At 39.8% G+C, this 1,153,433-nt stretch overlaps 13 protein-coding genes and 3 long non-coding RNA genes across 27 annotated transcripts; 10 read left to right on the forward strand and 6 right to left on the reverse strand.

Annotated features, from left to right (window-relative positions):
- Positions 1–226: 226 nt before the first annotated feature.
- On the forward strand, positions 227–123,226 carry LOC124123036 (acetylcholinesterase-like). 3 transcript variants are annotated; one of them, XM_046486279.2, is made up of 5 exons: positions 227–512; positions 69,396–69,486; positions 71,374–72,957; positions 114,492–114,679; positions 122,998–123,226. In XM_046486279.2, the coding sequence occupies exons 3-5, from the start codon at positions 71,414–71,416 to the stop codon at positions 123,135–123,137; spliced, it is 1,872 nt and encodes a 623-aa protein (XP_046342235.1). In that variant the 5' UTR covers positions 227–512; positions 69,396–69,486; positions 71,374–71,413; the 3' UTR covers positions 123,138–123,226. The 3 variants fall into 3 exon arrangements, with proteins under 3 accessions (XP_046342235.1, XP_046342236.1, XP_046342234.1); XM_046486280.2 differs by lacking the exon at positions 69,396–69,486; XM_046486278.2 differs by lacking the exons at positions 227–512; positions 69,396–69,486 and adding an exon at positions 70,983–71,006.
- Positions 38,118–42,345, reverse strand: LOC124123032 (proline-rich protein 36-like). Its single transcript, XM_048391049.1, has 2 exons — positions 42,339–42,345; positions 38,118–38,827 (listed from the first exon to the last, which is right to left on the reverse strand). The coding sequence occupies exons 1-2, from the start codon at positions 42,343–42,345 to the stop codon at positions 38,118–38,120; spliced, it is 717 nt and encodes a 238-aa protein (XP_048247006.1).
- Positions 123,227–145,030: 21,804 nt separating the features above from the next.
- LOC124123232 (protein FORGETTER 1-like) lies at positions 145,031–635,312 on the reverse strand. Of its 2 annotated transcripts, XM_048391343.1 has the most exons (34): positions 635,195–635,284; positions 631,419–631,530; positions 597,359–597,547; positions 555,782–555,872; positions 538,864–538,971; positions 520,981–521,067; positions 517,702–517,793; positions 494,870–494,938; positions 493,503–493,585; positions 465,894–466,012; positions 445,969–446,021; positions 445,694–445,757; positions 431,051–431,141; positions 430,437–430,516; positions 426,935–427,002; positions 413,057–413,167; positions 396,566–396,659; positions 390,358–390,477; positions 333,116–333,198; positions 292,449–292,611; positions 290,744–290,804; positions 275,709–275,838; positions 264,803–264,888; positions 253,363–253,478; positions 252,887–252,967; positions 230,554–230,688; positions 230,312–230,373; positions 225,903–226,004; positions 202,613–202,789; positions 200,079–200,161; positions 161,750–161,833; positions 155,504–155,609; positions 153,653–153,803; positions 145,031–146,702 (listed from the first exon to the last, which is right to left on the reverse strand). In XM_048391343.1, exons 2-34 carry the CDS (start codon positions 631,421–631,423, stop codon positions 146,085–146,087), a joined length of 3,762 nt encoding a protein of 1,253 aa, XP_048247300.1. In that variant the 5' UTR covers positions 631,424–631,530; positions 635,195–635,284; the 3' UTR covers positions 145,031–146,084. The 2 variants fall into 2 exon arrangements, with proteins under 2 accessions (XP_048247300.1, XP_048247301.1); XM_048391344.1 differs by lacking the exon at positions 631,419–631,530 and having other exon boundaries at positions 635,195–635,312.
- On the forward strand, positions 161,534–163,914 carry LOC124123033. The gene is made up of 2 exons (XR_007219701.1): positions 161,534–162,154; positions 162,227–163,914. It is a non-coding gene; the product is annotated as an uncharacterized LOC124123033 (long non-coding RNA).
- On the reverse strand, positions 330,627–332,391 carry LOC124123231. Its single transcript, XM_046486528.2, has 2 exons — positions 331,797–332,391; positions 330,627–331,646 (listed from the first exon to the last, which is right to left on the reverse strand). The coding sequence occupies exons 1-2, from the start codon at positions 332,189–332,191 to the stop codon at positions 331,265–331,267; spliced, it is 777 nt and encodes a 258-aa protein (XP_046342484.2). The 5' UTR covers positions 332,192–332,391; the 3' UTR covers positions 330,627–331,264.
- LOC124151306 lies at positions 386,199–387,832 on the reverse strand. The gene is made up of 2 exons (XR_007219702.1): positions 386,945–387,832; positions 386,199–386,692 (listed from the first exon to the last, which is right to left on the reverse strand). It is a non-coding gene; the product is annotated as an uncharacterized LOC124151306 (long non-coding RNA).
- LOC125377551 lies at positions 424,268–426,369 on the forward strand. Its single transcript, XM_048391345.1, has 2 exons — positions 424,268–424,740; positions 425,586–426,369. The coding sequence occupies exons 1-2, from the start codon at positions 424,674–424,676 to the stop codon at positions 426,128–426,130; spliced, it is 612 nt and encodes a 203-aa protein (XP_048247302.1). The 5' UTR covers positions 424,268–424,673; the 3' UTR covers positions 426,131–426,369.
- Positions 635,313–686,818: 51,506 nt separating the features above from the next.
- Positions 686,819–687,256, forward strand: LOC125377473 (baculoviral IAP repeat-containing protein 3-like). The gene has a single exon (XM_048391050.1). The coding sequence runs from the start codon at positions 686,819–686,821 to the stop codon at positions 687,254–687,256; it is 438 nt and encodes a 145-aa protein (XP_048247007.1).
- An 8,431-nt stretch (positions 687,257–695,687) lies between these two features.
- On the forward strand, positions 695,688–700,837 carry LOC124123235. The gene is made up of 2 exons (XM_046486534.2): positions 695,688–695,807; positions 698,436–700,837. The coding sequence occupies exons 1-2, from the start codon at positions 695,741–695,743 to the stop codon at positions 699,290–699,292; spliced, it is 924 nt and encodes a 307-aa protein (XP_046342490.1). The 5' UTR covers positions 695,688–695,740; the 3' UTR covers positions 699,293–700,837.
- A 62,805-nt stretch (positions 700,838–763,642) lies between these two features.
- LOC124124249 lies at positions 763,643–782,770 on the forward strand. Of its 3 annotated transcripts, XM_046487380.2 has the most exons (5): positions 763,643–763,728; positions 763,834–764,013; positions 778,178–778,378; positions 779,171–779,374; positions 780,057–782,770. In XM_046487380.2, the coding sequence occupies exons 3-5, from the start codon at positions 778,240–778,242 to the stop codon at positions 780,281–780,283; spliced, it is 570 nt and encodes a 189-aa protein (XP_046343336.1). In that variant the 5' UTR covers positions 763,643–763,728; positions 763,834–764,013; positions 778,178–778,239; the 3' UTR covers positions 780,284–782,770. The 3 variants fall into 3 exon arrangements, with proteins under 3 accessions (XP_046343336.1, XP_046343335.1, XP_046343337.1); XM_046487379.2 differs by lacking the exons at positions 763,643–763,728; positions 763,834–764,013 and adding an exon at positions 764,070–764,221; XM_046487381.2 differs by lacking the exons at positions 763,643–763,728; positions 763,834–764,013 and adding an exon at positions 764,100–764,217.
- Positions 782,771–854,662: 71,892 nt separating this feature from the next.
- Positions 854,663–963,153, reverse strand: LOC124124247 (dynein regulatory complex protein 9-like). Of its 2 annotated transcripts, XM_046487375.2 has the most exons (10): positions 962,987–963,153; positions 912,747–912,887; positions 904,139–904,383; positions 902,981–903,109; positions 896,003–896,246; positions 893,535–893,609; positions 893,318–893,359; positions 886,859–886,990; positions 882,969–883,070; positions 854,663–855,021 (listed from the first exon to the last, which is right to left on the reverse strand). In XM_046487375.2, the coding sequence occupies exons 2-10, from the start codon at positions 912,885–912,887 to the stop codon at positions 854,908–854,910; spliced, it is 1,224 nt and encodes a 407-aa protein (XP_046343331.1). In that variant the 5' UTR covers positions 962,987–963,153; the 3' UTR covers positions 854,663–854,907. The 2 variants fall into 2 exon arrangements, with proteins under 2 accessions (XP_046343331.1, XP_046343333.1); XM_046487377.2 differs by lacking the exon at positions 893,318–893,359 and having other exon boundaries at positions 962,987–963,151.
- Positions 963,154–963,279: 126 nt separating this feature from the next.
- LOC124124248 (60S ribosomal protein L35a-like) lies at positions 963,280–998,725 on the forward strand. Its single transcript, XM_046487378.2, has 5 exons — positions 963,280–963,378; positions 975,686–975,745; positions 979,360–979,512; positions 989,810–989,960; positions 998,650–998,725. Exons 2-5 carry the CDS (start codon positions 975,696–975,698, stop codon positions 998,671–998,673), a joined length of 378 nt encoding a protein of 125 aa, XP_046343334.1. The 5' UTR covers positions 963,280–963,378; positions 975,686–975,695; the 3' UTR covers positions 998,674–998,725.
- LOC125377457 lies at positions 989,967–997,430 on the forward strand. Its single transcript, XR_007219659.1, has 2 exons — positions 989,967–992,826; positions 993,556–997,430. It is a non-coding gene; the product is annotated as an uncharacterized LOC125377457 (long non-coding RNA).
- A 69,992-nt stretch (positions 998,726–1,068,717) lies between the features above and the next one.
- Positions 1,068,718–1,082,446, forward strand: LOC124124246. 6 transcript variants are annotated; one of them, XM_046487374.2, is made up of 6 exons: positions 1,068,718–1,069,080; positions 1,078,543–1,078,639; positions 1,078,924–1,078,993; positions 1,080,649–1,080,781; positions 1,081,107–1,081,148; positions 1,081,313–1,082,446. In XM_046487374.2, exons 1-6 carry the CDS (start codon positions 1,069,053–1,069,055, stop codon positions 1,081,360–1,081,362), a joined length of 420 nt encoding a protein of 139 aa, XP_046343330.1. In that variant the 5' UTR covers positions 1,068,718–1,069,052; the 3' UTR covers positions 1,081,363–1,082,446. The 6 variants fall into 6 exon arrangements, 2 of the variants coding, with proteins under 2 accessions (XP_046343330.1, XP_048246752.1); XR_007219607.1 differs by having other exon boundaries at positions 1,068,719–1,069,080; positions 1,080,606–1,080,781; XM_048390795.1 differs by lacking the exons at positions 1,068,718–1,069,080; positions 1,078,543–1,078,639; positions 1,078,924–1,078,993 and adding an exon at positions 1,079,127–1,079,299 and having other exon boundaries at positions 1,080,606–1,080,781.
- Positions 1,072,145–1,073,709, forward strand: LOC124124243. The gene has a single exon (XM_046487372.2). It carries the CDS (start codon positions 1,072,474–1,072,476, stop codon positions 1,073,530–1,073,532), a length of 1,059 nt encoding a protein of 352 aa, XP_046343328.2. The 5' UTR covers positions 1,072,145–1,072,473; the 3' UTR covers positions 1,073,533–1,073,709.
- LOC124124244 lies at positions 1,074,660–1,078,294 on the reverse strand. Its single transcript, XM_046487373.2, has 3 exons — positions 1,076,125–1,078,294; positions 1,075,722–1,075,882; positions 1,074,660–1,075,384 (listed from the first exon to the last, which is right to left on the reverse strand). The coding sequence occupies exons 1-3, from the start codon at positions 1,076,380–1,076,382 to the stop codon at positions 1,075,138–1,075,140; spliced, it is 666 nt and encodes a 221-aa protein (XP_046343329.1). The 5' UTR covers positions 1,076,383–1,078,294; the 3' UTR covers positions 1,074,660–1,075,137.
- Positions 1,082,447–1,153,433: the final 70,987 nt, after the last annotated feature.

Raw genomic sequence — 1,153,433 nt, forward strand, 5'->3', positions numbered from 1 at the left:
TATATTGTCTATACTAATATAAATAAAACCTTCACTGCATTCATCAGCCATTCGTTGGTGCATACCAGAGGGCAATCAGCCTGGAAATACCCAAGTAGCAGGCAAGTTCCCAAACGTATGTTTGTCAACATTTCACTGGGAGAGGATACAGAAGTCAGTCTGGTTTACAAATCTATTCTAGTCGTAAGCACGTGAGAGGCAGGCGCAGACGTGAACGCGAAGCTATAAATAGCTTCAGAAGATACAGTTTCAGCCAGGCGAGTGGATTCCACTTTCAGTGGTAGATCTAATCCCACAGCCCTGCTGTTGTTGTACCTCACAGACCTCCTCACACCAACACCACGGAGACCTTGAGACACAGGAGCATAGTACGATTATAAGTCTAATTGTATGATTTGCGCGGATTAAGTCGTAAATCCGAGTGGGTGCAACATGGGATTACACAGAGTGCCCCCCAACAAACCCCAATAATCCAGAAGAGGTACAGTGGTAAAGTCACCTACAACTTCTAGGTACGTACGTAGCAAATAGATAAGCATGCTTCCGTCTGACTACACATAGATGCAGGGTATACTTGGGAGACGGAGTTTTGAAGTAAGTTAACTTTCTCTTTATATCGCATTGGGGTCATTGTGGTCACGCTTCACACGTTAACATGTATTCGTAACTGTGTTGCTGAGCCTTACATGATTTGAAACAAGGTATAAAATGTCCAGCAACGGCGTACACCTGGATACCATGATAGCAAGTGCCAGTAGCTTCCATTTCGTTATGATGGTGTTGAGGCGAGATATTCCCCCACTCACGGTTATCTATGTTCGTACAATACTACTTGTTATAGATGTTTATAGGAAACGTACATACATGTTTAGTTTTATACCACTGTACATCAGCATCATAAAGTTATTGGTTTACGATTCAATATCCAATGAAACGATGCTGGATAGCGAGTTAAATAAGTACCAACATAAATCACATAACGATAATCCCATCCAGCAAATCCAAATCATAAACGAATTTTGGAGATAAAAATAAGTGATATATACCTGAGATAAGAATATTGGTATGTACGTGAGCGTAATTGCAACGTGTCTATATTTTGCATTTAGGTAAGTGCAATATACACTATATCAACGCTACATAGTGACTGTTGTGTAATATACACTATATCAACGCTACATAGTGACTGTTGTGTAATATACACTATATCAACGCTACATAGTGACTGTTGTGTAATATACACTATATCAACGCTACATAGTGACTGTTGTGTAATAAACAACTACACCAATACTACATAGTCACTGACTGTTGTGTAACATGCACTATATCAATGCAACACAGTGACTGGTGTGTAATATACACTACATCAACAGGTCATAGTAATTGTTGTGTGATATACACTATATCAACACTATAGTAATTGTTGTGTAATATACACTATATCAACACTATAGTAATTGTTGTGAAATATACACTATATAAACACAGCATAGTAATTGTTGTGAAATATACACTATATCAACACGGCATAGTAATTGTTGTGTTATATACACTACATCAACACGTAATAGTAATTGTTGTGTTATAAACATTACATCAACACGGCATAGTAATTGTTGTGTTATATACACTACATCAACACGTAATAGTAATTGTTGTGTTATAAACATTACATCAACACGGCATAGTAATTGTTGTGTTATATACACTACATCAACACGTAATAGTAATTGTTGTGTAATATACACTACATCAATACGTCATAGTAATTGTTGTGTTATATACACTACATCAACACGTCATAGTAATTGTTGTGTAATATATACTATATCAACACGGCATAGTAATTGTTGTGTAATATACACTATATCAACTCATAGTAATTGTTGTGTAATATACACTATATCAACAGGTCATTGTAATTGTTGTGTAATATACACTATATCAACACGGCATAGTGACTTGTGTAGTATACACGATATGAAAGTGACATAGTGACTCCTATGTTACAAACACTAATACTCAATAACACTCGGAAATCTGAAGACACATAAGGTTTTTTGACATTGTTTATCGGACACTCTCCGTAGCACTCTCTCTCTCTCAACGCGTACCGAAATAACACTCGTACAGGCGTCCTGAAAAGTTTTGATGTCATGATACATCTGAAACCACTTGGTTAGCAGAATGCAGAGATATATCTTGCAGAGACTTAATTGATTATTTATGCTGATAAATGATAATCAAATGCAGTGTATTATGCAGATGCCAGAGTCCTGTCGCCATGCCGAATGACACGCTTTTTAGATTTAGAACATGTTGTTTGTCAATACAAGTATTTATTTTGGCCACTTACATAAGTTTGGAAACATGAATGAGCCTAATATCTAAAGAGGATATATAACACTACTAAACACACTATTATTACGGACAACCGCATCAAACCATGGATACGTGAACAAAATAAAGTTTTAAATTAATGTCGCCCAAAATTCAGAGAAAATGATTTACTTGAAGATCAAACATTTGTACTCCTACAGACATGAATTCATATGACGGATATATGTATGTTCATACAAGGGTTCGACAAGTTTTGTTTCTACTGTATATAGAAGAATTTGTACATGGACTTCTGGCGAGTGATAGCAGAGTAATATTTATTGATGAAAGTCCATCTGTTCTTTTCCTTATATATTTTGCTTAATTTGCAGATTCCGCTAGCCTTTCACTAAATAACGATATATATTTTATGTGAACATCGTCAAAGTGGGATTTGTAAATCGATGTAAATAAAACAAAGGTTGTATTTTAAAACGATGGAAAGGTGTCAAAAGCTGAAAAGTGGTTCCTGAATGTTTTTCGATTAAAAGTGAATTTCTAATTGCAAGTACATTTCAAAATGTAGCACATTGTCAAAAGCAGAAAATGCACTACACTTTGTCAAACAATTCTTAGCTAATTGCAAGACCTACCTGTTGATGTGCATGTGAGTTGCTAGACTGCAAATACAACCGATATTGCTGCAAGACACAACTAGGTGTCATTGAACAGGATAAAAGACGTTAATAGTTGGTACTTGTTACCTTGCCTGGCGCTCGGCATACTGGGTTACACAAGGACCGGTAAGGCTCGGAGTATAATATGTCTGAGTTGGGTCTCCATATTAAACTGCGGTGTGGTGTCTCACTGGGCTAGCACTACAAAAGCGGCATATAGGTAGATTACTAGTTAAGCTGTGTAATAATAACACTGAATGTATTTGTTACTTATCTTTTGAATGTTTATTGTAGCACATTGTTATAACTGCTTATCATTTGAAAACAACACACGTGGCCATGATATGAAAAGACAATCAAATACTAATGCAGATGTAGGCGTTACTAACATGACATTTTTGTTAACATTAAATAGTCATAGTGTAATCCCGTAGATGGATCTTATCGCTAACCACCAGGGGGGCATTTTGTTTTTATTTATTAATCACTTATTTAGTGCCACATTTATGCACATTCTAATACTTCGTAAGCTGATTACTATTTAGACAATTTTCGGAGCATTTTCTCGAAATTCCCCAGTAATCCGCTAGAAAAAAGGACAAAAGGAAAAGGCATTTGAATTGCAGATTATGTAGATCATGTAGTATAAACGTCAATGACAGTCTCGGTTGTGTGCCGAAACAGATTCCAATGGAAAGCAAAACAGCGGTGAAAATTATGAATTGATCATTAAAAATCAATGATGACACCAATAGAAATACTTTCTAGAAGAGTGAGAGCCGCAATTTCAGCACCAGCATTTTTCCTAAATCCAAACTGTAGGGGGTGAAGAAAGGCTACATCGTCGTTTGTCGATTTTTCGATTCTGTTGAGAAGCATTCTTTGGAAAAGCTTACTTAGGACTGAAGTTAGTGTTATGCCCCTGTAGCTGGATCACTTTTACTTTTTCCTCGTCCCTTACGTACTGGTGTGATTTCGCCAATATGATACATTTTGGGTATATATTCATGTTTAATAATATCATTGAATAATACCATAATACGCTTTTATAAAGATCTTTCCGCATACTTAATATGTTCATTTGTGAACATCGGGTCCTGGAGATATATTGTTTTTTAGTCCTTTAACTGTACTTAATGCCTCTGTAATGGTGAATGGTCTCTTCAATAGATGGTTAGCAGTGACATCGTTATCAGCATCAGATGTTTCGTTATTTTCAGTATTACTCTACAAAGTGTCTCCTATCTATTGTGGTCTTTGTAGTGTTCCCTATCTATTGTGGTATGTGTGGTATTCTCTACAAAGTGGCTCCTATCTATTGTGGTCTGTGTAGTGTTATCTACAAAGTGTCTCCTATCTATTGTGGTCTTTGTAGTGTTCCCTATCTGTTGTGGTCTGTGTGGTATTCTCTACAAAGTGTCTCCTATCTATTGTGTCCTGTGTAGTGTTCCCTATCTATTGTGGTCTGTGTGGTATTCTCTACAAAGTGGCTCCTAACTATTGTGGTCTGTGTGGTGTTCCCTGTCTATTGTGGTCTGTGTAGTATTCTCTACAAAGTGTTCCCTATCTATGGTCTTCTGTGTAGTATTCTCTACAAAGTGTCTCCTATATATTGTGGTCTGTGTAGTGTTCCCTATCTATTGTGGTCTGTGTAGTGTTCCCTATCTATTGTGGTCTGTGTAGTGTTCCCTATCTATTGTGGTCTGTGTAGTGTTCCCTATCTATTGTGGTCTGTGTAGTGTTCCCTATCTATTGTGGTCTGTGTAGTGTTCCCTATCTAATGTGGTCTGTGTAGTGTTCCCTATCTATTGTGGTCTGTGTAGTGTTCCCTATCTAATGTGGTCTGTGTAGTGTTCCCTATCTATTGTGGTCTGTGTAGTGTTCCCTATCTAATGTGGTCTGTGTAGTGTTCCCTATCTATTGTGGTCTGTGTAGTATTCTCTATCTATTGTGGTCTGTGTAGTGTTCCCTATCTATTGTGGTCTGTGTAGTATTCTCTACAGAGTGTTCCCTATCTGTTGTCTTCTGTGTAGCATTTTCTACCAAGTTGCTCCTATCTATTGTCTTCTGTGTAGTATTATCTACAAATGTCTCCTATATATTGTGGTCTGTGTAGTATTCTCTACAAAGTGGCTCCTAACTATTGTGGTCTGTGTAGTGTTCCCTGTCTATTGTGGTCTACGTAGTGTTCCCTGTCTATTGTGGTCGGTGTTGTATTTTCTACCAAGTGTTTCCTCTCTGTTGTGGTCTGTGAAGTGTTTCCTCTCTGTTGTGGTCTGTGAAGTGTTTCCTCTCTGTTGTGGTCTGTGAAGTGTTTCCTCTCTGTTGTGGTCTGTGTAGTGTTTCCTCTCTGTTGTCGTCTGTGAAGTGTTTCCTCTCTGTTGTGGTCTGTGAAGTGTTTCCTCTCTGTTGTGGTCTGTGAAGTGTTTCCTCTCTGTTGTGGTCTGTGTAGTGTTTCCTCTCTGTTGTCGTCTGTGAAGTGTTTCCTCTCTGTTGTGGTCTGTGAAGTGTTTCCTCTCTGTTGTGGTCTGTGAAGTGTTTCCTCTCTGTTGTGGTCTGTGAAGTGTTTCCTCTCTGTTGTGGTCTGTGTAGTGTTCCCCCTCATTGTGCTCTGTGTAGTATTCTCTATTAAGTGTCCCCAGTGTGGTATGTTCTGTAAACCTTTATCGAAAACAGATTTGTCCCAGGAAATGCTTGAAAAACACTATGCTTCTGATTCTTAAAAAACAGAAATTGTCTGCCACAAGAAACACACCAAAAACTAGGCTCACAGTTTTAATTTTAAAAATAGTTGGCGTTGCAGCTGTAGCTGACAAAATATCCAGTCTCCAAACAAAACCATGCCAACAAGAGCAGTTGAAATTAACATCATTCACCAGCAGAAGCATGTGAGAGCAATAACAATACAACTAGGGGTAGCTTTGCCTAATTGCTCTTGTCTCACATTCGACGTCACAATCAAACGTTATAAGTTAATTTCGACCATACGGGAGCCCTTCCAACAAAGACATCAAGTGCTACGTCCTTCCTACAACACAACTCCATTCCAGAATCACGTTTCAAACATCACATGTTCAATTAACTAGGTCATTTCGTTTCACAAATTTCTCGCTAAGAACCCTGGATACAGACAGATGGTTTACTCTTCGTGTGCAAGTTGCCCGTGTTTGTCAAATCAAAACTATCAAGAAACCTGGATTTGTGCCAGGTGATTTTGATGCAGCATAAAGATAACATCAGCACGAAACACACACCTAATCTGCACCTCCAAAGCCAACAGCCCTCCTTGTTGAAATCAATAGTTCAGCCGCCATCTAAATTATTGCAAATATACTCTCGAAACAAAGTAAGAGATATTCGAAAATTAGAGATGAGAACAGAAATACAAAATGCTATCGAGTGATGGCATAATAATCAACAGAACATATTGGCGGTGAATTGTAAGGTGCAAACACCGAAGAAAAACGACAGGTGTGTGTTGTCATAAATGATTCTTTGAGATGACTTGATAATCAATGTCACCATGATTGGTCAAACGTTCGTTTAGGCAGTCTCTTAAGATGTACACGGCGGTCACTAGCGCTGTCGTCTTCTGAAAGATAAAGCGTGGATATATAGCTTGGCGTTCAAACGGCATAACCATTGGCGCCAGTATGTTGTCTCGGTATTACTGTCGTGTGCCCATCCATGGACAATATGTACTGGCGTTCTTGCAGTCATATTGATACCGCCTGTTACGACGTAAATTGTTGTAAAAAGGTAAATTGTAATACTTGCAGCAAATTGTAATAATTTTGACGTAAATTGTAATAACAACGTAAATTGTAATAAAACTTGACGTAAATTGTAATACGCAAATTGTAATAAAAAATGACGTAAATTGTAATAATCTCAACTTGCGGTAAAATGTAATAACGTTTTACGTAAATTGTAATAACCTTATACGTTTATTGTCAAAGGCGTTAAATGACTAGAACCTATCCTTGTCAGGATTGGTACAGAGTTTATCGTACAATCGTCATTAAAGTATGGGTGTGGGGGAGGATTGAGGCCGTTATCGTACTTTGTTGTATAATTATATGTATATATAAACGCATTGGAATTTCGTTTCTATGGTTGTCCAGAAGAGGATTAATTACTAGAATGAACTTAGTTTTCTTATTTATTTTTGTACTTAATTTTAATATATCCTATTGACGATTTTCATCATAATTGTTCATATTTAACCTAATGGAATCATATTTCAATTGGTAAAGTAGGTAGTAATATACACAATGGAATAATTATAACGTAACAAACTTGCACAAACATATTGATGTGTAAATGTGGAAAGTCTGAATTTTACTGACTGAAGCAAATTTATTTATTTTGCAACTGTATATTTGTACATATTTTATGCGGAGAGGGGTTTACTAAGTTGCAAGAAGTTGTTCCCAATATAATTCTCATTTTGTTCTGTGAATAAAATATGTTGAAACTAAACTAAACTAGCAAATGGATGACATGTCATTCTGCAGTAGTCTGTGTGCAAGCTGATTTATACATGTTCATATACATAATATCAATTTATTATTATTCAAGTTTCATTTTTTTTAACGTTGCTCGGAGGATGTAAAGCAAATAATGACAATGTCCTGGGCGATGTACATGTAGGTATGTGAACCCGCAAGGACTACCTTTATCAATTAGTTTACGTGCAGCTTGTGTCATGTCTGTATTGTTAGAATGATACTCTAGCAACTGTACACATCGAAATTTATGACTGAAAGATGCATCCTCGGGTTAAAAATGATGGATTACATTAGGTACGTCTATTCGACAAATAGGTTAATTGATTTATCATCCAAAAGTAGCTTAGCTAGGAGTCCATTGCAATAACAATGAGTTACGCGTTACCGAAGAGAGCTCTGTGCAACCGGACCCTGAAATTATGTCGATTTCCATTGGAGGTTTACTTAATTTGATAAACGAGACAATTCGATCGTATTTATACATTATATTTTGACGAAGAACTCAAATACAATAAATGAGGGACAGATCTCCTGTGCAATGTCAAAGGAAAAAAACCAGTCGTCAGAAAATGCAGCATAGATTTCCCATGCATGGGGAAGGAGAATACTTAATACATAACATTATATACAATGTTTTTATTAATATCAAAAGAGGGGCGTGGATATTATTTACCTACATTGCATATACTTTTAGATATTGTGTATTCTCGATCTTTGTGAACTTCTCACAGATAAAGAAATGATAATAGATAAATGCAAACCATGTTAACTTATGCAATATTTGTACCAATGTATGATTAACATATGGATCATTAATATAACATGAAATATTTCCTTTCATAGGAGGAAGTATATTAAATGAAATAAATGTAACTGTCTGGATGCCTTTCATATGTCATGAAGAACTAACAACACATTACTGACAACTTTTGCTGGGATAATAACTCCTTGCCCCAACAACAAAAACAGAATCCATCATGATAACGGCACGAAATCATAATTCAAAGCATACACAAATAATACCCGGTATCTTCGGGCATGTCTTGTTGAGTTTCAAAGAGCATCAGAATGTATAATAAATTTGTTGCAATCAATTATTGCTGAAATATATCTGTTTTGATCAAAATTGAAAGGATGGAAAATCTATAATGAAAAGGGTTTTGTCACTAACGTAAATATTCTCTTTGACCTTATACGAAGAGTATTCTAAGATCATTAAACTCGGCAATCGTTGGTGGATTGCGCCAAGCTACCTTGATACCAAATTTGGTACCTCTCGTATAATGCGGTACATAATTTTCGAAACAGATAATTACGTTTTTCATAAGTTATCACTAATTTGTGACATATATACGGACATAAATTACCTCAGAGGATAATCTTCTCTGGGGTCTAAGAGGATTAAAATAATTCCAGCTAACATCAAGCACTGTAATGAAATTACAACATACTTTGTTAAAATTCTGATGAAAAGACTAGTTACTATCTAAGAAACCAAATCATGCTGTTGCTGCGATACTTGGGCCTCATCAGCATAGACACACAAACACAAACATACACACACACACGCACACGCACATACACACACATACATTCACACACACACACACACACACACACAGATACAGACACAAACACGTGTTGTATATATGTGTGTGTGTGTGTGTGTGTGCGCGCGCGCATGTAGGTGTGTATGTAATGACAGTAAATGTGAGCTCTATGTCATTGATATCACATATATGACTGCACTTCTACATACTCTAGATGACAGTATCATGTACGTAGATGGAAGTATGTAAGTGGACGATAGTATCTTGTGTTTTCATCCACCAACGATTGTCGAGTTTAATGATCTTCAAGTACGTTTCTTGGTCAAAGAGAAAATTTACTTAGTGACAAACATATTTTCATTATAAATTTTCAATTCCTTTCTATTTGGATACAAGCAGATATATTTCAGCAATTGATTGCAAGAAATTTATGATAATTCGTATACTCTTTAAAACTGTACAAGAGTTATCCGAAGATACCGGATGTTATTTGTGTATTCACGGGATCTGTCAACTCATTTGTTGTATTTGAATTCTTCGTCAAAATAAAATGAATTGTATAAATATGATTAAATGCCCTCGTTTGTTTCAAGAAAAGGATCATGTACTCCTTATCAACTCGTATAGCGTTTCCACTGCAAATCGACACACTGGTTGACCAGCCTGTGTTTGTACCCTTCGTCATCACTCGTTCAGTCGTGTCGAACTGGTCAACGTACTGTTGAAGCAAGTCATGCAAAAATCATCTTGAATAGCCTTATAAGAGTAATGAACAATATGTCACAATTAAGTTATTTGTCGAATATACGGTTGTGTAACCCATTATTTTGAACCCAAGGATGGATCTTTCAGTCATTTAAGTTTATCGATGTTGATACCACCCTTTAATGGCGATTGTACGATAAAGCCTATAGCTCAACTGACAAAGATCCTTTCTAGTCAATTGGCGTCTTGGACACTACGGTAGTAAGGTTATTATAATTTACGTAAGAATTTATTACATTTTACTGCAAGTAGAGATTATTACAATTTACGTCAATTTTTATTACAATTTGTGTATTACATTTTACGTCAAATTGTATTACAATTTACGTTGTTATTACAATTTACGTCAAAATTATTACAATTTGCTGCAAGTATTACAATTTACCTTTTTATTACAATTTACGTCGTAACACCGCCTCCTATCTTTACATACCCATCCCAAACCTGCCATGTCTTCTTACGTTGACGTTCACATGACATTCGTTAGGACGCCTCCAGACACATCCACGCCTATCCATAAAGTCCACAGTGAATCTGGACTCGTCTGAAAACATTACATGATTCTCCAAGCTTCTACACTCTAAACACCATCGGAGTCTGGTAGGAATGTGTGATACAACACGAGGTCGCAGAATAACTACATGATACTGGTCAGTAACTCCGATGTTCGGGCGCAATTAAACAGCGATTTGATTGGCTCTTTGGGTTTCATTTCTTAAAACCTGATTTCTGATTATTCTATCCTAAAATTGTGTTGTTGACCTAAGGCGATCATTAACATTACTAATAAATATGTTCAAAAGTCTGCAAATCACAGACTGATTGTACATATTGGCTATCACTCCCTTTTCTACGACCTTTCACTCAAGTGTCAAAATTAAGAACGACCCTTCTACCCCCGTGCACGGAGGCATTGCATCGTCCGCGTGCAATGAATGTGTCGGTGTGTTGGGGTGTTACGATTTGGTACCCTTCTATCTCTTGTTCTCATTTGTCCAAGCTTATCTTTCTTCATGACATCTATATTGTAGGATTCCCTACTTTCCCTTCAAGAGTATATATGTTAATGCCCAAATGTGTACGATTTTGTTTGTGTGCTGATCTTTAACAGGCGAAACTTTATTAACCAGTCACACAAAGGGATGAGTGAATGAGTAGGTTTGAAGATTATTTGATTATTTCTGTTGTATTGAACAGTATTTTAGCGTGTCGAATAGAACAATTGGTACCTTTTATAACTGTATTTTGGACAAGTTTTCACATAACGTACAACTAACACCAGTGACGTGACGCACAACAATGTACTAAGCGCCCATAAACTTGTTGTCCCGAGGGCGTCCCAAAACGGATACTCAGCTTCTTACAGAACAAATCATGATGACATAACCAACATTCAACTCAACAGTCACATCCCTACTTACTACATATACTCGCTGAGATACTTGCTACACGTTACCATCCCTTGGGACGCCAAGCATGACGTGCATGTGGATTTCGCTACGTCATGACCGAAAGAAATCCTTATCGAATACCATATTGATTACATTTTTAGTCTTGGCTGCCCTTATTGGAATGTAATGAGTATATTTCAGGGTGATTGTCAAATAGACTGATTTTCTCATCATGCAACCTATGTATTAGAATTCACGAGATTTTATTGTATTTCACAAGTGCAAATATCAATCCCGAACACTTATAAAGATAAACAACGTATTTGTAATCCACCAATAACTATTTTTTTTGTTACGACATGTTCTGAAGGTTTTCGTTATATACTCGAATAGAAACCAGAGAACAAACTGTGGTAGTGTGTAAATAGTTAACTGGGAGTACTGCGCGTTGCCTTTGTGGTGGTGTGTAAACAGTTAACACGGAGTACTGCGTGTAAACAGTTAACACGGAGTACTGCGTGTTGCTTTCGTGGTGGTGTGTAAACAGTTAACACGGAGTACTGCGCGTTGCCTTTGTGGTGGTGTGTAAACAGTTAACACGGAGTACTGCGTGGAAACAGTTAACACGGAGTACTGCGTTTTGCCTTCGTGGTGGTGTGTAAACAGTTAACACGGAGTACTGCGTGTTGCCTTCGTGGTGGTGTGTAAACAGTTAAGAGGGAGTACTGCATGTTGCCTTCGTGGTGGTGTGTAAACACTTAAAAGGGAGTACTGTGTGTTGCCTTCGTGGTGGTGTGTAAACAGTTAAGAGGGAGTACTGCATGTTGCCTTCGTGGTGGTGTGTAAACAGTTAAGAGGGAGTACTGCGTGTTGCCTTCGTGGTGGTGTGTAAACACTGAACAAGGAGTACTGCGTGTTGCCTTCGTGGTGGTGTGTAAACAGTTAACACGGATTACTGCGTGTTGCCTTCGTGGTGGTGTGTAAACAGTTAACACGGAATACTGCGTGTTGCCTTCGTGGTGGTGTGTAAACACTGAACAAGGAGTACTGCGTGTTGCCTTCGTGGTGGTGTGTAAACAGTTAAGAGGGAGTACTGCGTGTTGCCTTCGTGGTGGTGTGTAAACACTTAACAAGGAGTACTGCGTGTTCCCTTCGTGGTGGTGTGTAAACAGTTAACACGGAGTACTGCGTGTTGCCTTCGTGGCGGTGTGTAAACAGTTAACACGGAGTACTGCGTGTTGCCTTCGTGGTGGTGTGTAAACAGTTAAGAGGGAGTACTGCGTGTTGCCTTCGTGGTGGTGTGTAAACACTTAACAGGGAGTACTGTGTGTTGCCTTCGTGGTGGTGTGTAAACAGTTAAGAGGGAGTACTGCGTGTTTTCCTTCGTGGTGGTGTGTAAACAGTTAAGAGGGAGTACTGCGTGTTGCCTTCGTGGTGGTGTGTAAACAGTTAAGAGGGAGTACTGCGTGTTGCCTTCGTGGTGGTGTGTAAACAGTTAACAGGGAGTACTTCGTGTTGCCTTCGTGGTGGTGTGTAAACAGTTAAGAGGGAGTACTGCGTGTTGCCTTCGTGGTTGTGTGTAAACAGTTAACAGGGAGTACTGCGTGTTGCCTTCGTGGTGGTGTGTAAACAGTTTACACGGAGTACTGCGTGTTGGCTTCGTGGTGGTGTGTAAACAGTTAAGAGGGAGTACTGCGTGTTGCCTTCGTGGTGGTGTGTAAACAGTTAACACGGAGTACTGCGTGTTGCTTTCGTGGTGGTGTGTAAACAGTTAACACGGAGTACTGCGTGTTGCCTTCGTGGTGGTGTGTAAACAGTTAACACGGAGTACTGCGTGTTGCCTTCGTGGTGGTGTGTAAACAGTTAAGAGGGAGTACTGCGTGTTGCCTTCGTGGTGGTGTGTAAACAGTTAAGAGGGAGTACTGCGTGTTGCCTTCGTGGCGGTGTGTAAACACTGAACAAGGAGTACTGCGTGTTGCCTTCGTGGTGGTGTGTAAACACTTAACACGGAGTACTGCGTGATGCCTTCGTGGTGGTGTGTAAACAGTTAAGAGGGAGTACTGCGTGTTGCCTTCGTGGTGGTGTGTAAACAGTTAACACGGAGTACTGCGTGTTGCCTTCGTGGTGGTGTGTAAACAGTTAACACGGAGTACTGCGTGTTGCCTTCGTGGCGGTGTGTAAACAGTTAACACGGAGTACTGCGTGTTGCCTTCGTGGTGGTGTGTAAACAGTTAAGAGGGAGTACTGCGTGTTGCCTTCGTGGTGGTGTGTGAACAGTTAACAGGGAGTACTGCGTGTTGCCTTCACAGGGTACTGAATGTGATCTCTATAGCAGTGTGTGCACCGTAAACACAGGGTACTGAATGTGATCTCTATAGCAGTGTGTGCACCGTAAACACAGGGTACTGAATGTGATCTCTATAGGAATGTGTACACTGTAAACACAAGGTACTGAATGTGCCCACACAGCATTGTATGCACCGTAAATATAAGGTACTGAATGTGACCTCAATAGCAGTGTATACATCGTAAACACAAGGTACTGAATATGACCCCCATAGCAGTGTGTATACCGTAAACGACGATGTAGCCTTTCCTCACCCCCTACAGTTAGGATTTAGGAAAAATGCTGGTGCTGAAATTGCGGCTCTCACTGTTCTAGAAAGTATTTCATACTTTAACGGAAGAAACTCACCAGTTTATTGTGCCTTTCTCGATAACGAGAAAGCCTTCGCTCGTGTTTGGCTTGACGGCCTCTTCTACAAATTACATAAATTTGGTATCAATGGTAAATTATGGGGAATTCTACGTCTATCTTACAATTCTATGTACCCATGTGTTAGCTTTGCTGGCTTCAAATCTGGTGTTTTCCCTGTTAAACAGGGTGTAGGTCAGGGTCGTGTCATATCAGCATGGTTCTTTACTCTTTATATAAACGATTTACTTCATGAACTAAGCAATTCCGGTTGTGGACTATGTCTCCCATGTGGACGATGCCCAGGAATACTGTTAACAAACGACACGACCTTGATCAGCTGTAACACAACAGGTCTTCAAATGCTCCTAAACGTTGCAGAAAATTATGGTAACAAGTGGCAGTTAAAATACAATGAGTTCAAAAGTAGTGTCCTAACTTTTGGATGTAGTAAAAAAACAGTGTCGCCTGAACATCTTTACATTGGTAAGATAAAATTACCTGTTCAAAAGGTAATTGTCTATGCGGGAGTGTACATAAGTACTGTTAAAACTTCTGTTGAAAGAACGAAGTTAGAATATGAAAAACTGAGCAAATTGATAAATGTAAATCATGATTCTGGCCTGTACTTTGGTGGACTTCGCCATAGCCGCCGTGCGCAACTGGCAACGAGTGATATTCCCCTGTGGGTTATATGGATTTCATGTGTGGGGAAAACTATCCTTAAAGGAATATGAAATGCTCGCAATCACTAAACGCTAACTCTGTAAGATAATCCAGGGTTTTAATAAGCGTATGCCCAAAGAAATAGAGAGAGACACAATTGGTGTTATGTCAGTACAAGGATACATTGATCACCAAAAGCTTGGTAAGCTATGTAATTCAAACCTAATGTATATTTTCAAACAAATGTTTCTAGTCCGACTTGGACAGTTTAGATATAAAACAACACTAGTTAATAAGAACAAATGTGACACGAAATCATCCATCTTTAGCATGCTACGTCTTGTCTCCAAATATAATTTGTCTGACGAGGTTAATGATTATATAATGTGTTCACATTTCATCAAGAAACGATTATGGTCAAAACTGGTGAAAAATAAGATTCACCTACACGAAAAAAATTACTAAACAATGCGCTTCTGAGCAGATTATCTCTGTCTAGATATCTAACAATACGATCTGGACGAGAACATAGGTTATGGAAACTTGCTCTCGATACACCAGAGAGAATGCTACACAGACCACAACAGATAGGGAACACTTGGTAGAGAATGCTACACAGAAGACAACAGATAGAGAACACTTTGTAGAGAATACTTCACAGACCACATTAGATAGAGAACACTACACAGACCACAATAGATAGAGAACACTACACAGACCACAATAGATAGGGAACACTACACAGACCACATTAGATAGGGAACACTACACAGACCACAATAGATAGGGAACACTATACAGACCACAATAGATAGGGAACACTACACAGACCACAATAGATAGGGAACACTACACAGACCACAATAGATAGGGAACACTACACAGACCACAATATATAGGAGACACTTTGTAGAGAATACTATACAGACCACAATAGATAGGGAACACTACACAGACCACAATAGATAGGGAACACTACACAGACCACAATAGATAGGGAACACTACACAGACCACAATAGATAGGGAACACTACACATACCACATAGGTAGGAACACTACACAGACCACAATAGATAGGGCACACTACACAGACCACAATAGATAGGGAACACTACACAGACCACAATAGATAGGGAACACTACACAGACCACAATAGATAGGGAACACTTTGTAGAGAATACTATACAGACCACAATAGATAGGGAACACTACACAGACCACAATAGATAGGGAACACTACACAGACCACAATAGATAGGGAACACTACACAGACCACATTAGATAGGGAACACTACACAGACCACATTAGATAGGGAACACTACACAGACCACATTAGATAGGGAACACTACACAGACCACATTAGATAGGGAACACTACACAGACCACAATAGATAGGGCACACTACACATACCACAATAGGTAGGGAACACTACACAGACCACAATAGATAGAGAATACTACACAGACCACAATAGATAGGGAACACTACACAGACCACAATAGATAGGGCACACTACACAGACCACAATAGATAGGGAACACTACACAGACCACAATAGATAGGGCACACTACACAGACCACAATAGATAGGGAACACTGCACAGACCACAATAGATAGGGCACACTACACAGACCACAATAGATAGGGAACACTACACAGACCACAATAGATAGGGCACACTACACAGACCACAATAGATAGGTAACACCTTGTAGAGAATACTACACAGACCACAATAGAAAGGGAACTCTTTGCAGAGAATACTACACAGAAGACAATAGATAGGTAACACAACACAGACCACTGCAGAAAACTCTATTTAGGGAACACTTTAAGGAGAATATTACACAGAAACATATATGGAAGCACTTTACAGACAGCACAATAAAGGGAACACTTTAAGAAAACACTTTATATTAAACACTTTACAGAAAACACGATGTAGGAAGCAGTTTACAGAGAGCACACTATAGAGAACGCTTTCATAGGAAAAACACGAATCTCGTGAAGGTGAGTGAATGGAAGCTCATTGCTTTTACGTTTAGTCAAGTATTGAGTGGTTATAGACTGGGGTTACATTGATACTCCGTTCTGCCAGGTGTTGAGTGGTGATAGACTGGGGTTACATTGATACTCCGTTCTGCCAGGTGTTGAGTGGTGATAGACTGGGGTTACATTGTTACTCCGTTCTGCCAGGTATTGAGTTTTGATTGATTGGGGTTACATTGATACTCCGTTCTGTGTTCCCAATGGTGTTTAATTTGGCTCAGGTCAGGGTCTATCATTATATTTCGGAATTGGATTTTGAATAAGTCGGTGCTTAAATTATGCTTATGTGTATGTTCATATTACCTCTACGGAGAAATAAAAAATAAAACGATGAACGTAAGTGCTCGAAAGTATACACACACACGCACGTACGCACGTGTTTGGGTGTTTGGGTGTTTAACGCCGCACGTTAGTTATTCCAGCTGTATGATGATGATGACATAACTGTAATAGTGTAATCAGCGTAAAGTACAACTCAGTACACATTTGAACACGATAACTGGCAACTATAAAGACGACTTGATCGTATTATGCATTAAGTCTATGGCAACAATAAGCCCTCTATTGTTACTGGATGAAGCAAATCAATGTACAGTGTATGTCAGTGTCATGTTAATCTATGCACTGCGCAAATTTCCGTAATGTTCATTTATCATTATTAATGACAAACGTTGTACTGTCTAACCCCAACTATTCTACTGTCCGATTTTTGTTGACAGGTATTTAATAATGGTTACCTTTTTCTCATCGCGATATAACTGCACATTGTCTCTGCGATGTCAAATTGTTACACATGGCCTGCCCGTGATGCCGGTGAGTCAGTCATGGCGCTAAAAGTAACGTTGTGTCAACTATATAAACAGGCCCTCTCTTCATTATTGCAAGAGGACTACGTCGACTTACACGCTGTTGGTAAACCCGTTCCTGTTTCAAACATCTAGTGTAACCCCCATTTCTTATAATTATCAATATTTGTATTTGTCACCGACAGTGAACGATTAAAAACTTAATGGTGTTAATGTAATGACCTTATGATAGGACGGTATTCTTATCTTAAAAAACCAGTGTCTTTACCAAGAATAATCACATAAACCACATATCAATCGTAGTGAAATTGTAATATCTGTTCAAGTGGTGACCTTTAATTCCCTAACTGTTTCTACTTTTTTTATAGCATCTTTCCTTAGCATTAATTATACTTGTAATTGCTGGGGCTACTGTTCTATTGGTGATTATGAACTGGAAAAAAACCGATTGAATTTACTCGAAGGTCACTGTCGGAGTCTACGATCTTTGATATTTATTGATGGGTGAACTCTGTGGGCCTGTTAGTGTAGTGTTTAGAGTTTGACTTCCGGAAATTGGTAATGTCCGTTTACAGGTCTATCGGTACACGACTGGAGGCAATGCACCAACTTCATTAGCATTCTTCTCAATTCAAAGCAAACTGATACGAACATTATGTAGGAAACCTTATCAGACCCGACTAAACTTGTGACGTGTTTTACAGCGGCTAATGCTGCTCATATAAAATATGAAATTTTGGAGCTCGATAGTCACATGTTGTCGTTGTACAGTGGCATTGAAAGCTGTTCATTGTCAAGTCACATACATAAGGCCACAAGGTTGCTGCGCTGAACTCAGTGTCTCAGTGTAATTCTTGGTCGGTCGGTTCTCAGACGGTCTGCGGTGGAATTGAACTGTGTGTACCGGTCCCAAATGCGGCAAATGATGCTGTGGTGGACGTTGAAGAGGCGTGCAATAGAAGACTGCGATTCCCCTCTTTAGATGCGTCCTATGGAGATCGGCAGCGCTGAGTCTCGGCATTTTCGAACTTGAAAAATGCTGACGATTGAATGAAAAATTAGTGGCTTATGCTTGCCTTTTAATAGCCGCTACCACGAGTTACGAATGCCATAACTTGCACGTGCATTTTGCTTTTCTGTTTTCCTCCATGAAATTTTTGAACAAGTGTGAAAACAATGCCATTTAAGACATTGCAATTCAACAATGTCTGCGTTTTTGACGCACGGTTTGTCGAATATCAGGCCACCAACATTTTCCAATAACATGTATCTAATTTATATACCGGATTTTTTGTGTAGTGAACTACATACTACCTGTGCGTTTCATTTTTTGGAGAGTGAATATGCTCACAATGCTGTTGAACATGAATTGATTCCTAAACAAGCAGAAGAAAATCATTCATTTAACTTCAATAGATAAATCACAATCCTCGATTATAAGATATATCTGCTTTATATTATCATTCATATCCCAGGCACAAAGAAATGTGACCCAGGCTGATACCTACGTCATTTAAAGAAATGTGACTCAGGCTGATAGCTACGTGTAAAGAAATGTGACTCAGGCTGATAGCGACGTCATGTAAATAAATATGACTCAGGCTGATAGCTACATGTAAAGAAATGTGACTCAGGCTGATAACTACATGTAAATAAATGTGACTCAGGCTGATAACTACATGTAAAGAAACGTCACTGAAGCTGATAGCTACGTCATGTAAAGTAATGTGTCTCAGGCTGATAACTACATGTAAAGAAATGTGGCTCAGGCTGATAGCTACGCCATGTAAAGAAATGTGACACAGGCTGATAGCTACGTCATGTAAACAAATGTGTCTCAGGCTGAGAGCTACATGTAAAGAAATGTGACTCAGGCTGATAGCGACGTCATGTAGAGAAATGTGTCTAAGGCTGATAGCTACATCATGGAAAGAAATGTGACTCAGGCTGATAACTACATGTAAAGAAATGTGACTAGGCTGATAGCTACGTCATGTAAAGAAAATTGACTCAGGCTGATAGCTACGTCACGTAAGGGAATGTGACTCAGGCTGATAGCTACATGTAAAGAAATGTGACTCAGGCTGATAACTACATGTAAAGAAATGTGACTCAGGCTGATAGCGACGTCATGTAGAGAAATGTGTCTCAGGCTGATAGCTACGTCATGTAAAGAAATGTGACTCAGGCTGATAGCTACGTCATGTAAGGAAACGTGACTCAGACTGATAGCTACTTCATGTAAATAAATGTGATTGAGGCTGATAACTACATGTAAAGAAATGTGACTCAAGCTGATAGCTACATGTAAAGAAAAGTGTCTCAGGCTGATAGCTACGTCATGTAAAGAAATTGAATCAGACTGATAGCGACGTCATGTAAAGAAATGTGTCTCAGGCTCATAGCTACGTCATGTAAAGAAATTGAATCAGGCTGAAAGCGACGTCATGTAAAGAAATGTGACTCAGGCTGATAGCTACGTCATGTAAAAAAATGTGACTCAGGCTAATAGCTACATGTAAAGAAATGTGTCTCATGCTGGTAGCGACGTCATGTAAGAAATGTGACTCAGGCTTATAGCTACATGTAAAGAAATGCAACTCAGGCTGATAGCTACGTCATGTAAGGAAATGTGTCTCAGGCTGAGAGCTACATGTAAAGAAATGTGACTCAGGCTGATAGCGACGTCATGAAGAGAAATGTGTCTAAGGCTGATAGCTACGTCATGTAAAGAAATGTGACTCAGGCTGATAGCTACATGTAAAGAAAAGTGACTCAGGCTGAAAGCTACGCCATGTAGTTAAATGTGACTGAGGCTGATAGCTGCATGTAAAGAAATGTGTCTCAGGCTGATAGCTACGTCATGTAAAGAAATGCGACTCAGACTCATAGCTACGTCATGTAAGGAAATGTGTCTCAGGCTGATAACTACATGTAAAGACATGTGACTAGGCTGATAGCTACGCCATGTAAAGAAATGTGACTCAGGCTGATAGCTACGTCATGTAAGGAAATGCTACTCAGGCTGGTAGCGACATGTAAAGAAATGTGACTGAGGCTGATAACTACATGTAAAGAAATGTGACTCAGGCTAATAGCTACGTCATGTAAAGAAACGTGACTCAGGCTGATAGCTACATGTAAAGAAATGTGACTCAGGCTGATAACTACATGTAAAGAAATGTGACTCAGGCTGATAGGAACGTCATGTAAATAATTGTGTCTAAGACTGATAGGTACGTCACGTAAAGAAATGTGACTCAGGCTGAAAGCTATGCCATGTAAAGAAATGTGACTCAGGCTGATAGCTACGTCATGTAAAGAAAAGTGACTCAAGCTGATAGCTACGTCATGTAAAGAAAAGTGACTCAGTCTGATACCGAAGTCATGTAAAGAAATGTGACCCAGACTGATAGCTACGTCATGTAAAGAAATGTGACTAAAGTTGACAGCTACATGTAAACAACTGTGACTCAGGCTGATAGCTACGTCATGTAAAGAAATGTGTCTCAGGCTGATAACTACAACTACATGGAAAGAAATGTGACTAGGCTGATAGCTACGTCATGTAAAGAAATGTGACTCAGGCTGATAGCTACATGTAAAGAAATGTGACTCAGGCTGATAGCTACGCCATGTAAAGAAGTGTGTCTCAGGCTGATAGCTACGTAATGTAAAGAAATGTGACTGAGGCTTATAGCTTCATGTAAAGAAAAGTGACCCAAGCTGATAGCTACGCCATGTAAATAAATGTGACTGAGGCTGATATCGAAGTCATGTAAAGAAATGTGTCTCAGGCTGATAGCTACGTCATGTAAAGAAATTGAATCAGGCTGATAGCGACGTCATGTAAAGAAATGTGTCTCAGGCTGATGGCTACGTCATGTAAAGAAATTGAATCAGGCTGATAGCGACGTCATGTAAAGAAATATGACTCAGCCTGATAGCTACGTCATGTAAAGAAATGTGTCTCAGGCTGATAACTACAACTACATGGAAAGAAATGTGACTCAGACTCATAGCTACGTCATGTAAGGAAATGTGTCTCAGGCTGATAACTACATGTAAAGACATGTGACTAGGCTGATAGCTGCGCCATGTAAAGAAATGTGACTCAGGCTGATAGCTACGTCATGTAAGGAAATGCTACTCAGGCTGGTAGCGACATGTAAAGAAATGTGACTGAGGCTGATAACTACATGTAAAGAAATGTGACTCAGGCTAATAGCTACGTCATGTAAAGAAACGTGACTCAGGCTGATAGCTACATGTAAAGAAATGTGACTCAGGCTGATAACTACATGTAAAGAAATGTGACTCAGGCTGATAGGAACGTCATGTAAATAATTGTGTCTAAGACTGATAGGTACGTCATGTAAAGAAATGTGACTCAGGCTGAAAGCTATGCCATGTAAAGAAATGTGACTCAGGCTGATAGCTACGTCATGTAAAACAAAGTGACTCAAGCTGATAGCTACGTCATGTAAAGAAAAGTGACTCAGTCTGATACCGAAGTCATGTAAAGAAATGTGACCCAGACTGATAGCTACGTCATGTAAAGAAATGTGACTAAAGTTGACAGCTACATGTAAACAACTGTGACTCAGGCTGATAGCTACGTCATGTAAAGAAATGTGTCTCAGGCTGATAACTACAACTACATGGAAAGAAATGTGACTAGGCTGATAATTAAGTCATGTAAAGAAATGTGTCTCAGGCTGATAACTACAACTACATGTAAAGAAATGTGACTAGGCTGATAGCTACGTCATGTAAAGAAATGTGTCTCAGGCTGATAGCTACGTCATGTAGAGAAATTGAATCAGGCTGATAGCTACATGTAAAGAAATGTGTCTCAGGCTGAAAGCTACGCCATGTAAAGAAATGTGACTCAAGCTGATAGCTACATGTAAAGAAAAGTGTCTCAGGCTGATAGCTACGTCATGTAAAGAAATTGAATCAGGCTGATAGCGACGTCATGTAAAGAAATGTGTCTCAGGCTGATGGCTACGTCATGTAAAGAAATTGAATCAGGCTGATAGCGACGTCATGTAAAGAAATATGACTCAGCCTGATAGCTACGTCATGTAAAGAAATGTGTCTCAGGCTGATAACTACAACTACATGGAAAGAAATGTGACTAGGCTGATAGCTACGTCATGTAAAGAAATGTGACTGAGGCTGATAGCTACATGTAAAGAATTGTGACTCAGGCTGAAAGCTACGCCATGTAAAGAAGTGTGTCTCAGGCTGATAGCTACGTAATGTAAAGAAATGTGACTGAGGCTTATAGCTTCATGTAAAGAAAAGTGACCCAAGCTGATAGCTACGCCATGTAAATAAATGTGACTGAGGCTGATATCGAAGTCATGTAAAGAAATGTGTCTCAGGCTGATAGCTACGTCATGTAAAGAAATTGAATCAGGCTGATAGCTACATGTAAAGAAATGTGACTCAGGCTGAAAGCTACGCCATGTAAAGAAATGTGACTCAAGCTGATAGCTACATGTAAAGAAAAGTGTCTCAGGCTGATAGCTACGTCATGTAAAGAAATTGAATCAGGCTGATAGCGACGTCATGTAAAGAAATGTGTCTAAGGCTGATGGCTACGTCATGTAAAGAAATTGAATCAGGCTGATAGCGACGTCATGTAAAGAAATATGACTCAGGCTTATAGCTACGTCATGTAAAAATGTGACTCAGGCTGATAGCTACATGTAAAGAAATGTGCCTCATGCTGGTCGCGACGTCATGTAAAGAAATGTAACTCAGGCTGATACCTACATGTAAAGAAATGTGTCTTAGGCTGATAGGTACGTCATGTAAAGAAATGCAACTCAGGCTGATAGCTATGTCATGTAAAGAAATGTGTCTCAGGCTGATAGCTACATGTAAAGAAATGTGACTCAGGCTGATAGCGACGTCATGTAGAGAAATGTGTCTAAGGCTGATAGCTACGTTATGTAAAGTAATGTGACTCAGGCTGATAGCTACATGAAAAGAAAAGTGACTCAGGCTGAAAGCTACGTCATGTAAAGAAATGTGACTCAGGCTGATAGCTACGTCATGTAAAGAAAAGTGACTCAGGCTGATAGCTACATGTAAAGAAATGTGACTCAGGCTGATAACTACATGTAAAGAAAAGTGACTCAGGCTGTTAGCTACGTCATGTAAAGAAATGTGACCCAGACTGATAGCTACGTCATGTGAGGAATGTGACTAAAATTGACAGCTACATGTAAACAACTGTGTCTCAGGCTGATAACTACAACTACATGGAAAGAAATGTGTCTTAGGCTGATAGGTACGTCATGTAAAGAAATGCAACTCAGGCTGATAGCTATGTCATGTAAAGAAATGTGTCTCAGGCTGATAGCTACATGTAAAGAAATGTGACTCAGGCTGATAGCTACGTCATGTAAAGAAATGTGACTCAGGCTGATAGCTACGTCATGTAAAGAAAAGTGACTCAGGCTGAAAGCTACGGCATGTTAATAAATGTGACTGAGGGTGATACCTACATGTAAAGAAATGTGTCTCAGGCTGATAGCTACGTCATGTAAAGAAATGCGACTCAGACTCATAGCTACGTCATGTAAGGAAATATGTCTCAGGCTAATAACTACATGTAAGGACATGTGACTAGGCTGATAGCTACGTCATGTAAAGAAATGTGACTCAGGCTGATAGCTACGTCATGTAAAGAAATGTGACTCAGGCTGATAGCTACGTCATGTAAAGAAAAGTGACTCAGGCTGAAAGCTACGCCATGTTAATAAATGTGACTGAGGGTGATAGCTACATGTAAAGAAATGTGTCTCAGGCTGATAGCTACGTCATGTAAAGAAATGCGACTCAGACTCATAGCTACGTCATGTAAGGAAATATGTCTCAGGCTAATAACTACATGTAAGGAAATGTGACTAGGCTGATAGCTACGTCATGTAAAGAAATGTGACCCAGGCTGATAGCTACGTCATGTAAGGAAATGTGACTCAGGCTGATAGCGTCATGTAAAGAAATGTGACTGAGGCTGATAGCTACGGCATGTAAAGAAATGTGACTGAGGATGATAGCTACATGTAAAGAAATGTGACTCAGGCTGATAGCGACGTCATGTAAAGAAATGTGTCTCAGGCTGTTAGCTACGTCATGTAAAGAAATGTGACCCAGACTGATAGCTACGTCATGTGAGGAATGTGACTAAAATTGACAGCTACATGTAAACAACTGTGTCTCAGGCTGATAACTACAACTACATGGAAAGAAATGTGTCTTAGGCTGATAGGTACGTCATGTAAAGAAATGCAACTCAGGCTGATAGCTATGTCATGTAAAGAAATGTGTCTCAGGCTGATAGCTACATGTAAAGAAATGTGACTCAGGCTGATAGCTACGTCATGTAAAGAAATGTGACTCAGGCTGATAGCTACGTCATGTAAAGAAAAGTGACTCAGGCTGAAAGCTACGGCATGTTAATAAATGTGACTGAGGGTGATACCTACATGTAAAGAAATGTGTCTCAGGCTGATAGCTACGTCATGTAAAGAAATGCGACTCAGACTCATAGCTACGTCATGTAAGGAAATATGTCTCAGGCTAATAACTACATGTAAGGACATGTGACTAGGCTGATAGCTACGTCATGTAAAGAAATGTGACTCAGGCTGATAGCTACGTCATGTAAGGAAATGTGACTCAGGCAGATAGCGACATGTAAAGAAATGTGACTGAGGCTGATAGCTACGGCATGTAAAGAAATGTGACTGAGGCTGATAGCTACATGTAAAGAAATGTGACTCAGGCTGATAGCGACGTCATGTAAAGAAATGTGTCTCAGGCTGATAGCTACGTCATGTAAAGAAATTGAATCAGGCTGATAGCGACGTCATGTAAATAAATGTGACCCAGACTGATAGTTACGTCATGTAAAGAAATGTGACTAAAGTTGACAGCTACATGTAAACAAATGTGACTCAGGCTGATAGCTACGTCATGTAAAGAAATGTGTCTCAGGCTGATAACTACAACTACATGGAAAGAAATGTGACTAGGCTGATAGCTACGTCATGTAAAGAAATGTGACTCAGGCTGAAAGCTACGCCATGTAAAGAAGTGTGTCTCAGGCTGATAGCTACGTAATGTAAAGAAATGTGACTGAGGCTTATAGCTTCATGTAAAGAAAAGTGACCCAAGCTGATAGCTACGCCATGTAAATAAATGTGACTGAGGCTGATATCGAAGTCATGTAAAGAAATGTGTCTCAGGCTGATAGCGACGTCATGTAAAGAAATGTGACTCAGGCTGATAGCTACGTCATGTAAAGACATGTGACTCAGGCTAATAACTACATGTAAAGAAATGTGACTCAGGCTGATAACTACATGTAAAGAAAAGTGACTCAGGCTGTTAGCTACGTCATGTAAAGAAATGTGACCCAGACTGATAGCTACGTCATGTAAAGAAATGTGACTAAAGTTGACAGCTACATGTAAACAACTGTGACTCAGGCTAATAGCTACGTCATGTAAAGAAATGTGTCTCAGGCTGATAACTACAACTACATGGAAAGAAATGTGTCTTAGGCTGATAGGTACGTCATGTAAAGAAATGCAACTCAGGCTGATAGCTATGTCATGTAAAGAAATGTGTCTCAGGCTGATAGCTACATGTAAAGAAATGTGACTCAGGCTGATAGCGACGTCATGTAGAGAAATGTGTCTAAGGCTGATAGCTACGTTATGTAAAGTGATGTGACTCAGGCTAATAGCTACATGTAAAGAAATGTGACTCAGGCTGATAGCTACGTCATGTAAAGAAATGTGACTCAGGCTGATAGCTACGTCCTGTAAAGAAAAGTGACTCAGGCTGAAAGCTACGCCATGTAAATAAATGTGATTGAGGCTGATAACTACATGTAAAGAAATGTGACTCAAGCTGATAGCTACATGTAAAGAAAAGTGTCTCAGGCTGATAGCTACGTCATGTAAAGAAATTGAATCAGACTGATAGCGACGTCATGTAAAGAAATGTGTCTCAGGCTCATAGCTACGTCATGTAAAGAAATTGAATCAGGCTGAAAGCGACGTCATGTAAAGAAATGTGACTCAGGCTGATAGCTACGTCATGTAAAAAAATGTGACTCAGGCTAATAGCTACATGTAAAGAAATGTGTCTCATGCTGGTAGCGACGTCATGTAAGAAATGTGACTCAGGCTTATAGCTACATGTAAAGAAATGCAACTCAGGCTGATAGCTACGTCATGTAAGGAAATGTGTCTCAGGCTGAGAGCTACATGTAAAGAAATGTGACTCAGGCTGATAGCGACGTCATGAAGAGAAATGTGTCTAAGGCTGATAGCTACGTCATGTAAAGAAATGTGACTCAGGCTGATAGCTACATGTAAAGAAAAGTGACTCAGGCTGAAAGCTACGCCATGTAGTTAAATGTGACTGAGGCTGATAGCTGCATGTAAAGAAATGTGTCTCAGGCTGATAGCTACGTCATGTAAAGAAATGCGACTCAGACTCATAGCTACGTCATGTAAGGAAATGTGTCTCAGGCTGATAACTACATGTAAAGACATGTGACTAGGCTGATAGCTACGCCATGTAAAGAAATGTGACTCAGGCTGATAGCTACGTCATGTAAGGAAATGCTACTCAGGCTGGTAGCGACATGTAAAGAAATGTGACTGAGGCTGATAACTACATGTAAAGAAATGTGACTCAGGCTAATAGCTACGTCATGTAAAGAAACGTGACTCAGGCTGATAGCTACATGTAAAGAAATGTGACTCAGGCTGATAACTACATGTAAAGAAATGTGACTCAGGCTGATAGGAACGTCATGTAAATAATTGTGTCTAAGACTGATAGGTACGTCATGTAAAGAAATGTGACTCAGGCTGAAAGCTATGCCATGTAAAGAAATGTGACTCAGGCTGATAGCTACGTCATGTAAAGAAAAGTGACTCAAGCTGATAGCTACGTCATGTAAAGAAAAGTGACTCAGTCTGATACCGAAGTCATGTAAAGAAATGTGACCCAGACTGATAGCTACGTCATGTAAAGAAATGTGACTAAAGTTGACAGCTACATGTAAACAACTGTGACTCAGGCTGATAGCTACGTCATGTAAAGAAATGTGTCTCAGGCTGATAACTACAACTACATGGAAAGAAATGTGACTAGGCTGATAGCTACGTCATGTAAAGAAATGTGACTCAGGCTGATAGCTACATGTAAAGAAATGTGACTCAGGCTGATAGCTACGCCATGTAAAGAAGTGTGTCTCAGGCTGATAGCTACGTAATGTAAAGAAATGTGACTGAGGCTTATAGCTTCATGTAAAGAAAAGTGACCCAAGCTGATAGCTACGCCATGTAAATAAATGTGACTGAGGCTGATATCGAAGTCATGTAAAGAAATGTGTCTCAGGCTGATAGCTACGTCATGTAAAGAAATTGAATCAGGCTGATAGCGACGTCATGTAAAGAAATGTGTCTCAGGCTGATGGCTACGTCATGTAAAGAAATTGAATCAGGCTGATAGCGACGTCATGTAAAGAAATATGACTCAGCCTGATAGCTACGTCATGTAAAGAAATGTGTCTCAGGCTGATAACTACAACTACATGGAAAGAAATGTGACTCAGACTCATAGCTACGTCATGTAAGGAAATGTGTCTCAGGCTGATAACTACATGTAAAGACATGTGACTAGGCTGATAGCTGCGCCATGTAAAGAAATGTGACTCAGGCTGATAGCTACGTCATGTAAGGAAATGCTACTCAGGCTGGTAGCGACATGTAAAGAAATGTGACTGAGGCTGATAACTACATGTAAAGAAATGTGACTCAGGCTAATAGCTACGTCATGTAAAGAAACGTGACTCAGGCTGATAGCTACATGTAAAGAAATGTGACTCAGGCTGATAACTACATGTAAAGAAATGTGACTCAGGCTGATAGGAACGTCATGTAAATAATTGTGTCTAAGACTGATAGGTACGTCATGTAAAGAAATGTGACTCAGGCTGAAAGCTATGCCATGTAAAGAAATGTGACTCAGGCTGATAGCTACGTCATGTAAAACAAAGTGACTCAAGCTGATAGCTACGTCATGTAAAGAAAAGTGACTCAGTCTGATACCGAAGTCATGTAAAGAAATGTGACCCAGACTGATAGCTACGTCATGTAAAGAAATGTGACTAAAGTTGACAGCTACATGTAAACAACTGTGACTCAGGCTGATAGCTACGTCATGTAAAGAAATGTGTCTCAGGCTGATAACTACAACTACATGGAAAGAAATGTGACTAGGCTGATAATTAAGTCATGTAAAGAAATGTGTCTCAGGCTGATAACTACAACTACATGTAAAGAAATGTGACTAGGCTGATAGCTACGTCATGTAAAGAAATGTGTCTCAGGCTGATAGCTACGTCATGTAAAGAAATTGAATCAGGCTGATAGCTACATGTAAAGAAATGTGTCTCAGGCTGAAAGCTACGCCATGTAAAGAAATGTGACTCAAGCTGATAGCTACATGTAAAGAAAAGTGTCTCAGGCTGATAGCTACGTCATGTAAAGAAATTGAATCAGGCTGATAGCGACGTCATGTAAAGAAATGTGTCTCAGGCTGATGGCTACGTCATGTAAAGAAATTGAATCAGGCTGATAGCGACGTCATGTAAAGAAATATGACTCAGCCTGATAGCTACGTCATGTAAAGAAATGTGTCTCAGGCTGATAACTACAACTACATGGAAAGAAATGTGACTAGGCTGATAGCTACGTCATGTAAAGAAATGTGACTGAGGCTGATAGCTACATGTAAAGAATTGTGACTCAGGCTGAAAGCTACGCCATGTAAAGAAGTGTGTCTCAGGCTGATAGCTACGTAATGTAAAGAAATGTGACTGAGGCTTATAGCTTCACGTAAAGAAAAGTGACCCAAGCTGATAGCTACGCCATGTAAATAAATGTGACTGAGGCTGATATCGAAGTCATGTAAAGAAATGTGTCTCAGGCTGATAGCTACGTCATGTAAAGAAATTGAATCAGGCTGATAGCTACATGTAAAGAAATGTGACTCAGGCTGAAAGCTACGCCATGTAAAGAAATGTGACTCAAGCTGATAGCTACATGTAAAGAAAAGTGTCTCAGGCTGATAGCTACGTCATGTAAAGAAATTGAATCAGGCTGATAGCGACGTCATGTAAAGAAATGTGTCTAAGGCTGATGGCTACGTCATGTAAAGAAATTGAATCAGGCTGATAGCGACGTCATGTAAAGAAATATGACTCAGGCTTATAGCTACGTCATGTAAAAATGTGACTCAGGCTGATAGCTACATGTAAAGAAATGTGCCTCATGCTGGTCGCGACGTCATGTAAAGAAATGTAACTCAGGCTGATACCTACATGTAAAGAAATGTGTCTTAGGCTGATAGGTACGTCATGTAAAGAAATGCAACTCAGGCTGATAGCTATGTCATGTAAAGAAATGTGTCTCAGGCTGATAGCTACATGTAAAGAAATGTGACTCAGGCTGATAGCGACGTCATGTAGAGAAATGTGTCTAAGGCTGATAGCTACGTTATGTAAAGTAATGTGACTCAGGCTGATAGCTACATGAAAAGAAAAGTGACTCAGGCTGAAAGCTACGTCATGTAAAGAAATGTGACTCAGGCTGATAGCTACGTCATGTAAAGAAAAGTGACTCAGGCTGATAGCTACATGTAAAGAAATGTGACTCAGGCTGATAACTACATGTAAAGAAAAGTGACTCAGGCTGTTAGCTACGTCATGTAAAGAAATGTGACCCAGACTGATAGCTACGTCATGTGAGGAATGTGACTAAAATTGACAGCTACATGTAAACAACTGTGTCTCAGGCTGATAACTACAACTACATGGAAAGAAATGTGTCTTAGGCTGATAGGTACGTCATGTAAAGAAATGCAACTCAGGCTGATAGCTATGTCATGTAAAGAAATGTGTCTCAGGCTGATAGCTACATGTAAAGAAATGTGACTCAGGCTGATAGCTACGTCATGTAAAGAAATGTGACTCAGGCTGATAGCTACGTCATGTAAAGAAAAGTGACTCAGGCTGAAAGCTACGGCATGTTAATAAATGTGACTGAGGGTGATACCTACATGTAAAGAAATGTGTCTCAGGCTGATAGCTACGTCATGTAAAGAAATGCGACTCAGACTCATAGCTACGTCATGTAAGGAAATATGTCTCAGGCTAATAACTACATGTAAGGACATGTGACTAGGCTGATAGCTACGTCATGTAAAGAAATGTGACTCAGGCTGATAGCTACGTCATGTAAAGAAATGTGACTCAGGCTGATAGCTACGTCATGTAAAGAAAAGTGACTCAGGCTGAAAGCTACGCCATGTTAATAAATGTGACTGAGGGTGATAGCTACATGTAAAGAAATGTGTCTCAGGCTGATAGCTACGTCATGTAAAGAAATGCGACTCAGACTCATAGCTACGTCATGTAAGGAAATATGTCTCAGGCTAATAACTACATGTAAGGAAATGTGACTAGGCTGATAGCTACGTCATGTAAAGAAATGTGACCCAGGCTGATAGCTACGTCATGTAAGGAAATGTGACTCAGGCTGATAGCGACATGTAAAGAAATGTGACTGAGGCTGATAGCTACGGCATGTAAAGAAATGTGACTGAGGATGATAGCTACATGTAAAGAAATGTGACTCAGGCTGATAGCGACGTCATGTAAAGAAATGTGTCTCAGGCTGTTAGCTACGTCATGTAAAGAAATGTGACCCAGACTGATAGCTACGTCATGTGAGGAATGTGACTAAAATTGACAGCTACATGTAAACAACTGTGTCTCAGGCTGATAACTACAACTACATGGAAAGAAATGTGTCTTAGGCTGATAGGTACGTCATGTAAAGAAATGCAACTCAGGCTGATAGCTATGTCATGTAAAGAAATGTGTCTCAGGCTGATAGCTACATGTAAAGAAATGTGACTCAGGCTGATAGCTACGTCATGTAAAGAAATGTGACTCAGGCTGATAGCTACGTCATGTAAAGAAAAGTGACTCAGGCTGAAAGCTACGGCATGTTAATAAATGTGACTGAGGGTGATACCTACATGTAAAGAAATGTGTCTCAGGCTGATAGCTACGTCATGTAAAGAAATGCGACTCAGACTCATAGCTACGTCATGTAAGGAAATATGTCTCAGGCTAATAACTACATGTAAGGACATGTGACTAGGCTGATAGCTACGTCATGTAAAGAAATGTGACTCAGGCTGATAGCTACGTCATGTAAGGAAATGTGACTCAGGCAGATAGCGACATGTAAAGAAATGTGACTGAGGCTGATAGCTACGGCATGTAAAGAAATGTGACTGAGGCTGATAGCTACATGTAAAGAAATGTGACTCAGGCTGATAGCGACGTCATGTAAAGAAATGTGTCTCAGGCTGATAGCTACGTCATGTAAAGAAATTGAATCAGGCTGATAGCGACGTCATGTAAATAAATGTGACCCAGACTGATAGTTACGTCATGTAAAGAAATGTGACTAAAGTTGACAGCTACATGTAAACAAATGTGACTCAGGCTGATAGCTACGTCATGTAAAGAAATGTGTCTCAGGCTGATAACTACAACTACATGGAAAGAAATGTGACTAGGCTGATAGCTACGTCATGTAAAGAAATGTGACTCAGGCTGAAAGCTACGCCATGTAAAGAAGTGTGTCTCAGGCTGATAGCTACGTAATGTAAAGAAATGTGACTGAGGCTTATAGCTTCATGTAAAGAAAAGTGACCCAAGCTGATAGCTACGCCATGTAAATAAATGTGACTGAGGCTGATATCGAAGTCATGTAAAGAAATGTGTCTCAGGCTGATAGCGACGTCATGTAAAGAAATGTGACTCAGGCTGATAGCTACGTCATGTAAAGACATGTGACTCAGGCTAATAACTACATGTAAAGAAATGTGACTCAGGCTGATAACTACATGTAAAGAAAAGTGACTCAGGCTGTTAGCTACGTCATGTAAAGAAATGTGACCCAGACTGATAGCTACGTCATGTAAAGAAATGTGACTAAAGTTGACAGCTACATGTAAACAACTGTGACTCAGGCTAATAGCTACGTCATGTAAAGAAATGTGTCTCAGGCTGATAACTACAACTACATGGAAAGAAATGTGTCTTAGGCTGATAGGTACGTCATGTAAAGAAATGCAACTCAGGCTGATAGCTATGTCATGTAAAGAAATGTGTCTCAGGCTGATAGCTACATGTAAAGAAATGTGACTCAGGCTGATAGCGACGTCATGTAGAGAAATGTGTCTAAGGCTGATAGCTACGTTATGTAAAGTGATGTGACTCAGGCTAATAGCTACATGTAAAGAAATGTGACTCAGGCTGATAGCTACGTCATGTAAAGAAATGTGACTCAGGCTGATAGCTACGTCCTGTAAAGAAAAGTGACTCAGGCTGAAAGCTACGCCATGTTAATAAATGTGACTCAGGCTGATAGCTACATGTAAAGAAATGTGTCTCAGGCTGATAGCTACGTCATGTAAAGAAATGCGACTCAGACTCATAGCTACGTCATGTAAGGAAATATGTCTCAGGCTAATAACTACATGTAAGGAAATGTGACTAGGCTGATAGCTACGTCATGTAAAGAAATGTGACTCAGGCTGATAGCTACGTCATGTAAAGAAATGTGACTCAGGCTAATAGCTACGTCATGTAAAGAAATGTGACTCAGGCCGATAGCTACGTCATGTAAGGAAATGTGACTCAGGCTGATAGCGACATGTAAAGAAATGTGACTGAGGCTGATAGCTACGGCATGTAAAGAAATGTGACTGAGGCTGATAGCTACATGTAAAGAAATGTGACTCAGGCTGATAGCGACGTCATGTAAAGAAATGTGTCTCAGGCTGATAGCTACGTCATGTAAAGAAATTGAATCAGGCTGATAGCGACGTCATGTAAAGAAATGTGACTCAGGCTGATAGCTACGTCATGTAAAGACATGTGACTCAGGCTAATAACTACATGTAAAGAAAAGTGACTCAGGCTGATAGCTACGTAATGTAAAGAAAAGTGATTCAGGCTAATAGCGACGTCATGTAAAGAAATGTGACCCAGACTGATAGCTACGTCATGTAAAGAAACGTGTCTTAGGCTGATAGCTACATGTAAAGAAATGTGACTCAGGCTGATAACTACATGTAAAGAAAAGTGACTAGGCTGATAGCTATGTCATGTAAAGAAATGTGTCTCAGGCTGATAACTACAACTACATGGAAAGAAATGTGTCTTAGGCTGATAGCTATGTCATGTAAAGAAATGTGTCTCAGGCTGATAGCTACATGTAAAGAAATGTGACTCAGGCTGTTAGCGACGTCATGTAGAGAAATGTGTCTAAGGCTGATAGCTACGTTATGTAAAGTAATGTGACTCAGGCTGATAGCTACATGTAAAGAAAAGTGACTCAGGCTGAAAGCTACGCCATGTTAATAAATGTGACTGAGGGTGATAGCTACATGTAAAGAAATGTGACTCAGGCTGATAGCTACGTCATGTAAAGAAATGCGACTCAGACTCATAGCTACGTCATGTAAGGAAATATGTCTCAGGCTAATAACTACATGTAAGGAAATGTGACTAGGCTGATAGCTACGTCATGTAAAGAAATGTGACTCAGGCTGATAGCTACGTCATGTAAAGAAAAGTGACTCAGGCTGAAAGCTACGCCATGTTAATAAATGTGACTGAGGGTGATAGCTACATGTAAAGAAATGTGTCTCAGGCTGATAGCTACGTCATGTAAAGAAATGCGACTCAGACTCATAGCTACGTCATGTAAGGAAATATGTCTCAGGCTAATAACTACATGTAAGGAAATGTGACTAGGCTGATAGCTACGTCATGTAAAGAAATGTGACTCAGGCTGATAGCTACGTCATGTAAGGAAATGTGACTCAGGCTGATAGCTACGTCATGTAAGGAAATGTGACTGAGGCTGATAGCGACATGTAAAGAAATGTGACTCAGGCTGATAGCTACATGTAAAGAAATGTGACCGAGGCAGATAGCTACGTCATGTAAATAAATGTGACTCAGGCTGATAGCTACATGTAAAGAAATGTGACTCAGGCTGATAGCTACATGTAAAGAGATGTGTCTCAGGCTGATAGCTACGTAATGTAAAGAAATGTGACTCAAACTGATAGCTACGTCATGTAAGGAAATGTGACTGAGGCTGATAGCTACATGTAAAGAAATGTGACTCAGGCTGATAGGTACGTCATGTAAATAAATGTGTCTAAGACTGATAGGTACGTCATGTAAAGAAATGTGACTGAGGCTGATAACAACATGTAAAGAAATGTGACTCAGGCTGATAGCTACGTCATGTAAAGAAATGTGACTCAGGCTAATAGCTACGTCATGTAAAGAAATGTGACTCAGGCCGATAGCTACGTCATGTAAGGAAATGTGACTCAGGCTGATAGCGACATGTAAAGAAATGTGACTGAGGCTGATAGCTACGGCATGTAAAGAAATGTGACTGAGGCTGATAGCTACATGTAAAGAAATGTGACTCAGGCTGATAGCGACGTCATGTAAAGAAATGTGTCTCAGGCTGATAGCTACGTCATGTAAAGAAATTGAATCAGGCTGATAGCGACGTCATGTAAAGAAATGTGACTCAGGCTGATAGCTACGTCATGTAAAGACATGTGACTCAGGCTAATAACTACATGTAAAGAAAAGTGACTCAGGCTGATAGCTACGTAATGTAAAGAAAAGTGATTCAGGCTAATAGCGACGTCATGTAAAGAAATGTGACCCAGACTGATAGCTACGTCATGTAAAGAAACGTGTCTTAGGCTGATAGCTACATGTAAAGAAATGTGACTCAGGCTGATAACTACATGTAAAGAAAAGTGACTAGGCTGATAGCTATGTCATGTAAAGAAATGTGTCTCAGGCTGATAACTACAACTACATGGAAAGAAATGTGTCTTAGGCTGATAGCTATGTCATGTAAAGAAATGTGTCTCAGGCTGATAGCTACATGTAAAGAAATGTGACTCAGGCTGTTAGCGACGTCATGTAGAGAAATGTGTCTAAGGCTGATAGCTACGTTATGTAAAGTAATGTGACTCAGGCTGATAGCTACATGTAAAGAAAAGTGACTCAGGCTGAAAGCTACGCCATGTTAATAAATGTGACTGAGGGTGATAGCTACATGTAAAGAAATGTGACTCAGGCTGATAGCTACGTCATGTAAAGAAATGCGACTCAGACTCATAGCTACGTCATGTAAGGAAATATGTCTCAGGCTAATAACTACATGTAAGGAAATGTGACTAGGCTGATAGCTACGTCATGTAAAGAAATGTGACTCAGGCTGATAGCTACGTCATGTAAAGAAAAGTGACTCAGGCTGAAAGCTACGCCATGTTAATAAATGTGACTGAGGGTGATAGCTACATGTAAAGAAATGTGTCTCAGGCTGATAGCTACGTCATGTAAAGAAATGCGACTCAGACTCATAGCTACGTCATGTAAGGAAATATGTCTCAGGCTAATAACTACATGTAAGGAAATGTGACTAGGCTGATAGCTACGTCATGTAAAGAAATGTGACTCAGGCTGATAGCTACGTCATGTAAGGAAATGTGACTCAGGCTGATAGCTACGTCATGTAAGGAAATGTGACTGAGGCTGATAGCGACATGTAAAGAAATGTGACTCAGGCTGATAGCTACATGTAAAGAAATGTGACCGAGGCAGATAGCTACGTCATGTAAATAAATGTGACTCAGGCTGATAGCTACATGTAAAGAAATGTGACTCAGGCTGATAGCTACATGTAAAGAGATGTGTCTCAGGCTGATAGCTACGTAATGTAAAGAAATGTGACTCAAACTGATAGCTACGTCATGTAAGGAAATGTGACTGAGGCTGATAGCTACATGTAAAGAAATGTGACTCAGGCTGATAGGTACGTCATGTAAATAAATGTGTCTAAGACTGATAGGTACGTCATGTAAAGAAATGTGACTGAGGCTGATAACAACATGTAAAGAAATGTGACTCAGGCTGATAGCTACGTCATGTAAAGAAATGTGACTCAGGCTGATAGCTACATCATGTAAAGAAAAGTGACTCAGGCTGATAGCGACGTCATGTAAAGGAAAGTGACTCAGGCTGAAAGCTACGTCATTTAAAGAAAAGTGACTCAGGCTAATAGCTACGTCATGTAAAGAAATGTGACTCAGGCTGATAGCTACATGTAAAAAAGTGTGACTCAGGCTGATAGCTACGTCATGAACAGAAAAGTGACTGAGGCTAATAGCGAAGTCATGTAAAGAAGTGTTTCTCAGGCCGATAACTACGTCACATAAAGAAATGTGACTCAGGCTGATAGCTACGTCATCTAAGGAAATGTGACTCAGGTCTGATGGCTACATGTAAAGAAATGTGCACCAGTAGGGTGGTAAATGGCTACGCTCATGAAGTTCATGAATAATACGCGCACTTCTTTTTCAAGTGTTGTTATCTGAAATGTCTCTTGATGAATTGTTTAAGTTGCCTTTCATACGGACAAAGAGCGACAGTCACGTAGGCAGTCCTTCTGTCAGATGCCAACTTCCTACATGTCCAGTGTCAAAAAATGGTAAATGTCAAGTACCAAATGTTCAATGCCCAATACCAGTATGTCCTATTTCAAGTATCCGTCCAGTGCCAAGTAGCCGAATGTTACCTGATGTGTCAAATACCTATTTTTTAAGTGTCAAGTACCCGTTTCGTGACGTTTCGAGAAAACTATGTCTTGTGTCAAGTACTGGTATAATCCATATCAATCGTCAAAATTTACAATGTTTAGTAGAAATATGCACCAGTGTCTTCATTTTACAAATGGGTTAAATACTAAGATACGAATAAGGGTATGTTCTATGCGAATTATTAATGTGTTCTTTGCTACAAACTAATGTTTTGAAAACCAGTACCATGTAAACTCAGGAAACTGTTATCCACTATTCGAGAGGTTTTACACCTAATATTTCGTAGCCATATTTCTTACATATGCACATTGTCGTTGTACGATACTAAGCATTACTTATTAAAAGTCCAATCTCTCCAAAATGAAAGAAGTTGAAGTCGGTTTAGTGTTGCGAGCAGCCAATGCGGGTCATGTACAACCGACTCCAAGGGCCCCTGGAGGGAATTCATCAATTACCGATTCAGTTGTCAACAACCAATGTGCCGATTGCTGAAGTTCTTCTTTGATGCGTAATTCATCACCAGTGTTGAAAGAATTTGTTTCTGTCAGGGCCTTGAGAACTTCATCGGTCTCTGTATGCTAATATTTGAAGTGGACACCGTGACTGACACAAAAAAAACCAGTTTACCTATCAGTTATGTGGCAGTTGTGCATTTGATTTGAACGTATTGTCTAAGGTACTGGCCGCGTTTGCAGTGAAGGTCATAATGGATGCATGATATTGATGTTTCCGGTGAACAGGGAACCTGGCTTACGACCTCAACTCGTCGTAGACTATTATAGTTTGTTCAATGAAATAACGACCTTTGTCTGCCACGTTGTAATCGTTTCTGGGTGTCTGTTAATGATTAATTCTTGCATGGGTATACTGAACAAGATAGTGCACCTATAGGATTAACTGATGCAGGTGGAGCTGCCAGGCCGACACCTTTAAGATTAACAGATGCAGGTGGTGCTGCCAGGCCGACACCTTTAAGATTAACAGATGCAGGTGGTGCTGCCAGGCCGACACCTTTAGGATTAACAGATGCAGGTGGTGCTGCCAGGCCGACACCTTTAGCATTAACAGATGCAGGTGGTGCCGCCAGGCCGACACCTATAGGATTAACAGATGCAGGTGGTGCTGCCAGGCCCACACCTATAGGATTAACAGATGCAGGTGGTGCTAGCAGGCCGACGCCTTTAGGATTAACAGATGCAGGTGGTGCTGCCAGGTCGACACCTATAGGGTTAACAGAAGCAGGTGGTGCTGCCAGGTCGACACCTATAGGATTAACAGATGTAGGTGGTGCTGCCAGGCCGACACCTATAGGATTAACAGATGCAGGTGGTGCTGTCAGGTCGACACCTATAGGATTAACAGATACAGGTGCTGCTGCCAGGCCAACACCTATAGGATTAACAGATGCAGGTAGTGACGCCAGGCTGACACCTATGGGATTAACAGATGCAGGTAGTGACGCCAGGTCCACACCTATAGGATTAACAGATGCAAATGGTAGTGCTAGGCCGACACCTTTAGGATTAACAGATGCAGGTGGTACTGCCAGGCCGACACCTATAGGATTAACAGATGCAAGTGGTAGTGCCAGGCTGACACTTATAGGATAAACAGATGCAGGTAGTGGCGCCAGGCTGACAGATGCAGGTGGTGCTGCTATGTATCCTAACACAATCCTGCTTTACGCATGATGTTTACTTCCTCCTACCCATGTGTACAATTGTCCTACACACTAAGTTCACAACACAATTGGTTGGCCTAAATGTATGTTTGAAGTCAAAAGCTGCTTGTCGCAGTGTGGGTTTTTTGTAACCAACCTAATGTGCATTTCGGAACTGTTTGAAATACTAAAATCACTTTTCCATTTTTGCTTCTTCGCGTTTTCACTGCAACTGTCAAGTGCCCAGCAGTGTTGCAACATATAACCAATGATCTGTAATTGACTAGCAAGGGGATATAATTGGCTCTAACTGTGCTATAATTGTTCATTGTGGAGCACAAATCAAACCTCGCGGTGATTTCTCACCAAGTGTTTGTGTGTATTTTTTAAACGGCTGAAATTAAATCAATGCCATGTACGAATAATTTAACAACTCACACGAGTCGGGTGTGCCTCATGTCTCATCGCTTAAACTATTTTGGTAAACAAAGTGTAGTCCTTGTAGTACTTCTGCAGAGGAAAGCATACACATCATTATTGTGTTATGATTTCAAAAGGAAGCTGTTAAAAACTGTCGAAATATCGCCGGCACGGTAATCATACTGAAAGCACAAATTGAATATTTATCATTATACTGACACCATTCTAAACGTCTGTATTAATCTATACAGTGAGATACAGGTTATGCTTTACTTCAATGGTAAGCCATGCAGTGAGATATAGGTTGTGCTATACTTCAAAGGTAATCCATGCAGTGAGGTATAGTTTATGTTTTACTTCAGTGGTAATTCATGCAGTGAGGTATAGTTTATGTTTTACTTCAGTGGTAATCCATGTAGTGAGGTATAGTTTATGTTTTACTTCAGTGGTAATCCATGTAGTGAGGTATAGTTTATGTTTTACTTCAGTGGTAATCTAAGCAATGAGATATGGTTTATGTTTTACTTCAGCGGTAATCCATGCTGTGAGGTATTGACATATGTGTTACTTCAGCGGTAATCCATGCAGTGAGGTATAGTTTATGTTTTACTTAGGGGTAATCCATGCAGTGAGGTTTTGACATTGGTGTTACTTCAGTGGTAATCCATGCTGTGAGGTATTGACATATGTTTTACTTCAGCGGTATTCCATGCAGTGAGGTATAGATATATGTTTTACTTCAGTGGTAATCCAAGCAATGAGATATGGTTTATGTTTTACTTCAGGGGTAATCCATGCAGTGAGGTTTTGATATATGTGTTACTTTAGCGGTAATCCATGCAGTGAGGTATTGATATATGTGTTACTTCAGCGGTAATACATGCAGTGAGGTATAGTTTATGTTTTACTTCAGTGGTAATCTAAGCAATGAGATACGGTTTATGTTTTACTTCAGTGGTAATCCATGCAGTGAGGTATAGTTTATGTTTTACTTCAGTTGTAATCCATGCAGTGAGGTATTGATATATGTGTCGCTCCAACGGTAATCCATGCAGTGAGGTATAGTTTAAGTTTTCTTCTTCATGGGTACTCCATGCTGTGAGGTATTGATATATGTTTTACTTCAGGGGTAATCCATGAAGTGAGGTATTGATATATGTGTTACTTCAGCGGTAATCCATCCAGTGAGGTATTGACATATGTGTCACTTCAGCGGTAATACATGCAGTGAGGTATAGTTTATGTTTTACATCAGCGGTAACCCATGCAGTGAGGTATAGTTTATGTATCACTTCAGTGGTAATCCAAGCAATAAGACATGGTTTATATTTTACTCCATTGGTAATCCATGCTGTGAGGTATTGACATATGTGTTACTTCAGCGGTAATCCATGCAGTGAGGCATAGATATATGTTTTACTTCAGTGGTAATCCAAGCAATGAGATATGGTTTATGTTTTACTTCTGTGGTAATCCATGCAGTGAGGTATAGATTTATGTTTTACTTCAGTGGTAATCAAAGCAATGAGATATGGTTTATGTTTTACTTCAGTGGTAATCCATGCTGTGAGGTATTGATATATATGTTACTTCAGCGGTAATCCATGCAGTGAGGTATTGACATATGTGTTACTTCAGCGGTAATCCATGCAGTGAGGTATTGACATATGTGTTACTTCAGCGGTAATACATGCAGTGAGGTAAAGTTTATGTTTTACTTCAGTGGTAATCAAAGCAATGAGATATGGTTTATGTTTTACTTCAGGGGTACTCCATGCAAGGAGGTATTGATATATATTTTACTTCAGTGGTAATCCATGAAGTGAGGTATTGATATATGTGTTACTTCAGCGGTAATCCATGCTGTGAGGTATTGACATATGTGTTACTTCAGCGGTAATACATGCAGTGAGGTATAGTTTATGTTTTACTTCAGTGGTAATCAAAGCAATGAGATATGGTTTATGTTTTACTTCAGTGGTAATCCATGCTGTGAGGTATTGATATATGTGTTACTTCAGCGGTAATCCATGCAGTGAGGTATTGACATATGTGTTACTTCAGCGGTAATACATGCAGTGAGGTATAGTTTATGGTTTACTTCAGTGGTAATCCATGCAAGGAGGTATTGATATATGTTTTACTTCAGTGGTAATCCATGAAGTGAGGTATTGATATATTTGTTACTTCAGCGGTAATCCATGCTGTGAGGTGTTGACATATGTGTTACTTCAGCGGTAATCCATGCAGTGAGGTATAGTTTATGTTTTACTTCAGTGGTAATCAAATCAATGAGATATGGTTTATGTTTTACTTCAGTGGTAATCCATGCTGTGAGGTATTGACATATTTGTTACTTCAGCGGTAATCCATGCAGTGAGGCATAGATATATGTTTTACTTCAGTGGTAATCCAAGCAATGAGATATGGTTTATGTTTTACTTCTGTGGTAATCCATGCAGTGAGGTATAGATTTATGTTTTACTTCAGTGGTAATCAAAGCAATGAGATATGGTTTATGTTTTACTTCAGTGGTAATCCAAGCAATAAGACATGGTTTATGTTTTACTTCAGTGGTAATCCATGCTGTGAGGTATTGACATATGTGTCACTTCAGCGGTAATCCATGCAGTGAGGTATAGTTTATGTTTTACTTCAGTGGTAATCCATGAAGTGAGGTATTGATATATGTGTTACTTCAGCGGTAATCCATGCTGTGAGGTATTGACATATGTGTTACTTCAGAGGCAATCCATGCAGTGAGGTATAGTTTATGTTTTACTTCAGTGGTAATCAAAGCAATGAGATATGGTTTATGTTTTACTTAGTGGTAATCCATGCAGTGAGGTAATGATATAGGTTTTACTTCCATGGTAACACATGCAGCGAGCTATAGAAATGCTATAAGCCAGAGGAAAGCTCGAACTGATGCAGGTCTTAGACGTTTACAACTTTGGTGAAGACCACGATCACAGGTATGATGCTTACTTTCCATATTGGGATAGTACACGCTAGTGTTTTTCCGTGCAGTAAGATACAGGAATGCTATGCGCAAGAAATAGTTCAATGCATTGAGATTCAGGGATGCTTTACGTCAGTGATATTGCATGCAGCCATGTTATGCATCAGGGGTATTCCATGCAGTGAGATACAGGAATGTTATGCATCAGGGGTATTCCATGCAGTGAGACACAGGAATATTATGCATCAGTGGTATTCCATGCAGTGAGATACAGGAATGTTATGCATCAGTGGAATTCCATGCAGTGAGATACATGAATGTTAGACATGATTGATATCCTAAGCAGGGGGATACTTGAATGTTTATACATAAGTGGCATTCCATGCAGTGAGATATAGGAATGTTGTTCATCAGTAATATTCCATGCACAGAGATACAGGAGTGTTGTCAATCTGTGATAGTCCATGCAGTGAGATACAGGAATGTTGTTCATCAGTGGTATTCCATGCAGTGAGATACAGGAATGTTGTCATCAGTGGTATTCAATGCAGTGAGATACAGGAATGTTGTTCATCAGTGATATTCCATGCACAGAGATACAGGAGTGTTGTCCATCTGTGATAGTCCATGCAGTGAGATACAGGAATGTTGTTCATCAGTGGTATTCCATGCAGTGAAATACAGGAATGTTGTTCATCAGTGATATTCCATGCACAGAGATACAGGAATGTTGTCATCAGTGGTATTCAATGCAGTGAGATACAGGAATGTTGTTCATCAGTGATATTCAATGCAGTGAGATACAGGAATGTTGTCATCAGTGGTATTCAATGCAGTGAGATACAGGAATGTGATTCATCAGTGGTATTCAATGCAGTGAGATAAAGGAATTTTGATCATCAGTGATATTCCATGCAGTGCGATACAGGAATGTTGATCATCAGTGATATTCCATGCAGTGAAATACAGGAATGTTGATCATCAGTGATATTCCATGCAGTGAAATACAGGAATGTTGATCATCAGTGGTATTCAAGGCAGTGAGATACATAATTGTTATACGTCGGTGGTATTTCCATGCACTGGAATACATTAATGTTCCACGTTAGTGATACTCCATGAAGTTATATACAGGGATATCATACGTTTGTGATATCCAATGCAGGTGGAAACTGGAATGTTATACATTAATAATAGTAAATGCAGTGGAAAACTGGAATGTTCTATGCAGGTGATATTCCTTGCAGTGAGATGCAGGAATTTTATACGCTAGTGATACCATGCAGTGAGATGCAGAAATGTTATACGCTAGTGATACCATGCAGTGAGATGCAGGAATGTTATACGCTAGTGATACCATGCAGTGAGATACAGAAATTGTATACATCAGTAATATTCCATGCAGTAGGATACAAGAATGGTATACGTCAGTAATATTTTATATAGTGATATATACGAATGTTTTACATTTGTAATATTCCATGCACTGAGATACATGATTGTTATACATTAGTAATATGCTATGAAGTGAGATACAGAAATGTTATACATAAGTGATATCCATTGCAGTTATATACAATTATTGATATTCTCAGTAGACATTATTGATATTCTAAGCAGGGAGAGACCCCATTGTTATACATGAGTGATATTCCATGCAGTGAGATACTTAAATGATATACATTAGTGATATTCCATGGAATTATATACAGGGATATCAGACGTTATTGATATTACATGCAGTTGGATACAGGCATGTTGTACGTTAGTGATATTCATTGCAGTGAGATACAGGCATGTTGTACGTTAGTGATATTCATTGCAGTTGGATACAGGCATGTTGTACGTTAGTGATATTCATTGCAGTGAGATACAGGCATGTTGTACGTTAGTGATATTCATTGCAGTGAGATACAGGCATGTTGTACGTTAGTGATATTCATTGCAGTGAGATACAGGCATGTTGTACGTTAGTGATATTCATTGCAGTGAGATACAGGAATGTTATATATTATGGATATCCATTGCAGTAATATACAGGAATGTTAGACATTATTGATATTCTAAGCAGTAAGATACTTGAATGTTATACATAATTGATATTCCATGTAGTGAGATACAGGAATGTTATACATTAGTGATATTAAATGCAATGGGATACTGGGAATGTTATAAATTTATGATATTCCATGCAGTGACATACTGGAATGTAATATGTTTGTGATGTTCCATGGAATTGTATTCAGGGATATCACACGCTATTGATTTTCCATGCAGTTGGATACAGGAATGTTATACGTTAGTGATATTCATTGCAGTGAGATACAGGAATGTTATACGTTGGTGATATTCATTGCAGTGAGATACAGGAATGTTATACGTTAGTGATATTCATTGCAGTGAGATACAGTAATGCTTTCCGTTAGTGATATCCCGGGCAGTGAGATACATAAGATACAGGAATGTTATACATGTACTTTAGTGATATTAAATGCAGTGGGATACTGGAATGTTGCACATTAGTGATACTACATGCAGTGAAATACTGGAATGTTATACGTTAGTATTATTCCATGCAGTAAGGTACAGGAATGTTATACATTAGTGATATTCCATGCAGTGAGATACAGGAATTGTATACATCAGTAATATACCATGCAGTAGGATACAGGAATGGTATACGTCAGTAATATTTCAGATAGAGATATATAAGAATGATAAGCGTTTGTAATATACCATGCAGTGAGATACAGAAATGGTATACGTCAGTAATATTCCTTGCAGTGAGATACAGGAATGTTATACGTCAGTAGTATTCCATACAGTCAGATACAGGAAGATATACATGGATGGAATTCCATGCTGAGAGATGCGCCCGATGCGCAGCAGTAGTTAGCTCCACCTATGTCCTGTTCAGAGATCAGCAGGCGTCTGTGCATTATGTTCACGTAAGTATATCAGAGACGTGGCCAGTAAACACAGTAATGGGCAATATATCTGTAATGGAACCAACATGAATGTCACAAAGTTTTCGTTAAAGGATCCAGCAGGTTGCACCAAACTATATGCTATTATGACATTTGGCAGGAAACATCGTTTGGCAAAATGACAAAATTGCCTCAAGTGTGTTGGCTTAAAGGCAAATTACAGACAAAATAAAATTAACGACACAAAGATTTAATCCTCACACATAAGCAGGTCGACTACCCATTCCCCTTTAATCTATAAAATGTCGTCTCAAATGACTATGAACCTTCGTTGCATGAAATCCATAGGTATGTTATAGCGAATACATAAATGCATATTCATATGTTAAAATGATTAGTATTATATAACAGGTTTAAAAAGCGGTAGTACAGGGAATTGTGCTATGTCGTTTTTTGTAAAAAGACTCACTAATTGACTTTAAGGAGATTCACTATAGGCAATCCCTGGGTGAATCACAGCATGCAAGGTTGCAGGGCAAGCGTAGAGTTGGTATAAATCCGGTTTCGGCGTGCCTTGTCATGGCGGCATTACACTTGGGAAGTACAGTGTTTATAACAGCTGGACGATGTATCTGGGTTTGTTTGGAAGGTTTATTGTAAAATCAGATCTCATGGTTGCCAAGTTTTTGCGTCAATGTATACGCATGGCGATTACAACCAGTATGATGCAGTCTTCTGCTGTGTTCTACATCAGTAGGTATTTAACACCAATGTATAGCATAGTGATGCAAGTGGCACACAGGTTCTTTGGCAGGATAATGGATTCGGTTGCTTTGAAGTATAAATAAAACTACGGTTGTCCATCTTTTCATTGTGTACTACTTAACAAAGGAGAATAAATCTCTTTTTCTATAGCTGGAAGCAGTGATGAGTATAAACGACACGAAATTGATGCTGTGGTTGTCTGTCACTGCGTCGCCTCGTTACTTTTGTCCCATTTATTTCACTGGCGTTCAACACTCCTCACTACTATGCTCTGACGTCACTCACCGAATGTAATATGATCGTACAAGATGGATATTCTGTGTCCGTCATCGGTTGTGTGCATTGGTACAAGGTGGACAGTTCGTGTCACTCACACGCCTTGTGTCTTGATACAAGGTGGACAGTGTGTGTCGCTCACCCGTCTTCTGGCTTGATACAAGGTGGACAGTTTGTGTCACTCACCAGTCTTGTGTCTTGATACAAGGTGGATAGTTTGTGTTACTCGCCAGCCTTGTTTCTTGATACAAGGTGGATAGTTTGTGTCATTCACCAGTCTTGTGCACGTGTCTTGATACAAGGTGGACAGTGTGTGTCGCTCACCCGTCTTGGGACTTGATACAAGGTGGACAGTTTGTGTCAATCACCCGTCTTGTGTCTTGATACAAGGCGGATAGTTTGTGTCACTCACCAGTCTTGTGTCTTGATACAAGGTGGACAGTTTGTGTCACTCACCAGTCTTGTGCACATGTCTTGATACAAGGTGGACAGTTTGTGTCACTCACCAGTCTTCTGTCTTGATACAAGGTGGACAGTTTGTGTCCCTCACCAGTCTTGTGCACGTGTCTTGATACTAGGTGGACAGTTTGTGTCACTCATCCGTCTTGTGTCTTGATACAAGGTGGATAGTTTCTGTCACTCATCCGTCTTGTGTCTTGATACAAGGTGGACAGTTTGTGTCACTCATCCGTCTTGTGTCTTGATACAAGGTGGACAGTTTGTGTCCCTCACCAGTCTTGTGTCTCGATACAAGGTGGACAGTTTGTGTCACTTGATACAAGGTGGACATTCAGTGTCACTCACCCGTCTTGCGTCTGGATACAAGTCGGATAGTTTGTGTCACTCCCCAGTCTTGTGCACGTGTCTTGATACAAGGTAGACAGTTTGTGTCACTCACCAGTCTTGTGCACGTGTCTTTATACCATGTGGACAGTTTGTTTCACATACCCGTCTTGTGCTCGTGTCTTGATGCAATGTGGACAGTTTGTTTCACTCACACGTCTTGTGTCTTGATGCAAGGTGGATAGTTTTTGTCACTCATCCCTCTTGTGTCCTGATACAAGGTTGACAGTTTGGGTCACTCACCCGTCTTGTGTCTTGATACAAGGTAGACAGTTTGGGTCACTCACCAGTCTTGTGTCTTGATACAAGGTTGACAGTTTGTGTCACTCACCCGTCTTGTGCACGTGTCTTGATACAAGGTGGACAGTTTGTGTCCCTCACCAGTCTTGTGCACGTGTCTTGATACTAGGTGGACAGTTTGTGTCACTCACATGTCTTGTGTCTTGATACAAGGTGGACAGTTTGTGTCGCTCACCCATCTTGTGTCTTGATACAAGGTGTACAGTTTGTGTCACTCCCCAGTCTTGTGTCTTGATACAAGGTGAATAGCTTGTGTCACTCACCATTCTTGTGTCTTGATACAAGGTGGACAGTTTGTGTCGCTCACCAGTCTTGTGCACGTGTCTTGATACAAGGTGGATAGTTTCTGTCGCTCACCAGTCTTGTCCATATGTCTTCATACAAGGTGGACAGTTTGTGTCCCTCACCTGTCTTGTGCACATGTCTTGATACTAGGTGGACAGTTTGTGTCCCTCACACAACTTGTGTCTTGATACAAGGTGGACAGTTTGTGTCGCTCACCCGTTTTGTGTCTTGATACAAGGTGGATAGTTTGGGTCACTCACCCGTTTTGTGTCTTGATACAAGGTGGACAGTTTGTGTCGCTCACCAGTCTTGTGCACGTGTCTTGATACAAGGTAGACCGTTTGTGTCACTCGCCAGTCTTGTGTCTTGATACAAGTTGGATAGTTTGTGTCACTCACCATTCTTGTGTCTTGATACAAGGTGGACAGTTTGTGTCGCTCACCCGTCTTGTGCACGTGTCTTGATGCAAGGTGGACAGTTTGTGTCTCTCACCAGTCTTGTGCACGTGTCTTGATACTAGGTGGACAGTTTGTGTCACTCACACGTCTTGTGTCTTGATACAAGGTGGACAGTTTGTGTCGCTCACCCGTCTTGTGTCTTGATACAAGGTGGATAGTTTGTGTCACCCGTTTTGTGTCTTGATACAAGGTGACTAGTTTGTGTCACGCCCCTGTCTTGTGTCTTGATACAAGGTGAATAGCTTTTAGTCGCACACCATTCTTGTGTCTTGATACAAGGTGGACAGTTTGTGTCGCTCACCAGTCTTGTGTCTTGATACTAGGTGGATAGTTTGTGTCCCTCACCAGTCTTGTGCACGTGTATTGATACAAGGTGGACAGTTTGTGTCGCTCACCAGTCTTGTGCACGTGTCTTGATACAAGGTGGACAGTTTGTGTCGATCACCAGTCTTGTGCACGTGTCTTGATACAAGGTTGACAGTTTGTGTCACTCACACGTCTTGTGTCTTGATACAAGGTGGACAGTTTGTGTCATTCACACGTCTTGTGTCTTGATACAAGTTGGATAGTTTGTGTCACTCAACATCCTTGTGTCTTGATACAAGGTGGACAGTTTGGGTCACTCACCCGTTTTGTGTCTTGATACAAGTTGGACAGTTTGTGTCGCTCACCAGTCTTGTGCACGTGTCTTGATACAAGGTAGACAGTTTGTGTCAATCGCCAGTCTTGTGTCTTGATACAAGTTGGATAGTTTGTGTCACTCACCATTCTTGTGTCTTGATACAAGGTGGACAGTTTGTGTCCCTCACCAGTCTTGTGTCTTGATACGAGGCGGTTAGTTGGTGTCACTAACCAGTCTTATGCACGTGTCTTGATACAAGGTGGACAGTTTGTGTCACTCACAAGCCTGTGCACTTGTATTGATACTATGTGGGTAATTTGTGTGACTCACCCGTCTTGTGTCTTGATACAAGGTGGACAGTTTGTGTCGCTCACTCGTCTTGTGTCTTGACACAAAGTGGACAGTTTGTGTCACTCACCCGTCTTGTGTCTTGATACAAGGTGCACAGTTTGTGTCACTCACCAGTCTTGTGCACGTGTCTTGATACAAGGTGGACAGTTTCTGTCACTCACCAGTCTTGTGTCTTGATACGAGGCGGTTAGTTGGTGTCACTAACCAGTCTTGTGCACGTGTCTTGATACAAGGTGGACAGTTGTTTCTGTCACTCACCAGTCTTGTGTCTTGATACAAGGTGGACAGTTTCTGTCACTCATCCGTCTTGTGTCTTGATACAAGGTGGACAGTTTGTGTCACTCATCCGTCTTGTGTCTTGATACAAGGTGGACAGTTTCTGTCACTCATCCGTCTTGTGTCTTGATACAAGGTGGACAGTTTGTGTCACTCATCCGTCTTGTGTCTTGATACAAGGTGGACAGTTTCTGTCACTCATCCGTCTTGTGTCTTGATACAAGGTGGACAGTTTGTGTCACTCATCCGTCTTGTGTCTTGATACAAGGTGGACAGTTTGTGTCCCTCACCAGTCTTGTGCACGTGTCTTGATACTAGGTGGACAGTTTGTGTCACTCATCCGTCTTGTGTCTTGATACAAGGTGGATAGTTTCTGTCACTCATCCGTCTTGTGTCTTGATACAAGGTGGACAGTTTGTGTCACTCATCCGTCTTGTGTCTTGATACAAGGTGGACAGTTTGTGTCCCTCACCAGTCTTGTGTCTCGATACAAGGTGGACAGTTTGTGTCACTTGATACAAGGTGGACATTCAGTGTCACTCACCCGTCTTGCGTCTGGATACAAGTCGGATAGTTTGTGTCACTCCCCAGTCTTGTGCACGTGTCTTGATACAAGGTAGACAGTTTGTGTCACTCACCAGTCTTGTGCACGTGTCTTTATACCATGTGGACAGTTTGTTTCACATACCCGTCTTGTGCTCGTGTCTTGATGCAATGTGGACAGTTTGTTTCACTCACACGTCTTGTGTCTTGATGCAAGGTGGATAGTTTTTGTCACTCATCCCTCTTGTGTCCTGATACAAGGTTGACAGTTTGGGTCACTCACCCGTCTTGTGTCTTGATACAAGGTAGACAGTTTGGGTCACTCACCAGTCTTGTGTCTTGATACAAGGTTGACAGTTTGTGTCACTCACCCGTCTTGTGCACGTGTCTTGATACAAGGTGGACAGTTTGTGTCCCTCACCAGTCTTGTGCACGTGTCTTGATACTAGGTGGACAGTTTGTGTCACTCACATGTCTTGTGTCTTGATACAAGGTGGACAGTTTGTGTCGCTCACCCATCTTGTGTCTTGATACAAGGTGTACAGTTTGTGTCACTCCCCAGTCTTGTGTCTTGATACAAGGTGAATAGCTTGTGTCACTCACCATTCTTGTGTCTTGATACAAGGTGGACAGTTTGTGTCGCTCACCAGTCTTGTGCACGTGTCTTGATACAAGGTGGATAGTTTCTGTCGCTCACCAGTCTTGTCCATATGTCTTCATACAAGGTGGACAGTTTGTGTCCCTCACCTGTCTTGTGCACATGTCTTGATACTAGGTGGACAGTTTGTGTCCCTCACACAACTTGTGTCTTGATACAAGGTGGACAGTTTGTGTCGCTCACCCGTTTTGTGTCTTGATACAAGGTGGATAGTTTGGGTCACTCACCCGTTTTGTGTCTTGATACAAGGTGGACAGTTTGTGTCGCTCACCAGTCTTGTGCACGTGTCTTGATACAAGGTAGACCGTTTGTGTCACTCGCCACTCTTGTGTCTTGATACAAGTTGGATAGTTTGTGTCACTCACCATTCTTGTGTCTTGATACAAGGTGGACAGTTTGTGTCGCTCACCCGTCTTGTGCACGTGTCTTGATGCAAGGTGGACAGTTTGTGTCTCTCACCAGTCTTGTGCACGTGTCTTGATACTAGGTGGACAGTTTGTGTCACTCACACGTCTTGTGTCTTGATACAAGGTGGACAGCTTGTGTCGCTCACCCGTCTTGTGTCTTGATACAAGGTGGATAGTTTGTGTCACCCGTTTTGTGTCTTGATACAAGGTGACTAGTTTGTGTCACGCCCCTGTCTTGTGTCTTGATACAAGGTGAATAGCTTTTAGTCGCACACCATTCTTGTGTCTTGATACAAGGTGGACAGTTTGTGTCGCTCACCAGTCTTGTGTCTTGATACTAGGTGGATAGTTTGTGTCCCTCACCAGTCTTGTGCACGTGTATTGATACAAGGTGGACAGTTTGTGTCGCTCACCAGTCTTGTGCACGTGTCTTGATACAAGGTGGACAGTTTGTGTCGCTCACCAGTCTTGTGCACGTGTCTTGATACAAGGTTGACAGTTTGTGTCACTCACACGTCTTGTGTCTTGATACAAGGTGGACAGTTTGTGTCATTCACACGTCTTGTGTCTTGATACAAGTTGGATAGTTTGTGTCACTCAACATCCTTGTGTCTTGATACAAGGTGGACAGTTTGGGTCACTCACCCGTTTTGTGTCTTGATACAAGTTGGACAGTTTGTGTCCCTCACCAGTCTTGTGCACGTGTCTTGATACAAGGTAGACAGTTTGTGTCACTCGCCAGTCTTGTGTCTTGATACAAGTTGGATAGTTTGTGTCACTCACCATTCTTGTGTCTTGATACAAGGTGGACAGTTTGTGTCGCTCACCAGTCTTGTGCACGTGTCTTGATACAAGGCGGACAGTTTGTGTCCCTCACCAGTCTTGTGCACGTGTCTTGATACTAGGTGGACAGTTTGTGTCACTCACACGTCTTGTGTCTTGATACAAGGTGTACAGTTTGTGTCGCTCACCCATCTTGTGTCTTGATACAAGGTGGATAGTTTGTGTCACCCGTTTTGTGTCTTGATACAAGGTGACTAGTTTGTGTCACTCCCCTGTCTTGTGTCTTGATACAAGGTGAATAGCTTTTAGTTGCTCACCATTCTTGTGTCTTGATACAAGGTGGACAGTTTGTGTCGCTCACCAGTCTTGTGTCTTGATACTAGGTGGATAGTTTGTGTCCCTCACCAGTCTTGTGCACGTGTATTGATACAAGGTGGACAGTTTGTGTCGCTCACCAGTCTTGTGCACGTGTCTTGATACAAGGTGGACAGTTTGTGTCAATCACACGTCTTGTGTCTTGATACAAGGTGGACAGTTTGTGTCACTCACACGTCTTGTGTCTTGATACAAGGTGAATAGCTTGTGTCACTCACGATTCTTCTGTCTTGATACAAGGTGGACAGTTTGTGTCGCTCACCAGTCTTGTGCACGTGTCTTGATACAAGGTGGACAGTTTGTGTCACTCGCCAGTCTTGTGTCTTGATACAAGTTGGATAGTTTGTGTCACTCACCATTCTTGTGTCTTGATACAAGGTGGTGAGTTTGTGTCGCTCATTAGTCTTGTGCACGTGTCTTGATACAAGGTGGACAGTTTGTGTCACTCACACGTCTTGTGTCTTGATACAAGGTGGACAGTTTGTGTCACTCACACGTCTTGTGTCTTGATACAAGTTGGATAGTTTGTGTCACTCACCATTCTTGTGTCTTGATACAAGGTGGACAGTTTGTGTCGCTCACCAGTCTTGGGCACGTGTCTTGATACAAGGTGGATAGTTTGTGTCGCTCACCAGTCTTGTCCACATGTCTTGATACTAGGTAGACAGTTTGTGTCACTCACACGTCTTGTGTCTTGATACAAGGTGGACAATTTGTGTCGCTCATCCGTCTTGTATTTTGATACAAGGTGAATAGCTTGTGTCACTCACCATTCTTGTGTCTTGATACAAGGATGACAGTTTGTGTCGCTCACCAGTCTTGTGCACGTTTCTTGATACAAGGTGGACAGTTTGTGTCACTCGCCAGTCTTGTGTCTTGATACAAGGTGGACAGTTTGTGTCGCTCACCCGTTTTGTGTCTTGATACAAGGCGGATAGTTTGTGTCACTCACCATTCTTGTGTCTTGATACAAGGTGGACAGTTTGTGTCACTCACCAGTCTTGTGCACATGTCTTGATACAAGGTGGACAGTTTGTGTCACTCACCAGTCTTGTGTCTTGATACAAGGTGGGTAGTTTGTGTCCCTCACCAGTCTTGTGCACGTGTCTTGATACTAGGTGGACAGTTCGTGTCACTCACACGTCTTGTGTCTTGATACAAGGTGGACAGTTTGTGTCGCTCACCCGTCTTGTGTCTTGATATAAGGTGGACAGTTTGTGTCGCTCAACAGTCTTGTGCACATGTCTTGATACAAGGTGGATAGTTTGTGTCACTCACCAGTCTTGTGCACATGTCTTGATACAAGGTGCACAGTTTGTGTCACTCCCCAGGCTTGTGTCTTGATACAAGGTGGATAGTTGGTGGCACTAACGAGTCTTGTGTCTTGATACAAGGTGGACAGTTTGTGTCCCTCACCAGTCTTGTGCACGTGTCTTGATACAAGGTGCACAGTTTGTGTCACTCCCCAGGCTTGTGTCTTGATACAAGATGGATAGTTTGTGTCCCTCACCAGTCTTGTGCACATGTCTTGATACAAGGTGCACAGTTTGTGTCACTCCCAAGGCTTGTGTCTTGATACAAGGTGGATAGTTTGTGTCACTAACGAGTATTGTGTCTTGATACAAGGTTGACAGTTTGTGTCACTCACCCGTCTTGTGTCTTGATACAAGTTAGACAGTTTGGGTCACTCACCACTCTTGTGTCTTGATACAAGGTTGACAGTTTGGGTCACTCACCAGTCTTGTGTCTTCATACAAGTTGGACAGTTTGGGTCACTCACCAGTCTTTTGTCTTGATGCAAGGTGGATAGTAAGGATCACTCACCCGTCTTGTGCATGTGTTTTGATACAAGGTGGACAGTTTGGGCTCTCACCCGTCTTGTGCACGTGTCTAGGTGGACAGTTTGTGTCACTCCCCAGGCTTGTGCACGTGTCTAGGTGGACAGTTTGTGTCACTCCCCAGGCTTGTGCACGTGTCTAGGTGGACAGTTTGTGTCACTCCCCAGGCTTGTGTCTTGATACAAGGTGGATAGTTTGTGTCAGTAAAGAGTATTGTGTCTTGATACAAGGTGGACAGTTTGTGTCCCTCTTCAGTCTTGTGCACGTGTCTTGATACAAGGTGCACAGATTGTGTCACTCCCCAGGCTTGTGTCTTGATACAAGATGGATAGTTTGTGTCCCTCACCAGTCTTGTGCACATGTCTTGATACAAGGTGCACAGTTTGTGTCACTCCCAAGGCTTGTGTCTTGATACAAGGTGGATAGTTTGTGTCACTAACGAGTCTTGTGTCTTGATACAAGATGGACAGTTTGAGTCGCTCACCCGTCTTGTGCACGTGTCTTGATACAAGGTGGATAGTTTGTGTCACTCACCCGACTTGTGTCTTGATACAAGGTGGACAGTTTGTGTCACTCACCAGTCTTGTGTCTGGATACGAGGTGGACAATATGTCTCACTCACCAGTCTTGTGTCTTGATACAAGGTGCACAGTTTGTGTCACTCCCCAGGCTTGTGTCTTGATACAAGGTGGATAGTTTGTGTCACTCACCAGTCTTGTGTCTTGATACAAGGTGGATAGTTTGTGTCACTCACCCGACTTGTGTCTTGATACAAGGTTGACAGTTTGTGTCACTCACCAGTCTTGTGTCTGGATACAAGGTGGACAGTTTGTGTCACTCACCAGTCTTGTGTCTTGATACAAGGTTGACCGTTTTTGTCACTCACCAGTCTTGTGTCTTGATACAAGGTTGACAGTTTTTGTCACTCACCAGTCTTGTGTCTTGATACAAGGTTGACAGTTTGTGTCACTCACCAGTCTTGTGCACGTGTCTTGATACAAGGTGGACAGTTTGTGTCACTCACCAGTCTTGTGCACGTGTCTTGATACAAGGTGGACAGTGTGTGTCACTCACCAGTCTTGTGCACGTGTCTTGATACAAGGTGGACAGTTTGTGTCACTCACCAGTCTTGTGCACGTGTCTTGATACAAGGTGGACAGTTTGTGTCACTCACAAGCCTGTGCACTTGTATTGATACTATGTGGGTAATTTGTGTGACTCACCCGTCTTGTGTCTTGATACAAGGTGGACAGTTTGTGTCGCTCACTCGTCTTGTGTCTTGACACAAAGTGGACAGTTTGTGTGACTCACCCGTCTTGTGTCTTGATACAAGGTGCACAGTTTGTGTCACTCACCAGTCTTGTGCACGTGTCTTGATACAAGGTGGACAGTTTGTGTCCCTCACCAGTCTTGTGTCTTGATACGAGGCGGTTAGTTGGTGTCACTAACCAGTCTTATGCACGTGTCTTGATACAAGGTGGACAGTTTGTGTCACTCACAAGCCTGTGCACTTGTATTGATACTATGTGGGTAATTTGTGTGACTCACCCGTCTTGTGTCTTGATACAAGGTGGACAGTTTGTGTCGCTCACTCGTCTTGTGTCTTGACACAAAGTGGACAGTTTGTGTCACTCACCCGTCTTGTGTCTTGATACAAGGTGCACAGTTTGTGTCACTCACCAGTCTTGTGCACGTGTCTTGATACAAGGTGGACAGTTTCTGTCACTCACCAGTCTTGTGTCTTGATACGAGGCGGTTAGTTGGTGTCACTAACCAGTCTTGTGCACGTGTCTTGATACAAGGTGGACAGTTGTTTCTGTCACTCACCAGTCTTGTGTCTTGATACAAGGTGGACAGTTTCTGTCACTCATCCGTCTTGTGTCTTGATACAAGGTGGACAGTTTGTGTCACTCATCCGTCTTGTGTCTTGATACAAGGTGGACAGTTTCTGTCACTCATCCGTCTTGTGTCTTGATACAAGGTGGACAGTTTGTGTCACTCATCCGTCTTGTGTCTTGATACAAGGTGGACAGTTTCTGTCACTCATCCGTCTTGTGTCTTGATACAAGGTGGACAGTTTGTGTCACTCATCCGTCTTGTGTCTTGATACAAGGTGGACAGTTTCTGTCACTCATCCGTCTTGTGTCTTGATACAAGGTGGACAGTTTGTGTCACTCACCCGTCTTGTGTCTTGATACAAGGTGCACAGTTTGTGTCACTCACCAGTCTTGTGCACGTGTCTTGATACAAGGTGGACAGTTTCTGTCACTCACCAGTCTTGTGTCTTGATACGAGGCGGTTAGTTGGTGTCACTAACCAGTCTTGTGCACGTGTCTTGATACAAGGTGGACAGTTGTTTCTGTCACTCACCAGTCTTGTGTCTTGATACAAGGTGGACAGTTTCTGTCACTCATCCGTCTTGTGTCTTGATACAAGGTGGACAGTTTGTGTCACTCATCCGTCTTGTGTCTTGATACAAGGTGGACAGTTTCTGTCACTCATCCGTCTTGTGTCTTGATACAAGGTGGACAGTTTGTGTCACTCATCCGTCTTGTGTCTTGATACAAGGTGGACAGTTTCTGTCACTCATCCGTCTTGTGTCTTGATACAAGGTGGACAGTTTGTGTCACTCATCCGTCTTGTGTCTTGATACAAGGTGGATAGTTTGTGTCCCTCACCAGTCTTGTGCACGTGTCTTGATACTAGGTGGACAGTTTGTGTCACTCATCCGTCTTGTGTCTTGATACAAGGTGGATAGTTTCTGTCACTCATCCGTCTTGTGTCTTGATACAAGGTGGACAGTTTGTGTCACTCATCCGTCTTGTGTCTTGATACAAGGTGGACAGTTTGTGTCCCTCACCAGTCTTGTGTCTCGATACAAGGTGGACAGTTTGTGTCACTTGATACAAGGTGGACATTCAGTGTCACTCACCCGTCTTGCGTCTGGATACAAGTCGGATAGTTTGTGTCACTCCCCAGTCTTGTGCACGTGTCTTGATACAAGGTAGACAGTTTGTGTCACTCACCAGTCTTGTGCACGTGTCTTTATACCATGTGGACAGTTTGTTTCACATACCCGTCTTGTGCTCGTGTCTTGATGCAATGTGGACAGTTTGTTTCACTCACACGTCTTGTGTCTTGATGCAAGGTGGATAGTTTTTGTCACTCATCCGTCTTGTGTCCTGATACAAGGTTGACAGTTTGGGTCACTCACCCGTCTTGTGTCTTGATACAAGGTAGACAGTTTGGGTCACTCACCAGTCTTGTGTCTTGATACAAGGTTGACAGTTTGTGTCACTCACCCGTCTTGTGCACGTGTCTTGATACAAGGTGGACAGTTTGTGTCCCTCACCAGTCTTGTGCACGTGTCTTGATACTAGGTGGACAGTTTGTGTCACTCACATGTCTTGTGTCTTGATACAAGGTGGACAGTTTGTGTCGCTCACCCATCTTGTGTCTTGATACAAGGTGTACAGTTTGTGTCACTCCCCAGTCTTGTGTCTTGATACAAGGTGAATAGCTTGTGTCACTCATCATTCTTGTGTCTTGATACAAGGTGGACAGTTTGTGTCGCTCACCAGTCTTGTGCACGTGTCTTGATACAAGGTGGATAGTTTCTGTCGCTCACCAGTCTTGTCCATATGTCTTCATACAAGGTGGACAGTTTGTGTCCCTCACCTGTCTTGTGCACATGTCTTGATACTAGGTGGACAGTTTGTGTCCCTCACACAACTTGTGTCTTGATACAAGGTGGACAGTTTGTGTCGCTCACCCGTCTTGTATCTTCATACAAGGTGGATAGTTTGGGTCACTCACCCGTTTTGTGTCTTGATACAAGGTGGATAGTTTGGGTCACTCACCCGTTTTGTGTCTTGATACAAGGTGGACAGTTTGTGTCGCTCACCAGTCTTGTGCACGTGTCTTGATACAAGGTAGACAGTTTGTGTCACTCGCCAGTCTTGTGTCTTGATACAAGTTGGATAGTTTGTGTCACTCACCATTCTTGTGTCTTGATACAAGGTGGACAGTTTGTGTCGCCCACCCGTCTTGTGCACGTGTCTTGATGCAAGGTGGACAGTTTGTGTCTCTCACCAGTCTTGTGCACGTGTCTTGATACTAGGTGGACAGTTTGTGTCGCTCACCCGTCTTGTGTCTTGATACAAGGTGGATAGTTTGTGTCACCCGTTTTGTGTCTTGATACAAGGTGACTAGTTTGTGTCACGCCCCTGTCTTGTGTCTTGATACAAGGTGAATAGCTTTTAGTCGCACACCATTCTTGTGTCTTGATACAAGGTGGACAGTTTGTGTCGCTCACCAGTCTTGTGTCTTGATACAAGGTGGATAGTTTGTGTCACCCGTTTTGTGTCTTGATACAAGGTGACTAGTTTGTGTCACGCCCCTGTCTTGTGTCTTGATACAAGTTGAATAGCTTTTAGTCGCACACCATTCTTGTGTCTTGATACAAGGTGGACAGTTTGTGTCGCTCACCAGTCTTGTGTCTTGATACTAGTCGGATAGTTTGTGTCCCTCACCAGTCTTGTGCACGTGTATTGATACAAGGTGGACAGTTTGTGTCGCTCACCAGTCTTGTGCACGTGTCTTGATACAAGGTGGACAGTTTGTGTCGCTCACCAGTCTTGTGCACGTGTCTTGATACAAGGTTGACAGTTTGTGTCACTCACACGTCTTGTGTCTTGATACAAGGTGGACAGTTTGTGTCACTCACACGTCTTGTGTCTTGATACAAGTTGGATAGTTTGTGTCACTCAACATCCTTGTGTCTTGATACAAGGTGGACAGTTTGGGTCACTCACCCGTTTTGTGTCTTGATACAAGTTGGACAGTTTGTGTCGCTCACCAGTCTTGTGCACGTGTCTTGATACAAGGTAGACAGTTTGTGTCACTCGCCAGTCTTGTGTCTTGATACAAGTTGGATAGTTTGTGTCACTCACCATTCTTGTGTCTTGATACAAGGTGGACAGTTTGTGTCGCTCACCAGTCTTGTGCACGTGTCTTGATACAAGGCGGACAGTTTGTGTCCCTCACCAGTCTTGTGCACGTGTCTTGATACTAGGTGGACAGTTTGTGTCACTCACACGTCTTGTGTCTTGATACAAGGTGGACAGTTTGTGTCGCTCACCCATCTTGTGTCTTGATACAAGCTGGATAGTTTGTGTCACCCGTTTTGTGTCTTGATACAAGGTGACTAGTTTGTGTCACTCCCCTGTCTTGTGTCTTGATACAAGGTGAATAGCTTTTAGTCGCTCACCATTCTTGTGTCTTGATACAAGGTGGACAGTTTGTGTCGCTCACCAGTCTTGTGTCTTGATACTAGGTGGATAGTTTGTGTCCCTCACCAGTCTTGTGCACGTGTATTGATACAAGGTGGACAGTTTGTGTCGCTCACCAGTCTTGTGCACGTGTCTTGATACAAGGTGGACAGTTTGTGTCAATCACACGTCTTGTGTCTTGATACAAGGTGGACAGTTTGTGTCACTCACACGTCTAGTGTCTTGATACAAGGTGAATAGCTTGTGTCACTCACCATTCTTCTGTCTTGATACAAGGTGGACAGTTTGTGTCGCTCACCAGTCTTGTGCACGTGTCTTGATACAAGGTGGACAGTTTGTGTCACTCGCCAGTCTTGTGTCTTGATACAAGTTGGATAGTTTGTGTCACTCACCATTCTTGTGTCTTGATACAAGGTGGTGAGTTTGTGTCGCTCATTAGTCTTGTGCACGTGTCTTGATACAAGGTGGACAGTTTGTGTCACTCACACGTCTTGTGTCTTGATACAAGGTGGACAGTTTGTGTCACTCACACGTCTTGTGTCTTGATACAAGTTGGATAGTTTGTGTCACTCACCATTCTTGTGTCTTGATACAAGGTGGACAGTTTGTGTCGCTCACCAGTCTTGGGCACGTGTCTTGATACAAGGTGGATAGTTTGTGTCGCTCACCAGTCTTGTCCACATGTCTTGATACTAGGTAGACAGTTTGTGTCACTCACACGTCTTGTGTCTTGATACGGGGTGGACAATTTGTGTCGCTCATCCGTCTTGTATTTTGATACAAGGTGAATAGCTTGTGTCACTCACCATTCTTGTGTCTTTATACAAGGATGACAGTTTGTGTCGCTCACCAGTCTTGTGCACGTTTCTTGATACAAGGTGGACAGTTTGTGTCACTCGCCAGTCTTGTGTCTTGATACAAGGTGGACAGTTTGTGTCGCTCACCCGTTTTGTGTCTTGATACAAGGCGGATAGTTTGTGTCACTCACCAGTCTTGTGCACATGTCTTGATACAAGGTGGACAGTTTGTGTCACTCACCAGTCTTCTGTCTTGATACAAGGTGGGTAGTTTGTGTCCCTCACCAGTCTTGTGCACGTGCCTTGATACTAGGTGGACAGTTCGTGTCACTCACACGTCTTGTGTCTTGATACAAGGTGGACAGTTTGTGTCGCTCACCCGTCTTGTGTCTTGATATAAGGTGGACAGTTTGTGTCGCTCAACAGTCTTGTGCACATGTCTTGATACAAGGTGCACAGTTTGTGTCACTCCCAAGGCTTGTGTCTTGATACAAGGTGGATAGTTTGTGGCACTAACGAGTCTTGTGTCTTGATACAAGGTGGACAGTTTGTGTCCCTCACCAGTCTTGTGCACGTGTCTTGATACAAGGTGCACAGTTTGTGTCACTCCCCAGGCTTGTGTCTTGATACAAGATGGATAGTTTGTGTCCCTCACCAGTCTTGTGCACATGTCTTGATACAAGGTGCACAGTTTGTGTCACTCCCAAGGCTTGTGTCTTGATACAAGGTGGATAGTTTGTGTCACTAACGAGTATTGTGTCTTGATACAAGGTTGACAGTTTGTGTCACTCACCCGTCTTGTGTCTTGATACAAGTTAGACAGTTTGGGTCACTCACCACTCTTGTGTCTTGATACAAGGTTGACAGTTTGGGTCACTCACCAGTCTTGTGTCTTCATACAAGTTGGACAGTTTGGGTCACTCACCAGTCTTTTGTCTTGATGCAAGGTGGATAGTAAGGATCACTCACCCGTCTTGTGCATGTGTTTTGATACAAGGTGGACAGTTTGGGCTCTCACCCGTCTTGTGCACGTGTCTAGGTGGACAGTTTGTGTCACTCCCCAGGCTTGTGCACGTGTCTAGGTGGACAGTTTGTGTCACTCCCCAGGCTTGTGCACGTGTCTAGGTGGACAGTTTGTGTCACTCCCCAGGCTTGTGTCTTGATACAAGGTGGATAGTTTGTGTCAGTAAAGAGTCTTGTGTCTTGATACAAGGTGGACAGTTTGTGTCCCTCTTCAGTCTTGTGCACGTGTCTTGATACAAGGTGCACAGATTGTGTCACTCCCCAGGCTTGTGTCTTGATACAAGATGGATAGTTTGTGTCCCTCACCAGTCTTGTGCACATGTCTTGATACAAGGTGCACAGTTTGTGTCACTCCCAAGGCTTGTGTCTTGATACAAGGTGGATAGTTTGTGTCACTAACGAGTCTTGTGTCTTGATACAAGATGGACAGTTTGAGTCGCTCACCCGTCTTGTGCACGTGTCTTGATACAAGGTGGATAGTTTGTGTCACTCACCCGACTTGTGTCTTGATACAAGGTGGACAGTTTGTGTCACTCACCAGTCTTGTGTCTGGATACGAGGTGGACAATATGTCTCACTCACCAGTCTTGTGTCTTGATACAAGGTGCACAGTTTGTGTCACTCCCCAGGCTTGTGTCTTGATACAAGGTGGATAGTTTGTGTCACTCACCAGTCTTGTGTCTTGATACAAGGTGGATAGTTTGTGTCACTCACCCGACTTGTGTCTTGATACAAGGTTGACAGTTTGTGTCACTCACCAGTCTTGTGTCTGGATACAAGGTGGACAGTTTGTGTCACTCACCAGTCTTGTGTCTTGATACAAGGTTGACCGTTTTTGTCACTCACCAGTCTTGTGTCTTGATACAAGGTTGACAGTTTTTGTCACTCACCAGTCTTGTGTCTTGATACAAGGTGGATAGTTTGTGTCACTCACCCGACTTGTGTCTTGATACAAGGTGGATATTTTGTGTCACTCACCAGTTTTGTGTCTTGATACAAGGTGGACAGTTTGTGTCCCTCACCAGTCTTGTGCACATGTCTTGATACAAGGTGCACAGTTTGTGTCACTCCCCAGGCTTGTGTCTTGATACAAGGTGGATAGTTTGTGTCACTAACGAGTCTTGTGTCTTGATACAAGGTGGACAGTTTGTGTCCCTCACCAGTCTTGTGCACGTGTCTTGATACAAGGTGCACAGTTTGTGTCACTCACCAGTCTTGTGTCTTGATACAAGGTGGACAGTTTGTGTCACTCACCAGTCTTGTGTCTTGATACAAGGTTGACAGTTTTTGTCACTCACCAGTCTTGTGTCTTGATACAAGGTGGATAGTGTGTGTCACTCACCAGTTTTGTGTCTTGATACAAGGTGGACAGTTTGTGTCGCTCACCAGTCTTGTGCACGTGTCTTGATACAAGGTGGACAGTTTGTGTCACTCCCCAGGCTGTGTCTTGATACAAGATGGATAGTTTGTGTCCCTCACCAGTCTTGTGCACATGTCTTGATACAAGGTGCACAGTTTGTGTCACTCCCAAGGCTTGTGTCTTGATACAAGGTGGATAGTTTGTGTCACTAACGAGTCTTGTGTCTTGATACAAGGTGGACAGTTTGAGTCGCTCACCCGTCTTGTGCACGTGTCTTGATACAAGGTGCACAGTTTGTGTCACTCCCAAAGCTTTTGTCTTGATACAAGGTGGATAGTTTGTGTCACTAACGAGTCTTGTGTCTTGATACAAGGTGGACAGTTTGAGTCGCTCACCCGTCTAGTGCACGTGTCTTGATACAAGGTGCACAGTTTGTGTCACTCCCCAGGCTGTGTCTTGATACAAGATGGATAGTTTGTGTCCCTCACCAGTCTTGTGCACATGTCTTGATACAAGGTGCACAGTTTGTGTCACTCCCAAAGCTTGTGTCTTGATACAAGTCGGATAGTTTGTGTCACTAACGAGTCTTGTGTCTTGATACAAGGTGGACAGTTTGTGTCGCTCACCCGTCTTGTGTCTTGATACAAGGTGGACAGTTTGTGTCACTCATCCGTCTTGTGTCTTGATACAAGGTGGACAGTTTGTGTCACTCACCAGTCTTGTGTCTTGATACAAGGTGGACAATTTGTGTCAGTCACCAGTCTTGTGTCTTGATACAAGGTGGACAGTGTGTGTCACTCACTAGTCTTGTGTCTTGATACAAGGTTGACAGTTTGTGTCACTCACCAGTCTTGTGTCTTGATACAAGGTAGACAGTTTGTGTCACTCACCCGTCTTGTGTCTTGATACAAGGTGGACAGTTTGTGTCGCTCACCCGTCTTGTGTCCTGATACAAGGTTGACAGTTTGGGTCACTCACCCGTCTTGTGTCTTGATACAAGGTAGACAGTTTGAGTCGCTCACCCGTCTTGTGCACGTGTCTTGATACTAGGTGGACAGTTTGTGTCGCTCACCCGTCTTGTATCTTGATACAAGGTGGACAGTTTGTGTCACTCACCAGTCTTGTGTCTGGATACAAGGTGGACAATATGTCTCACTCACCAGTCTTGTGTCTTGATACAATGTGGACAGTGTGTGTCACTCACCAGTCTTGTGTCTTGATACAAGGTTGACAGTTTGTGTCACTCACCAGTCTTGTGTCTTGATACAAGGTCGACAGTTTGTGTCACTCACCCGTCTTGTGTCTTGATACGAGGTGGACAATTTGTGTTACTCACCCGTCTTGTGTCTTGATACAAGGTGGACAGTTTGTGTCGCTCACCCGTCTTGTGTCCTGATACAAGGTTGACAGTTTGGGTCACTCACCCGTCTTGTGTCTTGATACAAGGTAGACAGTTTGGGTCACTCACCACTCTTGTGTCTTGATACAAGGTTGACAGTTTGGGTCACTCACCAGTCTTGTGTCTTCATACAAGTTGGACAGTTTGGGTCACTCACCAGTCTTTTGTCTTGATGCAAGGTGGATAATTAGGATCACTCACCCGTCTTGTGCATGTGTTTTGATACAAGGTGGACAGTTTGGGCTCTCACCCGTCTTGTGCACGTGTCTAGGTGGACAGTTTGTGTCACTCCCCAGGCTTGTGCACGTGTCTAGGTGGACAGTTTGTGTCACTCCCCAGGCTTGTGCACGTGTCTAGGTGGACAGTTTGTGTCACTCACCAATCTTGTGCACGTGTCTAGGTGGACAGTTTGTGTCACTCACCAGTCTTGTGTCGTGATACAAGGTGGACAGTTTGTTGGATATCTCTAGGGGAAAAAAAATTGAATGAACGTCAGTGCGAAGGTTTTTATATCAAATACTTTATTACTTACTTATTTCATTCATTCCTATTTCACGAACCTCCTACCAGCTATTGCCTTTATGAGAACTTCAGTATAGGCCGAGATATAAATTCAAGTGACTACATTGTCTGACACTGGAATACAATTTTAACTTGACGTCAACAACATACACGTCTGACTGTCAGCCTTGTTCTGAGATAACGATGTGTCAAAGACAATCAGTTTCAGCAACAGTGTTGTTGATTTAATTAACCCAGAAACTATTACTGCTAATTGACTAGGGATCAAACTACACTCATATCAGCCCGTATTTTGATTGGGGAATAGAGAGAACACGATGAGGCCACGTATATATGTACACAAACAGTTTTGTAGCGCAGTCGTTTAACTCTGCTCAAACATTTCTCAATTTTGTTCATTGTTAATTGCAGCGCCAACACGGTTCCTGTGGCTTCTTCTTGTGTAATTTACTTTTGGTATAAGCGCAAATAAACGTCACTATTCCCCCATTGACCGCAATAGTCTATTATTCAGTATGAGAAATGGACTCATCAGCAAACACATATAGATATCCGTCAATACAAGTGCAATATTGTATCTAACAAACTTTGATCGATATGGGATATAGGATTTTACACACACACACACACACACACACACACACACACACCACACCACACCACACCACACCACACCACACCACACCACACCACATGCATACATAGATACATACATACATACATACATACATACATACATACATACATACATACATACATACATACATACATACATACATACATACATACAAACGTGTCCGTTGCCTTCTGACTATAGGATTAGGGCGTGTCTTCTGTATATATTGGTGTCATATTTGTGTCAGTTGTCTTCTACAGATAGGGGTCATGTGGGTGTCAGTTGTCATGTCTTTTGTCATGTGAACATTTAGGCAAGAAGTAGGCACCCCCAAGGGTACCAATTGTGCTCCCCTTCTTGCTGATCTGTTTCTTGATACGTATGAATCAATTTTCTGATCGGATTGGCAAAGTCAAAACAAGGTACCTGAACTAGAAATAAAGAGACCAGTGAGTCCCTTCATCTGTTTCATATTTAGATCACATTCTATGCATTTAGATCACATTCAGAGTGACAAAACAATCTCCACAAGACTGTATGACAAGAGGGGTGACTTCAACTTTCAAGTAGTCAACTGTGCCTTATGTCGAGCAATTTCCCTCCAGCTCCAGCCCTTGCTGTCTACATTTCACAATTTCGGAGGTACAGTCGAGCATGCTCTTACTACCAGGATTTCAAAGAGCGTGATTCATCTCTTGCTCAGAAGTTGTTCGATCTAGGTTACAACATTCATGGCCTCGGTAAAGCTTACAAAAGGTTTTATGGTACACATGTGGACATGTGACCAAAATAGTGTCCGATGCAATTCCCTATTTTGACTTGTACCATATGGTTCCGTGATTTATTTTTCAGGTGAAAAAATAACTTGCCTTTGCATGTGTTTGTGGCAGGTGCCACCGGTGGGGCAGGATACGCTTACCTTTTCGCGAACACCTGGTATCATCACTATTTGATAATGATTCATAAACACGTGCATTTCATGTCGGAATCGTACACTCGACTGTGGTTTTGGCAGGAATGTCTTGTGATAATGGAAAGGAATTTGTCGCTTTTATTTTTCTACACATGGGGGTCATATGATCGCCAGTTGTGACCTGCTTATAGGGATCATTTGCCTGTCACTTGTTTTCTACATTTTGGGGGTCATATGTGTGTCAGTTGTCTATTACATAAAGGCGGTGACATGTTTGCAAGTTGTTGTTTACATATAGGGATCATATTATTTTTACTGCCTAGGGGCACTGGAAGGTTTTTACATCCACCACACATATCGGGTACCAATTCCCTGTTGGGTGAACAGAGGCACATTTTACCTATTGGCACTTGTGTTTCGGGGGTATCTACGTATTCGTGTTTCCACCATCTGGTCATCTACCATCGGACGAGTGGGTTCTTTAAAGTGCACAGGGTTTCTGTACTGTACACTAGGGGTAGTGACAACACTGTAAAGACATGTAAACATTGATGGTCCCAAGGTTGAATAACAACCCAGTCACTAGCGGGACACGATCCCAGCACGTGGCTATTATCGGATGCCATATTGTAACCCACTTATAGATGTCATATAGCGACAGTAACTGTTGTGTTGCACATATAGGGGGTCATATGTTTATTCTACTTATTTACCCACTTATCGGATGTCATAATGCGACTGTTGTGCTATACATATAGGGGGTCATATATTTAATCTACTTATTAACCCACTTATAGATGTCATATAGCGACAGTAACTGTTGTGTTGCACATATAGGGGGTCATAAGTTTATTCTACTTATTTACCCACTTATCGGATGTCATAATGCGACTGTTGTGCTATACATATAGGGGGTCATATATTTAATCTACTTAGTGCTATAGTGAGTGAGTATGGTTTTACGCCGCTTTTAGCAATATTCCAGCAATATCACGGCGGGGAACACCAGAAATGGGCTTCACACATTATACCCATGTCGGGAATCGAACCCTGGTCTTCAGCGTGACGAGCGAACGCTTTAACCACTAGGCTACCCGACCGCCCCCTGTTGTGCTATACATATAGGGGTCATAAGTTTAATCAACTTATTAACCCACTTATCGGATGTCATATTGCGACTGTTGTGGTCCACATATAGGGTGTCATATGTTTAATCTACTTATTTACCCACTTATCGGATGCCATATTGCGACTGTTGTGATCCACGTATAGGGGGTCATATATTTAATCAACTTATTAACCCACTTATAGATGTCATATAGCGACAGTAACTGTTGTGATGCACATATAGGGGGTCATATGTTTAATCTACTTATTTACCCACTTATCGGATGTCATAAAGCGACTGTTGTGCTCTACATATAGGGGGTCATAAGTTTAATCAACTTATTAACCAACTTATCGGATGCCACAGTGTGTCAGTTCTCAGGTGTACAGAGTATCCTGAGCGTGTCCGTTGTTTTCTTTGTGGTACATAAGTCTCATCGGTGTTTTCAGTTACAAATAATGACAAGCATGGTACAGACTTATAACGTTATGTTATTATGTCAGTAGTTCGTTATTCCTCATAAAATGGAATATGAAAAATATAATGTTTTCAACTTCAATGCCATTACACGATCTTTAAGATCACACAGACTGTTTCAAACGTTTTGTATTCACAAATAGCAATAACACTGATATGAGTATCTGTAAATAGGTATTGTTGTTAATATAAACCAGTATTTAAGCTGATTTGTATGATATTTTACATGTAACCGATGTCTATCATTTGGAGTAAACTTAAAATTTACCTAAGTACAGTTTCTATCTATTTCATTTCTTTAGTCACCATACTTCCCTACCATACACCAGTTTTAGAACAATTTTCATGACAAACACTTTAAATGCATCTTTTAGAGGCGTATTATCTTTTCTTACAAGTGATTTTATTGGGAAAAGTTATTGCTGGTACGAGCTAGCCACTTTAACTACGCTGTTATAAAAAATAAAAGTCCAGTTTTCAAAGTGTCCCTCATTTCTAAGTACAATTTCTTTTCGAGATTTATTTCCATGTCCCATTTAAAACAATAAACATGGAGAAAGTCAAATAGATTCAGCATTTTGACAGGTGAGTCTGCAACTAATATTAGATCATCTGCAAACGGGAGTGCTTGAATGTTATACAGTACATAGAATCAGGTTTGTTTTGTTTGTTTGTTATATAACGCCGCACGCAGCAATATTCTAGCTGTACGAAGGCGGTCTGTAAATAATCGAGTCAATTCAGTGATTTATATCGATCCACGCAACTGTGATACGATGCCATGCTTCAACCAAGTCAGCGAGCCTTACCAGTCGATCTTGCTTGTCGCCGCTTACCACAAGCATAGCATCAATATGACAATTCCATTATCTAATAGAATCAACCAATTCTTTGATAAATGTTGAGAAAATGATAGGGATATGTTTACACCCTTGTCTGATACCGGTAGAACAATATATATTGTCAGATAGGTTCCTTCCCTCCTAAATGTCAACAGCAGATTTAATATTAGCATACAAAAATTAATATTGAAGCACCATGAAAATGTTTCCATGTATACCGTTCTCCTTAAAAAGCAGAAACATCATATGTCTATTAACATGTCAAATGCTTTTCTTAAAATCTACGCAAGCGCAGTAGAGTAGTGAGGTTTTCAATCATAGACTGTAATATAAATATATCATCAATTGTGGAGTGGTGTTTCGTGAAACCGCCAACTTCACCAAAAGTATCAGAATGTTGGTTTATAAGATATAGTATTCAATTCTCCTGCATACGTAAATAGATGCAAATATTTTGACATTGCAAATCGACAGTGGCTGCGTTTTGACGCACCGTTTGTCGAATATCAGGCCACCAATATTTTCCAATAACATATATTCAATTTATATACCGGATTTTTTTAGTGGTCAGGTTCAATGAACTACATACTACCTGTGCGTTTCTTTTCTTGAAGAGTGTACATCGAGTCATTCCCGTATAAGTGAGCAAATATGTTACTATTCCACCAATTTAGCGACCAATGTGCTTTGCTTTTGAAACGCTCAAATGGAAACATTTGTAATTTGTAAGCATATAATTAAGTCTTTATCATTTCAGCCCACGTTTCCATGAAACTAATTATTTCAAAATATTTTTAGAATTTAAAGAAATCTGAACTGCTTGTACTTAATTTGTTGTGTAACACGTCATGTTTCAACATAAGACGCTGATAAATCGAAGGTAAAGGTGTCACTTGTCTGAGGCATTCCGCACATGCAACTCAAAATCTAGACCCTAAGCGCTGGAGATATTTTCTGCGTAGCACCAATTCCATGCTATCTGTAAGGTTTAAAGTTACAACTGACCTGCTGCTATTGGTCGGTTTCAGTCTGCCCCATAGTGGGTGAGCGCTTGGGGTCTCGGACCACCTCAGTGGTTGACACCGATACTAACGTGAGATCGTACTTTCAGTCTTTGCGGTAAGTGAAATCAAGTTGTTATGATACATAGAATTATATTTACATTTATATATATATATATATATATATATATATATATATATATATATATATATATCTGTGTGTGTGTGTGTGTGTGTGTGTGTGTGTGTGTGTGTGTGTGTGTGTGTGTGTGTGTGTGTAGACTTAATGTCCGTAGAAAAACAGAATGTGTGCTTATTTTTGAGTTTGTAAGCATTAATGAACACATGTGTCATTTTAAAACAATACGTATGATTCATTATATACTCGGACATGTCAAGTTTGTTTGTTTGTTTGTTTGTTGTTTAACGGCGCACTCAGCAATAGTCAAGCTATATGACGGCGGTCTGTAAATAATCGAGTCTGGACCAGACAATCCAGTGATTAATATCATGAGCATCAACCCACGCAATTGGGATCGATGACATGCATCAAACAAGTCAGCGATCCTGACCACCCGATCCCGTTAGTCGCCTTTTTCGACAAGCATAGTCACCTTTTTACGGCAAGCATGGGTTGCTGAAGACCTATTCTATCCCCGGAGTCTTCACGGGTCGGACCAGTCAAGTAGTACATTGCAGTGTCCACCGTGCAGACATGAATATTTCTTTGTGCATGCGTGCGTGCGTGCGTGCGCGCGCACGCGTGTGTGTGTAGACTTACTGTCCGTAGAATATGGCTTATTTTGGAGTTTGTAAGCATAAATGAACACATGAGTCATTTTAAAACAATACGTATGATTCATTATATACCTGGACCAGTCAAGTAGTACATTGCAGTGTCTATCACGCAGACATGAATATTTCTTTGTGTGTGAGTGTGTGTATGTGTGTGTGTTTGCGTGTGTGTTTGTGTAGACTTAATGTCCGTAGAAAAACAGAATGTGTGCTTATTTTTGAGTTTGTAAGCAGTAATGAACACATGTGTCATTTCAACACAATACGTATGATTCATTATATACTTGGACCAGTCAAGTAGTACATTGCAGTGTCTATCATGCAGACATGAATATTTCTTTGTGTTCGTAATTTGGTACTGTTCTCCCCCTTGTCCTTCATATACATATACATGTATATGAAACCAGAAATGTGTTCCTTAAGAAGGCAATTATATCATTAAGACGTACGCTCAGCGGATTCCGATTTGATTTAATGTGGTATCAAATTTAGTGGGTTATCATTAATATTATGATTCATGTTTGTAGAAATATATATGGTACCGTTTTGATTATTTTACCCTTTCGTCTAACCTTTATGGTATGAATCTAAATACTTTAAATGGTATCTATGTTTTTAATATACAGAATTTTAGGTAATCTACATGTAATCTAGATTTTTTTGTATGGATATGTCCAACTTCTCATCACATAAGGCAGGTGTTTCTCAAACAAAGTTCTATATACACCATTCTCTTTTCGTGCTGGATCTGACCATGGCTAATAAAACTGACCACTGCAAACATCCTTGAATGGTGCCTCACTGATACTGAAGAGGACGTGAAGACGTTGAAGCGTGTATGATGTGCGCCATCTCGTTCATCTAGTTGTTTTCAAAGTGTTGCTAATTTGCTTTCTGTGAAATTTGGGATGCACCTGTGCATCTAAATCCAGAATTTACATATGTGTCTATCTTACACTATATTTATGTACAAGTTAAAGTACCGAAATAAAGATGCATATACATTCGTAGAAGTCATGCCTACGCTATGAAAATTTATCATCAGCATATGTCGTAGAAAGGATATTTTTGGGTCTGATCCTAAAAGTTTTATCTTTGTGGGGGTTAATATGATAGCACTTACTAACTTAATATCCATAGCGTGTATCAGAAACATATTGACATCATTGTGTGTAAAACTGAGGAAGCTTACAGTTATCTATCTTTTCAGGAAACAGTGCGGTAGTCTTGACCTGACACAACGTAATGTAATGGAGGGAGATTGTGTCGTCTACTTTCTCGGGTTTCTCCTGCTGTGTGCGCAGAGGGCGGTGGATGCAGTCAACAATCCAACAGTCGTCACACAAAATGGAGCTGTCCGTGGAATTACACACGAGTTCGGTGGCAGACAAAACAGAAAGTCAGTAGATGTTTACTATGGTATACCTTATGCTCAACCGCCAGTAGGTGATCTTCGTTTTAAACTTCCAGTTCAAACAGATCGATGGGATGACGTTTTGGATGCTACCAAGAAACCAAATACTTGTATGCAAGGACACGATACGGTATGGGGTAATTTTAGTGGAGCTATGGTTTGGAACCCAAATACAGAAACATCCGAGGACTGTCTATACCTCAATATTTGGGTCCCCAAAAGTGGCCGTTCCAATTCAAATAACAAAGCTGTGTTTGTCTGGATATACGGTGGAGGTTTCTACAGTGGATCCTCAACTTTAGAAATATATGAAGCAAAATATTTAGCAGTAGAAAATGATGTTATTGTTGTATCTATGCAATATCGTGTTGGTGCCCTTGGGTACCTTGCAATGGGTCATCCACAGGCACCTGGTAATATGGGAATGTTTGATCAGAGAATGGCCTTGGAATGGGTTAAACGAAATATTGAGTCTTTTGGAGGCAATTCACGAAATGTGACAATATGTGGCGAAAGCGCTGGAGCGGTGAGCGTAGGTCTACATCTCCTTTCTCCAATAAGCCGCGGACTGTTCGACAGGGCTATACTACAGAGTGGGGCACCACAGACAAAATGGGCTACAATACCAATGCAAGAAGCAGAAAGAAGAGCTCGGAGGTTAGCAGAACTCTTGGGTTGTGATGCTGAAGCCACTAAGTTTGAAGTTATCCAATGTTTAAGAAATAAACCGGCGAAGGAGTTTCAACTGCACGAATTCACCGTGATAGGCGGTGGGGTAGTTCAGTTCCCCTTTATCCCGGTGATAGATGGCAGCTTTCTGGTTGAAAGTCCAGAAGAGTCGATCAGACTGAGAAGGTTCAAAAAGATTCCACTCTTGTTGGGCAGCAATTCGAATGAAGGATCATTCTTCTTGGTGTATTTTGACAAAGACCATTTTAACATATCCACAGAAGTAAATATCAGTAATTTACAGTATACGATGATAATGGATCAAATGTTTAAGACTTACCCCCGACACCCGCATCGACTCAACGACTTTGGGATGGACGCCATACTATTTCAGTACACTAACTGGCTAAACCCGAATAACCAGACTATGATCAGACACAACATAGAACAGGCTGTTGGCGATTTCCATTTCGTGTGTTCGGTTAACGAACTTGCACAGGCGTATACAAGTGCTGGTCAAAATGTTTACTACTACAGGTTCACCCATCGGATGAGCAACCATCCTTGGGGAGACTGGATGGGTGTGCTACATGCAGATGAAATTAATTTTGTGTTTGGGGAGCCACTGAATCGTACGAAAAGATATACAGCACACGAAAAAGAGCTCAGCAAAAAGATGATGCGTTACTGGACTAACTTTGCAAAAACAGGGTAAGTGGTTCTTTTATTTTACGTTTCCGTTATCTGACTTATCGTTAAATGGTCATTAAACTGCATATCTACAATTTCTAATCTAGAAATATGCACTTAGAAAGAGAAACATGCACTTACAAGAAATGGCAGCTTCATCAGTACATTGTTTTAGTAAAAACTAATAGGCGATTAACTTATATTATATGTTTTATCGTTTCCCGTCGGCCGTACGTCGTGTGTATATCTGTGGTCAACGTACGAGATCTCTGAAAGCTCATGGCCTTAGAAGCTGAAGGCTTGTGTTATTATGACCCAAACAATGTAATATCTGATAACTGGTCACGAACTTCTCATCAATGATACACTTGACCACCGTCATAGGTTTAAATATTCATTTGGTGTACTGTTCAGCCATGCCTGCATCTATAATTGTGAAATATGATTTGCATGAATAATGTGGAACCCTTAGTATCATCTTTTTGTGTTTTGATTTTGGTTTAACTATTGCCTTTGTCTGCATTTACTAAGATAGCATTCCATGTTTTACGTATTATTTATAAAAAAAAGAAGTTTATAAATCCGAAATTACGTGTATGTGATGACAATAATGGAAGATCTCACTTAAAATAAGAGACACCGACAGTCATTCGATGCATTTAATGTGTATTATGCACAATACTATATATACTATATATACTGTGCTTCATACACCTATTGAAAGTAACAACATAATGATTGGTCATTCCTCTGATCAATGTTTTATCAAGGCAAATTAATTGACAAAACCCATACCTGGTAACAGGAGACAGAGCGACACGATTCGATTTCGAACGATGTCGTCCCGGTAACGTTCGCCATTAAAATTGGCATTAACAATTTACGTTCTCCTATGACCATTACACTTCCATCCCCCAAACTGACGACGTTGAGAAACGCAGCAAGCGTCGCTAATTTTTTTTCTCGTGGACGCCTTTTGACCCTTGCATTAGAGCTGTCCAGATGGCACCTGAACTCATCTGTGAACAGTATACTGTCCCAGACATTGATATTGTGTTAAGATGAACATTGAAATGTCTGACAACTTCGTTTTGCGCCATTCCTATTTGCAGCATACGCACGGTGCGTACACATTGATTTTCAGCAAGCCATGGCTTTGCGTAATCATCGCTTACGGTTAAACAAAATAAGCGGTTTCAACTCTATTCGCCTACAGTGCCGATCGCCAAAAAGAAAGCTGTTTTTTAGTGCACTTTGTCTACATTATATAAAATGCACCCCTTACATTAATTGTGGACTAATCCAAAGTATTTTGTATGTTATTATTACTTTACTCTGTTGAAAAACCTGTGAGTTGCTTTGAAATATGTTGTTTATATATTTCCTCTCAACACCCAGAAGATGAAAGGGGAACTCTGTGCGTTTTCATAAGTTATTAATCATTTGAAAAAAATAGTTTTGTTCATAGTCAAGCTATACTGAACCGCAAAAGAAACATCACCCCAAGTAACATTGCATAAAAAGTCATTTAAATATCTGGGTAATTTTTGTCAAAGTTTCTAATATTTAACATTACCTTGTCCGGAAAAATGAAATTTGATGATAAAAAGTCAAAGCAGATGACAATAAAACCAATCGCCCAAACGCATCACGACCACGGCCATGGTAACCCGATGCACGTGAGTTCCGTGCAAATTGAAATGGACATGCGTTACCCCATTTCTCGCCCTATAAAAATCCATCCAGATCGGACAACATTAGTAGTATAGGTAATGGGGGTTCTGGACCACTTCCACTGGAGCAGGATTCATATACCTATACTGCTACTACAGGGGGGATTTTTTATGTCAAAATGATTATGTGATTTAACGATAGTCATGAGTTAAAGTTAAATTGGCTCTAGCTCACCAATACCTGGGGCCAATCATTGCTTTAGATGAGCCTAAATGGTAATAAAAATATTCTTGATTATTTTTATCGATAAAGCGATGTTCAACATTTTTATTAAGTTCTTCGTTAATTTTACTAGGAGACCAGACTATATAACTACACTCTTTTTGTAAATTGATAAGAAACAATTGATAACCGTATTTGGTTGGTTTGACATCACTGATATAATAAAAACCTTGTGGTAATTCTTTCCATTTAATAGCTTTCTCCATTATTATATATATTTATGTAAGCAATTGTCTAAATGTGATCAAACGATAGTTAGCAATCTATTTTTAATCTCCAACCAGTTCTTTGGTTTTGGCACGGAATAATTGACGCGCTTGTTGCCTCCCCTCTTCTATGAACTTTTTTTTCTCGTCTTCGCTAATACCACTGGTCTTACGAGATTTTGATCGAATCTCCTGCTTCATTTTATTGTATTTGTTGAGTTCCGACAGCACTAAACGAAACTCATCCTCGGATATCTTACAATCGGCCATTGCTGTCGAAATATGATCCTCGATGCTGTTCAACTTTGCTTCGGCGAGTATCCGAATATTATCGTGTTTTAATGCTTTCTTTTGTAACCCACGAGAAATGAATTTTATCGCTATTCCTGCCAGTCCCGAGACTCCAGCGGCTATTTCCATGGCGAGCACGATAGGCGCGGCGATTATAGTTGATAGTAAACCGATACCCGCTACACCGAGTCCCATACCAGATACTACAAGAGCGGTGTCAACTCCGTCCAGAGCATTCACGGCTCTGCGATACTTTTTATACAATCCAAGTCTCAACTCCCTATCCTTCCCTATTCGATGTTTTATGTCGCTTATTTGATGTAATCGAAATCCATCAACAGTTTCCATCTTTTCAAATGCTTCACCGAGCGCCGGATATAAACTCATAGTGTATATAACGATCATATAATAGTCTTTAATTGGTCTTGCTTAAATGTTTTGAGACTATACATCAACCTTATCAAATGTATATTATACGGCAATAATATCTTAGAAAGAGAAATACTACCACTTTTAATAATTTGGACCCCCTCGAGGGTTGCAACGGGCGATGCTCCGATATGAATAATACTGCAACGTTGACGCTCGTGATTCTTGAACCATTTAATCGATAGACCTGGTAATATTTCGAAGGCATCTACCGGTGCATCTCCGAACAAGACTTCAATAATAAGCGTAGAAAGATTAGGTATTGCACTTAGGTTAACTTTAATTTCTTCGAATTCAGTAACCAAATTTAAACTAATGTTTTTTAAGGACGGACGACTATATAACATATGACCTGGGTTTCCTGGCAGGGGAGTGACCAACACACTTTTTCGTTTTGACGGGATATAAGCCGCGAGTACGATGCCACTATTTATTATCTTAGTTAAATTATGTCCCTTACCCATCATCACATAAGGTGGGGTAATGACGATATTCAATAGCCACTCGATGTTTGCTTCGACCATAGTCCATTTTTTATCGTCGTTGCGAGTAATATTGTATGAAGTGTTTTTAAGGAGTCTACTAACGTCGACATCGCTTAAATCTCCTAGATTACCCGTGAATGTGACTTCTTTCCGCTTGTATACATTATCGTGTAAGTGTAAAGCGTATAACTTACCATTGTCACCGGGTTTATCAAATCCTTCCGTGTCTCCGAGATCGGAAAGCGCAATTGTATTACATTTTCTTACTGTTCCAGGGCCTGATGCATCAACCATTATTTTTAATATGGAGTGTTACGCTTAAGTATCCTATATGTACAGGTTGATGTTTTACATCTAATATAGAAATTTTGAGGTCTGAAATAATACCACGCTTCAATTTTTTATATTGTAATGATGAGAAAGATTCCGTTCTACCGCTATTATATTTTTCATTTTTCACTGGAACACTTCTTAGCAGAGTTGAAGGACTTTCTTGTTGAATATTATCTGTCGTACTGATTTGATCAAGATGGATGCACAACTCTTTATAGGGAACTAAATCGGGCAATGTATTTCCATGTTGTGTTTCGTTAGAACTTATAATTTTAAGCTCAAATCCAAGTGTAATTCCTAAGTATGGGATAAGAATTACACCATTTTCTCCAGTGTCGATTTTCAGCATCCCATTCGATTCATTTTGTGAGAGACTAATTCCATTAGGCTTAAAAATTTCATCATTGAGTGAGCATACGCTGTAATACCCATCAGGTATAGTAATATATTTGTCAGGAGCATCTTCATCTAATATATGTATCCTATTATTAATTTTCGCAGCACTTATATTGGTCCACAGTGGGTAATACATTACATCGCATAGAGCGACTTCAAGTTGTCCATCCGAGTTATCGATAGTACGAAGCAGTTGAATAGACTGACCATTTGTTATTCCCAGGAGTGTAACATACATATCAAATATACAATGATACTATATCATAACTTAAATATGGAATTAACCATTATTTTTAATATGGAGTGTTACACTTAAGTATCCTATATGTACAGGTTGATGTTTTACATCTAATACAGAAATTTTAAGGTCTGAAATAATACCCCGCTTCATTTTTTTATATTGTAATAACGAGAAAGATTCCGTTCTACCGCTATTATATTTTTCATTTTTAACTGGAACACTTCTGAGAAGAGTTGAAGGACTTTCTTGTTGAATATTATCCGTCGTGCTTATTTGATCAAGATGAATGAACAACTCTTTATAGGGAACTAAATCGGATAATGTACTAGGTAAAAACATTCTTACGTCGGGAGATAATGTTGTTTCTTTTCCCAATCCAAGTGTGTATGCTAAGTTCTCACCAATAAGTATTTTTTCGTTTCCATTGATGATTTTCATGGTCCAATTCGACTCATTTTGTGTGATACTAAATTTAATAGTATTTAAAAATGAAAATTCCATATCAGCCTTAAAATAATCATTGAGTGAGCTTATGCTGTAATACCCATCAGGTATAGTAAAAATTCTATTAATTCTATTTTGGTCATCTAATATCCATATCTTATTATTACCTCTCGCAGCACTTATATTGGTCCACCGTTGGTAATACGTTACATCGCATATAGCTACTTCGAGTTGTCCATCCGAGTTATCGATAGTATGAAGCAGTTCAATAGACTGACCATTTGTTATTCCAGGTAGTGTAACATACATATTAAATATACAATGATACTATATCATAACTTAAATATGAAATCGAGATACATTACTAATCAATCGATTATAGTAACTGCCTCTGGTGCTGAATTTTTCGTTAAATTCCCAGATATCTTTGAAAATTACAGGGTCACGGCAACTAGCGATAAAATGGTGCACGATTGGTTTCACAATCCGATGCAATTTTGGCAGAATCAGTTAAACTTTGCCATATTGTGTGCCACAACGGGATGTGGCGTATCTGTTAATGCCCCAGGATTTATGCTAAATAAGTCTGTTTTATTATTTCATGTGTATTATCAGATTAGACGTATACTTAAAGAAATTAGTGCTCCATTACCGCAGGATCGAGCGTGGAATTCCACAAATAATAATTATGATAGGTCCGCGTATGAGCGTATTTGTAATGAATTTAATGTTTCTACGAGTAAAGATTGGCGCATTAAAGGAGCAAACCATGGTCTAGGTGTTCCGTACAGCGGACAAAGAACTGTTAAAGAAGTCAGCGATGATTTAGTTAAAAAAACTCATCAACCATTCGATCCATTTAAATTCTTACAGAAAGACAATCTTTTTGTAAGATTGCATAATCTTAATCATGGCTGGGAACTTTCGAGTAACGATTGGAGAGGTTCTCTTATGAGTTTTAAGGGTGGTTTGGCTTATATTGTTACAAAATTTATACAAATGAACGATACCGCAAACGCTTGGAATGAATTTCTTAATGATAAAACGGAAAATAATTTTACTAACCCAGGATTTGTAAGATTTAATGAATCGATAAGAACTTATGTATGGGCAATTCTCGGTGCACAATCGCAAACACGAACGTCCATTATCGGTACTGGGACGGCGCTCGATGCGCAAAAACAGTTTGTCGCAAACGTGGAGGACGCCATTAATTCACCAGTTGACATACCATCGTCTATAAAGCGTTACACCAACTATCGCTCAACCATCTACTCACGCACAAGTACCACCGCATATTGAGGCTAAAAATCAACAACATATCGATGAAAAAACAGCGCTCGTAGTGGGTGGAGTCTCGGTTGGTTTACTCATGATTTGGTTAGCGAACTGATTTGGTGGTTAAATAGTTCTTAGCGAATACGTACAACAGCCCTGCAATTGCTACGATCAACCCCCACAAGTTTTGACTAAGCCAAGTGGTGGTCTTAGCTAATAAATTCAATAGCCAGGAAACAACACTCCCTATTATACCGGGAAGTTCGGCTGCGGCTTTCTCAGCGAGCTTTCCCAGTGCTGAACCTAATGCTTTTAAATGCTTTTTTATCCACTCTTTAATACCATTTTTATCGCTAGGCGGTGTACCTCCACCTGTACTACCACCTGTTAACGAGAGAGTCAAAGTCGATATAATAAAACCCAACGCGGTTAAAATACTGGCAATTGTTATTCCCTGTTCTCTGAACAATGTTTTAATTTTATCGGCCAGTGTAGTGTCATCGTTGAGGACTTGATCGATAGTTTCTCGAATACGACTGATTTGCGAACGAAGTGCCTTTCTATTACTGGAAGCAGCTTCGAGGCGGGCCGATCTTTCGTCTTCTAAGTTACGTAATCTTTCCGCTACGCGGCGTCTACTGAACTCATCGCCCGCCTGTTCGAGTTTTGTTTTCTCTTTAGCTATATGCTTGTCGATTTCGGATATCTTGGCTGTATTATTGATGAGTTCTCCCCGCATTGTTCGCATTGACTTGTCAAGACCTCGTAATTCCCTAATACTAAACTCTGAATATGGTGATACACTGACCGTGGAATTATCGTAATAGGTATCTAAGATTTCTCCGAGTCCGTTCGTGGCCACATTAGAGGCTTCTTCCAAATCATCTGTATTACCGAGTTCAGTACGCACGGTTCGAAGAACTTTAGTAGTCTTCGCGGGAAGTCGTCCGTATTCTACAAAACCTAATTTATCACGAACAAACTCGCGACTATGTTTACCAGCTATAGTAGACAAGGCTAGGGGCTTACGAGTACTATAATGCATAAGATCAATATGCGGAGAGTCACGCACTCGCAATATTCCTTTACCATCTAGCTTAAACTTTGAATAGTCACGACCTATTGGGATAACATAATTTTTATCATCTTTTAAGGCATCGTAATAATCATTGACGGTTGATTGTAAAATTTCATCGTTAAGATTCTTGCCACCAAAGTTGGTTTCATCAGTACCCTCTTCGTTTGGGTTATCAAAGTCATCAAATGTACTTAGATCTAATTCATTATGTTCAAAATTAGCCATTTTTATATTAAACATAGGGTACATAATTTCAATATAAACAATGTCTTCGCAATACGGACGCAAGTTAAACCCACAACATAGACTTCGAGATCCATTAGGGGTCAAAGCAATTCGTCAGTCTGTAACTATAACTAATAACCCTAGTACCATAGATCAGAATCAACCGCTTCTGGTTCGCTTTCCTAATCTCGGCGCACACGATGTGTTAGTTCCGGGAACTGTCCGACTAGCATTTACGATTAGTTTGACTTCTACAGACGTTAACAGGGAGCCCGTTCAGAACATAGGTCGTGCTATCGTTAAGAAAATTGCCATTAAAATTAGCGGTAATGAGGTTTTGAGTATCGACGATAGCGATGTATACTATTGTTACATGGATCTCTGGAGAACGGATAAAGAGCGGGAAAACTTACAGTACCAAGGTATTTGTAATAAGAACACATTGAGACTGCGCGTGGGTGCTGAAAATGGTGTTGATACCAACGAAAAAGATAAGGCCGTTGCCGACGCATTAGGTAACAGATTCTATGTTCCCCTAGACTTTGAATTACTAGATTCCCACATGCCCTTTTATCAAGCATCCCTAGGCGATAGGTTAGAATACGAACTCACTTTTAATGACTACGGTAGAGTAATCAGATCTGCTAATGATGATGCTAGCTATTCCATTGACAATATCTCTCTGGAGTATGATATGATAACGGATCCCGAATTAACCAGACAAATTCGTAACCAGTATACCGGAAGTTTAGCCATTTTGTACGATCGCATGCTGCGACACCGAAAGATCACGAGGGACAAAAAAGATACGATGTGGAATATCAATCTAAACGTCCCCACGAGGTCGCTGAAGGGTATTTTAATGTTGTTCGAGGACCCCTCCGATGCGTTTAAAAGAAATACCGAGAAGTTCTACAATCCCAAGATTACAAAAGTAGAATTGACTATCGAGGGCGTTCCTAATCAACTATATAGCCAAGGAATGCTAGCGTATCACCAGTGGGATGAGATTAAAAAACTTCCTTCTATAAAACGTTCTCCGGAAGTTAACGCGGTCGTGAAAGATCTGTCTCTCGGGAGTGTATCGATGGGTGAATACCTCACAACGAAGTATGCGCTATGGCTCGACATGCGAACAACGGACGATGACCAATTACACGGCAGTGGGAGGAGAATAGAAAATGCTAGCGAGGGTGCAACAATACAGATAACAAAGCTCCAGGAAGCGGCTGGTAAATTAAACATATATTTGTACGTGATTATGGATGCGCAACTTAATATACAGAATGGGAGATTCGTGCAAGCAATCTATTGATAATCTTTTACCTAAAGATCCGCACTGCGCTATCATATGCGGGCAAACGGGCTGCGGTAAAACAGCCTTTATTCTAGATATTTTAGAAAGTCATTATCGGGACGTTTTCGATCATATCATTATTCTGTGACCGACTATAAGCGTTAATAAAACATACCTATCGAGAGATTGGGTAATGAATGACGACGGGGTACACAGAGTCGATCCGGGCGATCGATTACAAGACTGCCTCCGAGTATGTCACGAAAAATACAAAGGAGAATCGACCCTTTTCGTAATAGACGACTGCAGCGCGAGTAAAGAACTCACAAAAAAGAAAGATATGCTTTCGTATTTAGCATTCTCCGGACGGCATACTCAACATAGCGTTTGGGTACTTACTCAAAAATACAACTCTGTCCTGAAAGATCTCAGAGAGCAGACGAAATGGGTAGCGCTCTTTCATTGCAAAGATCGAGATTCATTCGAGGAATGTTTACGCGAAAATGATGTCATTTATACCAAGGGGGAACGAGACAAAGTCAGAAAAGTGTTAGCGGCAACGAAGCACTGTAAACTCGTATTAAAAACCGATCAACCAGCTGCTTATGCAATTGCTTAGCAAATTGTAGCAAAATTGTAGCAAAATGTAGCAAAAATGTAGCAAAATTATAGCAAATTGAACATTAGCGGTTAATATTACATAAAAATGTGGTTCGAAATCCTCATTCTTTCACAACAGTTCATTATTACGGGATGTATTGGATATGTCATATTATATTATGTTAGACTTAAATATCTCCTTAGGTATTACATTATGGAATACGACGAACTCATCGAACAAATGCTCAAAGAATCTGATGCAGATAAAGATGTTACAGATGTTACAGATAAACATAGAGAAAGACTTACCGCTTTGGTAGCCGGTGGAAAATGTTCCCAATATTTGGGGGAAAATTATACCATCGAAAAAATTGATAACATGACCGACGAAGAGATTAAAAAACTGTACGCTCGTTACGAGTCTAGACTGGGAGCTACCATGACTAAAACGATAGGGTCTTCTATATTACAACTATACACAGCCGTAGCTAGTACGTTTCTCCCCATCCCGGCAGAACATCGCCTGTATTTATGCGAATCTCTCGAGAAAGACCCATTCATCGAACGCGCTATAAGCTCAGTGAGCTGTGAGTTTTATCATAGATTCGGAATGTACTTAGCTCCGTTCACCACAGCTTTAATAACGGCTAGGTATTGTCAATTTAAACATACGTGCCCACTTAATAATAATGGAGACACAATCACAACAGGTGACACCACAACAGATTGTGAACGAGGAACCACAACAGATTGCGGAACAACAAGTGAACACACAACAAGTGAATGAGGAACCACCACCAGTGAATGTGAATGCACCACATGTGAATAAGAAACCCAGAGTGACAAAGAATCCTTTGAAAATAGCTGCAGGAAGAAAGGGAGGGCTGGCGAGGAAAGCAAAATTAATAAATAATTCAAATATTAATCCGATTAAAACATGGGCACTAGTAGGAGTTGCTGGTATAGCGGTTGTATGGTTCTTTTATAAGACCGGAGAAGAGAAATCGTCACCCCCGCCGCAACAACAAGTTCAATTAGAGGTTAGTCCCCATATAATGCTATAAGAAGCATGACTACTCCAGCTACAGACGGAAAAAATGTTGGTAAACGCGACGTATCATTCAGCGGTGGTCACCGGCTTGGCCATTGGCTATGCCCGTATGGCTAAAATGATTACTAAAGCCACACCTCCCAAGCTAGATTTTAATGGATATGACATACCAATGATGGTTCTGGATATTGGATTAGCTATGGCAACGAAGGATATGCTCATCAAACAAGGACTTATCCCGGAAGACATAATGAAGTAATTAAACATTGAATATTTATATTCATATAAACATTTTATATTATTATACATATGGCATCAATTGCGATGATGGTCGGTGGAGCTATTGTTAATGCTCTAGCTTTTTCAGGGAGTAATTTTTTATTTTCTAGTATGAGAGGTTCGGAGCAGAAAAGACATAATAAAGCTTTAGAACAATACCAAGCAGCCCAGTTACAATATACACAGCAGAGAATGAAGAGATTAGACTTTATTCATGAACAACTGATTAAGGAAGGACATTCAATTCAAACGTTTAAGGATGTCGAATCTGCCATGCACGAATACTTCCTCGTTTATGGGAAAAAACTAGACCCAATACTGAGACCAACAATGAGTCAGTTTTATACACCATCAGAGGCTCAAAAAAACCGCGAGGTTGCATTTATAATGTTTGGATTGACTGGTGTATTGATTTTCAGCTATACCATGCATAAGTCAGAGTGACAGCTGTGGCTATGAGCGATCTATAAATAGCGTTGGCTGACTGCCTAATCAATAGTGTAGATGTGTTTTACCTTTTAGACAAATGATATGATATGTGTATAACCACCATGAATCTATGCAAATATACACTCATGGGGAAATCGATTCAATGTCAGAAGCCATCGGTGGGTATTTACTGTGGCACTCACGCTTATAACATCAGAAAGGGTTTTAAAAATTACGTTTGTTCTGTATGTGGGATTGGAGTCAAATGTAGTTACAGTTTATGTAAGAGTCACGGTGCTGATAAGGTCAGGAAGCAGATTATTTATGCTAGGAAGAGAGATTACATCAATGAGAGGAATAGGTTGGGGAGAATACGTATTTATATATGAAAAACAACCATTTAGACAAATGAATCATTTTGTATATACCATTCAACCACAATGGTTTTTGTCAGAGAATTAAAAGCTATGGCAAAGCAAAGTGGACTGCGTGGATATTCTCGTATGAGAAAAGCTGAATTGATTGATTTACTCGGTTTGGAATACAACAAACCCGAGACTGTTAGAGAACTCAAAGCTCGAGCGAGAAACGGTGGGCTGAGAGGTTATTCTCGAATGAGAAGAGCTGAATTGATCGCTTTACTAGATAATAATCAACCTAATGATAATAATGATATTCAACATAATAATGTTGATGATATTCAACAACAACAAGAATTAATATTTGTACCCACATCCGCCGGCGTTGGTAAATATCTAAGAGGTTGGAAGATGGATATTAATTCCAACATAGATGTTAACGATATTAAGCCCATCATATCGAGTAAAATTAACGAGGAATTAGATGATTTACATAGTATAAAATACCAGCTGACGATTAAAATGACATTGAGTAAAATTAACACAGACGATAGCACCGAATATACCGAACCATATTTCCGTAGCAATCAAGAAGTTATAACCGAATCCGATACTATAAATTCATCATTAGATACATCAATTCAGAGGATACAGGAAACTTTAGAACGCTGGACTAATAGAGGTTCCGGTTGGGGTGTTGATAAAATCGATAGTTTATATTTAGATATAGCGAATTATATGCCCTTCAAAGGTGGATCTTATATAGATTTACCTCCGTATTATAAGAAGAAAAAAGCCATAATTAACGTAAAAAATAAATCCGATGACTGTTTAAGAATGATGATAAGATCTGCATTGTTCCCCGTAGACAAGCATCCGGAAAGACCTTCTAGCTATCCCCAAAACGATGGACTCAACTTCGATGGTATAGACGAACCTACACCAATATCACAAATTGATAAGGTAGAAAAGCAAAATAATTTAGCTATAAATGTTTTCGGACATTCTAAAGGAATTGTTGTACACAGGATAAGCTCCTCTCCGGAAAATATCCCCAGAATCAATTCATTTCTGATCGAAAAAGATGGTAAATATGATCAAACAAAACATAAAGAAAAGAAATATTTCTGCGAAAGATGCCTGCATGGGTACAGCAGACAAGATCTATTAGAAGCGCATAAAGAAGACTGTAGAGGTGTTGGACAGAATGCTATCAGGATCGATATGCCTAAAGAGGGAAAAAATATATTAAAATTTGAACATTATTGTAATCAAATGCCAGTACCGTACGTAATTTACGCCGATTTCGAAGCGCTTATCAAACCCATAGAAAATACCAACAGTAGCAATACTGATAGTAGTTTTACGTACAAAACTCAAGAACATATTCCTTGTGGGTTTGGATATGTAGTTGTAAGGTATGATGGGAAAACAAACACTCCCGTGATTTACAGAGGTCCCGATGCAGCGGGAAAGTTCCTAGAATATCTACAAAATGAAGAGAGAATAATCAGGGAAAAATTATCGTGTACGATACCCATGTGTATGACGAGGGATGATTGGAGGGTCCATAAGAAGTCAACGAGTTGTCACGTTTGTAATAAACCCCTGGATGGGGATTCCGTAAGAGATCATTGTCACGTCACGGGTAATTATCGGGGACCCGCTCATAACGAGTGTAACTTGAAACTAAAAATGAATGCTCAAACAATACCCATCCCCGTTGTGTTTCATAACCTTCGGGGATACGATTCACATCTCATTATGCAAGCTATCTCGAAGACCGACGGCGGTTTAACGTGCATTCCTAATAATATGGAAAAATACATATCGTTCTCGTTGACTAAACCTATACATTATAGGGACAAGGATGGGAAATCTAGAACAAAGCAAAGTAATGGGCTTAGATTCATAGACTCCGTACAGTTTCTGTTATCTTCCCTGGACAATTTAGCTAATGCGAACAATCCCGATGACTTCGCGATAACAAATAAATATACCGATAAGATAACTCGTCATTTGTTGCTGAGAAAAGGTGTATATCCTTACGAATATATGGATGATTGGTCTAGATTCAACGAAACTGAATTACCACCCCTCGAATCATTCTATAGTAACTTAACAGAATCTAGAATAACAGATGCCGATTATGAACACGCTCTGACGGTCTGGGATAAATTAGGTTGTAAGAATTTAGGGGATTATCACGATCTGTACTTAAAAACCGATGTACTGTTACTCGCCGATATATTCGAGATATTTAGAAAGACGTGTTTCAAACAATACGGCTTGGACCCGGCATGGTACTATTCCAGTCCCGGACTATCGTGGGATGCATTGTTGAAGAAGACCGGCGTAGAACTAAAACTACTCACAGATTACGATATGCACTTGTTTATTGAGAAAGGATTAAGAGGTGGTATATCGATGGCAGCTAAAGGTATTCTAAGGCTAATAATAAATTAGTGGAAGGATACGATCCCAGTAAACCCGACACCCACATATTATATCTCGACGCTAACAATTTGTACGGATGGGCTATGAGTCAACCTTTACCCACGGGTGGTTTTGAATGGGTCAATGATATTGAAGTTAATGATATCAATAATAATGATGTGAATAAAGGGTACATACTAGAAGTTGACTTGGAATATCCAAGTTCGTTACATAAAGATCATAACAGTTATCCGCTAGCTCCCGAGAGATTAATGGTTAATAAAGACTGGATGTCGGAATATCAACGCTCCTTGATGGGTAATAGTAGGTTAGCTAACGTAGAAAAACTCGTACCAAATTTGATGGATAAAACAAAATATATAGTTCACTACAGAAATCTCCAGTTGTATCTATCGTTAGGTATGAAACTTAAGAAAATACACAGAGTTCTAAAGTTCGATCAAAGCCCTTGGATGGAGCCCTATATAAGGTTGAACACAGATTTAAGAAAGATAGCTACCAGCGATTTCGAAAAGAATCTATATAAGCTCATGAATAACTCGGTATTTGGTAAAACCATGGAGAATCTAAGGAAGCGTGTTGATGTTAAATTAGTCAGATCTAATGAGGAAGAAAGACTCAGGAAACTTATAGCCAGTCCGGCTTTTAACAGAAGCAAGATATTCGATAACGACTTAGCCGCGTTACATATGCAGAAGAGTAATATAAAATTCAACAGACCGGTGTACGTCGGTATGAGTATTCTCGACTTGTCAAAACACTTAATGTATGACTTTTATTACAACGAACTTAAGAAGCAATACGGTGATAGATGCGAGGTTTTATATACCGACACAGATTCTTTGTTGATGGAAATACAAACCGAGGATGTGTATAAAGATATGGCAGAAAAAATAGATATGTACGACACGAGCGATTACCCTAAAGATAATCCACTGCACAGCGTAGTAAATAAAAAGGTGTTAGGTAAGATGAAGGATGAATGTGCTGGGACCCCTATAGCGGAGTATGTGGGATTAAGACCTAAGATGTATTCTATAAAGAAGTCCGATAATGGAGAGATAAGAAAAGCTAAGGGCGTTAAGAAGTATGTTGTAAAAAAGCATATCAAACACGAACAGTATAAAGAATCATTATTCAACGGTAGAACGTTCAAACACGAGATGAACTCTTTAAGAAGTTACGATCATAGGATATATGGATTAAGAATGAACAAGACATCATTATCCCCCTTAGATACAAAGAGATGGATTGATAATGATGGTGTAAATACCTATGCTTATGGTTATGGTGGTAATACCGTACCGTCGGGAACTATGAACAACTCTTCTCGTACAAATGCCCTACCCGGTCCATCTTGAAGATAATAAAGAATGGGCTCTCCTTCTTTCGTAACCAATCTACAAATGTTATACGTCTTAAGGGACCATATGGGATCGGTTGCGCGACGTAGGCCTCCTTCGAGTTCACCTGCCTGGTATAAATATCTTACCCTTACTCTATCCGGAAGTTTTCGTTCTTTGCCTCTCCTCGGTGCTGAAGATTCGGAAGTCACGGATTTCATCTTAATAGCATGGGATGGTTTCTTCCCTATTAATCTCGTTACTTCATTATTCAGCGCTGATACAACGGCTGATAATCGTGTCACCCATTCGGTTGATCTCAATCGCTCGGATTTCATTTCGATCCCATACTGATAGCCAAACAAACGTTCCGCTAATGTCCTGTTAAATCTTTCGACGATAGCTTGACTGCGGTGGGCCTCTCTTTCACCACGGACGATTTTGACATCGTTCTTTGTTAACAGTTTAGTTACCGATCCCATAAACTCGCGACCGGGATCTACTTGAAATAGCTTAGGCCATTTTAGCGGTCCACATTTATATATGCGACTCAGTGCATTAGCTACTTCTGTTGATTCTTTCGATGTTAATGGCTCAGCCTCTTTGTATCGACTAGCCACATCCACTACTGTTAAAGCGTATTTATACGTTTTGCGTTTTACCTTATCGTGGGGAAGAAACAAGAGGTCAGCCTGATGAACTTCATTCGTCGTAAAAATATCAAACTTCTTCCTCGGTATATAACGCGGTGCCGGTAAATATATCTGCCACATCGCTTGTTTCTTTAACCAATCCTTTGCCACATCTTTAGATACCTTAGCCGTGGTGGCTAATTTTTTTATTGCTCCTACACCTTTCCAATATCCTCGTGGGCTATGGTAAATTTTATCCATTATTAATTAATATTGATGTTTCGTTTAATACAACTCATGACTATCGTTAAATCACATAATCATTTTGACATAAAAAATCCCCCCTGTAGTAGCAGTATAGGTATATGAATCCTGCTCCAGTGGAAGTGGTCCAGAACCCCCATTACCTATACTACTACATTCATTCGTTATTGAATTGCTACCACATGCCAAGATTGACAAGAAATCAGCAACACCAAGCCCTTGGAAGATTGCAAACTGGACAAACCACCCGGCAAGTAGCCAATGCATTTCAAGGACCATATACAGGCTCCAGCAACGGTACTAGACCACCAACAATACAGATGACCGACCACATAGTGGAAGACCAAGGGCCACCACCCGACGTCAGGATCGTCAGATTGTGCGACAACATTTTCAAGATCGCTTTGTTACTGCTGCGGAAACTGCTCGACAGATCATGGGGACACACCAGCGACACATTTTAGTGCGGACACCGTGCGTCGACGATTGACGGGCAGACACCTCCACTGTCACAGGCCACACCGAGGACCCATCCTGACACCACGTCAGTGGGCAGCACAGCACCTGCATTTGCGCCAAAGGCAGTAGAGAAGAGTCCTCTTCTCAGACGAGAGCCGTAACTGTATCTCAACAGCAGATGGCAGCGAGAGAATCTGGCGACGCCGTGGGGAACGTTATTTGGATGCTTGTGTTGTTGAGAGAGACTCGTGGGGTGGTCCGAGAATCATGGTGTGGGGTGGAATTGGTCTTGCACAGAGGGTCGGCCCTGTGGTCTTCCAGAACATCGGTCCAGGGAGAGGCAATGGTGTCACAGCAGCTCGGTACATTGATCAAGTCTTGAGACCATACGCCATATCTCATTTGGCACGTCGCCGCAACCACGAGTTTCAGCATGATAACGCCCGTGCCCACACTGCCAGACCATAAAGAGACTTCCTTCAGGAGAATGGCATCAGAACCATGCAGTGGCCTGCCCTCAGTCCCGATTTAAATCCCATTGGGCACCAGTGGGACGACATTCAAAGACGGCTGAATGACGTCCGACCAAGGCCGACAACTGCAGCTGAACTGCGTCAGATGTTCCTCAGAGTGGGGGCTCAAGTGCCTATGGCCTTCATCAACCGCCTCATCCATTCCATGTATCGACGTTTCACGGCATTCATCAATGCACATGGCGCCCACACGATAAACTGACTTGTGGTGTTGTGTTTCACTCTACGGACACTTGACACTTTAATTTCAACCTTGATCACTTTTGCCAAGTTCCATCTTTTTAATATATCTCAAAGTATGTTTACAGTGTTTGGACAAATAAGGTTTCTCATATATCTATCCAAAATTAGTAGGAGCTTAAAATATTTAGTAAGTATTGTGTTTTGATAAGTTATATAATTAAGAGTTTTGACAAAGAAATAGGTGTGTTTATAGTCAAGCTATTGTTACCTATATCCCACGAGCAGCTAGTGAGCTGCCCAAAAGATCTTTCCTAACACTGATGTACGTGGATGCTTCTCCCACTATACCCAGGCCATATGGTGGAAAGTCCAGAGACTAGCCATGACAAATGCCTACCAGCAGGATCATGAAGTGAACCGTTGGGTGAGACTTTGCCCTTGCTGCCGCTGGGGTAAGAACAAGACACCTGGGCCGATGCCATGGGTGAAACGCCAAATCTTCCCCAACCCATCCCCTTCAATGATTATATAGTGACCAATTGGGTGGATGATGCAGCACGATTCCTCCCAGGCATAGGGAATCACCATGACAACGTCGGACCGCGCTCTAACAACCACCTGGAAGGATGGCATGCTCACTTTAACAGAACTTCCAAAGTGCACATCCCAACATCTTTTGCCTTGATCAAGACCCTGCAATAACTGATCTATAGATCGGTGTTGTGAGCCCGCTCATGTTCATTGATGCTGCTGTGTGACTGCTAAAACTGGACTAACTTGGAACTGACAGTGTCTAATAATTAACAGTGTCAAGTATTATAAGTATTACAAGTATTATAAGGTTTGGATTTCATATTTTCATTGAAAGGTTTTTACAAATGTGAATTGTAACTCTATATGTGTGTTATAAGATTATTGTGGGATCAAATCTTGGATTTTACTTTGTGAGAAGTGTCAAATGTTTGTTAACTTTTTTTAATTATGTTCATTTATATAAAATAAACTTCAAGTCTACTACAAGTCCAAATTTATTCCTTATTTGTTGACAATGCCATTGCATGGATACGTTCATTACGGTGTGGGGATGAAGGTTTTGCTGTTGTGTGCCCTGAACCATGAAGTTGTTTTCATAACACTGTAGGCAAAGTGCACTGGAGGTAATAAGAGGAGATACCAAATAAGCTTTTAAAAATAGTATTTTGTTTGTACTCTGCCGTTACTTTGACCATCACATAAATCCAGTTTCAGTGTAAGTTTGACATCCCGTCTGAATCCCACGAAGACCCCAGCAATACTGTCTAATATTCAGGTCTGACTTTATGTGTGGCCGCCACAGCATCCAATACCGAAAATATTGTTGACCATTACTCAGCCAATTGTGCATAAGCCGTTACGTTGTGAATGTTGTATAACAATGCAGTCAACAATATCGCGGTGCGCTGTGAGTAAACGAGTGTGGGTACTGGAACCAACACTACTGTCCAGCAGACCCCGATCACACGCAATCAACCAAGTCAAGGAGACTTTCCGCACGATCAAATTAAGTTGTGTACTACTTCGGCTGCCTTGGCAATCATGTTTTAGATATTGTTCTAGAACTCTACTCAGCCAATTTATTCATGTATCATGTACATAGTTTCAAATTCAGTTTGGATGTAATTCGTTTCCGGAGCAAAAGAAGCTTAAGATTGTATACTATATATGTTCGAGTTAGAATAGGTCCCCAGCAACCAATAGTGTTTGTAAGTAAATTGATCGGGTGGTCAAGACTCGGTAACTTCTCACAATATCGATTTGAATATCTGTTGAAATAGACAAAGACAATATTTCGCGAAGATATGTTTAATGAAAGTCAGCTGTCATGTGCCACCCAATTAAAAAAAACATGTGACAGAAGCTGTCTATATATTAACTCTTCAAGGGAGAAAGTATTATGGCTGTAGATTTACTCGAAACTTAGTTACTTGTACTTCCTGTTTGGATTATGTGACCTCCGGTATTGAAATATAGGTTGTCTGTGGCTCAAGCTTGATAAGGTACAAAATTCATAGTAACTCCCGTTATATGGACCTAATTGTCATTCTTTATTTAACAATAAAAAACATACGTTTACAATAATTGACTTTCCCAAAACAATTATTAACAAAGTTAACGTTTTATTTTACACAAGATCCTCCGCCGATGTAAAGGGGGTTACTGGGAGTGTTTCTCATGTTTTATTGACCCTTTTTCTTGTGTCGAAAAAGAGGCGTCAATAAATAAAAGCGACAAAACCCTTTCCAAATTCATAAGATATAAATAAGAGTCAATTGTACGATTCCGACTATATCATGAGCATGTGATTAAGAACCATCATTAGATGGTGATGATACCAGGTGTTCGCGAAAAGTTGAGCGTATCCTGCCTTCCGGTGGCACCCGTTACAAATGCTGGCAAAAGCAAGTCAAATGTTCACCTGTAAAAAACCAGGAACATATGGTACAAGTCAAAATAGGGAATTGCATCTGACATCATTTTTCACTGATGCGTCAAATCTTGAAATGTCGTCCACATATGTACCATAGAACGTTTTGAAAGCTTAACTGAGTTGTATGGCGCTCTTTGAAATCTTGGTAGCATGTTCGATTGTACTGTAACAGTTGTGAAATATAGACACCAGGAGCTGGAGCTGCAGGAATATTGCTCAATAAAATGCGTAAAAACACCGTTCACCGTCTTGAGCTTGATGGTGGAACTGGTGTATAGGCCAACAAAAAACGTTATTCCGATTTATTTGACGCTTCATTACCTCAGTACAACAGTCAAATTAATCAGCATCTAATGACAGTGTCACATTCCAAATCAAGAAGCTTATGAGATATATGTTATATGCCTTTTCTATGAATTAATACATTCAGACTGTCTTCAGTCCAATATGGCCGCCAAACGGCAGCGTCTATTGTGTGTCAGCGTCTATTGATGATGCGTCGTCCCAACGCTTTCTGTGAAGAACCTGGGCAGAAACGTCTCATTCGAAGCTACTAGAATCCAATATGGCTGTAACCAAAGCACAGTTTTGTGAATCACATGTTATTGCTACATACTGCTAAGTTGCAACCTTTTCTAAAGCAACCTTTATGACGAACTTTAGATAATTATGTACTAATAATGTGTATATTTATAATGCGCCAAATCAGCACCCTAAGCATGCCCAAAGCGCTACATTATTACCCCGGCCAATGGATCACTGTGCACGATTTTCACTCTCCACTCTCCTGGGGAGTATACAACCCAAGCTGCCTGTGAGGCGCTTGAAACTTACCAGACACATTACCATCTCATCCTACCGCGTGCCCATTCACTACTGGGTGAACAGAGGCACATCCAAGATGGCGGCAACAAATCGCGATTTCTAATAGCGGTTAGAGACTTTCGAAGTTGAAAGTAAGGAGACGATCTCGGAAAATTTGGATATTCCTGAAGCAGCTAGATTTAAAGGAAACAATTGCGGAAGATGTCAAATGAGATCTGAACATGTTGAATCCAATATGGCCGCAAATCACGTGACTTTGACATATGACCAATAACAGATGATCTTCAGCAGCCAAAAGCCCAGAAGTAGGACTAAACATGTTTTCTGATGACCTTGCACTACACAAAATATGTAGAGGTTGGAAGCGTTTAAACGGAGCAGATTTTGGCAGACCAGTACTGATAAAAATGGTAAAATGCATGGCCAAAACCTTCAATCCAATATGGCTGCCAAAAAATGCCATTTATCGACTTGGGACGTGGTGGCGAAATTGATGGGCACCTGACGACCATTGGTTTCTGAGACAGTTGATGGTAAAAGTTGCTTTCAGTGAATTAATTTTGGACTATCTGCCTAGACCATTGTGGCTTTTGTGTTATCTGCTTTGGATTGGTCCAGATGCTAATGAAGTCTTTTTATAGCGATTTTGGTCACTGGTTGTTCAGTTGTCTTTGGTACAAAACACTGCGGAATGATCAATGAACAAAATGTCTATAATACTAACTAGAACAAATACAATAGGGCCCTTATCTTAGACGGGGAGCCCTAATTATGCATTTGTTAGACTTTAAATCCTGATCTGAGACATTGTTTTGTTGCCTTGGGACTTCTTCAAAACAAGCATTTATCACAATATTGAAAGGCCCTGTGCTAAACACCAGTGTTCGCTACTTGGGGCACAGGTGGCCCTGTTGTTCAAGGAACCACAACTCACTGTGCAGATATGCGCGGTGCGTGATCTGATGATCGTAGGTTTGTCTCCCACTGTATAGTCCCTGTTTTGTCAGCACCATACCGGTGCCAGTGGGTTTCATGAAAATGTTTAAACGACCTGCGTCATTTTAGGCTTAAGTCACATGTAAAGCTGGCACGCCGTGTTCCCTACTAGAACATTTAATGTGCTGTCATTATTTGTGAAGGTTTCTGAAAGAAAACATAACAAAGCGTGCCACCAAGTTATCTAGAGCCTTAACACTTCACAACATACATGACATCCATGATTTGGTTTCTATTTGAGAAATTGATTCTTTCACAGTAAAGGTCACTTTTGTAAATATGACGCAAACATGAGGAGTTTTGGTTTTAGTTCATGAGAAAAGGGTCGCATTTACAATGAAAACAAACAAACATAATTCGTTGAACATTTTTTTGCCAATATATCAATAGTCAATTAAGTCGTATTCCACCATGAATTTGGGAATTTATGCAATTCTGAATGGTCAGTCTTAGGAATCAAATAACAATAACCACCTCTGATTTAAAACAACGGATGACACTGTGGAAGATAATAATAATAATAATAATAATAACAACAATAATAGAAAAGTCCTTCTTTCGCAGCAGTAATAGGCACATTCAAATAATTATATGTACATTTATGGGTCATAAGATGTAGGTTTGCGGTAAGCACAGAATTTAAAATATATACTGTTAAAAAAACCGAAAAGCAAATCCAGATTTGTGTGAGGTAGGAAAATACATTTATACGAGGAACCGTACAAGGTAGTGAACAAAACGTTGTGGAGAGAACACTTGGTGATTGTTGTCATCTCAGTTATCGGTACATAGGAAAAGTCCAAGGTGATGGTCAGCTACCATTAATAACGCGTATCTCTCCCGTTGGAATCGATAGCGGCCTGACATCTCCGGCCCATGGAAGAGACGAGTATGCGATTCACATCCTGGGAAATGGTAGCCCTGCAACGTAAAAGCCAACTGCTACAACGTCTGGGGTTGTGGTTGACGGCGGCGTAGCCGTCAATCCAATTCATCCCACAGGTGCTCTATCGGGTTAAAATAAGCGGATTTGGAGGGCCAGGGGAAACATCAACGTTGTTGTTGTGTAGACAGGCTCTTGTGATCCGTGCTGTATGCGTGTTAGAGCGTTGTCCTGCTGGAATACACCGTTGCCGTGGGCTGAAATTGGGAGGACGTGTGGTAGGAGAATTTCGTTGATGTATCGTTGAGCCGTAAGGTTGCCCTGGATATGGACCAAACCTGTCCTGTCATGATGAGAGATAGCGGCCCACATCATAACGCTTCCCCCACCAAACCTGTCCACCTGTACACCTGCAGTTTCCGGCGTAACGTTCTCTTCGACGTCTGTAGACCCGTGCTCTTCCATTCCCTCGACGGAGGAGAAATCTTGATCCGTCGCTGAACCAGACATCTCTCCATCGCAGTTGAGGCTATACCCTGTGTTGACGACACCAATGCAGTCGTTGTTGACGATGTTGTCGACTCAATATGACGCGTCGAACAGGACGTCTTGCTCGTAAACCTGCTGCTCTTAAACGGTTTCGTACGGTCTGGTCGGAGATTCTACGCAGTCCGGGTATTTGGGATGCGGTTGAGATGGCTGTGGTCGTCCTTTCACGTAGGTGGCACAGTCAGATGTAGCGATCTTGGGCGGGGTGGCTACTTTTGGTCGTCCCGACCTTGGCCGATCACGTGTCGACCCATGCTTTTGAAACCGATCCCATAGCCTTATGATGGTGCTGGGCGCTACATTGAAAACCCTGGCTACAGCTGATCGGGATTCCCCTGCCTGCAAGCGGCCTATGACGTTGTTTGTTTGCACTTCTGTTAATGTTGGCATGTTGTTGAACTGTCACTGTTCGATTGACGCAGATGCCAAGCAATCAAAAACCCTGCACTTTAATACCGTTCATAGTGCTGCTGCACGTGCAGTACGTACAGCACCAAGGGCCTTTTGTTAATGCACTGGGTGCGTTTTTCTCAATCGTAAGTGTTTCCCGGCTAATGGTTTGCATGTCCTTGTTGTGATCATTTTGATCCGGGAAATTTGTCACTGACGCTATAACACATTAAACCTCTTCGTTTTGCATTTGGTCCGCCTAATTTTGCTTTTAAGGCCAAAAATATCCGTATCGCGTTTCCTTTTTTTGAAGAGTATATGATGGATAACATTTTGTGTAGAAAACACGATAGAAATCGAGAGTGTGTATTTCAAGTTTTGAGGATATCATAGAGCTTGGTATTTGGCGCTTATCTATTGCCGCCTGCGACGTCAAATTTTCTGCGCAACAATGAGCGGTGTGACGTCGTAATAGTGACGAGCGGTGTAAAACTGAACCTTGCAATGCTTGATATTGTGTTACACTTTTTCTATGCCTGCCATGTATGCGAATATATTAGATAGCTACTCGATAAATGGCAAAGTAACAATGAAGAACGAAGCGTGGTTTATTTAGGAGTCGACTTTCACTTTGTGTGAGGTCATTGGAGTCGCAAGCTCCGACGTTCATACAGTTTGGCCCTTACTCTAAGAAGGTTCATACTCCAATGAACTCACACAAAGTGAAAGTCAATTCTTATAATTTTTTATCAAAATTTCTTACCTCAAAGGATGTAGACCAAGATCTAAACACAATTTTATTTAGTACGTGTGACTTCATGTTTACACTGACAGCCATACAACAACCAGCTATATCGCGGAGTAAAATAGTTCCTCAAAAAGAGAGATGACATGGGCGTATGGATGCACAACTTGCTCTTCAGAAACATCTTACGCAACACATGTGTTCAAATCATATCCTCATTACATGAGAAAGGTCTGTAAAGAACTACCTCAGTAAGTCAGTCACAATGACAGCGCGTCGGAATACATTTATTTACATCAAGTACAAGACGTCAAAATGGCCGACACGATAAACGTGACGGGAGAGATTTCCGAAGTTGTTAATGAACCTGTGGCGGTTACATGTGTTAGTTATCATTGATCAACTGGCCAATCATTGAAAGGTGAATAAAGATGCGTCAAACAGACACTAAAGTAAATTCATAGATTGCTGGAGACGGTCATAGTCAGCCTAGGCACGGATCGAGTCGATGCTACGATAGTTTAGATGTGCATTTCTTCGTTTATTCATTAGGATGGGCCGTAGCGAGGATATTCGTGAACAATAATGCAGTCACGCTCTCTGACATTTCTCAATGTATACTGAAACGATGACAGCACGTGGAGCCGTACAACCAATGTAAACAAAGGATAACTACGCAAAAACAAGTAGATGTTCACGTATGAGGATACTTTCTTAATGAACCGTAACCATTCTTTGACATTTGTTTATGACAATGTGTAGACTTGTCAAACATGAAACGGATGAAAAGCATATGCAATATCTTGAATGGACTGTGAAAGATGTGACGAATCGTCACATGGCGCTGGCCTGTGGCAGAGGTACTATGCTGGCTGGCTGCCGGCCGCAAGGAACTCTGGGTAGGAGAGTGCCCCGGATCTTCACGGGTCGAATGTGGAAGTAGTCCGTCAGTGTTTACGTCATTTCAAGAACACGGCCTCGTGAAAAACGTATGAACGTCAAATTGTGTCGTTCATACACTTATGAACGTCAATTTCGCGGTCATGTGACCGACCTCTCGTCCAATGGAAAAGTCGTATATCGTGTAAACTTCAAATTTAAAAAATATTTCATGATAAAACATTGTTCTATCATGACGTCACATCTGGAGATTCGAACGTGCGCTCGCAACTTGATGACGTCCTATATTTGACGTTATTTTTGAGAGAGGGGTGTCTAGTGAGTTGGTCCCCATAGACGTAGCTGGGCAACGCAGATAAACGCGATGGCCGAACGATCGCATCCAAAAGCGGGAGATATGACAATCGGTATTGGGAGAAAAAGGACAGGTAATCGACGTGAGGATTGTGAGAAGATGCCCCTGTGTATAAAATAGACTTGTCCGACATTGACGAGGTCGGATTCTTTTGAGGGAGTCATCATTATTTAAATACGGGTAAATATTGTTAAAGCGTGTACAGTTTATCATCATGCTTAAAGAGGCAGTACATAATGTCGATATCTCATATAAGAAATAAACGACTATAAGTCGTTGTTTATCGTACAATAAAACAATGCAGTGAGAATAAACCATGAAGGGCGCAGCTCCCACTCGTCCTTATTTCATAAATAACACGCAGATGTAAAGACAATAGTGTTCAAGCACATGAAGCGCAATTATTTGTTTAAAGGCTGTTATCGGTGTTCACCGAAGTGAAACTGCCAATCCTTTCAAAACACTGGATTTACCCATGCCGCTTCACTCAGTATCTTCGCTGGGACTAAAGAGTCATGGTGGAAGGGAGATAAAAGCTTTTTAAGTACTGTGCGGTCGCTTCCAAACTCAACCAGGCGCGGTTAAATGTACAGGTAACCTCGCTCTAAATTGAAAACACAGTACGTTTATCGTTTAATTATTGTTTGAAACATGCCACCAAATGATTAGGTATAATGCTGTTGCCTTTATACACGCCAACATGATTTCCATCATTATTGATAAGAATGCCTTTATTGAAACCTTTCCAACATGTACGTCAACGGTCTGTCACTCATAACGAGTATGTTTAACAAATAACATTATTTGGGAATGGCATTGACAGGAACAAAGAGTTTGCAAGAAAATGGAATTAAGTAATTAAGTTACATATTTACAAATGAAAAATGCATTTTGTTTTTGGAACATTGGTCACGCCCATAATCCCCTCTCATAATGCTTCCTCTTCTATAACATTTAATGCCTTTAATATGATATAATTTAGGCAAGGCATCATGATAGACATTTTTAGATGAAGTTTGTCTTCCTTTCCTTTTCATCTGCCCCACCAAACATTCTGAAAAGAGGATTAATGATTTAGTCTTATGATAAATTTGACTTCATCCCTCTTAGACACATGTACCAAATGTTATTTGAATATTAGTTTTGGTTGGATACTGTTTCCATTAGAGGATATCATATCATGGATTTCTTCCACGTGAGTACTGCCCCTTTGTCAAATGGTATAACGTCAAAGCTGAAGAGATAATACATATATTGCAAGTGATTCCATTTGATTGGATAAATAGGCATTTTTCTTGCGTTTATGTTACCTTACACCTAAAAACATAGACCCAGAAGGCTATGTTGCTGACTTATGAAGAAATACTTTCAAAACACTTCAATCTTATTTTGGTACAAATATAGTCAGTGAATATTGTTGCAAAAGATTCTAAGAAAATGAAAGAAAATGTATTTTTAAAACATCGTTTACGATAACTATGATGAGATGCCTGAAAAGTATTTGGATCTTCTATTTGTCATTACATTCAAAGGTTTAAGCTTCGTGACCTGTGTTTCTTAAGTATACGATTTTTAAGTTATCTGTAAAATTTTAGGTTTTTTAATATCAAAGAAAATCGTATATAAAGCGTCTTCAAGGAAACTACAAGTCAAATTTCCACTTCATCAGCCAAGCAGTATCAGAGAACAGAGGTGAAGGTAGTTAAGTTCTTTCACCTGCAAAAGTCAGTGTTTAACAGAATAATACTTCAAACACGTCAAAAGTTAAAAAGTATGAATTTAATACCATACAACGGTCCACCTTTATAATTCAGGCGCCCGTTCCACAAAATTATCATAGCGCTAAGGTTATAGCAACTCCCATACTTTAACTTAGACTAACGACTGTCGTTGCGCCTTGTGGGATGGGGCCTTGCACCTCAAAGTTTACAATCACGTCACAATAACACCCGATGACGTAATTTGTGGAATTTTGTTGCAAGATCCATCGGCGAAACAATGCCATGTGACGTCAGCATAACAAAAAGGTTGCTGAGGTCATCGAGTGTGCATAAGCTCCTCTCAGTGATCTATCATCTCAACACCCAATGTCGTTGAATAAGCCAAGGGATGTTGAGAGTTTTCAATCTTTGTTCGTGAAACGTGTTCCGAGAGTACATAAGCACGCGTTTTGGTATTACACAATGTGTAATACACACAATGTGTAATACAACTGTATGTTTATTAAACGGGTGATCTGTTCACGGGCAAGTAATAAATTGTAGTATTTTGTTGCCAATCACACCGGAGAAACAATGCCCTGTGACGTCAGGGGTCATCGAGTGTGCATAAGCTCCACTCAATGACCTGTCATCTTTTCACGCAATGTCGTTGTTTTGGCCCACAAATGTTGAGAGTTTTGAATATTTTGTTAGACAATATAGCCTGCGGCGGGGCATTTTATAGCAAGAGCTAGTTTAGGAAATCTCTTTTATTTTCAATATATTTTTATTTCGATTTTTTTTTATTAAATGGCTAAAATGATCATAAAATGGAACAAATATACATATATAATTTTTTTTGATCAATTAATGTCCATTATTATGCATAGGAATGCAGTTTTTTAGGTATATTATTTTGAAGCTGAACACATCCAAACGACGCCGTTGTTGGTGTAGGTTACCCCGAACTCTTTCCTTAGCCATTGGATCCCCTTAACGATCAATCAGCCCTTTAGGGTAAGGGACCGGTTTCGTGGCTATTAAATTACCCAAACTCTGTTCTTATAGAGTAGTGGCCAGACCTTCAAACTGCCGACATACCCCTCCCCATAGTAGAACAAAGCAAACTTAGATTTTCCTTATGTTTTTGTATCCAACAGACTAGAAAATGATACATGTAGTTGTGATCAAATGTTTTGGTGGCAGATACTGTTTTGGGGTCAAATGCAATTTTCTTTTGTAAAAATAGAGAAAATCAAATAAAGTCACCTAAAAAGGTAGTCTATGCATTGAGTTCTTATCTTTATCATTTATGTGATAGTTTACACGCAGTAGACTTGAATTATTAGTATTTTTATAATTATAGCCTCTCACAAATTGAGTTATTAGTTAAAAGAAGCCAAATATAGTAAACTTGGCCTTATTTTCATTTTCCAATTATTTGAAAATGAACCGTAATTAACTATTTTGTATTATCAACCAAGCCATTTGATATCTCAAAATAAGCTGACAAGTCTTATGATGAGACGGCGGTATTCATGTTCCATATAACTTTTAAGACTTAAAATAATGGTATTATGTTACCCCTTCCCCCATTTTGTCAAAATGTGCAATTTTGTATTCCCATTGTTAATATTAATAATAGATTTATACAACACATACAAATCACCATTTGCAAATACCTTTTCTATGTAGGATATTATTTAAGGTTTGCCTAAAATCAATGATTGTTTAAACCACCGAGGAGGTACATTTGAAGGTCAATGTCACTTGGAAGGTCAAGTTCTTAATGAAAATATGAATAGTATAAAAATGCTGCAAATGCACATACGACTTTCATTACTGGTTCGTTCTGGGTATGCTTGGTAAAGCCCTATATTTTGTGAAGGTATAAATATAAAAACCGGTTTTTAGTTCACATAACTCAAATGTTATGTTGAAAATGTTTATTTTTGTTTGCTATTCAGCCATTTCCGCATGTATCATCATGCAATTTGATATGCGGCAATTATGTGGTTTTTGGAATAACAATTGGTAAATTTTAACATGGCCGCTATTGTCCTTTCACAAGGTGAGATACTAACCTTGTGGCTTTATTCTTAAGGTTATACCTCCATAAACGCAAAATATATTGTCAATTTCTAAACAAATGCTTATATAAAGGTTTATGGTGTCAAACCAATTATATCCTCTAAGGTTGGGTTCTGTGTCGAACATGAGTTCAAGGGTAAGTCATATCACGGTGTTAAACAAAAATAACGGTGTTTACCCTGATGTGGACTGTCATATGTGACATTGTTTTCCTCTAGGGGGACTGTCATCAAAGACGGTGTTGATCTAGATACAGACTGGCATCTCAGACGGTGTTGATATAGATACAGACTGGCATCTCAGACGGTGTTGATCTAGATGCAGTCTGGCATCTACGAGGGGCGATTGATAAGTTCTATGCCTAACAAAGAAAACAAAGACAGTTTGATACCTAAGCTTTTTATTTTTCGACATAGTCCCCTTTAATGTCAACACACTTCTGCCAGCGATGTTGCAATGCCATTATGCCACTTTTGTAGAAGTCAACTTCTTGGTCACTCAAAAAGTTGTTAACCTCTGTAATGACGTCATCATCTGACTGGAAATGAGTTCCAGCTAAATGCCTTTTAAACTGTAGGAACAGATGAAAGTCCGACGGAGCCAAATCAGGTGAATAAGGTGGATGTTGGAGAAGTTCAAAGCCACACTCATGGATTTTGGCCATTGCTATCAGTGATGTGTGTGCTGGAGCATTGTCGTGATGATAAAGCACACCTTTCGTCAACTTTCCAAGTCGCGTAACTTTGATTTTCTCTCTTAACTGTCTCAGAAGTTCCACATAGTAAGCCCCTGTAACAGTACGGCCTTTAGGAAGCCAGTCCACCATGATCACACCTTCAGAATCCCAAAACACGGATGCCATGACTTTCCAAGCTGAAGGCACAGACTTTGCTTTCTTTGGAGTAGGAGATGTTTCCACTGTTTCGACTGTTATTTTGATTTAGGTTCAAAGCGGTGGACCCATGTTTCGTCCATTGTAACAAATCGTTTGAGAAAGTTATCTGGATCACCTTAAAAAAGCTTAAGGTTTCTCCCTTGAGATATTCTCTCTTTGACGTTTCTGATCAGCTGTCAACAGTTTGGGGGACCCATCGAGCAGAAACCTTGTGCATTCCTAGAATATCTGTCAGAATGAAATGCACTCGCTCCTGAGAGATGTCCACTAAGTTGGCTATCCGTCGCTGTGTCACTCGTCGTTCGTCCATGACTATGTCCAGGATTCGCTGTACCATTTCAGGTGTTGAAGACACAACAGGTGGACCAGGACGCCCACGTTTTTACTCTGCCACCCATCTTTTCACTTTTGCATATGACGGGGCATCTTCCCCTAGTGTGGATAACATATACTCATATATGGCATTGGGTGTTAAGCCTTTCTTGTAAAGGTATTTGATAAGAGCTCGCTTTTCCTGTGTCTCCATTTTAAGTCATCTAATAACCCCCCTTGCAGTTAAAAGCTTATACTAAACTAAATAATGTATCAACAATCCTCCTGTGTATGTCACTGTATTTGATCAGTCTATCACCACCACAAAGGAATTCATCCGTACCACACTCCTTCGGAGGTAGGCTCACAACTTATCAATCGCCCCTCGTAAGACGGTGTTGATCTAGATGCAGACTGGCATCGAAGACGGTGTTAATCTAGATGCAGACTGGCATCTAAGACGGTGTTGATCTTGATACAGACTGGCATCTAAGACGGTGTTAATCTACATAAAGACTGTCATCTAAGAAGGTGTTGATCTAGATACAGACTGGCATCTAAGAAGGTGATAATCTAGACACTGGCATCTGAGACGGTGTTGATCTAGTTGCAGACTGGCATCAAAGACGGTTTTGGTCTAGATGCAGACTGGCATCGAAGACGGTGTTGATCTAGATACAGACTGGCATCTTAGACGGTGTTGATTTTGATGCAGACTGGCATCTTAGACGGTGTTGATCTAGATACAGACTGGCATTGAAGACGGTGTTGATCTAGATAAAGACTGGCATCTAATAAAGGTGTTGATTTAGATGCAGACTGGCATCTTAGACGGTGTTGATCTAGATACAGACTGGCATCTAAGAAGGTGTTGATCTAGATAAAGACTGGCATCTAAGACGGTGTTAATCTAGATAAAGACTGGCATCTAAGACGGTGTTTTTCTAGATGCAGACTGGCATCTAAGACGGTTTTGGTCTAGATGCAGACTGGCATCGAAGACGGTTTTGATCTTGATACAGACTGGCATCTTAGACGGTGTTGATCTAGATACAGACTGGCATTGAAGACGGTTTTGATCTAGATAAAGACTGGCATCTATGAAGGTGGTGATCTAGATGCAGACTGGCATCTAAGACGGTGTTGATCTAGTTAAAGACTGGCATCGAAGACGGTGTTGATCTTGATGCAGACTGGCATCTAAGACGGTTCTCTTCCAAAACCTCGTCAAGCCAGATATAAACAACAAACACAAAATGTGGCTTCCCCTGTGGCACACGCCGAGGCATTTACTCTGCATGAAATTTCCTTTTACAAACACCAGTGGCGTCACTAGCCTTGATCTATATGAGTGATCTCAGGACCACGCCAGTCACCGACTCTGTAACATCTTACTGTAAGATACATGCATGTACCAGGTACCATCCATGCTTTGCGGTTCAGAACCATACTCGTCACTGTGACGACATTTGTCTTGCATCAAGACTGCCAACACCTGACAACAGAAAATGTTCATAACCATAACGCACAGGACAAACATAAAATAAACAGACCGCACTGTAACGGCGACACCACAGGAGAGATTGAACTACCCGGGCTTTACAATTCCTATATATACCCCTCACGGTTGCGCCCTCTACCGGGAATAACCTCCCTTTATATCTGGCTTTACCTTCAAGAGAAATCAATTTCAGTCTAATTCACTCTGTTCAACCGAATGAAATTTCATTGTTGATCTAGATACAGACTGGCATCAAAGACGGTGTCAATCTAGATAAAGACTGGCATCTAAGACGGTGTTTTTCTAGATGCAGACTGGCATCTAAGACGGTTTTGGTCTAGATAAAGACTGGCATCTTGGACGGTGTTGATCTTGATGCAGACTGGCATCTTAGACGGTGTTGATCTAGATAAAGACTGGCATCTAAGAAAGGTGTTGATTTAGATGCAGACTGGCATCTTAGACGGTGTTGATCTTGATGCAGACTGGCATTGAAGACGGTGTTGATCTAGATAAAGACTGGCATCTAAGAAAGGTGTTGATTTAGATGCAGACTGGCATCTTAGACGGTGTTGATCTAGATCAGGACTGGCATCTAAGAAGGTGTTGATCTAGATACAGACTGGCATCTAAGAAGGTGTTAATCTTGATAAAGACTGGCATCTAAGACGGTGTTTTTTCTAGATGCAGACTGGCATCTAAGACAGTTTTGGTCTAGATGCAGACTGGCATCGAAGACGGTGTTGATCTTGATGCAGACTGGCATCTTAGACGGTTTTGATCTAGATAAAGACTGGCATCTAAGAAGGTGTTGATCTAGATAAAGACTGGCATCTAAGACGGTGTTGATCTAGATAAAGACTGGCATCGAAGACGGTGTTGATCTTGATGCAGACTAGCATCTTAGACGATGTTGATCTAGATACAGACTGGCATTGAAGACGGTGTTAATCTAGATACAGACTGGCATTGAAGACGGTGTTAATCTAGATACAGACTGGCATCTGAGACGGTTTTGATATAGATACAGACTGGCAACTAAGACGATGTTGATCTAGATGCAGACTGGCATCTAAGACGGTGTGGATCTAGATACAGACTGGCATCTGAGACGGTGTTGATCTAGATACAGACTGGTATCTAAGACGGTGTTGATCTAGATAAAGACTGGCATCTAAGACGGTGTTGATCTAGATACAGACTGGCACCTAAGACGGTGGTGATCTAGATACAGACTGGCATCGAAGACGGTGTTGATCTTGATGCAGACTGCCATCTTAGACGGTGTTGATCTAGATACAGACTGGCATTGAAGACGGTGTTAATCTAGATGCAGACTGGCATCTGAGACGGTGTTGATCTAGATACAGACTGGCATCTACGACGGTGTTGATCTAGATACAGACTGGCATCTGAGACGGTTTTGATATAGATACAGACTGGCATCTAAGACGATGTTGATCTAGATGCCGACTGGCATCTAAGACGGTGTTGATCTAGATACAGACTGGCATCTGAGACGGTGTTGATCTAGATACAGACTGGTATCTAAGACGGTGTTGATCTAGATAAAGACTGGCATCTGAGACGGTGTTGATCTAGATACAGACTGGCACCTAAGACGGTGTTGATCTAGATACAGACTGCCATCTATGACGGTGTTGATCTAGATACAGACTGGCATCTGAGACGGTTTTGATATAGATACAGACTGGCATTGAAGACGGTTTTGATCTAGATAAAGACTGGCATCTAAGAAGGTGTTGATCTAGATGCAGACTGGCATCTAAGACGGTGTTGATCTAGATAAAAACTGGCATCGAAGACGGTGTTGATCTTGATGCAGACTGGCATCTTAGACGGTGTTGATCTAGATACAGACTGGCATTGAAGACGGTGTTAATCTAGATGCAGACTGGCATCTGAGACGGTGTTGATCTAGATACAGACTGGCATCTACGACGGTGTTGATCTAGATACAGACTGGCATCTAAGACGGTGTTGATATAGATACAGACTGGCATCTAAGACGATGTTGATCTAGATGCAGACTGGCATCTAAGACGGTGTTGATCTAGATACAGACTGGCATCTGAGACGGTGTTGATCTAGATAAAGACTGGTATCTAAGACGGTGTTGATCTAGATAAAGACTGGCATCTTAGACGGTGTTGATCTAGATACAGACTGGCACCTAAGACGGTGTTGATCTAGATACAGACTGCCATCTATGCTGGTGTTGATCTAGATACAGACTGGCATCTGAGACGGTTTTGATATAGATACAGACTGGCATCTAAGACGGTGTTGATCTAGATACAGACTGGCATCGAAGACGGTGTTCATCTAGATAAAGACTGGCATCTAAGAAGGTGTTGACCTTGATGCAGACTGGCATCAGAGACAGTGTTGATCTAAATACAGACTGGCATCTAAGACGGTGTTAATCTAGATGCAGACTGGCATCTAAGACGGTGTTAATCTTGATACAGACTGGCATCTAAGACGGTGTTGATCTAGATACAGACTGGCATTTAAGACGGTGTTGATCTGGATAAAGACTGGCATCTAAGAAGGTGTTGATCTAGATAAAGACTGGCATCTGAAAAGGTGTTAATGTAGATAAAGACTGGCATCTAAGACGGGTTTTTTTCCAGATACAGACTGGCATCTAAGACGGTGTTGATCTAGATACAGACTGGCATCTAAGACGGTTTTGGTCTAGATAAAGACTAGTTTCGAAGACGGTGTTGATCTAGATACAGACTGGCATCTGAGACGGTGTTGATCTAGATGCAGACTGGCATCTAAGACGGTGTTGATCTAGATACAGACCGGCATCTAAGACGGTGTTGATCTAGATACAGACTGGCATCTAAGACGGTGTTGATCTGGATACAGACTGGCACCTAAGACGGTGTTAATCTAGATTCAGAGTGGCATTGAAAACGGTGTTAATCTAGATACAGACTGGCATCTGAGACGGTGTTAATCTAGATTCAGACTGGCACCTAAGTCGGTGTTAACCTAGATGCAGACTGGCACCTAAGAGGGTGTTGATCTAGATACAGACTGGCATCTGAGACGGTGTTAATCTAGATGCAGACTGGCATCTAAGAAGGTGTTGATCTAGATACAGACTGGCATCAAGACGGTGTTGATCTTGATGCAGACTGGCATCTTAGACGGTGTTGATCTAGATAAAGACTGGCATCTAAGAAGGTGTTGATCTAGATGCAGACTGGCATTGAAGACGGTGTTAATCTAGATACAGACTGGCATCTGAGACGGTTTTCATATAGATACAGACTGGCAACTAAGACGATGTTGATCTAGATACAGACTGGCATCTGAGACGGTGTTGATCTAGATACAGACTGGTATCTAAGACGGTGTTGATCTAGATAAAGACTGGCATCTAAGACGGTGTTGATCTAGATACAGACTGGCATCGAAGACGGTGTTCATCTTGATGCAGACTGCCATCTTAGACGGTGTTGATCTAGATACAGACTGGCATCGAAGACGGTGTTCATCTTGATGCAGACTGCCATCTTAGACGGTGTTGATCTAGATACAGACTGGCATTGAAGACGGTGTTAATCTAGATGCAGACTGGCATCTGAGACGGTGTTGATCTAGATACAGACTGCCATCTACGACGGTGTTGATCTAGATACAGACTGGCATCTGAGACGGTTTTGATATAGAGACAGACTGGCATTGAAGACGGTTTTGATCTAGATAAAGACTGGCATCTAAGAAGGTGTTGATCTAGATGCAGACTGGCATCTAAGACGGTGTTGATCTAGATAAAGACTGGCATCGAAGACGGTGTTGATCTTGATGCAGACTGGCATCTTAGACGGTGTTGATCAAGATACAGACTGGCATTGAAGACGGTGTTAATCTAGATGCAGACTGGCATCTGAGACGGTGTTCATCTAGATACAGACTGGCATCTACGACGGTGTTGATCTAGATACAGACTGGCACCTAAGACGGTGTTGATCTAGATACAAACTGGCATCTAAGACGGTGTTGATATAAAAAAAGACTGGCATCTAAGACGGTGGTGATCTGGATACAGACTGGCACCTAAGACGGTGTTGATCTAGATACAGACTGGCATCTAAGACAGTGTTGATCTAGATACAGACTGGCATCCGAGACGGTGTTGATCTAGATGCAGACTGGCATCTAAGACGGTGTTGATCTAGATACAGACTGGCATCTGAGACGGTGTTGATCTAGATACAGACTGGCATCTAAGACGGTGTTGATCTAGATACAGACTGGCACCTAAGACGGTGTTGATCTAGATACAGACTGGCATCTAAGACGGTGATAATCTAGATAAAGACTGGCATCTGAGACGTAGTTAATCTAGATGCAGACTGGCATCTAAGACGGTGTTGATCTAGATACAAACTGGCATCTAAGACGGTGTTGATATAGATAAAGGCTGGCATCTAAGACGGTGTTGATCTGGATACAGACTGGCATCTAAGGCGGTGTTGATCTAGATGCAGACTGGCATCTGAGACGGTTTTGATATAGATACAGACTGGCATCTAAGACGGTGCTGATCTAGATAAAGACTGGCATCTAAGACTGTGTTGGTCTAGATAAAGACTGGCATCTGAGACGGTATTAATCTAGATGTAGACTGGCATCTAAGACGGTGTTGATCTAGATACAGACTGGCATCTGAGACGGTTTTGATATAGATACAGACTGGCATCTAAGACGGTGCTGATCTAGATAAAGACTGGCATCTAAGACGGTGTTGATCTAGATACAGACTGGCATCTAAGACGGTGTTGATCTGGATACAGACTGGCATTGAAGACGGTGTTGATCTAGATTCAGAGTGGCATTGAAGACGGTGTTGATATAGATAAAGACTTGCATCTAAGACGGTGTTGATCTAGATACAGACTGGCATCTAAGACGGTGTTGATCTAAATACAGACTGGCATCTAAGACGGTGTTAATCTAGATGCAGACTGGCATCTAAGACGGTGTTAATCTTGATACAGACTGGCATCTAAGACGGTGTTGATCTAGATACAGACTGGCATAAAGACGGTGTTGATCTAGATGCAGACTGGCATCAAAGACGGTGTTGATCTAGATAAAGACTGGCATCTAAGAAGGTGTTGATCTAGATAAAGACTGGCATCTAAGAAGGTGTTTTTTTCTAGATACAGACTGGCATCTAAGACGGTGTTGATCTAGATACAGACTGGCATCTAAGACAGTGTTGATCTAGATACAGACTGGCATCTAAGACGGTTTTGGTCTAGATAAAGACTGGTTTCTAAGACGGTGTTGATCTAGATACAGACTGGCATCTGAGACGGTGTTGATCTAGATGCAGACTGGCATCTAAGACGGTGTTGATCTAGATACAGACTGGCATCTAAGACGGTGTTGATCTAGATACAGACTGGCATCTAAGGCGGTGTTGATCTAGATTCAAAGTGGCATTGAAGACGGTGTTAATCTAGATAAAAACTGGCATCTGAGACGTAGTTAATCTAGATGCAGACTGGCATCTAAGACGGTGTTGATCTAGATACAAACTGGCACCTAAGACGGTGTTGATCTAGATGCAGACTGGCATCTGAGACGGTGTTGATCTGGATACAGACTGGCACCTAAGACGGTGTTAATCAAGATACAGACTGGCATCTGAGACGGTGTTAATCTAGATGCAGACTGGCACCTAAGTCGGTGTGAATCTAGATACAGACTGGCATCTGAGACGGTGTTGATCTGGATACAGACTGGCATTGAAGACGGTGTTGATCTAGATTCAGAGTGGCATTGAAGACGGTGTTGATATAGATAAAGACTTGCATCTGAGACGGTGTTGATCTAGATGCAGACTGGCATCTGAGACGGTGTTGATCTAGATGCAGACTGGCACCTAAGACGGTGTTGATCTAGATACAGACTGGCATCTGAGACGGTGTTGATCTGGATACAGACTGGCATTGAAGACGGTGTTGATCTAGATTCAGAGTGGCATTGAAGACGGTGTTGATATAGATAAAGACTTGCATCTAAGACGGTGTTGATCTAGATACAAACTGGCATCTAAGACGGTGTTGATCTAAATACAGACTGGCATCTAAGACGGTGATAATCTAGATGCAGACTGGCATCTAAGACGGTGTTAATCTTGATACCGACTGGCATCAAAGACGGTGTTGATCTAGATAAAGACTGGCATCTAAGAAGGTGTTGATCTAGATAAAGACTGGCATCTAAGAAGGTGTTTTCTTCTACATACAGACTGGCATCTAAGACGGTGTTGATCTAGATACAGACTGGCATCTAAGACGGTTTTGGTCTAGATAAAGACTGGTTTCTAAGACGGTGTTGATCTAGATACAGACTGGCATCTGAGACGGTGTTGATCTAGATGCAGACTGGCATCTAAGACGGTGTTGATCTAGATACAGACTGGCATCTAAGACGGTGTTGATCTAAATACAGACTGGCATCTAAGACGGTGTTAATCTAGATGCAGACTGGCATCTAAGACGGTGTTGATCTAGATACAAACTGGCACCTAAGACGGTGTTGATCTAGATGCAGACTGGCATCTGAGACGGTGTTGATCTGGATACAGACTGGCACCTAAGACGGTGTTAATCAAGATACAGACTGGCATCTGAGACGGTGTTAATCTAGATGCAGACTGGCACCTAAGTCGGTGTGAATCTAGATACAGACTGGCATCTGAGACGGTGTTGATCTGGATACAGACTGGCATTGAAGACGGTGTTGATCTAGATTCAGAGTGGCATTGAAGACGGTGTTGATATAGATAAAGACTTGCATCTGAGACGGTGTTGATCTAGATGCAGACTGGCATCTGAGACGGTGTTGATCTAGATGCAGACTGGCACCTAAGACGGTGTTGATCTAGATACAGACTGGCATCTGAGACGGTGTTGATCTGGATACAGACTGGCATTGAAGACGGTGTTGATCTAGATTCAGAGTGGCATTGAAGACGGTGTTGATATAGATAAAGACTTGCATCTAAGACGGTGTTGATCTAGATACAAACTGGCATCTAAGACGGTGTTGATCTAAATACAGACTGGCATCTAAGACGGTGATAATCTAGATGCAGACTGGCATCTAAGACGGTGTTAATCTTGATACCGACTGGCATCAAAGACGGTGTTGATCTAGATAAAGACTGGCATCTAAGAAGGTGTTGATCTAGATAAAGACTGGCATCTAAGAAGGTGTTTTCTTCTACATACAGACTGGCATCTAAGACGGTGTTGATCTAGATACAGACTGGCATCTAAGACGGTTTTGGTCTAGATAAAGACTGGTTTCTAAGACGGTGTTGATCTAGATACAGACTGGCATCTGAGACGGTGTTGATCTAGATGCAGACTGGCATCTAAGACGGTGTTGATCTAGATACAGACTGGCATCTAAGACGGTGTTGATCTAAATACAGACTGGCATCTAAGACGGTGTTAATCTAGATGCAGACTGGCATCTAAGACGGTGTTAATCTTGATACCGACTGGCATCTAAGACGGTGTTGATCTAGATACAGACTGGCATAAAGACGGTGTTGATCTAGATGCAGACTGGCATCAAAGACGGTGTTGATCTAGATAAAGACTGGCATCTAAGAAGGTGTTGATCTAGATAAAGACTGGCATCTAAGAAGGTGTTTTTTTCTAGATACAGACTGGCATCTGAGACGGTGTTGATCTAGATGCAGACTGGCATCTAAGACGGTGTTGATCTAGATACAGACTGGCATCTAAGGCGGTGTTGATCTGGATACAGACTGGCACCTAAGACGGTGTTGATCTAGATTCAAAGTGGCTTTGAAGACGGTGTTAATCTAGATAAAAACTGGCATCTGAGACGTAGTTAATCTAGATGCAGACTGGCATCTAAGACGGTGTTAATCTAGATGCAGACTGGCACCTAAGTCGGTGTGAATCTAGATACAGACTGGCATCTGAGACGGTTGTCATCTAGATGCAGACTGGCACCTAAGACGGTGTTGATCTAGATACAGACTGGCATCTGAGACGTTGTCAATCTATATGCAGACTGGCATCTAAGAATGTGTTGATCTAGATACAGACTGGCATCGAAGACGGTGTTGATCTAAATAAAGACTGGCATCTTACACGGTGTTGATCTAAATAAAGACTGGCATCTAAGAAGGTGTTGATCTAGATAAAGACTGGCATCGAAGACGGTGTTGATCTTGATGCAGACTGGCATCTTAGACGGTGTTGATCTAGATACAGGCTGGCATTGAAGACGGTGTTGATCTAGATACAGACTGGCATCTGAGACGGTGTTAATCTAGATGCAGACTGGCATCTTAGACGGTGTTGATCTAGATACAGAGTGGCATTGAAGACGGTGTTAATCTAGATAAAGACTGGCATCTAAGACGATGTTGACCTAGATGCAGACTGGCATCTAAGTCGGTGTTGATCTAGATACAGACTGGCATCTTAGACGGTGTTGATCTAGAAACAGACTGGCATCTAAGACGGTGTTGATCTAGATAAAGACTGGCATCTAAGACGGTGTTGATCTAGATACAGACTGGCACCTAAAACGTTGTTAATCTAGATGCAGACTGGCATCTGAGACGGTGTTCATCTAGATACAGACTGGCATCTACGACGGTGTTGATCTAGATACAGACTGGCACCTAAGACGGTGTTGATCTAGATTCAGAGTGGCATTGAAGGCGGTGTTAATCTAGATAAAGACTGGCATCTGAGACGTAGTTAATCTAGATGCAGACTGGCATCTAAGACGGTGTTGATCTAGATACAAACTGGCATCTAAGACGGTGTTGATCTAGATAAAGACTGGCATCTAAGACGGTGGTGATCTGGATACAGACTGGCATCTAAGAAGGTGTTTTTTTCTAGATACAGACTGGCATCTAAGACGGTGGTGATCTAGATAAAGACTGGCATCTAAGAAGGTGTTTTTTTCTAGATACAGACTGGCATCTAAGACGGTGTTGATCTAGATACAGACTGGCATCTGAGACGGTGTTGATCTAGATGCAGACTGGCATCTAAGACGGTGTTGATCTAGATACAGACTGGCATCTGAGACGGTGTTGATCTAGATACAGACTGGCATCTAAGATGGTGTTGATCTATATACAGACTGGCACCTAAGACGGTGTTGATCTAGATACAGACTGGCATCTAAGACTGTGTTGCTCTAGATAAAGACTGGCATCTGAGACGGTGTTAATCTAGATGCAGACTGGCATTTGAGACAGTGTTGATCTAGATACAGACTGGCATCTAAGACGGTGTTGGTCAAGATAAAGACTGGCATCTGAGACGGTGTTGATCTAGATGTAGACTGGCATTTAAAACGGTAATGATCAAAATACAGACAGGCATCTAAGACGGTGTTGATCTGGATGCAGCCTGGCATGTAGTACTTATGTGTAGCTAAAACCGCTACTGACAACATGTGTACAATCTAGAACTCTACGAATGTTGACTACATGCCTACATGCTTTTACTGTACTTCTGTTGACTACAGGTCCACATGCTTTAACTGTACGTTTGTTCAGGTCAATTTGTTTGCATTTAGAATGAATCTGTTAATAACTTTGTTTTCCGTAAATATATATATAATTGCATTCTCAGAGACCCGAACCGAGGTCCAGACGAAGTGTCATTGGGGATCTGGCCAGAATATTCCGAAAAACAACAGTATCTTGAACTCAACCTCAACCTGCTGAAGTTAGATGCAGCACTGAACGTCGGGACTGGACCAAGGACCAAACAGTGTGCATTCTGGAAACACTACCTACCTCGACTTGTTGCCGGAACAGGTAACAGTAGTGTTACTTCACCCTCCCCCAGCATGCTTTCTTTAACACAGTTCTGTTAAATAAACACTGACAAGTCTGACATTATATGACTTCCCCATATATTCTAAAAAGGCTTTACACACGTTCACTTGTACTCCGATCACATATACCACAACATTGGGCTTTTTGCTCTTTTTGGGTAACTTTCATGACCATGTATATGTAAGACAACGCATTGCTATCAACCTCTGCTTCATCATGTGACATAACTCTGCCATTAACTCCTAACTCATCATGTGAAATGGCATTGCCATCAATCCCTGCCTCATCATGTATGACATAGCATTGCCATCAACCCCTGCCTCATCATGTGACATAACACTGCCATCAACCCCTGCCTCATCATGTATGACATAACATTGCCATCAACCCCTGCCTCATCATGTCTGACATAACATTGCTATCAACCCCTGCCTAATCATGTGACATAGCAATGCTATCAAACCCTGCCTAATCATGTGACATAGCATTGCCATCAACCCCTGCCTCATCATGTGTGACATAGCATTGCTATCAACTCCTGCCTCATCATGTGACATAGCATTGCCATCAACCCCTGCCTAATCATGTGACATAGCATTGCTATCAACCCCTGCCTCATCATGTATGACATAGCATTGCTATCAACTCCTGCCCCATCATGTATGACATAGCATTGCCATCAACCCCTGCCTCATCATGTATGACATAGCATTGCTATCAACCCCTGCCTCATCATGTATGACATAGCATTGCCATCAACCCCTGCCTCATAATGTGTGACATAGCATTGCTATCAACCCCTGCCTCATCATGTATGACATAGCATTGCCATCAACCCCTGCCTAACCATGTGACATAGCATTGCTATCAACCCCTGCCTTATCATGTATGACATAGCATTGCCATCAACCCCTGCCTTATCATGTGACATATCATTGCCATCAATCCCTGCCTAATCATGTGACATAGCATTGCCATCATCCCCTGCCTCATAATGTGTGACATAGCATTGCTATCAACCCCTGCCTCATCATGTATGACATAGCATTGCCATCAACCCCTGCCTCATCATGTATGACATAGCATTGCTATCAACCCCTGCCTCATCATGTATCACATAGCATTGCTATCAGCCCCTGCCTCATCATGTATGACATAGCATTGCCATGAACCCCTGCCTCATAATGTGTGACATAGCATTGCTATCAACCCCTGCCTCATCATGTATGACATAGCATTGCCATCAACCCCTGCCTCATCATGTATGACATAGCATTGCTATCAACCCCTGCCTCATCATGTATCACATAGCATTGCTATCAACCCCTGCCTCATCATGTATCACATAGCATTGCTATCAACCCCTGCCTCATCATGTATGACATAGCATTGCTATCAGCCCCTGCCTCATCATGTATGACATAGCATTGCTATCAACCCCTGCCTCATCATGTATGAAATAGCATTGCTATCAACCCCTGCCTCATCATGTATGACATAGCATTGCTATCAACCCCTGCCTCATCATGTATGACATAGCATTGCTATCAACCCCTGCCTCATCATGTGTGACATAGCATTGCTATCAACCCCTGCCTCATCATGTATGACATAGCATTGCTATCAACCCCTGCCTCATCATGTATGACATAGCATTGCCATCAACCCCTGCCTCATAATGTGTGACATAGCATTGCTATCAACCTCTGCCTCATCATGTATGACATAGCATTGCTATCAACCCCTGCCTCATCATGTATGACATAGCATTGCCATCAACCCCTGCCTAACCATGTGACATAGCAATGCTATCAACCCCTGCCTTATCATGTATGACATAGCATTGCCATCAACCCCTGCCTTATCATGTGACATATCATTACCATCAATCCCTGCCTAATCATGTGACATAGCATTGCCATCAACCCCTGCCTCATGATGTGTGACATAGCATTGCTATCAACCCCTGCCTCATCATGTATGACATAGCATTGCCATCAACCCCTGCCTCATCATGTATGACATAGCATTGCTATCAACCCCTGCCTCATCATGTATGGCATAGCATTGCTATCAACCCCTGCCTCATCATGTATCACATAGAGTGCTATGCTATCAACCCCTGCCTCATCATATATGACATAGCATTGCTATCAACCCCTGCCTCATCATGTATGACATAGCATTGCCATCAACCCCTGCCTTATCATGTGACATATCATTACCATCAATCCCTGCCTAATCATGTGACATAGCATTGCCATCAACCCCTGCCTCATAATGTGTGACATAGCATTGCTATCAACCCCTGCCTCATCATGTATGACATAGCATTGCCATCAACCCCTGCCTCATCATGTATGACATAGCATTGCTATCAACCCCTGCCTCATCATGTATGACATAGCATTGCTATCAACCCCTGCCTCATCAGGTATGACATAGCGTGCTATGCTATCAACCCCTGCCTCATCATGTATGACACAGCATTGCTATCAACCCCTGCCTCATCATATATGACATAGCATTGCTATCAACCCCTGCCTCATCAGGTATGACATAGCATTGCTATCAACCCCTGCCTCATAATGTGTGACATAGCATTGCCATCAACCCCTGCCTCATCATATATGACATAGCATTGCTATCAACCCCTGCCTCATCATGTATGACATAGCATTGCTATCAACCCCTGCCTCATCATGTATGACATAGCATTGCTGTCAACCCCAGCCTCATCATGTATGACATAGCATTGCTATCAACCCCTGCCTCATCATGTATGACATAGCATTGCTATCAACCCCTGCCTCATCATGTATGACATAGCATTGCTATCAACCCCTGCCTCATCATGTATGACATAGCATTGCCATCAACCCCTGCCTCATTATGTATGACATAGCGTTGCTATCAACCCCTGCCTCATCATGTATGACATAGCATTGCCATCAACCCCTGCCTCATCATGTATGACATAGCATTGCCATCAACCCCTGCCTTATCATGTATGACTTGGTATTGCTATCAACCCCTGCCTCATCATGTGTTACATAGCATTTCTATCAACCCCTGCCTCATCATGTGTGACATAGCATTGCTATCAACCCCTGCCTCATCATGTATGACATAGCATTGCTATCAACTCCTGCCTCATCATGTGTGACATAGCATTGCTATCAACCCCTGCCTCATCATGTATGACATAGCATTGCTATCAACTCCTGACTCATCATGTATGACATAGCATTGCCATCAACCCCTGCCTCATCATGTATGACTTGGCATTGCTATCAACCCCTGCCTCATCATGTATGACATAGCATTGCTATCAACTCCTGACTCATCATGTATGACATAGCATTGCTATCAACCCCTGCCTCATCATGTATCACATAGCATTGCTTTCAACTCCTGACTCATCATGTATGACATAGCATTGCTATCAACCCCTGCCTCATCATGTATGACATAGCATTGCCATCAACCCCTGCCTCACTATGTATGACATAAAACTGCAATCAACCCCTGCCTCATAATGACACAGACACGTGAAGATCTGGGGTAGAATAGGTCATCAGCAACCCAAGCTTGGTGTGAAAAGTGACTATGCTTGTCGTAAGAGGCAACTCACGGGAACGGGTGGTCAGGCTCGCTGACTTGGTTGATTCACGCCATTGTATCCCAACTGCACGGATCGATGTTCATGATGTCAGTCACTGGATTGACTTGTTCAGACTCAATTATTTACAGGCCTCCGTCATATAGCTGGAATATTGCTGAGTGAGCCATTAAACAACAAACAAACAAACATCATGTGACAAAGCATTGGTATCAACCTTTGCCTCATCATGTATGACAGAGCATTGCCATCAACCTCTTACTTACTTACTTACTTACTTTGGAGATTTAACGTGCGCTTTCCGACTGATGCGTAGAAACCTCTTAACGTAGGCTTTATTTATAAAATGTAATTTTGGTCTTTGCTTCCAACTGATCTGCCATAAGTGAAATAGTGCTCAAAGCAGGACCAAGCCCATATCCTTCTCTAACTCCATGTCACACAAATCACAGGTTCGTGTCAAATCTGCGGCAGACCGGTCCCAGATGTGTTTCCTGTTCGCGTCATATAAACAACAGATGCATGTCCTCTCTGCATTTACTTTTCAACTCCGTGTCATATCAACCACAGTTGCGTGTCAACTCCGTGCCATATCAACCACGGTTGCGGGTCAACTCCGTGCCATATCAACCACACTTGCGGGTCTACTCCGTGTCATATCAACCACACATGCGTGTCAACTCCGTGTCATATCGACCACACATGAGGGTCTACTCCGTGTCATATTGACCACACATGCGTGTCAACTCCGTGTCACATCGACCACACATGCGTGTCAACTCCGTGTCATATCGACCACACATGCGTGTCAACTCCGTGTCATATCGACCACACATGCGTGTCAACTCCGTGTCATATCAACCACACTTGCGGGTCAACTCCGTGTCATATCAACCACACATGCGGGTCTACTCCGTGTCATATCGACCACACATGCGGGTCTACTCCGTGTCATATCAACCACACTTGCGGGTCAACACCGTGTCATATCGACCACACATGAGGGTCTACTCCGTGTCATATCGACCACACATGCGTGTCAACTCCGTGTCATATCGACCACACATGCGTGTCAACTCCGTGTCATATCGACCACACATGCGTGTCAACTCCGTGTCATATCGACCACACATGCGTGTCAACTCCGTGTCATATCAACCACACATGCGTGTCAACTCCGTGTCATATCAACCACACATGCGTGTCAACTCCGTGTCATATCGACCACACATGCGTGTCAACTCCGTGTCATATCGACCACACATGCGTGTCAACTCCGTGTCATATCGACCACACATGCGTGTCAACTCCGTGTCATATCAACCACACTTGCGGGTCAACACCGTGTCATATCGACCACACATGAGGGTCTACTCCGTGTCATATCGACCACACATGCGTGTCAACTCCGTGTCATATCGACCACACATGCGTGTCAACTCCGTGTCATATCGACCACACATGCGTGTCAACTCTGCGTCACATTGTGTCCGCCTCATGTCAGTTCAATCAAAGATGCAAGTGCTCTTCGTGCTGTAAACATACACGTTTACAGCAATAATTAATCCATATAAAAAATCACACATCAAAGTATATCGATCTATTTCAACATATATGAAATTACCGTTTGGCTGTTGAATGTTAAGCCTCACTCAACATGTCATTGTCTGGATGAGTTCAATCCGAGATGCCCCGCATGACCTCTAACCAGTCTTGCACGTGACAATACTAACAAGACTTGCTGCAGTTTGATATCCCATCGCTGGAGGAATGCTGCCTATTCATATGGTAATTAACATATAACGTCATTTGTCTTGTACCCGTGTTGTCCACGTATTGCATGTTTGTCTGCTCCCTCGGCCAAAGTGCCTGCGTGAGTGTGGAGCATTATAAGCAACCGTCCTTCACTTTAGTTTGTGATATATCAAAATAATTATATTCAGAATGTAGGTCTCTCAGCCCATAATTCTCCGTACAAGCAGTTTATGTGATAAATAATAATACATTATCGTAATTGTAATTACAAATGCGTACAAACAAAATACTTCATATAGCTAACCTCTCCCGGGCAACTACAATACATAATGCTTACAAATAGAAGTGGCTTAAAGTGATATGCTGTGTTTGAAACATCATTCATAAATATGAAACAAATTCATCCTCAGTAAATATATTCACAAAAAGGTTTTTCATCCAAAACTGGCTCCCACAGGAGATATCGCTTAGGTGAGGAATTGCATCACAATGCTTTGCAGACCATTGTGATGTCATTGGTCACCATGACGTCACAATCAAAAGACATCACTAATGGCTCTGTTACTGAAGCTGTTAGCAGTACTTCTTACACTTAAGACTCTGGGCCTGCTTATTACTGTCTACAAACTGAAAAATGTTGGAAGAATGATGTTGGATGATAAATAAAATCTCACCCTCGTGTCTTTTGATATCAAATATATATCAACACTCGTTAATAAAAGTTGAAAAACACAAGCCTTGGAGTTTTGCCACTTTTATCAACGACTGTTGATATATTTGATATCAAAAGACACTTGGGGGTGAGATTCTCTATTTGTCTATCCAATTCTACCTTTGGATAAAACTGAAATAATTAAAAAAATACTTTCCAAGCTATTTTTCACTGTTACACATGTTTAATACGGTATTCATACATCAGTAAATGTAAGATGACCTTGAGCAAACGTTAAGAAAATAAAAAAGTACGTATATCACCAGCCCAGGTCCTACGACCAGCATTGTCAAGGGATATAAGCATTTGTTAAAGGGGAAGTGTACACGCAAAAATCACTTTCTTTCTTTTTCTAAACAAAACGCAATTTTAGAATTAGTTAATATCTGTGTTTGAAAATGTAAACTCATTTTTTTCACAGTGAAAGTAGGAAGCTCACAATAGTGTGAAAATGATATGCCGTTATGAGGCCTTCGTTTTTCGAGCTAAACAGGCCTGAGTTATCCCCCGTAGATTATGACGTAATTGGTGCCAATTCAACTGGATCCCTGTCTATTCTCAACGCAAAAGATATCAAGTACCAGTTTTCGGTAAAACAACATGGCCTACGACACACTCCGGCGCAGTGGTGACTCAGCATAACTCTATGCTGGCTGGCATCTGAGACGCTAGAATCACACAGCTGTACCTACACCACGTGAAGCGGCTCTAACATAGCATGATGACGTCATAATGTTTATCAATTGGCACCAATGACGTCATATTGCAAGGGGCATAAGCCATGGTGTTTTTGTTATGAAAAAAGAACACTTGGTAAATGTGAAAAATATAAATCGTTTTAATGCAAAACATATGTTAATTAATTGTGATATTTTTATATTTTTGTCTATGACACTACTAGGTTAACACTTTTAATGTGGAAAAAGTACAAGAAAAATAGGTTCATTTCCGCGTGAGCTTGCCCTGTTAAGCTCATCACTATAAAAATTACGTATGTAATCTTTCTCAAATTCCTGTCTAACCAATTGTTCAAAATTATCATCTATAGCTTGACTGAGAATCTATCTTTCTAGCGATCTTTCTGATGAATTAGCGGATTTCTGTACGAAACAAAATGCTTTTCTTTCTTCCACAAATCCTTTATGCTATAGTTACATTCATATAATTCCTGAAGGGTTGTATTCTATAAACTGTCTTTTCCCTGTGAACACATTTATTAATTTATTTATTTCTTTAAGATACACCAGTGAATCAGAATTAGTATTGCTTTTCCTGAATTCACTCAAAAGCTTATATTTAGATTGTTTCAAATGTCCACTGTTCTTCGAATTCACGCAGAGAAATTAACGAGAAAACCAAGAATATTGATACAAATAAACTCAAAATCAAACATAAAACATTGAAAAGTGTTCACTAACGTTATACATACATTTAGAAAACTCAAATGTCCCTTATAAATCACCCCAGTGATACTATATTTATTATGATGTAGACAGGTTAGCTGTGGTCTGACCAGTCGAGCTTGTGGAGAACTTAACATTCTCCAGATCTAGCCAAAGGTTAAGGATCACAGCTGTTACTATTATGTTTGGCCTAGTAGATGACTACCGACATGCACTTGTTGGGTGGGTTCATCTCCTGAAAGAAATGATCTTAATGTAACAGACATTGCAGGAATTTTTAGAATGTCTTTCTTCTGGTGTTCTCCAGACAGGTTAAATATTCCTGTATCATATTAAACCTATAATGAGTGAATTTTGTCTGAAGTTTAAATATCTATTTGTTTCAAGTATGCAAAATAGGTGACCAGGTTCTATGTTTTGTTTGGGTGTTTGTTAACTCCACGCAGAGCTTCAGAGCAGGTGGGAGGTAGAATAGCAAATATATATATAAGCTTCTTATGGTTGAGAACTGATAACTTATGGATCCTTTTTGTGCTATATTTGAAGTACAATGGTTTTAAAAGCAAAGGGCTTGAAAAACAAGCAATAGGCTGAGTTACTTATTTTCTTTGAATATTGTCTTGCCCCAGTCGATTGTATGAACAATATGTACATATGTTACGAATGACTTATGGCATAAAAGCCATGTTCAGCAAGTTCACTGTTTTAGGTACACATTATAGTAAATTCAGAGTTTTTTAAGCAGACAGCTGCTAGAACTGCGACCTTGCGAGGACAGTGTTGAACTGTATTTTATCTGTTGCAGCTGATATCAGTTCTGTGGAGAAGGACTGGAAGGAATCGTACAACGAATGGAAGACTCGCTACATCGTAGACTGGAAGCATCAGTTTGATAGCTTCCTGAAGAACTATGAACGCCGATTTCAGACATGCGGAATGCCGTGACTTGTACATTAAACAAACAAAGGAGTTTTGTTTAATATTTACCAAAATATATGTTTTATAAATATAAAAAATAAAATTACTTGAGGCTCTACTGACTCTTAGTTATTAGCAAAGGAAAATACAAGTAATGTGGTTAAAGATTTATGACCACATAATTCATCATTGTTAAAAGATCCAATATTGAAATTCATTATTTTGAAGGTTAGAGCTAGTTTTATGATGATCCATATTTGCAGCATATGTATTGCAGTTTTTCTGTTGATAGTCTGTAAATCAGCTTTTTTTGGACAGTACTAGAGACATGGATCACAGATGGCGGGAAGTGAAGTAACTGCACGCTACAACTGCGAAAAGTTGCAAGAAGCAGGGGCAGGAGAAACTGAGTCATTATTTGTTTTGTGGAACCTCAACACAGTTGTTAAAAAACTGGAGTCTGGTTCCAGCATTTATAGTTCATATGTATATAATGCATCACAAATGTTTCCGGGTATTACTATGTACATAACTGAACATGATTCACGGTATAACCTTTACAAAATTTACCATTTTATACCCATTCTTTATTTCTGAACATTGTTGTGCACCCGTTGTCACAAGGTTTCTGCCCCCAGTTGTTTCTTCATTGCCGGTGTCCCGGTATAAACTCTCCCCCGTACAAATTCTCCCCCCGGAGAGTTTATACCGGTACAGATTCTCCCCCGGAGAATCTGTTCTGAAATAAAATCTCCCCCGGGCGGATATGTTTCGCGCCCCCCTCAGTATAAAGTCTCCCCCCTGATTATTCGGTTTGTTGCAATGTCTTTCAGTACTATATTCTTTAAATAGTTATCTTTAATGTAAGGAGGGTTACTTTAAAAAATAGATTATGAAATATGGTCATAATGAATTGATATTTCAGCATATTTTATTTGGTAACTGTACCTTCCATCCTAAAATAATTATAAGACATAATCATACCAAACAAATTTGAATGAAATGACTTAATGTAACAAATACATGTACGGTTACTGTTGTAACAGAATTCAGAAATCTTATTAATCCTCGCAAACATTCGGTTTTACCACTAACTACGTAAAAACTGTCAACATATCCACGCGCGCCTCCAGCTCAGGCTGTCCGTTATACTCTGATTTAAGATCTAAAATATATTCCTTAATACAGGCTACGATTTGAAAATGGTATCAGTGTAATATCAGTGGCTAGAATATCATGGTGCAAGCAGGTTTCTGTTAAACATACAACATCATAACTATCTAATTCAGCACTGATAAAATCTACTTTGTCTTTAAGACTGCGTACGTTTAGATATATAATCTTTAAATCTGGACTATGCAAAGGTCCTGGATTCGGATGGATATCACCGCAGCCGAAGAGAAAAAGTAAAACTAAGAATGATAATCGGAAATTAGATAAGCAAAGTAACCCAAAATATAGAGAAATGTGTATCATCTTCCCGAAATGATAAGCATGTAGAATAGATTTTTAAAAAAACCCACCCCAGCCTGTATTGAATAACATCAACCGGCATCGTCAAAGCAAAGTGTACATGTAATTGTTACAATCGGGCTGGCCGTGAATCTTAATGAAGAACAACTTGTTAAAAAGACACACCGAAACTGATTGACCACAACCATCAAAATAGTAAAAATGATACAGTATAACCTCACACTGAAGAGAAAACAAGAAAAACACAGAGAAGTAAAATAGCACGTCATATAGAAATGAGATAAAGTAATCTGAGAAGGGATTCATACGTTATATACAACTTAAAAAAATAATATTATGAAAAACGAAAGGAAAAGTGCCCCCCCCCAAAAAAAAAAAAAAAAAAAAAAGAAAAGAAAGAAAAATACCCCGCAAAATCAATCAAAATCAAAATCAACAAATAAAAGGAAACAACCACACACATACAAGTAACTAAATGTTTATTTAGATAAATATATAACCCAGAACAAATGAAGGAGAGAAAAAAATAAATAAAAAATACATTTTTTTATTAAACAAATAAACATTCAAACCTTGAGGAATATGAAAAGCCAATGTGTAATACTAAAGCAAGAAGACACGATAAACTGTACCAACATTACAATGTTCCCCGATGTGCATGCTTTACCTGGGCTACATACGGGTGATCTAAGTTAGAAATATATGACTGATATAAATTCTTTATACACGGTAATATCGAATATTCTTGGATTATCTTTTTTTTCAAATGTGCTCCATTCAAGAAAAGTTATATAGAATTATATATTTACTCTCCCCCATGTATTTTGCTCTTTTATGTAAAAGCTTTTTCACCTTACACATTTTAATTACAGATTCCTTTGTTTTGATTTTAATGCAAACAACCCAGGCTTTTGAAATGCTATACAAAAAGTATGCTCAAAAGTTCGGCGACTTTGTTTCCATAGTGCGCGGTTTGGCGCGGTTTCACCAACTGCAAACCGCTAGGGGCTAGCGTTTGGTAAAACCGCGACAAATCGAAACAGTTCATTTATGATGACGATGTAGTATTTCCATTGGCGCGGTTAGGACCGTTCGGCTAAGAAGAAGAGCCGCAGGACTAATCATATTTATCAGGGAAGATATAAATTACGAAGAAATAAAAATAGACACGCCAAACCTAGAAGCCAACTGCATTAAAATCACATTAAATAACCGAAAAATAAACATCATAAATATATACCACTGGGCGGAACAAAAAGTCCAACCTGAGGATCTAAACAAACTACTTCAAATAAGCGATAAATCTACTATATTCCTAGGAAACTTAACGCTCACCATCCTACACGGAGCATAGATGATAAAATAGAAAATCATGGCAAATTAATCTCCGAATGGATAGAAACAAACGACCTAGTACTCCTAAATAACAACCAACCCACGAGGTACGATAAGATAAACCAAAAAATGTCGGCTATCGACCTAACCATATGCACCGCAGATCTATCTCAAAGTACTCAATGGGAAGTGCACGACGTCCCGCTAGGTAGTGACCACTTCCCGATAAACATAACCATAGTAAATACAAACGTACCAATCCAAACAGAAAACCAAGAACCAAAATTCTATTACAATAAGCTAACTGGGACCAATCCCAAGATATCTGCAACGAAGCTAACTTAAACGAAATAGAAAATAATGACCCAGAAACCTATTGTAAAAACCTAACAGACTAATATATAATAAAGGCAGCCAAAACCTCCATCCCCTTCAAAACATCAGGCAAACCCACGGTACCATGGTGGAATGAGGAAATAGAACAGGCTAGACGAAAACGTAAATCAGCCTTCAATAAAGCAAAACGCGACTACACACATCTAAACTTAGCCCACGAACTAAACCACCAGGTTCAAAAACTAGTCCAAATAGCCAAAAGTAGAGACTGGAAAAAATTCTGCGAATGTATAAATAACCGTAGAGATGCCAGAACGGTCTGGCGCAAAATCCACGCCATTAGAGGCTTAAAACGACATAAAAAACTAACATTAACAACTCAACCAACCCCGCCCAAAAAGCAAATAATCTCGCCAACAACTTTTCGGCCGTTAGCAGTAGCACCAACTTCAGCCCAAAATTCCAAGATAAACTTAAAACAAAAAACAAACCCACAAAAGAACCAAACAATAACAATCTAGAAATAAACCAACCCTACAAAATGGAGGAGCTCCTCTACGTAATCCAAAACAGGAAAAAGGGCACAGCCCCAGGATTAGACCTAACTTCTGAACAAATAATTAAAAACAACAACCTAAAACTATATCCTACTCCCTGGAAACAGGCCCTAGTCATACCAATCCCTAAACCTAATAAACCAGCTAATCAAGCTAACTCATATCGACCAAAATCTCAACTTCAAACTTATGCAAAGTAATGGAATCAATGGCTAAAAATAGATTACAACATTACCTAACCCAAAATAACATCAACTATTGAACTGCATGGCAAGTATTTATAAAACGACCGGGGGAGGAAATATTCTGGGGGGAGACTTTATTTCGTAGGGTGGGGGAGAGTTTATTTCGAGAGGGGCGGAACTGTACCGGTATAAATTCGCCGGGGGGAGACTTTATTCTGGGGGCGAATATATTTCGTGACACCGGCACTTGCCATATCACATATTCCAGTAACAGTAAACTGCAACCAAAGGTCAAATGAACTTTCATTTTCATTTAATGGGCTAAAACTAACCTGGTACGGGATTAAGAATTTGCAGTTAGAGCAAGGAGGCACAACTAAAGTAGTCACGGACACAAACAGAAGTAGACATTGTCCTCTTATTGTCAAGTGTGAGCTCATTAATTACTATGTTCCCGGCAAATCAGTTAATAACAATAGCCCTAACTGGGGAAAATGATCATTGTGACCTGCAAAAAGGGGAAGAAAACACTGTATCGGAGCGGCCAGACACTAACCACTCCAATGAGTACTAAAATAAGAAACAATAATATAATATGCAGTGGGCACATTGACACAGCTCATTCGTGTATCATACAACCTGACGCCACATAGAGTTTGTGTATAAGATGTTTTACATTACCGGAAATCAGAACATACTCTCTACACAATAAAACTAAATGGTGACGTAGACATCACAGTCGGTGACAATATGCTTTTCAAAGTTGATGTTTGTATAATTGCAGGCAATGAATACAATTATTTTATCAAAGAAAAGGACCAAAAGGCACCCCCTATTTGTTATAACAAATTATACTTGAATGGCACATGGTTTGCCATATAAACAGGTGTATGACATTGTCAATAAAAGAAAAGGGAGGGACGTCACAAAACACAAAAAGGGGAGTAAAAAATTACTACGACATTGTCCCCTCGGATACGTTTTAGGAAAACGTTACGGTTTCTTGGCAACAGAACTTTACTGGGCTTACCCGTTAGATGCTCAACCACAAAAGTGTTCCAATTGTGTAAACAGGCAGGACGTACCAATATCAATGACTTCCTAAGCCAGTGTTGATACTTGCTTCCTTCAGATGGCCGTTACATGGTTAAAGCAAGACAAATTGTGAACATTCTTGTTTATTCTGTTTCTTGTAGTGATTTTGTCAACTTGTCTGGCACTTTCCTACACCAGAGAGTTCCATGCTGCAAACCCCATCACCAAGTTCATGGCCATGTCTCAAGAGAGACACTCACCACATATGACTGCCTTTTGTGGTCATTGTGTCGCTAACTTTATCCTGGACAGTGGCGCAACAGGAAACATGATCCGTCTTACTGCAGCGAAGATGCCTGGAGTTCACATTCAGCACAGGAACCAGTCAGCCCATCAGATGCAGGATTCGCATACCCAATATGACTGACCAACCACAGAAGCTACAAAAGCATGACAGGTATCAATTTCCGACGGGTCCAACACCTCCCAACCAATCAAACTCCCTGCCTCGTCTCCAGTATACATCACGCACTCTGCCTAACCACTCCGATTCTGTGCATCTTGATCCCGACAATTACTTCCCAGAAGACGCAAGGGAACTTAAAATCTTTGGTGATTTACTACGATGATGACCATTTCAGGCTGTTGTCGATATAGGCCAAGTTCAGCCTCCTCAGCGTAAGGAACGTGTACCCCAGAACTCTAGGGACAAGCTGGTTGAGCTCCAGAGCAAGTTTGACGAGCTTGTGTCCATGAGAGTGTTTGCTTGCCCAGATGTTGGTATATCTGTTGAATATCTTAATCATTCGTTCCTTGTGAAGAAAAACAATGGCGGATTTCGTTTAGTTACGGCTTTTACTGATGTGGACCGTTACCTTAAGCCACAACTTTCACTCGTGCCCGAGACTGATAGCATCATGGTAGAAAATCATCACCACAGACCTGACACTTGCATTCTACCAAATCCACCTAGCCCGCATAGGATATCTACGTTATCCACATGTCCAGCTCCTGAGGGAGTGAGTGGGTTGAGATCTTGTTTATAAGGTACTGGCCCATGTTTTGCCTAACCGTGCTTCCAACGTTGTCTCACTCAACAGTATTCAGGCTAAGATAAAGTGGATGGATCGTCTCTTACATCCACCCGCATGATCACCCTACCACTTCCCAGTGATCAACTATGGATTGTCACTGACGGCTCCTTCAAAAAACATGGAATAGGTGCCATACTCTATGTAACCTTTGATGACAAGTCAAAGCTAGCTGGCTTCTTCAGCGCAAAACTACGTGGCAGACAAGTTACCTGGTTACCTTGCGAAATGAATGCACTTTCAATCGCTGTGGATATTAAACACTTCTCACCCTACATCATTCAGTCCGAACATAAGTGTTGTACCCGCACTGACAGCAAGCCTTTGTGCCCAGGCCTTTGAGAAGTCGTGGCGAGTTCTCTGCTAGCCCAAGTTTCCACATTCTTGTCCTCCACTAGCCGTTACCAAGCTTCAGTACGGCACTTGTCTGTCACAGCTCACATCCCGTCTGACATAACGAACAGAAATGCTGCTGACAGCAAACTGAATCTTGTCAAGTGTGCTATTTCGTTCAAAGGACCGAAGAATCTACTGTCCTTCCCCTCTCTACTCAGGATACTATTCGTGGCGATGTGAGGTTAACATACATGAGCCGAGCTGCCTGTCTTGCCATCCTGTCCAAAAGCTCTGACCTACGATTTGCCCATGCCCATTTTATCCAGGGTATCCACCCATCTAAACAATAGACAATATCATTAACATCAAACGCTACCTCAACATGGCATCCATTGCCAAAGATTGCCTGCTTGTGCTTCAGAATGAACCAGTAGCTGCAAGGGAACGCATCATCATAACTCGGGAGATTCTCGACGACTTATTGACAGCACTCCACATACAACTAGATCACCCATCCTGTCATCAACAAAAGCTTGTTGTCCACCATTACTTCTATGCCCTTGACATGGACAAAGCCACTGTTCGTGCCACTATGAATTATCACCATTGCTCATCCCTGTCCAAGATGCCACATGTTCTGTAAAGGCAATCAACTGGTGATCCCCAAGAAACTGTTGGCCTCCTCTTTGCTGCAGAAGTTATGAAAAGAGAAGGCCAGTTAGTTCTTGTGGTAAGAGAATGTGTAAACATCCTCTACTGCAGCATGCATAACAGGTGAATGCCATGAGACCCTGCGTAATGCACTCATGCAGTACATCCAACTCAAGCCGCACTTCATGGTCACATTGTTGTACATACTCCTGTCCAACACTGTCAGTTAAAACTAATTAACCTGATCTGGGCAAACTGCAAGGGTTTTGTGGCCAGACACTACATGACTTGAACGTTGTCCTTTGTGAAAGGTCTAACATATGCATAAATTTCACGGATAACACCAGAAGTTTGGCAAACTGTAGAAGACCATGTGATGCGTATAGAGCAGGAATACCATCTGCAGCATGGGGTTGACGTTAGGCAGGTGAATCCTGTTATTGTTCATTTATCAAACACAATCCCTGTCCTCATGTTTCCAGCCACATGTGCATGCAGGTGGTGAGAGGGAGAACATGTTACAATCAGTTTCAAATTTGTAGTCATTTGTAGTAAGGTACCATGAGTCTGCAAGGGCCAATTGACACAAACTGATATTTAGTGGTCTTGCCCAGCAATTACACATATTAACTGAATAAAGCGCTCAAAGGTGTTTTTGGTTGTTATTTCCGTGACTACTTGAGTGAAATTGAATTCAGTGAGAACTCTGTTTTGATCAAAGCATCACGGGAACACAACCAAGGAAAACCAACACTGAGAAGATGATTGGTATGAAAGGCACTTATGTAATGGAACGGGATTGTGACTCAGGTGATTATTTGTGACCACTTGTGAGATTCAATTTTGCTCTTATATCATAATTCATCATCGCATATGATTCCTGAAAATAATGACGATGAGATTATAACATTTTAACAGGAAAGGTATCTTTATTAACTAAAACATTTTGAAAATAATAATTTGTCCTTGATTTCGAAATTGCACCAGCTTCATGTGCATAACCGTGACTAGCGTTAACGAAATACTGAAACAGGATCCGCATAAGCTGCATGAAAGAGGCACTTCATTCCTCAGATCAGTCGGCGCTTACCTTGTAAAATGAACAATCCATGTCACGATCAGCAGGAACAAATCATGTGCTACTCAACAGCTGAAATGTATATCCCTTTTATGCCACATTGATGTATTGAATCGGGTATTGTAAACAGGCATTTTCAAGCACCTATTCCGTTTGTGTACATATATTGTAAAATGTTTTGAGTGTGTATGTTTGTTAGTAGGGCACATCAGTCAGCATATAGAGTCACAAAGCTTGTTATTGTGTGTATATATAATTATATACATACTATCAGACCAATAAATATATACTTTCGAATATGTCACTTCGAATTATTTGTACGATTATTCCCTCTGACCCTATACCCAACCCAACAACCCAAGACTCAACAAGCTAATGTAGAACATGTTGATCACCTCAGTTTGTGTTTTACTAGTACATTCCATCTGGCTATTGTACCATTAGCTGAGGCAGACAATCACATTTTACAGTCTGCTTTCAAATGACACCGATGAAAACTAATGTTGTTGATCGTTATGAATACCACGGACCCAGTCAAATTTTGCTTCAGGTTTGTCCAGCGACACTCTGTGGAAAAGTTGTTTTAGAAAAATATGTTTTTAAATGTGGCATGGATGGAGTTGCCATTGCGGTTGTTGGGGGTAATTTCAAAACCCCACATCCCCTTCATATTCTCCACCGTCAGAATCTCTGGACACCACTAGTGATGGTGTCGAGACCCAGTTTTACCAAGAACATCACCTAAACAATTACCAACATAATTTCTGTTGAATTCAAGTCACAATGGTATGGTGGCAAATGTAACCTTGACATTTGATTTAGCTGTAAACCTTATATAATGGTTCTGGTTTATTGGTCTTTGTGATTTCATATGTATCTGTGACTTGGTGGCCTTTACAGGCACAGCAGTATTTCTGTTGCAACCAGGACAGCATGTCACCTTTACGTCTACATTTGACCTGGGAACCTTACTCTTTGGGTCGTGTTACTATATATGATAGGTTACATTGTACATCAATTAATATATGAGACAATTTTGTCCTTGGCACATTTCAGAATACGTTTCTGTAAAGATTTGTGTGTTTGTCCCCGTTATGTTTAATTTCAATAATGGAGACAATGGGAGAGACATTAACTCCTGCCTGGTCATATAATATAGATTGAAAAAAACACCCTTTTTTCACAGAGAACCATTCTATTTCCTTCAGTAATTCATTCAATACTTAAGTTTCCAAAGGACATGCCTTGATACTGCAAGATTCTCAACATATATTAACTTTCCGTTTTACACTTTCCAATTACTTCCCTGACTGATTATTTTTGGTCAAATTTAACTTTTACATGTTTTGAGATGTCCAAGAGCCTGTGTTACCGCCTTATGCTGACATAGATACACCTAAGGCATGGGATACAAGCGTCATGTATTTATTGACACCATAAATGCTTTTCATTTAATACGGGTGTCCTTTCGTACTGACCAATGTGGACTGCGTGGCCAAATTCCCACCAAGCGTGTGAACCATCTTGTCTGTCATGGCCAAATTCACACCCAGGATGTTTGACCATCTTTTGTCATATTATAATCACAATTTGTTATCCCCACTCTCATAACTGACATAGAGAAAGGTGTAATTGTGTTCATTTTCCTCTACAATGTAAGATTTTCACCAGATATTTGTATTTTCTTATGATGCAATACATTGGTGACATTTGTAGCCAAGCAGGCAGTACCCTGTACTTAGTCTCACCTCGATTTCTCACAAGTTGTCTGATGTGTTTAAGCAGAGGGCATTCATTGTGCATGACCTTATGGTCATCTTTCTAAATTTAGCAGGTAATGAACATCTCTACAACTTATACACTTGTGTTTGATGCTGTGATGGTCGGAAGTAACCCACACATCCACAATCTGTACACTTGTGTTTGATGATGTGATAGTCGGGTGTAACCCACACCACCACAACCTGTACACTTGTGTTTGATGCTGTGATAGTCGGGTGTAACCCACACCTCCACAATCTGTACACTTGTGTTTGATGCTGTGATGGTCGGGTGTAACCCACACCACCACAACCTGTACACTTGTGTTTGATGCTGTGATGGTCGGGAGTAACCCACACATCCACAACCTGTACACTTGTGTTTGATGCTGTGATAGTCGGGAGTAACCCACACCACCACAACCTGTACACATGTGTTTGATGCTGTGATGGTCGGGTGTAACCCGCACCACCACAACCTGTACACTTGTGTTTGATACTGTGATGGTTCGGTATAACCCACACCACCACAACCTGTACACTTGTGTTTGATGCTGTGATGGTCGGGTGTAACCCACATCACCACAACCTGTACACTTGTGTTGGATGCTGTGATGGTCGGGAGTAACCCACACCAACACAACCTGTACACTTGTGTTTGATGATATGATGGTCGGGAGTAACCCACACATCCACAACCTGTACACTTGTGTTTGATGATGTGATAGTCGGGAGTAACCCACGCCTCCACAACCTGTACACTTGTGTTGGATGCTGTGATGGTCGGGTGTCACCCACACCACCACAACCTGTACACTTGTGTTTGATGATATGATGGTCGGGAGTAACCCACACATCCACAACCTGTACACTTGTGTTTGATGATGTGATAGTCGGGAGTAACCCACGCCTCCACAACCTGTACACTTGTGTTTGATGCTGTGATGGTCGGGAGTAACCCACACCTCCACAACCTGTACACTTGTGTTTGATGCTGTGATGGTCGGAAGTAACCCACACCTCCACAACCTGTACACTTGTTTTTGATGCTGTGATGGTCGGGAGTAACCCACACATCCACAACCTGTACACTTGTGTTTGATGATATGATGGTCGGAGAAACCCACACATCCACAACCTGTACACTTGTGTTTGATGCTGTGATGGTCGGGAGTAACCCACACATCCACAACCTGTACACTTGTGTTTGATGATGTGATAGTCGGGAGTAACCCACACCTCCACAACCTCTACACTTGTGTTTGATGATGTGATCGTCGGGAGTAACCCACACCTCCACAACCTGTACACTTGTGTTTGATGCTGTGATGGTCGGAAGTAACCCACACCACCACAACCTGTACACTTGTGTTTGATGCTGTGATGGTCAGAAGTAACCCACACCTCCACAACCTGTACACTTGTTTTTGATGCTGTGATGGTCGGGAGTAATCCACCCATCCACAACCTGTACACTTGTGTTTGATGCTGTGATGGTCGGGAGTAACCCACACCTCCACAATCTGTATACTTGTGTTTGATGCTGTGATGGTCGGGTGTAACCCACACCACCACAACCTGTACACTTGTGTTTGATGCTATGATGGTCGGGAGTAACCCACAGATCCACAACCTGTACACTTGTGTTTGATGCTGTGATGGTCGGGTATAACCCACACCACCACAACCTGTACATTTGTGTTTGATGCTGTGATAGTCGGGAGTAACCCACACCACCACAACCTGTACACTTGTGTTTGATGCTGTGATGGCCGGGTGTAACCCACACCACCACAACCTGTACACTTGTGTTTGATCCTGTGACAGTCGGGAGTAACCCACACCTCCACAACCTGTACACTTGTGTTTGATGCTGTGATGGTCGGGTGTAACCCACACCACCACAACCTGTACACTTGTGTTTGATGCTGTGATAGTCGGGAGTAACCCACACCTCCACAACCTGTACACTTGTGTTTGATGCTGTGATGGTCGGGTGTAACCCACACCACTACAACCTGTACACTTGTGTTGGATGCTGTGATGGTCGGGTGTAACCCACGCCTCCACAACCTGTACACTTGTGTTTGATGCTGTGATGGTCGGGAGTAACCCACATCTCCACAACCTCTACACTTGTGTTTGATGCTGTGATGGTCGGGTATAACCCACACCACCACAACCTGTACACTTGTGTTTGATGCTGTGATGGTCGGGAGTAACCCACACATCAACAACCTGTACACTTCTGTTTGATGCTGTGATGGTCGGGTGTAACCCACGCCTCCACAACCTTTACACTTGTGTTGGATGTTGTGATGGTCGGGTGTAACTCAAGGCTCCACAACCTGTACACTTGTGTTGGATTTTGAGATGGTCGGGTGTAACTCAAGGCTCCAGAACCTGTATACTTGTGTTTGATGCTGTGATGGTCGGGTGTAACCCAAGCCTCCACAACCTGTACACTTGTGTTTGATGCTGTGATGGTCGGGTGTAACCCACGCCTCCACAACCTTTACACTTGTGTTGGATGTTGTGATGGTCGGGTGTAACTCAAGGCCCCACAACCTGTACACTTGTGTTGGATGTTGAGATGGTCGGGTGTAACTCAAGGCTCCAGAACCTGTACACTTGTGTTTGATGCTGTGATGGTCGGGTGTAACCCAAGCCTCCAGAACCTGTACACTTGTGTTTGATGCTGTGATGGTCGGGTGTAACCCACGCCTCCACAACCTGTACACTTGTGTTGGATGCTGTGATGGTCGGGTGTAACCCACGCCTCCACAACCTGTACACTTGTGTTTGATGCTGTGATGGTCGGGAGAAACCCACACCTCCACAACCTGTACACTTGTGTTTGATGCTGTGATGGTCGGGAGTAACCCACACCTCCACAACCTGTACACTTGTGTTTGATGCTGTGATGGTCGGGAGTAACCCACACCTCCACAACCTGTACACTTGTGTTTGATGCTATGATGGTCGGCTGTAACCCACACCACCACAACCTGTACACTTGTGTTTGATGCTGTGATGGTCGGGTGTAACCCACGCCTCCACAACCTTTACACTTGTGTTGGATGCTGTGATTGTCGGGTGTAACCCACGCCTCCACAACCTGTACACTTGTGTTGGATGCTGTGATGGTCGAGTGTAACCCACGCCTCCACAACCTGTACACTTGTGTTGGATGCTGTGATGGTCGGGAGTAACCCACATCTCCACAACCTGTACACTTGTGTTTGATGCTGTGATGGTCGGGTATAACCCACACATCCACAACCTGTACACTTGTGTTTGATGCTATGATGGTTGGGTGTAATCCATACTTGCATCGCTTGTACAATTATGTTCAACCTGATGACAATTAGGTATAACCCACACTTTCACCTGTGTTTGACGTAATGACGGTCAGGTATAACCCACACCTGAACCACCTATATCCTACGTTTAATGCTATGACAGACTTGCACAACCCACACCTCAACCACCTTAATGCTACATTTGACACTTTGAAAGTCTTGTATAAACCTCACCTGCACCACATATATGCTACGTTTGATGCTATGTCAGTCTTGTGTATCCCACACCGAACCAACTACAAGCTGCGTTTGACGCTATGACAGTCTTGTATAACCCACACCTGCACCATCTATATACATTTGATGCTTTGACAGTCTTATATAACCCACACCTGCACCATCTATATACTACGTTTGATGCTTTGACAGTCTTGTATAACCCACACCTGCACCATCTATACTAACCTAAATTAAAAACTTCACAATCCTAAAATTTTAACATTTTGACCAGTTTTCATTGGGCCCTTATTGTGTATTTAAACAGTAATGGCCACGTATTGTCTTCAGATAACACCCGTTTTTGTGCAGGTGAATCGATCAAAATCATGTGCACAGCACTATAGTGACAAAAGTGTTTTTTTCACGTGCAACTGGTCACGTGGCCATAATACCGCACGTGTTTTCAGCCATACTTTGTTAGCAGTCATTAACAAAAAAAGAAAAACACAAGAAAACAAAAGTCTTTACGGCCATTTGTCATGCCACGCCTTTCAAATGTGCAACGTGAACGTGCCATCGGCATGTTGCAGACGGGAACGTCCGTAGCTGAAGTCGCAAGGACGATGGGTTGTAGTCGACGGACTGTTTATGATTTACAGACGCGTCTACAGCAAACGGGTACCACCGCTGATCGCCCTCGGCCAGGTCGACCCCACGTGTGACGTAACATGCAGAGGATCGTCAGATTGTCTTACGTCACCTCCGTAACCGATTTTTGACGGCTACATGAACCAGAAATGAACTGTTTGTTAGGGCGAGGTTGTGAAGGCGCCGTCATGAACGTTACGCCAAGTGTTGTGTACAGGAAGTTGACAGATTTCGAGGCGGAAGTGTCATGGTGTGGGGTGCTTTCTGTGGCAATGCACGTTCCAGGCTTCTTGTCATCCGTGGCAACCTCAACGCTGCTGCTTACCGCGACCAGGTACTGGCACCAGAACTTCTGCCTTTTATGGCAGCACATGGACCCGGTTTGATCTTCAAACACGACAATGCCAGACCCCACACAGCAATTTTGACAAGGAATTTCCTTCAGAATGCGGGAGTCAACGTCATGGACTGGCCGTCAAGGTCTCCCGACCTCAATCCCATCGAACACGTCTGGGATGCTCTTGGCAGAAGTCTGCGCACTCTCCAGAACCAACCACAGAATTTGCAAGATCTTTTCACCATTTTGCAGCAACAATGGCGTCGTATTCCCAATCATGTGTTCACAGGCATCACAAGGTCCATGCGGAGGCGTTGTGTAGCAGTTGTCAACGCACATGGTGGCCATACACGCTTCTTAACTTGTGTGCCATCAGATTCTCGTGCTTTGGACTCATGATTTAAACTGTTGATGTTATTACCGAATACCGTAGGTGCTTGGAACAAATTATGGTTACCACCGTTAATTAAAATCCTTCTTTGGACATTAATGATTAAAAATTACCTTCTCTGATACATTTGTCCGTTGTATATCATATATGGGATTACTTTTAAAAATGTGAAGTTTTTAATTTGACTCAGTTACAGGTAACAAGTATAATCAGTGATTAAGTCTAATAACTGGAAATTTCAGTGATTATGTCTAATAACTGATTCACTCGGTGGTTATGTCTAATTACTGAAATCTTCAGTAATTAGACATAATCACTGAAATGAACCAAGGGATTTTATACTTGTTTACTGAAAGCATATTCCTGCCTTTTTATAATAACTTGTGAGAAGGCTTCATAATCCTGTCCTAAGCCAATCTCCTGTAAACAAACAGAATCATGTGTTGTAACAACATTTGAGAAGGCTTCGCTAGTTGTCCACAGAAATCAAAACACAACATGCTTCTCTTAACAAGCAGAAGCATGTACTATAATAACTTGTGAGAAGGCTTCATAATCCTGTCCTAAGCCCACAGGCAAACACATTTAAATGGTTCACCTTGACCAGATACCTCACACTTTGACTCATGGAGCCTCACGATACCTTCAGAGATGCACTGTACAAGATGTATGAGGAAAACAGGCGTGTCCTCATCCCGAAGGAGTTTTACTTGGAATCTATTAACAACTTGCTTGAAGCCTCCAGTACCACTAAGAAGACACCACACCACTACTACCTCCTGAAGAAGTATGAAGTACTGAAGTGTTGTGACGTTGACAAGTTGATAAACGACGCCAGTCATCAGAGGAAGATCCACTGTATTTCTTGACCATCGAAGATACGTACGACACTATCAAGCGCGCTCACCTGGCAACTGGTCATGGCGGAAGAGATAAGATGATTCATGAAATAAATAAGAAGTATGCCAACTTCACCATTGATTCAATCTCCCTCTTCAAATCCATGTGTACGGAGTGCCAGCGGAAGAGGAAGCGACGGTCCAACAAGGGGACCCTTGTCAAGCCCATTCTGAGTGTCTATCTGACTGCTATTTGTCATACCATTCATGTCATACCATTCGCGTCACAGGAGGTTGTATTTACTTTGATAGCTAATCTAATTTCAAAACTAGCACACATTATAAAAACAAGGCAGGAATATGCTTTCAGTAAACAAGTATAAAATCCCTTGGTTCATTTCAGTGATTAGGTCTAATTCAGTAATTAGACATAACCACCGAGTGAATCAGTTATTAGACATAATCACTGAAATTTTCAGTCATTAGACTTAATCACTGATTATACTTGTTTCCTGTAACATATATACTACGCTTGACGCTATGAGAGTCTTGTATAACCCACACCTGCACCATTTATATACTACGTTTGATGCTATGACAGTCTTGTACATCCCACACCTGAACCACCTACAAGCTGTGTTTGATGCTATGACAGTCTTGTATAACCCACACCTGCACCATCTATATACTACGTTTGATGCTTTGACAGTCTTGTATAACCCACACCTGCATCATCTATATACTACCGTAACGTTTGATGCTTTGACAGTCTTGTATAACCCACACCTGCACCATCTATATACATTTGATGCTTTGACAATCTTGTTGTATTACCCACACCTGCATCATCTATATACTACGTTTGATGCTTTGACAGTCTTGTTGTATTACCCACACCTGCACATCTATATACTACGTTTGTTGCTTTGACAGTCTTGTATAACCCAAACCTGCACCATCTATATACTACGTTTGATGCTATGACAGTCTTGCATAACCCACACCTGCACCATCTATATACATTTGATGCTTTGACAGTCTTGTATAACCCACACCTGCACCATCTATATACATTTGATGCTTTGACAGTCTTGTATAACCTACACCTGCACATCCATATACTATGTTTGACACTATGATAGTTCATCTTTAATGGAAACATACATTTCTAACACTAGAGGACCTAATGCAATAAATATTTGTACATATATATTACGTAACTTGAATTTCAGAGCTCAGTTAAAAAAATGATTTAATAAACAAACTCAAGATTAAAGAATTATGAAACTGTATGAAAGTCAACATGAACTCTAAGTAAACAAAATTAAAACGGCAACCTGTTTTGGCAAAATATCTTCTGTTGTATTTCATCATTTTCACCCATTATATAGATAAGTACTGTAACTGCTTTACACTATCAGAAAAGGATATTTGACATATTTGTCAAATGTTCTGAATGATATTACAAACTGATAAAGATGTTGAGGAATACATGATTGTATTTACCTGGCAAATACTGCTGTTGTAGAGTGGGGAAAATGTACAAGTGTGTGCTATATTTCTAACTGAAACCTGGTAAAATAAATTTTTTTTAGAGTTTCTGGAAGGTTCCAGTTATACTCTGAATGTCTTAATTCTGTATGGATACTGAAGCTCCCTACATTTCGTCCATCTGGTTCTGGAGATGTATTTTGCAAAGAATCTTCTTAAAATCTATCCATTTCTCATCAACGGAACTCAGCCATTTGAATGCATGTCTGGGTGAGTTCTTTGGGGACAGTCTCCATTGTCATTGTCATTTGTCTCTATTGTCATTATCCATTGTCTTTGACACTCAACTGCTACCCAATCGTAAGTGTTGATCTGGATCTGCTGATGTTGATTGTTGTTACCAGAATCTGCCTGCTTCAGCTCTTGTTCAGCTGGTTCCTTACTTTCCTTCAATGAGTAGATGTCATTTCCGTCTTGTACATGTGTCTCAGGAACACACCTATCCACATCCGTAACTTTATTATCCAGAACAGTTACTTCAGTTGGGTTTTTCAAAGTATTTTAATTCAGTAGACATGAGAGAACCCAGTTGCTGTGGTAGTTGCCAGCTAAGCACTGCTCACAGTAGCATGATGTGTGTGTACCACATTATGAATGAAAGAAAGAATGCAGAATGATAAAGATATGAAAATATATTTACACTTAGGCAACCAGTGTGGTTGGTCGGGATTTGTAGGGGAGCAAGTTTCCAGTCTTGTTTCATCTGTTGAGCAGCGCATTGTGCGCTTAGATGTATACTGTGTTACCATTTGTATCCTGAGGCCTATAAATACACTTGACTTGACTTGTTTAAAAAGTTTTCACAAGTCCTGGGCATACAGGAACCACAGAATGTACTGTCATTGTTCCTTTGACTGGAACAGTTCTTGTTTAATTCGGCAAATTCTTAAAATGCATTGTCATATTCATCAGTGTTTACAAACACATAGTTAGCACTGGTATGGAACCTCTTCCCACACTCATAAAACTCATGAGCATCTTGTATGCACACTTTTCCTTGTTTGACTGCGAGATCAGCCATTCTTTTTAGCTGTTCCTCCAACCCAATCACAAGGTCCTTTTCCATTTCCTGTTTCAAAATAGTTCCATGATGCTTGGACATTCAAGAGTTGCTAGTGATCAGACATAATATAGAATGCTCTTTTATTTCTATACTAGCCACATAAAGAAACTGTGCACGGAGAAAATATATTCTGGATTGAAATACAACACAGCAAGAACAAAATGATGCAGACGCTGTAGCAGCTGAATGACCAGACCATAAGAAAATGTCAACGGGACCTGAACAACATCTGTTACGATGACGTCAGAAGATCAAAATGGAGTAGGGGGTCAAACGACAAAGTCACAAAGTCAATAACCGGTATGACCACCCTGTGCGTGAATCACAGCAGTGCATCGGCGACGCATGGAGTCCACCAAATGGGCATGGAAGGCCTGGGGAATGGCCTGCCATATCCTCCTCAAATCCTGTGCCAAGTCACGGACGTTATCTGGAGGATGTGGAAGACGACGCAGACGGCGCTCCATTTCATCCCACACATGCTCTATTGGGGAGAGATCAGGAGAAATTGCAGGCCATGACAGTAACATGACATTGTTATGGTGAAGGAAATCCATTGTGACCCTAACCCTAGTGTGAGGACGAGCGTTGTCCTGTTGAAATGTCAATCCCGGGTCATGACGTGGCAGGAAAGGAATGACCACAGGCCTCAGAATCTGATCTCTGTAGCCAACACCGGTGAGATTGCCCTGAACAACCACCAAAGGGGTTCGGTCCCGTGCTGTTATCCCACCCCAGATCATCACAGAGCCACTCCAAAACGATTCCTCTCCACAATACAGTTGCGTGCATAACGTTCTCCCAAACGCCGGTAGACACGTTGGCGCCCATCACTGTGGGAAATGTTGAACCTCGATTCATCTGTAAAGACAACATTTCTCCACCATATTCGAGGTTGGTGAACATGATTTCGACACCATCTTAGATGGTTGACTCGATGACGGTGTGTCAGGATGGGACGTATGGCAGGGCGTCGTGGTCGAATCCCGTACTGACGTAAACGATTCCTGACAGTGTTGGGATGGATACGGCGCAGTCCAGGAATTGTCTGGGACGTCGTTACTGCCGTTTGGAACCTGTGTCGGAGATGTGTAACTCGAATCCATCTGTCCTGTCTTGGCGTCGTTACTCGGGGACGTCCTGAACGTGGGTGGTCGGCAACGTCATTTGTGTTCTGATAACACCTCACCAATGCCGACATCGTGTTACGATGGCATTGGAAATGTGTTGCCACCTGTTGTTGCCTCATTCCCGCTCGGATCATTCCAATGGCTTCATGACGCTGTGCAGCTGTCAATCTTGGCATGATTTGCTTGTGATATGCTTGTGTCTGCGCCTGAGAAGTTATGAATTTTTGAATGACCACAGATCATGCTTTCCAAAGTGACAGCAAATTTTGAGTTGCACATGCTGTGTACAGCTGCACAGGATGCACGTGCAGTAACACATTACACGTCCATAGGCCCCCATCAATGACGTCATATCGCATGGCACGTGCATGAGCGTTTGAATGTCTCCAATAATTGCTGTGTTCAAACCTATCTTTCATATATGGACGGTGTGCCCTTATATCTATATTTTCTCTGTGCACAGTTTCTTTATGTGGCTAGTAAATATTGAGAGAATGGAGTGTCTGTTCAATAGAGAACCCATGCCAAATCACCAAGACATCTATTTACTTCAGGAACCAGCTTCTTCAGGATAGTATAAACGGTACAAATATTATGACCAAAGCAAACAGAAACATACACAAAGCTATTGTGTTTGAGATCCTCTTTACTAATTGCCCTATAATACACTACTACTGGATGAAGGGTCACAGCTGTTATTCCAATGAGCACTCCGTACCTTGTCAGCTGAACAGCAGCTGAAGTTTTCGGCAAAATCCATCTGTACAGATAACATGACCATTAGAAAGGTTAATTCTCTTTAAGGTCTGTGATGGCTTTGTACTGATCCTTCACTCTGTTTATGTGCCGGAGAAACGCACATGATTCTTCAGCAATGATCTCACAAAACTCTTTTCTTGATACTTTTTTTCCAGACAATCTTTGTTCTTTTCTTCCCATTAGGCATATCTACCTTCAACTTTCCATAGGAAACACTCTTCTTTTGGGTCTGTTCAAAATTCTGTTGGCATCACATCTCCCAGTTTCCGAGCACATTCATCTTGGTTGATTAGTACCTCACTACCACAACCTTAAATACTTTTCAACAGCAACGCCATATTCTGATCCTTCTGACAGAGGTACTAGTTTCTTGACATGTACTTTGTAAGAGTGACATGTTTGGATCGCATCCTGCAAAACGTTGCAAGATAGATTAATTGCCACAGACCTCGCTGCATTCAATATTTTCTGAGGATAATCCTGGCACAACTCTTCAGGTGATTTGATTTCCCTTCAGACCTTCAGACCATGTCTTGCAAGTTTAATCTCATCACTTAACTCATTTCTGAAGACAAGTCTAGTACGAAACTTATGTGATACTTTTCTTGGACTAAGGACTTCATGGCGTAGTTCTTCAGCCACCAATTTCCTTGGTGTTAATGTGCATAACGCAGATGAGTCACTCGATGTGATGTATCCATTTTGATTACCGGCGTTATTTTGATTCAGTTTCGTAGTCAACCTCTCATACCGGTATCTTCTGCATACACGTTTATTCATTCTTTGAAGGATTTCAGCTTTTCTACTTCAAAGAGTTATATCTCGCCTTAAATTAGCTGTAACCCTGCTGATCCTTTTCCTTGACCTTAACTATGAATCACAGTAAGGTATTTTAACAATGTTGATGAAAACCCTTCATTTTCATGTCTGTCTGCTATCGAGGTGCTGTTCAATCATACTATCCAATGGTTGGGTCTCATCCTGGCTTGAGGAGTTTCCAAGGACATCATCATCTGCCTTCTTTTCAGACTTTTTTCTCTGTCTGTGTTATTTCACATTTCACTACATTGCTTATCTTATTGTGTGTATATTTTATAGTCAAAATGTGCAAATTTTTTACTTATAGACAATTTATAAAACGCCTAAATATTCAGTCATTTTACAAATTGACTGACAAATCTGTCCATTTATGTTATTATGATAAAGAATTCCAAACATTTTTATGTCTTAATTTCATCACCAAGTGACGATAATGATAGGATTAAAAGAAAATGAAATTCGTAGTTTGGGGGGAAAAGGGGAATATTGGGGTGTTATACCCTCATCCATGGTGGGAACAAACAAGTGGAGTTTCATCTTCATCAGTGCAGTGTTTTCAGAGATGATGTTTGAGACAGAAGAAGAAAGATTGGCAAAAACGCCACAGCATAAGTGCTAGGGCGCTTTGATAGGTACTCGAGCACAGATTGGGTTTAGATGGCCTCCAGTCCTATGCCAAGCACTTTAATAGCTGAACAGGACAGATAACTCACAGATTACTTTGTTACATCTTCACTTTTCAAATAAGCATACTACAGACTGGAAGAATAAATGTCAAATGTCTTGAATCACATTGACTAAGATGATGCAAAGAAATAGACACGCTGAAGGATGTGTTGCCTTGTCAACAGTGACTTCATACACTAGCCCTACCAACGCAAGACTACTCCTTTGGTTCATATATCATGTAGCTAAAAATGTCTAACATTGAAATCAGGTACTCAAGTTAATTTTTTTTCTACCAATCACACCCTTAAGCTCACTTCACATTCAGTTAGGTGAGCTAAAATTACAGAACACTGTGAAAACCTTCTGACATTTATTTTCAGATTAAACTTTCTTCTCTACATCCACCTTGTTAAGATAAAATATAAATCATGAGTGTTACAAGTCAAATTGATATATCCTGCAATTTAACCAACACAAATGCCATATTCGGTTATTAAGTGCCTCTGACCAACTTCTAGACCAATCAGCAAGAAATATTTAGAAGTGCCCTGTACAAAGCCCAAAAGTTTACATGTTTTTTCATAAATACATATGAACACGTTTTAAATGCCAAAAACTGTCATGAAATGAATCTTAGTTGTTACTTGGCCTATCATAATTCAATCCTTAAATTGACTTGTGGGTCTGTCAGTTTTCTGTCGTAAACTATGAAGGCCTTTGAAGCAGCAACTTTCCATTAATGATCCCAGCCATGGTGACTAAAAAAGTTGCTCACATAATTAAAATTAAACTTTTAACATGGCTACCATGCCAGCCATATTGAAAATGTTCTTTTTGCCCTATAATCAGCCACAGAGTCACATATCGTACGCAGCATATATATGATATGTTAAACTTGTTGCTGTGTTCTGTAATATTTGTCAACAGAACCCATGCTTATTGAAAGAAGTGACTAACGGGATCAGATGGTCAGACTTGCTGACTTGGTTGATGCATGTCATTGTATCCCAATTGCATAGATCTGTGCTCATTATGTCAATCACTGGATTATCTGGTCCAGACTCCACTATTTGCATACCACCGTCATGTAGCCAACAAAAACAACTTAAACGTTTGACTTTTATGTAAGGATGTGGCTGCTAATAGAGCCACAGAGTCATGATGAACATGTGAGCATGTAATTTTGGCCATCAGCAAAGCCAGTTATGGTTTCATTTGTGGTAGAATAATGGTTGTCAGAATTATTTCTTTGCACAACCTAATGTTGTGGAGAATTGCATACTGAAAAAACAGTTTAGTGGTCAGGGCGCTTAAGATGGCACATAAGGTATTTGCAAAATAGCTTGATTGCTGGTAAATGCTGTAAAATTGTTTGTCAAAAGGCTTGTCTTGAGCCTTACAGACAATAATTTAGTTTATAAGGCAATTATCTACATGATGGTTTATGGTCTCATTTGAAGTTCCAGTTGGAAAATCCCTGCCACAAACTGGACAATTCATTTCTCTCTTGTCATCCCTCAAACTGGTCTGTTTAGCAAATGATGAAAAGAGTGACACCTGCTTTGAGCGTTTAGCTGGCTGTGTACTGCTTCCACATGACAACCTTTTCTGAGTTCTGCCTTCCTTTTTGGTTCTTGCTCTGGAAATAAGGTCAGAAGGTTGTACTTTTTTTGGATAAGTGACAAGATTCTTTTCCTCAATTTCAAAACCAACAGCATCTTTTTCTTGTAATTTGTCCTCTGTCCTTCTGACCTTGGTTTCATTGACTTTGACAATGATGTCAGTAGAGACATCTTCTAACTCTCCAGTGTGCTGTGAAGACACTGAAGCAACACACTCCTCATTACTCAACTTAGAAACAGGTTTGAAGAAGTTTTTGAGGGTTATGGGTGGGTTAATTGCCCTGGCAAAACATTTGGGCACAACTGGAGTAACATCTTCCTTTATGACTTTGAACTGTTTTGCTGAATCTTCTTTGGCCACAACAGCATGGTGTGTAGTGGGCTGGGTCTGACAAGCAGAGAGGTTCTGCAAGTAGAAAGAGTGACAACAAGACTTTAGACTCACATGGAAAAACAGACCAAGATCAAGGCTGGGTATTGTGTTTGCCTTCATACGCCCCAAATAAGCCCAAAATCTATAATACAGTTTAAGATTAAAATATCATAATATCTAAATTAAATGTTAAGGTTAACAAGAAATCTTTGCAAAAAGAGAAGCAGCCTCTTCATTGCCTTTTTTCTCACATGAATCTTCCTACATTAGTGAGAAAATTATATGAACTGACATGGTGAAACGACATGACTTCCTGATTGGAATACCCAATACAACTTTTATACAGAAATCAAAACAATGCTTATCATTGATAATACTTCTGAGAATTCTACCTCTATTACTTCAATGCCACAAACCCTATATTTTGGCTGTAATCACACTATAACTAATTTTTTCAATTTTCAACAGAAGTCCTCTTCACTGTCAACTATACACAACTAGTTGTTCCCAGACAGCACCAAGCAGCGTACAGCTCTCCCGTGTGCAAAGGCCAGAAAATCTTCACTTCTTTCCAAACATCTACCAACTAGAGTCAGATGATTGGGGAGTTTGAAAGGAGTACTTCTGATGTAATCGTGGTAGTATTCTTAGAATTACAAACAATGATGTCAATTGTTCCAATAATTCTTATGAATCTGCTACCTCTATTTTATCTTTGTCAGAATATTCCAGAGGAAAAGGCGGATTCTGCCTCAAGTAAACTCACTGTATAACTGACAGTAGATAATAGTCTTCTTGTGATTCCATCTATTAATCCAAATCCAGAGGTAAAATCACCTCAAGAGGGCTTGAAAACTGAAGGAAAACAGTCACATATGTGGTATCCTCCAGAACTACACTTATATTTGTTGTTGTTCATGATAATGATGTCATCAGAAGTTTTAAAACCATCTCTTAAGACCATCATTTCTGGTTGTGACATCACTTTCGGTACATTTCACGTTTGGTTTTGATGTCACCTCCTATTATTCATCTGTAATGATGTCAAAAATGATGTCATTACCGGTTTGTTACACCACTTCCGGCCACCATTTACTTCTGATTATGTCACTTCCGGCATTTTTGGTTATGATGGCACTTCCTGTTTCCTTCCAATCTATGACGCCATTTCCAGTCATTTCCAGACCATGATGTCATTTCCGGTTAATTTCTCCTGACTAATCCAATTCTCAATAATCAAATAATAAGGCGGTGTGCCCACCTTCTGAAGCTGCAAAAGTCTGCTCCTTGCCAGCCCCCTTCTGAAGAAGGCAAAAACTACTGGCTAATGAGTGCTAGGAGCTACAATAATATGACCTAAGGAGTGAATCCATACAAGGTCTGGCCAATTATCATGTTGGTAATAGTTTGTGTAGTGGTCAGTGAGCCCCACTAGCAGGATACCAGTGGTTCATTTGAGACTGCTGATCAGGTCCACGGTTTGTAACCAAAGCTCTAATTTCGTGAGCTGAGCAAGATGCAAATAGAGGAGTGGAATACTGGGCTTAACAATACTTTCAGCAATGGTGGACTGGAGCCATCAGGCAACTGTGGCTTTGGTAATGTCCTTGTGAGAATGAGTCTTGCAGGAGATAAAAAGTCTCTTTCTGTGTCTTCTTAGTGGATCTATCGCCGCAAGATAATATACTGAACTGCAAAAGAAACATCACCATGGATAGATATTACCTTATTAGATAAACCTTATTTGTCCAAACACTGTAAACATACTTTGAGACATCTGATCATCAAACGGATCATCAAGATTGAAATTAAAGCGTCAAAACACTAGTCTCTGAGGATTTGGAATCACAAGTCAGTATTACGTGTGTCCGCCATGTGTATTGATGACTGCCGTGTAACGTCGATACATGGAATGGATGAGGCAGTTGATGAAGGCCATAGGCACTTGAGCCCACTTGCCTGGGGGCAGGCCACTGCATGGTTCTGATGCCATTCTGGTGGAGGAAGTCTCTTGTTGCTCTCTCAGTGTGGGCACGGGCGTTATCATACTGAAACTCGTAGTTGCGGCGACGTGCCAAATGAGGTATGGCATGTGACACCATTGCCTCTCCCTGGACCGATGTTCTGGAAGACCACAGTGCCGACCCTCTGTGCAAGACCAATTCCGCCCCACACCATGATGCTCGGACCACCCAACGAGTCTCTCTCAACAACACAAGCATCCGATTAACGTTCCCCATGGCATCGCCAGACTATCTCTCTGCCATCTGCTTTTGAGATACAGTAACAGCTCTTGTCTGAGAAGAGGACTCTTCTCCACTGCTGGTGCTGTGTTGCCCACTGAAGACGGTCCCGGCGATGACTTGGTTTCAGAATGGGTTTTCGGTGTGGCCTGTGACAGTGGAGGTGTCTACGCACGGTGTCCGCACTAATGTATGGCTGGTGTGTCCCCATGGTTTTTTGATGGCGTTTTTTGCTAGTAACGTACCTACCGTTTCGATCAATGTTGGTAGCTGCCTGGACGGATACGTTTTCCGATGGGGATGGAGTGTCATAGGTGGTGGTGCGATCATCGGTAATCGATACCCTTGTTGAAGCAGCTGCGTCACAAAGGGGTCTGCGAGCATGGTCCATTTGTCTGCAAAAATCTGGAGTCTTCCGCCTACGGGCGTTGCTATAACAGGAACGTCTGGGGGCGGAAGTTCCCAGTCGTGCCGATTTGCAAAGGAGTCAAGTTCCTGCTGACCCTCCCTCTTGGGAAGGTTCGCTGGCGCTCTTGGGTCCGGTCTAGGCGACCGAACGAGCAGAGGAGGTCTTTGAGCCCTGTTGACCTCTTTGACCTCTGCCGCGACCTGGCAAGGGATTAGGCCGAGACGAAATAAGCTCACGTAAATCGCGCTGGGCAGGAACAAATTTGAGATATTGGCGATCCTTTTTCTGTTGAACCTCCAATTGTCTTTTCTGGAGACGCAGAAGGTCCACCGTGACCTGATGGCTAGAATCTCTCTGCACGTCCTGTGCTACCTGTTGTAACCCGTCAGCAGGGGTTGCTGATACAGTTTGGCCTTAAATTGGTCATCCCAGGAAGAATGTTGTAGCACACCACGGCGACAAAGAGCCGTCATGGAGCGGCGTGGTGAGTGAGGAGGTCCAAAATCTGCGTAAGCTTGTCTTGTGTAAGGTTGATTAACCCCCGAGTAAAGGCCTCTTCTTGGGAATGAGTGGAGAGAGAGAGGGAGAGTGCGTCCATGGCTGACAAAATAGTAGACACGAGTGGGAGGGTACGGCGGACTGTGGTATCCAAGTGCGTTAGGTCCCTATCTTCAACCACGTAAGACGAGGTTGAGCGCTTCTGAGACAGAGTAGAAACGTCACTGTCAATCTTGGGGGAGACGACCGTAGTAGACATGCCATGAGTGTCTGTGTCTTCAAGGATGAAGCTGGGGATATGGAGACGATCCTGAAGTCGACGAAAGGACGTGAAAGCCGTATCTAGGTTAGAGTTAATGTCCATCTTGGAGGGAGCGTGATCTTGGACGAACTAGCCGATGGAACTGCGAATCCAGAGAACCTATCCGCAGCCGAAGTCGTCCGCTGTAACTGCAGTATATCAGCTATCCAATGCAAGACTGATTTAGGGTCCGCTGGTTCATAACTCCCAACAGATGAAGGCGTTGACACGGGGCGTCAAGAACGCCTGACGGGTGTGAACTATCAGTTGGTTGAGCCTGGATATTGGGATTGCCCGAAGTAGAGGCCGAACCACCTAAGCCGAGTGGGGTCGAACGGGAGGCAACCGGAACCGGAACAGGATCAGTAGGTTGATCCAAACGGTGAAGGAGGTCAGTGGATATTGCTTTAACCAGAGAATTATACGATGGTTCCGAAGTTGATCCCTGTGATCCCAACTCGTGGGTAGGATAGGTGGACAAGGGTCGGGAGGAGCCGATCTAGAAGGATTACGCTCCTGCGATCTGTGCGCCGAGGAGAATGGCTCCGAGAATGACTTCGACGATCTTGTTTTTTATACGAAGCCGAACGCCAATCCTGTGAACTGTGAGGTGGGTAGGCGTAGCCGGCAGGAGAGCGGTAGTCAGGAAACTGCTGGTAATAAGAGTCATGGTAGATCAGGTAGGTATCCCATCCTCTATGGGCCATGTGATATCCCCCGCTGACGAGGTCACGTGAGGGTAGCCGCTATGCTGGTAGTCAATGATGCATGACTGGTCTCTATACACTCATGGAAACTCAATCGAGAAAGCCGATCCTGTGAGCGAGATCTCTGATCGTGCGAGCGCGAACGTCGAACCCGTGAGCGAGAATGCCGATCCTTTGAGCGAGAGCGCTGATCCCGGGAGCTGGAACACCAATCCTTGGAGCGGGAGCGCCAATCCTGTGAGCGAGAGCACCGATTCCGGGAGCGGGAATGTTGATCCTTGAAACGAGAGCGCTGATCGTGGGAGCAGGAATGCCGACCAGTCGTCTTGGAGGGTGAACGTTGTACCGAAGTGTGACGATCTAAAACGACCCGAGATGAAGTTGTATCGATGACCGTATCTCTAGCCCCCAGGGGGTGTGCAGAGCTTGCCGAATCCAAGAGCGGGACTTTGAAAGGACTGGAGCAATCTGTCACTGGTATAACGAGAGCAGGACCAGGGTTGATCAGACAGACCGGGTGCACATCGAACTGCATATCTTGCTTTGGAGTTGTAGACAGGTCGCGAGAGGACAAGTCGTCTGTAATGAAGCTGTCTGAGAAGGTGTCGTCTGTGACAGAAATTACAGGTTCGACAGGATTGTCTTTAAGGCGTGATGAGCTGGAACTAGCTTTGGAATCACCCGCTTTGGAAAGGCGATTGGCAATACGACGACGACAACGTTGCAGGAAAAACTTTAAAAGCCAAGTTAGTTCAGGAATGACATTCCGCACATCGGGAACCCAGGGTGCACTGTCCCTGACAGTCGCAACATAATGAGTGGGGATCCGACGTGGAATAGGTACGTCTGCATTCTTTACAAGCAGGACGTTGATTGTCCTTCTTTCCCATATTTTTTTTATTTAAGATACTCGAACAAACTGGCGAAGGACAATAATTCTGTGATGTTTTCAAACACGTCGCCACACGTAATTGACCTAGCTTTTGGACGTAACCATGGAGATACAGGGGGGGCTTGGGTGGCTATTTTTAGTTTTAGAAGCTGGAAACATGATTCAAGTACATTCCCACATAGGATTGAAGAAGAAGGGAGAAATGCAAAGTGTGAGATAGGATAGGTTTAAAAATAATATTTCTTCTTGCCAACATCCATTGTTGCCAATTTTTCGTATTTCTAAAATATTCCAAAATTAATTTCACTGTACTTTTAACATTGATTATTGTGAAACTATGATCAAATGTGGTTCTTTCAGTCAGTGGAAAAAATTTCAGTCGATTTCTTAAATACCCCAGAAAGAGGGGACGTCAAAACATTTGTAAAAAGAAGTTTACAGTCAAGCAACTGTATTTTCCATCGTCTGAACAGCAGGTGCAATCTAAGCACACATTCCTCTTCATTCATATATTTAATCATTATTATGAATAAAATATGTTTTCTTTCAACGTGTCATCTTCCAACAGATGCTACCCAATATTTAAAAAAGATCTACACTTAGTTATCAATAACATTATTAACTATGTATTTGACAATATATGCATGTTACTATGAATGTTTGAAAGGAAGAGCTAAATTTGGTTGTAAAATTACATTTTGGGAAGGAAATAACTGAAGAGATTTTAAAAATTGGCTGAACTTATCTAGAACATTAAACATATATAGAGTCAATTTTGCATATCATTCAGATAAATATTTCTCCGTTTTGAAGAAAACTGGCAAAAGATCACAAGCACTCAAACAATGTGTTTGCACAACTGCGACAACTTGTCGCTAGCCAGTACGTTTGAGAAAACTTTCATAACATTTGACCATATTCTCCTTAAAAATGGCGACAATGTAAGAACACAGAAACGTCAGGTAGCATGAGAACTATGAGACTGATGCATGTGCACAGGAAACATCATGAATAGGCCTATAAAAGTTGCGGATTGCTCAGTAAGAAACTGTTTACCTGTAAATCAGGGTCCCTGGGTACCATGTCTTGACATTGGTATGGGTACTAACAGAATGTCACATGACCACCCCATGTCAGGCTGTCCAGGCTACAGTATTTGCAACAAAGGTCTACAACAGCAGGCCATCATGAAGCACAACTCAGATAATGGCCCAACCAGCGATTGAGAACTGTTTGGTTCAGCAATGATTCAAGATTTATGCGGGCTCAAACTGATGGCAGAGCCAGGGTGTACCACCGTTACCATAAATGTTTTTTCACCAAATTCATATGGTGGACAGTTTTGGGCTGTGGAAGTGCAATAATCTGGGCAGAAGGATGACCAGGAACTGCTTGATATTGAATTCTTACGACTATGACCTTTGTCATTTTATGTGTTATGTCTTCATAAAGGACACATGTCCACTGTTTGAGTGAGTGAGTGAATATTGCAATCCCCTTTTTGAAAAAAAACCCAGCTTCCAATTTGTTTGTGGTGGGTACAAGTCAATGCATAGTCACCCGTGTCCCTACCATATATTATGATAAAGAAGAAATTTTAATTACTCACAAGTAGGTACTGCATTAGTTAAACATTTCAACATCAGTTTCGATACATTAATTATGGAAAAATTGTTCAAGTGACACTGATACGACAGTGTGTTCTTATGCCGGGATACAGCTGTCTATCTTAATTAGAGGAAGGCTGGATTGTTCTGATTTGAAACCAATCGGTTATATTGAAGCAGAAACAAGTATTGTTAAAAGTTAAAATATAATGCAAAACAAAATGCTCCTTTTCTCCACCACTTTGCTATCATCAACCATTTCTGAAAATTAATGTTTTCTGACTGAGATGAAGACTTGGTAAATTTAAGAAAAGTCCATTTCATACCATGGCTGGTAGACTTTGCTGCATGAAGATGTGTTGTTCCTTCAGTGATCTCTGCACTTCCTGTATAAGGACTTCTGGGTACCTTATTCCCACCAGTCTCTCTCCGTTGTCCAATTCCACACGTACAACACGCAGCTGTGTGTCATATTTACTGAAAAACAGTTAATTAAATTTCCAGTATTAGATTAGACAGTGTGTTTTTTTCAGGACACAGCTGTTAGTTGTGTACCCAGGTCTTCATTCGAAACAAAAAATAAACTGTCAGGATCCTGCCACCTTGCACAGCAATTTGAACTCCAGGTACTCTCAACACATCCACTGGTAGTCTACCCTTGTATTCACTCACAACACATCCACTGGTAGTCTACCCATGTTTTCACTCTCAACACATCCACTGGTCGTCTACCCTTGTATTCACTCACAACACATCCACTGGTAGTCTACCCTTGTATTCACTCACAACACATCCACTGGTTGTCTACCCTTGTATTCACTCACAACACATCCACTGGTAGTCTACCCTTGTATTCACTCACAACACATATAATGGTAGTCTACCCTTGTATTCACTCACAACACATCCACTGGTTGTCTACCCTTGTATTCACTCACAACACATCCACTGGTTGTCTACCCTTGTATTCACTCACAACATATCCACTGGTTGTCTACCCTTGTATTCACTCACAACACAACCACTGGTTGTCTACCCTTGTATTCACTCACAACACATCCACTGGTTGTCTACCCTTGTATTCACTCACAACACATCCACTGGTTGTCTACCCTTGTATTCACTCACAATACATCCACTGGTAGTCTACCCTTGTATTCACTCACAACACATCCACTGGTAGTCTACCCTTGTATTCACTCACAACACATCCACTGGTAGTCTACCCTTGTATTCACTCACAACACATCCACTGGTTGTCTACCCTTGTATTCACTCACAACACATCCACTGGTAGTCTACCCTTGTATTCACTCACAACACATCCACTGGTAGTCTACCCTTGTATTCACTCACAACACATCCACTTGTAGTCTAATCTTGTGAGGGAAAACAAGGGTAATTTGATCAACAAGTGGAGAGGAGAGTTGTCATTGTCACCTGTTTATGTTGTCATTGTAACTTGTGGAATTCGTTTCAGATTAGGATTTGCATTAACAGGCTTTTTGTTCACTGGTGTTATAAAAAGAAGGATAGATACGGAAATGAATCAGGACGGTTTGCAACATGACTGAGCATTCAAGTGAAGTGAAAAAACACTAGATTGCTGTAATGTTGCTAACCGTACCGATCTGTCTATCCGTCATTTTATAACACCAGTAAAACAAACAGACTACCAAATCCTAATCCATGACACATTCCACAATTTGTAATCACAAGATAAACACGTGACACACATCACATTCTGTGCTTGGTGTGGATCAAATGGCCTGTTAATCCCTGATAGACACATCAGTTGAACGTTTCTTGGAAGTCAGGTGTGAGTGAGTGTAAGACAGTAGGCACTTTGACACATTTGACTCAAAGCAGTGGAGATTTCCGGCTTGTTTAAGTCTTGTTAATTGAACCATGATGAACGATGAGTCGTGCCGAGATCATCTTATCCGGGTAAATTTGTGTTGGAAGAACATATTTGGGACTGGAAATTTAATTTTGAAATATCTGTAACTTTGACACATCAAATTTGACACATCGGAGGTTAAATACAGATGAAAAAAGAAGGAATACATAGGGACCAAGCTTTTACCTCGAGACAACTGTAAGTTTGACATGTGAAAGTTTGACACAGTGGCGTTTGAATGTATATACAAAACAAATATTTTCAGTCTCCAGCTTACCTCAGCCCAAGTTTTAGAGCAAACTTGTTGATGGTGGTTTCCAACACTGACATTAATGTTACAATGTTCCCACATAGAAGGTGAAGTGGATATGTTCTACTTCCAACTGAAACATACATGATGTTTTAGATTAGAAAGTAAAACAACGCAGGCTCGTTAAGTTCAAATCCGGGACGGGACTCAACCCCCCAAAAGTATGAGAATCTGTACTTTACTAAGAAAGTGTTATCCCAAATATAACATTTGTAACACAGGCTCAGTCTATTTGAGGAATACATATAGATGTAGGTTTCCTCATAGCCAGAGGGTTCCTAGCCAGGCTCTGTGAACCCAAGGTACAACTCTGGATTCTAGGGTGGTACACATCAGGGATTTGGAAATATATCCCTCTGCAAGTACTAGAGTGACTGTATGGATTTTAGGACAGATTTGTCAGTTTTTTCATAAGGGTAAAAATATTATTTATACTTATCCTGACTCATACTAATTGCTTATCCCATCTCATTCCGAAAGGTAGTGGAAACTTCCTGTGCTGTGTTCCTGAAAAACAGAGAAAACATCTCCCCGAATGCACCCTTCATACGTGAAGGAGCACCCGAGCCAGGTGACCAAGGCCGGTAACCCGTCACTCTCTCCCTTTTTCCTACTTAACAGACTGAAACATATCAGTGAAGAGCGTTGATGGCTGGGAGGGTGCTCTCGCGTATGAGTCAGGATAAGTATAAATACCTTATCCTAACTCACACTAATTGCTTGAATATCATAGTAAGTGGTGAGTTCCATCTTTATGTGTCATAGTTGTGACCTGTTCTAAACCCCATGGGAATGTGGTTGAAATTCTTGAAGTACATCTTGAAGATTTTGTGGATTTGCTAAGGCTTACATAAGATTAATCTTGTTTGCCTTAAACAATTGTCGTCTTAAGAGAAGAGCATAAACTAAACACAATCGTCATCACTCATGTGCTGAATTACGAAGTAAAACAGGGGGCCTGGACTCTCATTGGTTATGGGCCAGTAACATGACATCAACACGTCTATGTGATTGTGGGTGAATGTAATCTCTTAGTCTATCTGCTGGTGACATGGAGAAATCTCCGAGATAATGGTTCACGAAGACAGTGTCCAATCTTCAGAAACAACCATCAATAATCGTCACGGATTTGTAGGGCTAGAATGGAGTAGCTCTGACTCTATGTGGGTTGGATGCTGACTGAGGGTCCAAACCTGCTGCCCTGCTGAGTAGGACTGCTCTCATCCAGAAGGAGATGGTTGTTCAGGAAAATTCTCATGAAGCATTTCTCGATAAAGAAATATAGTGTCTCTATAAATCCTTGTCTTCTCGATTCTGGTTTTTGTAGATAAATCCATAAATTCCTCTCCTGCGATGGAGGAGAATGCTGGGAGAATGTCTTTCAGGCTGTTCAGGCAGCTGATGAAGTCCCTCTTAACATGAGGTGGGCCAATGCATGATCATTGATGTCAATCTGGTATGACTAAAGTCAACTGCATATACCTCAAGACATTCTGGCCGCCGTGGCTAGTGTTAGAAGATAAAGGATTTTAAAAAATCCGCTTGTTGAAGAGGTTCGTACGCATCACATGTAAGATGTTGTAGCACTATGCTTAGGTCACAAACTGGGGCTCCGAACTTCCTCTATTGACGTTCAAGTCTAACATCTCAATAGGGTTATTAGTTCGGGAACTTTTTGTGTTTTATTCCATTAGACATAGTCAGAACGGAACTAATCACTGCCAGGTAAGTGCCCAGAGTAAATTGTTTGAAATTTTTTATGGTTCTTGAATGACACAAGAAATCTGCTACTTGTGGAGAAGTAGCTATAGCTCCTGTAAACCTTTGGATTTCGCAAACTGGTCAGAACTCTTCCATTTGTTATCATATAAATTCCTTTTTGATCTACGATGAGCTTGGGAAACTGCCTTAGCTGCTCTGATGGAAATCCTTGTTTTGTGAGGCTGTTTGGGATATGTTCCATGTGTGTAAGCTCGAAGAGCCCTGGTCTTGAATGAACCTGTTTTGAATGTAGAAGAAAATTTGACCTGTTCAGGCGTTTTATTGCTGGACTTCCTGCTAATGGGAGTAGGTCTGGAAACCATGTACTCGCTGGCCATTAAGGACCGACCAAAAGCAAAAGCAGTTGCAGGTTCTTTGTGGGTAGGATCTTCTATAATATCAGAGATAACAATGCTGATGGAGGGAACGCATATGCATGAAGTATCTCTCAAGATACTGCCAGCGCATAGTTGGCCTAAGCCTGAGGGTCTGGAAATAGTGAGACAAAGGTTGCTATCTGTCTGTTGCAAATATATCCACCTATAAAGTGCGCTCCCCAACTGAATGTCTGAATGTCGAGGTATCGATGTAACGGAATCAAAGTCAAAGCTGTACTGGTATCTGGTAGATCACGGCTGAATATATAATTCTGTGGTCTCAATGGTTATACAAAGTAGGGTGATCGAGACCATGCAGAAGTTACTAGGAAACTGTGCCTTAAGGAACGTAAAAGATCACTGGGACCGTATGTTGCATCTATGTGTCTATATTCAACAACTGCTGATCATCAATAAGTGAGGGATGACTTGTCCTCCAGGGTTGATCCTCGCTATGTTGACATATAGTTCGGGTGAAGGGGGGATGTCCTGTAAGTGTTTCTTGTATTAAGGCGACGATGAAAAGCTCATTTCCCAAGGCAAGGCCGTTAACTGACTATAAAATCCAGTTTCCACCCTTGCTGAAATAGGCTGGAATTCCAGAGTTACATTTTGGCTGGACCAACTAGTCTATGCATAGTCCAATCAAAATCGTGTAATGAACTAGACGTCTGGTTCGTAAACAACGTGGATTTCAACATCGGTCTACTACAGAATTTGCAAAGCATGTGTACCATTAACTGGGCATCAACAGATATTTTCCAAATGTTTTCATGTTCTTAAACAAAGTGCTCTAGTGATCTGATGCACTTCATGAGGTAAGACCCTTTCTAATACAATATAAATCTTGACTATCAAAAAGATTGTCTTGACTGGGTGCCGCCATTTTGTTTGAAGCAAATTTTGTAATCATGCAAACCAATCTGTAAGAGTGTACAGCATGGCTCGCATTAGGTCAGTCTGACCTATTTCCAGGATAGTTGGGTTTGTTAACAGTCAGAGAAATCTTGAGACATGACATATAAAAAACCCTGCGCAGGAACAAGGAATCTTGCATTGAGACGAGGTTCAATCTCCACACACTGGCAATCCAGTGTGAACTGTATGGTAGACAGGAAACTTCTGAAGCATAATGGTGAATATGTAGTTATTTTTTTGCTGAATGTGTGGTGTGGCCGGTGCAGTTGCAGGTAGATCTAAGCAAGCATCTAAATAACTGAAAATTGTCAACATTCGATGAAACTCTTCCCATCATAGTGGTGAACTTTCAATGAATGACCCAGTTGATGTCTTATCCTGTCTTGATTGTCAACGAATGACGACTCTGTTGAGTGTCTAATCAATTGTTAATTTGTTATCGGTGTAGGTTCCATGTTGGCTGAACGATAGTGCTCTTGTAATAATTTCATATGGATTATGGCATATGGCAGATTATGACAGAAAAAGTGTGTACTTTAAAGTCCAAAAATATGAAAAGATGTAGGCAAAAAGTTCCATCATAACCGTCCTGCTTTTCAATACACTTCTCATATTGATAGTGAAGCTTTTCAATTCCAGTCAGGAAGAAGTTTTCTGAAGCCACCTTTGATAGAATCTCTCAGGCAATGAAGAAATCAGCATAGTAGGTACTGATAATCGTCTTTTGACTTTCTAAGTAATAAACAAGGATCACACACTTTGTATCCCAGAATACAATAGCCATAACTTTCTTCACTGATCTTGAAGACTTCAACTTATTTGATGCCGGAGAAGTGGAATAGTGCCATTCCATGGAATGATGTATGGATTCGGGATCATAGTGGTAGACCCATGTTTCATAACCCGTTAGAAATCTTTTTTGAATTTGACGAAATCCTCCTCAATTAGCTCTAAATTTTCTCCCTGGCGATGTCAATTCTTTTTTCCTTTGGATCAGAATTTAGAAACGTTGGCACCCAAAGATCAGATATCTTATTCATCTGTAAATGTTCATGAATAAAAGTTTCATTGGATCCATGGCTTACCTTGTGTCTTCCTCAAGTTCAGCAATGGTAATATGTCTATCTGACAGTATAAGTTTTTCTATCTCCTTGATTGAATCTTCATTGATGGAAGTTGAGGGACGTCCAGACCTAGGTTCATCAAGGCATATTCTCCCAGCATTAAACATAGCTGCCAAACATCTAACAGTGGAATAGCTAGGGCACTTATCCCCATACACTTGTGACATGTGGTCATGAATTTCTTGGGGAGTACTTTTCTCTAAAGTCAAAAACTTCATGACTGCTCGGTACTCGTTCTTTTCCATTTCTGTGTCCATTTGGACCCCGATCACGTTCAACTGGTTTTCACTAATATACAAACGGCCTCAACAGCCCAAATACAGTTGCAATGAACTATGTGTTTGACAGAGATGTTTTCTATGTTCTCCTGCACAGGAGATTTCCACTAACTTCCTGAAATGAGATGAGATAAGCAATTACTATGAGTCAGGTTAATTTATGATTTATCATTTTGAAATATTAAAACAAAAGTAGCTACCAATGAAGAAAGAACACTGATTTAGACAAGATAAGATGTCTCACTAACCATCAATCTGCATGCCCAATTTCAGCTTCATCAATCAAGCAGATTGAGAGGAAAAGAGGAAAAAATATTTGAGAGTGCAAAGGTCAGTGTTGGGGTCACTGGGGGTCACATGGTCATGTAAGTAGTCCGCCTCAAGAAACAGACCCCTCTTTGAAGTGCTGTAGGTCCCTAGCCCTTGCTCCAATGGCCTGAGTAATAGCTGTTTTTGATTTGATCAGTCAAGAGGTAACTAACTTGATAAATTGGCAAAGGTGCTGGCCCAATGTCTGTGGCTATTTTCTCCCATTTTAAATGAGTATAGGATGGTGAAATTGTGCATGGACCTCCACTGAGAGACAGTTAAATTTGATTGCCATAGCAACCATATGAAAAAACCTACCATTTGCCATTGCACCCCCAATATATGAAGATAATTTGATAAAATTGTGCAGTGGGGTTTATTGGCAATGACAGCATATGCAGTGTGGTAACGCCAACTATTTTGCTGCAAAGGTTGAATCAAGGTAAAAAACAAAACAAAAAAAACTATCACCAAAAATTTAATTAAACCTGTGTCAAATTGAAATCCAGTTTGAAAACAGGCGGTGATTAATAGCCATTAAAGGGGTTCTAAATATGGCCAGTGTGATGGCCATGTTTAAACTCAGATCAGAAATCTGTGAGCAAGTTTTGGAGACAATAATGTAAAGTTTAGACAACATATAACTTTTCCGTCTGATGAGAGGTTGGTCACGTTTATGACGTTCATAAGCATATGTAAATAAATACATAAGCATTGTTTCTGATCATTTAGATCCTATACTCAGCATATACTGGGAAAAGTCAGAGTTTAACTCCATGCCTGTTGATGAATATCCTCGCTATGACGCATCACATCCAACAATGAACTCGATCTGTGTCTAGACTGACAGTGACCGACGACAGTGACAATCTCTGAATGTACCCTTAGTATCTATTTGACACATCTGTAAACATTTGTAATTGCCACAATAATGCTGACAGTGTGTGTGTGTGTGTGTGTGTGTGTGTGTGTGTAAAACTTGTATGACATTATAAAAGCATGCAAACAGAAGAAATGTCTTGTATATGGTATGGTGTATTATACCATATTATTATGCATTGTGGCATGGCATGGCATGGATGTATTTTATAAATTGGGGTGTACTTTGTTATATACACATGTGCTATCGTTATTCAACTTTACTTTAACTACGATGTATCTGTTTTAAAAGTGTTTCATTAGCCAAATTGGCTGGGTGCTCGTATTTTTTAAATTATGAGTATGAAATGACTTATGATGAACATGTATGTAGCACATGACACTGGAATAAACATTTCTTCTCCTTCTTCTCCTGTACTCCTCATGTAACTGGTGAAGGTTGTCCATACACAGAAGGTAGGGTGTCCTCCCATTTTTCTATACATATATATATTCTTTGTCATATCAGTGAAATAATCAAATTAAAATTTGAATGTTTGTATTTTCAGATCAATATAGCAACTGTACCCGTGCAGTGCGGGTGATGTCGGCAGGTACGGCCATGGATGCACAGGTCTCGACTCTGGTCGTAATGTTTCTTCCATCCTTCCTCTGGAATATAAGAGGATGACACTGTGGCAAACAACAGCAAGAATCACACACTTGTACAAAGGCCTTTCATTCAAGTCAGGAATAATATGTTCATGTCAGATTATTCCTACAATAGGTTATAAGAGTAATAAAACTACTGTAACACAATATGTAAAGAACTAGAAACACTTTTGTATCCTACAATAGGTTATAAGAGTAATAATACTACTGTAACACAATATGTAAAGAACTAGAAACACTTTTGTATCCTACAACAGGTTATAGTGTCATACTGTAACACAATATGTAAAGAACTAGAAATGCTTTTGTATCCTACAATAGGTTATAAGAGTAATAATACTACTGTAACACAATATGTAAAGAACTAGAAAACACTTTTGTGTCCTACAATAGGTTATAGTGTCATACTGTAACACAATATGTAAAGAACTAGAAACACTTTTGTATCCTACAACAGGTTATAGTGTCATACTGTAACACAATATGTAAAGAACTAGAAACACTTTTGTATCCTACAATAGGTTATAGTGTCATACTGTAACACAATATGTAAAGAACTAGAAACACTTTTGTATCCTACAACAGGTTATAGTGTCATACTGTAACACAATATGTAAAGAACTAGAAATGCTTTTGTATCCTACAATAGGTTATAGTGTCATACTGTAACACAATATGTAAAGAACTAGAAATGCTTTTGTATCCTACAATAGGTTATAAGAGTAATAATACTACTGTAACACAATATGTAAAGAACTAGAAATGCTTTTGTATTCTACAATAGGGTATAGTGTCATACTGTAACACAATATGTTAAGAACTAGAAAACACTTTTGTATCCTACAATAGGTTATAAGAGTAATAATACTACTGTAACACAATATGTAAAGAACTAGAAAACACTTTTGTATCCTATAATAGGTTATAGTGTCATACTGTAACACAATATGTAAAGAACTAGAAACACTTTTGTATCCTACAACAGGTTATAGTGTCATACTGTAACACAATATGTAAAGAACTAGAAATGCTTTTGTATCCTACAATAGGTTATAGTGTCATACTGTAACACAATATGTAAAGAACTAGAAACACTTTTGTATCCTTCAATAGGTTATAGTGTCATACTGTAACACTATTATGTAAAGAACTAGAAATGCTTTTGTATTCTACAATAGGGTATAGTGTCATACTGTAACACAATATGTTAAGAACTAGAAACACTTTTGTATCCTACAATAGGTTATAAGAGTAATAATACTACTGTAACACAATATGTAAAGAACTAGAAATGCTTTTGTATTTTTCAATAGGGTATAGAGTCATACTGTAACACAATATGTAAAGAACTAGAAACACTTTTGTATCCTACAATAGGTTATAGTGTCATACTGTAACACAATATGTAAAGAACTAGAAACACTTTTGTATCCTACAATAGGTTATAGTGTCATACTGTAACACAATATGTAAAGAACTAGAAACACTTTTGTATCCTACAATAGGTTATAGTGTCATACTGTAACACAATATGTAAAGAACTAGAAACACTTTTGTATTCTACAATAGGTTATAGTGTCATACTGTAACACAATATGTAAAGGATTAGAAACACTTTTGTATCCTAGCTACAATATATATCTTTCACATTCATCTTTTAAACTCTGCATTTATCTTATAACAAATACAAATTTCATACTTTTTCTGAATGTATTGTAGCAATAAAGTACAAAGGCATATCTCAGGGTGCCCTGACAGTTCTGTGCATAACACTGAGAAGCATGCCATGAACACTTGTGGGACAGTTCAGCACATTGTACTCTTGCGATTCAGGAACTGGGACTCGCTGTGGGAAAAGCATAGAGCAGCTATAGATTCATGAAAAAACCCTGAAATGTTCAGTTACTGAACAGATGACAACAGCTGTCAACACAGCAACCTTTCTATACATGATGGTAGAAAATGTTTCTGGAAGTCAGGAGTCAGAATGAAGAAAAGCAGTTCCTGAAACCTTTTTCTGATGTGGAATTTCCAAGCTAAAACAACAGTACATTCCCGTATGTCCCCACTTGGGAAGGAGATGAGATGGACATATTCACAAAGCCAAACTAAAGTGGTACAACTTACCAAAGGTATGAGACCTGACAAGGGTACATAACAATATACCCTCCTGTACAAGTGCTCTGCTGTTACTCAAAAGCATCAAACAATGACATGTTGAAGCACACAGATAACAGCCAGGCTAGACCTTGCAAAACGTGTTGGATATTTTCTGTGAGAACAACTCTGCCTCTGTTGACTGGCAAAAGAACAATGCCATTATTGAAAATATCTCAGGACTCCTTGCTCCACTTGTACTACAATGTATGACAGCACTTGTACTACAGTGTATGGATACACACACATACACAATTGCACAACAAGCTTGAAACCTTTACTCAATGTTGTCAAATGTTGTGATCAGAGTGGCCTGAGCAGATGCAGAACAGAGCCTTGTCTTAAATGTCAGTTTATGATATCCATGCATAGATCATGGATAGGGATTTGTTTTTGAATTTTTCTTGAGAATCAATGTGACTTCTGACCAGATTCAATTTGTAATGTAATTTAATTTTAATTGATCCCACTTTATACATACAAATGATTATTACAAAACTATATATCTACTAGACAAAGCATTGCTTGACTACAGGAAGTGTGCTTCTACATATTAGTCAATAGAAACCTAAGGATCATTGTCGCATTCTCATCCATCATATTTCATCATGGACATGTTTCTTGTACATTACTGTCTACAGGCGTGCTCCCGATAACGACAAGGACAGCCTTATCCATAATAAAGATCACTATACTATAGCAACTGTGCACATATTTTCTTGATAGAATCCATAGGTAGTCACTTCCTTATATGTACATTATCTTTGGAACTATTTATGTCATTGCTAACCTAACCTAAACAATTACCCCAAACAGAGCAGTCCCTACTCACCAATTACTTCTTTTATGCAACACCTTTGGCTTATTTACTTTCTTACCTATCTTTAAGCAAAGGGGGTAGGCCTGGACAACATGGCAATGCCAGCAAAGTTTATTCAAGTTGTTTATAATCCACTGTTAGTTTTCTAACTCAACTTTCATCTGGCAGACAATCATTACCCAAATTACCCTTAACACAATGTCCCAGTTTCACACATGGCACTACTATTACCATAAACACAATGTCCCAGTTTCACACATGGCACTATTATTACCATAAACACAATGTCCCAGTTTCACACATGGCACTATTATTACCATAAACACAATGTCCCAGTTTCACACATGACACTACTATTACCATAAACACAATGTCCCAGTTTCACACATGGCACTATTATTACCATAAACACAATGTCCCAGTTTCACACATGGCACTATTATTACCATAAACACAATGTCCCAGTTTCACACATGACACTACTATTACCATAAACACAATGTCCCAGTTTCACACATGGCACTATTATTACCATAAACACAATGTCCCAGTTTCACACATGGCACTATTATTACCATAAACACAATGTCCCAGTTTCACACATGACACTACTATTACCATAAACACAATATCCCAGTTTCACACATGACACTTTTATTAACACAAACACAATGTCCCAGTGTCACACATGGCACAATTATTGCCACAAACACAATGTCCCAGTGTCACACATGGCACAATTATTGCCACAATCACAATGTCCCAGTTTCACATGTGGCACTATTATTGCCACAAACACAATGTCCCAGTTCCCCACATGGCACTACAATTAACACAAACACAATGTCCCAGTGTCACACATGGCACAATTATTGCCACAAACACAATGTTCCAGTTTCACACATGGCACTAACTACAAGATCAAGACTTGATTTGAATTTGGCCCCAGAGCAAGGAGCATTGTCTCCCTTTCAGGCAACAAAAGAGAGAGTGAAACATTGCCTTGGAAAGTATGATAGATCTCTTCAATGTAAATATGAAAAAAGCATTGGAAACTAACACATATCACTGTTTGGGGTAAATCTGCTGAAGGGGAAGTTCCATGTACCTCCAACATGGTGAGATATCTGAAGCCTCAAATCTTTAGTCTCAAGACACAAGTGTAGAGCTTCACCTCTTCGGCTGTTTTCATATTTGGGGTATTTAGCTCCAATTCAGTTGGATCCCTAAACAAAGATACTCCCTCATCCACAGTAGAAAATATACTAGTATTTATTTGGATAGGTAGCACACTTATTCTGCTGGTTGTGAAACTATAAACCTCTGCTGTTGCAGCTATTTGTGTGTAACTTTCCTGAAGGAACATATATAATCTTCAAACAACTTACAAATGCTTAAATGTACATAGGATTGTTTCATTCTTAATGTGGCTGTGGAATGAATTGGAAAGATTGTTTCAAACTACATAATTCTTATTTCACTATATTGATTATTTCTTGTGAAATGTCATCAAGTTGTACATGACTGTAGGGTTGAGTGTTTAGTCCTGCAGGGCCTGGGGCTTGTAGCAGACATCTAGTGGTATATTAATCATACATGCATGTTCTTAGTATCTAGGATAAGGTTTAGGCTTGCTACTCCAGGTTTCCCTCATTGTTTGTTGAAACATAATATTGTACATACAAGTTCTTGTCGACGACATTTTTTAGAAGATATACAGTTGATACATTTGTAGATTCTTTCTATACATTTCTGACCAGTTTTACATTTAATGTATCTCATATCAGTTTGCACAAAATAATGGTCCATGTTTGTTACTTCTCAGTTAGAAAGTTGACATCTATACATATGCATAGATATTGTTCATCATTCATTACCAGTAAGGCTGAATGTGATTACTGACACACAGTACTTGTTATTTCTTTCCTTGTGGTTCACCCTATTCTTGTTTCTTGCTGGCCATGTGATATGATTCGTTTATCAGAAAGTGTCACTACAGCATAGCCAGAAATGCAAAACTTTTTATACTGTTGTCTCCTAAAATATATTCATAGTATTGCCTGTTAACCTTTCTTCAATTACACTTTGTATATGGAAATAGCATAAATGTCCATGACTAGTCTTAAAAAGGACACTATAGTCTGGAAGGTAATTTAAGGTACCGACGTTTACTACAATATCTGAAAAACTATCGGACCTACTTCAGTCAAAGTTGGTATGAGATTATTATATTTCATCAACAACCAGACCTGTTCGTCATGGGGCCATATGACACAGTTGAACCAATCAACTCAACTCAAAAGGGTGCACGGGAATCAAGCACGTTGAGACGCCCAACGCTAACACTGTATTCGTGCGTGAGTGATTCCCGTGCACCCTTTCGAGTTGAGTTGATTGATTCAACTGTGTCATATGGCCCTGTGACGCAGGGTAGCATTATGCAGATGGCTGTTTCAATGAATGCTTGTTCCACCCGTGACGAACAGGTCTGGTTGTTGATGAAATAAAGTGATAGCTAAATAGACAGATTTTTTATTCATGCACTGATTGTCTTTAAATGTAATATCCAGTTATGTATGACTGTTTAATAATCTCATACTAACTTTGACTGGAGTAGGTCCAATAGTTTTTCAGATATTGTAGTAAACGTTGGTACCTTAAATTAACTTCCAGACTATAGATGACATACCACGTTTTTAGAAGGGCACCAGTCAGGCCAGATGACATACCATGTTTATCCACTGTTTACTTTTGTGTATCTTAACTGGACAATTTGGATTAAAAACAACCATCTTGATCACCAAGGTTTCACTGTTTAATCTTTAGTCTGCAGCCAAAATGAATCATATAAACTTGTGTGATTCTCTATGATGTCTCTTTGACAATTGTTATATAAACCCATCTTATATGTCTTCTTGTTGAATGTCCCCCTCGGCTTGTTTCAACACATACCCTCCTTGTTATCAACTATCTATTATGAACCACTGTTTGTGGTAAATTGTTTTTTTTGTATGACTTGTTTTTGACAATAGTGGTTATTACAATAAGGCTTAAAGAATAAAAGAATTGGTTCTCAGGCAATGTTTGATTAAAATATAGTGGGTGGGGGTGTAACCATATAAACAGTTGTGTTAAGAATTAACTTTCACTTTGTGTAAGTTTACTGGAGTATGAACCTTCATAAGAGTGAGGGTCAAACTGTATGAAGGTCGGAGCTTGCCAATGAGAAAACAGCTTTCTCAAGCTTTATGGCACTCGTTTCAACCTTGCAACTTTCATTTCAGACTACGCTTGAAAAATATGTTGACAAAGTTCTCGATTAAAATTTTGAAAACTGAACAAACAAACATTCCAGAATGTCTAATATATGGTTGCAATTGTATGGCAGTGCTTCCCAAGTACTGTGCAACGCCTCCTCCGTTCAAATGTTTATCCCACAGAAGCAACATATAGAAGATAATTTTGACAGAATCAGTCTAATGGGCGATAACTGTCTTTTGGAATACCCCGTGTTAACATCTTCGAGGTTGCATGATTAGAAATCACATTCCGACTGTCACTTTCATGATCTGGTAAACCACGCTTGGTTGGTCGGATGAAAGGTCTTTCTGATGTGACCCGTAATGGGATGTCCTCAGATCTTTGTTTTGCGATAGTGAGAATTAAGATCTGATTTTAATGAGATTGGCTGACACGATAAATGTGACGGGAAAGATTTCCGAATTGTTTAATGAACCTGTGGCTATTACAAGTGTTAGTCATCACTGATCAATTGGCCAATCACTGAAAGGTGATTGTAAAGATGTGTCAAATAGATACTAAGGTAGATTCATAGATTGCTGCAGACTTTCACTGTAGTTTAGACACGAATCGAGTTACTACGATGGTAGTTTGAATGTGCTTTTCTTCGTTTTGTTCTCTAGGATGGGTTGTAGCAAAGATACCTTTGATCAGACATGCAGTCGAACTCTGACTTATCCCAATGTATGCTAAAATGTTAAGTTCAAGATATTAGGTCTAAATGATGAGAAACAATGCTTCTGTATTTATTCGTGCTATGGAATTCCCAGGGGTTCCCCAGGAATGTGGCAGTTGTCCGCCAGTGTTTACGTCATTTCAAGAACACGGTCTTGTGAAAAACATATGAACGTCAAATTGTGTCGTCAATTTCGGGTCATGTGACCGACCTCTCGTCCAATGGAAAAGCTGTATATTGTGTAAACTTCAAATTAAAAAATTATTAACCAAATAAACAGTTGTGTAACCAGATAAACAATTGTGTACAATCAACCTGGGAAAGGGCCTCCCTACATAAATGTATTCCTTGATAAGTAATACAGTATTTGACAACCTTTGGACTTTTTTATATTTTTTTTAAAAAGGGAAATAAAAATGAAACTGGCAGCGAACTTTATGATGATGTGGCTGGTGCCTGAGAACCAAGACTATATTTTTTTTTAGCCTAATGTACAAGCAGTAAAATAAGTTTAATTCACTGCTGCAGTCTGTACAGACCAGTTTACTTTTTTTTAGTGTTTGGAAGTTGTTAATATATCCTATAATGAGCAATTATATTTAGGAGATAAACTTGTGTTTCCAGATTTGTCAGATGCCAGTGCACTGAATAAGAACAGCAAATCTGAAAACACAATGTTTATTATGTTTTAACAGTGTAAATAAAAAAAGATTTTGGTAATTCCTGTAGCTCCAACTTTTGTAATACAGGCAAGTCTCTCTGGAATACAATGTCTGCTTTTCTGTCAAATATTTAGAAACAAAATGTATGATAAACATGATATTCATATTTCCATGCTGAATACATTTTCCAATTTTGTGACAAAGGAAATATGGGCATATTGACATATTCACAAAATACTAATCACGCACTGTAAAAAATGCTGAAGATCTCAGGGCTTTGAATCCCACTTAATGTTTTTCAACCAATTAGACTGGGGTAGAAACTCAATTGTGTTACAATGTATTACATGACAACTGTACGAAGGTATTAATGCTCCTTGTTGACAGCATGCTATTTCAGGATGTGCATGTTCTCCCAACCACAGGTAGCATACATCCATGAAACAACAAACCGACCTCCTATCATACATGTTGCAACGTGATATTTTGTTGTTTTGAGTCAATTAAGGAACCTAATTACTTAATGACAGTAAAACAATAAGATCAACAACGACAATAATAATATTCATCATTTTAGCAATTTGTTACCTACTTAAAAGTCATCAGACAAAACAAATGCTTACAATATTGTATCATGATCAATGGTAATTTTGTCACATGACAGGTAAATTCCATTGAACAAACCCCAGTTTTCTTGAAATCAGTATTTTCAGATTTCTCTTCTTATTTATCTAAACTGCCTTAACAACAAAAGTAGAACCGACCTGGTAAACATATCTGTTTTAGGACTATTATCATTTTCAATGCATTACCTTCTTAACCCTACCCAATCTTTTGCAATCCTGAGACAGGACTGAATTGTTAATTTGCCACACAGTACAGTAATGCAGTCATCAGATTTGGAAGGCCCCAGCTCTTCTTATTCGGCATCACAAGGCAGTTTGAGTACACTATACAGAACAAATACAGTAAGCCAAATAAGGCTCCAGCTGAATTATAGAAGAGAACAAGAAATATTAATATTTCATCAGCTAATGAGACTATGTGATCATCTGTAAGATGAAACATTCACATAGTTGTGAATATAATCTATGAAAAAAGAGAGTCCTATAAAGCCTTAAGAAGAGATAGGCACTTGGGCCGCTTTATCGTAACTCTGTAAAAAAAATAATTTATGGGACCAATTTTTTAACTCAGTCTTGACAAGTATCTCTTAGATAAGCATCCAAACTTTCAGTCATGTAACTTCAGTAGTTTCTGAGAACAGTTGTTCCCATTTCATGCAGTAGGCACGAAGTTGAAAAGCATGAAGCAAGGGCCATAACTCTGTAAAAAATAAAATTTAAAGCAAAGGATAACTGTGACCAGATAAATAATTGAATAAATAACGATTATAGCCTGAGTTGCCAACAACCATCCTGCCTGAGTTCATATTGTGACTGTGTTCCAGCATGCCCATGTCTTCTCATTTACCAATAGCCAGTACATGTACTCATCCCAGACATCTAGTGTTAGGATGTTTTGTTTGTTTGTTTGTTGTTTAATGCCACACCCAGCATAAATCCAGCTATATGATGGCTGTTAGGATGTGTAGACAGACCTAAATTTTCTGTGTTGTGGAAATCTACAATTTTTCAATGATAATCAGAACTGAGAATAGATAAATAAATTTTAATCATGACAACTGAAGTTTGTTATCATTCAGAAGACAACAAAGATGTAACTGAAGTAATAATACATGCATCCAGCTTTTCCTGGACTGGAGCCAACACTTACCATCAACTGAATGGGTCTTCCTACTATCTGCAGTATATCAGGTATTGAAAACTGGGCACAATAACTGCAGGAGCAACTTAAAACCTGTGAACAGCTTCTCAATGTGCATCCCTCCTATCAGTGCACCTACCTCCACCATTTGAACAATATCTACAATTATTATCAATAAAATAATAATTTCATGTGTTGGACTACCATGAAAATAAGAGATTCTCTGTCATGAAGTTACATGAATAGGTAAAACTATTTGAGCAAAAATTGTATTGAACAAAGACCTGATTATACAATTCCTATATCCCACAGATATCCTAGCTTACTGTTGTAAATGTGGAACAATTCCATTTCATTGTAGCTCACCTGGATGTGGTCAACAGTCAAACATGTCAACAAAGAAAGCTGTCCTCATAAATATTCAAATATTTTCTGTATGAATACGGAGGTCTGACCAGATAGCCAGCCTTACACAAACTATCATGGAAATAATTCTTGGGTGAGGAAAAAAATCTGATGGACGAATTGGATGCATTGGCCTCGATAGCATCATATTTACATTTTGATTTGGGGTGCAGGAAATAGTTACAAGGAAACAGTTCAAGACCCCATGAAAATTCAAAGCCCTACTTCAGTGAGAAGGAATGAACTCAACCATGACAACAATAAAGTTGAGATTGTCTGAGATGACTTATGTAGGATATATTATTTGTTCAGAGGGGCTCAAACCTGACAAAAACAAGATGGAAGCAAATCTAGGAATGTCTGATAGACAAGGTGTTTAGGGAATTATGGGAATGATACTATTTAGATCAGTTTGCACAGTTGTCCACAGTTGCATCACCCCTGCAAGACGTATTGTGGGATGAGTTATTCAAATATCTGGATCCTAAGGACAGCACAATGCTGCAGTGTGATGCAAGTGGCAATGGCTTAGGTGCATAAGACCATAACAACAAGAACCTTCATTCGGCACCTCAACAGTTTCAGCAGGCTATTGTGCCTGCATGTGTTTATGACAGTTACTCCAAGTTGGGCATGTGTTCAGGACATGACAAGTGAATGGATCAACTACCACCCCACTGCCCCGGAAACACCAAGGAAACAAGCAAAGAAAACCTGTGATTAGTCCTGAAGTACCAGCGCGGCCACGGCTGGGGTGGAATAGGTCTTCAACAACCCATGCTTGCCGTAAAAGGCGACAATGCATTGTAACATGCGACTAAAATATGGGAGCAGGAAGTCAGACTTTCTGACTTTGGTGATGCATGTCATCGTATATCAATTGCATGGATCGATCCAAATTATATCCATCACTGGATTGTCTGGTCCAGACTCGAATTATTATTTACAGACCTCTATTATATAGCTTGAATATTGCTGAGTGAGGCATAAAACAAGCCATCATCTGTGTTCTAACCCACTCACCCCGAGGCTTCCACAAAAATGAAAGTCCGACAACTGGTAGTCCAGTTCACATACTTTGTGTACCCCTCTGACAAGTGTAAATTGGCATGGCTCCCATTGCCGAAAAATCTGGCAAGTGTGGGTTCGAATCCCGAGCGTGAATCAACCAAACAAGAGTCATCAGAAAGATGACATATCCCCCCGGCAGCTGTCTGTTAAATAACCACAAGTAAATGTGCAATTCTGTTTATGAGTCAATGTTCTTTAAGAAGCATACATTGTTTACCAACAAAAGATCCACCATGGTCACATCCATATGAAATGGAAAGTAAAACGTGTGTTTCTGTAGGTTTTTTTAATGCAAACAAATGACAAATTACAAGAAACAAGCATATTTTCAAAGAAGTCATCTTGTCCCCCGCCCATTTTAACATGTTATGGTCCCAGACCAGGTAACTGACCCCACATTTCTCTTAGCCCATGTCAAAATAGCTGCAATGGAAATTCTAAAATAAACATTTCTAAAACTCCTTAATATCAAATGGCACCTGTTCAGTATGTATACTCGGACCCCATGGTACCACGGCATTCATCGTATCGCGTCATTTGTGATTTCCGGCAGTTCACGTAGGACACGCCTTTAGCAGCTGTCTATTAATGCTAATCAGTAACCAGGAAGTGCTCACTTCGTAAACAATTTCAATTTCCTCGGAATGTTCCGTCTGCTGTAAGTAAGGAGTTATTAATGCGTTGATACATATTTCTGGCATCTTTTGTAATATTGCCTTACCCCCATCTATCAATGGCCAACGATATAACCCGCAGTTCCCAAAGTAAACTTTCACTATCGACCTGAACTAGATCATCTGCATATTCATGGCGACTAATAAGGTAATGGAAGTTACGTAGTCCGCACATTTTTTCCCGCTCTGTGTCCAGAAACTATTGGGAGATCATAAGGGCCATAATGCCAAACTTAGAAATACGTTCTTCACTAGTGGCCAAAAGATAAATACATACTTTGGGCATACTAGTAGTGTTTTTTTAATATATTTATTGCTAACGTTTAACATTTTTCCATTATGTGACAAATTATTGTCATCCAATTTTTTTTTAGAATATCATTTCTGATATTTTGTTTTTGATTTTTAAAATACTTTTCTCTTACTTTTCTGTAAACATGCATTGAATACCTATTACAGATAACACATTTCGAATTTTACTTGTGCTGTCTTTGCACTTGTCTGGACAAATCACTGATATCTGGCATGATCATACTAAGTGGTTGGTAGAATTATGTCCTCTTTTTGTCCAATTCGGACCTCCATACACAAACTTTCTCTGTACCGCGATACGATGAAGTTCTCTCCCCTAACAAACTGAGCGCGAGGCCCGGGTTTTACTCGGAGCTACTAATGTAAATAATGAACTTTTATCAGTAAATTATGCATTGTTAGATAAAATAAATGACATCTGATATACAGAACACGAATAATCATAACGGTTAGTGAGTGCATTTTTTTCCGTTCAGTGTACATGACAAGTACCGCGATACCCCGAGGTTGCAGGCTACTTTATATATGGACATGCAATGTTTGGTAAGGAAATATTTAACAGTTTATTTGTTATACTCCATAACTTAACCCACCCTATATGAAAACTTAAATCCAACTTGTTGCCATGGAAACGTAAAAAAAAAATAATAAAAAATTCCTAAACAGCAAAAGGCACCAGTTCAGTATGTGCCTGGTAGACATGCAAAGTTTTGTAAGAAAGTATTTAACAGTTTTTGAGTTGCGCTCCGGAAACGAACACCACCCTTATAGAACCTAAGTCCAACTTGTTACCATGGAAACATAAAAAATAAAAATTTATAATATTCCTAAATAGCAAAAGGCACCAGTTCAGTATGTGCCTGGTAGACATGCAAAGTTTTGTAAGAAGGTTTTGAATGGGTTTTGAGTTATGCTCCGGAAACGAACTCTACCCTATAGAACCTAAGTCCAACTGGTTGCCATGGAAACGTAAAAACTGGAAACGTAAAAAATAAAAAATAAAATTAAAATAAAAATCCTAAATAGCAAAAGGCACCAGTTCAGTATGTGCCTGGTAGACATGCAAAGTTTTGTAAGAAAGTATTTAATGGTTTTTGAGTTATGCTCCGGAAACGAAAACCACCCTTATAGAACCTAAGTCCAACTTGTTACCATGGAAATGTAAAAAATAAAAATTTCTAAAATTACTAAATAGCAAAAGGCACCAGTTCAGTATGTGACTGATAGATATGCCAAGTTTCTATCAAATACACTGAATTATTTTTGAGTTCTGCCCCGGAAAAGGAAATTATTACGGACGGACGGACAGACTGACAGACAGACTGACGGACAGACAGACTTGCTGATCGCTATATACCCCTGCATTATATGCCGGGGGGATAAAAAAGTATGAGAACCTGTACTTTACTGAGAAAGTATTATCCCAAATATCACAGTTGTTACATTTTGACCACTTTCTAAATGGCATTGTGTAATCAAATACTACCTCTATTACATCATAGCCATAATTGCTTTAATTTGGATAACATCCAACTAAAAAAATCCTTAGATTTTCAAAAGTTGTTCACTTCAGCCACCCCCACCAGCTGTTAGGTATGCCATACCTTGTGCACAAGCCTTGCACACAGTGGAAATCATCACCTCTTTCAAATCATTACATCAGTTAGATTCAGACAGATTGAGGAGGTGGGAGGGACTACTTTCTGATGTAATAGAGGTAGTAATCTTAGAATTAAACACAATGATAACTATTGTTTGATAATTCCTTTGAATACCTTACTTCTATCACATCATAGCCAGAATACACCAGGGAGGGATTGGTGGGATCTAGCATACAGTAATCCAGGATAGCTGACAGTAATGATGTTATAATACATAGAAACTGTAGGAAGCCACATAATTACAGGTAATTACAGTCAAGTATCGTTAATCTGACACTTGTTTTTTTCACAATTAGCTTTATCCGACAAAAATTATGAGAACCGATTAAATCAGTGCTATTTAGACCCGTTAATCCGACATTCTCGCACTCTGACTCCAACACCTAATTTGCAACAAATAGCTGAAATTTCTCATTAATCAGTTTCCTTTTTCCGACACAGAGATCAGCGTACCTAGTGGTCACATATTCGGATTATAATGTAACATGACAATTTGAATATTTCCTTTTTTTTATTAGGTGTTTGTATCGTTATCTATCGTGTAGTTGTCCAATTTTTGATCACGGACGTTGATACTACTTAATTTTGTTTATCCAACATACTTGTTAATCTGACAAAACCATATGCAACCAATCATGTCGGATTAATGGGACTTGACTGAAAATAGCCACCCGATGTCCCTAGCCTTGCCCTGTTTTTAGGAAGTATTGGAAACATCCTATAAATTTGATGCAAGTATGTCTAGAAGTTGTATGCCTCTTGTAGTCAATTGTCTCTCTTATTAACCAAGTTTTGGCCATAAATAGTTCCCTTGGGTCGTTTAGGGTGTGAGCATTTTCTTACTTGGGTGCTCAAGCCGCGTGTTCATCATGTTGTATGTTCCACTGAACAATACGACAGGAATGCTCTGATTGGTTGCAAACAGTGTAGCTGGTGAATGGCTGAACAACAGGAGATTCACCTCTGATTGGGTCAAGAGTCAGCCTAATGGTATAAAAGGAGCTGGTCCTGTAACAGTCAGTCCTTGAGGCGCCTAGACAGAATACAATACAAAGCCCTAATGATGGCCACAGGCGCAGCAACAGGCACCTCACTAGAAGCACTACAAGTAGAAACAGGAGAACTCCCATTGAAACTAAGAAGAGAGCAGGCAATATTATCGTTCTTGGGACGAACATCAAACCCTTTGGTTAAAAAGATATGGCAAGACAAAAACACTCGAGATGAAGCCCTAGCTCGAAAAAATCCCTCACTAAAGCCATCTGGGATATTAGTACGTGAACTCATTCGAAGTCACAATTGTGATGACATTCAGCCTCAAGAAAGTCACTACAAAGGGTTACACCCTCCCTGGACTTTAAAAACTCCCAAAGTTGACACTGCTTTAACATCAGAAGTTACTAAAAAAGAAAACCCAACCCTACTACGATCAGTAGCTATCACTAATATTCAAACTACCTGGGACAGCTGGGCCCATATATATACACTGATGGATCCAAGAATCCTATCAACAACAGTGCTGGTTAGGGGATCCATATCCACAGCTCCAAACCCCAAGCTCATTCAGTTCGCTTGCCTGCAGATGGTCAGTCAGTATTCACGGCTGAATTGGAGGCAATTCATCATGCACTCAAACTCATACCGGAACTTCCGGATGCAAAGGCAGTCGTCCTATCAGACTCGCTAAGTGCACTTCAGGCCATCAGTGGCAGAAAGTCAAACTCCAGGCCAAACACAGTCAACAATATTCTATACGAATATACAAACCTATCGGACCAAGGGCAACAGGTGGAGCTGTGTTGGATCCCCTCTCACATAGATATTCATGGAAATGAAAGAGCAGACTCACTGGCGAAGCTAGCTCTAGACAAAGCTGATATACAGCCTATTCCCTTTAGTAAACTAGAGATAAAAAGCAAAATCAAAGCCTCCATAGCAGAAAGATGGCAAGCCCAATGGGACGCAAGTAAGATCGGCAGATGGCTTTACAAAATTCAACCCAAGGTCCAACAAAAGCCAAACTCATACTCAAATGAAAGGAAAATTGAGATTGCTATCTCACGCCTCAGACTCAGTCACAAAAAGCACTATGACAAGGTTTGTTGATCTTGCAATCAGGCTGAAACCATTGATCACATGTTACTAGAATGTCAAGACCATGCCCCAGCCCGGGCTAGGTTAAAACAAGAATTGCAGTTAGATCCGCTATCTGTCATAGATCTGCTAAAGCCAAGAGATGCAATAGCTAAGGCCAAACTAACTCTATTTCTGAGAGATGGACAGCTACTCGAACATATATAAACAGAGCAGCCAAGGATAAAAATGAAATCATATCAATATAAGAAAATAGAAATCATATCAATACAAAAACAGAAATTATGTGAACACCAAACTCACAATAGATATGTGTACCCTTCTCACACACAGGAGTCTCAAAGAGGGACAGGTCAGCCGAATTTGCTTAGGCAGAAGGCGACCTCTTAAACACTTAATGCAACAACAACAACAGTCAGTCCACAAGTCCACTCTTGAACAGATTAACATGATGCCTCCATTTCATTTACTCTTAGAATAGGTTGTTATGCAGGGTGCTGGAGAGAGTATGACATAAGAAGTACAGTAAGTATGTTGGAAGAACTATCATTACTAGTCAAGTGACAGTCAAAGTGTTTATTCAAGTCAAATTATACTTAGAATGAATGATCAATCAGAAAATTCACACATGACTTAAGTTACTCATTTCTGGTTACTCCTTGCCTTTGAATCTTAGTTAAAAACTGCAATACCGATTATAATAGTCTCAAGATTTAAGAGCTACTGTTCACAACTGGTAGTAGCCACATAAGCACTGATCAGTTACAGTTGTAGCTGTTCTGTGTCCATAGGGTGTGGTCCCTCTTCCCCTCTGTATGCACTGAGTCACATTTATCAACTTTGACAGTGTCTGGGATTTCAGCCTATCTGCTTGTAAAACATCTGATCTTTGCTACTACACGTTATACACCATTTGAAAGGTCTAATCCTACTGTTTATTTAAATAATGCATTTACAACTAAATAGGGTGTTGTAAATAAAAAAAATCTAAGCAAACACATGTCTAGATTGAGGACCAAGGAAGCGAAAATTTGTTGGTTTTAGGCAAACATAAGATTGAATAAAATCCACTTACCTATTTAAATTTTTATTGTTTACATAATCAGAAATTAATTTAAAAAGAATTATAAATAATATCTGCCATCATCATTTTCCCGATAACAGCTGCTGTCCACTTAGTAGCATGGAGAAATATCTTCATTTTCAAAGCTTCGCATGAATAGCACGCGCAATGTGACACACCATTATTTACAAAGCTTATTTTGTCATCAATACGACAGTAAACTTGCCTAGAGTCTTTATATTACTGTAACATGCGATTTTATTGGTTTCTAATGACGCTTTCATGCCTAAATCTGCTACAAGATTTGTGATTGGTCAAATTTGAGCATGTGACCTAAGGCAGTCAATCAAATTACAGCAATGGTACCCTCCTAGTGTATGATGAATTTCAGATTTTGACGAAATGTTTTTGTTAAATCGTGTTATTCTGAAGAAGGAAATTGCGATCTATATTAAAAATATGAAACTTCATGGATGTATCGTGCTAGGTTATGAGCTGTGACGAAGATATTTCATGCATATATTTTGGCATTAAACATTGTCCGTGCGGAGAAATCGAGGTGACAAAAGCCGAGGTGTCATTTGACTCATATTACACGCGATCGCACGAACAGATGGATGTAATAACTTAGATGTAAGTGTGACAACTTTTAGATATATTTTTGTTGATTTTATTTATTATTTATAATATATACGTATAATATGTTTAAAGATTTGATTGGCACATTTTTATTTTGCTCTTTGATTTGTTTGATATAGACCTACTGTCGAAGTGTGTCAATAACATTGCGGGAAGTAGATCTAGTGAATAATCTTTTAATGTATAAAACATAATAAATTGAAACAAGCATGAAATACTCAAATCCCCCGCCAATATTACATGTCTGGTTGTGTGCAATGCATTAGGCGACATTTTTTTTTCATTTCTTGGCTTACGGATGCGCCGCTCTTTCAAAGTCTAAATGTTAAAAAAATAAATAAATATGAATATTACCCTTTTTTTATTACCGCAGATCTTTTCGTCAAAAAGTTCAAACAAAAAAAGATTTCATTTCCTCAGTGAGCTTATAGCAAAGGGAAGTCGCTCTGATATTTCTCGCACGGAGTCTTCTCTAATACCATCAAAGCTTGTCAACCCAAAGTGCAGTGGTGACCAATTTAACTCTTTCAACACTGTTGGCTGGTACATCGGCCAAGAAGCCATGATTGAGTCACCAGACACCGCAGGATAGACTGGCCAAGCCACGTCAACATAATTTTATTAACCTACTTGCCACATCATTCATTTATTAAATCTATCACATTTCACAATGTCTGAAATACGTATTTAATTTGATTTTATCTTTGTATTCCATAGATTAAAAAATTATTCACTAGACCTTTTTACCGCAATGTTATTGAAAAATTATTCACAGACACACTTCGACAATAGGTCCTAATCGAACATGTCAAACAGCAAAATAAAGACGTTTCAAGCAAATCTTTAAATATATTATACAAAGTAATAAAATCAACAAAAATATATCTAAAAGTTGCTAAACTGACATTATTTCCATCTTTTCATGCGATTGCGTGGAATATAAGTGAAATGACATCTCGTCTTTCGTCGCCTCGATTTCTCGGCTCGGACACGATGTCTTTAATGCAAAAATATATGCACAAGAAATCTTTGTCACAGCTCGTAACCTGGCACTATGCATCCATAAAGTTCCATATTTTTAATATAGATCGCGATTTCATGCTTAAAGGGGCACTGATCTAAAGCAATTCCCCGGGACTGGTTGTTGCCTTTGTTATTGTTTTTTCCCCGTGAGTACCCGGATGATACGCAACGCAACTGAGCGTGACAAGAGACTGGGCTACCGTCTGCAAGTACCGCTAAATAAACTTGGAGGCAATATTTGTTTTACGCATTTTGGATAACTGATTGGTTAACCGTGATCTATAAAGATTTCGAAAAAGGGCGCATGTTAATTAATTTCTTCAGTCTAAACAAACATACAAAAAGAACGGCAGAGCTCATCGGATGTCGTCATTTGGAAATACTCCAGATGGTTATAGTTTAATCATGAAAAAAGCATCCATGCAGTGAAAGCATTTTCAGATTTCGGATTGCGTCGATAATACGATTACTACTCCCTTGTTGTCATCCACGTTTTCTGGTATAACCCTACACTTATGTATTTATCGTCATTCACTTGATGCTCAGTTAATGAATTTATTACAGGTATAATTAGTGGTAGTACCATTTAGATTACCTTACAAAGATTCCCATTTGGCATTTATTGTGTCTGGGGTAATTATTCAATCTAAATACAGGTTTGAAGTGAGGTGAAATGTGTGTTATGTAAAATGCACGTGGCAGCCCAGCGAGAGATGAATGATCAGTTGATTTACTTTTTTAAGAATCAACGGATCGTTCCTTGTCATCAATGGATTAACAGAAAATACGTTGATTGATTAATCACTGTTTTCTTGCACAGAGGATATGTCAAAAGTGAGTGTTTACATGTCTAGGTTCACTAAAACAAAGGGCATTCACTCATATCATGGCGTGAAGTGCCGATGTAAAAACAACATACTTTGTTCAAAGGGTTCCGATAATACGTTGATTGATTGCTCATTGTTATCTAACTCAATGGACTTTTTTAGGAACTGTGGACGTTATGAAAATAGTTGTCACGTGGGCTTTCTCAGCCAACCTTTGAGACTTGACACCTATGTGAAACACCTGAAACAATCTAAGTGATCAAAGAGTTGCAGTTTGTACTCCAAGCGAGCAACACCTCCCAAGCCAGCACAGAGTATTGCCTGTTAGCCAGCTAAGGAGAACTCCACCATCGGTAATTATCACGTTATCCTTTCATCCTTAATCACACACTCTTAAAATCATTCTCACCAAATTAATCAGAAAACACCTAAATCTTTAAAAAACAACACCACTAAAGCACACCCTTCGTCTCAAACTCCTAAAAACAACAAACACCTAATCCACCCCATCTCCTAAACACAACTCACACTCTTTCCTACTCACCACCCACGCCCACCACTCACCTCTATAAATACATACCTCCACTCCTTCACACCGCTCACCACCTACAACCCCAAACATCTCACCTCACCCAAGCAACAACACCCCAACAACATGACTGACACACGCATCATCACACACGCAGACATCCCTGATCCTAACTCACCCACACCTGCGGAAGCACACAACACTTCCGGGAGGACAATCGAACACATCGTCCCGGGCGAGTATGGCAAAAACACAGAACAAACCACCCTCACCAAACCAGCCAACTCGCCTCCACAAACCGTTAACCCAAAAAAACACAAACTTGACACTTCTACTCCACCACGATCACCCACATCCACCCCGTCTGCCTTCGTCTGAAGCCCCTAAACACATCTCCTTCGGAGCCCACACTAACTTAGAAGTAAAACCTTATATCAAACAGGTCAAACAATGTTCAAACTGCTCCAGATATAATCACATGGCCTCCATATGCACATTCAAAAAAACTAAATTGAAAAATGTGCGCCCAAACAGACTGCCCAGGCATATGCTCACCCTGGTGCATCCACTGCAAATGCATTGAACACACCTCACTCTCAAACCAATGCCCTCACAGACACACCCTCACCAAACAGGCCAACAAACACATAAACATAGAATCGGCCAAAATCCAAACACGGAAATTTGCACCACCGACATCCAAACCACTCTTCCCCACACCACACCCAAACACCATCCCTCAAACAAACACCACACCCAAACTCCCGGACTCTGTCTGGGGCAACTACATAGAAACCTCACCCACCTCATACACACACCCAGCCACACAGCCACACAACCACCCACCAACTCCCCCATACCTCACATAGCCATAACATCAACACCCACATGCAAAACAAACAATAAAATGACCGCCATACCACGACCCTCATCCAAACACTCTACAGCCCACAAGGCAACACTACTCCCCCACAAGCAAGCACAAAAAAACCCCACAAACACTAAAGAATCCACAGCAACAGCCACCCCTCAAGCACAAACACAACCCTCCACACCACAAACACCCCCACAAGCCACCCCCATGGAAACGCAAAACACTAAACCTAACCTAACCGACGAAGATGAGTGCACTACCACTGAAGAAATAAATGAAATTACTACCACTGAGGAAATAAATGAAATTACTTTCTCAGCCCCTAAAACAAACAAAAACTTCAAGCGCAAAAGTCCCCAACTAACTAGCATCAAAAACCTAAATAATCTCACCTTACTTCTAGCCTACATGCATAAACCAAATGCTAGCATTAAGTCATTTCACAAAGTAGCACACAAACTAAAATTAACAACTCTCCCTTTCGACCTCTTCAACCACCAATTAAAGGAAGTTACCAATTAAAATAAAACTAAATTAAAAACTACCAACTACCCATCCCCAAAAATGGAGAGACTAAACATCTTTCAATGGAATGCCAACGGACTTGCCTCCCACGGCCAAGAACTAAAAGCAAAATTTAGATTAGACAGAGGTCCACATATTGCCTGCATACAAGAAACTAAATTCTCTGCGAGAACTAAATTTACCCTACCAAATTATAACTCAGTTAGAACCGACCGAGCCAAAACAAATCCAGGTAGAGCCGGAGGCGGCCTGATCATTTACGTCAGGGAAGACATAAATTACGAAGAAATCAAAATAAACACACCAAACTTAGAAGCAAATGGCATCAAAATTACAATCAAAAACAAAAAAATAAATATGATAAATATATACCACTGGGCAGAAAAACAAGTTAAATCAGAGGATCTAGACACACTCATCCAAATAGGAAATAAATCAACAATCTTCCTAGGAGACTTCAATGCACACCATCCCACCTGGAGCAATGGAGACAAATTAGATAAACTTGGCAAACTAATCTCAGAATGGATAGAAGAAAACGATTTAATACTTCTAAATAACAACCAACCCACTAGATACGACAAAATCCACCACAAAATGTTGGCTATCGACCTAACTATATGCACCCCAGATCTAGCCCAAAGTATTCAATGGGAAGTACACGGAGTACCACTAGGCAGTGACCACTTCCCCATATATATAACTATAGGAGACTTAAACATCCCAACACCAACTCAAAACCAGGAACCAAAATTTCACTATAACAAAGCTAACTGGGACAAATTTCAGTAAATCTGCAACCAGGCTAACCTAGACGATATAGAAAGTAACGACCCCGAACCATATTGCAAAAACCTAACAGACTATATAATTAATGCAGCCAAAAGCTCCATCCCCTTTTCCACAACTAAAATAGGCAAACCTACGGTTCTGTGGTGGAACGAAGAAATAGAACAAACTAGACATAAACACAAAACCGCATTTAATAAAGCCAAACGTGACTTCAAACATCTAAAAATAGCACACGAGCTAAACCACCAAGTACAAAGCCTAGTCAAAACAGCTAAAACAAGAAATTGGAAAAAATTCTGCGAAGAAATTAATCACCACACAGACGCCAGAATGGTCTTGCGCAAAATCTGGGCCATTAGGGGCATTAAACGTCATAAAAAAACTCCCAACATAAACAATTCAACCAACCCCTCTCAAAAAGCAAATAACCTAGCAAACCACTTTTCAACCGTCAGTAGTAACAGCAACTTCAACCTAAAATTCCAGGAACAACTAAAATGAGAAACCAAATTTACCAAAGAACCAAAAGATAATAACCTAGAAATAAATCTCCCATACACAAAGGAAGAACTACTCCACGTCCTCAAAAATAGGAAAAAGAGCACAGCCCCAGGCTTAGACCTCACTTCCTACCAAAAATTAAACAACTAACCCCCAAACTACTACAAATTCTTCTAAAACTCTATAACCTCATATACCTAAACGGACAGGTCCCATCACCTTGGAAACAAGCTCTGGTCATACCGATCCCCAAACCAAACAAACCAGCTGACCAAGCTAACTCATACAGACCAATTTCCCTAACTTCTAACTTATGCAAAGTAATGGAATCAATGGCAAATAACAGGCTACAATACTGTTTAGAACAAAACAACATAATCAATCCAGACCAAAGCGGTTTCACTCGTGGCCGCTCAACCCTAGATAACCTCCCCGGATTAGAGCAGGACATTAAAACAGGCCAACTCAGCAAACAATATACTACAGGCATCTTTCTAGACTTCTCCAAAGCATTCGACATGGTTTGGCACAACGGGCTAATACATAAACTACAAAAAATAGGACTTAAAGGTCAAAACATAAACTACATTCAAAGTTTCCTTACAAACCGCAAAAACACCGTGGGCATAGACCAAAAACGCTATCGGACCAATGTCCCCTAGAAAATGACACTCCCCAGGGCAGCATCCTAAGCCCCACACTCTTAAATATTATGATCAACGACCTTTTCGAGGGATTACCCCCCCGAGTAAACACATCAAAATTCGCGGATGATGGAGCCCTCTGGATTCGCACTAAAAGCATTAAAATGGCCCAAAACTTACTTCAAAAATCTCTAAATAAAATACAGCAATGGGCAGACAAATGGGGCTTCTCCCTAAACTTCTCACTTAACTACAAACAGGCCACACCAAACTAAATAACCACCTTAAAATAGCTAAACTACACACAACAGGAACCTGCCAACACTGCAAACAACAATAAACCCCAGAACATGTACTCATCCACTGCACCCACTACCAAACACACCGAACTACACTACAAACCACCCTAAATCTTAATACTGCACTTACTCTAGAATCAATCTTAAATTCCACAAAATAAAATAGAAGAATTCAAAGCCTTAGGCATATACTTAATTAAAACAGGACTAATTAGTTGCATTTAAACCCCAAATAAACTAATAAGACCAAAATCACATAAACTAACAAACCACCCACCACACACAGCTCCCTTAGTTCGCCCCCTACCCACTCTTGGCATTCATTCCAAATCTCAAAATCCCAAAATTCCTATATAAGCAACCCTTAAACCCCCCTCCTGGGTTGCACCACCACTTCCTTTTCCCCCTTTCGGAAACACATTAAATGGTCTGGCGGGCCCGTGTGCGACATACGCTTGCAGTCGGAAAGCGCACGTAAAATCTCCAATATAAGTAGGTAAGTAATCTAAGTGATCAGTTGAGAAACAAACACGGGTTATAATATCCCGAAACAATATATATATTTTAAAATATTTGATTGTTACAGAGACACGCGGCATCGAATAAGTTTCTTTGTACAGCTGCAGACGTGTGGGATATTGTTCCTTTGTGTGGATATTCACGGATTCATTCCTCGAACAAGGAAGCTGCTTACAATTATAAACATAAATTTGGTAGGTTATAATTATGATATTTGCATTTTGTTTTCCTTCATTTGCTGTAGCATTGAACAGATTCATTCTTGTTCCTCTACGTCTTGGTTGGGAAATTCCTCAATGCGCGATAGACGTTGTTTTCATAAGTCTTTTTTTGTAAGCGTGTATATATCACAGTCAGTTTGTAAAATGTGATTCTCTCAGGCAATTTATAAAAATGTGTACCGGGGTAAATATTTCAGTCATTTTGACTGTCCATTTCTTTAACAGATTGATTAAAATTGATTAAGATGATCAAAAGGGCCTAAAAACATCACAATAGATTATTATGTAGGTTAGATTAGAAGCCAAACAATATAGAAATATACTTTTCATCGTAACATTTACAGTCTCTTGGTGATGATATTAAACATAAAAATGTTTGGAATTCGTTTTATATTAATACAGATGGACATATTTTTCAGTCAATTTGTAAAATAACTGAATATTTAGGCGTTTAATAAATTTCCTAAGTGAAAATTTTGCACTTTTTGACAGTAAAAACACGATAAAATAAGCAATAATCAGGAGAAATATTTACTTTGTGCTGCAAGTCAAAATAGTGTAAACGAAAATCGCACAATTACCAAGCAGGTGACTATTCAAAACTTCGTCACCATTTCCGATGCTACCCACAAAGATACCTATAATTTCCTTATTATTTCCAAAACTGTATTTCATTTTATTGATCAATGTGACCATACGCTGTTATACTATCAATTAAAAGTGACAAATGCGCTTACGAATTGCGCAGCACAGGTCGCAAACTAGTCTAGATTTCTACTGTATCATCCGGGTACTCACGGGAAAAAACAATAACCAGTCCCGGGGAATTGCTTTAGATCAGTGCCTCTTTAAAACGTTCAGAATAACATGATTTAACCCAAACCTTTGGTCAAAGTCTGATAATTATCATACAAGAGGACAGTACTGTTGCTGTAATTTGATTGGCTGCCTTAGGTCACGTGCTGAAAATTTGACCAATCGTGGTCGGTGAAACAATATAATTTTTTTTAATGTATACTGACATGGCAGCCTTCGACGTATGTGTTATTCATACGAAGCTTCGAAAACAGAGGTATTTCCTCATGTTAGTGAGCCGACAGTCACTATCATCGGGAAATTGGTGATGGCAGATATTATTTGTAATTCTTCTTAAAATAATGTTCCGACTACGTAAACAAATGGAAATAAAAAAGAAATAGGTAAGTGGATTTTATTAAATCTTATATTTGCCGAAAATCGTTAAATTTTCGCTTCATTGGTCCTTAATGTGGATGTTATGAATGTTTTAGCTTACATTATCTTTATTAAAATGAACATTATTAAGTTGTTAATGAATTATTTAAATAACGTAATACACATAACTTCCATATTTATAAACAATAGGATTAATTAGACCTTTCAAATAGTGTATAGCCAAACATGTCGTAGCAAAGATGTTTTACAAGCAGATAATTCCCTGGGAACTTGGTGTCACAGCAGTAATCTTCTGGTTGGCTGGTGTTGAAAGAGTTAAACGTCGCCCATGCTGCCAAAATAGCAGCATCTTTCATGCATTTCCACCCATGACATGAACATTGTTATATTGCCATTTGTGCAAGCTGAGCGCCAGGGATATGATAAAATGTTCTTGAAAGATTGGGTTGTTTTACTTTTGTTACTCCAGAATATTTTTAGGATAAAAATCAAGTAAAAAAATCTCTGATGGCTTTTTTTTTTTAAACTGGCCTACCTCACTTTTGAAATGAGTTTGAAATCCGTAAATCAAGAAATAAAATAAAAATGTCGCCTTAGCTCCTGTGAACTGTGTTCACTGGACCTTTTTGTAAATGGCGTAATTGCAGCACTAAAAAGTTATTACTGGTGTTGTTTTGCCATCTGCAGTTTAGGATAGAATATGTAACTGTACTAGTAATGAGCTGTGTTATTACCTAAACAATAATGAGAGAAATAAGGGAGTTCTTACTTTACTTAGAGATCATTGAGAGCAGGGGTTATCATGAGGTGTACTGAGAAGTACAGCACCAATCATCTGATGATCTGAGTAGTAGACTGGAGTCTGGAATGCTACAGCACTGGCATGATCAGTAAACAACAAGTCCAGTGTAGCTCCAAGACAGTGAGTTGGAGAGTGAATGAGTTGAGTCATTTACCGCACATTAAAGAAATCTTCAAGTTTCAGCTTTTCACTCAGATCACAGTTGAAATCCACAGTAAATAGGACATGTTCACATTCATGCCGCTTGGGGAGATCCTGAAGTCTCTGCATGAAATGAGTAAGTGAATGGTTGCAACCGTGTCCATGACACTTTTGGAGGAACATACACACAAGCAAAGCAGAACTTGCCAACAAGAAAGGAAATGTATTCAATACTGTGAGATGACATTACATCACATAGCTGGACACTGTTCTTGAAACTTGTTGAAACATACACAGCAACACCATGTGTAGTGTCTCCTGGATAGACTTGATATCCTGGCAGGTCTCTTTCACTGTAAATTGTGTTTACACAAAAATTCACCATATACCTTGACCAAGTTCCTATGTCAAGTGGTATACATCTCAATCAGGTAATTATGGTAACGGTTCTCAGACAACCCTGCGTAGAGTTTTTTGTAGAATATGTAAACAGTTTCCAAGTTATGCTCTTGCTAAGGAAACATTCGTAAAAACTCATAAACTATCAAAAGGCACCAGTTTACCACTAGACCTATTTATATGCCAAGTTTGGAAGAAATATTGTACGGTTTTCAAGATCTGTGACAAGTTTGATGATTTTCAGTGTAAGTCGTTGCCAAGGAAACTAAAAAATAATTATCTCAAAAATCCCAAGTATCAAAAGGCACCAGTTTTCTACTAGACCTGTTTATGTGCCAAGTTTGGTGAAGAAATATTGTACGGTTTTCAAAATCTGCTCCAGAGAGGAGGACTACCGCCATTTTCAATTTAAGTCAAAGTCATTGCCATGGAAACTCGAAAAATAATTTTTGTAAAAATCCCAAGTATCAAAAGGCACCAGTTCACCACTAGACCTATCTATGTGCCAAGTTTGGTAAATGTATCTCTCATGGTTTTTGTGTTCTGCTCCGGAAACAAATGTGACAGACGGATGGAAAGTCGGATGGACGGCACCCATTCCTATAATCCCCTTCTAATTCATGGCGGGGGATAATAAAATATGTATTTCAGACATTGTGAAATGTGACAGATGTAATAAATGAATGATATGACAGGTACGTTCATAAAGATAAATACTCTTTTGACCTGACTACAACTTGGCCGGTCTACCGCCCTGCGATGTCTTGGGACTCAATGTTGAAAGAGTTCAGACGTGTTGATCAGCGTTTTCCAGAAAGAAAATTCATTTTGTTTTAGCACATATTCATTAAAATTAGTTTTACATTCGAGTCATGATTATCAACACAAATACTTGTCAGTCACTTTCATCGATAAATTAAGTGTGCCAAAGGGGCACGCAGGTAAGGAATTCACCGTGCCATTACAGTTTCAGGTGTGCCCTCAGCACAATGGCACGAATAATTTCGAAACCTGACTAAGTAGGCTTATTATGGCAGGTGACAAGGACATACCCCAATTGACAGAGACCAACTAGAATGAGAATTAAAATTAATGGGGAATATTTCAGCCTTTACTCTTCAACAACTACAGATAGCTGACATATGGACTATATAGCTATTAAGTAAAGCGCATGCTTACAAATTGCCTGATCAGCTCACAAACAATGTCCAGCTCATGGAGATTGGTCACGTACTGCCTGTGTCCAGTGTAGAATGTGAAAGGGGATTTTTGAGACAGAACGTCATTAAGATGCGACTGAGATGTAGATTAATGGACAGACTTGTGTGTGTATCGCTTTGTGGACCAAAACTGACGAACTTTGACCCAACACCGACAATGCAACGATGGAAGGCTAAACCCAACCGACAGTTATACAGTGGAAACCATTTAATAGCCAAGTTAGTAAAACCTATATTTCCACAAGTTGAAATTGTATAAATTAGATCTGTGTCGCTGAAAATGCAAATGTCCGATTGGCAAAAACATATTTCTGGATCCCTGGGGGTAGGTATATTTGGTTTTGTTGGTTTGTTTCTTGTAGGTATATACATACATGTAGTTAATAATAGGCAGTTAAGAGAAGGTGCTTTCTCCGCATGATCGTTGAAGTTATATGCTTTTATATTTTTTGAATATTTTTACTTTGGTTATTTATTAAAATTCATTTTCCACAAGTCTTTTTGTCTTCATTCACCAGTTGCCTAATGCATGAACCACATTCTCACAGTTGGCTCATTCATGGCTAAACCATCTAATAGACGCAATGCAAAGGGCTGTGAGTCAGCAGAGGGGTTAGATCTAGACACTGCAGAGCCAGTGAACTCTACTGTCATTGGGCGCCTATTACAAAACGTTATGGAATAGCACAATACCTTGTATTGATACTTTTACTGTCAAAATAGAGATATTTAGCATCTTCACACTTCTGTCTAGAGCAGGCTTTGGGTATTACCTAGAACCTAACAGGCCTCCCGCCATGATTTTTGGCAATGTATTCTGGAAGAGCCAGCAGATTTATTTTACTCCAATCTGGTGCATGAGTGAGTGAGAAAAGGGCATCGTGTTCTGACACTCTAAACGCTGTTGGCAAAGAAAGGTTTGCAAAATAATTGCTTCATGCACAGGCTAATATAGTGCTTCCATAAGAGCAGACAGAGCAACAGAAAATACATGTATTCCACTTTGGGAAAGTGCGGAGGCACTTGGATATCTTCAAGTAAAAAAATAACTTAATAAGTTCATATAGGGGTTCAGTCATGCTGGGGGACTGATGCTAATCGGTAACCCTCAATCGTGCGATGTCTTCTCCTTCCATACATGTTGCAGAAAATCTGCTACTATGTGAATAGTTACTTGCATGTGCTTGATCTCCTGACACTTTGCCACTGTCCGAACTTGTGAACGGGGAGTCATCAATGTCGGAATAGGAAGGTCTCCAAGACCATGCCACAGCGTCGGAGGCATCCTTGGAGAAACAGGAAGCCTTCATTTTTGTGATGATCGTTTCTAGGTGTGAGATTTTGGAGGCTTCAGTGGAATACATCCCATTGTGGTTGACGGAGCAGATCGGGACGTAGTGGGAGCTGGCGTGGAGCTGTCATGAGGAAGGGAAACAGTCTGCGAAACCAAGATCCTCCAGTGTCCCCAGGACTCTGTCCGTAGAGGACAAGGTGGAAATTTTACAGCAAACTCATTAACAGGACATCCACATGGGTTTGGTACTAGACTGACATAGAAACATCTTGTGTTTGAGACATGTCACAAAAGAGTCGATATGGAGAGTGTCCCATGTCTTTGATATCCACTTGAAGATTTGGGGAAGTAGAGATCACTCCAACAACATGATCTTGTTCCTCTGGGATAAACAATCAGCCAAGATGTTCAGTTTCCCAGGAATGTGACGTGCTTCAAATTTGCCAAAAAAACTCTTAGTCTGTTGTAGGTAAGCTACTACTGTGGTGCTGTCTCAAGTAAATCAATACCCATGACTGACGTAACCTGACTGCCCAGGCTTGTGTTGCATGGTAAACTGCCAGCATCTCCGGACAGATGATATGAATGGTTTCGTCCATATCTGTTCTTATCCCCTGGACTGTAGCTCCGTCCATGTGAACCACCCAACCCTGTCTGGATGCATCTGTGTTGAGGTGGTGGTTTGGTGGAGGAAATATCAAGTGAATGCCCGTCATGACATTGATCCAGTCCATCAACCAATTCAACTCGACTGACCGGTCTGATGACGGTCATACCAGCGCAATGACATTGAGGGATCTCGTCAAGTTCAACAAGCTGAGAAGAAGTTGTTGATATAGCCATGTAATGTGACAGGCTTGAGATGAGCAAAGTTGACGATCAGAGTTGTTATCTGAGTGAATAACCATGGGGCTATCGATATGCATCATGGGAGCATGTGTATCTCTTCCTGTTGACAGTGAAACTAAAGTACCATCAACAATCAGGATTTATAGGGACATGGAGATATGTATCCTGTAAATCTAAGCTCTGGGTCAACTCTGGGTTGCAATAATATTTATTGAACTAAACTACACAAACCTTATCCTTGTTTAATAACAGTTGGATGCTGATACATACTAATTTAATAACAGTTGGATGCTGATGAAAGGCAAACAAAATCTTGGCAAACTTTGCAGCATAAAATGTCACAGAAAAGCATGAGAAACTCCCAAAACAAAATTCTGTAGTGGTAAGGAAAACAATTTTACATGTTATATATATATGATGTATATGATTATGGACGGCATAGAAAACGTTGCAAAAGATCATATTGTCCCTCAGCTGGCATTTTGAGATAAGCAATCACAGAGTCTGATCGCCAGTCACCAAGAACCTTGATAGACTCAAGTGGCACTCCACGCAGAAGCTACCATGTCGCACCCCCTCAGCAAAGGCTATGTGCACTATAATTGTGCACAGAGAGTCCTTGTGTGGTAAAGGCATGTCACAGACATGAACAAACAGTACTACAGTGAGTAGGTTGTCAATTGTCCCTCTGCTGATACAGTGAAAATCGTAGCTATTGGGGGCACTGATCCGGCAATCTAAAAGAAGCGCACAAGTGTCATGGTTGGACACCTGGGATGCCCTGGATACAGGGGTAGGGTCACATAATGGCATCGTTCATTGAACTGAATGGTTTTTGAATATTGCACGAACAGAACTGCTCCCTTTTTAGTGAACCTCAAATCCGATCGGCACACTGACTTAGCATATTTTGCAGATACAGATCCTGCACACAAGCCAAACCGCAAGAAAACACGTCATCTGGCTTGGTTGAGGAAACTGTATGTCGAACTTGCAGTAGCAAGTTCGGAGTGAAAGGCAATGGCATTGAAGTTAAGAGAAAATTGGCCGACAAGGTGTTAGAGAACCTAAACATCTGATGCAATATGCGAGTTATGTCCAAATACTGGGGAATCAAACTGTAAGCAGGGGTGAGCCTTAATATGCAGCATAGCGATATATTGCTAAGGTGTCGCTAGTACGGGCACACATTTAGAAATTTAGGTACATCCTCTCATGACAACGGTATGTTGATCTGGTGGTAGGAGCAAAACATTCCTGGAGCCACTGAAAAATTTCTTTGTCCAGGCTGCCTGTGAGTTCATCAACTCTCAAACATGCAATGATATTGAAAGCAAGGTTTTAGGAGACATGTGGTAGGATAACCAGTAACCAGGTGGCGGGTTCCGCGGTACACACCAGACACCATATCACGAAGGAAGCGTTCGAACTGTGAAGGCATATATAACCTTGATATAGCATCAGCTATCACATTCCCTGAGCCCGGCAGGTACTCAGCAAAAATAGTAAAATTGTACTTAATAGCTAGGTAGTTCAGTTCCCTGAGACAATGCATCGCCGGATAACAATCTGAGGTACCATCGTTAATCATCCCAAAAGTAGCCTGATTATAAGACATCACACACACACGTCTATTCGACCATTTAGTACACCATTTCTCAGCTGCTATGTTGAGAGTTCTTTCAGTCCACGTAGACCTAATCACACTCTTGGAATGCTCCACCCGCTCGTGTGCATGCGTCCGCGAACAGTTTCAACCGATCAGAGATCCCAAATAAGACGAGTGTTCGCTCCTTCAACAAGAAACAGATCCATGAGTAACTGGTCTATTCTGCACTTGTCATGTGGCAGAAAGGAAGTTGAATATAGGCCGGACGTGTAACCGCCCCAAGAGATAAAAAGTGATGCCCAACACTGCTTGCCAGCAAGGCTTTCCAATTGACGTCCCGAGGCTCTAGGTGTGGTCATGAACTCCTGTACAAATTTTACCAGAGGCCAACACCATTCATTGAGTCAATGTCAATGCCCAGGAGAGTGATGTTGGTGGCAGGGCCTCGACCTTGTTTCAGCTTATTTCAAAGCCCAGTTGGCCTTAAAGTCTAATCTAGTACAAGAGGGTTAGTTCACAATTCCCCAAAGAATTGTCTACGCACAAAGATTCAAACTTGCAAAATATCGGTTGATGGCTTGGGTAATGCGGTTAAATATGAAAGGACTCTGTCTGCCACCAAATGGTAAACGCTTATCAATCATATATGTGGGTACAGTATCTCCTGTAAATGTCCAATTAAGACCTGTACACGCATTGTTCGAAGGATGTATCGCCACAGTAAGAGAAGGACTCCTCAGTCACAAAATCATTCGCTGACCCTCCTTTGGGTAAGCTGAAATCATGAATCAAACGGATGTCCGTGCTACCCTTTGGTACAAAGAGCACTCACAATGAGGGGCAATGAAGATCTTCCTAAATCTATAGGATGCTTTCCAAGGCGGAGTAGGCACATAAAACTTGGATCAAGTGTCATAGTCAGTGGTGTATCTGGTGAGAGACCCGTGTAGGATTCTTGAAGAGGGGGTAGGACATGACACACCCTGTGGACAACCAGTTTGAAGCACCTATGTCCATTATTAAATGATTGACCAATTCCAAGTCCTTGAACTTATTCATAGGGACATTCATTCTAGTCAAAGGTGACCTGACAAAACGATAAAAGTCGTCGTTGATAGGGCGACACTTTTTTTATTTCTTGGTTTACGGATGCGCCGCTCTTTCAAAGTCCAAATGTTAAAAAAAAATAAAAATGAAAATTACCCTTTTTTTTTTTTTGTTACCGCCGATCTTTTCGACAAAAACTTCAAACAAAAAAAGATTTATTTTCCTCGTCGAGCGTAAAGCAAAGGGAAGTCACTCTGATTTTTTTTGCTGGGATCCTTCTCTAATACCATCAAAGCTTGTCAACGCAAAGCGCAGTTGTGACCAGTTTAACTAATTCAACACTGTTGGCCGTTCAAAACCACAAGTCACACCGCACGGTAGACCGTCTAAGCCAAGTCAAACAGTTTATAATTATATTAACCTACTTGTCATATCATTCATTTATTAAATCTATCACATTTCACAATGTCTGAAATACGTATTCCATTTGATTTTATCATTTTTTTATCAATAGGTTAAAAATATATTCACTTCAAGTCTTGACACTATTTCCCGCAATGTTATTGAAAATATAATTCTCGGACACACTTCGACCACGGGTCCTCATCGAACATGTCAAACAGCAAAATAAAGACGTTTCACGTTCTGAAACGTCTTTATTTACAAAATAATAAAATCATCAAAAATATATCTATAAAGTTGCCAAACTGACATCTTAGTTATTATTTCCAACTTTTCGTGCGATCGCATATCGTAATTCAAATGACATCTCGGCTCGGACACGATGTCTTAATGCCAAAATATATGCATAAGACATCTTTGTCACAGCTCGTAACCTAGCTCTATGCATCCATAAAGTTCCATATTTTTAATATAGATCGCGATTTCATGCTAAAACGTTCAGAAAACATGATTTAACCCAAACCTTTCACCAAAGTCTGAAAATTACCGTTGCTGTAATTTGATTGGCTGCCTTAGGTCACGTGCTTAAATTTGACCAATCACGAACCTTGTAGCAGATTTTATCGGTGAAACAATATAAGTTTTTTTAATGTATACTGACATGGCAGGACGTATGTGTTATTCATACGAAGCTTTGAAAACGGAGGTATTTCCTCATGTAAGTGAGCGGACAGCCACTATCATTGGGAAATGGGTTATGACAGATATTATTTGTAATTCTTTTTAAAATAATGTTCCAACAACGTAAACAAATGAAAATAATAAAAGAAATAGGTAAGTGGATTTTATGACTTCTTAAATTTGCCGAAAAAATCGTTAAATTTGCGCTAAATTTGGACGTTATTAATGTTTTAGCTTACATTATTTTTTATTTAAAACGAACTTTATATAGTTGTTCATGAATTATTTAAATAATGTAATACACATAACTTTCATATTTATAAACAATAGGATTAATTAGACCTTTCAAATAGTGTATGGCCAAACATGTAGTAGCAAAGATGTTAATTTCAGAACAGTCTCTGGGAACTTGGTGTCACAGCAGTAATCTTCTGGTTGGCTGGTGTTGAAAGAGTTCAACGTTGCCCATGCATTTGCTGCCAAAATAGCAGTGTCTTTCATGCATTTCCACCCATGACATGAATATTGTTATGTTGCCATCCTTGCACAAACTGAGTGCCAAATAAAATTATCTTGAAAAATTGAGTTATTTTACTTTTATTACGCCAGGATATTTTTTTTCATACCTACCTAACTTTTTAGGACAAAATTCAGGTAAAAAAAAATGTGGGAGGCTTTTTTTTTTTTTTTTAAATTGGCCTGCCTCACTTTTGAAATGAGTTTGAAATCCGTAAACCAAGAAATAAAAAAAGTGTCGCCTAGAGGGTAGTTAAGAAAACAGAGACCAATGTGTTCTATAAGTTGACCACTTAATAGAATGCAGCAGGAACTTATCATCCAATTTGCTGTGTGAGAAATTGTCATTTGCATCCCAAATTGATTTGGTTGTGCATGATGGCCATGGCAGAGTATTGAAGATGGTGTCATGGGAGAGGCCTTCGTTCAGTGTCCAGTTGTCCAGACAAAATTATCTGGAAGGCTCCCAACTGGCCTCCGATACTCGATGTATGCACTTCTTGCTAGTCGCCTGTTGCTGTTAGTAATCGTCCAAACAAGACTGACGGTCATGTGATGGGGACTCAATCCTGATTGAATGAAACAGTCCCAAATTTTCCTTGCTGTGCGGGAAAAAATGGTCTGTTTCTTCTCGATTTATGCCTTTCAAGATCGTGCAGTCCTGTCAGATATTTCTTGGCCTCAAATGTTTTTGCAGACCTGTCAACCCCTCATCATGACAATGTGGAAGATTTGACTTCAAAATGGGGGAGATTTGCCTCCAAAGGGGGAGATTTTTTAAATACATGTAGTGAAGATAAGATAATTTCCAACTTTTATTTTTATTAATGTTATTAAGAAAACCAAATATTTTAAAACAATAAATAATTAATAAGTTTCTTTTATCATATAATGAGTAGGTTTCTCGGCAGGATAAAGCCAACGGATAAAAATGATATCCGTTGGGGTCATATGCGGATAGAGATGCAAATTTCAAAGGTTAAGTAGGGACTACCATATTTTCTTGAGTATAGTGCGCACTTATTTTTCTAATAACACAGCTGTGGGTGCGCACTATACACGAATTAATGAGTTTTGATGTTTTTTCGCCCATAGAAAGACATTACCGCGAGCACGTAACACCGGAAATACCATGTCAACAAATCAATACTGAAGTACGCAAATTAGTCATGTAATTACACTGTCTGGCTATAAAAAGTGTTCTTTGTACATCTGGACTTATGTTTGTAACTCATTTTATTAATTTTATTCAAAATTCCTTTTAATATTGTTTTAATTAATTTCGGCGAAATCGTGTATGAAGCGATTGGAAGATCGCACAACTCACCGTTATTAACACCAACCACGGTCAGATTACCGCTATTGACGCCTTGAAACGAACTTTAGTTGACAGAGAATGGATACATATATTATAAATGCCATACTGTAACTCGTTAAAAGTCATATTTGTTTTTGTTGGACGATTCTACTTTCACTGTTTATAAAGAAACATGGCGTCGCCCTTGTCATTCGGCGATCGAGTCAGAATTAACCATCGGGAATCTGGATAAACTAAAGGGATAATTGCTATCTAATATACTGAAAATCAGTGTCCAAATGTGACGTAGCTAAGGCATTTTATAAGTTTTAGCAACTTTGGAGACATAAATTTCAAAACAATTTTGCGAGGGCAATAGGCCAAGCCAAGAGGATCATTAGCCATATCCGTGCTTGTCGACCTCTGGGGCTTGAAACCTTTTCCACAAATTAAAATAGTTATATAGGCCAAAATATGTTTGAATTGTTACCTTGTTTCGTTTTGTCGCTGTGTGTACATCTGACTGCACTTAACGTTATGAAAGGACAGGCCGACTGTCAACAACGTCTTAATGTGTCCGTGACGTCTCATAGACTAGGGTTAGAGTAGCTTCCCTTTGACAAAGGGCAGTTACTCTAGAAGACAGACCGATGGATTGCCACGAAAGGCATGTAAAAACAATTGTTGTTTTGCGTATATGTTGCTTCACCAGTGTATATAAGAAACAGATTTCAGTTGGAACTATATTGGTTACTGTCACTGTCCGACTGACACATCAATTACCCTGTGACATAATAAATATTATTGCACACATTCCAGGAAAACTCGCAATGTTTCGGTAATGTTTGTGAGAGAGGAAAAGCGATTTTCAAGCACAGAATTAAAGAATGACATTATATGATAAAGAGGTTATCACGCTTGTATGTTTGGGGATGGGGAATATCCTGTATTAGGAATAAACACTATAAATTTAGCGAGCCTTGGAGTTCTCTACGTTCTTAAATTATGGAAGAATAAACATGCTAAGAACATGAAGACAACAGTTCATTTCAGGAAGTTATGAATACTCGGCTGATTATGCATTTAAAGTTCAACCCTTCAGGCACCTGTTAGGACTATCCGAGTTTTCTTTACAGTTTACATTGTTCAATCATTCACCATATGAATTGAGTTACCAGTTGATTACTAGACAAAGGCCCATCTGGGTCCCCCTGCGGTTGGCTGTGATAAGGGTCGCTAATCCGGGAGCCTACCAGACAGATCGGGACGTAAACTTCCCGTTCTTTGTTTTTACTCATGAGACAATGGAGACAAATTTTTAAAATAATGAAGAATTCTGTTTTGCGGGAGAAATAGTCCATCATGCGGGAGACTGGGTGATTTCATCAAAGTACGGGAGGGTTGACCGGTCTGTTTTTGCTGCAAACAGCAGACCGTCTTGCAGTTAAACACTGGGCACGTGATCATCACGTGAGAGAGAGGTACCGCTACACACAGATAAACTTGGATCATGCTGCTCCTCAACAGACAATCATCATGCGTCTGACGTGTCTGGGATATATTTCCCTGAACCCTGGCTACTATAGTGATCGTCTTCCTAGATTTCTTTCAAAGACAACGATGAAGCAGCAACACCTTCCCATTATGATCGTAGTATGACAAAAGACGAGCCGGAGACATCAGTGCATTCTGTGCATCAAGATGTATAATGCAGAGCTCTGCTCAACAGATTGCACCTTGAACTTAGGTCACTGACTATAATAGCATTGTAGCAGGCTGGCAGGCAATGGGTTTGAGTCTATTCTCTCAAAAAGAGAGATACTATATACTACCAAATCCTACCTACGTGTACCCAGAAAGGAATTAATGTATAGATTCGTCTTTTGGAATTTTGAAATATACTTTATAAGTGATATAAACAAAAAAACATGTGGAAGTGTAGACAGAAATATTAGATGTGTTTTAACTTGCACACACAGTAAAGAGGTGGGTGAGGTGAAATGGGGTTTAACGTCGCGTCCAAGATTATTGCACTTATATAGCGACGTGCATGTACGTGTGTGTGTGTTTGTGTGGCTGCTTGTACAAGTCCGGACTGATGCTGATTTATAGTGCTAGCTCACTGAGATACCATTCCGCAGTTTAACATGAATACCCCACTCAGACACAGTATACTGACTCCAAGCCGACCAGTCCTTGTTTAAGCCCCTTAATGCCGAGCGCCAGACAGGGTAACAAGAAGTACCATCTTTTAACATCTTTTGGTATGACGCAGTCGGGGATCGAACCCCAGACCGGACGTTCTACCACTAAGTAAAATAGGGTTTAATGTCGCGTTCAAGATTGTTGCACTTGTGTGTGTGCTTGCATGCGTTTGTCTGCTTGTATTAGTCTGGACTAATGACGATTTTATAGTGCTAGCCCAATGACACACCATGCCGCAGTTTTAACATGATCATGAATATCTCACTCAGACACAGTATATTGACTCTGAACCCACCAGTCCTTGTTTTAGCCCCTTCATGCTGAGCACAAGACAGGGTAACAACAAATACCATCTTTTTAATGATTTTTGGCATGGCGTGGCCGTGGATTGAACCGCCGACTTTCCGCTTTCCAGGCGGACACTCTATTTGCAGGTGGTCTGAAAATCTAGGGATTTTTTTACTGTGATGTTAGTCAAATTGCAGGAATTAATGCTATGATGTAATAGAGGTAGGGTATCCCTACTCCACTAACCTGCTTTCTCTGCCTGTATGGGAACATACTTGTGCAGCAGGTCAGTTTTCTCCTCATCAAATGTAGACAGGCCAGTGTTCGGTCTGGGGTTAAGATAAATTGTCAGTTATTGCATCCTTGATTATTCTTACAGATCAAACATAATAACAGACTTAAAAGTACTTCTGGTAAAATATCCTTGACCTTCAATCTCAAGTATGAACAGAAATATACATAAGCAACAAAATTCTTTCCATAATCAAAGAAATTCTCTGCAGAGTCTCTTGTACAACTACATCATGAGCATGTGAATAACCAACAAATATTGATGATACCAGGTGTTTGCAAAAAGGTGAGCATACATTCTGTTTCACCAGCGACACAAACACATACAAAGGCAAGTCAAGTGTTCACCTGAACAAACATGGAAACATATGGTACACATCAAACTGAAGAATTGGATTGCACATCAGTTTAGACACTGATGTGTCAAATTTCGAAATTTTCTTTATATGTCTACCATAAAACCTTCTAAAAGCTTTACTGAAGCCTTTAAGCTATCACCCTGATCAAAACACTCTTGACACTTGACACCTGACACTCTTTGAAATCTGGTGGAGGGTCTTTCTTTGTCACTCTGAATGTTTATGCATGGACCTTGCATGAAACAGGTGAGGTGGCATAGCTGCTCTCATTATTGTTCAGTGGATAAATCAGTGGAAGTGAATTGGCTATTTGATCATTTATGAACGATATCAAATTATTGATACACCTGAAGCTTTTTTGCCAAATTCCCATGTTTTGATTTTGCCAATCCGAGGAGAAATTCCAATTCCTGTGCCTAAAGAAAGAGTTAAGCAAGGAGGTGAGCACAACTGCTTCCCACTGGGATGCTGACTTCTGAGAACATTACTTGCTGCAAACTAATGCAGGGCTCGAAAAATGTCTAAAACCCAACTTGTCCTGTAGGGCAAGTAGATGCAATATTTTTGTAGTACAATATTTTCACTTGCCCTATTGAATGTTTTATGTTCTCAGTTATTATTATTATTTGCTGTAATTAACCTTTGAGTTGAGCATATTTACTACAGACGGTCCAAAAGTTAACAATCACTGACATCCACATTCATCTCTGCCCATTCAAAGTCACACAACCATGAACATTTCGTTTTTGGTTTGTAGTAAAATTGGTTTTTATAATTAAATACATTTTTGGGCCTGATTGGTAAGCAAATCTTCATTTTTCTTGTCAACAATACCATTCCACATTTAACAAGAGCCATTACCCTCACAAAATCATTCACTTTCACTTTTGAGAATTAGTATCAAGTAGCCTACAACAAAAACAGATATAATGTTTTTCATATAATAGTTTTTTCAACAGACAGTTGCCAAGTATGCTGTCTATTTATGATATGTGACATAGTTTGTTATTGTTATTATGAATGTACAAGAAATGAAAACATATTTTAGGTTCGAAAGTAACCTGCATATTTTATTGAAAACGATTTGAGATGAATTGATGCGAATGAAATATATGTACTCGCCCAGTAGGACGTGTGTTTCTTCACTTCCATTTCGCCTGGACACGCTGCCACTCGTCAATACGAGCGAGCAGACGAATGAATTTTTCGAGCCCTGTATTATGATTACCATACCCACAATACTATGTGAATGAAACTATTCACAAGTCATGAGCAACCTTGACAAATGATAGATGTTCAGTTTGTTACTTTGACTCACTGACTACATTTACCTTATATTTCATGAATTAATCTGAGATTTCATTTTTTTATCCATGTTCCATAATTTGATCTCTAGTAACCTTGCATGGAAGTCAGAAGTTCATGCGATTAAAGATCATGTTCTAATCATTTATACTCAAGTTTTTGTGTACACCAAAATTCATACTGAGTGACCTTGACCTTCAATGTCATCGAATCATATGTTAGAAAATTTCCCAGAGATATATAGAAGGTATATTAGGTATGAAGTCTATGTCATCAGCATGAGGTTGAGAAAACTAGTTCATATAATTTGAGAAAACATATCAGGCAGCTTCCTTTACATGGGGCTGCTTAATCAGGCACCTATTTTAACATGGAGATGAGGTGAAATGGGGTTTAACGTCACTTCCAAGGGTATTGCACTTATGTAGAGACTTATATAGCAAGCATGTCTGTCTGCGTGCGTGCATGTGTGCGTGCTTTAACTAGCCCGGACTGATGCCGATTTATAGTGCTAGCCCACTGAGTTACCATACCTCAGTTTACATGAATACCCCACTCAGAGACAGTATACTAACTCCGAGCTGATCATTCCTTGTTTTAGCCCCTTAATGCCAAGTGCCAGACAGGGTAACAACAAATACCATCTTTTAACGTCTTTTGGTATGATACGGCCAGGGATCGAACCCCAGACCCTCGGCTCCCGGGGTGGAAGCACTACCACCAGGCCATGGAGGCGGTCTATTTTAACATGGAAGTGTTGAAATAAATATATATAACATGGATCAATACCTTCATCTGGTAACCATGGTCATTCAGTCTATTTACCTTGCTATCTTGAAGAGATGTGTGGAACTCTCCTTCTGAGTGGCCAGTATGTAGTGCTTGCTACCCCAGATATCTCGCTTGGAGACATAGAAGCCATCTTGCCGTCCTTTGTAGTTGTTAAGACGGATCAGGGCCGCCTCCCAGCTCATGCCTCGGTCGACAACCAGCTGGATAGATCTGTAAGTGTTCAACCGGCACTTTACATTCCTTCAATGTACTAATCCATAAATTACAAGAATTGAAGCATGACATTCAAGGGGTAAGGTCAAATGTTATTTTATTAAACCTCAGGACCCCCTACATTGCCAACACTGCAATATAAACTTATAATTACTTCCATGGTATTACCAAATTAGGATTTGAAAGGGCTGACTTATATGTACATATGTCACAGGGAATATGTATAATCTCTAAAATTTTCAGCTATTATACATATTCCCTGATGTAACAAGTCAACCCACTAGGAGTGAGTGCGTCGTGAGTTGGGACTTAAAGGTGTTTAGAACAATATTCTAAATATGCCACGGCTTGTCAGCTAAATGTGGGTGGAAGGCTCAACCTGATGTAGGTCTCAGAGTGAGCGAGTGAGTTTGGTTTAACGCCGCTTTTAACAGTATTCCAGTTATATCGCGGCGTGTCAGCTTAATGTGGGAGGAAAGCCCGAAGTGATGCAGGTCTCAGACATCTACCACTTCGCTGAAACCCATGGTGCTGACAAACCTAGAAACATAATCGGGGCAAACCGGGATTTGAACAAATAATCATAGGTTTCTGGTGTGCTTAAGGGTCGCAACTCTGCACAGTGAATTGTGGTGCCTTAGATGCCTGGGCCATCCATGCCACCCGTGCCTCCTCCCCTGCTGTGTAGCACATTAGAATTGTGCTTGTTCATGCAGTAGTGAATAATATGAAAGTTAATGTCAAAGGGAAACAACTCTCAGTTCTCTAACCGGCGCCGTTCTAATTAGCCCCCGTAATCAGCATATGCCAATTAGTGTCAGCTGACCCACAAACTGAGCTTGGACCAGCGATGGAGCACTTGGAGGACCATGTTAACAGAGAGGGGGAATCCTTGCATTTGATTGAATGATTCTTACTATAACCTTTCACCTTGCAAATAGGGCCCGTAAGTCTCACGAGGCACTACTACCGGTACCAGCATTTCCGGTGACATGCCAACACTCATGAACAAGTTCTGCTTTCGAAATGAGCGACCACCAATGCTAGCTTTGCTAGACGGGACCAAGTATACTACAATGCTTGGTTATCACCACTATTGACAGTTGTAAGTAGACTTATTTCAGAATAACATGTTTGGTTATTTGTCATTCCTGCAAAGTGTATCGGTTCCTGACTGACAATTGACAACAATGGGACCGTTTGTAAAGATATGTGTTCTTTTCCTTTACCTTAAAAATAATTTTGACAACCATTGTGGGTACTATTGTTCAGACATGTATTTATGTAGCAAGCAAACAGTGTTTTATGATATCACATAGGATGTATTACTTGTTTCTATGATGTGAGATTATTTATGGAGATACAACTACTAATAGGTAAGCCAAATTATCAAAATGACCATGGTATTCTGGCATCTGTTCGCAAGAACAGTGACATGGAAGCCGTGCCTTGGAAGGTTTGGCGATGCATTAAATTAGGAAAGATTTAGAGGATGAAATTTGGAAAATCTATGCTAGGAATTTGTAAACGTGAAATGTATGTTAGTAAATTGTATATATTTATTTCTTAGTAACGTAGTACTTAATACTGTAAATTGTAAAATTAATGCATCTCTAAATTAGTACGACTGCTGACCCCTAGCCAAAAATGTGAATCAAAATCTATGTGACTCCCCCAACCCATCACCAGTGGAATGATACATATCCTTACCATATCCAACCTTACCTTAATCCATTCTAATATCATGATATAACATTTATACTAAGTTTTCCTACAATAATTAGATCCACATCAAGTGCTTTTATGACTTATCATGGTGTAATATTTATACATCAATTCATATAATTATAGTTTAGCAAGTAATACTTATCAGGTAAAATGCATATATAAAATATCAGTAGTTTCAGTTATAGCTTTTTAGATTGATGTTAGCCTAAAGTAATGGGAGCGCAACTCCTAGACATACTATTCAATAAGACAAGAGTTATGTCTACATAGTTTAATAGATTTGAAGCTTTTAGATAAATGCTAGCCTAAGGTATCAAGATCCCATCTCCCAGACAAAAGATATGTCTACTAAGTAAATCTGTCATCACCTATATTAGAATAACATTCAGCAATTACTTCAATTTAGACTCATTAAGGATTAGCCCCAACACAAGCTCGTCAAAAGTGACACCATAATCTCTTTCAAAGCATCCAGTAAATATGTCAACAAGATTAGTGCCAGTCCAACAGGATTAACAGGATAAAGTATTCCCCTCTGTCTAGCCATTCATTTAGCATAGGGCACAACCAATCGTGTATCAACCAATCATATTCCTTTTTATTGTTCAAATTTTTGTTAAATACATACTGTAGCAACATGTTAGGGCAGAGAAGGGGTTTGTCACTCTAACCAAGCAGATCTCTCTCCCACAGCCCAGAGGGTTGTACCGACTCTCTGTGGCACCCTCAGCTATTTTTCTAAGATATTGTAACTTGCTCATTGTTCTTGTAAATAAAATTGTGATTAGTCTCCTGTGACTCCGGCTCTTTGCTGACTAATTCCCCAAGAAAACCAGCACGCCATTTGGACAGTTTTGTTCGACCATAACAGTCCATGATAATTTGGCGGAGAATCATCGATTTCGGAACCACGGAGTCCAGGAACTAACTACGACCAGCTACAAGAACCCATTGGAGGACATGTCCAACCGTGATCATCTGATGGAATAACAAGCAAGATGCATCCACCTCTGACCTCAACACTGGATTAAAGACAACCAACTCCTCCAAAGACACCAACAAAGGAAGAAAAAGTCTTCAAATATTGTAAGTACAGCATTACATTGTTGATTACTTGTCTTTCTTTAATTTAGTACGGTACATACTAATAGGTGTCATGGCAAATATGGAGTCTGGAATGGAAAGTAACTTTGAAAGTGAAATTCCAACAGTGTCTTTAGTTACGCCCCTTGCCAAAAGTGTAATTCAGGCACAATTTGGTACAAAAACAACAAATTGTTTAGTAGATACAGGGGCATCCAATTCTGTGTAATTCGTCTGCTTTTCTTAGCAAAGCTTTTGAAAACCTTACTCTTGGAAACTCACCCTTTCCACAGGTTAAAGGTGTTGGCGGCGAATTGCATAAAGTGTTACGTTCAGTTGTGTTTGATTTTGTCATTGAGGATCAGGAATTTTCTCAAAGGCTTCATATTCTGCCTACATTTCCAGAGGCAGTGATACTAGGTGAAAACTTCCTTGATGACAATGATGCAGTCTTAGATTATAGCTGTCATTCCTTGATACTTAACAGCATCTCAGATAGGCAATACATCAATTTCATAGCCAGTTCAGTGCAAGAGATTTGTGGATTAGCAAAAACAATAGATCAGATTTACATCCCCCCTCAGAGTGAAATTCATTTCAAGGTTAGACTATCAGAGACCAAAGAGGATTCCCTCATCCTCATTGAACCCATTGCTTCCCTCACTGCTCATTCTGAAGTAGCAGGTGGTAGAACTCTTTCCAAAGTGAAAAGCAAAACTGCTACATTTAGGCTTATGAATCCCTCCCAAGAAGAAAAGGTTCTTGACAAGGGTACAGTTGTAGGCAAATTTAGTTACATTGACAAAGACTCTGTTTTTGAAATCGACTCTGACCAACCATTAATAAATACCGTTAACACTGACAATGAGAAGAGAGACAATAACACCAGGGACTATGTTAAAATTGCACAAGAATTAGGATTAGTAGACACAGACTACTTAGATTTTTGGGACAAAATAGAGACATGTTTTCAACGAGTCTTGCAGATTTAGGAAAGACTGACGTGCACCAACATATCACTGACACTGGCAACCACCCACCAAGTGTAGACCATATCGCCAATCCCCTCATCTCCAAAAAGTCACCGAAGAACTTATAGATGATTTTCTGAAGTATGATTTGATTGAGGAGTCCACTTCTATGTATTCAGCTCCCATTATCCTAGTCAAGAAACGTGATGGCTCATATAGATTTGTTTGTGACTACAGAAAGTTGAATTCTGTCACTTTACCAATGTCTTGGCCTCTTCCTGATTTTGATGATGTTGTTGATCACATCGCCAATGCCCAAGCTAAGATCTTCTCAACTTTAGACCTTGCTAATGGCTTCTTCCAAGTGCCATTACATGAAGATTCAAAGCATAAAACTGCTTTCGTCACCCATCAAGGCCTTTATCAATTCAAACGTTTACCACAAGGTTTGACAAATTCTCCACTTTGTTTTCAACAGCTCAGGCGACACTTTTTTTATTTCTTGGTTTACGGATTCCAAACTCATTTCAAAAGTGAGGCAGGCCAATTTAAAAAAAAAAAAAAAAGCCTCCCACATTTTTTTTTACCTGAATTTTGTCCTAAAAAGTTAGGTAGGTATGAAAAAAAATATCCTGGCGTAATAAAAGTAAAATAACTCAATTTTTCAAGATAATTTTATTTGGCACTCAGCTTGTGCAAGGATGGCAACATAACAATATTCATGTCATGGGTGGAAATGCATGAAAGACACTGCTATTTTGGCAGCAAATGCATGGGCAACGTTGAACTCTTTCAACACCAGCCAACCAGAAGATTACTGCTGTGACACCAAGTTCCCAGAGACTGTTCTGAAATTAACATCTTTGCTACTACATGTTTGGCCATACACTATTTGAAAGGTCTAATTAATCCTATTGTTTATAAATATGAAAGTTATGTGTATTACATTATTTAAATAATTCATGAACAACTATATAAAGTTCGTTTTAAATAAATAATGTAAGCTAAAACATTCATAACGTCCAAATTTAGCGCAAATTTAACGATTTTTTCGGCAAATTTAAGAAGTCATAAAATCCACTTACCTATTTCTTTTATTATTTTCATTTGTTTACGTTGTTGGAACATTATTTTAAAAAGAATTACAAATAATATCTGTCATAACCCATTTCCCAATGATAGTGGCTGTCCGCTCACTAACATGAGGAAATACCTCCGTTTTCAAAGCTTCGTATGAATAACACATACGTCCTGCCATGTCAGTATACATTAAAAAAAACTTATATTGTTTCACCGACAAAATCTGCTACAAGGTTCGTGATTGGTCAAATTTAAGCACGTGACCTAAGGCAGCCAATCAAATTACAGCAACGGTAATCTTCAGACTTTGGTGAAAGGTTTGGGTTAAATCATGTTTTCTGAACGTTTTAGCATGAAATCGCAATCTATATTAAAAATATGGAACTTTATGGATGCATAGAGCTAGGTTACGAGCTGTGACAAAGATGTCTTATGCATATATTTTGGCATTAAGACATCGTGTCCGAGCCGAGATGTCATTTGAATTACGATATGCGATAGCACGAAAAGTTGGAAATACAGTGATCGCTCGCTATTGCGCTCTTCGATAAAGCGCTACTTCGGTTATTACGCGCGGTAACGCATGGCTCCCAAAATTTATGTACACTTTTAATACTGAGAGTTTTACACAGACATGATTGTATTGTTGTTCGTTGTTTATTTGCACATAACGCTTCTCATTGCATAATCAACGGTTTATCGCTGAATGGAGTTCTAATAATCTGTTTGAAAACATCCGCGGCAGGTCCCGGAAATAAGATTGTTCTACTAGTTAACTTTTCACACTATACATCCTTTGATCTTAGAAGCGCATGCATGCAATAAAAGAGAACCACAAGTGAAGTTTATATTCTTAATTAGTGGGCAATCCAATTTAAGGCTAAACTGTCACACACATGTAGTTGCTGTCACAACACGGCGGTCATTCATTTCGTAATCGCGCTTTCGTAACATCGCCTGTTTTTTCCCCGTAGTTATAACAAGCAATTTCATTGGATTAAAATTTGTTTCTAATGACGCTTTCTTGCCGAAATCTGCTACAAGTTTCGTGATTGGTCAATTTTGAGCACGTGACCTCAGGCAGCCAATCAAGCTGTGATACAAAGCTCGTGTTTGATAAATTTCAGAAGTTAGCGAAAGATTTTTTGTTAAATCGTGTTATTCTGAACGTTTTAAGCAGGAAATCACGATTTATATTAAAAATATGGAACTTTGCGAATGTATCGTGCTAGGTTACGAGCTGTGACAAAGATTTTTCATGCATATATTTTTGCATTAAACGTTGTGTCCGAGCCGAGAATTCAAGGCGACGAAAGCCGAGATGTCATTTGACTTACATTACACGCGATCGCACGAAACGATGGAAATAATAACTTAGATGTAAGTTTGATTACTTTTAGATATATTTTTGTTGATTTTATTTATCACTTTGTATAATATATTTAAAGATTTGCTTAAAATAGTCTTTATTTTGCTCTTTGACATGTTCGATGCGGACCCGTTGTCGAAATTGTTGTCCGAGAATTTTATTTTCAATAACATCGCGGGAAATAGTGAATAATTTTTTAATTTATTGATAAAAAATGATAAATTAGAATGGAATACGTATTTCAGACATTGTGAAATATGACAGATTTAATAAATGAATGATATTACAGGTAGATCTAGGTCCATAAAAATATATACTATTTTGACGTGACTTGAGATAAACACATAGGCCTATTGATGATTTGAGATTTGCGGAGCGCGCTCCCCCGCCTCGGCCTCGGTTAAACGGCTCATCGTCTATAACGCCCACCAATTATTTGGACCCCATTGGTAGCGCAATAGCGAGCGATCACTGTAATAACTAAGATGTCAGTTTGGCAACTTTATAGATATATTTTTGATGATTTTATTATTTTGTAAATAAAGACGTTTCAGAACGTGAAACGTCTTTACTTTGCTGTTTGACATGTTCCATGAGGACCCGTGGTCGAAGTGTGTCCGAGAATTATATTTTCAATAACATTGCGGGAAATAGTGTCAAGACTTGAAGTGAATATATTTTTAATCTATTGATAAAAAAATGATAAAATCAAATGGAATACGTATTTCAGACATTGTGAAATGTGATAGATTTAATAAATGAATGATATGACAAGTAGGTTAATATAATTATAAACTGTTTGACTTGGCTTAGACGGTCTACCGTGCGGTGTGACTTGTGGTTTTGAACGGCCAACAGTGTTGAATTAGTTAAACTGGTCACAACTGCACTTTGCGTTGACAAGCTTTGATGGTATTAGAGAAGGATCCCAGCAAAAAAAATCAGAGTGACTTCCCTTTGCTTTACGCTCGACGAGGAAAATAAATCTTTTTTAGTTTGAACTTTTTGTCGAAAAGATCGGCGGTAACAAAAAAAAAAAGAGGGTAATTTTCATTTTTATTTTTTTTTAACATTTGGACTTTGAAAGAGCGGCGCATCCGTAAACCAAGAAATAAAAAAAGTGTCGCCTCAAGAGCAAAGTGCTAAGAAAATTGCTTTTAAGGTTGCGCTGATTTACATTGATGATTTGATAATATACAGCAAAAACTTTGAAGAGCATCTCCAACATTTGGAGCAAGTATTTTACTATCTCAAACAGGCAAAATTAACACTAAAGCCATCCAAATGCAACTTTGCAACAGACAAAGTTTCTTTTCTGGGTCATGTGGAGGTGTTCAAGTTGATGACAAAAAGATTGAAGCAGTTAGAACCTTTCCAGTGCCCAAATCACAAAAGGAGATTCGCTCCTTCTTAGGCCTCACAAACTTCTACAGGAAGTGTGTGAAAAATTATGCTCACATAGCGCTTCCACTGAATGCTTTGCTAAGAAGCATTCAGAGTCAGAAGTAGGAAAGAAACCAAAGTTTCAATGGTCACTTTGAGTGTGATCAGGCATTCAACACACTCAAACATGCTATGAGTAATACACCTGTTCTGGCTTATCCAAATTTTGACAAAGAATTTCTTCTTGCAACTGATGCCAGTGATATGAGCATAGGTTTTGTTTTGAGTCAAAAAGATGAGAAAAATAATGAACATCCAATAGCTTTTGGTGGTAGAGCTCTTCATGGCAGCGAAAAGAACTGGAGCATTACAGAAAAGGAAGGCTTAGCTCTGGTTGAAGCCATCAGATCATTTCGTCCATACCTTGCAAATTCCAAATTCACAGTCTACACTGATCATATAGCATTGTGGCGATGGTCTTTGGAACTTTCTACCTACACTTTTGACATTGTTCACCGCAGCGGCAAAGCCAATGGGAATGCCGATGCTCTCTCACGTAGGGAATATGAGGAAAATATTAACTGTAATGATCAGACAGAAGTCTTCTCAGTAACTTCAACTCAGCAAAGCAAATCAACTAGCAGTACCACAATCTTGCCAAACACCTAATCATCCACACGGGTCACACAGACAACTCAGACTGAGGATATTTGCACACCTATTGTCAATCACTTAGAATCCGACACACAGACAACACATTGGTCAGTCACCTTTGAATATGAAGAGGATTATCAGTCAGTACCAGTTAATGTTGTTGCAGCATTACATGCTACAAATGCTGATGTTACTCAAGACACATTGGTTGAAGTAAGTATAAAAGAACATCCAAATTTACGTCACCTACAAAGGATTTGTCCAGATTTCATCCAAATCTTTGACTACAAAGAGGATGATGTCCTTCCACAAAATGAAAAGGATCGTCAAAAGATTCTTATCAAAGCCAATACTTTTGAAATTGATGAAGGCATCCTATACAGATTCGTTCCACAAAGACAGAAAGGTCATGATGACAAGTTCATTAAACAGCTGGCAGTCCCAAGAACCCTCAGGATCAAGTCCTGCAATCCTATCATGAATCAGAGTTTGGCGGTTGCCACCATGGGAAAGAAAGGATGCACAACACCATGAGACCTAAGTACTACTGGCCCAAAATGTACAGCGATATTGCTACTTATGTCCAGACATGTGAGGTATGTCAACAGACAAAGAGGCACTACCATGGCATGAAGGCACCACTTCGTCCACTACCTGTAGAAGAGGTCTTCACCGGATGGCACGTTCACATTCTCGGTCCCCTGCCAACAACACCAGACAAGTACAAGTACATTTTGGTCATCACAGATGCATCATCCAGATGGTGTGAAGCCTTTCCACTTCGGACCCAAGAAGCCAAAGAAGTAGCAGATGTTCTCGTTAGAGAAATATTTTGTCGGTATGGCGCTCCAAGGACCTTAATTTCAGACAGAGGTCAGAACTTCATGTCCAAACTCATCAAAGCAATTTGTGAACTTTTGGCAATTAAATTTACCCATACCAGCCCATACCATCCTCAAACAAACAGCTGTGTAGAAAGGCTCAATTCCTATATCAATCAGTCACTAAGAGCCTATTGTAACAAGTCTCAAAATGATTGGCCCCGTTTTATTCCTGGCATTATGATGGCCTATCGGATGGCCCCAAATTCATCAACACAAAAATCCCCATATGTTATGCTTTTTGGCCGAGAAATGAGAGCTCCACAAGATGTAGCATTAATTCCAAAAGAAAATTTAGGCCACAATAACAAAAGTTATCTTTCAAATTTGCTTGAGGAGCTGGAAATCACTAGAACAATTGCAGCTGAAAACACTGCTCGGGCTAAGGAGGTGTATTCAGAACAATATAATCGAAAGGCTAAAGAACCAGAATTCGCCCCAGGTCAAAGAGTTTGGCTTTATTGTCAAAAAGTTGAAAAAGGCCTTTCCAACAAATTAACCAAAAAGTGGTATGGTAGCTATTATATCATCCATACAGGTCCAAATTATACCTACAAACTACGCTGAAGTTCTGACGACAAAATACACAAACCACTGGTCCATGCCAACTGTCTGAAGCCATATTTTGATCCTGCTGATCGTCCACAGTATCCTCCAGAACCATACCTCAACGACACCAGTAACATAGATTCAGAAGTCATGGATGACAATGAGGAACCAGTCAATGATTCACAGCAACAATTCCCAGTCGACAAGCTCAACTTATCAAGAAACTGATCAATCACTTCCACAACAGAAAGGCAACAAGGTAAATTCCAAAACAAAGGCAGGTACTTCCAGCAACAAGAATTCGAACCAAAAGACCCCAACAAAGAAGAAAAACCCTGCTCAAAATACAACAGCAAAATATGCAGGTTCCAGCACGACAACTATGAAGGAAAATCATGCCACACCAGGTCCTAGTGCTCCAACCAAGGAAAATGAAAAGGTAAACAAAGGGAAAAGGGGATTGAATAGTAAGCATCACCAGCCAAAATCCAGAAAACAACTTGACGACGGCCAGGTACAACCTCCAAGTCCAACATCAGGTAATCAAACCAAGGATATCCCTCAGGTTTTCAATCCGGAAGACATCCACTCAATTGTAAGTTCCAAGACAGCAAACGGCAAAATCTACTACAGAGTAAAATGGAAGGATCCAGAAAGGGGAAACACATGGGAGTATGGCAGCAGCATTCCAGACTCCATTCGGAGAGAATTTCACCTCAAAAGAAGTATGTCAGGAAAACGACGAAAACGTCCACTGAAGAATCATAAGTTTTTAGACCAAAAGGAATCAGCACAAGACAATAAATCAGTCAATGCAATGTCAGGAAATGTCGAGCAAGACAACACCAAACCATGCATAGAATTAGATGTCAAACCATATCCGTTTTTTCCAAAACACCTACGAAAAGTAGATCATAAAATAGAAAGAGTTATGGGCATTGAAATTATTCAAGGAGACTGCTATGTCAAGGTCTCATATAAAGATTATCCTGATTACCACACACGCTATTTTGAAAGTGTTCCTCCCCACCTCATACAGCGCTACCTTGATGATAGCTGGAAGGATCTCTGTATGTGGTCCTGTGGAGAAGATAATCCTCCATATGATCCAGATGAACTGCCAATTTATAAATCCAAAAGGATTATTTTTCCAGATAAAGACTTTGGAAACATCAACACATTTAGATACCGTGCTGCAACAACATACCATAGACCCAGTCTACCATTCCTGGATAATATCCCTATATATGTCGATAGCTGCCAACTGAACATATTCTTGACCAAAATACAAAATCTCCTGAATAAACGGTGCAAAACACAAAACAGCTATTAGCTGTATCTTGTTATGTTTACTGATAACTTTAGTTATTGTGTCCAGTCTTTTCACTATGGGTCACCAGTTTCGCCAGTTGAGAACAAATAACATCAGCCTGATCATCTGAGTTATTTGTATCACAACAAATTTTGAGCATTGACCTGATCAACCAATCTCAAAAACAAAGTGAAACGAGCCAACCAAAGTGAACCATAATGAATCGAAATGAGTCAAACCAAAATGAACCAAAACAAATCGAAAGGACCCAAAGCGAAGCAAACCATACTGCGAATCACACCGAAACCGTACCAAAACGAAGCAAACCATACAGTGAATCGAACCGAAACCGTACCGAAGCGAAGCAAACCATACTGCGAATCGAACCGAAACTGTACCGAAGCGAAGCAAACCGTACTGAAGCAAAATAAAATAAACTGAACTGAACCGAACGAAACCAAACCCTATCGTATTGAACCGAACGAAAATCAAAGCGAAACGAATCAATGCACTTGTTATATGCACATACACACATATGTATATATAATGTCTCTAATGATTGTGGGGCGCCGACAATGTATGAAGACCATTTCTAGTGTCCCCCGCCTTGATATTGCCGGAAAATTGCTAAAAGCGGCGTAAAACCAAACTCACTCACTCTAATGATTGTATCCAAAAATAGAAGGATATTTTTTAATCCATTATATACTTTGTGTAATTGCCGCCAATACATTCTTCCTGGTCATGACACCATTTAGTAATGCATGTGTACCTAATAATGTACTGATTTTTATTTTACATCATAATTATCATATTTGTTTTATTTTCTAGTTATTACAGACAAACTGAGGAAGTATTTATATATGACATATTATTTGAACATGCTAACTCTCTTTTCTTTGTTTTCCATGTAAAACCTCCATGGACACAGCCAACTATCCTAAACCTCAAACCAGGATGTGGAATTCAAGGCCTCCTACATCACCCATAAACCACCAGTACAGAGTGCCAAGACAAGCCAGCTCCACATCCAGATTCCCTGATGACAACAGAAAGAACTTTTACATTATGTTTCCTTATACCAAAGAGACTCTATGATAATTGTTATTTACTATACTACCAGTTTTTGTCCATCAAAGCCATAATTATTTTACTTTTCACACGTTTGGGGTCCAAACTTTTTCAGACAGAGGGGAAGTTGTTATGATATAACATTTATACTAAGTTTTCCTACAATAATTAGATCCACATCAAGTGCTTTTATGACTTATCATGGTGTAATATTTATACATCATTTCATATAATTATAGTTTAGCAAGTAATACTTATCATCAGGTAAAATGCATATATAAAATATCAGTAGTTTCAGTTAAAGCTTTTTAGATAGAAGCTAGCCTAAGGTAATGGGAGCGCAACTCCTAGACATACTATTCAATAAGACAAGAGTTATGTCTACATAGTTTAATAGATTTGAAGCTTTTAGATAAATGCTAGCCTAGGGTATCAAGTTCCCATCTCCCAGACAAAAGATATGTCTACATAGTCTTATAGATTACCTTGAACTATTTTATTTAAGTAAATCTGTCATCACCTATATTAGAATAACATTCAGCAATTACTTCAATATAGACTCATTAAGGATTAGCCCCCATACAAGCTCGTCTATAATGCATTAAGGATTAGCCCCCATACAAGCTCGTCTATAGGGCATTAAGGATTAGCCCCCATACAAGCTCGTCTATAGTGCATTAAGGATTAGCCCCAACACAAGCTCGTTTATAGTGACACCATAATCTCTTTCAAAGCATCCAGTAAATATGTCAACAAGATAAGTGCCAGTCCAAAAGGATTAACAGGATTAAGTATTCCCCTCTGTCTAGCCATTCATTTAGCATAGGACACAACCCATCGTGTATAAACCAATCACATTCCATTTTGTTGTTCAAATTTTTGTTAAATACATACAGAAACCTTGTTAGGGCAGAGAAGGGGTTTGTCACTCAAACCAAGCAGATCTCTCTCCCACAGCCCAGAGGGTTGTACCGACTCTCTGTGGCACCCTCAGCTATTTTTCTAAGATATTGTGACTTGCTCATTGTTAATTGTTCTTGTAAATAAAATTGTGATTAGTCTCCTGTGACTCCGGCTCTTTGCTGACTAATACCCCAAGAAAACCAGCACGCCATTTGGACGGTTTTGTTCACCCATAACAGTCCATGATACTAACAGCAAATAGCACCGCTTATTAGCACTGATTAGAACACTTCAAAACAAAACAGTGAAACAATATAAAGTGTTTTCCTGAAAACAACACACTATTTATATTTTTGTTCTGTTGCCTGGCATTAAGGAAGTTCAAAGGCAATAAAGTAATTGAATCAATAGTTCACTAATTGGTATGCAGGGAGGTGTCAACAAACTTGTAGGCAGAAGACAAGACAAAGGTTGTATATCTGAGGAGTGTGATGAAGCCTATCGGTGCCCGTTGGGTCGTGTCAGCCCCTTACAAAGTGTTGCATGCGTGGTGTCTGTCTGAACTGCTGGTGTGGTCAATGATGCCTAGTTTGACACGAGTGGGTAGAACTCTTGACCCCAGCAGTGATAACTCACCAGATGCCCATTGTGCAATTCCTATTCTTTGAATGACATTGTTATATACTTGTTACATCTGCTGCTCAATAAACCATGTTTGTGCTTTTATTCAAGTTGGTATTTTTCTGCTATATTCAAGGTGTGCAGTGAGGCCGTCTTATTGTTGATAGTTAATTTGGAGACATAAATTCTAAGTTTCATTAATGTGAGCATTTTTTGCATTTTATTCACGCTCGCATTAATTTCAAGATTTACAGTATACCAGTCATGTGTTTGAAACTCAAATTTAAATATGCATTATATTTGGTCATACTTACTGTCACGCAACTTTAATTTAAGTAATTAAAATAAATAAATTATGTATTTGTTAGTTAAAATTTATTTGTTAAGGGTTTTTTAAGGAGGCAATTGGGTTTTATGCAATGTAGAAATTAGCTTGTATATTAAATGTGAATAGATATATTAATGCAGATGTATTATTTTTTGCACTTTTGCAGGCTTGCACTAAAACAATTTTACTCTCGTCCACATGTATATAAGTGAAGCTTCTTTTATAAACACATGAAGTTTAGTGTCACAAATCAATCCATAGGTTAATCAAATAATCATGATAACAAGTGATTACATTATTTTGGTTACCATAATTTAGTATTTGATGTAAATATATCAAACCCTAACCTCTAAAACACACACACAAACCCCTAAATTTCAAATTTCATTGGAATATCCGTTATCATGGTGATAATGAAAGTATGTCAGTCCAAATGTTTTATTATACTTGTATATTTCAATTAAAGACCTCTTGGTCTAAGGTGGTTTGGGGTTTGTGCAAAACATCCCCCGCCATGAAAAAAAAAAAATTCATATAGTAGTGAACATAAACTGTAAAAAAAGAGCCCTATAAAGGCTTAAGAAGAGATAGGCACGAGGGTAGCTTCATGTCATCAGAAAACATGAGTAAATGTGAAAATAATACACACTGTGACAAAAGGCCCTTTCTCTGGTAAAACCTTAAGTCTTGATAAGTAAACTTGTCCCCAATTCACACGGTAAAACACTAAGTTGAAAAGGACGGAGCAAGGGCCATAACACTGTAAATAAATCATTGATGGGACCAATTTTCCAACTCAGTTTTGAAAAGTATCTCTTACATAAGCATGCAAACTTTATGTCACTTCAGTAGTTTCTGAGAACACCTGTCCCCATTTCACGCAGTATGCAATAAGTTGGATTTACGAGATTGAATTGAATTTACGACACCAATTTTCGAACTCATTTGAGATCATGACCAGTAACATTAGTTTGTAAAATTTCATTTCTCTGACTTGATTAATGTTTGAGAAAATCTGTCCCCTTTGAGAACCAGAAGGAAGGAAGAACGGAAGGACTATTTCTATTTTGTGTCATTATCCACACTTAAAAGACAATAAATAAGCTTTAAATTTATTCAGTAATTTTATTCAAAGGTCATAATTACTCACAAAGCATTAAACATTCTTGGCAAATATTCCCAAATGCCATGCCCGAACAAATAACTGTGCCAGTGCGAATTGGAATATTTCTAACAGCATGCCCTGTTACTGGTGTCACACAGTTGTTCAAAATGGACTTTCTGTGAGAGTCCCAAGATGTTCTGCAACACCACGTTGATGACAAGGAGGTCCTATTCCAGCAAGTGTCCAGTGTACATGGTGTATTCTGATGGTCACAGACATCATTTACAGAGCCAGTACTTCACATTGCCAGTGTATAGGACTTTAATACATTTACAACTGTTTACATAACACAAGTTGTTCTTTCATTGGCAATACACATGTGTATTGCTTGACCACAAAATATTCATGAAATCTGAAGATCTGTTACAGTCCGTGGTGCTCTTGAGATGCAGTTATACTTGACATAATCATAATTCTGGTGATACATATCCATCAACTGTTGATTAAGATCAGGAAGTCTTTCTCCCCTCAAATATGGAAATCTGGTCCAACTGCAAAAGATAAATAACACTTATGAGAACACATAAGACATACTTCTAAAATACCAACAATTCCTCACCCTGCTTACATCAAGATATATTTGATAAATAAGCATGCAGACTTTATCTTTAACTGAATATTCTGCACAAATGCTAAATGGGGTTGTAATGATCAAGTCTATTTACATCATACAGGATACAGATTATGTTTAAGTGAGGTCACTTTTTAGAGATTTTAAAAACAAACCTTGCTAGGATTTAATCATCATTATTTACAAATTAGATTTATAGGTTTTTTTTGCAAACATCTTATTTTCAGTGCACATAACATTATCATCTTGATATTGGCAGTGTAATATATGTTGAAGCACTCCTAAAATATCCATGTCAGCCCCATTATCCCAAAGAAGCATAATACATGAAAGGGGAGACCACTCCGAATAACGAAGTCTTACAAGTGCCAACCATGTGTCTTCATTACTAGACATCACAGGCACATATCATTTTTATTAACACAGGCACCCCTATAAGTGTCTTTGCACAACATAATTACTTAGAGATATAACAACTCTATTGACAAAAATTCCCAATTTACATTGCCAACATACACATACCAGGTAATTTGTGTCATCTTCCCCTGGACACAAATGAGTGAGTGAGTTAATGCTTTACGTCACATCGGCAATATTTCAGCCATATCGTCACAAGCCTGGACACAAAAATATGATTCTGTGATGTTCCTAAGAGCTGAACATTTAATATTGGAAATGGCTCAGGGCAGATGTGATGGAAATTTGCCACAACATTGTATGGTGCATGAAGGGGGAGCATAAGTTAATTAATTCTTTTTTTCATGACAATAAATAACAACCATTTAAATCAAATGAGTCACAGAACCACGGTTTCTGCTCATATTTCAACGCTATCATCACTGTACATGTGATGATTAACTGATTAACTGATCATCAGACCTGTCAACCCTCATGCAATTTGATGAAATCACCCAGTCTCCCGCATGATTGACTATTTCTCCCGCAAAACAGAATTCTTCATTATTTTAAAAATTCGCCTACATTGTCCTGTGAGCAAAAACAAAGAACGGGAAGTTTACGTCCTGATCTGTCCGGTAGGCTCCCGGATTAGCGACACTTATCACAGCCAACTGCAGGGGGACCCAGATGGGCCTTTGTCTAGTAATCAACTGGTAAATCAATTCATATGGTAAACGAGTGAACAATGTAAACTGTAAAGAAAACTTGGATAGTCCTAACAGGTGCCTGAAGGGTTGAACTTTAAAAGCATAATCAGCCAAGTATTCATCACTTACTGAAATGAACTGTTGTCTTAAGCCCCTATCTCACATACACGATTTAAGAAATTGCGAACACGATTTAAGAAAAGTTGAAAAATCGTGTTGATTCATGCTCGACCTTGTGGTTTATGCAAATTTCTTAACCAAACACGACCCTCATACGACCAAAAACGACCCTCATACGACTGAACACGACACTCATACGACCGTCATAAGATATTCATACAATACAACACGATTTAACCTCATTTAGCACGACCCCAATACGACTGTCATACGACCAAACACGACTGTTATACGACGCCCATATGACTTAACAAGGATCAACACGACCGCCATACCATTAAACCCAAATCATTACGATGTCCATACGACTACAAAAATAAACACGATCTCCATACGACTGAGCAAGACCTTCATACGCAAATTTTTGTTTATTTTGGTCACGTGGGTCATGTAGTATATAAGCTGCATTGCAACAGCATTTCTGTGTCAGTCTTCACTGGCGATTTTGGTAGTGGTTCAGAGGTTTCAGCTGGCTCATCTTGTCCCGGGGTACCAGGTGGATGTTGATCCATGGTTGGTGGTGAAGGATGTTTCCCTTTCGAAGATTTTGCTTGGAGGAGCTTCTGTTTCGGCCGCCTGAGGTTTTGCATGGCTGTAGAATGAGCTTTCACTTTCAGGGAGTTTCCCACGTTCTCACTCAGTCACGTGATTGGCTCTTCCGGTCGTATGACAAACGTATGGATTTCGTGTTCAGGCATATGGGAGTCGTATGAAAGGCGTATGAAAGTCGTGTTGAATTGTGTTAAAACATATGAAGGTCATATGAGTTTCTTCCCACGCTCCCCAACACGACTGAACACGATCTTCATACGATTGAACACGACTGTCATACGACCTTCATACGACTGAACACGACTTTTCAGCTCGGCTTAAATCGTGTTATAAATTTTTGCATTGCAGAAATTTATAACACAATTTAAGCCTAGCTGCGACGTCCATACGACCGTGCGCGACCGACCACGACGTTCCAACACGATTTAAGGAAAACGTTAAATCGTTTTCATTCGTGTTCAGATTCGTGAATGTGAGATAGGGGCTTTAGTGTGTTTATTCCTCCATAATTTAAGAATGTCCAGTCATACATGACTTAATTGTTTTTAAGATAATGTCAGAAACTTTGTCAAAACATCAATATACCTTAAAGTTACATCATTAAACTCTCATAAATGAAAACAAAATATAACCTGCAAGCGCCGTCTTCAGAAACAACACTATGCGTGATTGATTGATTCGGTAGTCAAAATAAATGGGTGAAACAATCAGGCTTTCACATAGCTGGGGTTTCAAAGTCAAAGTTTAAAGTGAAACTTATAAATTTCCTTTTGACCGACACCATGACTTGTGTGCAGAGAAATATCAAAACATGGAACTTTATCAAATTTCACTAGAATGTATCCTGTGATTATTTTACACGATTTGATTGGCTAATAGTTTGCGTGCGTCCCAGATCTGCAATTTAGTTCGCATACATCAGTACTAGTCAACCAATGAGATTAATACACGTCGAGGTCAGAAAGGTCAACAACGACAACGAGACTCATTCATTCATAAATTGAAGTAAAACGTAATAATACTTCCAAATATGGCATCCATTTCTTGACATGGAATAACGTGAACATTTCTAGCGAAGTAATTGGACTGGCAACAGACAGAAATAAACAATACATCTTATTGAAATTAGGGGCGATCATGTTGCGTCAGGATAAAGGCATTCGATATTAGATACATTTATTTTGTAACCAAACTTGCACTGAATACTCAGAAAACCTGCATCACAACGAAGCCTGACAACTGGTCGGATTGAACATGTCGTCAACTGGTCAAGCTACCAATTGTTAAATTTCACTATCTGTTTGCGTTTATCTGAGATGATCTTTGAATGAAAGTGATATGGGTAGATTGTGCTAGGTTTATTCTTGGAGGAGGAAAATGCAAACGGAAATTAAGCAAGCTGTACGTATAAGAAGTTATTAATTATTTATTGTTTAAAAATATCTAGTTTTCTTCGTAACAATAATAAAAATAAAAGTGGAAATTATCTTTTTTTCACTATTTTTAAAATCTCAACATTGTCATGATGAGGGGTTGACAGGTCTGCTGATCATTATTGACTTATCAACACTGAGAATCATACCACCCTATCAGAACTTGTTGAAAAGAGAAAACTTACCTCAATTTATGAATGGGTAGCGGCCAGTTTGACATCGATCATGGGACGTCTTGACAACACTGCAACTGCTTTGACAAGCATACACTTGCTATTCATGCTACCAAACTTAAGTGTTCTAATGTCCGTGACATGTCATGGTTTTCTTAGTTACACTACTAAATTACCGAATATGTTTAGCTGGGCTCTGTACGACGTTACACTGCTATCGCCATTACCGTGAAACGTTGTTCGTCACAGGAAGTTCCAATACGCATAGTCCCATGGTCCAATGGACCTAACTGTTTGGCCCTATTTGTCTGCGTGTGTAATGTATATGTACAATTATGTACAAAGAAAATTTATGTACATATTATTTTTGCAACATTCAGTTCATATACTCAAAACAGCAATGAACCTTATTTTTCAGGGAAATTGCATGTAATACAACAATTACTACACCCTTCTTGTAATCCATGTTTCATTGTATAACCCTACACCTGTGTATTTGTCGGCATTTACTTGATGATAAGTTAATGACTTATTACATAACTAGTGCTAGAACCACTCATATTACCTGACAAAGACCAGTGGATTTGTCAAAGGAAGTGTTTGTATATGTAAGTGTACTAAAGCGGATGGAATACACTCAAATCTGGGTGTGGAGCGCCTATGTAAAAACAACATACTTTGTTCAAAGATTTAACCGTTACTACGTTGGTTGAGGCTCATTGTTATCCAAATTTATGTTTTTTCTAAAAGAACCATGGACATCATCAACATAGTTGTTACGTGAGCTATCTCAGGTGACCAATGAGACATGACACCGATGATGAACACCTGAAACAAACTTTTCATAATAATAAAATAATAGATTCAGATACAACTCATTAGGTACGTGCATCAAAATTCTTTGAAGTTATATTATTGGGTATTTTTTAACCGAATCAACAGTAGATTAGTGGTGTTCATGCAGTTTGATTGCTATTACTGTCTTAGTTGATGAGAAATACACATGGTGATCTACATTTCTTCAAATAAAGCAAAGCAAAGCCAAGCAGAGAAGAAAATACAATTAAAATGGTAAATCATCATGTCTAGTGGTAATTTATCTCAAATTTCACATTCTTATTGACCAAGCATGTTATCACCTATTCCTTTACCTTTTGTTTGTTTTGTTTGTTACAAGGTAGACACAATTTTATGGATTACACCTTTTTTAATACTGTGTCTACCTTGTCACCCGTCAACTTCTAACACCTCACTCAGCAATATTCAAGCTATATGACGGCGGTCTGTAAATACGGACGGGACCAGACAATCCAGTGATTAACATCATGAGCATCGATCCACACAATTGGGATCGATGACATGCACCAACCAAGTCAACGAGCCTGACAACCTGATCCCGTTAGTCGCCTCTTACAACAAGCATAGTCACCTTTTAGGGCAAGCATGGGTTGCTGAAGACCTATTCTACCCTGGATCTTCACAATTCTATTTCTTTACCTGAATTCTCTGAAGGATACTATGTAGTTTTTATTGTGCATAATATGATGTTGACTGATAGCTTCACCCTTATGAGTCATGTACCGTATATGACCGCGTATAAGCTGACCCCGTAGATAAGCCGAGGTGTTAACTTGACCATTGAAATACGAAAGAAAAATGATATGACCCGCAGATAAGCCGAACCAGGAAGTGAAAGGCAAAAAACACTGCGAAGTCGGACTGCAAGACATGCGCCGTTACTCGCAGATATTCAAAAATATAAGATGAAAAACGTTGTAATTATTTTGAAAAAGTCATTATTATTTCTAATAAAGATTTAACAAACCAGTCATCCACTTTAATAATGTGGAAAGCTGTTTCTCTTGTTTTTTTTAAATCTCAAAATGATCGTTATATGTTGCCATCAACAATGAAGCGCCATTTTGTGAATCGGTGTATACAGAATTATGAACCCGTGAGAAAATATATCAGTTAGAGCGAAGACTCGCAGTTTGAATTCAGCATCGTAAGCATGGCGTTTTCGTTTCAAACTCATGATGAGAATGTCAGTCAGCAAAAATATACCAACTTTTATACCCCCCCTTAATAACACTTTTGTATGTTAATCCAATTGAACTAAATAAACTATGAACACATTGAATGACCATCACTTACTCACAGGCTTCTCCAGTTTATTAAACTAATCTCTCGAAAACAAAGGCATTAAGCCCCTACAGAAACACGATCGCCAAGCACCCACAACTTGAAAATGTTTGTGTAAACAACATGACAATACCAATCAGCCCGTTATGATCAGTGCTCATTTCCTTGTGTACCGTGTTGCTTTTTAACAACACGTAGCAATCACAGTGGTCACCGTTTGTGATGTAACAGGAAACAGCTGATCACATGTTTTTGCAAATGGCGAACGGAAAAACTCGCCGATACAGTTGTTTATATGCCTCTTTCAATAAAGGTAGACACTTGTTCACTATCAATTTATGAACTTTGCAAAACGTACGTAATAGCTATTGGCGATTTCACTGGGGATTATATAGTATAGCTGTGAATTACATATATTGTTACATGTAAAGATTGTGGAGTTTATGAAGAAGGAAAAACTTTGAACATTCAATTGAAAACTTATTATCGGAAGTAGTAACATGCATAACATTTTTTTAATAACGACAACATTGGTGTATATAATAATTACTTTATTGATAATTTATAAGAATAATGGCTCTAGTCATGGCAACTTCCAAACTTTCGGGAAGTTGTAATCTATCGGACCGTCATTCAGGCGATGTTTCTGACAGATCACGATCTGTTTGTTTGTTTGTTGTTTAACGCCGCACTCAGCAATATTCCAGTTATATGATGGCAGTCTGTAAAATAATCGAGTCTGGACCAGACAATCCAGTGATTGACATCATGTGCGTCGATCCACGCAATCGGAATCGATGACATGCATCAACCAAGTCAGAGAGCTGAACCACCCGATCCCGTTGGTCGCCTTTCACGACAAACATAGTCGCCTTTTACGGTAAGTATGGGTTCCTGAAGACCTATTCTACCCCGGAATCTTCACGGGTCAATCATGATCTGAAAAATACGATCATGAAAGTGTATCCCGTGGATAAGCCGACCCCTTTCTACAGAATCTTTTTTCTGGTCCTCAAAATTCGGCTTATACGCGGTCATATACGGTATGCATTAATCAACAACAAAAACACGTCAGTTTGGCTGCAGTTCTTTATTGTATATCTTTTGTTAGATATATATCATTCTTCAACCCTCCGACAGGTGTCACTTCGCACAGTGCAGCGAGAATAGTGCCAAACACAAGTCAAACGAGTCGAAATTTTGATTCCGCGAAGAAACGATGATCAGTATTACAATACTTTCAAAGTTGGAGCAGTGTTTTCCTTTAACAAACCAATTGCAAACCATCAACTAAAGCGACCTGGAATGAATGATCAGCTTAACACTATCGCCTCACCTTGCCACTGAATGACCTACTATTACAACGAAGACAAATGGATATTCTGCCCATGCTTCAACATCAACATTACTGACAAAAGTGAAGGCAGCACTAGTTATGTCCAGTGGTGCAATAGTAACATGTCCCACTGATATGGAACATTCCACATGCACTGTCAGTTTAAGGTTTGACCATCCCGGTCAGCCCATCTAGCGGGATAGTGAAGGGAAGATAAATTGGCAAAGAACATCCATTCAGTGAGCACATTTTAGAGACACCATAGCTGGGACCAAATAAGATCATGTTTCAGCTTCATAGTTAATGTATTATAAGGAAATGTTGGAAATGTACACGTCAATGATGGAGGGAGGTCAGACAATGTGTCATGACAGAAGTTCACTTGAGTTTCAATCCAAGCAAAGATTCAGTTTCATAAACTTTGTGGTTTCATTGAAGATGGCAAAACATGTTTCCGAGTCGATAGATGGACAGACGGCACAGTGTGTACAAGGCCTGCTACAGTAAAAGTTCACCTACTTTGTTGATCCTCCTCCTTTGGCAAAATCTTTGAAGACTTCCTTTGGATCCTCAACCATATTGACAGAAGCAGCAGTGATATCAAGCATGCCCTCATTGTACCTGGAGTCAGCATAAAACAGTCTTGATTACATGCTCACTGGCCAGATATTCACCACTGTCTTGACAGCTAAAACTGTCTCTTTAACTTTAGTTTAATTATTAAGCACTTGTCATAGATTACTCAAATCATAGTTTTTAGGTAAAAGAAAAAAATCCCTTATTTTTTTCAACATGGTCTATGGCACTGAAGTTCAGACTCGCGAATCACTGCATAGTCTTGAATTTTCTAATATTCAGTAGCATTATTATCAATCACCTAGGGTTTACATTTCGGCACCACATACTTGCTGTATATTAAAAGTCATAATGATATGTGCTGCACAAATGAACTGAATAATGGACAAAAAATCAAACAATAGTTGTCATAGTGAATTCTTTTAAAGAATGGTACCTCTATGACATCATCTTGTATTTTGGCATCACAATTTAAAAACTTTACATTTGCAAGAAATCCTTTTCACTGGTCAATTATCCATAATCAGTTGTGCAAGTAATAGTTACTTCCTGGCCAAGGATCTTGCATCTGTGCAAGGCAGTAAATTGTACATCCTTCCAAGATCAGCTCTATAGATGCAGATAGTTAACAGACGTTTGTGGGTACCTAATAAATCCAAAGCCTTCAAACTGGCGAAAGACCAAAATTAGGTAAACATTGTAAAGGAATCACCTCAAAAGACCAGTTCAGAAAGATCTCAGGGACATTTGCAAACATCTGATAAACTTCCATTGAACTACTGTTAGTGTCACTTCCGGTTCTGAAGAAGTCAATTGCAGTAGCATTGACATGATTCCTTTGACCTCCAAATGTGATGTCAGTCATCAACCTGTGATCTGCCCTTCTCTTAGGAGAGAATAATGATTGAAAGGTTTAGAACTTTGATCTTATGTCGCGTAAATGATCCCAACACAGGAGTAGATAGTTCTGTGTGGTGGTAACTATCTGTAATCGTGGTCTTAAATTATCTTCAGACTATGGCCTGAGTTATATCTTTGTCAAAGGCAGGTTGCAGGATATGAAGAGCCGCTTCCTGTTAGCTCTGTTGCTGCCAGATTAAACCACTTGGATTTGACAGAGTCCACAGTTCTACTTTGAGCAGGAATGGGATAATGTCTATGCTCCAGGGGACCTAGAGCCAATGGCTGGTTATATGGCTATAAAAACTCTGCGTGCCTGAAACACTGAGATGGCTTGTAAGCTAACCTGTTTTCGTGGTCCTCTGCAGCAAAGAGTAGACAGAACATCCCCCCCACTCCCCCAAATATTCCTGCTTTTTTCAATCTGTTGAGAATGGGTTGATTTCCTATAGACAGATCTTCATGCTGAAGAACTAGAGAACAAGGCTAATGGTGACCTTTGACGTCTTTGACGTCACATTGCAACTTATTATCCTGGTAGAGACAGAGTAACAAACCCAGATTAAGTGAAAAGTTAAATCTTCATTACCAAATCCTTTTCTTCTTCTATACTGACACTACTTGTCCCATCTGTTGCGATAGATGGCATATGAAGAAAGTCACCAAGATCATGCCACTGCTGGAGACTGTCGTCCATTATATCCGATCTGGGATGACGGAAGAAGTCTCGTTGCTCCGGTAGTTTGAGTGGTTCTTCCAAATTGAAGCTATGAGCATGATTACACAATCTGTGTATTCTAGCTTTCACAGGACTGTGATAGGCCAAGGAGGGAAAACTTGGGCAAACATCCCTGTCCAGTCCATGGATAATGTGCCTCTTTTTAATGCTTGTGGATCCAACTTTGGGCTGACATACACTGGGAGCTTGTTGCTGAAGTAAATCAGTCCAGATGAGGAGTGTCCCAAATCCACTTGAAGACCTCTGGATGGAGACACTATTCTGTAGCCACCAACCTAATCATGCTTGGCTGGAAATGAACTCGGGTGTCCAACTTGGAGTATCTAACAGAGTTCGACCACAGTGTTGAAGTGGTCATTGCTGAAGTCTTCCTCTGTACATTAAGTCTTGCAGGGGCGTGAGGTTCCCTGGACAAGACATCCACCAATGAAGCACATTGTTGGGTCATTCCCATACTTTGATGACCATATTAAGAATCTTTTAAGTATCTATCCTCCAGAGGACATTGGATTCCCTTGTAAAGCTGGTGCCGATGTAGATATGTCCTGAACTGGCTTGACTTTTGGAATTGGTTGTATGAGTAAGTGACTAAGTAAGTGATTATGGTTTTAAGCTTCTTTTAACAATATTCCAACAATATAAAGGCGAGGGACGCCAGAAATTGGCTTCACACATTGTACCCATGTGGAACTGAACCCAGACTTTTGGCAAACACTTCACCACCAGGTTACTACTGTCCCTTGGTCATAAGAACTAGAAAGCCAAGATGCGATAGTAGTTGGATCAGGAATCTCAGATTTAGCTGGAGCCTATTCCTGTCTGATGCACCTATAGGAAATTGTCGAAGAACCTATGGAGGCTGATTAGATGGATGTGCTCAGAACTGATGATCGCGATCAGCATGCCAAATGAAAAACTTGAAATTAGTAGCGACATCTGTGACTACAAACTTAAGTATTTCCAGGATCCAGTATGAATTGGTAAGTGAAAATTAGCATCCTCAGTGTAATTCGCAGCTTCCGAACTAATTCCATCTGGAACTTGGATGGAGAACTAGAAATTCCTTATTGATAACCTTTACATCCATGATCATACATATGTCTGTTGTATCCTTTTTCAGGACAAAGAATAGTAGCCCTGACGAGGTCTGAATGTTGAAACCTCACAGTGGTAACCTAGCAAACTTCATTAAAGATCCTGTGAAGCTTGTCGTTAAAGCAGTTTTTGCCGGTGATGGGATGCAACAGGCCAAACTTCCTTGACTGTTCTGTCACTGCTCTAGTCCAGACTTGTCAGTGAAGGTTGTTGTCTCGGTAACAACAGGAGCTGGCTGGACTACCAAACTTGGGAAGAGAAGAACTCCTCTAGCACTCTAACAAATAGTAATGATGCTTTCCAGAAGGCTGTGAAAACTTAAACCGTCTGCATGGTGGCTGGAGAATCTCCAGGAATGGCCTCGTAATATTCTTGAAGAGGTGGTATGACATACAATGGTGTGTCTATTGACAGCGTTGAGATCCTTGATCCTAGACATATGCCATGACATCCTTGAATGAAGTAATCCTCATCAACGGACAGAGGATCTGGTGAGGGAAAGTTATGCATCCGGTAGATGTGACAATTCTTTTGAGGGAGAGGTAATTTATCCCCACTCTATAACTTCCTCAGGTTATAATTAGCTTGATTTATCACTTGAGATGCATAACTTGGCTGCCAGGAGGGTATGACGTTAATAAACCGAGGCTGTGACATCCAGCATATCTTGAATGAGATGGTATATCTGTCCAAGATGACTTGACAGCTTTTTTCATAGAGACCCACTTTCCTGTCCAACTCATGGCCTCTTGGACTGGGGATGTCTGGGTATGGATCTCCGATGAGAGTGCAGACAGAAAAGATAACGCCTAAATCTTTTTCTTCTGACTTTCTTGTCACCCTCGTGGCCTCTTGGCCTAGGAATGTCTTCTACCAGGAGTCTGCCATCTTTACAAGAAGATGAGCATCTCCAAGCTTTGCACTTTCAACAAAGCATGTTCAGTCCCATGCTGATCAGCCCAAACGCAATTACTTACATGTAAATAACGTAAACAAAAGATACACAATCTTCTTCAGCTGGGTCTCAGGATAATGACAACCCTAATTTTAGGTATAATTGAAGATCTAATTGCAGTGTGACAACTACCAAGGTAATGTGCTACATCAACTCAATTTGTTTTCGTTTTCGTTCAGCACACAGGGGAAAGAAGTGAGGTTTATTGCCTTGCACATGAGCATGAGGCTGGGCAGCAAGATGCTATTACTTGCACAACTGATTATGGACAGTTGACAGTAAAGACTACAGTTGAAAGTCTAACGATTTTTACAGTTTGATAACAGCAAAGTACAGAATTTATGGCAATGATGTAATGGGGGTTTTGTATTCACAAGAATTAGACAGTTATGACCATGTTGGCCATGTTGAAAAATCAAATCTGAATTCTGTGAGCACTCAGACGAAGTTTCAAAGATGACATGGCAAGCAGAATGCATGTGAACCAGACATGGCAACAAATCAATGACATCAGCTCACAGTAATGGTGTTATGGAGAACTCTGGTCTTATCATGCTGATATTGTACCATAAAGTTAGTCCTTGGATTTAGTTTTGGATTATTCTGTGTCAGAGCGGAAAGAACCAAAAGTTGAGAATTATGTTCACTTCATACAGTCTTCACCTTCCTTCTTTCTTGGCACTCTGGACAATGACCCCCAGTGTTTCTGTGAAGTAGTTGAACATCTACAACAAAAACACTTTTTACAATACACTTGTCTACAGATGTACAAACCCAACAATAGAGCCACAGGGCTCTGTAGCACACCTGACTAATGAAGAAGTAATGGCAGTTTCACACATTGTACCCATGTGTGGATAACACAAAAGAGAACTCATCAATAATAATTAACTAAACTGACTGACCAAGTTCTGTTTCTCCACACTAAGTCCAAGGATTCTGTTGAGGAACTTGCTGACATCTCCTGCATCCTTGTCCTTGACAGTTGCCCCAAGTCGCAGAACATCAACCTCTACCAGGCCCATCAACACAAGACTCTCCTGAAGGTGCAACAATAGCTAAATGAACAGAACCTTAATTGCAAATGTCTGTATCTTGAAACGGTAAGTTGTCTGACTGACACACTCATTCACACACTATTGCTAGGCAAGGCTAGGCAAGCATCCTACTCAGTACTTCTACAAATGATGTACATTAATGAACAATATTCAAGAGTATAGAATCTGGAGCGTGTAAGTTGCAATATGTCCATGACCTATGTTTAATCAAGGGCAGCTAATCTTAGGCTAAAAATAAATAAAAATAGTCTTGGTTCTGAGGTATCACCTTAAAGACACACATTTGGATTGTTATTTCTTTTAAAAAAAATAATATCCTTAAAAGGTATGTGTCTCGAACACACGACCCCAGCAGTGAAATGCTAGAATACTTAAAAAACAATGTGATTCAAACTATGTGCAGTTATTTCCCTTTACATGCACACTGCTTTCCTGTGTATCTTGTGTTATGGTCATGGCAGCAATAGCTGTTCGTGTGTTTGTTTTGCTGTTTGCAAATTATGTCAATGAAAACATGAAATTTACAATAAAACATCACTAGATAAGATTATTAACAAAATCAATGGTATTTGTGTGCTGTATGCTGGACAATGTTTCATACACATAGATTATTATTAGGGCTCCAAGCCGAAAGGCTGTAGAGCCCTATTGTAATCTTTCGATTTATTATTATTATTATTATTTATTATTACTATTATTCCGCCGATTTTTGTACAAGACCTAGCAAAATAACCACGGGCTTGATTTTGTTCAAATTTTGTGTGTACAGGTTCTACTACACCAAATCAGTACCAGTTTGGAGAGTGCGGTTTTCGTAGGGAGCCCTCAGTACAGATCGAGAGATATCTGCAGGCTGTGATTGGAGGATATTCTGTAAGATTTTTATGTCTTTCAAATGTACATCCATCCAGTTAGTAAAACTGACCATGTTTTTCTATATTTAGTACTGTCTTTTTCAACATGATGACTTATGCTGAATTTGACCACAGCTATTTTCAAGTAGGTGACATTTGGTGCGAAACTGGGTGTGTTGTGTTTAGCTTCCGGTACTCGGAAAAGGAGCTGACTAAGCTTGTCATTTTTTATTTTTTTATTGCTGCTCTAAGGCCAAACTGTGCACACACGTACAGGTAATAGCTGTTGAATGCTTAGTTATTTAAAAAAAAATATAACGTTACTATAGAAGTCTATGGGAAAACATTTGGTTGTGTGTAACCTGTAGGGTGAGTGCACATTTCAGTAATTCATACTTTACATGCTTTCCTGTTTATATTTCACCATGGATACACCATGGAGGCAAATTTAAAAATAATGACAGTGAAGTTGGAGACATTTTGGGTTGAATGGAGCATTTGGATGGCCTGGAAATGAATGTTGCTTCGTATTGTGGTCGAACTCAGCACGAACCCCCCAGGGTACCTCTGTCCAAGCCCTCCTCCTGCCTTCTGAATTTGTTGAAACTGATGAATTTGACAACAAATTAGGATAAAGTCACCACTGCCACAACAATTTCTGCCTTGTGTAAATCGCTTGCCAGTCAAGTTACGCGATGCCGTTATCTTGAGTATGAAGCATGTACACTGCTGACAGCAGAATATGTCACAAATCCCCTTATTTATAGTAAACAATGTAGCATACCAATATATCTTTCTATTAGGTGCTTTTGTGTGAATGAAAGATGCTATTTTTCGGTTAAGTTTCTTAAAACAGACTTATTTTTCACTCATATGACTTTCAAATCATTATTTTGTCCCCTCAAGAACTGACTCCTGGCTGTTATATCCAAACTGGTTTGCCATTTGATATTGTCTGAACACATTTTTCAGCTTTTAGCATGCCTGATGTTGACTGGGGAGGTATATGTGCACTCATGCAGAAGAAGTAGAAGTTTTCACATCCAATTTGGCATTTGGAGAAGCTGATCCGAAGTCTGGTGTTGGCAGTGTGTGATCGACAACCCTTGTTTTGCCTCGCTGCGCTCTATTACCGTGTAGAAGTTGTGGAACTTGGACATGTAGGTACAGTAAGTACATTTAAGAACCCCAGTCCACTTGAGGCCCCTCTGTTGCTCACTATCAAGTGCCATAATAAGATCACCCTCATGCACTAGACATTTCTGACAGTGCTCCCTTAATGCCTCACTGTGCAGTTTTTTAGTTTGCAAACATGAAGTAAGGGCTATACACCAGTCCCAGAACCTGCTTAGATGAAAATAATATCCACTGGCTCTTTTGGAATGTAACATTATGGTTCTGAAATCATCTGTAAAGAATGTGATAGTGTTCGACAAAACTAAATTATCTCCCCTGTTTAGTAAAATGCATTGTATCTTTCATTCCCCTATAAACCCATATATTATTGGAGAGAAACACTATTTTAAGCTGGTATTGCATGACACTGTTAATTGTGAATAAAAAGAATTACATTTATGTCAGGATAAGCTGTACATTTTCAAAATTATATGGAATTTTAACTTTGTTTCATTGAAACTGGCAAATAACTGAAATAAGCAAGTTTAGCCACCTTGAAACATTAAACAGTAAGAATGTTTGATGTCCTGTGAGTATTTTAAAGTCTTAACTAAATAAATCAATAGAGTTAAGTGTAATTTCCTTCCATGTTGTGGTTTCAAAAAGCTTTTTTCTACTTGAGGGTCCATTTCAATTTCTCGGCTTTAATAGGCGGTATGGTTCACTGGTCAGTGTTTGAGATTGCTGTTAACAATGCACCCCTTTACTTCCTATTTTCTGGGAAAGTTCATTATCAAGCCTTACATATATGATGACTTTAAAGCTGCTTAATGTGTCCCTTGCTTATTGTTGGCCTGAATTCCATGCTCTCTGTCCAATTTTGAGATTTTTTTCTGATTCCTTTCAATGTGTACTTATGTCACCAGCCTATATCATAGGTGATTATACTTTTGATTTTTTAGAGTATATGAAAGCACAAACATTTGTGATAGCCCCTCCATAGATGATTTACCAAATGCTGACAGCCATTTGAGTGTTTAATTATATAAACAATGGATGGTGTAAGTTCAAGCAATCTCAAACAATATCAATCGCATCATGTCATGAGTGTCAAAACCATATTCCATGAATGTAGCAGACTCTGCTATGTTCTGATGATGTCAGCAAAGGAAGGCAAACAACAGACCACTACTCAATTTTAAATATGTATTGTAACTGGTTTTGAGGTTTAAAGATTTGTTCAATTTTTTTAGTCGAAAAAAATATTTTAGGGTGATTATGATCTATGCAGCCTCAATCATTTATAGAATTGACCCCTGACCCCCATCTTTTATGAATTATAAATGAACTCCCATGGTCAGTGCATGAAGGTAAAAACTTCTTTATTAATACAGAAATACCTTTTGTAAAACATTGATGAAGTGTACATCATTAAACTCTCACAACTCTTTCTGTGCATCCAAACTATGTATTCTGGTGCCATATAGACATGCTGGATAGGAACAAGTAGTGAAGTTTAATCCAATTTCCATTTTTTTTCTGAGAAGCTACATATATATACAATACATAAATCACAGATTTGACAAGTGCAAATATATTCTGATTTGTCTACAGGTTCTACTACACCAAATCAGTACCAGTTTGGAGAGTGCGGTTTTCGTAGGGAGCCCTCAGTACAGATCGAGAGATATCTGCAGGCTGTGATTGGAGGATATTCTGTAAGATTTTTATGTCCTTAAAATGTACATCCATCCAGTTAGTACTAAATATAGAAAAACATGGTCAGTTTTACTGGGTTTTTTTCATGATGACTTATGCTGAATGTGACCACAGCTATTTTCAAGTAGGTGACATTTTGTGCGAAACTTGGGGTGTTGTGTTTAGCTTCCGGTACTCGGAAAAGGAGCTGACTAAGCTAGTCATTTTGTATTTTTTTATTGCTGCTCTAAGGCCAAACTGTGCACACACATACAGGTAATAGCTGGTGAATGCTTAGTTATTTTTAAAAAAAATATAACGTTACTATAGAAGTCTATGGGAAAACATTTGGTTGTGTGTAACCTGTATGTACACTGTTGGGTACTACTGCCTGCCAAAAACCCAAGGCCGTAAGCCCAAAGGCCAAGGGCAGATAACTAAAAAAACAGAATTTTTTGAAGATTTTTTCGCCCTATTGCTCCGCAACCGCTTGACATTTTTTGTTCTTTGACTTTGGTCATTGGTCACGTGGTTTGGCAGCCATATTGGATTCAAGGTTTTCACAGTGTCTTTTGGGTACATGTCTTCAAATCCCTACTCCTCTGAATCCACTGCATGAAATGCTTTCAAACTTTCTGATAATTGTCTCCATACATAACACGTTAATAGCCGATTTTGGATATCTTTTTTAGCTGCGGCCATATTGGATTTTGATTTTGATCATTTTTTTCACCGAAATTTTACTTTAAAGATCATATCTTGTAAGGTTCTCCACAGAAACTACTGAAAGTTTTCATGAAGTTTTGGTACTATATGTTCATTTTCTTCTGGGTTGCATACTGAAAGCACCACCGCTTGGTGGTATTATTTGATTTTAGTAAAAAATCAGACTTAAGTACAAATACTGAAGGAAGTGCCCCATAAATCTACTATAAACCCCCATTCACTGGCTTTGCAGACACCCAACGCCTGCTTTACAGTCTTGTTGCAAATGTTCAGCATTATGTATACTACTCTTGACGATCAGGGTTAGAATTTGCCTTTATCAACCGATGCTTGTCTCAAGAGGCAACTATGCTTGTCACAGGAAGCGACTAATCAGATTGGGTGGTCAGACTCGCTGACTTGGTTCTTCATTTCTCAATTGCCAATTGCTACGGTACCTTACTTTTGACGGGGTTGTTAAAAGCAAACCATTTGCGGATTAGATTATGGTCGAGGTCAGAAATGGGTTTAGTACACTCTGGGAAACTGTGGCACACGCCAATTTTGTGGCGGCGATGTCCTGCAAACAGTGACTATCTTTTGCCGGAGTTGGTACAAGCAAACCTTTTGAGGATTCAAACATGAGGATTCAAGGTCGGAAATGGGTTCAGAACAGCCTTGGACACCCCGGGACACGCAAATGTCGTAGCGGCAATGTCGCAACCGGTGCTTACATTTGACAGAGTTGGTACAAGCAAACCCTTTGAGGATTCGAACATTGTCCTGGTCAGAAATGGGTTTAGAACACTCTGGGACACATGTGTTGATGTCTCGCAAGCAGTTCCTTACATTTGATGGCGTTGGTACAAGCAAACCATTTAAGGATTCGAACATGGTCGAAGTTGGAAATTGGTAAAAACATCATGGGACACCCAGGCACATGTCAATTGAGTAGTGGTGATGTCTCACAAGAGGTTCCTTACATTTGACGGCGTTGGTACAGGTTAACCTTTGAGGATTCGAATATGAACGAGGTCAGAAACAAGTTTAGCACTTTATCTCTGCAATGCGACAGGAACCCGGGGCCCGGACGAACGCAGAACGCTTATCCATTTGACTGGAGCCCAACTGACAAAGAAGTTACAGCCTGTCACTAAGCCGAAAGGCTGAAGAGCCCCAGTGTATGTTTGATTTAATATTATTATTATTCCGCCGATTTTTGTACCAGAGCTAGCAAAATAACCACTGGCTCGATTTTGTTCAAATTTTGTATGTGTGTGAAGACTGGATAGTACTAGATTCCGCCAAAATCCCAAGGCCATAGGCCCAAAGGCCAAGGGCAAATAACAAAAAAACAAGAATTTTTTTAAGATGTATTTCGCCCTATTGCTCCGCCACCACTTATCCGATTACTTTGAAACCTTGCATGTATCTGCTGCTTGAGCTGCTTGACATTTTTACTTCTTTGACTTTGGTCATTGGTCACGTGGTTTGGCAGCCATATTGGATTCAAGGTTTTCACAGTGTCGTTTGGGTACCTGTCTTCAAATGCTAACAACTTTGAGTCGAATGCTTGAAATGCTTTCAAACTTTCTGATAATTGTCTCCATACATAACACATCAAACGTTATTAGCCGATTTTGGATATCTTTTTTATAGTTGCGGCAATAATGGATTTTGATTTTGATCATTTTTTTTCACCGAAATTTTACTTAAAAGATCATATCTTGTGAGGTTCTCTACAGAAACTATTGATAGTTTACATGAAGTTAGTGTGCCATATGTACCTCATTTTTTGTTCTTTGACTTTGGTCATTGGTCACATGGTTGGGAAGCCATATTGGATTCAAGGTTTTCACAGTGTGTTTTGGGTACCTGTCTTCAAATCGTATCTCCTCTGGAGCCACTGCATGAAATGCATCCACACTTTCTGAGAATTGTGTCCTTACATAACCCATCAAACTCTGTTAGCCATTTTTGGATATCTTTCTTAGTAACGGCACTATATGATATTGATTTTGAAAAAAAAAATCACCGAAATTTTACTTTATATAAAGATCATATCTTGTAAGGTTCTCGTCAGAAACTATTGAAAGTTGACATGAAGTTAGTCGGACATATGTACCTCATCATTTGTTCTTAGCTGCATGCTAAAAGTAACTCCGCTTGGTGGTAATATTTGATTAATATTGGGGATTCGAACATTGACGTTTGTGCGCAGTGTTACTTGGAGCCCGCCATTGCTGCTTGCAGCTTTAATTATGTGTATTTGTCTCTTTAAATAAGGTGGAAATAGCGATCAGCTGTTCACACATTTCCTTCCAATCTATGGTTGACTTATCGGTAGTTTTAAAAATACTTAATGTCATGGCCAATGTAAAAACTGAAAAGAAATTTCAATACAGTGACAGGAAGACCAAAGACTTTGTATCTCTAACGATTAATGTAAACAAAATTGAATGAATCTTGGATAAAAGTGATATAATGTTTTACAAACTAATTCCAGATACACAATGAACACCTGTTTAGTCAGATAGTGTAATAACAAGACTAACTTGCATACTTCAGTACAGATTTGTTGACATACTTCTTCCGCTGTTGTGTGCTTGACAAAACATGTGCTTGTGAAACAAAATCAAAGCTCATTATATGCATGTATATACTCACACGCTGCTTGTCCAATGGTAGACAAATACTGTATTCCAGTATTTAACTCATCAAGGGCAGACCTTACCCTTAATGGCCTAGTGCGGCAAAAATCTATTGCATGGATTTGTGACGTTTTGGCAGCAGTAGCTATGGCCAGTAAAAACAAAGTTAGGCGACACTTTTTTTATTTCTTGGTTTACGGATTTCAAACTCATTTCAAAAGTGAGGCAGGCCAATTTAAAAAAAAGAAAAGAAAAAAAGCCTCCCACATTTTTTTTTTACCTGAATTTTGTCCTAAAAAGTTAGGTAGGTATGAAAAAAAATATCCTGGCGTAATAAAAGTAAAAAAAATCAATTTTTCGAGATAATTTTATTTGGCACTCAGCTTGTGCAAGGATGGCAACATAACAATATTCATGTCATGGGTGGAAATGCATGAAAGACGCTGCTATTTTGGCAGCAAATGCATGGGCAACGTTGAACTCTTTCAACACCAGCCAAGCAGAAGATTACTGCTGTGACACCAAGTTCCCAGAGACTGTTGTGTGATAGATGAAACCAACATTTATCAAGGAATTATCTTCTGAAATTAACATCTTTGTTACTACATGTTTGGCCATACACTATTTGAAAGGTCTAATTAATCCTATTGTTTATAAATATGAAAGTTATGTGTATTACATTATTTAAATAATTCATGAACAACTATATAAAGTTCGTTTTAAATAAAAAATAATGTAAGCTAAAACATTCATAACGTCCAAATTTAGCGCAAATTTAACGATTTTTTCGGCAAATTTAAGAAGTCATAAAATCCACTTACCTATTTCTTTTATTATTTTCATTTGTTTACGTTGTTGGAACATTATTTTAAAAAGAATTACAAATAATATCTGTCATAACCCATTTCCCAATGATAGTGGCTGTCCGCTCACTAACATGAGGAAATACCTCCGTTTTCAAAGCTTCATATGAATAACACATACATCCTGCCATGTCAGTATACATTAAAAAAACTTATATTGTTTCACCGACAAAATCTGCTACAAGGTTCGTGATTGGTCAAATTTAAGCACGTGACCTAAGGCAGCCAATCAAATTACAGCAACGGTAATTTTCAGACTTTGGCGAAAGGTTTGGGTTAAATCATGTTTTCTGAACGTTTTAGCATGAAATCGCGATCTATATTAAAAATATGGAACTTTATGGATGCATAGAGCTAGGTTACGAGCTGTGACAAAGATGTCTTATGCATATATTTTGGCATTAAGACATCGTGTCTGAGCCGAGATGTCATTTGACTTACGATATGCGATAGCACGAAAAGTTGGAAATAATAACTAAGATGTCAGTTTGGCAACTTTATAGATATATTTTTGATGATTTTATTATTTTGTAAATAAAGACATTTCAGAACGTGAAACGTCTTTATTTTGCTGTTTGACATGTTTGATGAGGACCCGTGGTCGAAGTGTGTCCGAGAATTATATTTTCAATAACATTGCGGGAAATAGTGTCAAGACTTGAAGTGAATATATTTTTAATCTATTGATAAAAAAATTATAAAATCAAATGGAATACGTATTTCAGACATTGCTTTGACAAGCTTTGATGGTATTAGAGAAGGATCCCAGCAAAAAAAATCAAGAGTGACTTCCCTTGCTTTTCGCTCGACGAGGAAATTTTTGTTTGTTTGAACTTTTTGTCGAAAAAATCGACGGTAATAAAAAAAAGGGTAATTTTCATTTTTTATTTTTTTTTAACATTTGGACTTTGAAAGAGCGGTGCATCCGTAAACCAAGAAATAAAAAAAGTGTCGCCTTATCTGTGTCAGATGTTCAAATGTCTCTCCTAAGGGTTTCGTAAGTGTCACTGGTAAGATGCTTGAGGACTATATATGTTTAAGTCCCATGCTGGGGCTTCGAATTTCCTCTGTTGTTCTTCTAGTCTGTAACAACAGAGCAGAGCATTGAGTTCAGGAACTTTAGTAAGTTTTGATACTGTTAAGAATGGAGCTGACAGCTGCTAGATACAAGTCCAGCATTGAACCCTTGTGATTTATGGTAACTCTGATGTGACAGAGGAATACTGCTATTTGAGGCAAAGTGGCTGAGCTGCTGAGAATCCATTACTACTTGAAAATTGGTCAAAGCTCTTCCATTTGTAATTATACAAACTTAAAGTAGATCCACAAAGTGCAAGGGAGACAACTGTAGCAGCTCTGGCTGAGTATCGTTGTCTGGTCAGGTTGTTTGTGGTATGCTCCATAGGTGAAGCTCGAAGATGTTTGGGTTTGGATGAACTTGTCTTGAGTGAGGATGAAGAAGTAGATTTGACCAATTTGGAAGTTTTAGTACCGGATTCCCCACTAGGTCGATGAGGGCAACCAGGTTCTTGCAGGCCAGTAAGGTGTGAAAAAAAGCAGTAGAAGGCACTTTGTGTGTCTGACTGATGGTACTAGTGCTGGCAGGGGAAAACTATCAGTGTGACATCCTTCCCACAAAACTGCCTGTGTGTCATTGGCCCAAACAGAGGGTCTGGAACTGGGGAGACGAAAATCCTTATTTAATTGTTGAATCTGGTTGCGAATAGGACAACTGATAGCAATCTCCTCTTATCGCCCTTGCAATGCTCCTGGTTGAAGCTTCCATTCCGTCAGTGATGGTTTGGATGGCCTGGATAGGACGTTGGCTGGAAATTCCCGGTATGTGTCTTGCCTTTATCCTTAGATTCAGGCTGTCTGTGAGCTGAAATAGTCTAAAGGTTAACCTCAGAAGTATAGCTGTCCTTCGGAGATTCATGTAGAAGGCCACTGTTGAGATGTAAGGTCTGATTATGAGAAACTGGTATGTCAATAGAGGGGCCCAGGGGTTGATAGCCTAGATCACTGCCTCGAACTCCAGTTGACTTATATGGAGGAGATTCTCTTCTGCTGACACTAGCCCTGAAGCTACCTCCAAGTTGAGGTGTGCACCCAAACTATACTCAACAACAAAAGTTCCTTTGACACCAATATTTTTGTGTATTTTTCAAACAAGTAAAGTTTGGTTTTCAATATTGTAGTACATGTATGGAATCAAGTCACAAAAACGCAACTGCTACAGAAAAGCATGTACTTTTATGCAAGCCCCATGCATTTCACTACCCAAGAATGGGTATAAAAACGTGTGTTTTTAACGGGATTCAATATGCATTGTTTAGCATCGTGCTGACAACAAATCAGAAAAACAACAAAGTTATGCAAATATTCAACATTATGAAATGTCACGCCTGTCTGAAAATGAACGTCTGCGAGCCATTGGTATGCTTGAAGCAGGATCGAGTCAACGTGATGTTGCAAGACAATTTAATGTCCACAGAAACACCATTTGGTGTTTATGGCAATGTTGGCAACAGACGAATGCAGTCAGAGACCATCCTCGGAGTGGCAGGCCACACGTAACCAAAAATCGACAAGACAACTGGATTCAAACAACACAACTACAAAATTGATTCGAGCCAGCAACAGTGACTGAAAGAAGCATCCCTGGCCTTCGACGAATATCTTCACAAACCGTATGTCGTCACCTCAGATGTGCAGGGATTGTCGCCAGAAGACCCACCAGACGTCCCATTTTGACAGGAAACCACCATCAAGCACGTCTACATTGGTGCAGACAGCATCTACGCTGGACGGCCATGCAGTGGGGACAAGTTCTATTCACTGATGAGTCTCGTTTTCACCTCAACCACAGCGATGGACGGATTCGAGTGTTCCGACGTCGAGGTGAATGTTGTCATTTTGTCATGGAAGAAGATCGGTTCGGGGGCGGCAACGTTATGGTATGGGGTGGGATTACAGCAAGACAAAGGACCCGTTTGATAGTGGTAGAGGGAAATCTCAATGGACAGCGCTACTGCGATGAGATCATCGGCCCTGTTGTTCCACCGTTTTTGCGTCGTCATGGTCCAGGCATTACCTTTCAACATGACAACGCCTGGCCTCATATTGCTTGACTTGTTCAGGATTCTCTTCAACAAAACAACGTGAATGTCATCCCCTGGCCGGCTTGCTCCCCTGATCTCTCACCAATCTAGCACATGTGGGATGAGATGGATCGGCGCCTTCGACATCAACTACGTGTTCCACAAACACTCCAGGAACTTCGAAACATGCTCCAGCAGATATGGACAGATATCCCACAGGATTTGGTGCGACACCTGGTCCATTCCATGAGACGAAGATGTGTTGCTTGCATCGCAACCAGAGGTGGACACACACGCTATTGATTTGTCAATTGACATTCGACTTGATTGTCCACCAATGAAAGTATTTCAAGAGACAAGGTGGTAGTTGAAGACTCAGATGTTACCCGCTTGGGCTGATGTGAGAAGGCCTATCAGAACTAGCCATTGATCGAACAAGATCTGTTTGTAAATAGCTGCTGGCAAACAGTTTTTGATTTGTTGAAGATCGGATTTCTGATAATTGATGAGCCATCCTTAAAGTTGTTGGGGTCTTTGATTGACATTTAAAAGTTGAGAGAACATGAATACATGACACACTTAGTATGACGTCTCAGAGCTACTTCTTGCTCCTTCATCAGGTGAACGGTTAGTAAGTGTGTGTGTGTGTGTGTGTGTGTGTGTGTGTGTGTGTGTGTGTGTGTGTGTGTGTATATATATATATATATATATATATATATATATATAATGATGTTTATGCTTATTAAGTGCATAGAGTACCATACCATAGATAGCCAATGAGATAATGATGAAGCTAATGAGATAACATTATAATGATGAAGCCAATTAGATTAACAGGTGAGGATGCCTAGTTGCGTTAATAATTTCAGTGTGCGGTTAAACTGCTGTCAGTAGATGGGTCTGTTGTTGTGCCTGAATGCCATCCTCCGGGGGAAAAGGCGCAACAAAGTCCTTGGTTGTGAAGAAAGTTCACTATTTGTTTGGTTATTTGTGTAAACAGCCACGGGGCATAGCAGAACCGCCCATCGTTAGTAATGGTTGTTGAAGAGAAAACAGAAGTACTTCCTGGACTCTGGATAGATTGGGATGTGTAGATATGCATCTAGCAGATCTATGTTGGCTAGTCACAAGGGCTGTAACAATACAGGATACGATACGCATCTCGATAATCTGGTCACAATACGATACATATCTCGATACGCAACGATAAAAAACAACAACAGATAACAGTACTCCAGCATTTATTAAGTTCCAAGACCTCAAGCATGTCAAGATTGGACCTTTCATGATTTTGGAACAGTCACAATTCTTTTATAATGATAAGACTATTGATTTTGTAAAGATTCGAAGTGGAACTTCCTCTAACTTTCCTTTAAAACACTTTAAATTTCAAAACACCAGAAAACACCAGAAAATAATCAATGTACTTCACAGTCTGCATAGTTCAACCTCAGATGTTTTTATTTTTTCAGAAAAAGTAAAGTGTCACAGGGCACTGACAATGTCTCCTGTTGTTGAGCCTTAGTGAAGGAGGAGTCCTGATGTTGATGGCCAACACAACAGTACATGCTCTGCCTACCTAACACGATCTACGATGTACATCTACATAGATAGAAGGTATTTCCTCATGACATGTATGTATCAGCAACTCCTGGTCGGTTTAGATAGAAGGTATTTACTCATGACATGTATGTATCAGCAACTCCTGGTCAGTTTAGATAGAAGGTATTTACTCATGACGTGAGTATGTATCAGCAACTACTGGTCGGCATAGATAGAAGGTATTTCCTCATGATGTGAGGATGTATCAGCATCTCCTGGTCGGCATAGATAGAAGATATTTCCTCATGACGTGAGGATATATCAGCAACTCCTGGTCGGCATAGATAGTAGGTATTTCCTCATGACGTGAGGATGTATCAGCAACTTCTGGTCGGTGTAGATAAAAGGTATTTCCTCATGATGTGAGGATGTATCAGCAACTCCTGGTCGGCATAGATAGAAGATATTTCCTCATGATATGAAAATGTATCAGCAACTCCTGGTCGGCAGAAATAGTAGGTATTTCCTCATGACGTGAGGATGTATCAGCAACTCCTGGTCGATGTAGATAGAAGGTATTTCCTCATGATGTGAGGATGTATCAGCATCTCCTGGTCGGCATAGATAGAAGATATTTCCTCATGACGTGAGGATATATCAGCAACTCCTGGTCGGCATAGATAGTAGGTATTTCCTCATGACGTGAGGATGTATCAGCAACTTCTGGTCGGTGTAGATAAAAGGTATTTCCTCATGATGTGAGGATGTATCAGCAACTCCTGGTCGGCATAGATAGAAGATATTTCCTCATGATATGAAAATGTATCAGCAACTCCTGGTTGGCAGAAATAGTAGGTATTTCCTCATGACGTGAGGATGTATCAGCAATTCCTGGTCGGCATAGATAGGATGTATCAGCAACTCCTGGTCGGCATAGTTAGGATGTATCAGCAACTCCTGGTCGGCATTGATAGAAGATACTTCCTCATGACGTGAGGATGTATCAGCAACTCCTGGTCGGCATAGATAAAAGATATTTCCTCATGATGTGAGGATGTATCAGCACTTCTGGTCGGTGTAGAAAGAAGGTATTTCCTCATGACGTGAGGATGTATCAGCAATTCCTGGTCGGCATAGATAGGATGTATCAGCAACTCCTGGTCGGTGTAGATAGAAGATATTTCCTCATGACGTGAGGATGTATCAGCAACTCTTGGTCGGCATAGATAAAAGATATTTCCTCATGATGTGAGGATGTATCAGCACTTCTGGTCGGTGTAGAAAGAAGGTATTTCCTCATGATGTGAGGATGTATCAGCAACTCCTGGTCGGCATTGATAGGATGTATCAGCAACTCCTGGTTGGCATAGATAGGATGTATCAGCAACTCCTGGTCGGCATAGTTAGAAGGTATTTCCACATGATGTGAGGATGTATCAGCAACTCATGGTCGGCATAGATACCGTATATCGCTGTGTATAAGGCGACCCCACGTATAAGACGACCCCCCTGTACACGCCTTAAAAATCAACCCAAAATCCTATACTCCGTGTACAAGGCGACCGGGAATGAAACACATCACAAGTCTGACTGATATAGAAGATTTAACGTGCGCTTTCCGACTGTAGCATATTTCACACACGGACATCACAAGATAGTTAGTTAGTTACTTTGGAGATTTAACGTGCGCTTTCCGACTGATGCGTATTTCGCACACATCACAAGTGCACACACAAACCTTATATATGCAATAAAAATATGTTTATCTTGCGTTGGTTTTTTTCTACAATGATAGGTCGCGTGTGTAACTCCAGCACAAATCGCCATTTTGTGTTTACACGGTACGACACCAAATTGGTGCCCGTAAAATAAAATTCATTTATGAAGTAATAACATATAAGAGACAATGGTGAGTAATTTAATCGCCAATTAACTATGTTATAAATAACTAGGCTTATGTTTGCTTCACATTCAGCGTGTTTATTCCACAATCACTTGTACACACCGTCTCCAGCACTTGTTAATACAACTGTAAAAACAGCGGGAATTGATTTCAACTTCACCGGTTATCACATGTTAGGTCACATGTGCAATATGCAAATGCTTACCGGTACTTCCGGCTCTCTACTCACGGATGTTGATTGTTTTACCGTGTCAGGTGGTTTGACAATCTGCATCGAGGCGAGGGTCATTTCAACTTTATTTGCAGAAATTATTAAACTTTATTCAAGGAAAAGAGATACAAATCATGTTTATGTATGGAAATAGTTAATTGAACAGTTATTTAGGACGAAATGCGAAGTTTTATTGTCAAATGCTGGGCTGGCTATCTGACGCCGGTTGACATCGCCAGTGGAAAGAAATGTGAGATCTTCGACTCCGTGTATAAGACGACCCCCCTTCTTAGCCCCCTCATTTTAGGTCCGAAAAACTCGCCTTATACACAGCGATATACGGTAGAAGATATTTCCTCATGATGTGAGGATGTATCAGCAACTCCTGGTCGGCATAGATAGAAGATATTTCGTCATGATGTGAGTATGTATCAGCAACTCCTGGTCGGCATAGATAGTAGGTATTTCCTCATGACGTGAGGATGTATCAGCAACTCCTGGTCGGCATAGATAGTAGGTATTTCCTCATGATGTGAGTATGTATCAGCAACTCCTGGTCGGCATAGATAGTAGGTATTTCCTCATGATGTGAGGATGTATCAGCATCTCCTGGTCGGCATAGATAAAAGGTATTTCCTCATGATGTGAGGATGTATCAGCAACTCCTGGTCTGTGTAGAAAGAAGATATTTCCTCATGATGTGAGGATGTATCAGCAACTCCTGGTCGGCATAGATAAAAGATATTTCCTCATGATGTGAGGATGTATCAGCACTTCTGGTCGGTGTAGAAAGAAGGTATTTCCTCATGATGTGAGGATGTATCAGCAACTCCTGGTCGGCATTGATAGGATGTATCAGCAACTCCTGGTTGGCATAGATAGGATGTATCAGCAACTCCTGGTCGGCATAGTTAGAAGGTATTTCCACATGATGAGAGGATGTATCAGCAACTCCTGGTCGGCATAGATACCGTATATCGCTGTGTATAAGGCGACCCCACGTATAAGACGACCCCCCTGTACACGCCTTAAAAATCAACCCAAAATCCTATACTCCGTGTACAAGGCGACCGGGAATGAAACACATCACAAGTCTGACTGATATAGAAGATTTAACGTGCGCTTTCCGACTGTAGCATATTTCACACACGGACATCACAAGATAGTTAGTTAGTTACTTTGGAGATTTAACGTGCGCTTTCCGACTGATGCGTATTTCGCACACATCACAAGTGCACACACAAACCTTATATATGCAATAAAAATATGTTTATCTTGCGTTGGTTTTTTTCTACAATGATAGGTCGCGTGTGTAACTCCAGCACAAATCGCCATTTTGTGTTTACACGGTACGACACCAAATTGGTGCCCGTAAAATAAAATTCATTTATGAAGTAATAACATATAAGAGACAATGGTGAGTAATTTAATCGCCAATTAACTATGTTATAAATAACTAGGCTTATGTTTGCTTCACATTCAGCGTGTTTATTCCACAATCACTTGTACACACCGTCTCCAGCACTTGTTAATACAACTGTAAAAACAGCGGGAATTGATTTCAACTTCACCGGTTATCACATGTTAGGTCACATGTGCAATATGCAAATGCTTACCGGTACTTCCGGCTCTCTACTCACGGATGTTGATTGTTTTACCGTGTCAGGTGGTTTGACAATCTGCATCGAGGCGAGGGTCATTTCAACTTTATTTGCAGAAATTATTAAACTTTATTCAAGGAAAAGAGATACAAATCATGTTTATGTATGGAAATAGTTAATTGAACAGTTATTTAGGACGAAATGCGAAGTTTTATTGTCAAATGCTGGGCTGGCTATCTGACGCCGGTTGACATCGCCAGTGGAAAGAAATGTGAGATCTTCGACTCCGTGTATAAGACGACCCCCCTTCTTAGCCCCCTCATTTTAGGTCCGAAAAACTCGCCTTATACACAGCGATATACGGTAGAAGATATTTCCTCATGATGTGAGGATGTATCAGCAACTCCTGGTCGGCATAGATAGAAGATATTTCGTCATGATGTGAGTATGTATCAGCAACTCCTGGTCGGCATAGATAGTAGGTATTTCCTCATGACGTGAGGATGTATCAGCAACTCCTGGTCGGCATAGATAGTAGGTATTTCCTCATGATGTGAGTATGTATCAGCAACTCCTGGTCGGCATAGATAGTAGGTATTTCCTCATGACGTGAGGATGTATCAGCATCTCCTGGTCGGCATAGATAGAAGATATTTCCTCATGATGTGAGGATGTATCAGCAACTCCTGGTCGGCATAGATAAAAGGTATTTCCTCATGATGTGAGGATGTATCAGCAACTCCTGGTCGGCATAGATAGTAGGTATTTCCTCATGATGTTAGGATGTATCAGCAACTCCTGGTCGGCATAGATAGTAGGTATTTCCTCATGATGTGAGTATGTATCAGCAACTCCTGGTCGGCATAGATAGTAGGTATTTCCTCATGACGTGAGGATGTATCAGCAACTCCTGGTCGGCATAGATAGTAGGTATTTCCTCATGACGTGAGGATGTATCAGCAACTCCTGGTCTGTGTAGAAAGAAGATATTTCCTCATGATGTGAGGATGTATCAGCAACTCCTGGTCGGCATAGAAAGAAGATATTTCCTCATGATGTGAGGATGTATCAGCAACTCCTGGTCGGCATAGATAGTAGGTATTTCCTCATGATGTGAGTATGTATCAGCAACTCCTGGTCGGCATAGATAGTAGGTATTTCCTCATGATGTGAGGATGTATCAGCATCTCCTGGTCGGCATAGATAAAAGGTATTTCCTCATGATGTGAGGATGTATCAGCAACTCCTGGTCGGCATAGATAGTAGGTATTTCCTCATGATGTTAGGATGTATCAGCAACTCCTGGTCGGCATAGATAGTAGGTATTTCCTCATGATGTGAGTATGTATCAGCAACTCCTGGTCGGCATAGATAGTAGGTATTTCCTCATGACGTGAGGATGTATCAGCAACTCCTGGTCGGCATAGATAGTAGGTATTTCCTCATGACGTGAGGATGTATCAGCAACTCCTGGTCTGTGTAGAAAGAAGATATTTCCTCATGATGTGAGGATGTATCAGTAACTCTTGGTCGGCATAGATAGAAGGTATTTCCTCATGACGTGAGGATGTATCAGCAACTTCTGGTTGGTGTAGATAGAAGGTATTTCCTCATGACGTGAGGATGGATCAGCAACTCCTGGTCGGCATAGATAGGATGTATCAGCAACTCCTGGTCGGCATAGATAGGATGTATCAGCAACTCCTAGTCGGCATAGGTAGAAGGTATTTCCTCATGATGTGAGGATGTATCAGCAACTCCTGGTCGGCATAGATAGGATGTATCAGCAACTCCTGGTCGGCATAGTTAGAAGGTATTTCCACATGATGTGAGGATGTATCAGCAACTCCTGGTCGGCATAGATAGAAGATATTTCCTCATGATGTGAGGATGTATCAGCAACTACTGGTCGGCATAGATAGTAGGTATTTCCTCATGATGTGAGGATGTATCAGCAAAAGATGGCTCAAACACATCTTCTTCCTGTACAAAGAAGGGGGCTTTAGGGTTTGGAGCCTGAGCCTGAGCAGAACAGTGAGAAGTTTGAGACACATCATTGGGGATGGAAGTAGATGCGATAGAACCCACTTTGGGAAATGATATAGGCTTCATGGAGGTGGGGACCTTTGAGCAGCCATCCTTCAACATTAAGCACGAGTTGCTCTTGTTCCTTGTCGATGACAGTTTCTTCATCTTCTCCTGCTTCTCGTCGCCTGATATAAGGGACACAGCGATGGATCTTTCTGACGTCGGCGATGAAGGGTTCTCAGCAGCCATCTCAACTACAACTACAAATGATCTGTCATCATCTGAAGAAAAAATTGTTACTTTTCTTCTTTTTAGGTGCATAATAGTAGCCGCTTCAGTTGAAGAAGATGACCAAGCAGAATCATGTCTTTTACAGTCCAGCTTCTTCCTCTGTCCTACATACAAGTAGGCTGCAAAGTCTTCTTCCCCCAGGGATGCATAGAAACTACTATGAGTCTCTCTAGTGCATAGTTGAGGGACGCATGTTGAACAGATAGGGTGTGGATCAGAATCTGAAACACAAGCCGCAGTTTATAATGTCAATAACAACACGAAAACAGATAAAAGAACAACATTTATTAAATTTTTGGCATATGGGGATTCTCGGTATACACATATATACATGACACATAAAAATAGTACATGAAAGACTTAACTTCAGCCAAGTCTCTAAATAGGAGTCGCGCACTCCATACTGTTTGAGCGTACTGAGACTTGGCTGAGCATACGAACATGGACGGTGAAGAAATATTCCTGATCCAGGGGCTGTACCTCTGCCAAGTAATACAAGTAGGAGTCGCGCACCCCTAGACTTGCTCCCGAGCGCCAGGAGTACCTGGCAGAGTAGACGAATGATGAAAAACAAAAAAGAGACGAAGGTTAAATCACTTGCAGGGGGAATAGTATCCGCCTGAATTACCCTCTGATAGAGTGGAGAGATTGCCATATTGTTATTATGATAATTGTGGAACTGAATTGATGAGAATCCCCCTATCTGTCCTGGATTACTTAATTGCTTCCAAGCTCCAGGATTGCTCTTGAGATCTGTCAGAATATAAATGAGAAGGTAGTGATGAGTCAATGCTATAACAATTGGTGTATGAATCTATGTAGTGATTGCAGCTTATATCTACAGAAATACACCAAGGTGGTGGTGAGGGAGGTGGTGGGTTCAGTCAAGATCCGACCATTACGAAGCGTGCTTGAATGAACCATGTGTTGTGAGCTGGACAAAGGAATTGCTGACAGCTGACTGCGCATGCTATGGCATGATTAAGTTTGGGCATGTGAGAGAAACGGAATACGATTGTGAATTACTCAAGTTTTCAAGCCGACTTAACTACAAATAAACGCCCATTGGAGTATATTACCTGATAACTAACAGTCACAAATGCATAGCACAGATTAGCCTGTTGAATTTAATATTCATAATGGACAAAGTTTTCATAGAAAATTATCGTATGGTATGGTGCATGTAATGAATAACATTCGATGACATGACCCTTGCTATTGACATTATAAACTCAACTCAATACCTAGGTAATAAATGTCACAAAATCTCATCATACAAAAAAAGGCAAAGTCTTAACCCAAATTAGTGAAAAGGTTTAAGCCAAAGTAGAAAAAAAAAAATTTGAAGAAGGTAATCCAAGCTAAATATTTCAATAAAAACTTTAAATTTTGACAGGATGGCTTAGGTTATAAGAGCACAGAAATTTAGCCCAACCACCCAGTTGACGTGAAAATAAGATCGTGACAAGTGCGTAAGACTTGGTCACATGCTTCTGGTGTAGCTGCAAAGCTGAGGGGTGTGGTTGGGCAAGTTGTTTTTCTCTGTTCTTGGGAACACAGCACAGGGGTTTCCACGACCTTTTGGGAATGCTGTCATAGCAACTGATTTACAACAACCATTATCTGTCGAACATTTGATTAAAAAGGCTAGTTACCCTGTTGCCATGACATGTGCATGTCTCCATAACTTAATTGTCATTATGTATTAGGCTCTAATCCCCGTTGTTAATCCTCCCCACCATTTCATTGTATATTGACTGTCAGCCAACCTGGGCTACTATATCACTTCCCGTTAATTACTGTTATTTATAGTATGACATATATTGCCTTAATTGTTCATCCCCTGAGTTGTGTCGGTTCACCACCCCCAGAAGTCCCATGGCCAGAGCAACGTCATTGTCTGTCCATTGTTGTTCATTACTCTATATGTGTCACCATTACATGGTGTTAGTCAAACTTTGGACGACCTCAAGCAGGATGTGCCGCTCGTAGGAAACGTCCTGAGGTTGAGCTGGAGCTCCGCTCACCTCATGTATGCCTGAGCTGGAAGGTCCGCTCATTGCTGTGTTTGTGTTGTCAGAGCAGGTATTCCGCTCATTGTGTATTTGTTGCTTATTGTTTACATGCTGTGCATAAAACGTTCCAGGACGGTGATGTCGATTTTGTCCTTGATTCCCCCAAGAGCTAATTTCCCATCAACATGCGTGTTGACATCGCGATGAGATAAAAGTAAGTAGTATGAGTCAGGATAAGGTAAAATCAGAATGTTTGTTTTTGAATATTTCTTTTCTGCATCATGAAAGTTTCTACACAAATTCAAGTTTTAGTAAAAGAATAATCTTTAAAAGTCACAATTAGTCTTAACTATGCAGCATTGCACTGAAGGCAGCAAAGAATTATTTATCATGTTAGCAGTGCATGCATAAGAAAGCCATCTCCAGGAAGGATGATCTCATGCAGACAGTAAGTTCAAGCGACCAATCAAATATTAGAAATGTTATTTCATCCTTGTTACTTCTGTATTTGGGTGAAACCCAGCTGCTTTTATAGGGAGGGGGGGACCAGCAAAAGGCACCAGTTCAGTATGTGCCTGGTAAACATGCAAAGTTTTGTAAGAAATTATTTAACGGTTTTTGAGTTATGCTCCGGAAACGAACAGCACCCTTATAGAACCTACATGTAAGTCCAACTTGTTGCAATGGAAACGTAAAAAATAAAAATTTATAAAATTCCTAAATAGCAAAAGGAACCAGTTCAGCATGAGTCTGATAGACATGCAAAGTTTCGTAGAGAAATATTTAACGGTTTCTGAGTTATGCTCCGCACGCACGCACGCATGCACGCAAGCACGCAAGCACGCACGCACGCATTTCTATATCCCCCGCCAACTTCGTTTGGGCGGGGGATAGACAAGTGAAAGGGTTGGTCACAAATAACATATTTAATAACTAGTGGACAAGTGAAAGGGTTGGTCACAAATAACATATTTAATAACTAGTGGACAATTAAAGGTGAACTCCAGGATAAAACCAACAATGAAAATCCCAAAGAGGATGCTTATGTTCTCTGTTACATAGATCTGGAAATACATTGCAGACGTCACCATCACACAAATTCTTGACAAGACAAAAATTGCATGAGTACAGCTACAAATTGAGCAAAAGGTCTTTTCCAAGGTAGGAGTGGGGTTGAATGTTGTGGTTGAAAAAAAAGATCCTACTGTTACAGTATAATTGCTGCTTGCAAGAATGTTTTCACTGAAATATGACACGCAAGATGGCAGCAGTGTGCGAGGTGGCATTTCACTAACATATACATAGTAACTGGTTATAGTTCAAACCAGATCATTAATGTAATCAGTATTTCGGATGACGGTGGAACTGTAGCAGGTCAGAACTTCCGGTTACTTTTGTGTTTGATTGAACATATAAAATACGCTGGAAACAAATTTAGCTGAAATCGTGTGTAAACTGATAGGCAGATAGCACAAACTCGCTGTCAACATTTTCAATGCATCAAAATAAGCAGCATTTACTCCCAGTTCAACAAAATTCAAAGTTAGTTGTTAGTTTATTCTTATGCAGCATCCAAAACTGAGCATCTTTTGAGCACTTACCTGCAGCAGCATGTTCAACTCATCAAAATCATACACTCCATTTGTCATCTTAGATAAAGAAACACCTGGAACAAGTTTTTTCTGGAACAGGAAGACAGTCGAACATGTCTTACATTCATAGCTGCACATAACATCTTCAAATTCATAGAAATCCTATTAGAAGAGACTGAGTTGTCATACACTTGTCCATACATAACACTCGAGGGATGCATCGCTTAAAACTGCTTTCTGGGAAGGAGTTATTTTATTGCCTTAACATATAAAGCTTGACCTGTTTTTACATACACTGTTTGGCCCAGACTTGATTATTTACAGACTGCTGTCATTTAGCTAGTATATTGCAGAGTGAGGTTTAACAACTAACAAACTGTTTCTACAACCCTAAGGGACCTGTCTTCCATCATTGTTGGTGGTACATCAGTGTTAGTTAACTGGGTTGTACCTGGACAATGTCCCTGGTGCAGGGCTCCACCTACCTGGCAGATGCAGTGGTACATACTTCTCAGCGCACTTCGTCCATAAGGTGTGTCAAAATTAAACTCTGTCAAGTCAGCTCCTGTTGCTGCCCGTCTGTCCCCTTTTGTTAGGGCACCTGATACATATACAAAAACACATACAGTATGTTGATGATAACTAGAGTACAACAGGTACAGAAGCTCACCTTCACCCACGATATACAAAAACGTGATAATGTGATGCTTTTCAAGTTCTTTAGAAGACTATCCTGGTATGACAATAATGACAACTTCACATTAAAAATAAATCAATTTATAGAATTTGAGATTCCTGTATATCTGATTTCATTGTCTTTTATTTCAATACGTTAGGTTTTCATGGTATAGAGTTCAAACAATTTCATTTGTAATTCAGTTTTAGACTATTGTAACCAATACATCTTGCTCTGTAAAGTACAGCACCATAATGAGGAATCTAAATACATGTCCCATTGGAAGACATTATTCATGGTGAGAATGTCAAAAACTCTGATAATATGCTTGTATAAATGGAAAGTATTTGTTATAAAAGTTGGGCATCAAGGATTAAGCATATTTTACAAGTCTATGGATTCACAATTATTAATTAGACAAGATCGTTTGAAAAGAAATGTTACTTTCAATTGAATGTTTAGGTAGACTAAAAGCTTCACATCAACAAGGTCATCTTCCTGAGGCAAGGGTGTTAATTGACAACAGAAGTCCAGTTTCCACCCTTGCTTAACAATTCGTGGCTCAATTTGTAGCACCACCAGTGGCTATCATGAGTTAATATGCCCCTCCTATGTCCCTCCCATTGTCCAATCAGATTCCACCTCTCATATCGCTTGCATTTGCTTTCAACAAATAGGATGGCGCCCAGTCAAGACAATCTGATCGACAATCAAGATCTATATTGTAATAAAACAGAAGTGCATCAAATCATTTGAGCACCTTGATTAAAACCATAAAAAGATTGAAAAAATATATGTCGATACCCAATTGACGGTACACATGCTTTTTAAATCCTGCACGTTGAAATCCATGTTCTTTACTACCCGGATGCTTAGTTTGTTGGGTAATTCTGATAGGACTACGCATGGACTCGTTGGTCCAGCCAAAATCTGATTCAGGAATTCCAGCCTTGTACTGCAAGGATGGAAACTGGATGTTTACAGTCAGTTAACTCCCTTGCCTCAGGTAGATGCTACAAGATTTGCATTCTGTAAATATCAAGTATTGCGACAGTTGTACATTGCCTTATACAATTTTATGAATGTCCAACAATCCACATATTTAATATGCTTATGTTGTCATCAAATGCAACCATCTTAAAAGATTTATCAGTCTATTTATATCAAGCTCTTGAAGGTCCAGGCTGATCAGCCAGTCTTAACTTCAGTATGGACTCCATCTTGAACTTTGGTGGCGGTACCCGATATCTTTTGTAGAGGGTCTTTAGGTCGATAAGCATCCTCATCCTGACAATAGTGTCTCGAAGGCTATGGATGAGTCCTACTTGATCGGTTCAAATAGATATGGGCATTTCTCTGGTTACTCCTTCATAGGATGGCTGTAATGGTGGAATGATGTGTCTGATTCCGGCGACAAACCAATCTATGTAACCGCCAGTATCCATAGTGTATCTGGAAACCGATGTCAGATCCTTAATCCTTGTAGCAGGTAACGTGATGGTAGGATTGGGGTTGCGTACCAACTTGTAAAAATATTCATCCAAACTAGGGAATTCCGGAAGTGGAGCTTCATGCGTTCTATATAACTTCTGCTTTAATGGAGGTAAAGGTTGTTGTTCATAATGCTTGAGGTTGAGACTGTCAGACATGTTGCCAGCATAACTGGACCAAGGTTATGTCTGATGAATGTGTTGAGACTATGTAGGAGCATGACATCCCCCATATTCCGGCATCTGGGGTGGCTCATTCTGTGTCACAGGAGGTGGGGGTACAGGCATAAGATGGTAGAGTTCTTCCATTAGCTCTACAATTGTGTAACCTTCGTTGTAGTCCCACTGGGGTGAGTCATCAGCCTGATCTTTGTACTCCGCCTCTGCCTCCGAATGACCTAAGGTAGCTCCGGTGGTGGGGTGGGTTATCATATTTCTTGTCATCTACCCAGTGGGGTCATCCTCCTGCAGTGTCCATGATTCCGGTATAATTGATCTCTGTGCAGCCTGTGATGGTCCGTGGGTAACGGTAGCTGTGCATTGGCTGTCCTCTCGGTTGTCTGACCGGTCGGTAGAACGGTTTACTGGACGATCCCGTGGCACCTGTGCGGCTGGCTTGGAAGCTGCAGGTTGATGAAGATCATACGGTAAACCCAGTGGCTGGTCGGTCGGCGTGGTGTAGCCGTACGGTGGCTGGACGATTGGCCGGTCGGCTACGTAGCCGTGCGCGTTGGGTCTATGGAGTCTGTGCGACGACTGTATGGTGCTTTGACAGCTGGTTGGTTAGAGAGCTTGTCGGTTGCCATGAAAGGCAGGCCCATGGAGTCCATGTAACCACAGTACGGTGTCTTAAACTGGCTGGATGTATGGCTCAGCTTGCTGGTCATCTGAGGGAGGTGTTTGAAGAGTCGGCAATTCTTCTTTGCCAGAGCTATCTCCTTGATTTTTACCATTTCTTCATCCCGCACTGAGAGCCTTATCTCGAACATGCACTTCACCATCTCCTCTTGCTGCTGAAATAGCTGGTGAATCAGACTCATAGAGAGTCCAGGAGATAGTTGGATATCTAGAGAGGGAGGCGTTAAGGTTGAGACTGATTTCTCAGCCATGATGTTTTCCACCTTCTTGGTTGCCTCTCATCTCTTGGCCTCAGTTGTAGCCTCGGCCATCTTGGAGAAGATCTTATTGTCTGTGTTGACACACTTCTCGCATCTCTTGTCTTTATTACTAGTAGTGCCTCTGTACTTCATGCAGCTTTCATGAGGATCTCCTGTGACCATGAAGCGGCCATACTTCTTACACCCTGGGGTAGAGGGAGACTGCATGTTGCCTTCTCAAAGAGCACCAAGCACCAGCTATACTTACGTGTGTGCTATAAGTTCCAGCAGCAAAAAAAATGTATACTTATATGTCTGTTATTTATAGAAAACTATTTGAATAATTTTAGATTAATGTGACTTACTACCAAGTGCTAGATCATTACTACTATTATAATTGGTGTTGACTCTAGCACACACAGGAAAAAAGTGATGCTGTTGTCATTATGGCATCATGGCTTGGGTAGTTACGAGACTAGTGGTTGGCGGCGACTAATTGTGCGATTGACAATGAAGTTGAAAATCTGAAAATTTTAGTAAGTGTGATTGAAGCCAAAATACAGGATTTATGGCAGAGATGAAATAGAGGTAGAAGTTTCATAAGAATTATCAACATTTTTTGTACAGTCTTTTTAAGGATGTCAATAAATTGTACAACCTATGGAAACATTTACTCGTATTTAAATAATGATGACTCTCCATTTTATGTACAGGGGTGGTAAGTTTGGTATTCTCACAATTTTCATGTTGATTATATGCACCTTTTCTTTGAATACCAATTGTCATATGTCTCCCACTTTTGGTTGCGATCGTTCGGCCATTGCGTTCATCTGTGCTGTCCAGCTTATCTATGAGGAACAACTCAATAGACACTTAATTGCCTCTCAAAAATAATGTTGTCCCATTTACGACGTCATCAAGTTGTGAGCGCATGTTCAAATCTCAAGAAATGATGAACATTGTTTTATCGTGAAATAAACCACGCTTCGTTCTTTGCGATTTATCGCGTAACTATGTTATATTTCTAAATAAACAACTAAAAACAACAAAATGGGCCCATGCTCCATATTCTACGGTCTTAAAATCATTATGAGCTTTCAATGATATTTGATCCCGTTCCTCCATTTCAAACAATCACATGTGATTTGTACTTTGGGGCTTCATGGGGTTACAAATAAGAAGTCTCCAGGCCGACATATGTATGTATGTGAGTGAGTGAGTGAGTGAGTGAGTGAGTGAGTGAGTGAGTGAGTGAGTGAGTGAGTGAGTGAGTGAGTGAGTGAGTGAGTGAGTGAGTGAGTGAGTGAGTGAGTGAGTGAGTGAGTGAGTGAGTGAGTGAGTGAGTGAGTGAGTGAGTGCTTTAGCTGCTTTTAGAAATATTCCAGCAATTTCATGGTGGAGGACAACAGAAATGGGCTTCACACAGTGGACCCATGTCGGGAATCAAATTTAACCACTAGGCTACCCCCTGACATATATAGGACACTTGCTCATGATATGGCTGAAATCTAACAATCGGCTCTTTTGAATATGGACGGGTTATTTAGTGTATCTTTTATCTTTTTGACAGTATCAGTACGTGTGTGGACAATATCTTATGTTTCTGAAACATATTTCATCACATCAGTATTTCATATCATATCACATTCTAAAGTCAAAGTCTGTGGTAACATCTACATCTACTACATCATAGCCATAAATCCTCTATTTTGGCTGTCATCACACAATAAAAATCTTTCAACTTTCATAAGAAGTCCACTGAAATGTCAAATATCCAGAAACAGTTACACAGGAAATAGTATTCTGCTGCCCAATGCTCTTGCGTATGGGCAAAATGTCAAACCTCACGAGAAAACGAGAAACTGGTGGGTTATGACATCTTGTAATCTTTGGATAGTTAATAGTTGTTCGTGGGTACCTAATGAATCTCACAATTAGTCACAAGATCAAGATTAAGTAAACATCGTTACTGAATCGCTTAAAAAAGACTAATTCAGAAAATTCAGGGACATAGTCAAACACGTGATAAACCTCCAATGAACTACTGTTATATCTGTGCCCCGATCCCACTTCTGGTTCTTGTGATGGTCACTTCCTATGGACCTGTTATCATTCTGAAGATCTCAAAAGGGGACTCCAGCTGTTAAACCTGTGATGTGCCCTACTCACAGTAGACAATAAGGATCAACTGGTGACTCTACCTTCCAAAGGTGATGCCACCCAAGGGAGTTTAGTCCTTTTAATCAGGTTGGTTATCATGCAAATGGAAATCATGAACGTTTTGTGAGATTTCAATTGGCAACAAGAGACCATATGTTCTATGGAAATAAAACTCCATGCTGTGAGGCTGGTTGATAAAGCTCCATGCTGTAAGGCTGAGTGACAAAGCTCCATGCTGTAAGGCTGGTTGATAAAGCTCCATGCTGTAAGGCTGGTTGATAAAGCTCCATGCTGTAAGGCTGGTTGACAAAGCTCCATGCTGTAAGGCTGAGTGACAAAGCTCCATGCTGTAAGGCTGGTTGATAAAGCTCCATGCTGTAAGGCTGAGTGACAAAGCTCCATGCTGTAAGGCTGGTTGATAAAGCTCCATGCTGTAAGGCTGAGTGACAAAGCTCCATGCTGTAAGGCTGGTTGATAAAGCTCCATGCTGTAAGGCTGGTTGATAAAGCTCCATGCTGTAAGGCTGGTTGACAAAGCTCCATGCTGTAAGGCTGGTTGATAAAGCTCCATGCTGTAAGGCTGGTTGATAAAGCTCCATGCTGTAAGGCTGGTTGACAAAGCTCCATGCTGTAAGGCTGGTTGATAAAGCTCCATGCTGTAAGGCTGGTTGATAAAGCTCCATGCTGTAAGGCTGGTTGATAAAGCTCCATGCTGTAAGGCTGGTTGATAAAGCTCCATGCTGTGAGGCTGGTTGACAAAGCTCCATGCTGTAAGGCTGGTTGATAAAGCTCCATGCTGTAAGGCTGGTTGATAAAGCTCCATGCTGTAAGGCTGGTTGATAAAGCTCCATGCTGTAAGGCTGGTTGATAAAGCTCCATGCTGTAAGGCTGGTTGATAAAGCTCCATGCTGTAAGGCTGGTTGACAAAGCTCCATGCTGTAAGGCTGGTTGATAAAGCTCCATGCTGTAAGGCTGAGTGACAAAGCTCCATGCTGTAAAGCTGGTTGATAAAGCTCCATGCTGTAAGGCTGGTTGACAAAGCTCCATGCTGTAAGGCTGAGTGACAAAGCTCCATGCTGTAAGGCTGGTTGATAAAGCTCCATGCTGTAAGGCTGAGTGACAAAGCTCCATGCTGTAAGGCTGGTTGATAAAGCTCCATGCTGTAAGGCTGAGTGACAAAGCTCCATGCTGTAAGGCTGGTTGATAAAGCTCCATGCTGTAAGGCTGGTTGACAAAGCTCCATGCTGTAAGGCTGGTTGATAAAGCTCCATGCTGTAAGGCTGGTTGATAAAGCTCCATGCTGTAAGGCTGGTTGACAAAGCTCCATGCTGTAAGGCTGGTTGATAAAGCTCCATGCTGTAAGGCTGGTTGATAAAGCTCCATGCTGTAAGGCTGGTTGATAAAGCTCCATGCTGTAAGGCTGGTAGATAAAGCTCCATGCTGTGAGGCTGGTTGACAAAGCTCCATGCTGTAAGGCTGGTTGATAAAGCTCCATGCTGTAAGGCTGGTTGATAAAGCTCCATGCTGTAAGGCTGGTTGATAAAGCTCCATGCTGTAAGGCTGGTTGATAAAGCTCCATGCTGTAAGGCTGGTTGACAAAGCTCCATGCTGTAAGGCTGGTTGATAAAGCTCCATGCTGTAAGGCTGGTTGATAAAGCTCCATGCTGTAAGGCTGGTTGATAAAGCTCCATGCTGTAAGGCTGGTTGATAAAGCTCCATGCTGTGAGGCTGGTTGACAAAGCTCCATGCTGTAAGGCTGGTTGATAAAGCTCCATGCTGTAAGGCTGGTTGATAAAGCTCCATGCTGTAAGGCTGGTTGATAAAGCTCCATGCTGTAAGGCTGGTTGATAAAGCTCCATGCTGTAAGGCTGGTTGATAAAGCTCCATGCTGTAAGGCTGGTTGATAAAGCTCCATGCTGTAAGGCTGGTTGATAAAGCTCCATGCTGTAAGGCTGAGTGACAAAGCTCCATGCTGTAAGGCTGGTTGATAAAGCTCCATGCTGTAAGGCTGGTTGATAAAGCTCCATGCTGTAAGGCTGGTTGATAAAGCTCCATGCTGTAAGGCTGGTTGATAAAGCTCCATGCTGTAAGGCTGAGTGACAAAGCTCCATGCTGTAAGGCTGGTTGATAAAGCTCCATGCTGTAAGGCTGGTTGATAAAGCTCCATGCTGTAAGGCTGGTTGATAAAGCTCCATGCTGTAAGCATCTACGTGTAGCGCTTATGAATCTGGAGCTTGACTGATGTAGCCTGGGAGTTTGTTGTAGAGGCAAGTAGAAAATAAATACAGCTAAGGAGTATCCCATGCCCACATTATGCACTTGAATACCTTTGAATAGAGAAACTATTCTGACACCATAATCCTGTTCCTCCGGGAAAGACTGTTTGCCAAGATGTTGTATTGCATGGGAATATGATGAGCCTTCATCCTGCAGCAGATCAAGTCTGCCAAGGCAAAGAAAAATGACGTCTCTTTCATCAAACTCACTGACTTTGTTTCCTCTTGTCTCTGGACATATGCTACCACTGTGGGGTTGTCTGTAGCCACCAAGATCAAATGGTCAAGAAATGACTCCATGTCTCGAGGGCTCAGCAGGTTGCCCTCATCTTGATGCAATTGATATGAAGATCCTTCTCATGCTACCCATCTTGAGCTGGAGGCGACTGTAAAAAGGGGATGGAAAAACTAAAGGAATTCCCATCATTACATTCCCTGAATTCCACCAATTCAGGTTTGGCGGGAAATAGACGAGGACATCCAATTTTGGTGATCTTACAGAATCTTGAGCCCCAACATTCACTGTATCCTCTGTTGGCTCTGACCTTGGAATTGGTAGGATGAACAAGGAAACCCAGATGCAAAATCAGTTGGATGAACTGTTTTCTACAGGAGCTGATTCCTATGCTGATATGAAGTTGTCTATATACCTGTGTAGCCGAACTAGATGCATATGTGCAAACCTGATGATCAGGTCTGTTTCCTTGTAAACGATTGATCAATATGCCAAATGGAACAACTTGAAATTCGTAAAAGTGTCTGTTTACTGCAAACTGGAAATATTTACGGGATCCAGGATGAATAGGTACATAGAGATAGCATCCAGAAGATCCAAATTGATTGACCAGTCTCCCATCGTGACAGCAGCTTGCAGTTTCCTTACAGATTCCATCGGATGAACAAGAAATTCCTGTTAGCGAGTCTGATAAGATGAGTGAGTGAGTGAGTTTGGTTTTACGCCGCTTTTAGCAATATTCCAGCAATATCACGGCGGGGGACACAAGAAATGGGCTTCACACATTGTACCCATGTCGGGATTCGAGCCCGGGTCTTCGGCGTGACGAGCGAACGCTTTAACCCCTAGGCTACCCGACCGCCCCTCTGATAAGATGACCGCCTTTGTCCGGTATGAGTTTGAGCACATGATGAATTGGCTCAAATTCAGCAGTGAATACTGACAGACCCTCTGACAGGCAGACCGAATGTGCTTGGGGTTTAGAGCTATCGATGTAGATCCCTTAACCAGCAGTGTTGCTGATAGGATTCTTAGATCCATCAGTGTATATATGGCACCAGCTGTCCCAGGGAGTTTGAATATTAGTGATAGCTACTGATAGTAAGGAGATTGGGTTTTCTTTTTCAGTGACTTATGATTTAACATTTTACATTCATCAGTGTCAACCTTGGACATTTTTAACGTTCAGGGAGAGTGTATTTTTCATCTCCAGACCAAGGCTTTTATATCCAAGGTCATCTAACTCGGAATAAGTCATTGACAAAAACAGTAATAATGAGAAGTGACATAGTTGCACAGTTCATTTAGGATGGCTGAATATTGGAGTTCGACAAGGTGAAAACTTGTCACCATTTTCTTTTACACTGTATGTGAACGACTCTTTCATGGAACATAATTTTGATGGCCTTAATTCTGTAGAAAATATTCCTTATGACCTAACTTGAATACATATGAAACTTCTTATCCTATTACCGGTATATGCGGATGATGCCATCATATTTGCTGAATCAGTGGACGATCTTCGAAATGCACTAACTATTTGCTCTGAATCTCATGTTACCTCAATATTTCTCTAAATACCCAACTCAAGAAACATTTATTTTCCTATGCAATGTATTTACAAGCAACTGATAATAAAAGTAGCTAAAAAGTGAGTGAGTAAGTATGGTTTTACACTGCTTTTGGCAATATCCCAGCAATATCACGGCGGGGGACACCAGAAATGTGCTTCACACATTGTGCCCATGTGGGGAATCAAACCTGAGTCTTCACGCTTAAACCACTAGGCTACCCCACCGCCCCAGCAGCTAAATATATCAGAGAAGGTCTATGTATGTATTAATATATTACGGTGATGTTTAATCATGTATTTTGTAAATGACATATCAATCATCAGCTTCATGTAAGAGCTGTATGTTCTTTGGGTCACTAGCTGTGATTCACGAGAATAAACTTCTTCATCTTGTTCTTCTCTTGGCAGCGAATAAAGTGATCCTGCATATAAGGAAATAAATTAATGCTAATTTATAAACCCTGTCTATAAGGCCCGTCACATCACCAACACATACAAAATCCCTACATTTGAAAAGAAATTCATAAAATACATTACAAAGATAAGTCCAGATAGACAATGAACACTTGTGAGGCGAAATTGTGTGCATGTGTGTGCGTGTGTGTGCATGTGTGTGCGTGCATGTGTGTGTGTGTGTGCGTGGTAGGGTAGGGCAGGGCAGGGTAGGGTAGGGTAGGGTTTTTGCGTGGGTGCATGACAAAAAATAATAATCGATGTTTACAGTCTACAACACACACAAAAGAATTGAGGTTTCCTGCCTTGGGCATGCACAAAAGCATTAGGCAGCAGGATACTATTTCCTGTACAACGTTATACAGACAGTTGACATTAACTCTTTCAACACCAGTCAACCAGAAATGTTTACTGCTGGGACACTGAGTTCCCAGAGACTCTTGTGTGATAGATGAAGCCAACATTTATCAAAGAAAATATCTGCTTTTAAAATATATTTGCTACTACATGTTATGCACCATTTGAAAGGTCTGATCCTATGGTTTATAAATATGAAAGTTATGTTTTTCACATTGTTTAAAATAATGCATTTACAACTTAATTAAGTTCGTTGTAAATAAAAAAATGTAAGCTTACACGTTTTTAACATCCAGATTAAGGACCAAGGAAGCGAAAACTTGACGATTTTCAGCAAATATAAGATTTCATAAAATACACTTACCTATTTCTGTTTTATTTTTATTGTTTACGTAATTGGAAAATCATTTTAAAAAGAATTATAAATAGTTTCTGTCATCACCCATTTTTCGATAACAGCGGCTGTCCGCTCAGTAACATGAAGAAATACCCGTTTTCAAGGTTTCGTATGAATAACATTCGTCGAAGAATGGCATATGACACATCGCTGGAAAGCTTATTCCTTCATCTACACGCTCGTAACATCACCTGGGTTTTTTCGTAGTTATAACAAGCGATTTCATTAGATTAAAATTGGTTTCTAATGACGCTTTCTTGCCGATTTTTCATGCATATATTTTTGCATTAAACATCGTGTCCGAGCCAAGAATTCAAGGCGACGAAAGCCGAGATGTCATTTGACTTACATTACACGCGATCGCACGAAAAGAGGGAAATAATAACTTAGATGTAAGTTTCATTACTTTTAGATATATTTTTGTTGATTTTATTTATTACTTTGTATAATATATTTAAAGATTTGTTTAAAACGTCTTTATTTTGCTCTTTGACATGTTCGATGTGGACCCGTTGTCGAAATGTGTGTCCGAGAATTTTATTTTCAATAACATCGCGGGAAATAGTGAATATTTTTTTAATTTATCGATAAAAAATGATAAACTGAAATGGAATACGTATTTCAGACATTGTGAAATGTGATAGATTTAATAAATGAATGATATTACAGGTAGGTCCATAAAAATATATACTATTTTGACGTGACTACGGCTTGGCCGGTTAACCGACCTACGGTGTCAGGGGACTCGATGCTTCTTGGCCGGAAAACCGGCCTATGGTGTTGAAAAAGTTAAAGGGCACTTCTGTTGAAAATCTGAAGATGATACCGCCAAAATACAAAATTTATGGCCGAGATGTTACAGAGCTAGGATATTTGCAAGAATTATTCTTCTTTTTGTTACTCTGTATACTTATGTGTATTACTGTGTGATTTCCTCAAACGGTCATATTTTAATGATATTACAATAATTCTGCTTTCAAATGAAAATATTAAGATATTGATGTCATTTGGAAATGTGACATTTTCCGAGGATGACCCATGTACCAAATTTCATTCAAGAGAGTTGTTGACTAATGGCCACAAAAAGGTTTCTCAAAATGGTTGATTTGGTCTGTGATACATGCTTGAACACAGGACAAACAAGACCCTGACACAAACTCACTTGATTGTCTCTCAGATGAGCTGATAAAAGAACAACATACATTAACCTACCCAGTGATTGTAATCTGCGAGCAACAGCAGCAGCGAATCTCCTCTCTCCTCCAAGATTGGTAGTTAGGAGTTTGTACAAAGGACCACTAATAATGTCAAAAAAAGAAAGAAGACAAACTGAAAAATACAGCTTGAAATGTAATATAACTATAGATGTTTGTAATGATTCATGCATGAATATATAGATAGCCAAGCCATGCCCCCAAAAACAGATAATGATGTGACCATGTTTTACAATAATCTTACGCTGACCGTGACCTGTTACTTTTTTTGCCCGATTCTAAAGACGGTAAGTTAATTATGAATGCATTGAAAGTTTTGGGCAAAGTGTAACCATTAACTTTTAAAAAAGATTTTTTATCTCGTGACCTTGATTTGGTCTTAGCAAATTGTTACGAGGTGATTTCCAAATTGAAACGCAAAGGTTAACCCAGGAATCAAAGTGTACAGAGCTAAATTGTGAAAATGAAAAGTAGCCACACAAGATCGATGAACAATCAGCAAATTATATTCAAGGAGGTTTATTAAGGTTTACAATAAAAAAGGAAATACAATGTGTCAAATAAGAAGCAGCAGCAAAAAATAGCAGGCTGTATAATATTTGTCAACGCACTAAAGAATGTCCAGAATATTGTCACTGTTCAGTGCCTTGTAACAAGCCTGTCTCATTTCTTGTTGGAATTTGGAGCTTTCTCCATGAAATTGCCCATTTTAAAGAATGTTTTCTCTGTGTTCAAACTTTCTTCTCTTGAATGGGAGAGTGTCATGTGATAGAAGAGATTGTTGTAAGTGTATTTGTAGTGATTGTATGTGGCAGCAGATAACTGAAACGCTGGTAAATGTTCAGCGCTGTCGGTGGCAGCGAATGAGAGGCATTTAGTTGCCTTCCCTGGTTGTTCACTAACATGGCAGATTTGGTCATTTGATAACTTTCGTGACAGTCACTAGTAGGCTGGAAGAACCTTTTTAAGAGTTACAGGAGGGCAACTCAAGACCTGACTTATTTACTTGCCAATCGGGAATTGGATCTGAAAATACCACATTCCTGCCAGCTTTCAACACTATTCTGGATTCAAGACCAGAGACAGGCTAAAGGTTTCAAAACATTTGACAGACAAAATTCTTGACAAAATTCAGTGCATGAACATGTTAAATTTACTAATTATTCATTGATCTTGTGTGGTCATTTACTGGTTTTACAATTTAGTTCTGTACTTAACGATTTCTGGGGTAACTTTTGCATTTCAACTTTGGAACAACATGGTGTGAAGATAGATACTGCGTGAAGTGGAATGCCTCAGTCCACTGTAATTTAGGATACACCAATTATTTCCTACCAACAAAGTAACATGCTGTATATCATTAAACATTGTCTGCAGCACATTGGGCACCCATAAAGAAACTTAAGCTAGCCTTGTAAGGATTAATTCTACACATGAAACCATTATGATGCAAAAGATATGTCGTCAATAAAGGATATAGAAAAATGATCAGAATATATTCTCTATTTAATACTTAGCTTGCATTACATTATGCATGCATATTGTTGCTTTCAGGTTGAAAGTATCCATGGAAAGAAGACTCAGAGGATTGTATTCTTGATATGAATAAACTTGTTGAACTAGAAGTATCCCAATGAACGCTTCCTGGAGTTACCTCCCATGCCCCACTGTGGTCATTGAGTTTCTTGAGCCCATCCGAAATAAGAGTAGGGAGGAAGACGTTCTCCAAGGGAGGGCAGTGAGACATGAAATGCAGGCTAAGTATTAAATAGAGAATATATTTTGATATTCTTATATTTTTTACTTATCCTGCATTTATTATGCATAAGTCTGTATCCAACGGTAGGAGGTCGTGTGTACCTTCAGGAAATACAAATAACAACACATCAATGGTGACGTCAGAAAGATGCTAACCACTGATTGGTTGCGGCTGCAGATGACGTATGTCACACACATTACGACTGGAATCAATCCATTCAGCAGACAAATGGGGTGTGGGTGTGGAGGTTGGGGTGGGGGGACAGGAGTCAGTGCTTTGCACATCCTTGCACTGGAGTGTAATGTTCGTTGTTTGCATTGTTTCAACATTTAATGATATCATGTGCATCATAGAATTCATACATGTATGGCACAACGTTCTCCTAATTACAATGAGGCTCCATGCATTAAACTCATGACATCTCTCTTCTTTAGATATAACATATGTCTCCTGCGGAGATGATTACAGTTATGGAGAGACCTTGTTAATATATCAAGTAGAATGTACAACACGTCTGCGATTGTCAGCTCCATTTAACAACTTTATTAACTGGATCGAAACAAAGTCCTTTTGGGACTCAGGAGTCATGTTGAACTTTTGTGCCTTAACAGAGTATGACAAACTATATAATACTGCACTCAGCACTCAGCACTGAGCAGATATGAACTTAACGTTTCTATAAATGTAAATGCAAGTAGAACTTAATGAGGGTTTGAGAGACGTCGTTTTCTGTGCGGACTAGATATGATCTTGGAGTATCTATATTTTGGATTACTCTGGCTGGCTGCCACCTGCCAGACAGTGTTTGCATGTGAACCATGGCATTCTGTTCGGGGTTTTTAGAGCTTGCAACGTTTTTCTCGTAGAATAACTTTTGCTTTTGCTGTTTGTTGAGTAATTTCTCCCCGTCATCTAAGCTATCGACGATTTGTGACTGTGGCTGTTTGAGGGTTGACGGGAGGATGGATCTGAGGTGACGACTCATGCTCATCTGAGCGTGGGATGCCATATTGTCAACTGGGGTGTTCCTGTATTCTAGCAGAGCCAGCTATGGGTCCTGATTGTCTTGTTTGGACATGGTGAACAGCCTCTTACAGTTTACATGTTTTCTCTGCCAAACCATTGCATGTTGGGAAGCCTGGGCTACAGGTGAAATGGCTGTAGTTCCACGCTTCAGCAAACTTCTTGAATGTGTCAGAGCTTGGGACTGAGCTGTACTGTGGGAATGCCGTGACGTACAAAAAAACAAACAAATCTTGGCGAGATTGTAAGACAGCTAGGAGTTAAGATCGCGATCTTAGCTAAGACTGAAATCTTCAACAGTGGAAAAACTTGTCTGCAAACGCGCATAGCTTGCTGCACATACAATAAGTGGAACCAGTCACGACACACAACACGTACCTCCCTCCATCACACTTTGCACAGTTTCAAGGTCCCAATTATTTAAAGGAAACGATTACTAGAATGATGGCATATATTTTTTGTTGGCATAAATACTGACATGATTTAGGAATTGTTTTCTATTGCAACTAGAAAAATACCTACTCATGCTTTTATTAAAAGTATTGAAATACGAATAAATACATTGTTTAGTAACACAATTATCATAAAAAGTAAAATATATATTAATAACAATATTTCCTAAAAACATAACACATAAATACATATCCTTCATGTTTTCGTTTCGTTGCTACAACAAAGGATGTTATGACTACCTTTTCAAAACACAGAAAGACAGAGGATTTCAAGAATGCATGGACGGGAAATAAGAATAATGAATAATGTTTCGAGAATGCAGTTGTTTAATATATATTCACTGGGTATTAATTATATTGATAATTATTTTAAAAAAAAGTGTGATATTAACGTTTGCTATTTATGGGATATTTCACATAAATTTCAAATGTCTCAACATGTGTATTTGCTTGTTTTATGAATACTTGTACTTTCATTCTTTTAAATTTAGATATAAAAAATGCTTGTCCCATCCCACTTGATTTTAGATTTAAACATGTATGATTTTGCTCTTCAAGTTGTGTTTATTTGTAGATTAATTTCATGATAAACGAAAGACAAAATAACTGAATTTGACCCAAAAGAAACATAGGGGGAGCTTAGTGATTCAACAACATTAAGACACGTACTGGGTATGGTAGATTGTACTCTACGGGCTTATACAAAGGGAAACCACTTCCATCTAGAGTATAAACTAAGATTAACTGCCCTTGATTTATCCAAAAGGTCAAGGATGTTATGAATTGCTTGCAGACGACTTAGGTATTTATCCTTCCCTTGTTTAGCAAAAAGGTATGTTGTTTCACACTTCTTTTAGCATTTAGTCGGATGGGAATATTCCTTTTAGCTATCGCCTCGATAGTTATGTGGTTAACTGTCCCAATTAATGATATTCCTGACGTTAAATCTGTGGTGCGTTCTTCATGTTGTTTAAGTGTCGATTCGAATCATAAAGTTAAACAAAATAAAGAGGCAATGTTTGAACTTAAAGCAGATTATTTATGTGAATAAGACCAAGTCTTGCACGCCATTTTGTCAAGTTTATTCAAGGACTACAACGATCTTAGCTACTTATGATTGGTCCGGACCAATTGTAAGTTTCGATTGTAGCTTACAATGATCTTAGCCTACAATCGCTTTGTGACCAACCCCCTCTTGGTTGAAGTACTGGAGTACTGGTCCCTGTTCATGTGACAACATGGTTTTGTGATGACTGAAGGCTTGATCCTGTGTAGCATTCAAGTGCCACGCTGCATCTTGCTTTGATAACATCTGTTGTGGCGCTGCGATGTTGGACAAATTGGGCACAAACTTGGCAAGGTAGTTCACCATTCCAAGGATCATAAGCAGTTCCTCCATGTTGATGATGGCGGTGACTTTCACTGGATCTGGCATAAGACCTTGGCTTGAAATACACTTATCCTTGTTCAGTTTAACTCCCCTCTCAGTTTCACTGTCCCAACGACTATTTCATACAAGGGATGAGGGATGTATTCAGCATGAAAGCACACAGTATGACATTTTACTCTGCCTTCATCCCTTGATCGGAGGTGGAGTTGATGAGTGGAGGGAACGGCAGGCTTCGGGGCATATCCATGGCGTCATCAGGGGTTGGTGATCTGTGTGTGACCCTCAACAGCCTCAAAACTGTGGGTGTGCAACACAAAGTTTGACACACGTAATTACTGAGACAAACAATTTATTTGTATTGAAAAACATTGAAATCGTATTTTACCTAAATAACCATTAAAAATTTGGGGAATAGTGAATGAACTTCTGTGTCCATGAAAGCAGTAGCAAAATGTAAAGGGCAATCGTGTGGGGTAAGGATGCAGGAGTTGTTGTTGGGAGGTCTCACAGAGCTTTGCACTGGCGTAGCGATTGTGAGTTGGAGAGAGCTAGGTGGATGTGTGCCACAAGATTCTGCCATCAGTCATAGGAGAGACATTGGAAACAAAGTGTGGTGTCGAAGATACCCCAATGAAAGTCAGACTGTATGAACCTGACTTCTGCTTGTTCTGAGGCTTGTCCCTGTGCTCAATGTGTGAATTCACACCTGAATAATTAAATATTCCGTACATTTTTACTGCAATTTACATCTTTTCTCATGCATAATGATCATATATCATCATTACTAGCAGTTTCTTCAAGCAAGGGTTCTGATAAAATATCTTTGGCTAGCAATATTCTACTGTCCCTGATTTTATCATCAGATACGTCAGACACTTTTGTGTGCAGAAGTCACACACCAACTAAACAAACATTATGACACAATGTGTCACATACCAACATCAACAACTTAAAGTAAAATAATGAATCACAAAATTATACTAGCAGGGTAAGATACTTTTCATCAGATATGTTAGCATGATTCATTGCCGCACATGCCTGATAAGAAATGTCCATCCGAAACCTTGACATGAGTATTCTTTCGAAATATCTATCCAATTCGCAAAGTTGTCATCAGATACAATTTTGTCAGATATGTTAGAAAACAACAGCACTATCGGAAGATGTTCATTGAACTTCAGTAATCTCATATTGAATCTTATTGATGCACATGCGCGACGTGCCAACACTCTACATACCACCTAACGTATCTGATGATTTATGTAAGGTATCTGATGAAATTATCATATTTCACAAAGAACAAAGTATGAAAATTAGTAAAAGGTGGCTATTTCTTTAGTGCAAACAGCTCTTTCACTTTGACGACTGTTTCAACATGTTTTTTTCAAGGTTTGATTTTAGAAAATGGCAAAAACGGATGCAGAAAACCAAAAGGCAAGAAATGACAGTCAATATCTAGCCAAAGAACGTGCTTGAGTTGTACAGAATACTATATTGATCAAATGCAAACAAAGAAAAAGAAGATAGTTTGAGAAAGGTATACCGAGATCCAAATAAAAAAAAGAATCAAAAACAAGGTGCCAGCATAGTTGAGGCCACAGATGTGGTCGTCAATGCAGAAATTGACCAGGTCAACATGGTATCAAGAAGTACTGATGCATCTCGGCAGTCAAGGTCACGCCCAGGTCCTTTCTTGGTCAAAATGGCTTTTCCAAATAAACAGAGAAAACCAAAACACTCGTGTGCACTGAAAAGAGCAAATACAATAGTAAAAGAGTTGACTGAACAACTTTCTAGCTACAAAAAGAAGCAACATAAATGGAAGAAACGATATCAGAGGATGAAGGCAAAGTATAGGACACCCAAACAGACAAACCGTGACGGGAACAATACTGAAAAAAGCTCGGATCAGGAACAGACAGTCTGCAACAACAGCATGAAGCAACACCTTCTACAACAACCAGAAATGATCCCAGTCAACTGCCAGCCACTGTTGGTGAAATGAAAGAAAGTGTCACATCCAACAAAAAGCAAAGCAAAGTGAATGTAAAGACATCTCTTGTAGAAGGGAAAGTACTTAAGAAGTACAGGTGGGTATCGTGTTTGAACAAGGCTACAGGCTTGTCACAAAAAAGTTTATCTCGGACCACCTCTAAGGTAATAGAGATTCGTGGAAGAGCCTGTCTCACTCTCGTAGCAGAGCAGATTAAGAGACAAATTCATGGAGAGAGATGATATGAGCGTATGTATTCCAAGAGCCTAAATGGTGTCAATCATCAAACAAGAATAATGAATGATTATCTGTCTGAAGTGTATGCCAAGTTCAAGATTGAAAACCAGAATATGAAACCGTCATTTGCATCTTTTTGTAGGCTACGGCCCAGATACATCTTGCTCACATCACACATTTAAAGAAAGACTTGCTTATGCAACAAACATCAGAATATGGCCATGAAACTCAAATGTCTGAAAAGTGTTGGATTACAAGTTCCGAAATCACGGGATATGGCGTTTGACAGTGTATCTGTGGACACGATGGATCAGATGCTGGAAACCATTCAGGATGACCTAGAATATGATGAGTGGAAGCGTGTGGATAAGGAGGGAAAAAAGAAAATGAAGGTGGTGAAGATAACAAAGAATGCCACTGACTTCAAGAATTATATGCTACTTGAATATGCTGATTTCCATGACCATGTTGGAAGAGTAAAGTCGCAATATGCAGCTATCCATGAGTTGAAGGATACACTCCCAGATGGCCATATCATCATACAGATGGACTTTGCTGAGAACTTTACATGTTCCAGTATGGATGAAATCCAAAGTGCATACTGGAACCCAACAAATGTCACGCTTCACCCTGTAGTGGTATACCACAAGTCGGACAAACTGGAACCCAACAAATGTAGTATACCACTACAGGGTGAAGCGTGACATTTGTTAGGTTCCAGTTTGTCCGACTTGTAGTATACCACTACAGGGTGAAGCGTGACAAGTCGGACAAACTGGAACCCAACAAATGTCACGCTTCACCCTGTAGTGGTATACCACAAGTCGGACATACTGGAACCCAACAAATGTCACGCTTCACCCTGTAGTGGTATACCACAAGTCGGACATACTGGAACCCAACAAATGTCACGCTTCACCCTGTAGTGGTATACCACAAGTCGGACATACTGGAACCCAACAAATGTCACGCTTCACCCTGTAGTGGTATACCACAAGTCGGACAAACTGGAACCCAACAAATGTTACGCTGCACTCTGTAGTAGTATACTACAAGTCGGACAAACTGGAACACAAAAACTTTATCTATGTGTCTGACGTCAGTCAGCACAACTCGACTGCGGTACTCACAATCCTCAACAGATGTTACCTGAACTGAAAACCACTTTCCCTGATGCAAGGAATGTTGGAACTATTTTGAGTGTGGCCACGGGAAAGGTCCCTGTGATGGACTAAAAGGGGCATGTAAACGCCAGGCAGTAAAACAAGGAAAAGTAACAATTCAAGATGCCCACGATTTTTATGATTGGGCGAGACACAATAAAAAATCAATCCAATATAGATTCTACTCTACTACTGAAGTAGAGAAGGCTGCGCAGGACATATCTACTTCTAACCCAAAGGTTGTACATGGTACAATGAAGTTGCACGCAGTCATGCAGCAGAAAGGGGTTCTTTTTGTCAAGAACTGTATAATGCTGTTGTACAGGTTGTCTAAGCGGCAATGACTTATGTGCTGGTTGGCGCCGTCACCCTGTTGACCAAACCGTATCCCAGGAAACGCATATACTGCAGCCCACACAGGCTTCTGTATCCCCTGTACCTGCTGCACCTGCTGTGCCTGCTGCACCACACGTACCTGCTGCACCACATGTACCTGCTGTCCCAGTTGTTGGCAGATTTCTGGCTGCCATATATGATAGTAACTGTTTCATCGGGAAGGTTCTCGAAGTATACATAGATGACGGTGATACCAAAATAACTTTCATGGAGGAAAAACATGACAAAGGCAAGACTTGTACGTACAAGTGGCCATCTCGTCACGATGAAATTTGGATAGAATTTGATGATGTGCTATGCTTTATTGATGAACCGGTCGCAATTGCCAAAACAAGGCGCCAGTACAACGTAGATGCACGTGAAGTCGCCGTTATTGAGAAGGCATTCAAATGAATATTCCCTTTGTATTTTTTTTTACATATTTTCCAGATTTCAAACACAATGCCTAAAAGAGCATCAGATATGTTATGTTATAGGTTGTCCTTAATGTCATATCGAGAAAATATAAACCTTTCATATAATTTTTTAAACTTAAGACATTTTTAAGCCAAAGATCGGGCACTTTTGATGTTGATTTAGGTTGACATCAGATACATCAGGTTTTGCAGTTGAAGATTATTGCTGTGTTCTCAGTAGGCCAATTTTTTAAGGCCAGGGAATTGGTGTGTAGTTTGTTCGATATTTGTACCAGTGTTTGTTATCAAGTTATTTTTGCAAAATGAACATTTCATAGCCAATACATGTCTGTTATTTTTTTGCTAATATCTGTGGAAAATGCAATTTAATAAATGCTGTGTGATATATTTTGATTGCAATGATCACATGCAGTCAAACGTATCTGACTATAGGACATTTTACTTAAGTTATTTCCATTATCATTAAAAAGAACTCTGATGTCATTTGGGTCACCCAATCATTGATTCTGAAAGCCTGAATACTGTTTTTACTGAAAATTAGTTACTTTTTTCCAATATCGAGAAATATATATATAACATTATATATGTGAAATATAACATTTATTGTGAATCATGTGTAGCTGGGTCGAACCTTTCTTGGGGACGAGGAATATCGGGGAGTAGAAGCTTGATGTTACATGTGTCCACTGTGTCAATGGCTTGCTTCTCCAAGAGCATGGCTCTGTGAGCAGGGAAGAGATGATCATACTCAAGATTATGTTCTTCTCAGCTGGGTGGAGTGGCGTATTCCCCTCAATCGCCGCAAGTGTATGCAAAGTTGTCTCAAGCTGCTCGACTGGCTGGAAATCAGTGAACTGCAGGTACTGTTTGAAGTCCAGGTCTCTTTGATGATGCGGCCAGAAAGAAGACCCTGGCGTCTCATGAGAGTGACTGATGCCGTAGTATGGGTAAAGTGAGTCTTGAGGGAATTAAGTGGATTCGCCTGCCAGGTAATCACAGACTGTAACTGCGACGACTGATTCCCTGGGTTCATTTGAGGTCCATCTCCATGGCTGACTGGGACAAGGCCAGAGCGGAGAAGTGAGCTAGGGCTCGATGAGGAGAGCTGAGCATCTGTGACTCTAAACAGGAGTGGCTTAGAGGAACCAGTAAGCTTCCGGTGATCTGTGTCAATAACAGGTGCCTTCGGGGTGAAGTCGGTGCCATGTTCAGGTTGAGCCTTTTCATGTTGCATTGGCTCATGAAGCGGTTAGGGCCCCAATTCCTCAAAGTCCTGGTCAAGATGAGAAGCCATGGTCTTGAGAGTCAGACGATTGTGGCTTGCTGTATGACGTGACAGATGATCATGTGTTGTACGGGTAGGGATTGGGGATGACAGCCGCTGATGAAGAGGATAAAGCATGGTTTGAGAAGCGGCAACATTGAGAATCACCAAATTGAGTGGTGTCGCCATGGGTAAGACAACATCAATCTGTGTCTTCTTTGTTCACTGCGACGTTTGGAGCAGACAAAGAGGTACTTGACGAGGAGGTCAAGAGTTAGATGGCGGCACTCTGAACAGCAACTGCAGCCATACAATCAAGTTTGCAATCAGGACAAATGGTGAGCAGCAGTCCTGACTTGGGTCTATGACCAAACACAAAACACAAAAATGGGTGATAACTGAGAAAATAAACTACCAAAGTACAAAAGAAGAGGCAAGGGATATAAACCCAGGGCCTCATGCCAACAGAGGGCAACCGAATTGGCAAGATAACAAAAATTACGGAAAATATCAGACCATGAGGAGAGCTGAACATGGGTCTCAAAAAGCCAAATAAACGGATAAACATGTAGTACAATCTGTGGGTATGGTGTGTATTGTGAACTACAGCTAGGGCATCAAATAACAAATCACACCTAAATAAGAAAGGATAAAGGTATAGTTGAACAATCTATCTGAGATCTGTGACCAAGGTGTTCTCATTTAACCAGGGACAGTCATTTTTCACCTTGTTTCAATTACTAATAGGCTATTAATGAATCATATCTGCAGTCAACAGCGTCATACAAGGCTGCTTCAGTGACCGACTCACCTGGACTGATTGGAGCGATGTGAGCGTCCCAGCTGCTGAACAGCCTTGTCGGCACTCCACGGCAGCTCCACGGTCAGGTGAACTCGACGTCGCTGATTGGCTGCTCTCATGTCAGCATGCAGTGATATACCTGGTGTACAAACAACTTTTCACCTACATACCAGGTACTTATTTCTGTTATGTCCCCTATCGCATACATATCCAAATAATTGACAAATGTTTGACATAAAAAAAAATTCACATCATGCATAATAGCTTTTTTACAACAGTGCATCTACTCCCTTTTGACAATAATTGGTTTGTAAATTGAGTGTAAACTAAGATTTAAACAAGAGTCATCAGAAAGATGACATATTCCCCTGGCAGCTGTCTGTAAAGTAACCACAAGTAAATGTGCAATTCTGTATGTAATGAGTCAAGAGTTGAATGTTCTTTAAGAAGCATACATTGTTTACCAACAAAAGATCCACCATGGTCACATCCATATGAAATGGAAAGTAAAACAAGTGTGTTTCTGTGGGGTATTTATATGCAAACAAATGACAAATTACAAGAAACAATAACTAAACAATAACTAAACAAGCGTATAGTCAACGAAGTCATCTTTATCTCCCACCCATTTTAACATGTTATGGTCCCAAACCAGGTAACTGACCCAACATTTCTCTTAGCCCATGTCAAAAAAGCTGCAATGGAAATTCTAAAATAAACATTTCTAAAACTTCTTAATATCAAATGGCACGAGTTCAGTATGTGCTTTATATATAGACATGCACTGTTTGGCAAGGAAATATTTAACAGTTTATTTGTTATACTCCATAAGTGAACCCACCCTATATTAAAACTTAAATACAACTTGTTGCCATGGAAATGTAAAAAAAAATTGTTTATAAAATTCCTAAATAGCAAAAGGCACCAGTTCAGTATGTGCCTGGTAGACATGCTCCGGAAACGAACTCTACCCTATAGAACCTAAGTCCAACTTGTTGCCATGGAAACTTAAAAAATAAAAAAAATAAAAATTCCTAAATAGCAAAAGGCACCAGTTCAGTATGTGCCAGGTAGACATGCAAAATTTTGTAAGAAAGTATTTAATGGTTTTTGAGTTACGTTCCAGAAACGAACACCACCCTTATAGAACCTAAGTCCAACTTGTTGCCATGGAAACATAAAAAATAAAAATTTATAAAATTCCTAAATAGCAAAAGGCACAACTTCAGTATGTGACTGATAGATCTGCCAAGTTTTGATCAAATACACTGAATGGTTTTCGAGTTCTGCCCCGGAAAAGGAAATGATTACAGACGGACGGACAGACAGACTGGCTGATCGCTATATATAGAGATAAAAACTTAACAAATACCGTCAGCAAAATATGTGGACAGCGTAATGTTCATACTTTTTATTATAAATATACTTCTACCTCAAATTTATCTCAAGTGAAAACTTCAGGAAATGATGTTTCCTGTTTCTGATAATCCATATTCCTGTCTGGTCACCACCAGGATTGGTCAGATTCTCTTTAATTTGAAAGAAAGTCAGAGTTGACTGTCGATACTGTTACCTAGAATCTGTATGGAAGAACCATGTTTTTGCATGTTGTAAACTGCCAAATATCATGTGCTCTTCAGCTTCATAGCAAACCAGCATTGTATTTCAGATTTGATTAAAATATGTCCTTTTTGATACTGTCCAAAAGTCACTGCATGAAGAGTTAAGAGCACATAAGTTTAATTTATAAGGAGGTTTTAAACCCTTCAAATTACATTCTGTACACTAAGACAAATCTATCAACAAATCTCTGGTACCAGTAGGTGAGAGAGTGAGTTGGGTCTAACACCACTTTGAACAGTATTTCAGTTATATCATGGTGTTGTTACAGTAAGGATCTACAGGAAGAACTAACATGTTCTCATTCATTTGTAGTGAAACACAGTAGTGAAGCTCACATGCATGTGCAGTGAACAGTTTACAATGTCAACATAGGAAGTCACTAAACAAAAGCTATCCAAAGATACCTGCATAGGTATAATGGGAACTAATTGACAAATATGATACAATTAAATACTTCTCAACAATACATATTATACAATTTCACAACAAATTTTATTTCTAGTAAGAATAACTCATTTATTTCATTGACTTAACCCTCTCATCCTTCTGATAGACAAACATTAATGAGAGTTTCTGTAAATTTGGGATAAAACATTCTCAGAATCTTCTTATGGCTATGATCATGCACAAAGAGGTTCAACTTTGTAAGTCTTGAGGTTCTTGATAATAAAATATTTGGAATTGGTGAATTCTTAACAAAATAATATCAACAAAATGTTCATGATATGAACAAAATTAATAAAATCTAAATATCTTTTACATTTGTATACTTATCCTGCATTACTCTTATGTACATTTACTGCTGTTTTTTTACAAAAAGACAAACTCTGAGAGGTCCAGCTGCTGAAGAAAAGATGTTCCAACCAGTTGACTAGCAGTACCCTCACACAGTTGGCACATGACCCGGAAGCGATGTTACATTACTGCTTCAAACATAACATCTGAAACTTCATGAGGAGGTAGCACAATGAAGAGAGGGCACTTTAGACACAGTAATGCAGGATACATATACAAATGTAAAAATATTTAGATTTTACAAAAAAAATTCAATTATCCTACATTACTCCTTAATGCATCTTTATCAGACAGTAAGGCAGGTGGGCATACCTTCAGATGTGATCTACAATAAACTCTCCATAGGCACCAGCCAATCAGGAACAGCGATGTCCGGCATTGAGCGACCATTCCATTTGTTGAAGTTAAAGAACTAGAACCGACGTGCCTAGCCGATGTGTGCACGCACCGGACAAGAGAGGGGCTGGAAGGTGAAGGATCTGCTGGCTGTCCTGGGAGTTGATTCTTGGCAAAGAAGTCCCAGCACAGCCTGAGATGAACGGCTCCACGGGTACTGCGTTCAAACCGGACACGGGAACGTCAAGGTCATGAAGCTTGCTGACCCGTGCTGCAGAGCCAAAGCCAGAAGGAACATCGTTTTCTTGGTAAGGTTGTAGATGGAAGACGAATGAAGTGGTATGAAGGGAGCTGCTGGAAGAGCCCTTAAAATCCAGTTCAGGTCCCAAGCCAGCGGTCTACATTTGGCTTTCTGGTCTTTGAGATGAAATGAGTGCAGCAAAGCCTGGATTTTTTTCATTTTCCGATCATCCAGAAAGGCAAGAACAGAATTAATGGCAACCAGATACGTGGAGATGGTAAAACCCTTCAACTGACGTTTGGTGTGCAGATAAAGGAGAAACTCAGCCAAGAGTGAGTGAGTGAGTATGGTTTTACACCTCTTTTAGCAATATTCCAGCAATATGACGGCAGGGGACACCAGAAATGTACCCATGTCGGGAATCGAGTTCGGGTCTTCGACGTGACGAGCGAACGCTTTAACCACTAGGCTACCTGACTGCCCCACTCAGCCAAGAACTGGGGTGATGCAGTCATTGGAGCCTGGTCTTTGTCTCAGCAAAAGGACTGGAAGGAGTACCACTTGTCGTTATATAGTCCCTGTGTAGAAATATGATGTGCTAATGCAATAGCCTTGGACACTCTAGCCGAGTACTCCTTGGCCCCTAAGCCTTGCTGCTGATGCACCAGGTGTGTAGACGAAACCTGGTGGGATTAGGGTGTGGTAACCTGGTGTGTGGGTGTAACAGGAGGTTGAGCCACACCGGAACTTCTAGGGGTTGTCACTGGCGAGGTCTCGGCGACTGACAAACCAACTTCTCGCTGAGACCAAAATCAGTGTCAGGTTCTAGGTGACCTGGATCTTTTGAAGTCCTTAGTCCTTCCCTTGGGACACTGAGGGCATCGACTGCCACTGCTTACGGATCCGGAACCGGTGAGATGCAAGATGTCAGTTGGCAGTTCTGAAGAGTATCAAACAGATCAATGTAGGGGGAGTCCATCGTTTGGCAGATCGTGCTGAACACGTCTGGGTGGAGCTGCCACTAGATGAGAGGCACCTTGTCCGGCCTGGACAGAGCGTCTGCCAGAACGTTCTTGCAACCTGGTATGTGCTGAACGATAAGTTGCAGGTCAAGCCTGTCCACGAGGTAGAAAAGGCAGAAGGTCTGCATTACCAGGGATGGAGATTCGAGAGTACCCTGATATCGGAGACACCACCATGATGTTGTCCGTGGAGATGATCAACTGGGCGTGACATAGAATGCTCTGTGAGACGACCAGAATAAGAGCCTTTAGCTCAAGGCCTTGTTGCTGTGCCAGTAGTGTTGCTCTCCAGACCACAGCCCTGAGACCATCTGAGTTGCCAGGTGAGCTCCCAAGCTGTTTGGATGCATCGACGAACAGGTGGAGCACGGGATGTAGCACAGTCAATGAGGCGCCATCAAAGACATTTGATTCCACCATGCACCATCCTAAGCGGGTGTCTACAAGACTGTAAAGTTAAAAGGTCATGAGCAGGGGGTCTCCGATCGTGTCATGCTGTGACTATAAGTGGAAAAATGTGTCTGCGAACTGATGCCAAACGCCATGTAGACGAAATATGATCGCTGATGCATCACATAACCGGTTAGTGGGAAGTCGAAGCTGTATCCAATAGATAAGGCTGAATATCTGTAAAACTGTGGTTCTGAAGGATCACACTGTACGAAGTGAGGTGACCAGTTCCATCCCCTGGATACTGTATAAGCACTCCCGTTCTTGTGTCGAGGTGACGACGAAGGGAGGTCCCTTGTTACTACATATGTAGTCATCAGAGATCGACGGGACGGTCATGGGAAGAATCATAAAATCGATGCTGTATCTAGTAGATAAAGCTGAATAGATATAAGTCCTTGTTCTGAAAGATTGTACTGTACAAAGTAAGTTGATCGTTTCCATCCATATTGAGGTGACTACGAAGGGAGGGAACATGTTATTCGGCATGTAGTCATCAGGGGTCGACGGAATGATCGTGGGAAGAAGTACAAAAACGACGGTGTACCTAGTAGCAAAGGCTGAAATATATAAATCCTTAGCCTGAAAGATCAAGTAAGGTGATCATTTCCATCTCCTGAACGTTGTTTAAGCGCTCCCATTCTCATATCGAGGGGACGATGAAGCGTGGTGCCGTGACTGCCGTGACTGCCGTGTTGGTAGCGGAGGTCCACTGATGTTAGTGACTCGGTCACATTGATGTAGTGCGACAGGCGTCTGGTCAAATGGTTGCAGCATTATGTACAAGTAAGCATGCAAACCAATCTTGTAGAAATATACTGCACGGCTCCCATTAGGTCAGTTGACCTAATTCCGGTTGCAGAAGTTTAACCCGCTCGAAGCCAAGTTTTTTTTCTGATGCACATTTTCCTAAGATCTGAAAAGTGATGATTGTGCATGAATTGCGCTCACGCGTCGCTGGATGTACCTCTCGCTTTCAAAGTATGCAGAAATGTAGCATATTAAATATCCTTTCTGATAGTGTAAATTTAACTATTAAACTGGTTTGAAAAAAGACACTGCTAAAAGTTTTCCGAGTATTTATTCTGTGTTGAAAAATTTCTCCACTTTTTATCATACACCGAAAAAAGTACTGTGTGACGAATTTTTTTATTTAGCAGTTTTACGGAAACTGAGCGAACAAAATACTGCCTTACATCTAAATGACATAAATATATATATCAAATGGATTTATATGTTTATGTATAACGTTATACACTCAATACAAAAAATAGCCTGCTGTAAATGACGAGAACTGATTTTCCTCAATGACGTCAAAAGATGACAGAGGTTACACACATACAAAGATTAGAGGGCACTCTGCTACGCTTAGCACTAGTTTATTGTAACTCATGTCACTTGGTGAGAATTTGCTGTTGATAAGGACAATATATTTTCTTGGTGTTTTGATCATGAGGAACCAAACTATTCCAAAACAAATATCGATATTGAAACTGTATACGTTTATGTCTACAACAAACCCATAAGAAATGATGAAATCGTACTTCATAAAAAAGGAAGTGATAGCGAAATGGATGGCCCAAACTAAAATATAAATTCCAACATTTTCATGATTTTGCAAGTATAATTGGACTAATGTAGCACCGTTATTAATGGAGCACCAGCCTTATATAATGTAATGAATTACGCCAATGTGGACAAATCCGCATCTCGTGACACAAGTTTAATGCACAACAAACTACATTGCCGGAACTGGAAGGAAGGTGATCTGTGACAAAACGAAAACAGAAAAGAAATCAGTGAAATGGTGCAATCATCTTCTCATATTTTGAGGAGATACAAATAATGACATGAGTTTTGTTAAAGATGCACATTAGATATTAAAGGCACCAATGGTATGGGCGAGTCTTGTGAACCCAGTCAGTCCAAAATCCAATCTCCAGATGTCTGCCAAGCAGGTGTTCTGCGAGGTCGGGATGACATCCTCAGAGGAACTTCAGTGACAGGTGTGGTATCATCACATTGCTCTGTAGCTTCATCTTCAACATGTTGTGGTCCATTATCATCATGTCCATCATTTTGAAATTGCTGGTTCTTGTCAACTGAGTTAGTATTGGGTTCTATCACAGATTCACCAGCTTGGCTAGGTAAAGGCTGAATATCTTCACAACTGGGATATTTTCTATCAATACCTCTAATTGGTCCTGAGGATGACATGCTAAGCATGGTAGGTTTTACAAGGTAACAATCTGAAGTTTGAACAGTGTACAACTTGGCACAAAACTGATTAAGCTGACACTGATCCTACGAAACTCCAGTAACCATATACTTGTCCCTTACATGTGTCTTTTTTTTCTCTCTTTTGAGAGATACAAGATCACCAACTTGAAACTTAGTTTCAGCCATGATAGTGTTACCATGAGCTTTAGATTTGCTGCTATGTGGATGGTTAAATGTTCTGATGATATTTTGTTCAAGAATGAGTTGCCTGTCTGTGATAGGTAATTGTTCTCCAGTCAATTGATCATGTTGGGTAAATACTTCACGGGCAGACAGACCATCTTTACGGAGTCTTGAATTCATATTGGCTGTGGCAGTTGCCAGGTTAACCCGAGACAACGGGCCACCCTCAGGGAATAGATGTAAGCATTCTGTTCCAAGTGCTTCAATGGCTCGTTCTGCCACTGGGTTTCTGTTAACATTCTTTGGTGAACCAATCTCAAGTTCAATACCAGACTTCTTCAGTAATGGATCCTTGTCAAGGGACATAAACCCTGGTGCAGGGTCAACCCTGATAGTGGTGCCACCATCACCAAGATGTCTCATGTTGACACAAAGCAATAGGATGGCATTGCATAGATCGTCACGTTTCTCACTCTCAATCAGACATGTCACTGTGAAGGAAGACACAGTTTCCCTAAGAACAAACACCATAGCGTTTCGTGATGTCCCCTGCGAAGTTGACACCAATAGACACCAATAGACGCAGGCGGAGGACTGCTTGACCAAGGATAGAATTAAGCAGGCAAAGACACACAGTGGTGACATGATGAATCCACAGCTTGAAGAGTCTTGTCTAAATCTAAGGCAAAAAAGTACCTGTTGGAACAGTTGTTTAGTCTGATAAATGGTAGGGTGATTGAACCTGATGTGTAAGGCAGTAAGGAGACCATTTAGAACAGTCCTTGGAACAACAATACGTTCACGTACACGATGAAATGGTTGACTAACACGTACAATGAGCAAACCATCCGACGCAATAGAGACTTCCTTCAGGTATTTCTTGACATCTGGGATATCTGTGTGTTTCTTGGATGGACGGGTTCCTTGAAAGAGGTGAGAATGAGTCCTGAACAATCATGTTGTGTAGCCTGCCAAGCTGCACGGCTGGTGAAAGGCATTTGAGCCGAGCAACACCATCCACAACATCTTTGACACACAAGTCTAGGACAGCAGATTCTGCATCGTCTTGAACAAATTTACACACCTGGCAACTGTGGTCAGAGCACTGGCTTGGGTGTTGACTACAATAATCAGTTGGAACATTTGCTACACCAGATATGTGGCTCAGAGTAATTAGGTAGTGACTGACGGTCGATAAGAAAGTAGTGACCCATGAACGTTTTCTGAGTTGATGCTGTAATAAATGGAGCAAAATGTTTTACCGCAGATCCGATTGCAAGCGCCTCCAACTCACCAGGAAGCCAGGTAATCTGGTGTGTCTTCAATTTGGCATTAAAAAAGCCAGCTAATAAGGATTTTCCTTTGAGTCATGTATACATTGTACCAGCCAAGCCATGAGCTTTTGAAAATGCATCAGTGACAATGCACAAACTGTCGCTACGTCTTGGAATAGTGATTGTCTTGTTATCTGATAAGGCAGACTTGACCTTATTGAATGCATTTGTCAGGTCATCAGTCCAGGAGATCTTTTCTTTAGATTGTCTTCCTGCAGTGGCCTTATCCAATGGTTGGAAGAGATTGGCATACCCATGAAGAACACGGCTTAGGGCTTTGTAGCACCTACAAACGACCGCAGACCCTGTACAGTCACAGGCGGTGACGCAGCAGACAGTGCTGCTATTCGATGTGGGCTAGCTGATAACGTGCCACTTGACCAAATCCAACCGGGAGAGCCTCAGATTGTATGCTTTCAGGGCACAGAAGACACAACGCCAACTAGATATGACCTCATAAGAAGAGTTTCCACCACAAAAAAGATCATCAGCCAACTTAGCAACACATCCTTCTTGTATGAGAGTGCCAAGAACTCTACACATGAGTTCCTCAAGGTAGGTCTCCGAACCAGGCACATCGAGTGTAAACTCTGATCCCTTTGTAAGGTGTCACAACCCCACAATACTTCATAGAATCCTGGGACAACGGAATTTGGTAGAAGGATTTTAATACATCTGTTTTGATAATGTACTTCCAGTTGCCAAAATCTCTCAGTACATTGTCTACATTTGGCATAAGAGACGGTTGAGTCTTGCTATACTGCCCTACTTCTCCAAATGATGTCACCAAACGATAACCTCCAGCCGCTTTGCAAACAAGGAATGAGAGGTTCAGATATTCAACAGTAACATTCATTTGTTCTGGGGTAGCAAATACACCCATTTCCTTGAGTTCATCAAACTTGGTTTTGAAGTTAAGTAAGCATCTCCTTATTGTACTGGGGTAAGCGGCCTTTTCTCTGAGGGGGTGATGTAGGACCCATGTTGACAACAGCTTTTAATGGGCCACTGAATCCATTCTATTTGGACACAATTGGGCTGAAAACCTCATCAAATTCCTCATTGAGTGCTTGGAGATTGTCATTGAAACCAGACGGCAATATGTTGTCAGGATCAATCACAACTGTAGCAGAGTTGAGAGGTTTAGCTGATCTGCTTGGGGTTCCCTTCGCCCGAATCAAATGTAGCTCTGCACTTGTAGCAGGTTGCTCCACCGATGATATGTTTCTGATCTGGCAGATATGCTCATTTCACTTCAGCAATATAGGTTCATCAGTGGTATTTGCAACCCTGATAATATTTCCTACTGATGACACTTCCTGAGCACTCGGCCAAGCCATTTCCGCTTTTGATCTCAGGTTGCTTGGACAGTCCAAGCAGGGCTCAAGCGCCCATGATGAGTCAAGTGTTAAAAATTCCACGAAGCTCCCTGGCAACACTGTTGGCAGGGGTTATTGGTAGCTTTATTGCCCAAGCAAAGGAAGACCTGACCATGTTTGTCGTCGCACCAGTGTCTAAAGTTAATCTCACTGGGTGTTGCTAGTAAAAAGTGTTCAGGAACGGTGACTGAATGACATCAACACGACTGATCACTGGCTGGTCAAGGAGAGGGTTAGGATCCTGATCATTGTCACAAGCTGACTCTTCTACATACGGATCATCTTTTCGTACAGTATCATCAACTCCACCAACAAGACGGGAATGAACGTACATCTGTCGCCTATCAGATTCAGGTAGTGAGTATTGCACGCAGGTCTTCCTGCCGATTTACACAGAACACACATTTTCATTTGTCTAGCCGGTTAAATGTAATTTTGTCATGGTTTGTCTGTTGAAAAGGATGCTGTTCTTAAAGCCTTTGTGTCTTCAATTGTGTGTAATTCATCCATCAGTCAGGAGATAGCTTGTGAGATCTCTGGTTTCAAAGATGCTAATGTCTGATTTCTCAACTCGGCTCCGTATTTTTGTTTAACAAGCTGAGGGAGATGAGGATGAATAAGTTGAAGCCATAATACCACGATAACGTTCTCAAGTGTTGGTGTGAGGTCTTCATCTTGATCAATATCAATACCATGATGGGTGATGCCAGCACGAGTCGTAAGCAAATTGTCCTCGATGAAAGCCATCAAACATTGGTAGAGGTCCTCATAACGCTCATCAGGCTGCATCTTGATATCAACGAGACGAAGGAAATTTGCACCTGTAGATCGGAATCCATAATGGAGCCGGATCTTTTGCCAAATATCTTGAACAGAAAAGGAATTACGGATAATTGAATTCCTGCTGATGACAGTACAGTAGTTGGCGATCTGGCCTAACATGAGTTCAAGGTGTATGTTTTTCTGCTCAGCTGTTTTCCGCTGATTTTCACGCACATCCTCACCATCATAAAAAAATGACACCATTCCATTTGACGTCATGTCTAGTTTTATGGCACTGACAAGGTTGGAGAAAGACGACACTGGTATTTTGATAAATATATACCTCCCCTAGTTTTCGTTCATGATAATGAATATCTCGATGTGTAAAACAGAATTTGACGCTTTTTCAACACAACATAAAATGACTGCTTTTACCATGTAAATCATGTCTTGAATAGATAAACAATTAGATAGTTAACCGTGTATCTTAATTGGACAAGACATGCACCTGTTTGGCATCATTTTTACATGATCAAATATGCCCCAAAATAGCAAAACAAACAAAATTAAACTCAATATTGAACAGATATTATTTCTCTTCATCTTGTTCTTCTATGCATATCAGGATAATCCTATGAGGTTCGACCAATGGGGACATGGCACAGTTCATATTTATTATATTTTTTACAATTTTTGGAGATATAAAGTAAAGAGCTTTATATCCTGTAATCACAATATTTAAACAGTGTGAATACATTGATTATATATTTCAACAAAAATATTATCCATTTTGTTACAGAAATACCTTCAGTTATAGTTATAAATGAAAATTAACCTGTTCATAATGAAATTACAATATTGACTCTTACATTCCAAAGAAATACATACATGTTACATTTTATCTTCTAACACTTGTCTAAAGGAAAAAAACATCATATACTACACTATAAACTTCAATTTCTTATGTAAACAATGTTCAAACAAAGGTTCATACATTTTGTGGCCAAAATCCATGCATGATATCATTGAACATTGATAACAGTCGACAGCAGGACACAATGATCATGTGTACTCTCATTCAAGGACCTTCACCTAAAAAAAATTACCAAGTATGTTCAACAATGTTGATGTATGACATCACTACGCGTGACAAAATGGCATGTTCACTGACAACAGTATGGGGGATTTTAAGAGGAGACTATCGTTGATTCAGGGATCATATATATACATAAATGTGACATGTAAGTAATCAGAAACATTCTGACAATCAGTGTACTGTTATTTGTTATATTTTTCATTCAAACTAAGAGAAATAGTCAAAAAAATTGATAAATACTGCTGTTATGCATGATTTTGCATCAGTCATGGTGTTACACAGGACAGAACCTTTGACAGTTTCTGTTGAATTTATCAAATCATTGCAATGTACTTATTTGTAATTCCCAAGTTCATCTTACGATTCTCTTCCCATGCACATTCTGAAAATGTTGAGCCAATGTATGCAATGAATAGACGAATGGATAGCTCAATAGGGGAAAATGCTACCCTGTGTAAAATCTGAATTTTGCTTTGCTTACATTTCAAACAAGTGCAGCTTTCCAAGCACAGCATTCGTTTTTATGCCTTATTTATTTTGCTTGATTTCATCTAGATACTTTGTATTGGTGACAAAGACCATTAGTCATTGATTCTAAAATGTATGAGGAATTCAAGGATACATGTTTCACAGCTGAGTTTGAAATATACGTGACATTACAGGCGTCTCATAACCGGCACATGTGAAACGTGACTTTGTAAACACAGTCAAAAATAGTTCACTTTGGCGTTCATGTTTGCGTATTTAACGAATCATCCTAAATGATTCTAGGGATATCGGCGGCGTTTTAGAATGGTCATTGGTGATTAGATAAAAGACAGATACCCGTGATCACTAATATGCTATTTTTTAAATTCATGTACCCGAATAAATTTAGATTTCAGTAAATGCTGTAAATAACGCTGTGAATGGTGATTTAGTAATGTGTAAAAAATGGCGATATTTACTATGTACCAAATTTTAAGAGATCATTTTTAATAATTTGGCTTTGCCTAAAATGACAATGGATGATAACAAAGAACAGGAAATTTCCCACAGAATTCAATACTTTCAGTCAGGTTAGCTAAAAATTGGAGAGATTAAGAAAATGATGAAGTTAAGACAACCAGATGGATGATGGACATATTCCGAAAAATAAGCTCACCTGACAACACACATGCTAGCTCACACGACAGTGCAACAGGTGACAGTGCCACTCTTATGCCAGGTCATATGCTATGTCACTCTTAGGTTGTATACATTATCTCCGGCTAATGCCACTGCTTACATATTCAGGATGCTGGCAGGTGAAGGACCATTAACTTAAAAGATGTTAACAGGCTTAATGTTACACATACAAATCCTAAAAAGCAGGAAATATTTTCCTTCAAGCTACCTTTATATACACATGTGCATTAATTGAGCACCACCTGGTTAAAAATCCAATTCCGAAAAATAAGGACAAACCCTGATCTGAAACCAATTCACTTTTGGGTTGAGCTTGGCTGCAAATTGAGCGCTAGACACCCTCCAATTCAAAACCTGAATGAACTGATGCAGGCACTGCAATATGTTTCTTTGTTTGTTTCATGTTGTTTAACACCGCACTCAGAAATATTCAAGCTTTATGACGGCGGACTATAAATAATAAAGTCTGGACCAGACCTGACCACCCAATCCCATTAGTTGCCTCTTACGACAAGCATAGTCGCCTTTTATGGCAAACATGGGTTGGTGAAGACCTATTCTACCCCGGATCTCCAAGGGTCCGCTGCAATAGGAATGGCAGGGGATCCATATGTTAAAAAACAGATGTCTCATCAGGAGGAGATGCCCCGCAAAGCCATATTCACTGCACTATGTGACAGTCCAATTTGTGATTTGTTCAGTGTGCAGATACGTTGCTGCGCTGCTGAAATGAACGTTTTTAGATGTCTTTGCATAATGCCAATATATCGGTACCGATTGCTAGCATCAACATCATTATATGCATGTTTGCATTGTAGAAAATTCCCCAAAATTTCATTGCAAAGTTACCAGACCAGATAAAATGTTGCCAGTCCAGAACTTTCTTGATTAATGAACAAAAGTAACAAAAGGGTAAAAAGAGAATAATAATAAACTGGTGGATTGTCAACTTCGTAACTATAACTCCTGTCCATAGGGTGTCCAACCTTTCGATATTCAAGAGCTATATTGTCATAAAACGGGTCTTGCATCGCGAAATCCATCAAATCACGTGAGCACCTTGATTAAAAACATGAAAAGATAAGGAAAATATCTGCTAACAACGAGTTGGCGGTGCACATACTTCGCAAATCCTGCAATTGCCTGAAATCTGCATGACACTATACAAACCAGATTTCGATTTAGGTGCGGGATTTTGATTGGACTATGCATAGACTCGTTAGTTCAGCCAAAATGTAACTCCATAATACCAGCCTAGTTCGGCAAGGGTGGAAACTGGACTTATATAGTCAGTTAACTCACTTGCCTCGGGAAGATGATTTAGTTGGATTTAGAAAACACAAAATATCAAGCTTCAAGCTACCTTACTGAGAATTTACTTGTAAACATTTTTTTAACTGATTAGTGTCATTTCTTTTAAAATAAATAGAAATGCTGTTACAAAGTCATGTAGATGTATGAATGAGTGACAGCACAGGGTTTCAGATTGGTACCTGTTATAGGACACCAACATGTGTCCATCTTCCCGAGGCAAGAGAGTTAACTGACTTTAAAAGTCCAGTTTCCACCCTCGCCGAACCTAGGCTGGAATTCCTGGGCTCGATCGAAGCGCCACCAGTGGCTGTTACGAGTTATATCCTTTCTATGCTTCTCCTATTGACCAATCAGATTCAACCTCTCGTATCACTTGCATTTGCTTCAAACAAAACGGTGGCGCCCAGTCAAGACGATCTGATCGATAATCAAGATCTATATTGTGATAAAACGAGTCTTACTTCGCGAAGTGCATCATATCACGTGATTAAAAACAGGAAAAGATTTAGAAAATATCTGTTGACAACGAGTTAGCTGTGCACATGCTTTGCAAATCCTGCAGTCGACCGAAATCTGCATGACACTATACAAACCAGATTTCGATTTCAGTGCGCGATTTTGATTGGACTATGCATAGACTTGTTAGTCCAGCCAAAATGTAACTCCATAATACCAGCCTAGTTTGAAAAGGATGGAAACTGAACTTATATAGTCAGTTAACTCACTTGCCTCGGGAAGATGACATGTGTCAGAATGTGTCAAAGATTCTTTTCAAAATCAGTAATCACATAGAGGAATACACACAACAAAAATGGATAAAAAATAATGAATTGTTTTAAGAATGTCCACATGCCATTTATCTCTAACAACATCTATGCAGTGCTTTATTATGTATGTACTCCTGAGAAGACAATTTGCAATAAAACTTATTTTGTGGATAATTCATTAACCAATTGTAACTCTCAAACATTACGATATACTTAAATGTATAAATTAAATTTACAATTAAAGTGTGATGATTACCCAAACACAGTGTCCCTTGAGCTTATCAGTAGCATCATTTATATGGTGGGATCAACCTTTCCTACATTTAATAATGTTTAACATCAGTACAAACCATACCTGTACTGGCTGCGTCAGATATTATAGCCACTAACTTTTTGCCTTCCATGAACATATTTCTCTGAAAGGAAAAGAAATCTATATGAAACATGCAAAATATGTGAAATTTGAAATCCTGTGTTCCCTGTGGCCTGTTCTTAAACTTCACAATGACTCTCATATCTGTCCCTAAAAACTAACTTGTGTACACACAGAACTAATTGCAATACTATCATTTAGAAACAATTTAAATAGTGCCAATGCACTGTAGCTCACAAGGTACAATCAATTTGAACTCAATGTTATCTTTGTGGCTGCAAACAGGCTGAGTAATGGGAAGTGTCTGATGAGAGGGCAGTATGATCTAAATGTAAGTAACTTTTACATGTTTCAAACACCATCACCTCATATGGTAGATCGTATGGTGGCAGCATCAACAAAAGCCAAAGTTTGTTGCAGATGGTGGTGAACAAAAGTAAGTCATAATCATTATCTGCCCCAAACTTGTTCACTGTGATATTCTTAATTTAAATAATTTGTAGTAGGTGCCTAATCTGTTTTCAATGCCACATCCTGAGCAAACTCCCAATAGCCACGGAGAGGATTTGTCCATCCCTCGTCCCTTTGTCCAAACTCCCAAACTATCAAAAGGCATCAGTTCACCATTAGGATCAGAAATATGATAAGATTTTCAAGATCTGCCCTTGAAATGACATCTGGCATGGATTAACAATGTCCATTTAAATACCCCAACAGACTGAGTTACATAATAAAAGAGTCAACCTATTTTCATTGTTTTGTTAATTTATCAATAATTATATACATTTTGATGCTATTTTTGGAACAAGTTTCTGTGTTTGAAATAAAATGTATAACGATGAACATTCAAGGGTATGTTTTATGATCATCCTAGTTCACTGGGTTTATTTGCTGTGCCAGCTTCACTTGGACTGGTTCGCGGATCCTTCCTTTCATGTCGCTGCTCTCCCTTCCAGAAAAGAACGGGAACAAGTCTAGCTAGACAAGACTAAGCTACTCTGTCCAAATAGCATGGCTAAGTCTAGCAGGCAAAATGCAAGAGCTCAGGGAACCATTATTTGCTTTTAAGTCTGGGCGGGATGATTATTTTCCTCTCTGCAGTCAGTCAAAGTGTGTCTTTGATTAGTTATGAAAAAACAACGAACAAGGCCAGTTTTCATGGGCGAATATATAAATTCTGTAGCAGTTTAACCAGTCCTGTGGACCCACCGACTCATTACCGGCCCTGGCTCTACTTTACTGCGCAAAACCAGTAAGTCCTGGTAACGGAAACAATGTTGCTTGTTTCTGAGCAGATTTTTATTCCAGACGCTAAGCATCAGACGATGCACAAACAAATAAGCCCTGACATAAGCTCACTTGATTTTCAGTCAGGTAAGCAACAAATGGATGAATAATGTCCATAAATTTTAATAAGCATTAAAAGTTTGGGAGCTATTTCAGAAACACCAATGCTGGTAATGTTTTAGATTCTGAGAGATTGTGGTCACAGATGTCCTTAAAATATAAAAGCATAACATGGACAGATGATAGGTGTTTCACCTTTGGTTAAGGTGAGCAATAATAACACAGAGAACAAGGTTGATTTTGTACACATTGCCAATATATTTTACAACTTAATTATTATGAAAAGTATTAAACTTCCATGTGACTCCATTGTCTTCTTTCAAAATGTTGTTTGTACTACCTCTTTCACATTGAGACTCTCGAGGAAAGAATCCGAGTCATGGCCTCTTTGTTCATACTGTGGCACGTCTCTCTTTGTCCGTTTTACAACACGACCCTTGCGTCCAGTCATCTCAGCCACATTATCAGGGCCTCCGAGACGGTCAATAATCTCATCCAAAGGGCTGAAACAAAAGAATCAATTCATATTTGTTAGAGTGAGTGAATTAGTGAGTGAGTTTGGTTTAACGCCGCTTTTAACAGTATTCCAGTTATATCACGGCGTGTCGGCTTAAAGGGGCACTGATCTAAAGCAATTCCCCGGGACTGGTTGTTGCCTTCATTATTGTTATTTCCCGTGAGTAACCGGATGATACAGTAGAAATCTAGACTAGTTCGCTACCTGTGCTGCGCAATTCGTAAGAGCATTTGTCACTTTTATTGATAGTATAAAGGCGTATGATCACATTGATCAACAAAATGAAATACAGTTTTGGAAATAATAAGGAAATTATAGGTATCTTTGTGGGTAGCATGAAGTTTTGATAAGTCACTTGCTTGGTAATTGTGCAATTTTCGTTTACACTATTTTGACTTGCAACACAAAGTAAATATTTCACCTGAGCATTGCCTATTTTAAGGTGTTTATATTTTTACAGTCAAAATGTGCAAAATTTTCACTTAGGAAATTTATTAAACGCCTAAATATTCAGTTATTTTACAAATTGACTGAAAAATATGTCCATCTGTATTATTATGACAACGAATTCCAAACAATTTTATGTTTAATATCATCACCAAGAGACTGAAAATGTTACGATGAAAAGTATATTTCTAATATTGTTTGGCTTCAATCCTACATAATAATCTATTGTGATGTTTTTAGGCCCTTTTGATCGTCTTATTCATTTTTAGTCAATCTGTTAAAGAAATGGACAGATTTTTTTATAAATTGGCTGAGAGAATCACATTTTACAAATTGACTGTAATATATACATGCTTACAAAGGAAAAGACTTGTGAAAACAACATCTGTCACGCATCGAAGAATTTCCCAACCAAGACGTAGAGGAACAAAAATGAATCTGTTCAATGCTACAGTAAATGAATAAAATCAAAATGCAATTATCATAATTACAACCTACCAAATTTATGTGTATAATTTTAGGCAGCTACCTTGTTCGAGGAATATCCACTCAAAGGAACAATATCCCACCTTAAACTTATTCCATGTCACGTGTCTTTGTAACAATCAAATATTTTATAATGTATATATCGTTTTGGGACATTTTAACCCGTGTTCATTTCTCAACTGATCACTTAAATTGTTTCAGGTATTTCACATTGATGTCAAGTCTCAAAGGTCCTCTGAGAAAGCCCACGTGACAACTATTTTCATAACATCCACGGTTCCTAAAACAAATCTATTGAGTTAGATAACAATGAGCAATCAATCAACGTATTATCGGTTAACCCTTTGAACAAAGTATGTTGTTTTTACATCGGCACTTCACACCATCACTGGACAAAATATCATCCATTCCAAACAATCCAAAACTTGGAAATACCACCATTCCAATTGGAAATATGACCATTCCAAAATTTGTCAAGGTCATATTTCCAAGCTTGGATTTGTTCGGATATGTTTGGATACAACATGTCATAATCATATCTGTTAAACGTTATACAACTTTTGATCTTATGTGAGATTAGTAATGACATGAAAGTAAATAATTAAGAGTATTTTGGCACTATTTACCACGAAAAGACCAAATCATGAGCAAATTTAACTAAAAGAATTTCTGTCATTTAAAGTGGCTACTCTTTATATTCAATTTCTTATCTTCCTTGTCTATAATCATATGACATTGACTATGAACTTTGAACAATTAAACAAATATTTTGTTTTCCCATACCGACTTACGGTTGTCATAGAACAAAGACCGTTTCGAGAATAGAGGGCCTCATTATTATAATTTGAACTAATATACATATGTACATAATAGTACAAGGTATAAATGAATTTTGATAAGTGTTTGTACAAGAATATGAACTTCGAATTATCTCGGAATTATGCGCAACAAATAGGGCTGGAAATTTTATAATTGGTCTGGAACTATCTGACGGTAATTCAAAACAGGGAACAAGACTTCGTCAAATGAATCATTGAGCCAGGAATGCAACGATTTTAATGCTGACAAAATGAATAAACATATCTGGAACAGAGATAGACTGTTCATGTGGACAATTATATGCTACGTCTATTGCCAATGAAGTTTATCACCCCATGTTATAGCATTTGTTTCATATAAAAGATAGAAGCAAAATAAATGGGACAATTAGTTGTTATGAATTAGCTTTACCTCTGTGACATATTACGCAACTAAAGGTGAATATGTTTTTCAAATAATCAATTACAGTAATTAACCTAGTGTCCTTATTTATACACAATTTAATTACGTATTGGGGTACAATATATAATACACATATACACGGAATGATTTCTTATTTTGTCAATTTAATCATAACCCAAATCATACAAATCGAACATGTGAAAATAAAAGTAGTGACTAACTTTATGATCAAGGGTATAAGTACTCAATTGTATCTATTAATCCTAATAGTATAACAATAAATCCTGTGTATTTACTGAGCATATTTAGATACAACCGGATCTACGACCGCAGTCATATAATCAATCAAGGAAAGTATATTACGAGCTCGTAGATTTAATTACAAATGTGCTATCACTAAAACAAAATTTCCCGTTATCCACGTAAGCCTAAACCTGAGAGAAATAAAGTTCTGTTCTGTTGTGAAGACACCGTCATGATTAGTTGGCGCCAGTCTAGACTGTCCAATCAACGTAAATATACAAACCGTGATGTTACTAGACCAGTTGATGACACCTGTCAAACTCAAAGTGCCCCTGGTCCTCCACCCACCATGTGTAATACTTTAGCGCACTTGATTGTTTTATTTGCAGTTATATCACTGTTAGGCTGAGTGATGAGAGAATACATTTTGCTGTTTTTGTTAACGATCGTTTCCATTTTCAACGTGGTAACCTTATAAGTGACTAACTTTTTTATCATGATGAAATGAAACATATTAAAATAATCAGAAGGACTGACGATCGCATTTTTCGCACAAATGTCATGCTCGCATTAATTTCATGATTTACTGAAGATAGATTTGAACATTTCTGAGCAACGATCATGTTTGGGTAAGGGAAGTAATCTTGTCTCCGCTTGCAGTTGGATTCAATCGGGCGAGCAGTTCCGAGATCGCAGCTTGACTGTTCGGTACGGCCGAAAGGCGGCATCAATGTTGTTCACGCTCCGCTGTTCACTGGGCCTCATTTGTATTCTGCTTATGAGCCGGGATGCGCATGAAACACGGGTGTCAAAACGAATATATTTACCAATTATATGTACGGTCAATTAGCAGGTTCAAGAGACAATACCCTGGTTCTACCACCTTTAGGTGTAATTACGTTCATGCCCCTGGTTCACGGTTCGTCTGATCTTCCGTCATAAAACCACGATGTTTATTTACCTGGAGCCTCAGACGCCGACTTCCTGTGTACTTGTACGTACATGGCAATAAATGGTTTGACAGTTGTTTGACGGAATCAGTCAATAATTAATGACCCAGTGATGTAATTAAAATTTGTAAATTCACAACTGCTATTTTGATTTTTCTATTGTTCAACTGTATTTTCGATCAGTTTCATATGTATAAAAAATGTTCTCTAGTATTTATAAACCAAACCTAAAAACATTATATAAGAACAATTGTGTTTTTACAACGTAAGTTTTCTATTAAAAAAACCATGCAAGTAAGATTTCAGCCGTAATATTACTTCAGTTACTCCACAGATTACACATCTTATATGCTGCAAACGCAGCGAATGTAATGCTACTACGTCACAGCTGCCTTGGTAATTAAGGGCTGGAATGTTTTTGTGAAGGCAGTTAGAGCAGACGAATTCCCCCCCTAGCTGTATAATGACGGTCGCTAACCATATGTATGTATTTTTCGTGTTTTTGGCTTGATTTGATTGTCCTTTGGTGAAAACAAATGTTCAATTGTGAAAGCAAACCCTTTTCCCCTGAACGTTAAAAGACAGGAGACTTTGTTTTTGTCTGAAATATCAACGTTGAAGTCGTTCATATATTCGGAAATCCATATTATGGTAAATATTTATTAAATGCATGTCCTGTTTCATCTTCCCGAGGCAAGAGAGTTAACTGACTTTAAAAGTCCAGTTTCCACCCTTGCCGAACTAGGCTGGAATTCCTGGGCTCGATCGTAGCGCCACCAGTGGCTATTATGAGTTATCAAACAATAGTTATCATTGTGAATAATTCTAAGAATACCACCTCTATCACATCAGTGCCATAAATTCCTGTTTATGCTGAGAACCACACTTTAAATTTTTAAAAATTTTCAACAGACGTCCACTACACTGCCAACATATCCATAGTTGTGAGGGAAACCCTATCCCTTGCCAGAGGCGCCACTGCGCATGCGCAAGGCGGGAATCTAGTCACTTCTTTCAACCCATACTCTCATCAACTAGATGCAGATATTTGGGGAGGTGGGAGGGATTAATTCCTGATGTGATAGAGGTGGTATTCTTAGAATTATTCACAATGATAACTATTGTTTGATAATTCTTGTGAATACCTCACCTCTATCATTTCAGTGCCAGTATACACCAGATGGACCGGCGGATTCTGGTATCTAGCATCCCATAGATATTTGGCTAGTGAAGTGGTAAAACCAAGGATTATATGCCAAAAGGGGTCTTAAACGGATGTGTCTAATAGTCTACTTACAAGACTTAGACGTATAAAATTTTCAAGGCGTCATGTGAAGGGTATATGTATATTCCCTTGTGATACTTAGACTTTTTAGTGACGTCGTTTCCTGTGATGACGTCATTTGTGACGTCACTTCCGGTGATGACGTCATCTGTGACGTCACTTCCGGTGTCACTATTCTCCCGTATCACTTATGACGTGGTTTACCGTTATGCCCTTTTGGATAGTGATATTTAACGTATCTTAACGTTTCTCCGGTGTGATGACTCCTATGACGTCACTTCCGGTGGTAGTACATTAACCTTCCTATCATGTAGATTACCCTATATCACTTAATCCTTCGATCTCTGATTTCAGTGTTGACATTTGCCCTGTTTTACTAACTCAATAGCGCAGTCCAGTAACAAAGTACAACTTACCCTGAGTTCCTGAGGTACTTCTGAAATCTTCACCCCCCACCCCTCTTTTTTTCCTTTCCTGGAAGGAGGGAACAGGTTACTTTACTTGGTAACTATCACCTGGGCGGCCACCAAAGGCCCCAGAGTGTATAGTCCATTTAGATCGGTCTGTATGTCTCGTAAGTAAAAGTTTGAAAAAGTGTTGTGGGACTTCCACTGGCAGCTGGCCACGATTTGTTCAATGGATGCAGTATTCCATGTGGCTAGGCTTGTTGCCAGTGCTCTGATTTCGTGGGGTCTGCAGGTACCCCAAATCGGAGTGGAGATTTGTGCCGTTTTATAGCTATCTGTGATAACTGTTTTTAGCCATCCCGCTACAGTGCCCTTTGTGATGTCCTTTTCTGACGAGGGCTTGCAAGAGATAAATAGGCGTTTTCTCTGCTTTCTGTGGGGTTGAGTCGCTGTGATAAAATATCTCAAGGCTCTTATGGGGCAAAGCAATCTATCCGGGAAGTCCACACTTTTACTTAAGGCTGGTATTGTGTATTGCCGATGTCCGAGTGGGCCGAAGGTTGACGACTGGTTTTTGGCAATAAATTCAGGGAGCGATCTGAACGACACTGATTTCCATTCTTTGGTATGGGTTACAGTGGAGATATCAATAGTGTGTAGTGCTGACACGTGAGCCCCTGTAGCCATGGCTAAGAGAAAAGCAGTTTTCTTGGAGACTGATAGTAATGTCGCACTACTCATGGGTTCATACGGTGCTTTCATCAATGTCGACAATACTATAGATAGATCCCATTTAGGAAAAGTACGTGGTACTTTTATATCTTCCAGGGCAAAAGACTTCATAAGTCGATTTAGTACTGGATGGGTACCTATAGATAGGTCATCGTGTTGTAATACTGATGACAGGGCTGATCTATATCCTTCGATAGTGCCGTGTCGTAATTTCTTGTCATTCCTGAGATGGAGCAAGAAATCGGCTACTATAGGTATCGTTATATCTCCATGTAACTGTTTTCCTCTTCTCCATTCGACGAACTTGTCCCATCTGTTATTGTATAATGCAGATGATGCTGGTCTCCATGAGCTAGCCACTCTTCGTGCAGCTGATTCAGAGTAACCGGCTGCTTGCATCTTATGCGAGATAACTTCCAAGCGTGAAGATGGAGGTTGTCGAGGCGGCCGTAAAATATGTCCGTCTTTGGTTGTCTGCATTGGTCGTGACGTACTGGGAGTTTCAGAGGTACTTCTATCAGGAGTTGTAGAAGTCTGGGAAACCAAGCCCTTTTTGGCCATGCCGGGGCTATGAGGATTATGACACAGTCCGTTTCCTCTATTTTCCTCAGTACTCTGTCTAGGAGAGCCCATGGGGGAAATGCGTAAGCAAACATTCCCTTCCATTCCATGGAGAGCGCATCGACTTGGAGTGCTAGTGGGTCTGGTACCGGGCTGACATAGACTGGTAGTTTGTTGTTGAGACATGTGGCGAATAGATCTATGTTTGGAATGTCCCATATCTGGGTTATCCACTTGAACACCTCGGGATGTAGTGACCATTCTGTGGGTACTATCTTGTTCTTCCGGGATAGGTAATCTGCTAGTATATTTAGCTTGCCCGGAATGTGTCTTACTTCGATCTTGCAACTCACTGAGTCTACCAAGGCATATAAACGTGTAACCTCCTTCAGTAAAGGCTGAGATCTTGTGCCTCCTTGGTGCTGTATGTAAGTGACCACGGTTGAGTTGTCTGTAGCTATCTTCACTGACGAGTGGTGTAGACGATCTAGCCAAGCTGTTAATATATATATCGCTAGATATATCGCTCTCATTTCTAGACAGTTGATGTGCAACTCTTTCTCTTGGGAGGACCATTTCCCTTGAATGGTGACATCGTCCATATGGGCACCCCAACCCTCTCCTGATGCATCTGTGTAGAGTTGATGTAGGGGGGTGGGGTAGTTTAGTGGAATACCTGGCATGACATTTTGACGATCTAGCCACCAAAGGAGTTCTGAGATTCGAACTTCTGGGGGTTGGATTAGTGCTTCCAGCTCTAGGTTCTTGGTGGTGTTCATCCAAATCTGCAAGGACCGCAATTGTAGCCTGCCTCTGTAGGTTAGGTCTTGGATAGATGTGAGCGTGCCTAGGCAAGACATCCACCACCTTCTCGACTTGACGGGCTGATCGAGTGCGCTCGTAATCATGTGCTGTACCCTTGCATATCTGTCCTCTGGGGGTGCGACTATGCCCTTGTCGAGAATAAATCTTGCGCCTATGTAGGTGATGGCCTGTGTGGGTACTAGCTCTGATTTTTGAGAGTGAACCAGGAAACCTAAATGTGTGAGAAGTTGGATGAGACACACTGTGTTTAGACTGAGTTGTGATTTGTCCTGATCGACCGATAGGAAATCGTCTATATATCCGTGCAGCCCTATGAGCTTCATATGGGCGAACCCAATGATGGGATTGGTGATCCTGGTGAATAACCATGGGGCGATGGAAATGCCGAATGGTAGTACCCTGAACTGGTATCTCTGACCGTTGACAGCGAATCGTAGGTATCGACGATGGCTTGGATGGATGGGGACGTGAAGATATGCGTCTTGGAGATCTATGCTTATCATCCAATCTGCTTGTCTTAGGGAATTCTTCAACTTCTTTATAGATTCCATCTGAAATGTGGGTGGTTTTGTTCAGAGTTTTTAGGTCTATTATTAATCTCATCTCTGAAGAATTCTTCTTCGGTACCAGAAAAACTGGGGAGTAGAATCCGAGGGTGGTGTCTGACTCCTCTAGGGTGCTGATAGCTCCTTTTGTGAGTAATTTTTGCATGGCCACTTCTGCTGCGATTAGCTTGGGTCCTGATAGCTGGAATCGGGGTCCGGTAGGATGAATGACTAGTTTTGGTCGTTTTAAGAAGTGAAGTTTGTAGCCTCTTCTTATTACTTCGAGTAACCATGAGTCGTCTGTGATGGTCTCCCAGTTGTCTGCGTACTGCATAAGACGGCCCCCGACAGGCCCTGGAATAGGATGTGATTTGAACTTGGGAAGTCTTGAGTCTATGTTTGTAAGATTGGCTAGTTCGACTGGATTTGGAATAGACGTGTCCTTGGTCTTCCGTAATGCTAAATCGTTGTCCGTAGGGCAGGCAAAGTCGGAAGGATCTGGATGGGTCTGTAGATTTATGGTGAAGTCATCTCCGGAGGGGGCCCCTACGGGAACTGCCTCTTCCTCTGCCAAGTCCTTTCTGTGAAGTGGGAAAATCAACTTTGGAGCTCTTGTACCTGGGTTGATACGATCTGTTTCTCTGTGTAGAGGCTTGAAAAGAATCCCGGTTGGGCTGTTCACGTCGGGGTCCAGGACTCCGTCGCTGGGGTCGAGTAGCCGCCGGTTGTCTCTGTAACTTGGATGCTAATGAGATGGTGGATTCCTGAAATCTCTGGTTAGTTGAAGAGATAATGGCTTCCTTCAACGACTTCAGACTACCGTTGAAAAGCTGCGATGACGTAATGGGCTGTGACATCATGGATCTCTTTAAGGGGTCTGGCATCACATGATGAACTTTCTGAAGTAAGTGTCTTCTTTGCATGAGCAAAAACTGCGATGACATCCATACTTGAGCTGATAGGAGGTCTTCCTGCATCTTCAGTATGTGGTCTAATGAGCTGTGGATAAATCCCGTCCACTGACTAGTCATCTCCGTGGAAGTATCTAAGGGAAGATCTTCGCTCTGGTTGCACTGTGGTATGACATGGCGAATACCAGCTGCTAACCAGTTGATGTAAGAACTGGTATTCATCATTTGTCTATTGACCCTATCTAAGTTCTTGATCTTGGACATATCAATGCGCATATTGGGGTTAGGTTTCTTAACCAGATCAAAGTAATCTTCGTCAATGCTAGGCTGTAGTGAGAACGGATCATCATGTGTTTTGTAAGCAGATTTAATAAATACAGGCCTCAGTTTAGCACTAGGTCCCGCTGAACAATTCAATTGATTTTCAGTTCTCTTGATGACGTCATCCAAATATGACTGAGGGGGAAGCGTATGGTATGGTTCGGTCCCTTTATCGGGTCCCTCATATCCTGCCCGTTCAATCAAGGGTTTAACGGGTGTACTGTCCTGATCTGGTTTTAATGTGGGCATTAGTTCATAAAGTTCTGCTAAGATGTCTCTAAGGGAGTAATTGTTTGATCTATAATCCTCCTCTATAGCAGTGTCCCCATAGCCTGAATACTCCGGTGTAGATCGGCACCCCCTACTCTGGCTGTGCTGGGTGTGGGTCGTATGGCTGAGGGTATCGTAATCCCGGTCGTCTGATTTACGACAAGCTGTGCGAGAATCACGTGATCTATAACTGTATAGTGATGTCAAATTTCTCTCGCTTTCTTCGCCCGTATAACAGGACTGTGTGGCAGTATGAGAGGGTGCACGCTTAGGATTACTATCCTGATATGCACGAGCTTTGTCAGTGCGTCTATCATAGTGGCTTGACGGTGACTGGTGCGTATTTCTATGCATACTTCGGTGTGAAGACCGTGATTCACGATGATCCCTATGGTATGCGTGGTAGGGAGAAGATCTATGAGATTCTCGGTCTCTTAGTATAATTCTCCTACTGTCCTCATAGTCTGATTCAGCGTAACCTTGCTTTACATGTCTGCTGTATGAGGGTGTACTGCCATATTCAGCCTTAGATCTCTGTTTACTCTCGTGATCGATCCCTGATTGGCCAAGCCGGGTTTGATTAACTGATTCTTTTAGATCTGAGATTTCTCGAGACATAGATTGCATGCGTGTGTCAATCATAACAGACATAGAATTTGTTATTCTTTCCGTGAACTCATTTACGTTAAAGGGGGAACGCGGCAGAGGGTGAAAGTCGTTAGTTTCTGTCCAAACTCGACGATCGACCGTACCAGACGTTGCCGGATGCAAGTTAGAGGTACTTTCTGATTGACCAGTAAAATGCATCTGCTCCTCAACATTATAGGGAGAGTGGGATGAGCGACGTGGTCTCTTCTCCTCATAAGTTGAGATGGCGCCCTCGCGCGACACTCGCTTGTCACCCACGTGATTAATTTTTGCTGCCTCGGGCTTAATCACTTGTTTTCTTGATGTAGATGCTCTAGTGACTTTTTTTATAATCGGGATTTTTGATCCATGCCTTGGAGAGCTTGTCAAATTTTTCTTTTGACAGATGCTCGCAATAACTGCACCTTGACTTCTGTGTACAGCTGCTTTTCTTGCATGCGAGACATCTAGGGTGAGGATCCCCCGGAGCTTGGTGTTGTCCACAGCCCGAACAGACAGGTGTCTGTTTATGAGATGAAGATCTCATCCCACAACACTTTTCTTAACTAATTACTTACTAGAGACTCCGATCTTCTATACCCCCGTTCTGCTTGTAGAACTGCTCTTTGCTTGTAATCTATGAAGCTTGAGACGATCTAATGCTTGTAGTGTGGAACGCAATCACGTGTTCGGATGTGCAACAAAAAATTGTTTCCTTGTTGTCATCAGGACACACAGGAAAGAAGTGACTAGATTCCCGCCTTGCGCATGCGCAGTGGCGCCTCTGGCAAGGGATAGGGTTTCCCTCACAACTATGGATATGTTGGCAGTGTAGTGGACGTCTGTTGAAAATTTATAAAAAATTTATAGTGTGGTTCTCAGCATAAACAGGAATTTATGGCACTGATGTGATAGAGGTGAGGTATTCACAAGAATTATGTCCTTTCTATGCCTCTCCTATTGACCAATCAGATTCAACCTCTCATATCACTTGCACAAAACGGTGGCGCCCAGTCAAGACGATCTGATCGATAATCAAGATCTATATTGTGATAAAACGAGTCTTACATCGCGAAGTGCATCAAATCACGTGAGCACCTTGATTAAAAACAGGAAAAGATTTAGAAAATATCTGTTGACAACGAGTTAGCGGTGCACATGCTTTGCAAATCCTGCAGTCGACCGAAATCTGCATGACACTTTACGATCCGGATTTCGATTTCGTTGCACGATTTTGATTGGACTATGCATAGACTCGTTAGTCCAGCCAAAATGTAACTCCATAATACCAGCCTAGTTCGGCAAGGGTGGAAACTGGACTTTTATAGTCAGTTAACCCACTTGGCTCGGGAAGATGGTCCTCTTTTGTATATATGCATATATTATTATGTTAATATGGACAATGGTAAAATTCATTATCACAGTTTAAGTGCTTGTTTCGCAGTGGAATGAAAAATGAAAAAATAAAGTTTTGTAATCACCTTTTATTATCCCACAATTAGTATTTACATTCAAAGCAATTAAAGGCAAAACAGTACACGAATATTGTAGTATTTCCTTTTTCTAAAGCAGTCCTAATGTGACTGAAGGTTAAACTGTATGTAACCAACGGTCCATATAACCATATATTCTAACATCTAGCCACCACGATGGTTGGTGCTAGACTCCTTTAAAGCATTATTCACATCCTTTTATATCAAACATTCATGAAAATCACGTGCATTTCAGTGTTCTCCGCGAAGCTGAATGATACTCCTTAACACTGAAATCACGTGCACCGTAACATCATTCCGCGAAGTAAATGACATGGTTGTATTTTTACTACACAAACAGTTCTTCAGTCCAGTGCTATTCAAAATGTATGTAAATCTGCTTTGTGATGAATGAAGCATGGCAATAAATGTATGCATCTGATTCTTCATTTGTTCTGTATTCTTTGATGAGAATGAGTTTCGTTAATGATGATCACTCTCACAGATTATTTGATAAGAGGATAGGACTTTAACTGGAGAATAGTTATGAAAAATATATATATAAGTATAGGCGGTCTGTGCACATGTGGTGAAACTGATACCTCATTGATTTGATAATCAGGACTTGGAAATCATAGTCTGTCATTAAATTGATTTTAAAATATATGGTTTTGACTGTAGTACGTCCTGACATGATAATATTATGTTGTAAACAACTTATCCTATCTTATGTTAAGTAAAACAATTATTGATAACTTCCTGAATTCCAAATGTTCAATGAACAGAATTATTCAAAGCTCTGGCGTGAGACAACAATAAATTAGATGTTACCAAAGATTGTCCATTTTATGATCTTAGGAACATGTCGGCGCACTTACATGTGAGCCGTCTTGACGACTGTCTGTTTTATAATTAAATGGCAGCTGCCATCCAGCCGAATACTTAATCTTGAGGCCTAGTATTGTCTTGTCGAGTCAAGTGAGGGTCTCTCTCTCACCTTAGGGAGAATGTGACTGTAAAAGCCCCTCGCTAGACAGACAAGTAGTGAATGTTTGAGGTAAGTTTATTATTTATTATATATAGTTTAAACTCAATAGATAATTCATAGTCTTTTTATTGTTCAAATTACTAATAAAACATATTTTAACTTGTTCCTTCTAAACAAACTTCCAAACCATTCCAAACATTTCCTGTGTTGGAAATATGTTTGGAAATGTTGCCAATCCAATTTTGGATTTTCCGTAAAGATCGATCCTTCCAAGCTTTGGAAAGGTTGGAATGAGCGATCTTTACAAAGCAACCCAACGTTCATTTCAAAGTGGAATGGACGCTCCTTGGTCTTGTGCATGATATAAGTGTATTCCCTTTGTTTTAGTAAACCTAGACATGTAAACATTCACTTTTGACATATCCATTAATCAATCAATGTATTTTCTGTTAATCCTTTGATGACTAGGAACGATCCGTTGATTTACAAAAAAGTAAATCAACTGATCATTCATCTCTTGCTGGGCTGCCACGTGCATACATAACACACATTTCACCTCACTTCAAACCTGTATTTAGATTGAATAATTACCCCAGACACAATAAATGCCAAATGGGAATCTTTGTCAGGTAATCTGAATGGTACTACCACTAATTAGGGCTCCGAGCCGAATGGATGGAAGCCCTATTGTAATCGTTCGATTTATTATTATTATTAGGGCACCAAGCCGAAAGGCTGTAGAGCCCTATTGTAATCATTCGATTTATTATTAGGGCTTCGTGCCTGAAAGGCAGAAGACCTATTGTAATTACAAAGATTATTATTATTTATTATTCCGCCGTTTTTTGTACCAGAGCTACAAAAGCCACCAGTAGCCAGAATCGCTCCAAAATCAACAGCAACATGGACACCAATGTGATGCAGTGCCCAGCAAAAACCAAGGCCATAGGCCCAATGGCTAAGGGCAGATAACTCATCAAAGTTTCAACTTCAGCAGCAATAATCTTCGAAACTAATTGTCCAATGACTTCCAGATTTGCCATGCGGCAGCGCAATCAGATGCCCATCATTTTGTACTGCAGGACCATGGTAGCTACAACGCACCGTTTGGCAGCCATATTGGATTGAAGCTTTTCCACATGCATTTTAGCACTTTTCTCACCACTTGGCCGCCAAAACTATCTCCTCTGAAACTACCAGAGCAAAGGCTTCAAAACTTTGCATGCTTGGTCTCTAAGCACCACACTACAAACTATCTTTTGATATCTCCTTTAATAGCCGCCATATTGAATGCTACTTCCGGCCGAAATTTGTCACAAACATAATGCATGACTTTGCAATTACGTGTTTACATAGAATCTTATCATGCAAAGTAGTTGCAGCTGAACATTTTCTGTTCTTGAACACATGGCAAAAGTCACGTGGTTTGGTGGCCATATTGGATTGAACACGTTTATAGCGGATTTGTCATTTTATGCTGGGTTCGCCTCTTCCGCAATCATTTTCTCTGCCTGTATCAGCCACAGTACTTTCAAAATTTGCACATATTTTCTCCATAGTTCAAACATCAACACATTAGAACCGTTTTCACATATCTCGATTTGTTACGGAAATATAAGAGTTTGCTTCTGATGAAAATACTGTCCTAAATATGTTTTTGAAAAGAATATATCGTCATTGGTTTCGCATAGACATAGTTGTAAATTGGCAGTATATAACAACTTTGTTTGTCGCACATATTTTGTTCTTAGATGCATGTCAAAATGTAATTAGTTTAGCGGCCATATTGGATTCTGGAAATTTATCTGCAAACAGCACATCTGCCCAGGTTCTTCGTGAATCAACGTTGAAAAGTGACATGACGCATCAGCATAGCAAGCTGAACAAGTTTTGTTCTTAGTGACTTGTGAAAAGTTGAGTCATTTGGCGGCCATGTTGGATTGAATGCATCAATTGATTAAAAACGGCATAAAACAGCATATATCTCAGACACTATGGACCCAATAGCTTTCAAATTTTACATGCGACACCGTCATAAGATACTGATCATTTTACCCCCAGACTAAAAATTGATAAATTCAACCGTTTGGCCGCCATCTTGGATTTAAGATTTCTTCTTTCAGGTTGCCATGGAAACACAACTTGAGGCCCAAATGGGTTGATTTTCACAGCATGAGTAGCTACAGACCATATGAACATTTCTACAAAGTAACAGCACTGTACATTGAACGGTTTATGAGTAATGCTAAAAAAACGTTTTTGGCGGACAGACCTGCGGACGGACGGCGGACATAATATTCTCCAAATCTGAATAATACGAATGATACATCAAGTCAGGGTTAAGCACAAACACCAATCGCTACCACCATACACGCAACTACAGTCACGTTTCAGGTCGCCCCGAAAAGGCATAAAAAAGTACACAAATGACCTTGACCCCGTCACCTTGGTGACCTTGGGTTTTTCGAAATGTTTTTTGTCTTGCTACCCGATTCCGGTGTCAAAACTGCCAAAATCGCTCAAATAACGATTTTTAATTAGGGCTTTGTGCCTGAAAGGCAGAAGACCTATTGTAATTACAAAGATTATTATTATTTATTATTCCGCCGTTTTTTGTACCAGAGCTACAAAAGCCACCAGTAGCCAGAATCGCTCCAAAATCAACAGCAACATGGACACCAATGTGATGCAGTGCACAGCAAAAACCAAGGCCATAGGCCCAATGGCTAAGGGCAGATAACTCATCAAAGTTTCAACTTCAGCAGCAATAATCTTCGAAACTAATTGTCCAATGACTTCCAGATTTGCCATGCGGCAGCGCAATCAGATGCCCATCATTTTGTACTGCAGGACCATGGTAGCTACAACGCACCGTTTGGCAGCCATATTGGATTGAAGCTTTTCGACATCCTTTATCATGTGCTATTGTGGTAGCCCATCTCCTGACGAATACAGAACACTAAACCGTTTGACTGTAGCTCAATTGAGAAGGATGTTACAACATGTTAAAGAGGGAAATCTTTGGGACCCGTCCATAAACTTGCCATATAGCAGAACTTTAAACACTTGTAACTCGGCTAAAACTGGTCCGATTTCAACCAAATTTCGTGTCTTTGTATACACTGGGCTTGTCCATGGCCATGTTTAATTCTAGCGACATAGAATTGAAAGCTACGGAAAGAAAAATGAAACAGAATTCATCTATAACAACCTTTAACTTTTACCTATTGTACCTCACCAGACCATCCAATAGCTGTCAGACGAGGCACTCTTTAGTATATATGCAGTTCGATATTGAAATGCATTCACAAAATCACAATACAGCAAACTGTGATCTGACTCTGCGAATGTCATTTTGTGGGGAAAACAGTGGTATTTTACGACACTTCAAACTTGTTCAGTAAAGACGCACAAAGAAGCGTCCTTGCTCTTGGCGCTGTACGCTATAGCATTGTCTGTAAACCTGTGGTGTAGGTTTGTGGATTTCATAAACAAGTACGTGGTCTTTGTGTATAATTTCCAGCGAACTGCGAATGTGTTTATCCGCTATCGACTACGGAGATAACTTGTCAGTCTCAGTGAAATAGAGTGTACATACTGAGCGTAAACAACGCAAGCAGAAACGGACTATAGACATATATGATTAGAAAGAAATGAAAGAAGCTGCAGTAAAATATCGGCATAAGCCCCGTTCACCGCATTTCAATCAACTCAGAACAGTAATGAACGTGCACGGAAGGGCCTTCTCCAATAGGCATACTTATTTCTTGAATTAATACCGACCCCGTGCGGTCTGTGATGTGATTGTTGTGCCCTGTTTCCTGGTGAACTGCAACTGTGTTCTATCGCTATGGTTTACAGATGTCAGCAGAGACTTACTGCCTAAGGCCAGAAGTTAACGTTTGCAGAAACGGACTATAGAAATCACGTGTCAACATGCTGATTCGGTTGTCCTTTAAAGTTGAATTCCCGGCACTAATGCAAGGTCGTGCGCTGACTACCTGACCCCATTTGGCAATACACACCTTGACGATATAGTCTATCTGCTTCCCTAATAGCAATAGGGATGGGTAAATTGGGGTACACTGGTGCACGAGTCACGGTAACGATATGGCGAGACAATGGTAGCGCTTTAGCGCGGAAACTGACACCAGGCGATACCCTTAGTAAACTGTATTGTTTCCCAGGTCGTGTATTGGCTGTGTGGCCCCATCCTCCTCTCGACCGATACAAACTGTGAATATATAGTGCAAAGCGCCCAACATGGAGAAACGGACTATAGAAATCACGTGCCCGCATTTTGTCGTATTCGGCTATCACTGAACGTGGTATTCTCGGCAAGGCGACAAGATTATTGTCTCGCGCGCGACAGAAGTGGCTTGATCATGTCATATCATATCTGCATTGTAGAAATTGGCGCGAATTCACAATACACACTCTCAATAGGGAAGCATCGTGAAATAAACCAAGAATTGCGCATGCATGTGATTGACTTCACAGCGTGTCAGTTTGCCTTAGACCCATGTGGATGGGTCAGTCGAGTGCATATTGGAGCTTGTACCACGGTAAGGGTATAGTGAGACAGCGGAAGCGCTGTAGCGGGTTAATGAAGTTGCGCGTGGGGGTCCGTCCTACAGGCAAAACATGACCTACATCTCGCCCGAGAACACCTCCTTCATAAATCATTTTCAGACTCTGGGATTTGAGGTGAGTTTGTGACTAAAAGTTTGATATCGCTGTACTCTCGGATAATTTTTCTATCTTTTCACGTACTTGTCATAATTTTATTACAACAACTTAAGGCAATAACAGACCGATTTTACGTTCACTTCATGTTTCGACGTAAGCAATTTCTATAGTCTGTTTCTGTATGGACTTTCCAGTTGTGTGAAAAACGCATAACAGAACCAGACAACTTGAACGACAGAATGCATGGATCTAATGCAGTATTTCCATGTATAAACAGTTTACCCATGGGCCATTTCAACCAAACTCGGATCAGCAATGTCTGATCTGTTTATGTTTTGTTTGTTAAGAGTTGGTGAGTTGCCATTGATGTTATTTAGGTAGAAGATGCGGTATAGAGTACTGTAATAGGCAGTGCAGATTTTGTAATTTACAGGAAATTGAAGATGAGTTTTATTTTATGATTGTCTGTCCATGTTACAGATATTTAAGAAATAAGTATTACCTATTTATTACTCTTCCAATCCTACTTTATTTAAATATAATACACTATTATCTTGTAACGGCACTAGTATTGTAACTAATTGTGTTAAGTATATATTGGAAACAATGTCCCTCCCATTTGATAATGATTGCAACATGTAATTCTGAAGGTAGTATTTAGTGATAAGCCGATCAGGTCCAAAAGTTGAATTACCTTTAAGTTTAGTAGTGGCCCGTTGAATGATTCAGTTTTCTAAGATAGTATATGCACCTTTCTGGTTGATATCTGTCAGCTTCGGCTTTACGAGTAGTGAACATAATAAGGTCAAGATAGTAATAGCTGTCAATATTTTCGAGACAGTGTGGAGCTTGACTTTAACGAGAAGACAAAGTCGTCAATAGCCCCGCCATTTTCAATATATGCATAAAATCACAACATAGTATATATGTAAACAACGAACAAACACAAATCCAATGACGTGAGTTGGAAATGATGGTACTTTTCAATACATTAATTTGCATTTGATAGCAATGTTACATATAATATTTGCTAAACCCTCAATTCTTATTCCATGACAAAATAGAATATATAAAGAATGCCTGAACTTATATATGTGGCTTTGTTTGCTTATCATGACTGTATTGTTACTTTGTCACCCAGTTTGGATTTAGTCAACCCTGCTAAAAAGCATAGGTTTCAAGGGGACTTATTTTAACCATGAATCCAAAAAGGGCTGTATGGTATGTGATATGCTTATACATTTCCATCTTGGAATATTGAATCACAAATACAACATGTGACCGTGGAAACGCAAACAAAGACAAACATAGAAACTCCCTCTATAGCATTAGGCACTAATTTAGAGTATTCCTGGTGTGTATACAACTGCGCCGGGTACATTACGTTGTTGCCCATGTAGTGCATAACAGCCCACACACTATTCTCGGCTACAGCTGTTGATACTGGCGGTCGTATTGGCGGTCAATGCGGTCTTCAATTGTCAAGTGGGCAAATGGAGTTACCACATTTAAAATGCCAAACATGGAACATCGCCAAAACTGACAATTTTTTTCTCACTCAAAACGGACCACTTAAATATGATTTTGCTAATAAAGACCATATAATAATCAGATACAGTAGTGCACATATCGTCCCTGATACCAGAAGTGACTTATAAGACAACTGGAAATGCTTCATTACTTACGGCCATTAAGAACTCGGTTTCATTGTTCTAGTTCTCTGTGTATCCCAAGTGGGTTATTGTGAATGGACTTCCTGGAATGTAAACCAGGATCCGCTACTATAAAGCAGTAACGCACGAAGCCCGAAATCGCTGCTTGCAGCTATATTTATTATTAGGGCTCCAAGCCTGAAAGGCTGTAGAGCCCTATTGTAATTGTTGTGTTTGTTATTATTATTATTATTCCGCCGTTTTTTGTACCAGACCTGCAAAGACAACCAGTGGCCAGAATGGCTTCAAAATCGACAGCAACATCGGCATCAACGTGACGCAGCAGCCATAAAAAATCCAAGGCCATAGGCCCAATGGCTAAGGGCAGATAACTCATCAAAGTTTTAACTTCAGCAGCAATTATCTTCGAAACTAAATGTCCAATGACTTCCAGATTTGCCATGCGGCAGCGCAATCAGATGCCCATCATTTTGTACTGCAGGACCATGGTAGCTACAACGCACCGTTTGGCAGCCATATTGGATTTAACTGTTTTTGGCACTTTCTTTCACCATTTTTCTCAGTACTTGTCTCTCAAAATCTGCTCAGCTCAAACTACCAGCTCAAAAGCTTCCAAACTTTCCATAATTTGTGTCCAAGTACCATACTAACAACTTCCGAGAAAACATACTTAGGTCAAAAGTCATACGTTTTCCTGATACCTCATGTCCTGGCGATTCCATAACACCAAACCGTTTGACTGTCGCTAGACGGACAATGAAACTACATCGTTTTAAACATGGCACTCTTTCGCCAAGGTCCATAAACTTGCCATATAGCACAACTCTAAACACTAATATTTCGACTATTACTGGGTCGATTTCGCCCAAATTTCGTGTGTATGTAAACTGGGCCTGTTCATAGTCATGCCTAATTGTAGCCACGTCGTTTTGAAGGATGGGAAGAGGAAAATGTGAACAGAATTCATCTATAACAACAAATTTTAACCTATTGTACCTCACCATATCATCCAATAAATGTCAGACTAGTCACGCTTTAGTATTTCAATATGCAGTTCGATAATGAAATGCTTTCACAAAATTCCACGTTTTACATACAGCAAACTGTGATCTGACTGTGAAAATGTCATTTTGTGGGGAAAACAATCAGATTTTACGACACTTCAAACTTGTTCAGAGACTGAAAGAAGCGTCCTTGCTCTTGACGCTATATTCGGTAAATCTGTGGTATATGTTTGTGGATTTCATAAACAAGTACGTGGGCTGCATTGTTCCCAAGGTCTTTTGTTTGCGTTTGACCCCATCGCCTTTCTCGGTTAATACAAACTGTGAACACATGATCCATTACCACCTAAATACTAATTGCTTCAATGGGCACTCAGGATAGATGATATGTATAAGAGTGTACAGTAGTGCTTATATCATTCCCGATACCGGAAGTGACTTATGAGTCAACTGGGATAATTGTCTTAAAAGTAATCACCTTGAGCCATTAAAAACTCATTTTCATTGGTTAAGTTCTCTGTATAACCAAAGTGAGATATTGTGAAATGCACTACCATGAATGTAAACAAGCATCAGCACTTATATTTGATATCGCTTGGAGCCCGCATCGTTGCTTGCAACTATATTTATAATTTATTATTATTAATTATTATTAATTATTCTGCCGAATTTTGTACCAGACCTAGCAAAATAACCACTGGCTCGATTTTGTTCAAATTTTGTGTGTTTGAAGACCGTTGGGTACTAGTGCCCCCCAAAAGGCCAAGGCCGTAGGCCCAATGGCCAAGGGCAGATAACTGAAATACAAGTATTTTTTTACTATATATTTGGCCCTGCTGCTCCACAACCGCTTGTCTGATTACTTTCATATCTTGCATGTATCTGCTGCTTCAGTTCCTTGATAAATTTTTTTTTTTGACTTTGGTCATTGATCACTTGGTTTGGCAGCAATATTGGGTTCAAGGTTTTCACAGGTGTTTTGGGGTACCTGTCTTCAAATCCCTACTCCTCTGAAACCCCTGCATGAAATGCATTCAAACTTTCTGAGAATTGTCTCCATACACAACACTACAAATTGTCTTAAGCGATTTCGGATATCTTTTTTGGTTGCGGCCATATTGGATTCAAGGTTTTTACAGTTTTGTTTGGGTACCTGTCTTCAAATCCCTACTCTTCTGAATCCCCTGCATGAAATGCATTCAAACTTTCTGAGAAGTGTCTCCATACACAACACAACAAATAGTCTTTGGGATATCTTTTTTAGTTGCGCCTATATTGGGTTTTGATTTTGATGAATTTTTCACCGAAATACTGAATAAATGGCTCAGAAAACATAGGATTAACTTCCTTTCACTGTCAAGTGTCTTCTGCATTATGTTTACTACCCTTGAAGATGAGGGTTAGAATTGGTCTTCAGCAATTCATGCTTGTCTTAATTTAAGAGGCGATTATCGGGATTCGAACATTTTCTGGGTGGTAAAGGGGTTTCGAACACTCTTGTTAACTCTGGCACATGCCAATTTCGTAGCAGTGATGTCCTGCAAATGATGACTATCTTTTGAGGGAGTTGGTACAAGCAAACCCTTTTAGGATTCGAACATGAGGATTCGAGGTCGGAAATGGGTTAAGAACTCACTGGGACTCATGTGGTGATGTCTCGCAAGCGGTTCCTTACGTTTGACAGCGTTGGTACAAGCAAACCATATGCGAATTCGAACATGGACGGCGTCTGAAATGGGTGTAGAACACCCCGGGACGTTATGGGACGTGTCAAAGCGATTTCTCGCAAGCGTTTCTTTATGTTTCACGGCGTCGGTACAACCAAACCATTTGGGGATTCGAACATGGACGAGGTCGGAAATAGGTTCGGCACTTTATCTAAGCAATGCGACAGAAACCCAGGGTCCTGACAAAGTCAGAATGCTTATCCGTTTGACTGAAGCTCAAATGACAAAGACGTGACAGCCTGTTAAATAGTAACCAAGCTGAAAGGCTGAAAAGCCCTAGTGATATCGTTCGATTTAATATTATTATTATTCCGCCGATTTTTGTACCAGAGCTAGCAGAATGACCACTGGCTCGATTATGTTCAGATTTTGTATGTGTATGGAGACTGTTAAATACTAGATTCTGCCAAAATCCCAAGGCCGTAGCCCCAATGGCCAAGGGCAGATAACTGAAAAACAAGTATTTTTTGTAAGATATATTTTGCCTTATTAATCTGCAACCGCTTGTTTGATTACTTTGAAAACTTGCATGTGTCTGCTGCTTTGGGTGAGTGACATTTTTTGTTCTTTGACTGTGGTTATTAGTCACGTGGTTTGGCAGACATATTGTATTCAAGATTTTCACAGGGTTTTTTGGGTATATGACTTCAAATCCAATCTCCTCTCAACCCACTACATGAAATGATTTCAAACTATCTGAGAATTGTCTCCATACATAACACATCAAACTCTGTTGGCCGTTTTTGGATACCTTTCTTAGTGACGGTCCTATTGGATTTTGATTTTGATGATATTTTGCACCGAAATTTTACTTTAAAGATCATATCTTGTAAAGTTCTCCACCGAAACTATTGAAAGTTGACATGACATTATCTTTTGTTCTTGGTTGTATCAACGCGTGTCGGTGTTGACGTTGATTAATTAATAATTTGCATACTCGTATATGTAAGGGGCCGACGTATGGTTCCTGTAGGAAGTGACAACTTGGAGACGATGGCTTGCAGTATATACAGTTTTACTTTATACATGTAGATAGATACATACAAATGACACTATGTGCCAAGTCAGCACATAGTGGTAGTGCTTGTTGTCTTGGTGCCCCGGAGCACCCAGCCTAACCCTAGCTAGGCTAAGGGTAAGACCTTTCTTTTCCCCCTTCCTCTTTTCTCCTTTCTCTCTCTCTCTCTCTTTCAATCATTCTGGACCAAGGCTTATATAGCCAAGGTCACCTGACATTTAGTAAGTAATAAATATAAATGTAAACAGTAAATCATCAGTGACATACTTGCACATCCTGTTCAGGATGACAGACGGTCGATGTACACAAAAATGGGGATTAACAATTAGGATTAGCATCTTATAAATAACAGCAATTAAATGTTTCAAGGCATATAGATGTCATGGCTCCAGGGTAATGAGCCTTTGCAATTAAATGTTCTTCAGACAATGGGTGTCGTAAATCAGTCGCTATGACAGTTGCATGCTAAAAGTAACACCGCTTGGTGGTAATGTTTGATTAATATTTGGGACACCCCTGGAACACGCCAATTTCGTAGCGGCGATATCCGGTGACTATTTTTTTACGGAGTTGGTACAAGCAATCCCTGTGAGGATTCGAATATATTTAAGGTCGGAAATGGGTTTGGAACAGACTTGGACACCCCAGCACACGACAATATCGTAGTTGTGATACCCTGCAAGTGGTGCCTACATTTGATGGATTTGGTACAAGGAAACCCTTTAAGGATTCGAACATGGACGTTTGTGCACAGTGTTACTTGGAGCCCGCCATTGCTGCTTGCAGCTTTAATTATACCTGTAATAAATTCATTAACTGAGCATCAATTGAATGACGACAAATACACAAGTGTAGAGTTATACCAGAAAATGTGGCTGACAAGGGAGCAGTAATTGTATTATGGACGCAATCCCAAATCTGAAAATGTTTTCACTGCATGGATATTTTTTTTATTATTAAAATATAACCATCATGGGTATTTCCAAATGACGACATTCGATGAGCTCCGCCGTTCTTTTTGTCCGTTTGTTAAGGCTGAAGAAATTAATTAACATGCGCCCTTTTTCGAAATCTTTGTAGATCACGGTTAACCAATCAGTGTTCAAAAATGAGTAAACAAATATTGCCTCCAAGTTTCTTTAGCTGTCCTTGCAGACGGTAGCCCAGTCTCTTGTCACGCTCAGTTGCATTGCGTATCATCCAGGTACTCACGGGAAAAAAAAATAACAAAGGCAACAACCAGTCCCGAGGAATTGCTTTAGATAAGTGCCCCTTTAATGTGGGAGGAAAGCCCGAAGTGATGTAGGTCTCAGACATTTACCACTTTGGTGAAACCCACGAGCACGGGTATGGTGCTGACAAACCTAGAAACATAATCGGGGCGGGCCGGGATTCGAACTCACAATCATAGGTTTATGGCGTGTCTAAGGGATGCAACTCTGCACAGCGAATCGCGGCGCCTTAGACGACTGGGCCAACCGTGCCCCCCCATATTTGTTAAAAGCAAAAGTCTTAGTTTGCAAGAAAATGTGAACAGTACCTGTCAAAACATTTACTGATATATTAATACCGGTACACTGGGGTGAAATAAAGGTGCTATTTGTTCTTGGCCAAACATACAACGAACTAGAAAGTGTTTTTACTCGTAAAAACATATTTCTCCCCCCACTCCCCTAACCCCCATTCATTCGTTTACTTCACGTTAAACCCCATCTCTTCATTCCCACCCTCCATTACTAAATAACAGTGACAAAAATAGAACTCCTAGAAATTTCAAACAACTAATGGGCACCACTTCAGGACTTGGTTAATATGTTACAACTTCATGAAATAATATTGAACAGTTTTTGAGTTATGGTCCGAAAACAAAGCTTACCCCCATTCAGAGTCTATGTTCAAGTTATCTCCATGGAAACGAGAAAAAATAAAAATGTCAAAAATCTCTAAATAGCAAAAGGCACCACTTCAGTGCTGGGTTAATGTGTATACAAAGTTTCGCGAAAAAATATTAAACGGTTTCCGAGTTATGGTCCGGAAACCAAGCTTACCCCCATTCAGAGTCTATGTTCAAGTTATCTCCATGGAAACGAGAAAAAATAAAAATGTCAAAAATCTCTAAATAGCAAAAGGCACCACTTCAGTGCTGGGTTAATGTGTATACAAAGTTTCGCGAAAAAATATTAAACGGTTTCCGAGTTATGGTCCGGAAACCAAGCTTATCCCCATTCAGAGTCTATGTTCAAGTTATCTCCATGGAAACGAGAAAAAATAAAAATGTCAAAAATCTCTAAATAGCAAAAGGCACCACTTCAGTGCTGGGTTAATGTGTATACAAAGTTTCGCGAAAAAATATTAAACGGTTTCCGAGTTATGGTCCGGAAACCAAGCTTACCCCCATTCAGAGTCTATGTTCAAGTTATCTCCATGGAAATGAGAAAAAATAAAAATGTCCAAAATCTCTAAATAGCAAAAGGCACCACTTCAGTGCTGGGTTAATGTGTATACAAAGTTTCGCAAAAAAATATTAAACGGTTTCCGAGTTATGGTCCGGAAACCAAGCTTACCCCCATTCAGAGTCTATGTTCAAGTTATCTCCATGGAAACGAGAAAAAATAAAAATGTCAAAAATCTCTAAAGAGCAAAAGGCACCACTTCAGTGCTGGGTTAATGTGTATACAAAGTTTCGCGAAAAAATATTAAACGGTTTCTGAGTTATGGTCAGGAAACCAAGCTTACCCCCATTCAGAGCCTATGTTCAAGTTATCTCCATGGAAACGAGAAAAAATAAAAATGTCAAAAATCTCTAAATAGCAAAAGGCACCACTTCAGTGCTGGGTTAATGTGTATACAAAGTTTCGCGAAAAAATATTAAACGGTTTCCGAGTTGTGGTCCTGAAACCAAGCTTACCCCCATTCAGAGTCTATGTTCAAGTTATCTCCATGGAAACGAGAAAAAATAAAAATGTCAAAAATCTCTAAATAGCAAAAGGCACCACTTCAGTGCTGGGTTAATGTGTATACAAAGTTTCGCGAAAAAATATTAAATGGTTTCCGAGTTATGGTCCGGAAACCAAGCTTACCCCCATTCAGAGTCTATGTTCAAGTTATCTCCATGGAAACGAGAAAAAATAAAAATGTCAAAAATCTCTAAATAGCAAAAGGCACCACTTCAGTGCTGGGTTAATGTGTATACAAAGTTTCGCGAAAAAATATTAAACGGTTTCTGAGTTATGGTCCGGAAACAGTGGGAACGCCGACGCCGACGCCGACGCCGACGGGAACCGTGCCAAAAACAATATGTCTCCCTCCATTCTGGGGGAGACATAATGATATGCCAGCCATCATGTTTTGCAATAGAATGTGCTAAGAAGAAATCACAAAAGTAGATGTAACTGGAAAGATTTGGTGTGATGTGAAACTTGCATAATTATGTTTCTGTAAAAATCTGAATATATGGAACTTTGTAAACAGAAGACAAGTAGCAATAATTACAAGAAAGCAATTGCATTAGATGCAAAAAAGGAAGCAACACCATTTTTACCTATTCCTAAATGCTGAAAAACCGTCCCATCTGAACCATTTTAACGTGACCACATCAGATGACAGCTGACCTCACACATGCACAATGTAGTACACATTTGACACATAAAGTTCTATGCCTTAGGATACTTTATTAACAGATTAAATATATCATATCAAGTTAGGGAAAACACATGCCAAGTTGGAGTACAACTTTGAAACAGTGAGCCCCAGTGAGCACTTCTGCTTTATAGGGACAGTACGTCCACGGTTCAGTGTTTGCAAATCATGCTGAAATATTATTGGAGTTTGATGTCACAATTCAATTCTCAAACCAAAACAGTAGAGCTCCACACAGCGAACCTGACAACGCAAGCACTGTGCAGAGCAAACTGGCTTCACTATTGTTTTTCTGTTAGAGGCAATTTAAAGTGAAAGCTTGTGTGTTCTTCTTATGGATGAGCTACAAAATACTCACTGCTAGCTTGATTAGATTAGAAGCCACTGTTTATGAAAGCCTAGCTAGATTACAATATAAATACCGTATTCAACCCAATAAGCGCCCCTCCCCCAATAAGATAAATAAATCACCAGACATGTTGATTTACCGTTTAAATTGAATTTTTTGTTCAGCTAGGCATTGTTTTATATCCAGGGATTAAGATTTACCTTGTGTATTTTCTCGTAAACTAAGCCGGACACAGCAATCAGCTGTACACACGTTTTCTTGGAATCTACCGGTGATTCGGTCAAGACACACCCAATGATATAACTTTACAGGATTTTAAATGCAAGGATCGGCAAAAGTTGTATTTGAAACTATTTTCTTAGCAGGAATAATATATTCCAATATCTTGTTAATTTAGATGCAGCTTTTACTAAACATATTTAAAATAATAATAATCCTAAGCGAGGCGGCTGACCGCTATTGCCGGGTATTATTTTTTACGTGGAACCAGTCTGACCAGTCACCGTCAAGGCTCCCATGCACGTGATCACGTGATCGCGTGATCGCGAGAATTACGTGTTGCCATAGAATCGTTCAACAAAAATAAATATGACTTTTAACGAATCAAAGTATGGCATTTATGATATATGTATCCATTCTCTGTCAACTAAAGTTCGTTTCAAGTCGTCAATAGCGGTAATCTGACCGTGGTTGCTGTTAATAACGGTGAGTTGTGCGATCTTCCGATCGCTTCACACACGATTTCGCCAAAATTAATTAAAACAATATTAAAAGGAATTTTGAATAAAATTAATGAAATAAGTTACAAACATAAGTCCAGATATAGAAAGAACACTTTTTATAGCCAGGCTGTGTAATTACATGAATAATTTGCGAACTTCAGTATGGATTTGTTGACATGGTATTTCCGGTGTTACGTGCTCACAGTAATGTCTTTCCATGGGGGAAAAAACATCAAAACTCATTAATTCGTGTATAATGCGCACCCCCTTCTACACAGCTGTGTTTTTTGGAAAAAAAGTGCGCACTATTCTCAAGAAAATACGGTAAGGCTTACTGATGAATTTACGCCAATTTGACTCTGAATTGGTCCCAATAAGCGTCCACCCCTTCTGTCTTTTTTTAAGCGCCCTGGGAGCTTATTGGGTCGAATACGGTATGCCCCAGTCATATGAAGACAATCACTCTCCTAACCAGGGTTCCTTGCGGCCAGCTTCGTCAGCTCTGTGACATATAACACAGTTCATTCATTTTGGACGAGCCTACACATTTAGAAAAACATAACTTTCATTGAGAAAATATCCTAAAACATGAAAAACTATTTCCATTTGCTTTTTGATCCTCCACATGCTGCTATTTGAGAACAAGCAAAACCATCAATCACTGTGATGTGTAAAGCCATATTGTCATGCACCTCACAGCAGAACATTCCATCGTGGAATAAGGCAAGCAAAGCCAAGTTAGCTCGGGGTGGGGGGTGTTGCCTAAAGCTTTATCAGGATATAAGGTTTTTTTTGTATCTTCACACAGTGTTCCAACGTCATATAAACACATGTTGGTCCATTAGTGGTGTTCTGATGATTGATACGAAAATTGAATGTTTACTTTTTAATGTCGCAACACTTGGTTATGATTTGTAACAGTTGATAGTTTTTCCTTCTAAATTCATTATCATCGCCTTTCATTGTTGATAATCTACTCCAAGCGTAGATCTTAAAATAGCAATATTTACTGCCATTAATCTTGTCCTTACCAAAAGTTTTGGTGGAGTCACATTGCGGTCTGTAAATGTGCAATGAAGTCTGTGTTTCTTCCAAAACAAAATGGCTGCTGCTAATATTATGAATGATGCGAAGATCTACAATTACAGTAAACTACGTTTATAACAAACACACTTTTAATGAACTGACAGATATATAACAACTTTTTTGATAGTGATTGTGAATAACAGTACACATCTCTTCTTTAAAGTTCACTAGTCCTTAAAATGATAACCTATCGAAAATAATATTTAACTTGGCATATTTCTATTTGTCCTAATGATACCTTAACTATTGGACAGTTTGAAAGGACAGGACTAGTGCCAATTTCTGACGCTGTTAACTAAAAGTGAGTAAAGGTATTGTGCGAACTCCACTAGCATACTGCAACGACCTGTTCAATGGAAACAGAAGTCCATGACGCAAAACTGGTAGCCAGAACCCCAATCTCATGCACTAAACATGAACCAGAGACAGGAGGCGTATGTTGTAGTTAAGTCATGGTTAGAATGGGTCTTGCATAAGATAAAAAGTTTTATCTTCCAGCGCCGATAGGGGTCCGTAGCTGCTTGGGATAATCTTAGGGCGGGCATAAGGCATAGTAGGCAGCCTGGATGACCTGTTGTAGGTCCTAGAGCAGAAACGGTATAATGTTGATGGACGAACTTGTCTCATCTGTTAGCATAACTAAGGGACAGATTCTATCCGGAATTTTGGAAGAGTGTTCATGAAGTACTTGTTTAGGATCTTGTGATCTATGATCATTCTCATTTCGATAGGAATCTTCTTTGAAACCCAAACAGCTGTCTGCCCCCAGGAGTTTCTGAATGTCCTTGTCTTACGAGGCCTTGATGGCAAAATCGGCTGCATCAAACTTGGCTCCTTCCAGATGGAATCTGTGACCGGATACAACCTTAAGTTGGGTCTGAAAATGCAGCTTGTACCTGTGAGAGATGACATCTAGTGTCCCTAGTTGTCAGCAAAGTGTAGTAAACGACTTCCCACCGAGCCTATTGTCTGAAGTGTTCCCTCGCTATTTCGCTTTTCAATATAGCGCTAACTCAATTATAGCGGGCGGTAACGCATGGCTCTCAAACTTTACATTTTTATTAAACTCAGGTTTCACATTGACACACACTTTCCCCCTCCATCACAAAAATCATTACCAGCTGCTCACCGTGAGCACGTAACACAGGTAATACCAGTCAACAAATCCGAAATGAAGTACGCAGATTAATCCCTTTTTTATTATACTATCTGGTTATAAAAACGTGTTCATTTCTGGAGAAATCGTGCACCGACTAACTTATTTACAGCAACGACGAACAGATTACTTCTATCACCGCCTTGAAACAACCTTCAGTAGAATGGATACATTTATCATAAATACCATACTTTGACTTGTTAAAAGTCATATTGGTTGCAGTTTCACTATTATATGTCAACATAACATTTTCGTAATTGGAACGTTGCACGGGAAAAAAAGGTGACTGGTCAAGTTTTTCCATATGTAAAGAATATCAAGCAATAGCAGTCAGCTCAACCAAAGTGCTACGCCTATGGTTACAATTGTTTGAAATATATATGCTGCAACTAAAATAACACAATATTATAATATATCATTACTGCTAAAATAATGGTTTCAGATACAATTCTTCAGATCATTTCAAAATTCTTTGACCTTATATTATTTGGTATTTTCTAACAGAATCACCATTCAATTGAGAGAAAATGTGTATACAGCTGCTTGCTATTTCCAGACAATACACAGTAATCTTAATCTCTGCATATATAAACAATGCCAGGCAGAACTGGAAATACAATAAAAAGATAAATCATTACGTCCAGTGATGTTTTATCTCAAATTACACATATTATTACACGTTCTTTCAACTAAATTCGATGAAGGTACACAATGTAGTTTTTTACTGTGGATAATACTAGATAATTTTTATTTTACACTACGAATCAAACAACTACTATATTCTAATCCTTTTTTCAAACTCTGATATGCAACGTGTGAGACAAAGGCGATAGTGACACAGAAGAGTGTCCCCAGTTGTCATTTACCACCTACCACTCCTAGGTTGTTAAACAGTAACACTTCTACGAGGGGTGTTCATTAAAGATTTCCCCTGACCCACTTCCGATGGACCTAGTGGAATGAAACTTGGCATAGGTATTAGTCTTTCTCCACATAGGAACCACCAAGAGTTACACACTTCTCCCATCGTTTTATGCAACTATGGAGACCTCGCTTGTAAAGACTTCAGAAATCAGTGTTTCATCATCTGTGAAACGTTTTCCCTTCAAAAATGACTTCATGGTTGGAAAGAGGTGGAAGTCAGATGGTGCAAGGTCAGGAGAGTAAGGAGGATGTGGAAGGATTTCATAGCCACAGGACCGCGCTTCTGTCTGGGCAACATGAGAGTTGTGTACTGGAGCATTGTCTTGCAGGAGACGGACACCCTTCGTCAGCATGCCACGCCTCTTAAGCTTCATAGCGTCCCGCAATTTCCGCAGCCGTGAAGCATAATAAGCTCCTGTAATTGTGGTACACTTTGCCAAGAAATCCATCATCACTACTCCGTGCTGGTCCCAAAACACCGTGAGCATGACCTTGCCTGCAGAGGGTTGGACACGTGCCTTCTTTTGGGGTGGTGACTCCACATTCTTCCATTGCATCGACTGAACTTTAGTCTCAGGATCATAGTGATGGACCAATGTTTCATCCTGTGTGATAAGTCTGTCAAAAAAGTTTGCCTGTTTTTTGGGGCACATGTCCAAAAGATCCTTTGAGCAATTGACTCGTTCCTGCTTTTGGAAAGGTGTGAGCAACCTGGGAATCCATCGTGCAGACACCTTATGCATGTTCAAATTGTCATGGATGATTTTTTCCACAGACACTACACGGATCTTGACATCTTGTGCTAACTGGCGAACAGTTATACGTCGGTCTGCCAAAATGGCGGTCTCCACTTGATGGATAGTGTCCTCATCAATGGCTGAATGGGGGCGACCAGGAATGGCAGCTGTTTCCACAGATGTCCGACCACACTTGAACTGGCGATGCCAGTGTTTAACAACGTCATATGATGGGGCATCTTCCCCATGAGTTGCTTTCATTTCATCGAAAGTTTCTTTTGGTGTGCAACCTTTCAAATATAAAAACCTTATCAATGCTCAGTATTCTACTGGCTCCATTGTCACTACCTACTCGATCATAACACCTGTAAAAGTGATAAGATTAATAGTTCGGTGCTGCAAATTCAGACATAACCCATAGATACATGTATCATTACACATGTGAAATTTCAACCAAATATGATAACAGTAAGTGGTTTAGGGGAAATCTTTAATGAACACCCCTCGTATAACACTCATCAGTTATTTGGACCCCAGAGGTAGCGTTGTTGTGATGGATCACTGAATCTCTTTGTAATCATGAATATGCAGTCATGTGCATTTACATACCCTAGCTGTACCTAAAAAAGAAAGACTTCTGCCCTTATTACCCCCTCAAAATATTACATATATTTACATATAGAGTGTATTTCTTCCAACTATATATATTTTTTATGGGGGATACAGGCGGAAGTCTTAGCCCTAAAAAGTTCCATAACTTCGGCATAAGTACTTATTATATGCATAAAGACAACACTCTTACATGTATATATAATTTGACAGTAACGTGGTCACTGGTCATTGTTGCATTTGAGCAAATACTAGTACCTGGACAAGTGTGGTAAAAAAATGTATAATGTAATAATAATAATTAACACTGTCATCATGGTCAAACTACCTGTATGTCAAATAATTGATTTTTTTTTTCACTGAATATGATATATAATACATCAACTGCTGACTTGTTATTGTATTTGTGAATAAATACTCATATTCGTTATCCTATATTTGTGATATGTATCATATTGGCCTCATTGTATATTTGCAGCTCTACTACAAATGAAAATAGACAGCGAAATTAACTTATGTTTCATGTTTTATCAAATATCATTTTCAAATTTAAATAAAATATCTTTGGCTAGCAAACAATTACACCATTTACAACAGTTGCTATTTCATGTCTTATCACTTTGAATATTTTCAATTATGATTTAAAAAGACATTGTCAAAGACCTAGACAGCAGATTGCTCTCTCCTGCATGTCAATAAAATGAACAGCTGATTGAAGTAAACACATCTGTAAAACGATATATAATGGTACTCGTGAATAATTTCTCCTAAAGTCGACAATGAAGAGAAATGCATAAATATTCATGTAATTAGTATTTTATTTCAGTTGACAAAGCTCATTATCCATTAATAAACAAATATTTTTAAATATTCGCTGTGGAATAATTAACAGTTCCATAACAGGATACATGAGGATATACTGTAAATCGTGAAATTAATGTGTCTCCAAAAGAATGTGATCGCTGACCCCTAGCCAAAAATGTGACTCAATATAAATGCGACACCCCTCTCCACTTACTTACTTAAATTAGGAATTTAATGTGCGGGGTATTCTCAGCCAGCTGTATCATTGTATTGTATTTTATCCACATCTGGCTCAAATTGTGGCCTTACTATCCTCCTCAAATTGCTGGGATAGTTCCCCATAAAGTTCAATAATCCACATCCAACTTGTATGCTACTTGTATCCTCATTAATCGCACCATTTTGTACCGTTCTGTGTAGTCACTCGCTGTGCTCTGAGGCTCAGAACTATAGCCAGCGTTTGATCCCAATGCTTGGGCATGACCGATGCTCGATCATGTACACACTTAGTGCCAACCATTTGGCCGTCCAGTTTTGCCGTGTCATGTTATTATTTGCAAGTGGCCAAATCATTTCCAATGCTTGGCATGATTGATGCTCAATCATGGGCACCCTTAGTCATACCTGAGAATTCCCCATACGCCAAACTTATAATTTTGTATTTTATCATAATAAATGTTTGAAACTACTTTGTGTTTGGTTGTCATTATAAACTGTAAATCGTGATATTAATGTGTCTCCAAAAGAATGCGACTGCTGACCCCTAGCCAAAAATGCGACTCAATATAAATGCGACACCCCTCTCCTCTTACTTACTTACTTACTTAAATTAGGAATTTAACGTGCGTTTTCTGACATATGCGTATTTCGCGCCAGGCCAGTGTTTGGTCGAAAAGCGTATGTCAGAAAAGGTGAGGCAACCTCGGTGGGGCTTTTTAGGGTTGCTTACTTAATTTGGAGAACAAATTTTGAATTTTGAAATATGCCATGCAAAAGGTGGAGGGGGGAGTGGAGGGACTAAAAGGAGTTTGTGTGTTTTTATAGGTTTAGAATTTTAGGGTTTATTGGCAGCTTGTTTGTTGTACTTTTATTTTTAAATGCGGCCAAGTAGGCCTGTTTTGAGTAGATATATGCCTAGTGCTTTAAAGGTTTGTAAGTCATTTAGGGGGTTTAGTACCGTTGCTAGTGTCATTTGATTGTTGCAATTTAGTGTGGATTTGAGTGTTCTGTGTTGCTGGTAATGTGTGCAGTATAGTATTACATGTTCAGGCATTTCTTTTAAGTTGCAGTGGGGGCATTTACTGGTTTGGTGTTTTTTAATTTGGCGTAGGTGGGAGTTTTTCTTAGTGTGGCCTGTTTGTAGTTTAGTTATTACTCTGTCAATTTTTTTGGTTTTATGATGTATTTTTGTTTTTTTGAGTGGCTTTTGTAGCAGGTTTTAGTTTGCAATCAGATTTCAGATAGTTATTTTGCCACTTTTGGAAGATTTTCTCCTTTGTGATACTTTTAATTTCGTTTTTTGATATTGGTAGGTTGATGCTTACTTCTAATTTTAGTGCTGATTTGTCTGCGTGTTCGTTGCCAAACACTCCAACGTGGGCAGGGTACCAAACTATTTCTATGTCTTTACCTAGTTTACGTAGATTGTTGGTGCTTTTAATTATCTGTTGTATTAGTTTTGGGCACTTTTTTGTGTTTTTGTTTTTTATGGCCTGGACCCCACTTAATGAGGATGAGGGTTTTTTGGTGTCTATTTATTTGATCGCTGTGCAGGGCTGTTACTATCCCCATTAATTCGGCTGTGAAAATTGATTGATTATTTGGGAGTCTATATGATTGTGTTTCTTTTGGGGGTTTGTTGACATGGATGCCAAATCCTGTGCATTTTGAGCTCGGGTCAAAGGACCCGTCTGTGTAAATGTGACACCAATTTCGGCCATTTTTCGTGAATGTATGCTGGTGTGATGGATTTAGCGGTATTTGGATCAGTTTCTTTACTTAGTCTGGTGGAGAGAGATATGTCGATTTTGGGGGTTTGGAGTTTTGGTGTGAAGGTGTTATTTGGGGCTGTGTTTAACTGTAAATTATTTAGGTTGTGTGTATTTAGGTAATTTATTATGCGTTGCGAGATTGGTGTTAATTGAGGGTTTTTGCGAGCTAGAGCTTGGAGTCTGGGGCTTACGTTAGTTTTAAGGATCTGTTGGGTTTGTTGGTTTTGTTGGGTTAAGGACCAGTAATTTATTGTTAAATGTTCTCGGCGTAGATCCAGGGGTATTTTGCCTGTTAGTGCCTGTAGCGATATGATCTAATTAGTGATTTGTAAAGTGACAGTAGGGTCTCCTGTCAGGCAGCGTAGTGTGTTCAGGTCTTTAGTGCATCTATTTGTTAGGGTTTTAATGTGAGCACCCCAGGTGAGGTGTTCATCAAAGATTACTCCAAAGAATTTGGTTTCTTTTTGGAATTGTATGGGTTTTTATTTAGTTGTAGTTTGGGGGTGTTTGCACGCATATTTCTGTGTTTGAATACTATCCCTGTGGTTTTTTCGGCATTTAGTGAGAAACCCATTTATTTGCCCATATTTGAATTTTATTTAATACATTCTGCAGTAATTTTTTAGCCATATTTATGCTTCTGGTGGGGACCCAGAGGGCTCAATCATCCGCATATTTGGAAGTTTGAATTTTATTAGGTATTCCCTCGAATAGGTCATTGATCATAATGTTGAAAAGTGTTGGGCTTAGAATGCTACCTTGGGGTGTGCCTTTTTCTAAGGGACACTGGTCCGATTGAGTTTGGTCGATAACCACGGTTATTTTGCGATTAGTTAGGAAGTCTTGGATATAGTTTAATATTTGGCCTTTATGTCCTGCTTTTATTAGTTTTTGTATTAGCCCGTTATGCCAAACCATATCGAGAGCTTTAGAGAAGTCTAGAAATATGCCTACTGTGTATTGTCGGTTTAGTTGGCCCGTTTTGATGTCTTGTTCTAATCGGGCGAGGTTGTCTTAGGTTGATAGGCCTGGGGTGAATCCACTTTGATGCTGGTTTATTATACTGTTTTGGTCTAGATAGTGTTGGAGTCTATTTTTGACCATTGCCTCCATGATTTTACATAAGTTTGAGGTTAGGGAATTGGTCTGTAGGAGTTTGCTTTGTTTGCTGGTTTGTTTGGCTGTGGTATTGGGATGACCTATGCCTCTTTCAATGAAGTAGGAACCTGACCGTTTTGGTAGATTTTGGGGTAGCTGTTTAATTATTTGGTATGAGGTAAGGTCTAGTCCTTGGGCTGATCCTTTTTTTCGATAATTTAGTACATGGAGTAGTTCCTCTAGTGTATATTGCTGGTTAATTTCTAGGTTATCATCTTTGAGTAATTTGAAGAATTTATTTTGATTTTTTAATTGTTTTTGAAATTCCTCAGGGAAGTTAATATTACTACTAATGGCTGAGAAGTGGTCTGCGAGGTTATTTGCTTTTTGTTTAGGGTTTGTCAAGTTATTTATGTTTGGTGTTTTTTTGGTTCGCTTAATGCCTCGGATGTTTTCCAGTTTTTGGCTTTTGCCGTTTTGACTAAGCTTTGTACTTCATGGTTTAATTGATGTGCTATCTTTAGATATGTGTAGTCTCATTTAGCTTTATTGAATTCCTAGTTTTTTTAATTTCCTCGGTCCACCAGGGTACTGTGGTTTTGCCTATTATTGGTGTTGTGAAGGGGATAGTTGTTTTTGCTATGTTGATTATGCATTCTGTTAAGTTAAGTTTATTTTCGAGATCCGCTGGGTTGATCTGTTTGCATAGCGCTTTGAATTTGTCCCAGTCTGCCTTGTTGTCATTGAATTTTGGTTCTTGAGGTTCATTTGGGATTTGGATACTTATGTTTCCTATGGTTATGTGGATTTGAAAGTGGTCGCTTCCAGTGGCTCCTCATGCACTTCCCACAAAGTGCTTTGGGCGAGATCAGGGGTACAGATTGTTAGGTCTATAGCTGACATATTTTGATTAATTTTATCATATCTAGTTGGTTGGTTGTTATTTAGTAGTATTAGTTTTATTTGTTCTATCCATTGGGCGATGAGTTTGCCGTTTTGGTCTGTTTTATCTTTAACACCCCAAGAGGGGTGGTGGGCGTTGAAGTCCCCTAAAAAGATGGTGGATTTATGGCTTAGCTGATTTAGGGTTTCTAAGCCTTCAGGTTTAATTTGTTTCACTGTCCAGTTGTATATGTTTACAATGTTTATTTTTTGGTTGTGATGAGTTATTTGTATACCATTAGCTTCTAGATTTGGGGTTTTAATTGTTTTTTTTTCTCCTCTCAAGCATCAGTGGATTTATATCTAAGGAAAATACAGGAGAATCCTCACCTTAATCCAATCACACACCAAATAGCACCACTTATTAGCGCTGAGTATAGTACTTCCGCTTAAACAATACATGTGTGCTGGCTCATGTCAGCCTTTGACGCAGTCGCAAAGAACAAATAACACCATGTTGCGTGGGTGGCGTCTGTCTGGACTTGCAGGTGTGATCAGTGATGACGTAAGTGAGTAGAACTCTTAGACCCCAGCAGTGACAAATCACAGGATGTAATTAGTGTTTGAAGGACATTGTTTATATACTTGTTACAAGTGCAGCTCAATAAACAGTGATGTGGAATACATAGTTGTTTGTTTTCAGCGTATGTCTAAGTTGGTCTTTCGGCTACCCAAAATGTCTTATTGTTGATATAAATACGATGTTTAATAATGCAAGCATTTTTTGCATTTAATTCATGCTCGTGTTAATTTCAAGATTTATGGTATATCGATTTTATCAAGTAACCTTAATTGCATCATAATTTGTGTCACAAATAACAAAAATCAAATACAGTTTCCTCTGTTTGAAGACAAAGTATCTCTGATAATTAGCATAATGTCATCACATTGCTTTTGGACCATGCAGGGAAATGTTTCCCTCATAGGCAAAAAATTCAAGGATAATCCTTGTCAGTACCGAAATTAACAAAGTTCGAAGTTGTTAAAATTCCACACAAAGCCTCTGATATATCTTTGATTGAAAATGGCGTGATTCATTCATGTGATAATTCATTTAGTAAGTTTATATGGCCTCTAATGTATTGTATCATTTGTAAAAAGATGATCTGTTGCAGAGATTTGTGTTAGCATTACCATTTTTACTGAAAATATAAACATTGTATGCTTTAAAGTAAACAGGATTTTAGTCTCAAGTTCACATGCCATGCCATGCTCAATTTTGACTTGTAGTGGGACGATACAAGTATCGATCAGAATTGCACACTAAGTAAAAAGTATCGATTCTTAGGTGTCCTCCCATTAGTTAGACGTCCCAATAGTTAGACAGCTTATAACAACACTTTAAACGGTTGAGTGCACACTAATCCTTATGCTTGTTACCTCAGACTTTAAAATGGAATAGTCCAGATAAGATCTGACAAACAAAGCAAAGCAGCTTTAAATAGATAGTTTAATATTATACTTCACATTTAATGACACTTTACATTTGATAAATTTTATACAGTTTGTAACAACACTTTGACAGTTTTTGAAAATGTAAACTTTACATTTAATAACTTTTACAGTTTTAAAGAAGGAAGTGTCCACAAGCATCTAAATACTCAATAGCAGACTTGTCACCCTGCTGCAGCTGATCTTTGAGGCGTACCAGGCGGTTCTCTGTCTCTCTGTAGATTCTCTTGCGGCAGCGTGGTGCCGCACCAAAGTTCAATTGCATCACCTTAGTCCTTTCATTGAACTCGACTTTCTGGATGACTTCAATGAATCTGTAGATGTTAGGGTGAACATGTGGCAGTAGGTAGTTCAGTCGGCTGTGGAATCCCTCAAGGTTGTTGTTGGTTCTGGGTCCATCAGTTTCGAAATGGTTCCACATGCACATTGAGAATCTGGCGTCATCATCTACCCAGGTTCTCACAATATAGTCGCTAAAGTCCACAGCTCTAGGCACATCTGGTGTCGACTGCATAGCTTGAACCCACGCATCCTGAACAAAGGGAATGGGCAGCAGAGCTAGCCCAGCTGCTCGTCGAATCCACTGGGTCACACGGGGGTCCTCCTTATACATGACTGCAAGTCCAAGATTTTGAGTCTTTCTCCAAATAGCCTGGGTGAAATGAAAAAACCATCCCTTGATCACTGCTTGCGGAAACTCTGTCTCGATCGCGCTGACAACGGCCTGTTCAAAGTCGATCGATGCTAGGTGACATTAGTCTGTTGAGTCGCTCTGTCTTCAGTTGTCGAAAAAGCCGGCCATAGGTTGTTGCTTGACGATCTGGCAAAAGGGCGAACACTAGAGGGAAGGTGTTTTGACCAACTCTGGCATGAATGACGTATACTTGATCCCATAAACCTGGACATGCTGTGAAGGTACCATCCATGTAAAGGGTGTCAGCTTCCTGGAGGGCTTGTATCTGTTCTGCAGTGGAGAACGCCAAGATCTTGTCATCGTCGCCGTCGCTGAACAGTAGAAAGGGACGTCCATCTGTTGTCTCGGACCATTTGTCTTCAATGTCTACTGCTGACCGCGACCTGGGTAACGCTGGAATGGTCTTGCGACGATGCCTGAAAAAGAGCAAAGAAACAGTTACACATGTTACATGAAATATTGATAATGATTTCATTCACTTGAAATGGTTAACAGCGAAACAAGTTAGGTGGGACCTAAAAAAAAGGTTAATTCTAACCAAGTCAAAAATACGGGATGATATTTACCTGTAAAGTGCACTTTTCACGCTCTGAAATGATGGCATCGCTGGGATGCTGGCTTCATCTACTTGAGTGACTTGCTCCTCGTACAATGCCTGCATCTGTGTGGTTTCTTCTCGCGCTCTTTTACGAAGATTGCTGACAAAGGTCACTCTGGTTTCATCTTTAGGTGGATGGTTATGTTCCGACTGATTGCGAAGAAAGTCACCGACAGTCGTACATTTCCCATTGCATGTCTTGACGACACAGCTCCAATGTGTGCAGGTTTGCCTCTCACGGTTTCTGTTGTAAATATATCCATCTGATATCAACTGCTTACTTCCACGCCGAGAGGTGATGTACTCTACTTTCCTTAAACCAGCCATCATCGATACTGATAATGATACGTACCCAAAGATCATTTTTATTTGTTTGATGATTAGATAATCTCAACTCAACTCCTTCAACTGATCATACAGTAAGACAATTAAGCTACTCCATAGTTTACATAGTTAATCTCATGCCTATTGAACCTGTGCTGAGAGTAAGGTAGTTTAGATTAATTAAACGAAATTGTAACATATATACTCCCTAAACTGTGAGTCCCCTATCCCTACTCAGTACTTTAATCTAATAAGGACTGATCCATTACACCTGTAGGTATAATCCCTCTTAGCCTAGGTAAAATTGTCTAACAATTGGGACGTCTAACTAATGGGACGTCTAACTAATGGGATATAACCGATTCTTACCTTAAATGCATTCTTTAATATACATTACATTAAACACTAATTACTAGTGAAAATGAGAAGTGAAAATCCATTGTGCCATACTTGACACTGCCAAGTGTAAATCAGCTGTATTTGGCCATCCTGTATGTGAAAAAGATGGCTTACGCTCCACAGATAAAAGCACATGCAAGAATCATGATATGTATCAGGTCGTGAGCAAGGTATCAAGATACGTATCGGATCACACAGCCCAAAGTTTGACCCAGCCTATCTCTGATAGCCCTTGCTGTCAGTCCTGTCTGTCACAGGCAGATGAAATCTTCTAAGCAAAGAAGTAGCTAACCATGATAAGCTAAGCATGAGTTTTTTCATTAATGGATCTTCTTTTTTTTAAGTCGCGATTCACAGTTTGCTCAGCGCACAATTTCGATGTTTGCATGTTTGTTGGGAGCATGATACTCACAAATGTGTTTTTTGAAAGTGAACAGCACATAATGATTGTTTAGATATCAGGAGCTCATAAATACACTTTTGTTTAACTATGAATATCTCTTCACAATGCCACGGCTTGCTGGGTTATCGACAGTTTCTAATGGATTTTACTGTTTTACTGACCTGTCAGGGAGAGGTATTTTCCTGCAGAATTCCAACAACATTGACTTGGCTTTCATGCTCCATTCATCCTCCACAGAGTTACCCTTTATAAGGAATAAACAGAAATAATAGTTATCACTGTTAATAATTCAAAGAATATTACCTCCATTACAATAATGCCTATTGCAAATTTGATTTGTCATCACACAAAAATCTTCAGATTTTCAAAAGAAGTCCTCTTCAATGTCAACTATCCATAATTAGTTGTGCAAGAAATAGTATCTTGCTTCCCTTGCAAGTGCAAGGCGAGGACACCTCATTTCTCTCCAAAATCAAAATTCTAGATGCAGATAGTTGGGAAGACGGGTGGGGTTACTACTGTTGGAGGTTGAGTATTCACAAGAATTATCAAACAATAGTTATACTCAACCTCCATTACATCATTGCAAGAATATACCAGAGGGACTGATGGGTTCTGACATCGGGTAACCTTTAGGATACCTGACAGACTTTGAAATCTTTTGAGAAAATAAAAACTAATCATTAGGGCTGGTAAAAAAAATTGATAATCGGAATTACTAAGAAATATTAACAATTATCGATATGAAATTTTTGTCATTGACAATAACTTACATTAGACTATTGTGATAAACTTAAGTTTATTTTTACCGAAACTGGCCTGTTATTGTCAATCATGTCAATTGACGAGGACAGAAAGCTGTGTTTGTTTTATCTCAAATGTCCACAAAGTAATCCAAGCACCACTGTTCCACTGCTGACCAGTGGCATGATATATGTTTATTTCTTTCGGGGACTTTCTTTCTTGCTTTAAGATACTTATCAAATTCAATTTTTTTTCACAAAATAATTAAGCAACCATAAAGAAAAAATAAACCCTCCAGGTTGCCTTACCTTTCGGACATACCTTTCTCGACCACATCACTATATGGCCTGGCGGGCCCGTGTGCAAAATATGCATACCGTATTTGACGTAATAATCGCCCCACTCTAATAAGCGCCCACAGCGATATTTGCTAATATATTGGCAAGTGAACAATCCTAATTAGCACCCCTTCCGATTAATCAATGTACACAAGACTTATTTCGTTGAGTAGTATAGGTAATAGGGGTTCTGGACCACTTCCACTGGAGCTGGATTTATATACCTATACTGCTACTACAGATGGAATTTTTTATGCCAAAATGATTATGCGATTCAACGATAGTCATGAGATTCAGCTAAATTGACTCCAGCTCACCACCACCTGGAGTCTATGATATAATTTTTTATAGGTAATGATGGTTCTGGCTCACTTCCACTGGAGCCAGCTCACCAATACCTGGGGCCAATCATTGCTTTAGATGAGTCTAAATGGTAATAAAAATATTCTTTATTATTTTTATCGATAAAGCGATATTCAACATATTTATTAAGTTCTTCGTTCATTTTACTAGGAGACCAGACTATATAACTACACTCTTTTTGTAAATTGATAAGAAACAATTGATAACCGTATTTGGTTGGTTTGACATCACTGATATAATAAAAACCTTGTGGTAATTCTTTCCATTGAATAGCTTTCTCCATTATTATATATTTATGTTAGCATTTGTCTAAATGTAATCACACGATAGTAAGCAATCTATTTTTAATCTCCAACCAGTTCTTTGGTTTTGGCACGGAATAATTGACGCGCTTGTTGCCTCCCCTCTTCTATGAACTTTTTTTTCTCGTCTTCGCTAATACCACTGGTCTTACGAGATTTTGATCGAATCTCCTGCTTCATTTTATTGTATTTGTTGAGCTCCGACAGCACTAAACGAAACTCATCCTCGGATATCTTACAATCGGCCATTGCTGTCGAAATATGATCCTCAATGCTGTTCAACTTTGCTTCGGCGAGTATCCGAATACTATCGTGTTTTAATGCTTTCTTTTGTAACCTACGAGAAATGAATATCGCTATTCCTGCCAGTCCCGAGACTCCAGCGGTTATTTCCATGCTGAGCACGATAGGCGCGGCGATTATAGTTGATAGTAAACCGATACCCGCTACACCGAGTCCCATGCCAGATACTAAAAGCACGGTGTCAACTCCGTCCAGAGCATTCACGGCTCTGCGATACTTTTTATACAATCCAAGTCTCAACTCCCTCTCCTTCCCTATTCGATGTTTTATGTCGCTTATTTGATGTAATCGAAATCCATCAACAGTTTCCATCTTTTCAAATGCTTCACCGAGCGTCGGATATAAACTCATAGTGTATATTACGATCATATAATAGTCTTTAATTGGTCTTGCTTAAATGTTTTGAGACTATACATCAATCTTATCAAATGTATATTATACGGCAAGAATATCTTAGAAAGAGAAATACTGTCACTTTTAATAATTTGGACCCCCTCAAGGGTTGCAACGGGCGATGCTCCGATATGAATAATACTGCAACATTGACGTTGGTATTTCTTTTGCCATTTAACCGATAGACCTGGTAATATATCGAAGGCATCTTCCGGTGCATCTCCGAACAAGACTTCAATAATAAGCGTAGAAAGATTAGGTATTGCACTCAAGTTATCTTTAATATCTTCGAATTCAGTAACCAAATTTAAAGTAACATTTTTTAAGGCCGGACGACTATATAACATATGACCTGGGTTTTCTGGCAGGGGGGTGACTAACACACTTTTTCGTTTTGACGGGATATAAGCCGCGAGTACGATGCCACTATTTATTATCTTAGTTAAATTATGTCCCTTACCCATCATCACATAAGGTGGGGTAATGACGATATTCAGTAGCCACTCGATGTTTGCTTCAACCATAGTCCATTTATTATCGTCGTTGCGAGTAATATTGTACGAAGTGTTTTTAAGGAGTCAATTAACATCAACATCGCTTAAATCTCCTAGATTACCCGTGAATGTGACTTCTTTCCGATTGTATACATTATCGTGTAAGTGTAAAGCGTATAACTTACCATCGGTGCCGGGTTTACCGAATCCTTCCGTGTCTCCGAGATCGGAAAGCGCAATTGTATTACATTGTCTTACTGTTCCAGGGCCTGATGCATCAACCATTATTTTTAATATGGAGTGTTACACTTAAGTATCCTATATGTACTGGTTGGTGTTTTACATCTAATACAGAAATTTTGAGGTCTGAAATAATTCCCCGCTTTAATTTTTTATATTGTAATGACGAGAAAGATTCCGTTCTACCGCTATTATATTTTTCATTTTTCACTGGAACACTTCTGAGCAGAGTTGAAGGACTTTCTTGTTGAATATTATCCGTCGTGCTGATTTGATCAAGATGGATGCACAACTCTTTATAGGGAACTAAATCGGGTAATTTAATTCCCTGTCGTGGTTTGTTAGAATTTATAATTCCTATTCTATGATGAAATCCAAGTGTAACTTCTAAGTATGGGATAAGAACTACAGCGTTTTCTCCAGAGTCGATTTTCACTGTCCCATTCGACTCATTTTGTGTTAGACTAGCTCCATTAGGCTTAAAAATTTCATCATTGAGTGAGCATACGCTGTAATACCCATCAGGTATAGTAATGAATTTATCAATACCATTGTTTTCACCTATTATATGAATCTCATTATTATCTCTCGCAGCACTTATATTGGTCCACAGTGGGTAATACGTTACATCGCATAGAGCTACTTCGAGTTGTCCATCCGAGTTATCGATAGTATGAAGCAGTTCAATAGACTGACCATTTGTTATTCCCGGGAGTGTAACATACATATTAAATATACAATGATACTATATCATAACTTAAATATGAAATCGACTCACATTACTAATCAATCGATTATAGTAACTGCCTCCGGTGCTGAGTTTACCGTTAAATTCCACGATATCTTTGAAAAATACAGTTTCACGGCAACTAACGATAAAATGATTGACGATTGGTTTAACCGTCCGATGCAATTTTGGCAGAATCAGTTAAACTTTGCCGTATGGTGTGCCACAACGGGATGTGGTGTATCTGTTAATGCCCCAGGATTTAAACTATATAAGTCTGTTATATTATTTCACGTGTACTATCAGATTAGACGTATACTTAAAGAAATTAGTGCTCCATTACCGATGGATCCAGCATGGAATCATGCAAATAATCATTATAATAAGAGGGCCTTCGAACGTATTTGTAATGAATTTAATGTTTCTACGAGTAAAGATTGGCGCATTAGTGGACCTAGCCATGGTCTAGGTATTCCGTAAAATGGACAAAGAACTATTAAAGATAAAAGCGATTATTTAATTAAAGCGGGTGTGATCCCTTCAGGCTTTGCTCTCTCGGATAAACAGTTTAGAGCAGATCGTATGAACTTTGAGAGTGGCATTCCTTATCTTATAACAAAGTTTGTGCATCCAAACGATACAACAGATGCTTGGAATGAATTTCTTAATGATAAAACGGAAAATAATTTTACTAACCCAGGATTTGAAAGAGTTAATGAATCGATAAGAACTTATGTAAGGGCAATTCTCGGAGCACAATCGCAAACACGAACGGGAATCATCGGTACTGGGACGGCGTTTGATGCGCAAAAACAGTTTGTCTCAAACGTGGAGGACGCCATTAATTCACCAGTTGACATACCATCGTCTATAAAGCGTTTTCAAGATGCATTACAGTACGCTCAATCAAAAGTGGACTTCGTTTATGCGCCGGGACTATACATGTCTCCGAGTAATATGGAACTTAAGATCGGTCAAGTGATAGGCTATAATAATAAAATTGTTATCGCTACCGATAAACAAAAACCAGGTATAAATTCAGATATTAATGTCGAATTAATAACGCAAACGATCAAGGGCGAAAAGGGAATAGTCAAGCCGCAAACACCACAACCATCTACTAATGCTCAAACACAAGTACCACCACATATTGCGGCTAAAAATCAACAACATATCGATGAAAAAACAGTGCTTGTAGTGGGTGGAGTCTCGGTTGGTTTACTCATGATTTGGTGGTTAAATAGTTCTTAGGGAATACGTACAACAGCCCTGCAATTGCTACGATCAGCCCCCACAAGTTTTGACTAAGCCAAGTGGTGGTCTTAGCTAATAAATTCAATAGCCAGGAAACAACACTCCCTATTATACCGGGAAGTGCGGCTGCGGCTTTCTCAGCGAGCCTTCCCAGTGCTGAACCTAATGCTTTTAAATGCTTTTTTATCCACTCTTTTATACCATTTTTATCGTTAGGCGGTGAACCGCCACCAGTACTGCCACCTGTTAACGAGAGAGTCAAAGTCGATATAATAAATCCCAACGCGGTTAAAATACTGGCAATGGTTATTCCCTGTTCTCTGAACAATGTTTTAATTTTATCGGCTAGTGTAGTATCATCGTTGAGGACTTGATCGATAGTTTCTCGAATACGACTGATTTGCGAACGAAGTGCCTTTCTATTACTGGAAGCAGCTTCGATGCGGGCCAATCTTTCGTCTTCTAAGTTAGGTAATCTTTCTGCTACGCGGCGTCTACTGAACTCATCGCCCGCCTGTTCGAGTTTTGTTTTCTCTTTAGCTATATGCTTGTCGATTTCGGATATCTTGGCTATATTATTGATGAGTTCTCCCCGCATTGTTCGCATTGCCTTGTCAAGACCTCGTAATTCCCTAATACTGAACTCTGAATATGGTGATACACTGACCGTGGAATTATCGTAATAGGTATCTAAGATTTCTCCGAGTCCGTTCGAGGCCACCTTCGAGGAAGCCTCCAAATCATCTGTATTAACGAGTTCATCACGCACGGTTTGAAGAACCTTAGTAGTCTTCGCAGGAAGTCGTCCGTATTCTACAAAACCTAATTTATCACGAACAAACTCGCGGCTATGTTTACCAGCTATAGTAGACAAGGCTAGGGGCTTACGAGTACTATAATGCATAAGATCAATATGCGGAGAGTCACGCAGTCGTAATATTCCTTTACTATCTAGCATAAACTTTGAATAGTCTCGGCCTATTGGGATAACATAATTTTTATCATCTTTTAATGCATCGTAATAATCATTGACGGACGATTGTAAAAGTTCATCGTTAAGACTACTAAACCTGGTTTCATCAGCACCCTCTTCGATTGGATTCGGATCATCAAAGGTACTTAGATCAAAGTCATTAATGTCAAAATCAGTCATTTTTATATTAAACATAGGGTACATAATTTCAATATAAACAATGTCTTCACAATACGGACGCAAGTTAAACCCACAACGTAGACTTCGAGATCCATTAGGGGTCAAAGCAATTCGTCAGTCTGTAACTATAACTAATAACCCTAGTACCATAGATCAGAATCAAACGCTTCTGGTTCGCTTTCCTAATCTCGGCGCACACGATGTGTTAGTTCCCGGAACTGTCCGACTAGCATTTACGATTAGTTTGACTTCTACAGACGTTAACAGGGAGCTCGTTCAGAACATAGGTCGTGCTATCGTTAAGAAAATCGCCATTAAAATTAGCGGTAATGAGGTTTTGAGTATTGATGATAGCGATGTATACTATTGCTACATGGATCTCTGGAGAACGCATAAAGAGCGGGAAAACTTACAGTACCAAGGTATTTGTAATAAGAACACATTGAGACTGCGCGTGGGTGCTGAAAATGGTGTTGATACCAACGAAAAAGATAAGGCCGTTGCCGACGCATTAGGTAACAGATTCTATATTCCCCTAGACTTTGAATTACTAGATTCCCACATGCCCTTTTATCAAGCATCCCTAGGCGACAGGTTAGAATACGAACTCACTTTTAATGACTACGGTAGAGTAATCAGATCTGCTAATGAAGATGCTAGCTATTCTATTGACAATATATCGCTGGAGTACGATATGATAACGGATCCCGAATTAGCCAGACAAATTCGTAACCAGTATACGGGAAGTTTAGCTATTTTGTACGATCGCGTGCTGCGACACCGAAAGATCACGAGGGACAAAAAAGATACGATGTGGAATATCAATCTAAACGTCCCCACGAGGTCGCTGAAGGGTATTTTAATGTTGTTCGAGGACCCCTCCGATGCGTTTAAAAGAAATACCGAGAAGTTCTACAATCCCAAGATTACAAAAGTAGAATTGACTATCGAGGGCGTTCCTAATCAACTATATAGCCAAGGAATGCTAGCGTATCACCAGTGGGATGAGATTAAAAAACTTCCTTCTATAAAACGTTCTCCGGAAGTTAACGCGATCGTGAAAGATCTGTCTCTCGGGAGTGTATCGATGGGTGAATACCTCACCACGAACTACGCGCTATGGCTTGACATGCGAACAACGGACGATGACCAACTACACGGCAGTGGGAGGAGAATAGAAAATGCTAGCGAGGGTGCCACCATACAGATAACGAAGCTTCAGGAAGCGGCTGGTAAATTAAACATATATTTGTACGTGATTATGGATGCGCAACTTAATATACAGAATGGGAGATTCGTGCAAGCAATCTATTGATAATCTTTTACCTCAAGATCCGCTCTGCGCTATCATATGCGGGCAAACGGGCTGCGGAAAAACAGCCTTTATTCTAGATATTTTAGAAAGTCATTATCGGGACGTTTTCGATCATATCATTATTCTGTGCCCGACTATAAGCGTTAATAAAACCTACTTATCGAGAGATTGGGTAATGAATGACGACGGGGTACACAGAGTCGATCCGGGCGATCGTTTACAAGACTGCCTCCGAGTATGTCACGAAAGATACAAAGAAGAATCAACCCTTTTCGTAATAGACGATTGCAGCGCGAGTAAAGAACTCACAAAAAAGAAAGATATGCTTTCGTATTTAGCATTCTCCGGTCGGCATACTCAACATAGCGTTTGGGTACTTACTCAAAAATACAACTCTGTCCTGAAAGATCTCAGAGAGCAGACCAAATGGGTAGCACTGTTTCATTGCAAAGATCGAGATTCTTTCGAGGAATGTCTACGTGAAAATGATGTTATTTATACCAAGGGCGAACGAGATAAAGTCAGTAAACAGTTAGCGGCAACGAAGCACTGTAAACTCGTATTAAAAACCGATCAACCAGCTGCTTATGCAATTGCTTAGCAAATTATAGCAAAATGTAGCAAAAATGTAACAAAATTATAGCAAAATTATAGCAAAATGTAGCAAATTGAACATTAGCGGTTAATATTACATAAAATGTGGTTCGAAATCCTCATTCTTTCACAACAGTTCATTATTACGGGTTGTATTGGATATGTCATATTATATTATGTTAGACTTAAATATCTCCTTAGGTATTACATTATGGAATGCGACGAACTCATCGAACAAATGCTCAAAGAATCTGATGCAGATCAACATGTTACAGATAAATCTTTAGATAAACATAGAGAAAGACTTGCCGCTTTGGTAGCCGGTGGAAAATGTTCCCAATATTTGGGAGAAAATTATACCATCGAAAAAATTGATAACATGACCGACGAAGAGATTAAAAAACTGTACGCGCGTTACGAGTCTAGACTGGGAGCTACCATGACTAAAACGATAGGGTCTTCTATATTACAACTATACACAGCCGTAGCTAGTACGTTTCTCCCCATCCCGGCAGAACATCGCCTGTATTTATGCGAATCTCTCGAGAAAGACCCATTCATCGAACACGCTATAAGCGCAGTGAGCTGTGAGTTTTATCATAGATACGGAATGTTCTTAGCTCCGTTCACCACAGCTTTAATAACGGCTAGGTATTGTCAATTTAAACATACGTGCCCACTTAATAATATAAATGGAGACACAGGTGACACCACAGATTGTGAACGAGGAACCACAGATTGTGGAAACGCAACAACAGATTGCGGAACAACAAGTGAATGAGGAACCACCACATGTGAATGAGAAAACAAAAAAACAACCCAGAGTTACTAAGAATCCTTTGAAAATAGCTGCAGGAAGAAAGGGAGGGCTGGCGCGCAAAGCGAAATTAATAAATAATTCAAATCCGATTAAAACATGGGCACTAGTAGGAGTTGCTGGTATAGCGGTTGTATGGTTCTTTTATAAGACCGGAGAAGAGAAAACGTCACCCCCGCCGCAACAAGAAGTTCAATTAGAGGTTAGTCGTCATATAATGCTATAAGAAGCATGACTACTCCAGCTACAGACGGTAAAATGTTGGTAAACGCGACGTATCATTCAGCGGTGGTCACTGGCTTGGCCATTGGCTATGCCCGTATGGCTAAAATGATTACTAAAGCCACACCTCCCAAGCTAGATTTTAATGGATATGACATATCAATGATGGTTCTGGATATTGGATTAGCTATGGCAACGAAGGATATGCTCATCAAACAAGGACTTATCCCGGAAGACATAATGAAGTAATTAAACATTTGAATATTTATATTCATATAAATATAGCAACAATTGCGATGATGGTCGGTGGAGCTGTTGTTAATGCTCTAGCTTTTTCGGGGAGTAATTATTTATTTTCCAGTATGAGGGGATCAAACGCTAAAGAAGTTGAAGAGGAGCGTAAACGACATAACGAAGCTTTAGAACAATACCAAGCAGCCCAGTTACAATATACACAGCAGAGAATGAAGAGATTAGACTTTATTCATGAACAACTGATTAAGGAAGGACATTCAATTCAAACGTTTAAGGATGTCGAATCTGCCATGCACGAATACTTCCTCGTTTATGGGAAAAAACTAGACCCAATACCGAGACCAACAATGAGTCAGTTTTATACACCGTCAGAGGAACAAAAGAACCGAGAGGTCACATTTATCATGTTGGGATTGACTTCTCTATTGATTTTCAGCTATACCATGCATAAGTCAGAGTGACAGCTGTGGCCATGCATAATCAATATCTCACAGTGTAGCTGTGATTTGCATTTAGACAAATGATATGATAGATGTATATACCATGAATAACTGCAAGTTTACACTCATGGGAAAGACTACCCTTTGTAACCGACGCTGTGTTGATTTTTTTTACTGCGGCATACACAATTATTACATCAGGCGCGGAAACATTAACTATACGTGTTCTGTATGCGGGATAGGGGTCAAAGGTCGTTATTGTTTATGTAAGGAACACGGTGCTGATAGGGTCAGGAAGCAGATTATTTATGCTAGGAAGAGAGATTACATCAATGAGAGGAATAGGTTGGGGAGAATATGTATTTAGATATATGAAAACAACCAATTAGACATTTGTCTCATTTTGCATATACCATTCAACCACAATGGTTTTTGTCAGAGAATTAAAAGCTATGGCAAAGCAAAGTGGACTGCGTGGATATTCTCGTATGAGAAAAGCTGAATTGATGGATTTACTCGGTTTGGAATACAACAGACCCCAGACTGTTAGAGAACTCAAAGTTCGAGCGAGAAACGGTGGGCAGAGAGGTTATTCTCGAATGAGAAGAGCTGAATTGATCGCTTTACTAGATAATAATCAACCTAATGATAATGATATTCAACATGATAATGATGATGATAATCAACAACAAGAATTAATATTTGTACCCACATCCGCCGGCGTTGGTAAATATCTAAGAGGTTGGAAGATGTATATTAATTCCAACATGGATGTTAACGATATTAAGCCCATCATATCGAGTAAAATTAACGAGGAATTAGATGATTTACATAGTATAAAATACCAGCTGACGATTAAAATGACATTGAGTAAAAGTAACACAGATGATAGCACCGAATATACCGAACCATATTTCCGTAGCAATCAAGAAGTTATAACCGAATCCGATACTATAAACTCATCATTAGATACATCAATTCAGAGGATACAGGAAACTTTAGAACGCTGGACTAATAGAGGTTCGGGTTGGGGTGTTGATAAAATCGATAGTTTATATTTAGATATAGCAAATTATATGCCTTTCAAAGGTGGATCTTATATAGATTTACCTCCGTATTATAAGAAGAAAAAAGCCATAATTAACGTAAAAAATAAATCCGATGACTGTTTAAGAATGATGATAAGATCTGCATTGTTCCCCGTAGACAAGCATCCGGATAGACCTTCTAGCTATCCCCAAAACGATGGACTCAACTTCGATGGTATAGACGAACCTACACCAATATCACAAATTGATAAGGTGGAAAAGCAAAATAATTTAGCTATAAATGTTTTCGGACATTCTAAAGGAATTGTTGTACACAGGATAAGCTTCGCTCCGGAAAATATCCCCAGAATCAATTCATTTCTGATCGAAAAAGATGGTAAATATCATTATACGTGGATAAAAAGTTTAAACAAGCTATTATACGATCAAACTAAATATAAGGGAAAGAAATATTTCTGTGAAAGATGCCTACATGGGTACAGCAGACAAGATCTATTAGAAGCGCATAAAGAAGACTGTAGAGGTGTTGGACAGAATGCTATCAGGATCGATATGCCTAAAGAAGGAAAAAATATATTAAAATTTGAACATTATTGTAATCAAATGCCAGTACCGTACGTAATTTACGCCGACTTCGAAGCGCTTATCAAACCCATAGAAAATAATCAAGATAATAATCAAGATAATAGTTTTACGTACAAAACTCAAGAACATATTCCTTGTGGGTTTGGATATATAGTTGTAAGGTATGATGGTAAAACAAACCCGCCCGTGATTTACAGAGGTCCCGATGTAGCGGGAAAGTTCCTAGAATATCTACAAAATGAAGAGAGAATAATCAGGGAAAAATTATCGTGTAAGAAACCCATGCGTATGACGAGGGATGATTGGAGTGCTCATAAGAAGTCAACGAGTTGTCACATTTGTAATAAACCCCTGGATGGGGATTCCGTAAGAGATCATTGTCACGTCACGGGTAATTATCGGGGAGCCGCTCATAACGAGTGTAACTTGAAACTAAAAATGAACTCTCAAACAATACCCATCCCCGTTGTGTTTCATAACCTTAGGGGATACGATTCACATCTCATTATGCAAGCTATCTCGAAGACCGACGGTGGTTTAACGTGCATTCCTAACAATATGGAAAAATACATATCGTTCTCGTTGACTAAACCTATACATTATAGGGACAAGGATGGGAAATCTAGAACAAAGCAAAGTAATGGGCTTAGATTCATAGACTCCGTACAGTTTCTGTTATCTTCCCTGGACAATTTAGCTAATGCGAACAATCCCGATGACTTCGCGATAACAAATAAATATACCGATAAGATAACACGTCATTTGTTGCTGAGAAAAGGTGTATATCCTTACGAATATATGGATGATTGGTCTAGATTCGAAGAAACTGAATTACCACCCCTCGAATCATTCTATAGTAACTTAACAGAATCTAGAATAACAGATGCCGATTATGAACACGCTCTGACGGTCTGGGATAAATTAGGTTGTAAGAATTTAGGCGATTATCACGATCTGTACTTAAAAACCGATGTACTGTTACTCGCCGATATATTCGAGATATTTAGAAAGACGTGTTTCAAACAATATGGCTTGGACCCGGCATGGTACTATTCCAGTCCCGGACTATCGTGGGATGCATTGTTGAAGAAGACCGGTGTAGAACTAAAATTACTAACAGATTACGATATGCACTTGTTTATTGAGAAAGGATTAAGAGGTGGTATATCGATGGCAGCTAAAAGGTATTCTAAGGCTAATAATAAATTAGTGGAAGGATACGATCCCAGTAAACCCGACACCCACATATTATATCTCGACGCTAACAATTTGTACGGATGGGCTATGAGTCAACCTTTACCCACGGGTGGTTTTGAATGGGTCGATGAGAATGATATCCATAATATCAATGTGAATAAAGGGTACATACTAGAAGTTGACTTGGAATATCCAAGTTCGTTACATAAAGATCATAACAGTTATCCGCTAGCTCCCGAAAGATTAATGGTTAATAAAGATTGGATGTCGGAATATCAACGCTCCTTGATGGGTAATAGTAGGTTAGCTAACGTAGAAAAACTTGTACCAAATTTGATGGATAAAACAAAATATATAGTTCACTACAGAAATCTCCAGTTGTATCTATCGTTAGGTATGAAACTTAAGAAAATACACAGAGTTCTAAAGTTCGATCAAAGCCCTTGGATGGAGCCCTATATAAGGTTGAACACAGATTTAAGAAAGATAGCTACCAGCGATTTCGAAAAGAATCTGTATAAGCTCATGAATAACTCGGTATTTGGTAAAACTATGGAGAATCTAAGGAAGCGTGTTGATGTTAAATTAGTCAGATCTAATGAGGAAGAAAGACTCAGGAAACTTATAGCCAGTCCGGCTTTTAACAGAAGCAAGATATTCGATAATGACTTAGCCGCGTTGCATATGCAGAAGAGTAATATAAAATTCAACAGACCGGTGTACGTCGGTATGAGTATTCTCGACTTGTCAAAACACTTAATGTATGACTTTTATTACAACGAACTTAAGAAGCAATACGGCGATAGATGCGAGGTGTTATATACCGACACAGATTCTTTGTTGATGGAAATACAAACCGAGGATGTGTATAAAGATATGGCAGAAAAAATAGATATGTACGACACGAGCGATTATCCTAAAGATAATCCACTGCACAGCGTTGTAAATAAAAAGGTGTTAGGTAAGATGAAGGATGAATGTGCTGGGACCCCTATAGCGGAGTATGTGGGATTAAGACCTAAGATGTATTCTATAAAGAAGTCCGATAATGGAGAGATAAGAAAAGCTAAGGGCGTTAAGAAGTATGTTGTAAAAAAGCATATCAAACACGAACAGTATAAAGAATCATTATTCAACGGTAGAACGTTCAAACACGAGATGAACTCTTTAAGAAGTTACGATCATAGGATATATGGATTAAGAATGAACAAGACATCATTATCCCCCTTAGATACAAAGAGATGGATTGATAATGATGGTGTAAATACCTATGCTTATGGTTATGGTGGTAATACTGTACCGTCGGGAACTATGAACAACTCTTCTCGTACAAATGCCCTACCCGGTCCATCTTGAAGATAATAAAGAATAGGCTCTCCTTCTTTCGTAACCAATCGACTAATGTTATACGTCTTAAGGGACCATATGGGATCGGTTGCGCGACGTAGGCCTCCTTCGAGTTCACCGGGCTGGTATAAATATCTTACCCTTACTCTATCCGGAAGTTTTCGTTCTTTGCCTCTCCTCGGTGCTGAAGATTCGGAAGTCACGGATTTCATTTTAATCGCATCGGATGGTTTCTTCCCTATTAATCTCGTCACTTCATTATTCAGCGCTGATACAACAGCTGATAATCGTGTCACCCATTCGGTTGATCTCAATCGCTCGGATTTCATTTCGATCCCATACTGATAGCCAAACAAACGTTCCGCTAATGTCCTGTTAAATCTTTCGACGATAGCTTGACTACGGTGGGCCTCTCTTTCACCACGGACGATTTTGACATCGTTCTTTGTTAACAGTTTAGTTACCGATCCCATAAACTCGCGACCAGGATCTACTTGAAATAGCTTAGGCCATTTTAGCGGTCCGCGTTTATATATGCGACTCAGTGCATTAGCTACCTCTGTTGATTCTTTCGATGTTAATGGCTCAGCCTCTTTGTATCGACTAGCCACATCCACAACGGTTAAAGCGTATTTATACGTTTTGCGTCTTACCTTATCGTGGGGAAGAAACAAGAGGTCAGCCTGATGAACTTCATTCGTTGTAAAAATATCAAACTTCTTCCTCGGTATATAACGCGGTGCCGGTAAATATATTTGCCACATCGCTTGTTTCTTTAACCAATCCTTGACCACATCTTTAGATACCTTAGCCGCGGTGGCTAATTTTTTTATTGCTCCTACACCTTTCCAATATCCTCGTGGGCTATAGTAAATTTTATCCATTATTAATTAATATTGATATTTCTTTTAAAACGACTTTCGTTGAATCACATCATCATTTTTCTACTAATAGAAGCATTGATTGGCCCCAGGTATTGGTGAGCTAGAGCCAATCTCATGACTATCATTAAATCACATAATCATTTTGACATAAAAAATTCCATCTGTAGTAGCAGTATAGGTATATAAATCCAGCTCCAGTGGAAGTGGTCCAGAACCCCTATTACCTATACTACTCGTTGTGTATAATATGCACTCGTGTGTTATATGTATATGCACCCTTAATTGTGGGCAATTACATTCTGGAAAATATATCTTTCATGTTTAATAAGCACAGACTTTTCTTTTGTATCATTTCAGGCTGTCAGCATAAATCACAAAATTTACAATCTTTCAACTCTGTTCTTTTTTCTCACCAAAATTATATTCTAATAAGAGCCTCCTATTTCTAATTTTGAGATCGCACTGGGTGCTTATTACGTCGAATACGGTATAACAGAAAGCGCACATTAAAACCCAAACTAAGTAAGTTAGTAAGATGAAAATCAGACAGAGGGAGAGAGAAATGTCTCACCCTTTGCCTAGCTAGGGTTAGGCTAGGTGCTCCGGGGCACCTGACAACAACCACTAACACTATGTGCTGACCTGGCACACAGAGCTTCTTGCATGTATATATATCTTCTACCGGTACAAAGTAAACTTATATACCGCAAGCGGTCAAATAGATGTTGTCTTGGTTGGTTGGTTTGTTGTTTAACGTCGCTCTCAGCAATATTCCGGCTATATGACGGCAGTCTGTAAATAATAGAGTCTGGACCAGACAATCCAGTGATTAATATCATGAGCATCGATCCATGCAATTGGGATCAATGACAGGCATCAACCAATTCAGCGAGCCTGACCACCCGTTCCCGTTAGGCGAGTCTTACAACAAGCATAGTCGCCTTTTATGGCAAGCATGGGTTGGTGAAGACCTATTCTACCCCGGATCTTCAGATGTTTTCACTTCCTACCTAGAACCGTACGCCGACCCTTTTGCATATATATGAGTATGCAAATTATTCATCATTCATTAGACCCTTAAAACACATCAATTCCTCTTGTTGTGGGCTAATTCAATTGTTCAAGGTCAGCTCTGAAATAGTTGTTATGACTGTGACCAATTCCCATTTTGTGACGTCATCCTCTGAACCTTGCTCGTCAAGAGGCTGTGTAACAAGCCATCCTGATCAGTTCTCCCCAAATCCCTTAAGACGTCACTTAAGGGTGATGTGATATGACATACTCCCACAAGGAACAAATTATCATACGCACCAATCTCCATAGCATACTGGTTCATATGGACACAAGTCTTTATGCCTGGTTAACTGTATGTGATTCCTTGTTCAAGGATCCTAGAGGTGAAAGGATACAAAGGTAACAATATGATATGATACGTATCACAACGTCCATATTTATGTCAGATCACGTGGAAATGTCTTGACTATAAATATTTCAGAGCAGTTTAAAAAGGAAAAGCTAGCTGTAGACACATGTTCGATTGACAGGTTCTGGAACAGGATGCTCAATGATGGAAGTGGCAACTGTCCATGGTTCTCAAGTTCAAAATGGATATGTGATAATAGATTAGATTGGTGATAATTTGATTGGTGACTTTATTGCTGTAACTTGGCCAGGGCAGAGTGAAATGCTTAGAAGGCTCAGAAGAACGTGGATGGCAACCTGCACACTCATACATCTCAGGTTGCTCTACTTCCTCTCTTGGGTTGAACACTTGGCCTAAGGTATGTCCTGTAGAATAATCTGTGAGATGTAAGATTGTGGTACAAGGTGCGTATCTGAGATTTATGATGTAAGGGAGGCAACTCTATTATGCTTGCTCCAAACCACGCTGGCTGGAATCGGTCAATCAGATTGCAGCACGCACTCTTGTCTGCGTGTCGATTGCTAATAAACATTTGTGACCTGACATTTTTTCTGTATATTTTCAGGTATGTAAACTGTTTCACTTGATCAATCAGCGTCAAGCTACTTTATATAATAGAAATCAAAACAAAGTCTTCATTTGACTCATGTATTCAGAACCATGCTACATCCGGTTACAACGCATTACGTCACAGGAAGGTAATTCCCGCGCTATATATAGATTGTATAAGGGAATTCCACGTTGCACCAACATCTCCCTTTCTTTAAAGAAAACCTTTAAGATTAATATAGAACAATCTAAAATGTTGACAATACCATGCAATACCGGTAATGTATAAAGTTGATATATGTTGAATGCATTAAAGTTTGTTTTGCAGAGTCTCTTGAGTTTGTTATTATATATATAAACAATAAAACAAACTATGAAAGCAGGTAAGACTGCATTAAGTGTAAATAGAAATTGAAGTCCTTTGTGGCAATATCAGCATTTTGGCACATGATAAAATCTCACTGATAATACTGTATAAAGTCAATGATCATCTTAATTGTTCATTGGCACAAGAATCTTTTCCATTTATCTTTCCTCCAAACACATGAATATTGTCACTATATAAGCATAAACACAATTATGCATAAAAGAAGTAATAAATTCTCATTTTGAATGAATGATATAATTCAAGTCAATATAAAGTCATTTCCTGAAAAATAAAAACACACTTTGAAGCACTTTCAAAATTTGGAATAATATCAAACACTTTTACAGTTCATATGAATTTCTTCTGCACTTGACTACATCACATAGTCCTTAAACTTTACAGGGGCTGTCGTCCGTCGTCCACTTTTGGTCTTGACTGGAGTGTTGATAGGTGGCTTACTTGAATCAGCACTTGGTGGTGGTTTGATTGAAATACTGCTGATTGTCCCTGGAGATTTCTTTGGTGTGGTTATCTTCACTGGAGATGATTGAACTGATTCAGTAGTATCACTGGACTCAGGTTGTATGTCCTGACCTACTGTTGGCACTAGTAGTATAGGTAATGGGGGTTCTGGACCACTTCAACTGGAGCCAGATTTATATACCTATACTGCTACTACAGGGGGAATTTTTTATGTGTAAAGGCTGATGCAATTTAATTATTGTCATGAGATTAAACTAAATTGTAATGAAAATATTCTCTATTATTTTTACTCATACATATACCATTATTTTTAACAAAGTGATATTCAACATTTTTACTAAGTTCTTCGTTCATTTTACTAGGAGACCAGACTAAAAACAATTGATGACCGTATTTGGTTGGTTTGACATCACTGATATAATATATACCTTGTGGTAATTCTCTCCATTTTATAATTTTGTCCCTGAGCATAAATGCTTCAATAGCTTTTTCGAGTTCTTCCTTTGTTGGTTTGTAATTCTCCATTATTATATATTTACGTAAGCATTCTTCTAAATGTGATCTAATGATAGTAAGCAATCTATTTTTGATCTCCAACCAGTTCTTTGGTTTTGGCACGGAATAATTGACGCGCTTGTTGTCTCCCCTGTTCTATGAACTTTTTTTTCTCGTCTTCGCTAATACCACTGGTCTTATGAGAATTGGATCGAATCTCCTGCTTCATTACGTTGTATTTGGTGAGTTCTGACAAAACTATACGAAACTCCTCCTCGGATATCTTACAATCAGCCATTGCCGTTGAAATATGATCCTCAATCCAAGTCTCAACTCCCTCTCCTTCTCTATTCGATGTTTTATGTCGCTTATTTGATGTAATCGAAATCCATCAACAGTATCCATCTTTTCAGATGCCTCATCGAGCGCCAGATATAAACCAATAGTGTTTATTACGGTCATATAATAGTCTTTAATTGGTCTTGTTTAAATGTTTTGAGAGTATACATCAATCTTATCAAATTTATATTATACGGCATGAATATCTTAGTAAGTGAAATTCTGTTACTTTTAATAATTTGGACCCCCTCAAGGGTTGCAATGGGTGATGCTCCAATATGAATAATACTACAACGTCGACGCTCAAGTTTCTTTAGCCATTTAATCGATAGACCTGGTAATATTTCGAAGGCATCTTCCGGTGCATCTCCGAACAAGACTTCAACAAGTATTTGTCACAGAGTGACGAAATATCCCCCGCCATATACACCATAGTACCAAATATGAAGACAATCCAGCGATTAGTTCTTGAGATATTGTGGCAACACCGTTTTCCAACTCCAAAAACAGATTTGCCTGCTGTGACCTTGAAAATGGGGTCAAGGTCACCAAATCTGACAGGTGTATGCGGTGTCTGTATATACACTATAGTTCCAAATATGAAGACAATCCAGCGATTAGTTCTTGAGATATCGCGGCAACACCGTTTTCTAACTCCAAAAGCAGATTTGCCTGCTGTGACCTTGAAAATGGGGTCAAGGTCACCAAAACCGACTGGTGTCTGCGGTGTCTGTATATACACCATAGTTCCAAATATGAAGACAATCGAGAGGTTTAGTTCTTGAGATATCGCGGCAACACCGTTTTCCAACTCTAAAAGCAGATTTGCCTGCTGTGACCTTGAAAATGGGATCAAGGTCACCAAAACCGACTGGTGTCTGCGGAGTCTGTATATACACTATAGTTCCAAATATGAAGACAATCCAGTGTTTAGTTCTTGAGATATCGCGGCAACACCGTTTTCCAACTCCAAAAGCAGATTTGCCTGCTGTGACCTTGAAAATGGGGTCAAGGTCACGAAAACCGACTGGTGTCTGCGGTGTCTGTATATACACCATAGTTCCAAATATGAAGACAATCCAGTGTTTAGTTCTTGAGATATCGCGGCAACACCGTTTTCCAACTCTAAAAGCAGATTTGTCTGCTGTGACCTTGAAAATGGGATCAAGGTCACCAAAACCGGCTGGTGTCTGCAAAGTCTGTATATACACCATAGTTCCAAATATGAAGACAATCCAGTGTTTAGTTCTTGAGATATCGCGGCAACACCGTTTTCCAACTCTAAAAGCAGATTTGTCTGCTGTGACCTTGAAAATGGGATCAAGGTCACCAAAACCGACTGGTGTCTGCGGAGTCTGTATATACACCATAGTTCCAAATATGAAGACAATCCAGTGTTTAGTTCTTGAGATATCGCGGCAACAAACAGGTGGGACGTACGGACGGACGTACGGACAGTCGTGAATACTATATCCCCCGCTTCGCGCTTTCGCGCGGCGGGGGATAATAATAAGCGTAGAAATATTAGGTATTGCACTCAAGTTATCTTTAATATCATTGAATTCAGTAACCAAATTTAAACTAACATTTTTTACGGCCGGACGACTAAATAACATATGGCCCTCGGTTTTCTGGCAGGGGAGAGACTAACACACTTTTTCGTTTTGATGGGATATAAGCCCCGAGTACGATCCCACCTATTTATTATCTTAGTTAAATGATGTCCCTTACCCATCATCACATACGGTGGGGTAATGACGATATTCAGTAGCCACTTGATGTTTGCTTTGACCATAGTCCATTTATTATCATCGTTGAGAGTAAGATTATACTAAGTGTTTTTATGAAGTTTACTAACGTCGACATCGCTTTAATCTCCTAGATTACCTGTGAATACAACTTCTTTCCGCTTGTATACATTATCTTGTAAGTGTAAAGCGTATAACTTACCATCGGTACCGGGTTTACCGAATCCTTCTGTGTCTTCGAGATCGGAAAGCGCAATTGTATTACATTGTCTGAGCGTTCCAGGGCCTGATGAATCAACCATTATTTATAATATGGAGTGTTACACTCAAGTATCCTGTATGTACAGGTTGATGTTTTACATCTAATACAGAAATTTTGAGGTCTGAAATAATACACGCTTCAATTTTTTATATTGTAATGATGAGAAAGATTCCGTTCTACCGCTATTGTATTTTTCATCTTTGACTGGAACAGCTCTGAGTAGAGTTGAAGGACTTTCTAGTTGAATATTATCCGTCGTGCTTATTTGATCAAGATGGATGCACAACTCTTTATAGGGAACTAAATCGGGTAATTTAACTCCCTGTGATGATGTCTTGATTACTGTTATATCCATCCAAGTATATCTGCTAAGTTCATGAAAAGCTTTACATCCTTTTCTCCAGCGTCTAATTTCAGCACCCCATTCGACTCATTTTGTGCGAGACTAATTCCATAAGGCTTAAAAATTTCATCATTGAGTGAGCATACGCTGTAATACCCATCAGGTATAATGGGTTCGACAATTACACTCTTTTCAAATATCCATATCTTATTATTACCTCTTGCAGCACTTATATTGGTCCACTGCGGGTAATACGTTACATCGCAGAGAGCGACTTCAAGTTGTCCATCCGAGTTATCGATAGTATGAAGCAGTTCAATAGACTGACCATTTGTTATTCCCGGGAGTGTGACATACATATGATATAGTATCATTGTATATTTAATAACTTAAATATGAAATCAACTTATATTACTAATCAGTCGATTTTAGTAAGTGCCTCTGGTGCTAATTTTTTTGTTGAATTCCCTGATATCTTTGAAAAATACAGGTTCCTGGCAACTAGCGATAAAATGGTGCACGATTGGTTTCACAATCCGATGCAATTTTGGCAGAACCAGTTAAACTTTGCCATATGGTGTGCCACAACAGGATGTGGTGTATCTCTTTATGCCCATGGGTTTGAACTAAATAAGTCTGTTATATTATTTCACGTGTACTATCAGATAAGACGTGTACTTCAATAAATTAGTGCCCCATTACCGCAGGATCGAGCATGGAATGCATCAAATAATCCGTACAATAGGTGGGTATTCGAACCTATTTGTCAGGAATTTAATGTTTCTACAAGTAAAGATTGGCGTCTGAGTGGAGTTAACCATGGTCTAGGTATTCCGTATGCTGGTGCACACTCTGTTATGGAAATCAGCGATGATTTACTGAAAAGGGGTCAGCTTCTTCCGAGCTTTGCTCTCTCGAGTAACGAGTGGAGAGATGATCGTATGAACTTTAAGGGTGCTGTTGCTTTCACCGTCCAAAAGGTTGAGCAACCACCTGGAAATGCTTGGAATGAATTTCTATATGATAAAACAGAAAATAATTTTACTAAACCAGGAGTTGTAAGAGTTAATGAATCAATAAGAACTTATGTATGGGCAATTCTTGGTCCACAATCGCAAACACGAACATCCATTTTTGGTTCTGGGACGGCGCTCGATGCACAAAAACAGTTTCTCGCAAACGTGGAGGATGCTATTAATTCACCAGTTGATATACCATCTTCTATAAAGCGTTATCAAGATGTATTACAGTTGGCTCAATCCAAAGTGGACTACGTTTATGCGTCGGGACTATATATGTCTCCGAGTAATATGGAACTTAAGATCGGTCGAGTGATCGGTTATAATAATAAAATTGTTATTGCTACCGATCAACAAAACACAGGTATAAATTCAGATATTAACACCGAATTAATAACGCAAACAAACACAGGCGAAACGGGAATAGTCAAGCCACAGATATCTACTAACACATCTACTAACACACAACCACAAGTGCCACCCCATATTACAGCTAAAAATCAACAACATATTGATGAAAAAACAGCGCTTGTAGTGGGTGGAGTCGCGGCTGGTTTACTCATGATTTGGTTAGATAGTTCTTAATGAACTGATTTAGATAAATAGTTCTTAATGAACTGATTTGGATAAATAGTCTTTAGCGGATATGTACAACAGCCCAGCAATTGCTACGATCAGTGCCCACAAGTTTTGACTATTCCAAGTGGTGGTCTTTGCTAATAAATTCAAGAGCCAGGAAACAATATTATACCGTGAAGTGCAGATGCAGCTTTCCAAGCAAGCTTTCCCAGTGCTTCTCCTGATGCTTTTAAATGCTTTTTTATCCACTCTTTTACACCATTTTTATAACTAGGTGGTGTGCCACCTCCTGTACCACCGGTTAATGCGAGAGTCAAAGTCGATATAATAAAACCCAATGCGGTTAAAATACTGGCAATGGTTATCACCTGTTCTCTGAACAATGTTTTAATTTTATCGGCCAGTGCAGTATTATCATTGAGGACTTGATCGATAGTTTCTAGAATTGGAAACTGGAACTGGAAAGCGCAATTGTATTACATTGTCTAAGGATATGCGCTCCAGGGCCTGATGAATCAACTATTATTTATAATATGGAGTGTTACACTCAAGTATCCTGTATGTACAGGTTGATGTTCTAAATCTAATACAGAAATTTTGAGGTCTGAAATAATACCCCGTTTTCATTTTTTATATTGTAATGATGAGAAAGATTCCGTTCTACCGCTATTGTATTTTTCTTCTTTGACTGGAATAGCTCTCAGCAGAGTTGAAGGACTTTCGAGTTGAATATTATCTGTTGTACTGATCTGATCAAGATGGATGCACAACTCTTTATAGGGATTTAAATCGGGCAATTTAATTCCATGAACTGTTTTGTTGGGTATTTATATTACTCCTCCTCTTACAAATCCAAGTGTAGCTGCTATGCCACGGGAAAGAAGTATTTCATCTTCTCCAGCGATTAAAATCAGCATCCCATTCGACTCATTTTGTGTGAGACTCCATTAGGCTTAAAAAATTTCATCAATGAGTGAGCATACGCTGTAATACCCATCAGGTATAATAATGTTTTTGCCTTTTATATTGTCATTATCAATTAGTATTACCTGATTATTATATCTCGCAGCACCTATATTGATTCACCGCGGGTAATATGTTACCTTGCAGATAGCGACTTCAAGTTGACCATCCGAGTTATCGATAGTATGAAGCAGTCGAATAGACTGGCTATTTGTTATTCCTAGGAGTGTAACATACATATTAAATATACAATGATACTATATCATAACTTAAATATGAAATCAACTTACATTACTAATCAGTTGATTTTAGTAAGTGCCTCTGGTGCTAATTTCTTTGTTAAATTCTCTGATATCTTAAAAAAATACAGGGTCACGGCAACTAGCGATAAAATGGTGCAAGATTGGTTCCACAATCCAATGCAATTTTGGCAGAACCAGTTAAACTGTGCCATATGGTGTGCCACAACAGGATGTGGTGTATCTCTTTATGCCCCAGGATTTGAACTTAATGAGTCTGTTTTATCATTTCACGTGTACTATCAGACTAGACGTATTCTTAAAGAAACTAGTGCTCCATTACCGCAGGATCGAGCATGGAATTCCACAAATAATCCGTATGATAAGAGGGCCTTCGAACATATTTGTAATGAACTTAATGTTTCTACAAGTAAAGATTGGCGCATTAAAGGACTTAACCATGGTCTAGGTGTTCCATACAGTGGACAAAGAACTGTTAGAGAAGAAAGTGATGATTTAGTTAAAAAAACTCATCAACCATTCAATCCATTTAAGTTGTTACAGAAAAACAATCTTTTTGTAAGAATGCATAATCTTTATCATGGCTGGGAACTTTCGAGTAACGATTGGAGAGGAGATCTTATGAGTTTTAAGGGTGGTTTAGCTTATATTGTTACAAAATTTGTGCAACTAAACGATACCGCAAACGATTGGAATGAATTTCTTAATGATAAAACAGAAAATAATTTTACTAACCCAGGAGTTGTAAGAGTTAATGAATCAATAAGAACTTATGTATGGGCAATTCTTGGTGCACAATCGCAAACACGAACGGGAATAATTGTTTCTGGGACGGCGCTCAATGCGCAAAAACAGTTTGTCGCAAACGTAGAGGATGCTATTAATTCATCCATTGACATACCATCTTCTATAAAGCGTTATCAAGATGAATTACAGTACACTCAATCCAAAGTGGACTACGTTTATGCGTCGGGACTATATATGTCTCCGAGTAATATGGAACTTAAGATCGGTCAAGTGATCGGTTATAATGATAAAATTGTTTTTGTTTCCGATCAACAAAAAACAGGTATAAATTCAGTTATTAACACCGAATTAATAACGCAAACAAACACAGGCGAAACGGGAATAGTCAAGCCACAGATATCTACTAACACATCTACTAACACACAACCACAAGTGCCACCCCATATTACAGCTAAAAATCAACAACATATCGATGAAAAAACAGCGCTTGTAGTGGGTGGAGTCGCGGCTGGTTTACTCATGATTTGGTTAAATAGTTCTTAATGAACTGATTTAGATAAATAGTTCTTAATGAACTGATTTGGTTAAATAGTTCTTAGCGAATACGTACAACAGCCCTGCAATTGCTACGATCAGTTTTTCTTGTCGTGAGTAGTCTACAAAACCTAATTCATTACAAATAAAGTTGATGCCATGTTTAGCGGCTATCGTAGACAAGGCTAGGGGCTTACGAGTACGATAATGCAGAAGGTCAATATCGGGTTCGCCGCGTATTCGCAATGTTCCTTTACTATCAATCGTAAACTTTGAATAGTCACGACCAATTGGGGTTTCTTTAAAGGTATCGTAATAATCATTAATGGTTGATGCTTAAAGTTCATCGCTAAGATTAGTGAAGCTGGTTTCATCAGTACCCTCTTCGATTGTACTAGGGTTATCAAAATCATCCAGATTAAAATCATCCATTTTTATATTAAACATAAGGTTACATAATTTCAATATAACAATGTCTTCTTATACAGACGCAAGTTAAACCCACAATGTAGACTTTGAGATCCATTAGGGGTCAAAGCAATTCGTCAGTCTGTAACTATAACTAATAACCCAAGTACCATCGATCAGAATCAAACGCTATCTAAATTAGTGGTAATGAGGTTTTGAGTATTGATGATAGCGATGTATACTATTGTTACATGGATCTCTGGAGAACGGATAAAGAGTGGGAAAACTTACAGTACCAAGGTATTTGTAATCGGAACACATTGAAACTGCGTGTGGGTGCTGAAAATGGTGATAATACCGTCGTAAAAGATCTCGCTGTTGCCAACACTTTAGGTAACCAATTCTATATTCCGCTCGACTTTGAATTACTAGATTCCCACATGCCCTTCTATCAAGCATCCCTAGGCGATAGTTTAGAATACGAACTCACTTTTAATGACTACGCCACAGTAATCAGAGCTGCTGAAGATGCTAGCTATTCCATTGACAATATCTCGCTGGAGTATGATATGATAACATATCCCAAATTAGCCAGACAAATTCGCAACCAGTATACAGGAAGTTTAGCTATTTTGTACGACCGTGTGCTTTGACATCGAAAGATCACAAGGAGCAAAAAAGATATGACGTGGAATATCAATCTAAACGTCCCCACGAGATTGTTGAAGGGTAAATTTAATGTTGTTCGAGGACCCATCCGATGCATTTAAAAGAAATACCGAGAAGTTCTACAATCCCAAGATTCCAAAAGTAGAATTGACTATCGAGGACGTTCCTAATCAACTATATAGTCAAGGAATGCTAGCGTATCAACAATGGGATGAGATTAAAAAACTCCCTTCTACAAAACGAAGCCCAGAAGTTAACATGGTCGTGAAAGATCTGTCTCTCGGGGGTGTATCCATGGGTGAATGCCTCACCACGAAGTATGCGCTATGGCTCGACATGCAAACAACAGACAATGACCAACTACACGGCAGAGGTAGGAGAATAGAAAATGCCAGCGAGGGTGTTACTATACAGATAACGAAGCTCCAGGAATCAGCTGGTAAATGAAACATATATTTGTACGTGATTATGGATGCGCAACTTAATATACAGAATGGACGATTCGTGCAAGCAATCTATTAATAATCTTTTACCTAAAGAACCGCACTGCGCTATCATCTGCGGGCAAACGGGTTGTGGAAAAACAGCTTTTATTCTAGATATTTTAGAAAGTCATTATAGGGACGTTTTCGATCATATTATTATTCTGTGCCCGACTATAAGCGTTAATAAAACATACCTATCGAGAGATTGGGTTATGAATGATGATGGGGTACACAGAGTTGATCCGGGCGATCGTTTACAAGATTGTTTACGAGTATGTCACGAAAAATACAAAGGAGAATCAACCCTTTTCATAATAGAAGACTGCAGTGCGAGTAAAGAACTCACCAAAAAGGAAGATATGCTTTCATATTTAGCATTCTCCGGACCACATACTCAGTATAGCATTTGGGTACTTACTCAAAATTACAACTCTGTCCTGAAAGATATCAGAGAGCAGACCAAATGGGTTGCCTTGTTTCATTGTAAAGACCGAGATTCATTCGAGGAATGTCTACGCGAAAATGATGTTATTTATACCAAGTCCGAACGAGATAAAGTCAGAAAACAGTTAGCAGCAACGAAGCATTGTAAACTCGTATTAAAAACCGATCAACCAGCTGCTTATGCAATTGCTTAGCAAAATTATAGCAAAAATAGCAAAAATATGGCAAAATTATAGCAAAAATAGCAAAATTATAGCAAAAATAGCAAAAGTATAGCAAATATAGCAAATTGAACATTAGCGGTTATTATGACTTAATGTGGCTTGAAATCCTCATTCTTTCGCATAATTTTATTATTACAGGCTGTATTGCATATGCCATATTTTATTATGTTAGACTTAAATATCTTCTTAGGTATTACATTATGGAATGCGACGAACTCGACGAACTCATCGAACAAATGCTCAAAGAACCTGATCAACATACAGAAGTAGTAACAGATAAAGCTTTAGATAAACATAGAGAAAGACTCGCTGCTTTGGTAGCCGGTGGAAAACGTTCCCAATATTTTGGGGAAAATTATACCATCAAAAATATTGATAACATGACCGATGAAGAAATTAAAAAACTGTATGCGCGTTACGAGTCTAGACTGGGAGCTACCATGACTAAAACAATAGGGTCGGCTATATTACAACTATACACAGTCGTACGCTAGTACGTTTCTTCCTATCCCTTCAGAACATCGCCCGTATTTATGCGAATCTCTCAAGAAAGACCCATTCATCGAACACGCTATAAGCTCAGTAAGCTTCCAGTTTTATCATAGATACGGAATGTTCTTAGCTCCACCCACCACCGCTTTTATAACGGCTAGGTATTGTCAATTTAAACATAAGTGCCCACTTACTAATAATGGAGACTCAAGTGACACCACCACAGATTGTGAACGAGGAAATAACTCTGATTGCACAATCACAACGGATTGTGAATGAGGAAATACCACAAGCCAGAGTGACGGAGGAGAACCCCCCCAAACAATCGCAGCTGGTAGGAAGGGTGGGCTGGCGAGGAAAGCGAAAATAATGCATAATTCAAATATTGAACATAGTCGTCTGATTAAAACTTGGGCACTTGTAGGAGTTGTTGCTATAGCAGCTGTATGGTTGTTTTATAAGACCGGAGAAGAGAAAACGTCACCCCCGATTACACAACAAGTTCAATTAGAGGTTAGCCCCCATATAATGCTATAAGAAGTATGACTACTCCAGTTACAGACGGTAAAATGTTGGTAAACGCAACGTATCATTCAGCGGTGGTCAGCGGCTTGGCCATTGGCTATGCCCGTATAGTTAAAATGATTACTAAAGCCACACCACCCAAGCTATTTTTAATGGTTATGATATCGGTATGATGATTCTTGATATTGGATTGGCTATGGCTACAAAAGATATGCTCATCAAACAAGGGCTTATCCCAGAAGACATAATGAAGTAATTAAACATTTGAATATTTTATAGTATTGAACATTTGAATATTTTATATTCATATAAAACATATAAATATGGCAACAATTGCGATGATGGTCGGTGGGGCTATTGTTAATGCTCTAGCTTTTTCGGGGAGTAATTATTTATTTTCTACTTTGAGGGAATCAAACGCTAAAGAAGTTGAAGAGGAGCTTAAACGACATAATAAAGCATTAGAACAACTCGAAGCAGCCCAGTCACAATGGACCAGACAGAGGATATTAAGATTAGATTTTATTAATGAAGAACTGCGTAAGCAAGGGCATTCAAATCAAACGTTTAAGGACGTTGAATCTGCCATGCACGAATACTTCCTCGTTTATGGAAAAAAAAACAATACAGATACCAACAATAAGTAAGTTTTATACACCGTCAGAGGAACAAAAAAAACGCGGATCGCATTCATCATGTTTGGGTTATCAGTCATCGCTATTTTTAGCTACACAATAACTACGCATAAACCATGACCTAGTTAGGGCGGGCGAGCGCGTCTTATCACCCATGTCACCAGTGGAGATGTGATTTGCATTTAGACAAATGATATGACAGGTGTATAACCATGAATCAGTGCAGATTTACACTCATGGGGAAGCCGACTCAATGTAACCGACGTTCTGTTGGTATTTACTGTGGCATCCACTCTTATTACATCAGGCGGGGAAATGTAAATTATACATGTTCTGTATGTGGGATAGGGGTCAAAGGTCGTTATTGTTTATGTAAGAAACACGGTGCTGATAGGGTCAGGAACCAGATTATTTACGCTAGGAAGAGAGATTACATCAATGAAAGGAATAGGTTGGGGAGAATACGTATTTAGATATATGAAAAACAACCAATTAGACATTTGACTCATTTTGCATATACCATTAAACCACAATGGTTTTTGTCAGAGAGTTGAAGGATTTAGCAAAACAATGGTCTACATGGATATTCTCGAATGAGAAAAGCTGAATTGATCGCTTTACTAGATAATAATCAATCCGATGATAATAAATCAGTTGATAAAAAACAACAAGAATTAAAATTTGTACCCACATCCGCCGGCATTGGTTAATATCTAAGAGGTTGGAAGATGGATATTAATTCCAACATGGATGTTAATGATGTTAAGCCCAGCATATCGAGTAAAATTAACGAGGAATTGGATGATTTACATAGTATAAAAAAACAGCTGACGATTAAAATGTCATCGAGTTAAAGTAGCACAGACGATAGCATTGATTATACCGAACCATATTTCCGTAGCAATCAAGAAGTTATAACCCGAATCCGATACTATAAATGCATCATTAGATACATCAATTCAGAGGATACAGGAAACTTTAGAACGCTGGACTAATAGAGGTTCGGGTTGGGGTGTGGATAAAATCGATAGTTTATATTTAGATATAGCAAATTATATGCCCTTCAAAGGTGGATCTTATATAGAATTACCTCCGTATTATAAGAAGAAAAAAGCCATAATTAATGTAAAAAATAAATCCGATGACTGTTTAAGAATGATGATAAGATCTGCATTGTTCCCCGTAGACAAACATCCGGATAGACCTTCTAGCTATCCTCAAAACGTACACAGGATAAGCTCCGCCCCAGAACATATTCCCAGAATCAATTCATTTCTGATCGAAAAAGATGGATAAAGAGTTTAAGCAGACTATTATACGATCAAACAACACATAAGGAAAAGAAATATTTCTGCGAAAGATGCCTACATGGGTACAGCAGACAAGATCTATTAGAAGCGCATAAAGAAGACTGTAGAGCTGTTGGACAGAATGCTATCAGGATCGATATGCCTAAAGAGGGAAAACATATATTAAAATTTGAACATTATTGTAATCATATGCCAGTACCGTACGTAATTTACGCCGACTTCGAAGCACTTATCAAACCCATAGAAAATACCAACCGAAGCAATCAAGTTAGTTTTACGTACAAAACTCAAGAACATATTCCTTGTGGGTTTGAATATATAGTTGTAAGGTATGAAGGGAAAACAAACCCGCCCGTGATTTACAGAGGTCCCGATGCAGCGGGAAAGTTCCTAGAATATCTACAAAACGAAGAGAGAATAATCAGGGAACATTTGTCGCATAAGAAACACATGTGTATGACGAGGGATGATTGGAGGGCCTATAAGAAGTCAAAGAGTTGTCATGTTTGTAATAAACCCCTGAATGGGGATTAAGTAAGAGATCATTGCCACGTCACGGGTAATTATCGGGGAGCCGCGCATAACAAGTGTAACTTGAAACTCAAAAAGAATTCTCAAACAATACCCATCCCCGTTGTGTTTCATAACCTTAGAGGATACGATTCTCATCTCATTATGCAAGCTATCTCAAAGACCGAAGGTGGCTTAACATGTATTCCTAATAATATGGAAAAATACATATCGTTCTCGTTGACTAAAACTATACATTATACGGACAAGGATCGGGAAAGCCAGAATAAAGCAAAGTAATGGACTTAGATTCATAGACTCCGTGCAGTTTCTGTTATCTTCCCTGGACAATTTAGCTAATGCGAACAATCCCGATGACTTTGCAATAACAAATCAATATACCGATTGGTTAACTCGTCATTTGTTGTTGAGAAAAGGTGTATATCCTTACGAATATATGGATGATTGGTCTAGATTCAACGAAACTAAATTACCACCTCTTGAATCATTCTATAGTAACTTAACAGAATCTCAAATAACCGATGCCGATTATGAACACGCTCTGATGGTGTGGGATAGATTAGGTTGTAATAATTTAGGCGATTATCACGATCTGTACTTAAAAACCGATGTACTGTTACTCGCCGATATATTTGAGATATTTAGAAAGACATGTTTAAAACAATACTGCTTGGACCCGGCATGGTACTATTCCAGTCCCGGACTATCGTGGGATGCATTGTTAAAGAAGACTGGTGTAGAACTAAAACTACTCACCGATTACGATATGCACTTGTTTATTGAGAAAGGATTAAGAGGTGGTATATCGATGGTAGCGAAAAGGTATTCTAAGGCTAATAATAAATTAGTGGAAGGATATGATCCGAGTAAACCCGACACACACATATTATATCTCGATGCCAACAATTTGTATGGATGGGCTATGAGTCAACCTTTACCCATGGTTGGTTTTGAGTGGGTCGATGATATCGAAGTGAATGATATCCATAATATCAATGTGAATAAAGGGTACATACTAGAAGTTGACTTGGAATATCCAAATTCGTTACATAAAGATCATAACAGTTATCCGCTAGCTCCCGAAAGATTAATGGTGACTAAAGATTGGATGTCGGAATATCAACACCCCTTGATGGGTAATACTAGGTTAGCTAACGTAGAAAAACTTGTACCAAATTTGATGGATAAGACAAAATATATAGTTCACTATAGAAATGTCCAGTTATATCTATCGTTAGGTATGAAACTAAACGAAATACACAGAGTTCTAAAGTTTGATCAAAGCCCTTGAATGGAGCCCTATATAAGGTTGAACACAGATTTAAGAAGGATAGCTACCAGTGATTTCGAAAAGAACCTATATAAGCTCATGAATAACTCAGTATTTGGTAAAACTATGGAGAAGCTAAGGAAGCATGTTGATGTTAAATTAGTCAGATCTAATGAGGAAGAAAGTCTCAGGAAACTTATAGCCAGTCCGGCTTTTAACAGAAGCAAGATATTCGATAACGACTTGCATATGCAGAAGAGTAATATAAAATTCAACAGACCGGTGTACGTCGGTATGAGTATTCTCGACTTGTCAAAACACTTAATGTATGACTTTTATTACAACGAACTTAAAATAGATATGTACGATACGAGCGATTACCCAAAAGATAATCCACTGCACAGCGTAGTAAATAAAAAGGTGTTAGGTAAGATGAAGGATGAATGTGCTGGGACTCCTATAGCGGAGTATGTAGGATTAAGACCTAAGATGTATTCTATAAAGAAGTCCAATAATGGAGAGATAAGAAAAGCTAAGGGTGTTAAGAAGTATGTGGTAAAAAAGCATATCAAACACGAACAGTATAAAGAAGTATTATTCAATGGTAGAACATTCTAACACGAGATGAACACTTCAAGAAGTAACAATCATAGGATATATGGATTAAGAATGAACAAGACATCATTATCCCCCTTAGATACAAAGAGATGGATTGATAAGGATGGTGTAACTACCTACGCTTATGGTTATGGTGGTAATACTGTATCGTTGGGAACTATGAGCAACTCTTCTCGTACAAATGCCCTGCCTGGTCCATCTTTAAGATAATAAAGAATAGGCTCCCCTTCTTTCATAACTAATCGACTAATGTTATATATCTTTAGGGACCAAATCGGATCGGTTGCGCGACGTAGGCCTCCTTCGAGTTCACCAGGCTGGTATAAATATCTTACGCTTACTCTATCCGGAAGTTTTTGTTCTTTGCCTCTCCTCGGTGCTGAAGATTCGGAAGTCACAGATTTCGTTTAAATGGCATCGGATGGTTTCTTCCCGATAAATCTCGTTACTTCATTATTAAGCACTAATACAACAGCTGATAATCGTGTCACCCATTCAGTTGATCTTAATCGTTACGATTTCATTTCGATCCCATACTGATAGCCAAACAAGCTCTCCGCTAATGTCCGGTTAAATCTTTCAACGATATCTTGACTACGGTGGGCCTCTTTTTCACCACGCCTGATTTTGACATCTTGCTTTGTTAACAGTTTAGTTACCGATCCCATAAATTCGCGACCAGGATCTACTTGAAATAGCTTAGGCCATTTTAGTGGTCCGCGTTTATATATATGGCTCAGTGCATTAGCTACTTCTGTTAAAACTTTCGAAGTTAATGGCTCAGCCTCTTTGTATCGACTAGCCACATCCACTATGGTTAAAGCCTATTTATACGTTTTGCGTCTTACCTTATCGTGGGGAAGAAACAAGAGGTCAGCCTGATGAACTTCATTCGTTGTAAAAATATCAAACTTCTTCCTCAGTATATAACGCGGTGCTGGTAAGTATATTTGCCACATCGCTTGTTTCTTTAACCAATCCTTGGCCACATCTTTAGATACCTTAGCCTCGGTGGCTAATTTTTTTATTGCTCCTATACCTTTCCAATATCCTCGTGGGCTATAGTAAATTTTATCCATTATTGATTAATATTGATATTTCTTTTAATACAAATCATGACTATCGTTGAATCACGTCGTCATTTACACATAAAAAATTCCCCCTGTAGTAGTAGTATAGGTATATAAATCTGGCTCCAGTTGAAGTGGTCCAGAACCCCCATTACCTATACTACTGCACTGGTGGAATAGATTTGAGAAACTTCCTATTCCTACGGAACAGTTTACCGTCATCTGTTTCTACAAGATATGAGTGAGCTCCTTCTTTGGCTACACATGAACCTGAAATCCATGGTTGTTTTGGATTGGTTACAGGTTGCATTTTCACACTGTCACTTATCTCTAGCTGTGGAAGTGGTTTGGCATGTTTGTCGTAAGCTGCTTTAGCTTTCTGTCGCTTGTGTACGATGTTGTCGTAGACGTCAACAGATTGTTGTTTCAGCAATCCTTCAGCTGTTGGCATCGTTATTCTCGTGCGACGTGACATTATCTTTTGCACAGGGCTTACTCCATAGCTGTCTGGAGTGTTTCTCCATTCAAGTAATGCCATTTGAACATCCTTGTTGTCATGTCTAGCTTTCTTGACTAGATTCTTTGCTATTTTCACAGCTGACTCGGCCTTTCCATTGCTTTGGCTGTGATATGGTGAGCTTGTCAAATGTTGGAATTCCCACTGCATGTGAATGATGCAAATTCCTCACTCGTATATTGTGGTCCATTATCAGTTACCATGTCCGCAATTCCATGTCTTGCGAAGTGAGCTTTGGTTGCGTTGATTACTGATGTGGCGGTTGTGTCACTTAGCTGGTCAAGTTCGAAGAAGTCACTGTGATGGTCGACAGTTACTAGATAACTATCTCCATAGAGTGTGAACAAGTCTTGTCCAACCTTGGACCATGGCAGTTGTGGTATCGTGTGAGTTATGAGTGGTTCTTTCTGTTGTTTAGCTTGAAATGCTGAACATGTTGTGCATGACTGTACATTGTCCTTGATTTCAGCCGACATACCAGGCCAGAAGAGAACATCTCTAGCCCGTCTTACACAGGCTTCAGCTCCTAAATGGCTGGAATGCGCTCTTGCGATCATCTGTCGTCGCATTGTCACTGGTACGATGACATTCATGCCCTTGTAGAGGACACCATCTTGGACTGTCAGTTCGTCACGATACGCCCAATACTCGCGTATCCCTATTGGCACTTCTTCCCTTGTGTCAGGCCATCACTGTTGTCATGAGGGTCTGTAGAGCTGGATCTCTACCTGTTGCAACTTGAATTTGAGCATGTGTGCTGCTTGAAAGTCTCATGTAGTCTACTTGATTGATTTGAGCGATCTTGTTGAACAACTCTTTCTCTTGAGTGATCTGAAATATTTGATACTCTGCATTATCAAGATTTTCCTTCGACTTAGTTTTGATATAGGCACGACTTAGCATATCGGCGATGTACATCTTTGAGCCTTGTAGACAGCTTACCGAGAGGTTATACTTCTGTAAGCGTAAGAGCATCCTCTGGAGTCTCTTCAGAGCTTTGTGAAGCAGCTTGAGAAAGATCGGAACTAGGGGTTTGTGATCCGATAGAACGTTAATGACATCCTTGCCTTGAATGTACTGGTTGAATCTTACACAGGCAAACACAATCGCGAGACATTCCTTCTCGATTTGTGCGGAGCAACGTTCTGTCTGTGAAAGAACTTTAGAGGCAAAAGCAACTGGCTGACCTTGCTGGAGCAAAGAAGCACCCAAACCTGATTCAGATGCATCACACTAAATGGTTACTTCATCATTCACATCATAATACTTGAGCACTGGAGCTGTACTTATGAGAGACTTGATTGTGGAGAAAGCTTCTTTTGTTGACTCTCCCACATGAATTCACATGACTTCTCGGTCACTCGTCTGAGTGGTTCACACACATCCGAGAGTCTAGGCATGAACTTTGACAAGTAGTTGATGCATCCAAGCAATCGTTGAACTGCTTTCTTATCATTCTGACGAGGTAGATCGACTATTGCTGCAACTTTTGATGGATAAGGTTGTAGACCTTTGCTTGTGAGAAGTTGTCCATTATATGGTACTGTACTCAGACATGGTCGAAACTTCTTACGATTGAACTTGAGGGTGACTTGTCTGGCTCGCTTGAATAGATTGAGGAGATTTCTGCTGTGATCCTTCTGGGCTTCTTCAAGATTGTCACCGGAACCATAACACAAGACATCGTCATGGATTACGTCGACACCATTCAATCCCGACAACGCCTCTGTTTGTCTTCGTTGATATTCCTCAGGAGCACTGCTTATCCCTTGTGGCATCCTGAGATAGTGATATCTTCCAAACGGAGTCCAGAAAGTAGTCAAATGGGAACTAGGTTCGTCTAGCTTGACTTGAAAGAACCCATCCTTAGCATCCTCACTGTGAATACTTTTGTCTTTGAGAGCTTAGGCAAAATCTCATCTATCACAGGCATTTGATACTTGGGCCGTTTTATAGCTCGGTTTAAGTCCTTTGGATCAATACACACTCTGTGCTTGTGTGGCTTTTGAACTGCAACTAGACTGTTTATCCAGTCTGTGTGAGAAGTAACTTTGGCGATTATTCCATTTCGCTCCATATCGTCAATCTTCTCCTTGAGCTTGTCTCGAAGAGGAACAGGCACTCAACGTGGCGCATGTTTGACAGGCTGAACACTTTCATCAATTTCAATATGGTACTTGCCTGGGAGGCATCCTAGGCCTTTGAATACATCACTGTATTCTTTGATTAAAGTCTCTAAAGGAGGTATATCTTCCTCTGAGTTCACCTGGTTCACTATCTTAATCCAGTCCATGTTTACACATGTATTCCCATCGATGATCGGCCATGGAGCAGTTTCGATGATATCAAAGGTGAATCTTATTCTACATCAAGCGTGTAGGAGCCTAGAGGAGTGATAACTCTTCCATCATAAAACTTCATCTTGCCTCCATGTGGGTCAAGGTCGACATGATCTGTATGTAGAATGTCAATCAAATCTGCATACGACATAGCACTGCAACTCGCACCTGTGTCAAGGTCTGTTGTCTTGAAGGTATGTGAATGGGTAGTAGAGTACTTCATCTGTATCATAAATTGTGATTTGCGGTTTTTCTTGCTTGTGGAACCTACTCTATGCACTGCAAACACAGATTCATCTTCATCAGACTCATCTTCCCCTTCACTCTGATCCGTGTAATCTGCTTGATGAACAGTTCTATTTCTTTTCATGTAACACATCTTGGAGAGATGATTAAACTTGCCACACTGAACACTTCTCACCATATGCAGGGCATACATTTCTGTTGAAAGCGTGTCTGTTACCACAGTATTTGCATGATACATGTTGTCTGTTACCATGGTTACTTCTTGTGTTACTTGTGTTATTTTCACTGTCTTTTGTTGAGTCTTTAATTTAGTCTTTTGTTTGTCATGTGTTCTTCTCTTTTACTTTCTGATGTGCATGTACTGTTTCTTGCTTTATTTCTTGCTTTATTTCTGACTTAATTTCTTCTTTGTGTGCTTGTGAAAGTTCTGCAGCTCTCAATTCAATACATCTTTCTAGATTCGGAACTGGTCTTTCTTTTAAAAGTGTGTGTGTTCATCTGTAGTACCTATCACTAGTCTATCTCTGATCAATCCAGATTCTAATGCATCAAATTCACATGTCTCTGCTAACTGACACAATCTGAAAACAAATTGATCTACACTTTCTTTGCTAGTCTGATCTGCATGTCCAAATTTCACACGTTCAAACAATAAATGTTTTTTTGTGGCAGAAAATGTCCATTTAGTTTAGTCAAAATCCGAGCAGGATCTTTCTTTTCTTCGTTAGTAACGCCTAAACTGTTCAAAACTTTGACTGTTTCTATCCCCATAACTCTACACAACGCAGCAGCCTGAATTTCTTTGTTTTTATCATTTAATTCAGTAGCAGTAACGTAGAAGTCCCATTCTGCTTTAAAATTCTTCCAGTTAGTGGAAATATCACCCGTAAGTTTCATTTCTTGCGGTGCAGGAATGTGATACGACGCCATTGTGGAATCAAAATGTTCTCAACAACGAACGCTTGATAAGAGTTTGAAAGTTCTAAATATCTGCAATGTCAGGCGTTTACCGTGCTTTTAAAGTTCATCAACGGAATCAGCCACTTCTGACACCATGTTTCACTTGATCAATCAGCGTCAAGATACTTTATATAAGCTTGATTGATTAATAGAAATCAAAACAAAGTCTTCATTTGACTTATGTATTCAGAACCATGCTACATCCGGTTACAACGCATTACGTCACAGGAAGGTAATTCCCGTGCTATATATAGATTGTATAAGGGAATTCCACATGCACCAACATAAACAATATTATGGTTGAAATAAGGGGCCTACCTTTAGAATACAGTACCACAAACTTTTCAAACACGTGACAATACCCGATGACGTAATTTGTAGTATTTTGTTGCCAGTCACACCGGCGAAACAATGCCCTGTGACGTCAGGGGTCATCGAGTATGCATAAGCTCCTCCCAGTGATCTATCATCTCTACTCGAAATGTCATTGAATACGCCAAGCGCTGTGGAGAGTTTTGAATATTTGTTTACTGAATATTGCCTGCGGCGGCGCATTTTATAGCAAGCGCTTGTTTACGAAAGCACTTTTATTTTTTATATATTTTTTATTTCGTTTTATCTCGTATTCAAGGGGCCAAAAGGGTTATAAATGGGAACTAATATACATATATTATTTTTTCGGTGCATTAATTTTCATTATTGTACACAAGAATGTAGTTTATTAGGGATAATATATTGGCGCTGAACACATCCAAATATCGCTAGTGTTAGGGTAGGTTACCCCGAACTCTATCCTTAGCCCTTGGATCCCCTTTACGATCAATCACCCCTTTTCGATCATTAGGGTTAGGTACCCGTTTAGTGGCAATTAGATTATCCGAATTCTGTCAATAGCCCTTGGATCAATCATCCCTTCACGATCATTAGGGTTCGGTAAATCTACCCGTTTAGTTTCTATTATAGATTTTATAGAGGCTCCTAATATTCTTCACACAAAAACATCGAGTAAAAAGAATGAAATGGTTTTGTGTCGAATACTTTGGCTACTGGAAACTGTCCTGGAACATTCACACAAGCCACTTTCACCGGCTACACTTTTTCAGTACTGATTCAAAAGCGAACTCACCGTTGTGTCGTCACTAGCCATGCAAATGCCTTCCTTACTATTATCCACATCATCCTTACAGTGTTCCCTACCACACTTTTCTGTCAAAAATCCACCCGACGAATTATTAAATAACACGTCATTCATGCGTACTCGCGAGTTCGACGTCAGACGCCTGGAGCCTTTTTCAGTTCGCGCCATATTGGATCATTCCTCGCCACTCGGTATCTTGTAGATTACGGAATGGGACAAGTGTGCCAAATGGCATCGGGGTCATTCGTAAGTGTCGATAGACTAATGTCACAAGACACCATGCCTACCCGTAACCTTCGTAAGGGTCCGTCACCTATTCGACCCTTTTCGTTCAGTTCCGTAACGTCGTAGGCATGACTAGGTAAATTTGCACTTTGTTTCACAGTGTGGACGTAGCTTAGTCGGTTAACAATCTGAAGGTCGCGAGTTCGCGTCCGACAGATTCTCACAAAAACTGGTTGCTTGTCTTTGAGACGTGACCTACGGCAGAGACTGTCCTCACCAGAAGTTGTGGTACTGTATTCTAAAGGTGCTCCAAATAAGGCCAACATGTATTGTTTTGCTTAAAATAATGTATAGTTTATGTAGCATAATGACTTAATAGGCATATTTGTAGTTTTTGTGTTAGGATCAATTATTCAGGAATGCCGAGTTGAAACACCCGCATTCAGGAACTTTCCATGCTCTCGTTTTGTCAAAAAAGCCAAATATATGGATTTCCTTAGTGTTATACTTATATATTGATAGGATATGTTTTTTTAATTTCGTAGACCTTTCCAACATTGTTAAAATTATCGATGTCACCTATTTTCGTGGCACCATGTGGCTGTGGCAAAGGGACGTAACTCATCTTGGCAGTAGTTTTAGCATTTCTAATGCTGTGAAGTGAGTTCAAAACCATGTTCGAACCTCAACATTTTTAAGTTTTTATTTTACTATTTTGAATTGGTTTTTGGAAGTTTAAAATGACTTTTGAAAATGTTTGTACAAAGTAAATTACTGAAAATTATAGAACAGCAATATCATTTTCCTTTTTATTTTAATAATCTGTTATAGTATTTGGCAACAATAAATATATATATTTAGACATTAATTGTTATCAGTGAATATATATATATTCTTTATGATGATTTTATTATGTCAAAAGATATTTTCCAAATGTAAATGCATTAAGTGAAACATTGATGTTGGTAATAACCTTCAGGTTAAATGGATGTTTGCAAATAGGTAACGTACAGTTATTAAGTGTTCATGAATTAATCTGTTTATTAATAACAAACACTTTGTTCATTTCATCATTTTACTGTTCAAATGTAAACAAAAAGGTCCATGTTAGCTATAGCTGTTGCAATTATGCATAGTACTGTACACTATGAGCAGTATTGAGATTGTCAGATGTTATCCGTTGCGCATCTATGGTAAAGTTTATGTACTTTTATAACTATTGTGTATTATCATACACTCTTGTCTGTATGTCGACTGCTAATAAACATTTGTGACCTGACATTTCTCCTGTATATTTTCGGCCTGTACGGTTGAGGGGTCTAACATATAGCAGAATCATAGGAGTGCTGTGTGCCTTCACACAGGCCTTACCAAATCTTGATAAGTCTCTGCTCTGTCCTGATACGGCAACTGTTCTGTGAGACAGGCAGCATGTAAGGCATGTGCAGTTTGGTGGACACGATTCCTTGCCTGTTATCGTTCAGTCCAAATACGGCCTATTTGTTTGCCTGAAGACCCAAACTGATGGATTGTTGACATTAGTCCATCTGTGACAGTAGCACTGTCTGGGAGTCTCTATAGTGACCACCATGCGGCACCCGTCCTGCTGATAAAGACCTAGCAACCATATAACCTTCATCCCCTTGAGACAAAAACAACATCAGTCCAGACTGGTATTCAGTGATGTAATTCAGTTGGCTTGGATAATATCTTCTTGACCCACGGACAAAAATCTACCGCGACCACCGTGCGGGTCCCATCTTCAGCTCCAGGAGATGAAAACTTTTGACTGTGGACCGTGACACTTGATCCCAAATCAACCTTTGTTCCCTGTTCATGTCAGCCATCTCTGCCTTAATGTCAAACACGGCCTCATCGGGTCTAACTTCAAGAAGAGCATGGGTGTGTCTCCAGAAAATAGTGTGGGATGTACGTCTGGAGATCTTCCTGTCCCCTTCATGGCCTCTTGGCTTGGGAACATCTGGGTACAGATCTCTACCAAAACTGCAGAGAGGCTGCAAAAACACTTCCAGGGAGAGAGGTGAGCATGTGTATATAAATCACTATCAAATAGTAAAGGATAGCATATCCAGTCCAACTGGTAGCACCCAGCAAAAACAATGCAAATCCAAGTCAATTGTTAACCTGAAAAAATACGGGAACATATGGTAAAAGTCAAAATGGGGAATTGCATCTGACACACTTTTTGTCAAATTTGGAAATGTCCTCCACATGTCAACCATAAAACTTTATGAAAGCTTTACTGAGGCCTTGAATGTTGTAACCTTGATCAAACAACCTTTTAGCAAGTGTCATACATAACGGGTAAGTTGACTATTTATAAAAGTTTAAGTCATCCCTTGTCACACAGTCATGTTGAGAGTTTTTTGTCACTCTCAACCTTTATGCACAGAGATCTAAATATGAAACAAGTGTAGCCGGGCGTGGTATGTTGTATGTTGGCGGTAGCTTGTTGAGGCCCTGTCAAACTGCCCACTTGGACGTCTGATCCTTGGGTCCATGAGATTGGGGCATCCCTCCGAAGTGTGGGTTATGCTCTGGCATGATTGACAGGACCTGGCCCTCTGTCCTGTGGAACACATAGTATATATTCGTTTGTCCACCATGTCCCACCTAATAGGCGTACCTTTTTCTGCATAGGCTGCTACACGTGCGGCGAACAGTTTATGGTAGTCATAATGATTTGTCTTGCCGGGAAAGAGTTTAGCCAGTCCTACTACGGTCTGTTCGTGGTCGTCCAACTGTGCACGTAGTTCGTTGTTGTTTTCACAGTACACGTTCTTGTAAGCAGTGAATGCGATGATGAAGTCAGGTAGTGACAGAGACCTTCCTGACTTGGTATCTTCACGTCTCTCTGTTTCACGTTCGCTGATGTCGAGATCTTGCTGTAGTAATAATGCCAAGTTGACGTATTTACCTTGTTTGATTTTTGTCTTGAGGTGGGCTGGAATGGTGTTGATCGGTGGCAGGGAGTCAGAAGGGACGGCCTGTGGCATCTGGAGGGTTGTTGGCTGATGTGTTGTTGTAGAATCCCCTTTTAACGAGTAGATAAGTGCTTTCAGTTCACACACTTCATTGCGGAGAGACTTGTCATTCGCCATGTTGTTTACATCCGGGCATCTGGCAGGCATGTCGGAAAGCATGGGGGAGATGTCGTTACTGTCGTAGATTGAACCCGTGTCGACCGGAATGTGTGTTCTAGCTGCTTGGGCTAATTCGTTGACAGAAGGTTGTAAGCTGCTAGCAGCACTTGTTGATGGCTGGTGATGAAGGTTGTCGTGTTGAGCCTCGTGTGTCGTATCATGGGTGTCGCTGATCACTTCGACTAATCTGCCACTTGACACGTTCTCGTTGTAAAGCTGGAGGAGGAATTTTCGAGTCCACGAGGTAGGCACTTTCATTCCCAGCTGTGATAGTCGGTTTCTCAGGTCGGCCGCAGTCAAATACAGGGGGTTGCCCGGCTAGGTCGACTGGAGCGAGGTGTGAGGTCGCCATCTTGTTTGTTGTGATCTGGGGTCAAAGTTGAGCCGCTGACACTTTTGCCTTTACGAGGTTGTCTAGACGAAAGGGGTTGTTTCCCTCTCCTTGCAGACATGTTGGCCCAGAGTAGGACAATAGGCAACACGATACGGTAATGGATGTCAAAATGACAGCGAGATTAAGGCCGATGACGAGAAGCATAAACGAGATGGCTTTGATAGAAACGAGAATGAGCGGATGGTAGGTGAAGGGTTAAATAGACTTTGGTGAGTGACGTCAGAAGCATGGGTTTGCGCATGCGTTGCCGACAAAGAATTGAATTGTGGGATAGGTAAAGTGTAACCTGATCCATAGCAGAAAAATGGAGTACGATGTACAAGTGATGACAGTTCATAATAAAATATACGACGTTGTAGGATACATAAAGCGCAGGAAGCTGTGGCTAAGGTACTTGTTGTTTGTGCACAAACTAAAATAATAAATTTGACATTTTGTGCAGCAAACAACAACAAACAATGTAATATAATATCATAATTTATTTACATTGGCGACAAAGGGGGGCTACCTCGGTTGCTGGTGCTAGTGGGTCGTAAACCCGAGTGATAGGAATAGAGAAAGAGTACCCCGAGGACCGTGGATCCTGGGTTGATAGCTTGTTAGTGGGTCGTCAACCCGAGTATTGTTGTGGATTAATCTGGGATCTAGGATCCCAGTATTAGTGGAGATGTACCCTTGGAGGTCGTGAAGCCCCGGGTGTTAAGTTAGGGAGAGGTATATGGTATGAGTTGTTGTAAAGAGAGGTTGTGTAGCAACCGAGTGCCCCCAAGGAATAATATGTAATGACTTACAGCATATAATATGTAATGACTTATAACATCAGTCCTTGTACACGTGCCGTATAGTCTGTATCACAGCGAGCACTGGGGGCAGTAGCAAGGGTATGGAATTTATGGTACACTGTCTGTATATCCTCACTTAGCACATAGTGGATTCCCTATACTGTGCTCTACACGGTTGGGTACTACAGACACTACAGAAGAATCCTGAGATGATTTGGCACAAAGAACGATGGCACTAACAGTCATGAATAAACATGGGTTGAGAACTATGCTTCACAACCATCTAGAGTCTTGATGAGGTGGTCCTCTAGACGAGCTTGAGCTGCCGTTGTGGCCGCGCCGATCCTGAAAGAGTGTCCTGAATACCCACTGGAACTAAAACCGGCGCGACACAAAATAATGCTAAGCCATCTCAGAAAGGTATTCCTGGTAATGGCTGTAAAGGAGCTGTCCACAAAGAGGGGGTCGGTGTTACATGCCCCACTCTGTCGTCTGATCCATACGAGTTGTGTCAGGCTGCGAAAGGGGCACACCAGGTTTTTCATAGCGAACAATGAAATATGTACGCCTTGACGAAAGGGGTCGGTCTTGGACACTTTGAGTCGTAAGATGCACCTGGCATGATTTGAGTCGAATGTGATGTCTTCTACGCAGATGTTGGCATCGACGTCGAAACTGGATGAGCAGGTAAACTCGCCACAACGTAAAAATCCAAAGAAAGCAATGGTGCACATTGTCTCCATATTCAAGTCATCGTAAGGTCCTAGCACGCCCTGTCTTAGGAGAGTGACGATCCGACAGAGAATGTCATACGTAATGGGAAGCCTCTTACTCTTGACAGGAGATTGTAACTCCTTGTATCCTCTCATCAAAGTCTGGATACGGGCGAAGGCACCAGAGGCTGGGGAATCAAACACAGTATGTAATCCGGCTTGCAAGTAAGTATACCTAATACCCGCCAGGTATGTTTTCACTGTTGTATAGGCAAGCTTAAGGACCCCAAAACAGTGGGCCAGAAAGTACTGGAGGTACGTCTCTTGCACTGGGGGCAGAGTGTCGGCTTCCATTGGAAACAGGTACACGCGGATCATGAACTTGATGTAGCACTGCACCCCTGTGGCGTAAGTGTGTCTGGTGCGAGGGGTAATGGCGGCGGACCACAGGGTATTCAGATGGGTATTCAAATCCAGATGACTTGTGAACTGGGAGGGCATGGTGTGGCATCCTTCTCTGCTGATGGCGCTAGACTTCGGAATGTCTTGAGCTGCAAACGAGAGAGCTCATCAGCAATGTTGTTATGAATGCCAGGGATATGTTGTGCAATGACGACAAAGTTACCCTTAGCAGCAGTCCAGGTTAGTGTTCTCATTAAAGACATAATCTTAATACATTTGAATCTGCCTTTCCTAATGATATGAACTGTTGATATATTGTCACAGCGGAAGAGCACACGTTTTTGTGACCATCTATGTCCCCACAAGATGGCTGCCACGACAATGGGGTATAATTCCAGGAAGGCGAGGCTGTGTTCTACGCTCAATCCACTTAACAGTTTCGGAGGCCATTTGTCGGCGAACCAGGAACCGAGTGCCCCCAAGGAATAATATGTAATGACTTACAGCATATAATATGTAATGACTTATAACAAAGTTTAATAACATCAGTCCTTGTACACGTGCCGTATAGTCTGTATCACAGCGAGCACTGGGGGCAGTAGCAAGGGTATGGAATTTATGGTACACTGTCTGTATATCCTCACTTAGCACATAGTGGATTCCCTATACTGTGCTCTACACGGTTGGGTACTACAGACACTACAGAAGAATCCTGAGATGATTTGGCACAAAGAACGATGGCACTAACAGTCATGAATAAACATGGGTTGAGAACTATGCTTCACAACCATCTAGAGTCTTGATGAGGTGGTCCTCTAGACGAGCTTGAGCTGCCGTTGTGGCCACGCCAATCCTGAAAGAGTGTCCTGAATACCCACTGGAACTAAAACCGGCGCGACACAAAATAATGCTAAGCCATCTCAGAAAGGTATTCCTGGTAATGGCTGTAAAGGAGCTGTCCACAAAGAGGGGGTCGGTGTTACGTGCCCCACTCTGTCGTCTGATCCATACGAGTTGTGTCAGGCTGCGAAAGGGGCACACCAGGTTTTTCATAGCGAACAATGAAATATGTACGCCTTGACGAAAGGGGTCGGTCTTGGACACTTTGAGTCGTAAGATGCACCTGGCACGATTTGAGTCGAATGTGATGTCTTCTACGCAGATGTTGGCATCGACGTCGAAACTGGATGAGCAGGTAAACTCGCCACAACGTAAAAATCCAAAGAAAGCAATGGTGCACATTGTCTCCATATTCAAGTCATCGTAAGGTCCTAGCACGCCCTGTCTTAGGAGAGTGACGATCCGACAGAGAATGTCATACGTAATGGGAAGCCTCTTACTCTTGACGGGAGATTGTAACTTCTTGTATCCTCTCATCAAAGTCTGGATACGGGCGAAGGCACCAGAGGCTGGGGAATCAAACACGGTATGTAATCCGGCTTGCAAGTAAGTATACCGAATACCCGCCAGGTATGTTTTCACTGTTGTATAGGCAAGCTTAAGGACCCCAAAACAGTGGGCCAGAAAGTACTGGAGGTACGTCTCTTGCACTGGGGGCAGAGTGTCGGCTTCCATTGGAAACAGGTACACGCGGATCATGAACTTGATGTAGCACTGCACCCCTGTGGCGTAAGTGTGTCTGGTGCGAGGGGTAATGGCGGCGGACCACAGGGTATTCAGATGGGTATTCAAATCCAGATGACTTGTGAACTGGGAGGGCATGGTGTGGCATCCTTCTCTGCTGATGGCGCTAGACTTCGGAATGTCTTGAGCTGCAAACGAGAGAGCGCATCAGCAATGTTGTTATGAATGCCAGGGATATGTTGTGCAATGACGACAAAGTTACCCTTAGCAGCAGTCCAGGTTAGTGTTCTCATTAAAGACATAATCTTAATACATTTGGATCTGCCTTTCCTAATGATATGAACTGTTGATATATTGTCACAGCGGAAGAGCACACGTTTTTGTGACCATCTATGTCCCCACAAGATGGCTGCCACGACAATGGGGTATAATTCCAGGAAGGCGAGGCTGTGTTCTACGCTCAATCCACTTAACAGTTTCGGAGGCCATTTGTCGGCGAACCAGGATCCTTGGAAATAACCACCAAAGCCTACAGTAGCGGCCGCATACGTGTATAGTTCCATGTCACAGTTAGAGGTGGCAGTACAGTCATGGAAGAATGACACTCCATTCCATTCTTTCAAGAAAGTGGCCCACATGTGTAGGTCTTGGCGGCAGGCATGGGATAAGTACACATGATGGTGGAGTTTTCTCACTGTCTTAGAAAGGTCGATCAGGTAGGATAAGAAGGAACGGCCAGGGATAATGACTCTGCATGCATAATTTAGATGCCCCACTAGTGACAACAGTTCCCGTTTGGTACACTTTTTCCGTCGAGAAAACTCGTCGACCAGTGCTGAAATTCTGGACAGCTTGTCTCGTGGTAGCTTAGCAGTCATTGAAAGCGAGTCGAGGACAATTCCCAGATATTCGATGACTGGAACGGGACCTGCTGACTTATGTTCAGCTAATGGTATTTGGAGTAGCCTAAAGAGTTCGCATAAAGTGTTCATGGTTTTTGGGGCATCGGCAGTTGGTGCATCGATGGTGAGGAAGTCGTCAAGGAGGTGGAGAATATGTTTGACGTCATAATTGTTATGCAGAATCCAGCATACTGCTTCTGAGAGGGAGTCGAAAAGTTTTGGGCTTGATCTGCATCCGAATGCCAAACGTGTATAAAAATAGAACTCTTCTTCCCACTTGAATCCAAAGAACGGCCAGAACTTGGGTGCAATGGGTACCTGTTTAAAGGCGTCGGAAATGTCAACCTTGCACATCAAGGACCCCGGTCCTTCTTCCAGAATAAGCGATATGGCGTTGTCAATGGTCACATAGGACAGGGAACATAAGTCTTTGTCAATTAGTTCATTTACACTTGGGATGTCTGGCTTGTCGTGTGGGGCTGATAGGTCCAAAATTAGTCTTTTCTTGCGGCTGTACTTGCCTTCGGCTAAACCTAGGGGACTGACTCTATAGATGGGGTAAGGTGACTTGGTGAAAGGTCCGATCACGTATCCCCTTGCCACTTCTGACTGGACCAGTTTTGTGATGGTAGAAGGCTCTCGTCGGGCACTCAGGTTGTTGGGACACTCGACAGTTGTAGTAGGCAGAAGAGCGATTAGAGGTTCGAAGCCCAGTGTAAGTCCATTGATTAGTTTTAGAGGAAATCTGGTTTGGATGAGATGAAAGTTCATATTTTAGATGGGTCACATTGATTGGTGTTAGGTTACCGGGTCCACGTGATAGTAGGGGAGCCAGCCCGTCTGGAGTCGGTCATGTCTTATGCTTCCTCTCCCTGCAATTCTGTTTTCCGTGGCTTGAGTCCTTACACAGAACACACAATGTTCGAAATAGCAGGTTTGTCGCTGGCAGCCCTGGTCATTGAAATTGTTGCACACTTCCCTGCCATTGATGCGTACTTTGGGTCGACCTCTGGCGTCAACTTTGCCTTGGCGGTAGCTTGTTGAGGCCCTGTCAAACTGCCCACTTGGACGTCTGATCCTTGGGTCCATGAGATTGGGGCATCCCTCCGAAGTGTGGGTTATGCTCTGGCATGATTGACAGGACCTGGCCCTCTGTCCTGTGGAACACATAGTATATATTCGTTTGTCCACCATGTCCCACCTAATAGGCGTACCTTTTTCTGCATAGGCTGCTACACGTGCGGCGAACAGTTTATGGTAGTCATAATGATTTGTCTTGCCGGGAAAGAGTTTAGCCAGTCCTACTACGGTCTGTTCGTGGTCGTCCAACTGTGCACGTAGTTCGTTGTTGTTTTCACAGTACACGTTCTTGTAAGCAGTGAATGCGATGATGAAGTCAGGTAGTGACAGAGACCTTCCTGACTTGGTATCTTCACGTCTCTCTGTTTCACGTTCGCTGATGTCGAGATCTTGCTGTAGTAATAATGCCAAGTTGACGTATTTACCTTGTTTGATTTTTGTCTTGAGGTGGGCTGGAATGGTGTTGATCGGTGGCAGGGAGTCAGAAGGGACGGCCTGTGGCATCTGGAGGGTTGTTGGCTGATGTGTTGTTGTAGAATCCCCTTTTAACGAGTAGATAAGTGCTTTCAGTTCACACACTTCATTGCGGAGAGACTTGTCATTCGCCATGTTGTTTACATCCGGGCATCTGGCAGGCATGTCGGAAAGCATGGGGGAGATGTCGTTACTGTCGTAGATTGAACCCGTGTCGACCGGAATGTGTGTTCTAGCTGCTTGGGCTAATTCGTTGACAGAAGGTTGTAAGCTGCTAGCAGCACTTGTTGATGGCTGGTGATGAAGGTTGTCGTGTTGAGCCTCGTGTGTCGTATCATGGGTGTCGCTGATCACTTCGACTAATCTGCCACTTGACACGTTCTCGTTGTAAAGCTGGAGGAGGAATTTTCGAGTCCACGAGGTAGGCACTTTCATTCCCAGCTGTGATAGTCGGTTTCTCAGGTCGGCCGCAGTCAAATACAGGGGGTTGCCCGGCTAGGTCGACTGGAGCGAGGTGTGAGGTCGCCATCTTGTTTGTTGTGATCTGGGGTCAAAGTTGAGCCGCTGACACTTTTGCCTTTACGAGGTTGTCTAGACGAAAGGGGTTGTTTCCCTCTCCTTGCAGACATGTTGGCCCAGAGTAGGACAATAGGCAACACGATACGGTAATGGATGTCAAAATGACAGCGAGATTAAGGCCGATGACGAGAAGCATAAACGAGATGGCTTTGATAGAAACGAGAATGAGCGGATGGTAGGTGAAGGGTTAAATAGACTTTGGTGAGTGACGTCAGAAGCATGGGTTTGCGCATGCGTTGCCGACAAAGAATTGAATTGTGGGATAGGTAAAGTGTAACCTGATCCATAGCAGAAAAATGGAGTACGATGTACAAGTGATGACAGTTCATAATAAAATATACGACGTTGTAGGATACATAAAGCGCAGGAAGCTGTGGCTAAGGTACTAGTTGTTTGTGCACAAACTAAAATAATAAATTTGACATATATAACAAATTAAATAATAAGGCAATTAAATATATTTTACTTTAATGAAAAGCTGTGATACCCTTTCTATGAATATATTTGTTTCCAAAGCAGGATGGAAAGAGATAAGAATATTGAAATGTTTCTCACCTGTTAAGAAGAGTCCTCCCTCCATAAAGAGTTCATGCAGAGTGCATGAGGATGGCAGGTGAGAAAGGAAGTTTAAAGAAGTGGACCAAAGGGCCAATCAGAAGAAAGGTAGCATCTGACAGGTATTAAAGGAAGTCAAGATGCTTCACAGTCACATGAAGTGGTGGACATATCTAAAAATACATAGGTGGAAATCCAGGTGAAACTGGAGAAATCACAGAGGCTGCAAAAGGGTATCAAGGTTGATGTTAGTTGGCTGACATTCAACTGCAGACAAGGACAACATATAATGAACACAGAATGAAGTGAGGGTGATAATGGATGATGGTTTAAGAGAGGGTGGTACTTATGTGGCTAACACATTCAGAGTTAGCACTACCACCCGGCTACACAAGCAAGGCGGTCTCACTGTTTTCATTTAATTCTAGATCAGGTTGGTAAATCAGTGGAAGGGAGTTGACTATTTGAGTGAGTGAGTGAGTGAGTGAGTGAGTGAGTGAGTGAGTTTGGTTTAACGCCGTTTTTAACAGTATTCAGGAAAGCCCAAGTGATGCAGGTCTCAGACGTTTACAACTTCAGTGAAACCCACGAGCTGGTATGGTGCTGACAAACCTAGAAACATAATCATGGCGAACCGGGATTCGAACTCACAACCAGGTTTCTGGCGTGCCCAAGGGATGCAAATCTGCGGCGGTTAATCACAGCGCCTTAGACGACTGGACTGTCCCCTGATGGTTAATGAACGATACCTGATCATCGATATATACCTGGGCCCGTATTTATAAAAACTCTTAGAGTTGGAAATTTACTCCTAACTGCCAAAACTCCTAAGAGTTCACTCCTAACTCCTAAAAGTTACTCCTAACTCCTAAAAGTTACTCCTATCTTTAGGAGTGGTCATTGGCACTCTTATCTACTCAGGTAAACTCTTAGAGTTCCAATATGGCCACCGCCGTGCAGCTGCGACATCGTAGAAACCTTATATTTCGAGCTCGAAAAGATGTGTTAAATGACCTTACTGATTATGAACTTATTGAAAGATACAGACTCAATCGTGCCGGCATACATTTTGTGACAAATCTTGTAAGGAATCAGTTGCAAAGCCCTACGAAACGAAATATGTCGCTAGACGCTGAACTGGAAGTAATCATTACTTTGCGATACTTGGCGACAGGTAAGATGCAGCTTTGCAATGGCGACGATCTGGGGATAAGTCAACCAACTGTCAGTCGTGTCATAAATCAGACCTTAAATGCACTCATGATTCCGGCCATCTTACATCGCTTCATTTCTATGCCCTCCAATGCGGCCGACCTCAATCGAACACAGGTGCAATTTCAAGCAATTGGTGGATTTCCGGGTGTGATCGGAGTAATTGATGGGACACACGTTAGGATTATAGCTCCACATGTAAATGAGCCAGAATTTGTTTGTCGCAAGGGATTTCATAGCATTAACGTTCAAGTCGTAATGGACGCGAATTACAAAATACTAAACATCGTGGCAAGGTGGCCCGGGTCAGTACATGATTCCAGGATTTGGAATAATTCCAATTTGAGACATGCTTTTCTGAATAATCAGTTTCCGCACGGTTGTCACCTGCTCGGGGACAGCGGTTATCCCTGCCGGCCACATCTATTAACGCCCTACCTGCGGCCTCAACCCGGACAACAAACAAATTACAACAGGTAAAAAAAATCAAAACAAAAGGATATGGTCACCGAAGGAATGCCGGGAACACAAATGAGAGTAGTGTCCCCTTATCACTTTAAATATTTTACAGAAGCTTCACATCTTTGGTGGACTTGATAGTAATGTAATAAAGTATCTAGGCCCTAGTTTTCAAATTATTTTGGAATTAATTAAGCTGACTAATGATACGGAAAGTATGTGCTTAACATTTAAATATTACATAAGGAGATTGGAGTCATTATCAATATTCCATCTTTTCTAATTGCAACATCTAATTTATATATAAATATGTATTTAACCAAGGGAGTTAATGCACCTGTCATTAATTTGAGCATGAAGAAGTGAACAGCAACAACTTGTGCTGTTTATCACTAGGTTACTAATACACAGAACATATTCAGTAATTAATAGGCATATTGAGGGTTTCTTTACATCCAATTATTTTCTAAATATGCTATTATGCCTATGAATTAATTAATTGTTTTAAAGCAGTTACTTCATAAGAATTCCTACCATTTACATCATGTTCAAGATCACACAAGATCACAAGAAGTTTAGTGGAGCGTGGAATAGGACAAATGAAGAGACGGTTTCATGTACTGCACAGTGAGGTCCGCTTGGAACCGATAAAAGTCTGCAAAGTTATTGTGGTGAGAAATTATTATTTCCCCATTTCAATATCATTTTTCATTTTCTGTTCTTTTAATTATTTAAGTAGTCATGTACTTGTTCTGATAGATAAAACTTTAAGGTCATTCATTGTTTGTTCATGATTTTGACATTGGTATATGAAATGTTATTCAATGTAACATTTTCTTACGTGTCTTTTTTATACAGGCTTGTGCTATCTTGCACAATATTTGCAAGAATTTGAATGTCCCAATGAATGCTGGTGATGGAGGAGCTAATAACAATGGTGGCAATGGTGGCAATATTCACCAAGGTCCAGTTGCAGCTGATGGAATTAGATACCGCCAACAAATCACCCAACAGTACTTTTAGGTTAGTGTAAAGTATCCATGATCATAATAAAATTTTGATTTGAAGGTTTTAAAATATATTATCTTGATATTCATATAAAGACATGAATTTACAATTAATTCATATCAACATTTCAAATAATATTGATAATTTAAATAATGTTATATTTGCTTTCAAATTTCAGAAAGCCTGATCATTGATAACTATCTTTGTGTATTGTGACAATGATTATGGGACAGAAATGTAAGTTATTTTAAAAAATTAAAACCTTTCATTACATGTGATTATGGATGTAATAATAAAATATTTTCAAATATCCATGACAACATTTAGAAAAGAGAAATGTAAGTTGAAAACATGTAAATTTGCTGATTTAAATTAAATTTTCAAATTTTATTGAAAACAGAGACAAGACTATTTTCAAGTAAATACACCTTGTTTAGATATTTAGACCATTTGATTTACTTCAGATGGAAACAACATTGATATGGTGAGCTACTTGTACCATTAACGGGATGAGGAAAAGATGAACCAACACAAAGGCAAGTTGATAAAGATTTTAATTAAGTTACAATCACACATATTTTTGGTTATAATAAATAGAATATACAATGTCTTTCTCTAGTTCCTTTTACAAATAATTCAGTCAGAAAATACATTTCAGTTAATTAATTTTGAAAAAATTGAATTCAGTAACAAAAAGCAGTGAAAAAGGAGCATGATTTTACTAATATTCATATATATATACTATATACACTTTTTGTAGATATATAGAACAATCTCAGCCAAATTGTAGTTACATCGATCATTAATATTAATCCGGTACCAACTGTGACTTATTTCAATGGGTTATGAAATATCAATATTGCAACCTTAAGAAATCAATAAATTAACTATAAACAATTATCAAAGAACCATGCTTTGACCTATAATCTTGTGTAAAATACAATATCAGTTATTTGCTTTTTAATTTCTTTATCTTGAGACTGTAATACTCCTTCTGGAGTTCAAGCACTTCAATTTCTAATCTTTCTCTCTTTTCCCTTATAGAGAGTTCCTAAAGGGCTGAGCACCTGAACAGGTGTGTGAAATTCCAGAGGAATGTAGTCATCCAGCACACAGCTGCTGGTGTGGCTGGCACTGGTGATGGCCGAGAGTGTGATGTTGATTGGGTTCTGGTATGAGGACCCAGACTCCGGAGCACTGAAACAAATATGATAGTGTGTGTTGATGTATCATTTAAAGTGGGGAATCCTTTTGTGTGAATAGATTATTTTGTATGTAAAACTGTTGACACTTTTTGTTTATATTAACTAAGTACGTTCATTAATTTGAGATTGCTTGTCATAACAATGATAGTTCAATGACAGTTCTTATATTGACCAAATATATTGAACACATTTTTAATTGTGAATTGTGAATAGCAGTATAGTACATGTTTTTTATGTAGGGTACCTTGTTGTACTGGCATGTTCAGGGAATGAATCAAAGCCATCCAATCCACTTATGGTAGTGTTATCACGTCCCAGGATGTTTTGAACAACCTCGGCAACTGTCGACAATTCAGGTCCAGCTGGACCACCACCTGTAAATAATTAAATGAATTTTGTCATTCTTTCATATCTCATCAATTGAACTTTGTATCCTATTTCCTCTATTGATTTTGTATATGTACAGTGTGTAAATCTATATCTGTTGTTATAGTCATCAATATACCCAAGTTATTCAAATTTGATACTGTTTTAAATTTTATATCATGATATATATGCTAAAGTTATTCTTCATCCACTGGGATGTAGTATTTATGCAGCATGTTTATATTATTCTGGAATCAAATAGGAATGTCATTCTTCACATTATGTATATGAAATAAATGAAATTTTGATAACAAAATAAATTGTAAATAATTTTCCTTAGGCATCATCATCAATTTATGTACATGGATTATGGGTTATTTTCATCCAAAACCTTAAAAGCAGTAAGAGAAAAAAAGAAAACAATTTTGATTTTGATGGGAGAGTATAAATACATAGATTCAGATCCATTTTTCATTTTATGGCAACATCTTTTACTTAATAGAAATTCATAGCAAAATTTTAACTTCTAGTGAACAATTCATACATTTTTTCCAAAGTGATAGGGGATTCTGTAATCCAAGGAATTAAATTGCTGTAGCCTTATACAGTCAAGTCCAGTTAATCCGACATTGTTGGTGGCATATGATTGAAAATTGGACAACTACACGATAGATAACGATTCAAACATGTTGTAATAAAAAAGGAAATATTCCTATTGTTGTTGTTGGGAATCGAAACAGTTTTTTGTATTTCAAGACTGTTTTACCAAGTTTGAATTTACCGGGTTTGGGTTTGTGCCAGACTTTTCACCAAGTTTCAATTTCTCGGTTTTGGTTTGTGCTGTTTAGGATTTTGGCCACTATTTTGGAAACCACGTTTTGTTTGGAAGTTGATAGCTGCGGTTATCGACAAACTTTGACTTTTGTGGAGATTTGAGGCACCAAAATGTTGTGAGTATGAAAGGAGAATACTTTGTTTGTAGCCAATACATATTATTCTGCAGTTTACATGTTGTAAAAAGGTAAATTTTGTATATTTTATGGGCGGAAGATCTGTATCGTTGTAAGTGCTTAAAATCCGGAAAATCCCACAATAATATCTATTCTATGTAAACAATGCTGTCTGTATTATGGTGTAACAATATGGTATTTTCATGCTATTTTCACATTTATGTATTATTTCTTTTGTAGATTAATTTAATTTGGTTTGAATTTTATACTTATTAGGCTTTGTTTATTTTATTACAGCTTGTACGTACCAGTCAATGTACCAGTTTCAGTCATTCAGTCAAAGTCAACTTTGTAAACCAGTGAACATTATGACAATCGGTCTGTCAGTCAAGTTTGTACAGTCAAGACAGTCGGTCAACCACAATATGTTGTCAAGGTTGAATTGGTCAACCAAACTGTTTGAATGATGATTTGGAGGAATGTGAAAATTGTGACATTTGTCCTTCTGTCTGCGGTCAGTCGGAATTGTGACATGGTTTGAAAAATGTGTTTAACAGCTGCGGTTGTTGAATAAATGACTGCGTACAGAAATATTGCCTTAAATTTCATTCCCTACAACAGTTGTGTTACATTGTTTGCGGAATATGTTTTCTAATCATGCAACCTCTAAAAATTAACACAAAACACAAAGTTTATCTCTGCAACCGTTTAAATATGCAGCTACTCGCCGACTCGTCTCACATCAAAACACGGGGCTGTGTACTCGCGGGCAGATGACCATGGAGTACGCTGATCACCGTGTCGGATTAACGAGACTGATTAATGAGTGATTTCAGCAAATCGTTGCAAATTTTGTGTGTTTTGGAGCCGGAGTGCGAAACTGTCGGATTAACGGGTCTAAACAGCACTGATTAATCGGTTCCCATCATTTGTGTCGGATAAAGCCGATTGTCGGATTAACGAGAGTCGGATAAACGAGACTTGACTGTATTATTAATTTATTATTGCAATTACATTTTTACTATAAAAATGAATTATTTTTACCTGTACCAGTGAGCTGTTTTCTCTTGGTGGCTATCTCCTCTCTACTGTTTGACTGGAGAAGCCACCACTTCTTCATAATGTCATCAGTGGTTCTTCGGTTCTCCAAAGATCTGCTAGGATGTGCACTATTAATTTGGTTGGTTATATCCTCCCAACATTTCTTCTTATGATCAGAAGTAAGGTTGGGCCCAAATTTCCCCTTAATTGTAGCCTTGTTGGCTTCTATTTGTTGCACTAGCAAAAGACATTCTTCTTTTGACCAATTCGGTTTTCGGCCCATTTTCCCTTTTGTTCGTCTGCTGTGAGATTTTACGAACGCTTCTTCTGGCAAAGTGCCAAATAATATTTTATTAAATTTTATTAAAATTAATGAAATACCGATACAACAAGTAAATAGAATCATAAAAATAAACATATATTTATTTAACATTGGAAAAAATCACTGTTGTGACAAAAAGCACTATTGACAATTCAGTGTCACCGGGAATTACCCAGATCGTCCGGATTTTAGACAAAAATTACACTTCCGTTACTAAAAATAACTTGGGAATTCCCTAGTTACGAGATAGGAGTTGCTCTAAGAGTTTTCCTATACGTTAAGAGTTCGTTGACTCTTAGGAGAACTTTTAGAGAAACTCTTGGAGTTAGGAGTAACTCTTAGAGAAACTCTGAGAGTTTTTATGAATACCGGCCCTGAAGCTTAAGTTAAACTTCTTGGCCAGGTTCCCTTGTTTTGACTTTGCACATCTGAGCAGAAAATCTGATTCAAATGCGTAAAGAAATCCATCAGCAACATGCTTAAATGTCTTACCCCCAAATTTTCACATGTTGTTTTCTTAGTAAACTTTATATGTCATTTGCTTTCATATTGGAAAAATTGTTCTGAACGTCTGAAGAAAGATATGCAACTGCATCTATGGTCAAATGTAACTGTGTCTACAGTCAATGTACCTACCTAATGTGCTATTGAACTCAGAAAGCTTTTTGATACTATTAATATCACACAGAAAAAAAAAAGGCTTTCCTGCCTTGCACATGCACAGAGGGCAACAGAGGGCAACAGAAGCAAGATACTAATACTTGTACAACCAATTGAGAATAGCTAGCTGACAGTGGAGAGGACTTCTGTTGAAAGTCTGAAGATTTTTTTATGTGAACTAGGCATTGATGTAGTAGAAGTAGATAACTCACAAGAAGTACACATATATGTACATGCATATGATATTAGTGTTGATATTCATAGTTACATCACTAAAAAGCGACGAAAAAATAAATCATAAGAAGCTTTTGAACTTACAGCATTTTCTATTTTGGTTGGGAAGTATTGTTCAATGAAGCGTGAAATAATTTCCCGACAGAGAGAGATGAACCCTTTTAATCTTCCTTTGTTCTTGTTAAGTTCACTGTCTAGTGATGCCTGCAAAATGAACACAACCAATAGGTAAGACATTATATATACAAAAACAGATGTGTCCACATTCACAACCTCTTCTAAATACAAAAGGTCTTTTAGCTCACCTGAATTCTGGAATATTAAATACATCATTAACATAAATATGTGTAAAAACTATTGCCATATACCTGGATATGTAGACAACATTTTAAATGTCACGAAAGACAGCCACTATCTGTCATCATTGATATTTAAATATTTTCTACAAAAATACTAAGAACTGAAAACTTATGCTCAACTTCAAATGATTTAAACAAAATTTGAAGCAAAGACAAAACTTACAGATTTTACAGAGCCAAAAATGCATTTTGATGATCAAAAGGAGCATGATCAACATGGAAATGTCAAAGTAAGGTCGATATTAGGAAACAGAACATGTGTGTTGAGTTCCACAACTAAATGAACATACACCAAATTTCATAACATTTTAACTAAAATGGCAGAGTAACAACCATAAATAGTTTTTTCTCAATGGCCTTTACATATGTAAAAGCAGATTCATACCTCATTGGTAGGAACAAGTATGTGAATTCAGTTTCAGCTTCATTGGTCCCTACCTTTCTCAGGAGACGACAAACCAGCCATGATAAGCTCACTTGCGACTGAGGGGTTAACTGGTGAAGATTGAAATGGTTCCAAGCACAACATTGAAGCTCATCAGACGTGTGTGAGAGATGTGTCAGAAGTTAATGTAGATTATGGTGTGTCAAATCCGGAATGAAGAACATCTGGATTAGTCAGATATTACAATAAATCTACTAATTTGCCTCTGCAACTAACCTGTCTTTGCTGCAGGCGAACCCATTCGACAGGCGCATAGTTTAGAGAACACCCCCAAATGAAACTCACAATAACTGTTTACAGAGTAGGCTTTGCATATCATTTAAGTTTTGCGTGATATGCATAAATGCTCAGCTTGCCAAATATCAACTTACATTTGTTTATTTACCTCAAAAAGAACATTGCGAGTTAAGAAAGTATCGGCCAAATTTCTCAACTACCAGACAACTACAAGAAACAGACTTTGTGGACTTTTGGCACTCACGTTAAGTGGCATCTAGTCTGATATTTTCTTGATTTGTTTTATCATTTTTCACATTCTATCATAATATTTTGTTTCCTGATGAAAAGAAAACACTTAAGTTCCTTAATTTCTAAAAATTATCAGCTTTCGGAATATTTTGGTGAAGACTCTGTCCGAGCACCAAAAGAAGCCTTTCATAATGGTGCGGGTGGAGCAGTTGTGAAGAATGATGGCACGAAGCCATAGGGCGATCGTGTTGCGGGCAACTTCCACCTGTGATGTCGTAGATACCAGAATGAAAAGGTGGCAATGTTAATTTGTCCTCGATGATTCTTGGAGCATCGAATAAAGCATTGCAGCATCCACCCCAGACAGAGTAGAAGTTCCTGTTCATCTTCAACCCCAACTATCAAAGATAGGAGCAGGACGGTGAAGGATCTATCCAGCTGTCCTGGGAGTTGAATCTTAACTATAAAGTCCAAGCTAAGCCCAAATGAACGGCACCATGCGCTCTGCGCTCAAATCTAACATGGGTGATGTAGTACGATCGCACGTGCTGCTGTTGCCAGAGCCAAGGGGAAGACTGTCATCTTGGTGAGGTTGCAGTAAGATGCTGAGTGGATTGGTTTAAAGGGTGTGCCTCTCAGCAGGGTATGTACCACATTTAGATCCCATGCTGGATGTCTGAACTTTGCCTTCTGGTCTACTAGACGAATGGAGTTAGCAGTCTTGGTCATCTTTCAATCTTCTGGAATGGCCAAGACAGAGCTGACGGCCACAAGGTAGGTTGTGATAGTGTTGCCCATCAGGCAATGCTTGTGGTGCAAAACCAGTAGAAATTCAACAAAGGATTGGGTTGACACAGAGGTGGGGTCCTGGTGTTTCTCCTTGAAGAGATTCTTGAAGGAGCATCATAAAGGCCCCCGGCAGAACGACTCTGCGCCATGGGGATTGCATTCATCGCCGCCCTTGCTGAGTGACCATGGTGTTAAGGGCTCATTGTAGATGGACCAGGCATGAAGATGGGTAGGGACGTTTGCTGTGAGGGCGGGGCAACAAGTTGGGCAAATCTGGGAGTTCAAGGTGGTCGATGGTAGACATCTCCTTGAGATCCCCTCGCAGGCCATCAAGGCGCTTTTAAAGTCAGAGCGAGGCTCTGGGTCGATGTGATCTTAGGAAGGGCCCTGGGAAGGAGTACTGGAGGTGGAAAAGCATAAGCTTTTAGTCCTTCTCAGGAGACTGTGCATTCACTGCCGAGGCTTGTGGATCTGGCGAGATATGAAGAACGGAGATACGACACCTGAACAGTTTGGCTGGTGGCAAACAAGTCAATGTTGGGGTAGCCTTTTCAACAGACTATAACGAAGGCGTCCGGATGGAGTTTCGACTCTGAGGGAGCTACCTTGTCTGGTCTGCGTCGTTTGCCAGAATGTTACGATATCCGTGAAAGTATTGGACCAGAACACGTTGACCCAGCTGAATAATCGGATGTAAGAATCAGAATGTTTGTTGAAGGAGTGAGTGGTCCCCTGATGGTGGAGGCACCAGACCACCGTGAGGTTGTCCGTGGAGATGGCAGGTTGAGTGTACTGGAGGGGGTCCTGCCAGTGAGATGTTGCCTGAACACCTTCAGCTCAAGTTGTTGATGTGTCAAGTGAGCTGTGTACTGGACCACAGGCCTGATGTCGACTGGTCCTCTAGATATGCACCTCAACCTGTAGAGGCGTCGACGAACAGGTGGGACGTCGGGGATAACTCTGTTAAGGAGACGCTTCCTAAGACATTTGACTCTATCATCCACTAGCTGAAATGACTCTTGAGGTGGGGGGTACAGCAACAGATAGGCCATGTACGGCCCCAGGAGCTGTTGGATGGGATGCAAGTGTAGTCAACCTCAGCCTGCCCACTTCAGGAGAGTGTCTGCTCGTTCAGTGCCATGAAGATACGTGCTGCATCCAGTGGATAAGGCACTGATAAGATCGCACTGTACAAAGTAAGGTGACCATTTCTATCCCCTATGTAGTCATCGGAGGTCGACAGAGCGGTGGGAAGAATTATAAATTCAACAACATATCTTGTAAATCAGGCTGAATGTATGAAATTCCTTGGTCTGAAGCCGTACTGTACGAAGTAAGGTGATCAGTTCCATCCCCTAGGCATCATACAAGCGCTCCCGTTCTTATATCAAAGGACGATGAGGCGTGGTGTCTCGTTACTGCACATGTTGGCATAGGATGTCTACTTGGCCCCATTGATGTACAGCGACAGGCGAGTACATAAGCATGCAAACCAATCTGTACAAATACACTGCACAGCTCTCATTAGGTGAGTTGACCTAATTCCGGACGAAGATGTTATAAGTCAGGGAGCTCTTGACATGTGACATGTAAATCACCCTGCTCAGTAAACTGGAATCCCCCATAGAGTCAAAGCTCCACACACAGACAATCCTCTGTCAACTTTATGGCTGACAGAGAAGTGGTGTTTCCAAGTTCTGTGTAAAATGTGAGACTTTGCCGGTGTAGGGGCAAGTTGATCACCATGATAAGCGTGATGTCTGGTCTGTGTTGTGAACGATGATCCCGAGGTTGGTACCCAGAAGCATATGATGATTCTGTCAAAGGTCAAATCATCGTGAAGTTGTGATCTTCAACCTTGGTGCAGCCACAGGAAGGAAATTCTTCGAGGGTACTATCGTTGATAGACAGGGAGAATCAGTGGGAACTTTCACAGAACCCTCACCATGAGACCAGGCGCTGCTAAGGACTTGAGGAAAAGAGGGTTGCTGGCTCTTGGGGATGCAATCCGGCAGTCTCATAAGCCCGTAGAATGAGAGCACATGACCAAAAGAAAATCATGTTACGGCTAAATGCAAGGTCATCCTGGGTGTATGCTATGTCTGCCATCTCCAAAGCATGGACATCCCCCTTCCAAGGAACCTTGAACACCGGCAAAAGCAATAATATCGCAAACTCTTCGTCCGATGCTTTGACCAGATTCTTCACCATCAGGTCTGGTGGAATAGGAGTAGACTTGGACCAATAGTGTTTCGTTGATTCACGCCTGGGCTGATGTCTGCTGGAACATGGACTGTATCATCTGCCTTGATGAGTTGTTTAGGCACGAGGTGGTTCGCTTGCTGGACGTTGACGAAAAGGGTGGTCATAAACTCCTGGTGGCTTAGAGTGACAGCGGTGTCATGTAGCTGCTCAGGAGTGAAAGGTCCGAATCCTGGAGGCACCGTCAATGCCGTGTAGCTGCTCAGGAGTGCTGGCGACAGGTGGTACGATAACGGGAAAACTGATTTCTGGGTCGATGGCACCAAGGGTGGCTCCAGAATGGGGTTGGACATAGAATGCTGGAGGCTGAGAGCGCTGGTTGCAGTGTGTAGCTGCTCAGGAGCATAGGTCCTAATCCTCGAGTGCCGGTAATGCTGAGATTTTTTTGGTACTTTTCTCCAACAGAACAGAACTGCAAGAATTGTCAACGTACATGTAAGTGCTCTATTCCTATTTCAAACACTAACTTTCTCTGATACTTATATGACTAACTCAACATCTTAAGTGCCACACTGATTCTTGTGATTAACAAACAAAAATCTCATGTACTGTTACAAGACATTAATGTATCATATTCATATTACAATTTTATTTAAGAATTGTTTTGATTGGATACAAACCACTTAAGTGACAAGATTGATGTCCTCATGAGTTTTGTATGTGTATGTTAAGGATCTTATATACTTATTCACTGTTCATGGAATACTAAAATGAAATAATGACAAATAGTTACTTATTCACATAACTGATGTTCAGGTGAAAGATATCTATAGACGTATTGCGTGGGACACAATTATTATAGTGAAAACAAAATCATCAGCGTGTACATCGCAGAAAATGAATCATATCCCATTATATTCACCGAAACATCATATAGTGATCCTTATCAACAAAAGTTCAAATAATAGATACCGAGAAACTTACTGATACTATGTAGTGATTTGTGTTTATTCTGTATGTCATAGGTGAAATATTTCAAAATTTACTGTAATTGTTTTGTAACAAAAGATTATCAGCAGACTACCCCTGTCTGTGACATCACACCCGGTGACCTTTGCACTTTCTGAAATATTGTCATCAGATTTCATGATCTTTATCTTTGTTTTTCTCTCATCATATCAAATGGAAAATGACAAATGGAACATTCTTCAATTGAGAAGATCAGCAACTTTTGCCAAGGCATATATATGAAGGCAATGTAAACTTTGTTTATATTGAAAAAGCAATAAGTTATGCTGAGGTCACGCAAACTGCACCATGTTTGATTTTCGTATGTCTGCTAGCATCGTGAAATGGGATTTGTATTTACTTATATTGTAAGCATTCAACCAAAACACTTGAAATTAGGACTGGTGAATATTTGTAAGTCATTAATTGCTTTATCCAAATTTTATAACATGACACGTTAGATTAACCCGAATGTTCGTATTTCTGCAACCGACATGATGACCTAGAAAATGAAAAAAAATTGTGTTTAACTGTAAGGTAATAAATTTACTGAAATGGTTCATAATTTGCCATTACGCTGTTACTTGCCGATTAAGAAAACCCAAAATTATACTCAGTCAAAAAATTAGGATATCGGAGATAAGATTATTGAAATCAATTTGCACAAATTTAACAATTCAAAAAGGTTCATAACGCGAAATTCAAAGCACCTCCAACAATGTAATCCATGAAAGTTCAAGAAAATTTACAATTTTTGTGTTCACTTTGGTCTTAACCTTTGTATGATTGAAAACATCTGTTAGAAATTGTCCACCCTCTTAACACCGCCTTATGCAAATGAATTCAGCAGGCTAAAGGTTAAGTAGTTCAGTATTTTCAGAGTTAAGTTTTCTTTAACTTCTCATGAGATATCTGTACATAACACCACAGTCATCCATGACAGTAAACATGACAGTGCTGGTAGCTTCCTTGGAAACCATCCACTTGTTGGACGGACATTCATCCATGCAACTGTTCTTACCTCTCCTGTGGTCTGCAAACCGATCACCACACAGCAACCAGACTCCAGTGCTTCTTTTGCCTCCTTCACAATACATGGAACCTTCATACCCATACTGCAATGAGGATAAAAATATTTACTGCAATGCTATATTATGAAGTAAGATTTCAGGAGAAACAAGAATTAGTGAGTCTGGTTTAACGCTGCTTTTAACAGTATTCCAGTCATATCGCGGCGTGTCAGCTTAATGTGGGAGGAAAGCCCGAAATGATGCAGGTCTCAGACGTTTACCGCTTTGGTGAAACCCACGAGCATGGGTATGGTGCTGACAAACCTAGAAACATAATCGGGGCGAACCGGGATTCGAACCCACAATCATAGGTTTCTGGCGTGCCTTAGGGACGCAACTCTGCACAGCGAATCGCGGCGCCTTAGACGACTGGGCCACCCCGTGCCCCCGAAACAAGAATTAAAACTGGACATCTTTTTTTATTTGTGCTCATTGTAGCCAAAGTCATTTTCTCTTGAACATTTTAAATACCAAACAATTTGAGCAAATACAGGACTGACAATAACCAGATTCTTCAACCTGTTCAAGATATGATTAAAATGAAAGTGACAACTCAGACTGTGTGGTAAACCTGCATTTTCTTAAATATCAGGTTAGATCTGAAAGGTTTTTCAAGTGTAAACATGTTTCATGATGTGACCTGAAGTGACCTAGCTGCAACCAAAAGCAGTGATTGAAACCCCACTCTAGAGATGAAATTTGATCCAATTCCTGTAAATACTCAAGTTGTACCTAAACTTTTTAATGTCTAATTCACAAAGTGACCTTTGACCTTGAATTGTATCGTCTATGTAAAAAAAAATTCCCAGTTGTTTATAGGACATACATAAGGTATCAAATCTGTCCTATGCATGTGGTTGAAGAAACGTGTTGACAGAACACAAATTTGAGCAAACGCTCTTCAGGGGGCCAATTAATTTTATGTAGTGACTTTATCCTTTGACATTTCAGATATATATGACAAGAAACTTGTAAATATATTTTATCTATCTACTAGCTATGATATCAAGTGGCTAAGTATGAATTGGGAGTTATGGAATAGTTCACTTTTAAAGTAAAGGGTGGTTGGGTTAACCCCCTGGATGCCACAGGGACATATATGTCCCTCCTCTACAACCCTCACTTTGAAGTCAAATAAAATTCAAATTACATCAACCACACAGATACACTTCACAGTTTTGAATAAGGTGGGAAATTCCCTGTTCTGTGATATCATCCACACATTACTAAATCACCACTCACGGCATTATTTACAGCATGTTTTAAAATCTAAATTTCGGATATTTACTCGGAGAAATGAATGTCAAAAATAGCAGATTAGTGATCACAGGTATCTGACTTTTATCAAATCACCAATGATCATTCCAAAACGTCTCCGATAACCCCAGAATCGTTTAAAACGTTTTGGAAAATATGCAAACACGAAAGCCGAATTGAACTTTCCGCCATATTGGATAGTGTTTACAAAATCACGTTTCAGGTACACCGGTTATGAGACACATGTAACATCACGTATATTTCAAACTTAGCTGCGATACATACATCTTTGAATTCCTCATACATTTTAGAATCAAATGACCAATGGTCTTTGTCACCAATACAAAGTGGCTAGATGAAATCAAGCAAAATAAGTTAGGCGTGAAAACGAATGCTGTGCTCAAAAAACTGCACTTGTTCGAAAAGTAAACAAAGCAAAATTCAGATTTTACACAGTGAAGCATTTTCTCCTATTTTGAAGTATCCATTCGTCTATTCGTTCAAGATATTGGCTCAACATTTTCAGAATATGCATGGGAAGAGAATCGTAGGAAGAATTAGGGAATTAAAAATAGATACATTGCAATGATTTGATATTTAAAATAGAAATTGTCAAAGTTACCGTCCTGTGTGACGCCATGACTGACGCAAAATCATGCACAACGACAACAGTATTTATCAGAATTTCTGACTATTTCCGTTGGTTTCAATGAAAAATATAACAACAAATAACAGTACATAGATTGTCAGAATGTTTCTGATTACTTACATCTCACATTTATGTATACATGTATATGATCCCTGAATCAACGAAAGTCCCCTTGTAAAATCCTGCGTACTGTTGACAGTGAACACGCCATTTTGTAAAAGTCGGTCACCGGTAGTGATGTCATATATCAACATTGTTGTACATATTTGGTAAAAAAATCTTTAGGTGAAGGTCCTTGAATGAGAGTGCACACGATCATTGTACCATGCTGTTTACAGTTTCAGTTATAATGTAGATTTTTCACATCTTTTATACATTTTTTCACACAATTAATTTCACTTTGGACATTTGTCAATGTTCAAAATGATATCTCATACGTAAATATAGGCCACAACATGTATGAACAAACCTTTGATAATCTCCTGTTTGTTTGAACAATGTTTACATAAAAATTGATAGGTTTATAGTGTCGAATACAATATTTCTTTCCTTACAAGTGTTACAAGATACTGCAGTGTACTGTATAGTGTACTGCAGCATGTACATATTTCTTGGAATGTGTAATAGTCAATATTATAAGTTCATATAACCAATGTACATGAATAGCCGTTTCATTTTATTTTACAACTGAGAATGAATATATTACTTTAACAAAATGGATAATATTTTTCATTAAAATATATGCACACATTTCTGAAAGAATTGTCTTGGTCTTGGAATTGTTTTTTAAGTCGTATGATACACAGAACTGTGATATCTAACGATTCGCCAGGTGCGCATTAGTCACGAACAATTTACGAATTATTCCTCTCGGTTTGCATTATATAATCAATGGGTTCATTCTTTTTTCAATATTGAGATCACAGGATAGTAAACTGTTTACTTTATTTCTCCAGGAATTGTATAAAAATAAAACCCATGCCAGGCACCCCGTTGGTTCAAACGTATACGATGATCCTGATAATTCTATACCAATAGAACTTTCTTCGTATCTTTTATTGTGTAAGAAATAATAACATAATAATGAACAAATATATGTCGATTATTGAATATAATTTTGGTTGTTTTGAAATATTCTTTTGGGTATTTCATTACGTAAATTGATGCCAAACAGGTGCGTGTCTTGTCCAATTAAGATACACGATAAACTATCTAATTGTTTACATATTCAAGACATTATTTACTTGGTGAAAGCAGTCATTTTATGCTGTGTCGAAAAAGCGTCAAATCTGTTTCACACATCGAGATCTTCCATACCATTAACTAAAACTAGGGGAGATATATATTAATCAAAATAGCAGTGTCGTCTTTCTCCGACGTTATCAAAGACATAAAACCAGCCATGACGTCAAAAGGAATGGTGTTATTTTTTTGGTATTTCATTTTATTTGATGATAAGGCTAGTGCTCCATTAATAACGATGCAACAATAGTCAAATTACACTTACCGTATTCGACGTAATAAGCGCCCAGGGCGCTCTCAAAATTAGAAATAGGGGGCTCTTATTGGAATATTATTTTGGTGGAAAAAACAGAGTTGAAAGATAAATTTTGTGGTTTATGCTGACAGCCTGAAATGTTTATATACGACAGATATATCTTTCCAGAATTTAACTGCCCATAATTAAGGGTGCATATAACACATGAGTGCGTATAATACGCGAATAAATAAGTCTTGTGTACATTGATCAATCAGAAGGGGTGCTAATTAGGATTGTTCACTAGCCAATATATTAGCAAATATCTCCGTGGGCGCTTATTACGTCGAATACGGTAAACATTCAGGAGAATGTTGGAAACTAAGAACTAAGTTATAGGTTAGATGGGGCCATCCATTTCTCTATTACCTCCTTTTTATGAAGTACGATTTCATCATTTCTTATTTTATAACTAAACGTATACAGTTTCAATATATCGATATTTGTGTTGGAATAATTGGTTCACACGAAAATATATTGTCCTTACCCACACTAATTCTCATCAAGTGATCTGAGTTACAATAAACTAGTGCTAAGCATAGCAGAGTTATGCTCCCTTTTCTTTGTATGTGTGTAACCTCTCTGTCGCCTTTTGACGTCATGCTATTTTTGGCATTGAATGTATGTTGTTATACATACGCATATAACTCCATTTGATATGTAGTTATGTCGTTCAGATATTAGGCAGTATTTTGTTTGCTCACAGTTTCCGTAAAGCTTCTAAATAAAAAGAATCGTCACACAGTACTTTTATCAGTGTACGATAAAAAGCAGAGAAATTTACTGTTTTTCAAAGCAGAATAAATTCTCGGACAACACTTAGAAGTGTCTTTCTTTAAAACCTGTTTAATATTTGCAGTTGAATTTACACCATCAAATAGGAAATTTAATATTCTCCACCTCTGCGTAATTTTATAGCCAGAGGTAGATCCAGTGCTGCGTGAGCGCAATTCGCGCACAACATTCACTTTTCCGATCTTTGGAAAATGTGCGTCAGAAAAAACAACTCGACATCCAGAGGGTTAATCTATGTTAATGTCATTGTTTGGTCTACTGTTGTAACCCAAGCCTTGATTTCATTGTCTTGTTCCAAGCTGTGCACACCAATCCATGTTGCACTGGACACAACACCACCTTTGAAGTCAACACACAATTTACAAGTGACAGACCTTTGGACAAACAATACAATTGTTAAGGTGAGTAAAGTATAAAACTGCTAGCTACTTTCCATGTATGTTTTTGTATAACAATATAGCAATGTATCCTAAGTTATGTTTAATGTTATTTCAGTATTTCTGAACTGTTTATTTCTGGTATGATGATCATGTAGCATAGCCATATTGCAAAGTTAAAGGGCAAGTTCACACGGAAATGAACCTATTTTTCTTGTACTTTTTCCACATTAAAAGTGTTAACATAGAAGTGTCATAGACAAAAATATTATAAAAATATCACAATTAATTAACATATTTTTCGCATTAAAACGATTTATATTTTTCACATTTACCAAGTGTTCTATTTCCACAACAAAAACACCATGGCTTATGCCCCTTGCAATATGACGTCATTGGTGCCAATTGATAAACATTATGACGTCATCATGCTTTGTTAGAGCCGCTTCACGTGGTGTAGGTCCAGGTGTGTGATTCTAGCGTCTCAGATGCCAGCCAGCATAGTGTTATGCTGAGTCACCACTGCGCCGAAGTGTGTCGTAGGCCATGTTGTTTTACCGCAAACTGGTACTTGATATCTTTTGCGTTGAGAATAGACAGGGACCCAGTTGAATTGGCACCAATTACGTCATAATCTAAGGGGGATAACTCAGGCCTGTTTAGCTCGAAAAACGAAGGCCTCATAACGGCATATCATTTTCACACTATTGTGAGCTTCCTACGTTCACTGTGAAAAAAAAAGAGTGTATATTTTCAAACACAGATACTAATTAATTCTAAAATTGCGTTTTGTTTAGAAAAAGAAAGAAAGTGATTTTTGCGTGTACACTTCCCCTTTAATGATTAGTTAATAATTAAATAATAATTAAATAATAATTAAATAATATTTGAATAATATTTGCACTTAGTGAACATTTTAAAACCTTCCCACCTTTCTTTTATATTTCTGTGTTTGAATGTGAGATTTTTCTAATATCGCAACTATAGGATTTGAATGCAATGCAAACTAGTATATGGTCTGTATGTTAGCATTCACTGATATTTGCTACAATGCTCTTTACAATGTTTTTAAGTGAAGTTTACACCACTTTTCAAATTGGACGAGCGGCCGGTCACATGACCACGAAACTTAGTGAGGGCCAAACATTGTCGGAGCTGACAACAATGTTCATACAGTTGGGCCCTCACGCAATGAAGGGTTACTGCTCCAATGAACAATGTAGGTCTACATCTATACACAATTGTATTTAGAATGTGTGACTTCATGTTTACACTGACAGCCATACAACAACCTGCTATTTCACAGAATAAAATAGTACCTCAATAAGAGAGGTGACATGAGCGTATGTATGCACAACTTGTTCTTCAAAAACATCTGACACAACACATGTATTCAAATAATTTCACCATTAGATGAGAAAGGTCTGTTAAGAACTATCTCAGTACGTCGGTCACAATTACATCAAGTACAAGACAACAAATTGCCGACACGATAAACATGACGGGTGAGATTTCGGAAGTTGCAAATGAAACCTGTGGCAGTAACATGTTTCAGTCATCATTGATCAATTGGCTGATCATTGAAAGGTGATTAAAGATGTGTCAAATAGACACTAAGGTAAATTCATAGATTGCTGTAGACTGTCACTGTCAGTCTAGACAAGGATTAAGTTGATACAACAAAAGTTTGGATGTGCATTTCTGTGTATAAAGTTGATTCTACCAAAAAATGTGATTTATGTAAAACTATGAGCAAATGCACTTATCATTGTACATCAAATTTGTGTTGTAATGAGGCAAGAGTAAATTATAACAGTGGAAATAACTAACAGTACCAGTTATCCCCATGATCACACACAGCTTCAGTTATACAAATTTCATTTTTCATTATGGTTTTGCACTCAATTACTTTATTCATTAAAATGAATAACGGTTTTATCGATTTGCATTTTATCGATACCAATAGTCCCTAAATTTGATGTGGACATGCTTGTCCATAACTATGTACTGTGGATTTCACAATGTATTCAAGTCATGCATTTTTGGGAAAAATAGCTAAATTATGTTTTAGAATTGTATTTTGGAGAAGAAATGTCAGACAAAAAGGAAACAACAGAACTAAATGCGCATCATCATGTTGTCAGACTTCTGTTTACACATGAATTAGTCACATGACACCATCTGTGTGTCTTTTTCAAAGTTGTATATGAGCAAGGTGATAATATGGTGTGTTTTTTAATATTTCCTGACAAGAGTCAGTTTTGTTCATCAGATATGTAAAATGAGATGAGATCACGTGCTCACTATAAAATGGGATGGGAATAATTGGTCCTCCGGTGATAACTGTTTGCTAGCCAGTATGTGTATGAAGTAGGTGCACTATTTTTATTTTGTAAGTGTCTTGTACATTACAGGATGTCATTAGCTTTTTATTGGCAATAAAATCTCACACCCGTAGCATGTGTAGGACATTGTGCTTTCCTATCACAAACTCATTACATTTAGTTAAATGTTAAATTCAAATTCAAATTCATATTCCTTCATACACCGTTGATTCGAAGTTGAAGGGATCTACATAATTATACCCACCACCAAAAGAAACACGGACCATAGAACATTATATAGATAAGTATGTAGGTTAACATGGTTAAGAAGAGATGTCTTCAATGTGTACCAATTGATGGCAAAAATAGCAATCAGTCGGGTGTCACCACAGAGTGACCTTATTCTTATCACGATATGCTGCATGTGATTTCCAAGCTTTACCTGCTAATACTGCATGAGATAAATGGTGCATCTCGAGTCATGGATATATGACGTCACATGTGATGCATTCATGAGCATTGGTTCACACAACAAACCAGTATGTTATTTGTGCATCGAAGCTATCTAATTTCTCCGGAATATGAGTAAGTCTTCATATATTAACTAACATGTATGGTATTCACTTTTCTTTTGGCAGTAAGTTTACTTCGTGTTATCCAAGGTTCGTCACAACTGAAAATGATAAGTAAGAAATACACAGGGACCATGCTTTTACTACGAGACAACTGTAAGTTCGACACATCAAAGTTTGACACCACAGTGTTTCACTGTATTATTAAGGAGAAAGAATTGTAGAAATATCCATCACATTTCACTTCATCCGACTCATACTAAATTCTTATATCTTCTGAAAGGTAGTGGAAACTTTCCCTATCTGTGTTCCCAGAGAACAGAAAAACCACCTCACCCCTTGAGCCGCACATGCGCATCAGAACCACTTGACAAAGACAGTAACTTGTTGCACTCTCATTTTCATGCCAGTTTCATGCCTGTAATCCGTGTAATCAAAATTAACCTTTTCTCATTAAATTTCTCACTCAGAGTACATTCTTCTAAACCATATTCATCTTAACATCATAACAAATATGTTTTTTTAATATTTTGGCTTAAGATTTTCATATTTTTGGATGACTTTGATGAAGAAGAAGAGGGTTGTGTGAGCACCTACGCCTTTTTTGACTTCAGAGATGAGTTCTTTAGACCTTCCTCCTTCGCAGATCAACCAAGTCATCCCTATCTCTACCCTACGTTGCAGAAGTGTCGACTCCCTTTTGAAGGGCTCTACAAAGCTGAAGAAGAAAGGCTCTACAAAGCTGAAGAAGAAGTCTCCTATGGCTTCTTCTGATGCCAAGCAGAACTTGCAGTTCCTGAAGAAGTGTTCATCCTCTTCCTCATCAAAGCTGTCTGTACAAAGGTGATCAGGCTTTCATACAGCACCCTACCTGCACGCAGCCTGCAGTGTTCATGCAAGTTTAAGGGGTCACAGCACCCTCCAACATTCACGCATTCTGACAACATTTCTCCTCGATATCAGATGATGAAAGAAAGAAAGAAAGAGGTCATTCCATTGGGAGGAATATCCCTCCACCTATGAGGAACATGACAAGGGGCTACCAACTTCTATTTTCAAGACTTCTTCCCTCAGTAGGAGAACTGACTTATTACTGAAGGGCACTTCAAGATCTAAGGAGAGCAAGTCACCAACTTCACCGTCAGACCCTGGCTAAAATCTTCCAAGCAGGAGCAAAAGATAAAGACTTTTGTATCCCCTCGAAGCCCTCTCCCTTCGTGACAATGCATACCTTTACGAAGACAAAGTTATCATCAACAAAAGAGTTCACGAAAGCATCAGCAGATTACCGAACCTCTGCAGATACAAACCTTCAGCACAACAGTCCACCATCACACAAACTTCAATGTGTGCGCAACCTGTCCATCTTTCCAAGAGTGCTGTACCTATGTCGTCATCCAACACTGACCTGGGATGATATTCATAAAAGAACTTAAGTCTTAAAACGACTTAAGATTTAAGTTAGAAATTGGAAAAACTTAAGTTTACCCCTACCCAGTCTTAGGCTTAACTACAAGGTGTTTGACTGAAGTCAGTTAACAAAATGGCTGCAGTACCGCAAGGGGGTTGTTCGTTTTGTCAAAGTCTTGATGAATACAATATGATGAGGAGTTAATACGGTGATACCATTTAGATGGAAATGGCATTAGGTTCGTAGCTAATTTAACAGCAACTAACGTGATACAAAAGAAGCTGATCACATTAAGGTACTTTGCAACGGGAAAGTTTCAGTTGTGTAATGCAGATGATTAAGGCGTCACCCAGCCCACTATTTCCAGAGTTGTAAATCAGTGCATCACCAGTTGGTCATCTGACACGATGGTGAAACAGTTTGTCAGCTTCCCCCTGCAATTCGGTGACATAAGGTGTCACCAAACCAACTTTTATCATATTGCGAACTTTCCTGGAGTTGTGGGGGTAACACGTACAAATCCAAGCTCCCGACAGAAAAGGAAAAGGAAACTTAAACCGACATCATTATCACAGTATAAATACCCAGATTGCTTTTGACAGCAACGATAGTCATTGATGTTGCTGCTCAGTGGCCGGGATCGACACACATGTTTTACACATGTTGGCAAACTGTGGGCTCAACCAGGTATTTGTGCGCAATGTTGTCCCCATTGGATATGACCTTCTCGGTGACTGTGGTTATACCTGCAAGCAGTGGCTACTTATCACCTTTCCTAAGACCATTGCCAGGATCACAAACAAACTACAACAGGTACATCAAGTTTCGTGTAAAGTTGCCGACCGTGATCAACAACTTAAGAGTGATGTCCCTTATATTTTACCTCTATTACATATTTGTCCATCTTTCTCTCATAGAGCACAAACGCAATATTCGGTCAGGAAAATCGAAGCAATTACAAAATCAGTCTTCATAAAATACAGAATAATATTTACATCATTACCATATATATGTTGTTACTTCAACATACTACCAAACTCCTGACAGTGGCAATAAAAGTAACATCATTGCTCTTGCAATTTCTACCCTTTAAAATACACATATTACTATTAATAAAAAAGTCAATCAAAAGTTTCCCATGCGAATTGACTGCGTAGACCCTAATGTCTCTGTCAAGGAGATCGTCTACACCTTCGATATAATTCGTCTCAGCGCCACATCTACTGTTGAAATCACCACCAATGAAACCAATATCTCTATAAGCATGTAAATTATTTAATACTGTATCATAAAACTCTTGTGCATTTTCATTTCTTGTGGAATTCTCTGGCGGTAAATAAGACACACTTATATAGGTGTCTGAATTGTCATACACATTTATCAGTTGCAACCACAATATAATCATGTGACTTATCCATCACAGACAACTTAAAGTTACTAAACAACGCCTCGGGGCGCTCTAATATGTAGGCTATGACGTTTGTGACCATACCATATATAAACATCAATGTGAACTTTTTGGTCACCAACTAAGTTGGTTTCTATCAGGCCAATAATATCAGTTACTATATTTCACACAGTGTTCACGTATTAAAGCATTCTGTGAATGAATATCAACTGCCCACGATTTCACGTTCCAAAACCCTGCTCTTTGGAAGTTGCAGCTTGGTTTGTTGTCTTCTTTGCTCTCGGTCATTGGATGACCTATCATTTGACCTCTGCCTATAATCCGACTCTCAGTGCCCATATCCTGAATTAAGTGCACATGTACAATATAAGGGCTGGCTTCCCCCACTCCTATGTGGGTTTGTAGGATGAGCGTTATCACGACTCACAGCTCTCTTCTCTTTGTTTGTGCCATCCAAATTGTCCCGATCTTTGCCACGATTATCTTGACTGTTGTATCCCTGTCTTGTGTCTTCCCTGACGTTAACTCTCCGATCCTTACCAACAGTTTCTACAATTGTTCTGAGATAGGCCTCGTACATGCGTTGCTGTTTAGATTTGTCATGACCTATGAAAACATCTTTTAAGTTCCTTTCATTACGTAGTTGGGCTTTCTTCATGACACGATCTTTATTCTCCATATTCCGACATGTCGCTTCTGCATTGACAGGCCTTCAAAAATACGTGACATCTCACTTTGACGAATGCTCAGTCTTGTAACATTGTTATCTATCACATGTGCACTAATTCAACAGATTTTGTCTGTCAGATGCAAAGAGATTGCTAATTTGTCTTCTTGAGCACATGCTTCTCTGCAGGTGGAGTAGTTGTTATTTTAAAAACGCATCAATATTAAAAATATGTCAGTGGTGTATCAGTCAGTGGTTTAACATTACACTGTTGACAAATGTTGTTACACCAATGACCATAACATGATGAATAGTTCAAAATACTATGTTACTGATAGAATTGTTCAATTATAGTTTAGTACACATTTGATTCAGTCCAAATAGGATCAAGTCCCGAAAGGAAACAAAACAATTGAACACTCAGCAATTTTGTTAATAACTTGGATTGATTTTGTTACACCATTGATACAGTTCATGTCCTCACTGACATTAGCAATATTTCTTAATATGGACCTTCTAAATTAACAAATCTATGTATTTAGTGGTGGCTATATTTATTTTCATGATTCAAGCACGTTCCCACATAGGATCGAAGAAGAAGAGAGAAATAAAAAGTGTGAGACAGGATAAGTTTAAAAAATTTATGATTACCTCACAACACTACTGTTATTCTAATGACTTCATTTGTTATGCCACTTATATTATGAAAGGTCAAACATTATTTTATGATATGTAAAAGGTAAATGTGATGTAAACATGTTTTTCATGTATCAAAGAAAATGGATTTTAATTATTTTTGAAAGAACAACATTAAACACCATAAAACATATTTTAAATTAGTGTCTCACCAATGACAATTTGACGTCAATTTGATTTATATTAAAATTAATTCCATTCTTATGATATTTAGCAATGGGTCTTAGGGCAATATATCATTCCAGGTTTATTAGAAAATGTATTACTTTATTTGTAGAACTACCTGCAGCTATGTCTGTGTCCAATGCGGAGAAATATGGGGTAACTACAAGTACCATTGGTGTAACATAATCACAAACAGAACCTTTTATAAATGTTTTGAGACTTTAATTTGCATTTATGTTAAGAAAACCAATTTTCATTGCATGTGTGATAGGTGCCCTCTAAGGCCTGTAAAAAGGGGCCCAGTGACAGTAGAGCTATTAATTGGGGACAAAGGTCTGATGTTTGACTCCGGTGCTTTGTGTTGTGTTCTCTTCTCCCTGGGCAGTATTCTTTTGTTTATGTGTTCTAATAACAGATAAAACAAAGAGTTAAATTTGATTTAAACTTTATTTTAAAAACATCAACAACAGGGGGCACACCTTCATCCACTTAATTTATGGAAAAATCCTTCCTACTTTTCCCCCTGTCCCTGCCTCTGTAATACTGTTCATCATTTTTCCTTAAACTCGCCCTTTTAACCACACCTTTAACTTAACTCTCTAAAGTGAAATGTTCCCAAACAAACCTATTTAATCCTTACACTATTTCTCCCCCACCCACAGCTAAAACTAACCTAAACTCATTATGCCAAAGAAAACACAAACAAGTGAAAAGGGTCTTGATTCAAGACGAGTAGGTCGACTACATACTTTACCAGATGCTGTCGAAAGTGTAGGCTTATATAGCCGACATGCGGACCATGTGACCAGGAAAACGGACACAACCAATGAACACTCCTTACATTACACAACAAAATCCCGAACTGAGAACACACAAAAATGACACTAAATATGATATGTGATTTTGTAATTAAGGAGATTGTGTGTAATAAGAAGTGAAAATGTCAGTGGCATATATTTCTTGTTATTTGAACAATTGGATAACACTGATATCCTTTGTGTAACTTATACTGATTTAAAAAATTTAATTTTCAGTATTGTCATTTTTAAACATAACTGTATTTAGCATGACCTATTAAAGAATAATAACAATCTGAAAAATACTTTTAAAAAATAAGGACAACATGAACTTTGCTATTTAAAATAGTGCATCAAACAGAAACATGCCTTTTCTCATAACAGTATGTAATTTCACAAATACATTGCCATAGTGGACAAGGCTCGCCTATGCATAACAGCTTCAATTAACTGTCAACATAGAAAAAACAGTTTCATCGTGGACAATTCTTATTAGATAACAGTATTAAAATTGTTACACCACTGAGGGCTTTTGCTATATTTAAATATAAAAACTGTAAATTTTTCAAGTGTTTCATTGATTTCCTGATTGATTAATCTGTGCACTGGATTCACAAGGTTTTTAAGCAATGTGTGAGGTGGGTTGACTTTTAGATTTGGCTATTTTATTTTAGTTAAATGACGTCATGAAAAACAGGATCAATTTCGATAATAACCCAGCTATAGTCTGGAAGGTAATTTAAGGTACCGATGTTTACTACAATATCTGAAAAACTATTGGAGCTACTCCAGTCAAAGTTGGTATGAGATTATTAAACAGTCATACATAACTGGATATTACATTTAAAGACAATCAGTGCATGAATAAAAAATCTGTCTATTTAGCTATCACTATATTTCATCAACAACCAGACCTTTTCGTCACGGGTGGAACGAGCATTCATTGTAACAGCCATCTGCATAATGCTACCCCTGCGTCAAAGGGCCATATGACACAGTTGAACCAATCAACTCAACTCGAAAGGTTGCACGGGAATCACGCACGTATACAGTGTTAGCGTTGGGCGACTCAAGCAGTTATTTAATAATATTTATCCAATTATTTTTGCATTCTTTTTCAGGTCAGTGTTATTGACTTGAATGTATCATTCCTTGCCACATTATTATATTTCATGCATCATGTTTTCAGGTGTAATATATCATACGTAATTATTCATTTAGACAAATTATTGCTTTATGGTTTCGAAGAAAATATTTTAATATTTTCGTAGATGATTCAAGACTTTCGGGGCTGTTTCGGGTGAAAGAGAATCAAATTCTGAGCCAAGAATTGCACAAAGTGGACAAGATCCGATTATGACATGTACTACAAAGCACGAACCTGAAATTCGTAGACGATTCCAAGAAATTCTTTGATAAACAAATTTTTTCTCATGAATCCCACGAACTACAAGAATGTTTGGGAATCAAATAAGATATATTTAAGATTCTTAAGAAATGATTACGAATATGTACGAATATGTAAGAATTCATATCCGTGGTAATTCGGGCTATTACATGTCGTAGTGAAACAGGGGTATATGTATTGCACTATTCTTGGTCCTATGAAATACCCTCATTGTCAGATTCAGAGTCTGTGCTGTCACCTAAATGAACAACAACAGGCTGGACAGTATCTGGTTCGATACAGTCTTGTTTCCAATACTCTTCCTCAACTTTGATAACATGTTGGACACAGTTTGCCGGACGTACATCTGTAATTTCTCCCATCCCTTTCAAGACAATCTGCTTGACGTTGGCAAGCTTGAAGGTCTTATTTTGCCGTGCGACCATATTTTTCAAATCACCCCAGATTAGTTCGATGGGGTTCAAGTCACAATGGTAAGGAGGAAGTCTAAGCACTTCTTGACCTTGTTCTCTCAACATGTTGTCAATCAAATAAGAGGGCGGGGGTTTGTTCTGAAGAACCAGTTGGTAGTAGTCAGTTTGTTTTGGCTTTCGTGGGCTGAGCAATGCGGTTGTTGTCCAACCACTGACATATCTCACCTTTGGTGGACTTTGAGGTTGGACAACGGTTAATAAGATCTCGACAACTGTGATAGGGAGCATTGTCCATAACCACCAAGGATTTATCAGGCAGTGCTAAGAGGAGCTGCTCCTCAACATACGCAGTGAAAACCTGACTATTCATCTCGGTATGGTAGTCTCTGCCATCTGTAGATCTGGATCTGAACACTAGATCACACCCAGCGAGGAAACCTCTGTGGGAGCCTGCATGGAGGACAATCAGGCGCTCCCCTTTACCAGGGGGGATCTTGCGCTGTGGCTCTCTGGTATCTGGGTGAAACCGTTGGTAAGCCGCTGTGTGGCAGGCGTTAACACAGGTTTTGTCCAAATAGACATGCTCATAGCCTTCTTCTCGTTTCTTTTTATTAGTGCGCAAATAATTGATACACAAACGAATGATATTTGGTCGTTCACACATTGCTAGTTTCGAGCCTTTCGTTTTTTTGTACTGATATCCAAATTTGGAAAGGAGTTTACAAATGGTCCATTTGGAAATATCCAAGTCATGCTCTGTAAGGAGAATTTGTTTTAGTTTTCGTGTTGAAAAAAATTCATTTTCTCATGTTAACCGCCGAATCACATCCCTGACAACTTTCTTATCAAAGGAATCTAACTTTAATTTCCTATCCTGTTTTAAGATGCCCCCTAAGGGATATGTGCAGGGGAGCATGTGTTTTTATGAGAGTTCAAAATCTTAACTACGGTTTGTTTGGGAAGCAGACGCATGAATTGTTCTTTTCATGTACTTTGAAATGTCAAAGGGCGAACGTCTTTCACTTTCAGCCTTAAAGTATTCAAATATTTTAACAACGAAACCTTTCGCATCAGCGGAAAGATGCTTGCGCTAAGACATCATGAAATCTAATGCTAACACCGTATTGGTGTGTGTGTGATTCCCGTGCAACCTTTCGAGTTGAGTTGATTGGTTCAACTGTGTCATATGGCCCTGTGACGCAGGGTAGCATTATGCAGATGGCTGTTACAATGAATGCTCGTTCCACCCGTGACAAACGGGTCTGGTTGTTGATGAAATATAGTGATAACTAAATAGACAGATTTTTTATTCATGCACTGATTGTCTTTAAATGTAATATCCAGTTATGTATGACTGTTTAATAATCTCATACCAACTTTGACTGGAGTAGGTCCAACAGTTTTTTCAGATATTGTAGTAAACGTCGGTACCTTAAATTAACTTCCAGACTATACATGTAACTTCTTCAGCTGCATCTCAGGATAAAACAACCCTAACCTTCATGATACGATCTAATAATAGCATTACAGAAACCCAACATAATGTGCTTTGTTCACTCAGAAAAAACCACACCACCAAGAATGAATGCGGTCTTCTCACACAAGAAAGGGTTGCAAGATACTTTGACTTGCACAACTGGTTGTGGACAGTTGACAGTGAAGACTACAGTTGAAATTCTGACGATTTTTCTGATGAGAAGACAGCCAAAATACAGGACCTACGGCTGTGATGTAGTGGTCTTCAGAAGATTTAGTGCCATAGCAGCAGCCATCCATCCTACCCTTGTTTTCACAGAATACTTCTTTGAATAGTATCAACAAAGAACACATTCAGAAATAACTATGTCCAAGGGATCTTAAAACTAGTTTATTACGCAGCACTAAAACTTTCAGCATAATTCTTTTTCAAGTACTCACCTTGAGTACCCACAAGGAATGAGTCTTTAGCCTAATCTGACCAACTTACCAAAGCTGTTTGAAGAAGCGCTGATGTGCAGACCAGAACTGTGACCACAGTCTCTTGTTGACATTGCCTGTGCGAAGTAATGCACTTTCAAGAGCCTTGCGTAGTTCATTCCTGAAAACAATTTTAACAATATTACTCAAAACAATAAAGCCTTAAAGGGGAACTAATCTCTGGCTACTGCTCGGCTGTCTAACACTACCTGCTAGGGCCAACTAGCTGCTGTGAGTCGATTTGCTCGCTAACTCAACTAAGGGTGACAAGAGACTGGGCTACCATTTGTAAGGACAGTGTTAATAAAGGCAATATCTATTTGCATTTCTGAACACTGATTGGTTACCCTTCATCTATAAACATTTTGATTTTACAAAGCAAACATGTTGATTAATTTCTTCAACCTAAACAACCAGACAAATTGAACGGTGGAAGCTCATCCTATGTCCTTATTTGGAAATACCCATGTTTTGATATATAGTTTAATATATTAGTTTAATGAAAAAAATATCCCCGCTGTGAAAGCATTTCTGGTTGCATGGATTCTACTGAGATTGATTTGGATCCTTTTTCTGTCTTGCATATAGCTTGATACCTATAATATTAAAAATAAATATATGGCTTTTAATGAATCCCTATTTTGCCATTGTATATGCACAATTACTCCTCTCTTGTCATCCATGTTTCATATATACTGTAAATATTGAAATTATTGTGACTCTGAATTAAATGCAAAAATGCGAGAGGTCTTTGTTTGTGTTAATGAAACTTCGCATCTTTGTCTCAAAAATGACCATCAACAATAAGACAGACTCACTGCACACTTTGGATAGCTGAAATACTTGATTATAAACACAAACATGTTTACTGAGCAGCAGTTGTAAAAAGTATATAACAATGTCATTTAAAGAATAGGAATTACACAATGGGCATCCGGTGAGTTATCACTGCTGGGGTCAAGAGTTCTACCCATTCGTGTCAAACTAGGCATCATTGACCACACCAGTAGTTAAGAGAGATGACACCGTCAAAGGTCGACACTAACAAATGAGCATCGAAAGGCTATATCAGATTCTTAAATTTGTCTTTTCATCTTCTCCGAATATCATTCAGTGAACTGTTGTTGGTTCAATTATTTTATTGCCTTTGAACTTCCTTAATAATGGCAGTCAACATAGTAAACATATAAATTGTGTGTTGTTTTTAGGAAAACACTGTTTATTGTTTTTTACGGAAGTGCTCTACTCAGCACTATTAAGCGGTGATATTTGTGTTTGAATGGATTAAGGATACGTTGGATTAAGGTAAGGATATGTATTATTCCACTGGGGATGGGGTGGGGGGAGTCCCTTTGATTTTGAGTTACATTTTTTTAATTATTAATTTGGAGATGTGTTAATTTCAAGATTTACAGAATATATGGAAAACCCTACACCTGTGTATTTGTCATCATTCACTTGATGCTCAGTTAATGAATTTATTACAGGTATAATAAGTGGTAGCACAACTCAGATTACCTGACAAAGCCCCGATTGGCCTTTCTTTTGGTCTAGGAAAGTTTTTCAATCTAAGACTGGGTCATAAATCCAGCTCTGAAGGGGGTGAAATGCAATATGCATGTGACAGTGCAGCAAAAAGAGGAATGATCACTTGAGTTACCAAAAATCACCCAGCGAAGGATTAACCTGAATATATTGACTGATTAATCACTGTTTTGTTGTACAGTGGAATTAAAGCAGATGGAATACACCCATATCTGGGCGTGAAGTGCCATTGTAAAAACAACATATTGTGTTCCAAAAATTAGCCCATAATACATTGTTTGGTTGCTCATTGTTATCTAACTCTATGGACATTTTTAAAGAACCGTGGATATCTTGAACATAGTTATCATGTGCGCCATCTAAGGTGACCAATGAGACTTGACACCCATGTGAAAACACCTGAAACAAACTTGCATGATCAGTTGAGTTCAGATGGGCCTTCAAGCTATTCCCAAAATGATGGACTAAACTTTGAAGGTATAGATGCTCCTACACCACTCTCGCAAATTATGATAAGGTGTAAAAGCAAAATAATTTAGCTATATATGTTTGGGGGCATTCTAAGTGAACTGTTGTAAACAAGGTAAGCTCTGCCCCAGAAAATATTCCTAGAATAACTTTATTTCTGGTTGAAAAAGATGGTAAATATCATTTCATGTGGATAAAGAGTTTAAACAGGTGATTATACAATCAATCAAACCATAAGGAAAAGAAATAATTCTGCGAAAGATGTCTGCATGGGTACAGCAGACAAGATCGTTTAAAAGCACATAAAGAAGACTGCAGAGGTGTTGGGCAGACTATCTGGATGGATATATGCCTAAAGAGGATAAAAATATATTAAAATTTGAACATTATTGTAATCAAATACCAGCACCTTTCATAATTTATGCTGACTTTGAAGCACTTATAAAACGGATAGAAAATACCGAACACAATACTGAATGTAGTTGTACAAACAAAACCCAAGAACATACTTCTTGTGGGTTTGGATATATAGTTGTGAGGTATGACGCAAAAACAAATGCACCTGTGATTTACAGGTTTTGATGCAGCGGAAAAGTTCCGAGAATTATTGGGGAAAATTTGTCACATAAGAAACCCATGTGTATGACAAAGGATGATTGGAGGGGCTATAAGAAGTTGCCATGTTTGTAATACTGGTACATAAACTATTAGATTCTTACAAAGGCACGTGACATTGAATAAGTTTCTTTGTACAGCTTCAGATGTATGGGATATTGTTCATTCATGCGGATTATATAAAATATTAGATTGTTACAGAGGCACGTGACATTGAACAAGTTTCTTTGTACAGCTTCAGATGTATGGGATATTGTTCCTTCATGCGGATTATATAAAATATAAGATTGTTACATAGGCACGTGACATCGAACAAGTTTCTTTGTACAGCTTCAGATGTATGGGATATTGTTCCTTCATGCGGATTATATAAAATATTAGATTGTTACAGAGGCACGTGACATTGAACAAGTTTCTTTGTACAGCTTCAGATGTATGGGATATTGTTCCTTCATGCGGATTTTATAAAATATAAGATTGTTACATAGGCACGTGACATCGAACAAGTTTCTTTGTACAGCTTCAGATGTATGGGATATTGTTCCTTCATGCGGATTATATAAAATATTAGATTGTTACAAAGACAAGTGACATTGAATAAGTTTCTTTGTACAGCTTCAGATGTATGGGATATTGTTCCTTCATGCGGATTTTATAAAATATAAGATTGTTACATAGGCACGTGACATCGAACAAGTTTCTTTGTACAGCTTCAGATGTATGGGATATTGTTCCTTCATGCGGATTATATAAAATATTAGATTGTTACAAAGACAAGTGACATTGAATAAGTTTCTTTGTACAGCTTCAGATGTATGGGATATTGTTCCTTCATGCGGATTATATAAAATAAGTAGTATAGGTAATGGGGATTCTGCCGCAACCCCACTGGAGCCAGATTTATATACCTATTCCACTACTACAGAGGGAATTTTTTATGCGTAAACGATGATGCGATTCAACGATCGTGATGAGATTAAGTTAAATTGGCTCTAGCTCACCACTACCTGGAGCCAATCAATGATTCCACAGAGGGACTTTTTAGCACAAAAACGATGATGAGACTAAACTAAATTGTAATGAAAATATTCTCTATTATTTTTACTCATACGCATACCATTATTTTGAACAAAGTAATATTCAACATTTTTACTAAGTTCTTCGTTCATTTTACTAGGAAACCTGACTATATACTCTTTTTCGAAATTGGAAAGAAACAATTGATGGCCGTATTTGGTTGGTTTGACATCACTGATATAATACATACCCTGTGGTAATTCTCGCCATTTGATAATTTTGTCCTGGAGCATAAATGTTGTTGACATTATTATATACTTATGTAAGCATTCGTCTAAATTATTGTAGTGTGATCCAACGTGATCAAGCAATCTATTTTTAATCTCCAACCAGTTCTTTGGTTTTGGCACGGAATAATTGAGGCGCTTGTTGTCTCCCCTGTTCTATGAACTTTTTTTCTCGGCTTTGCTAATACCACTGGTTTTACGAGAATTAGATCGAATCTCCTGCTTCATTGCCTTGTATTTGGTGGGTTCTGACAGCACTAAACGAAACTCCTCCTCGGATATCTTACAATCAGCCATTGCTGTTGAAATATGGTCCTTAATGCTGTTCAACTTTGCTTCGGCGAGAATCCTAATATTATCATGTTTTAATGCTTTCTTTTGCAACTTACGAGAAATAAATTTTATCGCTATTCCTGCCAATCCTGAGACTCCGGCGGCTATTTCCATGCCAAGTACGATAAACCAACACCGGCTACACCGAGTCCTAAGCCAGCTGTTACAAGTGCAGTGTCAACTCCGTCGAGAGCATTCACAGATCTACGATAATTTTTATACAATCCAAGTCTCATCTCCCTCTCCTTCTCTATTCGATGTTTTATGTCGCTTATTTGATGTAATCAAAATCCATCAACATTATCCATCTTTTCAGATGCTTCATCGAGCGCCGGATATAAACTCACAATGTTTATTATTATATCATATAATAGTCTTTAATTGGTCTTGCTTCAATGTTTTGAGAGTATACATCAACCTTATTAAATGTATATTATACGGCATAAATATCTTAGTAAGAGAAATGCTATCACCTTTCATAATTTGGACCCCCTCAAGGGTTGCAACGGGTGATGCTCCTACATAAATAATACTACAACGTCGACGTTGGTCTTGCTTGAGCCATTTAATTGATAGACCTGGAAATATCTCGAAGGCATCTTCTGATGCATCCCCAAACAAGACTTCAATAATAATTGTAGAAAGAGCAGGTATATCCTTTCAAGTTATCTTTAATATCATTGAATTCAGTAACCAAATTTAAACTAACATTTCTTTATGCTGAACGACTCGATAACATATGGCCTGGGTTTTCTGGCAGGGGAGAGACTAACACACTTTTTCGTTTTGATGGGATATAAGCCCCGAGTACGATCCCACCTATTTATTATCTTAGTTAAATGATGTCCCTTACCCATCATCACATACGGTGGGGTAATGACGATATTCAGTAGCCACTCAATTTTTGCTTCGATCATAGTCCATTTATTATCATTGTTGAGAGTAAGATTGTATGAAGTGAGCACTTAAATCTCCTAGATTAACTGGGAATGCAACTTCTTTCCACTTGTATACATTATCTTGTAAGTGTAAAGCGTATAACTTACCATCGGTACCCGGTTTACCGAATCCTTCTGTGTCTCAAAGATCGGAAAGCGCAATTGTATTACATTGTCTAAGGATATGCGTTCCAGGGCCTGATGAATCAACCATTATTTATAATATGGAGTGTTACACTCAAGTATCCTGTATGTACAGGTTGATGTTCTAAATCTAATACAGAAATTTTGAGGTCTGAAATAATACCCCGCTTTAATTTTTTATATTGTAATGATGAGAAAGATTCCGTTCTACCGCTATTGTATTTTTCATCTTTGACTGGAATAGCTCTAAGCATAGTTGAAGGACTTTCGAGTTGAATATTATCCGTTGTACTGATCTGATCAAGATGGATGCACAACTCTTTATAGGGAACTAAATCAGGTGATTTAACTCCATGCCGTGTTTCATTGGGTTGTATTAATGGGTTTCTCCTGTGTTCTTTTTAAGAAATATTTGCTTTTCTCCAGCGATTAAAATCAACATTCCATTCGACTCATTTTGTGTGAGACTCCATATAGCTCTCAGCAGAGGTGAAGGACTTTCGAGTTGAATATTATCCGTTGTACTGATCTGATCAAGATGGATGCACAACTCTTTATAGGGATTTAAATCGGGCAATTTAATTCCATGCACTGTTTTGTTGGGTATTTATATTACTCCTCCTCTTACAAATCCAAGTGTAGCTGCTATGCCACGGGAAAGAAGTATTTCATCTTCTCCAGCGATTAAAATCAGCATCCCATTCGACTCATTTTGTGTGAGACTCCATTAGGCTTAAAAATTTCATCATTGAGTGAGCATACGCTGTAATACCCATCAGGTATAATAATGTTTTTGCCTTTTATATTGTCATTATCAATAAGTATTACCTGATTATTATATCACGCAGCACCTATATTGATCCACCGCGGGTAATATGTTACCTTGCAGATAGCGACTTCAAGTTGACCATCCGAGTTATCGATAGTATGAAGCAGTCGAATAGACTGGCTATTTGTTATTCCTAGGAGTGTAACATACATATTAAATATACAATGATACTATATCATAACTTAAATATGAAATCAACTTACATTACTAATCAGTTGATTTTAGTAAGTGCCTCTGGTGCTAATTTCTTTGTTAAATTCTCTGATATCTTAAAAAAATACAGGGTCACGGCAACTAGCGATAAAATGGTACATGATTGGTTCCACAATCCAATGCAATTTTGGCAGAACCAGTTAAACTTTGCCATATGGTGTGCAACAACAGGATGTGGTGTATCTCTTTATGCCCCAGGATTTGAACTTAATGAGTCTGTTTTATCATTTCACGTGTACTATCAGATTAGACGTATACTTAAAGAAACTAGTGCTCCATTACCGCAGATCGAGCATGGAATTCCACAAATAATCCGTATGATAAGAGGGCCTTCGAACATATTTGTAATGAACTTAATGTTTCTACAAGTAAAGATTGGCGCATTAAAGGACTTAACCATGGTCTAGGTGTTCCATACAGTGGACAAAGAACTGTTAGAGAAGAAAGTGATGATTTAGTTAAAAAAACTCATCAACCATTCAATCCATTTAAGTTGTTACAGAAAAACAATCTTTTTGTAAGAATGCATAATCTTTATCATGGCTGGGAACTTTCGAGTAACGATTGGAGAGGAGATCTTATGAGTTTTAAGGGTGGTTTAGCTTATATTGTTACAAAATTTGTGCAACTAAACAATACCGCAAATGATTGGAATGAATTTCTTAATGATGAAACAGAAAATAATTTTACTAACCCAGGAGTTGTAAGAGTTAATGAATCAATAAGAACTTATGTATGGGCAATTCTTGGTGCACAATCGCAAACACGAACGGGAATAATTGTTTCTGGGACGGCGCTCAATGCGCAAAAACAGTTTGTCGCAAACGTAGAGGATGCTTTTAATTCATCCATTGACATACCATCTTCTATAAAGCGTTATCAAGATGTATTACAGTACGCTCAATCCAAAGTAGACTACGTTTATGCGCCGGGACTATATATGTCCACGAGTAATATGGAACTTAAGATCGGTCAAGTGATCGGTTATAATGATAAAATTGTTATTGCTTCCGATCAACAAAAACCAGGTATAAATTCAGATATTAATACCGAATTAATAACGCAAACAAACACAGGCGAAAAGTATAGTCAAGCCACAGATATCTACTGACGCTTCTACTAACACATCTACTGACGCACAACCACAAGTGTCACCACATATTGCTGCTAAAAATCAACAACATATCGATGCTTCTCCTAATGCTTTTAAATGCTTTTTTATCCACTCTTTTACACCATTTTTATAACTAGGTGGTGTGCCACCTCCTGTACCACCGGTTAATGCGAGAGTCAAAGTCGATATAATAAAACCCAATGCGGTTAAAATACTGGCAATGGTTATCACCTGTTCTCTGAACAATGTTTTAATTTTATCGGCCAGTGCAGTATTATCATTGAGGACTTGATCGATAGTTTCTCGAATTCAACTGATTTGTGAACGAAGTGCCTTTCTATTACTGGAAGACGCTCCGATCTTTCGTCTTCTAAGTTACAAAATCTTTCAGCAACGCGGCGTCTACTGAATTCATCGCCCGCCTGTTCAAGTTTTGTTTTCTCATAAGCTATATGCTTGTCGAGGTCGGATAGCTTGGCTATATTATTGATGAGTTCTCCACGCATTGTTTGCATTGACTTGTCAAGGCCTCGTAATTCCCTAATACTGAACTCCGAGGATGGTGATACCTGTAACGTGGAATTATCGTAGTAGGTATCCAAGATTTCTCCAAATCCGTCCGAGGCCAGCTTCGAGCTTTCTTCCAAATGATCTTTATCTATGTTACCGAGTTTAGTACGCACAGTCTGAAGAACCTTAGTAGTATTCGCAGAAATTTTTTCTAGTGTGTAGTCTACAAAACCTAACTCATTACGAACAGTGTTGATGCCGTATTTACTGGCTATTGTAGACAAGGCTAGGGGCTTACGAGTACGAGATTCATAAGATCAATATCCGGAGAGCCACGCAGTCCCAATATTCCTTTACTATCTATTGTAAACTTTGAATAGTCACGACCAATAGGACTATCTTTTAAGGCATCGTAATAATCATTAACGGTTGATTGGAAAGTACATCGTTGAGATTCATAAAGCTAGTTTCATCAGTACCCTCTTCGATTGTACTCGGATTATCAAAGTTATCTAGATTAAAATCATCCATTTTTATATTAAACATAAGGTTACATAATTTCAATATAACAATGTCTTTGCAATACGGATGCAAGTTAAACCCCCATGTAGACTTCGGGATCCATTAGGGGTCAAAGCAATTCGCCAGTCTGTAACTAGAACTAATAACCCGAGTACCATTGATCAGAATCAAACACTTCTGGTTCGCTTTCCTAATCTCGGAGCACACAATGTGTTAGTTCCAGGAACTACATGTACCCGACTATCATTTACAATTATTTTAAATTCTGCCATGTTAACAGGGAGCTCGTTCAGAACATAGGTCGTGCGTTTGTTAAGAAAATCACGATTAAAATTAGCGGCAATGAAGTTTTGAGTATTGACGACAGAGATGTATACTTCTGTTACATGGATCTCTGGAGAACGACTAAAGAACGGGAAAACTTACAGTACCAAGGTATTTGTAATCAGAACGCATTGAGACTGCGTGTAGATGCTTCTACTGGTGATAGTACCGTCGTAGAAGATAAGGCTGTTGCTGATGCATTAGTTAACCGATTCTATATTCCGCTTGACTTTGAATTACTAGATAGTCACATTCCCTTCTATCAAGCATTCCTAGGCGATAGGTTAGAATAAGAACTCACTTTTAATGACTACAGCAGAGTAATCTAAGTCACTGGGGATGAAACGGCTAGCTATTCTATTGACAATATCTCACTGGAGTACGATATGATAACAGATCCTGAATGAGCCAGACAAATTCGTAACCAGTATACCGGAAGTTTAGCCATTTTGTACGATCGCGTGCTTTGACACCGAAAGATCACCAGGAATGAACTCCGTTCCTGTATCCGCAGCCCCAATTCAAGGCGGAGGATAACACATCTGAATCCTTACAGGTTGCTAGAAATGATCTCAGTGAATCAGATTCCCACACCTTGTGTTGTCTAAACAAGAGGACGTTTAATTAATTGACTTGTGTTCGTTCACTTAGAATAAATTTTGGTTGGCATATATAGTGTTATTTGGTCAACTCAATTGCTGGGCTAGCTGTGCCACTCATACCCTATGGAAACCTTTAACATTCAGGTCTTCTGGAGTTTTGCTTTCTTAGCACTGAAAAGTCAAGCATTTCAAAGCGACAATTCACTGAAAATATACCCCAATCTCAGAAAAGCAATTTCGGCTGACTGTCATATTTGAGCTATCATTACTTACATTTAGTACTAACTACTAAATGACTTTATCGCGCGTATCCAAACCATGGGCTAATTACGTCTGTAACCCAATCACCCCTCGTAACTCAATCACCCCGGGTCACCACTCGGCACCGTGCCCGGGGAATAATCCCGCCCAAGCATCATCCCGCCCTTTGTTAGTCCGTCATTCGCGAACAGCTCTTCCCCAAGTACACACGTGTGTCACTGTATCTAATCGCTTTCGCTTTGTACGTTTCCTTTGTACCCAGTCGCGACCGTTTCACCGATTACGCTTTGAATACCATCTATTTCAGCACTCGCCGTATCGCATTTATTTCGTTCTACTCCCGAACGTCACCCTCGAGACAATTTTACGCTTGTGGAATACCAACTCACCACCTCGACCTTTCGTGATGCCTCCCAAGAGAAGAGCAGCCGTCAACCACAAGCTTGTGAGGGGAGCCAAGCAGGCCAGGACAACCAGAATACAAACCCCGGGAGTACACATTGTACAGGAGGCAACAGCTGATGGTGAGTCTGCCAATTACAGAAATATCGAAGGTGGCAACAGAATTAACGTACAATTGGCGCAGCTTGTAAATGCCGCGCAGGCTGCCAACTCGGCCACCCAGGTAAACGAGCAACTGGAAAAAATACTCCAGCTGCTGGAACATTCAGCGCTCGGCCCGGTTAGCGCAAACCAACAGGTAAGGCTTGGTTTTAGTTCTCCCGCCATTTCGCCCAACATAGGGAGAATCCCCGATGCTCACGAGGCCGACGGTGACGCGGCTTGGCCAGCCAATCACATCGCAGGATACGGGGATTCCCTTTCCTTCCGTGAGGACGGAATAGACGCGCACGTCAAACAACTGGTGAGGGAAAAAAGTAGTCGTATGTCGACCTCGGCACAATCCTACCAATTACCGAGGGAAGTCACGAGGACGGTACGATTACCATGGCGTACGACTCCTCAGGTAAGGTAATTTTTAAACCAATAAAGCAGCAACCAAAGCGCCTGTCCCTGGCAAGCTGGACTTCAGCTTTCCACATTTTCATGTGTATATATGTTAGTAGGCACTCCGAGGTCCGCACAACCCAGGGGTTGCTGTCCTACATGGAAACCATAAGAATGGCGGCACTTCGATTCGGGGGGGATGCCTGGTCAACCTACGACCAACAATTCCGACACAGAATGTCAAGGGACCCCTCACGACGCTGGGACAACATCGACGGGGAGTTGTGGCTGAAGTACATGGTAACACAGCCGGTACTACAACCAGAATCAGGCGGACAGGGCGCAATGACACGCGTACAGGGGGACATCGCCAGTCAGGTATGCTGGGATTTCAATAAATTTGGCTGTAGCAGCGTCAACTGTAAGTACACTCACAAATGCGGTAGGTGTGGCAAACATTCCCATAGCTCTAGGACCTGCTTTCGAGGGAATGGGGTCCAACCGACCCCATACAGGCCCAATGGTTTAACGGCGCATGGCCACCCCAGTGGGTGACGGATGGAACTACATGGGACTTGACGCTCCTGGAGCTGTTCCCCATCACACTGGCCATCCAAATCTGGGGCAAGCAACTCGCAAACAAAAAGGTCCTCTTTTACTACGACAACCAAGCCGTCGTAACAATAATCAACAAGCAGTCAACCAAGGCCCCCAGAGTGATGAGCCTACTCCGTCGCCTAATCCTGCAGTGCCTCCGATATAATATTATGTTTAAGGCAAAGTATGTATGTTCCACTGCTAACACTATTGCCGATGCTCTCTCAAGGTTTCAGCTCAAACGCTTCCGAGAGGCAGCACCAGCCGCGGACCAGAACCCCACACCTATCCCGTGCAACATATGGCTGATCTGAGGCAGGAAGCCGGCAGACTCCTACAACAATCTCTGTCTACTAATACATGGGCCACTTACCAAACGGGCATCAATGCCTTGCACCAGTTCCGGTCCACACACCAGCTACAAGAGGTGTGGCCAGTCCCGCTGGATCAGGTGGTAAAATTTATTGCTTATCTGTCAGTCACTCACCACTCCCCTAACACAGTCAAGACTTACATTGCAGCACTGTCTTCACACCACAAATTCCAAGGGCTCACCGACTGTACAAACCATTTCCTGGTAGGCAAGATTTTAACCGGCTTGCACAAATCAGCGGGCCGACCAGACACCAGAAAACCGATCACTGCAGATCTGCTGCAGGTAGTAACCAATAATCTGCCTCACGTATGCTCATCAGCATAGGAAGCCAGGCTGTTCAAGGCAGTCTACTGCACAGCCTTCTTCGGTTTCTTTAGGGTTAGCGAACTGGTCCAAACTGGACCCTCAAAAACAGGTTGCGCCATCCAGAATTTAAGCTTCTCGGGCAACCCACAGCAGCTTTCAATCCATTTACCACACTCAAAGTCTGATCAGTACAGGATGGGGACAACAGTTACAATGTCATCTATACCAGGTAATCCGCTATGTCCGGTAGTCGCCATCAAGCACTACCTGGAGGCGCGCCCCTCTGGCCCACAACATGCATTCGTTCACTTTGACCATTCCCCTGTTACAAGGTACCAATTCCAGGCACTCCTAAAAAAGGCCTTAGCACACAGCAACATAAACACGGCCTGCTATTCTTCGCACTCCTTCCGCATTGGGGCAGCCACATCAGCAGCCATGAACGGGGTGCCCGAACACCTCATACAACAATACAGCAGGTGGAAATCAGATTGCTACAATGCTTACATACGCTTACCAACAAATTCAATGTTGCACAATTAATTCAAATAGTCTTTCACGGTACTTACTACACTTCTTATTGTTAACAGTTTGGATGGTGGGATCCAGCTACATGGCCAGGGCACGGCAGTACTTGCTCCTGAAGGGCACCAGTCCGAACCAACCGAGGATGCTATGGCTGGCACGAGGGGGGATGAGGTGGAAGGAGCTGGACACCATTCTGGATGCACAGGTCAAGGCGTCACGGCGCAGCCCCAGAGCCCTCATCATTCACCTTGGCTCCAACGACCTGTGCTCGGTCAAGGGCAGCCAACTCTACCTTGACATGGTGGCATCAATCCTTCGGATACAACTCCAGCTTCCTGACACCAAGATCATCGTATCCTCAATGCTGCCCAGGCGCTACTGGCACGATGCCAGGGACCCACTAAAGATCGAGGGGATGCGGAAGAATATCAACCGCCAACTGGCCAACCGAGTCAAAGAGCTCGGCGGTACAATGGTGCCACATCCCCAGATCCTGGCATCAGACAAGACATGGTACGCCTGGGAGGGCGTCCACCTCAGTGACAAAGGACTGTGTGTGTTTACGGACAATTTATTGCATGCTCTGGCGCTTGTTTTGCGCCAGTAAGGATATTATCTCCACAGGTTAGTGTTTCCTTTCAGTACATAGGCAAGCCCGGCAACAATGCTATCTCCGCGTATCGCGTGGCCGTGGGTGTGGGGTAGCACTCTGGTGCTTTGTGGCGGGGTTCTTGTGGGCTACACTGCTAGTAACAAATTAACTTGCTTCCAAATTAATACTCGTGCTTAAGGCTACCTGCTTTTCAGCGGGAACCTTTCCGGGGTTACCTGCTTCTCAGTGGGAACCTTGTCTTTCCCGACTTTTCAGCCGGGGAATCGTAAAATAACATACGTTGGGGCAAACAATTGCCACGTACATGGGCCCGGCGGCGGAAGTCGTCTTGTCAAGCGGTAGCTGACAGTTGGGTCCGCGGCGGGAGCCGCACAATGGTTTTGCTAATGGGGCCGGGCAGTGGGATCTGCTTAGGCCAGCAGCGTGGAGCTGCTTTTGGCAGCGTGGGAGTTGCCAAGCAATGGTAGCGGTTAAATATGCTACAGTGGGGGCCGGACAGCGGTTGCAGTCTCAGGCCAGCAGCGCTAGCTGCAATTGCCATTGGCCACGCGCGTGGCCATGGCAACGGTAGCATTTTGGTATACACAATTAGCAGCTAAGTAGCCCACTAGTACCTGCACACCCTCGGCCATTTAACCCAATCTCATCTTCTGTTTTTATTATAGGCACGGGCATCCCCGGCTCGGTGGCCCGTGCCTCTCCTTGGCATATCGCGGGATAATGGTGCTGTTAGGGATCATCATAAAGTCCTCTGGAGCCAAATATTGTCTATGTCCACTTCAAACAATATGTACCTACCAAACATGTGCTGCTGCGTCATACATCTTCTTGTGCTCCTTGCTTAACTCTGACTGGACTGTCACAAACTGAAACATAAAAAAAATATGAGTATCACAAGACTGTCTGATGTGTAGCCTCCATGTTTTGTTTGTTTGTTGTTTAACACTGCTCTCAGCAATATGACGGCAGTCTGTAAATAATCAATGTGTCACAAGACGGTCTGATGTGTAGAATACATTTATGTCACAGGACTGTCTGTGTAGCCTGCATGTGTGTTACAAGACTGTCTGTGTAGCCTGCATGTGTGTTACAAGATTGTCTGTGTAGCCTGCATGTGTGTCACAAGACTGTCTGTGTAGCCTGCATGTGTGTCACAAGATTGTCTGTGCAGCCTGCATGTGTGTCACAAGATTATGTGTGTAGCCTACATGTGTGTCACAAGACTGTCTGTGCAGCCTGCATGTGTGTCACAAGACTGTCTGTGTAGCCTGCATGTGTGTCACAAGACTGTCTGTGTAGCCTGCATGTGTGTCACAAGATTATGTGTGTAGCCTGCATGTGTCACAAGATTATGTGTGTAGCCTGCATGTGTGTCACAAGATTATGTGTGTAGCCTGCATGTGTGTCACAAGATTATGTGTGTAGCCTACATGTGTGTCACAAGACTGTCTGTGTAGCCTACATGTGTGTCACAAGATTATGTGTGTAGCCTACATGTGTATCACAAGACTGTCAGTGTAGCCTGCATGTGTGTCACAAGATTATGTGTGTCACAAGATTATGTGTGTAGCCTACATGTGTCACAAGATTATGTGTGTAGCCTACATGTGTGTCACAAGACTATGTGTGTAGCCTGCATGTGTGTCACAAGACTGTCTGTGTAGCCTACATGTGTGTCACAAGACTGTCTGTGTAGCCTACATGTGTGTCACAAGACTGTCTGTGTAGCCTGCATGTGTGTCACAAGTTTATGTGTGTAGCCTACATGTGTGTCACAAGGCTGTCTGTGTAGCCTGCATGTGTGTCACAAGATTGTCTGTGTAGCCTGCATGTGTGTCACAAGATTATGTGTGTAGCCTACATGTGTGTCACAGGACTGTCTGTGTAGCCTGCATGTGTGTCACAAGACTGTCTGTGTGGCCTACATGTGTGTCACAAGACTGTGTGTAGCCTGACTGTATGTCACAAGACTGTCTGTGTAGCCTGCATGTGTGTCACAAGATTATGTGTGTAGCCTACATGTGTGTCACAAGACTGTCTGTGTAGCCTGCATGTGTGTCACAAGATTATGTGTGTAGCCTGCATGTGTGTCACAAGATTATGTGTGTAGCCTACATGTGTGTCACAAGACTGTCAGTGTAGCCTGCATGTGTGTCACAAGACTGTCTGTGTAGCCTGCATGTGTGTCACAAGATTGTCTGTGTAGCCTGCATGTGTGTCACAAGACAGTCTGTGTAGCCTGCATGTGTGTCACAAGATTATGTGTGTAGCCTACATGTGTGTCACAAGACTGTCTGTGTAGCCTGCATGTGTGTCACAAGATTATGTGTGTAGCCTGCATGTGTGTCACAAGATTATGTGTGTAGCCTACATGTGTGTCACAAGACTGTCTGTGTAGCCTGCATGTGTGTCACAAGATTATGTGTGTAGCCTACATGTGTGTCACAAGACTGTCTGTGTAGCCTGCATGTGTGTCACAAGATTATGTGTGTAGCCTGCATGTGTGTCACAAGACTGTCTGTGTGGCCTACATGTGTGTCACAAGACTATGTGTGTAGCCTGCATGTGTGTCACAAGACTGTCTGTGTAGCCTGCATGTGTGTCACAAGATTATGTGTGTAGCCTACATGTGTATCACAAGACTGTCAGTGTAGCCTGCATGTGTGTCACAAGACTGTCTGTGTAGCCTGCATGTGTGTCACAAGATTATGTGTGTAGCCTACATGTGTATCACAAGACTGTCAGTGTAGCCTGCATGTGTGTCACAAGACTGTCTGTGTAGCCTGCATGTGTGTCACAAGATTATGTGTGTAGCCTACATGTGTGTCACAAGACTGTCTGTGTAGCCTGCATGTGTGTCACAAGATTATGTGTGTAGCCTGCATGTGTGTCACAAGACTGTCTGTGTGGCCTACATGTGTGTCACAAGACTGTGTGTAGCCTGCATGTGTGTCACAAGACTGTCTGTGTAGCCTGCATGTGTGTCACAAGATTATGTGTGTAGCCTACATGTGTATCACAAGACTGTCAGTGTAGCCTGCATGTGTGTCACAAGACTGTCTGTGTAGCCTACATGTGTGTCACAAGACTGTCTGTGTAGCCTACATGTGTGTCACAAGACTATGTGTGTAGCCTACATGTGTGTCACAAGACTGTCTGTGTAGCCTGCATGTGTGTCACAAGATTATGTGTGTAGCCTACATGTGTGTCACAAGATTATGTGTGTAGCCTGCATGTGTGTCACAAGACTGTCTGTGTGGCCTACATGTGTGTCACAAGACTATGTGTGTAGCCTGAATGTGTGTCACAAGATTATGTGTGTAGCCTACATGTGTGTCACAAGATTATGTGTGTAGCCTACATGTGTATCACAAGACTGTCAGTGTAGCCTGCATGTGTGTCACAAGATTATGTGTGTAGCCTACATGTGTGTCACAAGACTATGTGTGTAGCCTACATGTGTGTCACAAGACTGTCTGTGTAGCCTACATGTGTGTCACAAGACTATGTGTGTAGCCTACATGTGTGTCACAAGACTGTCTGTGTAGCCTGCATGTGTCACAAGATTATGTGTGTAGCCTACATGTGTGTCACAAGACTGTCTGTGTAGCCTGCATGTGTGTCACAAGATTATGTGTGTAGCCTGCATGTGTGTCACAAGACTGTCTGTGTAGCCTGCATGTGTGTCACAAGACTATGTGTATAGCCTAAATGTGTGTCACAAGACTGTCTGTGTAGCCTACATGTGTCACAAGACTCTGTGTAGCCTACATGTGTGTCACAAGATTATGTGTGTAGCCTACATGTGTGTCACAAGATTATGTGTGTAGCCTAAATGTGTGTCACAAGACTGTCTGTGTAGCCTACATGTGTGTCACAAGACTGTCTGTGTAGCCTGCATGTGTGTCACAAGATTATGTGTGTAGCCTGCATGTGTGTTACAAGACTGTCTGGGTAGCCTGCATGTGTGTCACAAGACTGTCTGTGTAGCCTGCATGTGTGTCACAAGATTATGTGTGTAGCCTGCATGTGTGTCACAAGATTATGTGTGTAGCCTACATGTGTGTCACAAGATTATGTGTGTAGCCTACATGTGTGTCACAAGACTGTCTGTGTAGCCTGCATGTGTGTCACAAGATTATGTGTGTAGCCTGCATGTGTGTCACAAGACTGTCTGTGTAGCCTACATGTGTGTCACAAGACTGTCTGTGTAGCCTACATGTGTGTCACAAGATTATGTGTGTAGCCTGCATGTGTGTCACAAGACTGTCCAGTTGATGAGCCAAAATGGGTGTCTCACCTCTGCCTGTTTGAAGCTGAGGCCTCGTGACACGTACATTCCTGATGCCTTCATTTCCATAGCCAACATTTCAGCAACCCCTGGCCACACAAAATGCATGCTGATGATACCATTCAATCTTTTTGTCAAACATTATTTCATATTCTATTCTCAAAAACATTAGCCTTAAATGTTACACTGGTATTTTTATTTGGTCTTAAGGAAATACATCTGAACCTGGCCCATTACTAGCACCAACATACTACATACAACCAACATCTTACTTCTTTGAGTCTTAATTTAAAACATACTTTGAAATGCCACAAAAAAAATAGAATTTTTTAATTTCATGTGATGAATAAATCCAGTCTTGCAAAATTTTGTTATTTTACAGCACAAATTCAACAAAAAACATTCCCCATAATAAGGTTCTGGAACAGTTAAATGCAGTTTCTTTGAGACCAACAGAAATATTGAACACTCAATAGATGTCCGTCAATATGATCATAGTAGGAGGGATGGCCAAGGCCACATTCTGAGACACCTAATTTAACCAGCAGGTGTCCTTCATATTTTCATGGGGAATTACACCTGGCATACTACACTGACCAGACGAAGCACACATGCACTCCTACCTAAACCCTTCTTCTGAACTGATTCCATGAAATGTTCAAATGTTTTGAATGGTGCGCCATCTCCCCACAGTCCAAGTCTCTCCATAAATGCCTGAAATTAAGCCAAAGAAAACAGCATTATCACTATATATGCCCCCGCCATGCACGGGGCACATTGGAATTTTGTTTGTTCATATAGTAGTGAATAAAATTGAAGTTAATATTAGCTATAAAAACAAAGAGTCCTATCCTTGAAAAGAGAAAGGCACTGGGATGGCTTTTTGTCATGAGGAAATCTGGTTTTTGTACTTAGATAACCTTGCAAAGTTTAACTCATGTAACATCAATAGAAAATTTCCCATTGCAGACACTATGCACAAAATATAGAAAAATAACATGGATCAAGGGTCATAACTGTTAATGCACAAAATCTAAAAACATGTAGCAATGGATGTTACTCTGGAAAAACATAATTTATGGCACCTAGTTTTTAATCTTGATAAGTATTTCTTATATAAGCATGCAAAGTTTCATATGTAACTTCTGAAGTTTCTGAAAAAGTCGGTTCCCACTGCAGACACTGCAGGGGAGAAAAACATGTAGCAAGGGAAGTAACTCTGGAAAAACATAATTTATGGCACAAATGTTCAAACTGTCATCATAAGATAAGCTTGCAAACTTCCATTCATGTAACTATAGTACTTTCTGAGAACACTTGTCTCCATTGCACACACTATGCAGTAATAAAAATATATCAATCAAGGGCATTAACTGTGTACAAAAATAATTTACGGCCCCAATTTTCTAACTCGTTCTTGACAAGAATATTTTTTATATGCATGCAAACTTTCATTCATGCAACTTCAGTAGTTTCTGAAAAAATGTGTACCCATTTCATGCAGTATGCACTAAGTTGAAAAGCATGGAACAAGGGCCATAACTCTGTAAAAAATTAATTAACTTAACCAGTAACATCAGTTTTTGAGAAAATTTCTCCTTTGTGAAGCAGACGGACAACTCCGTTCCTTCATGGCAGGGGGTCAAAAACATTTAAAAGGATGAAAGTGACATTGGTGCTGGTGGTGTATTGTTACAGGAAGAATGACATTGATCATCCTGTTTGTTACTTTGTAAAGAAATTGGACAAGCACCAAAAGAATTGAGAAAGAGACCCAAGCCAAGATTTTGTCATTGCAACATTTTGAGGTTTATTTCGGAACAACAGTGTATTCCATTGGAGTGTTCACTAATCACAACTGCCGATGTTTCTTCACAAGATAAAGATCAAAACTTATGGAATAGTAAGGTGGAGTATGTCTTTGCAAGAGTTAAACTTTCTTCTCTTGAAGGAGAGTGTTTTGTGGCAGGATATATATATATTGTTTTAGGAAGTGTTGATTGTTAGCGAAAGCAAAATGAGTGAGGCTCTCATACAATATATATACCTACTACCTCCCTATATAAGAGCGAGATGAGGGCATTTCGAGGCCTTTTACAACCTGGGCCTATATTTTCGAAACGATGGTAGCCCTAAACTTGTAAATTTATCGTAAGGAAATTGTAGGCTATCATAGCCCAAAGATATCTTAAGATTGTCGTAAATCGAAGATAGCCCCATACCTGTCGTAAGTTTATTTATCTTCATCTAAGATGGCGGCATTCTTTTCCATAGATATTTTGCCAAACAATTAGTCTGCTTTACGTTCAAACGTTGACATTTCATTTTGTTAAACTATGTGATTCAAATTGACACTTCGAAAACACAAAGAACTCATCAAAGATTTCACGTAAAAAATGTTCTTAATCGAGACAGCGATCCACATAACTGTGGAGTTGATAGCTTACAATATATTTATATCCGAGTCCATGCTGAAGAAGTGTGAAACAACATACACTACTGCCTAGAAGTTCATTCCCCTTACACGCATGGGCAACGCGTTACGCAACCAGTGTGCATCAGGTTGGTCACTCGTGTGCACCCCGTTTGCCACTCATGTGCAACGCATGACACACTCATTAGAGGGGGAACAAACTTTTGACCAAATAAGACCCATGTTAAGCTGAACTTGGAGGTGGTAACAAGGAGAGAAAATTCTGTTATCCTGACGAAAAATGATCATACACATGTATTTGCTAATGTCTCCTTTCTTTATGTGATTTTGTGGGAATAACATGAATACTGTTGTGATTAAATAGATCTGTCTTGTTTTATACGACCATTCCTTCTAAATCCGATGGTGTTAAGAGAATACATGGTCCTGGAACATGTTATTGCCATTGAAATGCTTTTATTGTGATTTGACATTAACCGTCTGTAGTACGACTTTCAGTGATAATATGTATGAGGTTTGGCGGCGCATTGTTTTTATTGGACCCTAATTACTTTATGATGACTTGGACTCCTTATCTCAGCTCCATAGCCGTGAGGCTGGAAAAGAGCAGCATGTAATTAATGAGGGTGGGTTATATCATTGAGGATACACTTGAGGGAGAGAATACTAATTATCGTACTACAGGAAGAGACCTGTAGACGTAAGCGCGGGGTTGTGTTTTAGCTGGCCGTTCGATAATGGCCGCCAGGAGAAGTGAGCTTTGACTGCGTCATCTAAAATAAATAATAAGATACAGCAGTGTTATTTTCACGGGTCTGTTCAATAAACTCCCAGCGCTACTGTCAATGTATCTTCTACTTGATCCTTGATACATCATTTTGGTATTCACAATATATAGTATTTCAACGTACAAAGGAGCACTGATCTAAAGCAATTCCGCGGGAGTAGTTGTTGCCTGTGCATTACTGTATTTTCCCAGTGAGTACCCGGATGATATAGCAGAAATCTAGACTTGTTCGCGACCTGTGCTCGCCATTCGTAAGCGCATTTTTATTGATAGTAGGACGTATGGTCACATTGATCAACAAAAATGAATTACAGTTTTGGAAATGTAGGTATATTTGTGGGGAGCATCGGTAATGGTGATGAAGTTTTGATAAGTCACTTGCTTGGTAATTGTGCGATCTTCGTGTACATTATTTTGACTTGCAACACAAAGTAAATATTTCATCTGAACATTGCTTATTTTACCGTGTGTATATGTTTACACTCAAAATGTAAACAGATTTCACTAAGGAAATTTATTAAATGCCTAAATATTCAGTTATTTTACAAATTAACTGAAAAATATGTCCATCTTTATTAATATGATAACGAATTCCAAATATTTGTATATGTTTAATATCATCACCAAGTACAGTTCTGTATTGTTTGGCTTCTTTTCTTAGCATAATTAATATATTGTGATGTGTTTAAGCTCTTCTGATCGTCTTTATCATTTTTAGTCAGTCGGTTAAATAAATGGACAGATTATTCAGTCAATTTGTAAAATGATTGAAATATTTAGATATTTAATAAATTGCCTGAGTGAATCATATTTTACACATTGACTGTAACATATACACGCTTACAAAAGAAAATACTTGTGAAAACAACGTCTAACAACTTCCCAACCAAACGGAAAGGAACAAGAATGATTCTATTCAAAGGTGCAGCGAATGAATGAAAACAAAATGCAAATATCATTATTACAACCTACCAAAGTTATAATGCATCCGGGAATATCAACATAAAGGAACAATATCCATTGCGTATGCAGCTGTACAAAAATACTTATTCGATGTCAAATGTATGTGAGAATCAAATACTTTAATAATAATTATTTGGAAACAATAGTTGGAATATATATGAAATATATTAAAATATTTAAATATATCGTTTTTAAACGTTATTTAAATGTATCGGATATTATAACCAGTGTTCGTTTCTTAACTGATCACTTAGTTTGTTTCAGTTCTTTCACATAGGTGCCAAGTCAGCTGAGAAAGCCCACGTGACAACTATATTTATAATGTCCACAGTTCTTCAAAACATCCATTGAGTTCGATAACAATGAAACAACCAGTCAGTGTATTATTGGTTACCCTTTGAACAAAGTATGTTGTTTTTACATCTGTACTTCACGCCATGATATGAGTGTGTTCCCTAGGTTTATTAAACCTACCTTCACATGTAAACACTTACTTTTGACATATCCACTGTGCAAGATAACAGTAATTAATCAATCAACGTATTTCCTGTTGATCCTTTGATGTCTGGGAATGATCCGTTGATTTACAAAAAAAAGTAAAGCAACTGATCATACATCACTTGCTGGCAGCCACGTGCATATTACATAACTCACATTCCACCTCACTTCAAACCTGGATTTAGATTGAATAATTACCCCAGGTACAAGAAAGACCAAATTGGAACCTTCATCGGGTAATCTGAGTGGTGCTACAACTAAGTATACATGTTATAAATTCATTAACTGAGCAGCAAGTGAATTACGACAAATACACAAGTGTAGGGTTATACCAGAAAATGTGGATGACAACAAGGGAGTAGTAATTGTATCATCCACGCAATCCGAAATCCGCAAATGCTTTCACTCAGGGATACTTTTTTTATTATTAAACTGTAACCATCAGGAGTATTTCCAAATAACGACATCCGATGAGCTTTCGCCGTTATTTATCTGTTTGTTTAGGCTGAAGAAATTAATTACAATGCGCCCTTTGTCGAAATCTTCATAGATCACGGGTAACCAATCAGTTTTCAAAAATGCGTAAGTTTATTTAGCTGTCCTTGCAGACTGGTAGCCCAGTCTCTTGTCACGCTTGTCACATTCCCAGGGAAGACAGCCAGTGTCCACTCTGTGATTCTATCGCTGTGGGAGATGAATTGCATTATTTATGCCGATGTGAAGCTTTTCACCAACGGCGATATGAACTCTTAAATAAGCAATATCTTAAGTTTCCAAACATTTAAGAAAATTATGACCACTAACAGTGTAAGAGATCTAAGAGGCCTATCTAAATTCCTTAACAATGTGTACAATATAATTGGTATCCTATTTTTATTATTTTTGTTAAATTGTACATAATAAAAATTGTAGATAATTGTATGTCATGTTTTTCTAAGAATAAATGAGTTTGAGTTTGAGTCCGACACCCGAGAAGAAGCCAGAGATTTGTGCCCCTTTTTGAATAGTTTACAATCATGTGTTTTAGGGTTAGCTGTGATGGCTTAAACGTATTTTTATTTCAAAAGAAATCTGGATCGGTAAACAAGCAAAACTTGCTTATGTAAATACTTCTCCAGGTAACAACTTAACAACAGCTGGATATACATAAGAGAGTGCTGAACATAAACATACAAAATGCACAAATGAAATACACAAAGCCAATACACTGAAGCAAGTGGTGTCTGTGAAATAAGGGATTGCAGTTTTCCTTTACTACATGCATAAACTTAAGCTACTCAAACCTTTTGCTTTTGACAATGATGTTCTGTGAACTGATTTAAGAAGAGTCATGTTTGTAGAACTGCTTAACTACTGCAATGTAATATCATTTTTAGACCATACCCATGTGTGTAGAAATACACAGTGTTTCTGATATTATCGTATTTTTGGACAGGTATAGAAAAAGTGAATTGCATCTTCAAGGTGATATCCACAAGTGCAGTCTGGTATGTCTGATACATGTCGTCTAAACTTATCAACGTTTAAGTCACTGCAGCCGAGCCTAAGGCAACAGAGGACAATTTGGCATGATCTATGAAAATATTTGAAGTCAAAATTATTAATAATTGCGAACGATTAATTAAGGATTTGATTTCTTTTAATGAGCGAGCATTAGTTACTTTATCGGATAGAGGGTTCCGCAGGTTGATCATATCCAGAAGAAATGATTAAGCATAGGTCTGTGTTCTGCATTTGATTGTTTGTATGTTGAATCTATTTCTAAGGTTATATTTGTTGTTATCAGAGAATTGAATATACACTTTTCAAATTTTTTGGCTAAGAAACTTGTGAGTGCTACAGGTCTATAATTTGAGCATTCATGTTCATCGCTGACACTGACACCGCATCAGCCCGGCAGTGGACTTGACACAGTTATTTGCGCACCGATTATATAACTCCTACAGTCAGGGTGGGGTGGTTGTTCAAAGCGAAACGGACGACCCCGTCTGTTATCTAATAAATGCTGTGCAGCGTCTTTGATCTTGCCTCCAACCATACACCTAATAGTAGTAAACGACGATCAGGATGGCCTGGAAATAAACACAATTCTGTCTTGTTGACAAGGAACCAAATCACCTGTCAAGCATTTTTGTTATGTATGTGTGCCCAGTGTATCCACAATTAACTAGAATGCTTCATATCCACAAATATATATAGAAAATAGATATTTGCTCACAGCAAATATTCATTTGCTTAATTGCATCAGTGTGGTTTATCAAAACATGTACAATGCTTTCTTACGCTTGGTGAGCCAGACTGAAATTGAACATTAGGATAACATCAGCAGGGATAAAAGAGGTCATACCAAAGAACTTTATTTACTAGTCGAAAAGTCAGACATTCCAATCAACCACTACAAGGCCCACCCGGATCTCCAGGCTGACCAGGTCAACACCCCAAAGGAACAGCTCTACGCCAAACAAGGAGTCCCTTTCGGCATGGTGCACAAGAAGGGGGGACAGGACATAGAGTACGACATCACAAACTACACAGACTTGTACCACTTATTCCAGAGTAGTGGCGTACCGACCTCAAACCACTTCGTCGCCAATACCGCCGCCCTCCTTGCCAAGAGTCTCTACCAGAATCCCAACCCCCAGGAAGGGAAGCTGACCAAGAGACTACTACAAGGATACCGCCGCTAGACTTCTAGCCACACGCTCACCAGGCGATACCGTGCCTTCCCACGCTTGACCCCCCACCCTCACCCCCACACCCCCACACCCAAACTTTTCCATATTATTGAATATTCTTTTATCACCCACTCCCACCCAGCCAAACCCCACCCCCCTTAACTTTATTAGAATAGGCTGTAAACTTATATTTTGGGGGGGGTTGCACTTCTTTATTTAATCATTACGCTTTTTTACCCCAATAGTATAAGTGCTTCCCCGTGTGCGAGATACGCTTAAGTCGGAAAGCGCACAATAAATCTCCGAGGTACCTACCTACCAGAACTTTATTTGCTGTTCTGGTCATACATAAATATATGTAAGTTACGTACATGGGGAGGCTAGATTATTTACAGCTTACAGCAATATAGTGCAAATATTATGTTCAATAAAAGAAAACGTTGATAGATCTATAACACACTTTTTGTACTATTAAACAAACTGTGAACTTTTAAGACATTTTCGCTTATTGTAATAACATCTAGCTAACAAATCATGTCTATCTCTGAAATCCACAAGCATAGTTGCTGTCAAACCTAAAAAACATATTCAGGGAGGTCAGTTTTGACTTGCCAAGCACCATAAGGTGAGTTTATTTTTAAACTGTCAAAAGCGATTGTCCCTTCAATACTAGTATATGGCTGGAAGCTGTCTCTCGGACTGTAATGAGTTATGATGTATTTTATGATATTACTGGGGAATGTTCAAATTAGTTACTGTCATTTAATCCAACGTTCTAACTGTCAACTGTCTCAACAGGACCATAGGTTTGGTTATTTATCTCCTCCCTGTCTCTATGTCTTAAGTTGTTAATCGGTAACTGCGATCCAAATGTATCAACTTATTCATCTATTGTTGCAAACTTGACTGATTTAAAAATATCTAATTGATCATGAACTACTCAGTCAGTCAAGCACCTGTATCAGAAATGTAAAACCAGCCATGTATTCCCCAAATCTGGTAATTATTTCTTCGCCATATCACTGAAAAATGCTGATGTAACGTGACATATAAATTTACTCACAGACAATATATTTTTCGTGAGAGTGAAGCACAATTTTATAAAGTTTTATTAACAATTTCATAAACTATAATAATATTAATATTAAAATTTATCATCACTTGCCAAGTTTATGAAAATGTCACCAGTTGGGAGATGTCACAGATAAACAAGGATTCGAACTAAGTTTGACACTGAGGTTTATCCCCACTTTGCCAGCAAACTGCAGCAGATTAACAGTGAGTGAGCATCGTTACTATGTTTATACAAGAAAAGATGTCATGCCAAAAACGCTCACAGTAGTTAGTGAGTAAACTCACGACCTGTCATGACCTGGTTGAGTGACTTCCTCCAATCAACGTGAAAGGATTACCCACAGAGAAAGAAAGGATTAAAGTCACCCACAAATCTTATCCTAACCCCTCTCATCCAAAACTTAATAAACCAAAATATCAGCCCCCAAAACCAAGCTCTAGCTCGTAAACACCCCTTATTTACTCCAATATCCCAAAGAATAACAAACTACCTAAATGAACACCAAATTAAAAATCTTAAACAAAACTGCAAACAATCAAAATTCTTCACCCCTAAACTTAAAATACCCAAAATAGACACAACACTAGCTAGCCAAATAAATAAACAAACCGACCCAAACATAGCTAAAACCACCACACTAGCATACATACACGAAAATTGGCCAAATTGGTGTCAGATCTTCAGATCCGACCTCCAAACACACAGGTTTCGGAGTCCATACCACACAACCAACTAAAACCACACAATCCTTTCGACTCCCAAACAACCTATCAATATTCACGGCAGAACTAATGAGCATGGCCTCAGCCCTCCATAATCAACAATCCAAAAAACACGAAAAAATCCTAATACTTACCGACTCCCTAAGTGGGCTGCAAGCCCTCCAAAACAAAAATACCAAAAACGGACCTAAATTAATAAATCAAATACTTAAAAGCTCCAACGACCTAACTAAGGCAGGCAAACAAATAACCTTCTTGTGGATACCCGCCCACGTAGGAATATACGGTAATGAAAACGCCGATAAGGCAGCTAAACTATCCCTCAAAATCCCAGAAATAAGCTTAAACTTACCCATCTCAAAATCAGAAATTAAAAGCGTAAACAAGCAAAAAATCACCCAAAAAATGGCATAATCTATATCTAAACTCAAATAGCCTAATCAAAAAAGTACTCAGCAAACCACTAACCAGACCAAAAATTCTCCATCCATCAAAAAATTTGACAGAGTAATCACTAAACTCCAAACAGGACACACCAACCTAAATAACCACCTAAACAAATTTAAAAAACACACTACAGGTAACTGCCCACACTGCAAACAACTAGAAAACCCCAGAACACGCACTCATCCACTGCACTCACTACCTAACACATCGAACCGCATTACAAACCACCCTCAATCTAAACAAGGCTCTCACTCTAGAAGCAATACGAAACCCACAAAATATACTAGAAAACTTCAAGGCCTTAGGCGTATTCTTAATCAAAACGTAACTAATAAAACGCATCTAAAAACACTATAATCTACCAAATCAAAATCACATAAACAAACAAACATCCACCATACCCAGCTCCCTTAGTTCTCCTCCCCAACCCCATCGGCATCTATTCCAAATTTCAAAATTCCCAAATTCTATATAAGCAACCCCTAAAGCCCCCTCTTGGGTTGCACACACCACTTTCGCCCCTTTCGGAAACACATTAAATGGCCCGGCCGGGCCTGTGTGCGAAATACGCATCAGTCGGAAAGCGCACGTTAAATCTCCAAAGTAAGTAAGTAAGTAAGTTATCCTAACGTAGTACTCCAACTTCTAAATGCCTCTCAAAGAAGGATTAAAATCCTAAAGATATCCTATCTACGTGGTATAGGTACTCACAACCTCTAATCATAAACAGTTACATTTGGTATCCCCAGCAATACTCACTATGGTCATTGGGCAAATGTAAAAATCACAAACCCTAACAAGATTCTGTCTACATGGTCACACCCGGTGATTGTGAAGATCTCAAATTCTATCAACAGTCAGACAGCATGGCTGTTCATATTCATTTCCAACATCCTCTTATAATTAGTATAAAAGTGTCCCACACAAAACTTTCTTTTATTTATTCTTTCAAAATACAAAACAGAAAGTGGGGTGTGGGGAAATGGGACATATTCCTACGTGAAATAATGAGACATTAGTAGTGGTGACGGCTATATCATAATTGTACTGTCTAAAGCATAAATTTGGCGAACGAAAAACGTTATATTTGCAATCAAGTGGAATGACTCATGTGGGCAAAATGAATATGTTCGCAATCCACAAACAATCATTTTATTAATGGTGAACATTTACCAACCCGCGACAATCGTGTCAACACGGGGGTTCCCCTAGCTATAAACTCGCATCTTAATTCAACTACTGTTCTACTGTCGGCTAGCCACAATGGCTAGACTGGACCCTAGTGGAATGGTTCATGCCATAAAAGTCTAGCAACCGAACACTAATTAAGACGGGCCAACCTTGTATTTATGGTCTGGTGAACACAGCTCAATGGCCGCTCATTAACTTAAATTTCACATCTCACTGTTTTGTTTTATCTCACTATTCATTTGATAAATTTGTCAACTTCAACTGGAACCCGGTCCCGTGTTACACACGTGTGCAACGAGTGCTCAACCCGTGTCCAACGGGTGCTCAACCCGTGTGCAACCTGTTGAGCACCCGTGTCACATGCGTGTTATAAGCGTTCTCAAACCGTGTTAGGGGAATGGACTTCTATGCAGTAGTGTACCCAGTGTTCGAAATACCTGCCTGCCCGACCGTCCGAGACGGGTTGATTTCAACTCGGGCTGCCAGATTTTCAAATCCCCCTGCCCGACGGTCGGGTTTTATTTCATATGTAAAAATATTCTAAATATTTCCGGATGATAAGCATTATTTACATGATGTATTCTAGGATATTAAATACAAATCTAACCTAAAAAGTGTTTGCTATTTCTTTTCTTGCATTACGTCATGTTTAATTAAATCGATTTAAAGTTTTAATTAAATTATCCTGAGAAACATGATTATAGTGGGCAGGCAGGTTTTGGTCAGGGCTGGCAAGTATTTCAGCTAGCCAGTCCTGTAGTCTGGCTGAAATATTTTGGAGTTTCATACCCTGGTGTACCTTTTCGATAATTTGGGAAGGATAAAAACGGAAGGTGTCGGCAGGCTACAGTAATGATCGTGACCTTATTGATAACTCAGGGGCAGCTAATCTTAGTTCATACTCTAACTGAGAGTGGTTTCCCTTTGTATTCACCCGGCGAGGCTTTGCTCAATGTTATAGTTTTCATAAAGCGCAGAGTTCCGCTGTTATATTTTCTAGATCGCATTTGTGTCAATGCTTTTGTCTTTATTTTCGCAATTTATAAAATAATAACAATCTACATATGTAAAAAAAATTAATAAAGGTTTCGCATCAGTTTTTACATCTAAAATCGTGTGGGACGAGCCATTTAAACAATTGAATTCTAACTATACAGTTTAGTATTTATTGACTTAACAAGGATATATATGTGATCAAATATTCGTATGGTATATTTAATATTTTTCTCGTAAAAGTAATTCTACTTTGTTTCGTTTTAAATACAATACCTAGGTTATCTATACTATTGAAAGACAAATATTTGATAACAAGTGATTAAAAACTGAATGTTGAACAATTGCATTCTTGATGATGATTAACGGCATATAGATGTAAACATATAGATGTAAACATCCATTAAACATATAGAGGTTATCACGCGAGTGTGTTTGGGGATGGTAAATATCCTGCATTAGGAATAAACATTGTATTTAGCGAGCCTTGGCGAGCTAAATACATAGTGTTTATTCCTAATACAGGATATTTACCATCCCCAAACACACAAGCGTGATAACCTCTTTATCATATAATGTCATTCTTTAATTCTGTGCTTAAAAATCGCTTTCCCTCTCTCACAAACATAACCGAAACATTTCGAGTTTTCCTGCAATGCGCGCATTAATATTTATTACGTCAGAGGGTAAGTGATGTGTCAGTCGGACAGTGACAGTAGCCAATATAGTTCCAACTGAAATCTATTTCTTATACAGTGGCGAAGCAACATAAACGCAAAACAACAATTGTTTTTAATTGCCTTTTGCGGCAATCCATCGGTCTGTTCGCTAGAGTAACTGCCCTTTGTCAAAGGGAAGCTACTCTAACCCTAGTCTCTGAGACGTCACGGCCACGGTCAGACCTTGTTGACAGTCGGTCTGTCCTGTCATAACGTTAAGAAGTGTAGTCAGATGTACACACAGCGACAAAACGCAACAAGGTAACAATTCACATATATTTCGGCCAAATCCAACTTTTTTAATTTGTGGTGAAGGTTTCAAGCCGCAGAGGTCTACAAGCACAGATATGGCTACTGATCCCGCTTGGCTAGCCTAGGCCTCGTGCCCTCGCAAATTTGTTTCGAAATTTATATCTCCAAAGTTGCCCAAACTTATAAAATGCCTTATCTACGTCACAGCTGGACACTGATTTTCAGTATATTAGACTGTTCTTTTGATAATGATAGCAATTATCCCTGTAGTTTATCCAGATTGCCGATGGTTAATTCTGACTCGATCCCCGAATGACGAGGGCGACGCCATGTTTGTTTATAAACAGTGAAAGTAGTCCCTACTTGACCTTTGATATTTGTATCTCTATCCGCATATGACCCCAACGGATATCGTTTTTATCCGTTGGCTTTATCCTGCCGAGAAACCTACCCGTTATATGATAAAACAATTTATTGAAATTTTTACAGCAAAAGTTTTAAGCACAGATTTTCATATCGAAAAATCAAATAAAGAATTGGTTCCCATGCTCGTTTGGGTTTGAAATGTCGTCAAAAAGTAGAACAGTTTGAACATCGTCCAAAATTCACTTTCCAATATATGTTTGCAGAAAACGTTTATTGAATGAAGTTTACTGATCAATATATAATAGACTGTTTCAACACAATAATCTTTGAATTTTGCATTCAATAAACCGATTTTTAAATAATAATTGATTTTGGTCTTTTTAATATTTAAGTGTACATCTATCTGTTTTATGTTAAAAATATATAGATACTTGAGACCATTCAGACAATAAAATCGTTGTAAAGTATAGGCCAATGGACAAATACTAGTAAATGATCCTCAGCAACGCTGTCAGACAAGCCAAACTTCATCTAACGACGTTCTGGAATAGATTTGACACATTTACAATGTATTTCGCTCCTCAGCCAAATTTAAATGCAATCAGACAAATCAGTTTATTAGCTCTACTTAATTTAAATGGATAGAAAAGGACTACACTATATGTATGTTCAAGTTAACTTGTGGCGTGTTCCATGTGACAACATAACTTGACAATTCCTAAATTATCTCTCTTTGCGAACGACAATTAGTGTCACTTTTAAATTTTGAAAAGAATTATAGGTCTAGATAGACCCAGTATACATCATGTAACATCAGACTTGAACACGCATCTTAAATGCTGAACGCCTGCTGTTCGATCAAAGGTCTCATCTGGTCATTGTCATTTAGAATAACGTCCCTTACTTTAGTCCTTGACTTTGTACGCAACGTGTCCACATAAAGTTATGCGCGCTCGCGAGAGGACCATTTGAAGGGAAAGTAGTGAAGTATCTTTTTGAACCTTATTTCAATTCTTATATCTGTAAGTGTGGTAACACTACACTTATTGATTATAACATTTATTGGGTTTGAAAAATGCCTTTGCATGGCTCACAAATGCTATTTGTGTTCGGGTAGTCATCTCTTATCAAATGTCTACATGTAGGACATATATATTGTACGGAATGTCACTCAAACAGTTGCGTGTCAAACAGTGTGACCTGACAATGTGATCATGAATTCCATGTCACTTCTCCATATGTTGTCATTGCAAGCGATGGGGAAATCCCCGTGACGTCACTGGGAAACACCCCGCTTTTTCAATCTCCAACACAAATGAGTTCTCTGTCCGAGTTACGATAGGTATCGTAGCTCTGTGCAATCTGCGACAGGTGTACAATAGTTTCGAAAATCTATCTTATCTTAAACTTAAGATATCTTATCTTTGAACTTAAGTTGTTAAGATTTATCTTAGCTATGATTGTTTCGAAAATCTAGGCCCTGACTTTTACTTTAACTATTTGCCCAGTGAGGATGTGATACCTATCTGAAAACACTGACTACTTGCCAGACCTCAACGCCACTCCGGATTAAAGAACAGGGCATGTGCTACATTAAAGACATTGGACAGTGACTTCATTCTGGTCATTTTTTTCGGAGCCTGTAACATTTTGCTGCTACCACATATTTCATCCATTGAATTGCCCCTTGTTACTGTAAATCTAATCGTTTGAGTATCAATATAATTTGTTAATTTTTCGTCTAGCTTGTGTGCAGTGCCGTAGCCAACCAGGAGGGGGGGGGGATTTTTTATAGTAAACAGTTTTATTTGAATCATGAAAATACAAGTTGGGGACAAGTGATATTTGTACAAATATTTGTGTACATACAAATTTCTGGCTTAACCTTTGCGTTTCGACTTGGGAATCACCTCGTAAGAAATGTTAGTGTACAGGACATAATTCTGCATTCTGTATACCCATGTTTTGTGATATCTTAAATTACTTTATGGCCAAAGTTCACTGTTGCCTTGCATATGCTGAATGAATAAATACTTCCTGTACTGATGTTAGTATATGATACCAATTGTAACTGATTATTCATTACTACCAAGGTATTTTATTACGACAGAATAAAGTTCTGTCTCCGACTATGTTCATTTCACCATGTTCTTCACATCTGTCACACCAGTGGCACTGCAATACACGACTCTGGCCTTCGGCAACATCCTGGAATAGACACAGGACAATTTCATAACCAGTACTTCAATCGTGCACAAGGAGTATTTTGTAATGTCAATCAATATCTTTATCAGCCAGTGCCCAGGTACATATGTTTGCTATGTTTACATACATACCCAGAACCTTTCTCCAGACTTTTGGTAAGATGCTAGTGATGTATATACACATAGTTGTGGTCTGACATGTCCTTTAATCTCACCTTTGTATAGACGTAACTGCAACAGCTATCTTTGTACTAGCTTGCTCCTTATTCTGAAAACATTCGATAAAGATAACTGATCTAGCTGTCTCTTACATTTGACTAAAGTTCATTGTGGGCATTCATCTGTGGAGCTGGTATACACACAGGGTTGATAATACAGTTCTGTGAAGTGACCATCCATATCCCTGATGCTCTATGTTTTTCACGAACATGATAAAATGGACAGAGTGAAGTTATGCATTAAAGCATTATGTTTGTAAAGAGCAATCATCTGAGAACAAACAAAACAAAACAATTTTGAGCCAGAATGAAATTTTAATTGAGATATGGTTGCCCAAACACCGGTACTGTTTTTTCCAAAACACAACACCCTCTATAAGTATAGCACTGCTAATCTGGAACAAAGATAAATTATTTAACATAATGAATAAAAATGTGTATTAACGTCCATTAATGACATTCGTGTGTCAAAAAGTTTAATAATGGGTGGGGCCTATGCATGCCTGGATGACAACCTCGACCCTTCTCCTCGTCCCTCCAGTCAGACGTCGGATCATCTCAAGGGGAAATAGCGCCCATTCATGATCCAAAGTTGCTGCAAATTCATCCAGATTGTGTGGAGAGGGCCAATTGCCTACATTCTACGCACAAGAATGTCCCAAATGTGCTCTATGGTGTTAAAATCAGGACTCATTGCAGGCCAAGGTAGAGTTGCAATGGCGTTTGCCAAACATGCAGTCACAAATCTTGAACGGTGGGGTCTAGTGTTATCGTCCATGAACAGGGCTCTTGATGCCAGAGGATGGTTGGCAAAATGGGGAACACCAACTGGTTCCAGAACTTCCCGGATGTAACGTTTACCATTGAGATTGTCCTGTATAGTCACAAGGTCAAGCTTGCAATCATGGGATATGCACCCCCATATCATCACAGAGCCACCACCGAAACAGTTGGTTTAATGTTCTTTGGGGTGTATGCTGTACCTTGGTGCCTCCACACTCTTGTTCGGCCATCATTCACATGCAGCTGAAACCTGCTTTCATCTGACCAATGGATACGTCTCCATGTTCTGAGGTTCCACCCTTGGTGTGCCAAACACCGTTGTAATTGCAGTCTCTGATGACATTATACCAGTAACGGGTGTTTGACGACTCTTCGGGGCCTCATTCCAGCAGCCCTTAAACGATTCCCCAATGTTTGGCCAGACAGACGTCTATGGGGTAACCAATTACGCCTCAGGTATGTGCTTGTCGCAAATGGATTTCTTCGCACAAATCGCAGTAATATCCTGCTATCTCCTGATGTCACAGGAGGGCATCCTGTAGGTGGCAGGTCCTTTTCTGAATTGGTTTGGGCGTATTTTCGGACTAGTCGGCTGATTACTGAGTAATGGTAACCCAGTTGACGTCCAATCACCTTGAAAGACATCCCTGCGGCATGCATACCAATGATTCTCCATCTTAGTGCATCACATAATCTCCTTCTTGCCATTTTCAGACTTGACGATGACACAAATCTGTTTACAGTGTTCCAGTATTTGCTGCGTGAACATACTGTCTTTTGCTGAATGCTAGAGAGGCATGGTGCACGTGCAAAACACAGGAAATTGAGACGTCACCATCATGCATGAACGGTCACATTATTCGGACAAAACAACATTAATATCATAATTAGCCATCAACATTAAGCATTATGGTAGTGTATTATCATACATAATATTAGGGGGTGCTTAACTTTTTTTGATGTGTATTTATTTTTTAACAAAAACAGAGCAAATATAGATATGCTTTTTCAAGTACTTTTATTTCATATAGTCCCGTTACTAGTATGTTCTCAAACTAGAATTAGGAGATGAACTGTGTTATCCGGTAGAAGCTAGGTTACTTACCTGTAGATTTAACTCCTCTAAATTGAATTTGAAACTGAACGGGCAGTTAACAGTTTGACATAACAGTTGGTTTTTGAAAAAATACCAATTTTCAAGCTGTGTAGTTGATAGAAACTCATGTAAGTCCACATGTTCAATTTGGACAGTTTCTTTGAGTTCTTTCAAAACGCCATATATTTACTCCATGTTTTTCATACTAAAATTCTACATATATGAAGACTGGGAGACTCCCAAATGTGTGAAAAGGTTTTACAAATATAAACCATGAAAAAACAAATTTCGCCAGTTTTTACAATCATGTTTTAATGGACGAAGTGAGAAGTGAGCATATATATACTCAACAACAAAAGTTCCTGTCACACCAATTTTTTAGTGTTTTTTTTCAAACAAGTAAAGTTTGGTTTTCAATATTGTAGTACATGTATGGAATCAAGTCACAAAAACGCAACTGCTACAGAAAAGCATGCATTCCATGCAAAAGTTGACTTTTATGCAAGCCCCGCTACCGCAACGAGATCATCGGCCCTATTGTTCTACTGTTTTTGCGTCGTCATGGCCCAGGCATTACCTTTCAACATGACAACGCCCGGCCTCATATTGCTCGACTTGTTCAGGATTCTCTTCAACAAAACAACGTGAATCGAGCACATGTGGGATGAGATGGATCGGCGCCTTCGCCATCAACCATGTGTTCCACAGACACTCCAGGAACTTCGAAACATGCTCCAGCAGATAGGGACAGATATCCCACAGGACTTTGTGCAACGCCTGGTCCATTCCATGAGATGAAGATGTGTTGCTTGCATCGCAACCAGAGGTGGACACACACGCTATTGATTTGTAAATTGACATTTTGGCATTTTCATGTTTTTTTATGAAATCATGCATTTTCTGAAGTCAGTATGGCAAATTAAACCATTTGAACACTTACAGGAGTCTTTTATCTGTTGCAAACTGAAATTGTTTCAGATTTGGTAAAAAACATAACTTTGCATTAAATCTTATTCAATTTCACAGGAACTTTTGTTGTTCAGTATATTATACAGGATTGATTTTTCCGGAAAAAATAAAATTAGGATATTTTCATGATTTGTATCTATGACTTATAGAACATTCTTGTACAATATTCAATTGAAAAATTATCTTTTTGAAATTTGGTATGATCAGTCAATATCTTTGAAACTGAACCAATCTAAAATCCTTTTCAGTTAGTACAAACCATGTAATAACATTGACACATAAACCAGAGTCATAGTTTAATGTTTTTACCACATTGCGAAGCACTGTTTTCATTTATCATTTATAATAGTTTGTATAATCTACTGCACACTTGTGAGATGCTTTTCAATCTATGAATTTGGTGTTAGGCCATGCATTGGTGTTAAAGCAAAGGCAGTTACTAACATGGATTACCCTTCATTCCCCAACACTGCAGGAGAAAGTGCCATGTTATGGATCATCTTTCAAACATGGGAAGCAAAAGCATTGAACTTATATTTCACATTCCAAATCTTGTTACCTGGTAATAAGTATTGTGATGCCTTTCATGAGTGAACATCACAATGCTTTGGCTAAAAAAAATGGTACTCAGACACCACCCACATCATAATACATAAAGTTCACTGTATGTTTCATTTTCATTTCCTTTTTCAAAAAAAGGGAGAAAATCCTTAAATATTCCGCGTCTCAAACACACAACCCTGGCAGTGTAAGGCTACAATACTTAAAAACAAGGCAATTCAAGATAGCGTGCAATTACTTCCCTTTACATACGCACTGCTTTACTGAGTATCTTGTATAATGGTCATGATGGTGTGCTTGTTTTGCCTTTATCAAATTTGGTCAATGAAAACATGAAATTTACGATAAAACATCACTAAATATGGTGATATACAAATTCAATGGTATTTGTGTACTGTATGCCAGACAATGCTTCATATGCAGAGATTAAGATTACATGTGTATTTGTAGCAATCAGCTGTTCACACACTTTCTCCCCTATGTGATTTAGTTTTAAAAATACTTAATGTCATGGCCAATACCATAACTCAAAAGAAATTTCATACAGTGACAGGAAGACCAAAGACTTTATATCACTATCGACTAAAGTAGTATAGGTATTGGGGGTTCTGCCGCAACCCGACTGGCGCCAGATTTATATACCTATACTGCTACTAAAGGGGAATTTTTTATGCAAAAATGATGATGCGATTCAACGATCGTCATGATTCGTATTAAAAGAAACATCAATAATAATTTACAATGGATAAAATTTACTATAGCCCACAAGGATACTGGAAAGGTATAGGAGCAATACAAAAATTAGCCACTGCGGCTAAGGTATCTAAAGATGTAGCCAAGGATTGGTTAAAGAAACAAGCGATGTGGCAAATATACTTACCGGCACCGCGTTATATACCGAGGAAGAAGTTTGATATTTTTACAACGAATGAAGTTCATCAGGCTGACCTCTTGTTTCTTCCCCATGATAAGATGCAAAACGTATAAATACACTTTAACCGTAGGGGATGTGGCGCGCTACAAGGAGGCTGAACCATTAACCTCAAAAGATTCAACAGAAGTAGCTAATGCACTGAGCCGCATATATAAACGCGGGCCACTGAAATGGCCTAAGTTATTTCAAGTAGATCCTGGTTGCGAGTTTATGGGATCAGTATCTAAACTATTAACAAAGCACGATGTCGCAATCAGGCATGGTGAAAAAGAGACCCACAGTAGTCAAGCTATTGTCGAAAGATTTAACCGGACATTAGCGGAACGTTTGTTTGGATATCAGTATGGGATTGAAATGAAATCGGAAAGATTAAGATCAACTGAATGGGTGACACGATTATCAGCTGTTGTATCAGCGCTAAATAATGAAGTAATGAGATTAATCGGGAAGAAACCATCTGATGCGATTAAAATGAAATCTGTGACTTCTGAATCTTCAGCACCGAGGAGAGGCAAAGAACAAAATCTTCTGGATAGAGTAAGCGTAAGATATTTATACCAGCCCGGGGAACTCAAAGGAGGCCTATGTCACGCAACCGATCCGATTTGGTCCCTTAAAATATATAGCATTAGTCGATTGGTAATGAAAGAAGGAGAGCCTATTCTTTATTATCTTAAAGATTGACCGGGCAGGGCATTTGTACGAGAAGAGTTGCTCATAGTTCCCGATGATACAGTATTACCACCATAACCATAAGCATAGGTATTTACACCATCCTTATCAATCCATCTCTTTGTATCTAAGGGGGATAATGATGTCTTGTTCATTCTTAATCCATATATCCTATGATTGACACTTCTTAAAGAGTTCAGCTCGTGTTTGAATGTTCTACTGTTGAATAATGATTCTTTATACTGTTCGTGTTTGATATGCTTTTTTACCACATGCTTCTTAACACACTTAGCTTTTCTTATCTCCCCATTATCAGACTTCTTTATAGAATACATCTTAGGTCTTTATCCGACATACTCCGCTATAGGGGTCCCAGCACATTCATCCTTCATCTTACTTAACACCTTTTTATTTACTACGCTGTGCAGTGGATTATTTTTTGGGTAATCGCTCGTATCGTACATATCAATTTTTTCTGCCATATCTTAATACACATCCTCGGTTTGTATTTCCATCAACAAAGAATCTGTGTCGGTATATAACACCTCGCATCTATCGCCGTATTGCTTCTTAAGTTCGTTGTAATAAAAGTCATACATTAAGTGATTTGACAAGTCAAGAATACTCATACCAACGTACACCGGTCTGTTGAATTTTATATTACTCTTCTGTATATGCAACGCGGCTAAGTCGTTATCAAATATCTTGCTTCTGTTAAAAGCCGGACTGGCTATAAGTTTCTATAAGTCTTTCTTCCTCATTAGATCTAACTAATTTAACATCAACACGCTTCCTTAGATTCTTCTTAGTTTTACAAAACACTGAGTTATTCATGAGCTCATATAGGTTCTTTTCGAAATCGCTGGTATCTTGCTTAAATCTGTGTTCAGCTTTATATAGGGCTCAATCAAAGGCCTATGATCGAACTTTAGAACTCTGTATATTTAGTTTCATACCTAACAATAGATATAACTGGAGATTTCTATATTGAACTATATATTTTGTCTTATCCATCAAATTTGGTACGAGTTTTTCTACGTTAGCTAACCTAGTATTACCCATCAAGGAGTGTTGATATTCCGACATCAAATCTTTATTAACTATTAATCTTTTGTGAGCTAGTGGATAACTTTTATGGCCTTTGTGCTACGAATTTGGATATTCCAAGTCAACTTCTAGTATGTACCCTTTATTGGAATCTGTGGGGATATAATTTGCATGGATATCATTCACATCGACCCACTCAAAACCACCTGTGGGTAAAGGTTGACTCATAGCTCATCCGTACAAATTGTTGGCGTCGAGATATATAATATGTGTGGGTTGGGTTTACTCGGATCATATCCTTCTACAAATTTGTTATTAGCCTTAGAATACCTTTTCGCCGCCATCGATATACCACCTCTTAATCCTTTCTCAACAAACAAGTGCATATCGTAATCGGTGAGTAATTTTAGTTCTACACCGGTCTTCTTCAACAATGCATCCCACGATAGTCCGGGACTGGAATAGTACCATGCCGGGTCCAAGCCGTATTGTTTTAAACATGTCTTTCTAAATATCTCGAATCGGTGAGTAACATTACATCAGTTTTTAAGTACAGATCGTGATAATCACCTAAATTCTTACATCCCAGACCGTCAGAGCGTGTTCATAATTGACATCGGTTATTTTAGATTCTGTTAAGTTAGTATAGAATGATCCAAGGGGTGGTAATTTAGTTTCGTTGAATCTAGACCAATCATCCATATATTTGTAAGGATAATCACCTTTTCTCAACAACAAATGACGAGTTATCCGATCAGTATATTGATTTGTTATTGCAAAGTTATCGGGATTGTTCGCATTAGCTAAATTGTCCAGGGAAGATAACAGAAACTGTACAGAGTCTATGAATATCTAAGCCCATTACTTTGCTTTATTCTAGATTTCCCATCCTTGCCCGTATAATGTGTAGTTTTAGTCAACGAGAATGAGATATATTTTTCCATATTATTAGGAATGCACGTTAAACCACCGTCAGTCTTTGAGATAGCTTGCATGATGAGATGAGAATCATATCCTCTAAGGTTGTGAAACACAACAGGGATGGGTATTGTTTGAGAATTCATTTTTAGTTTCAAGTTACACTTGTTATGCGCGGCTCCCGATAATTACCCGTGACGTGGCAATGATCTCTTACGGAATCTCCATTCAGGGGTTTATTACAAACATGACAACTCGTTGACTTCTTATAGGCCCTCCAATCATCCCTCGTCATACACATGTGTTTCTTACGCGATACATTTTCCCTGATTATTCTCTCTTTCGTTTTGTAGATATTCTAGGAACTTTCCTGCTGCATCGGGACCTCTGTAAATCACGGGCGGGTTTGTTTTCCCATCATACCTTACAACTATATATCCAAACCCATAAGGAATATGTTCTTGAGTTTTGTACGTAAAACTACATTCAGTATTGCCTTTGGTATTTTCTATAGGTTTGATAAGCGCTTTGAAGTCGGAGTAAATTACGTACGGTACTGGCATTTGATTACAATAATGTTCAAATTTTAGTATATTTTTTCGCTCTTTAGGCATATCAATCCTGATAGCAATCTGTCCAACACCTCTGCAGTCTTCTTTATGTGCTTCTAATAGATCTTGTCTGCTGTACCCATGCAGGAATTCTTCACAGAAATATTTCTTTTCCTTATGGGTTGTTTGATCGTATAATAGTCTGCTTAAACTCTTTATCCATATATAATGATATTTACCATCTTTTTCGATTAGAAATGAATTGATTCTGGGAATATGTTCCGGGGCGGAGCTTATCCTGTGTACAACAATTCCTTTAGAAGAATGTCTGGAAATATTTCTAGCTAAATTATTTTGCTTTTCCGCCTTATCAATTTGTGAGATTGGTGTAGGTTCACCTATACCATCAAAGTTGAGTCCGTCGTTTGGGGATAGCTAGAAGGCCTATTTGCAATTTTAGAATCTACGGGGAAAAATGCAGATCTTATCATCATTCTGGAACAGTCATCGCCTTTATTTTTTACATTAATTATGGCTTTTTTCTTCTCATAATACAGGGGTTAATCTAAATAAGATCCACCTTTGAAAGGCATATAATTTGCTATATCTAAATATAAACTATCTATTTTATCCACACCCCAACCCGAACCTCTATTAGTCCAGTGTTCTAAAGTTTCCTGTATCCTCTGAATTGATGTATCTAATGATGTGTTTATAGTATCGGATTCGGTTATAACTTCTTGATTGCTCCGGAAATAAGGTTTGGTATATTCGGAGTCATTTTTACTCAATGACATTTTAACCGTTAGCTGGTATTTTATATTATGTAAATCATCTAACTCCTCGTTAATTTCGCTCGATACAATGGGCTTAACATCATTAACATCCATGCTGGAATAAATATCCATCTTCCAACCATTGGGTTGATTTTTATCAATATTCAGTAAAGCGATCAATTCAGCTTTTCTCATTCGAGAATAACCTCTCAGCCCACTTTTTTTTGCTTGAGCTTTGAGTTCTCTAACAGTCTGAGGTTTGTTGTATTTCAAACTGAGTAAATCAATCAATTCAGCTTTTCTCATTCGAGAATAACCATGTAGACCACGTTGTTTTGCCAAAGCCTTCAACTCTCACAAAAAGCATTGTGGTTTAATGGTATATGCAAAATGAGTCAAATCTCTAAATGGTTGTTTTTCATATATCTAAATACGTATTCTCCTCAACCTATTCCTCTCGTTGATGTAATCTCTCTTCCTAACATAAATAATCTGGTTCCTGACCCTATCAGCACCGTGTTTCTTACATAAACAATAACGACCTTTGACCCCTATCCCACATACAGAACAAACGTAATTTATATTTCCCTGCCTGATGTAATAAGAATGGATCCCGCAGTAAATACCAACAGAACGTCGGTTGCATTGAATCGGCTTCCCCATGAGTGTAAATCTGCACAGATTCATGGTTATACACCTGTCATATCATTTGTCTAAATGCAAATCACATCTCCACTGGTGAGTCATAGTTGTCATCACTATTTATAGATTAGCTGATACGTAATAGATCATAGCTTATGTGTAGCTTAAAATAGACAACAGTCAGCTCGACATAGCTGAACAGCCAGTCAGCGCTATTTATAGCTGAGTAGTCAGGGTTATTATTAATGGTTGATACACAATGGAACATTGCTAAAAATGGCCACGGTGGACAATCCCAACACTATAAATACTATCTTGCGGTCTTTCTGAGCCTCTGACGGTGTATAAAACTAACTTATTGTTGGCCTCGGTATTGGGTCAATTATCATGGAATGTTTGGATGAACAAAACCTTCCAAATGGCGTGCTGGTTTTCTTGAGGAATTAGTCAGCAAAGAGCCGGAGTCACAGGAGACTAATCATAATTTTATTTACAAGAACAATTAACAATTTACAATATCTTAGAAAATAGCTGAGGGTGCCACAGAGAGTCGGTACACACTCTGGGCTGTGGGAGAGAGGTCTGCTTGGTATGAGAGTCAAACCCCTTCTGCCTAACATTTGGTTTCTGTATGTATTTAAAAAAAATTGGAACAATAAAATGGAATATGATTGGTTGATACACGATGGGCTGTGCCTTATGGTTAATGAATGGCTAGACAGAGGGGAATACTTAATCCTGTTAATCCTGTTGGACTGGCACTAATCTTGTTGACATATTTATTGGGTGCTTTGAAAGAGATTATGGTTATAGGCGAGCTTGTATTGGGGCTAATCCTTATTGCACTATAGATGAGCTTGTATGGGGGCTAATCCTTAATGAGTCTAAATTGAAGTAATTGCTGAATGTTATTTTAATTTAGGTGATGACAGATTTACTTAAATAAAATAGTGCAAGGTAATCTATAAGACTATGTAGACATATCTTTTGTCTGGGAGATGGGATCTTGATACCTTAGGCTAGCATTTATCTAAAAGCTTCAAATCTATTAAACTATGTAGACATAACTCTTATCATATTTAATAGTATGTCTAGGAGATGCGCTCCCATTACCTTAGGCTAGCATCTATCTAAAAAGCTATAACTGAAACTACTGATAATTTATATATGCATTTTACCTGATGATAAGTATTACTTGCTTAACTATAATTATTTGAAATGATGTATAAATATTACACCATGATAACTCATAAAAGCACTTGATGTGGATCTAATTATTATAGGAAAACTTAGTATAAATGTTATATCATGATACAAGTTTCTTTCCATAAACAAGGAAGTATATGTGCATGGCAGATTCAACATCCTTAAACGTTTGAATTGAATGCCCCTCTTTACGCAGTTCATCATTAATGAACTCTAATCTCTCCATTCTGCGCCTGGCCCATTGTGACAGGGCTGTTTCGAGCTTGTGATGCAATCAGGCTTATTTCCTCGTTCACTTGTGGTGTCACTTAAGTCTCCATTATTAGTAAGTGGGCATGTATGTTTAAATTGACAATACCTAGCAGTTATTAAAGCGGTGGTCACCGGCGCTAAGAACATTCCGTATCTATGATAAAACTCACAGCTTACTGCGCTTATAGCGTGTTCGATGAATGGGTCTTTCTCAAGAGATTTGCATAAATAAGATCTATCTACATGTTGATCAGCATGTTGATCAGGTTCTTTGAGCATTTGCTCGATGTTTTCATTGCATTCCATAATGTAATACCTAAGGAGATATTTAAGTCTAACATAATATAATATGGTATATCCAATACAGCCCGAAATAATAAACTGTTGCGAAAGAATGAGGATTTCAAACCACATTGATATATAATAACCGCTAATGTTCAATATGGTATTTTTGCTATATTTTTGCTATTTTTTTGCTATATTTTTGCAAAGCAGTTGCTATATTTTTGCTTAGCAGTTGCTATTTCTGTAAAGCAATTGCATAAGCAGCAGGTTGATCTGTTTTTAATACGAGTTTACAATGCTTCGTTTCTTATAACAGTTTTCTGACTTTATCTCGTTCGGGCTTTGTATAAATCATTTTCAGGTAGGCATTCCTCTAATGAATCTTGGTCTTTGCAATGAAACAGGGCTACCCATTTGGTCTGCTCTCTGATATCTTTCAGGACAGAGTTGTATTTTTGAGTAAGTACCCAAACACTATGCTGAGTATGTCAACCGGAGAATGCTAAATATGAAAGCATATCTTTCTTTTTGGTAAGTTCTTTACTCACACTGCAGTCATCCATTATGAAAAGGGTTGTTTCTCCTTTGTATTTTTCGTGACATACTCCTAAATAGTCTTGTAAACAATCGCCCGGATCAGCTTTGTACACCCTCGGATCATTCATTACCTATCTATCGATAGGTATGTTTTATTGACGCTTATAGTCGGGCACAGAATAATAATATGATCAAAAACATCCCGATAATGACTTTGTAAAATATCTAGAATAAAAGCTGTTTTTCCGCAAGCCGTTTGCCTGCAGATGACAGCGCAGTGAGGTTCTTTAGGTAAAAGATTATTAATAGATCGCTTGCACAAATCTTCCATTCTGTATATTAAGTTGCGCGTCCATAATCACGTACAAATATATGTTTAATTTACCAGCCGCTTCGAAGAGCTTCGTTAGCTTCATAGTAACACCCTCGCTAACATTTTCTATTCTCCGTCTACTGCCGTGTAGTTGGTCATCGTCTGTGGTTCTCATGTCGAGCCCTAGCGCATACTTCGTGGTAAGGAATTCAGCCATCGATACATCCCTGAGAGACAGATCTTTCATGACCGTGTTAACTTCTGGGCTTTGTTTTATAGAAGGGAGTTTTTTAATCTCATCCCACTGTGTATATGCTCGCATGCCTAGACTATATAGTTGATTAGGCACACCCTCGATAGTCAATTCTACTTTTGTAATCTTGGGGTTGTAGAACTTCTCGGTATCTCTTGCAAATGCTTCAGAGGGGTCCTCGAACAACATTAGAATACCCTTTAACAATCAAGCGGTGACATTTAGATTGATATTCCACGCCGTATCTCTTTTGTTCCTGGTGATCTTTCGGTGTCGAAGCACGCTATCGTACAAATTGGCTAAACTTCCGGTATACTGGTTACGAATTTGTCTGGCTAATTCAGGATCTGTTATCATATCATACTCCAGTGAGATATTGTCAATAGAATAGCTGGTACCATCTTCAGCGGCTTTGATTACTCTGCCGTAGTCATTAAAAGTGAGTTCGTATTCTAACCTATCGCCTAGGGATGCTTGATAGAAGGGAATGTGACTATCTAGTAATTCAAAGTCGAGCGGAATATAGAATCAGTTACCTAAAGCATCAGCAACAGCCTTATCTCCTACGACGGTATTATCACCGTTATCAGCACCTACACGCAGTCTCAATGTGATCTGATTACAAATACCTTGGTACTGTAAGTTTTCCCGTTCTTTAGTCGTTCTCCAGAGATCCATGTAACAGAAGTATACATCGCTGTCGTCAATACTCAAAACCTCATTACCGCTAATTTTAATCGTGATTTTCTTAACAATCACACAACCTATGTTCTGAACTAGCTCTCTGCTAGCGTCGGTAGAAGTCAAATTAATTGTAAATGATAGTCGGGCAGTTCCCGAGATTAACACATCGTGTGCTCCGAGATTAGGAAAGCGAACCAGAAGTGTTTGATTCTGATCAATGGTACTCGGGTAATTAGTTCTAGTTACAGACTGGCGAATTGCTTTGACCCCTAATGGATCCCGAAGTCTACGTTGTGGGTTTAACTTGCGTCCGTATTGCGAAGACATTGTGATATTGAAATTATGTAACCTTATGTTTAATATAAAAATGGATGATTTTAATCTAGATAACTTTGATAATCCGAGTTCAATCGAAGAGGGTACTGATGAAACCAGCTTTATGAATCTTTACAACGAACTTTTGAAACCGTCCGTTAATGATTATTACGATGCCTTAAAAGAAACTCCTATTGGTCGTGACTATTCAAAGTTTACAACAGATAGTAAAGGAATATTGCAACTGCGTGTCTCTCCAGATAATGATCTATGAATTCTCGTACTTGTAAGCCCCTAGCTTTGTCTACGATAGCCAGTAAACAGTATTAACATTGTTCGTAAGGAATTAGGTCTTGTAGACTACTCACGAGAAAAACTTTCTGCGAAGACTACTAAGGTTCTTCAGACTGTGCGGACTGAACTCGGTAACATAGATAAAGATAATTTGGAAGAAAGCTCGAAGGTGGCCTCGGACGGACTCGGAGAAATCTTGGATACCTACTACGATAATTCCACGTAACAGGTATCACCATACTCAGAGCACAGTTTTAGGGAATCATGAGGACTTTACAAGGCAATGCAAACAATGCGGGGAGAACTCATCAATAATATAGCCAAGCTATCCGAACTCGACAAGCATATAGCTTTTGAGAAAACAAAACTTGAACAGGTGGGCGATGAATTCAGTAGACGCGGCGTTGCTGAAAGAATGCGTAACTTAGAAGACGAGAGATCGGCCTGACTCGAAGCGTCTTCCAGTAATAGAAAGGCACTTCATTCACAAATCAGTTGAATTCGAGAAACTATCGATCAAGTCCTCAATGATAATACTGCACTGGCCGATAAAATTAAAACATTGTTCAGAGAACAGGGGATAACCATTGTCAGTATTTTAACCGCATTGGGATTTATTATATCGACTTTGACTCTCCCGTTAACCGGTGGTGGTGGTACAGGAGGTGGCACACCACCTAGTGATAAAAATGGTGTAAAAGAGTGGATAAAAAAGGATTTAAAAGCATTAGGAGAAACACTGGGAAAGCTCGCTGGGAAAGCCGCATCTGCACTTCCCGGTAGAATAAGGAGTATTGTTTCCTGGCTCTTGAATTTATTAGCAAAGACCACCACTTGGCTTAGTCAAAACTTGTGGGCACTGATCGTAGCAATTGCCGGGCTGTTGTACTTATCCGTTAAAGACTATTTATCTAAATCAGTTCATTAAGAACTATTTATCCAAATCATGAGTAAACCAGCCGCGACTCCACCTAGTATAAGCGCTGTTTTTTCATCGATATGTTGTTGATTTTTAGCGGCAATATGTGGTTGTGCGTCAGTATATGGTTGTGGTGTCTGTGGCTTGACTATTCCCGTTTCCCCTGTGTTTGTTTGCGTTATTAATTCGGTATTCATATCTGAATATATACCTGGTTTTTGTTGATCGGAAGCAATAACAATTTTATCATTATAACCGATCACTTGACCGATCTTAAGTTCCATATTACTCAGAGACATGTATAGTCCCGGCGCATAAACGTAGTCTACTTTGGATTGAGTGTACTGTAATACATCTTGATAACGCTTTATAGAAGAATGTATGTCAACTGGTGAATTAATAGCATCCTCCACATTTGTTACAAACTGTTTTTGCGCATCGCGCGGTCCCAGAACCAACAAGAAAGAAGTGAGCAAAGCTCACATACCCCCGTTATCCCTGCTGGTCAACAACAAATAGTAAATAGTTTGTTAATTAATGAAATATTACATATTTCTAACTTATTTTAACTTCAATGTTTTAAAAACTAAGATTGAGTTCTAGTGACAATTGCACAGATACTTATGATGATCTACATGTGTGGAAACAATTTTTGAAAATATATTAGCTATACAAAACCAGTCATCAAAATTTCTAAATTCCATCATGTTTCCAAGAAAACAGCAAAAGACAAAACTTTCAGCATGTTATAAAAGATAAAAAAACAATCATAGCGGTTAATGTAGCAAGTTTGCTGAAGCTAGAATACATAATATTGTAAACATGGATCAAAAACTCTACCCAAAATTTATGTTTCACCATGTTCACCATGATTCCATGGAAACGGCAAAAATAAAAAAATTCAGAATCTTCAAACTAGCAAAAGGCTCAAGTACTCATTGTGGTAAATGTGAGTAGCAAGTTTGGTGAAGCTAGGGTGCATGGTTAAAAAGTTATGGGCCGTACAAAACACCCACCCTAAAAGTTTAAGTTCCTAATGTTTCCATGGAAACGGCAAAAATTAAAAAATTCAGAATCTTCAAACTAGCAAAAGGCACAAGTACTTATTGTGGTTAATGTGTGTAGAAAGTTTGGTGAAGCTAGGGTGCATAGTTAAAAAGATATAGGCTGTACAAAACACCCACCCTAAAAGTTTAAGTTTCAAATTTTTCCATGGAAACAGCAAAAATTAAAAATTCAGAATCTTCAAACTAGCAAAAGGCACAAGTACTCATTGTGGTAAATGTGTGTAGAAAGTTTGGTGAAGCTAGGGTGCATAGTTAAAAAGATATAGGCTGTACAAAACACCCACCCTAAAAGTTTAAGTTTCTAATGTTTCCATGGAAACGGCAAAAATTAAAACTTCAGAATCTTCAAACTAGCATAAGGCACAAGTACTCATTGTGGTTAATGTGTGTAGAAAGTTTGGTGAAGCTAGGGTGTATAGTTAAAAAGATATAGGCCGTACAAAACACCCACCCTAAAAGTTTAAGTTTCTTAATGTTTCCATGGAAACTGCAAAAATTAAAAAGTTTAGAATCTTCAAACTAGCAAAGGGCACAAGTACTCATTGTGGTAAATGTGTGTAGCAAGTTTGGTGAAGCTAGGGTGCATGGTTAAAAAGTTATGGGCTGTACAAAAGCTCGGACGGAAGGAAGGACGGATGGAATGCTATATACCCCCGATTTACTTTGTAAACGGGGGTATAATTATTCCTGTTCGTGTTTGCGATTGTGCACCAAGAATTGCCCATACATAAGTTCTTATTGATTCATTAACTCTTACAACTCCTGGGTTAGTAAAATTATTTTCTGTTTTATCATTAAGAAATTCATTCCAATCGTTTGCAGTATCGTTAAGTTGTACAAATTTTGTAATGATATAAATTAAACCACTCTTAAAACTCATAATATCAACTCTCCAATCATTATTCGAAAGTTCCCAGTCTTTATACCAATGATGGATTTTTAGTTGCTCCTATGCAACAACTTAAACGCATTAAACGGACCTTTGTTAACTTCTTTAAATAAATCATCGCTTTCTTCTTTGACGGTTATTTTCCTTGTGTAAGGAACGCCTAAACCATGGTTAATTCCTTTAATACGCCAATCTTTACTCATAGAAACATTAAATTCATTACAAATACATTCGAAGGCCCTCTTATCATATTGATTATTTGATGCCTTCCATGGTCGATCCTGTGGTAATGGGGCACTAATTTCTTTAAGTATATGTCTAATCTGATAGTACACGTGAAATGATATAACAGACTTATTTAGTTCAAATCTTGGGGCATAAAGAGATACACCACATCCTGTTGTGGCACACCATATGGCAAAGTTTAACTGATTCTGCCAAAACTGCATCAGGTTGTGTAAGCAATCGTGCACCATTTTATCGCTAGTTGCCGTGACCCTGTATTTTTCAAAGATATCAGGGAATTTAACAAAAATATTAGCACCAGAGGCACTTACTAAAATTGACTGATTAGTAATGGAAGTTGATTTCATATTTAAGTTATGATATAGTATCTTTGTATATTAAATATGTATGTTACACTCCCAGGAATAACAAATGGTCAGTCTATTCAACTGCTTCACACTATCGATAACTCGGCTGGTCAACTTGAAGTCGCTATCTGCGATGTGACGTATTACCCTCGGTGGACCAATATAAATGCTGTGAGAAATAATAAAAAGTTAATACTAGGTGATATCAGTGGTTCAAACAAAAACATCACTATATCTGATGGGTATTACAGCATATGCTCACTCAATGATGAAATTTTTAAGCCTAATGGAGTCTCACACAAAATGAGTCGAATGGAATGCTGATTTTAATCGCTGTAGAAAAGCAAATATTTCTTAAAAAGAACACAGGAGAAACCCATTAATACAACCCAATGAAACACGGCATGGAGTTAAATCACCTGATTTAGTTCCCTATAAAGAGTTGTGCATCCATCTTGATCAGATCAGTACAACAGATAATATTCAACTCGAAAGTCCTTCAACTATGCTTAGAGCTATTCCAGTCAAAGATGAAAAATACAATAGCGGTAGAACGGAATCTTTCCCATCATTACAATATAAAAAATTAAAGCGGGGTATTATTTCAGACCTCAAAATTTCTGTATAAGATGTAAAACACCAAACTGTACATATAGGATACTTGAGTGTAACGTTCCATATTATAAGTAATGGTTGATTCATTAGGGCCCTGGATCGCATAACATTAGACAATGTAATACAATTGCGCTTTTCGATCTTGGAGACACAGAAGGATTCGGTAAACCCGGTACAGATGGCAAGTTATACGCTTTACACTTACAAGCGGAAAGAAGTTACATTCACAGGTAATCTAGGAGATTTAAGTGATGTCGACGTTAGAAGACTCAATAAAAACACTTCATACAATCTTACTCGCAACGATGATAATAAATGGACTATGGTCAAAGAAAAAATCGAGTGGCTACTGAATATTGTCATTAACCCACCATATGTGATGATGGTTAAGGCACATAATTTAACTAAGATAATAAATAGTGGGATCGTACTCGGGGCTTATATCCCATCAAAACGAAAAAGTGTGTTAGTCGCTCCCCTGCCAGAAAACCCAGGTCATATGTTATTGAGTTGTCAGGCAGTAAAAAATGTTAGTTTTAATTTGGTTACTGAATTCAATGATACAAAAGAGAACTTGAGTGCAATACATAATCCTTCTACGCTTATTTTTGAAGTCTTGTTTGGGGATGCACCAGAAGATGCCTTCGAGATATTACCAGGTCTATCAATTAAATGGCTCAAGTAACACGAGCGTCGACGTTGTAGTGTTATTTATGTAGGAGCGTCACCCGTTGCAACCCTTAAGGGGTCCAAGTTAATAAAAGTGACAGCATTTCTCTTACTAAGATATTTATGCCGTATAATATACATTGAATAAGGTTGATGTATGCTCTCAAAACATTGAAGCAAGACCAATTTAAGACTATTATTTGATATAATAATATACACTATGGGTTTATATCGGGCGCTCGATGAAGCATCTGAAAAGATGGATACTGTTGATGGATTACAATTACATCAAATAAGCGACATAAAACATCGAATAGAGAAGGAGAGGGAGATGAGACTTGGATTGTATAAAAAGTATTGCAGAACTGTGAATGCTCTCGACGGAGTTGACACTGCGCTTGTAACAGCTGGCATAGGACTCGGTGTAGCCGGTGTTGGTTTATTATCAACTAAAATCGCCGTGCCTATCGTACTTGGTATGGAAGTAGCCGCCAGTCTCAGGACTGGCAGGAATAGCGATAAAATTTATTTCTCGTAAGTTGCAAAAGAAAGCATTAAGACATGATAATATTCGGATACTCGCCGAAGCAAAGTTGAACAGTATTGAGGATCATATTTCAACAGTAATGGCTGATTGTAAGATATACGAGGAGGAGTTTCGTTTAGTGTTGTCAGAACTCACCAAATACAAGGCAATGAAGCAGGAGATTCGATCAAATTCTCGTAAAACCAGTGGTATTAGCGAAGACGAGAAAAAAAAGTTCATAGAACAGGGAAAGACAACAAGCGCGTCAATTATTCCGTGCCAAAACCAAATAACTAGATTGCTTGATCACGTTGGATCACACCACAATAATTTAGACGAATTCTTACATAAGTATATAATAATGGAGCCAATCAAATGGCGAGAATTACCACAGGGTATATATTATATCAGTGATGTCAAACCAACCAAATACGGCCATCAATTGTTTCTTTCCAATTTTGAAAAAGAGTATATAGTTTGGTCTCCTAGTAAAATAAACGAAGAACTTAGTAAAAATGTGGAATATCACTTTGTTCAAAATAATGGTATGCGTATGAGTAAAAATAATAGAGAATATTTTCATTACAATTTAGTTTAATCCCATGACTATCGTTGAATCGCATCGCTGTTTTTGCATAAACAATTCCCTCTGTAGTGGTGGTATAGGTATATAAATCTGGCTCCAGTGGGGTTGCGGCAGAACCCCCATTACCTATAAAAATTTATATCATAGAAGCATTGATTGGCTCGAGGTGGTTGTGAGCTAGAGTCAATTTAGCTTAATCTCATGACGATCGTTGAATCGCATCATCATTTTTGCATAAAAAATTCCATCTGTAGTAGCAGTATAGGTATATAAATCTGGCTCCAGTGGGGTTGCAGAAGAACCCCCATTACCTATACTACTACTTATGTTCAATTCGAGGCTATTCCATGGTGAGTTATGTGATTTTTACCGATCAGTTCGTACACAATTTCACTGAAATTAATACAAACAAACTTGAATGAATCTTGGATAAAAGTAACATAATGTATTACAAATGCAAGTCCAGATACACAATGAACACTCATTGCCAGATAGTGTAATAACGGGACTAACTTGTGTACTTCAGTACAGATTTGTTGACATGCTTCTTCTGTTGTTGTGTGCTCATGATAACCTTTTTGCATTGTGAAATAAAATCAAAGCTCATTGTATGCGTGTCTTATGCACACACTGGTAGTCCAACAGTAGTCAAATACTGTATTCCAGTATTTTACTCATCAAGGAATACATTTATGTAGGGAGGCCCTTTGCCAGGTTGATTTAACACAACTATTTATTTGCTTATAACACACAAAAATACACGGAAAAAAACACCACCTTCCCACAATTTATTTTCAAAAGCCATTGCCTGAAAACCAATTCTTTTATTTTTTTAAGCCTTAACTAGTAGTCAAATCTGACTTATTATTCAAACATAGTGTTAAACAATATACAATGCGAGGAAAACTGAATTAAATGTAAGTTATCTTGTACATGAAGGGAAATCACTTGGACACCTTGGTTAACTTACTGGTATGAAGTTCTTTGCTTTGTGACATTCATCAAAAATAAGACATCCCTGGAAGTCTGTGCCACCACACCAGTCTATCAGCTGCTGCAGCCGAGACTGACGAGAGGTACTGAATGCGCCTGAAAGAAACACAAGCTGTCAGATGAATGAATTATTGTTCATCCTCATCAAAATATGAATGCACAACAATTCAAATGAAGCAAAACCTATGAGGAATGTTTAAACCTCCTTCAAGTTCTTTATTTTTTCCATTGAAAAAGCTCTGTCATCAATATCACTAATCCTCCTTGGTTGTAGTTGTATGTAATTAGTATTAGTGGCATGAAGGACAAGTGCCACGACATGAGCTTCAGGAGGGCTGCTGTTACTCGAGCCACAAAGCTCAACGGAATTTTTCAGAAGTATTTTATGATTACATACAGCATTAAGGTCAGATGTAATCATCTTCCCTACTACACATAAGCTAAACTACCTTACTTTCTTGAGTGTAATGCGCACCTCCCTCTAGCGGATTCAGTATTTTGGAAAAAATAAATCTAATATTATGCTAATAAAATATTACACCATACCCCTTCAGCAAATTCTGGTCAACGAACAGGTGATGAGAAACTTGGTCAGTACAAATTTGAAATTTGAGATAAAAAATCACCAGACATGTTGATTTACCGTTTAAATTGTATTTTTTGTTCTGCTAGGCATTGTTTTACATCCAGGGCTTAAGATTACCTTGTGTATTTTCTTGTAAACTAAGCTGGAAACAGCAATCAGCTGTACACACGTTTTCTTGGAATCTACCGGTGATTCGGTCAAGACACACGCAATGATATAACTTTACAGGATTTTAATGCATGGATCAGCAAAAATTGTATCTGAAACTATTTTTTTTTCAGGAATAATATATTCCAATATCTTGTTATTTTACTTGCAGCTTTTACTAAATATATTTAAAATAATAATAACCCTAAGTGAAGCAGCTGACCGCTATTGCCGGTATTTATTTTTCACATGGAACCAGTTTGACCAGTCACCGTCGAGGCTCCCGCTAACGTTGTCGTGAGAACGATGTGTTGACATAGAATCTTCAAACTATAACAAATATGACTTTTAACAAGTCAAAGTATGGCATTTATAATATAGGTATCCATTCTCTGTTAACTAGAGTTAGTTTCAAGGCATCAATAACGGTAATCCGACCGTGGTTGCTGTTAATAACGGTGAGTTGTGCTACCTTCCGATCTCTTCACACACGATTTCACCGAAATTAATTTAAACAATACTAAAAGGAATTTTAGATAAACTTATGAAATAAGTTACAAACATAAGTCCAGATATACAAAGAACACTTTTTATAGCCAGACTGTGTAATTACATGATTAATTTGTGTACTTCAGTATGGATTTGTTGACATGGTATTTCCGGTGTTACGTGCTCACAGTAATGTCTTTCCATGGGGGAAAAAACATCAAAACTCATTAATTCGTGTATAATGCGCACTCCCTTCTACACAGCTGTGTTGTTGTTTTTTTAAAAAGTGTACACTATACTAAAAAAAATGGGGTAAAGGAAATTTAAGGTTGCCTTGGTAATAAGATTTTTTTTAAACATCTTTACTTCCATTTGCTACAAGCTTCCAGGCTAATATCATTACCTTCAGTTTGGAGAATGGCATACTACCTTAAGTTTACTGACCCTGTAGCCATACCAAAAAGGAACCTAACTGCTCTTCCAGGCTAATCACATTTCTTGCAGTCTGAGAAAACACATTACTTTAGATCTTAAACTCCCATGCCTCTCACTGCTTAAACAAGAATGTCATGTGTCTAAGGACATCACTTCTGGTTTGTGAACACTCATGACTTTATTAGTCACAAAATGTGTTCAGTTAGAAATGAATGTAGTCTTCTTGTCTAATGGCATCACTTCCACTTTTGGAAAACATGTCCAGTGTGGTACATCTTCCAGAGGCAAGTGAGTTAACTGACTTTAAAAGTCCAGTTTCCACCTTTGCCAAACTAGGCTGGTATTATGGAGTTATATTTTGGCTGGACTAACAAGTCTATGCATAGTCCAATCATAATCACGTAACGAAATCGAAATCTGGTTCATAAACTGTCGTGCAGATTTCAGTCGATTGCAGGATTTGCAAAGCATGTGCACCGCCAACTCCGCATCAACAGATATTTTCCAAATCTTTTCATGTTTAATTAAGGTGCTCATGTGATTTGATGCACTTTGCGATGTAAGACCCATTTTATCACAATATAGATTTTGATTATTGATCAGACCATCTTGACCGGGCGCTGCCATTTTGAAGCAAATGCAAGTGATACAAGAGGCGGAATCTGATTGAACAATAGGAGTGGCAGAGAAGGGACACCACTCGAAATAACAACTGGTGGTGCTACAATCAAGCCCAGAAATTGCAGCCTAGTTCAGCAAGGGTGGAAACTGGACTTTTATAGTTAGTTAACTCCCATGCCTCGGGAAGATGAGTGTGGTATGACTTTGTAACAGAAAATATCCCATGCCTCTAGGACACAACTCTCGGGAGCCATTTTCATGCCAAGGAATCCCATACACTCTTCAAATCACTGCAAAGAAATCAGTCAATGGCATCTCCTATAATTTGGACAAGCGATGAAATGCCTTGGGATGAAGTGACTCCATGGTTGTCTGATTTTCATTTGGTCAGGACAAAGGAACCAGGGAAACCCGGCCTTGGAACGACACTAATATGAAGACTTTCTCAGTCAAAATGGTTGATGGATGCCATCCATTGGCTCATACATGAATTGCCAGTGCTGGACTATTGACAACTGCCATCGCCACAGCTGCCTGTGTTGTTGAGGATGTGAGCTCAACACCCAGGAGGCAAAGAGGGGACACTTGATGATCCAGAGGGAATGGACAAAAGTGACACACCAGGAAGAACTTTGGAGTCAAAGTTAAACCAAAGGAGACACCAAGCAACAATTTGAAGAGAATTCATCCTGAGACTGACTGAGAGTGACTGATAGAAAGACTTCTCTCCAGAGCCAAAGACTGGGTGCTGGATGCTGGAGATCAAGTTTCATCAAATCTGTATGATAAATACTCAAGTTATCTTGTACTCCAACTTTGCCAAACTCACTCACTGCACTTGACCTTCATTGCAATCCAATCACTACTAAGAACATTACTTTTTGCAAACTTAGGTGGTGTTACAAATATGAAGTCTGACAAAACCATGACATATGACAGGTATTGAGTTGATCATTGTGTTTATCATAAATGATTGGAAAGGGATTGATTAATCTGATCATGAATTAATCAGAAATTGCATGACATGTGAACCATGTTTCAAAATTTGATCTCAAGTAACCTTGACCTAATACAGAGGTCACTCAAAACTTGATACAATCGAGACCCTGCCTTTGACAGCATGTACAAGTTGACTATGTTGTTATCTGAGCATTATTCATGTTAACCAAAGAGTAACCATGTATTGTAACCAAAGAGGATATTGAGGTTACAGCAAAGGTGGACCAAAGGTTGACCTATTGTAATAGTAGTAACGATCTAGCACTTGGTAGTAAGTCACATTACTCTGAGATTATTCTAATAGTTTTCTATAATAACAGACACATAAGTAGATATTATTAGCTGCTTCTGGAGTGACGATCGCACGCACATGAGTATTACTGGTGCTAGGTGTTTGTGAGGTCGTAATGGAGTCCAGGTGCAAGAAGTGTGGTCGATTCATGATCATGTGAGATATGAGCAGCGAGCCAACACATCTGAGAAGACCTTCATCAAAATAGCCGAGGTTATGACCAAGGTGAGGCGGCCAAGAAGAAGGTGGAGGTCCATTCGTGACCAACTCGTGTTATTCCGTGACAAGACGAATAGCGACTCGTGCCCCTCTCATATCCATTTTTGCGACCGGGTTCCGTCTTAGTGCAAACGGGCATACCTAAAACAATTGTGAACTCATTGCATAATGGTTCACATATATTTCCCCATATATTATGTATATTTCAGATGCAATTTAAAGCACATCTGGACATGCGGAATTATACAGCATGATTGAACACATTTAACTGTGTCTTGGGTATATTTTTAGATGCAAGACATATGTAAAATAAAAAATTATTTCTGGGGGATTCTTTGATGAACAACTTGAAATCAAACACGCATTCTGATTGGTTTGTCGTATTTTCGCACATAACCTTCATCGATAGGGGGACAAGTCTTTTTGCAGGTTACAGAAAGGGGCGAGTGGTGATGAATGGGTGGAGGCAGACATCTCGGCTGTGATGACCTCCATCCATTCGTCACCACTCGCCCCTTTCTGTAACCTGCAAGAAGACTTGTCCCCCTATCGATGAAGGTTATGTGCGAAAATACGACAAACCATACGAATGGGTGGAGGTCATCACAGCCGAGATGTCTGCCTCCACCCCAGCTCCTCCCACTCCAGTTGATCAACCATATCCTGCACTCCCCATAAGTCTAATCAAACAACATTTAAGTTAACAGCAGGAGATGATGAGGAATATGTTTGAGGCTAGATTCTCAACCCTAGACAAAGAACTGGAGAATATGAAGAGTGCTAACGAGATAGCTCTGGCAAAGTAGAGTCTCCCGGTCGCGAGACCACATGGGGGACTGCCATATGTCAATTCAACACACATGGCCGTAGAGCCTTCTCCAGCCGACCGTACTGACCAGCGAGCCAGCCAGCCAGCCATCCGACCAGCCGGGTATAAGCCTGCAGACTTTTCCCTACCGTGAGACAATACTGTACGGGCACCACACGGTATCCATGGCCAAGCAGACCACGGCAACCAAGCCATTCAGCCAGCCGTCCAGCCAGCTGACCATTAAGGCATACAGTCGCCGCACAGACTCCATGGGCCAGCCATCCACGTCAACCCAGCCAAGCAACAAGCCGCCCAGCCACCCGACTGTTAGGACACCATACAGCTACAGCACAGACTCCATGCCGACCGTCCAGCTGTTGGACTTATGATCTCCATCAACCGGCGGCTCCCAAGCCAGCCACACGGGATCGTCCAACCAACCATTCAGCCAACCGGTCCGCCGACCGGGATAATAATTACCGTATGGGACCCGTTACACACGGACCATTGCAAGCCGCACAGACTTTAATCATACCAGAGTCTTGGACACCGGAAGAGGACGGAGCCCACGGGGGACTACTACGTTGATCCACCCCCCTCGGAGTGAGTGAGTGAGTATGGTTTTACGCCGCTTTTAGCAATATTCCAGCAATATCACGGCGGGGGACACCAGAAATGGGCTTCACACATTGTACCCATGTCGGGAATCGAACCCGGGTCTTCGGCGTGACGAGCGAACGCTTTAACCACTAGGCTACCCGACCGCCCAGCTGACCTCGGACACCCAAGAGGCAGAAAAAGAGGGTTTTGAAGAACAGGCTGACCACTCACCCCAGCCTGATTATACAGAGAGTAATACTTTTGTGAACTCATAGAGGAATTATACCCCCTCATGCCTATACTCCCAACCTCCTGTGACAGAGAATATGCCAGAATATGGGGGATGTCATGCTCCTACATCGTCTAAACACATTCATCAGACATTGCCTTGGCTTAGCTATGCAGGCAAGGTAGTAGACCAGATGTGGGAGAGTCTACACAAGCTCAGACATGATGAACGACCTACATTGAAGCGGATTAAGGATCTGTCATCAGTTTCCAGATACTCAATGGACAATGGCCCTTATATCACCTGGGTTGTCGCCGGAATCAGACACATCATTCCACCATTACAGTCATCTTATGATGGCATAGCTGGAGACTCGCCCATGACTATTAGGACTGATCAAGTCGGACTCATCCACAGCCTCCTAGACACCATAGTCAGGATACAAGAATACTTACTCTCCTCCAAAGTCTGGATGTATTCACAACTATTATGGCTACAGCGTCAACAACTACCATCTCAGATCCGTTCTGAAGCTGTTTCTAACCAAACCAATAGTTTGATAATGTCACAACAGATATTGGCTCCCACGACATACAATAGTATAGTCATAGACAGTCGCGTAATAGACGAAGTAAGACAAGATACAACAGATCGATTCCAAACATCAACTATCAGCCTAGCTGCCAAGGCCCATGGATCGTCCCATCCCCAGAAGCGTTCCTGGGACCAGAAATCTTCATCATTTAAACAGCCTCCTAAGAAGAAGTTTGTCCCCTCCGGTAAGGATTCATTCCAACCGAGCCAGGCGTACGACAAGTGCAAATCTTCTCAGGAATCTTTTTGTCAGCCAAACTACAAGAAACAAGGTTTCAATCATGGTGAAAGATCTGGAGGCAGAGGAGAACACAGATTCTGACTTCCCTGCCGCCCTATCCGACGTTATAGACCCTTTAGACCTGCTTATGACAGCGATTTACACCTACGGTCTTTCAACATAATGCCGACTCCGGGACCAGCTGGAGGGCACCTTCTGTCATAAGCTGAAAATCAGAAGCAAATTACGCCTGACCGCTGGATTCTAGACGTTGTGGCTTACAGGTACAAACTGCACCTCAAGAAACATCCTATCTTGAAGACTCAAGCCGTGGGACGCAGATTTCATGTAGTCGGAGCCAAGCTAGCGGCAGCAGATCTGGCCGTCAGGAAGCTACTAGAGAAGCAAGCCATTCGGAGACTAGCAGAGACCAATAACACCAAGGGCTTTTATTCTCCAGTCTTCCTAGTCACAAAGAAAAATATGACCAACATAAGGATGATTATCGACCTAAAGACCCTCAACAAAAGATACCTGGTTCCTCAGCCAAAATTCCAGATGGAATCCATACGGAAGTTACGGTCGATGCTGAAGACAGGAGACTGGCTTATCAGCCTCGATTTTACAGGCTCTTCACGCCCTGATACACCCTTTGCCTGGGAAATATCTACGCTTTGTGATGAATGGTGGACGTTACGAGTTCCAGGTCTTACCATTCGGGATAGCAATAGACCTTTGGCTATTCACCAGGATTACAGCACCAGTCATCAAGTTTGCCCACCTCCAGCTTGTTTGAATCCATGGTTACCTGGACGATTTCTAGCTGCAGACCAAGAGAAAGCTCAGTTACATTAGAACATGATATTCTTGGTCCAACTTATGACCTATCTAGACTTCCTAGTCAATCCTTCCAAGTCCATGACTACTCCGGTTCAAGACATCATATACATCCAAGCAAGATTCCAGCTAGACAGGGATATCTATGCCCACCAGAGGATCAATTCAACAAGACTATCAAGGTGATTCAATCACTGTCAACCCAGCAAGTCAATGAGGTGGTGGATGCCTCTTCTAGGCAACCTAACATCTCTACAGGATATGACCTTCAGAGGAAGGCTGATGCTACATCCTCTACAAACATGGATCAACTCTATATGATCCCCCAGCCTAGAGTTCGAGACACAGTTACCTCCCAACTTAGTACGAGACCTGCATTGGTGGACAAAGAGCATGTGATGAGCGTCATTCCTCTGACTTCTCCACGCCTGAACACCATCTATTCACAGACGCGTCAGATTCGGGTTGGGGAGCCCATATGGATGACCTCACGGTACAAGGATCTTGAAACATCGGAGAGAAGAGCCTTCATATCAACAGCAAGGAAATGAGGGCCATCTATTACACCATCCTGGAATGGAAAATACATCTCTCCCCATCCTCAGCCACGGACAACGCCACAGTAGTGATCAGCATCCAGAAACAAGGAGGAACCAGATCCAGCTCCCTGATGATGGAGACTACACGATTGTTTGCCTTGGCAGTCTCCTTCAATTGCCAGATGGAAGCGAGACATATACCTGGGAAACTGAACATCCTTGCCGACAGACATTCTCGCCAGGGGAGAATAGTAGCAACAGAATGGACCTTATATCCCCAGATCTTTGCTTGGATAACCACATTATGGGACACACCAAATCTAGATATCATCTTCTGGTTTAAGTAAGTCCAGTTTCCAATCCAATGGCTCTCCAGATCGATGCCCTATCGATGGATTAGACGGGTCTATTCGCATACGCATTCCCACCATGGTCTCTCCTAGACAAGGTCATCCACAAGGTGGAGGAGACAGATTGCATGATAATCTTAATAGCACCAATCTGGCCCAGTAGAACGTGGTTCCCCAGATTATTAAGTCTATTGATGGAAGAGCCTCTCCAGTAACCTCTCCACCGAGATCTGTTACGACAACCCAAATCCAGCATTTTCCATGACAATCTACCCAGCCTACATCTAACCGCTTGGAAGTTATCACGCAAAAGATGCAGACATCAGGATACTTGGAAGCTGTGGCAAGAACATGGAGACCTTCATCCTCCCTTATATATGACAACACCTCATACTATTGAGATCTTTTCTACTAGGAGATGTTCACACACCTTGTATCTTCCCCAAGTGGAATCTATCAGTTGTACTATCGGCACTGTTAACGGAACCTTACAAGCCCATGGCTAAAACTACCTTACCGGTACTCCAAAAATCCAGGAAAACGTCCTTCCTTCTTGCCATGGCGACAGCGACAAGAGTTTCAGAACTACATGCCTTGGAATATTCTAGTATCACCCATGACCAACATTGGACCTCAATAACTCTAAGATCGCTCCCAGATTTTATAGCCAAGAATCAATCTACCCCAATGGGGCCAATTGGGCAATAGACACCATACTATTTCTGCATTAGGACAAACAGTGGATCACCCAGACTGACTTTTATGTCCCATCAGGGCTCTCAAGTTCTATCTCACAGCTAGAGACACACATAGATGCCATCGAAGGAGACTCTCCTTATCTTGCAAGACAAATCCAACAAGGACATCACCAAGGCTACTATAGTGGGTTGGCTAAAAACTACCATTGCAGAAAGTTATACACAAGCTCAGAATTTCACACAACGTTTTTTTTTTGTTTTTTGGGGGTTTTTTTATCCCACAACGTTTTTGACGGCGGTCTGTAAATAATCGATTCTGGACCAGAAAATCCAGTGATTGACATCATGAACATCGATCCACGCCAGCATCAACCAAGGCAGTCAGCCTGACCACCCGATCCTGTTAGTCACCTCTTACGACAAGCAAATATTGGTTGCTGAAGACCTATTCTACCCCATATCTTCAGGGATCCCATGCCTTGTCTCGGATCCTGCTCAGCTCATGAAATCAGAGCACTAGCCACGAGTCTCGCTTCATGGAGATCAGTCTCAGTAGAACAAGTAGTTTCTAGCTGTCAGTGGGCCTCACAAAATACCTTCACTAGTTTTTACTTGCTTGACATGCAACCGGACCTGGAGGGCATATATTCCCTTGGTCCTATTGTCGCAGTGCAAGCTATCATCCATCATTGTTTTCTGACTTCTATCAACAACAAAAAAGGGGTGGGTTGGGGTGGGGGGGAAGATAAGATCTGACACCAGCAGCATCAGAGGGTAAGTACACCCTTGATTATTCCATCTATTAGGTGTAGGATGCATTAGAAGTACTTTGAGTATCAACTGCCTCCAGTGGACCAGAAGTGACGTCATAACCAGAAGCGAGAACATGACTGGAAGTGACGTCAGCACCGGAAATAGCAGTACAAAGTCCATCTAATCAGGAAATCATGTCTTTGGTAGAAATAGACCTTGAAAGACGTCATTACCTAGTAAAAGGGAAGTGACAAACTGGAATTGACGACAACACTGGTATTAGTGTTACAAATCCAAATTTAACAAGAAATGACATCATTAATCAGAAATAGATTAGAAATGACATCATTATTACGAACAAGATCAGCAAATATAACGGTAATTCTAGTGAAGGTATCATATATTGGACTGATTCTTGATACATTTCTGATTTTCAAGTCCTCGGGGAATTTCAGAGGAAATTATTTCAAATAGGATTAGAATCAGTAAATAATGGTTTCCTGAAGACGATTGCTGTCAATTACACATGGAGTTCCTGGAGGCAGATCCCACTGGTTCCCTCTGGTATATTCTTGCAGAGATGTAATAGAGGTAGAGATTTCGTAAGAATTATCGAACAATAGTTATCATTCTAAATAATTCTAAGAATACTACCTCTATTACATCCAAAGTACTCCCACCAACCTCCCCAATTCATCTACCTCTAGTAGTTAGATGTGGGAAAAAGTGAGGTTCCTGCCATTGCTAGCGTCATAGCTTCGGTGGTTACGAAGTTACTTCGGAACAACTAATTGTGTGTGATTGACAGTGAAGAGGATGTCTGATGAAAATCTGAAACTTTTAGTTAGTGTGACTGAAGCCAAAATACAGGATTTATGGCAGAGATGTAATAGAGAAAGTATTCTTAGAATTATCAACAATGATAACTATTGTTAAATTTTTGTATGTGTCAGCGTAAATGCTGAGGAGGTGTCTCAGGTAAGTCAATAACACCAGTCATAAGCACATGGTTTGGCAGGGGGCCTCAAGTTTGTTAGTGTGCTGTTTAACGCCGCAGTCAGAAATATTCCAGGTATATATGATCTGAAAAATAAACAAGTCTGGCCCAGACAATCCAGTGATTAACATCATGAACATCGACCCACGCAATTGGGATACGATGAAATGCATCAACCAAGTCAGCGAGCATGAAAACCTGATATTGTTAGTCTCCTCTTACAACCATAGTTGCCTTTTATGGTAAGCATAGGTTGCTGAAGACCTATTCAACACAGGATCTTCACGGGTAGGCCTCAAATTCGAATAGAGGGACTGCATTAAAGTGGCACTAATCTCTGGCTTCTTCTTGACTGTCTAACACTGCTTTCTGATGCTTACTAGCTGCCGTGAGTCGATTTGCTTGTAAACGCAACCAAGCATTACAAGAAACTGGGCTGTCAGTAAGCACAGTGTAAATAATCTTTGAGGCAATATATATACACATTTCTGAACACTGATAGGTAACCTGTGATCTATGAAGATTTCAGTGCTCATGTTAATTAATTTCTTCAACCTAAACAAATAGGCAAACAGAACGATAGAAGCTCATCAGATATCAAACAATAATTATCATTGTGTATAATTCTAAGAATACTAACTCTATTACATCATAGCCACAAATTCCCATTTTGGCAATAATCACACTATAAAATCTTTGATTTTTTCGACAGACGTCCTCTTCACTGCCAATTATCCCACAGTCTTGAGGTAAACCCTATCCCTTGTCAAACTGCATCTGCGCATGCGCAAGGCGGAAAAACATCTCTTCTTTCCAATAACCTTCATCGACTAGATGTAAGATATATTGGGGAGGTGGGAGGGACTATTTCCTGATGTAATAGAGGTAGTATTCTTAGAATTATACACAATGATAACTATTGTTTGATAATTCCTGCGAATATCCTACCTCTATTACATCATAGCCAGTATTTACCAGAGGGACAGGTGGGATCTTGTCATCTAGTACTCCCGGATAATTGGCAGCATTAAAGTAAGGGAAACACATAGGCACAACGGGGTATGACTCAATGCCAGACTTCCTGATTTCACCCTTGGCAAACCTGCAGAAGTCTTGGCACTTGTGGCGTCCTTCCCGTTTTATGATCTCATGATTGTTACCTGTTTTTGGTGGATATTTGACCTTATTTATATGATTCTCTCTCCGGTTAATGACCTTTCTGACGTCACTTCCGGTTCTGAGAGCATTTATGATGACACTATTGGTTCATTCTCCTGTGACATCACTTGGGTCGTTATGACGCCACTTCCGGTTCTGAGGTCATCTATGACATCACTTCCGGTTCATTTGTCATTGTGACGTATCTATATACTTGTTGCTCTATAGCCAACAAGCATATATACTTATCTCACCTCAGGTATGATAATGACGTACTTTAATGCTGATGACGTGTTTCCCTTTATATATTGGTGATAAAACGTACTCTTTTATGTAATTCCGGTTCTGAAGTCTTCCCCGACAAAACCTCCGGTAGTTATACATGTTACGCCGAGTGACTAACAATGTAATAACCCTATCACCTTATGATCTATGATCCCAGATGTTGGCCAATGATCTGTCCAACCCAGTTGACATAATGTAAAGGCTAACTTACCTTATTTTGAGTTACTTCTGGGGATCTTCACCACCCCACCCCCCACCCCCTAACTTCCACAGAACAGGGGATGGATAGGCTACTGAGTGACTATAGCCTGGGCCGCCACCAAGGCCCCCAGGGAGTATAGCCCCTCTAGATCATGTTGTACGTCTCGTAGGTAGAAATGAGTAAACGTATTGTGGGATCTCCATTGACAGCTTGATACCACTTGTTCGATGGAAACTGAATTCCATGAGGCCAGACTTGTTGCTAGAGCACGGATTTCATGAGCCTTGCAACTTCCCCATATTGGTGTAGAGAGCTGGGCTTGACGATAACTATCAGATATAGTGTTCTTAAGCCATCCTGCCACAGTAGCCTTAGTAATGTCCTTTTCTGAGGAAGGCTTGCAAGAGATAAAGAGCCGTTTTCTTTTCTTCCTGTGGTTCTGAGTAGCTGAAATGTAGTATCTCAGAGCTCTGATGGGGCATAATAGTCGATCTGGATGATCAACTGTTTTACTCAATGATGGGATAGAGTATTGTCTATGTCCTAGAGGCCCAAACGCTGATGCCTGGGCCTAGATTTTCGAAACGATCGTAGCCCTAAAATTATCGTAAATTTGTCGTAAGGAAATCGTAGGCTATCGTAGCATATTTTCGAAGCTATCGTAGCCCTAAGATATCTTAAGTTTGTCGTAAATCTAAGATAGCCCTATACCTGTCGTAAGTTTATTTTATCTTCATCCAAGATGGCTGCATACTTTTCCATAGATATTTTGCCAAACAATTAGTCCGCTTTACGTTCAAACATTGACATTTCATTTTGTAAAACTGAGTGATTCAAATTGACACTTCGAAAACACGAAGAACGCATCAAGGATTTCACGTCAAAAATGTTCTTAATCGCGACAGCGATACATATAACTGTGGAGTCGATAGCTTACATTATTTTTCTATCCGAGTCCATGCTGAAGAAGTGTGAAACAACATACCTTTTCGATAATTTGGGAAGGATAAAAACGGAAGGTGTCGACAGGCTACAGTAATGACCGTGACCTTATTGATAGTTTAGGGGGAGCTAATCTTAGTTCAAACTCTAGTTGAGAGTGGTTTCCCTTTGTATTCGCCCGGGACACCATGCTCAATGGTACAGTTTTCATAAAGCGCAGAGTTCCGCTGTTATATTTTCTGAGTCGCATTTGTGTCAATGCTTTAGTCTTTATTTTCGCATTTTATAAAACTATATCAATCTATATGTGTAAAAACAACCATAAAGGTTTCGCATAAGTTTTTACATCTAAAATCGTGTGGGATTTGACTAAACAAGGAAATACATGTGATCAAATATTTGTATACAATAACTTATATTTTTCTTGCAAAAGTAATTGTAATTTGTTTCGTTTAAATTCAATACCTACGTTATCTATATCCTCTTGAAAGACAAATATTTGATAAAAAGTGATTAAAAACTGTCTATTGAACAATTGCATTCTTTAAGCCCAGGTTATTAACGGCATATAGATGTATTCCCTTATAAATATAACAATTTACTGAAATTTTGACAGCAAAAGTTAAGCACAGATTTTTGTATCGACAAATCAAATAAAAAATGAGTTCCCATGCTCGTTCTGGTTCTCGTCAAAATGTAGCATAGATTGCAAATTGTCCAAAATTCACTTTCAAATATATGTTCGTAGAAACAAAGTTTATTGAATGAAATTTACTGATCAACATAAAATACACATTTTCAACACAATAATCTTTGCATTCAATAAACGGGTTTTAAAATATTTTGATGTTTTTAATATTTAAGTCTACATCTTCCCGTTTTATGTTTAAAATATATATATATATACTTGAGACCATTCAAACAATAAAATCGTTGTCACGTTTAGGGTCAACGGACAAATACTAGTAAACGATCCTCAGCAATGCTGTCAGACAAGCCAAACACCATTGAACTACGTTCTGGAATAGATTTGACATATTACAAAGTATTTCGCTCCTTAGTCAGATTTAAATGAAATCAGACAAATCAGTTTATTAACTCTACTTAATTTAAAAGGATAGAAAAAAGGATAGAAAATGACTACATTATATGTATGTTTACATTAACTTGTGGCGTGTTCCATGAGACAACATAACTTGGCAATTCCGAAATTATCTCTCTTTGCGAACGAAAATTAGTGTCACTTTTAAATTTTGAAAGAATTATGGATCTAGATAGATAAAAAATAATGTCATCATCTGAATACTTATAGCTTGATATTGTATTTAAGTCCTTGGTTACTTCGTGAAATATATTGGTTACATAAATAACAAAACAAACTTAACAAGCTTAGATTGTCATAAAATCTTGCTTGTGGGTGCGCTGCTTCCTGAACAATTTTTGTTTTGAGTGTTTCCACGTATAATGTTGGTGTTTACACTAATATAAACTTGACTTTTGACTTAAACACAAACATATACAGTATACATCACTTAACATCAGACTTGAACACGCATGTTAAATGCTGAACGCATATGCTGTTCGATCAAAGGTCTTGTCGTTGTCATTTAGAATAACGTCCCTTACTTTCGTCCTTGACTTTATACGCGATGTGTTTATATCATAAAGTTCTGTGTGGTCACGAGAGGACCATTTGAAGGGAAAATAGTGAAGTATCTTTTGGGCACATTATTTTTTTCTAATAGCTAAAGTGTGGTAACACTAGACTTATTGATTATAACATTTTTTGGCTTTGAAAAATGCTATTGCATGGCACACGATTGCTTTTTGTGTTCGGTTAGTCATGGCATCTTTTATCATAAGAACAACACGTCTACATGTAGGACATATGTAGGATTGTACAGAATTTCACTCAAATATGTACGTGTTAAACAATTTGACATGACAATGTGATCATGAATTCCGTGTCAATTATCTATGTTGTTATTGTCAGCAGCTGGGAATCCCCGTGACGTCATTGGGAAACACCCGCTTTTTCGATCTCTAACACAAATGAGTTCTCTGTCAGAGTTACGATAGGTATCGTAGCTCTGAACGATCTGCGACAGGTTTACGATAGTTTCGAAAATCTATCTTATCTTAACCTTAAGATATCTTATCTTTGAACGTAAGTTGTTAAGATTTATCTTAGCTAAGATCGTTTCGAAAATCTAGGCCCTGGTTTTTGGTAAATTCTGGTAGTGATCTGAAAGATATTTTGCTCCAATCTTGTGAGTGCGTAATAGATGAGATATCAACAGCATGAAGCTCAGACACTCTAGCAGCTGTAGCTAACGCTAAGAGGAAGGCAGTCTTTTTGGAAACTGTTAAAAGTGTAGCCTCTGCCATTGGTTCATATGGGTTGGAGCTGGGCAGACAGAATGATGGATAAATTCCATTTAGGGAAAGTGCATGGGATTTTAATGTCTTCCAGTGAAAACGATTTCATGAGTCGATTTAATACTGGGTGAGATCCTATGGATAAACCATCATGTTGTAGAACTGAGGCTAATGCTGATCTATAGCCTTCAAGTGTACCATGTCTGAACCCTTTCTCATTTCTCAGGTGAAGAAGAAAATCAGCCACTATAGGTACTGTTATATTTTCGTCATGCAACCCTCTTTCTATTCGCCACTGGCAGAACTTTCTCCATCTGACGTTATAGATAGCTGAGAAAGCTGGTCTCCATGAGCTAGCCACTGCGTCTGAAGCTGATTAAGAAAAAACGGAAACTTGCATCTTTGTCGCGATAGTTTCCAGGCGTGAAGGTGGAGATTTGTAAGGTTGCCGTAAAATATGTCCGATTTTGGTTGGCGGAGGAGATCGTGACATTCTGGCAGTTTGAGAGGCTCTTCTATGAGAAGAGGAATCAGTCTTGGATACCACGCTCTGTTGGGCCATGCTGGGGCTATCAGAATTATGACGCAATCTGTGTCCTCGATCTTCCTTATTACTCTGTCCAGGGGAGACCAAGGAGGGAAAGCGTAGGCAAACATCCCTTTCCAACTCATGGATAGGGCGTCGACCTGAAGGGCTAATGGATCTGGGACTGGGCTGACGTAAACAGGAAGTCGATGATTTAGGCATGTGGGAAACAAATCCAGGTGAGGCATATCCCACGTCGAGGTTATCCACTTGAATACCTCGGGGTGGAGAGTCCATTCCGTGGGTACAATCTTGTTTTTCCGGGATAGGCAGTCTGCCAGTATGTTCACTTTTGCCCGGTATGTGCCATGCTTCTATCCTGCAACTCACTGAGTCTGCCAAGGCAAATAAAAGCGTAACCTCCTTCAACAAAAATGCTGACCTAGTGCCCCCTGGATGTTGTATGTACGCTACCAACGTGGTGTTGTCTGTAGCTATCAGTACCGACGAGTGGTGTAGTTTGCTTAGACAATGGCTCTCATTTCCAGGCAATTTATGTGTAATTTTTTTGTCTTGATCTGACCACAATCCTTGGATTGTGACGTCGTCCATATGTCCCCCAACCTTCGCCTGATGCGTCTGCATATAGATGGTGTAATGGTGGGGGGAACATGAGAGGGATGCCTGGCATGACGTTTTGGCGCCGAAACCACCATCGTAGTTCCGATAGTTGGCCGTGAGGAGGTTGTATAGTCTCTTCCAGATCCATATTTCTGGTGGTGTTCATCCATGCTTGTAGTGGACGTAACTGGAGTCTCCCTCTGTAAGTAAGATCTTGGATTGATGTCAGTGTGCCTAGGCAAGACATCCACCAACGACGTGACCTGCTGGGTTGGTCAAGAGCACTCTGAATCTTTTCTATAGCTCTCAGATATCTGTCCTCTGGAGGTTGTAAAATGCCTTGTGAAAGTTGGAACCTTGCCCCTATGTACACGATGTCTTGGGTTGGTATTAATTCTGACTTGACAGGATGTACCAGGACCCCAGGTGAGATAGAAGTTGGATAGGAAATATTGCGTTCTGCTTTATCTGCAATAGATCTTGATCGGCTGAGAGGAAATCGTCTATATATAGCCGTGGAGTCTTACAAGATTTAGATGAGCGAAGCCGATGATGGGGTTGATAATCCGAGTAAAAAGCCATGGTAATGCTAAGTTGACATAAGTAACTTCCAGAATTTTCTTTTTGAGAGCTGGAGAAACTTGATGGATGAAGGGGAGAGAATCAGATGGAACCTGTCGTTTCCAGGCTGTTGAGTGACAGATGTCCAAATAGCAGGTGGGACACTTTGCGGGGCTGTGTGGTTACTTGTGGCTTACACAGAAGTCTTGTCTCTTTCTCGGATGTACTGCCGCAATTCTTGCAATTCATTGTGCAGGTCGACCACTGTGTGTTGGTATGATAACATCCGTGGCGGGAGATCTCTGCTGTTCTCTTGAGGTGGCGGTCTGAGGCGGTCTTGAGGCGGTCTGTTAAATAATTGCAGTTCTTCGATCTCGGCCATGGAGCTGGTGACGGCATCTAAAGATGACCCCTGCCTAGGGAGGCGACCGATCTCTATCTCATCGCGATTGTCATTGTCGCTGTCATGTGATGTCACGGTTGCTGTTGGCTGGCTCCGGTCTTTGTAGTTTTCCTGGTACAATTGGATAATTGTACGTCAAGTCCAGGACGCTGGAACTGACACGCCCCATGTAAATAGTTTGGCTCGCAACTGTGCGGTGGTTAAATAAGGAGGGAGATCGACGTGTTTGTCTAATTGCCCCTTCCGCTGACAATTGCGGGTCATTTGGTGTGACTTCACGGTTGCTGGAATTTTTGCTTGTCTTCCGAGCTTTGATCCGATTAGACGTACGTGATGCCATCTTGTGTGCTACAGATCACATTTGTTGAATAAAAATGCATCGATGGTGTATTGGGACAAAGATAAATAACGATTTTATAGCATAAGACAAAGGCTTCAAAATGGCGACACAGCATGAACAGGAGTGAGTGAGTGAGTGAGTGAGTGAGTGAGTGAGTATGGTTTTACGCCGCTTTTAGCAATATTCCAGCAATATCACGGCGGGGGACACCAGAAATGGGCTTCACACATTGTACCCATGTCGGGAATCGAACCTGGGTCTTCGGCGTGACGAGCGAACGCTTTAACCACTAGGCTACCCGACCGCCCAGCATGAACAGGAAGGGTTACAGGAAAGATACCTGCGCATGCGCCGGTTGTGTAAACAGAAGAATGCTGGTAAATGATATTTATACTAATATAATTATTGCTAATAAAACAATGGAACATCCTCATCCTCGATACTGTTTATGAAAACACAACCTCAAGCACTACCTATCAAGCACTACTACAGTTATGTTATCTGTATCCACTGTTGAAGGTGTTTCCCTTCACAGCTATGTTATCTGTAATCCACTGTTGAAGGCGTTTCCCTTCACAGCTATGTTATCTGTAATCCACTGTTGAAGGTGTTTCCCTTCACAGCTATGTTATCTGTATCCACTGTTGAAGGTGTTTCCCTTCACAGCTATGTTATCTGTATCCACTGTTGAAGGCGTTTCCCTTCACAGCTATGTAATCTGTATCCACTTATGAAGGTGTTTCCCTTCACAGCTATATTATCTGTATCCACTGTTATCTTATCTGTAATCCTACGTTGAAGGCATTTCCCTTCGCAGCTATGTAATCTTTATCCACTGTTGAAGGTGTTTCCCTTCACAGCTATGTTATCTGTATCCACTGTTGAAGGTGTTTCCCTTCACAGCTATGTTATCTGTATCCCCTGTTGAAGGTGTTTGCCTTCACAGCTATGTTATCTGTATCCACCGTTGAAGGTGTTTCCCTTCACAGCTGTTATCTGTATCCACTGTTGAAGGTGTTTCCCTTCACAGCTATGTTATCTGTATCCACTGTTGAAGGTGTTTCCCTTCACAGCTAGGTTATCTGTATCCACTGTTGAAGGTGTTTCCCTTCACAGCTATGTTATCTGTAATCCACCGTTGAAGGTGTTTCCCTTCATAGCTGTTATCTGTATCCACTGTTGAAGGTGTTTCCCTTCACAGCTATGTTATCTGTATCCACTGTTGAAGGTGTTTGCCTTCATAGCTGTTATCTGTATCCACTGTTGAAGGTGTTTCCCTTCACAGCTATGTTATCTGTATCCACTGTTGAAGGTGTTTCCCTTCACAGCTATGTTATCTGTATCCACTGTTGAAGGTGTTTCCCTTCACAGCTATGTTATCTGTATCCATTGTTGAAGGTGTTTCCCTTCACAGCTATGTTATCTGTATCCACTGTTGAAGGTGTTTCCCTTCACAGCTATGTTATCTGTATCCACTGTTGAAGGCGTTTCCCTTCATAGCTATGTTATCTGTATCCACTGTTGAAGGTGTTTCCCTTCACAACTATGTTATCTGTATCCACTGTTGAAGGTGTTTCCCTTCACAGCTATGTTATCTGTAATCCACCGTTGAAGGTGTTTCCCTTCATAGCTGTTATCTGTATCCACTGTTGAAGGTGTTTCCCTTCACAGCTATGTTATCTGTAATCCACTGTTGAAGGTGTTTGCCTTCACAGCTATGTTATCTGTAATCCACCGTTGAAGGTGTTTCCCTTCATAGCTGTAATCTGTAATCACTGTTGAAGGTGTTTCCCTTCACAGCTATGTTATCTGTATCCACTGTTGAAGGTGTTTCCCTTCACAGCTATGTTATCTGTAATCCACCGTTGAAGGTGTTTCCCTTCACAGCTATGTTATCTGTATCCACTGTTGAAGGTGTTTCCCTTCACAGCTGTTATCTGTATCCACTGTTGAAGGTGTTTCCCTTCACAGCTATGTTATCTGTATCCATTGTTGAAGGTGTTTCCCTTCACAGCTATGTTATCTGTATCCACTGTTGAAGGTGTTTCCCTTCACAGCTATGTTATCTGTATCCACTGTTGAAGGTGTTTCCCTTCACAACTATGTTATCTGTATCCACTGTTGAAGGTGTTTCCCTTCACAGCTATGTTATCTGTAATCCACTGTTGAAGGCGTTTCCCTTCACAGCTATGTAATCTGTATCCACTGTTGAAGATGTTTCCCTTCACAGCTATGTTATCTGTAATCCACTGTTGAAGGCGTTTCCCTTCACAGCTATGTAATCTGTAATCCACTGTTGAAGGCGTTTGCCTGCACAGCTATGTAATCTGTATCCACTGTTGAAGGCGTTTCAATTCACAGCTATGTTATCTGTAATCCACTGTTGAAGGCATTTCAATTCACAGCTATGTTATCTGTAATCCACTGTTGAAGGCGTTTCCCTTCACAGCTATGTAATCTGTAATCCACTGTTGAAGGCGTTTCCCTTCGCAGCTATGTTTTCTGTATCCACTGTTGAAGGCGTTTCCCTTCACAGCTATGTTATCTGTAATCCACTGTAGTAGTATAGGTAATGGGGGTTCTGCCGCACCTCCACTGGAGCCAGATTTATGCCAAAATGATTATGCGATTCAACGATAGTCATAAGTCGTTTTCAAAGAAACATCATTATTAATTAATAATGAATAAAATTTACTATAGCCCACGAGGATATTGGAAAGGTGTAGGAGCAATAAAAAAATTAGCCAACGCGGCTAAGGTATCTAAAGATGTGGCCAAGGATTGGATATAGAAACAAGCGATGTGGCAAATATATTTACCGGCACAGCGTTATATACCGAGGAAGAAGTTTGATATTTTTACAATGAATGAAGTTCATCAGGCTGACCTCTTGTTTCTTCCCCACGATAAGGTAAGACGCAAAACGTATAAATACGCTTTAAACGTAGTGGATGTGGCTAGTCGATACAAAGAGGCTGAGCCATTAACCTCGAAAGATTCAACAGAAGTAGCTAATGCACTGAGCCGCATATATAAACGCGGACCACTAAAATGGCCAAAGCTATTTCAAGTAGATCCCGGTCGCGAGTTTATGGGATCGATAACTAAACTGTTAACAAAGCACGATGTCAAAATCAGGCGTGGTGAAAGAGAGGCCCACTGCAGTCAAGCTATCGTTGAGAGATTTAACCGGACATTAGCCGAACGTTTGTTTGGCTATCAGTATGGGATCGAAATGAAATCTGAGCGATTGAGATCAACCGAATGGGTGACACGTTTATCAGCCGTTGTATCAGCGCTGAATAATGAAGTAACGAGATTAATAGGGAAGAAACCATCGGATGCGATTAAAATGAAATCTGTTACTTCCGAATCTTCAGCACCGATGAGAGGCAAAGAACGAAAGCTTCCGGATAGAGTAAGGGTAAGATATTTATACCAGCCCGGTGAACTCGAAGGAGGCCTACGTCGCGCAACCGATCCCATATGGTCCCTTAAGACATATAACATTAGTCGATTGGTTACGAAAGAAGGAGAGCCTATTCTTTATTTTCTGCAAGATGGACCGGGTAGGGCATTTGTACGAGAAGAGTTGTTCATAGTTCGCGACGGTACGGTATTACCACCATAACCATAAGCATAGGTAGTTACACCATCATTATCAATCCATCTCTTTGTATCTAAGGGGGATAATGATGTCTTGTTCATTCTTAATCCATATATCCTATGATTGTAACTTCTTAAAGAGTTCATCTCGTGTTTGAACGTTCTACCGTTGAATAATTATTCTTTATACTGTTCGTGTTTGATATGCTTTTTTACAACATACTTCTTAACGCCCTTAACTTTTCTTATCTCCCCATTATCGGACTTCTTTATAGAGTACATCTTAGGTCTTAATCCGACATACTCCGCTATAGGGGTCCCAGCACATTCATCCTTCATCTTACCTAACACCTTTTTATTTACTACGCTGTGCAGTGGATTATCTATTATTTCTGCCATATCTTTATACACATCCTCGGTTTGTATTTCCATCAACAAAGAATCTGTGTCGGTATATAACACCTCGCATCTATCGCCGTATTGCTTTTTAAGTTCGTTGTAATAAAAGTCATACATTAAGTGTTTTGACAAGTCAAGAATACTCATACCAACGTACACCGGTCTGTTGAATTTTATATTACTCTTCTGTATATGCAACGCGGCTAAGTCGTTATCAAATATCTTGCTTCTGTTAAAAGCCGGACTGGCTATAAGTTTCTATAAGTCTTTCTTCCTCATTAGATCTAACTAATTTAACATCAACACGCTTCCTCAAGAAGGCGTCTTTTTCTTGTTTGGCACCCCGGATTTCGGCACCCCTACAATATTTTATTTTTTTCCACTAGAGCAATAGGATGTGTCCAAAGCATACAACTGTGCCCGACGAATTTCCAATTGAACATTTGTGCCCAACTACCGTATAGAACAAAAATGGAAGAAGCGAAATATACAATTATGGAGAGCATGGGAATACGTGCAGAAATGTCTATATTCCAACATATACTAGTGGAGAATGCATACGAAGACAACTTGCTATCAGATATATCCAAGGTAGACTATTTGGAAGGAAATCTGGGTAGAACACATCTAGAACCTTTGGATGGCCTGCCAACATTTGTAGACGATATGTATGTATTTGGCTGTCTAGAAGAAAACGATATAGTATCTCTACGGGTATCTGTGTCTTGTACAACTGGAGAAAGTGGATCTGCAAAACGTATACTACAAGAAATACAAAAAGCAACGCAGAAAGTATACGGATGTCGCGTGCATGCTACTATTGCAAATACAATTTCCTATATAGGAGGCTCTGGGAGCAAAATACGAGACACAATACAACGAATACAAAAACAAACAGAATACAAAGCGAAGAAAAAATGGATGGAAAGATTTTCCAACGAAGAACCCAAAGGTATATTTGTATGCAAAATAGATGTCTCCAAGTTGTCCCTAGAGGAAACACAAAAAGGGTTGGTTGCACTACACATGCAACTATATTCCTTCGGATACGAGATATATTCCATAGACTATACTAGAGATTACTTGGTGTACTAGATAGGAAAAACTAGTGGGATACCTACAAAGCGTGGGATACTTTCTACAAGGTATACAATACGATTGTGGAGAAAGAGAAGGAACAATTCTAGACAATACAGCGTCTGTAGGAGAACATGTATGTACTTGGGTATACAGTAGGAACAATAGAACATTTTCCGCGAAGAGATACAACAAAGTTGTTTCCAATTTGAAAGCGGGGGAGTTGGGAATCCAATAGCACATCTTTGCGAATATGTAGATTGTCCAAACAGACACCTACGAAAAACATTTTTACATCCAGACGTATGGAAAAGAGGTTGTTCTCGAATAGAAGTATCTGTGTATGCACCAGACGAAGACATAGGACCTTGGGTTGTAGACGAAATTCTAGAGTTGGTATCCCCCAAAGAAGAACCACTATTTTTCGAACAACCACCAGAAAGCCAATGGAGAAACTTGGCAAAGAAATTGGATAGATGTTGTATAGTCGCCTCTCGACCTCTCGGGAAGATATTTGTAGCATGGTATGCACACACAAAAACTAGGAGAATAGCAGGGATACATATACATCCGAAAAAAGAGACAGTAGAAGATACGAAGAAATGGGAAAGAGCAGTAGAATTTGCAATTGGAGACTTTGGGTTTCGCGCTTGTCCAATATTTCGTATAGACATCCTATCTTCCACAAACGAAGGTGTAGAGTTTGGACCACTTCGATGCTATACAAAAGCAAAGGATTCCAAAACTATTCTTGCGCCATCCAAACAACCAACAAAAATATCCAAGGCAGATACAAACCCTTCCATGCTTCTCCCAAGCACAGAACACATAGATTGGATATTCCGGAAAAACAAATCCCAGAGAATAGGAAAAGAAGTTTCCAAATTCCAAGCAATAGAAATGGAAACCAAAATACAAATATCCACTCTTTCCAGAACCACTAGAGAACAAAGATTGCAAGACATAGAAGACTGGTTGGATAGCAATCTATGAAAAGAAAATATTGCAAAAATACACAAACAAAGAATATAAAAAGAAAAGTAGGAAAGGAAAAAGAGAGAACAAGAAATAGAAGAAATACAAAAAACATACAAGAATATAGAAGAATATAGAACTGCATCTACAGAAACCAAAAATATTGTAGAACAAAATTTGGGAAGCTGGTGTAGAAAGGTGTCCGAATTTTCGGGAAAAACTATTTCTATACTCGGATGGAAAGGAGAACGTGTTGTAGCTAGATGTATCGAAAATGTAGATGTATATTGTTTTCCCGCTATTTGGCAAACAAAAAGACTGCGAAAGATACTAGAATTGCTAGAAACAGCTGCACAACACACAAAACCGGATAGATATGGAAAGTCTATGTATTGGATCCCAATGGTAGAAGGAGACGAATTGTCTTTGCACGTGGAAGAAACAAAAATGTTCTACAACAACGAGAACAAAAAAATAGAATACAATCCACTAGTTGTAGAAAAAACACCAAACCAAGAACTACTAGCAGCAAATACAAAGATAGACAAATTCGAAGAAGAAGTGGAATATTCTTCCATACAATATATAGAAAAAGCGCCAGCATGGAAAGAATGTACAAAAGCATCGGATTTGGAAGGAGTATATACATGTAGAAAATTTGCCAAAGGTATATTCACAGCTATGTAATCTGTAATCCACTGTTGAAGGCATTTCCCTTCACAGCTATGTTATCTGTAATCCACTGTTGAAGGCATTTCCCTTCACAGCTATGTAATCTGTAATCCACTGTTGAAGGCATTTCCCTTCACAGCTATGTAATCTGTAATCCACTGTTGAAGGCGTTTCCCTTCACAGCTATGTAATCTGTAATACACTGTTGAAGGCGTTTCCCTTCACAGCTATGTTATCTGTAATCCACTGTTGAAGGCGTTTCCCTTCACAGCTATGTTATCTGTAATCCACTGTTGAAGGCGTTTCCCTTCACAGCTATGTAATCTGTATCCACTGTTGAAGGTGTTTCCCTTCACAGCTATGTTATCTGTAATCCACTGTTGAAGGTGTTTCCCTTCACAGCTATGTTATCTGTATCCACTGTTGAAGGCGTTTCCCTTCACAGCTATGTTATCTGTATCCACTGTTGAAGGTGTTTCCCTTCACAACTATGTTATCTGTATCCACTGTTGAAGGTGTTTCCCTTCACAGCTATGTTATCTGTAATCCACCGTTGAAGGTGTTTCCCTTCATAGCTGTTATCTGTATCCACTGTTGAAGGTGTTTCCCTTCACAGCTATGTTATCTGTAATCCACTGTTGAAGGTGTTTGCCTTCACAGCTATGTTATCTGTAATCCACCGTTGAAGGTGTTTCCCTTCATAGCTGTTATCTGTATCCACTGTTGAAGGTGTTTCCCTTCACAGCTATGTTATCTGTATCCACTGTTGAAGGTGTTTCCCTTCACAGCTATGTTATCTGTAATCCACCGTTGAAGGTGTTTCCCTTCACAGCTATGTTATCCGTATCCACTGTTGAAGGTGTTTCCCTTCACAGCTGTTATCTGTATCCACTGTTGAAGGCGTTTCCCTTCACAGATATGTTATCTGTATCCACTGTTGAAGGCGTTTCCCTTCACAGCTATGTTATCTGTAATTCACTGTTGAAGGCGTTTTCGTAGCAGCTATGTAATCTGTAATCCATTGTTGAAGGAGTTTCCCTTCACAGCTTTGTTATCTGTATCCACTGTTGAAGGCGTTTCCCTTCCACTATTAAGCAGAGTATTCGCCTGTAGTTGCGGATATTCATGGCCCCCAAAATGTTAGTATTTTCACCACTAGGCCTGGTCATCTCAGCACTTGAGACTGCAGGGCGTTTCCCCTCAGGATGGGGTCGAGTGGTGTGCTGTATTACATAAGTAATGGGAATCCCCCACCCCAAAAGAATAAATCATTATTATTTGTATGTTTGCTGTTCTGTTGTGTGTCAGTATAAACGAATTATCAGATCAAAGCTAATATTGCAAATTTATTTGAATCTAAATTCTATTTACAAAACTATCAAACACTTTAATCAGTTATATTAGATACGGATTCAAAGGAAATTTGACTGTCAAAGGTTAATTTGGTTTCATGTAATCTCTTTTCTCGCAAACACACTTCTCCCACTTGTGACCTATCACTTGCATGAATTGAACAGCAGGAAATGCCAAATATGGCATATGTAAATTAGAGAGGTCAGGTCAACCAGCGATGACTGTCAACTTCAAAGTATTGTTTCACGAGTTGGTATAGTCTTTTGACTGTAAATGTGCTCACTGAGCAAGTTGGAAGATGATATTAGTATCTCAACTAGTCATGGAAAGTTAACAGTGAAGAGGACTTCTGTAAAAAATCTGAAGATTTTGCAGTGTGATGACAGTAAAATACCATATTTATGGCACTGATGTTATAGAGGTTTTGCATTCTCAAGAATCCTAAAGCTGCATGCCTCTAGAGGTGTCTACAAATTAGAAACTGAGATCAAGTTTTACATGTCCTTGACCTTTGACCAAACCTTCACCTTTTGAAAGCAGGACCCTTTCCTCGATAGGGCATATACCAACTTCAAGGATAAATGCCTTTTGGAGAAAGGTGAACCACAAACTTTTACTCCAGTTTCTCTCTCATAACCTTTGACCTTTTGGAAGATGTTCCCGGTAGAAAAATTTCTTTTCTCAATAACCTGTGAGGTAGACATTAACGCAGTTCCATTTCAACAGGTGTATGATAATTTTGAATGAACTTTAGAACAGTAACTAGTTTTATTAAAAGTGAGAATGTTGCTTTACATCACAGTCAGCAGATTCCAAAGAGACAACATTTCTTGGATTCTCCATGCAGAGCTGCAGCTTCATAGGCCTTGAGGTTTCTTTAAAATTAGCAGTGAAAGGTCCTACATGGGTAAAGATTCAAGACATTCCCCAAAACATGTGTTGTTTTAATGTAAACCCACATATTTCATTACTTGGGGTGACTACTCCAGTCTATTACAACTATTGTGATAGAATTGTAGGCTTGCAAATGATATCCATAAATTGTGAAATAAATCAGCGTTTTTAAGTTCAAATTGATATCGTACAATCATAGGAAAATAATTGATAATTTGATGTATTTCTGTTCACTACTTTGATGACCTATGAAGAATGGCTGAGTGATGGTCCAGAATTGAGGGATTAAAATGTGTCTATACACTTGAGTACTGGGGTCAATGAATGCTTATAAGGGGCCCTAGGCACTAAATGGGTGTCTCAGGGCAACCACTGTCCCGACAACAAACAAAATACCACGTATTTGTGATAAATACTTTATGCTTATTAGACATGGGGATTTTCTTGTCTGAATCACAAGTTAATGACTGAGCGAGGCAAAATCGGACATGGACTGTTTAAACAATGACTGCCTTACTGATAAGAACAGAAATATCAGGTAACTGTTATATAAATATACATACTTGAATTAATGAAATTATTGGGACTTACAATGGATATTGAATGCCTCCATTCTTATTTATTATACAAAAATCAGACACTCTATTTTGCTTCTGGTAAGACCCTGAAAATAATAATTTCAATCTGGCAGCCATATTTGATATAGGTTCAATATTAAGTGAACATATTGAAGACACACTGTCACTGAGATCATAGATGAAAACTTTCAAAACTTACCTCCTCTTTGCACAGATGAAACCAGAGTAGCATAAGTGCTGAATATTACACCTTCCTTGAAGTCTGAAGGGAGACCCAACACTCTGTAAAATACAAACGTAGAATAAGGCGGCATCATCACAAAGTCTGCCGTATGTATCGTTTTTATTTCCATTTCCAAAGAAAAAAAAATCCTTAAATATTCCACGTCCCGAACACACGACCCCAACAGTGAAATGCTACAGTACTTACAAACAATGCGATCCAATGTAGCATGCAGTTACTTCCCTTTTCATGTATTTGAAGGCCCCCTTGAAAGCCCCCTTATTCTAGGTACGAAAAACTTGCCTTATACACAGCGATATACGGATTCTTACTCCTTCGTACACACACCCCCATCCCCCAAAAAGCGGCCTGCCCAATATTTTCAAAAGCCATTGCCAATTCTTATATTTTTTTAAGCCTAAAGCAAAGTAGGCGATTCCTTCTAACTTCAAATGCTTTCTATGCCTCCGAGTTAAAGAAGTCAAAGATTAAAGATTTCACTTGATTCTAATGTTACATTGCATAATATTTTTTAAACTCTCCTTTATATTTCCGTAACAAAATACAAAAGAAATGATAAACTATTCATGTATTAATGTATGCTACATTGAGTAATTTCCAACACACTCAGCAATATTCCAGCTGAATGATGGCAGTCTGTAAATAGTTTAGTTTGGATCAGACAACCATTGCTCAATATTATGTGCCAACTCCTATGGGTTCCATCTCTCTTTGTCTACAGTGCCAATCACCTCCAGTAAAGTTGGTTTTTAATGCACTTTGCCTGCACTATGATAATGCACCCCTTACATTAATTGTTGACAAGTCCAAAGTATTTTGTATGTTAGTATTACTTTACACTCTGTTGACAAACCTGTCAGTTGCTTTGAAACATGTTATTTATATAACTGGATAAAGTACTCAACACCTGTAACAGAATACATAAATATTGAAAATAAAAATGACATTGCATAGATAAGTTCATTATGATTGAGGGATGAAGCTTTTGCAAATCTGTTCCCTGAAACCTTGAAGTTGTTTTGATAACACTGTAGGCAAAGTGCATTGGACCAAATGAAAACTGTAAATCTAAAATCCTATGTTTGTTGACAATGCCATTGCATGGATACGTTCATTACGGTGTGGGGATGAAGGTTTTGCTGTTGTGTGCCCTGAACCATGAAGTTGTTTTCATAACACTGTAGGCAACAGGAGAAGTTAGCGTCACCAAGCATGACCCCCCCCCACCAATTGGGGCGTGTCATCTTCTACCCGATATTATACCCACAGGACATTTTAAAATGCTAACAAAGACAGCCACCTAACAACACCATGTGCCTCACCTAGTTTCTCTGTCCAGCTCCTGACAACCGTCAATCACCTTAATGTAACATCCAATGTCAGACAGATCTCTGGAACATACAATGCGGTTACTCACTCACAATTATTCAGCTGCACAGTTTCAATCACAATACAAGGAAAGTCTGGGGGCAGTTAGTTTTGTGAGTTTCAACATTAAAAACACTGATGAACTCCCTAATTGACTGAATTTTACTGAAATTAAATTTATTGAAAATACATCTTACTTTTCACTGATTTGATACACACAAACCAACTGTTCATGGTTACAGTTATGTAATAATGTTCAGTAAGAAGTTCTAAACACAACAAGATAATAGATTACCTCATTAACCAATTGATTTCAAAACTAGAAACCAAAACAACTACTATAGATAATAGTCCTGACAATTTTCTACTGTTTCACAAACACAAACAAACAAACAGTGATGCAAGGAGGCATCAGTACAATTAAAATGTTAAAAAGAAATGTTTGGAACAACAGTTCATATCATTCACTCTTCAGTCAGTTAATCTGGCTCTCTATATCTTTGGCAAAATGAAAGTGAAGTGAAGTGACCAGAATTACCCAAATAGTTATATATGCGCCTTGATATATGCCACAGAAGCTTGACAAAACAAAATAGACAGTCTTAAGAGCAATAGCCTCTAACTTTCTCCATGTGCAGATCTAATATTTGTTTCTGAAATGTGACCTTGACTTTAATTTTTTCAAACAGATAAAAAATACCTTCTAATGTGCACTTAATCAACCTTTCAGATCTTTCTGGCATATTACCCTTTTACCAGGACAAATTCGAGAACAGTTGCAAGATTTCAGTTTTTAGCAGCTACATACAACAGCCCGACAATTGCTACAATCAGTGCCCACAAGTTTTGACTAAGCCAAGTGTCGGTCTTGGCTAATAAATTCAAGAGCCAGGATACAATACTCCCTATAATACCATGAAGTGCAGATGCGGCTTTCCCAGCGAGCTTTGCTAGTGCTTCTCCTAATGCCTATAAATGCTTTTTATCCACTCTTTTACACCATCCTTATCACTATGCGGTGTGCCGCTGCCTGTACCACCACCTCCAGTTAACACGAGAGCCAAAGTTGATATAATGAATCCCAATGTGGTTAAAATACTGCTAATGTTTATCCCCCGTTCTCTGAACAATGTTTTAATTTTTTTGGCCAGTGTAGTATCATCATTGAGGACTTGATCAATAGTTTCTCGAATTCGACTGATTTGTGATTTCATCTTCTAAGGTATGCAATCTTTCAGCAACACGGCGTCTGAATTCATCATTTGCCTGTGTAAGCTTTGTTTTCTCATAAGCCATATGCTTGTCGAGTTCATCTAGCTTGGCTATATTATTGATGAGTGATTGGTAGGAATTATTAGAATTATTATTACAGAGATCACAAAGCCGAGATTTCTTCTAGCACAGAATTTACTTTTTCTGAAAATTACAGAATGATACAATGTAATTGAATGTATCCATTATTCACTGTCATGACAATACATGTAATTAAACATGCTGAAGTACTCTTTGATAATATAATTGCAACACAGCAATAGCATGATACCTTACACTGTAATACAATGACTGCTCCCTTGCTACGTGCAACTTTGAAAATGTCATGTTTACACAAAATATGAAAATAAAGCATTTACACTGACCATGTGGGCAGTATGTAGTTTTCTAACACAATTAATAATCTCAATAACACTGGTTTTTATGACATAAAACTTGCTATATATGAAGATTTTCCTGCAATAGTGGGCACACCTCTACAACGAAAATAGGATACACACTATTGCATGTGGCTAAATAATTCAACTTTCCAATAAATGTAAGAAATTGACTGACAACAGCTTATGAAATGCCCATAAATCTTAATATTATCTCATATTCATGTTTTCTGTACCTGAAGAGTGAATCTCGGCCATGTAACACATCTCAACAGTTGAATTTCCGCACTTTTCAAACTCTCTAACCATCGCGGGTCACCCGCTTGCAGTAAAAAAAAAATACTCAAGGGAGCATTTACACACCGCTGTCTATAGCTGGAATATTGCTGAGTGCGGTGTTTAACAACAAACAAACATTTGTTGCGCCCCGAGGATTGTTTGGAATAATATATGATGTTAACTAAGAGCTAGGTTGCACCCGACTTATTATGTGCTATATGATCAAGCTAATAGATCCATCTATAGAAAGAGCTGTATTTCATTCGTCGTGTTGCATAATGTTATGAGTGAGTGAGTGAGTATGATTTTACGCCGCTTTTAGCAATATTCAAGCAATATCACGGCGGGGAACACCAGAAATGGGCTTCACACATTGTACCCATGTCGGGAATCGAACCCGGGTCTTCAGCGTGACGAGCGAACGCTTCAACCACTAGGCTACCCGACCGCCCCGCATATATAATAACAAGTAATAACATTATGATCATACTGATGATGTGTTAGCATTCTCCATAATGTAATCATAATGTTTGCAAAATGGTTTTTCATTTAAAATATGTACAGAGGCATTTTGCACCATGTGTACTAATTGTCTGGAATATTATTTGACTCTAACTTGTTTAATTTCTGTGACTATAGGTGCATAGAGGCTTTTCACTGACTTTTTTGCACCATTCTGATACAATAGATTACATGTATTTTCATGACAGTAAATGATGGATAGTAGTATAGGCAATGGGGATTATGGCTAACTTCCACTGGAGCCAGATTTAAAAACCTATACCACTACTACAGAGGGAATTTTTTATGTGTAAAGGCTGATGCGATTCAACGATCGTTATGACATTAAACTAAATTGTAATGAAAATATTCTCTATTATTTTTACTCATATATGTATACCATTATTTTGAACAGAGATATTCAACACTTTTACTAAGTTCTTCGTTCATTTTACTAGGAGACCAGACTATATGCTGTTCTTGGTAATTGGAAAGAAACAATTGATTACCGTATTTGGTTGGTTTGACATCACTGATATAATATATACCTTGTGGTAATTCTCTCCATTTGATAATTTTGTAATTGGTTTGTAATTCTCCATTATTATATATTTATGTAAGCATTCGTTTAAATGTGATCCAACGATAGGAAGCAATCTATTTTTAATCTCCAACAAGTTCTTTGGTTTTGGCACGGAATAATTGACGCGCTTGTTGTCTCCCCTGTTCTATGATCTTTGTTTTCTCGTCTTCGCAAATACCACTGGTCTTACAAGAATTTGATCGAATCTCCTGCTTCATTACGTTGTATTTGGTGGGTTCTGACAGCACTAAACAAAACTCTTACAATTAGCCATTGCTGTTGAAATATGGTCCTCAATGCTGTTCAACTTCGGCGAGTATCCGAATATTATCATGTTTTAATGTTTCCTTTTGCAACTTACGAGAAATGAATTTTATCGCTATTCCTGCCAGTCCTGAGAGTCGAGAGCATTCACAGCTCTGCGATACTTTTAATACAATCCAAGTCTCAACTCCCTCTCCTTATCTATTCGATGTTTTATGTCGCTTATTTGATGTAGACCTGGTAATATTTCGAAGGCATCTTCTGGTGCATCTCCAAACAAGACTTCAATAATAAGTGTAGAAAGATCAGGTATCGCACTCAAGTTATCTTTAATATCATTGAATTCAGTAACCAAATTTAAACTAACATTTTTTACTGCCGGACGACTAATTAACATATGACCTCGGTTTTCTGGCAGGGGAGAGACTAACACACTTTTTCGTTTTGATGGGATATAAGCCCCGAGTACGATCCCACTATTTATTATCTTAGTTAAATTATGTGCCTTACCCATCATCACATAAGGTGGGTTAACCCTTTCGCCCCGACTGCCCGATTTATCGGGCAGGATAAACCGTGTCCCAGGACCCGGCTGCCCGAAATATCGGGCAGCATAAGCCGAGGCCCAGAACCCGGCTGCCCGATAAATCGGGCGGCGCGAGCGTGTTTACAAAATCGCTCTTTCTACTTCCTTTCTCGTGTGTAATCTCGTTCTAAATATGGAAACGAGATCTACACGTATTGACACGTCATTCGATGGAATTTCCCCGTCTTTTTGGCGCGAAAATCGCGGGTATGTCACCTGTTTTCGCGACAGGTATTTTTCTCGCTTGAATCGTAAATCAAGCGTAATGGCGGCCAACTACGATTCGGATAGCGATCAGATGATTAACAACGACTATATCGGGAATAATAATGTGTTTGAATTGAATAATTTACGCGAAGGGGAGAGGGAATTTCGCGAATATTTTCGTGAAGATTTTGACGGTTTCGACGAGGTGTCCCCCCCCCCGCCAACTTTCGAGAATGGGAGTGGCAGAGGGACACACGACAGTGGAGACATGAGGGATTTTGAAGAGGCGACCGGATTCAAGAATATATATTGACACGGTGAGTGAAGAGTCGTGCTATTGATTTTTTCCAACTGTTTTACAATGATTCTGTGTTTGAACAGATTATCAGTGCGACGAATGAGAATGCAGCCTACACGTGAACGAGCGATCACAACAACAACAAAGGTGAGTGGCATGACGTATCTGTTTCTTTTTTAAAAAATTTATTTTTCTGATCGCAATCCGAATTGTAGTTTGCCGGTTTGTCGTATGTCCTTATATTTCGCTCAATTTGAATAAAATTTATTTCCATATTCATGTTTGTTTTCTTGTTTTTTACATCTTAATTTAAATTTTAGTAACTGTAATGATTATTTATTTATTAATTGATTTAATAAAGTACTGATTTAATTTATTATGCAATTGTAAATAGCAGTGTATTGTAAATATGTTATCACAACTTGTATATTTGCAGAACTTGAATTTACGATCTTTCCGTCCTTTTACAATGTTTCCCTCTTCAGATCAATCTGTGTTATCTTCCCTGTGATGTCATTCTTATAGTAGCTGTGGTTCAATGTTCAGATAATGTGATAAATAACTTTTTAAAAACTTAAATACTTAATTTTTGTTTCAAATCCTGAAAAAGGACCAAATAAATCAAATATTTGTGTTTTTACCTGTGTTAACGAGTTTACCTGCGTTAACAAGTTTACCTGTGTTAACGAGTTTACCTAAGAGGCTGTAAGTGTATCATAAGTAATATGTGACATCAGTATAGAAAACAAAGTCAGTACCAAGAGTTGTAAACTTGTTTATTTGTTTACAGATGTGCATGAAGAGAATTTACCTGTAACACCTGGGATTACCTGTGCCGTCCAAGATGACAAGACCACTGTGTTATGTTTACCTTGTATCTGTGATTTATTTTTGTGATTTGTAATACAATTTGAGCCAAAATTCATTGTCTGTTTTCATTTTTTCAGTGTTTTCAAGTTTTATTTCACTTGTAAACACCTGTAATTAGAAAAATAACAAAGGTTAGAGACAATAACAACAAAGAATATTAAAGTATACTTAATCCTCTTTACAATGGTATATGATAAATGTATATTAAAAGCAAGTTTCTGGTAGAAAAAGTGCATCAAAAATGATAGTGTGATTTTCCAATAATACTGCCAGGGAGGCCAGTGTACAGGCCTTGTCAGTGTCAGGGACTGCAGGGTCTCAAGGGACATAACTCTGGGGCAGCCAGTGATGAAAGAGTTAATGACGATATTCAGTAGCCACTCGATTTTTGCTTCAATCATAGTCCATTTATTATCCTTGTTGCGAGTAAGATTGTATGAAGTGTTTTTATTAAGTCTACTAACGTTGACATCACTTAAATCTCCTAGATTACCTGTGAATGCAACTTCTTTCAGCTTGTATACATTATCTTGTAAGTGTAAAGCATTTAACTGTGTCTCCAAGATCGGAAAGCGCAATTGTATTACATTGTCTGAGTGTTCCAGGGCCTGATGAATCAACCATTATTTATAATATGGCGTGTTACACTCAAGTATCCTGTATGTACAGGTTGATGTTTTACATCTAATACAGAAATTTTGAGGTCTGAAATAATACCCCTCTTTAATTTTTTATATTGTAATGTTGAGAAAGATTCTGTTCTACCGCTATTTTTCATCTTTGACTGGAATAGCTCTCAGTAGAGTTAAAGGACTTTCTAGTTGAATATTATCGGTTGTACTTATCTGATCAAGATGGATGCACAACTCTTTATAGGGAACTAAATAGGGTAATTTAACTCCATGCCTTGGTCTGTTGGGTGGTATTATTCCCGTTTCACCTTCAAATCCAAGTGTTTCTGCTAAAGATCTTGGCAAGAAATACTTTCTCTTCTCCAGCGCTTAATTTCAGCATCCCATTTGACTCATTATGTGTGAGACTAATTCCATTAGGCTTAAAAATTTCATCATTGAGTGAGCATACGCTGGAATACCCATCAGGTATAACAATGCCAGTGTGAGCAATACCTATTTCACCTATCAAAAATCTATTATTTTCTATCACATCATTTATATTAGTCCATTATTTGAACTAAATAAGTCTGTTTTATCATTTCACATGTACTATCAGATTAGACGTATACTTAATTAGTGCCCCATTACCACAGGTTCGAGCATGGAATTCCACAAATAATCCGTACAATAAGTGGGCATTCGAACGTATTTGTCAGGAATTTAATGTTTCTAAGAGTAAAGATTGGCGTCTGAGTGGAGCTAACCACGGTCTAGGTATTCAGTACGCTGGTGCACACTCTGTTAAATGTTAAAAAAATCAGCGATGATTTACTGAAAAGAGGACGGCTGCTTCCGAGCTTTGCTCTCTCAAGTAACGAGTGGAGAGATGATCGTATGAACTTTAAGGGTGCTGTTGCTTTCACCGTCCAAAAGGTTGAGCAACCATCTGGAAATGCTTGGAATGAATTTCTTAATGATAAAACAGAAAATAATGTTTCTAACCCAGGAGTTGTAAGAGTTAATGAATCAATAAGAACTTATGTATGGGCAATTCTTGGTGCACAATCGCAAACACGAACGGCGCTCGATGCGCAAAAACAGTTTATTGCAAACGTAGAGGATGCTATTAATTCACCCGTTGACATACCATCTTCTATAAAACGTTATCAAGATGTATTACAGTACGCTGAATCCAAAGTAGACTACGTTTATGCTCCGGGACTATACATGTCTCCGAGTAATATGGAACTTAAGATCGGGCAAGTGATCGGTTATAATAATAAAATTGTTATTGCTTACGATCAGCAAAAACCAGGTATAAATTCAGATATTAACACCGAATTAATAACGCACACAAACACAGGTGAAACGGGAATAGTCAAGCCACAGATATCTACTGACGCTCCAACTAATGCACAACCACAAGTGCCACCACATATTGCAGCTAAAAATCGACAACATATCGTTGAAAAAACAGAGCTTATAGTAGGAGGAGTCGCGGCTGGTTTACTCATGATTTGGATAAATTGTTCTTAATGAACTGATTTGGATAAATAGTCTTTAGTGGATACGTACAACAGACCGGCAATTGCTACGATCAGTGCCCACAAGTTTTGACTAAGCCAAGTGGTGGTCTTAGCTAATAAATTCAAGAGCCAGGAAACGATACTCCTTATTATACCGGGAAGTGCAGACGCGGCTTTCCCAACAAGCTTTCCCAGTGTTTCTCCTAATACTTTTAAATGCTTTTTTATCCACTCTTTTACACCATTTTTATCACTAGGCGGTGTGCCACCTCCTGTACCACCACCACCGGTTAACGGGAGAGTCAAAGTCGATATAATAAATCCCAATGCGGTTAAAATACTGGCAATGGTTATCCCAAGTTCTCTGAACAATGTTTTAATTTTATCGGCCAGTGTAGTATCATCGTTGAGGACTTGATCGATAGTTTCTCGAATTCGACTGATTTGTGAACGAAGTGCCTTTCTATTACTGGAAGGCGCTTCGAGGCAGGCCGATCTCTTGTCTTCTAAATTACGCAATCTTTCAGCAACGCGGCGTCTACTGAATTCATCACCTGCCTGTTCAAGTTTTGTTTTCTCAAAAGCTATATGCTTTTCGAGTTCGGATAGCTCGGCTATATTATTGATGAGTTCTCCCCGTATTGTTTACATTGCCTTGTCAAGGCCTCGTAATTGCCTTATATTGTACTCCGAGTACCTGTAATGTGGAATTATCGTAGTAGGTATCCAAGATTTCTCCGAGGCCAGCTTCGAGCTTTCTTCCAAATTATCTTTATCTATGTACTGAGTTCAGTACGCACAGTACACAGTAGTATTCTTCGCGGAAAGTTTTTCTCATGAGTAGTCTACAAAACCTAATTCATTACGAACAAAGTTGATGCCATGTTTACTGGCTATCGTAGACAAGGCTAGGGGCTTACGAGTATGAGAATTCATAAGATCAATATCCGGACAGCCATGCAGTCGCAATATTCCTTTACTATCTATCCTAAACTTTGAATAGTAACGACCAATAGGACTATCTTTTAAGGCACCGTTATAATCATTAACGGTTGATTGTAAAAGTTCATCGTTAAGATTCATAAAGCTGGTTTCATCAGTACCCTCTTCGATTGTACTAGGGTTATGAAAGTTATCTAGATTAAAATCATCCATTTTTATATTAAACATAAGGTTACATAATTTCAATATAACAATGTCTTCACAATACGGACGCAAGTTAAACCCCCATGTAGACTTCAAGATCCATTAGGGGTCAAAGCAATTCGCCAGTCTGTTGTAACTAGAACTAATTACCCGAGTACCATTGATCAGAATCAAACACTTCTGGTTCGCTTTCCTAATCTCGACGCACATGATGTGTTAGTTCCGGGAATTGCACGACTATCATTTACAATTATTTTGAATTCTACCGACGCTAGCAGGGAGCTCGTTTAGAACATAGGTCGTGCAATTGTTAAGAAAATTAGCGGCAATGAAGATTTGAGTATTGACGACAGCGATGTATATTTCTGTTACATGGGTCTCGGGAGAACGGCTAAAGAACGGGAAAACTTACAGTACCAAGGTATTTGTAATCAGATCACATTGAGACTGCGTGTAGGTGCTGATAGTGGTAGAAGATAAGGCCGTTGCTGATGCATTAGTTAACCGATTCTATATTCCGCTCGACTTTGATTCCACTCGACTTTGAATTACTAGATAGTCACATGCCCTTCTACCAAGCATCCCAAGGTGATAGGTTAGAATACGAACTCACTTTTAATGACTACAGCAGAGTAATCAAAGCTACTGAAGATCCTAGTAGCTATTCTATTGAAAATATCTCACTGGAGTATGATATGATAACAGATCCTGAATAAGCCAGACAAATTCGTAACCAGTCTACCAGTAGTTTAGCCATTTTGTACGATCGCGTGCTTCGACACCGAAAGATCACCAGGAACAAAAGAGATACGGCGTGGAATATCAATCTAAACGTCCCAGTGAGATAGTTGAAGGGTATTTTAATGTTGTTCGATGACCCCTCTGAAGCATTTGCAAGAGATACCGAGAAGTTCTACAACCCCAAGATTACAAAAGTAGAATTGACTATCGAGGACGTGCCGAATCAACTATATAGTCAAGGCATGCGAGCATATACACAGTGGGATGAGATTAAAAATCTCCCTTCTATAAAACGAAGCCCAGAAGTTAACGCGGTCGTGAAAGATCTGTCTCTCGGGAATGTATCTATGGCTGAATTCCTTACCACGAAGTATGCGCTATGGCTCGACATGCGAACCACGGACGATGACCAACTACACGGCAGTCGGCGGAGAATAGAAAATGCTAGCGAGGGTGTTACTATCATGATATAACATTTATACTAAGTTTCCTATAATAATTAGATCCACATCAAGTGCTTTTATGACTGATCATGGTGTAATATTTATACATCATTTCATATAATTATAGTTTAGCAAGTAATACTTATCATCAGGTAAAATCCATATATAAAATATCAGTAGTTTCAGTTATAGCTTTTTAGATAGATGCTAGCCTAAGGTAATGGGAGCGCAACTCCTAGACATACTATTCAATAAGACAAGAGTTATGTCTACATAGTTTAATAGATTTGAAGCTTTTAGATAAATGCTAGCCTAAGGTGTCAAGATCCCATCTCCCAGACAAAAGATATGTCTACATAGTCTTATAGATTACCTTGCACTATTTTATTTAAGTAAATCTGTCATCACCTATATTAGAATAACATTCAGCAATTACTTCAATTTAGACTCATTAAGGATTAGCCCCAATACAAGCTCGTCTATAGGGCATTAAGGATTAGCCCCCATACAAGCTCATCTATAGTGCATTAAGGATTAGCCCCAACACAAGCTTGTCTATAGTGACACCATAATCTCTTTCAAAGCATCCAGTAAATATGTCAACAAGATTAGTGCCAGTCCAACAGGATTAACAGGATTAAGTATTCCCCTCTGTCTAGCCATTCATTTAGCATAGGGCACAACCGTGTACCAACCAATCATATTCCATTTTATTGTTCTAATTTCTATTAAATACATACAGAAACCACATGTTAGGGCAGAGAAGGGGTTTGACTCTCTTACCAAGCAGACCTCACTCCCACAGCCCAGAGGGTTGTACCGACTCTCTGTGGCACCCTCAGCTATTTTCTAAGATATTGTTAATTGCTCATTGTTAATTGTTCTTGTAAATATAATTGTGATTAGTCTCCTGTGACTCCGGCTCTTTGCTGACTAATTCCCCAAGAAAACCAGCACGCCATTTGGATGGTTTTGTTCGCCCATAACAGTCCATGATAGTACTATACAGATAACGAAGCACCAGGAAGCGGCTGGTAAATTAAACATATATTTGTACGTGATTATGGATGCACAACTTAATATACAGAATGGAAGATTCGTGCAAGCAATCTATTAATAATCTGTTACCTAAAGAACCGCACTGCGCTATCATCAGCGGGCAAACTGGGTGCGGAATAAACAGCTTTTATTCTAGATATTTTACAAAGTCATTATCGGGATGTTTTCATCCATATTATTATTCTGTGACCGACTAAAAGCGTTAATAAAACATACCTATCGGGAGATTGGGTAATGAATGATCCCGAGGTGTACAAAGTTGATCCGGGCGATCGTTTACAAGACTGTTTACGAGTATGTCACGAAAAATACAAAGGAGAATCAACCCTTTTCATAATAGAAGACTGCAGTGCGAGTAAAGAACTTACCAAGAAGAAAGATATGCACGTTTTTTTATTTAGCATTCTGACGGCATACTCAGCATAGCATTTGAGCAGACCAAATGGGTAGCCCTGTTTCATTGCAAAGACCGAGATTCATTTGAGGAATGTCTACGCACAAATGATGTTATTTATACCAAGCTCGAACAAGATAAAGTCAGAAAGCTGTTAGCGGAAACGAAGCATTGTAAACTCGTATTAAAAACCGATCAACCAGCTGCTTATGCAATTGCTTAGCAAAAATATAGCAAAAATAGCAACTGCTAAGCAAAATTATAGCAACTGCTAAGCAAAAATGTAGCAAATTTTAGCAAATATAATAAAAATATAGCAAATATAGCAAAAATATAGCAAAAATACGATAAATTGAACATTAGCGGTTATAATGTAATAATGTGGTTTGAAATCCTCATTCTTTCGCAACAGTTTATTATTTCAGGCTGTATTGGATATGCCATTTTCCATTATGTTAGACTTAAATATCTCCTTAGGTACTACATTATGGAATGCGACGAACTCATCGAACAAAGCTCAATGAACCAGATCAACATGCAGAAGAACATACAGATAAACATAGAGAAAGACTTGCTGCTTTGGTAGCCGGTGGAAAATGTTCCCAATATTTTTGGGAAAATTATACCACTGAAAATAATTGATAACATGACCGATGAAGAAATTAAAAAACTGTACACACGTTACGAGTCTAGACTGGGAGCTACCATGACTAAAACAATAGGTTTGGCTATGTTGCAACTACACACAGTCGTAGCTAGTACGTTTCTTCCTATCCCGGCAGAACATCGCCCATATTTATGCGAATCTCTCGAGAAAGACCCATTCATCGAACACGCTATAAGCGCAGTAAGCTGTGAGTTTTATCATAGATACGAAATGTTCTTAGCTCCAAGGTAACCAAGGCTTCAATAACTAGCTAAGTATTTAAACATAAGTGCCCACTTACTAATAATGGGGACTCAAGTGACACCACAAAAGATTGTGGAAACACAATCACAACAAGTGAACGAGGAAATAACCCCGATTGTTAAATCACAACAGATTGTGGAAACACAATCACAACAAGTGAATGAGGAAATACCAGCGATTGCGAAATCACAAGCCAGAGTGACTAAGAATCCTTTGAAAATCACAGCTGGGAGGAAGGGTGCGCTAGCGAGGAAGGCAAAACTAATACACAATACTGAACATAGTCGTCCGATTAAAACTTGGGCTCCCTATGTACTAGGAGTTGTTGCTATAGCGGTGGTATGGTTGTTTTATAAGACCGGAGAAGAGAAAACGTCACCCACGATTACACAACAAGAAGTTCAATTAGAGGTAAGCCCTCATATAATGTTATAATGACTACTCCACATACAGACGGTAAAAATGTTGGTAAACGCAACGTATCATTTAGCGGTGGTCAGCGGTTTGGCCATTGGCTATGCTCGAATGGCTAAAATGATTACTAAAGCCACACCACTCAAGCTAGATTTTAATGGTTATGATATTGGTATGATGGTTCTTGATATTGGATTGGCTATGGCAACAAAAGATATGCTCATCAAACAAGGACTTATCCCAGAAGACATAATGAAGTAATTAAACATTTGAATATTTTATATTATTGAACATTTGAATATTTTATATTTATATAAATATGGCAACAATTGCGATGATGGTCGGTGGAGCTATTGTTAATGCTCTAGCTTTTTCGGGGAGTAATTATTTATTTTCTACTCTGAGGGAATCAAACGCTAAAGAAGTTGAAGAGGAGCATAAACGACATAATAAAGCATTAGAACAACTCTAAGCAGCCCAGTCACAATGGGCCAGGCACAGAATATTAATATTAGATTTTATTAATGATGAACTGCGTAAACAAGGACATTCAATTCAAACGTTAAAGGATGTTGAATCTGCCATACACGAATACTTCCTTGTTTATGGAAAGAAACTTGACCCAATACCGAGACCAACAATAAGTCAGTTTTATACACCGTCAGAGGCTCAGAAAGACCGCGAGATAGCATTTATAATGTTTGGGTTATCAGTCATTGTAATTTTCAGTTATACAATGACTACACATAAACCATGATCTATCAGCCATGTCACCCTGACTGCTAATCTTTAAATAACGCTGACTGGCTGTTCAGCTGTAAGTAACCCTGACTGCTAATCTATAAATAGCGATGACTGCTAATCTATAAATAGCGATGACTACTCAGCTATAAATAGCGATAACTGGCTGACTGCTTATGGTAAGCTGGGCAGGACTCGGCTGATGACATGCATTTAGACAAATGATACTAGAAGTGTATATTTATCACAATGGCGAGAGGCACATCAAGATGTAAATTCATACGCATGGGCCAATCACAAATTTGTGGAAAGAGCTGTATGTTGGATTTTTTGTGGAATCCATTCCATTGCAATTAGAAAAGGGCATATTAATTATTCGTGTTCTGTTTGTGGGATTGGGGTCAAAGGTAGTTACTGTTTATGTATGAAACATGGTGCTGACAAGAAACGGTTTCAAATTATTTATGAGAGGAAAAAGGCTTACCGAAATAAGATAAATAGATTGGGTAGAATTAAAACCAATAAGAGATTAGTTCACATGTATTTATACAGTGATGCCTCGCTACAATGCTACCTTCGGGGTCCAAATAATTGGTGAGCGTTATAGATCATCAGCGGTTTAATGAAGGTCGAGTCGTAGGTGGTAGATGACCAACAAAATAGTATACATGATCTGCCTACCTAACACGATCTACCTTGCAAGTATTAATATGCGCTTTAAAAACAACAACAACAGCACATCATATCCCTTCAGGTGAATAAACAGGTAGATCTATAACAAACTTGGTCAATATAAGAATGTAATTTGATATAAAACATCACTAGACATGATGATTTACCATTTAAAATGTATTTCCTGCTCTATAAGGTATTCTTTTATATGCCGAGATTAAGATTACCGTGTGTATTTTCTCGTAAACTAAGCTGGAAATAGCAATCAGCTGTGCACGCGTCTCCTCCCAATCTACCGGTTATTCAGTTAAAACGTACCCAGTGATACCACTTTAACTCTTTCAACACTAGTCAACCAGAAGTGTTTACTGCTGGGACACCGAGTTCCCAGAGACTCTTGTGTGATAGATGAAGCCAGCATTTATCAAAGAAAATATCTGCTTGTAAAATATATTTGCTATTACATGTTATACACCATTTTAAAGGTCTGATCCTATGGTTTATAAATATGAAAGTTATATTTTTCACAATATTTAAAATAATGCACTTACAACTTAATTAAGTTTGTTGTAAATAGAAAATGTAAGCTAACATGTTGTTAACATCCAGATTAAGGACCAAGGAAGCGAAAACTTGACGATTTTCGGCAAATATAAGACTTAATAAAATCCACTTACCTATTTCTGTTTTATTTTCATTGTTTACGTAATTGGAAAATCATTTTAGAAAAGAATTATAAATAGGTTCTGTCATCACCCATTTCCTGAAAACCGCGGCTGTCCGCTCAGTTACATGAAGGAATACCCCCGTTTTCGAGGCTTTGTATGAATAACACGTTCGTCGAAGAATGGCATATGACACATCGCTGGAAAGCTTATTCCTTCATCTACAAGCTCGTAACATCGCCTGGTTTTTTATATTTTTGCATTAAACATCGTGTCCGAGCCGAGAATTCAAGGCGACGAAAGCCGAGATGTCATTTGACTTAAATTACACGCGATCGCACGAAAAGATGGAAATAATAACTTAGATGTAAGTTTGATTACTTTTAGATATATCTTTCTTGATTTTATTCATTACTTTGTATAATATATTTAAAGATTTCTTTAAAACGTCTTTATTTTGCTCTTTGACATGTTCAATGTGGATCCGTTGTCGAATGTGTGTCCAAGAATTTTATTTTCAATAACATCGCGGGAAATAGTGAATAATTTTTTAATTTATCGATAAAAAATGATAAATTGAAATGGAATACGTATTTCAGACATTGTGAAATGTGATAGGTTTAATAACTGAATGATATTACAGGTAGATCCATAAAAATATATACTATTTTGACGTGACTACGGCTTGGCCGGAAAACCGGCCTACGGTGTCTTGGGACTTGATGCTTCTTGGCCTGAAAACCGGCCTACGGTTGAACATGTCCACGTCTTTTTCCGTGTCATACTTCACAGTAGACACCACATCCGACTGTACCCTTCTGGCCTCTTGGCCACATGTTGATTTGTTTGTTTGTTGTTTAACGCCACACTCAGCAATGTTCCAGCTATATGTCGGCAGTCTGTAAAATAATCGAGTCTGGTCCAGACAATCCACTGATTGACATAATGAGCATCAATCTACGCAATTGGGATATGATGACATGCATCAACCAAGTCAGCAAGCCTGACCACCTGATCCCATTAGTCACCTCTTATGACAAGCATAGTCGCCATTTACGGCAAGCATGGGTTGCTGAAGACCTATTCTACCCGCCACCTGTTGAGACTTGATTAGCTGCTCACTGAGGGAAATTGATGGGGTGGACCTAGGCTTGCTTAATCTTGGGTCTTCGAAGGAGACTTTCCCTTGGAACAAGGTTGCTTCTGTGACAGGAGTGTAGGGGCTGCAGTCTCACTAATTTTCTTGATCTGCCGTCTCTTCTTAGCTTTCTTCTTTGATAAAATATCAGATATCTTGTTCAACAAGGGGACATCTTGTCTCTAGCGTACAGAGAGTGACACTTCCAACAGGAAAGTGCCTTTGAAAGGGCACTAGGCAATGGAAGACTATTATCCAAATGCCTGATTATAAATACTGACAGCAAAAATCTTCTGTTGAAAATCTAAAGATTTTCATAGTGTGATAACAGCAAAAGTATAGGATTATTGGCAATGACGCTATAGAGGTAAGGTATTCACAGGAATTATACATGATATGATACAGTATCATCTAGGGCTGGAACGATACACCAACTGTGTGATCCGATACATATCACGATACCTTGCTCACGAGTGTTTGGTGTAACAACCATTAAAGTAAACTTTTAAGGTATGAATCAATATTTTTCACTTAATGTGCAACTGTGATTGATATTTGTATCGGAAAGTAAAATATCATGAACCATCGATGCATCGGTTTATCGTCCCACCACTAGTATTATCAGATAGTGCTAACTCGGTTATAGCACACAGTAACACATAGTCCTCAAAATTTACATACATTTTTAACCAGCATTAATTACTCATATCCCCAACCAATATGACATGTCCAGTTGTATGCAAGCCATTAGCCATTGTGAACTAGGCAGCACTAAAAAAGTTATTGCTGGTGTTTCTTGCTATCTGCAGTTTATGATAGAATATGTAAACTGATTTGTGATGAGCTGTGTTATTACCTAAACAATAATGAGAGAATTAAGGGAGTTCTTACTTTACTTAGAGATCATTGAGAGCAGGGGTTATCAGTAGGTGTACTGAGAAGTACAGCACCAATCATCTGATGATCTGAGTAGTAGACTGGTGGCTCGAATGCTACAGCACTGGCATGATCAGTAAACAACAAGTCCACTGTAGCCCCAAGACAGTGAGTTGGAGTGTGAATGAGTTGAGTCATTTTCTGCACATTAAATAAATCTCCAAATTTCAGTTTTTCACTCAGATCACAGTTGAAATCCCCAGAAACTAGGACATGTTCACATTCATGCTGCTCGGAGAGATCCTTAAGTTTTGCATGAAACCAGTAAGTGCATGTGACAACCGTATCCACAACACTTTTGGAGGAACATACACACAGCAATGCAGAACTTGCCAAAAAGAAAGGAAATGTATTTAGTACTGCGAGATGAGGTTACATCACATAGCTGGACAATGTTCTTGAAACACATACACAGCAATACCATGTGTAGTGTCTCCTGTATAAACTTGATATCCTTGGAGGTTTCTTTCACTGTAATCAATGAGGTGAGTTTCTGTGAAACACAAAACATGAACTTCACCCACAAACTTATCATTCTTCACTTCTTCAAAATGAGCATTAAGTGATGGAACATTCAAGTGAGCCACCTTAAGTCCATCACCATGACTGTTCTCTACAGGGTGTGTCCAAGTGAACAGTCTTTCATTCCGCAATCTAGTCATCAATGCTTTTTTATTTACTACAATATGCTATAATTATGGTAACCCTCAACCTTCAAACCCTAAACTGTCAAAAGGCACCAGATTACCACCAGATCTATCTATGTGTCCGGTTGGGTTAACCCCCTGGATGCCACAGGGACATATATGTCCCTCCTCTACAACCCTCACTTTGAAGTCGAAAAAAAATTCAAAATACATCACCCACAAAGATACACTTCACAGTTTTAAATAAGGTTGGAAATTCCATGTTCTGTGATATCATCCACTGGCATTTTAAGCCAAGCAAAAGTACTGAAAATGACCTCTGAAAATTATGTACATCCTAAATGTCGCCATTTTTTACACATTACTAAATCCCCATTGACAGCATTATTTACAGCATGTTTTGAAATATTTGATATTTATTGAAATGAATTTTAACAAGCATGAAATACTCATATCCCCCGCCAAGATGACATGTCCGGTTGTGTGCAATGCATTAGCTCCTGTGAACTATGTTCACTGGGCCTTTTTGTAAATGGCCTAATTGCAGCAATAAAAAAAGTTATTACTGGTGTTGTTTTGCCATCTGCAGTTAATGATAGAATATGTAACTGAATTTGTAATGAGTAAGGATGAGACATATGGACAAACAACTTCTTTATTACAATTAGGAGCGATGTTTTCGGTGTAGGTTCTAACACCGTTATCAAGCAAGTGAAGTACAGAGTATGGTTGACAAGGATATATATGGATTATACAGTTGAGTAGGTTTAAGATCAGTTACACTGTTGTATTTGTAATGAGTTGTGTTTCTGCATGAAGTTAGTCAGTGAATGCAACAATTGTTTCCATGACACTTTTGGAGGAACATACACTCAAGCAATACAGAACTTACCAACAAGAAAGGAAATGTATTCAATACTGTGAGATGACTTTATGTACCAAGTTTGGTGAAGAAACATGGTACGGTTTTCTAGATCTGCTCCGGAAAGGTAGACTACCGCCATTTTCAGTCTAAGTTAAAGTCGTTGCCATGGAAACTCGAAAAATATTTTTTATAAAAATCCCAAACTATCAAAAGACACCAGTTCACCAATAGTTTGGTGAAGAAATATGGTACGGTTTTCAAGATCTGCTCCGGAAACAAGGACTACCGCCGTTTTCAGTCTTAATCAAAGTCGTTGCCATGGAAACTCGAAAAATAAAAAAAATTAAAATCCCAAACTAAAAAAAGGCACCAGTTCACAACTAGACCTATCTATGTGCCAAGTTTGATGAAGAAAAATAGTATGGTTTTGAAAATCTGCTCCGGATACGAGGACTACCGCCATTTTCAGTCTAAATCAAAGTCGTTGCCATGGAAACTTAAAAAAAAAAAAAAAAAAAATTAAATCCCAAACTATCAAAAGGCACCAGTTCACCACTAGACCTATCTATGTGCCAAGTTTGGTGAAGAAAAATAGTACGGTTTTCAAGATCTGCTCCGGAAACGATGACTACCGCCATATTGGATAGTGTTTACAAAATCGCGTTTCAGGTACACCGGTTATGAGACACCTGTAAAATCACGTATATTTCAAACTTAGCTGCGATACATACATCGTTGAATTCCTCATACATTTTAGAATCAAATGACCAATGGTCTTTGTCACCAATACAAAGTGGCTAGATGAAATCAAGCAAAATAAGTTAGGCGTGAAAACGAATGCTGTGCTCAAAAAACTGCACTTGTTCAAAATGTAAACAAAGCAAAATTCAGATTTAACACAGTGAAGCATTTTCTCCTATTTTGAAGTATCCATTCGTCTATTCGTTCAAGATATTGGCTCAACATTTTCAGAATATGCATGGGAAGAATATTGTAGGAAGAATTAGGGAATTTAAAATAAATACATTGCAATGATTTGATATTTCAACAGAAATTGTCAAAGTTACCGTCATGTGTGACGCCATGACTGACGCAAAATCACGCACAACGACAACAGTATTTATCGGAATTTCTTACTATTCCCGTTGGTTTCAATGAAAAATATAACAACAAATAACAGTACATAGATTGTCAGAATGTTTCTGATTACTTACATCTCACATTTATGTATATATGATCCCTGAATCAACGAAAGTCCCCTCGTAAAATCCTGCATACTGTTGACAGTGAACACGCCATTTTGTAAAAGTCGGTCACCGGTAGTGATGTCATACATCAACATTGTTGTACATGTTTGGTCATTCTTTTTTTTAGGTGAAGGTCCTTGAATGAGAGTGCACACGATCATTGTACCATGCTGTTTACAGTTTCAGTTATGATGTAGATTTTGCACATATTTTATACATTTTTTCACACAATTAATTTCACTTTGGATATTTGTCAATGTTCAAAATGATATCATACGTATTTGTAGGCCACAACATGTATGAACGAACCTTTGATAATCTCCTGTTTGTTTGAACATTGTTTACATAAGAATTGATAGGTTTATAGTGTCGAATACGAAATTTCTTTCCTTACAAGTGTTACAAGATACTGCAGTGTACTGTATAGTGTACTGCAGCATGTACATATTTCTTGGAATGTGTAATAGTCAATATTATAAGTTCATATAACCAATGTACATGAATAGCTGTTTCATTTTATTTTACAACTGAGAATGAATATATTACTTTAACAAAATGGATAATACTTTTCATTAAAATATATGCACACATTTCTGAAAGAATTGTCTTGGTCTTGGAATTGTTTTGTAAGTTGTATGATATTCGCCAGGTGCGCATTAGTCACGAACAATTTACGAATTATTCCTCTCGTTTTAATCAATGGGTTCATTCTTTTTTCAATATTGTGATCACAGGATATTAAACTGTTTACTTTATTTCTCCAAGAATTGTAAAAAGTATAAAAATAAAACCCATGCCATATATCCTGTTGGTTCAACCTTATATCATTTTTTAATTTGACGTTTACACGATATACAGCTTTTCCATTGGATGAGAGGTCGGTCACATGACCGCGAAATTGATGTTCATAAGTGTACGAACGACACAATTTGACGTTCATACGTTTTTTACGAGACAGTGTTCTTGAAATGACGTAAACACTGGCGGACTACTTCCACATTCCTGGGGAAACCCCTGGGAATTCCCTAGCACAAAAACATACATAAGCATTATTTCTGATCATTTAGAACCTTTAATCTTGGTCTCAGCATTTCAGTATACATTGAGAAACGTAAGAGCGTGACTGCATGATTGTCCACGAATTTCCTTGCTACGGCCCATCCTAATGAACAAACGAAAAAATGCACATCCAAACTATCGTCAGTATCAACTCAATCTGTGTCTAGGCTGACAGTGACCGTCTCCAGCAATCTACGAATTTACCTGGGTGTCTGTTCGACGCATCTTTATTCACCTTTCAAAACTAGGTCAGTTGATAAATGATGACTAACACATGTAACCGCCACAGGTTCATTAACAACTTCGGAAATCCTCCCGTCACGTTTATCGTGTCGGCCATTTTGACGTCCTGTACTTGATGTAAATGTATTACAACGCTCTGTCATTGTGACTGACTTACTGAGGTAGTTCTTTACAGACCTTTCTCATCTAATGGTGATATTATTTGAACACATGTGTTGCGTAAGATGTTTCTGAAGAGCAAGTTGTGCATCCATACGCTCATGTCACCTCTCTTTTTGGGGAACTATTTTATTCCGCAATATAGCTGGTTGCTGTTTGGCTGTCAGTGTAAACATGAAGTCACACGTACTCAATAAAATTGCATTTAGATCTTGGCCTACATCCTTTGAGGTAAGAAATTGTGATAAAAAATTGTAAGAATTGACTTTCACTTTGTGTGAGTTCATTGGAGTATGAACCTTCATAGAGTGAGGGCCAAACTGTATTAACATCGGAGCTTGCGATGACGTTCATACAGTTTGGCCCTCACTCTATGAAGGTTCATACTCCAATGAACTCACACAAAGTGAAGGTCAATTCTTAAACGATTATCCTGATAATTCTATACCAATAAAGCTTTCTTCTCATCTTGTATTGTGTAATTCTGAGACGTGATGAAGAGAAATAATAACATAATAATGAACAAATATATGTCCAATATTGAATATAATTTTGGTTGTTTTGAAATATTCATTAGGGTATTTAATTACGTTAATTGATGCCAAACAGGTGCGTGTCTTGTCCAATAAAGATACACGATAAACTATCTAATTGTTTACATACTCAAGACATTATTTACTTGGTGAAAGCAGTCATTTTATATTGTGTTGAAAAAGCATCAAATTCTGTTTTACACATCAAGATTTTCCATACCATGAACAAAAATTAGGGGAGATATATTAATCAAAATAGCAGTGTTGTCTTTCTCCGACGTTATCAAAGAGATAAAACCAGCCATGACGTCAAATAGAATGGTGTTATTTTTTTGGTATTTCATTACATTTGATGATATGGCTAGTGCTCCATTAATAATGGTGCAACATTATTCAAATTACACTTACACATTCAGGAGAATTTTGGATTCTAAGGACTAAGTTATAGGTTAGATTGGGCAATCCATTTCTCTTTTACCTCTTTTTTATGAAGTACAATTTCATCATTTCTTATGGGTTTTGTTTATAACTAAACGTATACAGTTTCAATATCGATATTTGTATTGCAATAGTTTGGTTCCTCATGAACAAAACACCACGAAAATATATTGTCCTTACCCATAGCTAATTCTCACCAAGAGACGTGAGTTACAATAAACTAGTCTTAAGCATAGCAGAGAGTAACCTCTCTGTCGCCTTTGACGTAATAGAGAAAAATCAGTATTCATCTCTTACGGCATGCTATTTTTGGCATTGAATGTATGTCGTTATACATACGCATATAACTCCATTTGATATATAGTTATGTCGTTCAGATATTAGGCAGTATTTTGTTCACTCACAATTTCTGTAAAGCTTCTAAATAAAAAAAATTGTCGCACAGTACTTTTATCGGTGTACGATTAAAAGCGGAGAAATTTACTGTTTTTCGGAACTGGAGTATAGAATTTGTTTTATTAGACTATCTGGTTATATAAACGTGTTTATTGTATATCTGGACTTATGCTGTAATATGTCTTATTTATTTTATACCAAATTTCATTCAATATTGTTTGAATTAAAGTCGGCAACATCGTGTGTGAAGTGATTGGTAGATCACACAACTCACATGTTATTTACCGCAACCACGGTCAGATTACTGGTATTTACGCCTTGAAACAAACTTTAGTTGACAAAAAATGGATACATATACAGTATCATCAGTGCCATACTCTGACTCTGAAGTAAAAATTGTCTTAATTTGTCAACATAACAATTTTCGCAATCGAAATACATGTTGCACAGGAAAAAACTACATTGACTGGTCAAAATGTGTAAAAAAACATGCGTAAAAATATGTCATGGGGATGCCTAATTACAGTTGTTTCGATGTTAGTGTCTCGTGCATTGTGCCTCACCTTCTGGAGTCTACAATCAAATCTGTAGATATTGTGAACCAAACGTGTTTCGTTCTGCCGCGCACAAAGTTGTCCATGATGATACCAGCAATCTGCAGAAACAATAACAGACAGTAAATATTAAGTATGTAGCATATTTCTCCCTCAAAATAACACAAGTTATGAGTTTTACAGGAATTTGGCTTTTCCATATAATAAATATTTTGACTGCTATGGCAGTTTGCAATTTCCTTCTTATCTTCAACATCCAAGAACACAGAGTAAAATTAGCAAGCGGATACTTGGAAGTCATCCATTATAACCTTACATCCCTTGAAGTACTCTTCCTTTCATTTTCCATTTCTATTTGTTTGAGTCTGTTTGAGAACAATACCAGTAAAATCCTAGATGGTTTTAATATTTGTATACTTATCTTGCATTACTCCTTAATGCATCTACTGCTTGTTCTTGACAGAGAGAAAGAGCTGTGAGAGGTCTTGCTGAAGAAAAAGTTGTTCCAACTAGCTGAGTGGCTAACCCTATCACACAGCTCCCATGTGACCACAGCAGTGATGATCAGCACATTACTGCTAAAAACACGAACAATGAAGGCATCGCGGGGAGGTAGCTCTGCGGTGGGTGGATCACTTTAGACGTAATAATGCAGGATAAGTATACAAATATAAAAAATATCTAGGATTTTACTAGATTTTTTAACATATCGTGCATTACTCCTTAATGCATCCTTATCCGACGGATCGGTGGAGGGCATACCTTCCGAGGTGATTTTCAAATAAATTCTCCAAAACCCTCAGCCAATTAGTGAAGGCTATGTCTGGCATCGAGTGACCATCCCTGTTTACAGGGAGGGAGAGAGTTAGGTGTGAGTGAAATCCAGGTTTTCAACGCAGTCATAGAAGATAAATGAGATAAATCCAGAGGCCTTGTAAGCCTGACGGATGATGGCTCGAAACCAGTGTGAATGTGTTACGGCCGACTTCAACCTCCGATGTCGTTGATGACAGGTATGAAGAGGCAGCGGCATTGTCCACGACGTTCCTTGGAGTGACGAATAAATTGCATAACTGGTGTGTGTTTTTCTGTTGTGAAATCAACAACCATAGAACTGTATGTGTTTGCCTTGTGACTTGTGAACAGTTAACAGCCCATGCAAAGAACACCAGGATACTGTTTTCTTTCCACTGCAACAAAATTTCTTTTGGCAATGAAAAATATGACTGTAACTGCCCAAATGGGAGTTTCCTCTTCTAGCTTGCCATTCTGAATAAGCATGGTCTGAATGAAATGTACTGGTTCTTGAGATATCGTGCCAACAAGGAATACAAAGTCCAAATCTTGAAATTCTTCCAATGACCCTGAAAATGATGTCAAGGTCACCAATATCGGCTTGCATCTGGGCATCCTCCCACATACACCTTGTGCCAAATATGAATGAAATGTACCAAGTGGTTCTTGAGATTTTATGCCAATACTTTTTTTCGGACGGATGGTTTTGAATACTATGTACCCCGCTTCGAGCTTTTGCACGGCGGGGGACAATAATTGTTTGTCCCAGAAATGTGGGTTTAAGAAAACTAAGTTCATGCAAACAACGCAAAACACCACCACAGTTATAAACAATATTATTGCAAGAATACGTCAATGATGAAGTACCAGGCAACACAAAGAAATCAGAACGCATGCTACGAAAAAGTGTGACCACGGAATATTCAAGATGGCTACTTGAAACAACAAAACGCCTGAGATTACCATGGTGAAAAACACCACCAGGCAATAATTAATCATGATATGATATGGCGTAAATCATATGAAAGATATGAAAACACAAACCGTATGCACAATATAGTTCACAAGAAAAATCACTAGAGTTATCAACACAGAAAGGATTCAATGAAAATCGTGAGAGTCTTCCTTTTATGGGTGACAGCAGTTATGTGCTGATCAGTGACGTCACCCCTTCCGTGGTCACATGGGCGCTGTGTGATAGGGTTGGCCACTCGGCTAGTTAGAACAACTTCTTCTTCAGCAAGACCCCACACAGCTCTTTCTCTTTGTCAAGAACAAGCACATCTTCCCGAGGCAGAGAGTTAACTGACTGTAAAAGTCCAATTTCCACCCTTGCCGAACTAGGCTGGTATTATGGAGTTACATTTTGGCTGGACTAACGAGTCTATGCATAGTCCAATCAAAATCGCGCACCGAAATCGAAATCCGGTTCATAAAATGTCGTGCAAATTTCCGTCGATTGCAGGATTTGCAAAGCATGTGCACTGCCAACTCGTTGTCAGCAGATATTTTCCAAATCTTTCCATGTTATTAATCAAGGTGCTCATGTGATTTGATGCATTGCGTGATGTAAGACCCCTTTTATCACAATATAGATCGTGATTATCGATCAGAGCATCCTGACTGGGCGCCACCATTTTGTGTGAAGCTAACCCAAGTGATACGAGAGGTGGAATCGATTGGTCCATAGGAGAGGCATAGAAGGGACATAACTGGTAATAGCCACTGGTGGCGCTATGATCGAACCAAGTAATTCCAGCCTTGTTCGGCAAGGGTGGAAACTGGACTTTTAAAGTCAGTTAACTCTCTTGCCTCGGGAAGATGGAACAAGCAGTAAGTGCATCAAGGAGTAATGCAGGATAAGTTAAAAATATGTGTATTTTATACGTTTGACTACAACATGGTACATGTGCCAAAGCTAGATTCCAAAAAAACAGATTAAAACAAATGTAGAGGAGTTCAATGCATAATGTTCTTTGTACCTCTAAAATACAGTGAAAGAAAATATACCTGTCCAAGTATTGGGACTTGATGCCCCATTACTGGGAAAGATATGCATTTTTTTGCCCTAATTTTGGAATTGTTATGTTCCTAGAGAAATTGTTAAATTCAATTACCAAACTTTTTCTAAACTGTGAATTGGAATTGCCCAGGCAAACTTTGAGTGATTGAAAGTGTTTAGTTTGTTGTTTAAAGATATTCAGCAATATTTATGTTATCTATACTATAACATGGCAACCAGTAAAGAATTAAGTCTGGACCAGAATCAAACTGCTTGATATTGAACATCCACCACCATCAGGGGGAGAGAACAAGCAATCAACCAAGACACCAAACCTGAACACCTGATCCATTTTGTCACCTCTTTTGACAAGCTCTATGGAGAACATAAACCACAAAGACGTGTTTCTCGAGACTAGGAACAGCTGAGAAAAGATTCCCTGACATTACCTTTCTGCGACAAAAAAAAGAGCAGAGAAAATGCCTTGTTACCTGGCGCCCTTTCCCAACACCTGCTCCATCTCCAATAAAGAATCCTGCTCGTTGTTTGTTGGCCAATATCACAGTATGCCTCTGACACTGAAAATACAGAGTGATTATTGAGGACTGTGACCATTCTCAGCTGCAGATATTGTCATAAACCCATTGCAATATTTTTGCACAGAAAACCTTTTGGTATCATATAAATTTGATCTCAATTTATGCAGAGACAACAAAAGAAACTATGAATTTAATGATTTATTTTGTTTGGCACAAAAAACTGGGGGACAGATGCCTAGCTAAGCTAACAAATATAAGTATGGCATCTGTCCCCCCTACAATTGTAAAAGCATGTAAAACATAGGCAAGAATGATTGTAGAGAAAACATGGACTGGGGCCCAGTAATACTGAGTGATGGATATGGTAAGTAAATGCTGGAATTACAGCGCCACATCCACTGCTGGGTGTCGTTCCCTGATGTGGCGCGACGATGGTGGCAATACAGAGACGTACAACTTACTGGGTGTCGTTCCCTGTACGCCCCGGACGGTTTGCAGATGGGTGTGAAGTAGAGAATGGGCCTCAGTCAAGATGAGGTATAAAAATGAATAGATAAGCTACTTGGGGTTTAAAATACAGAGTATCCCCAAAACTCAGTTGTAGAAAAACAAGTAAGCCCTAAGTGGATGAAAAAATAAGAAAAAAAGAAGAAGTTAAAAGATACACATGGTAAAAAGACATGGAAGGTGAAAAGGCTGTAAAGAAAAACAGTTGTCCTGATGATTGTAGATAGGTGTAAGATGATATGGTCAACAGTTACTCATAGCGACTTGCGCATTCTTGATGCTCTTGTGAGCCACATGAATGTCACGTAAGTAGGCCTGCGACGACCAACGTCCGAGAGTCTGTATCATATGGTCCTCAACTTGAGCTTTGCTTGCCATAGTGGCGGCCCCAATGCGAAACGAGTGAGTGTTGTAGTTGGCACTAGGGACTCCACATAGATTAATAACATGTTTTAATTTCCCTTGAAAGGAATCTCTGGTAAGAGGCCTAAGTTGCTCATCCAAGAAGAAAGCTTGAGAAGAAGCTTGGAAACACTTACTCCTCATGTTGAGGTATTTCACTAGAGCTCTCACTGGACACAAACATTTATTTGCATATAATTGCAACTCCACACCTTCCTTAAAAGGGTCTGTTTTGGAGGCTTTAATCTTGACGTCCGCTCTTGTACACTGAGCATTCACATGCACATCACTAAGGCACAAATTGATAGCTCGATCAAAAGATCCTCGCACTGTAAACTCACTACACCGAAGGAAAGCAAAAAAGGCCAAGGTGCATGCTGCTTCCATCATGCAGTCGACGAATGGTGTAAAGCAGCCTTTACGTAAAACACAGCACATTTGTTTCAGCAGGCCGGTGGTGATAGGTAAGCGAGTGAGTTCAGGCTTCCCTTGGGATTTCTTGATACCTCGTAGCAGCAGTTGTACTCTGTCTGGTTGAATTGCTTGAGACACTTCTTGATAACGCCCTGCACGCACATAAAAGAACTTGACTCCTGCCAAGTACAGTTTGATGGTACTGTATTGCAGCTGTAACTTGGAATGGCAGTGTGTGATAAATAGTAGAATCCTGTTTTCAGTAAGTGGGGGCAGGTTGGTCTTGGTCGCTTCAAAGTCGTTCAAGAGTAGGAAGAGCTTAAAACGTGATAGGCCAGTAGAGTAAGCTTGGAGTGTAGATGGGGCCACCCCTGCGTCCATCAACCTTTGGGCATCTTGACTCAGGTCACAATGAGCTGCTGATAGGAGGGGCATGGAAATGGGTGTTGCTCTGCCAAAGGGACCAGCTCTCGGAACTTCTGGAAACGAAAACGTGATAGGGCGTCAGCTGACTCATTGTGCTTGCCAGGTAGGTGACGTGCCGTTAAACTAAAGTGACAGTTCTCATCAACTTCATGATTTCTAAGTTAGGAGAGCAACCTTTCTTCAATATATGTACAGTACCCAAATTGTCACAGTGAAAACAAATTTGTTTCCTGCCCCAATACTGTCCCCACAAGAACACCTCTACCACTATAGGATACAGTTCTAAGAGGGATAAAGACGTCGTAGTCAAGGATGATAACTCTGTCGGCCAGTGTCCTGAGAACCATTTGTGGCCCCAAATACCCCCGAAGCCGAAAGTAGAAGCTGCGTCTGTGTACAGGTGGAAGTCGTAATCCAGAGTTAGAATAGTATCTCTGAACATGGATATGCCATTCCAAGTAGATAAAAATAGATCCCACATGACTAATTCCATGAGAGTGTGCTTGTCCAAGGTCACCAAGTGGAAGAGATTGTTCACTGTAGTAGACATGGATATGAGAAATGATACAAAAGCGCGGCCCGGAGGTATCACTCGAGCAGCAAAGTTGAGGTGGCCTAACAAAGATAAGAGTTGGCATTTTGTGATAGCCGCCTTGTTGCGGCAAGAATTGATCACTTCTTGAATGCGATGTATTGTTTCCACTGGCAGACGTGCTTGCATATTCAAAGTGTCCAGTTCAATGCCTAGGTATTCCAAACAAGTGCTGGGTCCCACTGTTTTGTGTTGTGATAACGGTATACCCAGGCGTTTAAATATCATGGACATGATAGCCATTGTCCGCTCTGCCGTGTAATGCGGTCTGTCAATGCACAGGAAATCATCTAAAAGGTGAAGCACACATGAGACTTTATAATTCTCGGTAGCAATCCAACACACAGCTTGAGACAAGTAGTCGAAGAGTTTGGGGCTAGAGCGTGAGCCAAATACCAGCCTGGTATAAAAGTAATATTCATCCTGCCACTTAACGCCATGAAGATGCCAGAGAGAAGGACTGATGGGGACTTGTTTGAAGGCATCCCGTATGTCAAATTTGCATAATTGTGTTGCAGTGCCCATCCTCTGAATATGGCCAATAGCGTCATCTACATGAACATAGACCATGAAATAATCTTCCTTCTTGATAAGGTCATTGAGGCTGGGTACTTCAGAATCGTGAGGTGCGGACATATCAACGATCAGTCTGTATTTTTTGGAGTATTTCCCCTGTGCTAACCCCAGTGGATTAATCCTGTACACAGGAAAGGGTGGTTTGCAATAAGGTCCAATGACGTAACCCTTGGCTACTTCGTCCTCAAGTAAATTTGTCACCACATCGACTTGCTGCCTGGCCGAGAGATTATTCCTACACTCCCAAGAGGAAGTAGGTGGACTAGAGATGCCTGTATCGAAGCCATGAGTAAATCCCTGAATGAGTGTTTTGACCAATAATGTATCTGGATGATTATGTAGTTCTTTTTGGAGCTGTTAAACATTGATAGGAGAACGAGTTACACTCTGAAACTGTGGCAGCCGGAGGTTAGAGGGTCATGCCTGTTTATCGGACTTCTCTTGACTGCCCTCACTCTGAGATACAGAAGCTCTTTTCCGACATCTGAAGGCTGGGTGTGTGGCATGGCAATGGAGGCACAAATGAAGAAAATAGCATGCCAAGCGATTGCATCCCTTTTCGTCATTGAAGTTATTACAGATTTCTTTCCCTTTGAACTGGACGCGCTGTCTACCGCGCCAGTCTGTGGATGGATGAGCATTCTTTGGAAACGTTGTCCTACCCTGTCTGGGACAAAAATCTGTGTTGTGAGACAGGCTGCCGCACACACTGCACTGTCTCGCTTTCCTGTTGGCTGCTACTGAGTCGAGAAGGCTTTTGTCCTTGATGCCCCAATAGACTGGTGTGTTGTAAGTTTCGAGGAGGGTAGCTGCTCTTTGAAAGAAGGCTTGATGGTAGTCATAGAACAAAGAACCCTCGTGTTGATTGGCAATGTCGACTATGTCAGCCATATATTTGTGTAGTTCTTCTCTGCAATCAGCCACTTCGCACACAATGTCAATGTATTTTGTGAACGATGAAACAAAGTCTCCAATGGTCAAGGGTTGAGTTAAACGTTGATCTAATGCCCCTTTAAATCGAATTTCTTTCCCTTCTCCATCCATTATGGTGCGAACGTTTGACAACTCATGTTCAGGCAATGTCAATAAGGCGATGTTGACATACTTCCCCTGCTGAATCTTTGTTCTAAGTGCAGATGAGATACATACTACATTGGGTAAATCATGAGAAGCAATTCTGAGTGAATGCCTACCGAAAAGCGTGTTGGGATGTCTGGTCGTCTCTTGCGCTAAGAAGGTGGATGTCTGGTCACTGGATCTGCTTGGGTTTTCCGCAATTTGTCGAGACAGAGATTCGACTGTTCGTTGTAAAGCCTGGATTTGATTTTGGAGAGAAGCAGCATTCTCCGGTGGAGTACAAGGCACTTGAGACTGGGGCGATTGAAGTGACGATCGTTCGGCGGAAGTGATCGTGGGCGCCGCCTTATTGGAAAAGGGTCCAATTTGTCTCTCTGGCGTAGGAAAAGTAATCCCATCTGAAGTTTGACATTCGTCACTCGTGACTGTCGAAGATGGTATCCTACGATTTCCATTGGCCTCCAACAAGCGTACTAGGTCTTTCCTGGTCATGTTTGGTGTCTGGATACCGAGATTTCGTAATTTTGACTTAAGTTGCGCCGTAGTTAAATTGGAGGGAATGTCAGTATACACTGTTTAGCGCCGTCTCGATGAAGATCGGACTGGAGAAGATTGTTCTGCAGCTGCAATAGACCGTGGAGGTTGGTGCAAGTCATCATTTGGTAGATCAGTTGGCACACTTGACCCCCGTCTTGTAGATCGTGACCTCGAGCGTGTTCCCCGTCGATTCATGTTTCCAGTCAAAGTTCAAAGTTCGTCCAATCCCCAAGTGTCAGTTCTTCATAGCTCCGCGAAACCACGGGCAGGTAGTTGAGATGATAACATCGTATTGGCCACGTTAAGGTTCCGATTAGAAAAATTTAATATATAACGTGCGCTGACAAAGTATGAAGCAAAAGTGCAAGCACGGCAGAGACAAATGATAACTGTCGCACATGCGCAGTGTGGGTCACCGGACGTGATGTATATATATGCTATAAATAGATGGGCATGTGCGTACTGTCTCTGCATAAATAACATTTTAACATAGATGATAAACTTACAATTAATATTTGTTTAAAAAGTCAGAGGCCAGTATGGTCATTGTGATGTGACAATTGGCCATATTAATTTTGACTGAAGTGGCTGATAAACGAACGTCTGTTGGTTAAAATTAAATTGATAACTGTTATATTTCTTAACTAGGCAGTTGTGTGTTTGCATGACATGCAAAAACAGAGACGGACCCATTCCTAATTTTTCCTGAATGCCCCAAACCATTCCCACCTGAACCTTTCATTCTGAACCATTTTCACTTCATCAAATCAGATGGTCATGGTGACAGTTAACCTCATCAATATCCATGAATATTCATCTTTGATCCCTATAACGCAAAACAACTGTTGAACAGAAAGTCCAATTCCATTAAATACCTAATATCTTGGTCATTTCCCTTTCAATGACGGTGAACATGTATATTGCAGACACAAATTGCGTTAAAAATATCATAAACTGAATGTATGAACTATTTACAAAGCATTTCATGAGTGACAGACCTTCAAATTGACATTTGACACAGCCATGACAAGTCAAAAGATTTATTTATTCATAGTTCACTTTCACTGATTGAAAAATACTTTGACTTGACATGAATAAAAGAAGGGTCACACGGGTTGCTGTAATGTTACAGATACAGAGGCTCAGTTGCCAATTTTAAACTTTTGAAACATTAAACAACTTCAGACATGTTAGCTGAATGAATTTGTGATTGACAGCATGATTTGATCAGTAACACCAGTGCTTGACAAAATATGGGTTTTTCAGATTAAAAACGATGTTTTATTGGTCTGTTTTCAGTCGTACAAATGGGTATCTCTCATACCCTCACGTCTAGTCGCACGTTTAGAGGAAGCCAGAAGCTGGAATGTAAACATTAAACTTGTTTCCGTCCGGTTGCGCACGCACCTCCCTATGACATGTCACAAATCTCGAAGAATAAGCCATCAAGCAGGACTGGACTGGATTACTTCCCTGTGGGGATGGCTGGGTGGGAACGTACGACTGAAAACAGACCAATAAAACATCGTTTTTAATCTGAAAAACCCATGTTTTAGTCTGTTTTCAGTCGTACAAATGGGTAGAATTCGACGGAACACTGGAAGGAGGGTCGGGAAAGTAATCAGGCAGTGACCACTTTCACGTCGAATGTACCAAGTTCCTCACCCCTGTAGTGACAATAGAACATTCGACCAGATGCACGGACGAGACAAGTTGTTTATCACGAACGCACAGCATGGTTAATGCTCTTCGACACACAACTAATTATCGATGCGACAGGCCAACTGCACGCGTCAGTTGAACTGCGATCGAAGTGTGGTCGACGAATAGTTTAGTTACAGAGCAACTCGCAGTATACAAGGTAACTAAAACAGCATGTTTAATGCTCTTCGACGCACAACTAATTATCGAAGCGACAGGACAACTGCACACGTCAGTTGAATTGCGATCGAAATGTGGTCGGCGTATAATTTAGTTACAGAACTCGCCGTAGACAAGGTAACTAAAATAGCATGGGTAATGCTCATCGACACACAACTAATTATCGATGCGACAGTACAACTGCACACGTCAGTTGAACCCGGATCGAAGTGTGGTCGGCGCATAATTTAGTTACAGAGCAACTCGCAGTATACAAAGTAACTAAAAAATACGAGCAGTATTACAATGTATGGGAAGACGATGCATACACCGAATAACCATAATAAAAAACAGAAGTACTACACGCAACAAAAAACCATAAGAATGCGTACATTCACCAACAGCTTTTATTGTAACCTGTTATATGTCACGAAGTGTCGAGCAAAAACTCCAAAGTGAATAAAACACAAATTCACTGTCTTTTCTGAGAGATCTGTTGTGCCACCACGAGTGGACCAAACTGTTTGAGTCCTTCAACATCTTCTGTGGAGATATCTCTAAGATAATGCGAAGCAAACACTGAAGTAGATCTCCAAAAGCAGCCCTCCATAATAGCTTGTAGCGAACAATTACTGTGGAGTGCTAATGTTGAAGCGATGGCTCGAACTTCGTGCGGATGAGAGGAGGTGGGAGGTGCGAGTCCTTGCGCCTCGTAAGCTCTGAGAATTACCGCTCTCAACCAAAATGAGAGAGTATTACGTGTAATCTCTTTCTTTGCATTGGTTGAGAGCGGTATGAACAGCCGTCGAAAATGTTGTCGTCGCTGTTCAGAACGCTGCAGGTAAATACGAAATGCACGAACTAGGCACAAGGTGAGATCAGCTTGATCACGAGGGCCCATAATGGCAGACAAGGAAGGAATGTTGAACATTCTAGGATCTGGGCCAGGAAGTTAATTTTTCGCTAAAAAATCCCATCGGAGACCAAGATGGACGTCACAATCCATCGTCGACGTCGAGTGTGGAGGCGTAGATGAAGGAGCTGCTGTACTAGTTGACGGGCCATGGACCCCTGACGTAGTCGTATCCTTCTTGGTCGACGCCGTCGAGGCGAGGACCGCCGCCGTGTCTGGGCTATCAAAGCCGGATCGATATGAAAGTGAGAAGAGGTCGTCGTTCTGTCACTATCTTCACTACGACGCTGAACCCCCAAACTCTCCCTGCGAGAACGTCGCACGTCCCCGTGGGGACGAGGGCTACGATCTCTAACCGTAGAAGTACTACGATCCCCATCGTAGAATAGTTGACGGGCCATGGACCCCTGACGTAGTCGTATCCTTCTTGGTTGACGCCGTCGAGGCGAGGACCGCCGCCGTGATCTGGGCTATCAAAGCCGGGTCGATATGAAAGTGAGACGAGGTCGTCGTTCTGTCACTATCTTCACTACGACGCTGAACCCCCTAATTCTCCCTGCGAGAACGTCGCACGTCCCCGTGGGGACGAGAGCTACGATCTCTAACTGTAGAAGTACTACGATCCCCATCGTAGTTATCGTTGCCATGGTTACGCTGATCGAACGTAATCCGACCGACGTCAATGGCATGTATTTCCGTAATTCTCGCAGCCGTAGCCAGCGAGAGAAGGAAAAAACGTTTTCTGAGACAATAAGTCGAACGCGACCTGATCGAGAGGCTCGTAAGCCTGACTAGACAGGATGCGCAGAACCACATCGAGGTCCTAGGCCGGCGGTCGGAATTTACGTGACTGATCTTCAACCATGAAGGCACGTAGAATCTTCTGCAACTCCGGTACGGTAGTGAGCTTGTCGCCCGTAGGAGACGGCACTACTGAAGCCAAAGCTGCCAGATATGTCGAGATCGTCGACCCTTTCAGACACCGAGATGACCGGAGAGAGACTAGGAACTCCGCCACCTGTGGTGGGGTCGCTATCGCCGGGTTGAAGCCATGAGACCTGGCGAAAATGGAGAAAGTGGTCCACTTGTCATCTTACAGCTTACGAGTCGTAACTCGATGTGCCGCTTTAGCCGAATAGCCTTTCTTCATTAACGAGGTCTTAAGCAAACCCAGGCGTGAAGCTGGAAGTTCTTTATCCCCGGATGCAAGTCGTCGGTGTGAGGATGAAGAAGGAGGTCGTCTCGATCTGGCAACGGGAACGGTGGTTGAACGATGATCTGAAGAAGTTCCGGGAACCATGTTCTGGCCGGCCAATAAGGCGCGACCAAAAGCAGACGTAGGTTGGCCGTTTGACGAACTTTCACCAGTTGCGATGGTAACAGCACCGTTGGTGGAAACGCGTAAGCGTCTAGACCCCCCACGATATCGCTAGAGCGTCGTGGTCCCATGCCCATGGGTCTGGAACCGGCGACACGAATCGAGGGAGGCGGTTGTTGTACGGGGCAGCAAAGAGATCTACTTGGGGCAACCAGAGTCGATCTGTCAGCAGATGAAAGACTGTCGGATGGATCATCCACTCCGTGGGAGACGGCCTCGATGGTCTCGACAGGGCGTCGGCAATCACATTCTTGGCCCCCGGGATGTGACGGGCGCGTACCCCCATGTCCAAGTCGTCGACGAGGGCGAAGAACCTGAATGTCCGGTCCAGAAGGGCCGCCGACTGAGTTGTTCCCTGTTTGTTGACGCAGAGGACGACTGTGGAGTTGTCCGACTGTATCATCAGCCGTTTCCGACGGAGTCGAAGTTTCCAAAACTCGACCGCCCGAATCACTGCTTCCATCTCGAGGTAGTTGATGTGGAGGACCTTTTCTACTGGCGACCACCGCCCGGCCGCTTGGTCGTCCCCGAAGTGCGCTCCCCAGCCTTCCAATGACGCGTCTATGAATAGGTGTAGTATGAACGGAGGCTCGCTCATAAAGACGCCCTCGCAAACGTTCGACGGCTGGAGCCACCACTCCAAATGACAACGTAGCTGCGCCGGAAGTGGAACCAGGAGATTGGGAAACTCCAGGTGGGGGTACAGCAATCTCTGCAGTGGACGAAGTTGAAGACGAACTCGACGGGTCAAGTCTTGGGCCGATGTCAACAGACCGAGGACTTCCTGTCACGTGTGCACCGACAACGAGGCATGTAGACGTCACGGAACGCTGCTGACAATCTTGTCCCAACGGTCTTGAGGTACCTGGACCAGATTGACTCCCGTCTGGAAGCGTATCCTTATGTACTGTAGAACCCGAGGTGGTACCAAGTCCGACTTTTGAAAGTTGACGATCCACCCGAGGTACCGTAGTAGACTCAGGGTGGTCGCCAACTCACCTTGAAGGGCTACTGTAAACTGGTGAGCTTGGAGCCCGACGTCTAGGTAGAAGGCGACCCTGATCGCCTGCCGATGGAGCCATTCTACGACCGTCTTCATGATCCGTGTGAAAAAGCACGGGGCCGTAGAAATTCCAATCGGGAGGGCCGCCCACTGGTAATGAATACCTTGGCATTCGAATCGGAGGTACTTCTGGAACTCGGAAGCTATTGGTACATGTAGATACGCGTCCTGAAGGTCTAACGAGACGAGGAAGTCGTTCGGTAATATCATCCGACGCAGAGAGCTGAGGGATGTCAAGTTGAATGTGTCAGGTGGTTGGAGGTATGTTGCGTTGAGGAAAACCCACTTGTGGGCATAGTGACGAAGTCGCCCCCCTACCGGTAGCTCGTCTAAAGGTAGTGTCACCGGGGGAGACTCCAACCACGGCGACGGCGGGGGAAGGGACCTCACTTCCTCCCCCGCTGGTACTTTCCCCCTATGGGAAACTTGGAAAAGGAGACCTGGCAACCTTTCCTGTCGGAACCTCCCTTGCGGGACGGCTGTCGAGGCACGTCCCTACGGAAAGCCCCTTGCACATGCTCGTTTCGGTAACATCGTCGTGGGGCGTTCGAAACCGGTGGCCGTCTGGACAGGTTGGGTGAAGCCGAAATGATGATGTCACGCTCGGCTTCCCTGGAGTACTTGTCCAGAACGTCGTTGGTACGACTGTCGAACAACTGTTGCGATGTCCACGGGGCCCGTAAGAGTGACCTGCCATGACGATCAGGTAGGTCAGTGCAGTCGATGTAACCATGGCGACGCGCCGTAGTAATCTGGCCCGATACATATCGGGACTGGGCGAGGACGTCCTAGATCCACCGTTGCATACAGGTGAGGACCGATGGCACCGTCCTGTCGTCCTCGTCCTGGGGTTCTTTCACCTCAAAGTACACTGAGAGGGCCTTGATCGCTGTCGACAGCATAGCAAGCGTTTGCAGCTGGTGACGAACAGCAGTGCCCATGGATTCCAAATGTGGAGGGTGCTGGTCTCTTGAAGAGCAGCCCCCAGTCCAAATCCCTAGTCATGGGTGACGAAAACGGCATGCCATAGATCGGGAAACGAGATCGACCAGGCGTCTTGCAGAAGCTCTGCCCAGGCAGAGCAGAGCCAAAGTTCTGGTCCATATCGTGAGCCATGGCTCTGAAGACATCGGGAGGAGAAAAACTGAAGAGACTGCGGTGTATCCGAATCGTACATTCGACGACCACGATGACGATGAACGCCCTCGTGTCGTGTACTGTCTCACGACGAGGCACTCATCCTGTCGTCCCGACTTGAACGGGAACGACTTCTGTGTCCACTGTCGTCCCGCACGACGTCCCTATCGTCGTTGGTAGAACGAGATGCGGACCGACTGGGGACCGTAGTCCCCTCATGGTCCTCGTCACCAGCCGGTCCCGTCGTAACGGGGGAGGCTGAGTGACGCTCTCGATCAACCGAATGACGAAGACCAGTCGTGCGGGTAGTATCATCAGCAGGCGAACGGTCACGTGTCGAAAGCTGAAGTTGACTGAGGCGGGTCTTTTTCAACTGATTTCTGAGGTGTGGTCGACTCGCCAACCCCAGGGCCTGATGCGGAGGGTGCAGAGTCCAAGGATCCAACCGATGACCATATCCGCTTGTAGCGCTGGTCAGCGGCCTGCTTCGCCAACGCACGAAGATACAAGTTAAAGTTTATTGAAGACAAGTTCTCACATTTTTTACAACGTTTATTCCACGAATACGTTGAAAACCCGTCCTTAATGATGCAGGAAGGACAATACTTGTGAGGGTCTACTTTAGACAGTTTTCGTTGACACGAGGCACAAATGCCCGACATATTGCCACGTGTAGAATCACTGTCAAACAGCGAAACACGCGTTGAACACAAACAATGGATTACCAAGGATAACATTCCAGGAGTCTACAGGTAAGACATATTATGACTTTATTAGAACAACTGTAGATAAGCGATAAGTACTAGTAGAATACAAACTAGCAGTCTACCGCGAAAGACTTTCTCGAGCGACCAGCGCAGAGGCGCGCTGAGAGATTTTTGTAACATGTCATAGGGAGGTGCGTGCGCAACCGGACGGAAACAAGTTTAATGTTTACATTCCAGCTTCTGGCTTCCTCTAAATGTGCGACTAGACGTGAGGGTATGAGAGATACCCATTTGTACGACTGAAAACAGACTAAAACATGACCAATTTGCTGCTGGTCTTCAGTGATTCGTGAATACGAATTACAAGACAGGATACTTTTTACAGTTTCATGTATCCCCACATCACGTTTTCGAGCCTCATCTCTTTTTGTAACCTAAACATACGTGACCACACACTTAAGTTATGTCATGAATTAAGTTACACAAGGTACACTACATTTCAAAAGTCACTTCTCCTGTATCGTGAAACTATTTCGCGATACATTCGTGATAGTGCCATGAAAGTATCGCGAAAGTGACTTGAAAGTGGCGCAATATTACCGCGAAAGTGGCTAGAAAATGCCATGAAAGTTGCGAGCTAATGGTGCAAAATTTCGCGTAAGTGGCACAAAAGTGCCGTGATAGTGCCGTGATAGTGCCGCGATAGTGCCGCAAAAGTGGCGCCATATTGGTACATTGCATGTACACTTCAGAAATGCTGTCGAGCGTTACTTCCCCATGTATATCGGATGTATGTCAATCTAACCTGGAGCTATATTAAGCCTGTTGCTCTTGTTATATTTAGACAGGTGTAGGTGCTAGGTCCATAACAGTACAAAGCTTTACATGGATATGTTCTTAAAGACTGTATTTTTTTCCGCAAGGATGCATCACCTATTCTATATTAATCAATAAGAAATTCATTGACAAATGTTTATGTTCGCTAATGTGTGTAACTCATTTGTATCAGTTATCAATAGTCTTCGGAATGGGGAGTAGTGTATGAGAACGCAATTCCCAGTGGTGCCTGTATACACTGATTGTGTTTTCTTAGATTCACCCCGATTTTGGTCCTCGGTTCATCTGATTCATACACACAAAGGACTTGCGTTCGTCCGTAAATGCCTGAATGCTGAGTATTAACAGTGGCCATCACAGTCTCTGTTTCATTTAGCATTCAGGATTAAATATATGAAAATACATTTTGGCTTGATGTGCTTAGGAAGCTTATGATTCTGTTATTGGGGTCTTAGACTGAAAACGGAATAACTTTCCTTAAAACGAAGTAGAAACCAGATACATGGATCATACATACATGTAAGGAAGAGAATTTGTGGATGGCAACTTTATTATGAGGAACACAATATTTCAGAGTAATATTTACTCCTTCATCAGCAGCGTTAACCAGTGGCATTTACGACGTCTTTACATTTAAGAACACATGTAATACTAATACTCATGGTCATTAGGACAGAAGCGCAACAGATATTCCCTATGTGGAATAGAGCTAGCTAGAGCTGGCTAGAGTTGCTTTTGTATGAGTTTCTAGATTATTATTTTTTTTTCATAGAATAAATATATTCCACAGTCATGGTGCAGGACTAGCGCCTGCACTTATGAAGTAAGTGAATGTTAAGAAGACGAGATCACATGTACTTGCATCATGCATCAGAGAAAACAATGTAGGTATGGTTTGACACTTTGGAGATAACATACTGTGTTTTCAATGTAGAGCTAGGTTGCATGTCGATTTAAACGCGCTAAATTGAATTTGGAATCGAATGCGCAGCGTGAGGTTTCAAATGTTAAATTTAGCGCGGTTAAATCGACAGGTAACCTAGCTCTACATTGAAAACCCAGTATGTTTATCTCCATTCTATCATGACTAAATAAAACGCGAACTCTTTGGTGTTAGCAAATATACTGAGTGAAGCGGCATGGGTTGAGTCCAGTGTTTTGAGTGGGTTATCGATCTGATTTACGGAATCTCCGAACAAAATATGGCGCTGTATATACTCAAGCAGTTTGTTTACACCGTAATACTTCACTCAAACATATGACTGGCATTGAAAGCGCGGCAACTTGGTTACCTAACATGAGATGGGCATCCCTAAAGAAAACAAAGAAAGCTTTGTAAGACTTTCACTCTACATCACAGGTCACCATTATGATATCATATCGCTCATTGTGAAGCAAAAGATATGACGTCACAGTCGTATATAGAAAAGCGCCAAAATTCCAAGCTCTCTGTTGTCTCTAAAATGTAACTACATTCCCTTTGTAGATTTCTATCGTGTTTTCTGCACGAAATGTATTGCCACACACCTTATTAGAACTGTAGATTAGGTACATAAAGAGGTTGGTTCCACACCTTATTAGAACTGTGGATTAGGTACATAAAGCAGTTGGTTCAACACCTTATTAGAACTGTAGATTAGGTACATAAAGCAGTTGGTTCCACACCTTATTAGAACTGTAGATTAGGTACATAAAGCAGTTGGTTCCACACCTTATTAGAACTGTGGATTAGGTACATAAAGCAGTTGGTTCCACACCTTATTAGAACTGTAGATTAGGTACATAAAGCAGTTGGTTCCACACCTTATTAGAACTGTAGATTAGGTACATAAAGCAGTTGGTTCCACACCTTATTAGAACTGTAGATTAGGTACATAAAGCAGTTGGTTCCACATCTTATTAGAACTGTGGATTAGGTACATAAAGAGGTTGGTTCCACATCTTATTAGAACTGTGGATTAGGAACATAAAAAGGTTGGTTCCACATCTTATTAGAACTGTGGATTAGGTACATAAAGCAGTTGGTTCTTCATCTTATTAGAACTGTAGATTAGGTACATAAAGCAGTTGGTTCCACACCTTATTAGAACTGTAGATTAGGTACATAAAGCAGTTGGTTCCACATCTTATTAGAACTGTGGATTAGGTACATAAAGAGGTTGGTTCCACATCTTATTAGAACTGTGGATTAGGAACATAAAAAGGTTGGTTCCACATCTTATTAGAACTGTAGATTAGGTACATAAAGAGGTTGGTTCCACATCTTATTAGAACTGTACATTAGGTACATAAAGCAGTTGGTTCCACATCTTTTTAGAACTGTGGATTAGGTACATAAAGCAGTTGGTTCTACATCTTATTAGAACTGTAGATTAGGTACATAAAGAGGTTGGTTCCACATCTTATTAGAACTGTGGATTAGGTACATAAAGCAGTTGGTTCCACATCTTATTAGAACTATATATTAGGTACATAAAGAGGTTGGTTCCACATCTTATTACAACTGTAGATTAGGTACATAAAGCAGTTGGTTCCACACCTTATTAGAACTGTAGATTAGGTACATAAAGAGGTTGGTTCCACATCTTATTAGAACTGTGGATTAGGTACATAAAGAGGTTGGTTCCACATCTTATTAGAACTGTGGATTAGGTACATAAAGAGGTTGGTTCCACATCTTATTAGAACTGTGGATTAGGTACATAGAGAGGTTGGTTCCACATCTTATTAGAACTGTAGATTAGGTACATAAAGCAGTTGGTTCCACATCTTATTAGAACTGAAGATTAGGTACACAAAGCAAATGGTTCCACATCTTATTAGAACTGTAGATAAGGTACATAAAGCAGTTGGTTCCACATCTTATTAGGACTGTGGATTAGGTACATAAAGCAGTTGGTTCCACATCTTATTAGAACTGAAGATTAGGTACACAAAGCAGTTGGTTCCACATCTTATTAGAACTGTAGATTAGGTACATAAAGCAGTTGGTTCCACATCTTATTAGAACTGTGGATTAGGTACATAAAGCAGTTGGTTCCACATCTTATTAGAACTGTAGATTAGGTACATAAAGCAGTTGCTTCCACATCTTATTAGAACTGTAGATTAGGTACATAAAGAGCTAGGTTGGTTCCACACCTTATTAGAACTGTAGATTAGGTACATAAAGCAGTTCGTTCCACATCTTATTAGAACTGTGGATTAGGTACATAAAGCAGTTGGTTCCACATCTTATTAGAACTGTAGATTAGGTACATAAAGCAGTTGGTTCCACATCTTATTAGAACTGTGGATAAGGTACATAAAGCAGTTGGTTCCACACCTTATTAGAACTGTGGATTAGGTACATAAAGCAGTTGGTTCCACATCTTATTAGAACTGTAGATTAGGTACATAAAAAGCTAGGTTGGTTCCACACCTTATTAGAACTGTAGATTAGGTACATAAAAAGGTTGGTTCTACATCTTATTAGAACTGTAGATTAGGTACATAAAGAGGTTGGTTCCACATCTTATTAGAACTGTGGATTAGGTACATAAAGCAGTTGGTTCCACACCTTATTAGAACTGTAGATTAGGTACATAAAGAGGTTGGTTCCACATCTTATTAGAACTGTGGATTAGGTACATAAAGCAGTTGGTTCCACATCTTATTAGAACTGTAGATTAGGTACATAAAGAGCTAGGTTGGTTCCACACCTTATTAGAACTGCGGATTAGGTACATAAAGCAGTTGGTTCTACATCTTATTAGAACTGTAGATTAGGTACATAAAGAGGTTGGTTCCACATCTTATTAGAACTGTGGATTAGGTACATAAAGCAGTTGGTTCCACACCTTATTAGAACTGTAGATTAGGTACATAAAGAGGTTGGTTCCACATCTTATTAGAACTGTGGATTAGGTACATAAAGCAGTTGGTTCCACACCTTATTAGAACTGTGGATTAGGTACATAAAGAGGTTGGTTCCACACCTTATTAGAACTGTGGATTAGGTACATAAAGAGGTTGGTTCCACACCTTATTAGAACTGTGGATTAGGTACATAAAGCAGTTGGTTCCACACCTTATTAGAACTGTGGATTAGGTACATAAAGAGGTTGGTTCCACATCTTATTAGAACTGTGGATTAGGTACATAAAGCAGTTGGTTCCACATCTTATTAGAACTGAAGATTAGGTACACAAAGCAGTTGGTTCCACATCTTATTAGAACTGTAGATTAGGTACATAAAGCAGTTGGTTCCACATCTTATTAGAACTGTGGATTAGGTACATAAAGCAGTTGGTTCCACATCTTATTAGAACTGTGGATTAGGTACATAAAGCAGTTGGTTCCACACCTTATTTGAACTGTGGATTAGGTACATAAAGAGGTTGGTTCCACATCTTATTAGAACTGTGGATTAGGTACATAAAGCAGTTGGTTCCACACCTTATTAGAACTGTAGATTAGGTACATAAAGAGGTTGGTTCCACACCTTATTAGAACTGTAGATTTGGTACATGGAGTGGTTGATTCAACATCTTACTAGAAATGTAGATAAGTTATGTTGAAGTTAAGTAATATTTGTTACATTTATAAAGTTCTACCTGTGCCCCCTTTTTGGAATGTTCGATAATAGTGGACCTTTGTCCCCTGTGTAGTTACCCGTTGTAAGAGAGCACCATTTTCAAAGTGCCCTTGACATCATGGTAGAACCTACTGGAGAGATGTAACATTTATATATTTGAAACCTCAGGGGTAATATTTTGTACTGCAGAATTAATGAGACTGCCGGAAAATTTAATGTTTTCACAAAGGATGTATAAACATGCAGAAATCAGCAATTATAAAGCATCATGACAGCGCCCATCGCCATGATGCTGATATGGCTAGATTAATTGATAGGACCAGCAAAATCTTTATTGGACCAGTACTTTCATGAGCTGTCAGTCCAGTGGACCAGTAAATTAATAACTGAACAGAACCTCTGCTCATTAAAGTACAGGATATTATTAATATCTAATACATTTTATATTTGAAACTTGTCCTGCATTATATATTGCATTCCCATCTATTCCTGCGAAAACATGACTATAAACATCATCGCTTAAGAATAACATGGTCCAGAACAAAGTTGAAACTGCTTGCCCGAAAAACAGCCTGTCATCACCAGCCAGCCAGTACACATGACACTCTTCTTCTTTTTTGGCTGAAGTGAGCAGTCGCCTGTGAAACGTGTTTATCCTTTGACTTTACTGTGGATATTAAACTATTGGTTTGTTTATTCATTTGTCATGTATTCTTTACATGTATACAGTGAGGTGTATTACGGGTTTGTTTTCCAGCCATTTTGACTAAGCATTGTTATGCAGGATAAGGTAAAAATATATAAGAACAATGGATGCCATGCAAATGACTCACAGCATGTATAATTCCTTCCAGTTGCAGGCTGCTGAGTCTACCTCCTTCAATAACCTCTTTGGGGTAAGAGTCTGTTATAGGGTAGTATTCTTTTGGTAAACGAATTGCCTGGAACAAGAATAAGAAAATTAGTCAATTTATATTTGCAAAGTCATCTTGAGGGAAATAGTGAGTCGTGTTGACAGCATGAAGGTTGCTAGCTTTGTACCTATACAGAGAAACACATAGGGCGGTTATAACATTTTGGTATCATAAATGTCCATACCTATATGTCTGTATCCAGCATAAAAGCATGAAACTTGGCATAGTTGTAGATTGGTGTCATGGTGGCCTCTTGTGGATGTGGATTTTCAATTCCTACTACAGAACCCGGATTTCCGTGTACTTGGGCCGAGTCACTGAAGCACCCACAAAAGGACTTTGAATATTCTGTGTAGCAGTGTCACTGCTTTGTTTGTGCTTGATTGATTCCGGGTTTCATTACCACGAAGACACTCATTTAGGCAGCCTATGCGTTTAGCGGCTGAGAGCTGATCCATGGGTAGAAGATTTGTGTGTACTTGAAGATGTGTCCCATGCTTGCTGTAAGAGGCGACTAACGGGATCGGGTGGTCAGGCTTGCTGACTTGGTTTGATGCATGTCATCGTATTGCGTGGATCGATGCTCATGATGTCAATCACTGGATTTTCTTGTCCAGACTCGATTATTAACAGACCGCCATCAATATAGCTGGAATATTGCTGAGTGCGGTGTTAAACAACAAACAAACAAACAAAGGTGAACTTCACGAGTTTAGTGGTTACCTATTCAGCCAGATTTGAGATTTGAAAATTAACATGACAGGGTTTCGTGAATTGACTAATTAGTTGTCCAACCCTACATTTTTATAAACCTTGAGTTATGTTAGTTTTCTTGATTTGTAACATATAAGTACCAATATCAAACAATAGTTTGTTAATAATTCTAAGATTATAACCTCTATTACATCTTTGCCACGAATCCTGTATTTTGGCTTCAGTCACACTAACTAAACTTTTCAGATTTTCAACAGACGTCCTCTTCACTGTCCATCACACATTTAGCAACCCAAGCTATGATGTGTGTAATGGTGGGAATCTCACTTCTTTTCCCACATCTAACCACTAGAGGTTGATGAATTGGGGAGGTGGGTAGGAGTACTTTGGATGTAATAGAGGTAGTATTCTTAGAATTATTAACAATGATAACTATTGTTCGATAATTCTTACGAAACTTCTCCCTCTATTACATATTTTCCAGAATATACTAGAGGGACCCGGAGGGATCTGCCTCTAGTAACTCCCTGTGTAATTGACAGTAATCTCTTCTGGAAACCATTTATTCACGGATTCTAATCCTGACTCAAGATAATTTCCTCTGAAATTCTCCTGAGGACTTGAAAACCAGAATGCATCAAGAATCAGTCAAATACGTGATACGTTCACTAGAAATACCGTCATATTTGCTGATCTTGGTAGAAATAACGATGTCATTTCTAGTCTATTTCTCCCCAATGACGTCATTTCTTCTTAAATTTGGATTTGTGACACTATTACCGGTGATGACGTCACTTCCGGTTATCATCTCACTTCCAGTTATCATCTCATTTCCAGTTATCATCTCATTACCGGTGATGACGTCACTTCCGGTTATCATCTCATTACCGGTGATGACGTCACTTCCGGTTATCATCTCATTACCGGTGATGACGTCACTTCCGGTTATCATCTCACTTCCAGTTATCATCTCATTACCGGTGATGACTTCACTTCCGGTTATCATCTCATTTCCAGTTATCATCTCATTACCGGTGATGATGTCACTTCCAGGTTATCATCCCACTTCCGGTTATCATCTCATTTCCAGTTATCATCTCATTACCGGTGATGATGTCACTTCCGGTTATCATCTCACTTCCGGTGATGACGTCACTTCCGGTTATCATCTCACTTCCAGTTATCATCTCATTACCGGTGATGACGTCACTTCCGGTTATCATCTCACTTCCAGTTATCATCTCATTACCGGTGATGACTTCACTTCCGGTTATCATCTCATTTCCAGTTATCATCTCATTACCGGTGATGACGTCACTTCCGGTTATCATCTCACTTCCAGTTATCATCTCATTACCGGTGATGACTTCACTTCCGGTTATCATCTCATTTCCAGTTATCATCTCATTACCGGTGATGATGTCACTTCCAGGTTATCATCCCACTTCCGGTTATCATCTCATTTCCAGTTATCATCTCATTACCGGTGATGATGTCACTTCCGGTTATCATCTCACTTCCGGTGATGACGTCACTTCCGGTTATCATCTCACTTCCAGTTATCATCTCATTACCGGTGATGACGTCACTTCCGGTTATCATCTCACTTCCAGTTATCATCTCATTACCGGTGATGACTTCACTTCCGGTTATCATCTCATTTCCAGTTATCATCTCATTACCGGTGATGATGTCACTTCCAGGTTATCATCTCACTTCCGGTTATCATCTCATTTCCAGTTATCATCTCATTACCGGTGATGATGTCACTTCCGGTTATCATCTCACTTCCGGTGATGACGTCACTTCCGGTTATCATCTCACTTCCAGTTATCATCTCATTACCGGTGATGACGTCACTTCCGGTTATCATCTCACTTCCAGTTATCATCTCATTACCGGTGATGACTTCACTTCCGGTTATCATCTCATTTCCAGTTATCATCTCATTACCGGTGATGATGTCACTTCCAGGTTATCATCTCACTTCCGGTTATCATCTCATTTCCAGTTATCATCTCATTACCGGTGATGATGTCACTTCCGGTTATCATCTCACTTCCGGTGATGACGTCACTTCCGGTTATCATCTCACTTCCGGTGATGACGTCACTTCCGGTTATCATCTCAATTCCGGTTATCATCTCACTTCCGGTGATGATGTCACTTTCGGTTCTATCTCTTCCGGTTCTGATGTCACTTCTGGTCACTGTAGGCAGTTGATACGCAAGGTATTCTTTATACATCCTACACTTAATAGGATAATCAAGGGTGTACTCATCCTCTGATGCTGCTGGTGCCGGATCCTCACCCCCCACCCCTTTTTTTCGATATAAGGGGGAAACTATTGGTGGGATGGTTTCCAATTGAGAATCCATCATGTTGAAGTACAGAGTGAAGAGCCGATCTGTAACCTTCTATCGTCCCATGACGGTTCTTATTTTCCTGACGTAGATGTACTAGAAAAGCCCGCTACCATAGGGATGGATATTGTATTAGTTACAATCCCTTGTCTTCTCCACGGGAAGAACTTATCCCATCTGTTGTCACATATAAGGTAGGATAAAGGTCTCCATGATCTTGCCACAGCTTCAGAGGCAAGTCCAGAGCACCCGGATATCTGCATTTTGCATGCTAACATCCAGGCATTTAGATATAGGCTTGGTAGGATGTCATGGAATATGTTGGACTTGGGCTGTCGTAACAGATCTCGACGGAGAGGTAACTGGTGAGGTTCTTCTATTAGTAGACAAATAGATCTAGGTGTGGTGTGTCCCATAAAGTGGTTATCAAAGCAAATATCTGGGGATGTAAGATCCATTCTGTCGTCTCTTTTGTCCCTTGGCGGGAAAAACTGTCGGCAAGGATGTTCAGTTTCCCAGGAATATGTCTCGCTTCCATCCGACAACTGATGGAGTCGGCTCATCCACTTCAGTCAATTCTCTGCCCATGTTGGGACATGACGAAACGTGAAAATACTGTGTTGTCAGCAAACCAATGCCAAATCCCTGGTATAATAGGCCCACTTATTCTGTATCAAGGAACAGTCTTGGAAAGAATTCAACAATGTATTGTATAGGACAGGTTGAAAATAGAAAAATTCCTTGGTTTCCATCCCTTGGGCTTCGCGTAAGCACTCCCCTTGTTATATCGGGGGATGATGGTGCATGGTGTCTCATTCACTGCACATGCAGGCATCGGTTGTCCACTGAAGTTGTGAATCGGCTACATGATGAACAGTGATAGGCGTCTGGTTGAGTGGTTGTAGTGTTATGCATATGCAATCATGTAAGTCAGTCTGTACAAAATTATTTTGCACAGATCCCACTAGGTCAGTTGACTTGATTACGGTTAACGATGTTTACAGTAAGTCTTGACACTTGACACGTGATTCTTCCTGTGCAGTAAACTGTAATCCCAAGTTGACTAGGTTCAAGCTCCACACATGGCCAATCCTCTGTGAACCCTATGGTTGACAGACCTGTGGTATGTCCGACTTCTGAGTAGGAACTGTGATGTTAGGGGAAGTTCATCCCCATAAAAAATGCGATGACTTGTCCGGTGTTGTGAACGATGACCCAGTGGAGGGTCTTTAGGTCGATTCTCATTCTCATGTTGGTCGTATTCTTCTTCGGTACTAGGAATACCAGAGAATAAAACCTTGGTCTTATTGGTCTCAGCTCGTCCCCGAATGGCTTGCTTCTTTAGTAGCTTCCTGATGGCATGAGCTGCTGCGGCTAGCTAGGCTCCGACTAGATGAAATCTGCGTCCGACAGCTTGAGATTTCAAGATGCAGTTTGATTCCTGAGAAGACTGACGCTTGTCATACCCCCAAATCGGTTGGAACGAATCCTACCGGGGGGGACAAACTTCTTCTTAGGAGGCTGATGAGTCTTTCTAATCCCAGGTACACTTCTGGGGACGGGAAGATCTATGTGCCTTGGCAGCTAGGCCCTGATAGCTGATGCTTGGAATAGTTCCTTGTATCTTGCCTGACTTGGTCTATGATACGTCCCAATTTGCCGTTGAATGCCTTGGGAGCAGATATTGGTTGTGAGATATCGTTGAAAAGCTCTTGGAACAAATCTGTGCTAGTATTTGTTGATGCTGAACCCATAATAGCTGTGAAGTCATTCAAGCTTGGGAATAATCGAGTCTGGACAAGACAATCCAGTGATTGATATCACAAGCATCAGACTTAGGTGGCAACCCATGCTTGCTGTAAAAGGTGACTATGCTTGTCGTAAGAGACTATCGGGATCGGGCGGTCAGGCTCACTGATTTGGTTGATACATGTCATCGATCCCAATTGCATGGACCGATGCTCATGTTGTCGAGCTGGAATATTGCTTGGTGCAGCGTTAAACAACAAACAAACAAAACAGACCTGGGAGGAGCGTAAATCTTCCTTCATTCTGACTATGGGGTCTAGCAGGCGGTGGATGAGTCCGACTTGATTAGTCCTAATAGTGATAGGAGTCTCTCCGGGTATGCCTTCATATGGTGTTTGTAATGGTGGAATGATGTGTCATCAAGCCAGTTGATATAAGCGCCAATGTCCATTGAATATCTGGATATCGAGGACAGATCGTTAATCCGTGAAGCAGGTAACGTGACATAAGTATTAGGGTTGCGTACTAGCTTCATTAAGTTCCGACAGTCACTTTCATGATCTGGTAAGCGACGCTCTGACTGGTTGGATGAAAGGTCGCTCTGACAAGACCCTTAATGGGATGTCCTCAGATCTTTGTTTAGCGATAGCAAGAACTAAGATCTGATTTTAATGAGATTGAGACCCAAGCGAAGATTTAGGTGACAGTGTAGGGAAAAGCTTGCGAGCTTATATCCGGCTGGTCGGACAACATGTATTGACCAAGGTCTGAAGTGGCGCCTTATGCTATTTAGGAATTTTCCAAAATTTGAATTTTCCCTGTCTCCATGGAAACAAGTTAGACTTAGCTGAAACAGAGGTAAGTCTCGTTTTCGGAGCAGAACTAACAGAAGTCATCAGTAGATGACAAATCCCCCTGGCCCCAACAAATTTGAAAGAACAAATCATCTGACTGTACAACTTGATGAGAGCATTTCTATCTACCATATATGACCGCAGATAAGCCGACCCTGTAGATAAGCAGAGGTATTAACTTGTCCATTGAAATACGAAATAAAATGATATGACCCGCAGATAAGCTGAACCAGGAAGTTAAAGGCAAAAAACACTGCAAGAGATGAGCCGGTACTCGCAGATATTCAATAAGGATGAAAAACGTTGTAATTATATTGAAAAAGTCATTAATAAAGATTTAACAAACCAGTCATCCACTTTCATAATGTGGGAAGCTGTTTCTCTTGTCTTTTTTAAATTTCATAATGATTGTTATATGTTGCCATCAACAACGAAGCGCCATTTTGTGAATCGGTGTATATAGAATTATGAACCCATGAGAAAATATATCAGCTAGAGCAAACTCGCAGTTTGAATGCAGCATCGTAAGCATGGCGTTTTCATTTCAAACTCATGATGAGAATGTCAGTCAGTAAAAATATACCAACTTTTATACCCCCTTTATACCACTATTGTATGTTAAATAAACTATGAACACTCCCAACACGATCGCTAAGCACCCACAATTTGAAAGTGTTTGTATAAACAACATAACAATACCAATCGGCCGTTATTATCAGTGCTCATTTCCTTGTGAACTGTGCTGCTTTTTAAACAACAGGAAGCAATCACAGTGGTCACCGTTTGTGACATCACAGGAAACAGCTGATCACATGTTTTTGCAAATGGCGAACGGAATAACTCGCCGTTACAAATGTTTATTTGCCTCTTTCAATAAATGTAGATACTTGTTCACTATCAATTTATGAACTTTGCAAAACGTACGTAATAGCTATTGGCAATTTCATCTGGGGATTATATACTCTTCAAAAAAAGAAACTTGACATAGATGTAAAACCACTTTTTGCCAAATATCTAAAATAATTACATTAAATGAGAACCAAATAAGTCAAACAGAAAGATGATGTGTCTATAATTCAAGAAAACACATGCAAAGCACATAAACGTAGCGTTTGGGGATCAATTTTACAGCTTCATCCAAACGCAACCGCCTGTAAAAAACCTGCAGCACAGGATCCTGCATTTAGGCATGCAGGCCCCCCTGCTGAATGGGTATAAAAATCCACATCAACGGCCGTTCATACAGTCCTTATAACAGCAGTAGAGGCGGTGACAGAAAGCCAAGACTGAATGCAGCTCAACGGAACAACGCCATTGGGAGATTACAAGCTGGAGCAACTCAGCAAGAAGTGGCCAGGCACTTTGGCGTATCCAGACAGACAATCTCCGCACTGTGGACCCGATACAACAACACCAACAGAGTTGATGACAGACAAAGGTCAGGAAGACCAAGGGTGACAACCCAAGCACAAGATCGATACATCCGGCTGCGACACTTCCGAGACTGCACTACCACAGCCACATCTACAACCACACAGATCCCTGGGGTACGCAGAATATCATATCAAACGGTACGCAACAGACTGAGGGAGGCTAGATTTTTTGCACGAAAACCTGTTCGACGTCATGTATTGACCACACGTCATCTGCTTTGGTGCCAACAGAGGGTTAGATGGGCACGTGCAAGGTGGAGAAATGTACTGTTTACTGACGAATCCCGTTTCCTACTCACACGTGCTGATGGGCGCGCACGTGTCTACAGACGTCGGGGTGAACGTTACGCCCCCAACTGTGTGCAGCAGGTTGTCCCATTTGGCGGCAGGAGTGTCATGGTATGGGCCGGAATTCATCACGGTGGTAGGACGCCTCTTGTGCATGTGGCAGGTGCATTGACAGGTGTGCGTTACAGAGACTTGATCCTACAGCCTTACGCTCTTCCTCATGTCAACGTTCATGGCGGACAGTTCCAGCAGGACAACGCTCGACCGCATATTGCACGTGTTTGTCAGGACTTCTTACAGCACAACAACATCCAGACATTACCTTGGCCAGCCCGGTCACCAGATTTGTCCCCGATTGAGCATCTGTGGGACGAGTTGGATCGACGCGTTTATTTGAACATTCAGTTGAAAACTTATTATCGGAAGTAGTAACATGCATAACATTTTTTTAATAATGACAACATTGGTGTATAATAATAACCTTATTGATAATTCATAACAATAATGGCTCTAGTCGTGGCAACTTCCAAACTTTCGGGAAGTTGTAATCTATGGGACTGTCATTCAGGCGATGTTTCTGACAGATCACGATCTGAAAAATACTATCATGAAAGTGTATCCCGTGGATAAGCCGACCCCTTTCTACAGAATCTGGTCCTCAAAATTCGGCTTATCTGCAGACATATACGGTAATTTGTCTGTCCGTATCCACGAGTAGTTATTGAGCTATCAAAACTATTCCATGGAACTGGAATTCTGTACTTTGTATTTCTGTCAGATACACACCACTATGATAGAGTCGAAGTCAAACTTGTTGCTATGGAAACGAACTATAATGATGTTTCTGACTTTTTTATTCTGATAAGTCATCGTTAATCTCAAATCATACTGCCGATATCAAGAAAAATTTGAGAAATTTTCCGCTTTCCAAATAGATGATATATCATTTTCATGATTGAAGACAACAGTCCATGTCATTAATGTTGTGTGTATGGTTCACCTAATGCTTTACTTTAACAATCTCTGTGCTGTCATATATTTTACAACAGTTTCTTCCTTTTCGTAGATAAAGGTAATTAAGCCACACCATTACCTCCCTTGAATGTACTTGAACAGCTTAAATTCAAAACTCATTTCTCCTGCTTTTGATCTTCTTTTGCCACCACATTACGCATGGTACTTGGCCAAAAAAAAGCATTATAGTGTTCCTTGATCATTTGCAATTCCAATGTTGTAACTTTGATAACATAATTCAACATATGAGGTTTTCAATTACCAGATGAAATTACAAAAGATCTATAATTATATTTGTTTTCATGTAGATGAACAGAACACATAATAAAATATTTCATCAAGTTCATAACATGATTATGACTGATCCTTGAAATTGATTGTTTGAGAGAAAATTGACGCCTTGTCACTGAAGAAGAGGCCAGTTAAGTTGGTTACACCTAAGTTAGAATGTATTGTTTTGAAAGGAAAGTGATATTATGTTAAGTTTAAGACACCAAAATTAATGAATATCTTTGGAATAATTCTAGGTAGATCTACAAAATCACATACCCATTTGGGTAACAAATTACTAGAACTTTTGGGTACAAAAGTCACCACTGTACATTTCAACTGGTTTTCGTGAATCAATGGGATAAAAAAAATACATCTGATTCCTTTTCTCATTTTAAGACAAGAAGTTTTATTTACATAACAAAACAGGCAGATCTACACGGATCACGTTTTGTCCTAAAAATATATAAAAATGTGAAAAATATGGACACCTCAGAAATGAGGGCTTATAAGGTTATAATTCTACCTAACTTGTCACATGGTTTGACTTAGATCTAGGTCTATCTAAGAAAAGTCCTTATGAAAATCTTTTTTTATTTTTTTTATGACACTGCCATTTCTGGCACTTAGACAAAGAGTATTCAAGGAAAGACAGATATGTTTTTAAATGAAAATATGATTTTCCTTTATAATTCTTTTTTCATGATGACAGTGGAACTTTTATACACACCAGCTGAGGAAGTTGTGATACTGTGATTGCATACAAAGGAAAAACAGGTTGGAAGCAGTACCTGTATGTATAAAATAGACCACATAAGGTGAACAAAAGTAATGGATTGGCTGACTGGAAAAAATACATACACAGGCATGTTTCTTTTCATTCCAACCAGAAGACTGAGATAGCATTTTCTAAGAAACATATGGCTAACTTACCAGCTTATGTGCCACCATGGTTCTTGTGATTAAACAAACAAAAATGTCATGTACTGTTACAAGTACTGTTACTGTAATTAATGTATCATATTCCTATTAAATTATATTTCAGAATTGTTTTATTTGGAAACAAACCACATAATGAAATATTATGAAAAAAGGAAAAATATATTTGCAAAAGGGACCATGTTTAGAATTACAGAACTACCGGACACAAGGTATTTTTGCCATACCTGTGGACTAGAGTAAGGTACCGTATATCGCTGTGTATTAGGCGAGTTTTTCGTAACTAGAATTAGGGGGCTTTCAAGGGAAGTTGATTTATACAAAGGGTTGAACAGTTTTTATATTTTTCCCCCCAACTCAAAGACATTACTGTAAGTATGTCACACCGGATATACAATGTCAACAAATCCGTACTGAAGTATTCAAACTAATCGTGTAATTACACTGTCTGGTCATAAAGAGAGTTCATAAGATATCTGGACTTATGTTTGTAATCTATTGTATTAACCTTTTCAAAATTTCATTCCATTGTTTCCATTCACTTTGGCGAAATCATATGTGAAGTGATCGGAAGATTGCACAACTCACCGTAATGTACAGAAACTGCGGTCATATTACCCATATTGACACCTTGAAACAAACGTTTGTGGATAGAGAATGGATATATATATCATTAATGCCATACATTGACTCGCTGAAAGTCATATTTGTTGTAGTTTGACTATTATATGTCAACATAAAGTTTTCACTATCGCGAGCGCGGGAGCTTCGACAGTGATTGGTCAAATTGTTCCATACAAAAAAATATCCTGCAATAGCGATCAGCTGTACCAAAGTGCTTGGCATATGATTATTAATTTATTTCAAATATATATAGTAAAGCTGCAACTAAAATAACATGATATCGACATAAATTATTCCTGTTAAAATAATAGTTTCAGATACAATTCTTCCGATCATTGTGTCAAGATTCTTTAAAGTTATACTATTGGGTAATTTTTAACCGAATCACCGGTAGATTCCGAGAAATGTGTGCAGCTGATTGCAACTTCTGGCTTAGTTTACAATAAATACACACGGTAATCTTAATCTCCGCATATAAAACAATGCCTAGCAGAACAAAAATTGTATTTACCAAGTTTAATTGTTATGATATGTTCGTTTCCTTGAATTCGCTGAAGGGATATGATGCAATTTTTTTTCTGAGAAAGACAAACATGTTTTTAGTGCAAATGTAGGGATTATGTATGCGCTGGTGACGTGTTTCGTCTTTATAGACAGGGTATATAAATTAGCATCAATTTTGAAGGCTTGTACGGAGGGGGGGGGGGGGGGGGGGGGGGGGGTCGCCTTATTTGTGGGGTTGCTTTATAGATGGCACGCTGGGTACTTAAGGGGGCCAAAACAGGACGACATTCCAGTATATCTCATATGAACATGACACACAACTTAACTATATTATGAATGCATTCCGACTAACATCGGTTCATTTCAGCTCAACAATACTTATACGAGATAAGCAAATTACCTAAAGTGTGTTGCGATTGATTTCTCAGTGGGCTACATATGCAGGCTACATGAGCGGGCTACATATGCAGGCTACATGAGCGGGCTACATATGCAGGCTACATGAGCGGGCTACATGAGCGGGCTACATATGCTGGCTACATATGCAGGCTACATGAGCGGGCTACATGAGCGGGCTACATATGCAGGCTACATGAGCGGGCTACATGAGCGGGCTACATGAGCGGGCTACATATGCAGGCTACATGAGCTGGCTACATATGCAGGCTACATGAGCGGGCTACATGAGCGGGCTACATATGCAGGCTACATGAGCGGGCTACATATGCAGGCTACATGAGCGGGCTACATATGCAGGCTACATGAGCAGGCTACATGAGCGGGCTACATATGCAGGCTACATGAGCGGGCTACATGGAACAAATTTGCCTGCTCCTAACTAAAAGCTGATTTTTAACTAATCCTGTGTGAGCTTCTTTATGTGAACGAGGATGCAGATCATTGACAACATCTGGCTAAAGGCTTCTCAGCGAGCGGTTCTTATTCTGGCCAAGTCAAAAGGCGGAGGAGGATTTTGAGATCCCAAGGAGGCATCCAGAAACAAGATGACTTGTCCGCCAACTTGTAGGACCAAATGAGGGACTGAAGCTCAGCAACTGTATATATCTTCGATCTAGTTGTAGTAGCAATGACTGAGTTGATCGCAGCAAGATAAGTAGCCAAAGAAGACCCTTTAAGTTTTCTTGTAGATCGTAAATGAAGGACGTAATCAGCGATTTGTTGCAGAGAAGAGGTGGTGGTCTTGGAGATATCACGAGCATGACAGTATGCTTCAAATGCTTTCCACTTGTGATCATAGAGGGTCTTAGTAGAGGAACAGTAAGCATCTGTGGTGGTTACTCGGCCTACCTTTAGAACACAGTACCACAAACTTTTATATATTATATTGGTGCTGAACACATCCAAATGTCGCTGGTTTTAGGGTAGGTTACCCCGAACTCTATCCTTACCCCTTGGATCCCCTTTACAATCAATCACCCCTTTACAATCATTAGGGTTGGGTACCCGTTTAGTGGCTATTATAGATTCTGTAGCGGCTCCTAATATTTTTCACACAAAAAAGTAAAAAAAGTAGGGTGAAATGGTTTTGTGACTAATATTTTGTCTACTGGAAATTGTCCTGAAACATTAACACAAGCCACTTTCACCTGCTACATTTGTTCAAAACTGACTCAAAAGTGAACTCATCACAAGCTATGCTTATGCCTCCCTCATTCCTTAGTATCATCCACATTATCCTTACAGTGTTCCCTACCACACGTTTTTGTCACAAAAATCACTCGACAAATTATGAAATACCATGTCATTCATGCGTACCAGCGAGTTCGACACCTGGCGTCTGATGCCTGGAGCCGTTTTCAGTTCGAACCATATCAGCTCATTCCTCACCACTCTGTATCTTGTAGATTACAGAATGGGACGAGTGTGCCAAATGCCATCGGGATCGCTCGTAAGTGTCAGCAGACTATAGTCACGAGACACCATGCCTACCTGTAACCTTAAGTGTCTGACACTTATTTGACCATTTTTGTTCAGTTCCGTAACGTCGTAGGCATGACAAGGTAAATTTGCATATATTTTTACAGTGTGGACGTAGCTCAGTCAGTTAGTTATCGGGCTAACAATCCAAAGTTCACAAGTTCTGTCTGACGGATTCTCACAAAAACTGGTTGCTGTCTTTGAGACATGTGACCTACAGCAGAGATCTCCCTCACGAGAAGTTGTGGTAGTGGACCAAACATGTACTCCGATTACTCTTGGAATAAGATATCTTTGATCAAGTTGTAGTTGCAACGACTGAGTTGATCGCAACAAGATAAGTAGTCAAAGTAGACCCTAACAGCAAAGGTGAGCTTCCTTGATGTTTACTCTTGGAAAACCCTTTGGTGACAAGTGACCTCTGTATATGTGCCAAACACAAAGACGACGGTTTTTGACGACGGGTGGAGCATGTGGGTGTGAGGCTGAAGGAGAAGGTCTTCCAGTGGTGGAAGACGGTGGAACCTTTTTCTGCGAGTTGGTGAACCAAACCCGAGTTGGAGGATAAGGGAGCGACCAAAAGCAGACTCAGGAGATAGGTGGACTCCACTTCCTGCAGGATACATGTGGTAGAACACCGGTCAGGAGAAAGGTGTAGACGTTGAGGCCTACTCACGAGATTAGTAAAGCATCGTCGTCCCAGATTTGAGTATGTGGAATGGGAGAGACAAACGGGGATAGATGACCACTGAACCAGGTTTAAAAAAAGTCTAGATATGGCTAAAGTTGGTAGATCCACCGGAAGATCGATCAGTTGAAACGGTCAGGATAGGGAGTCGACTATAATGTTGCACAACCCAAGAATGTGTCTTGTTCAAACCTGAATGTTGAGGGAGTCAATCAGACATAAGATGTCAATCTAGTGCGACAAAAGCAACATCGACTTGGTTCAGCCAATCTTGTTGATATACAAGACAACCAAATTGTTGTACGATTGGATCATGAGATGCGACAAACGAAGGAGCTCTGCCAAATGGGACACTGCCAGAATGACCACTTTGAACTTGAGGTTGTTGACATGGAGTCGCTTGTCTTTGATGGACCAACCCACAGTCGAAGAAAGGCCGCAAAGAGACCCCGTGCAAACATTTGATGTTACTAGCCATCACTGAAGATGTGGATGCAGATGGATTGGCAGGGAATCATAACTCTGGACTTGAGTGAGTGAGTGAGTGAGTGAGTTGAGTGAGTTGAGTGAGTGAGTGAGTGAGTGAGTGAGTGAGTGAGTGAGTGAGTGAGTGAGTGAGTGAGTGGTTTAACACGGCTTTGAACAGTATTCCAGTTCTATTCCGGCATGTCATCTTAATTCGGGAGGAAAGCCAGAGTAAAACCCTGGAGGTGGAAGTTCCCAGTCATCCCAAAACTGAAGCAAGTAACTTGGAAGATGAGTCAGTTGTCCTGGCAGACTTGTCTATGTCATTGCGACCCGGGGAATGAGATGGAATGTCCGAAAGAGGACTTGGATTCACAATTTCCTTGCACGAGCCGGTGAAAAGAACTGGACTTCCCGCTTATGACTTCATGAAGGTCACGATGGGCAGGCAAAAACTGGGGGCATCGTCATTCTTATGCTGCTTTTCTTCCAAGTGCTGCCTCGGCAGCTGAAGGAGATCTACCGACATCCTCGTCAATGTCTTGGATGCAGTTCACAAAGAGAGAATGAGTCAACCAGAGAAACTGGTACAATCTTGTTGATGGCTGCGATCCGTAGAAGTGGAAGATGGGGAGCGACCTAAAGTAGAGCAGTGATCAACATCAACTTGAACAGAGAGGGAAGGAGCGGGATGTGAGAGTTGACAAGTTGCAGACAGTCTAGGAGTGCTTTTGGGGTTGATCAATGTCTTAGTCGAGGCAGGTCAGGCTGAAGCGACTGTGGAAAGCACCTTCCCAAGTCAGCTGGCGGTTTCGATGTAGACGTAGAGCCGACATTACACGGATGGACTGTTCTTGATCTGAGACAATAGGGTCAGTAAGCTATCTGATACTCCGTCATCGGCTACCGAGAGCGTGTGCAAGGCAGAATCCGAAAGTGCTTTGTGAAGGTCAGTGTTAGAAAAATTATGGCAACATTTCTGACAAGCAAACATCCCTCAAATGATGTACATAAACTAGAAGATGTTGAAGGGAATCCCACAAAAAAAAACACACTAGATTCTCTCAAATTTCAGTGCACATCTCCACTTTGTGGCAATTAGGGCTGCAACGATACAGGAAGGTCACAATAGGATACGCATCTCGATATTCTGGTCACGATACGATACGTATCTCGATACGCAATGATAAATAAAACAAGATTTAAAGCATGTCAAGATTGAACCTTTCAAGATTTTGGAACAGTCAACATTATTTTATAATAACAAGACTACTGAAGTTTTTCACCTTCAAAGTGGAACTTTCTCTAATTTTCCTTAAAAACAATTCAAAGTTCAAACACCAGAAAAAAATTAATGTACTCCACCAGTGATACAACTTCAAAGAATTTAGATACAATGTTCGAAGAAATTGTATCCGAAATTATTGTTTTATCAGGAATAATATATTCCAATATCGTGTTACCTTAGTTGCATTATAAGAACCACAAGTGTAGCATTTTGGTACTGGTGATTGCTGTTGCAGGATATTTTTACGTATGGAACAATTTGACCAGTCACCCTAGGGACTTCCCGTGCTACATGTATTTCGATTGCGAAAACGTTATGTTGACACATATTCGCCAAATTGCCACAAATATGACTTTTAACGAGTCAAAGTATGTCATTTTTAATATATGTATCTATTCTCTAGCAACTAAAGTTCGTTTCAATGTGTCAAAAGCGGTAATCTGATATTGGTTGCTGTATCTCTTCACACACGATTTCACATAATATAACTTAATGAAAACAATATTAAATGAAATTTTGAATAAAATTAATAAAATATATTACAAACACAAGTCCAGATATATAATGAACACGTTTTAATTACAAGATAGTATAATAATGGTATTGAATTGCGTACTTCAGCTCGGATTTGCTGACAGGTATTTCCGGTGTTATGTGCTTGCGGGGATCAGCTGATAATGTTTTTTGAGATGGGGAAAAACATCTGTCGGTGTAAAACCTGAGCTTACTAAAAATGTAAGTACTTTTTAGGGAGCCATGCGTTACCACGCGCTATAACCAAGTTAGCGGTTTATTAAAAGGCACAATAGCGAGGAAACGCTGTACTTGAGATTTGCGTTCCGTATCGTGGCGTATCGATAAATGGGCCCACGTTTATCGTATATCGTATCGTGGGTCAAGTATCGCGATGCATCGGAATATCGGTGTATCTTTTCACCCTTAGTGGCAATGAGAGAGAATGATGTGGCAGAGACAATAATAGGATCATATCATGTAGGATTATAGTGCATGACCCATTAGTTTGGGTGATAACCATGGTAATGCTGGGATGTGTTCGGGTGAATTGTTTATTAGAAGCTGGAAACTTTGTTCAAGCTCGTTTCCACATAGTTTGTTTGGTGGTTGTTGTTTAACGCTGCACTTAGCAATATTCCAGCTATATGACGGCGGTCTGTAAAAAAATGAGCTTCGATCCACGCAATTGGTATACGATGACATGCATCAAACAAAGTCAGCAAGCCCGTCAGTCGCCTTTTACGACAGGCATAGTCACAATTTATGGCAAGCATGGGTTGCTGAAGACAATCTACCCCGGATCTTCACGGGTCTGTTTCCATATAGGATCAAAAGAAGAAGGAAGAAATGCATAGTGTGAGATATAGGATAAGTTTATAACTTTACTCATTAAACAAATATTAAAAGTATTAAAAAAAACTAATATATTTAAACGTAATGTATTTTATCAAGTAACTTTGAAAGATATACATATTTCAAGAAAATAAGACCTAAACCTTGTGTCCAATTTTTTAATTGGCACCATAACCAGAAATAATGGGAACACCCATACCTATCATCATGCCAAGTTTCATCTACACAAAGTGCACAATTGACCCTGTATTGGTCGCAAGCGGCTGGACTAATACTGGATAGTTGTACACAAATGACTAAAATGATCCAATTGAGATGTGGTATGTTGTGTAGCTTACAGCTAGGGGTCCAGCCTCTACTATATCACCAGGATGCGGCAAGCTGGCTGCAACTATCTTCCGATGACGGTAGTTGGAGAATACTTCTTCACTGAAAATAAACATCAAGTTGATATTAAACACATCTGTGCACACTTTGAAAGAAATGGGTAAACAAAACTACTTTGCATTGTTCAAACAAGAATAAAAATCTATACATTGAACCCATTAGTGACAAGAAACTTGTTTATAAACATACTGCCACTTTTGCCTATTGTATTGTTGGTATCTTACTACCACATATTAACCTTGTGAGAGGTACTACTTTCAAGTGAGTCTTGCATGCTCAAAGGCTTTACATTTTGAAATGTAAGGCCTAGGTTTCACATTTTTTAATTGTATGACCTGCTTTGAGGTTTTACATTTGAATTGTAAGCCCTAGGTTTGTACAATTGATATGGTCTTTTTATAAGAATCTAATGTTGATGTTTGATTGGTTAAAAGGCTTTTATCAACATGAATTGAATCTGCAACCTCACATTTTGTTAAGTTAAATGCTTTGTAACCCACCGTTTTCCATCTGAGCCACCGGGGCAGGTGATAAATGGTTGTACACTTTTACATGTTATGGCTTCAGTTCTGTGCATACTGCACATGGTCTTTCTCTTGTACCCTTTGAACAAATTAATTTTATACCCCAACACTGTATTGCTGTATTGTTTCACTATAAGGTATCCCAATGTTTGTTTATTTTGTCTGGTATTTCATATATTTAGACAGTTCATAAGTCCGACAAAACACTTCTCAGCTTTGGTTGAAAATGTACAACCTCGAGCTCGGGAAAAGCCATTGGGCCTGCCCTCAGACTTTTCCCTGGTCATTTTTCACAACCAAAAAAGTTGTGTTTTGTCCTTCACTTATCCGCTAGGCTATACACTGTAGTGAAGCAAGTAGGGTATCACATATATGCAAGCAAACACTCGGACTTAAATGTGTGAAAAACTACAAAATTGGCATAAATGAACAGCCTAAAAAATATCTGATTTATTCATGCTAGGAAAATATATTCCCACAAAAGTTAAATTAGTCTGACAGTGATCATTTCAAGAACATAGACTCATGAAAAATTTATGGATTTCCTATGTTTTGAGTTCAGCTGACGTCCAGTGAAGAAGCTGTGTCCATGTGAACAGAGACCATATACTGAGGCCTCGGGGTTAGACGGGGACCGATCACAGCTGCGCAAGACCAAGCAGTACATTCCCAAGAGATTGTGCGAGATTCAGAGATTTACATGTGAGTCCCGCGAGAAATTCACAATTTATCCATTTACCAGTACAAATTACTCCACCTAATAAGAGATAAAGTCCTTAGTTACTGTAGTCCATCAGAAGACTTATTATGTTTCTTTGTGGTGGCATAATGTTTTTCGTAAATTACTGGTTGTTTTGTGAAGGACGTCCATCAGAAAGTATCACTAAAGTTATTACCTCATTACTTTGTGTCAACCACACTTCATTACCCTACATCTTACGGTATATGTATGTTGGTTAAACATTGTTTTAATAAACTAAAAGTAGATTTTTAATGTTTGGACTACTTTCTCTACTAAACAACCGATAAATTTCATCAAATAACTTATTCATTTTGAAAGTAATGGAAAAAAATTAACCTGAACTAATTAGGATACCAGTGAAGAAAATTGTTTCGGTTTAAAGGGGCACTGATCTAACGCAATTCCCCGGGACTGGTTGTTGCCTTTGTTATTGTTTTTTCCCAGTGAGTACCCGGATGCAGAAATCTAGACTAGTTCGCGACCTCTGCTGCGCCATTCGTAAGCGCATTAGTCACTTTTATGGGTAGTAATATAAGGGCGTATGGTCACATTGATCAACAAAATGAAATCCAGTTTTCGAAATAATAAGGATATGTAGGTATCTTTGTGGGTAGCATTGGTAATGGTGACGAAGTTTTGATAAGTCACTTGCGTGGTAATTTTGCGATTTTCGTTTACACTATTTTGACTTGCAACAAAAAGTAAATATTTCACCTGAGCATTGCTTTTTTTTATAGTGTGTATATTTTTTTACTGTCAAAATGTGTAACAAATTTATTAAACGTCTAAATATTCAGTTATTTTACAAAGTGGCAGAAAAACATTTCAATCTGTATATATTATGATAACGAATTCCAAACATTTTGATGTTTAATGTCATCACCAAGTGACTGAAAATGTTACGTTGAAAAGTACATTTCTATGTTGTTTGGCTTCTAATCCTACATAATAATCTGTTGTGATGTTTGTAGGCCCTTTTGATCGTCTTAATTAATATGGACAGATTTTTTATTTAGTCAAAATGACTGAAATATTTACACATTTTATAAATTGCCTGAGAGAATCACATTTTACAAATTGACGGTAATATATACACGCTTACAAAGGAAAAGGCCTGTGAAAACAACGCCTATCGCGCATTGAAGAATTTCCCAACCAAGAATCGGTTCAAATGAAGGAAAACAAAATGCAAATACCATAATTACAACCTACCAAATTTATGTGTATAAATTTTAGGCAGCTTCCTTGTTCGAGGAATGTATCCGTGAATATCCACACAAAGGAACAATATCCCACACGTCTGCAGCTGTACAAAGAAACTTATTCGATTTCACGTGTCTCTGTAACAATCAAATATTTTAAAAGATATATATCGTTTCGGGATATTAAAACCCGTATTCGTTTCTCAACTGATCACTTGGATTGTTTCAGGTGTTTCACATAGGTGTCAAATCTCAAAGGTCGGCTGAGAAAGCCCACGTGACAACTATTTTCATAACGTCCACGGTTCCTAAAAAATCCATTGAGTGATAGATAACAATGATCAATCAATCAACGTATTATCAGTTAACCCTTTGAACAAAGTATGTTGTTTTTACATCGGCACTTCACGCCATGATATGAGTGTTTTCCCTTTGTTTTAGTAAACCTAGACATGTAAACACTCACTTTTGACATATCCACTGTGCAAGATAACAGTGATTAATCAATCAACGTATTTTCTGTTAATCTTTTGATGGCTAGGAACGATCCGTTGATTTACAAAAAAAAGTAAATCAACTGATCATTCATCTCTTGCTGGGCTGCCACGTGCATATTACATAAGACACATTTCACCTCTCTTCAAACCTGGATTTAGATTGAATAATTACCCCAGACACAATAAATGCCAAATGGGAACCTTTGTCAGGTAATCTAAGTGGTGCTACCACTAATTGTACCTGTAATAAATTCATTAACTGAGCATCAAGTGAATGACGAAAATACACAAGTGTAGGGTTATACGAGAAAACGTGGATGACAACACGGGAGTAGTAATCGTATTATCGACACAATCCGAAATCCGAAAATGCTTTCACTGCATGGATACTTTTTTAAAGTATTAAACTATAACCATCTGGGGTATTTCCAAATGACGACATCCGATGAGCTCCGCTGTTCTTTTTGTCTCTTTTTTTAGGCTGAAGAAATTATTTAACATGCGCCCTTAGTCAGAATCTTTATAGATCTCAGTTAACCAATCAGTGTTTATGCAAAATGCGTAAAACAAATATTGCCTCCAGCCTCCAAGTTTATTTAGCTGTCCTTGCAGACGGTAGCCCAGTCTCTGGTCACGCTCAGTTGCGTTGCCTATCATCCGGGTACTCACGGGGAAAAAAACAATAACAAAGGCAACAACCAGTCCGGGGAATTGCGTTAGATCAGTGCCCCTTTAAATACAAAAGAAATGTCTGATCAACTTTACCATAATATATTTGTTTTAAAATGATGATTTCTTCCTTGTTTCTATTAAATTTTGTTGTAGACAAGGCCATAACAAATTAATTACCAGATTCTCATCCAATTTTGAAAAATGTGAGGCAGGAGGCATTTGCCAAAGTATGCATGTTAATCCTGTTTTACACTATCGGGTTAAAAAGAGTGCTCATTGTATATCTGGACTTGTTGATGGCTTAGAGGCAAAACAAGATATCTCCAAATTTCATGTTTCCAAAAGAAGGGCGTTTAAAGTTCATGTGTATGTGATAAATCATATACATACATTATCTTTATTGTAAAGCTATTGTATACTTGTGGGTATAAAAATCCACATCAACGGCCGTTCATACAGTCCTTATAACAACAGTAGAGGCGGTGACAGAAAGCCAAGACTGAATGCAGCTCAACGGAACAACGCCATTGGGAGATTACAAGCTGGAGCAACTCAGCAAGAAGTGGCCAGGCACTTTGGCGTATCCAGACAGACAATCTCCGCACTGTGGACCCGATATAACAACACCAACAGAGTTGATGACAGACAAAGGTCAGGAAGACCATGGGTGACAACCCAAGCACAAGATCGATACATACGGCTGCGACACCTCCGAGACCGCACTACCACAGCCACATCTACAACCACACAGATCCCTGGGGTACGCAGAATATCAGATCAAACGGTACACAACAGACTGAGGGAGGCTGGACTTTTTGCAGGAAGACCTGTTCGACGTCATGTATTGACCACACGTCATCTGGCGGACTGTCTGCTTTGGTGCCAACAGAGGGTTAGATGGGCACGTGCAAGGTGGAGAAATGTACTGTTTACTGACGAGTCCCGTTTCCTACTCACACGTGCTGATGGGCGCGCACGTGTCTACAGACGTCGGAGTGAACGTTACGCCCCCAACTGTGTGCAGCAGGTTGTCCCATTTGGCGGCAGGAGTGTCATGGTATGGGCCGGAATTCATCACGGTGGTAGGAAGCCTCTTGTGCATGTGGCAGGTGCATTGACAGGTGTGCGTTACAGAGACTTGATCCTACAGCCTTACGCTCTTCCTCATGTCAACGTTCATGGCGGACAGTTCCAGCAGGACAACGCTCGACCGCATATTGCACGTGTTTGTCAGGACTTCTTACAGCACAACAACATCCAGACATTACCTTGGCCAGCCCAGTCACCAGATTTGCCCCGATTGAGCATCTGTGGGACGAGTTGGATCGACGCGTTCACAGAAGGAATCCACCGCCCCAAACACTTCCGGCGCTTCTTGATGCATTTCAGCATGAATGGCAGCACAGCCAACAGCGTGTTATTGACAACTTGATTGCATCTATGGGTCGTCGGTGTCAAGCGGTGATTGATGCACGTGATGGGCACAACCGATACTGACATTTTCTGTACCCCTGTGACATTATGTCATGTGTACGTGTGTCTGTCTAGGTGACACGATTAATGTTTTGAACATTGTGTACATTGATCTTCAAACAGTGTTTCAAATATGGTTTCTGTGTCCTATTTTGAAACAATAGCATTATATTACATTTTGAAAGTCAGTGTCAAGTTTCTTTTTTTGAAGAGTATATATTGTCAAAACCGAAGAAGCAGCCAAATACATAGTTAATTAGGTAATTAATTTACAAACAGAAGATATCTTTTTTTACCACCAAGCATGTTTAGAGGCAAAATGAAACAGCTCCAATTAGGTCATGTATCAGTACTTTAACTGTCCATGGAAACACAGCACATCTGAATTTGAACTACTTTTCCTCCATACTTAAGCAACTACCACGGACCGCTGAAGAGTAAAAAACATGACAAGTGAAGATGTTTCATTTCATTCTGTGCATTTTATTCTAGTCGATATGAACATTTAAAGTCCAAATGGTACATGTTGTCCATACTATTTTGCTGGAGTAAAACTTCAGCTGTCTCTAAGTAACATACAGAGGATACTAACATAAAGTTAAAAATATCTTGCTTGTAGAATCACATATCAGTCAATGACAGTCATGGTATCCACAGACACAAACAACAAGAACATTTTTTCTGTAGCAAACTAATCTTCCAATGTACTGTTAATGAAATTTACTAACAGTTTTTCACTAGTAGTATAGGACACATTAATTGCATGACGATTCTTTAGCAGATATAATAATAACAAGAGTTTGCCACTAATGTGGCTATATCCCCCGCCCCTGTTGCAGAATTTATGACATAATTAAATCTAAACAAACCCTAACCTTTTTTAACCGAGGTGGAACTTCTTGTCATGGAAATTGTAAAAAAAAAGAAGAGTTTGCCACTAATGTGGCCAAGGCTCCTGCCCAGCAAATGAAGAGTATATTATGTCAACAATAGTGAAATTTTATCACACAAACACATACATTTGAAAATACTCCAAATTTTGTAAGGAGTAAAAGGCAGGAGGGGAGCATCTACTTGATGTAAATGCAAAATATCCTGAAGAAACAAAATATAATGCTGTTCAAGAAAAAAATAAAACCTTCTCCACAAAAACGTGATGGAAGTACAAACTGACAAAACCAGTTACTACACTTACTACTGAATTCATTAATGTGGGAGAAAGAAAAAACATTACAAGTCACATTTTGACTCATTTTGGTCATTACCAGTTCAAACCCAAGATGTTGCTTTGGACATAGTAGATGTTGTGGAGAAAAATAAGTAAAACAAAACAAACATTGTTTCGGTTCATGTAACATGAACATTTAGCACAAACGCAACATGCTTCGCGGAAATCAGATCGTGGCATTCGTTTCACGTGCAGAAAATGAATGCTGACACGTGATGCATTGCAATCGTCAGTGCAGGCTTTTCGTTCGTTGGGGCAAGACACACTTTACGGTCGTTGACCAATATTCGTAGTCTTGGTATAAACTAGATTGGACAATATTCGTGGCCCTTAGAAACGTAAAGTGTGTACTTGCTCCTATAGTCAATAATTCATTCCTGCATTCGTGGTCGTGGACCTTGCATAGTTTATTTATTTTTCATTAAGAAGAGAATCACGTTTGGTTCCCCACATGTCATATAAAGAGAATCACGTTTGGTTCCCCACATGTCATATAAAGAGAATCACGTTTAGTTCCCCATTATGTCATAGAAAGAGAATCATGTTTAGTTCCCCATTAATCGTATAATTCCCAGTGGAGTAGAAAAGACGAAAGGTAGACACTTGAACGACATCGCCTTCCACTGCGCAACAAACATTGGTAGCAGAGACTGCGCAACAAACATTGGTAGGAGAGCGTGGTTACAGAGCGTGGTTACAAACCTAGGTGTATATATTTTGTCTTTTTCACTTCACTTTGATAGTTCAGATGGTTTCTTTGTAAATCATTTTTCATTACATTACCTGTGAATATTAGGTTTTATAGGCCTACAGTTAAACCAGGATAATGTCTCATAGTTCGGAATCAAAAGTTGATTCTAAAGGATCAGAATTCTCAGAGGACAGTGCTAAAATAGTAATAAAGTCCAAAAGTTCTAAATCAAAAGTGGATTCCAAAATGACTGAATCCACAGATGATGATTTAGATGTCACAATAGCAGCTTTACGGCAACAAAAGACAGTTGCTAAATTAGCGTTGACAAAAAATAAGAATAAATTGTTGGAGTTGCTTGAACAAGAACTTCCAACACATAAAACAATAAGGGAAACAATTGATAAGTCTGTTCCCTTCACAGTAAAGCTGTTTGTATAATTGTAAAGCTCTTGAAGGCTTACAAAAAAAACTGGTGAAGTTAATAAGGCGAAGAAAACAAGCATTGAAACAGATGAAATTGAAGAAGTCATAGATTCAGCTATTGACAAAGCACAAGTGTATCTTAGCAACAAGTTGGATTCTAGTTCGTCTAGAAAAAAGTCAAACTTCTCATGGAGCAAAAGGTAGTAAACAGGCGTCTGATAAGGGAGCTAGTGTTGATGGTGCTCAGAGCTGCAGTTCTGATGGTAAGTGCACACAGCAAAAATCTAAGAATGATGAACAGGTTCCACATCCCAAACCAGAATGTGACGGAACTCTTGATTTGAGACTTCCATGTCGCAGATATCATAGCACAGGTAAGTCTAATCAAAACAGTATTGGCCAGGATCTATGGAAGCAATTGAAACGAGTTTCAATACCAACGTTCTCCTGAAATATAAAAAACTATGAAGGGTGGAAAGCAGTGCTCCTGCAACAAATGAATATAAATTGTTGCAACTCAAGCAGTACCTATCAGGTGAACCTGCACAGCTTGTTGCCAAATTAGGTCATAGTTCGGTGGCATATGATATTGCTCTTGAGCGTTTGGAAAGAAAATATGGAGGCAAAAGACGACAAATAGCATTAAAGTTAGAGGAAATTTCTAACGTCAAACCATTACGCCCAGGAAATGCCAGAGATCTTGATAAGTTTGCTGACATGCTAGATGTGGCAGTTGTTAGTCTCAGAGAGGCTGACAAGATAAAGGAGCTAGGTGATGATTGTTTGTATTCGTTGCTTCTGAAAAAGTTAACGGAAAGCATGATAGTTCAGTATAGTAGATGGGTCTTTGAGCAACAAAGACAGGAATCTGTTGAGACTCTTTGTGAATGGATTATTCAAGAAGCAGAATTCAATACTGTAGCCTCTGAAGTTAAACATGGCTTATCAGAGAAGACATCAGAATCTAGCCAACATCAAAGATTAGCTACGTACTTTGGTGCACAAGGTGTAAGCAAGGCACAACATTGTCATGTCTGTAAAAATCCCGATCACAAGATTTGGCAATGCAGACTATTTAAAAAACTTGAGGTTCCACAAAGATGGGATAAGGCAAAGGAACTGAGTCTTTGCTTCCGATGTCTTGGAACAAAACATCATGGACAACTATGTACTATATCAGATAAATGTGGTATAGACAGTTGTCAAGCTACTCATAATCACCTGCTACATGACAATCACAAAGGAAGTAATCAAAATAGACACTGTAGTGGTGCTGGATTAACTGAAAAAAAAGGTATTGTCTTTGGAAGTGGCACAGATAACCTAACACAGACAACCACAATGTCTACTACGAAGATGCAATCTCATTTCTCTGCACTTAGAACCATTCCAGTTGTACTGAAGAACGGTAAAAATAGATTAGTGGTCAATGCCTTGTTAGACGATGCAAGCACACAAACATACATCAATGAAGATGTTGCATCAGAGCTTGGTCTTGGTCAAGCTAAATCTGTATCTGTTAACGTCCTTAACAGTAAAACAGAAACATTTAACAGTATGTCCGTTGAATTTGGATTGGAAAGTATTGATGGCTCAGTTGACATGCAGATAGTAGCTTTATCAACTACTAAAGTCACTGGTAGCATGAAAGTGTTTGACTGGCAAAAATATGCTCAGAAATTGTCTCATTTGAGGGACATACAGTTTCCAAAGTTAGGTTCACAACCAATCGTTGACATACTGATAGGTATGGATTACCTGGAACTGCATTCCTCCCGTGGTGATGTCTGTGGTAAAACTGGAGAACCAGTGGCTAGACTCACACCTTTGGGGTGGACGTGTGTAGGGAATGTAACAGGGCTCCATGTTAAACAGAAACAAGGAACAGGTACATTCTTCGTGAATAACATTGATACTGAACACAGTGGGGAAAAGGACATGGATCTTTTGGTCCAACTATTTTGGGGAAAAAGAAAATGTTTCCGGTTCAATTCCAATCATGAGTGTGAATGATCAAATGGCTGTTGATGCTGTACAATCTTCTCTTCAGTACTGCAATGGTAGGTACAAGGTTGGGGTTCCTTGGAAAAAGACAGCTGATGAACTTACTAGCAACTATGATATGGCTTTCAGTCGGTTGTTGAACATTGAAAAGAAGTTGTCCAAAGACAAAACCATTTCATAGGCATATGATGATGTCATTGCACAATATATCAACAAAGGTTACATCAGGAAAGTGCCTGAAGAAGAAATTAAAGACACAAAATGGTTCTTTTTCCAAAAAACAGAATAGTCTTTGACGCGTCAGCAAAATGTAACGGTTTGTCCTTGAATGATACAATTCATCATGGTCCTAAGTTACAAAATGATTGGTTGAGATTTTGCTTCGCTTCAGAAAGCACCCAGTCGCACTTATTTGTGATATCGCTGAGATGTATCTCCAGATTGTAATCAGTGAAGGAGATCGTTCTCATTTCAGATTCCTTTGGAGAAGTATGGACCAGAACCAAACACCTGATGTTTATGAAATTACCGGAGTTGTTTTTGGAATGAATTGTTCTTCTTTCTTGGCACAATATATTTCACAAGAACATGCCAAACATCACAAAAGAGAATTCCCTTTGGCTGCAGAAACAGTTCAGAAATCCACTTTCTGTCGTTTCTGTTACCATGTTCAAGACAACAGTTTTAGCATGACAAAAAGAAACTTTTTGAGAGAAACTGCAAAACTCTTCGATCCCCTTGGCATTTTGGCACCTTTCATCATAAGGGCCAAAGTTATCCTCCAAGAAATATGGACAACAGGTGCTGGGTGGGATGAAGTTATCAACCTCCAATTAGAACAGAAAGCATGGCAGTGGTATCATGAAATAGAACTTCTTAGATCGATTCGGGTACCAAGATGCATTCAAGTGGCTTCTGCTATAGAAAATACAAAGCTGCACGTTTTCGCAGATGCTTCACAAGAAGCATATGGGGCTGTTGTATATGCAGTCACTATGGACAAAGGTGAGGTGGTCTCATGTAATCATGTAAAGAGTCATGTGGCACCTCTTAAAGCAGTCAGTATTCCAAGAATGGAATTGCTTGCAGCTGTCAATGGAGTTAAACTTCTCAATGCTGTTGTGAAAGGCCTTGTCAATAACACCTCAGTCTGCAACACTTTGGTCTGACAGCTTAAATGTGTTGTGGTGGGTGAAAAGTCCGAGTAGAAGTTTCAAGGCATTTGTGGCAAATCAGGTTGGTTACATCCATGAAAATACAAATCCGCTGCAGATATTGTTGGCAGAGGTGCTCAAGTTCAAACATTGGAGAACAGGAAATGGTTGAACGGTCCTGAATTCCTGACTTCAACAGAAAATGATTGGACAAAAGAAGTTGTTGACTTCAGTAACTGTGATAAACTTGAACGACGAATTCCTCAAATGGCAGTTACAATGTTGTGTGAAACAGATGAAGAATCACCATGGCGTTTAGAACCTTCTAGGTTTTCAAACTGGAAACGACTTTGCAGAGTTCTTGCATGGATTTTCAGATTCTTCAACAACTCTCGTATACCAACCTGTATCCGTAAAAAAGGTGATCTGGATCTTGAAGAAATTGAAGATGCTGAAATGAAACTGTTGACCAAAACACAGAAAGAGGCATTTTCTGAAGAATACAATGCCTTGGCTAAGGGTAAACCATTGCCCAAAACAAGTAAGATTCTGTCCCTCAATCCAATGCTTGATGAAAATGGCCTCCTACGATTGGGTGGAAGATTGAAATATGGAAAGGTGTTATCTGCAGATGCTAGATTTCCCATTATAATTCCAAGACGAAATTGGGTAACAAAATTGATAGTCAAAAATTACCATGAAGAAGGTAAGCACATGGGTATGAACAGTGTTTTGGCAGCACTATCGTCAAGATTCTGGATTTTTTCATCCAGTGAAGAGATTCGTGAGTAGGAGAGAGAGTGTTCTTGGTGTCGACGCCTGAAGACAAAACCCACACATCAAATCATGGCAGATCTTCCGGCAATTAGAGGGAAATGTCCGTTACATGCATTTACTCAAATTTTGGTGTTGACTTTGCTGGCCCATTTATCACCATGGAAGGTAGAGGAAAAAGTTCACAAAAGCGATACCTTTGTCTCTTTACGTGTCTCTCTACATGAGCTGTACACTTAGAGATGGCATATGGACTTGACACAGAATCCTTCTTGAACGCCTTTTTCAGAATGGCACATGGACGTGGAATGCCAAAGGAAATAATTTCAGACAATGGCACAAATTTTGTTGGAGCTGCAAAGGAGTTGAAGGTTCTTGTGTCAGAACTGGACTCAAGATGCAGTAAAAACCTCACTTACAAACAAAGTAAGTTTGGACATTCAATCCTCCTCATGCTCCTCACTTTGGTGGTGTCTTTGAGTCCATGATTAAGTCGGCCAAACGCGCTATCTTTGCAATATTGAGCGCTGGAGATGTTACTGATGAGGAGTTAATGACTGCCTTCACAGGTGCAGAAGCTCTTGTTAACTCTCGACCATTGACTTACCAGAGTGCCCATCCACAAGATGAGACACCTTTGACACCAAACCCTTTCCTTCATGGACAGATGGGAGGGGAATTCGCTCCAGAAATTGATTCATCGTTCTCTCCAAGGAGGAGATGGAGACGAGTCCAAGAGCTTGTGAGACATGTATGGAGACGTATGATGAGAGAATGGTTGCCAACACTCAATGTCAGGAAAAAATGGTTCACTCCAACCAAAGACTTTAGGGTTGATGACGTTGTTTTTGTTGTGTCTCTGAATACACCTTGTGGTTGTTTGCCTCTTGGCAGGATAGTGAAGATATTTCCTGGACAGGATGGTCACGTTAGAGTTGTGGAGGTTCAAGTTGGACAATCAAAACTTACGAGACCTGTGACAAAGATTTGTCCTTTAGAATGGAACAGTGATACAGAGAATTAATAATCTAGTACAGTGAGGCTGCAAAAGTAGAAGATTTAGCATATCAGATCAGTATTTCTTGTACATAGTGAAAATAGTGGACTTTTGATCGGGATTGTTAGTTCATTGGTTTGTTAGTTCGTCTTCGTGTTAAAATTTATTGGTAGTAGTTGATAGACATGGGTCTATCATCAAGAGGGGGTATGTTGTGGAGAAAAATAAGTAAAACAAAACAAACATTGTTTCGGTTCATGTAACATGAACATTTAGCACAAACGCAACATGCTTCGCGGAAATCAGATCGTGGCATTCGTTTCACGTGCAGAAAATGAATGCTGACACGTGATGCATTGCAATCGTCAGTGCAGGCTTTTCGTTCGTTGGGGCAAGGAACTACTTGTCGTTGGACCAATATTCGTAGTCTTGGTATATACTAGATGAGACAATATTGGTGGCCCCTAGCAACGTAAAGTGTGTACTTGCTCCTATAGTCAATAATTCATTCCTGCATTCGTGGTCATGGACCTTGCATAGTTTATTTATTTTTCATTAAGAAGAGAATCACGTTTGGTTCCCCACATGTCATATAAAGAGAATCATGTTTAGTTCCCCATTATGTCATAGAAAGAGAATCATGTTTAGTTCCCTATTAATCGTATAATTCCAAGTGGAGTAGAAATGACGAAAGGTAGACACTTGAACGACGTCGCCTTCCACTGCGCAACAAACATTGGTAGCAGAGGCTGCGCAACAGTAGATTAAATGCAAAATATTAAGATTAAAAAAGTTCAGTTCATTACCACATTGATTAACATATAAAGAAATAATGATAGTCACTTCAATATACTACACCTATTCCGTCACACCCCAGACAAGATGATGGTCAGTGTATGGAACTGGAAAGACTCCTGTTGAGATGGGCTTATTACAGAAGATCAAGTCTAGTGTACCCCCAAGGGTGTGGGTTGGTTTGCTGATATACTGGGCGAATGTAAACTACTCCATGAGGTTAGATAGTGCATTGTTGTCACAGATAGACTGGTCCATATTGAAGTCCCCAGTGATAACAATCCTATACTGAATGAGTTTTTGGTATCTAAAAGAAGAATTCATAAATTTCTAAAAGTTCAACTTGTTGCCATGGAAACGTAACCAATAAAAATTTCTAAAATTTCTAAATAGCAAAATTAAGGCACCAGTTCAGCATGTACTTGACAGACCTGCAAAGTTTCATGAAAAAATATTGAAAGGGTTCTGAGTTATGCTCCGGAAACGAAACTCGACGGACGGAGCCCGTTTCTATATCCCCCATATCAGCTTATTCATCCAAGTCAGTATCATCTTCAAGATGATCAGGCTCAGGAAGATAGTTGGCACAAATTGAGTCATTGGTCAGGTTCTGGTGAACTTGTGATATAGATCTGATCACGTCGGGCAACACTTGATAACTTTCATACTTCTAAATTCCTCATCCACAAAGCTGTATTTGAAGTACATACTATCTGATTCATCTTTTATGAACTGCAGCCACTTAATTTTGAGCTATTTTAATTTTTTCTCACTTGTATCTATCTTGGTGTGTTTATTATTTGGCGTGTACATGCATTTGCTTATTTTCTTGAAGTCCCTAAAGTTTGTGTGTTTGAGAGGGGATTACCTTGTATGGTGTACTCCTATGTGGAGAATGACATTGACATCGCCCTTGCCTGCTAGCTCCTGGTTGAATCTCTAGCACAGGTACCCACCCCCCTATAACCTGACCCTACCTGGGTACCCACTGTAGGTCTCAGGAGATGTCTTAAAATGTCCGATTGGGAACATTTTTAGCATAGCCTGGGGCAAAACGTATTGTAACAAAAATTCCTGTTCTAGCAAGGTTAACAGGTACTTCAAAGATCACACTTACAGCCTTTTATGACAGTGGAACAACGCCCAGCCTTCACACTAATTTCAACCATGGTACCAGCATCATGTTGTATGCTAAAAGGTATACCTTTAAGCAGTGTTTTTCCGAGTTACAGAATCAAGTATAACAGGAAATTCCAACTCGAGTCACGTCAGTCATGTTTACAGTCGTCATCTTGGATTTTCTGACGTCACAGTTGCGTGTCATGTGACCTTACATCACCTATAAATAGACCTGTCAAGGTGAACTTTAGGGCGGCAATTTTGACTTTGACAAGCAAGGTAGGGTTCCAGGGTTACGTCACAGCTAAATTATATTTTTCGCATTCGAAGAGATTTTTATTGTATAACTTTTAATCTAAATGGCTAATATTAATACTTGGTCTGCTCTCTAAGTATTTGATCGTGGATTAGTGATTATTTACCTATGTGGACATCCGGATGACGTTTCGTTGACGTCCGGATGACGTCTGACAGTTCCAAGATTCTGACAGCCATTCCAGATTCAGTCTGACGGAATATTCCAAGATCGTAATTATTCGAGCATACAAGTTACAGTTACAGTTATTACAAGTCGCAAGTGATTTGTTGTCCGTATAAAATATTAGAGTTTACAGTCTATATTTAGATGTTTTGACAGTCATCGATTGTCATCGCGATTCGGGGGGTCCGAGGTCATTCTGACTGGATTGTTTACATTATCAAGTTGCGTGATGATGCCATCACAGTCAATGGTTTTTATCTACAGACGTTTACAGGGATCGTTCTAGAATCGATCCTATATATTTAATTCCAAGCTTTAATTAGGATTTGACTTCATGCTGACTTAAACCGCAGTTTGACAGCTCTCTGAGGTGTGGCCTCATTGTCATCCATTCTGGGTCACATGACTGCCGGAATGTATTGTTTACATTACATGGATCCAGTTCCAGTTGCAGCCAAGTTCGTACACTTTCAAGTTTCAAAGTTTATTGTACAGTTTAATTGTTTTAACAGTTCAGATATATCAATCGTGGGAGGGATACAGACCAGTACCGGATTCTTGAGCCACGATGTGACAGACAATGCCGAGCGACTGATGTTTCCAGTACAGTTCAAAGCCGGTATCGCGTCTCGCGATCTCGAAACCATGTACAAGATTTTTCAGTTCATTGAATAATTAATAAACTCGTTATTGAACTTTACCTACTCGTTGTGTGATCCTTCTGCATTTCGCTAATTTCGATATTTGTAACTTTGTAGATCCTTGTGATATATTTTCGCTAAACCTCGTCTCCAAGCTCTTGTTATTTATTTTGTCACATTTTGTGACTGGTGGCAGCATCCATTTATTTTAGTAATTTGTCCACAAGTAATTATCGACCAGTCTTTGGCCGTTCCGTTACAGTATTTAAATACATGTATTAAACAATCTGGTCATTCATACACTGAAGTTGAATTAAGTTATATCTTTATTCAACCATATGAAAAATCAGAAGGAATGGGCGCATAGTCAGAAAGAAATGCAATCATTAGTGACTTATAGTGTAACCATAGAGTTCCAGATAATTTTTGTCATTAAACAATATATCACGATGCTAACCACGGGTCCTACTCAGTACCCACCCAACCCAGGTACTCGAGTTACCCGTCCCAGCCGTACTTCTTATAGTGGGGCGGTTTAGGCTAAAATTGTGCACTTTGGCTTAAAAGCACCAAACTTGGTACACTTATACAGTGAACCATTCTAAACATTTTTGGATATGGATCCACCTCAGCAGAGCCCCCTGGTGGTAGAAAATCCAAGATGGCCGCCAACATGGCTGAACTCTCTAATGATATCAATATATACTCAATATATCATACTTATCTGATCCATTTATACATATATCCATACTAATGCATGCGGAATGAATTGCAGCAGAGCTGTATATAATTCAAATATAGTTTGCAGCGCCCCCTGGTGGTAGAAAATCCAAGATGGCTGCCAGCATGGCTGAAATCTCTTATGATATCAATCTGTACTCAACACATCATAGTTATCAGGCCAATTCTTACAAATTATCATTGTAATGTATTTAGGAGTAATCACAACAATCCTGTATATAATTCAAATCTTGTATGCAGCGCCCCCTGGTGATGACGAAAATCCAAGATGGCCTCCAATATGTTTTAGTTTTCAGAAATTGTCTATTTCTACAGCAGATATAGATATCATTTGATATCTTTGGACTAAGGATAAGTTGATAAGTTTTGATATGATGAAACATTTTAAATGACATTGTATTAATTAATATGTATTGTCTATGATCTATTCTTGGCATATTATTTTATAAATGGTCTACTGAGAAAGGGGGGCGGTCCGGTAGCCTAGTGGTTAAAGCGTTTTGCTCGTCATGCCGAAGACCCGGGTTCGATTACCGACATGGGTACAATGTGTGTAGCCCATTTCTCGGTGTCCCCAGCCGTGATATTGCTGGAATATTGCTAAAAGCGGCGTAAAACCATACTCACTCACTCACTCACTCACTCACTCACTGAGAAAGGTTCCACCCAGTTTATATTAGATCACCCCAAAATCATTCATCTGGGAATGGATTCATATCTTAAAAACAGGAATGTATGTAAAGGTATTATTGACATTATTGCCATGAACCTATGACATTAACTTACATCCTACTTAAGTAGGACCAGGAATATCGGTTCAATGTATGTGTTTACGGTTCTATAATTCACTTACAGTGAACTCTTTCCTTCAAAGTATCACATAGCACTGTACAGGCAGGCAGTGTAGAGTTTACAAAGGTTTGCAAGACTTCTTGCAGGTGTAGTGTTAGTTTATAACACTTCTTTGTGCCTGACCAAGTGTTGTCCACTTGGGTATCTATATATTACTGCATGTCCTCTCCCAATCCCTGGCTACAAGATTCTGTCGTGTGGGACGTTTGTCAAGCACCTATCCCCAAATATGCATTGGTGCTATCTCAGAGCTGCCTCTTTGGGTTGAAATGTCAATTGTCTGAGATCTTCATGAACAGAGATTTTGCCTTTCACTGACCTTCCAAATAAACCAGTGAGAACGACAAACCGCTCAAGAATCTGTATTGTGTTGTCAGAGATACCTGCTGATGATGGGAAAGCATTGGTGACTTCAGGAAATACTTGACACGTATCCCAAGCATATGAACCGGTGAAGGCATGAAATAGTACAATGTCTTTGTCTTTGCCTCTAGAAGAAAACTCTCGGCTGTTTCAGTCAACCCAACTGCACCTCCATCACCTTTCATACGGCTATTGAATTGTTCATGTGTCTGACCTTGTGCCACACAAGAGAATGTCCGTTTAGTCTTTAGTTTAGTGTGTCACGAATCCATCTGAACAATATTCGAGGTACAGCGGTGCTCGTGCTCTACTGTAAGAGGGACATATCTGTGAAACGCAAGCCATTAATATGACAAGTGATGGTGCAAACTTTGGGAAATCTGCTTTTTGAAATGCACCCACCAGGCACAATATACAAAGTTCTTGTTCAAGAACAAGGGGCCAGTAGTGAAATGGGCTGAGCAGCTTACTTCGGTGCATACCAGTTTCTGAATGGATCGTCGGTGTTCGCTTCTGTATGACTGATGTTGTAGTAAGATGGATACACATGATGAAGGAATCAGGAAATCTGAATGAGGCAATTACAGCAGCACAGATTGCAGTTTTCCATCTACTTCCTTCGGGACAGTTTCTGAGAATCCTGAAAGCAACTATTTCTATATGCAAATCTACCAAACATGATAAGGAAGTTTATCACATACTTCAGGACAGTTCCACTGGATTGTTTCAGCAATTGTGTATAGTGGTTCATCCAAGGCAAGCACATGCATCTGACCAGGATTCAAATGCTCAATACCCTTTTTACCACATTAATTGAATGCTGTATCATAGCAACAGAGTGTGCACATTCTAGAACATTGGCATATGGGCAATTGTTTTTGGAGGCTATGTTTGTCTTATTTTCCCAATACTTCCTTAATGTGATATGACCAGTTTTACTCATGGTCAGGCATTGTGTTCACACTATCTACATCCTGGGTGAAAGGTAATTTTAATTGAGGCACATAATTACCCATCTTGCTAAAACAGGATGGGGGTACATTAGTATATACTGTGGGCTGTTTGGAAATGGTTTTCCTTGTTTGTGTGCATTCTTCAGCCAAAAGAACAACATGTGATGTTCCTTCCTCTTCAGCTTTTGAACGCTGCTGCAATAGTGAAATGTTGGTACCATGAAGTGGATATGTTGCTGTTGTAGAGCAGGGATTATGATAGATGTTATCTTTTGAGAATGTTGGTGGGTATACCACACCTTCGTCTTCATAAACACCACAAACTGTGCTATATCTGTTCAAATACACCATATTTTGAAATGTGTCAACAAGATCACGTTTTCTTGTTTAATACCAAGTAAACTGGGACTTGTATTACTCGGTCTCAGTGGTGTCATTGTGTTGATGAGCTGGTGCACCGAGATTTCACGCTTTGAAGACAAGATGTTCTGAGATACAGTAAACTATGTTTATAATGAACACGCTTATAACGAACTGGCGGAACTGTTTTTTTGGTCAAAGCCATTTGCTGTATATATGGTGTATATATGTTTATAACTAACTACGGTTACAACGAACTCAAATTAGTGGTCCCTTTGAGTTCGTTATAACCGTAGTTTACCGTAGTTCTTTTCATACTTGGTCCTACAAATTTCATATTGACTAGAGCTTTCAAAGAGGCAGGTACATACTGTTTATGGCAGTCAGAAGGAAATGTTCCACTGAAAGTTTGTTTTAACCTTAAATCACGTCTGGGGATAAGTGTTGCTCGTTTAGTTAGCCTTAATGATTCAGAATCAAAAAGGCATGTTTCAGTGCTGGTCCAATATTTTTTATCACATTCCGAGGTCAGTTACAGAATTTTAACCAAGTTCATGCAGTCCAATATATTCCCCAGATCTGCCTTACACAGGGATGTGAGCCGGTTTTCCCGAAAAAAGAGGAAAATTCTAGGGGGGTCTGGGGGCATGCCCCCCCCAGAATCTTTTTAAACATTTGATTTCATTTTAAGCAATTTTGTGCAGTTTGGACAACATTCACACCAAGAAATGTAATAAGTCAATGGCAAAAATCAAAGTCAAATAAACAAGATGGCAGATGCAGTAAAATTTCGAAGTTAAATCAGTACTTTTAAAAAATCGGGCAAAGCTTTCGCGCCCCTGGCTACCCGCCAGGTCTGGGAGCAATACTGCCATAAACTTCAACCCCCATCCCCCAGACACAAGGACAACTGTCACAAGCTTGCAATGTCTGACCCTTTCCCCATGTTGAAGCATATTGAAAAAAAACTTACCTTGTACTTACCTTTTGATGAAAAAAGCAAAATTCCATTGCAAACATAAGACATTAATACAACATATATCCCCATGTTATGGGGTTTTGGACGCTGAAGAAACATTCATAGTTTTCTCGCTAATCACTTGAACAACTGTAAAACATTCACTTACAGGCTAAAAGACAACTTTATCTTAAAAACAAGCCATCAGCTGACTCTGAGTATTTACAATTTCTGTGTGACGCCACACCCCACGTTATAGTGCAAGTATTCGTGATAGAAAAGGTATGATGTCAGAAAACCTATGCTGGTGAAAGCTCTGATCGAAAACAGGACAATCTGCGATGTTTGTCCGGTTTTTGGTCATATTTTTCGGAGTGGTTTTTTTCAAATTTTTTATTTAATTTTTACGTGGAAGATGATTTTTTCCGAGGACTTCTGTTTTAAAAAACGTGATTTTCCGCGTTTCCGCGGAGATTTCACATCCCTGCTTACAGAATACATATCTTGCTTCAAATGAATGAATTTTAGTACCAAAAACTTATACATTCAGTAAAGCATTACTTGGAATTGTTTTAAAGCCATATTTGATTGAAATGATTGCAATGAGCAAATGATACTGATATTGTGGACAAACAATTGACATTTTTTGAAGATTAAGTCATTTTGGCGGCCATCTTGGATTTTCTTTGCCACCAGTGGGTGCTGCATATTAGATTTGAATTATATACAACATTGACTCAATTAATTTTATATAAATGACTAAAATTGACAAAATAATGATGATATATTGAATATAATTTGACGTCATAAGAGATTTTAACCATTTTGGCCGCCATCTTGGATTTTCTACCACCAGGTGGCGCTGCTGAGGTGGATCCATATCCAGAAATGTTCGGAATGTTTCAATGTATAAGTGTGCCAAGTTTGGTGCTTTTAACCCAAAGTGCACAATTATGACTAAAATCCAGCCTTAACCACCCCACTATTAGGTTTATTGAATGCAAAATTGCATTCTTGTGTTGGAATATTTTTGCTACATATTCCAAAAGTGAGATGTTTGGTACATTTCTTTACACAATTCTTGTTGTACAATGCATACGTCTTAACCCTTTGCCCTTATTCTAGGTACTTGTTATTGCAATCTTTACTTGTGTAGTGGTGATCCACTGATGAAATGATTCTATGTGGTCTTTGACCTCATGTCTGTGGTAAGGACTTGTTTTATTTCACAGTGAATGGCCACCACGCTTTTTTCCTCCAACAAAAGAACCATGTCCACTATTTTGCAGTGCATGCTCGATGTATGACACTGCAACAGAGAGGTTTTTGGGGGCTGTTTTGGCACACTTTGATTCTTGCACCATCTACACAGTAGCTACATGTTCTTTCTGTGCTGCATGTCTTAGAGACTTGTTACCGTCCCCTAAGATGGTTATTGTGGCTTTCTTATAGTATTTGCAAACACAAGGTCTTTCTTCCTTTCATATGAATCAAGTGCAATGTGCACTTTATCTGGATACCTCCTCAATCCCGCAAATGTCCCTGAACATGACTGAACATGCAATTTTTCAGATGGCTGCTTCACACAAACATCGTAATGCTGTGGTATCCCCTTTGCAGCTGTTAAGGATAATGTAATTGGTGGGTCAATTTCAGTTCAAGTTAGATATATTTCAAGAACTGGTTCTTATGTCTGACTTGAATATGTAGTGACCTTCTTTTAGAACATATTAGCTACAGCCAGTGGCAAAATATCTCCAAGTCATTGTTTTACACACCTGGTTGATAAAGTTCACCAACATTGAAGAAGTATTTCAAGTACAAGGAATTTTTATCACCCTCTGACTCAGCTTGAAGAAATTGGATATTCACATATTTTGTTTAAAATCTTGTCACTAGAGAGAAACATGATGCAAAATTATTTTAAAAAAGCAGTTTCCATCAGCAGCTAAACAAACTTGTAATCATCAAATTATCCAAACGAGCCACCTGAACTTTGATCCTGTCCTAAATGCTCTGAACTTCTGGCATGCTGGTCAGTTCAATTCTTCTTCTGACACTGCTGTTGGGCAGGCTTGGGCAGTCTACCTTTCATACATTTTGCAGAATGTTCTTTCATGAAAACTCTAATGTTGTCCCTGTCTTCATTGCATTCTGAGTCAGATGAGTTCATGTCTTTCTCAGAAGGCTCAAATGTTGGATCATTATCTGAAAAGTTGTTGTCAATATCATCATATGGCTTATATTTCAATAAAGGCTCCTCATCTGAAGTGTTGTATTCTGAAACAACATACTTTCTATTTTCCTCTTTACTTGTTTTCTTTTTCGTTTTAGTTTCACCAGTGGAATAGATTCATCTGATGATGAATGAACCTCTTCTACCAGCCCGGCAATGTGTCCTGGCATGTCACCAAGTGTTCCCACTTAAGTTTCTGTTAAGCTGACACTTCCCTCTTTGCTTTGCACTCTGTTTAATAAACATTTCCAGGCACCACCGCTCTGTATACTTCATCCACAAGTGTCTCACAGACAGCAGCATCAGAATATCCTGATTTGCCCAATACTGTCCTCTACTTCATCCACAATGTGACTAAGTGACCAACAGACAGCATCATCAGAACATCCCAATTGCCACATTCTGTCCTCTACTTCATCCACAATGTGACTAAGTGACCAACAGACAGCATCATCAGAACATCCCAATTGCCCCATTCTGTCCTCTACTTCATCCACAATGTGACTAAGTGACCAACAGACAGCATCATCAGAACATCCCAATTGCCCCATTCTGTTCTCTACTTCATCCACAATATGACTAAGTGACCAACAGACAGCATCATCAGAACATTCCAATTGCCCCATTCTGTTCTCTACTTCATCCACAATATGACTAAGTGACCAACAGACAGCATCATCAGAACATTCCAATTGCCCCAATACTGTCCTCTACTTCATCCACAATGTGACTAAGTGACCAACAGACAGCATCATCAGAACATTCCAATTGCCCTATTCTGTCCTCTACTTCATCCACAATGTGACTAAGTGACCAACAGACAGCATCATCAGAACATTCCAATTGCCCCATTCTATCCTCTACTTCATCCACAATGTGACTAAGTGACCAACAGACAGCATCATCAGAACATCCCAATTGCCCTATTCTATCCTCTACTTCATCCACAATGTGACTAAGTGACCAACAGACAGCATCATCAGAACATCCCAATTGCCCCATTCTGTTCTCTACTTCATCCACAATATGACTAAGTGACCAACAGACAGCATCATCAGAACATTCCAATTGCCCCATTCTGTTCTCTACTTCATCCACAATATGACTAAGTGACCAACAGACAGCATCATCAGAACATTCCAATTGCCCCATTCTGTTCTCTACTTCATCCACAATATGACTAAGTGACCAACAGACAGCATCATCAGAACATTCCAATTGCCCTATTCTGTTCTCTACTTCATCCACAATGTGACTAAGTGACCAACAGACAGCAGCATCAGAACATTCCAATTGCCCCATTCTGTTCTCTACTTCATCCACAATGTGACTAAGTGACCAACAGACAGCATCATCAGAACATTCCAATTGCCCCATTCTGTTCTCTACTTCATCCACAATGTGACTAAGTGACCAACAGACAGCATCATCAGAACATTCCAATTGCCCTATTCTGTCCTCTACTTCATCCACAATGTGACTAAGTGACCAACAGACAGCATCATCAGAACATCCCAATTGCCCTATTCTGTCCTCTACTTCATCCACAATGTGACTAAGTGACCAACAGACAGCATCATCAGAACATCCCAATTGCCCCATTCTGTTCTCTACTTCATCCACAATATGACTAAGTGACCAACAGACAGCATCATCAGAACATTCCAATTGCCCCATTCTGTTCTCTACTTCATCCACAATGTGACTAAGTGACCAACAGACAGCATCATCAGAACATTCCAATTGCCCCATTCTGTTCTCTACTTCATCCACAATATGACTAAGTGACCAACAGACAGCATCATCAGAACATTCCAATTGCCCCATTCTGTTCTCTACTTCATCCACAATATGACTAAGTGACCAACAGACAGCATCATCAGAACATTCCAATTGCCCCATTCTGTTCTCTACTTCATCCACAATGTGACTAGGTGACCAACAGACAGCATCATCAGAACATCCCAATTGCCCCATTCTGTTCTCTACTTCATCCACAATGTGACTAGGTGACCAACAGACAGCAGCATCAGAACATCCCAATTGCCCCATTCTGTTCTCTACGTCATCCACAATATGACTAAGTGACCAACAGACAGCATCATCAGAACATTCCAATTGCCCCATTCTGTTCTCTACTTCATCCACAATGTGACTAAGTGACCAACAGACAGCATCATCAGAACATTCCAATTGCCCCATTCTGTTCTCTACTTCATCCACAATATGACTAAGTGACCAACAGACAGCATCATCAGAACATTCCAATTGCCCCATTCTGTTCTCTACTTCATCCACAATATGACTAAGTGACCAACAGACAGCATCATCAGAACATTCCAATTGCCCCATTCTGTTCTCTACTTCATCCACAATATGACTAAGTGACCAACAGACAGCATCATCAGAACATTCCAATTGCCCCATTCTGTTCTCTACTTCATCCACAATATGACTAAGTGACCAACAGACAGCATCATCAGAACATTCCAATTGCCCCATTCTGTTCTCTACTTCATCCACAATATGACTAAGTGACCAACAGACAGCATCATCAGAACATTCCAATTGCCCCATTCTGTTCTCTACTTCATCCACAATGTGACTAAGTGACCAACAGACAGCATCATCAGAACATTCCAATTGCCCCATTCTGTTCTCTACTTCATCCACAATATGACTAAGTGACCAACAGACAGCATCATCAGAACATTCCAATTGCCCCATTCTGTTCTCTACTTCATCCACAATGTGACTAGGTGACCAACAGACAGCATCATCAGAACATCCCAATTGCCACATTCTGTTCTCTACTTCATCCACAATGTGACTAGGTGACCAACAGACAGCAGCATCAGAACATCCCAATTGCCCCATTCTGTCCTCTACTTCATCCACAATGTGACTAAGTGACCAACAGACAGCATCATCAGAACATCCCAATTGCCCCATTCTGTTCTCTACTTCATCCACAATATGACTAAGTGACCAACAGACAGCATCATCAGAACATTCCAATTGCCCCATTCTGTTCTCTACTTCATCCACAATATGACTAAGTGACCAACAGACAGCATCATCAGAACATTCCAATTGCCCCATTCTGTTCTCTACTTCATCCACAATGTGACTAAGTGACCAACAGACAGCATCATCAGAACATTCCAATTGCCCCATTCTGTTCTCTACTTCATCCACAATGTGACTAAGTGACCAACAGACAGCATCATCAGAACATTCCAATTGCCCCATTCTGTTCTCTACTTCATCCACAATGTGACTAAGTGTCTCACGGACAGCATCGTGAGAAGTAAAATGAACAATATGGCAAGAAAGTATTTTCAGCTTTGTTTTTATTAACAATGTTTAAGTTAATTCATTTAAAATATACGCTTTTGTCTATGCCTTTCAGATCAATGGTTTGAATTAGTGTAATAGATATAAAACTTAAGCAATGTTATCATTGCTGACAAACTATTTATGGACATCCAAATGAATTGCAACTTGCACAAGTGCTTGTGTTTATAGTTTCCATAACAGTATGATGGAAAGTAAAATTGTAAATTTTAGCATAAATTGTATTATTCTTACGATACTTCTACCTCTGTTACTTCTCTGCCATAAATCCTGTATTTTGGCTTTAATCACACTAACTAAAATTTTCAGATTTTCAACAGACATCCTCTTCACTGTCAATCACACAATAAGTTCATCCAATCAACCGTCCTCCCAAGCAGTCAACCGATCGAGAGGACAGCCACCACATGGATACTGTTACCTACTTACGGTCCATCACAAGCCACCTGGGACTAATCATACTGGAATCATGGACACCAGAGGACAATGAACCCCACGGGATAGATGAGGAGTATAACGATTACCTACCCCTCACAGGAGCTACCCAAGGTCACTCACGAGGCAGAAGCGGAGTGCGAGGATCAGGTTGATTGAAGAACTCTACCATCTTATGCCTGTACTCCAACCGCCTGTAACACAGAATTCGCCACCCAGAATGTCTCAACATAGAATGTCTCAGACTTTACCTTGGCCCAATTACGTTGGCAAGGTACCGTATATGACCGCGTATAAGCCGAATTTTGAGGACCAGAAAAAAGATTCTATAGAAAGGGATACACTTTCATGATAGTATTTTTCAGTTCGTTATCTGTCAGAAACATCGCCTGAATGACGGTCCGATAGATTAAAACTTCCCGAAAGTTTGGAAGTTGCCACGACTAGAGCCATTATAAGTTTTCAATTTAATGTTCAAAGTTTATCGTTCTTCATAAACTCCACAATCTTTACATGTAGATATCTAACAATATATGTAATTCACAGCTATAATATATAATCCCCAGATGAAAGCGCCAATAGCTATTACGTACGTTTTGCAAAGTTCATAAATTGATAGTGAACAAGATGATAATTTAATATTGTGGTTTGTGCAAATTCAACGTATTTTGTTTTCTACATGCATGTCCAGTGTATTATAAAATTTATTCTCATGTACGTGTTTATGTTGCGCTACAACTATCCCTCGTAAGGTTTCAAATTCCCCCTCTGCGCATGCGCACGGGAGCCCCTTTTTACCCATAAGCCCCGTGTCTCTCCATTCCTCTCCCAAAGCTAGAAGGACAACAACACTCGCTATGTATTCGCTGCAACTTTCTGCATGTTTGCTCCACTTGTTTCGGGAAGAATCACAACAAATTGGTTTGCAAAAAATACAACACTAATTCCAATAAGGGACATGGAATCAACCAGTGACAATTTGCTGAGGAATTGACACCATTAAATACCAACATCATACAAGAGGAACTAAGGCGTCACCCTGATCAGAACTTTGTAACATACTTGTGTGATGGACTGAGACACGGTTTTCACCCTCTAGTTGCAACAGTGCCCAATTTTACCTGGGAGTGCAAAAACAATCTGAGCGCCCGGAAAGAACCCGATGCCGTAACGCACCTTGACTTCAAAAATTAGATCGGGGCTACATTATTGGACCATTTTCAGTCCCCCCTTACCATGTGTTTCGGGTCAGCCCCCTGGGCATCGCTGAAGGAAAATACAGCCATAAAAAACGACTGATCCTGGACCTTTCAGCCCCACATGACAACGATTATTAGCATTAATGATACGATAGACAAGGACATGTGCTCTTTAACCTACGTGACAATCGATGATGCCATACGGGAACTGAACCGTGTAGGCAGAGGCGCGAGTATGTGTAAGGTGGATATAAAAGACGCCTTCAAGCAAATCCCCATTCACCCAGATTATTGGTCACTGTTCGGATTTAGATGGGACAATCAGTATTACTTCTTCAAGCGCCTAGCGTTTGGATGCCGATCTAGCCCTCGTATCTTTGATTGCATATCACAAGCCATTGTTTGGATCCTCACAAACAATTACAAGGTCCATTTCGTTTTACACTTGCTGGATGACTTCCTTACCATTGATGAACCCAACTACGAAGCTTCTATTACTATGAAAACATTAACAGCCACTTTCAACAAGTTGAAAATTCCGTTGTCCCCACATAAAACCGTTGGACCAGCCTGTGAGATGGAATATCTAGGTATCATTTTAGATTCAAATACCATGACTGCCCGACTACCCCTGGTCAAGTTGGCTAGAATATCGGAGTTAGTGCAAGAGTTCAGTCACAAGAGAAAGTGTACCAAACAACAACTACTGTCTCTGATAGGACATCTGTGCTATGCCTGCAAAGTGGTTGTGCCAGGAAGATCCTTTGTGTCTTACCTCATTGATCTATCTAAATCTGTTAAAAAACTGCACCACAGAGTGAACATTTCTGCTGAATGTCGTTCTGATCTGCACATGTGGCATGTGTTTCTACAGAAGTGGAATGGTGTTTCTTTCTTTCACGACTCTTCCAGGACACAGGCTTCTGACATGGAACTGTATACCGACGCATCTACTTTAGGTTTTGGAGGTTATTTTCAGGGTGCTTGGTTTTCGTCACCTTGGCCATCATCTATGCAAGCCCATTGCCAAAACAACAGTCGATCCATGGCGCTACTTGAACTGTATCCCATTGTAGTAGCAGCCGTTTTATGGGGCAAGCAGTGGTCAGGGAAAAGAATCTTGTTTTATTGTGACAATGAATCAACAGTAAACATAATCAACAAGGGCAGATCAAAATGCAAAAACATTATGCCTCTCATGCGTATGGTTACCTCACTAGCAGCCTCTGACAATTTTGTGATATGTGCCAAACATGTACCAGGCGTGTCAAACCAAATTGCTGATTCTCTGTCTCGGTTACAGATTGCCAGATTTCGGAAACTTGCTCCACATGCGGCACCACAAGCAACACCATGTCCACAACACTCACAGTTGATATGGGTCTGGCAAGACACCTAGACACTCTATGGGATGCTGCAGTGGCGGCCAGAACCAAGACCACCTATGCTTCTGGCTTTCAGTCATACGTTGCCTTTCTCCTGAGATATAGCCTGTACTCTACATGCTCAAGCCTCACACGGGCAGCACAAGGTCTGCCACCAGTTAATTCGGCACTTCTGCAACAATATTTGGCCTTTTGTTTCGGTGAGGCAAAACTACAGTTTGTCACTGTCAAATCCTATCTCGCGGGTATTCGGTTTACCTATCTGAAGGCAGGTGTACATACAGTGTTCGATTCAGTGTCTACTGGTGGTCTAAATCAGCTACGAACCCTACTTCATGGATACAAGAAGCTACAACAACAGGGTGTGCCCAAACGCTTACCCATAACCTACGATGTTTTGAAGAAGATTGTGTGTACACTACGCAAAGGGGTGCTCGGACCTCTCAATGATCTGGTAATGGAGGTCATGTGCACCACTGCCTTCTTTGGTTTTCTACGATGTGCCGAGTTCACATGTTCTCGTGACTTCGATGCTAGTACCAATTTAAGTCTATCTGATGTCACCATCGACCATAATACAGGAAAGTGTACTCTCGTGCTCAAAGCTTCAAAGACAGATATTTTTAGACAGGGCGTAGTCATTCCCTTGTTTGCCAACCAATCTCCCATTTGCCCTTTTGCCAATTTGAACCGCTTAAAGCAAGTAAGACTATCACATGGTGCTAGGGACAGTGATCCTCTGTTTGTTGACTGTGTTGGAAAAGCCATATCCCGTACCATGTTCCTGCAATGGCTCAACATGACCATGAAACATGCACACCTTGACGCAGCTAAATACTCTGGACACTCTTTTCGCATAGGGGCAGCGACCTCCGCTGCAACTGTTCGTATGGAAGATCACCTCATAAAAACACTGGGCAGGTGGCAGTCAGACTGTTTTACACGTTATATTCAGACCCCAGAGGACGTTATTAAGAATGCTCAGTTGTCTTTAATTTCTTGTCCATAATACCCAGTACAGGGACATCTCTGATCAGCTGCGTTGAATTGGTTGTGTTGGTCATTCCTTTTGTACGATGTTGATGGATCTTGTGATCCCTCTCTATATTGTTGCACACAATGTACCTTCCTTACCACACCTAGCACAACTTGGGGGCACTCACTCTTGTAAGGGGGTACCCTTCCAATCACTTGCTTTGGGCTATTTCCACTCATCTAGAGTGTCCTTTTCTCCCCCAAGTCCAAACCAGAGCTCAGGTCGCAGCCCTGGTCCGCAGACCACCGTCCGAGCCGCCGCAGCGGCCCCAGGACCCTCGCCTAGCTCTCGGTCGTCCCTCTCCTTGTAAATAAGCTAGCACCAAAGGTCTGCAGACCACCGTCCGAGCCGCCGCAGCGGCCCCAGGACCCTCGCTTAGCTCTCGGTCGTCCCTCTCCTTGTAAATAAGCTAGCACCAGAGCTCAGGTTGCAGCCCCGGTCTGCAGACCACCGTCCAAGCCTCATAGCGGCTCCAGGACAGCACCTAGCTCTCGCTCAGCCCTCCTCTGTGATAAAAATCAGTCAGCTCCAAAGTTTGTGCCAAAACCATTATATGTATGTGTTTGTTATAATGTACATTAAATATTTTTGCATTCTACCTCATTGCTTGTTGTGTTTGCACAAATGTCTACCTTTATTGAAAGAGGCAAATAAACAACTGTATCGGCGAGTTATTCCGTTCGCCATTTGCAAAAAACATGTGATCAGCTGTTTCCTGTGACGTCACAAACGGTGACCACTGTGATTGCTTCCTGTTGTTTAAAAAGCAACACGGCACACAAGGAAATGAGCACTGATAATAACGGGCCGGTTAGTATTGTCATGTTGTATTTACACAAACATTTTCAAATTGTGGGTGCTTTGCGATCGTGTTGGGAGTAGGGGCTTAATTCCTTTGTTCTCGAGAGATTAGTTTAATAAACTGGAGAAGCCTGTGAGTAAGTGATGGTCATTCAATGTGTTCATAGTTTATTTAATTCAGTTGGATTAACATACAATAGTGGTATCAAGGGGAGGTATAAAAGTTGGTATATTTTTACTAACTGACATTCTCATCATGAGTTTGAAACGAAAACGCCATGCTTACGATGCTGAATTTAAACTGCGAGACTTCGCTCTAGCTGATATATTTTCTCACGGGTTCATAATTCTATATACACCGATTCACAAAATGGCGCTTCGTTGTTGATGGCAACATATAACGATCATTATGAGATTTTTAAAAACCAAGAGAAACAGCTTCCCACATTATGAAAGTGGATGACTGGTTTGTTAAATCTTTATTAGAAATAATAATGACTTTTTCAAAGTAATTACAACGTTTTTCATCTTATATTTTTGAATATCTGCGAGTACCGGCACATGTCTTGCAGTCCGACTTCGCAGTGTTTTTTGCCTTTCACTTCCTGGTTCGGCTTATCTGCGGGTTATATCATTTTCTTTCATATTTCAATGGTCAAGTTAACACCTCGGCTTATCTACGGGGTCGGCTTATCCGCGGTCATATACGGTAGTAGACAACATGTTGGACAGTCTACTCAAGCTCAAACATGATGAACGTCTACCTTTACCTCCAATAAAGCGGAAGTTACATAGAATGCACTAGGCTCCACTTCCGGAATTCCAAAGTTTGGACAAGGATTTCTATAAGTTGGTATGCAACCCCATAACATTACCTGCTAGCATAACATTACCTGCTACGAGGTTTAAGGATCTGACATCGGTCTCCAGATTCTCTATGGACCTTATATTAATAGGTTTGTCGCCGGAATTAGACACATCTTTCCACCATTACAGCCATCCTATGAAGGAATAACTGGAGACCCCTCCGACCTTGATGGACCCTTTCGAAATGGTTATGTCTAAGGACTGCGATTTACGCTCACCGTCTTTCAACATAATGCCGACTCCGGGACCAGTTGGAGGCCACCTTCTGTCATACACCAAAAATTGAAAGCAGGTTACGCCTTACCACTGGATTCTAGATGTAGTGGCTCATGGATACAAGCAACACTTCAGAAAACACCCCATACTGAAGACTCACGCCATCGGATGTAGATTCCATCTAGTCGGAGCCAAATTAGCGGCAGCAGACTTAGCCATCAGGAAGCTACTAAAAAAAGCGAGCCATTTGGAGACTTACGGAGGCCAACAGCACCAAGGGTTTTTTTCCCCGGTATTCTTAGTCACGAAAAAGAATACAACTGAAATGAGGATGATTATCAACCTAAAGACCCACAACAAAAGATATCTGGTAACGGCACCAAAGTTCCAGATGGAATCCATACAGAAGTTAAGGGCGACGTGGAAGACAGGGGACTGGCTTATCAGCCTTGATTTACAACATGCCTATCTTCACGTCCTAATATATCCATCCTCACGGAAATATCTACACTTCGCAATCGATGCCCAACACTACGAATTCCATGTACTGGCATAGCCCCTTGGTTATTCACAAGGATTACAGTGCCAGTAAAAAGTTTGCTCACATGCAGCTAGTTTCGAATCCATGGTTACCTGGACGATTTTCTTGTGTCATACCAAGAGAAAGCTCAACTACATCAAAACATGATATTCTTGGTCCAACTTATGACCTACCTAGGCTTCCTTGTCAATCCTTCCAAGTCCGAGACTATTCCGGTTCAAGACAGGGGATATCTATGCCCACCAGAGGATCGATTCAACAAAACTATCAAGATGACTCGATCACTCTTAAGTCAACCCCACATGTTGCTGCGGTGGTGGATGCCTCTTCTTGACAACTTAACGTCTCTACAAGATATGACCTTCAGAGGAAGGCTGATGCTACATCCTCTACAGACATGGATCAACTCTATACAATCTCACGGCCTAGAGTTCAAGACTCAGTTACCTCCCAGATTACTACAAGACCTCCATTGGTGGAATCACAGAGAACGTGTGATGTGTGGCATCCCTCTGGCTTAGACAACCACCTATTCATAGACACATCAGGTTCGGGATGGGGAGGCCATATGGACGACATCACAGTAGAGAGATCGTGGAACACAGAAGAGAAGAACCTTCATATCAATTGCAGGGAAAAGACCATCTACTACGCCAATCTGGATAGGAGGATACATCTTTACCAATCATCCATTCTCATAGCCACAGACAACACCACAGTAGTGGCCTATATTCAGAAGCAGGGAGGAATCAGATCCAGTTCCCTGATGACAGAGACTACACGATTGTTTGCCTTGGCAGACTCCTTCAACTGCTGGATGGAAGCGAGACATATTCCCGGGAAACTGAACATACTGGCCGACAGCCTCTTTTTCCAGGATAAAATAGTGGTAACGGAATGGACCTTACATCCACAGGTTTTCGCCTGGATAACCCAGTTATGGGACACACCACACTTAAGATTTATTTGCCACCTGCCAGAACAACTTACTTCCGGTTTATGTCAGTCCAGTTCCCGACCCAAGAGCTCACCAGATCGACGCTCCATTGATGGATTGGACGAATCTATCTGCATACGCATTCCCACCATGGTCTCTCCTAGGCAGTCATCCACAAGGTGGAGCAGACGGATTCCATGATACAGTGTTCCCCTGCTATTGCGCTCTTCAATATAGCTCTAATTCAGTTTTTGCTCGCGGTAAAGCATGGCTCTCAAAATTTACTAACATTTTGAATAAACTCCAATGACACAATGTTTTCCCCCATCTCAGAAAACATTATCAACTGATCAACACGATCTCGTAACACCAGAAATACCCGTCAATAAATATGAACTGAAGTACGTAATTTAATCCTATTATTATAATAATATCTGGTTATAAAAAAATTGTTCATTGTTTATCTGGACTGATGTTTGCAATATATTTTATTAACTCTTTCAACACTAGTCAACCAGAAGTGTTTACTGCTGGCACAATGAGTTCCCAGAGACTCTTGTCTTATAGATGAAGCCAACATTTATCAAAGAAAATATCTGCTTGTAAAATATCTTTGCTACTACATGTTATACACGATTTGAAAGGTCTGATCCTATGGTTTATAAATATGAAAGTTATGTTTATCACATTATTTAAATAATGCATTTACAACTTAATTAAGTTTGTTGTAACTAAAAAATGTAAGCTAACACATTGATAACGTCCAGATTAAGGACCCAGGAAGCTTTGCGGCAAATATAAGATTTCATAAAATCCACTTACCTATTTCTGTTTTATTTTCATTGTTTACATTATTGGGAAATCATTTTAAAAAGAATTATAAATAGTATCTGTAATCACCCATTTTCCGATAATAACGGCTGTTGGCTCAGTAACATGAAGAAAAAAAGCTTTCCAAGCTTCGTATGAATAACACGCTCGTCGAAGACTGGCATATGACACATTGAAAGAAAGCTTTTTCCTTCACCCTCCAAAAGGGACTTGATCTGGGGAAAAAAAGGATTACGAAGTATAACAGTTTATGTTCTGCGTGAACTGGGGTGAGACAGTTGTTGAGCCAACACCAACAAACAAAACTTGTTGAGCCCTTGTACGATTGTGACTGAAATGTATATGATCGGACGCACCTATTGGTCACTTCATAAATTAAGACTAAAAAGTCTCTACAGACGAGTTAATCCACCCTCCAAAGGGACTCAATCTGGGAAAATTAGACCATCAAAAATCACTTAATACCACATAAATGTTCAATGATTTATTCTGTATATATAATGTAACCCTCAAAGATTACGAAGTATAACAGTTTATCATTAACTCGAGAGCAAGTGAGAGTAGGGACATCCTGTTGATGGACCACACCACCGCCGTGTTGTCGGACTGGATCATGAGGGAGGAGGACCGGAGGAGGTTCGACCAATGCGAAATCGCGAGAATGAAAACGAGATTGTTGATGTGAAGGCAACGTTCTACGTCGAACCACTGCCCTGCTACTTGCCGATCTCGAAAATGTGCTCCCCAACCGACAGTTCAAGCGTCGACGAACAGATGGAGGGACGGGACGAATGGCATCAAGGAGATCCCATCAACGTTCGACACAACCAGCCACCATTGAAGATGAGGGTGGAGATGGAGCGGTAGAGAAATTGGCATGTGACAATCATTGATCCTGAGATAGTGAGTGAGTGATTTCGATTTTACGCAGCTTTTAGCAATATCCCAGCAAAATCACGGCAGGGAAGACCAGAAATGGGCTCCACACATTGTACCCATGTCGGGAATCAAACTCGGGGCTTTGGCGTGACAAGCGAAAGCTTTAACCACTTGGCTACCCAACCGCCCCGATCCTGAGAAAGGGCGCGAGAAAACATTGAAGAGGTCTCAAATGGAATCGACCCCATACAGTGAGCGCACAGTAGCGCAATTGAAGGGGCTGTTTGAGTACTACCGGTACGAGACATTGAATCTTCACCCATCGGTCGTGGGAAAAGAACATCAGACCTTGCCGAGTGTGGAACACGGCTCCTATGAATTGTAGACATCGGATGGGAATGAGTTCAAACTTTTGTTTGTAGATTTGCCAGATGAGTTGTCTGAGAAGGTGCATTGTGAAGGCGAGTTGTGGACAGAGGAAATTGGCATCTGCATGAACTTGAATGCAGTTTTCTAGATAAGAAACGAACACTATCCCGCGAAGATGTAGGAACTTCGTGATGGGATGGTGTTCCGTCACACCCCTGGAGATGATCTTGTGGTTTAGATAACCCCGGGTCAGGAGCCTCAAGAAACGATAAACTTGAGTTACTGGCTTAACTTTGGTTGTATTTCGTGTTCTCGACTCTTGTACAGGGGAAATGGCTGAAACAAACAAAACAGCCAATTCCATATTACGTATGCACGTGAACCGGAATGTCGTGACATGAGAGTCTATACATAGATTACCGAACAACATGACGATAATACACAATGGTTAATGAGAAGTCAGATTTTCAAGAGCATATGCATAATGGTAGTACAGTAATGACATTACTCACACTATGATTGCCTACGGCTTGCGAGGTTTATCACCTAACGAAACCGGGTGAGCGGGTGAGAACCCAAACACATGGCCTGCTCGGAGACCATTTTGCACGTGAACACAAGGAAAGATAACTCCATGCAGAAGAGTGCACATACATACCGCTAAAAAGGAGTGAGTGAATACCACTAAAAATAACTTGTTACGGAGTAACAGCACAGTTGGGTCAGGCGGGTAAAAAGCCATGGGGCCGGAGAAATTCCAAACGGGATCACCTTCCATTGGTAATGGCAGTCTTAAAAAATGAACCAGAGGAAGTGACAGTGCTCCCAATGGATGGGAATGTGCAGAAAAGTGTCTTGGAAATCAAGACTGACCAAAAAAACGCCGGGATGAGTGAGCATACGATGGAGCGCGATCAACGTCATGCAAAAAATGTGGCGAGGTTTCGAAGTAGAGTTGAAAGTCATGATGAGACATTTGATAGTGTGTTTTGCGAGTAAAGTACCAACAGTGTCGATCAATGTTGGTAGCTGCCTGGGCGGATACATTCTCTGATGGGGATGGAGCGTCGCATGTGGCCCTGCAATCATCGGTAATCGATACCCTATTTGAAGTAGCTGCTTCAAGAAGGGATCTGCGAACATGGTCCAATTGCTTGCAAAGGTCCCGAATCTTCCACCTACACGCGTACACGGGAACGGCTAGAGGCGGAAGTTCCCAGTCTTGGGATTTGAAAAAGGGTCAAGTTCCTGCCGAACCCCCCCTCTCGGGTAAAGGAGATCGATTGACTCAAGGAGGGCTTTGAGCCCCGTTGACCTCTGCGCCTTCAAAAGGGATTAGGCCTGGAGGAAATAAGCTCGCGTAAATCGCGCTGAGCAGGAACAAATTGGGGATATTGGCAATCCTTTTTCTCTTGACCTTCAAATCTTTTCTGGAGACCTGAAGGCAAGAATCTCTCTGCACTTCTTGTGCGACCTGTTGCATCACGTCGGCAAATAAGGAGCGGGAAGACGAGGGTTGCTGATACAGTTTGGCCTTGAATTGGTCATCCCAGGAAGAATGTTGCAGCACACCACCGCAACAAAGAGCCGTCATGAAGCCATCACGAAGCCGGCGTGGTGAGTGAAGAGGTCCAAGATCTGCTTAAGCTTGTCTAGTGTAAGGTTTGATTAATCTCCGAGTAACGGCCCCTTCTTAGGAATGAGTGGAGAGAGAGATGGAGAGCGTGTCCATGGCTGACCAAATCATAGACATGAGTGGGAAGGTACAGCGGATTGTGGCATTCAAGAGTGTTAGGTCCTGATCTTCAACCATGTTAGATGAGGTTGAGCATTTCTGGAAAGAGTAGAAACGTCACTGTCCAAATCGGGGGAGATGACAGTAGTAGACATGCCATGAGTGCCTGTGTCTTCAAAGATGAAGCGGTTGATTTGGAGATGATTCCATAGTCGCAAGGTTAATGTAAATGTCCAGTAAGACTAGTCTGGGAGGGAGTGTGATCTTGGAAAAGCTTGCCGATGGAACTGCGAATCCGGTGAACTGATCCACAGCCGAAGTCATCTGCTGTTACTGCAATTCATTCGCAATTCAGGGTCCGCAGGTTCAAAATTCCCGACTGAGAAGGGCAGGATGAGGGATCGCCTGACAGGCGAGAGGTGTCAGTTGGTTGACCCTGGATACCAGGATCGCCAAATGTAGAGCCTGAACCACCCGATCCGGGAGTTGGGGCGGGTTTCGAGCAGGAGGCAACTGAAACGGGAACTGGATCAGTAGGTTGAAGAGTCGATGAAGGATCTGAATGATGAATGTTTATGAAGTCTGTTGTTGATCCCCGTGATACGAACTTGTGGGTAGGATAGATGGACAACCTAGGATTTGCGCCAAACGAGAACAGCTCAAAGAATGACTTCGACGATCGCATTCTTTATAGGATGATGAACGCTGATCCTATGAACTGTGAGGTGGGTAGGCGTAGCCGGCAGAAGAGCTGTAGTCAGGAAACCATGAGTAAGGGTATCTGGGATGTTGGTTATAAGAATCATGGTAGATCGGGTAGGCATCAACCACCAGATAGGTCCCGTGAGGATAACCACTATGGTGATACTCAACGATGGATGGCTAATCTCTGCCGTAGAGAGAACTGTCTGACGAATGGTCAGTTGAAGACGATCAGGAGCGAGAATGATGATGATCAGGGTGCGAGTGTTAGATATCAGCCAAGGAGCGAGCACGGTAACTCGATCAAGAATGCCGATCCTGGGAGCAAGATCTCTGTGCTGGCGGGAATGTTAATCCTGCCAGCGGGAATGCCGATCTGTGTAACGAGAGCGCTGATCGTGGGAGTGGAAGTGCCGATCTGTCGTCATCGCGGGTGAACGTCGCAATGAAGTGTGACAATCTAAAAAGTCCAAGAGGTAGTAATACCCACAGCCATATCTCTAGCAGCCGGGGGAGCAGAACGAGCCCAATCCAAGAGCAGGATTTTAAATGGACTGGAGCAATCGGTCGCTGGTATAACGAGAGCGGGACCTGGGTTGGTCGGACAGGCTGAGCGCACATCGACCTGTGTATCTTCTTGTGGAGTGGTAGACAGGTCACAAGACAATCGGCGTGGAATAGATATGTCTGCATTGTTTACAAGCAGGATGTTGATTGTCCTTTTTTCCCATATTATTTAGAGTACAGTCATGTCCCGTTGATCCAACATTGTTGGTTGCATATGATTATGTCGGATTAACGAGTATGTCGGATAAAGGAAATTAGGTAGTATCAACGATTCGTGATCGAAATTTGGACAACTACATGATAGCTAACGATTCAAACATGTTGTAATAAAAAAAAAGAGGAAAAAGGCAATATTCATATTGCTATGTTACATTGTTAGCGGAATATGTTTTCTAATCATGCAACCTCTAAAGTTAAACACAAAGTATGACTGATTCAAAATACTTTTTAAAGCATAGTCTGGAATGGAAGCCGACAATTTGAAACTAGTGCCGCAATGCTTAAGAAAGCTGCTTTCTTAGTGGCTTATGTTGATTTCCAGTTAGTAATTTCATTGGTCGGTCACAGTTGGCAAAAGGTTTTCTGACATGACTTGTAATGGGATGTCCTCAGCAGTAGCGAGAACTTGTATCCGATTTTATGAGATTGATGTAATCTAGGCATGTGATTTATCCTGTTTTGCTTATTTAAAGCAGTGCAAGACTGTCGGATTAACTGGTCTAAATAGCACTGATTTAATCGGTTCCCATCATTAGTGTCGGATCAAACCAATTGTCGGATTAATGAGTGTCAGATTAACGAGACTTGACTGTACTTGACAACTTGGGGACGGACAAACAATATTCTCTGATATTCAAACATGTCGCCACATGGTGGCGATGAGAAAGAGAAGGAATTGGTAGAGGCGCACACATGGTCAGTTGAAGCAGACACAGCGTGCAATGGAGGCACGTGACTGACCTAGCTTTTGGACATAACCATGGAGATTAGAGGTGTAACGATACGGGAGGGTCGCGATACGATACGTATCACGATACAGTATTTACTGGTGCAAGCTAAGCCAAGTTGATGTCTTTCTGCTCTCTAAAAGATGTGACAAGTACAGTTGAAGAAGATATAAGGTGTTTATTTACTGTTATAGCAAATTGTCAGCAATACAGTATGTTTTACTGAAACAACAAACTGGCTTTGAAATTGTTAAAAGTATTTCATGTTTAAAAGTACCGTATTTTCTTGAGTATAGTGCGCACCCATGTATAATGCGCACCCCCTCTAGCGGGTTCAATATTTTGGAGAAAAAAGAAATTTGAATATTATGAGCAGAAAAGAATTACACCGTACCCCTTCAGCGAAGTCCGGCAAACGAACGGGTGATGTGAAACTTTGTCAGTACAAATTCAAAATTTGAGATAAAAAATCACCAGACATGTTGATTTACCGTTTAAATTGTATATTTTGTTCAGCTAGGCATTGTTTTATATCCAGGGATTAAGATTATCTTTTGTATTTTCTTGTAAACTAAGCCGATCACAGCAATCAGCTGTACACACGTTTTCTTGGAATCTACCGGTGATTCGGTCAAGACACACCCAATGATATAACTTTACAGGATTTTAATGAAAGGATCGGCAAAAGTTGTATCTGAAACTATTTTTTATCAGGAATAATATATTCCAATATCTTGTTAATTTAGATGCAGCTTTTACTAAACATATTTAAAATAATAATAACCCTAAGCGAAGCAGCTGATCGCTATTGCCGGGTATTATTTTTTACATGGAACCAGTCTGACCAGTCACCGTCAAGGCACCCGTGCAAGTGATTGCGTGATCGCGAGAATTACGTGTTGACATAGAATCGTCCAACAAAAACAAACATGACTTTTAACCAATCAAAGTATGGCATTTATGATATATGTATCCATTCTCTGTCAACTAAAGTTCGTTTCAAGGCGTCAATAGCGGTAATCTGACCGTGGTTTCTGTTAATAACGGTTAGTTGTGCGATCTTCCGATCGCTTCACACACGATTTCGCTGAAATTAATTAAAGCAATATTAAAAGGAATTTTGAATAAAATTAATGAAATAAGTTACAAACATAAGTCCAGATATACAAAGAACACTTTTTATAGCCAGACAGTGTAATTACATGAATAATTTGAGAACCTCAGTATTGATTTGTTGACATGGTATTTCCGGTGTTACGTGCACGGTAATGTCTTTTCATGGGGGAAAAACATCAAAACTCATTAAGTAAAACTGTGTTATGAAAATATCGTATGTATCGCGATACTTGCTTTCCAAATCGATGCATCATATCCTGAGCTGTGCATCGGGATACAATACTGTATCGCCGTATCGTTACACCACTAATGGAGATACAGGGGGGCTTGGGTGGCCTTTTTATTATCAAGGGCTGGAAACATGATTCAAGCACGTTCCCACATAGAATCGAAGAAGAAGGGAGAAATGCAAAGTGTGAGATAGGTTAAGTTTAAAAATTACAAACATTCATTACCCTGCCCACAGATGTATAATAAGCTATTGACTGTTCTGTGCCCTGCCTGACATGAGTGGCTGGAAGTAAAGCGCATACAATTTGACAGCTTAGATAATACAGAACAAAGTATGTATAACCTTCCTATTCAAAATCTTTTTGATACAGGACAGGTACCAAAATATTCTAAGCAAAATTCATCGTTCACACAAATCACTTTTTGCCAGCTGTGACTTCATATCGATTAGTTGTCACACACAATGTCAAAATGAAAGGCGGAAGCTTGGGATTGTATCGGTCTTCGGCAACCCATACTTGCCACAAAAGGCGACTAACAGGATCGGGTGGTCAGACTCGCTGACTCGGATGATGCATGTCATCATATCCCAATTGCAACACTAGATTTTCTTGCCCAGACTTGATTATTTCCATATTGCTGGAATATTGCTGAGTGTGTCTTTAAAAAACAAACAAACAAACATAGGAACCCCATCGAATCATACATAACAGCTATGACAACTGTGAGACAGACCCTGCTGGTTTCAACAGAAAAGTCTCACATAGATACTGTAATACAGTGTCCCAAATGATCAAATGACTAGGCTTATCGTGCAGCAAGTTTTAACAAGAATGATTCAACGGTGTGGGAGTTCCGCTCCAGGAACTGAAAACGGACGGAGGGATCGACGGACTTGCTGACCAATTTATCCACACGTTATCAAAGGTTGGTGATAAAAAGTGGTGATTAAGCAGGTCTGCCATCACCATGATCACCAGATGTTGCAAGATTAAATAGCGAGTGTGACAAACACAGAACTATGTAATAATAAGTTACTGAGCTGTTCATCAGTTCTTGTAAATAAATTTGTATCATGAGCTCACTGCTTCAATACAAGTCCCAGCTGTATTCCACGATTCAACGGTTATGGAAAAGTTTTCAGAAATGTACATATCTTGCAGAAAATCACATTTTGTGAGAACAGATGCGGAATTTTGCATATATCTGTTAAAAGCTGGTTCTAAACGTGTAAGCGGACATTCATTTTGTTTTAAAGTTAAGATGACTTTTGTATCATTGCCTATCGAAAATGAATGTCTGTATGTTTACACCAGTGATCTCCAGATTCACTTCAATAAGCTATTCTAACTATGGATAAGTTTGTCATAAAAATGCCTGCTGCAAGTCAAACAGGTGTTAAACTACGTAATTCACAAAAACTAAGTTTAATGTTTGGCCATGGAATACAGCGTGGGAATGCAATCCAAGCTACTATCAGTATAATCATCTCACCTGACAGCCTCATGGAGTCCATCCTCTGTCATCTGCCCAACCTCATCGTCCGGAATTGGCACCACTGGAGTCACCCTGGTGACAGGCTGTGTGTACTGCTGAGACAGGGTTTGAAGTTGGGCCAGAATGGGGTCAGGTGGTGGCAGGGAGGCAAGAAATTGAGCATGGGCAGCATCTGATGTATTCATACTGATGAACAGACAAACAAGGAAAAACATTATTAAATTTTTTTCATTTCTGCTGAGACTAGGGTAGAGGAACATTGTTATTGGGATTCAACTTCATTTTCAACTCTATAGATGGCACATGCATTATAGACAAGAGTCATCAGGAGATTCATATCCACCCTGGCTGGTGCAATTTGGAAATGGAGTTTGGTTACCCAACTTTTGGTTTATTGGCATTGGATACAGTCCGTTCAGTGAAGAAAAAATAATGCTGTTCAGTATTTTCCAACATCCCAAATCATCAAAAGGCACCTGTTCACCACTCAACTGATCTGTTTAACAAGTTTCAACAAGAAACATTTAACGGTTTGGGAATTCTGTTTGAAGTAATAGCAACTGGTCGAGTTACAATTGAGCTTTTTGTTCAGCCTAGTTCGGCAAAGGTTGGAAACTGGACTTTCATAGTCAGTTAACTCCATGGCCTCGGGAAGATGAGATGGAAGGACAGACAGACATGCTTACCACTCAATCTTCACTGACCTATCACCAATAATCATCTTGAGGCAAGGGAGTTCACTGACAATAAAAGTCCAGTTTCAACCCTAGCCGAATCAGGCGAGAATTATAGCGTTATATTTTAGCTGGTTTAACAAGTCTATGCATAGTCCAATCAAAATCACGTAACAAATTTGACAACCAGTTCATATACAACATGGCAAATGCATGCAGATTTCTGTTATTGTAGGATTTGCAGAGCATATTATACCGTCAACCGGGTGTTGACAAGTATATCTTCCAAATCTTTTCAAGTTTTTTTAATCAAGGTGATCAAGTGCTTTGATGCACTTCACGAGGTAAAACCTGTTTCATTACAATACATATCTTGACTGGGTGCCGCCTTTTTGTTTGAAGCAAACACAAGTGATATGAGAGTGGTAACTAGTAATAGAAACGGGTTTCAGTTATATCTATTGTATGTCATGATATTGTATGTACTGGATAAAAAGGTTGTCCTTCCAATCCCATTGGTACCCCAGAATTTGTCATAATACTTTTATTAAAAGGTTGTTTTCACTTGAAAATGCCAGATTTGTTGGGTTAAATCAGGGTGTTGGAAGCCTGCAACTATTTGTAGTTTCATTTGCTCAACGATTGAAAGATGTATTACCTCAAAATTGGCACGGGAAAAGTAAAATTATGTATTTTTTAGGGTAAAAACATACTCACTGCCAAAAGAAATGTGTACCATAGAAACATATAGAGAAGTATGTATGTTAAGAAGAGATGTTTCCAATGTGTACCAATCAATGACACCAACTGTTACCACAAAGTGTCTTTATTCTTATCACGATATGCTGCATGTGATTTCCAAAATTTACACATTATTCCTGCATGAGATAAATGATGCATCTCGAGTCATGGATCTATGGCGTGCATCGGTTCACACAACAAACCAGTGTGCTCGCTTGTGCATCGAACCCATCTAATTATAATATGTCTTGAAAATGAGCAGTCTTCATACTTAAACCAACACTTTTGGCAATCGCTTTTGGTAATTTTGGCGGCGAGTATATTATTTATTCTTATCCTGACACATACTTATTGCTTATCTCTATTCATTTCCGAAAGGTAGTAGAAACTTCCAGAACTGTGTTCCCTGAGATCAGGGGAAACAGGGGAAGAGGGAACGGCTGGGACGGTTCTCTGGCATATGAATCAGAATAAGCATAAATGATATTTTTACCCTAAAAAAGACATATTTTAGACTCAAGACTCAAACTATTTGCTTGAATAGCAAGGTTGGTAGTGGGTTCCACCTGTCCCTGGTTCAGATTGAGATTTGTTCATTCACCCTTGATATTCTTCTTTATTTATTCTGTATATCAAAAAAACAATAGTTATCGTTGTGTATAATTCTAAGAATATTACCTCTATTACATCATAGCCACAAATTCCCATTTTGGCAATAATCACACTATAAAATCTTTAGATTTTTCGACAGACATCCTTTTCACTGCCAATTATCCCACAGTCTTGAGGTAAACCCTATCCCTTGTCAAACTGCATCTGCGCATGCGCAAGGCGGGAAAACATCACTTCTTTCCAATAACCTTCATCGACTAGATGTAAGATATATTGGGGAGGTGGGAGGGACCTTTTCCTGATGTAATAGAGGTAGTATTCTTTGAATTATACACAATGATAACTATTGTTTGATAATTCCTACGAATATACTTCCTCTATTTCAGAATTGACCTTCACTTTGTGAGTTTATTGGAGTATGAACCTTCATAAAGTGAGGTCCAAACTGTATGAACGTCGGAGCTTGCTTGAGTGAAAGTCAATTCTTATAATTTTTTTATCACAATTTCTTACCTCAAAGGATGTAGGCCAAGATCTAAACACAATTTTATTTAGTACGTGTGACTTCATGTTTACACTGACAGCCATACAACAACCAGCTATATCACGGAATAAAATAGTTCCTCAAAAAGAGAGTTGACATGAGCATATGGATGCATAACTTGCTCTTCAGAAACATCTTACACAACACATGTGTTCAAATCATATTACCATTAGATGAGAAAGGTCTGTAAAGAACTACCTCAGTAAGTCAGTCCCAATGACAGCGGGTCGTAATACATTTACATCCAGTACAAGACGTCAAAATGGCCGACACGATAAACGTGATGGGAGAGATTTCCGAAGTTGTTAATGAACCTGTGGCGGTTACATGTGTTCCTCATCATTGATCAACTGGCCGATCATTGAAAGGTGATTAAAGATGCATCAAACAGACACTAAGGTAAATTCATAGATTGCTGGGGATGGTCACTGTCAGCCCAGACACGGATCGAGTCGATACTACGATAGTTTGGATGTGCATTTCTTTCTTTGTTCATTAGGATGGGCCGTAGCGAGGATATTCGTGAACAATCATGCAGTCAAGTTCTCTGACTTTTCTCAATGCATACTGAAACGCTGAGACCAAGATTAAAGGTTCTAAATGATCAGAAAGAACGCTTATGTATGTTTTCGTGCTAGGGAATTCCCAGGGTCTTTCCCCAGGAATGTGGAAGTAGTCCGTCAGTGTTTACGTCATTTCAAGAACACGGTCTCGTGAAAAACGTATGAACGTCAAATTGTGTCGTTCATACACTTATGAACGTCAATATCGCGATCATGTGACCGACCTCTCGTCAAATGGAAAAGCTGTATATCGTGTAAACGTCAAATTAAACAATTATTATATCATAGCCAGTATTTACCAGAGGGACAGGTGGGATCTGTCATCTAGTACTCCCGGATAATTGGCAGCATTGAAGTAAGGGAAAAACATAGGCACAACGGGGTATGAACCAATGCCAGACTTCCTGATTTCACCCTTGGCAAACCTGCAGAAGACTTGGCACTTGTGGCATCCTTCCCGTTTTATGATCTCATAATTGTTACCTGTTTTTGATGGAATATGACCTCATTTTTTATGTTTTTCTCTCCGGTTTAATGACCTTTCTGACGTCACTTCCGGTTCTGAGAACATCTATGACGACACTTTTGGTTCAATCTCCTGTGCCATCATTTGGATCATTATGACGTCACTTCCAGTTCTGAGGTCATCTATGACGTCATTTGCAGTTCATCTGTCATTGTGACATACATATATACTTGTTGCTCTATAGCCAACAAGCAGATATACCTATCTCACCTCAGGTATGATAATGACGTACTTTTACGCTGATGACATGTTTCCCTTTATATATTGGTGATAAAAACGTACCCTTTACGTAATTCCGGTTCTGAAGTCTTCCCCGATGACACATCAGGTAGTTATACATGTTATGCCGAGCAATGTTATAACAATGTAATAACCCTATCACCTTATGATCTATGATCCAAGATTTTACTCAATGATCCATCCAACCTAGTGTTGACATAGCGTAAAGGCCAACTTACCATACCCCGGGGAGTATAGTCCCTCTAGATCGTGTTGTATGTCTCGTAGATAGAAATGAGTTAACGTATTGTGGGATCTCCATTGACAGCTTGATACTTGTTAGATGGAAACTGAATTCCATGAGGCCAGACTTGTTACTAGTGCACGGATTTCATGAGCCTTGCAACTTCCATATATTGGTGTAGAGAGCTGGGCTTGACGATAACTATCAGATATAGTGTTCTTAAGCCACCCGGCCACAGTAGCCTTAGTAATGTCCTTTCTGAGGAAGGCTTGCAAGAGATAAAGAGCCATTTCATTTCCTGTGGTTCTGAGTAGCTGAAATGTAGTATCTCAGAGCTCTGATTGGGCATAATAGTCTATCTGGATGATCAACTGTTTTACCAAACGCTGATGCCTGGTTTTTGGCGATAAATTCTGGTAGTGATCTGAAAGACATTTTGCTCCAGTCTTGTGAATGCGTAATAGATGCGATATCAATTGCGTGAAGCTCAGACACTCTAGCAGCAGTAGCTAACGCTAAGAGGAAGGCAGTCTTTTTGGAAACTGTTAAAAGTGTAGCCTCTGCCATTGGTTCATATGGAGCTTCCATCAGTGCAGACAGAACGATGGATAAATTCCATTTAGGGAAAATGCGTGGGATTTTTATGTCTTCCAGTGAAAACGATTTCATGAGTCGATACTGGGTGAGATCCTATGGATAAACCATCATGTTGTAGAACTGAGGCTAATACTGATCTAAAGCCTTCAATTGTACCATGTCTGAACCCTTTCTCATTTCTCAGGTGAAGAAGAAAATCAGCCACTATAGGTATTGTTATATTTTCGTCACGCAACCCTCTTTCTATTCGCCACTGGCAGAACTTTCTCCATCTGACATTATAGATAGCTGAGGAAGCTGGTCTCCATGAGCTAGCAACCGCGTCTGAAGCTGATTTAGAAAAACCGGAAACTTGCATCTTTGTCGCGATAGTTTCTAGGCGTGAAGGTGGAGATTTGTCAAGTTGCCGTAAAATATGTCCGATCTTGGTTGGCAGAGGAGATCGTGACATTCTGGCAGTTTGAGAGGCTCTTCTATGAGAAGTGGAATCAGTCTTGGAAACCAAGCTCTGTTGGGCCACACTGGGGCTATCAGAATTATGACGCAATCTGTGTCCTCGATCTTCCTTATTACTCTGTCCAGGGGAGACCAAGGAGGGAAAGCGTAGGCAAACATCCCTTGCCAACTCATGGATAGGGCGTCGACCTGAAGGGCTAATGGATCTGGGACTGGGCTGACGTAAACAGGAAGTCGATGATTAAGGCATGTGGGAAACAAATCCAGGTGAGGGGTATCCCACGTCGAGGTTATCCACTTGAATACCTCGGGGTGGAGAGTCCATTCTGTGGGTACGATCTTGTTTTTCCGGGATAGGCAGTCTGCAAGTATGTTAAGTTTTCCTGGTATGTGCCGTGCTTCTATCCTGCAACTCACCAAGTCTGCCAAGGCAAATAAAAGCGTAACCTCCCTCAACAAAAGTGCTGATCTCGTGCCCCCTTGATGTTGTATGTACGCTACCACCGTGGTGTTGTCTAAGCTATCAGTACCGACGAGTGGTGTAGTAGATGGGCCCATGCCTTCATTGCTTGGACAATATGTGGATCTCATTCCCAGGCAATTTATGTGTAATTTTTTGTCTTGATTTGACCACATTCCTTGGATTGTGAAGTCATCCATATGTGCACCCCAACCTTCGCCTGATGCGTCTGTATATAGATGGTGTAACAGTGGGGGGAACATTAAAGGCATGCCTGGCATGACGTTTTGGCGCCGAAACCACCATCGTAGTTCTGATAGTTGACTGTGAGGAGGTTGAATTGTCTCTTCCAGATCCATATTTCTGGTGGTGTTCATCCATGCTTGTAGTGGACGTAACTGGAGTCTCCCTCTGTAAGTAAGATCTTGGATTGATGTCAGTGTGCCTAGGCAAGACATCCACCAAGGACGTGACCTGCTGGGTTGGTCGAGAGCACTCTGAATCTTTTCTATAGCTCTCAGATATCCATCCTCTGGAGGTTGTAAAATGCCTTTTGAAAGTTGAAACCTCGTCCCTATGTACACGATGTCTTGAGTTGGTAATAATTCCGACTTGACGGGATGTACCAGGAAACCCAAGTGAGATAGAAGTTGGATAAGAAATATTGCTTTTTGCTTTATCTGCAATAGATCTTGATCGGCTGAGAGGAAATCGTCTATATAGCCGTTGAGTCTTACAAGATTTAGATGAGCGAAGCCGATGATGGGGGTGATAATCCGAGTAAAAAGCCAAGGTGCTATTGATATTCCGAATGGAAGCACGTTGAATTCAAACCTTTGACCGTTTACTGCAAAGCGTAGGTAGGGTCGACAACTTGGGTGAATAGGTACATGCAGGTAGGCATCCTGTAGGTCCAGACTGACTAGCCAATCTCCTAGAAGTATAGGTAATGATGGTTCTGCCGCAACCCCACTGGAGCTGGATTTATATACCTATACTGCTACTACAGGGGGGATTTTTTATGCGAAAATGATGATGCGATTCAACGATAGTCATGAGATTCAGCTAAATTGACTCTAGCTCACCATCACCCGAAGTCTATGATATAAATTTTTATAGGTAATGATGGTTCTGCCGCAACTCCACTGGAGCCAGATTTATATACCTATTACAGAGGGATTTTTTTATGCCAAAATGACTATGCGATTCAACGATAGTCGTATTAAAAGAAATATCAATATTAATTAATAATGAATAAAATTTACTATAGCCCACGAGGATATTGGAAAGGTGTAGGAGCAATAAAAAAATTAGCCACCGCAGCTAAGGTATCTAAAGATGTGGCCAAGGATTGGTTAAAGAAACAAGCGATGTGGCAAATATATTTACTGGCACCGCGTTATATACCGAGGAAGAAGTTTGATATTTTTACAACGAATGAAGTTCATCAGGCTGACCTCTTGTTTCTACCCACGATAAGGTAAAACGCAAAACGTATAAATATGCTTTAACGGTAGTGGATGTGGCTAGTCGATACAAAGAGGCTGAGCCATTAACCTCGAAAGATTCAACAGAAGTAGCTAATGCACTGAGCCGCATATATAAACGCGGGCCACTAAAATGGCCTAAGCTATTTCAAGTAGATCCCGGTCGCGAGTTTATGGGATCGGTAACTAAACTGTTAACAAAGCACGATGTCAAAATCAGGCGTGGTGAAAGAGAGGCCCACCGCAGTCAAGCTATCGTCGAAAGATTTAACAGGACATAAGCGGAACGTTTGTTTGGCTATCAGTATGGGATCGAAATGAAATCCGAGCGATTGAAATCAACCGAATGGGTGACACGATTATCAGCCAATGTATCAGCGCTGAATAATGAAGTAACGAGATTAATCGGGAAGAAACCATCCGATGCTATTAAAATGAAATCCGTGACTTCCGAATCTTCAGCACCGAGGAGAGGCAAAGAACGAAAACTTCCGGATAGAGTAAGGGTAAGATATTTATACCAGCCCGGTGAACTCGAAGGAGGCCTACGTCGCGCAACCGATCCCATATGGTCCCTTAAGACATATAACATTAGTCGATTGGTTATGAAAGAAGGAGAGCCTATTCTTTATTATCTTCAAGGTGGACCGGGTAGGGCATTTGTACGAGAAGAGTTGTTCATAGTTCCCGACGTTACGGTATTACCACCATAACCATAAGCATAGGTAGTTACACCATCATTATCAATCCATCTCTTTGTATCTAAGGGGGATAATGATGTCTTGTTCATTCTTAATCCATATATCCTATGATTGTAACTTCTTAAAGAGTTCATCTCGTGTTTGAACGTTCTACCGTTGAATAATGATTCTTTATACTGTTCGTGTTTGATATGCTTTTTTACAACATACTTCTTAACGCCCTTAGCTTTTCTTATCTCTCCATTATCGGACTTCTTTATAGAATACATCTTAGGTCTTAATCCTACATACTCCGCTATAGGGGTCCCAGCACATTCATCCTTCATCTTACCTAACACCTTTTTATTTACTACGCTGTGCAGTGGATTATCTTTTGGGTAATCGCTCGTGTCGTACATATCTATTTTTTCTGCCATATCTTTATACACATCCTCAGTTTGTATTTCCACCAACAAAGAATCTGTGTTGGTATAAAACACCTCGCATCTATCGCCGTATTGCTTCTTAAGTTCGTTGTAATAAAAGTCATACATTAAGTGTTTTGACAAGTCGAGAATACTCATACCGACGTACACCGGTCTGTTGAATTTTATATTACTCTTCTGCATATGCAACGCGGCTAAGTCATTATCGAATATCTTGCTTCTGTAAAAAGCCGGACTGGCTATAAGTTTCCTGAGTCTTTCTTCCTCATTAGATCTGACTAATTTAACATCAACACGCTTCCTTAGATTCTCCATAGTTTTACCAAATACTGAGTTATTCATGAGCTTATACAGATTCTTTTCGAAATCGCTGGTAGCTATCTTTCTTAAATTTGTGTTCAACCTTATATAGGGCTCCATCCAAGGGCTTTGATCAAACTTTAGAACTCTGTGTATTTTCTTAAGTTTCATACCTAACGATAGATACAACTGGAGATTTCTGTAGTGAACTATATATTTTGTCTTCTCCATCAAATTTGGTACGAGTTTTTCTACGTTAGCTACTATTACCCATCAAGGAGCGTTGATATTCCGACATCCAATCCTTATTAACCATTAATCTTTCGGGAGCTAGCGGATAACTGTTATGGTCTTTATGTAAGGAATTTGGATATTCCAAGTCAACTTCTAGTATGTACGCTTTATTCGCATCATTCACATTGATATCATCGACCCACTCAAAACCAGCCGTGGGTAAAGGTTGACTCATAGCCCATCCGTACAAATTGTTAGCGTCGAGGAATAATATGTGCGTGTCGGGTTTACTCGGATCGTATCCTTCCACTAATTTATTATTAGCCTTAGAATACCTTTTCGCTGCCATCGATATACCACCTCTTAATCCTTTCTCAATAAACAAGTGCATATCGTAATCTGTGAGTAGTTTTAGTTCTACGCCGGTCTTCTTCAACAATGCATCCCACGATAGTCCGGGACTGGAATAGTACCATGCCGGGTCCAAGCCGCATTGTTTTAAACATGTCTTTCTAAATATCTCGAATATATCGGCGAGTAACAGTACATCGGTTTTTAAGTACAGATCGTGATAATCGCCTAAATTCTTACAACCTAATTTATCCCAGACCGTCAGAGCGTGTTCATAATCGGCATCGGTTATTTTAGATTCTGTTAAGTTACTATAGAATGATTCAAGGGGTGGTAATTCAGTTTCTTCGAATCTAGACCAATCATCCATATATTCGTAAGGATATACACCTTTTCTCAGCAACAAATGACGTGTTATCTTATCGGTATATTGATTTGTTATCCCAAAGTCATCGGGATTGTTCGCATTAGCTAAATTGTCCTGGGAAGATAACAGAAACTGTACGGAGTCTATGAATATCTAAGCCCATTACTTTGCTTTATTCTAGATTTCCTATCCTTGTCCCTATAATGTATAGGTTTAGTCAACGAGAACGATATGTATTTTTCCATATTATTAGGAATGCACGTTAAACCGCCCTCTGTCTTTGAGATAGCTTGCATAATGAGATGTGAATCGTATCCCCTAAGGTTGTGAAACACAACGGGGATGGGTATTGTTTGAGAATTCATTTTTAGTTTCAAGTTACACTCGTTATGAGCGGATCCCCGATAATTACCCGTGACGTGGCAATGATCTCTTACGGAATCCCCATTCAAGGGTTTGTTACAAACGTGACAACTCGTTGACTTCTTATAGGCCCTCCAATTATCCCTCGTCATACACATGGGTTTCTGACACGATAAATTTTCCCTGATTATTCTCTTTTCATTTTGTAGATATTCTAGGAACTTTCCTGCTGCATCGGGACCTCTGTAAATCACGGGCTGGTTTGTTTTCCAATCATACCTTACAACTATATATCCAAACCCACAAGGAATATGTTCTTGAGTTTTGTACGTAAAACTACTATCAGTATTGTGTTCGGTATTTTCTATGGGTTTGATAAGCGCTTCGAAGTCGGCGTAAATTACGTACGGTACTGGCATTTGATTACAATAATGTTCAAATTTTAATATATTTTTCCCCTCTTTAGGCATATCGATCCTGATAGCGGTCTGTCCAACACCTCTACAGTCTTCTTTATGCGCTTCTAATAGATCTTGTCTGCTGTACCCATGTAGGCATCTTTCGCAGAAATATTTCTTTCTAGCATGTTTTGTTTGATCGTATAATAGCCTGTTTAAACTCTTTATCCATGTATAATGATATTTTCCATCTTTTTCGATCAGAAATGAATTGGTTCTGGGGATATGTTCCGGAGCGGAGCTTATCCTGTGTACAACAATTCCTTTAGAATGTCCGAAAACATTTATAGCTAATTTATTTTGCTTTTCCACCTTATCAATTTGTGATATTGGTGTAGGTTCGTCTATACCATCGAAGTTGAGTCCATTCTTTTGGGGATAGCTAGAAGGTCTATTTGCAATTTTAGAATCTACGGGGAACAATGCAGATCTTATCATCATTCTTAAACAGTCATCGGATTTATTTTTTACATTAATTATGGCTTTTTTCTTCTTATAATACGGGGGTAAATCTATATTAGATCCACCTTTGAAGGGCATATAATTTGCTATATCTAAATATAAACTATCGATTTTATCCACACCCCAACCCGAACCTCTATTAGTCCAACATTCTAAATTTTCCTGTATCCTCTGAATTGATGTATCTAATGATGTGTTTATAGTATCGGATTCGGTTATAACTTCTTGATTGCTACGGAAATATGGTTCGGTATATTCGGTGCTATCGTCTGTGTTACTTTTACTCAATAACATTTTAATCGTCAGCTGGTATTTTATACTATGTAAATCATCTAACTCCTCGTTAATTTTACTCGATATGATGGGCTTAATATCGTTAACATCCATGTTGGAATTAATATCCATCTTCCAACCTCTTAGATATTTACCAACGCCGGTGGATGTGGGTACAAATATTAATTCTTGTTGTTTATTCTCATCATCATTATCAACATCATTATGTTGATTATTATCTAGTAAAGTGATCAATTCAGCTCTTCTCATTCGAGAATAACCTCTCAGCCCACTGTTTCTCGCTTGAGCTTTGAGTTCTCTGACAGTCTGGGGTTTGTTGTATTCCAAACCGAGTAAATCGATCAATTCAGCTTTTCTCATTCGAGAATATCCAAGTAGACCACTTTGCTTTGCCATAGCCTTCAACTCTCTGACAAAAACCATTGTGGTTGAATGGTATATGCAAAATGAGTCAAATGTCTAATTGGTTGTTTTTCATATATCTAAATACGTATTCTCCCCAACCTATTCCTCTCGTTGATGTAATCTCTCTTCCTAGCATAAATAATCTGGTTCCTGACCCTATCAGCACCGTGTTTCTTACATAAACAATAACGACCTTTGACCCCTATCCCCCAGGGTTACATAGAGTCTGCTTACCCATGAGTGTAAATCTGCACTGATTCATGGTTTATACATCTATCATATCATTTGTCTAAATGCAAATCACATCTACGATATTGATTAGGCAGTCAGCCAATGCTATTTATAGATTAGCTGTCGCTCTAACTAGGTCATGGTATAGCTGAAAAGTGTAACAGCTGATAACCCCATTATCACAAATGCCACCTCGCAGTTTTTCTGAGCCTCTGACGGTGTATAAAACTGACTCATTGTTGGTCTCGGTATTGGGTCAAGCTTTTCCCATAAACGAGGAAGTATTCGTGCATGGCAGATTCGACATCCTTAAACGTTTGAATTGAATGTCCTTCCTTACGCAGTTCTTCATGAATAAAATCTAATCTCTTCATTCTCTGCCGCGCATATTGTGACTGGGCTGCTTCGAGTTGTTCTAAAGCTTTGTTATGTTGTTTACGCTCCTCTTCAACTTCTTTAGCGTTTGATTCCCTCATACTAGAAAATAAAAAATTACTCCCCGAAAAAGCTAGAGCATTAACAATAGCTCCACCGACCATCATCGCAATTGTTGCCATAGTATATGAATATAAAATATTCAAATGTTTAATTACTTCATTATGTCTTCCGGGATAAGCCCTTCTTTGATGAGTATATCCTTCGTTGCCATAGATAATCCAATATCCAGAATCATCATACCGATATCATATCCATTAAAATCTAGCTTGGGAGGTGTGGCTTTAGTAATCATTTTAGCTATATGGGCATAGCCAATGGCCAAGCCGGTGACCACCGCCGAATGATAGGTTGCGTTTACCAACATTTTACCGTCTGTAACTGGAGTAGTCATGCTTCTTATAGCATTATATGAGGGCTAACCTCTAATTGAACTTGTTGTGGCTTCAGGGGTGACGTTTTCTCTTCTCCGATCTTATAAAACAACCATACAGCTGCTATACCAGCAACTCCTACTAGTGCCCATGTTTTAATCGGATCAATATTTGAATTATTTATTAATTTCGCTTTCCTCGTGAGTCCTCCCTTTCTCCCAGCTGCGATTTTCAAAGGATTCTTAGTCACTCTGGCTTTTAGTATTTTCTCATTCACAATCGCTGGTGGTGGTTCCTCATTCACTCGTTGTTCCGCAATCTGTTGTGGCTGTGCAGTTATTTCCTCATTCACAATCTGTTGTGGTGTCACCTGTTGAGTCTCCATTATTATTAAGTGGGCACGTATGTTTAAATTGACAATACCTAGCCGTTATTAAAGCTGTGGTGAACGGAGCTAAGAACATTCTGTATCTATGATAAAACTCACAGCTCACTGCACTTATAGCGTGTTCGATGATTGGGACAGGCAGTATTCTAATGCCAGCAGGAACACTGCATGGCACATGCTTCTTGGAAATGGAATGACAGACAGTTGACTAAATTTCTAGGAATTTGTAATGCGAAGTAGATCTAGTGCTGATTTGTAAAGATCTTCGTAAGGTCTACATTTGATATAATATTTTTTGGGAACACGTAAAACTGCAGTCTTTAGCTTCCAAGTGATATTCACTATTTATTCAATATTTTATTCAATATTTATTACATTTCAGTGAAATAGTGTGTGAACTGATTGGCAGATCGCACCAACTCCCAGTTATTTACACCAACCATGTTCTGATTGCAGCTATTGACTTGTTCAAACGAACATTAGTTGACAGAGAATGGATACATGTACCGTATATCGCTGTGTATAAGGCGGGTTTTTTGTACCTAAAATGAGGGGGCTAAGAAGGGGGGTCGTCTTATACACGGAGTCGAAGATCTCACATTTTTTTCCACTGGCGATGTCAACCGGCGTCCGATAGCCAGCCCAGCATTTGACAATAAAACTTCGCATTTCGTCCTAAATAACTGTTCCAATAACTATTTCCATACATAAACATGATTTGTATCTCTTTTCCTCGAATAAAGTTTAATAATTTCTGCAAAAAAAGTTGAAATGACCCTCTCCTCGATGCAGATTGTCAAACCACCTGACACGGTAAAACAATCAACATCCGTGAGTAGAGAGCCGGAAGTACCGGTAATCATTTGCATATTGCACATGTGACCTAACATGTGATAACCGGTGAAGCTGAAATCAATTCCCGCTGTTTGTACAGTTGTATTAACAAGTGTTGGAGACGGTGTGTACAAGTGATTGTGGAATAAACACGCTGAATGTGAAGCAAACATAAGCCTAGTTAGTTACAACATAGTTAATTGGCGATTAAATTACTCACCATTGTCTCTTATATGTTATTACTTCATAAATGAATTTTATTTTACGGGCACCAATTTGGTGTCGTACCGTGTAAACACAAAATGGCGACGTGTGCCGGAGTTACACACGCGACCTATCATTGTAGAAAAAAAACAACGCAAGATAAACATATTTTTATTGCATATATAAGGTTTGTGTGCGCACTTGTGATGTGAGCAAAATACGCATCAGTCGGAAAGCGCACATTAAATCTCCAAAGTAACTAACTAACTAATTTGTGATGTCCGTGTGCGAAATACGCTACAGTCGGCAAGAGCACGTTAAATCTTCTACCGGTATATCAGTCAGACTTGTGCTGTGTTTCATTCCAGGTCGCCTTATACACGGAGTATAGGATTTTGGGTTGATTTTTAAGTCGTGTACAGGGGGGTCGTCTTATACGTGGGGTCGCCTTATACACAGCGATATACGGTATCATAAATGCCATACTTTGACTTGCAAAAAGTCATTTTCATTTTTTTGTCACTAGACAATTATACATCAGCATAACATTTTCACAATCAACATCTAGAAAGACTATAGAAAGCCTTAACGGTGACTGGTCAAACTATTCCATACATAAAACATTTTCAGCAATAACAGTCAGCGAAACCCAAGTGCTACACTTATGGTTATTATTATTTTAAACATATACAGTAAAAGATGCAATTATTAAATAACATGAATATCCCTGATACAATAATAGTTTCAGATACAATTTCTTCCCATCATTGCATTAAAATTCTTCGAAGTTCTATAATCAGGTATCTTGAATCACATGTAGATCTGGGAGAAAATGTTTACATTCGACTGAGCACTATTGTTCACTTTACTCAAGGACATACGGTAAGCTATTGAAGGATAGAGTAGCCTCACTTTGCTTCATTAGCATGTATAGGGGTATCTATACAATTTCTATCACCAACATTTATTGCACAGATCATGAAAGAAATGAACTCCTTGAACATATACGCGATATTACTGACGTCAATGACATTGTAAATATATGGTCAAATCATGATGATGTTGTTGGTCTTTATGTTTGGAGGATATATTGATCATCTACCATTCAATATCTCTACATTTGGAGACATATCTTCTCACCACACTATGTATTGTAAGTACCATGACTACTCTACATGTGCCTCTGTTTCTGAATTTAAAACTCATGATTTTTGGGTAAATGTATATATTAGAAATGTAAGTGGGTGGGTTAGTCTTAAGGGCATCTGTTAAAGGGGCACTGATCTAAAGCAATTCCCCAGGACTGGCTGTTGTCTTTGTTATTGTTTTTTCCCCGTGAGTACCCGGATGATAGTCTAGACTAGTTCACAACCCGTGCTGCGCCTTTCGTAAGCGTATTTGTCACTTTTATTGATAGTATAAGGACGTATGGTCATATTGATCAACAAAATGAAATACAGTTTTGGAAATAATAAGGAAATGTAGGGTAGAATCAGTAATGGTGACGAAGTTTTGATCAGTAACTTGCTTGGTAATTGTGCTATTTTCGTTTACACTATTTTCACTTGCAACACAAACTAAACATTTCACCTGAGCATTGCTTACTTTGTGTATATCTTTACAGACACTTAGCAAATTTATTAAATGCCTAAATATTCAGTTATTTTACAAATTGACTGAGAAATATGTCAATCTGTATTATTATGATAATGAATTCCAAACAATTTTATGTTTAATATCATCAACAAGTGACTGAAAATGTTAGGATTAAAAGTACATTTCTATATTGTTTGGCTTCTAATCCTAGCATAATTAATATATTGTGATGTTTTTAAGCCCTTTTGAACATCTTAATCATTTTTAGTCAATCTGAAATATTTATAAATTTCATAAATTGCCTGAGTGAATCACATTTTACACATTGACTGTAACATGTACACGCTTATAAAGGAAAAGACTTGTGAAAACAATGTCTGTCTCGCATCGAAGAACTTCCCAACGAAAACGTAGAGGAACAAGAATGATTCTGTTCAATGCTACAGCAAATGAATGAAAACAAAATGCAAATATCATAATTACAACCTACTAAAGTTATATGTCTAATTTTATCTACATTAAGGAACAATATCCCATACCCCTGCAGCTGCAAACTTATTCTATGTCATGTGTCTCTGTAACAATCAAATATTTCAAAATATATATAGCTTTTGGGATGTTCGTTTCTCAACTGATCACTTAGATTGTTTGATGGGTGTTTCACATAGGTGTCAAGTCTCAAAGGTCAGCTGAGAAAGCCCATGTGACAACTATTTCCATAATGTCCCCGATTCTTAAAAAAAATCCATTGAGTTAGATAACAATGAGCAATTATTCAACATATTATCGGTTAACCCTTGGAATAAAGTATGTTGTTTTTACATCGGCACTACACGCCATGTTATGGGTGTATTCCATCAGCTTTAGCGAACTTACACATGTAAACACTTACTTTTTTTTGTTGATCAACTGACCATTCATCTCTTGCTGGGCTGCCACATGCATATTACATAACACACATTTCACCTCACTTCAACCTGAACTAAGATTGAATAATTACCCCAGACACAGGAAATGCCAAATGGGAACCTTTATCGGATAATCTGAGTGGTGCTACAACAAATTATACCTGTAATAAATTAATTAACTGAGCATCAAGTGAATGACGACAAATACACAAGTGTAGGGTTACACCAGAAAACATGGATGACAACAAGGGAGTAGTAATCGTATTATCCACGCAATCCGGAATCCGAAAAATGCTTTCACTGCAGGTTTAATAGAAGTTCACTCTTCTTGTTGATTCACTTAAAGTTGACAGAGCAAGTTACATGGTGTCAGAAGTGGGATTGCTGAGGCATTTAACAAAGCTACACCATTATCCTTCAAAGGAGACATAGCAGACAACTGGCGGCAATTTGAACTCGATTTTTCCATATTCGTGCAATCGTCGCACACTGACAAGAATGATACAGCTCGTTCATATGTGTTTCTGAACATTGCCGGCAGACAAGCAATTGAGAAAGAAAAGACATTTGTTTATGGTGAAGGTGAATCTAGAGAATCATATAAAAGCCTGAAAAGAATATTTGGAGAATTTTGTTGCCACAGACAAACACGACAATCGAAGATTCAAGTTCAACACACGCTCACAAGTGAAAGGTGAAAGTTTTCAGACATTTTACACAGACTTACGCACCAAAGCAAATACTTGTAATTATGGAGTTCTAAAAGATAAAATGTTGAGAGACAAAATCGTATGTGGAATAGCATCAGATCATTTGAGAAAGTTGTTATTGAAGGAGACAGACCTGACATTAACTAAAGCTGTGACCTTATGTAATGTCGATGAACTATCAGAAAAAGGGGTACAAGAAATCACACAAAACTAACAGAAGATGACTTTGTGAGTCAAAAGAAACCAAGTTTTAAATCACATCCGGTTCAAGGAAATACTAATATGAGAGACTGCAGATGCTGTGGGTGGAAACACTCACAAGGCCAGTGCCAGGCCTTTTGGAAAAGGTGTCACAGATGCAACAACTTCAATCACTTCCATTCAGTTTGTCAGTCAAGTCCTTCTGGCCAGGAGACATACAGTCACAGTGCCAGTGGAAATTTGAAATGGAAATCAAGTCCAAGAGGCAGGGGTAGATTTCATGCAAGAACTAGGCCACCAAAGTATCAAGGATCGCAAACCATTCATGATCTACAGCCAGTAAGCAATTGTGAAACTCAAGACGACTGGTATGAACAAGATGAAAATAAGTGCGTGTTTATTGACACTATAGAGATAGATGGTATAGACAACATGCCATCAGAAGCACATACAACAATTACAATCAATGACAAAGCAGCATACTTTAAAGTTGACACCGGTGCTAAATGCAATGTGATGCCTCTCTCTTTGTTCAAACAAGTTAGAGACAAAGAACTGATTTCCAGATCAGGATCAGTCAAACTTGTAGCTTACAGTGGTGACCCCATTATGACTTTGGGCACTTGCAAAATGAATATTGGCTTCAAGAGCAAACTACACAAACTAGTATTCCACATTATTGACAGCCCAGTGAAACCCATCCTTGGCTGTATGCCAAGGATGGGTTTCACTGGGCTGTCAATAATGACAGCATTGCCTTGGGAATGGTGAAACTTGACATCCATGATGTGAAAGCTGAAACAAGAATGACCAAACAGGACATTATTGACAAATACCCCAAATTGTTTGATGGTCAACTTGGAAACTTGCCTGTGTCGTATGATGCGTAACTTGATCCTGATGTATCTCCGGAAGTCAGACCTCAACATTGAGTTCCTGCACTCATGAGAGAATAGATAAGAGCAGAACTAAACAAAATGATTGAAGAAGGAGTGATAGCTCCAATAAACAAACCAACTGATTGCATTGGTGACAGCAATGGTAGTGGCAAAGAAAAAGGGTTCGGACAGTGTGCGGATATGTATTGACCCCAAAGATCTCAACCGTGCATTGAAGAGACAACATTATCCAATGAAAACGATTGAAGAAATAATGTCCAGAATGCCATCAGTAAAGATATTCACCAAAATGGACGCTTCGAAAGGGTTCTGGCAGATACCTTTGACAAATGAGACCTCACTGCTCAACACCTTTAACACGCCATTCGGTAGATATCGTTACTTGGTATCATCTCAGCAAGTGAGGTATTCCAGAAGAACATGGACATGCTTTTCAGTGGTTTGCCATGTAAGAGTATCATGGACGATATCATAATATGGGGTGAAAACAAAGAAGAGCATGACAAGAATGCAGTGAAAGTGCTGGACAGAGCTGGTGAAATAGGGCTGAAACTCAACAAGGACAATTTTCACTTCAAAGTGAAAGAGGTCAGTTATGTTGGACATTTGTTAAATGATCAAGGAGTCAAACCAGACCCTGCGAAGGTCACTGCAATCTTTGAAATGCCAACTCCAGATGACGTTCAATCGCTCAGACAATTTCTCGGTGTGGTCACATACGAGGGGTGTTCATTAAAGATTTCCTCTAAACCACTTAGGGTTATCATATTTGGTTGAAATTTCACATGTGTAATGATACATGTATCTATGGGTTATGTCTGAATTTGCAGCACCGAACTATTAATCTTACCACTTTTACAGGTGTTATGATCGAGTAGGGTGTGACAATGGAGCCAGTAGAATACCGAGCAGTGATTAGGATTTTATATTTGAAAGTCGCACACCAAAAGAAACTTTCGATGAAATGAAAGCAACTTATGGGGAAGATGCCCCATCATATGACGTCGTTAAACACTGGCATCGCCAGTTCAAGTGTGGTCGGACATCTGTGGAAACAGCTGCCATTCCTGGTCGCCCCCATTCAGCCATTGATGAGGACACTATCCATCAAGTGGGGACCGCCATTTTGGCAGACCGACGTATAACTGTTCGCCAGTTAGCACAAGATGTCAAGATCAGTGTAGGATCTGTGGAAAAAAATCATCCATGACAATTTGAACATGCATAAGGTGTCTGCACGATGGATTCCCAGGTTGCTCACACCTTTCCAAAAGCAGGAACGAGTCAATTGCTCAAAGGATCTTTTGGACATGTGCCCCAAAAAACAGGCAAACTTTTTTGACAAACTTATCACACAGGATGAAACATGGGTCCATCACTATGATCCTGAGACTAAAGTTCAGTCGATGCAATGGAAGCATGTGGCGTCACCACCCCCAAAGAAGGCACGTGTCCAACCCTCTGCAGGCAAGGTCATGCTCACGGTGTTTTGGGACCAGCACGGAGTAGTGATGATGGATTTCTTGGCAAAGGGTACCACAATTACAGGAGCTTATTATGCTTCACGGCTGCGGAAATTGCGGGACGCTATGAAGCTTATGAAAAAAAAAGGGTGTCCGTCTCCTGCAAGACAATGCTCCAGTACACAACTCTCATGTTGCCCAGACAGAAGCGCGGTCCTGTGGCTATGAAATCCTTCCACATCCTCCTTACTCTCCTGACCTTACACCATCTGACTTCCACCTCATTCCAACCATGAAGTCATTTTTGAAGGGAAAACGTTTCACAGATGATGAAACACTGATTTCTGAAGTCAAGTCCTGGTTTGAGACGCAAAATGAGGGCTTTTACAAGCGAGGTCTCCGTAGTTGCATAAAACAATGGGAGAAGTGTGTGGTTCCTATGTGGAGAAAGACTCATACCTATGCAAAGTTTCATTCCACTAGGTCCATCGGAAGTGGGTCAGGGGAAATCTTTAATGAACACCCTCGTACCTTGCCAAGTTTATTCCTCATCTCAGTGAGAAAGCAACACCCTTGAGAGACCTGCTACAGAGTGACATTCAGTGGCACTGGAATCAAACTCACCAACAAGCTCTGGATGGTATCAAGAGAGACATTTGTGAGCCCAACACACTACAGTACTCTGATGTTAACAAACCCCTCACACTAACATGTGATGCCTCAAAGAATGGACTGTGTGCGGCTGTACTCCAAAGCAGTCGTCCAATTGCTTATGCCTCACAGGGGCTATGACGAAAACACAAGTAAACTACGCCCAGATCAAAAAAGAACTCCTGGCAATTGTGTTTGCTTGTGAGAAGTTCCATGATTATATTCTTGAACAAGAGTCATCCGAAGATGATATATCGCCCCGACGTGGCATATCGGTAAACTGTGTGTACCTTCAAATGTATTTAGATTGGCAAGGAAATCTTTTTCCTTGATGCCCAAACCAGAAATATAATGAAGGTTATTAAATATTGGTTCATGTAGCTCACTTTCTGATGATCTCATGAAATTGTAATAACAATAACTTGGCAGATTCGCATATGAATAGCTCTGTAGTAGCCTCATGACACAAAGGCATAAAGAGAATGTACTAGGGATTGACAAAAAAACAAACCTAAACATCTTGTTTCATTATATGTCTGGGGCTACAAATTAAAAAGATTAAAATCTATAAATAACAAACTGCACTACTAGTGAACATGATTGATATTTGCATAGAGTTTGGTGAATCTCTGTCGCATGGTTTAGAAGATATGCTCCAGACGAGGACATTACCCTAAGTTCATCAATTTTAAATTTAAATTGAAAAAGGAAAATAAAAGAAAAATCTGTTAATAGCAAAGGCACCACTACATAACCTGCTTGATAGGTGTAAAAACTTTTGAGAAGCTAAGTTGTATGGTTCGTGAGATATGGTCCAGCCAAGAGCACTACCCTCAAATTTCCTAAGTTCATCATATTTCCATGGAAACGACAAAAATATAAAATTCTAAAAATCTCTAAATAGCAAAAGGCACTGCTACTGAGCCTGATTGTTAAGTGTACCAAGTTTTGTGAAGCTAGGTTGTACGGTTTAGGAAATATGCTCCGGACAAACAATGATTACAGGCGGACAGACGGACAGACATACTGATGGCTATATCCCCCCATCATTATATGTCGGGGGATAAAAAGAAGTCACGGTAGAGACTGATCACCAGCCTTTGATCAGCATTTACAAGAAAGCTCTTTTTGCTGCACCGGCACTGTTGCAAAGAATGAAACAGTACAACCAGAAGTTAGGTCTTTGAAAGGCATTTAGAAGTGATTCACATAAGGAAGAGAATATATGGATGTCAACTTCTTTATTATGAGGTACACAGCATTTCAGAGTATATGTTTACGCCTTCATCAGGTGAATGAATGCCTACTTACTTACTTATATTGGAGATTTTACGTGCGCTTTCCGACTGCAGCGTATTTCGCACACGGCCCGGCCAAGCCATTTAATGTGTTTCCGAAAAAGGGGAAAATGTTGTTTGGCAATCCAGTAGGGGTGTTTTAGTGGTTGCTTATATCGAATTTTGGAAATTTTGAGATTTGGAAAAAATGCCAAGAGGGTTTGGGGGGCGAACTAAGGGACCTGAGTATGGAAGTTTGTTAGTTTGATTATGTGGTTTGGTTTTGGTAGTTTATTGGGGTTTTAAATGCGATTTATTAGTCCTGTTTTGATTAAGTATACGCCTAAGGCTTTGAATTTTTCTATTTTATTTTGTGGGTTTAGGATTGCTTCTAGAGTAAGAGCCTTATTTAGATTTAGGGTGGTTTGTAGTGTAGTTCGGTGTGTTAGGTAGTGGGTGCAGTGTATGAGTGCGTGTTCTGGGGTTTCTTGTTGTTTGCAATGTGGGCAGGTTCCTGTTGCGTGTTTTCTTATTATTTTGAGGTTGTTATTTAGGTTGGTATGTCCTGTTAGGAGTTTAGTAATTACTCTGTCGATTTTTCTGGACGGATGTAGAATTTTTGGTTTGGTTAGGGGTATTTTTAGAACCTTTTTGATTTGGCTATTTGAGTTTTGATATAGATTATGCCATTTTTTGGTCATTTTTTGTTTGTTGACACTTTTAATTTCTGATTTGGAGATGGGTAGGTTTAAGCTTATTTCTGGGATTTTAAGGGATAGTTTAGCTGCTTTATCAGCGTTTTCATTGTCATATATTCCTACGTGGGCGGGGATCCAAATGAATACTATTTGTTTGCCTGCTTTAGTTAAATCGTTTGAGCTTTTTAGTATTTGATTTATTAATTCAGGGCGGTTTTTGGTGTTTTTATTTTGGAGGGCTTGTAGTCCACTGAGCGAGTCGGTAAGTATTAGGATTTTTTGTTGTTTTTAGATTGTTGATTATGAAGGGCTGAGGCCATGCCCATTAGTTCGGCCGTGAATATTGATTGATTGTTTGGGAGTCGGTAGGATTGTGTGGCTTTAGTTGGTTGTGTGATGTGGACTCCGAAACCTGTGTGTTTGGAGATCGGATCTGAGGATCAGTCTGTGTAAATGTGACACCAATTTGGCCAATTTTCTTGATGTATGCTAGTGTGGGGTTTTTGCTATGTTTGGGTCGGTTTGTTTATTTATTGTGCTAGCTAGTGTTATGTCTATTTTGGGTATTTTAAGTTTAGGGGTGAAGATATTTGATTTTTTACAGTTTTGTTTAAGATTGTTTATTTGGTGTTCATTTAAGTAATTGGTTATTCTTTGGGATATTGGAGTAAGTAGAGGGTGTTTTCGAGCTAGGGCTTGGTTTTTGGGGCTGATATTTTTGTTTATTAGGTTTTGAATTAGGGGGTTGGATTGAGACGCGGCCCAGAAATTTAGAGTTAATTGTTCCCTACGTAGATTTAGTGGCATTTCTCCTGTTAAGGCCTGGAGTGAAGTGTAGGAGGTGCCATGTTGAGTGCGTGTTATTAGTTTTAGAGCCTGATATTGGATTGAGTCTAGTTTTTTGCTTAGGGATTGGTTTAGGGTGTCGTATATGGCACATCTGTAGTCTATTTTAGATCTAATTAGTGATATATAGAGTGAGAGGAGGGTATCTTTGGAGGCCCCCCAGTTTGAGCCAGTAAGGCACCTTAGCGTATTTAGATCTTTGCTACATTTAGTTATTAGATTATTTATGTGAGCGTCCAAGGAGAGATGTTCATCGAAAATTAGTCCTAAGAATTTGGTTTGTTTTAGGAATTGGATTGGTTTGTTGTTTAGCTGGAGTTTTGGGGAGGCGGGTTTCATGTTTTTGTGTTTAAATACTATTCCTGTAGTTTTTTCCGAGTTAAGGGAGAAGCCCCATTTGTTGGCCCATTGCTGTATTTTGTTTAGAGATTTTTGAAGTAGGTTTTGGGCCATTTTAATGCTTTTTGTGCGGATCAAGAGGGCTCCATCATCCACGAATTTAGATGTGTTTATTTTAGGGGATAGGCCCTCGAATAGGTCATTTATCATTATATTGAAGAGTGTGGGGCTGAGGATACTGCCCTGGGGAGTGCCATTTTCTAGGGGACATTGGTCTGATAGCGTTTGGTCTATACCCACGGTTATTTTACGATTGTTTAGGAAGTCCTGGATGTAGTTTATTATTTGACCTTTGAGTCGTATTTTTTGTAGTTTTTGTATAAGCCCGTCGTGCCATACCATGTCGAAAGCTTTGGAGAAGTCTAAGAAGATGCCTGTAGTATATTGTTTGCTGAGTTGTCCTGTTTTAATGTCCTGCTCTAAACGGGCGAGGTTATCTAAGGTTGAGCGGCCAGGAGTGAAACCACTTTGATCTGGGTTTATGATGTTATTTTGAGTTAGGTAATGTTGTAGTCTGTTTTTAGCCATAGATTCCATTACTTTACATAAGTTTGAAGTTCAGGAAATTGGTCTATAGGAGTTAGCCTGATTAGCTGGTTTATTAGGTTTAGGGATTGGTATGACTAAGGCCTGTTTCCAGGGAGTAGGTACTCGTCCGTTTTGATAGATGAGATTGTATAGTTTAAGTAGTGCCTGGAGTAGTTTAGGGGGGAGTTTTTTAATTATTAGGTAGGAAGTTAGGTCCAATCCTGGGGCTGTGCCCTTTTTCCTGTTTTGGATGACGTGTAAGGGTGGTTTATTTCTAGGTTGTCATTATTTGGTTCTTTGGTGTATTTGTTTTCTGTTTTAAGTTTATCTTGAAATTTTTGGCTAAAGTTGTTGTTGCTGCTTACGGCCGAAAAGTGGTTGGCGAGGTTATTTGCCTTTTCAGCGGGGTTTGTTGAATTATTAATGTTAGGTGTTTTTTTATGATGTTTTAAGCCTCTAATGGCGTGGATTTTGCGCCAGACCGTTCTTATTCCGGTTATTTATTTCTTCACAGAATTTTTTCCAGTTTCTGGTTTTAGATATTTTGACTAGACTTTGAACTTGGTGGTTAAGTTCGTGAGCTATTTTAAGATGTTAAGAGTCGCGTTTGGCTTTATTGAAGGCCGATTTGCATTTACGTCTTGTTTGTTCTATTTCCTCGTTCCACCATGGTACTGCAGGTTTGCCTGTTTTAGTTGTTTTAAAAGGGATGGAGGTTTTGGCTGCTTTTATTATGTAATCTGTTAGGTTTTTACAGTAGATTTCTGGATCATTATTTTCTAATTCGTTTAAATTAGCCTGATTGCAGATCACTTGAAATTGGTCCCAGTTAGCTTGGTTATAACGGAATTTTGGTTCTTGATTTTCTGTTTGTATTGGTACGTTTGTATCTCCTATGGTTATGTTTATTGGGAAGTGATCACTACCTAGTGGGACATCGTGTACTTACCATTGAGTACTTTGGGCTAGATCTGCGGTGCATATAGTTAGGTCGATAGCCGACATTTTTTTGTTAATCTTATCGTACCTCGTGGGTTGGTTGTTATTTAGGAGTACTAGGTCGTTTGTTTCTATCCATTCGGAGATTAATTTGCCATGATTATCTATTTTATCATTTATGCTCCATGTAGGATGGTGAGCGTTAAAGTCTCCTAGGAATATAGTGGATTTGTTGCTTATTTGGAGTAGCTTATGTAGATCCTCAGGTTGGAGTTTTTGTTCTACCCAGTGGTATATATTAATGATGTTTATCTTTTTGTTATTTAATGTGATTTGAATGCCGTTAGCTTCTAGGTTTGGCGTGTCTATATTTATTTCTTCGTAGTTTATATCTTCCCTGACGTATATAATCAGTCCTCCTGCGGCTCTACCTGTTTTTGGTTTAGCTCTATCTGTTCTAACTGAGTAATAGTTTGGTAGTGTGAATTTGGATTTTTTGGAGAATTTAGTTTCCTGAATACAAGCAATATGTGGGCCTTTATCTCGTTTAAATTTAGCTTTTAGTTCATGGCCGTGGGAGGTGAGTCCGTTGGCGTTCCACTGAAAAATATTTAGTCCTTCCTTGTTGGGGTCAGGTGTTTGGTAATTTTGGTTTTAGTTTTATTTTACTTGGTGAGTTCTTTTAGGTTGAGGTTAAAGAGGAAGAAGGGGAGATTGGTTAAGTTTAGATTGAATGCTACTTTGTGGAAGGATTTCATGCTTGCGTTTGGTGAGTTTTGACTATGCATGTAAGCTAGGAGTAAAGTGAGACTATTTAGGTTTTTGAAGGTAGTTTCATTTGTTTTAGTTGGAGTAGCTTTGATTGTTTCTTCTGTTGTTGAGTACTCTTCTTCATCAGTTAAGTTAGATTTAGCTGTTTGGGTTTCCATAGGGGTGGCTTGCGGTGTGGAGGGTTGTGTTTGGGCTTGCGGGGGTGGGCGTAGCTGTGGATTTAGTGTTTGTGTTTTGTTGTTGTGCTTGCTTGTGGCTGAATGTTGTTGCCTTGTGGGCTGTAGAGTGTTTGGGTGAGGGTTGTGTTGTGGTGGTCGTTTTGTGGTTTGTTTTGCATGCGGGTGTTGATGTTGTGGCTATGTGAGGTATGGGAGAGTTGGTGGGTGGTTGTATGGCTGCATGTGTGAGTGAGGTGGGTGCGGTTTCTATGTCGTCGTCCCAGACAGAGCTTGCGGTTATGGGTGTGGTGTTTGTTTGAGGGATGGTGTTTGGATGCCGTGTAGGGAGAAGTGGTTTTGATGCGGGTGATGCAAATTTTCGTGTTTGGATTTTGGCCGTTTCTATGTTAATGTGTTTGTTGGCCTGCTGGGTGAGGGTGTGTCTGTGTGGGCATTGGTTTGAAAGTGAGGTGTGTTTGATGGATTTGCAGTAGATGCTATGAATGCCTTACTTACTTACTTACTTTGGAGATTTAACGTGCGCTTTCCGATTGATGCGTATTTCGCACACGGGGCCGGGCCAGGCCATTTAATGTGTTTCCGAAAGGGGCGAAAGTGGTCTGTGCAACCCAAGAGGGGGGTTTTAGGGGTTGCTTATATAGAATTTGGGAATTTTGAGATTTGGAATAGATGCCGATGGGATTGGGGAGGGGAACTAAGGGAGCTGGGTATGGTGGATGTTTGTTTGTTTATGTGATTTTGATTTGGTAGGTTATTGTGTTTTTAGATGCGTTTTATTAGTTCCGTTTTTATTAAGAATACGCCTAAGGCCTTGAAGTTTTCTAGTTTATTTTGTGGGTTTAGTATTGCTTCTAGAGTTAGAGCCTTGTTTAGATTGAGGGTGGTTTGTAATGCGGTTCGATGTGTTAGGTAGTGCGTGCAGTGGATGAGTGCGTGTTCTGGGGTTTCTGGTTGTTTGCAGTGTGGGCAGTTACCTGTAGTGTGTTTTTTAAATTTGTTTAGGTGGTTATTTAGGTTGGTGTGTCCTGTTTGGAGTTTAGTGATTACTCTGTCGATTTTTTTGGATGGATTGAGAATTTTTGGTTTGGTTAGTGGTTTGCTGAGCACTTTTTTGATTTGGCTATTTGAGTTTAGATATAGGTTATGCCATTTTTTTGTCATTTTTTGCTTGTTTACACTTTTAATTTCTGATTTGGAGATGGGTAAGTTTAATCTTATTTCTGGGATTTTGAGGGATAGTTTAGCTGCCTTATCGGCGTTTTCATTACCGTATATTCCTACGTGGGCGGGTATCCACAAGAAGGTTATTTGTTTGCCTGCCTTAGTTAGGTCGTTGGAGCTTTTAAGTATTTGATTTATTAATTTAGGTCGGTTTTTGGTATTTTTGTTTTGGAGGGCTTGCAGTCCACTTAGGGAGTCGGTAAGTATTAGGATTTTTTTCGTGTTTTTTGGATTGTTGATTATGGAGGGCTGAGGCCATGCCCATTAGTTCTGCCGTGAATATTGATTGGTTGTTTGGGAGTCGGAAGGATTGTGTGGTTTTAGTTGGTTGTGTGGTATGGACTCCGAAACCTGTGTGTTTGGAGGTCGGATCTGAGGATCCGTCCATGTAAATGTGACACCAATTTGGCCAATTTTCGTGTATGTATGCTAGTGTGGTAGTTTTAGCTATGTTTGGGTCGGTTTGTTTATTTATTTGGCTAGCTAGTGTTGTGTCTATTTTGGGTATTTTAAGTTTAGGGGTGAAGATATTTGATTGTTTGCAGTTTTGTTTAAGATTTTTAATTTGGTGTTCATTTAGGTAGTTTGTTATTCTTTGGGATATTGGGGTAAGTAAGGGGTGTTTACGAGCTAGAGCTTGGTTTTTGGGGCTGATGTTTTGGTTTATTAAGTTTTGGATGAGAGGGTTTGATTGGGACGCGGCCCAGAAGTTTAAGCTTAGCTGTTCCCTGCGTAGACTTAGTGGCATTTCTCCTGTTAAGGCCTGAAGTGAGGTGTAGGAGGTGCCATGTTGGGTGCGTGTAATTAGTTTGAGAGCCTGATATTGTATTGAGTCAAGTTTTTTAGATAGAGAGTTGTTTAGGGTGTTGTATATGGCGCAGCCATGAGGCAGAGAGCATATATATGTACAGTTAAGGACAACAAAATGAATAAGATAACAAAAGGTGGAAAATAACAAAGGGTACAAGCTAACAAAGGAAGCCAACAGATGATTGGCGCTGATAGGTGATTAGCAATAGACAATGGAAGCCAACAATTAAGTTAAGTAATTGGCAATGGACACTTGGCAAATGGGGGCTGAGGTAATTATAGCACTGGTAGGTGATAAAATGGACATTGCAAGGGGCAAATTGAAGCCAGCTAGGCAATAGCCCCGATAAAGATCAAAGCAATAAGTCCCAAGCACTAGGCAGATAGGTTCCCTGGTCATGGCTGGCTGGTGCCTCCTGATGTCAATGGCTTCTTGTAGTTTCCTTTGTCACCAGTTGTTGTTGGTAGACAGGACTTTGGTGGCTTCCCACATGATGTTATGGTTTACGTTCTTCAGGATGTGTTCAGAAATAGTGGATTTCTGGTCGAGTTTGCTAACAGAGGTTCTTTGAGTCTTGTGTTGAGGGGTCTAAGGGTTTCTCCAATGTACTGGTGACCACAGTTGCACTAACCTGAAGTAAGTCTATTAGAAGGGTGAAGAACTTCATGTTGCGGGAGCCTTCTTGAAAGATGATTCAAATGTACCTGACTATGAGGAATTTGAGGTAATGACAGTTTTAACCATGCCAGATGCCAGAAGTGAGCAACTCAAGGCTGAAACTGGTCGTAATCCAGAACTTGTAATAATTTGCCAATATGTCAAACATGGCTGGCCACAGTGCAAATGAGACGTAAACTCAGAGGCATAGAAATATTTCTTGTTCAGAGATGAAATAGAATGAGCTAGAACCCACATTACCTATACTACTCTCTTTAAAGGAGACAAGTCATTGTTCCTACATCACTGCGGCATGACTATATGAAACATATTCCTCAAGGACAGCTGCAAATCTCAACAGCAGAAGGAGCCTCTCAAATGTCATGAGATTCCTACCAGGCCTTGGCAAATACTTGCCACAGATCTATTCACTTGGAACTCAACCGAATAACTTGTGCTCGTCGATTCATACTCCGGTTGACATGACATAGACATGAACACTCTGACCATAACTTCCTCTGCAGCTGTAATAAGAAAGCTGAAAGGGCACTTTGCTAGGTATGGTGTGCCGGACACTCTTCTAACTGACAATGGACCCTAGTTCTCATCACGGGAGTTTGCAATATTTGCTTAAAGGGGCACTGATCTAACGCAATTCCCCGGACTGGTTGTTGCCTTTGTTAATTTTTTTTCCCCCGTGAGTACCCGGATGATACGCAACGCAACTGAGCGTGACCAGAGACTGGGCTACCGTCTGCAAGGACGGCTAAATTAACTTGGAGGCTGGAGGCAATATTTGTTTTACGCATGTTTGCATAAACACTGATTGGTTAACTGTGATCTATAAAGATTTCGACAAAGGGCGCATGTTAATTAATTTATTCAGCCTAAACAAACAGACAAAAAGAACAGCGGAGCTCATCGGATGTCGTCATTTGGAAATACCCAAGATGGTTATAGTTTAATACTAAAAAAAGTATCCATGCAGTGAAAGCATTTTCGGATTTCGGCTTGCGTCGATAATACGATTACTACTCCCTTGTTGTCATCCACGTTTTCTCGTATAACCCTACACTTGTGTATTTGTCGTCATTCACTTGATGCTCAGTTAATGAATTTATTACAGGTACAATTAGTGGTAGCACCACTTAGATTACCTGACAAAGGTTCCCATTTGGCATTTATTGTGTCTGGGGTAATTATTCAATCTAAATCCAGGTTTGAAGTGAGGTGAAATGAGTATTATGTAATATGCACGTGGCAGCCCAGCAAGAGATGAATGATCAGTTGATTTTGTTGTTGTTGTAAATCAACGGATCGTTCCTAGTCATCAAAGTATTAACAGAAAATACGTTGATTGATTAATCACTGTTATCTTGCACAGTGGATATGTCAAGAGTGAGTGTTTATATGTCTAGGTTTACTAAAACAAAGGGAATACACTCATATCATGGCGTGAAGTGCCGATGTAAAAACAACATACTTTGTTCAAAGGGTTAACTGATAATACGTTGATTGATTGATCATTGTTATCTATCACTCAATGGATTTTTTAGGAACCGTGGACGTTATGAAAATAGTTGTCACGTGGGCTTTCTCAGCCGACCATTGAGACTTGGCACCTATGTAAAACACCTGAAACAATCCAAGTGATCAGTTGAGAAACGAACACAGGTTATAATATCCCGAAACGATATATATCTTTTAAAATATTTGATTGTTACTGAGACACGTGACATCGAATAAGTATCTTTGTACAGCTGCAGACGAGTGGGATATTGTTCCTTTGTGTGGATATTCACGGATACATTCCTCGAACAAGGAAGCTGCCTAAAATTTATACACATAAATTTGGTAGGTTGTAATTATGATATATGCATTTTGTTTTCCTTCATTTGAACCGATTCATTCTTGTTTCTCTACGTCTTGGTTGGGAAATTCTTCAATGCGCGATAGAGGTTGTTTTCACAGGTCTTTTCCTTTGTAAGCGTGTATATATTACTGTCAATTTGTAAAGTGTGATTCACTCAGGCAATTTATAAAATGTGTAAATATTTCAGTCATTTTGACTAAAAAATCTGTCCAGATTAATTAAGACGATCAAAAGGGCCTACAAACATCACAACAGATTATCATGTAGGATTAGAAGCCAAACAACATAGAAATGAATTTTCAACGTAACATTTTCAGTCTCTTGGTGATGACATTAAACATCAAAATGTTTGGATACGTTATCATAATAATACAGATGGAAATGTTTTTCAGTCACTTTGTAAAATAACTGAATATTTAGACGTTTAATAAATTTGTTACACATTTGACAGTAAAAAAATATATAAACTATATAAAAAAGCAATGCTCAGGTGAAATATTTACTTTGTGTTCAAGTCAAAATAGTGTAAACGAAAATCGAGAAAATTACCAAGCAAGTGACTTATCAAAACTTCGTCACCATTACCGATGCTACCCACAAAGATACCTACATTTCCTTATTATCTCGACAACTGTATTTCATTTTGTTGATCAATGTGACCGTATGCCCTTATTACTACCCATAAAAGTGACTAATGCGCTTACGAATGGCGCAGGAGAGGTCGCGAACCAGTCTAGATTTCTGCTATACATCCGGGTACTCACTGGGAAAAAACAATAACAAAGGCAACAACCAGTCCCGGGGAATTGCGTTAGATCAGTGCCCCTTTAAACCTGGGGATTCACACACAAAACGAGCAGTCCAGGTTATCCACAGAGCAATGGACTTGCTGAAAAGGCAGTACAGTCTGCCAAAAGAATTTTGGAAAAATTAAGTAGGGAAGGCAGTGACCCATACCTTGCCATACTCAACCAGAGAAATACACCCCGAGATCAAGTCCTGGGATCGCCTGCCCAATGACTCATGTCATGCAGAACCAAAACTGAAACTCCTATATCGTCCAAGCTACTTTCACCAGTTATTCGAAAACCATCAAGTGTTCTGAATTCTAACAAATAATGGATTTGATAGACTAGGACTAGTAAGACAAGTGGATCAGTCATCCAGATCCTACATCATATCTTCGGAAGGTAAAGACCTAAGAAGGAATAGAAGACAACTCTCATTCACACATGAGAAAACACCAGTGAAACTGATGTACCCACCAGAGGAACATCACTCAACACTAAAGACACTGAAACACAAATTACAAAGACTAACATGAGACAAGAAATGACAACAAAGAGAATTGAAGACACAAGACCTATGGTGGTGCCAGAAAACAACACACAACCTAACATGACAGTTACAAGGAGTGCAGAATCGTGAAGCCAAATCACAAATACCTTGATTGACACTGAGCTGTATTGAGTGATAAATGCCTTTATGCAAGATCTAAAGACATTTCATAATGACCAGTGGAAGTCAACAGTATTATTTAATTCAGTTAACAAAGTGTTATAATTTCAGAGACACTAACTTTATTATTTTCAGGAGGAAGTCATACCTCCATTAGACTTTTCATCTACACTTACCTCTTGTATTAATCTTTGGCAGTGTCACATAGACTGCTGTGATGTTTCAGTTCAAAAAACACATTGGTCAAGTATTTCCAAATAACGACATCCTATTTTGTATATTCACATGCACCCTTAGTCGAAATCTTCATAGATCACGGGTAACCATTCAGTGTTCAAAAATGCGTAAAACAAATATTGCCTCCAAGTTTATTCAGCTGTCCTTGCAGACGGTAGACCACTCTCTTGTCACGCTCAGTTGCGTGAGCGAGCAAATCGACTCACGGCTGTAGATTTATATCTTAACTAGCAGTAAGCCCCATACATCTATAGCTGGGGTTACCTCCCTTGCACAGAACATGGCCAACCACCGGAAGCCTGAGCTCTTATATGAAAACACATGGACCCAAGTACACAAGGTTTAATAGAAGTTCACTCTTCTTGTTGATTCACTTTAAGTTGACACAGCAACTTACATGGTGTCAGAAGTGGGATTGCTGAGGCATTTAACAAAGCTGCACCATTATCCTTCAAAGGAGACATCGCAGACAAATGGCAGCAATTTGAACTCGAGTTCAGGAAAAACTACTCAACTACTGATAATATATATATTTTAAAAGCACTCATAGATGTATACTTAAACCATAATAAGAGGCTGTATTGTGTTTTTCTTGATTTCAGTAAGGCCTTCGATATGGTTTGGTGTTGTGGCCTATGGTACAAAATGATTCAAAGTAATATCACTTGTAAATGCTTTAATGTTATCAATAACATGTACAAACACATAAAGTCATGTGTTTCTCATATTGGTAGTGTCACTGAATTCTTTCCTTGTAACATAGGAGTCAGGCAAGGCGAAAACTTATCGCCATTTCTCTTTGCCCTTTATCTAAATGACCTTGAGTCTTTTTTGTCAGATTACGACGTTATTGGTCTTGAAAAAGTAAATGATTATGTTCTTAAAGAAATTGGAAGTTTTATCAAGCTATTGGTAATTCTTTACGCGGATGATACAGTCCTAATGTCTGAGACACCTTCCGACCTGAAACTATGTTTAAAGGTATTTGAAAATTATTGTAATCACTGGAAACACAAGGTAAACACTAATAAAACAAAAATTGTAGCTTTTGCTAAACGATCTTTTAAAATTGCCTGTACATTTAGACTTCAAGATACGATTCTCCTTATTGAAAAACAATGTGTCTTTCTGGGCATTTTATTTTCAAGCAACGGTTGATTTTGTAAAGCCATTAAACGGTTATCTGACCAATCTTCCAGAGCAATGTTTGCTATTTTTAGAAAAATACGAGTATTAGAAGTACCAATTGACTGTCAACTTAAACTGTTTGACTATCTTGTTCAACCTATATTGTTGTATTGATTCAAAGTTTGGGGCTTCAAAAATACTGTTATACTGGAACGTGTTCACTTAAGATATTGTAAATATATTTTGAAAGTTACGCAAACTACCCCTGATTTCATGGTGTACGGGGAATTAGGGAGATACCCATTAAACATCCATGTTAAGTTAAGAATGGTATCATATTGGTGCAAATTAGTTCTATCAGAAACCAAATTGTCAGGTATAATGTACAAACTTATGTTCAAACTCCAAATTGACCACCCAGAGTTTAAGTTCCCACTTGTTAATGAAATCCAACGTATTTTACAAAGTACAGGTCTCAATCACATTTGGCCGTCTCAGGAATTTCCCAGTGTACAATGGATAAAGGCTAACGTCAAAACTGTCCTTATAGATCAATTTTTACAAAGCTGGAGGAGTAGTAAAGTAAATTCCTCAAAAGGACACTATTATAATCTGTATAAAGATATCCTCTCAGTAGAAGACTACTTATTGTATTTACCTCATAATTTACGCTTCTGGCTTACTAAAATCAGAACCACCAACCACCAACTCCCAACTGAAACTGGCCAATGGTATAACCTCAATAGGGGGGAAGATAGGTTTTGCTCTCTCTGTAAAAATAAAATTGGTGATGAATTCAAATTTTATACTAGAATGCCATGAATTGGATCATTTAAGAAATAAATATCTCCCATTATATCATTGTAAATATCCAAATACTGAAAAATTTGTTTCACTTATGACTTGTTCTTATCATGCTTATAAACCTCTCCTCTTACGGCTAGCCCAGTATGTAAAATATGGACTGTGTATGCTCCACTAACTATTGTCTCATTTCTTTGTATATATGTCTCTCTTGTCAACTTCTTTATGTCACCACGGTTATTCATGAGAAATAAACATCTTCTTCTTCTTCTCACAGCAACTTCCAACAGCAACTAGTGAGCCCCAGCAGGCAGTGTTAGACAGCCAAGAAGAAGCCAGAGATTAGAGCCCCTTTAAAGTTTAGACAGCTATGTGTCTTCAATCAAGACCTTCCATAATAGTTTGTTTTTCCTGAATAATTGTTCAATGAGATTGATAGCTATTGATGGGGGAGAAATAGAGTAAGAATTGAATTGGATTGTTTGTTTATTAGAGCAGGAGGCAGTACCCAGACAGGGGTAGTAGCTGGACACTCACCAAACATTTATTTATAGCTAATTAGGTAAACTGCTGATACCCACACTTAACAGACAAGCATTATCCGTTTTCCCCATAGGCCATTTAAATATTTGTCTGCCAGAGAAAACTCTTCAAACAAACCGTCCACGATAACCTTTCAAACATGACTGCCATGACTATGTTTTAATACATTATTGCTAAGCAACGCTGTTTTCAGTCTTAAATTAGTGTTTTCTAAACGACTCACCTTAAATTTACTTTGGTGTAAGGTAGGACTTTAAGTACATGTAACGACATTCCATGAAAGAAGATGACTCGAAAATTCAATAAATAGTACTGTTTAAGCGATGTCCAGGTACTACCTTGAAGAAAAAAAGGCGGTAAGGGAGTACTCGGTCATGTTTTTTTTAAAAATTTAATCAATTAAATATCTTCACATTTTAACATTTAATACATTATTTTTGGTGTATGTAATACATTTGTATTAATGACAAAATTCTAGCTCAATACGACCCAACTTCACTTTGGCCATGTGACGATAAGTACAAAAACTTGGTCCGGCAATCTCCAATCAACAATACATATAAAACTCGAATCTGTAAACGAAACAGGATCCATTACAGTGTACATAGCGATATATAAATTAATATAACTTAATGCATGATTTATAAAATAAGATGGAATCTTTATTTGCATTTATATCATAAAGTAATTATATTTAGATGTCTACATTCAACCTATTCATAAAATAAAGTAGATTTTCTTCAAAAACTTTCTTAATAGTCTGTGTGTCAATATCTATTATTGCATTTTAATTGTACGGATTCTTAAAATATCTATAGAATCTTTTCTATTTATTTTGATCTACTAATATATTTTACAATATTTAGGAAGTGAGCCAACATGAACGTAAACATTTGCTTAACCTTGAAATCTAAAAAAGGCAATTGAAGCAGTCACCGCTCGCAGAATGCCCGTAGGAAAAGCGCCTGTATCTTATGTTATTCCTCAAGCTAGATTCTGTGATAAAATAAAACAAAAAGTGCCAATGGAATATCAGAGAGATGAAGGGGATCAACCCACCCAATAGCTTATACCAATTTCAAAGATTGGGTATGGTCATGCCAAAATAGACTCATTATAGTGTTGGTCATACATGTATGTCAGGTGTATACACGCATCTATCATATATAGATAACTGTAGTACATGTATCATAAATTTGCATCTTACATTGATATAAATAACCTAACATGATTATATTGTAGAATATGTATGTTGTGTGCGGGATATAGCTGAAACACAACTCGTTATTGTAAATATAAATACTTGTATATTTTCTTTCTATCGATAGGTATTTTTTCACATTTTTCATGTGATACCACTTACATTCACTTGATGGTTGCTCTTGAACCCGACAACTGGTTTGACGGGAACGCAATGTAAAATAATGATGCCAGGGATAGTGTATACACAGAGATATGTAGATGCAGAGGTGCGACCACCATCACATAGACTAGTAGTCTGAAATATTGCTGTCACCATGTCGGTTGTATAACAAGAGAGTTACTGAGGTTTTTAGCTCATTTTTTAGGACAACAACATTTTCACTATAACCCTATTTTACACCGAGAGGGTGACTCATGATGCCCAAACTAGAGGCTGTGGTCATAAGCCGGATTATATTGTTTTCACGTTTTGTCCGGGGCAAATTGTTGAAGAACGTATTGAACGCCATCAGAATGCTGGTGCCAATTCTACGTTATCAGTGTAAATTATGATTAACAGCTTACTGTGGGTGACTATCATCACACATTTTTAAAATCGTTCATATTTATTGTATTACCGTATACGTTCGATCGATGAACTATGTTGGTCAATTTTGAAACCACCAGCAGTTGTCTTCCTTTGTATCAGCAATTTTCCGTTCAAATCTGACGATAAGTTTGTGTTGTATTGCGATGTTTGTTATGTGTCCGGGTACTGCCTCACCCGCTCCACGGGACTTAAGTTAGACTGAAAAGTTTAAGAATGAATGATGCCTAACTGATGATTTATATGTAGTCAGGGAAGGGGGATAAATATGTAGGATTTTAGTAAAGTACATGAGGGTTTTGCCCCTTATATCTGTTCCATAATAAACTTTGATAAACTTCACTTATTCTTGTGTTTTTGATTTACCACATGGAAGTTAAAACAAGGCCAGGAAGCTTACAGAACAGGTAGGTAAAGAATACTGCCCAGGGAGGGGAGAACACATCTTCACCTTCACCACAGATATAGTTGTTCTACTGTCACTGGGCGCCTGGCAACAATGCAGTTTACCGGGCGCAGCAAAGCTCTACCATCCGCTCAATTACCGCGCAATAGTGCCACCGCTGTTTCGTTATACCGTTACCGTGCCTCAAGCTCTGGTGACTCTCGCCTCACGATCCAACACCCGTTTTCGGTCTTAGGGAAACTTACACATCTTTACGATTAATCCCCCGTTCTAGGTCTTAGGGAAACTTACACATCTTTACGATCGAACACCCGTTCTCGATCTAAGGGAAACTTACACGTCTTTACGATCCAACACCCCTTTTCGGTCCTTAGGGTTAGCTTGCTTTGGGCAAGGGTTAGCCATACATTCTTACCTTTTCAAGTGTTAGTCCGGTTAATCCCATTGGTCGGTCATGTTGACATAAACAATTGCGGGTGTGGTTTCAAGATGAATGGGAGAGCGGACCGTGACGTCACACGCATGCGCAATTAATTGTTTACTGAATTACGCATGCATGTTAATGGGGATTCTAATGACCCGTTAAACGAGCACTGGTTACATATGATAGCGCCCGTTGGTCCAGTGGTAGAGCGTCGGCTAATTAACGCATAAATTAGCAGAGCCGGCCCTACAGCGCTTATTGGATCTGAAAAAGTGCGCCCGGTAAAGTGCACTACTCCCAGGCGCCTCATTACAATAATAATATCAATGTAGGCACCTGTCCACCAGACCGGACAGTACAACACTGTTTTTTTCAAGGTTGACGCTAGTATGGCATTAGTCACTGTATTCATTAGGCTAGAAGACACCACCCTAGCAGGCGGACTGGTAACTGTACCGTATCATATACCTTGACAAGTCTGTACGCTGACTCACAGCTGATTATCTTGCCATGTCAATTTCTTCCCGCCATCTTGTTTAACTGGTTCGTAGTGTGTTAAGCGATGTACAGGTAGACAGGAGCCCAGTCAATTCCGGAAGTCACAAGCTGCTTTACGACCAAGCAGGGTCGTCGCTATTTTACACACTTTTCGAGACAGTGTGTTTGCGTTATTTTTATCGACTATTGCGCATTTCAAGGGAGACAACTCAGCGCAACTGTCCAATTCGCGTCTTATATTGCAAGCTAATTAAAGTCAGCCAGTTCGTGTGTTTTAAGACTGCTTATGACACTATGATAAAAGGACATGCCATAAATTTTCCGATATTAATCAGCGCATATATCGTCAGTTGAGTGGTCATGTTGTTTATGTGTTTACGTTAGGCGTGGCTGACGTCATATATTGTATTGAGACAGTAGTCATGCGATAAGTTTGTCTGACATTTATAGACAGAACCCAGCTACCGTAATGTTTTCGATATTACCGCCCATGTTCTTTGAACACTTGTCTTCCAATATCTGCATATTTTGTTTTCCCACATTGCGAGGCATATGTAATTTTGTTTCATTAAAATAGGCTTCATTATTTTTTTAGAAATCAAATTGTTGCTCGTTTTGCAAAGAATAGTTGATTTTAACTTGATCTGCTTCACAGTTCCGATTTCTTCCCATTTGTGTAAAGTTTTCAAAGTGATTTAGAAAGTTTTAATCAGATATCACATAGCATCTTGTACCGACAGTTAATATAATATGAGCAATGTAATGTATCTTTATACCCAGTAAACATCTCATCATGGCCTAATGTAATGTTAAAACCTTAGAATGTTAGAAAATAAGTAGGTGTATAAGTACAAAATCTTTAGCTTCTAATTGATTGATATTTTGAATATTACTTCAGATTAATATTATAATGTTCCACATGATAATTATATTGAGACTTTTATCCTAGGTTATGTATTATTAAACACTGGTTATAGGCCTATCTATTTTGTTTTAATTGAAAGAGTTTCTTCAAGTGACTTATTATGGGACACTTCAAAGAAAGACTGCATTAAAACATCAAATGTGTGTAAACAGAAAACAGGTTATCAGTATTGAAATAGGTTACTATACTGAGTTGAGCTTATAAGACAGACAGCATGAACTTTGCTTTATTTCTTTATGTATAGTATCAAGCACCACCTTTGCAGGCCTTGGATGTTTTGTGTATAGTATAGCACTGCCATGACATTTATTTCTGGAATATGGTACAATACATACACACTTAGCTTTTAACATATTGAATCTAATTACAAATTGTGTGTTTTATGAATGGATTACAGCAGTGAAGCTTTGTTATTGGGTGTACCATTCCCATGGAAATTATCCAGGTAGCCAATTATTATTATTACCGGTATGGTCTTTTCCATGTGTGTAGGTTGGTAGTTCGATGGGTGGTTGGTATTTGGCATAACAGGGATAAAACGAGCACTTGTTGTCTTAGAGTCCATATGATGTGTCTGAATGGGGTATCCATCATGTTACACTGCAGCATGGTAACTCAGTGGGCACGCACTATACACATTACACTATGCAATGTCTGAACTGGTACAAGCAGCCACATACATGTTGCTATATAAGTACAATAATCTTGAATGCGACCTTAAACCCCTTTCACCTCACTTCCGCTGCCTCAGGTCACAAATATTATATGTCTTTATCTGTTGTAAATGAGGCAGGCTCTATAGTTGGTCAAATCTGATGGGAATTGAAAGATTTGTAATATCTTTCAGAGAAGTGCTAACTGTAAATTCACCAACTACAAGACTGCCACCTGACTCATAATTGTTAAATAAGAGTATTTCAAACTTCTTTGAAATTGAAGTATTGCCGAAGTGGTGTTTCACCACCATCACACTCCCATAAGTAATATGAATCCTAAATGCAGCAGTTAATCCATAATAAAACAACAGGCTTGTATATGACAGTTATAAATTAACAGTCAAATATGACCAATTCTATTAATATTTCTGAGCAGATGTTATTGCATTCTTCATTCTTCACAGAGTATATGTCATATATGACACTTTAGATGTACATAACATTTGTATGGCAGCACATTATGTCTTCAATGTAATTTCATTACGACATAAATACATCATTGTCATTCTGTTAACTGTTTGAATGCCTATCAACTATGCCCCTAAAGGCCATTACTACAACCATTGCATAACTCTGGCATCATACCCAAACTCCTTTCAATATTTTATTAAGGTTTCATCATTGTTATAAAAAAGTCTATGTACCCCCATGCTTTATGAACATCTACCATCTGCTTCACTTTGTGCCTCATCATGAAATAGGGTAATGCTCATGTTATAACCTGAAGTTACTGTTCAAATCTGGCAGAAAAAAGTCTTTATGTGAATCACTGTCAAATAGTCAAAAGAAGGGAACATGATAGACTGCCACACAGAGTTTTAGAATATAGCAAAAGAAGAAAAAAATCTATTTTTCACACTGTCATTAAAATATGCAAGCATCTGGATATCCATGACTTTATATCTATGCCAGGCTCAACTCAGTATGTGACATCTCTTAAAATAAAACACTCAAGATAATAATTGGACGTACTTGGTTTGAACACCTCTGGAATGATACATCAAATCCTCCACATGGAAATATTCTACTCAGCTACCATATGTTTAAAAAGACATCTTGTCCCTGAACTTTACTTGCAAACCATTATATATGTCCATGAATCTCAGAAAATATCTCCCCAGACTATGTGTGGAAGCCTCACTCTACACGTGGAGACAGGTCGGCACAATGCAACCCCCATCCCTGGGAGCTCAGAACTTGTTATTTGTGTAAAAAAAGAGGGAAAAGAAGTTCATTTCCTTTCGGAGTGTAATTTTTAGAAAGACCTAAGATACAGCATTAATTTATCTTGTTACAATTCTACAATGCCTAACCCACATTTTTTTATTAAACTGTTGTATGAAAATAACCCTAAGCGCATGAAATTATTTCAAATGTATTGCTTCTATAATAAGAAACATGTTTTTAAGACAACAATTATTCATGTGATACTTGCATTGTTTATTGTTCTACATAATTTTATGACGATAATATCATTGTGAATAGTATTTTACCGTGCAAAATGTCTTCAATAAGTAGTATCTCATCAGCCAAAATATGGCGCGATGTTAAACATGTTTTACTGTGCTATGAAATTTAACTTGTCACACTTTTATAAACTATATGTCTGTCTGTCCTATTAGTTGGCCATATGAATGATGGGATTTTAAAGTAAACTGCTTGGGATATGGTAAGATAATATTTCCAATTTCTTCAAATTATGTCTATTTTCAAAATATCATGAATATACATTATGTAAACTCTCAGATACAAATCCACAATTTGTAACAAAAAGAGCAAATGTCATCACAAACTAACTTCATTTTCAACAGTTGTCTTTTAGCATGTTTAGCACATTGTAGATCTTGAAATTAATACATCTCCAAATTAGTATGACTGCTGACCCCTAGCCTTACATACTTACTTACTAAAATTGGGAATTTAATGTGCACTTTCCGACATATGCGTATTTCAGGCACGGGCCCGCCAGGCCATTTAGTGATTGGTCGAAAAGGGTATGTCCGAAAAGGTGAGGTAACCTAGGGGAGCTTTTTTAGGGTTGCTTACTGCATTTGGAGAACAAATTTGGAATATTGAAATATGCCATGCAAAAAGGGTGGGGACTAAATGGAGTTTTGTGATTTTGTGTGTTTTTTATAGGTTTAGAATTTTAGGATTTATGGACAGCTTGTTTGTTGTACTTTTTTAGATGCGGCCGAGTAGGCCTGTTTTGATTAGATAGATGCTAAGTGCTTTAACAGTTTGTAAGTCTTTTAGGGGGTTTAGTAGCATTGCTAGTGTCATTTGATTGTTGCAGTTTTGTTTGGATTGGTGTGTTGTTCTGTGTTGCTGGTAATGTGTGCAATATAATATTACGTGGTCAGGAGTTTCTTTTTAGTTGCAGTGGGGGCGTTTACCAGTTTGGTGTTTTTTAATTTGATGTAGGTGGGAGTCTAAAACTTAGTGTGGCCTGTTTGTAGTTTAGTTATTACTCTGTCCATGTTTTTGGTTTTATGATGGAATTTTGTTTGTTTGAGTGGCTTTTGTAGCAGGTGTTTTAGTTTGCAGTCAGATTTCTTTTGGTTATTTTGCCACTTTTGAAAGATTTTCTCCTTTTTGATACTTTTAATTGTTGGATATTGTTAGGTTGAGGCTTACTTCTAATTTTAGTGCTGATTTGGCTGCTTTGTCTGTGTGTTCATTGCCAAAGAATCCAATGTTGGCAGGGATCCAAACTATTTCTGTGTCTTTACCTAGTTTACGTAGATTGTTGGCACTTTTAATCATCTGTTATATTAGTTATGGGAGTTTTTTTGTGTTTTTATTATTATGACCTTGAGCCCACTTAATGAGTCTGAAAGGATTAGGGTTTTTCAGTGTCTATTTATTTGATCGCTTTGGAGAGCTGTTATTATCCCTGTTAATTTGGCTGTGAAAACTGATTGATTATTTAGGAGCCTATAGGATTTTGTTTATTTTTTGGGTTTGTCGATATGGATGCCGAATCCTGTGCTTTTTGAGCCCCATTTATTATGCGATGAGAGATTGGTGTTAATTGAGGGGTTTTGCAAGCTAGAGGTTGGAGTATGGGGCTTATGTTGCTTTTAAGTATTTGTTGGATTTGATGGTTTTGTTGGTTTGAAGCCCAGTAATATATTGTTAGATGTTCTCGGCGTAGATCCAGGGGTATTTCGCCTGTAAGTGCCTTCCAGCGATATGCGCGGCGTGGCTTGCTGAGTGCGTGTAATTATTGTTAGTGCTCAATATTGAATTGAGTTTAGTTTAGCGCTTAATGAGGAGTTTAAGGTGTTGTATATTTGGCATCCATAGTCTATTTTTGATCTAATTAGTGATTTGTAAAGAGATAGTAGGGTCTCCTTGGAGGCCCCCCAGTTGGAGCTTGTCAGGCAGCGTAGTGTGTTCAGGTCTTTAGTGCATCTATTTGTTAGGTTTTTAATGTGAGCACCCTAGGTGAGGTGTTCATCAAAGATTAGTCCAAGAAATTTGGTTTCTTTTTGGAATTGTATGGTTTTTTTGTTTGATTGTAGTTTGGGGGTGTTTGCACGCATATTTCTGTGTTTGAATGCTATCCCTGCAGTTTTTTCAGCATTTAGTGAGGAGCCCCATTTATTTGCCCATATTTGAATTTTACTTAATGCATTCTGCAGTAAAATTTTAGCCATATTTATGCTTCTGGTGCAGATTCAGGGGGCTCCATCATCCACGTATTTGGAATTTGGAATTTTATTGGGTATTTCCTTAATAGGTCTTTAATCATAATGTTGAAGAGTGTTTGGCTTAGAATGCTACCTTGGGGTGTGACATTTTCTAAGGGACACTGTTCGGATGGTGTTTGGTTGACACCCACGGTTATTTTGCAAGTAATTAGGAAGTCTTGGATATCGTTTATTATTTGGCCTTTGATTCCTGGTTTTTTAAGTTTTTGTATAAGCCCCTTATTCCAAACCATATTGAAAGCTTTAGAGAAGTCTAGAAATATGCCTACTGTGTATTGTCGGTTTAGTTGACCCGTTTTGATGTCTCGTTCTAATCGGTCGAGGTTGTCTTAGGTTGAGCAGCCTGGCGTGAATCCACTTTGATGCTGGTTTTTTATATTGTTTTGGTCTAGATACTGTTGGAGTCTATTTTTGACAATTGCCTCCATGATTTTACATAAGTTTGAGGTTAGGGAGATTAGTCTGTAAGAGTTTGCCTCATTTGCCGGTTTGTTCGGCTTTGGTATTGGGATGACCAATGCCTCTTTCCATGAAGTCGGAACCTGACTGTTTTGGTAGATGAGATTGTATAGTTTTAGTAGTGATTCCAGAAGATTTTTGGGTAGCTGTTTAATTTTTTGGTATGAGGTTAGGTCTTGTCCGGGGGCTGTTCCTATTTTTCTATTATTTAGTTCGTGGAGTAGTTCCTCTAGTGTATATTGTTGGTTAATTTTTACGTTATCATCTTTGGGTTATATGGAGAGTTTATTTTGTTTTATTAATTGTTTTTGGAATTCCCCGGGGAAGTTACTATTACTACTAATGGCTGAGAAGTGGTCTGCAAGGTTATTTGCTTCTTGTTTAGGGTTTGTTGAGTTATTTATATTCTGTGTTTTTTTGGTTCCTTTAATGCCTCGGATTGCGTGTATTTTGTGCCATACTGTTCTTGCGTCTGTGTGATGGCTTATTTCTTCACAGATTTTTTTCCAGTTTTTGGCTTTTGCCATTTTGGCGAGGCTTTGTATTTGATGGTTTAATTGATGGGCTATCTTTACATGTGTGTAGTCTGGTTTAGCTTTATTAAATGTGCTTTTGGTGTTTTTTCTAGTTTTTCTAATTTCCTCAGTCCACCAGGGTACTGTTGTTTTGCCTGTTATTGGTGTTATGAAGGGGATAGTTTTTTTGTCAATGTTAATTATGCATTCTGTTAAAATTGGGCTGTATTGTTCGGGGTCTTTATTTTCGAGATCTGATGGGTTGATCTGTTTGCAGAGTGCTTTGAATTGAGCACTGAGTGTGCCTTGTTGTAACTGAATTTTGGTTCTTAGGGTTCATTTGGGGTTTGGATATATGTGTTTCCTATGGATTCTGTGGATTTGAAAGTGGTCTCTGCCGAGTGGCTCCTCATACACTTCCCACAAAGTGCTTTGGGAGAGATCAGGGGTACAGATTGTTAGGTCTGTAGCCGACATATTTGGGAACTTAACCAAATCTGTCTGTACTGCCAGTTGATACAGAGATAGGTTGTACTTATTAGTGTTGTATGTTGCATCCAGTAAAACAGCACTGCCATACTTTTCAAGCATTGTCCTTTGCCACTGTGTTGACAAGTAAGAAGGTGGTACCGAGGCGTCGCTAAAATGGCAAGATACCTTTATACACAAATATCTTTACAAATGTCAATTTAACAAAGGCTGCATGTCATTGTATCCCAATTGCCTGAATCGATGCTCATGATGTCAGTCACTGGATTGTCTGGTCTAGACTCGATTTTTTTAAGGGATGAAACAACAAATGTTTAGATAAACAAACTTCAATATACCAAACACAGTGAAGAAAGAAATATGCTTGCAGCACTGGTCTATAATAGTTACTCTACTAAAATTTACATTGTAGCCAGAGGTGAATCAGGTCGTTGTTCACTGCAAGTTAGTCAGTGTATGGAATTATTGGTTGCAGTAATAGTATCAGGAAACTAATATTATTCTCAAAAGATCGTTATCAATATGATTTAGCTGAAAGTGAACGTAGATGCTTGGCATTACAAGTAAAAACGGATGGATGAAACATAATGTTTACTGTTAAATCTTTTCCAAATGTATTAAAAAAAGGTGCATCTATGCTTGTTAGCATATGTGGGTCACATGTGACATCACTTTATATGTTTTGTATGTCTTCAATTTTAACATAACGAATATTGGTGGCACGAGTGGCCCAGTCGTCTAAGGCTACGCGATTCGCTGTGCTGAGTTGCCTCCCTTGGGCACTCCAGAAACCTATGATTGTGGGTTCGAGTCCGGTTTGCCCCGATTATGTTTTTAGTTTTGTCAGCACCATACGCGTGCTCTGGATTGCACCGAAGAGGTAAACATCTGAGACCTCCATCACTTCGGGCTTTCCTCCCACATTAAGCTGACACACCGTGATATAACTCGAATACTGTTATACCTAAAGCAGGGTTAAACCCAATTCACTCACTCACTCACTCACAACGATTATTCCTTTCATGGGGAATAATTCTTAGATTATAGAAATGAAGAGAACAAGTTGTCCCAATAAAAGATCGGTGTACTGTTAGCTTATCTTTACTGTCATTAAGATAAAATGACTATACATCCATGGATGTATCATTCAGTACAGACGTGGAGTAGGGCTAATCAGCACCTTGCCTCTGTTTGTTTATAGTAAGAGGCTTGTGCCATGGGGAGTGGACATCGGTATGTCTGATGACCATGAGCTCCTAACTGCTGATAAGATGCTGACAGTTTTATGACTAAACAAGGATGGGAGCACCCCTGGCGAAATGCGTAGGAGTAAGTGATCATTATTCTAGCATGAAGTGACACCCTACATTGGCATAAATCAGATGTGAGGAAGCCTCACAACCGAGGCGGGATTTTTGCGTGACAAGCCAACGCTTCAACCAGTCTGCTACCTCACCACAACTGCCCCATATGAATACACGAGTGAGTGGTGAATATTGTTTATCGCTGACATCACAAGTTCCATGTATTATAAACAGTTTTAATCCTTATTTGTTTAAAATGCAAAACAGCACATGAATTTGAATTGAAACATTTGTTGAGCGAACGTGCATGTTTATTGAATCGTCATTCATTTACAGTAGTAGAGTAGAGGTTATGTGATCATTCATATCGTAGTATTGAAAAAATATGGTTTAATTATAAAACACTACGGTGAGATGAACAAATGGTACTCCTACAGCTGTTGGTCATTTTCTACAACTGTCTTAAATGTACTGTTAAAATTTTATATTGGTGAACAATTTCTCTTTGAAATCAAACCACATTGGGTAAATCGTCAGTCAACTTCTCATATACCAATCTAGAAACCTGTGCAGTCATATTTACATTAATGTTTACGCAGCAGTTAACGATATAACCTGTTGTTTCGGTCAGCTGTGTGAATGTGGTCGTATAAATCCTTCTTGGTTGGACTGAACTGCCGATTCGTTGAATTTGGTTCTGACGGCATAAACTCCTCCATAAATTCCTCTACCCTTGCTCCAAGTTTTCTGGGTCGCGTTTCACCAGATTCCACGATTTCATGTACTTTGTTTATCACAATTTTGTCAACCCTGTTTGTGCCACCGCTCTCTTGCAAAGTATTATTGTCTATAATAAACGGTCCAAACATCCAAAAATGAAGAGTTGTAAGGGGAGGCCCAAACTACCTACTACTATAGGTTTCATGTGCATAAGTATGCTGTAACCTTACTTAGACGTGAATGGGACAAAACAATTATTCATACAGAGAAATATGGAAAGCTAATGATGAATGTGTGTACCTACATAAATACTGCGGACTGCTGAACGTTGATATAAAATAACCATGCAAAAAATGAAGGTTACTTTTAAGGACATTAACAAACTTAATGTACATCGGTCGCACATTGCAAAAGAAATATTTCATGTTTGATACGCATTTCTTAGAAGTTTACGGGTGAAAAAGTAGACAAAAATGTTTTATTCATGGATACAACCTCTTTATTATACTGTAAAATCGACGTTTCGGAATAGATTCTTATACCGTTGTCAAGCAACACTGACTAATGAACATGGTGCATATATGGTAGGTGAAGGATTACTAGTAACAACAATTATAATACATGAGAGCGACTAACATGAGTAAATTGACATTTACTTTTACGAGAGAAAGAGAGAAAATATTTTATTCAGGTGTCCAGCGTTTATACATTTTAAAACAATCATAAAAACGTATCACACTCTGATACGACGCCCGGTCAGCTAGGGCCAGTTAGACACCAGTTACCGTCAAACGGTCAATACAATGTAATAATAAAACCACTTACAGTGCTAAAATAATACAAATACCCTGTGGTAAAAGACACAAAAAGCAATAGTGAACATTATTTATTATAGAGTCTACGTTTAAACATATTGTTAATCAGTGCGGCTACAGGGGTTGACAAATCCTCGCACTGTATTAGACATTCCATTCGGTCTGTAGGTGCCTAAGATCTGAAATGTGTGCATCACATCCAAATTTTGCAAAAATGCTAGGTTATGTTCTGTCAGAGTAATATTACAAACATAGCTCAGTGTAGACTTAAACAGTTGGTTTGTCCGTAACTTATTACCATTAATTTGCCCCCACAGTTTTCTGAGCCATGTTTCCTTATCAATGCAGATTAAGTCTATGCGTATTCAAAACAAAAGGGTAAAACATGATCTATACAGTCATGAAAGCGGTAAATATAAAACATTAAACATGTTTATAACTGTGCAGTCCCAAGACTTTGGGAATTAAAATGGCCACCTTAGTAGATAATTATTAATAACTAGAGCACCACCTAGGTGGTGCTCTGACGTCATCAAGGTCACGTGACCGTCAGTGTCTCATTAATATGCAGAATAACTCATTAATATTCAAATGTATGCATGACGTCACAGGTCAATTAGGTTAATAAAGGGTCAACTGACCAGATGCAATCATGCAATGAATGACTTGACCATTCGTTAACCGTAGAACACGGGATAGTAATGAATGTCCCTATATGGACATGTTACTACGACCGGGGTTGGGTTGGGTCTTGACTCACCCGGAATGGAATGTCATTGTGAGTACATTTTGGCGCGAGAACATCTGGTGAACATTTGAACCTTTTGCATTGAAGACATTTCTCTGTGGGGATTCGGTGGCGGGCCATGTGTGGTAATATTTAAAAGCCCAGGAAAAGGTTCACGTAGAAAGATCTCCCGATATTCAATTACGTTAATAAAGGGTCAACTGACCATATGCAATCATGAAATTAATTACTTGACCATTCGTTAAACGTAGAACAATACATGTCTAAAAACAAGATGGCGGACATTGCCATGAACGCTCACGGGCGTCACGTGTCCTCGGTTTGAATCTCGCGCCTGACCTACAAGTCAGTTCTATTGGGCCCCATTCCACATCTTAGGCTAAGTTGATCCATAGGTGCAATAACTCATTCATTGACAAATATAATCATGACGTCAAGGGTCAGAAAGAGTAATGAGAGGTCTGTTGTTCCAATGCACGAAGGAAATGTGTTAATGAGTCCTTCATTAAGTGAGAACAAAGCGTAGTAATGAGTGTCCCTATATGGAAGTGGCTACTATGAGGTTCAAATGTGATTCACAGGGAAAGGAATGTCATTGTTAGACGTATTCCATTGAAGCGTGTATTTCGCGTAGTAATGACTGTCACATGTGGCAAAGAGGGGTGTGAGTTGAATTTCTTAACTCTTCTAGTGTTACCTATTATAAGTTCCTTGTAACATTCAGTTGCCATGACAACTAAATAAAAAAATAAGGGTTAACAGTCTTGACTCCTAGCTAGAGGTCAGCTCGGAGAAATATAGAGTCGCTATCGTGAAACCGTGTGTTGAAGACTGTAATGTATGCCAGTCTGGTATAAGATGTTTTAATACTGCAAAATTCTATTCTTTTTCTAAAAGATGTTTGAGTTCAAAATGTCGGTTCAGTTTCATATTTCAATGGAAAAAATACTCGTTTAACCCTTACCAAGAATCATTTTCATGAGAAAAAATAGAGTGAAATAACATAGTTTCAAGAAATTTTATACGATATCCTTTCACATGTAAACATTTTTCAATGAAAAAGAAATCAAGACTCACGTTTATTTCATGGAAAAAAAATATACAAGCGTGTTTCAGTTTTAATGCTTAAAACTCTTGTTCTTATACAATCTGTGTGAAAATAAACGGCTGTTTCAACAGGGGGCGTGTTAGGAGTATTGGGATGTAGCGGACACGCCTGTTGACTGAGCAATTAAATCACACGATGACTGATATTTCAAACATTAACCTTGTCAACAACAAAATCTAACAATGTAGTAATGTAAGTCCTTATATGGAAATTCGTTTACTACGCCTGTGTTTGGCCTCTACTCGCTAGAAAAGGGAATGGTTGAGAAACGTTTAACACTTTTTAGATTTCAAGTCGTTTGAGTGGTGTTTTTATGCATTCTAAATTCCTTTAATTACTTGAGACAAATTCAGTAACTAACTTATAAATTTAAACCCACTTGTCACAACTCAACATCTAATTGATTTTCTTTTAAGTGAAACAGGTTTTCTAATACAGACTATACCATAATTTCGAAGTGAGATTCCAACTTAGATAACCTGAAAAAACACTGCGCTTGGTCGCAAGACCCCCTTATAGTCTGTATCATTGTTCCAAGCACTGTTTCACAAATGTATTGCTTTAATTGACCACACACACACACACATGAATATCCTTATATGGAAACTAAGGTCACCAATCACTCATTAATATGCAAGATAACTCATTAATATGTAAATATATGAGTGATGTATTAGGTTAATTAGATGAATATAGAGTCAACTGACCACATGGAATCATGCAATTAATGACTTGACCATTCAATTAACAAAGAACAATGGATAGTAATGAATATCCTTATATGGACACTTGACATCGTGCGCGAAATGGAATGTTATTGCGACTGCATTTTGCCGCCTTTTCGCACCTTTTCTCCACGCGCATTCGGGGGCTGCGTCTGCCATGGAGAAACTTTTCTGTTGGAAACTGTCAATTTCGGACAGGAAGTAGATGAAAATATCCTTCCCTTGATGAGATATATTAAAGTCTAAAATCTGATTTCTCAGACCTTGAGGATCATTGCCAATTTGAAATCTGAAATTCGATGTAGTATCATCAAAAGATTAATGTGAACGCCATGATTCGCAAATTCGCTCTTTTGAAAGAAACTTCCCTAAATCTTATTTAAAATATACGCAAAACTTATTATTATGCATGAGTCGAGATGAAATGCACCTTGTCGCCACCCATCTCAAATATATGAGAAAGTGTACAGATGTAAAGTGTTGCTTGTCTCAAGTTCTAGGGATGTGGATGCAAAGTCAAGATCCTTTCGACAGTAGGGAGCAGCAATAAGCTTCGAATTCGCAACATTTCAGAAAACACATCAGACGTATATTTACACGAACAAATAGGTTTGAAACAGTATACCCAATAAAGCAACAAAAAAAACACAACAAAACGTATGACAACGCTGCGGGGCTGTGTCTCCCGATATTCTTTACGACTCTTGAAAGCTGCAGGCTTACCGTATTTCCTCTATTTGAAGCCGAACAGCGAATAGAGTCAGCCTATAACAACTATAACCTACAATAGAACTCGGTTCTCTAATACAGACAAGCTTCTGATATTGAGGAAATCCGGTAGTTAGCGAATGTCAAACATGTAGTGTATACACATCTACACACATTAGGCTTGGGGCAGTCAGCACACTCATTACAGAGAGAATATTAAATTTGTGATTTTAGGAACAGACTAAGGGCTTTGCTAAGCATTGCAGGAGTTGATTTTTCTCAAAGAGTATAATATAACGGTTTCACTTATTTATCCTGTGATATAATCATGACGTGTGTCTGTTGTTGTTTATCCTTTTTTCTGTGTAGTTTGTTTTTGAAATTTTATTTATTTTTGTTTTGAAATAATTTGTAATTTTATCTTAATACATTTTATTTGAAAAACATGGATGGAAGGGAGATCAATTCTAAGCACGATTTGCATGGTGTACCCCTAAAAAGAATTGATTAATTCAAAAATGATATGAGTTTCCATGTTCATAACGATTTCATTCGAGGAGTAATTGGAAGAGGATGTGAGAACTATTTAGAATGTGTATTTGTAGTGAATACGTCACTGATCGCGACTGACTTTCGAACTAAAGAAATTTGTAAATATCTTATAGACACTAACGAAGGAACAAATCGAATTATTAACCAAAATTCAAACAAACCTGTGGCAATTGTTCCTCCATTCAGTGATATATATATATATATTAATATTGTTTTACATAATTATATAGATATGCTACTGCAGCTGCGGCAGTGAGTTGCATGACTATATATATTATGCATCAAAGTGACCGTGTCGCTAGCTCTCCGTTGGGCTTCGATGACAGCACGTGGAGCCGTACAACCAATGTAAACAAAGGATAACTACGCAGAAACATGTAGATTTTCACGTATGAGGTTACTTTCCTAATGAACCGTAGCCATTCTTTGTCATTTGTTTATGAAAATGTGTAGACTTGTCAAACATGAAACGGATGAAAAGCATATGCAATATCTTGAATAGACTATGAAAGATGTGACGTTTCGTCACATGGCGCTGGCCTGTGGCAGAGGTACTATGTTGAGTGGCTACCGGCCGCTGTGTCTTATGAGAGCCGAGTCTTTTATAAGCGCCGGGTCTCTCTAATAAGCAATTTGAACAGTGTTTGTGACAGTTTTAATTAGATGCTGTTTCACAAAGCCGTCATAATTCTACGACAACATGATAAACTATGTCACTGGGCCAATGAATTCGGCTTACAAATACCAAACTTGTTATTAGCTGTGCACTTTTATAATAAGAACAAGTTCGACTTTAGCATTTGTAAACCAGACCCAATGACCCAATATATAATAATACGTCCTTATTACATTGGGGGGTGTCTCTAGTTGTCACCCTCACTAAAAAACGCCTAGCATTAATTTCAGGGGTGTTAGCTGGAAACCTCGCCTCTGTGTGTTATAACAAAATCAAGTGGGAAACACGATATTCGGTGGGAAAATACAGCGTTGTGCACGAGAAATTAAAGTCAGAGAGAGGATGTCTTCCAAAGTATGTATCTATTATGCCTGATTCAGAGTATTTGTAATTACAGGAGAAACCAACGAACGACTATTTCACGAGTTGAAATTCGAGCATTTTACTTCAAACACTGCCCGAATGCATCTGACCCTTGACCTACTTACAGTATGAGTCTATATTCGTGTTAATTTGCAGTTATAAGAATAATTTTCATTAATAATGTTTATGTCTTATATCTTCCAAAGAGTATGTAGAAGTCAGGAGATCATCTCAGCAACATGTACATGATTTTCATATGCATCTTTCCCTAGTTTAGTTATCGAATAGCACTTGTACATCCGTACATACTTTTTTTGGATTTAATAAATACATCCATTTCGATTTTTAAACGAAAAGACTAATGCGAGTTCGTCTGCGAGTCGGAAAATGTAAAAAATCCATGCTATTTTACCTAATCAAAATTTCTTAAGTTTATTGATACCAATTATTGTATATTTTTTTCTATTATTTCACCATGTCACATCACAGCGTTCATTACCTTTAACTCAAAACCTCTTGCAGCGAATATCACAAGGTTTATTGACTGTTTTGTATCAGGTTTGGGTATATGTTAAAAAACAAACAAAATGACAATACACTCACATCAAGAATATTTATTCCTTGCCTGTATACAAACGTGATTAAACAATAATATTTAACACTAAACAGTTTTACAAAGATTCCAATTTTCTAAAGTCTCCAGCACGCAAGATTCTCATTTGAATATAGTTCCAAAAGTTTAACCCCTTGAGTGCCAGGCTGGACATTTGTTCGTTTTAACAATCAAATTTCAGCCTAAATAGGCTATTGAAAACCTATCCTGTGACAATTTGTTGAAAAGAGCTCCACTTTTGTAAATGCTAACGTCAGAGCACCTCGAATGAAGTGGGATAGATCTATAATGTGAATCTGTACGGAGGGGCGGTCGGATAGCCGAGTGGTTAAAGCGTTCGCTCGTCACGCCGAAGACCCGGGTTCGATTCCCGACATGGGTACAATGTGTGAAGCCCATTTCTGGTGTCCCCCGCCATGATATTGATTGAATATTGCTAAAAGCGGCTTAAAACCATACTCACTCACTCACTGTAGGTTCACAGTTCTCGTTGAATTGAAGTGTTAACAGTGTGGTTTTACTATAGTTCGTGTTAGTAACTGTATGATACTAAAAAAACACACAATAAAACCACAAGCAAACTGTCGTGTGATCGACTTGTAGAGATAATTGCTTTCCAGAGGCATATTGACCATATGTATGACATCATAGAAATATGAATTAAAACAACAACAAAATATTAACTGTAATGAGGCTTTTATTAACAGCACAGGGTGTTATCTTTACAAGTGTAGAGTTCGAGTGATTTCAACGATTTACAAAATGATTAAAAACCTTGACGGTTCAATTGTTTTAGAAAAATTTTAAGTGTTTAATATCGACATGAAATACACCACTCAGATGCACCTGATGGAGACGACCATCTTTGTGACATTTATAGATGTGTGCGTCCCGGAGGTCCCAACTTGACCGGTCTCCTGATGTATACGACCAGGCGTTTCTTTGACGCCAGGGAGCTGTCATTTAGAGAAATCTGTTTTGACTTAATGACAAGTCCTGTTTTCAATACATGGATAAGTCCAAATCTTCTTCCTTTACCTCGACTCGGTGACCGATTCTTCCGTGTCATTGCTTTGGGTAACACAAAATCTCAACTGAAGGGATGTAACACGAGAACAAGGTTTTTATTCTTGCTCGTTCTGCTCGTCATCGCCATCATCTGCGGCTGAGATAGATTCAGTGTCACTATCTGCTTCAGGTATGTCTACACGAGTCAGAATGTCTTTCATCACAGTTTTCGTGAAACGAGCGATCTTGTTTTTTATAATAGATTGATCAGTGCCAGGATCCATATCGCTCAGGCTGTCTTGGATGGGTTGAAATAGAGGCGCCTGTCTAAAATACTGGGCGAACTCTATGACACTTTTGAGACTGTCGGTCAATTCGCTTTCCCACATCTGTTTCATTTTTCTGTCAATCCATTCTTCTGTTCGACCCTGTTGTCTGTACTTTTTCCTCTTGAGTTTCATATCGTCGTGCTTGATGTTGTACACACGATTCCAGATGCGTTGTAAACCAACATTTTGCCTTTCCTCCGCATCCACGTCGACGTTTGGCGGCTTCCAGCGACGACGTTTGACACCGAGACCTCCACCTTTCTTTTCAGGAAGTCGTTCCTCATTGTCATCACCGTTGTCGTCACTCTCGTATCTGAGACATTTTCTTTTGCATTTCAAGTCGTTGTTTGCTGGACACCATGATCTAATATGTCGCTGTAGATCATGCATATTGTCTATCAATACGCCGCAGTCAGTACACGCAGTGGCCATGGTAAAAGGTCCTATGTCGTCACTCGAAATTGATGCTTTTTCAACGTCGTCGTCGTCAGAGCTTAGAGACCTTTCTTTGGAAATTGAAGTGTGATCAGCACGAATGTCAGGAGCTGTCTGCACGTCTAATGCTAGAGAGACATCTTTTACCCGTTGTTGTTGTTGTTGTTGTTGTTGTTGTTGTTGTTGTTGTAAAGCACTGTGATCAGGTTGATTGTCGTTGGTTGTCAAGACATTGACATGTAATCTGTTCTTCTCATTTGTACCGGGTTTGAGATCCACTGTAAGGTGTCCATAAGGGGTTTCAACAGCCCTTTCATAAATAGTCATAAATTTACCAATGTCTTCAGGAAATATTCTTCTGGCGAATAACTTCACCTGCTGTCTGTCCACTGGCGAATTGAAAAGTGTGACATAATGAGAATTTAGAGCAATGTCCCTGGATTCCTTACCTCTCGGGAAGAGGTTTTGCAATAGCAAAAAGATAATGACATTTTTGTGGTGGGAGGTTTGGGTAAACAGACGGGAAATCCGATTGTCATTCTTTGCTTCAGACAAAAAGTCATCCAACACCATCATGTTCTGATTACGGGCATCAAAGAAGTTTTCATCTTCGAGATTGTAAGGTATTCCTTTCACAAACCGTACTTGAGGTAAAGTTTGAAGAATGCTAGCGTAAAGCGGTTGCCACACAGTATAACACCAGACAATACAGTCGGGCAGGGGTTGAACGAATCCACGACGTAATAGGTTGAAGACAAACACCGACTTTCCGCATCCACTGGGTCCAACAACGATGCTATTGGAGGGTATAAGGAACTTGAATCGTCCGTGTCGCTGATGTTCCCGAGATGAAAGCAAACGTGGAGATATTTCCTGATGAGGAGGAGGAGGGTGTTTATCGGGAGGAGGAGGAGTAGGAGGAGTAAGGTGTTTATCCAGAGGAGGAAGAAGAGAAGGCGAGTCTTGAGTTGATCTATGCACCTGCTTCTGATGTCTCTGTAGATTATCTTTTCGCGCAAAACTCTTGCCACAATCCTGGACAGTTGGTAACCTCCATAGTGAACAAATACAAGTGCGCGATAAGAGGGTCTGAACCATTCTTTAATACCCTTCACCCATGCAATGCTTAAAGACAGCTTGGGTTCATTTCACAGCAGCTTTTTATTTTCGACACAGGTTTCCTGAGGAGTAGGAGGAGGAGGAGGAGGAAGAGGAGGTGTTGGTTGTGGTGGAGGGTGTTTATCCAGAGGAGGAGGAGGGTGTTTATCCAGAGGAGGAGGAGGAGGAGGAGGGTGTTTATCCAGAGGAGGAGGAGGAGGGTGTTTATCCAGAGGAGGAGGAGGGTGTTTATGCAGAGGAGGAGGAGGAGGAGGAGGGTGTTTATGCAGAGGAGGAGGAGGAGGGTGTTTATCCAGAGGAGGAGGAGGAGGAGGAGGGTGTTTATCCAGAGGAGGAGGAGGAGGGTGTTTATCCAGAGGAGGAGGAGGGTGTTTATGCAGAGGAGGAGGAGGAGGGTGTTTATCCAGAGGAGGAGGAGGAGGAGAAGGGTGTTTATCCAGAGGAGGAGGAGGAAAGAAGGGTGTTAATCCAGAGGAGGAGGAGGAGGAGAAGGGTGTTTATCCAGAGGAGGAGGAGGAGGAGGGTGTTTATCCAGAGGAGGAGGAGGAGAAGGGTGTTTATCCAGAGGAGGAGGAGGAGGAGGGTGTTTATCCAGGGGAGGAGGGTGTTTATCCAGAGGAGGAGGAGGAGGAGGGTGTTTATCTAGAGGAGGAGGAGGAAGAGGAGGGTGTTTATACAGAGGAGGAGGAGGAGGAGGAGGGTGTTTATCCAGAGGAGGAGGAGGAGGAGGAGGGTGTTTATACAGAGGAGGAGGAGGAGGGTGTTTATCCAGAGGAGGAGGAGGAGGAGGAGGGTGTTTATCCAGAGGAGGAGGAGGAGGAGAAGGGTGTTTATCCAGAGGAGGAGGAGGAGGAAAGAAGGGTGTTTAACCAGAGGAGGAGGAGGAGAAGGGTGTTTATCCAGAGGCTGAGGAGGAGGAGGAGGAGGAGGGTGTTTATCCAGAGGAGGAGGAGGAGGAGATGGGTGTTTATCCAGAGGAGGAGGGGGAGGAGGAGGGTGCTTATCCAGAGGAGGAGGAGGAGGAGGAGGAGGGTGTTAATCCAGAGGAGGAGGAGGGTGTTTATCCAGAGGAGGAGGAGGAGGAGGAGGAGGGTGTTTATCCAGAGGAGGAGGAGGAGGGGGTATAGTCATTTTCGCTTTCTTGGTTGTCATCTTTTTCTTCTTAGATGCAACCAGTCTCTTCGGCGACCCCTTTGATGCCATTGATTTTCTCCGACATGTTTTTCTCGACTTGGTCTTGCTATGCTTTGTGAAAATGACTGTAGGTCCAAATATATCCTCTGAAACTCTCTTCATTTTGAAAACGGACGTCTTATCTGTCAGCAAGGTTAGAGTGAAAATGTCAGTCACTCAACACTACCGTTGAGTTTTATAACACATATTGACATAGATCACACTCTTATTCCTGGGCTGATAATTTCAGCAGACGCAGCCCCCCGAATGAGCATGGAGAAAAGGTGCAAAAAGGCGGCAAAATTCAGTCGCAATAACATTCCATTTCGCGTGCGATGTCAAGTTATTGAGGATATTCATTACTATCCATTGTTCTTTGTTAATGTAAGTATATTGTATCTGGTCAGTTGACCCTGTATTCATCTAATTAACCTGATACATCACTTATACATTTACACATTAATGAGTTATCTTGCATGTTAATGAGGGATTGGTGACCTAAGTTTCCATATAAGGATATTCATTACTATCCATTGTTCTTTGTTAATGAATGCTCAAGTAATCTTATCTCTTAGAAGTTATCTACTAAACTACGTTATTTCACTCTATTTTTTCTCATGAAAATGATTCTGGGTATGGGTTAAACGAGTATTTTTTCAATTGAAATAGGAAACTGAACCGACATTTTGAACTCAAACATCTTTTAGAATAAAAAGAATAGAATTTTACAGTATTAAAACGTCATATACCAGACTGGCATACATTACAGTCTTCAACACACGGGTTTCACAATACCGACCCTATATTTCTCCGAGCTGACCTCTAGCTAGGAGTCAAGACTGTTAACCCTTATTTTTTTATAAAGTTGTCATGGCAACTGTTTGTTAAAAGGAATTTATAAGAGGTAACACCAGAAGAGTTAAGAACTGGACATGTGGTTTCTATGTAAATTTAACTCACACCCCTCTTTGCCACATGTGACAGTCATTACTACGCGAAATACATGCGTCAATGGCATATGTCTAACAATGACATTCCTTTCCCTGTGAATCACATTTGAACCTCGTAGTAGCCACTTCCATATAGGGACACTCATTACTACGCTTTGTTCTTACTTAATGAAGGACTCATTAACACATTTCCTTCGTGCATTGGAACAACAGACCTCTCATTACTCTTTCTGACCTGTGACGTCATGATTATATTTGACTATGAATGAGTTATTGCACTTATGGATCAACTTAGCCTAAGATGTGGAATGGGGCCCAATAGAACTGACTTGTAGGTCAGGCGCGAGATTCAAACCGAGGACACGTGACCCCCGTGAGCGTTCATGGCAACGTCCGCCATCTTGTTTTTAGACACGTGTTGTTCTACGTTTAACGAATGGTCAAGTAATTAATTGCATGATTGCATACGGTCAGTTGACCCTTTATTAACGTAATTGAATATCGGGAGATCTTTCTACGTGAGCCTGTTCCTGGGCTTTTAAATATTACCACACATGGCCCGCCACCGAATCCCCACAGAGAAATGTCTTCAATGCAAAAGGTTCAAATGTTCACCAGATGTTCTCGCGCCAAAATGTACTCACAATGACATTCCATTCCGTGTGAGTCAAGACACAACCCAACCCCGGTCGTAGTAACATGTCCATGTAGGGACATTCATTACTATCCCGTGTTCTACGGTTAACGAATGGTCAAGTCATTCATTGCATGATTGCATCTGGTCAGTTGACCCTTTATTAACCTAATTGACCTGTGACGTCATGCATACATTTGAATATTAATGAGTTATTCTGCATATTAATGAGACACTGACAGTCACGTGACCTTGATGACGTCAGAGCACCACCTAGGTGGTTCTCTAGTTATTAATAATTATCTACTCACCTTTGTACTAATTTAGTGAGCCTACTTTCTTCATAAGAACAGAGGAGGGATTACGGTAATGAAAAATCTTTGTTTTTTACTTTTGATCGCCATTTCTTACACCAGCTGGCAACACAGTTTAACATCAACTGGAGTGACATTTCATCCGGTACTAATAGAGCAACATCATCGGCATACAGTAAAAGACTTATCATGGTGTTAAAAGTATCTACACCACATTACCTCTTGTACCAAGTCATTAATGAAAACCGAAAGTGGTGTCGGCGACAAAACGCAGCCCTGTTTCACAGCACTAAGTACAGCGAAACTGTCTGTCAATTTGCCATTTCACAAATACCTGCGAGCGATTATTTTCCTATAATGATTTAACACCCAAAAGACCTTCCCGTTTACTTCCAATTTGAATAGCTTGTTGCAAAGAGAATCGCGATTCACTCAATCGTAAGCTTTCATTGCATCGATATAACACACACGTTTGGTGATTCACGTATTTCCTTTTTTGATTATAGAAAAGAGGGTGTAAATATGATCTGTTGTACTTCCCTTACGCCGAAAGCCGTTTTGTTCCTCTGCTAATAAATGATTAGATTCTAGTAATTTAGAAAAAGCGTGTATTTTGAATATCAGCGTAAATTTTGCAAGGTATTGATAACTAAGAAATTCCACGATAAGCTGACGGGATCATGAGGATCAGTATCTGATTCTTTTATTGTATAGATTAAACTGTACCGTGTTACAACCCTTAATGTCAATTAAATATTTTACATGTTTGGAGACAGTTTTTTACCGCTTTTTAACAATGAATTTAGACGAGACAGCAGGGTACTTTCGGCGACAAAAGTGTAGATGGGCATCTTAATAGTTCTAAAAAATATAGAAAGTAACAATATACCACGTTGTACCACCTGTTTTCCAAAGCGCCCACGCCCTATATAAATATCACCAACCTACTTTTCGAGGCAAACCTACTTTTGGAGACAAACATGGCCGCACCCATGCAACACACGTTTGGAGACAAACATGGCCGCCCCAATGCAACAGACGTTTGGAGACAGTTTTTTACAGCTTTTTAACAATGAATTTAGACGAGACAGAAGGGTACTTTCGACGACAAAAGTGTAAATGGACATCTTAATGGTTCTAAAAAAGATAGAGAGTAACAATATACCACGGTGTACCACCTGTTTTCCAAAGCGCCCACGCCCTATATAAATATCACCAACCTACTTTTCGAGACAAACCTACTTTTGGAGACAATTTAAAAAAAAAATCGTTGAAAAATGGTTTCCAAAAGTCTGTTGATGATATTTATAGAAGGCAGTCATTATGGTCTCGAAAAGTAGGTTGGTGATATTTATATAGGGCGTGGAGGGTTTGGAAAACAGGAACGGAAAGGTGCTCAACCGTAGTATATTGTCACTTTCTATTTTTTATAGAGTTATTAAGATGTCCATCTACACTTTTGTCGCAGAAAGAATCTTTCTATCTTGTCTAACTTAATTTTTTAAAATCGTTGAAAAATGGTCTCCAAAAGTCTGTTGGTGATATTTATAGAAGGCGGCCATTATGGTCTCGAAAAGTAGGTTGGTGATATTTATATAGGGCGTGGAGGGTTTGAAAAACAGGAACGGAAAGGTGCTAAACAAGGATATATTGTCACTTTCTATTTTTATTTAAATTATTAAGATGTCCATCTACAATTTTGTCGCAGAAAGCATCTTTCAAGCGTGTCTAACTTAATTTTTTTAAATCATTGAAAAATGGTCTCCAAAAGTCTGTTGATGATATTTATTGAAGACGGCCATTAGGGTCTCGAAAAAAAGGTTGGTGATATTTATATAGGGCGTGGAGGGTTTGGTAAACAGTAACTGAAAGGTGCTAAACTGGAGTCTGGGGTATAATTTATAGAGTTATTAAGATGTCCATCTACACTTTTGTCGCAGAAAGTATCTTTCTATCTTGTCTAAATCAATTTTTAAAAATCGTTGAAAAATGGTCTCCAAAAGTCTGTTGATGATATTTATAGAAGGCGGCCATTATGGTCTCGAAAAGTAGGTTGGTGATATTTATATAGGGCGTGGAGGGTTTGAAAAACAGGAACGGAAAGGTGCTAAACAAGCATATATTGTCACTTTCTATTTTTATTTAAATTATTAAGATGTCCATCTACAATTTTGTCGCAGAAAGTATCTTTCTAGCGTGTCTAACTTAATTTTTAAAAATCATTGAAAAATGGTCTCCAAAAGTCTGTTGATGATATTTATTGAAGAGTTGGTGATATTTATATAGGGCGTGGAGGGTTTGGTAAACAGTAACGGAGAAGTGCTAAACCGTGGTATCTTGTCACTTTCTATTTTTTATAGAGTTATTTAGATGTCCATCTACACTTTTGTCGCAGAAAGTATCTTTCTAGCTTGTCTAAATTTATTTTAAGAAATCGTTGAAAAATGGTCTCCAAAAGTCTGTTGATGATATTTATAGAAGGCGGCCATTATGGTCTCGAAAAGTAAGTTGGTGATATTTATATAGGGCGTGGAGGGTTTGAAAAACAGGAACGGAAAGGTGCTAAACAAGGATATATTGTCACTTTCTATTTTTATTTAAATTATTAAGATGTCCATCTACAATTTTGTCGCAGAAAGCATCTTTCAAGCGTGTCTAACTTAATTTTTTTAAATCATTGAAAAATGGTCTCCAAAAGTCTGTTGATGATATTTATTGAAGACGGCCATTAGGGTCTCGAAAAAAAGGTTGGTGATATTTATATAGGGCGTGGAGGGTTTGGTAAACAGTAACTGAAAGGTGCTAAACTGGAGTCTGGGGTATAATTTATAGAGTTATTAAGATGTCCATCTACAATTTTGTCGCAGAAAGTATCTTTCTAGCGTGTCTAACTTAATTTTTAAAAATCGTTGAAAAATGGTCTCCAAAAGTCTGTTGATGATATTTATTGAAGAGTTGGTGATATTTATATAGGGCATGGAGGGTTTGGTAAACAGTAACGGAGAAGTGCTAAACCGTGGTATCTTGTCACTTTCTATTTTTTATAGAGTTATTTAGATGTCCATCTACACTTTTGTCGCAGAAAGTATCTTTCTAGCTTGTCTAAATTTATTTTAAGAAATCGTTGAAAAATGGTCTCCAAAAGTCTGTTGATGATATTTATAGAAGGCGGCCATTATGGTCTCGAAAAGTAAGTTGGTGATATTTATATAGGGCGTGGAGGGTTTGAAAAACAGGAACGGAAAGGTGCTAAACAAGGATATATTGTCACTTTCTATTTTTATTTAAATTATTAAGATGTCCATCTACAATTTTGTCGCAGAAAGCATCTTTCAAGCGTGTCTAACTTAATTTTTTTAAATCATTGAAAAATGGTCTCCAAAAGTCTGTTGATGATATTTATTGAAGACGGCCATTAGGGTCTCGAAAAAAAGGTTGGTGATATTTATATAGGGCGTGGAGGGTTTGGTAAACAGTAACTGAAAGGTGCTAAACTGGAGTCTGGGGTATAATTTATAGAGTTATTAAGATGTCCATCTACACTTTTGTCGCAGAAAGTATCTTTCTATCTAACGACATTTAAAGCACGGAGCCGTGAGCCTCGGAGCTGGATGATTGTTAGAGGGTGTGGTCAGTGTGTTATTGCCAATGACCACCACGATCACGAAACGCGTTGTCGGGTATTTGTTTCATCATATTTCCACAATTGTATTATTACTCTACGACATAATTTATTCTTTGATAGCCTTATTCAGCCTTATTAGATGGTTTTAGAAGTGGTATGAAAATGGCCTCTGAACGCCTGACTATTTAAATAGTGTCACATACAAACCCTGACAAAAGAATATACGAACATGTGGAAAATTAGCTCCTTTCTATTATGTATATATAAATAACAATTTAGTAAAATACATATTTTATATATTTTATTATAGCAGTATATAGTAGCCAATACATATATGCCGTGGGCGAATGGGGGCACGGGTGGCCCAGTCGTCTAAGGCGCCGGGATTCGCTGTGCAGAGTTGCGGCCCTTGGGCACGCCAGAAACCTATGATTGTGGGTTCGACTCCTCGATTATGTTTCTAGTTTTGTCAGCACCATAGCCGTGCTCGTGGGTTTCACCGAAGTGGTAAAGGTCTGAGACCTGCATCACTTCGCGATTTCCACCCACATTAAGCTGACATCAAAAGCGGCGTTAAACCCAACTCACTCACCGTGGGTGAATTGACACTGTAAGATGACATGGTGTTCATTGAATACATTGTCACCCTTGAATGAGAACTAGTCGGAGAGAGAATGGTGGTACACATGTATGGCATATTGGGAAATGAAAATGTAGAGACGTCCACTGTGGGTAAGATAAGAGGTGTAACCACGGTAACCTTATAAGATTACAATTTGTACCAGGAAATACTTAAAAAAACAATTGCCTCAACTTCCACACACAAAATAATGATTAAAGGACGTGTTGGATGTGGTGAAAATATTGCGTTGGGAAAGAAAATCGGACCCTCCTATTAGAACGGGTTTTTTTCTATGAAGCAGGGTGAAAATGTGTAGGATGAAAATAAAATTATTTTATTTTAGTGGTTGTTAATGCCATTGAGAAATATTGTACTATCTTAAATAAGAATGAAATAACAAACACGTCCTAAATATGCAACTTGACATAAAATTGCGAAACAATATACATACTTCTAGCCTCTATACACATTAAAATTCTCACATAGATATTCCTCACCACACTAATTGGGAACAAGGAGAATTCCTAGACACTACAAAATCGAAGACAAAATTAAGGGAACTCGTAGACAAAAGACTTATGGTGGGGAAATATACTCAACTATTGATTTATTACATATAGATATTGAATTATTATGTGGCAAATGTATTTCAAATAGTAAGTTTTAAATGACAATAAATATTATTGCTATCATCTTGTCCCTCTCTGCTTGGATATACATGTATGTACCTATTTACAAAGGATACTGCTAATGCTTTCAAAACAAAAGTACGGTAATTCCCTACTCGCCACTTACCGGATTATTAATTAATTTACAAAGCGGCCTCACCATATCTTTTATTTAACACTTTTAAAATTAAAAAACAAAACAACATGCAAACGAAACACTCAGAAACATAAAAGTAGTATAGGTAATGGGGGTTCTGGACCACTTCCACTGTAGCTGTATTTTTATATCTATACTGCTACTACAGAGGGAATTTTTTATGCCAAAATGAATTATGTGATTTAACGATAGTCATGAGATTAAGTTAAATTGGCTCCAGTTCACCACCACCTGGAGTCTATGATACAAATTTTTATACCTATACTACTACTACAGAGGGAATTTTTTATGTCAAAATGAATTATACGATTTAATGATAGTCATGAGATTAAGTTAAATTGGCTCCAGTTCACCACCACCTAGAGCCAATGATATAAAAATTTATAGGTAATGGGGTTCTGGACCACTTCCACTGGAGCTGGATTTATATTAAACGAAATATCAATATTAATCAATAATGGATAAAATTTACTATAGCCCACGAGGATATTGGAAAGGTGTAGGAGCAATGAAAAAATTAGCCAACGCGGCTAAGGTATCTAAAGATGTGGCCAAGGATTGGTTAAAGAAACAAGCGATGTGGCAAATATATTTACCGGCACCGCGTTATATACCGAGGAAGAAGTTTGATATTTTTACAACGAATGAAGTTCATCAGGCTGACCTCTTGTTTCTTCCCCACGATAAGGTAAAACGCAAAACGTATAAATACGCTTTAACCGTTGTGGATGTGGCTAGTCGATACAAAGAGGCTGAGCCATTAACATCGAAAGAATCAACAGAGGTAGCTAATGCTAAACGCGGACCGCTAAAATGGCCTAAGCTATTTCAAGTAGATCCCGGTCGCGAGTTTATGGGATCGGTAACTAAACTGTTAACAAAGAACGATGTCAAAATCGTCCGTGGTGAAAGAGAGGCCCACCGCAGTCAAGCTATCGTCGAAAGATTTAACAGGACATTAGCGGAACGTTTGTTTGGCTATCAGTATGGGATCGAAATGAAATCCGAGCGATTGAGATCAACCGAATGGGTGACACGATTATCAGCCAATGTATCAGCGCTGAATAATGAAGTAACGAGATTAATAGGGAAGAAACCATCCGATGCTATTAAAATGAAATCCGTGACTTCCAAATCTTCAGCACCGAGGAGAGGTAAAGAACGAAAACTTCCGGATAGAGTAAGGGTAAGATATTTATACCAGGCCGGTGAACTCGAAGGAGGCCTACGTCGCGCAACCGATCCCATATGGTCCCTTAAGATGTATAACATTAGTCGATTGGTTATGAAAGAAGGAGAGCCTATTCTTTAATATCTTCAAGATGGACCGGGTAGGGCATTTGTACGAGAAGAGTTGTTCATAGTTCCCAACGGTACAGTATTACCACCATAACCATAAGCATAGGTATTTACACCATCATTATCAATCCATCTCTTTGTATCTAAGGGGGATAATGATGTCTTGTTCATTCTTAATCCATATATCCTATGATTGTAACTTCTTAAAGAGTTCATCTCATGTTTGAACTTTCTACCGTTAAATAATGATTCTTTATACTGTTCATGTTTGATATGCTTTTTTACAACATACTTCTTAACACCCTTAGCTTTTCTTATCTCTCCATTATCAGACTTCTTTATAGAATACATCTTAGGTCTTAATCCTACATACTCCACTATAGGGGTCCCAGCACATTCATCCTTCATCTTACCTAACACCTTTTTATTTACAACGCTGTGCAGTGGATTATCTTTTGGGTAATCGCTCGTGTCGTACATATCTATTTTTTCTGCCATATCTTTATACACATCCTCGGTTTGTATTTCCAACAACAAAGAATCTGTGTCGGTATATAACACCTCACATCTATCGCTGTATTGCTTCTTAAGTTCGTTGTAATAAAAGTCATACATTAAGTGTTTTGACAAGTCGAGAATACTCATACCGACGTACACCGGTCTGTTGAATTTTATATTACTCTTCTGCATATGCAACGCGGCTAAGTCGTTATCGAATATCTTGCTTCTGTTAAAAGCCGGGCTGGCTATAAGTTTCCTGAGTCTTTCTTCCTCATTAGATCTGACTAATTTAACATCAACACGCTTCCTTAGATTCTCCATAGTTTTACCAAATACCGAGTTATTCATGAGCTTATACAGATTCTTTTCGAAATCGCTGGTAGCTATCTTTCTTAAATCTGTGTTCAGCTTTATATAGGGCTCCATCCAAGGGCTTTGATCAAACTTTAGAACTCTGTGTATTTTCTTAAGTTTCATACCTAACGATAGATACAACTGGAGATTTCTGTAGTGAACTATATATTTTGTTTTATCCATCAAATTTGGTATGAGTTTTTCTACGTTAGCTAACCTACTATTACCCATCAAGGAGCGTTGATATTCCGACATCCAATCTTTATTAACCATTAATCTTTCGGGAGCTAGCGGATAACTGTTATGATCTTTATGTAACGAACTTGGATATTCCAAGTCAACTTCTAGTATATACCCTTTATTCGCTTCGATATTATGGATATCATTCTCATCGATATCATCGACCCATTCAAAACCACCCATGGGTAAAGGTTGACTCATAGCCCATCCGTACAAATTGTTGGCGTCGAGATATAATATGTGCGTGTTGGGTTTACTGGGATCGTATCCTTCCACTAATTTATTATTAGCCTTAGAATACCTTTTAGCTGTCATCGATATACCACCTCTTAATCCTTTCTCAATAAACAAGTGCATATCGTAATCTGTGAGTAGTTTTAGTTCTACGCCGGTCTTCTTCAACAATGCATCCCACGATAGTCCTTGACTGGAATAGTACCATGCCGGGTCCAAGCCGTATTGTTTGAAACATGTCTTTCTAAATATCTCGAATATATCGGCTAGTAACAGTACATCAGTTTTTAAGTACAGATCGTGATAATCGCCTAAATTCTTACAACCTAATTTATCCCAGACCGTCAGAGCGTGTTCATAATCAGCATCTGTTATTCTAGATTCTGTTAAGTTACTATAGAATGATTTGAGGGGTGGTAATTCAGTTTCTTCGAATCTAGACCAACCATCCATATATTCGTAAGGATATACACCTTTTCTCAGCAACAAATGACGAGTTATCTTATCGGTATATTTATTTGTTATCGTGAAGTCATCGGGATTGTTCGCATTAGCTAAATTGTCCAAGGAAGATAACAGAAATTGTACGGAGTCTATGAATCTAAGCCCATTACACGAGAACGATATGTATTTTTCCATATTATTAGGAATGCATGTTAAACCGCCGTCGGTCTTCGAGATAGCTTGCATAATGAGATGTGAATCGTATCCCCTAAGGTTGTGAAACACAACGGGGATGGGTATTGTTTGAGAGTTCATTTTTAGTTTCAAGTTACACTCGTTATGAGCGGCTCCCCGATAATTACCCGTGACGTGGCAATGATCTCTTACGGAATCCCCATCCAGAGGTTTATTACAAACGTGACAACTCGTTGACTTCTTATGGACCCTCCAATCATCCCTCGTCATACTCATGGGTATCTTACACGATAATTTTTCCCTGATTATTCTCTCTTCATTTTGTAGATATTCTAGGAACTTTCCCGCTGCATCGGGACCTCTGTAAATCACAGGAGTGTTTGTTTTCCCATCATACCTTACAACTATATATCCAAACCCACAAGGAATATGTTCTTGAGTTTTGTACGTAAAACTACTATCTTGATTATTGTGTTCAGTATTTTCTATGGGTTTGATAAGCGCTTCGAAGTCGGCGTAAATTACGTACGGTACTGGCATTTGATTACAATAATGTTCAAATTTTAATATATTTTTTCCCTCTTTAGGCATATCGATCCTGATAGCATTCTGTCCAACACCTCTACAGTCTTCTTTATGCGCTTCTAATAGATCTTGTCTGCTGTACCCATGTAGGCATCTTTCACAGAAATATTTCTTTTCTTTATGTTTTGTTTGATCGTATAGTAGCCTGTTTAAACTCTTTATCCACGTATAATGATATTTACCATCTTTTTCGATCAGAAATGAATTGATTCTGGGAATATTTTCCGGAGCGGAGCTTATCCTGTGTACAACAATTCCTTCAGAAGAATGTCCGAAAACATTTATAGCTAAATTATTTTGCTTTTCCACCTTATCAATTTGTGATATTGGTGTAGGTTCGTCTATACCATCGAAGTTGAGTCCATCGTTTTTAGGATAGCTAGAAGGTCTATCTGGATGCTTGTCTACGGGAAACAATGCAGATCTTATCATCATTCTTAAACAGTCATCGGATTTATTTTTTACGTTGATTATGGCTTTTTTCTTCTTATAATACGGGGGTAAATCTATATAAGATCCACCTTTGAAGGGCATATAATTTGCTATATCTAAATATAAACTATCGATTTTATCCACACCCCAACCAGAACCTCTATTAGTCCAGCGTTCTAAAGTTTCCTGTATCCTCTGAATTGATGTATCTAATGATGTGTTTATAGCATCGGATTCGGTTAAAACTTCTTGATTGCTACGGAAATATGGTTCGGTATATTCGGTGCTATCGTCTGTGTTACTTTTACTCAATGTCATTTTAATCGTCAGCTGGTATTTTATACTATGTAAATCATCTAATTCCTCATTAATTTTACTCGATATGATGGGCTTAATATCGTTAACATCCATGTTGGAATTAATATCCATCTTCCAACCTCTTAGATATTTACCAACGCCGGTGGATGTGGGTACAAATATTAATTCTTTTTGTTCCAGTAAAGCGATCAATTCATCTCTTCTCTTTCGAGAATAACCTCTCAACCCACTGTTTCTCGCTCGAACTTTGAGTTCTCTAACAGTCTGGGAGTTGTATTCCAAACCGAGTAAGGTAAAGAATTCAGCTTTTCTCATTCGAGAATATCCACGTAGACCACGTTGCTTTGCCATAGCCTTCAACTTTCTGACAAAAACCATTGTGGTTGAATTGTATATACAAAATGATTCATTTGTCTAAATGGTTATACGTATTCTCCCCAACCTATTCCTCTCATTGATGTAATCTCTCTTCCTAGCATAAATAATCTGCTTCCTGACCTTATCAGCACCGTGACTATTACATAAACTGTAACTACATTTGACTCCAATCCCACATACAGAACAAACGTAATTTTTAAACCCCTTTCTGATGTTATAAGCGTGAGTGCCACAGTAAACACCCACCGATGGCTTCTGACATTGAATCGATTTCCCCATGAGTGTATATTTGCATAGATTCATGATTATACACATATCATATCATTTGTCTAAATGCATGGTATAGCTGACAATTGCAACAGCAGTCAACCCCATAATAACAAATGTGACCTCGCGGTCTTTCTGAGCCTCTGACGGTGTATAAAACTGACTCATTGTTGGTCTAGGTATTGGGTCTAGTTTTTTCCCATAAACGAGGAAGTATTCGTGCATGGCAGATTCAACATCCTTAAACGTTTGAATTGAATGTCCTTCCTTAATCAGTTGTTCATGAATAAAGTCTAATCTCTTCATTCTCTGCTGTGTATATTGTAACTGAGCTGCTTGGTATTGCTCTAAAGCTTCGTTATGTCGTTTACGCTCCTCTTCAACTTCTTTAGCGTTTGATTCCCTCATACTAGAAAATAAAAAATTACTCCCTGAAAAAGCTAGAGCATTAACAACAGCTCCACCGACCATCATCGCAATTGTTGCCATGTTTAATAATATAAAATATTCAAATGTTTAATTACTTCATTATGTCTTCTGGGATAAGTCCTTGTTTGATGAGCATATCCTTCGTTGCCATAGCTAATCCAATATCCAGAACCATCATTGGTATGTCATATCCATTAAAATCTAGCTTGGGAGGTGTGGCTTTAGTAATCATTTTAACCATACGGGCATAGCCAATGGCCAAGCCGGTGACCACCGCTGAATGATACGTCGCGTTTACCAACATTTTACCGTCTGTAGCTGGAGTAGTCATGCTTCTTATAGCATTATATGGGGACTAACCTCTAATTGTTGTGGTGGGGGTGATGTTTTCTCTTCTCCGGTCTTATAAAAGAACCATACAGCCACTATACCAACAACTCCTACTAGTGCCCATGTTTTAATCGGATTTGAATTATTTATTAATTTTGCTTTGCGTGCCAGCCCACCCTTTCTTCCTGCAGCTATTTTCAAAGGATTCTTAGTAACTCTGGGTTGTTTCTCATTCACAATCTGTTGTGTTTCCACAATCTGTGGTTCCTCGTTCACCTCCATTTATATTATTAAGTGGGCACGTATGTTTAAATTGACAATACCTAGCTGTTATTAAAGCTGTGGTGAATGGAGCTAAGAACATTCCATATCTATGATAAAACTCACAGCTCACTGCGCTTATAGCGTGTTCGATGAATGGGTCTTTCTCTAGAGATTCACATAAATACATGCGATGTTCTGCTGGGATGGGGAGAAACGTACTAGCTACGGTTGTGTATAGTTGTAATATAGAAGACCCTATCGTTTTAGTCATGGTAGCTCCCAATCTAGACTCGTAACGAGTGTACAGTTTTTTAATTTCTTCATCTGTCATATTATCAATTTTTTCGATGGTATAATTTTCTCCCAAATATTAGGAACATTTTCCACCGGCTACCAAAGCCGCGAGTCTTTCTCTATGTTTATCTGTAACTACTTCAGTATCAGATTCTTTGAGTATTTGTTCGATGAGTTCGTCGCATTCCATAATGTAATACCTAAGGAGATATTTAAGTTTAACATAATATAATATGACATATCCAATACATCCTGTAATAATGAACTGTTGTGAAAGAATGAGGATTTCGAACCACATTTTTATGTAATATTAACCGCTAATGTTCAATTTGCTACATTTTGCTATAATTTTGCTATAATTTTGCTAAGCAATTGCATAAGCAGCTGGTTGATCGGTTTTTAATAAGAGTTTACAGTGCTTCGTTGCCGTTAACACTTTTCTGACTTTATCTCGTTCTCCTTTGGTATAAATGACATCATTTTCGCGTAAACATTCCTCGAATGAATCTCGGTCTTTGCAATGAAAAAGCGCTACCCATTTGGTCTGCTCTCTGAGATCTTTCAGGACAGAGTTGTATTTTTGAGTAAGTACCCAAACGCTATGTTGAGTATGCCGACCGGAGAATGCTAAATACGAAAGCATATCTTTCTTTTTTTTGAGTTCTTTACTCGCGCTGCAGTCGTCTATTACGAAAAGGGTCGATTCTCCTTTGTATTTTTCGTGACATACTCGGAGGCAGTCTTGTAAACGATCGCCCGGATCGACTCTGTGTACCCCGTCGTCATTCATTACCCAATCTCTCGATAGGTATGTTTTATTAACGCTTATAGTCGGGCACAGAATAATAATATGATCGAAAACGTCCCGATAATGACTTTCTAAAATATCTAGAATAAAGGCTGTTTTTCCACAGCCTGTTTGCCCGCATATGATAGCGCAGTGCGGATCTTGAGGTAAAAGATTATCAATAGATTGCTTGCACAAATCTCCCATTCTGTATATTAAGTTGCGCATCCATAATCACGTACAAATATATGTTTAATTTACCAGCCGTTTGCTGAAGCTTTGTTATCTGTATGGTAACACCCTCACTAGCATTTTCTATTCTCCTCCCACTACCATGTAGTTGGTCATCGTCCGTTGTTCGCATGTCTAGCCATAGCGCATACTTCGTGTTGAGGTATTCACCTATTGATATACTTCCGAGAGACAGATCTTTCACGACCGCGTTAACTTCCGGAGAACGTTTTATAGAAGGAAGTTTTTTAATCTCATCCCACTGGTGATACGCTAGCATTCCTTGGCTATATAGTTGATTAGGAACACCCTCAATAGCCAATTCTACTTTTGTAATCTTGGGATTGTAGAACTTCTCGGTACTTCTTTTAAACGCATTGTTGGGGTTCTCGAACAACATTAAAATACCCTTCAACGACCTCGTGGGAACGTTTAGATTGATATTCCACATCGTATCTTTTTTATCCCTCGTGATCTTTCGGTGTCGCAGCACGCGATCGTACAAAATGGCTAAACTTCCCGAATACTGATTACGAATTTGTCTGGCTAATTCGGGATCCGTTATCATATCGTACTCCAGAGAGATATTGTCAATGGAATATCTAGCATCTTCATTAACAGATCTGATTACTCTACCATAATCATTAAAAGTGAGTTCGTATTCTAACCTATCACCTAAGGATGCTTGATAAAAGGGCATGTGGGAATCTAGTAATTCAAAGTCTAGGGGAACATAGAATCTGTTACCTAATGCGTCGGCAATGGCCTTATCTTTTTCGTTGGTATCATCACCATCTTCAGCACCCACACGCAGTCTCAATGTGTTCATATTACAAATACCTTGGTACTGTAAGTTTTCCCGCTCTTTATCCGTTCTCCAGAGATCCATGTAACAATAGTATACATCACTATCATCGATACTCAAAACCTCATTACCACTAATTTTAATCGCGATTTTCTTAACGATAGCACGACCTATGTTTTGAACGGGATACCTGTTAACATCTGTAGAAGTCAAACTAATCGTAAATGCTAGTCGGACAGTTCCCGGAACTAACACATCGTTTGCGCCGAGATTAGGAAAGCGAACCAGAAGGGTTTGATTCTGATCAATGGTACTAGGGTTATTAGTTATAGTTACAGACTGACGAATTGCTTTGACCCCTAATGGATCTCGAAGTCTACGTTGTGGGTTTAACTTGCGTCCGTATTGCGAAGACATTGTTTATATTGAAATTATGTACCTTATGTTTAATATAAAAATGACTGATTTTGATCTAAGTACCTTTGATGATCCGAATCCAATCGAAGAGGGTACTGATGAAACCAACTTTGGTGGCACGAATCTTAACGATGAACTTTTACAATCGTCCGTCAATGATTATTACGATGCCTTAAAAGAAGATACCCCAATAGGCCGTGACTATTCAAAGTTTGAGATAGATAGTAAAGGAATATTGCGACTGCGTGACTCTCCGGATATTGATCTTATGCATTCTCGTACTCGTAAGCCCCTAGCCTTGTCTACGATAGCCGCTAAACACGGCATCAGCACTGTTCGTGATAAATTAGGTTTTGTGGACTACCGACGACTTTCCACGAAGACTACTAAGGTTCTTCGAACCGTGCATACTGAACTCGTTAATACAGATGATTTGGAAGCTGCTTCGATGGTGGCCTCGGACGGACTCGGAGAAATCTTAGATACCTATTACGATAATTCCACATTACAGGTACCATCCTCGGAGTTCAGTATTAGGGAATTACGAGGTCTTGACAAGGCAATGCGAACAATGCAGGGAGAACTCATCAATAATATAGCCAAGATATCTGAAATCGACAAGCATATAGCTCAAGAGAAAACAAAACTCGAACAGGCGGGCGATGAGTTCAGTAGACGCCGAGTAGCGGAAAGATTGCGTAACTTAGAAGACGAAAGATTGGCCCGCAACGAAGCAGCTTCCAGTAATGAAAAGGCACTTCGTTCACAAATCAGTCGTATTCGAGAAACTATCGATCAAGTCCTCAACGATGACACTACACTGGCCGATAAAATTAAAACATTGTTCAGAGAACAGGGAATAACAATTGCCAGTATTTTAACCGCGTTGGGATTTATTATATCAACTTTGACTCTCTCGTTAACAGGTGGTAGTACAGGTGGAGGTGGATCACCTCCTAACGATAAAAATGGGATAAAAGAGTGGATAAAAAAGCATTTAAAAGCATTAGGTTCAGCACTGGGAAAGCTCGCTGAGAAAGCCGCGGCCGCACTTCCTGGTATAATAGGGAGTATAGTTTCCTGGCTATTGAATTTATTAGCTAAGACCACCACTTGGCTTAGTCAAAACTTGTGGGGGCTGATCGTGGCAATTGCAGGGCTGTTGTACGTATTCGCTAAGAACTATTTAACCAAATCATGAGTAAACCAACCGTGACTCCACCCACTACAAGCGCTGTTTTTTCATCGATATGTTGTTGATTTTTAGCCTCAATATGTGGTGGCACTTGTGCATTAGTAGATGGTTGTGCGATAGTTGGTGTTTGCGGTTTGACTATTCCCTTTTCACCCGTGATCGTTTGCGTTATTAATTCAACGTTAATATCTGAATTAATACCTGGTTTTTGTTGATCGGTAGCGATAACAATCTTATTATTATAGCCTATCACTTGACCGATCTTAAGTTCCATATTACTCGGAGACATGTATAGTCCCGGTGCATAAACAAAGTCCACTTTGGATTGAGCGTACTGTAATGCATCTTGAAAACGTTTTATAGACGATGGTATGTCAACTGGTGAATTAATGGCGTCCTCCACGTTTGCGACAAACTGTTTTTGCGCATCGAGCGCCGTCCCAGTACCGATAATGGACGTTCGTGTTTGCGATTGTGCACCTAGAATTGCCCATACATAAGTTCTTATCGATTCATTAAATCTTACAAATCCTGGGTTAGTAAAATTATTTTCCGTTTTATCATTAAGAAATTCATTCCAAGCGTTTGCGGTATCGTTCATTTGTATAAATTTTGTAACAATATAAATTAAACCACTCTTAAAACTCATAATATCCCCTCTCCAATCGTTACTCGAAAGTTCCCAGTCTTTATACCAATGATGAGTTTTTAGAAAATAATCATACATTCTTATGTAAAGTTTGCTGGTATGCAACAACTTAAACGCATTAAATGGACCTTTGTTAACTTCTTTAAATAAATCATCGCTTTCTTCTTTGATGGTTATTTTCCCTGTGTAAGGAACGCCTAAACCATGGTTTGCTCCTTTAATACGCCAATCTTTACTCGTAGAAATATTAAATTCCTGACAAATACGCTCATATGCGGACCTATTGTACGGATTATTTGATGCATTCCACGCTCGATCTTGTGGTAATGGAGCATTAATTTCTTTAAGTATACGTCTAATCTGATAATACACGTGAAATAATAAAACAGACTTATTTAGCATAAATCCTGGGGCATTAACAGATACGCCACATCCCGTTGTGGCACACCATATGGCAAAGTTTAACTGATTCTGCCAAAATTGCATCGGATTGTGAAACCAATCGTGCACCATTTTATCGCTAGTTGCCGTGACCCTGTACTTTTCAAAGATATCGGGGAATTTAACGAAAAATTCAGCACCGGAGGCAGTTACTATAATCGATTGATTAGTAATATATCTCGATTTCATATTTAAATTATGATATAGTATCATTGTATATTTAATATGTATATTACACTCCCAGGAATAACAAATGGTCAGTCTATTGAACTGCTTCATACTATCAATAACTCAGATGGACAGCTCGAAGTAGCTCTATGCGATGTAACGTATTACCCACTGTGGACCAATATAAGTGCTGTGAGAGGTAATAATAAGATATGGATATTAAATGAACAAAATATTGTTGAAAAAACCATTATAATACCTGATGGGTATTACAGCGTATGTTCACTCAATGATGAAATTTTTAAGCCTAATGGAATGAGTCTCACACAAAATGAGTCAAATGGGATGTTGAAATTAGACACTAGAGAAAAAGGTGTAGATATTGTAGGGAACTTATCAGCTACACTTGGATTTTCAGATGAAATTTTATCAATATTCAAGGAAACATTTGATGGAGAGACATTGTCCGATTTAGTTCCCTATAAAGAGTTGTGTATCCATCTTGATCAAATAAGCACGACGGATAATATTCAACTAGAAAGTCCTTCAACTCTACTCAGATGTGTTACAGTGAAAACTGAAAAATGCAATAGCGGTAGAACAGAATCTTTCTCATCACTACAATACAAAAAATTAAAGCGGGGAATTATTTCAGACCTCAAAATTTCTGTATTAGATGTAAAACATCAACCTGTACATATAGGATACTTAAGCGTAACACTCCATATTATAAATAATGGTTGATGCATCAGGCCCTGGAACAGTAAGACAATGTAATACAATTGCGCTTTCCGATCTCGGAGACACGGAAGGATTTGGTAAACCCGGTACCAATGGTAAGTTATACGCTTTACACTTACACGATAATGTATACAAACGGCAAGAAGTCACATTCACGGGTAATCTAGAAGATTTAAGCGATGTCGATGTAAGTAGACTCCTTAAAAACACTTCGTACAATATTACTCGCAACGACGATAATAAATGGACTATGATCGAAGCAAACATCGAGTGGCTACTGAATATCGTCATTACCCCACCTTATGTGATGATGGGTAAGGAACATAATTTAACTAAGATAATAAATAGTGGCATCGTACTCGCGGCTTATATCCCATTAAAACAAAAAAGTGTGTTAGTCACTTTTCTGCCAGGAAACCCAGGTCATATGTTATATAGTCGTCCGTCCGTAAAAAATGTTACTTTAAAATTGGTTACTGAATTCGAAGAATATAAAGAGATCTTGCGTGCAATACCTAATAGTTCTACGCTTATTATTGAAGTCTTGTTCGGAGATGCACCGGAAGATGCCTTCGACATATTACCAGGTCTATCGATTAAATGGCTCAAGAAACACGAGCGTCGACGTTGCAGTATTATTCATATCGGAGCATCGCCCGTTGCAACCCTCGAGGGGGTTCAAATTATTAAAAGTGACAGTATTTCTCTTACTAAGATATTCTTGCCGTATAATATACATTTGATAAGGTTGATGTATACTATCAAAACATTTAATCAAGACCAATTAAAGACTATTATATGATCATAATATACACTATGAGTTTATATCCAGCGCTCGGTGAAGCATTTGAAAAGATGGAAACTGTTGATGGATTTCGATTACATCAAATAAACGACATAAAACATCGAATAGAGAAGGATAAGGAGTTGAGACTTGGATTGTATAAAAAGTATCGCAGAGCCGTGAATGTTCTGGACGGAGTTGACACCACTCTTGTAGCGGCTAGCATGGGACTCGGTGTAGCGGGTATCGGTTTACTATCAACTATAATCGCCGCACCTATCGTGCTCGGCATGGAAATAACCGCTGGAGTCTCGGGACTGGTAGGAATAGCGATAAAATTCATTTCTCGTAGGTTACAAAAGAAAGCATTAAAACACGATAGTATTCGGATACTCGCCGAAGCAAAGTTGAACAGCATTGAGGATCATATTTCTACAGCAATGACTGATTGTAAGATATCTGAGGATGAGTTTCGTTTAGTGCTGTCGGAACTCACCAAATACAACGCAATGAAGCAGGAGATTCGATCAAAATCTCGTAAGACCAGTGGTATTAGCGAAGACGAGAAAAAGAAGTTAATAGAACAGGGGAGGCAACAAGCGCGTCAATTATTCCGTGCCAAAACCAAAGAACTGGTTGGAGATTAAAAATAGATTGCTTACTATCGTTTGATCCCATTTAGACTCATCTAAAGCATTGATTGGCCCCAGGTATTGGTGAGCTAGAGCCAATCTTATGACTATTATTGAATCGCATAATCATTTTGGTATAAAAAATTCCTCCTGTAGTAGCAGTATAGGTAATAAATCCAGCTCCAGTGGAAGTGGTCCAGAACCCCATTACCTATAAAATTTTTATATCATTGGCTCTAGGTGGTGGTGAACTGGAGCCAATTTAACTTAATCTCATGACTATCATTAAATCGTATAATTCATTTTGACATAAAAAATTCCCTCTGTAGTAGTAGTATAGGTATAAAAATTTGTATCATAGACTCCAGGTGGTGGTGAACTGGAGCCAATTTAACTTAATCTCATGACTATCGTTAAATCACATAATTCATTTTGGCATAAAAAATTCCCTCCGTAGTAGCAGTATAGATATAAAAATACAGCTACAGTGGAAGTGGTCCAGAACCCCCATTACCTATACTACTCATAAATGAAACCGGTATGCCGATAAGTGATAATAATAATATTGCTAAGATTACTTATCATCATTCAATTCCAATATCTAAATTCACTCCCGGTTTGTCTTCGAGGTGGCGGTGTCTACGAATTCACCGCATCAATGTATTATAACATTTGTTTGCCAGGCGACAGAGCGATAACAGCGCACATGTATCAGCCGAACGCACATAGAATAACAGTCAAACTGAGTTGTACGCGCGATACGAAGAGCTATACCACTCGATAAAAGCGGTACGCTTCCGCGGTCTCGAAAAGTATGTAAAATAGCACTTTGATAACAAAGGGCAAGTTCACACGGAAATGAACCTAATTTTCTTGTACTTTTTCCACAATAAAAGTGTTAACCTACAAGTGTCATAGACAAAAATATAAAAATATCACAATTAATCAACATATGTTTTGCATTAAAACGATTTATATTTTTCACATTTACCAAGTGTTCTATTTCCATAACAAAAACACCATGGCTTATGCCCCTTGCAATATGACGTCATTGGTGCCAATTGATAAACATTATGACGTCATCATGCTTTGTTAGAGCCGCTTCACGTGGTGTAGGTACAGGTGTGTGATTCTAGCGTCTCAGATGCCAGCCAGCATAGTGTTATGCTGAGTCACCACTGCGCCGGAGTGTGTCGTAGGCCATGTTGTTTTACCGAAAACTTGTACTTGATATCTTTTGCGTTCAAAATAGACAGGGACCCAGTTGAATTGGCACCAATTACGTCATAATCTAAGGGAGATAACTCAGGCCTGTTTAGCTCGAAAAACGAAGGCCTCATAACGGCATATCATTTTCACACTATTGTGAGCTTCCTACTTTCACTGTGAAAAAAATGAGTGTATATTTTCAAACACAGATACTAACTAATTCTAAAATTGCGTTTTGTTTAGAAAAAGAAAGAAAGTAATTTTTGCGTGTACACTTCCCCTTTAAGCTCCTCGGATGAGCTGGGCCCCGTCTCTAACATCACAATATACGAGCCGGTACAGGCCAATGAGATGATGGCTGTTAGCGCCTTCGAAATATTAAAGGGGCACTGATCTAAAGCAATTCCCCGGGACTGGTTGTTGCCTTTGTTATTGTTTTTTCCCCGTGAGTACCCGGATGATACGTAACGCAACTGAGCGTGACAAGAGACTGCATGGGCTACCGTCTGCAAGGACAGCTAAATAAACTTGGAGGCAATATTTGTTTTACTCATTTTTGAACACTGACTGGTTAACCGTGATCTATAAAGATTTCGACAAAGGGCGCATGTTAATTAATTTCTTCAGCCTAAACAACGGACAAAAAGAACAGCGGAGCTCATCGGATGATGGAAATACCCCTAATTGTTATAGTTTTATTGTCATCCACGTTTTCTTGTATAACCCTACACTTGTGTATTTGTCGTCATTCACTTGATGCTCAGTTAATGAATTTATTACAGGTATAGTTAGTGGTAGCACCATTCAGAATACCCGACAAAGGTTCCCATTTGGTATTTATTGTGTCTGGGGTAATTATTCAATCTAAATCCAGGTTTGAAGTGAGGTGAAATGTGTGTTATGTAATATGCACGTGGCAGCCCAGCAAGAGATGAATGATCAGTTGATTTACTTTTATGTAAATCAACGGATCGTTCCCAGTCATCAAAGGATTAACAGAAAACTCGATTGATTAATCACTGTTATCTTGCACAGTGGATATGTCAAAAGTGAGTGTTTACATGTCTAGGTTTACTAAAACAAAGGGAATACACTCATTTCATGGCGTGAAGTGCCGATGTAAAAACAACCTACTTTGTTGAAACGGTTAACCGATAATACGTTGATTGATTGCTCATTGTTATCTAACTCGGTCGAAATTATTTTAAGAACCGTGGACGTTATGAAAATAGTTGTCACGTGGGCTTTCTCAGCCGACCTTTGAGATTTGACACTTATGTGAAACACCTGTAACAATTTAAGTGATCAGTTGAGAAACGAACACGGGTTTTAATATCCCGAAACGATATATATATTTTTAAATATTTGATTGTTACAGAGACACGTGACATCGAATAAGTTTCTTTGTACAGCTGCAGACGTGTGGGATATTGTTCCTTTGTGTGGATATTCACGGATACATTCCTCGAACAAGGAAGCTGCCTACAATTATACACATAAATTTGGTAGGTTGTAATTATGATATTTGCATTTTGTTTTCCTTCATTTGATGTAGCATTGGACAGATTCCTGTTGGTTCCTCTACGTCTTGGTTTGGAAAATCTTCGATGCGCGATAGGCGATGTTTTCACAAGTCTTTCACTTGTAAGCGTGTATATTTTACAGTCAATTTGTAAAATGTGATTCTCTCAGGCAATTTATAAATTGTGTAAATATTTCAGTCATTTTGACTGAAACATCTGTCCATTTCTTTAACAGATTGACTAGAATTGATTAAGACGATCAAAAGGGCCTAAAAACATCACGATAGATTATTATGTAGGATTAGAAGCCAAACAATATGGAAATGTACTTTTCATAGTAATATTTCTGAGTGATGATGTTAAACATAAAAATGTTTGGAATTCGTTGTCATAATAATAATAATACAGATGGACATATTTTTCAGTCAATTTGTAAAATAACTGATTATTCAGGCGTTTAATAAATTTTCTAAGTGAAAATTTTGCACATTTTGACTGTAAAAATATAAACACGATAAAATAAGCAATGCTCAGGAGAAATAATTACTTTGTGTTGCAAGTCAAAATAGTGTAAACGAAAATCGTACAATTACCAAGCAAGTGACTTATCAAAACTTCGTCACCGATGCTACCCACAAAGATACCCACATTTCCTTATCATTTCCAAAACTGTATTTCATTTTGTTGATCAATGTGACCATACGCCTTTATACTATCAATAAAAGTGACAAATGCGCTTACGAATTGCGCAGCACAAGTCGCGAACTAGTCTAGGTTTCTGCTATATCATCCGGGTACTCACGGGGAAAAAACCATAACAAAGGCAACAATTTTACCAGTCCCGGGGAATTGCTTTAGATCAGTTCCCCTTTAAACATACACTATGTTATGTAATTTTTCATTGGTCGCTATTTTTAGACGAAGCGCTTTACTTTAAGTCATTTTGTTAGATGTGCCACCATCTGGTGCAGGAAAGACCTTCAAACTTTAAATTGTACTTAATTGTAGGAAGTTAAATTTCCAAAATTATTGTCTTCATACATTTTGCGTACATGATATCAATATGTAAGAGAAATGACAGTAAACATACTCTTGCGTATTCTTTGCATGGACATTTCGCAGGTTTTCGAATACACCCCCAAGTTGTGCTATGCGAGATCGTGTAGGTGTCAGCCTAATCACTCAACAGTATAATTCTAAAAACGTTGTAAATGGCAAGTAATAAATAAAATACTGAACTCGCTCCCGTGTAAAACCAATTTTATGAAACTCGTGAATAGTTGTGGTATCTGACTCGCTTTCGCTCGTCAGATACCACAACTATTCACTCGTTTAATAAAATTGGTATTACACGGGAGCTCGTTTAGTATTCTATATTTATTATATACTTGACAGAAAACTTTGAGCGAATAAAATACTCTCAGGTATTTGAACGAGATACGCATGTTGGAAGTTTATATAAATTATGTCGACATATGTAGAGCCACGCATACAATATAAATGTCGCATTGAACATATTCCTAACTTTGTCTTTCCATTCCATGACGTCAAAAATGTCTATGTTTAAAGTGGGTCGGTGTTCCATTTAAGGAATAAATCGTGATATATATGATGTGACTCTTCTGAAAAAATAGAAATGTGTTGTACGACTCGTATGTGGTTGCAATATATTTATTGGATGATTACGTTTAAAATGATGAAACCTCTGTTGAAAACATTGAAATTGGAATAGAATAGATTTAAACCATGGCCGATGTTGATATTTCTTAGCTATATTTCTTAAACAACATTCAAATGCAATACAATTATTAATACCAACGAAATAAGTCAATGTCCGTTACTAAAAAAAACTGGGCACAATCATAATTAGTACTAAATGGATGGTTTCTATTCATTCACCCAGTCATCACTTCTAACATTGTACAACGTTGTAGCTGAGTGACAGCAGTATGAAGGTTGGGACAAAATTTCTTCTATATTATCAACATTAATAATATTCTTTTTACAAAAGTTGGTCCAAGTTTTCAAATACATCTTTCCAGTATGGGTTTTTAACAAAAGATTGCTTGTCAACATTAGCACCCAAAGATAGTATATCTTTAATTGGGATATTACAAGGATTACTATATGTTGTCTTTTTTACAATATGTCTTTTTTATTTTTCCAGATAAAATTGTAAAATATTTTGTCAAGAGACAAGACAACGTCCTCAGGAGGGTTAGGTAATGCCGAAATTATATGAACTAGTTTTGGCAATGCTAAAGTTTTAATGACTGTAATTTTTCCTTTTCCTCGAATTCTAGCTTCTTTCTTCTAGCTTTGTTTCTGTATTGATTACCCAGAGTTCACTTAAAATTGGATTAAACATAATTCCTAATACGTCAAATTCCTTATTGTGCCATTGATATATTTAATTTAATATCATAGGCGCTGACGTACACGTCGATCGAGTTCATCCCAGAGGTCTTCGATCGGGTTAAGATCTGGAGATCTCGACGGCCAGGGCAATTCGTTGATGTTGGCATTATGAGGTAGTCTACCGAGACCCGAACTGTGTGCGGTGGAGCATTGTCCTGTTGAAACAGCTCCCTCTGGCGGTCCATGATGGGAAGGTAGCCATCTGCTAATTTGTCAAATTTCCCTGAACCACAACCAAGTCAGATCTCGTGGTGTAGGATATGCCCCCCCCCCCCCCCCCCCCCCCCCTTACACACACACACACACCGCCGTCGAATTCACGTACACAATGTGGGGCAAAACGCTCTTTTCGACAACGATAAACACGGTGAAGAAGAAATCGTGATTCATCGCTTAACTCATCTCTAGTTTCTCAAATTCCAAGGCTGTAACGCATGGCACCAACGCAAGCGTTGCTGTCGATGTAATGTTGGATGATAACTTCAAATGTACACCTGGTTTTGATACATTCAGGAAACGGCTCACTTGACTGCGACATCCGTTCATTTGTCTTTATGACCAGACCTGGCTTTCCAAAACGACATTCCGTGTAATATCCCTTTGTATAATATACTTAAGGTTGAAAAATGTATTAAAGTAATTTAATAATCACCGGTTTCAAAACAAATTATTGACGTAACTATTAAACTCCCATTATGTAGTGTTGTTTTGCGGATATTTTGGGGGCATTGTGGATATTTACAAAATTAGATTTTAACAGACCAACACAGCCAATGCTCCAGTAAAGACACAAAACACAAAAGTACCTTCATACCGATTATCTTGTACTGAAATATTAGAATGTATGAAGTGGACATGTGCTTATAGAGATGGCTGAATTTGCTCAAGTCATTCATACTTTTCCAGGGTATTCTTGGACCATGTCAAAAGAATGTAACAGAGGTATTACGTCGAGAGTGGAAGAACGACGAATACTTGTGGGGAGGAGAAATGATGGTGTACCCTAAAACATAATATAGTAAGGTTAAATTACTGGTATACGATGACAAGAATCTATAATTAACAAACATAGCATTACATTATTACATCTCGTATTACTGATTACCACGAGAATCACTTTATCTGAGCATATATTTACACAGAAGTCATACATGACATTTGTTTGGGCTGAACACAATTCAAGTCTATGTCAGTTTATCAGAGTTTAGACATGTGTACCAAATGTGGGTATAATTACCTACATGTTTCTATGAACATGACTTTGTCTGACATATAAACAGACAAATCCACTTTTCCATAATTAGTGCTGTAACAATAGTGTTTAACGTCGCTTGGTTAGCAATTTAACGAGTGGATTACGTTGATGGATCCTGAATATCAAAATTGATATATCTCAAACGGATTTAATTGCACACACACACACACACACACACACACAAACACACATACCTCTGTGTAGTGTCAGATCCGTGTCACATACTTTATTACATTAGCAAGCGGTAACTGGAAAAATAAAAGTTGCTAGAAAAAATCGTTCCTTAATAAATATTTACAACTTTGTAATCATAATCACCGTAAAGATATATAATATTCGAACGAATTATTTAGAAATTTGTAAAACAAAACTCTAGCTTGAAAGTAAGCTATTGTAAAAAGCTCAGAAATTGTGAATGAAAGCTAAATGTGATGAAAATTATGGGTATTGTATCAGCATAAATAAAATATAATCTGGTTTATTAAACCTGTAGGAGACTAGTATGTAACTCCAACACAATTTAATCAGTTTATACGAACTATTCTTAAGCAATTTATGTTATATCCAGCACATATTTCGTATTCAGTTAATAATTGGAATTGTAATTAGTTTTTTTTTAACACCTTAGACTTTGATAGGGGCGGTCGGGTAGCCCAGTGGTCACGCCCAAGACCCGGGTTCGATTACCGATATTTGTACAACGTGTGAAGCCCATTTCTGGTTGAACGAGTTTTGAAGCGCATTTGTTGTTATATGGCGGCTGCTCGTACATAATGGAGACATCACCAGGCAAACCAGTTACTGATATTGCAAGCAACGAGCTTACGAGGTGACTACGATGGTACTCAATCTACCAAGTTACCGAGTCTGACCACCCTATCCATTGAGACGACTTTTACGACAAGCATGGGTTACTACGGAATCCCCACGGGGTTCGAGTATTAACATGGTTTCACTATGTTGTTGGTGTGTTTAGAACTACTTTATATATCCCCAGACATGGTAGTTGGGATAATCCATCATAATGTTATTGTCTTTAATTCATATAAAATGTGTCTATTGTTTGTTTAGGCTGTCCATTGAAAGAAGATAATATTTTTCAGTCATAACAAATAGTCTTAATAGTGGCATTTCAAGCATTGGAAAGACCATGTCTAATTTGCTACACTTAACTGAATATGTCTGAGATATTCATTAGGAAATTACTTATATCCGAAAACCACCTTCGACTCGTCTTGTCAGTTATCTTCATCTGTTTTTAATGTCTTGTTTAAAAATGTATAATTTGCAAACAGTCAAGAACGTTTCAATGTTGTTAAAAACAGATGGGTGTTCAAAGCAGTGTGAAAGGTACCCTTTGTTGCACTTGTTCTATTGATGGAAATGGAACATTATGTGCTGCACAAAATGCTTTCGACTTTGTGCATTCTTGCATGCTAACAGTACAAGCGAAATGCCAAATAATTGCTTTGTCAGGGTTTTGTGTCTAGTACATTCAATCATGCACACGCACACGCACACACACGCACACACACACACTCGCACGCACGCACGCACACACACACACTCACGCACGCAAACACACACGCACGCACACACATGCACACGCGAGCTCACACACACACACACACACACACACACACACACACACACACACACACACACACTTTTTAACATGCCACTGTTTCATCCGACGTAACGAAATAACATCGAGGAGAGGCTTTTGAAGAAATTGATACAAAGCATCGTATGCCTCCAAAGTGTCAAAGGACTTTCCGAAATGAATACAAGCACGGCGCTCATTAATGTCCAGCATATACGGCTTCGGCGCATTTTGAAACAACAGATGTTAACCTCGTACCTCAAAGTTGTGAAATGTAGACACCAAGGCTTGGAGCTGAAGGAATATTGCTCGACATAAAGGGAAAGTTGACTACTGGAAAGTTGAAGTCATCCCTCGTGTGATACTGTTTTGTGGAGAGTGTTTTGTCACTCGGAATCATTATGCATATGAAACAGTTGAATTGGCCTCACGGGTCTCCTTGAATTCTGGTTCAGATGGGTACATCAGTGGAAGGGAACATGCTATTTGATGGTTACTGATCATCGATATATCTGAAGCTTAAGTTCAAGTTCTTGGCCAAATTACCTTGTTTTGATTTTGCCAATCTGAGCAGAAATTCTGATTAATAAGCATAAGAGAAATAGAATGAAGGGGAGTTTGAAGATATGTCGTGATATAACGAAAATAAGTAACACTTATGACTGACACGGTTTACTAAATATATTCTAACTACAATTACTGCTTATATTAAATTTCTATAATACTACTGTCCAACATGGCATTACTGTCCAACATGGCTGAGTCCCACGAGGTTGGGAAACTGACCACTTCTCGCTCGCCACGTTTTGGTACACACACCCGTGACACCTGCAACGCGTCATTGCTAAGTTAGAAGCCAGTTTGTACCAACCACATGTTGTCCAGATACTATGTTGGCCAAGTACCTGTATAATCTAGAAGTCCAGAATGTCCTTGCTCAGTCCATGCGACTTGAGTCTATATAATGTTATAATTGTATTCAAGCGTTTATTCTTATTTGTCCAAGAGACTTATTTTAGTGATCAGCCCTCGGTGCTCATTTCTCCCTCTCTAACCAAGGTGAGGGTATTGGAGTGACAATAGGCTATGCTTCGACAGCATCCATAATGATTTTAAAGTTGTGATCCGTATTGGTAGGAGGCTGCCTACGGTATTGTGAATAACTGATAAAGGTTGTTGTTGTCAAAATAGAGAAGTCATTTGTGATTATATGAACGCAGGTTGGTAGCAGTGTGATGAGTCTTGGCAGCCACAAGTAATATAATTTACATCACGAGCTGCCAAGTCCACGTTCTGCAACACTTTCCTATAATTGAACAACCTGGATGATATTGTGTTCATACAGGAAAATGAAATTGTTGGAGGTCCCTGAAATTTAAAATATTGTAGCACATTGTAAGAAACTGATTTTTGTTTAAATTAAGGTATCGAATCTCTCGTTTGCAAATTTCAAATTCAAGGACATGCGGTCATTATTTGATTTAGCGGAGCCTGTTTCTGGTGTGGCCAAAAGTTTCAAATCGATATCAAGAACTGTACTCTCTAGTCGATATTGTGGATTCTCACAGATTCTCACCACCATGAGCAAACGTTGGTGGAGTCGTTTGATTTCTTTCAATGACATAGCGTATACTCTTGTTTTTACTTTGTGTAGTCCTAATGGTTCCCGAAGGAGAGGCAACAAATATTCCAGATGAATGGCATCATTTGTCCTTCGTCCTTTCTATAACCATGGCAGTGTCGATGTCTTTGGGATAGCGGAAACAGACTCAATACATTGATGTTGGGAGTGCTTTGTTTAGAAAATCTGCCAACGTATTTTATTTTGTCATTACATGGCATTGCTGTACAGAACTTGGATCCAATGATTTTTTTCTGGATATTCTATAAGGCCGACTGCATCTTTAGAGTGGTGGTATTATTATCTCTTTCATACAAAGGCTAAAAGCTAAAATACATAAATATCTCCCCAAAAAGTCACAAATGTAACCCGAAATCGTTAAAAATCCATCTTTTAATCGTGATGCACAATTTTCTTACTCAACTAACTGCTCTCTCGTTTAATCACGTAAAGTGCACATAACAACTATAGTAATTGTGGGCATCGGTCTGGAACCGCTCCTGGCTTCTGATTGGTCGAGAGGGTCACGTGACCTCTGTGACGTCACTTCCGGTCACGTGACCTGCGATGGGCATGGTGGGTCCTGCGTGCGCATCCAAGATGGCTGCACATCCGTTTCCGGTGGCATGCGGAGGGAGGGGGAAAACGCAGAGAAGCGGTCGTAAAGGTGAACAAGATCGACATTGTTGTTCTTTTGTTGTTCTAAAAAAAGAAAAAAGGCGGTGGCAGTGAAGGGAGGGAGGGAGGGAGGGAGGGAGAGGAGACGGGTTCTTTATTTGGGTTTGAGGGTCGTCAAAGCAAAGGATGAAAGCGTTCTTTCGGGAGAGATAGGTGGCCCTGAAAAGGGCCGTTGGAAAACAAACTGGAAACTGGAAACGGCAGGAAACGATAGGAACACTGGAACACTGGAACACTGGAAAAACTGGAAACGATGGGAAACTGGACAAATCAGTGGAGCAGCATGCTCCATGCGTTAGTCAATTTGTTCAGATGATCTATCTTCTTCATCCTCTACCTCCATCTCATCCTCGGACTGAAGGTGTCGTCGGCGCTTTTGAAGAGTGTTTTCTTGAGGGGCTTCTGTCCCGTTTTCTTTTCTCTAGACGAGGTGTGATGCCCACACGGAGTTAGTTGTGTGATGCATTCGTTTAGGTCGAGGATATCGACATGCATGGCTTCTATGAGATAAAGAACTTGTGTCACTGGTGTCACGGGTGTCACGGGTGTCGACGTGGACGGGACTGCTGACGTTTTCTTTCGACTGGGTTCTGGGCAATCTGCAGCGAAATGACCCATGACTTGACAGTTGTAACAGAAGTACGGGGAAGTCTTCTGCTTATCTTGTCTGCTTATCTTCGGACAGACATAGTAACGGTGACCTTGAGCGTGGCACTCGGTACATGTCACTTCAGGGCAGAACAGGTAACTGTGACTGTCGGTCTGGCACTTCATAGAACTGTATTGAGGTGGCATGGTTGGTTTCATAGAATGCAGTGTGTGTGTGTGTGTGTGTGTGTGTGTGTGTGTGTATGTTTGCTCTTGTTTTTATAGGAGAGCCACTGACACCCTGCTTCCTGATTGGTTCCCCAGGCACCGCCCCCCGATTGGTTCGTTCCGGTGCCTGGCCTGCACCTCGGTTTTCCAAAACGGACCGACCCCTGTGTTTCTTTTCCATAGGAAATGGATTTTAGAGAGAAAGCACAACCCCGGTTCGACCATTCAGAGTCCAGCATGATCCGAGCGTGGTCTCTGGTTGGCCGAAAACCCAAGCCTCTGTATGGTCAGATTTCGATCCGGTTTTTATCTGGGAGTGCATTTCGATCCTGTTTTGTTTTTCCGTCATCCTACAGACAACATAACACTACTATTTGTTCAACTTTATTTAATCCCCCGCTCACATGAACCAACACAACAAAACAAAAGTCACAGGATGAGGGGAGCGTCCCTATGATTTTTGTGAACACGACGGTGACAACGAGGGTGACCACGAGGGTATGAACGTCTGTACACTTTGAAAAAAAAGAAACTTTGTCACTTGGGGTGAACAAGACACTCGACTCTGCTCTTCCGTGTTTCTTGGGACAACAAACGTCTGTATTTTTCGTTCACTTCTCCATCAGGACAAAACACACACAAGTATTCGCAGGGGACTTTGGCGTGCTTCAGATGTTCTTTCCAGGGTTTGTCTGTGGCTTCCCATTGGCAGAGTGTCACACCGCAGCAAATAACAGATAACACGGTCACCTCGTCCTGGATAGAAATAGCCAGCCATGGCCATGTCATAAGGGGTCTGGTTCATCTGTTTAGGTCACGTTTGAAAAGACCTCAGACGTTCTTGAAATGAATCATAGTTAGGATGAGAAGGATGACACAAGGTGTAAGAAGGAAAAGGTCCCTCCAGAATGTCACTGAGTCGCCATGTGTCGTCCATAAAGAGTGTGTGATTTCTCGCTTCTTCTTCTCTCGCCTTTTCAGTCACACGCCATCGTCCTATTATCTACGCTTTGAAAGAAGGCTCGCTTCGTTTGAGGCGTGGCCGACGCAAATGTATCAGACTGCTGAAGAGATGGCTCATGCGGGCTTTGTCTACACTCAGGGTGCCAATGGTGTGTGCTGTTTCCAATGTGGTGTGCGGCTGAGACAATGGGCGTCCCACGACGATCCTTGGGTGGCACATCACAAGTGGTCCCCACACTGCGACTACCTCAAGCTTACCGGTCTGGTGAAACACAAGAAGAAGCTACAACTACACTATCTCTGCGAGGAGAATGTGAATCAGAAGAACACGAATGGCGTAGCATGACCGGCTGCCTAGGAGGGCGGTTACTGTGTCTTGCGTTCCTGTTTAAGTTCCCGTTCAAGTTCCCGTTCAAGTTCCTGTTACCAACAAGCTTTTTTTCTTTGTTGGACCCATAAGTGGTGCCACGTAGGGCACCCAGATGACATACCCAGATGGCAGCAAGTACCGCTTCGACGATTCTTGTCTTGCAATAAGATTGGACATGATGTTTCTTCTTTGACAGCACCAGAAAAGTTTTTCTTCCCCAAAACGACCCTTTTCAGGGCCACCCATCTCACCCAAAAGACAACTTTCATCCTTTGCTTTGCCAACCCAAACAACAACAACAATCCAAAACAAAGAACCCACACCCTCCCCCTAGGCCTCTTGGAGACACACGCCTACGCGTGACACCACCACTGTACGTCTCAAACTAAAATAAATATATATATAAATATATAAATAAAGACACGTAGTACACCACGTTTGCATGGAGACACGAGTCAAACATCACGTGTGCATGAAAACACGTGTAACAGTACGTCTGTAGACACCTCGGTCAACACCTCGGTATAATTAAATACTAATAATTGGCAGAGTGTCACACCGCACATGACACTACGTTTGCATGAAGACACAGGTGAAACACTAAGTATGTCTATCGATCTTTCTCTATCCATCTAAATACTAAATAAATGTTTGTAGTCACACACACACACATGACACCACGTTTTGCATAAAGACACGCGTGAAACACCACGTGGGCCTTGCAACATGACGTACATCACGTAGGCATGACATAATAATTCTATGGATCAACGTCAACGTCTGTTTGAAGACACATACACATGACATTACGATTTGCATGGGGGGTGACACAACGTACATCACGTAGGCATTTCCACATCACGTTCATACCTACCTATGACGGTCCACCTTTAGCATTCAGACGACCGTCTACCTAAAAAATACCAAGGCTACCCAAGAAAAAAAACCCGGATCGAAATCTGACCAATCAGAAGCCTGGCTTGTCGACCAATCAGAGGCCACGCTCTGACCATGGTGGGTTCTGATTGGTCGAACCGGTGTTGTGCTTTCTCTCCCATGGTAAAATCCATTTCCTATGGAAAAGAAACACAGGGGTCGGTCCGTTTTGGAAAACCGAGGTGCAGGCCAGGCACCGGAATGAACCAACCGGAGCTGCTGCCTGGCGAACCAATCAGGAAGCAGGGTATCAGTACCTCTCCTATAAAACAAGAGAACAACCATTCGAGTGGATCAGTGTCACTTGTAAAAAAGAAAGAAAATAATCATCATCATCAGCAGCAGCATGGAAAATAAATCAGAAAACTGGGATTTGGAGATCATTTCAGTGACACACCCTTTGCCACTGTGCAAAGGGTACCACTCGGAGTTGAAGAAGAAAGAAGCAGTAGCATTGCAATCGCTACCTCCATGGCAATGCGGCAGGTGCCAAGGGTGCATGCCAGTATATGCCCTTGGCACAAGGGCACGGGATGGCACTTTCCAGTGCATCTATTGAAACACTGTCCTGAAGGACACCTACGTGAAGCGTTTAACGCACACCAGTAAGTGTCCTGTCAGGAGACAGGTGTCAAGCCACACGTGCCTTTGCACCACTGCGTGTACATGTATGTAAAGAAGTGATCTTCCTCAAAACGGCCCTTTTCAGGGCCACCCATCTCTCCCGAAAGAACGCTTTCATCCTTTGCTTTGACGACCCTCAAACCCAAACAAAGAACCCGCCTCCTCCTCCTCCCTCCCTCCCTCCCTCCCTTCACCACCACCCTCCCACCCTCTACCACGTCTATTTTTAGAACAACAAAAGAACAACAATGTCGATCTTGTTCACCTTTTACGACCGCTTCTCTGGGTTTTTCCTCCTCCCTCCTCCCCCGAAACGGATGCGACGCCCTCTTGGAGGTGCGCGCGCCACCGGAAACGGATGTGACGCCCTCTTGGATGCGCGCACCACCGGAAATGGATGTGCCGCCATCTTGGATGCGCACGCCACCGGAAACGGATGTGTCGCCATCTTGAATGCGCACGCAGGGCCCACCATGCCCTGCGCAGGTCACGTAACCGGTAGTGACGTCACAGAGGTCACGTGACCCTCTCGACCAATCAGAAGCCAGGAGCGGTTCCAGACCGATGCCCACAACTACTAACTATGACATTTAGAAAGGGATGTTATTTCAATATCATGGGGTGGGGTCATTCCTGCTCTACACAACTACTGTTGCAGGTGATGTTGGCCTTACCGAGTTTCTTTTCCATATAGTTTGTATGACAAACCATAGTATTTTTATGACAAATGCCAATGCTACTGTGATAACATATATTCCAGTTACCCCTTTTGTTGATTTCCTATTTGTAACCCTTGCATAACCTTATCCTATCTCACTCTTTGCGTTTAATATGAGCGACAAGTTAACTTGCAAAACAAATCATTATGAACACTGCAGGTCATTCTACTAGTGAGCTATGCAAACTATACTTGACTTATTGCAATTAACCCCTGTGATAAATCAGCAACACCGTTGCGGCAGCTTGTCAATAAGGCATCATTGTGTGTGTGTGTGTGGGGGGGGGGGGGGGGGAAGCACTATTGGCAGATAGTTACAGGCCGCCCGTATAAACGGAGAGTGATATTGATCAGTGATCAAACAAGGCCAATACGCACTTGTAGCCGTATAATTTACAGACAATGGCCTGTTTATGATTTCAGGTAGTTCTTTCACTGTTGACAGCCTTGTATCACGGCAACAAATGACCAGTTCAGCTCCCTTTCATAACGCCAATGTATTGTGTGACGTCTGTAGCATTAATACCTTGACGTAGCTTATATATATACTGAACAACAAAAGTTCCTGTGACATTGAATAAGATTTAATGCAAAGTTATGTTTTTTACCAAATCTGAATCAATTTCGGTTTGCAACAGATAAAAGACTACTGTAAGTGTTCAAACGGTTTAATTTGCCATACTGACTTCAGAAGCTGTGTGATTTCATAAAAAAACATGAACGTGCCAAAATGTGAATTTACAAATCAATAGCGTGTGTGTCCACCTCTTCGTCTCATGGAATGGACCAGGCGTCGCACAAAGTCCTGTGGGATATATGTCCATATCTGCTGGAGCATGTTTCGAAGTTCCTGGAGTGTCTGTGGAACACGTGGTTGACGTCGAAGGCGCCGATCAATCTCATCCAACATGTGCTCGATTGGTGAGAGATAAGGGGAGCGAGCCGGCCAGGGGATGACATTCACGTTGTTTTGTTGAAGAGAATCCTCAACAAGTCGAGCAATATGAGGCCGGGCGTTGTCATGTTGAGTGAGTGAGTGAGTGAGTATGGTTTTAGCAATATTCCAGCAATATCACGGCGGGGGACACCAGAAATGGGCTTCACACATTGTACCCATGTCGGGAATCGAACCCGGGTCTTCGGCGTGACGAGCGAACGCTTTAACCACTAGGCGACCCGACCGCCCCTTGTCATGTTGAAAGGTAATACCTGGGCCATGACGACGCAAAAACGGTAGAACAACAGGGCCAATGATCTCGTCGCGGTGGCGCTGTCCACTGAGATTTCCCTCTACCACTATTAAACGCGTCCTCTGTCTTGCTGTAATCCCACCCCATACCAAAACGCTGCCGCCCCCGAACCGATCTTCTTCCATGACACAATGCTGACGTAACGTTCACCTCGACGTCGGTACACTCGAATCCGTCCATCGCTTTGGCTGAGGTGAAAACGAGACTCAGTGAATAGAACTTGTCCCCACTGCATGGCCGTCCATGTAGACGTGCTTGACTGGTTTCCTGTCAAAATGGGACGTCTGGCGGGTCTCCTGGCGACAATCCCTGCACATCTGAGGCGACGACGTACGGTTCGTGAAGATAAAGCCAGGGATGCTTCTTGCAGTCACTGTTGCTGGCTGGAATCAATTTCGTAGGTGTGTTGTTCGAATTCAGTTGTCTTGTCGATTATTGGTTACGCGTGGCCTGCCACTCCAAGGATGGTCTCTGACTGCATTCGTCTATTGCCAACTTTGCCATAAACACCAAAAGGTGTTTCTGTGGACGTTAAATAGTCTTGCAACATCACGTTGACTCGATCCTGCTTCAAGCATACCAATGGCTCGCAGACGCTCATTTTCGGACACGCGTGGCATTTCGTAATGTTGAATATAGCGTAATTTTGTTGTTTTTCTGAGTGGTTGTTGTCAGCACGATGCTAAACAATGCATATGGAATCCCGTTAACGCATATATTTTTATACCCATTCTTGGGTTGTGAAATGCATGGGGCTTGCATAAAAGTCAACTTTTGCATGGAATGCATGCTTTTCTGTAGCAGTTGCGTTTTTGTGACTTGATTCCATACATGTTCTACAATATTGAAAACGAAACTTTACTTGTTTGAAAAATACACTAGAATATTGGTGTCACAGGAACTTTTGTTGTTGAGTATATATAAATATCACCTAAGGATGTCTTGGGATGTTTCGATGCATTTGCCTATATGTCTTATAAACTCAACATACTTTCTGGCTTTTCTAGGAACCAAATTTCAATTGATAGTACGTCTTTTCCAAAGATAAAGAATAAGAAAGCTGACTCTATGTGTGCAATATGAACCTTATTTGACATTAGCGGGATTTTACAAATTAAACTGACTTGTCAACTGTCTGACAAAAGGGGGTTCGGGTGGCCCAGTCGTCTAAGGCGCCGCGATTCCCTGTGTCCCTTGGACACGCCAGAAACCTATGATTGTGGGTTCGAATCCCGGTTCGCCCCGATTATGTTTCTAGGTTTGTCAGCACCATACCCGTGGTCATGGGTTTCACCGAAGTGGTAAACGTCTGAGACTCGTATCACTTCGGGCTGTCCTCCCACATTAAGCTGACACGCCGCGATATAACTGGAATACTGTTAAAAGCGGCGTTAAACCCAACTCACTCACTCACTCTGACAAAAAGTCGACAGGATTAACGGAAGTTCAGCTGGTAAAACTCGAATTCACAGAGACTTTTTGCAAATACTTTTGTGTGCCGACTAGCAGAGTTTCTGTTACCACGAAGAGAGTCAGGACAAGCAGGTATCACAGGCACTTTGGCGGGACACTGGTTCCAACAGGGATGTTATACATGTCTTTTATATACCTTGAGTAAAGAAACTGAAATATATCTATCTAAATGTTCACAGTGTAGTCAATACAAATCAGATAACAGGAGCTTGATTATTATTACCATTGCCAACAGCATAGCGTCATGAATGGGTTAGCTGCCCATAATTAGAGTTAGGCAATGGTCGGTTGGCCACTGAAGCATGACATTGTGTACGAGATGCGGGATGCTGAAGGCTGACCATACGATTACAACCCTGGTCGTCATTTGTTTAGAGCTTTACTAAGCCTGGATTGTCTAACCATGCATGAGAGTTTCTCCATGGCTCAGTGTCATCCGTGTGGTCACTGACCAGTATAATCTGTTTGGGAGAGACTTTCAATGGGCATAGGGGTGTTCGGGTTGGGACAACTTGAGGTAGTGTTACAATATTGAGATTAGTAGCAGTGACTTTCTTTAAATACTTAGTAACGGGATAAGATTAATTGAAGGGTTTTTTAATTTGAAAATGAAAGTTAACTAAGTAGTTAGAAATACAGATATTAAAACCAGATAATAGATTCAAACACATTTTGACATTTGTTTTCAGTTAAGAACTGTAATTAAATTAAGTAAATAAATACGCGAAGTATAGTTGGAGTATGGACGGACATAGCCAAGATTTGGAGTGGAGTTTTGAGTTTTGCAAGTGTAGCGCACTTGTTTTGAATATATAAGCAGTTGATACAATTCCCAACAAAGGGAATGACAAGCGAATCCTGGTTTTCGTCACATGATCTAACCTTGAACACTTCTGTGATGCAGTCATTATATATGCCGATGGAACATTTTATCCGTCACCACGTTTCTTTGGTTTTCCTGTCGTATACTGTATCCACAGATAAATAAATAATGCATTCAAATATAAATGTCTTTCTCTGCACCTTTGTTAACACTAAAATGGTTTGATGAACATGCCTACCTTGTGTAACCAGCAAAGTTTCTCATCTCTGATTATACCTGGGTTGTCTAATTGCTACTGTTTACCTGCTTTTAAAGTTAGACGAAGCAGATTGATACCGACCTTACATGTGCCGCAAATGGGGTTAGGGCAGTCTGACCGTGATTCACTCTGTCAGATAGCTTTTAAAGATTAATATAAAGATTATCTCAAGAAAATTAACAGATCTTTATGAATATGGCCGAGAACCCCCTTCAACAAAGTGATCTCAGCGTCATATCCATACTTCAACGTTTGCATAGCTTTATATAGTTGTATTGCTGAGACCAGTTTGTGGAAAGAGGCCAAGGGTTACCATTTACAATATCGAACGTGTGCAAAAAGCTGCAGATATAGACGAAATATGAATCGAATTGCCACACAAAGCTCCTTGAAATGCTCATCGGGACGACCAAGTACTGGACAAACAGCGACCAGCACGTATCTGGAACCCTTTTCGGCGGTATTCCAGGGCGTGGTCGTCTTATAACAAACGAAGTTAGTAATATAGAGAATGTGAACTACATACGTCTGCTAAAAGGTCTTTAGTTGTGCATACTGGACACATAGCATCCACATTTCTCTCTTCTGAGCATATCTTAGATTTGTTCATATTAGTCACGGATACAGTAATGCTGGATCGGCAGTACCGTGTGATATTCTATTCCATATTTGATAGCTTTACGTAAAAATGAAAACCCGAATAGATAGAAAAACATACTCTTTTCTTGAGAAGGATTATGCTTCCTCATTATTGGCCCATCATCATAAGTTAGATACCTGGTGGTGATAATGTGTTCAAGCTGGTACAGTTTGATTTGAATACTTTGGACACGCATTTTGTAACCCGAGTCGCCAAAGTGCATGCGTGGAGGCACAGGGAGGTCATAAAATATATAACTGTCTATTTGTCTGACAATTGTTTTATTTACTTGAATTCTTCATATCCATACATCACTAAAATATATATTTCACAACTAACGTACTGAGACTGCTCGAGCTGTTTGTCTTTATGGTCTAAACAGCTCAATTGAAAATATGAACATCGACAAATGTAAATAAAAGGTAATGCCAGTATATATCATTCTGTTTTTACAAAGAGGTGAGTAGATGGAAACGTTTTCATCATCTATGTTGATTTACTTTAATCTCAATCAGCTTCACGCTCAATCAGTGAAAACTAAGTGACAAATTCGTTTCACACTTTTGATGTTCGTTTTACTGTGAAAGAACTGCTGCATTGCGTGTAAACACAATAGACTGATTGGAATCGGTAGAAATTGATTCCTATAAAGGTTAATATCAACTGACAACGTCGGTCATAACTAGGCAACGGCCCATGACATCGACCGTGATCAATACAATGTTAAAATCTCTGCCAATGACACTTGATTTATTTTGCCGATCCTAGTTAGGAGTGTTATGGCGAACTGTCAACAGTTACAATTGCGGCCGTTCTTGCTGCCTAGCTACAAAAAAAACCCAAAAATAAAACCACACGTTTTTTTATTTCTTCACGATATTGACACATGCTTCATGATGTTGCCATTTACATAATATTGACATATCCTGGCGGTAAAGCGTACGCTTAACGCTCGTCATGCCGAATGCCTGGATTCGATTCGACCCATGGGTACAAGGTGTGAAGACCACTTCTGGTGCACCTCTGCTGATATTGCTGGAATATTGCTGAAGTAGCGTAACCCAACTCGCTCAATTTTCGGCATATACAATGTACAAATCAAATATATATAGAAACCGTGACATAAACAACCACATGCATATCATAATCATAACCATATAGTGATATTGCTTTTATTAGAGGTGATAACGATGGTAGTTAATAAAACGAAGTACAACCAAGAGCAGCATGGCTGATCGGGTTTTGTCTTGGCTCCTCTATAACTTAAATCGTGACAAATAGCACCGTCATCATTTTTCAATGAGTATTTGTACGTGGGCCTTTTGCCTTTATACTGAAATAAAGAATTAATTCAGTCATATTTTGTGGCCAATATAATAAAATTAAACATACTTGCAGCATATAAGCTTAGTTTCGAAGTGCTTTCTTATTTTCTGATCTAATTTTAATTGACATCATTATTAGCATGAAATGGGGAAATAAGCCAGAATATAACAAAACGTGGTGTAAAACTACTACCACGCCAGTAATGATAGTATAAGCAGAGGAACTTGATGGTATTGGGAACATGCTGAACAGAATAAACCTGCATCATGATCAGAAACTCAGCATTTATTGGAGTCAATCGCCAAAACGCAGCGTTCGTAATGAGACCAATATAAACTTATCGAACTCACCACAAAGCATACGTAGAGTGAAGTGGGTGTAGACCGGTCGAGCACGTTCACAGGGGCGGACATGGAGAAACACAGTACTTACCCCCTGCTCGTTGTTTTGATTCTGACAAGGATGGGAGTGATAGTGGGTAAGTCATGTCAACTGGAAAACCTAAGACTCATTCTCTATCAATTTGCTGAAGTATAAAAACTTGTATAGAAGCTATATACTAGTATTTAGCACTTACTACTCTCAATACCAGTATATTTGCCACGGATTCATTCTGCTAACATTCCAATCACATTATTTTTTATTTCATTTAACCAGAAAGGCGAAGGGCAATACTGACCTTTCATGTGACGAAATGAAGATAAGTACTGAGCCTACCGTTTGGTAGTCATATGCCACGCTCGTCCTTTTCTCGGCTCTGGAAGTATGAACATAAAGTATTTATAAGGACAGTTTTAGGACTTCACTGAATCTTTTTTTATATCGGTACCATAGCTTTGACGTCATACTTGGTAACAATGTTCATCTAGTGTCGGATCTAAACTGTCAGTCCAACACTCAGTCGGTTTCTCCTTACCAGCCCTGACAGTGCCAGTGGAAATACTTCAAATGATTATTGACTAGCTGACATATGTACTTTCCCTCTATCGTACTTGTATCGAGGGATTGCTACTCTTTCTCAGGGTAGGTCGTGGGTGTATGTTTCTTGCAAAACTATAAATAAAACTATGAAGGCGTCACCAGAAACTGTACAGGTTTTCTGGGCGAGGTGCATGTTACCATACCCCTTTCACAAAACATTAATGGTCTTATTCTATTCTGTCAGTAAGCTTCTTTTTTTTATCACAAACACTTAGGCGGAACTGTTGAAAACTTAACGTATACACGACCAATCAATCGTTGGACAGAAACCTGAAGGGAATGCTCTAAAATTGTTACAAATCGGGTTTTTTCACCGATAAATTTTAAAACTTTGCTAGAAAGGTAAGGGTGTGATGATTGATAGGGATGCACATTCGATGACACTAGAATTATTGACTATTCCTCAATCACTGTCGAGCAAAATCGATCGGAAGTCATATCATCATAAGTGTACTGGGCACGTCTAATCACGAATAAAGTGAAGTGGAATGTTTATCTGTATCACTTTTAATAATTACAAATTGGAATATTGATCCTAACACTATCCTTGGGAGAATTATGATTTAAACTGGCAAATCAGTGAAAAATAGTAAAACCACAGCATCAAATTTTCAAAGATAACAATAATAATAATCCAGGCCAACAAACCCGATCTTGTCCTTTTTGATAAATCGAATGAAATCATTTATATCATTGAATTTTCTGTGCCTTTTGACACTAATGTGTTTGACAAGATTCAGGAAAAACATGGCAAAATATGCAATATGGCAATATTGTTCTTGGTGCCTTAGGTTCGGTACCTCCCAATTTGTTGACTGACATTGGGAGAGAACCCGGGTTTGATGCAAGGAATACAGCCCTTCTGACAATCTGGGTAATGCAGACGGCTGCAGTGTTTGGCAGTCTTCACATTCTCCGAAAAGTTCTGGGGGGTTCGAATAGGCATCGCTTCCTGGGAGAAGTCCCAGTCTGGGCTGCGTGTGGAGGGGGCAAGGGTCCTGAGCTGATGATGAGCCTAAGAAGCCTGACTGTGCCAGGATCACCCAAACCCTCTTTGCTGCATTTTTTATTTTAATCTATAAATAACAAAAGCAGCAGCAACAACAACAACAACAACAACAGCTACAGCTACTACTACTACTGCTGCTGCTGCTGCTGCTGTTCCCGCACATACACCCTATCCAGAAGGTTGTATGCTAGAATACTGTATTATCTATAATAATAATAAAAATAATAATAATGATAATAATAATTATGATAATGATACTACTACTGCTAGTACTACTACTACTACTTATCCAGAAGGTTGTATGCTAGAAAACTGTACGAAATATACACACGTGTTGTGTTAAAGGCTAAATAGAAGGCCATTGTATGATTCCGACTATACCACGAACATGTGTCTATTAATCAATCTCAAAATGTAATGATACCAGGTGTTCGCGAAATAGTTAGCGTACCCTGCCCCACCGGTGGCACCCGTCACAAACAAATGCAAAAACAAGTCAGTTCACCTCAGAAAACACAGGAACATATAACGTACAAGTCGAAATAAGGAATTGCATCGGACATCATTTTGGTCTCTGATACGTCAAACATATCAACCATAAACCTTTTTGAAAGATTTATAGAAGCCCTTGAATATTGTAATACCTGATTAAACAAATTTTGCGCAAGAGTCGAATTACGTTCTTTTAAATATTCGTAGAAAGTGCATGCTTAATTGCACTTGTGAAATGAACACACCAACAGCTGTAGTTGCTTAGTCATAAAGGGAAAGTTGGCTACTAGCAAGTTAATCTTTATGCATAGATCTAAATATGCTTTACAGATCTCTTTCATTCGTAGTTCAGATGTGTAAATCAGTCGAGGGAACTGGCTATTAGGCCATTATTGAACGATATCAGATCATCGATATATCTGAAGCTCCAGATAGACTTCTTGACCAAAGTTTGGTTTTGATTTTGCTAATCCGGGAAGAAATACCAACTTGTATGCTCAAAGAAACAGTTCAGCAAGGAATTTTTTTTAATGCCAGCTCCTAAAATGGTCATGTGAATATGCACACGAAATGGCACAACACACTGACAGCTTTCTGTCTGCACTCTGTCTTTTTTACTTGCAGCGGACGAACTGCAGAATACCGTCCTCAGACGAAAAAATCCCGGCTTCAATTACGAATTCGACATTCGAAATGATGTTATTAGAAAACGCCATCTGCTCCAGACAGAGATAGTCTCTTCGACGACAATTGCATCTCCCCAGGACAAAGACCTCTTGACGAAAATCAATGAATTTTATGCGGATAAGAACAATATGGCGATGTTCTGTGTTCTGCCTGTTATGATAATAATATACGGCGGTTGCAGCGCCATATATTGTGCTGCCAAGTGCAGACGATACATCCGTAAGAGACATGTACGCTTATCTGGCCACGACGATAAAGCACGCCTCACCAATAAGGATCAAAACGATGTGTCCAACAGCGAGTTTATCAGTATTCCTCCTCGTGGAACAGATTCTCCAAGGACATTCATTTCTCCTGGTGCTCCTATGGGACCTCGTCCTCTACCCTGGTATACTCCTACAGACCCAATGGTTCCATCACCTGTACCACCAAGGTTGTCAAGGGGTCAAATTTCCCGTCAAAGTAACCATAGCGACGAAAAACAAAGGGATTACAAAGATATTCTGCACATCAAACAGCCGATGTATGGGACTAATGGGCACGAACATGAGCCACAAGCACATATCTGTCATATGTATAGAATGACCTCCCCTGAACACGCCGCCGATATTAGCGGACGGGACAGTGTCATGTCATACAAGGATGAACTCCTAGCCAGGTTTGATGCTTTGTCTACATTTACCATGGCTAAGAAAGCTGCAAATATACTTAGAACAGGAAGCAACAGTACAAAGAAAGAGCCTGATCTCTTCAATGGTAGACCAAAACAGAAGATGATATTCATTGCTGAATAAAATCTCTTCTGCAATTATGGTTTATTACCATGGATCTGGTAACATAACTTCAACTATCATACAAACTTCAGTTTAGAAATGCGATTTATAACATTTTATCTATGCTGGATGCAAATAGGGACGAGTAAAGGAGGGTAGGTGCGACCGTTTGCGTTACGTGGGGTCTGGAGAAACGGTTGCTTGTGGCAGTGTAGCAATATTATGATTCTATACAAAGCCTCTTACAAAACGTGCCACGCGTGGGCGGGTATTATCCTTCTGCAACGAGATGTGACGTCCCTGCATTTGCACACAGAGCTGTCCGAATGATACCTGGACAAAATCTGTGAACTTCTGTCTTGTCTTCTAAAACTCATATGCTGTCTACTCCGAGCTAGGCGTGCCTGACGGTGACGTCTAAGCAGAATTGAGCGTATTGGTGGACATGGAGCTGGATGTTGTGGTTCCTCAAGCGGTTGTGTACGGTTCTACCACTCATTGGTCTCAACCAAGAATTGTCCGAGCTGTAAATGTGGTTGTTTGGTATCGATTCTGTAGATGCCCAATCCGAATATGGTTGTCTTGTTGACGTGACGACACACGTGGACGACCGGCCAGTCGCAAGTTATAAGTGTTGCCCTGCTGTTGTGCCATTCCTGTTTGCAGCATACACACGGCGCGTAGACATTGATTTTCAGCAAGCCGTGTCATTGCGTAAGCGTTATTTACGGTTAAACAAAAGTGTATTTACGAGCTCCTGATACCTAAGCAATCATTATCTGCTGTTCACTTTCAAAAAACACATTTGTTAGTATCATGCTGCCAATAAACACCTGACATCCAAATTGTGAGCCGTGCCTGAACATGCACGTACAAATTGTGAGCCGTGCCTGAACATGCACGTACAAATTGTGAGCCGTGCCTGAACATGCACGTACAAATTGTGAGCCGTGCCTGAACATTGCACGTACACATTGTCAGCCGTGCGTGAACATGCACGTACAAATTGTGAACAATGACCTTTTAGTCGAGATGTCTTAATAAATATGTACTGATTAAAATATGATAAATTTAATTTTATTGAACTTTATATGAAGCACGGTTACTTTTTCCCCGTTAGTATATACTTTTTTGTACTCCTACCCATCTCTACATTTGGTCGTTTGTGCTGTTAAGTATTTATTAACATGAGAGATGTGACATTATGAATATGTAATGTTGTACTACCACCTATTATACTTCTCAAAGTTCTGAATATGGCGGAGTCTATCACGGAACCAAACGAGTGACAGATAAAGTTAATGTTAATATTGTTGTGGATATGGTATTTGAGATAACAGAGTCTATCGCGTTAATTGTAATGGTGGAGATCACAGATAACTTGTATTTCATACGAGGGGTGTTCATTAAAGATTTCTTCTGACCTACTTCCGATGGACCTTGTGGAATGAAACTTGGCATAGGTATTAGTCTTTCTCCACATAGGAACCACCAAGAGTTACACACTTCTCCCATCGTTTTATGCAACTACGGAGACCTCGCTTGTAAAAGCCCTCATTTTGCGTCTCAAACCAGGACTTGACTTCAGAAATCAGTGTTTCATCATCTGTGAAACGTTTTCTCTTCAAAAATGACTTCATGGTTGGAATGAGGTGGAAGTCAGATGGTGTAAGGTCAGGAGAGTAAGGAGGATGTGGAAGGATTTCATAGCCACAGGACCGCGCTTCTGTCTTGGCAACATGAGAGTTGTGTACTGGAGCATTGTCTTGCAGGAGACGGACACCCTTCGTCAGCATGCCACGCCTTTTAAGCTTCATAGCGTCCCGCAATTTCCGCAGCCGTGAAGCATAATAAGCTCCTGTAATTGTGGTACCCTTTGCCAAGAAATCCATCATCACTTCTCCGTGCTGGTCCCAAAACACCGTGAGCATGACCTTGCCTGCAGAGGGTTGGACACGTGCCTTCTTTGGGGGTGGTGACTCCACATGCTTCCATTGCATCGACTGAACTTTAGTCTCAGGATCATAGTGATGGACCCATGTTTCATCCTGTGTGATAAGTCTGTCAAAAAAGTTTGCCTGGTTTTTGGGGCACATGTCCAAAAGATCCTTTGAGCAATTGACTCGTTCCTGCTTTTGGAAAGGTGTGAGCAACCTGGGAATCCATCGTGCAGACACCTTATGCATGTTCAAATTGTCATGGATGATTTTTTTCCACAGCCCCTTCACTGATCTTGACATCTTGTGCTAACTGGCGAACAGTTATACGTCGGTCTGCACTTGATGGATAGTGTCCTCATCAATGGCTGAATTGGGGCGACCAGGAATGGCAGCTGTTTCCACAGATGTCTGACCACACTTGAACTGGCGATGCCAGTGTTTAACAACGTCATATGATGGGGCATCTTCCCCATAAGTTGCTTTCATTTCATCGAAAGTTTCTTTTGGTGTGCGACCTTTCAAATATAAAATCCTAATCACTGCTCGGTATTCTACTGGCTCCATTGTCACACCCTACTCGATCATAACACCTGTAAAAGTGGTAAGATTGATAGTTCGGTGCTGCAGACAAAACCCATAGATACATGTATCATTACACATGTGAAATTTCAACCAAATATGATAACCCTAAGTGGTTTAGGGGCAATCTTTAATGAACACCCCTCGTAACATCATGTCCACATTGAGTTATAAATAAGTACCTTCTACACCATTTATATTACATTTCAAGAAATCCTTTAAACCATTCCCAACCAGCCATGCCACAATGCAACAATAATAAATTTAATACACATTAGTTTCTCTTGCTCATAGAATGTCGGATGTTTAACTTGGAAATCATTTTAAAGCCGCGTATGTAACATGAGGTTGGAGTATTTGAAATGCATTTGCGAATTATTGTACACAATGTGTATACAATGTGATCAAATAAACGCATATTCATCATTACGCGTTGTGTGGTTCAAAGGTATTTATCATACCTCCATGTCAGAATGATGAGGTCTGATTGGTCTACGTGATCTTGATAAAATACTCTGTATCCCGCCTTGGACGGAAATAATTTCTCAGCGGGTGAATAAATCCCTTATACTCTGCCACGAGCAAGTACAATGTACAAACGTCAAAATAAACATTTATCCATATATAAACAATGATGACTGCCCGATTAGAATCCGACCTCGGCAATGTCGAACAAGTCCATTTTATAAACAGGTTGGCTAAGTTTGGTATTTTCTGCATATTCTCACAATCCTCATCAAACAGCTGCAAGTCTGCTTTTTGAAGTTAAAAATTGTTTGCTTGGTTTTATCATCTTAAGGAAGGAAGAAGCTGTTTCCACTAGACAACGGAGGCTGTCTAACTATACTTCAGAGTATTATCAGCATAAAATCAAATTTATATCTGTAATTATACGTAACCAACTTGTCACATATGGATGGTTGTAACTGGTGTTGTGAACATGGCAGCAAGGCATGTCACACTATCTACGTGTAGCTGAACTGGTGCTGTGTACATGGTAGCAAGGCATGTCACACTCTCCACGTGTAGCTGAACTGGTGCTGTGTACATGGTAGCAAGGCATGTCACACTATCTACGTGTAGCTGAACTGGTGCTGTGTACATGGTAGCAAGGCATGTCACACTCTCCACGTGTAGCTGACCTATTGCTGTGTAGTATGTACAAAGGCATGTCACGTTATCCACGTGTAGCCAAACTGGTGCTGTGTACAATGTACAAGGCATATCACACTATGCACTTGTAGCTGCACTGGTGTTGTGTACAAGGGATGTCACACTATCTACGTGTAGCTGAACTGGTGCTGTGTACATGGTAGCAAGGCATGTCACACTCTCCACGTGTAGCTGACCTATTGCTGTGTAGTATGTACAAAGGCATGTCACGTTATCCACGTGTAGCCAAACTGGTGCTGTGTACAATGTACAAGGCATATCACACTATGCACTTGTAGCTGCACTGGTGTTGTGTACAAGGGATGTCACACTATCCACGTGCAGCTGAACTGGTGCTGTGTTCATGGTAGCAAGTCATCTCACACTATCCACGAGTAGCTGAACTGGTGCTGTGCACTGTGTACAAGATATGTCACGCTATCTACGTGCTGCTGAACTGGTGCTGTGTACTGTGTACAAGGCATGTAACACTATCTACGTGTAGCTGAACTGGTGCTGTGTACTGTGAACTAGTCATGTCACACTATCTACGTGTAGCTGAACTGGTGCTGTGTACTGTGAACAAGTCATGTCACACTATCTACGTGTAGCTGAACTGGTGCTGTGTACTGTGTACAAGACATTTCACACTATCTACAAGAAGCTAATCTGGTGCTGTTCACATGGTACCAAATCATGTCACACTATCTACGTGTAGTTGAACTTGTGCTGTGTACTGTCTACAATGTATGTCACACTTTCCACGTGTAGCTGAACTGGTGCTGTGTACATGGTAGCAAGACATGTCATACAATCCATGTGTAGCTGAACTGGCGATGTGTACTGTGTACAAGGCCAGTGACACTATCTACGTGTAGCTGAACTGGTGCTGTGTACTTGACAGCAAGGAATATCACACTATCCACGTGTAGCTGAACTGGTGCTGTGTAAATGTTAGCAAGGCATGTCACTCTCTACACGCTTGGATCAACTGGTGCTGTGTACTATGTACAAGGCATGTCACACTATACACCTGTAGCTGAACTGGTGCTGTGTACATGGCAGCAAGGCATGTCACACTCTACACGTTTGGATGAACTGGTGCTGTGTACTGTGTACAAGGCATATCACACTATACACGTATAGCTGAATTGTTGCTGTGTACTGTGAACAAGGCCTGTCACGCTATCTATGTGTAGCTGAACTGGTGCTGTGCACTGTGTACAAGACATATCACACTATCTACGTGTAGCTAATTGTGGTGTGTAGGTGGCCAGTCACACTATCTACATGTAGCTGAACTGGTGTCGTGTACTGTGTACAAGGCATGTCACACTATCCACGTGTAGCTGAACTGGTGCTGTGTACTGTGTACAATGTATGTCACACAATCTACGTGTAGCTGAACTGGTGCTGTGTACATGGTGGCAAGTCATGTCACGTTATCCACGTGTAGCTGCTCTGGTAGTGTGTACAAGACATGTCACACTATCTACGTGTAGCTGAACTGGTGCTGTGTACATGGTGGCAACTCATGTCACACTATCTACGTGTAGCTGAACTGGTGCTGTGTACATGGTGGCAAGTCATGTCACGTTATCCACGTGTAGCTGCTCTGGTAGTGTGTACAAGACATGTCACACTATCTACGTGTAGTTGAACTGGTGCTGTGTACATGGTGGCAAGTCATGGCACACTATCTACGTGCATCTGGACTGGTAGTGTGTACAAGACATGTCACACTATCTACGTGTAGCTGAACTGGTGCTGTGTACATGGTGGCAACTCATGTCACACTATCTACGTGTAGCTGAACTGGTGCTTTGTACTGTGTACGAGGCCTGTCACGGTATCTACGTATAGCTGAACTTGTGCTGTGTACTGTGTACGAGGCCTGTCACGCTATCTACATGTAGCTGAACTGGTGATGTGTACATGGTGGCAAGTCATGTCTCACTATCAAGGTGTAGCTTAACTGGTAGTGTGTACAAGACATGTGACACTATCTACGTGTAGCTGAACTGGTGCTGTGTGCATGGTGGCAAGTCATGTCACACTATCTACGTGCAGCTGAACTGGTAGTGTGTACAAGTCATGTCACGTTATCCACGTGTAGCTGCACTGGTATTGTGTATATGGTGGCACGTCATGTCACCCTATCCAGGTGTAACTTAACTGGTGGTGTGTACAAGACATGTCACAGTATCTACGTGTAGCAACACTGGTGCTGTGTACATGGTGGCAAGTCATGTCACACTATCCAGGTATAGCTTAACTGGTAGTGTGTACACGACTTGTCACACTATCCACGTGTAGCAGCACTGGTGCTGTGTATATAGTGGCAATTCATGTCACACTATCCAGGTGTAGCTTAACTGGTGGTGTGTACAAGACATGTCCCAGTATCTACGTGTAGCAGCACTGGTGCTGTGTACATGGTGGCAAGTCATGTCACACTATCCAGGTGTAGCTTAACTGGTGCTGTGTACATGGTGGCAAGTAATGTCACACTATCCAGGTGTAGCTTAACTGGCAGTGTGTACAAGACATGTCACACTATCTACGTGTAGCTGAACTGGTGCTGTGTACATGGTGGCAAGTCATGTCACACTATCTATGTGTAGCTAAACTGGTGGTGTGTACAAGACATATCACACTATCCATGTGTAGCTGCACTGGTAGTGTGTACAAGACATGTCACACTATCTACGTGTAGCTGAACTGGTGCTGTGTACATGGTGGCAACTCATGTCACACTATCTACGTGTAGCTGAACTGGTGCTGTGTACATGGTGGCAAGTCATGTCACGTTATCCACGTGTAGCTGCTCTGGTAGTGTGTACAAGACATGTCACACTATCTACGTGTAGTTGAACTGGTGCTGTGTACATGGTGGCAAGTCATGGCACACTATCTACGTGCATCTGGACTGGTAGTGTGTACAAGACATGTCACACTATCTACGTGTAGCTGAACTGGTGCTGTGTACATGGTGGCAATTCATGTCACACTATCTACGTGTAGCTGAACTGGTGCTTTGTACTGTGTACGAGGCCTGTCACGGTATCTACGTATAGCTGAACTTGTGCTGTGTACTGTGTACGAGGCCTGTCACGCTATCTACATGTAGCTGAACTGGTGATGTGTACATGGTGGCAAGTCATGTCTCACTATCAAGGTGTAGCTTAACTGGTAGTGTGTACAAGACATGTGACACTATCTACGTGTAGCTGAACTGGTGCTGTGTGCATGGTGGCAAGTCATGTCACACTATCTACGTGCAGCTGAACTGGTAGTGTGTACAAGTCATGTCACGTTATCCACGTGTAGCTGCACTGGTATTGTGTATATGGTGGCACGTCATGTCACACTATCCAGGTGTAACTTAACTAATGTTGTGTACAAGACATGTCACAGTATCTACGTGTAGCAACACTGGTGCTGTGTACATGGTGGCAAGTCATGTCACACTATCCAGGTATAGCTTAACTGGTAGTGTGTACACGACTTGTCACACTATCCACGTGTAGCAGCACTGGTGCTGTGTATATAGTGGCAATTCATGTCACACTATCCAGGTGTAGCTTAACTGGTGGTGTGTACAAGACATGTCCCAGTATCTACGTGTAGCAGCACTGGTGCTGTGTACATGGTGGCAAGTCATGTCACACTATCCAGGTGTAGCTTAACTGGTGCTGTGTACATGGTGGCAAGTCATGTCACACTATCCAGGTGTAGCTTAACTGGTAGTGTGTACAAGACATGTCACAGTATCTACGTGTAGCTGAACTGGTGCTGTGTACATGGTGGCAAGTCATGGCACACTATCTACGTGCATCTGGACTGGTAGTGTGTACAAGACATGTCACACTATCTACGTGTAGCTGAACTGGTGCTGTGTACATGGTGGCAACTCATGTCACACTATCTACGTGTAGCTGAACTGGTGCTTTGTACTGTGTACGAGGCCTGTCACGGTATCTACGTATAGCTGAACTTGTGCTGTGTACTGTGTACGAGGCCTGTCACGCTATCTACATGTAGCTGAACTGGTGATGTGTACATGGTGGCAAGTCATGTCTCACTATCAAGGTGTAGCTTAACTGGTAGTGTGTACAAGACATGTGACACTATCTACGTGTAGCTGAACTGGTGCTGTGTGCATGGTGGCAAGTCATGTCACACTATCTACGTGCAGCTGAACTGGTAGTGTGTACAAGTCATGTCACGTTATCCACGTGTAGCTGCACTGGTATTGTGTATATGGTGGCACGTCATGTCACCCTATCCAGGTGTAACTTAACTGGTGGTGTGTACAAGACATGTCACAGTATCTACGTGTAGCAACACTGGTGCTGTGTACATGGTGGCAAGTCATGTCACACTATCCAGGTATAGCTTAACTGGTAGTGTGTACACGACTTGTCACACTATCCACGTGTAGCAGCACTGGTGCTGTGTATATAGTGGCAATTCATGTCACACTATCCAGGTGTAGCTTAACTGGTGGTGTGTACAAGACATGTCCCAGTATCTACGTGTAGCAGCACTGGTGCTGTGTACATGGTGGCAAGTCATGTCACACTATCCAGGTGTAGCTTAACTGGTGCTGTGTACATGGTGGCAAGTAATGTCACACTATCCAGGTGTAGCTTAACTGGCAGTGTGTACAAGACATGTCACACTATCTACGTGTAGCTGAACTGGTGCTGTGTACATGGTGGCAAGTCATGTCACACTATCTACGTGTAGCTGAACTGGTGGTGTGTACAAGACATGTCACACTACCCATGTGTAGCTGCACTGGTAGTGTGTACATGGTGGCAAGTCATGTAACGTTATCCACGTGTACCTGAACTGGTGCTGTGGACATGGTAGCAAGTCATGTCACACTATCTACGTGTAGCTGAACTGGTGCTGTGTACATGGCATTATAGTATTTCCATTTTACACGTGTACCTGAACTGGTGCTGTGGACATGGTAGCAAGTCATGTCACACTATCTACGTGTAGCTGAACTGGTGCTGTGTACATGGCATTATGGTATTTCCAGTTTACACGTGTAGCTGAACTGGTGCTGTGTACTGTGAAGAAGGCATGTAACACTATCTACGTGTAGCTGAACTGGTGTTGTTCAGATTGTAGCATTTCATATCACACTATCTACTTGTAGCTGAACTGGTGCTGTGTACTGTGTAAGAGGCATGTCACGCTATCTACGTATAGCTGAACTGGTGCTGTGTACTGTGTACAAGTCATGTCACACTATCCACGTGTAGCTGAACTGGTGCTGTGTACTGTGTACGAGGTCTGTCACGCTATCTACGTATAGCTGAACTGGTGCTGTGTACTGTGTAAGAGGCATCTCACGCTATCTACGTATAGCTGAACTGGTGCTGTGTACTGTGTACAAGTCATGTCACACTATCTACGTGTAGCTGAACTGGTGCTGTGTACTGTGTACGAGGTCTGTCACGCTATCTACGTATAGCTGAACTGGTGCTGTGTACTGTGTAAGAGGCATCTCACGCTATCTACGTATAGCTGAACTGGTGCTGTGTACTGTGTACGAAGTCTGTCACGCTATCTACGTATAGCTGAACTGGTGCTGTGTACTGTGTACGAGGCATGTCACGCTATTCACGTATAGCTGAACTGGTGATGTGTACATGGTGGCAAGTCATGTCACACTATCTACGTGTACCTGAACTGGTGCTGTGTGCAAGGTGGCAAATCATGTCACACTATCCAGGTGTAGCTGCACTGGTAGTGTGTACAAGACATGTCACACTATCTACGTGTAGCTGAACTGGTAGTGTGTACAAGACATGTCACACTATCTACGTGTAGCTGAACTGGTGCTGTGTACATGGTGGCAAGTCATGTCACGTTATCTACGTGCAGCTGCACTGGTGGTTTGTACAAGACATATCACATTAACTACGTGTAGCTGAACTGGTGCTGTGCACATGGTGGCAAGTCATGTCACTCTATCCAGGTGTAGCTTAACTGGTGGTGTGTACAAGACCTGTCACACTATCAACGTGTAGCTGAACTGGTGCTGTGTACATGGTGGCAAGTCATGTCACACTTTCTCCGTGCAGTTGGACTGGAAGTGTCTACAAGACATGTCACAGTATCTACGTGTAGCTGAACTGGTGCTGTGCACATTGTGGCAAGTCAGGTCACACTTTCCAGGTGTAGTTTACGGGTAGTGTGTACAAGACATGTCACACTATCTACGTGTAGCTGAACTGGTGCCGTGTACATGATGGCAAGTCATGTCATGTTATCCACCTTTAGCTCCACTGGTAGTGTGTACAAGACATGTCACAGTATCTACTTGTAGTTGCACTGGTGCTGTGTACATGGTAGCAAGTCATGTCACACTATCCAGGTGTAGCTTAACTGGTAGTGTTTACGAGACATGTCACACTATCTACGTGTAGCTGAACTGGTGCTGTGTACATGGTGGTAAGTCATGTCACACTATCCAGGTGTAGCTTAACTGGTAGTGTGTACAAGACATGTCACACTATCTACGTGTAGCTGAACTGGTGCTGTGTACATGGTGGCAAGTCATGTCAAACTATCTACGTGTAGCTTAACTGGTGCTGTGTACATGTTGGCAAGTCATGTCACGTTATCTACGTGCAGCTGCACTGGTGCTTTGTATAAGACATATCACAGTATCAACGTGTAGCTGAACTGGTGCTGTGCACATGGTGGCAAGTCATGTCACACTGTCCAGGTGTAGCTTAACTGGTTGTGTGTACAAGACATGTCACACTATCTACGTGTAGCTGAACTGGTGCTGTGTACATTGTGGCAAGTCATGTCACACTATCTCCGTGCAGCTGGACTGGTAGTGTGTACAAGACATGTCACACTATCTACGTCTAGCTGAACTGGTGCTGTGTACATGTTGGCAAGTCATGTCACGTTATCTACTTGCACCTGCACTGGTGCTTTGTACAAGACATATCACAGTATCTACGTTTAGCTGAACTGGTGCTGTGTACATGGTGGCAAGTCATGTCACACTATCCAAGTGTAGTTTAACTGGTGGTGTGTACAAGACATGTCACACTATCTACGTGTAGCTGAACTAGTGCTTTGTACATAGTGGCAAGTCATGTCCCACTATCTACGTGCAGCTGCACTGGTAGTGTTTACAAGACATGTCACACTATCTACGTGTAGCTGAACTCGTGCTGTGTGCAAGGTGGCAAATCATGTCACACTTTCCAGGTGTAGCTGCACTGGTAGTGTGTACAAGACATGTCACACTATCTACGTGTAGCTGAAGTGGTGCTGTGTACATGTTGGCAAGTCATGTTACGTTATCTACTTGCACCTGCACTGGTGCTTTGTACAAGACATATCACAGTATCTACGTGTAGCTGAACTGGTGCTGTGTACATGGTGGCAAGTCATGTCACACTATACAGGTGTAGGTTAAAAGGTGCTGTGTGCATGGTGGTAAGTCATGTCACACTATCCAGGTGTAGCTTAACTGGTAGTGTGTACAAGACATGTCACACTATCTACGTGTAGCTGAACTGGTGCTGTGAACATGGTCGCAAGTCATGTCACACTATCCAGGTGTAGCTTAACTGGTGGTGTGTACAAGACATGTCTCACTATCTACGTGTAGCCGAACTGGTGCTGTGTACATGGTGGCAAGTCATGTCACAATATCTACGTGCACCTGCACAGGTATTGTGTACAAGACATGTCACACTATCTACGTGTAGCTGAACTGGTGCTGTGCACATGGTGGCAAGTCATGTCACACTATCCAGGTGTAGCTGCACTGGTAGTGTGTACGAGACATGTGACACTATCTACGTGTAGCTGCACTGGTGCTGTGTACATGGTGGTAAGTCATGTCACACTATCCAGGTGTAGCTTAACTGGTAGTGTGTACAAGACATGTCACACTATCTACGTGTAGCTGAACTGGTGCTGTGAACATGGTGGCAAGTCATGTCACACTATCTACCTGCAGTAGCACTGGTAGGGTGTACAAGACATGCCACGCTATCCACGTGTAGCTTAACTGGTGGTGTGTACATTGTGGTAAGTCATGTCACACTATCCAGGTGTAGCTTAACTTGTGCTGCGTTCATGTTGGCAAGTCATGTAACGTTATCCACGTGTAGCTGCACTGGTAGTGTGTACAAGACAGGTGTAGCTTAACTGGTGCTGTGTACATGGTGGTAAGTCATGTCACACTCTCCAGGTGTAGCTTAACTTGTGCTGCGTTCATGGTGGCAAGTCATGTAACGTTATCCACGTGTAGCTGCACTGGTAGTGTGTACAAGACAGGTGTAGCTGAACTGGTGCTGTGTACATGGTGGCAAGTCATGTCACACTATCCAGGTGTAGCTTAACTGGTGGTGTGTACAAGACATGTCACACTATCTACGTGTACCTGAACTAGTGCTGTGTACATAGTGGCAAGTCATGTCACACTTTCTACGTGCAGCTGCACTGGTAGTGTTTACAAGACATGTCACAATATCAACGTGTAGCTGAACTGGTGCTGTGTACATGGTGGGAAGTCATGTCACACTATCCAGGTGGAGCTTAACTGGTAGTGTGTACAAGACATGTCACACTATCTACGTGTACCTGAGCTGGTGCTGTGTACATGGTGGCAACTCATGTCACACTATCTACGTGCACCTGGACTGGTAGTGTGTACAAGACATGTCACAGTATCTACGTTTAGCTGAACTGGTGCTGTGCACATGGTGGCAAGTCATGTCACACTATCCAGGTGTAGCTTAACTGGTAGTGTGTACAAGACATGTCTCACTATCTACGTGTAGCTGAACTGGTGCTGTGTTCATGGTGGCAAGTCATGTCACACTATCTACGTGCAGCTGCACTGGTAGTGTTTACAAGACATGTCACACTATCTACGTGTAGCTGAACTGGTGCTGTGCACATGGTGGCAAGTCATGTCACACTATCCAGGTGTAGCTTACCTGGAAGTGTGTACAAGACATGTTACATTATCTACGTGTAGCTGAACTGGTGCTGTGTACATGGTGGTAAGTCAAGTCACGTTATGCACGTGTAGCTGCACTGGTAGTGTGTACAAGACATGTGACACTATCTACGTGTAGCTGTACTGGTGCTGTGTACATGGTGGTAAGTCATGTCACACTATCCAGGTGTAGCTTAACTGGTAGTGTGTACAAGACATGTCACACTATCTACGTGTAGCTGAACTGGTGCTGTGTACATGGTGGCAAGTCATGTCAAACTATCTACGTGTAGCTTAACTGGTGCTGTGTACATGTTGGCAAGTCATGTCACGTTATCTACGTGCAGCTGCACTGGTGCTTTGTATAAGACATATCACAGTATCAACGTGTAGCTGAACTGGTGCTGTGCACATGGTGGCAAGTCATGTCACACTGTCCAGGTGTAGCTTAACTGGTTGTGTGTTCAAGACATGTCACACTATCTACGTGTAGCTGAACTGGTGCTGTGTACATTGTGTCAAGTCATGTCACACTATCTCCGTGCAGCTGGACTGGTAGTGTGTACAAGACATGTCACACTATCTACGTGTAGCTGAACTGGTGCTGTGCACATGGTGGCAAGTCATGTCACACTATCCAGGTGTAGCTTACCTGGAAGTGTGTACAAGACATGTTACATTATCTACGTGTAGCTGAACTGGTGCTGTGTACATGGTGGTAAGTCAAGTCACGTTATGCACGTGTAGCTGCACTGGTAGTGTGTACAAGACATGTGACACTATCTACGTGTAGCTGTACTGGTGCTGTGTACATGGTGGTAAGTCATGTCACACTATCCAGGTGTAGCTTAACTGGTAGTGTGTACAAGACATGTCACACTATCTACGTGTAGCTGAACTGGTGCTGTGTACATGGTGGCAAGTCATGTCAAACTATCTACGTGTAGCTTAACTGGTGCTGTGTACATGTTGGCAAGTCATGTCACGTTATCTACGTGCAGCTGCACTGGTGCTTTGTATAAGACATATCACAGTATCAACGTGTAGCTGAACTGGTGCTGTGCACATGGTGGCAAGTCATGTCACACTGTCCAGGTGTAGCTTAACTGGTTGTGTGTACAAGACATGTCACACTATCTACGTGTAGCTGAACTGGTGCTGTGTACATTGTGTCAAGTCATGTCACACTATCTCCGTGCAGCTGGACTGGTAGTGTGTACAAGACATGTCACACTATCTACGTGTAGCTGAACTGGTGCTGTGTACATGTTGGCAAGTCATGTCACGTTATCTACTTGCACCTGCACTGGTGCTTTGTACAAGACATATCACACTATCTACGTGTAGCTGAACTGGTGCTGTGTACATGGTGGCAAGTCATGTCACACTATCCAAGTGTTGTTTAACTGGTGGTGTGTACAAGACATGTCACACTATCTACGTGTAGCTGAACTAGTGCTTTGTACATAGTGGCAAGTCATGTCCCACTATCTACGTGCAGCTGCACTGGTAGTGTTTACAAGACATGTCACACTATCTACGTGTAGCTGAACTCGTGCTGTGTGCAAGGTGGCAAATCATGTCACACTTTCCAGGTGTAGCTGCACTGGTAGTGTGTACAAGACATGTCACACTATCTACGTGTAGCTGAAGTGGTGCTGTGTACATGTTGGCAAGTCATGTTACGTTATCTACTTGCACCTGCACTGGTGCTTTGTACAAGACATATCACAGTATCTACGTGTAGCTAAACTGGTGCTGTGTACATGGTGGCAAGTCATGTCACACTATACAGGTGTAGGTTAAAAGGTGCTGTGTGCATGGTGGTAAGTCATGTCACACTATCTAGGTGTAGCTTAACTGGTAGTGTGTACAAGACATGTCACACTATCTACGTGTAGCTGAACTGGTGCTTTGAACATGGTCGCAAGTCATGTCACACTATCCAGGTGTAGCTTAACTGGTGGTGTGTACAAGACATGTCTCACTATCTACGTGTAGCTGAACTGGTGCTGTGTACATGGTGGCAAGTCATGTCACAATATCTACGTGCACCTGCACAGGTATTGTGTACAAGACATGTCACACTATCTACGTGTAGCTGAACTGGTGCTGTGCACATGGTGGCAAGTCATGTCACACTATCCAGGTGTAGCTGCACTGGTAGTGTGTACAAGACATGTGACACTATCTACGTGTAGCTGCACTGGTGCTGTGTACATGGTGGTAAGTCATGTCACACTATCCAGGTGTAGCTTAACTGGTAGTATGTACAAGACATGTCACACTATCTACGTGTAGCTGAACTGGTGCTGTGAACATGGTGGCAAGTCATGTCACACTATCTACCTGCAGTAGCACTGGTAGGGTGTACAAGACATGCCACGCTATCCACGTGTAGCTTAACTGGTGGTGTGTACATTGTGGTAAGTCATGTCACACTATCCAGGTGTAGCTTAACTTGTGCTGCGTTCATGTTGGCAAGTCATGTAACGTTATCCACGTGTAGCTGCACTGGTAGTGTGTACAAGACAGGTGTAGCTTAACTGGTGCTGTGTACATGGTGGTAAGTCATGTCACACTCTCCAGGTGTAGCTTAACTTGTGCTGCGTTCATGGTGGCAAGTCATGTAACGTTATCCACGTGTAGCTGCACTGGTAGTGTGTACAAGACAGGTGTAGCTGAACTGGTGCTGTGTACATGGTGGCAAGTCATGTCACACTATCCAGGTGTAGCTTAACTGGTGGTGTGTACAAGACATGTCACACTATCTACGTGTACCTGAACTAGTGCTGTGTACATAGTGGCAAGTCATGTCACACTTTCTACGTGCAGCTGCACTGGTAGTGTTTACAAGACATGTCACAATATCAACGTGTAGCTGAACTGGTGCTGTGTACATGGTGGGAAGTCATGTCACACTATCCAGGTGGAGCTTAACTGGTAGTGTGTACAAGACATGTCACACTATCTACGTGTACCTGAGCTGGTGCTGTGTACATGGTGGCAACTCATGTCACACTATCTACGTGCACCTGGACTGGTAGTGTGTACAAGACATGTCACAGTATCTACGTTTAGCTGAACTGGTGCTGTGCACATGGTGGCAAGTCATGTCACACTATCCAGGTGTAGCTTAACTGGTAGTGTGTACAAGACATGTCTCACTATCTACGTGTAGCTGAACTGGTGCTGTGTTCATGGTGGCAAGTCATGTCACACTATCTACGTGCAGCTGCACTGGTAGTGTTTACAAGACATGTCACACTATCTACGTGTAGCTGAACTGGTGCTGTGCACATGGTGGCAAGTCATGTCACACTATCCAGGTGTACCTTACCTGGAAGTGTGTACAAGACATGTTACATTATCTACGTGTAGCTGAACTGGTGCTGTGTACATGGTGGTAAGTCAAGTCACGTTATGCACGTGTAGCTGCACTGGTAGTGTGTACAAGACATGTGACACTATCTACGTGTAGCTGTACTGGTGCTGTGTACATGGTGGTAAGTCATGTCACACTATCCAGGTGTAGCTTAACTGGTAGTGTGTACAAGACATGTCACACTATCTACGTGTAGCTGAACTGGTGCTGTGAACATGGTGGCAAGTCATGTCACACTATCTACCTGCAGTAGCACTGGTAGGGCGTACAAGACATGCCACGCTATCAACGTGTAGCTTAACTGGTGGTGTGTACATTGTGGTAAGTCATGTCACACTCTCCAGGTGTAGCTTAACTTGTACTGCGTTCATGTTGACAAGTCATGTAACGTTATCCACGTGTAGCTGCACTCGTAGTGTGTACAAGACAGGTGTAGCTGAACTGGTGCTGTGTACATGGTGGCAAGTCATGTCACACTATCCAGGTGTAGCTTAACTGGTGGTGTGTACAAGACATGTCACACTATCTACGTGTACCTGAACTAGTGCTGTGTACATAGTGGCAATTCATGTCACACTTTCTACTTGCAGCTGCACTGGTAGTGTTCACAAGACATGTCACACTATCAACGTGTAGCTGAACTGGTGCTCTGTACATGGTGGGAAGTCATGTCACACTATCCAGGTGTAGCTTAACTGGTGGTGTGTACAAGACATGTCACACTATCTACGTGTACCTGAGCTGGTGCTGTGTACGTGTTGGCAACTCATGTCACACTATCTACGTGCACCTGGACTGGTAGTGTGTACAAGACATGTCACAGTATCTACGTGTAGCTGAACTGGTGCTGTGCACATGGTGGCAAGTCATGTCACACTATCCAGGTGTAGCTTAACTGGTAGTGTGTACAAGACATGTCACACTATCTACGTGTAGCTGAACTGGTGCTGTGTTCATGGTGGCAAGTCATGTCACACTATCTATGTGCAGCTGCACTGGTAGTGTTTACAAGACATGTCACACTATCTACGTGTAGCTGAACTGGTGCTGTGCACATGGTGGCAAGTCATGTCACACTATCCAGGTGTAGCTTACCTGGAAGTGTGTACAAGACATGTTACATTAACTAGGTGTAGCTGAGCTGGTGCTGTGTACGTGGTGGCAAGTCATGTCACACTATCTACGTGCAGCTGCACTGGTAGTGTTTACAAGACATGTCACACTATCTACGTGTAGCTGAACTGGTGCTGTGAACATGGTGGCAAGTCATGTCACACTATCCAGGTGTAGCTTACCTGGAAGTGTGTACAAGACATGTTACATTATCTACGTGTACCTGAGCTGGTGCTGTGTACGTGGTGGCAACTCATGTCACACTATCTACGTGCACCTGGACTGGTAGTGTTTACAAGACATGTCACAGTATCTACGTGTAGCTGAACTGGTGCTGTGCACATGGTGGCAAGTCATGTCACACTATCCAGGTGTAGCTTAACTGGTAGTGTGTACAAGACATGTCACACTATCTACGTGTAGCTGAACTGGTGCTGTGTTCATGGTGGCAAGTCATGTCACACTATCTACGTGCAGCTGCACTGGTAGTGTTTACAAGACATGTCACACTATCTACGTGTAGCTTAACTGGTGCTGTGCACATGGTGGCAAGTCATGTCACACTATCCAGGTGTAGCTTACCTGGAAGTGTGTACAAGACATGTTACATTATCTACGTGTAGCTGAACTGGTGCTGTGTACATGGTGGTAAGTCATGTCACGTTATGCACGTGTAGATGCACTGGTAGTGTGTACAAGACATGTGACACTATCTACGTGTAGCTGCACTGGTGCTGTGTACATGGTGGTAAGTCATGTCACACTATCCAGGTGTAGCTTAACTGGTAGTGTGTACAAGACATGTCACACTATCTACGTGTAGCTGAACTGGTGCTGTGAACATGGTGGCAAGTCATGTCACACTATCTACCTGCAGTAGCACTGGTAGGGCGTACAAGACATGCCACGCTATCCACGTGTAGCTTAACTGGTGGTGTGTACATTGTGGTAATACATGTCACACTATCCAGGTGTAGCTTAACTTGTGCTGCGTTCATGTTGGCAAGTCATGTAACGTTATCCACGTGTAGCTGCACTCGTAGTGTGTACAAGACAGGTGTAGCTTAACTGGTGCTGTGTACATGGTGGTAAGTCATGTCACACTCTCCAGGTGTAGCTTAACTTGTGCTGTGTTCATGGTGGCAAGTCATCTAACATTATCCACGTGTAGCTGCACTGTTAGTGTGTACAAGACAGGTGTAGCTGAACTGGTGCTGTGTACATGGTGGCAAGTCATGTCACACTATCCAGGTGTAGCTTAACTGGTGGTGTGTACAAGACATGTCACACTATCTACGTGTACCTGAACTAGTGCTGTGTACATAGTGGCAAGTCATGTCACACTTTCTACGTGCAGCTGCACTGGTAGTGTTTACAAGACATGTCACACTATCAACGTGTAGCTGAACTGGTGCTGTGTACATGGTGGGAAGTCATGTCACACTATCCAGGTGTAGCTGCACTGGTAGTGTGTACAAGACATGTCACAGTATCTACGTGTAGCTGAACTGGTGCTGTGCACATGGTGGCAAGTGATGTCACACTATCCAGGTGTAGCTTAACTGGTGGTGTGTACAAGACATGTCACACTATCTACGTGTAGTTGAACTGGTGCTGTGTTCATGGTGGCAAGTCATGTCACACTATCTACGTGCAGCTGCACTGGTAGTGTGTACAAGACATGTCACAGTATCTACGTGTAGCTGAACTGGTGCTGTGCACATGGTGGAAAGTCATGTCACACTATCCAGGTGTAGCTTAACTGGTGGTGTGTACAAGACAAGTCACACTATCTACGTGTAGGTGAACTAGTGCTGTGTACATTGAGGCAAGTCATGTCACACTATCTACGTACAGCTGCACTGGTAGTGTTAACAAGACATGTCACACTATCTACGTGCAGCTGAACTGGTGCTGTGTGCAAGGTGGCAAATCATGGCACACTATCAAGGTGTAGCTTAAATGGTATTGTGTACAAGACATGTCACACTATCTACGTGTAGCTGCACTGGTGCTGTGCACATGGTGGTAAGTCATGTCACACTATCCAGGTGTAGCTTAACTTGTGCTGTGTTCATTGTGGCAAGTCATGTAACGTTATCCACGTGTAGCTGCACTGGTAGTGTGTACAAGAGAAGTCACAGTATCTACGTGTAGCTGCACTGGCGCTGTGTCATAGACATGTCACACTATCCAGGTATAGCTTAACTGATGCTTTGTACATGATGGCAAGTCATGTCACGTTATGCACGTGTAGCTGCACTAGTAGTGTGTACAAGACATGTCACAGTATCTACGTGTAGCTGCACTGGTGCTGTGTACATGGTGGCAAGTCATGTCACACTATCCAGGTGTAGCTTAACTGGTGGTGTGTACAGGACATGTCACAATATCCATGTGTAGCTGAACTGATGCCTTGTACATGATGGCAAGTCATGTCACGTTATGCACGTGTAGCTGCACTGGTAGTGTGTACAAGACATGTCACAGTATCTACGTATAGCTGCACTGGTGCTGTGTACATGGTGGCAAGTCATGTCACACTATCCAGGTGTAGCTTAACTGGTGGTGTGTACAAGACATGTCACAATATCCATGTGTAGCTGAACTGATGCCTTGTACATGATGGCAAGTCATGTCACGTTATGCACGTGTAGCTGCACTGGTAGTGTGTACAAGGCATGTCACACTATCTACCTATAGCTGCACTGGTGCTGTGTACATGGTGGCAAGTCATGTCACACTATCTACGTGCAGCTGCACTGGTGCTGTGCACATGGTGGTAAGTCATGTCACACTATCCAGGTGTAGCTTACCTGGAAGTGTGTACAAGACATGTTACATTATCTACGTGTAGCTGAACTGGTGCTGTGTACATGGTGGTAAGTCATGTCACACTATCCAGGTGTAGCTTAACTGGTAGTGTGTACAAGACATGTCACACTATCTACGTGTAGCTGAACTGGTGCTGTGAACATGGTGGCAAGTCATGTCACACTATCTACCTGCAGTAGCACTGGTAGGGCGTACAAGACATGCCACGCTATCCACGTGTAGCTTAACTGGTGGTGTGTACATTGTGGTAATACATGTCACACTCTCCAGGTGTAGCTTAACTTGTGCTGCGTTCATGTTGGCAAGTCATGTAACGTTATCCACGTGTAGCTGCACTCGTAGTGTGTACAAGACAGGTGTAGCTTAACTGGTGCTGTGTACATGGTGGTAAGTCATGTCACACTCTCCAGGTGTAGCTTAACTTGTGCTGCGTTCATGGTGGCAGGTCATGTAACATTATCCACGTGTAGCTGCACTGGTAGTGTGTACAAGACAGGTGTAGCTGAACTGGTGCTGTGTACATGGTGGCAAGTCATGTCACACTATCCAGGTGTAGCTTAACTGGTGGTGTGTACAAGACATGTCACACTATCTACGTGTACCTGAACTAGTGCTGTGTACATAGTGGCAAGTCATGTCACACTTTCTACGTGCAGCTGCACTGGTAGTGTTTACAAGACATGTCACACTATCTACGTGTAGCTGAACTGGTGCTGTGTACATGGTGGGAAGTCATGTCACACTATCCAGGTGTAGCTGCACTGGTAGTGTGTACAAGACATGTCACAGTATCTACGTGTAGCTGAACTGGTGCTGTGCACATGGTGGCAAGTCATGTCACACTATCCAGGTGTAGCTTAACTGGTGGTGTGTACAAGACATGTCACACTATCTACGTGTAGTTGAACTGGTGCTGTGTTCATGGTGGCAAGTCATGTCACACTATCTACGTGCAGCTGCACTAGTAGTGTTTACAAGACATGTCACACTATCAACGTGTAGCTGAATTGGTTCTGTGTGCAAGGTGGCAAGTCATGTCACACTATCCAGGTGTAGCTGCACTGGTAGTGTGTACAAGACATGTCACAGTATCTACGTGTAGCTGAACTGGTGCTGTGCACATGGTGGGAAGTCATGTCACACTATCAAGGTGTAGCTTAACTGGTGGTGTGTACAAGACATGTCACACTATCTACGTGTACCTGAGCTGGTGCTGTGTACGTGGTGGCAACTCATGTCACACTTTATACGTGCACCTGGACTGGTAGTGTGTACAAGACATGTCACAGTATCTACGTGTAGCTGAACTGGTGCTGTGCACATGGTGGCAAGTCATGTCACACTATCCAGGTGTAGCTTAACTGGTAGTGTGTACAAGACATGTCACACTATCTACGTGTAGCTGAACTGGTGCTGTGTTCATGGTGGCAAGTCATGTCACACTATCTACGTGCAGCTGCACTGGTAGTGTTTACAAGACATGTCACACTATCTACGTGTAGCTGAACTGGTGCTGTGCACATGATGGCAAGTCATGTCACACTATCCAGGTGTAGCTTACCTGGAAGTGTGTACAAGACATGTTACATTATCTACGTGTAGCTGAACTGGTGCTGTGTACATGGTGGTAAGTCATGTCACGTTATGCACGTGTAGATGCACTGGTAGTGTGTACAAGACATGTGACACTATCTACGTGTAGCTGCACTGGTGCTGTGTACATGGTGGTAAGTCATGTCACACTATCCAGGTGTAGCTTAACTGGTAGTGTGTACAAGACATGTCACACTATCTACGTGTAGCTGAACTGGTGCTGTGAACATGGTGGCAAGTCATGTCACACTATCTACCTGCAGTAGCACTGGTAGGGCGTACAAGACATGCCACGCTATCCACGTGTAGCTTAACTGGTGGTGTGTACATTGTGGTAAGTCACGTCACACTATCCAGGTGTAGCTTAACTTGTGCTGCGTTCATGTTGGCAAGTCATGTAACGTTATCCACGTGTAGCTGCACTCGTAGTGTGTACAAGACAGGTGTAGCTTAACTGGTGCTGTGTACATGGTGGTAAGTCATGTCACACTATCCAGGTGTAGCTTAACTTGTGCTGCGTTCATGGTGGCAGGTCATGTAACATTATCCACGTGTAGCTGCACTGGTAGTGTGTACAAGACAGGTGTAGCTGAACTGGTGCTGTGTACATGGTGGGAAGTCATGTCACACTATCCAGGTGTAGCTTAACTGGTGGTGTGTACAAGACATGTCACACTATCAACGTGTAGCTGAACTGGTGCTGTGTACATGGTGGGAAGTCATGTCACACTATCCATGTGTAGCTTAACTGGTAGTGTGTACAAGACATGTGACACTATCTACGTGTAGCTGCACTGGTGCTGTGTACATGGTGGTAAGTCATGTCACACTATCCAGGTGTAGCTTAACTGGTAGTGTGTACAAGACATGTCACACTATCTACGTGTAGCTGAACTGGTGCTGTGAACATGGTGGCAAGTCATGTCACACTATCTACCTGCAGTAGCACTGGTAGGGTGTACAAGACATGCCACGCTATCCACGTGTAGCTTAACTGGTGGTGTGTACATTGTGGTAAGTCATGTCACACTATCCAGGTGTAGCTTAACTTGTGCTGCGTTCATGTTGGCAAGTCATGTAACGTTATCCACGTGTAGCTGCACTTGTAGTGTGTACAAGACAGGTGTAGCTGAACTGGTGCTGTGTACATGGTGGCAAGTCATGTCACACTTTCTACGTGCAGCTGCACTGGTAGTGTTTACAAGACATGTCACACTATCAACGTGTAGCTGAACTGGTGCTGTGTACATGGTGGGAAGTCATGTCACACTATCCAGGTGTAGCTTAACTGGTAGTGTGTACAAGACATGTCACACTATCTACGTGTACCTGAGCTGGTGCTGTGTACATGGTGGCAACTCATGTCACACTATCTACGTGCACCTGGACTGGTAGTGTGTACAAGACATGTCACCGTATCTTCGTTTAGCTGAACTGGTGCTTCGCACATGGTGGCAAGTCATGTCACACTATCCAGGTGTAGCTTAACTGGTAGTGTGTACAAGACATGTCACACTATCTACGTGTAGCTGAACTGGTGCTGTGATCATGGTGGCAACTCATGTCACACTATCTACGTGCAGCTGCACTGGTAGTGTTTACAAGACATGTCACACTATCTACGTGTAGCTGAACTGGTGCTGTGCACATGGTGGCAAGTCATGTCACACTATCCAGGTGTAGCTTACCTGGAAGTGTGTACAAGACATGTTACATTATCTACGTGTAGCTGAACTGGTGCTGTGTACATGGTGGTAAGTCATGTCACGTTATGCACGTGTAGCTGCACTGGTAGTGTGTACAAGACATGTGACACTATCTACGTGTAGCTGCACTGGTGCTGTGTACATGGTGGTAAGTCATGTCACACTATCCAGGTGTAGCTTAACTGGTAGTGTGTACAAGACATGTCACACTATCTACGTGTAGCTGAACTGGTGCTGTGAACATGGTGGCAAGTCATGTCACACTATCTACCTGCAGTAGCACTGGTAGGGCGTACAAGACATGCCACGCTATCCACGTGTAGCTTAACTGGTGGTGTGTACATTGTGGTAAGTCATGTCACACTCTCCAGGTGTAGGTTAACTTGTGCTGTGTTCATGGTGACAAGTCATGTAACGTTATCCACGTGTAGCTGCACTGGTAGTATGTACAAGACAGGTGTAGCTTACCTGGTGGTGTGTACATGGTGGTAAGTCATGTCACACTATCCAGGTGTAGCTTAACTTGTGCTGCGTTCATGTTGACAAGTCATGTAACGTTATCCACGTGTAGCTGCACTGGTAGTGTGTACAAGACAGGTGTAGCTGAACTGGTGCTGTGTACATGGTGGCAAGTCATGTCACACTATCCAGGTGTAGCTTAACTGGTGGTGTGTACAAGACATGTCACACTATCTACGTGTACCTGAACTAGTGCTGTGTACATAGTGGCAAGTCATGTCACACTTTCTACGTGCAGCTGCACTGGTAGTGTTCACAAGACATGTCACACTATCAACGTGTAGCTGAACTGGTGCTGTGTACATGGTGGGAAGTCATGTCACACTATCAAGGTGTAGCTTAACTGGTGGTGTGTACAAGACATGTCACACTATCTACGTGTACCTGAGCTGGTGCTGTGTACGTGGTGGCAACTCATGTCACACTATCTACCTGCAGTAGCACTGGTAGGGTGTACAAGACATGCCACGCTATCCATGTGTAGCTTAACTGGTGGTGTGTACATTGTGGTAAGTCATGTCACACTATCCAGGTGTAGCTTAACTTGTGCTGCGTTCATGTTGGCAAGTCATGTAACGTTATCCACGTGTAGCTGCACTTGTAGTGTGTACAAGACAGGTGTAGCTGAACTGGTGCTGTGTACATGGTGGCAAGTCATGTCACACTATCCAGGTGTAGCTTAACTGGTGGTGTGTACAAGACATGTCACACTATCTACGTGTACCTGAACTAGTGCTGTGTACATAGTGGCAAGTCATGTCACACTTTCTACGTGCAGCTGCACTGGTAGTGTTTACAAGACATGTCACACTATCAACGTGTAGCTCAACTGGTGCTGTGTACATGGTGGGAAGTCATGTCACACTATCCAGGTGTAGCTTAACTGGTAGTGTGTACAAGACATCTCACACTATCTACGTGTACCTGAGCTGGTGCTGTGTACATGGTGGCAACTCATGTCACACTATCTACGTGCACCTGGACTGGTAGTGTGTACAAGACATGTCACAGTATCTTCGTTTAGCTGAACTGGTGCTTCGCACATGGTGGCAAGTCATGTCACACTATCCAGGTGTAGCTTAACTGGTAGTGTGTACAAGACATGTCACACTATCTACGTGTAGCTGAACTGGTGCTGTGATCATGGTGGCAAGTCATGTCACACTATCTACGTGCAGCTGCACTGGTAGTGTTTACAAGACATGTCACACTATCTACGTGTAGCTGAACTGGTGCTGTGCACATGGTGGCAAGTCATGTCACACTATCCAGGTGTAGCTTACCTGGAAGTGTGTACAAGACATGTTACATTATCTACGTGTAGCTGAACTGGTGCTGTGTACATGGTGGTAAGTCATGTCACGTTATGCACGTGTAGCTGCACTGGTAGTGTGTACAAGACATGTGACACTATCTACGTGTAGCTGCACTGGTGCTGTGTACATGGTGGTAAGTCATGTCACACTATCCAGGTGTAGCTTAACTGGTAGTGTGTACAAGACATGTCACACTATCTACGTGTAGCTGAACTGGTGCTGTGAACATGGTGGCAAGTCATGTCACACTATCTACCTGCAGTAGCACTGGTAGGGCGTACAAGACATGCCACGCTATCCACGTGTAGCTTAACTGGTGGTGTGTACATTGTGGTAAGTCATGTCACACTCTCCAGGTGTAGCTTAACTTGTGCTGCGTTCATGGTGACAAGTCATGTAACGTTATCCACGTGTAGCTGCACTGGTAGTATGTACAAGACAGGTATAGCTTACCTGGTGGTGTGTACATGGTGGTAAGTCATATCACACTATCCAGGTATAGCTTAACTTGTGCTGCGTTCATGTTGACAAGCCATGTAACGTTATCCACGTGTAGCTGCACTGGTAGTGTGTACAAGACAGGTGTAGCTGAACTGGTGCTGTGTACATGGTGGCAAGTCATGTCACACTATCCAGGTGTAGCTTAACTGGTGGTGTGTACAAGACATGTCACACTATCTTCGTGTACCTGAACTAGTGCTCTGTACATAGTGGCAAGTCATGTCACACTTTCTACGTGCAGCTGCACTGGTAGTGTTCACAAGACATGTCACACTATCAACGTGTAGCTGAACTGGTGCTGTGTACATGGTGGGAAGTCATGTCACACTATCAAGGTGTAGCTTAACTGGTGGTGTGTACAAGACATGTCACACTATCTACGTGTACCTGAGCTGGTGCTGTGTACGTGGTGTTAACTCATATCACACTATCTACGTGCACCTGGACTGGTAGTGTGTACAAGACATGTCACAGTATCTACGTGTAGCTGAACTGGTGCTGTGCACATGGTGGCAAGTCATGTCACACTATCCAGGTGTAGCTTAACTGGTAGTGTGTACAAGACATGTCACACTATCTACGTGTAGCTGAACTGGTGCTGTGTTCATGGTGGCAAGTCATGTCACACTATCTACGTGCAGCTGCACTGGTAGTGTTTACAAGACATGTCACACTATCTACGTGTAGCTGAACTGGTGCTGTGCACATGATGGCAAGTCATGTCACACTATCCAGGTGTAGCTTACCTGGAAGTGTGTACAAGACATGTTACATTATCTACGTGTAGCTGAACTGGTGCTGTGTACATGGTGGTAAGTCATGTCACGTTATGCACGTGTAGATGCACTGGTAGTGTGTACAAGACATGTGACACTATCTACGTGTAGCTGCACTGGTGCTGTGTACATGGTGGTAAGTCATGTCACACTATCCAGGTGTAGCTTAACTGGTAGTGTGTACAAGACATGTCACACTATCTACGTGTAGCTGAACTGGTGCTGTGAACATGGTGGCAAGTCATGTCACACTATCTACCTGCAGTAGCACTGGTAGGGTGTACAAGACATGCCACGCTATCCACGTGTAGCTTAACTGGTGGTGTGTACATTGTGGTAAGTCATGTCACACTATCCAGGTGTAGCTTAACTTGTGCTGCGTTCATGGTGGCAAGTCATGTAACGTTATCCACGTGTAGCTGCACTCGTAGTGTGTACAAGACAGGTGTAGCTTAACTGGTGCTGTGTACATGGTGGTAAGTCATGTCACACTCTCCAGGTGTAGCTTAACTTGTGCTGCGTTCATGGTGGCAAGTCATGTAACATTATCCATGTGTAGCTGCACTGGTAGTGTGTACAAGACAGGTGTAGCTGAACTGGTGCTCTGTACATGGTGGGAAGTCATGTCACACTATCCAGGTGTAGCTTAACTGGTAGTGTGTACAAGACATGTCACACTATCAACGTGTAGCTGAACTGCTGCTGTGTACATGGTGGGAAGTCATGTCACACTATCCAGGTGTAGCTTAACTGGTAGTGTGTACAAGACATGTCACACTATCTACGTGTACCTGACCTGGTGCTGTGTACGTGGTGGCAACTCATGTCACACTATCTACGTGCACCTAGACTGGTAGTGTGTACAAGACATGTCACAGTATCTACGTGTAGCTGAACTGGTGCTGTGCACATGGTGGTAAGTCATGTCACACTATCAAGGTGTAGCTTAACTGGTAGTGTGTACAAGACATGTCACACTATTTACGTGTAGCTGAATTGGTTCTGTGTGCAAGTTGGCAAATCATGTCACACTATCCAGGTGTAGCTGCACTGGTAGTGTATACAAGACATGTCACACTATGTACGTGTAGTTGAACTGGTGCTGTGTTCATGGTTGCAAGTCATGTCACACTATCTACGTGCAGCTGCACTAGTAGTGTTTACAAGACATGTCACACTATCTACGTGTAGCTGAATTGGTTCTGTGTGCAAGGTGGCAAGTCATGTCACACTATCCTGGTGTAGCTGCACTGGTAGTGTGTACAAGACATGTCACACTATCTACGTGTAGCTGAACTGCTGCTGTTCACATGGTGGAAAGTCATGTCACACTATCCAGGTGTAGCTTAACTGGTGGTGTGTACAAGACATGTCACACTATCTACGTGTAGGTGAACTAGTGCTGTGTACATTGTGGCAAGTCATGTCACACTATCTACGTACAGCTGTACTGGTAGTGTTAACAAGACATGTCACACTATCTACGTGTAGCTGAACTGGTGCTGTGTGCAAGGTGGCAAATCATGGCACACTATCAAGGTGTAGCTTAAATGGTATTGTGTACAAGACATGTCACACTATCTACGTGTAGCTGCACTGGTGCTGTGCACATGGTGGTAAGTCATGTCACACTATCCAGGTGTAGCTTAACTTGTGCTGCGTTCATTGTGGCAAGTCATGTAACGTTATCCACGTGTAGCTGCACTGGTAGTGTGTACAAGAGAAGTCACAGTATCTACGTGTAGCTGCACTGGCGCTGTGTCATAGACATGTCACACTATCCAGGTATAGCTTAACTGATGCTTTGTACATGATGGCAAGTCATGTCACGTTATGCACGTGTAGCTGCACTAGTAGTGTGTACAAGACATGTCACAGTATCTACGTGTAGCTGCACTGGTGCTGTGTACATGGTGGCAAGTCATGTCACACTATCCAGGTGTAGCTTAACTGGTGGTGTGTAGAGGACATGTCACAATATCCACGTGTAGCTGAACTGATGCCTTGTACATGATGGCAAGTCATGTCACGTTATGCAAGTGTAGCTGCACTGGTAGTGTGTACAAGACGTGTCACAGTATCTACGTATAGCTGCACTGGTGCTGTGTACATTGTGGCAAGTCATGTCACACTATGCAGGTGTAGCTTAAAAGGTGCTGTGTACATGGTGGTAAATCATGTCACACTATCCAGGTGTAGCTCAACTGGTAGTGTGTACAAGACATGTCACAGTATCTACGTATAGCTGAACTGGTGCTGTGAACATAGTGGCAAGTCATGTCACACTATCTACCTGCAGTAGCACTGGTAGTGTGTACAAGACATGCCACGCTATCCGCGTGTAGCTTAACTGGTGGTGTGTACATGGTGGTAAGTCATGTCACACTATCCAGGTGTAGCTTAACTTGTGCTGCGTTCATGGTGGCAAGTCATGTAATGTTATCCACGTGTGGCTGCACTTGTAGTGTGTACAAGACAGGTGTAGCTTAACTAGTGCTTTGTACATGGTGGTAAGTCATGTCACACTATCCAGGTGTAGCTTAACCTGTGCTGCGTTCATGGTGGCAAGTCATGTAACGTTATCCACGTGTAGCTGCACTGGTAGTGTGTACAAGACAGGTGTAGCTTAACTGGTGCTGTGTACATGGTGGTAAGTCATGTCACACTATCCAGGTGTAGCTTAACTGGTAGTGTGTACAAGACATGTCACGCTATCTACGTGTAGCTGAGCTGGTGCTGTGTACATGGTGGCAAGTCATGTCACACTATCTTCGTGCACCTGGACTGGTAGTGTGTACAAGACATGTCACAGTATGTACGTGTAGCTGAGCTGGTGCTGTGCACATGATGGCAAGTCATGTCAAACTATCCAGGTGTAGCTTAACTGGTAGTGTGTACAAGACATGTCACAGTATCTACGTGTAACTTATCTTGTCCTGTGCACATGGCGTCAAGTGATGTCACACTATCCAGGTGTAGCTTAACTGGTCCTGTGTACGTAGTGGTAAGTGATGTCACACTATCCACGTGTAGCTGCACTGGTAGTGTGTACATGGTGGCAAGTCATTTCACGTTATCCAGGTGTAGCTGAACTGATGCTGTGTACATGGTGGCAAGTCATGTCACACTATCTAGGGGTAGCTTAACTGGTGGTGTGTACAAGACATGTCACACTATCCACGTGTAGCTGCACTGGTGTTGTGTACATGGTGGTAAGTCTTGTCACACTATCCAGGTGTAGCTTAACTTGTCCTGCGTTCATGGTGGCAAGTCATGTAACTTTATCCACGTGTAGCTGCACTGGTAGTGTGTACAAGACAAGTCACAGTATCTACGTGTAGCTGCACTGGTGCTGTGTCCAAGACATGTCACACTATCCAGGTATAGCTTAACTGGTGGTGTGTACAAGACATGTCACAATATCCACGTGTAGCTGCACTCGTAGTGTGTACATGGTGACAAGTCATGTCACACTATCCAGGTGTAGCTTAACTGGTAGTGTGTGCAAGACATGTCACGTTATCCACGTGTAGCTGCAAGGGTAGTGTGTACAAGACATGTCACAGTATCCAACGTGTAGCTGCACTGGTGCTGTGTACATGGTGGCAAGTCATGTGACACTATCCAGGTGTAGCTTAACTGGTGCTGTGTACATAGCTGAAAGTCATGTCACACTATCCACGTGTAGCTGCACTGGTAGTGTGTACATGGTGGCAAGTCATGTCACGTTATCCACGTGTAGCTCAACTGATGCTGTGTACATGGTGTCAAGTCATGTCACACTATCCAGGTGTAGCTTAACTGGTGGTGTGTACAAGACATGTCACACTATCCACGTGTAGCTGCACTGGTAGTGTTTACATTGTGGCAAGTCATGTCACACTATCCAGGTGTAGCTTAACGGGTATTGTGTACAAGACAAGTCACAGTATCTACTTGTAGCTGCACTGGTCCTGTGTACATGGTGGCAAGTAATGTCACACTACCCAGGTGTAGCTTAACTGGTGGTGTGTACAAGACATGTCACACTATCTACATGTGGCTGAACTAGTGCTGTGTACATTGTGGCAAGTCATGTCACACTATCTACGTGCAGCTGCACTGGTAGTGTTAACAAGACATGTCACTCTATCTACGTGTAGCTGCACTGGTGCTGTGTACATGGTAGCAAGTCATGTCACATTATCTTCGTGCACCTGGACTGGTAGTGTGTACAAGACATGTCACAGTATGTACGTGTAGCTGAGCTGGTGCTGTGCACATGATGGCAAGTCATGTCACACTATCCAGGTGTAGCTTAACTGGTAGTGTGTACAAGACATGTCACAGTATCTACGTGTAGCTGAACTGGTGCTGTGCACATGGTTGCAAGTCATGTCACGTTATCCACGTGTAGCTCAACTGATGCTGTGTACATGGTGTCAAGTCATGTCACACTATCCAGGTGTGGCTTAACTGGTGGTGTGTACAAGACATGTCACAATATCCACGTGTAGCTGCACTGGTAGTGTTTACATTGTGGCAAGTCATGTCACACTATCCAGGTGTAGCTTAACTGGAAGTGTGTACAAGACAAGTCACAGTATCTACGTGTAGCTGCACTGGTCCTGTGTACATGGTGGCAAGTCATGTCACACTTTCTCCGTGCAGCTGGACTGGTAGTGTGTACAAGACATGTAACAGTATCTACGTTTAGCTGAACTGGTGCTGTGCACATGGTGGCAAGTAATGTCACACTATCCAGGTGTAGCTTAACTGGTGGTGTGTACAAGACATGTCACACTATCTACATGTGGCTGAACTAGTGCTGTGTACATTGTGGCAAGTCATTTCACACTATCTACGTGCAGCTGCACTGGTAGTGTTAACAAGACATGTCACACTATCTACGTGTAGCTGAACTGGTGCTGTGTGCAAGGTGGCAAATCATGGCACACTTTCAAGGTGTAGCTTAACTGGTAGTGTGTACAACACATGTCACACTATCTACGTGTAGCTGCACTGGTGTTGTGTACATGGTGGTAAGTCTTGTGGCACTATCCAGGTGTAGCTTAACTTGTCCTGCGTTAATGGTGTCAAGTCATGTAACGTTATCTACGTGTAGCTGCACTGGTGGTGTGTACAAGACATGTCATAATATCCACGTGTAGCTGAACTGATGCTTTGTACATGGTGGCAAGTCATGTCACGTTATGGACGTGTAGCTGCACTGGTAGTGTGTACATGGTGGCAAGTCATGTCACGTTATCCAGGTGTAGCTGAACTGGTGCTGTGTACATGGTGGTAAGTCATGTCACACTATCCAGGTGTTGCTTAACTGGCAGTGTGTACAAGACATGTCACACTATCTACGTGTAGCTGCACTGGTAGTGTGTACATGGTCATGTCACGTTATCCACGTGTAGCTGCACGGGTAGTGTGTACAAGACACGTCACAGTATCCAACGTGTAGCTGCACTGGTGCTGTGTACATGGTGGCAAGTCATGTCACACTATCCAGGTGTAGCTTAACTGGTGCTGTGTACATAGCTGAAAGTCATGTCACACTATCCACGTGTAGCTGCACTGGTAGTGTGTACATGGTGGCAAGTCATGTCACGTTATCCACGTGTAGCTCAACTGATGCTGTGTACATGGTGTCAAGTCATGTCACACTATCCAGGTGTAGCTTAACTGGTGGTGTGTACAAGACATGTCACACTTTCCACGTGTAGCTGCACTGGTGTTGTGTACATGGTGGTAAGTCTTGTGGCACTATCCAGGTGTAGCTTAACTTGTCCTGCGTTAATGGTATCAAGTCATGTAACGTTATCTACGTGTAGCTGCACTGGTGGTGTGTACAAGACATGTCACAATATCCACGTGTAGCTGCACTGGTAGTGTGTACATGGTGGCAAGTCATGTCACGTTATCCAGGTGTAGCTGAACTGGTGCTGTGTACATGGTGGCAAGTCATGTCACACTATCCAGGTGTTGCTTAACTGGTGGTGTGTACAAGACATGTCACACTATCTACGTGTAGCTGCACTGGTAGTGTGTACATGGTGACAAGTCATGTCACACTATCCAGGTGTACCTTAACTGGTAGTGTGTGCAAGACATGTCACGTTATCCACGTGTAGCTGCACGGGTAGTGTGTACAAGACATGTCACAGTATCCAACGTGTAGCTGCACTGGTGCTGTGTACATGATGGCAAGTCATGTGACACTATCCAGGTGTACCTTAACTGGTGCTGTGTACATAGCTGAAAGTCATGTCACACTATCCACGTGTAGCTGCACTGGTAGTGTGTACATGGTGGCAAGTCATGTCACGTTATCCACGTGTAGCTCAACTGATGCTGTGTACATGGTGTCAAGTCATGTCACACTATCCAGGTGTAGCTTAACTGGTGGTGTGTACAAGACATGTCTCACTTTCCACGTGTAGCTGCACTGGTGTTGTGTACATGGTGGTAAGTCTTGTGGCACTATCCAGGTGTAGCTTAACTTGTCCTGCGTTAATGGTGTCAAGTCATGTAACGTTATCTACGTGTAGCTGCACTGGTGGTGTGTACAAGACATGTCACAATATCCACGTGTAGCTGAACTGATGCTTTGTACATGATGGCAAGTCATGTCACGTTATGGACGTGTAGCTGCACTGGTAGTGTGTACATGGTGGCAAGTCATGTCACGTTATCCAGGTGTAGCTGAACTGGTGCTGTGTACATGGTGGCAAGTCATGTCACACTATCCAGGTGTTGCTTAACTGGTGGTGTGTACAAGACATGTCACACTATCTACGTGTAGCTGCACTGGTAGTGTGTACATGGTGACAAGTCATGTCACACTATCCAGGTGTAGCTTAACTGGTAGTGTGTGCAAGACATGTCACGTTATCCACGTGTAGCTGCACGGGTAGTGTGTACAAGACATGTCACAGTATCCAACGTGTAGCTGCACTGGTGCTGTGTACATGGTGGCAAGTCATGTGACACTATCCAGGTGTAGCTTAACTGGTGCTGTGTACATAGCTGAAAGTCATGTCACACTATCCACGTGTAGCTGCACTGGTAGTGTGTACATGGTGGCAAGTCATGTCACGTTATCCACGTGTAGCTCAACTGATGCTGTGTACATGGTGTCAAGTCATGTCACACTATCCAGGTGTAGCTTAACTGGTGGTGTGTACAAGATATGTCACACTTTCCACGTGTAGCTGCACTGGTAGTGTTTACATTGTGGCAAGTCATGTCACACTATCCAGGTGTAGCTTAACGGGTAGTGTGGACAAGACAAGTCACAGTTTCTACGTGTAGCTGCACTGGTGCTGTGTACATGGTGGCAAGTCATGTCACACTTTCTCCGTGCAGCTGGACTGGTAGTGTGTACAAGACATGTAACAGTATCTACGTGTAGCTGAACTGGTGCTGTGCGCATGGTGGCAAGTAATGTCACACTATCCAGGTGTAGCTTAACTGGTGGTGTGTACAAGACATGTCACACTATCTACATGTGGCTGAACTAGTGCTGTGTACATTGTGGCAAGTCATGTCACACTATCTACGTGCAGCTGCACTGGTAGTGTTAACAAGACATGTCACTCTATCTACGTGTAGCTGAACTGGTGCTGTGTACATGATGGCAAGTCATGTCACGTTATCCACGTCTAGCTGCACGGGTGCTGTGTACATGGTGGCAAGTCATGTCACACTATCTTCCTGCACCTGGACTGGTAGTGTGTACAAGACATGTCACAGTATCTACGTGTAGCTGCACTGGTGCTGTGTACATGGTAACAAGTCATGTCACACTATCTTCGTGCACCTGGACTGGTAGTGTGTACAAGACATGTCACAGTATGTACGTGTAGCTGAGCTGGTGCTGTGCACATGATGGCAAGTCATGTCACACTATCCAGGTGTAGCTTAACTGGTAGTGTGTACAAGACATGTCACAGTATCTACGTGTAACTTATCTGGTCCTGTGCACATGGCGTCAAGTGATGTCACACTATCCAGGTGAAGCTTAACTGGTGCTGTGTAGGTAGTGGCAAGTGATGTCACACTATCCACGCGTAGCTGCACTGGTAGTGTGTACATGGTGGCAAGTCATGTCACGTTATCCAGGTGTAGCTGAACTGATGCTGTGTACATGGTGGCAAGTCATGTCACACTATCTAGGGGTAGCTTAACTGGTGGTGTGTACAAGACATGTCACACTATCCACGTGTAGCTGCACTGGTAGTGTTTACATGGTGGCAAGTCATGTCACACTATCTAGGGGTAGCTTAACTGGTGGTGTGTACAAGTCATGTCACACTATCCAGGTGTACCTTAACTGGTAGTGTGTACAAGACATGTAACACTATCTACATGTAGCTGAACTAGTGCTATGTACATTGTGGCAAGTCATGTCACACTATCTACGTGCAGCTGCACTGGTAGTGTTAACAAGACATGTCACACTATCTACGTGTCGCTGAACTGGTGCTGTGTGCAAGGTGGCAAATCATGGCACACTTTCAAGGTGTAGCTGCACTGGTAGTGTGTACAAGACAAGTCACAGTTTCTACGTGTAGCTGCACTGGTGCTGTGTCCAAGACATGTCACACTATCCAGGTATAGCTTAACTGGTGGTGTGTACAAGACATGTCACAATATCCACGTGTAGCTGAACTGATCCTTTGTACATGATGGCAAGTCATGTCACGTTATGCACGTGTAGCTGCACTGGTAGTGTGTACATGGTGGCAAGTCATGTCACGTTATCCAGGTGTAGCTTAACTGGTGCTGTGTACATGGTGGCAAGTCATGTCACACTATCCAGGTGTAGCTTAACTGGTGGTTTGTACAAGACATGTCACACTATCTACGTGTAGCTGCACTGGTAGTGTGTACATGGTGGCAATTCATGTCACACTATCCAGGGGTAGCTTAACTGGTAGTGTGTGCAAGACATGTCACGTTATCCACGTGTAGCTGCACGGGTAGTGTGTACAAGACATGTCACAGTATCCAACGTGTAGCTGCACTGGTGATGTGTACATGGTGGCAAGTGAGGTCACACTATCCAGGTGTACCTTAACTGGTGCTGTGTACAAGACATGTAACACTATCTACATGTAGCTGAACTAGTGCTATGTACATTGTGGCAAGTCATGTCACACTATCTACGTGCAGCTGCACTGGTAGTGTTAACAAGACATGTCACACTATCTACGTGTCGCTGAACTGGTGCTGTGTGCAAGGTGGCAAATCATGGCACACTTTCAAGGTGTAGCTGCACTGGTAGTGTGTACAAGACAAGTCACAGTTTCTACGTGTAGCTGCACTGGTGCTGTGTCCAAGACATGTCACACTATCCAGGTATAGCTTAACTGGTGGTGTGTACAAGACATGTCACAATATCCACGTGTAGCTGAACTGATCCTTTGTACATGATGGCAAGTCATGTCACGTTATGCACGTGTAGCTGCACTGGTAGTGTGTACATGGTGGCAAGTCATGTCACGTTATCCAGGTGTAGCTTAACTGGTGCTGTGTACATGGTGGCAAGTCATGTCACACTATCCAGGTGTAGCTTAACTGGTGGTTTGTACAAGACATGTCACACTATCTACGTGTAGCTGCACGGGTAGTGTGTACAAGACATGTCACAGTATCCAACGTGTAGCTGCACTGGTGATGTGTACATGGTGGCAAGTGAGGTCACACTATCCAGGTGTAGCTTAACTGGTGCTGTGTACATAGCTGAAAGTCATGTCACACTATCCACGTGTAGCTGCACTGATAGTGTGTACATGGTGGCAAGGCATGTCACGTTATCCACGTGTAGCTCAACTGATGCTGTGTACATGGTGTCAAGTCATGTCACACTATCCAGGTGTAGCTTAACTGGTGATGTGTACAAGACAAGTCACAGTATCTACGTGTAGCTGCACTGGTGATGTGTACATGGTGGCAAGGCATGTCACATTTTCTCCGTGCAGCTGGACTAGTAGTGTTTACATTGTTGCAAGTCATGTCACACTATCCAGGTGTAGCTTAACTGGTAGTGTGTACAAGACAAGTCACAGTATCTACGTGTAGCTGCACTGGTGATGTGTACATGGTGGCAAGTCATGTCACATTTTCTCCGTGCAGCTGGACTTGTAGTGTGTACAAGACATGTAACAGTATCTACGTGTACATGAACTGGTGCTGTGCACATGGTGGCAAGTAATGTCACACTATCCAGGTGTAGCTCAACTGGTGGTGTGTACAAGACATGTCACACTATCTACATGTGGCTGAACTAGTGCTGTGTACATTGTGGCAAGTCATGTCACACTATCTACGTGCAGCTGCACTGGTAGTGTTAACAAGACATGTCACTTTATCTACGTGTAGCTGAACTGGTGCTGTGTACATGATGGCAAGTCATGTCACGTTATCCACGTGTAGATGCCCGGGTAGTGTGTACAAGACATGTCACAGTATCTACGTGTACCTTAACTGGTGCTGTGTAAATGGTGGGAAGTCATGTCACACTATCAAGGTGTAGCTTAACTGGTGGTGTGTACAAGACATGTCACACTATCTACGTGTACCTGAGCTGGTGCTGTGTACGTGGTGGCAACTCATGTCACACTATCTACCTGCAGTAGCACTGGTAGGGTGTACAAGACATGCCACGCTATCCACGTGTACCTTAACTGGTAGTGTGTACAAGACATGTAACACTATCTACATGTAGCTGAACTAGTGCTATGTACATTGTGGCAAGTCATGTCACACTATCTACGTGCAGCTGCACTGGTAGTGTGTACAAGACATGTCACACTATCTACGTGTCGCTGAACTGGTGCTGTGTGCAAGGTGGCAAATCATGGCACACTTTCAAGGTGTAGCTGCACTGGTAGTGTGTACAAGACAAGTCACAGTTTCTACGTGTAGCTGCACTGGTGCTGTGTCCAAGAATGTCACACTATCCAGGTATAGCTTAACTGGTGGTGTGTACAAGACATGTCACAATATCCACGTGTAGCTGAACTGATGCTTTGTACATGATGGCAAGTCATGTCACGTTATGCACGTGTAGCTGCACTGGTAGTGTGTACATGGTGGCAAGTCATGTCACGTTATCCAGGTGTAGCTGAACTGGTGCTGTGTACATGGTGGCAAGTCATGTCACACTATCCAGGTGTAGCTTAACTGGTGGTTTGTACAAGACATGTCACGTTATCCACGTGTAGCTGCACGGGTAGTGTGTACAAGACATGTCACAGTATCCAACGTGTAGCTGCACTGGTGATGTGTACATGGTGGCAAGTGAGGTCACACTATCCAGGTGTAGCTTAACTGGTGCTGTGTACATAGCTGAAAGTCATGTCACACTATCCACGTGTACCTTAACTGGTAGTGTGTACAAGACATGTAACACTATCTACATGTAGCTGAACTGGTGCTGTGTACATGGTGGCAAATCATGTCACATTATCCAGGTGTAGCTTAACTGGTGGTGTGTACTAGACATGTCACACTATCCACGTGAAGTGGAACTCGTACTGTGTGCTGTGTACGAAGCATGTCACGCTATCTACGTGTAGATAAACTGTTGCTGTGTACTGTGTACAAAACTTGTAACACTATCTACGTGCAGATAAACCGGTGCTGTGTACGTGACAGCAAGGCACGTGACACTATCCAGGTGTAGTTGAACTGGTGCCATGTACATGGTAGCATGGCGTGTCACACAAGTAGGTGAACTAGTGCTGTGTACTTTGTACAAGGCATGCCAAAATATCCACGTGTAGCTGAATTTGAACTGTGTAGAAGGCATGTCACACAATCCTTGTGTAGCTGCACTGGTAGTGTGTACAAGGCATGTCATAATATCCACGTGTAGCTGAACCTGTGCTATGTACATTGTAACAAGGCATGGTAAACTATCGTCGTGTAGCTGAACTTGAACTGTGTAGAAGGCATGTCACACTATCCAGTGTAGCTGAACTGGTGCTTTTGACATGGTAGGAAAGCTTGTCACACTATATCCACGTGTTGAGTATTGTGTTCAAGGCTTGTCACACTATCTATGGGTTGCTGAACTGGTACTTTGTAGAAGGCATGTCACACAACCCACGGGTATCTGAACTGGTCATCTGTACTTTGTAGAAGGAATGTAACACTATCTACGTGTAGCTGAACTGGTACTGTTCACAAGGCATGTGACACTTTCCAAGTGTAGCTGAACTGGGTGCTGTTCACAAGGCATGTGACACTATCTACGTGTAGCTGAACTGGTACTGTTCACAAGGCATGTGACACTTTCCAAGTGTAGCTGAACTGGTACTGTGCAGAATGCATGTGACACTATCTACGTGTAGCTGAACTGGCACTGTTCACAAGGCATGTGACACTATTCAAGTGTAGCTGAACTGGTACTGTGCACAAAGTACATTTCAGCAAGGCATGTCATACAAACCACGTGTAGCTGAACTGGTGTTTTGTTCTTTGTTCAAGGCTTGTCACACTATCCACGTGTAGCTGAACTGATACTGTGTAGAAGGCATGTCACACTACCCACGTGTAGCTGAACTGGTGCTTTTGACATGGTAGCAAGGCATGTCACTCTATCCACGTGAAGCTGAACTGGTGCTTTTGACATGGTAGCAAGGCATGTCACACTATCCACGTGTAGCTGAACTGGTGCTTTTGAGATGGTAGCAAGGCATGTCACACTATCCACGTGTAGCTGAACTGGTGCTTTTGAGATGGTAGCAAGGCATGTCACACTATCCACGTGTAGCTGAACTGGTGCTGGGATCATAGGAGCAAGACATGTCATACTATCCACGTGTTGCTGAACTGGTGATGTGTACATTGTGCAAGGAATGTAACACTATCTACGTGTTGCTGAACTGGTGATGTGTACTTTGTGCAAGGCATGTAACACTATCTACGTGTTGCTGATCTGGTTTTGTGCACAAGGCATGTGACACTATCCACGTGTAGCTGAACTGGTGTTGTGTACTGTGTACAAGGCTTGTCACACTATCAACGTGTAGCTGAACTGGTGTTGTGTACTGTGTACAAGGCTTGTCACACTATCCACGTGTAGCTGAACTTGTGTTGTGTACTGTGTACAAGGCTTCTCACTCTATCCACGTGTAGCTGAAATGGTTCTGTTTAGAAGGCTTCACACTATAAAAGTGTAGTTGAACATGGTGCTGTGTGCAAGTGTATGACGTATGACACACTATCCACGTAAACCCGAACTGTTGCTGTGTATTGTGTACAATGCATGTCACACTATCTACGTGTAGCTGATCTGGTGCTGTGTACTGTGTACATGGCATGTCACACTATCTATGTGTAGCTCAACTGGTGCTGTGTACTGTGTACATGGCATGTCACACTATCTATGTGTAGCTCAACTGGTGCTGTGTACTGTGTACATGGCATGTCACACTAACTACGTGTAGCTGAACTGGTGCTGTTTAGATGGTAGCAAGGCATGTCATACTATCCACGTGTGGCTGAACTGGTGCTTTTGACATGGTAGCAAGGCATGTCACACTATCCACGTGTAGCTGAACTGGTGCTTTTGAGATGGTAGCAAGGCATGTCACACTATCCACGTGTAGCTGAACTGGTGCTGGGATCATAGGAGCAAGACTGGCATACTATCCACGTGTTGCTGAACTGGTGATGTGTACATTGTGCAAGGAATGTAACACTATCTGCGTGTTGCTGAACTGGTGATGTGTACTTTGTGCAAGGAATGTAACACTATCTACATGTTGCTGAACTGGTGATGTGTACTTTGTGCAAGGCATGTAACACTATCTACGTGTTGCTGATCTGGTTTTGTGCACAAGGCATGTGACACTATCCACGTGTAACTGAACTGGTGTTGTGTACTGTGTACAAGGCTTGTCACACTATCCACGTGTAGCTGAACTGGTGTTGTGTACTGTGTACAAGGCTTGTCACACTATCCACGTGTAGCTGAACTGGTGTTGTGTACTGTGTACAAGGCTTCTCACTCTATCCACGTGTAGCTGAAATGGTTCTGTTTAGAAGGCTTCACACTATAAAAGTGTAGTTGAACATGGTGCTGTGTGCAAGTGTATGACGTATGACACACTATCCACGTAAACCCGAACTGTTGCTGTGTATTGTGTACAATGCATGTCACACTATCTACGTGTAGCTGATCTGGTGCTGTGTACTGTGTACATGGCATGTCACACTATCTATGTGTAGCTCAACTGGTGCTGTGTACTGTGTACATTGCATGTCACACTAACTACGTGTAGCTGAACTGGTGCTGTGTAGATGGTAGCAAGGCATGTCATACTATCCACGTGTAGCTGAACTGGTGCTGTGTACTGTGTACATGGCATGTCACACTATCCACGTGTAGCTGAACTGGTGTTGTGTACTTAGTACAAGGCTTGTCACACTATCCTCGTGTAGCTGAACTGGTGTTGTGTAATGTGTACAAGGCTTGTCACACTATCAACGTGTAGCTAAACTAGTACTGTGTAGAAGGCATGTCACACTATAAAAGTGTAGCTGGACTGGTTTTGTGAACTGTGTTCAAGGCATGTCACACTATCCACGTGTAGCTGAACTGTTGTGGTGTACTGTGTACAATGAATGTCACACTATCAACGTGTAGCTGAAGTGGTACTGTGTTCAAGGCATTTCACAGTATCCACGTGTATTTGACCTGGTGCTGTGTGCAAGTGTATGAGGTATGTCACACTATCCACCTGAACCTGATCTTGTGCTGTGTACTGTTTGCAATACATGTCACACTATCCACGTGTAGCTGAACTGTTGTGGTGTACTGTGTACAATGCATGTCACACTATCAACGTGTAGCTGAAGTACTGTGTTCAAGGCATTTCACACTATCCGCGTGTAGCTGAACTGGTGTTGTGTACTAAGTACAAGGCTTGTCACACTATCCACGTGTATCTGAACTGGTGTTGTGTACTGTGTACACGGCTTGTCACACTATCCACGTGTAGCTGAACTGGTGTTGTGTACTAAGTACAAGGCTTGTCACACTAACAACGTGTAGCTAAACTAGCACAGTGTAGAAGGCATGTCACACTATAAAAGTGTAGCTGGACTGGTTTTTGTGAAATGTGTTCAAGGCATGTCACACTATCCACGTGTAGCTGAACTGGTGTTGTGTACTGTGTACAAGGCTTGTCACACTATCCACGTGTAGCTGAACTGGTGTTGTGTACTAAGAACAAGGCTTGTCACACTAGCAACGTGTAGCTAAACTAGTACTGTGTAGAAGGCATGTCACACTATAAAAGTGTAGCTGGACTGGTTTTGTGAACTGTGTTCAAGGCATGTCACACTATCCACGTGTAGCTGAACTGTTGTGGTGTACTGTGTACAAGGCTTGTCACACTAACAACGTGTAGCTAAACTAGTACTGTGTAGAAGGCATGTCACACTATAAAAGTGTAGCTGGACTGGTTTTGTGAAATGTGTTCAAGGCATGTCACACTATCCACGTGTAGCTGAACTGGTGTTGTGTACTGTGTACAAGGCTTGTCACACTATCAACGTGTAGCTAAACTAGTACTGTGTAGAAGGCATGTCACACTATAAAAGTGTAGCTGGACTGGTTTTGTAAACTGTGTTCAAGGCATGTCACACTATCCACGTGTAGCTGAACTGTTGTGGTGTACTGTGTACAATGCATGTCACACTATCAACGTGTAGCTGAAGTGGTACTGTGTTCAAGGCATTTCACAGTATCCACGTGTAGTTGACCTGGTGCTGTGTACTGTGTACATGGCATGTCACACTATCCACGTGTAGCTGAACTGGTGTTGTGTACTGTGTACATGGCATGTCACGCTATCTACGTGTAGCTGAACTGGTGCTGTGTACTGTGTACATGGCATATCACACTGTCCACGTGAAGTTGAACTGCTGCTGTGTAGATGGTAACAAGGCATGTCACACTATCCGCGTGTAGCTCACAGGTTCTGTGTACTTGGTAGCAAGGCATGTCACACTATCCACGTGTAGCTGAACCGCTGCTGTGTACATGGTAGCAAGGCATGTCACACTGTCTACATGTAGCTGAGCTGGTGTTGTGTAAGTTGGTGTTTTCACTTCATGTTAATCGTTTCCATGCTGCGAAACTGGCTCTTGTTGGTTCATAAGCGTATTGTGTTACGATGTCTTGATGGGTCATGGGAACTTTTTCGGAATCAGAGAATGTATCGAATGTCCTCTCACCATAAACTGTTACTTAATATCTTTTGCAATGAGACTAGACAGGGACCCAAGTTAAATTGGCATCAATTATGTCCCAGCGCGCGACACCTTCATTACCCTCTCGGTAACATCGCTGCCACCAGTGGAGAGTTTTGACTGGTGGCAGCGATAGTATAGAGAGCTCCGGAATGGGCTATCGCTTTGAGGAGCCTGAGGAGACTTTCCATGTGAGAAGAATGAATATTTAATTTCAAACACTGATATTAACTTATTCTAAACTTGCGTTTCGTTTCACATAATAAAGAAAGTGTTTCTTTGCGCATACACTTCCCTTTAAGTTATTTTCATCTCCGGCTGCCTCACTACAAAACTACCAACTTCACATTATTTTGCTTCCAGGTTCCTCCAAGAAATATCGCTGATATGTGTTTCTACGTTACTTGGTGAAATTTCTAAACACCATACTGCATGTGAATTTAACTTTTGCTATCTCACGATAGCGCTTCCTTACACACACACACACACACACACACACACACACACACACACACACACACACACACACACACACACACACACACACACACAGAGAAAATAATCCCAACACACTGCTCTGCTATTGTTAAATTAGTCGAGTGCACTTTTACTTCACAAACAAACTTCACTAAACTTCGCTTTCACTCGGTCAGATACCATAGACAGTTCACGAGTTTCGTAAAAATTGTATCTAACGAGAATGAGTGTGGTATTTTATATATTACCCACGTTGAATATATATTTAAGTTTAAATGTATAACAACTTTCGTTCGTTGACAGACCAAAATGATACCGGTTGCAAAATATGGTTACGCATGAATATTGATATATGCCCAGATATGGGCATTGTTGACATTTCTATGCATACGCATTGACAACATGCGCCTGCACTTGTGTTTGCAATATAACAGCACCGACGCTCAAGAACCTTTTGGAAGAACTATGGTAATTCAAGCACCATGTTGTTAGTACTCAGGACACCTATAAGAAAATTTGAAAAGTCACATTAGCGCCGCGCTTTGAATAGCTGACCAAAAGCTAGTCGGTCACTCGCACTGCCGGGGTCCCGTCAGTGCATTCAGAATGGTTCGGTTTCCTTGATCTATCAGCTGAATTTACATCATGTCCGTACCAGTCAGGAAGAGGAAAATCAGAGTGGTCGTCAAAGACATTCAATGTTTACTGTACCACCTTATACTGAAGACGTCAAAATCAACAGTCTCATGTCACAGGAACTCGATGATAGCGTGTATAGCATAATATTTTCGTAAGGAAAAAATCACACCAATCTATATAAAAATAGACAATGAGTGACACCCGCCATCCATTCGTCACTACTCGCCCCTTTCCGTAACCTGCTAGAAGACTCGTCCCCCTATCGATGAAGGTTATGTGCGAAAATACGACAAACCAAATCGAATGTGCGTTTGATTACAAGTTGTTCATCAAAGAATCCCTCAGAAATAATTTTTGATTTAACATATGTCTTGCATCTAAAAATATACTCAAGACACAGTTAAATGTCTTCAATCATGCTGTATAATTCCGCATGTCCAGATGTGCTTTAAATTGCATCTAAAATATATATAATACATCAATATGGGGAAATATATGTGAACCATTACGCAACGAGTTGACGATTGTTTTAGGTATGCCCGTTTGCGCTAAGACGGAACCCGGTCGCAAAAATGGATATGAGAGGGACACGATTCGCTATTCGGCTTGTCCCGGAATAACACGAGTTGGTCACGAATGCTTGGCTCTTATTCAAGATTTCGCACTTGGTTCGAATCATAGCCCATTATCGCATGTAATATGAATGTCAATTATTTCAACCGACTGGAACTTGCTAAAAAAACCATAGGCTGCACAATCGTGTTCATTTGTCACCTTACCTCGTATTTATTTTAAAACCACCATCAAATGTCAGCTCTATGCTGCGCCACTGAGGTAAACAAGAAAAAGGTGGCCGGAAATTACGGCGCTACACGGGCTTGAACTCCTCAAACACTTCTACACCGAAACGTCGCACTAATTGTAATAAAGAAGTTGTTCATCCATAGAACTTGTTTTACTTCATCACACCAACTTCTAAATGCCACTGAAAGAACTTCTGATTGGTTAAAATGTGTATCAAATATTAGCACATAGTGAAGGGAGGGAAATTCCAGACCGTCAGTGATAATCCTTGTCAACCCCAACATTTTGCAAGCAGGCTTTCCATTGACGTTTTTGAATTTCCCTCCCTTCACTGTGTGCTAATATTTATATCCACTATTTTTTAATCAATAAGAAACGTTTGGCGAGTTCAAGCCTGTGTAGCGCCGTAATTTCTGGCCACCTTTTTCTTGTTTACCTCGGCGGCGAAGCTTAGGGTTGAGATTTGATGGTTGTTTTAAAATAAATAATAAGGTGACCACAGATGAACACGATTGTGTTGCCTATAGTTTGTTTAGCAAGTTCCAATAGGTTGAAATAAGTGACATTCATATTTCATGCGATAATGAGCTATGATTCGAACCGAGTGCGAAATCTTGAATAAGAACCAAGATGGCGTGTGTCACTCCTTGTCTATATGTATATAAGAGGGGTGTGATTATTTCTATACGACTATAGTATGTTCTACACGCTATCATCGAGTTCCGGTGTCTCAAGTCTGCTTGCATGTCAGTGACAGCTTCGAACGAAGGGCAAGGTCTACTCACAGCGTTTTACGCTAGAGATAGGGAATATTATTGTTCACATTTGGGATATTCTGGGCCACATAATTAGAAGTCAGGCACACTTCTATGGAGTTTTCGAATGATTTGTATCGGAAATGTTCACTTTGCTTGATCTGGTCCTACAGTCTAGCGACGTGTAGGTCTAGTAAGTAAGTCTAGATATCTGTCCAGATAGTTCAACTGACTTCATTTCACCACGCTTATACGTTTACGTTAAATCAAATTGAAAGTTGCGAAAGTGGTCGGGTGCGTCATGCTCATGGGGACCCTTGATCTATTGATCGGTAGCTGTAGAATTGTAAATAGATATAGCTCGTTTATATGTCTGTAGAAGCTCTTTGCATAACTTATAAAGATTGCAAACCGAATTTCATGCGTGTGACTATCTTGTTTGGTTTAATAAAGTGTTTGTAAATATCTCTCGCTTTTATGAGATTGCTTCAGTTCTGCCTTGTAGTTGCAAAATAAATGATGTCTCGCGATTTTTTAGAATGAAAAAAGTAGTCCCGCTGTGAAAGAGGTCACGGTTATTCAATCTAACGAATAAAACGAGGTCAACCTTGTACGACACACGTGTGATGTACGGATTTAGTATCTTACCACCTGTATCATCACCACGTAGGTAATAAATATAGAATACTGAACTCGCTCCCGTGTAAAACCAATTTCCTGAAGCCAGTGAATAGTTCAGGTTTCTGACGAGCAAAAGCGTCTCAGATACCAGATTTTTTTACGAGTTAATACCATACAACGGCCCACCTTTAGAATTCAGGGGTACGTCCCACAAAGTTATCGTAACTCCCGTACTTTTAGTAATACATCTAGATACTGTCAGAGCTATTACCATCAGGATAGTCCGCTGCATCAGGAATAGATATATCATCATCATCTTCAGAGTCCTCATCACTGCTTGTATCCACTAATCTAGCTATGTCTACCAGTTGCTGTGGTCCGTCTCTGTCATGCCACAGAGGCTCCATTACCATCAATGGGAGCTGGAATAACAAGATATGCAATGTGTGTCCTCTTCCAAACGCCAACCGGACATTGACCCTCCTAATGTGTTGCTCAACGCAATTTCGACAGGAAGGTAGGGTTCCCATATCTACATTGCGAGTGGGGCCAGGGAGATCATCTTTTGCACACAACTTATTGATTCTGAGGCAGCGTAGAGAAATTTACAAAAGCTGCAGTAAAATGTCTTTTTCTAACTGAAGAGACCCTGTCAAGGAACATTATATAGTGTCCACAATACTATACCTCTGACTTGTTCTATCACAGCATGAACGAGCAGATTTTAATTGACAAGTTTGTGCATGTCACAAGCACCCTGAACCTTTTCCCCAGGTCCCCAGACTGCACGCACGCACATCTGGATGACGACCATTGCAGGTTGTTTCAGGCCTGGATGTCTGTTGGCGATATCCCATGTTTTGTATGGGTGAATGTCCGGATGAATTACTTCTCTTCACATCTGTTACTATTGTCCTCATTCGTGACCAACTCGTGTTATTCCAGGACAAGCCGAATAGCGACTCGTGCCCCTCTCATATCCATTTTTGCTACCGGGTTCCGTCTTAGCGCAAACGGGCATACCTAAAACAATTGTCAACTCGTTGCGTTATGGTTCACATATATTTCCCCATATATTATATATATTTTAGATGCAATTTAAAGCACATCAGGACATGCGGAATTATACAGCATGATTGAAGACATTTAACTGTGTCTTGGGTATATTTTTAGATGCAAGACATATGTAAAATCAAAAATTATTTCTGAGGGATTCTTTAATGAACAACTTGAAATCAAACGCGCATTCTGATTGGTTTGTCGTATTTTCGCACATAACCTTCATCGATAGGGGGACGAGTCTTCTTGCGGGTTACGGAAAGGGGCGAGTGGTGACGAATGTATTGTCCTTTATAATGGGAAGAGGACCGCCTGCGTGGTCTGGTGGTAGAGCGTCCGCCCAAAGAGCGGAAGGTTCGGGTTTCGATCCCCGGCCACGTCATACCAAAAGACGTTAAAAGATCGTACTTGTTGTTACCCACCCTGGAGCTCGGTATTAAGGAGCTTAAACAAGGAGTGGTCGGCTCGGAGTCAGTATACTGCGTCTGAGTGGGGTATTCCTGTTAAACTGTGGCATGGTATCTCAGTGGGCTTGCATTATAAATCGGCATCAGTCCGAACTAGTACAAACACACACACACAAACACAAACACACACACACGCACGCACGCACGCGCACGCACGTCGCTATATAAGTGCAATATTCTTGGACGCGACGTTAAAACCCCATTTGACCTCACCTATTATGGGGAGAATATATATAACGATTCAGATAATGACACGCACGTAAGTATTGTTTATTATTGTATGATTTGATTTTAAAACGTATTTACCTCGGTAAAAATGAAAACTGGCATATTTAATGATAGTGCACAATAAGAAGTGTTACCTTCATTCTTTTAAAGGTTATTATCGTGGAATTAAAGCAAACCTACTCGGTCTGCATGAAAGCCGATTGAAGTTATTGTCAGTAGACTCCGCTAGTATATACAAAATAGCAACAATTAGTGACAGGAGTGACAGGTTTATTTGTTTTGCAATTTATTTGCAATGAGTCTCAGTTTTAAAGTAGAGCTCCGAATCAGATTTTAGATTTTGTAAGAACTTTATAATTAGAGTGGACGATTAATAAATAGCAGACACAAGAGAGTAAGTCTATTATTGAAACATATAAAACATGTATATATTCCTAAACCTCTTTGGTTTGTGGTGTTTTCAATTAGAAATTTGAATCAGGGACAGATTTAGGAATAAATACTTGGGATGACACTTCCCAAACGAATATAAGCTAGTCAGGGGAATCAGGGGAACGTCACCAAAAATAATGCACATATTTGAAGAGGATCGTGGAATAATTAACATGTTAGAATAAGATTTAAGATAATAAGGTCAGTGGGGTGTTGAAACGAGCAAGAAAAAATACTTTTAATATAGAAAAGACAGCAAAAGAAATCCCGACAAATTGGGCTTTGAACCAGCATTGATAGTTCTAAATTGGCACTTTTCGTGGCTGTTGTTTCCCTTTAATTAGTATATTCTCTATTTGTTTCTTTTAATATTTTGTGCTTTAGCTGGCTAAGGAAGGGTGGTAACTCCTTCTTGGGTTAACATGTTCACTGCAACTTGGGCTCTATGTGGCCTTACATTATCGTTTTGGTAAACAAAGCTCGGACCAACCTAATTAACCATAGGAGCAACGAGTCTCAATGTTGACCTGTCAAGTAAACACGGTTGTGTATAGTGTCTGTCCGCTCCCACGCTCCCTCCTCGAGTTCCAGGATGATTTTCCTGGCACACCTCTCACGTCTCCGTCCATCTTAAACAAGGTGTTTATCTTAAATAAAAACGGGTAAACATGTCTCGATCCAACTGACATACAGGCCATGTCTGCCATGTTCTGCAATGCCAATGATACTCTTGATGTAGCCTTCTCTCTCGACCGCCCCCTTTTGAAAACCAAATGTTGTATGGTGTCGACAGTTAAATTATCAGAGAGAGTATTTTGATATTTTGAACCCCTCCCTTTAAAAAACTGCTAAATCCGCCCTTTCCAGGCATCAGTTCTCACCCTATATGTATCCGATGGACGCATTCAGTATTCGTGCAAATGCTGTTTCGCGCTAACAGTTGGTTCATCTTTGCACGTGTGTAATGAACTAAGGGGTGCCAGCCCTTGGTTCTGTTTTACGAGAATATCGAATTGACCCACTTTTCTCTTTCGTTACAATCAAGCGGTGGGGTTCCTATATTTGCGCTTCGTATATAAAGCTCGTTTTGGAGCAGTGAAGTGTGAGGCTTCCAGTAACTTTTGCCCCTGCTTTGGCTGTTAGCATTAGAAAATGTTCATGTGGCGAGATAGTGGTCTGATGACCTGGGTGAAGGAAGTTCTTAAGTTCCTAAAACTACTATGAGAAACCAAGAACAAAAATATGCCAATGACTAATGTGTTTTAAAGTATACTAGCAAAGAAGAAACGCATAGCAGATGAAAAAAACCTTTCGAATATAACAGTATATATCATAGATGAATATAAATAGTATAAATACATGTATATCTATAACCACTTGTTTCATTTTGCTAATAACGAGTTTGGATCCTTTGTCAATGTGTTTGCATCTCCATTACGCAAGCATATCAATTGTTTGCCAGAAACATCATTAATGTAAGATGAGGCAGGATTTGTAAGTGCCCTAATTGTACGTGCACCATGCACTCCTTTTGCAATAATACCGCAGGGACTGGCTACTTTAACTATATTATACTCTTTAACAATCAAGGGGATACTCGGAAATAACTGAATTTTGCCAAAATTGTAAGAGATATTATGATATAGCTTCTAGTAATAATTGAATGACTACAATGAACAGAATGGGAACACATTACAACCGGTCGTTATACATTATGACAGTGATGTTGTGACCGCCAACGATCTTGAAGAACGATAGGGCAAGATGTGAATTTTACAAAAGTGACGTTTTTGGATCAGTAGTGCTTAATACCGCCCCACAATTTGTCAAACATTCATTCACTCGACGAGGCACACTGTGAATGAATCTCCCAATGGCTATTTGAAGAGTCTGCCTCATTCCTCTTAAAGCACCTGGCCAAGTTAAGCCGACGTGGTCGGCGGCCTATGACTTTGACGCACCCGTAATCAAGTCCCAGACGATTTGTTGGTCATGGATTTCAACGGGTGTTGTGCTGCTGATGTTTAGCATGGGTGTTGTCGGCGTTTGAAAAACTGGAAAAAAAAACAGTTTTGAGGTTGTGTACTCCACATACGTCTGTTGACGTCACGTATACCTGTGACGCCATGAACAGGGTGGATCGTCAACATTTTGAGTTTGCTGGTACTCGTTTCATAATTCATGCACGCTGACGTCTGCCAGTTTCCAGTATGTCAATAGTCCGTAGACGCTCCGCTGCATCGTTAGCTCATACACAAACAATGAATGAAATCAAGTAAATCACTATTGTATGATAAGAAGAAATAACTAAGATAATGTAACTGATGTGGATTTTGTTGCGTTCTGCAAAGCTGTTATTACAGAACATCCAGTAAATAGCATGAATTGTCATGTGTGTAACGATGAGGGTGTTGACAGTTTGTTAAATCAAGATATAACGGCTAAAGAGGTTTCAGAAGCCATAGATTACCTCAAATATGGTAAAGCAGCTGGTCCTGATGGTATTTTACCAGAGATGATAAAGTATGGCAGTGATGTTTTAATTCCACATCTTCTAGTTCTTTTTAACAACATTCTATGCAGAGGTAGTTTGCCAGATCAATGGTCTAAAAGTATTATCTTCCCTCTCCATAAGAAAGGTAATGTTCATGTTGTTAACAATTATAGAGGCATTTCCTTGATGGATATTTGTGGTAAGGTTTTTACCCAGGTTTTGAATAATAGATTAAAGCATTTTGTTAAGTTATATGATAAACTCCCGGAATGTCAGGCTGGCTTCCGAAAAGGATATTCCACAGTGGATAACATGTTTATTCTTCAATCATTAGTGCAGAAATATTTGTCTAAGTCAAAAGGAAGATTTTACTGTATGTTCATAGACTTTCAGAAAGCTTTCGACTCTATTAACAGGGATCTTCTTTGGTTTGTTCTGCATTCAAAAGGAATTCATGGGAAACTATTTACGATCATACAGGACATTTATTCTAAAACTCTCGCTTGTGTTAAAATTTCAAAGAGTAGCATCTCAGATTATTTTAACAGTCTCAGTGGTGTGCGACAAGGGTGCGTTTTAAGTCCTCTTTTGTTTTCGTTATTCATAAACCAGTTGGAAGAGGACATCCAGCAGTGTGGTGGTAGAGGGATATTTGTTCACGAGGATTTACTGGAATTGGTTCTTCTCTTATATGCGGATGACTTGTGTATTTTTGCAGATTCAGTTCTTGAACTACAGAAGAAGATTGATGTTTTACACAAATTTTGTAACAAATGGGGTCTAAAAGTTAACATGGATAAAACTGATATCTTAGTTTTTCGTAATGGTGGTAAGTTACGAGAAATGGAAACTGGGGCGTATGCCTGTCAAGGTTTCTACATATTACAGTTATTTGGGTATTATATTTTCAAACAGGCTGTGTTGGTCGAAAACAGTTCAGACATTAGTTTTGAAAGCAAGTAAAGCTTTAATTCCTATAAAACAGCTTAGTTATAAACTTCGAAATATCGCTCCCAAAGTGTTGTTTAAAATGTTCGACTCTCAGATTAAACCTATTATTTTATATGGTTCAGAGATTTGGGGGGTTCATAAATGGTTGTTTCTCGAACGTTTCCAAGCAAAGTTTTGTAAATTTGTTTTGGGTATCGGTTCCAAATCTACAAATGGTGCAGTGCTCGGAGAGTGTGGTCGATACGGTATTTATATTGATTCTTACAAAGATGTTTAAGATACTGGTTTAAGCTTCTTAATATGTCTCGAGAGATTTCCAAAACGGGTTTACGATATGTTAGTTAGGTTTGATGCCGTTGGTAGGAATACATGGGTTTCGGCTATTAAGAATATGTTATATTCTCATGGCTTCGGACATGTGTGGGAATTTCAAGGTGCTGGTGATCCTGAATATTTTATAAGTGAGTTTATACTGAGGGTTAAGGACTGTCATGCACAAACATGGTATTCTGAATTGTCTGGATGCTCGAAATTAGAACTGTATTCATTATTTAAGACATCATTATCACTTGAACCGTATCTATTAAATGTATTATCAAAAGAAAAGCGACGTATGCTTACCCTTTTACGTATTGGAGAACTGGGAATTATGCATAACACAGGAAGGAGGGATGGCATCGATAAGACACTCAGGTTTTGTCCATTGTGCAAGTTAAGGGCAGTTGAAAATGAAATTCATTTCATTCTTGTTTGCCCTATTTATGAAGATATTCGCTCAAAATATTTCCCATATTTAGACTTCATTACTGGTAATAATCGTAAAGACACACTGGTTAGAATGTTAAACTCTTCTGATGTAAACCGCCTTGAGAACTTAGCCAATTATGTTAAAAATGCTATCTGTCTTCGTTCTTCTTACCTGTAAATATTATTTCATGCAGCACTTGATGTGAAACTAATTTGTATATATCTGTACGTGGGCCTGAGGCCTCATTACCGAATAAACTGATTGATTGAAGAAATATAGGATATGTGTTTTGGTGTTAAGTTTTACAGACATAACTGTAAAGGATGTTTGTGGTCAAAACTTCTATTCTAATAGTTGCTATTAACATTTATATTTCATGATCTCCTATTTGTTTTAAGAATTTATTAAGAAGCACAAACGAGTATGCCTTGACTATTACGCAATAATGCGATTGGACATTTGGAGACTAGTGAGTCACCATCGGCTGAATTGAATCATGTCCCAGAGCACCATTGCGACCTTTTGACATCGTGTTCAACAACATAGAACAAAACGTGATCAGCCTCGTTCTGGTAGACCACATTTAACGACGTAACAGGTTTACAACCGTATCATGTAACACATCCGAAGTACCTGGGCTGCGTATACTCGGAAGGTCGCATGTTTACAGACGGCGTAATGAACGACATGCCCTTAAATGCTCGGAAGAATTTGACTGTTGTGGTGTTGGCGGCCATATCCCACCCTAGGAGAACGGATCTTGTTCACGTTCAAGGTAATCTCACAGCACAAGGTTACTGCGATTAAATCATCGGACCTCAAGTCATTCCATTCATGAACAGTCAAAACGTCAACTACCAACAAGACAATACCCGACCACATACGGCTAGACTGACATCTTGGCTCAGAACCAGATCCAGGTCCTCCACTGGCCACTCCGGTCACCATATCATCCTATCTAACATTTGTGGGACAAACTCGACAGATGCGTTTGGCAACATCAATCCCGAACCTCAGACCTTCCAGGTTTGTTCTTGACCCTGCAAGAGGAATATCAGAACATTTCAAGACCTGCCATCCAGAATCTGATTCAGTCTATGGGAAGGCCATGCCCAGCCAGAATTGACTGAATCGTTACTGAGTTCGTATGACCTTGACATTACTATTCAAGTTTAAGTTATTGTCTCCCTTTTACCCTTGACTGCTGTTCGCATTTCGAACATAAATACTTCATGTCACCTATGTGATTCTGTTTTTGAGTAGTATATTGAATGACATTGAATTTTATACGGACGTAAGCTGAATTCCATCACAATGGATAATTTAAACTGTCAATCATATAAGTACCAAATGAGTGAAATAATTAACAGGAAGGAAATTAATGTCCATTTGCGTTCCTCCGCAAATTTTGATCAGTTATGTAAACTCTGCTTACTTTTAATTCAAAGTATGTTTTCACATAAAAGTCATCAAAATTACTAAATTACTTTGGTTTGAATTTGGTTTGAATATAAAATATATATATCAAATACAGCCTGTCTGTGTGGCCAATGAGACAGGCCTTAGACCCATACAAAGGCGACACGAAGACACCCATAAAATAATATCATGTTACAAAAACGTTGTTTAAGGTCACTTGCGATTGGACGCGGGGTTCAATGAATATAACACAAACCTGAATGATATTACCATAAAATAAAGCATATTAACCTCCATCTAATTGATTTGTATGTAATCTAAAATTCTGTATTGGTGATAATATTGATTTCTGTTTCATCACGGCAAACATTGAAAATAAAGAATATTTCCTGCTTGGCTGGTTGATTGATAGTTTTACTGTTTAGATTAATATAATACGTTATATATGCCATTGCAGGAATATTGTTAGGGTGGGGTGGGATTTAGACATATTGGACCTTCTTCGTGTTGTGAAACAAAGAATTATGCATAAAAGATTATCGCAAATGTTTACTGGAATAGTGCACGAGGAAAGACAAGGTATTGATTTAATTAATTCGTTTGTTAGCAAAAAGCAAATATCCGGCCATTACAAATGCACTGACAGTTTGTTAATAACAAAACATGCAGTGAGCATTCAACAGCCAGCTTGATTCTAACAAAACTGCTGTCATTGGTGCTGTCATGGGGGTCATGTCTATCATAAATGTTCGATATTTATTTGATATGACCAAACGCCACAATGAGGAATGAGTAGTTTCATGGCCAAGGGCAAACAATAGCGTTGTGATCAGTATCGCTGAGATGTTGAAGATTCTAATCAATCATTATGGTGTAATATGACGTCAGTTGGCTGTTCTGGTTCAGTACCGGCTAAAGACACTCACATATTAATGCCATTGATGCAATTATCGACTGGCTTCTCCTGTTAGTGTGTGTTCATTGTTATCGACATATGAAGGTAGATGTTGACACGATGGAATACACGAGTCACCAGGGAGACTTTTGTCGCTGTATTGATCCTGCACAGGCAAACCGGGACTCATCGGTAAGACAGGAATAAATACAGCAAGTCTCCATGAAACATCACAAAACACTAATATCGTAAATGATTCGGGCCTAGGACACGTTTTAAACACTCGGACAGCCCTTGATTGTCACATATCCCCCAACAAGGAGGTTAAAGTCCCAGTTCATTGTATTTGACAGTTTAACATTAGTACTGTGTGTGTATAACTGTGCAGGTTTTGTGATTCACAGTCTTTTAGTCAAAATGTAAAACAAATTGTGAAATTCCATGCAAGGTTCTCGTTATAGACAGAATGCATGACAATAGAGAGGTTATCATCTAAAGAGTACTAAAACGAGAAAACATTTTTGTAAGTTATAATAGGTCCAGGATCAAAGATTAATTGGTTTAGCATATTCCGTTCAATTAATCTTCTACTCAGGAAAATATTTAAGAACTTGAAAGGCTGTAAAATATATTTATTTAACCATTACAGCGGAACGTCACTTTTATGTCCCCGTGTTTATATACCTTGCAATTATCCAACGAGATTGCTTGGTGTCTGGTATAAAAGAGATACCGGCCACGGAACCTGCTGAATTCCGACTTTATAAATGTTGAATTTCTATACCTTTTGCAAATAACCAAGAAATTAATGTTAATAATAATGCCAAATGCCAAACACGCAAGCGTATTCTAACATGCCATATGCCGTGATTTTCGAATTAAACATTCATTAATACTACTGTTTCAAACCCGAGGAAGGTCTGATCCTTTCAAGCCAGGGCCCATCCCACTCAGTTTATGCATTGGAAATTCTTAAACACTTTGTTTCAAACATTTGTATAAAAAAACTATAATTTTAATAATCTTGTATGTGAATTCCAATCTAATAGTGTAAAACAAAACTCTTTCAGGCACCGTAAGAAAGAGTGACATGTTTTCATTGAATGTTTGTAGCTACCTAGTGCCTAGTACTTACACTACTACTTACGTAATGCAGCATCGAATTAGGGTACGAAACATGCCCACGTGGACAAATCTCAATCACGATTTATGTACATCAAATGATACAAAAGACCAGTTTGTTTTGTGACAAAACATGAACATTTTGCTATGTATGAGGGCTGGTCAAATATGTCTAAGGTAGACTAACTTTCAACTATGGGCCATAACAAACTGAACTAGTCAATGTAGTACATTGTTTGAGTAGTTCATTGCAAGTGTATTTGGTCTGTTAAGGCCAGCTGTATTTTAGTGACAGTCAGATGAACTTGATAGGGGTCCAAATGGACACAGAAATGGAAAAGAATGAGGACCGAGCAGTCATCAAGTTTTCGACTTTAGAGAAAAGTACTCCCCAAGAAATTCATGACCGCATGTCACAAGTGTATGGGGATAAGTGCCCTAGCTATTCAACTGTCAAACGCTGGGCAGCTATGTTTAAGGCTGGGAGAACAAGCCTTGATGATGACCCTATGTCTGGACGTCCCTTAACTTCCATTAATAAAGATTCAATCAAGGAGATAGAACGACTTTTACTCTCAGATAGACGTATTACCTTGGTTGAACTTGAGGAAGACACAGGTCTAAGTCATGGATCCATTGAAACTATTATTCATGAAATTTTACAGATGAATACGATATCTGCACGTTTTGTGCCAAAGTTTCTAAATTCTGATCTTTAGGAAAAAAGAACTGACATTGACAGAGATAATTTAGAGCTAATGAGAAGGATTTCGTCAAATTCAAAAAGAGATTAGTAATGGGTGATGAAACATGGGTCTACCACTATGATCCCGGGTCAAAATGTCAATCCATGGAATGGCACCATCCACTACACAGGCACCAAAGAAATTCAAGTCTTCAGTGAAGAAATTATGGCCTCTGTATTCTGGGATGCAAAAGGTGTGGTCTTGTTGATTACTTAGAAAGTCAAAAGACAATTACCGGTGACTACTATGCTAATTTGCTTCATCGCCTTGGAGATTCTATCAAAGAAAAGCAGCGAGGAATGCTGACTGCTGGAGTTCTACTATTTCATGACAACGCCTCTTCTCACACCTCTCGACTTGCAAATGCTGCTGTGTGACAATGTTGGTTCGAAGAGCTTCTTCACCCTCCATACTCGCCAGACCTGGCACCAAGTGATTTCCACCTGTTTCCTGAACTGAAAGATCACCTTCGTGGAAAGCGCCATGACGACAACAAGGATAGGGTTAGGTTTTGAAAAATTCATTAAAAAAAATGGAAAATTAAAATTAAAAACAACTTTTTTCTTTTGACTGCACCCCTCCATATGACACAGATTATATGTACTAAGTTTGAGATGAATCCACTGAATAGTTTAAGAGAAATCGCGCGGACAAAGTTTTCGGACGGACGTTAGGGTTTGAAAAATTCATAAAAAAATGGAAAATTAATAAAAACAATTTTTTTTCTTTTGACTGCACCCCTTCATATGACACAGATTATATGTACTAAGTGTGAGATGAATCCCCTGAATAGTTTAATAGAAATCGCGTGGACAAAGTTTTGTCGGGGGTATAAAAACACTTTCACAATTGTTGGTTTTGTTTGTTAGGCTTAGAACTTTTTGACAAACCCTCGTACATGTGCTTCCGGTGTCATTCGATTTCGCACTCTACTGTGACCCACCACGACACTGTGACACCTGGATTAAATGAGGAAAAGGAGTCACATGCTGCGTTCAACCAAACAGCAAATCTTTCACACATGGGAGGCATTTCACAGAATCAATAAGAACAAGACTATTTAAGTCCTTGGCTGAACAGATTCATTTGAATATTGGGATAAACAAATTATACGCACATACGCCATACAGGCTCTGTGTAAACAAAGGGTCAGATGTTGTCCATGATTTGCATCCATGTTCAGATGAAGTAACTGCCACTAGACTCTTTTTGCACATGTCTAATGCTGCCAGGGTCATGACAGGGTTTTGATTCGAACAGTTGATACTGATGTCATTGTCCTAGCCATTGCATTGTTTGACAAAATAGAAGTGTCTCACCTAGTGAAAGCTTTTGAAACTGGCAAACAATTCAGATATTTGGCTGTTCATGTCCTTACCGGATTCTATGGACCGGAGAAAGCCTGTTCATTTCGAGCTGTACTTGCTGTGACAAGACATCTTTCTTGGCAAACAAACAAAAAAACAGCGTGGGAAACACCAAATGTCTATGATAAAGCAACAGAGGCTTTCAATCTCATAGGGCATGTACCAACCAAACAGGATGTGATGAACATGGTGCCAGTCATTCAGCGTTTTGTGGTATTATGAATGATTGGGCCAGTATCTGCACAAGGGATGGCGATGTACGCAAAGACGTATTTACTAAGAAAGGTAGAGCAATTTGATTCCATTCCTCCTGCATCAGCTGCTTTGTACCAACATGTCAAAAGAGATACATTTCATTCCTCCATGGCGGCCATATTTGATTTGTGTCAAATCATGTCAATACAAAAACAGAAATCTTATCAATACTAAAACTCCCATTAGATATGTGTATCTTACTCACACATGAAGGGACAGGTCAGCCGAAATTGCTAAGCAACAACAAGGAAGTGTAATTATCAGCATGGCTAGAGTAAGAAGAGTCGAGTATATCACGTCTCAGAGAGGGACACATCATGTACTTCTGGATGGTCTGCTGGACGGGAATGTAGTCAGAGAGACATGTACTCGCTGGCGATGCATGATCAACAACTGGATTGACTATGATGGCAAATATCTACTGTCGCTATGGAACCACCATAGGACCACATACAAACAATTACTTCGAAGGCTTTCACTGTGGGAAATGCTGTTGGACATTTCCTGAAGTTGGCTTAAGAAACGTGTGACCTTTGACCATTTTCTTATATGTAAACTTATGAAATGAAAATGTTTTAAACCTAAATATAACCTAAATAATGAATGTGTTTATGTATTGATGACATATTATGAGTACATTTTCTTAATATGTATTTACGACATATATGTACATATAGATTCTTAATATACTGGGAACATTATTAAGGGAACCCCCAAATTTATGCAGACATGATATGTAAAAAAAATACTTGTAATTCAATCTTCATTGTGAAGTCAATATCTGGTCAATGCCCACTGAGCATTGATGTAGGCATGATAGCTTCTGGGCATACTGGAAATCGCAGGATTGTCTCCCTTGGTATCCTTCGCCATACTTCCTGTAAGACTTGCCCTAGCTGTTGCAAATTCTGGGAATGCTGACGTCGGCTGTGAACTCTTCGTCCCGAACATTCCAAATGTGTTCAATCTGTGACATGTCTGGAGATCTGACTGGCCTGGGCAATGTTGTGACACCTTATTGTCCCAGATAGTCGACTGCAAAACGAGCTCTTGGATGACGTGCCTTGTCATCCTGGAACTCAAAGTTCTGACCTACGCACTTCTTGTGCAGAAATGAATGTGTTCCGCTAACGCAGTTGTGGGTAGATAACGATCCTGCCTGAGAGTTGTCTTTCTAGGCCGTTGTCTACCCACCCTCTTCTTAACCCCATCCGTTTCCCGATATCGTTCTATTAGTCGGGCTATCACGCTTTTAAATTTACCAAAATGTCTGACAAATGCATTCTGTGAATGGCAAGTTTCAATCATAACTACTGAGCGCAATGTTTCCTTTTCCGTTATGAACACTTTTGGAGGGATCTTCCTTCGATGTACCCGATCAATGAACCCCGTGGTGGTAACGTTTATTGGTACATGCAAGTAACCAGGATGTGTCACCGTGGACGGCATGTTTTACGTGTACAACGTGCTATTTTGCTGTCCACGGTCAGTAAGTATCTCATGCTACAAAGCTGGTCATTTCATTCTTACAGCTAAAATGACAGGGGTTAAATATTGTTTCATGTGTCATATAAAATCTGACAAATTACATAATTGAATATGGATTAATATGTGAAGGAATCAGTGCTCTTTCTGTTTTCTGACACCAACCGTTGGACCAAACCAGTTATATATAGGTAACAGCTTGGGGATTATCTGTGCATTAGGCGATATAGTTGAGTGTTTTAAGCTGTCTGACTGATGGGACATCTGATTAATGAGAGGACATCCAAATGTTTTTATGCATGTATTTCACTACATATCGCATCTAAATCGGGTATCAGTCTCGGTGATAGGTCGGCTGAAATACATACATACTCACACTTGCTTATTAAGGTAATGTAATACATACATACTCATATTTGATTATCAAGATAATGTAATACATACATACTCATATTTGCTTATCAAGGTAATGTAATACTAACATACTCACATTTGCTTATCAAGATAATGTAATACATACATACCTACTCATATTTGCCTATCAAGATAATGTAATACATACATACCTACTCACATTTGCTTATCAAGATAATGTAAAACATACATACTCACATTTGCTTATCAAGATAATGTAATACATACATACCTACTCACATTTGCTTATCAAGATAATGTAATACATACATACCTACTCACATTTGCTTATCAAGATAATGTAATACATACATACTCACATTTGCTTATCAAGATAATGTAATACATACATACTCACATTTGCTTATCAAGATAATGTAATACATACATACCTACTCACATTTGCTTATCAAGATAATGTAACACATACATACTCACATTTGCTTATCAAGATAATATAATACATACATACTCACATTTGCTTATCAAGATAATGTAATACATACATACTCACATTTGCTTATCAAGATAATGTAATACATACATACTCACATTTGCTTATTAAGATAATGTAATACATACATACCTACTCACATTTGCTTATCAAGATAATGTAATACATACATACTCACATTTGCTTATCAAGATAATGTAATACATACATACCTACTCACATTTGCTTATCAAGATAATGTAATACATACATACCTACTCACATTTGCTTATCAAGATAATGTAACACATACATACTCACATTTGATTATCAAGATAATGTAATACATACATACTCACATTTGCTTATCAAGATAATGTAATACATACATACTCACATTTGCTTATTAAGATAATGTAATACATACATACCTACTCACATTTGCTTATCAAGATAATGTTATACATACATACCTACTCACATTTGCTTATCAAGATAATGTAATACATACATACCTACTCACATTTGCTTATCAAGATAATGTAATACATACATACCTACTCACATTTGCTTATCAAGATAATGTAACACATACATACTCACATTTGATTATCAAGATAATGTAATACATACATACTCACATTTGCTTATCAAGATAATGTAATACATACATACTCACATTTGATTATTAAGATAATGTAATACATACATACCTACTCACATTTGCTTATCAAGATAATGTAATACATACATACCTACTCACATTTGCTTATCAAGATAATGTAATACATACATACCTACTCACATTTGCTTATCAAGATAATGTAATACATACATACCTACTCACATTTGCTTATCAAGATAATGTAACACATACATACTCACATTTGATTATCAAGATAATGTAATACATACATACTCACATTTGCTTATCAAGATAATGTAATACATACATACTCACATTTGCTTATCAAGATAATGTAATACATACATACTCACATTTGCTTATTAAGATAATGTAATACATACATACCTACTCACATTTGCTTATCAAGATAATGTAATACATACATATCTACTCACATTTGCTTATCAAGATAATGTAATACATACCTACTCACATTTGCTTATCAAGATAATGTAATACATACATACTCACATTTGTTTATCAAGATAATGTAATACATACATACCTACTCACATTTGCTTATCAAGATAATGTAATACATACATACCTACTCACATTTGCTTATCAAGATAATGTAATACATACATACTCACATTTGCTTATCAAGATAATGTAATACATACATACTCACATTTGCTTATCAAGATAATGTAATACATACATACCTACTCACATTTGCTTATCAAGATAATGTAACACATACATACTCACATTTGCTTATCAAGATAATATAATACATACATACTCACATTTGCTTATCAAGATAATGTAATACATACATACTCACATTTGCTTATCAAGATAATGTAATACATACATACTCACATTTGCTTATTAAGATAATGTAATACATACATACCTACTCACATTTGCTTATCAAGATAATGTAATACATACATACTCACATTTGCTTATCAAGATAATGTAATACATACATACCTACTCACATTTGCTTATCAAGATAATGTAATACATACATACCTACTCACATTTGCTTATCAAGATAATGTAACACATACATACTCACATTTGATTATCAAGATAATGTAATACATACATACTCACATTTGCTTATCAAGATAATGTAATACATACATACTCACATTTGCTTATTAAGATAATGTAATACATACATACCTACTCACATTTGCTTATCAAGATAATGTAATACATACATACCTACTCACATTTGCTTATCAAGATAATGTAATACATACATACCTACTCACATTTGCTTATCAAGATAATGTAATACATACATACCTACTCACATTTGCTTATCAAGATAATGTAACACATACATACTCACATTTGATTATCAAGATAATGTAATACATACATACTCACATTTGCTTATCAAGATAATGTAATACATACATACTCACATTTGCTTATTAAGATAATGTAATACATACATACCTACTCACATTTGCTTATCAAGATAATGTAATACATACATACCTACTCACATTTGCTTATCAAGATAATGTAATACATACATACCTACTCACATTTGCTTATCAAGATAATGTAATACATACATACCTACTCACATTTGCTTATCAAGATAATGTAACACATACATACTCACATTTGATTATCAAGATAATGTAATACATACATACTCACATTTGCTTATCAAGATAATGTAATACATACATACTCACATTTGCTTATCAAGATAATGTAATACATACATACTCACATTTGCTTATTAAGATAATGTAATACATACATACCTACTCACATTTGCTTATCAAGATAATGTAATACATACATACCTACTCACATTTGCTTATCAAGATAATGTAATACATACATACTCACATTTGTTTATCAAGATAATGTAATACATACACACATACATACATACTCACATTTGCTTATCAAGATAATGTAATACATACATACCTACTCATATTTGCTTATCAAGATAATGTAATACATACATACCTTCTCACATTTGCTTATCAAGATAATGTAATACATACATACTCACATTTGCTTATCAAGATAACGTAATACATACATACCTACTCACATTTGCTTATCAAGATAATGTAATACATACATACTCACATTTGATTATCAAGATAATGTAATACATACCTACTCACATTTGCTTATCAAGATAATGTAATACATACATTCTCACATTTGCTTATCAAGATAATGCAATACATACCTACTCACATTTGCTTATCAAGATAATGCAATACATACATACTCACATTTGCTTATCAAGATAATGTAATACATACATACTCACATTTGCTTATCAAGATAATGTTACCTATTAGAAACACACACCCTTCTCATTTCATCTTTGATTAATTATAGCAAAACAGTGCTGTTATAGGGATTTTGGTAGACGATGTCAGTGATGAGACTAATTTAAATGATTTAAATTCAGTCAACCTATCGGTGTACCCACCTTATGGTTACAATACTTTCAGGTTCGGCGGATTTTACTGGCTTTCTCTTTCAGTTCACTAGTCACAGGAATGACTTCAAAGGGATCAAGAGTTCCCTTGACAAGCCTTCGTAGTGAACCAAATTGAAGATGTGATCATAAAGCCACATTATCTCCATATCAAAAAGCGAAAGAACAAGCATGTGCATATATTAGATCTCAACACATATGAGCATATATATAAAAGTGATCTTTAGGTGTATTAGCATTAGCTTTACTCAGTTTCATATATATATATATATTATATGTCGAGTTTCATATATCATCTTCAGTATTCTTCCGAAACGTCATTTGTTATAACTGAAAGAGAAATCAATGGAATACGGTCGCTGTATATGCCACCAGCCTGTGTTCTACATCGATTAGGTCGTACAAAATACCACGGTAAGGCTAACCGACAAGCGGAGCGAGGCTCGCACCATCGATCCAACACCAATGTCTACTTATTTGGTTTAAACTCGTGAATTTTAACACTTGATGAGTCAAGTGATGGCAGCAACAACAACTGTTTAAGCTTTCAATAACGCGATGTACCTTCAAGGATATGTTGTTTGTTAGCTCTCCCGATCAGTACACCTATCTGAAAATGTTGGTACTGTTGAAACTTGTTTCGACAAAAACCATTTTCCGAGATAAAGCATCAACTAACTTAGCTCACAATGTATTCTTAGAGTTAATCACTTCACTAATACGCCTTTATCAAATACACTTTCATAGCAGTATAATCACTACAATAAGGGATAGAGCTGCCGGTGTCGGGTGCATGCTTATAGGAAACGAACCGTCAAGGCACCTGTCCATTTTCAAGTTAGGTATACATGTGTGTTGTTATTTGATCCTGATATGTATTCAATGATTACATAGAGAAATATGTCAACGTTCCATTCGATTTACATACTCTTCTTTCTTTACATAAGGCAACATATACTCGTCGCAAGACTGATTTGATCCAATAGCCTCGTCCACAGGGACTGTGTTGGGCAGAAAGGGTTAATGGTAGGCAAGAAAACATTGAACGCGCGACTGAGAGACAGGTCGGTCTTTGTCGACATAGGACGTGAAGCTATCTCCATACACCAGTCGGAAAACATAAAACCGTAAGTCGACCATATCGGAACTATTTAAAATATTTACATCTTCATTGTTACATGCCCACCATAATGTTTCCATTGTTTTATTGATATGAAGTGACTTTCGGGGATGTGCGTTATTATAGTCAGTAACTGCTAAAGCTTGCTGAAGTAAGGTCTAACCGATTGGTATTAGAAAAGATGGTTACTATGAAGATTCAACTTCGAATTGTGGGTAAGATTTTCAATGATACCTTGAGGACAAAATTAGGCGACTCTGGCAGTATTGCGAAAATATACCTACAGGGTGACTGAATTAACTAACTGAGTCTTGTGTACGTTTCTGTGTGCCTTGTGATATAAAATGCCCAGATTTCTGTTATCACACGATAAGCGATAACTTTTCAGACTGTCTAAAAATGTTTTCTGTTTTAAAATGGCTGACAAGCTTATTGACACGACATTGCATGTGTCAACGACAAATGTCAGATTCTTTCCCAGGTGTAAGTTAACTAAACTGTAGGTATCCCAGGGAAAATTGACGAAACTATAGGTATCCCAGGGAAAGCTGACTAAACTGTAGAAATCACCGTGCAAGCTTACTAAAGTGTAGATATTCCAGGAAAAATTTAACTAAACTTTAGGTATTTTTCAGGAAAACTTGACTAAACTGATGATATCACAGGAAAACCGCCTAAACTGTAGGTGTCCCACGGATGCTTGGCTAAAATGTAGGTATGCCAGGTGAATCTGACACAACTGTAGGTATGCCGGGGAAACTTGACTTAACTGTAGATATCCTAGGGACACTTGACTAAAATGTAGGTATCCCAGGGACACTTGACTAAACTGTAGGTATTCCAGGGACACTTGACTAAACTGTAGATATCCCAGGTGAACATGACTAAACTGTAGGTATCCGAGGGACACTTGAACAAACTGTAGGTATTCCAGGGACACTTTTCTTAACTGTAGATATCCCCGGGACTCTTGACTTAACTGTAGATATCCCAGGTGAACGTGACTAAACTGTAGATATCCCAGGGACACCTGACTTAACTGTAGATATCCCAGGTGAACGTGACTAAACTGTAGATATCCTAGTGAAATTTGACTAAACTGTAGGTATCCCAGGGAAAGCTGACTAAACTATAGGTATCCCACGTGAACGTGACTAAACTGTAGGTATCCCAGGGACACTTGACTAAACTGTAGGTATGCCAGGGACACTTGACTGAACTGTAGGTATCCCAGGGACACTTGACTGAACTGTAGGTATCCCAGGGACACTTGACTAAACTGTAGGTATCCCAGGGAAAGTTAACTAAACTGTAGGTATCCCAAGTGAACGTGACAAAACTGTAGGTATCCCAGGGACACTTGACTAAACTGTAGATATGCCTTGGACACTTGACTAAACTGTAGATATCCCAGGGACCCTTGACTAAACTGTAGATATCCCAGGGACTCTTGACTTAACTGTAGATATCCCAAGTGAACGTGACTAAACTGTAGATATCCCAGGGACACCTGACTTAACTGTAGATATCCCAGGTGAACGTGACTAAACTGTAGATATCCTAGTGAAATTTGACTAAACTGTAGGTATCCCAGGGAAAGCTGACTAAACTGTAGGTATCCCACGTGAACGTGACTAAACTGTAGATATCCCAGGGAAACGTGACTAAACTGTAGATATCCCAGGGACACTTGACTAAACTGTAGGTATCCCAGGTGAACGTGACTAAGCTGAAGATATCCCACGTGAACTTGACTAAACTGTAGGTATCCCAGGGAAAGTTGACTAAACTGTTGGTATCCCACGTGAACGTGACTAAACTGTAGGTATCCCAGGGACACTTGACTAAAGTGTAGATATGCCTGTGAAACATAACTTAACTGTAGGTATCCCAGGGAAACTTGACTAAACTGTAGCTATGCCAGGGAAACTTGACTAAATTGTAGATATGCAAGGGACAATTGACTAAACTGTAGATATGCCAGGGACACTTGACTAAACTGTAGATATCCCAGGAAAACATGACTTGACTTTAGGTCTCCTAGGGAGACTTGACTAAACGGTAGAAATCCCAGGAAAACATGACTTAACTGTAGGTATCCCACGTGAACTTGACTAAACTGTAGGTATCCCAGGGAAACATGACTAACCTGTAGGTATGCCTGGGACACTTGACTAAACTGTAGGTATCCCAGGGACACTTGACTAAACTGTAGGTATGCCAGGTGAACCTGTCTTAAGTGTGGCTCTCCCAGGAAGAGTTGTTTAAATTGGAAAGCTGACTTAACTGAAGTCATGAAAGGAAAAATCAACGATGCTTTAGGGATCTCAGGGACACCTGACTAAACTGAAGGTATCAAATGGAAAGCTAAACTGTAATCATCCCTGTGGTAAGCTGATTGTACTGTAGATAACCCATGGTAGAGTGGACCATGCTGTGGATTGTTTGGCAATTACGTAGGTAATGTGGGTTAACCCTATGCTTTCCGGGGGAAAATGGCAAAACTGTTGGTATTCCGGGGTATCCCGAGAAAAGTGTGATGGTAGGTTGTTCCTGATGACAAAACAGAGTGTTCTTGGGGAACGTAATGTGGGTATCATGAGGGAAACTTATAAAGTTAAAGATATAGTGGGAATAAACTCGCAATACTGTAGTCAAGGGATACCTTTAAAGTGAAACAACTGACAGAAAAGATAAGTGGGCCTCCTGCAAACATTACTCCCATCGATCACATTTAGAACCTTCCGAAACGCCTTGAGTCGAGTGGTCGGATCCTGGAATCATATTCCGAGACTGCATTTGTATTGGAATAATGGAACAGAGCAATACTTGCCTACCTGAAAAAAACCCTCAGCAGTAAAAGATGAACGATACCACCTTTGATGCGAAAACACTACACCTTTGATATTTTCACATTTTCAGAATGTTTGTTTGGTGTCTCATACATCGTACGTTAAATCAGACCTACAAATTGTAGAAAGATAGCTCAGTATTTAACCCACTTGGTTTAATCACATTTTCCATAAAGCGTTTTGGAGGGTATGTGTCGTACGGTAACCGCTGGTCTTCGGTAAACGATGACATTGTCCGACCACCACACCCAAAATAACAACTATAAAGCGTATTTTATTAATCATTGTCCAAGTGAGTATGTCGATTGTCGCCTCATTATACTCCAATTGTAGGCTATTATTTTGAATGTATAACAACCGACATATTCGGGCAACAGTTGTGCGGAGAGTATGTCGATAAGGAGAAGTGGTCGTCTTAGTTCTGTGCCATTTTCCCGCTTCACTCATCTGACGATAGAACATATGTTTACACGACGTTGTAGGCGCAAACATGCAACAAGATGGATACCGTTGAAGGTGGAGTAATAGTATGACTAGCAATGTACATTTTCCCGCATCACCACAAGTCCATACCACGATTGCCAGAGAGGTACAGCAACATTATCTTTCATTTCTCCTGTCAACGGTACAATGACTCCCCATAACCTATCGAGGGGTTGAGCATCAGGTACCCTATATAGAAAGGGAGTTACCACATGCAAAATACGGTATGGATACAGCAGGACATAAGGCCAAGACACATGTCTTTAAGTTCTGTCTCTGTGGTTTCGATCGCTCGCGAGACCGTTCATGTTTCCATTTCAAGTTAGCAATGCGCACTAACGCAATATCTGCAACTTAGTTTAAACTTTTAAAAATAAAGTCTTGAGTTGGGAAATAAAACCAGAGCTATTTAGAGGGGCGGTTACTAGTTCGTGAAAGCCATCCTGTCTCCTTCGACTGCCGAGGTCAGATGGAATGCCACGTGTTATCGACGGGACTCCAATTTTACGGCCGTCTTTGTCGCACGTGCAAAACATGACACGTTATGTGAGATGGTGACGTGAAATGTGTTTGACCGGTTTGTTGGAGAACGGAATATTTTCCCGGCGTTATTCGCTTCCCGATCCGTACCTCGAACCATCTCGTAATACACTTGTAATTCCAGGAGAGAACTAACAGTTCATCAATTGCAGTATGAGTTGGAGGTCAATGCTGTTTTCCAAATGCACCAAAAGCTGACACTGCTTGCTCTACCAAATATATTGGTCAACAAACCAGACGTTCTGTCATCTTTCGGTGAAGGTGTAACGCCTGCACCGAATTCGTGAGGGAACACTTGATCGGAGACAAGAGTGATTTAAGTTGCCGCACCTCGCTGTGCAGAGCTGCGGAATCTATACTCATTGCCGAGCCTTATAATAAGCCTTATTTCAGTATGGTAGTGCTGACATAGTCATACGTTGAACCAAATCACAGAGAGAAATAATCGTCTGGCTTATGTTTTCCGGATCACTTTTTTGTTCACAAAATGTCATTTCGCATAGTATAAACATATGAAATATAGCTTAAAATGGGACATGAACTGTCACATATCGATTCCTGTGAAATAACGATTTTCTCTGCATCAATATCATCTATTATGTAAAACGCTGACACTGATAGAACGAACTGAATCGTTTTCGTCTTGGCATCAAGAGTTAAGTTTGTTTTGTTTAATGCTTAGCAACGCCCATCCTGAACAAAGTACAATTCCCCTGCGGGAAAACGTCATTGTGTATGCACGTTTGTAGTGAATATATCCATATAATATCATGTAGGCACCCTGCTGGAAAGCAGCTCTACATATTAAGAGTAGGGTGCAGATGTGCACTGTTTTAGAGACAAGGCATTTGTGAAATCATCAATGACACAATAGCATGGATTGACCCATGGTCATCACAATGAGCGGCCCAGGCTTTAGTTGGCAACCGTATCAGACGCCTCACACAATATATGACGCTTATTGTAGGCGCCTAGATTCCTTTGTCAATCACCTAGGACAAGAACTTTGTTGCATGTAGGATCAAGGAACTGCCGCTGCAGGTATCTTTAAGATAATAAAGAATAGGCTCTCCTTCTTTCATAACCAATCGACTAATGTTATATGTCTTAAGGGACCAAATCGGATCGGTTGCGCGACGTAGGCCTCCTTCGAGTTCACCGGGCTGGTATAAATATCTTACGCTTACTCTATCCGGAAGTTTTTGTTCTTTGCCTCTCCTCGGTGATGAAGATTCGGAAGTCACAGATTTCATTTTAATCGCATCGGATGGTTTCTTCCCGATTAATCTCGTTACTTTATTATTCAGCGCAGATACAACAGCTGATAATCGTGTCACCCATTCGATTGATCTTAATCGTTCCGATTTCATTTCGATCCCATACTGATAGCCAAACAAACGTTCCGCTAATGTCTGGTTAAATCTTTGGGAGTGTGCTGATGGCATTGAACTGTTTAACTCTAATGTCAGGAGTACGTTGAAACATTACATATTGTCTTTGATACGCAGTCTATAGTTCAAGTAGGTAATTTCCCGTTTCATAAAATGAAGAATATTCAAAGAAGAAAACAACTCAACATATATATTTTTCGTGTTTTTTTCAATGGTGGAAGCTCTCACTGACGACACAACAACACTTTTGCTACGATATGCACACAAAAATTATGAACTATTGAGGTAAAGATTACAATTATTAACCTATTTTTCACACAAAATTAATATACAATAGATAATTTATCTGTTACCAACCAAACTTATGAAAAACATCTGCTTTCTAAAGCACATTTATATATACTCAACAACAAAAGTTCCTGTGACACCAATATTCTAGTGTAATTTTCAAACAAGTAAAGTTTGGTTTTCAATATTGTTGTACATGTATGGAATCAAGTCACAAAAATCGCAACTGCTACAGAAAAGCATGCATTCCATGCAAAAGTTGACGTTTATGCAAGCCCCATGCATTTCACTACCCAAGAATGGGTATAAAAACATGTGAGTTAACGGGATTCCATATGCATTGTTTAGCATCGTGCTGACAACAACCACTCAGAAAAACAACAAAATTACGCAATTATTCAACATTACGAAATGCCACGCCTGTCCGAAAATGAGCGTCTGCGAGCCATTGGTAAGCTTGAAGCAGGATCGAGTCAACGTGATGTTGCAAGACAATTTAACATCCACAGAAACACCATTTGGTGTTTATAACAACGTTGGCAACAGACGAATGCAGTCAGAGACCATCCTCGGAGGGCAGTTCACGCGTAACCAATAATCGACAAGACAACTGGATTCGAACAACACACCTACGAAATCGATTCCAGCCAGCAACAGTGATTGCAAGAAGCATACCTGGCCTTCGACGAATATCTTCACAAACCGTACATCGTCGCCTCAGATGTGCAGGGATTGTCGCCAGAAGACCCGCCAGACATCCCATTTTGACAGGAAACCACCGCCAAGCACGTCTACAGTGGTGCAGACAGCGTCTACACTGAACGGCCATGCAGTGGGGACAAATTCTAGTCACTGACGAGTCCAGTTTTCACCTCAGCCACAGCGATGGACGGATTCGAGTGTACCGACGTCGAGGTGAATCATTGTGTCATGGAAGAAGATCGGTTCGGGGGCGGCAGCGTAATGGTATGGAATGGGATTACAGCAAGACAGAGGACCCGTTTGATAGTGGTAGAGGGAAATCTCAATGGACAGCGCTACCGCGACGAGATCATCGGCCCTGTTGTTCTACCGTTTTTGCATCGTCATGACCCAGGCATTACCTTTCAACATGACAACGCCCGGCCTCATATTGCTCGACTTGTTGAGGATTCTTGTCATCCCCTGGCCGGCTCGCTCCCCTGATCTCTCACCAATCGAGCACATGTGGGATGAGATGGATCGGCGCCTTCGACGTCAACCACGTGTTCCACAGACACTCAAGGAACTTCGAAACATGCTCCAGCAGATATGGACAGATATCCCACAGGACTTTGTGCGACGCCTGGTCCATTCCATGAGACGAAGATGTGTTGCTTGCATCGCAACCAGAGGTGGACATACACGCTATTGATTTGTAAATTGACATTTTGGCATATTCATGTTTCTCATGAAATCACGCATTTTCTGAAGTCAGTATGGCAAATTACACCATTTGAACACTTACAAACCGAAATTGTTTCAGATTTGGTAAAAAACATAACTTTGCATTAAATCTTATTCCATGTCTCAGGAACTTTTGTTGTGTTTGGAATTAGGCAGATATTTCGAATATCGAATTTCCTGCATTGATATGTGAATTGTTTTTGCGGAGATACAACGGATTCGAAAAGCAGGCTGCGCTGAAAGTTTCTAACAGTTTGTTTCTCGTTAAGAAACATGTGTTCAACTCTTTAGAGTTGTTGATGCTGTCTAATGATTGGTTTCAATAACAAAATATGAAAGATGCATGCAATCGTGTCCTTCTTGTATTTCAAACGAAGTCACAGTTCAATTCCAGAAATAGTTCAAAATATGGTTCGTACAGAGTTTAAAGTGTATTAGAGGCGGACATTATTCCAAATTGTGTGAAGACATTTAAGCTAGGGCTAACATGGTAAATGAAGGAATAACTATTGAAAGATGAATAACATTCTCTGTTACTTGTCCTTACTACGAGGTAAACATTTCCCACGGCATGAAATATGTTGTTTCAACACGTGTTCATGCCACTGCTCCCATATAATGTCCAATTGTTTCATGTAAATTTTCATTATTTGCATACCATGCTTTGTAACTGAGAAAAGTTTTGTAAGCAATAAATACCCACATTGTTGTCGAAATAGAATGTGTTTTAAAAAGATAGCTAACTTCTTGGTGTTACCAGTGTTCCTTGGTCAGTGACCATTAGTACATTAAGGTATATGGCTAATTTGACACAATTACCGGTATGAAAACCGTATTATATCAGGCTTCATCACAAACATTAAAAACGTAACCTTTCAACACGACAATAATAGATATTGAATTCAACATGACCTTGATCTTTGTTATTTTCCGTGTGTTCATATTGGACACGCATCCACTGTTGCCCTGTTTTCATAATGTTTTCATAAGGTCGGCACATAATAAGTGTGCAGTAAATGTACATGTACATGTACACGTTTCTTGTTTTGAGGAGCGTGTGTTTACATGGAATTGATATAAACATTAAAGAAAAAATAAACAGCCATACAAATAAATATAATGAACGTTAGACGCCTCTTCTAAGGAAATATGTACACACTGCAGGTTTAGTTATTCACATTGTATCTATCACGGACATAAATGTATCTTTGAAAACAATATAAGTTTACCATTTGAGTGGTGTCAATTTTTATGTAACATATGTTCAAGCCTGTCACTAAATTATCAAAATATATATTTAGAACCTTTTTTATCAAATGTTTTCAATATGTATCTGTTGTTGCTGATAGTGAGACGGCATTGGTACAACAGCCATCTCACTATAGCCATTTCGTGAATCGTAATTTTGTGAACACTATCCAACACTTTCACTTCAGCTTTCGTGTTCACACAAATGTTCAGTCATACTAAATAAGGTTAAGTAAAATGGGGTATCACGTCGCGTTCAGGATTTTTACACGGTGTCGTATTTGTTATGGGTTTGAGAAAATTAAACTAAGCGGCAAAAGAAAGTATAGGTTGGCAATTTGTAATTTTCCTAAAAACAGCGATAACTAGTGGAAAGTGGGTATTGGGAATATGACTGCCCAGGAACAGGTACCAAAAAACACCTCACCCGAACGGCGCCACCTTTGACGGCGCTCGTTCGGTGACAAAAAAATGGTGAAACAGGTTTCCCGCCTATGGCATAAACTGCACGTGCATGTTAGCTGTATCAATGCGTTCGTCTGCAGGGTATAACCACACTTGATGAAACACACAAACAAATGCCACGACTGTCACAGGAGTAGAGAGAGAGAGCCATCGGTATGGCCGAAATGGGGGCAACACAGGTCCAAATTGCCAGGAGGTTTGGTTGTACACCATTGACAGTAGCCAGGCTGATTCAACGGTACAGGCAGACAGGGGGGACACAGGACAGGCCTTGAACCGGACGACCCCGAGTGACAACACCACTGGAAGACGGTCAGATACGGCTCATTCACCTGCGAAACAGATTCGTAACGGCGCCGGCGACGGCAGCAACAGCGTTGGGACATCCCACTAGCCAACGTACAGTACTACGACGACTTCGTGCTGCTGGAATCCGAGCGTATCGTCCTTTCCGAGGAATGGTACTGACTGCTCAACATCGACGCCTGAGACTGCGATGGGCGAGGCAGTGCTGTTTACTGTTGAAAGTCGGTTTAACTTGTTTCGAAATGACGGCAGAGGACGAGTTTATCGACGCAGAGGGGAACGTTTGGCTCCGGCGTGTATTCGAGAGGTCCATCCATTCGGTGGGGGAGGTGTCATGGTGTGGGGCGGTATTTGTGGAGATCAGAAGACTGATTTGGTGATTATTCAGGGAAACCTGAACGCTGTGCAGTACAGAGACAAAGTGTTGCAGCCAGTTGTGCTTCCGTTCCTACAAAACCAACAGCAGGGGACATTGTTTCAACACGGCAATGCCAGGCCCCATACTACAAGACTGACTCGGAACTTTCTAAACCAGCAGAACGTTGACGTTTTGCCCTGGCCTGCCCACTCACCCGATATGAATGCTATTGAACATCTGTGGGACCATCTTGACAGACAGATTAGAGCACGCCATCAGCCTCCCGTCAACAGACAAGAATTGCAGCAGGCCCTGAGCGACGAGTGGCAACGGATTCCAGTCAACGTCATCAGGAGACTGACGTCATCGATGAAGCGGCGTATCACAGCATGGATTGAGGCAGCTGTAGGTCATACACGCTATTGAAGGCAACTGTGTCGACAATTAACTTGTAGTGTGTCTGACAATTTTTGGTGACATTTCAGACAACTTTTGAAAGTAAAATTTCTTACCCCACCATTGTTTACCTTGAGCTTACATTACCTGTGATTGCACAATTTCATTCAAACTGAGGTTGATCAATCATTTGTTACCCCTCCCTAGATTATATTATAATTCACAACAAAACCTCTTCTTGTTATTTTTTTATCGATCATGGAACTCGACCTATACTTTCCTTTGCCGCCCAGTTTATATGGGGCCATGGGCCATGGGGATGAGTAATCGAAGGAAAGATGTAACCAAACCTTTAAAAGAAACGTTATCTTTGTCTCACATGTGTATAATGTGTACATGTGATATGTGTACATACGCAAAAAAATACATAAATAATTATGAAAATATGTTTTAAAACATTCTTTACTGTAAATTACTACACTAAACATGTGTATGTTATTCGGCAACAATCATAACAGGGTGCCACGTCCTGTCCTGTCCTTGGCTTCGCCTAGGAGGCGAAGGACAAGGCACCAGCCTATCTCTATACAACCACACATAGTTTTGCTGCGTTGAAACGTTGACTGATTTCCGTTAAGCGGTTATGTCGGTCTTAAGGGACGGAGACAAGCCTACTGCTGGCACAAGTTATTGTAAATGGTTTGGGCGTTTGCGATGTGAAATGTGTTTTGAAAGAAGAACCGAACCGTTAGGCATTGGATATATTGACAAGTGGTCTTTTATATATGGTGTGGTTAATCTGCCAAATCAGTCATTTGGTAAAATGACTAACACTGTATTTGAAATGTTATTAATTCACAAATTTATTTCGGCATCATTAGACATGGAATCATGTAAACTTAGCAACAGTTGGCTACGGTGGCACCTACTGTAACACAATTGCATCATTTAGTCGAACATTTATTTGCACCACTGCAGTTGCAACGCAGATATCATTGACCACCCGTGAAAGACTTCAGGCAAAGACACATGTTTTGTCTGGTCAAGAGACAAAAACCGTTTCTGGACAACAGGTGGAACGGATTTCGTGATCACTTGATACCCCTTTGTATTACTGTAACCTCTCTGTACTTTTCGAATACCCCTTCCTTTTTAGAAGAATGTTGCCTCCCACACCCAAAGGTGAATATACAAGATGTATACATCCCATCCGTGCTGTGGGAAAATAGAGTAAGTCTATGCAATGTCGTCCACAGTATTGCAACAATGGGTGTGAGAGAATATGTTTAGGAACTACCTGTAGGGTAGTAGGGGAAGAGATTTAGACGATGCTTTCCATAGTATTGTATATGGCTAAAATAATGCCGATGCGACGTTACATTTTAACTCACTCACTTTCCAAAGTACTGCAACAATAGGTTAGGGAGAATATGTTTAGACAATGCATTTCGTACTATTGTAACAATGTGTATAGGAAAATAGGATGAGACCATGTGTTCCATAGTATTTCAACAATGGGCATGGAAAAAGGATGAGACAACGTACTCCATTGTTTTGCAACAATGGGTATGGAAAATGGGATGAGACAATGTGTTTCATAGTATTGGAACAATGTTTAGAGTGAGTGAGTGAGTCAGTGAGTGAGTGAGTGAGTGAGTGAGTGAGTGAGTGAGTTGGGTTTTAACAGTTTTCCATTTATATCACGGCGTGTCAGCTTAATGTGGGAGGAATGCCTGACGTGATGCAACAATGTGTATGGCAAAACAGGATGAGACAACGTGTTCCATAGTATTGCAAGCAACAATGTGTATAGAAAAATAGGATGAGACAACGTGTTCCATAGTATTGCAACAATGTGTATAGAAAAAAAGGATGAGACAACGTGTTCCATAGTATTGCAACAATGTGTAAAGGAAAATAGGATGAGACAATGTGTTCCACAGTATTGCAACAACGTGTGGAGGAAAATGGGATAAGATATTGTGTTCAATAGTATAGCAACAATTTGTATAGGAAAATAGGAAGAGACAATATGATCCATAGTATTGCAACAAAGTGTAGAGGAAAATAAGATGAGACAATGTGTTCCATAGAATTGCAACAATGTGTAGAGGAAAATGGGATGAGACAATGTGTTCCATAGTATTGCAACTATGTGTATAGGAAAATAGGAAGAGACAACGTGTTCCATATTATTGCAACAATGTGTATAGGAAAATATGATTAGACAATGTGTTCCGTAGTATTGCAACAGGTGTGGAGGAAAAAAAGATCAGGCAAAGCGTTCCAAATATTACAACAAGTGTAATTAGGGGATAAAAAAATGGGAGACCTTGATCAACTGGAAATACAGTGAGCACCACTGAAATCAAAGTGACACAATATATTTTGAAAAAGAGTAACTTGTATCCATATATTAGATATAATAGTCCTTTTCCCACACCATACCATTGCCAGTTCTACTGTCAACACTCTTGCTCTTGCACATCCTGCACGAAAAGCAATGAAAATATTGGTCGTGAACATTGCAGGTCCAAATTCCAAAACGGGCGTTACAAAGCATTATCATGACAGGTCGGAGATGTCTATAGCGTTGAGATGGCAGATTATGTGAATGGACAATGCAGGGATGTCTTGTAGGGAAATTGGATGTCAACGTTGACGTCACCTTACGGTAATTTCACGATAAGCGCAGGAATACTGAACAACTTATGAAGTTAAGGACATGCCAACCCAGGTCAGCCTCGCAAGACACCCAGGAGCGAAGATGCGGCATTATTAAGATTCGTTAAGCGATGTCCATTTGACAACAGTATAGTTTTAAAGGCACAGTGGCTACCAGACAGAGCTATTTCAAGCAGAACCTTAATAACCGCCTGAAATCAGGTTGATACAGAGCCAGAAGACGTTCAAACGTTTCCTTGTTAACCCAACACCACAAAGCGGCTCGTTTTTTCATCCATCATCCTTCAAAACATCATCGTGTGATTTTGCCAACCAAGGTGGTACCAATATCTTGTCTGGGTCATAGACTTATGGTCTAATCAACGCTTTAACTGGAACATTGCATCATGGCGGAGAGTCCATATTGCTGATGACAGTCGGTTAATGTTACACAGTCATGGTAGACGACCATACACGCGTCTTGAGGTGGGAAATGCAGCCGTGGCTGCACAAAACCTTCTAGAAAGCCATGCATTTGGTGGGGGATTGGTAATGGTATTGGGATATGTTTCATTCAATTTTGAAATTTGACTTGATCACTGTACATGATAATCTGAAAGGACCTCCCCCATATTCCTGGAGACGGCAGTTATCCCCCATTTTGACAATCATGGGTTGGCCACTAGACCTGTGTTCATGAATGATAATACTAGACCTCACAGATCACATGCCGTTCTGGAATGCTTACGTCAGAATGCAATCGAGACACTTCCTTGGCCAACAATAAGATCTTATTCCAATAGAACATCTATGGGGCATTTTACGCCGTCAAGTTCGACAGACAGAGCAACCTGTTCAAACTTTATGTGAAGTTGCTACTGCTTTGCTTGCGGAATGGTCTAGAATTCATCAACTTCAAGTACAACGTCGGATGCATGGAATGAGTCGTCTGTCGGCAGTCGTTCGTGTGCAGGGTGATAACACTAAGTACTGACGAGAACTGAGTTTTCTACTGACATTGGTTTAAGATTTAGTTGAAACAGACCGATTTGACGCAGTTCACTATATTGTGAGACAACAGTCATATCCACTTTGTTTTCGTTGAATATTACGTCTTTCTAAAAAATGCCAACATTTCAGAGTAATTATTAAAATTCAAACGCTTGTGTTCTTCATGATCGATGACTGGTATATTAACTCATTCGTGAAAATATGGGTGGTGCTTAATTAATTTCTTGGTGTATATTATGTTCACGGTGAAAGTAATATCACGGGCATTGCTTAAATTAAAAGAATCACTTATTTTGTGAATAGGTTATTGATAATAAAGCCGCTCTTGATGTCAAACCTGCAAACCGTCACAAACGTTATGTGTGCAAAGTTTCAATTTTTATAAATATGGATAACAAAGATTTGTAGCTATCAGTAATGGAGAGAATAATGTGATTTTTAAAGTGTTCATTCCAAAGGGTCCTATTTTTTACGGGATACGGGTGGCTCAGTGGTCTGTGAATCAGTTATTCGCTGTGAAGAGTGGGTTCCCTTGGCCGCAGCAGAAACGTGTGCTCGTGGGTTCGAATACAAGGGTCGACTTGGTTATGGTTCCTACCCGTGGTCATCGGTTTCACCAGAGTGACAAACATCTAAATGTTATACCTGCATCGCTTCTGGCTTTCACCCAACATCAAGCAGACACACTGTTACTAAATGGTGTCATGGCATCACACTTACTCACTCATATTTCTTATCCCGAAGGCTACGTATTGCTGCTGGTAGGAACTGCTCTTGCCCAAAACACAACTACAGAGAGTGCAACAATGGCCAACGTACCCACCACAACCTTAGGAGAGCTGACCACGACCGAAAAGACATATGGCAGCGAGTTGGAACGGTTCTTTGCTGATGATCACAACAAGGCTATGTACCTTGTCCTCCCCTGCATTGTGCTGGTGTATGGTAGGTTTCTAATAGTTACTAGTCGAGACCTGCATTGTGCTGGTGTATGGTAGGTATATCACAGTTACTAGTCGTGACATGTATTGTGTTGTTGTATGGTAGGTATCTAAAAGGTTACTAGTCGCGACCTGTATTGTGCTGGTGTATGGTAGGTGTCTAATAGTTACTAGTCGTGACCTGCATTGTGCTGGTGTATGGTAGGTAAATCACAGTTACTAGTCGTGACATGTATTGTGTTGTTTTATGGTAGGTATCTAAAAGGTTACTAGTCGTGACCTGTATTGTGCTGTTGTATGGTAGGTATCTTACAGTTACTAGTCGTGACGTGTATTGTGCTGTTGTATGGTAGGTATCTTACAGTTACAAGTCGTGACGTGTATTGTGCTGTTGTATGGTAGGTATTTAACAGTTACTAGTCGTGACCTGCATTGTGCTGGTGTAGGGTAGATATCAAATACTAGTCGTTACTAGTCGTGACCTGTATTGTGCTGGTGTATGGTACACAGCTTATAGCTACATGTATTGGTTAGTCTAGGTAACTTTAAGTTTCTGTAGTCTTGACCCTGATAACGCTACTGTATTGTAGGTAGCTAATCCTTTATAGTCTCCACTTGCGTTATGCTTATATATGGTAGGTTGCGAATAGTTTGCTTCAAGCATCACCTACGTCCAATCAAGGAGTAGTATATTGATTGGATTTAATGTCAGCGTCCAAAGAGTGTGACGTTTGGGTGCAATTCTATCGTAATAAGATATAAACTATCTCTAATCAAGTTGGCTCTGTGTTCCCAGGTGGTTGTGGTGTCATCTACTGCTGTAGCCGCATAAGACGCTATTTCCAGAGAGAGAAACGGCGTAAGCGACGGGAAATGTTGGCAGTTCAGAATGGAGGCTACGATGACCAAGATGTATCTCCCCCTCAGAATCAGCCCTTCACTAGTGCTGCTCCTCCAAACCCAGCTGCTCCAAAACCAACTGCTCCCTATTACAACCAAGGTTAGTTACGAATAAGTGAGTGAGTTGGGTTTAACTCCGCTTGTAACAGTATTCCAGTTATATCGCAGCGTGTCAGCTTAATGTGGGAGGAAAGCCCGAAGTGGTGCAGGTCTCAGACGTTTACCACTTCGTTGAAACCCACGAGCACGGGTATGGTGCTGACAAACCTAGAAACATAATCGGGGCGAACCGGGATTCGAACCTTCCTTCATAGGTTTCTGGCGTGCCTAAGGGACGCAACTCTGCACAGCGAATCGCTGCACATTAGACGCCTGGGCCACCCGTGACCCCTGGTTAGTTACGATATTATAACCAGATGGAGATTTCAGAGTTGGTCTAGCAGGTGAATTGCGTTTCATCGGACACCGGGGGCGTGGGATGTTGCTCATAATGCCAACCCCTATTTGACTGATGTGACTTTATTATTGCTCACTCTAGCGTGAAACAACATTTACTCACTCACTAGTAATAAGGATACATGCATTCAGTAGTGCTGCCTGGTTTAAGGAGAAACAATATTTCGTGTAAAATTTAATTAATAATGTAACATTTCTGCTGGTCATTTTTGTAACCATTTGTGGTGGAGAGGGCTAGTTGTCTATAGGCCTCTTAACTGGTTGTTTCTAAACTGCATGCGGAAACATATCTATAAATGTCATATGGACATCACCTCATTTTGCAGGACAGCAATGGAAGGCCGAAGACTGCTTGGCGCTGGAGGTATCGGAGATAGACAATCAGCTCAAGCAAGCATTCGCTATGATTGATGACGTCACCAAAGACATCAAGAACAAACGCACGTTTGAGAACCGATCGAAACCGGACATCGCTCGTCAAGCCGGCGAAAACGATGCAGAGATCAGAAAAAAAAGAAGGTACAAGTACAAGCATTTCACCAGTGCTAATTAGCAACGGCGAATAGCTGTTTCAATTTTCGGAATGAGTCTCTTTAAAAAGATGCTACAAAGTGGAACTGCTCATATGAATCTGTTATAAAGAAGCCTTTAAAATCTACATTTCTTATTCTATGTCACAGCTGTACTGGTATTAGTTTATATGTTATGTTGTTGTTGACGTTACAGCCATAGGAACAATTCAGTTGTGCATCCTCTAAAACAGTTGTGCAGAGGCTGCATTACGTGAGATTTATATTTCACATCCACTAGGTTAGCTTCAGCTTTACCTTGTTTGATCATTAAACTGCTGAAATACGAGGGTTGGTTGATAAGCTCTAAACCTCATATAAAAGGAATTGCGAAGTAGTTCCATCTTTTGTTGAAACTTGAGTTCACTGAGTCTAATATCGTAAGCAAGCATCTGGGACCATTAGAAAAAGGAAATCCGGAAGAACATGCCGGAGAGAGCCTTGAAGAAAAGCGCCGTCCTGGTGGGACCCCAGAAATTACAGGCGAATGACCGTGCATCATATTGATAGTTCAGTATATGTTTACCAGTAGAGACTACATCCCATTGTCACAGAAACTTTGGCAATGAAGAACGTATGAGCTCTGCGATTTGATTATAACGCACCATGCACAACATGTCTCATGACAATCTGAATGTTTGATTGTTCCTGGAACGATTTGTGACTGTGGATGAAACCTGGGTTCACCACTTCCAGCCTCATTGTCCAAACAGTGAAAGCTATTGATATCACCACTATCAAGAAGGCAAAAACTGTCCCATCAGCAGGCTAAGAAACTTGGGGGGGGGGGAGAAAAGGTATGCTCTTCCGTCAGGACAATGCTCCAGTTTTTAAATCAATCATCGTCGTGGCTGCAAATCCACGAATTTGGCTTTGAACTTCTTCTGCACCCTGATCTGACTTGAACTATGACGTCATAGCAGCTTCGGAGAACATAAACATAGTTGGCAAACGTGTATCAATGTGGAAGGGGATTATATTGGGCAGGTCAAGCCGTTCTATCAATCAACCCTCGTAGCAGATTTACTTCAAGTTTGAATTTTGTTATTGACATACACAATGGCTTTTGTTATATTTGAAACAAACCGTCCAATTCTAAAAAAAACTGTGTTGTTACAAGTACAAGTCACGTGTGTGTTACGTGTACATGTGTGTTCATGTCTAGTTTTATATCACAGTGAACACCAGTTATATATCTTTAGATTTGAGTCACTTTCACGTTTCACCATTCAATCATATTTGTAATTGTTGACAAGGAAGTTGGATCTGTCCTGTGCTGCAACAAAAACATCTAATCTGAACGTGTACTCTTCATCTTTAGACGTCTGATAAAGTCTCGTTCTGAGTTGTTCAAACACGGCATTCATTGACAATGTACTCATCAATGTGTCAATGTGAGAAATCACGACGGTAACTATTTTGATTATGAATTAATCCATTGTGGCTTACATTATATTAAATCGGTTCAACTCCTATACCAGTGACCCATTCTTAAAAATTCTGTTTTGTTCAGCCGTAATAGGCCAATCTAGATAGGTATTCGTAAGTGCCTTAAGCCTGATATGTCCTTAAAATGTGTAAATATTGACAAAATGCTCAACTCATGTATTTTATAGCAGAAATATTTTTTTGTCTCGCCTCTCGTTTTCACATACCCTTTCTATGCTCCAGCAGTTGACAATTGTTGAATATGTTTTGACAAGAAATGCCTTTCTTTTCTCCCAATGTAACATATATTTATACATGTTGTTGTTTTACATGGAGGCGGTATTTTTAAATAATTTACAAACAAATTCAAAGTGCATGTTGGTTGGTTGAATGTTCTATTTTATTTGTATTGGCTATTGTTTATTTGTTTGAGACAACAACACCTTAAGATATTGTTGACATGTCATTATATAACTTCCACACCTGTAGCTCCTTCATTGTAATTTTCATGTCGTGTAGTGTACATTCAGGCGAATCAAGCAACAGCCTCATCGTATCAAACTACCATGTTTGTTTGGGTACCTTTAGACAACACTTACTGTAGATAACAAATAACTTCATTCGGGCGGTAATACAACTTTCTTAAGTTGCTTTAGCATTTTCAGATATAAAATAGTAACATGATCCATTGTGTAGATTAATTCTTATATGTAGATATATTTGTTTACACCTCATGCCATTTAGAACAGTTTCTTAAAAGCAAATATTCATAGGTGAATTTTAATGTGAAGCAATTTACGAAAAGGTGAAATGATTACCACCGTATTTCAAATTATACTGCAAATTGTACAGTATCGACCGTTGATTAACCCCGACAGATTAATAAAATCCAGAATGTGTGTATTAAAGCAAAATGTGATATTTCCAATAAACTTGCTGCTGACGAATGTAATATTGCATAGATACGTCTGTATTATTCCAGGATATTGCACCGATTGTTGTTCTTTTTAAACGTTGCTGTTAAATACAACTGTATCCTGAAACCAATGGTCTGTTGTTGATGATGTACGTCTTGCTACACTTCACCAACCGAGTGGATGCAGGAGGACTCTCCATGGTATGAAGTATTACTGTTTTGTTCATATGTTCATACGACATAACTCTGTATGAAGATACACACATATTCTGTGTCTATTCAGCTGTTTGTGTCATAACTTTCGATTTTATTATGGATCACGCAGTATGTTAGATTGACAACAATTTAACCATCAGCTACATCGTGAAAGGATACAGTTCCTGTAACAAACTGTGATATTATGTACTTTGGATACAACTGACTTAAAGGGTCTCTGTTATTGTCGACAAGTGAGTGGAAGTGTGAATTTGCTTTCATTCAGTTTTGAACAGTCTATTTAAGTTATATGACGGCCGGAGAAAAGCCTGCAGGTGGAAGACGTTTACAAATCTGGTGAAACCAACACGATTGTATATGGTGCTGATAAACCTGCTTAATGAGCAATGTTTTATATTTTAAAAGGAAACACGCAAATATCTAAAGGAATGTGGAATAAAAAATACTAGTTTTCAGAAAAGTGACATGGCAGTGAATCTCATTTTTAAAAAGAAGTCACTTCAAACGAAAATTTGGTTTCATAAAAAGAAAACGCAATCTTTGTGACTTCGAATCGTGTCGTATTGCTTAGTTTGACTCCCTTTTGTGTATTTTAACACATCAAGACCAGTTTTGCAACACTTTTTAGATTTTCGTAATTTGTACTTTTTATTCGTCTATTAACCCAGACAGGCTGAGGCAGCACAATACATTGCTAGTAACTAAACAAACACAGTCTGATATGTAGTCTGGAAGTTAATTTAAGGTACCGACGTTTACTACAATATCTGAAACCATAAAGCAGTGATTTGTCTAAATGAATAATTACGTATGATATATTACTCCTAATAACATGATGCATGAAATATAATAATGTGGCAAGTAATGATACATTCAAGTCAATAACACTGACCTGAAAAAGAATGCAAAAATAATTGGATAAATATTATTAAATAACTGCTTGAGACGCCCAACGCTAACATCGTATTCGTGCATGCGTGATTCCCGTGAAACCTTTCGAGTTGAGTTGATTGGTTCAACTGTGTCATATGGCCCTGTGACGTAGGGGTAGCATTATGCAGATGGCTGTTACAATGAATGTTCGTTCCACCCGTGACGAACAGGTCTGGTTGTTGATGAAATATAGTGATAGCTAAAAAGACAGATTTTTTATTCATGCACCGATTGTCTTTAAATGTAATATCGAGTTATGTATGACTGTTTAATAATCTCATACCAACTTTGACTGGAGTAGCTCAAATAGTTTTTCAGATATTGTAGTAAACGTCGGTACCTTAAATTAACTTCCAGACTATAAAAAAGTGGACGTAACTCCCAAAATACAATTCACTAATGAGCGTAAACTTTACTGGTAATACTGAGAAAGAACAATACATTGCAAATAACTTAAAGAACACAATCATAAATTTTGGCTCAAATTTTAATGCGCTGAAGCCGGGCAAAGTGGGGGACACACTATTATCCATCTCCCACCCTAACTGCATCCGCTCTCCTTACAACACTGCTTTTATTATTTATAATTAACATTCCCAAAACTGCTATCACATAAGCTGCAAAGAGTCCCAAATCTTTCCAGTCTTTAGACATCCTATATTATAGTTGTCAGGGGTATTTCCGGGTTTTATTGGTAACACACGTTTGGCCGGGACCAAGGAAGAGCCTAGCTCCTGGAAGAACCTGCTTCACTCCCTAGTAATTTCTAAACCTTTCAAAACCATAACGCCGGTGTAACTTCATAACTGTGTTCAAATAGCTCACAAAAGATATGAAAACATCCTCACTTGTCCGAGGTACACTGTGTACACTTTCAAGGACTCTGGCCATGCTTTATCACAAAACTCTAGGGACAATTGCAGTTGTGTGGCATAGTCCTTCCTTGTCGGTTCTGATCATGCAGCTGACTTAAAACCTGAACACCACTTTCATAATCTTACTCAGTGAAGGCTTGCCACTTTTTCCCGAAGGAAAGCAAAAATATGTGAAACGAGGTTTTCAACTGCTAAACCTCCCTCACTCATGCACAGTTTAAGCATCAGCCAATATATACTTAACTGCAAAAGAAACGCAATTTCTATACAAATCATATAGCTCAGATACATACTGTTGGGCATCCGAGTATAAGCAAATGTTTTCCTGCATCATATGCTTGCCTGAAAACGCAGCTGGTGTTTCAGGTCCGACAGTTTTTCAGGTCCCCACGCAAATCAAGATTCACGTGCAGAATGAGGTAAGCTACCCTCGATTGTCAGTCATGAGATCGATAAAGAAGCAATAGCGAGATAAACTGCCAACGAGAGGAAGCCTGTTGGAAGATTGAACGTTGGTCTGAGTGCACAGGTGGCCGCAAATAATTTTAATGTGCAGGTAACAACAATATACCGTTTGCAGCAAACGAATCAACATTACCAACAACACTGATGGACCGTCCAAGTAGTGGTCGGCCCCGAGTACCAACGCCTCGATAAAATTGTAATGTGCATCATCGTCACATGCAGAACCGTTTCCTCTGCGCCTCTGAAACAGCTGACGATATGCACCAAACAGTGACCTATCAGTTCCGATACAAAATGACGTCATCTCGTCACCAGTAACAGCTTTTGCCGGCGACCGGGGGTAGAGCCGTGGGCTGCGTCCCTGTGTCGGCAGAGGAACGGAGTCTGTTGGTTGAGGGGATAAAAGCCGGACTGGCTATAAGTTTCCTGAGTCTTTCTTCCTCATTAGATCTGACTAATTTAACATCAACACGCTTCCTTAGATTCTCCATAGTTTTACCAAATACTGAGTTATTCATGAGCTTATATAGATTCTTTTCGAAATCGGTGGTAGCTATCTTTCTTAAATCTGTGTTCAGCCTTATATAGGGCTTTGATCAAACTTTAGAACTCTGTGTATTTTCTTTAGTTTCATACCTAACGATAGATATAACTGGAGATTTCTGTAGTGAACTATATATTTTGACTTATCCATCAAATTTGGTACGAGTTTTTCTACGCTAGCTAACCTTGTATTACCCATCAAGGAGTGTTGATATTCTGACATCCAATCTTTATTAAACATTAATCTTTCAGGAGCTAGCGGATAACTGTTATGGTCTTTATGTAACGAAATTGGATATTCCAAGTCAACTTCTAGTATGTACCCTTTATTCACATCATTCACATTGATATTATGGATATTATGGATATCATTCACATCGACCCACTCAAAACCACCCGTGGGTAAAGGTTGACTCATAGCCCATCCGTACAAATTGTTGGCGTCGAGATATAATATGTGCGTGTCGGGTTTACTTGGATCATATCCTTCCACTAATTTATTATTAGCCTTAGAATACCTTTTCGCCGCCATCGATATACCACCTCTTAATCCTTTCTCAACAAACAAGTGCATATCGTAATCTGTTTTTAAGTACAGATCGTAATCGCCTAAATTCTTACAACCTAATTTATCCCACACCGTCAGAACGTGTTCATAATTTGGCATCAGTTATTTTAGATTCTGTTAAGTTACTATAGAATGATTCAAGGGGCGGTAATTTAGTTTCGTTGAATCTAGACCAATCATCCATATATTCGTAAGGATATACACCTTTTCTCAGCAACAAATGACGGCACCGATCGGTATATTGATTTCTTATCGCAAAGTCATCGGGATTGTTCGCATTAGCTAAATTGTCCAGGGAAGATAACAGAAACTGTACAGAGTCTATGAATCTAAGTCCATTACTTTGCTTTATTTTGCCTTCCCATCCTTGTCCGTATAATGTATAGTTTTAGTCAACGAGAATGATATGTATTTTTCCATATTATTAGGAATACATGTTAAGCCACCGTCGGTCTTTGAGATAGCTTGCATGATGAGATGAAAATGGTAACCTCTAAGGTTGTGAAACACAACGGGGATGGGTATTGTTTGAGAATTCATTTTTAGTTTCAAGTTACACTCGTTATACGCGGCTCCCCGATAATTACCCGTGACATGGCAATGATCTCTTAAGGAATCCCCATTCAGGGGTTTATTACAAACATGACAACTCGTTGACTTCTTATAGGCCCTCCAATCATCCCTCGTCATACATATGGGTTTCTTATGCGATAAATTTTCCCTGATTATTCTCTCTTCATTTTGTAGATATTCTAGGAACTTTCCCGCTGCATCGGGACCTCTATAAATCACGGGCGGGTTTGTTTTCCCATCATACCTTACAACTATATATCCAAAACCACAAGGAATATGTTCTTGAGTTTTGTACGTAAAACTATCTTGATTATCTTGATTGCTTCGGTTGGTATTTTCTATAGGTTTGATAAGCGCTTCGAAGTCGGCGTAAATTACGTACGGTACTGGCATTTGATTACAATAATGTTCAAATTTTAATATATTTTTCCCCTCTTTAGGCATATCGATCCTGATAGCAGTCTGTCCAACACCTCTGCAGTCTTCTTTATGCGCTTCTAATAGATCTTGTCTGCTGTACCCATGCAGCCATCTTTCGCAGAAATATTTCTTTCCTGCATGTTTTGTTTGATCGCATAATAGTCTGCTTAAACTCTTTATCCATGTATAATGATATTTACCCTCTTTTTCGATCAGAAATGAATTGATTTTGGGAATATGTTCTGGAGCGGAGCTTATCCTGTGTCCTTTAGAAGAATGTCCGAAAACATTTATAGCTAAATTAATTTGCTTTTCCACCTTATCAATTTGTGAGATTGGTGTAGGTTCGTCTTTGCCATCGAGGTTTAGTCCATCGTTTTGAGGATAGCTAGAAGGTCTATCCGGATGCTTGTCTACGGGGAACAATGCAGATCTTATCATCATTCTTAAACAGTCATCGGATTTATTTTTTACATTAATTATGGCTTTTTTCTTTTTATAATACGGGGGTAAATCTATATAAGATCCACCTTTGAAAGGCATATAATTTGCTATATCTAAATATAAACTATCGATTTTATCCACACCCCAACCCGAACCTCTATTAGTCCAGCATTCTAAAGTTTCCTGTATCCTCTGAATTGATGTATCTAATGATGTGTTTATAGTATCGGATTCGGTTATAACTTCTTGATTGCTACGGAAATATGGTTCGGTATATTCAGTGCTATCGTCTGTGTTACTTTTACTCAATGACATTTTAATCGTCAGCTGGTATTTTATACTATGTAAATCATCTAATTCCTCGTTAATTTTACTCGATATGATAGGTTTAACATCATTAACATCCATGTTGGAATTAATATCCATCTTCCAACCTCTTAGATATTTACCAATGCCGGCGGATGTGGGTACAAATTTTAATTCTTGTTGTTTTTTATCAACATCGTCTTGTTGTTTTTAATCATCGGATTGATTATTATCTAGTAAAACGATCAATTCAGCTTTTCTCATTCGAGAATAACCTCTCAGCCAACTGTTTTTTGCTTGAGCTTTGAGTTCTCCAACAGTCTGGGATTTGTTGTATTCCAAACCGAGTAGATCAATCAATTCAGTTTTTCTCATTCGAGAATATCAATAGACCACGTTGCTTTGCCAAAGCTTTCAGCTCTCTGACAACATAAGTCATTGTGATATATAAATACATGTGAACTAATGTCTAATTGGTTTGAATTCTACCCAATCTATTTATCTCATTTCGGTAAGCCTTTTTCCTCTCATAAATAATTTGAAACCGTTTCTTGTCAGCACCGTGACTCTTACATAAACAGTAACTACCTTTGACCCCAATCCCACATACAGAACACGAATAATTAATGTGTCCTTTTCTAATGGAATGGATTCCACAAAAATCCGACATACAGCTCTTTCCACAAATTTGTGATTGGCCCAAGCGTATGAATTAACATCTTGATGTGCCTCTCGCCATTGTGATAAATATACACTTCTAGTATCATTTGTCTAAATGCATGTCATCAGCTTCCACTGGTGAGTCATAGCTGTCAGTGCTATTTATAGATTAGCAGTCAGGTCATGGTTTATGCGTAGTTATTGTGTAGCGATGACTGATAACATTGTGAATACTATCTCGTGTTTTTTTTGTTCCTCTGATGGTGTATAAAACTGACTTATTGTTGGTCTCTGTATTGGGTCAAGTTTTTTTCCATAAACGAGGAAGTATTCGTGCATGGCAGATTCAACATCCTTAAACGTTTCAATTGAATGTCCTTGCTTATGCAGTTCTTCATTAATAAAATCTAATCTTAATATCCTCTGTCTGGTCCATTGTGACTGGGCTGCTTCGAGTTGTTCTTATGCTTTATTATGTCGTTTATGCTCCTCTTCAACTCCTTTAGCGTTTGATTCTCTCATACTAGAAAATAAAAAATTACTCCACGAAAAAGCTAGAGCATTAACAACAGCTCCACCGACCATCATCGCAATTGATGCCATGTTTATATGAATATAAAATATTCAAATGTTTAATTACTTTATTATGCCTTCCAGGATAAGCCCTTTGTTTGATGAGCATATCTTTTGTTGCCATTGCTAATCCAATATTGAGAATCTTCATACCTATATCATAACCATTAAAATCTAGCTTGGGTGGTGTGGCTTTAGTAATCATTTTAGCTATACGGGCATAGCCAATGGCCAAGCCGCTGACCACCGCTGAATGATATGTTGCGTTTACCAACATTTTACCTTCTGTAACTGGAGTAGTCACGTTTATTATAGCATTATATTTTGGGGCTAACTTCTAATTGAACTTGTTGTTGTGTAATCGGGGGTGACGTTTTCTCTTCTCCGGTCTTATAAAACAACCATACCACCGCTATAGCAACAACTCCTACTAGTGCCCAAGTTTCAATCGGACGACTATATTCAATATTTGAATTATGCATTAGTTTCGCTTTCCTCGCCAGCCTGCCCTTTCTACCGGCGGCGATTTTTTGGGGGTTCTTCGTCACTCTGGCTTGTGATGTTGCTGGTATTTCCTCATTCACAATCCGTTGTGCATCCTCGTTCACTTGTTGTACAATCTGTGGTGTCACTTGTTGTGACTGTGTTTCCACAATCTGTTGTACAATCTGTGGTGGTGTCACTTGAGTCTCCATTATTATCAAGTGGGCACGTATGTTTAAATTGACAATACCTAGCCTTATTAAAGCGGTGGTCCCCAGAGCTAAGAACATTCCGTATCTATGATAAAACTCACAGCTCACTGAGCTAATAGCATGTTCGATGAATGGGTCTTTCTCGAGAGATTCGCATAAATACGGGCCATGTTCTGCTTGGATAGGAAGAAATGTACTAGCTACGACTGTGTATAGTTGTAACATAGCCGAACCTATTGTTTTAGTCATGGTAGCTCCCAGTCTAGACTCGTAATGCGCATACAGTTTTTTAATTTCTTCATCAGTCATGTTATCAATTTTTTCAATGGTATAATTTTCCCCCAAATAATAGTCTTTCTCTATGTTTATCTGAAGATTTATCTACATCTTGATCTGTTTTTTTTAGCATTTGTTCGATGAGTTTGTCGCATTCCATAATGTAATACCTAAGGAGATATTTAAGTCTAACATAATATAATATGGCATATCCAATACAGCCAGTAATAATAAACTGTTGCGAAAGAATGAGGATTTCAAGCCACATTATGTCATAATAACCGCTAATGTTCAATTTACTTGTGCAATCTTTTTGCTATATTTTCTATAATTTTGCCATATTTTTGCTAAGCAACTGCATAAGCAGCTGGGTGATTGGTTTTTAATACAAGTTTACAGTGCTTCGTTGCTGCTTTATCAGTATTCTGACTTTATCTTGTTCGGTCTTGATATAAATAACATCATTTTCACGTAAACATTCCTCGAATGAATCTCGGTCTTTGCAATGAAAGAAGGCTACCCATTTAGTCTGCTCTCTCAGATCTATCAGGACAGAGTTGTATTTTTGAGTAAGTACCCAAACGCTATGCTGAGTATGTCGACCGGAGAATGCTAAATATGAAAGCATATCTTTCTTTTTGGTTAGTTCTTTACTCGCACTACAATCGTCTATTATGAAAAGGGTCAACTCTGTGAACCCCATTGTCATTCATTACCCAATCTCTCGATAGGTATGTTTTATTAATGCTTATAGTCGGGCACAGAATAAAAATATGATCAAAAACGTCCCGATAATGACTTTCTAAAATATACAGAATAAAAGCTGTTTTTCCACAACCCGTTTGCCCACAGATGATAGCGCAGTGCGGTTCTTTAGGTAAAAGATTATTAATAGATTGCTTGCACGAATCTTCCATTCTGTATATTAAGTTGCGCATCCATAATCACGTACAAATATAAGTTTAATTTACCAGCCGACTCCTGGAGCTTCGTTATCTGAATAGTGACACCATCGCTGGCATTTTCTATTCTCCGCCCACTGCCGTGTAGTTGGTCATCGTCCATGGTTCGCATGTCGAGCCATAGCGCATACTTCGTGGTGAGGTATTCACCCATCAAAACACCTCCGAGAGACAGATCTTTCACGACCACGTTAACTTCTGGGCTTCGTTTTATAGAAGGGAGTTTTTAAATCTCATCCCATTGTTGATACGCTAGCATTCCTTGACTAAATAGTTGATTAGGAATGCCCTCGATAGTCGATTCTACTATTTAATCTTGGGATTGTAGAATTTCTCGGTATTTCTTTTAAATGCATCGGAGGGGTCCTCGAACAACATTAAAATACGCTTCAACGATCTCGTGGGGGCGTTTAGATTGATATTCCAAGTCGTATCTTTTTTGTTCCTTGTGATCTTTCGATGTCGAAACACGCGATCGTACAAAATGGCTAAACTTCCAGTATACTGGCTACGAATTTGTCTGGCTAATTCAGGATCTGTTATCATATCATACCCCAGCGAGATATTGTCAATGGAATAGCTAGCATCTTCAGCAGCTCTGATTACTCTGCCATAGTCATTAAAAGTTAGTTCGTATTCTAACCTATTGCTTAGGGATGCTTGATAGAAGGGCATGTGGGAATCTAGTAATTCAATGTCTAGCGGAATATAGAATCGGTTACGTAATACGGCGGCAACAGCGAGATCTTTAACGACGGTATTATCACCATTATCAGCACCCACACGCAGTTTCAATGTGTTCCGATTTCAAATACCTTGGTACTGTAAGTTTTCCCGCTCTTTATCCGTTCTCCAGAGATCCATGTAACAATAGTATACATCGCTATCGTCGATACTCAAAACCTCATTACCGCTAATTTTAATCGCGATTTTCTTAACGATAGCACGACCTATGTTATGAACAGGCTCCCTGTTAACGTCGGTAGAAGTCAAACTAATCGTAAATGCTAGTCGGGCAGTTCCCGGAACTAACACATCGTGTGCGCCGAGATTAAGAAAGCAAACCAGAAGCGTTTGATTCTGATCGATGCTACTCGATTATTAGTTATAGTTACAGACTGACGAATTGCTTTGATCCCTAATGGATCTCGAAGTCTACGTTGTGGGTTTAACTTGCGTCCGTATTGTGAAGACATTGTTATATTGAAATTATGTAACCTTATGTTTAATATAAAAATGGATGATATTAATCTAGATAACATAACTGATACTAGTACAATCCAAGAGGGTAACCAGCTTTACGAATATTAATGATGAACTTTTGAAACCAGCCGTTAATGATGTTAGCCAATTGGTCGTGACTTTTCAAAGTTTACGATAGAGAGTAAAAGAATATTGTGACTGAGTGGCGCTCCAGATATTGATCTTATGAATTCTCGTACTCATAAGCCCCTAGCCTTGTCTACGATAGCTGATAAACATGGCATCAGCACTGTTCGTAATGAATTAGGTTTAGTAGACTACTCACGAGAAAAACTTTCTGCGAAGACTACGAAGACTGTGCGTACTGAACTCGGTAACATAGATAAAGATAATTTGGAAGAAAGCTCGAAGGTGGCCTCGGATGGACTCGGAGAAATCTTGGGTACCTACTGCGATAATTCCACGGTCAGTGTACCATCCTCGGAGTTCAGTATTAGGGAATTACGAGGTCTTGACAAGGCAATGGAAACAATGCAGGGAGAACTCATCAATAATATAGCCAAGCTATCCGAACTCGACAAGCATATAGCTTATGAGAAAACAAAACTTGAACAGGCGGGTGATGAATTCAGTAGAGGTCGCGTTGCAGAAAGATTGCGTAACTTAGAAGACGAAAGATCGGCCCGCCTCAAAGTGGCTTCTAGTAATAGAAAGGCACTTCATTCACAAATCAGTTGAATTCCAGAAACTATCGATCAAGTCCTCAACGATGATACTACACTGGCCGATAAAATTAAAACATTGTTCAGAGAACTTGGGATAACCATTGCCAGTATTTTAACCGCATTGAGATTTATTATATCAACTTTAACTCTCGCATTAACCGGTGGTACAGGAGGTGGCACACCCCCTAGTGATAGGGGTGGTATAAAAGAGTGGATAAAAAAGCATTTAAAAGCATTAGGTTCAGTACTGGGAAGCTCGCTGGGAAAGCCGCGTCTGCACTTCCCGGTATAATAGGGAGTATTGTTTCCTGGCTCTTGAATTTATTAGCTAAGACCACCACTTGGCTTATTCAAAACTTGTGGGCACTGATCGTAGCAATTGTAGGGCTGTTGTACGTATCCACTTAAAACTAATTAACCAAATCATGAGTAAACCAGCCGCGACTCCACCCACTATAAGAGCTGTTTTTTCATCGATATGTTGTTAATTTTTAGCTGCAATATGTGGTGGCACTTGTGGTTTTGCGTTAGTAGATGGTTGTGGTGTCTGTGGCGTGACTATTGCCGTTTCGCCTGTGTTTGTTTGCGCTATTAATTCGGTATTAATATCTGAATTTATACCTGTTTTTTGTTGATCGGTAGCAATAACAATTTTATTATTATAGCTTATCATATTACATGGAGACATGTATAGTCCCGGCGCATGAACATAGTCTACTTTGGATAGAGCGTACTGTAATACATCTTGATAACGTTTTATAGAAGATGGTATGTCAACTGGTGAATTAATAGCATCCTCCACATTTGCAACAAACTGTTTTTGTGCATCGAGCGCCGTCCCAGAACCAATAATGGACGTTCGTGTTTGCGATTGTGCACCGAGAATTGCCCAGAATAAGTTCTTATTGATTCATTAACTCTCACAACTCCTGGGTTAGTAAAATTATTTTCTGTTATATCATATAGAAATTCATTCCAAGCGTTTGCGGTATCATTCAGTTGTACAAATTTTGTAACAATATAAGCCAAACCACCCTTAAAACTCATAAGATCTCCTCTCCAATCGTTACTCGAAATTTCCCAGCCATGATTAGGATTATGTAATCTTACAAAAAGAATGTTTTTCTGTAACAACTTAAATGGATTTAATGGTTGATTAGTTTTTTTAACTAAATCATTCTTCTTTAACTGTTTTTTGTCCGCTGTACGGAACACCTAGACCATGGTTAAGTCCTTTAATACGCCACTCTTTACTCGTAGAAATACCAAATTCCTGACAAATACGTTCATACGCGAACCTATTGTACGGATTATTGGAGGAATTCCATGCTCGATCATGCAGTAATGGGGCACTAATTTCTTTAAATATATGTCTAATCTGATAGTACACGTGAAATGATAAAACAGACTTATTTAGTTCAAATCCTGGGGCATAAAGAGATACACCACATCCTGTTGTGGCACACCATATGGCAAAGTTTAACTGATTCTGCCAAAATTGCATTGGATTATGAAACCAATCGTGCACCATTTTATCGCTAGTTGCCATGAACCTGTATTTTTAAAAAATATCAGGAAATTCAACATCAAAATTAGCACCAGAGGCACTTACTAAAATCGACTGATTAGTAATATAAGTTGATTTCATATTTAAGTTATGATGTAGTATCTTTGTATATTTAATATGTATGTTACACTCCCAGGAATAACAAATGGTCAGTCTATTGAACTGCTTCATACTATCGATAACTCGGATGGACAACTTGAAGTCCCTCTATGCTATTTAACGTATTACCCACGGTGGACCAATATAAATGCTGTGAAAAGAAATAATAAGATATTTATAATTGAAAACAATGTTATTGGCAAACCCATTATTATACCTGATGGGTATTACAGCGTTTGCTCACTCAATGATGAAATTTTTAAGCCTTTGGAAGCTAGTCTCACACAAAATGAGTCGAATGGGATACTGATTATAAGCGCTGGAGAAAAGGAAATACTCTTTCGAGTGGGCTTAGCAGTTACACTTGGATTTAGAGGAGACGAAATAATAGCAATAATTATAAAACCCAACGAAACAATGCATGGAGTTAAATTACCCGATTTAGTTCCCTATAAAGAGTTGTGCATCCATCTTGATCAGATAAGTACGACGGTTAATACTCAACTCTAAAGTCCTTCAACTCTACTCACATCTATTCCAGTCAAAGATGAAAAATATAATGGCAGTAGAACGGAATCTTTCTCATCATTACAATATAAAAAATTAAAGCGTGGTATTATTTCAGATCTCAAAATTTCTGTATTAGATGTAAAACATCAACCTGTACATATAGGATACTTGAGTGTAACACTCCATATTATAAATAATGGTTGATTCATCAGGCCCTGGAACACTCAGACAATGTAATACAATTGCGCTTTCTGATCTCGGAGACACAGAAGGATTCGGTAAACCCGGTACTGATGGTAAGTTATATGCTTTACACTTACAAGATATTGTATACAAGCGGAAAGAAGTTGCATTCACAGGTAATCTAGGAGATTTAACCGATGTCGACGTTAGTAGACTCCATAAAAACATTTCGTATAATCTTACACTCAACTATGATAATAAATGGACTATGATCGAAGCAAACATCGAGTGGCTATTGAATATCGTCATTACCCCACCGTATGTGATGACGGGTAAGGCACATAATTTAACTAAGATAATAAATAGTGGGATCTACTCGGGGCTTTTATCCCATCAAAACGAAAAAGTGTGTTAGTCAACCCCCTGCCAGAAAACCCAGGTTATATGTTATATAGTCGTCCGGCATAAAAAATGTTAGTTTAAATTTTGTTACTGAATTCAATGATATTAAACAGAACTTGAGTGCAATACCTAATCTTTCTACGCTTATTATTGAAGTCTTGTTCGGATATGCACCGGAAGATGCCTTCGAAATATTACCAGGTCTATCAATTAAATGGCTAAAGAAACACTAACGTCAACGTTGCAGTATTATTCATATTGGAGCATCACCCGTTGCAACCCTTGAGGGGGTCCAAATTATTAAAAGTGACAGCATTTCTCTTACTAAGATATTCATGCCGTATAATATACATTTGATAAGGTTGATGTATACTCTGAAAACATTTAAGCAAGACCAATTAAAGACTATTATATGATATAATAATATACACTATGGGTTTATATCCGGCGCTCGATGAGGCATCTGAAAAGATGGATACTGTTGATGGATTTCGATTACATCAAATAAGCGACATAGAACATCGAATAGATAAGGAGAGGGAGTTGTGACTTGGATTGTATAAAAAGTATTGCAGAGCTGTGAATGCTCTCGACGGAGTTGACACCGCACTTGTAACAGCTGGCATGGGACTCGGTGTAGCCAGTGTTGGTTTATTATCAACTATAATCGCCGCACCTATCGTACTTGGCATGGAAATAGGCGCCGGAGTCTCAGGACTTGCAGGAATAATGATAAAATTCATTTCTCGTAGGTTGCAAAAGAAAGCATTAAAACATGATAATATTCGGATACTCGCCGAAGCAAAGTTGAACAGCATTGAGGATCATATTTCAACAGCAATGGCTGATTGTAAGATATCCGAGGATGAGTTTCATTTAGTTTTGTCAGAACTCACCAAATACAATGCAATGAAGCAGGAGATTCGATCCAATTCTCGTAAGACCAGTGGTATTAGCGAAGACGAGAAAAAAAAGTTCATAGAACAGGGGAGGCAACAAGCGCGTCAGTTATTCCGTGCCAAAACCAAAGAACTGGTTGGAGATTAAAAATAGATTGCTTACTATCATTAGATCAGATTTAAACGAATGCTTATGTAAGTATATAATAATGGAGAATTACAAACCAAGGAAGAACTCGAAAAAGCCATCGAAACATTTATGCTCAGGGACAAAATAATCAAATGGAGAGAATTACCACAAGGTATATATTATATCAGTGATGTCAAACCAACCAAATACGGTCATCAATTGTTTCTTTCCATTTACCAAGAAGAGTATATAGTCTGGTCTCCTAGTAAAATGAACAAAGAACTTAGTAAAAATATTGAATATCCCTTCGTTAAAAATAATGGTATACGTATGAGTGAAAATAATAGAGAATATTTTAGTTTAATGTTATGACGATTGTTGAATCGCATCATCAGTTTTGCATAAAATATTCCCCCTGTAGTAGCGGTATAGGTATATAAATCTTGCTCCAGTTGAAGTGAGCCAGAACCCCCATTACCTATACTACTAAAGTGTTAAAGCCAACTCCTTGCTTACTATTTTTTAATACAGGCTAGCTTGAGCACAACCACCAGTAGCTAAAGTGATGACGTAATCCTGCTAGGGTATCGTGCAGGTAGCCGAGGTACTGTAAGTACCTATCATCCCCCTACGGGGTGGCCTAGCTTTGGTTTCTTGGGACCTATAGTCCGTGTTATAAACTGTATAAATGATATTATGCCCAAATATGTTTGACAAAATGTGTTTTTGAATATTACTTTGCATTCATGACTCACTTGTGAATATATCTACTTGGTCTAAATCTCGTCGCTATGTGGCTGAAATAATACCAATGCGACGTTGACTTTTAACTCACTCAGACCTTACGTCTTTCCCTTTTTCGCCCGTCACCAACGCCGAACTTTCCAGCAAGACAATGGCAAACTGTTCTTGACTTCGAGGAAGCAGTTATCTAACACTCAGGCTACTGTTAAACCGGACATCAACATAAACCAATGGATCAAATTCAGCTCAATCTGAAACAGACACCGAAAATGGAAGTATAAATACGAACACAGCTAGCAGAATTTATTCTTGACTCTCCTGTTGTCCAAGAGGAAGTTATATTAATATGTAATATATTAATTCTCTTTAAAAAGCAGTAAATCAGATGGTGAAGACAAACGTATAGCTGAAATGTTTACATATGCTCAGGATGTACTGTGACCAATTTTAAATACGGCATACTTTCCTTCTATGTGGTAACATGGAGTTATTGATCCCCTCCACAAAATGGTGATACTAAAATACCAGCCAACAACAGAGGTATAACAGTACTAAGTACTTTCAGTAAAGTCTATACTATTATATTAAATCAGAGATTACTGTTTTGGGGTGAATCGTGTGATAATTTTCTCGAATCCCAGGCTGACTTTCGAAAGCTCTCTCGCTCTCTCTCTCTACTATTGACAATATGTTTATGTTGCAATCAGTCATTCGGCGATATTTAGGTAAAAAGAAAGAAAAAGTGTATACACTTATTTTAGATTTTTTGGGCTTTTGACCTAAATTATGAAGCGTATAAAGCGTTCACGACATCTCGCCAAAGATGCATAAAATATCCAATATATATTTTTAAAGATGTTAACTCTTGTGTTAAATATGATCTTGACTCTTGAAATGGAATCAACATGCGAACCAGGCATCCAGTTTCATCCAGAGCTTCTCTCTCTAATGCTGTGGCCTACAGAAGCTCATTGATGCTCTTAAAGATTATTGCAATAGGTATTCATTAACTGTTAACTTCGACAAAGCTAAAGTTGTGTTCCAAAAGGAAATTTGTCCAAAAATGGCATTATGGAGACATTACATTTGAATGTGTTTCTTCTTATAAATAATTTGGTCTATCATTCTCAAAAACTTCAAATTGGTCTAACCATATGCGCAGTGCTGCACTGTTATGTATTTTAAAAACGGACTGTAAAACCTTTCGATTAGAAAGTATTTTTCCAGAACTCTTGATGCTAAATAAGCACCAATTTTGTTATTCGGAGATTAAATTTGGGATTTTAAAAAAAAGGTTATATGTAACTGTATAGACAATTTGCACAAAAGCAACGTGAACGTGAAAACGCGACATTTGCGACATTGGTCAAGTTTGGCAAGCTCGAGTTCTCGCGTTTTTCTCAATGGTTACATATGGCGGCGTGTGTGGAAACAGCGCTAGCCAATCGGAATTTGCGTAGAACTTGTATTTTAATCATTTTCCCGCAATTAATTATAAAAAAAATGTCCAACCTTGTAAAATGGGCCTAAATATATTACTTGAGTGAGTGAGTGAATTAGTGAGTTGGGTTTAACACCGCTTTTAACAGTATTCCAGTTATATCACGGCGTGTCAGCTTATTGTGTCAGAGCCCGAAGAGTAACAACCCGCAACCCTTAATGTAAAAAAATATTTTTTTACATTGAGGGTTAATATCGTACATATTGCCCCTTAATGTAAAATATTCTTATAAACAAAGTTTGATTGGAAATATAGGATACTTTTTTGCTATTTTCACGTTTTTTTAATTGTTTTTGCTAAGTTTCTTGCAATTTTTCGAAATATGCGACAGCGTGAGAAACCGACTTTGCTCAGACCTGAGAACAAGAGGGGCTATTATAAGAATGGCATGCTCGTTATTGAGGACATGCCAGCTACTACTCTGGGAGGTGATGAGCATCAGTTGTCGGCTCCAGTCGCAAATCGCGACTCATGTGGAACATCGTCAACTGTGGATCAGGAGCGGGTGCTGCCGTCAAGGTCGAATGTTATGCAAATGCATATCTGACATTGCAAAGAATATAGAAGATTTAACCATCAAACTGTCCGACATTGGCTGTGTTTCTTTTGTACCTGAACATGACCTTGTTGCTTTATATGAAACATAGTCAATAGAAAATTACCAGCCACAAAAAGGTTTAAGTTCGGGAGGTATTCGAGATGTATACTTTTGATAAAATATTCACTGGTATGACATGTTATTGATGTTCGATACAGAGAACGTGCTAATACTATTCTGGTGGATAAAAGTATGTTTGGTTTCAGTAGAGCTACATTATGTGTGTTTACATATATCAAGCCGGAGAAATCGACCTGGTGTGATAACAAAGATAGACACAATGGGGTAGAGATTTTGCTGTATTTTTTTAGTACACTGTAAGACTACCAGCTGTTTCTATCATTGTACTTGGATTTGTTCGTTTATTTGTTTGTTGTTTAACACCGCACTCAACAATATTCCAGCTATATGACGGCGGTCTGTAAATAATCGGGTCTGGACAGACAATCAAGTTGTCGACATCATGAGCATCGATCGACGCATTTGGGATATGTTGACATGCATTAACCAAGTCAGCGAGTCTGACCACCCAATCCCGTTAATTGCCTCTTACGACAAGCATAATCGCCTTTTATGGCGAGAATGGGTTGCTGAAGACCTATTCTACCCCGGATCTTCACGGGTCCATTGTACATGAACAGTAGAACCGGTGTGGACTATGTGGAGAACGATGTTATTCACCATGTTGAAAGTAATATTTATTTAGTAGAATTTTTTACACAATTTGAGATGGAAAGATATTTATGTGATAAATTACTAAACAGCTTAAGAGAAACTCTTTTGGAAATGCGTTCAAATTTGAACATACATATTGTAATGGAAGATTTGGAACTGACTATAAAATCGGTGACTGTACACTTAGTGGGCGTTTAGTGAGTGAGTGAGTGAGTTTGGTTTAACTCCGCTTTTAACAGTATTCCAGTTATATATACGGCGTGTCAGCTTAATGTGGGAGGAAAGCCCGAAGTAATGCAGGCCTCAGACGTTTACCGTTCGATGAAACCCACGAGCATGAGTATGGTGCTGACAAACCTAGCAACATAATCGGGGCGAACCGGCATTCGAACCTACAATCACAGGTTTCTGGCGTGCCCAAGGGACGCAACTGTGCACAGCGAATCGCTGCGCCATAGACGACTGGGACACCCGTGTCCCCTATTGGACATTTTGGCTGTAGTGTGATAGATTATTGTTTAGCATCGAGTGACATGTTCCCCGATGATGATTAATGTCTCTGTACAAAAACATGAACGGTGCCATTATGTAAATGCGTTCAGAAGAATCTAAAGATAACTCATACCTTATTAAGTATAACAGAGTTTGCAAGAAAACAGATAACTGTATGGAATCAAGAAGTACCAGTTTGCACAATGTAAAAGGAGTGACCTAGAAAATGCAGCAGCGGTAGACTCTAAACGTTTCTGGGACATGATAAAGCGTGCGTCTGGACGACCGCAACGACCAAACCCTAAAGATATACAAGACTGGGGGGACTATTTCTCGTCGCTGAATTCTGAACCAATTGGTATTCAGGATAATCTTGGTGAGGTGGAGGACATAGTGACATGTCCAGGTTATGTGCAAGAACTGACAATTGACATATTAGAATTTCCAATCACCAGATCCGAACTTTTTGAAAGCATCAGTGCAAAGAAACATAATAAATCAGCTGGCCTTGGCGACATCTATCGAAGCCATTTTAAAAACATGGTTTGAACGCTAAAATGGGTAAAATGTTACAATCCATGTACTGTAATGTAAAGACTTATATTTGTTGCTTCATGGGTGTATGGTTTGTCATTTTTGTTTCAGTTTTTTTAAATAAACGAATTGGTTACTGAAATGGAACAAAATTGTCGTTTCGGCGTTAAATTACATTCGGAATGTATTGAAATTTTTTTACTTCTATTTGTGGAATACCTTATTGTGTTTGGCAATGCTGTCAACAACAATTTTAGCAATGTCCAATGCTCAAATAATATTGCATTTCAGGCAAGAAAGGTGTTCATGGTCCTTTTAAGTAGTATAAATTCCTTGAATCCATACTCGCCTCACTTTTACTTCAAATGTTTAGATACAAAGATAATACCAATACTTTTATACGGGGCTGAAATTTGGGGTTCAGTGACATAAGAACCGAGGCTTGCAGATGTTCTATTCAGTCGCTCGCTGTTTTGAAATGTGTCAAATATTGTCTTTCTCGTTATAATATGCAGGAATCTCGTTTACCCCCAAAAATGTTATAATATGTAGCAGTTGTATATGGAATACTTCAAGGGGCATTGTCGCGTTGTCGCATTGTCGCCCTTGCAAAAACAAGCAAAAAGTGTCAAAATTAGCCAATGCGCGACAACGCGACATTTTGGCCATTTGTCGCATTGCAAGATGTCCGAAAGGCTTATGTGACGTATTGCCATCCGTCTTTGTGCGGCGTGCGGCATCCGTCATACGATATCTATTCACAATACGATTTATACCTAATATATGTCGAAAGATAGTATTTACAGTTCACCTGGTACGAAGTTCCATGGTGAGCTTATGTCGGCTCCCACGGAAGATCGAATGGTCGGTTCATAACTGACATGAAATACTCAACAGGCCGTATGCGTAATGTTCTTTTTCGCTATTTTCAATCAACAATGGTCTTACTACAGGATATGCTAAACTGCTATAGAAAAGGTAAAGACTTCATATCCGAAAAATATAAACTTTAAGTGGCTATATTTGACTCGGCACGGTACTTGGGAAACCTACAGTTGTTTTTTTAACCAAACATCATTGCATTGGAATTCCTTTCGTTTGTAATAGTATATGATTCTGGTGTATGTTTAACTGTCATATCCGTAATAAAGCAACAAAATGTCCATTATTTTATGCCTAAAACTCTGTTAATGGACCATTCAAACAACCCAACATCATCCACAACTTGGTCTGATCTGCTTGGGAATCTCCATCGTTACAGTATTAGGCTAGTAACGAGGTTACCTTGCAGAGTATCGAAAAATAACCTTTGTAAAACAGTTAGTTTGATAACAATCTGTTAAAGGGGTTAGGGGACATAAACCCTTTTATGTAGCCTGAATATAACAACCAGGTGGTCGTTGTAGAGAGGGAATCTAAAAATGATTAGTCATTTGCACATCTAGACAAAGTAACGATCAATTAAATCTGCGAAGTTTCATGAAAGTTCGATAAGTATTATTTCATAGTGATAACCCTTAATGTAAAAATATTATCTATCACTTCAACCCTTAATGCAATTTTTTACATTAAATGTATTTTTTACGTTAAGAGTTGTAACAAGGGTGAACCCGCAACCCTTAATGTAAATTGTTTTTACATTAAGATTAATTTTTACATTAAGGGTTGTAACAATGCAGATCTCAGACGTTTACCACTTCAGTGAAACCCACGAGCATGGTGCTGACAAACCTAGAAACATAATCGGGGCGAACCGGGAATCGAACCCTCAATCATAGGTTTCTGGCGTGCCCATGGGACGCTACTCTGCACAGCGAAGCGCGGCGCATTAGACGACTGGGCCACCCGTGCCCCTATCGTTACTTGAACATCGATAGGAATAACACCAAACATAAACTCAACAACAAAAGTTCCTCTGACACCAATATTTTAGTGTATTTTTCAAACAAGTAAAGTTTAGTTTTCAATATTGTAGTACATGTATGGAATCAAGTCACAAAAACGCAACTGCTACAGAAAAGCATGCATTCCATGCAAAAGTTGACTTTTCTGCAAGCCCCATGCATTTCACTACCCAAGAATGGGTATAAAAACATGTGCGTTAACGGGATTCCATATGCATTGTTTAGCATCGTGCTGACAACAACCACTCAGAAAAACAACAAAATTACGCAATAATTAAACATTACGAAATGCCACGCGTGTCCGAAAATGAGCGTCTGCGAGCCATTGGTATGCCTGAAGCAGGATCGAGTCAACGTGATGTTGCAAGACAATTTAACGTCCACAGAAACACCATTTGGTGTGTATGGCAACGTTGGCAACAAACGAATGCAGTCAGAGACCATCCTCGGAGTGGCAGGCCACGCGTAACCAATAATCGACAAGACAACTGGATTCGAACAATACACCTACGAAATCGATTCCAGCCAGCAACAGTGATTGCAAGAAGGCCTTCGACGAATATCTTCACAAACCGTATGTCGTCGCCTCAGAATGTGCAGGGATTGTCGCCAAAAGACCCGCCAGACGTCCCATTTTGACAGGAAACCACTGTCAAGCTCGTCTACAGTGGTGCAGACAGCGTCTACGCTGGACGGCCATGCAGTGGGGACAAGTTCTAGTCACTGACTAGTCTCATTTTCACCTCAGCCACAGCGATGGACGGATTCGAGTGTACCGACGTCGAGGTGAACGTTACGTCAATCAGTGTGTCATGGAAGAAGATCGGTTCGGGGGCGACAGCGTTATGGTATGGGTTGGGATTACAGCAAGACAGAGGACCCGTTTGATAGTGGTAGAGGGAAATCTCAATGGACAGCGCTACCGCGACGAGATCATCGGCCCTGTTGTTCTACCGTTTTTGCGTCGTCATGGCCCAGGTATTACCTTTCAACATGACAACGCCCGGCCTCATATTGCTCGACTTGTTGAGGATTCTCTTCAACAAAACAACGTGAATGTCATCCCCTGGCCGGCTCGCTCCCCTGATCTCTCACCAATCGAGCACATGTGGGATGAGATGGATCGGCGCCTTCGACGTCAACCACGTGTTCCACATACACTCCAGGAATCACGCATTTTCTGAAGTCAGTATGGCAAATTAAACCAACTGAACACTTACATGAGTCTTTTATCTGTTGAAAAACCGAAATTGTTTCAGATTTGGTAAAAATTTGGTAACTTTGCATTAAATTTTATTCAATATCAGAGGAACTTTTTTTGTTCAGTATATGTAGACAGTAGACCAGATATCGCAAAACTTCCAAGGTCACAGGCCCAATAACAAAGGACAGATCATTCAGTTCACTTTCACTTTTGAAGACATGACTGTGTAGACTTCAACCGTGAGATAAACACAAGGAAGCTGGAGCTAAAAAATGCAATAATAAAATATTTTAAAAAACCTGTCTAGTGTCGGAAATTTTTAGACATGTACTCACGACCGGGAAACACACACAAACAACCGGTGAGACGATCCGGATACGCTAAACGAAGGAAACAGCATGAGACAGGGGAATACATACCGAACGTGTTTTCAGGTATGTCATCGTTCCTAGAACGACTGCGTAGCTGTAACCGCACTGGCGATACAGCCGACGACTTAAAATCGATCCTGTACGGGCAGTGATTCTTCAGGACAGGGTACAGCACCATCTCAGATTGACAATAGGGTGCATGAACACAACCAGGGTCTTATAGAGAAAATGGCCGGAGACAATTTGGACAAAAGTTCTTTCCGCAAATTGGTAATTCTTATTTTGTTTGTTTTTCAATTAGAAGTAGAAAGCATTCTCATTTAAAGAGCCAAAAGACAATGACACAAACTGGAAAAGTGAGGATTAGTGCTGAACCCAGATTGGTAATTGTTATTTAGTTACACAACAACGCGTTAAGAGAACTTCTAGAGTGAGGATTAGTTAATTCCTTGTCTGAGCATATATACTTGCATCTAGCCGGACTACAGTCTGTGTAAAGTCATGATCAATTATCTATTTGATCATGTCAACTTTCCTACCTAAACTTCAAAATTCGCTGATAATGGAGCAATATTGGTAAAACACAGAGATATTTCACAAATCCGAAAAAACCCAAGCTCCAGTCAGCCCTGGAAGAAGAAGATCAATGATCAATGAACACTCAGCTGGACCTCAACAAATCACTTACTTATCAGATCAAAAATGGTTGTGAGGCCTTTCACAAAGCATCAAATACTGTCTTGAACAACCTTGACAGAATACAAAGGCCACATACAAATATTAAACCACAGGTGCAGCAACGTGCAGAGCAGGCAATATTATTATTCTGTGGACGAACATTAAACCCTTTGGTGAAAAAGATATGGCAAGACTAAAACACCTGAGAAGGATAAAGCCCTAGCTCGGAAAATTCCTCACTGATGCCATCTGGGACATTAGCATGTGAACTCATCTGAGGACACAATTGCGATTACATTCACCAACCAGAAAGTCACTACAAAGGTTTATTCCATCCCTGGACTTCAAAAACGCCCAAAATTGACTCTGCTTTAACATCAGTCATTTCATAAGAAAACCCATCCCGACAACATTTAGTAGCTATCACTAAAATTCCAACTACCTGGGACACTGATGGATCCAGGAATCCTGTCAACAACAGTGCTGGTTACGGGATCAATATCCATAGCTCCAAACCCCAAGCACATTCGGTTCAATAGTGTTCAGTCCGTGTTCACTGCTGAATTGGAGGCAATTCATGATGCATTTAAACTTATACCAAAACGACCGGAAGCAAAGACAGCCACCCTATCAGACTCGCTTAGTACACTTCAAGCCATCAGCGGCAGAAGCAGTCAATAATATTCTATACGAATATACCAGGCTATTGGACCCAAGGGTAACTGGTGGAGCTGTGTTTGATTCTGTCTCACATAGATGTACATGGAAATGAAAAAGCAGACAAGATAAAGCAGAGATACAGCCAATTCCCTTCAGTAAACAAGAGATAAAAATCAAAATCAAAGCCTCCATACTCATACTCAAATGAAAGGAAAGTTGAAGTGCATGTAGGCATCTCAGACACAGACATAAAAAGGACTGTCACAAGGTATGCCCGTCTTGACCCAGCATGACCCAGCCCGGGCTCAGACCGCCTCCGTGGTCTAGTGGTAGAGCGTCCGCCCGGAGAGCGGAAGGTCCGGGGTTCGATCTCCGGCCGCGTCATGCCAAAAGACGTTAAAAGATGGTACTTGTTGTTACCCTGTCTGGCGCTCGGCATTAAGGGGCTAAAACAACGACTGGTCGGCTCGGAGTCAGTATGCTGTGTCTGAGTGGGATATTCATGTTAAACTGCGGCATGGTATTTCAGTGAGCTAGCACTGTAAATCGGCATCAGTCCGGACTAGTACAAGCAGCCACACAAACACACACGCGTACATGCACGTCGCTATATAAATGCAATAATCTTGGACGCGACGTTAAACCCCATTTCACCTCACCTCACCAGGCCGGGCTCGTTGAAAACAAGAATTGCAGTATGATCCGCTATCTGTTGTAGTTCTCCTAAAGCCAAATTAAATCATATCAGTACATGAGAAAATCTTGTCAATTCATATACAGAAATGTTATGTACACTAAAGTAATAAAAGATATGTCTACCTACTCACACTCATAAGTCCCAAAGAGGGACAGGTCAGGCGAAATTGCTTAAGCAGAAGACGACCTCTTAAACATCTAAAGCAACAACAACATGACCACAGCTAAAATCAAAATGACTGTTCATTGCAACAAGTGTACAAAGAGGGTGTGCAGAAATCAGCAGGCTTATCCTTCGACTCTTTTCAGGGATTGATTCACAGAAAATGTGAACCTTGAGTTACTGTCACTCCCACAGCAAGAAGAGGGATTTCCATTCAGGAGCTGTGTCTGTGAAGAAGAAACTATGGCTACCAGTCCGTGTGGAGGCTGTCATGCAGGACATACTGTTTGCGGTGGAGTGGCAGTTAGAAGCTTCTACTACTATTGGTACTGAAGATGTCACTATGATTGAGAGGCGATGGGGTGGCCTAGTGGTTAAGGCATTTGCTCATCATGCAGAAGACCTGGGTTCGATTCCCCACATGGGTTTAATGTATGAAGCCCATTTCTACTACTATTGGCACTGAAGATGTCACCATGATTGAGAGGCGGTGGGGTGGCCTAGTGGTTAAGGCATTTGCTCATCACACCAAAGACCTGGGTTCGATTCCCCACATGGGTTTAATCTATGAAGCCCATTTCTGGTGTCACCCCTGTCATATTGCTGGACGATTGCTAAAAAAGCATAAAACCATACACTCTCACTGATAGAGGAGACCAGCCAGGTGGACAATTCAGACCTGCAAATTCATCCTCAGAAGATACTGAGATACCAGAAGTTACGATAGTCAATATTAATTGAAAGAGAGTTTATATAGAAAATGTAAAATGATGTGTACATTGAAATATCTATTAATACAAACTTGTTTTAATATACTAGTATTTTAGAATCTGTTGGGTTTTTTTCAGATCCACGAAAGACAACATGGGCATTGACGCTGAAGTGAACAAGTTCATCATCGTGGAGCAAGGCTCATAGAAGAACATGCCGAAACTCACTGCCACATATAGACATGTATATGTGGTGAAGGTAATATTTTATACGACAATAATAGGGCAATAATCCTATATTGTTTCATGTTTCATTTTTTTGTAATGTTAGAAGAAATCTGGTTGTTAGACATACTGGCGGTGCAAGGGCTAGAGTGAGAGGATGCCATGCTACAGTGACGGAAGATATCCATGTCACAGAGCCTAGCAAGCTGGTAGCAGTGCAAGAGTAGTGGTAACAATGGCAATTGCTATAGCAGCAATGATGACAATTAAAAGCCTTCTGTATGTAACAGGATTAATTAGCATGATTAATAACATTGTCTTTGCAAAATAATATGCTTGTTTTGATGAGGATTAATTGAAGTTAATTAATACAATGCCTGCCTACCTTTTTAGTTTTTTATATAAACATTCACATATTTTTTTTAAGGACAAGAAGAATGTTTTAACCCCTAGGCTACCCCAATGCTCCTAACCATTCCGGGGCAACTGTGTCACAAAGGGTTCTGCAGGGGTGATCCAGCTGTCAGCAAACAGCCCAAGTCTTCCGCCTACAGGGGTATTTGTAATGGGAAAAGGACTGATGGCAGAGGGAAGCGGAAAGAGCCTCTGTTGCAGACAAGATAGTTGATACAAGTGGCAAAGTATGATGCACCGTCGTGTCCAAATGCGTAAGTTCATGATCATTAACCAGGGACGAAGAACGAATTGTTTCTGACAGAATGTACGTAGAGATATCACCGTTAAAGTCAGGGGAAGCTACTGTCACCACTATACCAGTGCCGGTATCTTTAAGAACGAATCAGGGACCCTGAAGCTGGTCATGTCAGCGACGAAATTAGAAGGCCTTGTCTAAGTTTGATGATGTCCAACAATACCGAACGTGAAGGAAGGGTGATATAGGAGGAACTGGACGACAGAACCTCTAACCGACTGTTAGATGATCAACTGCCGAAGTGGTACAATGTAACTGCAGTTTATCACCAATCCAGTGGAGAATAGTCTCAGGATCGGTGGGTATGAAGCTATCCAACAAAGCGGAAGGAGACGACCGGGGATCCAAACCAGCTAGGAGTGGAGGGGATTGCTGAAAAGTCAGGCCAAGAAATGTCAGTCCGGGCCGGGCATGCGGGTAATGCTAAAAATGGATTCCAGAAAAATAAATCGAAACCTGCATATCGATGCAGATCTCAAATGTCCACAAACATATAGTGTTGATTAATTAATTGAGTTTGAATCAAAATGCATCTTCAACAATGTAATAAACTGATAATCATGACTACATACCGAGAGTCCTCATAGAAAATCTAGTGTCTTGACTGTGTGTTTTCTTTGATGAGAAGGTGTAGGGGTGTGATGTCCTGGACAGGAAATGACAGTGTTTTTACTACTATCCTTTCATTAATTAACGTGTTGGGCAGGGAACACCTCACTGTACCCTCACCTATTGTTATAGAGTACAGGTGTAGTCAGCCGTGGTTAAGTGGGTTACAATAGGGGGATTCCCTATAGTCTGTTGCATGTCTATGTAGAGAAAATTACTATCTGTCAGATTCATAAAATTTCATATACATTTCAACAGCACATTCACTTTACAGAAACATATATTTCATAAAATTTCATATATACTGAGTCACATTAAAAACTTCATATTTATAAAAGTAATCCCATAATATGATATACAACGGACAAATGTATCAGAGAAGGTAATTTTTAATCATTAATGTCAAAAGAAGGATTTTAATTAACGGTGGTAACCATAATTTGTTCCGAGCACCTACGGTATTCGGTAATAACATCAACAGTTGAAATCATAAGTCCAAAGCACGAGAAACTGATGGCAAACAAGTTCAGTGAGGTGTATGGCCACCATGTGCGTTGACAACTGCCAAACAACGCCTCCGCATGGACCTTGTGATGCTTGTGAACACATGACTGGGAAGACGACGCCATTGTTGCTGCAAAATGGTGCCAAGATCTTGCAAATTCTGTGGTTGATTCCGGAGAGTGCGCAGACTTCTGCCAAGAGCAATCCAGACGTGTTCGATGGGATTGAGGTCGGGATACCTTGACGGCCAGTCCATGACATTGACTCCCGCATTCTGAAGGAAATTCCTTGTCAAAATTGCTGTTTGGGGTCTGGCATTGTCGTGTTGGAAGATCAAACCGGGTCCATGTGCTGCCATAAAAGGCAGAAGTTCTGGTCCCAGTACCTGGTCGCGGTAAGCAGCAGCGTTGAGGTTGCCACGGATGACAAGACGCCTGGAACGTGCATTGCCACAGAAAGCACCCCACATCAGGACACTTCCGCCTCGAAATCTGTCATCATCCTGTACACAATACTGGGCGTAACGTTCATGACGGCGCCTCCACACCCTCGCCCTACCATCAGCAAATCGAAGATTAAATCGGGATTCATCACTGAAGACGACTTGATTCCAATTCCTCTGAGTCCATCGTAAGTGTCGCTGTGCCCACATTTGACGTTGACGTCTGTGTAATTGAGTCAAAATCGGCCCGCAGTATGGCCGTCGTGCTTGAAGGTGAGCAGTTCTCAGACGGTTTCGAACTGTTTGCGCACTCCTAAACAGTTCATTTCTGGTGGATGTAGCCGTCCAAAATCGGTTACAGAGGTGACGTAAGACAATCTGACGATCCTCTGCATGTGACATCACACGTGGTCGACCTGGCCGAGGGCGATCAGCGGTGGTACGCGTTTGCTGTAGACGCGTCTGTAAATCATAAACAGTCCGTCGACTACAACCCATCGTCCTTGCGACTTCAGCTGCGGAAGTTCCCGTCTGCAACATGCCGATGGCACGTTCACGTTGCACATTTGAAAGGCGTGGCATGACAAATGGCCGTAAAGACTTTTGTTTTCTTGTGTTTTTCCTTTTTTTGTTAATGACTGCTAACAAGTATGGCTGAAAACACGTGCGGTATTATGGGCACGTAACCAGTTGCACGGGAAAAACAACTTTTGCCACTATATTGCTGTGCACATGATTTTGATCGATTCACCTGCACAAAAACGGGTGTTATCTGAAGACAATACGTGGCCATTACTGTTTAAATACACAATAAGGGCCCACAATGATAACTGGTCAAAATGTTTTTTAATTTGGTTCAGTATATTTCATATTGATAGATTACGTATTGAATAAATAAATATTTGTAACGCCGGAAGTGGGGCTAAGGTGAATACCCGAACAGCACCCAGAATTTTCCCGCCACGTTACAAAAACAACAAATGTTATAATAACTTACCTGAAGCGTAAAGACGCTGTCCGGACGCAAGCAATAGGCAATAAACATACTTAGAAATAGCACAAGGGTTAAACTAAAATATCTATTCACCAGAACTTTACAACAACAAAAAATCAACCACACTAATTCGCGAGTGTGAAAATGCGACAGCATGCACGCGAACACGACTTCAAAACATTTAAACAATTTGATTTATCAGCCACATATTCAAAATTCAGACATTTCATCTACAACAATATTCTAGCGAAACCACATGAAAAACTAGGAGGGTTTCCCTACATACGTGAGCACTGAGCACTGTAGACTAATCACTATAAAATAGGAGACACTTCTACAACATCAAAACTAACCAAGAATTTAGACTATAAATTCTATTCAATACAGTCCAACACCCAACCACGTGTAACAGAGCACATGTTGTCCGCCCTGCACGTGCGTCCCACGTCAACTCCTGAGAGGTGTACACTCTTTCAAAACCAAACGCCGAACCCCGAAACTGTTGTTGCATTAAGTGTTTAAGAGGTCGCCTAGTAGTATAGGTAATGATGGTTCTGGACCACTTCCACTGGAGCCAGATTTATATACCTATACTGCTACTACAGGGGGGATTTTTTATGTCAGTATGATTATGCGATTCAACGATAGTCATGAGATTCAGCTAAATTAACTCCAGCTCACCACCACCTGGAGTCTATGATACAAATTTTTATAGGTAATGATGGTTCTGGACCACTTCCACTGGAGCCGGATTCATATACCTATACTGCTACTACAGGGGGGATTTTTTATGCGTAAATGATGATGCGATTCAATGATAGTCATGAGTTGTATTAAACGAAACATCAATATTAATTAATAATGGATAAAATTTACTATAGCCCACGAGGATATTGGAAAGGTATAGGAGCAATACAAAAATTAGCCACCGCGGCTAAGGTATCTAAAGATGTGGCCAAGGATTGGTTAAAGAAACAAGCGATCTGGCAAATATATTTACCGGCACCGCGTTATATACCGAGGAAGAAGTTTGATATTTTTACGACGAATGAAGTTCATCAGGCTGACCTCTTGTTTCTTCCCCATGATAAGGTAAAACGCAAAACGTATAAATACGCTTTAACAGTAGTGGATGTGGCTAGTCGATACAAAGAGGCTGAGCCATTAACATCGAAAGAATCAACAGAGGTAGCTAATGCACTGAGTCGCATATATAAACGAGGACCGCTAAAATGGCCTAAGCTATTTCAAGTAGATCCCGGTCGCGAGTTTATGGGATCGGTAACTAAACTGTTAACAAAGCACGATGTCGAAATCGTCCGTGGTGAAAGAGAGGCCCACCGCAGTCAAGCTATCGTCGAAAGATTGAACAGGACATTAGCGGAACGTTTGTTTGGCTATCAGTATGGGATCGAAATGAAATCCGAGCGATTGAGATCAACCGAATGGGTGACACGATTATCAGCTGTTGTATCAGCGTTGAATAATGAAGTAACGAGATTAATAGGGAAGAAACCATCCGATGCTATTAAAATGAAATCCGTGACTTCCGAATCTTCAGCACCGAGGAGAGGCAAAGAACGAAAACTTCCGGATAGAGTAAGGGTAAGATATTTATACCAGGCAGGTGAACTCGAAGGAGGCCTACGTCGTGCAACCGACCCCATATGGTCCCTTAAGACGTATAACATTAGTCGATTGGTTACGAAAGAAGGAGAGCCTATTCTTTATTATCTTCAAGATGGACCGGGTAGGGCATTTGTACGAGAGGAGTTGTTCATAGTTCCCGACGGTACGGTATTACCACCATAACCATAAGCATAGGTATTTACACCATCATTATCAATCTATCTCTTTGTATCTAAGGGGGATAATGATGTCTTGTTCATTCTTAATCCATATATCCTATGATTGTAACTTCTTAAAGAGTTCATCTCGTGTTTGAACGTTCTACCGTTAAATAATGATTCTTTATACTGTTCGTGTTTGATATGCTTTTTTACAACATACTTCTTAACGCCCTTAGCTTTTCTTATCTCTCCATTATCGGACTTCTTCATAGAATACATCTTAGGTCTTAATCCTACATACTCCGCTATAGGGGTCCCAGCACATTCATCCTTCATCTTACCTAATACCTTTTTATTTACAACGCTGTGCAGTGGATTATCTTTTGGGTAATCGCTCGTGTCGTACATATCTATTTTTTCTGCCATATCTTTATACACATCCTCGGTTTGTATTTCCATCAACAAAGAATCTGTGTCGGTATATAACACCTCACATCTATCGCCGTATTGCTTCTTAAGTTCGTTGTAATAAAAGTCATACATTAAGTGTTTTGACAAGTCGAGAATACTCATACCGTACACCGGTCTGTTGAATTTTATATAACTCTTCTGCATATGCAACGCGGCAAAGTCGTTATCGAATATCTTGCTTCTGTTAAAAGCCGGACTGGCTATAAGTTTCCTGAGTCTTTCTTCTTCATTAGATCTGACTAATTTAACATCAACACGCTTCCTTAGATTCTCCATAGTTTTACCAAATACCGAGTTATTCATGAGCTTATATAAATTCTTTTCGAAATCGCTGGTAGCTATCTTTCTTAAATCTGTGTTCAACCTTATATAGGGCTCAATCCAAGGGCTTTGATCAAACTTTAGAACTCTGTGTATTTTCTTAAGTTTCATACCTAACGATAGATACAACTGGAGATTTCTGTAGTGAACTATATATTTTGTTTTATCCATCAAATTTGGTACGAGTTTTTCTACGTTAGCTAACCTACTATTACCCATCAAGGAGCGTTGATATTCCGACATCCAATCTTTATTAACCATTAATCTTTCGGGAGCTAGCGGATAACTGTTATGATCTTTATGTAACGAACTTGGATATTCCAAGTCAACTTCTAGTATGTACCCTTTATTCACATCATTCACATTGATATTAATAACATTAATATTATCGATATCATCGACCCTTTCAAAACCACCCGTGGGTAAAGGTTGACTCATAGCGCATCCGTACAAATTGTTAGCGTCGAGATATAATATGTGGGTGTCGGGTTTACTGGGATCGTATCCTTCCACTAATTTATTATTAGCCTTAGAATACCTTTTCGCTGCCATCGATATACCACCTCTTAATCCTTTCTCAATAAACAAGTGCATATCGTAATCTGTGAGTAGTTTTAATTCTACGCCAGTCTTCTTCAACAATGCATCCCACGATAGTCCGGGACTGGAATAGTACCATGCCGGGTCCAAGCCGTATTGTTTGAAACATGTCTTTCTAAATATCTCGAATATATCGGCGAGTAACAGTACATCGGTTTTTAAGTACAGATCGTGATAATCGCCTAAATTCTTACAACCTAATTTATCCCAGACCGTCAGAGCGTGTTCATAATCGGCATCTGTTATTCTAGATTCTGTTAAGTTACTATAGAATGATTCGAGGGGTGGTAATTCAGTTTCTTCAATCTAGACCAATCATCCATATATTCGTAAGGATATACACCTTTTCTCAGCAACAAATGACGAGTTATCTTATCGGTATATTTATTTGTTATCGCGAAGTCATCGGGATTGTTCGCATTAGCTAAATTGTCCAGGGAAGATAACAGAAACTGTACGGAGTCTATGAATCTAAGCCCATTACTTTGCTTTGTTCTAGATTTCCCATCCTTGTCCCTATAATGTATAGGTTTAGTCAACGAGAACGATATGTCTTTTTCCATATTATTAGGAATGCACGTTAAACCGCCGTCGGTCTTCGAGATAGCTTGCATGATGAGATGTGAATCGTATCCCCTAAGGTTATGAAACACAACGGGGGATGGGTATTGTTTGAGAATTCATTTTTAGTTTCAAGTTACACTCGTTATGAGCGGCTCCCCGATAATTACCCGTGACGTGACAATGATCTCTTACGGAATCCCCATCCAGGGGTTTATTACAAACGTGACAACTCGTTGACTTCTTATGGGCCCTCCAATCATCCCTCGTCATACGCATGGGTTTCTTACACGATAATTTTTCCCTGATTATTCTGTCTTCATTTTGTAGATATTCTAGGAACTTTCCCGCTGCATCGGGACCTCTGTAAATCACGGGCGGGTTTGTTTTCCCATCATACCTTACAACTATATATCCAAACCCACAAGGAATATGTTCTTGAGTTTTGTACGTAAAACTATTATCAGTATTGCGTTCGGTATTTTCTATGGGTTTGATAAGCGCTTCGAAGTCGGCGTAAATTACGTACGGTACTGACATTTGATTACAATAATGTTCAAATTTTAATATATTTTTTCCTTCTTTAGGCATATCGATCCTGATAGCATTCTGTCCAACACCTCTACAGTCTTCTTTATGCGCTTCTAACAGATCTTGTCTGCTGTACCCATGTAGGCATCTTTCGCAGAAATATTTCTTTCTGGCATGTTTTGTTTGATCATATAATAGCCTGTTTAAACTCTTTATCCACGTATAATGATATTTACCATCTTTTTCAATCAGAAATGAATTGATTCTGGGGATATTTTCCGGAGCCGAGCTTATCCTGTGTACAACAATTCCTTTAGAATGTCCGAAAACATTTATAGCTAATTTATTTTGCTTTTCCACCTTATCAATTTGTGATATTGGTGTAGGTTCGTCTATACCATCGATGTTGAGTCCATCGTTTTGGGGATAGCTAGAAGGTCTATCCGGATGCTTGTTTACGGGGAACAATGCAGATCTTATCATCATTCTTAAACAGTCATCGCATTTATTTTTTACGTTAATTATGGCTTTTTTCTTCTTATAATACGGGGGTAAATCTATATAAGATCCACCTTTGAAAGGCATATAATTCGCTATATCTAAATATAAACTATCGATTTTATCCACACCCCAACCCGAACCTCTATTAGTCCAGCGTTCTAAAGTTTCCTGTATCCTCTGAATTGATGTATCTAATGATGAGTTTATAGTATCGGATTCGGTTATAACTTCTTGATTGCTACGGAAATATGGTTCGGTATATTCGGTGCTATCGTCTGTGTTACTTTTACTCAATGTCATTTTAATCGTCAGCTGGTATTTTATACTATGTTAATCATCTAATTCCTCGTTAATTTTACTCGATATGATGGGCTTAATATCGTTAACATCCATGTTGGAATTAATATCCATCTTCCAACCTCTTAGATATTTACCAACGCCGGCGGATGTGGGTACAAATATTAATTCTTGTTGTTGATTATCATCATCATTATCAATATCAACATTTTTATCTAGTAAAGCGATCAATTCAGCTCTTCTCATTCGAGAATAACCTCTCAGCCCACTGTTTCTCGCTCGAACTTTGAGTTCTCTAACAGTCTGGGGTCTGTTGTATTCCAAACCGAGTAAATCCATCAATTCAGCTTTTCTCATACGAGAATATCCACGCAGTCCACTTTGCTTTGCCATAGCTTTTAATTCTCTGACAAAAACCATCGTGGTTGAATGGTATATGCAAAATGAGACAAATGTCTAATTGGTTGTTTTCATATATCTAAATACGTATTCTCCCCAACCTATTCCTCTCATTGATGTAATCTTTCTTCCTAGCATAAATAATCTGGTTCCTGACCCTATCAGCACCGGGTTCCTTACATAAACAATAACGACCTTTGACCCCTATCCTGCATACAGAACACGTATAGTTTATGTTTCCGCGCCTGATGTAATAATTGTGTATACCGCAGTAAAAAAAATCAACACAGCGTCGATTACATAGAGTAGTCTTACCCATGAGTGTAAACTTGCAGTTATTCATGGTATATACATCTATCATATCATTTGTCTAAATGCAAATCACAGCTACACTGTGAGATATTGATTAGGCTATTTATAGATCGCTCCAAAATAGGTCATAGCCACAGCTGTCACTGCGTATTCATGGTTTGGCTGAAAATCAATACAGCAGTCAATCCCAACATGATAAATTTTACCTCTCGGTTCTTTTGTTCCTCTGACGGTGTATAAAACTGACTCATTGATGGTCTCGGTATTGGGTCTAGTTTTTTCCCATAAACGAGGAAGTATTCGTGCATGGCAGATTCAACATCCTTAAACGTTTCAATTGAATGTCCTTCCTTAAGCAGTTTCTCATGAATAAAGTCTAATCTTAATGTCCTATTTCTGGCCCATTGTGACTGGGCTGCTTGGAGTTGTTCTAAAGCTTTATTATGTCTTTTCTGCTCCGAACCTCTCATACTAGAAAATAAAAAATTACTCCCCGAAAAAGCTAGAGCATTAACAATAGCTCCACCGACCATCATCGCAATTGATGCCATATGTATAATAATATAAACTATTCAAATGTTTATATGAATATAAATATTCAAATGTTTAATTACTTCATTATGTCTTCCGGGATAAGTCCTTGTTTGATGAGCATATCCTTCGTTGCCATAGCCAATCCAATATCAAGAATGGCCATTCCGATGTCATATCCATTAAAATCTAGCTTGGGAGGTGTGGCTTTAGTAATCATTTTAGCCATACGGGCATAGCCAATGGCCAAGCCGGTGACCACCGCTGAATGATACGTCGCGTTTACCAACATTTTACCGTCTGTAGCTGGAGTAGTCATGCTTCTTATAGCATTATATGAGGACTAACCTCTAATTGAACTTGTTGTTGCGGCGGGGGTGACATTTTCTCTTCTCCGGTCTTATAAAAGAACCATACAGCAGCTATACCAGCAACTCCTACTAGTGCCCATGTTTTAATCGGATTTGAATTATTTATTAATTTCGCTTTGCGCGCCAGCCCTCCCTTTCTTCCTGCAGCTATTTTCAAAGGATTCTTAGTAACTCTGGGTTGTTTTTTTGTTTTCTCATTCACATGTGGTGGTTCCTCATTCACTCGTTGTTCCGCAATCTGTTGTTGCGTTTCCGCAATCTGTTGTGCAGTTTCGTTCACAATCTGTTGTGGTGTCACCTGTTGTGTCTCCATTTATATTATTAAGTGGGCACGTATGTTTAAATTGACAATACCTAGCCGTTATTAAAGCTGTGGTGAACGGAGCTAAGAACATTCAGAATCTATGATAAAACTCACAGCTCACCGAGCTTATAGCGTGTTCGATGAATGGGTCTTTCTCTAGAGATTGGCATAAATACAGACGATGTTCTGCCGGGATGGGGAGAAACGTACTTGCTACGGCTGTGTATAGTTGTAATATAGAAGACCCTATCGTTTTAGTCATGGTAGCTCCAGTCTAGACTCGTAACGCGCGTACAGTTTTTTAATTTCTTCGTCGGTCATGTTATCAATTTTTTCGATGGTATAATTTTCTCCCAAATATTGGGAACATTTTCCACCGGCTACCAAAGCGGCGAGTCTTTCTCTATGTTTATCTAAAGATTTATCTGTAACATTTTGATCTGCATCAGATTCTTTGAGCATTTGTTCGATGAGTTCGTCGCATTCCATAATGTAATACCTAAGGAGATATTTAAGTCTAACATAATATAATATGACATATCCAATACAACCCGTAATAATGAACTGTTGCGAAAGAATGATGATTTCGAACCACATTTTATGTCATATTAACTGCTAATGTTCAATTTGCTACATTTTGCTACATTTTTGCTACATTTTGCTATAATTTTGCTATATTTTTGCTATAATTTTGCTATAATTTTGCTATAATTTTGCTATAATTTGCTAAGCAATTGCTTAAGCAGCTGGTTGATAGGTTTTTAATACGAGTTTACAGTGCTTCGTTGCCGCTAACACTTTTCTGACTTTATCTCGTTCCCCCTTGGTATAAATGACATCATTTTCGCGTAAACATTCCTCGAATGAATCTCGATCTTTGCAATGAAACAGCGCTACCCATTTGGTCTGCTCTCTGAGATCTTTCAGGACAGAGTTGTATTTTTGAGTAAGTACCCAAACGCTATGCTGAGTATGCCGTCCGGAGAATGCTAAATACGAAAGCATATCTTTCTTTTTTGTGAGTTCTTTACTCGCGCTGCAGTCGTCTATTACGAAAAGGGTTGATTCTCCTTTGTATTTCTCGTGACATACTCGGAGGCAGTCTTGTAAATGATCGCCCGGATCGACTCTGTGTACCCCGTCGTCATTCATTACCCAATCTCTCGATAGGTATGTTTTATTAACGCTTATAGTCGGGCACAGAATAATAATATGATCGAAAACGTCCCGATATTGACTTTCTAAAATATCTAGAATAAAAGCTGTTTTTCCGCAGCCCGTTTGACCGCATATGATAGTGCAGCGCGTACTTCGTGGTGAGGTATTCACCCATCGATACACTCCCGAGAGACAGATCTTTCACGACCGCGTTAACTTCCGGAGAACGTTTTATAGAAGGAAGTTTTTTAATCTCATCCCACTGGTGATACGCTAACATTCCTTGGCTATATAGTTGATTAGGAACGCCCTCGATAGTCAATTCTACTTATGTAATCTTGGGATTGTAAAACTTCTCGGTATTTCTTTTAAACGCATCGGAGGGGTCCTCGAACAACATTAAAATACCCTTCAGCGACCTCGTGGGGACGTTTAGATTGATATTCCACATCGTATCTTTTTTGTCCCTCGTGATCTTTCGGTGTCGCAGCACTCGATCGTACAAAATGGCTAAACTTCCGGTATACTGGTTACGAATTTGTCTGGCTAATTCGGGATCCGTTATCATATCGTACTCCAGAGAGATATTGTCAATGGAATAGCTAGCATCTTCATTAGCAGATCTGATTACTCTACCGTAGTCATTAAAAGTGAGTTCGTATTCTAACCTATCGCCTAGGGATGCTTGATAAAAGGGCATGTGGGAATCTAGTAATTCAAAGTCTAGGGGAACATAGAATCTGTTACCTAATGCGTCGGCAACGGCCTTATCTTTTACGACGGTACTATCACCATTATCAGCGCCCACGCGCATTCTCAATGTGTTCTTATTACAAATACCTTGGTACTGTAAGTTTTCCCGCTCTTTATCCGTTCTCCAGAGATCCATGTAACAATAGTATACATCGCTATCGTCGATACTCAAAACCTCATTACCGCTAATTTTAATCGCGATTTTCTTAACGATAGCACGACCTATGTTATGAACGGGCTCCCTGTTAACGTCTGTAGAAGTCAAACTAATCATAAATGCTAGTCGGACAGTTCCGGGAACTAACACATCGTGTGCGCCGAGATTAGGAAAGCGAACCAGAAGCGTTTGATTCTGATCTATGGTACTAGGGTTATTAGTTATAGTTACAGACTGACGAATTGCTTTGACCCCTAATGGATCTCGAAGTCTACGTTGTGGGTTTAACTTGCGTCCGTATTGTGAAGACATTGTTTATATTGAAATTATGTACCCTATGTTTAATATAAAAATGGCTAATTTTGAACATAATGACTTTGATCTAAGTACCTTTGATGACTTTGATAACCAGATTCCAATCGAGGGTACTGATGAAACCAACTTTGGTGGCACGAATCTTAACGATGAACTTTTACAATCGTCCGTCAATGATTATTACGATGCATTAAAAGATGATACCCCAATAGGTCGTGACTATTCAAAGTTTACGATAGATAGTAAAGGAATATTGCGACTGCGTGACTCTCCGGATATTGATCTTATGCATTCTTGTACTCGTAAGCCCCTAGCCTTGTCTACGATAGCTGCTAAACACGGCATCAGCACTGTTCGTGATAAATTAGGTTTTGTGGACTACCGACGACTTTCCGCGAAGACTACTAAGGTTCTTAGGACTGTGCGTGATGAACTCGTTAATACAGATGATTTGGAAGCAGCCTCGATGGTGGCCTCGGACGGACTCGGAGAAATCTTAGATACCTATTACAATAATTCCACGTTACAGGTATCGGAGTTTAGTATTAGGGAATTACGAGGTCTTGACAAGGCAATGCGAACAATGCGGGGAGAACTCATCAATAATATAGCCAAGATATCCGAAATCGACAAGCATATAGCTAAAGAGAAAACAAAACTCGAACAGGCGGGCGATGAGTTCAGTAGACGCCGCGTAGCGGAAAGATTGCGTAACTTAGAAGACGAAAGATCGGCCCGCCTCGAAGCAGCTTCCAGTAATAGAAAGGCACTTCCTTCGCAAATCAGTCGTATTCGAGAAACTATCGATCAAGTCCTCAACGATGATACTACACTGGCCGATAAAATTAAAACATTGTTCAGAGAACAGGGAATAACCATTGCCAGTATTTTAACCGCGTTGGGATTTATTATATCGACTTTGACTCTCTCGTTAACAGGTGGTAGTACAGGTGGAGGTACACCGCCTAACGATAAAAATGGTATAAAAGAGTGGATAAAAAAGCATTTAAAAGCATTAGGTTCAGTACTGGGAAAGCTCGCTGAGAAAGCCGCGGTCGCACTTCCCGGTATAATAGGGAGTGTTGTTTCCTGGCTATTGAATTTATTAGCTTAGACCACCACTTGGCTTAGTCAAAACTTATGGGGGTTGATCGTAGCAATTGCAGGGCTGTTGTACGTGTTCGCTAAGAACTATTTATCCACCAAATCAGTTCGCTAAGAACTATTTATCAAACCAATTCAGTTCGCTAACCAAATCATGAGTAAACCAACCGAGACTCCACCCATTACAAGCGCTGTTTTTTCATCGATATGTTGTTGATTTTTAGCCGCAATATGCGGTGACACTTGTGCGTGTGCATTAAAAGATGGTTGAGCGATAGTTGGTGTTTGTGGCTTGACTATTCCCTTTTCGCCCGTGATCGTTTGCGTTATTAATTCGACGTTAATATCTGAATTTATACCTGGTTTTTGTTGATCGGTAGCGATAACAATTTTATTATTATAACCTATCACTTGACCGATCTTAAGTTCCATATTACTCGGAGACATGTATAGTCCCGGCGCATAAAAGAAGTCCACTTTGGATTGAGCGTACTGTAATGCATCTTGAAAATGCTTTATAGACGATGGTATGTCAACTGGTGAATTAATGGCGTCCTCCACGTTTGCGACAAACTGTTTTTGCGCATCGAGCGCCGTCCCAGAACCGATAATGGACGTTCGTGTTTGCGATTGTGCACCGAGAATTGCCCATACATAAGTTCTTATCGATTCATTAAATCTTACAAATCCTGGGTTAGTAAAATTATTTTCCGTTTTATCATTAAGAAATTCATTCCAAGCGTTTGCGGTATCGTTCATTTGTATAAATTTTGTAACAATATAAGCCAAACCACCCTTAAAACTCATAAGAGAACCTCTCCAATCGTTACTCGAAAGTTCCCAGCCATGATTAAGATTATGCAATCTTACAAAAAGATTGTCTATCTGTAAGAATTTAAATGGATCGAATGGTTGATGAGTTTTTTTAACTAAATCATCGCTGACTTCTTTAACAGTTCTTTGTCCACTGTACGGAACACCTAGACCATGGTTTGCTCCTTTAATCCGCCAATCTTTACTCGTAGAAACATTAAATTCATTACAAATACGCTCATACGCGGACCTATCATAATTATTATCTGTGGAATTCCACGCTCCATCCTGCGGTAATGGAGCACTAATTTCTTTAAGTATACGTCTAATCTGATAGTACACGTGAAATAATAAAACAGACTTATTTAGCATAAATCCTGGGGCATTAACAGATACGCCACATCCCGTTGTGGCAAAGTTTAACTGAATCTGCCAAAATTGCATCGGATTGTGAAACCAATCATGCACCATTTTATCGCTAGTTGCCGTGACCCTGTACTTTTCAAAGATATCGGGGAATTTAACGAAAAATTCAGCACCAGAGGCAGTTACTATAATCGATTGATTAGTAATGTATCTCGATTTCATATTTAAGTTATGATATAGTATCATTGTATATATATTATGTATGTTACACTCCCGGGAATAACAAATGGTCAGTCTATTGAACTGCTTCATACTATCGATAACTCGGATGGACAACTCGAAGTAGCTCTATGCGATGTAACGTATTACCCACTGTGGACCAATATAAGTGCTACGAGAGGTAATAATATGATAATTATACCAGGTGAAAGCAATAGTATTGAAAAACGCATTACTATACCTGATGGGTATTACAGCGTATGCTCACTCAATGATGAATTTTTTAAGCCTATGGGAGCTAGTCTCACACAAAATGAGTCGAATGGGGCGCTGATTTTAAACGCTGGAGTAACAAGTATACTTATTGGTGAGAACTTAGCAATTACACTTGGATTTGGACAGCCAGTAATATTAGCACCCAACGAATCAGTGATTGTATATGCATTACCCGATTTAGTTCCCTATAAAGAGTTGTGCATCCATCTTGATCAAATCAGTACGACAGATAATATTCAACAAGAAAGTCCTTCAACTCTGCTCAGAGGTGTTCCAGTGAAAAATGAAAAATATAATAGCGGTAGAACGGAATCTTTCTCGTCATTACAATATAAAAAATTAAAGCGGGGTATTATTTCAGACCTCAAAATTTCTGTATTAGATGTAAAACACCAACCAGTACATATAGGATACTTAAGTGTAACACTCCATATTAAAAATAATGGTTGATTCCATATTTAAGTTATGATATAGTATCATTGTATATTTGATATGTATGTTACACTCCTGGGAATAACAAATGGTCAGTCTATTGAACTGCTTCGTACAATCGATAACTCTGATGGACAACTCGAAGTCGCCCTATGCGATGTAACGTATTACCCGAGGTGGACCAATATAAATGCTGCAAAAAATAATAATGGGATAATTATAATAACTTCATATGGTACTAGCAAATCCATTACTATACCTAATGGGTATTACAGCGTAAGCTCACTCAATGATGAAATTTTAAAGCCAAATGGAGTTAGTCTCACACAAAATGAGGCGACTGGGACAGTGAAATACAACCATGGTCCAAATATAATTGTATTGGGCCAACCAGGTAGAGAGGAATTTAGTCGCTTAGATGGTGCACATCCTTATATTAAATTACCCGATTTAGTTCCCTATAAAGAGTTGTTCATCCATCTTGATCAAATAAGCACGACGGATAATATTCAACTAGAAAGTCCTTCAACTCTACTCAGATCTATTCCAGTGAAAAATGAAAAATATAATAGCGGTAGAACGGAATCTTTCTCGTCATTACAATATAAAAAATTAAAGCGGGGTATTATTTCAGACCTCAAAATTTCTATATTAGATGTAAAACACCAACCAGTACATATAGGATACTTAAGTGTAACACTCCATATTAAAAATAATGGTTGATGCATCAGGCCCTGGAACAGTAAGACAATGTAATACAATTGCGCTTTCCGATCTCGGAGACACAGAAGGATTTGATAAACCCGGTTACAATGGTAAGTTATACGCTTTACACTTACATGATAATGTATACAAGCGGAAAGAAGTCACATTCACGGGTAATCTAGGAGATTTAAGCGATGTCGATGTTAGTAGACTCCTTAAAAACACTTCGTACAATATTACTCGCAACGACGATAATAAATGGACTATGATCGAAGCAAACATCGAGTGGCTACTGAATATCGTCATTACCCCACCTTATGTGATGATGGGTAAGGCACATAATTTAACTAAGATAATAAATATTGGCATCGTACTCGCGGCTTATATCCCGTCAAAACGAAAAAGTGTGTTAGTTACCCCCCTGCCAGAAAACCCAGGTCATATGTTATATAGTCGTCCGGCCTTAAAAATGTTACTTTAAATTTGGTTACTGAATTCGAAGATATTAAAGTTAACTTGAGTGCAATACCTAATCTTTCTACGCTTATTATTGAAGTCTTGTTTGGAGATGCACCCGGAAGATGCCTTCGATATATTACCAGGTCTATCGATTAAATGGCTCAAGAAACACGAGCGTCAACGTTGCAGTATTATTCATATCGGAGCATCGCCCGTTGCAACCCTCGAGGGGGTCCAAATTATTAAAAGTGACAGTATTTCTCTTTCTAAGATATTCTTGCCGTATAATATACATTTGATAAGGTTGATGTATAGTCTCAAAACATTTAAGCAAGACCAATTAAAGACTATTATATGAACGTAATATACACTATGAGTTTATATCCGACTCTCGGTGAAGCATTTGAAAAGATGGAAACTGTTGATGGATTTCGATTACATCAAATAAGCGACATAAAACATCGAATAGGGAAGGATAGGGAGTTGAGACTTGGATTGTATAAAAAGTACCGCAGAGCCGTGAATGCTCTGGACGGAGTTGACACCGCGCTTGTAGTATCTGGCATGGGACTCGGTGTAGCGGGTATCGGTTTACTATCAACTATAATCGCCGCGCCTATCGTGCTTGGCATGGAAATAACCGCTGGAGTCTCGGGACTGGCAGGAATAGCGATAAAATTCATTTCTCGTAGGTTGCAAAAGAAAGCATTTAAACACGATAGTATTCGGATACTCGCCGAAGCAAAGTTGAACAGCATCGAGGATCATATTTCGACAGCAATGGCCGATTGTAAGATATCCGAGGATGAGTTTCGTTTAGTGCTGTCGGAGCTCACCAAATACAACGAAATGAAGCAGGAGATTCGATCAAAATCTCGTAAGACCAGTGGTATTAGCGAAGACGAGAAAAAAAAGTTCATAGAACAGGGGAGGCAACAAGCGCTTCAACTATTCCGTGCCAAAACCAAAGAACTGGTTGGAGATTAAAAATAGATTGTTTACTTTCGTGTGATTACATTTAGACAAATGCTAACATAAATATATAATAATGGAGAAAGCTATTCAATGGAAAGAATTACCACAAGGTTTTTATTATATCAGTGATGTCAAACCAACCAAATACGGTTATCAATTGTTTCTTATCAATTTACAAAAAGAGTGTAGTTATATAGTCTGGTCTCCTAGTAAAATGAACAAAGAACTTAATAAAAATGTTGAATATCGCTTTATCGATAAAAATAATGAAGAATATTTTTATTACCATTTAGGCTCATCTAAAGCAATGATTGGCCCCAGGTATTGGTGAGCTAGAGCCAATTTAACTTAATCTCATGACTATCATTAAATCACATAATCATTTTGGCATAAAAAATGCCACCTGTAGTAGCAGTATAGGTATATGAATCCGGCTCCAGTGGAAGTGGTCCAGAACCATCATTACCTATACTACTCGCCTTCTGCCTGATCAATTTCGGCTGACCTGTGTGTGAGTAGGGTACACATATCTATGGTGAGTTTGGTGTTCACATAATTTCTGTTTTTGTATTGATATGATTTCTATTTTCTTATATTGATATGATTTCATTTTTGTCCTTGGCTGCTCTGTTTATATACGTTCGAGTAGCTGTCCATCTCTCAGAAATAGAGTCAGTTTGGCCTTCGCTGTTGCATCTCTTGGCTTTAGGAGATCTATGACAGATAGCGGATCTAACTGCAATTCTTGTTTTAACCTAGCCCGGGCTGGGGCGTGGTCTTGACATTCTAGTAACACGTGAGCAATGGTTTCAGCCTGATTGCAAGATGAACAAACCTTGTCATAGTGCTTTTAGTGACCGAGTCTGAGGCGTGAGATAGCAATTTCAATTTTCCTTTCATTTGAGTATGAGTTTGGCTTCTGTTGGACCTTGGGTTGAATTTTGTATAGCCATCTGCCGATGTTACTTGCGTCCCATTGGGCTTGCCATCTTTCTGCTATGTAGGCTTTGATTTTGATTTTTATCTCTAGTTTACTAAAGGGAATAGGCTGTATATCCATTTTGACTTTCTGCCACTGATGGCTTGAAGTGCACTTAGCGAGTCCGATAGGACGACTGCCTTTGCTTCCGGAAGTTCCGGTATGAGTTTGAGTGCATGATGAATTGCCTCCAATTCAGCCGTGAATACTGACTGACCATCAGGCAAGCGAACTGAATGTGCTTGGGGTTTGGAGCTGTGGATAAGGATCCCGTAACCATGTTGATAGGATTCTCGGATCCATCAGTGTATATATGGGCCCAGTTGTCCCAGGTAGTTTGAATTTTAGTGATAGCGCTACTGATCGTAGTAGTTTTGGGTGTTCTTTTTAGTGACTTCTGATGTTAAAGCAGTGTCAACTTTTGGAGTCCAGGAAGGGGGTAACCCTTTGTAGTGACTTTCTGGAGGCTGAATGTCATCACAATTGTGACTTCGAATGAGTTCACATACTATTATCCTAGATGGATTTTTTCGAGCTAGGGCTTCATCTCGAGTGTTTTTGTCTTGCCATATCTTTTTAACCAAAGGGTTTGATGTTCGTCCCCAGAACGATAATATTGCCTGCTCTCTTCTTAGTTTCAATGGGAGTTCTCCCGTTCCTACTTGTAGTGCTTCTAGTGAAGTGCCTGTTGCTGCGCTTGTGGCCAGTATTAGGGCTTTGTATTGTATTCTGTCTAGGCGCCTCAAGACAGTATTTGATGCTGAATGAAAGGCCTCACAAGCATAGTCAATTTTTGATCTGATAAGAGATTTGTAGAGGTCCAGCTGAGGTTCCCTCGATGTGCCCTAAGATGTGCCTGAAATTGCCCGTAATACGTTCAGGTCTTTTTGACAACTGTTTTCCACATATTCTATATGTTTGTGCCAAGTGAGGTGTTGATCAAGGATCACCCCAAGAAATATTGCAGATTTTTCGAATTTGATTGGTTTGCCTTTAATGGAGACACAAGGTATCATAGCATCTTTCCCCCGGCGTTTGAATAGATCTCCAACAGTGTTTTCACTTGAAAGGGTGAATCCCAATTTATTGCACCATTGATCTACTCCATCAAGGGCTGACTGGAGTTTTTTTCTGATTTGTGAAATATCTCTGTGCTTTACCCATATTGCTCCATCATCAGCGAATTTAGAAGTTTAGGTAGGAGAGTTGACATGGTAAAAAAAATCATTGATCATGATATTAAACAGGGTTGGGCTTATAATGCTGCCTTGTGGCGTGCCATTGTCCAGTGCCATAGGCTCAGATCGTGTCAGTTACAACTTATAGCCTTGCACCATGTGATCTCTATAATTGGCTGCCAGTCACGTGAAGGCTTTCCACTCAACCGGAGATGGCCTAACTAAGACGGACACAGGCGATCGTCGTTACATTGTCCCCTCCTAAAACATTGCTGTCTCCTGACAGCATCGATGATGGATCTTTACCACAGCTGTTCTGTCACAGTTCAGAAAAATAATAACGTCTCAGGGGATGAATATAAACAGTCCTCTAAGGTGAGTTGTCACACTATGTTACTAGGAATCACCAATGTCACCAGCCTCTGTGCTACACATGCAATCAGCACCATGTGTCAATCTGAATAATTATCCGTGTCCACTCTTGGATCACATAGGGCCCATCAAATTTCACAGTTCATTTACCATTGGCAATTTTCGGGTGTGGTATAAACTACTTTTTCTATAATACAAAGCGGTTATGAATTGCTCACAACACTTTTGTCTCAGGCTCACTGAAACATACAAGGGAAATGGTTACCCATAACTCATAGACAACAAACTCATGAATCAACATTGTTTACAAATACAACATAATTCAATCTTAGGCATGTTACAACTTCATGCGCTTATACAATAAGTAGTGCAACCATTTTACAACTTCAATTACAGTTCCATGTACAATACAATTACTCTTATAATTACATGTACAGATATATAAAAAAAGGAAAAAAAAAAAAAATGTGGAACAGCATTTGGCAAAATTAAACATGAGGGTAAACCTCCAAACCCAAGAAGTTCCCTTTTTATTACTTCCCAAAAATAAAGAATTACTACTTAAACAGGGGAAAATGAAAAGAAAAAAATTTACTTACCTCGTAGTCCTGTTTAGATCTCTCACTGCTGGAACTAAGTCATCTCTCACATAAGTCACCTGATCTGCAAAACGAACCCTCTTGCCCGACCTACCACTGGGCAGGCTTGTGGTCCTATCACCTCCCTCTCCTCCAATAGCAATTGACTCTCCTGAGTCATCCAAATCTCCACGCACAAATTTAACAGCATCTTATGAGAATCATCAACAACATTACTGGCCAATCCAGTATCATAACTGGACAAAATGGACGCTTCCACATCACTACCTGTTGCCGAAAAACTAGATGCATTATCAAATAGATGACGTACATGTTCCATTCCGATTGAACCTGAAGAATCTAGATCAAACACATTCTGGTCCTGCCTTACTCTATCCACCTTTTTCAACCTGTTGATGTGTAAAAGTAGATTTTTCTTTCTAACCTTATTGGTACTGCATACTCTGACCATAACGTCATTTATCTTCTTAACCACCCAAAACGGTCCTGACCATGGTCTAACTAGTTTTTTCGATCTACCTCTCTTTACACGACTCATGTGTACCCAAACAAAATCACTGACTTGGATGCTATGTCCTGTACTCCTACGATCATAATAAAGCTTTTGTTTCCGATGACTTCCGTCTAATCAATCAGCCACAATCTTAAAGGCATCAACAAATCCTTGCTTGGTATTTCTCACGTACGGACATATGTCAGGCTCAGAGCGTGGGGGGAAACCAATAACCAACTCCACAGGCAATGAAACCTCTCTACCAAAAACAAGAAAGTTAGGAGAAAACCCAGTAGATTCCTGAGATCCACACCAGAATGCCATCATAACTTTGGGAAGATGAAAATTCAAGTCAGTATGCGCCTCATTCACATACTGACTCAACATGACACCTAAAGTCCTATTGTAACGCTCTACCAAACCATCACTCATCGGATGATAAGGAGACGTTCTCGATTTCTGGATCCCTAACTCCTGACAAATCTCCTGGAAAATCCTGGATTCGAAATTTCTACCTTGATCTGAGTGTATACTGAATGGTGCACCAAATCTACAAATAAATTCATCAAATAGCTTTCTTGCAACAGTACTAGCCTCCTGATCTGGGATACCATATGCCTCACTCCATTTCGTGAAATAATCCTGAACCACCAAGATATATTTATTTCCTCTAGCAGTAATAGGAAAAGGGCCTTTGATGTCAATTCCAATTCGTTAAAAAGTGTACCTAGAAATCACAGTCTGCAAAGAAGCTCTCTTATTTGGCACCAGGGTTTTATGCTTAACACAAGACGGACAAGACTTACACCAAACTTCTAAATCCTTTCTCCATCCTGGCCAAAAGTATTTTGCCCGAACCTTAGATTCTGTCTTTTTTATTCCTAGGTGACCTCCAAGTGCTGCAATGTCATGAACTCCTGATAACACGTCCTTAACCTTTAAGGGTGGTATTGCTGTTTGATCTATACCATCATCAAGTGACCTGATCAAAATATCTCCAACTAACCTCAATGGTTGATGCTGATTCCACAAATCTTTCATGTATTTGGTCTTCAAAGGTATTTTATCAACTCCTTTGTTAGACTGAATTGCCTGATAAATGACACCTAACTCATTATCATCTCTTTAAACTGGGCTAAACGATGGATCTACCTGCACTGCAAGTACTCTCAGTTTCTTACAATGTTTGCAATCATCAACACAGGACCTTCTAGACAAAGCATCTGCAATACCATGTTGATTCCCTGGCCGATACTGAATCTCAAAGTCATATTCAGACAAAACTTCTATCCATCGTGCGATCTGTCCCTCTGGTTCCTTGCGTTTCATGAGCCACGACAAAGATCCATGATCAGTTCGAATTTTAAACTTCGACCCTAACAGATAGTGTCTAAAATGTTTGACTCCCTCTACAACCACTAACAGTTCACGTCTCATAACACAGTAATTCCTTTCCGGTCTAGACAAAGTACGACTTCCATACGCAACAACATGTTCCTTCCCGTCTTTTTCTTGACTTAACACATATCCAATACCAGTGTTACTTGCATCAGTATCAAGAATAAAAGGACGACTGAAATCTGGAAACATCAAAATTGGTGAACTTGTCAAAGCTGTTTTTAAATTCTCAAATGCACTTGAACACTCCTCACTCCACTCAAAAGGTACATCTTTTTCAAACAAACGAGTTAGAGGCCTGGCGATAGCCGAAAAGTTTTTGACAAATTTCCTATAGTAGGAAGCTAAACCTAGAAAACTTTGTACTTCCTTAACGTCCCTAGGTATACGCCAATCTCTAACTGCAGCCACTTTAGCTGGATTTGGAGATATACCTTCCTCTGATATCTTATTTCCCAGATAAACAACTTCCCTCACACACAAATGACACTTCGAGGGTTTAACCTTTAGCCCACTTTCACGCAACCATTCAAAGACTATTTCCAAATGTTCTAAGTGATCCTCAAACATACGAGAATAGATGATAATATCATCAATGTAAACCAAACAGATGATCCATTGTAACCCAGACTAAACGCAGTCCATCAATCGCTGAAACGTTCCTGGGGTGTTACATAACCCAAATGGCATAACATTGAATTCATACAAAGCCCCCATAGTTGTAAAAGCTGTTTTGGGCCTATCCTCAGGTTTAACTTCAACTTGCCAGTAACCAGAAGCTAAGTCAAGCGACGAATACCAACTTGCAAATGCTAATTGGTCTAATGTATCATCAATCCTTGACAAAGGGTACGCATCCTTAACTGTGACATCATTCAAGCGTCTCATGTCAATGCAAACTCTAAGAGTGGAATCGGCTTTGTAACTAAAACTGTTGGGGAGGCCCATGGAGAAACAGAAGGTTTAATTATCCCGTCCTTTTCCATAGTACTCAAAAATTTTCTAATTTCATCATGTTTATGAAAAGGTAAACGACGAGCTGCCTTTTTAATAGCAGGATGGTCACCTGTCTTAATCTCATGATAAACTCTATCAGTCCTTCCCAAGTCATTTGATCCACATGAAAAAATGTCTGAATAAGCTGCCAACAGCATATCTAACCACTGACGTTGATCTAAAAACACGTCACCTATCACACACTTTCCATAAGATTTCTCTTCAACAACATGTTTAGGGCTAACCTGATCACTAAGTTATGTAAAACAACCTATCTGTGAGCCTTTGTGAATTGGAATATCCACATCTGATGTATTCACAACACGAACAGGAACTGTTCCTTGGCCTGAATTCACAACTACTCTAGCCACAATAATACTAGAGGATTTCTCAAATGTTGACTGTCCCTCAATAAAACCTTCACCTTCAAAATCACCATCCAATCTAGAAGCAAAAATCATTTCATGTCTAGCAGGAACTACCACAGAATTTGTCACAACAACTCCAAATGTCAGTTTCTTTCCAACTTGATGCATGGGAACACTACCAGAAGCAAGTCTAAGTCTGTTACGCTTACAATCTACTCCTACCTGATGTTTTGCAGTAACTTCGGCCCCTTAAAAACATCACCCGGAAGATCCGGTACTACCACCATAGGGACACAAAGTCTATTTTTACCTAACGTGACATCAGCACGTATCATGCCTGAAAGCCCCAACTCTCCCCCAAGACCTGTCAAAGTCACATCTATAGGTAACAGAGTAGGTTTAGGTATAAGACTTTCCACCTTAGACTGCCTTATCATACTGATCCCACATCCCATGTCCACTATCATCCGCATAATACTACATTTACTTTTCCTGTAAGCTCATAAGTCGGACAGTATACCTTCCCAGAAGAACCTGGTACAGAAAAATGAGCTGAAGAGTGGGTCTCATCCACAGCTCCTAAACTTTTGGGGTAGAAGAAATATCCTTTGAAACTTCTACCGGACACTCCCACTTACAGTGACCTAATCCATCACACCGAAAACAACGCACTCCCTCTTTGTTACGCTGATAACACCTTTCAACTAAATGGCCTTTCTTATTACAATGCGTACATTTCTTTGACTCTGAAGGTTGTTTATCCTTTCTCAACTGTTACAACTGCTTTTTCAAATCCCTATTCAAAGCATGCATTTCCTCCACCTCTCTAGTCTTGTTAGAATCTAATTCTACAGCGGCTTGTACTACATGTCTGCGTCTACTATCCGCTAATTCTACAGCCTCCCACTGTACACAAAGAGGAACGACCTCATCTACTGTCTTACAATTTGAATGACACAATTCAAATCTCAAATCTTTTCTGTCTATGTTACTGATGAACTCATCTACAACCATTTTTTCCCTTTCTTGGTATCAAAAGAAGGATAAGCCAATCTCGCCAACCTCCTCATCTCTATACCTTAGTCCCAGTAACTCTCGTTAGCCTTTCTACGTCTTGATCTGAACTCAACTGTAGCTAACATCCTTGAACCTCTGACGTTCAGTTTTAGATCCAAAGCCTGAACTAGTGCAGTATAACTCTCTCTAACCTCCTGTGGCAAGTCAAAATATAATCTCCTTGCTCTACCTCGTAACTGAATGCCCAAATAAGTGGCTTTCTCCATTATCGACCACTGATTCACAACTGAATAAGACTTGAACACTCGAATCCATTCGTCCCACTCATCTCCCTTCTCACCACTAAAAAACTTAAGGCAAAATCATATGGGTAGTCGAACGATCACACACTATAACTCACCACAGATCGGCTAGCAAATCTATCACAACCACGAACAAACACATCTACCAAACGGAGTAGAAGTAACAGGCCCTGTAGATAACGAATGTCCCATTCCAGCACCAACAGTCCCTGATCTTTCTAACAAATCACGAAGTACACCCCTACCTACAGTAGTATACCTAGTTGTAGCCCCCAGCATACTATCCTCCATGTTTGTAACAATATCAAACAAAATAATCTAGCAGATAGGAAATTATAACACCCTATTTCCAAATACAACTCCCCCCCACCCCCCACCTCCATCTCTCAGAAATAGAGTCAGTTTGGCCTTCGCTATTGCATCTCTTGGCTTAAGGATAGTGGATCTAACTGCAATTCTTGTTTTAACCTAGCCCGGGCTGGGGCATGGTCTTGACATTCTAGTAACACGTGAGCAATGGCTTCAGCCTGATTGCAAGATGAACAAACCTTGTCATAGTGCTTTTTGTGACCGAGTCTGAGGCGTGAGATAGCAATTTCAATTTTCCTTTCATTTGAGTATGAGTTTGGCTTTTGTTGGACCTTGGGTTGAATTTTATATAGCCATCTGCCGATCTTACTTGCGTCCCATTGGGCTTGCCATCTTTCTGCTATGGAGGCTTTGATTTTGATTTTCATCTCTAGTTTACTAAAGAGAATAGGCTGTATATCCGCTTTGTCTAGAGCTAGCTTCGCCAGTGAGTCTGCTTTTTCATTTCCATGAATATCTGTGTGAGAGGGGATCCAGCACAGCTCCACCTGTTGCCCTTGGTCCGATAGTTTTGTATATTCGTATAGAATATCATTGAGTTCCCTCCCTGGAGTTTGAGTTTCTGCCGCATATTTCTTGAACTGCACTTAAGAGTCTGATAGGATGACTGCCTTTGCTTCCGGTAGCTCCAGTATGAGTTAGAGTGCATGATGAAATGCCTCAGATTCATCAGTGAATACTGACTGACCATCAGGCAGGTCAACCAAATGTGTTTGGGGTTTGGAACTATGGATATGGATCCCGTAACCAGCACTGTTGTTGATAGGATTCTTGGATCCATAAGTGTATATACATGGACACCCAGCTGTCCCAGGTAGTTTGAATTTTAGTGATAGCTACTGATCTTAGGAGAATTGGGTTTTCTTTTTACTGACTTCTGAATTTAAAGCAGTATCAACTTTGGGACTTTTTAAAGTCCATGGAGGATGTAACCCTTAGTAGTGACTTTCTGTTGGCTGAAAGTCATCACAATTGTGACTTCGGATGAATTCACGTACTAATATCCCAGATGGCTTTAGTGAGGGATTTTTTCGAGCTAGGGCTTCATCTCGAGTGTTTTTGTCTTGCCATATCTTTTTAACCAAAGGGTTTGATGTTCATCCCCAGTACGATAATATTGCCTGCTCTCTTCTTAGTTTCAATGGGAGTTCTCCCGTTCCTACTTGTAGTGCTTCTAGTGAGGTGCCTGTTGCTGCGTTGCTGTTGTTGCATTAAGTGTTTAAGAGGTCGCCCTCTGCCTAAGCAATTTCGGCTGACCTGTCCCTCATTGGGACTCATGTGTGTGAGTGTGTTACACATATCTATCGTGAGTTCGTTATTCACATAATTTCTGTTTTTGTATTGATATGATTTCTATTTTCGTATATTCATATAACCTCATTTTTATCTTTGGCTGCTCTGTTTAAATACGTTCTAGTCACTGTCCATCTCTCAGAAATAGAGTCAGTTTGGCCTTCGCTATTGCATCTCTTGGCTTTAGGAGATCTATGACTAATAGCAGATCTAACTGCAATTCTTGTTTGAAACCGAGCCCAGGCTGGGGCATGGTCTTGACATTCCAGTAACAAGTGAGCAATGGATCCAGGTTGATTGCAAGATGAACAAACCTTGTCATAATGCTTTTTGTGCCCGAGTCTGAGGCGTGAGATGTTAATTTCAACTTTCCTTTGGCTTTTGTTGGATCTTGGTTTGAACTTTGTTTTGCCATCAACCGTTCTTACTTGCGTCCCACTGGGCTTGCAATCTTTGGGCTATAGAGGCTTTTTATCACTAGTTTACTAAAGGGAGAAGGCTTACCCCCGCTTTGTCTTGAGCTAGTATTATAGGCATGAAAGTGTAATACATATTTAGATAATTAAAGGGAAGTTAAATCAATAAGTCATAGAAATAAGAGGGAATGTATACCAGATATTATAACAAGAATTGGCACCATCTCAGAGTGTGGGGACACACTCTTCGTCAGAATGGGGGTCGTATTATAGGCATAAAAGTACAGTAATTAACAACTAATTAAAGTAATTAACAATTCATTAAGACACCTACGTGATTGTATATAAAGGTCAAGAAGAGGAGTTGAAACCAGTAAGATATGAACATAACACATTGGTATATATATATAGGAGACGGGCAACTCTGATAGTTGAAGACTACGGGGAACATACTTGGCCACGAATAACCAGGGGTGAGGGTAGTAGGTCGAGGGTTATACATTAACGGAAAAACGATTAACCAGATGGGAAGTAGATAAAAAGTGGAACGGAGATGAGAGGGACGGAGATGTTAGGGACCTGAGACATATATGGTATTGGGGGGGAAATAGTTCGAATTCCAAAAGGGTGAGAAGCTACATCATAACAAGTCTGAATAAGGTGCTGGTTATTAGATAAGATTGGCTTAGAATGATCTAGTGTAGGGGGGAAAGGTGGTTGACCAATGACAAATGGAAAAATGAGTAGAGCTGTGACGTAGGTACCAGTTTAAAGAGGGGCAAAAGCCCCAAATCGAGGATGGCGAGAGGACGGCTAACAACGGCTAGAGAACGGCTAGAGAGCGGCTAGGTAGCGGCTAGGGAGCGGCTGGGGAGACTACTGGACTGGTGCTCCGCTCTCGGCTTGTTGTCACGATCTTTCGAACCAGAAACCAAACTTAGGCACCAGCATTTCGACTGAGACTGAAGCTTTGCGGCCGAAGTCTCATAATTAAGTGACAAATAGAGTGGGTTGACCGGCAACACAAAGTTGGAATAAAAGCTGTTAAACGAAGATCACTCTTTGTGCTTGTTGGAGGAACTACGGTAATAGGTCCAAGGCCCTCGGGTACTGACATTGTACCTCTCGCTCATCCCTTACAGTCAGCACCAAGAACGAGGGGATTACCGTAGTTCAGGTGAAGAGGTACACCAATTGACACCTTTAATTAACAACAATTACCGGCGATTAACGTCGTTAAAATTACCTTGGATACTAGCTTCGCCAGTGAGTCCATGAATATCTATGTGAGAGGAATCCGACACAGCTGTTCACCCTAAAAACGATAATATTGCCTGCTCTCTTCTTAGTTTCAATGGGAGTTCTCCCGTTTCTACTTGTAGTGCTTCTAGTGAAGTGCCTGTTGCTGTGCCTGTGGCCAGCATTAGGGCTTTGTATTGTATTCTGTCGAGGCGGCTCAAGACAGAATTTGATGCTGAGTGAAAGGCCTCACGACCAGTCTATTTTTTATCTGATATGAGGTCCAGCTGAGTGTCCCTCGATGTGCACCAAGATGTGCCTGAAATTGCCCTTAATACATTCAGGCCCTTTTGACATCTGTTTTCCACATATTCTATATTCAACCAATGCTGTCAATACAACCAACAACCCCCCACCCCCAATACAAAAACAATATTACATTACTACTACAACCAACATATACTCCCAAATAGCTACCTTCCTTAAAAACACTAACCTTCAAACAAGACTTGGGAAAAATCCCAAACAAATTACCAGCCTTGACTTGAGTTGGGGATTTTACGTGCATTTTCCGACTTATGAGTACGTCGAACACGAGCCCGCCAGGCCATTTCGTGTTTGCCGGGAGAGGTGTATGCCAAAGAGGGGTAAGTGCAACCCGGAAGGGGGATTTTAGGCGTTGGTTACATTTTAAATTTTGAAATTTTGAGATTTTGAAAAATCCCTTTGTGGGGAAGAGCTAAGGGATTTATTTATTTATTTATTTATTTACTTATTTATTTATTTATATGCGGTCTTTAGACCTGTCTTAATTAAGTATATGCTCAGGGCTTTAAAGTTTGATGTGTTGTTTAGTGGGTTTAGTAGTGTTGCTAGATTTAGGAGGTTTGGGGGTTTAATGTGGTTTGGAGGTTTGTTCTGTGTTGTTTGTAGTGTGTGCAGTGTATTAGTGCATGCTCTGGTGTTTCTTGTTTGTTTGCAGTGTGGGCATTTACCTGTTTCCTGTTTTTTTTAATTTTGTGAAGGAAGTTGTTTAATTTGGTGTGGCCTGTTTGTAGTTTTGTTATGACTCTGTCAATTTCTTTTGATTCATGGTTTAATTTAGATTTTTTGAGTGTTTTTATAAGTATGTTTTTTAGTTTACAGTTGGAGTTTTGGTAGTTATTTTGCCATTTTGGGGAGATTTTTTATTAGTGATGCTTTTGATTTCCGTTTTTGAAATGGGTAGGTTTAGGCTTACTTCTGGGAGTTTTAAGGATGATATGGCCGCTTATGCCGTAGATGCAGACGTGCGCTGGTATCCATGTGAATTATATTTGATTTCCTATTTTGGTGAGTTCGCTTGAGCTTTTGAGTATTTGGATTATCAGTTTGGGGAGGCTTTTAGTGTTTTTGTTTTTCATAGCCTGGAGTCCACTAAGCGAGTCGGTTAGCATCAGGATTTTGTTGTGTTTTTTAAATAGCAGGATGTAGAGGGCCGTGGCCAGGCCCTTGAGTTCGGCTGTGAAGATTGACTGGTTGTTTGGGGGTCGGTACGATTCAGTTTGTTCAGATGGTTGTGAGATGTGGACGCCGAACCCTGTGTGTTTGGAATTCGGATCAGAGGATCCGTCTGTGTATATGTGACACCAATTTGGCCATTTTTCGTGTATGTATGTTAGTGTGGTGGTTTTAGCGGTGTTGTGGTTTGTTTGTTTATTTATTGTGGAGGCGAGTGTTGTGTCTATTTTTGGGGTTAGAAGTTGGGTGTGAAGATTTTTGATGGTTTGGAGTTTTGTTTTAGGTCGTTTAGGTTGTGTTCATTTAGGTAGTTTAGTATTCGTTGTGAGATTGGGGTTAGGAGTGGGTTTTTGCGAGCGAGAGCTTGATTTTTTAAGTTTATGTTGTTTTTTAGGATTTGTTGGATGAGAATGTTTGACTGGGATGCGCCCCAGAGGTTTAATGTTAGTTGTTCCCGACGTAGATCCAGGGCGATTTCGCCTGTTACTGCCTGTAGTGAGGTGCGTGGGGTACCTTGTTGGGTGCGTGTGATTATTTAATTTATCGTTTAATGAGTCGTTTAAGGAGTTATATATTGTTCAGTCGTAGTCTAGATTAGATCTGATCAGTGAAGTGTTTACAGATCCCAAGTGAGATGTTCATCAAAGATTAATCCTAGGAATTTAGTTTTTGGAATTTGATGGGATTGTTGTTTAGTTGAAGTTTTGGGGAGGCAGGTTGCATTTTTTTTAATGTTTGAATACTATTCCTGTTATTTTTTCGGCATTTAATGAGAAGGCCCATGCATCCGCCCATTGTTGAATTTTATGTAGTGATTTTTATAGTAGATTTTAGGCCATTTTTTATGGTTCTGTTGTGGATCTATAGTGCTCCATCATCCGCGTATTTTGATGTGTTTCCTTTAGGGGATAGTCACTCAAATTGGTCATTTATCATAATATTGAAGAGACCGGGGCTTAGGATGCTGCCTTGGGGTGTGCCGTTTTCTTTGGGACACTGGTCCGATAGAGTTTGGTCGACACCCACGGTTATGTCGAATGCTTTAGAGATATCTAGGAAAATGCCTGTTATGTATTGTTGGTTGAGTTGGCCTGTTTTGATGTCTTGCTCAAAGGGGGCCAGGTTGAGCGGCCTGGGGTGAAGCCGCTTTGGTCTGGATTTATTATGTTATTATGTTATTATGTTATTATGTTTTCTTGTTATGTTGTTACAGTGTATTTACCTGTGTATCTCTCATGAAAAGAGAGAAGCCAGCATATAATTAACAACAAAGTATAATATAGCTGCAAAGCAGCAATGGCGGGCTCCAAGTTACACTGTGCACAAACGTCCACGTTCGAATCCTCAAAGGGTTTCCTTGTACCAAATCCGTCACATGTAGGCACAACTTGCAGGATATCGCCGCTACGAGACTGGCGTGTGCTAAGTCTGTTCTAAACCCATTTACAACATCGAGTGAGTGAGTGAGCGAGTTTGGTTTTACGCCGCCTTTAGCAATATTCCAGCAATATCACGGCGGGGGACACCAGAAATGGGCTTCACACATTGTACCCATGTAGGGAATCGAACCTTGGTCTTCGGCGTGACGAGCGAACGCTTTAAACACTAGGCTACGCGACCTCCCCTTACGACATCGAACATGTTCGAATCCTCAAAGGGTTTGTTTGTACCGACTCAGAGACCGACTGTCAAAAGATAGTCACCGTTTGCAGGACATCGCCGCTACGAAATTGGCGTGTTCCAGGGGTGGCCCAAATATCAATCAAATATTACCACCATGTGGTGTTACTTTTTCCATGAACCCAAGAACAGAATATAAGATGCATATAACACACTCGCTTCATGAAAAATTGCAATAGTTTCTGTCAACAAACTAACAAGTGAGATCGTTAAAGTAAAATCTCGGTAATTTTTTTTGTCAAAATCAAAATCCAATACAACCGCAACTAAAACAGATATCCAAAAACGGCTAATAGAGTTTGCGATGTTGTGTGTGGAGACAATTCTCAGAAAGTTTGGAAGCATTTCATGCGGTGAACTCAAAGTTGTTTGCATTTGAAGACAGGTACCCAAAAGACACTGTAAAAACCTTGAATCCAATATGGCTGCCAAACCACGTGACCAATGACCAAAGTCAAAGAACCAAAAATGTCAAGCAGCTCAAGCAGCAGATACATGCAAGGTTTCAAAGTAATCGGATAAGCGGTTGTGGAGCAATAGGGCGAAATACATCTTCAAATAACTCTTGTTTTTTAGTTATCTCCCCTTGGCCTTTGAGACTACGGCTTTGGGATTTTGGAAAAAATCTAGTACTCACCGGTCTTCACACACATACAAAATTTGAACGCAATGGAGTCATTGGTTACTTTGCTAGCTCTGGTACAAAAATCGGCGGAATAATAAATAATAATAAATAATTAATATAGTTGCAAGCAACGGTGCGGGCTCCAAGCTATATCAAATATAAGTGCTGATGCTTGTTTACATTCATGGTAGTGCATTTCACAATATCTCTCTTTGGTTATACAGAGAACTAAACCAATGAAAATGAGTTTTTAATGGCTCAAGGTGATTACTTTTAAGACAATTATCCCAGTTGACTCATAAGTCACTTCCGGTACCGGGAATGATATATGCACTACTGTACACTCTTATACATATCATCTATCCTGAATGCCCATTGAAGCAATTAGTATTTAGGTGGTTATGGACCATGTGTTCACAGTTTGTATTAACCGAGAAAAAAGCGATGGGGTCAAACGCAAACAAAAGACCTGGGGAACAATGCAGTTTACTGAGTGCATTGACTGGTACAAGTAGGTCAATCACCGCGATATAGCGTTACTGCAGTCTGGCTATAGTGTTACAGTGGCTGGCTGGTCCTTACCATGAAATACACCTTGTCAGTGCCGGCTGAAGCAGGGTTTGGGTGGTTATACACAATATGTTCGAAGTTTAGTTGTCCATGGGGCTATACCATCGATCACTGCCGAGGATACCACCTTCGGGCATAGCCAAATCAGCATGTTGACATGTTGTACGCACATGCTTTCTTTAGATAAGTAAGTATGTCTCTCTGCTGCTAGTGAAATCGGTAAACCATAGGAATAACACAGTTGCAGTTCACCAGGGAATAGGACACAGAATCACAGAACAGACGTCACGTTGTCCTGTATTATGCAAAGAAATAAATTGGTTTGTTTGTAATTTTTACTGCTGCTTCTTTCAGTGTCTTTAATGACCCAGTTGGAAACGTCATAAAATCGCTTTGTCCCCCCTCTCCCGAAAAAACATTTTCAAAACATGTCAGATCGCAGTTTGATAAATGTATGATTCGGATGTGTAAATACTAAAAAGTGCCTAGTCTGACAGTTATTGGATGATCTGCTGAGGTACAATAGGTTCAAGTATGTTGTTATAGATGAATCCTGTTTAATGTTTCTTTCCATAGCCTTCGATTCTATGCCGCTACAATTAAACATGGCTATGGGCAAGCCCAGTGTACATACACGCACGAAATTTGGTCGAAATCGGACCAGTAGTAGCTAAGCTGTAATCCAAAAACCATAGCTATAGAACACAATTGCAATTCACCAGGAAACAACATTACATCTCAAACATCACCGTGTCGGTACTAATTCAAGAAATAAGTATGCCTATTGGAGAAGTCCGTTGCGAGCACGTTATCAGTGTTCTAAGTAGATTGAAATGCTGTGAACGGGGCTTATTCCGAAATATTACTGCAGCTTCTTTCACTGCTTCAAAAATAGATTTCTATAGTCCGTTTCTTCTTGCGTTGTTCACAAGCAGAATGTACACTGTATCTCACTAACACTGACAACTGATCTCGGCACTCCACAGCGGATGAACACAATCGCAGTTCCCTGAAAATTATACACAAAGCCCACATACTTGTTTATGAAATCCACAAACCTATACCACAGGTTTACCGACAATACTATAGCGCACAGCGTCACGAGACAGGACGCTTCTTTCAGTGTCTTTAATGAAAAGTTTGAAGTGTCGTAAAATATCATTGTTTCCCCCACAAAATGACATTTGCAGAGTCAGATCACAGTTTGGTGTAATGTAGGACTTGGGATTTTGTGAGTGCATTTCAATATCGAACTGCATATCTAAATACTGAGGAGTGCCTAGTCTGACAGTTGATCTGGTGAGGTACAATAGGTTAAATATGGTGTTATAGATGAATACTGTTTCATTCTTCTCTTCTAAGCCTTCAATGGGATCTGGCTACTATTCGGCATGGCTATGGACAAGCCCAGTCTACATCCACACACGAAATGTGGCCGACATCGGGCCAGTATTACCCGAGATATCAGTGTTTAGAGGTCTGCCAGTTTAGAAGTTCAGCTAGTCCAAAAGAAAAAATGGAACGACATAACAAACAAAAAACATTTATATGAAATAATTTGCTGGTTAAATTCTCGGCGGTTAATACCAAGAATATATAAGATATCCAACCAGTCACAAACTCACCTCAAATCCCACAGTCTGAAAGAGATTTATGAATGAAGTATTCACGGTCATGACCATGTTTTGACTGTAGAACCCCACACGCGGCTATCGGACGAACCCGCTATCAGTAGCTTAATTAACACGCTATTGCGCTACCGCTGTTTCACTATGCCGTTACCGTGGCTCAAGCTCGATATTCACTCGACTGACCCATCCGCATGGGTCAAAGGCAAGTGACCCGCTGTGAGGTCAATCACATGCATGCGCAATTCTTGGCTTACTAACCGATGCTTACCTATTGACAATGTGTATCGTGAATTCGCGCCAATTCCTGCAACGCAGATATGATCAAGGGACAATTATCGCGCACGAGACAAGAAATCACCTTGTCGCCTTGCCGAGAATACCACGTTAATCCATGAATTAGCTTCCTTATGTGGATGAATTCAAAATGTCATTCAAAGACTTTGCACTAAATATTCACAGTTTGTATGTCGAGAGGAGGATGGGGCCACACAGTCAATACACGACCTGGGAAACAATACAGTTTACTAAGCGTATCGCCTGGTACCAGTTTCCGCGTTATAGCGCTACCGTTGTCTCGCCATACCGTTACCGTGACTCGCGCACCAGTAAGTCTCTCTGACATCTGTAAACCATAGCGATAGAATACAGTTGCAGTTCACCGGATAACAGGGCACAATAATCACATCACAGGCCGCACCGGGTCGGTATTAGTTCAAGAAATAAGTATGCCTATTGGAGTAGGCCTTTCCGAGCACGTTCATTCGTATTCTGAGTTGATTAAAAAGCTGTGAACGGGGCTTATGCCGAAATTTTACTGCAGCTTCTTTCACTGCTTCTTAGAATATATGTCTGTAGTCCGTTTCTGTTTGCCTTATTTACCCGCAGTGTGTACACTCTATTTCACTGAGACTAACAAATGATCTTGGTAGTCGATAGCGGATAAACACATTCGCAGTTCGCTGAAAATTACACACAAAGCCCACGTACTTGTTTATGAAATCTACAAACCGACACCACAGGTTTACCGACAATACTATAACGTATAGCGTCAAGTGCAAGGACGCTTCTTTCAGTGTCTTTACAGAACAATTTGAAGTGTCGTAAAATATCATTGTTTCTCCCACAAAATGACATTCGCAGAGTCAGATCACAGTTTGGTGTATGAACTGTGCGCTAATGTGCTACATTTCGCCAGCTGTGGTGATGGTGTACTTAACATTTGAATCTAACATTGTTGTTGACACGTGTTTCCTTGTTGTTGCAATACAATTGCAGTAATTCCTTTCAAAGCCATATTTTTTCTACTACTAGGGTGTTGCATGCGATGGAAAAGGAAGATGATAGACAAATACTTAGATAACTGCTCGATCTCTTCATCAGCTTATGACGACTTTTACGTTTTCTTCGCGTACATAGCTTTTGTTAAATATATCTGTGTAATGAAACTGGGGATACACATTCGCGACATTCTATAATAAATCAGATGCGTTAGAATATTGTAGACATTCCATAAAAGATCAGACGTGTTATAACATTTCAGACGTTCAATACCCATTCTCTTCATTCCGAGCATAACAGAGCAGACGTACCATACCATTCTAGATATTCTACAACATTCCAGACATGCCAATACTCATTCTCAACATTCCATAACAGAGCAGACGTACCATACGATCCCAGACATTCTACAACATTCCAAACATTCCATAATAGACCAGACGTGCCATACTATTCCCCACATTCCAGACATTCCTATTACCACAAATGGGAGGTTTGGGGCTTTGTTCTGATCATATACTAGCTTTCTTACTACTACTTTAAAGTAGAGATTTTTTTATAAAACTATTCTATTTTTTATTCATACAGATGTCAAATGAGGTAAACATTATTTTCAGAGTACATACTAACGTATTATATCTAAACGGATACTGTAACTTAAACATGGGTTACCATAAGGGGGGACGGTTATTTCTATAAGACCGGTGGTACATCACAGTGTAGGGTTGAGGTGGGTAAAAATTCTTAAAGCCGATACATGCTACACGGAAGATATGTTTCATGAATTTCAATAGGATTTGGAAAACACTATCGGTGAGATAACACTATTCTGAAACTGTTCATGTATCCTTAATAAGAACTGGGGATGTTTTTATTTCAACCTAGCTTTTACAACATACTTACATTCATTTATCATATGTTCGGTGAATAATATGTGATGTGAACCGGATATAATTTAAGAAGAACGTGTATGGTCGGATTTAGGATTTAGATGGGAAACTTAGTGCACCATATAAGCGAAGGAAATCTTTCAGAGTTGGAAATTAAGATTAAAAATAAGAATAAGACTGACTTTTTACAACGAAATATATCACGGCGTGAATAAAGTAGAGACATATTTTATAAAACTATACTCTTTTTATTCATTTATTTTAGTGAACATGATTGAGGGTATTGGTTGAATCAGCTTTTTCCATTTAAAAATGAAAGGTCCGTCTGTATTTTGTAAGACAAAACAAACAATAAATATTTCCTCGCAGTCGACTGTGATGATCAAATGGTGAATGAACTCGTACATTCTCCTCTTCATCTCGATGATGACATTCTACTAGCTACTAGTAGCTAGTAGCTATATCAAGAGATCGAGGACTGTTTCATTCTTTCACGATAGGGTGACATTCCGTTTGATGACGCTCATTCTAGTATACATCTGAAGATATCAACCCCGACTACATTCCACATAGCTGGCATTGCTAAAGAATTCCAAATAGCTGGCATTCCTAAAGAATTCCTCAACTATGACATTTTAATAAAGGCCGCATTCTTGACATTTTAACAAAGGCCGCATTCTTCACATTCTTAACATGCATGCATAATGACGCCGTTCTCATTGTGACGTCATGCATGTCTATTAGCATAACAATAGGCTCATGAATATTCATAGGGCACCTTCCACGGAAGGTGCTGGACATCCACATTATCTACGACTCATATGTGAGGTGTCAGTTGATTTTGAAAGCTCGGACAAGTCGGACCGAACATTTGTTAGATTGTTGAGGGTATGGAGAAAAGAACTCAACTTTAAGCAACGTGTCTGCTTTAAATATTACGAATGGTGACATTATAAAAAGGTATTTACTTAGATATAGCACTATCCTATAAATGTAAACGCTTTGCCGACAGATGGAAATTTGTATCATGATAGCCAGAAGTATTGATACGTTTCAAATCTTATTTCGACTTTCTGATTTTCAAGCGATTTTCTCGCAATCACTTAATTATGGTGCACGATTTTGGTTTGTGGTTGTTCATTAATGTCGTGTGTGTATGTAGCATCAATAATATGTATGTATGGCCGTCGATAATGGAGTAATTAGCCAATATAAAATTGGTCCGTCTTGGCCCGGCCCGGCTTATAGACAATCCCGGAGTGGAGCATTCTCAACCATTACAGGCGCTTAAACAGCAGACCTAGGAGGGGCAGATTGGGACGAGGTGGGAGCTGGATCCAAACTATGCGGCACAGGAGTTGACAATAGCCCGAGCACTGTTGTAGAGCATTCGATACCGCCTGAACAAATGATTCCAAAGGCGGCTCTGCATCCTGCTGTTGATCATGGTGAATCCAAGTTGTTGGAAGGATCTGCATAGGAGGAAGCAGGGACACACTAGGTTCCAGCGCAGCCAAACAGGGTGGAGCCCAAACCAGAGATTTCTGTACAGCATGAGAGCGAGCGGCTACGAGATTGGCGACTTTGACAATCTAAATCTAAAAACGTGGATCTTCAGAGGGAGGGGAACGAGGAGGACGAACCGGAGGTCGACTATAGTCAGCAGCCAAACGATAATCCTAGTAACCAGGGCCTAGATTTTCGAAACGATCGTAGCCCTAAAATTATCGTAAATTTGTCGTAAGGAAATCGTAGGCTATCGTAGCATATTTTCGAAGCTATCGTAGCCCTAAGATATCTTAAGTTTGTCGTAAATCTAAGATAGCCCTATACCTGTCGTAAGTTTATTTTATCTTCATCCAAGATGGCTGCATACTTTTCCATAGATATTTTGCCAAACAATTAGTCCGCTTTACGTTCAAACATTGACATTTCATTTTGTTAAACTGAGTGATTCAAATTGACACTTCGAAAACACGAAGAACGCATCAAGGATTTCACGTCAAAAATGTTCTTAATCGCGACAGCGATACACATAACTGTGGAGTCGATAGCTTACATTATTTTTCTATCCGAGTCCATGCTGAAGAAGTGTGAAACAACATACCTTTTCGATAATTTGGGAAGGATAAAAACGGAAGGTGTCGACAGGCTACAGTAATGACCGTGACCTTATTGATAGTTTAGGGGGAGCTAATCTTAGTTCAAACTCTAGTTGAGAGTGGTTTCCCTTTGTATTCGCCCGGGACACCATGCTCAATGGTACAGTTTTCATAAAGCGCAGAGTTCCGCAGTTATATTTTCTGAGTCGCATTTGTGTCAATGCTTTAGTCTTTATTTTCGCATTTTATAAAACTATATCAATCTATATGTGTAAAAACAACCATAAAGGTTTCGCATAAGTTTTTACATCTAAAATCGTGTGGGATTTGACTAAACAAGGAAATACATGTGATCAAATATTTGTATACAATAACTTATATTTTTCTTGCAAAAGTAATTGTAATTTGTTTCGTTTAAATTCAATACCTACGTTATCTATATCCTCTTGAAAGACAAATATTTGATAAAAAGTGATTAAAAACTGTCTGTTGAACAATTGCATTCTTTAAGCCCAGGTGATTAACGGCATATAGATGTATTCCCTTATAAATATAACAATTTACTGAAATTTTGACAGCAAAAGTTAAGCACAGATTTTTGTATCGACAAATCAAATAAAAAATGAGTTCCCATGCTCGTTCTGGTTCTCGTCAAAATGTAGCATAGATTGCAATTGTCCAAAATTCACTTTCAAATATATGTTCGTAGAAACAAAGTTTATTGAATGAAATTTACTGATCAACATAAAATACACATTTTCAACACAATAATCTTTGCATTCAATAAACGGGTTTTAAAATATTTTGATGTTTTTAATATTTAAGTCTACATCTTCCCGTTTTATGTTTAAAATATATATATATATACTTGAGACCATTCAAACAATAAAATCGTTGTCACGTTTAGGGTCAACGGACAAATACTAGTAAACGATCCTCAGCAATGCTGTCAGACAAGCCAAACACCATTGAACTACGTTCTGGAATAGATTTGACACATTACAAAGTATTTCGCTCCTTAGTCAGATTTAAATGAAATCAGACAAATCAGTTTATTAACTCTACTTAATTTAAAAGGATAGAAAATGACTACATTATATGTATGTTTACATTAACTTGTGGCGTGTTCCATGAGACAACATAACTTGGCAATTCCGAAATTATCTCTCTTTGCGAACGAAAATTAGTGTCACTTTTAAATTTTGAAAGAATTATGGATCTAGATAGATAAAAAATAATGTCATCATCTGAATACTTATAGCTTGATATTGTATTTAAGTCCTTGGTTACTTCGTGAAATATATTGGTTACATAAATAACAAAACAAACTTAACAAGCTTAGATTGTCATAAAATCTTGCTTGTGGGTGCGCTGCTTCCTGAACAATTTTTGTTTTGAGTGTTTCCACGTATAATGTTGGTGTTTACACTAATATAAACTTGACTTTTGACATAAACACAAACATATACAGTATACATCACTTAACATCAGACTTGAACACGCATGTTAAATGCTGAACGCATATGCTGTTCGATCAAAGGTCTTGTCGTTGTCATTTAGAATAACGTCCCTTACTTTCGTCCTTGACTTTGTACGCGATGTGTTTATATCATAAAGTTCTGCGTGGTCACGAGAGGACCATTTGAAGGGAAAATAGTGAAGTATCTTTTGGCACATTATTTCTATTCTAATAGCTAAAGTGTGGTAACACTAGACTTATTGATTATAACATTTTTTGGCTTTGAAAAATGCTATTGCATGGCACACGAATGCTTTTTGTGTTCGGTTAGTCATGGCATCTTTTATCATAAGAACAACACGTCTACATGTAGGACATATGTAGGATTGTACAGAATTTCACTCAAATATGTACGTGTTAAACAATTTGACATGACAATGTGATGAATGAATTCCGTGTCAATTATCTATGTTGTTATTGTCAGCAGCTGGGAATCCCCGTGACGTCATTGGGAAACACCCGCTTTTTCGATCTCTAACACAAATGAGTTCTCTGTCAGAGTTACGATAGGTATCGTAGCTCTGAACGATCTGCGACAGGTTTACGATAGTTTCGAAAATCTATCTTATCTTAACCTTAAGATATCTTATCTTTGAACGTAAGTTGTTAAGATTTATCTTAGCTAAGATCGTTTCGAAAATCTAGGCCCAGGTCGAGGATAGTATGAACTCCTATGGGGAAGGTTTCCCTCCCATCCATATGGACGATCTGAGTTTGTCCATCCATAGTCCCAATCGTGATCAAGAATGTTCCAATCCCAGGTGCGAGACATCGATTCTGATCGGATAACCAATAAAGGGGGCGCAGTTGTAGAACGGTCAGGCTAGCTACGATTGCTCAAACCAGAGACCATATAATAGATTATTTATATGGTCTCTGCTCAAACGAACATCCGAAGGAGCAGAAAGCGTGGAATCCAAGAAGAGATGAAGGAAGAAACTCCCACGATGAACTGTAGTGGGACGGTTAAGCCTGGATTTTAGTTAAAATTGTGCACTTTGTGTTAAATGCACCAAACTTGGCACCCTTTTTCATTGAACCATTCTTAACATTTCTGGATATGGATCCACCTCAGCAGCGCCACCTGGTGGTAGAAAATCCAAGATGGCCGCCAAAATGGTTAAAATCTCTTTTTGATGTCAATTTATATTCAATCTATCATAATTATTTTGTCAATTTTACTGAATGTATAAGGTTTTGGTACTAAAATTCATTCATTTGAAGCAAGGTCTGTATTCCGTAAGGCAGATCTGGGGAATATATTAGACTGCATGAACTTGGTTTAAATTCTGTAACTGAACTTGGAATTTGATAAAGATATTGGACCAGCACTGAAACATGCCTTTTTTATTCTTAATCATTAAGGCTAACTAAACGAGCAACACATTTATCCGCAGACGTGATTTAAGGTTGAAACAAACTTTCAGGGGAGTTTCTGACTGCCATAAACAGTATGTACCTATCTCTTTGAAAGCTCTAGTCAGTATGAAATTTGAAGGACCAGGTATAAAAAAAACAATCCTCAAGCATTCAAAACAATCGCAGAACATCTTGTCTTCAAAGTGGGAAATGTCGGTGCACCAGCTCATCAACACAAAGACACCACTGAGACCGAGAAATGCAAGTACCAGTTTACTTGGTATTAAACAAGAAAACGTGATCTTGTTGACACATTTTACAATATGGGTTTGTGCATTTAGCATAACTGTCTGGTGTATTTAACAGATATAACACAGTATGTGGTGTTTATGAAGATGAAGTTGTATGCCCACCAACATTCTCAAAAGATAACATCTATCATAATCCCTGCCCTACAACAACATATCCACTTCATGGTACCAGCATTTCACTATTGCAGCAGCGTCCAACAGCTGAAGAGGAATGAACATCACATGTTGTTCTTTTGGCTGAAGAAAGAACACAAACAAGGAAAACCTTTTCCAAACAGCCAACAGTATATACTAATGTACCCCCATCCTGTTTTAGCAAGATGGGTAATTATGTGCCTCATTTAAAACGACCTTTCACCCAGGATGTAGATAGTGTGAACACAATGCCTGACCATGAGTAAAACTGGTCATATCACATGAAGGAAGTATTGGGAAAATAAGACAAACATAGCCTCCAAAAACAATTGCCCATATGCCAATGTTCTAGAATGTGCACACTCTGTTGCTATGATACAGCATTCAATTAATGTGGTAAAAAGGGTATTGAGCATTTGAATCCTGGTCAGATGCATGTGCCTGCCTTGGATGAACCACTATACACAATTGCTAAAACAATCCAGTGGAACTGTCCTGAATTATATGATGAAGGAAAACTGCAATCTGTGCTGCTGGAATTGCCTCAGGCAGATTTGCTGATTTCTTCATCATGTGTACCCACCCTGCTACAACATCAGGCATATGTGCAATATAAGAAAACAGAAGCGAACACAGACGATCCTTTCAGAAACTGGTGTGCACCGAAGTAAGCTGCTCAGCCCGTTTCACTACTGGCCCCTTGTTCTTGAACAAGAACTTTGCATATTGTGCCTGGTGGGTGCAATTCAAAAAGCAGATTTCCCAAAGTTTGCACCATCACTTGTCATATTAATGGCTTGCATTTCACAGATATCAGCATGAGCACCGCTGTACCACAAATGTTGTTCCGGTGGATTAGAGACACACAAGACTAAACAGACATTCTCTGGTGTGGCACAAGGTCAGACACATGAACAATTCAATGGCCGTATGAAAGGAGATGGAGGTGCAGTTGGATTGACTGAAACAGCCGAGAGTTTTCTTCTAGAGGCCTGGGGGCAGGGTTGGCCCAGTCGTCTAAGGCGCCGCGATTCGCTGTCCAGAGTTGCATCCCTTGGGCACGACATTAACCTATGATTGTGGGTTTGAATCCCGGTTCGCCCCGATTATGTTTCTAGGATTGTCAGCACCATACCCGTGCTCGTGGGTTTCACCGAAGTGGTAAACGTCTGAGACCTGCATCACTTCCGGCTTTCCTCCCACATTAAGCTGACATGCCATGATATAACTGGAATACTGGTTAAAGCGGTGTTAAACCCAACTCACTCACTCACTCACTCACTCATTCTAGAGGCCCACGGAATTCAAAGACATTGTCACTATTTCATGCCTTCACCGGTCCATATGCTTGGGATACATGTCAAGTATTTCATGCTTTCCCATCATCAGCAGATATCTCTGACAACACAATGCAGATTCTTGAGTGGTTTGTCGTTCTCACTGGTTTATTTGCAAGATCAAGAAAGGCAAAATCTCTGTTCATGAAGACCTCAGACAATTGACATTCCAACCCAAAGAGGCAGCTCTAAGACAGCACCAATGCATGTATGGGGACAGGTGCTTGAGTCAGGGGTTGGGAGAGGACATGCAGTAATATATAGATATTCCAAGTGGACAACACTTGGTCAGGCACAAAGAAGTGTTATAAACTAACACTACACCTGTAAGAAATCTTGCAAACCTTTGTAAACTTTACACTGCCGTTCTTGAGTACAGTGCTATGTGATACTTTGAAGGAGAGTGTTCACTGTAACTGAATTATAGAACCATAAACACATACATCGAACCGATATTCCTGGTCCTAGTTGATGTCATAGGTTCATGGCAATAATGTCAGTAATACTTACACATACATTCCTGTTTTTAAGATATGATTCCTTCCCCAGATGAGTGGTTTTGGGGTGATCTAATATAAACTAGATAGAACATTTCTCAGAAGACCATTTATAAAATAATATGCCGAGAATAGATTATACGCAATACATATTAATTGATACAATGTCATTTAAAAATGTTTCATCATATCAAAACTTATCAACTTGTCCTTAGTCCAAAGATATCAAATGATATCCATATCTGCTGTAGAAATAGACAATTTCTGAAAACTAAAATGTATTGGAGGCCATCTTGGATGTTCGTCATCACCAGGTGGCGCTGCATACCAGATTTGAATTATATAAAGCATTGTTGCAATTGATCCTGAAAAAGACACTGTGATAAATTGTATGAATTGACCAGACAATTATGATATAATTAGTAAAGATTAGAGTCATTAGAGATTGCAACCATGTCGGCGGCCACCTTGGACTTTCATCACTACCAGGGGGTGCTGCATACTAGGTTTGAATTATAAACAGGGTTAATGTGAATACTGCTAAATACATTACAATGCTAATTTGTATAAATTGGCCAGATAACTATGATATATTGAGTATAGATTGATATCATAAGAGATTTCAGCCATGCTGGCAGCCATCTTGGATTTTCTACCACCAGGGGGTGCTGCAAACTATATTTGAATTATGTACAGCTCTGCTGCAATTCATTCCGCATGTATTAGTATGGATATATGTATAAATGGATCAGATAAGTATGATATATTGAGTATATATTGATATCATTTGAATGTTCAGCCATGTTGGCAGCCATCTTGGATTTTCTTCCACCAGGGGGCTCTGCTGAGGTGGATCCATATCCAAAAATGTTCGGAATGGTTCAATGTATAAGTGTGCCAAGTTTGGTGCTTTTAACCCAAAGTGGACAATTTTAGCCTTAAAAGCCCCACTACTAAGGTTCCAGATGTCTGAAAGGACTGGCAATCTCATTAAAGTCAGACCTTAGTTCTTGCAACCGCTAAACAAAGATCTGAAGACATCCCATCAGGGCTCACGTCTGAACGACCTTTCATCCGACAAATCAGAGCGTCCCTTACCAGATTATGAAAGTGACAGTAGGAATGTGATTTCTAATCATGCAACCTCGAAAACTTTAACACGGGGTATTCCGAACGATAGTTACGGGTTTAACGACTGAATCAATAAATCTGGACCATCTATTAGCCATCAGGTTTCAAATTTGTAAAAATATGTTTCGAAGTGTAGTCGCCATTTGAAATTAGTGCTGTAAAGCACAAGAAAGCTGCCTCCTGATTGGTCATTCCATTGGTCGGTCAAAGTTCGCGCAAGGTCGGTCTGACGTGACTCGTAATGGGATGTCCTCAGATCTTTGTTTAGCCGTAGCGAGAACTAAGATCTGATTTTAATGAGATTGAAAGGACTGGAGGCATAGGCGTGGGCAGGCTGAGTGAAGACATCGTCAGTCAAATAACTGTCAGATGCTGCATCATCGGCAACAGATAAAACAGGCACCTGGGAGTCGGAAGCGTCAAGAGGATGAGACGTGACAGTAGACTTCTTAGCAGACTTAGGTTTGGACCTACAGTCCACCATCCTTCCTTATGGAGGGGTAAAGCTGAAAAGCAGAGTCTGGCAAGTTAAGAAGCTCAGCTCACTGGGAAGTCAAGGTACACTGTCCATGACAGTCACAACACAATGTATGGGGGTCCAAAGTAGAGCATGTGCGTCGGCACCGTGTACACACCGGACATAACCTTTCCCCTTTTTACCAATGCAGTATGTTGCGATTCTCAGAATCAGCACCCCCAATCATCCCAAACGTATTGTCTAAAGTCAACGACACAACCAGACACCGTGGTGATTAGAAAGAAAACAAGTTGGCAGAGATACAGACATGATCATGCACGGGAGTATGAACGGGTGCATATAATTGATCCAGTTATTTGTTAGTAACGATAGGGATGCTGGGTTTGTTCAGGTGAAGTGTTTTTTGTTTTAGAAGCTGGAAACATGGTTCAAGCATATGATGGAAGAAGATAGAAGAAATGCACAGTGTGAAATAGAATAAGTTTTAAAATTAATACATGGGTTTCACTTGAGTGGTATATGTCTAAGAAATGCAACACTTTGGATGGTGCTAAATCCAATTCTCTCACTCACTAAAAAAAAAAGACCAATAATGGAAGGGTATGATCTATTTTTATTTATGCAGCCATCGGCTTCACTACACTGAATAAACAAAACCAATCAACAGAATTAACTTTATTGATATTTATGATCATAAATCATATCTTGAATTTGAACTATTGTAAATACAGTTTAACCAATTTGCATTAATGAACACATACTGTTTCCTATTCAGTACACATATATACATGTGTCTTTAATTTGGACACTGCTCTTCTCATGAAAACACCATATTACTCTACTTCTTCTTCTTGCCCTTCTTGCCCTTCTTGCCCTTCTTGCCCTTCTTCTTCTTCTTACTGTAAGGCCCGAATCCTTTTCGCACCATTATGCCCCGCCACCAGGCTTGCAACTGCAAACACAAAATTTGTTCAGTGTTATCATCTCATCCTCACAAACACATTAATTCTTCCATGCATGCCTGAAAGCATTTAAATTCTGTTCCCATGTTATCTGCCATGGTATAGCTGTGGTGATGCTAAATGCTAAACAAAATCACTTATCAAAAACACAACTTGTACCAAGGCACTCATTATATAGATACATTCCAAGTTGAAAGTTTCTGCCATGAAGTAAGTATAGCTGTTCATGGTTCATACAAGACAAGACAAGAAGTTTATTGTATGAAAGGCCTCCGGCCTATATACAAACACATACCGGTACAATGTATACATACTTTCAACATATGTGCATTCTAGGAGACATTTGTATTTACAAGTTCTTGACGAATATTGAGTGCTTGATGGAGAAATTGAGCTAGGCTGTAGATTACATCAGAAGATTGATTAGACATAAGTGACACAAGGGATGTGGTACATTGCTGTTAAGGTATTTAGCGGGTATAAAATGTTTTCGGATATCTTGGTAAAACTCACAGATAAAAAGTACATGAATTTCGTCCTCAACACCCATATCACATAATGGACACAAACTCATAGATTTTAACGTATTGTCTTCTTCCGGTATTTACTCTAATATCACTCAGTCCCATACGAAAACGCGTGAATGTTGAACGTAGATTTAAATTACAAAGAACACTTAAATATTTTTCAGGCTCCAGTAAGGATTGGAATGATCTATACACATCATATCTGCTACTTGCATTTAAATTAGACATCCATGTTTGATAAAAGGTATTTACAATTCTTTCTTTAAACATATTTACAAACATACTGGTGTTACCAACTCCTTGATAAATCCAAGCATAGCCAAAGCCATTTGAGAACAAAAGTCCCCGAATATTTGATGCCCAAGTGTTGTAACCCAGATTATCATAGTTGTATAACATATTGTAAGCTTTCCTTGGCAGTCACTGTTTGTGCATAGTAAGTATTTTTAGCCAATATCTGATACAACGAATATATGAATTATCGTACAAAGGATATCTACCAAACTCTCCGTAAACAATATTATTAGGGGAGTTGACACCAATCCTTAAAAAAATTTTACAAGCAAGAAGATGTACTTTTTCGATTGTATTAAAATGTTTAAAACCCCATAATTCAGAGCCATACAAAAGTATTGGTTGTATCTGTGTGTCAAACAATTTAAAGAATATACTTGGGGATAAAGGCTGGAGTTAAGACAGAGTTGACAATAACATGACCATGGCTTTTTTACCCCTTACAGAAAAATCCTGAACAAGATTACCCATACTTAAAGTGTTGGTAAACAGAACACCTAGGTATTTATACTTACTAACAACTTTAACTCTCGAACCCTTATATAACCATTTTTCGACAGAAGCTAAATGGGCCACCTCTTCTAAAAACAACTATGTTTGTCTTATTTTAAGTTTACAGTTAACTTCCAATCATCAGTGTAATCAGTCAAAATGTTTAATTGGTTCTGAAGACCTGAGACTGACGCATCCTTGTTTCAAGCCAAGCGAACAATCAAATAAGTCAGTGAAATCACCTTTACAGCGCACACACGCCCTGACATTAGAGTACATACTTTTAAGAATCAGGTACATTTTGCCCTGTAATCCAGCTCTTCTAAGGCACACCCACAGTTTATGACGATTCACAGAATCAAAAGCCTTCCGGAAATCAACAAAAGCTACATAGAGTTTTCTCCCTAGTTTCATCAAATATTTTCTATAATTGCATTTAATGTAAAGATATGATCTGTAGTCGAATAGTGTTTTCTAAACCCGACCTGATATACAGTGATCGCTCGCTATTGCGCTCTTCGATAAAGCGCTACTTCGGTTATTACGCGCGGTAACGCATGGCTCCCAAAATTTATGTACACTTTTAATACTGAGAGTTTTACACAGACATGATTGTATTGTTGTTCGTTGTTTATTTGCACATAACGCTTCTCATTGCATAATCAACGGTTTATCGCTGAATGGAGTTCTAATAATCTGTTTGAAAATATCCGCGGCAAGTCCCGGAAATACGATTGTTCAACTAGTTAACTTTTCACACTATACATCCTTTGATCTTAGAAGCGCATGCATGCAATAAAAGAGAACCACAAGTGAAGTTTATATTCTTAATTAGTGGGCAATCCAATTTAAGGCTAAACTGTCACACAAATGTAGTTGCTGTCACAACACGGCGGTCATTCATTTCGTAATCGCGCTTTCGTAACATCGCCTGTTTTTTCCCCGTAGTTATAACAAGCGATTTCATTGGATTAAAATTTGTTTCTAATGACGCTTTCTTGCCGAAATCTGCTACAAGTTTCGTGATTGGTCAATTTTGAGCACGTGACCTCAGGCAGCCAATCAAGCTTTGATACAAAGCTCGTGTTTGATAAATTTCAGAAGTTAGCGAAAGATTTTTTGTTAAATCGTGTTATTCTGAACGTTTTAAGCAGGAAATCACGATATATATTAAAAATATGGAACTTCGCGAATGTATCGTGCTAGGTTACGAGCTGTGACAAAGATTTTTCATGCATATATTTTTGCATTAAACGTTGTGTCCGAGCCGAGAATTCAAGGCGACGAAAGCCGAGATGTCATTTGACTTACATTACACGCGATCGCACAAAACGATGGAAATAATAACTTAGATGTAAGTTTGATTACTTTTAGATATATTTTTGTTGATTTTATTTATCACTTTGTATAATATATTTAAAGATTTGCTTAAAATAGTCTATATTTTGCTCTTTGACATGTTCGATGCGGACCCGTTGTCGAAATGTGTGTCCGAGAATTTTATTTTCAATAACATCGCGGGAAATAGTGAATAATTTTTTAATTTATTGATAAAAAATGATAAATTAGAATGGAATACGTATTTCAGACATTGTGAAATATGACAGATTTAATAAATGAATGATATTACAGGTAGATCTAGGTCCATAAAAATATATACTATTTTGACGTGACGTGAGATAAACACATAGGCCTATTGATGATTTGAGATTTGCCGAGCGCGCTCCCCCGCCTCGGTTTCGGTTAAACGGCTCATCGTCTATAACGCCCACCAATTATTTGGACCCCATTGGTAGCGCAATAGCGAGCGATCACTGTACTGGAATTCTATCCCTCATATTGGCCCATAACATTAGTCTTTTGTAATGTTATACCTCTATAATTATCTGCATTGCTAGCATCTCCTTTCTTATGAATAGGTATAACAATGCCCTTCAACCACGAACTTGGAAATACGCCTGAACGAAAAAACATATTGAACAATTCTGTAAGATAGGGCAAAATTATCTCCCTTGATGATTGCAGCATTTCAGCAAGAATATTATCCAATCCCGGGGATTTACGTTTTTTAAGTGACTGAATTGCTGTCAGTATCTCATGACATTGAATATCAGATTCAAGGATTTCTCAATCTATTTCAGAAAAGAAATCATCTTCATTTATAGGACCATATATGTCATCAAAAAGCATATGATCAAATATGTCGTTTGTTGAAAATACTTCTTTAAAATGAATTGCCCATTCTGCTTTCGAAATGCAGGGATGTTTCTCATGTTAATGGATCGAACCTCTTTCCAAAATTTCTTAGCATTACCCATTGCATTACATAGCTGTCCAATTCTATTGTGTCGTATCTTATTCTTATATAACCTGATTTCATACTTATATCGATTTCTTAAGGAACAGTAACTCTTTCTGTTATCAGCAGACTTGTTACTCCTAAATTTCCGTAGCGCTCGCCTCGTAGCGCGTTTTGCCTGCATATATTCAATGCTATAACGTCTGTTAATCATGTAGCCATTCTTAGAGCATAAGGCTTTCTTCATGCAGCTGGCGGAATTCAGTAAATAGTCTACGAAGCTAGACAAAGACCTATCTATATCAACATGTAGAAGTTCTATTAATTCAGTCAGATTAAGACAGTTCTTAAGATTATCCAAGTAACGAGATTCGTGAAAATAGGGACACTTTCCTCTGGAAAGGGATCACCTCTATTATTAATACTATCTGAATCATAGTCACTGAAGTTATTTTTGTTTCCACATTGGGAATTGAGGTCACCACACAGAAGGACATGACAATTAGCAATATCTGATGCATGATCTATAAGAACAGACTCTAACAGATCAAGAGCACAAACAGAGTCCTTTTGTCAGTAGTATGTTGACGCTTCAGGTGGTATGTAAGCACAAATGAAATCAATAAAATATCACATGTGCTGTCCAGTATACTTTGTGAGAGTCTAAAACATAACAAGTTGTCAACATTAACAGCTATTGGATCACATAGTCTTAGTAGTTCATGTTTTATACCGACACATACCCCGCCACAAGAACGTCCGGAACTGGATAAACTAATTGCACTTGAATAAAATAAGCTATACCCTGCAATCCAAAGTTCAGGTATTCTATCGACAACAAAAGTTTCAGTGAGACAGAATATATCAAAGGTCCGTAGATATGATAGGAAATCCTCATCAGAGTACTTGCTATAAAGACCGTTTACATTTCACAATAATATGCGGAACAAAGATAATACTGCATCGTCGTCACTGCATGGATTCACAGAAGCGTCCGTACAATCACAAGTGTAGTTGCTATTTGATCCTTCTGAAATTTGGCCTTGGCCCCCATTCTATCTGTCACCTCTCTCACTTAGGGTTCTCACTCCGCGTTGTTGGAGACGACGTACAGGTCTGTTTCTTGCTGGTGTTGTGGGGACATCCTGATGGGCAACGGAAGGACGCGTATCAGGAACCGTCACGAGTTTTCCCTGCTTGTAATAGCCACGGACACCAGTTCCCTCCAGTTCTTTGAGTCGTCTGCGTTGTCTCATCATCAGGTCGCTTGCGATATTGAATCCTGCTTGTTTAAATGATGGTCTTGCTTTCAATGTATAGACTTTATCAATGGATTCCTGGAATTTCGCGATGAGAGGTCTGGGTCTAGTAGAGTCTTGACGTTTAGTCCCAAGTCTGTGTGCGCGGTTGATATCACACTTTTGCCACGTCTTTGTTTTCACATGTTCATTCAAGAGAGAGATAATAATATCTTTCGATTTTCAAGACATTTCATTTTCAACCTCTGGAATGCCGTGAAAGATCACATTGTCACGTCTACTGTATGCTTCTAGTTTGTCAAGTTCATCCTCAACATATACATATATTCAAGGTCAACCTTCAAGTACCTTTGAAGATAAACAGGTTCAGCAAACTAGTCACTTGATACTTTCCCTTTTGTACAGCTAAACACTGTGCTTAATATCTGTCCTCCCATTGGTTAAAAAAACATTTCCCCATTATCATATTTGAAAGTCGGGGCAGGCATGCTGCCTACTTTCGTTTAATACTGGTCACCACAATGCTCTAGAGATACTTCAGTTATAAAAAATCATTCTTATGATGGCAACTTTAACACATGATAACTACACAGAAACCCAATTTCAGGGATGCAGAATCATGTTGTGACACATTTAAAGGACGGTAAATACAATGTCAAGCACTTTTGCAAACTGGTAAATTTCAGTACTTTTTACTGAAAAGTGTTAATTTCCCTGCTGTTATTAGGGTTTAAAATTTGATTTTATATGAAAAAGCTGTGTTATATGGTCTTTTATAAGCCATGCAAAATACAAATCACATTGACTGATCCCATAAATCCCCATTCAACGAAAAAGACCTTGAAAATTCCTATAATCACTGTCATCTTGACTCCCATTGTATATAAAGGTTGAGGTTGCATCACATATCACAATACACAGCAATATAATAACATTTTTAATCTTATCCTATCACACACTATGCATTTTTTACCTTATCCTTTCGATCCTTTCCTGAATGAACAATGGTTAATTACCCTGAAGCCATAAAATGTATACTAGTATATCTTGAATCTTTATTGCCATTACTTATAAGATGCTAATCCCCATTGTTAATTCCCATTGTACAGAGACTGTCTGCCATCCCGAACCAGCTGATTAATTACTGTTGTTTATATTTGTGACTTGGCACATGGTCCTTCATCATCTAAAAAAGCCAAGCCTGTGACAAAGCCAGCTGTTCACTCTACGATTGTCAAACATCCCCCTGTTGTCACCCTGACTTCATGATCCATTGAAGACGTATTGGAAAGCTGTTTACATTTGGATGTTCCCACCAAAACCAAGCCATCAACTGTCACGAGTGCAGTTGTAACCATGCCTATGCTTGCACAATCTACGACTACAGACATACACACAGTTCTGGCTATGGACAGCACCTCAACTACAGTTGCGACAACTACTGCTATCAACCCTCCCAGCATTCCCCGACCATTAGCTTCTTGTACTTGCCGAAGAGGCCGTCCAATCACAGACCAGAGTCTCTCTCCAAATGCCACCTTTAGTATCAAACCTGGCACCTACAGAAAAAATGACTCGAGATCGATTGCACCCCACTGAAAAGGAACGACAAATCGAGGGATCGACATTTGAGGGATTGGCATTTTAAGGACCAACATCAATCTAAGACACAGAAAGCTAATCACCAACAGAACTGCAGAACTGTGTTTAGGTGAAATGTTTTTAGAAGCTGGAAACTTTGTTTTAGGACATTTACCCACAAGGATTGAAAGGATAAGGAAAAAATGCATAGTGAGAGATTGGATGAGTATATTAATATACAATTTGATATATAATTTTCAAATTCATACAGCATATCCACTGTATTTTGATCTGTCATAATGATACATGTAGGACTAGTTACACAAAGGATAAACATTTTTCAGTGTGACAGCCATGTTTATTGATGGATAAATATTCTGTGAGATGTTAGAGATATATTATTTATTTTAGAAAATCAATATGAGGAACTGATGATTTTTATTATAGGACTGTTGTAAGTCTATGTTAAAGTATGGGAGTTACAATCAGCTTAGCGTTAAGACCGCTTTGTGGAAAAATTCTAAGAATACTACCTCTTTCATTGCCATAATCCTGTATTTTGGCTGTAATCATACTCTGAAGATTTTCAACAGAAGAACAGGGTACAAATTGCAGGCCCACTGGAAAAATACAAGACATAAATTGCCTTGATATTTTTTGTATTTCAAATAAGAAAGGGGTGCCCTAAATTCAGTTCACTGCTGTAATAAGTATTAAAGCCATAGCCACTGACCAAGTCGATCTCTACCAATAGCCAATCATATTCTGCATTTCTTGAGCCCGTTGTGGACCCACTTGTAATGGTCATAAGGGACTGGTAATTTATTATAGGGGGGTGGGGGGTCAGGGAACGAGATGAGAGCCTAGCAGAGGGTCATATAAAATAATACACGTGAGTCTTGTAAATACCTGGAACCAAACCTCTATTACACCATTGTCATAATCCTGGACATCTGCAGGTTTTCAACAGAAGTCCTTTTCACTGTCAACTATCCATGACCTGTATTTGCACATAGTTGCCCACAACTCTCACACATGTGCTAGGTGGGAAAATCTCCCTTCTTTCCAGTACCTGCTAACTAAATGAAGATGACTGGAGTGATGTGAGGGAGTACTTCTTATGTAATCTCAGAATTATCCACAATGATAACTCTTGTTTTGATAATTCTTGTGAATACCCAAACCTCTATTACATCATTTCCAGAATATACCAGAGTGATTAGTGGGTTCTGACATCTAGTAATCCCCTTGGACGGTTGATCATGGATACCTGTTAGATCCAGCTGTCCAACTCATGGGATCGGGTGGTCTTGGTTTGCTGACTTGATAAATGCATGTCATCGTATCCAAAGTGTGTAGATAACGATGCTTGTGATGTCAATCATTGGATTGTCTTATCCAGACTCGATTATTTACCAACTGTCGTCATAAAGCTGGAATATTGCTGGCTGCGGCGTTAAACAACAAACAAACAAGTAAACAAGAGAATCACCTCAAGAGGAACTATCAATATATTTGCTGATATTCTCACTTGTGACGTCATCAAATGTTCTAAAAACATCCATTCAACGGTCACTACTGGCATGGTTGTCATTGTCATTTCCGTTTTTGTTGATGTCTCTTCCGGTATTATTGTCATAACTTACAGTCTTGATGATGTCATTTCGGGTATTTATGTTGTCCTTCCCTGTTCTGTTTACATCACTTCCAGTACTGACATCTCCATATCTTAAAATGTAATTCCAGCTGTTAAACCCATAATGTGCCATACTCACAGTAGACAATAACAATGAAATGGCAGCTTACCTTCCAAAATTCCTTGCAAACTCCTCCTCCCCCATCCAAACTTCCCCCCTTCCCCAAACTTTCCAAATTCATGGCCCCCAGGAAGTACCGGTATACTCTGTCTACAACTGGTTGAATGTCACCCTTGAAATAACGAGTGAACTTGTTGTGGGTCTCCCAGTGGCAGTTCCAAACCACTTGTACCACTGAAACAAAACAATCCTTTTCTGTGTCTTCTAGGCAGTCTCGATGATGCCAGATAAAACCTAAGTAGTCAATCAGGATGATCCACATTCTTATTTAACAGTAATGGATTAATGTCTTTGTCTCGGGGGTCCCCGGAAACACCTACTGAATCTTGGCTACAAACTCTGGGAGAGATTTGATAGAGATAGAGCTCCAATCCTCTGCGTGTGTCACGAACAAGTCCAATGCATGTATTTGCGATACTGTAGCAGACTTTAGCCATGGCTTGCTGAAAGGCTTTAAATAACTGAGGAAGGAATGGCTGTGGAAACAGTCCACATGGTTTTAAAAATCAATGCAGATAAAGTCCACTTGAGGAAGGTATGAGGAGTTCTGACATCTTCCATGAAAAATTATGTCATCAGTCTGTTAAGAACAGGGTGACTTTTTCAAATTTAGCTGGCAACACCAGTGGCCTTCAATTTTCCTTATGACTCTGTTTATGAGAGGAAAAGGCGATGCAATATCTCCATCCATAACTTTGGATAATGTGTTTACTCAGAGAGCTTGGAGGATCAATACCGGCTAATATACACTGAAAACTGTTATTGAGTTCTTGGGAACATGTCCAGGTCAAGTGTTTCCCAAACACATGTTATCAAATGCTTTTAATGCAAAACCGGGTGAAGAGACCATTCTGTAGCCACTAATATCCAGTCCGGATAAGGTGTCTGCTAAACTGATAGCTTCCAAGACATATGACGAGCTAAAAACTTCCAACTGATTGAGTCTGTACAGGCAACAAACGTAAAGTTTGAAGGAGGAATGCATAGAGTGAGATAGGATAAGTATTATAAATATAGAATGCATTGTAAAATTTACAAATTTGTAAACCTATCCTATCTCACTCTATGCATTTAACCCACGGTTGGATAGAGGGTAGCAGATTACCTTAGTCTGTATTCGTACCCTAGAGATGTACAGGAAGCTGGTGCTAACATGCTTCAATCATGGGACTGTCACACATCCAGGTCTGGAGATTTATTCATGTTTTCTATGGGTGAATCACTGCTATAGAGTGATCTTGAAAACCCCTTTACGCCACTAGGACACAGCGATATGTCTTCGGATTGTGTGTTTTCCCACAGGACATTGTACTGTGACAACTGCATGGTTTTGAATTAGGAAAGCTATTCAACCACCACTTTTAACCAATTCAGAAGTGGTCTCCAGTCAATTAGTTATAAAAACAAAGTTGTCCATACGCACTAATGAAGCAGATATTATCTGTTTGGCATCCCATGTTATGCTTTGGCGAAGTTCTTTTATCGAGCCTACCACAGGATTAAATAGCTAAGACAAGATGAGGAAATGATCGTACCTATATCAAGAAGAGGATCTTTAAACCATTACTCCGTAACATGCTCAAAGCAGGGGTGGGCTGATAATGGAATTAGGACCCTGTCGAAACGGCCGCGTCTTGTGGCGACTTCTTGATGATAGACTTTTTTACGGTCTCTTATGACAGATGAGTTTTTTGTGCTTCACCGTTGAAGCCTCATTCGGGGAACCTGTATAATAATAATGAAAAAATTACTCATCATGCTGTACACGATACGATTGCACAACTGCAGTGAGTGTACTCGCAATTCATCTGCCTTGACGGGCTGTCGTTAATTGTTGAGCCAGGACTAGCGGACCAATATGGTGTAGCCCTTGGACATCTGTTAAGGAGATATCTCGTAAGTATTGGGATATGAAGACTGTGTCAGACTTTCAGAAACATCCTTCCATGATAGCACTGAGGGGACAGTTGCTATGTAGAGCCATGATAGATGCAGCAGCTCTTGCCTAGTGAGGATTCGATGTCTGGGGTGGTGGCAATCCCACCAACTTGTAGGCATCAAGTATTGTAGATCGTAACCAAAAGTAGACTGCTGTATTGGAGACATCTGAGGTAACCATCTGAGAGATGGGGATAAACAATCTCTTCTGGGATCATCGCAGGGTCAATTAGGCATGCAAGTATATGCATAGAGCCTGTACTGGACATAGCGATATGTCCTCACGATCCTCAGGATGTAGAAACAAAGCCAAAGCTGGGATGGTGAATAGCCTGTGGGATTGACCAAGAAGCTGGTTCTTAGCGATGAAATCCCATCATAGACCCATGTGAACCTTTCCGTGGTTGTGCCTCTCGAATCGAATCCTGTTTACATCCAAGGCGTGTATCTCGTTGACCCTTGCAGGAGTAGCCAGGGCTAGAAGAAAGACCATCTGGACGAAATCTGGACCACTGGTCGGCGAGTTTATAAGAGCGGAGAAGCACTTGGGGTTCGGGGACTACAGTGATCTTTACGCCCATTGTGTTAAGAGCTGCTAGATATGTGAATAATGTAGAGCCCTTTCACTTCCCGAGTGGAGTGAAGGTGCTGAATGTATTCTGCATCTTGCTGAGGGGAGGGGGTGGTCAGTTTATCGATTGATCGACCAAAGCAATATCCCTCAAAGGCTTTCCATTTATTATCGTACAAAGCTTTTGTGGAAGCACGATGAGCCTTTGTGATGGTCTTCACTACCCTCTTTGAATATCATTAGCGACTAAGGACTTTTGTAAATGAGCCAAGCGCAGAGATGTAGGGTGTTCAGCATTGGATATAGTAGGCTGGAGTGTGGTTGAAGGAAAAAACTTTTCGCAAGGGAAGTGGATAATAGTTTGCTCTTGTGAGGTCAACCAACACGGTGAACAAGCTGCGAGCTGGCCAGAAAGGAGCGATCAAAGTCAATTGTAACTGTTTTGTGGATACAATCTTCTGGATTACCCGTGGAAGAAGTGCTGTTGGTGGAAACGTGTAGGCGTTGAGATTCTCCCATGATATGTCCAGAGCATCAAACTCCCACGCCTAGATCCAGAAACGGTGAGATGAATCTAGGGAGTTGTGTATTGAACCTGGTGGCGAAAAAGTCGACCTCTTGGCATTGGTAGAGGTGGCAAATCCCCTCAAAGGTCTTTGGGCGCAGACTCCATTCTGTTGAGGATGGTTGATCCAGATAGGACAGGGAGTCTGCTATGACATTGCTTATTCCAGGCATGTGTTGAGCTCGGGCATTGATGCCCAATGCACCAATCAGTCGATAAACATCTATCGTCAGAGCCATCTTGTTGATATACCATACGACTGAGGCGTTGTCTGACTGTATCATCAAGTGTGATTATTGAAGTACTTCTGCCCAATGAGAGATTGCTAGAATGAGCATCTTGAATTTGAGATTGTTGATATGAAGTGTCAATTCAATTCTATTCAAAGTCCTGTAGCATCCAATTTCAGGGATGCAGAATCATGTTGTGACACATTTAAAGGACGGTAAATACAATGTCAAGCACTTTTGCAAACTGGTAAATTTCAGTACTTTTTACTGAAAAGTGTTAATTTCCCTGCTGTTATTAGGGTTTAAAATTTGATTTTATATGAAAAAGCTGTGTTATATGGTCTTTTATAAGCCATGCAAAATACAAATCACATTGACTGATCCCATAAATCCCCATTCAACGAAAAAGACCTTGAAAATTCCTATAATCACTGTCATCTTGACTCCCATTGTATATAAAGGTTGAGGTTGCATCACATATCACAATACACAGCAATATAATAACATTTTTAATCTTATCCTATCACACACTATGCATTTTTTACCTTATCCTTTCGATCCTTTCCTGAATGAACAATGGTTAATTACCCTGAAGCCATAAAATGTATACTAGTATATCTTGAATCTTTATTGCCATTACTTATAAGATGCTAATCCCCATTGTTAATTCCCATTGTACAGAGACTGTCTGCCATCCCGAACCAGCTGATTAATTACTGTTGTTTATATTTGTGACTTGGCACATGGTCCTTCATCATCTAAAAAAGCCAAGCCTGTGACAAAGCCAGCTGTTCACTCTACGATTGTCAAACATCCCCCTGTTGTCACCCTGACTTCATGATCCATTGAAGACGTATTGGAAAGCTGTTTACATTTGGATGTTCCCACCAAAACCAAGCCATCAACTGTCACGAGTGCAGTTGTAACCATGCCTATGCTTGCACAATCTACGACTACAGACATACACACAGTTCTGGCTATGGACAGCACCTCAACTACAGTTGCGACAACTACTGCTATCAACCCTCCCAGCATTCCCCGACCATTAGCTTCTTGTACTTGCCGAAGAGGCCGTCCAATCACAGACCAGAGTCTCTCTCCAAATGCCACCTTTAGTATCAAACCTGGCACCTACAGAAAAAATGACTCGAGATCGATTGCACCCCACTGAAAAGGAACGACAAATCGAGGGATCGACATTTGAGGGATTGGCATTTTAAGGACCAACATCAATCTAAGACACAGAAAGCTAATCACCAACAGAACTGCAGAACTGTGTTTAGGTGAAATGTTTTTAGAAGCTGGAAACTTTGTTTTAGGACATTTACCCACAAGGATTGAAAGGATAAGGAAAAAATGCATAGTGAGAGATTGGATGAGTATATTAATATACAATTTGATATATAATTTTCAAATTCATACAGCATATCCACTGTATTTTGATCTGTCATAATGATACATGTAGGACTAGTTACACAAAGGATAAACATTTTTCAGTGTGACAGCCATGTTTATTGATGGATAAATATTCTGTGAGATGTTAGAGATATATTATTTATTTTAGAAAATCAATATGAGGAACTGATGATTTTTATTATAGGACTGTTGTAAGTCTATGTTAAAGTATGGGAGTTACAATCAGCTTAGCGTTAAGACCGCTTTGTGGAAAAATTCTAAGAATACTACCTCTTTCATTGCCATAATCCTGTATTTTGGCTGTAATCATACTCTGAAGATTTTCAACAGAAGAACAGGGTACAAATTGCAGGCCCACTGGAAAAATACAAGACATAAATTGCCTTGATATTTTTTGTATTTCAAATAAGAAAGGGGTGCCCTAAATTCAGTTCACTGCTGTAATAAGTATTAAAGCCATAGCCACTGACCAAGTCGATCTCTACCAATAGCCAATCATATTCTGCATTTCTTGAGCCCGTTGTGGACCCACTTGTAATGGTCATAAGGGACTGGTAATTTATTATAGGGGGGTGGGGGGTCAGGGAACGAGATGAGAGCCTAGCAGAGGGTCATATAAAATAATACACGTGAGTCTTGTAAATACCTGGAACCAAACCTCTATTACACCATTGTCATAATCCTGGACATCTGCAGGTTTTCAACAGAAGTCCTTTTCACTGTCAACTATCCATGACCTGTATTTGCACATAGTTGCCCACAACTCTCACACATGTGCTAGGTGGGAAAATCTCCCTTCTTTCCAGTACCTGCTAACTAAATGAAGATGACTGGAGTGATGTGAGGGAGTACTTCTTATGTAATCTCAGAATTATCCACAATGATAACTCTTGTTTTGATAATTCTTGTGAATACCCAAACCTCTATTACATCATTTCCAGAATATACCAGAGTGATTAGTGGGTTCTGACATCTAGTAATCCCCTTGGACGGTTGATCATGGATACCTGTTAGATCCAGCTGTCCAACTCATGGGATCGGGTGGTCTTGGTTTGCTGACTTGATAAATGCATGTCATCGTATCCAAAGTGTGTAGATAACGATGCTTGTGATGTCAATCATTGGATTGTCTTATCCAGACTCGATTATTTACCAACTGTCGTCATAAAGCTGGAATATTGCTGGCTGCGGCGTTAAACAACAAACAAACAAGTAAACAAGAGAATCACCTCAAGAGGAACTATCAATATATTTGCTGATATTCTCACTTGTGACGTCATCAAATGTTCTAAAAACATCCATTCAACGGTCACTACTGGCATGGTTGTCATTGTCATTTCCGTTTTTGTTGATGTCTCTTCCGGTATTATTGTCATAACTTACAGTCTTGATGATGTCATTTCGGGTATTTATGTTGTCCTTCCCTGTTCTGTTTACATCACTTCCAGTACTGACATCTCCATATCTTAAAATGTAATTCCAGCTGTTAAACCCATAATGTGCCATACTCACAGTAGACAATAACAATGAAATGGCAGCTTACCTTCCAAAATTCCTTGCAAACTCCTCCTCCCCCATCCAAACTTCCCCCCTTCCCCAAACTTTCCAAATTCATGGCCCCCAGGAAGTACCGGTATACTCTGTCTACAACTGGTTGAATGTCACCCTTGAAATAACGAGTGAACTTGTTGTGGGTCTCCCAGTGGCAGTTCCGAACCACTTGTACCACTGAAACAAAACAATCCTTTTCTGTGTCTTCTAGGCAGTCTCGATGATGCCAGATAAAACCTAAGTAGTCAATCAGGATGATCCACATTCTTATTTAACAGTAATGGATTAATGTCTTTGTCTCGGGGGTCCCCGGAAACACCTACTGAATCTTGGCTACAAACTCTGGGAGAGATTTGATAGAGATAGAGCTCCAATCCTCTGCGTGTGTCACGAACAAGTCCAATGCATGTATTTGCGATACTGTAGCAGACTTTAGCCATGGCTTGCTGAAAGGCTTTAAATAACTGAGGAAGGAATGGCTGTGGAAACAGTCCACATGGTTTTAAAAATCAATGCAGATAAAGTCCACTTGAGGAAGGTATGAGGAGTTCTGACATCTTCCATGAAAAATTATGTCATCAGTCTGTTAAGAACAGGGTGACTTTTTCAAATTTAGCTGGCAACACCAGTGGCCTTCAATTTTCCTTATGACTCTGTTTATGAGAGGAAAAGGCGATGCAATATCTCCATCCATAACTTTGGATAATGTGTTTACTCAGAGAGCTTGGAGGATCAATACCGGCTAATATACACTGAAAACTGTTATTGAGTTCTTGGGAACATGTCCAGGTCAAGTGTTTCCCAAACACATGTTATCAAATGCTTTTAATGCAAAACCGGGTGAAGAGACCATTCTGTAGCCACTAATATCCAGTCCGGATAAGGTGTCTGCTAAACTGATAGCTTCCAAGACATATGACGAGCTAAAAACTTCCAACTGATTGAGTCTGTACAGGCAACAAACGTAAAGTTTGAAGGAGGAATGCATAGAGTGAGATAGGATAAGTATTATAAATATAGAATGCATTGTAAAATTTACAAATTTGTAAACCTATCCTATCTCACTCTATGCATTTAACCCACGGTTGGATAGAGGGTAGCAGATTACCTTAGTCTGTATTCGTACCCTAGAGATGTACAGGAAGCTGGTGCTAACATGCTTCAATCATGGGACTGTCACACATCCAGGTCTGGAGATTTATTCATGTTTTCTATGGGTGAATCACTGCTATAGAGTGATCTTGAAAACCCCTTTACGCCACTAGGACACAGCGATATGTCTTCGGATTGTGTGTTTTCCCACAGGACATTGTACTGTGACAACTGCATGGTTTTGAATTAGGAAAGCTATTCAACCACCACTTTTAACCAATTCAGAAGTGGTCTCCAGTCAATTAGTTATAAAAACAAAGTTGTCCATACGCACTAATGAAGCAGATATTATCTGTTTGGCATCCCATGTTATGCTTTGGCGAAGTTCTTTTATCGAGCCTACCACAGGATTAAATAGCTAAGACAAGATGAGGAAATGATCGTACCTATATCAAGAAGAGGATCTTTAAACCATTACTCCGTAACATGCTCAAAGCAGGGGTGGGCTGATAATGGAATTAGGACCCTGTCGAAACGGCCGCGTCTTGTGGCGACTTCTTGATGATAGACTTTTTTACGGTCTCTTATGACAGATGAGTTTTTTGTGCTTCACCGTTGAAGCCTCATTCGGGGAACCTGTATAATAATAATGAAAAAATTACTCATCATGCTGTACACGATACGATTGCACAACTGCAGTGAGTGTACTCGCAATTCATCTGCCTTGACGGGCTGTCGTTAATTGTTGAGCCAGGACTAGCGGACCAATATGGTGTAGCCCTTGGACATCTGTTAAGGAGATATCTCGTAAGTATTGGGATATGAAGACTGTGTCAGACTTTCAGAAACATCCTTCCATGATAGCACTGAGGGGACAGTTGCTATGTAGAGCCATGATAGATGCAGCAGCTCTTGCCTAGTGAGGATTCGATGTCTGGGGTGGTGGCAATCCCACCAACTTGTAGGCATCAAGTATTGTAGATCGTAACCAAAAGTAGACTGCTGTATTGGAGACATCTGAGGTAACCATCTGAGAGATGGGGATAAACAATCTCTTCTGGGATCATCGCAGGGTCAATTAGGCATGCAAGTATATGCATAGAGCCTGTACTGGACATAGCGATATGTCCTCACGATCCTCAGGATGTAGAAACAAAGCCAAAGCTGGGATGGTGAATAGCCTGTGGGATTGACCAAGAAGCTGGTTCTTAGCGATGAAATCCCATCATAGACCCATGTGAACCTTTCCGTGGTTGTGCCTCTCGAATCGAATCCTGTTTACATCCAAGGCGTGTATCTCGTTGACCCTTGCAGGAGTAGCCAGGGCTAGAAGAAAGACCATCTGGACGAAATCTGGACCACTGGTCGGCGAGTTTATAAGAGCGGAGAAGCACTTGGGGTTCGGGGACTACAGTGATCTTTACGCCCATTGTGTTAAGAGCTGCTAGATATGTGAATAATGTAGAGCCCTTTCACTTCCCGAGTGGAGTGAAGGTGCTGAATGTATTCTGCATCTTGCTGAGGGGAGGGGGTGGTCAGTTTATCGATTGATCGACCAAAGCAATATCCCTCAAAGGCTTTCCATTTATTATCGTACAAAGCTTTTGTGGAAGCACGATGAGCCTTTGTGATGGTCTTCACTACCCTCTTTGAATATCATTAGCGACTAAGGACTTTTGTAAATGAGCCAAGCGCAGAGATGTAGGGTGTTCAGCATTGGATATAGTAGGCTGGAGTGTGGTTGAAGGAAAAAACTTTTCGCAAGGGAAGTGGATAATAGTTTGCTCTTGTGAGGTCAACCAACACGGTGAACAAGCTGCGAGCTGGCCAGAAAGGAGCGATCAAAGTCAATTGTAACTGTTTTGTGGATACAATCTTCTGGATTACCCGTGGAAGAAGTGCTGTTGGTGGAAACGTGTAGGCGTTGAGATTCTCCCATGATATGTCCAGAGCATCAAACTCCCACGCCTAGATCCAGAAACGGTGAGATGAATCTAGGGAGTTGTGTATTGAACCTGGTGGCGAAAAAGTCGACCTCTTGGCATTGGTAGAGGTGGCAAATCCCCTCAAAGGTCTTTGGGCGCAGACTCCATTCTGTTGAGGATGGTTGATCCAGATAGGACAGGGAGTCTGCTATGACATTGCTTATTCCAGGCATGTGTTGAGCTCGGGCATTGATGCCCAATGCACCAATCAGTCGATAAACATCTATCGTCAGAGCCATCTTGTTGATATACCATACGACTGAGGCGTTGTCTGACTGTATCATCAAGTGTGATTATTGAAGTACTTCTGCCCAATGAGAGATTGCTAGAATGAGCATCTTGAATTTGAGATTGTTGATATGAAGTGTCAATTCAATTCTATTCAAAGTCCTGTAGTTTGTTGATGTGCTCCCTGCCCAACTGTCGAGGCATCCATGAACAAGTGGTGTGTTGGTAGAAAGGGTTCCAGGGTAACTCCTGAGCAGACGTTCGTTTTGGACGACCACCATTGTAGATGGCCGTACAGATGCAATGGGAGCTGAATCGGGTCCCGACAATCGTCGATCTGAGATAAGGTGTTAGGAAGCACTGATTTGGCTGTAGTTGGAGTCAACCTCTCTGGGTGAGGGCTTGTGCCGACGTCAATAGACCGAGCAACTGTTGCCATTGTCGTAGATGTAGCTACTGTCTGAGTGCTATTGGTACAAGTTGTTGTATCTTTGTCCATCTGTTCGGAGGGATGAACATCTTCCGGAGATTAGTGTCGAAAAGTGCTCTGATGAACTGCAGTTGTTGAGTGGGTGTGGGTTCCGATTTTTCTATGTTGACTAGCCAGCCGAGCTGATGGAGTAGCTTCTGCATGAAGGCGAGAGGTAATGCCGGTGCTCATGGTGGATGGGCATGTGGATGTCCAGGCTGATCATGTAGTCTTCTTGTTGAATGATGGTGGGAAGAAGTGTGATGGATGTCATACGAAATGAGCCGGTTTCCCAAGATACCGTGAGTTGAACAGCTTCATGTTGAAGATCATGCAAAATTTCTTGCTGTCTTTTTCACGAACAGAAATATCAGCGAGTAGAACCCCTGGGTTCTGGGAATGGGGCTGAAACTCTCTAGAGCATGCTTGGATATCAAAATGCCCGAGGGGGGGTCTCCGGAGTCCTTCATGGCAGCCTTGGCCTTTACCACATCCTCTGCCATGAAAAGACCCCATCTTACCACGCACACGTTGCGAAGGTCTTGATGAGATGGGTTAAATTGTGGCCTTCTCCTGTGCTGTCTCTCTTGGTCCTTGGTAGTCGTAAGAGATCAACTGACACCTGGAGATGCATTTTTTTGGAAAATACTTGGGCAACTCCCTGGATCCTGTTGTCAAAAAGTTGGGCAGATGACCAAGGCATCTGATAGAGTGTAACTTTGTGGCGTTCTTCCCACAGACAGTAGTAAAGTAGTCCCCGACGTCTCATGGTAGTAAGTGTTCCCATCTGGTGAGTAATTAGCTCCATCACATCCTGGAACTCGCCCTGGATCAAGTTGACAGTCCCTCTGATATAAGCTTTGTCTGAAGTCTTAGCATGATTAACTGACATGCCTATTGCTTCTATGCCTGACGGAATAGTGGATAGTAATGATAGGGTCCGCCTAATAGTAAGATCCAGATGAGCTAACCCCTTATCATCTACAACACATGTAACCAATGTGCGCTTCAGGGAAATAGATGCAATGTTCCCATCTTGCTCTGGATTCGTGGCTAGATTAGTCATCCCATGAGGTCCTGTATCAGCTATGTTGAATCTCGGCATAAAAAATGATAGACTGATCTTACTTTTTAGTTAAGTCCAACATGACAGCCGCTGGTGGTTAGGTAACGAGAGAAACCTGGTTAGATGTCATCACGAAACCTTAGTTGATGTCGTCCTCTGAAGTTCCACGAGGTAGATAGAGGGCGTCTAAGATCCAGGTGAGATCGTAGATGACAGAGTTGAAGTCTGACTTTCAGGAGTAGCAATCGACAGAATAGATGTATTATTATCTCTATCTTTTATCTCCGTTCCTGGTGTCTCTGTAGTAGCGAGTCCTGTATCTGTCCTCGAGTGTTCTGTGCCTTGTTGTAAGACCATCAAAGAGTGAGTGGGTGAGTATGGTTTTACGCCGCTTTTAGCAGTATTCCAGCAATATCACGGCGGGGGGTCACCAGAAATGGGCTTCACACATTGTACCCATGTCGGGAATCGAACCCGGGTCTTCGGCGTGACGAGCGAACGCTTTAACCACTAGGCTACCCGACCGCCCCAGACCATCAAAGAAGAGATCCGATCTATTCAGATAAATCACTCTGATACCTTGAAGTCGATAGGGGATTCAATACTAGAGGAGCCATACTGATAACTGGGTTCAACACTGGAGGTAAAGAGGGAAGTGTCACACCTGGAGGGTGCGCCTTGTCTGGTGATCGCTAGTCCGTGTGCATCTCTATCGGTGACTCAGAACATGAGTGTTTGGAGGGTTGATCTCGTTCCATTGATCTTGATGTCGATGGGGCGGAGCAGCGTATCAATGATAGTTTGGCGTTGAAGGATATTCAGTGTAGGGCAGATATCGATGGTCTCCATATAGATCAGTTGTCGGATGAGGATAGTATCTCGTAGGTTGGTATCAGTGAGATGGAGATCGATGTCGATCACAGTTGACATCTATATTGTAACCAAAATGTTGAGATGACTGTTGATATGGAACACGCTGTGAGCTGAATCTGATGAACGTGATTGGTCGAGGTGATGATGTCGACCTGTGAAATGAGAACGCCTCAGTTCACGTCCATACAATCAGTCTGTAGAGAGGTGACGCTCTGAATCAGCGTGACCTCCCTGTTTCGATGTAAAAGTGTGTTCCTGAGATAATTGACACTGATCTAAATGTTGACCCTTACCTGTAGAAAGTCAATGCTTATCTGATTGATCTTGAGATCTATGACTGGGGAGAGTGCGTTCCTTTGAAGGTTGACTCTGAGAATGTTGATCTGAAGAATGTCAACCCTTGGAATGTCGACCTCAGGAATGTCTATCCTTGGAGGGTCGATCATGGTTCGATGTCAACATCTCTGTAAAATGACAACACTTCAAAGTCGATTTGAATGTTGACCCTTATCTCAGCATGACTAGCAAATGCTTTAACTACTAGGCTGACTGCCCCACATATTTGTTGACTGGGTGAGGTTAGGTGAGGTGAAATTGGGTTTAACGTCGCGTCCAAGATTATTGCACTTATATAGCGACGTGCATGCACGTGTGTGTGTGTGGCTGCTTGTACTAGACTGGACTGATGCCGATTTATAGTGCTAGCCCACTGAGATACCATGCCGCAGTTTAACATGAATACCCCACTCAGACACAGCCGACCAGTCCTTGCTTTAACCCCTTAATGCCGAGCGCAAGACAGGGTAACTACAAGAACCATCTTTTAACGTCTTTTGGTATGACGCGGCCGGGGATCGAACCCCGGACCTTCCGCTCTCCGGGCGGACGCTCTACCACTAGACCACGGAGGCGGTCTTGTTGACTAGGAGTTGGTTGTAGTCGGTGTATTGCTATTAAGACTGTGAAGGACCAGCAGAAACTTCATCGTTCAGAAAAATGTCAGAAAGGGTATCTCTTTCACTGACAGGGAAGTAATCATGGCTGATGGTGGTTGCGTTAAAACAGATTTCACAGTTGGATGATCGCTAGTCTTGGTTTAGGTTTCTTGGATGCAGAGTGTCCATATTCGGTATCCTTGGATTTAGATCGGCAATCAGTCCCTCTCTTCCAGCATTGAGTGCATTCCCAACACTGAAAACCCGGTTGACAGACTCCACGACAATCGCATTATAATTTATGAGGATCTACTGGTGAAAATATGTGGCGGTACTTCATGCAGTCTGGAAGTTTGGCTTGGTCCTTACCCATATTTATTTACAATTTGTTCCCCCAAACTCATGTAATTTTTTAGTAAAAAATAAAAGCCTCCACAGTACGTCTCCACAGGGAGGTGACAAAAAATGAGAATGACGAGGCAGTCAATGGACCAGATCGAGGACAGCGTGCTGCATGATTTCCAGTCGCATGACCTAGATACTGGGGTGGTTTTCATGGTGATGCATGGGTTGCTGGGCAAATGAAACTTAAAAGCTGGAAACTTTGACCAAGGACCTTTCCGTAAATAGCAACATAAACGTTAACTAAAGACAAAGACTACAGGGTGAAAATTAACAAAAAATGTGCATGAGAAAAGCTCAGACGAAAAAATGACACATAGGAAAGAAGTGACATATTCTGACCTTGCACATGCGTGAGAGCTGTGGGCAACTAAGTGAGCTAATACGGGTACAAATTCTCATGAATAGTTGACAGTGAAGGGGACTTCTGTTGAAGACCTATAGTTATAGTGTGATGACAGGATAATGGCAGTGGTGTAATAGAGGTTTGGAATTCAAAAGAATTATGTGAATTGTATTTTACAATACTCCCTTTGAGACTGTCATATTTTCATGATCCTCTCCACATTCCCCCTGACCCCCTGTCCCACTATAATAAATTACCAGTCTCTTATGACCATTACAAGGGGGTCCACAATGGGCTCAAGAAATGTAGAATCTGATTGGCTATTGGTAGAGATTTGGTCTGTGGCTATAAAGCTTTCTTATCAATTACTGAATTTAGAGTACCCCTTTCTTACTTGAAATACAAAAAAACATCTAGGCGATTTCTGTCTTGTATTTTCAAGTGGGCCTACAATTTATTTTGTTTTTCAAATTTGTAAGAAACTTGACAAATGGGTTCTATAAAATTAGTAAAATCTAAATATTTTTTACATTTATATACTTATCCTGCATTACTCCTTAATGCATTAACTGCTGACAGAGAAACCAACTGTGTGAGATCCAGGGCCCACTTGCACAGAACAATCTTAGTTACAATCGATCTTAGGCGGCTACAATCAACTTTACAATCAACATACAATTGTCCTATTCCACTTGCACAAAGCAATCTTAGCACGATTGCAAGACGGCTCGGAGTTAAGATCGCAAGTTAGCTAAGATTGAAATCTTCAACGGAGGAGGTACGAATATCTTAAACTCGACTCCTGTCTACAGTTGTCTGAAAACGCGCATAGCTTGCTGCACATACAATAAGTGGAACCGGTAACGACATACAACACGTACCTCCCTCCATCGCACCTTGCACAGTTTCAAGAAAGGACCCAATTATTTAAAGGAAACGATTTCTAGAATGATGGCATATATTCTTGTCGTCATTAATACTGTCGTGATTTAGGAATTGTTTTCTATTGCAACTAGAGAAATACCTACTCGTGTTTTTTATTAAAAGTATTAAAATACGAATAAATACATTATTTAGTGACACAATTGTTATGAAATAAAAATAAATAATAATGATAATATTTCCTAATAACATAACACGTTAATGCATGATCGTCATCTATTTGGGGGAGCTTTTCGTAAAATCCTAAATATATCCTTCATGTTTTCGTTTCGTTGCTATAACAAAGGATCTTATGACTACCTTTTCAAAACACAGAAAGACGGAACACTGGGTAAGATAGATTGTACTCTACGGGCTAAAACAAAGGGAAACTACTCCCATCTAGAGTATAAACTAATATTAGCTGCCCTTGATTTATCCAAAGGGTCACGGACGTTACAAATCGATTGCAGACAACTTAGGTCTTCTCTTGTTTAGCGAAAAGTTATGTTGTTTCACACTTCTTTCAGCGGATGGGAATATTCCTTTTAGCTATCGACTCGATAGTTATATGGTTAACTATTGCAATTAACGCTATTTCTGACGTTGAATCTGTGGTGCTTTCTTCATGTTGTTAAAGTGTCGATTCGAATCATAAAGTTTAACAAAATAAGGAGGCAATGTTTGAACGTAAAGCAGATTATTTATGTGCAACAGACCAAGTCTTGGACGCCATTTTGTCAAGTTTATTCAGGGACTACAACGATCTTAGCTACTTAAGATTGGTCCGGACCAATTGTAAGTTTCGATTGTAGCTTACAATGATCTTAGCCTACAATCGTTTTGTGCAAGTGGATTACGATTGTAGCCGAAGCCTAAGGTCGTGATCTTAAGGATTTACAATAATTGTAGCGCTAAATCACTGTGTGCAAGTGGACCCAGCTGCTGAAGAAAAGTTGTTGCAACCAGTAGAGGCAGCACCCTCGCACAGTCGGCACGTGACCCGGATCTGAAAATTCGTGGGAAAGCGTAGGGAGGCAGCATAGCGAAGGGAGGTCACTTAGACTTGTAATGCAGGATAAGTATACACATGTAAAAAATATTTAGATTTTACTAATATTTTTAACTAATCCTGCATTACTTCTTAATGCATCTTTATCAGACGGCATGGCAGGTGGGCATACCTTCAGATAAACCCTTGTCAAGGACTGATGAATCTGCACGGCATACAAGTGATGACCAGAACATCTATGACCATTCCTATCTTCAGGGAACAAGAGTTGATGCAAAAAGGAAGAAAAAAACCTGAATAGGTGACATAAATAGAATGAGGCGGGTAGCCAAAACTAGGACATACCTAAGAGCGAATGTGGAACTCAGTAGGGCCTCTAATCTGTGGTGATAAACATCAGAGAGTTCAACGGCCCCGCTCAGGGTATGGAGAATCAGCGTCAACATTCCCAAGAGTGAATGCAGAATGCAGGAGAGCCCTCTAGCCTTGGGTGATAAACACCAGAGAGGTTGAGGGGCCCCACTTGGGGTATCGGAGAATCAGCGGCGGCGGCGTCAACATCTACTACCAATCCTGTCGTCAGGAAACGAGAGTCGATGCAAAAAGTAAAACCTGAATGGGTGACTGAAATAGAATGAGGCAGGAAGCCGAAAACTAGAACTGACCTAAGAGCGAATGCGGAACGCAGTAGAGCCCTCTAACCGTTGTGCTACATCCATAACTGAATGCCGGCCACATCTTCCAAGGCTACATCACGGAGGTCATCACGGCTGGCGAAGATGGTGTCAGATCACCAATAACAGCCCTCCATGATCAAGCAGTTACTGTGAAGAGCCATGGTAGATGCAAGTACCCTGATCTTGTGTGGGTTTTTAGCCTTTGGGGGGTCCAATCCGGCAACTTTGTAAGCTTGGAGGATGACCGCCTGGGGCCACAGGGAAATAGTATTCTGGTTGACCTTCAACTGCGACGAAGAAGAGACTGGCAGAAAAAGGCATTTCCTAGACTAGTGGTGGGCTTTATTTCGTCATAGGAAAACCTTCAGTGCCCTTTAATGGACAAGATGGGGGAGATGGTGAATGATCTATCAGGCTGTCTTGGGAGTTGATTCTTTGCGATGAAGTCCCAGCACAGCCTAAAATGAACTGCGCCCTAAGTACCGCATTTTAACCAGACATGGGAGACGTCGAGGGCGTGGAGCTCACTGACCCGGACAACAGTAGGCAAGGCCAGTAGAGACACCGTCTTCTTCATTAGGTCGTAGAAGGAAGGTGAGTGGAGTGGTTCGGAGGGAGATCCTACGCAGGCGGTATAAACTTGGCTTTCTGGTCTTCAAGAAGGAATGAGCGCAGCATTCTCCGATTGTCCGGGATTGCAAGAATGGAGTTGATAGCGACCAGGAATGTGGCGATGGTAGAGCCTTTCAACCGAAGTGTGCTGTGCAAGTACAGAAGGAACTCAGCCAGGAACTGCGCTGATGCTGTCATCAGATCCTGGTATTTGTCTGAGCAGAATGCCTTGAGCGAGCACCATTTATCATCAGTCCCCGTGTAGATGGAGGCTGGGCTAATGCCTTGGCCACTCTAGCTGAATAGCCCTTGGTGTGCCAGGCATGCAGATGAAACCATGCAGGGTTTGGTTATGGCAACCGACTGTGTGGGTGGAGCAGAAGGTTGGGCCATGCCGGAAGTTCCAGGGGTCTCTGGCGATGTTTCGGAGGTCGATAAACCAACTATTGGCCTGACCAAAATCAGTGTCAGGTGCGGAGTGGCCTGGATCTTTTGAAGAACCCAGAACAGATCTATGTTTGGGGTGTCGATCGTTTGTCAAAGTATGGCGAAGACCTCTGGGTGGATCTTCCATTTGGTGCCAGAACATGCTCTCAACCTGGCAAGTGCTAAATGAGAAATTACAGGTCCAGGCTGACCACCTAGTCAAAGCAGTGGAAGGTCTGGTTAAACAGGCAGCAAGTCTGGAATTTAACCAAAAACATAAGCATGTGGCAAAACCACAAAGTACGAGAAGCATAATGTAACTCAAAATCTTTGTATTTTATTTAAGTTTATGAGAGCAAACAATTACGCTAAAAGGTAGTGAAAAGGCAAAGCTTTAAGCATGCCAAGACAAAATAAATAAATCTAGTGTATTACCCAAGCCAAAAAAAGAATTTAAAACACAGAACACAAAAATATGTGGCCAAGTGGTTAATAGCTAAAATGGCAGGGAAAAAAACTAAATGGTAGGAAAAACCGTACACCCGTACATAAAGGTGACTAGAGCCACATACGAGCGATAAACGTTACAAATTACGAATGTGAAGACCCAAAGGTAACAGTCCATAAACAGGTAACAATGTTGCAGCATACGATGAATGTAGAAACACGCAAAGTATAGAAACAATAAGCTATAATTTCCACAAGGGATACAAAGTACGTCTGTCTGTTACGCGTTTTAATGTGACGTTCGACTGTGCGAGGGTGCTGCCTCTAATGGTTGGAACAACTTTTCTTCAGCAGCTGGATCTCACACAATTCATCTCTCTGTCAAAAGTGAGTGAGTGAGTGAGTATAGTTTTACGCCGCTTTTAGCAATATTCCAGCAATATCACGGCGGGGGACACCAGAAATGGGCTTCACACATTGTACCCATGTAGGGAATCGAACCCGGGTCTATGGCGTGACGAGCGAACGCTTTAACCACTAGGCTACCCGACCGCCGCTTCTCTGTCAAAAGACAGCAGTAAATGCATTAAGGAGGAATGCAGGATAAGTTAAAAAAGCAAAAAAATATTTTTGTATGTAAGATATACACATTTAGAATATATTTTTTATGATACTCCCTAGAAACAAAATCATTATCAAAGTGTTTTTTGTTTCTCAAAATACGAAAATTGTCTTTGGCAGTTTGGTTTAATGGGGATAATAAAATAAGGCAGGGAGGGTTAAAAATCTAATAATTTTTTAATTTGAAGTTTACACGATATACGGCTTTTCCATTGGACGAGATGTCGGTCACATGACCGCGAAATTGACGTTCATAAGTGTATGAACAACACAATTTGACGTTCATACGTTTTTCACAAGACCGTGTTCTTGAAATGACGTAAACACTGACGGACTACTTCCACATTCCTGGGGAAACCCCTGGGATTTCCCTAGCACGAAAACATACATAAGCATTATTTCTGATCATTTAGAACCTTTTAACTTGGTCTCAGCCTTTCAGTATACATTGAGAAACGTAAGAGAGCTTGACTGCATGATTGTTTACGAATTTCCTCGCTACGGCCCATCCTAATCCACATCCAAACTATCGTCAGTATCGACTCGATCAGTGTCTAGGTTGACAGTGACAGTCTCCAGCAATCTACGAATTTACCTTGGTGTCTGTTTGACGCATCTTTAATCACCTTTCAATAATTGGTCAGTTGATCAATGATGACTAACACATGTAACCGCCACAGGTTCATTAACAACTTCGGAAATCCTCCCGTCACGTTTATCATGGCGGCCATTTTGACGTCTTGTACTTGATGTAAATGTATTATGACGTGCTATCTTTGTGACTGACTTACTTAGGTAGTTCTTTACTGACCTTTCTCATCTAATGGTGTTATTATTTGAACACATGTGTTGCGTAAGATGTTTCTGAAGAGCAAGTTGTGCATCCATACGCCCATGTCACCTCTCTTTTTGAGGAACTATTTTACTCCGCGATATAGCTGGTTGTTGTATGGCTGTCAGTGTAAACATGAAGTCACACATACTAAATAAAATTGTGTTTAGATCTTGGCCTACATCCTTTGAGGTAAGAAATTGTGATAAAAAAATTATAAGAATTAACCTTCACTTTGTGTGAGTTCATTGGAGTATGAACCTTCATAGAGTGAGGGCCAAACATAGTATGAACGTCGTCGCAAGCTCCGACGTTAATACAGTTTGGCCCTCACTCTATGAAGGTTCATACTCCAAGGAACTCACACAAAGTGAAGGTCAATTCTTAAATGAATAATTTGTTATGGTCAGAGGAAAGACTTGTGTATCAAAAACAATAAATCGTAGTTCTTACTCTGATGGAAGCCTTCAGCTCAATATTGTCTTGTTCTGCTCTCCGCCTTTCCTTTTCCTTGGCAATACGATCCTCCACAACGACTTGCTCATATTCTTTGTACTGAAGAAGAGAATTACAAAAAATATGGTCGAGGTACCCACGCTCTTGTAAACACCAGCTGAATAGACATGCTAGTTCAGAAGTCTAGTAATAATTGTTGTTGGAGAAAGTTACACATTAATAATGGACTGGGGTCAATGAACTGAAATTTACCATGGGCCAAAACCTATGCAATGTTGCCAACATGAAATATCACCCTACATTATTTATATGCTCTTAAAAAAATGCATTACTAGATTTCTGGCATGGGAAGTAACACACAGTAATTCACATCAAAACACTTGATAAGTGATGACATACTTCAACAGGACAACATTGGACATGTGTTTACTATTACAGACATTACATGGAACAAAGGTAAATGTCATGAGAGCCTCAATATCCCCTATTATTGTCAAGCACTGCCTCGCATCTCCTACCCATGGACACTTAGAGGAGTGTTAACCCAACATGGCCTGTATCGTAAATCATGAAATTAATGTGTCACCAAATCAATGAGAATGCCTAGACCAGCATGAAATGGTTCATGAAATAAATATGAGTAACCAGGTAGTCCCACCTCTTAAATCATAATCAGCAAAAGCAGTTTCATTGCATATTGTTGGCTTTCTCCACATATACTCTTAAAAAAGAGAGACGCAAAACGGATATTTTTGGCAATAAAAGCAAATTTAGTGGACCAAGAGGTGCAAAATGAAGCAGTTTAATGTGTTATAGTGTCAGTGACAAATTTCCCGGATCAAAATGATCACAACAAGGACAGGCAAACCATTAGTTGGGAAACATGTACGCCTCGGAAAAATGCACCAAGTACATTAACAAAAGGGCCATGGAGCTGCACGCACTGCATGTGCAGCAGCACTATGAGCGGTATTAAAGTGCAGGGTTTTTAATTGCCTGATTTCTGTGTCAATCGAACAGGAACAGTTAAACAACATGCCAAGATTTACAGAATTGCAAAGAAACAATGTCATATGCCGCTTGTAGGCAGGGGAATCCCGATCAACTGTGGCCAGAGTTTTCAATGTAGCGCCCAGCACCATCACAAGGCTATGGGATCGGTTTCAACAGCATGGGTCAACACGTGATCGGTCAAGGTCGGGACAACCAAGACTAACCACCCTCGCCCAAGATTGCTACATCTGACTGCACCACCTACGATAAAGGACCACAGCAATCTCAACCACATCCCAAAGGGAGAAAGTTCCCCAGAAACTGCATACAGGAAGTGTACAGGTTTGATAGGTCTAGCGTAATGATGTGGGCATCTATAATTCATCATGTCAGGACAGGTTTGGTCCATATCAAGGGCAATCTTACGGCTCAACGATACATCAACGAAATTTTCCAACCACACTTCCTCCCAATTGCGCCAACGGCAACGGTGTATTCCAGCAGGACAACACTCGACCACATAGAGCATGGATCATAAGAGCCTGTCTACACATCAACAAGGTTGATGTTCTCCCCTGGCCCTCCAGATCCCTGGATTTGAACCCGCTAGAGCACCTGTGGAATGAATTGGATAGACAGCTACGCCGACGTCAACCACAACCCCAGACGTTGCAGTAGTTGGCTTTTGCGTTGCAGGCTGAGTGGGCTACCATTCCATGGTCAGGAGATGTCAGGCCACTATCAATTCCAATGGGGGACATACATATTATTGATGGTAGCTGACCTTCACCTTGGACTTTTCCTATGTACCGATAACTGAGATGACTACAATAACCAAGTGTTCTCTCCACAACATATTGGCACAACACATAAATAAGCAACAATAATAACTTCTCAGACAGCTTATTTAATCAATACCACACAAAAAATGTAGACAATGATCCAAAATAAATGCTATTCTTCAGCTCAATGATGGAATACATATCCCATCCTATTATATCCCTGCCTTTAGGCATGCCTATTTTTTCCTTAGATTTATGGAAACAGAAATGCAAAAATTAAATGCATTATTAGCTTATCAAATGCCATGAAATCACTTGCAGTGTTTTGCTTGTGATATAAGATTATTGGACCAGGTTGATAGAGCACAGATATGCCATCATACACATAAACTGCTTTGATCAACTTGTGTAAACAAACTGACCGTGCTTGACACTTGACTTTGCGAATTTATGGATATCAACTTCTTTATTATGAGGAAGACAACTTTTCAGAATATATACTTACTTCTTTATGAAGAAATTGACATCCATAAATTCTCTTCTTTATGTTTATCACTTTTAAATGCCTTTCAAAGACTTAAACGGTTTTTTTTACCAGAACCTATACATCAATAAGAGACTAAGAGCTTCCTTCTTCAAATCTCTGACAACTTTCCCAGCAATCTTTTGAAGCTGAAACTAGTGGAAGTGTTGTTCTTGTCATATGAAGGAAATCTGCACTGTTGGAAGGTAACATACTTACAGACTATTACATTACTGCTTCATAGATGTAAAAATATCTTTCAAAAAAGACTTCAAGGCAAAGTCATGCGTTGGAGTCTGTTTTAATTATTTAACCAGGAGTTATGAATAATAATATATCCCTCTATGACTGCAGTCAAATCAAAGCCTTGAAATTTCAAGTAAAACATCCTAATAGAGATGACCCAAAGGCCACTTAAGCCTTTTTCAAGACTTTCATAGTTCTTAGTTTTTTGTACTTTTGTGTGAAAAATCCTGGTCAATAGAATGGAGAAATAAAATAATGAATAATTATTTAATTTGTATTTAGTTAATTAAAATTGTAATCTGAATAAACAACAATTTATGCAGTATTAACAAAGTCGTCCTAATGTTGTGTGCATAATTTGTGTGTGGTGAACATGTAAGTGAGCAATGCCGTGAGCAATAATATTTTAAAGATTTTTGTTTAATTTCACTTTCCATTTTTGCTGTGTAAGATATAGACAGAGCTCCTCAACAAGTTTTGTGTCAAGTGTGGTGAGTTTATTGACACATGTTGTTTATGCAGTTGTGACAATAACCAACTGTGTAAAGGCACCTTTATTTTGGTCACCTCATCAAACAATCTTGAACACTGCTTACCCATGTCGTGAAAATGTCCAGAACAGCAACAGCCGTCATGGTCAATACATAACACACTCCAAGGATTGCGCTCATGTAACAATGCTTGGAACATGTGTTGTGACTGGGCCTTTCTTGGTTTTTGGAATTTACTGCATTTGATTTCATGGAAGTTAGATCACATGTCAAGATGAAGTTAAGTTTGAGAAAATTGCAAATAATATTCAATCTAACCCATACAATATCTCAGAATTCTAAATAAACAGTCTGTGTGTTATTGTTTGCTGATTAGTTTTTACAGTCCAAACTCTGGTCTACTCGCACTAATTGCATGGTGCATTTAAAGCCAGAGGTTGACACGTTAATTTGGTGATGCCAATAATTGAAAGTTTGCTTTTATTAGATAAAATTGTAGTTGTATCATTGCAATTTACTGTTGTATCATACTATAAAACACAGAATGAGGCACAATGGTTCTAGGAACTAAGTTCATGTTTTCTTACTGATCTATTATTTTGTCATAATTCGTATTCCAGTCTTATTTCCCGATATCTATGACACTGCAATCTTGGACAGCCAGAAAATATACCCATTATAAAAACTGGACTCCATAAGCACCAAAGAGTTGGCATTTTCATTTTGTCATGGTGGAATGGAGATAAACATACTGTGTGGTCAAAGAAGAGCCAAGTGTAGATATAACCATGCTAAATTGAATTTGGACCTGAACGAGCAGTATACAAAATCTACTGAATAATCATTAACTACCAGTTTAGTAAGGTCCTGCAGTCTCTCAAGATCCTTGGCCTTGGAAGCCTTGAGAATGTCCAGCTCCCTTTGTTTGTCCTCAACATCAGTCTCATACTTCTCCATCCACACCTCCACCTTCTTTGACAGATCCTGAAGGAAAATGAAAGTTAGTCCTTTTCTACATGGAAGCAGTGACATTCTCCAGTCACTCCTACAGGATTCTACTAGTAGTAATAAAAACATCCGGCCATTTCAATCTGATCTCAGCTCCTACAATTCAACTGGACTGATCTCATACTGTTTCAGTTTACGTCACTTGCTTATCATTTCACACATAAATCTTTCCATTTTGAGTTACATATTGATGGGTCTGCTTGCAAGAACCAGTAGTCTAATTTTTAGTTAAGATAATTACTCTTAACTCTTTAGTGATAAATTTGCAACAAAATTTGTTGAAGACACATGCTTATATAATCTATAAAAAAGAAGGGGATATTCAAAATAATAAACCTCCAGTGACGTCATCCTATCAGGTTAAATTTCATAAACAGGGATGTTTTAATATCCCTGGGACTTTATTAATACAACTTCATATGAATGTTTCTCAATAGACATTAATTTTGCTTTTTAACACAATGTAATGTAAAGGAAAATCAAATAACAAATGTTTTCTTTATTTCCCAAGGATCACACACACCCTACATATCTGTTGCTCGGTGAGTGTACCACTAGGCTACAGAGGCGCGGATAAATCACAATGCTTTTTAGAATGAATTTTTCAAGTACCATACCCCAGCAACGGATATACACAAAGAAACAAGAGTGCTCTGAAAGCACAACATCCCCTGCATGAATTTTTTTAACGGGTTTATATTTTCTTTGTATTTTATGAAATAACAACAGTAGATAGCACTGCATTTGAAACAAATTGTGCAGAACATTTTGTTGGGAGTAATCCAGTCTGAATGCTAATGCCATAAGGATGTAGCTCACCCACAAAAGCCTTAAACAAGGAAACTAACTATAGTTATAGTTATAGTTATAGTTAGATATTGTGATATACTCTGGAAACTGGAGGAGGAGTAGATTTCATGTAGCTCCGTAAAACAGGGGCAGTAACTCTGTCAAAATTTGTCGAAATGAAACGGGACTGCGATATGCTTATCATCAACATGTCGACATCTTGTGTGTAGAGTGTCAGGGATATTCTCTGGAAACTGTAGGAGGAGTTGATTTCACAAGCTTAGTACCCTCTCTCACAGTTAGGCAAATGAAGCTCCGAAAAACAGGGGCAGTAACTCTGTCAAAATTTGTCGAAATGAAACGGGGCTGCGATATGCGTATCATCAACTTGTCAACATCTTGTGTGTAGAGTGTCAAGGATATTCTCTAAAAGCTGGAGGAGGAGTTGATTTCACAAGCTTAGTACCCTTTCTCACAATTAGGCAAATGAAGCTCCAAAAAACAGGGGCAGTAACTCTGTCAAAATTAGTCAAAATGAAACGGGACTGCGATATGCGTATCATCAACTTGTCAACATCTTGTGTGTAGAGTGTCAAGGATATTCTCTAAAAGCTGGAGGAGGAGTTGATTTCACAAGCTTAGTACCCTTTCTCACAATTAGGCAAATGAAGCTCCGAAAAACAGGGGCAGTAACTCTGTCATAATTAGTCGAAATGAAACGGGACTGCGATATGCTTATCATCAACTTGTCAACATCTTGTGTGTAGAGTGTCAGGGATATTCTCTAAAAGCTGGAGGAGGAGTTGATTTCACAAGCTTAGTCCCCTTTCTCACAATTAGGCAAATGAAGCTCCGTAAAACAGGGGCAGTAACTCTGTCAAAATTAGTCGAAATGAAACGGGACTGCGATATGCATATCATCAACTTGTCAACATCTTGTGTGTAGAGTGTCAGGGATATTCTCTAAAAGCTGGAGGAGGAGTTGATTTCACAAGCTTAGTCCCCTTTCTCACAATTAGGCAAATGAAGCTCCGTAAAACAGGGGCAGTAACTCTGTCAAAATTAGTCAAAATGAAACGGGACTGCGATATGCATATCATCAACTTGTCAACATCTTGTGTGTAGAGTGTCAGGGATATTCTCTAAAAGCTGGAGGAGGAGTTGATTTCACAAGCTTAGTCCCCTCTCTCACAATTAGGCAAATGAAGCTCCGTAAAACAGGGGCAGTAACTCTGTCAAAATTAGTCGAAATGAAACGGGACTGCGATATGCATATCATCAACTTGTCAACATCTTGTGTGTAGAGTGTCAGGGATATTCTCTAAAAGCTGGAGGAGGAGTTGATTTCACAAGCTTAGTCCCCTCTCTCACAATTAGGCAAATGAAGCTCCGTAAAACAGGGGCAGTAACTCTGTCAAAATTAGTCGAAATGAAACGGGACTGCGATATGCATATCATCAACTTGTCAACATCTTGTGTGTAGAGTGTAAGGGATATTCTCTAAAAGCTGGAGGAGGAGTTGATTTCACAAGCTTAGTCCCCTTTCTCACAATTAGGCAAATGAAGCTCCGTAAAACAGGGGCAGTAACTCTGTCAAAATTAGTCGAAATGAAACGGGACTGCGATATGCATATCATCAACTTGTCAACATCTTGTGTGTAGAGTGTCAGGGATATTCTCTAAAAGCTGGAGGAGGAGTTGATTTCACAAGCTTAGTCCCCTCTCTCACAATTAGGCAAATGAAGCTCCGTAAAACAGGGGCAGTAACTCTGTCAAAATTAGTCGAAATGAAACGGGACTGCGATATGCATATCATCAATATGTCGACATCTTGTTTGTAGAGTGTCAGGGATATTCTCTGGAAACTGTAGGAGGAGTTGATTTCACAAGCTTAGTACCCTCTCTCACAATTCGGCAAATGAAGCTCCGTAAAACAGGGGCAGTAACTCTGTCAAAAAAATTGTGAAATATATTAAGGTGTGCTTAACTTTTTTCTTTGTGTATATTTTACGCCTGTTCCCAAGGGTTCATTTAAAGGTTTTTTTAAACATAAATATGTTGATAAATGTTGTTTTAAGTTCCTTTTTTCTGTTGATAAGTAAGATCAAACACTTCCCTTTGGGTTTTTATGATATTTAAAACTCGTATCCTTGGGATAAAACCTCGGGCTGACGCCCCTCGTTTTTATCCCACAGGTGCGGTTATAAATATTATAAAAAGCCTTGGACATGCTTTATCCTACACGTAACAGTTGGTTACGGAAATACAAAGAGATAACACGTGATTGTAATAGATGGCTAAGAAAAAGGAAGGACTAGGTGTAACATGACAATCAACAGAACATGTTGGTGGTTTATTGTAAGGTGCAAACATCTAAGAAAGATGACAGGGGTTGTTTATTAATCTCATTAAAATCAGATCTTTGCTTTTGGTTCTGCTCAACAAAAAGATGTATTATGGAGGTTGTTTTAGTTTTCTTAACTTAAAACATCTTTCTGATGGCTGGGATCAAACCAGCATTGGTGTACAAATTGTGTTATGAGGCACTGTTAAAGGTTAATACCACTGAAGTGTTTATTTGACTATTTTCAGCATTCAGGTATGGCCACTTGATACTTGAAAGCATAGTGGAAGGCAAGATTTTTATATTATGCTACCAGGACATGATGTGCAATGTTTCACAGAGATAGCTTGAGCGGGTTTTAAATAGGGCCCCAGACAAGCCCCTTTTATCAGAAAAGTTTGGCCTTGATAAAAAATTGTGGACCCTTAAAAGATTTGACTTATCTTATTTCTAAGATGCCTCGCTGAAAGATCAAAGGTGCAGACTGTGCTTTATCCTACGACAAAGTACACTTTTTGAGTTACATCATAATGTGCTGACGTCATGGCCCTGTTTAATTTATCTTCCCCATGACCTAAAGTATCCTAGGTATCATCGTTCTTTCATTACTGTTAATCAAGTTGTCAGAAGCGGACATGGCATCTCGTGCCCCAGGATTTATGTCTGTGTCTGGATACAGACATGATCAGCGACACCACATCATGCCTCAGGCTGTCGATTTACCTCAGGCTGTTACGGTGTCATGTTGTGCAACCAACTCGGCAAGCACACTATTGCATGGCTTGCAGTTGCTGTAATCTGCTAACACTAGTGGTGGAACCAAAGTTTCAACTTGTACTAACAGAAAACACCTCAACTCACAATAACCAGTGACACCGAATGGCAATGTTTACATATGTTAGCTCGGCCCCACAATACACTTGTAGAGTGTTTCGAGTCATGTGACTAAATATAAGCAAATTAATATGTAACCATAAATTTAAAAATCCTACTTATTGCTGCATGGGATCAAGGATAACCACACACTGAATGGATGATGAAATATATATGACCTTTGTAAATAATAAACTACCCATTTTAGCGGTGTTGTATCATGCTCAAAACTTAAATATGTCTCTTAACGTAGGGATCAGGCAATTAGGTTGAAGAGCCTGTCAGTTAGTCCTATTTGAGGTTATTCTTATATTCGTCATCTTAGAAAAGTAATAGAGTTTGCTCTACACCAATGTGTAGTGAAATAAAGTATAGTTTTGCCCTGAACTATTATAACATCAATATGCTTCTGCGCTTGCATGTATCAGTCATTGTTTCAAAATTGTCATTCGCGTGCACATATATTCACCTCATCCAGATCCATGCATACAACTACAAACTAGAAATGAGGTTGCATTACATGCAAAAACGGAAGCAGCCCAATCCCAACATTACCCTGAATGTTCCAAAGAGGTACATCTAGCTACCTTAATAACAAAGCGATAAGCACTTCCATTCCATCACTTCCAGTGAACACAAGCCCAATGATAACCAACTTTGAGAGCCCTGTGCCTACACCTATTTAAATCACAAAGTTCCCATATTCCCCAGGCAAAGGAGTTAACTGACTGTAAAAGTTACCGTTTCAGCCATTGCAGAACTAGGCAATTGCCGAATTACCAGGATCGATCGTAGTGCCACCAGTGGCTATTACGAGTTATGTCCCTTCTATGTCCCTTCTATTGACCAATCTGATTCCACCTCTCATATCACCTGCATTTGCTTCAAACAAAATGAATGCTTTCACCAGTGTTCGAAATACCTGCCTGCCCGACCGTCCGAGATGGGTTGATTTCAACTCGGGCTGCCAGATTTTCAAATCCCCCTGCCCGACGGTCGGGTTATATTTTATATGTGAAAATATTCTAAATATTTCCCGATGATAAGCATTAATTCACATGTAAAGATGAATGATAAAATGTAACCAAAAAGAACCCCGTTAGCTTATCCTGAGAAACATATGATTATAGTGGGCAGGCAGGTTTTGGTCAGGGCTGGCAAGTATTTCAGCTAGCCAGTCCTGTGGTCTGGCTGAAATTTTGGGGAGTTTCATACCCTGCTGTCACCCTGTCCTGGGGATTTGATCGATAATCAAAATCTTTATCTAAAAAAATGGGTCTTACTTCCTATAGAGCATCAAATCACTTGAGCACCTACACTAAAAACATGAAAAGATTTTAAAAATATCTCTCGATACCCAGGCAATAGTACACACAATCTGCAAATCCTGAATTTGACCGAAACCTGCATGCTAGTCGCCATGTTGTTTAGGAACACAATGTTATGTTTGTTCGAGATTCTTAGTGGACTATCCATAGACTTGTTAGTACAGCCAAAGTATAACTCAATGATTGCAACCTAGTTCAGCAAGTTCATCTTCGGATGAATAATATCATTTCTAGCTTGGGATAACATATTTAGAATGCTAAAAAACATGTTCCAAATGTCATCCCATTACAAAACACTTAAGATATTGTAACCATAATGTACTTTTGAGTGATTAACTTCACTTTGAGTTAGGCTAAAAAAATAATAGTCTTGGTTCACAGGCAGTGCCTGCATCATCATAAAGTCTGTTGCATGTTGAATTTTTATTTCCATTTTCAAATCTAAAAAAAAATCCACATCTCGAACACACAATCTCGCGACAATGAAATGCTACAATACTTAATGACAATATCAATCTGCAAATATGATTTCCCTGGTTTATAAAGAAGATATACTTGATATCCAAGGACTGAGTGATTTCACTAAGAAAGTGTTATCACAAATATAACATTTGTTACATTTGACCACTTTCTAAATGGCATTGTGTGTCCATAGGTCAACTTACGTTTGACATTGAAAGATTTTTTATTACTTGTCATAATACGTATTCAAACAATAAAACCACTGCATGGCCAATACTTGAAAAAGAAAGAAAAAGGCATCTTAGTGAAAATAGCAAACAAAACTTTATGATTGACCTTCACTATGACCATAACATAACAAAAGGATGTGTGTGCTGTCATTAATTTCTAATGCTTCAATGAACTCTCAGCAACCACATACAATAATGTGAAAACAAACAGCGTACAACATGTTTGAAGAGGATTTGTGATAAGAATTTACACATGACTGTATTTTCATGCATCTACCATAGAAATTACTCTTCCATCTGGTCCTATGATATGTTGAGACTACAACAAAAAGGAGAATATGACATGAATTCATCCAGTAGAAAACTGCAATTATCTTCTAAGATAAGTTGATATTTTCACAACATTGTAAAGTAATGCTCTTGCTGTTGATACCAGAAAGTCTTCTGATGTGTCAGATTTAGAGAAACTGTTATTATGACAATAAATTACTCACTGCATGGTGGGACCTCAAATAAGATTCTATCTCTGCATTTGCTCTAGTCTCTTCATCTATTTGTCGCTGTAATTTCTGTAATAAACATGGCATAAAAATAGCAGAGATATGAGTACAGTGTACAGTTTGCACTTGGTTTACATTTGTAACTTAACCACAGCACAGTAGTCATATGGATTTGTCATCAACAGTTTAAATGTCAACAAAACCACTCAACAAAAGTTGCTGTAAACAATACTAATACTATTCAAATGTATACTGCATAAATACTAAAGGGAAAAGAACGAATAAATATGATACAATTAAATGAATTTCCATAATGTTTCTAAACCTGTAAGAATAAATATACTATTGTACAACATTGTTACAAGATACAACAGTGTAGTGGCCTTGACCTTCAAAATGATCACCTAAACATATACTCTAAAAATAATAAAGAAATACATAGGTGGTAATATTTTCAAATGTTAAATATTGTGGAGTATTCCATGTTGAACTGCAGAGTGAAAAGAAAGTCTACACATTCTTTTTAATTGAAAAAGTGCCTTTTACAGAGTTGATATCAATAACCTTTGAAGTTTACATCATTAGTTTCTTGGGAAACTGAAGAGCATAGGAAACTGAAGAGCAGTTTTCACGTACAAGTCTTGGAATTTGTCACATCTTTCTTGAGCAAGCTTATGATACATGTTGTTTTCACAAATCTTTCAGTTCACTATCATCAGGCCAAGACTCAATAATAATCAGAGAAATAACGCTGTTGGCAGACTTAAAGCTGGTGAATCACATGCATCAGTGTTAAGGCATTTTAAAGCTTCCCAGAGAACAAATTCCCATTTTTGGTCACGATATCCGCAACATGGCACCACAAGAGATTGCACAAGATGAGGGAGACCCTACATCAACACAGCAGCCCAGGATTGCTTCATCTGGGTCCTTCATCATCTGTCCCATATATCTAAAAGACAGTCTGTAACAGTTCATAAGCAGCTGGAATTGGAGCAACAAGGAGCTACATTTGCATTCTTGTAACTGAAAGTAATCAGCTTCAGTGGCTGCAGTAGTGTTTCCCTAACATTGCTAAAGTGTTTGGTTTAGGCTTAAAAAAATAAAAGAATTGGTTCCTAGGCAATGTTTTTTGAAAATATAGTGCGGGCGGGTGGTGTCTTTTTTAAAATATTTTGGTTGTCCAAACTAGTACGTAACCAATAAACAGTTGTGTAATTAATAAACAATTGTGTACAATCAACCTGGGAAAGGGACTCCCCACATAAATGTATTCCTTGATGAGTAAAATACTGGAATACAGTATTTGACTCTTGTTGGACTTAAGGATTTAAGGATTTTTCATTTATTTTTTTTAAATGGAAATAAAAACGAAATATGCGGCGAACTTTATAATGATGTGGGCGGTGCCTGAGAACCAAGACTATTTTTTTTTAGCCTTAGTAACGAATCCCCTTTCCTTCTTTAGGAATTAGCACTATATGAGATGTGGTGTTCAAGAAGGCGACATTTTGGGTGGAGGAATTGTCATGATGTTGGGAGCCATCTCAGAACTTGAACGTACTGCTGTTTTACAAGACTTCAACCGATTTTAAATCAGTGTCACATGTGTACATCACTGTTAACCAGAGACACAGAATCTGCAGCAATTACACCAAGCTCTTCAAAACGACTGGCCTGCCATTCCACAAGGTGTCACAAGCAGGCTTCATGGTTCCATTGGCAGGTGTCGTGCAGTCATTCAGGCCAATGGTTGACACACACAGGACTCTGATTGCCAATCTTGAGATAGTGACATAAATTGGACATACAAAGATTTTTCTGTTGACATTTGATAAACTTTGCTTCGATTTGTAAAACTTCCAAACATACACATGTCTCATGTATTGCTTTAAAGCCTAGTATAAGTCATCTTCCTAAGGCAAGAGAGTTAACTGACTGTAAAAGTCCAGTTTGTATCCATGTTATTTGCATTTGCATTTACAAATTGGCGTCCGATTGATAATCAAGATCTACATTGTTACAAAATGGGTTTACATCACAAAATGCATAAAATTAAAAGGGTGGAAACTAAGATTATATAGTCAGTTAACTCCCTTGCCTTGGGAAAATGTGTATAAGTGAAAACCACATACATTGTATTTATCATTTCTTTTGGGGGAGTATATATAGGAGTTGTTTAAAGTAAGTTCTTTGTGATGTATAATCACAGTACAGTGAACATGTAGTTGACAAATTTGGATATTTCATTTCAAGGTCGCATGATGGCTGTAGCCAGGGAAATATAGAATATGTTACGTGACTGAAAGAAAGCTGTTTCATTTCTCCTGAAATAGATATCCTTATCATGTGATAAGTTAATATTGTACCATGCTGTATTGTTGTTTTCTTTTCAACCACAAATTATTCAACCCACCCTAACCCATGCATATAAACTTTATTCTGAAAGCAACATAATTTACCTCTATCTCTTCTTTCATTTCTTTCTCTGACAGAAAGCATCTTTTCTGTGTCTGTGTAACAGCAACTTCAGCACATTTCTTGATGTACTTTCCCTCCATGTTGGTCTTAGCCTTCATTTCCTGAAGCTGATCCTTAAGATGCGCAATCATCTCATTTCTCTGTTGCATCTCCAATTCTTTTTCCTTCTTAACATCACTCAGTTGCTTGTGAAGTTGACGGACACGTTTCCGACCATTTTCCTCTCTGGAGCAGAACATTAAAATAGAATAGTGAAAAAAGTAAAACAGATTTGGGATTTAGTATCAGATCAAAGAAGTTGAAGAGGAAGTGGGATGGTGATTTATCTATTTTAAGTTGAAAATAATTTGAAATAGTTGCAATCAGAATTATGTTGCCATGGTAGAATTGTAACCAGTGACAGTAGGTGTCCAAATCATGCCTTGACCTTATATTTGTAATGTAAACTACATATTGTTTGGGGTGAAATTGTGTATTGACAGGACAAAGTCACTATGAGTTCATCTGAACTGACATTGAGAAAACTTGGAAATTTTAGTATAAATTGTATATTTATATACTTATATCCTATCTCACACTTTGCATTTCTCCCTTCTTCTTCGATCCTATGTGGGAACGTGCTTGAATCATGTTTCCAGCTTCTGAAAATAAAAATAGCCACCCAAGCCCCCCCCCCCCCGGCATCTCCATGGTTACATCCAAAAGCTAGGTCAATTAGCTCTCGTGCACGCAGTGCCTGTTTGAACTGACCACGTGTACGCCTCTACCAATTCATTCTCTTTCGCAGAGCTTATTAGGCAAGAGTAAATGAGATGCGGGCATCTTCGGGTGGGCCTATCGCGTGTGAGATAGGATAAGTATAAAGTATATAAATATACAATTTATACTAATTTCCAAATTTTTAAACTAAACCTATCTCACACTTTGCATTTTATCCCACGGTTGGATGGTGGGCCGCATATACCCTAGCCTGTATAGACTACAACCGTGAGATATGCACGAGGAAGCTGGGTCTAGACAGTGTAATTTTGAATTTGTTTTCCAAATTTTGAAAACTGTCTAGCGTCTAACAGACATGAATTCTTGAGCGGGAAAAACACACATGATCAACCGGTGTAGGTTGCCAACGTGGATCCCCGAAGTTTCTGAGTCGAACGCAGGTGATGTGAATATTCGGCAATCTGTTGAGGCGAAACCAAGGTAGGAGAGGAAATATCAGGAGCGCGACAATAAGTCTCAAAGGCTGTCCACTTGTGGTCATAAAGGCGCCTGGTGGATGAAAAGACCACTCGGTTGGTGATGGTCTATCTGGTTGGGACAGGGAGTCTGCTATGACGTTGGATATCCCCCAAATGTGCCGGGCGCAGACATTATGTTGAGGGAGTCGATGAGATAAAAGAACTCGAGAGCAAGTGAGAGTAGGGACATCGACTTCGTGGATCCCATCCTGTTAATGGACCACACTACCGCCGCGTTGTCGGACTGGATCATGAGGGAGGAGGACCGGAGGAGGTTTGACCAATGCGAAATTGAACCCAAGATTGTTCACGTGAAGGCAACGTTCCACGTTAGAACACCGCCCTGCTACTTGAAAATGTGCTCCCCAACCGACGGTTCAAGCGTCGACGAACAGATAGAGGGACGGGACAAATGGTGTCAAGGAGACTCCGTCGCAAATGTTCGACGCAACCAGCCACCATTGAAGATGAGGGTGGAGATTAAGCGGAAGAGAGATTGGCGTGTGACAATCTTTGATCCTGATAAAGAGCGCGAGAAAACATTGAAGAGGTCGCAAATGAAGTCGACCCTGTAGAGTGAGCGCCTGAGCCCAGGAAGCCCAGGAGTTGTTGCCATTGGCGCAGTTGAAACGGCTGTTCGAGTGCTAACGGTATGAGACGTTGAATCTTCACTCACCAATAGCGGGGAACGAACATCAGACCTTGCCGAGTGTTGAACAGGGCTCCTATGACTTGGAGACGTTGGGTGGGAATGAGTTTCGACTTTCGTTCGTTGATTAGCAGTTGTCTGAGAAGACTCATTGTGAAGGCGAGCTGTAGACGGAGGAAGTCGGCATCTGCGTGAACGTGAATGTAGTCGTCTCGATAAGAATCGAACACAATCCCGCGAAGATGTAGGAACTTCTTGATGGGTCGGGTCAGGCGGGTAAAAAGCCACGGGGCCGAAGAAATTCCAAACAAGAGCACCTTAGTAATGGTGGTCTTGAAAAACGAACCGGAGGAATTGACAGGGCTCTGATGGATGGGAATGTGCAGAAAAGCGTCTTGGAGATCGAGACTGACCATATAATCGCCAGGATGAATGAGCGTACGAATGAGGCATTCGACATCATGCGAAACTGTGGTAGGGTTTCGAGATACATAGCGTTGAAAGTCTTCATGTTGAAAAAGAGCCTGTTTTAAACTGTCCTTTTGGGGGGACAAGAAAAATGGGGGAATAAAACCCGGGGGTCGCGGGAAGCGCGTCGAGACATCCGATAGCGTTTTTTGCTAGTAACGTTCCTACAGTGTCAATCAATGTTGGTAGCTGCCTGGCCGGATACATTCTCAGATGGGGATGGAGCGTTGTAGGTGGCGGTGTGATCAATGGTTATCGATACCCTTGTTGAAGCAGCTGCGTCACGAAGGGGTCTGCGAGCATGGTCCAATTGCTTGCAAAGATCCCGAGTCTTCCGCCTACGGGCGTGGCTGTAATGGGTACGACTTGGGGCAGAAGTTCCCAGTCGTGCCAATTTATACAGGGTCAAGTTCCTGCCGAACCTCCCTTTTGGGAAGGTTTGCATACGCCCTTGGGTCCGGTAAAGGAGACTCATCGACCCAAGGAGGGCTTCAAGCCCTGTTGACCTCTTCGGCCTCTGCCTCGCCCTCGAAAGGGATTAGGCCGGGAAGAAATAAGCTCACGTAAACAAGAAGGAACAAATTGGGGATATTGGCGATCCTTTTACTGTTGATCCTCCAATTGTCTTTTCTGGAGAAAAAGGTCCACCGTGACCTGAAGGCTAGAATCTCTCTGCACGTCCTGTGCAACCTGTTGTATCGCGTCAGCAAATAAGGAGCGGGAAGACCAGGGTTGCTGATACAGTTTGGCCTTAAATTGGTCATCCTAGGAAGAATGTTGCAGCACATCACGGCGACGAAGAGCCGTCATGGAGCGGCCTTGTGAGTGAGGAGGTCCAAATCTGCTTAAGCTTGTCTTGTGTAAGGTTGATTAATCCCTGAGTAAAGGCCTCTTCTTGGGAATGAAAGGAGAGAGGGACGGAGAGCGCCTCCATGGCTAACAAAATAGCAGACACGAGTGGGAGGGTACGGCGGACTGTGGCATCCAAGTGCGTTATGTTCCGATCTTCAAACACGTAAGACGAGGTTGAGGGCTTCTGAGGAAGAGTAGAAACATCACTGTCAATATCGGGGGAGGCGACCGTAGTAGACATGCCATGAGTGCCTGTGTCTGCAAGGATGAAGCGGGGGATATGGAGATGATCCCGTAGTCGACGAAAGGCCGCGAAAGCCATATCTAGGTTAGAGTTAAGGTCCAGTAAGACCGGTCTGGAAGGGAGCGTGATCTTGGACGAACTAGCCGATGAAACTGCGAATCCAGAGAACCTTTCTGCAGCCGAAGTCGTCCGCTGTGTATCAGCTATCCAATGTATGACCAATTCAGGGTTCGCTGTTTCAAAACTCCCAACCGAGGAAGGCGTTGAATAGGGATCATCAAGAACGCCTGACGGGTGTGAACTGTCAGTTGGGATCGCCCGAATTAGAGGCCGAACCACCCAATCCAGGAGGGGTCGAGCAGGAGGCAACCGAAACCGGAACAGGATCAGTATGTTGAGGAGTCGATGAAGGAGGACAGTGGATATTGCTTTCAGAGAGTTGAACGATGGTTCCAAAGTCTGTTGTTGATCTCTGTGATCCCAACTTATGGGTAGGATAGGTGGACAAGGGTCGGGAGGAGCCGACCTAGAAGGATTACAACCCGGCTCCGAGAATGACTTCGACAATCACGTTCTTTATGCGATGACGAACGCCAATCCTGTGAACTGTCATAGCGACTGATTTACGACAACCATTGTCTGAAGAAAATTTGATTTAAAAGGCTAATTACCCGGTAGCCATGACATGTGCATGTCTCCATAACTTGATTGTCATTATGTATTAGGCGCTAATCCCCGTTGTTAATCCTCACCAATATTTTATTGTATATTGACTGTCAGCCAACCTGGGCTACTATATCACTTCCCGTTAATTACTGTTATTTATAGTATGACATTTATTGCCTTAACTGTTCATCCGCTGAGCTGTGTTGGTTCATCACCCCCAGAAGTCCAATGTCCAAAGTAACATCATTGTCTGTCCATTGTTGTTCATTACTATATATGTGTTACCATTACACAGTGTTAGTCAAGCTTGGTATTTCGAGTGCTTGAGTAGGGACGACCTCGAGCAGGATGTTCCGCTCGTAGGAAACGCCCTGAGGTGAGCTGGAGCTCCGCTCACCTCATGTATGCCTGAGCTGGAAGGTCTGCTAATCGCTGTGTTTAGGTTGTCAGATCAGGTATTCTGCTCATTGTGCAATTGTTTTTTATTGTTTACATGTTGTGCATAAAGCGTTCCGGGACAGTGATGTCGATTTTGTTCTTTATTCCCTGAAGAGCTAATTCCCCGTCAACATGCGCGTTGACATCAACTGTAAGGCAGGTAGGCGTAGCCGGAAGAAGAGCGGTGGTCAGGAAACCGTGAGTAAGGGTATCCAGGAGGCTGGTAATAAGAGTCATCGTAGATCTGGTAGGCATCCCATACCTTGTGACGAGCCACGTAGGCATAAACCGCTGAAAAGGTCAAGTGAGCATAGCCGCTATGGTGATACTCAATCTCTACTTAAAATCAGATCTTAGTTCTCGCTATTGCTAAACAAAGATCTGAGGACATCCCATTACGGGTCATGTCAGAACGACCTTTCATCAGACCAATCAAAGCGTCACTTACCAGATCATGAAAGTGACAGTCGGAATGTGTTTTCTAATCATGCAACCTCGAAAAGGTTAAAACGGGGTATTCCAAACGACAGTTACGGCCCATAAGACTGATTTGTCAAAGTTATCTTCTGTCTCTCGCTTCCGTTGGATGAACAGTTAAACGGAGGAGGCATTGCAAGTACGTGGGAAGCACTGCCATACAATCGCAACCATTTATTAGACATTCCGGAATGTTCATTTGTTCAGCTATCAAAATTTTAATCGCGCACTGTATCAACATATTTTTCAAGCGGAGTCTGAAATGGAAGTCGCCAGGTTGAAACGAGTGCCATAAAGCTCGAGAAAGCTGCTTTCTAATTGGCTGATGTCGACTTCTTGTTGTTGTTTCAGTGGTTGGCCAAAGTTCGCGAAGGGTCCTTCTGACGTGACCTGTAATGGGATGTCCTCAGATCTTTGTTTAGCGGCAGTGAGAACTTAGATCTGATTTTAATGAGTTTGGGTGATACTCAACGATTGATGACCAATCTCTGCCGTAGAGAGAACTGTCCGACGGGTGGTCAATTGAAGACAATCGGGAGCGGAAATGATGATGATCATGGTGTGAGCGTTCGATATCAGCTGAGGAGCGAGCACGGTAACTCCATCGAAAATGCTGATCCTGTGTGCGAGAATGTCAATCCCGTGAGCGAAAGCCCTGATCCTTGGAATGAGAGCGCCAATCGTGGGAGCGGGAGTGCCAATCTGTCGTCTTGGAGGGTGAACATCATACTGAAGTGTGACGATCTAAAACGAGCCACAATGAAGTCATATCGACGGCCCTTTCTCTAGCCCCGGGGGGAGTAGTGAGAGCTGAATCCAAGAGCGGGATTTTAAATAGACTGGAGCAATCATTATAACGAGAGCGGGACCCAGGTTGATCAGACAGACTGAGCACACATTGACCTGCATATCTTCTTGTTTGGAGTGGTAGACAGGTCGTGCGTCAACAAATCGTCTGTAAGGAAGGTTGTCTAAGTGGGTCTCGTCTGTGACAGAAATTACAGGCTCGACAGGATTGTCTTTAGGGCGTGATGGGCTGGAACTAGCTTAGAAATCACCCGCTTTAGAATGGTGATCTGCAATGACATTCCGCACATCGGGATCCCAGGGTGCACTGTCCCCGACAGTCGCAACATAATGAGTGGGGATCTGACGTGGAATAGGTACGTCTGCATTCTTTACAAGCAGGACGTTGTTTGTCCTTTTTTCCCATATTATTTAGGATACTCGACAACTTGGCATAGGACAAACAATTCTGTGATGTTCAAACACGTTGCCACACAGAGGCGATGAGAAAGAGAATGAATTGGTAGAGGCGTACACATGGTCAGTTCAAGCAGGCACTGCGTCCTAGCTTTTGGATGTAACCATGGAGATGCAGGGGGGTTTGGGTTGCTATATTTATTTTCAGAAGCTGGAAACATGATTCAAGCACGTTCCCACATAGGATCGATGAAGAAGGGAGAAATGCAAAGTGTGAGACAGGATAAGTTTAAAAATATTGATTTTTCATGAACTAATCTATCATTTTTGGAAATGTTGACCATGTTTCATAATTTCACCTCTAGTGACCCTGATCAAGTTGGTATGATTGAGACACCCACCTTTGTGATCAGGTTTACTAAGTTCAATCAAATTTGTTTCATAAATATTCAAGACAGATAATATATGTCCCTTGTGAATGAATACTGAGAAAAGAAAAATGCCAAAGCTCGGGATTTAACACCATTCATTCACTTGGGACAAATAATCCGTAATGGTTATGCTCCTATTATTCCACCTTGAAATTGTATTTCCTGTTTTTGCATTTTGATGTCGTAAAATTCCATAATTTGGATGAGCCCTCAAATTGTGTTAAGCATATTAGTCCCAATCCATCAATATCATTCAAGGTTATTTAATCTCATTTGTAACTTTTATCACTCACTTCTGTATTGTGTTCTGTAGTGAAGCTTTTCTCTGTTTTTCTGAATGCACTGCATCCAGCAGGGCTTGGAAACTGCAGTTGTGGATAAGCTCGTCCATAGTGTTCACCATCACACATTGTACAAAATCCCTGAAAACGAGATAGACATTCTAATACACTGTGCATATGTTCATGCTGGTTTACGGCAATGTTGTACTTGTTAAATAAGTGACAGCTATGTCATGTTTTATCAACTTGGCTAATGAAAATTTTAAATTGTTTTTACAAATGTTGATTCTTTACTTTATCCATTGAATTTATGTTGAAACACATTAGTACAACAGTTTTGAAAAAATGTAGAAGTATTGCACAATTATATACTGCAGCTGCAGTTGATTACCATATGTTGTTTACTATATATCAATTAAAATTGGAAAGAGCAAAGATCCTCAAAAATCTCATACATGATCAAATTCAAGATAATTTAAAAAACAAATCCATCAAGTTAACACTGAAACTATTTTTTTCATGATAGCATTGCTTAAATGTTCAGTAGGTATCAAAGGTAATATTGGCAGGTAAAACCAAGATAAACATAAATGTAATTACAATATCAAGTGCAACTTTTCTGTAAACTATTTATAAAATTAATTGTCCAATTACTATAGTTAACAAAACCATTTGGAATATAAGCTTCATAGCAATTTCAAATGAGATGCTGGAAATGTAAGTTTATGTTTACTACGTAAGTATGGATGCCAATATACCATACTAAATCTCAGTAATACAACAGGAAAGCTACAAAACAATTCATGCAGCTGTAATCATAACTGCTTGGATCCTAATGCTAAATATTAACTGTTTTAATCCCTATCCCTTAAATTTATTTTCATACTCCATCAAAGCTCCAAATGTCATTTGAGATGAACCCTGAGGAAACTTTGATTGTCAGTCAAAATAAAGGATATATGGGTTCTTCAGCCAATCATATGTAAGCTTTCCAAAATAATTTGGCTTAATTTCTTGAGCATTTTGATTTGGAAAGGTTGACCTTAACTAAAAATAGCCACACAAAACACAATGTTTCCATGATAGTAAATCCTTCAGGAAGAAAATGGTATGTTGCTCAGAAACAACAGGATGATCTACAACAAAAATGCTTAGTTATTCTCCATTTACCTGTCATCTTGAATTTTAGCAATATTATCTCCAGTCACAGGGTTTTGCCGTAAAGTTCTTCCAAATGTATGCAGGCTGTTCTTGAGATCTCTGCCTGTGCTGAGAACATCTTCCTCAACCTCTGCCAACTTTCCAGCATTCTTTGTTGTGTGTTTCAGCTCTAATTTCCTGACAAGCGCAGACTGATACTTATTTTCTAGATCTTTCTGGCCTGCTACCAACTGGCTGACCTCTTCTTTCACCATCTTAAAGAAAAATGCCACACAGGTCAAATCTGGACATATACATAAGCATGAAAGACAACACAGAATTGTCTTTCATTTTATGTGAGTCACAAGCTCTGATGTTCCCAAAATTTGGGCCTCCCTCTATGAAGGTTCAAACTCCAATGAACTTACACAAAATCAAAGTCAATTCTTATAACTTTTCATATCACTATTTGATACCTTAAGCCTCAAGGGATGTTTTACACAGTTTCATTTAGTATTTGTTACTTCATGTTTACACTGACAGCCACACAACAACCAACTGTAACGCGGCATAAAATAGTTCATGAAAAGGACAGGGTGCACGATCATCTTTCATGTTCAACTTGCTCCACAGGAACATCTTTTGGAGTTTGGTTTCAACCAATAGATTCAAATCATATCATCACTGGATGAATAAGGTCTCATTTGACGGGAGAGATTTCTGAAGTTGTTTATGAACCTGTGGTAATTCCAAGCGTAAGTCATCAGTCATCAATTGGCTGATCATTGAAAGGTGATTATAAAAATGTGTCAAATAGATACTAAGGTAAATTTATACATTGCTGAAGACTGTTACTTCCACAGTCTGGATGTGCCTTTATTTGTGGGTCAAAGTGAGAATATTTTCGATTGGTCATCCAATAAAATTCTTTGACTTATCCCAATGTATGCAAAAACACATAGTTCAAGATTAAAAGGTCTAAATGAAATGAGCCTTTTGTAGTCATTTGTGATAGCAAATTCCCAGGGGTTCAAGGACAGCAGAGAAGGAACCTGGGTACGATAGTGGAAGATGCGCACTGGCCAGCTGCCACCACATCATCCATAGTATGGTTGTGCCACCGAGGAATGGAAGCTGATAGGTTTTGAGTGCAGACACATTCCAATAGATGTGGTCTGGTAGGACAGCTGAATGGATTTCCACAGTGCCATGACGAAAAGAGTAACTGTGTGTTACAGGTGTACAAATGATGTTTTGGTGAGGGGAACATCAGGGGGATTTCTCTCATCACTTTGAGATGATCCAGCCACTAATTCAGTTCATTCAACATGCTTTAGGGATGATGTACTAGTGCCTCTAGATTGAGTGATCTTGTGGAGTTCATCCATGTTTGTATAGGGCTTAAACAAAGTCTTCCCCTGTAGATCTTGTAGAGAGGTTAGTGCACCACAGGCATGACATACACCAATGATGACATCTGTTGGTGTGATCGTGTGCTTCCAAAATCATGTCCCTTGACTGAGATATTGCTCCTCCTCCTTAAGAATCCCAGATAGGACAGCAACTGTATCAGAAAGAACGTGTTCTGATAGAATTTAACTTTGTCGTGATCTGTGGAGAGGACGTCCTCTTTGTAATGGTAGTGTCTGACCAGGCGTAGATGTGCAAAGCCAATGATCAGGGTTGTTATCCAAGTGAACAGCCACGGTGCTATCGATGTGCCATCATATTCATGATATTTGTATTCTTATCCTGACAAAACACATTGCAAATTCCTTGTGGACTTTAATCTTATGTAACACAGAAACCAAAATGTGCATTTTCCTCCTCTGGGGCACCCCCAGTACTTAGCTACTAACAGGCGTTATATGTCCCTGATCCCTCCACTGTCTTCTCATCAACGCTCCACTTTAACGTCAGTTGGGAGACAGAAAGTTTTGTTGTGTCGGGATAAGTATACTAATCACATGAGAATCTAAGTTTGTGTAGATTATTTCTTATCCTGACATAACACGTTACGATGCTTTTCCCACAGATCTCAGCTATGTTTGTAACCACCCGGATTACGTCTGGATTAGGCTGTGTTCTACGGGACGCCCTCTTCACTTATCCTGTATCACCTGTCACATCAACATCTAACATGTAAGATTAATGCTCCATAATCGAGTGCTTTTGACACGTGACACACAGAGGATCTGAAGTACAGGATCTAGAGTAAAACAACTCAAGCCAAACAATCCTTCAGAATATTTACTGAGCCACACGTGACACAAGGGAAATATCTGGCAATACACTGAAGAGACTGAAATGGGAATTGGTATCAACTTTTTACTTTGTCTATCGTCAAGTACGCATTCACAAAGAGTAATACATGCTATAATGCGGCGAGGCATATTGAATGTCAGGGAAGTTAAAAAATCATGAGCCATGCTTTCTCAATATCTCACAACGTCTGTTTTCATACCACATAACTTTTAAACATTTTTAAAATTGATTCATGATTCCCCAAATATGTTCAATTAGATTTCAGGTTTGGACTGCAGCTGGTCCATTCCATCAGTGTAACATTTTGCTCGTTAAACCATTCCATTCCTGAGAATGCTTCGCTCTTTATTTTGGTTTACTGTCTTGCTGGAATAACCATCCGTCACCAGACAAAAACTTGTGCTGTTGGAAGAAGATGTCCCTGTACAATGTCAGTGTACACTGAACTAGTCATGTTACCTTCAAATACACATAATGGTGTGGCCCCAAAACACAGACACCCTACCCCACACATGAAATTTAGGACTACTTTGATAGTAAATTTGGTCCCTATTTTTATGCAGTTTGGACACCACATTGAACTTTCATTTGAGAACATAACATTATCCCAATTGATGCTCCAAACACCAATTCAAACGTCGGTCTTGTTGTTCAGAGGAGTGGTGATGGAATTCTCAATCAACTGCAGGCAAATGCTTTCTTAATGCTAATGCATCTGTTTATAGACGCCAATAAACCAAGTCAACTTCTGTCACCAACAGTCAATTTCTTTGGCCTACCTGCTCCCTTTTTGTGCTCAATTCCATCTCCACTTTCAGGATTTTTTAAAACACTGTTAATAGTTGATAGTGGAATGTCTGATCTCTCTAATATGACCCATGCTGATCTGATTCCTTGATTGTATAATTCAAAAATAATCTTTCTTCTTTTCCAAAGCTTCCATTTCCACAGTGGTTGTGTTTGCTAGCTTTAGCCAAGGGAGACAAATCGGTCGGTCGGTCTGACGTGACCCGTAATGGAATGTCCTCTGATCTTTGTTTAGCGGTAGCGAGAACTAAGATCTGATTTTAATGAGATTGAAATTTTATTTTCTATTTTCACCTTTGATCTGGTTAATATTGTTGGTATGAAAAATTCTCAATTTCTGGTAAAACTATACAGCTCACAATAATGCCTATCACCATGTTCTGCGTCAAGTGTGGTCAGTTTGTTCACACAATTTACTATTAGTAAAATCTAAATCCTTTTTACTTCTTAATGCATTTACTGCTGTTTTTTGACAAAAAGACAAACTCTGAGAGGTCCAGCTGCTGAAAAAAAGGTTGTTCCAACCAGTTGACTGGCAGTACCCTCACACAGTTGGCACATGACCCGGAAGCGATGTTACATTACTGCTTCAAACATAACATCTGAAACTTCGTGAGGAGGTAGCGCAGCGAAGAGAGGGCACTTTTGACGCAGTGATGCAGGTTAAGTATACAAATGTAAGAAATATTAAGATTTTACTAAATTTTTTAACTTATCCCGCTTTACTCCTTAATGCATCTTTATCAGATGGTAAGGCAGGTGGGCATACTTTCAGATGCGATCAACAATAATCTCTCCATAAGCACCAGCCAATCAGGAACAGCGGTGTCTGGCATTGAGTGACCATTCCAGTTGGCATGCAGCAAGAGTGTGAAGCAAGCAGGAAGTCCAGGTATCATTGCAGTAATAGAATTGAAGCAAAGTTAAAGAACTAGAACTGACGTACCAAGCCAATGTGCGCAGCATGTAAACCTTCTAGTCTTGGGTGACAAGCACCAGAGAGTTTAAAATGTCAGATCTTGGTGGGGATGGAGCAGTTGCTGTGAGACGACCCCCCGGATCTCGTGTGACGATTGTGTGGAGGCTGACTTCCACCTGCGATGTCCTAAATACCGATATGAAAAGGCGGCGGTGTCGGCTTCAAAGATCCTTGGAGTGTCGAATGAAGCATCGCCACGCACACACAAGACATAGAAGTACCTGTAGATCTTCAACCCCCTCTAAAGAAGAGATGGGCGGAAAGGTGAAGGATCTGTCCGGCTGTCCTGTGAGTTGATTCTTGGCTATGAAGTCCGAGCATGGTCCAAGATGAATGGCCCCATGGGCTCCGAGCTCAAAGTGCCTGGAGTTCAGGAATCTTGGTCACCTTTTAATTTTTCTGAACAGCCAAAACAGAGTTCAGGGCTACAAGGGAGGTTGTGATGTTGCTGCCCCTCAGACGTTGCTTGTGGTGCAGAGGAGGAATGCAGCCAAGAACTGGGGCAATGCAGAGGTGGAAGTTTGGTGTTTCTCCTTGCAGAAACTCTTGGAAGAGTGCCACTTGTCATCATAAAGGCCCCTGGTAGAAGGTCTGTGCGCCAAGGGACGTGCATGTGCTGCCCTTGCTGAGTCACCCTTGGCGCTTAGGGCTCTTTGTAGATGGACCAGGCTGTGAGGGTGGATCAGCAGGTTTGGCCAATCTGGTAGTTTGAGGTGGTCGATGGCGGACATCTCTTTGCTACCAAAGTCAGAGCGAGGCTCTGGTTCAACCAGATCTTTTGAAGGACCCTGGAGGTGGAAAGCTTACACTCTTAGCCCTTAACTGTGGGATGCTGAATGCATCCACAGCCCAAGCCTCCTTGAGAGACAAACAGTGTGAACAGGGAGTTCTGGCAAGTGGCAACAAGGGCCTTGTTGGGATGACCTAGGCGCTGACACATGAGACAAAAAACGAGATGTCATGCCTTGACGATGTATGGAAAAGTGAGTTCGTCTGAAAGTGAATGCCAAACCGCATGTAGACGAAATAAACCCTCTCTTCAACCAATCGCTGAGGCATCGACATAACCGGTTAGTGGGAAGTCGAAGCTGTAAACAAAAGATAAGACTGAATTTCTGTAAAACTGTGGTTCTGAAAGATCACACCGTATGAAGTAAGGTGACCAGTTCAATCCCCTGGGTGCCATATAAGCACTCCTGTTCTTATATTGAGGTGTCATGAAGGTAGAGACGAGGTGCAAGCTCCAAATACGGGCAATCTTTAGTGAGCTGTGTAGTAGGCAGATAAGTGGATTTCCGGAGTTCTGTGAAGGTGTGACATGGCGAGGCTTTCAAGAGCAAAGAAATTCCTATTCGATGAAAACAAAGCTGGTCTTCAACTAACATGTGAGCTCCATCAGCCTAAAGCGGGGCCCTTAAAACGATGGGGTTAAGGAGAGCATAAAAAAAGTCCTTGCCCAGTGCCACGGTGAGAACAGTCAACATAGAGTCTGGAAGTATAAGGGGGACGGGAGGGACCAGATTGGGTGCCTTACCCGGAGACAGTGCAACAGATCAGCCATCCAGTCAACAAGTTGATTCAGACCAAACTGTCTTTTGGTTTGGAAGGATCCCCCTAAGGATTCTGCATGAAAGTCACGATCCTGACAATTAAAATAAAATAACTTGGATCTGCGTCAGGATGTAGTAGGAAAGGACGAGGCATGAGACAATCTAGGCCGATGAGAGTCCGTACTAGACATAGGTGGCAGTGAGGCAAGCGCCAGTGCCGCCAACGATGACAACAGGCGCTGTATCTGAAGAAGTGCCATATGGGGAGGAGGCGAGGCCAGTGGCATCAACATCACAGGAGGCACCAAGCCTGCATCCACAATGCATCCATAAAGGAAAGCGGGAGGACATGTGGAGGCACCGGTTGGTAGGTTAACTGCTTTGGAAGACCTTAACTACATTAGAAGACCAGGTAAAAATCTGTGACCAGGAGGTGCTGCTGGCGCCATGGAAGAGTTGAGGAGCGCAGGCACTGTGGAAGAGTCTCTTCGAAGAACATTGGCGCTGGAGATGCCGTGGAAGAATGCTGTGAGTGCTGAGAAGCGCCATGGAAGACAGGGTTGTCATCGTCGGAAGTATTGAAAGCCCATGAAAGGACGTCACTGAAGGTGGGAATGACAATCTCGTAGTGTTAGACATCTTGGGGTGTCTGAGTACATTTGCCTCCATGGCAAAGTGTATGAGGCATAAGTCATATTGATGTGGAAAACACACAACCGAAAACGGGGGCCATATTGTAACTCAAAAACTGAAATTTTATAAGAGAAACAGTAACACAAAAGTAGTGTAAAACAATGCTTAAAACACACACAAAACATTAGCTAAAACAGAATAATGGATTAACCAAGCCAAATAAAAGAATTCAGAATGCAAGACATGTAATCGTGGCCATGTGGCAAATTCAAAATGACGGAACAACAATGGGCCCGTGAAATTACCATGACTAGAGCCGCAAATGAGTGGGAACCTGTACAATCTACTTTGAACATGTGTTATTTGGAATTTCCAACACAGAAATATTGGAAATATCAGAATACATGTTATTAAACATTTCACAATTATTTTCATCCTTTCCTTGGTGATGTCTTAAATTGGCTAATGGAAGAGTCTTCTTGCTGGTGCACCTCAATGCCTAATTAGTAAGCTACACTGCGCACAAAATACGTCGGCAACAATAGTCTCACTTAGTCATGAACATGATGATATCTCTCCTATACTCATATACTGTCTTCACATATAGACAACACTTACATCTTTACAATTGGCAGTATTCTTTAAATAATTTTCAATATAATAATGTTTAAGTACTGTAAGGAATTGAATAAGTACCTGTCATGGTTTCAAAACAATGAGGTCATGAAACAAATTATTATATTATTCAGATGACCAGTACCAGAGCCTCTTGCTTTTACATTTATCAAATTGTTTTGAGGGATGGTTTTCACTAACAACCAACTCAAGGGCAGCAGAGATTCATGTGTTGAAGGATAATATACTGAACAACAAAAGTTCCTGTGACATTGAATAAGATTTAATGCAAAGTTATGTTTTTTACCCAATCTGAACCAATTTCAGTTTGCAACAGATAAAAGACTCCTGTAAGTGTTCAAATGGTTTAATTTGCCCTACTGACTTCAGAAAATGCATGATTTCATAAAAAACATGAACATGCCAAAATGTCAATTTACAAATTAATAGCGTGTGTATCCACCTCTGGTTGCGATGCAAGCAACACATATTCGTCTCATGGAATGGACCAGGCGTCGCACAAAGTCCTGTGGTATATCTGTCCATATCTGCTGGAGCATGTTTTGAAGTTCCTGGTGTTCCTTGTTGACGTCGAAGGCGCAGATTCATCTCATCCCACATGTGCTTGATTGGTGAGAGATCGGGGGAGCGAGCCGGCCAAGGGATGACATTCAAATTGTTTTGTTGAAGAGAATCCTGAACAAGTTGAGCAATGTGAGGCCAGGCGTTGTCATGTTGAAAGGTAATGCCTGGGCCATGACGATGCAAAAACAGTAGAACAACAGGGCCAATGATCTTGTCACGGTAGCGCTGTCCATTGAGATTTCCCTCCACCACTATCAAACGGGTCCTCTGTCTTGCTGTAATCCCACCCCATACCATAACACTGCCGCCCTCAAACCAATCTTCTTCCATGGCACAATGATTGACGTAACATTCACCTCGATGTCGGTACACTCGAACCCGTCCATCGCTGTGGCTGAGGTGAAAACTGGACTCGTCAGTGAATAGAATTTGTCCCCACTGCATGGCTGTCCAGCATAGATGCTGTCTGCACCACTGTAGACGTGCTTGACGGTAGTTTCCTGTCAAAATGGGACGTCTTGTAGGTCTTCTGGCGACAATCCCTGCACATCTACGTCGATTACATACGGTTTGTGAAGATATTCATCGAAGGCCAGGGATGCTTCTTGCAGTCACTGTTGCTGGCTGGAATCGATTTTGTAGGTGTGTTGTTGAATCCAGTTGTCTTGTCGATTATTGGTTACGCGTGGCCTGCCACTCCGAGGATAGTCTCTGAATGCAATCGTCTGTTGCCAACGTTGCCATAAACATCAAATGGTGCATCTGTGGACGTTAAATTGTCTTGCAACATCATGTTGACTCGATCCTGCTTCAGGCATACCAATGGCTCGCAGAAGCTCATTTTCGGACAGTTGTGGCATTTCGTAATGTTGAATAATTGCGTAATTTTGTTGTTTTTCTGAGTGGTTGTTGTCAGCACAATGCTAAACAATGCATATGGAATCCTGTTAACGCACATGTTTTTATACCCATTCTTGGGTAGTGGAATGCATGGGACTTGCATTAAAGTCAACTTTTGCATGGAATGCATGCTTTTCTCTAGCAGTTGCGTTTTTGTGACTTGATTCAATACATGTACTACAAAATTGAAAACCAAAATGTACTTGTTTGAAAAATACACTAAAATATTGGTGTCACGGGAACTTTTGTTGTTGAGTATATACTTATCTTTTATCATCATTCCTTTATATTTATTTTTACTCACTTCATTAACATCAGGTCGGAATTCATAAGATGCTGGCATAATACGTCCAAGGACAGCAAGCTGATCCACAGAGTCCTCCAGTACAGTGGCAACATGAATAGCATTCACTCCACTCAACATGGGAGTACCTGTCCCACTCATCTAAACAAATGCAAAAATACATATAGGTATCATTTGGGCAATAATTCTTGACAATAGTCAATACCTGCAGTTCAGTTATGGAAAATTACATCATAGAGACCAAGCAATGACAACAAAATACTGTTTACAAAACTTCAAACCTGGAAATAGAACAATTGTGTTGTTGTAATATTTTACATTGCCATAGTCTAAGCCATTAGCATACCCATGTTCACATATCTTTATAACTCAGTCACTGACATAGGTGTATTTGTAGCTATTACCTGTTGTCTGCTAATTAGGTGCACAGAGTTAAGACTGAAGGTTAGCAACTATGACGTCACTAACATATGATGTCACTCCTTGGTCACATGACTACACTTCAAGATAATCGTACCAGTCTGTTTTTTCCTTCATGCTGACAAATCTTTTTTTCTCACAAAATGGAGGAAAATCATCGAAATATGAGAAATTAGTAAAATCGAAATACTTTATACATTTGTATACTTATCCGGCATTACTCCTTAATGCATTTACTGCTTACCTTAAAGACCATGTCTAGCGATGGTACTGGGTGAAAGAGAAAAAGCTTATTCCATCCCATATCCCACTTATTGTAGGACCATCGCTGCTGTCATGTGACTTTGATGTCATGTCATATCTAATCATACTACTGCTTGTCGCCTGAGCTTATCAAAGGAGTAGGAGGAGGATGGTCTGCGACGGAAAAATTAATTAGACTTTACTTATCCTGCATGACTCTTTTTGCATCTGTATCAGACGGGTGGAGCGTATACCTTCAGTTGTCAAAAACCTCAAAAAAAGAAACCCTTGCAAAAAGACACAATTGTCAAATAACCGTAAAGCAAAAAAAACATAAAAAACGCCATAACAGTAGGGCTGGTTCAATCTTATCTACAGACGGAACATAAGAATTGAGGATATATCCATGTACACAAACTTGTAAAAAGGAAGAAAGCGTAAGCTAAATTCTTTAATACTTTGTTACCGAGCCAAAGCTGATAAAAAACCTTGAAAAATTCCTCTCGATGTCGTAGACATTGCCGCTAGTGAAGGGCTCCGGACAGGACAAGTTCATTATTGGCATCAGGAGTTGGTTACCTGCTGGTCTACTTCCAGAAGGCCAAAACTATGAATGCCCTTGACATCTTCAAGGGCCACATTCTGAAGATAATGGCTTATGAAAACCGTGTAGGACCTAAAACTGAGCGTGACAATAGAGATATGGTGATGCGACTAACAAGCCTTTGAATGAAAACTAGTAGTATGTGTTTGGGTAATAGCAGTTCACCTTCATCTTCAGCTCCCACAATCGTTGAGATTGGCGAAATGCTGAAAGAATGATCCGGTTGGCCTGGAAGTTGATTTTTCAAGTATCTTTTGATATACAAGTGTAGGAGGTATTTGGCTAAGATTTGCCACGACGCTGTTGTTGATCTTGATTTTTAGTCTTACAGAAGGTTTCAAATGATCTCCACATGTCATCGTATAACCCTCTGTTAGAGAGAAGATGTGTCAAAGCAATAGCCTTAGCAGCCCGTGCCGAATAGCCCTTGGCATTTAACACCTTTTTAAGACAAACCAAGGGTTTGAAATCTGCCTGCTAGGGTGAGGTGGTTTGCCGTGGGGGTGGGTGAGTAGGTTGGACCACTCTGGGAGAGATTGTGGATCGTCTTCTGCAAGGTTTTTCAGATCGACAAACCACCTTCAAAGTCAGAGCAAGGCTCTTTGTATCTTTGGAGGCTGGAAAAGCATATGCTTTTAGCCTGTCCCAGGAGACACTGAATGTGTCTACCACCCAAGCCTGCAGACTCGGGAGTGGGGAGACATATTACGTCATAAGTTGGTGGCTTTGGTGATTTGTAAACAGTATGATGTTTGGTTGCCTGAAGCGCTGAAGCACCACTTGGAATGCCCCTGAGTGAAGTTTCAACTCCCTTGGAGCCACCCTGTCTTGCCGGAATAGGGCGTCGGCCAGGATGTTCCGACACCCGGGGATGTGCTGGACTATAAATTTTTGTCCCAGACGATCCACTAGATGAAAGAACCGGAATGCCTGTTGCAGAAGGGAGTGAGTGCATTGTCTCTTGATTCCACACGTACCACACCACCATGCTGTTGTCGGTGGAGTTGGGTGGACTGTAGCTGCTCCTGCGAACATGAGATGGCCAGCATGAGCACGTCTAAATTCTAGATTGTTTATATTGTAAGTCTTTGTATGCCGGCCCACATACAAGAGAGAGCTACGCATGTAGATACAATCATAAATGTTACACATTGGGAATATACATCGTTTGATTAATTCATTTCTTTTGGCTAATGCATGCTTAATACATAGAGAAAAATTAAATATATTAGATTCGTTCTTTGTCGTCAGAATAACTACAAAGGCTTTTATTTGTGACATTGCTACTAAATAATTTCTTTCGAAGATCATTGTTTACAAGTATGTGAAAGTAATATGGGAGGGCTTCTAGTCCTGTCATGTCTGGACAAGATGTGAAAAATAGTGTTTGTAACCGAAACACTACCAGTTCCCATGTAGATTAAATAAAAGAGCAATTGATATGCAAAGATACGCAGCCCCAGACTGACTGACTGACTGATATAGGAGATTTAACATGCGCTTTCCGACTGTAGCGTATTTCGCACACGGACACAGCCCCATGAATCCTCCCGTTCTTATATCAAGGTGACGAAGAAAGTGCTTCATACTCCGTGTGTGCCTCCATATTGTGCTGAAGATTGTGACTCGGTCACATTGATATACCGAAAGGTTGCAGCATTATGTACCAGTAAGCATGCAAATCAATCTGGTTCAATGACCCTGTACCGTTCCTATTAGGTTAGTTGACCTAATTCCGGTGTGTACAGTCAGAATTCTTGACTCCTGATATTCAAATCACCCTGCGCATTAACCTTGAATCCCACAATAAGCAATAAGTTCTGTGTAGGACGTGTGACTTGGCCAGTGCAGGCGCAAATTGATCTCCCTGAAATTTGTGATGCCTGGTGCTTACCTGTGTCTGAGGAGCCCAACAGGTGGGTACCTGGTAACAAATGACAATTCTGTCAAATGTCTAACCGATCTAGAAGGTGTGAAGCTCTTCAAGTTCGGTACAGCTCATGTCTACCAGACGCCACACGAAACAATTTCAAAGAGAGTACTAACACCTCTCCATGGAGAGATAGGCGAGGATGGTGTAGAGGTCCTGCATAATGGCCCTGGAGGTGGACGCCATGATGGATAGTGGCTTGAGAGAGCGTCTGAGTTCCATCTCAACTTAGGTGAGATTGTTGTCTGGAACAAGGATGGTCCTCATCAAGGTTATGGGCAGCGTCCGCAAGCTTCATGGAGTTGATAGGAAAATCTTCCATCTTTTATTTTGGCACCTTGAAGGATGGACTAAGTGACAACTTCGAGTAGTCTCCATCGAGCGCAGTGATAATGTCTTTGTTCAAAGGATCCGGAGGGATGGAGGTGGGGTTGGACCACATCGTGTCCCTCTTATACACGCCCTAGTCAGGAGAAGAACCACAGCCACCTAGCCGGTCGGCCAACAAATCAGCAACTTGGTTGAGGCTGAGATGGGCATCTACCTCTGACATCAATTCTTCATAGGAGCCTTCAGAGTCTGATTGGTCAGCAAACCAGGGAACAGAGACCGGAACGGCATCGGGAGTGAGACAACTTGCTGCTATGCCATGAGTAAGTCCTGGGTGAAGAGGAATCACGTGACACAGAGTGTCTGGAGGTGGACTTGCTACACGTGTCCAAGGTAGGCATGTATGAAGGCACCTGTAGAGACGCTTGGAGAGGCACTTGTAGGAATGCCAGTAGAGACGCCTGTGAAGAAGCCACGGGAGGCGGCTGGTAAGGCGCTTGCATAGACGATATAGGAGCTGAAGGCACTGGGAACAGAGGCATTAGAACTGGTGCAGTAGCTGGAGATAGTGTTGCCACGGGGAGTCCGTATAGGGCGTCTGCTGTTGAGGTGTCTGTTGGAAGATGGGTAGACCATAGCCCAGAGGCGCTTGTCGTGTGGACTGCATAGGCGCTGTGGTGTACTGGTAAGTTGGGTGCTGGATCGGCGTGGAGTGATCCTAAGATGCTGAGCCAGTCGTCATATATACCAAGTCTGTTTTGTGCCATTGATGAGTAGATCGATGTGGTTGTTGTCAACATCAGTTGACGGAGGTGGTGGACAACAGGGCTGTCCTGGATGACAGGAAATGTGGCCGGGGTGCATGGGTAACAGGTTCCGATACATAAGACATTTTCTGTAGTCGTTTAAGGGCCAGCTGGGTCTCTCAATTACAAGATACCTGGAGATACTTGCCGAAAGCTGTGGGGGAAAGCGGAAGACAGTCATTACATTTTGTAATTGGGAGCATGGGGACATACAATTTAGGCACAGGGGATGGGGATACCATGCTGATTTGTTACACCGGCACTTTTTACAAGATGGCATGTTATCTGCAAATGAAGCAGAGAGCGCCTTCACCCAATTACATATGCTATAAAGTTTTTTCCCACCCATGTGGGTTTATGAAAAACAAGTTTACGAGAACACGTAAAACAACACCACTATAAAAAACAATATAATTGCAAGAATACTTCAATGATGAAGTACCAGGCAACACAAAACAGAACGCAAGCCACGAGATCGTGTGGCCACGTAAAATATTCAAGATGTCTACTTGAAAAAACATGACACTTGAAATTACTGTGGTGAAAAACGTACCACCAGGTGTCAAATAATTTACTATGGCATTAATCATATCATGAAATATATGAAGATACAAACCAGAGGTACAATAAAGTCTCAAAAATCACTGAAGAATCAAACACACAACGGTTGAACAAGTTTATGACTGAAAGATCAAAAATACAGGTCTTGCTTCAGTAAGTGACAGAAGTAACGTGCTGATCTGTGACGTTATCACTTCTGTGGGAGCCGTGTGATAAGGTTGTCCTCTTAGCTAGTTCAAACAACTTCTTTTTCAGCAAGACTCTCACAAAGCTCTTCTTTCAGTCAAGAACAAGCAGTAGATGCATTAATGAGTAATGCAGGATAAGTTAAAAATTTAACCATGAATTACAGAAGTGGGGTTCCAGGGGACCCCCAATAATTAATATTAAGGTTCTTGCAGACAATATGAGGGGCCTTTAAAAGTATTGAAATAGCGTAGTATACTGTACATTTTGATAATTACTTGGGGGCCAAGAATGAACCAGTGATCATGTGGACATTATTCATGATTAACGCTCTGATCAAATGATGTAACTGCTCTTGATGCACTGTAGGTACAATGAATATTTTTATTGGTCCCTCTTTCTGCGTGCATTTTCAACATTTGTGAGTACTGGGTGCACATATGTGCATCGTGAAAAACCCTGCACTTCACAGTTGTGAAAAGTGGGTTCAAAGCAAATATCTCTAATTTCAGAACTTGACAAAATCACCATTCTCAGTGTTAGTTAGTTTGAAATCTAAATATTGGATATTTACTTTGAGAACTCAATAAAAATAAAAATAGCACATTTTTTAATAGTGTTATATCTTATGTATCTGTGTAGTATCAAAACACCACTGGTCATTCTGAAACATTGCCCATAGCCCTGGAATTGTTTAGCATGTTTGATCAAATAAGCAAATATGAACGTTGAAGTGAACATTCTGCCATATTGGATAGTGTTTACAAAGTCATGTTTCATTACATGACATATTTCACACTCATCTGTGACACATAACATCTCTGAATTCCTCATACATTTTAACGTCAAAAGAAACAATTTCTTTGCCATTCGCTTGTCACTTGTTTTACATATTTGGTAATTTCTTTTAGGTGAAGTGAGTTACCAGAACTAGTAGAAGTACACATGATCATTCTTCCTTGCTGTTAACAGTTTGAAACATGATGTTGATTTTTCATATCTTTTATATTTCTTCATGCAATGAATTACCTTATGGACACTTATTCAACATCATATCATATGTAGATCTAGGCCACAAAACTTATGAAGCATAAACATACCAGTTTGTTTGAACATCAAAAATTGCTGTGTTGACTGCAATCACGCTATGTTTTTTAGATTCTTCAACAGATGTCCTCTTCAAAGCAAACATATATTAAAAGTTCTGAGGCAAACCCTATCCTCCATACTAATGCAATTGTGCATGCACAGGGCGTGAAATTGTCACTTCTTTCTTCCAATAATCCTCATCAACTAGATGTAGATATTTTGGAGAGATGGGAGGGACAAATCCCCGATATAATAGAGATCTTCGAATTATGCCCAATGGTATATTGGTAAAAGTTGCATAAAACCATACGATATAACATTTCCAAAACTGTAAGAGATTTTTGTTTCTAATAATAGTTGTATGATAATGATGAATGAATTGGGAACACATTACAACTGGTAGTCAGCGTTCCTATTTACCGGTAATTACCATTTTATTACCGGTAAAATTAGGCTTGAACTGGTAATTAATGTTACTGCCAGTCCCTGTGGACCAGGAAATAAAGTACCTTATAAATCCTTGTTGTTGAACAAAACATCGGTGATATTCATATAAGTACATTTTTTTAAAGAAAGTCAGCTTGTCTGTTACCATCAGGACTGGCAGTTTCAAAAGCCAGAAGGAACACTGGTAGTGAAGTATGACAATCTTGAAGGATGATAGGGGTAAGATGCAAAATTTCAAAGTTGATCAGTTGTGAGTAATACTGCCAGAATTTGTCAAACATTCATTTACTGAATGAGATAAACTGAGAATGAGTCTACCAATGGCGATTTGAGAGAGTCCTACTCCTCTTGCAGCACCTGGTCAAGTTCGGCAGCCTATTATGTTGAAGCACACATTTTCCTATCATGTCCCAGACATGTTCAATGAGGAAAGATCTGAGCTCATTGCTAGCCATGATTCTATGGATGTTGTGCTGCTGGAGGTGAGCATTGATGATTCAAGCACAATGAGCATGGGAGTTGTCGTCCTGAAAGACAAATCATCGACCCAAATGCCTTGCAAACAAGACAACAAAAGGTGCCCAGTGGCCACATTAATTAATCTATATATTTATGTCTTAAAATTGACTGTTGACAAGAGGGCCTCCCCTCTAGCAGAGGAAACTTGGTCAACACCATTGTGAAATTTGCAATAAAACATCACAAGACAGGATGATTTATCACTTACATTGTGTTTCCTGTTATGCTAGACATTGTTATATGTGTTTATGCAGAGCTTAAAATTACTGTGTGCATATGTCTCCGGAAATAGCAATCAGCTATACACTCTTTTTCTCCTTGATCAACTGGTGATTAAGGAATGCCCAAAAGTATGACGTAAAAGAATTTTGATGCAATGATCAGAAGTAGTTGTATCTGAAACTAATATTTACAAGGAATAATATACTCCAACATCGTGTTATTTTAGTTGCAGCTTTTACTATACAGTATATATTTTAAATAATAATAACCATAAGTTAAGCACTTAGGTTCAGCTGATTGGCAATTCTGGATATGTTTAAAGCATCGAACAGTTTGACCCTTCATCGTTCAAGCTTTGTGCGCAAATATACTGAACTGCAAAAGAAACATCACCATGGATAGATATATGAGAAACCTTATTTGTCCAAACACTGTAAACATACTTTGAGACATATCAAAAAGATGAAACTTGGCAAAACTGATCATCAAGGTTGAAATTAAAGTGTCAAATGTTCTTAAGGTGAAACTCAACACTAGTCTTTGAGAAGATGGCATCACAAGTCAGTATCTCGTGTCTCCGTTATGAGCATTGATGACTGCCGTGCAACGTCGATACATGGAATGGATGAGGCGGTTGATGAAGGCCATAGGCACTTGAGCCCACACTCTGAGGAACGTCTGACGCACGTCAGCTGCAGTTGTTTGACATCATTCAGCCGTCTTTGAATCTTGTCCCACAGGTGCTCAATGGGATTAAAATCGGGACTGAGGGCAGGCCACTGCATGGTTCTGATGCCATTCTGCTCTAGGAAGTCTCTTGTTGCTCTCGCAGAGTGGGCACGGGCGTTATCATGCTGAAACTCGTGGTTGCAGCAACGTGCCAAATGAGGTATAGCGTGTGGTCTCAAGACTTAATCAATGTACCGAGCTGCTGTGACACCATTGCCTCTCCCTGGACCGATGTTCTGGAAGACCACAGGGCCGACCCTCTGTGCAAGCCCAATTCTACCCCACACCATGATGCTCGGACCATCCCACAAGTCTCTCTCAACAACACAAGCATCCGAATAATATTCCCCACGGCGTCGCCAGACTGACTCTCTGCCATCTGCTGTTGAGATACAGTAACTCCTCTCGTCTGAGAAGAGGACTCTTCTCCACTGCTGGTGGTGCCAATGCTAATGCTGTGTTGTCCCGGTGATGACGTGGCGTCAGAATGGGTCCTCGGTGTGGCCTGTGACAGTGGAGGTGTCTGCTCGTCAAATCGTCGACACAAGGTGTCTGCACTAATGTGTCACTGGTGTGTCCCCATGGTCTGTCGAGCAGTTACCGCAGCAGTAACAAAGCGATCTTGAAGATGCTGTCGCACAATCTGACAATCCTGACGTCGGGTGGTGACCCTTGGTCTTTCACTACATGGTCGGTCATCTGCAGTGTTGGTTGTCTGGTACCGTTGCTTGAGCCTGTATATGGTCCTTTCGTGGACTTGAAATGCATTGGCTACTTGCTGGGTGGTTTGTCCAGCTTCCAATCGTCCAAGGGCTTGGTGTCGCTGATTTCTTGTCAATCTTTGCATGTGGTAGCAATTCAATAACGAATGAATGTTATACAATCAGGGTGGATTTTTATAGGTCACACATGTGCATTTCAATTTGCACAAAACTCACGTGCATCAACCATGGCCATTGCCGTGATGCGTTTGGGTGATTGGTTTTATTGTCATCTGCTTTGTTTTTTTATCATCAAATTTCATTTTTCCAGACAAGGTAATGTTAAATATTTGAAACTTTGACAAAAATTAACCAGATGTTTAAATGACAACTTTTCATGCAATGTTACTTGGGGTAACGTTTCTTTTGAGTTAATATTGGCTGTACTAATGAGTGTATGCATAGTCCAATCAAAATTGCGTAATGACATCAACATCCTGATCATAACAACATGGTGACTGCCGTGCAGATTTCGGTCAATTGCAGGATTTGCAAGCATGTGTTCCATCAAATGGACGTCAACAGATATTTTCCAAATCCTTTTTATGTTTTTAATCACTGTGCTCAAGAAATTTGATGCAATTTGTGTGCTCCGATCATGATATGAGAAGTTAAATCTGATCATGCTGATTGGTCAATAGGAAGAACATAGAAGGGACATACACTAGTAATAGCCACTGGTGACGCTACGATCAAGCCACGAAATTCCAGTCAGTTCGGCAAGGGTGGAAACTGGATGTTTACAGCCAGTTAAAGGAGCATTGATCTCTGACAATTCTCCAGGACTGGTTGCTGCCTTTGTTATTGTTTTTTTCCATGGCTACCCGAATGATATTCCAGAAATCTTGACTTGCGCCAACCACGAGCGCATTTGTAGCTTTTTGCTATAACGTTAGGGAGTATCGTCATGTTTGATTAGCAAAAATGATATACACATGTCCAGCTTTGTTTTGGAATTTATAAGGAAATGTAGGCATCTTTGGAGGTCGCATCTGTGATAGCAGTGTTGAACATTCATGAAAACCAAGGGCAAGTATGACTAACATTCTTATACTTGCCCTACTTAAAATGTACTTCCCCAAAATCAAACTAATAATCCATTCAGTAATACTTTACTGCTTCAGAACTGAGAAACAGTGATATACCTCCACTGATTTCTGTAATAAAAGAGTGAAACAAGACCCATTTGTCTTATTTATTTACTCTACATCTCATGTTCAATACAGACAAAATGAGTCTAATCAACGCATTTGCTGATGCATGATACAGGCTCAGGTTCAGCCTCTTTTACTAAAGACAAGATATGTCTTGATCCTGGAGTATTGTGAATCCATTCCATAATGGCAGGACTTGGACTAAAATCTCAAAGTACTCAATTCTGAAATTTGAATTTGAACATCCATCAATAAAAGTTCTCTTTCAATTGCAAGCTTGTATGTTTGGGTACTTAGAACAGATGGTGCACTTCATGATTTCAGCAGAGTCATCATACGTAACCCAAGGAAATTTGTCTTTCCACACTGCAATGAATGTTCTTGGACAAAATATACTCTTAAAAAAAAGAAACGCAAAGCCAGATTTGTGTGCGGTAGGAAAATACATTTATATGAACAACTGTACAAGGTATTGAGCCAAAATGTTGTGGAGAGAACACTTGGTTATTGTAGTCCTCACAGTTATTGGTTAAGAGGAAAAGTCCTTGGTGAAGGTCATCTGCCATTAATAATGTCTATGTCCCCTGTTGGAACCGACAGCAGCCTGACATCTCCTGTCCATGAAAGAGACGAGTATGCCAATCACATCCTCTGTAGGCCTTGAAACACATAATTGACGTTATTTATAAGATGCTAATCCCAATTGTTAATCCCCATTGTACTGTACATCAACTGTCTGCAATCATGAACAAAATGTGCAAGTATGTCACTGATGAATTATTATATTTATGACTTACTAAATGTCAGGTGACCTTGGCTATATAAGTCTTGGTCCAGAGATGAATATCAAGGAGGGGACACACAGAGAGAAAGAGAAAGGTCTCACCCTTAGCCTAGCTAGGGTTAGGCTGGGTGCTCCAGGGCATCAAGACAACAACCACTACCACTGTGTGCTGACCTGGCACATATTGTTTTTTGTATGTATATATCTACCTGTATAAAGTAAAATTGTATATATCGCAAGCCATAGTCTCCAAGTTGTCACTTCCTACTGAGAACCATACGCCAACCCCTTGCATATACGAGTATGCAAATTATAACATTAACCAACGTCACACCAGCGTGTTTTTATATCTTTGAACCATAAGATTGCCCTGGATATAGACCAAACCTGTCCTACCATGATGAGAGGTAGCCGTCCACATCATAATGCTACCCCCACCAAACCTGTTCACTTCCTGTGGTACTTTTAGTCGTCCCAACCTTGAACCGATAGCCTTGTGATGGTGCTGGGTGCTACATTGAAAACCCTGGCTACAGCTGAACAGGATTCCCCTGCCTGCAAGCGGCCTGACGTTGTTTCTTTGTACTTCTATTAATCATGGCATGTTGTTGAACTGTCACTATTCGATTGACGCAGATGCCAGGCAATCAAAAACCCTGCACTTCAATACAACTCATAGTGCTGCCGCACATGCAATGCGTGCAGCTCCATGGCCCTTTTGTTAATGAACTTGGTGCGTTTTACCGAATTGTTTCCCGACTAATGGTGTGCATGTCCTTGTTGTGATTAATTTGTCACTGACACGATAACATATTAAACCTCTTCATTTTGCACCTCTTGGTCCTCTAATTTGGCTTTTATGGCCAAAAGTATCCGTTTTTTGAAGAGTATAGATTCATCTGAATTATCAGAATCCCCCTCTGCCTTCCTTTAAGGCTTGTTCTACTGATGAAAAAAATTAAAATAGATGATCTGGCATGTGTGATAAATGTCAGCAATGTAAATTATTATTGTAGATACCCATCAAGGTGCTAATGTAGCAAGGGAGGCTACTCTACCCTTCACTAGCTTACTAATTTGACGCGTGCATAATATTACTTAGAAACTAAAGACTTCAGTTTTTCAAATAAAATATTTCATCAAAGGTAGGCCTGATGAAGCTTCAAAAGTCAGCACTAGATCTACCTCATGTTACAAATTCCTAGAAATGTAGTCAACTGTCCGTCATTCCATTTCCAAGAGGCATGTACCATATATGGAAGTGGAAGTATCAATGAAACAAGCCTGGTTCTTGTTGTTGTCCTGTCTGACATCGACGTGTATTAACCCATTGGTTGACTGGTGTAGCTGTATGCAAATTAGACTGCCCATTTGGGACACAAGCCAAATATTAGCCAATCAAATATCGTAACTTGATCACCTGATTACATTCTTGTGACTCAGTTCATTTTATATGCTATGCTTGTCGACGGGGATGCTAGAATACATATATTTTCTCTCCAGACTTCCAAATCTTACTTCGCTTGTCATGACGAAGACCTGGGTTCGATTCCCGACTTGGGTACAATTGTGAAGCCCATTTCTGGTGTCCCCCAGCCATGATATTGCTGGAATCAATTTTTTAACCCTTGAATGGTGATGAAGTATTGATAAGTCACATGTTTGGTATTCAGTGATTTTTGTTTACACTACTTCGACTTGTAATACAAACAAATGATGTCACCTGAGCGATACTTATTGTATTGTGTGTATATGTTACAGTCAGTGTATAAAATGACTGAAATCTTGTCTTAGGCAATTTATAAAATGCCTAAATATGTCAGTTATTTCACAAATTGTCTAAAATATATGACCATACAATCTATTATGATTAAATTTTTGTTGTGTTCATTGTAATTCTTGCACTCTGTGTAGCTGAATTGGTCACGTGTTATTGCATTCATTTCCCAGTGAATGTAAAAAATAATGCAACGCCTAACTGAAACGGACTGTTTTTATTACCACCGAATATCGGGGAATCCCAATATTACTGTCAAGGGAATTACCTTTCTGCTTACCTCTATTGTTATGCACATGACTTTCATACATATTCATACATATTCATGGTCCAAACCACCCTTTCAGGCCAAAGACCAAGAAGGAATGAAACAGCAAATGTGCAGGCTCGCTTGAAAATAACAGTTGTTATTCGCTCTCCTGGGTTCTACAAATTTCATGTCTTCGGGTTTCATTTCTAACCCACTTTTTTCCAACTGTGTCTTCCCGTGCTCTGGGAACAATTGTTTGAATCTGGCGTTGCTGACATGTCATTCTCCAGAATATATCTGTTCAGGTTTCTTACAGTCTGACTGTTGCAGTTCTTCTCACCTCACCTCTGTCAACTTTGTTTTGTTCCTACTCTCTGCTGATTGGCTACTGATTTAGGGGGCTTGTCAAGTTATGTGTGAAAATTAAACAATCACCTAATTCATGTCACGCCACAGTATGTATTCCTACAATCTCATTAAAATCAGACCTTAGTTCTCGCTACCGCTAAACAAAGATCTGAAGACATCCCATTTTGAGCCACGTCAGAACGACCTTTCATCCGACCAATCAGAGCGTCACTTACCAGATTATGAAAGTGACAGTCGGAATGTGATTTCTAATCATGCAACCACAAAAACTTTAACACAGGGTATTCCGAACGATAGTTACGGGTTTAACCCCCTGGATGCCAGAGGGACATATATGTCCTTCCTCTACAACCCTCACTTTGAAGTCGAATAAAATTCAAAATACATCACACACACAAATACACTTCACAGTTTTGAATAAGGTGGGAAATTACCTGTTCTGTGATATCATCCACTGGCATTTTAGGCCAAGCAAAATTACTGAAAATGACCTCTGAAAATTAGGTACATCGTAAATGTCGCCATTTTTTACACATTACTAAATCACCTCTCACGGCGTTATTGACAGCATGTTTTGAAATCTAAATTTAGGATATTTACTCGGAGAAATGAATTTCCAAAATAGCATATTAGTGATCACGGGTATCTGTCTTTTATGAAATCACCAATGATCATTCCAAAACGTCTCCGATAACCTGAGAATCGTTTCGAATGTTTTGGAAAATACGCAAACACGAACGCCGAAGTGAACTTTCCGCCATATTGGCTAATGTTTACAAAATCACGTTTCAGGTACACCGGTTATGAGGCGCCTGTAACATCGCGTATATTTCAAACTTAGCTGCGATACACACATCCTTGAATTCGTCATACATTTTAGAATTAAATGACCAATGGTCTTTGTCACCAATACAAAGTGGCTGGATGAAATCAAGCAAAATATGTTAGGTGTGAAAACGAACGCTGTGCTCGAAAAACTGCACTTGTTTGAAATGTAAACAAAGCAAAACACAGACTTTACACAGTCTAGCATTTTCTCCTATTTTGAGCTATCCATTCGTCTATTCTTTCAAGATATTGGCTCAACATTTTCAGAATATGCACGGGAAGAGAGTTGTAGGAAACATTAGGGAATTTAAAATAGATACACTGCAATGATTTGATATTTTCAACAGAAATTGTCAAAGTTACCGTCCTGTGTTTTTTCAGTGAAAATTATAACAACAAATAACAGTACATAGATTGTCAGAATGTTTCTGATTACTTACATGTCATATTTATGTATATGCGATCCCTGAATCAACGAAAGTCCCCTCGTAAAATCCCGCGTACTGTTGACAGTGAACACACCATTTTGTAAAAGTGGGTCACAGGTAGTGATGTCATACGTCAACATTGTTGTACATATTTGGTAATTCCTTTGAGGTGAAGGTCCTTGAATGAGAGTGCACACGATCATTGTATCATGCTGTTTACAGTTTCAGTTATGATGTAGATTTTGCATATGTTTTATACATTTTTTCACAGAATTAATTTCCCTTTGGATATTTGTCAATGTTCAAAATGATATCATACGCAAATATAAGCCACAACATGAATGAACGAACCTTTGATAATCTCCTGTTTGTTTGAACATTATTTACATAACAATTGATAGGTTTTTAGTGTCGAATGCGATATTTCTTTCCTTTGGACAAGTGTTACAAGATGAAGCGTAAAGGTAACTGCAGCATGTACATATTTCTTGGGATGTGTAATAGTCAATATTATAAGTTCATATAACCAATGTCTTTGAATAGCTGTTTCATTTTATTTTATAACTAAAACTGAATAGATCTATATTACTTTAACAAAATGGATAATATTTTTCGTAAAAAGATATGCACACATTTCTGAAAGAATTGTCTTGGTCTTGGAATTGTTTTTGTTTTTTGTTTTTTTGTCGTTTGATACACAGAGCCGTGATATCTAACGATTCGCCAGGTGCGTATACGTGTTAGCCACAAACAATTAACGAATTATTCCTCTCGTTTTGCATTATATAATCAATGGGTTCATTCTTTTTTTAATGTTGTGATCACAGGATATTAAACTGTTCACTTTATTTCTCCAGGAATTGTAAAATGTATAAAAATATAACCCATGCCAAGTTACCTAGCTAGCTGTTGGTTCAACCGTATACGATTATCCTGACAATTTTATACCAATAGAGCTTTCTTCGCATCTTTTAGTGTGTAATTCTGAGACGAGATGAAGAGAAATAATAACAATATCTGTCCAATATTGAATATAATTTGGTTGTTTTGAAATATTCTTTTTGGTATTTCATTGCGTAAATTGATGCCAAACAGGTGTGTGTCTTGTCCAATTAAGGCACACGATAAACTAGCTAATTGTTTACATATTCAAGACATTATTTAATTGGTGAAAGCAGTCATTTTATGTTGTGTCATAAAAGCGTCATATTCCGTTTTACACATCGAGATTTTCCATATCATGAACGAAAATTAGGGGAGATATATAATAATCAAAATACCAGTGTCGTCTTTCTCCGACGTTATGAAAGACATAAAACCAGCCATGACGTCAAATAGAACGGTGTTATTTTTTTGGATATTTCATTACATTTGATGATAAGGCTAGTGCTCCATTAATAATGGTGCAACATTAGTCAAATTACATTTACACATTCAAGAGAATGTTTGAATCTAAGGACTAAGTTATAGGTTAGATAGGGCCCTCCATTTCTCTATTACCTCTTTTTTATGAAGCACGATTTCATCATTTCTTATGGGGTTTTTTACTACTAAACGTATACAGTTTCTTTATCGATATTTGTGTTGGAATAGTTTGGTTCCTCGTGAACAAAACACCACGAAAATATATTGTCCTTACCCACAGCTAATTCTCACCAATTGACCTGAGTTACAATAAACTAGTGCTGAACAAAGCGGAGTTATGCCCCTTTTTCTTTGTACGTGTGTAACCTCTCTGTCGCCTTTTGACGTCATGGAGAAAAATCAGTTTTCGTCATTTACGGCAAGCTATTTTTGGCATTTCATGTTTGTCGTTATACATACGCATATAACTCCATTTGGTATATAGTTATGTCGTTCAGATATTAAGCAGTATTTTGTTCGCTCACAGATTCCGTAACGCATGTAAATAAAAAAAATCGTCGCACAGTACTTTTATCGGTGTACGATAAAAAGCGGAGAAATTTACTGTTTTTCAAGGCAGAAAAAAATCTCGGGCAACACCTAGAAGTGTATTTTTTTAAAACCGGTTCATTATTTGCAGTTAACTTTACACCATCAAATAGGATATTTAATATTCTCCACCTCTGCGTAATTTTATACCCAGAGGTAGATCCAGTGCCACGTGAGCACAATTCTCGCACAACCTTCACTTTTCCGATCTTTGGAAAATGTGCGTCAGAAAAAAAACTCGGCATCCAGAGGGTTAACGACCGAATCCATACAATCTAAACTATCTATTAGCCATTCCAGAATGTCCTTTTGGTCAGGTTTCAAATTTGCAATGGAGAATTTGTCAAAATATGTTTCGAAGCGTAGTCACCAATTTGAAATTAGTGCCGTCAAGCTGGAGAAAGCTGCCTTCTGATTGGTCATTCCATTGGTCGGTCAAAGTTCGCGCAAGGTCGGTCTGACGTTACCCGTAATGGGATGTCCTCAGATCTTTGTTTAGCGGTAGCGAGAACTAAGATCTGATTTTAATAAGATTGGTATTCCTACGACTGGAATGTTTATCAATCTCGTCATTTTTGTCTGTTTTGATTTCTATAACTGTTTTTGATTAAACTATTGTAGATAACACATTTTCATTGTCAAATTTAATTATGAGGATTGACAGTGTATTTTCTTCAATTCATAATTCAATGAACAGAAACAAATACACAGTCCATTCTTAAATGATAACGAATTCCAAACATTTCATCCCCCAGTGACTGTTGGTTTGGTCGGTTTGTTGTTTGACGCCTCACTTAGCAATATTCCAGCTATATGACGGCAGTCTGTCAATAATCAGGTCTCAACCAGACAATCCAGTGATTGACATCATGACACCAATCCACAATTGGGATACGATGACATAACCAAGTCAGTGAGTCTGACCCCCCGATCCCGTTAGTTTTAAACTTGTTGATAATATTTAGTCATGTTAAATAAATGGACAGTCAATTTGTAAAATGACTGAAATATTTAGAGATTTTATTAATTGCCTAATAGCCTTATCACATTATACACATTGCTTGTAACTTATACATATACAAACAAAAAGGCTGGCGAAAGCAATGACTTAGTGTTGTCTGTCTTCCCAACGATACCGTAAAGGATCTAGAATGGCTCTGTTCAGTGCTACAGCAAATGAATGAAAACAATGTGCAAATATTGCAATTACAACGGACAAAAGTTAAATGTACAATATTAGGCAGTTCCCTTGTTCAAGGAATGTGTTCGTCAATATCCACATAAGGATATCCACAATTCTATACAGTTTTGGAGTCGGTTAGATAATTTTATCGAAGTTGCATTGGATATGTCTAGTAAAATGGTGATTGTTGGTGATTTAGATGAAAATTTATTATCTCACAGAAAAAATCACAAAAACGAAATTTTACACAGGAAAAATTTAAGGAATGTACCGTATTCGACGTAATAAGCGCCCCGCTCTAATAAGCGCCCACGGCGATATTTGCTAATATATTGGCTAGTGAACAATCCCAATCAGCACCCCTTCCGATTGATCAATGTACGCAAGACTTATTTATTCGCGCATATTACGCACTCGTGTGTTATATCACCCTTAATTATGGGCAGTTAAATTCTTGAAAAATATATCTGTCGTATGTAAACATTTCAGGATGTTTGCATAAACCACGAAATTTACGATCTTTCAACTCAAAATAACATTTCTAATTTTGAGAGCGCCCTGGGCACTTATTACGTCGAATACGGTAATTGTTAAGCCCTCCAGGTTCAATTCCAAATCTTGCACACTTTTAGATCCAATCATTGTTAGTGATGATGTTGCTGTAAAGGTCAGTGGTGTGATCGACTTTGATAGTGCAATATCTGATCACAGAGGTACCTATATGGAAATGGACACACACATATGCACCAAGATAGCTTATAAATGCAAGGTTTTATGTTATAACAAAGGAGACTTTGTTAAATTGAATGATCTTACCAACATTACTAACTGCTCTGTATTATTTAATGAATGTACAAATGTTGATGATATGGGTGAAGTGTTGTATGAAAGACTGAATAATTTTGTAACACAATGTATTCCATCTAAAACTGTCAATATTCGACCTAATGACAAACCATGGTTTGATTCACATTTAAGAAGTGAGTGAGTGAGTTGGATTTAACGCCACTTTTAACAGTATTCCAGTTACATCATGGCATGTCAGCTTAATGTGGGAGGAGTGGGAGTGAGTTGGGTTTAACGCCGCTTTTAACAGTATTCCAGTTATATCATGGCGTGTCAGCTTAATGTGGGAGGAAAGCCCCAAGTGATGCAGGTCTCAGACATTTACCACTTCGGTGAAACCCACGAGCACGGGTATGGTGCTGACAAACCTAGAAACATAATCGGGGCAAACCAGGATTCGAACCCACAATCATAGGTTTCTGGCGTGCCCAAGGGACGCAACTCTGCACAGCGAATTGCGGCGCCTTAGACGACTGGGCCACCCGTGCCCCCTAATGTGGGAGGAAAGCCCAAAGTGATGCAGGCCTCAGACCTTTACCACTTCGGTGAAACCCATGAGCATGGGTATGGTGCTGACAAACCTAGAAACATAATCGGGGCAAACCTGGATTCGAACCCACAATCATAGGTTTCTGGCATGCCCAAGGGACGCAACTCTGCACAGCGAATTGCGGCGCCTTAGAGGACTAGGCCACCTGTGTCCCCTCACATTTAAGAAAAGAGTGTAGGATACGTAATAGGTTACGAAAGAAATCAAAAAGGAGTAATAAGGAGACAGATATTATATATTAGCATATAAAAAACAACACAATAATATCAACAACATGAAAAGTTATGCGAAAGAAAAGTTATACGAAAGAAAAGTTCTATTCTGACATCGATGAATTTCGAAATTGGAAATTATTAAGATATGTTGTCAAAAACTTTGGAACATCTTTGAGCATTCCCCTGTTAAAGAAACAAGATACGGATGATTTCCAATCCATATCCACCCTAACTGAAGAAGGGGAAGAATTTCCTTACTTCAATCAACACACTAAGAGTATTTTTGATAAATTAACTGTCTCAGAAAACAAAATATCTGAAGTTATATAATGTCTTCAAATTAATAAGGCATCTGGTCCAGACAGAATAAGACATAACCTATTAAAGAAAACAGTAAATAGCATGAGTATTGTTTTATGTTTGTTGTTCAATCATTCATTGGCTTTAAATGCACATCCATTAGAATGGAAAAGAGCGCATGTTATGCCTTTGTATAAGAAAGGAGATCATTCAGTTGTGACAAATTACAGACCAATATCCCTCACTAGTTGTATTGGTAAAGTGTTTGAGAGAGTTGTATTTAAGCATCTTTCTATATATTTTCATGACAATAAATTGTCATAGAAATACCAGTCAGGCTTTCAAAAAGGTAATTCCACTGTCCACCAATTGATTGAATTGTATAATCAAATTTGTATATCTTTAGATAATAGAGAAAAAATATTGCATGTTTTTTTGTGATGTGTCAAAAGCATTTGATCGTGTCTGGCATAGAGGGCTTATGTACAAATTAGAAATATATGGTATAAAAGGGAATTTACTTGAATGGCTGTCTAGTTACATAAGCAATCGTACTCAATCAGTGTTTGTAAGCAGGTCTCTATCCAAGTGAAGGTTTACGAAGGCTGGCGTTCCACAGGGGGTGAGGTTAGGTCCCTTTATATTCATTGTATTTGTTAACGATATTGTTGATGAATTAGATTGCATAACAAGATTCTTTGCTGACGATACAGCACTCAGCTTTTCTTCATCAGATAATCAACTTGTTAAATCAACTCTAGATTTAAATCTAAGCAAGCTGTGTAATTGGGCAAAATACTGGTTCGTCAAATAAAACCATGATAAAACAGAAGCAGTTATAGTTTCATTAAAAGATGAATCAGAACCTTATAACCTTGTACTTTGATGAATGCAAAGTTAAGAATGTTCAAAGTCATAAACATTTGGGTTTAACGTTTGCATCAAACAGAAAATGGTCCTGTCATGTAGATAACATAATTAAATCAACATAAAAAATGATAAATTTAATGAGAAAATTAAAATTCATATTGAACAGAAATACATTAAATAAAGTACATACAATTTTCATAAGACCCCATTTCGAATATGCGTGTGAAGCGTGGGATGGGTGTAATGTAGAATTATCAACTCAGATAGAAAATCTCCAACTAGAAGCTGCCAGAATAGTTTCTTGGCTCCCAAAGTATATTTTGCACAAACATCTGTATTATGAAACAGGATAGGAAACGTTATAGAACGAAGGAGGAAAAGCTGCTATGTTTGTTCTTCAAAATACAAAGTAATATTGCCCCAATTTATCTTAAAGACATTGTACCAACCACTGTCGTAGTATAGGTAATGGTGATTCTGCCGCAACCCCACTCGAGCCAGATTTATATACCTACCGTATATGACCGCGTATAAGCCGAATTTTGAGGACCAGAAAAAAGATTCTGTAGAAAGGGGTCGGCTTATCCACGGGATACACTTTCATGATAGTATTTTTCAGATCGTGATCTGTCAGAAACATCGGCTGAATGACGGTCCCATAGATTACAACTTCCCGAAAGTTTGGAAGTTGCCACGACTAGAGCCATTATTCTTATAAATTATCAATAAAGTTATTATTATACACCAATGTTGTCATTATTAAAAAAATGTTATGCATGTTACTCCTTCTGATAATAATTTTTCAATTGAATGTTCAAAGTTTATCGTTCTTCGTAAACTCTTTACATGTAACAATATATGTAATTCACAGCTATAATATATAATCCCCAGATAAAATCGCCAATAGCTATTACGTACATTTTGCAAAGTTCATAAATTGATAGTGAACAAGTGTCTACCTTTATTGAAAGAGGCAAATAAACATCTGTATCGGCGAGTTATTCCGTTCGCCATTTGCAAAAACATGTGATCAGCTGTTTCCTGTGACGTCACGAACGGTGACCACTGTGATTGCTTCCTGTTGTTTAAAGCAACACGGTACACAAGGAAATGAGCATTGATAATAACAGGCCGATTGGTATTGTCATGTTGTTTACACAAACATTTTCAAGTTGCGGGTGCTTAGCGATCGTGTTGGGAGTAGGGGCTTAATTCCTTTGTTTTCGAGAGATTAGTTTAATAAACTGGAGAAGCCTGTGAGTAAGTGATGGTCATTCAATGTGTTCATAGTATGATAGTTTATTTAATTCAATTGGATTAACATACAATAGTGGTGTAAAGGGGGTTATAAAAGTTTTTTATATTTTTACTGACTGACATGTTCATCATGAGTTTTAAACGAAAACGCCATGCTTACGATGCTGAATTCAAACTGCGAGTCTTCGCTCCAGCTGATATATTTTCTCACGGGTTCTATATACACCGATTCACAAAATGGCGCTTGGTTGTTGATGGCAACATATAACGATCATTATGAGGTTAAAAAAAACCATGAGAAACAGCTTCCCACATTATGAAAGTGGATGACTGGTTTGTTAAATCTTTATTAGAAATAATAATGACTTTTTCAATATAATTACAACGTTTTTCATCTTATATTTTTGAATATCTGCGAGTACCGGCACATGTCTTGCAGTCCGACTTCGCATTGTTTTTTGTCTTTCAATTCCTGATTCGGCTTATCTGCGGATCATATCATTTTCTTTCGTATTTCAATGGTCAAATTAACACCTCGGCTTATCTACGGGGTCGGCTTATCCGCAGTCATATACGGTATACTGCTACTACAGAGGGAATTTTTTATGTCAAAACGATCATGCGATTCAACGATCGTCATGACTCGTATTAAAAGAATCATCAATATTAATTGATAATGAATAAAATTTACTATAGCCCACGAGGATATTGGAAAGGTATAGGAGCAATACAAAAATTAGCCACTGCGGCTGAGGTATCTAAAGATGTGGCCAAGGATTGGTTAAAGAAACAAGCGATGTGGCAAATATACTTACCGGCACTGCGTTATATATACCGAGGAAGAAGTTTGATATTTTTACAATGAATGAAATTCATCAGGCTGACCTCTTGTTTCTTCCCCAAGATAAGGTAAGACGCAAAACGTATTAATACGCTTTAACCGTAGTTGATGTGGCTAGTCGATACAAAGAGGCTGAGCCATTAATCTCGAAAGATTCAACAGAAGTAGCTAATGCACGGACCACTAAAATGACCTAAGTTATTTCAAGTATGTCCTGGTCGCGAGTTTATGGGATCAGTAACTAAACTGTTAACAAAGCATGATGTTGAAATCAGACGTGGTCCACCATAACAAGCTAATGTTGAAAGATTTAACCGGACATTAGCGGAACGTTTGTTTGGCTATCAGTATGGGATCGAAATGAAACTGGAATGATTAAGATCAATCAAATGGGTGACACGATTAGCAGCTGTTGTATCAGCGCTGAATAATGAAGTAAGAAGATTAATCGGGAAGAAACCATCCGTGAAATCTGTGACTTTCGAATCTTCAGCACCGAGGAGAGGCAAAGAATAAAAACTTCCGGATAGAGTAAGCGTAAGATATTTATACCAGCCCGGTGAACTTGATGGAGGCCTGCGTTGCGCAACCGATCCGATTTGGTCCCTTAAGATATATAACATTAGTCAGTTGGTTATGAAAAAAGGAGAGCCTATTCTTTATTATCTTAAAGATGGACCGGGCAGGGCATTTAAGCGAGAAGAGTTGCTCATAGTTCCCAACGATACAGTATTACCACCATAACCATAAACATAGGTAGTTATACCATCCTTATCAATCCATCTCTTTGTATCTAAGGGGGATAATAATGTCTTGTTCATTCTTAATCCATATATCCTGTGATTGACACTTCTTTAAGCGTTCATCTCGTGTTTGAATGTTCTACCATTGAATAATGCTTCTTTATACTGTTCGTGTTTGATATGCTTTTTTACCACATATTTCTTAACACCCTTAGCTTTTCTTATCTCCCCATTATCAGACTTCTTTATAGAATACATCTTAGGTCTTAATCCGACATACTCCGCAATAGGGGTCCCAGCACATTCATCCTTCATCTTACCTAATACCTTTTTATTTACTACGCTGTGCAGTGGATTATCTTTTGGGTAATCGCTCGTGTCGTACATATCTATTCTTTCTGCCATATCTTTATACACATCCTCGGTTTGTATTTCCATCAATAAAGAATCTGTGTCGGTATATAACACCTCGCACCTATCGTCGTATTGCTTCTTAAGTTCGTTAAAGTCATACATTAAGTGTTTTGACAAGTCAAGAATACTTATACCAACATACACTGGTCTGTTGAATTTATATTTCTTTTCTGCATATGTAGGATGGCTAAGTCGATAGCAACGCGGCTAAGTCGTTATCAAATATCTTACTTCTGTTAAAAGCCGGACTGGCTATAAGTTTCCTGAGTCTTTCTTTCTCATTAGATCTGACCAATTTAACATCAACACGCTTCTTTAGATTCTCCATAGTTTAACCAAATACTGAGTTATTCATGAGCTTATAAAAGTTCTTTTTGAAATCGCTGGTAGCCATCTTTCTTAAATCTGTGTTCAGCCTTATAAAGGGTTCCATCCAAGGGCTTTGATCAAACTTTAGAACTCTGTGTATTTTCTTTAGTTTCATGCCTAACGATAGATATAAATGGAGATTTCTGTAGTGAACTATATATTTTGTCTTATCCATCAAATTTGGTACCAGTTTTTCTACGTTAGCTATCCTAGTATTACCCATCAAGGAGTGTTGATATTCCGACATCCAATCTTTATTCACCATTATTCTTTCGGAAGCTAGCACATAACTGTTATGGTCTTTGTGTAACGAATTTGGATATTCCAAGTCAACTTCTAGTATGTATCCTTTATAGGAATCACATCGACCCACTCAAAACCGCCCTAGGGCAAAGGTTGACTCATAGCCCATCCGTACAAATTGTTGGCGTCGAGATATAATATATGCGTATCGGGTTTACTCGAATCATATCCTTCCACTAATTTATTATTAGCCTTAGAAAACCTTTTCGCCGCCATCGATATACCACCTCTTAATCCTTTTTCAATAAACACGTGCATATCGTAAGCAGTGAGTAATTTTAGTTCTACGCCGGTCTTCTTCAACAATGCATCCCACGACAGTCCGGGACTGGAATAGTACCATGCCGGGTCCAAGCCGTATTGTTTTAAACATGTCTTTCTAAATATCTCGAATATATCGGCGAGTAACAGTACATCGGTTTTTAAGTACAGATCGTGATAATCACCTAAATTCTTACAACCTAATTTATCCCACACCGTCAGAGCGCGTTCATAATCGGCATCGGTTATTTGAGATTCTGTTAAGTTACTATAGAATGATTCAAGGGGTGGTAATTTAGTTTCGTTGAATCTTGACCAATCATTCATATATTCGTAAGGATATACACCTTTTCTCAACAACAAATGACGAGTTAACCGATCGGTATATTGATTTGTTATTGCAAAGTCATCGGGATTGTTCGCATTAGCTAAATTGTCCAGGGAAGATAACAGAAACTGTACAGAGTCTATGAATCTAAGTCCATCACTTTGCTTTATTCTAGCTTTCCCATCCTTGTCCGTATAATGTATAGTTTTAGTCAACGAGAATGATATGTATTTTTCCATATTATTAGGAATGCACGTTAAGTTGCCGTCGGTCTTTGAGATAGCTTGCATGATGAGATGTGAATCATATCCTCTAAGGTTGTTAAACACAACGGGGATGGGTATTGTTTCAGAATTCATTTTTTTGTTTCAAGTTACACTCATTATGCACGGCTCCCCGATAATTACCCGTGACGTGACAATGATCTCTTACGGAATCCCCATTGAGTGGTTTATTACAAACATGACAAATCGTCGACTTCTTATAGGTCCTCCAATCATCTCTCGTCATACATATGGGTTTCTTACGCGATAAATTTTCCCTGATTATTCTCTCTTCATTTTGTAGATATTCTAGGAACTTTCCCGCTGCATCGGGACCTCTGTAAATCATGGGCAGGTTTGTTTTCCCATCATACCTTACAACTATATATCCAAACTCACAAGGAATATGTTCTTTAGTTTTGTACGTAAAACTATCTTGATTGCTTCGGTCGGTATTTTCTATAGGTTTGATAAGTGCTTCAAAGTCAGCGTAAATTACATACGGTACTGGCATTTGATTACAATAGTGTTCCAATTTTAGTATATTTTTTCCCTCTTTAGGCATATCAATCCTGATAGCAGTCTGTCCAACACCTCTGCAGTCTTCTTTATGCGCTTCTAATAGATCTTGTCTGCTGTACCCATGTAAGCATCTTTCAATTTTTTTATTCCTTGGTTTACGGATGCGCCGCTCTTTCAAAGTCCAAATGTTAAAAAATAATTAAAAAATGAAAATTACCCTTTTTTTTATTACCGCCGATCTTTTCGACAAAAAGTTCAAACAAAAAAAAGATTTCATTACCTCGTCGAGCGTAAAGCAAAGGGAAGTCACTCTGATATTTCTTGCTGGGATCCTTCTCTAATACCATCAAAGCTTGTCAACGCAAAGCGCAGTGGTGACCAGTTTAACTATTTCAACACTGTTGGCCGTTCAAAGCCACAAGTCACACCGCACGGTAGACCGTCCAAGCCACGTCAAAATAGTTTATAATTATATTAACCTACTTGTCATATCATTCATTTATTAAATCTATCACATTTCACAATGTCTGAAATACGTATTCCATTTGATTTTATCATTTTTTTATCTATAGATTAAAAATATATTCACTTGACACTATTTCCCGCAATGTTATTGAAAATAAAATTCTCGGACACACTTCGACAACAGGTCCTCATCGAACATGTCAAATAGCAAAATAAAGACGTTTCACGCGCTGAAACGTCTTTATTTACAAGTTAATAAAATCATCAAAAATATATCTATAAAAGTTGCCAAACTGACATCTTAGTTATTATTTCCAACTTTTCATGCGATCGCATATCGTAAGTCAAATGACATCTCGGCTTTCCTCGCCTCGATTTCTCGGCTCGGACACGATGTCTTAATGCCAAAATATATGCATAAGAAATCTTTGTCACAGCTCGAAACCTAGCTCTATGCATCCATAAAGTTCCATATTTTTAATATAGATCGCGATTTCATGCTAAAACGTTCAGAAGAACATGATTTAACCCAAACCTTTCGCCAAAGTCTGAAAATTATCGTTGCTGTAATTTGATTGGCTGCCTTAGGTCACGTGCTTAAATTTGACCAATCACGAACCTTGTAGCAGATTTTGTCGACGAAACAATATAAGTTTTTTTAATGTATACTGACATGGCAGGACGTATGTGTTATTCATACGAAGCTTTGAAAACCGAGGTATTTCCTCATGTTAGTGAGCGGACAGCCACTATCATCGGGAAATGGGTGATGACAGATATTATTTGTAATTCTTTTTAAAATAATGTTCCAACAACGTAAACAATGAAAATTAAAAAGAAATAGGTAAGTGGATTTTATGAATTCTTATATTTGCCGAAAAAATCGTTAGATTTGCGCTTAATTTGGACGTTATGACTGTTTTAGCTTACATTATTATTTATTTAAAACGAACTTTATTTAGTTGTTCATGAATTATTTAAATAATGAAATACACATAACTTTCATATTTATAAACAATAGGATTAATTAGACCTTTCAAATAGTGTATGGCCAAACATGTAGTAGCAAAGATGTTAATTTCAGCAGATAATTCCTTGATAAATGTTGGTTTCATCTATCACACAACAGTCTCTGGGAACTTGGTGTCACAGCAGTAATCTAATGGTTGGCTGGTGTTGAAAGAGTTAAATGTTGCCCATGCTGCCAAAATAGCAGCGTCTTTCATGCATTTCCACCAATGACATGAATATTGTTATGTTGCCATCCTTGCATAAGCTGAGTGCCAGGGATATAATAAAATGTTCTTGAAAAATTGAGTTATTTTTACTTTTATTACGCCAGGATATTTTTTTTCATACCTACCTAACTTTTTAGGACAAAATTCAGGTAAAAAAAATGTGAGAGGCTTTTTTTTTTCTTTTTTTTTTTAATTGGCCTGCCTCACTTTTGAAATGAGTTTGAAATCCGTAAACCAAGAAATAAAAAAAGTGTCGCCTTATAGCTAAGTGATTTTGCTTTTCCGCCTTATCAATTTGTGAGATTGGTGTAGGTTCGTCTATACCATCAAGGTTTAGTCTGTCGTTTTGGGGATAGCTAGAAGGTCTATTTGCAATTTTAGAATCTGCGGAGAACAATGCAGATCTTATCATCATTCTGAAACAGTCATCGCCTTTATTTTTTACATTAATTATGGCTTTTTTCTTTTTGTAATACGAGGGTAAATCTATATAAGATCCACCTTTGAAAGGCATATAATTTGCTATATCTAAATATAAACTATCAATTTTATCCACACCCCAACCCGAACCTCTATTAGTCCACTGACCAGTATTCTAAAGTTTCTTGAATCCTCTGAATTGATGTATCTAATGATGTGCTTATAGTATCGGATTCGGTTATAACTTCTTGATTGCTCTGGAAATAAGGTTCAGTATATTCAGTGCTATCATCTCTGTTACTTTTACTCAATTACATTTTAACCGTCAGCTGGTATTTTATACTATTTAAATCATCTAACTCCTCGTTAATTTTGCTCGATACGATGGGCTTAACATCATTAACTCTGTCAACACCGCAGGCCGGTATACCGGCCAAGAAGCATTGAGTCCCCAGACATCGTAGGCCGGTATACCGGCCAAGCCGTAGTCACGTCAAAATAGTATATATTTTTTGGGACCTACCTGTAATATCATTCATTTATTAAAGCTATCACATTTCACAATGTCTGAAATATGAATGCCATTTCACTTCATCATTTTTCATCGATAAATTAAAAAATTATTCACTATTTACCGCGATGTTATTGAAAATAAAATTAGCGGACACAATTTTCAACAATGAGTCCACATCGAACATGTCAAAGAGCAAAATAAGGATGTTTTAAACAAATCTTTAAATATTTTATACAAAGTAATAAATAAAATCAACAAAAATATATCTAAAAGTAATCAATCTTCCATCTATGTTATTATTTCCATATTTTTGTGCGATCGCGTGGAATGTAAGTAAAATTACATCTCGGCTTTTGTCGCCTTGAATTCTCGGCTCAGACACGATGTTTAATGCAAAAATATATGCATGAAAAATCTTTGTCACAGCTCGTAACCTAGCACGATACATTCACGAAGTTCCATATTTTTAATATATATCGTGATTTCCTGCTTAAAACGTTCAGAATAACACGATTTAACAAAAATCTTTCGTCAACTTCTGAAAATTATCAAACACAAACTTGGTATCACAGCTGTAATTTGATTGGCTGCCTTGGGTCACGTGCTCAAATTTGACCAATCACGAACCTTGTAGCAGATTTCAACAAGAAAGCGTCATTAGAAACCAATTTTAATCCAATGAAATCGCTTGTTATAACTACAGGGCAAAAAAACAGACGAACGTGTTATTCATTCGAAAACTGGGGTATTTCTTCATATTACTGAGCGGACAGCCGCTGTTATGGGGAAATGGGTGATGACAGATACTATTTATAATTCTTTTTAAAATGATTTTCCAATTACGTAAACAATGAAAATAAAACAGAAATAGGTAAGTGGATTTTATGAAATCTTAAATTTGCCGAAAATCGTCAAGTTTTCGCTTCCTTGGTCCTTAATCTGGATGTTAACAACGTGTTAGCTTACATTTTTTATTTACAACGAAATTAACTTACGTTGTAAAAGCATTATTTTAAACAATGTGAAAAACATAACTTTCATATTTATAAACCATAGGATCAGACCTTTCAAATGGTGTATAACATGTAGTAGCAAATCTATTTTACAAGCAGATATTTTCTTTGACAAATGTTGGCTTCATCTATCACACAAGAGTCTCTGGGAACTCAGTGTCCCAGCAGTAAACATTTCTGGTTGACTGGTGTTGAAAGAGTTACCATCCATGTTGGTATTAATATCCATCTTCCAACCTCTTAGATAGCTGTAGGTACAAGTTTTAACTCATTATTATCAACAACAGTGGGTTTATCAACATCGCCAACTGATTTATTATTATCTAGTAAAGCGATCAATTCAGCTTTTCTCATTCGAGAATAACCATGTAGACCATGTTGTTTTGCCAAAGCCTTCAAGTCTCTGACAAAAACCATTGTGATTTAATGGTATATACAAAATGAGCCAAATGTCTAAATGGTTATATTTCCATATCTAAATACGTATTCTCCCCAAACTATTCCCCTCGTTAATGTAATTTCTTTTCCTAGCGTAAATAATCTGCTTCCTAACCCTATCAGCGCCGACACATACAGAACATAAGTTTTATATCCTTGCCTGATGTAATAAGAATGGGTACCACAGTAAACACCCACACACCGTCGGTTACATTGAATTGGTTTCCCCATGAGTGTATATATGCACAGATTCATGGTTATACACCTGTCATATCATTTGTCTAAAAGGCAAATCACATCTCCACTGGTGAGTCATAGTTGTCATCGCTATTTATAGATTAGCTGAAAATAGGCAACAGTCAGCGCTATTTATAGCTGAGTAGTCAGTTGTCAGGGTTATTATTAATGGTTGATACGCAATAGAACATAGCTAAAAATAGCCACGGTGGACAATCCCAAAACTATAAACGCTATCTCGCGGTCTTTCTGAGCCTCTGACGGTGTATAAAACTGAGAGATTGTTGGTCTCGGTATTGTATCAAGTTTCTTTCCATAAACAAGGAAGTATTCGTGCATGGCAGATTCAACATCCTTAAACATTTGAATTGAATGCCCCTCTTTACGCAGTTCATCATTAATAAAATCTAATCTCTCCATTCTGCGCCTGGCCCATTGTGACTGGGCTGTTTCGAGCTGTTCTAATGCTTTATTATGTCTTACGCTCCTCTCCTCTCATACTAGAAAATAACCATTAAAATCTAGCTTGGGTGGTGTGGCTTTAGTAATCATTTTAGCCATACGGGCATAGCCAATGGCCAAGCCGCTGACCACCGCTGAATGATACGTTGCATTTACCAACATTTTACCGTCTGTAACTGGAGTAGTCATGCTTTTATAACACTATGTGAGGGTTTAACTCTAATTGAACTCGTTGTTGTGATCGTGCAATCGATGGTGATGTTTTCTCTTCTCCGGTCTTATAAAACAACCATACCACCGCTATAGCAACAACCCCCAGTGTATAGGGAGCCCAAGTTCTAATCGGACGACTATGTTAAATATTGTGTATTAGTTTTGCCTTCCTCGCTAGCGCACCCTTCCTACCAGCTGCGACTTTTCGAGGATTCTTAGTCACTCTGGCTTGTTGTGCAATCGCTGGTATTTCCTCATTCATTTGTGGTGTTTCCTTGTTCACATGTTGTGATTGTGTTTCCACAATCTGTTGTGCAGTCGGGGTTTGTACTTCCTCGTTCACTTGTGGTGTCACTTGAGTCTCCATTATTAGTAAGTGGGCACATATGTTTAAATTGACAATACCTAGCCGTTATTAAAGCGGTGGTCACTGGCGCTAAGAACATTCCGTATCTATGATAAAACTCACAGCTTACTGCACTTATAGCGTGTTCGATGAATGGGTCTTTCTCGAGAGATTCACATAAATACGGGCGATGTTCTGCCGGGATAGGAAGAAACGTACTAGTTACGACTGTGTATAGTTGTAACATAACCGAACCTATTGTTTTAGTCATGGTAGCTCCCAGTCTAGACTCGTAACGAGCGTACAAGTTTTTAATTTCTTCATCGGTCATGTTATCAATTTTTTCAGTGGTATAATTTTCCCCAAAATATTGGGAACATTTTCTACCGGCTACCAAAGCCACGAATCTTTCTCTATGTTTATCTGTATGTTGATCTACATGTTGATCCGCATTCCATAATGTAATACCTTAGAAGGAGATATTTAAGCTTAACATAATAAAATATGACATATCCAATACAGCCCGAAATAATTATCTGTTGCGAAAGAATGAGGATTTCGAACCACATTATTACATAATAACCGCTAATGTTCAATTTATCGTATTTTTGCTATATTTTTGCTACATTTGCTATTTTTGCTACATTTTTGCTATATTTGCTTAGCAGTTCCTATATTTTGCTAAGCAATTGCATAAGCAGCTGGTTGATCGGTTTTTAATACGAGTTTACCATGCTTCGTTTCCGCTAACAGTTTTCTGACTTTATCTCACTCGAGCTTGGTAGAAATAACATCATTTTCATGCAGACATTCCTCAAATGAATCTCGGTCTTTGCAATGAAACAGGGGCTACCCATTTGGTCTGCTCTCTGAGATCTTTCAGGACAGTGTTGCATTTTTTAGTAAGTACCCAAACGCTATGCTGAGTGTGTCGACCGGAGAATGCTTAATATGAGAGCATATCTTTCTTTTTGGTAAGTTCTTTACTCTCACTGCAGTCGTCTATTGTGAAAAGGGTTGATTCTACATTGATGACGATCAATTGGGATTGTTGGATGTTGTTTTACAAATAGGAACGCTATGGTTTCATAGGGATAGAGAAAATAAAATAAAACTGAGATCAGATCTAGAAATCTGAGAGTTTACTTGGATATTTGTTTTATAAAGGACCCTCAGGCTTCACACTTAAGGTGATGACACTACTGATGATGTGGAACCCATTGACGACATGCATTCCGGATATCTGTCTCTGGGGTATTAACTTCAGATATATGGGATGACTTAACGTACGAACAGACATGGTATCATACATTCACTACTGAATTGCCCAAGATCTCTAACTATCAGATTCTGCTTAGAGATACTTGTCTTCAGGCGAATCATACATCCTCTGATGAGAATATGAGGGCTATACTGAATTTTACTTATCGCATACATGACGACACTTTCGAAGACATGTTAGAAGGGGTTACTTTGATCAGAAATATTATTCTTCAAGGTCAAATTGTTGGTTCTCAAGACTCACTCCAAGAGAGCTTTACTACCTTTTACTGGTGAATTCTCACATAATTTATTTGGTACCGCCGTGATAGTGATGTGAACATAATACGACAACATATCAATATCTTATCAAATAGAATGAGAGCTGAAGAAGCAGCTTCTAACGTGTCACAAGATTATATGGGAACGTACAATATCCCATAGTTGTTTATGAATTGTGTAGACCTTCTGCACCACTACCTTGCACCACAGCTACTCAAACAGCTGCTGTTGGGGATGTAAAATTAATTTATCCGTCAGTTCCGCTGAGACCAGAGAGCATTGAAATGTCACAGTTTTAGAAATCTAAGTGATCTCAGACATACTAGTGTCCTCTTGTATTAATGTTGATGTTATACTGTATTCAAGATGTTACTTTTACTACATGTTTAATGCTTTTGTGCTTACCTATATGCATTTATTTATAATATATATGAATGAGTACACCTACCATATGAGAAAAACATATGTTAAATTTCATGGGAGAAAATCTATCCGTTATATGTTAACAGGATGTTGTATATGGTGCATTGTATTGCACCTCAGGAGTTGATAGATTGCATGTGCGATCACTGCCCAATCAGACATTTGACAATATTCTATGTAGGTGCATGTCCATTGACCTTACGATAAGTTGATGTTGTTTTGATGTTGAAAAAAACAACTATTGTGATTGTTTAGTCAGGTGAGATGTTGTTTGTTTACTGTGTATAGATGCTGAAGCTAAATTTCAACATTTACTTGAGAAATTATAAGAACAAACTGTTGTAATGTTAAGTTAAAGAGGACTTCATGGAGTGTAATGCATGAATTTAAAGTAATTTCCTATTTGATTTACAAATGACTGAATTTTGGACCATTAACTCTTTTGGACATCAGAGTCAAAGTTTTCACTGTCATACATGTAGGAATGAGCAACTTCATTCTATAAGATGATGGAGAGAATCATTTCTAAATAAACTTCCACATGTAATAGGACATTTTTGATCATTTGATATGGAGAACTTTTCCCATTGGATCGAGACCATAAGAGTCAGAGTAAGTTGAATATGTTCTAGAACATACGGACATGGAACATGTTGATGATACAGAATAGTAAGACTATATATTGGATACGTAGAACTCTGAAACTGATCATCAGTTGGTTATTGGTGTTGTGATACTATTGTGATTTTTGCCTGAAGGAAAATGCTCATATGTCTTTAAATATAAGATCAAAATGTTAAGAAAATGTTTTTATTACCAATCTGCATCTACTGAAAAAGTGTAAATTTTACAAAGAAGAATTGTTTAATAATGCCTTTATAAGTCTTGGCATGTTATTATTCTCAGATAGGTACAACCCAAGACAGATCCTATCTGAGACATTACCTTGTAAAAATTTCATTGTATTGATTCTTCTGGTCCTCAGATACATACACACACAAGTTGTTACATATTGATATTGTACTATTGTATTTACATCTTATATTTTATCATCATTGGTCAATCGCATGGGACATGCTCTACAACGGGAAGGGCATGTATAACCAGGGTTTGGAAAAAGGTTTTTTTAATATTTACTTAAAATATAGTTTACTAAATTAAGCTTTTGGGTAAAAATATGGATGCATATGAGAGAAGTGACCATACAGGGTCAGGGCATAACCCCCAGGGCAAATGATTATGGATTTTGCTTTTATTAGTCATTAGTGTGAGATTAGTAGAATATGGTCTTGCAATAGAAACGTCAGAAGAGAGATAGATGGATGGAACAAAATTGTTAGATTAGTGGTGATCAAATATTTATGAATACTACTGCTTGACTGGTATGTCTAAATAACAGGATTAAGTATCTTTTCGGCGCCTTCCAGTCTGGCAGAAGTAGTTGAGGGTATTTGATTATATGAGTATGTCCAAGTTGACCAATGACTTAAAGAGGTAATCAAATTGGTTAGACCGAAGGGCTTTATGGTAAAACTAATTACTATGGAAATTGGGGAATGACCATTATGACTCATTTCTCATGATGTCAATTGTGATTTTGGAGGGAGGAGCTAAAATTATCATCGATAGTATTTTGTTAGTTGTCCGAGAGTGGTGCGGGGAGTCAGGAGCATACGGCTGAACAGAACAGTTCTCTGTAGTTTTTGGGATCCCGGGTCAGAAAAGAAGTAGAGTAATACGACAACAGAAAAACCATCAGGCCTTTCAAAGCTGAGGACCATGTGTGCATATTTATGATTAATTCTATCATGAATAAAAAGGACTGGAGCAAACCATCTGACTTGTGATTTTGAGAGAGCTACATCATCCCTAGAACCATGGAGTAGTTGATAAGCACAAGTGACCATAGGTAGAAGGGTAAAGTACCCGGAACCTAAGGTTACATATTACCCAATCTCTTGATAGGTATGTTTTATTAACGCTTATAGTCGGGCACAGAATAATAATATGGTCAAAAACATTCCGATAATGACTTTGTAAAATATCTAGAATAAAAGCTGTTTTTCCGCAACCAGTTTGCCTGCAGATGATAGCGCAGTGCGGTTCTTTAGGTAAAAGATTATTAATAGATTACTTGCACGAATCTTCCATTCTGTATATTAAGTTGTGCATCCATAATCATGTACAAATATATGTTTAATTTACCAGCCACTTCCTGGTGCTTCGTTATCTGTATAGTAACACCCTCACTGGCATTTTCTATTATCTGCCCACTGCCGTGTAGATGGTCGTCGTCTGTGGTTCGCATGTCGAGCCATAGCGCATACTTCGTGGTAAGGAATTCAGCCATCAATACATCCCCGAGAGACAGATCTAACTTAACTTCTGGGCTTCGTTTTATAGAAGGGATTATTTTAATCTCATCCCACTGTTGATATGCTCGCATGCCTTGACTATATAGTTGATAAGGCACGCCCTCAATAGTCAATTTTACTTTTGTAATCTTGGGATTGTAGAACTTCTCGGTATATCTTGCAAATTTTTCAGAGGGGTCCTTGACAACATTAAAATACCCTTTAACGATCTCGCTGGGACGTTTAGATTGATATTCCACGTCATATCTCTTTTTTTCCTGGTGATCTTTCGGTGTCGAAGCACGCGATCGTACAAAATGCCTAAACTTCCGGTATACTGGTTACGAATTTGTCTGGCTAATTCACGATCTGTTATCATATCATACTTCAGTGAGATATTGTCAGTAGAATAGCTAGTACCATCTTCAGCAGCTTTGATTACTCTGCCGTAGTCATTAAAAGTGAGTTTGTATTCTAACCTATCGCCTAGGGATGCTTGATAGAAGGGCATGTGACTATCTAGTAATTCAAAGTCAAGCGGAATATAGAATCGGTTACCTAATTCATCAGCAACAGCAACATCTCCTACGACGGTATTATCACCACTATCAGCACCCACACGCAGTCTCAATGCATTCCGATTACAAATACCTTGGTACTGTAAGTTTTCCCGTTCTTTAGCCGTTCTCCAGAGATCCATGTAACAGAAATATACATTGCTGTCGTCAATACTCAACACTTCATTACCACTAATTTTAATCGCGATTTTCTTAACGATAGCACGACCTATGTTCTGAAGGAGCTCTCTGCTAGCGTCAGTAGAATTCGAACTAATTGTAAATGATAGTCGGGGAGTTCCCGGAACTAACACATCGTGTGCAACAAGATTAGGAAAGCGAACCAGAAGTGTTTGATTCTGATCAATGGTACTCAGATTATTAGTTATAGTTACAGACTGACGAATTGCTTTGACCCCTAATGGATCCCAAAGTCTACGTTGTGGGTTTAACTTGCATCCGTATTGCGAAGACATTGTTTATATTGAAATTATGTAACCTTATGTTTAATATAAATATGGATGATTTTAATCTAGATAACTTTGTTATACGAGTACAATCAAAGACAGTACTGACGCAACCAGCTTTATGAATCTTAACGATGAACATTTGCAATCAACCGTTAATGATTATAACGATGCCTTAAAAGAAAGCCCAATAGGTCGTGACTATTCAAAGTTTACGATAGATAGTAAAGGAATATTGCGACTGTGTGGCTCTCCGGATATTGATCTTATGAATTCTCGTACTCATAAGACCCTAGCCTTGTCTACGATAGCCAGTAAACATGGCATCAACACTGTTCGTAATGAACTAGGTTTTGTGGACTACTCACGAGAAAAACTTTTTACGAAGACTACTAAGGCTCTTCAGACTGTGCGTGCTGAACTCGGTGCCATAGATAAAGATAATTTGGAAGAAAGCTCGAAGCCGGCCTCGGACAAACTCGGAGAAATCTTGGATACCTACTCTGATAATTCCACGTTACAGGTACATGTATCACCATACTCGGAGTTCAGTATTAGGGAATTACGAGGTCTTTGACTCTCGTGTTAACCGGTGGTGGTGGTAGAAGAGGTGGCACACTAGTGATAAAATGGTGTAAAAAAGTGGATAAAAAAGCATTTAAAAGCATTAGGAGAAGCACTGGGAAAGCTCGCTGGGAAAGCCGCGTCTGCACTTCCAGGTATAATAGGGAGTATTGTTTCCTGGCTCTTGAATTCATTAGCTAAGACCGCCACTTGGCTTAGTCAAAACTTGTGGGCACTGATTGTAGCAATTGCCGGGCTGTTGTACTTATCCGTTAAAGATTATTTATCCAAATCAGTTCATTAAGAACTATTTAACCAAATCATGAATAAACCAGCCATGACTCCACCTACTATAAGCGCTGTTTTTTCATCGATATGTGATTGATTTTTAGTGGCGATATGTGGCGGTACTTGTGACTGAGCATCAGTAGATGGCTGTTGTGATGACTGTGGCTTGACTATTCCCGTTTCACCTGTGTTTGTTTGCGTTATTAATTCGGTATTAATATCTGAATTTATACCTGTTTTTTGTTGATCGGAAGCAATAACAATTTTATTATTATAACCGATCATTTGACTGATCTTAAGTTCCATATTACTCAGGGACATGTATAGTCCCGGCGCATAAACGTAGTCTACTTTGGATTGAGCGTACTGTAATACATCTTGATAACGCTTTATAGAAGATTGTATGTCAACTGGTGAATTAATAGCATAATCTACGTTTGCGACAAACTGTTTTTGTGCATCGAGCGCCGTCCCAGAACCAATTATTCCCGTTCGTGTTTGTGATTGTGCACCAAGAATTGCCCATACATAAGTTCTTATTGATTCATTAACTCTTACAACTCCTGGGTTAGTAAAATTATTTTCTGTTTTATCATTAAGAAATTCATTCCAAGCGTTTGCGGTATCGTTCAGTTGTACAAATTTTGTTACAGTATAAATTAAACCATGCTTAAAACTCATAATATCACTTCTCCAATTGTTATTCGAAAGTCCCCACTCTTTATACCAATGATGGGTTTTTAGAAAAAAATCATACATTCTTATGTAAAGTTTGCTCGTATGCAACAACTTAAACGCATTAAATGGACCTTTGTTAACTTCTTTAAATAAATCATCGCTTTCTTCTTTGACGGTTATTTTCCCTGTGTAAGGAACGCCTAAATCATGGTTAGTTCCTTTAATACGCCAATCTTTACTGGATCAATATAAATGATGCGAAAAGAAATAATTGGTTAAGAATGGGTGAAAAAATAAATAATATTAAACCTGATGGGTATTACAGCGTATGCTCACTCAATGATGAAATTTTTAAGCCTAGGGGAGCTAGTCTCACACAAATGAGTCAAATGGGATGCTGAAATTAAGAGCTGGAGAAAATGGTATATTTCTTGGATGGGGCATAGCAGATACAATTGGATTTGAAGCCGAACTAGTAAAAAGATTAATATCAATCAACACAACATTGCATGGAATTAAATTACCCGATTTAGTTCCCTATAAAGAGTTGTGAATCCATCTTGATCAAATAAGTACGACGGATAATATTCAACTCAAAAGTCCTTCAACTCTGCTGAGAGCTATTCCAGTCAAAGATGAGTAATACAATAGCAGTAGAACGGAATCTTTCTCAACATTACAATATAAAGAATTAAAGCGGGGTATCATTTCAGACCTCAAAATTTCTGTATTAGATTTAAAACATCAACCTGTACATATAGGATACTTGAGTGTAACACTCCATATTATAAATAATGGTTGATTCATCAGGCCCTGGAACGCATAACCTTAGACAATGTAATACAATTGCGCTTTCCGATCTCGGAGACACAGAAGGATTTGGTAAACCCGTTGTCGATGGCAAGTTATACGCTTTACACTTACAAGATAATGTATACAAGCGGAAAGAAGTTACATTCACAGGTAATCTAGGAGATTTAAGCGATGTCGACGTTAGTAGACTCAATAAAAACACTTCATACAATCTTAGTCGCAACAATGATAATAAATGGACTATGATCGAAGAAAAAATCGAGTGGCTACTGAATATCGTCATTACCCCACCGTATGTGATGTTGGGTAAGGCACATAATTTAACAAAGATAATAAATATTGGGATTGTACTCGGGGCTTATATCCCATCAAAACGAAAAAGTGTTTTTGTCACCCACCTGCCAGAAAACCCAGGTCATATGTTATTTAGTCGTCCAGCAGTAAAAAATGTTAGTTTAGATTTGGTTACTAGAATTCAATGATATAAAATGGAACTTGAGTGCAATACATATTCCTTCTACGCTTATTATTGAAGTGTTGTTTGTCGATGCATTAGAAGAAGCCTTCGAGATATTACCAGGTCTATCAATTAGATTGGCTCAAGCAACACAAGATATTTATGCCGTATAATATACATTTAATAAGGTTGATGTATACTCTCAAAACATTGAAGCAAGACCAATTAAAGACTATTATATGATATAAAAATATATATACTATCATCTATGGGTTATATCCGCTGCTCGATGAAGCATCTGAAATGATGGATACTGTTGATGGATTTCGATTACATCAAATAAGTGACATAAAACATCGAATAGAGAAGGAGAGGAAGTTGAGACTTGGATTGTATAAAAAGTATTGCATAGCTGTGAATGCTCTCGACGGAGTTGACACTGCACTTGTAACAGCTGGCATGGGACTCGGTGTAGCCGGTGTTGGTTTATTAGGGCTCCAAGCCGAAAGGCTGTAGAGCCCTATTGTAATCGTTCGATTTATTATTATTATTATTTATTATTATTTATTATTCCGCCGATTTTTGTACCTGCCCTAGCAAAATAACCACTAGCTCGATTTTGTTCAACATGTGTGTGTGTTTGTAGACCGTTGGGTACTAGTGCCCGCCAGAAAGCCAAGGCCGTAGGCCCAAAGGCCAAGGGCAGATAACTGAAAAACAAGTATTTTTTTACGATATATTTTGCCCTGTTGCTCAACAACCGTTTGTCTGTTTACTTTCAAACCTTGCATGTATCTACTGCTTCAGTTGCTTGATAATTTTTGTTCTTTGACTTTGGTCATTGGTCACGTGGTTTGGCAGCCATATTGGATTCAAGGTTTTCACAGGGTTTTTTGGGCACCTGTCTTCAAACACTATCTTCTCTGAATCCACTTCAAGAAATGATTTCAAACTTTCTGAGAATTGTCTCCATACAGAACACAACAAATTAGCATAGCCGTTTTTCGATTTCTTTTTTAGTTGCAGCCATATTGGATTTTGATTTTGATAATTTTTTTCAACCAAGTACAAATACTGAAGGAAGCGCCTCATAAATCTACTATAAACCCCCATTCACTGGCTTTGCAGATACCCTGGTGTTCTCCACAGCCTTGTTCAATATTATGTGTACTACCCTTGACGACCAGAGTTAGAATTGGCCTTTTTCAACCGATGCTTGAATGCTTGATGGTCGAAGTCAAACATGGGTTAAGAACACACTGGGACACATGTGGTGATGTCTCACAAGCGGTTCATTACATTTGACGGCGTTGGTACAACCAAACCATTTGGGGATTCGAACATGGTCGAAGTCAAACATGGGTGAAGAACACCCTGAGACACGTGTGGTGATGTCTCACAAGCGGTTTATTACATTTGATGGCGTTGGTACAAGCAAACCCTTTGCGGATTCGAACAAGGTCGAAGTCAAACATGGGTTAAGAACACACTGGGACACGTTTGGTGATGTCTCACATGCGGTTCATTACATTTGATGGCGTTGGTACAAGCAAACCATTTGCGGATTCGAACATGGTCGAAGTCAAACATGGGTTAAAAACACACTGGGGCACGTGTGGTGATGTCTCACAAACGGTTCATTACATTTGATGGGGTTGGTACAAGCAAACCATATGCGGATTCGAACATGGTCGAAGTCAAAGATGGGTGAAGAACACCCTGAGACACGTGTGGTGATGTCTCACAAGCGGTTTATTACATTTGATGGCGTTGGTACAAGCAAACCCTTTGCGGATTCGAACATGGTCGAAGTCAAACATGGGTTAAGAACACACTGGGACACATGTGGTGATGTCTTGCAAGTGGTTCCTTACATTTGATGGCGTTGGTACAAACAAACCATTTGAGGATTCGAACATGGTCGAAGTTGGAAATTAGTTAAAACATCCTGGGCGACCCAGGTCAATTTAGTAGTGGTGATGTCTCACAAGAGGTTCTTGACATTTGACGGCGTTGGTACAGGTAAACCCTTTGAGGATTCGAATATATGAACGAGGTGGGAAACAGGTTTAGCACTTTATCTCAGCAATGCGACAGGAACCCGGGGCCCCGACGAACGCAGAACGCTAATCCGTTTGACTGGAGCCCAACTGACAAAGAAGTTTGTACCAGAGCTAGAAAAATAACCACTGGCTCGATACGGCCGTATTGAATTTTGATTTTGATAATTTTTTTCAACGAAATTTTGCTTTAAATATCATATCTTGTAAGGTTCTCCACAGAAACTATTGCAAGTTTACATGAAGTTAGTGTGCCATATGCATCTCATTTATTGTTATTGGTTGTATGCTAAAAGTAACACCGCTTGGTGGTAATATTTGATTTATATTTGGGTCACCCCTGGAACACGCCAATTTCGTAGCGGCGATTTCCGGTGACTATCTTTTGACAGAGTTGGCACAAGCAAACCTTTTATGGATTCGAACATGTTCAAGGTCGGAAATGGTTTTAGAACAGACCTGGACACCCTGACACACGCCATTTTCCATGTGACAATACCCTGCAAGTGGTGCCTACATTTGACGGATTTGGTTCAAGGAAACCCTTTGAGGATTCGAACATGGACGTTTGGGCACAGTGTTACTTGGAGCCCGCCATTGCTGCTTGCAGCTTTAATTATTATTTATTAGGGCTCCCTGCCATCCTGGCAAGAGCCCTATTGTAATTGTTAGATTTATTATTATTATTATTATTTATTATTTATTATTATTATTATTATTATTATTATTATTCCAGCGTTTTTTGTACCAATCGTAGCTCAAAAACTACTGCTCAGAATCTCTTGAAAATTTCCACAAAGATAGCTTAGCTACTGAAGTGATGCCCACAAAAATCTCAAGACTCTAGACTAAAAGACTAAGAGCAGACAACTCAAAACAACTTTTAAAATTGCAATTTCAACAGCTAATATCTCCACCATGAAAGCTCCAAAGACTTCCAAAATTCTTGAACAGGTGCGGAATCAGATGGCCAACAAATTCTCTACACATCCAATGTAGCGAAATTGCATCATTTGGCCTCCAGATCGGATTAAGTGTTTTGGCACTGTTTTTTACCAGATTTCTCAGTACTTGACTCCCAAAATCTCCTCAGCTCAAACTACCAGCTCAAAAGCTTCCAAACTCTCCATACTTTGGCTCCAAGTACCATACTAACAACTTCAAAGAAAATATATACGTATGTCATATGTTGACCTGATAGCTCTTGTTTTGGTGATGCCAGAGCACCAAACCGTTTGTCTGTAGCTCAATGGACAACGGAGCTACAGCTTTTTGAAAATGGCACTCCTTGGCCCCAGTCCATAAACTTGCCATATAGCACAACTCTAGACACCTGTTACTCGGGAACTACTGGTCTGATTTCGGCTAAATTTCGTGTGAATTGTTGGGATTGGCTGTTACCATGCCTAATTGCAGTCACGCAGCATATAATAGAGAAATGATACATAATCCATGTATAACAACATCTTTCAACATCTTGCTCCTAACCAGATCATTCTATAACTGGCAAACTAGGCAATCTTTAGTATTTACATGTGCAATTCGATATTGAAATGCAGTCACAAATCACAAATCCTACATACATCAAACTCTTATTTCACATGTTTTGAAAATGTCATTTAGTGGGGGGTGACAAAGGTGCTTTACGAACTCTTCAAACATTTTTTAAAGTAAAAGACACTGAAAGAAGCAGCAGTAAAATGACAAATAAGTCCCGTTCACTGCACTTCAATCGCCAGCAATACTGTGTCCTCTTTACGCTATACGCTACATTATTGTTGATAGACCAGTGGTATGGGTTTTTTATATAACAAACTAGTATGTGAGCTTTGTGTATAGTTTTCGGCTATGGGCTACAGAAATCAGTTATCAGGGTCAATGAGATACAGTGTTTATACAGCTGATGGACAACGCCATCAGAAACGGACTATAAAAATACATTAACGTTTGCGCTCGTATGTTCAACGGTTCTGCATAGAAAACAGTGTAGCTTGGTGTAATAATCGACCTCGTATGTTTTGATATGTCAAAGCTCATATCTGCATCAATTGGCGCAAATTCACAATACACATTGTCAACAGAGTTAAGCAAAGAACAGCGCATACATGGTTATTGGCCTCACAGCGTGTCAGCGTACCTCAGTCCCATGCGGCTGGGTCGGTCGGTCGGGTGCATATTGGAACGTGATCCACGTGCACGGTAATGGTATGGCGAGACAGCTATAGCGGGGTCGTCCGAGAGCCGCGTGTGGGGTGCTTCAGTCAAAACATGACCTACATCCCGCCCGAAGTGTTACCTCCTTCATAAATTCTGTTCAGACTGTGGGATTTACGGTAGGTTTGTGATTGAAAGTTTGATATCGCTGAACTCTCCGATTAATGTACTATCTTTTAAACGTACTTGTCATAATTTTCTTACTACAACAGACAGGTTCACTTCATGTTTCGACGGTAGCGATTTCTATAGTCTGTTTCTGTATGGATTTTCTTCACGCTATATGTTGTACTCTCTGCCAGCGGGAAGCACGCAGTTTCGCGCACATGCACGTATGGACGATACATCCAGATGTGTGTAAAACACATAACAGAACCAGACACCTTGTACAACATGATGTATGGAGAGCATTAATGTTTTCAGATGGATCTATATCAACATCTTATTTTCTGTTCGTTAGTGGTCCACGTGGAAGCTCATATCTGCATTGGCGCGAATTCACAATACACACTGTCAATAGAGTTAAGCAAACACAGAATTGCGGAATGCATGTTTATTGACCGCACAGCGCGTTAGCTTGACCGAGGATGGGTCAGTCGAGTGCATATTGGAGCGTGAGCCACGGTAGCGTTTTGCGAGACGCGCTAATTAAGCTCCCGGTAGATTGTGTTAAACGCACAAACACTTATTCTTTCGGCCGGCACTGATAATAGGTAAAATAGAAGATAGGAGAGCAGTATAATACTCGGCTACAGATCTTGATACTGTTGTAGTGGCGGGTAATGAAGGCTCCAGTTGCCAACGGGACGAATAGAGTTACCACCCTTAATAATGCCAAACTGGACCTGTGCCAAAATGGACTGTTTTTCTCAGTCAAAACGGACAAGTTACATGTTACATAGTTAATAAAGGCTCTATTATAATGTTACACAGTAATGCACATATCCTTCCTGATACCAGTAGTGACTTGTAAGTCAACAGGAAAAATGCCCTGTTTTAGAAGGTCCACACTTTTGAAGCTTCATGGGGCGCCAATTATGAATGACCATGACCTTGAATCATTGGTATCAAAGTAACACCACATGGTTTCTTGGAACGGATTTCCGCACTATCAAATTACCTTTTTATAATGCGAACCTGTTCATTATTGAAAATTCCATTTTGTTTCTGAGACATCCCTGATATAATGCCAACTTAAGGAAGTATTATTTACCAATATCATTATCGTTTAGAAACCAGTCCCTTTCTTTACTTACTTAAGTGTTATGATCTCTATTGCATTTACAGCTAATTTTCTTTGAAACTTTGATAACAAAAGCTTGGAAGACTGGGGTTTTCTTTGCTGATTGCTTGAATTGCTTCAACAAGAAGATGACAAGAGGTCACCGACATGTGTTGTTACTGTTAGATAATGTCCCAAGCCATCTCATCCCTTAGCACGTGTCAAATGTCAAGATCCATGTCCTGCCAATTACAATAACAAGTCACCAACACCCCTGCATGCTGGTATCTTCCATCCTGAACAGACCCAGAGCCAAAATGGGAATTTTTTTCTTGGTCAAAACGGACCGGTGAAATATCCTATTAATAATCCAGATCATATTATAGTCGTACACAGTATAGCACATATCCTTCCTCATATCTGAATGCACTTATTTAACAACAGTAGAAAATGTCTTAATGGTAAGAGATTAGGGTCATTAAACAATTACCACAAGGTATATATTATATCAGTGATGTCAAACCAACCAAATACTTTCATCAAATGTTTCTTTCCAATTACCAAGAAGAGTATATAGTCTGGTCTCCTAGTAAAATGAACAAAGAACTTAGTAAAAATGTTGAATATCACTTTGTTCAAAATAATGGTATGCGTATGAGTAAAAATAATAGAGAATATTGTCATAACAATTTAGTTTAGTCTCATCATTGTTTTTGTAATAATGGTATCATTGATTGACTCCAGGTAGTGGTGAGCTAGAGCCAATTTAACTTGATAATCATGACCATTGTTGAATTGCATCAGCGTTTTGACATAAAAAATTCCCCCTGTAGTGGTGGTATAGGTATATAAATCTGGCTCCAGTGGAGTTGCGGCAGAACCCCCATTACCTATACTACTAATTAAGTAAGCTGAGTACAGATGTTATTTGGATTAATTCCACACTTGTTAACGTACATATACGGACGCTGTGAGAAGCATCGATGAGACACAAGACTTGCAGTTAAGCTAAAACATTAACGGTATCAACTCAAAATTGGGTGCAGGAAGGTGCTTTTCTAGCAAATCGACTGATTGGTAATGTAAGTTGATTTCATATTTAAGTTATGATATGGTATCTTTGTATATTTAATATGTATGTTACACTCCCGGGAATAACAAATGGTCAGTCTATTGAACTGCTTCATACTATCGATAACTCGGATGGACAACTTGAAGTCGCTCTCTGTGCTGTAAACATATTACCCGCGGTGGACCAATATAAGTGCTGTGAGAGGTAATTATGAGATATTTATCACTGAAAACAGTGCTATTGACAAATATCTTAATATACCTGATGGGTTTTACAGCGTTTGCTCACTCAATGATGAATTTTTTAAGCCTTTGGGAGCTAGTCTCACACAAAGTGAGTCCGATGGGATACTGAGTTTAAGCGCTGGAGAAAAGGAAATACTTTTGGGATGGGGCTCAGCAGATACGCTTAGATTACCATCGATGACAATACATCCCAACAGAACATTGGGGGGATTTAAATTACCTAATTTAGTTCCGTACAAAGAGTTGTGCATCCATCTTGATCAGATCAGTACAACGGATAACATTCAACTGGAAAGTCCTTCAACTCTACTGAGAGCTATTCCAGTCAAAGATGAAAAATATAATAGAGGTAGAACGGAATCTTTCTCAACATTACAATATAAAAAATTAAAGCGGGGTATTATTTCAGACCTCAAAATTTCTGTATTAGATGTAAAACATCAACCTGTACATATAGGATACTTGAATGTAACACTCCATATTATAAATAATGGTTGATTCATCAGGCCCTGGAACACTCAGACAATGTAATACAATTGCGCTTTCCGATCTCGGAGACACAGAAGGATTCGGTAAACCCGGTACTGATGGTAAGTTATACGCTTTACACTTACAAGATAATGTATACAAGCGGAAAGAAGTTACATTCACAGGTAATCTAGGAGATTTAAGCGATGTCGACGTTAGTAGACTCAATAAAAACACTTCGCACAATCTTACTCGCAACGATGATAATAAATGGACTTTGATCGAAGAAAAAATCGAGTGGCTACTGAATATCGTCATTACCCCACCATATGATGACGGGTAAGGCACATAATTTAACTAAGATAATAAATAGTGGGGTCGTACTCGGGGCTTATATTCCATCAAAACGAAAAAGTGTGTTAGTCACCCACCTGCCAGAAACACAGGTTATATGTTATTTAGTCGTCCGGGAGTATAAAATGTTAGTTTAAATTTGGTTACTGAATTCAATGATATTAAAGATAACTTGAGTGAAGTACCTAATCTTTATACGCTTATTATTGAAGTCTTGTTTGGAGATGCACGAGAAGATGCCTTCGAAATATTACCAGGTCTATCAATTAAATGGCTAAAGAAACACCAACGTCAACGTTGCAGTATTATTCATATGGGAGTATCACACGTTGCAACCCTTGAGGGGGTCCAAATTATTAAAAGTGACAGCATTTCTCTTACTAAGATATTCATGCCGTATAATATACATTAAAAAGGTTGATGTATACTCTCAAAACATTGAAGCAAGACCAATTAAAGACTATTATATGATATAATGATATACACTATGGGTTTATATCCAGCCAGCGCTCGATGAAAAGATGGATACTGTTGATGGATTTCGATTACATCAAATAAGTGACATAAAACATCGAATAGAGAAGGAGAGGGAGTTGAGACTTGGATTGTATAAAAAGTATTGCAGAGCCGTGAATGCTCTCGACGGAGTTGACCTGCGCTTGTAACAGCTGGCATCGGACTCGGTGTAGCGGGTGTTGGTTTATTATCAACTATAATCGCCGCGCCTATCGTACTTGGCATGAAAATAACGGCTGGAGTCTCAGGACTGGCAGGAATAGCGATAAAATTCATTTCTCGTAGGTTGCAAAAGAAAGCATTAAAACATGATAATATTCGGATACTCGCCGAAGCAAAGTTGAACAGCACTGAGGATCATATTTCAACAGCAATGGCTATATATTATATCAGTGTTGTCAAACCAACCAAATACGGTCATCAATTGTTTCTTTCCAATTACCAAGAAGAGTATATAGTCTGGTCTCCTAGTAAAATGAACAAAGAACTTAGTAAAAATGTTGAATATTACTTTGTTCAAAATAATGGTATGCGTATGAGTAAAAATAATAGAGAATATTGTCATTACAATTTAGTTTAATCTCATGACGATCATAGAATTGCATCATCGTTTTGACATAAAAAATTCCCTCTGTAGTAGGTATATAAATCTGGCTCCAGTGGGGTTGCGGCAGAATCACCATTACCTATACTACTACTGTTGGTTCAAATGTATCATATAATTTAAGAAATTCAGACAATATTGTGATTCCATATACTAGAATAAAACTCTTAACGTGTTCTTTTATTCCATCAACTGTAAGGCTATGGAAAACTATTCCTGCAGCATTTTTGGCTAGGGACCAGCAGTCGTATTAACTTGGAGACGCATTAATTTCAAGATTTTCAGTACCTGGATTTTGGAGGCGTGTACAAGGGGGTCGTCTTATATGTGGGGTTGCTTTATACACAGCGATATATAGTACATTAAGTGCACTTGATAAGAAAAGGTAACAGCCATTGTGATAGCAAGCCATTATTCGTATCAAATTTATAATGTTATACATAAGCATACACATCCATTTGATTTGTAATTAAGTCGTTGAGATTAAGTATTTTCCTCTTTCACGATTTCCATAAGCTGTTAAATAAAAAAATTGACTGCAGTATTTGGGTCCTCAAACTGGAACAAACGTTTTTACGGAAGTTGTCAAATGAAAAATGTTCCAAGCATGCGCAGTTCATTATTTACAGTCGAATGAATAGGATTTGTAGGCCGCCATTTTTTCTACCGAACGCTGTATGCAGTTCAGTATATTTTCTTACACAGAGAACACAGAGGGGGTTCAAGGGTGGTATGACCCCCCTTGTCGAAATATTACAGTAAAAAACAGGGGGTAAAGGGGGGTGTAACTCCCCCTTTTTTTAAATAAATCGCACTATGGTAAGTTCATTCTGTTTATAGAACAATATATATGGTTAGGCGGACACCACAGCGGGGTTCAAGGCAGGTACAACCCCACCTTTATGACATTTTTAAAGTAATATACAGGGGGTTAAGGGGGACGGAACCCCTCTTTTCCAATGAATCAGTTCATTCCTGAACGCATGTGAATTTTCATAGGAAAATGATTATCAATAGATACTTACTCATTCAAACAAATTATTTGTGACGTTGATATCACCTTGACTGTCATATAAGTCTGTGGATCCATCTACTCTAGGCCTAATTCAACTTCTTTTTCTGCTTCTTTTTCAGTTTTTCTTAAACGATCATTTTGCTTCTAAGTTCTAATACATGTAATCACGGCTGATGAACATACAATGTAGTTCACTGAATAAAATGATCAACAGAACAACTGAAATATTTCTCTCTTGATACTGTATTGAACAAAATAATTATCATTCATCCCATACCTGTGCAAAGATGTCTTCACTACACTCCAAGTCGACTCTGTTTTATTTGTACAAGCCAGAGTTTATGAATTTACAAGTTATGAGCATAGTTGCTTTCGTAGCAACGAGTCCATATAACGAAAGTCACATGATCAGACACATGCTGTCTTACGTCATTTATGTCCCGCCCATAAACATCATGAAGTCGACACCACTATAATTTGGCTTCACTTTCTATCATAAAACTCTCAGCCCCAATAGGGGCGGAGGTTTAGACCATACTTTTCACATCCAGCTAATTTTTGGGGTCCTTTTTGCTAAAAAATGCCTTAGGATTTCGGCTTGCTAGCGAGTGTGTGCTTATATATAAGCGAAGCTGTCGAAGGCAGCAGTTTCCTTGCGGAAACCCCCAAAATGGGTACCCAAATACTGCAGATGACCAAAACAATTGTCACACAGTATTTTATTGGTGTACGCTTAAGGTGGCAATGTTTGCTTTTTTACACAGAACAAAATCTGGGACAACACTCAGCACCATCTGTATTTCCAAACAGTAGATATTTGAAATTAATTTTACACCATCGGACGGGAAATTTAATATTCTAACCTAAATCTCTGCATAAGTTTATAGTCAGCGGTCAGTCATAAGCGCACATTTCCAACAACCTGCTCATTTCAAATCTTATGAAAATGTCTGTCAGGAGAATAAGTCGGCATCCATGTAGGCTCATCCAAATTTATGTACGTCATCCAAATCTGTGTACGAGTAAGTCAAATAAAGTACGAATGGATCCAAATCTGTAACGAGTCGCTACGGGAAGTTTAGGTACGCTTCTGCCGTTTTCGGTTGGTACGAATCTCCGTGGTTCTGATCGTACGTCTGTACAAACCAACCTCGCATAATGAGTAAATAAATCAAGGTATCAAAACCGATATTAACATCCAAATATGGAGTAAGTAGATACTTTAGAAACGTTTATGCAATAATGAAATAAAGAAAATAATGCAAAATTTGCAACAGCACAGCATTGTGCATCGTCGATCGCTATTCGAACCCGAAGTTTTCTTACCTTGAATTATTTTGAGTAATTCCTTCGCTTGCTCCAGTGTAAATGTCTTAGGTCATGTCTCATTTAAGGGATCAATTTATATTCTAGCTCAGAGCATGTATTGCTCATGTCCCATAATGTTTACTGTTGCCACAGAAGTTGCTAACGAATTACAGGAAGTATTTCAACTGTAGTACCGCACTCGAATCCTTTGTAATATTTGGTTTGTGTTTTAAAAACACAAATATTTATTTCAAGCCAATTCTTACAGTTGACGATGCCGTATAATTTACATTATTATTCTCACTATATTTCAAAAAGGAAAACTCAAGTTTGTCTGATTCGCGATATATTTCATTTTGCCCGACCTTTATCGCCCTTCCTTTTCCGCTGATCCTAGGAGTGTGTTTGAGGTGAATAATGGATAGGCGAATATAATATCTTTAAATTTTGTTTCAGTCAATCGCGTCGAAGCTTACATTGAAACAAACGTTTCCTTGAAGACATATATTTTGAAACACCATATGTTCTTGAACTGATGTCTTATGTGCGAAAGGATAATTGGTGGATTGTTCTAATGCTACGCAGGAATCAGAACTATTTCTGACCGAGAGTCCATCGGTTGTGAACAATAGCCCTACTACTTCACCACTTCCAAAACTCTTCATTAAATATCTTAGCTTTCTTTGTATCTGTATTATTTATGAATTGCATGACTACAATCAACTTTTATTCTCTTGTCAAACGTCATTCAAATTCAGAAAACACAACATTTGTAGGCCTAACCATAAAGTTGTACTGTAGCCCATGTCTCCCGATTTTCTCGACGACTTCTAAAATGCCAATCAAACTGTCATTCGAATGATGGAGATTGCTTGACATGTCGATGGGGTTAGAGCTTCGAATAGCCGAGAGTCAAGACCCTACATCATGGCCGAGAACACTCATAAATCCTATAAGACTAAAGTGGCCGATTACCCTCGTATTTTTCAGAGATTTAAGAAAAATATATCCTGGGGGTTTGTGACCGAAAAGTCGATATCGCTGTATACCCAGATAATTTCCCTATCAATACACATACTTGTCATAATTTTTATTACCACAACTTGAGGAAATAACCAGTAACCCATTCACTTCATGTGTTGACGATAGTGAGCTGACATGTTGACATTGTGTGCACATGCGCTAGATTTCTATAGATTGTTTCTGTATGGGTTTTCAACAAGCTGGACTCTCTGCTAGCGGAAAACATGCAGTTCTGCGCTTGCACAGATGATAAATCCAGTTGCAGGGTTCATTCTAAGAATTATCTGACATGGGCCCTTTATGTGAAAATTTCAAATATTCCAGAGGTACACCAGCACTTGCTAGTACATCACAATGTTAAAATGCCCCAATGTATTTGAAAACATAGGCCTTTTTCCAAATTTAGGGTCTAAAAGCACAAGGCTTCCACCCTAGAATTATCCCTGCGGCTGTGTGTAAAACGTAATTTCATTGACACACGTCAGGCATTCTTGTAATTTCTAATGGATTAATATATACTGAACAACAAAAGTTCCTGTGACATTGAATAAGATTTAATGCAAAGGTATGTTTTTTACCAAATCTGAAACAATTTCGGTTTGCAACAGATAAAAGACTCCTGAAAGTCTTCAAATGGTTTAATTTGCCATACTGACTTCAGAAAATGTGTGATTTCATGAAAAACATGAACAATGCCAAAATGTCAATTTACAAATCAATAGCCTGTGTGACCACCTCTGGACAACACATCTTTGTCTTATGGAATGGACCAGGCGTCGCACAAAGTCCTATGGTATATCTGTCCATATCTGCTAGAGCATGTTCCGAAGTTCCTGGAGTGTATGTGGAACACATGGTTGACGTCGAAGGCGCCGATTCATCTCATCCCACGTGCTCGATTGGTGAGGGAACAGGGAAGCGAGCCGGCCAGGGGATGACATTCAAATTGTTTTGTTGAAGAGAATCTTGAACAAGTCGAGCAATATGAGGCCGGGCGTTGTCATGTTGAAAGGTAATGCCTGGGCCATGACGATGCAAAAATGGTAGAACAACAGGGCAGATGATCTTGTCGCGGTAGCGCTGTCCATTGCGATTTCTCTCTACCACTATCAAACAGGTCCTCTTTCTTGCTGTAATCCCAACCCATACCATAACGCTGCTGCCCCCGAACCGATCTCTTCCATGACACAATGATTGACGTAACATTCACCTCGACATCGGTACACTCGAATCCGTCCATCGCTGTGGCTGAGGTGAAAACGAGACTCGTCAGTGAATAGAACTTGTCCCCACTGCATGCCCGTCGAGCGTAGAAGCTGTCTGCACCTCTGTAGGCGTGCTTGACGGTGGTTTCCTGTCAAAATGAGAAGTCTGGTGGGTCTTCTGGCGACAATCCCTGCACATCTGAGGCGACGGTTTGTGAAGATACTCATCGAAGGCCAGGGATGCTTCTTGCAGTCACTGTTGCTGGCTGGAATCGATTTTGTAGGTGTGTTGTTCGAATCCAGTTGTCTTGTCGATTATTGGTTACGCGTGGCCTGCCACTCCGAGGATAGTCTCTGACTGCAATCGTCTGTTGCCGACGTTGCCATAAACATCAAATGGTGTTTCTGTGGACGTTAAATTGTCTTGCAACATCATGTTGACTGGATCCTGCTTCAGGCATACCAATGGACAGGCGTGGCATTTCGTAATGTTGAATAATTGCGTAATTTTGTTGTTTTTCTGAGTGGTTGTTGTCAGCACGATGCTAAACAATGCATATGGAATCCCGTTAACGCACATGTTTTCATACCCAGTCTTGGGTAGTGAAATGCATGGGACTTGCAGACTTGCATAAAAGTCGACTTTTGCATGGAATGCATGCTTTTCTGTAGAAGTTGCGTTTTTGTGGCTTGATTCCATACATCTACTACAATATTGAAAACTAAACTTTACTTGTTTGGAAAATACACTAAAATACTGGTGTCACTTGTTAAGTATATGAAGCAGTTTAAGAGGTACAGAATGTATACACAGAGAGAGTATTAGTGTTTTGTGCTGGATCTACTGCTGTAGTTCCATGTATAAATTGGTTAGCCATTTCAAGAATACTCGATCACCAATGTCTAAGATGTTTGTCAATCCCATGTAACGTTTTTTTAAAATAACAAAGTGGTATATTTTTTCATCTCTCCGTGTGTCAATGATCGTGACACCTAAGTCTGAAAAAAGTACCTAACCAATAGTATTTCACTGATAGATGATTGGGTTCTAGAACAGAATTACTTTTGATGAGTTTATTTGTGGCCCCATTGGATGCATCAGTTTTATTAGATATTATATGCACATTTCCTGGTTAATATCTGTCAACTTTGGCTTTACAAGTTTGATAGCCTATGCTTAGTGAACATGTTATTCTCAGCATAATAAGGCCAAGATAGTAATAGCTGTAAACATTTTGGAAACACTCTGACCTTGAACATTGTTTAACACTAAGACAAAGTCGTCAGTAGCAGTAGTATAGACGATTTGGATTCTGGAACACCCCCACCTGGGCCAGACCTTGACCCTAACAATACTTCTATTTGTGTCTTACGTTTATGCAAATTATGTGATGCCGATCCATGGATCGCCATGCCCTTAAAGCGAAATTGTTATGAAACTATTCCCTATTATTTTTCCTCATATTTCGGACAAAGTGATATTCAACATTTTTACTAAGTTCTTCGTTCATTTTACTAGGAGACCAGACTGTATGTATACACTTCTTCACAATTGGAAAGAAACAATTGATAGCCATATTTACCAAACTGAAAACGTTTGATATTTCTTACGACTAATTCAGCGGTAGAAACGTAACAGTTTTAGTCCACTGGTCCTTATAATGATAACATATAGCAAAACCCTTGAAAGTGGCAAATTTCTACTGGTCCTTATGATACCTTAACTATTGGGCAGTTTGGCAAGGACTACAGGACTAGTGCCAATTTCTACCGCTGCTCGTTTCTTTTTCATGATAAGGTAAGACGCAAAACATAAATATGCTTAAACTGTAGTAGATGTAGCTAGTTGGTACAAAGAGGCTGAACCATTAAACTCAATAGATTCAATTGAAGTAGCTAATGTACTGGGCCGCATATATGAATGCGGGCCATTAACCTTTAGCCTGCTGAATTGTTTTCACACTTCTTACCCCTGCCTGCTGAATCTATTTTAGCATAAGGTGCTCTAAAGAGGGTGGGTGATTTCAAACAGTTGGTGCTTCATAAGACAAGGGCCAATTAAAGAAATATTTTTCACATTTGTTTCACATTTTAACTTATCTGAATTGAGTTATTGAAAGTGGTTTGCGTTTCATGCAAGGAACCTTTTCATATCGTAACATTTGTGCAAATTGATTTCAATAATCATATCTCTGATATCTTTGTTTTAATTATCCCCAGCCCAACAAAGTTGGATATAGAAATGGGCTCAGTCCGTCACGTTTCGTTTCCGGAGCATAACTCAGAAACCGTTCAATATGTTTTCATCAAACTTTCCAGGTCTGTCAAGTACACGCTGAACTGGTGCCTTTTGCTATTTAGAAATTTTTATTTTCTTACGTTTCCATGGCAACAAGATGGACTTAGGTTCTGTGAGGGTAGGGTTCGTTTCCGGAGCATAACTCATAAACCGTTCAATATTTTTTCATGAAACTTTGCAGGTTTGTCGGGTACATGCTGAACCGGTGTCTTTTGCTATTTAGAAATTTATTTTTGGTACGTTTCCATTGCAACAAGATGGACTTAGGTTCCAAACTCTTCTTTTTTTTACAATTTCCATGACAAGATCCACCTTGGTTAAAAAAGGTTAGGGTTTGTTTAGATTTAATTATGTCATAAATTATGCAACAGGGGCGGGAGATATAGCCCTGTTGGTGGCAAACTGTTGAGTATAAATTTGATTTTTTTTATCGCCAATATGATGTAAATTATTAACTATTTCAGGAAAATTATTATCAAAATGTTAAACAGAAGAAACCCCTTTATTTTCGAGTTCATCATGTCGGTTGCAGAAAACAAACATTCGGGTTAATCTAACGTATCGTGTTATAAAATTTGCAGGAAACAATTAATGACTTATAAATATTCACCAATCCTAATTTCAAGTGTTTTGGTTGAATATTTACGATATAAAAAAATAAAAAAATCGACACAGAACGTCGATCTGACTTTGGTCGCGCCCTGGCGGACAGCGAGGTCTTGGTTCGTCGACCTCAGAGAGCTGTCTGATGTCGACCCACTGCCACACGCAGATTGGCCAAATCTGCTAATCCACCCTCACAGCAGACAACCACACCCAGGAACAGACAGGTTATGTCTTCACGTCTGGTCCATTTACAGAGAGCACTGAACGCCAAAGGCTACTCGGCCAGAGCGGCTAGGGCCATCACAATGGCACATTGCCAAACCACCAGGAGCCTCTATGATGACAAGTGACTATTCCTGGCCGAGTTCATGCTCCATCTGCGTCACAAGTGTAAGCTCAAGGGCAGTACCATCATGACCTACCTTGTGGCGCTCAACTCTGGCCTGGCAGTTCCGGAAGATCGACGCATGAAGTAAATCCCGAAACTACAGGCTCTGCTCCGCTCATTCAGGCTGGAAGACCGAAAGGTGAAATCTCGTACACCAGCTTGGGACTTGAATGTCATTCACACCTCGCTGAGAGACGCGCCCTTTGAGCTACTCGTAACGTCGTCATCCTAAAATCTGATGAGAAAATGGTCTTCCTACTGGCGCTCGCCACAGCAGCCCGTGTCAGTGAGCTACACGCCTTGGACGTCACACGCGTCCTCACAATTACCCAACCTCTTGATATGTATGTTTTATTAACTTTTATATTTGGGCATGGAATAATACGTGCAAAAAAATTGTAATAATAGCCTTGTAAAATATCGAGAATGAAAGCTTTTTTACCACAATCTGTTTTCCCACAGATGATAGTGCAGTGAGGTTCTTCAGGTAAAAGATTATTAATAGATCCATCAAATATATTAAGTTACGCATCCAAAATCACGTACAAACGTAAGTTTAATTGACCAGCCGTTTCAGACTTGTCTGTATAGTAACACCCTCACTAGCTCTCCCAATTCTCCGCCCACTACCATGTAGTTGGTCATCATCTGTGGTTCGCATGTCGAGCCATAGGGCATACTTCGAGGTAAGGAATTCAGCCAACAATACATGTGCAATAGCCAGGTCTTTTGCAACTGTGTTAACTTCTGGGCTACGTCTTATAGATGTTTTTTTTTTAATCTCATCCGACTTGATATGCTTGCATGCCTTGACTATATAGTTGATTAGGCACACCCTCGTTAGCCAATTCTACTTTTGTAATCTTGGGCTTATAGAATGCCTCGGTATCTCTGGAAAATGGTTGAGAATGGTCCTCGAGCAACATTAATATTAAAATACCCTTCAATGATCTAGCTGGCACATTCAGATTGATGTTCCACGTCGTACCACTTTTGTCCCTGATGTTGCAATGGCGAAGCACATGATCATACAAAATGGCTTAACTTCCTTTATACCGTTACAAATTTGTCTTGCCAATTCAGGATCTGTTACCATATCATGCTCAAGTGAGATATTGTCAATGGAATATCTAGCTTCATCAGTGGTTTTAATTTCTCTGTGGTAGTCATTAAAAATGAGTTCGTATTCTAACCTATCAGATAGGGATGCTTGATAGAAGGGCATGTGACTGTATCTAGTAATTCAAAGTCAAGCGAAATATAGAATCAGTAACCTAATGCATCGACTATAGCCTTATTTTCTACAATGGTATTATCACCACTAGCAGAACCTACACGCAGTCTCATTGAGATTGTACGGCAGTGCTTCCTACGTACTGTGCAACGCCTCCTCCGTTCAAATGTTTATTCCATGGAAGCGAGAGATAAACAATAAGTTTGACGGAATCAGTCGTACAGGCCCTAACTGTTATTCGGAATACCCCGTGTTAACGTTTTCGAGCTTGCATGATTAGAAAACACATTCCGACTGTCACTTTCACGATCTGGTAAGTGACGCTGTGATTGGTCCGATGAAAGGTCGTTCTCACGTGACCCGTAATGGGATGTTCTCAGATCCTATTTTTAGCGATAGCGAGAACTAACATCTGATTTTAATGAGATTGGCTTAACTTGGATCATCCTGCTTGGAAGCAGCTTCAAAGAGAGAAGCAGTTGGTTCACTAATCAGCCGAATTGGAGAAACTATTAATCAAGTCCTCAATGATGATACTACACTGGTCGAAAGAATTTAAAACATTGTTCTCGAGAGCAGGAAATAACCACTACTAGTATTTGGGATTTATTATATCAACTTTGGCTGGTACAGGCAGTGGCACACCTACACTACCTTGTGATAAGGATGGTGGAAAGAGTGGATAAAAAAGCATTAAAAGGCATTAGGAGAAGCACTAACAAAGCTTGCTGGGAAAGCTGCGTCTGCACTTACTTGTATAATAGTGAGTGAGTGAGTATGTTTTTACACCGCTTTTAGCAATATCACGGCGGGGGTCACCAGAAATGGGCTTCACACATTGTACCCATGTAGAGAATCGAACTCGGCGTGACGAGCAAAACTTGTATAATAGGGAGTAATTTATCCTGGCTCATGAATTTATTCGCCAAGACCGACACTTGGCTTAGTCAAAACTTGTGGGCAGTGATTGTAGCAATTGTGAGGCTGTATGTAGCTGCTAAAGACTATTTATCCTAATCATGAGTAAACCCGCTGCGACTCTACCTACTATAAGCGCTGTTTTTTCATCGATATGTTGTTGATTTTGAGTTACAACATGTGGCTGTTGCACTTCTGTTTTTGGTTTAATTACAGTAGATGACTGTGGCTTGACTATTCCTGTTTCGCTTGTGTTTGGTTGTGTTATTAATACATCGTTAAGGTCTGAATTGAAACCTAGTGTTTGTTTATTGTAGCAACCACAATTCTATTATTATAACCTACCACTTGGCCAATCTAAAGTTGCATTTTACTTGGTGACATGCACAGGCCTATTTCAAAAACAAAGTCTACTTTAGATTATGCACACATCTTGATATTGCCTGATAGCCGAAGGTAGGTCAACGCCTGATGAAATAGCATCCTCTACGTTCGCAGTAAACTGCATTTGTGCATCAAACGCTGTCCCCGTACCAATGATGTTTAAGCGTGACTGAGCTCCAACGAGAGTCCATTCATAAGTTCTGATTGAGTCATGAATTCTTTCAATGCCGGGGTGAGTAAAACCTTCTGATTTATTTATAAGGAATTTTTCCAAGCATTTTCAGCATCTGGTAGTTGCTCAAACTTTTGGACGGTGAAAGCAACACCACCCTTAAAGTTCATATGATCGTCTCTCCACTCATTACTTAAGAGAACAAACCTTGATAGAAGCCGACTTCTTTAACAGCGTGTACGCCACTGTACCGAATACCTAGACCATGGTTAACTCCATGCAGACGCCAATCTTTATTTGTAGAAATAGCAAATTCCCCACAAATACGTTGACTGCATGATTGTTCACGAAGATCATCCTAATGAACAGCCCATCCTAATGAGCAAAATGAAGAAATGCACATCGAAATCAATTGTATCGACTCGATCCGTGTCCAGGCTGACAGTGAGAGCCTACAAGCATTCTATGAATTTACTTTAGTGTCTGCTGGACACATCTCTAATTATCTTTCAATGATCGGCCAGTTGATCAATGATGTCTTACACATGTAACTGCCACAGGTTCATTAACAACTTTGGAAATCTCTCCCATCATGTTTATCGTGTCGACCATTTTGATGTCTTGTACTTGATGTAAATGTATAAAGACGCGCTGATATTGTGACTGACTTACTGCGGTAGTTCCTAAAGTACTCATGGAAATGAAAAAAAACTGTTTTGCTGGATTTAATAATCGACACAAAGCATTACGTAGATGTAAATACGAAAATAACAAAACAACTGGTAAAGTACTAGTCTGGATTTGCTAGTTTTATCTCAGTGCTCAATTCAAAATGTACTTTACCGGAGGTAATTTGTAGGCACTTTCAACATTCAAAAATAAAACTAAGTCCATATTGACATGGCAGAAACAGGCTATAGGCATTATGCAAATTAGCCTGGAAAAAAAGTTATCAAAACAACAATAAAAATAACCGCTATGTTTATGTACATAATAATAATGACATGTAAGTTGTTTGAGAAGGGAATATGTTACTTTTACGTTCTGATATTTTGACGATGATTCATTATCCCACAATGCCACTCACAAATCACTAACCACTGACAAATCACATGCACGTGGGTTTCAAGCACCTGTTTTCACCTGTCGTCAAGGTGTCATAGGTCATGGACATTCACCTTGATCTACTAACACCTGGTTACGCTCAGTTTCACAATAGTCTGTTTTGTACATCTTTTTACACACTTTTACGTGTAAAAAGACATAAAAACCTTTGATTCGCTGTATTTGTGCCAAGGCCCAATTAGTACTAATTGAGTTGTTTGAATATTTATATATTTTGTATATTGACTGCATTTATTTAAAATGTGAGATCGAAAAAACAGGTTTTTTTCATTTCCGTGAGTACTTTAACAGACCTTTCTCATCTAATGAGAATATTTTTTGAGTACATTTGTTCTGAAGAAACTACAAAAGTTGTCCCTGTTGAGCATATATAAGCTCATGTCACCTCTCGTTTTGAGGAACTATTTTATTCCGCCATAGAGCTGGTTGTTGTATGGCTGTCAGTGTACATTGAAGTCACACGTACTAAATATAATTGTGTATAGATAAAAGTATACGTCATTTCAGGGAAACTAGTTCTATAGAAAATTATAAGAATTGTAAGCTCTGACATTCATACAGTTTGGACCTTACTCTATGAAGGCTCATACTCCAATGAATTCACAAATAGAAAATCAATTCTTAAAAGGTTGTTTTCCAGAAAAGTCAAATGAGATGAGAGTTATGTCACAGAAATCTTCACATGAAGCAGCGTGTTTGATTTAATCTGTACAAAAGTTTTTCACTCCTTGAAACCCAAAGGAAACCTTGTCCACCCAGCTCTGAATGTCCGCATTAAAGTCTGTATTGCTCTGTGCTGAACAGCGTCAACTTCAGAATACACAAGTGTGGCTGATTTTGTTTGAGGTTGGCAAATCAACAGATGTGGTAATTAGATCATCCTCAGACGTTGGCATAAATGTTCACATGACAACATATTCATTACTTGTGTATATTTACATTTGCACCTGCTCCAGACATAGGGCAAATTTGTTCCTGATGTAAATATACATACATGAGTAAACGCGTTCACATGACAATTATACTCACGTATGTATATTTACACATGTGTGCAAGTATACATACACATGTATAGAGGTGCATGTGAACGGGGTATTAGTTTGTCGCGATGGACACTAACAGACAAACCATAGCCTGTTGTGGCACATCATATAGCAAAGTTTAGCTGGTTTTGCCAGAACTGCATTGGATTGGAGAACCAATAATGAACTGTTTTGTATGTTCGTTGCTGTGAACCTGTAATTTCTAAAGATATCGAGAATTGAGTTTGAAACTGAGCACCAGGAACATTCACTAAAATCGTTGGGTGTTTAAGAACAGTTAGGTCTATACTACTTTCAGGATAAAACATTCCAGTCTTGTACTTAATTTTAACACCTCCCATATTGAAGTTATAATAGGATCTTTATGTATTTGATATGTATGTTACATTCCTGGGAATAACAAATGGCCAGTCTATTCAATTGCTTCATGATATGGATAACTCAGCTGGGCAACTATGTGATATAACATATTACCCACAATGGTACAATATAACTACTGGTAATAATAAGTTATTAATAGATTGAGAACAACTTACATTTTTGTTTGTTCCAGCTATATGATCGCTCTCTGTTAGTAGTCTCTCTGTAAGAGTCTGGACCAGACAATCCAGTGATTGACATGTGCATTGATCCACGCAATTGGGATACGATGACATGCATCAACCAAGTCAGCAAGTCTGACCATCCGATCCCAATAGTTGCCTCTTACGACAAACATAGTCGCCTCTTACGGCAAGCATGGCCTATTCTACTCAGCATACTATAATGAAAGGATATTACAGTGTGTGCTTGCTTGATGACCAAGTTTTTTAGCCTTTGGGTGCTAAATGAATCAAATTGAAAACACATTTTAATTAGTGGATCAGTCTATAAAACCTTGGTCAGGATTAGCATATACACTTGGTTTTACAGGAACAGAAAAACCCCACTACTAATGGACATAAAACACCTGATATAGTCCCATACCCAGAACTATGCATTTATCTTGAGCATATTAGTACAACAGATAATATACAAAACGAAAGTCCTTAACTCTAAGATCTATTCCAGTCAAAGATGAAAAATACAGTTGTGGTAGAACAGCATCTTCTCATCATTACAGTATATAAATTTAAGGCGGGGCATTATTACAGAGCTCATAATTTCTGTATTACATGTAGATGTAAAACAAAAACCTGTACATATAGGATATTTGAGTGTGTCACTCTTATAAATAATGATTGATTCTGCTGGTCGTGGAACGCATAACATTAGACAAATTTAATACAATTGCACTTTCCGATCTTGGAGACAGAAGGATTTAAAGAACCTGGTATCGAGGGCAAGTTATATGCTGCACACTTACAAGATAATGTATACAAATGGAAAGAAGTTATATTAACAGCACCTAATGCCGCAGCACCTAATTTAGGAGATTTAAATGATGTTGAAGTTAGCAGACTCCATAAAAACACGGGGGCACAGGTGTGCAGAGTGTGTCCCTTGGACATGCCAGAAACCTATGATTGTGGGTTCGAATCAGCACCATACTCGTGCTTGTGGGTTTCATGGAAGTGGTAAACGACTGAGACCTGCATCATTTCTGGCTTTCCTCCCACATTAAGCTGACATGCCGTGATATAACTGGAATATTTTTAAAAACAGTGTTAAACCCAACACACACACTCACTCATCTTAGGCATTATTTACTGCTTGCTATCGACAGTAATGAAGCTGTGAGTTGTCTTGCTGAAGAGAGAAAAAAGGTTGTTCCATTCCATGAGCAGGATCCCTAATCACCAGCCACCCTGTCACATCATGACGCCACAGAACTTTCATGTAATTACTCTTGGTAACAGGACAAATAACACTTGCTGCTAAATTGGTCCCCATATTGTTGCTGTTTTTGCTTTCTCTCGTGATCTACAACTTGCCTTAAACCTAGTCTCTGCCCCTTGTGAAGGGAAGGTGTTTTGTTTGACGTTATTTACATGCAATAATATTTATTATTTGCACATGAAGGTGACATTTGTCAGTCTTTCAGGTGGCAGTTTTTTGTTTTATTTTTAAACTATGTTCTCCATAATTGCAACTCATTGCAACTTTACCGTAAATTGGTTCAATTTATTCTAGGCTGTTTTCTTGGTCGTTATAGTGTAATACAATTCGTGATCACATCACGTAAATCCATTATTTTGAATCAAACTTTGTTTCTCTGATTGGAAAATCAGCCTATTTACATCTTCAACTTTCATTGGTTTTCAGTTTATTGTTTTCAACTATGTTGATTAGTCCAAATGTGACAAGAGAAAAAATTCATTGGGTTTTGTTTGTTTTACAGGCAGGACATTATGGCTGAAACTGCACCTAAGACTTCTGCCCCACACAAAAAGGCAGGCAGGTGAGTTTACTGAAATGGAATGTAACACCAATTTATCAGTCTGTATTTGCGAATCAGACTGATAAAATGGTGGTTTGGTGCTCACAAAATCATGTTGTCATTTCTCATGTGTAAAATTCTTTTCATAAAATATGTGGGAACTATTGACATAGGGGGTACTTTCAATAAGACCTTCAAAGAATCTTTCCCAGTTTAATGTACCCAAGCTCAACATATCTGTGTGAAATGCTTACTTACTTACTTACTTTGGAGATTTAACGTGCGCTTTCCGACTGATGCGTATTTCGCACACGGGCCCGGCCAGGCCATTTAATGTGTTTCCGAAAGGGGCGAAGGTGGTCTGTGCAACCCAAGAGGGTGGTTTTAGGGGTTGCTTATATAGAATTTGGGAATTTTGAGATTTGGAATAGATGCCGATGGGATTGGGGAGGAGAACTAAGGGAGCTGGGTATGGTGGATGTTTGTTTGTTTATGTGATTTTGATTTGGTGAGTTATTGTGTTTTTAGATGCGTTTTATTAGTTCCGTTTTGATTAAGAATACGCCTAAGGCCTTGAAGTTTTCTAGTTTATTTTGTGGGTTTAGTATTGCTTCTAGAGTTAGAGCCTTGTTTAGATTGAGGGTGGTTTGTAATGCGGTTCGATGTGTTAGGTAGTGTGTGCAGTGGATGAGTGCGTGTTCTGGGGTTTCTGGTTGTTTGCAGTGTGGGCAGTTACCTGTAGTGTGTTTTTTAAATTTTTTTAGGTGGTTATTTAGGTTGGTGTGTCCTGTTTGGAGTTTAGTGATTACTCTGTCGATTTTTTTGGATGGATGGAGAATTTTTGGTTTGGTTAGTGGTTTCTGAGCACTTTTTTGATTTGGCTATTTGAGTTTAGATATAGGTTATGCCATTTTTTTGTGATTTTTTGCTTGTTTACACTTTTAATTTCTGATTTTGAGATGGGTAAGTTTAAGCTTATTTCTGGGATTTTGAGGGATAGTTTAGCTGCTTTATCGGCGTTTTCATTACCGTATATTCCTACGTGGGCGGGTATCCACAAGAAGGTTATTTGTTTGCCTGCCTTAGTTAGGTCGTTGGAGCTTTTAAGTATTTGATTTATTAATTTAGGTCGGTTTTTGGTATTTTTGTTTTGGAGGGCTTGCAGTCCACTTAGGGAGTCGGTAAGTATTAGGTTTTTTTTGTGGTTTTTGGATTCTTGATTATGGAGGGCTGAGGCCATGCCCATTAGTTCTGCCGTGAATATTGATTGGTTGTTTGGGAGTCGGAAGGATTGTGTGGTTTTAGTTGGTTGTGTGGTATGGAATGTGAAATGCATGCAGAGTTCCGGATAAGAGGTACAAGACAACTACATGTACGTGGATCAGTTTGCATTGTATGTCATTATACCATCTCCAGTGTGCTGTCATACAGCTTGAACATTGTCGAGTGTGGCGGAAGACAACACATAAACAAGACAGCTGATGATTTCAGCACCATGCATCAACTTAAGCTGATGACAGATTGTTTTGTAATACTAGTCAGCATGGCAAGATAAAACAGACTAGCAAGCAATGTTCCTAGTGATCTAAAAAATAAATTTGTGGGATTTCAGGTTATGGCCCATCCGATCAGACTTTTTGATAGATTGCAGATCTTCAAGCATTTATTTTAACTTATGGTGCCATTCTCCTTAGCTGCAGGAATAATAAGTCATTGCCAAAGATTGTTGCTGTTGCATATTTGCAATGGCATTAGACATTTTTTGCTTCACAACGTTTACTTTGAAGTTGATAGTGCTTACTTGTGATAACACTGTGGACATATAAAGTAACCAAGAGATTTAGTGATTATAAAGGTACCTAAGTGAGGGCTTTTCATAAATTCAAAGCAACTGTGCTTGTCATAAGAGGCGACTAAAAGGATCGGGTGGCCAGACTCGCTGACTTGGTTGATGCATGGGGCCCGTCGGGTAGCTTCGTGGTTAAAGCGTTTGCTTGTCACGCCGAACCCCCGGGTTTGATTCCAGACATAGGTACAATGTGTTAAGTCAATTTCTGGTGACCCACGCATTGATATTACTGTACTATTGTTAAATACGGCGTAAAAATCTCACTCACTGGTTGATGCATGTCATCGTATTCCAATTGCGTAGATGGATGTACATGTCAATTACTGCATTGTCTGGTCTAGACTTGATTATTTACAGACTACTGTCATATAGCTGGAATATTGCTGAGTGTGATGTTAAACACAACAAACAAACAATATACTTTAAGTGTTATTATAAGTTAAGAGTTGTAATTACAATGGCATAAGACATGTTTTTCCCCGATAGAACCAACTTCAAAATTATTTGCTAACTTGTGGTAACACCAAGGACATTTTAAGTAACACCAAAGACATTTAGTTTCATTCAGTGAGAGTGTTTTAATGACAGAACAAATTTAAGTGTTAATATGTTTTAAGGGTTGTGTTTTCAATGACACAAGACATGTTTACCCATTTCCCTTTCAAAGCTAATAATTGCTGACTTGTGGTAACGCCAAGGACATTTTGTCATGATTCAAGTAACACCAAGACACATTTTCATTCAACATTAAATATAAATACAAATCACTGCTCCCAGTACAGTAGTTGACAATGTTCATGATCAGTACATGTAACTCTTCAATATAGCATGTGACGATGTTTTCGAAATGAAATGGTTTTCTTTATAACAAGGTTACACCAAAAACATGGAACGTTCATATGTTGATGCTTGGTGTTACCTAGTTTGAAAAACAATTTCTGCAAGTTGCCAGGCTGAGAAGTTTTGGAATGTACGTAATGTATGTTTCTTCTTCATGGTTTGTTTTTTAAATCACTAGGATTTTTTTTAGAATTTAATCCTCAGTATTTATGCAGGAAAATGAGGAACTATTAGAATATCTGTGCTGACAGTAACTTTTATCTAGTGGCTGTCTATGTTGACATTTTGTACTATTGACTATGCATCCAGGTGAGCTACAGTGCAGTGGTACTATACTTTTTATAATGGAAACAAAGGAACTGCCTTGACCACTTGAAACACCCTTAAGAACTTCTCAGAAAATGCTACTAACGAGATTGGATGGTCAGGCTCGGTGACTTGCTTGAATGCATGTCTTCGTGTCCCAATTGCATAAGTTAATGCTCCTGATGTCGATCACTGGATAGTCTTTTCCAGACTTGAGTATTTACTGTCGTCATACAGCTGGGACATTGCTGAACAAAGACCGGACCCCAACCCCATTGAACATCTGTGGGATGCTAGTGCATCAACGTTCAGAATTGCATCACAATCTGGATCACCTCTTTGTAGCTCTGTCATCGGCTCCCTTTCTTCCATAGAAATGCATTTTTGTGAAGAGAAACGTGTTACATGTATACATGTTACATTAATTGTCTCAGATATTTTATAAAAGTTTGTTTCATATGCTGGTAAACAATTATGTCAATATCTATGCAGAAAAATCATAAATTGACTGGACTTCATACCAAGGTGAGCTACAGGGCTTTGGAACTATGAATATCTATATTGAAGTTATGTTAAAGCAATTTTAACTTATAACAGTAACACCATTAAATATTCTGAGTACAAAAATTGTCATTTTCAGGCTATACTGCAAGGCAGTGTTTACTGGCTACAAAAGAGGTTTGAGGAACCAACATGAGAATACATCACTCTTACGAATTGATGGTGTCACCACCAAGGGAGAAACAGAATTCTACCTTGGCAAGAGATGCGCATATGTATACCGTGCAAGGAAGTAAGTTACAAATAATTAATATCCAAACTGTAGGCATTGAAATAGCTTTGCTTGCACCAACAATATTGCAGGGGATACCATGACTCATTCTTGGGTACAAGCTTCAGGGAAAATATTGCTATATTTATGTATCACATGCAGTCAAAACTGCTTTGTGATGATTCATGTGTATGAACAGGAGATAAACTTGGTAAATGAAAATGTGAAATTTGCAATGAGACACAATGATTTACAATTTTAGATGGGTTTTTTTCCAGTAATGCTAGGCATTTTGTTTTAATGCAGATATCAAGATTATTACATTTAATTATCTCGTAAAATAGGCAAGAAGTTGCGATCAGCTTTACACATTTCCTGCCATGATCTACATGTGATTTGGTCAAGAAATAGCCAATGTAATATCTCAGAAGAATTTTAATGCAATAATATGAAGAAACTATATATGAAACTACTGTTATACATGTACCTAGACTTATATATTCTAATTATTTGTTATTGGTTAAGTTGTTAGGTATGGAACAGTTTGATGAGTCCCTGTTTGAGAATGATCATCAGTGTTGGCTTATCCATATGAGTGTTTTCATGTTTTTGATCCACAAATGTGTTTGAATGCACCTTAGTAACATGTGGGTCTTGTGGATGCAGTAACTGAACCAGTATTATTTTCATATTGAGTTGACTGTTATTGGAATAATAACTCATTGTATTTTTGCCTAAACCAGACAGCAAAGAATGTTGATAAAACCTTCCGTTGGCTGATCCAAACCATTTTTATTACACTCTCACTTTTAAGTTCAAATTCCCAAACTGGTTTCTTTACATATCTACTTTGGATTCGCATTTATCAATTTTTAGGTATGGTCCAAAGATTTGTTTCAGCCAATCAGGTGCCGCATGTTCAGCATGTTCAGCAGTCTTATATTTTGTAATTGATAATTGGTCGAAAACGTAACAACTTGTGTCAGACTTAACATAGCAAGGCACATTATAGGTACCCTTCAGAACAAGGTAGCCACCTTGTATTAACCCTTTCAACACCAATCAACACCAGAGATTCCTACAAGAAAGTTATCAACTTGTAAAACATCTTTGCTACTAATGTTTAGGACTGTTTATCAATATAGATCAGAGAGATCGATTCTTTGATCGATAATCATTAACAAACTATTAGTCAATTATCGATAAATATAGGAGAAGTTTTTTGTGCAAATATGCGAAAAAATCCAAAAGAAATCAACATTTCACATCACTGTTGAGTAGTGACACATTTTATAAATGGATTACCTCAAGTACATGAAAGATATTACACACTTTGTGCAACGACAACAAAACAAGTAGTATGATAAAACACAAATTTATTAATATTTTGGCAAAATGGAGGCTGACTCAGTTGCTGCTAATGAGAATGATGAATTTGGAAAAGAGAGCCACAGAGAGGTGTTGGTGTCCTGGGGTCGAAGACCCAGACGACCTCTGCATTGTCCTGGGTGCTCCTTACCCAGCCTAGGGATATCCGGACCTGGGGTCACAGCGACCGGTCCTGGGGTCATAGCGACCCGGACTATCCCGCGGTGTGAATGTGGCTGCTCCCTAATAAGTTGGGGGGGAAAGAAAGCCCAAAATGAGGTTGGGAGTTTGTAAGAAGAGCAACTGAGAGCAGGCCGCAACAGCAACAGGGCCAGCCCCTAGTGGTGGCAGGGGACGGATGGTGGTAGGTAGTATGAAACAAAGGCTTCTAAATGGCGACACAGCATGAGCAGGAAGGGTTACAGGAAGGATACCTGCGCATGCTCCGGTTATGTAAACAAAAGAATGCTGGGAAATGATATTTATACTAATATAATTATTGCTAATAAAACAATGGAACAGCCTTAGTTAGATGTACAAGAAAAGTGGTAATATTTTACAACTAAAAAACATAAATTTTGAGTAAGAATTTTTTCGTAGGAATACAAAACTGACTGGTTAAAAAACAACAACCGGAAGTTGGATAAGATACAAATTACTAGCTAGTAGCTACGATGTTGATGGAGGGAATTAAGATGAATGAATATTTAAAGTGTTTTTGGGAAGAGATACGTAAAGAGAAGATGAATAAATATTATGGTGAAAGGTGAGGTAAATTTGAAATTTAAAGTGGATATGGAATAGAAATTTTTAAAATAGCAATGTATGTTTAAAATAAGGAATTTCTTGGGTTTCAACCTGTGACCAGGTTTTCTTGTCTTTAGACGCGAATGAATAAGTCTTGTTTACATTGATCAATCGGAAGGGGTGCTAATTGGGATTGTTCACGTGCCAATATATTAGCATATATTGCCGTGGGCGCTTATTAGAGCGGGGTGCTTATTACGTCGAATACGATACTTTGTATACTATATTTAAAGATTTGGAAGAAACGTCTTTATTTTGCTCTTTGACATGTTCGATGTTGACGCGTGTCCAAGAATTTCATTTTCATTAACATCGCGGGAAATAGTGAATAATTTTTAATCTATCGATAAAATATGATAAATTGAAATGGAATATGTTTTTCAGACATTGTGAAATGTGATAGATTTAATTAATTTGTGATATTACAGGTAGGTCCATAATAATATATACTATTTTGACGTGACCACAGCTTGGCCGGTAAACAGGCCTACGCTGTCTCGGGACTCATGCTTCTTGGCCGGTATACCGGCCTGCGGTGTTGAAAGAGCTATTTTGATATGGAACCAAACATGCAGCATGATGTTTTCTAGTTAATTAATTCAGCTCAACAGGGTTCGAAATTATTAGTGCCATCGTGCTGAGGGCACCCCTAAAACTGTAATGGCAGGGTGAATTCCTTACGCGCGGGTCCCTTTGGCACACTTAATTTAACGATGAAAGTGACTGACGAGTATTTCTGTTGATAATCATGACTCTTATGTGAAAATAATTTTTATAAATATGTGCAAAAAGAAGTTGAATTTCCTTTCAATCAAATCTTTAATTATATTATACAAAGTTATAAATTAAATCAACAACAAAATATCTAAGTTATTATTCCCATTTTCTTTGTGCGATAACGAAAACATTTGCAATTTCATCCCAGACACAAAAGCATAGGCAATCATTGGGGGGGGGGGTTAAAAGGATAAAGACATATTCGTGTCAACAAAGACAGGCAGTGGTTATTCGCTTTCATCAAAGGTGTACCTGTCGTGGTCTCAAGGAGGATGATTTCGTCATATGTTCCCTAATTTGACTATCGGTATGTGCGATAGTCCAATCATATTTAGCACAGAAATGTAGGCTTGATGTGACAAGGGTGGAAACAAGACTTTGATAAAAAGGCTAGTGTATGCTCTTGCCTCAGGAAGATGGGTTGTCTTGTTCAAATAAATGTGATTTTATTGTACTTTTATTGTATACTGAACAACAAAAGTTCCTGTGACATTGAATAAGATTTAATGCAAAGTTATGTTTTTTACCAAATATGAAACAATTTCAGTTTGCAACAGATAAAAGACTCCTGTAAGTGTTCAAATGGTTTAATTTGCCATACTGACTTCAGAAAATGCATGATTTCATTAAAAAAACGAACAATGCCAAAATGTCAATTTACAAATCAATAGCGTGTGTGGCCACCTCTGGTTGCGATGCAAGCAACACATATTCGTCTCATGGAATGGACCAGGCGTCGCACAAAGTCCTGTGGGATATCTATTCATATCTGCTGGAGCATGTTTCGAAGTTCCTGGAGTGTCTGTGGATGATGTCACAAGATTGCCGGATATGACATACCGGACATAAGTTCTTCTTCCGGAAAAATGTAAACAAACACACATATTCATCGGGAAACTTCACAATAGTGACATTTTATAACCTTTTGAACTTTTGACTTGATCATTGACAACAATATTGATTCTGGACCTAAGATGGACTGGTCTAACCCAGACCAAGTGGGAGCTTTCAGATTATTTCGTCAGGAATGTGAACTTTATTTTTCCGTGAAAGAAACCAAAGTTGAAAAACAAGTTGACTATATTTTACTGTATACCGGTGATGAAGGTTTGAAGATGTTCAACTCATGGTGTTGTCAGAAGAAGAAAAGAATAATCCAGAAATAGTTTGGAACAAATTTCATAGTCAGCTAGAGCCTAAGAGAAACTTTCGTGTTCAACGATTTTGTCTACAGAAATACAGACAAGGAGAAAATGAGAGTATTGATGATTTTGTAATAAGATGTAAACTACAAGCATTCAAGAGCAGATTTACAGAAGCAGAGTTTGGTGAGAGGCTTATTGAACAGTTAATAGTTGGCACTAAGTATCCTGAATTACAGAAGGAATTGCTAGGGAAGGAACATACCCTTACATTAGAAAATGCCATTGAATGTGGACGTACTCATGAAGCATCAACACATTCAACACATGTCACAGTTACAGGATGTTCACAATCAACAGAATGGAATTCATGCCATACAGAGAGGTAGACAGCAATGTGGATCATGCTGAGGATTTGCACATCAAACAGAAATGCCCTGCCATAGGAACAACTTGTTCTAATTGTGGAGGCAAGAATCACTGGAAATATGTTTGTAGATCAAAATACAGAGGATCACAGAGAGGCAGAGGGCGTGGAAGACATGGATATAACCACAGATCCCAATCAAGGCCTGGAAGAAAGAAGTTTCGAAAAGATTATCATTACGAAAGAAGAAATGTTGATGCAGTCGGAAATGAATGGACTGATGACTATGCTGAACTTAGTGAAGAATTTGAAAACTTATGCTTTGAAGAAATCAGAATCTCGTCAGTGAACACTGAAGATGACAGAGACGAAGTATTTGCAAGACTGGACATTGAACTTGAAAATAGAAGAAAAGAAATAAAGACTTGAATTGAAAGTAAAAGTGGACACAGGTGCACAAGGAAATATTCTTCCACTACGAACATTCAGACGCATGTTCCCAGAGAAAATAGATACAGTAGGATACCCTATACCTGGATCAGTACAAGCAAAACCTGGAACAATTCTCACAGCATATAACGGAACAAGAATTCCACAGTATGGAATGATCACATTACCATTTCGCTACATGAATGGAAACTGGGTGCATGCCAAGTTCTACGTAGCAGAAACTGATGGCCCAGCAATCTTAGGATTGAAAGACTGCCATTGACAAGAAAACGGAAGACGATGCTCCTGAGCAGAAGATAAGAGAAAACACCATCAAGAAAGATAACAGAACTACAAAGAATCTAACAAACATCAAATCAATAGAAGATTTGAAATCACAGTACCCAGACCAGGGGTCCGGAAACCGTCATATGCGCCGGACATGTCCGATTGGGAATCTCAAATGTCCGGTTTAAAATATTGCTTACCGGACATTTAAATTTTTCTGTCCGGACATTTTAAAAAGTATTGTCCGGACATTCTTAAATTTTGACCGGACATGATCAACAGTTAGGACTGAGCAGTTTCTGTCTGCAGTTGTAACACAATGAAGATTATCTACACTGACAAGCTTTGTTTGTTTTGATTGCTGTAAATACATCGTACCGACAATGATAGTCCAATCGGTCAATCACTGTAATAGGCAATAAACTGAGTTGACACTGATTAATCGAGGATTAATTACTGAGAACATCTTGTTAATTTGAGTAAAATGTGTTTACAACTGTACATAAATACCTTGCATCATCGATGTACCTCATTATCCTCACAATGCTACGATACGTAACCTCAGACAAGAAGCGAAAGCGTGACGACAGCCAGTTGACCGATGCAGATCAGTCGAGCGGATCTGCCAAACCCTCAAAGTCTGAATGATCATTTTGTAAGTCGTGGCTAACGACTTTCACTTGGTTGACATACAATGAGGATTTGCAGATTTTATTGTTTTCAGTAGCTAGTCCTATATTGAATCTTGATTGACCGCCATTTTGCTTTCTGTGACGATCGATATCCAATTTCAATAATTAAGTACAGATGAAAAAGTATTCAAATAACTATTGCTATCAACGATAGTTTAGGATTTATGATTATATTATCTGTCTTGTTTTTAAATAATCTTTAGTTTAAAAAAAAACTTTTCCCGTGAGGTCACGTGATAACCAAATATGGGATAATAGTCTCGATCCAAATGTTACAACGCGTACACTTGAGCAGACTCATGAATATTAATTAGACCGTTCACAACGTTAACAGATCGTTATTATAACAGAAACAAACGTATGTTTTCCATATATATCTAAAATGATATTATTTGTTATTAATTGTCCGGTGAATTAAACAATTTAAATTGAAACAATTCATAATTCATCATATTATGAATACGTAACAAGTTGTAATTTGTGTGTAAAAAGTCGTACTAAAATACGCTGTTTGAAGGGGGCGTGGCATAAATGTAAATGTCCGATTGGGATTTTAAATTTTCCGGACCCCTGACCCAGACAGATTTGATACCATAGGCAACATTCCCGGAACATATCATATTGTTACAGATCCAGATGTTAGTCCAGTAGTTCACTCGCCGAGAAAGTGCCCAATTCAGTTGAAAACTGAAGTCAAAGAAGAGTTGACAAAGATGGAAAACCAAGGGGTAATCAAAAGAGTTACAGAACCAACAGACTGGGTATCAAGCCTTGTATATTCAGGCAAACAAAGTGGTGGATTAACGATCTGTTTGGACCCAAAAGACTTGAGATCTAGCCATAAAAAGGTGTCACCATAAAACACCAACACTAGAAGAGATTACCCATAAATTTGCTGGATCTACTATATTTTCAAAAATGGATGCAAAGAATGGATATTGGTCCGTACAACTTGATGAGGAGAGCAGCATGCTGACAACATTCCATAGCCCCTTTGGGAGATACAGATTCCTACGAATGCCATTCGGACTTGTTATGTCACAACACGTGTTCAAACAGAAAATGGATATCATACTAGAGAAATGCCCAGGAACACTTGGAATATCAGATGATGTCGCCGTTCACGGCAAAACAGAAGAGCATGATGCCAATCTTGACAACCTCATGAAGACAGCTAAAGAACATGGACTTGTATTCAACAGCCAAAAGTGTGAAATCAAAGTAAAGAAGATCAGCTTTTTTGGCATGGTATATGATGAGAGAGGAGCTCACCCAGACCCAAAGAAAGTTGAAGACATAAAGTCAATCAAGACACCACAGACCCCAAAAGAATTCCTTGGCATAGTAAATTACATGGGACCATTTGTACTAAAATTGTCACAACACATTGTCTTGACTTAATCAAGAAGGACTCAGAATTCTGCTGGTCCGAATCCCATGACAAAGACTTCGAGAGAATCAAATCTCTCATATGCTAAGAAGGCACCCTGAGCTACTTTAATCCAAGCAAAGAGACAGTGATCCAAGTTGATGCATCCTTACGCGGACTTGGAGCAGCATTAACACAAGACGGAAAACCAATAGCATTCGCATCAAAGAGTCTGACTGACACTGAACAACGATATGCCAACTTTGAAAGGGAATTATTGGCAGTTGTATTTGGATGTGAAAGATTCCATACATATGTGTATGGAAAGCCATTTATTATAGAGACAGACCACAAACCCTTAGAAATGATCAAGCTGAAGAACTTGACTGCAGCCCCACCAAGATTACAGAGAATGCTTCTACGTCTCCAAAACTATGATGTCAAAATCAGATACAGACCAGGAAAAGAAATGACACTGGCTGATGGGCTATCAAGACTACCAAACAATAAGAATACAAGAGAAATTCACTTGGACGTCAAGGTTAGCCCAATACAGTTTTCATCAGACAAGCTAACAACGCTAAAGTCATGCACAAGTCAAGACCAAACGCTCAGCAAACTAAGTGACATGATTGTTGAAGGATGGCCTAGCACATTCAAAGAAATACCAGGACCAATCCGCCTGTACTGGTGTTACAGAGACGAATTATCAGTTGAAGATGGCCTCATCCTTAAAGGAGAGAGAGTCATAATTCCCCAAGAAATGCAACATGAAGTACTACAGAAGATACATGCAGGTCACCAAGGTGCAACCAAGTGCAAGTTGAGAGCCAGATTATGTGTATTCTGGGATGGAATAAACAAAGATATTGATCAAGCTGTAAAATCATGCCCTACATGCCAAAGCCATCAAGACTCACAAGCTAAAGAAACCCTGATGCTTCATGAGATCCCAACAAGACCATGGCAGATAGTAGGTACAGACCTATTTCATCATGATAACATCGAGTTTCTTATCGTCGCAGACTATACTCAAAGTTTCCGGTCATAAGAAAGTTACCAAAGCCCTGCACAAGTATTGCTGTAATCACAGCTACTAAGAGTATATTTGCAGAACATGGAGTCCCAGTAAGCCGTCAGCCTGTACAGACGTCTCTTAGTATATCAGTAAACAGTGATTAACCAATTCCGCGTTCGTTACGCAGTTATCAGCTGATACAACAACCTGAGAATATTACATGGTGGCCTCGAAGGCGCCGATCCATCTCATCCCACATGTGCTCGATTGGAGAGAGATAAGGGGAGCGAGACGGCAAGGGGATGACGATGTTTTGTTGAAGAGAATCCGTAAGTCGAGCAATATGAGGCCGGGCGTTGTCATGTTAAAAGGTAATGCATGCCTGGGCCATGACGACGCAAAAATGATAGAACAACAGGGCCGATGATCTCGTCGCAGTAGCTCTGTCCATTGAGATTTCCCTCTACCACTATCAAACAGGTCATCTGTCTTGCTGTAATCCCACCCCATACCAAAACGTTGCCTCCCCGATCTTCTTCCATGACACAATGATTGACGTAACGTTCACCGCGACGTCGGTACACTCGAATCCGTCCATCGCTGTGGCTGAGGTGGAAACAACTCGTCAGTGAATAGAACCTGTCCCCACTGCATGGCCGTCAAGCGTAGACGCTGTCTGCACCACTGTAGACTCGCTTGACGGTGGTTTCCTGTCAAAATTGTCTTGTCAATTATTTGTTACGCGTGGCCTCTGACTGCATTCGTCTATTGCCAATGTTGCCATAAACACCAAATGGTCTTTCTGTGGACATAAAATTGTCTTGCAACATCACATTGACTCGTTCCTGCTTCAAGCATACCAATGGCTCCCAGAGGCTCATTTTGTTGTTTTTCTGAGTGGTTGTTGTCAGCACGATGCTAAACAATGCATATGGAATCCTGTTAAGGCACATGTTTTTATACCCAGTCTCAGGTAGTGAAATACATGGGGCTTGCATAAATGTCGACTTTTGTATGGAATGCATGCCTTTCTGTAGCAGTTGTGTTTTTGTGACATGTTTCCATACATGTACTACAATATTGAAAACCAAACTTTACTTGTTTGAAAAATACACTAAAATATTGGTGTCACAGGAACTTTTGTTGTTGAGTATATATTCTTGATATATTTACAAAACTCTGAAGAAGTTTCACTTCATGAGTCTGATAACCTTCTCTGTGGCCTAGTGGATAGTGTCTGCCTTGAGAGGATATGGTCAGCGGGTGTTCAATCCTGGCTGCATCATATCAAAAGAAGAAAATATGATTTTTGACTTGTGTTCGGTTCGCCACTTTTAAGGGGATAGATAAGGATTGGTCGGCTTAGAGTTGGTATACTGTAATTGAGATATCAATGTTAAACCTGTGGCATGACGGCTCAGTGGACTACCTTGGTTTGGTTTGTTTGTTAACGCCGCACTCACCAATATTCCAGCTAAATGATGGCGCTCTGTAAATAATCGAGTCTGGTCCAGACAATCCAGTGATTAATATCCTGAGCATCAATCCACGCCATTGGGATCGATGACATGAATTAACCAAGTCAGCGAGCCTGACCACCCGATCCTGTTTGTCGCCTTTTACGACAAGCATAGTCTCCTTTTACGGCAAGCATGGGTTGCTGAAGACCTATTCTACCCCGGAATCTTCACGGGTCCAGTGGACTACCACTACAAAACCAGCATTGGTCCGGACAAGAAGGCATATGCATATAACGATATCGGTGAAAGTAATCTTGAAAATGAGTTGAACCACACCACCTGATGACTTGAAAAAATTATTTTGCAGATATTCAAAACGTCAAAGGATGGTCCCTCTTAATAGGTGTATCTAAATGTATAACAAATACAACCAAGACAATATTAATTTCCCACAATATCCAAAGTGTTAGCTAAAATTCCATTCCTGCAGGGATAGCCACCATGAGTTAAGTTTTGTCCACTGCTTATTTCTTCCAATTATCCAGGATAAGTAACCATATCTAGCTCTGTCAAATCTGTTAGTTTTCAAATTTGTTTTCAGCAAAACTGCCTGTCCTGCTCAGCCGACAAGACCTAACAAGATTCGTGTCATCTGGGGGAAAATAACTCGGTCCCATGGTAACAGTGGTGCTGTTCGTGCACAGTTCAGGAAGAATTTGCCCTCAAAAGCCATGGGCAAAAGAGTTAGAGTGGTATGTGTAATATGTTAATTTGCAGCCCCATGAAACACAACTCTGTTGAGGTTTAGTCACATTGTGACTGCTGTCTCTCTGCCCAAAGGAATAATTACGTTTTGGTTCGAATTACAGGGTTCGAAATTATTAGTGCCATCATGCCAAAGGCACACCTAAATTCTAATTCCTAACCTGCGTGCCCCTTTGGCACACTTAATTTATTGATGAAAGTGACTGACGAGTATTTCTGTTGATAATCATGACTTGTATGTAAAAATAATTTTTATAAATATGTGCAAAAACAAACCTGAATTTCCTTCCTGGAAAACAATGATCAACACGACTGAAGTCTTTCAAAACTGAGTCCCCAGACACAGCAGTTGTAATCACGTCAAAATAGACTTTATGAACCTACCTGTGATATCATTCATTCATTACATCTGTCATGTTACACAATGTCTGAAATACGTATTTGATTTTAATTCATTATTTTTTATCGATAGATTAAAAGATTATTCACTAGATCTTTTTCCTGCAATGTTATTGAAAATAAAATTCTCTGACACACTCCTCGACAATGGGTCCACATCGAACAATTCAAAGAGCAAAATAAAAACGTGTCAATCAAATCTTTAAGTATATCATACAAAGAAAGAAATAAAATCAACAAAAATATATCTAAAAGTTGTCAAACTTACACCTGAGTTATTATTTCCATCTTTTCGTGCGATCGCATGTAATGCAAGTTAAATGACATCTTGGCTTTTGCCGCCTCAATTTCTCCGCACAGACTCACGATATGGCTGAAATATTGCCGATGTGACGTTAAATATTAACTCACTCACTCACTCTCCGCACAGACAATGTTTAATGCCAAAAAATATGCATGAAAAATCTGTCACAACTCGTAACCTAGCACAATACATCCATGAAGTTTCATATTATATAGTTCCTAATTTCCTGCTTAAAACGTTCAGAATAACAGGATTTAACAAAAACCTTTCGTTAAAATCTGAAATTCACGGTACCATTGATGTAATTTGATTGGCTGCCTTAGGTCACGTGCTCAAATTTGACCAATCACGAATCTTGTAGCAGATTTCGGCAGGAAAGCGTCTTTAGAAACCAATCAAATCGCATGTTACAGTAATATAAAGACTCTAGGCGTATTTACTGTCGCATTGATGACAAAATAAGCTTTGTAGATAATGGTGTGTCACGTGGCACATGTTATTAATGTGAAGCTTTGAAAACAGAGATATTTCTTCATGCCACTGAGTGGACAGATGCTGTTATCAGGAAAATGATGATGAAAGATATTATTTTCCGTTCTAATCCAACAATAAGTTTGTGTGTTGTATTGCAATGATTGGTATGTGTCTGTGTACTGCCTCCCCTGCTCTAATTTTTTATAAATAATTTTCCGATTACTTAAACAAGAAGAAAAAAGTTAAAACAAATAGGTGAGTGGATTTAATGAAATCTCATATTTGCCGAAAATCGTCAAGTTTTCGCTTCCTTGGTCCTCAACCTGGACGTTATGAATGTGGTTGTATTAGTCTTATTTACAACACACATAATTTAGTTGTAAATGCATTATTTAAATAAACGGTAGGTTTAGACCGTTCAAATGGTGTATAACGTGTAGTAGCAAAGATCAGATGTTTTACAAGCAGATAGGCTGAAATCCCAGACACTGTCAAAGTTGATAAATGTGACTCAGTGCATACAGAGGGGAAGAGGGACCACACCCTATGGACACAGAACAGCTACAACTGTAACTGATCAGTGCTTATGTGGCTACTACCAGTTGTGAACAGTAGCTCTTAAATCTTGAGACTATTATAATCGGTATTGCAGTTTTTAACTAAGATTCAAAGGCAATGAGTAACTAAAAATGAGTAACTTGAATTATGATGAACTATTAAAACAGTTTAGAATAGAAGCCAATGATGTGTTTCTTAGCACACCTAATAATGTGATGGCACACTTAATTTGGCATAACTGTGCCCATTGGCACACTTGAAATAAATTTAATTTTGATCCCTGAATTATTTATTTTCACATTTGACTTCAAACCTGATATGCCTTTTATATGTCCCTGGGAAATTTTCTGACATTTCATTGGATATTAAACATCAAGGTCACGGAGTGTAATCCAGGCCTCAAAATGCTTGTGTGTACAATATGGTGAGAGGTATAAACTTTATTCATGATTACCTGTTGGAAAGAGCTTTAAAAGCATGGCTCTGACCTAATTTCTACCCTCGTGTACCACCACTTGCCCAGGTGAACGGTGCTCTCAATATGAAACTAGTTATGTGGGTCACCATTGGAGTATGCTAAGTTCCATTTTGTTCAATGCAAGGGACACCCGCAGGATACATAGCCTATACATAGCATATGCCATTCCAAAGAAACCTGAATGGTGACGAAGAGGTTTTTTGAGGCTATCATTCGTGTGAATAACGATGGTAACAGGTGGCAATTGTTTGTCTGTTAACGCCACACTCGGCAATATTCCAGCTATGTGACGGCAGTTTCTAAATAATCGAGTCTGGACCAGACAATTCAGTGATTTACATCATGAGCATCGATCCATGCAACTGGGACCGATGACATGCATCACCCAAGTCAGCAAGCCTGACCATCCGATCCCGTTAGTCGCCTCTTATGACAAGCATGGGTTGCTGAAGACGGGTCACAGTGGCAAGTGTGCAGTAGGCATTTCGTCAAGGGGCACACAAGTGGAAATCCGGATAGTTCTAACTACCTAACAATGGTAAACAACCCGCTACATTTTAGAACCAAGAACCGACAAGATCAGTGAGCAAGTTTTGTAAAAGTTCCAGCATGGTACATCACCTTGACCTCTCAGTCAGCGGTAAGTTGAAATTTGCTCATTTTCAAACGTATGCCAAAAGTGATACTAGTATATATATTTTCATGAAGTATGGGAATATTAGCTCTATATAATCATTCATTTACTTGAAAAATCATTTTTTGGTAGTTTTCAAACTAAAATGGCTTTTAGAAATTGGACCTTAAACAGAGGTTAGTCTGCGATTTAGAGTTATCTGCCCTTGGTGTGAGAAAAATAACTGACAACTAGATGACAAATTTAAAGAAAACAGGGTTTTTTTTCTTCACACTTTTCTTTTTTATTCTACAGTGAAACTACTTACTTTCATTCCATCACAATTAACGAATATCAAAATACAATGAGGGGCGGTCGGTTAGCCTAGTGATTTTAAAGTGTTCGCTCGTCACGCTGAAGACCTGGGCTCTATTCCCGACATGGGTACAATGTGTGAAGCCCATTTCTGGTCTCCCCCGCCGTGTTATTGCTGGAATATTGCTAAAAGCTGTGTAAAACCATACTCACTCACTCAAAATACAATGGGCAATCTTTATCAGTTTATTTTCCCTATAGTAATGACTGCATTCCAAATGAATAACATGGCCAAATAAAAAAATTTGCCATTGTTTCTGAGGAACTCGCATCAATTGTTGCAGCTATAAGGACAGTCATAATGTAGCATTTGAAAGTTGTCAGAGAGGATATTCAGAGAAGGTTAAAATATGTTTTTATTACTTTCAATGTATTTTGTAGGATAGATCAATGACCTTCATCAAGTGGACCTGGGTTAAAAAGCAACTTGATCATCAAAAGAAGAAACTTCACTTAAATTGAATTTGATGTCTCAATTGTCAAATTTGCTTTTTGCCCAGTCATTGGATTAAAAGTGGGTAAATTCACGGACTGCTTCCAGTTATCCTGTACTTGATAGAGTACACTACCTGCTCCTTGTTATCAGTTCTTGATGTGTACTACTGGAGCAGCAAGCAGTCATCATGAGGAGAATGTTCTTATGATCACTACAACTTTGTATGTTGCATTTTATGCATCTACTGTATTTATACAAAATATGTATCAGAATTTCATAGTCTTCATCTCTCATTGCCTTTAATAAAATAAAACCACTAATTACAGATGTGGACACCATAACTATAAGAAAATGTTTTACGTTTTTCTGTAAGTCGATGTTATTACCAATATAGATCAGCTTCCAAACAGCAATTATCTGAAGTCTGGATAGAAAGGTTAGCAGAGAACCAAGTTATGATGATCTCAATTTCCACACTTCCCTCAGCACAGATCTGGAAAAACTATATAACTTTTTAGAAGATTTGTAATCATCTCTTACTTTCTAATTTATCAGGTTACTGTTTTAAGATTAAGCTTTTTATAGAGCAAGAAATATTTATCACCTGTTGATATTTGGAATATTTTCAATGTAAAAAAAAACTTAAATGTGTATAAAACTAACAAATCTGTTCATGTCAGTATCATGATTTCCAATGAAAATTAATCATTTTACTTTTAAGATGATTGTCACAAGAAATGAATGTTAAAGTATTTATGACATGATATCGTATAGCTTTTTTGTGTCATGATGAGGTTCGCATTGAAACACAAGCCAATAGTTTCAGTAATTATAATATTTTCAAAGGGAACGTTTGGTAAATATTCACTCATAGCTGCTGAATGGACTAGAACAGTTTTCCCCATGAAAAGTTTAATTTCTCAGCAGTTGAGTGGACCAAATCATTCTGAACATCCGAAAATGCTCGCTTAAGTGGTTTCGTTTTGGAAGACTTCTCGGCTAAAGCACATTTTTATGACATTATTATGATTTCTTTTCTTCTCAGTTGTAAGTATTCCGTGAAGATCTTGGGTTTATAATGGGTCTCAAGCAACCCATGCTTGCCATAAAAGGCGAGCATCTGCCTGAGGCAAAGGTGTTAAGTGACTTTAAAAGTCCAATTTCCAGTCCTGATCGTAGCGCCACCAGTGGCTATTATGAGTTGAAAACTTCTATGTTCCTCCGATAGATCAGATTCCATCTCTCATGTCTCTTACATTTGCTTCCAACAAAATTTGCGGCGCTCAGTCGAGACGATCTGCTTGATAATCAAGATCTCTGGTCTTACCCTGTGAAGAGCATCAACTCACATGAGCATGTTGATTAAAAACATGAAAGAATTTGCTGAACATCTGTCGACTCCCAGTTGGCGGTACACATGCTCTGCAAATCCTGCAGTCGGCCGAAATCTGCACGTTGAAATCCATGTTGTTTACGAACCAGATGTCTTGTTTGTTACACGATTTGGATTAGACTATGCATAGACTCGTTAGTCCAGTCAAATATAACTCCATAATTGCAGCCTATTTTGGCAAGGGTGGAAACTGGACTTTTATGGTCATTTTAGACAACAAACTAACCAAAGACATTAACAAAACATGACAAGGTTTATCAATCATAACCTTAAATGGTATCTTTATTTTGAAATGCTTAGGAAAATTTTCCCCCTGATTCCATGGAGACAAATTGGACTTAATCTGAAATGGCCTTGGTGTTTTTGTGAGAACAGAATTTGAAAGCCTTTAAATATCTTTATCGAGACATTGAAAATGTGTTTCAAATAAAATAAAATAAAATAAAATAAAATCTAATCGGGTTGTGTGATTATTTTTTTCCTTCAAATTGACAGTTGCTGTCATGAAGTATTATCTCAGGACAAACATCTGAAAATGGTTCCTATTGCTATTTTTTTAGACTGAGTTTCAAGGAAAATAAAGATTCTGTGATCAAGTTGTGTCATTTCTTTTTTCATGTCAACGTATCTATTACTGTAGGATAAACATTGAGTGAGAAATGCTGCCTACATATATCTACTACTTTTGACATTACAGCTTGTTGCAAATTTCAAATAAGCTGTTCTAACACCAATGCGACATGCCATAAAATTTGTGTATAAGCCCATCTCTCACCGTATGGTCACTCCAATATCTAAAGAATACTAACATTTGAATTCCTGCCATTTGTAAATTAGCCCATCCTTTAGGTTTTGTGTTCGATGTTTGGATGGCCAATTGGGCTTTTATTTAAGTAATGGGGACCAGGGGTGATATGTCATCTTCTAATGACTCTTGTTAAATTTCTTTTGTTTCCATGGAAACCATTTGGAAATTCTTAAGAGTATTTCTGCTATGCATAAAGCTACTGATTTTTCATTATGGGTACATCTACTTTCACAATACAAATTAAATCTGTCATCCAAACTGCTGTAACCCTTTCAATTGTCTTAAATCTACCATAAAGTGTCAACATGGTGTCAACTTTAATGCTGCTTTATAAATGCTTTAATCATGATCTGTACTAGTATTTGTGGGCTGATAATCCTTTTTTTTGTATATGCAAATACATTTGTAGTAACTACTTGAACTAATGTATATAAAAAATAAACAGGAGGGGGAAACATTCTAGTTTTAAACCTATTTAACAGCCTTTTTTATTGTAACCATATTACATTTGCCTCTGAAATGAAGGTAATTTCGAACCTTTGTTGATTATTTATGATTAGGATTGGATGGACATAGATTTACTTGATATTTTTGCATTTTGTCTGGATTGAATTGTGTGAATAAACAAAGCTGAAATAGTGCTTGTATTCATGTAAAACAAACAAACCAAAACTTATGTGAATGTGTATTGAAAGGCCTTACTAATCTTAAAAATAATACAGACATCGTTATTAAAGAAGCCGATAAGGGAGGTGATATTGTTATTATGAATAAAAAAAATTATCAAAGAAAGATAATTGTCCATTTTTAAATGATCAATATTATAGCAATTCTAGTAAAAGAGTAGAAAAATCTGTCCAGAATAAGGTTAAGAAATTGTTAGATTAGTATCATAACGAAATTCTAGACAAAGAAAAGGACGATCTTACCGATTTGAACCTTTTTCTAAGACCACTAATTTTTATGGCCTGCCCAAAGTACATAAAAGTAAATGTATTCAAAAGGAAATTAATGATCAAAATTGTGAAGTTATTTCTATTGAAAGTTGAAAAGAGATGACGAGATGATGAGTTTATCATTGATGCATTGAAGTTGGTTATTACCAATAACATTTTTTATTTTGATGGATCTTATTATTCACAAAAAAAGTTGTAAGCCATGGCCACTCAGGTAGCCCCTACTTATGCAACTCTTGTTTGGGGATTTTTAGAGATGTTTTATGATAAGGTGAGAGATACAACTGTTTTATCATATTAAAAACCAGTGAAAGTCAACTTGCAGCTATTCATAATTCTAAATTCGCTTAATGTGTCGCTCAATTTCGCAATGGAAAAAGGCGAATCTAGTTTTAACCTTTCTCGATATAATAATCAATTTAATATCTGGGAGATTTGTACGAACTGGTATCTTTTATAAAGATACTGATACGCACCAATATTTGTATTTGTACCATTGTTTCCGGGAATGATGTTAAAACTACCCGCCTTGCTGAACTTAACAGCCAAAGTTCTAAATTTGATTCTGTTGTCATCACTCCACAAGTGCGGTGACAAACGTTGCCTTACTTGCAGCGCTCTAATAAGGCTGTTCAGTCCAGATTACAAAGGACTATAAATTTACTGTAAAACAAAATATGACTTGTGATACTAGAAATGTTATTTACTTGATTGTTTGTAGTGGATGCAATGAAAAGTATATCGGAAAGACAGAACTTAAATTAAAAAGAAGAATGAATCTTCACCGTTCACAAATAAAGCAGCCACACAACCACATGATTCCACTCAGTGAACATTTAGGTACATGTGGAAGCAGCAACTTTTTAGTTTTCCCGCTATATAAGCTAAATTTTGATCATGAACCTACATTATTTCAAAAAGAGCAACATTTCATTCATAAATATGCGCCTAAGTTAAATGTAAAGTCTTAAGTTATTTGGCCATTGTCACCTTGGTTTTGTGACTTCATAGTTCTCCTAAATGTTATGAGGTCATGTAACTATATGTTGCAACTTCATGTTTGACTCGTACATGACATGAGTTGAAAGAGCTGGCCAATAAAGACTTGTCTTCAATCTTACTGCTCTTATTTAATTATTACTTATATATATAGAGATATATATATAGAGAGATATAGAGATATATATACAAATTTTACCAATATATATATATATATATATACATATAAATTTTATAATATAGAACACATCCTGATCTTCCAAAAGAGGTTGTTCATAACACACAGATGGAGAGATAAAACATTCATCTATGTACATCTCAAACTGTGACAGGACCCATGAAGATTCCGGGACAGAATAGGTCTTCAGCAACCCATACTTGCCGTAAAAGGTGACCAACGGGATCGGGTGGTCAGGCTCACTGACTTGGTTGATGCATGTCATCAATCCCAATTGCGTGGATCGATGCTCATGATATTAATCACTGGATTGTCTGGTCCAGAGTCGATTATTTACAGACCGCCGTCATATAGCTGGAATATTGCTGAGTGCGGCGATAAACAACCAACCAACCATCTGTTACAAATACATTTCATTATTTGTTTTGTGTGAGTATATGTATATGATGTTTCTTGCCCTTTGTATCTGTGTTTGATATGGAATTGCAATGTCCATACATCTTACAAATTTATGGTAACAAATTGAACTTACGCTTTGTATCTCCAAATCTTGGAAGGGAAAAAATATTTGATTTTGTTACCACTGAAATCATTGTTTGATCAAGGAAGCTATGGAAATGGGTGATTGTATGTGCATCAGAATGGATTCTTTGATTCATTGTCACCTCACCTTGTTTTAAGATGTTAAATTTTTGTGTGTTTCAGATGCTGTACCCTTCCAGAATATGAATGAAATGTAAATGAACGCATTAAAAAAAGGTCAAATAAATGGTTGTCTTTATTGAGTGTGAAGTTCTCCTAAATTGCATATATACTGACTGTGCCAAGTCTCAAGTGAGCATGTTTGTCACTTAAAACAGCATTTCGGTAGGAACTACCACACTCTCAGTGGGCGGATACCCGTGAAGATCTGGGCTACAGTAGAATAGGTCTTCAGCAACCCATGCTTTCCGTTAAGGCGACTATGCTTGTCGTAAAAGGCAACTAACGGGATCGGGTGGTCAGGCTTGCTGACTTGGTTGATGCATGTCATCGATTCCAATTGTGTGGATCAATGCACATGTCAATCACTGGATTGTCTGGTCCAGACTCTTTTACTTACAGAGAGCCGTTGTATAGCTGGAATATTGCTGATAGCAGTGTTAAACAACAAGCAAACAAACACTGCTTTTGTTAACCATGTGTGATACAGCACAGCTTGGGAATTCTGAGGCCACTGTTTCTGCCTTAGTACGTGAAGGTAAACAAAGATCCAAGACACTGGTTACGGGGTGAGAACGTTTTGTTACTGGTGTCTGACAACACAACCATGAAACAATAAAATCATTACGAAACTTCTACCTCTGTTACACCACTGTCAATCACATACAATTCATTGTTCCCAGGTAGCATCGTAACACCCAAGCTGTGACGTTTGCAATGGCGGGAACCTCACTTTTTTCTTGTGTGTGCTATTGTAATAGTTGTAAAAATCTAGCACTTGGTACTAAGTCACATTATTCTCAGATTATTCTAATAGTTTTCTATAATAACAGACATTAAGTACATATCAATACCGGTAGTTGCTGCTGGAGTATAGCACCTAAGCATAGCTGGTGCTTGTGAGGTCAGACTGGAGTCTCCCTCTAGCCCCGGGTGCAAGAAGTGTGGTCGTTCATATGAGATCCTCATTATATCTGCACAAAGTGCAGAGACACTTCCTGCAATAAAGATAAGAAAAGTGGGCCAACACATCTAAAAGATCTTCACTGAGATAGGCGTGGCACTGACCAAGGCTAAGATTGGTTTGTTTGTTGTTTAACGCCGCACTCAACAATATTCCAGCTATACGACAGCATTCATAAATAATCGAGTCTGGACCAGACAGTCCAGTGATTAATATCATGAGCATCAATGATGGGGCTTCAAACATGGCCGATAAGAGTTGCGCAAAAGCAAAAAATGACTGGCTCAGACCTTGTAATTCGACAAGACCTTGTAATTCGACAAGAAACTTCCATGCCCAGAGCGTGAGACTGATCCGACAACTTCTTATCTCGCTCCTAAATGGTGGCCCAATGCAGCCAAAACGGCTAACAGATAGCTGTCTTTTCAGCAAAAACTAAAAATGGTCCGAATGGAGGGAAAATTTATTGGCAGGTAAACTTTTTTACATTGCGAAGGGGTTGGTAGTAAAAAAACAATTGCTGGCATTTCTAACGGGGCTCCGAACATGGTTGATAAGAGGTTCATGAAAGCGAAAAATAATAAGTGCATTTATAATGCTCCAGATTCCATTCATTAAGTGGATGCTCAAAGCGCTACACTATTATTACCCCGGTCAATGGATCAGTGAGCACTTGATTTTCATTCTCATCTCCCTGGGGAGTATACAACGCAAGCTGCCTGTGAGGTGCCAGAAAGTTAACACCCATATTACCATCTCATCATACTGGGTACCCACTCACTGCTGGGTAAACAGAGGCACATTTTGAACAAAGTCACTTGCCTAAGGAGACATCACATGTGGTACATGTGCTTCAGTGTGGCGCAGGACCGAAGCCCTAGAAATCTAGGAGTCAAGCTGCTTAGCATGGTCACCCATCCAACTACTCAAACTTGTCAGAACGGATTGAAAATTGATAGGCAGGTAGACTTTGGCATTTCAAAGAGGTTGAATGGCCAAGGTCTGAGACCAATCCAACAACTTATTTCACTCCAAAATGGTGGCCAAAATACAGCTAACAGATCGCTGTCTTTTTGGCAAACACTCAAACTTGTCAGATCAGAGTGTTATCTCATAGGCAGGTTGACTTTGGCATTGCAAAGAGGTTGGAAGCATTAAACTAGATTTCAGACATTTCTAATGGGGTGTTGGAGGCTGTGAACATGGCCGATAACAGGTGCGCGAAAGCAACAAATGACCGGTTCAGACCTTCTTAGCTGATAAGAAACTTGAATGGCCAAGGTCTGAGATCAATCTGACAATAACTCCAAAAAGGTGGCCAAAATACAGCCAAAACGGCTCACAGAATGCTGTCTTTTCGGCAAACACTTAAACTTCTCGGAACGGAATGAAAATTGATAGGCAGGTTGACTTTGGCATTGCAAAGAGGTTGGAAGTAAAATAAAGATTGCAGACATTTCTAACGGGGTGTTTAGGGGCACCAAACATGACCGATAACAGGTTCGTTAAAGTGAAAATTGACTGGTTCAGACCTCGTTAATCGACAAGAAACTTGAATGGCCAAGGTCTGAGCTGATCCGACAACTTATTTCACTCCAAAATAGTGGCCAAAATACAGCCAAAAGTATTAACAGACTGGTGTATTTTCGGCAAACACTCAAACTTGTCAGATCGGAGTGTAAATTGATAGGCAATGTGACTTTGGCATTGCAAAGATGTTGGAAGTAAAATAAAGATTGCAGACATTTCTAAAGGGGTGTTTGGGGGCTCCAAACATGACCGACAACAGGTTCGTTAAAGCGAAAAATGACTGGTTCAGACCTCGTTAATCGACAAGAAACTTGAATGGCCATGGTCTGAGACCGATCCGACAACTTATTTCAGTCCACAAAAGTGGCCAAAATACAGCCAAAATGGCTAACAGATCGCTGACTTTTAGGCAAACACTCAAACTTGTCACAACAGAATGAAATTGATAGGCAGGTAGACTTTGGCATTTCAAAGAGGTTGGAAGTAAAATAAAGATTGCAGACATTTCTAACGGGGTGTTTGGGGGCTCCAAACATGACCGATAACAGGTTCGTTAAAGCGAAAATTGACTGGTTCAGACCTCGTTAATCGACAAGAAACTTGAATGGCCAAGGTCTGAGACCGATCCGACAACTTATTTCACTCCAAAATAGTGGCCAAAATACAGCCAAAACGGCTAACAGACTGGTGTATTTTCGGGAAACACTCAAACTTGTCAGATCGGAGTGTAAATTGATAGGCAATGTGACTTTGGCATTGCAAAGAGGTTGGAAGTATTAAAAAAGATTGCAGACATCGTGAAATCGAAAATAACTGGTTCAGACCTCGTTAATCGACAAGAAACTTGAATGGCCAAGGTCTGAGACCGATCCAAAAACTTATTTCACTCCAAAATAGTGGCCAAAATACAGCCAAAACGGCTAACAGACTGGTGTATTTTCGGCAAACACTCAAACTTGTCAGATCGGAGTGTAAATTGATAGGCAATGTGACTTTGGCATTGCAAAGAGGTTGGAAGTAAAATAAAGATTGCAGACATTTCTAACGGGGTGTTTGGGGGCTCCAAACATGACCGATAACAGGTTCGTTAAAGCGAAAATTGACTGGTTCAGACCTCGTTAATCGACAAGAAACTTGAATGGCCAAGGTCTGAGACCGATCCAAAAACTTTTTTCACTCCAAAATAGTGGCCAAAATACAGCCAAAACAGCTAACAGACTGGTGTATTTTCGGGAAACACTCAAACTTGTCAGATCGGAGTGTAAATTGATAGGCAATGTGACTTTGGCATTGCAAAGAGGTTGGAAGTATTAAAAAAGATTGCAGACATCGTGAAATCGAAAATAACTGGTTCAGACCTCGTTAATCGACAAGAAACTTGAATGGCCAAGGTCTGAGACCGATCCGACAACTTATTTCACTCCAAAATAGTGGCCAAAATACAGCCAAAACAGCTAACAGACTGGTGTATTTTCGGCAAACACTCAAACTTGTCAGATCGGAGTGTAAATTGATAGGCAATGTGACTTTGGCATTGCAAAGAGGTTGGAAGTAAAATAAAGATTGCAGACATTTCTAACGGGGTTTTGGGGGGCTCCAAACATGACCGATAACAGGTTCGTTAAAGCGAAAAATGACTGGTTCAGACCTCGTTAATCGACAAGAAACTTGAATGGCCATGGTCTGAGACCGATCCGACAACTTATTTCAGTCCACAAAAGTGGCCAAAATACAGCCAAAACGGCTAACAGATCGCTGACTTTTAGGCAAACACTCAAACTTGTCACAACAGAATGAAATTGAAAGGCAGGTAGACTTTGGCATTTCAAAGAGGTTGGAAGTAAAATAAAGATTGCAGACATTTCTAACGGGGTGTTTGGGGGCTCCAAACATGACCGATAACAGGTTCGTTAAAGCGAAAATTGACTGGTTCAGACCTCGTTAATCGACAAGAAACTTGAATGGCCAAGGTCTGAGACCGATCCGACAACTTATTTCACTCCAAAATAGTGGCCAAAATACAGCCAAAACGGCTAACAGACTGGTGTATTTTCGGGAAACACTCAAACTTGTCAGATCGGAGTGTAAATTGATAGGCAATGTGACTTTGGCATTGCAAAGAGGTTGGAAGTAAAATAAAGATTGCAGACATTTCTAACGGGGTTTTTGGGGGCTCCAAACATGACCGATAACAGGTTCGTTAAAGCGAAAAATGACTGGTTCAGACCTCGTTAATCGACAAGAAACTTGAATGGCCATGGTCTGAGACGGATCCGACAACTTATTTCAGTCCACAAAAGTGGCCAAAATACAGCCAAAACAGCTAACAGATCGCTGACTTTTAGGCAAACACTCAAACTTGTCACAACAGAATGAAATTGAAAGGCAGGTAGACTTTGGCATTTCAAAGAGGTTGGAAGTAAAATAAAGATTGCAGACATTTCTAACGGGGTGTTTGGGGGCTCCAAACATGACCGATAACAGGTTCGTTAAAGCGAAAATTGACTGGTTCAGACCTCGTTAATCGACAAGAAACTTGAATGGCCAAGGTCTGAGACCGATCCAAAAACTTATTTCACTCCAAAATAGTGGCCAAAATACAGCCAAAACGGCTAACAGACTGGTGTATTTTCGGGAAACACTCAAACTTGTCAGATCGGAGTGTAAATTGATAGGCAATGTGACTTTGGCATTGCAAAGAGGTTGGAAGTATTAAAAAAGATTGCAGACATCGTGAAATCGAAAATAACTGGTTCAGACCTCGTTAATCGACAAGAAACTTGAATGGCCAAGGTCTGAGACCGATCCGACAACTTATTTCACTCCAAAATAGTGGCCAAAATACAGCCAAAACGGCTAACAGACTGGTGTATTTTCGGCAAACACTCAAACTTGTCAGATCGGAGTGTAAATTGATAGGCAATGTGACTTTGGCATTGCAAAGAGGTTGGAAGTAAAATAAAGATTGCAGACATTTCTAACGGGGTTTTGGGGGGCTCCAAACATGACCGATAACAGGTTCGTTAAAGCGAAAAATGACTGGTTCAGACCTCGTTAATCGACAAGAAACTTGAATGGCCATGGTCTGAGACCGATCCGACAACTTATTTCAGTCCACAAAAGTGGCCAAAATACAGCCAAAACGGCTAACAGATCGCTGACTTTTAGGCAAACACTCAAACTTGTCACAACAGAATGAAATTGATAGGCAGGTAGACTTTGGCATTTCAAAGAGGTTGGAAGTAAAATAAAGATTGCAGACATTTCTAACGGGGTGTTTGGGGGCTCCAAACATGACCGATAACAGGTTCGTTAAAGTGAAAATTGACTGGTTCAGACCTCGTTAATCGACAAGAAACTTGAATGGCCAAGGTCTGAGACCGATCCGACAACTTATTTCACTCCAAAATAGTGGCCAAAATACAGCCAAAACGGCTAACAGACTGGTGTATTTTCGGCAAACACTCAAACTTGTCAGATCGGAGTGTAAATTGATAGGCAATGTGACTTTGGCATTGCAAAGAGGTTGGAAGTATTAAAAAAGATTGCAGACATCGTGAAATCGAAAATAACTGGTTCAGACCTCGTTAATCAACAAGAAACTTGAATGGCCAAGGTCTGAGACCGATCCGAGAACTTATTTCAGTCCACAAAAGTGGCCAAAATACAGCCAAAACGGCTAACAGATCGCTGACTTTTAGGCAAACACTCAAACTTGTCACAACAGAATGAAATTGATAGGCAGGTAGACTTTGGCATTTCAAAGAGGTTGGAAGTAAAATAAAGATTGCAGACATTTCTAAAGGGGTGTTTGGGGGCTCCAAACATGACCGATAACAGGTTCGTTAAATCAAAAAATGACTGGTTCAGACCTCATTAATCGACAAGAAACTTGAATGGCCAAGGTCTGAGACCGATCTCACAACTTATGGTTTCGCTCCAAAATGGTGGCCAAAATAGAGCCAAAATGGCTAACTGATTGGTGTATTTTCGGAAAACACTCAAACTTGTCAGATCGGAGTGTAAATTGATAGGCAGGTTGACTTTGGCATGGCAAAGAGGTTGCAAGTATTAAAAAGATTGCAGACATTTTTAACTGGCTGTTTGTGGTCTCCGAACATGGCAGATAAGAGGTTCGTTAAAGCGAAAAAATGACTGGTTCAGACCTCGTTAATCGACAAAGAACTTGAATGGCCAAATTGTGAGACCGGTCCGGCAACTTATTTCACTCCTAAATAGTTGCCAAAATACAGCCAAAATGGCTAACTGATTGGTGAATTTTCGGCAAACACTCAAACTTGTTGGATCGGAATGTAAATTGATAGGCAGGTAGACTTTGGCATTGCAAAGAGGTTGGAAGTATTAAAAGAGATTGCAGACATTTTTAACTGGATGTTTCTGGCCTCCGAACATGGCAGATAAGAGATTCCTGAAAGCGAAAAATGACTGGTTCAGACCTCGTTCATCCACAAGAAACTTGAATGGCCAAGGTCTGAGACCGATCTCACAACTTATGGTTTCGCTCCAAAATGGTGGCCAAAATAGAGCCAAAATGGCTAACTGATCGGTGTATTCTCGGCAAACACTCAAACTTGTCAGAAGGGATTGAAATTGATAGGCAGGTAGACTTTGGCATTTCAAAGAGGTTGGAAGTAAAATAAAAATTGCAGACACTTCTAAAGGGGTGTTTTGGGGCTCCAAACATGACCGATAACAGGTTCGTTAAAGCGAAAAATGACTGGTTCAGACCTCATTAATCAACAAGAAACTTGAATGGCCAAGGTCTGAGACTGATCTCACAACTTATGGTTTCGCTCCAAAATGGTGGCCAAAATACAGCCAAAAAGGCTAACTGATCGGTGTATTCTCGGCAAACACTCAAACTTGTCAGAAGGGATTGAAATTGATAGGCAGGTAGACTTTGGCATTTCAAAAGGTTGGAAGTAAAATAAAAATTGCAGACATTTCTAACCGGGTGTTTGGGGGCTCCAAACATAACCGATAACAGGTTTGTTAAAGCGAAAAATGACTGGTTCAGACCTCGTTAATCGACAAGGAACTTGAATTGCCATGGTCTGAGACTGATCTGACAACTTATTTCACTCCAAAATAGTGGCCAAAATACAGCCAAAATGGCTAACTGATCGGTGTCTTTTCGGCAAACACTCAAACTTGTCAGTACGAATGAAATAGATAGGCAGGTAGACTTTGGCATTGCAAAGAGGTTGGAAGTATTAAAAAAAATTGCAGTCATTTCTAACCGGGTGTTTGGGGGCTCCAAACATGACAGATAACAGGTTCGTTAAAGCGAAAATTGACTGCTTCAGACCTCGTTAATCGACAAGGAACTTGAATGGCCAAGGCGAGAGACCGATCCGACAACTTATTTCACTCCAAAATAGTGGCCAAAATACAGCCAAAACAGCTAACAGATCGCTGACTTTTCGGCAAACACTCAAACTTGTTAGAACGAAGTCAAAATTGATAGGCAGGTAGACTTTGGCATTTCAAAGAGGTTGGAAGTAAAATAAAGATTGCAGACATTTCTAAAGGGGTGTTTGGGGGCTCCAAACATGACCAATAACAGGTTCGTTAAAGCGAAAAATGACTGGTTCAGACCTCATTAATCGACAAGAAACTTGAATGGCCAAGGTCTGAGACCGATCTCACAACTTATGGTTTCGCTCCAAAATGGTGGCCAAAATACAGCCAAAATGGCTAACTGATCGGTGTATTCTCGGCAAACACTCAAACTTGTCAGAAGGGATTGAAATTGATAGGCAGGTAGGCTTTGGCATTTCAAAGAGGTTGGAAGTAAAATAAAAATTGCAGACATTTCTGAAGGGGTGTTTTGTGGCTCCAAACATAACCGATAACAGGTTTGTTAAAGCGAAAAATGACTGGTTCAGACCTCTCTTATCGACAAGAAACTTGAATGGCCAAGGTGTGAGACCGATCCGGCAACTTATTTCACTCCCAAAATAGTGGCCAAAATACAGCCAAAATGGCTAACTGATTGGTGTATTTTCGGAAAACACTCAAACTTGTCAGATCGGAGTGTAAATTGATAGGCAGGTTGACTTTGGCATGGCAAAGAGGTTGCAAGTATTAAAAAGATTGCAGACATTTTTAACTGGGTGTTTGTGGTCTCCGAACATGGCAGATAAGAGGTTCATTAAAGCGAAAAAATGACTGGTTCAGACCTCGTTAATCGACAAGGAACTTGAATGGCCAAATTGTGAGACCGGTCCAGCAACTTATTTCACTCCTAAATAGTTGCCAAAATACAGCCAAAATGGCTGTCTGATTGGTGAATTTTCGGCAAACACTCAAACTTGTCAGATCGGAGTGTAAATGGATAGGCAGGTAGACTTTGGCATTGCAAAGAGGTTGGAAGTATTAAAAGAGATTGCAGACATTTTTAACTGGATGTTTCTGGCCTCCGAACATGGCAGATAAGAGATTCGTGAAAGCGAAAAATGACTGGTTCAGACCTCGTTCATCCACAAGAAACTTGAATGGCCAAGGTCTGAGACCGAACTGACAACTTATGCTTTCGCTCCAAAATGGTGGCCTAAATACAGCCAAAATGGCTAACTGATTGGTGAATTTTCGGCAAACACTCAAACATGTCAGTACGAATGAAATAGATAGGCAGGTAGACTTTGGCATTGCAAAGAGGTTGGAAGTAAAATAAAGATTGCAGACATTTCTAAAGGGGTGTTTGGGGGCTCCAAACATGACCGATAACAGGTTCGTTAAATCAAAAAATATCTGGTTCAGACCTCATTAATCAACAAGAAACTTGAATGGCCAAGGTCTGAGACCGATCTCACAACTTATGGTTTCGCTCCAAAATGGTGGCCAAAATACAGCCAAAATGGCTATCTGATCGGTGTATTCTCGGCAAACACTCAAACTTGTCAGAAGGGATTGAAATTGATAGGCAGGTAGACTTTGGCATTGCAAAGAGGTTGGAAGTAAAATAAAAATTGCAGACATTTCTAACCGGGTGTTTTGGGGCTCCAAACATGACCGATAACAGGTTTGTTAAAGCGAAAAATGACTGGTTCAGACCTCGTTAATCGACAAAGAACTTGAATTGCCATTGTCTGAGACTGATCTGACAACTTATTTCACTCCAAAATAGTGGCCAAAATACAGCCAAAATGGCTAACTGATCGGTGTCTTTTCGGCAAACACTCAAACTTGTCAGTACGAATGAAATAGATAGGCAGGTAGACTTTGGCATTGCAAAGAGGTTGGAAGTATTAAACAAAATTGCAGTCATTTCTAACCGGGTGTTTGGGGGCTCCAAACATGACAGATAACAGGTTCGTTAAAGCGAAAATTGACTGCTTCAGACCTCGTTAATCGACAAGGAACTTGAATGGCCAAGGCGTGAGACCGATCCGACAACTTATTTCACTCCGAAATAGTGGCCAAAATACAGCCAAAACAGCTAACAGATCGCTGACTTTTCGGCAAACACTCAAATTTGCCAGAACGAAGTCAAAATTGATAGGCAGGTAGACTTTGGCATTTCAAAGAGGTTGGAAGTAAAATAAAGATTGCAGACATTTCCAAAGGGGTGTTTGGGGGCTCCAAACATGACCGATAACAGGTTCGTTAAAGCGAAAAATGACTGGTTCAGACCTCTCTAATCGACAAGGAACTTGAATGGCCAAGGTCTGAGACCGATCCGGCAACTTATTTCACTCCCAAAATAGTGGCCAAAATACAGCCAAAATGGCTAACTGATTGGTGTATTTTCGGAAAACACTCAAACTTGTCAGATCGGAGTGTAAATTGATAGGCAGGTTGACTTTGGCATGGCAAAGAGGTTGCAAGTATTAAAAAGATTGCAGACATTTTTAACTGGGTGTTTGTGGTCTCCGAACATGGCAGATAAGAGGTTCGTTAAAGCGAAAAAATGACTGGTTCAGACCTCGTTAATCGACAAGGAACTTGAATGGCCAAATTGTGAGACCAGTCCGGCAACTTATTTCACTCCTAAATAGTTGCCAAAATACAGCCAAAATGGCTAACTGATTGGTGAATTTTCGGCAAACACTCAAACTTGTTGGATGGGAGTGTAAATTGATAGGCAGGTAGACTTTGGCATTGCAAAGAGGTTGGAAGTATTAAAAGAGATTGCAGACATTTTTAACTGGATGTTTCTGGCCTCCGAACATGGCAGATAAGAAATTCCTGAAAGCGAAAAATGACTGGTTCAGACCTCGTTCATCCACAAGAAACTTGAATGGCCAAGGTCTGAGACCGATCTCACAACTTATGGTTTCGCTCAAAAATGGTGGCCAAAATACAGCCAAAATGGCTAACTGATCGGTGTATTCTCGGCAAACACTCAAACTTGTCAGAAGGGATTGAAATTGATAGGCAGGTAGACTTTGGCATTTCAAAGAGGTTGGAAGTAAAATAAAAATTGCAGACACTTCTAAAGGGGTGTTTTGGGGCTCCAAACATGACCGATAACAGGTTCGTTAAAGCGAAAAATGACTGGTTCAGACCTCATTAATCAACAAGAAACTTGAATGGCCAAGGTCTGAGACTGATCTCACAACTTATGGTTTCGCTCCAAAATGGTGGCCAAAATACAGCCAAAAAGGCTAACTGATCGGTGTATTCTCGGCAAACACTCAAACTTGTCAGAAGGGATTGAAATTGATAGGCAGGTAGACTTTGGCATTTCAAAAGGTTGGAAGTAAAATAAAAATTGCAGACATTTCTAACCGGGTGTTTGGGGGCTCCAAACATAACCGATAACAGGTTTGTTAAAGCGAAAAATGACTGGTTCAGACCTCGTTAATCGACAAGGAACTTGAATTGCCATGGTCTGAGACTGATCTGACAACTTATTTCACTCCAAAATAGTGGCCAAAATACAGCCAAAATGGCTAACTGATCGGTGTCTTTTCGGCAAACACTCAAACTTGTCAGTACGAATGAAATAGATAGGCAGGTAGACTTTGGCATTGCAAAGAGGTTGGAAGTATTAAAAAAAATTGCAGTCATTTCTAACCGGGTGTTTGGGGGCTCCAAACATGACAGATAACAGGTTCGTTAAAGCGAAAATTGACTGCTTCAGACCTCGTTAATCGACAAGGAACTTGAATGGCCAAGGCGAGAGACCGATCCGACAACTTATTTCACTCCAAAATAGTGGCCAAAATACAGCCAAAACAGCTAACAGATCGCTGACTTTTCGGCAAACACTCAAACTTGTTAGAACGAAGTCAAAATTGATAGGCAGGTAGACTTTGGCATTTCAAAGAGGTTGGAAGTAAAATAAAGATTGCAGACATTTCTAAAGGGGTGTTTGGGGGCTCCAAACATGACCGATAACAGGTTCGTTAAAGCGAAAAATGACTGGTTCAGACCTCATTAATCGACAAGAAACTTGAATGGCCAAGGTCTGAGACCGATCTCACAACTTATGGTTTCGCTCCAAAATGGTGGCCAAAATAGAGCCAAAATGGCTAACTGATCGGTGTATTCTCGGCAAACACTCAAACTTGTCAGAAGGGATTGAAATTGATAGGCAGGTAGACTTTGGCATTTCAAAGAGGTTGGAAGTAAAATAAAAATTGCAGACATTTCTAAAGGGGTGTTTGGGGGCTCCAAACATGACCAATAACAGGTTTGTTAAATCGAAAAATGACTGGTTCAGACCTCATTAATCAACAAGAAACTTGAATGGCCAAGGTCTGAGACTGATCTCACAACTTATGGTTTCGCTCCAAAATGGTGGCCAAAATACAGCCAAAATGGCTAACTGATCGGTGTATTCTCGGCAAACACTCAAACTTGTCAGAAGGGATTGAAATTGATAGGCAGGTAGACTTTGGTATTTCAAAGAGGTTGGAAGTAAAATAAAAATTGCAGACATTTCTAACCAGGTGTTTTGGGGCTCCAAACATAACCGATAACAGGTTTTTTAAAGCGAAAAATGACTGGTTCAGACCTCATTAATCGACAAGGAACTTAAATTGCCATGGTCTGAGACTGATCTGACAACTTATTTCACTCCAAAATAGTGGCCAAAATACAGCCAAAATGGCTAACAGATCGGTGTCTTTTCGGCAAACACTCAAACTTGTCAGTACGAATGAAATAGATAGGCAGGTAGACTTTGGCATTGCAAAGAGGTTGGAAGTATTAAAAAAAATTGCAGTCATTTCTAACCGGGTTTTTGGGGGCTCCAAACATGACAGATAACAGGTTCGTTAAAGCGAAAATTGACTGCTTCAGACCTCGTTAATCAACAAGGAACTTGAATGGCCAAGGCGAGAGACCGATCCGACAACTTATTTCACTCCAAAATAGTGCCCAAAATACAGCCAAAACAGCTAACAGATCGCTGACTTTTCGGCAAACACTCAAACTTGTCAGAACGAAGTCAAAATTGATAGGCAGGTAGACTTTGGCATTTCAAAGAGGTTGGAAGTAAAATAAAGATTGCAGACATTTCTAAAGGGGTGTTTGGGGGCTCCAAACATGACAGATAACAGGTTCGTTAAATCGAAAAATGACTGGTTCAGACCTCGTTAATCGACAAGGAACTTGAATGGCCAAGGCGTGAGACCGATCCGACAACTTATTTCACTCCAAAATAGTGCCCAAAATACAGCCAAAACAGCTAACAGATCGCTGACTTTTCGGCAAACACTCAAACTTGTCAGAACGAAGTCAAAATTGATAGGCAGGTAGACTTTGGCATTTCAAAGAGGTTGGAAGTAAAATAAAGATTGCAGACATTTCTAAAGGGTGTTTGGGGGCTCCAAACATGACCGATAACAGGTTCGTTAAATCGAAAAATGACTGGTTCAGACCTCGTTAATCGACAAGGAACTTGAATGGCCAAGGCGTGAGACCGATCCGACAACTTATTTCACTCCAAAATAGTGCCCAAAATACAGCCAAAACAGCTAACAGATCGCTGACTTTTCGGCAAACACTCAAACTTGTCAGAACGAAGTCAAAATTGATAGGCAGGTAGACTTTGGCATTTCAAAGAGGTTGGAAGTAAAATAAAGATTGCAGACATTTCTAAAGGGGTGTTTGGGGGCTCCAAACATGACCGATAACAGGTTCGTTAAATCGAAAAATGACTGGTTCAGACCTCATTAATCGACAAGAAACTTGAATGGCCAAGGTCTGAGACCGATCTCACAACTTATGGTTTCGCTCCAAAATGGTGGCCAAAATACAGCCAAAAAGGCTAACTGATCGGTGTATTCTCGGCAAACACTCAAACTTGTCAGAAGGGATTGAAATTGATAGGCAGGTAGACTTTGGCATTTCAAAGAGGTTGGAAGTAAAATAAAAATTGCAGACATTTCTAACCGGGTGTTTTGGGGCTCCAAACATGACCGATAACAGGTTCGTTAAAGCGAAAAATGACTGGTTCAGACCTCATTAATCGACAAGAAACTTGAATGGCCAAGGTCTGAGACCGATCTCACAACTTATGGTTTCGCTCCAAAATGGTGGCCAAAATAGAGCCAAAATGGCTAACTGATCGGTGTATTTTCGGAAAACACTCAAACTTGTCAGATCGGAGTGTAAATTGATAGGCAGGTTGACTTTGGCATGGCAAAGAGGTTGCAAGTATTAAAAAGATTACAGACATTTTTAACTGGGTGTTTGTGGTCTCCGAACATGGCAGATAAGAGGTTCATTAAAGCGAAAAAATGACTGGTTCAGACCTCGTTAATCGACAAGGAACTTGAATGGCCAAATTGTGAGACGGGTCCAGCAACTTATTTCACTCCTAAATAGTTGCCAAAATACAGCCAAAATGGCTGTCTGATTGGTGAATTTTCGGCAAACACTCAAACTTGTCAGATCGGAGTGTAAATGGATAGGCAGGTTGACTTTGGCATGGCAAAGAGGTTGCAAGTATTAAAAAGATTACAGACATTTTTAACTGGGTGTTTGTGGTCTCCGAACATGGCAGATAAGAGGTTCATTAAAGCGAAAAAATGACTGGTTCAGACCTCGTTAATCGACAAGGAACTTGAATGGCCAAATTGTGAGACGGGTCCAGCAACTTATTTCACTCCTAAATAGTTGCCAAAATACAGCCAAAATGGCTGTCTGATTGGTGAATTTTCGGCAAACACTCAAACTTGTCAGATCGGAGTGTAAATGGATAGGCAGGTTGACTTTGGCATGGCAAAGAGGTTGCAAGTATTAAAAAGATTACAGACATTTTTAACTGGGTGTTTGTGGTCTCCGAACATGGCAGATAAGAGGTTCATTAAAGCGAAAAAATGACTGGTTCAGACCTCGTTAATCGACAAGGAACTTGAATGGCCAAATTGTGAGACGGGTCCAGCAACTTATTTCACTCCTAAATAGTTGCCAAAATACAGCCAAAATGGCTGTCTGATTGGTGAATTTTCGGCAAACACTCAAACTTGTCAGATCGGAGTGTAAATGGATAGGCAGGTAGACTTTGGCATTGCAAAGAGGTTGGAAGTATTAAAAGAGATTGCAGACATTTTTAACTGGATGTTTCTGGCCTCCGAACATGGCAGATAAGAGATTCCTGAAAGCGAAAAATGACTGGTTCAGACCTCGTTCATCCACAAGAAACTTGAATGGCCAAGGTCTGAGACCGATCTCACAACTTATGGTTTCGCTCAAAAATGGTGGCCAAAATACAGCCAAAATGGCTAACTGATCGGTGTATTCTCGGCAAACACTCAAACTTGTCAGAAGGGATTGAAATTGATAGGCAGGTAGACTTTGGCATTTCAAAGAGGTTGGAAGTAAAATAAAAATTGCAGACACTTCTAAAGGGGTGTTTTGGGGCTCCAAACATGACCGATAACAGGTTCGTTAAAGCGAAAAATGACTGGTTCAGACCTCATTAATCAACAAGAAACTTGAATGGCCAAGGTCTGAGACTGATCTCACAACTTATGGTTTCGCTCCAAAATGGTGGCCAAAATACAGCCAAAAAGGCTAACTGATCGGTGTATCTAACCGGGTGTTTTGGGGCTTGAATTGCCATTGTCTGAGACTGATCTGACAACTTATTTCACTCCAAAATAGTGGCCAAAATACAGCCAAAATGGCTAACTGATCGGTGTCTTTTCGGCAAACACTCAAACTTGTCAGTACGAATGAAATAGATAGGCAGGTAGACTTTAGCATTGCAAAGAGGTTGGAAGTATTAAACAAAATTGCAGTCATTTCTAACCGGGTGTTTGGGGGCTCCAAACATGACAGATAACAGGTTCGTTAAAGCGAAAATTGACTGCTTCAGACCTCGTTAATCGACAAGGAACTTGAATGGCCAAGGCGAGAGACCGATCCGACAACTTATTTCACTCCAAAATAGTGGCCAAAATACAGCCAAAACAGCTAACAGATCGCTGACTTTTCGGCAAACACTCAAACTTGTTAGAACGAAGTCAAAATTGATAGGCAGGTAGACTTTGGCATTTCAAAGAGGTTGGAAGTAAAATAAAGATTGCAGACATTTCCAAAGGGGTGTTTGGGGGCTCCAAACATGACCGATAACAGGTTCGTTAAAGCGAAAAATGACTGGTTCAGACCTCTCTAATCGACAAGGAACTTGAATGGCCAAGGTCTGAGACCGATCCGGCAACTTATTTCACTCCCAAAATAGTGGCCAAAATACAGCCAAAATGGCTAACTGATTGGTGTATTTTCGGAAAACACTCAAACTTGTCAGATCGGAGTGTAAATTGATAGGCAGGTTGACTTTGGCATGGCAAAGAGGTTGCAAGTATTAAAAAGATTGCAGACATTTTTAACTGGGTGTTTGTGGTCTCCGAACATGGCAGATAAGAGGTTCGTTAAAGCGAAAAAATGACTGGTTCAGACCTCGTTAATCGACAAGGAACTTGAATGGCCAAATTGTGAGACCGGTCCGGCAACTTATTTCACTCCTAAATAGTTGCCAAAATACAGCCAAAATGGCTAACTGATTGGTGAATTTTCGGCAAACACTCAAACTTGTTGGATCAGAGTGTAAATTGATAGGCAGGTAGACTTTGGCATTGCAAAGAGGTTGGAAGTATTAAAAGAGATTGCAGACATTTTTAACTGGATGTTTCTGGCCTCCAAACATGGCAGATAAGAGATTCCTGAAAGCGAAAAATGACTGGTTCAGACCTCGTTCATCCACAAGAAACTTGAATGGCCAAGGTCTGAGACCGATCTCACAACTTATGGTTTCGCTCAAAAATGGTGGCCAAAATAGAGCCAAAATGGCTAACTGATCGGTGTATTCTCGGCAAACACTCAAACTTGTCAGAAGGGATTGAAATTGATAGGCAGGTAGACTTTGGCATTTCAAAGAGGTTGGAAGTAAAATAAAAATTGCAGACACTTCTAAAGGGGTGTTTTGGGGCTCCAAACATGACCGATAACAGGTTCGTTAAAGCGAAAAATGACTGGTTCAGACCTCATTAATCAACAAGAAACTTGAATGGCCAAGGTCTGAGACTGATCTCACAACTTATGGTTTCGCTCCAAAATGGTGGCCAAAATACAGCCAAAAAGGCTAACTGATCGGTGTATTCTCGGCAAACACTCAAACTTGTCAGAAGGGATTGAAATTGATAGGCAGGTAGACTTTGGCATTTCAAAAGGTTGGAAGTAAAATAAAAATTGCAGACATTTCTAACCCGGTGTTTGGGGGCTCCAAACATAACCGATAACAGGTTTGTTAAAGCGAAAAATGACTGGTTCAGACCTCGTTAATCGACAAGGAACTTGAATTGCCATGGTCTGAGACTGATCTGACAACTTATTTCACTCCAAAATAGTGGCCAAAATACAGCCAAAATGGCTAACTGATCGGTGTCTTTTCGGCAAACACTCAAACTTGTCAGTACGAATGAAATAGATAGGCAGGTAGACTTTGGCATTGCAAAGAGGTTGGAAGTATTAAAAAAAATTGCAGTCATTTCTAACCGGGTGTTTGGGGGCTCCAAACATGACAAATAACAGGTTCGTTAAAGCGAAAATTGACTGCTTCAGACCTCGTTAATCGACAAGGAACTTGAATGGCCAAGGCGAGAGACCGATCCGACAACTTATTTCACTCCAAAATAGTGGCCAAAATACAGCCAAAACAGCTAACAGATCGCTGACTTTTCGGCAAACACTCAAACTTGTTAGAACGAAGTCAAAATTGATAGGCAGGTAGACTTTGGCATTTCAAAGAGGTTGGAAGTAAAATAAAGATTGCAGACATTTCTAAAGGGGTGTTTGGGGGCTCCAAACATGACCGATAACAGGTTCGTTAAAGCGAAAAATGACTGGTTCAGACCTCATTAATCGACAAGAAACTTGAATGGCCAAGGTCTGAGACCGATCTCACAACTTATGGTTTCGCTCCAAAATGGTGGCCAAAATAGAGCCAAAATGGCTAACTGATCGGTGTATTCTCGGCAAACACTCAAACTTGTCAGAAGGGATTGAAATTGATAGGCAGGTAGACTTTGGCATTTCAAAGAGGTTGGAAGTAAAATAAAAATTGCAGACATTTCTAAAGGGGTGTTTGGGGGCTCCAAACATGACCAATAACAGGTTTGTTAAATCGAAAAATGACTGGTTCAGACCTCATTAATCAACAAGAAACTTGAATGGCCAAGGTCTGAGACTGATCTCACAACTTATGGTTTCGCTCCAAAATGGTGGCCAAAATACAGCCAAAATGGCTAACTGATCGGTGTATTCTCGGCAAACACTCAAACTTGTCAGAAGGGATTGAAATTGATAGGCAGGTAGACTTTGGTATTTCAAAGAGGTTGGAAGTAAAATAAAAATTGCAGACATTTCTAACCAGGTGTTTTGGGGCTCCAAACATAACCGATAACAGGTTTTTTAAAGCGAAAAATGACTGGTTCAGACCTCATTAATCGACAAGGAACTTAAATTGCCATGGTCTGAGACTGATCTGACAACTTATTTCACTCCAAAATAGTGGCCAAAATACAGCCAAAATGGCTAACAGATCGGTGTCTTTTCGGCAAACACTCAAACTTGTCAGTACGAATGAAATAGATAGGCAGGTAGACTTTGGCATTGCAAAGAGGTTGGAAGTATTAAAAAAAATTGCAGTCATTTCTAACCGGGTTTTTGGGGGCTCCAAACATGACAGATAACAGGTTTGTTAAAGCGAAAAATGACTGGTTCAGACCTCTCTTATCGACAAGGAACTTGAATGGCCAAGGTGTGAGACCGATCCGGCAACTTATTTCACTCCCAAAATAGTGGCCAAAATACAGCCAAAATGGCTAACTGATTGGTGTATTTTCGGAAAACACTCAAACTTGTCAGATCGGAGTGTAAATTGATAGGCAGGTAGACTTTGGCATGGCAAAGAGGTTGCAAGTATTAAAAAGATTGCAGACATTTCCAAAGGGGTGTTTGGGGGCTCCAAACATGACCGATAACAGGTTCGTTAAAGCGAAAAATGACTGGTTCAGACCTCTCTAATCGACAAGGAACTTGAATGGCCAAGGTCTGAGACCGATCCGGCAACTTATTTCACTCCCAAAATAGTGGCCAAAATACAGCCAAAATGGCTAACTGATTGGTGTATTTTCGGAAAACACTCAAACTTGTCAGATCGGAGTGTAAATTGATAGGCAGGTTGACTTTGGCATGGCAAAGAGGTTGCAAGTATTAAAAAGATTGCAGACATTTTTAACTGGGTGTTTGTGGTCTCCGAACATGGCAGATAAGAGGTTCGTTAAAGCGAAAAAATGACTGGTTCAGACCTCGTTAATCGACAAGGAACTTGAATGGCCAAATTGTGAGACCGGTCCGGCAACTTATTTCACTCCTAAATAGTTGCCAAAATACAGCCAAAATGGCTAACTGATTGGTGAATTTTCGGCAAACACTCAAACTTGTTGGATCAGAGTGTAAATTGATAGGCAGGTAGACTTTGGCATTGCAAAGAGGTTGGAAGTATTAAAAGAGATTGCAGACATTTTTAACTGGATGTTTCTGGCCTCCGAACATGGCAGATAAGAGATTCCTGAAAGCGAAAAATGACTGGTTCAGACCTCGTTCATCCACAAGAAACTTGAATGGCCAAGGTCTGAGACCGATCTCACAACTTATGGTTTCGCTCAAAAATGGTGGCCAAAATAGAGCCAAAATGGCTAACTGATCGGTGTATTCTCGGCAAACACTCAAACTTGTCAGAAGGGATTGAAATTGATAGGCAGGTAGACTTTGGCATTTCAAAGAGGTTGGAAGTAAAATAAAAATTGCAGACACTTCTAAAGGGGTGTTTTGGGGCTCCAAACATGACCGATAACAGGTTCGTTAAAGCGAAAAATGACTGGTTCAGACCTCATTAATCAACAAGAAACTTGAATGGCCAAGGTCTGAGACTGATCTCACAACTTATGGTTTCGCTCCAAAATGGTGGCCAAAATACAGCCAAAAAGGCTAACTGATCGGTGTATTCTCGGCAAACACTCAAACTTGTCAGAAGGGATTGAAATTGATAGGCAGGTAGACTTTGGCATTTCAAAAGGTTGGAAGTAAAATAAAAATTGCAGACATTTCTAACCCGGTGTTTGGGGGCTCCAAACATAACCGATAACAGGTTTGTTAAAGCGAAAAATGACTGGTTCAGACCTCGTTAATCGACAAGGAACTTGAATTGCCATGGTCTGAGACTGATCTGACAACTTATTTCACTCCAAAATAGTGGCCAAAATACAGCCAAAATGGCTAACTGATCGGTGTCTTTTCGGCAAACACTCAAACTTGTCAGTACGAATGAAATAGATAGGCAGGTAGACTTTCGCATTGCAAAGAGGTTGGAAGTATTAAAAAAAATTGCAGTCATTTCTAACCGGGTGTTTGGGGGCTCCAAACATGACAAATAACAGGTTCGTTAAAGCGAAAATTGACTGCTTCAGACCTCGTTAATCGACAAGGAACTTGAATGGCCAAGGCGAGAGACCGATCCGACAACTTATTTCACTCCAAAATAGTGGCCAAAATACAGCCAAAACAGCTAACAGATCGCTGACTTTTCGGCAAACACTCAAACTTGTTAGAACGAAGTCAAAATTGATAGGCAGGTAGACTTTGGCATTTCAAAGAGGTTGGAAGTAAAATAAAGATTGCAGACATTTCTAAAGGGGTGTTTGGGGGCTCCAAACATGACCGATAACAGGTTCGTTAAAGCGAAAAATGACTGGTTCAGACCTCATTAATCGACAAGAAACTTGAATGGCCAAGGTCTGAGACCGATCTCACAACTTATGGTTTCGCTCCAAAATGGTGGCCAAAATAGAGCCAAAATGGCTAACTGATCGGTGTATTCTCGGCAAACACTCAAACTTGTCAGAAGGGATTGAAATTGATAGGCAGGTAGACTTTGGCATTTCAAAGAGGTTGGAAGTAAAATAAAAATTGCAGACATTTCTAAAGGGGTGTTTGGGGGCTCCAAACATGACCAATAACAGGTTTGTTAAATCGAAAAATGACTGGTTCAGACCTCATTAATCAACAAGAAACTTGAATGGCCAAGGTCTGAGACTGATCTCACAACTTATGGTTTCGCTCCAAAATGGTGGCCAAAATACAGCCAAAATGGCTAACTGATCGGTGTATTCTCGGCAAACACTCAAACTTGTCAGAAGGGATTGAAATTGATAGGCAGGTAGACTTTGGTATTTCAAAGAGGTTGGAAGTAAAATAAAAATTGCAGACATTTCTAACCAGGTGTTTTGGGGCTCCAAACATAACCGATAACAGGTTTTTTAAAGCGAAAAATGACTGGTTCAGACCTCATTAATCGACAAGGAACTTAAATTGCCATGGTCTGAGACTGATCTGACAACTTATTTCACTCCAAAATAGTGGCCAAAATACAGCCAAAATGGCTAACAGATCGGTGTCTTTTCGGCAAACACTCAAACTTGTCAGTACGAATGAAATAGATAGGCAGGTAGACTTTGGCATTGCAAAGAGGTTGGAAGTATTAAAAAAAATTGCAGTCATTTCTAACCGGGTTTTTGGGGGCTCCAAACATGACAGATAACAGGTTTGTTAAAGCGAAAAATGACTGGTTCAGACCTCTCTTATCGACAAGGAACTTGAATGGCCAAGGTGTGAGACCGATCCGGCAACTTATTTCACTCCCAAAATAGTGGCCAAAATACAGCCAAAATGGCTAACTGATTGGTGTATTTTCGGAAAACACTCAAACTTGTCAGATCGGAGTGTAAATTGATAGGCAGGTTGACTTTGGCATGGCAAAGAGGTTGCAAGTATTAAAAAGATTGCAGACATTTTTAACTGGGTGTTTGTGGTCTCCGAACATGGCAGATAAGAGGTTCATTAAAGCGAAAAAATGACTGGTTCAGACCTCGTTAATCGACAAGGAACTTGAATGGCCAAATTGTGAGACCGGTCCAGCAACTTATTTCACTCCTAAATAGTTGCCAAAATACAGCCAAAATGGCTGTCTGATTGGTGAATTTTCGGCAAACACTCAAACTTGTCAGATCGGAGTGTAAATGGATAGGCAGGTAGACTTTGGCATTGCAAAGAGGTTGGAAGTATTAAAAGAGATTGCAGACATTTTTAACTGGATGTTTCTGGCCTCCGAACATGGCAGATAAGAGATTCCTGAAAGCGAAAAATGACTGGTTCAGTCCTCGTTCATCCACAAGAAACTTGAATGGCCAAGGTCTGAGACCGATCTCACTACTTATGGTTTCGCTCAAAAATGGTGGCCAAAATACAGCCAAAATGGCTAACTGATCGGTGTATTCTCGGCAAACACTCAAACTTGTCAGAAGGGATTGAAATTGATAGGCAGGTAGACTTTGGCATTTCAAAGAGGTTGGAAGTAAAATAAAAATTGCAGACACTTCTAAAGGGGTGTTTTGGGGCTCCAAACATGACCGATAACAGGTTCGTTAAAGCGAAAAATGACTGGTTCAGACCTCATTAATCAACAAGAAACTTGAATGGCCAAGGTCTGAGACTGATCTCACAACTTATGGTTTCGCTCCAAAATGGTGGCCAAAATACAGCCAAAAAGGCTAACTGATCGGTGTATCTAACCGGGTGTTTTGGGGCTTGAATTGCCATTGTCTGAGACTGATCTGACAACTTATTTCACTCCAAAATAGTGGCCAAAATACAGCCAAAATGGCTAACTGATCGGTGTCTTTTCGGCAAACACTCAAACTTGTCAGTACGAATGAAATAGATAGGCAGGTAGACTTTGGCATTGCAAAGAGGTTGGAAGTATTAAACAAAATTGCAGTCATTTCTAACCGGGTGTTTGGGGGCTCCAAACATGACAGATAACAGGTTCGTTAAAGCGAAAATTGACTGCTTCAGACCTCGTTAATCGACAAGGAACTTGAATGGCCAAGGCGAGAGACCGATCCGACAACTTATTTCACTCCAAAATAGTGGCCAAAATACAGCCAAAACAGCTAACAGATCGCTGACTTTTCGGCAAACACTCAAACTTGTTAGAACGAAGTCAAAATTGATAGGCAGGTAGACTTTGGCATTTCAAAGAGGTTGGAAGTAAAATAAAGATTGCAGACATTTCCAAAGGGGTGTTTGGGGGCTCCAAACATGACCGATAACAGGTTCGTTAAAGCGAAAAATGACTGGTTCAGACCTCTCTAATCGACAAGGAACTTGAATGGCCAAGGTCTGAGACCGATCCGGCAACTTATTTCACTCCCAAAATAGTGGCCAAAATACAGCCAAAATGGCTAACTGATTGGTGTATTTTCGGAAAACACTCAAACTTGTCAGATCGGAGTGTAAATTGATAGGCAGGTTGACTTTGGCATGGCAAAGAGGTTGCAAGTATTAAAAAGATTGCAGACATTTTTAACTGGGTGTTTGTGGTCTCCGAACATGGCAGATAAGAGGTTCATTAAAGCGAAAAAATGACTGGTTCAGACCTCGTTAATCGACAAGGAACTTGAATGGCCAAATTGTGAGACCGGTCCAGCAACTTATTTCACTCCTAAATAGTTGCCAAAATACAGCCAAAATGGCTGTCTGATTGGTGAATTTTCGGCAAACACTCAAACTTGTCAGATCGGAGTGTAAATGGATAGGCAGGTAGACTTTGGCATTGCAAAGAGGTTGGAAGTATTAAAAGAGATTGCAGACATTTTTAACTGGATGTTTCTGGCCTCCGAACATGGCAGATAAGAGATTCCTGAAAGCGAAAAATGACTGGTTCAGACCTCGTTCATCCACAAGAAACTTGAATGGCCAAGGTCTGAGACCGATCTCACAACTTATGGTTTCGCTCAAAAATGGTGGCCAAAATAGAGCCAAAATGGCTAACTGATCGGTGTATTCTCGGCAAACACTCAAACTTGTCAGAAGGGATTGAAATTGATAGGCAGGTAGACTTTGGCATTTCAAAGAGGTTGGAAGTAAAATAAAAATTGCAGACACTTCTAAAGGGGTGTTTTGGGGCTCCAAACATGACCGATAACAGGTTCGTTAAAGCGAAAAATGACTGGTTCAGACCTCATTAATCAACAAGAAACTTGAATGGCCAAGGTCTGAGACTGATCTCACAACTTATGGTTTCGCTCCAAAATGGTGGCCAAAATACAGCCAAAAAGGCTAACTGATCGGTGTATCTAACCGGGTGTTTTGGGGCTTGAATTGCCATTGTCTGAGACTGATCTGACAACTTATTTCACTCCAAAATAGTGGCCAAAATACAGCCAAAATGGCTAACTGATCGGTGTCTTTTCGGCAAACACTCAAACTTGTCAGTACGAATGAAATAGATAGGCAGGTAGACTTTGGCATTGCAAAGAGGTTGGAAGTATTAAACAAAATTGCAGTCATTTCTAACCGGGTGTTTGGGGGCTCCAAACATGACCGATAACAGGTTCGTTAAAGCGAAAAATGACTGGTTCAGACCTCTCTAATCGACAAGGAACTTGAATGGCCAAGGTGTGAGATCCATCCGGCAACTTATTTCACTCCCAAAATAGTGGCCAAAATACAGCCAAAATGGCTAACTGATTGGTGTATTTTCGGAAAACACTCAAACTTGTCAGATCGGAGTGTAAATTGATAGGCAGGTTGACTTTGGCATGGCAAAGAGGTTGCAAGTATTAAAAAGATTGCAGACATTTTTAACTGGGTGTTTGTGGTCTCCGAACATGGCAGATAAGAGGTTCGTTAAAGCGAAAAAATGACTGGTTCAGACCTCGTTAATCGACAAGGAACTTGAATGGCCAAATTGTGAGACCGGTCCGGCAACTTATTTCACTTCTAAATAGTTGCCAAAATACAGCCAAAATGGCTAACTGATTGGTGAATTTTCGGCAAACACTCAAACTTGTTGGATCAGAGTGTAAATTGATAGGCAGGTAGACTTTGGCATTGCAAAGAGGTTGGAAGTATTAAAAGAGATTGCAGACATTTTTAACTGGATGTTTCTGGCCTCCGAACATGGCAGATAAGAGATTCCTGAAAGCGAAAAATGACTGGTTCAGACCTCGTTCATCCACAAGAAACTTGAATGGCCAAGGTCTGAGACCGATCTCACAACTTATGGTTTCGCTCAAAAATGGTGGCCAAAATAGAGCCAAAATGGCTAACTGATCGGTGTATTCTCGGCAAACACTCAAACTTGTCAGAAGGGATTGAAATTGATAGGCAGGTAGACTTTGGCATTTCAAAGAGGTTGGAAGTAAAATAAAAATTGCAGACACTTCTAAAGGGGTGTTTTGGGGCTCCAAACATGACCGATAACAGGTTCGTTAAAGCGAAAAATGACTGGTTCAGACCTCATTAATCAACAAGAAACTTGAATGGCCAAGGTCTGAGACTGATCTCACAACTTATGGTTTCGCTCCAAAATGATGGCCAAAATACAGCCAAAAAGGCTAACTGATCGGTGTATTCTCGGCAAACACTCAAACTTGTCAGAAGGGATTGAAATTGATAGGCAGGTAGACTTTGGCATTTCAAAAGGTTGGAAGTAAAATAAAAATTGCAGACATTTCTAACCGGGTGTTTGGGGGCTCCAAACATAACCGATAACAGGTTTGTTAAAGCGAAAAATGACTGGTTCAGACCTCGTTAATCGACAAGGAACTTGAATTGCCATGGTCTGAGACTGATCTGACAACTTATTTCACTCCAAAATAGTGGCCAAAATACAGCCAAAATGGCTAACAGATCGGTGTCTTTTCGGCAAACACTCAAACTTGTCAGTACGAATGAAATAGATAGGCAGGTAGACTTTGGCATTGCAAAGAGGTTGGAAGTATTAAAAAAAATTGCAGTCATTTCTAACCGGGTGTTTGGGGGCTCCAAACATGACAGATAACAGGTTCGTTAAAGCGAAAATTGACTGCTTCAGACCTCGTTAATCGACAAGGAACTTGAATGGCCAAGGCGAGAGACCGATCCGACAACTTATTTCACTCCAAAATAGTGCCCAAAATACAGCCAAAACAGCTAACAGATCGCTGACTTTTCGGCAAACACTCAAACTTGTCAGAACGAAGTCAAAATTGATAGGCAGGTAGACTTTGGCATTTCAAAGAGGTTGGAAGTAAAATAAAGATTGCAGACATTTCTAAAGGGGTGTTTGGGGGCTCCAAACATGACAGATAACAGGTTCGTTAAATCGAAAAATGACTGGTTCAGACCTCGTTAATCGACAAGGAACTTGAATGGCCAAGGCGTGAGACCGATCCGACAACTTATTTCACTCCAAAATAGTGCCCAAAATACAGCCAAAACAGCTAACAGATCGCTGACTTTTCGGCAAACACTCAAACTTGTCAGAACAAAGTCAAAATTGATAGGCAGGTAGACTTTGGCATTTCAAAGAGGTTGGAAGTAAAATAAAGATTGCAGACATTTCTAAAGGGGTGTTTGGGGGCTCCAAACATGACCGATAACAGGTTCGTTAAATCGAAAAATGACTGGTTCAGACCTCATTAATCGACAAGAAACTTGAATGGCCAAGGTCTGAGACCGATCTCACAACTTATGCTTTCGCTCCAAAATGGTGGCCAAAATACAGCCAAAATGGCTAACTGATCGGTGTATTCTCGGCAAACACTCAAACTTGTCAGAAGGGATTGAAATTGATAGGCAGGTAGACTTTGGCATTTCAAAGAGGTTGGAAGTAAAATAAAAATTGCAGACATTTCTGAAGGGGTGTTTTGGGGCTCCAAACATAACCGATAACAGGTTTGTTAAAGCGAAAAATGACTGGTTCAGACCTCTCTTATCGACAAGGAACTTGAATGGCCAAGGTGTGAGACCGATCCGGCAACTTATTTCACTCCCAAAATAGTGGCCAAAATACAGCCAAAATGGCTAACTGATTGGTGTATTTTCGGAAAACACTCAAACTTGTCAGATCGGAGTGTAAATTGATAGGCAGGTTGACTTTGGCATGGCAAAGAGGTTGCAAGTATTAAAAAGATTGCAGACATTTTTAACTGGGTGTTTGTGGTCTCCGAACATGGCAGATAAGAGGTTCATTAAAGCGAAAAAATGACTGGTTCAGACCTCGTTAATCGACAAGGAACTTGAATGGCCAAATTGTGAGACCGGTCCAGCAACTTATTTCACTCCTAAATAGTTGCCAAAATACAGCCAAAATGGCTGTCTGATTGGTGAATTTTCGGCAAACACTCAAACTTGTCAGATCGGAGTGTAAATGGATAGGCAGGTAGACTTTGGCATTGCAAAGAGGTTGGAAGTATTAAAAGAGATTGCAGACATTTTTAACTGGATGTTTCTGGCCTCCGAACATGGCAGATAAGAGATTCGTGAAAGCGAAAAATGACTGGTTCAGACCTCGTTCATCCACAAGAAACTTGAATGGCCAAGGTCTGAGACCGAACTGACAACTTATGCTTTCACTCCAAAATGGTGGCCTAAATACAGCCAAAATGGCTAACTGATTGGTGAATTTTCGGCAAACACTCAAACATGTCAGTACGAATGAAATAGATAGGCAGGTAGACTTTGGCATTGCAAAGAGGTTGGAAGTAAAATAAAGATTGCAGACATTTCTAAAGGGGTGTTTGGGGGCTCCAAACATGACCGATAACAGGTTCGTTAAATCAAAAAATATCTGGTTCAGACCTCATTAATCAACAAGAAACTTGAATGGCCAAGGTCTGAGACCGATCTCACAACTTATGGTTTCGCTCCAAAATGGTGGCCAAAATACAGCCAAAATGGCTAACTGATCGGTGTATTCTCGGCAAACACTCAAACTTGTCAGAAGGGATTGAAATTGATAGGCAGGTAGACTTTGGCATTTCAAAGAGGTTGGAAGTAAAATAAAAATTGCAGACATTTCTAACCGGGTGTTTTGGGGCTCCAAACATGACCGATAACAGGTTTGTTAAAGCGAAAAATGACTGGTTCAGACCTCGTTAATCGACAAGGAACTTGAATTGCCATTGTCTGAGACTGATCTGACAACTTATTTCACTCCAAAATAGTGGCCAAAATACAGCCAAAATGGCTAACTGATCGGTGTCTTTTCGGCAAACACTCAAACTTGTCAGTACGAATGAAATAGATAGGCAGGTAGACTTTGGCATTGCAAAGAGGTTGGAAGTATTAAAACAAATTGCAGTCATTTCTAACCGGGTGTTTGGGGGCTCCAAACATGACAGATAACAGGTTCGTTAAAGCGAAAATTGACTGCTTCAGACCTCGTTAATCAACAAGGAACTTGAATGGCCAAGGCGTGAGACCGATCCGACAACTTATTTCACTCCGAAATAGTGGCCAAAATACAGCCAAAACAGCTAACAGATCGCTGACTTTTCGGCAAACACTCAAACTTGTCAGAACGAAGTCAAAATTGATAGGCAGGTAGACTTTGGCATTTCAAAGTGGTTGGAAGTAAAATAAAGATTGCAGACATTTCCAAAGGGGTGTTTGGGGGCTCCAAACATGACCGATAACAGGTTCGTTAAAGCGAAAAATGACTGGTTCAGACCTCTCTAATCGACAAGGAACTTGAATGGCCAAGGTCTGAGACCGATCCGGCAACTTATTTCACTCCCAAAATAGTGGCCAAAATACAGCCAAAATGGCTAACTGATTGGTGTATTTTCGGAAAACACTCAAACTTGTCAGATCGGAGTGTAAATTGATAGGCAGGTTGACTTTGGCATGGCAAAGAGGTTGCAAGTATTAAAAAGATTGCAGACATTTTTAACTGGGTGTTTGTGGTCTCCGAACATGGCAGATAAGAGGTTCGTTAAAGCGAAAAAATGACTGGTTCAGACCTCGTTAATCGACAAGGAACTTGAATGGCCAAATTGTGAGACCGGTCCGGCAACTTATTTCACTCCTAAATAGTTGCCAAAATACAGCCAAAATGGCTAACTGATTGGTGAATTTTCGGCAAACACTCAAACTTGTTGGATCGGAGTGTAAATTGATAGGCAGGTAGACTTTGGCATTGCAAAGAGGTTGGAAGTATTAAAAGAGATTGCAGACATTTTTAACTGGATGTTTCTGGCCTCCGAACATGGCAGATAAGAGATTCCTGAAAGCGAAAAATGACTGGTTCAGACCTCGTTCATCCACAAGAAACTTGAATGGCCAAGGTCTGAGACCGATCTCACAACTTATGGTTTCGCTCAAAAATGGTGGCCAAAATAGAGCCAAAATGGCTAACTGATCGGTGTATTCTCGGCAAACACTCAAACTTGTCAGAAGGGATTGAAATTGATAGGCAGGTAGACTTTGGCATTTCAAAGAGGTTGGAAGTAAAATAAAAATTGCAGACACTTCTAAAGGGGTGTTTTGGGGCTCCAAACATGACCGATAACAGGTTCGTTAAAGCGAAAAATGACTGGTTCAGACCTCATTAATCAACAAGAAACTTGAATGGCCAAGGTCTGAGACTGATCTCACAACTTATGGTTTCGCTCCAAAATGGTGGCCAAAATACAGCCAAAAAGGCTAACTGATCGGTGTATTCTCGGCAAACACTCAAACTTGTCAGAAGGGATTGAAATTGATAGGCAGGTAGACTTTGGCATTTCAAAAGGTTGGAAGTAAAATAAAAATTGCAGACATTTCTAACCGGGTGTTTGGGGGCTCCAAACATAACCGATAACAGGTTTGTTAAAGCGAAAAATGACTGGTTCAGACCTCGTTAATCGACAAGGAACTTGAATTGCCATGGTCTGAGACTGATCTGACAACTTATTTCACTCCAAAATAGTGGCCAAAATACAGCCAAAATGGCTAACAGATCGGTGTCTTTTCGGCAAACACTCAAACTTGTCAGTACGAATGAAATAGATAGGCAGGTAGACTTTGGCATTGCAAAGAGGTTGGAAGTATTAAAAAAAATTGCAGTCATTTCTAACCGGGTGTTTGGGGGCTCCAAACATGACAGATAACAGGTTCGTTAAAGCGAAAATTGACTGCTTCAGACCTCGTTAATCGACAAGGAACTTGAATGGCCAAGGCGAGAGACCGATCCGACAACTTATTTCACTCCAAAATAGTGGCCAAAATACAGCCAAAACAGCTAACAGATCGCTGACTTTTCGGCAAACACTCAAACTTGTCAGAACGAAGTCAAAATTGATAGGCAGGTAGACTTTGGCATTTCAAAGAGGTTGGAAGTAAAATAAAGATTGCAGACATTTCTAAAGGGGTGTTTGGGGGCTCCAAACATGACCGATAACAGGTTCGTTAAAGCGAAAAATGACTGGTTCAGACCTCATTAATCGACAAGAAACTTGAATGGCCAAGGTCTGAGACCGATCTCACAACTTATGGTTTCGCTTCAAAATGGTGGCCAAAATAGAGCCAAAATGGCTAACTGATCGGTGTATTCTCGGCAAACACTCAAACTTGTCAGAAGGGATTGAAATTGATAGGCAGGTAGACTTTGGCATTTCAAAGAGGTTGGAAGTAAAATAAAAATTGCAGACATTTCTAAAGGGGTGTTTGGGGGCTCCAAACATGACCAATAACAGGTTCGTTAAATCGAAAAATGACTGGTTCAGACCTCATTAATCGACAAGAAACTTGAATGGCCAAGGTCTGAGACTGATCTCACAACTTATGGTTTCGCTCCAAAATGGTGGCCTAAATACAGCCAAAATGGCTAACTGATCGGTGTATTCTCGGCAAACACTCAAACTTGTCAGAAGGGATTGAAATTGATAGGCAGGTAGACTTTGGTATTTCAAAGAGGTTGGAAGTAAAATAAAAATTGCAGACATTTCTAACCAGGTGTTTTGGGGCTCCAAACATAACCGATAACAGGTTTTTTAAAGCGAAAAATGACTGGTTCAGACCTCATTAATCGACAAGGAACTTAAATTGCCATGGTCTGAGACTGATCTGACAACTTATTTCACTCCAAAATAGTGGCCAAAATACAGCCAAAATGGCTAACAGATCGGTGTCTTTTCGGCAAACACTCAAACTTGTCAGTACGAATGAAATAGATAGGCAGGTAGACTTTGGCATTGCAAAGAGGTTGGAAGTATTAAAAAAAATTGCAGTCATTTCTAACCGGGTGTTTGGGGGCTCCAAACATGACAGATAACAGGTTCGTTAAAGCGAAAATTGACTGCTTCAGACCTCGTTAATCAACAAGGAACTTGAATGGCCAAGGCGAGAGACCGATCCGACAACTTATTTCACTCCAAAATAGTGCCCAAAATACAGCCAAAACAGCTAACAGATCGCTGACTTTTCGGCAAACACTCAAACTTGTCAGAACGAAGTCAAAATTGATAGGCAGGTAGACTTTGGCATTTCAAAGAGGTTGGAAGTAAAATAAAGATTGCAGACATTTCTAAAGGGGTGTTTGGGGGCTCCAAACATGACCGATAACAGGTTCGTTAAATCGAAAAATGACTGGTTCAGACCTCGTTAATCGACAAGGAACTTGAATGGCCAAGGCCTGAGACCGATCCGACAACTTATTTCACTCCAAAATAGTGGCCAAAATACAGCCAAAACAGCTAACAGATCGCTGACTTTTCGGCAAACACTCAAACTTGTCAGTACGAATGAAATAGATAGGCAGGTAGACTTTGGCATTGCAAAGAGGTTGGAAGTATTAAAAAAAATTGCAGTCATTTCTAACCGGGTGTTTGGGGGCTCCAAACATGACAGATAACAGGTTCGTTAAAGCGAAAATTGACTGCTTCAGACCTCGTTAATCGACAAGGAACTTGAATGGCCAAGGCGAGAGACCGATCCGACAACTTATTTCACTCCAAAATAGTGGCCAAAATACAGCCAAAACAGCTAACAGATCGCTGACTTTTCGGCAAACACTCAAACTTGTCAGAACGAAGTCAAAATTGATAGGCAGGTAGACTTTGGCATTTCAAAGAGGTTGGAAGTAAAATAAAGATTGCAGACATTTCTAAAGGGGTGTTTGGGGGCTCCAAACATGACCGATAACAGGTTCGTTAAAGCGAAAAATGACTGGTTCAGACCTCATTAATCGACAAGAAACTTGAATGGCCAAGGTCTGAGACCGATCTCACAACTTATGGTTTCGCTTCAAAATGGTGGCCAAAATAGAGCCAAAATGGCTAACTGATCGGTGTATTCTCGGCAAACACTCAAACTTGTCAGAAGGGATTGAAATTGATAGGCAGGTAGACTTTGGCATTTCAAAGAGGTTGGAAGTAAAATAAAAATTGCAGACATTTCTAAAGGGGTGTTTGGGGGCTCCAAACATGACCAATAACAGGTTCGTTAAATCGAAAAATGACTGGTTCAGACCTCATTAATCGACAAGAAACTTGAATGGCCAAGGTCTGAGACTGATCTCACAACTTATGGTTTCGCTCCAAAATGGTGGCCAAAATACAGCCAAAATGGCTAACTGATCGGTGTATTCTCGGCAAACACTCAAACTTGTCAGAAGGGATGGAAATTGATAGGCAGGTAGACTTTGGTATTTCAAAGAGGTTGGAAGTAAAATAAAAATTGCAGACATTTCTAACCAGGTGTTTTGGGGCTCCAAACATAACCGATAACAGGTTTTTTAAAGCGAAAAATGACTGGTTCAGACCTCATTAATCGACAAGGAACTTAAATTGCCATGGTCTGAGACTGATCTGACAACTTATTTCACTCCAAAATAGTGGCCAAAATACAGCCAAAATGGCTAACAGATCGGTGTTTTTTCGGCAAACACTCAAACTTGTCAGTACGAATGAAATAGATAGGCAGGTAGACTTTGGCATTGCAAAGAGGTTGGAAGTATTAAAAAAAATTGCAGTCATTTCTAACCGGGTGTTTGGGGGCTCCAAACATGACAGATAACAGGTTCGTTAAAGCGAAAATTGACTGCTTCAGACCTCGTTAATCAACAAGGAACTTGAATGGCCAAGGCGAGAGACCGATCCGACAACTTATTTCACTCCAAAATAGTGCCCAAAATACAGCCAAAACAGCTAACAGATCGCTGACTTTTCGGCAAACACTCAAACTTGTCAGAACGAAGTCAAAATTGATAGGCAGGTAGACTTTGGCATTTCAAAGAGGTTGGAAGTAAAATAAAGATTGCAGACATTTCTAAAGGGGTGTTTGGGGGCTCCAAACATGACCGATAACAGGTTCGTTAAATCGAAAAATGACTGGTTCAGACCTCGTTAATCGACAAGGAACTTGAATGGCCAAGGCCTGAGACCGATCCGACAACTTATTTCACTCCAAAATAGTGGCCAAAATACAGCCAAAACAGCTAACAGATCGCTGACTTTTCGGCAAACACTCAAACTTGTCAGAACGAAGTCAAAATTGATAGGCAGGTAGACTTTGGCATTTCAAAGAGGTTGGAAGTAAAATAAAGATTGCAGACATTTCTAAAGGGGTGTTTGGGGGCTCCAAACATGACCGATAACAGGTTCGTTAAATCGAAAAATGACTGGTTCAGACCTCATTAATCGACAAGAAACTTGAATGGCCAAGGTCTGAGACCGATCTCACAACTTATGCTTTCGCTCCAAAATGGTGGCCAAAATACAGCCAAAATGGCTAACTGATCGGTGTATTCTCGGCAAACACTCAAACTTGTCAGAAGGGATTGAAATTGATAGGCAGGTAGACTTTGGCATTTCAAAGAGGTTGGAAGTAAAATAAAAATTGCAGACATTTCTGAAGGGGTGTTTTGTGGCTCCAAACATAACCGATAACAGGTTTGTTAAAGCGAAAAATGACTGGTTCAGACCTCTCTTATCGACAAGGAACTTGAATGGCCAAGGTGTGAGACCGATCCGGCAACTTATTTCACTCCCAAAATAGTGGCCAAAATACAGCCAACTGATCGGTGTATTCTCGGCAAACACTCAAACTTGTCAGAAGGGATTGAAATTGATAGGCAGGTAGACTTTGGCATTTCAAAGAGGTTGGAAGTAAAATAAAAATTGCAGACATTTCTGAAGGGGTGTTTTGTGGCTCCAAACATAACCGATAACAGGTTTGTTAAAGCGAAAAATGACTGGTTCAGACCTCTCTTATCGACAAGGAACTTGAATGGCCAAGGTGTGAGACCGATCCGGCAACTTATTTCACTCCCAAAATAGTGGCCAAAATACAGCCAACTGATTGGTGTATTTTCGGAAAACACTCAAACTTGTCAGATCGGAGTGTAAATTGATAGGCAGGTTGACTTTGGCATGGCAAAGAGGTTGCAAGTATTAAAAAGATTGCAGACATTTTTAACTGGGTGTTTGTGGTCTCCGAACATGGCAGATAAGAGGTTCGTTAAAGCGAAAAAATGACTGGTTCAGACCTCGTTAATCGACAAGGAACTTGAATGGCCAAATTGTGAGACCGGTCCGGCAACTTATTTCACTCCTAAATAGTTGCCAAAATACAGCCAAAATGGCTAACTGATTGGTGAATTTTCGGCAAACACTCAAACTTGTTGGATCGGAGTGTAAATTGATAGGCAGGTAGACTTTGGCATTGCAAAGAGGTTGGAAGTATTAAAAGAGATTGCAGACATTTTTAACTGGATGTTTCTGGCCTCCGAACATGGCAGATAAGAGATTCCTGAAAGCGAAAAATGACTGGTTCAGACCTCGTTCATCCACAAGAAACTTGAATGGCCAAGGTCTGAGACCGATCTCACAACTTCTGGTTTCGCTCAAAAATGGTGGCCAAAATAGAGCCAAAATGGCTAACTGATCGGTGTATTCTCGGCAAACACTCAAACTTGTCAGAAGGGATTGAAATTGATAGGCAGGTAGACTTTGGCATTTCAAAGAGGTTGGAAGTAAAATAAAAATTGCAGACACTTCTAAAGGGGTGTTTTGGGGCTCCAAACATGACCGATAACAGGTTCGTTAAAGCAAAAAATGACTGGTTCAGACCTCATTAATCAACAAGAAACTTGAATGGCCAAGGTCTGAGACTGATCTCACAACTTATGCTTTCGCTCCAAAATGGTGGCCAAAATACAGCCAAAATGGCTAACTGATCGGTGTATTCTCGGCAAACACTCAAACTTGTCAGAAGGGATTGAAATTGATAGGCAGGTAGACTTTGGCATTTCAAAGAGGTTGGAAGTAAAATAAAAATTGCAGACATTTCTGAAGGGGTGTTTTGTGGCTCCAAACATAACCGATAACAGGTTTGTTAAAGCAAAAAATGACTGGTTCAGACCTCTCTTATCGACAAGGAACTTGAATGGCCAAGGTGTGAGACCGATCCGGCAACTTATTTCACTCCCAAAATAGTGGCCAAAATACAGCCAACTGATCGGTGTATTCTCGGCAAACACTCAAACTTGTCAGAAGGGATTGAAATTGATAGGCAGGTAGACTTTGGCATTTCAAAGAGGTTGGAAGTAAAATAAAAATTGCAGACATTTCTGAAGGGGTGTTTTGTGGCTCCAAACATAACCGATAACAGGTTTGTTAAAGCGAAAAATGACTGGTTCAGACCTCTCTTATCGACAAGGAACTTGAATGGCCAAGGTGTGAGACCGATCCGGCAACTTATTTCACTCCCAAAATAGTGGCCAAAATACAGCCAACTGATTGGTGTATTTTCGGAAAACACTCAAACTTGTCAGATCGGAGTGTAAATTGATAGGCAGGTTGACTTTGGCATGGCAAAGAGGTTGCAAGTATTAAAAAGATTGCAGACATTTTTAACTGGGTGTTTGTGGTCTCCGAACATGGCAGATAAGAGGTTCGTTAAAGCGAAAAAATGACTGGTTCAGACCTCGTTAATCGACAAGGAACTTGAATGGCCAAATTGTGAGACCGGTCCGGCAACTTATTTCACTCCTAAATAGTTGCCAAAATACAGCCAAAATGGCTAACTGATTGGTGAATTTTCGGCAAACACTCAAACTTGTTGGATCGGAGTGTAAATTGATAGGCAGGTAGACTTTGGCATTGCAAAGAGGTTGGAAGTATTAAAAGAGATTGCAGACATTTTTAACTGGATGTTTCTGGCCTCCGAACATGGCAGATAAGAGATTCCTGAAAGCGAAAAATGACTGGTTCAGACCTCGTTCATCCACAAGAAACTTGAATGGCCAAGGTCTGAGACCGATCTCACAACTTATGGTTTCGCTCAAAAATGGTGGCCAAAATAGAGCCAAAATGGCTAACTGATCGGTGTATTCTCGGCAAACACTCAAACTTGTCAGAAGGGATTGAAATTGATAGGCAGGTAGACTTTGGCATTTCAAAGAGGTTGGAAGTAAAATAAAAATTGCAGACACTTCTAAAGGGGTGTTTTGGGGCTCCAAACATGACCGATAACAGGTTCGTTAAAGCGAAAAATGACTGGTTCAGACCTCATTAATCAACAAGAAACTTGAATGGCCAAGGTCTGAGACTGATCTCACAACTTATGGTTTCGCTCCAAAATGGTGGCCAAAATACAGCCAAAAAGGCTAACTGATCGGTGTATTCTCGGCAAACACTCAAACTTGTCAGAAGGGATTGAAATTGATAGGCAGGTAGACTTTGGCATTTCAAAAGGTTGGAAGTAAAATAAAAATTGCAGACATTTCTAACCGGGTGTTTGGGGGCTCCAAACATAACCGATAACAGGTTTGTTAAAGCGAAAAATGACTGGTTCAGACCTCGTTAATCGACAAGGAACTTGAATTGCCATGGTCTGAGACTGATCTGACAACTTATTTCACTCCAAAATAGTGGCCAAAATACAGCCAAAATGGCTAACAGATCGGTGTCTTTTCGGCAAACACTCAAACTTGTCAGTACGAATGAAATAGATAGGCAGGTAGACTTTGGCATTGCAAAGAGGTTGGAAGTATTAAAAAAAATTGCAGTCATTTCTAACCGGGTGTTTGGGGGCTCCAAACATGACAGATAACAGGTTCGTTAAAGCGAAAATTGACTGCTTCAGACCTCGTTAATCGACAAGGAACTTGAATGGCCAAGGCGAGAGACCGATCCGACAACTTATTTCACTCCAAAATAGTGGCCAAAATACAGCCAAAACAGCTAACAGATCGCTGACTTTTCGGCAAACACTCAAACTTGTCAGAACGAAGTCAAAATTGATAGGCAGGTAGACTTTGGCATTTCAAAGAGGTTGGAAGTAAAATAAAGATTGCAGACATTTCTAAAGGGGTGTTTGGGGGCTCCAAACATGACCGATAACAGGTTCGTTAAAGCGAAAAATGACTGGTTCAGACCTCATTAATCGACAAGAAACTTGAATGGCCAAGGTCTGAGACCGATCTCACAACTTATGGTTTCGCTTCAAAATGGTGGCCAAAATAGAGCCAAAATGGCTAACTGATCGGTGTATTCTCGGCAAACACTCAAACTTGTCAGAAGGGATTGAAATTGATAGGCAGGTAGACTTTGGCATTTCAAAGAGGTTGGAAGTAAAATAAAAATTGCAGACATTTCTAAAGGGGTGTTTGGGGGCTCCAAACATGACCAATAACAGGTTCGTTAAATCGAAAAATGACTGGTTCAGACCTCATTAATCGACAAGAAACTTGAATGGCCAAGGTCTGAGACTGATCTCACAACTTATGGTTTCGCTCCAAAATGGTGGCCTAAATACAGCCAAAATGGCTAACTGATCGGTGTATTCTCGGCAAACACTCAAACTTGTCAGAAGGGATTGAAATTGATAGGCAGGTAGACTTTGGTATTTCAAAGAGGTTGGAAGTAAAATAAAAATTGCAGACATTTCTAACCAGGTGTTTTGGGGCTCCAAACATAACCGATAACAGGTTTTTTAAAGCGAAAAATGACTGGTTCAGACCTCATTAATCGACAAGGAACTTAAATTGCCATGGTCTGAGACTGATCTGACAACTTATTTCACTCCAAAATAGTGGCCAAAATACAGCCAAAATGGCTAACAGATCGGTGTCTTTTCGGCAAACACTCAAACTTGTCAGTACGAATGAAATAGATAGGCAGGTAGACTTTGGCATTGCAAAGAGGTTGGAAGTATTAAAAAAAATTGCAGTCATTTCTAACCGGGTGTTTGGGGGCTCCAAACATGACAGATAACAGGTTCGTTAAAGCGAAAATTGACTGCTTCAGACCTCGTTAATCAACAAGGAACTTGAATGGCCAAGGCGAGAGACCGATCCGACAACTTATTTCACTCCAAAATAGTGCCCAAAATACAGCCAAAACAGCTAACAGATCGCTGACTTTTCGGCAAACACTCAAACTTGTCAGAACGAAGTCAAAATTGATAGGCAGGTAGACTTTGGCATTTCAAAGAGGTTGGAAGTAAAATAAAGATTGCAGACATTTCTAAAGGGGTGTTTGGGGGCTCCAAACATGACCGATAACAGGTTCGTTAAATCGAAAAATGACTGGTTCAGACCTCGTTAATCGACAAGGAACTTGAATGGCCAAGGCCTGAGACCGATCCGACAACTTATTTCACTCCAAAATAGTGGCCAAAATACAGCCAAAACAGCTAACAGATCGCTGACTTTTCGGCAAACACTCAAACTTGTCAGTACGAATGAAATAGATAGGCAGGTAGACTTTGGCATTGCAAAGAGGTTGGAAGTATTAAAAAAAATTGCAGTCATTTCTAACCGGGTGTTTGGGGGCTCCAAACATGACAGATAACAGGTTCGTTAAAGCGAAAATTGACTGCTTCAGACCTCGTTAATCGACAAGGAACTTGAATGGCCAAGGCGAGAGACCGATCCGACAACTTATTTCACTCCAAAATAGTGGCCAAAATACAGCCAAAACAGCTAACAGATCGCTGACTTTTCGGCAAACACTCAAACTTGTCAGAACGAAGTCAAAATTGATAGGCAGGTAGACTTTGGCATTTCAAAGAGGTTGGAAGTAAAATAAAGATTGCAGACATTTCTAAAGGGGTGTTTGGGGGCTCCAAACATGACCGATAACAGGTTCGTTAAAGCGAAAAATGACTGGTTCAGACCTCATTAATCGACAAGAAACTTGAATGGCCAAGGTCTGAGACCGATCTCACAACTTATGGTTTCGCTTCAAAATGGTGGCCAAAATAGAGCCAAAATGGCTAACTGATCGGTGTATTCTCGGCAAACACTCAAACTTGTCAGAAGGGATTGAAATTGATAGGCAGGTAGACTTTGGCATTTCAAAGAGGTTGGAAGTAAAATAAAAATTGCAGACATTTCTAAAGGGGTGTTTGGGGGCTCCAAACATGACCAATAACAGGTTCGTTAAATCGAAAAATGACTGGTTCAGACCTCATTAATCGACAAGAAACTTGAATGGCCAAGGTCTGAGACTGATCTCACAACTTATGGTTTCGCTCCAAAATGGTGGCCAAAATACAGCCAAAATGGCTAACTGATCGGTGTATTCTCGGCAAACACTCAAACTTGTCAGAAGGGATGGAAATTGATAGGCAGGTAGACTTTGGTATTTCAAAGAGGTTGGAAGTAAAATAAAAATTGCAGACATTTCTAACCAGGTGTTTTGGGGCTCCAAACATAACCGATAACAGGTTTTTTAAAGCGAAAAATGACTGGTTCAGACCTCATTAATCGACAAGGAACTTAAATTGCCATGGTCTGAGACTGATCTGACAACTTATTTCACTCCAAAATAGTGGCCAAAATACAGCCAAAATGGCTAACAGATCGGTGTTTTTTCGGCAAACACTCAAACTTGTCAGTACGAATGAAATAGATAGGCAGGTAGACTTTGGCATTGCAAAGAGGTTGGAAGTATTAAAAAAAATTGCAGTCATTTCTAACCGGGTGTTTGGGGGCTCCAAACATGACAGATAACAGGTTCGTTAAAGCGAAAATTGACTGCTTCAGACCTCGTTAATCAACAAGGAACTTGAATGGCCAAGGCGAGAGACCGATCCGACAACTTATTTCACTCCAAAATAGTGCCCAAAATACAGCCAAAACAGCTAACAGATCGCTGACTTTTCGGCAAACACTCAAACTTGTCAGAACGAAGTCAAAATTGATAGGCAGGTAGACTTTGGCATTTCAAAGAGGTTGGAAGTAAAATAAAGATTGCAGACATTTCTAAAGGGGTGTTTGGGGGCTCCAAACATGACCGATAACAGGTTCGTTAAATCGAAAAATGACTGGTTCAGACCTCGTTAATCGACAAGGAACTTGAATGGCCAAGGCCTGAGACCGATCCGACAACTTATTTCACTCCAAAATAGTGGCCAAAATACAGCCAAAACAGCTAACAGATCGCTGACTTTTCGGCAAACACTCAAACTTGTCAGAACGAAGTCAAAATTGATAGGCAGGTAGACTTTGGCATTTCAAAGAGGTTGGAAGTAAAATAAAGATTGCAGACATTTCTAAAGGGGTGTTTGGGGGCTCCAAACATGACCGATAACAGGTTCGTTAAATCGAAAAATGACTGGTTCAGACCTCATTAATCGACAAGAAACTTGAATGGCCAAGGTCTGAGACCGATCTCACAACTTATGCTTTCGCTCCAAAATGGTGGCCAAAATACAGCCAAAATGGCTAACTGATCGGTGTATTCTCGGCAAACACTCAAACTTGTCAGAAGGGATTGAAATTGATAGGCAGGTAGACTTTGGCATTTCAAAGAGGTTGGAAGTAAAATAAAAATTGCAGACATTTCTGAAGGGGTGTTTTGTGGCTCCAAACATAACCGATAACAGGTTTGTTAAAGCGAAAAATGACTGGTTCAGACCTCTCTTATCGACAAGGAACTTGAATGGCCAAGGTGTGAGACCGATCCGGCAACTTATTTCACTCCCAAAATAGTGGCCAAAATACAGCCAACTGATCGGTGTATTCTCGGCAAACACTCAAACTTGTCAGAAGGGATTGAAATTGATAGGCAGGTAGACTTTGGCATTTCAAAGAGGTTGGAAGTAAAATAAAAATTGCAGACATTTCTGAAGGGGTGTTTTGTGGCTCCAAACATAACCGATAACAGGTTTGTTAAAGCGAAAAATGACTGGTTCAGACCTCTCTTATCGACAAGGAACTTGAATGGCCAAGGTGTGAGACCGATCCGGCAACTTATTTCACTCCCAAAATAGTGGCCAAAATACAGCCAACTGATTGGTGTATTTTCGGAAAACACTCAAACTTGTCAGATCGGAGTGTAAATTGATAGGCAGGTTGACTTTGGCATGGCAAAGAGGTTGCAAGTATTAAAAAGATTGCAGACATTTTTAACTGGGTGTTTGTGGTCTCCGAACATGGCAGATAAGAGGTTCGTTAAAGCGAAAAAATGACTGGTTCAGACCTCGTTAATCGACAAGGAACTTGAATGGCCAAATTGTGAGACCGGTCCGGCAACTTATTTCACTCCTAAATAGTTGCCAAAATACAGCCAAAATGGCTAACTGATTGGTGAATTTTCGGCAAACACTCAAACTTGTTGGATCGGAGTGTAAATTGATAGGCAGGTAGACTTTGGCATTGCAAAGAGGTTGGAAGTATTAAAAGAGATTGCAGACATTTTTAACTGGATGTTTCTGGCCTCCGAACATGGCAGATAAGAGATTCCTGAAAGCGAAAAATGACTGGTTCAGACCTCGTTCATCCACAAGAAACTTGAATGGCCAAGGTCTGAGACCGATCTCACAACTTCTGGTTTCGCTCAAAAATGGTGGCCAAAATAGAGCCAAAATGGCTAACTGATCGGTGTATTCTCGGCAAACACTCAAACTTGTCAGAAGGGATTGAAATTGATAGGCAGGTAGACTTTGGCATTTCAAAGAGGTTGGAAGTAAAATAAAAATTGCAGACACTTCTAAAGGGGTGTTTTGGGGCTCCAAACATGACCGATAACAGGTTCGTTAAAGCAAAAAATGACTGGTTCAGACCTCATTAATCAACAAGAAACTTGAATGGCCAAGGTCTGAGACTGATCTCACAACTTATGCTTTCGCTCCAAAATGGTGGCCAAAATACAGCCAAAATGGCTAACTGATCGGTGTATTCTCGGCAAACACTCAAACTTGTCAGAAGGGATTGAAATTGATAGGCAGGTAGACTTTGGCATTTCAAAGAGGTTGGAAGTAAAATAAAAATTGCAGACATTTCTGAAGGGGTGTTTTGTGGCTCCAAACATAACCGATAACAGGTTTGTTAAAGCAAAAAATGACTGGTTCAGACCTCTCTTATCGACAAGGAACTTGAATGGCCAAGGTGTGAGACCGATCCGGCAACTTATTTCACTCCCAAAATAGTGGCCAAAATACAGCCAACTGATCGGTGTATTCTCGGCAAACACTCAAACTTGTCAGAAGGGATTGAAATTGATAGGCAGGTAGACTTTGGCATTTCAAAGAGGTTGGAAGTAAAATAAAAATTGCAGACATTTCTGAAGGGGTGTTTTGTGGCTCCAAACATAACCGATAACAGGTTTGTTAAAGCGAAAAATGACTGGTTCAGACCTCTCTTATCGACAAGGAACTTGAATGGCCAAGGTGTGAGACCGATCCGGCAACTTATTTCACTCCCAAAATAGTGGCCAAAATACAGCCAACTGATTGGTGTATTTTCGGAAAACACTCAAACTTGTCAGATCGGAGTGTAAATTGATAGGCAGGTTGACTTTGGCATGGCAAAGAGGTTGCAAGTATTAAAAAGATTGCAGACATTTTTAACTGGGTGTTTGTGGTCTCCGAACATGGCAGATAAGAGGTTCGTTAAAGCGAAAAAATGACTGGTTCAGACCTCGTTAATCGACAAGGAACTTGAATGGCCAAATTGTGAGACCGGTCCGGCAACTTATTTCACTCCTAAATAGTTGCCAAAATACAGCCAAAATGGCTAACTGATTGGTGAATTTTCGGCAAACACTCAAACTTGTTGGATCGGAGTGTAAATTGATAGGCAGGTAGACTTTGGCATTGCAAAGAGGTTGGAAGTATTAAAAGAGATTGCAGACATTTTTAACTGGATGTTTCTGGCCTCCGAACATGGCAGATAAGAGATTCCTGAAAGCGAAAAATGACTGGTTCAGACCTCGTTCATCCACAAGAAACTTGAATGGCCAAGGTCTGAGACCGATCTCACAACTTATGGTTTCGCTCAAAAATGGTGGCCAAAATAGAGCCAAAATGGCTAACTGATCGGTGTATTCTCGGCAAACACTCAAACTTGTCAGAAGGGATTGAAATTGATAGGCAGGTAGACTTTGGCATTTCAAAGAGGTTGGAAGTAAAATAAAAATTGCAGACACTTCTAAAGGGGTGTTTTGGGGCTCCAAACATGACCGATAACAGGTTCGTTAAAGCGAAAAATGACTGGTTCAGACCTCATTAATCAACAAGAAACTTGAATGGCCAAGGTCTGAGACTGATCTCACAACTTATGGTTTCGCTCCAAAATGGTGGCCAAAATACAGCCAAAAAGGCTAACTGATCGGTGTATTCTCGGCAAACACTCAAACTTGTCAGAAGGGATTGAAATTGATAGGCAGGTAGACTTTGGCATTTCAAAAGGTTGGAAGTAAAATAAAAATTGCAGACATTTCTAACCGGGTGTTTGGGGGCTCCAAACATAACCGATAACAGGTTTGTTCAAGCGAAAAATGACTGGTTCAGACCTCGTTAATCGACAAGGAACTTGAATTGCCATGGTCTGAGACTGATCTGACAACTTATTTCACTCCAAAATAGTGGCCAAAATACAGCCAAAATGGCTAACAGATCGGTGTCTTTTCGGCAAACACTCAAACTTGTCAGTACGAATGAAATAGATAGGCAGGTAGACTTTGGCATTGCAAAGAGGTTGGAAGTATTAAAAAAAATTGCAGTCATTTCTAACCGGGTGTTTGGGGGCTCCAAACATGACAGATAACAGGTTCGTTAAAGCGAAAATTGACTGCTTCAGACCTCGTTAATCGACAAGGAACTTGAATGGCCAAGGCGAGAGACCGATCCGACAACTTATTTCACTCCAAAATAGTGGCCAAAATACAGCCAAAACAGCTAACAGATCGCTGACTTTTCGGCAAACACTCAAACTTGTCAGAACGAAGTCAAAATTGATAGGCAGGTAGACTTTGGCATTTCAAAGAGGTTGGAAGTAAAATAAAGATTGCAGACATTTCTAAAGGGGTGTTTGGGGGCTCCAAACATGACCGATAACAGGTTCGTTAAAGCGAAAAATGACTGGTTCAGACCTCATTAATCGACAAGAAACTTGAATGGCCAAGGTCTGAGACCGATCTCACAACTTATGGTTTCGCTTCAAAATGGTGGCCAAAATAGAGCCAAAATGGCTAACTGATCGGTGTATTCTCGGCAAACACTCAAACTTGTCAGAAGGGATTGAAATTGATAGGCAGGTAGACTTTGGCATTTCAAAGAGGTTGGAAGTAAAATAAAAATTGCAGACATTTCTAAAGGGGTGTTTGGGGGCTCCAAACATGACCAATAACAGGTTCGTTAAATCGAAAAATGACTGGTTCAGACCTCATTAATCGACAAGAAACTTGAATGGCCAAGGTCTGAGACTGATCTCACAACTTATGGTTTCGCTCCAAAATGGTGGCCAAAATACAGCCAAAATGGCTAACTGATCGATGTATTCTCGGCAAACACTCAAACTTGTCAGAAGGGATTGAAATTGATAGGCAGGTAGACTTTGGTATTTCAAAGAGGTTGGAAGTAAAATAAAAATTGCAGACATTTCTAACCAGGTGTTTTGGGGCTCCAAACATAACCGATAACAGGTTTTTTAAAGCGAAAAATGACTGGTTCAGACCTCATTAATCGACAAGGAACTTAAATTGCCATGGTCTGAGACTGATCTGACAACTTATTTCACTCCAAAATAGTGGCCAAAATACAGCCAAAATGGCTAACAGATCGGTGTTTTTTCGGCAAACACTCAAACTTGTCAGTACGAATGAAATAGATAGGCAGGTAGACTTTGGCATTGCAAAGAGGTTGGAAGTATTAAAAAAAATTGCAGTCATTTCTAACCGGGTGTTTGGGGGCTCCAAACATGACAGATAACAGGTTCGTTAAAGCGAAAATTGACTGCTTCAGACCTCGTTAATCAACAAGGAACTTGAATGGCCAAGGCGAGAGACCGATCCGACAACTTATTTCACTCCAAAATAGTGCCCAAAATACAGCCAAAACAGCTAACAGATCGCTGACTTTTCGGCAAACACTCAAACTTGTCAGAACGAAGTCAAAATTGATAGGCAGGTAGACTTTGGCATTTCAAAGAGGTTGGAAGTAAAATAAAGATTGCAGACATTTCTAAAGGGGTGTTTGGGGGCTCCAAACATGACCGATAACAGGTTCGTTAAATCGAAAAATGACTGGTTCAGACCTCGTTAATCGACAAGGAACTTGAATGGCCAAGGCCTGAGACCGATCCGACAACTTATTTCACTCCAAAATAGTGGCCAAAATACAGCCAAAACAGCTAACAGATCGCTGACTTTTCGGCAAACACTCAAACTTGTCAGAACGAAGTCAAAATTGATAGGCAGGTAGACTTTGGCATTTCAAAGAGGTTGGAAGTAAAATAAAGATTGCAGACATTTCTAAAGGGGTGTTTGGGGGCTCCAAACATGACCGATAACAGGTTCGTTAAATCGAAAAATGACTGGTTCAGACCTCATTAATCGACAAGAAACTTGAATGGCCAAGGTCTGAGACCGATCTCACAACTTATGCTTTCGCTCCAAAATGGTGGCCAAAATACAGCCAAAATGGCTAACTGATCGGTGTATTCTCGGCAAACACTCAAACTTGTCAGAAGGGATTGAAATTGATAGGCAGGTAGACTTTGGCATTTCAAAGAGGTTGGAAGTAAAATAAAAATTGCAGACATTTCTGAAGGGGTGTTTTGTGGCTCCAAACATAACCGATAACAGGTTTGTTAAAGCGAAAAATGACTGGTTCAGACCTCTCTTATCGACAAGGAACTTGAATGGCCAAGGTGTGAGACCGATCCGGCAACTTATTTCACTCCCAAAATAGTGGCCAAAATACAGCCAACTGATTGGTGTATTTTCGGAAAACACTCAAACTTGTCAGATCGGAGTGTAAATTGATAGGCAGGTTGACTTTGGCATGGCAAAGAGGTTGCAAGTATTAAAAAGATTGCAGACATTTTTAACTGGGTGTTTGTGGTCTCCGAACATGGCAGATAAGAGGTTCGTTAAAGCGAAAAAATGACTGGTTCAGACCTCGTTAATCGACAAGGAACTTGAATGGCCAAATTGTGAGACCGGTCCGGCAACTTATTTCACTCCTAAATAGTTGCCAAAATACAGCCAAAATGGCTAACTGATTGGTGAATTTTCGGCAAACACTCAAACTTGTTGGATCGGAGTGTAAATTGATAGGCAGGTAGACTTTGGCATTGCAAAGAGGTTGGAAGTATTAAAAGAGATTGCAGACATTTTTAACTGGATGTTTCTGGCCTCCGAACATGGCAGATAAGAGATTCCTGAAAGCGAAAAATGACTGGTTCAGACCTCGTTCATCCACAAGAAACTTGAATGGCCAAGGTCTGAGACCGATCTCACAACTTATGGTTTCGCTCAAAAATGGTGGCCAAAATAGAGCCAAAATGGCTAACTGATCGGTGTATTCTCGGCAAACACTCAAACTTGTCAGAAGGGATTGAAATTGATAGGCAGGTAGACTTTGGCATTTCAAAGAGGTTGGAAGTAAAATAAAAATTGCAGACACTTCTAAAGGGGTGTTTTGGGGCTCCAAACATGACCGATAACAGGTTCGTTAAAGCGAAAAATGACTGGTTCAGACCTCATTAATCAACAAGAAACTTGAATGGCCAAGGTCTGAGACTGATCTCACAACTTATGGTTTCGCTCCAAAATGGTGGCCAAAATACAGCCAAAAAGGCTAACTGATCGGTGTATTCTCGGCAAACACTCAAACTTGTCAGAAGGGATTGAAATTGATAGGCAGGTAGACTTTGGCATTTCAAAAGGTTGGAAGTAAAATAAAAATTGCAGACATTTCTAACCGGGTGTTTGGGGGCTCCAAACATAACCGATAACAGGTTTGTTAAAGCGAAAAATGACTGGTTCAGACCTCGTTAATCGACAAGGAACTTGAATTGCCATGGTCTGAGACTGATCTGACAACTTATTTCACTCCAAAATAGTGGCCAAAATACAGCCAAAATGGCTAACAGATCGGTGTCTTTTCGGCAAACACTCAAACTTGTCAGTACGAATGAAATAGATAGGCAGGTAGACTTTGGCATTGCAAAGAGGTTGGAAGTATTAAAAAAAATTGCAGTCATTTCTAACCGGGTGTTTGGGGGCTCCAAACATGACAGATAACAGGTTCGTTAAAGCGAAAATTGACTGCTTCAGACCTCGTTAATCGACAAGGAACTTGAATGGCCAAGGCGAGAGACCGATCCGACAACTTATTTCACTCCAAAATAGTGGCCAAAATACAGCCAAAACAGCTAACAGATCGCTGACTTTTCGGCAAACACTCAAACTTGTCAGAACGAAGTCAAAATTGATAGGCAGGTAGACTTTGGCATTTCAAAGAGGTTGGAAGTAAAATAAAGATTGCAGACATTTCTAAAGGGGTGTTTGGGGGCTCCAAACATGACCGATAACAGGTTCGTTAAAGCGAAAAATGACTGGTTCAGACCTCGTTAATCGACAAGGAACTTGAATGGCCAAATTGTGAGACCGGTCCAGCAACTTATTTCACTCCTAAATAGTTGCCAAAATACAGCCAAAATGGCTGTCTGATTGGTGAATTTTCGGCAAACACTCAAACTTGTCAGATCGGAGTGTAAATGGATAGGCAGGTAGACTTTGGCATTGCAAAGAGGTTGGAAGTATTAAAAGAGATTGCAGACATTTTTAACTGGATGTTTCTGGCCTCCGAACATGGCAGATAAGAGATTCCTGAAAGCGAAAAATGACTGGTTCAGACCTCGTTCATCCACAAGAAACTTGAATGGCCAAGGTCTGAGACCGATCTCACAACTTATGGTTTCGCTCAAAAATGGTGGCCAAAATAGAGCCAAAATGGCTAACTGATCGGTGTATTCTCGGCAAACACTCAAACTTGTCAGAAGGGATTGAAATTGATAGGCAGGTAGACTTTGGCATTTCAAAGAGGTTGGAAGTAAAATAAAAATTGCAGACACTTCTAAAGGGGTGTTTTGGGGCTCCAAACATGACCGATAACAGGTTCGTTAAAGCGAAAAATGACTGGTTCAGACCTCATTAATCAACAAGAAACTTGAATGGCCAAGGTCTGAGACTGATCTCACAACTTATGGTTTCGCTCCAAAATGGTGGCCAAAATACAGCCAAAAAGGCTAACTGATCGGTGTATTCTCGGCAAACACTCAAACTTGTCAGAAGGGATTGAAATTGATAGGCAGGTAGACTTTGGCATTTCAAAAGGTTGGAAGTAAAATAAAAATTGCAGACATTTCTAACCGGGTGTTTGGGGGCTCCAAACATAACCGATAACAGGTTTGTTAAAGCGAAAAATGACTGGTTCAGACCTCGTTAATCGACAAGGAACTTGAATTGCCATGGTCTGAGACTGATCTGACAACTTATTTCACTCCAAAATAGTGGCCAAAATACAGCCAAAATGGCTAACTGATCGGTGTCTTTTCGGCAAACACTCAAACTTGTCAGTACGAATGAAATAGATAGGCAGGTAGACTTTGGCATTGCAAAGAGGTTGGAAGTATTAAAAAAAATTGCAGTCATTTCTAACCGGGTGTTTGGGGGCTCCAAACATGACAGATAACAGGTTCGTTAAAGCGAAAATTGACTGCTTCAGACCTCGTTAATCGACAAGGAACTTGAATGGCCAAGGCGAGAGACCGATCCGACAACTTATTTCACTCCAAAATAGTGGCCAAAATACAGCCAAAACAGCTAACAGATCGCTGACTTTTCGGCAAACACTCAAACTTGTCAGAACGAAGTCAAAATTGATAGGCAGGTAGACTTTGGCATTTCAAAGAGGTTGGAAGTAAAATAAAGATTGCAGACATTTCTAAAGGGGTGTTTGGGGGCTCCAAACATGACCGATAACAGGTTCGTTAAAGCGAAAAATGACTGGTTCAGACCTCATTAATCGACAAGAAACTTGAATGGCCAAGGTCTGAGACTGATCTCACAACTTATGGTTTCGCTCCAAAATGGTGGCCAAAATAGAGCCAAAATGGCTAACTGATCGGTGTATTCTCGGCAAACACTCAAACTTGTCAGAAGGGATTGAAATTGATAGGCAGGTAGACTTTGGCATTTCAAAGAGGTTGGAAGTAAAATAAAAATTGCAGACATTTCTAAAGGGGTGTTTGGGGGCTCCAAACATGACCAATAACAGGTTCGTTAAATCGAAAAATGACTGGTTCAGACCTCATTAATCGACAAGAAACTTGAATGGCCAAGGTCTGAGACTGATCTCACAACTTATGGTTTCGCTCCAAAATGGTGGCCAAAATACAGCCAAAAAGGCTAACTGATCGGTGTATTCTCGGCAAACACTCAAACTTGTCAGAAGGGATTGAAATTGATAGGCAGGTAGACTTTGGCATTTCAAAAGGTTGGAAGTAAAATAAAAATTGCAGACATTTCTAACCGGGTGTTTGGGGGCTCCAAACATAACCGATAACAGGTTTGTTAAAGCGAAAAATGACTGGTTCAGACCTCGTTAATCGACAAGGAACTTGAATTGCCATGGTCTGAGACTGATCTGACAACTTATTTCACTCCAAAATAGTGGCCAAAATACAGCCAAAATGGCTAACAGATCGGTGTCTTTTCGGCAAACACTCAAACTTGTCAGTACGAATGAAATAGATAGGCAGGTAGACTTTGGCATTGCAAAGAGGTTGGAAGTATTAAAAAAAATTGCAGTCATTTCTAACCGGGTGTTTGGGGGCTCCAAACATAACCGATAACAGGTTCGTTAAATCGAAAAATGACTGGTTCAGACCTCATTAATCGACAAGAAACTTGAATGGCCAAGGTCTGAGACTGATCTCACAACTTATGGTTTCGCTCCAAAATGGTGGCCAAAATACAGCCAAAATGGCTAACTGATCGGTGTATTCTCGGCAAACACTCAAACTTGTCAGAAGGGATTGAAATTGATAGGCAGGTAGACTTTGGTATTTCAAAGAGGTTGGAAGTAAAATAAAATTGCAGACATTTCTAACCAGGTGTTTTGGGGCTCCAAACATAACCGATAACAGGTTTTTTAAAGCGAAAAATGACTGGTTCAGACCTCATTAATCAACAAGGAACTTAAATTGCCATGGTCTGAGACTGATCTGACAACTTATTTCACTCCAAAATAGTGGCCAAAATACAGCCAAAATGGCTAACAGATCGGTGTCTTTTCGGCAAACACTCAAACTTGTCAGTACGAATGAAATAGATAGGCAGGTAGACTTTGGCATTGCAAAGAGGTTGGAAGTATTAAAAAAAATTGCAGTCATTTCTAACCGGGTGTTTGGGGGCTCCAAACATGACAGATAACAGGTTCGTTAAAGCGAAAATTGACTGCTTCAGACCTCGTTAATCAACAAGGAACTTGAATGGCCAAGGCGAGAGACCGATCCGACAACTTATTTCACTCCAAAATAGTGCCCAAAATACAGCCAAAACAGCTAACAGATCGCTGACTTTTAGGGAAACACTCAAACTTGTCAGAACGAAGTCAAAATTGATAGGCAGGTAGACTTTGGCATTTCAAAGAGGTTGGAAGTAAAATAAAGATTGCAGACATTTCTAAAGGGGTGTTTGGGGGCTCCAAACATGACCGATAACAGGTTCGTTAAATCGAAAAATGACTGGTTCAGACCTCGTTAATCGACAAGGAACTTGAATGGCCAAGGCGTGAGACCGATCTCACAACTTATTTCACTCCAAAATAGTGGCCAAAATACAGCCAAAACAGCTAACAGATCGCTGACTTTTCGGCAAACACTCAAACTTGTCAGAACGAAGTCAAAATTGATAGGCAGGTAGACTTTGGCATTTCAAAGAGGTTGGAAGTAAAATAAAGATTGCAGACATTTCTAAAGGGGTGTTTGGGGGCTCCAAACATGACCGATAACAGGTTCGTTAAATCGAAAAATGACTGGTTCAGACCTCATTAATCGACAAGAAACTTGAATGGCCAAGGTCTGAGACCGATCTCACAACTTATGCTTTCGCTCCAAAATGGTGGCCAAAATACAGCCAAAATGGCTAACTGATCGGTGTATTCTCGGCAAACACTCAAACTTGTCAGAAGGGATTGAAATTGATAGGCAGGTAGACTTTGGCATTTCAAAGAGGTTGGAAGTAAAATAAAAATTGCAGACATTTCTGAAGGGGTGTTTTGTGGCTCCAAACATAACCGATAACAGGTTTGTTAAAGCGAAAAATGACTGGTTCAGACCTCTCTTATCGACAAGGAACTTGAATGGCCAAGGTGTGAGACCGATCCGGCAACTTATTTCACTCCCAAAATAGTGGCCAAAATACAGCCAACTGATTGGTGTATTTTCGGAAAACACTCAAACTTGTCAGATCGGAGTGTAAATTGATAGGCAGGTTGACTTTGGCATGGCAAAGAGGTTGCAAGTATTAAAAAGATTGCAGACATTTTTAACTGGGTGTTTGTGGTCTCCGAACATGGCAGATAAGAGGTTCATTAAAGCGAAAAAATGACTGGTTCAGACCTCGTTCATCCACAAGAAACTTGAATGGCCAAGGTCTGAGACCGATCTCACAACTTATGGTTTCGCTCAAAAATGGTGGCCAAAATAGAGCCAAAATGGCTAACTGATCGGTGTATTCTCGGCAAACACTCAAACTTGTCAGAAGGGATTGAAATGGATAGGCAGGTAGACTTTGGCATTTCAAAGAGGTTGGAAGTAAAATAAAAATTGCAGACATTTCTAAAGGGGTGTTTTGGGGCTCCAAACATAACCGATAACAGGTTTGTTAAAGCGAAAAATGACTGGTTCAGACCTTGTTGATCGACAAGGAACTTGAATGGCCAAGGTGTGAGACCGATCCGGCAACTTATTTCACTCTAAAATAGTGGCCAAAATACAGCCAAAATTGCTAACTGATTGGTGTATTTTCGGCAAACACTCAAACTTGTCAGATCGGAGTGTAAATTGATAGGCAGGTTGACTTTGGCATTGCAAAGAGGTTGGAAGTATTAAAAAAGATTGCAGACATTTTTAACTGGGTGTTTGTGGTCTCCGAACATGGCAGATAAGAGGTTCGTTAAAGCGAAAAATGACTGGTTCAGACCTCATAAATCGACAAGGAACTTGAATGGCCAAATTGTGAGACCGGTCCAGCAACTTATTTTACTCCTAAATAGTCGCCAAAATACAGCCAAAATGGCTGTCTGATTGGTGAATTTTTGGCAAACACTCAAACTTGTCAGATCGGAGTGTAAATGGATAGGCAGGTAGACTTTGGCATTGCAAAGAGGTTGGAAGTATTAAAAGAGATTGCAGACATTTTTAACTGGATGTTTCTGGCCTCCGAACATGGCAGATAAGAGATTCGTGAAAGCGAAAAATGACTGGTTCAGACCTCGTTCATCCACAAGAAACTTGAATGGCCAAGGTCTGAGACCGAACTGACAACTTATGCTTTCGCTCCAAAATGGTGGCCTAAATACAGCCAAAATGGCTAACTGATTGGTGAATTTTCGGCAAACACTCAAACATGTCAGTACGAATGAAATAGATAGGCAGGTAGACTTTGGCATTGCAAAGAGGTTGGAAGTAAAATAAAGATTGCAGACATTTCCAAAGGGGTGTTTGGGGGCTCCAAACATGACCGATAACAGGTTCGTTAAAGCGAAAAATGACTGGTTCAGACCTCTCTAATCGACAAGGAACTTGAATGGCCAAGGTCTGAGACCGATCCGGCAACTTATTTCACTCCCAAAATAGTGGCCAAAATACAGCCAAAATGGCTAACTGATTGGTGTATTTTCGGAAAACACTCAAACTTGTCAGATCGGAGTGTAAATTGATAGGCAGGTTGACTTTGGCATGGCAAAGAGGTTGCAAGTATTAAAAAGATTGCAGACATTTTTAACTGGGTGTTTGTGGTCTCCGAACATGGCAGATAAGAGGTTCGTTAAAGCGAAAAAATGACTGGTTCAGACCTCGTTAATCGACAAGGAACTTGAATGGCAAAATTGTGAGACCGGTCCAGCAACTTATTTCACTCCTAAATAGTTGCCAAAATACAGCCAAAATGGCTAACTGATTGGTGAATTTTCGGCAAACACTCAAACTTGTTGGATCGGAGTGTAAATTGATAGGCAGGTAGACTTTGGCATTGCAAAGAGGTTGGAAGTATTAAAAGAGATTGCAGACATTTTTAACTGGATGTTTGTGTCCTCCGAACATGGCAGATAAGAGATTCCTGAAAGCGAAAAATGACTGGTTCAGACCTCGTTCATCCACAAGAAACTTGAATGGCCAAGGTCTGAGACCGATCTGACATCTTATGCTTTCGCTCCAAAATGGTGGCCAAAATACAGCCAAAATGGCTAACTGATTGGTGTCTTCTCGGCAAACACTCAAACATGTCAGTACGAATGAAATAGATAGGCAGGTAGACTTTGGCATTGCAAAGAGGTTGGAAGTATTAAAAAAGATTGCAGACATTTCTAACCGGGGTGTTTGGGGGCTCCAAACATGACCGATAACAGGTTCGTTAAATCGAAAATTGACTGCTTCAGACCTCGTTAATCGACAAGAAATTTGAATGGCCAAGGTCTGAGACTGATCCGACAACTTATTTCACTCCAAAATAGTGGCCAAAATACAGCAAAAATGGCCTACAGATCGCTGACTTTTCGGCAAACACTCTTACTTGTCAGAACGAAGTCAAAATTGATAAGCAGGTAGACTTTGGCATTTCAAACAGGTTGGAAGTAAAATAAAAATTGCAGACGAAGTCAAAATTGATAGGCAGGTAGACTTTGGCATTTCAAAGAGGTTGGAAGTAAAATAAAAATTGCAGACACTTCTAACGGGATGTTTGCTGGCCTCGAACATGGCCGATAAGAAATTGAAAAATGACTGGTTCAGACCTTGTTTATCGACAAGAAACTTGAATGGCCATGGTCTCACAACGATCCGACAACTTATTTCACTCCAAAATAGTGGCCAAAATGGCTAACAGATCGCTGACTTTTCGGCAAACACTCTAACTCTGTCAGAAGGAAGTCAAAATTGATAGGCAGGTAGACTTTGGTATTTCAAAGAGGTTGGAAGTAAAATAAAAATTGCAGTCATTTCTAAAGGGGTGTTTGGGGGCTCCATACGTGACCGATAACAGGTTTGTTAAATCGAAAAATGACTGGTTCAGACCTCATTAATCGGCAAGAAACTTGAATGGCCAAGGTCTGAGACCGATCTCACAACTTATGCTTTCGCTCCAAAATGGTGGCCAAAATATAGCCAAAATGGCTAACAGATCGGTGTTTTCTCGGCAAACACTCAAACTTGTCAGAACGGAATTAAATTGATAGGCATGTAGACTTCGGCATTGCAAAGAGGTTGGAATTAAACAAACTTGCAGACATTTCTAACTGGGTGTTTGATGGCAGTGAACATGGCCGATAAGAGGTTCGTGAAAGCGAAATATGACTGGTTCAGACCTCGTTAATCGACAATAAACTTGAATGGCCAAGGTCTCACACCGATCCGACAACTTCTTATTTCGATCCAAAATGGTGGCCAAACTACAGCCAAAACAGCAAACAGATCGCTGTCTTTTCAGCAAACACTCAAACTAATCAGAACGGAATACGAATTGATAGGCAGGTAGACTTTGGCATTGCAAAAAGTTGGAAGTATTAACAAAATTGCAGACATTTCTAACGGGGTGTTTGTGGGCTCTGAACACGGCCGATAAGAGGTTTGTGAAAGCGACAAATGACTGGTTCAGACCTGGTTAATTGACAAGAAATTTGAATGGCCAAGGTCTGAGACGGATCTGACAACTTCTTATTTCACTCCAAAATGGTGGCCAAACTACAGCCAAAACGGCTTACAGATAGGTGTCGTTTTGGCAAACACTCAAACTAGACAGAACGGAATTAAAATCTATAGGCAGGTACACTTGGGCATTGCAAAGATGTTGAAAGTAAAATAAAAATTTGCTGACATCTCTAACGGGGTGTTTGGCCGATAACAGGTTCGCAAAAGCTAAAATGACTCGTTCAGATCTCGTTGATCGACAAGAAACTTCCATGGCCAAGGTCTCCAAATTGATAAACGAGCGGCTTTCGATCGACCAGGTGCTCTTCACCCTCGTTAGGCAAGGTCTAAGACCTAAAGGGAAACTCGTTTTTTGGGGTCGGAAAACCGACGGTCCACCTTGACACTCGACCTTGGGCTGTGGACCTTGACCTTTGATGGCCGACCTTTACCTGTGGCACTCGACCTTTACCTTTGGCACCGTTTTCTTCAGGGGTTAGGGTCTATTTCGAGGCTGACCTGACTCTAAATCGATAAACAAGCGGCTTACGATTGCCACGTTTTGCAAGGTCTGAGACCTAAAGGTAAACTTGTTATTTTGGGTCGGAAGAATGACGGTCCAAAGCCCATGGTCGCATCTGGGGTCACATTAACACATTGTCAGAAGCTTTAAACTTGCCAGGCGAGTCGACCTTCATCATCAAACAACCTTGACCCTGAAACCACCTTAACACTCGACCTTGACATTTGACGGTCGACCTTGACCTTGGTATTTGACATTGACCTTTGTCAGTCAACCTTGATCTTGGTACCCTCCAACCACCCCGACATTTGACCTTGACTTTGGTATTTGACCTTGACCTTTGTCGGTCAACCTTGACCTTAGTATTTGACCTTTAACTTTGGCAGTCGATCTTTACCTTTTGCACGGTTTTCTTCACGGGCTACGGTCCATTTCGAGGCTGACCTGACTTACTCCAAATCGATAAACGGGTGGCTTTCAGTTGCCCAGGTGACCTTAAACCTCGTTTGGCAAGGTGTGAGACCAAAAGGGAAACTTGTTATTTTGGGTCTGAAAAACAATGGTCCAATGCCCATAGTCGCATCTGCGGTCACATTTACACATTTTCAGAGCTTGCAAGTCACCAGGCGTGTCGACCTTGACCCTCTCACCACCTTGACCCTCGACCTTGACGGTTGACCTTGACCTTGGTATTTGACATTGACCTTTGTCGGTCGACCTTGATCTTGGTAGCCTCCAACCACCCCGACACTTGACCTTGACTTTGGTATTTGACCTTTACCTTTGACGGTCGACCTTTACCTTTGGCACTCGATCTTTACCTTTGGCACCATTTTCTTCAGGGATTAGGTTCCATTTCGAAGTTGACCTGACTTACTCCAAATCGATAAAGGAGCGGTTTTCGGTTGCCCAGGTGACCTTAAACCTCGTTTGGCAAGGTCTGAGATCTAAAGGGAAACTTGTTATTTTGGGTCTGAAAAACGATGGTCCAATGCCAACGGTCACAAATAACACAATGTCAGAAGCTTGAAATTCGCCAGGCGTGTCGACCTTCATCCTCCAACCACCCCGACATTTGACCTTGACTTTGGTATTTGATCTTGACCTTTAACAGTCGACTTTGACCTTGGTATTTGAACTTGACCTTTAATAGTATAGGTAATGATGGTTCTGGCTCACTTCCACTGGATTCATATACCTATACCACCACTACAGGGGGAATTTTTTATGTCAAAATGATGATGCGAATCAACGATCGTCATGAGATCGTATTAAAATGGCCTAAGCTATTTCAAGTAGATAATGGTCACGAGTTTATGGGATCGGTAACTAAACTGTTAACAAAGCACGACGCGAAATCAGGCGTGGTGAAAAAGAGGCCCACCGTAGTCAAGCTATCGTTGAAAGATTTAACCGGACATTAGCGGAACGTTTGTTTGGATATCAGTATGGGATCGAAATGAAATCGGAACGATTAAGATCAACCGAATGGGTGACACGATTATCAGCTGTTGTATCTGCGCTGAATAATGAAGTAACGAGATTAATCGTATTTGGTGAGTTCCGACAGCACTAAACGAAACTCCTCCTCGGATATCTTACAATCAGCCATTGCTGTTGAAATATGATCCTCAATGCTGTTCAACTTTGCTTCGGCGAGTATCCAAATATTATCATGTTTTAATGCTTTCTTTCGCAACTTACGAGAAATGAATTTTATCGCTATTCCTGCCAGTCCTGAGAATCCGGCGGCTATTTCCATGCCAAGTACGATAGGCGTGGCGATTATAGTTGATAATAAACCAACACCGGCTACACTGAGTCCCATGCTAGTTGTTACACACGTGTTCAACTCGGTCGAGAGCATTGACGGCTCTGCGATACTTGTTATACAATCCAAGTCTCAACTCCCTCCTTTCTCTATTCGATGTTTTATGTCGCGTATTTGATCCATCAACAGTATCCATCTTTTCAGATGCTTCATCGAGTGCTGGATAAAAACTCATAGTGTATATTATTATATCATATAATAGTCTTTAATTGGTCTTGCTTCGATGTTTTGAGAGTATACATCAACCTTATTAAATGTATATTATACGGCATGAATATCTTAGTAAGAGAAATGCTGTCACCTTTAATAATTTGGACCCCCTCAAGGGTTGCAACGGGTGATACTCTCATATAAATAATACTGCAACGTTGACGTTGGTGTTTCTTGAGCCATTTAATTGATAGACCTGGTAATATTTCGAAGGCATCTACCGGTGCATCTCCAAACAAGACTTCAATAATAAGTGTAGAAAGATCAGGTATTGCACTCAAGTTATCTTTAATATCATTGAATTCAGTAGCCAAATTTAAACTAACATTTTTTTATGTCGGACGACTAAATAACATATGGCCTGGGTTTTCTGGCAGGGGAGCTAGAGACTAACACACTTTTTCGTTTTGATGGAATATAAGCCCCGAGTACGATCCCAATATTTATTATCTTAGTTAAATTATGTGCCTTACCCGTCATCACATATGGTGGGGTAATGACGATATTCAATAGCCACTCAATTTTTGCTTCGATCATAGTCCATTTATTGTCATCGTTGCGAGTAAGATTGTACGAAGTGTTTTTATTGAGTCTACTAACGTCGACATCGCTTAAATCTCCTAGATTACCTGTGAATGTAACTTCTTTCCGCTTGTATACATTATCTTGTAAGTGTCAAGCGTATAACTTGCCATCGGTACCGGGTCTACCGAATCCTTCTGTGTCTCCGAGATCGGAAAGCGCAATTGTATTACATTGTTTGAGTGTTCCAGGGCCTGATGAATCAACCATTATTTAAAATATGGAGTGTTACACTCAAGTATCCTATATGTACAGGTTAGTGTTTTAAATCTAATACAGAAATATTGAGGTCTGAAATAATACCCCGCTTTAATTTTTTATATTGTAATGATGAGAAAGATTCCGTTCTACCGCTATTATACTTTTCTTCTTTGACTGGAATAGCTCTCAGCAGAGTTGAAGGACTTTCGAGTTGAATGTTATCCGTTGTACTGATCTGATCAAGATGGATGCACAACTCTTTATAGGGAACTAAATCTGGTAATTTATCTCCATGCCATGGTGTGTTGTGATCTATTAATATTCCTCCCACGCGGCTTACAAATCCAAGCGTATTTGCCATGTTCCTTTCAAGAAATATTTTCTTTTCTCCAGCGCTTAAAATCAGCATCAGCATTCCATTCGACTCATTTTGTGTGAGACTAGCTTCCAAAGGCTTAAAAATTTCATCACTGAGTGAGCATACGCTGTAATACCCATCAGATATAACAATGCAAGTGTTATCCCCATCATCTAAGTTAATTAGTACTAATTCATTATTATTTCTCAAAGTATTTATATTGGTCCACCGCGGGTAATACGTTACATCGCAGATAGCGACTTAAAGTTGACCATCCGAGTTATCGATGGTATGAAGCAGTTGAATAGACTGACCATTTGTTATTCCTTGGAGTGTGACATACATATTAAATATACAATGATACTATATCATAACTTAAATATGAAATCAACTTACATTACTAATCAGTCAATTTTAGTAAGTGCCTCTGCTGCTATTTTTTTGGTTAAATTCCCTGATATCTTTGAAAAGGACAGGGTCACGATAAACTAGCGATAAAATAGTGCATGATTGGTTTCACAATCCGATGCAATTTTGGCAGAACCAGTTAAACTTTGCCATATGGTGTGCCACAACAGGATGTGGTGTATCTCTTTATGCCCCCAGGATTTGAACTAAATAAGTCTGTTTTATCATTTCACGTGTACTATCAGATTAGACGTATACTTAAAGAAATTAGTTCTCCATCACCGCAGGATCGAGCATGGAATTCCACAAATAATCCATGCGTATTTGTCAGGAATTTGGTATTTCTACTAGTAAAGATTGGCGTATTAAAGGACTTAACCATGGTCTAGGTGTTCCATACAATGGACCAATAAAGAAGAAAGTGATGATTTAGTTGAAGACATTCACCAAAAACCATTCAATCCATTTAGGTTGTTACAGACGCATAACAGACGCATAATTGGTATCACGGCTGGGAACTTTCGAGTAACGATTGGAGAGGAGATCTTATGAGTTTTAAGAGTGGTTTAATTTATATTGTTACAAAATTTGTACAACTGAATGATACCGCAAACGCTTGGAATGAATTTCTTAATGATAATACAGAAAATAAATTTACTAACCCAGGAGTTGTAAGAGTTAATGAATCAATAAGAACTATGGGCAATTCTTGGTGCACAATCGCAAACACGAACGGGAATAATCAGTTCTGGGACGGCGCTCGATGCACAAAAACAGTTTGTCACAAACGTGGAGGATGCTATTAATTCACCAGTTGACATACCATCTTCTATAAAGCATTATCGAGATATATTACAGTACGCTCATTCCAAAGTAGACTACGTTTATGCACCGGGACTATACATGTCTCCGAGTAATATGGAACTTAAGATCGGGCAAGTGATCGGTTATAATAATAAAATTGTTATTGCTTCCGATCAGCAAAAAACAGGTATAAATTCAGATATTAATACCGAATTGATAACGCAAACAAACACAGGCGAAACGGGAATAGTCAAGCCACAGTCACCACATGTTTCACAACCATCTACTAACGCTCAACCATCTACTGACGCACAACAACAAGTGCCACCACATATTGCAGCTAAAAATCAACAACATATCGATGAAAAAACAGCGCTTATAGTAGGTGGAGTCGCGGCTGGTTTACTCAGGATTTGGTTAAATAGTTCTTAATGAACTGATTTGGATAAATAGTTTTTAGCGGATACGTACAACAGCCCTGCAATTGCTATGATCAGTGCCCACAAGTTTTGACTAAGCCAAGTGGTGGTCTTGGCTAATAAATTCAAGAGCCAGGAAACTATACTCCCTATTATACCGGGAAGTACAAACGCGGCTTTCCCAGCGAGCTTTCCCAGTGCTTCTCCTAATGCTTTTAAATGCTTTTTTATCCACTCTTTTACACCATTTGTATCAGTAGGTGGTGTGGGTAGGGTGGGTGGTCCGCTGTGACCGGTTAACGCGAGAGTCAAAGTCGATATAATAAATCCCAATGTGGTTAAAATACTGGCAATGGTTATCCCCTGTTCACTGAACAATGTTTTAATTTTATCCGCCAGTGTAGTATCATCGTTGAGGACTTGATCGATAGTTTCTCGAATTCGACTGATTTGTGAACGAAGTGCCTTTCTATTACTGGAAGCAACTTCGAGGCGGGCCGATCTTTCGTCTTCTAAGTTATGCAATCTTTCAGCAATGCGGTGTCTACTGAATTCATCGCCCTCTTGTTCAAGTTTTGTTTTCTCATAAGCTTTATGCTTGTCGAGTTCAGATATCTTGGCTATATTATTGATGAGTTCTCCCCGCATTGTTTGCATTGCCTTGTCAAGGCCTTGAAATTCCCTAATACTGAACTCTGAGGATGGTACACTGGCCGTGGAATTATCGTAGTAGGTATCCAAGCTTTCTCCGAGTCCGTCCAAGGCCAGCTTCGAGATTTCTTCCAAATTATCTTTATCTATGTTACCGAGTTCAGTACGCACAGTCAGAAGAACCTTAGTAGTTTTTTCGCAGAAAGTTTTTCTCGTGAGTAGTCTACAAAACCTAATTCATAACAATGTTGATGCCATGTTTACTGGCTATCGTAGACAAAACTAGGGGCTTACGAGTACGAGAATTCATAAGATCAATATCTGGAGAGACACTCAGTCGCAATATTCCTTTACTATCTATCGATGTTTCCAAGCCCGAACGAGATAAAGTCAGAAAACTGTTAGCTTCAACGAAGCATTGTAATCTCGTATTAAAAACCGATCAAACAGCTGCTTATGCTACTGCTTAGCAAAAAAAGCAACTGCTAAGCAAAATTATAGCAAAAATATGGCAAATATAGCAACTGCTAAGCAAAATTATAGCAAAAATAGCAACTGCTAACCAAAAATATAGCAAAAAGAGAGCAAAAATAGAATAAATAGAAAAAAATACGAATAATTGAACATTAGCGGTTATTATGTAATAATGTGGTTTGAAATCCTCATTTTTTCGCAACTGTTTATTATTACGGGCTGTATTGGATATGCCATATTTTATTATGTTAGACTTAAATATCTCGTAAGGTATTACATTATGGAATGCAACGAACTCATCGAACAAATGCTCAAAGAACCAGATCAACATGCAGAAGAACATACAGATAAATCTTTAGATAAACAAAGAGAAAGACTCGCGGAAAATGTTCCCGAGTCTAGAGTCTAGACTGGGAGCTACCATGACTAAAATAATAGGTTCGGCTATGTTACAACTATACACAGTCGTAGCTAGTACGTTTCTTCCTATCCCGGCAGAACATCGCCCGTATTTATGCGAATCTCTCGAGAAAGACCCATTCATCGAACACGCTATATGCGCAGTAAGCTGTGAGTTTTATCATAGATACGGAATGTTCTTAGTGCCCCTTGACCACCGCTTTAATAACGCCTAGGTATTGTCAATTTAAACATACGTGCCCACTTAATAATAATGGAGACACAAGTGACACCACAGATTGTGGAGACGCAACAACAAGTGAACGAGGAAATAACCCCGATTGCACAATCACAACAGATTGTGGAAACACAATCACAACAAGTGAATCAGGAAATACCAGCGATTGCGAAATCACAAGCCAGAGTAACTAAGAATCCTTTGAAAATCTCAGCTGGTAGGAAGGGTGGGCTTAGCAAGGAAGGCTAGAAAACTAATGCATAATTCAAATATTGAACATAGTCGTCCGATTAAAACTTGGGCTCCCTATGCACTAGGAGTTGTTGCTATAGCGGTGGTATGGTTATTTTATAAGACCGGAGAAGAGAAAACATCACCCCCGATTACACAACAACAAAAAGTTCAATTAGAGGTTAGCCCCCATATAATATTATAAAAAGCATGACTACTCCAGTTACAGATGGTAAAATGTTGGTAAACGCAACGTATCATTCATCGGTGGTCAGCGGCTTGGCCATTGGCTATGCCCGTATAGCTAAAATGATTACTAAAGCCACACCACCCAAGCTAGATTTTAATGGTTATGATATCGGTATGACGATTTTTGATATTGGATTAGCAATGGCTACAAAAGATATGCTCATCAAACAAAGGGCTTATCCCAGAAGACATAATGAAGTAATTTAACATTTGAATATTATATATTATTGAACATGGCAACAATTGTGATGATGGTTGGTGGAGCTATTGTCAATGCTCTAGCTTTTTCGGGGAGTAATTATTTATTTTCTACTCTGAGGGAATCAAACGCTAGAAAAGTTGAAGAGGAGCGTAAACGACATAATAAAGCATTAGAACAACTCGAAGCAGCCCAGTCACAATGGACCAGACAGAGGATATTAAGATTAGATTTTATTAATGAAGAACTGCATAAGCAAGGACATTCAATTCAAACGTTTAAGGATGTTGAATCTGCCATGCACGAATACTTCCCTGTTTATGGAAAGAAACTTGACCCAATACAGAGACCAACAATAAGTCAGTTTTATACACCATCAGAGGAACAAAAGAACAGAGAGATAGTATTTATAATGTTTGGGTTATCAGTCATTGTAATTTTCAGTTATACAACTACGCATAAACCATGACCCAGTCAGGGTGAGTCTTATCAACCACTATGACCTGTAAACACACTATGTCACCCTGACTGCTAATCTTTAAATAACCCTGACTGCTCATCTATAAATAACCCTGACTGCTAATCTATAAATAGCGATAACAGCTATGACTCACCAGTTGGAGATGTGATTTACCTTTTAGACAAATGATAGATGTATAACCATGTATCTGTGCAAATATACACTCATGGGGAAATCGATTCAATGTCAGAAGCCATCTGTCGGTGTTTACTGTGAAACCCACTCTTATTCCATAAGACAGGGTTTTAAAAGTTACATTTGTTCTGTATGTGGGATTGGGGTCAAAGGTAGTTACTGTTTATGTAAGAGTCACGGTGCTGATAAGGTAAGGAAGCAGATTATTTACGCTAGGAAGAGAGATAACATCAATGAGAGGAATAGGTTGGGGAGAATACGTATTTATATATGAAAAACAACCATTTAGACATTTAATTCATTTTGTATATACCATTAAATCACAATGGTTTTTTTCAGAGAGTTGAAGGCTTTGGCAAAACAACGTGGTCTACATGGATATTCTCGAATGAGAAAAGCTAAATTGATCGATTTACTCGGTTTGGAATACAACAAACCCCAGACTGTTAGAGAACTCAAAGCTCAAGCAAAAATCAGTGGGCTGAGAGGTTATTCTCGAATGAGAAAAGCTGAATTGAACGCTTTACTAGATAATAATAAATCAGTTGATGTTGATAAAAATAAACCCACTGCTGTTGATAATAATGAGTTAAAATTTGTACCCACAGCCGGCATTGGTAAATATCAAAGAGGTTGGAAGATCGATATTAATTCCAACATGGATGTTAATGATGTTAAGCCCATCGTATCGAGCAAAATTAACCAGGAGTTAGATGATTTAAATAGTATAAAATACCAGCTGACGGTTAAAATGTCATTGAGTAAAAGTACCGCAGACGATAGCACTGAATATACCGAACCATATTTCCGAAGCAATCAAGAAGTTATAACCCAATCGGATACTATAAGCACATCATTAGATACATCAATTCAGAGGATACAAGAATCTTTAGAACGCTGGACTAATAGAGGTTCGGGTTGGGGTGTGGATAAAATCGATAGTTTATATTTAGATATAGCAAATTATATGCCTTTCAAAGGTGGATCTTATATAGATTTACCCCCATATTATAAGAAGAAAAAAGCCATAATTAATGTAAAACATAAAGGTGATGACTGTTTCAGAATGATGATAAGATCTGTATTGTTCCCCGTAGACAAAAATCCGGATAGGTCTTCTAGCTATCCCCAAAACGATGGACTAAACCTCGATGGTATAGACAAACCTACACCAATCTCACAAATTGATAAGGTGGAAAAGCAAAATAACTTAGCTATAAATGTTTTCGGACATTCTTCTAAAGGAATTGTTGTACACAGGATAAGCTCCGCTCCGGAACATATTCCCAGAATCAATTCATTTCTGATCGAAAAAGATGGTAAATATCATGATACGTGGATAAAGAGTTTAAACAGGGTATTATACGATCAAACAAGACATGCTAGAAAGAAATATTTCTGCAAAAGATGCCTACATGGGTACAGCAGACAAGATCTATTAGAAGCGCATAAAGAAGACTGCAGAGGTGTTGGACAGAATGCTATCAGGATTGATATGCCAAAAGAGGGAAAAAATATATTAAACTTATCAAACCTATAGAAAATACCATCCAAAGCAATCAAGAAACTCAAGATAGTTTTACATACAAAACTCAAGAACATATTCCTTATGGGTTTGGATATATAGTTGCAAGGTATGATGGGAAAACAAACCCGCCCGTGATTTACAGAGGTCCCGATGCAGCGGGAAAGTTCTTAGAATATCTACAAAATGAAGAGAAATAATCAGGGAAAATTTATTGCGTAAGAAACCCATGTGTATGACGAGGGATGATTGGCCTATAAGAAGTCGAACTGGTGTAGAACTAAAATTACTTTATTGAGAAAGGATAAAGAGGTGGTATATCGATGGCGGCTAAAAGGTATTCTAAGGCTAATAATAAATTAGTGGAAGGATATAATCCGAGTAAACCCGACACACACATATATTATATCTCGACGCCAACAATTTGTACGGATGGGCTATGAGCAGCCTTTACCCACGGGTGGTTTTGAGTGGGTAGATGTGAATGATATCGAAGTGAATGATATCCCCTCAGATTCTGATAAAGGGTACATACTAGAAGTTGACTTGGAATATCCAAATTCGTTACATAAAGATCATAATAGTTATCCACTAGCCCCCGAAAGATTAATGGTGAATAAAGATTGGATGTCGGAATATCAACACTCATTGATGGGATACACTAGGTTAGCTAACGTAGAAAAACTCGTACCAAACTTGATGGATAAGACAAAATATATAGTTCACTACAGAAATCTCCAGTTATGTCTATCATTAGGTATGAAACTAAAGAAAATACACAGAGTTTCTAAAGTTTGATCAAAGCCCTTGGATGGAGCCCTATATAAGGCTGAACACAGATTTAAGAAAGATAGCTACCAGTGATTTTGAAAAGAATCTATATAAGCTCATGAATAACTCAGTATTTGGTAAAACTATGGCGAATCTAAGGAAGCGTGTTGATGTTAAATTAGTCAGATCTAATGAGGAAGAAAGACTCAGGAAACTTATAGCCAGTCCGGCTTTTAACAGAAGTAATATATTTGATAACGACTTAGCCGTGTTGCATATGCAGAAGAGTAATAAAAAATTCAACAGACCGGTGTACGTCGGTATGAGTATTCTTGACTTGTCAAAACACTTAATGTATGACTTTTATTACAACAAACTTAAGAAGCAATACGGCGATACATGCGAGGTGTTATATACCAACACAGATTCTTTGTTGATGGAAATACAAATCGAGGATGTGTATAAAGATATGGGAGAAAAAATAGATATGTACGACACGAGCGATTACCCAAAAGATAATCCACTGCACAGCGTAGTTAATAAAAAGGTGTTAGGTAAGATGAAGGATGAATGTGCTGGGACCCCTATAGCGGAGTATGACCTTAGATGTATTCTATAAAGAAGTCCAATAATGGAGAGATAAGAAAAGCTAAGGGTGTTAAGAAGTATGTGGTAAAAAAGCATATCAAACACGAACAGTATAAAGTAGCATTATTCAATGGTAGAACATTCAAACACGAGCTGAACTCTTTAAGAAGTGTCAATCATAGGATATATGGATTAAGAATGAACAAGACATCATTATCCCCCTTAGATACAAAGAGATGGATTGATAAGGATGGTGTAACTACCTACGCTTATGGTTATGGTGGTAATACTGTATCGTTGGGAACTATGAGCAACTCTTCTCGCTTAAATGCCCTGCCCAGTCCATCTTTGAGATAATAAAGAATAGGCTCTCCTTCTTTCATAACCAATCGACTAATGTTATATGTCTTAAGGGACCAAATCGGATCGGTTGCGCGACGTAGGCCTCCTTCGAGTTCACCGGGCTGGTATAAATATCTTACGCTTACTCTATCCGGAAGTTTTTGTTCTTTGCCTCTCCTCGGTGCTGAAGATTCGGAAGTCACAGATTTCATTTTAATCGCATCGGATGGTTTCCTCCCGATTAATCTTGTTACTTCATTATTCAGTGCTGATACAACAGCTGATAATCGTGTCACCCATTCGGTTGATCTTAATCTATCCGATTTCATTTCGATCCCATATTGATATCCAAACAAACGTTCCGCTAATGTCCGGTTAAATCTTTTCAACGATAGCTTGACTACGGTGGGCCTCTTTTTCACCACGCCTGATTTCCCGTCGTGCTTTGTTAACAGTTGAGTTACCAATCCCATAAACTCGTGACCATTATCTACTTGAAATAGCTTAGGCCATTTTAATACGATCTCATGATGATCGTTGAATCGCATCATCATTTTGACATAAAAAATTCCCCCTGTAGTGGTGGTATAGGTAAATGAATCTGGCTCCAGTGGAAGTGAGCCAGAACCATCATTACCTATACTACTCCTTGGTTATTGGACCTTGACCTTTGACACTCGACCTTTACCTTTGGCACTCGATCCTTACCTTTGGCACCGTTTTCTTCAGGGATTAGGGTCCATTTCGAGGCTGACCTGACTTACACCAAATCGATAAAGGAGCGGCTTTCAGTTGCCCAGGTGACACTAAAACTCGTTAGGCAAGGTCTGAGACCTAAAGGGAAACTTGTTATTTTGGGTCGGAAGAACGACGTTCCAATGCCCATAGTCGCATCTGGGGTCATATTAACACATTATCAGAAGCTTGAAACTCGCCAGGCAGGTAGTCCTTGACCTTGACCTTTGGCGGTCGACCTTAGTACCCTCCAACCACCCCGACACTTGACCTTAACTTTGTTATTTGACCTTGACCTTGGTATTTGACCTTGACCTGTGACACTCGACCTTTACCTTTGGCACTCGATCTTTACCTTTGGCACCATTTTCTTCAGGAGTTAGAGTCCATTTTGAGGCTGACCTGACTTACTCCAAATCGATAAACGAGCGGCTTTTGGTTGCCCAGGTGACCTTAAACCTTGTTTGGGGAGGTCTAAGACCTAAAGGGAAACTTGTTATTTTGGGTTGGAAGAACGACGGTCCAATGCATAATCGCATCTGGGGTCACATTAACACATTGTCAGAAGCTTGAACCTCCCCAGGCGGGTCAACCTTGACCCTCCAACCACCTTGACCTTCGACCCTGACATTTGACGGTCGACCTGGACCTTGATATTTGACATTGACCTCTGCTTTTGACCTGGGTACCCTCCAACCACCCCGACCTTTGACCTTGACTTTGGTATTTGACCTTGACCTTGACATCAACCTTGATCTTTTTATTGACCTTGACCTTTGACACACGACCTTTACCTTTGGCATTCGATCTTTTCCTTTGGCACCGTTTTCTTCAGGGGTTAGGGTCCATTTCAAGGCTGACCTGACTTACTCCAAATCGATGAACGAGCGTCTAATATTTACCACCGATCCACAAAGCGTTCTAAATCCGTTCGTAAATTCGTCGTCTTACAATCATTGTCGTAAATTAAGATTAGTGCTGTAATAGAGGGTGTTCATTCGAAGAAAAACGTGTTGTTTTCGTCGTTTAGCAACAATTTGACGAACAGCATGAAGAAGAAAGCATGGAAGGACATTTCACAGAGGTGAGTGATTCAATGAAATTGTGAGTGCGTGTTTTTGGGGGGAGGGGGGGGGCGGTCATGTGTCTGGTATAAACTTGAGTACAAATATGTAAATAATGATTACGTAAAACATCGATGTTTTATGTTGAATAGTCAGGGCGAGGAAAGCGCTCTGACGGTAAATATAAACTGACTCCAAAAGAAACTTTACGGGAATTTGAAATCACTCTTGCAACAAAAACAACAAAACATATATGCATAAAGTAAAGTGTCTTGAGAAGATCAATATATCAACATAATCAACACTGAAAATGACAATCATACCGCGACCGAGAATGACGTCAGAACCCCACAAAGTTGGGTGTGGTACAAAACTCGAGCTTTCAGAAACATGGACAATAGGCAGAGTACATAAACAATCGCTCACGTTCATTAGTAGCGTGTGTGACCACCAAATGCCTCAATACACGCAAAAACTCTTCGACGCACAGAAAAAGTCAGTCGTCTGATGAGGTCACGTGGGATTTGACACCATTCTTCTTGAAGAGCCAAAATCAGTTCTTGCCGGTTGGCTGGAGAGTGTGGTCGTTGTCGAACACGACGATCCATCAAGTCCCAGAGGTGTTCTATGGGGGACATGTCGGGTGAGCATGTAGGCCACGGCAGGACGTTGACATTGTTGGCTGCGAGGAAGTTAGTGACAATTCTGGCTGTATGGGCTCTAACGTTGACACCACGTGGCTGCTGTTGGAGAAATGGTAGGACAACTGGACGAAGAATGTTATCCATGTAATGCTGAACTGTCAAGTTTCCGTCAACGATGACCAGCGGTGTCCTCTCCTGCCCACAGATCCCTCCCCACACCATGACACTCCCTCCACCATATGGTACGACCTCCTGCACGCAACATGCCGCCGTTCGTTCACCCCTTCGGCGGTAAACACGTTGTCTTCCATCAGCCCTAAACATACAGAATCAACTTTCGTCAGTGAAGACAACCCTCTGCCAGTCTCGTCATTGCCAACGTTGCACAGTCCGGGCCCATCTCAATCGCAGATGACGATGTTGCGCTGTCAATAGCTGTCCTCTGTATGGTCTAAAAGCCCTGATTCCATGAGCCCTGAGTCTCCTGGCCACTGTCTGTCGACTAACCCTGTGACCTAAGGCATTTGTCGCTGATGATGTCACTGTCAGGAAGCGATTTCGGAGGTGCAAGGTACGCAAGTACCGGTCATCATGGGGCATGGTCACCCTGCGTCTACCTGTTCTTGGCCTGTCAGCGGTCGCCCTGTCAGTCTGTAATGTTGCATCAAGTTGGTAACGGCAACATGGGAGCAACCGAAGGTTCATGCAATATGGACGTGGTTGGCTCCCATCTGTACCATACCCAAGGCTCGTTCGCGTTGTTCGACTGTGAGTCGTGGCTTTTCTTTAGTGTTTTTTTTATCACTGTGGATGTCTGACTTGCCGTTGCAATCGTTTTATACCCTTACCCGCACGTGCATTTGCAGTTGTCTGTGGTGCACGTGTTTTTCACTTTTTCGTGTGTTTTCTCGCAAACATGTAACAGACGATTAACATGTTCTGCATACACTATTGTTGTATTTAGGTTATGTGTTTTAGATAGTCTTCATCGAAAAAAAATTTATACTTTGTCTGAAATTTATATTTTCAGTTGGTAAAGTTTCTTTTGGACGTCAGTTTATGTATGTATCTGTAGGCTATCTCCCCAACCTGTGAACAGGGTGTTACTTCATCAACCCGTCTTTGGTAATAACTTGATGCAAAGGATATACATAAGCTGGAACTAGCGATGCAGTGATAGGGGCATCCATTTTGACACTTAGAAAGGGACACCACTCTATCCGTATTTTAGACGAGACATTCTCTCAATACATTATGTTGCTAGGATTTTGGAGTTCTAACCCTTCCAAACAGTGGTGTCAAGAGACTGACCAAAGATGTTAAAAAGAAGTGGATGGACTACAAGTATGTGTATCACACAGAACAATTTTGAACATAATATTATTTTATGTAAACAAATACTCATTGCATGGTATAAAACATGTGCTTGTCCTGACATATATATGTTCAGTGAAACATTCATATTTAGCTGTTATGGTCATGTATTCACACATTCATGCTCGGGAGTATGCACGCCAAACACAACAGAACATGGAAGGAAACCATCATAGTTTACTCAGACATCGCATCCATACATGACGTCATCATATGACGTAACGAGATAATGTGTACTTGGATATTGCGGGAAACTGTATCACACAAGATGTAAACAACTATAAGGAGAATACACTACACTCCTCCCCTCTAAACATTTACCTTATGATTATATTAAAGATTAGAGTCCATCAATAATATTGATATATATATATTATAATAATACTTCTACAGTCCATCAGGTGTACTACGATCTTGCTGTAATGTTAGGCTTCTGAATAATAGCAACAATAAAGTCCATTTCATTATAACTTTGATAACTGGAATTAACACAACTTTTAAAACTTGTAAATTCTGATCTTGAATAACTGGTGAATTGACAATTCATGCTAGATGCCTGAACTGTCCTCATTAAAGTCACAATGTTCAAAGATCAAGTCTTTGTACTTGTTTTCATTCACTTCAAATTCTCTGAGTATGATGGATTTGTCGTGAAATTGCTTCTGTTTTTCTTGAGCTGCTTCCACAGTTTTCCGCAGGTCTGGTTTCAAAAGTGAAAGTCTTGTGCGAACTTGTCTTCCAAGAAAAAGTTCAGCAGGTGTCCGTCCAGTTACGGAATGAGGAGTTGACCTGTAAGTCAATAGGAAATTTGCCAAGTGTTTCTTTGTTGACTTGTCTCCATTGTCGAGTTTGACGGACATCATGTGTTTCTTCAGAGCAGATTTAATAACTTGAACAGATCTTTCTGCTGCTCCGTTTGATGAAGGGTTGTAGGGTGGACTGAGGAAATGTTTGATTCCATTGTTCTTCATAAAATCATATATTTCTCAATGTCTCTATAGTCTTCTCAGCTGTCGTGGAGGTCATGAGAATAGCTTCAATCCATTTCGAACGACTATCTATCGGCACAAAATAATGCTGACTTTGAAATTCAGGAAAATTCACATGCACTCTTTCCCATATTCTCTGAGGATACTTCCAAGGGTGAAGAGGAGCCACTGGTGGGTCATTTTGTAGACTTTGGCATACAGCACAACTTTTAGCTGTCATTTCGATGTCATGATCAAGACCTGGGTACCACACATAGCTTTTAGCGTGTGCCTTCATCTTCACAATGCCCATATGCTCACTGTGTAGTTCATTCAACACATAGTCTGGATAGCTCTTTGGAATGAGAACCCTGAGTCATCATAACAAACAATCTTGATCCACAGACAGTTCATCTTTCCGTCTGAAGAATGGTGCAAGACCCTCATCTGCAGCATAATTTGGCCAACCACGCATGGTATAGTCCATCACACGAGCCAATACAGGATCTTTCCTAGTTGTGCTATTTCTGTTGCTGAGACAGGCAAGTTGATCACATTTGAGAAGTAGTTGATCTTGGCTTCAATGGTTTCTGGGTCATCGTTTCCAGGAAGTCTAGAGAGTCCATCTGCGTTAGCATGATCCTCTGATCTTCGATATCGTATCTCATAGTCATGTGCCATCAGAATGAGAGCCCATCGTTGTAAACGTGCTGCTGCCAGTGTAGGTATGCAATTCTTGGGACCTAACAGAGTGGTAAGTGGTTTGTGGTCAGTGATTAAGACAAACTTCCTTCCATAGATGTACTTGTGAAACTTCTTGATATGATCGCAAGTGCTTCTTTTTCTATTTGGGCATAATTTTTCTCTCTTGGTGAGAGGGTTCTTGAGGCGAAAGCAACTGGTCTTTCAGTTCCATCATTCATCACATGAGATAGCACACATCCAACACCATATGCGGATGCATCACATGCCAAAGTTAATGGCTTGTTCAAGTCATAGTGGACAAGAACACTTTCACTAGACAACATAGTCTTGCACTTTTGGAAAGCATCTTCTTGTTCTGAATTCCATTTTCAAGGAGTGTCAGCCTTCAAGAGTGAGTAGAGGGGTGCTAGAATCTAGACATGTTTCCCAAGAATCTGCCATAATAATTCGACTTTCTGAAAAGTGTTGTTATCTCCCTTTGCAAAAGAAAATTAGAGTGATGTCCCCTTTTCACGTTCACTTCCGCCGAGTAAACCTTCAAAATGGCGGCAAATAACAATATTGACGTTGATGATGAATTCCATCAAATGACAGTTAAAGAATTGCGTGAATACCTACGGGAACGAAATCAAAAGGTGACTGGGGTAAGAGCACACGTTTTAGCGCGAGCAAGAGGGGCGAAGGCACTTCGTTTGGATGCAACCACCTTAGTACAACCCAGTAAAGGCGTTATATCTATGCAACGGAAGCTCATCACACCCAGCGAATATCGAATGCCAGACCCCACTACATTAATGGTTGGATGGAACGATGCTGTTGAATCATTGCCGGAATTCTCAGAGAAGGAAATCTACAATTATATGGTACTTAGCAACCATAGGACTTCAGACACGAAACCCATGATGGCTAAACGACAAATGAAGGCAGTGGTGTTTAACCAAGATAGACATGTTCACGGCGTAGCTCTACACAACATCCATCACGACTGTGACCATATGTTTGTCAGATGTCGTGTCATACCATCACTGCCAACAGCGGATCCTAAGAAAAGCCCCGATCACGAAGTTTGGGCAAGTCTCTCAAAAGTAACAGGTCGTGTTCATTCAGCAAATTGTACTTATGCAGCTGGGTATGTAGACTTTGCATTTATATAACTGCTGTCGTGTCATCTATATCTAGATCGCTGTTTTTTTACAAACAAAACGTTTAAAAACCTTTTCAAAGAAAATATGTTCCAAATATTAAGTTTGATCAAAAGATATGTAAATTATTAATTCCAAATACCAGCAAAGTAATTGATACATTTTAAAATCTCTTCCTTTGAGGGACCTCTCATTCACTTTTGTTAATTTAAATAAATAAACAGATTATTGATATTGTTGCTTATTAATATGTGACATCTTTAGCTGATTACATTAAAAATAATAATTATTTAGGGTGAAATAGAGGAAACATGACTGTGTCATTTTATATGCATTTGATTGTTATTTCATAATATTAAAGCTAGAGTCCAAATAATATTAATAAATATAACTAATTTTGTTTTTGCAGTGCCCGGGAGGCTTGTAATCATGTATCAGCCCTGCTTCATGCCCTTGCAGACATTAGTCAGAAGAAAAAGGATGGTTTGCTTTCATGCACATCAGTTGAGTGCAAGTGGAAAATTCCCAGAAAAAGGAAGTTGGATCCAATGAAATCGGATGACTTGAACCTGATGTCAAGCGGCAGGAATAGTCAACAAAAAGGTACTGGGACTACACAAGGTACTGTCGGAATACAGAATGGAACAATCAACAAAAGATCAATGTGTCCCAAGAGCAACATGCCACAGACAACAATACATCTCACAAGATTTAATAAGAAGTTAATTGGTCATGAAACAAAAAGTAAATGTGGATATGTTGTTAATACAACTACTGTTACTCAAGCTCCTGAACCTATGCCAGAACTTCCAAAAATACCATGCATTGATCGTTGTATTCCTGACTATGTTGATATTAAATCGCCAACCTGTCAAACTACCTTTCAAAATTATTTTGATTCCATGAAAGTGTCAGAAAAGGATGTGAGGTCAATAGAGAGAATGACAAGAGGACAACATAAAACAAAGTTTTGGAAGGAAGCCAGATTGGAAAGGATAACAAGTTCACAGTTTGGCAAAGTATTTATCCGACAGACATCTACAGCTCCAGATAGACTTGTATGTGACCTAATGGGATATCGGGGCGAATTTGGTAACAGACATACCAGATGGGGACTTTCACATGAATTGGCAGCAAGGCGGCAGTATATCAACAAAATGGCAGGTCTTCATCCACAGTTGAAAGTGTCTCAGTGTGGACTTATTGTGAATACAGACTACCCTTACCTTGCAACTAGCCCTGATGGACTTGTGTCATGCACAGATTGTAGTACATGTAGTAATCAACATGGCTTAGTAGAGATTAAATGTCCATCTGTTTTCAGAGATCTAACACCAGAAGAGGCTGCATCAAATACAAATTTCTTCTGCCATATTGTGGACAATAATTTGACTCTAAAAGAAAACCATGCATACTACTTTCAAGTACAAGGACAGATGGCCTTGACCAAAAGAACTTGGTGTGATTTTGTGGTGTGGACTCTCAAAGGGATATCTATTGAAAGGATTACATTTGACGAGAACAAGTGGCATCAGATGGTCACAAGGCTTCGCAGTTTCTATCTCTCAGCCATTATTCCTGAAAAATATACCCGACGTGTCCAGTGAGGTGTTTCACTGTATTAGATTGACCATTGTACTACCATCTTACCAGTTGTTTTACCCTATGCTCACTCAGTCAATTCAATGTTTCACTCAATACCATATCATATCTTTCTTTGATAGTCATAGATACTTACCATTCAGTGGGTGAATTGTTACTTAACGCCGCATTCACGGCGACTGACCATTAAGATAGTATGTCGCTTAGACACAGGATATCTTCTTCTCCTTGTAATTTCTTGAACCATTCTATTAAGCCATAACATATCATAACATATTTTCTGTAACATCTTGAAATGACAACATGATTAAAGAAAATCATCAAGCGTTTATTTCTTTCATTTTTAGTTATTGTTACAAAAATTAGAACCATGGGACTATGATCCTGCTGTCACAGCTAAAACATGAAATTGTTTATCTACTTATATGAAGAGTCAGGATTTTTATATATCAATGCTTTGATTCAATAAGTAAAACAAAAATAGACAACCAGTAGGTGGTCATGTCAATAGTCATATTGGACAAACATAGACTTATTTGGCTAGACTTATTTGGCTCAATGTTTTCAATACAAAATTGTTATCATGATACAATGATTATATAGTTTAAATATAGCAGAAAATATCATGTGACCATTCACATCTGGAGCTGCAATAAGATTATGCTAATCCTACTAATTACAGAGCAAGCAAGGAACTGTCATCAAAGAAGTAATTGTCATCAATTTCTTGGTCATGAGGATAAAGAGGGGGAAGCAGAGTAGTCAAAGCATTACAGATTTTCCAGATTTTGTTTACAGATTTTGAAATTGTAATTGGAATTATACCCTGCAAAATTCTGAAATTCTTGACACGTTCAACATGGATTCTCAAGTTTGCTATTCTCCTAGTTTGTTCAATTTCTACAGCAGTCAGCTGTTTTCTCTTATGTTTCTTTGGTGGAATTATTAGGAGTATACCTTTTGGTGTTGTCAAGTCTGAGATTGTAAATCCCTTATCCGCCATGATTGCATCACCTACATCACACAAATCTAAAAGTCCTGATTCTACTGTTATTTGCCGGTCACTTATAGCTCCTGACCACAAGTCAGAGACAAAGCTAACAACACCATTTGGAGTGACACCAACAAGCGCTTTAAATGTTATGTGACTTTTATAATGACTGTACATTTGTGACTGTTTACCAATAGAGTAAGGTTTTTCTGTAAATAATTCTGTACAATCTATAACAACCCTTGTATTTGGATACAGGTCTTTAAAACCTTGAGGCATAGTTGTATTAATAGTATCCATTAATGGCCAGACAACTAGGAAGGATAAATTGTTGTACAAAATATCAATCCATCTATTAATGACATCAGCACAGCAGCTTCTGGAAATATTAAATCGCTTTGATAAATCAACAACTAGGAGTCCAAGTCTAAGACGCATCAACACTAGAAAGAACTCGTCTATCAAAGACAAAGATTTAGGGCGCCCGATATTGGATGTTGGATAGTCCCTGTCATGAACCTCAGAAAACTCAAATAAACATGAAAACTTTTCTGCATCCACAAGACCTGTATAATAGGTTACCAATTCTGAATCATTCTTCACATAAAAAAATGTTAAATCAGGAAGCTTGACTTGAGTGGCTTGATTGCGAAAGACTTTTTTTATTTTCAGTCTCAGTCTGAGTCATTGCACAGGATGTTTTCACAGGATTCAAACACTGGAACATTACATCGTCAGTTTGAGTAGACATGCTTCTAACTTCCACCATTTCTGTTTGCGATGATCCATATCTTATGCAACTGATATCGTCTTCAAACACAGCCACACAGTAGTCATGCAGCATAATTGATGCAACGTCATAGGATCTGTCAAAATAATAAATAGCTTTTCATCACATTAAATAAATTTAAAAAATTCCGATATTTTGAGGTTAAAGGAATTAAAATTAATAAATAATAAATTAACATAAATTTGTTAATACAAAAGCTAATATAAGAAGTGTATTTTCAAGTTTATTGGTCAATGCTCTATTATATTTTATGCTCTCTATATATATTTCATGCTCTTTATATTTTATTGTTCTGTAAGTAAGAGAGACTACACCATGTACACCATGATTTTTATATTTTGTCTTGTTAAGCATAACTTCTCATAATAATCAACGAATTCAAATAAAGAAACAAACTTATGTTCCCGCTGTACCTGGCACCTTGACTGAATGTTGTGGAATGATGTTCAATTTCATCAGACTGAGGAGTCCCTCCATGTATCTGCATAGTCACTTTGGGAGATTCAGGGTCACAGGCCTGCTTGAATGGGCTTTCATTTGGCTTAGGGGTATCAACAAAGTCAGCATCAGACACCTGCAACAAATTATCAACAGACACTGAGACATTTTTTTCTATTTATTCAAACAAGTTAATAAGATGAAAGAGAGGATACATAGAATTTTAAGATCAACACAACTAGAAACGTTTTTGTTTGTTTTTTTAATTTCAAGTTTTAATCATAGCACTTTTTCACAATCACATAACATTCACAAACGATAAAACACATTAAATACACCAACAATAGCATAAATCTTATAAGAATCAACATAACTCACTGTGCAAGTACTGTAATTTTTCTTCGGAAAAATCGATGGAACATCATGCCCTATGCCTAGGCCGTTACCACCCAGGAAATGTTCTGAGCATATTTCCGTGTGCTTGGTCACTGTGAGGTCTTTTCTCACAAACCGAAGTCGCCTTATCCACGCTTGTCGTAGGGACTTGCTTACTGGAATGACGTGTAGAGATACTATTCTTTCACCGACTCTCTTTCCCCTAAAATTGCTATAAATACAGCAGTATTGCTTCCCCATTTTGACAGCTTCGAAGCAGCGCGCTATTTTCGACGGAAGTTGTCAGTACTCGGCGGAAGTTCATCCGAAGAGTTCCAACTCAAGACGGATAACTCTCATTGAACTTGACTTTTCGGAAAGCCGAATTGATAATTCCCAAGAAAGCTCTTAGCTGTGTGATGTGTTCTGGATGTGGAGCTTCAGCAATGGCCTTTATCTTGTCTGCAAGTGGATGTAGTCCATCCCCATCGATGCAGTGTCCCAGATATTCCACTCTGGGTGCCTTGAACTTGCACTTGTCTTAAGTTCACTTTAATGCCATAGGTATCCAGACGTTTCAGCACTTCATGAAGCACCTTGTCATGCTGGTCATCTGTCACAGTCCCTATCAATATATCATCCAGCAATGACTCAGCTCTAGGTATGCCTTGTAATACCTGATCCATTATAGACTGAAATATGGAAGGAGCAGTGAGACCTTTATTGGTGTTGATCACTAGTAGTGGTTTTGACCGATCTGTAAGTTCTAGCTGAAGGTATGCATTTGACAAGTCCAACTTCGTGAAGACTTTGACTCCGCCAATCTTTGCGAATAAATCTTCTGCTGTTGGCAGGGGGTACACATTATCCTCCAGTACCGAGTGACTGTCACCTTATAGTCCCCACATAGTCTTACCGTCATATTTGCTTTGAGAACTACCACCACTGGCGTCGCCCAATCAGATTTCTCAACCTTTTTAATGATTCCTTCACGTTCAAGTCTGTCAAGCTCTGTTTCCACTGCATCTCTTAGGGCATAAGGTACAGGACGTGCTTTAAAGAACTTTGGGTTGGCATCTGCTTTAACCTTGATATCTTCTTTAAAGGTCTTGATAATACCTCTACCTTGGAATACTGAACTGTACTTGGCTTTCAGTTCTTCTTTCAGTGAGCTACACTGTTCAGTTACTGCACATAACTTTCCCCAGTCTAACTTCATGACTGACATCCAGTTTCTTCCGAATAAAGGTGCCCTGTGTCCCCCTTGCAACAAGTAATGGTAGGGTGAATTCTTTCTCATTGTATACCACGGTTATCTTGGCTTCTCCAAGTAATGGTATTACCTTTTCTGAGTAATCGTGAAGGGTCACTTTTGTGGAAGATAAGGGTATCTTATCGAATTGTCTCTTGTACATCTCTTATATTATATTATTGTACTGATTCACCTTGATTCTGTTTCCGTTCCGTGAAAGCTTGCCGTTCCCAAATAACATTGCGTACTGGTTTGAGTAACGTTTCAATGCTTCTGTAAGATCGTTGTACTGAACATCGGCAATGTCGGTCGGCGAAAACATAGACACTAACAGTTCAAAGGCACTTGGTCCGATAGTTGCCAAGAATACGTTTGCACGATCTTCTGCCTTGAACTTGTTAGCTTCATCCATATTTCCAGTCGTTTCTGGTAGCTTTCCCAGTCTTCTTTGCCGGGGGTAAACTCGCTCACCGATCCTACCATGGGCGCGGCCATCTTGTATCACGTGACTCGTCACTTCCGCTTTTAAAATCCGGAGAATTCGGGTCAGCCCAGTTTGTCGCTTCGATAAACTTGGGTCGTGTTACTTAGCACTAACACCGTTCATTTAACGTGAAATAGGTTACTGTCCAACCTAGGAATGTGTGATATTCCAATATTATCACTGGCTTCATTATGTGTGATATTCCAATATTTTCACTGGCTTCACTATTTTCCTTCCGAAAGAACGAATGTCACATGGCGCGCAATCACGCAAAGCCGTATCTGATTTGTTCGTTCTGTCACTTTTCCTGAATTACCACATTAAGTAAACAGTTCCAAAATACTCCCTTAGGTATCCCCTCCTTAGGGATCCCATCCTCGTCGCCAAAACTGTCATGTATTCACAAATTCATGCTCGGGAGTATGCACGCCAAACACAACAGAACATGGAAGGAAACCATCATAGTTTACTCAGACATCGCATCCATACATGACGTCATCATATGACGTAACGAGATAATCTGACTTGGATATTGCGGGAAACTGTATCACACAAGATGTAAACAACTATAAGGAGAATACACTACAGTTATCAAATATAGAGAAAAATTGTTTATACTGGTGTTAACATTTTTGGAGATAATCCGAGGTGTGTTTGCTTATTTATATACATTTTGTTCCATCAGGAGTCAAACAAGGAAAAAAGAAGCTGAAAGAAGGAGGGAGGCAACGAGAACTGGTGGGGGGCCTCCACCGTCCAGCCTCACTGAAATCGAACAGCGGGTGAGCCTACAGTTTCTTTTTCAATCATGAATTTCATAAATGCTATATCATTGTTTGGTTTTTTTATATGTCGGCATATCGTGTACACAACAAGTACAAATGAATATAGTTGCTGTTGAATTGTAATTTTCAATTTATATGAAAAGCTCTTAAAGGAGCAGTTAGATTGTGATTATAACAAACAAGTCTTCTTTTGACCAATAAGTTATTAGGTAAAGTACTTCATTCCTTATTACAGAGAACATTAACATTGTAACATGCATTGAAAGAAATATTGATTTCAGGTTGTATCATTCATACCTCCCTGCTCGATTCAAGGTTGTGAGGGTGGCCTTGAAAGTGAAGAATATGAAAGTAAGTTGCGTAATTGGTTGCGTGAATGGCTGTATGTGCAGTTGTTTAATACTTAACCGGTCTCATAGTTTATGTTAATGACCATGTGTCAGACATATTATAGATTATCTCATACAGTAAAGGTAATTGTGATCATGTAAGATAAAAGATGAGGCGAAACCGCATTATCAGTGGTTCATATTGGGAAAGGGAGGTCACTCTAATTTCAAACGGGAGCTATCTCCGTTGTTTTCGTATTTGCGAGAAATGGCGTCACCCACGCTGCACGTTGTTGGTCCAGCTATTAAATGCCCAGCTTATTAAAACGTAAGGTAATTAAATGTTTGAATGCATTATATATTTATGTTTCCATCAGTACATCTTCTAAGATTGGTTTAGTGGTGATAACCATTTTCCAAACTGTGGGCCCACATTTTTCCCGTCATCTATGGTGATCGAAACAAGTGGGCCCACATTTGTATTTCGCCTAGCTTCGTGAGGTTGTTTCGTTAGTTCTGATAATCAATCCCTAAATGTTGGCAGACGTTCTTCCGTCATATTGATTGCAACAGGAGGGACCACATTTATTAATCGCGAAATTCTACTTAAATATTGATAATCATTTTCTCAAATGTGGGCCCACATTGTTCCCGTCATATATGGTGATCGAAACAAGTGGGCCCACATTTGTATATCGCCTAGTGGGTAGACGTTCTTCCGTCATAGTGATTGCAAAAGGAGGGACCACATTAAAAAAATCGCTAGCTTCATTAGCTTTGCTTACTTATAACCATTTTCTAAAATGTGGGCCCACATTGTTCCCGTCTTATAGTGATCGAAACAGGTGGGCCCACATTTTTAAATCGCTGGGTTTCTTAAGGTTGACGAAGTCATTTAGGCTATTGGGCTCACATTTGTCATTATGTGACATTTTATATTATTCATATTTTGTAATATTGATGGGAAATATCTTTATAAATCATTTCGTGTGACATTAATTCCATAAAAGGCACAAAAGTCTTTGAAGTTTGAATAACTGCGTCATAGCTGACCACACTAGTTTTACAAAAATAGCTACCAAGCAAGAAACATAAATCTACTTCAAATTAAAATTACAGAGGCAATACCACTCATTCTACCTTTTCCAGTATAACACATCAATCTAATCATAAGTATTGGTGGCGATATAAGCCTGAACATATGTCTACACTTGAATTGATCTCGGACATGATACAAGCCTCAGACGTTTCCGAGAACTTGTTCCATAAAAGGAATAACTCATGAATATTAATAACCCCACGACCTAGTTTGGCGATGTTCGTAGAAGTGAGTTCTGCTGTATTGCCATCTTATTTGTACATTTTAATCCAATTATATTTTAAATAGACAAATTATGAGTTCGTTATGCGGGTTTGTTTACGTAGTATATATTCTCAACAACAAGTGCGTTTAGTTTCGAATGTGGGCCCACCTCGAACATTCGATTAGGCAAACGGAGTTAGCTCCCTTCTCGAACCACCGATAATGCGGTTTCGCCAAAGATGAAGTATTGAACTTAAGTTGATTTTGAAATTTGATTAATAGTTCCATTAATAACCATACTTTTTGTAGATTTTGCCTTTTTTCATTGCAGAGAAATTGGTAAATTGGACCTACATGTATCTTATTACTTAAAGACACTACCCCAGCAACTCCAGTTTTTCCAGAGACTCTTCAAGCCCTGCAGGATTTTGCCTTATGATGGGGCCTTTGTACCACCTACATACATGTACTCAGAGAGTGTGATGTCAGCAGATGATGTTCCTCAAGGTATTACCATATACATAATGGAAATACTGCACAATAAATTTAAGGGTTCTGGGTGGGGAGAGATTTGCAACTGTGATAGTTTATTGCAGGTATACCTACCACAAGATAAGATGAAATCATGTATACAACATCACAGGTCTTAGAAATACAGTTCATGGATTTTAATTGTATGCCTCACACTCCAATCTCTGTATGTGTTTATGTATTAATTGTATGCCTGAAACTCATAACTTCCTTATTTAACTCTGAATTCCGTATTCCTGTGGATATGTTTTAAATACAACATTCACATGTCTCAGTTAAATGATTTGTTTCTTTAATACAGTTGATGCAGTTTCACATGTTAAGGCCACAAAGACTCTCAGTGGTATGTACAGCAATACATCAAATTTGAAATTTGAAAAGATAAAAAGAGAAAAAATGTGATTTACTCAAGAAACCCTGCTTTTTGGGGGGGATAAAGTTTGTATACAGATGAAACATAACTGTTGCTGTGAGACTTGTGTTATGTAAAATGAAAATTTCTTTCAGACAAAGATACCATTCTGAACATAGAGAGGGAGAAACTGAATGTGCTTTAAGAGCTTCTTGAGGTCGAAAAAAAGAGACTACATGTTGAAGGACAGAAATTGGCCTACATCATTTCTCTGGAAGCTGGCCACTTTGGCCAACTGAATGTGCCACCAGTTATTCAGTTTCTTTAAGCTTTGATTAATTTTCCCAAATATAAAAATTTATACTGATAATGTAGCTTCTGTTGTCACATATCATCGGTTACAAAAAGTCGTTTATCTTAATCATACAATCATTTAGAGAAACAGTTATTGACGACAGCTTGTCTGACTTTGTGGCCGTCATTGAGAGGTAAGGTCCCAAGTAAGCTATCCCATCTTCTTGGATCAGGTCTTCTTGTGTAGGAGGAGCGGGTAACCTGTCAGCTGGATAACTTCTGCATCAGTCTCACTGATGCAGAAGTTATGCAGCTGACAGGTTGCATACACAACTTGATGGCATTTTTGTGGGGTGAACGGCAGGCAGCCACCTGATTTATGTATGCACCTAATAATGTATATAAACACAAACATTACCCTTTGTTCAGAATGCAGATAAGATAGACTAGTTGCATTATTATGTGTAAAACTTGAAATATTCTAAAAAGACCATGTCTCTGATTTACTTTAAAGTATGAGTATTATCTTAAAGCATAACATCTTAATCTGTCATTAGCACAAATATATGCCTTACTAATGTCTCAAATATTGAAAAATGTTATATATCCTTGAGTAGAATAAGGGACATATACATGCCTGAACCTGGATTTAAGGAGTCCAAAAGCCCTCTCCACAGTGTTGCCTGTTCTGCAGTGTAAGTGTTGTCTGTTCCTCAGACGGTGTTGTAGGGCGTCATGCATATCTGATGGAAAAAGTGTACTTCTGTTAAACATACTGACCATACCATTAAATATTGAAAGACAACTTAAAATACCAGCTTATATATTTCACTTCAAATGTTATTTCATTTAGTGACAATTTTATTGGTGTCAGTTTACATTGTGAAATTTGGGTTTAAGTACTTTCACTCAAAGCTAGATTTTATTGGCGCTGCTTTCAATTTATGATATTTTAAAGTGACTAATATGAAATAAACATTGGAATCTGAAAATCACATTATGGTTACAGTATGGTCTTCTGTGTGCCAAGTTACAAAATATCAACTTCTTGTTTATATGTTTTCTTATCTCTGTAGTGGTTACAATACAACTTACCGTATTCGACGTAATAAGCGCCCCGCTCTAATAAGCGCCCACAGCGATATTTGCTGATATATTGGCTAGTAAACAATCCTAATTAGCACCCCTTCCGATTGATCAATGTACACAAGACTTTTTTATTCGCGCATATGCACACTCGTGTGTTATATGCACCTTTAATTATGGGCAATTAAATTCTGAAAAAAATATATCTGTCGTACATAAACATTTCAGGCTGTCACCATAAACCACAAATTTATCTTTCAACTCTCTTTTTTTCCACCAAAATAATATTCTAATAAGAGCCCCCTATTTCTAATTTTGAGAGCGCCCTGGGCGCTTATTACGTCGAATACGGTATATTTACACAAATGATTTGCTGTGACCCTGAATCGCCTAGCAAGATTGGGCAGTATATGGAGACTGCTTTCCCAGCAGTCTCCATATACTGCCCAATCTTGCTGTTTTGTAGCATGAACGAATCATGAGTTGAACCAGGCCATTTGGAAACCACACTTGTAAACCTTTTGATTATATATATATAATTCTTCCATCAGCCATACATTCATAAATCGATATTAAAGTTATTTTCTCAAGTCCCTGTGTGTGTGTGTGTGTGTGTATGTGTGTGTGTGTGTGTGTGTGTGTGTGTGATAGTCCAACTGGTTGTTTACAGTTTTCTTTATTCTTTCTTTATTCAGCAGTGAGCATTGCTTTAAGTATTAAAACAATCGTCCTTTATCACAATGATAATTCCACACGGTAAAAGAAACCTGTATTGGACCTCATGACAAAACCCATGTTGGGCTTTACGTAATGATTGGTCAACAAAATGAGTAGGTGGCACCACTAGTCATTGTCAAGGTCATTAAAGAGAGTAAACAAGGTGTGTATCCTTCGATGTTTCCCTGAATAATGTTGTTTTACGTCTGTATACGACTGATTGATTCATACTGACCCTATCATTTGTTAAATAAGGATGTTGCTGGGTGTTGTTAACTACTGTGAAGTGTGATGTACCTTAGTTCTGCGTCACAGACAGCTTGAACGTTTACGGCATGGAAGCTCTTCCTGCAAACGTAAACTGCTTCTTCATCCCCGGTGGGTCGCATGATGAGGTATGAGGGTGCCATCTATAAACAACCAAGCACTTTTGGAAATTTACTAATGTTATAAATGCTTCCTTCGTGACACGTTGGTCGGATGTTGCCTTTGGGAACGAAATCAGTTTTAGTTGTTTGACAATGGCTTCATTTGTACGGGTAAACAACTGTGACACAGTGGACTGGGACACCCCATGCAAGTCTGCTAGTTCAGTGAAGAACGACCCCTTACCATAAAATATTTTCACTAAGAAAGCTTTGCGGATCGCTTAAGATTTTTGTCATAAAGTTACAATGAGCTTTACGATGTTCGTAGCGCTACGAAGCCTTTGTGGATCGGGGCGAAGGGCGACCTTAATCCTTGTTTGGCAAGGTCTGAGACCTAAAGGGAAACTTGTTATTTTGGGTCTCAAAAACGACGGTCCAATGCCAATAGTCACAATTAACAAATTGTCAGAAGCTTGAAACTCGCCAGGCGGGTCCCTTGATCCTCCAACCGCCCCTACATTTGACCTTGACTTTGGTATTTGATCTTGACCTTTGACGGTCGACCTTCGCCTTAGTATTTGACCTTGACCTTGGTATTTTGACCTTGACCTTTGGCACTCGACCTTTACCTTCGGCACTCGATCTTTACCTTTGGCACCCTTTTCTGCATGGGTTAGGGTCCATTTCGAGGCTGACCTGACTTACTCCAAATCGATAAACGAGCGTCTTTCGGTTGCCCAGGTGACCTTAAACCTCGTTTGGCAAGGTCTGTTTTTTCGGTCGGAAGAACGACGGTCAAATGCCCGTAAGTCGCATCTGGGGTCACATTAACACATTGTCAGAAGCTTGAAACTCACCAGGCGGGTAGACCTTGACCTTACAACCACATTAACACTCGACCTTGACCTATGGCAATGGACCTTTGCCTTGGTGTTTGACCTTGACCTTTGGCACTTGACCTTTACCTTTGGCACTCGACCTTTCGCTTTTGCACTCGACCTTTACCCTTGGCACCCCTTTCTGCAGGGATTAGGGTCCATTTCGAGGCTGACCTGACTTACTCCAAATCGATAAACGAGCGGCTTTCGGTTGTGCAGGTGAAACCTCGTTTGGCAAGGTCTGAGACCTAAAGCGAAACTTGTTATTTTGGGTCGGAAGAACGACGGTCCAATACCAATGGTCGATTCTGAGGACACATTTTTCCCTCCAACCACCTTGACTTTGACCTTGATATTTCACCTTGACCTTTGACGGTCGACCTTGACCTTGACCTTTGGCACTCGACCTTTACCTTTGGCACTCGACCTTTACCTTTTGCACCCTTTTCTGCATGGGTTAGGGTCCATTTCGAGGTTGACCTGACTTACTCCAAATCGATAAACGAGCGGCTTTCGGTTGCCCAGGTGACCTTAAACCTCGTTTTAGCCAAGTCTGAGACCTAAAGGGAACCTTGTTATTTTGAGTTGGAAGAACGACGGTCCAATTCCGTTGGACGCATCTGGGGACACATTAACACATTTATCAGAAGCTTGAAATTCGCTAGGAAGATCGACCTTGACCCTCAAACCGCCTTGCCACTCGACCTTGATATTTGCAGGTGGATCCAGGCCTTGATGTTTGACCTTGACCTTTGACGGTCGTCTTTGACCGTGGTATTTGACCTTGACCTTTGACAATCAACCTTTGCCTTTGGCACCCTTTTCTGCATGGGTTAGGGTCCATTTCGAGGTTGACCTGACTTACTCCAAATCGATAAACGAGCGGCTTTCGGTTGCCAAGGTGACCTTAAACCTCGTTTTAGCAAAGTCTGAGACCTAAAGGGAACCTTGTTATTTTGGGTTGGAAGAACGACGGTCCAATGCCCATGGGCGCATCTGGGGACACATTAACACATTATCATAAGCTTCAAACTCGCCAGGCGGATCGGCGTTGACGCTCCAACCACTTTCACACTCGACCTTGACCTTTGGCGGTTGACGAAAGCCTTGGTGTTTGACCTTGACATTTGACGGTCGACCTGACCTTGGTATTTGCCCTTGATCTTTGGCACTCGACCTTTACCCTTGGCACCCCTTTCTGCAGGGATTAGGGTCCATTTCGAGGCTGACCTGACTTACTCCAAATCGATAAACGAGCGGCTTTCGGTTGTGCAGGTGAAACCTCGTTTGGCAAGGTCTGAGACCTAAAGCGAAACTTGTTATTTTGGGTCGGAAGAACGACGGTCCAATACCAATGGTCGATTCTGAGGACACATTTTTCCCTCCAACCACCTTGACTTTGACCTTGATATTTCACCTTGACCTTTGACGGTCGACCTTGACCTTGACCTTTGGCACTCGACCTTTACCTTTTGCACCCTTTTCTGCATGGGTTAGGGTCCATTTCGAGGTTGACCTGACTTACTCCAAATCGATAAACGAGCGGCTTTCGGTTGCCCAGGTGACCTTAAACCTCGTTTTAGCCAAGTCTGAGACCTAAAGGGAACCTTGTTATTTTGAGTTGGAAGAACGACGGTCCAATTCCGTTGGACGCATCTGGGGACACATTAACACATTTATCAGAAGCTTGAAATTCGCTAGGAAGATCGACCTTGACCCTCAAACCGCCTTGCCACTCGACCTTGATATTTGCAGGTGGATCCAGGCCTTGATGTTTGACCTTGACCTTTGACGGTCATCTTTGACCGTAGTATTTGACCTTGACCTTTGACAATCGACCTTTGCCTTTCACACCCTTTTCTGCATGGGTTAGGGTCCATTTCGAGGTTGACCTGACTTACTCCAAATCGATAAACGAGCGGCTTTCGGTTGCCAAGGTGACCTTAAACCTCGTTTTAGCAAAGTCTGAGACCTAAAGGGAACCTTGTTATTTTGGGTTGGAAGAACGACGGTCCAATGCCCATGGGCGCATCTGGGGACACATTAACACATTATCATAAGCTTCAAACTCGCCAGGCGGATCGGCGTTGACGCTCCAACCACTTTCACACTCGACCTTGACCTTTGGCGGTTGACGAAGGCCTTGGTGTTTGACCTTGACATTTGACGGTCGACCTGACCTTGGTATTTGCTCTTGATCTTTGACACTCGACCTTTACCTTTGGCACTCTTTTCTCCATAGGCTAGGGTCCATTTCGACGTTGACCTGACTTACACCAAATCGATAAACGAGCGGCTTTCGGTTGCCCACGTGACCTTAAACATCGTTTCGATAAACTCCGAGACCTAAAGGGAACCTTGTTATTTTGAGTTGGAAAAACGACGGTCTAATTCCGTTCGTCGCATCTGGGGACACATTAACACATTTATCAGAAGCTTGAAATTCGCTAGGAAGATCGACCTTGACCTTTGACAATCGACCTTTGCCTTTGGCACCCTTTTCTGCATGGGTTACGGTCCATTTCGAGGCTGACCTGATTTACTCCAAATCGATAAACGAGCAGCCTTCGATTGCCCAGGTGACCTTAAACCTCGTTTGACAAGGTCTGAGACCTTGAACTTTTTGTCATGTGCATGACTTTTACCTCTTCGGAAAGAATCCATCCTCATATCCATCCTCATATTTTGTATTTGGATCAATTTCTTAGATGTCTGACACGCATCATTGAAAATACATCAGCATCTTCAACTTTTCCACAATCTAACCACAAAGTATCAGTCTCAGTATACAAAACAAATTTAGTGCATGGATGCAGTCTTAGATGCCCGGCACACGCATTCCATTAAAAATCAAAAGGCACTGAAAATACATCAGCAACTTGACCTTTCCACAAGCTAATCTCAAAGTATCAGTCTTAGTATTCAATCAAATTTGGTACATGGATGCAGTCTTAGATGCCCGGCACACGCATTCCAATAATAATCAAAAGGCACTGAAAATACATCAGCAACTTGACTTTTCCACAAGCTAACCACAAAGTATCAGTCTCAGTATACAAAACACATTTGGTGAATGGATGCAAGTCTTAGATGTCCGACACACAATGAATTCCATTAAAAATCAAAAGGCACTGAAAATACATAAAAGCGACTTGACATCTTTGTCATGTACATGACTTTAACACCTTCGGAAAGAATCCATCCTCAGGACTATCGTATTTTGTATTTAGATGTCTGACACTCATCACTGAAAATACATCAGCAACTTCAACTTTTCCACAATCTAACCTCAAAGTATCAGTCTTAGTATACAATCAAATTTGGTGCATGGATGCAGTCTTAGATGTCCGACACACGCATTCCATTAAAAATCAAAAGTCACTGAAAATACATAAAAGCGACTTGAACTTTTTGTCATTTGCATGACTTTTACATCCTCGGGAAGAATATCAGATTGTGTATGTGGAAGAATTCTTAGATGTCTCAGCAACTTGACTTTTCCACAAGCTAACCACAAAGTATCAGTCTCAGTATACAAAACACATTTGGTGAATGGATGCAAGTCTTAGATGTCTGACACACTATGTATTCCATTAAAAATCAAAAGTCACTGAAAATACATAAAAGCGACTTGACATCTTTGTCATGTGCATGACTTAAACACCTTCGGAAAGAATCCATCCTCAGGACTATCGTATTTTGTATTTTAGATGTCTGACACTCATCACTGAAAATACATCAGCAACTTCAACTTTTCCACAAACTAACCACAAAGTATTAGTCTCAGTATACAAAACACATTTGGTGAATGGATGCAAGTCTTAGATGTCCGACACACAATGAATTCCATTAAAAATCAAAAGTCACTGAAAATACATAAAAGCGACTTGAACTTTTTGTCTGTGGTATTCCATCTATATGATGTCGGTCTGTACAATAATCAATTCTTGACCAGACAATAAAGTGATTAATATCATTGAGCATCGATCAGCGCAATTGGGATCGATGACATGCATCAACCAAGTAAGCGAGCCTGTCCACCCGATCCCGTTAGTCGCCTTTTACGACAAGCATAGTCACCTTTTAACGGCAAGCATGGGTCGCTGAAGACCTATTCTACCCCGGAAATTTCACGGGTGAACTTTTTGTCATGTGCATGACTTTTACCTCTTCGGAAAGAATCCATCCTCATATCCATCCTCATATTTTGTATTTGGATGAATTTCTTAGATGTCTGACACTCATCATTGAAAATACATCAGCATCTTCAACTTTTCCACAATCTAACCACAAAGTATCAGTCTCAGTATACAAAACAAATTTGGTGCATGGATGCAGTCTTAGATGCCCGGCACACGCATTCAATTAAAAATCAAAAGGCACTGAAAATACATCAGCAACTTGACCTTTCCACAAACTAACCACAAAGTATGTCTCAGTATACAAAACACATTTGGTGAATGGATGCAAGTCTTAGATGTCCGACACACAATGAATTCCATTAAAAATCAAAAGGCACTGAAAATACATAAAAGCGACTTGACATCTTTGTCATGTACATGACTTTAACACCTTCGGAAAGAATCCATCCTCAGGACTATCGTATTTTGTATTTAGATGTCTGACACTCATCACTGAAAATACATCAGCAACTTCAACTTTTCCACAAACTAACCACAAAGTATTAGTCTCAGTATACAAAACACATTTGGTGAATGGATGCAAGTCTTAGATGTCCGACACACGAATTCCACTGAAAATACATAAAAGCGACTTGAACTTTTTGTCTGTGGTATTCCATCTATATGATGTCGGTCTGTACAATAATCAATTCTTGACCAGACAATAAAGTGATCTTCAACTTTTCCACAATCTAACCACAAAGTATCAGTCTCAGTATACAAAACAAATTTGGTGCATGGATGCAGTCTTAGATGCCCGGCACACGCATTCAATTAAAAATCAAAAGGCACTGAAAATACATCAGCAACTTGACCTTTCAACAAGCTAATCTCAAAGTATCAGTCTTAGTATTCAATCAAATTTGGTACATGGATGCAGTCTTAGATGCCCTGCACACGCATTCCATTAAAAATCAAAAGTCACTGAAAATACATCAGCAACTTGACCTTTCCACAAACTAACCACAAAGTATGTCTCAGTATACAAAACACATTTGGTGAATGGATGCAAGTCTTAGATGTCCGACACACAATGAATTCCATTAAAAATCAAAAGGCACTGAAAATACATAAAAGCGACTTGACATCTTTGTCATGTACATGACTTTAACACCTTCGGAAAGAATCCATCCTCAGGACTATCGTATTTTGTATTTAGATGTCTGACACTCATCACTGAAAATACATCAGCAACTTCAACTTTTCCACAAACTAACCACAAAGTATTAGTCTCAGTATACAAAACACATTTGGTGAATGGATGCAAGTCTTAGATGTCCGACACACAATGAATTCCATTAAAAATCAAAAGTCACTGAAAATACATAAAAGCGACTTGAACTTTTTGTCTGTGGTATTCCATCTATATGATGTCGGTCTGTACAATAATCAATTCTTGACCAGACAATAAAGTGATTAATATCATGAGCATCGATCAGCGCAATTGGGATCGATGACATGCATCAACCAAGTAAGCGAGCCTGTCCACCCGATCCCGTTAGTCGCCTTTTACGACAAGCATAGTCACCTTTTAACGGCAAGCATGGGTCGCTGAAGACCTATTCTACCCCGGAAATTTCACGGGTGAACTTTTTGTCATGTGCATGACTTTTACCTCTTCGGAAAGAATCCATCCTCATATCCATCCTCATATTTTGTATTTGGATGAATTTCTTAGATGTCTGACACTAATCATTGAAAATACATCAGCATCTTCAACTTTTCCACAATCTAACCACAAAGTATCAGTCTCAGTATACAAAACAAATTTGGTGCATGGATGCAGTCTTAGATGCCCGGCACACGCATTCAATTAAAAATCAAAAGGCACTGAAAATACATCAGCAACTTGACCTTTCCACAAACTAACCACAAAGTATTAGTCTCAGTATACAAAACACATTTGGTGAATGGATGCAAGTCTTAGATGTCCGACACACAATGAATTCCATTAAAAATCAAAAGTCACTGAAAATACATAAAAGCGACTTGAACTTTTTGTCTGTGGTATTCCATCTATATGATGTCGGTCTGTACAATAATCAATTCTTGACCAGACAATAAAGTGATCTTCAACTTTTCCACAATCTAACCACAAAGTATCAGTCTCAGTATACAAAACAAATTTGGTGCATGGATGCAGTCTTAGATGTCCGGCACACGCATTCAATTAAAAATCAAAAGGCACTGAAAATACATCAGCAACTTGACCTTTCAACAAGCTAACCTCAAAGTATCAGTCTTAGTATTCAATCAAATTTGGTACATGGATGCAGTCTTAGATGCCCGGCACACGCATTCCATTAAAAATCAAAAGTCACTGAAAATACATAAAGCGACTTGAACTTTTTGTCATGTGCATGACTTTTACATCCTCGGGAAGAATATCAGATTGTGTATGTGGAAGAATTCTTAGATGTCACAGCAACTTGACTTTTCCACAAGCTAACCACAAAGTATCAGTCTCAGTATACAAAACACATTTGGTGAATGGATGCAAGTCTTAGATGTCTGACACACTATGTATTCCATTAAAAATCAAAAGTCACTGAAAATACATAAAAGCGACTTGACATCTTTGTCATGTGCATGACTTAAACACCTTCGGAAAGAACCCATCCTCAGGACTATCGTATTTTGTATTTTAGATGTCTGACACTCATCACTGAAAATACATCAGCAACTTCAACTTTTCCACAAACTAACCACAAAGTATTAGTCTCAGTATACAAAACACATTTGGTGAATGGATGCAAGTCTTAGATGTCCGACACACGAATTCCACTGAAAATACATAAAAGCGACTTGAACTTTTTGTCTGTGGTATTCCATCTATATGATGTCGGTCTGTACGATAATCAATTCTTGACCAGACAATAAAGTGATCTTCAACTTTTCCACAATCTAACCACAAAGTATCAGTCTCAGTATACAAAACAAATTTGGTGCATGGATGCAGTCTTAGATGCCCGGCACACGCATTCAATTAAAAATCAAAAGGCACTGAAAATACATCAGCAACTTGACCTTTCAACAAGCTAACCTCAAAGTATCAGTCTTAGTATTCAATCAAATTTGGTACATGGATGCAGTCTTAGATGCCCGGCACACGCATTCCATTAAAAATCAAAAGGCACTGAAAATACATCAGCAACTTGACCTTTCCACAAACTAACCACAAAGTATGTCTCAGTATACAAAACACATTTGGTGAATGGATGCAAGTCTTAGATGTCCGACACACAATGAATTCCATTAAAAATCAAAAGGCACTGAAAATACATAAAAGCGACTTGACATCTTTGTCATGTACATGACTTTAACACCTTCGGAAAGAATCCATCCTCAGGACTATCGTATTTTGTATTTAGATGTCTGACACTCATCACTGAAAATACATCAGCAACTTCAACTTTTCCACAAACTAACCACAAAGTATTAGTCTCAGTATACAAAACACATTTGGTGAATGGATGCAAGTCTTAGATGTCCGACACACAATGAATTCCATTAAAAATCAAAAGTAACTGAAAATACATAAAAGCGACTTGAACTTTTTGTCTGTGGTATTCCATCTATATGATGTCGGTCTGTACAATAATCAATTCTTGACCAGACAATAAAGTGATTAATATCATGAGCATCGATCAGCGCAATTGGGATCGATGACATGCATCAACCAAGTAAGCGAGCCTGTCCACCCGATCCCGTTAGTCGCCTTTTACGACAAGCATAGTCACCTTTTAACGGCAAGCATGGGTCGCTGAAGACCTATTCTACCCCGGAAATTTCACGGGTGAACTTTTTGTCATGTGCTTGACTTTTACCTCTTCGGAAAGAATCCATCCTCATATCCATCCTCATATTTTGTATTTGGATGAATTTCTTAGATGTCTGACACTAATCATTGAAAATACATCAGCATCTTCAACTTTTCCACAATCTAACCACAAAGTATCAGTCTCAGTATACAAAACAAATTTGGTGCATGGATGCAGTCTTAGATGCCCGGCACACGCATTCAATTAAAAATCAAAAGGCACTGAAAATACATCAGCAACTTGACCTTTCCACAAACTAACCACAAAGTATCAGTCTCAGTATACAAAACACATTTGGTGAATGGATGCAAGTCTTAGATGTCCGACACACAATGAATTCCATTAAAAATCAAAAGGCACTGAAAATACATAAAAGCGACTTGACATCTTTGTCATGTACATGACTTTAACACCTTCGGAAAGAACCCATCCTCAGGACTATCGTATTTTGTATTTTAGATGTCTGACACTCATCACTGAAAATACATCAGCAACTTCAACTTTTCCACAAACTAACCACAAAGTATTAGTCTCAGTATACAAAACACATTTGGTGAATGGATGCAAGTCTTAGATGTCCGACACACAATGAATTCCATTAAAAATCAAAAGTCACTGAAAATACATAAAAGCGACTTGAACTTTTTGTCTGTGGTATTCCATCTATATGATGTCGGTCTGTACAATAATCAATTCTTGACCAGACAATAAAGTGATCTTCAACTTTTCCACAATCTAACCACAAAGTATCAGTCTCAGTATACAAAACAAATTTGGTGCATGGATGCAGTCTTAGATGTCCGGCACACGCATTCAATTAAAAATCAAAAGGCACTGAAAATACATCAGCAACTTGACCTTTCAACAAGCTAACCTCAAAGTATCAGTCTTAGTATTCAATCAAATTTGGTACATGGATGCAGTCTTAGATGCCCGGCACACGCATTCCATTAAAAATCAAAAGTCACTGAAAATACATAAAGCGACTTGAACTTTTTGTCATGTGCATGACTTTTACATCCTCGGGAAGAATATCAGATTGTGTATGTGGAAGAATTCTTAGATGTCACAGCAACTTGACCTTTCAACAAGCTAACCTCAAAGTATCAGTCTTAGTATTCAATCAAATTTGGTACATGGATGCAGTCTTAGATGCCCGGCACACGCATTCAATTAAAAATCAAAAGGCACTGAAAATACATCAGCAACTTGACCTTTCAACAAGCTAACCTCAAAGTATCAGTCTTAGTATTCAATCAAATTTGGTACATGGATGCAGTCTTAGATGCCCGGCACACGCATTCAATTAAAAATCAAAAGGCACTGAAAATACATCAGCAACTTGACCTTTCCACAAACTAACCACAAAGTATGTCTCAGTATACAAAACACATTTGGTGAATGGATGCAAGTCTTAGATGTCCGACACACAATGAATTCCATTAAAAATCAAAAGGCACTGAAAATACATAAAAGCGACTTGACATCTTTGTCATGTACATGACTTTAACACCTTCGGAAAGAATCCATCCTCAGGACTATCGTATTTTGTATTTAGATGTCTGACACTCATCACTGAAAATACATCAGCAACTTCAACTTTTCCACAAACTAACCACAAAGTATTAGTCTCAGTATACAAAACACATTTGGTGAATGGATGCAAGTCTTAGATGTCCGACACACAATGAATTCCATTAAAAATCAAAAGTAACTGAAAATACATAAAAGCGACTTGAACTTTTTGTCTGTGGTATTCCATCTATATGATGTCGGTCTGTACAATAATCAATTCTTGACCAGACAATAAAGTGATTAATATCATTGAGCATCGATCAGCGCAATTGGGATCGATGACATGCATCAACCAAGTAAGCGAGCCTGTCCACCCGATCCCGTTAGTCGCCTTTTACGACAAGCATAGTCACCTTTTAACGGCAAGCATGGGTCGCTGAAGACCTATTCTACCCCGGAAATTTCACGGGTGAACTTTTTGTCATGTGCTTGACTTTTACCTCTTCGGAAAGAATCCATCCTCATATCCATCCTCATATTTTGTATTTGGATGAATTTCTTAGATGTCTGACACTAATCATTGAAAATACATCAGCATCTTCAACTTTTCCACAATCTAACCACAAAGTATCAGTCTCAGTATACAAAACAAATTTGGTGCATGGATGCAGTCTTAGATGCCCGGCACACGCATTCAATTAAAAATCAAAAGGCACTGAAAATACATCAGCAACTTGACCTTTCCACAAACTAACCACAAAGTATCAGTCTCAGTATACAAAACACATTTGGTGAATGGATGCAAGTCTTAGATGTCCGACACACAATGAATTCCATTAAAAATCAAAAGGCACTGAAAATACATAAAAGCGACTTGACATCTTTGTCATGTACATGACTTTAACACCTTCGGAAAGAACCCATCCTCAGGACTATCGTATTTTGTATTTTAGATGTCTGACACTCATCACTGAAAATACATCAGCAACTTCAACTTTTCCACAAACTAACCACAAAGTATTAGTCTCAGTATACAAAACACATTTGGTGAATGGATGCAAGTCTTAGATGTCCGACACACAATGAATTCCATTAAAAATCAAAAGTCACTGAAAATACATAAAAGCGACTTGAACTTTTTGTCTGTGGTATTCCATCTATATGATGTCGGTCTGTACAATAATCAATTCTTGACCAGACAATAAAGTGATCTTCAACTTTTCCACAATCTAACCACAAAGTATCAGTCTCAGTATACAAAACAAATTTGGTGCATGGATGCAGTCTTAGATGTCCGGCACACGCATTCAATTAAAAATCAAAAGGCACTGAAAATACATCAGCAACTTGACCTTTCAACAAGCTAACCTCAAAGTATCAGTCTTAGTATTCAATCAAATTTGGTACATGGATGCAGTCTTAGATGCCCGGCACACGCATTCCATTAAAAATCAAAAGTCACTGAAAATACATAAAGCGACTTGAACTTTTTGTCATGTGCATGACTTTTACATCCTCGGGAAGAATATCAGATTGTGTATGTGGAAGAATTCTTAGATGTCACAGCAACTTGACCTTTCAACAAGCTAACCTCAAAGTATCAGTCTTAGTATTCAATCAAATTTGGTACATGGATGCAGTCTTAGATGCCCGGCACACGCATTCAATTAAAAATCAAAAGGCACTGAAAATACATCAGCAACTTGACCTTTCAACAAGCTAACCTCAAAGTATCAGTCTTAGTATTCAATCAAATTTGGTACATGGATGCAGTCTTAGATGCCCGGCACACGCATTCAATTAAAAATCAAAAGGCACTGAAAATACATCAGCAACTTGACCTTTCCACAAACTAACCACAAAGTATGTCTCAGTATACAAAACACATTTGGTGAATGGATGCAAGTCTTAGATGTCCGACACACAATGAATTCCATTAAAAATCAAAAGGCACTGAAAATACATAAAAGCGACTTGACATCTTTGTCATGTACATGACTTTAACACCTTCGGAAAGAATCCATCCTCAGGACTATCGTATTTTGTATTTAGATGTCTGACACTCATCACTGAAAATACATCAGCAACTTCAACTTTTCCACAAACTAACCACAAAGTATTAGTCTCAGTATACAAAACACATTTGGTGAATGGATGCAAGTCTTAGATGTCCGACACACAATGAATTCCATTAAAAATCAAAAGTCACTGAAAATACATAAAAGCGACTTGAACTTTTTGTCTGTGGTATTCCATCTATATGATGTCGGTCTGTACAATAATCAATTCTTGACCAGACAATAAAGTGATTAATATCATGAGCATCGATCAGCGCAATTGGGATCGATGACATGCATCAACCAAGTAAGCGAGCCTGTCCACCCGATCCCGTTAGTCGCCTTTTACGACAAGCATAGTCACCTTTTAACGGCAAGCATGGGTCGCTGAAGACCTATTCTACCCCGGAAATTTCACGGGTGAACTTTTTGTCATGTGCTTGACTTTTACCTCTTCGGAAATAATCCATCCTCATATCCATCCTCATATTTTGTATTTGGATGAATTTCTTAGATGTCTGACACTAATCATTGAAAATACATCAGCATCTTCAACTTTTCCACAATCTAACCACAAAGTATCAGTCTCAGTATACAAAACAAATTTGGTGCATGGATGCAAGTCTTAGATGCCCGGCACACGCATTCAATTAAAAATCAAAAGGCACTGAAAATACATCAGCAACTTGACCTTTCCACAAACTAACCACAAAGTATCAGTCTCAGTATACAAAACACATTTGGTGAATGGATGCAAGTCTTAGATGTCCGACACACAATGAATTCCATTAAAAATCAAAAGGCACTGAAAATACATAAAAGCGACTTGACATCTTTGTCATGTACATGACTTTAACACCTTCGGAAAGAACCCATCCTCAGGACTATCGTATTTTGTATTTTAGATGTCTGACACTCATCACTGAAAATACATCAGCATCTTCAACTTTTCCACAATCTAACCACAAAGTATCAGTCTCAGTATACAAAACAAATTTGGTGCATGGATGCAAGTCTTAGATGCCCGGCACACGCATTCAATTAAAAATCAAAAGGCACTGAAAATACATCAGCAACTTGACCTTTCCACAAACTAACCACAAAGTATCAGTCTCAGTATACAAAACACATTTGGTGAATGGATGCAAGTCTTAGATGTCCGACACACAATGAATTCCATTAAAAATCAAAAGGCACTGAAAATACATAAAAGCGACTTGACATCTTTGTCATGTACATGACTTTAACACCTTCGGAAAGAACCCATCCTCAGGACTATCGTATTTTGTATTTTAGATGTCTGACACTCATCACTGAAAATACATCAGCAACTTCAACTTTTCCACAAACTAACCACAAAGTATTAGTCTCAGTATACAAAACACATTTGGTGAATGGATGCAAGTCTTAGATGTCCGACACACAATGAATTCCATTAAAAATCAAAAGTCACTGAAAATACATAAAAGCGACTTGAACTTTTTGTCTGTGGTATTCCATCTATATGATGTCGGTCTGTACAATAATCAATTCTTGACCAGACAATAAAGTGATCTTCAACTTTTCCACAATCTAACCACAAAGTATCAGTCTCAGTATACAAAACAAATTTGGTGCATGGATGCAGTCTTAGATGTCCGGCACACGCATTCAATTAAAAATCAAAAGGCACTGAAAATACATCAGCAACTTGACCTTTCAACAAGCTAACCTCAAAGTATCAGTCTTAGTATTCAATCAAATTTGGTACATGGATGCAGTCTTAGATGCCCGGCACACGCATTCCATTAAAAATCAAAAGTCACTGAAAATACATAAAGCGACTTGAACTTTTTGTCATGTGCATGACTTTTACATCCTCGGGAAGAATATCAGATTGTGTATGTGGAAGAATTCTTAGATGTCACAGCAACTTGACCTTTCAACAAGCTAACCTCAAAGTATCAGTCTTAGTATTCAATCAAATTTGGTACATGGATGCAGTCTTAGATGCCCGGCACACGCATTCAATTAAAAATCAAAAGGCACTGAAAATACATCAGCAACTTGACCTTTCAACAAGCTAACCTCAAAGTATCAGTCTTAGTATTCAATCAAATTTGGTACATGGATGCAGTCTTAGATGCCCGGCACACGCATTCCATTAAAAATCAAAAGGCACTGAAAATACATCAGCAACTTGACCTTTCCACAAACTAACCACAAAGTATGTCTCAGTATACAAAACACATTTGGTGAATGGATGCAAGTCTTAGATGTCCGACACACAATGAATTCCATTAAAAATCAAAAGGCACTGAAAATACATAAAAGCGACTTGACATCTTTGTCATGTACATGACTTTAACACCTTCGGAAAGAATCCATCCTCAGGACTATCGTATTTTGTATTTAGATGTCTGACACTCATCACTGAAAATACATCAGCAACTTCAACTTTTCCACAAACTAACCACACTAAGTATTAGTCTCAGTATACAAAACACATTTGGTGAATGGATGCAAGTCTTAGATGTCCGACACACAATGAATTCCATTAAAAATCAAAAGTCACTGAAAATACATAAAAGCGACTTGAACTTTTTGTCTGTGGTATTCCATCTATATGATGTCGGTCTGTACAATAATCAATTCTTGACCAGACAATAAAGTGATTAATATCATGAGCATCGATCAGCGCAATTGGGATCGATGACATGCATCAACCAAGTAAGCGAGCCTGTCCACCCGATCCCGTTAGTCGCCTTTTACGACAAGCATAGTCACCTTTTAACGGCAAGCATGGGTCGCTGAAGACCTATTCTACCCCGGAAATTTCACGGGTGAACTTTTTGTCATGTGCTTGACTTTTACCTCTTCGGAAAGAATCCATCCTCATATCCATCCTCATATTTTGTATTTGGATGAATTTCTTAGATGTCTGACACTAATCATTGAAAATACATCAGCATCTTCAACTTTTCCACAATCTAACCACAAAGTATCAGTCTCAGTATACAAAACAAATTTGGTGCATGGATGCAGTCTTAGATGCCCGGCACACGCATTCAATTAAAAATCAAAAGGCACTGAAAATACATCAGCAACTTGACCTTTCCACAAACTAACCACAAAGTATCAGTCTCAGTATACAAAACACATTTGGTGAATGGATGCAAGTCTTAGATGTCCGACACACAATGAATTCCATTAAAAATCAAAAGGCACTGAAAATACATAAAAGCGACTTGACATCTTTGTCATGTACATGACTTTAACACCTTCGGAAAGAACCCATCCTCAGGACTATCGTATTTTGTATTTTAGATGTCTGACACTCATCACTGAAAATACATCAGCAACTTCAACTTTTCCACAAACTAACCACAAAGTATTAGTCTCAGTATACAAAACACATTTGGTGAATGGATGCAAGTCTTAGATGTCCGACACACAATGAATTCCATTAAAAATCAAAAGTCACTGAAAATACATAAAAGCGACTTGAACTTTTTGTCTGTGGTATTCCATCTATATGATGTCGGTCTGTACAATAATCAATTCTTGACCAGACAATAAAGTGATCTTCAACTTTTCCACAATCTAACCACAAAGTATCAGTCTCAGTATACAAAACAAATTTGGTGCATGGATGCAGTCTTAGATGTCCGGCACACGCATTCAATTAAAAATCAAAAGGCACTGAAAATACATCAGCAACTTGACCTTTCAACAAGCTAACCTCAAAGTATCAGTCTTAGTATTCAATCAAATTTGGTACATGGATGCAGTCTTAGATGCCCGGCACACGCATTCCATTAAAAATCAAAAGTCACTGAAAATACATAAAGCGACTTGAACTTTTTGTCATGTGCATGACTTTTACATCCTCGGGAAGAATATCAGATTGTGTATGTGGAAGAATTCTTAGATGTCACAGCAACTTGACTTTTCCACAAGCTAACCACAAAGTATCAGTCTCAGTATACAAAACACATTTGGTGAATGGATGCAAGTCTTAGATGTCTGACACACTATGTATTCCATTAAAAATCAAAAGTCACTGAAAATACATAAAAGCGACTTGACATCTTTGTCATGTGCATGACTTAAACACCTTCGGAAAGAACCCATCCTCAGGACTATCGTATTTTGTATTTTAGATGTCTGACACTCATCACTGAAAATACATCAGCAACTTCAACTTTTCCACAAACTAACCACAAAGTATTAGTCTCAGTATACAAAACACATTTGGTGAATGGATGCAAGTCTTAGATGTCCGACACACGAATTCCACTGAAAATACATAAAAGCGACTTGAACTTTTTGTCTGTGGTATTCCATCTATATGATGTCGGTCTGTACGATAATCAATTCTTGACCAGACAATAAAGTGATCTTCAACTTTTCCACAATCTAACCACAAAGTATCAGTCTCAGTATACAAAACAAATTTGGTGCATGGATGCAGTCTTAGATGCCCGGCACACGCATTCAATTAAAAATCAAAAGGCACTGAAAATACATCAGCAACTTGACCTTTCAACAAGCTAACCTCAAAGTATCAGTCTTAGTATTCAATCAAATTTGGTACATGGATGCAGTCTTAGATGCCCGGCACACGCATTCCATTAAAAATCAAAAGGCACTGAAAATACATCAGCAACTTGACCTTTCCACAAACTAACCACAAAGTATGTCTCAGTATACAAAACACATTTGGTGAATGGATGCAAGTCTTAGATGTCCGACACACAATGAATTCCATTAAAAATCAAAAGGCACTGAAAATACATAAAAGCGACTTGACATCTTTGTCATGTACATGACTTTAACACCTTCGGAAAGAATCCATCCTCAGGACTATCGTATTTTGTATTTAGATGTCTGACACTCATCACTGAAAATACATCAGCAACTTCAACTTTTCCACAAACTAACCACAAAGTATTAGTCTCAGTATACAAAACACATTTGGTGAATGGATGCAAGTCTTAGATGTCCGACACACAATGAATTCCATTAAAAATCAAAAGTCACTGAAAATACATAAAAGCGACTTGAACTTTTTGTCTGTGGTATTCCATCTATATGATGTCGGTCTGTACAATAATCAATTCTTGACCAGACAATAAAGTGATTAATATCATGAGCATCGATCAGCGCAATTGGGATCGATGACATGCATCAACCAAGTAAGCGAGCCTGTCCACCCGATCCCGTTAGTCGCCTTTTACGACAAGCATAGTCACCTTTTAACGGCAAGCATGGGTCGCTGAAGACCTATTCTACCCCGGAAATTTCACGGGTGAACTTTTTGTCATGTGCTTGACTTTTACCTCTTCGGAAAGAATCCATCCTCATATCCATCCTCATATTTTGTATTTGGATGAATTTCTTAGATGTCTGACACTAATCATTGAAAATACATCAGCATCTTCAACTTTTCCACAATCTAACCACAAAGTATCAGTCTCAGTATACAAAACAAATTTGGTGCATGGATGCAGTCTTAGATGCCCGGCACACGCATTCAATTAAAAATCAAAAGGCACTGAAAATACATCAGCAACTTGACCTTTCCACAAACTAACCACAAAGTATCAGTCTCAGTATACAAAACACATTTGGTGAATGGATGCAAGTCTTAGATGTCCGACACACAATGAATTCCATTAAAAATCAAAAGGCACTGAAAATACATAAAAGCGACTTGACATCTTTGTCATGTACATGACTTTAACACCTTCGGAAAGAACCCATCCTCAGGACTATCGTATTTTGTATTTTAGATGTCTGACACTCATCACTGAAAATACATCAGCAACTTCAACTTTTCCACAAACTAACCACAAAGTATTAGTCTCAGTATACAAAACACATTTGGTGAATGGATGCAAGTCTTAGATGTCCGACACACAATGAATTCCATTAAAAATCAAAAGTCACTGAAAATACATAAAAGCGACTTGAACTTTTTGTCTGTGGTATTCCATCTATATGATGTCGGTCTGTACAATAATCAATTCTTGACCAGACAATAAAGTGATCTTCAACTTTTCCACAATCTAACCACAAAGTATCAGTCTCAGTATACAAAACAAATTTGGTGCATGGATGCAGTCTTAGATGTCCGGCACACGCATTCAATTAAAAATCAAAAGGCACTGAAAATACATCAGCAACTTGACCTTTCAACAAGCTAACCTCAAAGTATCAGTCTTAGTATTCAATCAAATTTGGTACATGGATGCAGTCTTAGATGCCCGGCACACGCATTCCATTAAAAATCAAAAGTCACTGAAAATACATAAAGCGACTTGAACTTTTTGTCATGTGCATGACTTTTACATCCTCGGGAAGAATATCAGATTGTGTATGTGGAAGAATTCTTAGATGTCACAGCAACTTGACCTTTCAACAAGCTAACCTCAAAGTATCAGTCTTAGTATTCAATCAAATTTGGTACATGGATGCAGTCTTAGATGCCCGGCACACGCATTCAATTAAAAATCAAAAGGCACTGAAAATACATCAGCAACTTGACCTTTCAACAAGCTAACCTCAAAGTATCAGTCTTAGTATTCAATCAAATTTGGTACATGGATGCAGTCTTAGATGCCCGGCACACGCATTCAATTAAAAATCAAAAGGCACTGAAAATACATCAGCAACTTGACCTTTCCACAAACTAACCACAAAGTATGTCTCAGTATACAAAACACATTTGGTGAATGGATGCAAGTCTTAGATGTCCGACACACAATGAATTCCATTAAAAATCAAAAGGCACTGAAAATACATAAAAGCGACTTGACATCTTTGTCATGTACATGACTTTAACACCTTCGGAAAGAATCCATCCTCAGGACTATCGTATTTTGTATTTAGATGTCTGACACTCATCACTGAAAATACATCAGCAACTTCAACTTTTCCACAAACTAACCACAAAGTATTAGTCTCAGTATACAAAACACATTTGGTGAATGGATGCAAGTCTTAGATGTCCGACACACAATGAATTCCATTAAAAATCAAAAGTCACTGAAAATACATAAAAGCGACTTGAACTTTTTGTCTGTGGTATTCCATCTATATGATGTCGGTCTGTACAATAATCAATTCTTGACCAGACAATAAAGTGATTAATATCATGAGCATCGATCAGCGCAATTGGGATCGATGACATGCATCAACCAAGTAAGCGAGCCTGTCCACCCGATCCCGTTAGTCGCCTTTTACGACAAGCATAGTCACCTTTTAACGGCAAGCATGGGTCGCTGAAGACCTATTCTACCCCGGAAATTTCACGGGTGAACTTTTTGTCATGTGCTTGACTTTTACCTCTTCGGAAAGAATCCATCCTCATATCCATCCTCATATTTTGTATTTGGATGAATTTCTTAGATGTCTGACACTAATCATTGAAAATACATCAGCATCTTCAACTTTTCCACAATCTAACCACAAAGTATCAGTCTCAGTATACAAAACAAATTTGGTGCATGGATGCAGTCTTAGATGCCCGGCACACGCATTCAATTAAAAATCAAAAGGCACTGAAAATACATCAGCAACTTGACCTTTCCACAAACTAACCACAAAGTATCAGTCTCAGTATACAAAACACATTTGGTGAATGGATGCAAGTCTTAGATGTCCGACACACAATGAATTCCATTAAAAATCAAAAGGCACTGAAAATACATAAAAGCGACTTGACATCTTTGTCATGTACATGACTTTAACACCTTCGGAAAGAACCCATCCTCAGGACTATCGTATTTTGTATTTTAGATGTCTGACACTCATCACTGAAAATACATCAGCAACTTCAACTTTTCCACAAACTAACCACAAAGTATTAGTCTCAGTATACAAAACACATTTGGTGAATGGATGCAAGTCTTAGATGTCCGACACACAATGAATTCCATTAAAAATCAAAAGTCACTGAAAATACATAAAAGCGACTTGAACTTTTTGTCTGTGGTATTCCATCTATATGATGTCGGTCTGTACAATAATCAATTCTTGACCAGACAATAAAGTGATCTTCAACTTTTCCACAATCTAACCACAAAGTATCAGTCTCAGTATACAAAACAAATTTGGTGCATGGATGCAGTCTTAGATGTCCGGCACACGCATTCAATTAAAAATCAAAAGGCACTGAAAATACATCAGCAACTTGACCTTTCAACAAGCTAACCTCAAAGTATCAGTCTTAGTATTCAATCAAATTTGGTACATGGATGCAGTCTTAGATGCCCGGCACACGCATTCCATTAAAAATCAAAAGTCACTGAAAATACATAAAGCGACTTGAACTTTTTGTCATGTGCATGACTTTTACATCCTCGGGAAGAATATCAGATTGTGTATGTGGAAGAATTCTTAGATGTCACAGCAACTTGACCTTTCAACAAGCTAACCTCAAAGTATCAGTCTTAGTATTCAATCAAATTTGGTACATGGATGCAGTCTTAGATGCCCGGCACACGCATTCAATTAAAAATCAAAAGGCACTGAAAATACATCAGCAACTTGACCTTTCAACAAGCTAACCTCAAAGTATCAGTCTTAGTATTCAATCAAATTTGGTACATGGATGCAGTCTTAGATGCCCGGCACACGCATTCCATTAAAAATCAAAAGGCACTGAAAATACATCAGCAACTTGACCTTTCCACAAACTAACCACAAAGTATGTCTCAGTATACAAAACACATTTGGTGAATGGATGCAAGTCTTAGATGTCCGACACACAATGAATTCCATTAAAAATCAAAAGGCACTGAAAATACATAAAAGCGACTTGACATCTTTGTCATGTACATGACTTTAACACCTTCGGAAAGAATCCATCCTCAGGACTATCGTATTTTGTATTTAGATGTCTGACACTCATCACTGAAAATACATCAGCAACTTCAACTTTTCCACAAACTAACCACACTAAGTATTAGTCTCAGTATACAAAACACATTTGGTGAATGGATGCAAGTCTTAGATGTCCGACACACAATGAATTCCATTAAAAATCAAAAGTCACTGAAAATACATAAAAGCGACTTGAACTTTTTGTCTGTGGTATTCCATCTATATGATGTCGGTCTGTACAATAATCAATTCTTGACCAGACAATAAAGTGATTAATATCATGAGCATCGATCAGCGCAATTGGGATCGATGACATGCATCAACCAAGTAAGCGAGCCTGTCCACCCGATCCCGTTAGTCGCCTTTTACGACAAGCATAGTCACCTTTTAACGGCAAGCATGGGTCGCTGAAGACCTATTCTACCCCGGAAATTTCACGGGTGAACTTTTTGTCATGTGCTTGACTTTTACCTCTTCGGAAAGAATCCATCCTCATATCCATCCTCATATTTTGTATTTGGATGAATTTCTTAGATGTCTGACACTAATCATTGAAAATACATCAGCATCTTCAACTTTTCCACAATCTAACCACAAAGTATCAGTCTCAGTATACAAAACAAATTTGGTGCATGGATGCAGTCTTAGATGCCCGGCACACGCATTCAATTAAAAATCAAAAGGCACTGAAAATACATCAGCAACTTGACCTTTCCACAAACTAACCACAAAGTATCAGTCTCAGTATACAAAACACATTTGGTGAATGGATGCAAGTCTTAGATGTCCGACACACAATGAATTCCATTAAAAATCAAAAGGCACTGAAAATACATAAAAGCGACTTGACATCTTTGTCATGTACATGACTTTAACACCTTCGGAAAGAACCCATCCTCAGGACTATCGTATTTTGTATTTTAGATGCCTGACACTCATCACTGAAAATACATCAGCAACTTCAACTTTTCCACAAACTAACCACAAAGTATTAGTCTCAGTATACAAAACACATTTGGTGAATGGATGCAAGTCTTAGATGTCCGACACACAATGAATTCCATTAAAAATCAAAAGTCACTGAAAATACATAAAAGCGACTTGAACTTTTTGTCTGTGGTATTCCATCTATATGATGTCGGTCTGTACAATAATCAATTCTTGACCAGACAATAAAGTGATCTTCAACTTTTCCACAATCTAACCACAAAGTATCAGTCTCAGTATACAAAACAAATTTGGTGCATGGATGCAGTCTTAGATGTCCGGCACACGCATTCAATTAAAAATCAAAAGGCACTGAAAATACATCAGCAACTTGACCTTTCAACAAGCTAACCTCAAAGTATCAGTCTTAGTATTCAATCAAATTTGGTACATGGATGCAGTCTTAGATGCCCGGCACACGCATTCCATTAAAAATCAAAAGTCACTGAAAATACATAAAGCGACTTGAACTTTTTGTCATGTGCATGACTTTTACATCCTCGGGAAGAATATCAGATTGTGTATGTGGAAGAATTCTTAGATGTCACAGCAACTTGACTTTTCCACAAGCTAACCACAAAGTATCAGTCTCAGTATACAAAACACATTTGGTGAATGGATGCAAGTCTTAGATGTCTGACACACTATGTATTCCATTAAAAATCAAAAGTCACTGAAAATACATAAAAGCGACTTGACATCTTTGTCATGTGCATGACTTAAACACCTTCGGAAAGAACCCATCCTCAGGACTATCGTATTTTGTATTTTAGATGTCTGACACTCATCACTGAAAATACATCAGCAACTTCAACTTTTCCACAAACTAACCACAAAGTATTAGTCTCAGTATACAAAACACATTTGGTGAATGGATGCAAGTCTTAGATGTCCGACACACGAATTCCACTGAAAATACATAAAAGCGACTTGAACTTTTTGTCTGTGGTATTCCATCTATATGATGTCGGTCTGTACAATAATCAATTCTTGACCAGACAATAAAGTGATCTTCAACTTTTCCACAATCTAACCACAAAGTATCAGTCTCAGTATACAAAACAAATTTGGTGCATGGATGCAGTCTTAGATGCCCGGCACACGCATTCAATTAAAAATCAAAAGGCACTGAAAATACATCAGCAACTTGACCTTTCAACAAGCTAACCTCAAAGTATCAGTCTTAGTATTCAATCAAATTTGGTACATGGATGCAGTCTTAGATGCCCGGCACACGCATTCCATTAAAAATCAAAAGGCACTGAAAATACATCAGCAACTTGACCTTTCCACAAACTAACCACAAAGTATGTCTCAGTATACAAAACACATTTGGTGAATGGATGCAAGTCTTAGATGTCCGACACACAATGAATTCCATTAAAAATCAAAAGGCACTGAAAATACATAAAAGCGACTTGACATCTTTGTCATGTACATGACTTTAACACCTTCGGAAAGAATCCATCCTCAGGACTATCGTATTTTGTATTTAGATGTCTGACACTCATCACTGAAAATACATCAGCAACTTCAACTTTTCCACAAACTAACCACAAAGTATTAGTCTCAGTATACAAAACACATTTGGTGAATGGATGCAAGTCTTAGATGTCCGACACACAATGAATTCCATTAAAAATCAAAAGTCACTGAAAATACATAAAAGCGACTTGAACTTTTTGTCTGTGGTATTCCATCTATATGATGTCGGTCTGTACAATAATCAATTCTTGACCAGACAATAAAGTGATTAATATCATGAGCATCGATCAGCGCAATTGGGATCGATGACATGCATCAACCAAGTAAGCGAGCCTGTCCACCCGATCCCGTTAGTCGCCTTTTACGACAAGCATAGTCACCTTTTAACGGCAAGAATGGGTCGCTGAAGACCTATTCTACCCCGGAAATTTCACGGGTGAACTTTTTGTCATGTGCATGACTTTTACCTCTTCGGAAAGAATCCATCCTCATATCCATCCTCATATTTTGTATTTGGATGAATTTCTTAGATGTCTGACACTCATCATTGAAAATACATCAGCATCTTCAACTTTTCCACAATCTAACCACAAAGTATCAGTCTCAGTATACAAAACAAATTTGGTGCATGGATGCAGTCTTAGATGCCCGGCACACAATGAATTCCATTAAAAATCAAAAGGCACTGAAAATACATAAAAGCGACTTGACATCTTTGTCATGTACATGACTTTAACACCTTCGGAAAGAATCCATCCTCAGGACTATCGTATTTTGTATTTAGATGTCTGACACTCATCACTGAAAATACATCAGCAACTTCAACTTTTCCACAAACTAACCACAAAGTATTAGTCTCAGTATACAAAACACATTTGGTGAATGGATGCAAGTCTTAGATGTCCGACACACAATGAATTCCATTAAAAATCAAAAGTCACTGAAAATACATAAAAGCGACTTGAACTTTTTGTCTGTGGTATTCCATCTATATGATGTCGGTCTGTACAATAATCAATTCTTGACCAGACAATAAAGTGATTAATATCATGAGCATCGATCAGCGCAATTGGGATCGATGACATGCATCAACCAAGTAAGCGAGCCTGTCCACCCGATCCCGTTAGTCGCCTTTTACGACAAGCATAGTCACCTTTTAACGGCAAGAATGGGTCGCTGAAGACCTATTCTACCCCGGAAATTTCACGGGTGAACTTTTTGTCATGTGCATGACTTTTACCTCTTCGGAAAGAATCCATCCTCATATCCATCCTCATATTTTGTATTTGGATGAATTTCTTAGATGTCTGACACTCATCATTGAAAATACATCAGCATCTTCAACTTTTCCACAATCTAACCACAAAGTATCAGTCTCAGTATACAAAACAAATTTGGTGCATGGATGCAGTCTTAGATGCCCGGCACACGCATTCAATTAAAAATCAAAAGGCACTGAAAATACATCAGCAACTTGACCTTTCCACAAACTAACCACAAAGTATGTCTCAGTATACAAAACACATTTGGTGAATGGATGCAAGTCTTAGATGTCTGACACACTATGTATTCCATTAAAAATCAAAAGTCACTGAAAATACATAAAAGCGACTTGACATCTTTGTCATGTGCATGACTTAAACACCTTCGGAAAGAACCCATCCTCAGGACTATCGTATTTTGTATTTTAGATGTCTGACACTCATCACTGAAAATACATCAGCAACTTCAACTTTTCCACAAACTAACCACAAAGTATTAGTCTCAGTATACAAAACACATTTGGTGAATGGATGCAAGTCTTAGATGTCCGACACACGAATTCCACTGAAAATACATAAAAGCGACTTGAACTTTTTGTCTGTGGTATTCCATCTATATGATGTCGGTCTGTACGATAATCAATTCTTGACCAGACAATAAAGTGATCTTCAACTTTTCCACAATCTAACCACAAAGTATCAGTCTCAGTATACAAAACAAATTTGGTGCATGGATGCAGTCTTAGATGCCCGGCACACGCATTCAATTAAAAATCAAAAGGCACTGAAAATACATCAGCAACTTGACCTTTCAACAAGCTAACCTCAAAGTATCAGTCTTAGTATTCAATCAAATTTGGTACATGGATGCAGTCTTAGATGCCCGGCACACGCATTCCATTAAAAATCAAAAGGCACTGAAAATACATCAGCAACTTGACCTTTCCACAAACTAACCACAAAGTATGTCTCAGTATACAAAACACATTTGGTGAATGGATGCAAGTCTTAGATGTCCGACACACAATGAATTCCATTAAAAATCAAAAGGCACTGAAAATACATAAAAGCGACTTGACATCTTTGTCATGTACATGACTTTAACACCTTCGGAAAGAACCCATCCTCAGGACTATCGTATTTTGTATTTTAGATGTCTGACACTCATCACTGAAAATACATCAGCAACTTCAACTTTTCCACAAACTAACCACAAAGTATTAGTCTCAGTATACAAAACACATTTGGTGAATGGATGCAAGTCTTAGATGTCCGACACACAATGAATTCCATTAAAAATCAAAAGTCACTGAAAATACATAAAAGCGACTTGAACTTTTTGTCTGTGGTATTCCATCTATATGATGTCGGTCTGTACAATAATCAATTCTTGACCAGACAATAAAGTGATCTTCAACTTTTCCACAATCTAACCACAAAGTATCAGTCTCAGTATACAAAACAAATTTGGTGCATGGATGCAGTCTTAGATGTCCGGCACACGCATTCAATTAAAAATCAAAAGGCACTGAAAATACATCAGCAACTTGACCTTTCAACAAGCTAACCTCAAAGTATCAGTCTTAGTATTCAATCAAATTTGGTACATGGATGCAGTCTTAGATGCCCGGCACACGCATTCCATTAAAAATCAAAAGTCACTGAAAATACATAAAGCGACTTGAACTTTTTGTCATGTGCATGACTTTTACATCCTCGGGAAGAATATCAGATTGTGTATGTGGAAGAATTCTTAGATGTCACAGCAACTTGACCTTTCAACAAGCTAACCTCAAAGTATCAGTCTTAGTATTCAATCAAATTTGGTACATGGATGCAGTCTTAGATGCCCGGCACACGCATTCAATTAAAAATCAAAAGGCACTGAAAATACATCAGCAACTTGACCTTTCAACAAGCTAACCTCAAAGTATCAGTCTTAGTATTCAATCAAATTTGGTACATGGATGCAGTCTTAGATGCCCGGCACACGCATTCCATTAAAAATCAAAAGGCACTGAAAATACATCAGCAACTTGACCTTTCCACAAACTAACCACAAAGTATGTCTCAGTATACAAAACACATTTGGTGAATGGATGCAAGTCTTAGATGTCCGACACACAATGAATTCCATTAAAAATCAAAAGGCACTGAAAATACATAAAAGCGACTTGACATCTTTGTCATGTACATGACTTTAACACCTTCGGAAAGAATCCATCCTCAGGACTATCGTATTTTGTATTTAGATGTCTGACACTCATCACTGAAAATACATCAGCAACTTCAACTTTTCCACAAACTAACCACACTAAGTATTAGTCTCAGTATACAAAACACATTTGGTGAATGGATGCAAGTCTTAGATGTCCGACACACAATGAATTCCATTAAAAATCAAAAGTCACTGAAAATACATAAAAGCGACTTGAACTTTTTGTCTGTGGTATTCCATCTATATGATGTCGGTCTGTACAATAATCAATTCTTGACCAGACAATAAAGTGATTAATATCATGAGCATCGATCAGCGCAATTGGGATCGATGACATGCATCAACCAAGTAAGCGAGCCTGTCCACCCGATCCCGTTAGTCGCCTTTTACGACAAGCATAGTCACCTTTTAACGGCAAGCATGGGTCGCTGAAGACCTATTCTACCCCGGAAATTTCACGGGTGAACTTTTTGTCATGTGCTTGACTTTTACCTCTTCGGAAAGAATCCATCCTCATATCCATCCTCATATTTTGTATTTGGATGAATTTCTTAGATGTCTGACACTAATCATTGAAAATACATCAGCATCTTCAACTTTTCCACAATCTAACCACAAAGTATCAGTCTCAGTATACAAAACAAATTTGGTGCATGGATGCAGTCTTAGATGCCCGGCACACGCATTCAATTAAAAATCAAAAGGCACTGAAAATACATCAGCAACTTGACCTTTCCACAAACTAACCACAAAGTATCAGTCTCAGTATACAAAACACATTTGGTGAATGGATGCAAGTCTTAGATGTCCGACACACAATGAATTCCATTAAAAATCAAAAGGCACTGAAAATACATAAAAGCGACTTGACATCTTTGTCATGTACATGACTTTAACACCTTCGGAAAGAACCCATCCTCAGGACTATCGTATTTTGTATTTTAGATGTCTGACACTCATCACTGAAAATACATCAGCAACTTCAACTTTTCCACAAACTAACCACAAAGTATTAGTCTCAGTATACAAAACACATTTGGTGAATGGATGCAAGTCTTAGATGTCCGACACACAATGAATTCCATTAAAAATCAAAAGTCACTGAAAATACATAAAAGCGACTTGAACTTTTTGTCTGTGGTATTCCATCTATATGATGTCGGTCTGTACAATAATCAATTCTTGACCAGACAATAAAGTGATCTTCAACTTTTCCACAATCTAACCACAAAGTATCAGTCTCAGTATACAAAACAAATTTGGTGCATGGATGCAGTCTTAGATGTCCGGCACACGCATTCAATTAAAAATCAAAAGGCACTGAAAATACATCAGCAACTTGACCTTTCAACAAGCTAACCTCAAAGTATCAGTCTTAGTATTCAATCAAATTTGGTACATGGATGCAGTCTTAGATGCCCGGCACACGCATTCCATTAAAAATCAAAAGTCACTGAAAATACATAAAGCGACTTGAACTTTTTGTCATGTGCATGACTTTTACATCCTCGGGAAGAATATCAGATTGTGTATGTGGAAGAATTCTTAGATGTCACAGCAACTTGACTTTTCCACAAGCTAACCACAAAGTATCAGTCTCAGTATACAAAACACATTTGGTGAATGGATGCAAGTCTTAGATGTCTGACACACTATGTATTCCATTAAAAATCAAAAGTCACTGAAAATACATAAAAGCGACTTGACATCTTTGTCATGTGCATGACTTAAACACCTTCGGAAAGAACCCATCCTCAGGACTATCGTATTTTGTATTTTAGATGTCTGACACTCATCACTGAAAATACATCAGCAACTTCAACTTTTCCACAAACTAACCACAAAGTATTAGTCTCAGTATACAAAACACATTTGGTGAATGGATGCAAGTCTTAGATGTCCGACACACGAATTCCACTGAAAATACATAAAAGCGACTTGAACTTTTTGTCTGTGGTATTCCATCTATATGATGTCGGTCTGTACAATAATCAATTCTTGACCAGACAATAAAGTGATCTTCAACTTTTCCACAATCTAACCACAAAGTATCAGTCTCAGTATACAAAACAAATTTGGTGCATGGATGCAGTCTTAGATGCCCGGCACACGCATTCAATTAAAAATCAAAAGGCACTGAAAATACATCAGCAACTTGACCTTTCAACAAGCTAACCTCAAAGTATCAGTCTTAGTATTCAATCAAATTTGGTACATGGATGCAGTCTTAGATGCCCGGCACACGCATTCCATTAAAAATCAAAAGGCACTGAAAATACATCAGCAACTTGACCTTTCCACAAACTAACCACAAAGTATGTCTCAGTATACAAAACACATTTGGTGAATGGATGCAAGTCTTAGATGTCCGACACACAATGAATTCCATTAAAAATCAAAAGGCACTGAAAATACATAAAAGCGACTTGACATCTTTGTCATGTACATGACTTTAACACCTTCGGAAAGAATCCATCCTCAGGACTATCGTATTTTGTATTTAGATGTCTGACACTCATCACTGAAAATACATCAGCAACTTCAACTTTTCCACAAACTAACCACAAAGTATTAGTCTCAGTATACAAAACACATTTGGTGAATGGATGCAAGTCTTAGATGTCCGACACACAATGAATTCCATTAAAAATCAAAAGTCACTGAAAATACATAAAAGCGACTTGAACTTTTTGTCTGTGGTATTCCATCTATATGATGTCGGTCTGTACAATAATCAATTCTTGACCAGACAATAAAGTGATTAATATCATGAGCATCGATCAGCGCAATTGGGATCGATGACATGCATCAACCAAGTAAGCGAGCCTGTCCACCCGATCCCGTTAGTCGCCTTTTACGACAAGCATAGTCACCTTTTAACGGCAAGCATGGGTCGCTGAAGACCTATTCTACCCCGGAAATTTCACGGGTGAACTTTTTGTCATGTGCATGACTTTTACCTCTTCGGAAAGAATCCATCCTCATATCCATCCTCATATTTTGTATTTGGATGAATTTCTTAGATGTCTGACACTCATCATTGAAAATACATCAGCATCTTCAACTTTTCCACAATCTAACCACAAAGTATCAGTCTCAGTATACAAAACAAATTTGGTGCATGGATGCAGTCTTAGATGCCCGGCACACGCATTCAATTAAAAATCAAAAGGCACTGAAAATACATCAGCAACTTGACCTTTCCACAAACTAACCACAAAGTATGTCTCAGTATACAAAACACATTTGGTGAATGGATGCAAGTCTTAGATGTCCGACACACAATGAATTCCATTAAAAATCAAAAGGCACTGAAAATACATAAAAGCGACTTGACATCTTTGTCATGTGCATGACTTAAACACCTTCGGAAAGAACCCATCCTCAGGACTATCGTATTTTGTATTTAGATGTCTGACACTCATCACTGAAAATACATCAGCAACTTCAACTTTTCCACAAACTAACCACAAAGTATTAGTCTCAGTATACAAAACACATTTGGTGAATGGATGCAAGTCTTAGATGTCCGACACACAATGAATTCCATTAAAAATCAAAAGTCACTGAAAATACATAAAAGCGACTTGAACTTTTTGTCTGTGGTATTCCATCTATATGATGTCGGTCTGTACAATAATCAATTCTTGACCAGACAATAAAGTGATCTTCAACTTTTCCACAATCTAACCACAAAGTATCAGTCTCAGTATACAAAACAAATTTGGTGCATGGATGCAGTCTTAGATGCCCAGCACACGCATTCAATTAAAAATCAAAAGGCACTGAAAATACATCAGCAACTTGACCTTTCAACAAGCTAACCTCAAAGTATCAGTCTTAGTATTCAATCAAATTTGGTACATGGATGCAGTCTTAGATGCCCGGCACACGCATTCCATTAAAAATCAAAAGTCACTGAAAATACATAAAGCGACTTGAACTTTTTGTCATGTGCATGACTTTTACATCCTCGGGAAGAATATCAGATTGTGTATGTGGAAGAATTCTTAGATGTCACAGCAACTTGACTTTTCCACAAGCTAACCACAAAGTATCAGTCTCAGTATACAAAACACATTTGGTGAATGGATGCAAGTCTTAGATGTCTGACACACTATGTATTCCATTAAAAATCAAAAGTCACTGAAAATACATAAAAGCGACTTGACATCTTTGTCATGTGCATGACTTAAACACCTTCGGAAAGAACCCATCCTCAGGACTATCGTATTTTGTATTTTAGATGTCTGACACTCATCACTGAAAATACATCAGCAACTTCAACTTTTCCACAAACTAACCACAAAGTATTAGTCTCAGTATACAAAACACATTTGGTGAATGGATGCAAGTCTTAGATGTCCGACACACAATGAATTCCATTAAAAATCAAAAGTCACTGAAAATACATAAAAGCGACTTGAACTTTTTGTCTGTGGTATTCCATCTATATGATGTCGGTCTGTACAATAATCAATTCTTGACCAGACAATAAAGTGATTAATATCATGAGCATCGATCAGCGCAATTGGGATCGATGACATGCATCAACCAAGTAAGCGAGCCTGTCCACCCGATCCCGTTAGTCGCCTTTTACGACAAGCATAGTCACCTTTTAACGGCAAGCATGGGTCGCTGAAGACCTATTCTACCCCGGAAATTTCACGGGTGAACTTTTTGTCATGTGCATGACTTTTACCTCTTCGGAAAGAATCCATCCTCATATCCATCCTCATATTTTGTATTTGGATGAATTTCTTAGATGTCTGACACTAATCATTGAAAATACATCAGCATCTTCAACTTTTCCACAATCTAACCACAAAGTATCAGTCTCAGTATACAAAACAAATTTGGTGCATGGATGCAGTCTTAGATGCCCGGCACACGCATTCAATTAAAAATCAAAAGGCACTGAAAATACATCAGCAACTTGACCTTTCCACAAACTAACCACAAAGTATCAGTCTCAGTATACAAAACACATTTGGTGAATGGATGCAAGTCTTAGATGTCCGACACACAATGAATTCCATTAAAAATCAAAAGGCACTGAAAATACATAAAAGCGACTTGACATCTTTGTCATGTACATGACTTTAACACCTTCGGAAAGAACCCATCCTCAGGACTATCGTATTTTGTATTTTAGATGTCTGACACTCATCACTGAAAATACATCAGCAACTTCAACTTTTCCACAAACTAACCACAAAGTATTAGTCTCAGTATACAAAACACATTTGGTGAATGGATGCAAGTCTTAGATGTCCGACACACAATGAATTCCATTAAAAATCAAAAGTCACTGAAAATACATAAAAGCGACTTGAACTTTTTGTCTGTGGTATTCCATCTATATGATGTCGGTCTGTACAATAATCAATTCTTGACCAGACAATAAAGTGATCTTCAACTTTTCCACAATCTAACCACAAAGTATCAGTCTCAGTATACAAAACAAATTTGGTGCATGGATGCAGTCTTAGATGTCCGGCACACGCATTCAATTAAAAATCAAAAGGCACTGAAAATACATCAGCAACTTGACCTTTCAACAAGCTAACCTCAAAGTATCAGTCTTAGTATTCAATCAAATTTGGTACATGGATGCAGTCTTAGATGCCCGGCACACGCATTCCATTAAAAATCAAAAGTCACTGAAAATACATAAAGCGACTTGAACTTTTTGTCATGTGCATGACTTTTACATCCTCGGGAAGAATATCAGATTGTGTATGTGGAAGAATTCTTAGATGTCACAGCAACTTGACTTTTCCACAAGCTAACCACAAAGTATCAGTCTCAGTATACAAAACACATTTGGTGAATGGATGCAAGTCTTAGATGTCTGACACACTATGTATTCCATTAAAAATCAAAAGTCACTGAAAATACATAAAAGCGACTTGACATCTTTGTCATGTGCATGACTTAAACACCTTCGGAAAGAACCCATCCTCAGGACTATCGTATTTTGTATTTTAGATGTCTGACACTCATCACTGAAAATACATCAGCAACTTCAACTTTTCCACAAACTAACCACAAAGTATTAGTCTCAGTATACAAAACACATTTGGTGAATGGATGCAAGTCTTAGATGTCCGACACACAATGAATTCCATTAAAAATCAAAAGTCACTGAAAATACATAAAAGCGACTTGAACTTTTTGTCTGTGGTATTCCATCTATATGATGTCGGTCTGTACAATAATCAATTCTTGACCAGACAATAAAGTGATCTTCAACTTTTCCACAATCTAACCACAAAGTATCAGTCTCAGTATACAAAACAAATTTGGTGCATGGATGCAGTCTTAGATGTCCGGCACACGCATTCAATTAAAAATCAAAAGGCACTGAAAATACATCAGCAACTTGACCTTTCAACAAGCTAACCTCAAAGTATCAGTCTTAGTATTCAATCAAATTTGGTACATGGATGCAGTCTTAGATGCCCGGCACACGCATTCCATTAAAAATCAAAAGTCACTGAAAATACATAAAGCGACTTGAACTTTTTGTCATGTGCATGACTTTTACATCCTCGGGAAGAATATCAGATTGTGTATGTGGAAGAATTCTTAGATGTCACAGCAACTTGACTTTTCCACAAGCTAACCACAAAGTATCAGTCTCAGTATACAAAACACATTTGGTGAATGGATGCAAGTCTTAGATGTCTGACACACTATGTATTCCATTAAAAATCAAAAGTCACTGAAAATACATAAAAGCGACTTGACATCTTTGTCATGTGCATGACTTAAACACCTTCGGAAAGAACCCATCCTCAGGACTATCGTATTTTGTATTTTAGATGTCTGACACTCATCACTGAAAATACATCAGCAACTTCAACTTTTCCACAAACTAACCACAAAGTATTAGTCTCAGTATACAAAACACATTTGGTGAATGGATGCAAGTCTTAGATGTCCGACACACAATGAATTCCATTAAAAATCAAAAGTCACTGAAAATACATAAAAGCGACTTGAACTTTTTGTCTGTGGTATTCCATCTATATGATGTCGGTCTGTACAATAATCAATTCTTGACCAGACAATAAAGTGATCTTCAACTTTTCCACAATCTAACCACAAAGTATCAGTCTCAGTATACAAAACAAATTTGGTGCATGGATGCAGTCTTAGATGTCCGGCACACGCATTCAATTAAAAATCAAAAGGCACTGAAAATACATCAGCAACTTGACCTTTCAACAAGCTAACCTCAAAGTATCAGTCTTAGTATTCAATCAAATTTGGTACATGGATGCAGTCTTAGATGCCCGGCACACGCATTCCATTAAAAATCAAAAGTCACTGAAAATACATAAAGCGACTTGAACTTTTTGTCATGTGCATGACTTTTACATCCTCGGGAAGAATATCAGATTGTGTATGTGGAAGAATTCTTAGATGTCACAGCAACTTGACTTTTCCACAAGCTAACCACAAAGTATCAGTCTCAGTATACAAAACACATTTGGTGAATGGATGCAAGTCTTAGATGTCTGACACACTATGTATTCCATTAAAAATCAAAAGTCACTGAAAATACATAAAAGCGACTTGACATCTTTGTCATGTGCATGACTTAAACACCTTCGGAAAGAACCCATCCTCAGGACTATCGTATTTTGTATTTTAGATGTCTGACACTCATCACTGAAAATACATCAGCAACTTCAACTTTTCCACAAACTAACCACAAAGTATTAGTCTCAGTATACAAAACACATTTGGTGAATGGATGCAAGTCTTAGATGTCCGACACACGAATTCCACTGAAAATACATAAAAGCGACTTGAACTTTTTGTCTGTGGTATTCCATCTATATGATGTCGGTCTGTACAATAATCAATTCTTGACCAGACAATAAAGTGATCTTCAACTTTTCCACAATCTAACCACAAAGTATCAGTCTCAGTATACAAAACAAATTTGGTGCATGGATGCAGTCTTAGATGCCCGGCACACGCATTCAATTAAAAATCAAAAGGCACTGAAAATACATCAGCAACTTGACCTTTCAACAAGCTAACCTCAAAGTATCAGTCTTAGTATTCAATCAAATTTGGTACATGGATGCAGTCTTAGATGCCCGGCACACGCATTCCATTAAAAATCAAAAGTCACTGAAAATACATAAAGCGACTTGAACTTTTTGTCATGTGCATGACTTTTACATCCTCGGGAAGAATATCAGATTGTGTATGTGGAAGAATTCTTAGATGTCACAGCAACTTGACTTTTCCACAAGCTAACCACAAAGTATCAGTCTCAGTATACAAAACACATTTGGTGAATGGATGCAAGTCTTAGATGTCTGACACACTATGTATTCCATTAAAAATCAAAAGTCACTGAAAATACATAAAAGCGACTTGACATCTTTGTCATGTGCATGACTTAAACACCTTCGGAAAGAACCCATCCTCAGGACTATCGTATTTTGTATTTTAGATGTCTGACACTCATCACTGAAAATACATCAGCAACTTCAACTTTTCCACAAACTAACCACAAAGTATTAGTCTCAGTATACAAAACACATTTGGTGAATGGATGCAAGTCTTAGATGTCCGACACACAATGAATTCCATTAAAAATCAAAAGTCACTGAAAATACATAAAAGCGACTTGAACTTTTTGTCTGTGGTATTCCATCTATATGATGTCGGTCTGTACAATAATCAATTCTTGACCAGACAATAAAGTGATTAATATCATGAGCATCGATCAGCGCAATTGGGATCGATGACATGCATCAACCAAGTAAGCGAGCCTGTCCACCCGATCCCGTTAGTCGCCTTTTACGACAAGCATAGTCACCTTTTAACGGCAAGCATGGGTCGCTGAAGACCTATTCTACCCCGGAAATTTCACGGGTGAACTTTTTGTCATGTGCATGACTTTTACCTCTTCGGAAAGAATCCATCCTCATATCCATCCTCATATTTTGTATTTGGATGAATTTCTTAGATGTCTGACACTAATCATTGAAAATACATCAGCATCTTCAACTTTTCCACAATCTAACCACAAAGTATCAGTCTCAGTATACAAAACAAATTTGGTGCATGGATGCAGTCTTAGATGCCCGGCACACGCATTCAATTAAAAATCAAAAGGCACTGAAAATACATCAGCAACTTGACCTTTCCACAAACTAACCACAAAGTATCAGTCTCAGTATACAAAACACATTTGGTGAATGGATGCAAGTCTTAGATGTCCGACACACAATGAATTCCATTAAAAATCAAAAGGCACTGAAAATACATAAAAGCGACTTGACATCTTTGTCATGTACATGACTTTAACACCTTCGGAAAGAACCCATCCTCAGGACTATCGTATTTTGTATTTTAGATGTCTGACACTCATCACTGAAAATACATCAGCAACTTCAACTTTTCCACAAACTAACCACAAAGTATTAGTCTCAGTATACAAAACACATTTGGTGAATGGATGCAAGTCTTAGATGTCCGACACACAATGAATTCCATTAAAAATCAAAAGTCACTGAAAATACATAAAAGCGACTTGAACTTTTTGTCTGTGGTATTCCATCTATATGATGTCGGTCTGTACAATAATCAATTCTTGACCAGACAATAAAGTGATCTTCAACTTTTCCACAATCTAACCACAAAGTATCAGTCTCAGTATACAAAACAAATTTGGTGCATGGATGCAGTCTTAGATGTCCGGCACACGCATTCAATTAAAAATCAAAAGGCACTGAAAATACATCAGCAACTTGACCTTTCAACAAGCTAACCTCAAAGTATCAGTCTTAGTATTCAATCAAATTTGGTACATGGATGCAGTCTTAGATGCCCGGCACACGCATTCCATTAAAAATCAAAAGTCACTGAAAATACATAAAGCGACTTGAACTTTTTGTCATGTGCATGACTTTTACATCCTCGGGAAGAATATCAGATTGTGTATGTGGAAGAATTCTTAGATGTCACAGCAACTTGACTTTTCCACAAGCTAACCACAAAGTATCAGTCTCAGTATACAAAACACATTTGGTGAATGGATGCAAGTCTTAGATGTCTGACACACTATGTATTCCATTAAAAATCAAAAGTCACTGAAAATACATAAAAGCGACTTGACATCTTTGTCATGTGCATGACTTAAACACCTTCGGAAAGAACCCATCCTCAGGACTATCGTATTTTGTATTTTAGATGTCTGACACTCATCACTGAAAATACATCAGCAACTTCAACTTTTCCACAAACTAACCACAAAGTATTAGTCTCAGTATACAAAACACATTTGGTGAATGGATGCAAGTCTTAGATGTCCGACACACAATGAATTCCATTAAAAATCAAAAGTCACTGAAAATACATAAAAGCGACTTGAACTTTTTGTCTGTGGTATTCCATCTATATGATGTCGGTCTGTACAATAATCAATTCTTGACCAGACAATAAAGTGATTAATATCATGAGCATCGATCAGCGCAATTGGGATCGATGACATGCATCAACCAAGTAAGCGAGCCTGTCCACCCGATCCCGTTAGTCGCCTTTTACGACAAGCATAGTCACCTTTTAACGGCAAGCATGGGTCGCTGAAGACCTATTCTACCCCGGAAATTTCACGGGTGAACTTTTTGTCATGTGCATGACTTTTACCTCTTCGGAAAGAATCCATCCTCATATCCATCCTCATATTTTGTATTTGGATGAATTTCTTAGATGTCTGACACTAATCATTGAAAATACATCAGCATCTTCAACTTTTCCACAATCTAACCACAAAGTATCAGTCTCAGTATACAAAACAAATTTGGTGCATGGATGCAGTCTTAGATGCCCGGCACACGCATTCAATTAAAAATCAAAAGGCACTGAAAATACATCAGCAACTTGACCTTTCCACAAACTAACCACAAAGTATCAGTCTCAGTATACAAAACACATTTGGTGAATGGATGCAAGTCTTAGATGTCCGACACACAATGAATTCCATTAAAAATCAAAAGGCACTGAAAATACATAAAAGCGACTTGACATCTTTGTCATGTACATGACTTTAACACCTTCGGAAAGAACCCATCCTCAGGACTATCGTATTTTGTATTTTAGATGTCTGACACTCATCACTGAAAATACATCAGCAACTTCAACTTTTCCACAAACTAACCACAAAGTATTAGTCTCAGTATACAAAACACATTTGGTGAATGGATGCAAGTCTTAGATGTCCGACACACAATGAATTCCATTAAAAATCAAAAGTCACTGAAAATACATAAAAGCGACTTGAACTTTTTGTCTGTGGTATTCCATCTATATGATGTCGGTCTGTACAATAATCAATTCTTGACCAGACAATAAAGTGATCTTCAACTTTTCCACAATCTAACCACAAAGTATCAGTCTCAGTATACAAAACAAATTTGGTGCATGGATGCAGTCTTAGATGTCCGGCACACGCATTCAATTAAAAATCAAAAGGCACTGAAAATACATCAGCAACTTGACCTTTCAACAAGCTAACCTCAAAGTATCAGTCTTAGTATTCAATCAAATTTGGTACATGGATGCAGTCTTAGATGCCCGGCACACGCATTCCATTAAAAATCAAAAGTCACTGAAAATACATAAAGCGACTTGAACTTTTTGTCATGTGCATGACTTTTACATCCTCGGGAAGAATATCAGATTGTGTATGTGGAAGAATTCTTAGATGTCACAGCAACTTGACTTTTCCACAAGCTAACCACAAAGTATCAGTCTCAGTATACAAAACACATTTGGTGAATGGATGCAAGTCTTAGATGTCTGACACACTATGTATTCCATTAAAAATCAAAAGTCACTGAAAATACATAAAAGCGACTTGACATCTTTGTCATGTGCATGACTTAAACACCTTCGGAAAGAACCCATCCTCAGGACTATCGTATTTTGTATTTTAGATGTCTGACACTCATCACTGAAAATACATCAGCAACTTCAACTTTTCCACAAACTAACCACAAAGTATTAGTCTCAGTATACAAAACACATTTGGTGAATGGATGCAAGTCTTAGATGTCCGACACACGAATTCCACTGAAAATACATAAAAGCGACTTGAACTTTTTGTCTGTGGTATTCCATCTATATGATGTCGGTCTGTACAATAATCAATTCTTGACCAGACAATAAAGTGATCTTCAACTTTTCCACAATCTAACCACAAAGTATCAGTCTCAGTATACAAAACAAATTTGGTGCATGGATGCAGTCTTAGATGCCCGGCACACGCATTCAATTAAAAATCAAAAGGCACTGAAAATACATCAGCAACTTGACCTTTCAACAAGCTAACCTCAAAGTATCAGTCTTAGTATTCAATCAAATTTGGTACATGGATGCAGTCTTAGATGCCCGGCACACGCATTCCATTAAAAATCAAAAGTCACTGAAAATACATAAAGCGACTTGAACTTTTTGTCATGTGCATGACTTTTACATCCTCGGGAAGAATATCAGATTGTGTATGTGGAAGAATTCTTAGATGTCACAGCAACTTGACTTTTCCACAAGCTAACCACAAAGTATCAGTCTCAGTATACAAAACACATTTGGTGAATGGATGCAAGTCTTAGATGTCTGACACACTATGTATTCCATTAAAAATCAAAAGGCACTGAAAATACATAAAAGCGACTTGACATCTTTGTCATGTGCATGACTTAAACACCTTCGGAAAGAACCCATCCTCAGGACTATCGTATTTTGTATTTTAGATGTCTGACACTCATCACTGAAAATACATCAGCAACTTCAACTTTTCCACAAACTAACCACAAAGTATTAGTCTCAGTATACAAAACACATTTGGTGAATGGATGCAAGTCTTAGATGTCCGACACACAATGAATTCCATTAAAAATCAAAAGTCACTGAAAATACATAAAAGCGACTTGAACTTTTTGTCTGTGGTATTCCATCTATATGATGTCGGTCTGTACAATAATCAATTCTTGACCAGACAATAAAGTGATTAATATCATGAGCATCGATCAGCGCAATTGGGATCGATGACATGCATCAACCAAGTAAGCGAGCCTGTCCACCCGATCCCGTTAGTCGCCTTTTACGACAAGCATAGTCACCTTTTAACGGCAAGCATGGGTCGCTGAAGACCTATTCTACCCCGGAAATTTCACGGGTGAACTTTTTGTCATGTGCATGACTTTTACCTCTTCGGAAAGAATCCATCCTCATATCCATCCTCATATTTTGTATTTGGATGAATTTCTAAGATGTCTGACACTAATCATTGAAAATACATCAGCATCTTCAACTTTTCCACAATCTAACCACAAAGTATCAGTCTCAGTATACAAAACAAATTTGGTGCATGGATGCAGTCTTAGATGCCCGGCACACGCATTCAATTAAAAATCAAAAGGCACTGAAAATACATCAGCAACTTGACCTTTCCACAAACTAACCACAAAGTATCAGTCTCAGTATACAAAACACATTTGGTGAATGGATGCAAGTCTTAGATGTCCGACACACAATGAATTCCATTAAAAATCAAAAGGCACTGAAAATACATAAAAGCGACTTGACATCTTTGTCATGTACATGACTTTAACACCTTCGGAAAGAACCCATCCTCAGGACTATCGTATTTTGTATTTTAGATGTCTGACACTCATCACTGAAAATACATCAGCAACTTCAACTTTTCCACAAACTAACCACAAAGTATTAGTCTCAGTATACAAAACACATTTGGTGAATGGATGCAAGTCTTAGATGTCCGACACACAATGAATTCCATTAAAAATCAAAAGTCACTGAAAATACATAAAAGCGACTTGAACTTTTTGTCTGTGGTATTCCATCTATATGATGTCGGTCTGTACAATAATCAATTCTTGACCAGACAATAAAGTGATCTTCAACTTTTCCACAATCTAACCACAAAGTATCAGTCTCAGTATACAAAACAAATTTGGTGCATGGATGCAGTCTTAGATGTCCGGCACACGCATTCAATTAAAAATCAAAAGGCACTGAAAATACATCAGCAACTTGACCTTTCAACAAGCTAACCTCAAAGTATCAGTCTTAGTATTCAATCAAATTTGGTACATGGATGCAGTCTTAGATGCCCGGCACACGCATTCCATTAAAAATCAAAAGTCACTGAAAATACATAAAGCGACTTGAACTTTTTGTCATGTGCATGACTTTTACATCCTCGGGAAGAATATCAGATTGTGTATGTGGAAGAATTCTTAGATGTCACAGCAACTTGACTTTTCCACAAGCTAACCACAAAGTATCAGTCTCAGTATACAAAACACATTTGGTGAATGGATGCAAGTCTTAGATGTCTGACACACTATGTATTCCATTAAAAATCAAAAGTCACTGAAAATACATAAAAGCGACTTGACATCTTTGTCATGTGCATGACTTAAACACCTTCGGAAAGAACCCATCCTCAGGACTATCGTATTTTGTATTTTAGATGTCTGACACTCATCACTGAAAATACATCAGCAACTTCAACTTTTCCACAAACTAACCACAAAGTATTAGTCTCAGTATACAAAACACATTTGGTGAATGGATGCAAGTCTTAGATGTCCGACACACGAATTCCACTGAAAATACATAAAAGCGACTTGAACTTTTTGTCTGTGGTATTCCATCTATATGATGTCGGTCTGTACAATAATCAATTCTTGACCAGACAATAAAGTGATCTTCAACTTTTCCACAATCTAACCACAAAGTATCAGTCTCAGTATACAAAACAAATTTGGTGCATGGATGCAGTCTTAGATGCCCGGCACACGCATTCAATTAAAAATCAAAAGGCACTGAAAATACATCAGCAACTTGACCTTTCAACAAGCTAACCTCAAAGTATCAGTCTTAGTATTCAATCAAATTTGGTACATGGATGCAGTCTTAGATGCCCGGCACACGCATTCCATTAAAAATCAAAAGTCACTGAAAATACATAAAGCGACTTGAACTTTTTGTCATGTGCATGACTTTTACATCCTCGGGAAGAATATCAGATTGTGTATGTGGAAGAATTCTTAGATGTCACAGCAACTTGACTTTTCCACAAGCTAACCACAAAGTATCAGTCTCAGTATACAAAACACATTTGGTGAATGGATGCAAGTCTTAGATGTCTGACACACTATGTATTCCATTAAAAATCAAAAGGCACTGAAAATACATAAAAGCGACTTGACATCTTTGTCATGTGCATGACTTAAACACCTTCGGAAAGAACCCATCCTCAGGACTATCGTATTTTGTATTTTAGATGTCTGACACTCATCACTGAAAATACATCAGCAACTTCAACTTTTCCACAAACTAACCACAAAGTATTAGTCTCAGTATACAAAACACATTTGGTGAATGGATGCAAGTCTTAGATGTCCGACACACAATGAATTCCATTAAAAATCAAAAGTCACTGAAAATACATAAAAGCGACTTGAACTTTTTGTCTGTGGTATTCCATCTATATGATGTCGGTCTGTACAATAATCAATTCTTGACCAGACAATAAAGTGATTAATATCATGAGCATCGATCAGCGCAATTGGGATCGATGACATGCATCAACCAAGTAAGCGAGCCTGTCCACCCGATCCCGTTAGTCGCCTTTTACGACAAGCATAGTCACCTTTTAACGGCAAGCATGGGTCGCTGAAGACCTATTCTACCCCGGAAATTTCACGGGTGAACTTTTTGTCATGTGCATGACTTTTACCTCTTCGGAAAGAATCCATCCTCATATCCATCCTCATATTTTGTATTTGGATGAATTTCTTAGATGTCTGACACTCATCATTGAAAATACATCAGCATCTTCAACTTTTCCACAATCTAACCACAAAGTATCAGTCTCAGTATACAAAACAAATTTGGTGCATGGATGCAGTCTTAGATGCCCGGCACACGCATTCAATTAAAAATCAAAAGGCACTGAAAATACATCAGCAACTTGACCTTTCAACAAGCTAATCTCAAAGTATCAGTCTTAGTATTCAATCAAATTTGGTACATGGATGCAGTCTTAGATGCCCGGCACACGCATTCAATTAAAAATCAAAAGGCACTGAAAATACATCAGCAACTTGACCTTTCAACAAGCTAACCTCAAAGTATCAGTCTTAGTATTCAATCAAATTTGGTACATGGATGCAGTCTTAGATGCCCGGCACACGCATTCCATTAAAAATCAAAAGTCACTGAAAATACATAAAGCGACTTGAACTTTTTGTCATGTGCATGACTTTTACATCCTCGGGAAGAATATCAGATTGTGTATGTGGAAGAATTCTTAGATGTCACAGCAACTTGACTTTTCCACAAGCTAACCACAAAGTATCAGTCTCAGTATACAAAACACATTTGGTGAATGGATGCAAGTCTTAGATGTCTGACACACTATGTATTCCATTAAAAATCAAAAGGCACTGAAAATACATAAAAGCGACTTGACATCTTTGTCATGTGCATGACTTAAACACCTTCGGAAAGAACCCATCCTCAGGACTATCGTATTTTGTATTTTAGATGTCTGACACTCATCACTGAAAATACATCAGCAACTTCAACTTTTCCACAAACTAACCACAAAGTATTAGTCTCAGTATACAAAACACATTTGGTGAATGGATGCAAGTCTTAGATGTCCGACACACAATGAATTCCATTAAAAATCAAAAGTCACTGAAAATACATAAAAGCGACTTGAACTTTTTGTCTGTGGTATTCCATCTATATGATGTCGGTCTGTACAATAATCAATTCTTGACCAGACAATAAAGTGATCTTCAACTTTTCCACAATCTAACCACAAAGTATCAGTCTCAGTATACAAAACAAATTTGGTGCATGGATGCAGTCTTAGATGTCCGGCACACGCATTCAATTAAAAATCAAAAGGCACTGAAAATACATCAGCAACTTGACCTTTCAACAAGCTAACCTCAAAGTATCAGTCTTAGTATTCAATCAAATTTGGTACATGGATGCAGTCTTAGATGTCCGGCACACGCATTCCATTAAAAATCAAAAGTCACTGAAAATACATAAAGCGACTTGAACTTTTTGTCATGTGCATGACTTTTACATCCTCGGGAAGAATATCAGATTGTGTATGTGGAAGAATTCTTAGATGTCACAGCAACTTGACTTTTCCACAAGCTAACCACAAAGTATCAGTCTCAGTATACAAAACACATTTGGTGAATGGATGCAAGTCTTAGATGTCTGACACACTATGTATTCCATTAAAAATCAAAAGTCACTGAAAATACATAAAAGCGACTTGACATCTTTGTCATGTGCATGACTTAAACACCTTCGGAAAGAACCCATCCTCAGGACTATCGTATTTTGTATTTTAGATGTCTGACACTCATCACTGAAAATACATCAGCAACTTCAACTTTTCCACAAACTAACCACAAAGTATTAGTCTCAGTATACAAAACACATTTGGTGAATGGATGCAAGTCTTAGATGTCCGACACACGAATTCCACTGAAAATACATAAAAGCGACTTGAACTTTTTGTCTGTGGTATTCCATCTATATGATGTCGGTCTGTACAATAATCAATTCTTGACCAGACAATAAAGTGATCTTCAACTTTTCCACAATCTAACCACAAAGTATCAGTCTCAGTATACAAAACAAATTTGGTGCATGGATGCAGTCTTAGATGTCCGGCACACGCATTCAATTAAAAATCAAAAGGCACTGAAAATACATCAGCAACTTGACCTTTCAACAAGCTAACCTCAAAGTATCAGTCTTAGTATTCAATCAAATTTGGTACATGGATGCAGTCTTAGATGTCCGGCACACGCATTCCATTAAAAATCAAAAGTCACTGAAAATACATAAAGCGACTTGAACTTTTTGTCATGTGCATGACTTTTACATCCTCGGGAAGAATATCAGATTGTGTATGTGGAAGAATTCTTAGATGTCACAGCAACTTGACTTTTCCACAAGCTAACCACAAAGTATCAGTCTCAGTATACAAAACACATTTGGTGAATGGATGCAAGTCTTAGATGTCTGACACACTATGTATTCCATTAAAAATCAAAAGTCACTGAAAATACATAAAAGCGACTTGACATCTTTGTCATGTGCATGACTTAAACACCTTCGGAAAGAACCCATCCTCAGGACTATCGTATTTTGTATTTTAGATGTCTGACACTCATCACTGAAAATACATCAGCAACTTCAACTTTTCCACAAGCTAACCACAAAGTATCAGTCTCAGTATACAAAACACATTTGGTGAATGGATGCAAGTCTTAGATGTCTGACACACTATGTATTCCATTAAAAATCAAAAGGCACTGAAAATACATAAAAGCGACTTGACATCTTTGTCATGTGCATGACTTAAACACCTTCGGAAAGAACCCATCCTCAGGACTATCGTATTTTGTATTTTAGATGTCTGACACTCATCACTGAAAATACATCAGCAACTTCAACTTTTCCACAAACTAACCACAAAGTATTAGTCTCAGTATACAAAACACATTTGGTGAATGGATGCAAGTCTTAGATGTCCGACACACAATGAATTCCATTAAAAATCAAAAGTCACTGAAAATACATAAAAGCGACTTGAACTTTTTGTCTGTGGTATTCCATCTATATGATGTCGGTCTGTACAATAATCAATTCTTGACCAGACAATAAAGTGATTAATATCATGAGCATCGATCAGCGCAATTGGGATCGATGACATGCATCAACCAAGTAAGCGAGCCTGTCCACCCGATCCCGTTAGTCGCCTTTTACGACAAGCATAGTCACCTTTTAACGGCAAGCATGGGTCGCTGAAGACCTATTCTACCCCGGAAATTTCACGGGTGAACTTTTTGTCATGTGCATGACTTTTACCTCTTCGGAAAGAATCCATCCTCATATCCATCCTCATATTTTGTATTTGGATGAATTTCTTAGATGTCTGACACTCATCATTGAAAATACATCAGCATCTTCAACTTTTCCACAATCTAACCACAAAGTATCAGTCTCAGTATACAAAACAAATTTGGTGCATGGATGCAGTCTTAGATGCCCGGCACACGCATTCAATTAAAAATCAAAAGGCACTGAAAATACATCAGCAACTTGACCTTTCAACAAGCTAATCTCAAAGTATCAGTCTTAGTATTCAATCAAATTTGGTACATGGATGCAGTCTTAGATGCCCGGCACACGCATTCAATTAAAAATCAAAAGGCACTGAAAATACATCAGCAACTTGACCTTTCAACAAGCTAACCTCAAAGTATCAGTCTTAGTATTCAATCAAATTTGGTACATGGATGCAGTCTTAGATGCCCGGCACACGCATTCCATTAAAAATCAAAAGTCACTGAAAATACATAAAGCGACTTGAACTTTTTGTCATGTGCATGACTTTTACATCCTCGGGAAGAATATCAGATTGTGTATGTGGAAGAATTCTTAGATGTCACAGCAACTTGACTTTTCCACAAGCTAACCACAAAGTATCAGTCTCAGTATACAAAACACATTTGGTGAATGGATGCAAGTCTTAGATGTCTGACACACTATGTATTCCATTAAAAATCAAAAGGCACTGAAAATACATAAAAGCGACTTGACATCTTTGTCATGTGCATGACTTAAACACCTTCGGAAAGAACCCATCCTCAGGACTATCGTATTTTGTATTTTAGATGTCTGACACTCATCACTGAAAATACATCAGCAACTTCAACTTTTCCACAAACTAACCACAAAGTATTAGTCTCAGTATACAAAACACATTTGGTGAATGGATGCAAGTCTTAGATGTCCGACACACAATGAATTCCATTAAAAATCAAAAGTCACTGAAAATACATAAAAGCGACTTGAACTTTTTGTCTGTGGTATTCCATCTATATGATGTCGGTCTGTACAATAATCAATTCTTGACCAGACAATAAAGTGATCTTCAACTTTTCCACAATCTAACCACAAAGTATCAGTCTCAGTATACAAAACAAATTTGGTGCATGGATGCAGTCTTAGATGTCCGGCACACGCATTCAATTAAAAATCAAAAGGCACTGAAAATACATCAGCAACTTGACCTTTCAACAAGCTAACCTCAAAGTATCAGTCTTAGTATTCAATCAAATTTGGTACATGGATGCAGTCTTAGATGTCCGGCACACGCATTCCATTAAAAATCAAAAGTCACTGAAAATACATAAAGCGACTTGAACTTTTTGTCATGTGCATGACTTTTACATCCTCGGGAAGAATATCAGATTGTGTATGTGGAAGAATTCTTAGATGTCACAGCAACTTGACTTTTCCACAAGCTAACCACAAAGTATCAGTCTCAGTATACAAAACACATTTGGTGAATGGATGCAAGTCTTAGATGTCTGACACACTATGTATTCCATTAAAAATCAAAAGTCACTGAAAATACATAAAAGCGACTTGACATCTTTGTCATGTGCATGACTTAAACACCTTCGGAAAGAACCCATCCTCAGGACTATCGTATTTTGTATTTTAGATGTCTGACACTCATCACTGAAAATACATCAGCAACTTCAACTTTTCCACAAACTAACCACAAAGTATTAGTCTCAGTATACAAAACACATTTGGTGAATGGATGCAAGTCTTAGATGTCCGACACACGAATTCCACTGAAAATACATAAAAGCGACTTGAACTTTTTGTCTGTGGTATTCCATCTATATGATGTCGGTCTGTACAATAATCAATTCTTGACCAGACAATAAAGTGATCTTCAACTTTTCCACAATCTAACCACAAAGTATCAGTCTCAGTATACAAAACAAATTTGGTGCATGGATGCAGTCTTAGATGTCCGGCACACGCATTCAATTAAAAATCAAAAGGCACTGAAAATACATCAGCAACTTGACCTTTCAACAAGCTAACCTCAAAGTATCAGTCTTAGTATTCAATCAAATTTGGTACATGGATGCAGTCTTAGATGTCCGGCACACGCATTCCATTAAAAATCAAAAGTCACTGAAAATACATAAAGCGACTTGAACTTTTTGTCATGTGCATGACTTTTACATCCTCGGGAAGAATATCAGATTGTGTATGTGGAAGAATTCTTAGATGTCACAGCAACTTGACTTTTCCACAAGCTAACCACAAAGTATCAGTCTCAGTATACAAAACACATTTGGTGAATGGATGCAAGTCTTAGATGTCTGACACACTATGTATTCCATTAAAAATCAAAAGTCACTGAAAATACATAAAAGCGACTTGACATCTTTGTCATGTGCATGACTTAAACACCTTCGGAAAGAACCCATCCTCAGGACTATCGTATTTTGTATTTTAGATGTCTGACACTCATCACTGAAAATACATCAGCAACTTCAACTTTTCCACAAACTAACCACAAAGTATTAGTCTCAGTATACAAAACACATTTGGTGAATGGATGCAAGTCTTAGATGTCCGACACACGAATTCCACTGAAAATACATAAAAGCGACTTGAACTTTTTGTCTGTGGTATTCCATCTATATGATGTCGGTCTGTACAATAATCAATTCTTGACCAGACAATAAAGTGATCTTCAACTTTTCCACAATCTAACCACAAAGTATCAGTCTCAGTATACAAAACAAATTTGGTGCATGGATGCAGTCTTAGATGCCCGGCACACGCATTCAATTAAAAATCAAAAGGCACTGAAAATACATCAGCAACTTGACCTTTCAACAAGCTAACCTCAAAGTATCAGTCTTAGTATTCAATCAAATTTGGTACATGGATGCAGTCTTAGATGCCCGGCACACGCATTCCATTAAAAATCAAAAGGCACTGAAAATACATCAGCAACTTGACCTTTCCACAAACTAACCACAAAGTATGTCTCAGTATACAAAACACATTTGGTGAATGGATGCAAGTCTTAGATGTCCGACACACAATGAATTCCATTAAAAATCAAAAGGCACTGAAAATACATAAAAGCGACTTGACATCTTTGTCATGTACATGACTTTAACACCTTCGGAAAGAATCCATCCTCAGGACTATCGTATTTTGTATTTAGATGTCTGACACTCATCACTGAAAATACATCAGCAACTTCAACTTTTCCACAAACTAACCACAAAGTATTAGTCTCAGTATACAAAACACATTTGGTGAATGGATGCAAGTCTTAGATGTCCGACACACAATGAATTCCATTAAAAATCAAAAGTCACTGAAAATACATAAAAGCGACTTGAACTTTTTGTCTGTGGTATTCCATCTATATGATGTCGGTCTGTACAATAATCAATTCTTGACCAGACAATAAAGTGATTAATATCATGAGCATCGATCAGCGCAATTGGGATCGATGACATGCATCAACCAAGTAAGCGAGCCTGTCCACCCGATCCCGTTAGTCGCCTTTTACGACAAGCATAGTCACCTTTTAACGGCAAGCATGGGTCGCTGAAGACCTATTCTACCCCGGAAATTTCACGGGTGAACTTTTTGTCATGTGCATGACTTTTACCTCTTCGGAAAGAATCCATCCTCATATCCATCCTCATATTTTGTATTTGGATGAATTTCTTAGATGTCTGACACTAATCATTGAAAATACATCAGCATCTTCAACTTTTCCACAATCTAACCACAAAGTATCAGTCTCAGTATACAAAACAAATTTGGTGCATGGATGCAGTCTTAGATGCCCGGCACACGCATTCAATTAAAAATCAAAAGGCACTGAAAATACATCAGCAACTTGACCTTTCCACAAACTAACCACAAAGTATCAGTCTCAGTATACAAAACACATTTGGTGAATGGATGCAAGTCTTAGATGTCTGACACACAATGAATTCCATTAAAAATCAAAAGGCACTGAAAATACATAAAAGCGACTTGACATCTTTGTCATGTACATGACTTTAACACCTTCGGAAAGAACCCATCCTCAGGACTATCGTATTTTGTATTTTAGATGTCTGACACTCATCACTGAAAATACATCAGCAACTTCAACTTTTCCACAAACTAACCACAAAGTATTAGTCTCAGTATACAAAACACATTTGGTGAATGGATGCAAGTCTTAGATGTCCGACACACAATGAATTCCATTAAAAATCAAAAGTCACTGAAAATACATAAAAGCGACTTGAACTTTTTGTCTGTGGTATTCCATCTATATGATGTCGGTCTGTACAATAATCAATTCTTGACCAGACAATAAAGTGATCTTCAACTTTTCCACAATCTAACCACAAAGTATCAGTCTCAGTATACAAAACAAATTTGGTGCATGGATGCAGTCTTAGATGTCCGGCACACGCATTCAATTAAAAATCAAAAGGCACTGAAAATACATCAGCAACTTGACCTTTCAACAAGCTAACCTCAAAGTATCAGTCTTAGTATTCAATCAAATTTGGTACATGGATGCAGTCTTAGATGCCCGGCACACGCATTCCATTAAAAATCAAAAGTCACTGAAAATACATAAAGCGACTTGAACTTTTTGTCATGTGCATGACTTTTACATCCTCGGGAAGAATATCAGATTGTGTATGTGGAAGAATTCTTAGATGTCACAGCAACTTGACTTTTCCACAAGCTAACCACAAAGTATCAGTCTCAGTATACAAAACACATTTGGTGAATGGATGCAAGTCTTAGATGTCTGACACACTATGTATTCCATTAAAAATCAAAAGTCACTGAAAATACATAAAAGCGACTTGACATCTTTGTCATGTGCATGACTTAAACACCTTCGGAAAGAACCCATCCTCAGGACTATCGTATTTTGTATTTTAGATGTCTGACACTCATCACTGAAAATACATCAGCAACTTCAACTTTTCCACAAACTAACCACAAAGTATTAGTCTCAGTATACAAAACACATTTGGTGAATGGATGCAAGTCTTAGATGTCCGACACACGAATTCCACTGAAAATACATAAAAGCGACTTGAACTTTTTGTCTGTGGTATTCCATCTATATGATGTCGGTCTGTACAATAATCAATTCTTGACCAGACAATAAAGTGATCTTCAACTTTTCCACAATCTAACCACAAAGTATCAGTCTCAGTATACAAAACAAATTTGGTGCATGGATGCAGTCTTAGATGCCCGGCACACGCATTCAATTAAAAATCAAAAGGCACTGAAAATACATCAGCAACTTGACCTTTCAACAAGCTAACCTCAAAGTATCAGTCTTAGTATTCAATCAAATTTGGTACATGGATGCAGTCTTAGATGCCCGGCACACGCATTCCATTAAAAATCAAAAGGCACTGAAAATACATCAGCAACTTGACCTTTCCACAAACTAACCACAAAGTATGTCTCAGTATACAAAACACATTTGGTGAATGGATGCAAGTCTTAGATGTCCGACACACAATGAATTCCATTAAAAATCAAAAGGCACTGAAAATACATAAAAGCGACTTGACATCTTTGTCATGTACATGACTTTAACACCTTCGGAAAGAATCCATCCTCAGGACTATCGTATTTTGTATTTAGATGTCTGACACTCATCACTGAAAATACATCAGCAACTTCAACTTTTCCACAAACTAACCACAAAGTATTAGTCTCAGTATACAAAACACATTTGGTGAATGGATGCAAGTCTTAGATGTCCGACACACAATGAATTCCATTAAAAATCAAAAGTCACTGAAAATACATAAAAGCGACTTGAACTTTTTGTCTGTGGTATTCCATCTATATGATGTCGGTCTGTACAATAATCAATTCTTGACCAGACAATAAAGTGATTAATATCATGAGCATCGATCAGCGCAATTGGGATCGATGACATGCATCAACCAAGTAAGCGAGCCTGTCCACCCGATCCCGTTAGTCGCCTTTTACGACAAGCATAGTCACCTTTTAACGGCAAGCATGGGTCGCTGAAGACCTATTCTACCCCGGAAATTTCACGGGTGAACTTTTTGTCATGTGCTTGACTTTTACCTCTTCGGAAAGAATCCATCCTCATATCCATCCTCATATTTTGTATTTGGATGAATTTCTTAGATGTCTGACACTAATCATTGAAAATACATCAGCATCTTCAACTTTTCCACAATCTAACCACAAAGTATCAGTCTCAGTATACAAAACAAATTTGGTGCATGGATGCAGTCTTAGATGCCCGGCACACGCATTCAATTAAAAATCAAAAGGCACTGAAAATACATCAGCAACTTGACCTTTCCACAAACTAACCACAAAGTATCAGTCTCAGTATACAAAACACATTTGGTGAATGGATGCAAGTCTTAGATGTCCGACACACAATGAATTCCATTAAAAATCAAAAGGCACTGAAAATACATAAAAGCGACTTGACATCTTTGTCATGTACATGACTTTAACACCTTCGGAAAGAACCCATCCTCAGGACTATCGTATTTTGTATTTTAGATGTCTGACACTCATCACTGAAAATACATCAGCAACTTCAACTTTTCCACAAACTAACCACAAAGTATTAGTCTCAGTATACAAAACACATTTGGTGAATGGATGCAAGTCTTAGATGTCCGACACACAATGAATTCCATTAAAAATCAAAAGTCACTGAAAATACATAAAAGCGACTTGAACTTTTTGTCTGTGGTATTCCATCTATATGATGTCGGTCTGTACAATAATCAATTCTTGACCAGACAATAAAGTGATCTTCAACTTTTCCACAATCTAACCACAAAGTATCAGTCTCAGTATACAAAACAAATTTGGTGCATGGATGCAGTCTTAGATGTCCGGCACACGCATTCAATTAAAAATCAAAAGGCACTGAAAATACATCAGCAACTTGACCTTTCAACAAGCTAACCTCAAAGTATCAGTCTTAGTATTCAATCAAATTTGGTACATGGATGCAGTCTTAGATGCCCGGCACACGCATTCCATTAAAAATCAAAAGTCACTGAAAATACATAAAGCGACTTGAACTTTTTGTCATGTGCATGACTTTTACATCCTCGGGAAGAATATCAGATTGTGTATGTGGAAGAATTCTTAGATGTCACAGCAACTTGACCTTTCAACAAGCTAACCTCAAAGTATCAGTCTTAGTATTCAATCAAATTTGGTACATGGATGCAGTCTTAGATGCCCGGCACACGCATTCAATTAAAAATCAAAAGGCACTGAAAATACATCAGCAACTTGACCTTTCAACAAGCTAACCTCAAAGTATCAGTCTTAGTATTCAATCAAATTTGGTACATGGATGCAGTCTTAGATGCCCGGCACACGCATTCCATTAAAAATCAAAAGGCACTGAAAATACATCAGCAACTTGACCTTTCCACAAACTAACCACAAAGTATGTCTCAGTATACAAAACACATTTGGTGAATGGATGCAAGTCTTAGATGTCCGACACACAATGAATTCCATTAAAAATCAAAAGGCACTGAAAATACATAAAAGCGACTTGACATCTTTGTCATGTACATGACTTTAACACCTTCGGAAAGAATCCATCCTCAGGACTATCGTATTTTGTATTTAGATGTCTGACACTCATCACTGAAAATACATCAGCAACTTCAACTTTTCCACAAACTAACCACAAAGTATTAGTCTCAGTATACAAAACACATTTGGTGAATGGATGCAAGTCTTAGATGTCCGACACACAATGAATTCCATTAAAAATCAAAAGTCACTGAAAATACATAAAAGCGACTTGAACTTTTTGTCTGTGGTATTCCATCTATATGATGTCGGTCTGTACAATAATCAATTCTTGACCAGACAATAAAGTGATTAATATCATGAGCATCGATCAGCGCAATTGGGATCGATGACATGCATCAACCAAGTAAGCGAGCCTGTCCACCCGATCCCGTTAGTCGCCTTTTACGACAAGCATAGTCACCTTTTAACGGCAAGCATGGGTCGCTGAAGACCTATTCTACCCCGGAAATTTCACGGGTGAACTTTTTGTCATGTGCTTGACTTTTACCTCTTCGGAAAGAATCCATCCTCATATCCATCCTCATATTTTGTATTTGGATGAATTTCTTAGATGTCTGACACTAATCATTGAAAATACATCAGCATCTTCAACTTTTCCACAATCTAACCACAAAGTATCAGTCTCAGTATACAAAACAAATTTGGTGCATGGATGCAGTCTTAGATGCCCGGCACACGCATTCAATTAAAAATCAAAAGGCACTGAAAATACATCAGCAACTTGACCTTTCCACAAACTAACCACAAAGTATCAGTCTCAGTATACAAAACACATTTGGTGAATGGATGCAAGTCTTAGATGTCCGACACACAATGAATTCCATTAAAAATCAAAAGGCACTGAAAATACATAAAAGCGACTTGACATCTTTGTCATGTACATGACTTTAACACCTTCGGAAAGAACCCATCCTCAGGACTATCGTATTTTGTATTTTAGATGTCTGACACTCATCACTGAAAATACATCAGCAACTTCAACTTTTCCACAAACTAACCACAAAGTATTAGTCTCAGTATACAAAACACATTTGGTGAATGGATGCAAGTCTTAGATGTCCGACACACAATGAATTCCATTAAAAATCAAAAGTCACTGAAAATACATAAAAGCGACTTGAACTTTTTGTCTGTGGTATTCCATCTATATGATGTCGGTCTGTACAATAATCAATTCTTGACCAGACAATAAAGTGATCTTCAACTTTTCCACAATCTAACCACAAAGTATCAGTCTCAGTATACAAAACAAATTTGGTGCATGGATGCAGTCTTAGATGTCCGGCACACGCATTCAATTAAAAATCAAAAGGCACTGAAAATACATCAGCAACTTGACCTTTCAACAAGCTAACCTCAAAGTATCAGTCTTAGTATTCAATCAAATTTGGTACATGGATGCAGTCTTAGATGCCCGGCACACGCATTCCATTAAAAATCAAAAGTCACTGAAAATACATAAAGCGACTTGAACTTTTTGTCATGTGCATGACTTTTACATCCTCGGGAAGAATATCAGATTGTGTATGTGGAAGAATTCTTAGATGTCACAGCAACTTGACTTTTCCACAAGCTAACCACAAAGTATCAGTCTCAGTATACAAAACACATTTGGTGAATGGATGCAAGTCTTAGATGTCCGACACACAATGAATTCCATTAAAAATCAAAAGTCACTGAAAATACATAAAAGCGACTTGAACTTTTTGTCTGTGGTATTCCATCTATATGATGTCGGTCTGTACAATAATCAATTCTTGACCAGACAATAAAGTGATTAATATCATGAGCATCGATCAGCGCAATTGGGATCGATGACATGCATCAACCAAGTAAGCGAGCCTGTCCACCCGATCCCGTTAGTCGCCTTTTACGACAAGCATAGTCACCTTTTAACGGCAAGCATGGGTCGCTGAAGACCTATTCTACCCCGGAAATTTCACGGGTGAACTTTTTGTCATGTGCTTGACTTTTACCTCTTCGGAAAGAATCCATCCTCATATCCATCCTCATATTTTGTATTTGGATGAATTTCTTAGATGTCTGACACTAATCATTGAAAATACATCAGCATCTTCAACTTTTCCACAATCTAACCACAAAGTATCAGTCTCAGTATACAAAACAAATTTGGTGCATGGATGCAGTCTTAGATGCCCGGCACACGCATTCAATTAAAAATCAAAAGGCACTGAAAATACATCAGCAACTTGACCTTTCCACAAACTAACCACAAAGTATCAGTCTCAGTATACAAAACACATTTGGTGAATGGATGCAAGTCTTAGATGTCCGACACACAATGAATTCCATTAAAAATCAAAAGGCACTGAAAATACATAAAAGCGACTTGACATCTTTGTCATGTACATGACTTTAACACCTTCGGAAAGAACCCATCCTCAGGACTATCGTATTTTGTATTTTAGATGTCTGACACTCATCACTGAAAATACATCAGCAACTTCAACTTTTCCACAAACTAACCACAAAGTATTAGTCTCAGTATACAAAACACATTTGGTGAATGGATGCAAGTCTTAGATGTCCGACACACAATGAATTCCATTAAAAATCAAAAGTCACTGAAAATACATAAAAGCGACTTGAACTTTTTGTCTGTGGTATTCCATCTATATGATGTCGGTCTGTACAATAATCAATTCTTGACCAGACAATAAAGTGATCTTCAACTTTTCCACAATCTAACCACAAAGTATCAGTCTCAGTATACAAAACAAATTTGGTGCATGGATGCAGTCTTAGATGTCCGGCACACGCATTCAATTAAAAATCAAAAGGCACTGAAAATACATCAGCAACTTGACCTTTCAACAAGCTAACCTCAAAGTATCAGTCTTAGTATTCAATCAAATTTGGTACATGGATGCAGTCTTAGATGCCCGGCACACGCATTCCATTAAAAATCAAAAGTCACTGAAAATACATAAAGCGACTTGAACTTTTTGTCATGTGCATGACTTTTACATCCTCGGGAAGAATATCAGATTGTGTATGTGGAAGAATTCTTAGATGTCACAGCAACTTGACCTTTCAACAAGCTAACCTCAAAGTATCAGTCTTAGTATTCAATCAAATTTGGTACATGGATGCAGTCTTAGATGCCCGGCACACGCATTCAATTAAAAATCAAAAGGCACTGAAAATACATCAGCAACTTGACCTTTCAACAAGCTAACCTCAAAGTATCAGTCTTAGTATTCAATCAAATTTGGTACATGGATGCAGTCTTAGATGCCCGGCACACGCATTCCATTAAAAATCAAAAGGCACTGAAAATACATCAGCAACTTGACCTTTCCACAAACTAACCACAAAGTATGTCTCAGTATACAAAACACATTTGGTGAATGGATGCAAGTCTTAGATGTCCGACACACAATGAATTCCATTAAAAATCAAAAGGCACTGAAAATACATAAAAGCGACTTGACATCTTTGTCATGTACATGACTTTAACACCTTCGGAAAGAATCCATCCTCAGGACTATCGTATTTTGTATTTAGATGTCTGACACTCATCACTGAAAATACATCAGCAACTTCAACTTTTCCACAAACTAACCACAAAGTATTAGTCTCAGTATACAAAACACATTTGGTGAATGGATGCAAGTCTTAGATGTCCGACACACAATGAATTCCATTAAAAATCAAAAGTCACTGAAAATACATAAAAGCGACTTGAACTTTTTGTCTGTGGTATTCCATCTATATGATGTCGGTCTGTACAATAATCAATTCTTGACCAGACAATAAAGTGATTAATATCATGAGCATCGATCAGCGCAATTGGGATCGATGACATGCATCAACCAAGTAAGCGAGCCTGTCCACCCGATCCCGTTAGTCGCCTTTTACGACAAGCATAGTCACCTTTTAACGGCAAGCATGGGTCGCTGAAGACCTATTCTACCCCGGAAATTTCACGGGTGAACTTTTTGTCATGTGCTTGACTTTTACCTCTTCGGAAAGAATCCATCCTCATATCCATCCTCATATTTTGTATTTGGATGAATTTCTTAGATGTCTGACACTAATCATTGAAAATACATCAGCATCTTCAACTTTTCCACAATCTAACCACAAAGTATCAGTCTCAGTATACAAAACAAATTTGGTGCATGGATGCAGTCTTAGATGCCCGGCACACGCATTCAATTAAAAATCAAAAGGCACTGAAAATACATCAGCAACTTGACCTTTCCACAAACTAACCACAAAGTATCAGTCTCAGTATACAAAACACATTTGGTGAATGGATGCAAGTCTTAGATGTCCGACACACAATGAATTCCATTAAAAATCAAAAGGCACTGAAAATACATAAAAGCGACTTGACATCTTTGTCATGTACATGACTTTAACACCTTCGGAAAGAACCCATCCTCAGGACTATCGTATTTTGTATTTTAGATGTCTGACACTCATCACTGAAAATACATCAGCAACTTCAACTTTTCCACAAACTAACCACAAAGTATTAGTCTCAGTATACAAAACACATTTGGTGAATGGATGCAAGTCTTAGATGTCCGACACACAATGAATTCCATTAAAAATCAAAAGTCACTGAAAATACATAAAAGCGACTTGAACTTTTTGTCTGTGGTATTCCATCTATATGATGTCGGTCTGTACAATAATCAATTCTTGACCAGACAATAAAGTGATCTTCAACTTTTCCACAATCTAACCACAAAGTATCAGTCTCAGTATACAAAACAAATTTGGTGCATGGATGCAGTCTTAGATGTCCGGCACACGCATTCAATTAAAAATCAAAAGGCACTGAAAATACATCAGCAACTTGACCTTTCAACAAGCTAACCTCAAAGTATCAGTCTTAGTATTCAATCAAATTTGGTACATGGATGCAGTCTTAGATGCCCGGCACACGCATTCCATTAAAAATCAAAAGTCACTGAAAATACATAAAGCGACTTGAACTTTTTGTCATGTGCATGACTTTTACATCCTCGGGAAGAATATCAGATTGTGTATGTGGAAGAATTCTTAGATGTCACAGCAACTTGACCTTTCAACAAGCTAACCTCAAAGTATCAGTCTTAGTATTCAATCAAATTTGGTACATGGATGCAGTCTTAGATGCCCGGCACACGCATTCAATTAAAAATCAAAAGGCACTGAAAATACATCAGCAACTTGACCTTTCAACAAGCTAACCTCAAAGTATCAGTCTTAGTATTCAATCAAATTTGGTACATGGATGCAGTCTTAGATGCCCGGCACACGCATTCCATTAAAAATCAAAAGGCACTGAAAATACATCAGCAACTTGACCTTTCCACAAACTAACCACAAAGTATGTCTCAGTATACAAAACACATTTGGTGAATGGATGCAAGTCTTAGATGTCCGACACACAATGAATTCCATTAAAAATCAAAAGGCACTGAAAATACATAAAAGCGACTTGACATCTTTGTCATGTACATGACTTTAACACCTTCGGAAAGAATCCATCCTCAGGACTATCGTATTTTGTATTTAGATGTCTGACACTCATCACTGAAAATACATCAGCAACTTCAACTTTTCCACAAACTAACCACAAAGTATTAGTCTCAGTATACAAAACACATTTGGTGAATGGATGCAAGTCTTAGATGTCCGACACACAATGAATTCCATTAAAAATCAAAAGTCACTGAAAATACATAAAAGCGACTTGAACTTTTTGTCTGTGGTATTCCATCTATATGATGTCGGTCTGTACAATAATCAATTCTTGACCAGACAATAAAGTGATTAATATCATGAGCATCGATCAGCGCAATTGGGATCGATGACATGCATCAACCAAGTAAGCGAGCCTGTCCACCCGATCCCGTTAGTCGCCTTTTACGACAAGCATAGTCACCTTTTAACGGCAAGCATGGGTCGCTGAAGACCTATTCTACCCCGGAAATTTCACGGGTGAACTTTTTGTCATGTGCTTGACTTTTACCTCTTCGGAAAGAATCCATCCTCATATCCATCCTCATATTTTGTATTTGGATGAATTTCTTAGATGTCTGACACTAATCATTGAAAATACATCAGCATCTTCAACTTTTCCACAATCTAACCACAAAGTATCAGTCTCAGTATACAAAACAAATTTGGTGCATGGATGCAGTCTTAGATGCCCGGCACACGCATTCAATTAAAAATCAAAAGGCACTGAAAATACATCAGCAACTTGACCTTTCCACAAACTAACCACAAAGTATCAGTCTCAGTATACAAAACACATTTGGTGAATGGATGCAAGTCTTAGATGTCCGACACACAATGAATTCCATTAAAAATCAAAAGGCACTGAAAATACATAAAAGCGACTTGACATCTTTGTCATGTACATGACTTTAACACCTTCGGAAAGAACCCATCCTCAGGACTATCGTATTTTGTATTTTAGATGTCTGACACTCATCACTGAAAATACATCAGCAACTTCAACTTTTCCACAAACTAACCACAAAGTATTAGTCTCAGTATACAAAACACATTTGGTGAATGGATGCAAGTCTTAGATGTCCGACACACAATGAATTCCATTAAAAATCAAAAGTCACTGAAAATACATAAAAGCGACTTGAACTTTTTGTCTGTGGTATTCCATCTATATGATGTCGGTCTGTACAATAATCAATTCTTGACCAGACAATAAAGTGATCTTCAACTTTTCCACAATCTAACCACAAAGTATCAGTCTCAGTATACAAAACAAATTTGGTGCATGGATGCAGTCTTAGATGTCCGGCACACGCATTCAATTAAAAATCAAAAGGCACTGAAAATACATCAGCAACTTGACCTTTCAACAAGCTAACCTCAAAGTATCAGTCTTAGTATTCAATCAAATTTGGTACATGGATGCAGTCTTAGATGCCCGGCACACGCATTCCATTAAAAATCAAAAGTCACTGAAAATACATAAAGCGACTTGAACTTTTTGTCATGTGCATGACTTTTACATCCTCGGGAAGAATATCAGATTGTGTATGTGGAAGAATTCTTAGATGTCACAGCAACTTGACTTTTCCACAAGCTAACCACAAAGTATCAGTCTCAGTATACAAAACACATTTGGTGAATGGATGCAAGTCTTAGATGTCTGACACACTATGTATTCCATTAAAAATCAAAAGTCACTGAAAATACATAAAAGCGACTTGACATCTTTGTCATGTGCATGACTTAAACACCTTCGGAAAGAACCCATCCTCAGGACTATCGTATTTTGTATTTTAGATGTCTGACACTCATCACTGAAAATACATCAGCAACTTCAACTTTTCCACAAACTAACCACAAAGTATTAGTCTCAGTATACAAAACACATTTGGTGAATGGATGCAAGTCTTAGATGTCCGACACACGAATTCCACTGAAAATACATAAAAGCGACTTGAACTTTTTGTCTGTGGTATTCCATCTATATGATGTCGGTCTGTACAATAATCAATTCTTGACCAGACAATAAAGTGATCTTCAACTTTTCCACAATCTAACCACAAAGTATCAGTCTCAGTATACAAAACAAATTTGGTGCATGGATGCAGTCTTAGATGCCCGGCACACGCATTCAATTAAAAATCAAAAGGCACTGAAAATACATCAGCAACTTGACCTTTCAACAAGCTGACCTCAAAGTATCAGTCTTAGTATTCAATCAAATTTGGTACATGGATGCAGTCTTAGATGCCCGGCACACGCATTCCATTAAAAATCAAAAGGCACTGAAAATACATCAGCAACTTGACCTTTCCACAAACTAACCACAAAGTATGTCTCAGTATACAAAACACATTTGGTGAATGGATGCAAGTCTTAGATGTCCGACACACAATGAATTCCATTAAAAATCAAAAGGCACTGAAAATACATAAAAGCGACTTGACATCTTTGTCATGTACATGACTTTAACACCTTCGGAAAGAATCCATCCTCAGGACTATCGTATTTTGTATTTAGATGTCTGACACTCATCACTGAAAATACATCAGCAACTTCAACTTTTCCACAAACTAACCACAAAGTATTAGTCTCAGTATACAAAACACATTTGGTGAATGGATGCAAGTCTTAGATGTCCGACACACAATGAATTCCATTAAAAATCAAAAGTCACTGAAAATACATAAAAGCGACTTGAACTTTTTGTCTGTGGTATTCCATCTATATGATGTCGGTCTGTACAATAATCAATTCTTGACCAGACAATAAAGTGATTAATATCATGAGCATCGATCAGCGCAATTGGGATCGATGACATGCATCAACCAAGTAAGCGAGCCTGTCCACCCGATCCCGTTAGTCGCCTTTTACGACAAGCATAGTCACCTTTTAACGGCAAGCATGGGTCGCTGAAGACCTATTCTACCCCGGAAATTTCACGGGTGAACTTTTTGTCATGTGCATGACTTTTACCTCTTCGGAAAGAATCCATCCTCATATCCATCCTCATATTTTGTATTTGGATGAATTTCTTAGATGTCTGACACTCATCATTGAAAATACATCAGCATCTTCAACTTTTCCACAATCTAACCACAAAGTATCAGTCTCAGTATACAAAACAAATTTGGTGCATGGATGCAGTCTTAGATGCCCGGCACACGCATTCAATTAAAAATCAAAAGGCACTGAAAATACATCAGCAACTTGACCTTTCCACAAACTAACCACAAAGTATGTCTCAGTATACAAAACACATTTGGTGAATGGATGCAAGTCTTAGATGTCCGACACACAATGAATTCCATTAAAAATCAAAAGTCACTGAAAATACATAAAAGCGACTTGACATCTTTGTCATGTGCATGACTTAAACACCTTCGGAAAGAACCCATCCTCAGGACTATCGTATTTTGTATTTAGATGTCTGACACTCATCACTGAAAATACATCAGCAACTTCAACTTTTCCACAAACTAACCACAAAGTATTAGTCTCAGTATACAAAACACATTTGGTGAATGGATGCAAGTCTTAGATGTCCGACACACAATGAATTCCATTAAAAATCAAAAGTCACTGAAAATACATAAAAGCGACTTGAACTTTTTGTCTGTGGTATTCCATCTATATGATGTCGGTCTGTACAATAATCAATTCTTGACCAGACAATAAAGTGATCTTCAACTTTTCCACAATCTAACCACAAAGTATCAGTCTCAGTATACAAAACAAATTTGGTGCATGGATGCAGTCTTAGATGCCCGGCACACGCATTCAATTAAAAATCAAAAGGCACTGAAAATACATCAGCAACTTGACCTTTCAACAAGCTAACCTCAAAGTATCAGTCTTAGTATTCAATCAAATTTGGTACATGGATGCAGTCTTAGATGCCCGGCACACGCATTCCATTAAAAATCAAAAGTCACTGAAAATACATAAAGCGACTTGAACTTTTTGTCATGTGCATGACTTTTACATCCTCGGGAAGAATATCAGATTGTGTATGTGGAAGAATTCTTAGATGTCACAGCAACTTGACTTTTCCACAAGCTAACCACAAAGTATCAGTCTCAGTATACAAAACACATTTGGTGAATGGATGCAAGTCTTAGATGTCTGACACACTATGTATTCCATTAAAAATCAAAAGTCACTGAAAATACATAAAAGCGACTTGACATCTTTGTCATGTGCATGACTTAAACACCTTCTGAAAGAACCCATCCTCAGGACTATCGTATTTTGTATTTTAGATGTCTGACACTCATCACTGAAAATACATCAGCAACTTCAACTTTTCCACAAACTAACCACAAAGTATTAGTCTCAGTATACAAAACACATTTGGTGAATGGATGCAAGTCTTAGATGTCCGACACACAATGAATTCCATTAAAAATCAAAAGTCACTGAAAATACATAAAAGCGACTTGAACTTTTTGTCTGTGGTATTCCATCTATATGATGTCGGTCTGTACAATAATCAATTCTTGACCAGACAATAAAGTGATTAATATCATGAGCATCGATCAGCGCAATTGGGATCGATGACATGCATCAACCAAGTAAGCGAGCCTGTCCACCCGATCCCGTTAGTCGCCTTTTACGACAAGCATAGTCACCTTTTAACGGCAAGCATGGGTCGCTGAAGACCTATTCTACCCCGGAAATTTCACGGGTGAACTTTTTGTCATGTGCATGACTTTTACCTCTTCGGAAAGAATCCATCCTCATATCCATCCTCATATTTTGTATTTGGATGAATTTCTTAGATGTCTGACACTAATCATTGAAAATACATCAGCATCTTCAACTTTTCCACAATCTAACCACAAAGTATCAGTCTCAGTATACAAAACAAATTTGGTGCATGGATGCAGTCTTAGATGCCCGGCACACGCATTCAATTAAAAATCAAAAGGCACTGAAAATACATCAGCAACTTGACCTTTCCACAAACTAACCACAAAGTATCAGTCTCAGTATACAAAACACATTTGGTGAATGGATGCAAGTCTTAGATGTCCGACACACAATGAATTCCATTAAAAATCAAAAGGCACTGAAAATACATAAAAGCGACTTGACATCTTTGTCATGTACATGACTTTAACACCTTCGGAAAGAACCCATCCTCAGGACTATCGTATTTTGTATTTTAGATGTCTGACACTCATCACTGAAAATACATCAGCAACTTCAACTTTTCCACAAACTAACCACAAAGTATTAGTCTCAGTATACAAAACACATTTGGTGAATGGATGCAAGTCTTAGATGTCCGACACACAATGAATTCCATTAAAAATCAAAAGTCACTGAAAATACATAAAAGCGACTTGAACTTTTTGTCTGTGGTATTCCATCTATATGATGTCGGTCTGTACAATAATCAATTCTTGACCAGACAATAAAGTGATCTTCAACTTTTCCACAATCTAACCACAAAGTATCAGTCTCAGTATACAAAACAAATTTGGTGCATGGATGCAGTCTTAGATGTCCGGCACACGCATTCAATTAAAAATCAAAAGGCACTGAAAATACATCAGCAACTTGACCTTTCAACAAGCTAACCTCAAAGTATCAGTCTTAGTATTCAATCAAATTTGGTACATGGATGCAGTCTTAGATGCCCGGCACACGCATTCCATTAAAAATCAAAAGTCACTGAAAATACATAAAGCGACTTGAACTTTTTGTCATGTGCATGACTTTTACATCCTCGGGAAGAATATCAGATTGTGTATGTGGAAGAATTCTTAGATGTCACAGCAACTTGACTTTTCCACAAGCTAACCACAAAGTATCAGTCTCAGTATACAAAACACATTTGGTGAATGGATGCAAGTCTTAGATGTCTGACACACTATGTATTCCATTAAAAATCAAAAGTCACTGAAAATACATAAAAGCGACTTGACATCTTTGTCATGTGCATGACTTAAACACCTTCGGAAAGAACCCATCCTCAGGACTATCGTATTTTGTATTTTAGATGTCTGACACTCATCACTGAAAATACATCAGCAACTTCAACTTTTCCACAAACTAACCACAAAGTATTAGTCTCAGTATACAAAACACATTTGGTGAATGGATGCAAGTCTTAGATGTCCGACACACGAATTCCACTGAAAATACATAAAAGCGACTTGAACTTTTTGTCTGTGGTATTCCATCTATATGATGTCGGTCTGTACAATAATCAATTCTTGACCAGACAATAAAGTGATCTTCAACTTTTCCACAATCTAACCACAAAGTATCAGTCTCAGTATACAAAACAAATTTGGTGCATGGATGCAGTCTTAGATGCCCGGCACACGCATTCAATTAAAAATCAAAAGGCACTGAAAATACATCAGCAACTTGACCTTTCAACAAGCTAACCTCAAAGTATCAGTCTTAGTATTCAATCAAATTTGGTACATGGATGCAGTCTTAGATGCCCGGCACACGCATTCCATTAAAAATCAAAAGGCACTGAAAATACATCAGCAACTTGACCTTTCCACAAACTAACCACAAAGTATGTCTCAGTATACAAAACACATTTGGTGAATGGATGCAAGTCTTAGATGTCCGACACACAATGAATTCCATTAAAAATCAAAAGGCACTGAAAATACATAAAAGCGACTTGACATCTTTGTCATGTACATGACTTTAACACCTTCGGAAAGAATCCATCCTCAGGACTATCGTATTTTGTATTTAGATGTCTGACACTCATCACTGAAAATACATCAGCAACTTCAACTTTTCCACAAACTAACCACAAAGTATTAGTCTCAGTATACAAAACACATTTGGTGAATGGATGCAAGTCTTAGATGTCCGACACACAATGAATTCCATTAAAAATCAAAAGTCACTGAAAATACATAAAAGCGACTTGAACTTTTTGTCTGTGGTATTCCATCTATATGATGTCGGTCTGTACAATAATCAATTCTTGACCAGACAATAAAGTGATTAATATCATGAGCATCGATCAGCGCAATTGGGATCGATGACATGCATCAACCAAGTAAGCGAGCCTGTCCACCCGATCCCGTTAGTCGCCTTTTACGACAAGCATAGTCACCTTTTAACGGCAAGCATGGGTCGCTGAAGACCTATTCTACCCCGGAAATTTCACGGGTGAACTTTTTGTCATGTGCATGACTTTTACCTCTTCGGAAAGAATCCATCCTCATATCCATCCTCATATTTTGTATTTGGATGAATTTCTTAGATGTCTGACACTAATCATTGAAAATACATCAGCATCTTCAACTTTTCCACAATCTAACCACAAAGTATCAGTCTCAGTATACAAAACAAATTTGGTGCATGGATGCAGTCTTAGATGCCCGGCACACGCATTCAATTAAAAATCAAAAGGCACTGAAAATACATCAGCAACTTGACCTTTCCACAAACTAACCACAAAGTATCAGTCTCAGTATACAAAACACATTTGGTGAATGGATGCAAGTCTTAGATGTCTGACACACAATGAATTCCATTAAAAATCAAAAGGCACTGAAAATACATAAAAGCGACTTGACATCTTTGTCATGTACATGACTTTAACACCTTCGGAAAGAACCCATCCTCAGGACTATCGTATTTTGTATTTTAGATGTCTGACACTCATCACTGAAAATACATCAGCAACTTCAACTTTTCCACAAACTAACCACAAAGTATTAGTCTCAGTATACAAAACACATTTGGTGAATGGATGCAAGTCTTAGATGTCCGACACACGAATTCCACTGAAAATACATAAAAGCGACTTGAACTTTTTGTCTGTGGTATTCCATCTATATGATGTCGGTCTGTACAATAATCAATTCTTGACCAGACAATAAAGTGATCTTCAACTTTTCCACAATCTAACCACAAAGTATCAGTCTCAGTATACAAAACAAATTTGGTGCATGGATGCAGTCTTAGATGCCCGGCACACGCATTCAATTAAAAATCAAAAGGCACTGAAAATACATCAGCAACTTGACCTTTCAACAAGCTAACCTCAAAGTATCAGTCTTAGTATTCAATCAAATTTGGTACATGGATGCAGTCTTAGATGCCCGGCACACGCATTCCATTAAAAATCAAAAGGCACTGAAAATACATCAGCAACTTGACCTTTCCACAAACTAACCACAAAGTATGTCTCAGTATACAAAACACATTTGGTGAATGGATGCAAGTCTTAGATGTCCGACACACAATGAATTCCATTAAAAATCAAAAGGCACTGAAAATACATAAAAGCGACTTGACATCTTTGTCATGTACATGACTTTAACACCTTCGGAAAGAATCCATCCTCAGGACTATCGTATTTTGTATTTAGATGTCTGACACTCATCACTGAAAATACATCAGCAACTTCAACTTTTCCACAAACTAACCACAAAGTATTAGTCTCAGTATACAAAACACATTTGGTGAATGGATGCAAGTCTTAGATGTCCGACACACAATGAATTCCATTAAAAATCAAAAGTCACTGAAAATACATAAAAGCGACTTGAACTTTTTGTCTGTGGTATTCCATCTATATGATGTCGGTCTGTACAATAATCAATTCTTGACCAGACAATAAAGTGATTAATATCATGAGCATCGATCAGCGCAATTGGGATCGATGACATGCATCAACCAAGTAAGCGAGCCTGTCCACCCGATCCCGTTAGTCGCCTTTTACGACAAGCATAGTCACCTTTTAACGGCAAGCATGGGTCGCTGAAGACCTATTCTACCCCGGAAATTTCACGGGTGAACTTTTTGTCATGTGCTTGACTTTTACCTCTTCGGAAAGAATCCATCCTCATATCCATCCTCATATTTTGTATTTGGATGAATTTCTTAGATGTCTGACACTAATCATTGAAAATACATCAGCATCTTCAACTTTTCCACAATCTAACCACAAAGTATCAGTCTCAGTATACAAAACAAATTTGGTGCATGGATGCAGTCTTAGATGCCCGGCACACGCATTCCATTAAAAATCAAAAGGCACTGAAAATACATCAGCAACTTGACCTTTCCACAAACTAACCACAAAGTATCAGTCTCAGTATACAAAACACATTTGGTGAATGGATGCAAGTCTTAGATGTCCGACACACAATGAATTCCATTAAAAATCAAAAGGCACTGAAAATACATAAAAGCTACTTGACATCTTTGTCATGTACATGACTTTAACACCTTCGGAAAGAACCCATCCTCAGGACTATCGTATTTTGTATTTTAGATGTCTGACACTCATCACTGAAAATACATCAGCAACTTCAACTTTTCCACAAACTAACCACAAAGTATTAGTCTCAGTATACAAAACACATTTGGTGAATGGATGCAAGTCTTAGATGTCCGACACACAATGAATTCCATTAAAAATCAAAAGTCACTGAAAATACATAAAAGCGACTTGAACTTTTTGTCTGTGGTATTCCATCTATATGATGTCGGTCTGTACAATAATCAATTCTTGACCAGACAATAAAGTGATCTTCAACTTTTCCACAATCTAACCACAAAGTATCAGTCTCAGTATACAAAACAAATTTGGTGCATGGATGCAGTCTTAGATGTCTGGCACACGCATTCAATTAAAAATCAAAAGGCACTGAAAATACATCAGCAACTTGACCTTTCAACAAGCTAACCTCAAAGTATCAGTCTTAGTATTCAATCAAATTTGGTACATGGATGCAGTCTTAGATGCCCGGCACACGCATTCCATTAAAAATCAAAAGTCACTGAAAATACATAAAGCGACTTGAACTTTTTGTCATGTGCATGACTTTTACATCCTCGGGAAGAATATCAGATTGTGTATGTGGAAGAATTCTTAGATGTCACAGCAACTTGACTTTTCCACAAGCTAACCACAAAGTATCAGTCTCAGTATACAAAACACATTTGGTGAATGGATGCAAGTCTTAGATGTCTGACACACTATGTATTCCATTAAAAATCAAAAGTCACTGAAAATACATAAAAGCGACTTGACATCTTTGTCATGTGCATGACTTAAACACCTTCGGAAAGAACCCATCCTCAGGACTATCGTATTTTGTATTTTAGATGTCTGACACTCATCACTGAAAATACATCAGCAACTTCAACTTTTCCACAAACTAACCACAAAGTATTAGTCTCAGTATACAAAACACATTTGGTGAATGGATGCAAGTCTTAGATGTCCGACACACGAATTCCACTGAAAATACATAAAAGCGACTTGAACTTTTTGTCTGTGGTATTCCATCTATATGATGTCGGTCTGTACAATAATCAATTCTTGACCAGACAATAAAGTGATCTTCAACTTTTCCACAATCTAACCACAAAGTATCAGTCTCAGTATACAAAACAAATTTGGTGCATGGATGCAGTCTTAGATGCCCGGCACACGCATTCAATTAAAA

Source organism: Haliotis rufescens, unplaced genomic scaffold (assembly GCF_023055435.1).
Source record: "Haliotis rufescens isolate VD_foot unplaced genomic scaffold, xgHalRufe1.0.p SCAF_9, whole genome shotgun sequence".
Classification (NCBI taxonomy): domain Eukaryota; kingdom Metazoa; phylum Mollusca; class Gastropoda; order Lepetellida; family Haliotidae; genus Haliotis; species Haliotis rufescens.

What these genes read in the sequence shown, in the direction of transcription:
- LOC124123036 (XM_046486278.2), top strand. An exon ending in ACTAACTTTGCAAAAACAGG is followed by an intron (nt 72,958 to 114,491) that starts GTAAGTGGTTCT and finishes TTGCATTCTCAG; the next exon opens with AGACCCGAACCGAGGTCCAG. An exon ending in TCGACTTGTTGCCGGAACAG is followed by an intron (nt 114,680 to 122,997) that starts GTAACAGTAGTG and finishes TATCTGTTGCAG; the next exon opens with CTGATATCAGTTCTGTGGAG.
- LOC124123231 (XM_046486528.2), bottom strand. Translation starts at nt 332,191, where the DNA reads ATGATCTTTGGGTACGTATCATTATCAGTATCGATGATGGCTGGTTTA. An exon ending in GTGAAAAGTGCACTTTACAG is followed by an intron (nt 331,647 to 331,796) that starts GTAAATATCATC and finishes GCTCTTTTTCAG; the next exon opens with GCATCGTCGCAAGACCATTC.
- LOC125377551 (XM_048391345.1), top strand. Translation starts at nt 424,674, where the DNA reads ATGGGCCACTTACCAAACGGGCATCAATGCCTTGCACCAGTTCCGGTC. An exon ending in CCACACACCAGCTACAAGAG is followed by an intron (nt 424,741 to 425,585) that starts GTGTGGCCAGTC and finishes TATTGTTAACAG; the next exon opens with TTTGGATGGTGGGATCCAGC.
- LOC124123232 (XM_048391343.1), bottom strand. An exon ending in GTGTTGGGAAAGGGCGCCAG is followed by an intron (nt 517,794 to 520,980) that starts GTAACAAGGCAT and finishes TTGTTTCTGCAG; the next exon opens with ATTGCTGGTATCATCATGGA. An exon ending in AGTTCAGAAGAAGGGTTTAG is followed by an intron (nt 430,517 to 431,050) that starts GTAGGAGTGCAT and finishes TTGTGTGGCCAG; the next exon opens with GGGTTGCTGAAATGTTGGCT.
- LOC125377473 (XM_048391050.1), top strand. Translation starts at nt 686,819, where the DNA reads ATGACACAAGGTGTAAGAAGGAAAAGGTCCCTCCAGAATGTCACTGAG.
- LOC124123235 (XM_046486534.2), top strand. Translation starts at nt 695,741, where the DNA reads ATGGAGAAACACAGTACTTACCCCCTGCTCGTTGTTTTGATTCTGACA. An exon ending in AAGGATGGGAGTGATAGTGG is followed by an intron (nt 695,808 to 698,435) that starts GTAAGTCATGTC and finishes TTTTACTTGCAG; the next exon opens with CGGACGAACTGCAGAATACC.
- LOC124124249 (XM_046487379.2), top strand. Translation starts at nt 764,188, where the DNA reads ATGGTTACTATGAAGATTCAACTTCGAATTGTGG. An exon ending in GATTCAACTTCGAATTGTGG is followed by an intron (nt 764,222 to 778,177) that starts GTAAGATTTTCA and finishes CTTATCCCGAAG; the next exon opens with GCTACGTATTGCTGCTGGTA. An exon ending in TGCTCCCTATTACAACCAAG is followed by an intron (nt 779,375 to 780,056) that starts GTTAGTTACGAA and finishes CTCATTTTGCAG; the next exon opens with GACAGCAATGGAAGGCCGAA.
- LOC124124247 (XM_046487375.2), bottom strand. Translation starts at nt 912,887, where the DNA reads ATGAGTGGGACAGGTACTCCCATGTTGAGTGGAGTGAATGCTATTCAT. An exon ending in AAATGAAAGAAGAGATAGAG is followed by an intron (nt 893,610 to 896,002) that starts GTAAATTATGTT and finishes TGTTTATTACAG; the next exon opens with AAATTACAGCGACAAATAGA. An exon ending in TGCAGGACCTTACTAAACTG is followed by an intron (nt 883,071 to 886,858) that starts GTAGTTAATGAT and finishes TCTCTTCTTCAG; the next exon opens with TACAAAGAATATGAGCAAGT.
- LOC124124248 (XM_046487378.2), top strand. Translation starts at nt 975,696, where the DNA reads ATGGCTGAAACTGCACCTAAGACTTCTGCCCCACACAAAAAGGCAGGC. An exon ending in CCACACAAAAAGGCAGGCAG is followed by an intron (nt 975,746 to 979,359) that starts GTGAGTTTACTG and finishes TGTCATTTTCAG; the next exon opens with GCTATACTGCAAGGCAGTGT. An exon ending in TATGTATACCGTGCAAGGAA is followed by an intron (nt 979,513 to 989,809) that starts GTAAGTTACAAA and finishes ATTTGTTTTCAG; the next exon opens with CAAAACTGCCTGTCCTGCTC.
- LOC124124243 (XM_046487372.2), top strand. Translation starts at nt 1,072,474, where the DNA reads ATGAAATCGGATGACTTGAACCTGATGTCAAGCGGCAGGAATAGTCAA.
- LOC124124244 (XM_046487373.2), bottom strand. Translation starts at nt 1,076,382, where the DNA reads ATGGGGAAGCAATACTGCTGTATTTATAGCAATTTTAGGGGAAAGAGA. An exon ending in AAAATTACAGTACTTGCACA is followed by an intron (nt 1,075,883 to 1,076,124) that starts GTGAGTTATGTT and finishes AATTTGTTGCAG; the next exon opens with GTGTCTGATGCTGACTTTGT. An exon ending in ACATTCAGTCAAGGTGCCAG is followed by an intron (nt 1,075,385 to 1,075,721) that starts GTACAGCGGGAA and finishes TTATTTTGACAG; the next exon opens with ATCCTATGACGTTGCATCAA.
- LOC124124246 (XM_048390795.1), top strand. Translation starts at nt 1,079,142, where the DNA reads ATGAGGCGAAACCGCATTATCAGTGGTTCATATTGGGAAAGGGAGGTC. An exon ending in AGCAGATGATGTTCCTCAAG is followed by an intron (nt 1,080,782 to 1,081,106) that starts GTATTACCATAT and finishes TCTTTAATACAG; the next exon opens with TTGATGCAGTTTCACATGTT. An exon ending in GGCCACAAAGACTCTCAGTG is followed by an intron (nt 1,081,149 to 1,081,312) that starts GTATGTACAGCA and finishes AATTTCTTTCAG; the next exon opens with ACAAAGATACCATTCTGAAC.